The sequence below is a fragment of the Equus przewalskii genome, chromosome 9 (assembly GCF_037783145.1).
Source record: "Equus przewalskii isolate Varuska chromosome 9, EquPr2, whole genome shotgun sequence".
Taxonomy (NCBI): domain Eukaryota; kingdom Metazoa; phylum Chordata; class Mammalia; order Perissodactyla; family Equidae; genus Equus; species Equus przewalskii.
The window spans coordinates 57,987,523-59,140,955 of NC_091839.1; the positions used below are offsets into that span (position 1 = coordinate 57,987,523).

At 41.1% G+C, this 1,153,433-nt stretch overlaps 12 protein-coding genes, 7 long non-coding RNA genes and 1 pseudogene across 138 annotated transcripts; 13 read left to right on the top strand and 7 right to left on the bottom strand.

Annotated features, from left to right (window-relative positions):
- The first annotated feature begins 10,123 nt into the window (after positions 1-10,123).
- FOXO3 (forkhead box O3) lies at positions 10,124-131,023 on the top strand. 7 transcript variants are annotated; one of them, XR_011522584.1, is made up of 5 exons: positions 12,741-12,881; positions 13,010-13,750; positions 36,622-36,686; positions 110,409-111,841; positions 126,322-126,663. XR_011522584.1 is itself a non-coding variant. In XM_070559196.1 (4 exons), the coding sequence occupies exons 2-3, from the start codon at positions 13,133-13,135 to the stop codon at positions 111,804-111,806; spliced, it is 2,016 nt and encodes a 671-aa protein (XP_070415297.1). In that variant the 5' UTR covers positions 10,124-10,229; positions 13,010-13,132; the 3' UTR covers positions 111,807-111,841; positions 126,322-131,023. The 7 variants fall into 7 exon arrangements, 6 of the variants coding, with proteins under 6 accessions (XP_070415297.1, XP_070415296.1, XP_070415295.1 ...); XM_070559196.1 differs by lacking the exons at positions 12,741-12,881; positions 36,622-36,686 and adding an exon at positions 10,124-10,229 and having other exon boundaries at positions 126,322-131,023; XM_070559195.1 differs by lacking the exons at positions 12,741-12,881; positions 36,622-36,686 and adding an exon at positions 11,478-11,944 and having other exon boundaries at positions 126,322-131,023.
- LOC139073636 (uncharacterized) lies at positions 17,501-18,171 on the top strand. The gene is made up of 2 exons (XR_011522585.1): positions 17,501-17,628; positions 17,950-18,171. It is a non-coding gene; the product is annotated as an uncharacterized lncRNA (long non-coding RNA).
- Positions 131,024-163,444: 32,421 nt separating the features above from the next.
- LOC139073637 (uncharacterized) lies at positions 163,445-191,756 on the top strand. Its single transcript, XR_011522586.1, has 2 exons — positions 163,445-163,692; positions 185,400-191,756. It is a non-coding gene; the product is annotated as an uncharacterized lncRNA (long non-coding RNA).
- A 20,517-nt stretch (positions 191,757-212,273) lies between these two features.
- On the top strand, positions 212,274-218,682 carry LOC139073638 (uncharacterized). Its single transcript, XR_011522587.1, has 4 exons — positions 212,274-212,371; positions 212,457-212,683; positions 213,288-213,376; positions 216,350-218,682. It is a non-coding gene; the product is annotated as an uncharacterized lncRNA (long non-coding RNA).
- Positions 218,683-252,587: 33,905 nt separating this feature from the next.
- On the top strand, positions 252,588-253,131 carry LOC103551376 (large ribosomal subunit protein eL43-like; annotated as a pseudogene).
- Positions 253,132-277,175: 24,044 nt separating this feature from the next.
- On the top strand, positions 277,176-375,178 carry ARMC2 (armadillo repeat containing 2). 6 transcript variants are annotated; one of them, XM_008520591.2, is made up of 18 exons: positions 277,176-277,332; positions 283,263-283,523; positions 283,984-284,056; positions 293,286-293,457; positions 300,283-300,490; positions 313,619-313,695; positions 318,148-318,246; positions 322,164-322,339; positions 327,042-327,144; positions 328,679-328,902; positions 343,271-343,416; positions 347,165-347,264; positions 361,199-361,517; positions 365,130-365,252; positions 365,556-365,669; positions 367,613-367,745; positions 368,081-368,241; positions 373,965-374,376. In XM_008520591.2, the coding sequence occupies exons 2-18, from the start codon at positions 283,306-283,308 to the stop codon at positions 374,120-374,122; spliced, it is 2,604 nt and encodes an 867-aa protein (XP_008518813.2). In that variant the 5' UTR covers positions 277,176-277,332; positions 283,263-283,305; the 3' UTR covers positions 374,123-374,376. The 6 variants fall into 6 exon arrangements, with proteins under 6 accessions (XP_008518813.2, XP_008518832.2, XP_008518822.2 ...); XM_008520610.2 differs by having other exon boundaries at positions 277,178-277,332; positions 283,263-283,501; positions 373,965-375,178; XM_008520600.2 differs by having other exon boundaries at positions 277,214-277,450.
- Positions 375,179-383,720: 8,542 nt separating this feature from the next.
- On the bottom strand, positions 383,721-489,367 carry SESN1 (sestrin 1). 3 transcript variants are annotated; one of them, XR_011522607.1, is made up of 10 exons: positions 488,050-489,119; positions 398,221-398,286; positions 397,228-397,428; positions 396,377-396,559; positions 393,996-394,238; positions 390,684-390,831; positions 388,873-389,443; positions 387,014-387,204; positions 385,540-385,684; positions 383,721-384,910 (listed from the first exon to the last, which is right to left on the bottom strand). XR_011522607.1 is itself a non-coding variant. In XM_008520567.2 (10 exons), the coding sequence occupies exons 1-10, from the start codon at positions 488,326-488,328 to the stop codon at positions 384,824-384,826; spliced, it is 1,656 nt and encodes a 551-aa protein (XP_008518789.1). In that variant the 5' UTR covers positions 488,329-489,367; the 3' UTR covers positions 383,721-384,823. The 3 variants fall into 3 exon arrangements, 2 of the variants coding, with proteins under 2 accessions (XP_008518789.1, XP_070415339.1); XM_008520567.2 differs by having other exon boundaries at positions 389,331-389,443; positions 488,050-489,367; XM_070559238.1 differs by lacking the exon at positions 488,050-489,119 and adding an exon at positions 405,580-406,150 and having other exon boundaries at positions 389,331-389,443.
- LOC139073641 (uncharacterized) lies at positions 390,733-393,387 on the top strand. The gene is made up of 2 exons (XR_011522624.1): positions 390,733-390,858; positions 393,205-393,387. It is a non-coding gene; the product is annotated as an uncharacterized lncRNA (long non-coding RNA).
- LOC139073640 (uncharacterized) lies at positions 482,581-484,285 on the top strand. Its single transcript, XR_011522623.1, has 3 exons — positions 482,581-482,721; positions 483,464-483,582; positions 484,148-484,285. It is a non-coding gene; the product is annotated as an uncharacterized lncRNA (long non-coding RNA).
- On the top strand, positions 489,365-563,692 carry CEP57L1 (centrosomal protein 57 like 1). Of its 50 annotated transcripts, none has more exons than XM_070559253.1 (15): positions 489,744-489,824; positions 522,821-522,909; positions 526,430-526,513; positions 527,141-527,270; positions 531,115-531,351; positions 535,765-535,854; positions 537,031-537,196; positions 538,695-538,874; positions 540,040-540,161; positions 549,412-549,528; positions 550,589-550,666; positions 551,153-551,239; positions 557,115-557,359; positions 557,964-558,108; positions 560,033-563,692. In XM_070559253.1, the coding sequence occupies exons 6-15, from the start codon at positions 535,852-535,854 to the stop codon at positions 560,249-560,251; spliced, it is 1,362 nt and encodes a 453-aa protein (XP_070415354.1). In that variant the 5' UTR covers positions 489,744-489,824; positions 522,821-522,909; positions 526,430-526,513; positions 527,141-527,270; positions 531,115-531,351; positions 535,765-535,851; the 3' UTR covers positions 560,252-563,692. The 50 variants fall into 50 exon arrangements, 36 of the variants coding, with proteins under 36 accessions (XP_070415347.1, XP_070415370.1, XP_070415372.1 ...); XR_011522613.1 differs by lacking the exon at positions 522,821-522,909 and adding an exon at positions 558,901-559,016 and having other exon boundaries at positions 489,758-489,824; positions 560,033-561,183; XR_011522618.1 differs by lacking the exons at positions 522,821-522,909; positions 526,430-526,513 and adding an exon at positions 558,477-558,615 and having other exon boundaries at positions 489,713-489,824; positions 560,033-561,183.
- CCDC162 (uncharacterized) lies at positions 562,851-728,356 on the top strand. Of its 5 annotated transcripts, XM_070559199.1 has the most exons (47): positions 562,851-562,988; positions 584,955-585,118; positions 588,356-588,428; positions 588,815-588,925; positions 592,441-592,554; positions 593,646-593,840; positions 594,942-595,080; positions 596,092-596,249; positions 599,024-599,176; positions 600,944-601,045; positions 603,170-603,331; positions 611,866-611,978; positions 612,360-612,495; positions 612,768-612,971; positions 622,925-623,117; positions 624,929-625,056; positions 631,435-631,635; positions 632,369-632,490; positions 635,673-635,901; positions 643,223-643,425; positions 645,846-646,001; positions 648,557-648,650; positions 649,379-649,516; positions 656,510-656,667; positions 657,825-657,936; positions 659,351-659,400; positions 659,792-659,968; positions 667,932-668,049; positions 670,556-670,721; positions 675,551-675,689; positions 683,517-683,670; positions 685,437-685,532; positions 688,881-689,036; positions 693,245-693,474; positions 694,403-694,541; positions 695,731-695,851; positions 706,759-706,868; positions 713,538-713,687; positions 714,530-714,583; positions 715,233-715,400; positions 717,265-717,417; positions 717,660-717,791; positions 718,428-718,580; positions 720,023-720,232; positions 723,254-723,374; positions 726,258-726,385; positions 728,163-728,356. In XM_070559199.1, the coding sequence occupies exons 2-47, from the start codon at positions 584,982-584,984 to the stop codon at positions 728,286-728,288; spliced, it is 6,582 nt and encodes a 2,193-aa protein (XP_070415300.1). In that variant the 5' UTR covers positions 562,851-562,988; positions 584,955-584,981; the 3' UTR covers positions 728,289-728,356. The 5 variants fall into 5 exon arrangements, with proteins under 5 accessions (XP_070415300.1, XP_070415301.1, XP_008519048.2 ...); XM_070559200.1 differs by lacking the exon at positions 592,441-592,554; XM_070559201.1 differs by lacking the exon at positions 584,955-585,118 and having other exon boundaries at positions 562,857-562,988.
- On the bottom strand, positions 688,753-699,554 carry LOC103551144 (uncharacterized). Its single transcript, XR_544946.2, has 5 exons — positions 699,361-699,554; positions 696,303-696,375; positions 695,201-695,769; positions 693,092-694,277; positions 688,753-690,062 (listed from the first exon to the last, which is right to left on the bottom strand). It is a non-coding gene; the product is annotated as an uncharacterized lncRNA (long non-coding RNA).
- Positions 728,357-733,883: 5,527 nt separating the features above from the next.
- On the bottom strand, positions 733,884-749,553 carry CD164 (CD164 molecule). The gene is made up of 6 exons (XM_070559277.1): positions 748,371-749,553; positions 745,448-745,534; positions 743,964-744,035; positions 742,465-742,500; positions 738,239-738,295; positions 733,884-736,430 (listed from the first exon to the last, which is right to left on the bottom strand). The coding sequence occupies exons 1-6, from the start codon at positions 748,552-748,554 to the stop codon at positions 736,264-736,266; spliced, it is 603 nt and encodes a 200-aa protein (XP_070415378.1). The 5' UTR covers positions 748,555-749,553; the 3' UTR covers positions 733,884-736,263.
- LOC139073639 (uncharacterized) lies at positions 749,130-766,454 on the top strand. The gene is made up of 4 exons (XR_011522622.1): positions 749,130-749,258; positions 749,370-749,471; positions 763,918-764,033; positions 766,321-766,454. It is a non-coding gene; the product is annotated as an uncharacterized lncRNA (long non-coding RNA).
- On the bottom strand, positions 754,582-787,068 carry PPIL6 (peptidylprolyl isomerase like 6). 23 transcript variants are annotated; one of them, XR_011522598.1, is made up of 10 exons: positions 786,065-787,021; positions 782,547-782,642; positions 778,738-778,926; positions 774,885-774,947; positions 774,626-774,773; positions 771,893-771,933; positions 770,358-770,414; positions 760,751-760,886; positions 759,714-759,813; positions 754,582-756,833 (listed from the first exon to the last, which is right to left on the bottom strand). XR_011522598.1 is itself a non-coding variant. In XM_070559230.1 (8 exons), exons 1-8 carry the CDS (start codon positions 787,066-787,068, stop codon positions 756,722-756,724), a joined length of 1,563 nt encoding a protein of 520 aa, XP_070415331.1. In that variant the 3' UTR covers positions 754,582-756,721. The 23 variants fall into 23 exon arrangements, 8 of the variants coding, with proteins under 8 accessions (XP_070415331.1, XP_008519039.2, XP_070415333.1 ...); XR_011522594.1 differs by lacking the exon at positions 771,893-771,933 and adding an exon at positions 773,682-773,927 and having other exon boundaries at positions 756,634-756,833; XR_011522601.1 differs by lacking the exon at positions 771,893-771,933 and having other exon boundaries at positions 786,307-787,068.
- Positions 786,553-789,921, top strand: SMPD2 (sphingomyelin phosphodiesterase 2). Its single transcript, XM_070559276.1, has 10 exons — positions 786,553-787,116; positions 787,344-787,440; positions 787,533-787,609; positions 787,956-788,049; positions 788,185-788,274; positions 788,519-788,601; positions 788,730-788,862; positions 788,957-789,061; positions 789,250-789,403; positions 789,503-789,921. The coding sequence occupies exons 1-10, from the start codon at positions 787,067-787,069 to the stop codon at positions 789,889-789,891; spliced, it is 1,272 nt and encodes a 423-aa protein (XP_070415377.1). The 5' UTR covers positions 786,553-787,066; the 3' UTR covers positions 789,892-789,921.
- Positions 789,922-790,048: 127 nt separating this feature from the next.
- On the bottom strand, positions 790,049-801,755 carry MICAL1 (microtubule associated monooxygenase, calponin and LIM domain containing 1). 20 transcript variants are annotated; one of them, XM_070559204.1, is made up of 26 exons: positions 801,242-801,755; positions 800,707-800,889; positions 799,383-799,694; positions 799,087-799,294; positions 798,735-798,839; positions 798,296-798,400; positions 798,034-798,189; positions 797,326-797,426; positions 796,350-796,607; positions 795,939-796,054; positions 795,615-795,741; positions 795,346-795,427; positions 794,623-794,770; positions 794,003-794,190; positions 793,738-793,826; positions 793,555-793,596; positions 793,268-793,351; positions 792,984-793,140; positions 792,591-792,667; positions 792,026-792,299; positions 791,791-791,888; positions 791,388-791,501; positions 791,165-791,258; positions 790,882-790,981; positions 790,708-790,781; positions 790,049-790,326 (listed from the first exon to the last, which is right to left on the bottom strand). In XM_070559204.1, exons 3-26 carry the CDS (start codon positions 799,638-799,640, stop codon positions 790,178-790,180), a joined length of 3,204 nt encoding a protein of 1,067 aa, XP_070415305.1. In that variant the 5' UTR covers positions 799,641-799,694; positions 800,707-800,889; positions 801,242-801,755; the 3' UTR covers positions 790,049-790,177. The 20 variants fall into 20 exon arrangements, with proteins under 20 accessions (XP_070415305.1, XP_070415309.1, XP_070415306.1 ...); XM_070559208.1 differs by having other exon boundaries at positions 790,049-790,323; positions 801,242-801,410; XM_070559205.1 differs by having other exon boundaries at positions 801,062-801,265.
- Positions 801,756-807,803: 6,048 nt separating this feature from the next.
- Positions 807,804-825,066, bottom strand: ZBTB24 (zinc finger and BTB domain containing 24). 6 transcript variants are annotated; one of them, XR_011522590.1, is made up of 7 exons: positions 824,876-825,037; positions 823,284-824,266; positions 820,655-820,822; positions 820,019-820,097; positions 819,303-819,386; positions 811,249-811,330; positions 807,804-810,474 (listed from the first exon to the last, which is right to left on the bottom strand). XR_011522590.1 is itself a non-coding variant. In XM_070559228.1 (7 exons), the coding sequence occupies exons 2-7, from the start codon at positions 824,236-824,238 to the stop codon at positions 809,754-809,756; spliced, it is 2,094 nt and encodes a 697-aa protein (XP_070415329.1). In that variant the 5' UTR covers positions 824,239-824,266; positions 824,876-825,066; the 3' UTR covers positions 807,804-809,753. The 6 variants fall into 6 exon arrangements, 2 of the variants coding, with proteins under 2 accessions (XP_070415329.1, XP_070415328.1); XR_011522591.1 differs by having other exon boundaries at positions 819,303-819,466; XR_011522588.1 differs by having other exon boundaries at positions 819,303-819,466; positions 820,019-820,102.
- Positions 825,067-844,530: 19,464 nt separating this feature from the next.
- On the bottom strand, positions 844,531-970,418 carry AK9 (adenylate kinase 9). 7 transcript variants are annotated; one of them, XM_070559282.1, is made up of 41 exons: positions 969,755-970,418; positions 959,470-959,597; positions 958,899-958,962; positions 957,098-957,150; positions 956,901-956,997; positions 950,574-950,651; positions 947,233-947,421; positions 942,781-942,909; positions 939,072-939,146; positions 934,577-934,672; positions 932,661-932,800; positions 932,400-932,580; positions 928,337-928,481; positions 923,882-923,995; positions 923,686-923,793; positions 921,803-921,910; positions 920,182-920,330; positions 915,230-915,386; positions 914,380-914,494; positions 911,133-911,209; positions 907,928-908,062; positions 898,161-898,250; positions 897,483-897,683; positions 896,993-897,114; positions 888,533-888,745; positions 884,785-885,045; positions 883,725-883,849; positions 880,674-880,893; positions 874,321-874,386; positions 864,968-865,171; positions 864,389-864,607; positions 860,713-860,926; positions 857,879-858,080; positions 855,539-855,685; positions 855,214-855,434; positions 851,061-851,257; positions 849,788-849,957; positions 849,488-849,586; positions 847,340-847,442; positions 846,240-846,354; positions 844,531-845,654 (listed from the first exon to the last, which is right to left on the bottom strand). In XM_070559282.1, exons 5-41 carry the CDS (start codon positions 956,958-956,960, stop codon positions 845,452-845,454), a joined length of 5,448 nt encoding a protein of 1,815 aa, XP_070415383.1. In that variant the 5' UTR covers positions 956,961-956,997; positions 957,098-957,150; positions 958,899-958,962; positions 959,470-959,597; positions 969,755-970,418; the 3' UTR covers positions 844,531-845,451. The 7 variants fall into 7 exon arrangements, 6 of the variants coding, with proteins under 6 accessions (XP_070415383.1, XP_070415379.1, XP_008518607.2 ...); XM_070559278.1 differs by having other exon boundaries at positions 950,574-950,686; positions 969,755-969,895; XM_008520385.2 differs by lacking the exon at positions 969,755-970,418 and adding an exon at positions 969,024-969,569 and having other exon boundaries at positions 950,574-950,686.
- On the top strand, positions 969,706-1,086,034 carry FIG4 (FIG4 phosphoinositide 5-phosphatase). Of its 2 annotated transcripts, XM_070559285.1 has the most exons (24): positions 969,888-970,192; positions 984,981-985,079; positions 986,343-986,466; positions 993,522-993,678; positions 995,238-995,288; positions 999,751-999,899; positions 1,002,920-1,003,048; positions 1,005,638-1,005,738; positions 1,006,984-1,007,146; positions 1,007,563-1,007,660; positions 1,011,982-1,012,115; positions 1,013,366-1,013,482; positions 1,015,218-1,015,263; positions 1,015,950-1,016,098; positions 1,017,608-1,017,774; positions 1,028,819-1,028,957; positions 1,035,999-1,036,057; positions 1,037,315-1,037,462; positions 1,040,566-1,040,649; positions 1,042,424-1,042,619; positions 1,043,626-1,043,708; positions 1,047,227-1,047,313; positions 1,049,384-1,049,411; positions 1,085,675-1,086,034. In XM_070559285.1, the coding sequence occupies exons 1-24, from the start codon at positions 970,127-970,129 to the stop codon at positions 1,085,711-1,085,713; spliced, it is 2,613 nt and encodes an 870-aa protein (XP_070415386.1). In that variant the 5' UTR covers positions 969,888-970,126; the 3' UTR covers positions 1,085,714-1,086,034. The 2 variants fall into 2 exon arrangements, with proteins under 2 accessions (XP_008518599.2, XP_070415386.1); XM_008520377.2 differs by lacking the exon at positions 1,049,384-1,049,411 and having other exon boundaries at positions 969,706-970,192.
- The last annotated feature ends 67,399 nt before the right edge of the window (positions 1,086,035-1,153,433 follow it).

The window sequence follows — 1,153,433 nt, forward strand, 5'->3', positions numbered from 1 at the left end:
ACAGGTTGGAGGATATTGGCAGAGCTGTTGTAACAGCCCCTGCAAACCCAGGAGGGAAAATGGCTAAGATGTACCCCTTCTGTTTAGAAGCCTGTCATTTGGTTTTTAAAATGGGCCTACACAGGGTTTGACCTCAGAGCCTTGCCATTAGCCAGCACTGGGAGACTCATGGCTTTGGGACAAGGCAGGCAATACCTTGGACTTGACACAGGACACTCCACCCACAGGCCCTTCTGGAAGGTTACTGAATAACGGGAGATTCTGAGGGGAAGGGAAGAGAAGGGAAGGTGGTTGCCATGATCAGCTCTACAGCCTGACACGCAGCAGCTGCTGCGATGAGCCCCAGCGAACTGGAAGGGGGAAAAGTAAGAGGGTGGGTTTCTGTTTCTCACCATTCTTCTCCCTCAGGACCTTAACTCCTGTTCGCCATTGCCTGGTGCAGGGCTGCAGACCGTTCTCTCTGCCCTCCTCACTGAAACAGGGTAGAGGTTGGGAGCTGTCCTGGCACCCCAAGTCCACATGGGAAAGGAGCAGCTCAGTGCCTGGGGCCTTCCTTCAGAACCTCTCCAAGGCCTGCTGGCTTGAGAACGGGACTTTGTAGACAGGAACATGGCCTGAGGTCAGTCTGGCTCTCAGACAGACTCATTTCAGTCCTTTGACAACTAGATTCCCCCTTTCACTCAGAGATCATCCCTCTTGCCCTGGATGCCATAGAGGGAGGTGGTAAAGAAAAAATAAATCAGCAGCCTGATCCTCCAAGACCAGCCAGTGGTCAGACTTTGGTTAGTCTAGGGTGGGGGTGGGGGTTGGTAAGTTTGTTTTCCACCCCTGCCCCATGGGGAAAGGTCTGGAAATCCAAAGGCTTCTTTTACAGAGGGCAAGAAGCTGTCAGGTGAATGCACCCTGGTCAAGCACGGGAGAACACGGGTGAGCAAACTGAACTTTATATTTGACACCTGAGTGAGGAATATGTGGCAATGATGGGGAGGACATGTAATCGGGGCATATTCATAATAAGTCACAGGCATCAGGAAGTTCGGCAGAGCCCAGGGCTGGACCCAAGTAAAGACAATTAGACCTTCCTGAAGAGCATCTCTAAAACACACCAGCCAAAACTAACAGAAAGCAGGTTGCCCCAAGGAATGTCAGCTCAGCAGAAATAAGGACCTTCCAGAGGAGTAGATTTTCTATGGTTAGAAGTCAAATGAGTCTGGTAACTTTATTATAATATTTTTCTCTTCTCCTTTGCGTGCAGGGGCATCCTTTGGCCTGTTTTATAGACGAGGAAACTGAGACTTGGGAAGGTCAAAGGGCCTGGGTGAGCCAAGGATGGGGCAGAGAGCAGCAGCCATGTCTCCTGGTGCCCGTGCTTTTTCTCCCATATGGATCCCCGGTCTGGAAATTCAACATATGATTTATTTTCTTTTGCTTGTTTATTTTATTTTAACCACTTTATTGAGGTATGATTGATATACAAAAAGCTACACATATTTAATGTTGAGAGTGTGAACTGTACAACCACTTTGGAGAACAGTAGGGCATTCAGTGTAGTGGAAGATGCACATGCCTAGGACCCAGAAATTTCTCTAAGTACATACTAACTCATGCACGCATGCTTAGGAATGTTCAGAACAACCTGTTCACAGTTGCCCTAAACTGGATACAACCCAATCAGCCATCAACATTAGAACAGATAAATAAAGTAGCCATATATAGATTCTAGGTAGATGGATAACTCTTCACATAATGGATAACTTCATTCGTAAAATGAATAAAGCACAGCAGCACATAGCAAGCTGGGGGAATCAGGACACAGAGAACACATGGAAAAGGTCACACATGCAGAGTGATCCCACTCGTATGAAGATCAAAAACAGGCAAAACTACATGATAGTGTTTAGGGATGCAAACACAGGCAGGAAACCATATAGAAAAGTAAAGATTATCACTAAAGTTATGAGCGATGACTTTTAGGGAGAGAGAGGAGGGTGTTGATGGAGAAGGACCCCCCAGGGATGAGTAGGGTGCTAGTAATGGCCTATTTCTTGACCTGGGTGTTACTTATGTGGCTGTTCTCTTAACAACCATTCACTAAACTGTGTACTGTTACCTAAACTACAAACTATTCTGTGACTTTTTGTAAGCATGTTATTTCTTGATAAAAAGTGAAAAAAAAAAGAAAGAAAGTAGATGCTAAAGGAGATAGGAGTATCATCCTCATTGGTATAGGGCAAGTCAAAAATATAGGTGTCTTTTAAAATATTCTAAGTGCTTTTGTTTCGTATTGGATAAGCTGAAAGATTCGAGGTTTAAAAACTTTTTTTATATCTGAGAGAATGAAGTAGCATTAGGCAGGACCACGTCAAGGACTTCCAGAAGGACTGTTCCAAGCCATCTAACATTCTCCTCTTTGAGCATTTCTTGAATCCGGAAGTTAAGTAACAATAACATATGAATTTTGGCCTGGCCTAATTTCAATATTAATGTACTACAACTGTGAAAAAGTGGTGGGGGACTAATTTAAAACATATATGGACAAACTGGTTCTTATACTTTTGAGAAAGGAATGCAATTCTCATTGTTCACTTGGGGATCAATTAGTTTAAAAAGAACAATTTGTTGATAATATTGATTTATAGGGGGGAAAAAAATAGGTCAAAACGGCCTCTTTTTGACTGGGCCTCACGGAATTCTTTCGCCTGTGGTTTCTCCAGATCAGGTCTGATTCTCTATTCGGCAGGTAAAGAAACTTGATTTTGCCACTTAACCAAGAGAGTTGTGAGGTCTGGGGGACCCCTGGGAGTGGTTTCCGAGGCCACTGGCCCTCCCTTAGCTGTTGGGCCCGCCGCTCTGCTGTCTGTCCACTGGAGACAGGCCGGCCTGTGCAGGCCGCAGTCTCTCCCCTTTCCCGGCTCCATGTCAGTCACAACTCTTCCAGCTGGTTATCTTGACAACCCATTCACTCTTCAACAACACATTTTTATGGCACTGCCAGAGGAAAAAAAGGGCCCAGCTCAAACCTCATCTTTTTCTTCGTTGGCAAAATCCCCACAAACTCCAAAGGGAGTTTCATTCTCCACAGCAAAGAGGAAGGCCGACCAACGTGACTGGGTTTGGGCAGCTCCCCAAACAGGACAGGTGCCCCAAGGATTGTGTTCTTTTATGGAATTATTCACTTGGCTTCATTATTTGTTTCCAAAATACAGATTTTATAAAAGTCATTGTAAGTGCAGAAAAAAAAAAGCTTTCAAATTATACGTTTGAGAAGTGAAATGGCAAAAGGACTCTGAATGCTACACAAATGTGTGAGGTTCAGATGTTATGCTTCCAGAAAATAACCCATGTTTGGAGGCCTGGACACTTCCTCCTCACATATGTCTCATGTAGCAATTTTGTCACCCGTTTCGGTGGCATCAGATGTCTCTCCAGACATGAGCACAAGAAGGTCCTGAGAGGCCACAGAAATGTGCTATTAAAGGAATGTGAACTATCCAGAGAGTGGGGAAAGGGGTGAAGGAGAGCCCTCTGCAACACGTGGAGAAGGGTTACCTTCTGACAAGAGGGGAGTGAACCACCAACCAGAATTTCTTCTCTGGGGAGAACCCAGGTGCTCTCACACCATCTGCTGGAGTGGACAGAGTGGACTCACAAAGCAGGTCCCCCTAACACCACTAGGACCCCTCCTCTGATAGACCACCAAGAAGGGTTCCACCAGGACCTGAACAGAGAGAAAAGTTCCTCCAACAAAGGAAAAACTTTCTTCTAAGATGTTTGAACCATCGCTAATAAATGGCATTCAAACTCAAATATGCCATCCTCATAGCGACGGTGGTAGCTTTACTTGGTTCTTTTCTATGACAGGGTCTGTTGTAACATATGCACAGGGCTCATACCTTGCTAGCTCGTGAATTTTAAACTGTTTATATCAGACTTGCAAAATTTGCCAAACTTAAATTTTCCCTCCATTGTCTTCCTGTTTCACAGGTTTACTCCGTTTCCAGGTGTGGAGGTGGGAGAGGCAGGAATTAGATCTGATATCCTTCGAGCCTTAAATCACAAACTGTAGGTGCTTTAGTATTGGACTATTCCAGAAAACTTGACACATTAGTGGACATGTCAAATTGCACCAGGGAGATGCAATATATTCTGGAGAGTAATGAATGGTTCCATATGGCCTTGATTTCTTTTAGGTACCACATCAATGTTTTAAAGTAATTTACATTTAGGATTCCAATTACAGGCATTTAAAATAGATTTTCTAACAAGTGGACATGGACACATGCTCACTTCACAAGTTTTCCCAAGATGAGAAATGGAGTAGATGGACCACTTACAAAGTCCAATGTCATCTGCCACAGGCCAGTCAGCACTGCGTTAATTCCGCCTCCACGTCTTCCTTTCCCTTAGAAGTGATTTCGTGGATCTTACAATTGGATTTTCCAAACGTAGTCACAAACTCACCTTCTTACTGCTGGATTTCAAAAGAAGACTTGAGCACTTCCTTCCTTCAATTGGCAAACAATAACCAATAAGGTGTCGAGCCTGGCCCCTTGTCCTCAAGGACCTAAAATCTATTTGGGAAGAAAAAATTAAAAACAAGAAGCACTTGATTTCAAATCTGCACAGTTGTTTTTGATAGACTCTTGTTCCTGGCTTATATTTTCAAGCTTCTCTTTTATTTCTTGAAATATATTAAGCTAACACATTTTTTGTGTCTGCTTCTCCCAATATCCAAATCTTTATGTATCTGGCTTTTTACTTATGGAGCCTTGCTTCCTTGTTTGTTTTGTGTTTTCTGATTGTGACCTTCTGTTCCTGAAACTTTATCTGTGGGCATCCTTTGAGGCCTGGGTTCAAGATATTTCCCTGGAGAGAATTTGTGTTTGCGTCTGCGACTTGTTTGAAGCACCCCACACTTGGACTCATTACATTTTTTTAAATTCCATGGTGTCATGATTTTGGGTCACAACCTTACATGCAGACCACACCATACTTATGAACTTTCAATGAAGATTTATATATCTTTTTTGATTCCTCTGTCCAGCACCAGGATCAAGACAGGCAAATTTTTCAGGGTCCTCTTCTGCATAGCAGGTCAATTTCTGAGATATAATTGACATAAAACATTGTGTAAGTTTGAGGTACACAAGTGTTGATTGGATATTCATATATATTCTGAAGTGATTACCACAATAAGGTTAATTAACACACCCACCACCTCACAAAGTTACCTTTGGGTGTGTGTGGTAAGAACACTTAAGATTTATTCTCTTACCAACTTTTGAGTGTACAATACAGTATTGTTAACTATAGTCACCATGCTGAACATGAGATCCCCAGCACTTATGCATCTTCTAACTGGAAGTTTTTACCTTTTGACCAACATCTCCCCATTTCCCCCACTCCTTAGGCCCTGGCAACCACCAATCTGCTCCCTGTTTATATGAGTTTGGCTTTTTTAGATTCCACATATAAGAGATCATACAGTCTTTCTCTATCTGACTTATTTCACTTAGCATCATGCCCTCAAGTTTCACCCATGTTGTTGCAAATGTCAGGATTTACTTCTTCTTTATGGCTGAGCAATATTTCATTGTATATATACACCACATTTTCTTTATCCATTCATCTGTCAGTGAACACCTAGGTTGTTTCCATGTTTTGGCTATTGTGAATTATGCTGCAATTAACATGGGGCTGCAGATAGCACTTTGAGACAGTGATTTCGTTTCCTTTGGATAAATACCCAGAAGTTGGATTGCTGGATCATATGGTAGTTCTATTTTTAATGTTTTGAGGAACCTCCATACTCTTTTCCATAGCGGCTGCACCACTTTAGACTGCGAGTGGTTCTTATCCTGCTCACGATCTTGGACAGGCCTGAGGCTTTATCTTCCGTCTCTCAGCCCCTGCACATCTGTCAAAGTGGAAGCTCAAGGATACTGCTGTTTGACAGATTTTCTGGGAGCTTGCTCACTTCCCAGGGGTCCCACCTTAACTTTGTTTTTGATCTCTGTGGTTTTCTTGCTTTCCTGCCAGCTCAATGATTCATTTTAAAAATAGTAAAAAATCTTACCCAGCTTTAGTTTTCATCAAGAAGTTTGTTCTGGGTATCTACCCACCATATTAAATTGAAGTATTTTAAAAACAAGGTTAGATAATGTGTAATCAATTACTAAGCAGAGTTGAGGTAGTTTTCTCAAGTGTTTCTGTTCCCTTCACTTTCTATTCAGAACAAATCTCTGTCCTCAGAACACCAGACTGTGGCTGGGTGGAGTGAGGGCAACGGTGTGCTGGCAAACTGGCTCTCAGAAACAAACAAACAAAAAAAGACTTGATCGCTAGCATTTGCCAATTTCTCTGGGGTAAATACTCCCACAATGATCCATTTCAAGCTACCAATTTGATTCACCGAGCAAAGAGTCTGGAAGAGATGTGCACAGTTGTTTCTCATGAATTGGAATGAGCCAGCACCAGCATGCCGCTGTAGAGATAGGAGATACAAGTTAGGGTGGAACTCAAATGCCCAGAGACCAGGCAGGATACACAAATGAGGGAAGAGGGCCTGATGATGGAGTTGAACTGGAGAGCCCATACCAGCTAATTGCTGCCATGTGGGTACGGTGCCAGTGTTAGCACATCCTCTAATTTTTCAAGAACAGTTAGAAATCTGGCTTTTAGATGAAATCTTTCTAGATGTTGGCAATTGACTTAAGAATTTTAAGAATATTTGAGAGAGCCAAAGAACAACCTGATGGGGGCAGATTTAGCCAGACAACCACCAGCTTTGGACTGGTTGGGTTAGTGCTTGGGGAAATGTTTGCTTGTCTCGTTCCAGCCCCATTCCTCTAGGCCAAATGGCCCACCTGACAGAAATACTGTAGGAGAGGCAGTGCAGGCTTGGGGGAGGAGCACACGCTGTGGATTCAGACAGACCCCAGTTCAAATCCTGGGCCTGCCACTTGCTGTGTGCTCTAGGGCAAAACTCTGTGAAATCAGAGGGAGAGCCCCTGCTGGGTCAGGTTACTCTAGAGATAAAGTGAGACCTTACGTGCATAGGACCTGGTCCCTCCTGTGTAGTTAGTTTATGGCTCTGTTATCATTCTTAAGCAGAAGCCAATTAGTCATAGCTGAGGGCAAACACTGCCGTGTGCAGAGAGACCTCTAGCTCAGTGTTCTCAACCTTCACTGCCTTAGATTCATCTGGCAAACACTGAAAAAAATATCAGTGCCAGACCCTACTCCTAAAGATTCTAATTTCAGTTGGTCCAAGATGGAGCCAGGCCATCACTATTTTAAAAAGCTTCCCCTAGTATTCTAATCTTAAATGCTTTAGATTCATAGTTAACCCAATCCTTCCCACAATCCTAAAAGATATTATTCTTATGTTACAAATGAGGAACTGAGGCTCAATGGGTAAATAACAGCCCAAGGTCACATAGCTGGTAAGTGAGGGGGTCAGACTTAACCACAGAGCTTGAATTCTTAAACCCCATGCCATTTAGCACCACTGTATCCACCTCACGTGTTCTTTGTGAGGCTTAAATTAAACACTGCAAATACAGTGCCTAGTTCAGGGCTGGAACATATTAATGGACCGATAGAGGTTAGCTGTCATCATAACCTTATAACACCAAAACAGAGAATCCTTCCCACTTTCTTTTGTGTATGAAATTCCATCTCAGGTAAACTTCACCCTTTTTTGGATCTCCCACTTTTTGCCCCCCTGTAAATACACATACTTGCCCTCTAAATGAACTGCTAGAAGACAGTTACTGTAATGACCTGGGGGAGGCTCTGCTGGGGTATGTCACAATCAGAGGAGGCAAAGAGGAGGAGAGGGGACAGGAGCCCCAGAGACTCCAGGGGAGGTGGTGATGGAAGCTGTCCAGAATTATGCCCCAAAAGACAAGCCCAAGCTCAAGCTCTCTGGTACGCAGGGTTCAATAAATATGTTTTCCACATGTGCAGTTTGCTGAGAAGTGGGGAGGCAGAGGAAGGGGCTAATGAGGGTGTCAGACAAAAGACGGGAGCAGCTATAGACCTGAATATTGGGGTCCTTCTTTCCTTCCAGCTGGATCACACATTTGTTAGGAGGCTTATACTGTGTTTGTGCTTCCTGTCTTCATTGTTGAGATGGACAGAGAAGCCAATCCAAGAGGGAAATGAACACTTTGCTGCCAGGCAATTAGATGTTTGAAATGGTGAATTTACTCAGCTCATTCAGGTAAAAAAAAATTTTAACTTTTGCTCCTCCAGGGACTGAATTTCCAATACGGAGCGGACATCACTACCTTAAATCATTGGTAGAAATAATCAGGGTATAATAAGAAGTAGGGAGAATTGTAACCAAAAATTCTACCTCCAAGGTAATGCTGGCATTCCTTCTCAATCATCAGCCATAGCTTACTCAGCTTCCCTAAACTAAAAAGTTCAGGAAAAAAGAGGGGAGAAGAAATGAAGAAGGACCAAGGAGGCTAAAGGGGAAAGGAAAGGTCAAAGCAATTTCAGGCTAAAAGAGAACAATCACTGAGATTCAATCTCTGAGTTTTCAAAGGTTTGCCCACAGGGACAAATTGCAAGGGTAAATTCTTTGGGTAAGACGCACATTTACCAAGCTGAATGTTTATAGTCACTGCATGTGAAGTTCTGATCCTTAACTCATTTGAAACTTACCCAACACCACGTCTGACCTCTTGTATTTGTATTGTATGCTTTTAAAACTCTTGAACTACTGAACTTTTTAATATGTCTTATCCCCCCAACCAGGACAGCAAGTTCTTTGAGGAAATGTCTATATCATGTCCCTGCCCCCCATTCCTCACCAAGGTCTCAATGAGCTCAGTTAATCTACTGAATCTTTAACTCTTACATTTTTTTTGTATGCCCTTGGGATATGCATTCTGTAAATGGACACCCCACATGTTTATAGTGAAAATCTAATGGCCGACAGCCCAGCCAGTGTAAACACATTCTTTCTCCTTCTGCCAGTCTGCACTTTAATGACAAAAGATTGCCTAGATTTAGAGAAGAAAAAGGGTAGACTTATACAGTGTGTCGTAAGTGTTTTTAAAAAGCGACAGAAAGCTCTTTGGATTTTATGCTGTATCACGCACGGTGCAAAGCCCTGGGTGATCTGGCCTCCTGGTTCTTCGTGCAAAGCTGAACACCAGACTCCGGGTAATGTGCTCCAACGCCCCCGCCTCCCCTCCCCACGGACACTTGAAGCTGGAGAGTTTTGGTCGGAGAGCACCGTCCGCACCGTCAGGCTATAAAGCAAATGCAAACTCAGAGACTCTCAGTGGGGCAGACCCACAACGAGACGAGAGAAGTCGCACGCAGAGGAGCAAGCCCAGGAAACAGTCCGAGCCCCCTTCCCAGACTCCTCCTGCCAAAGACACCCGAAGTATCAGCAGCACATCTGTACGTGGGCAGAGCTGTATGCCCAGGAGACGGGCACGTACGGACTGAGGACATTCGGAGCAAGGGAGCGAGGGCACTAACCACGCAGGGTGAGGAGAGTCCACCTCGCGGCTAGCGTGTTGTGTGCCAGTGAGTACGTGAGCGTGTGAAAGTGCCCCGGACCCGGTGGCTGCGGAGCCGGGCCTGGCGCGGCCTCCAGGGCGAAGAGAAGCAGGTGGCTTTGTTCCCGGAATGTGAAGGAGGGAACCGAGCCTGGGGTTAAGAAAAAGGCAGCATTCCGAGGCGGGAACACGTCGTCTCGGTGGAGGCTTGGGCAGCGCGCGGAACTCGCCATCAGGCTCCCCGGCTTGCACCACCCGCTGCGCTGGAAGCCCGCAGTGGGGACAGCCTCGCAGGCCCGTGAGCAGCGCCCGGAGAGGCCGCGGAGCGGGCCCTGCCGCGTCCCCCAGCCGGCGCGGGCGGCCCCACGCGCCCGCCACTCGGCGCTGCTGCCAGCACTACATTCCATTTAAAAATAACACCCACGTGCGCTGGTAAACAAGCGCGCGCGCCTGCCGGGGCCGCGCGCCCGGGGCGAGCGTGTGCGGCGCGCGCCCGCCCTCCTCCCGCACGTGTCTGCCGGCTCCCCCGCGCCGCCCCCGCGCGGCTCAGTCTCCGCCCCCCGGCGGCCCGCGCTCCGCCCCCAGCCCCGAGCCAGGCCGCTCCCGGGCCCTAGCGCCCCCGGTCCCACCAGGCGCGCCCTGTAGAGTGCTCTCCAACTTTCCACCCCCGACGCCACCTCCTCGCGGCGGGACCCATCACCCCAGGTCTGCTCCCTCCTTCCTCTCCCCGGGTCCTCTCACGTCCCCCTCCTTTTAACTCTTCCTCCGTCCGCTCGCCAAGGATTGGCTTCTGGTTCGCCCTCTCTTTTTCTCCACTCCTCCCTCCCCTCCTTCTTTCCTTAGAATTTTACTCGATTGTTTATTATTTGCAGGGGGGGCGGGGGCGGGGGGCGGAGAGGGGCGTCTGCGGCCTGGAGACTGACGGCTGCGGCCAGTCAGCTCGCGGCGTGGCTTGACGAGTAAGCGGCGCAGCGAATGGCGACGCGGCGCAGCGCTCCCGGGTCACGCGCGTGTGGATACAATGACATCATCTGTTTGTACGCGTCGAACTAGCTTGGTGCAGGGGCGGGGCCTCGCGTCACTTGAGTGACGGGCCCTGCGGAAAGCCCGGAGCCTGGAATCGGCTGGGTGGGCGGACTCCTGCGTACATTGGGTTGGACCTTTCTGCGTATCGGGTTGTTGCGGAGAGCGCTCTAGACTGTAAGATTAATCTCCAATGACTTAGAAGGATTTAAGAGAAAAAAAGATAATTCGTGAACCAAAGTGGATAGACTTTTGGTGTGCATGTCGCATGTTGCGCATTCTTCGTGCACAAATGGACGATTTGGGCACTGGTCGTCGGATAAGGACTTGTGAAGAGGTTTTGCTAAACCTAAAGGAGTATCTCTTTTTTAAAAAGTCAAAAATGCATAATTAGCCGCTTTGCTGTCATTTACAAGTTAGAACCAAATTACTTCCCATACACAATTGTTCAAAATCTGTTCAGGCGTTTAGGAATGGGGAATAATTTGCTTTTCTCTCCTAAGTTGGTTACACTTCTCCCTTCGTTTGCATGAATTTCATGAAAATTGAACACGCTTGCGGTCGAGCGTCCTGGGTAAGAGACTCAGTGCAGACCTTCTGGTGCCTGATCAAATCTGAGGGCATCAGTTTATGCAAGTCCTGTAGGCACCAACATCTTCGCTTGTCGGTATTTCCACGCTGAGGTGACACCATCTGCGGTCAGCATCTTATCTCGGGTGTTACCTGGTATCGGGTTCTAATGGGGAACCGGACACCAGGGCAGGCCCAGAGCCTGGCGAGCGGACGCGCGTGCCGGGGACCCCCTGTGCCAGGCGCCCTGCCCGGAGTCAGCGAAGCCACGCGACTGCGCTCGTGGAGTGTTTGGGGCTCTGCGCTCCCCCTCCCTCTTCTGCTGGGCCAGCGCCGCGCTTTGTTGTCGTTGAGGCTCGCGGGAGGGAGGAGGAGCCCGGCGGGGACGGCCGCGGGAGCCCGCCGAGTCCCGGCCCGCGGCGCGCGCCCTGACACCCACGCCCGCAGCCCCGCGGAGCCGGGTCGCGCAGGCGCGCGCGCGATCGCACACACACATGCACTCACACACACACGCAGAGCACACCCGGGCTCGCCGCCCAGCCCTCCCCCTGGGCGGGGACCCGCCCGCCCGCCGTCAGCCTAGGTTGAGGCACCCTGCGTGTGTCTATAACTTTGTGCTGCTGCCGCGGCCGCCCTGCTCGTGGAAGGGAGGAGGAGGAATGTGGAAAGCGGCGGCGCGCAGGCTGGCAGGCGGTTCCTCCGGCGGGCTGCGGCGGCGGCCGGAGCACCTCTCCTTCGCCGAGGTTGCGCGCCCCCTCCTCGCCGTGCCCCGGGCCCGCGCGGGATTGTGCGTCCTCCCCCCTCGTCCCTGAAGGGAAGGAACCGAGGTAGGCGCCGGAGCTGTGCAGCGGGGCGGCCGCCTTCCCGGTGACTCCGGATCTGCTTTCGAGCTGGGCCAGGCGCTTCCCTTTTCCCTCCCCGTGACTCGGTGTGCGCGCCCCCCTTTCTCTCCCGCTAGTGTTTTTAAAGGACTTGAGTGAAGGGGGAAAAACTGTCAAGATGGCAGCAGCGGGAGCAAGGAGGTGATGAACGTGCTGGTCCGGGTTTTCTGGCGGCGCGGGAGACTTGGCGCTCCCCGACCTGTTGGAAGATTTATGTTTCGACTTGCCCCCCTCCCCCCGTTCTTTACAGGGAAGCGGGTGGAGGGCACAACGTCCGCGAGAAAATAAACCACACGGAACCCCAAAGTGGCCGTTACTGCTCGGCTCGACCCTTTGCAAACACCCGCCGAGCTGCCCGCCCGCCTTCTTCCCGTCTTTCTTTTTTCTGCAAGTGACAAGGGCCCATCTGCGCGCGGATCCACGTTCGCCCTCCCGGCCCGCGGGCCAAGAGGGGAGAAGGCAGCTGCCCGCGTCGTCCCCGGGCTGGGGGCCCTCCGCCGGGAGGGGAGGTGGCAGGGCTGGGGATGGGGAGAAGAGCCGAAGACGCCACAGACTTTGGCGGTGGCGCCGCGGGAAGCACTTGAGCGGGCCCGAGCGAAACATAAACAAACGCACGCCCGCCCGGGCTCGGGCTCCCACCGCAGCTCGGCTGCGCCAGCTCCGGCCGCTGCCCAATTTAAAGGCGCGGCCCGTGCCCCTCCCCCTCCCCGCCCCTCCCCCTGCCTCCCCGCCCAGCCACCTAGCCCTGGGGAGACCTGCAGCTCGGGCGGCGGCGGGGGAGGGGGCTGCCCCGTGCGAGCCCGTCGATTCGCTCGCGTCTCCCCCGCGGCCTGGCCAGGGGGCGGTGTCTGCGGCGCCAGGTTCGCGGGACGCACGTCTCCAGGTCCGCCTGCTCCTGGGAGGCGGGCGCGGTGCAGGCGGCAGCGGCGGCGGCGGGCGAGGACTCGCCGAGGACTGGGCTCCGGCCCGGGATAACCAACTCTCCTTCTCTCTTCTCTTGTGCTTCCCCAGGCGGCGGCGGCGGCGCCCAGGAGCCCGAGCCTTCGCGGCGCCCCCGTCCCTCCCCCGCCGCACCCCGCCCCGGCGCGAGAGGAGAGCGCGAGAGCCCGAGCCGCGGGCGGGCGGGCGGCGAAGATGGCAGAGGCGCCGGCCTCCCCGGCCCCGCTCTCTCCGCTCGAAGTGGAGCTGGACCCGGAGTTCGAGCCCCAGAGCCGGCCGCGCTCCTGTACGTGGCCCCTGCAGAGGCCAGAGCTCCAGGGGAGCCCGGCCAAGCCCTCGGGGGAGGCGGCCGCCGACTCCATGATCCCCGAGGAGGAGGACGATGAAGACGACGAGGACGGTGGTGGTAGGGCCGGCTCGGCCATGGCGATCAGCGGCGGCGGGAGCGGCACGCTGGGCTCCGGGCTGCTCCTTGAGGAGTCGGCTCGGCTGCTGGCTCCCGGAGGGCAGGACCTCGGGTCCGGGCCAGCCCCCGCGGCGGGCGCGCTGAGCGGGGGGACGCAGACGCCGTTGCAGCCTCAGCAGTCACTGCCACCGCCGCAGCCGGGGACGGCGGGGGGTTCCGGGCAGCCGAGGAAATGCTCGTCGCGGCGGAACGCCTGGGGGAACCTGTCCTACGCCGACCTGATCACTCGCGCCATCGAGAGCTCCCCGGACAAACGGCTCACTCTGTCCCAGATCTACGAGTGGATGGTGCGTTGCGTGCCCTACTTCAAGGATAAGGGCGACAGCAACAGCTCTGCCGGCTGGAAGGTGCGTACCCTCCTCGGGCGGGCGGCCGGACCCGCCGGGCCTCCTGCGCAGTGCGAGACGCGCCTTTGAGTCCTCGGAGCGCGCCTGCGGGCGCCGGGAGAGGGGTTGGCGCGGAGAGCTACGGCGGGGAGGCTTTGGGGGTTCTGTGTGACCCTCGGAGGAGGGCACCCTGGGGACGGCCGCGGAGGGGTGGGGCGGATAGGAAGCTCCCGGGGAAGCCTCGGGCATGGCCAGGTGAGGAGAGGGGGCATGGGACGCCGGCGAGGGAAGGACAGACGGTCAGGAGTGCATTTGCTGGATTCCCGGGACAGCGCGGAGAAGGTAGGTCCGCGGCCAACTTTGGAGTAGAATTCACCGTAGTGGGGGCGCTGCGGGTGGAGCGAGGGGACGTGGGGGAGTGTTTGGGACTCGGTGCCCGGGGGAGGGGTTGGGTTTGTGGTTTCCAGTCGGTCGCAGGAGCTTGGTGCGTTGTCAGTAGCTGGGTGAGAACCCTTGGGTCCAAGTTTCGGGCTTGTGGGTGTTAACTCCCACAGGCACATCGATCCCATTAGAGAAAGCAGTGGTTGCAAACCTTTCCCTGGCCGGCTATCTTTCCTTGCTTGTGTCTACACCTCTGTTCCTCAGAGATGTCTCTCCAGTAAATCTGCCCCCAGTAGCTTCTCTGCTGTCCTGGGGCCTGGAACGGGCCAGCCCTGTCACCTCAACGCGGACTGGCCGCACCTGCTGCTCCCGCTGAGGCCTGGACTCCGGAGTTGTTGGGGGGGGGGCGGGGGGAGGTCCAGGTGTGGAGGTTGGGCCTGGAGCTTCACCTTGGCTCGTGGGAGGGAGGTTTGGTGGCAGGGCTGGGCCGTAATGGCTTCTGCCTATTAGTGAACCTGAAGAGAGGCGCTCTCCTGCTCCTTTTCAGCCTCTTGGGGTCCTAGACACGTGGTAGGGAGAGAGGTGTGGAAAGGCTATGATGTAATGACTTTCTGCAGTTGGACAGCCAAAGAGATTAACTCCTGTGCCCCTGCTGGGCTGCTGATACCCGGTTGTTTCGCTCTTCCTGGCACCTCATCCTCCTGGCCCCTTCCCCCAAGATAGGGATGTGGCAGTACCAAGCGTCCTGCGTGTTGCGCGGGTGGAGATGCATATCGCTTGTCAGTTGCTTCTATTTGCAAGTTAGGGTTTTTTTTTTTGTTTGTTTGTTTGTTTTTTTAATTAAAGAGGTGGTTGCTTCTTACTTCTGTCCCTTGTCTTTGGAGAGCCCTGTATCTTCCTGGGTTCCAGTATGTGTATAAAATAAGAACCATTTAATCTTAGTGGAGAATTGAAGCACTGGAAAGGAGCCTGTATATAAAAAGGCTAAAGAATGTAGTGTATTGACTACTTTTTAAAAACCTTGCAAACACAGTGCCTGTTTTTTATTTTTATTTTTTATGGCTAGCATTGGAGAGGCCTTGTTTAGGTATTTTAAAAGCAAGATGTAGTTTGATACTATTCCACAAATCTGTCTTATTTCCTTTAACAAATGCTGACATGATAAATCTTATATTTGATTTAACTTTATTGCTCTGCAAAGGAATGCCAGTTGTGTGATCTGAGGGCTGTTTCCAGAAACGGGTGACAATTGGTTTCGTTTCAAAGCCGTGATACTGTGATGCCTTTTAAAACCGAGTTTGCAAATGGATAGCAAGGGTTAATTGCAGTGTGCTGTGTCAGGAAAGGGTGAGTTTACAGGATCTAAGAAGATGGACTTGGGGATTTGGAATATTTTTCAAATTTCTCACACTTGAAATTTTTGTACGTTTTGAATTTGGTGCAGAGAAACTGTTAAAAGTTAGCTAACTTTTAACTTAGTTAAAAAGTTAACATGGGAAGAGGAGTCACCTTTCCTGTGATTTTTGAGATAGCAAAAGTAACTTAATTCTAGAAATATTATTTCTCGCTATTGCGTTTATAGTTAAAGATAGTAACAGTTTAACAGCACTTGATTTTTTTGAAGATTTATGTGAGAAAGAGGTATTACCAAAAGTAGCCATGAACTGAGACTGGGGTCGTTATGTTTTCATATAGCTTGCAGAACTTGCAATAGAGATTTTGGGCCTAGGCATAGACTTTGTGGTTTTATGTCCTAACCAATTTTTGTCTCATGGTTTCTTTTTTCCTTCTCTGCTATCTCATCTCTCTCTAACTAAAATCTTATGAAATATTATAAATTGAAACTCTCCAATCTTAGTATGTTCAGTACAGGGCACACTTTTATGATTACTTTTACTTTAAAATTTTACACCAGTTCTATTGCTGAGTATCACATGGCAACTAATCCTTAAAGGCTATAAGGATGTAATTTAGTTATAAAGTTTTTGTAAGATGACCTTCATCAAAAGATGCAGCCATGCAGGAACTTCCAAATCTTTGATGATGGAGAAGGCCCTTTGAAACTGAGGCTGGTTTCATATTTCGATTATGACTAATAGCCAACCTTTTTTGTGCTTGTGGTTCAGTGGGGGTGGAAGAAGAGGAAAACGGGAGAGGTCAGGAGCTAATTGTGACCCATTTCCACGCGTCCGAGTTTCAGGAGTTGATTCCTATCATGATTAGTCATTCTGGAAGCCTGCATGTGCATTTAAACCACACTACTTTCATTCTGAGTTATGCATTAGGGTTGTTAATTTCTAAAAATGTCTAGAATTCAGGTTAACGTCTCGTAGTCATGTATGCACATAGACATAGTATGCAAGCTCTAGGCCTTCCTTTCCTTTTTAGCTTTTTGGGCCATTGCATTACGAGATCCTGTAACCAGAATTATCATGTTCAGATCATAGAATGAAAGAATTAGAAAAGAAACCCTTGAGGTCAGAATTGAGACCAGTGGTTCAAAGCCCTGGTTGCATATTGGAATCATCTGGGAGTTCTTAAAAAATACCAATATCCGGAAAGTCTGATTTAATTGGGCTGGTGTGTGGCTTAGCATTACTTGTTTTTTTTTTTTTAAGTTTCTCAGGTGATTCTAATGTACAGCTGGGGTGAGGTTTGCTGATCTCAGTCATGCTCGTTATTTTATAGGTAAGGACCTGATTCTTCAAGTTAATGACTTCTAAGATCACACAGCTAGTTAGCAGAGAGAGAATTAGTAGCCACGGTTCTAGAAATCTTTGGTCTTCATCACACTGTTTTCCTCTTGAAATTGATCTTTTTTAAAAGGTCATTTGGTAAGTAACAAGCAATCTTACATAAGTAGAAGTTGCTTTCCTGAAAAGCAGATTTCCCTCTCAATCTAAAAACATCTTGGTTATTATTTTAGCATCGGAAAGAGAGAGGAATATTGATGCGGACCCACTGAGTGTATGTTTGCGTCGCTGTCCGGTGCCTTTCAGTGTTGGTCCTTAGGAACCATGAAGTGATCAAGGTGGCAAAAAAGATAGCATTTTAACAGGAGAGGGAAGCTCTCGGTTAACGTAACGTTTGTCAGCGGCAGCCTGTGCCAGGAGAAAGGTGATGGCCATCTTACAGGTTCCTTTACCTCAGGCATTCAAGTAGAAATGAATAATCAGATGTGGTTAAGAGGGGAAAAGGTTATATTTCCTTTAGTTCACGTTAAGCTTACTTGCACTGCACCCATAACTGAACTGGTGGGTTCTCTCGGAGGACCTTTAGGACAACAGGGCTTACCTGGTCAGCCCTGTTTATCTCTGACTCTCCTACACACACCTGCCTTTCCCGGGGTCGGGGCCCGATCATGTTAGGCAGCCATGAGTTTCTGTGGTGGTTCCCACAATTTTGCAGATGTAGATGCCGTGTGACAGCTTCTGCTGCTGCTGCTGCAGAGGAGAGTTCTTCAAGAGCCTGAGTCTTCCTTCATGTGAGAAGGTGTCCTCTTATGGCTTCTTCCTGAGGTAAAAAGCTGAGGGCTGACCTGCCGCATAACGCTTGTTTGTGTCCTCACTGTTCTGCCTCTTTAGATGAATGTATCCAGTGCCTTTTCAACAGGCTGTATTAGGAAATGTTATTTTAACTGCCACTTTGATGTTTAAAAATATTTTTTAAAATTTCAAAATGGCCAAGTCATAATAATTCCACGTTGGCTTGTAATTTTGACCTCAGTCACCTTTTGGAGTAACTCAGCGAAGGGGCTGCTTTTGGTGCTGGGTGAGGAGGAATCTGTCTTCTGCCTGGCCCGTGTTGCCGAAATGCTGTTTTGTAATTTCCTTTGGCAGTACTGTCTTCGTCAGTGATTCTCAGCTAAGGAACTTCCTCTTCCTACAGCAGCGGTACACTAGGGGGACTGTTTTTCCTCTTTTTCAAAGCTGTGTCATCGACCTATGAAGTGAAGAAATTGGCCCTTTTAGACTTTGATCTCTGAGCCCCATGGAGCAAAGAGACTCTTTAAAAAAGAAGCTAAGTGTTTGTTTTGATATGTTTATCTCCTTCTTCGAAAATGAAATGAAACTATGCAGACTTATTTTTAGGAGGTTTTAGGAGGGTTCTATTTTAAGAGAATGACACCATGGAAGAACATCTTGTAGTTAAACTTTTTAATACTCTACTTGTGTGATTCTTCCTTAAAACCTGCAAGAAATTTTTATGTGGAAAATTATTGAAGAGGCCTTGTCCCACTAAGAAATCATTGACTTGGCCTGGAAAAAGTTTTGCAGACACCGTCCATCCAAAGATCTTGATAGAAATGCAAAGATAAGACTATTTAGGTCTGTGCATTCTGACGAGGTACCCCACTTCCCCATTTCTGATCAGATTCCAGATTCCCGGGGCTGGAGAGAATATGGAATTTATTTTGCTTTCGTACCTGCTCATTTTTCCTACAAGGAACAGACTTGATCCTATTCTTGACTCCTTGTTTTTCTCCTCACCTTTTCCTGTATCACAAATTGAGGAGTCCCCAAGAGCCGCTTTGGCTCTTTGCTGCTGTAGAAGGAGCTGGGGGTGATATATATATGGGTGGGTTAGTATCAGTGGATGTTACAGCTGGTGTACAGTAAGTAAAAGATTAGAAAGAGAAAACCCTTTTACCCATTTCCATCACATACTGTTTCATTCATTCAAGAAGTATTTGTCAAAGGCATACTGTGTGCAGGGTGTTCTGCCGGGCCCTGGGGATGTCTTCGCAGCACAAGGCAGATAAGGTTCCAGTTCACGGGAGTTCACGTTCTATTGGAGGAAGACGGAAAATAAACATGCAAATCTGTGTTCTGCGAACTTGTCCCTGGTGTCCATTTTCTTTGCCTTTTTTTCATGTTTGTACTTCTGCTTTCCTCAGGCCTTCAGCTCTCTGCAGAGAAGTTCCTGGCAAATCTCAAACTGCCAGTTTGAGCTCTGGCTTGAAGCTGGCCTTTAATTCCCTGCCCGTCATTTTCAGCTTGCTTTGGAGCTGCAAGGCCACTGTAACATGGCTCCTGTAGTTTGGGTCTGTTTGGGCGAAAGCTGAGGCTGTCCCAAGTCTGACTGGATTAGGGCCCACCTGTGGCCCTGGACTGGTCTGAAGTCCCTGCTTCTGTCTTGTGGGGCCTCCCTCCGGCGTCGATGAGCTTTGGGACAACTAACTCATCCGCGTTGCTTTTTGCCTCAAATTAGGAACTAAAAGAGATCTTAAAGATCATGCAACGACTTCCTTTTACAGGTGAGGGCACAGGCCAGGAGCATGAGTGACTAGCTCAGGGACACGCAGCCAGCAGAGATGGAGTTAAGAGTGTGTCCGCATGAGCCCAGGGCACCGCTGTTCTGTAGTCTGCTGCTAACCATTGTGGTTTCACAGCTGTTCCTGTCTGTGCCTCCATTTCTGCAAACTCTTTCTTCATTTGCTCTCCTCTGCTCCCTCCCCCTCCTCGAGGCTGGCTCACACTAGAGTAGCTGTGTTTCTCTTTGCATTCTCCGTCAGCGCTCAGCTCACTTCACCTTGCTGAAAAAGCCTTCTGTCTCAACCCCACCCTACCCTGCCCACCCTCTCGCTCCTGCCTGTTTCTTTTGTCATTTTTCTGTGACTCTGTATTTCCAAGTACAGCCTCAGAAGCACCGGGGAATGTGTCTACCGAACAAATAAAGAGTTTCTGATACTTGGAGCTGCTTTTTGGATCATTACGTCCTCAGCCCATGAAGATAGCTTTGTTCTGGGACTCTGATACTGAAAGATCATGATGTGACTCAGGAGCATGGTGACGTCATGCGTAGAGTCTTTTGGATACTTGTAGCAACAAAAGTGGCATACATCTATGACCTCCGAGGGTTGATTTTGATAGGATGTAGTGTAACGATGAAAGGATGCTCTCTATCGAAGGCATCTCTTGCAGTGTCTTGTTTCCCAGTGTAGAAGTTCTTGAAAACTTCATTAGTGCCAATCACCACCCATCACTGAAGTTGAAGGACACCTGATCTTGGAATGACCTTCCATTAAGAGAGAGTTGAAGTCAAGTCTGCCCTCTGTGTGTGTAGCCCACTTTATGCAGCATGAATATGCACTGTCAGGAAAGAGTCACTGTGGGGTTGTTCAGCCTAAAATTTATTTACCCACTTCTTATAGGAGCAAAGCTGTTGTGTACCACTAAGTTGTCCCTAATGTTCTGCATTTTGGGACAGAAGTCTCAGATATACTCGAAGTTTTATATCCGTGGATTGGAAAATAGAAATCACACGTGAAGGAAGAAGAGCTAGCAAGCAGTGTTTGAGATGGATCTTTCCAGGGCCCGTCTGCTGCTCTTCTGAGTTCGAGTTTTCTAAATAGGACCCCACTTCCAACTGCATCAGTACCCAGACAGACTCAGCATCTTTAACCATTTTATTCTTGACCAGACAACTTCCGTTTCTCAGTATTGCAGCTTCCCCACTCGGAAGAAGTGCAGTAGCAGGTATCTGCAGAATATTGTGATGGATCACTCCTTTCTGATAAAACACTAGTGTGTGATTGGAGTGTGTTTCAAGCCCAGCTTTTCTAGAACGTGCGTCTTCCGCTTTTCACTCGAGCTTTTTTTGGTGAGGTTTTAATCTTGAGACTTTTTCTCTGCAGTGCATCAGTTACTGTTATGAGATAACATGACAAAGTGAAATGGACTCACTTCTCTGATGGCCTGTGATCCTTCCAGTAATTTGCTGCTCCAGTAATTGCTTCTGGTGAAGAAGCCAGGGGGTCGTCTGGGGCTCACCATGCCTGGGTGTCCAAAGGCACCCGAGTCCTGCTGTGGAGAGGTGAGCGCAGAGCAAGTACAGCTTATGGCCCACTTGTGGGGGCAAGGCCGCCAATGCAGGAAGTGACCCCTGCCCCAGACAAATGGAATGCATTAGCTTTCCTTTGGGGTAAACCAATAATAAATCCAACAGAGATGCCTTTGGCAGTTTTCAGTATGTGTTTTGTAATTTCTTATCATCTTCTTTGAAGAAGTGTGTGTGTGAGTCCACATCATATTTTTCCTTGTGTTTTAGATGTCTAGTGAAATTAATAACTTGGCTCTTGAAACGATCGAGAAGTTATTTTAAAAACAGAGCCAGCAGAGGGAGTACACAAGTCTTTAAGCTGAACTCAAGTATTTTTTTCTCACATAGCTAAAATAATACCTTATTAAAAACAAAAAAGAGCTCTGATATTTAGTGCTTCCGTGTAGGCTGATGTCATCATTAGAAAAGGGTAATTTGGGGGAGGGGTGGTTAAAAACGTAAGGTAACTTTTTTAAAGGAAGCCTTGTTCTTCTAAGATCCATGGTCCACTTTCCATCCCTGAACAGTTAATGAAAGCACTTTAACCTGAAAGATGTCCTCCCCTGCCTTTCATCTTTTTGCTCCTCCACTCCTGATAATATATGTGAATGTTCGTCTGTACCTAATACCAAACTTGTCAGAATGTGTCAAGTGTCTGGATCAGTGGAATGTTCTGTGTTTCAGTGCTGTTTTGATTGGGACTTTTGATATTTTCCAAGACTTCACAGTTTCCCATGGATGAGAGAAAGACAAAAGCTACATTATTTGCAATTCAGATGTAGTAGTCATGGATCCACTGGAGATTATAACTTTGAAATTTTTCATAGTTCTGTGATGCTATAATTTGTCATCTCCCTCTGCTTTGCCCCCTGTTTTGGTGGTCATGGTTTATTTTAATTTGCGAGCTGTAGTGGGTCGAATGGTATCCCTCTGAAATTCATATCCACCTGGAACTAACCTCGGATGTAAGCTTATTTGAAAATAGTGCCTTTCTAGGTGTAACTACTTAAATTTAAAATTAGGTCATTAAAATTAGGATTAGGATGGCCCCTAAATCCAATGCCTGGTGTCTGTGTAAGGAAAGCAGAGGACGTACCAAAGGCAGAGACAGCTGCGTGAAGACCAGGCAAAGATTGGAACGAGGCAGTTACAAGCCAAGGAGCACCAGGGATTGCCGGGAGCCACCAGAAGCTAGGAAGTGACAAGGAAGAATCGTCCCCTAGAGCCTTCAGAGGGAGCATGGCCATGCTGACACCTTGATTTTGGACTTCTAGCCTCCAGAACTATGAGAGAATAAATTTTTGTTGTTGTGGTAATTTGTTATGGTGGCCCTAGGAAACAAACAGGTGCAAGGGGATGGAAGGGAAGGATAGGCAGGGTTACAGATAAAGGAGAAGAATCAAAAGGGTTAATTTTATGTATTATTGAGATACAGTTGACACATAACATTGTTCGTTTCAGGTGTACAACATAAAGATTCAGTTTCTGTATATGTTGCACAGTGATCACCACAATAAGTCTAGTTAACGTCCATCACCACACATAGTTACAATTTTTTTTCTTGTATCGAGAACTTTGAAGATCTCTCTTAGCAACTTTCAAACATGCAATACGGTATTATCAACTAAAGCCAGCATGCGGTACATTACATCTCCAGGACTGACTGACTTTATAATTGGCAGTTTGTACCTTTTGGCCCCCTTCACTCATTTTGCCCTCCCCCTCCCCCCCCCAAAAAAGGTTTTATTTAGTTAAAATTAAAATGTTGATCATTCATAGGCTACTTTCTGGTAATTTAAGTTTCTTCTTTCTGCATCCTGCTATAAGGGACAGAAAGAAGGCACAGATTCCCCTTGATTTCCCAGTTAGAATTACTGGAACTTATTCCTCCGTTGCGTTTCTATTAGTGTGTTTCCTGGGTTCCCTCTCCTTCCGCCCCCCCCCCCCCCCCACCCTCTCTGACTGAATTTCTACTACTTGGACTATTTCATGAAGCTGGTGGAAGGGCCGTGTTGTGGAGTGTGGGCTTGAGGTTTACACTGAGGCCATGAGGTCTGGCTGAGAGCTTTGCTCTAGAACAGTCAGTCTTTGGAGGGGAAAGAGGAGCCTAGGGTTCTCAGTGGAAGGATACTCTGGAAGAGGAATCCTCTCTTCTCTGTCCTTGTTAGGGCTTGAGAAGGTGGAGCCCCGTCAGGTTCGTCGTCATCCACAATGGTCGTAAGGCCAATTCAGAATCTCTTGTGGAGTCTCCTCAGCTCCTCCTGTGCTGGGTTCAAGGCCTTTCAAAGTCTCTCGCACCTGAGGCTTCAGGCTCACGTCTCCTCTCTATACATTTATGTCCAGAAACTCAGCCATCCTGATAAAGTGTACAACATAGAGTGGTTGTCCTCACAGACGTAGCGGCTGATATTTTCTAGGTACCTAGTAGGTGTTTGGGTTGTACTGTTCTGAAGTACTTAAGAATCAGAGTTGCATCTGTTTATTCTCATATTTCAAAATGATATTTTGGGGGAGGGGAGCCAGGGTTATATTGGAGACACAGTTTGGTTTTCACAATAAAAAGTGTCTACACAAGACTTTCTCAGGCCTAGTTATAATAATTATTATCATAATAGTAGCTCTGATTTAGTGAGCACCTACTCTGTGCCCAATGCCCAGCTACGTTTTTGACATCTGATATTGATCCTACAAGACAGGCATTTAAATGTAAATCCCAATTTAAAGACGAGGAAATGGTTCAAAGAAGTTTAAAGTAACTTGTTTGGGATCAAACCCAGGTTTCTTTGACTCTGGAGCTTTTTTCTTTTCCACTATGGTCTCCTGCCTTCTGGATTTCAGCGGGTACTTTGGGTGAGGGGGAGGGTTACAACAATAAATTAAATAGGTGCCAGTTTATTTATTTTTAAAATTTTTTTGGAGGAGGATTGAGTTTTTTTAATTAAGGTATAATTAACATGCAACGTTAGTTTCAGCTATACAACATATTGATTCGATATTTATATATATTGTGAATGATCACCACAGTAAGTCCAGTTAACATCTGTCACCACACGTAGTTACAGAATTTTTTTTCATATGTATGAGAACTTTTAAGATTTACTCTCTCGGTGACTTTCATGTATGCAATACAGTGTTATTAAGTATGTCACGATGCTGTGCATTACTCCCCCATGACTTATTTATTTTATTGCTGCAAGTCCGTACCTTTTAAAAATAGCTGCCTTTTAAAAAGTTGCTACTGTGTGCCGCATTTATATATGTTGCCACTAATCCTCGGGTTAATACTTCAGAATACTGTGTCCAACGTTTATCTTCCGAGTGGTGGCTGACTCAGGGTAGCTGACACCTCTCCGTGTGTTGATGGAGGAGTGGACTTGGACCCAGGGTGGAGGCTCCTTCCTTTGATTTTGCATAAGCTAATAACTTAAGAATCGAGTTCAGTGCCTGGGGCTTTTAGTGGGAGAGTAGTGGCTTGAGAATTCTGTCCGAACCTGTTGGTTTGGTGATTCTCATTTCTGTCTGGTCACTGCCTTGTGTGACCGTGGTTTACTATGGGTCAGATACTAGGTGTACCATTTAGAACTCACAGAGTGATGCATGTAGAAATCCTTTGGGTTGGGCTATTATCCCTGAGAAATGTCTGCCTTGAGAGAACAGAAGATCCGTGCTTCTATGGGCTTCAGGTAGTGAGATGAATGGAGACACCACCACCAAGAAAAATGGATTTCAGGAAAAAAAAAAAAAAAACATTTACAAGAAGTTCCTGGCAGAAGTTTGGCTGCCGAATCAGAGCTCATAATTAAAGGTATTAAAAATATTTTGTGAAGTGGTTGACTCTTTGCAATGCAGTTCCTAACGGGTTTGAAGGCAGACTGCCAAGACAGAAACAGAAAATGTTGCATAATGCAAGTTGCTGGCCAGGTTAAAGTGTTTATCTCTACTGAAGAGCTTAGTGCTTTTGTCTTCAAGGTAAAAATATGTATGAATAGAACCTAAAACGATCGTTTTAATTGGCCATAGGAATGCAGTATCCATTTGCCCTAAGATAAAATGTGGCTAGCAGAATGCTGATCCCATGTGTGTTGGGAAAAATGTCAGAACTCTCAGTTTCATAGTAAAGATCGGTGAGTAGTGTCTGGATGGTGTCCAGAAGATAGACTGAAACCCTGTGATAAAAGTGGAGCAGGCAGAAGGATTCTGCCTGATAAGTGAGTACAGCCAGAGTACATTTGGGGGTGGGGCTGGAGGCAGTTGAAATAGAAGGTGGCAGTGGCCACAGTGGACTTTTAAAGGTACAAGTCTGGGTATAAACCTGAAGTTTAAGGTGGGCATAAAATCATATCCAATAGAGCTTGTCATATATCTCCTTGAAAACTGATACTACATTAAAAAGATCAAGTGGGTACTTAAGTCGTTAATTCACGTAATTCAAATCTCAAAACTGCTTTTTTCCTGAAGTGTCCTAATAATTGATTTTAAAAATGATATTTCTTTCATCGTAAATTATCTAGGTAATTGCCTTGATTCCGCATTTCATGTTAAGCTCAGCTGGATGATCGTTCAAGCCTTCTGCTCACCTTCTTCTCCTTTCTCTCTTTTTTTTAAATTTTCATTTTATTTAATATTTTTTAAAAACTTTATATAACTTAATTTTCTTATAAAACTGTAGTGATTTTGTAAAGTAAAATACTTTCTCTAGATCTCTCCATTAGCAGTTTTCATGTTGGTAGATTCCTAAAAAAAATTCTACCTAATTAAAAAAAAATTGTACCTCATTTAAAACTCAGTGTTGCTGTGGATCTTGGTGAGTTTCTGCCTTCCCTGGTAGTTGTCCTGGGGCTTCCTGCCAGCATTCATTTCCAAATCAGGGACTTGTTAATTTCACTCTCATCCATTGGCATCTTGGTCTGTATTGGGTAACATTTTTTTCCCCCCAGTTGGTAGAATGAGAAGGAACTTACCTTTATTCACTAGTTATTTTTCAGTATAGTCTCATTAACAGCATTAATTTGCTATATATAAATATACCCATCATGCACATAAACAGTGGCCCACAGACTAAATTGTAAGCAAGATAATTTTTTTAAAGTAAACATTGAACTTTGAGCCCAAGTATTCTTCTGAATTTCTTTTTTGTTTCTTTAAAGATTTTATTTTTCCTTTTTCTCCCAAATCCCCCCAGTACGTTGTTGTGTATTTTTAGTTGTGGGTCCTTCTAGTTGTGGCATGTGGGATGTCACCTCAGCATGGCCTGATGAGCAGTGCCACATCCGTGCTCTGGATTTGAACCGGTGAAACCCTGGGCCGCCGAAGCATAGCACACAAACTTAACCACTCGGCCAAGGGGCCGGCCCCTCTTCTGAATTTCTTTAAAAGAATCATGACCAGATAGATCAGGTGTCTTATTTATGTAGTGCTGAGAACCCTCGAATGGGTATAAGAAAATATTGTGGGTCTGATTATTTTGAAGTTATCTTCAAGCTGATCCGGGTGTGAGTGTGGTTGCTTCGGCACGCTTGGGCTCTTCAGCTCCCGTTAGATAGCTTCCTGGGTGAGCTAGTATATGGAAATTCGTGGCCTAAATCAGGCCTTCTGTCTCCAACCCTGTCCAATAAAGGTAAGCTTACAGCCTTCTGTTTGAATAGATGCATGTCCTCCGCTGCGCTGAATTATCTAAATCAGTCCTGTTTAGTCTCCTCCCTTTGCAAGAAAGATCCTTATTTCAGGCGGAAAGTCTAGGTGATCTGCGGCATATTTTAGACTTTCCCGCATGCAACCTTCCTGTCAGTTGCTACGGTGAAATCTGGCAGTTGCCCGTTGGCATCATTTGGTAGATGCTCTTTGGGAGGAGGAGAAGGTTTGTTCTGATGGTTTCACAGTGAATGCTGTGACTTAGTTTGTGGGCAGTGAGTACTGAAGAAGTGCAGTACCATGCGTTAAATTAGGAAAGCTAACTTGTGGTGCTAGTGCAAACTACTATCTTCTAAGTTAATTTTGAAATAATTACTTAACAAATGAATTTTTTTTAATCAAAAATGACAATTCTCCTTTTTGGGATGCAGCCTTATCCACATCTGAGTTTTCTAATCAAATCAAGCACTGATGAATCGGTTTTAACTGTTAACACAGTGGAAATCCATCTGAATTTTTCTCTCTGGTTCCCGGTGTTGGCCCTGTCAATGTGAGCAGAGATAATTGTCACCTGACGTCTATTTGTGTTACCTGCCCTGAGATTTCCCTCCTTTGTCCGTCGACCACCAACATTGCGTTCTTCTTACTGGTCTGTTTTGTGTTCATCATTCTGCCTTAAAGAGGATCATAAAGCTTTCACACATTTTTTTCCAGCTTGTTACCTCATCCATCTGTGCTAGTCAAGAAGGAAGAGAAGAAAATAGCTCTATCTTGGTTTTATCATCTGCATCACATGATTTTTCGACTTTGAAAACTCATTTGTCAGTTTGGTTACTGGGAAGATAATTTCAGTTACTGGATACTCTGAGAGTTGCTTCTTCAATCTCCTCCCTCTTGCCTCATTAAAAAAAAAAATTAATGTTACTCAGCGATAAATTTTGTTTTTCTGGCACATGATTTCAAAGTTGAACTTTCAGATGATTTATTTGTGAGCAGTTAAAGCTCTTGCCTCAAGTGCCTAGTTATTAACTCTTCTGGAAAAAAAAAAAATAGCACACCTTGTTAGAAGAGTTTCCTGATACGACCTTCGGACTGTTACCGAGTCTTTGGCAAATGTGGGCACTTCCTTGATCAGGTAGCCATTTCTGACTTTTGAACCTGAGACAGCCAACGTTGGGTTGATCCTTTGCTCAGTCTCAGAGTCCAAGAGCCTCAGTTCTGCCTGTTGTTGAGGCTCCCAGCTGCTCTCCCATTCTTTTCTCTCTCTGTTTATGTCATTAGACATTATTTACAGGGGGCTTACTTCTCTCTTTCCCATCCACCTGTTAGTATCTCTCTGTGACCTTTTTCTTACATCAGTGCTTTTCAACCTTGGCTGCATTTGGGAATCAAACCCGGGAGCTTTGAAAAACACCCATGTTTAGGTCCCATCCTAAAACAATTAGGTTGGAATCTCTAGGTGTGGGCCTGGGCGTCTGTATTCTTTCAAGCTTCTGGGTAGTTACGATGTACAGTTAGGGCTGAGAGCCGTTGTCTTAAGAGAAATGAGAGAGATTTTGGCTGTGGAAGTTATCAACTATTTTAGTATTGACTTTTAGACCTATTTCCACCCTCTCCTCCGTAGGAAGATTACCAGTTGGAGTTTGCCCCCTGGAAGCTCCATATAAAAGGGAGTGTTGTCAAGTTGGCTTCTAAGACAAGGGCGTTATTGCTTAACGAACTCTGGGTAACTAGAATCTCCTCCTCTACTTTCTTTCGTATAAGTGAATGTGGTTTCTTTAAAGTTTCCAACTCTCAGTTGTTTTTCTAGTCTCCCCTGGACCCTAGTTAACTTATTTCTGAAGTTTTCAGGAATTCGTAAGAAAAGGTGGTGCTATTTCAAGTCATTGCATGAGACTTGAAAACTGAGACACATAGCTTACTCTCCCTCTTTTGTGCAGCCTATTCGGATACACTGCAGGGGGTTCTACTGTATTCTGATGCATCAAACTAGTGGTTCTCGAAGTGTGGTCTTCCGATCCGCAGCATCAGCATCACCTGAGTACCTGCTGGAAGTGCAGGTTCGTGGTCTCACCCCAGACTTACGAATCAGAAACTCTGGACCCAGTAATCTGCGTCGTAACAAGGCCTCCAGGTGATTCTGCTGCGAGCTGAAGTTTGCTACATTTCAACCGATACCACCACGAGATGGCTGTTCATCTTTTCCAATGCTTGTCAGGATTCTGAAACCAAGATGGTATGAGAATTTTGATTTCTGACTCCTCATCTGTCACCAGAGAAATTTCGGACTTAGCAATGACTCACTGCAGTGGTTCCCAGAGACCTAGCCCCTGGCGTATTGTAGGTTTCCCACAGATCCTTGTGCGGTGTAGCCTTCTGTACGGAGCAAGGGCACCCACCTCCCTCCTGGATAACAGTAAGGAAGGATGTGCTCAGGTGCAGAGTAAGCCGCGTGTTCATCCTAGTGCCTGTCTTGTGTTTAGGTTGGTTTCTTGTTGTTTTGTGAACTTTTCCCCTTACTTGTTTGTTTTGGACTTTTGGGAATGTTCCTAGCTTTAAGGCCAGCATCAGAGAGGGGAGTAGTCTCCCTGACTCACCCACAGACGGACATGGGACGTGTGGGAGAAAGATAAGATTAAAATGTGCTGGGTGTAATCAGGGTGCGATGGGGAGTGGAGTGAAGGGGACAGTGATGCAGCTTTCGTGGTGAGGTCAGAGCGGGGCGGTGGTGATGGCGTCCCTCTTGGCTCCGAGTCGTAAAAGGTGCACGGCCTCTCCCACCACACGGGGAAGCCAGGGAAAGATCAAAACAAGCTGTTGCTGCTGGTCAGTCTCTTTGGAGTCTGCCGTCCATTAAGCAGGGCCCCATGATCAGCCGTATCAAACATAGCTGATGGCTTTAGGAATATAAATAGTGCAGAGAACAGTGGGTTGGCCAGGACTTGGAAGTTCATTTCAGAACCTCTTAGCAGCTGCTTCAGAATGTTGCTTGAGATTCATAAATACTCTTCTATCTGCCACATAAAAAAGATAAAATGGGGCTAGCCTGGTGGCGGAGTGGTTAAGTTTGTGCACTCCGTTTCAGGGTCCCCAGATTCACGGGTTCATATCCTCGGCGTGGACCTACATACCACTCATTAAGCCATGCTGTGGTGGCATCCCATATACAAATAGAGGAAGGTTGGCAACAGATGTTAGCTCAGGGCCAATCTTCCTCACACACACACAAAAAAAACCCCCAAAAGACCAGGATTAGTTTGGATTACAAATTCTCCTGCTGTGTTAGTGGCATACCTTTTCTTACATGAAGCCCCCTCTGAGATGACACAGTGTGGGTGCCAGGCTTCAGAGAGGCAGTCATCTGGGGTTTCTTCTCAGGAATGGGGAGGGAAGTCACTTTCCTCAGAGGGTTTGTGCAGTGGTGGGGACAGCTGCACTGAGAGATTTCTGCCTGGGGCCGGGGTTTGGAGGAGAGTCCTAAATATTGTGCCATTAACGCTGTAAGCAGCATTCGCACCTGGCCTCCAGGAGACAGCACAGGGCTTTGAAGATCAGAAGTCAGTCAGGAGCAGCTTATGGGAACGTGGTGTGCTTGGGCCATTGAGATGCTTCCTGAAGCTGCCACCGCTCACAGATGAAATGTGTAAACACGTGTCAGTTCACTGTCATTTTGGTTTTCCAAAAGGATGGGCTGCTGCTGCTTGCGTATTTTGGGGACAGGGAGAGGGAGGTATCTTGGAAAAAAAATCTGGCATTAAGGATGCCTTTCCAGAGGAGTAAAAAGCCTTAAGGAACAATCAGGCTCTTATGAAGAAGCATGCCTGGCAGCAAGCAGTCTAGAAGACTTGGCTCCCAGTGCAAGGATCAGAGGGATCTGAGGCCTTGGCTCCTATGGCCTGGATCCGAAGATGGTAACAAGAGACACCTGTCTCTTGAAATCCCTCTTGATTTGATATCCTTGAAATCCCCTCTAGGAGGCTGGAGAGGAGGCCTTCGGTGTTGAAAAGAAGGTCCTGTCCCCAACTTCTACATAACACTGAATTGTAATTGAGGTTGGAAAGCTTTTATCCCCTCCCCCCAAAAAGGGCAAAAAACCCATTCTATCTTCAGTCTGCATTGGTGTGAATAGGTGTGATGTGTGCGGTCTGAGGTTTACTCATCGTTTTCACGTCTGTAACTAAAAGCTCCTGTTAATCGCGCATTTATTATGATCCAGACCCTGCTAAGAGCTTTGTGCATATTAGCTCTTCCTCTTTACAGATGAGGAAACTGAGGTACAGGATGGTTAAGTGACATGGCCAAGGCCACACAGGTGGTAAGTGACAGAGGGGGGATACCTGCATCAGTATGTCTCAGCTTTGACTAAATAAACTCCAATATCAATAATTTATCCAAGCTTTGGGGATCTTGATTTTATAATACTGTCTGAGACCTCACTGGGCTGTTCCTTCCTATCACATCTCTCATTTTGGTTTAAAAGAAGAGAAAGGAGGGGAGTTCGCATGATCTTCTGTTAAAATTAAGACATGTTCTACCTGGCTTGTCGCTCTTTCAGAACCCACGAAGAGCAGACTTGAGTGTTAGGCTGTAGAAAGCATTCGCATTGAGCAGAAAAGGCTTTTTAAGACTTGCCCTCCTGTGAAGTGTAATTATCCTCAGGGATGGGACTCTCCAAACTGCCTGTTTCCTCCAGGCTGCAAAGCAGATGTAAGTGATATTCCAAGAAGGGTGACCTGAGTCGTATTCTGCAGATTCGGAAATGAGACACAGAGGTGCTGTCACTCTGAACCGCGTCTAAACTTCCCTGTGGTCAGTGCTTTCCCTCTCGCCCTCTGCCCCTGGAGGTGGGAGTGGCCGCATCGTGCACCACCACTTGGTGAACAGCCACCTTGTGCTTGGCTTGGCTTCAGAAGCTAGTCGGACATTTGGTCTAGCTTTCATCCTTTCCTTTGAATCTGCTTCGCACTTTAAGGCCCAGAACATTGTGTGTGATGGTTTAGGATGGTGAACTGAAGTGAACCGATGTTGAATGATGGAAGCGTCAAGAGAAAGAGGCCATGTTGTGAAGGATGTGGGTGATTACTTGATTGGCATGCGTGACGGCCCAGTAAAAATACCTTGGCAGGAGCTGGAGGGTCATAGTTGTGTGATTTGTGATGAAATATTAGGGGCAACGATTGGGTTTAGGATGGTTAAGCCATTATGTAATTTCTTCAAAGAACGTTATCAAAGTACATACTCTCAGTTAAATGCCATCATTAGTGAGAATATTCTATAATTAAAATGCAAACAGTTTTCTTTCAGTCTTGGTCATGGAACCATCGGGACACTTTGGGGAGGAAAGTGAACCATAGCAGTTCTTATTCTGGAAGGAAAAAGAGGAAAGCACAGTTATTATGTGATTCTGGAATAGTAAAAAAGTAATAATGGTCTGTGTTTTGGTAGTGTCTTCCAAGGAGTTGAGAATTATGAATAAGTTTTGCTTTGTCAAAGTGGGAGAGGTATTCTGTCTGTAAACTAAATCTCCCGAAGTCCCCAGTGTTTGCGGGGCAAAGGAATGAGAGGAAAGAAATAGGACGCTGTAGGTGCCATCTTTCCCCCATTATCACGCTGTCATGAAAAATGATTTGCGACTTGCTGCCAAGGCTTTCTTAAAAGAACTTACTTGGTTGTCTGGTGTTTCTCATCTGCATGAAAAACAAAGTGTCTCCATTTTTTCTGAGATTAAAGCTTTCTCAATACTTTAAAATATAGGCTGCACACTCTCTAAGAGAAAGCCCTAAAAACAATGTAGGCTATTTTTGGAATATTATATGAATAGTTTTAACTATCATCTAGGGACTGAATATTTCCCTTGTACTCTTAACCCCTACAGAAAAAAGGGAGAAATCAACCTTCTTTCTTTGTTGGTTTGGCACAGGTCACTTATTCACTAGCCACTTCAGCAAGTGCCTACCAGCTGCTTTTAGATTAAGTATAGAGATCATCCAAAACGTCTTGCTTTCCAGATGTGGGCAGCAGGCCCAGCAGCCTTGTGACTTGTCCTAGAACTCGTGGTGAGTGGAAGTGAAGGTGAAGCCTGTGTTACAAAGTCTGAGATTCTGAGCCGGAGTTCTAGTTGTTAGAACTCAAAAACATCTCTTCTCAGTCATCGACTAATAATATTTTTAAAAGAGGTTGGGCTTTTTTAAATGAAAATTTTGCGTTCTGTGTGTAAACAGAGTGGTCCTAAAAGACCTAAAAGAAAATAAGCGAGCTGTTTGTAAGATCATGGGTTTATCTTGTTTAACTTAATAGCTTTTAGTTAGGTTTTCGTTATGTAGGTGGTGAGTGACTTTGCTAGAGGTGAGTGACTTTGCTAGAAGTGGTTAAGGAGTGGGGTTATTTCTTATTTGAGGAGACAGTTTTCAAGGCAGCCTTTTGTATTTTGTTTTCCCTTGCTTGCTGTAGATAAAGATGGGCAAGCCAAATCTGACCCAGAAGAAACAGTGCAGTCGGTCAGTCCACCCGCACTCCATGATTCACCACCTACGTTAGGTGTAACTGGCCCCACAGCTGCCAGCCCAGTACTCCTGACGCCTGGGAGCTGGACCACCTTCTCGGCAGCTCCACTTTATGTACCTGTAGTTCCCCTTCCATCTCATCTGGGCCCTGTTTCCTGAGGGATTTTCTAGGAGAAGGACTCATCTGAGAAACAAATTAATGCTAAATTGATGATGGAACCTCTGTGTTCTGGAACTGAATGCCCTGGATGTCATCTGATTTATCCCTCTATTTTCTGGATGAGGAAATGAAGGACGAGAGACATAAAGGGGCTTCCTGAAGGCACACAGCGAGGCCCCTCTTAGTCGTGAACTGGCTCCGTGGTCCCCACCACTCGTATGGTGGACACCCTGCCCGGCTGTCTCGTGAGAGTCTGAGAACATGCCGGTCCCTGCCTGGACACGCTCCTCACTTCAGACACCACTGCGTTATTCTCCAGGGAGGAACAAGGCTTTTTGTTTCCCTGTGGCCAGTGTGGAGGCATTCTGTGGAAATGTACCTGTGGGAGACTTCCTCAGGCGGCCGAGATGCTGCCTTATAAGCCTCCAGACCTTGAAGATTGCCTGGTGGCAGCCCATTAATCTGGAATGATGGGGCCTGAGCATTCTAAGTGGTTGTAACTTTGAGGGTTGTGACTGTGGGAAAGAGTTATACTCCATGTAATGTTTCCAAGAGTTAGTTACTCTGTGCCAGAGGAGTGGGCACAGTTAGCTGGATCAATGGCTTTAACTGGCAGCAGTTTGCTGCAAGAGAAATTCACAGTTCCACCAGTCTTAATGATGGGCAGCCCATATGTTAAACACTGTTTGGCAGACTTGATATATTTTATTGGGAATTAAGTCCCCAGAGCAGCTTTCTGTGACTATTAAAGTCTGATTGATAATGCTGGGCTCTTTTGTAGACATTGGAGAAGTTTGGTAGCGTTGGGAGTGAGCAATTTCTTTAGCTTTGGCACTGAGAGCAAAAGTGCCACTTCTGGTCACTTTTAACATTACCAGGAGATTTTGGTCTCGACACTGATTATTGAAAGGTTTGTGGTAAACGGGATTTCTAGTGCTCTGGTGAATTAATCTATATGTGTTTTCAAGGGGAACTGAGAATACAGCAAATTATCTGAATGAAACTCCTGAGAGTCAAGTTTTCTTGGTCACACAAATGGTTGGAAGTTCTGGTCCCTCAGCAGTGGGTTGGTGGCAGTGGTGCTAGATTCTGTAGCCTGGGCCATGGTCTAGGCCTAACCCCAGGGCTCACATGACACGGTCATTTGGGGACAGGGCATGAGAATGTGCTGGCTGGGCCGCAGCCATGATTATTCATTCATCTGCTTTCATTGAGCCCACGGGGTGATGGGTGGCGGACCGAGATGGATGCAGAAGAGGGCACTGCCTTTGATGAGCTTGCAGTGTAGTGGGTGACAGGGAGGTGTACACAGAAAGTTGCAGCATTTCTTGGGAGCCTACTGAGGAAGGCCCCTGTGGCCCAGAGTCTGTTTTGTCTGGAAAGAAGGGAAGGCTTGCTGAGCTGTGCATCCTGGTGTGCATTTCTGCCCATCTTTCATTATTTTCACGTCTGATAATGAAATTTCTGACAGTGCAATGTGTTGTTGCAGTTCATTTTCTTTTGATAAAAGTATTATAGTAATCAAAGAATTCCTTGCAGAACTTTTGCAACCCTCAAGGAAAAGTGATAAAACACAGACCCCGCTTGATAGATTGCAGGGTACGGGGAGGAGGGAGTCGTCCTTCCTTTGGCTTTGGCTTTGCGATTTGTTTGTGTAACGGTGCAAGAGTCCTGAGTCTGCTTTTTGTAAAGGAGATAACTTGGCTCATCCCTAACTCGCAGAGTGGTGGGTGAATTAATGAGTGGAAGGCACGTAATAATATGTGGCACTTATGTAGTCTTTTGATGATTTCACCTAGAATCGTGCCATCTGGAAACTTGCGTTTACTAGGACGCAGAGCCAATTTTGGATGATACTGGGTCCAATGTGTATTTAAAGCGGTTTAGATCTTCATTTGGCTAAAACCTAGGAGCTTGCAGACTAATAGAATAATAATAATGCTGGCTTTTCCTAAGGAGCCCTGAATCACCTCAGAAGCACTCTAATGGGAGCTAGGAGGCAGGGGTGGTGTTCTATTTCCTAGTGATTAAATTGAAATATGGTAGCCCGCACAGGGTCCCAGAGCAGTCCCTTTTGAAACGAGAAGTTGAATTCATGATCTGTGGCTTTGGCTCTTGCTTTGCTACCAAGCATTGCCGTCTGCAAAGTCCCCAAGCCGTGAAGAATCTCTGCCGTCTGTTTTCTCAGCTCCTGGGTGTCAGAGGTTTCCCACCTGGAGCTTAAGTTGCGCCGAAGGTGCCTAAATCTAAGCCCGACAGATCTCAAAGCGGGTCGGGGCTCACAGGCCCCTTGGCCTGGGGCCCAGCTGCTGACTGTGGAGTTTGGAGCCCATTTGTCTGTGGCTCCGTCCCCCTCCAGGAGGGCCCTGTGCGCTTCCTCAGCACCTCACAGAGTGAGGCTGGGCTCTTTTTCCCAGGTCAGCTGAGTGCCTCTGCAAGGTGTGCCCCTTGCTTTCCTCCAGTGTCGAGATGCCTTTTACCTCCCATTAGAGTGCTTGCGAGGCTCTTCAGGGAGCCTTAGAAGAAGCGGTCATTATTATTATTCTATTAGTCTACAGTCTCCTAGGTTTTAGCTAAATGAAAATCTAAACCACTTTTCAGTACACCTTGGACTCAGTATCATCCAAGATTGGCTTCCACCAAGCGAAGGGTGTGCTGTCCCAGGCTGCTGTGCCCTTCATCCTGGCTGCTGCCTTTATGCATCCTTCAAGGAAGACCGGTGAGGGGCACAGGCCGAAGTTCTGCTTCCACCTCATTCCCATCCCATGTGCTTGGCAGGTTCCTTGCTTTATGATAATAAAACCTCTAAAAACAACCCAGATCTGCCATTCCTGGATGGACTCAAGCCTACGGAAAAGCAAAGACCACTTTCCCCTAGAGATGTTAATTTCAGATTTGTGTTTGTTTGTGCTCCTCTTATACCACAGGGGCAACTTACAGAAATTTATGCCAGACGGAGGCTGAAACCTGAGAGTAAAGGACAGTATGGTGCTTGACAGGTGCTCGCGTTAGGCCACAGATTTGGCGCTTGAGTTTCATAGCAGCTGAAGCAAAAGGGGTACAGCTTCCTAGTTTGTAATTACCTTTAAATAAAAGCAGATCAGGGGCTGGCCCCGTGGCCGAGTGGTTAAGTTCGCGCACTCCACTGCAGGCGGCCCAGTGTTTCGTTGGTTCGAGTCCTGGGCGCGGACATGGCACTGCTCATCAAACCAAGCTGAAGCACCGTCCCACATGCCACAACTAGAAGGACCCACAACAAAGAATATACAGCTATGTACTGGGGGGCTTTGAGGAGAAAAAAGAAAAAAATATAATCTTTAAAAAAAAAAACAAAACAGATCAGTTTCACGGGAGAAGCATGGCTTTTCCTGTGACTGAGAAACTTTTTCTCCTAGGACATCATAAAGAGAACACTGATCTAAGAGGTGACGTTCTCATATTGGAAACGCGGTTCTCTAAGGTAATGAGCCAGTCCATTTGTTTGAGCGTTCTTTCCTCACTGGTGTGTTTCTGTCTGTCTATCCAGCCTTGTCAGTCCTTTTCTGACACACCAGGAGTTTGGTTGGGCGTGTATGGCTCCAGACTTAGGGAGTGACTAGGACTTACAGATGGAGTAGCATGGATCCGGTTCTTCGGGAAAGTTCTTAGAGCAGCCCATGGCCAGGAACGGGGACAGGTGGGAAACTGAGGCATCAGAAGAGTGGGACCGAAGACGAAAGTCTCGGTATAAGGAATTGCCTTTACGAAGAAGCACTAGCAGGGACTCAGCAGAAGGAGCGGGGGCCGAGGGGGATGCCAGGGAGCTGGTGTGTAGCTGCGGCTCGGCACAAGGGCTTTGGTGTCGTCCAGCCTCCAGCAGGACTCGGGATGTGAGACAAGACTGGTCCTCCTGATAGGCCTCAGGGAAGGGGCTGGGGCGTCCATAAGGAAGTTGTATCAACATTTATTGAGCACCTTCCTCACAGTAAACCTGAAGGTAAAGCTTATTCTTTTTTAATTGCTGAAGAAAATGGGGCTCAGAGCTGGGTCCAGCCTCTGATTGGTTCACGAGGAGTTCGGTGGACCCGGTGGACTGAGCTCACTCGGCTTCTGAGTGGCAGAGTGAATACAGACCCAGTCTGTCCACTCCGCCTCCTGGTTCCCCCTCCTGTGTCAGAGGTCTCTGTCGCTTAGAACAATTGCTCAAGGCTGGAATAGCCTCCAGGCGATAGAGGAAAGGATCCTAAGACTGCTTTTGTCTGGGTAGAACTCATCCCCAAACTGCTGGAGGGAGTGAGGTGGTTTCATTAAGGGGCATCAGAGGTGGGAATGGATGGGAGGGGGTGTGAGGCAGTGCTGGGAGCCTTGTGTGCCTGCCTCTGGGACGTATATTATGCCAGTTCATACAAAAATGTATATATGTGTACACACACACACACAGACCCCACAGTTTGCCTTTGAAGTGAAAGCTGTGGCCTCGTACTGTCCTTGTTTTTTCTCCCCTCCATTTTAGGCCGCTCCGTGTTCCTGCAAACAGACAAGGCATTGTTTAAAGTACAATGTACTCTCCTGCTTTTGCATTGTCATCAGAAACCCTTGACGAAATGTTTAATTTCTCTCTAAGGTTATCTGTACTTTAGGCAATTTGCCTGATGGTACATTTGGTTCTGGAACCTGGAACTTTGCTTTTGTCACCTGTGTCGTTGAATTAAGTCAGTCATAGGACACACAAGATATTTTTATAGAAAACTAAAGGATTTCAGCACTTTGAGATGACTCAGACCAGTGTTTCCAAACTAACATTAACTGGGACACATGCTAGAGAAGGGGGCCCCCTCTTCTCTTCTCCTCTGGCTTTTCCCTGGTCTGGCCTTCCTTCTTAATGCCCTCTGTTTGCAGTAAGGCAAAAGGGTCCTGCCTCCTAAGTGTAAGGTTCCACCTAAAAAGGAAGATAATTTTTAAGGCAACTTCAACAGAGTTAAAAGCTCTAAGTTCTTGTGACAATCTGCTAACCAGTTGCATTGCTTGTGACCTCATTAAGAATGTTTTATTTCATCATCTTTCAATTGATAAATTCAACAAAGATAAAAATGATAGGTGTGAGTTTCTTGGGTAAATTACTTTTGAACGATTCTTTAATATATTTAAAAATTCAATTTATGTTTTTCTCTGCACTTGGGCTTATTCTTTTTGCTAGTGAGCTGCTTCATTTGCATGGACCATTGACTGGATATAATATATACATATTTTTGGTCTAAACTATATAAAAAATTAAGATTTATGAAAAGATATGAACTGAGGTTGTACAATTACATTTCTTTAATTGATGAGCTGTTACATTTTAAAAAAATCAGATTTTAGCAATTGAGTTATAGTTAGCTTCTCAGGAATGTATTTGTTACACAAAATGGGATATGTGTGCATGGACACAGACCGAGCTTTCTCTGTTCCTGCCTCTGGTCAGGATTGCTTCTACTTTATATACCCAGTCTCTTCCTCTCTCCCCGCAAAGGCAGAGGCTGAGAAGAAAGTTAGAATATGAAGACATGAGTCAGGATGCAGTGTCCTGCTGACTGGGAAACAGTGGCCTGGGCCCCGCAGAGTATAGGAGGGTGGAGAGACAGAGGAAATCCAACTTGAGCAGGCCTTGCCCTCACAGGATGCTTTCTGCTCTGCTGGGATTATTTTCTGCAACTAGGCCAAAAAAACAGAAGAAAGCAAGAAAGAAAAGAGCACATAGTTGCTCCTGGTGTGACTGGAAAATGGAAAAGCTTCAAGGAATACTTAGAGTTTTTGGTAGAAAGTAATGACAGTATCTTAGTTCCTTAACGTTTATTAAGTAAACACAATATTGTAGGTTCTACAATAAGACATTTAAAAATGGACATTTCTGAGGATATTTCCTAAGACAAAATAGCCAAACCTGTGTCCTCTTCCTGTGGATCGTTCCACACGTAGCTGTTTTTGCCGTGTTCCAGCTTTACTTAACTTCTTCAGAAAATTATTGTTTTTGAAAATAAGAGAAAAAAATCTAAGTGGTAGAGAGAAATATAGGCTGTATTTAAACCGGCCCTTGTAATTTTTCCTGGTCACACGCAGCCCACATTTTGCAGCTCCGTGACGTAAGTGCCCCTTGACTGGGAGGCGGGAGTCCTGCCCGGGCCAGGCCTTGCCCACCCTGGGCCGCACGGCCGCATGCACGACCCGGATCCTTGTTTACTTCCTCTCCAAGTGTTGGGGACACTGAGTACTGAGAAGGACCGTTCGCCAGCCCTGTCATTCCTGACTGTCTTGGAAAGTGCTTCATCCGGGAGGCAGGCTTTTGTTCTTCGAGTGCAGGCATTGTTCCCCAGCCGGCGCCCTTTTCCAGACTCCAGTGCGGACTTGCAGGCCCACTCGCCTGCAGGCTAGCCCGGCGGTGGAACCTCAGCTGCAGCTGCTGTTAACTTGAAGAGCAGGAGGAGGAGTCAGGCAGGGGGTGGGTATTGCTGGAGCAGGGTGACTGGCTCTGCCATGACTAATATTTGGGAAAGCAGTGCTTTCTTTAGACGCTTATGGGAAATTTCAGGGACTTTTGGATTTTACAGTGTTGCCTAATGCGGATTCTGTTAAGACCCGCCTTCTGATTGCAAGGGTATGAAAAAACTGTTTCATACTGAATGTTACAGTCAAGCTGAAGTGATCCTTTGCACTTTCATGAATAATCAAAACAAAAGCACGTTGCCCAGCATGAAACTGTTGCAAAATCAAGTGGTATTTTTTTCTAAAGGGAACTTTCCACCCTCTAGGGATTTATTCTTCATCAAAGGATATCAGGTTCCATTCTTATCATAAAAACCTCTAAGCATTAGTATTCAGACAAAAACAGGCACATAGGTGTATAAGGTCAAATGTGAAGACTGCAACTCATTAACAGGATTTAATTTAAATCCCTTTTTTTTTGAGGGATAATACTCAGATTAGAGGAATGCAAAGAGGCAATAGAGACACAAAAGTACTTATTTAGAGACTGTAACAGCCAAGAATTGTGAATGGAGAATTGAGACCAATGCTTCTGTTCGAACTTTGGATGCCATGCTCACAAATTCTATTCTGGTTCAAAAAATATGCAAGTCTTCTCATTCTAGTCTTGGAATTATTGCTCTTTTATGAGACTCACATTACAGCTTTCGCACTGAAGGGAACATTAGAGCTCTTTCTAGGTCAGCTGCCTCATTCGGTGGAAGGAGCCGAGGCCCAGAACTTGGTGGTGGGCTCAGAGCACAAAGCCAGTTGGTTAGGCAGAGTGGTAGCAAATAGTCGTCTCCATCCAGGCCAATTCCTGTAGGAGGTGTGGCCGCCTGCGTTTGTGACTGTTATAAAGACTTGCCTGGGGCATGGATAGGGCACTGGGGGCTGAGAGTACAGAGATTTCCTTTTATTTCTGGGGCATTGTAGTTTCTCATTTCACAACTCAGGTGTAGCTGGGACTCACTGGGAGACCTTGGAGAACCTCTCTTTTCATGTTTATATGCAACAGTGGGATAAGCGTGGTCCATTTTCCTTCAGGATAAGCATGCCTGTTACAGACAGGCACCCGTCCTGAAGCTAAGTACCATGTGAGCATGTACTTTGTATCTGTTACAACAGTGTTTCCCAAATGGATACCCTGGAAACAGTAGTAGTCTTCGTGATTTGGGCAGTTAGGCTAAACAAAATTTGAATGGTATATTTATTTTCTTTTCTAAACAGGACTTCTGGGGCAATCCCACCTCAAAGGCAATCCCATCACATCCTTTTGGTGGTAGGGGAACTCAGGAGTCAGCATGAGATCCAAAATTCTGATTAATCAGGCAAAAGCAGAAGGAGCAGAATTAAATTAAACTGTAGCCCTGAAGTTCACTTTTCGGTCAGGCATTCAGGAAGCAGCACATGAAAATTTGCTTGGATACAGTTTCCTCATAGTTCTTCAGCAGCTTGAAATAACATTTTGAGCTGGCAGTAAACAGAAATCTCAGATTATCGTTTTCCTTTCATCCGATTGAGCAAGTTATTGTATGGGGAGGTGAAACAAGACAAAACTTTGTGTTCCTGAAGCAAAGATTTTGATATCTGCACTTGATAGGGTTACTGATAGGTTCCAGTTGCCTTGAAAGAAAGAAAGAATGGTATTCTTCAAAGGTTTTATGTGTGTGTTTTAAAGTTAACTATTGCCGCCTTTTTATTTTAAAGAAGTTTGGAAAATTGTGGTATCTTGATACAAGGGGAATACTAGTCAGCCATAAAGAGGAACAGACGCTGCTACAAAACAGGGCTGAATCACAAACATTCAGAAGAAGGGTCCGTACTGTTTGATTCCATTTATATGAAGTTCTAGAAATGGCAAAACTAACCCACAGCGACAGAAAGCAGATCAGCGATTGCCAGAGGCCATGGGGGTAGGAGGGGACAGACTGTAAAGAGCATAAGGGAACTTTCTGGGGAGATGAAAATGTTCTGTATCTTTATTGTGGTGGTGGTTACACTGATGTATACGTTTGCCAAAATTCATCTAACCATGTGCTTAAGTGGGTGCATCTTTTGGTATGTAAACTCTACCTTAATAAAGTTGATTTAAAAAGAAAAGAAAGTTTAGAAAAGGCTGTGATTGGTCTTCCTTTGTGTAACTTGAACAAATAGTACATTCTGGCCAGTTCTTAAGCTTTGTAAGCCAGGCCCTTTGCTTTCACCTTTCTTCACTGATTACTCAAGTCTTCTCATCTCTTTTACCTACCTCCTCCTGTTGGGATGTGAGCAACAGAAATTCTTTCCTTTCAGGAACTTACAGTCCTTGTTAGTAGGAAGCAAGAATGCATTTTAAATTCTCCTCAAATTATTGTTCAAGTAGGAGGTTCTGTAAGCACGGGTGGCTTTCTGGAATGGAAGTGTGGTGGAAGCACGAGTGTACGTGTGTGGGAAGAGGGTGTGCGTTCCTCAGATAATTGTGCCGTGGCTCCTCACACCTGTCTAAGCTTCTGTGTGACTACTGAAAGAAAGTGTCATGAATTTTGCTTCTGGCATTTGTCTGCCACAGCTGCAGCCTCGGGTTGCACATTTGTTGTGGTTTCGGAGTCTCTGAGAAGCCATTTGTTGAGAGGGCACTGAGAATGGTTCATGCGGGTAGTAATTCAGTGGGTAAACGGAGCAGGAGGGTTCTCAGTGCTTCCGTGGCTCTCCAGTCTTTGATCTCAATCCCAATCCCATCAGAAACCAGAGAGGGCATTTTTCTAGTGTGTCCGCCGAGAAATGGAAGCCTGCCTAGGAATGTATAATTTAGTGGGTAATTTGAACATCTCGGGATGGAGAATATTGTTGAGTGTTCCTTTTTAAAGTTCACGTCCTCCATGTATAGTCAGAGTTAGCTTCCAAGAGAGGACTAACTTGTTCTTAGTGGATCAAGTTAGCTGGATTTGCTACAAGCGTTTTTTCTTAGAAGGGAGGATTACGCGTTATAGTAACAAGATGTTCTTTTATTTCTTAGTTTATCAAAAGATGTTGATTGTGAAACAGGCTGTGCAGATATTTTAGATCTTACTGTTTTAAAATAGATGAGCTTGAAAGAGTGAGAAAAGGTTGTGTCAGAAGGTTAACTGTGTCTGAGGAAAGCTAAGTAATTCAGGCGGGGAGAAGGAAAAGTAAATATTTTTTCCTTTGCCGTGTATTTCTTTTGGACATCTTTTGATTTTGTGTTTGTGCTGTGTTTTTGTTAACTGCCTTTTTTTTAAAAAAAAAACAAAAACAAATGTGAACAGAGGAGAGATGGCACAAAGCATATGCTGGTATTCTTCCCTCTTTTTTGTTTCCCATCCCCAGGAAGTCGTTGGCAAGTTAATTTCAAGTGGAGGAAAAAGGGCAGCTTGAGATTTTTAGATTGATTTAAGCTGTATGTTTGTTTACAAAAAGATGAAAATAGGTGAAGTTTGTGAAACTTTGAAGAAGAAAGGCGAGTCCCTGTCTCCTGCTTCTCAGCAGAGTTGTGGGGTAGGAAAGGCTGGGTTTAGGCCCCTAAGGTTTAGCAGCCAAATAAAGAAAACAGGACTGTCAAGTTACTGGAGTTTTGGTTTCTTGTTAGTAGAATAAAGGAATGCAGAGGCCTCAGGAACCAGGGCCTCACCGTCCGAGTTCCCCAGGGCTTGCTGTAAGGCAGGAGGCCTTCAGCGCTCTGCCCTGCTTCCCATCTCAGCTGCATTTCCATCTTTGCTTTGGCCTCCCTCTCACCCGCCTTCTTCTTTGGCTTGGGCCATGTTGCTTTTGTGTTACTGCTTTCTAAACCCTAAGAATACATGTGGTGAATCTGAGCTCTGCCTCCCTGGTCGTGACCCCCGTCTTCCATGCCCCCCTCAGTCCCGTGGGCCTCTGGGTCTGATGTGTCACAGGGACGAATCTGTGTGGGTCAGGACAGTTGGGCCTCATCCCCAAATCTGGCTTTGTGGGATCTGGCAGGGCTCCAGCTCTTTCCGAACGGACTCCTGCTGCCCCTGTGCTGTGAGATGAGAAAGGGCTTCACCTGAGCAGAGTTGTGAGGGCAGCTCTCCCTTCCTTTATGTGCTTAGGGAAACCATTTCAGAACATGTGTCTTAGTGGTCTGTACGTGTCAGGGAAAATCCGTGGTTTTGGTGGAGATGTTCTTGATCCAAAGTATTTTTACGGTAGTTCCCCAAACACCACTAGCAAGAACTAAGAGTTCAGTTTATCCCCCTGGTATTTTAATGTTGTACTCAAAGAGAGTTTTTTTTTTTTTTTGGAGGCGTGACTTCCACCCTTCCCACTACCCCACAGCCGCCCCCAAGCAGCTGGGTTTTGCAAACCCTTGTCAAGCCACAAGTTGTTGAGGTCAGAAGCCTCCTGCCTGTTTTTGTTGAGTTTATGATAGACATGAGCCTATACTGTTTTTAGGTAATGAAGTGGAATGCAAATAGAGTTTTCAGGAATACTGGAATACTGGAAGTATTTCTGAAGAAGGAGGTAGAGTGAAAAATACTTTTCATTCTGTCCCCTCTCCAACTCTTCAGCTTAAGCTGAATTTAATGATATAGAAAAACTTTGGTGCTTATTGTATTGAATTCATTTCTCAAGCATAGCCATTGTTTTATATGAAAGACAATGTAAGTTTTTGTTATAAAAAAACTCAACAAAAGCTGTCGGGTACAGGAGACCCTTTTCCCCTTTGATTGAGATCATTTAAATAAGTGTTTATAGTTTCTGTGACTTTCATTATTGGGTGTTCTCTCTGTGTTAGAAATACGTGTTTCTGGAGGGGAGGCAAGTTTGTTAATACAGATCCTGAAGATTGGTTATTTACTCTAGAAGAGAAAGGAGTAATGAGTGCAGAAACTAAAGAATCTGCCTTCTCATGTGTCCCATTCATAAGACTTTAGGATAAAACTAGCTTTTCTGTTTACAGTAGTTGCTGTCTGAGGGAGCTTTCTGTGTACACATGGAGTCATAGTGCCTTCTCTAAGACAGACCACATGTTATGAAGGGCCTCTGGTGTTAACATGCCAAGCTGCCATTTTGTCTTGTTAGTGATGACCTTCCTGATTCTGCTGGAAATTGACTTTGCATTAATGGATCAAGTATAGGATATTTTGAGATTCCAGTAAAATAAATATTTTAATGGTGGCAGCCCTGTTTGCCATCATTCTGTCAGATTCTGCCTAGACCCTGCTTCTTTCCTCCTTTCTTTTTTCTTATACTTGCTATCCTTATTTTTTCTTCCTAGAATCTTCCCTTACTTTGAAAAATGCCCCCCAAACTATAATCTGTCAGGATGTATTATTTTACCCTAAAGGTCAAATGCTTTATTTTCTCTATTTCTCCTCCCCATTCCATTATCCCTTAGCATTAAAAACATTTTTATAGTATAATTTTTCCTATTATTTTTGATTCTGAGGAGTAATCGACCCCTTTGAGATCTTTGTTCTGCCTATCCCCAGAAAAATGTGGTTACATAAGACTTTTTGTATGTGATTTGCATATGATTTCAGGGGCTTAGGGATGCTCTGAATCCCATCCATGGACTCCTGGTTAATACCCTACATTTTTTTTTAAAAAATTGCCCAAAGTGGGAATATGGACTCAAATATAGGGGAAAAAAACCAGCCATGTCCAGAAAACTTGCAAAGTTACACGTTGATGAGGGATGAACATGTCAAGTATGTTTCGTCAGCAGGGAAGGAGAATGTGAAGGGGCGGGAAGGTGTAAGCAGGAGATGGAAATCAGAGAGAGGAGCACTGAGAAGGGGCCTCTAGGGGAAAGAGGGAGGTAAATGTGCACCTACCCACAGGCAAAATTATAGGGAGTTTGAGAGAATCTAGAACACTAGCCTAATCACACATTTTATTTCAAAAAAGGATCTTTGGTTTAATGTGTTGGGAAGAATACTTAATATACTAAATATCACCCTTTCGGGGCCTCAAGACGCATATCAGCAGATTGAAGTCCCTGAGAAGTCCTGCAGTAAAGCAACCCGTTTTGCATGGTTTAACCTGGCCTATCCCAAATGGTTTTAAGTCCAAGGGATGCTTTTTTTGCAGAAAACAGTTAGCAGCAGAACACATTTTGGGAAATGAAACGCTGGACTAGATAAATTAGTACTTTCTAACTCTTTGGAGTCTGAGGTGTTGATGATATCCTGAACCACAAGAAACAGAGAAAATCCCAAAGGATTAGAGAGAATTCTCCTCTGGAGTTGGCAGCAGCTAAGTGGGAACAGAGCTAGGTCTTGCATTTGTGTGTTCACTTATCCTAAAGGGAAAGTGCTGGAATGCGAGAGATGCCGTTGTTGAGAAAGAGACAGCTTACAGGTTGTGTCAGTTACAGACACAGGCTCAGAGTTGAGTCCAAGGCTAGATGAGAAAGAGAGAGCTAGACCTGAGAGTGTCCAGTTGGGCCATCAGAAACAGTGTTACCCTGGAGATTTACTCTTTCAACTTCTCTGTCCCCGTTAAATCCTAAGCCCACCAGGCTGAGAATAGGCAATAGGTTTAGGCACAAAATAATTGCTTGTGATTCTGAACGTAGAAGGCATTTTCTTTTCAGCTGTGAGGATGCTCATTTAAGAGAAGTTGCTTTCTTATTAAACAACATGATTGTGCTGTTTTTAATTGGATCAGGACATCTCCATTGCTGCCTTGTGGTATTCCTACCCCTTCTGGATAATGACTATATGAAATTATAGATCCCGCGGGCTAACTTTCAGCTACCGTACAGGGCAAAGAGGCACTTTGATTCCACTGTGCACGGTTATCAGTCCTCTGAGCCTAGCGTCCTCTTGGTTAGGGAGCCCATGTTTTAATATGTTCCAAGGATTTTTTTTTTTTTTTTAAACGCAGATATTCTGCGCTGTTAATAGGCTTTGGTGGCTCATACTCTAGACCTGAATGTGGCGGGGTCCAGCCACAGCGTGTGTGGTAGCCAGAGAGCTATTTCAGGAACAAACCTCATGTTTCCTCTAATTTTTAATAAGCACGTAGGGCTGCCTGACTCCTGAGCTGTGTCACAGAGTCCATCACAGGCCACCTGCTACAGGTCCAGAGAGGTGCTAACATTAGCGTTCATGCTTTGGTTTTTTTAAATTAGTGATGCTTCTTCCTGTGCTGAAATGACTTATCCTCGGCCATGTTTGTTAAATAACCTCCTCTAAACCCATCAGTTCGAAGCGAGGATTTGTGAACATTCAGACTAAAGCAAGCAAGAAAACACTTAGTAAAAAAAATAAAAGCATACTTCCTCTCATGGAGTTTTGAGGTTCCCAGTTATTTGGTGGGGTTTGTCTTCCTTTAAGGATCCGGTTCCCATGCAGTTTATAATATATGATGTTGTATATTAGGTTCTCTCTGCTTCACCCCTTGCTTCCTTCCTCAGGACCCTCCCCTCATCCGTCTCCCCCAGTTGAGGGAGGGGAAACCCCGCGTGCTTCGCTCAGTTTGAAGAGTCTTTCTGCCCTAGAATTGTGTTCTGCGGTAGTTTCTTCATCTTCCCTTGAGTCACCTCAGCGTGGAGGAGAAATGGATTGGCTCAATTCTGCTGACTTGTTGCTACCCAGCTCTGCTGATATGGATGTTTGTAGGGTGGGGATGACAGGGGATTACCAAGCAGTTGCTGGGTGATAAACTGAGCTGAGGCAACTACAAGCAGGATGCACAGAAAAGAGCCACTGGGACACACTGACCCATTGCTCTGAACCAGCCGCCTGTGCTGAGGCCTGCTGGGAACCAGGGGAAAAAATCTAGAGCTTTCTCTTGAGCACAGTTGTTAAGTACAACATGAGTCAGAAGAATAATTCCAGAAGGTTTGGGGCTGTCCAGATTTGGTGGGGGAGCGGGGGGAGGAGAGGAGGGAGGAGTGTAACACATTTTATGGTGATTGACTTACTGGAAATTCACCATTATGGAAACAGACATTTAGGGAAAGAACTGTGAATGTGTTCTGGGAAGGCTCCCATTCATGGAGTTGGTTTGGCAGGCAAATGGCTTCCAGGAATGCCAACCAGATTTATGTAGCAAGATGTGGACAGTTGAAAGTCTCTCTTCTTGTTACTGCAACCTGGTGGTGGTTGCAGACTTCTGACCTAGGGCAGGCCCTCTGTCTCCACACATGACCCTCCACCTCGTTCACTCTTGGCTTCTCATGATGGCCAGGAAGGAATTTCTCTAATTCTCATCTGTCTTTTTTCTTTCTCTCTCCCTTTTGTTTTTAGATGCAATTAATAAAAAGATTACTAAGAGTTGTTATATGAGAAACTTGTGATGTAAACCGAGTTCATTCGAAAATTGGATGAGAGCTGTTTGCTTCTTCCTAGATGAGAATAACCTTGTGAGAACTTTTGTTTGTTTGTTTTTATTTTTATTTTTTTATTTTTTTATTGAGTTAATGATAGGTTACAAACTTGTAAAATTTCAGTTGTACATTATTGATTGTCAGTCGTGTTGCAGGTGTACCACTCCACCCCCTGTGCCCACCCCCCACCCCACCTCTCCCCTGGTAGCCACCAATCTGGAGAACAACTTTTTTATTCCCTGTCCTGCATCTTCCTTTTGCCCTGTTATTATTCCACTTAATGAGTAAATGACTCTTCTGAATTGAAACAGGTTCGGGAATGTTCTTTAAAAACATACCTTTTTTAATGGGGATTTGCTTTTAGGACAGGGCATTTTTATACAAAAGAGAAAAATAGAATCCAGCTAGGTACTAACTAGGTTGCTTATTCTAGGACCAAAAAATATATTAATTTCTATACATCTGTATGCTCTCAGCCATGCCTGGAATAGTGTGTGTGTGTGTGTGTGTGTGTGTGTGTGTGTGTGTGTATCACAACTATAGTTTGTGGATTTATGTTTTGAATACAGTTATTTCTTCTTTGAATGGCATTCAATATTTGATTTAGGAAGCAACATGAATAGTTTAAGATTATAGGCTTTCCATAATGCTTCTTGTAATGACCTTCCACACAATATATGCCTTGCCCTGGAACTTTGATGGGAATATTGTGTTGCCCTGAAGATGCTTCTGGTCTTTTCCCTCGTAATCAGCCACAGATGGCTTTCCCAAGTTCCATGTGCCAGCTTTTGATTGCATTTCAGTGGATTTAGTTTTCTAAAACCCTTCTCCCATCCTCCTTTTAAAAAAACCCCAAAACTTAGTCCATTAAAATCTGACTCAAACTTAGAAATGCTTTAGAATAAGTCTCTGAGAAGCAGGCCCCTCCACATCCACCATATGCAGTTGTTTCTGTTAAGGGCTATCCCATTTCTTTAGACAGATTCCAGCCTCTTCTTTCCATCCCGTTTACTCTTCACTGTGGAATGGATTGTCCCATTTCAAGTTTGCCTCCAGAAGGTAGCCGCATTTCAGGAAGAAAACATTGGGTGGCTTGTTCTTTCCTTAAAGATCTATCTGAATGTGTACCCGTCCTCTCCTGGGACAAGATAGAGTTGCTGCCCAGCGCCACTTGCCACTCGATATTCCTGTCTTTCAAGACTTCTGAGGAATAAGTCGTTCACCTTACTTATTTAATTGCTTTATTTTTTATTGAGATATAATTGACATATAACATTGTATTAGTTTTATATATTGCAAAATGATTCCTATAAATTTAGTTAACATCCATCACCACACATAGTTACAATTTTTCTTTTTAATCCATTTCCTTTAAAAGGCTACTGACAAAACCTAGTTATGTTACCTAGGAGGCCTAGCTTAACACAAATTGGTGTTCCATAAATGTAAGCCTTTAAAAGTTTATTTCCTTTTATTATTAAAGTATAAATGTTCATTGAAGAACATTTGAAAGCTACAGATTGCAAAAATGAAGAAATAAAAACCACCTATAAGTCTGCAGTATATTGTTAACATCCCGTTGTGCTTATTTCCTGGTGGTTTGGTTCACTAGGATTATGTATTATGGGTTTAAAACCTGGTTTTTCCCTTAAGCCTCAGGAACTTTGTGGTTTGATGTCTTGGCTAATTTTTATAAAGGGGGAGGGATTATGGAGACTTTTCTGTGTCATTAAAGTCATTAATGACTTCATGTAAAAAACATTAAACGCCTTATGTTGCGATAATTGTAGATTCACATGCAGTTGTAAGAAATAATGCAGGGAGATCCCATGGACCATTACCTAGTTTCCGCAATGGTAATATCTTCCAAAACTATGGTATACACAACTGAGTTACTGACATTGGCACCATCAACAATCAGAGCATCCCCGTCACCACAAAGATCCTCCTATAGGCCTTTTATAGCCGTACCCACCTCCTTTCTCCCGTCTCCATCCTGAGCCCTGGCAACCACTGATCTGTTCTCCATTTTTATAATTTAGTTGTTTCAAGAATGTTATGTAAGTGGAATCATATAGTATGTAACCTTTTAGGATTGCCTTTTTCCATTCAGCCTAATTCCCTGGAGCTTCATCCCAGTTGTCACACATATGAATAGTTTGTTCCTATTTGCTGCTGATAATATTCCGTTGTAGGGATATATCACATTTTATTTATCCATTTATCAGTTGATTTGATGTTTGGTTTGTTTCCAGTTTTTGGCTCTTTTGAATAACGCTGCTGTGAACATTTGTGTACAGGTTTTTGTGTGAACATAAGCTTTCATTTCTCTGGGATAAATGCCCAATGACTTCATTTTAATGATGGCATAATATTTTATTATATGACATTGTTTTTCATTGTATGAAATAAATATGTCATTTATTTAGCTGGTTATTTCTAGATGGATTGTTAAGATTTTTCCTCTTCAGTTTTTCTGCTGTTATAAATATCGCTGATGAGAATCTTATGGTTCAATCTTAACGCACATCTGCTTTTATTTCTAGAAGTGGAATTGGTGCCTCCGAGTATGCAGAATTTTAAAGCTTTCCTTTTTTTTTCTAGTCTCTCTTTTTTTCTTTCATGAAAATCTGTTCAACTCCTACCAGCAATGTATGAAAGTGCTCGTTTCTCATACCCTTGCCAACACAGAGCATTGTTACTTTCAAAAGTCTTTGTAAATTTCTACCATACCCCTGTAGCAGCACGTACCTACAGCGTGACTGTTAGTTTTCCAGTCCCACTTTGCCTAAGAAAATCTCTCAGAATAACAGAGGTACCACCAAGATCTTGTTTTTGCCTGAAGTTTGGGCCTCTGCTGAAGTGGTTTCGTGGAGCCTCAGAGGAGTTGGTATCAGATGGGTCCAAGAATTGCAAGAAATTGCTCTGAGTCTGCCTGTTCTTGTGTGTTGTCTCCTATCGTGGCTCGTACTCATTCAGAGGAACCAGACAAAGCGTGTGCTGTCATAACTGATAGCCTTAAAAAAGGAAAAACAGACCTTGGAGATGAGAATCACTTTTTATAAAAGCTGCTTAATGTAAACAATACGGAGGTGTGTGTATGTCTTAGGCCCATTTGAAGCCCTTAGAGATGAGATATAAGTATAGTCCTTTAATGGGATGGTTAAGAAAAGGTAGAGTGGTGAGATGCTTTTCTTCCCTCTTCTTCCACTGAAGTGTTTTAGTGTTTCTGTGTGGCTAGGCAGTGATTTTGAAAGAAGAATAGAGGGTTAAGAATATACATCTACCAAAAACCGGAAAATGTGTTTGTGTTTTCTGAGATAAATGAAACCTTTGGTTTGAAAATTACTTTCTGGTGGAATATGGCAAACTGGCATTCCTTCCAGCGTAAGATGTCTTTTTTCTCTTTTTTGATTCGAGATCTGTAATTGTTTTCTTCTTTGCCTGGTACTGTATTTAAGAGAATCAGGCTGATTTCAGTAAAAATTATTTTGCTCTTAGAATGGCAAATCACTCTTACAGAAGGTTGAATCATTTCAGAAGACTGTGCTCACTAACTTTTTTGGTGCTAAATCAGTGTTCTGTGACAAAGGAAAGACTCCATTCTTACAAATAAATGAATAAAGGAGGCTGGCAGAATCTGGTGTTTCTCTTTTTAGTTATAAGAAATTCTTATTCATTCAGCCGTTTTTAAATACCTTCTACAAGTTCATGGCTGAAGACTAGTAATGAGTGTGTAATCAGATGAGCAGGTCAAGTAAAGCTTCATCCATGAAAATTATGCACCTTCTCAGGGATGATAAAGAACAGCTTCTCTTTTCTTTTCATTCTTTCCAATTTATCATAGTTCTTACAGCATCAGTGATCTTAAACGTTAAGTTTGTGAACTAGAACGTTCACAGGCATTTTGGCCCAGGGAAGAAGGTAGAATATTGAACATGAGGTTGGTCGTTCTTCTCTCCCGGTATAAGGAGCATGCAGGAAGGGACTTCTGCTTAAGGAGGGGGGAGGACTGACCCCTGGGGGACTTAGAGCGAGTGTTTTCTTTGAGCCCAGCCTGTCAGGCCTTTCCCAGGTTGAATGTGTATCATAACCTGCCTTCAGGGCAGTTAGCGTGGCCTGGGATCTGTCAACTTTATTGAAGCTCAGAGTTCAGTTCTATTTTTGAAATAAAAATTTCTCTACATGGTACATTATGACAATCTTTTTTTAATTTAAAAAGAAGTATTTTTGTAATGATCATGGAACTCTCTACAGGTCTGAGAGCTCCCAGAAGAATCTTTGACTATGAAATTGACGGGGAGGGTTGACTTAAGCTTCTCTGAAAGAGTGTGGTGTTGAGGACGATCGGATGCAAACAGCAGCGTGAAGCCCGCGGACTCCTTTGACTAAAATGGTGACATTCGATTCTGATCTGAGTGCTTGTTAGGAGACAGGTCAGCATCGTGCAAAAGTAGTCTGTTGAAGAAGTCAGAAGTTTCTGGAGGAGAGAAGAACTTATATTTTAAACAAACAGGATTTATTACATGGATATTTTAGGAAAGATTTGCTCATGAAAATGTAGAATTATGGTGGATGTAATAAGTAATAAAGAGAAACTGAAAGACAACAGTATGTTTCGTGGTGAATAAATGAGGTGAAAATCATTGGTTTCCTTTGCCGTCTTCAGTGGCAGGTTAAGTTTTTGTGGATTATTATACCTTTGGATGACTGTGTGGAAGAACTTCCTGGTATATTTTGTGTTCTTTTGGACTTGGGTAACATTTAACAGTGGCGTGCCTTTTCCTGAAGTGAGTGAATAGTCAGTTCTGTTCTAAAACTGTGTTGAAGTGTGGCGGCTTCATACGATTTATTGGTACATAATGTTGGGTTTGACGTTGACCTATTTGTGAACAAGGAATATTCAACGCACAGTCCTTGCTCATTATTGTGTTTGAGCAGCAAATAAATGTTACAGTTTTAGGATCTGTGCTAGAACTGACCTTGAACAACAGTCGGAATTTAGCCAAAGAAAACAGCCAGCCTGGATGTTTCAGGTCCCTTCAAGTTTTTGAGGGTCGTTTTTTTTATGGTTGTTACTTTTTTGCTTTTTGGTTTGCGCCCTATTTTTAGTAGGGAGAGAGCTGTCCGAGCTCTGGTCCATCCCTGTGGAGATGTGCTCACGTGCCACAACTGAATGTCATGAGTGGGTAACGATTTTGAGACTTCTCCCATTTTGTTGTGACACAGCTCACCTGTGGATTATAGTGGCCCAGTGAGAAGAGAGAAAAGCCAAATGCGTCTCTTCTGCAGGTTTTCTTCACATTGTTCCCCAGGGGCATGGCCTCTTGGCTTTACTGATTTTTATTTTTAAGCTTAAGAGGTTCCTTAGGCCAAAATGAGCTTTTTAATTGAAGTTCATAGTCACAGTCCTTATTATGGGGATCCTTCTATTAACTTCCAATTTTTTGAGCACATACTGTGTACTAGGTCCTTTACATACAATATTTCTAATCTAAACCTTAATAGTTACTCATTTCTCAGAAAAGGAGGCTTAGATCAATTAAAAGCCTGGCTAAGATGGCCCTTCTAGTAAATAGAAGGGTGGCGTTTCAGATTGAATTATCTTAATTTCACAGATGGCTCAGGGATGATTGGAATTACCCTAGAAAGAGAAGATTTGTTTGTTTTTGTTTTGTTTTAGCACAGGGAATGTCAGGATGTTTCCTGTTTCGGTTATCTATTTAGATAAAAGGAGGGACCAGGCCAGGATCGCTGAGAGGGGTGAGCATGACACAGTAGCATAAGGTTATGGTAGGACAGCAGATTAGAAGAAAATTGGTTTAAAGGGAGAAGTCACAAGATGCAATTATTTTGTAAAATGTGGTGCTTTCATATCGCTCAAAAGACCAGAAAACAAAAAAAATTTATCTTATATATGAGCATGTGGTACCTGACATTAATTGCTTTGCAAATTGTCATTGGTAAAATGTTTTGGATTTTTTTAAATGTAAGAATTATAAGTAAATTAAGACAGTTTGTGCCACAAAACAACTTTGATCTGAACAGAACAATTATAAATTTAAAAGAGGTGGGGCAGGATCAGAAAACAGCTGATTTGGTATTGAGGTTTGAAGATAGAGTTCTGTGTCGTTTGATAGGCTGATGGGAGCCTTGTCCTTGGTTGTCAGTAATGTTCTTCTCAGTCAAAGACTAATTGCTGCTCTTGCCTGGAAATCCAGAAACTCTGGAGATGAGGAATTCTTTTTGAAACTAATTCCACAGTACATCACCCCTTTTGTTCCCCACCACAGACTGTACCGTGGCTTCTCTTCCCGAGGGCGGTTCATTGGCACGTCTGTCTGGTAGGGCCGTGTTTTCTGCATAGCAATCAGGCCTCTGCAATTGTAACATTCCTCCCCTCTCCCTAGACTCTTTGGGTTCTTGACACACGGTGGCAATGCCACTGGTAGAACAAAAATTGAAAGGAGAAAAGAAAAGTCTTCTCGAATTTGATGTGTCTGTACGGTTCTGCCACATTGTGATTAGGAAATCCCATTAAAAACTTTCTTCTTCTTCCAGGAAGCAGACTTGGGAACGGGCAACTTCAAAAAGCCAAGGAGCCAACAAATGTTTTCTGGTGCTTTTACCAGCCTGTCCTACTTTACCAAGTGCTGAGTAATCAGTCTGCACGTGTTAAATGGTTAAAGTGTGTCTTTTGATTGCTGTTAGCGCATGCTAGTTTGCACAACTGTTTTTAAAGCTGGCTATTTGGCCGCTGTTGTGTGCAATTTTTTTCTTTTTTGTCTGCTGCGACACGAGGAGTTTGGGGTGTGGCGATCCCATAAAGACAGCTCAAGGAGGACGTTGACGAAGACAGTGCTAGTTCAACCAGCAAGTGTCCATGTTGGGCTTTTATTTTGTTTTGTTATGTTTAAAAAACAAATGAACCCTTGGGGTGTTAGAATATTTAGGAGCAAAGTGTTGTCATTGGTTCTCAGACTCAAGGAATTTAGAACTGGACTTTTAAGTTATTAACTTGTGTGTTTTGTCTTTTCTACCCAATAGGACATCCTTAGGACATGAAAGCATTTTTTTTTCATCACCGATTGAAATACTGTAGAAGAATAATATTTCCTACCCTCACTTCTTCAGAAACTGGCTTTGCCAATAGCCTGCTTTCTGATCTTGGTTACATGTCTTGAAAATGGGATTATAAGATGCATTTGTCTCTAACGTTGTCTGTCTTGCTCTCTTCAGATGCCCAGGTGATGGTGGATAGATTCTGCACAGTCTCCAAAGCCCAGGGGAGTCCCCGTAGTCTTTGTTTTTCTGCCATCCTGACACCTAGTAAGATATAAGCATCCTTCAGGTGCTCACAGATTAAACTCTTTGGATGCCTCCCTTCAAATGCTCAGAAAGAAGTTTATTCATTCGCTCCATAAATGTTTATTGAGGCCTACTCCGTGCCAGGCAGCGGAATGCGTATTCTTTAACAGTGGCTTATCCTGGAAGAGCTAATCTTCATAATTATCTGTTCCTCGTACAGCGGCATTTTGAGTTTTGCTGGCAGGTCTGACCTTCAGTCCTGTCCTATTTACTGCCATTTTCCAGGGGCTTTGGGATCATAGAAGTCCGAGTTGAAAGATGTGTAGAAATTCTCGTCCTGTTCTTGATTTTATTCATCAGGAAGAATGCAGAACTTCATCTGCATACCCCCAGTCAGCTTCAAGATCACCTCAAGTTTCTCTATTTTAAACCTAAGCGTTTTATATCCAGAATCATCTTTAGAATGCTTGAGTTGAGTGAAATCTCTGGTTCTGCCCGTTGGAACACAGATGCGTGGAGAGATTGACACTCCATCCTTACTTAAAGATGGTTGGGAATTGGCTATCTACAGACCTATTTTCTGGTATTACCGGTAGTTCTGCCAAAGAGGCTCATTCTAGCTGGAAATTATCTTTTTTCCCCCAGAGGGAAATGGAACATGGAATAGAGACACAATCCAAAGTAGAAGGATACTCAAAGAACTTTTCAGAAATTTTGGGTAAAAAAAATCCCAAAAAACCCAGCTCTTTGCCGATGCTCCTGCAGTTTTTCTATCAAACCCAACCAAAATCCAGAAACAAAAATACCCTGACAGAAATCAGGAAACCAAATATCCTACCTGCCAGCCAACTCCATGGGTTCTGAACAGAGTGTACCATTTAGAATCCCTTTTAGCTGTCTTCGGGTTTATTTGAAAACCACTCCAGTGTGTTTATAAGTGGAAAACAATTTAAAAGCTCTTCTTTTGGCCTTGGAACTTTTTTAGGACTTAACATTTCTAATAGTCAATCCTTCAAAAAGTTTGAAGAGAAATATGCTCTTCTCAGAGAGGAAAAAAAATGAAAAGCTTAACTTTTTCTTTACCCTTACCCTCCCAGGGTCAGAAACCCGGCCCTCAATTACCTGGGCAAATTTGTTCCCACCACAGGATAGCTGCTTAAGCGGTTAATGCCCAGCAATATAGAGCACATTTCTTTTTGTTAGCCAGAGCACTTCAGCCAGCTGCGAAGCTTTGTTAGCTAGACCTCAAGATTTTGCCTTAATCCAAATGGACAGTTACCAGAGGACGTGATGCAGAAGAGGTTACTGGAGGTTACTTCTTAAATGTCTTTAAGATCAGTCTACTGTAATTCACATTCAGTAGAGGCGATGGTTTATAACTGGTAAGCTGAGTAAATGGATTATGTCTAAGCCTTACTATTTTTAGCCTTCCCCCGAAAATGAATGGCGAATCGTCACGTCACTTCCAAAAGGTTTTGTTTCAGTGAGTGCTCAGAGATGAGACAGATCCCAGGAGTTGTTCCTGGGTGAAGGCAGTTGGGGGGAATGGTTGCGCTGATGGGGGTCATGTCCAACATTCATGGAGGGGCACCAGGGGAGGTCATACCCAGGTGCCCGCGGGCCTGGGTTCTAGTCCAGGTTTAGCTGCCTAGTAAACTGAGTGACCTTGGGCAACGTTGTAAAGCTCTGGGTCTTGATCTCTTTAGTTTTAAAATTAGCAGAAACTCTATCTGGCCTGTCTGCTTCTTTTGAGGTGATGGTGAAAATACGGTATTGAGACTGGAGGTGGTGTTGTTAAGAAGGGAGGCGGAGGGCTAAGTACCAGGTAGGCGAGTGAATTTCTTGCTCATGGTACCTCTTTATATGACGCCATGGATCACATTTAGGGCTAAGGTATTTGTATCTTGGGTCAGTCACATGGGCCAGCAAAGTGGCCTCTTAAATTGGAAGGCAGTGGTGTTCTCACCTGTCTTTCTTCACGTCACACCCCTTTAGTAGTGACTGTCATCACAAGCCCTTTGGTTGTAGCTTAGGGCCTGACAACGCACATATGTGCATGCTGGTGACATGCCTAGAGGACTTAGCTGTTGACCACACGGCTGTGTGTTGACCACAGGGCTGCGTGTTGCCTGGACTAGAATTCTTTCCTTAACTGAGGAGATGTGCCTGTTGGATTAAAAATTACAAACACATATGTACACTTCTGAAAAGAAGGAAGTTGGGGGAAACCTGTTGTAACCCCTCTTAATTTCTGAGTTCCTTGCAGATTTGGTCAGATGCGCATAAGCTGTTTACTTAGCTGCATTAAGAGATTTTCTACACTTTATGTGTTTTGTTTTTATCCTTACATAGGCTTTATAATGACCATTTCAAATTATTCAACAGGGCACAAGGACTGGATGGATTTATAATTTGTTTAACTATTTCCTTGTTGGACAGCCCTTGTTTTTTTCTTTAATATTCTTTAATATTATAGTTATTGTTTTTATAATTTAAAAATAAAAGGACTGAATCTGAGAGTCCCGTAAATTGCCTAGGTTCTCACTGTGGACTCCTGACCAGGAACTCACAGTAAATTAGCTACAGGGAAATTTGCCCCACAAGAAATACCGTAGAATTGAGAGGAGGATTCAGTGTTTTTAAGTCTGTGCAAATCAGAGTCGAGTCACGACACTGGGCGTCTCAGCCTAATGGGCTGAGCCTCTTCACTTTTGTGCTCTGAGTCGAAGAAGAAAAAAGAATAGGGAAAGGACTGGGGCGTGTGCGTGTGTTTGGCTTTTGAGAGCGAGCGAGAGAGGAGGCATTCCTGTTCTGTGGCCTTTACAAGTGGATCTAAGAGTTGAGAGTGGAGGCGGAATCTGAAGCACATGAGTGTCGTTTAAACAATTCAGAGAGCAGCCTCCACGTTTGTCCTGTGCTTATGCTTTTTACATTTTTCCTATACTTTTGATCCCTATCCCCTGTCCCGCCCCCACTCACCACTACCCCCCAATTTATGACCCAGAGATGATGAAGACTGTTTTCCTACACCCCTGCTGTTTGAAGCATTTGGATAATTTTACAGTGAAATCAAATCGTCTCTCTCTCGAAAAAAAAAAAAAACTATCATGATTTATTTTGAAATTCACCTGTGGAAAAATTTGATTAAATTTACTGAGTTGTATAATTTGAATATAATAACACTTAACAATTTAAGTAGAATATTTGAGTTTTGATCAATGTGTACAGTTATGTAACTAACACAATTACGATATAAAACATTTCCAACATTTTCATCACCGCAAAAAGTCCCTGTGTCCCCCTCTTCCGTCAGTCCCCTCCCCCTGGCCACGACTGAGCTGCTTTTTGACTTTTTTAGAATTTTATATAAACAGAGTCGTACTGTCTGTAACCTTTTGTGTTAGCTCCTTTCACTTGGCATAGTGCATTTTAAATTTGTCCATGTCTTACCTTGGTCATTGGTTTGGTCCTTTTAATTGTTAAGAAGTATTGTATTGTATGACTATTCCATTGTATAAATATAGCACCATATTTTATCCCTTCACCAGTAGATGGACATTTGGATTGTTTCCAGTTAATTACTATTATGAATAAAGCTGCTGTGAATATTCACATTCAAATCTTTTTGGGATATATTTTGTCATTTCTTAGGAGTAAATACCTAGGAATACGATTGCTGGGTCATATGTACACTGTATATTAACTTTATAAGAAATTACTAAATTGCCAAACCAGCATTGTGTGAAAGTTCCAGTTGTTCCACATCCACTCCAACATGTGTAATTGACCATCATTTTATTTTTATACGTTGCAGAATATACTGAGTGTGTAATGGTAGATATCTCATAGTTTTAATTTGAATTTGCTTAAGTAATAACGATAAACATCTTTTCGTGTGCTTATTTGTATTTCTTCTTTGGTCAAATGTCGAAATCTTTTGCCTTTTTTAAAAACAGGAATATTTGTAGTCATACTATTTAGTTATAAGAGTTCCTTATATATTTTGAATACCAATCTTTCTTCAGAAATTAATTTTGCAAATATTGTTTTCCTGTCTGTGGGTTGCTTATTCATTTTCTTAACAGTGCCTTTTGAAGAGCAAGTGTCTAATTTTGGTCAAGTCCAGTTTGTGCATTTTCTGTCTGAAGAAGTTTTTGTCTAATCCGAGGTCACAAAGACTTTTCCTCTGTTTTCTTAAGCTGCATAGTTTTAGTTCTTAATTTTAAATCTCTGATCCATTTTCAGTTAACTTAATATATTGTTCATTTACCCATTGAACTATCTTGACACCTTAGTATGTTTCTGGACTCTCTGTTCCCTTCTATTGATCTGCATATCTTTTCTTATGCCAATAGCACACTGTCTTTATTACTCTAGCTTTATAGTAAATCTTGAAATCAGATAGTAGAAGTCTTCCAACTTGGTTCTTTTTCAAAATTGTTTGGACTATTCTAGATTCAGTCGTCTTTAATTTCTCTCAGCAATGTTTTATACGTTTCAGAATACAGGCCTTGTACCTCTTTTGTAAAAGTTATTCCTAAGTATTTCATACTGTGATGCTATTGCAACTGATATTTTTAAAATTACATCTTCCAATTGTTCATTTCTAGTATATTTAAATACAGTTGGGTTTTGTTTATTGACTTACGTCTTGCAACTTTGCTAAACTCACGTATTAGTTCTAATGCCTTTTTTTGTAGATTTCTTAGAATTATATATATGTCTGTGTGTGTGTGTGTATATATATAGATAGATAGATAGATATAGATAGATCTATATGTATATGTATTTTTAAATTCTTTTTCTTGCTGTTTTACTGGCCAGGACCTCTAGTACATTGTTGAATAGTAGTAGTGAGAGCAGAGATCCTTGCTGTGTGCCGAATCTTGAGGGAAAACATTCCATTTTTCCCTATTAAGTATGATGTTAGATATAAATTTTTCATATGTGCACTTTATCAGGTTGAGGAAGTTCCTTTTATTCCCAGTTTATTGAGTATTTCTTTTTCTTTTTTTAATCATGAATGGGTATGGGATTTTATCAGATGTTTTGTCCAAATTTATTGAGATGATCGTATGGTTTTTCTGTTTTAGTCTTTCGATATGACGTTCATAGATTGATTTTTAATGTTAAACCAGCCTTGCATTCCTGGAGTAACTTCCACTTGGCCATGATGTGTTACCTTTTGTGTTGACAGACGGATTCAAGTTGCTAAAATTTTGTTAAGGATTTTTGTGTCTGTCTTCATGAGGGATATTGATCTGTAAGTGTCTTATAATATCTTTGTATGGTTTTGGTATCAGGGTAATGGTAGTCTCATAAAATGAGTTGGAGATGGTTCCCTCTTCTATTTTCTGGTAGAATTTGTATTATCTTTTCCTTAAATGTTTGGTAGAATTCAACAGTGAATCCTTCAGAACCTTGTTTTCTTTGTGAGGTTTTAACTACTAATTCAATTTATTTAATAGATAATGTGCTGTTATTGTCTTCTCTGTTTTTTTCTTGAGTGAGTTTTGATAGTTTATGTCTTTCCAGAAATTTGTCCGTTTCATGTAAGTTGTCAAATTTATGACCATAAAGTTCTTTATGATATTCTGTTATTATCCTTTTACTACATACGTGATCTGTAGTGATTTTGTTTTTATTTCTGATATTGATAATTTGTCTTCTCTCTTTTTTTTCTCTATTAATCTGACTGGAGCTATATATTATTGATCTTTTCAAAGAATCAACATCGAGTATCATTGATTTTTCTCTCGTTTATGTTTTTAGTTCCATTAATTTCTGCTCTTTATTATTTCTTTCCTTTTGTCTTACGGATTTAATTTACTCCTCTCTGGTAACTTAAAATGGAAGCTTAGATCATTTATTTGGGACTTTTCTTCTTTCCTAATATAAACATTAAAAGATACAAATTTCCTGCTAATACTTGCTTTAGCTATATCTGACAACATTTTTACATTCAGTTCAAAATACTTTTAATTTCCTTGTGATTTCTTCTTTGACCTATAGTTTATTTAGAAGTGAATTATTTAATTTTCAAGTATTTGGAAGATTTTCCAGATATCTTTTCATTATTGTTTTCTAACTTAATCCTTTTGTGGTTTAGAGAACCCACTTTGTATGATTTCAGTCCTTTTAAATTTATTGGGACTTGCTTTATGGCCTAGAATGTGGTCTATCTTGGTGAATGTTTTATGTCTACTTGAAAAGAATGCATATTCTGCTGTTTTGAGTGATGTCTGCTGTAAGTGCCAATTACATCAAGGTGGTGGTCATCTTCATTTTGTGACCACCTGTTCTATCAGTTACTGTGAAACGAATTTGAAATATCCAGATGTCATTGTGGATTTGTCTGCTTTTCTTTTCGGGTCTCTCTGTTTTTGCTTTGTGTGTTTTGAAATTCTATCACTGGCAGATAAGCATTTAAGGTTGTTATATCCTCTTGATACATCGACTCCTTTGTTATTATGGAAATGTCCCTCTTCATCCCTGGCAATGTTCTTTGTTAAAATCTATATTAATAAAAACTAATTAATCCAGCTTTCTTTTGATTGCTGTTTGTATGGTATATATTTTTCCTTCCTCATACTTTTAACCTATCTGTGTCTTTATATTTAACCTGTATGTTTATATGTCTGTATGTGTGTAGACAGGATATAGTTGGGTCTGGTTTTTGTTGTTGTTGCTGTTGTTTGATCCAATCTGACAATCTTTGCCTTTTATTTGGAGGTTTTTTTTAAAAAGGTCATTTCAGATAACGTAATTATGATTTGTTTAGGGTTAAGTCTACCACCTTGTTACAGGCATACCTTGCTTTATTGTGCTTCACAGATAGCGTGTTTTTCACAAGACCCTCCACCAGCATAAAGGTTACGACTTGCTAAAGGCTCAGATGATGGCTAGCATTTTTTCGCAATAAAGTATTTTTAAATTAAGGTATATACATTGTCTTTTTAGATGTAATGCTATTGTACACTTAATAGACAACAGTACAGTGGAAACATAACTTGTGCATGCACTGGGAAACCAAAGTATTCATGTGACTTACTTTATTGTGGTATTTGTTTTACTGCAGTGGTCTGGAACTGAACCCGCAATATCTCCGACATATGCCTGTGTTAGTTTTCTGTATGTATTCTGTGTTCTCTTGTGTCCTTTCCTCTCCTTTCCTGCCTTCTTTTAAGTTGTTATTGTTGTTTAAATGAATCCCTGTTATCACCCCTCTTGGCTTATTAGCTACACCCTTTTGTTATTTTATGATAGTTCCTCTAGGGTTTGCACATCTTTAATTGATTATAGTCAATCTTCGAATAATATACCACTTTCCATAGAGTGTAAGATCCTTGAAACAATATGCTGCCATTTCTCCGTTCCTATTTTGTTTTTTCCCTGAGGAAGATTAGCCCTGAACTAACATGGGCCACCAATCCTCCTCTTTTTGCTGAGGAAGATTGGCCCTGAGCTAACATCCGTGCCCATCTTCCTCTATTGTATATGTAGGAGGCCTGCCACAGCATGGCTTGATAAGCAGGGCATAGGTCCACACCTGGGATCCAAACCAGTGAACCCTGGGCCACTGAAGCGGAATGTCCAAAGTTAACTGCTGTGCCACTGGGCTGGCCCCTCTCCCTTCCTATTCTTAGTCCTATTTTACTTCTATATATGTTCTAAACCCACAATACCTTATTGTTATTTTACTTTAAATAGTCATTATCTTTAAAAAGATTAAAAATGAGAAAAAATATACTTATTTTACCCATATAGTGATCATTCCCAGTTCTTTATTCCTTTGTTTAAATTCAGATGTACATCTGGTATCATTTTCTTACTGCTTCATGAACTTTCTTTTAACATTTCTTTTTTTTTTAAAGATTGGCGCCTGAGCTAACAACTGTTGCCAGTCTTCCTTTTTTTTTTTTTTCCTGCTTTTTCCTCCCCAAATCCCCGAAGTACATAGTTGTATATTTTAGTTGTGGGTCCTTCTAGTTGTGGTATGTGGGACACCGCCTCTACGTGGCCTAATGAGCAGTGCCATGTCCACGCCCAGGATCCGAACCGGTGAAACCCTGGGCTGCTGCAGAGGAGCGCACGAACTTAACCACTCGGCCACGGGGCTGGCCCCTCTTTTAACATTTCTTATAGTGCAGTTCTGCTGACAGTGAATTCTTTCTGCTTTTGTTTGTCTGAAAAAGTCTTTATCTTAATTTTTGAAACATTTTTACTAGATATAGGATTCTAGGATGGCAGCTGTTCCCCTCCCTTATTAAGAATGTTCCTCCGTTGTCTTCTGTCTTACATAATTTCTGAAAAGCAGTTTGCTCTCATTCTCTTTGCCTCTTAACTAATGTCTTTTTTCTCTGCTTTTAATTTTTTTTCTTTATTACTAGTTTTGATATGATGTGCCTTTGTGTTTATTTCTTCTATTTAGGCTTTGTTAATCTTTTTTGGGTCTGTGGGATTATAGTTTTTATTGAAATTTTTAAAATTTTAGCTATTATTTTTCAATTATTTTTCCTGTCCCTGCCTGTCTAACATATTAGGCAACTTAATATTGTCCCCACAGGTCAGCGATAATGTGGTAATTTGTTTTTCAGTCTTTTTCTCTTTCTCTGCTTCATTTTGGATAGTTTCTGTTGTGTCTGAAAGTTTACTGATCTCCTGCAGTGTCTAATGTGCCATTAATCGCATCCAGTGTATTTTTTATTTCAGATACTGTATTTTTCTTCGTTGGAAGGGCCACTGGATTTGTTTATTTTGTGTCTGTCATTTCTCTGCTTTCTTTTCCTCTACCTTCTTACTGCATGAAGTTTATTTATAACTTTGTAACAGCTTTATTGAGGGATAATTCACATTGGTATATAATTTACCCATTTAGAGTATATAAATTAATGGTTTTTAGTATATTAATAGAATTATGCAACCATCATCACAATCTAATTTTAGAACTTTTTCATCACCCCACAAAGAACCCATTAGCAGTCACTCCCCATTCTGTCCCCCTCCACTCCAGCCCCAGCAATCACTAATCTACTTTCTGTCTCTATAGATTTGATTACTCATGTAAATGGAATCATAATATGTGGTCCTTTGTGACTGTTTTCTTTCACTTAACGTAGTGTTCCCAAGATGCATCCATGTTGTGGCATATATTAGTACTTCGTTCCTTTTTATTGCTGAATAATATTCCATTGTGTGGATATATACCACATTTTATTCATTCCCCACCATAGTTGTGGACATTAGCATTGTTTCTGCTCTTTACCTGTTATGGATAATGCTTCTATGACCATTTGTGTACAAGTTTTTGTGTGGACATATATTTTCATTTCTCTTGAGTGTATACCTAGGAGCGGAATTGCTGGGTCATATGGTAACTCTCTATTTAACCATTGGAGGAACTGCCAAACTGTGTTCCAAAGAAGCCGCACCAGTGTAATAGCTTGTTTAATGCCCTCGTCTCCCAGTTCCATCGTGTCATGTCATTTTGGGGTCTCTTTCTATTGATTGATTTTTCTCCTGGCTGTGGGTCATAATTTCTTCTTCCTCTGCGTGCCTGTTAATTTTTGCTTGGATATGAGACATACATTGTTGGGTGCTAGATTTTGCTGTATTCCTTTAAAAAGTGCTGGACTTAGTTCTGGCATGCAGTTGAGTTACTGGGAATTTGTTGTATCATTTGGAAGCTGGCTTTTAGGCCGTTGGCTTCAGAACAGCCATTACTTTAGAGATGATTGAGCCCCAATACCATGGTGATACTCTTCTGAGGATTTTATCTCATGTCATTTGTATTATGAATTATTTCTACTTTTGCTGGTGGAAACAAACTATTCCTAGCCCTGTGTGAGCTCTGGGACTTAGACCAACTGCTTTCTGGTGCTTCTCTCTCTGACTTTAGGGTGTCTCCTCTCACACAGAACAGAACTCAACCTAGGGCTCCAGGGGATCTCTGTGCTGCCCCCTCCCCCCAGGTATGCTGCCCCCTCCCCCCAGGTGTGCTGCCCCCTCCCCCCAGGTGTGCTGCCCCCTCCTCCCAGGTGTGCTGCCCTGCCAGTTCTAGCTGTCTTGGCCTCCCTGAGTACTGAGCTCTACCTTCTCAACTCTGTGTGACTGCCATGCTCTGAGTTCCCCCTTCTCTGTGCTATGGGTTGGAAACTGCCTCCTGGCACTAAGTTCAGACAGTCATAGGGCTTGCCCCATGTATTTCACTCTCTCGGGAATTAAGTCCTGTATGGCTTGTTGTCCAATATCTGAAAATAATTGTTCCATATATTGTCTGGCTTTCCAGCTGTTACTCTGTCATAGCTGGAATCCATGATAAATGTGATGTCAGTGCCAAAATCTTACTATATGAACTGTTTAAAGCAGAACCTGTTATAGGGAGAAAAGAGGAGTTAATGTAACTGTGGGGCCATGGCAGAAAGCATTCCACCTATATCCTACAGACACGATACCTTTACTTTCTAACTTAGGGCATTTTTGATTTGAAGAAGAGATACCTGAATTTTTCAATATGCTAGTCATTGTTTGAATAATTGCCCCTTTTAGTTATCCAAGTAATATTTATTAAATACCCACAGAGTATTTGGTGCTCTGCTGGGCGTTACTTATCCTTATTCTTACTTCTTAGCAGTTGGAGGATGGCAAACAAATGAAATAAAAGTAATTTTCTTATTCTGGTTACCAGTTGGATTCTTGGGTTTATCTCCTAAGCTTTGACGTTCAGAAACTGGAGTGGAATGTAGTATATTTTTGGCTTAAAGTTGATCTTATTTCCTCACTGGCCATCTGCTTATTTGTGTCCAAGAATAACAAAGATTTCATAGCCATATCTGTATTATTTAATTACTTAAGATAATGAATGGCCTGAACCATGCTTGCCCCTCTTTTGAAACAGTTCCTCCTATAGGCTGTTGCAGTGGGAAGCTAATACCTCTGATTAAGAATAAAGACCAGACCTACATAAGCATATGTTGTATTGCTGTATCTGAAGTCATCAGGGTGTGATTAATGGTCCTTAAGAGTTTTAATTTGGCGTATCTTACTCTTAAATCTCACTTAAGCTTAGTTGCAAAGCTTGGTTGGAAGACACATGAGTCTTCCAAGCTAAGACGTGTCACGGCCTTCTTGGGGCCTCATTTCCTAAACCTACCTGGATTCCTTACAGGTGAAATGATGAGACCAAGCTTGTGTGGAGTTACAGGGAATCTCCACAGATCTGTCTTCGAGCAGAATAGTTAAATAACATTTCTTGCCTGAGAGCATGGTTATTTCCCAAACAATTCTGACAATGTCCTCTGTTAGATCTTTAAGTTAATTAAATCTTTCATTATATTTTAGGGTCTGAAAAACAGACCATGCTTGCATTCAGGAGCATCACTGACTAATGCCTGTCTTAGAGGTCTTACATGGTTTCATGCAGCCTTTTGATTTTTTTTTTATGTGTGAAACCTTCTTCCTTAACACGTTTAACAGGATATAATTTTTCGTCTGTCCTTTACCTTAAATAGGAGGGAGGACAGTTTCTTTAGGAGGAAAATATATGATGGTAAGTGACCTCAGTTTATTCCATGTGGAATGTAGACATTTTCACTAAAAACTGAAGTTACCTACTTTTTGCAGATAGGGCTTCTGTATTTCTCCCTGGGACTTTACAGATGGGAGGGGCTGTGCACATATGAGGGCGTGAGGCTTTTCTGGTGGAGCTGGGATCATTTGTCTTATGAAGCCACGTTTCTGAGTCTGAGGATGAGAACACCAAGTTGTTATTTATCTTGGAAAGAACTAATAATTTGTTCGTAGTAAGAATTTTCTTTTATTTTTCAATAGCAGCTGCTGTTGGCAGCTTATTACTAAAGATTTCAAGTTGTGGTTTTTAATCTAGGGTGGGAGTAGGGGAGAACAAAATTAATGTTATTAATGTTTTTATTTGATAAAAGTTGTTTTATTTGATATAGGGCCCATCTAATGTCTTTATTGCATAGCATTTTATTACTGACACTCAGCAAATGCTTCTCTCTCTGTGCCTGTGGCCTCCCACAATATCCAGAATGTAGGCACTTCTTAGATGTTTGAATGAGTGACTCAACCAGAAACATTAAAATGCTTATTAAAATCGTGTCTTATTTCTCCCCCTACTTCCAAAGAGAATTTTGAGGATAACTAGTGTTTTAATCGTGCAAGTTGGATAATTCTGTTTGGATGGAGGATCTATGTTCTTGTGAAATTAGAGTTTATGAAATAAGATTGGAAAAAATAGAATGTATAATTGGGCACATCCTGTACTGCTTAGTGAATCACCAAACCAGTGCGATCGCCGTCAAGCACCCTGGAAACCAGGCTTGTCTGTCTTTGCTCTGCCTGAAAAGCTGGGACTTGCCCATGAGGAGCAGCATTTCATCCAGGCTGTAGTCATTGGCGTGACGCGTGGAGCACCTGCTCGCGCGAGTGAGTCGCCTGCCTTGCTGGCTGACGAGGCATCAGATGCGGTCAAGCCAAACCGGGGCCTGCCTTGGTCATTTTTAAGGCTATGGCAGGAGTCACGTTCAAAGTACAATTAACAAGGCAATGTCCAGAAGAAAAAATTAAGTATATGTGTGGTGCCTGATGCACCTCAGCTACTACAGTGAAAAATTATTACAGTGAGTCTCTCACCACGTTGGCCAGTTTCTCTTCAGTCCAGTACAAACCTGCTTTGGAAGGAATAGATGGATCCTTAGAGTGAGAATGCCTGGAAAAGTGACATTCAAACTAGGATCAAATTAGGTGTTCACATCCTCCTGACCTCGTAAAGTATAAAAGTTTTGTAAGTGTTATTCAAATGGCATGCAGGAGGATGTGCGTGTGGATGTTTTTCTGGGAAGCTGGTGCATAGCAGAGTCCGTAGCTCCACAAGATGAAGAGCCAGTGACCTAAGAGATGGGTATGGTTGAGAAAAGGAAGTTAAAGTCTTGAACCCGTTAGAAAGGATGGTACTTGTCCCTGGAAGAAAAAGGAGGCTTTATTGGTCTTTATCTGTGCCTATCTACGGCATCCACTCACTCCAACCCTGAATCCTTTTAAGGAAAGGCTTTATTTCCCTTGTGGGCAATAGAGTTTCCAATAGCTGGTTAGGCTGCTGTGAGACATGGAGCTGATTTTTAAAGAATTTTTTGCCATGGAAGCATTTTTTATTCTTCTTTGCCAATCCCAATCCTTGGCTTTCATTGAGAGTCCTAGTGGTCCAGCGGTCCATGAGCCCCAGCACTCGGGCCCTGTTGCACTTCTGCAGTGTTCTGGTATTTAGCACAGTGTTGCACAGTGGTTATCATGAGTGTGGAATTAAGGACTCTGTATTTGAATGCGAATTCCACTGCTTATCAGCTATATGACTTTGGGCAAGTTAACTTAGTCCTTTGAACCTCATTTTTTTTTTTTAGCTATGGAATGAGGATAGTCATACTCCCTATATTATAGGGTTGTTGTAAGGATTAAAAGAGATAATGGCTATAAAGTGCCTTGCATAGAGCTTGGCACAGTATAAGCTTTCAATAAACCTTTAGCTGCTGCTATTAGATGGTGAGGGTGTTGATGAATATGTAATTAATTTTTTCCCTACTTGATTGTCAGCAACTGGAGGGCAGGAACCATGTTTTATCCTTTTGTATAGCATCTAGAGCTCCTAGAATAATAATTGTTGGTGCTTTTTCATTGTGGTGCCACCTGTGAGGCCACCAACAAAATCACTACATATCGTAGGCCTGTGTCTCGCCTACTCCAATTTTCTATGTGGGGCACCAGGGTGCTTGTCATCTGCTCCTAGAGACATTTCTCAGGCAGAAGCGTAATTTTTGGCTTCATTTCATTGGCCAGGTCCAGTTTGATGATTTCAGTCTTTCTGAGGTTCTGTAGCTTCTTACAGTGTCAAATCTGTATTCCTTGGATAAGACAGAGACTTGAATTCGATTCTGTTCCTAGAGACCCTGTGCACAGCTGAGTGGAACCCTGCCCGGTCTTTTTGCACCATCCTCTCACCTTCCTGTGCTGTGTCAGACAGTGCTCTGCTATTATTCCTAAGATTTTCATGGTCAGTATTTCAGAAGTGGGTGGCCAGGTCCTTCCTCCTAGTCTGTCTTAGTCTGGAAGCTCCACTGAAACCTGTCCATTGTGGGTGACCCTGCTGGTATTGGAAATGAAACATCAGTGTCATAGCTTTCAGCATCACAGTGACACACAACCACCGCAGTATGACAACAGACAGACAGGTGCTGTGGTTCCCTGACCAGAAAAGGACCCTGGGCCACAGTGGTGAGAGTGCTCAATCTTAACCACTGGGCCACCAGAGCTGGCTTCTGTTTCCTCATAAATAGGGGGAAAAGCTGCTTCAAGTCCCGTGCTGCAAATGGTGGGTCAGCTGTTTCTTCTTGTACTGTATTTCCTGCTGGCAGCCTTCTCCATTCCCCTCCCCTCCCTCAGGCCTGCCACAAAGGCCGAGGCCTCTCAGTGGCATCACATCCTTGTCAGGCTGTATGCCTTTCAGAGCATGGATTAATTCACACCAAAGTCTTTGTAGTTTGTAGCACTTTATGCCTTCTCCCTCTGAGAAGATGGGGATTTACAAAGAGAATATGCAGAGGTGATATCTGAAGCCAGTGATTCTCAGCTGGGCAGGCGTGTGTGTGTGTGAGTGAGATTTTTACCCCCAGGAGACATTATTGGGGGCTGCTCCTGGAGTCCGGTGGGTGGAGGCCAGGGGTGCTGCTAAACATACTACAGTGCACTGGGAAACCCCTCCATGGCAGAGAGTTAGCCAGTTCAGATGTCATTAGTGCCAGGGCTGAGAAACCTTTCCTTAGGCCCAACAGGGGCACAGACCATGTCACAACTTGTCGGGGAAGAAACCTGGAGGTGAAAAGTCTCAGCTCCCCTGAGTCAGGCCACTTAAGACTTGCTGAGTGTGCTAGAGAGAATTCTCCTCAATTTGGCCTTAGGAGTCACGCAGTCGTGGTTCTGGGACATTAGGGCGTGGCCTTGTCCCACTGAGGAGTAAATGGCAAGTTTTGTCTGGAGAAGTGCGAAGAAAGAAGCAGAGGCATCTGAAACGTCGAGGAGTGGTTAGAGCAGCTCTCCTTAATTTCCTCTTGGAGAGCAAGAGAGCCAGCCTCTGAGCGTGGAAGCTTTCTATCTTGAGGTTTGCTCTGTACCCGGGAGTCCACTTGAACCAGCCAGGAGAAGGTAGGGGGGAAGGAGGGTGGGTCTTACGCGCAGTGATTTCCACTTGGGATCAAATCAGAGGAAAGAGTCCTTGCCCCTTGGAGAATTATTGAGGATATTTTCCCTACTTATATATTTTTGTTGTTGTTTTTCAGCATCCCATTCCTTCCCTTTCCCAGTGTTTCCCCTGTCACGCCCTTCTGCCCATAACCACAGAGACGTGAGGGGAACCCTTCTGCCCCTCTGGGGAAGGAACCGTCACGTGTGGAGGCGGCAGGTTCTTCCTGGACTCCTCCTTCCCTGTTGCTGTGATAATCTTACACACCCAGTTTCCACAGATCCCAGGTAGATCCGTTTGCCTAACTCGTTTGCTCTGAGCAAGGTGGCACCAGCACCAGCAGCAGACATAGATGAAGTGACTCATTTTGCATGATGTCTCAGAGAGGGCCGGGGCCTCTTTCTTTCAGAAATTTGCTTCTTTAGAGTTCTAGAATCATGCAGAAGAGGGCCTTAAAAAAAAAATTGGAAGCATTTCCCTTCCCAAGCCTCAGTGGCAGCAGTAGAAGGGTCGGCCCCTTTGGGACAGTGGGAGAGGCACTGCGGAGGGCACCACGGAGGCCTGAGCCTGGTGGGTGCTGAGTGTCCACCTCTCTTTTGTGGCGCACTTGCCTTTCTCATCTTGAACGTGTCATAGAACTGAAGCATGCCTCAGAAGCCCACCAGAATCTGCTGATGGTTTCCAGCATCTGGTTTGGGGAGGATTCTGTGGGGTTTCCCAGAGCTAGCCCTCAGGAAGGGTCAGGGCAGACATCCTGAGCCTAAAATGTCTCAGGAGGCTTCTGTGATGTGCTTATAAGCTGGCTTCCTCTCAGGATTTCTGGGTCTTTCATTGGTGAGTGTGGGTAGGAGTTGTAGGATATTTTATGGGCAAGGGGAGGAAACTTGTGGCAGGGAGGTTTTCCTGAACCCACCTGCACATGTAAATCTTCCCTTCTTAATGTCTCACCTCCTGGGTTGGCGTGGAGCAGCTTGCCACCTTCAGGTTCCTCCCCAAGACAATTAAGCATTGTCTGATTCAGGACTGACTGACAGGCTGTGGGGCCTGGCCTGCAGTTGCGGTCTAGCTTGTTTTTTTCCCTGGGCAGACCTTGTCAGAGCTTTTGCTCCTGGGTATTTGTATTTTTTGATGTCATTATTATGTGAAATCACACAGCCTCTTTCCAGGAAGGCAAAAGAATATGCTTGTCTCGAGCTTCTGACCTCCGTAGAAAACACAGTTTTAACAAATAAAGTATGTATCAGTTTGTGCTGTCTGTCTCATTAAGGAGTAAATAATCTCAGCTACTAAAAGGAGGTGGGAAGGAAGGAAATTCACGTTGTGAGCTGTGGGTTCATAAACTGAATTTAAGAAAAGTCTTCCTCCTTTTATGATGCTCACCGTTCTTGATGTTTCCTTCTTTGTGAACAGTTGATGTGAGAGTTTTCTCCTTTCAACTGAAAAATAGAGAACCACCTAGAAATTGTGTTGGTTCCTTTGTTAAACGGATTTAGAAGTAATGGAGAAATCTGTATTCCTCAGTGAAAATAGCTGTGAAGTTCATGGGCAGGTAGGAGTCATCGTGCCACCAAGATCTTGACATCTGGATTGTATACAAACTGTGACAAAAACATCGTAAGATAGTGTTGGGGCCACAGGGGCACGGGAATTTCATTCTTCCCATGAATCTGTGGGAGAAGATTGATTGACTTGCTTGGAGAGCAAGGAGCAGATCTGATTGTACCCTGGGTGTCCCAAGGACTTAGCTTGTGTTTGAGCCGAAAGCTTGGAAGCCCATGAATGATAGAATTTAGGGTGGATCTCCTTTCTTTGTTCTGATGAGACATTTCTTAGAAAAGACTAACGGTAAAAGACTCTCTTGATTTGCTCTAGAAAGATACAGCTCTTTTGGCACAAATCCAAAGAAGTGAGGATTAGGATTTATAATTACATTTCAAGATGCAAAGGGGGGGAAGTTATCAAGTTTATCAGGCCAGTAGGTTGCTTGCTTAATAAACAGTGGCGAGAATAAATCCGTGGGTCCGGGATGAGTGTACTTTTTGGAAAAGATTATTTGTACTCGTAGGGCACATCCTATATGTGGGCTTGGAAATAAGGATTTAAGATGCCCCTTCATTTTGAAGGAAATAATCAAAATGTAAAAATTGAAAGTTAGTACTGCATTTTGGTAAAGCTTTAGATGTATTCTATATTTCTTAAACTTTTTTTATGCATAGAAGTGGAGGTTAGGGAAATCGCAAGTACATCCTCAACTGAATGGAAACGGGTGCTGGTGTTTCTCATTCATGTAGGGGTTTTTTTTTTTTTTTTTTTGCAATTACTTGACATTTTTAAAGACTCAGACTAAAAAGTTGACTCATGAACACATGCCACGTGCACAGACTTGAACATTTTATCTGGTATTTGTTATAATTTAAGCAGGAGAGTTGATAAAACTATCTTTAATGAACTAGCATAATGAACAGTTACAGTTTTCTTAATAATTATTAGTTTCCTGTGAAAAGTTCAATTCCTTAACATTTCAGTGCTTCTTGGAAAGTTTGCTCAATTGTTTAATCTTAAAATAATGGTTGAAGTAATAGTTTTGTTAGTCCTTGGGTGGGTGGTCTTCCATTTTGTAGACTCCTAACAATTTCTTCCTTTAGTAAATTTTCTTGATGAAGCCTAGTGAAGACCCTAGGTTGCCCCCAGGACCACAGTTAAAAGTGCATTCGTGTGTCTGGTGTGAGCTACTTATCCTCACTATATTACTCATTTGCACTAACCAATAAATTTTAACTTCTAAAGATAATGATGGTTAAGAAAAAAAAAGATGTGATGGTGAAAGGAATCGTTTCTCTAACACTAAAGAAATCTTTACTCTGGGAAGCTGGGTGAGGAGAACTCGAAGCTCCACTGCATGTGTCAAGGGGCTTCTGGCAAGACCTTCACTCCCCTGTGAGTCAACCTTGGTGTAGCAGGAGGGTGATGCCGCCCGGAGTCAGAGGCTGGGATCCAGCCGCACCCTGCCACCTGCCAGCTCTGAGACCTTGGGTGAGCCAACAACCTTGCCACGACTCATTTACCTTATCTTTGAAACAGAAGTAGTATTACTCTGTGCTGGGTTGCTTAAGTGAGATTATGGGGTGCTGAGGGGGGTGCCTCCCCTGCCACGGGTGTGTAGTATGTTATGGTTTCTTTCCCTGCCTCTTACCTCCTTGAAGGGAGGCCAGAACGTGTTGGCTTAGAATTGTGTCTAAATTCAGCTGGTGTGTTGCATAAGCTTAGTTATCTGCTTTTTCTTTCAGTTCTTCCTAGGTAGACAGCTGGTTGGGAGGGGTGGGGGTGGGGAGGAAGCCGCTTTGAAGCAGGCTCTGAGGAGAGGAAGTCATCTGAGGCTGTTTAGTGTAGGAGCACACTGCAATGTGACCCTAGACATCCAGAACATGTTAATTTATGTCCAGTACGCCCTTTTAAAATGGCTAACATTTTAATATTTTGGCATCAAGAAGTAACCATTAGTAATTTGAAAATTTCACTCGTGTGTAATCCCCTTGTATTCCTGTGGTACAAGATAACTAAGGTGTGTCACTTGGCCTGGGTAGAATTGAAATCTCTGTTAACAGTGTGACCTTCAAGGGTGCTAGCGTTTTTACCTGAGGTGTCAGAACTCGTTGGTCGTGTTGCCAGCCCACTTACCTGTGGCACCCTGTCCTCCTAGCAATTGGTCGCTGTTTTCTGGAATATCTGTCACTACCTTAAGACAAGCCTCATTATTTTAATCTATGTTCCTAGGTTACTTAATGACTGAGCACATATGTCAGAGAGAAACAAACAGGCAGGCCATTGATTTTTGAGATGAAGAACAGCTATATAGCCAGGGAGGGAAAGATAAAATCAGTTTACAAGTTACAGTGGTTCAGGGTACTCTGCTTTCTCTGGTTTTTGGGGTTTTTTTTTTGTTCCCAGCAATCATTGATTTCATGGATTTTTTTTTTTTTAACCTTTACCATTCTGCGTATTTCAGATTGAAATGTCCTGTGAGGATAATCTTGTTAATCATTAATCTGGAATTTTATGTTCTCCAGCTGGCCATGCCAGTATTTTGATTAGGATTTTAGGTGATTTTTTAAAATCTACTACGCACGCTGACATAATCACTATCAACCAGGTACTCAAAACTAGGGATATCTCCAGAGATTTCACGTAGTGGGTGGCATGCGAGCTGAGCCTTGAATGATGACTAGAGTTTCTTAAGGTGAAGAAGGATGGATGAGCTCGGTGAGGGCAAAGCCTGTGTGTCTCTGGTTCAGCCTGTATTTCCAGCCCCTTCAGACAGCCTGGTGTATGGTGCGTACTCACTAAATGGTTGTGAAAGGAATAAATGACTGAGCAGTGGGAACCCCAGATAAGGGTAGAAGGTGGGAAGAGACGGGAACAGCTCTGCCAAAGAGTAAACTGGAGCCTGGGAGAGGCCTTGAGTGTCAGGCCTAAGGGCCTTTCTTTGTGCTGTTGGGAAGGGGTGGTTGGTGGATGTCCTCTTGCTTGTGGACATGCTGATTGATGGTGGTGTCTGATCTCACTCCTGGGTCTGGCAGGAGGGATGGCTCAAGCTCTGGTGGACATCGGGCAGAGGGACAGAGCAGGAGGTGGCAGTTCGCTTACTGTGAGTTTTCTCTCCAGTGCTTTGGATAAAGGAATCCAATCGTTATGTTAGACCATTTTTGGTCTGCACCTGTCTGCCTTCACATATCCCCAGAGTGGACACACACGGGCTAGTCAGGGGGCTTTGGGGGCTGCTGAGGTTGGAGGAGCTGGACCCAGGCAGTGGAGCTGAGAGTGAGATGCTCCGAGCAGTCAGATCCCTCCCTGTGTTGCACCAGACTAAGTTGTCACTGATGACTCTGTCTCAGCTGGTTCACAGTACTGATTGCTGAGTGGGTATGAAAAGGGGTCCCTGTCCTCCTAGAGCTTGCAGTCTCATTGGAGAAATTACCGCCCCCCCCCCACCAAAAAAAAAACCCCATAAGACAAAATAAACAGAAACCCAAGTAGTATGTTTGCGGTATAGCTTAGTGACTAAGAGCACAGGTGTTGGAGGCTGAGTGCCTGGGTTTAAATCCTTACTCTTTTGCTTATCAGCTGTGTGACCTTGGGCATGTGACTTCATGACTCCCTCTGTTTACTCATCTGTTAATAGTCTCACCTACCTCGTAGGGCTGTTGTGAGGGTCAAATGAGTCAACGTGTGCATATTTAAAGTACTTAGGACAGGGTTTGGCACACAGTAAGTGCTATATACTTACTTTGGAGGTAGAGTCCCTAAGCCTCAGTTTCCTCTTTATAGTAAGAGCTTCACAGGATTATAGAGGTTGAGTGAAATGTCTGTGAAGCATGCAGCGCAGAGCCTGGCCGAGACCAAGTGCTCAGTCAGTAGTAAGCATTGTCATTCTTATTATTTGGTACTTGCCCTTTGGTGTAAGTTTGTTTGGTTCTCCCTCCACGGAGATGTGGGAAGAGACAATATTTTAATCATCTATTTTTGCTTTCAGTTTCAATACAAAATTTGCATTTGTTATCAGGCTGCTCCATGCCAAGAAAAAGGACGAAATTGCCTCTGTGTGCTCTTCTGCCCTGCTCCAAAAGCCGTGAATGAGCTTGAAATCTCTGGCTTGCATATTTAAGTATTAACTGAGATAAAGCATGAGCTTAGCAGGGGCTTCTAATGGCTAATCCATGTAACCCATTTTCTCAATCTTTCTCTCCCACACAAGAAGAACTCTTGGGGACAAGACATGTTCATGGTTCTTCGAAAGGCGTGTCACCCAGAGGGTTTTGGGGAGGTGGGAAGACTGTTGTTGACTGTGGAGTTTTGTTGCATGGTGCATGGCTCATCTCCAGGTCCATTAGCTTCATCCAGGACATGAAGTGGAGACTGGTAGGAGGGAGGATACTCTGTCAAGATTCTGAGCAGGTTCTGTGGTGTTGAAAGAGCTTAAACCCACGCTATCAGCCAGTTATAATTAGGAAGAAGTGGAACAGTACTGTAGCCTGGGACAGGGTGGGGAGGGCACCTCCTTCCTCCCCCACGAGGCGCTGGCAGGCAAAGAGAGAAGGGGGGAGGAACCTTGGGTGGGTGAAAAGGTTTTTACACAGTGAGTGCTGGTGTTCTCATCTCTGGGGGCCTTTCAGCTTCTGGAATTGGGATGGAGGCATGAAGGTCCTTTTTGCCTAAGGTCTTGTGGTTGAGTTGGTCTTCAGAATCAGACCTGGATTCCAGTCTGAACTCCTTGTCTTACTAGCTAAGGACCTTGAGCAAGTTCTGTAACCTTTCGTGCCTCTGTTTCTCATAGGTGAAATCCCAATTGAAGATTGAATTGAGGTTATGCATATTAAGTGTTTAGCATAGTTTCTAGCAAAAAGCTATTATCCATTATTATTGGTGGTGGTAATTGCATTCACCAGCAACAATCGGGTGCCAAGGAGGGGAAATAGAAGAGGAAATGGGCAGCATTCTCAAGGGTGAGAGAGCAGAGTTGCCTTCTGGATTGAGGAGGACCTTTCTGAGACCTCCCAGTTCAGTTCAGTAGGAAAGCTAGTAAGGTTGGGAAGGAGGGTTGTGCAGTTTTCTGGCCCCTTCTTCCTGTGGGTCTCTCAAGACCCGAGACATGTTGGAATCAGGTGGAGCAGAGGGAGAACGCCATAGGGAGAGGTTTGGTGGTTTGGAGTCATTTTAGAGGGAGGTTTTTTGTTGGTTATTTCCCTCTTACTGTCTTATCTAGTGTGTTGCACTTTGATGGCATTGTGAAGTCAAAGGATGATAATAATATAAGCAAACGTTGTATCTTTCCAAAAGGAATTAAGACAGAGAAACTTTAGTCAGATAATATTTTTGCTTCACAGTAAAACCTTCCAGCAGTATTATTTTTCTTTAATCGTAAAAAAAAACTCACCTTTTTTTCCAACAGGAGACATTAAGTAAGTGTGGTATCTGCTCTTTATGTGCTTTTCTCAAGCTTTTTTGTGAATCAAGTAGCACTTGTCTTTAAGCACCTTTGATAGGAATTTAGATAATAACCCCATGAAAAGAGACCTTTTTCATCCATAAACCCTTGTGGCCTTGACAGTGAGCCTGTGATAAAAGGTTTAGAAATACAGACCAGGAGGTTGCTTGAGCTACATTTGTCTGGTTATATAAATTCTGTGCTTTCTGCCCTGAAATAGGAAAAGCCCACCTGAAGCTTTGGGGACTTCCTTACTACTTCCGGGTCAACCTTGAAGATCTTTCAAAAATCTTTAATGTGACCCATTTTTTTATACTATATTAGTTTAAAATCCATGTTGCCTCATTCTAAGAGAAGATTGTTTCCTTTGGTTTGATCATACACAGTGAGAGGCTTCAGGGAAGCTGGCTTCTGGAATGGAATGGGGAGGAAGGAGGAGGCACAGAAATTTGGGAGGGATACAAGTAAGAGTGGAAACCATTGTCATCCAAAGAGTGAGAAAGGTATGAAGAGGAAGAGACAAGAGGGAAAAGAGGGAAGAGCAGGTTGGGAGGGAGAGGAAGAAGGAGACAGGATGGTGAAGATCGGGAATGAGCACCCACCCGGAGAGGATGGAGAGCACACTAGGTAGAAATGGCCAGAGATGAGTGTGAGACAGAAGGATAGAGGTGGATACATGGGGAAAAGAAAATGCATTAGGTTTGAGGGAGACAGTGCCTGAGGGATGCTGTTGTGGCCATGAGACTTTTGAGGGGATTTGAACATTTGGGGTGTCCAGGGCAACATTTGGAACCTGGTTGAGCTAGGGAGCTCGTGAGCGTTTGTGTCTCTTGGGATCACTTGAACTTTGGTGCTTGGAGTTGGGAGGAAACAGTAGAAGGCAGCTTTGCCTGTCCTTTTGTGTTAATTTTCTGGCCATCTTGTGCCTCAGGCCTGTGTTTGTTCGGTTAGCTGGTTCTGCATTTCCACCTCCTTTCTCTAACTTAGATCAACTCATGCATGAGTCCTGCCACTTCTCTCTGTAACCTGTTTCACTCTCTCTTTGTGACCTGTTTCACTTAAAAAAAAGAAGAAAGAAGAAGAGGAAGAAAAAGCTCTAATTAAATATTCTCAAAATCTGCTATCCTTTCTTCCTATTTTCTCTCCCCTTGCCACCAAGGAGCATTGTATTCCTCTCAAGGAGCTGTGACAAAAAGGCCATTTGTTAATTAATTGATTAGAATACGTCAAATAATTATGAACTTTAGGATCTTTTATTGCTTTTGATCGCATAGAGATTTTTTTTAACGTATATATTTAAGTGCCCATGCCAATTTATTTTAGATATTTTCATAGTAGTCTTTCTAAAAATATATTAAATTGTACTGCTTTTTTAAACTAAATCTGTGGATCTTAGTGTATCATCATCGACATCAATATTTTCTAAATCTTCTGGTTTTGAGAAGACAGAGACAGAGGTGGTTGGATGGTGGATACATTTACTCATGTTGAGTGTGTATTTGTGCTGGGCACCTGGGGATCTGGTGGTGAGCAAGACAGACACCGTCGCTGCCCTGTTGGAGTTTAGTAAAATTCTGAGTGACGATGCAGACTGGTAAGTGTGGAATCTGCCAGTTTTACTTGTCAGGCTGCCTCCAGATAAATAAGGTATTAACTCTCTTTGGGACCTGACTTGCACATATGGTCGTTTCCACCTCTGATCTACAAACACCTAGCCCCTTAATCCATATGTGATTTGAGGTTTTCTTTTCTTGGGGGCAGGGGAAGAGAGAGCATAAGGAGAAGAGCACATGTTGATTTGCATGAAGACAGGATATTGTCGGTCTAGGATTTTTCTGCTCTCTAAATGATTATTCTGTACTCTTTAAAAAACATACTTCTTTCTTACAGAAGACATTAAATAAATGAGGGATCCACTTCTTTTTATGTGGTTTTCTCAGGCTTTTTTGTGAATAAAGTGGCACTTGTCTTCAAGCATCTCAGATAGGAATTTAGATCAGAAACCCGGGAAACGTAAGTGCCTACAGTAAAGTACCTTCTGTGACACCCTCGTGTCCTGCCTAAGTTTGGTCCACTTTGTTCTTAGCGTTTCTCTTTCAGAATTGCTTCCTGGGGCCTGGGTGTAGTTGCTGTCCTTCTTGGTAGAGGATGTGCCAGTGGTCTCTGAAGAGACCGTGTCTGAGGATGGACACTGCTTATAGCATTGCTTTTTATTACTCATCTGACAGTATGTAGAATGTTTTGTCTTTGTAAGAAATATTTAGAGAGGTAGTCAGAAAAGAAAGCTGATTTTCGTCTGTCCAACAAAGCAGCTCCGAAGCGTGTCGTTTCCAGGTGTTGTCAGGAGTGGACCCTCCCTCTGGTACTGACTGTTGGGGTCTCTCCTGCCAGTGGTATGAGAGCTGACTTTTACATGCCCGTGTACTCCCATTTTCTCTTTCCCCAAAATCTTGAGGTGTGAGGATCTGTGAACAGTTTGCCAAATTAAACTACTTCACTGCTAAGTATGAGAATGTGGTCAGAGAGGTTTGAAAATATTTGCTTCATTTATGCATAACATATTTTTAAACTGCTGTTTTGAGCCTCCTTAATGTAAAAATTGTTATGAAAAAATTGAAGCATAGTTAAAAGTATGGAGTATATGTTCAGTGATTATCAAGATTTTGCCTCATTTGCTTAATCTATCTTTTTTTTTTTCCTTTCTTGAGAATTTTAAAGCAACTCCTAGGCCTGTTTCACCTCCACACACTTCAGGGTGCATCTTGGAAAGACACAGGCATCTTCTTATGTAACCGCAGTGCCATTATCACAACTGTATTTACCATATTTTGTTGGTATCATCTAGTGTCCAGTTTATAATAAAACAGTGTTTTCAGTTGTGTAAAAAAAATGTGTGTGTGTGTAACAGTTTTGTTAGAATCCCAAGTCCACACATGGCATGTGGATGTTGTGTGGCTTTTAATCCGAAGGAGTGGGCCCCAGCTCCCTCCCCCTTCTTTCTTCATGCCATTGCCTTGTTGCGGAAACTGGGTCACTTGTCCTGCCGAATGTCCCACATTCTGGATATATCTGTTTTCTTGTGGTGTCATTATCTTGTGCTTCTATCGCCTGAATTTCCTGAAACTGGAAATTTGCTCTAGATGCTTGATTAGATTCAGGTTCAACGTTTTTAGTTGCACAGGGCAGTATCCTTCACGTTGCTTCACACCGGGGAAAGCCTCCTTAATTTAATTAAGAATTTTTATTAGTGAGCACTGAGTTTGGTTTGACTGGGTGCTAGGCGCTCTGGGGACTACAAACATGGACGAGGTGTAGTCCCAGCTGCCTTGAATTTCTTTTTTGGAAGCACACCCTGACCAGCAGCGTGCCAGAGGATAGGTAAAGTGTAGCCAGGGACCAGGAAGTTGAGAGTTAGCCAGTTAGTAAATATCTCGTATCAAGAGAGATTGCCTAAGAAGCCTTTGAAATTTTAGCACTCTGAAAATGTTAGTACGGAAATGGAATACTTTCTCCCATACAATAGCGTCTGTGCTCATTCTACAAACAGTTTTAGTCCGTATAATTCTTTCTCGAGTGACTTTTCTCTCTCCCCTAACCCACTGTGCGTTGTATTATTCAGGGTACTGTAACATTGCTGTAGATGCCTTCAGTGCACGTGGGTGAGGATGGGACCTGCAGACCTCCCTATAACTTCCTCTCTCTAGGCAGTGAGATACTCAAAAGGCAAGAAATTCACAGTACAAGAGAAAGCTGGTACCATGTTTGAACTGGTGATCCACCCGTGTCACCTGGCTGTTCCTCCATCTCCTCCTGCCTGGCCCATGTAAATTTAGAGCGTGGACACAGAGTACCATGTAAAAAGCCCTAGCTTTCTAGTGAGGACTGTAGTATTTTCCTTTTTTCCTTTCTTTTGGAGGGACATTGTGGGGAGGTTTACACTTTTTCAAGAATGGAGCTGGAACTTTAAAATTTTTTATGTGGCCTTTAGGAAACTTTTAAAAATCTATGAAATAGTATCTGTTACTGTATTACAGTCTTTTTACCTGTCTCTTCTCGACCCAGTCCCCACCTCTTGTAAATTTTCATTTCCCATAAGAGAGTAAAATTTCAACTAGAAGATGTCCTCTCGGTTGAGGCTTCATAATTCAGAAACTTTAGCAAAAGAGGAAATTCCTCTATATATTCAAAATAAAAAGCTCTCTGAGGAGTGTCTTGTTCACTGATGTATTTCAACATTTAACACAGTGCTGGGTACTCAGTGCTCAGTAAGTTCTGATTGAATAAATAAAATGAGATGTTGGGGCATCGTATTTACTCCTGTTTAGATATTGCAAGTAAACAATAGGATTGCAGGGAAAAATCTCGAGCCCACTTTGGATAGGGAACTTTGGCTCAGGTGCTCAGGGCAGATTGTGGAGAGAGAGAGAGAGAGAGAGAGAGAGATTGTGTGTGTGTGTGTCTGTGTGTGTCTGTGTGTCTGTGGTGCATTGGCAAATAGAAAAGAAGGATTTATTTTATCTGCTGATTTTTTTTTTGTAAGATTGTATGTCTACAAAGAATATAGCCTTTAAGATACACAGCCTAAAAAGCTGCTGAGTAAAATTCTTAATTTTGTTCTTGAAAGAAAAATGGCATTTCTTCCTTAAAAACCAATTTCTATTGTAAATGACCAAAAATTGTTAGGGACCAAGCTTTGATGCATTTAACTGCATGAAGGTCAAATACTTAGGTCATTATGATTCTGCCCCTTTTGTGCATGCAGTACAATGAGCTCTTTGATATGGCAACACCACATTCTCAAGATGAAGGAAGGTCACATGTTTTCAGGCATTAAGAGCATGATCTACTCTTTTTCGGTTCCCTGTTATAAGTGGCTCTTGAGATGGGAAGCTGGACTAATGAATGGCTTTTGTCTACCTTTGTTCTATTTTTCACTTTTGCTTCACAGAAGTCAATTTGATTGTGACCTCTTAAAAGGGAAAGTTGAATGTCATAGAGCCAAGAACCACTTGCCTAGAGCAGTCCGCAGACAGCCTTCAGTCTGGCTCAGTTATGCAGATTTTTATCACGTACTTGCTAGTAGAGTTTTGATTGCCTCCAAACGTTCGTCAAGTATGTGGCTTCTTTGCGTCCCACTGGGCACTGGTCATTTGGCTAAGGAGGTAGTGTGTGGCTTGTTATGTGGGCCCTGGAGCCGGTCCGTCTGGGTTCAGTATGTGGCTCCACTTATTAGCTATTTCGCCTTCATGGAATTATTTAACTCCTCTGTGCACAGTTTTCTCATCTGTGAAATGAGTTAGTAATGCAGCCTGAGCCATGAAAAAATGCCTGGCACAAAGAAAGCACATGATAAACATTAACAGCTACTGTCACATGTGTATATGTAAATTTATTTGGACATGTAGGTCAGTTATTGAGTATGGGAAGGAGGCGACGATGGAGTTTCTCTCTAGGTGACAAGAGGATATTATCTCAGACAGTTCAACTATTCAGAGAGGACAGAGCAGGGGTGGAAGGTAGCGCGCAGTGGAAAGATTCAGAGATGACTTCCTCCCTACCTCAGAGGCACTGGGAAGGGAGAAGCTCATGCTTGGACCACTGGGCCCTAACCGAAGCTGGCATTCCTTTTTGCCTTGGTGGATCCATTTGCCTAATGATTTGAGTTTTAAGTCCTAGGGTGGTTGAAACCAGATTGTGTATTTGCATTTGTTTCCCTCTTCTCTCTTGGCTTCTCTTTAGAAAGAAAGCCAGCTCCAATAGAAACGAGACCTTTAAAAGTTTACATGTATGGGATTTATTTCAGAGTGATTGGGAGGGCCAGGAAGGGGTGAGCAGGTACGGGATAGACATAATAATCTACATATAGATATAATAGGATTGTCATGATGCTGGATGATGAGTACATGGGGGTTTATTATAACGTCCTTTCTACTTTTGCATATGTTTGGAATTTTCTGTGAGAGAAAGTTTTTTTAAAAATGCAAGCTGCATAACGATATAGACAGTGTGATAACTCACTTTAGGATAGTGGTTACCTATGAGGAGGGTGGAAGAGAAGTGGAATGAGCGGGGCATTCACAGGGTATTTCACTTATATCTGTAATGTTGTATTTCTATTTAAAAAAGTTATTTGAAGCCAATGTGGCCAAATACTAAGATTTGTTCAAGTCAAGCAGTGGGTACATGGGTGTTATACTCTGGGTAATTTCTTTTGTCTGTTTAAAATATATCACAATGAAAAGAATAATAAAATGCTATAATTCTGTAGCAAGAAGTGTTTTTAGACATGTCAGGAGCCAAGCAACAGGAGACACAAGAGGTACCTTCCGTTTCTGTTAGAGACGCATCCTGTCATGGCATTGCACATTGCGACAGGGGTGATGCGATGGCCGGCCACTCGCACTGCTGCATGATGAGAGAGAAGCCCTCATGGGTGAGCAGTGATGGAGGTAAGGGAGTCAGAATTAAAGGCAGTCAGCGATGGCAGAGTTAGTTTTCTGGAAGATGCTGACTTACTGTCTTCATCAGAAGGTTTGGGCTAAGTCATGGGGCATGAGTTAGTTACAATGACTCGAGTGTTTCGAGACAACAAGAAAAGGGGAGATTTTAAAGAAGCATAGTTTTTGTGTATCAGTTAATAACTGGTTCCCTTGATAAGACCTCTCTGAAAAAAAGAAAGCTATTTCTACTGCCGATTGGCTGTCCTTGTGGTAATCTTGTCTGCCTTCCCATACAACGCGGGGTTAAGCTGTGTCACCCCTCAGCTGCGGAGGCCAGCCTCAGTGTCGGGAGTGAGAAGACCGATTGTGCTGAGGCCGGGCTTCATGGCCTGCTTCCAAAACGTGACGAGCACCTCCGGGCCTCCCTGCCTGCTTCTGGGGAGGAAGACATGAGACCGTGATCCTTGTTCCCAGGTCCCATTCTGTGTGTGACTTATTTATAGATGTTGGGGGGTGTTGAGCATGTGCAGTATGCACTCATGAAACATTAACCCGATCTCTCGGGGAATACAGACGTAAGATGTTCACTTGTTTGGTATATTTACTCACTAAACTTCTCAACAGGAGATCACTGTTTCCTACGCTCGAGAGAACTCATTTAACAGAGGGAAAGGATAAACCCAACGTGCCTTACAGGTTAAACATTCTGCTGATAGGGAAAATGCTGTGTCGAGCCCATGTGGAGCTGGGGGAAGAGGGTGCATGGGGCAGAAGACCAAGCATCTCAGAGACCTGGTTTTAGCCCTTGCGTGCTGGTATCCTAGATCTGGGGAAGTGGGTGACTGGGTCAGACCAGCCCTTTGCCACTCTGCGTCCCAGGAAATGACCTGCTCCTTTAAATAGGGATGGAGGTGTCTAGGGTGTGTTCTAGAAGTTTGTGAGGATGAGGGTTAGAGTGAACTCATCGTTTGACAAGGGACCTCTCTTTGGTGTATGTCAGGTCACAAAGCACAGGAGGCAAAGACCACCCAGACTGGCAGCCACTGCTCTCTGGGAGGACTTGCTTTGGATTCTCTACCTGTCAGGGCTTATTTGCATCCCCTGGAAGAATGTGAGAGGTTACAACACCCAGGCAACATGAGCAGCTCTGCAGCCTCCTCCCAAGCCGACCCACTGAACTGCCTCGATTTAGATCCCAGCTGTTCTGAAGGAGCAGCCCTGTAAGTGAAGCCCAAGACCATCTGACCCGCAGGCTGAGCTGGCGAGAGGTGCGGACGGCTGCAGGGTGAGGCGGCTTCTGGGTGCTGGCCAGGGTTCTATTCCACTGCCTTTGTCCTTTGTTTTAGTTTGCAACTTTGTGCCCTCCTTTAATAAAATTTTCCCCAAAGCTGGCAAAAAAAATAAAATGAGGTAATGAACACACGTATAACTGAGAGGTTATTTTTCTGTTACCTATTTTCGTCTTCCTTAATTGTTTGGCTGGTTTAGCACCACTTGAAAAAAAATTTATATTTAAGTTTGATGAGTTTCATGTGAGCATGTGAATCAGTAGCTTCTTGAGGAGCTGCTGGGTCCGGTCACACAATGTTGAACACAAAGTTTAGAAACTAGGCACAGGGGCGGTCCTAGAGTCCTGCTTCACTTGTCCCTTGTTACAGATTTTTTATTTGGAGGAAGATGAGCCCTGAGCTAACATCTGCCGCCAATCCTCCTCTTTTTTGCTGAGGAAGACTGGCCCTGAGCTAACATCCGTGCCCATCTTCTTCTACTTTATATGTGGGACACCTGCCACAGCATCGCTTGATAAGTGGTGTGTAGGTCCACACCCAGGATCCGAACTGGCCAACCCCAGGCCACCGCAGTGGAGTGTGCGAACTTAACCGCAGTGCCATCGGGCTGGCCCCTTGTTTCAGATTTAAAAATGTCAAAATGTCACTCTTGGTCCTTCTCCAGAAGAGTGAGGCAAAGTTGGTCAGTAACAGAATCGTGTCATTGGCTCCTAAGTGTTTTCCTACATGTATAAAAGTAATATTAGATGAATTAATTCTGTATGAGTTTCCTATCCATCTCAGACTCCTGATAAAGATAGAAAGACGTTTTTCTAGAGTTGTGGTTCCTTAACACTGTATTTCCACCAAGAATTTCCTTAGTATTCCTCTTTACCCCTGAATTTTTCTCCCCATGTGAATGTCAGCAGTGTGACCTTTCCTCTTGTCCTTGTCTCTTCTTTTTTTGTGTGTGTGAGGAAGATTCGCCCTGAGGTACCATCTGTGCCAGTGTTCCTCCACTTCGTATGTTGGGTGCCTCCACAGCACGGCTGATGAGCGCAGTAGTGCTACACCTGGGATCCAAACACATGAACGTGGGGCTTTAACCACTTTGCTATGAGGCCGGCCCCCGGTCCTTGTCTCTCCTGTCTCCTCTTCTGTAGCTTTTTGCTCCATCTTCTCCTATAGCTAATATTATCTCTATGAAAAAATTATCCCCTCCCATTGGTTGCGTGATCATAAGGTTCAACTTTTCTGACATATTTCCGAAGGTAGCCAGTTATCAAAAAGAACATCCTGAAATCCTCATGCATGTTAATAAAAATTTAATTTGTTGAGCAAATATATGTCCAGTGTCAAGTCAGTAAAACAGAACAGAAAATTATGTTTTTAAATTTGTAAAACAAATATGCTTGGAAGCAAAAAATGAAAACAATCTCTCCAACTGTCAACAGCAGTTGGGTTAGGGTAGTTGGAATATGAGTAACTTTTTACCCTGTTTTCCAAATTTTCACTAATGTCATTATATGCATGCTTATGTTTATTCCCCCCACCCCTCCATGTGGCGTTTTTAGATGTGTGGGACGGGGGTGTGAAGGAGGAGTGTGGTGGAGGACGGCAGTTTTCAAGGGCGGTCCTGGGAGACCCCAGAGATCCTCGGGGCTGCTGGGCCCTGAGGGAAGGTTGCGGGGGCACGGGCTCTGGGCCTTCTGCTCCCCACTTTAACCAGAGTGTTTCTACTTTGATTTGCTGTACGTATCAGGGTTTGACTAAGATTTCATTTAGGAAAAGGATTCTACTGCTGAATATAAGGTTTGAAAACCACCGATATGGAACAGAGGCTAAACCTTGGCGTCAGAGCCAGGAAACCTGGGCATGGGGCCCTGGCCTTGCCCTTAACTAGTGGGGTGTGACTTTGTGCAAGTCCCTTCAGTTGTCTGGACTCTGGGGTTCCCGTCTCTGAAGGGACAAGTTCTGGCGAGGTGATGGCTAAAGGGCCCTTATAGTTCTGACCTTTTGGGACATTGTAGGATTCTGTTCAGGTGATGTCAAAAAATATGTAGCTCCAGGCAAAGAGGGCTGTGATTGCCAGCCCTCCCCTGCTTCCCCCACCTGGAGGACAGCAGACTGCTGCAGCAAGCCTCGCGTTGTGGGAGTTTCGGTTTTTAACTTGTGGTTTGTTTTCTAATAGGAGTGTGTGGTGAAGACGGGGAGCAATAGGAGCCAGCACAGCAATGCACAGTGCTGTTTTTAAAGATGTCTTATTAGAGGTCCGGGCTCTTTAGAAAAAGTGGGTGGTAATTTCTTTCATCCTAAAGTTATTCCAAATCGACAGTAGGAAAACGGCCAGAGAAGTGGCGCTTTGTCCTGGCTAACAGGCCTGGGGTGTTCATTTCCAGAATCCTTGCCCACTGCTGTGTCAGCACTGTCTTGATGGCCTTAGATGGGTGTGAGGAGGCTGTGCTGACATCCCGGGCTATAACAGGAGACTTTTCATGTTAATGGACCAAGGGGAAGGGTAACCTCAGCATCTGTTCTTTCTCACTGGAGATGCCTGGCATCAGTTTGCTTCTCTAGGGCGTCCTCCTCCAGACCGTGCCTCTCACGGCCCCATCACTGAGGCCAGATCCTGCTTCCTTGCATAGGCAGAGCCTAATCTCTTCCCCAGAACCTCTCTGGGGAAGGAAACCAGAACTCCATTGGTTGCTACACTATTCGAGCGTTAGCTTTTTGACTTTTTGGTAAAGCTTTCATCTCCAGGTACATAAAGTATATGGTGGAAATAAAATTAAAAACTCGGTTGGTCACAAGTGCGTTGAACTGAAATGAGAGAAGGCCAGATGCGATGGTCTTATTTCTCATTGTACTCTACTCTCAGAAAGCATTCCTTGGGACAGAAAACCCTGCTTTAAGGGTGGGTACAGCAACCCCAGGTGACAGCAACCACAGGGGCCCTTCAGAAAGGAGCAAGTGGAGCTGGACCCTATTTCAGGCAGGTTTGGGTTTGCTCCTGGGTTGAACTTAACTCCCCTCCCTGACCCACCACCCCCAAAAAAATCCAGCTACTGCTACTACTTAGGCTCCTTCCTTTTATATTTAATTTGAATAAATTAAGTATAGACTAACTCGCCCTGAAAAGTACAATCAATTTTAAGAGGACAAAACTTGGATGATCAATGTATTGTGGTCTCGGTCCTATAGCTTGAAACTCTAGATTTTACTTTCTAAATGTTCATTGAACACCACACTACATGTGCCAAACTCAGTCCGTCACCCTGAGGGGCAGAAGGAGTAGAAAACTTACTCGGAGGTCTGAGTTTATAATCTACTTGGCAAGGCAGCGTCAAACAGAAAACCATACACCTGCGAAACAGAAATCGTTCAAAACTGCAGAGCCCCGAGTAAAACACAGCTTTTGAAAATGGGGTGCCTGCTTCCAGGTTCGAGGAGCATGGCAGTGATCTGGGTGGGGTGGAGCCAGGTGTGCTGCAGATAAGGAGCTTTACGCTGGACTTGGAAGGAAGTGATGGGTGTGAGGAGGAGGAGGAGGAGGAAGAGAGGCAGGGCTCCCTGAAGGACTCGTGGAAGGAGGCAAGCAGATTGTTTTCATTGGAGAAGAAAGGTAGAGATGATGTTGTGTGATCAGAAGAAGGGTTGAGGCTTTGAAAACACAAGCAGGACTGCTGCGCGGCAGGCATCAGGATGGTCTTAGGCAGGAGGATTTTTCAGGTGTCATAATTAGGGCAGCAATGCACACAGGCTGAATTGACACGGAGATAATGCCCTTCTCCCCCAAGTTGACCATGTGCTTCCCCACGTGGCCTCTAGGTTAGGTCACTGAGTGCTTGAAAGCAGCATACTATACTTTGATTAACATGAAGCACACGTTAAATAAATTCACAAAGATATGCTTCATCAGTAACAAAAATGTCAGCATTTCATGTGTATATGGTTCCATTTATCCTGATGTTTAAAAAAAAATTTATCCATCATTTTCAGTTGTGTGAATTTTTTAGCATCTATTATATAGCAAGTTTAGGACATTTAATCAATTTGGGTTTTTTGAACCTTTACAATTTCGTATGTCCGATTAGTAGACGAAATTTGGGTTATTAATCATGCGGCCCATTAATGCCTTCTGGACTTCCTTTCTGCTGCTTCTGGATGATTTTACTCTTTCGTGTTGGGTTTTTCTACAAAGTTGATGAATCCCATTCATTCGTAAGTTCTGATCAGCAGATATCTATTTGGCCCTACTACGGTGTTCCTGATTGCAAACAAAACTCAGTATCTGAGTGTGATGGGATTGTTTTAGTTAACTTCTGTTTCCTTATGATGCCTTTGAATTTGTTATTGATTTAATTTATTTTAAAATATTTCATCATCAATAGGAAAAACCAAACATTCTTACTAGTGCTATTAAGACATTTTTGTAAATACTTTTGAAAGCAATCGATTTTGGTAAATTTAGCACATTGAGTTTTGGTGAGTTGCTTGCTTCTCCCCACCGAGGCCCTAAAGAACCTTCACGGCTCCATGAAGCGGTTTGAACGCCGCTGGGTTACTTGGTCTCTGAAGGCTCTTCCCATTCTAAAATTCTGTCCCAACTTCTCAGTCCTATTTTTCTCCTGCATTAAATAGGATAATAACATTTAACTTACCAACTAGATAGAGTTGTGATGACTACTTGACACAGATTTAAGACGTAATTCCCCTTAATCCATTTTGGAGTCTCTTCTTCCCTTTAGTGGCCTCCTTGCCCCCATAGCAAGCAGGGTAGGATGCAAGAACTGGGGAGTGCGTAAGCAGCCGTTAGAATACAAATATGTGAGGGACAGCTGTCAACAAGTAAGCGGAACAGTTGACAGCCTACAATCAAAATCCATCTTGGGTTTTGCTTGTACAGGATAAACTTTTCAATGAAAAAAGAATTTATACCCTGAATGCAGATGCCGTTCATTGTGCTAAGACCTGTCTGTACAAGTGGGCTAACTGGAGGAGTGTTCTGCATGCTTACATTCTGCATTCTGCATGGGATTTAGGAAGAAGAATGCAAGAATACATGAAACCTTCGTAATTCAGACTTGGAGAGCAGTACTTGACTAAATAATGAACAATACCGGTCATTGATGTTTTAAGAAATGCACTTAACAGGGCTTATTGACACGAGAAACTGCTTATACTAAATGTAACGTTAATTTGGGATAAAAATCAGGATAGCATGCAGGATGTTCTTATATGAGCAAAAAACTAGAAAACAAGCAGCAAAATCTGCAAAGGTTGTGTGTAGAGGGTCGATGACATGTTTTTTTCTGCTTCACACTTTTCTGATTTTGCTAGATTTTTAAAACAAGCATGTGTTACTTTGGTAATCAAAGAAAAGTTAAAGACTGAAAACAAAAGCTTAGCAACTTCCCAATTGAAGGCTAACAAATAATAAAGATTTTGAAAAATTAGAATAATTTGTGTATGGCAGTAATTGTATTCTAAATTACTCTTCTCACTGAGACTAGAATTGTAGCTCTTAACGTGCATTGCTTTGGACAGTTGCTGAAAGAGTCACAGGTAGGATTGTCTGACCCCTGTCCAGCTGAGTAGCGCAAAGTCCAGTTAGTGGTCTCATGTAGCTAATTAGTTGCATCCCCAACTACTGCACTTCAGTTTTTGTTACTGTTGCAGCTTGTTTGTTTCTAGTCTCTTGCATACAGATTGAACTCATTTTTAAGAATCTAAAACATGATGTGTATTTCACATGATCCAATAAGTACATGTAAGCTTCCTAGCTTGTACTTAGCTTCCTCGATGTACCAAAGAATTTGTGTGCTCTCCGCCTCCTAATGGGAAGAGACTAACTCATAAAACATTAGATAGGTTCTCAAACTCTCGTTTCTCCACATTTCAGTTCCCCAACATACCAGTAGAGCCTCTGGAATCTTTTTGCCCCGTCTCATGTCCTCTACTGAGAAAGACTTGCATGTGACTTGAGGTCGAGGACAGTGCCAGTTCCTGCCCATGGGCTCTGGGTCCTGTTCCCTCTCACTGCCTGAGATCTTCACTGCGCAGGCTTTGGGCTCTGAAGCAGACCCTTGAGTTCTAATCCTGGATCCTCCATTCGTAGCACGTGGTCTTGAGCATATTTCCACAGCCTTCAGTTTTCTCATCTGTAAAACGGGATAATATCACCCCCATTGTTAGAACCGTGCTTAGTACATAATAAGCTCGCAATAAATGTTAGTTATTTTAAATTGTGATTAGTGATGCCTTGCTGGCATCGTCCCCGGCTTCTGTCCCTAGCACTCCTGATACTACTGTTACCAAGATCACCAATGATAACCTCTTTGTTGCGGAAGCTCATGGACACCCTTCGTCTCCTCCTCTTTCATCAGTGACTACTTCCTCCTTGAAGTACTATGTTCTTGCAGCCGTGATCACCCAACACTCCCCTCCTGCCTGGGGGCTCCTGTTCATCCTCTTTTGTTTGGTCCTCATCCTTTGCCTGACCTCATGTTGTACGATTTCAAGGGGGAACTTCTCAGATTTTCTCTTCTCCCTTTTTCTCTCTAGACAAACTCATCCGCTCTGATGATTTTCCTTACTTGGTTGCTCATCCGCCAGGTCTCAGGTCTTTCTTGACTTTCCCGTTTAAGTCTTTGGTCCATCTAACCCACCCTGTTATTTTCTCTTCTGGGATCCTGTTGTTTTCCTTCAGAGCACTTTTGACAATTTGCTATTACATATGTCTATGTTCATTTTAATTAATGTCTGTCCCTTCCCTCCCCCTCACTACACTAAATTATAGAATCCGTGAGTGGGACCAGGCCTGTTTGTTCACTCGTGTTTGTGCACCTGGTGCCTGAAGGGACCTCGGTAAATACCTGTTTGAATGACCGCGTGTATGTGAGGCCCCTCCACTTATTCCTCTGCTCCTCCAGCCCTGACAGTTGTGGTGAGGCTGGGGGAAGAGGCTGCACCTTTGTTGTTATTCCATCCACCCCCTGCTGCCAACCTAGATCTGCCCTCTGTGTCAGGGGAAGTCCTGGGGAATTGTGCCATTTTACTTTTACCTCCAGCCACGGTCACCTTCAAGTCATAGAATCCTCCAGGTTAACGATCAGAAGACTAAAGTAAGTGCCAGGTGCTCGTTCCCGGGAAGCAGTTGAGATGGAGCATCCTGGGTGGTTCGTTCAAATCTCTAAGCAAAAGGAAATTGGGACTTGAGGTAGGACATTTGAACTAATAGGAAGAAACCAAGATCACTTTCCAAAACAGCTAGTAGTTCATATAGCCTTTGTGATTTGGAGAATTTTTTCCTTTTTAAAGTTTCCTTTAGTGTGGTTATAGTTTAATGAAAAAGAGTGTCTGTGGAATGCCCTGCCCAGTACTAGGAGTTTCATGGGAGACACCAAAGAAGTTGGTGGTCCTGGCCCAGTGGCCTGACCCTCTGGCAGGTGGGTGATGCCACAGGGGTCATTTCAGATCCAACACCATACAAATTTATTTAATAAAGTACCAGGAATGGACTCAGAGCATATTAAGAAGAGGCTAAAAGATGTTGGAAAAGACAGTTTAAACTCTGAAATAAACCCTTTTCATCTCACACCGGGTTAGGGAAGTAACTATATAGTATTTATCAGTAAAATGTCCATAAGATATCAGTTACTAAGTAACCTCCTTTCCTCTGAATTGATCACCCATCTTTTCTTCTTCTCCTGGGGACTGCCCTCTTTTCACTAACAGTCAGGGACTGCCGCCCAGCAAGTACACACCTCACTGGGAGTATTCAGGGCTTTTTTTCCTAGCATGTTCTTCCTTACATATCGACGAAATTGGGCAGCGTAAACATTCATAGTACTGCCCTGGTCACTAGGCCTTCATAGACACAGTTTTCAGTATTCAGCCTTTCGACATGAAAAATTAAGACAGTAATATGGTATCGTAATGCAATAGTTTTTTATTCTCGTATAGCATATACAGAATATTGGGATAGCTTTATGACAGGTTTCTTCACTTACTCATTTCCTGATTTTTGAAAATTCGTTTTAGGGAAGAGTAACTGACCACAATTTAGCTCAGTGGGAATATAGAATTTTTTTAATACCCTTACTGGATGCTGTCCCACAACGTCCAGATACGACACTGTTGGTTTTCTTATTGGAGAGCATTTTTATTTTCTGGGTTTGATGATCTGGGCTTGAGTGGAGATTGTCTGTTACTATATCAGCCTTATTTTCCACTCATTTCATGTTGCTCCCAAGTCAAAGGAGCGTAAGCCTTCGTCCAAGTAATGACATTGTAGTATGTTCTAGATATCCTGTGCTATCTAGCTGTTGATGTTATTGCTGATAGTTTTGTGAAAATTGGTGCTAAGGCAGTGGCCCATGATTAATAGAAATAGCCTTGTGTATCTGTTACCATAAAATTAATTCCTGGAAGAGACCATATGTCTCTCTAAGCCATCTTTTCTGCAGTCATTTTTATGTCTTGAATCCCCAAAAGGGCTCTTTCTCTTGAAATCCAAGTTGACCCAGAACAGGAGGTGTTAAAAGCCTCCTTATCGTACAGCCTCTTCACAGATGTGCTTGCAAACGTGCTGAGTCCCTATTCTTAGGGGCCTTCATGTCAGAACTTCTAAAACTTTGGGGGCCAGGAGGATCACTGCTCACCCTGCCAGCCTTGTAACACTGGAGGATGACAGTGTCCAGCACACACACACTCATTCACTGAAAAGCACTTTCAAAGTGCCTGATGACACCGACATCGAGGTAGGTGGGACAGACACACGAAGGCCTTTCTTGTTTGGTGTGTTTCTGTTGCATTATTTACTTGAGGTGATTAGAAACCTTTACTTAACTTTATGAATACGTGGAACTTTGATAACAAAAAATAGGTGGTTACAATCTAATATATGCAAAAGTTGAGAGAGTGAGTGTGTGTGTGAAAGAGTATGTGTGTGTATGCGCGCACACATACACACAACACATGCACAAGGGTGTATCTAAGATTAATTCCTAAAAATAGAGTTGCTGGGTCTGTCACTTAGGATTAGGTTTGGCTGTGTAGAGCAGGAAACCCAAATTTAATAGTGGCTGATGTGCAGGCTGAGAAGTGACTGAGGCGCCATCTCCTCTTAGGTTCTGTCCCACCAGAGCAGGTGGTTTTCACCCTTGGATGAACCACCCATGGTGCCGTCATGGTCCATGCAGGTGGAGGCCAACAGGAGCAAGAGAAGCAGAACAAAAGGAATTCTCATCTGAGTCAGCTGCCTATAAACAGTCTTCCTGAAAGTTCCGTGGAACTCTTCCACTTACTTATTCTTGGCCAGAACTAAGTCACATGGCCACATTTAACTTCAAGGAAGGCTGGGGAATGTAGTCTCTTTTTTTCTGGGCAGCCACGTGGCCAGCTGAAAATCAATGTTCCGCCATTAAGGAAGAGGGGAGAATGGAGTGGTCTCTTCTACTAAGTGAAAGGTTATGTGTATTTTAAATAGCAATAGATATTGATATTATTTTTAAAAGTTTGCGCCCACTTAATACTTTTGCCAGTTAATTCAAATGTGTATCTTCCCACCGTTACCAAAAAAACCAAATCCTGCATCTTAATTAAAAATAAAATGTTCTCGTCTACTGTATTTGAGTTGTGTAGTTCACTTGAAGCATGAATATGATTTCTAATAAAATGAATAATATCTTCGTTGTGAACTTCTAAGTGCTTCTGAAGTTTAAGGCAGACACTTTATTTAGATGTGACATTTTATTTACTCTGTGTTTACTGTGACTTTCAGTGCTCAAGATAGATTTTTTTTGGGAGATGGAGAACCTGGGGCAAGAAAGCGTCTTCCTCTTTAATGCTAAACTTCCAGGATTGTATTACACGTGCTCACCTTATTCAGCATGGTTTGCTTCAGAAGAGAAAATAAAGGGAGAATTCATTTATCCTTTCAAAAAAATGTGTTGAGGGTCTTCCATGTGTCAGGCATCTTCACCATAGAAAAAGAGATATAATTGTGCTTTCTTTTGCTATTTGCCGCTTCCCAGTTGCCTTCTTGTGTGAATTTATATGACTTCTCCAGATTTGTGTGCACCTTTTCCCCCCAAGAAATATTGTAATAATCATCACTAAACATAGTACCACATAAAAGAGAGCTGTTGGGAAGGACAGAAAAGCCATAGGACTATTTTAATGTCTAAGTGGTATCTAAATTTTAAACCTTTATTTTTTCCTCTTTTTAGACCTCATATAGATTTAGATGGACAAAGTAAAGCCTATTTACTGTAGTAAGAATACCTCACTGTAGCTTAAATTGGTGTTTTTTAAATGTTTGCTTTTGCCAAGCTCTTTTGGCAGCTCCTCTAGACTGAAAGCACTAAAAATTGATTACTTGCAAGTTATTACTAATAGTTCCTTTTTTATGCAGCCTGTGCCAGCCAGCCCAGGCTGGGGTCCCTGTGTAATGTTAGTATCTGGAGGGGCTGTGCAGGGACCTGCTGCCCAAGTGGAATGAGTTGATTCTAATTTACTCCTGGATGTCTGCGTTCTTTTTTCCACGTATGGCCACAAATAGCGTCACAGCAAATCATCGTAATTTTCTGATTGATGTAAAGAGTAGCCAAAGAAAACTTGTTGTGTTTGGTGGCCAAAATACCACACAGTGCGAGCAGAGTAGAACTGCTGGCCCATTTTATAGCACTCTAATTGATAATTATTTCTCAAAGAGCACATTATTTGGTCATGTGGCAGCAATCCAGTATCATTCCGGAGGCACTGGACGTGTAGGTGCATGTGAACACTATGCTAACTATATGCCCCCTTTTGCCAAGAATGGAAGTAGTTATCCAAGAGGAAAGGGGAGGGAAAAGAAAATACCAATTTCCTATGTACTAGAACATGTCTGGCTTCCATCAGTTAGTTAGAAAACTGTAGAGCATGAAATCTTGCAAGGTTTTTGTATTTTATAGTGGAGTCTCCTGGTTCATATTTAGTAAGCTAGAAAATTAACCTCTTCTTTTGGAAACTTGGAGAGAGTATATAAAGGTGGATGTGCATGTGTTTCCTCTTGGTTCACAGGAGCTGCCTAGTCCATCTTCCTTTCTGCAGGTCTAAAGCTGCTAAAGACTGTCAGAGGAATGAAGAGAATGTATGTGGGAATCCTAAAATGGAAGGAGGGAATCCTGGGTTCTACATATGTGACATGTTACAAGAACCAAGTCACTGTGGCAGAGAGAAAGACCTAAAAGCATTTGCTACAGGGTTAAATTTGGGGCAGCCCATAGCCAAGTCAAGGGGACTGAGGAGGAAGGCTTCCCTCTGAGAATGGCCCAGGGCTCCGTAGTGCAGATCTGGACCCTGCGGAGACTCAACACATGTTACTGAGAAGACTGACGTGCACTGGGGCAGTTGGGTGTCAGGGAGATGAGGAGGATGGACATAATGTAGCCTGCTCTAGTGACTGGTGGAAGAGGAAGGCAAGAAGAGGCAGCCTAAACCTGCTGCTCACTCAGCTCAGCTCTTCACAGGCAAACCACAGGGTTGAGCAACAGCCGACAAAGATGGTGACTGAGGCAGATGAAACACTGCAAATTGACTGTGTTGGGGAGCTTCTCTTTTTTCCCCCCACCCCCTCTCCTTTTATTAATGGTTTGTTATCATAAAACCTTATGGGTCCTCAGCAGAGCCAGGTCAGAACATTCAAAATGCTGGAGCCATATGTGTCCACCTCTCTTACTTGTTATTCATTTTCCTCCTTCATGCCATTATCTTGTGTTCCTTTTCATTTATGTAGGAGTAGAGAAAAAAGTTAGTTAGAGATGAATTGCCCAATTTCATCTTTTGCAGTTAATGAAATGTCAGCACTTCATAAGCTAAAGCATTGGGCTGTCAAGAACTGCAAAGGTCTGAGATTTGACCCTATTAGCCACAAGACTCTTGGGTCAGAGGCAAAGGAATTTATTACTCATGCGTGGCACAGCAAAGCAGCATGAGCAGCAGCATATTTTGTGTCAGTTCCCTCCTTGCCCCCATGTCCCACGGGAGTGTCACAGATGGGCCCAGGTTGATGCCTGCACCTGCAATGGGTTGTGTAACCAGAGAGGAACCCTGAGTTTAGGGGTCCTCAGTCTTTTGTAATGGGCAGTAAGCATGTCTGCGCTTTGCTCTGCAGGGAGACACTATCTTTCAAGGCTGTTCACTGTGAAAATGCAGACATTCTTGAAAGATAGTTGCAAACAGAGGACCATTAGTGCTTTGCTTGCAAGACATGCAGAAATACCAGAGACCCATGGAGAAGTGTCTCCAAACTTGGATTTGTTAACCTTATACGAAGCTTGTGTGACTTCTGTTTCTATCTACAAATTAACCTCAAGACTCACCTTTCTTTCTTGGGAAGACTGCTGAGGTGATAGCTGTTTGAAAGAACCTCATGAACTTGTTTCTGGAGAAACAGCTAATGTAGGCTAATACTGTTCCACATACTGCCTTAGAGAATTGGAAGTGTGTGACTTGAAGCTACCTTTGAACTTGAAAATGGCTGAGCAACGTCTGTTCCTGTGTGTTTTTCCTCCCTTGTCTTGATGTGAAGGGATTAGTCTGAGTGGGCCCTGTATGTACAATGATTTGTTAAGCCTTAGGGAATGACCTAGTACCTAGCCGTGCTGCAAGGTTACACATATTTCCTATTAGCAAATGAACAAACTGTCTAAGGGGAAAGAGTTGGAAACCTTAGGAAACCCAGATGATGGGCTCCACGAAGTTAGAGGTGAGAATCTAAGGGCTAAGCCTGCTGAGTCAGGCTCCACCAAGGAGGCATTTATAAGGCCAGGGGTCCTGCATATTCAGGAATGGCCTTAGAATCACTGCCAGCTAGCTAGTGTGTGGGGACCAGTGAGCCCTAGAGCACTGTGCCCCCTTGTTGATTGAGGAGTGGGCTCACTCCCCAATCTCCACCATACCCTCTAGTCTCTTATGTCTTCTAGACTCTTAGAGTCTCTCATGAGACTCTCCTTGCCGGTTCCTATTATCCCTCCCGCTCTTTGCATGATAGATCTTACACTCCAGATGCTAGTGCTTCCAATCTCCTAAGTGCCTTCAAGCTCACCTAGCAGTGTGCATGAAGTAGATTAGAGCCTAGTAGGTATTAGGAGTAAAATATTGCATTCCTGTCATGGCCTTTATCCCATGCATGTCCAGCCTGCTTCATTCATCCAAGTTGGGGAGTAGTGCTAATATTAACTTGTACATTTGGGAACATCCTGGATTTCAAGTTAAAATGCACCCGTATCTGAATAGCTCAATGACTGTTTTTGTTTTTGGTTTTTTTGTTTTGTTTTTTTTCCCCAGAAAAATGGTATGAGTGCCTGGTTCTTTTGTCAGTGGCACTGTCCTCTCCTTTCCTTATTTGATCCTTTTATGTGGACGTTTGAGCTGGCTGGTGCTCATCGTGTGTGTAGTTGGTACCCAGGAGTGTCCTGGAATAACTGGTTGGTTCACTAGGCTTTTAGCAATGTCATTGTATTGGTCATCAGCCACTTTTGCATCCTGTGGTTTAAACCAGAAGAAATCTTGCAAAACCAGTACTGTGAAATGCTGCACATGCAGGTGAGGTGGTAGGGTAGAGAAAGCAATTTCTCAGGAAGCTCCTTATTAGCTGCATTCACTGGGGTGTGGAGGGAAAGAGGGTACTATAGGCCTGAGTCATTCTGCAGAATTGACTGTTGTACTTTGTATTCCCATAAAGAAGTCCATCGGTAGTTCTGTTTGGAGTAGCCAACATGAGATATTCTGTTGTGTGGCATTTACTTTCTTTCTCTGCTGCTTTCTCCCGCAACACCTTGATTTTTGATGACTATTAGAATAATTAACACTGACACTTGGAAGATAGCCTGCTTCCAAATGCATGCACACTTGTCTGTTTTGTAAATACCAGCCCAAACTTTTTCCTCCCCTGGCTGAAACATGTGCCTCCACCGCTCCCAGTCTTTCCAGGGTGTGGGTCCGTGTGTCGCTGTGTGACTGTGCCCACATGTTGGCATATATTTCAGAGCCACCAAGAAGAAATCGACTGCTCTTGAAATAACAAGGCAAAAAAGATCGGTTTTTCTGAGCCGTAGCATCTGAAGAGCTGGAAACAGTCAGTGTTTGTGTGTGTAATGCTAAAGCCAGTGAATATCATGTGAAGGAAGGGATTGTAAACTAAGAAGAGAAAAGCAGTTTTCCTGGATTTCAGATGTCAAACTCTCAAGCTGTTTAACTCACCCACTCAGCACCTCCCCATACATTCCTTTAATGTGCTCACATTGTCAATGATTTCTGTTTCTGCAGGTTTTGATGCCAGAAGACAAATAATAAAATAGCATGCGTATGCAACCGTAAAGCAGTTTTCTATCAGAGTTTTTGATTGAGGTTAAACAGAAGCATCCCGATCGTGCTGTCAGTTGGCAGGCAAAAGGCATCATATTTTAAAATTCACATAGTTTTAAAGCAAGCTAATCTTTTCTGGCTCAATAATAAACTAATTACACGTTTTAAATAGTATAGAGCGGAGTCCCTGTTTCAGATTAAGCTTCGTAATAGCAAGATCCAGGGCAAAGCAGACATTTGCCTGATGTATCTGGCTTAAGGACCCATACGTATTATGGTGCCAGCTGTTTGAAGGCCTGAAGAGGCCTGCCAGGGACAACCAGGTGATACTGGCTTGACTCAGTCGTGGGTTAATGCTCCCTGAGCACAGAAGCCACCAGATGGGCCACCGAGGAAGGCCTGGATACTTTACAGTTTATGGCAACAGTCATGTTTGGTCACTCCCTACAAGTGGTGACCCCAGGGCAAGTTAGGACATGCCAGTAGTGTCCCTTGTACGGTGTGGCTGAGAAAAAAGGTGTCATCTCTAAAAGCGATCTGGTTTCAACAAGGCTTGCTTCATGGCTGATCATTTTTCTTCCCTTCCCCTCCCTTTCGTAATCCCAGGGACCGTGTGCAGAAGCTTAGAGAGATGGGAACACTTCATTCAGTAACATAGATTTTTGTAGTCTTTAAAGCTGCGCGTTCCTTGGTCCTGTTCGTGGTCCCTCTCTCCTTAAGCAGTCGGGTGACTTCGGAGGGAAACGCAGTGCAGTGGTGAGAGCCTCCCTTTCAGAGGTCGCCTCGGGCTTGCTTGCCAGCACCACCGCCCACTAGACAAGTCACTTCACTTTTCTGCACCTCAGTTTCCTCTCGACAGGCTTGTCGTCAAAACAGAATGAGACTAGATTTGTCAAGCACAGAGCCTTGGCCCTGGTGGGCACCAAATACATCAAGTTCCTCCAGATGGCAGGTGAAGTGGACTCTATTTTGGATTTTTCTTGTTCCCTATGTGCTTCCCCGGAACCAGGGTGTGTTATCTGTGGTTTTGAGGATGCGTCTGTGGGCTCTGGACCAACTATAGCCCCAAGTAATGGGGGCCCGTGGCATCCCAACACAGGGATCCCAGCTCTTCACCCTCGATGGACCCTTGACCCCTCTGTCAACCTCTTGTTCCACCAGCTGGCCCACACATGGTCACTTTGCCCTTCTTCCCATCCCTTACCCTAGAGAACCTTAAGCCTACTTATTAGATTATGTTGTCTTGTTTTTGGAAATTGGGTTGTATAGTTTAATACCCAAAGGTGAGACTTGTCAACTTTAAAATGACCTAGATGCTGCCTCACATTTTACAGCGGAAGCTTCCTTCCATCTTCACTCATGTGAGGATTGTTCATTGAGCTCACGTTTTATAACATTTCATTTGAAAGTATAATTCAGATCTAGTTTGTGGCTGTTGCCCCCTTCCCACTAATTAGTTGATTAAACATGGTTTTTGAGCACCTACTATGTACCAAGCCCCATGCTAGGTGCTAAAGCTATAATAAGTCATGGTATCTGGTTTTAAAGAGTTGAATATATATTAGAGGAGAGAGACTTATATTCCTCAAATTATAAAACAAGGCAGACTGAAGTCGGATGGACCGCTGGATGGGTGGATGGATGGATGGATGGATGGTAGCTATCATCCGTCATTTGTGCTCCCTGCCCTTCAGCCCTTCAGTTGGTGTGGTAATCCAGACATTGGGACGAATGTTGTTTCTGGGTGGTATTACTGTTACACCTCAAGGCCAGGAGATCTGAGTTTGTCTCAGCTCAGCTGCCACTTACTAGCTGATTGAATTCAGGTTCATCACTGTGTCTCTGGTGCTTGGTTTCTTTCACCGTAAAGTGAAGGCTGCTTGTTACTAGATGGGTTTCACAGCCCTCTCCATTTTCCCAGTGTTATTTTTTTTTTTTACTGAATTTCCTGCCCTGATCACTTATATAATGCCATGAAAGTGATTAAATTCTCTGATGTATTGCTGAATTCTGGATGTGTATTTCCAGTGCCCTCTTATTCTCTCCATTTCCACCCACAGTAAGTTTTCAGACTAGAAAAACTTGCAGCTTTATTTTTTAAATCTAAGTCAAAATTATGTTAATAACAAAACTATTTCTGTTCTATTTTGTTCTCCTTTGCAGAGTCAGTTTCAAGAATGTTCTGTAGCTTTGTGCCTTTTAACCCTTTGAAGCAGCCATGTCTATGGCCAGTCGTGCGTGGTGTTAAAAGGGAATTTAAGTAGCATCTGCTTGCCGAAGGGGAAAGAGGTTCAAGAATATCAGGGGAGAAGCTTGGAGAAAGAGAGCAGGGGCTCGAATCCTGCAGCTTTAACCTGCTTTCTGGGGCCTAACGTTCTGTTGACTGCATGCCCTGAGCTGCTGCTCCCTCAGTCTGTGGGGAGAAGGATGGCCGTGGGGCTGGAAGTAGGAGGGTTTAGGGAGAGAGGCAGGGAGTGGGTGTGGGCAGAGGCTGCAAGGCTGCCAGGGTTCTCTGTGTGCCGGAAGTGCAGGTTTGGCTGTGAGGAATGGAATGTTCCCTCTTGCCCTCCAAGAGCAGAAACAGCTGTGGAAGAGCTTGAAAAGAAGATTGCTAAATGAAAAAAATATATATGAAAATAAAACCCACACTAGAAAACCCACCAAAACTGTCTGCTCTAGGGTGGCAGCCATCTTTTTCATGCTCTTTAAGAGAACTTTCTTCCTGTCTAGGATTTCTTTTTCGATTAGGGGCAAGACCAATTGTCTGCCCAGCCCTTGATCCCCTTAGAAAGCCTCATGTGTCTCATTTTGCTTGGATGGAAAATGGGTTCATAATGCTCATCACAAGATGGTGATGATGATGATTTTATTCCTCCTAATGAGGGACCAGAACCTGTCGCTTACTGCATGAAAACTTGAAACAAATGTTAGTTTTCAAAGGAGATCTCTGTGGGTAGAGGATTATCCTCAGCAGATTTCATGGAAGTCTTGTTTCTAGCTGGAAATTGAATCCTTCAGCCAAGTTCCCGACAATATTTATTTTAGAACATTATCTCTTTTAAATAAGTCCCTTAATGGTTTAAACTCTTAGTGTTTTAGACAAGAGGAAGAGTGGAGGTTGCCTGGAACTTGTCTTACACATCAGGGTTGCTTGTGCAATCCTTTACGTGAATGTTTATTTTAGGTTTCTTCTCAGTCTGAAAGGCTCATTTGGCTCTTATAGGTGGTATTCCATACAGTCAGAAATAACAACTGTTCCTGATTGCAAGTCTGTTTTATGCTGTCATACTTTCTGTACTTGCTTTTGAACAAGTTATGCCCAAAGTAGATAAAAATCTAGTGGAAGAGGGTAAGCCGGCTAAAACCTAGACTCTAGCGGTGTCTAATGGGCAGGACCAGCCCCCATACTTCTCCCTTGGATGGTGGTGCTACTTGGCCCTTTGCAGCGTCCCCCCCAAGGGTCTTTGCACTGAGTGAATGATGCAGTGTTTTGCACAGTCGACAAATGAGAAACAGAGTCTGTGATTGTTAGTAATGTTCTTGACGCTGTCTGAATGTGTACTTTGGTTCTCAGGAAAGTTCATTAAGTAATGCTTGACTGTATTCTTAACAATGGAAGCTAATAAGTACCTCAGGATTGGGTTATGGCTTTTTCAGTGGTTATTTTTACCCGCTCTCCTTGGTGTTATACTTGAAGGACAGTCTATAAAAGGGATTGTGTTAGATGGCATGCTAATTCGGGGAGGCTCCTGAAAATTACAGGGATCAGTTATTGTCCCAGCCCATCCATTCTTCAGCCTATAGCAATTCCTAGTTCTATGAAAGTCCGCATGCCCTCTTTTCTGTCCATGCTGGGTGGAAAAGTGGGGCAGGGCAGAATGAGATGCCTGTCCACACGGCAGTGCAAGGTCAAGGCACCTTCCCCCTTCTTCTGCTTTTTTTTTTTTTCCAAGAAAAAAGATATCTGGACCCCAATGATCTGAAAAATTGCTCTACTGCTCCATTTTACTCTGCACGTATAATCACAGCTTTGATCTGTGACCCCAGTTCTCATCCTTATCTTCTACATGGTAGAAACTTGGACTTAAAGAACATCAGCTGTGCTGTGTCACCAGACCTGGGAAGACTAGGAATCATTAGGTTGGACTCAGATTCTCAGACAGTGGGACTGTAAGGGGGAAATTCCAGTGGTTCTGAGCTCTCATTGCACTTTAGAATAATCTGGTGAGCTTTAAAAATGTCCCTCTCCCCAGGCCTTACCCACACCAGTGGAATCAGAACCTCTAGGAGTGGGGTGTGAGGATTGAAAGTCTCCGCCGGTGATTCTGATGGGCAGCCAAGGTGAAGAACTAATGCATGCTTAAGAGAAATCAGGCCCTCTTCCAGAGAACTGCCTTTGAAAGAGCCTGTCATTACACAGTCATGCGCCGCATAACGGTCAACGACGTCATGCGTCGTTTCAGTCAATGACGGACCACATCTGCGACGTTAGTACCGTAGAGCCTAGGTGTGGAGTAGGCTATACCATCTAGGTCTGTTTAAGTGCGCTCTATGATGTTCGCACAACAATGAAATCGCCTAATAACGCATTTCCCTGAACGTGTCCTCTTCTTTAAGTGACGCATGACTGTAAATCAAAGGCAGCTTCCCGGGCCTGCTCCTGGAGTATCTCTGCATTGATCTGCTGTGGCACACAGCTCCCCAGGTCTCCCACAGCTCAAGGTTTCCACTGCGCTGTCATGTGACCTTTATCATCTACCATTCAGCAGATGCACATCTTAGAATTCAGGCCCGTGGCAGCCTCGTTCTGAATTGTCAGTGCCCACATGTCAAAGCAGCGAAACATACTGGAGATGCAAGGTGGATGGGTACTGTATTGAAAGGCGGTCCTTTGCAGATTGTCCCCACTGAAATGCCCCCTAAGGACCAGGGAGACGCCTGCAATCTGCCTGGTGGGAAGCAGTGGATGGGACTTGACAATCATAACTCTCATTTTGCTGCTTTTGAGAAGGCAAGAAAAAAAAAAAAAAAGAAGAAGGGGCTATCTTTAAAAAAAAAGGAGGGCAAAAGCCTTTAAGAGTTAAATTACACAACTCCCTTTTTATTTTTAAAGTCAGTGGATTCCTTGTTGCTGTTGCTGAGAAAGATAAATTGATACCACATGTTGCTTCCAGACAAAACCCTCTCTGTGTTCCAGGGGAAGCACATGCAGCTGGTGTCTGGGTTAGTGGACAGTCTCCACAAGGTAAACACGGTTTGGAAGGGGCTGAAGCGGACGTAGGGTAGCAACAGTTAAGAAATGACTGGTTACTCCCGACTGGCACAGCACCTTTGAAATTCTTTTAAGAGTTTGAAATCTTTTCCTGGAAGGAGCCACCCTCTCACCTTTTGGCTTAAAGTATATGATGCTCGGAAAACAGTAAGTGAACATTTGTGATGTCACTGCTTCCGTATGTGGGATCTGACAGTTGAGAGCCTCTTTTGTGCTTGGCACGCCGATGAGCACTTTGCATGCGTAATTTCATTTACTCTTCCCAAAGAGTTAGACAGAGAGGGCGTTTCTATCCCCATTTTATGAAAGGGGCAACCCAGGTTAAGTGAATTGCCCAAGGTCACTGGACAAATGCCAGGGCCAGGAAACCAACTTGAACCTGGCTGACATCAAAGCCTATGGTGTTTCTTCAGCATCATGCTGCCTCCCTCCCTTGGTGTCTTTAAATTGCATGTGTGAATTATCCACTTTGTAAAGTGTTGATGGGATACTTTTTTCATTTCAGGCAGCTTCTCTCCAGCGCCTCATCTAATCTGTTTTGGGTCCATCTGTCTTCACAACCGATTGGCATATATGTAGTGACTGTGCACACTTTAGCGTTAGCAATAAGCATGTTTTGCAGTAGAAAACTGTCTGCAGTATTAGCAAGAAAAATAATTACCCGATTCTGACGAGGCCAGTCATCTTGCTGCTAATTTCTTCGAGGAGGGCCAAGCAAAGGGATTACTAGCCTGTGGCCCACACAGACTAGTCAGCATAGCGTGGCTGGAGAGGCGAGTTTCCTCGTGCTGCCTGGTTCACACTCCTTCTGCACGTACCTCCTTGAAGGATTAAGCCACTAATTGCAGCTGCAATCACACGGGACACAGGTTTGCCAGTTGTTACTAATTAACTACACCTAAAGTGTTTCTGTCCCAGTGCGGGGCTTGCACCAGTGTAAATGGTTTTGTAAAAGAGAAGATTGACATAAAAATGAGACAAAGAATATTCTTATCTCTATCTTTTCAGACACGTTGTGATAGAATTCCTGTAAGGGTTCCCTAAATCTTTGGCTCCATGTTGGAGAAAAGCTGGTATATTTATCCCTGAAGCTAAAGTTTCTTTCTAGAGATGGTGCTTTTTGTAATTCACCAGTATCTTGATTTCTTAGTAGTGGATTTAAGTAACCAGAACTATTCACGTGGTTTTGGTTTGAGGTTATAGTAGCTTCTTGGAGCTGTTAGTAAGTAAATGTGATGACAGAATGGCCTGAGCTCTTAGCAATACGACTGCTAGCTGGTGATATTTACCTTTCCACCTTAGCCTTAAGGAAAGCACATCCCTGCTTCAGCCGATTAACATTGGCCTGCCTCACAAGGTATTTCAAAATGTGTATTTAGATGTTATTAGAAAAATCTCTCAAGTCCTATCAAACCATTCCTGCTTTACCTTCAGCTCCTAATCCCCAAACTAATATAAAATCTTAGAGATTTAGACTGTTTGATGAGATGATATATGAATTAGTGGAAAACCATAGCATATTTTTAATGGTAGTTTTATAGTTTGAAATACACACAGTACATTGGAAACTAATTTACAGAGCCTAATGGAGAGGTCTTTAGAGAACTTAAACTATGAATCATTAAGAGGGTTTTACAGTGGCTTGCCTATTTTTATAAATCCCACTTCTTTATTCCTGGGGTTGAGGTGAGGCAGGTACAGTTTGAAATCTTACAGAAATCATATCATCATTAACTTTTGTTGTCAGGGAACATGTGGGGAAATATTGTAGTTCTGACTTTTTTCCTGGCATTTGTTTATTTACCTTTTCCTGCTTCACCAAAATTTAGCTAGAGAAGCTAGTGATTAGAATCATGACCTATGAGGAAAACCAGAATACATTTCTGGCATCTGACCTTGTCAGAGTGAGGGGCCGTATTTATATAAGCCTTTGTCAATGCCCCACTTTCAGATTATGGATTTTATGCATGGAAGGCCGGACAGCCTGTATGGATGGAAGGCTGCTGAGGTAGGGGACTGTGAGGATGGTGGTGGCACAGTTTCTGTTTGTGTGGTGTTCGTAATGTAACTGGAAAAACCTGTCTGAGTGTTGTGTAGGTAATACACCTGAGGCAACGTGTTCTGCCGTTAATAACCTCTAAAACGAAAATGGAGCAAATAATGGACACCAAAACTGATCACCCATGTAATCAGTTGGGTTTTGTTTTAGAAGCTAAGGGTAGTTAGCACTGGTTCGTGTGGTCACCACTGTCCTCTCCTGAGAATGCGTGCTGTGATGGCCACCTTGTAAGGGACACAGGCACACTCCAGGGAGCCTTTACTTCCAGCTGGTACTCTTCTGAAAGCCAGGCTTGCTTTTAATTTTTTTTTTTTTAATTTTAGGACAGACCCACCAAATTATTACCCCTAACTATTTCATGAACAAAAGTGCGGTAATAACACTGTGCTTTTGTATCCTTCTTTCTTAAATTTTTGTTTCTTTAAATGTTAGCACAGATAGGTTAAACGATGACTTCCAAATAATTTGGTGACAGACCTGTGAAAGGTTGTAGTAAAAGCATTGAATTGGAGTTGGGAAAACAAATTCCAGTTTGGGTTCTTATAGACACTAGCTGTGGGATCTTGTGTAAGTTATTTAATGTCATCTCTCAGCCTGAGTCTGATATATATGATGAGGGCACTGAGGATTAGAGACAGTGAATCTAAACCCTGCGGCCCGGTAATCAGGCAGCCTCTCAACTCTCACTCTGGCACTTGGGCCCGGGCCCTGAGCCCTGCAGGTCTGCTCCCAGGTGTGGGTATGCCAGCCCTCTGCCCCATCCCCTTACAGAAGCTTAATTTCTGTCTCCAAATCTTAACCAATTACAGCTTGTCATTTTATAAAATTACGCACACACACATTGTTGGGGTTTAGAGTTGTGGTAATAGGTGACCATTAGAAAATTCATATAGGGCATTTTGGAGGTCTGTAAAGAATTTCGTTTTTTTTTTTTTTCACAGTTGATTTGGAATTGGTGAAACTTAAAATGCATTTTTAAGAAATATTCTTCCCCAAATGCTTTTTAAAAGGGAGGTAACTGGATACTTATGATTGATCATTGTTAATTCTGAGTGTTGCTCTTAACTCTTTCCTAAATCTAGAGCAGAGAGGGCTGGCCAGTGTAGGGGTAGTTAGACGAGGGTCCACCCTGACCTGCGTAGCCTCAGCCTATTTTCCCACCAAGATGATGCAGTGCAAGTTTTTATCTAATATATCTAGTCATGTGATTGCTCAGTAGTTTGAATCCTGCCAAGTGAGTTTTAAGAGCATGCTCCATATCCATTTTATAAAGTGTCTCACTTTTTAAAGAAATGTAATTTCTGAACCATTAGTAGACATGCCATTATTCTTTTAAAAACCATAAGCGTGAAAGGGAAGCAGGATATGTAGTCTCCTGGGCAACATTTGTCTCATCAGATACAGGCATGTTGCGTGTTTGCTTCTCGCAAATGCGTCTTTATGGCCGTCGTAGAAACGCTGCCTGATGACCCATGGTCGCTAATGCTCACTGCGCAGCCGGCACTCTAGGCCCTCCTTGCGTGGGAACAAATACATGGGAAACACTGTGAATGTTTTGGGTTATTTACTTATGGTAAAATCCCGCTGACTTGCTGTGTTTTAAAAACATTCTGGGAGAACACATGTATTTGTATCTTCTCCATAAATACAGTTGGTGATTGCCAATTTTTTTAAAACTATGATAACTTTTAGGATTATTCGTATTTAATATACAGTATCAGGCAATATCGTGTGTGTCTAACTTGCAAATAAAAACTCATCTGGCCTGCAGGTGCTGTTCCAGATGTGGAGAATACCATTAACTCCTCTCTTTTACTGCACATGAGGCATTTTACGGATTCAAATGAGCTCACGCCAGGTGGTGGGCTCTTTCCACCAAGGACTCTGCTTTATAATGGCATACGAACACCCTGATTTCGTAGCATGGCTGGCTCCTGAAGTATATTATCATGTATCAGCCTTACGTCATTGCTGTCAGGGCGGGATGGTTTGGATGCTATTATGGCTGTAATGAAGATGGAGAGCTGCGGTTATTGCAGACGGGTTAAGTGATTTGCTCAAGGTCACGTGGTTGGTCAGTGACAGAGATAGGACTAAATCTGGGTCATCCCTGTCAACTGGGTTTATCTGCCAGGCCAGGAGGAGGATTCTTGCAAGATGGGTGTAGGCATTAGTGTTTTGAGGCTATTTTTCCCTCTTTCTCTTTTTTTTTTAAAAAAAAATAAACTTTTTAATTTAGAATAGATTCCAACTTACAGAAAAGTTGCAAAACTGGTACAGAGAGTTCTCATATTCCCAACATTGTTTTCCCACATTATTAACATCTTATATTAGTTTGGTACATTTGTCACAACTAATGAACCAATATTGATACATTATTATTAACTAAAATCCCTACTTTATTCAGATTTCCGTTTTTGCCTAATTCCCTTTTTTTGTTCCAGCTTCCCACCCAGGAGGCCACATTACATTTGGTCATCATGCTTCTTGAGGCTCCTCTTGGCTCTGATAGTTTTAAGGAGTACTGGACGGGCGTTTCATAAATGTCCCTTAATTGGGATTTGTCTGATTTTTCTCATGATTAGACTGGGGGTGATGGATTTTGGAAGGAAGACACCGAGGAAGGTACCATTTTCATCACATCATGTTGAGTACATGCCATAACCATGACTTATCCTGTTGATGTTGCCCCTGATCACCTGGCTGAGAGGGTGTTGGTCAGGTTTCTCCACTGTACAGTTACTCTTTTTCCCATTTTGCCTCCTGTACTCTTTGGAAGGAAGTTATTATGCTCAGACCACATTGCCTTGAGGGGAGAGTATCTGTATAAATTATTTGGAATTTTTCTGAATGGGAGGCTCACCTACTTCTTCTGTCATCTCTGCCATTTTTTTCCTTAAGCCTGCCAGACGGGTGTGACCTTGTGGCAGGAGGAGACGGAATCATAGAAGGGATGGGTGAAGATTCGCCCCAGTTCTGAGTTCATAGAAGTGGTTAAGAAAAGGTAGACGCTGCTCCTATGCTAGTGAGGGAGGGGACGATGACAGAATAAATAGCCCCCAGGTGACTGATTACCCTTAGAGCCAGGGAGGTATGTGGCAAAGTGCAGGCAGGGAGTGACATGGTAATAAGTTATAAGTGTGAACTTCAGTATAGGAAATACAATTACAGAAAGGACAAGAAAACTTAGGAATTTTGGAACAACAATGTCAGTGAACTTACACATTCCCGGCATCTCCTGGATATGAAACCATCTCCCATCTCCTACATAGAAAACTTGCCGTTTACAATGTCGTCGTTTAATTCTAAGCCAAGGAGGGTCCTGCAGGTGTTCGTCTGTTTAAATTTGTTTTTAAGCCTCTGCAATTGAGAAGTTTTTTTAAGAAAATAAGGAGTCTGATTATTTCTTCTGGGTGCTCAGTTTTGGAGCATTCTGGCTCATCTTCTGCGTTTTCCCTTCTCTCTGCAGAACTCTATCCGGCATAACCTGTCGCTGCACAGCCGGTTCATGCGGGTCCAGAACGAGGGGACGGGCAAGAGTTCTTGGTGGATCATCAACCCTGATGGGGGCAAGAGCGGGAAGGCACCACGGCGGCGGGCTGTCTCCATGGACAACAGCAACAAGTATACCAAGAGCCGTGGCCGCGCAGCCAAGAAGAAGGCAGCCCTGCAGACAGCCCCTGAGTCAGCAGATGACAGTCCCTCCCAGCTCTCCAAGTGGCCCGGCAGCCCCACGTCACGCAGCAGCGATGAGCTGGATGCATGGACGGACTTCCGCTCACGCACCAATTCCAATGCCAGCACTGTCAGCGGCCGCCTGTCACCCATCCTGGCAAGCACAGAGTTGGATGACGTCCAGGATGATGATGCACCGCTCTCCCCCATGCTCTATAGCAGCTCAGCCAGCCTGTCACCCTCTGTAAGCAAGCCATGCACCGTGGAGCTGCCACGGCTGACCGACATGGCGGGCACCATGAATCTGAATGATGGGCTGGCTGACAACCTCATGGAGGACCTGCTGGATAACATCACGCTCCCATCCTCCCAGCCATCGCCCCCTGGAGGGCTCATGCAGCGGAGCTCTAGCTTCCCATACACCACCAAGGGCTCCGGCCTGGGCTCTCCCACCAGCTCCTTTAACAGCACGGTGTTTGGACCCTCGTCTCTGAATTCTCTGCGTCAGTCGCCCATGCAGACCATCCAAGAGAACAAGCCAGCTACCTTCTCTTCCATGTCACACTATGGCAACCAGACACTCCAGGACCTGCTCACTTCGGACTCACTCAGCCACAGTGATGTCATGATGACCCAGTCGGACCCCTTGATGTCTCAGGCCAGCACCGCTGTGTCCGCCCAGAACTCCCGCCGGAACGTGATGCTTCGCAACGACCCAATGATGTCCTTTGCTGCCCAGCCTAACCAAGGGAGTTTGGTCAATCAGAACTTGCTCCACCACCAGCACCAAACCCAGGGCGCTCTCGGTGGCAGCCGTGCCTTGTCGAATTCCGTCAGCAACATGGGCTTGAGCGACTCCAGCAGCCTTGGGTCAGCCAAACACCAGCAGCAGTCTGTCAGCCAGTCTATGCAAACCCTCTCAGACTCTCTCTCAGGCTCCTCCTTGTACTCAACTAGTGCAAACCTTCCCGTCATGGGCCATGAGAAGTTCCCCAGTGACTTGGACCTGGACATGTTCAATGGGAGCTTGGAATGTGACATGGAGTCCATTATCCGTAGTGAACTCATGGATGCTGATGGGTTGGATTTTAACTTTGATTCCCTCATCTCCACACAGAACGTTGTTGGTTTGAACGTGGGGAACTTCACTGGTGCTAAGCAGGCCTCATCTCAGAGCTGGGTGCCAGGCTGAAGGATCACTGAGGAGAGGGGAAGTGGGCAAAGCAGGTCAGTGCCCAACGCTATGGCATAATAATAACCCAGTGGGATGGTTGGGGGAGGCTTTCTTATTTGCTTTGAACTTTACTCCACATTGAGAAATTGAGAACCGCAGAGCAGTTGGTGCACAGTAACATGGCTCCCAACCAGTTTATGTCTGAGTTTTATCTGATAAACAGAAAGGGCTATCAGGTGCCCCTCGTCATAATTTGCTGACAGCTCGGGAATTTTACTGCCGGTGAAAAGAACACACTACATACATTTCAGAGATTTCTTTCCTCTTTGTATCCAGTCGCCCTTGCTGAGCTGTGGCACAGGGCCCCCTGCCTGATGGATGGATGATGGTGGAAGGGCAAGGGAGGAAGGGGGGACCTTAGGTCACACAAACTTCAAGGTTAATGCCCGGCCAGAGGACTTCCTTAGACTCTCAGGTCCAACACAGCCATTGTTGATCTTCCATGTTATGGCTTCTTCATCCTTTTTTCCAGTAAAGTAACGATTTGTAGGTACTTCTAATTTAACTGCGCGATATATGTTCTTGAGTCTTACGTATATGAGTATTTTCCATCAGAAGCAAGATGTATTCGATTCTTCACCATAGTCTTAAGCATCTTTTTTAGTTAGCACCCCACGTCTTAGTATTTAAAAGAGGAAAAGAAATAAATTGAAAACAGAAGTTTTTCTGTGAGAGAGCACTTACTCATGTGCTTCCTGTTCCCCAGTGTATAAATGACGTCAGGTTCCCAGTAGAGTGACATGGGCTGGGAATGGTGACAGAGATTTTTTAAACTGCAGTGTTTGAAAACTCTTGGAACCAGAAGGATCAGGCAACAAGATGTGGTAAGAAAAGCATTTCACTGGAATCCCATGGTGAGGGCTCAGTCCCGCTTGTGCTGCTTTCTGGCTGCTATCGGGACTATGTCCCTTAGCCTCTGAGCATCAATTTCCAGTTTTAGAAAATGAGGATAGTAGCCCGTTACTTCACAGGGTTTTTGCAGGGATCAAATGCACTGAAGTATGTGAAAATGATTTTGTAAAACTGCAGTGGGCTGAAATATGTGTGGCGTCGTTAGTTAAACAAACTAACAGATGAGTAAGCAGGGAGTCCAGAGAGGTTAAATAGTTTGCCCAGGGTTGCACAGCTAGACCCAGAATCCATATTTCTTGAATAGTTTGTACTATATAGTCCTTCCTCATTTTCTCTTGATGGTGAAAAATAGGAAATGCTCTGAGCTGGAGCCAGAGTAACAGACAGTACAACAAGCTTGCCCTGGAACTTTCCTCCTCAAGAAGAAAGAGGAGCACTAGGGTCTTCTAGGAACAGGTTTGCACCCCCAGCCCCTCCCATGTCCAAGGGCACTGTTCGGTGCCCCAGCTCCCTTTTTCTTTTTTTTTTTTAATCTCAGCCAGCTGCTTAACACCCTTCGTTCAATGGTATAAAAGAGAAATGGGATTCAAAGCTGTAAACCTGGGCTCTGTGTAACCCTCTGCCCTGGAGAGGGAATTATAAGGGACTCCTGTGGTGACTCACTCCAGCTCATGGGTAGTTGTGGAAAGGGGAATGTCAAAAGTGTTGTGATGCTAAAGCGTTTCAGCTTTCCCAGGCGTAAGCAGGCCCCTGAGAGAACTCAGACATCTGTTTTCAGTCATTTAATTGCCCTTGAGATGGTAAAAAGACTGTCATGGAAGCTGAATAGGGGGACACAGTGTCATGCCCACGGTTCAGTACCATCCCAGAACTCAGACTGGTGACTTGCCTTGAGAAATTTAGATTATTTGGCTTTTAGAAGAATATGTAATGTGTCTTCCTTTAAGAGGAATGTGATCGTGGTTTCTAAAGACACAAGTTTCTAAAGACTGAAATTTTAGTTTCGGTGTGGTTGTAAGGAAGCTGCTTTCTAGTTCATTGAAAAGAATAAGTTCAGAAGAAAATGTACGATCAGTTTTTCTCTGATTTTTTCAAATGAAAGTTTTACTTTTAGTTGAATAGCAGGGTTTTCTTGTGTATGTGTAATTCTAAAAGATTGTATAAAAATATTTTAAGGGAGATTTAAATACTTAAGTTTTTAAAACATATTTAATGCATTATTATTTTGATAATAACCACCTTTGGGATAATGCATTTGATTATAATACCCTAATGAAACCTTAGGGTCATTTAATCACCTTTTTCTTAGAACATTTTGAGGAAAGTTGTTTTAAGAAGATATTTCTTCATTTAAAAATGAAAAATCACCAGATTTTCCTGAAAGTGGACTAGTTCAGTATGACCAGAGCAAGAGAGGAAACATCCTAAAGAGAGTGGAGGGGTCTGGTTTCTGGGTTCAGGATTTCCATTTCACTTGGAACAAATTGCTCCTCTGAACAGCCAGGAGCACGTGTGGCCTGAAGTGTATTCTTTACTTTTAAACTTACGGCTATCACTTTACTGAAAACTCCTTCCTAAATTCTCAAAACAGGCCTGAGGTCGCAATCTCAGACCTTACTTCTCCCAAATTAAGCATCCTAGCTTTCCAACGAGTTGTTCCATAAGGACTTGCTTGGTTTTGTTTTGTTTTTTTTAAACCACGAGTCACGGTGTTCTTCAGACTCACTTCCTGGCTTGCTAACTGAAGGTCATGTGACCCTGAATTGGAGCCGTCTTGTTGTGAAGTCCTGTCCAGTTGACAGACAGTCTTGCTGAAGAGCTGTGGTGAGATGCTTCTCTGGGGGTTGGGTGTTTCACACATGTCATTCATTTTAGACCGTGTGTAAAAGGCTTTGACCTCTGGCTCTGTCTGGAAAAGAAAAAAAATAACCATCCCTTTCTGTGAGTGCCAGCTACTGGGGTGTGAAGGGCACTTTCTTCTCTCAGGGACTCATAAAGCTTGGTGCATGTACTTGCTGCCCAAATTGGGAGCATCGATGTCAGAGAGCTGGAGTGGTGCTTGCAAGGCTGAGCTTCCAGGGAGCCTTCTGACGTGTGTCCTCTCGGGGGGAACGCAGCTTCAGTCTCACCATTATTTTCTTGGCAAAAGATGCCTGAATTCACAGGCTCTTTCATTCATCTTCATCCTTTGGCATTTGGAGACCCCAAGTAGGGAGCAGCCCAGTATTTAGTTCTGTTTCAACTACTTTATGATAAGGATTGGAAAACATCAACCAGGAAATGCCACATGGAGAGGAGAGGCATGGTTCTCTTCCTGTTTCTGTCACTGGCCGCATTACTGATGAGTCTCTTAGAAGAGTAGGTTTCTTGTCTGTCAAAAGAGGACAGAATCATAGAGTTTTAAAGGTGCATAGTCCATATCATTGTAAACCTGGAATCTAACATTCTGTCTGTGAGATGGAGCCATAAAGAGAGAGCGGTGCGCTCGTGTGGAAACGGCAGGCTGCAGTGTGGAGGCCAGGTAGAATGATATGCAGGCTACGTCCCCAAAGGAGGAAATCTTTGATACTTCTTGGACTGATGTTTGAATGTTGTGATTCTATTATGTCTTTAAAGATTCATGTTGGGGGATAAGACGAATTCTAACCAAATGCAGACAATCTAAGCTATCTATGTCGTGTTTTTCTTGATGTAGATATTTCTGTTTTAGGGGATGTAATGTATGGTAAATGTGAATTTGTACATATTGTATGGAGAATATACTGTGTTACTTGCCTTTGGGACTGTAGTCTAGTTCAGCCTCAAGAATTCTGCATCTGTAGGAATCTTTATCCTTACCTTTTTTAAAAGCCTGAAGTCTGAACTGTCATTCCTGGGGAGAATGGCTGTCTGGATCTTTTTAGTGTTGACAGCAGTAAAGGAAAATTGACACAGCTGTGAAAAGGGGTTTCTGTGCAGAGGCTGGTACGCTCTTTACATACATTCTTGTCCTGGGAAAGCGGTGACAACCACAGCTACCCTTCCTGGGCCTGTGGGGGTTTTTAATGCACCTGTGACCTCTGGCCAGCCTGCTAAGCATTGGGACAGAACCTGAGTGGCTCTCACTTCAAGTAGTTGCATTTATTAATGGCATTCTGGAAGGTCTCTTTTTGGCCACAGAGCATAGGTGGAATGTAAATAAATTGGGGTGAAATCACCAGAATTACTACTGGTAATTTCTGTGAACTTCAAGCTCTCATTAAATGCTTCTTTGTAGAGTGTTCATAATGCTCAATATTCAACATTGTATAAATAACATTTCTACAAGTAAAGCCTTCCCCAGGCACCACCTGTGCTTCTCACAGGTTACCTTTCGGTATAGAGGTGGAAAAAGGGGGCTGTCGGTTTCCACTTCTATGCCATTGCCAAAGAGATTGGCCTGCCAGACGTCCGCCTGGGCCCTGGGGCAAGTGGAAGGATATTTGCTCACTGCTTTCTCTTCCCTGCCTTGGAGATGCATGTTTCAGCACTAGATTTTCATTCCAAGATGGCGATCCCTCACCTTCTAAGAGACATCACCCACTTCACCCTGGTTTGTTGATATGTTCATTTAGTTTCAAAACATTGCTTTCCCCATCCTCCATATTGTTTTGAAGTTTAAATTTTCAAAAACTAAAACGAATTGAAATTTTGTGAATTAGAGACACTTCAGATATTTAGAGGTCCTGTAGGTTAGTGTTTCACAGAATGGTAGATCCTAAAGATATTCGTGGCTATTAAGTGGAAAATGGGTTCTGTGTTCATATCAGTTTGAAGAATGCCATGTTAAAGTGAAATAGGGTTATTTCCAGCAGGACTTCTCAGAGCCTTAAAAGTTAATACACATTATAAACCTTCTTGGGTAGGATTGCAATGCTTCCTGAATTTATTGGATGTCTTGAATCAAATCCTTTTTTTTCAAGAAGCCATAGAACCAGCGTTCTACGGAACCCCTAAAGAAATCCTGCCCTAGGGTGCTACTGAAAGACTTGAGTCCCCTTAAGAAGTGGATTCCTTGCCCTTTTCCTCTCGATTCGTGTTGAGTTTTTTGTACGCCCTTGTGATATATCAAACTTTTCTCCAGCCATGGAGTGGGTTCTACTCTTAGATGAGCTAGCTGCCTGGCAAAATGGTAGGCCCCATCTTGGCAGAAGTGCTCCAGAAAAGCCTGAATTCATTAAACAAAATTCATTTATTGAGTACCTGACTGCACTGGGCACAGAGGATAGATTTAAATAAAATAGGGTCTCCCCCTCAAGGAATGCATGGTTGGGAAGGTGATGGCAGTGGTGGTGGTGACCATTTGTCATAGAGGAAAACACTGCCTTACCTGCGGGATTGGAGCATAGGACCCATGGGTGTGTGGCAGGCTTATGTGCCTGGTTTTCTGCCACAACCCAGCTTTCAAATATCCTGTTCCATTATCACATGGTCCATCCCACCTGTCTGTCTGGAGGATGAAAACATAGGCCCTACAGTTCAGGAGCTCCGTGCTGATAGGGCAGAGTTCAGGCTATATCCAGATGCTGGTTTCTGTTAAAAGCCCTGCAGGATGCTCGCTGTAGTTTATGTTTGATTTCTAGAGCTGGTTCATCACAGATGGACGTGAGCCAGCCACCCACTTCCCCTCACTCTTCCTAGGGCTCTGCTCTGAGGGGAACTGTGGATTGAAAAAGCCTCCCCTGCAACCCGCTCCAGGTTAAATAACGTCTGTGTGATATGGCCAAGGGCCTGTGGGTTTGTAGCCGAAGGCTGCCATCTTCATGGATTTGTGTCAAGTCACTCATCTCTCGCAGTCTCAGTTTGCTTATCTGTAATATTGGGTTAAAATGAAAACATACCTTACACTAGCTCTGATAGGGGCTAATTTGCTTTGGCAACTTTTTCTTTTTGCTGAGGAAGATTTACCCTGAGCTAACATCTGTGCCAGTCTTCCTCTATTTTATATGTGGGTTGCCGCCACAGCATAGCTGATGAGTGATGTAGGTCTGTGCATGGGATCTGAACCCGCAAACCTGGGTGGCCAAAGTGGAGCATGCCGAACTTCACCATTAGGCCATGGGGCTGTCCCCTGCTCTGACAACTTTTGAAAGAGTTATTTATTGTTTACTGTTACTTAAAATGGCTTCAGAGGTTAATACAGAATAAAGGAAGCAGGCAAGGCAGTCCTACACTATTGGCAGAAAGAGTGACTGCTTTCCTCTTGGGGGGTACCCATGAGAGAGGCTGTTTTTTCACTAACAAAGGGAGCTTCTGCCACAGATGGGATGAGGAGGTTTATATGTGGTATCCAGAGTGTTCCATTAGCATCTTTAAAGGATTGCCTGAGAAGTCTGAGCTGTCTGGCCTCAGCTTTCCCTAGGGTGCCTGTGGGTCTCCATAGGGCCTGGTGGCCTGACTGCTAAGGGAGAAGCCTCACCCTGCCCCTTCTCCACTCCCTCAGAGTGTAGCCTCTTCCTGTTGGGAGGGGGCCTGGAATCTGATCTTGCTCCTCCCACTGCCAGGCCATCCCAAGCCACACAGAGAAATAAAGAGCTGTTCCAGTCCTCTTGGGGCTTTCTTGGGAGCAGAAAGATGACCACACAATAAATAGCATGATGCTGGCAGTGGTCTGGCCATGGACTCCCCCCGAGAAGAGCTGATGGTTTACCCTGTTACTGGTGAATGTGACACAGTTTGGGGTTCAGAAAATATGGTCACTGTATCCTTAAGATCTCTTCCAACTCTTAAGTTCAGTGAAAACCCAGAGAACATAGGCTGTCCTTCTCCAGGAGCTTTCCTCCCAAACAAGGGGGCCAAGCCTGGAGCTGAAATACGCACTCCGTCTGTGAAGAGCTGCTGTGCCCTTGGTTACCGAGGTTGTGCTTTCTTTTTTTCTCTCCCGGTAATAGATGGTCCTTACTCTGGAATCCTAGATTTTCTTTGTTTTTTTATAAACCTCTTTCTGGCTTAAATCTATGACATTCATTTATTAAGGGATGAGAATTACTTAGTCATGAAGGCCTCACAGGGTAATTCCAGTGTTTCTGAAGATGAAACTTTAATTGCCCCATTTTAGTTTGGTTGAAGGTTTGCCTATCAGTATGTCGTGTGCCCCGCCCGCGCTTCTCTCTCCTCCGGCTCTTTCTGATGAAAGTAGTCTGGACCATAAGATTCACGTCTGTGTGGAGTGCTTGATTTGACTCCTCAAGGGAAATTAATGGGCAAGGAGAGGCCAGAGGTAGGAGTCTAGGAGTTCTGAGGTCGAAATTTGTAATTAATTTCCACGGGCCGCCACGTGTATCCATGTTATTGGAACTTCCCTTGGTCGTTTGGATGTTCAGAAATGAGCAGGCAGCAGTACAGCCCAATATATCTGTAAGTCATCAGAAAGTAAGTGTTGACCGATAGGCCTGTTAGGGTTCCCCTTTGCTTAACTGAAAATGATGCTGGCCACCCAGTGCCTCAAGCCAGAGCGCTCCCTGCTCAGCCCGATCAGGTTCCCCTCAGGTCACCCTGCTGGCTGGGGTGGGGCCCCACGGTAGGGAGCCCCAGGTACCTATCACTGCAGTGCAGGTGCAGGCTGCACGCGGAGATAAGGGCCACCGTGCCCCATGAGATGCCAGTTTACCTCACCGCTGGAATCTGCTGGCCGGAGCACTGACCTCAGGACTGTCCTTTCTCTCTCCATCAGTCTCAGAGTCACCCTTGAGACCCTCCTTTCAGTTCCTTCTTGGTTTCCTTCCTCTGTTGCGCTGGTGTGGTGATTGCTTCTTGGCTGCGACCTGTGTCACCTGCATGTCCTGGACACACCATAGAGGTAGATGAGTGACTGGACTGTTTGTGGAACTAAAGGAGCTGACTTTGTGTTTTCAGTTTCAGAATCACTTTTGGGAAAATTAGATTGTCCTCAAACCCCTGTGTAGCTAAAGCAGGAAAAGAAGACTCTGGAGACCCCTCTCCCCTGCTTGGTGGCGGAACCCTTAGATGGGCTGGCACATGACACTGACACTTGCACCAGCCCCCAGGGAGCTGGGGCATCCCAGCCTGAAGGGATGGCTGGACGCTGGTGTCCTTGTCGTCCCTTCCCCCACCCCCGCTCTCCCCCCCACTCCCAGCCAGTAAATGCAATGAAGAGCCACACAGGATGGGCCACACCCAGCAAACGTAAACACTGTGATATTCAGGTCATGGTTTATGGCTCTGAGCATTTCCTCCTGGACTAGGGTTCCCTTCTCTTTGTAAACCGTGAATCACTGTAGCAATGACAGCGATTTGAGAGTTAGAGTAGCAAGACTTAACTTTCGGACTGATGATAAAAGGTTGTGTATGGTGGGATGTACAGGAAGGATGGGAGAAGGTAAATTCTTTATTGAATACTGTTTACAATTTTTTAATTATTACTTTTAAAAAATTAGTTGAATGTTAAAATTGTGCATTGTGTTGATCTTTAGGTGGTTTCATCCTGTATGAGTTTTAGAAACTTAATCAGAAGCCATCCTTCCCAAAAAGGATTAAAATTCTGGGTCTTGTCCCACATGCAGTAGGTTCTGCCTGAAATCAGATAAGATTGTCTCAGCAAATGCGAGTAGATTTATTCTTTTCTTTTTTTCTTTTTGAGGAAGATCAGCCCTGAACTAACATCCACTGCCAATCCTCCTCTTTTTGCTGAGGAAGACTGGCCCTGAGCTAACATCCATGCCCATCTTCCACTATTTTGTGTATGGGATGCCACCACAGCATGACATGATAAGTGGTACATAGGTCCACACCCAGGATCCATACTGGGGAAGCCCGGGCCACCAAAGCAGAGTGTGCAAACCTAACCGCTGCACCACCAGGCTGGCCCCATGAGTAGGTTTAAGATACTATGGAAGCTGTAGCACTCACAGAAGGGGTGTTAAGTGTTTGAGCTGGCAGAGGAGAAGAGAGGGCTGTTCCAGGAGGATGATTCATTCATTTCTTCAGCCAACATTTATTGTGCACTTATTCTCTAGGGTCACGTGCCACATAACAACGTCTCAGTCAAGGACGGACCACGTAAACAGTGGTAGTACCATACAGCCTAGGTGCATAGTAGGCTGTACCATCTAGGTTTATGTACGTGCGCTGTGTGATGTTCACACAACGACAGAATCACCTGACAATGCATTTCTCAGAAGGTGTCCATGTTATTAAGCGACACATGACTGTATTTCAACTTTCCAGGCTACTTGGGACATCAAGAAAATTGTGTGTCCCTGACTGGAATGTACACTTCTTGAGGGCAAATACCATGTCTAAGACAGTGCTCTTAAAATGCTTGGTGCTCCCCAAGTGCTGGATTTGATTTGAAGGCTTTACTCTGTTTTCAGGGAGTTCAACATATGGAGAGTTCAGTGTCTGGAAAAGTAACCATTCTGGGCACTATATGATTAGATGCCAGGTGAGTGGCTTAGGAGTTTGGGAGAGGACAGCCTGGGGAAGGTGGGGCTGGAGGAGCTGTCTGATGGCTGGAGGTGATTCACATGGGTGGGGAGAGCTAAGCAGGCAGCGTGTGACTGAGCTGACCCATTGGCCGCGCGGGCTTGTTCCCATCAGTAGTAGCAGGTAGTGGAGCCTGACCCCAGAGGTCTCTGCCAGCTAAGCTTTGGGGATATTATAATTAAGGTTAAAGAACCATGAGTCTAGAGAGGATCCAAACGCCCCTTAAAGGATTTTGCCTTAAACATAGTCTTTAAAAGAACATAATCCCAAACTTTACATGCTGTTCTATGTGGTTTTAAAAATCTAAGAATCTTAAGAAAATATGAAATCTCTGCAACTTTCCTCTGGACAGTAAATTAACAGGTATCATATTTCTGCCATGTCAGTCATCATATTTAACTCTGGATGCCCAAAGAATATTGGTTAACGTAATCCCAGCCCCAATATACAGACAGAGCTAGGACACTCTTAAGTTAAACTTACATTAACCATTGGTGATCCTGCAGTGTAAGCAACAGGGAAGTGGTGCCTCTCTGCGGGACACCCCGCTCTTTGTCCCTCAGCTGTGAAGTGCCAGGACAGCTGCTTCTCACCATCTCCTGTGTTTATCAGCACAGCACAAAGGCTGGCGTGAGGGCAGTCTGCGCTAGGTCCATGTCGTGAAGTGTCATGGGGGCAGCAGCTTTTCAGGGGCCTGTCCCCAGCCTTCACAGACAGACTTCACCTGCCACCTTGTTACTGGGAGGTAGAGAGGTGTACTTAGACATGTCAAGCTTTTACACAGACTAAGCTTAGTGTTTTAAATAATGTGTATAGCTTTGTGTCTTTCCAGTCTCTTCCTGAGTGTCGCCTTTGCCATGAAAAGCTTTTTATTTTGAGCTTCCCTGTAACATCCCCATTTTCTCCCTAAGTATGAGACTTGCCCATTAGAAGGCTCCAGAGCCTCTGGGCTGCATTTCCTGGAAGCTTGACTTTCTTTTAGGGAGCCTCCTCAACTCAGTATAAATTTGGCCCCCTGCCTGGCCAAAACTTCCATACCTGTTCTGTTTCCCTCATAAACTATTCCAGGTCTAAAATGGCAAATTGAGAGCGTTTGCCAAAGTGGATTTTCGTAGAGCTGCACCTCCTAACTCTCCTCCTCTGGCGGTCATGGAGGATGGCTCTGGCCAGTGTTGCGGGCAGAGGGCTGGGTTTTCATCGGCCAGGCCCCTGCTGACAGCGGCCACCAGGCTGGTTTGCATGTACTTCCCTAACTCCTCTTTATCCCCCATTCCGACCTAGAAGATACTGAAAAGTTACCAAATTAAGCCAGAGTTGCTGTCCCCATTGGATGTTTTCCTGAGCTCCTTCCAGTTTTGGCTGTGAAGATGAACTCCAAGGGAACTGTTGCCATTTTGGTGCTCCTAAATTAGACGTGGCTACCTATCCCAACACCTACAAGAATACTGTTTTCCCGGGGGTGACACCAGCTACAGAAGCCTTGGTGGATGCTGGCAGATGGTTGTGGCTCATGGTGGCTTTGTGTCCCTTAGATCCTTCCAGGGGTGGAGCAGAGATGGTGGCAGGCAGGCGTTTCTTGGCTCTCTGCTTAGGGATGGTACGGTGATACTCTGAAATCCACACCTGTTCTCTGGACTCCACATGAGCCTTCCCTGTCAGATTGGGTGAACTCCAGTTCATTTACTTTTCTATCCTACATGTTCCATATTTAGTCCCCAGTTTGCCCCAGGGGTTGCAAGTTTGGCTTAAATTACCTTTGTGTTTAAAGAGTGAGGAAAGTAGTGCTTCACTTTAATTTTTGTTTGGCAGACTTGCCCCCAGACATCTCAGTTTTAGCTAAGAAAGCAGTGGGTAACGTTGTGGATTTGTGGATGTGAGAGTTTCATCCTGCTGGCTCTTTTTCCTTCCACGTCCTATTTGGCATTGGGGTCCTCTTCCTTTCCTCTCTGCCAAGAAGATAAAAAAACACTACTGAGAAATATAAATGTATCACGGTGGAGTTAAGCTGTGAGAGGACAGCAATGGGAACATTTATGTTTTATTCCCAGATTAAAGTTGATTGGGGTGGTTGTGTTACGTGTGGAGTTTTTTGGAGGCGTTGCCCTTTCTTAGAACATCATGTGATTTAGCGGTGATAATGAGGCAGAAACTTGTCTTCCCCATAGATGCCAAGATTATAGAGGGACCTGCTTCTCCAGAGCCCAGATGACAGCATCCATAGATATTTTTAGAATGAGCCTCATCATTTGGTTTCCCCATTTCATTTTCCTTGCATCAACAGCCTGATTTCAAACTTACTTATTGAGTTTAGATGGGGAAGGAGGAGATCTCCTTCGTATTAGTAAAAGTCACCAATGGCACAGGACATTTTCACATTTATTATTAGTTATCTTGTTGCCTAGTGACTGCAAAGTGATAGCCGTAATTCCCTTTAGCCCTATGCTTCCTTTTCCTTCCAAACATTTTCTTAATCTGATGCGTTTTTAAATTTCTTCGGAAGGGCATCAACATATACACATAAACCTCGCAGTTAACTAAAACATCTTTAAACAATGTAAGAATCATGGGAGCTTCACCAAAAGCCATAAAATTTGTACCCAACCTAAGTATCATTAAATCCCCAGCTGAGTAGCTGGTCTCCTCACTTCACGTGCTCCCTGTGTTCTCCCAGCCTTTGATGGAGTCAGATAAACACGTGCGAACGTTGAGCAACCAAAGAGCAGTTAAAAATCGAAGGCAGACGTGGAGCTGCTTTCCTTAGGACTATTTTTAATCCTAAGGTCTTCCTAGTGAATGGTGATGCTGGCGTTCCTCTTGGAAGGATGATTGTTTTTCTGTTCAACATTTATCTGGCTCCTTTATGTTTTCATAATATTTTACAATCTGTTTTCCTTCTATCACAGAGAAAACAAGTCGCCTTTCTGTTCTGTGGAGTGGGAGTTTCTGTATGAAATTTGTCTCCTGTGAGAGCTGCCTCTGAACCTGAGGCTGGGTCTCTCTGCTTAACCGCTAGGTACAAAACCCAGATCCTGAGCAGCCTGGGAGCCCCTGGGGGAGCTCCAGGACATAGCGTTACAGGGACCCACGCCTATTCTGCAGAAGGGGAAGGAGTGGTGATCAGTGTATCTCCTTTTTAATGATGAAGTCCCGGAAGGTTCCGGTCCTTTGATGAGGGCATGGGTATTTGGCCTGGGGATTGTTGTTGCTAGTTGCTCCAGACTGCCCAAGGAGGGCCTCCTGCCCCTGGTTCCGGGGCTGATGCCCTGTTCTGCTTAGAGTGATGCCATACTGGGGTATGGGTGCCCTCTGCCTCCTTCCATCCTATGCTGACCCAGCCCCTGCATTAGAGCAGGCTGTGCACCTGGCCTCTGTATTTTGGGAATGAAGTGTGTCACCTTTCCAGTACGCAGTGGTTTCCGTGGCTGAATAATTAACACCAGAGGGAACCGGGGGATGGGGTCTGAATTAGGTAATACTTTTACAGCTTTTCCCGTGGCGCCTGCGGTAAGTCAGGATCGGGACTTGGGGACCAAAGTCCCCTGATGACTAATTGCATAGTGATGTTAGATTGTGATTTATTAAGTGTTACTATGAAGGAAAAAACTGAATCTCCTTCCAGGGCACCCTGTGTGCACCCCTGTCTGTCATGCTCAGGGCTGCCAGGTGGAGTACTTAGAACAGCATCCTAGGCAGGCTAAACTCACAGATTCTGAGAGCTGCATCTATGTTAGCTTTTTCTGCCTCTGAAATCAACAGGCCATTATTTTCTAATCCAGGATAATGTCACATACCCTTACAAAGCAAAATACCTCAAAAAAGCCATCAGCCAGGGAAGCTAAAGACTGGGGATGAGTAGGAGGAAGGGGCCACCTTGTCCTGCTTTATTGTCTCTGCTTCGGATCGAACAACCTGAGTTCTTCTATTTGGAGCCACAACAAGGGGAACTGTGGCCATGGGTATGGAATGTTACCTATACCAAGCCCTGCCATCTTTCTGACTATTGGTAGTGAGAGGTAAGATTGCCAGCCAGTCCAGCCACAGAAGAGAGTGAAGTCACAATACACTTGTAAAGATTCCCAGTGAATTTAGGATAATACCCCCTCTAAAGCGGGGAGAAGCAGACGTCGTAACGTGTGTGTAACCTTATGGATGCATTTTTCATTACTGTTCACCTTATCTGGTGAAAAGATCATGAGTTCTTGTTGCCTCACTACTACTTTTCTATCCACTTCTTGGCCTAGAGCCACTTTTTCCTACCATGCCAGCCGACACTGTCTCCATAAACAGAAGGCCTTATGACTTGAGGACTGCCAGGTCTCCTAACTCAGTGGTCCCACGAAGTCTGACTTGTGTAAATTCAGAAGCTCTGACAGCACCTCTTTTGTGCCTTACATTGAAGACTGTTGGAGGCAAAATAATAATAGTAAAGTTGTTCATTGTTAAAGGGATGTTTTGTAGGAGCTCTTTCTGGCCATATGTGTATGGTATATAATTTTTTTTTCCTCTGCAGATTTTTAATACAAAAGGCCAATTCCTAAAACAGCCCACTCAGAGATTGCTTACTCCTTTTATAGTGACACAAGTCAAGATTACTACCACCCAGCAGCACGGACTGCTTAAGCCTTTGTGGAAAGTGGCCATGTCATCTCCCCTGGTATTGGGATGTTAGTGGAAGAGTGGTTAACAAGGTCAGTCCACATAGCCAGTGAGGGAGAACCGGAAAAGCACAGCTGGTCTGCTTAGCGTGACCAACTTCCCTGGTTTTAGCATGAAAGTTGCGTGTCCCAGGAAACTCTCAATCCACAAGTCTGAGCAAAACCCCACCTGCACCCTGGACATCAGTAACTTGAAAGGACCCACTACAGCACCCCTCATTTGTCTTTGTTAACCTCCCGAAGGGCATGGGCCCATTTCCTCTAGGCTTTTCAACTTGAGAGCATTTTGTAATCGGGCACAGAAAGAAGGTAAGTCATCTCCATGCTTTGTCCTTAGGTTTGAAGGCTCTTTGGAGCTGGTGGAGCGACACAGCTTTGCTCTGAGTCCCCTTGGCTCGGAGGTGGGTGAGGAGATGGGAGGCTGATGAAGCGTGATGCTGAGTGCCCACTCTTGCTGCTTAAATGCCCGTAATCGTCTCTGGTTTTCTGCTTTCCTCCTGTAGACCCTCAAACTGACACAAGACCTACAGAGAAAACCCTTTGCCAAATCTGCTCTCAGCAAGTGGACAGTGATACCGTTTACAGCTTAACACCTTTGTGAATCCTGCACCATGTTCCTAACCCAGCAGAGACTGTTCACGGCCCCTTACCCTGGGTGAAGCACTTACCCCTGGAACCGAACTCTCTCTCTCAAGTATGCAAAATCTTCCTTGTATGGGGTGATGAGCCACCTGCCAGCGAAGGACAGCACCCACCGCCACCCACACTCATCCAGAGCACACCGTGAGCCCCCATGGGCAATGCTGTGGTGTTTTAATATCTCGATGGTTTATGGGATGTTCTAAGTGTTGTTTTTGTGTTTGTTTTCCTTTGACTTTCTGAGTTTTTCACATGCATTAACTGGCAGTATTTTTATGTTAAAATGTTAATCACTCTTCCCCTGGCAAATTGAAAAACAGGAGGAAAATGTTGTACCAGTTACCATTCTGGCTGTGGGCGTCACAAGCATTTGAGCCCGTGGAACTTCATAAACTAACAAATTACATAAACTAGAGGGGGATTTTCTTTTCTTCTTTTGTTTGGTAGAAAACTATCCTTTTCTTGAAACCGAACAATGGCACAACTGTTTGCCATGAGCACCAGTCCAGAACTGAACCCTGCATGGGCAGACCGAACGAAGCTCGGCATCCGACCCAGTGAGTTTCAGGAATGAGTCAGGGTGGTTGGGGGCCGAGCCCCCCACACCTGGTCTGCAGTTGCCAGATCAGTAGGGCCTGTGGTCTGCTGTCAGTATCCTCAGCTAATGCAGTGAACAGTGATGGTGTGTTGGTTAGAAATTAGGATCTTTTCAAAGAACAGATCAGCTCAGCTGTCTACTCATTGCCAAATGCCACTAAAGGATTTAGTTATAAGGAAAAAAGACAAGAAAAAAAAGTAGTCCTGTTTTGCTTTGCAGAAGAAATGAACTTAACAGGTGAGCATTAAGCCTGCAGTGAGAAATGTGTGAAAAGTACAAACCCGAGTCACTATTCTAAATACACACCCTTGATTATTTTCAGCTTTGCTGTGTATGATCTGATGTTCTAGATGTGTATGAGTGAGAGGCAATAGCATACAAACTGATTTTTTTTTATATATATAAGGTTAGATCGTAATTGTACAAGTGACACAATGGAAGTACAAGATAGGGAAGTTTTGACTTTTTCCCCCCACTTTCCTGCTTCCGTGGATTTCATTTTGTTCTGTTTTCAAGAAGTTATGGTGCTGTCTAGGTGCTTTCTGTTTAACCTGGGAAGTGTGATTATCTTAGTTACCCTCTTTGGTAGACAGACTAGTTGGGAACACCTTTGGTACATATGAAACTGGTGTAACGATGCTCTGATTAGCACAGCGTATACATACTTCTCCAAAGTGATATATGAAGACTTTTCTTTGCATAAAAAGCATTAGGCATATAAATGTATAAATATATTTTATCATGTACAGTACAAAAATGGAACATCCTGCATGGACGTTAGGAATACAGGCTAGTATCTCAGCACAGACCTCCCTGCATGAGTCCTCGCAGACACTTGCACTGTGCAGTGGGCACCGACTCCCTTCCACCAACACAGACGTGCCACCTGACCCCCTGCACCCACCACCGGCCACCAGGGGCCCCCTTGTGCACCTTTTCTTTATAATTCCTCTGGGGGTGATATTGGTGGTGATAACAGCTCCTAGCATCATGAAAGTTCCATTTGGTATTGTCACACGTCTCTCCCATCTCGCTTGGGTTGTCCTGTTTGGGCAATTGCCCTGTTGATTTCACCCTGCCTTTTCCGGAATCTGTAAATTGTCGTGCAGTTGTGCTTATGGTAGACCTGTAGCATATCACCTTTTCTAAACTGCTACAAGTTTATAATCTTCATTTTAAAAGTACGTATAATTTTTAAAAATATGTATTCTATTCATGTGGTCTGCTTGTCAGTGAGACAGACTTTTGCTTACTATGTTCCTTTATAACAATGCTAGCCACTTCCTCGATTCTTTGGGAGTCTGCTCTACGCAAGAACTGTCAGTGTCGGTGAAAGAGGGCTGCCTGTCTGGGTCCTAAATGCAGCTGCCCTGGGTGGGAGCAGTTCAGAGACAGCGACAGTAGTGGGGGGTAAGCGGGGCTAGCAGATACGAGGGAGAATCCGGAGTGCTTCCAACAGGAGTGCCTTGAGAATTTCTCTCCAGAGCTCGAAGAAACAAGCAAACTAAAAATGGCAATTTCCTTTGCAGTTTTATACACCCCGGGAGCTGCTTTGAGAGTAAGAAAGGCAACCCTCAAATGTGTTTCGACTTGAAAATGTTGAATTCCTTTCAGACATGTGGCATCTCATTTATTCTCTTTTTTCCCCCCAATGTTTGTTAGATTTCAGGCAGAATGTCTTACAAAATGTCCTAGAACCAGATTATGACTTAATCTAAAACAGCTGAGGGAGGACAGAGGCGGCATGAGAGCAGGGCAACCACAGAGCAGATCGGCAAAGTGGAGGGGGAGGGTGCTTTGAATTTTTTTTTTTTTTTAAACTCAAACAGCATCTACGTGTCGAGCATTGTGGAGAACTGAGATCAGAGCAAAGTCAAGCGCCAGCATCCGTCCCAGGAGGGGGTCAGGCAAGAATGGAATAGTTAGGCCTGTCCAGCATCATGGCAGCCCCAGTCACACCCTTGGTCACCTTCAGCTGGCCACCCACCCAGAGGCCAGGCTCCCTTAGACTAGCTGGGTTCCAAGGCGGTCAGACTGGGCAGAGGTGTGACCTCAGCCTTCTGTCTCTCATATTGAGACCCTGCTTTCAGAAAGGGCCAGCTGTTGGCGCCCATGTGGAGTTGAGTGTCATGGTCCCTCGCAGTAAGCTTCCTGATCTGGAGCATCCCAGTGGAATATTTAGGAGCCTCCGGGGGCTCGACAGCTGGAATTCTGCATCCTGAGAGCTATCTGAGGCTACCCTCAGCCTCTAAATAAGCTGCGCTAGGGAGCCTTCCACTTTTTCACGGGAAATTAGGAAAATAACCAATGTTGAAAACACGACATGCACTCTGGGGCCCTGTTGTTCTCTTCTGGGCTCCAGGACCGGATCCCTTTTACCGAAGTTAGAAAAGAGCTGTATCCCGAGCCTTCACTGTCCCTGTGTGAGGACTGACCTCCAGGTGCAGTGTGCCCCGTTAACTGGGCATGAATCTGAGGTCAGTTTCCTTTATCGTTTCTTCCACAATATGATGATTGCTAAAACACATGTTTTGAAAAATTTCAGAAGTCTGTCTTTCCTGTTAACGGGAGGATCATGCACACACGTAGTCCAAGGTTGACTGTGTGCGTGTGTTTGGTGTTGAGTTTTGGAATTACGTGTGTGTCACTCCCCCACCCTGAGGAGAGGACCTCATGGCCCACTGCTCAGGACAGGTATGCCCGATCTCAGGGTGACATTTCAGGTGGCTTCTGAACTTACGATAGGGACAGACTTCACCCCTCCCTGAAGAACCCCACTTAAAGAATAAGGAACACTTGAATCTCTTGGAAGGAGTAAAGCAGTCAGACAGCCAGTCCCATGTTTTTGCTGATGCCACGGGCTGGCGGGGGAAATAAAAATGTTACCCTTTCTCTCTAAAAGGAGAAACAAAACCCTGACAGCTCTGAACTCTGATTTCCCTTTTCCTGCTGTATTTGGGAACATTGTGTGATTAGGCATAATGTTTTTTTTAAAAAAATTAAGCAAATTTTTTTTTAGAAATACAGTCTCTGGCAAAGAGGTACAAGAAAGCCAGCCTCTCCTGGAGACTGGGGGAACAGGGCCTGAGGAGGGGAAAATGAAGTCCTTGTGAAATCATGTCTGTCAAGATCTGAAAGCAGATGCCCAAGGAACTGAAAAGAGTGGATTGTATCTGATCTAAATCTTTTGTGGGTAACATTTTATGCAGGTTGAATGAATGAACTATTTTCCTCTTGTTTAGTTTTATTTCTATGTATTTTTCTTTGGTGAATGATTGGTTCCGAGCCCTCTGCCACACTCCAGAAATACTTGTGCGGCTGCTTTAAAAAACTGTCTGTCTGGTCACTTACTTCTCTAAAATTACTTCATTGCCTGGCAATCAGTCTTCTCTCGTATACTTGTCCTAGCACATGATGTACACGGGAAATGTAAACAGATGTGAAAGAGGACCAGAAAAATTAGTTAATATTAAAAAGAAATGTATTGTGCATTTTGGCTTCACATGTTTAACTTTTTTTAAGAAAAAAAGTTGCATGAATGGAAAAAAAAAGTCTGTATACAGTATCTGTAATACAAACTGTCTTATCTGTTTCAGTTTCTTGCTCATGCCCCATACAAACTAGAATGAAATATGGTGCATGGCCATATTCAGACACCTAAAGTCAAGCAGCTGATACTTAGGTTTGAAGCACCTCATCCTTTCTTTCAAAGCGAACACTATCATATTGAGTTCTTACTGAGGATTTTGTCTAACCGTATGTTGCCATGGGTTAACTCTACCAGCTTTCTTCTCAAGAATCAAAACCAGTTTGATTTGGGACTCTTCCCCTTTCCAAATGAAATAGAGATACAGTACTTACTTCCCTTGATGTTTGTAGATAATTGCTTTGTGTATTCCATTTAAAACTGTAATCTAGTTTGTAAAAGAGATGGTGACGCATGTAAATAAAGCATCAATGACACTCTATCTTATTTCAAGAAGTCTTTTGTTCTCCCTTCCCCTTTCTTTAACCCCAGAAATGAAATAGCTGAGTTTATCTCCAGGTCTTCCCGTGGAATTGCTTCTCAGGCCAGGAGAGGCACAAAGCTGAGATACCCTATCGTGAGATTTCCAATCTAGATGAGGGAGCAAACTTTTTCTCTGGCCCACTTTTGACCTCCACAGACAACCAGACAGTTTAATAAAAGCAGATTTATGGTGGTGGTCATGGTGGCTGATAGCCACTTTTGGCGTGCGCTGAGTCATGTCGCCCTGGGGCAGCTTCTAAGTGGGGAGACGGGATGTGGACTCTCCGCCTTCACTGAGTGTCAGAGAATTTGTCTGGCAAAGTTTTGGCCCTAATGAGGTCCTCCTTCTCTGAGTCCAGCAGATGAACATTGGTCATCGACAGTGCCCTCCTGCGTATCGAAAGTCAAGCGCACTACTTCAGTCTTCTGGTGACATAAATATTCTGCATAGACATTTGACTCTCAGTCAAGTTAGGGGGGAATTCACCCTATTGTAAAACTATTGCGAGTAGCTTGGGTTGTGTTTTCCATTTTAATAGATGTGTTATAAAAATTATTCAACTTAGAGATTTCCCTAGGATTTGGTTCAGTGTCCCAAGCGACATGATGAACTCTTTCTTCAGATCAAGCAGGTGAAAAAAAGATCTTGAAGTTTGCCCTTTGGGATACATTCTACACACTGGTGGAGAGTCATACTTTTATAAGTTTGTCCTTACCATTGTTTTAATTACCTATAAAAATAAAACCTCAACATCTTCTAATACCAAAGGAAACTGGAGGAAGGTATTTCATTTGAGCTTGCTGCCCAATTTTGATTCTGTCTCCCAAAAGATTAAAGATGGAAGCCCAGTAGCAGCTATCACAAGATTCTCAGTGGAGTTCTCCCCAACCAGGTAAAAATTCAACCAAAAACTAGTTAAAGTAAGCTTAACGATCAATAGTTACTAAGTCAATCCCAACTGGCAGTGGGCCAGACCCTGTGACGGGCAGCAAGAGAACGAGGACTGTGTCCCGCCCTCCGTAAGTTCGTTCTCCACGTATAGTCTATCTGCTCCACCTTGGTGAATAAAGACCTAATTCTTGCTGACTTCCTGCTTCAGTTTCTTATTTAAAAGAGGAAGAATTTGGACTAGTTCATCTCTAAGACTCTTTAGAGATTTGATTTTGCAATTGTTCAAGTAATCAGGACAAGCCTTTAAGGAAGCAAATGTGACAGGTACCAACCAAGTCGTCCACACAACACTGGAATACAGGGGTCAAGGAGAGAGGAAGGTAGAGTTCATAGCCACTATCTGCCAGACCCTCCACCCACCTCAGCCACTCCCCTGGGACATGGAAAAGTCGAGAGACAGCAGTAGGGGAGGTCTGTGGTGCCGTGGGTGCTCTCAGCTCAGCCTGTGGTGCGAACTGGCAGGGTATTTGAAGTGTGGAGATCAAGAGAGGAGCATTCAGAAGGGGACCCCTACGCCCAGCTCTTGCTTCCATCTCCATCAAAGAGAAGAGACAGTGCTGAGTTCTGAAGACTAGACACATTTGGAGCTGGAGGAAGATGGATGCTTCCACCTGGATTTTCCTCATTGGAGCATTAGAAGACGACTATCAGCAATATTTAGACCTGAAGAAAATTAGATTGTGTGTGTGTGTAGTTCTGCCTAGTGGCTATCACATAGTGATGGTTCAAAACTGTTTGTTTCTGCCTGCCTTCTCTGAGAACTTGCTGGAAACACTACGGTCATCCCCACTTTTCTTCCCACTTGGGGAAGAAAAATCTCAACTCCCTTGTATTGGCGCAGGAACTCCTCTGGATCCATCCATCCCACCAGCACCTACTGCATTCCAGGCGCTGTGTTTGTCCTGCAGACATGGGCCTAAAGGGGCTGAACTGAAATATGTAGGCCTGCTGGTGTGAGTTCCTGAGGGGATGAATGCCACGAGTGCTACTAAGGGTTTGATGACGGGACAGAGAAGGTGAACGTTTGAGCAGAAAGGCAGAAATGAGTTGGGCTCTCCAGCTGAAGCGATGAGTCTCAGGGACAAAGGCAAGAGGTAGGAAAGACTGGATCGTACTCAGGAAACAATGAGTCGCGGGTCTGGGGCTTAAAGAGCTCAAAGAACACAGGTGAGAAGTCAGGCAAGAAAAGTAGGCTGCCAGAAAATTCTGGACCAAGTCACTTGGCTTCTGCTAGTGGAATGGGAAGCCAGCAGCAGGTCAGGGACCTGATCACCATGGGCCTTCAGGAAGGGCCCTCGGGCACACCGTGGAGGTAGGTCCTAGAAGGAGGATGTTGAGGAAATGAGAAATTACGGTTATTCTAGGACTATTTTCACAACATGCTACCCACAGAAAATGATGCTTACATGGTCCTCTGGGATGACAGAGAAGGCTGCTCCAGGTCTCAGGCTTCGCACAGCTACGGGCCCTACACGCTGCCCCCAAGGGCTGAGGGATCCATAGCTCGGCAGCTCTGTAACTTTCCAACCGAGCTGAGAAGCCCTGATCTAGAAGAAATCACTAGAAACTTGGTATAGGTTAAGTCTGGGGGATGGAGACAAGGGACTTAGACTTTCAACTCCTCACCTTGTGCACTATTTTAATTTGTGTGAGTGCATTACTTTTATAAAGATAAATGTCGTTTCTAAAGAGCCTAGGTGGAGAAGCTACCTTTGACGTCTCTTCTGAGACTGGAGAGAATAAGGAGAAGGGTACTGGAGAACAGCACCGGAGATAATGGCATAACTGGACTGTTTAAAAGGAATCTGATAAATGAATACAGTAGTATTGTTGCAAAGTTGTGTCTTCATAACTTCGGGTTTCCATAATTCCCTCCTATTAACATCTTGAGTATCATAGTATAGGAAATACCTAATCAGAACAAAGCAATATTATGCATCTATTAAAACAATACTTATGAAAACTATTTATATACATAGCAGATTCTCATAACAGATATCTTAGAAATGTAATTATCCATTGCTCTTATAACCTTCTATATTGATGTAAGAAAAATAAAAAGCAGAACAGAAATAGTACATGCCAGCGTAAGTTATGCCTGGGGAGAGGTACTAAAAGGTGAAATGCAAAAATTGAAATAATTCTTGTGTCCTGGACACATTTTTGGCCTCAACACTGGACCTCAACTGTTGTCACCATGAATAAGCTTTAAATGATCCTCAGTCACTCCCTCCAAATTCAAAATCAAGAGTACCTGAGCCACCTACTGCTCGAGCCCCTGCTGGCAGGGGGCACTGGGAACCCTGGCCCGCTCCAGTGGGGGAGGGGGCTCTCCTTCCCACCAAGATGCACCCATTAGGTAACTCCCCCAAGTAGAGAGAGGGTTCTCATGCTGGGACCTGTCCCCAGAAGACAAATGTCCATTGCATTCTGGCAGTTGAGTTATGGAATTTCTTTGTCAAAATGATCTTCATTTTGTTGCAATGTATTTTTAAATATTTTGAAAGGTAATGCATTCACATGATTCAAAAGCCAGAAAGCATATAGATATACACAGGGAATGTTTTCTTCCCATCCCTGTCTGGTTCCCTGTCAGTTCCTCCCACCCCAAAGTTTCTTGTGTATCCTTCCAGAATTTCTTATGCACCTATGAGCAATAAAAGCACAGATTCTTATTTTCCTCTTTTTATTACACAAAAAGTACATTATACACATTGTTTGGCATCTTGCTTTGTTAATGGTTTTCTCACACATGGAGGAAATGTCAGTATATAGAAAGCTGCCTCATATTTACAGCTGCATAGTATTCCATTGTATTCTCATATTCATTTAATCAGTAGTCCCTTATCCACAGACACTGGACATTGAATTGTTTCTTAACATTTGTTATTAGCAGCAAAACTGCAGTGAGTAACCTTATACATATATTACATACGTGTGCAAGAATCTTTGTAGGATTAATGCCCAAACGTGGCATCACTGAATCAAAGCGTTTATATACATTTGCAATTTTGATAGAGATTGCCCAAACTGCCCTCCCATGGACCAATTCACAACAGCAGCAATATATGAGAATCCCTGTTCTCCCATAGCCTCATATTTTTAATGTTGTAAGAATTAAAATTGCAAGTCTGGTTTTCCCTGTCCCCTTCTAAGCTCCTTTGTTTTAAGTCTGTATGTAAGTCAGTGAGGGGCTGGTGAGAGTGAGGGGTGGGGGATGGGAGAGAAGAATAGGAGGTAGACTCAGGGTGGCCTGGTGGCTGCTGGGGAGTGAGAAGGAGCTCTTGGCGCTCAAAGCTGAACACCCATCCTTGTGCTAGCACACTAAAGAGTCATGCTGCCAACCTGCCCATCCAGTCTGGCCACGGGCTCCTCCCCTCACGCCACCAGCTTGGACCGCCCAACCTAAGGGTCAGCAGCCTGACCACACAGCTGTGCTCCTTCACCTCCCAGAATTCCAGAGGGGAGCTGTCACCCAAAGGAAACAAGTCTGGTCTCTTTGGCACCAAACCACACACCTCGACCTATTCATAGCAAGATTGCACAACCAGCTGGCGAGCAGCCTAGCTGGGCATGGGGAGAGTGGAGCTGCTCCTGAGCCAGGCCCTGACCCACCAGTGCCCCTGGGCAAGCCTTCCAGCTTTCAGAGCAGGGCTGCCCTGTGGCTCCGCCTCGCAAGTGGGGGAACATGTTCCTCCAAAGGAGAAGCTCTAACACCTCCTGCAGGCTGATGCCCCATGAGCCCGCCTGCCCTACTCTGCAGGCTGGCATCTAGGGTAAGAGGGGGCCTTTCTTTAGTGAACGCAGAAACCAGGAGGCAAGCTTTTACAGAAGAGGAAACTGAGTCTCTTTACAAATAAGGCCTTTACGTCTCTGTGGGGAGCCAGAGTCCCGGAGCAGGGCAAGGAAACTCAACTTTGGGCTGACAGACCTTGATCTGAACCCAGCCCTGCCGTTCACCGGCTGAATGATGACAGGAGAGTCAGTTAACATCTCTGGGCTTCTGTTTTCCCATTTGTGAAATGGGAACAAGGCTGCCTGTGTTGCGAGTTGTGAGGATCACTGGGAAGAGGGCCCGTGAATTACAGCAGTGCGCCTCCAGCAAGTCGGCAGCATGCCCTTTGTCAAAAGTCCTCTCTCCTTATACACAGCCCAGTGGCCCACGCTCTGTGGGATGCTGGTTTTTTATCATATAAAAACATAAAGCAAAATTTGACATATTCATGAGCTCCATCAGTATAATTAGATTGCATGGTAATTAAGCATAAAAGGTAACCAACTCATAAGGCTTTTCTGCTCTCATTTTCTTTGATGTTCTTCAGGATCTGTTGGCAGCAGCCATGCTCGTGGTCCGTATCCTCCGTGCTGCGTACTATAGACTCATTATCACAAAGAACTCGAATATCGTGGCAAGCAAGGGTTGGAAGACTTGTTTCTGGTCCTGGCTCTTCCACTAAACCCTGTGCGGCCTTGAGTGAGTCATTTCCCTCTCTGTGGGCGTTAGTTGCCCCATCTGCAAAGTCCACTTCATGAACTCCATCCTTCACGAGGCTGTCATGATGAGCCCAGCAATGGAGCACACATTTTACAAACCACAAAGCACATATCAGAACCGCAGGTGCTGCTTTGAGTCAGGAAACTGGCAAATATTAATACTTTCATTTTCCGGAAGGGACACAGAGCCAGAGTCCAAAGTGGGCTGAAAGGTTCATGATTTCTTGCTGCAACCCACCCCTCTGCCCCACGCCTCTGAAATACACACCTAAGAAAGGGAAAAGGATGGAAAAAGGGAACGGGAGATGACACGGGTGGAGCAGGTAGGTGGGATGTGGCAGGGAGAGTGGGGAAAGGCTGGCTTGTTCTGTGGTGTCCATTTCAGAGGAGGTGGTGGGCCCTGCACAGATGTTAGCCCTGTGACCCATCTGGTGTTACAACGAGTCTCTCCAGCTTCTGTCCCAAAGAAGTGAAATGATACGTGGGCCTGTAGTGGCCCAGCTGGAAGGTCTCTCGGACACAGACAGGAGCACAAATCGCTGCTAGTTTGAAGGGTGCAGGGAATGGTAGCAGGCTGAGACCCTCCAAATAATGAAGGGAAACTGTCCCCTGGTTTGTGTTAGTGTGTGTGTGTGTGTGTGTGTGTGTGTGTGAAAGAGAGGGAGAGAGAGAGAGGTGCTCTGATGTTGCTGTCTCGAGGATGTGCCAGGATGATGTTTCTTCAATAGACCCCTTCCTACCGAGGGCACTCTTGTGGCCCTGCTGGGTGTTTGGAGCATTGGATTAAAGGGAATCTACCCAGGTGGTCTGAAGCTTTTAATTGCTGTGTTTGTACCTCCCTGAGTGTAAAGGCTCAGGCCACCTCCCCAGGCTTATCTGCCCAGGACTAGCCCAACCTTTGGGGGACTAAAAAAACTTCCCTAGGTGGTGTACCCACCGCTTGGGCCTGGTTTTGTATACAGTCATGCACCGCATAACAACATTTCAGTCAATGATGGACCGCATGTAAGACGGTGGTCCCATGAGATGAGTACCATAGAGCCTAGGTGCGCAGTAGGCTGTACCAGCTAGGTTTGTGTAAGTTCACTCTATGATGTTCACACAATGATGAAATCGCCTAATGATGCATTTCTCAGAAAGTATCCCTGTCATTAAGTGACACACGACTGTAATCAGGTTCTTGTTGGTAGAAGCCACTTGTTAACCACAGAACTCAAAGCAAATTTAACTTTTATAATGGTAAGATTTTTGTATAATAATAAATGCATGATGAAAAAACAATCCTTTGTAAGGACATGTGGACTGCCACTTGCAAGGCCCCCTTGTGTGGTGAGAAGCATGTGGACTTGAGGTTGACATAGTTATGGGGTCTTATCCTCTCCAAGCTTCGGGTTCTTGTCTGTTTCCCCAGGATAATAATAATACCCCCCTTTAGGATACTTATAAGGATTAGAGTGAATGCGTACGATACACCAACTTATTTATTCACTCAGCAACGCAACGTACGTTTATTGAGGGCCTACTACGTGCTGGCACTATGCTAGAGTTAGTGGTGAAGAACTCAGGCTTGAGAGGAAGAAAACGAGGGAGATGGATAGGCATGTGGCTCTGCCTGTGTAACCTTAGGTAAGTTAGCCCCCTGCACCTCAATTTTCTCATCTACAAAATAGAGATGATAATACTAACCCTACCTCATCATGTTTTTGTGAGGATGAAATGAGACGATGTGTAGACAGCACTTAGAACATTATCTGGCACACAGTAAGTGCTTGCTAAACTTAGCAATATTTATTAGTACATTGGAATTGCTCAATATCATAAGTTTGTAATTAGGTTTCTAAAATGAAGCTGCTATACATTATCCAAAGACAAAGGAAAGCAGATTTTTCAAAATGTGCTCCTTGGATCACGTGTATCAGGAAGCCATGAGGAAGCTTGATAAAAATTCAGATTCTTTGGGCTCATTCCAGAAGTGCTGAATCAGAATCTCATGGGGCCTAGAATTCTGCCTTTTCAAACTTTCTTTTCCGTGATTCTCAAGTACACTAAAGTTTGAAAATCCCTGGGGGTAAAAGGTGAAAATGCTCATTCACTTAGGGGCATCCTCTGTGGCAGACAGAATAATGGCCCCTCAGAGATGTCCGCATGCCAGTCCTGGAACCTGTGAATGTGTTAGGTTATACGGCAAGGTGGGGAGTCAGGTTATTAATTAATGAACTTCAAAATAAGGAGATTAGCTGCCCCCTGTGATCCCAAGGGTCCTTAAATGAGTAACAAGGAAACAGAAGAGTTGGAATCAGAGAGATGGCATTGTGAGGAAGACTCTACTGGCTTTGAAGATGGAGCAAAGGGCCACAAGCCAAGGAATGAGGGCAGCCTCTAGAAGCCAGAAGAGACAAGAAAAGGAATTTTTTTCTGTGCCTCCAGAAGGAAAATAGCCCTGCTTGATTTTAGCCCAGTGAGACCCATTCTGGACTTCTGACCTCTAGATTAGCAAAATAAAAAATCTGTGTTGTTTTAAGCCACTACGTTTGTAATGATTTGTTACGGCAGCAACAGGGAAAGAATATGTCCTCCTCGGCAGGGCTGGATTCATGCCACTGGATCTGGAAGCCGCGTGAGGTCCAGCCACGTCTAGGGTGGGAGCCCTTGGCGAAGGGGAGCTGCAAACAGAGAGGCCATCTGCCTGGCTCCGGGGCAATCCTCATGGCTTTGCTGACCCCCTCTGCCATTTGTTCCTTGTTCGTTCACACTCTGGTGCTCCGGACAGCTGCTGAGCAAGGCTCTTGTACGTCAAGGAGGCTCAGAGTGTCTATAAATTGCAAGGAATCCCGAGGCCCAAAGGATTTCTATCACGCTTCCCACCCCAACCAGGAGGGCCTGAAGCACCTGAGAACGGCATGATTGGTTCTTCTCAGAACCCTGAGCACAGGGAAAGGACCAGGCCAGGAGCCTCCCAGCCAGAGCAGGCCCCTCCTCACCCACACCTGGATTCTCCAGAAATGGGAACATGAAGGGCACTTCTCACACCCATACCCTCCCAAGGGGACGCCTTGCCGGCCCCGGGCCCCTGGCCTCCCTGCTGGCTCAGGGCTCCTCCAGCATGGGACCTCCCTGCACCCCTTTCTCCTTTTCCCCCCCTCCCACCCCCTGCCCGGCCACCCTCACCTCCTTTGCTCTCTGACCTACGGACACCAACTAAGTGACAGGCACTGTGCCCACGGTCTTACATCCATCATCTTTTTTCTGAATTCATTAAGAGAAATGTCAAACATACAGAAAAGTTGAAAGAATGATTACCCATATAAACGTCACCTAGAGTCAACAATTCTTAATGTTAGCCGTATTTGCTTTATACATTTATATATCATGTATATATATATGTAAATATGGTTTTGTTTTTGCCGAATTTTTCCAAAGTTCAGCCATAACACTTCACCTCTAAATACCTCAGAGTGTGTCTTTCTAACCCCGTACTAACCCCACAAAGTGAGTACAGTTATGAGGCCCATTTTACACCTGAAGAATTTGAGATTTTAAGAAATTTCTTGCATGGGCGGGCCCCGTGGCCGAGTGGTTAAGTTTGCGCTCTTGGCTTCAGCGGCCCAGGGTTTCACTGGTTCGGATCCTGGGCGCGGACATGGCACCACTTGTCAGGCCACGCTGAGGCGACATCCCACATGCCACAACTAAAAGGATCCACAACTAAAAATATACAACTATGTACTGGGGGGATTTGGGGAGAAGAAGAAGAAGAAAAAAAGCTGGGCCACAGATGTTAGCTCAGGTGCCAATCTAAAAGAAAAAAAGAAATTTCCTTCCCAGAATCACGCAAATGGTAAGTGATGGAACTGAGATTTGAATCCAGGTTTGCATCCTGGATCTTCTGTTTGAATGGTTCTGGAGCTCAGAATTATGGTCATCCCAGAAGGGCATGCCTCTGGCTGTGGATTTCTTTCTGTGAGAAAACTCAAAGCATTTCAGAGAGACAAAATTTCATCTTAACAATATCCCCTTAAGGTCAAAGCTACCACTTCACAAGAGGTTGGGTAAATTCTAAGATGCTGAGTTACAGGAAAAGACGTTCAGGGTGCAGCCCCCAGAGGAACAGATCGTTAAAGCCGCCAAGCCCACTGCCACAGAATGCAGGTGGCGCTTTGGAGTGCCCCTCAACATACACCTGAATGTCCTTCCATCTCAGATCGCTATGAAACAGGAGACTGGCGAATTGTCCCCGTTCCCCTGGTGGAAACACCAAGGTATAAAAGGGGCCTGCTCACAAAAGAACTTAATCCCAAAATAATGCAGAAAGGCCTAATAGTGGGCCTCAGAATATGGGCCATTAACCACCCAAACCAAAAGAACCTGGGAAGCTTGTGCGAACTCCAGGGTTTACCCCAGATCCAGGGAATCAGATCAACTGGGGGTGGGGGGGGGCGGGCCTGGACTCTTGACGCCTTCGCCAGGTGATGGTTGCCAACTCAAGTTAGAGAACCAGTGACCAAAGTCCTAGACAGCTACCCTATACACTATACTACTTTACACCACTACACTCCCCCTCACGCCACACCACACTACTTTACACTCCATACTGTACCCCGGGACTCCGTGCTAAATTGCTCCGCTTTCTCAATGATCCCTTCGTAAAAGTTCTCAGGGTAGTCTATTTTTTAATTTTCAAAAATTTGCTTTAATTTGCCTACACTAAAATTCACTCCTTTTGGTATCGGGCTCCACAAGTTTTAACAAATGCATAGAGTCGTGTAACCACCACAATCAAGATTGTAAGAGTTCTCTCTCTCCCCCAAAATTCCTTTGTGCTGCCCCCTTCTAGTCAGATCCTTCCTGAACACTTACCCTGGTAACCACTGAGCTGCTCCCATCCCTGGAGTTTTGCCTCTTCCAGGATGTCATATAAACGGAATCATACAATCCACAGCCTTTGAGTCTGGCTTCTTTCACTTAGCACAAAGCATCTGCGGCATGTTACAGTATTTCATTCCTTTTGTGGCTGAGTAATATTCCATTGTATGAATGTACCACAGCTGTTTACGCATTCCCCAGCAGAAGGACATTTGGGTTATTTCTGGGTTTTGGTGATAAACTCAATGATCCTAATTCAATCAACCGATTCTTTTCCATGGGAGAGTAAACATCTTCTACAGGGCCAGTGCGGTAAGAGTGGGTAGGTGGTGGGTTGAAGACAATGGCTCACGTATGCTTCCTGCCCATGGGTCTCCTTTTTAACAGGCCAGGTTCAGCCAGGGAGGACTTAAATTTGGCATTCTAATAAACCTCCTGGTCTTCCAAAATCATAAAAATAACAGGGTCTTTGAGGGCCTCAGAGCTAGTTCTCACGAATGGAATGACAGGCCCTTGGAACATGGACCTCAAATCTCACTCTGAAACCATCTGGGCTAGTCCCTCTTCTCTTCGAATGTGTTGTGTCCCATGGGGACGCCATTGAGAGTCTTCATGTTTCTTCTCTACAGTTTACGACACTTTTGCCCAACTGGGTCTATTTGATCTTCCAACAAGCCCAAGTGGGAAGAAAGGCAGATATTTTTACTTGCACTATTTTGAAGATAAGTTTGTGGGAGCTCAAAAGCTGACTTGTCCAAAGTCAACAAGCCCCCTCGGTTGGGGAGAAAACCCAGTTCTTCTGATTCTCAACCCAGTGTTTTCTGGTTTTAAAGTTTTAAAACCTCTAGAGATGGACAATGCAAGCATGGTGATTTTATCTCTTTAATCAGCACATTCAAGAATCAAATCTTGCTCAAAGTAAGAGATAGGGTGGGCAAAAAGAGAGTTTAAATCCTGTCTCCTTGTTGGCCTTGGTGTTCTCATCCATAAGATGGGTGAAACGATTGCCATCTCCTAGTGTTGTTGCGAAGATGAGAACTCTCAGAAGAGCTAATCATGCAAGTGGGGAAGACGTACAGGGCACTCCACAAATGGCAGCAATGATTATTAATTTGGTTTATTAGGAGAAACCATAGACTGTGCACACCATTAACTCCGTGTAGTGGGTGCCCTCTGTGTCTCAGCTTTACGCAGGATTTCTGAGGCCTGACTTTTTTCTGGCAGTGATAGAGGAAACCAAGGGGTTAAGGAGGAGGCCTGGAAGCTGGCACAGCTGGGGACCATTTGCTTCTAATGAGGGGCCAGCCCGGGAAGGAGGCCTAGGCAGCTGCGAAAGAGGGGTGTTGAGGGTGTCTCCATGGAGGAAACTTGGGCGGAAAACTTTGTTTTTCTTAATTCTGAACTCGGTTTAACCCTCCAAAGGGGAGTTCTTCATGTCTGAACTTGGTTTTTGAGCCCTGGCACTGGTGGTTCCCACAGTAAATGGCCTGCCACTCCTTGTGGAGCAATACTGCTATTGATGTTGGGCCAAGGTGGTTAGGAAACGGGATCTTCCAAATGGGGACTTTGTGGTTTGGCCACCCCGAGCTGCAGCCTCCACAAGTACATTTGGGGCTTGAGACAGTTACCCACAGGGCAGGGCTTGAGGGTAAAGTGGTGTTTCTCCTCTGCCACTCCACTCCCTCCCCCTTCTCAGCATTATTATTACTGTCCCAGTGTCGCCTGTATTCTGGCCTCAGACTCCACCAAGAGAAGGGGCTGTGTTAGGAACAACTGGGCCCTGAAGAGGCTCCTGAGAACAGAAAAGCAGGAGCCCAGGGTGCAGAGGTTCTCTGGAGAATGAAATGTGTCCTCTGCCTGCCTGCCTGTCCCCCACAGCACAGGAGCCCTTTACAAGATGGTTAGTGCTGCCAGGTTGGAGAAGGGGAGAGAGAGAAGCAGAGAGGCTGTGGGCCTGGACAAGGCCTGAGTACCGTCCACCTCCTCTAGGAAGCCTTCCATGACTGCCAGGAAGCTGTAGGTGCCCTCTGCCCTGTCCTCCATCAGCCCTCTGTCCCCTCCTCTTTGCAGCACAGTCAAACTGTATTGTACCCACCCCTGTGGCTGGCTGTGCCCCCACTGCACCTACTGCAGGCAGCTGTGGTAACTGCCTAATCCACGCTGATGTCGTGACTGAATGGCTCTGAAGAGAAGAAGGAAATCGGGAGACAGCTCCAAGAGTGAGCTGAAGGGGCCTTCCTACGGGGCACCACTGCTCTGCATTTCCCCCCGATGGAAAATTCTTGCACAGGAGTGGCAGGTAAAAGCCCTCACTCCTGCCCTCAGAGTTTCGTCTCCTTTGACTTTTCCTTCCTTTGTATTCCAACTATTCCCCAGAAACAGTGAGTACGGGCTGAGTTTTAGGCACACGTAACATTAATCTTCACAGCCACCATTGGTGCTAGAGGTCACACCCCAGTCCTGCCATCCCTCTGGGTCAGCCGGGGCATGCAGAAGCAGACACACAGGGTAAGCTTGTTACTGAACACATTTACCTGGTTCTTGACCATGGCTTCACTGCCTGCCCCTTTGATGCTGCGCTAAGAGTGCTCATGACAGGATGAAGGAAATTCAAAGGCTGACACGGAACCAAGCATTGAAGCCAGGCACCTACTATGCATTGGGTAATAGGGGAGAGGGGAGATAATAAGGAGCCCCCATCCCATGGTCTCATGGGAGATGGACAGATAATGACAACACAGTGTGAGAGTTAGGATGGGGTGAGTGACGGAGGAGTCACCCGGATGGCAAAGCTGATGCCCCTATGGACATTCCATAGTTCAGATGGACTGCCTCTCTTCTCCACCTTGATTTGTATGATTACTTGTTACTTGCCTCTCTCCCTCAGCAGGCAGAGAGCTGGATCAGAAGGTGTTCCAGAGTCAGTCCAACTGAGCCAGTCAGACCTTCGGTTGACTTGCAGAAGCTTTTATCTCCACGTATCCGTTTGTTGATGTTTTTCCTCATCCTCATTCCCCAAGAGGATTGATTATGCACCAAACTGTGATGTGGATTCTATGATCTGCCTAGAGAATTACCTCAATGTTGGCCAGAGCTTAGCATTCTTAGCCACATGGGGCTCCACAGAAACGCTCAGCGGGACCCAGAACGCCCGGGTGTCCTGCAGAGGGGGAGTCAGCACATTCTAGAGGAAGGGGCTGGGACCGGCAGTAAGGCACAGGGGTTACAGAATAGCTTATCCCCCTGGGCTCGAACCGCCCTCTCCCTGAAGGCTGCTTGTCCCACTGGTTTCTGCAACCTTTGAGCCTCCGTGGGCTCCCTCCACCCCTCGGACCCCTGGCCTCTCCTTCCCACCCAGTTTCCTTGCAAAGCCCAGGCCCAGGCGCCGGACGACACGGTGGCGGGACAAGCCTCACAGCTCAGGCCAGAGAGAGGAATCCTGGGCCCTGGCTATTTTCAGAGCTAAAATTGAATCCGGCGGTTTATTTCCTCGGCACTTAATTAGACTCCAGCACAGCCTGCTTCCCGCCCACGAGCAGAAAGCCTGACCAGTGGGTCTGGGAGCTGACGCCATGTCACAGGCGGAGGGCTGCGGCCTGGAGTATTTTTGCATATGGGAGGCTGCGGAGAACAAAATGGCTTGGCCCCCAGCCAGTGAGCCTAAGTCAGTTGGGAGAGGGAGGGAGCAGGAAGGCTGTTATATCATCCTTCCTTCTTTGAACTGCATCGTAAATATGCTAGACAGGAAATGGGGATTTGGAGGGGTGGGGGGGAGGGGACGGCATGGCCAGGCTGGAGTCGGGGCTGGGCTACCCCCACCCTCAGAGCCTAGCGCAGGTGAGGTCGTGGTCTGAACTGGGGGGGCAGGTGAGACAGCACATTGGGTGTGCTGAAAGCTTCCTGGGTCTGGTCTGGTCCTGGGATGCCCATATGTGCCTGTTGGTGATTTCTGGACCCACTTCAGGTCTTCCAACTAAAACCCCTCTCAAAGAGAGTGTTTAGGGCTGGAAGGGACTTTAGAGACCCTTTAATGAGGATGTTGCAGCCAACAGAGAAAAAATAAATTACCCAAAATCACACAATGAGAACCGGAAGTGGGGATGAGGGGGTCTTCCAACCCATGAAATGGCTGTCTACTAGATCTCCCGTTCTTATTGCTGTTTCTAGGCTTTCTTAGGGCACAAGCCTTTCAATCCAGAATAAAGGTAAGGCATAAAATGCAAATGTACTTAGGTAAAATGACATATTAATTCAATTCACATTAAGAGCTAAATAATTGATGTTTAATACTTTCCTGAGAAGAGATTTTGGTGAGCAGAGGCCCCTGAGCTCCTTGGAAGAGCACTTCTGACCACAAGGGTGGGGAAGCATCAGCTATTCATGATCAACCTAAGGCCATCTCAGGCCATCTTAGCCTTATCCTGGTGGGGGCAGCTGGAGTGAGTTGAGACCTGTGATGTCTTTGAAATAAAACCAGTTTCCTCCTTGGGAGGAGTGGAAATGGTAAGCCTGGCTAATGACCACCCATATTCATAAATTTTACAGCATTCCTCCAAAAAGGTCTACATATCAACCTTAGGAGCACCATTACTGCTGCATTAAACTTAATCTCATCCATGAAACCAAGGAAACTCCTATGTTTTTCACCTCTTCCTTCCCCTCCCACAACAGTCGTGAGGCTGCCTCTCAAATGAAGAATCCAAAGAGAATAGTGTAAGACCTTCCTACATGCTGCAGGATCCCAAATTAAGTTAAATAATAGCCATAGCCAAGATTTATTTTTTTGCCAAGCACTTAACTAGCATTATCCCATGTCATCTTGATAAGTATTATTATCATGATCTCTATTTCACAATGAGGATATTGAGGCTCAGAGAGGTTAAATAACTTGCCCAAGGTCACCCAGGTGGCAGCTATGGCCAAGACTTGAAGCAAGGCAGACTTATTCTACAGCCTATGCTTCAACCGCCCCAGACTGCTTCCACTGGTGGAAACAAAATTCTTTGCAGTCCGGAGGGAGCTAAACAGAATTGTATCCAATAGTGAGAATGAGGCCCCCACTGTTTATTACCTAGGCTCAAGGCTACAGAAGGGTGAGGAGTGTCAGGTCCTGGAAAGTGAGTGGCTGAGAGATGAAGTTAGACTGGGATTGCCATGTTTCATGCTCTATACACTTCTGCTTTTCTGGACAAATAGCCCAAATATTCCTTTCACTTCTCTTTGGCAGGGTCTTGGGCCACCATGCTGTATCATCCCATTCCATTCTTATATCTGTCACCCAACTCATTTCCATGGCCTAAACCTACAATTATTTGGTGTCTGCTTAGTGCAAATAAAGCTGATCCTTAATACTAGGGACAGTTGACATAAGCTCTTAATTGTTCCCTCTTGTCCTCCTCCTGTTACCTCTCCTCTGCTACTTACTTTAGACATTTCATCACCTCCACCAGGAAGCACACAAGTGGAAGGAAAGTATACTCATTGTTAGTCTTTTGCTGTCAACTAACTTTGTTAGTAGTTTTCACTGGAAAAAGACTAGTGAGGAAGTAGTTTGAGACTTATAGATTACCTTTGTGCTGGTGCATTCCCTGTAATCTGATGGCCTAGATGATGTCTAAACTTTTTTCTTAGTTGAGCTTTGGCTGTGTTGTTAAATTATATGTCATCTTTCACCTATGCCCCACCCTTCATCAAATTCTGTGATTGAGGAATATGGACAGCACTAGTCTCTCATTGTATCCCATTAAATGAATTAATGTATATTAGGTGCTAGAACATTGCCTGGCCTAAAGTAAACATTCAACAATTGTTAGTTATTATTATTGTTGATAATATGAAATGTTTCTTGAAAAATAATATTCAATATCCAAGGCATTGATTTTTTTTGTTATCCTGAGATTTTTCATTATAGCAGCGGGGACTGAGTTCTACAGCAAAGTTCCCCAAGGGGAGGAACCAAGGATGATAAAATAGAGGAGCACTAGTTATAAACACCTTAGGGGGACACTTCTGCTTCTAGTCATGCTGGACTAGCTTGTATCAGGCCATCCTCCATATGAGAACAATTAAAAAATCTAGATTTTTTAAAAAGTGAGAAACACCTATTTGACATCAGAGAGCTACTAAGACGGGGTCTAAGGTGCTAGATAAAAAAGAAACACAGAGGGGTGAGTGGCTTGACATATGCAACTACTTTTCCCATGAAGCATTTGCTGATTCTGAATAAGTACAGAGATGCTGAGCAGCTAAGAAGGACTGTTGGCAGTCTCACAGAGCTGAGGAGACAAACATTGAAATTCAAGGCTTTCCAAGGAAAGGGGTCCTACTAGACATCCCAGTATTTCAGCTAGGAACCTTGAAGGACTACACCTGGTAGTAAAGCAAGCCTGAAAATAGACTAGCACTCAAAGAGACTGAAACTCAGATCTGAGTCAGTTTAACCTCAAATTATATTAAGGAGATATTTTCCTGGCTAACTGCCTACCAGAAACAAAATAAATCATCTTTGGAAGAAGATATCATCCAGAGTCTCAAATTATCACTATAATTTTTCATGCACAATATACCAGGCATACTAGTAGATAGGACCAAATGACTGAAAACAAAGAGAAAAAAGTTTTAACTTAAACAAATACATTGAATCTATTTTAAAAAGAATCAAATGAAAATGCTAGGACTGAAATTTAGAACTCAATGGAAGGATTTAAAAGCAAATTATACACAACTGAAGAGAGGACTCATGAACTTGAATATAGGCCAGAAGAAAATATACAGACTCACTACAATTACAGCAAGATAAAAAGTTTAGGAAGTACAGAAAAGAGCCTAAGAAATATATGGAACCCAGTGGGAAAATTTATGTAATTAGAGTCCTAGTAGGAAAGGAGAGCAATAAGGTAGCATAAATGATATTTGAAGAGAAAATAATCTGAGGATTTAAAAACTGACAAAAAACATAAAGCCATGGATTCAAAAAGTGCTACAAACCCCAAGCAGATGAATACAAAGAAAGCCACAATTAGACACATTACAGTAAAACCACTGAAAAACAGCCAAAGAAAAAAACTGTAAAAGCAGCTAGTGTGAAAAAAAAAAAACGCCACCAAAACAATAAAACACATTTTGTTCAGGGACACAATAATGACAGCCGATTTTTCAACAAGAACAATGGAAGCCAAAAAATAATGAAATGACATCTTTAAAAGGCTAACAGAAAATAACTGCTAACCTAAATTCTATACCCAGAGAAAGTATCATTCAAAAGTGAAAGTGAAATAATGACATTTCAAGCCAAACAAAAACTGAAGTAGCTAGCTGACAGACACTAAAGGAAAAACTAAATAGTTTTTCAGGTACAAGGAAAAGAATCCCAGATGGAAGCAAGAAGATGCAGAAAGGAATGAAGAGCACTGTAAAGAGTAAACATATGGGAAAATCTAAGTTAATATTGACTGTGTAAAATAACAATAATTTCTTGAGAAAGTTAGAATATATGTAGAATTAAAATATGCAACAATACACAAAATATAACAAGTAGGAAAAGAAAGTATCCCAATGTCCTTAACATCATCCAGGAATTGAAAAAATTCCTAATTTATCTTGGACTTTGATAAGTGAAGGATGCATGTTGTGATCTTTAGGTCTAGGATAACCAATGAAAGAATCAATAACTAGTTAGTAGAAGAGGGAAATGGGATCATAAAAAAATACTTGATAAATCCAAAAGAAGGTAAGAAAGAGGGGAAAAAGAAAACAGAACAACTGTAACAACTAGAAAACAAAAAAGAAGATGGTAGATTAAGCCCACATATATCAGTTAAGTGTATTAAATGTAAAGAGATTAAGTACTCTAATTAAAAGACCAAAGACTGTCATACAGGATTAAAAATAAAAATACCACTACACCCCAATATAAGCATACAGAGAGAATGAAAGTAAAAGGAAGAAAAACTATATTTCTAACTAAGTAAAAGGAAACTGGTATGTCTACACTAATATCAGACAAAGTAATGTTTAAGGCAAGAAGCTTTATAAGTGATAAAGAAACACATTTCATAAAGATAAAAATGTCAATCCATCTGGAAGATATAACAATTCTAAAGTTGCACCTGATATCACAACCTCAAATTTTATAAAGCACAAATTTACAGTCCAGAACTAGAAGGATAAATAGACAAATCGACAATTATAAGGGGAGATTTTAACACATCTTTCACTTCTCTCACTAGCTTTTAGAACAAGCAGTAAAACAAACAAAAAACCCACAGAGATATAAAAGTTTTGAACAACACAATTAACAAATGCAAATGTGACCTAATTATCACATATAGAATACTGCACACAACTGGAGAATACATTTTTAAAATTTTGAGTACACTTGGTACATTTACCAAAATTGACGGTATGCTAGTCCATAAAACAAATCTCAACAAATTTCAGAGGATTTACATAATCTTTTCCCTTCCTTTTCTTCCCCCATATAATATTTCTGCCAGGTTTTGGTATTAAGTTTAAATTGTCCTCATAAATTGAGTGGTAAGTCTTCTTTCCTCTTCTATTCTCTGGGAGAATTTATGGTTCTATAACCACCATAAAATTCAGCTAGAAATCAATAACAAAAGATATTTAGAAAAATCCCCACATTGTTAGAAATTAAGTGATACACTTCTGAACAATCTGTGGATCAAAGGAAAAATGAGAAAATATTTGAACTAAATAGTAATAAAAATGTATCAAAACATGTGGGATTCAGTTAAAGCTGTGCTTGAGGAAGAGACGACAATTTATAGCTTCATAAGCATATGTTAAAAAAGAAGAAAGGCTGAAAATCAATTATGTAAAAATCTATCTCAAGAAATTTTCGGGGGAAAAGTCAGCAAATTCAGCCCAAGAAAGTAGAAGAACATAATAAAGATAAAAGCAGAAAATTAATGAATTAATAAACAAATATAGAGTGAGAGAACCAACAAAACCATAAGCCGGCTCTACAAAAAGATCAATAATATTGATAAACCTCTGGCGGAATAATCAAGAAAAAAGTGAGAAAACAAAGTATCAACATCAAAAATGAAAAAGAGCACCTCTCTACAGATGATACATATATTTAAAAAGAGAATATGAGGATATTATGAATGTTTCAGCCAATAAATTTGAAAATATGAAATGGATACATTCTTCAAAAAAGATGCTACTCTAAAGCTCAGACAAGGAAAATAGAAATCTAAATAGTCCTATATCTACCTAATCTATAATTTAAAACCTTCCTTCAAGGAAAACTGCAGACCCAGATGACTTCATCATTGAATTTAATGTATTTATGGAAGAAATAACAATAATTTTACATAAACCATAAACTTTCCCAGAGAATAAAGAGGGAAGAGTTACTACCTTGTTTTAGAAAGGCTGCTTAACCTTGACACCAAATCCTGACAAAGGTATTACAGAAAAGGAAAATTGTAGACCAAACTCTCTAAGAAACATAGATTCAAACACCCTACTTAAAATATTAGCCTAAAATATACAAAAAACACATCATACCCAATTTGAGTTTATTTGAAGAATGTAAGGAAAGTTTAACATTTAAAACTCAATTGATGCTGATACCACTTGGACCAAGCAATCAAGGTTACCGTCACCAGTAATAGACATATCATGTACCTCCTGATGTGATGCATTGGGAAGAGCACATCATCTCTGTAGTATATTTCTCAAAAATGAAAAACTTTAGTCATGAGGAGACACTACATAAACCCAAATTAAAAGATACTCTAAAAAATACCTGACCAATTCTCTTCAAAAGTGTCAAGGTCATGAAATACAAGGAAGGACAGAGGAATGGTCACAGATTAGAGCAGACTAAGGAGACGTGACAACTAAATGCAATATGGGATCCTGAAATAGAAAAATAACATCAGTGAAAAAACTAGTAAAATCTGAATAAAGGATGTAGTACGGTTCAAAGTATTGTACCAGTGTTAATTATAAGTTTTGATAATTGTCCTATGGTTATGTAAAATGGGCATTGGGGCAGCTGGGTGCACGGTCTATGGTACTATTTTTGCAACTCTTTTGTAAGTCTAAAATTATTTCAAAATAAAAAGCTAAGGTAATTCAATTAATGTAATTTACCCCTTGAACAGAATAAAGGGAGAAATCTTATGATCATCTCAATAGATACAGAAAAAAGATTTAATAAAAGTGAACACTCATTCATGATTTTAAAAAAATTCTTAGCAAACTAGAAATATAAGGAAGTTCCTTAACCCTATAAAGGGCATCCATAAATAACTCTATAGCAGACACTGTAATCCCCCTTATTTGGAAATGAAACAAGGATGTCTATTATCATGACATCTACAGTCATGTGCTGCCTAACGACGTTTCAGTCACTGACAGACTGCATATATGATGGTGGTCCCATGAGATTAATACCATGTAGCCTAGGTGTATGTAGTAGGCTATACAATCTAGGTTTGTGTAAACACTCTGTGATGTTCGCACGATGATGAAATTGCCTAACGAAGCATTTCTCAGAACACATCCCCATCGTTAAGCAACACATGACTGTATTCAACATTGGCCTGGATGTTCATAGGTAGTGTGATAAGGCAAGAAAAAGAAATAAGTATGAAGATGAAAAAGGAAGAAACAAAGCTGCCATATTTATCAGCATCATGGATAATATATATATGTGTGTATGTTATATAATGTACGTGTGTGTGTGTGTGTGTATACATATTATTTATATAGATACAGCTGTAGAGAGAATATCCAAAATAACCCACAAACTATATAAATTAGTAAATGAATTTAGCAAGGTAGCTGGATGTAAGATCAATATAAAATATCAATTGTATTTCTGTATACCAAAAATAAATAACCAGAAGATGAATATTTTAAATGATAATATTACAGCATTATAATAGCATAAAAAACATTAAATACAGTGGAAGTTGTGCAAAACCTTTGTGCAAAAATAATAACATGTCATTGAGCTAAATAAAAGAAAACCCAAATAAACGTTCAGGGATTAGGAGACTCAATATGGTAAAGATGCTCTCCCCAATAATCTACAGATCAGTGCAGTCCCAATCAAATTCCAAGAAATTGTTAAACTGATTCTAACATTTATATGACAATGCAAAAGGCCAGGATGACCAAGATAATCTTGAAAAAAGACAAAATCGAAACACTTGCCCCAGCAGTTATCTGGATTTATTTTAAAGCTACAGTAATTAAGACAGTGTGGTATGATGCTAAAAATGGATGTCTGATTAAGACAAAAGTGACAATGCAGACCAGTGAGGGAAAGACAGTCCTTTCAAAATCATAGTGGTCATTTGCGTATACATGTTAAGAAAAAATGAAACGTAATACTACCTCACACCATCCAAAAAAGCTAATTCTGGGTGGACTGTAGATTTAAATGTGATAGATAAAACAATATAACAAGTAAAAGAAAAATAGGATATTCTCATTATTTGGGGTAGGCAAATATTTCTTTAAAAAGACACAAAAGTACTAACCTTAAAGCAATGATCAAGTAGACTATTATAACATTTAAAACTGTTTAAAATCAAAAGACATCATTAAAGGAGTATATGATTCCATTTGTATAAAGTTCAAAAACAGGACAAATGCATCTATGGTGTTATGGTCTGCGGTAGACTGAAGAGTGGCCCCTCAAGGCTGTCCACACCCTAATCTGAACCTGCAAATATATTACTTGCACGGCAAAAGAGATTTTGCAGATGTGATTAAATTAAGGATTTGGGGATGGGGAAAGTATCCTGGATTAGCTAGGTGAGCCCAGTCTAATTATAAGGGACCTCATAAGAGGGAAGCAGAAGGACCAGAGTCAGAAAGAAGATGCTACGATGCTGGCTTTGAAGATATAGGAAGGAGGTTATCAAGAAATGCAAGTGGCCTCTAAAAGCTGGAGAAGGGAAGGAAACAGATTTCTCCTTTGGATCCTGTGGAAAGAACCAGCCACATCAACACCTTGATTTTAGCCCACGGAGACTGATTTTAGATTTCTGTTCTCCAGAAGTATAAGAGAAGGAATATGTGTTGTTTTAAGCCACTGCGTGTGAGGTAATTTGTTACAGTGGCAACAGGAGACTAATACATGGTCAGAGCACTGGTTGCCTCTAGGAGGGAGAGAAGGCATAGAGTTGGGAAGAGGGTATGGGGAGCTTATGGGGAGCTGATGAGGTTCCATCTCTTGATCTGGGTGGCAGTTACATGAACATAGTTATTTTGTGAAAATTTATCATTTGTGTACCTTCCTGAACATATAATTCAATAAAAATTTATATATTGACAAAAAGCAAAAATTCCTTATGGGGAGTGTGTTCCATGTTCTCCCGCTATAGCCAGTGCAGATCTTTGCCAAGAAGCAGCTGTCACTGTCTATCTGATGAGGGAATAGCTGAGCAGAAGAGTAATTCCCGGATATTGTTTAAGGCCATCACTAATAGAAGCATGTATTTGGTTCTATGGAAAGGGGAGTCCTGTGCTTATGTTAGAAAGCAGTCTTGGCTTGTCTCACCTCTAAGGATAATCTTCTCTTTTTGAGAGATTTATTTCTTCTAACAGCCTAATTTTCAATCAACACATAAAAGATTAATGAAAGATTTTACAGCAGGAAGTATTAACTTATAGACCTCATTATCCCTTGCGAGATTAAAATAATAAATAGGTTTTTTAAAGTTTTAGATGAGTTTGTGGGTGTTAGATCCATAATTGACTATTAAAGAGAATCCAGGATGCTTGGGGTATGGCTCCGGCCTTTAAAGTTGACCTCCGTGAGGACAAGCATGTGCTTCTGCTGTGGGTGGACCTTGGGTCTGACTCAATGTAGCCACTCTTAGGTTATTAAGAGGAAGCAGGCCGACAGCCTGGGTCAGAAGCCCAAGCTTTTCAGCTACCAGATGGAGGCTCTGAGGATCCAAGCATCAGCCTCACTACTATTAAATTAATAATACCGTTAAAGACCGTGTGTTTGCGTGTGGAAGCAGCCAAGGTCATAAACGTTGATGTGATTTTGGAGTTGGTGACCTGGTTGTCCCTGGCATTAGTTCCAGGTCTGCTATAAGACACTGGGCATGGAGTGTGCCCCTCAACGTATCTGAACCTCGTCCATCAGTGGGGATGCTAAGACCACCCCAACAGGATTGTTTTGGGAGTTGATTAAGAAGTGATATGAAGCACCCAGTCAAGTGTGATGCACTGTTCAAATATGAGGTATTATTATTGGTTTTATCCTCAAAGAAAAAAAAATAGTGCTCTGGATACCATATTTTACTGTCAGAAAGATTTGTCTAGTGCAGTAAGATGCCCTGCGATAGAAGAGTTCTGTGATCAAAAAGGTTTAGGAATCTCTGAATGAAGGTATTTGTGCCTTTGGAGATTCCCAGTGCTCACTAGCCACTTTTTTTTTCTTCCACAAATACAAATACTCATTAGCCTTTTAAAGGCCTTGAGAAGTCCTGCAGCAAAGTAACCAGTTTAAGTATGTTTAACCTAGTGTTTTCCAAACAAATTTAGTCCACGAAGCCACCTCTCTGTACACATTCATACTTCCATGCTCTCCCTGTATGGCCTCATCCATACCATGACCTCAATAGCCCTCATACACCAGTGACTGCCAAACTGATATTTCTGGTCCAGACCTCTCCCCTGAGGTCCAGGTCTATTCACCCAATTGCTTCCACTTGTGTGTCTCAAGGGCACCTCAACTCAATCAGTCCAAAATGTCTGAAATCAGAATCAGTTCTCTCCATCCCATCTCTGGATCTTTTCCAGGGTTTCCCAACTTGATGAATGGCCCCAGCATCCACCCAATCCCACGAGCCAGAAACCTTGACACCTCTCTCCCCATCATCCTTCACACCCGTCACTTTCAGTCTATCACAATTTCCTGCCAAATCTTGACATCCTAAATATATCTCAAACCTATCCCATCCTCTGCAGCCCCGTTGCCACCACCCTGGTCCAGGCTTCCGTGAGCTCTCATCTGTACCGTTCCAAGAGCTTCCTAACCAGTCTCCTTGCCCACTCGCTTGCCCCTCAGTCCATCTGCCATGAGGGAGGAGGAGAAGTTTTCAGAATCCAAGTCTAATTCCTGCCTTAAACCTCTTAGTGATTTCTCCCTGCTCTTATTTTCTCTGTGCCCCAATCTGCAGGTTTCTTCTCTTTCTTCAGATGTCCCCATCGCAGGCCTTTGCTTATGCCCTTCACGATGTCTAGAATGTTCTCACCCTTCCTCCATTCCACCCCCTTTGCCTAATTAACCTTAGCTCACCTTTTAGATCTCATCCTAAATACCACTTCCTCAGGGAAGCTGTCCTGACACACACCCCCAGACTAGTCAGGACCCTGGCACACACACCCAACCACGTCCACCACCTGGGTCTCTCCTGCATGCCGCTTCTCAATGTAGAATTATACATTTGGGATTTTTTGTTTGGTTTTTTTTTTTGCTGAGGAAGATTAACCCTGAGCTAACATTTGTTGCCAATCTTCCTCTTTTTGCTTGAGGAAGATTCACGCTGAGCTAACATCTGTGCCAATCTTCCTCTGTTTTGTAGGTGGGTCGCTGCCACAGCATGGCCACTGATGAGTGTTGTAGGTCTGCACCTGGGAACTGAACTCTGGCCGCCAAAGCAGAGTGTGGTGAACTTAACCACTAGGCTGCAAGGTTGGCCCCTACACATTTGTTTTTGTATTATTTAAATTAATGTCTTTTCTCCCCCACCAGACTGTAAGCTTTATGAGGATAGGACCTCACCTGCTTTACTCAATATTATCTATCTAGCAGAAAGTTCCACAAATATTTTTTGTTGTAGAAGGGATCCCCTCTTCTTCTCAACCCATCTCACACTTCCATTTCTTCTGTCTTGCCTCACTGGCCTCCAACTTATTCAGAAAATAAAAACTCAACTGTTAAGCTAGTTCCTCTTTTCTTCTTAATAATTAAACCATTTTACTGACTTCTCCAAGGAGCTTCTTTCCTGCTAGCTCTGTTTCCAAAGTCACATTACAGCCGCCATGCAGACTGCACACTGCCCACTCCCTCTTCAGAGAGATTGCAGTGTGTGTGGCGCCCCCTGGAGTTGTGCAGTGTTATGAGCTAAATCTACTCTGCCTTGTCTTTAATGAAAGGGTTCATTATTTTGGTGTGATTTAAGTATCTGACCCAGAGCAGGTGTGGGGGCTAACGTTTGTCACGACTCCAGGCCCCGTTCCCCTCCTGAAACCCACCACACTACACACCTACAGAAACGTGCTCAAGCTTTTGCTTGGATCCTTCGGGAGCCCTGAGGGGCTTCAATTTGCTTGCTTGCTCTGGTTTGTTTGATCCTTGGGTCAGCCCCTATCTTTCCCAACTCCTCATTTTACCACAGGCTGTTCTCTGCCTAGGAAGACCACCCACCCAATGTCCAACCTCCTTCCCACCCACAGTTTAACTCCTGCTCATCCTTCAGGCCTCCATTTACACGCCACTTCTTCAGAGGAGTCTTTTCTGACAACTCAAGTTAATTTAGTACACCCTGCTCTTCCCTCTCATGGCTTTCTACACTTTTCCTCCGAGATACCCATCATAATTTGTACTCCCATATCTTTGTGTATATTTATTTATTTAGTGATTGTCTCTCTACTCAACCGTAAACTCCATAAGGGCAGGGCCAGTGTCTATTCTTTCACCAACACTGTGCCCAGCCCAATGCCTGTAAACAGAACAGGTGTGCCATCAGTGTGCACCTAAAGAGGGACACAGCGAATGAGCCAATGACTGTGGTTGCTCTCAAAACAGCTTTTGACCCTTGTCAATTTACCTGGCTTGACAACAACTCCAAGCTCAAGTAGAACTTAAGGAAACGCAATTTGAAGAAACAAATTGCGTCTTGAACCTGTCTAGGCCGGTTGTCTGTCTATTTTGATTTAGTTTTTTACCTCTTGGGTTCAGAGTGACCTGGCCAGTCTCTAATCTCCTGGGGCACGTACTTCCCTTCTGCCCTGTAATAATAGGCTGCCTGAGGGCTTGCTGGGCTGTGGTTTAAAAAGTCCACAGGTGGGAGCCCACCCAGTGGCGTAATGGTTAGGTTCATGCTCTGCCTCAGTGGCCTGGGGTTCGCTGGTTCAGATCCTGGGCACGGACCTAAACACTACTTATCAAGACACATTGTGGCAGGCGTCCCACATGCAAAATGGAGGAAGATGGGCACAGATGTTAGCTCGGGGCTAATCTTCCTCAAAAACAAACAAACAAAAAAAACAGTCCCCAGGTGGCTTCTCCTCTCCACAGCAGAGGAGGACAGAACCTTCGGGAGGGCAGGACTGTGCATCCTTCTTCTCTGGCACCCCTACCCTCAGAGGCAGGGCTGGGCACGTGGGTCTTCCAGTCGTTCTGGAACAGACTTGCTATCCCTTCTTGGTTCTCATTTTTAACCTGAATTCATTCTTACTGGGAGCAAAGCTACTCCAACAGCATTTATGTAGTAAAGCTGGTAGCAGGAAATGCCAGTGCCCACCCACCCTCCCCTCGATCCTTTTTACCACTTCTGGTGCACCCCAGGCCTCGCTGTGCTTTCACTGCCAAAGGCAGCCTTGTGGTTCTTTTTGGAGGACGGCTCTTGGGGGCTCTGGAGCTGCTTTGGCTGCGTGGAGGCATGGCTTACAGCCTGTTGGGTCAGGCTGAGGCCACCCTCTGGGAAGCTTGGCCTGCATGCCTCCCCAGCCATGTCCTGCACCTGCCATTCTAACCAGTGTCCTTACGTCACGTACACACAAATCCTCATCGGAGGCCTGCCTTGGGGGACCCAACCTAAGACAGTTGGTATCAGGAGTGAACAAAACCCTGAAAAGGGATCTGAGAGGACCTGGGTGGAGCACAGACATTGTCTGCTCGCATCCACGGTCAAGTTCACTCCATCCTATCACGGAGTCTTCATGTTGAAGATCGGCCGCAATTTATGGGGAAAACTTGCAAGAGGAGAGTTAGTCTGACAATTTACAGCCCTCACCTGCTACAGCTAGTCTGGAGGTGACATTGTTGTTCACGTAACCTCCTCTACCCCTCACCTGGCTGGCACTTCTGCTGGTTGTTCCGTGTCAGAGTGACCCCAGCCCTGCATGCTTGAGGGGTCCGAGCCCCTGGTTACATGGCTTGCTTGCTGTAATTGGTGAGTGACAGTTAACGCTGGGCATGGGAGGAACCCAGGGCTGCCTGAGTTCCATAGATACTCCTACGTGGCCCAGGGCAGCAGAGACAGAGCCTCCTCCTAATGATCAGAGCGAATTATTCCTGCCAGGAAGGCCACTCCTTTCTTTGCCTGATGGCCCCCTAATGACCTAGTGGTTGCCAGAAATTTGGGTTTAGTGTTTGTTTTCTGTGTCCCCGGTGGAAGTGTCTCCCTTCTGGGAATTGGGACCTCCAGACGCACAGAACCTAAAGTTGTGGCAAAGGAAAGACAACTTCCCCCAAGTAGGTCACTGGGAATGAGGGCGAGCAGGGCCACTCCCACCTCCATTACCTGCCATTCCCTTGTCTGCACTGCAGGCTCCCTTCCCTCGGGCAGGGACACTCAGGTGCAGGGTCCTCTACAGCTGCCCTCTGTGAGACTTTGCTGAACCCTCACCCTTGTTTGAACTTCTCTCCTTTCCCCACTCCCCTATTGGTTACCTCTGGGAGCACTTCCTTGGTAAATTACTTGCAACCAAATTCTGCTTTCTGGAAAGCCAACCTCAGACAGAACTGGAAGTCATCAAGAGTGGAGTGGGCAAATTTTGAACATAGGAAATGGACTGAAGCTGGCGTTGAAGGAGGGAAGTTTGAATTACTGGATAGAGTGTTGAACTGGAAGTTGAGGGTCCTGCTACTATTTAGGTAACCTCACTGAAGACCAAGAACATGGGCCTCAGGCTTCCCATGCATCTGATAGGGATAAGGATTTACTTTGAGCAATCTAGGAAAAATACTCTCAGAAAGTGCTCATAGCACATTTATTTCAGTGTCATGAATTTTAAAACTGATGAACTTATTTGCAGATAATATACAATAAGATAATATAATAACAATAGCTAACACTTCCTGTGCATTTCTCTGGCCATGTGCTGTGCTAAGTACAAGATTCTCTCCTTTCATCCTTACATCTGCCCCATGCAGAAGGTCTGGTTATTAGATATTAGTCCTATTTTATAGATGTGGAGACTGAAGGATAGAAAGTGATTCGCCTATGTGAGCCCCGGGGCTGGGATTAAACCCCAGGCCTGTGCTCTGAACTGCCCCAGTGCAGCCTAAGCAGAGAGACACAGAAATGCTCCATCTTGCCCCAGGCTGTCTGTGGGTATGTGCCATTCTGGGTTTTAAGTGTGTACACATGGAACCCATGGTTTATTTGAGTGGATGAGAAAGTGCGAGTTAGCTAGGCTTCCCAGAGGGGCCAAGGGCAATCCCAGAAGCACCTTTGATTCTGTTCCAATGCAGGAATATCAGTTGATATTACTAATGCTTTCATCTGGCATTTTCATGAGGAAATCTTGGTTTTACTTGGCTCTTGGGCTGGCAGATGGGTCCTGCATGAAGGGCGCTGCAGCGGGGTCAACAGCTCCCCCTATCTGTTCGGATGTTCCAAGATCTCTTCCTGAGGCCAGACTCATCTTTAAAACACACCTACACTCAGAGCTGTTTTCTTCAAAGATTAAATTTGGCTCCTGAGAAATAGTTTGACAGGACTCTGTTGGTCACTAGGGGAACTGGAATTCAGTTGGGTGATTTGTGGGTCTGTATTCCCACTTACCGTGGTCTACTCTCACAGACAAGACACATGTTGAATGAACACCCTTGCTAGACTGAAAGCCTTGGAGAGTGAGGCCTGTGTTTTGTTTACTGCTGGGGTTGGTGCCTGCCACACAGTAGGCTCTCTGTAAATGGTTGTTGAATTAACAAATGAATTGATAGATGACTAAAGAGAGCCAGCACAGTTCTCTCACAGTTAAGAGCCCAGACTCTGGAACCACATGCCATGGGCAGGTGACTTAACCTCTCAGAAGCTTGGTTTTCCCAGCCGTACAATGGGTATGACATTAATATACATCCCTCGAGCTTGATGGGAGGATTAAACGAGTTAGTATGCATAAAGCACTCAGAACAGTGCCAGGCACACAGAAAATATTTTCTCACTGAATTTCTTACAGACTGTGACATCAGAGTGTGGCCCTGGGCCGGGCCCAAACTCCCCTCACATTGGTTGCCCTCTCCTTATACCATATTGCAGGAAGCAAATTTTGTTGTGTCATTATCAGCTTGAAACCCCCTCATTCTTCTTCCCCACTAAAGTGCCTTTGTGTCTAGAGGTGGGTTTGGTGGAGTGCTAGATCTTACTGTTGGCACAAAAAAATGCTGAGATCCTTAAAATCTCCCCTGTGGGCAGTGGGGAGAGATACACTTTTTTTCCTGAAGCAAAGCTGAGAGTTTATCACTGCCTGCCAAAACCTCCCTCTAAGGCATCGCTTCTCAAACTTTTTAAACTCTCTCCCTGTTAGCCCAGAACAACAAAGTCCAGAGTCATTCTCAGGAGAGAGGAGTGACAGGAATGGGCTGGTGGCTGGGATCCACGTGCATCATGCTTTAACAAGGAGGGAGGGTCAGCGGGGCTCTCATGGAAAAGAGTCTGCAAGCCAGCAGAAGTAGGAACCAGCAGTCGGCAAATGGCTACCGCTGTGGACCACGCTAGCTCGGAGGGACTGCTTTCCACCAGCTTAGAAAGCTCCCAATTCTTCATTTGTTCATTTAGCAAATATTTATTGAGCACTTACTATGCACCAAGTGCTGGGGATGCAGAGATGACCAAGGTCGATGTCTCTGCCTTCATGGAGCTTACATTCTATGATCATTAACATCTATTCAGCACCCACACGAAACACTGCTCACCCAGGACAGGTTCACTGAGCCATGGCAGTTCCTCAGGGATTCTCTGAGACTAAGCTGGAACGTGCCCAGGGGGTTTCAGCCTGTCAGCAAGAATCACTTGGCTTCTTTGGCCATGGGGAAAATGTAACTGGAACTCTTGTTGCCATGTACGCGTCTCAGTCCTGGCATTGGGAGGCCCAAGGCTCTGATCAGTCTGTGCAGGACTCCACACTCAAGAGTTAAGGCTCCACACCTCACACTCCTCAAGATGGCCACTATCAAAGAAAAAGAAAATAAGAAGTGTTGGCGTGGATGTGGAGAAATTGGAAAATTTGTGCACTGTTGGTGGGAATGTTAAATGGGGCAGTGGCAGTGGAAAACAGTATGGAGATTCCTCAAAAAATTAAAAATAGAATTACCATATGATCCAGCTCACTCCACTTCTGGGTAAGTATACAAAAGAATCGGAAGCAGGGTATTGACAAGATATTTGCACACCCATGTTCATAGCAGCATTATTCACAGTAGCCAAGAGGTAGAAGCCACTCAGTGTCCATCAATAGATGAAGGGATAAACAAAAGGTGGTATATACAGACAATAAAATACTATTCAGCCTTAAAAAGGAAGGAAATTCTGTCACATGCTACAACATGGATGAACCTTGAGGACATTATGCTAAGTGAGCTACCCAGTTACAAAAAGACAAATACTGTATGATTCCACTTATATGAAGTATCTAAAATAATTAAAGTCATACAGACAGAAACGGGAGTGGTAGTTTCTAGGGGCCAAGGGGAGGAGAAAAGGGGAATTGCTATCTAATGTGTGTAGTTTCACATCTGCAAGTTGAGTAAGTTCTGGAGATCTGTTTCACAACAATGTGAATATACTTACTACTGAACTGTACACTTAAAAATGGTTAAGATGATACATTTTATGTTATATATATTTTTTACCACAATTAAAAAACAAAAAATTAAGACATCAATGGCCAACAGCTATGGTTGATGCCTGGACACAACAGGAGGAGAAGGAGGAGGCTGTGTGTGTTTCTGTGTGTGTGTGTGTGTGTGTGTCACGCGCGCGTGTGTGTAGGGGGCAGTGGAAGCAGGGGAGGTCCTGGAAGTGGAAATTAACCTGGTCACTAGAGAGTCTGTGGTTATTTTCTCTTGAACAAGGCCCCCAGAGGAAATGAACTGGGACCCAGTGGCTGCCGGTTGTCCTTTCCAGGTCTCCGAATCCCCAACTTTCTATTGCAAGAGAGGAAACAGAATATAGGGCAGAGCAAGCTTTCAAGAGTTCAAATCCCATCTCTGCTACTTACTTAGCTATGCAGGCTTGGGAAAGATACCTGAACGCTCAAGTGCTTCAGTTTCCTCATCTGTAAAATGGGGGTATAATAGTACTCACAATGCAGGCATAGAGTGTGGACAAAACAAGTCATCCCATGGAAGCCCTTAGCGTTTTGCCCACTATGCTGCGTTAGTGTTTAGGAAGTTTGGGGATTCTTGATGAAGTTGAGGGGTATATGGGAGAATTCACATTGTAATTAAAGAGCTGGGCATCTGGGTGGAAATGTGTTCAGTGAAAAGAAAGTATGGCTACTTCTGGCCAGCATATGCTGATGGCCTGAACTGACCATTCCCAGGTCAGAAGGTAGAGTGGCATCGTGAATTATCCAAAGCTTTTTTGCTCAGCCTTGAAAGGCCAACCTAAGAGCAGGTTGGAATGACAGTAGGTTGGAGGGATGGCTGGTGACTCCCCAGCCATGCCTCGCCCGGGCATACTTCATTTTCCTTCTCTTCACACCCATGGCTGGGTGGGAGGAGGTGGCCCAGGTGTGTGGGAGGTGATAGGCCACACGTGCAGGAAGCTGCAGGTACCTCAGGCGGGGCCTTGGGACACACGCCATTTCTGGGGCCTGGCGCCTCCCATCCAGGCTCCAGTCTTCTCTGAAGAATCACCCAGACCAGCTCTGAGGGTGCTTTAAAACCGGTTCTTCCAGCTATTAACCCTGCAGCTCCTGACGAAACACACACCCAGGTGAAGATAATTAGGGTGGGAGGGAGATCAGGACTCTAGGAATTCAGTGCCAGCCTCCCCTGCAGGTCATTCAGAGGTTGGGGCCTTGGCAGGCCTTGGCAGGTGTCGGCTCAGAGCCATGCAGCCAGCAGGCCCCACCTCCGTGTCTGGGAGGCAGCTGCTTCCAGGGAGCCCACATCTGATGGTGGATCCCTCTCTCCTTAGGCTGCTCCAGGTGTGTGCCCCCTGGTCTTGGGGGGAACTTGGGAATCCTGCACCTGAAGATGAAGGATTCGGATGAAGGACCACTTACTGAACACGTCCTCTGTGGATCCAGGCACTTTAAATTCATCATCTCCATCCTCACAGGCACCCTGCAAGGTGGGTATAATTACTATTCCCATTTTACAGATGAGAAACCTCAGGCTCAGAGGCAGTGAGGTGCTTGTTTAAGGCCCCTCCCTGCCTTTAAATGATGGAGTTGCTATTTAAACCTAGGTTGGTCAGGCTCCAAATCCTACACACAGCCCCTTCCCCTCTCTGCCTCACACAGAAGATAAAGTGATCAAGAGCCAGCCCTGATGGCCTGGCCATTAAGGTTTGGCACACTCTGCTCCAGCAGCCCAGGTTCAGTTCCCAGTCGTGGAACCACAGCACTCATCTGTCAGCAGCCATGCTGTGGCAGCGGCTCACATAGAAGAACTAGAAGGACTTACAACCAGAATATAAAACTCTGTGCTGGAGCTTTGGAGAGAAAAAAAAATAATAATCTGCTCCCCTTGACTATCATTTTAAAAAAAAAAGTGATCTACTTTAGCTAGACTATTTTGCACTGCCTCTCATGCTTATAGGCAATTGCTAGTGTTAAATGTCAATGCTAAGAGGAATGGACTAATGATGTGAAACAGTCAAAAACTTTGACTCTTCCCCTAAAATAGGATCACGTCACTCCTCTTTTCAAAAATCTTCAGTGACTTCTCCACTTACCAGATCGAGTTCAAGCTCCTCAGCCTGTGATACAAAGCGCTGAAGAGAGTATGACAGAACGCCAAGCTCCTGTGGCCCTTTTCTCTATTCAGAATGATCTTCAGTCTGGAAAGGGAAAAATAACCCTACTGAGTTGGAACTGGTGCCCGAAGAGGAGCACGAAGGGTTGGAAGGGAGTCCAGATTCCATCCCAGACCAGTGGCCCCCAGCCCAAGCCCGGCAAGGAAGGGCACCCGGGCCCAGCTTGCTCTGTGGCTGGTGTTAATCTTTCACAGATCATAGCAAATGTGAGAAAGTCTCAAAGAATGGGGTGGGCAAAAGTCCTAGTTTTCAAAACGGAGAATACTTTGGATTCCTACATCCCTACAGGTCTGAGGGGGAGCCCCAATAACACTGTAGTCCATGCTACAGGACCCTGTAGTTCTTTGGTGACCTGCACTCCTATTTCTAAGGTCCACTCTAAACAAGTCATGCCAATCTCACCCCGTGTCCTCTGCTAATGGGTTTACTGGGCTGGTAGATCAGGGAGATGTTGATGATGTCGTATATCCGGATTTCAACAAGACCACTGATAGTGTCTCTCGTGACCTCCCTGTAGACAAAATTGGAAAATTGTGAGCTGGATGTGCTTTCATTTAGAAGAGCTCGTAACTGGCTGAATGCGTAACCTGAGGAATGCTGACTGATGGTAACTTAGAGGAAGTCTGTAGCGGTGGGCAACAAGTCTCCACCCCAAGCCTGTTGTTTTGGATATTTTTATCAATAACATAAAAGGCAGATGATGCAGCACTGGGAGAGATAATTAACAATTTGGATGCAGAAATACGATCCAGACAGACTGAAATAATGGGCATGATCTAATAGGATCAAACTTAATTGGAGCAGATGGAAAGTTCTGGACTTTGGTTTAATAAATCAATGCCACAGGGTGAAAAGGACTTAAAGATTTTAGTGGATTACAAGCTCCGCGAGTTAATAGGACTCAAGCTAGAAGAGGTTCAGGGGTCCCTTCTGCTTTCAGGGTGTCGGATCCCTGCATAGCATCAGACCCAGGTATGACCTGGCTACCAATCACTAGACAGGTTCTGGAATGTGCCATGTCCTTGCACACCTCCATACCTCTGCACACATTGTTCCCATTTCCTTCTCCTCTAGCTCATCTGGTGAATTCCTATTCACTCTTTTTCTCAATTTTATTTTATTATTTATTTATTTTTATTGAGGTCACTTTGGTTTATACATTATATAAATTGCAAGTGTACATCATTGTATGTTGACTTCTGTATAGACCGCATTGTGTTTGCCACCAAGTCTAGTTGCCCTCTGTCACTGTACAAATGTCTCCCATTACCCCTTCTGCCTTCTCCCTGCCCCTTTCCTCTCTGGTAACCACCAATCTGTTCTCTATCTCTATATGTGTGTTTGTTTATCATCCACATATGGGTGAAGTCATACAGTAATTGTCTTTCTCTGTCTGACTTATTTTGCTTAGCATGATACCCTCAAGGTCCATCCATGTTGTTGCCAATGGCAAGATTTTGTCTTTTTTATGGCTGAGTAGTATTTCATTGTGTGTGTGAAATATATATATATATATATATATATATAAATCACATTTTCTTTATCCATTTATTCGTTGATGGGCACTTGGGTTGCTTCCACATCTTGGCTGTTATGAATAATGCTGTAATGAACATAGGGGTGCATATATCTTTTTGAATGAGTGTTTTATGTTCTTTGGATAAAGACCCAGAAGTGGGATAGCTGGATCACATGGTATTTCTACTTTTAATTTTTTTAGAAATCTCCATACTGCTTTCCACAGTGGCTGCACCAATTTACATTCCCACCAGCAGTGTACAAGGGTTCCCTTTTCTCCACATCCCTTCAATACTTGTTATTTCTTGTCTTTTTAATTCAATCTTTAAGATCCAGCTCAGCAGCTCCAGCTGGGTGGAGGCCTTCAAGCTCCTGACTACCTGTGCCCCAGAACCCTGGCTCCTCTGTGCTCCCTCATAGCACTCGCCACATTGGGTTCAAATGATCAGTTCTCCTGCCTGTCTCCTCACAGGACTGGACTCTCCTCGAGGGCGGGGCTATCTCACTCTCAGAGTGGGTGTTCAGCGAATGTTTGTGGGAATGGTCTGGCTGCCCCAAAGGCTAATTCTGTCTTTTGCTGTGTTTGTGCAGGAATCATGTGCAGAAACGATTTCCTAATGCTGCTCACACAAGGCATATCAGACAACTTGAATAAAGGCCTCAGTTCTGGGCCCCACACTTGAAAAGAGACAATGAGACAGGATTGGGTGACCCCGCTAAAGAGCAAGCCGGGTGGTAAAGGGTCTGGACCCTCTGTCATGTGAGGAAAAGGAGAAAGATGGGAATGTTCAGCAGGAAAAGAGAAGGCTTAGATGAAGACCCAAGAGCTGTCTTTAAGCGTTTGGGAGAATGACAGCCAGTGGTCCCTCACTATCTGGGGGTGTGGGAGTGTCAGTACTTGATGAAGCCCTGGACACACACACACACCCCATTTTCACAGAGTGGGAGGCAGTACAGGGTGTGGTTAAGAGCCTGGCTTGAGGCTCAGACTCATGAATCTGAATCCGGCTAGGCCTTGGGCAAGTTGCTTAACCTGCTTGTCTGTTTCCTTATCTGTGGAATGGGGCTAACAACATTACCCACCCCACAGGGGAATTAAATGTGACAATATGTGAAACGGGTTTAGAACAAAGTCTGCCATATTCCATAAATGTTAGCTTAAAAATATCACGGGGGCCGGCTCAGTGGCGTAGTGTTTAAGTTTGCGTGCTCTGCTTCAGTGGCCTGGGGTTTGTGGGTTGGGATCCCAGGCGTGGACCTACACACCACTCATCAAGTCGTGCTGTGGCGGCATCCCACATACAAAACAGAAGAAGATCGACACAAGTTTTAGCTCAGTGACAATCTCCCTCAAGCAAAAAGAGGAAGATTGTCAACAGATGTTAGCTCAGGAACAATCTTCGTCACCAAAAAAAGAAAAAATATATATATATATCAGAGGGTGTGCTGTCACACAAAGCCTAAAGGAGTTGGCTCTGGAAGGCAGCAGACACTAGATTCTGAAGCCCTGGACCCACTTCCCTGTGTGGGTGGAGAACCTTCGTGCATCCCTGACCCAGAAGCATCTGCGGGTCTGGGCCCTCCTCTTCTTCCCTCTGTATCTGAGCCCCACACTCTCAGAGCAACCTCTGGGTAAAGAACCAGCCCACTCTGGTCCAGGCCTACCCTTAACATGTGTGGAGGCTGCAGCAAGAGTACACGTGTCTGCCAGCAATACGTGAAAGTTACAAACCAAGCTAAGAACTGCTAAACAAAACATGTTCTATCCTCATAAGTCAACAGTCACACCTTCACAACCCGCTAGAAGTGTAGGTTCGAATTTAGAACTCCTTGAACTTCCATGCTGGAACATCATGGCACATGGAGAGCTGGCCCTGACCCCCAGCACTTGGCATGCACACTGCCCCTTTCTCCTTACACCCCAAGATACATCTCTCACTACGAGGGGGTCTCAGGCAGGTGCGTGGACCCCCAGCCACGTGGTGTGTAAGCTGTATTTATAGCCACAGCCCTCCATTCCCTCCCCACTCCCCTGCAAATGGTCGCCCCTCAGGTCTAAGGATGCTCCCACTGCAGGCATGGTCCACCCTCGAGAGGACAGACCAGGGGAAAGGCCAGTCAGGCCCCATGAATGTGCTCCAGGCTCTTTAGGCAGGGAATTCAGGGGTCCTGGACACCCAGAGCAGGAAGGGGACAGAAGTTGCTAGTTCCCCTTGGCTCTTTGAATCCTGGCTTTTTGAAGGTGAGGCCCCTAGGCCTGAGAGCAGCACTGTGCCTATTAACCTGTGAAAGCCTGGATGCCTCCACTCTATCTGCTGCCCAGCCCACTCTGCCCAACAGGTTTAGAGTGGGAGCTGTGTTTGCCTCCAGGGAGCATCACCTAGAAAGAGGGAAGGAGATCTGTTTACCCCCAGGTCGGTTTAGAGAAAGACGGAAGGTGGTGACAGCTTTAAAGCGAGAAGGAGAGAAGGGCAATGTCTGAGGCCTGCAGCCAGGAGGACGGCAGCCTGCAGAGGCCTCAGTGTTGGGAGGCCAGGCGGCTCAGGACATCTGGTCTTCAGTGCTGGCCCTGGACCTGCTTGCCCTCAGCCCCGTTCCTCAGACTCCTTTCTGCTCTGTACGGCAGGGAGCAGGCTCTGCAGGCTGTACTCCCCAGGGTGCAGGGTCAGCAGGCTGCTGGCTGGGGGTAGCCTAGGAGGGACTTGGGTGAGAGATTGGAGGGTAGATGGGAGCAGAAGGAAGCACTGTATTTCTTCCCCTCCTTCTCTGCCTTTGGTGCCATCTCTGGCAGCTGCATTTCTTTCCTGACCTCAGCTTCTGCTGTGGCCCCAGTTTCCTTCCAGTGACTTTGGTGCCTGGCCTTGGAGAGCCCACCTCCTCCCCTCGTCCCTTGAGCCTCAGGCAGTGGTGACTTCCTGCTGTTACTGATCTCTGGGTTGCCTCACTGTCTACTGATTGACTTCCTAACCTTTTCCATCACCTGTGTAATCAAGTCCTTGCGTTAAATTCCTCCTGTTTTATACCCTCAGAAATCAGTTTTTGTTTTCTTAACACTGAAATCAATATGCATCGAGCACTGTTATGTATCAGTTGATTTCATGGACAGTCATGTGCTGCATAATGACATTTTGATGAATGATGGACCACATATGTGACGGTGGTCCATAAGATTAGTACCATATAGCCCAAGTGTAGCACGCTATACCATCTAGGTTTGTGTAAGTACACTCTATGATGTTTGCACAACGATGAAATTGCCTAATGATGCATTTCTCAGAGTATGTCCCCATCATTAAGCAACACATGAGTGTATCATCAATTTTAGTAGTCAGACCCAAACTAATAACAGTCATTTATATAGAGAGGAAACTAAGTTTTTAAGAGGCTACATAATTTTCTAAGTTTACCAGCTAATAATGGATAGAACAACTAGGATTTGAGTCTAAGTTTGCTTCACTCCCAGGTCCATTCTCTTTCCAGTATGCCTCACTGCTTACTGGAAACACTTCTTGGACAACTGTATTGGGAAACATTTGAGGCTGTGTTGGAAGCCACTGGAAGGAGAGTTCTGGGGTGAGGATGGCTTCTGGCCTCCTAAAATTACTCCAGCAGCTCCCTCCTCATTGCTAGGGAGCCATAAATAAACTCTCGTTTTAAGTATTTTCAGAAAATCTAAATAGAAAGAAATCTCACTGAGTCCACACGAGACTGCCATTCAGACTGCTGGAAATAGATTTAAATTGTTAGGCTTAATGGAAAGCTAGGTGAGACACCATGATTTTTTGAGAAACAAGAAGCCAGGCTGAAAGGAAATGCCTGCTATAATTAGACAATATTAAGACTTAATCCAGTTAATGCCAATGTAAATAATTCCTCCCTTCCCTCTCTCTCTCTCTCTCTCTCTCTTGTCCTTCACTTCTCTTTTAAAACCTTAAACCAATGGCTCACAGCTGATGCTCTCGCATCACAGGCTAGATTGGGGTGATTTGTTCCCAAGCAAGGAACTTGGGTCTTTTCCCAGTTCATGGGTGAGGGGCAAGAGGGGGAGGAGAGGGTGGGAAATTAGGTTCATGGTACGACATTTCTCAACTTTAAGAATTTTTGTGTTTAATTTTTCTTAAAAATCACCTGAAGCACCTAGGTGGACTAGAACCTAGACTCTAGTCTGAGGGGTGATCTGATTTACTATAAGTTTACTTATGAATGATTGAGGGTGTGCCACAGAGTAGAGGACTCCAGTCACTCTGCCCTAAAAACAAGCTCTGGAACCGCTGTCTTCAAAAGCATGCCAAGATGCCCACCTGTGCACACCATTCAGATTCTGTTCCAGCGGGGGATCCATTGTGAGGTACAGTTATGGTGACCCTCAGCCTCCCAAACAGCCTAGCCCCAACTCGTCTAACCCTCCATATATACTATTGTGCACCAGACCAGGAGTCCTCCCACCCCCTATCTTGGATTGGAAAACATTCTTGTCCCAGGTAAAGGAATTTGCTCCAGTTAGGATGACCCACATATATGTGGGAGGGCATTGCTCTGGAGTGACAGAGTGACCTAGCAGCATCAGAAGGATTTAGGAAGTGCCTTCGTTGCTTGGGTTTGAGGGGGAGACCCTGTCACTGGTCAATGTCTTCTTTCTCTCTGTAACTCCTTGAACTAATCCGAAAGGCAGCCAAGACTTATGAGCGGATTGTTAATGCTCATCAGTTTCACCTTCCAAGCCTGGCCTTGGGGAGAGTCTGTGTTAGGTCCACAGCCCAGGAGTCAGGGGGAATACCAGCTGCAGTTCAGGGTGGAGAATCCCTGAGCATTTCCCCTGGAGCCTGAGGTCCCCCCATCCCAACTGTTTGCTGATGACCTTCTGCATGGGGGAAGAAGACTCTTGTCAAATACGCACAATGAAGGCACAGCCTGTCTCACTGAGTACTTTCCCAAGGACAAAAACAGTTCCCCGGGAATCAATAGTTACTGGCGTTGGAAGATCCCATTCCAAACCCCATCTCATTAAACCAGGCCACCATGTTCAGTATTTGCTCCACAGCCAGGCAGGGGTTAATGGGATCCAAATCCATCCTGTAGGTGATGGTCTTTTATCAGTTGTAATAAGTCACCAGTATTGGCAGCTTGCAGACTAATTTTTCAAAACAGCCGATATTTAATAGACTACCTCAGATGATTAAGTGAAATGATTTCTTGGAGTGGTCCCAGAGATAGCTCTAAAAGTTGTCTCAGCTAATTATCTCAAAACTAAAGGGTAGGATCGTAATGCCACTTATTAGTTTAAAACTGGTTTCTGCCAAGATTCGGGCTTCTTAATTTAAGCTCTACACGCCCAGAAGGTCCATGGCGAGGCCACAGTGAGACAGTGAGTGCCTCAGATTTACACATAGTTGTGTGCATCTGATCAGTGTTCATCAGATGCCTAAGTGGATCCAGGGCCCCAGAGACGATAAAACTGCCTACCTGGATTTTTGGTACCATTTATTTTGCAGGTCATTTCTACAATCTCTGATTAATTTTTCATTTTGATCTCTGCTTTGATCCCCTTACTCTAGGTGGCCTTTGTATATGGACCAGGGACCCAAGTTGATTTATCAAACTATTTTTGAAGCTAAGAAAGAAATGGCATCATTTTTTGGGGAGCTAATACTTCACTGCCCGCTCCTCCCCTCCCCTGCCCAACATTAAAACAGTCAAATCTAAACCTGGAATATTTAACCTGGTCATGGTTTGCGTCTTCGAAATAGAGGCAAACCCGAGTGCTTCCCTCCACCCACAAATTCCATTTAAAGTCAGATTTCCAAACATCTGAGGACCGTGTCTGTTCCGTGTCTCTGCGGGATTACTAAATTACACTTAGCTTCCTCTGATGAGGTATTTCCCTCCCCACACCCTGGCAATTACTTGCCAATTAATACAATCGAGTAAACACCTTATGAACAAATATTAATTTTGAATGTCAGGTTAACATTTTCCTCACTCTCCTCCACCTACGATTTCCTGAATTTTCAAGGTTTGGCCGTTCCCTCTCCCCCTCCCATTCAGCTTAAAACTGGGCAGGGCCAGGGGTAGTGAAGATTATTCATGTGGACCTCTCGCTGAAGGACGTCTGCCTACTTCCTTCCTAAATGTAAGCAGTCAGGTCAACAAGGGCTGCATAAAAGGCCTTACAGATCTGAAAGCTATCATGTTTGTCAGCCCAGAATTGCAGATCTGAGTGATGATTAGCTCCTGGCACTATCTGGCGTCTGCAGAAAACAAAGGCCTGATGTTTAGGGAACTCAAAGTTCTTGAACACCTACATTCACTCCCTCTTGCCCCCAAAGCCTCACCTGGAAGGGAGGTTAGGTGGGGGTGAGTCAGCGGCACCTGCAGGGAGCCATCCTCCTGGAGGAACCTGCACCTGCGTCTCTGTCCTTTTTTGTCCCAATGACGGTCTCACCTCAGCTGGATGGAGACAACTATGATGACCTTCCAGCCTAGTGCTAGAGACTGGACTCCCTCTCATACTCTCCCACTAGCTGTGTGACCCTGGACAAGTCGCTTAATTTCCTTCCACTGCTGTCAAATGGATATAATGATGCCTACATTACAGGGATGCTGACATAGTTAACTTAGGTGAAATATACAAAGTGGTTAGCATCCTGTGTTAGGTTTCTTCTCATTTGTACAAGGGGGATAATAATACCTAACAACACTATAATCCTACTTACACATTGCCTACTAAGGCTTGGGCTCTGTGGAAGGTTCCAATGAGCAAATTTGCCTGAATTTTTCTCAAAATGTTTGATTTTGAGGTTACAACTTTTGGAATATGATGCCACTAAGACATGAGTCAAATCACATCCGTCTTTCCTAAAGTTTGGCCTTTTGGAACCAAAGAGACAGTGAGTTGTGAAAGAGCTCTGAAATCAAATATCTATGGGAAACTCTGCAGCCTATCGATTCCTCTTGGAGAGTCACGTTGCACATTAGTATCTTAAAGCCTGTGATTTAAAAATAGTGTTTAGCTATGATTAACTAAGTGCAGATTTATTCGATCATTTAATATACAAGACACTTTTATTCGTGTCATACTGTTGATATCCCTGATTCGATGCAGCACACTTTGAGATATGCTAAATTACCCTTCTCCCAATGTAGGCTATTCCAAGGATTGGATGACACCAATTGCTGTGATAGATTTTAAATTGAATTGGAGATCCAAAATGGGGGTGTTGTGTGACTGTACCTTTAACTATCAGGAATTTTTTAAACCTATGATTGAAAAAGATGACCTTCTTACAAAAGATGGGTTCTGGATCTTCTGGACTCAGTTACACCAGCATCTGAGCACGTCGTTTAACCAAAAAATAATGCCCTTTGGGGATGCACATGCTTTTTATCTAATATGTTTGCTACTCAGGATAGTCAAGGCACACAGGAAAGAAGTAGAGAGACCTTTATCCAGATATTCACATGAGTAATTTTCACCACCCTCGGCTAAAGCTGGATTGGGATTTTGTCTTTGTCATCACAGTTGTGCATATCTTTACCCTCCAGGACTAACGCCTCCAGAGTTTCACATCCAGCAGTATATGTAGGAGTGTCTATTGTTTATATTGTTTATATTCCCTACCCACTATGTGTATATTTTTTTCTTTAATCCTCATCACAGCCTTTCAAAGTAGGTATTATTGCCTTTATCTTACAGATGAGAAGAGGAGGCTCAAAGTGATTAAGTTAACTTCCTTGTAGTAAGATGTAGAACTGGGTCTCAAGGCCAGGTTGGCTGACTGAAAGGCTTGTGCTCTTTCTGATCCTTATATCACCTTCACTTCTCTTCCCCAAGACGTCTGGGGCTTCCCATGGTGGCAGAATCTCATACTCCACACCTTTTCTTACCTTCATAAAATTATACCCATCTTGATGCTATAGACTGAATGCTTGTGTCCTCCCAAAATTCACATGTGGAAACCTAATCCCAAGTGTGGTGGTATTAGGAGGCGGAGCCTCTGGGAGGTGATGAGGTCATGAGGGTGGAGCCTTCATGAATGGGATCAGTACTCTTGTCAAAGAGACCCCAGAGAGCTCCCTCATCCCTTCTGCCGTTTAAGGACACAGAGAAAAGATGGCCATCTATGAACCAGGAAGTGAGCCCTAACCAGACACTGAATCTGCTGGCACCTTGATCTTGGCCTCCATAACTGTGAGAAATAAATTTCTGTTGTTTATAAGCCACCCTAGCTCTTGCATTTTCTTATAGCAGCCTGAATGGACTAAGACACTTGGTAAAGGAGGAAAACCATCTGACCATTTCAATCAATGCGTAAAAAGCATTTGATAAAATTCAGCACCCATTCATGATAAAAACTCTCAGCAACTAGAAACTTCCTCAACTTGATAAAGGCCGTCTACAAAAAACCAAAAGCTCAAATGGTGAAAGATTAAATGCCTTCTCCCTAAGATCAGAAATGAGGCAAGGATGCCTGCTTTTACTTCTGTTCAACATTGTACTGGCAGTCCTAGCCATTGCAATCAGGCAAGAAAAAGAAACAGAAGGTATAAAGATCAAGAAGGAACAAATAAAACTGTCCTCATTTGCAGATGTTATGATTGTTTATATATAAAATCCCAAGGAGTCTACAAAATATTGAATAGAAATAAACAAATTTAGTAAGGTTGTAGGATACAAAGTTAAAAGAAAATCAATTGTATTCTTATATACTAGCAGCAAACAGTTGGAAAATGAAGTTTTTGAAAAGCAATTCTGTTTACAATAGCACCACACAACATCAAATAGTTAGAAATGAATCTAATAAAAGATATCTAAGTCTTCTATGCTGCAAACTACAAATCATTACTGAGAAAAATTAAAGCAGATATAATTAAATGGAAAGCTATACTGCGTTTATTGATTGGAAGACTCAATATTCTCCCGAAGGTGTTCCACAGATTCAACATATTCTCAATGAAAATCCCAGGAGGATTTTTTGTAAAGATTGACAAGCTTATTTTCAAATGTATATGGAAAGGTAAAGGACACAGGATAGCCAAAGCTAATTTTAAAAAGAACAAAGCTGGAAGACTCACTCTTCCTGAGTTCAAGACTTACTATAAAGCTACGGTAATGAAGACAGCTTAGCATGAGCAAAAAACTGGCATATAGATCAATGGAACAAAAGAGAGAGTCCAGAAATACACCCACACATATACTAATAGGAGGTTTTCAATAAAGGTGCCAAAGCAATTCAATGGGGAAAGGAAAGTTTTCAACAAACGGTATGAAACAACTGAATACTATGTAGAAAAAAATTAACATCAACTCTTACGTCACACCACATACAAAAATTAACTTGAAATGGACCACAGACCTAAATGTAAAGGCTAAAACTAGAAGAACACACAGGAGAAAAATCTTTGCAACTTTGGAGTAGGCAAAGATTTCTTAGATATGTCAGATAAATTACAAAATAAATTGACTTCATCAAAATTTAAGACTTTTGTCTTCAAAAGACACTGACAAGAAAATGAAATGGCAAGCCACAAACTAGAAAAAACTATTCACTACAAATATATCAGATAAAGGATTTGTTTCTAGACTGTATAAAGAACTTCTACAACTAAATTGAAAAAAGGACAACCCAATTAAAAATCGTCAAAATATTTGAACAGACACTTTAGGAAAGAAGTCAATACGCACATGAAAAGATGTTCAAAATCATTAGCTATCAGAGAAATGCAAATTAAAACCAGAATGAGATAACACTATATCTCTATTAAATGGCTAAAATTAAAAAGACTGACCATGCTAAGTATTGGTGAGGATATGGGGGCAAATGGAATTATACGTTGTGGTTGGAATGTCAAATGGTGCAACTACTTTGGAAAATAGTTTGACAGTCTCTTAAAAAGTTAAATTTCCATCTACCAAATGACCCAGCCATTCTGTTCCTAGGTATTTACCCAAGAGAAATGAAAACATGTGTCCACAGAAGGGCTTGTACACAAATGTTCATAGCAGCCTTATTTGAAATAATCCAAAATGGGAAACAACCCAAATGTCCATTAACAGGTGAATGCATAAAGAAATTGTAATATATTGATATAACAGAATGCTACTCAGCAAAAATGGAACAAAGCATTACTTCATGCCACAACATGGGTGAATCTTAAAGTCATTATGCTGTATATATACACCATGGAATACTACTCAGCCATAAAAAAGACAAAATCATGTAGACTATTGGTGGCAAACATGATGTAGTCCATACAGAAACTGATATATAATAATGTACACCTGAAATTTACACAATGTTATAAGCCAATATGACTTCAATAAAATAATTTTTTAAAAAATCATTATGCTGTGTGAAAGAAGCCAGATACCTCCCGCTGCAGATACATACAGCATGACTCCATTTGTTTAAAGTTTTTAAACATGCGTGCTAAGCTACAGTGATAGATAGCAGATCAGTGGCTGCCTCAGGATGCAGGGAGAGAAAGGGACAGGTTACACGGGGGCATAGAGGAACCTTTGGGGATTACGGATATGTGCATTATCTCGATTGGAGTGAGAGTTTCATGAGTGTAAACATTTGCTAAAACCATCGACTTGTGCAATTTTAATTTTTGTGGTTTACTGAAAGTCTGTTATACCTTAGCAGAGTTGAAAAAAAATTACACCTGTCCTAGGTCCACTTGTCCAGAGGGTGTTCCCAGTTCCCTAAGGGTCAGAACATCAATCAGTAAATGACCAAGAGACTTTGAGAACTTAAGGAAGAGAGACCACTAAAAGGCAGGATGGGGCTAGGCCTCAAGGTTAGGCTCATTTTCTGGTTATAAAGGATTCTTGGCTTGGGAGAGCAAAGGAGTGCGTAGGCATGGGCTGAAGGAACCTTAGCAGGCATTTGCTGTGCTCTCCTGGCGCCTGGTGAATAAGACTTGGAGGTGCAGAGATGCACGGGCTGCACGAAGACGCAGGTGAATGACATTGGGAGGTTGCATGACCCAGATGATGCGACTGAAGGGCCTGAAGTCACCCAGAGGGCACTGTCTGCTGGCAGCCACCTATCCCCACCTTGGCTGACTTCTGTTTGGCGGTTTCATCAGTGCCTTAGATGAGAACATAAATTATCTACTTGCTAAATAAACATTCAGCAAATATCGATTGAGTCCTACAATGTGACAGGCACTGTGCCAGCCCCACAAGGGTATAGATCATGGAGGAATAACTGGACTACCTGGAGCATAGACAATAAAGAAAGGCAGTAACTCTTACATACTCACAAATACCCTACTCAAACGCTTGATGTGACACCAAGAGCTTGGCATGAGGGAAAGAACATGAAATTCAAGGAAGAGAAAGGAGGAACGAGTGTGGGGGGTGGAGGACATGAGGTCAGGGAGCCGAGAGGGCTAGACGAGTCTGGCCTTGGATGATTCAGGCTTTGGCTCTGAGAGAAGAGCAGCAATGGAGGATTGAGAGCAGAGGAGTGACATTGTCAGACGGGTGGTTTTCATAGACTGCTCTGCACACTGGAGGGGAGATAACGAACCAGAGGAGGCTGGTGGTCCAGGAGAGCAAGGATGGGGCCTGCGCTGGACAAGGGTGGGGCACAGGTACACAGCTCCGAAATGTGCTCCTCAACCCCAGCCTCAGCCCCTGTCACAGGGGCTATAACACTAAGCTGTCTCCCAGGAGGGTGGAGGCAGGCGGTCCCCTACCCCTTGTCCCCAAATCCACTCCTCCAGCTCAGGTTATTCATGTCCTGGTGTGTCACTGTGAGTATCATGTGTCTGAGCTTATCTCTGAGTGCCCAAATCTGTGCCCCTTAAAAAAGTATATGGATCAGGGCTGGCTTAGTGGTGTAGTGATTGGGTTTGTGCTCCACTTCAGCAGCCTGGGGTTCATGGGTTTGGATCCCTAGTGTGGACCTACACACTACTCATCAAGCTATGCTGTGGTGGCATCCCACATACAAAAAAATAGAGGAAGATTGGCACAGATGTTAGCTCAGGGCCAATCTTCCTCACCAAAAAAAAAAAAAAAAGTGCATTTTGGTGTCAACAGATCTGGCTACAAATCTTGGCTCTGCTACTTATTAACTATGACCTTGGGCAGGTTTCTCAACTTTCCGAACCTCAGTTTTCTCATCTATACAATGGGGATAAAAGTATCTAACTCACTAGGATTATTGTGAGGATTAAATGGGATATATATATAAAGTGCTAGGTAAAATTAGGATTTGCCTCAATTTTTGCCCCAATTAGTCAGAATGCTTTCTGGCCTTCGACTTTTGGGACACAGAGGCAAATGACAATAAAACTAGGAAATATTGGAAATGTCAAAAATCAAACCACCTCTGTCTCTAGGCAATTGCAAGGCCCCGTGCAATCACGGTGTTCACTTAGGATGAGCATCATGAAACCTCGAGGTGGAGAGGTCCTCAGTGGCCCCCACAACTGAGTCGAAGAGGAGGGCAACAGTGGGGGTTCCCTCTCCTGCATGAAGCAGGATGTCCCATCCTGGAGGACTCCTACTGACGGCGATTTTGCCCTCCAAGAAACATTCGGCAATGTCTGGAGACATTTGATTGTCATGACTTGGGGGTGCTGCTGGCATCTGGTTGATAGCTGCCAGGAATGCCACTAAATATCCCACAACACACAGGACAGCTCCCCAGTTACCCAGTCCAAAATGTCAATATTACCAAGGTTGAGAAACCCGGAGTGAGTCAGAAAGCTGGGTTCACATTCCAGCTCTGTCATTTATAGCTGTGTGACTGTGGGCAAGTTACGACGAAACTTCTCTGTGCTTGTTTCCACACGTGTAAAATGAGAATGATAATAAGAGTTAATACTCCACGAGGATGTTGTGAGCATTAAATGAATTCATAGTATGTACAGTGTTCAGATCAGTGACTGGGGCACCGGGAAACCTTATCTAGGAGCTGGGTATCAAACCATCGCTCATTAGAACCATCACCCAGAGGTCATAGCTCTTCCCTCAGGGACAACCCCACTCCCAGATAAGTCTTCTCTTCTCTGGGCTACACATGCCCATCCTCTTCAACTGACACAGCTCCCAGACAGTTTACCATGCTGGTCTCTTTTCTGGAAGGATTCTAGTGTGTCAATATTAAAATAAGCCTCCCACGATTATACCCAACAAGCCTGGTGTCCTGGAAGCACAGAGGGACCACTATACCTTCCTTGACTAGAGGAACCTCTGATGAATGCTGTCTAGGGGGCTGGCTTTTAACGTAAGAGCTGCGTGCTGCCATTGGTGACTTACACTTTGACCAACCGGAACCTTATAGCCTTTGTTCCACAGACGAGGGGTCCTAAGGTAGAGAATGTCCTGGAATTGTAGAGAACATGGCTTTCTGATGACAAATGGTGTATCAGAAAAGAATTTTCCGCTTAGTCTGAAAATTCAGTAAAATAAAACTCTGCTTTTCTTGAGGTTAAGTGGAGTGTGATTGAACTGGAAAGAACGTCACAGGAAAGCCATGTCACCAAGTAGGAGACTCTGACACCTGCATGCCTTTTTCCTCCCCTCCCCTCCCATCCTCAGTTGGGTTAGTAGTCTGATTCACTGTTTTTATCATTTCCTGAACGCCTCAGGGAATAGCCCTCTTCTAGAAACAGGAGCCCATAAAAGATTCTTCCCTAACAGCTTCATCCCACAGCAGCCTGGCGTGTGGCTATTTGACACATAAAGCGGGGGACCCTGCTACTGCAAAGAGCAAGGGCAAGTTCACTTCCAAACTTCCCCAAGTCTTGGGGGAGCCTACTTAAGCTGTCCTCCCATAGATCTCTGAGAGGATCTGTTAAACAGTCATGGCTTCAATTTGGTCCAATTAACCTCACACTGGGCTAACTTCTGCCCTTAGCTGTGTGTTGGCAGCTACTGCTGATTCCAGGTACAGTGGCGGGCAGGTAACAGTGGAAACTAACTTGGTGTATTAAAGGAAAAAATGTTAACCACGTCTTCCAAGCATGAGGAGAAAAACAACCTGGCTGAGGCATGCTGATCAAAAGTGCATAATCCACTCAGAAATCTTCATAAAAGCCAAATCAAGTGGAAATAAAGCATGTAGCTGACGTAGAAGCGAGTGAGGCTTGCTTGTTTGTTTTATATCCTCAGTTGAATGGCCATTATTTCCAGCTCCCTGTGATTATAAGTCTGGACCAATTCCTTTCAGGTTATAAAGTGTTTTTGTTTTTGTTTTTTTACCCAGATTCCCTTGGGAATCCTCCCCTTAAGTTGATGCCTGCAGTGTAAGGCTGTCCTACCCAGCTGGGGACCACAGCCTTCCTGTGGGAGACCCAGAGGCTGCTGTTTCCTTTTCCACTCCGCACTCTCTAGCGGTGTCCTCCGTATCCAGGACCAAGCTCTTCTTCACACGCATTTGAATGGTGGTTTTTAACTGAGGGCTACAGTTTGTAACTAGATCATGGGAAATGGTTACCGATGATCCATGCAGGCCCTGCAGAACAAGGTCCTCACGGAGCTCACGTTGTAGTAGAAGGAATTGGGAGCCAGATTCCACACTGTGTTCCAAAGAACGCTGGGTTCCTCAGGGGGTTACGGGCAGGGAGGTGGTAGGAGGAGCTGAGCAAATCCCAACCCCTCTTCCTGTTCAACCAGAGCACCTCCACTTTGATGTATCTTTATCTTTTAAAGTTTAACACTTATTTAGAAAAATGCAGTTGATCATCAATGAGTTTTTACGAACTGCACACACCTGTGGAACCAACCCAGATCCCGAAACAGAACATCCCAGGCCCCCAGAAACCCCACGCTCCTTTCCAACGTTGCCGCTGAAAAGGGAGCCACTCGCCCGACTTCCAACAACATCTCGGGGATACAGTTTATACATTGGGGCCCCGTTTTTTTTTTTTAAACTTATTCTAAAGTAATTACAGATTCACGGAAAGTTGCAAAGATAGTACAGAGAGGCACATAGGATTTTATATTCTTTTTAAATGTTCAAATTTTGTTTAAAAAAAGTTTAAAAACTGAGAGTGTGGTAGATGGATTTTGGAGTCAGGCCTCATAGGATGAGTCCAAGTTCTTTCCCTTACCAGCGTGTGACCCAGACATGTCCCTTCACCGTCCTGAGCCGCAGGTAAGGGTCAGAGTACTTTCCTGTGGTGGGAAGGGTTCAAGTCAAAGTGAGACGGTGGCGTGTGTACACAAAGGCTGCTCCAGGGCTCCCAGGGGAGTGAGGGATGGAGCGGGAGCCTTCCAGCTACGTCTTGCCCATTGGCAGCTTCGTTTGGTTTCCAGTCAACTGTCACTGAGCACTCAGTACCCCAGCTTTTCCACCCTTCCTCTGCCCCCCACGCCTGCAGCAGCATCTCCCTCCAGCTGTTTGGGCAGGTGGGGTATGGAGGAGTTGTAGTCTGAGCGGAAGGGCTGGGAAGGGCTGACCAAGCGGGCCCAGGAGGCCATGTACCTCTCAGACTGCTCAGGCCAGGCCCGCCCTTGGTCCCTCACCTATGGACTGGCCATTATGAAATGAGCCCTGCTCATGTGCCACCTGGAAAGTCCACCCCACCCCCCATTCTGGGAGAAGGGTGTGGCTCTCTGCTCCTTAAAAGAGAATTCCCACTGTGGATGGGTGACAAAGGCAGCCTCAAGGAGTGTCCTTACTAAATCTGAAGTAATCTGACCTGCTCTCATTATTGGGAGGGGAGCTGAGGGCAACTCTTGGCCAGCAGACCCTGAGTCATCCAGGGAAGACAAGCCAAGCCCAGAGAGGCTGAACCTGGGCAGACAGGTGTCCAGGGCCACCCAAGAGATAAAATCTGGGCAGGCTGGATCCACCGGTGGTTAACAATGGACAACAGCTGTGGGTCGGCTCCTATCTACTCTGCCCACCTCGGGCTGTAGCTGCCACACCTCTGGGCCAGAGAAGGGGATGGACATAGAAGAAGGACTTGTTTCTCAGGTTGTCTGCCAAGTTTCAGGCTTCAAAATGTGGCATACACCACTGCCACCTCTGGGGACCAGAGCACGGCCCAGCCTGCCCTTTGAGGCAGCCATGAACCTGGGAAATGCCCCTTTTCCTTTCTTGGTGGTTAACCTTTCCAGGACATCTTAGGGTGGCCATCTCAAGCTAAGGTCAGGAAGCTCTGGGGCAGAAGGGGTGAAGATGTTGCTGGTGATGATGATAATAATAACAATAACAGAGATGATGTAGGGAGGAGAAGTGAGCAATGTGGAAAGAAGACCCGTCTTGCGTGGCAGCCTCAAGCAGCCTGGACACCCTGCTCCTAATGATGGATACCACTTATTGAATACCTGGATGAACCATGCATTGTGCTGAGTGCTTGGCATGTATCGCGTCATTTAACCCTCCCCAAAACCCTATGGAGGTCATTATTGTTGTCACAATGTCCTTTAAGCAGCTTGCCTAAGGTCACGTAGCTGGTAAGTGGTGGAGCTGGAATATGACCCAAGTCTGTGTGGCTCCAAGCCGCTTTTCTCTTTCTCCCTCCTGTCCCTTGTCTGCCACACAGAGGAGCAAGAGCATTCTCAACCTTCCTACCTTTCTATTCTGGAAAGGGTTTATTCCTAGCTAACCGGTTGCCTGTGATGCCTGTTGAGAACGACTGACACCTGTTAAAGCGAAAGGTGTCACTCACCTCAGGGGTATTTGTGTTTTAACAGGAGTCTGGGTGATAGAACAGTAACCAGGGTTTCCAGAGAGCTGAGCTTCTCTACATGAGGACGTCGGCATAGCAGTTGCAGACACTGTCGAGTTCCTTATCTCATTGCTTTATAGCAGGGCTTCTCAAATATCAGAGGGCATCAGAATCACTTGGTGGGCTTGTTCCAACCCAGATTCCTGGGCTGCAACCCAGCGTTTCTGATTCTGTAAATCTAGGGGATGGCCTGAGAATCTGCATTTTAAACAATTTCCCAGACGCTGCTGTTCTGGGGACCCTACTTTGAGAACCACTGCATTATAGCCATCCTGTAAGATTAGAAAAGCAGCCGTTATTAATGTCCCCATCTTTTCGATAAAGAAATCAATGTGCAGGGAGGTTAGGTGACTTGTGATTGGGTGGTAGAGTTATCGAAAAGGAGTAGGACTTCAACCCAAGATGTGACATCGTGTACCCCAGACCACTACTTCTCAACCAGGTCCCTGCAGTACTGAGATTTCTGCAATGATGATCCCCCCAAATTATATGAACCTCTACTGGGTCATCTGGGGGACCACCAAGACCTGAGTGCCACCTGGCTCTTCAGGGCCTGCGGCTGCCTTTGTGTCTGTGAAGGCATTCCCCCTGGTGGGGTGGAAGACCTGGGCCTGCCCAGAGCATGCGCAGGGGAAGCCAGCCACACTCAAAAGTCCACACTCACGTGCAGGCAGGCATATCGCACATCCGTGTCTTTACCTTGTTTTTGTCTAACAGCCTGCAGCAAGAATTAGCCAGCAAGCCATGAACCTTATCTTCAAGTGGAAAAGGCAGAGGTCTTAGGTGACTGCAGTTAGAGCTGGCTTCAAGGCTTCCACGGCTGTTCCCCGCAAAGCTTTGGTTAAGTAGGAGACTGAGGATCTTAAAGTGGCAAAAAAGCATTGCAGTTATCAATGCTGTTTCCCACAAGTTTCTGGTGCCTGGGCATCCTCTGCTAATAGTATTCCGAAGGCCAAATGCAGGACCAAATGCAGACCCATGCTACACCTGCCATTTAATCCAGCATGGCAGTTTAGTTTCAGCAAAACCAGACACTTACCTAAGCACCATAAAGTTTAAGGAATTTTTATTAAACTTCAAGTCTAGTTTATGTTTTGTTTGGACATAGTCAAGAAACATAGTAAAAACAATTTAAATCCATACTAAGAGGCTTGAGGGATTGTTGTTGTTTATTTAAACAGTGAGACATATTTCTTAGGTTTAAGAAAAGCTGCTCTATTTATGTTGCTCCCTTTAAGATCCTAATAAATATGTGCCTTACATGGGGATCCCTAGAGATGGAGAAAGCAAATCCTGCTGTGTGGATGTCTCCCCTGCTCCCAGGGCCATGACTTTTCTTATAGAGGTGAAATTGAATTATAAGAACATGATGAGGGCCGGCCAGATGCTATAGTGGTTAGATTCGGCTCACTCCACTTTGGCGGCCCAGGTTTGCAGGTTCGGATCCTGGGCACAGACCTACACCACTCACTGAGCCACGCTGTGGCGGTGACCCACATACAAAACAGAGGAAAGAGGGGCACAGATGTTAGCTCAGTGCCTGTCTTCCTCAAGCAAAGAGAGGAAGATTGGCAACAGATGTTAGCTCAGGGCCAATCTTCCTCACCAAAAAAAAAGAGATGATGATGAGATGCTTTGGTGAATGGAATTAAAGAACATAAATAATAGTAAATTGGAGTAAAAGGGTATCCAAAAAGAAAGAAATGTTCCCACAAAGCCCCCTGTGGCCTGGCAGGTGAAGGGCTCCTGGGCCCCAGCCTCCCAGTGGCCAGAGTCAGGGATTTCCAGCCGGATAGTCAAGGAGGAACTTAGAAAGTCATCCTGGCCCAGTGCAAAGGGCGTTAGATCTAAGGCCAGGCTTGCAGGCTCCGCTCTACCATTGCTAGTCATGTGACTTGAGACTCACTTAGCTTCTGAGCCTCAGTTTTATTATCTATAAAATGGGGACTGTACTCAAAGTACTCCTCCACTTTTAAATGAAATAATGTAAGTGAAAGCCTATCTAAACTGTGAAGTGCCGTACACATACTGGTCCTTATGGTTGTTTTCCCAGTTTTATTGAGATACAATTCACATAACAATGGGTAAGTTTAAGGTGTACAATGTAGTGATTTTCTATATGTATATATTGCAAAATGATAACCACAATAAGGTTAGTTAGCACATCCATCATCTCACATAGTTACAATTATTTTTTTATGGCAAGAACTTTAAAACTACTCTCTCATCAACTTTCAAATATACAACACAGTGTTGTTAACTAGAGTCACGGGCTGTACATTCCATCCCCAGGGCTTATTCATCTTATACCCAGAAGTTTGTACCATTTGACCCCTTCACCCATTTCCCTCAACCCCCACCCCCACCCTTGGCAACCACTGATCTGTCCTCTGATTCTGGGTTTGTTTTTTTTTAGATTCCACACGTTAGTGAGATCACACAGTGTTTGTTTTTCTCCCTCCTTGTTGTTTTATGTCATTTTTTCAAGTGCTAGTTGCCCCTCCCACGGCCTTCACAGAGCAGAAACAGCCCCTCTGTCCCCACAGCCACGAAGGGTCAGTTCCATGGAGGCCACTTTCTGGGGCTCCCTGAGGAAGGGCACATTCCATCTTGCTAGACCCAGGTGGGGCCTTGGAGGTCTTCTGGTCCCACCCCTCCCATGAGAGACGAGGAAGTGAAACCAGAGACGCTGCACATGACCTACTTAATGCCATAGAGGGAGTTGTGCCCCATCCAGGAATGTACTATCTTGGACTACTTTTAGTAAATTCTCTCTTTTTCTCATTCTTCCCCTTATACCCAAGGATGGAAAAAGTGCCAAATTTTCTGGAGGCTCACCATCCCTCTGGCAGAGAGTAAAACACACAGAAGAGCCAGAGAACCCCTCCTGGGAGGGTGGAAGATACCAGTCAGGACTCACATAGCGTCCAGGGATGGAGGGCAAGATGGCAGAGGGCAAAAGGAAGGAGCCACTGGAATGCTTCCAAGTCCTCTGAAGCTTCCCGATGAAAGCTGAGGTATTTCTGTGAAGGAAATGCTGACCAGAGTTTCCTCTTCTTAGAGAAGTTCATGTTTTTCTTCTTCTATATTTATCCATTAAAATGGTAATTTCAAAGGATCACTTGCAGCGAGGGGAGGGGGCCTGTGAGGAGAAGGGGAGCAAGAAAAAAACCTGGGGGGCAGAGGTGGGAGAGGGGCTAATATTCTGAAACAGGAAAGGCTGGGCCCTCCTTGGTCACAGGGTGTGTCAATCATTTCAGCTTGGCAAATGGCAGTGAGCCCTGAAGGACTTTTTCTTTCACGCTGGACTCAGGAACGTGAGCCTTAAGATGTGTTGAATTTAAATAAAAATTATTTGGCTGGAAATTGAAAGAAAAGTGAGTTCAAAGGATAAACGCTTTGCAATATGTAGAATAATCCAGAGAAGTTAAGCCCAGGCATGGCTTTAAGAGATGAGGGTGTTTAATTTTTTTTTTCATTTGTAAACCATTCCATCAGAAATACATATGCGGTGCGTGCTGCTGCATGACATTTTTTAATGGTAAATGCGTTAGCTATTCGAACGTGTAGATATTTACCAGAAACATAAAAACAGTCCAAAGCACTATTTTCAGATCATAATACACAGTTAGAGGCCTAAAATTAGTCTTTAATCAGATGTGGTCAAGTCAAGAGATTATTGGTATTTAGGAGTCTAAACCATCCTCAAGAACTGTGAAATGTATTAAATCAAAAACAATTCTCAATCCTGGATGTAGGTTTACATGACTTGTGGTGACTTTTAACTTCCAGCTGATTTATGTTGTGAGGCATAGAGTTCGCTCATAGACAATTCAAGTACTGTTCTGTGATGGATCCCCAAGTTTCTGGAAATATCGCGTCATCTAGGTGGTCAATCCAGTAAAACCGAGTCATCCTCATGGGGCAGATGCTTGAGAATTCGGCCATGCCCCCAGGCTTAGACTCCGGAGGCAGCTAGAGAAACTCATGCATGATTCACGTCATTTCATCTATGACTCCTCGTAGATAGTGACTTCCTTTCCACCAAATAGCTCTGCAGTGGTTCAAATCTGTGACTTTGTGGCTCCCAGGGCAGTTCAGGAATGGAAAAGAAAGGCTGTTTCTGATTCCTTTTCAAACCACATTCCTGCGTGAATCTGGACACGTATACTTTCATGTTCACATTAGAGAAGCTCTCCTTCTCTCAGCAGCCTCAACCCGATGCATTCAGATGATTGACATTGTCGTAAGAACGTACAACTGTGGGAGCCACATCAGAGCACATTAATGCTAACAAGACCCGGATCTGAGGAAGTCTCTTAGTAAATCTCTCCAAGTTTCTACAACCCAGCCGTTTGCCTGCATTAAAATAAACTGGAGGGACACGCTCTGCTTTAACTTCTTCCAAGTGCCCCATAAACGACCACAGTGGAGGGCAGGAGCGTGAAGGAAACTCACCACCTTAGCCGCTTCCTCCACCCCTTCATACCTGAGAGGAGCCTGACTCACCAGGTTCCCAAGTCTTCTGATGAGGACCCAGTAGGAAGTGGGCACACGTGCCATCCCCATTCACTGAATTAACTGTTCCATCTGCATCAGGTGAACTCCCTTTTCCGTGTTTAGACCAAATGTCTCAAATTTCTCATAGGCGAGTAGTTAGCCCCTGACTAATTCATATGAACTAACTAATTGAGTAAATGTTAAGATTTGCTAAAATCCTCAGGCCTGACACATCCTGGCAGGGGCATGGGGGCAGGAAGGCCAAATGCCATCTGTTGGATGACCCTTCCTTAAGACAGGCAAAGCAGCCAAGCTTTGCTGCAAGGTGGACACAGCCTTTGTAACTGGCTGATGAATGTGTCTCACTTAGAGCGCCCAGGATCTCTGATGGGATGGGACAGGAATGACAAATCCATCTCATATGACAAATCCAAAGAGCTGCTAGTGGCATCTTATAGCACTTTGTTGAGAAGGATTCTGGGGCACCGTCTAAGCTCACTAGGAAGCAGATCTGCGATTGATTAGCTGAGTCTGCTGTGGGCACAGGGTGGAGGAGCAGCAGTGTCTGGCATCCTGGGTAGGTGTACTTTAGACAATAGCCGAGAACTCTGCTGATCAATTTTTCCAGCAGGGAAGCCAGATCAAGTTTAACTTGGGCTCCAGTCTCTACGGGTTTGCCCAACATCCAACACCAACTGAAAGAAGCTCCTTGAGGACACATAAGAAGGAAAAAGTCAGGCCCATCAGGGACATGCCTTGGATTGCTGGGGAAATTCCTTAAGCTTTTATAGCTTCCTCATGCTTGTTACTTTCATGTCAATTCCCACAGAGGGATTAGCAGTCAATTCTTTAAATTATGGGAGAACTGATTGCTGACTTGCTTGTCTTGAGGAATGAGGTAGAAGGGAGGAGTTGGGGAGACTATGCCTTGGCCAGGAGCTGGTCTTGGGGGAAGAAAAGTGCTCTTTTTGGGAGTAGCAGCACTGGAATGGAAAGAAAAGCAGGTCAAACCCCTAGGGCCCGAGTGTCGGGAGTGTGCTGCCCACCTGGGAGAATAGGTGATGGAGGGGGTGGGTAGGTGAGAGCCAGGAGTCAGGCAGACCGAAGAGTAGGAGTCCTGTGTGATTTTTTAAAACTACATTGGGAATCTTTTCTGACTTTTCCTCTTAAAAGATGGTGACTAAAGGGAAATATTGATAATTTGATTCTATACCTGGCAATAAAAGGAACTGACCTCCAGTTTGGGCAAAGAGGACATCCATGTAGGTATGAAAATGTCAGCTTCAGAATTGACGACTTTGCTTTTCCTTCTGTGGAAATCACTCCTAAATCTGTAAAACTATGGAAATGGTTTGCTACAGTATGCTAAAGAGTTTTCTTCTAGTTTATTTTTTATTTAGGACTATCACAAGGGCTACACTGATGTCTAACTTCTAAATCACAAAAAAAGTTTATATTCCTGTTAAACTTGTTTTTTTTCACCATTCTATATTCCTTCACAAGGCACTGGGGGCATTGCCCAAATAAGTCTTTTAAGGAAATTCAGTATAAATTTTTTTTCACGGCCCAAATATTCTTTGAAGAATGAAGAAATACAAAATATGCTCATTTTTCCTTGGAAAATGAGCTGGGGCTATTTTATGAATTGAGACTCTTAAAATTAAATCATTTCATTTGAAAGAAGCCAGAGCACATATTCGTTCTCGATGCTTCCTGCCTCTTGCTGGGATGGTGGACATTTCCAGAGTATTGCCGTGCCAAAGTTCTTCAAGTCTTGGTCTTTAAACCTATTTTCCAAGCCTGCCCTCCAGTTGTTTGTGGAGAAACATGCCTTTCATGGTAAATGGAAACATGTCCAGTGTCAAGTTCCATGCTCTTAGCTCTAAAATTAGAAAGTATTGGGGGTGGGGGTGCAGTGATGAGTGTAGGCCTGGCGGTGGTTACTCAGAAACTCAAATTAGATGGGATGGTACAGATTTTGAAATATGTGTTTTGTTTGATTTTTCTCATGAAACCCAGGGACATTTGTGAGAAGACCAAAGGGGGATGTGCTCCCAGGGTGAGTGGAAGGAGAGAGAGCTGTGGTCCTTGGTTTACAGTTTGTATTAAAACAGGAAGCTCCCACCCCACCCTGCAATTCCTCCCAGCCCAAAAATCCTCTAGTCCTCTGTTTTCTTTATTTTTACTTCTAAAAGCAAAATGGAAAGGGCAATAGATGGATGGATGGATGGATGGATGGATGGACAGATGGATAGGTAGGGGTGTGTGTTTAACTTTGAGAAAGTCCTGAAAACTTGCAGTTCTACCTCTAAACTTTTCCTGCAAATCAACCTCCTCCTATCTTAATCTTCCCAGTGCACCTGTCCCTAGGACACTGAGGTGTCCTGACCTTTCTGTGTTTCTAAGCAAAACCATGGCAGTGAGTGTCCTGGCTCCCAGCGTCACAGAGATGGGATGGGAGAGAGGAAGGGGGAAGTGCCCAGGCACGTTTTCCTTCTGCTGGGGCTTGGATGTGGGTCTCTGTTCCCTTTGGCTCCAGCAGAAGGGGAGGAAGTAAGTCAAATAGGTCCTTGTCCTTGTCCCAGGTAATGTGAGCAGTTTTGAGCTGCCAATCAAAGCAAAGTTTTGCCAGACCCATTCTATGCCTGTTCATTTGTTTACTTCCACCTTTGTTTAGGTTTTAGCTCATTTTACCTAAGTGTTAACTCTTATTTTCACGTCTCCCATGATTGTATAACCCTCTAGAGTTCAGGGGCCAGACTTTATTTATCCAAGTCTGTCTTCAGGGCTTGATGCAGTCTAGTACAGAAGGAGCGTTCGACAAACATTTGAATGTGCATATTCTCTTTAGCACTCAGTTACTGACATCTACTATATGCAAGACGCAAACCCAGCGCTGTGAGTGGGTGTGTGTGCGTGCGTGTGCGTGTGTGTGAGAAGGAGAGTTCACAGGTAACTCGTGCACCTCCACCTTGCAAGGTCATGGTCAGGTGAGGGCGAGGAAAGGCATGTACTGTGGTACAAGGTGAAATGACGCCCAGTGCCCGCCGAGAGGCGCAGACGAAGGCGCACACACATAGACGTTGTTGAGTCTCAAAATCTGACCCAGCGCTGGGCACACAGTCAGAATGCCGGCTGGTTAAATTTGAATGTTTTAAATCCCAGAAAGACTCATTTCTGAATGATGTTTCGGGTTTCTAGCCTCCATGCTTCTAAAATTAGCCAAACCACTCTGGAAACCACTTCTCTCTGCAGTCTTCACGGAGGGGCTCAATAGGATCCAACAGATGCTCCCCCTGCCCTCCCCAGATGCTGGGGCAGCTCCTTCCCAGCTCCCGCAGCCCCTGGGTTGGTACCCAGCAGCCACAGCTCCAGAGGCAGAGGGCTTCTAGGGAGCAACCTGACGCTCTTTGCCACAGTGGTTACTGACTGTAGTAAAACAGCTAAAACTAATCTCAGGTGGGGCGTGATCTTTGCTCTGGAAAACTCCATCACTACTGTTGGTCTATAGAGCAAAGGGCTCCAAGGACAAGATTTCCAACCTGGCCTGCTAAGGAAAAGTGTGAGAGAAGTGGGGTGAAGGAAAAGAGGCCACATTGACTCTCACTAAATAAAAAAGTGAACAGGCTTGACACCCTTCTCCCCACTCCCCATCTTCAGTCCCTCCCCTGGACACCAACCAGCCATTAAAATAGAAGAGGACTGGGGAGAAGGCGGTAGTGAAAAGGCTGCCAGCCTGGCCCTGGAACTCGACCTCAGAACAGCGAGGCCTTTTGAGAACCTAGAGGAAGCTATGGACATATCTTCATGCTCACCACACATACTGTGCATGAGCCCAGGCGTGTACACAGTTTCAGAGGCTTCCTGGGGCCCCTGAGCCCACCCACAGGCCCCTGAGCACGTCATAATTCCTTTGCTCCCAATGGTTTGCCCCCACTTCACCTCCAGAATCAACTCTGAGTTCCCATCACAGCGCTCAAACCTCCCACGGCACGTCCCCACCTCCCCCCTCAGCCCCTTCTCCCGCTGAACCTCTGGTACAGGCACAAAGGATCTGGGGCTCCCTGAAGGTGCAGGGCACATCAGGCTCAGGCCTGTGTTCCTATTGTGCTTTGTCAATCCACGTTCATCCCTCAACGTTCCTTTGCAAGGCCCCTATTTCATGAGGTCTTCCCCAGCCGTTCCAGATAGAAGTAATTTGTCTCTTCTCGGCATTTTCAAAGCTCTTGGTTTTATTACATTCAGTGGATGACACTGGCTATTATTTCACCTCTGTGTGTGTCACATGACGTTTGTCCACACCAATGAAGGAGAAGTTACTTGAGAGCAGCCACATATCTCACTTTACCATGTAGCCCTCTTAGGGGAGAGTATGATGTCCGGTTTTGAGGTTTGAAGGGCGTAGGAAGTGTTGGAGAGAATACGTGATAATGGCAGAGAAGCTCTTCTGCCTCAAGACTGACAGGGATCTGGGCGGGGACGGGGCTGTAACTAGAGGCCTGGAGTCCTGCAAAGACTCGAGGAGAGACTGAGCTCTGTATGCCCAGCAGGCCCCACTCGGCAGAGCCCCTGACCCTGACACCTTGTGCGCGGCTGAAAAGCAAAGGGAACACTCATAGGATGCAAGATGGCATGAAATGGACTTTAAAAAAAATTAAAAAGATGATTGTAATATACATTCTTTGCATGTGGCATTGAGTAAGAAGTTTTCTGTCAAAAAGCTACCATTGCTCATATTTCATGTGAAACTCCAGCCCCTCACAGCATTTTGACTCTTACAGTCTCCGTCTCTCTTTCTCAAACCAAAGGGTTCTTTGCTCTTCACCAAACAATTTAGGCCTTGTTCTCATTTTTCACTTGGGATGGTTAAAATGCTCTCGGGAAACAGTCCTACCATTCAGAAATCCCAAATATATCCATGAGCCTTTATTATTCTTCAAGGTTACAGGAATTTTCCTTGGAAACTATTTGAACTTGAGTAGAATTTTTGCCTTTCATGTCTCCTCTTGCTTTTAAAATGAGTTTCCGTAAATCAAAGTCTCTGAACTTCTCCTTATTGTTTATTTTGCCTCATTTAGTCTGGCTAAATATTCTTTGTCATTAAGAAACAAAAAAAAAGCGATTTCAGGCCCTCCCCCTAAATTTCCTTTTAACAATTAACTGGGCAGGATATTACAGCGTGTCATTTTTTACCTTCAGCATTAAGCAAGTATTGACATTAAAAGATGAAGCCAACTGAACATAAAAAAGACATCTTTTGGCATCTCTTTTAACAATCTGAACAAAACCTCGAAAGCCGTTCCATTTTCTGGTCCCAACTTTGTAAATTAGACCCCTGAATATGCCAAATTTCACAAACTCTTTTCTCTTCATGCCGAGATGCTCCTCTGGAGAGAATAAATATATTGGATGTTGCCAATAGAGATAAAAGCACGCCCATTGGAGGCACTAAGGGAAGAGGCTGTTGGTCTCACTTCTCGCCTGACATTTTGGAGTGGAAAATGACAGTGTTGGCACCATAGCCTCTCCCATACGGCGAGTGTGTTGGCTCCAGAGCCACTTTCATATCCCAGCAATCTGTCCTGCTTGGGCACAGCACAAGCTGTGGAGGCCCAACTTGGAACAAGTTTCTGCAGACAGGCTCCCGGCTCCAACTGGGACCCAGGAGGAGGGACTGGTCATGGCTCTTCCTGAAAATAAGAGCACTACCTCCCCCGATGAGCCCTCGTGGGGCGGGTTGAAGGAACCTCTAAAGGATGCATAAAAATCGAGAGACTACTCTCGTAACACTGCCTGTAATGAAAAGGGGTGTCCAGTGGGTCCTAAAAAGCTCTGAGTGCTCTTGGTTGGTTGGGTTTGACCAGGTTTGCCGGGCAGCTCACAGATTTGGGATCACATGACCTGAGGTCCTCAAACTTCCTCCTTTAGTAACTGTGCATCCTCAGGAATGTCATTTAACCTCTCTGGACATGTAAAATGTGAATAATAACGTCTGCTCCACCTCCCACCAGGTCGCTGTGAAGAGTAAGAGAGTTGATGGCTAGAAAACCATTTGGTAATCTGTAAAATGCCACTGAGCAGAGCACTGTGTGGCACTATGACCATCGGGGGCTCTGTGCGAAGAGTCTGGGCTCTGAGAGGTACCTTGGCCTCCAGGCAACTAGCTTTTGGCCTGTGTTTACTGAGTTATTTGGCTCCATGTTATTTTTCGAGGCACATCACCTTGCCTGGTCTCACCTGTCCTCCTGCTTCACCTGGGACCTTGGCCGAACCACTCTACCCATCTGTACCTCAGCCATTCTCTCTGGAAAATGAGTCTGCTACCTGACTCCACCTGTCTTAGGGAGAACCATCAGAGCAAATCAAGTTCATTCACTGAGCCGGCCTTTATTGAGGGTCTACTCTCTGGTACTTGGGGTAGAATCATGAATAAAAGAAAACTCCTGCCCTAGAAGAAGGGACAGACAGTGATCGGTCAGTTCCAGGGCAATGCAATTAAGTTACAGAAGAAAAATGGGGAGCATGTCATGGAGGCCACCACGAACCCTGCGCTTCAATAGCAGGATTAGAAGGGATCTTCTCGCCAACTTAATTTCACTGCCACCTCTGCAAAAGAAGCTGTGTTGTGCTCGTCTTGGGAGAAATGGTAAAAGCAGGGGCCATTCGCCCTTCCTGCATCCTTCTAACACACAGAGCGTCAAGGGGCGAAGTTTCTACACTTCTTACCATGTTCTCAGGCTTATTGTCCAGGGAGTGTCCTGAGCAGCCCAAAGTGCACCAAACACAGATGATGTCACATCTGAGTGCTTTGCTAACTTGCCCACTGAAAGTTGTATCTCACTGGGGCCAAAGTGACACTCAGCAGTTACAGCATTTGATAAGGTGGTGGTGAATGATCAACCAGCAGCACACCTGGGAGACGTCAGGAGTGGCGGGAAGTCGGCCTTCCCTGACTCACCGGCGTGGTGCCTTTTCCCAGCCACACCTCAAAGCTGATGGTGAGCTTTCGTCTGCCTGCAGCTGAGGGAAGGATGTCATCAGAACTCTACACAGGGTGAGCAGGGGTCACTGCATAGGTAACCATAGTGACATCCAAATTATACGGAAATCCTTTCTTTCATTCATTCATTCATGCACACATTCATTCTTCCATTCACTTCTAATTAGTGTGTCAAATGGGCTGGACTTGGTGGGATGCAACCAAGAAATAGCGTCTATTTTTCTCCCTCTCTCATCACTGCCCTTCCCACCTGCTCCATCCGATCTCTTCACTGGTCAACATCTCAGGCAGATTCCATAACTACTCTGTCCCTTCCGGGTATCAATGACCTGTCCTCATGTTAGAATATTAAAGAGCCCATTCCAGAATACACTTAAAACTTTCTCATAAAATTCTCACCAGATTCAAAGCTCTTTCCTCTTCCCCCAGATCAGGCCTGAGTCAAGCTTGAAAAAGTTGCACAGTCTGTCTTTTATTATTGTGTTGTCTCTTGCCTTTCATTAGCCTCTTCTGACTCCCCAAGGTAGGGCAGAGAGTGGGGAGAAGAGGAAAGAAGCAAAAATGTCTGTTTACTTAGCTGGGCCTGCTGTAATCTAGCCATCAGTGTCCTCTGAATACAGATGCTCAGGAAGTGGTTCTTTCTCTTGGAAGGCACTTTAGCGAGTTCCCTGGATGTGCCCCACCCAACCCAGGCCCTGTGGCTTACAGTGCCTGCAGTTGGAACGATGCCCTCTCTGGCTGGTTTTTATGACTCCCCTGCAGTCCCAGTGTCAATGGGATACCCAACATGGCCGCCTAATGCCAGGTTCAGCTCTCCCTGGCAGTCAGGGACCTTGGCTGATCCTATCAAGAGGACTCAAGCCCAGCTTCCATCCTCAGAGTGCACGTGGCCCACAGAAGAACTTTTCACGTATTGTCCCAGCAAGCTCTGGAAGTGCTGGCCGCATCGAAGAGTTTTTGTTCCCACAAGATGGTGACAGCCAGGGCAGGCCTACAAGACCCTGCGGCTCAGCCAGCATCCACCAGGAAGAGAGATTTTAGTCTCTGCTCCTGGAAGAGTCCCCGACTCTCTGAGTGGTCCTCTTGGAGCCATCCCTACTTGGCTCAAGGATGGGGAAAGCCCTCCCTCCTCTCCTCCAATGAGAAGAAAAGGGAATTTGTGCACAATACTCTTACTAGAATTCCCTTACAATCAATCCAAAACCATATCTATATCCATATCAATATTTCTGTATCTCTAGATCATTTTGGCCAACTCTTAAGTTATGCATGGATAGAAGTTGCATCTCTCTTTAGAATGGGGCCACATGTTACCCATCTCAGCTTTGAGCATCAGCAGAAATTCTCAAACAACAGAAAAATTCCAATTTAACTTTCTGTTTACTATTTAATTCATTCATAAGATTTATTCAGCAAATACTTTTCCAGAGTGTACCATGTGCCCAGGACTGAGCCAAAGTATACCCAGTAAGGAGCAAAACCAGCCTGGACTTGGCCCTCTTCTGCGTGGATCCACCAATTGCTAGCTTCTTGAAACCTTTCCAGAACACCTAAATTTGATTAATTAACATCCTATTCACTCTGTTATCCTGCACTGGTGGATGGCTACAAAGACAGTTATAACTTGGAGTTTGTGATAATGGCCCCACGTGCTAAAGATCCTTTGAGTCATCAATGTTAACTGAATCATCAGGATTGTTTTAGTGTTGAGTATATTTTGCTGCTATTTGATTCTGTAGCAACACAAACTTAGTTATGCTTCTATTTTAATACTAAACAGACACATGCTCTAAGATAGACGTGGTTCCCTATAATCAGAATATTTGCTAAATCTATTATTTGACCAGGCTGGGTTCAGAACATTTTCCTGTTTGTTTACAGAGTAGTTCATAGTTCAATGAAGGGTATGTGTGTGTGTGTGTGTGTGTGTGTGTGTGTAAGATTTTTCTCCCATTTTTGGAGTATTTTCTTTTATTAGATTAAATTTTCCTGGTATTTTCCTTTTCATCCAGAAAATAAAAATGCCGACTTTTCCTGGCTTAAATGGATGACTCGTTTAAATATTTAATTTAACTTGATTTTTTAATGCAAAGTCACATTTTCCTGTTTGGTTAGAGAGTAGTTCATAATTTAATGAAGGGCATATATGTGTGTGTGTAAGTTTTTACCCCTTTTTGCGTATTTTCTTTTATTAGATTGACTTTTCCTGGTATTTTCCCTTTTATCCAAAAAACAAAAGTGCCAACTTTCCGGGCTTAAATGGATAACTCATTGAAATATTTAGCTTGATTTTTTTAAATGCAAAGTCATATGTTTTTGAAACACTGCTCCTGTTCTTGGCAGCACCAATCAAAAACATTCAACTTAGAATGTCTGCCTTGTTCCTGAAGTTGGATTCTATGTGTTTTGATTTTGGGGGAATTTTTTTCATTTCATTAAACCTCGGCGTAGATGAAAAGTTTTGATCTCATGCAGGAAAAACACGAGAGAATCTTCATTGTTGTCAACTATTTCATTTAAAAAGTCTTGCATTCTAACCCCGGTTCCCTGATGTAATATATAAATCTCGTTAACCTTATAAATATGATTTTCCAAGAGCAAAGAACTTCTCCCTTCTTCCTTTATTATGTCTAATTTGCATACCAGCACATAGTCCAAGTCTTGGCAGATAATAATATTTTAAAGGGCATTGAAGTATAAGAATAACTACCTACTTGCAGATGTGTTATGAAATATGCCCCATTAGTCACTTTGTATTTGAAAGGCAGAAAAATAGGCACCTAGCAACAGCATGCCATCACTCAGGCTTAGAGAAAAGCCATCTTACATCTAGGGGATGTTACCCCCTCTTTTGGGGGCTGTCAGGCTAGTATATTTAATCACACAAAGGATCCTTACAAGGAGCCTCGGGTGTTGATAGGCATGGGGAATGACAGTAATGACATCCCCCAAGGATGGCTTTTGGCGGTGGAGGAGATGGGCTTGTTGGGAGCCTTCCAGACAGGTTCCTAAGTCAGTCCTGCTCAGAGAGCCCCCGAGTCTCCACCTGGGAACTGTGCTTCCCCTTCTGGAAAGCCGTTTATCCTCCCTCCCTCTCTTCCCCTCTAAGTGGATTACTAGGAGGGGCTCCCCGGCCCCAGAACCCAGAAATAAGGATCCGGCACTTGACACCCATTCAGGACCAACCTTCTCCCACCTGCCATGGGGAAGCATCAAAATGCTGTGCCCACATTAGCATCCAATCAGGCTGAATTTCCAGAAGGTTCTTTCCTCACACCAGTTAGAACAAGAAAGAAGTGATAGGAGGCAAGCTAAGGTGATGAAGAGAAGAAGGAAGAAATTCAAAATCTAACATTCAGCTGGGGAGAAATTCCTCCAGCAACCCCTACAGGTGCTTGCATCTGGGCCAGTGTAGGAGAGAGCCTCAGGGTCCCCCAGGCCATTCCGCAGACATTCGCTGAGTCCCTGTGGTGAATTCAGGGGCTCACACTGAGGCTACACAGCCTCAAGTGGTTCCCCTTCGGCAGGAGAGCTGAGCACCCAGGACATGTCCCAGAAGCAGAATGTTCTCTCTGTGCCATGAGGACTTGGGAGCGGCCAGAAATTCACTTATGATCAAGCCAACCCCTTGCCTTCAAGTTTTGGGCTATGCTGGTTAAATAGAAGGATGTAAAGTGAGGCAGTGCAGCGGGGATGCTCATGGGGAAGCCCAGGGCTGGGGCGGAGATGGACTTCCCCGTCTCCTTACAAAATAAAAAGGAAAGAAGGAAGGGAGGGAGAGAAAGAGGACAAGGGAGACCAAAAAAGGATACCTGTGAGAAATAGATGGTGGTGATGATCATTCAACATGTGAATGTAATTAATACCACTGAACTGTACACTTAAAAATGGTTAGAATGGCGAATTTCATGTTATATATATTTTGCCACAGTTAAAAAAAATAGTGTAGGGCCAGTCCTGGTGGTCTAGTGGTTAAGATCAGTGCACTCTGCTTTGGCAGCCTGAGTTCAGTTCCTGGGCATGGACCTACCCCACTCATCTGTCAATGGCCATGCTGTGGCAGCGGCTCACAAACGAAAAGAGGAGGATTGGCAGTGGATGTTATCTCACGGAAAATCTTCCTCTGCAAAAAAAAAAAAAAAAAAAAGTGTGATATCTCCAAAACCATTGAACTGTACATTTTAAATGGTTGAATTGTATGGTACCTGAATTTATATCTCAATAAAGCTATTTTTAAAAAATGATATCCACAAGCAGTGTGTGTGTGTGTGTGTTTGCGTGTGCACGCATGTGCGCAAGCCAGAGAGAATGCCAATTTCTAAGTTAATCTACTTTGGGTGGAAAACTCGACAGAGTGAGGACTCAACAAAGGTGGGAGGAGAAATGTAAGCTGTCTGCCCATGGTTCGCAGGTGCCCTAGAGGAAGGGAGAAAGAAGTAAAGTGTGATAAATGCTAAAATAATATCATAAATAGTACAGGCTTCACGTATTTTTATAAGAGGGAGGATTCTCCAGCACAAAGTCCATACCTGGTTCCACTTTCTGTCTGTACCTTGTTACAAAGTCAGAGGGATGGCGGCTCTGCCTGCCGAGGCTCACGAAGGTGTGGCCGCTAATGGTCACACTGAAGCTACTATTTTCCCCTGGAAATATCTGGTGATGTTTAGGAACGCAGCACATGGCTTTTCATTACACCTTGGAGCCAGAGTCCTTCTTCCTGGAGGGTCAACTCCAGTGTCAAAAGGGTGTGGTGGAGGCAAAGCTGGGTCTGGGTCAAAGACCTGCCTCCCTGCCCGGAAGACCTTGAGCAGTCATTGGGTCATCAGTCATCATCTGGGCTTCTTTGGCCATAAAACACAGATGCCTACACCTCCCCTGCCTTCTCCCCAAAGTAGCGTGAGAAGCAGAATCCAAACAAGCTTACATGTGAAGGCGCTCCGTAAACTGTGAGTCATGGCCTTCGCGGACGTTCTTCTGGATGCATGTAATAGAAACCCAATAAATAAGCAAAAAGGAAGGCACTGAGTTGAAAGGATATGAGGAAACCTCTCAGAAACCACAGGCAGGAAGTGAGGTTGGATCCAGAAATGGCATCTGGAGAGCTGGGACCACAGGCAGCTCACCCCTTTGGCGCCTCTCTGCTTATCCACCTGGTTTCATTTCTCTCTCTCTGCAGACTGACTTCTGCTGTTCTGGCCTGCAGTGCCAAAGATGGTCACTCCATGGCACCTGTGAACACACACCCTCTGTTCAAGCCAGAAGTCTAGGCTTTTTCATCAGGTCTTACTTCAAATTAGTTCATCCCAGGCTGGGGGTCCACTCCTTGTCCTATGAGTCAGAAATGCGAGCAGGGGTCGCATGGGATAAACTTGGCCATCCTTCATCCACCCTGTGGCTATGAGCTGGGCAGGTACCAGGAGAGATGCCATTTATAAACATCACAGCAACATTAGTGGTGTGATTACAAGAATCAACAGAAAAGTAAGATTCGATTTTAGAATCTTTCTTTCACAATGTCCCCATCTCTGCTGTCTTCCATGACGTCTATTACGTGAGCTTTGTGGATGCTGGCCACGGCTAGGCATTGAGACTAAATAAAGTGAACAAAGGTAAGGCTGGAGGGCCCACCTGTGAGTAGGGCCAGGCCAGTGGGATGCCCTGTGGTCCCTGAAGCCACCTTGCAGCTCCTCTGAAATATGACCAGGCTATTCTGCTTGTGCCCAGGGGTTCATGTTGCATTTCTCACAAAATGTACTACAAAAGAGAGTGGGTACGAATCATAGAAACCCATTTCAAGCTAGCTTAAACAAAAAAGGAAATTATTCTGGGGCTGCTTTTCCAGATCCCTCTGTCCTTTCCAGCCTGCTGCCCTTTGAGCCATTCCACTGTCTTCCAGCCTTGACCCAGAGAACGGAGGAGATAAGTGCTGCGTTGATCTCGTCTGGAGCAAGGACAATGAGGAAGATGTTGGACTCTAGGCTGCTGATTTTCTTTCCTTCTTTTTCTTTCATTGTCTGAGGTCTGCAATTACCCATTCCCCTCCTGGCCTTCATGGCTGTGAGAGGGTGAGCAGGTGTCAAGAACTCTGTTCTTTTTGAGTCAATCTCATTACGTGGAAAAGTTCCAACTCTCGCCGAGTAGCTGGCAGCTCTTCCAAGGCCAGACCACTGGGCAGGGCTCCCGAGAGCAGTGCTAGCCTGTTTGGTGTCATGAGGAGCTGGGTCAGGCTGGCTTGCCTCTGCCCCCAAGAGCAGGCTGCCTTTCAAACAGATGTACCAATGATCGGATGCCTTGGCTAGACTGCAACGGGGTGAGGTAGCAACTCTACCAGGCTTGCAGAAAAGTGAAAAGAAAAACTCCAAGCTGAGAACGCTTCTTTGTCCCACTCCGTTCCATACCATCCTTAGTCTCTCATCCATCCTCCTCCGCTATGGAGCACAGATGAACCAGTGACTTGACTTTGGCCAGTAGACGCTGCAGAAGATGCTGGAGGTGGGAAGGCCAAGTGGAAGAGGGAAGGGAGGCGTCCAGAAGACCAGGCCTTCTCCTTGCCCGGAATCTAACCGGGCAAACACGTCGCAGCTCCCCACCAGGCTTAAGCCTTAAGGATTAACACATAAGGGGACACTAAGGTGACCAACTACATGATCTTGTTCACGGCTAGTTATTTAGTAATAACAGTTGGCACCTGTTCCTGGCACTAATCAGTTTATGTTTGTCAACTCATTTCATCCTCACAGTGCTGTGAGGTAGTACTTTTATTCACTCCATTTTACAAATGAGAAAATCGAGGCATAGATTGGTTAAATAACGAGCCCAATTTCACACAGAGGATAAGTGGCAGAGCCAGGATTAGAACGCAGATAGCCCGCCCCCAGAGACTCCCTTCCATGTTATCAGCCTCTCAGGATGCGAAGAAAACACCAAGGACAGGATGGAATCAGTCTTTGCTCCCACACGCCTGGGATAATTCAAAAGATACTACCCGGGAGAAGAAATGTTTTTCAAGTCTAACCATTGGAAAAGCAAGTTTTAGCGACTAAAAATTTCATGACCTATGCGAAGCTCAGCTGTCAGTTTGCAATTCTGTTATCTTCCCACAAAACCAAACTGGCTGTTCTCACTGACATTCACACGGAGGAGCTGTGACCTTGATGTGCAGGGGGCCGGGGGGGGGGGGGGGGGGGGAGGGAGTGGGGGGGGGTGCTGGTCATTACTGAAGCAACGTGACCTGATGGAGAGTGCTGGAAAATGAACAAAGGTGGGAATTATTCCACAGCAGCTCACCCCTACGTTTATTGTGATTTTAAAATCTGTGCACATATGGGAAGTGCTGGAAGCACAGAACGGCAGTCGGAAATGTGTACACTTCAGGACAAAACCAGCCACTCGTACTTCCCCACTTCGCTTCTCCTTCTCCCACAACCCACGGAATACGGTTGTCCTGCTAGCCGTTTGCACTCCCGAAGCTGAAGAAAGTTCAGGACAAAATAGCCCCTTTTTTTCAACCCATCCACCTGTACCTCGGTATAAGAGTTTCCCCCTCCTGTAACAGAGGTCTGTGTTTTGGTTTTTGGCTATGGTGTTTCAGTATGCTGTGCTCCCCCCTTGTTTATATCGCAGCTTGTTAATTCCCCTTCTTTGTTTTTCATGGCTGGACGGAGAGCTGGCAACATGGGGATGACATTTTGTTTGGGGTCCATGGTGGTCCGCAGGAATTCAGGCCAAAGCCTGCTTCTCTTGTAGGCACCAACCACCCCTCCCCTTTTCGTTGTCCAGCAAAGCCTGCATCTTCCCCTCCTCCCTGACACCTTGCGGGCATCCTGTGGTGATGACCGCTTCCTTCTCTGTGCCCATGCTGACTCCACTCAGCCTCTGTCTTACTCAGTTCAGACTGCTATAACAGAATACCACAGACCGGTGGCTTATCAACTCAGAAATTTATTTCTCACAGCTCCAGAGGCTGGGAAATCCAAGATCAAGCTGCTGGCAGACTCAGTGTCTTGTGAGGGCCTGCTCCCTGGTTCATAGACGGCTGTGTCTGCTCACTGTGTCCTCACGTGGTGAAGGGGCCAACGGGGCTCTCTGGGGTCCGTTTTATGAGGGCACCAATCCCATTCATGAGGGCTCTACCCTTGTGACCTAATCACCTCCCAGAAGCCCCACCTCCTAACACCATCACAAGGCGGGGAACAGGTTTCAATATATAAGTTTTGGGAGGACACAAGTATCCAGGCTACAGTGGCCTCTCCGACTTCCTAGTTTACATGTTTTGTCTCTTTATTCTAAATTGCAAGATTCTGGAGGTTCAGAACCATGTTTTCTTCATTTGCCACCTGCCTCACTCCATCAACAAGCAGTGGCTGATGCCTCCTGTGTCAGCGTACACAGTCAGCTGTGTCACCACCCCACCTTTGATGGAGGAATGAATCCACCGCTTTTCAGAGAGTTCCCTGTTTTCTGAATGCTCTTCTTTCCTAACCAAGTTACCTTGGGATCTAGGGACATTCCTAGAATGGAAGCCAGCTTCACGCCTCTCAGAGTGAGAAAGGCCTGGAAGTCATTTTCACAGGTAAACTGAGGCTCCCCCAGCTGCCTGCCCTTTCACATAAAAAGCTCTCCCAGAAGGACCAGTCCAGACAGCAACTTCTTGTCTAAACACATCTCTCTAGAAAGCCTCATGCAGCCAGTGTTAGTTTCCCATCCAATATCCACCTTCTCCTTCTTTCTTACTAGCAGAGCTCCATTGTTATTCTAGGTGGCATGTATTCAGTGAAAAGACCATGTTTCCCTGCTTTTCTTATAGAAGGTGAAAGCAGAAATTGTTGGACGGGACTTCTAGGAAAGCCTTTTTTGCCATTTCATCCTACCTGCCTCCTGTTGTTTGAGTTGTGGATATGATGGCTGGAGCTGCAACAGCCATATTGAGGCCATGAAGACTAAAAGAACTACAAGGCCTCAGTGTTGATTTTCTTGATTCTAATTGATTCTTGAGTCACTGTACCAATGCCAGTAATTACACACATCTGCATTTCTCATGACATAAAAATATAGACCTTTATTTGTTTAAGCCACTGTAGTCAATTCTCTGTTGCTAGCAACCAAGAGCAATTCCTGATACACCAAATTAGAGAGAAGAGAGTTCAGTGATTACTCAAAGGCCTTTCTTATAAGGAACTGAGCTCTTACGAAGCCACAGTTCTCAGAAATTCTTCCTTTGCTGACAAGCCCTGGAGCCAATCTTCTCTGAGTTAATAAGATCCTTTTTGGTGTTCCCAAATTTAACTTCTTCAGTGAAAGTGAAACACGAAAGCCACTGGGCTCCCACTCTAGAAGCAGTTTTAGGATAACAAGTCATCATCTCCCTTTGACGTGTGGTCACCTGCAAGGGCCTTGCTGAGACCATCCCCGTGAGCTACATGTTGAAGTTCTCCAACATCTGGCAGCTGAGCTGCTACTTGCTTTTTTAAGCACAAGTAAAACCAGGCATTCAAATGTTCCCAATTTAGCCTCTTAAGCATTACATTGGGCGCCTCTACCTTGGCCCACAGCTGCCAGCAATTCAAAGCTCCCTCATGCATTTTCAGTTTTTTTAGTCTGTGCATCTTCTTCATTCGCCACTATGGTGAAGTTACGTTGGAGGAATTTTTATAGAGGCAGTCTCTGTTGTGGCTTGCCAGGGCTGGGTGTCCAAAAGGTTTCTCTGGGGCTGGGGTAGTGGGGAGGGTCCTTAAAAGAGAGCAGAAAAAGCTGCCCATTGAAGCTGGAACAGGCCTTTTTAAATTTTTGCTGAGGAAGGTTTGCCCTGAGCTAACATCCGTTGCCAATCTTCCTCTGTTTTGTATGTGGGTCACTGCCACAGCATGGCCACCGATGAGTGGTTTAGGTCTGTGCCTGGGAACCAAACTGGGGCCCTGAAGCAGAGGGCACCAAACTTAACCACTAGGCCACAGGACCAGCCCCTGGAATGGGCCCTTATAAAGAGCCTGTTCTCTCTGTAGCCCAGCCCTCACCTCAACCAGTTTAAGTGGGGGTGGTGCCGTGGGGGCATGGTGGAAGGAATAGCAACCCCATCTTCTTTCTCCCTCACACCTGGGCAGGGTGGGAAGCTGGCTGGGTGGGAGGCAGAACTCTGGAGCAGATGAACTCTATCCTAAAGGCCAGCCCTTGCATTTTGTGAATCCGTGCATCCCCTATTGATGCTGCCCAGGACCTGAGGGCTCTTACACCACCCTCTACCTCCCTCTGTTCTTTCTCCTGTCACAGTCCAGGTTGGTGCCACCTCCCGCAGGGCTGTGTGGAATCTGAGACTATCAGCACTAAAGGGGCTTCAGAGATGGCCTTGTCTCACTTTCCAGTTTGAAACACGGGTAAAACTAAGTCCATAATAGGGAGGCAAGCTGTGTCAGGTCACAGCACTCGTTGGGGGCCTAGATTCAGGTCCTGACCATAGGCCACATGTTTGTCACGTCATAGGCGACAGTTCATTCTTATATAGTGTTTACTATGTGTGAGGCACTGTTGTAAAATATATATGTGTACATACACACACATCTGATTTTTCCCATTTTACGCATGATAAATATAAGGCACAGAGAAGTTAAGTAACTTGCCCAAAGTCACAACTAGTGAGTGGCAGAGTCAGGATTTGAACTCAGGCAGTCTGGCTCTGTTCTTGACCACTGTCCTATGCTGACAAACTAATGTCCAGTCTTTGACTGTTCACTTCAGGTCCAGATGAGGGATCTCTAATGAGTTCCTTGGCCAGAGCATTACTGGCTTAATATCTTGCCCCTGGAGGAGCATTTTCCAAAACATGATAGCAACAGGTGTTAAACAAATCAGCCAAAACCAAACCCAAACCAAAATAAATTCCACAGTCAAATAAATTTGCATTGTTGTATTAGACCAAGTTAAACAGGATTTTTTTTCTTTACTACAGAACTTCTCAGAGCATTTACTATACTAATAGACATTGTGAATTCTCTAGGAAAGTCTAAAAGCATTTCCTTTTTGGGCCATAGAAACTTTTTTAATATAATGATGTCATCACACATCATGTAGCCTCTGGAAAACTGAATTCAGTGAAAAAGGCAAATTGTGTCTTATTATTATCGTGAAAAGAGTTTTGACCTCAGGGATCCCCTAAAACGGGCTCAAAGACCCCCTGACCAGGGTTCCCTGGAACACACTTTGAGAATTGCTGTCCTGGAAACTAATATGTAAAAAAATAAGACTTGAAGCACATTATCATGGAGCTAAATATCATCTTGCCCCTTGCAAACAGCAAAGGAGAAAAGCAAATGAAAGAATATGGATCTGTGCTTTAAGAATCAGTCTCTCATTCCAGTAATTCCCTATTTTCCTTTGTCCTTATCTTTCTTCTCTTCCCTCCTTTCTTCTTTCCATTTAAAAATTCCTTGTTGCTCATATAGGACTGAAGGCAGCTTCCTTTTCCAGTAAGTTAACATTCTTATTGACAGAGACATATTTAAGTATAAGTAAAGTGTTATTGTTTTAGGGAAACTACTGACCCTTCACCCTATCCCCCAAATTCTCCTCTATTAGCACCCTATATGTCAACCTAAAATTTCTATTATTAGCATTTTGTTAACAAGGCCATGTTTTCCTAGACAGAGGCCTGAGTTCAGATACAATTTCGATATGGTGGAAATTGAATGTGGAGGTGTGAAGGTGTGGGCTGCGCCACCTCAGCATGGGCATGAGTCACTCAGATTAGGGAGCCTGTCCAGGAAGGGAATCCTGAGGGACGGGGACTCAGGAGGAGGAAGTCCTGCAGTAGGCACCTGCATGGGACCCTAGAAAGTGAAGGGCCCTGGTAAGAACGGCCAGTCTTTCCTTTTATGAGAGATGTCCAAAGATGCATTTTATTCATTTAACAATTGTACCTTGGGCTTGATCCAAGGTAATCGTGTGTTTATACTAGACCAGAGGTCTTTGAACCTGACCTCAAACTTCAGCTCAAAGCTAATGCAGCATTTGGGGTACTGCAGGTGGGAAAAATGCAATCTGCTCCAGTGTAGGTGTCCCAGGACCCTGCTTTGTTACACCGGCAACGTAACGTCGCCCCTTGCTCACAAGGCAGGTAAACCGTGCGAGGAAGGTCCAATCAACATAATCTGGGCCAGACAGAGACTCACAGACTGGCGGGGACGCTGAGCGTCCTCTCCCCGCTGAGAACACCACCACCTCTCATGTTCTTTGTCTTTTCCGTTCTCTCAGGTTTTAGGGCTCCGGATATCTGTGACTGGGCAAGTGAGAGGGCGTGCCTGTCAGGCACTGTCAACATTGACTCACCAAACTCTTCTCTTCTTGCCACTGTCATGTGCCGTATGCTGGACTTAAGCTCCTGTTGTGTGCAAGGCGAGTCATTAGCTGTTTGCCTGGAGTGGTCTTGTATGGTTGATGTGCACCTTGTCAAGGTGAACCCATCGAACTAAGTGTTTTATAAACAACAAACAAGTTTATTAAGAGTTTTTCCCATACATTAATAACACACTCTTTTTAGAAAATACAGCTGAGAAAATGGAAAAGTTGTTGATAACGCTATTACCCAGAGATAACCTCAGTCAGCTTTGGATGAGAATCCTCCTGCCCTTCCTTTCTCTCTCTGGCTCTTGCATCTGCCGCAGCTACATCCCTGCATGGGACTCACGTGTGGCCAGAGTGTTGGCCACTATCGCCACCAGCCCCACCTCTGTATTGATTTGCAGTAATGGTCTACACAAAACACAGGTTTTGTGTTTGGACTGTCGGATCTGGAGGGTAAATGGAGAGGATAGCAGGGGGTCTGGGCCCCTTCCTGCCTCAGGGATGGGTCTGACCATGGGGGAAAGAGGAACACGTCCACGGTCCTGGGTAGAATTCAGTGTGGTTCCCGTGGAGGAAAGACTCAGAACTGCAGCTCTGCTCAGGCAAATGAAGGAAGGAGGGTGTTCATTCTCAATAATGTATCGGAGCAGCTGTTTTCTCTCTTGGCACACCCCAGTCAGAGAGTGGGGTCCTCAGGCGGGGGTACCACCCTCGTAACCAAGTGTCTGCCACTCCAGTTCACGGCTCCTCCAACACTCACCATTGATGCTGCTTTGGTATTCCTTTTAGATTTTCTAATTGGAAGTATATATTTAGTCTTTTCTGCACTAGAACATGCACAGTAGTTAAATTTGAAATCTAAGACGTCATAAACCAGCAGCCTACTCTTCCATGTCAAATGTGTAGAGAGACACGAGCATCCACGGGCTGTGATGAATCACCTCAGGTTCTCAGCAGGTCTCCATCACTCTTAATTCTTCAAATGAAGCAGGGAAAGTGCTGGGGAAAGTTGGGCTCTTCTGAGTGATGCTACTTTGCTGGCTCAGCCTTTCCCCAGGCAGCCCCTGCTGGTTTATCTGTTTATTTTGCAATTAGCACTAGAAGGAGGCTCATGGGGAAACTTTTGCTTGGGGGTCCAGAGTTTGTATTTGAGAACTTCCTCCCCTCCTTAGAGCACCGGATTCTGTAAGGAGGGTTTGAAAGCAATAGCTCTCAGTAGTCTTTCCAACAACACTCTTGATAATAATCCCTGGTAATTTCAATATGCACGAACGTGATCCTTCCAATACTCAGCCTCCCCATTCCTCAACTTCCTCTCACCCTAGCAATCTTGTCCTTTATGGTATCTTGGCCACTGAGCCTATGGCCATGCCCTTGACCTTGCCATCACCAACAGTTTGCTCTCTCCACAATCTCAATTTCAAACGTCCTACTCTCTTATCACAATTCCTGTTTCCAGCTGAGTGTTCTGCTCTCTCGAGTGATTCTTCAACCTCACTGAGATCCACAATGGATTGACCTACCACCTTTTCATTGTTCCTCACTGCCCCACTGCCGCCCACAAGTCCCCACTGCCCTCCTTACCCACTTAGACTCTGTGGTCCCTCATTATCACCTCACCCATTAATACACAATCAAATCCCTTTGACCCCTCTCTCCTTTCATTGTACCTTCCTGGCAAAACCATGACCCTGGCTGAATCTACCTCTGCCCACTGTGTCTCCAACTGCACGGCCAGGTGCAGCTGCCTGGTCTTTAATTTCATTCTCACAGTTGCAGGGGGGTCCTCAGTGCTTGCCTGGCATTCTTAGTTCATTTTTTGACACCTCTTCTTCTCCCACTCTCCGAGACAATGATTTCAAATTTTCTCCTCCCTCCTCAAACCCTCAACCTTCCTCCCCATCCTCACTCTCAGCTGATGACCTTGTTTCCTAATTCACTGAGATAACAGAAAAATCAGCTGACAAATTCCACATTTCCACCACTACACCCACCCTCCCACCCTCACCTGTGCCTATCTGTTCTGCCTTCCATCCCAGAACAGGGATGAATTTCCCAAGCTTCTATCAGTGATGCTCAAAGTATGGTCCTCGATCCTGACTGGTAGCATCAGCAATGCCTTGGAGACTGTCAGAAATGCAAACACACCAGCCCCACGCCAGACCTACCGAATCAGAATCTCTGGGGTGGGGCCTGGGGATCTCTGTTTCAACTGGCTCTCGAAGTGATTCTTGCACAATGACATTTAAGAAACACTGAGCTAGATCTCTTTCTCTCTCACCTCCCCAAGGTATCCCTCCAGGGGTTGTCCCCTGTCTCTTTTGCATCATCACACGTTTTCCTCTCTTCTGGATCACTTTCCTTTATCATACAAACAAGCAAGAGACAAAACAAAAGACCTCTCTTGATCCCAAACCCCACTTTAGCTACCACCACATTTCTGTACTTCCCTTTCTCTCTTGAACTCCCGCCAATCAGTCTTTTGCTCCCACCATTCCCCAAAACTGACCTTGCCAAGACCATTATGGTAGACGTCAGCCAGATGGTCTCCAAACTGTTTCCTCTTCCTGGGCACACAACTCAATGACGCTTCCCAATTTCTTCACATCTAAACGAGGCCACGTGACTAATTCTTGTCATAGGAACATGAGTGGGGTTAACGTGCCACCCTCAGGCTAAAGCATTTGCGTGTGATGTACTTTGACATGGACAGTCCCATCCCTTTCCAAGGGGACCATGGAGGCCACACACTGAAGATGGAAAGAGGCCTGGTACCCAAATCACCCCATGGAAGGCCATCCACCAAGCACTTCATTGGACTGCGTCATGAGTGCGGGGTCACTGATTTGAGGATTGTTTATCACAGAAGTAAGCCTACCTTAATAAAATTACCACTGACCTCCAAATCTCTGAATCCAATTGTCACTTCTCAGTTATTATCACACGTGACCAAATAGCAGCATTTGGCGAAGTTGACCAGTGGTTCCTTCCTGAGCAATTTTCTTCACGTATTTGCTAGGTTTCTCTCTCTCTCTCTTTTAAAATTCTTAAGTCATTTTAACATCCTTTGCTAATTCTCCTTTGTTGCTCACCCCAGGGCTCAGCCCTTGCATCTCTTCTCTGTTAGCACTCACTCCTTTGTTAACATCATCTTGCTCTGGGCTTTAAATACCTTCTCTGCAATGATGATTCCCAAGTTCACATCTCTAGCCTGGACCCAAGACTTGCTATCCAATTGCCTACTAGACATCTCTGCTCAGGGTCTAATAGACACCTCAAACTTAACATATTCCAAACCACAGTCCTGATACCCCTAATCCTGCTTCACCCATAATCTTCCCCTTCTCAATGAAATGTTAACTCCATCCTTTCCATTGCTTAAGCCAAAAACCATGGACTAATCCTTGACTCAGTCTCTCATTTCCCACATCTCATTATTATCAATTCCTCTAGGTCACACCTTAAAAACATCCGGATCCTCATCTCACCCTTACACTGCTCCTGTCACAGTCCAAGCCACCACAATCATCTCCTGCTTCGGCTGTTGCTCTATCCTCCTAATATTCTCCCTGCTCACATCCTTTCCTGCTTACGTGCTGTTCTCAGTAGAACAACCAGGAAGATCTTTATACACATAAATCAGATTATCTCACTTTTCTGTTCCAACCTCCCCCTACCCCTGACACACAATATTTTCTCAGATCACTCAGAATTGAAACCAAAGTCCTTGAAGCGGCTCTCAGGCCCTACATGAGCTGGCTCCACATTACCTCTCTGACTTCATCTCTTCCGACTCGCTCCTTGGCTCTCTGCATTCCTGTAACACTATCTTCTTTGATGTTTCAGCCATGCTCTTGCCCAGAATATGCTTGTCCAGATAGGTGTAGCTCTCTCTCTCTCTCGCTTCTGACGGCTTGTCAAATTTACCTTAACAGTGCGGACTTCCCTGATAGAAATTCATGCCCACCCACACCTACACTCCTTGTGCCTCTTAGCACTAGCACTGCCTGGCATGCTATCTATTTACTTATTTATTGGTTTATTGTTTGCCTGCCCCCACCAGAATGTAAAGAGGGCAGGGACTTTGTCTTGTTTATTCTGTGTCCCCAGAACAAAGGCTGTTAGGCACATGTTAGGTAGGTGCTCAATAAACACATGCAGAATGAATGAGAAAATGAATAGCTAAATGGGCCAGCTGCAGTCTCACTGGCCCCGGTGAAGAAGCAAGTGTCACCAGTTAAGTTTTGCATGTGCGCTTCAGTTCTGGTGAGTGTGGAGTTCTTTCTTGCTCTCTCAGTGAATTTTATCTCAACGATCTTGTCTTCGAAGTCTCTTGTGTGCCCTACTTTGGACTGTCCTGGGAGATTCATCGACCTTCTCGTAGAGTTGGCCTCGCAGACACGTGATGTCGTACGTGAGTCTCCAGCACAGACTCTTGTTCATGAGGCTCCAGAGCTCTGTTTTACACTCTGGGGAGGGATAATTCCTTCACCTGCTCTCCTACCAGGAACAGCCTGATGTCTGACCAGGAGAGCAATGGGCAGCATTGGGTTCTACTTTTGAAAAAACGCAGTCAAGAAATCATGAAAGCTTTAGAAGAGAAGATGGAGCTCTGGAGGCCTATCCAGTCACAGGATTCTTAAGGAAGGATGAGCAGAACTGGGCAGGTTGCTAGGAGGTGCTGCTTCCTGGTATCCCCCTCTTCGACACCGTCTTTGGGAAAGGGTGTTGGAACCAGAAAACACACAGGCTTGGCTGATGGAAAGCCTGTTTATTCCTAGTACACTGGACACTTTGTTCAGGAATAGTTCATCCATTTGAAAATATTGCCCTTGTAATGGTGCCAAGGTCATTGCCTGCTGGGGTTATCAGCAGAGTACGTGCCAGTTCTGACTGGGATATTTTAATAGGTGTATCATTTCCCTGCCAAGGTAACTAAAGAACATTGCATAGTTAATTTTTATTCATGCTTTCCCTGCATGCATCCTTAATATTCAGTTTTTGTTGAGACTTTAAGAGAAAGAAATGAATAAATGGGTTAGGATACAATGAACTGCTTTAAAAACGAATTTTAAGTGGTACTGACTCACTTCGGAGTTCTCTGTACCCATTTGATAATAACAATATGCTTTGCAAAGCACTGGATAGTTTTCTAGAAATTTTTATATTCATTCTCTCCTTTGATGTCCAAATTAATCCTGTAAGGTAGGGTGGTGAGACCCTTATTTTAGATGAGAAAACTGTGGCTCAGGGAAATTAAATGGCTTGTGTTGAACAATGTTGAAGAATTAAACATGGTGGAATGAGCATGAGGGCCCAAGTCTCTTAATGCCTGGGTCAGACTGTGTCTATCACATCGTGGTGAGCAAGGCAGGAATAGAGAGGTGCATGGAGGGGAAGGGTCTGACTGGATTTGGTCAGAGACCCTTGAAGCCTAGAAGTGAATGTGAGTGGACAGCAACTTTGTTAGTAGCTAGAGCCCTCTGTGTCAGCCAACTCAAGGTAATAAACAGAGTTTCTTGCTCTGCAAACTGTGTGGAGACCTTACCTGATGAGTAGACAATGTGCATCCACTCAGGTATAGCAGGGCCTATGCGGGGAAAGCATCCCTGCTGGTAGCCCCATGGCACGGTGGGAAAATCTCCACCCTGGGCTTCCGGAGACCAGAGTTCCAGTGCTAGCTGCACAGTACATAGGTCTATTGTGTGACCTTGAACAAACCCTACATAAGACAGATTTGATCACATCTGCTGCCTCCCATCCCCGTATGTACAGCTAGCTTTTATTACAATGTATCAACGGCTGGAATAAAGAACTAAAAAGCAGGCCCATCAAGTTTGTGAATGCTACAAAGCTGGAGAGTGTAGCTAATAATGACAAAGGACAGATCAAGTTTCTAGGAGATCTTGAGACTGGTTGGAAAATGGGGATGAAACCTCTAAGGTAAATGGACAGAATTATAGTCAGGTTTAACAATAATTGCACCAGGGAAGCATTTGTTATTGATCCGCATCTTTCTTACTCTTAGGAAGGCTTTGGGAAAGCTAAAGGCACAAGTTTGGACTGGAGAAGATTCGGGAGTTTTTGTTGGCTGGAGACTCACTGCGACTGGGGTTGACAAAGAAGTTAGCGCAACCATGGGCTCTCCTGACAGAGGTGTAGAAGAAGTCGCCTTGGGCTTGCCTGCATGGCCACATGAACACTGGGCTCCATAAGAAGGTTATTTAAGAGGGTCACTGACAAACTGGAGGCAGGGTAAGTGGTTGAGAAATCATGGTCTACATCAGGGGTTATATGTCATCATGGTAACATGATGGCGCTCTTCACATAATTAAATGGTCAGAAGGATGAGGAGGTGCATCATCTATGTGGAGAGGGGCAGAGCCAGAGGTAGGCCAGTGAATGGAAACTAGAGGGATGCAGAGTTTAGCTGTAAAAATGGGGGCGGGAGGCCTTGTGAGGCAGTTTGCTTCTTCTCATCAGATCACAGTAGCCTGACCTCCTGGTGGGGCCTGCACAGGGGGTCCTGCACTGTGTGGGATTGGAGCTAAGGGAGGTCACTTGACTGACACCAGCAATCTAGGAAATGAGAGAATGTGTGTGATGCAAACTATAAATGTTCTGTAAACCTAAGGTCATACTGTTAGAGGGAGGAGACAGGGAAGATGCCTAAGCTTTCCTTCAGCAATCTGCACTTTCCACTGTTCCCATGTAAGGGGTAAAAGCATCTGTCTATATTCACTCTCCACTAGTCTTAGAGTCAGTCTATGCTCTGCCCATCCCTCTGAATATGACTGGAGATAATGATGTTGCTTTGTCAAGACTCCTAAGCGTGTTTTATTTCCATCTCACAACTGAGGTCGTTGACGTACCAAAGACTTCAAGGTGGGGAAGAAATTCAGAGGCAACTCCTGAAAAGGCTCACCCTTGAGTGTGAGTCTGTTCTAGGTAAGTCAAGTGAACTGAAGCTTTGTGAGCTTCGATTTATTGGGGTATCCTTTTTTTGAAGGGAGCTGTTGATTTAAGGGTTGAGGTTTTTCTCTTTCCTTTCTCTTTTTAGAAGTTCTTGGGTTACCTAATTCATCAGCTGAGCCAATCGGGAGGAAAGGAATTTATCTTACAAACAGAACTACTTAGATGCCTGAGTCATGAACTCTGCATCAGTAAAAACAATTGGCAAAATGAAGCTGGCTTCTTAGGCTGAGAACCTTGTGGAAATGAAGCCTGAAGCTTCAGAAATGAAACCAGAGAGGCCTCCAACTGAGGTACCTTCCTGAAGGGTGTATTTGCACTTCGGCAGGGAAATATCTGTGGCAGACACACCGGTGCTGGTTGTTCCCCGTAACCCACAGTTGGCTTTCATCTGCACTCCCCCCCCCAAGCCCCAGTCCATCCTCTCTTGCTTGAAGAATTGCTCCTGCCTCTGGCCAAACCACAGGGGTGTGCTCCTGAGACAGACTTCTTTCAAAAGGCCCTGCCCCACCCCTGCGCTGTCGGGTGGGCGGACACACGCCCATCTACAAACTGGGCTGGCCCAAGCAGAGACTGTCTCCTGGAGGATGGCGTTAGGCCTGGCCGCTCAGATGGTCAGTGGCTGACTAGAGGTGGGCATGAGGCAGAGCCAGGGTTGAAGAAGGCATTTTCTGAGATGCGCTTTCAATCAAATAAAAACCTCCCACTCAGTGATAAGAGCTAAGAGGGGCGGCTGATGTGGATGTGGGGGCCTGGTGACTCCCTCCTTCCCCTCAACAACTGTGATTTCCCTGGGATGGGATTGCTAAGAGTGAGTTTGTTTTCACAGAATTTGACCACAACAAGAACCTGGATGCTCTTGGAATTTATTAGACTCTTTGGCACTAAAAGAACATATAAGTGGTTTTAAGTTCAAAGTGATAGTCATGAGTAGGGCTTATAATCTTGAATTGTGTAGTATTTGAGACACACCGTTCTCTTACCCTTTTAGAAAAGAGATACAAGGGGTCCAGGGGCTGTGTTAGTGACTAATCTCACAGGCTTCCCAAAGGCTTCCTTTCAGATTTTTAAAGCCTAGACATGCTTATAGGGCTGATGCTTAGTATTTTGAATCAAGAACTAATGGCTTGTTCTTGTTATTACTTTTGCAAAACTCTAAAACTCATTCTGAAATTGAAGGTCTTTCACAATTTTTAAGACCACAGTGAGTCAATGAGGAATTGCCTTTGGCTGTGAGTGACAGAGATCTGAAAAGCAGAGACGTACATAAATGAGAGGCTTTATTTCTGATGTTGAATAAAAGTCTTGGGGCAGCATCTGGGACTTGGTGTGGTGGCTTCCCAACACCGTGAGAGGCCCAGGTTCCTTCCAGCTTTTCTTCCATCTGCCATCCTTAGCATGTGATTTCCACCCTCGTGGTCCTCAGATGGCTGCTAGAACTCCAGCCATCAGGTTCACATTGCAAGTGGAAAAAGGGGAAGAGCCAAGAGCAAAGTGTGCATGCCAGTTAGTGAGCCCCGCCCCTACCCCTTTAAGGAGCATTCTACTAAGTCCTACCCAATGGCTTCTATTTATGTCTCATTGGCTAGATTTGGTTCCGTGATCGTCTGGCAAAGGACGCTGGAGTATGGAAAGACTGAGCCAGGCTCATTGCTGCCTTGGACAAAATTAGGGTTCAATTAGTAAGGAAGAAGCGAAGGGGGTGTCAAGTGATCTGTGCTCTGTGTCTAAAGGAAATCTATAAGAAGCATTCTATTGCCTTACATTTTATAGTCAAAACCTATTAGAATTTCATATAAATTCTTCATTAAGAAATCACATTACCTTGTAAAATCTGACATGGTTTCCACAGCTGACCTACCATCACTTCAAACTGAAGACAGACATTGAACTCCTAATCACCCCACCCAAACCACCTCCTTCTAATCTGCCAACATCCTTGTCTCTACCAGTTGCCCAGACCCAAAGCCTTAATTTATTCTTTTTTAGCCTTCATCCTTCATGTTCAACCACTCAAAAGTTTTATCCGCCTGCTAACCAGAGCATCTCTTAAATCTATCTGTTCCTTTCCGCCCCCACTATCAGCCCCACTGAACATCCAGTGGGTCAGGCAATGTGCTAGGCTCTGCATATACAAAAGTCATTAAGGCACGTGGTCTTATGACTTCAGTCCTGGCTTGTGCACCTACACCAGTCTAAGAGCTGATCTTGCTGATTCCACTTCCAGACCTGCCACTCCTGGAACACAGAACCCTTGCTTCAGACACTATGCTCTTCTTCCTGCCGGGTACAGTCAAAATCTGTATTCTTCAGAGGCCTCTGCAGCCTGTATCCGTTGTGATTGTGCAGTCTTAGCTTCCCCTGGCCATGTGGAGTTAGGGTGAATTCTAGAAAGATCCCTGTCCAGCCACTTGCTGGCACTGTGACCTTGGGCAAAATCTTGGGCTCTGAGTGGTGTATTGGCAATGGTGATGGGTAGCCAAGAAGACTTGAGGGGTTTCTCAGAACTAGGAACAGTAAGAAAATTTGAAAGAGCCTCCTGTTTTAAGAAAGTACTTGACTACTTCTGGATCAATTCAGAGAGGCTTCAACAACTCTTGAGAAGATTAGGGCTAGAGGACTTCGGTGAAACTTTTGTGCTTTGTTCCCTAGAGTGCAAACCCTTGACAAGTGTCACACACAAACAACACTTGGGGTGGAACAAGAGATTTCCAATGATCTGTCTGGGGCCCATAATACAATTCAGCATCTCTCAAGTGCTTCAGAGTCTATAAACATTTTCAAAACATTTCATTTAACCTTCTGTAATTGAAATGCTTGAAAAAAAACTCCACATGTTAAGATTTCTCTAGCAGAAGCATCACCAGGAACCTCAACAGCTATTCAAAAGGATGAAATCGCTAGACCTGCCACCCTCTAACTCTCCCTCTTTTATGCAACTCTTTTTAGAGATATTGCCTGGAAAGAGGTAAAGGGGACAACATTGGGCCCATTTGCAGTTGCAGAAATTGAGACTCAGAGCGGTGAAGTGACATTTTCAGAATCCCAGCAGGAAATGGTAGAGTTAGGAAGCTAAGTCTGATCATCTGCTCTTGTCCTGTTGAGGAGATAGTGAGAGAAAAGGAAAATGGTGACAACGGGGGAATGAAATCCATCCCATCCTGCTGCTACTCCTTCCCCAACTCTTGCTAAGACTTCAGAGTAACGGGAAGAAGAGGACACATAAGTGGTGACATGCTAGGGTTGGAAGAGCTGCGTGCATGTCTTGGAGAGGAGGCGGGCAAAGCACGTGACAGCGTGAAGAGAGTGGGTCGCAGTCTCAGAAACAGGATCATGGAAATGGCCTTGGAGGACCAGAGCAGGAAGACTATGATCTTCCAAGTAACTCTAGGCAGCATGGGTGTAGAGACTGGATTTGGCCAGGGAAGTGGACATTTGTTTCAGTTTCCAGCATCCAGCATTCATTTGCTTTCAGTTGTCCAGCATTCATTTACTTTTCTTCTGATAACCACATCCTAACTTCCTGCTTGGGAACTACCACGGATCCTATTCTCAATCTATGGGTTTCTGGCGAGCTGAATCTACTTCTGGACCAGGAATCAAGAACCTGACCTGGGCTCAAGCTAATCACTCTGTCAAATTTCTCTAGGCAAAGTGATTGGTTTAGGAATAGGCAGCGACCCAATTAGAGCCAATGAGATTTTCCCAGGTGTTTTGGAACAAAGACATTCATTTTCTGCTGGATGCAGACCTGGAAGGGTATAGTTCTGGGAGTTGCTGACAGCCATTTTATGATCATGAGTCTATTTAAGAGTGGCTTGAACATTCAACATGAAGTGGAGCAGAGAGATGGAAATAAAGCTGGATCCTGATGAACTTCATTTGAAATCTTGTATACAATGATCTTCCTGCTGAAATTTTCAGTTAGGTGAGCCAATAAAATTTTTTTTGTTTAGCTCAATTTGGGTCACGTCTTCTCCCAGTGGCAGTCAAATGGATCCTGTTTCATAAAGTAAGATTTTAACTTTACATAAACTGTCTGCAGAGTAAATGTTTGTCAGATACTTTTCGTATAACGGCACTTCTTTTTTTGTAGAATTATGTTAGGAAACTTTGTAGAGGGCTTCTGCTTCTGGCTACAGACTACCCTCCTGTCAAGAACAACCATAAAAGCTGTCTTTAAAAATACAGCTGTTTGACAGTATGAAGAAATGTCAAGGCTGGCAGGACTGGAGGGAGTTGGGTCTCTGAGAGAATGAAATACAATTCCAATCGAAAGTCCAGATTTTTGTGGAAATTGACAAATTAATTTTAAAATTTGTATGGAAGCACAAAAGAACAAAAAGAGCAAAGACTATCTTGAAGAAGAAAAAAACATTATCTTAACACTACCAAATGTGAAGACTCGTTACAAAGCTACAGCAATTAAAACAGTATGGTACTGTCTCAAGTGTAGAAAACAGACAAATAGAACAAAGGAAGAGTCCAGGAGTAGAGAGTCATTTGATTTCCAACAAAGGTGCCTCTGCAGTGCAGTGGGGAAAAGATAGTCTTTTCAGTAACCCATGTCCTAGGTCAATTGAGGACATGTTTGAGAAGAAGTGAGCATTGCCCCCTGCCTCACACTATACACAAAAATCACTTTCAGATGAATTACAGACTTCAATGTGAAAGAGAAACAGTGAAGCTTCTAGAAGATAATCTAAATATCTTCATCACCTTGGAGTAGGCACTCATGTCTTAAGCAGGCCAGAAAACACACTATCTTCAAGAAAAATATTGAAGAATTCAATTCCTTATATTGAAAAATCAGCCACTTGACTGAATTGGACTTGATTAAAAATAAAAGCTTGTATTTGTTAAAAGAAACCATTAAATAAATGGAAATACAAGTAATGGTGTGGAACAAGACATTTGCTATGTATATACAAACATCCTACTATGGACTTGTATCCAGACTACATAAAGACTTTCTATATGTCCATAAGAAGATCACAGATAGCTCTTTCTTTTTCAAAGGAGGGTGCCAAAGACTTAAACTTCCTTTACAAAAGAAGTGATAGACGTCACAGTGGTAACCTTTGCAGATGGCGTTGACTGAGGCAGGGGCATGAGAAAGCTTGGTGTGCTGAAAATGTCCTACATCTTGTTCTAGGCGGTAGCTTGGGTACATACCTTATGTAAAAATTCACTGATCTGTACACTTAAGTTTTGTGCACTTTATTGTGTGTATATTATTATTCAATAACAAGATTTTCAAAAATAAAAAAGGCAAGTATCTATAGTGAAGAAGGCTTATAAATGGAGCAGTCAGAACTGTTCAGTGGGGTCTAATTTATCTACCTATGCAGGTGAGGAGCCAATGTTAAATGAAGCTGGCTAGCCTGTAATCTAACCTGGCCCTTCTGTTGGAAGAGCATGTTTCAGTTCAATTTGGGACAATAGTTTAGTGAGCATCTGCAATGTGCTCTGCTACTATGATGGGTGCTAGGGATACTAAAATGACTAAGTTGCAGTTTATGCCTTAAAGAACTTATCGTCTAGCAGGGAGACAAGCTACTAAATGGATAATTATGATTGGTATGAGGAGGGTGATGATAAGGGTCCCATAGGAGCACAGATTTGGGGTGTCTAACCCACTCTGGTATGTGATAGACTGTGATAGATCACACCAGTCATTGCTAAACTCCTTCTCATTTGCTCTCTTCTACTACAGAGGCTAAGAAATTCTCAATATTCACTTTTTCTATGTCCCTTGCAGTTGGGGTGGCCAACTGACATAGCTGTGCCCAGTGAGATATAAAAAGAAGTCCACTGTGGAGTTTTTGGTATAGTTTTTGCTTTCCCCTCTTTTATTCCTGCCTTGAACATAGATGTGATGTCAGAAGCCATCTTGACACTATGAGGCCACACAATTAAAGAAGAATACTAACCTTCAGGGACGACAGAATGAAAGATGGAAGGATTCTGGGTCTCTGATGTCATCACTGAGAGGCTAAACCAACACCAGCAACTGCCTACCTTCTCACCTCTTGGATAAGAAAAATAACCCCCAACTTGTTTAAATTGCAGTCAGCCAGGTTTCTGTTGCTTGCAGCTGATGAACACATTTATAACTGAGTATAAGGCAGATGAGCAGGTATTCAGGAAAGGCTTCCCCAAGAGTCCTGTCTAAGCTGAGCCGTGCAGGATGAATGGGTGTAACCCGGGGGAGTGGTAGTGCCAGAGGGAAGGTTCTCCAAGCAGGGGAGAGGCACAAAAAGAGATGAAAGAGGACAGGATACTAGCAGAGAATTACAAAAGTTTAGTTTGGCTAAAGCATTCGATGGGAATTGGGGAAAGCTGAAGCTGAAGCAATAGCCAAAGGTCAACTTATAAAGACTATCGTAAACCCCATAAAAGCAGCTGGACTTGAGCCGGCCCTGATGGCCTATCAGTTAAGGTTCGGTGCTCTCCCCACTTCAGTGTTCTGGGTTTGCTTCCCAGTCGTGGAGCCACACCACCTGTCTGTCAGTTGCCAGGCTGCAGCTGCAGCTCACATAGAAGAACTAGAAGGACTTATAACTGGGATATACACCCACACTGGAGCTTTGGGAAGAAAAAAAAAGGAAGTTGGACTCTATCTTAAACTTCAGTAGGGAACGACCAAAGGCTTATAATCAAAGAGGACGATATGATAAGATTTGTCTTTTAGAAAGATTATTCTGGAGCATGGAGAGTGGTTCAGAGAGAGCAAGCCCATAGGGACAGCAGTTAGAAACCTAGTTCAGTAATACAGTTGAGAGATGACAGTACTTACTAGGAGCCAGTTGTCATTTTAAATGCTATACCTGTATGATGGCAAAGGGGATGGGAACAATTGGATTACTTTGAGAGCTATTAAGGAGATAAAATACGGAATATCTGATGACTGGCTAGACAAAAGGAGCAAGGGAGAAGGAGAAGTCAGAATAACTTGGTGTTTGTGACGTGGTTATGAGTGAATGGTGACACCTTTCACTGAATTTAGGGACATGGTAGGTAGTGAAGCGTGTTTCGGTGGAGGAGGTAAAGTAATGGATTAGGTTTTGGACACATTGATTTTGAACTGTGACTGGGACCTCTAACTGGAGATGTCGGTCCAGGGATAAAGAAAGAAATCAAAGCAGAGTTATAGATTTGGGAGTTACCAGGTGCCTGGGACAGGCACCTCCTCAGATTCTCTTGGCACCACTGCCTGTTGGACCCTCAACCACTTGTTCTTCTCCAAATGGGGTCATTGCCAGTTGACTGAATCTGCTTGCACTTGTGCAATTGTGCCAGGCCCTCCTCCTCAGCTGCCACCATACAATCATGCCAAAAGGCAACATACTGTAGATTGTGGCTCCTCCAATCACTTCCAGACTTGGGAGAAATGGCTCACGAAAGCTCATGGGTCCTGGCATTCCAAATGGCCACCAAAGATGCCAAGTGATGCAATCTGAAAATGCAAGGGAGGTAACTCCCCAAGGAGTAAATGTTGACCAAGGGATGATAGGAGACCGGAGGAAATTCCTCTGTCTTATGAACTGATACAAGGCATAGTGTGTCCATATAACCTGTTTGGAAACATCCATGTGGTCAAGTAGACATACTCACTAATAACCTGTGTGTCTTGTCACAATTCATTGTGAAGCAGTTGACTAGTGTGGTAATGTATTTGTTTCACATTCTTCCCTCCCTCGATTCCCAAATAGAGTATTGGCACTTAATCCCTGCCTCAGGCTCTGTTTTTGAAGAAATCTGATCAAAGTTAGCAGTTGATTGGTAATAGTTGAAGCCACAGCCAACAATGAATGAGCAGAATATGAAGAGAGGTGAGCCTCACAAGAGCTATAACGAATACCAGCAGGTAAGGTATGAGGGAGAAAGAGAAACCAAAGAAGAAGACCAACATAGAGAAGTCAAAGACACAGGAGGAGCCCTTCTTCAGGGGGCAATAACTGAATCTCAGTGGATGTAATTAACAAAGTCTAAGGACATGGGTCACAGATCTTGTAAATGGCATGAGGGAAAGCAGAAACAAATTGCCCCATGCTTGTCTTGTGTATTTTTTTTCATTGTTATATATCTACTCTTTGATTATTTAACTTAATATACAAAAAACATAAATCTTTGTCTCAAATAGATATTACTGTAACACCCCACCAGCTTGAGGATCTTCATTAAAGTGGATCACATTAATAGTGTGTTTTGATGTCCCTAGAATCAATAGCCCCCATCAACCAAATGGCAAAGTCCCTCCTTCCCCTGTATGGCTCTAAGAGCCCTAAAGACAGGAGAGGAGTGGATCACATAAAATTTCTGCCACTGTCAGAATCACAACCAGCCCTCTGCACCAGCTGCAGCCTTCACTTTCCTTCATAGCCACTGTTTCCATCCTTTTTCTTGGCCTATTGATGCCACCTGCCCCATCTCCCCCCATGCCTCATTGATTCTTCCCTGTCTATCCTCTGGGGGTGTCTGCTGCCAGCACCTGGAACCCCGGCACTGGCTGCCTCCAGATCTCCAGTACTTTAGTCTACCTGTCATTTTGGTGTCTACTGCAGAAAATGACCCATGGTGAGTTCTTGATAAATGCCCATTAAATGAAGTATCGAGTGGAGGAAACAAAGTGATAATAATGGATGGGAGGTTGGTGTGGGTGCGGCATAGGCAGCACTCATGGGACCAGGGAGAGAGAAAAGACCGTTTTCTTCTATAGTAAATTTTAGCCAATGATACACAATCCTATGTCAAGGAAGAAAGAAGCCACGGCAGGTTTGAGGAAAAGGCTAATGTGAGTGAAGCCAGGGAGACTCTGAAAGTTGATGAGGAGGCAAGTTATACTCTTGTGATGACTTTGGCCTTTTATCTTGTATAACTTCATTCAAAATCTCTGTCCCTCTGTTTTGTAGATATTTTGAGAATTGGAACAATCTTATATTTGTTATTAGTCAACAACCAGTATATCTCACTTTTTCAATTTTGGAGTTCTGCCTTCCTCAGGGGATGAGAAAGCTGTAATAGTTAAAACAGTGTGATACTGGTGAATCAATAAATAATAGAGCAATAAAAAGTTCTGGGTTGAAAGTCCAGGAATAAACCCAAAAATCTATGGATATAGAACATGAGAAAGGCGATTTTCAAATTATTATGTATAAAAAATTATTGTATAAAAATCAATTATTCTGTAAGTGGTATTGGAACAAATTGGCAGCCATCTGGAAACAGTAGAGTAGCATCCTATATTAGCTATGTCAAGTCATGCTCACTGCTATAACAAATAAACCCAAAGTTCTCAGTGACCTAACACAATTAAGGTTTATTCTTGTGTACGTTAAGTACACTTGTCTGTTGCTGGTTGTACAATCTTCCATGTGGTCATTCAGGGACACAAGCTCTGTTCATCCGGATATTCCCTAGCATTGTGCTGTCCAATATGTTGGCCACTAGCTCCATATGGCTATTGAGCCCTTGGAATGTGGCCAGTGCAAAGTGAGATGTGCCATTAGTATAAAATATGCATCAGATTTCAAAGACATAGTATGAAGAAAAAAATGTAAAATATTTCATTAATACATTTCATGGTGATTACTTGTCGAAATGATAATATTTTAGATATATTGGGTTAAATAAAATATATTATTACAATTAATTTCACCTACTTTTTAATTTTTCTTAACATGACTACTAGGAAATGTAGAATGACACGTCTTGCTTTTATGGCTCACATTTATTTCTTTTGGACGGCATTGCTCTAGATCACCCGAATATTCTCCATGGTGAATAGACATGGCAGATAGGGAAAGAGAGAGGAAGGGAGGGTCACATTACTTTCCTTCACATTCCATTGGCCAGAACTCAGTTATATGTCCACACCTACCTGCAAGGGAAGAGGGAAAACGTAGTTTAGCTGTGTGCCCAAGACAAAGGGGAAATGGATTTTATTAACAGCTAGTTAGACTCTTCCACAAATTCCTAATTCATGCCTTACACCAACATTAATTATAGAGGAATGAAAGAGTAAGATGTTAAAAGGAAAGGAAAGAAGGAAGGAAGAAAGGAAGGAAGAAGAAAACCTGGGAGATTTTTTTTTAATTTTTAAAAATAGCTTTAAAATAATTTTCAGAAATATTTTTTAGAATTATTAAAAAATAACCTCAGAATAAAGACGGTCTTTCTAAGTATAACTCAAAATATAGAAGACATAGAAGAAAAAGAATGATACATTTAACTAATTTTAAAATTAAAAAAATTCTTCACAGCAAAACAAAACAACACACCATAAAAAAAGTAAAGACAAGTCAAATTCTAACTGGGAAAAATCTAGCACATTGGTATTTCAACCAAAGTGTAAATTTTCTAAAGTATAAAGAACTCTTACAAGTCAATTTTAAAAGAGCAAAAACACCCAATAGAATAACAAGCAAAGAAAGTGAACAGACAGCTCACAGAAAAGGGATAAAATGGTTCTTAAAAGTATGAAAAGATTCTTGCCTTCACTTAGAATAAGAGAAATGCAAAACTACGTTTTTAACTTGTCAGACTGGCAAAGACGAAAAGTCGATGGCACATTGTGCTGGAAGGGTGTGAGGTCACGCTGGTGGGAGTATACATTGGTCTAACCTCTATGAAGAGCAATGAGCAGTAAAAGTTAGCATATCCTTACCCTTTGAGCCAGTAAGCCCACTTCCAGAAATTGCCCTATAGGAATTTATGTACGGATATACTTGTACGTAAATGAAAAGACAATCTACAATTAGTCCACAAGTAGTCGTGGCAAAAGACTAGAAATACTTAACCGGTGTGGAAACAGGCAAATCCAATGGAATACTATGGAGCTATAAAAAGAATGAGGTCTAATGTATATAGCCATGGAATAGTAGTCAGGATACACTCTTAAATGACCCCAAAAGCAATGTAAGAACAGTATGTAGAGTATGGAGGAGTAGAACAGAGACTGACTTCCGGGAGAGGAATGGGGATAAATTCTAAAGAAGGTAATTAGGCGGCTGGAGGAAGGAGATGTGAAAGCATTTCCTTTTATAATACGCCCTCCTTTTAAATTTTGTGCTGTTTGAATTTTGTACAGTGTGTATATATTGCCCATTCAAAAAAGTCAATAATGTATATTTTTAACTTTTGGAAGCAAATGTGCTATTTGGGTCCTCTGAAAAGCAAACCCCGAGGAGACTAGAAATTCAAGTTATTTATTGGGGAAAATCAGGAGGGAGCCAGAAGGCAGCAGGGAGAGCCCTCAGATGAAGGTCTGACCCCCTCCTCGAAGAGGAGAGGCAAGTTCTGACAAGGTCAGTGCGAGTCCTTGAGCTAAAACCGCCAGTCAGAAGATCCCATCTCCCACAGGAATGGGCCTGCCTCAGCCTCCACGCCTCGCTTAGTCATTGGCTGGGAGCAGCGCCTGGAAACGCAGCCTCAGAACAGTCCATGGGTTCAGAGCACAGCAGCTGTGGCTCCTGACCAGTTGCGCTCCCTGCACCAGATCTCGCGGCCGCAGCAACTCCAAAATCTGTTCTATCCATCCCTTTACCGAAGTTTGCAAATACTTTTTTTTTTTAAGATTTTATTTTTCCTTTTTCTCCCTATAGCACCCCCCCCCCCCCCCGTACGCCGCTGTATATTATTAGTTGTGGGTCCTTCTAGTTGTGACATGTGGGATGCTGCCTCAGCATGACCTGATGAGTGGTGCCAAGTCTACGCCAAGGATCCGAACTGGCGATATCCGGACTGCCGAAGCAGAGCGCAGGAACCCAACCACACAGCCACCAGGCTGGCCCAATACTTCTCTTATATAATGACTTACTTTGGCTTTATAGTTGTAGTGACTTGGACTTTTGCATTTTTGAATGCTAACTTTTTAAATTTAATCATTCATTCATTTATCCAACAATTATTTATTAAATACTCGCTGCATACTATGCATTGAGTTAAGCACTGGAGTCCCAGACTCCAGGACCTTATGGTCTGCTGAGCAGGCTGACATAAATTAAATGATCAGACAGCATATAATTTCAAACTTTAATAAGTGTTATAAAGATAAAGTGCAGAAAGTCATGTACGCGTCTAAGACCAGCCTGGGGAGGTTGGAGAAGGCTCCCACAAAGAAGGGAAACACTAGAAATATATGCTCACTGAGAAAACAGAAAGAGTACGGAAGAGCTTAAAGAACAAAGCTAAAATCACTGGAATTCTAAAACCCAGGGATAACGTCATCTAGCAATTCTCTTCATCTTTTTTTTAAGGCAATTGTCGAACACAGTCCTGTCCAGTAGAAACAAAACGTGAGCTACACATGTAATTTAAACTTTTCTAGTGGCCACACTAAAAAATGTAAAAAGAAACAGGTGAGATTAATAATATAGTTTATTTAACTCAATGTGTCTAAAATATTATCATTCAATATGTAATCAATATAAAAATTGTTAATGAGGTAGTTTACATTATTTTTTCATACTAAGTCTTTAAAATCCAATATGTATTTTACACTTACAGCATATCTCACTTTGGACTAGCCACGTTTCAAGTGCTCATTAGCCACATGTGGCTAGTGGCTATCATATTAGATAGTACAGGTATGTATATGTGTACATACATATATATGTAACATCTCAATTGAAATCTAAATGTATACTCAGTTTTGTCTGATTTTTCCAGTTAACATTATATTATATGCCTTTTCCCATGATGATAAATATTTTTAAGGATCATCTTAATACACAGCATACTGTTATACAAATCCACTATTATTTATTGAGCCATTTCCATGCTGTTGGATATTTAGGTTATTATCAACTTTTCCACGTTATCAATCATGCTGGCTGCAATGAACATCATTGTAAACATAACTTATTTGCATCATGGCTTGTTTCCTTGTAATACATTCTTGTTGGAGTTACTGGATCAAAGTGAAAGAAAATTTTTGAGGCTCTTGAGACATTTTATAGCATTACTTTGAAAAAGGTTGTACTTGTTGCTTTGCCAGCAGCCCTGAGAGTATATATCTTGCTGTCACTCTGGCAACAACGACCATTGTAATTTTTTCTAAATTTGTTATTTGATTTGCGAAATTTGGCATTTCCTTATTTTCACAAACAAGTCTTTGAATTCCAGAAAGGCTGAATATTTTTTGTCTTTCTCTTCATTAACTCTTTTTTTTTCTAGTTTTAGATGACTAATTTTCTTCTGTTAAAAGTGAATCAGGGGTGTCTCTTACATTGAATGGGGTAGGATTAGGCCTGACATTTGTGTTTGTTTTTATAAGCTCACATGGTTTGACCACAAATTCCACCGACAATTGTTGAGCTTTACTAATTGGGTGATGTTGGGCTGGGTATTAGAGGAGAGACACTGAGACACATGGATGACACTCACAGGAAGTTTAAGATGGTGAAGGAGAAAAGCAGGCACATGCAGAGCCTGCTGACCCACCAGACTGTGTGCACAAAAGATGCCATGGTGATTCAAAGGGACCACAAGCGCACAGAGTGGGACTGGTTAACTTACTCCAGAAGGATCAGGCCTCCTGAGGGAAGTGAGATTTGAGACAGGCCCTGAGGAATAAGCAGGATCTCCACAAGCGGAGTAGGATGAGAGGTGCCCCAGGCGAAGGGAAGGGCAGAGACAATGGAGGTCTGGAAATGCTCTGATAGTTCAAGGAGAACTGGGAGTCTGATAAAATGTCAGTGGTGGGAGATGAAGTGGGCAGGGCTCTTAGACTCATGTTCCAGCACAATTTAAATACCCTACTAAGGCTTGATTTTATAGATTTGGAGGATTGGTGGTGATTTTTAAGCTGTTCTTTTTTCATATGAGAAAAGAAAATCTGAATTCACAAGCTTTTCAAGGGAAAGGGTCTAAAGAGAGAAAAGACTCTATGTTCTCAGATCTTCTGCATTCATTTCCCATGTTGGCATGCACCCCCAAGGTCAATAGAAGATACAGAATGGCAAAGCATCATGGAATTATAATCAACTAAGATCTGATTCAGATAGAAGACATGCTCATCCACAGCTTTTGCATCTTTGCAAATGTAGGGGAGGAAGACATTTCCTCTACCCACAGTGGGCTCTTCTAGCTGGAGAATGAATTAAATTCACATGAGACAGAATAACAGGAGAAAATTAAACAAAGCTTTATAACATGTATAAATGGGAGAGGCTCAGGCAAGCTGAGCAACTCGCCAAAATGGCTGAAGCCACCACCTTAAATATCCTCCTCAGCTAAAGACAAAGGAGGATGTTGGCGGTGGGGGGAGTCAGTTACAGGAGGTTACCAGACAAGCACAGTAAACAGGAATAAGATTATTATGCAGATTTAAGTTCTTGCCTTCTGCTGTGCTAAGAGTTTCTAGAGATAACGTCATCCCCCCTTCTTTCTGGTAGAGAGAAGGAGACACCTTTACAGACAGAGATTTCCTTTACAATGTAAATGTCTTTTAACAAAGGGTAAGTAAATTCTGCTTTTCAGTTGCTTTCCTGTCTGCAGTTTATTAAAAGTAACCAGCCCCAAATAATCCTCATGCCAAAGAGACATATCTTGGGGTGGCCAATTCCTGTCCCCCACACAAAATTGGTTTCAACAAATGACTTCCTGTGTCATAAATGAATGTGGGCACTGACAATGGACCTTACTGATAAAGTCTATCTCATAAATAACAGGTCTTCTCACCTCAAAAATAACTAGTGTTGGAGCCAGCCCTGATGGCTTAGTGGTTAAAGTTCGAGGTGCTCCATTTCGGTGGCCAGGGTTTGGTTCCCTGGCGCAGAATCACACCAGTTGTCTGTCAGTAGCCATGCTGTGGTGGCGGCTCACGTGGAAGAACTAGAAGGACTTATAACTAGAATATACAACTATGTACTGGGGCTTTGGGGAGGAAAAATAAAAAGGAGGAAGATTCGTAACAGATGTTAGCTCAGGGTGAATCTTTAAAAAAATAAAAATAACTAGGGTTAAAAGTGAGGTGACCTCAGCTCCCTTGTGGGTATGTGCGCAGAAGGTAGTCCTCCTGACTGGCTGGCCCACCTCACAGGCTTCCAGCCACAAGGTGCATCCGAACACCACCAGCTAGACTGGAGGGACCGAATTCCCTGGAGTCAGCCTAGTAAGAAGAGATCAGCTTTGTTTTCTCAGAAATAAACCCAGTGAGTCCGGGTGCATGCCATAGAGTGGCCAAACGCCCAAGAGAATATCACAATAGAAGACTCCTTGTGGTGGCAGAGGCTCGCCTGTCATGCCCACTGCTCTATCAAGTCCCAACTTGAGCCAGGTTTCTGCCAGGTCTCTTCTACCCCTGTTTTCACCCCCTCCACAAGCCCTACTTCCACCAGCTCCTCCACCATCCTCTCCACCTCCACCACTCCTAACTCCACCATCCCCTCCACCTCTACCTCTACCCCATCCACTTCTACCGCCTCCATCTCCACCCCTTCCATCTCTACCCCTTCATCTCCCCCCACCACCACCCACGACACCCCACCTACTCCAGGCTCTAGTCCTTTGGAGGAACATGAATTTGGCCCTCTTTAGAACAGGCAGACCACTGGCTACCTCTGATTCATGAATGTGTGCTGTAACACTCAGGACTTCCGGTATATTCATTATCCCAAAGCCTAAGCAACAATCTCCGAGCCCTACCCACCTCTGAGGAAGGAAGAAGGGACAAGGATCTAATTAGGTCTCTGCTCTGGGGAGGAGAAGCATCTAGAAGCAGAGAAAACCTCCTTACAGCACAGACAAGGAAGCCCTTTCCTCAGAGGGTGTCAACTCCAGGTGTTGATAAGATTAAAAAGATGTCCTACTTGCTAATGCAAGTGGAATACACAAAACCCAACCCACCACTGGGTTCTATGATTTTTGTTGAGGCAGTTTTTACAAATGCTAATGAACCACTCCATTTGGCATCTTAGATGAGCACAATCCTCAGGCAAATTGACTGACGCTTGCTCATGTTGAAACTCCCTTTGGCTCCATAAATGTGGGGGCCAGACGTGCAGTGCTGGCTGATTAGAAGCCCATTGGGCAGGCTTTCCCCAGAGGGCCTGGGGCTGGGTTAGTGCTCCTCCTGCCTGCTGTTCTTGGGTGCAGGGTGAGTGGGGTAAAAGGAAAGGGAGAAGGAGGTGCCATTTTGTTGATCTTTTGGTTTCCTTCTGACTCGCCATCTAGAATTCTCTGCACAGGAAGGGCAGGAGGGTTGTCACACACAGGCTCCTCATCTCTGCCTGTGACTATTCTCTATCTTGTCAAATAGGCTTTGTGAGGGGCTCGTTGAGGGCTGGGGCATATTTGGGGGAGACTGTCTGATCACAGTCTACTCCCAAAGATTAATCTCGAGGCTGTGGGTGTGTGTTGGCAGAGAAGTGGGGGCAAGAAAAAACAGGGAGGATAAAGACTCGCATCAGCATGATGCTTTTTTAAATATAACAATTTTTGAAGGCTTTATTTTCTGTTTAGAGTAAAAGGCACTCCTTCGTGCCATTTACAGAGCAATTCTGTGAGAGGGCTTCACTTCAATTCCAAAACAATCACAAAGGAGGGGCAAGCCGGATCTTCTGACCTCGGCTGGTTCCAGATGAAGTTGCTTCTTGTCATTTGCTCCACTCCCATAATCTAGTCTCTACTCTCTCTGTGGGGAGGGGGGAAGTTGAGTGGAGGGAACATTAAAGGTTAGGAAACCCAAAGAAAAGAGCAAAAGAGACAGATATCCGCAGTCTGCCCTCCTGAGATTTGCAGTCCAGGAAGGATGAAGGGAGACTGCCACCTACGGGCCAGGTTCCAGGGGAGCCCGCACATGGGGTTCGGGCTGGCAGATGCAATGTCCCACAGAAAGGAGTCTTCTTGGAACAGTTAGTCACCGCACCCTCTGCTTGCAGACAAAAACCCTCTCAACTCCTTCATGACAAATGAGCATCTTCCCCATTTAAAGAACAATTTTTTTCCCCACAGGAGTGTGATCTTGTGAGCTGATTTCTGTATTTAAAGAAAATAATGTTTCAGACACCTCTGGACCCACCATCAAATTAAACAGATGTTCACATCATTTGGTTGCTAGGGGCCACAGGAGATGCCATGTCTGCACCGCACCTAAAATGTTATGGTTGTTTAATAAAAATGAATCAGCGCCAGGAATCAGATGCAGACATCATCTTGCTGTGCCATCCTGGTAGAAAAGCAGTAGGATAAATAACAATTGGGCAAATCTCAAACACATTACAGAGGACGCTTATGAGGGGTGGGAGGGATGGGAAATGAGAGTGTAATCAGGCATAAAGGGAAAAATAAAATAAAGTAAAATAAAACTAGAGAGGGGCCTCGCATATGGTAACGGTATAGAATGAGAACCGAAGAGTATAATTGAATCAACTCTGCTCCCAAAGTGAAAAAGAAAAGAAAATCCACAGGATTTGAGCTTGGTTGGGAGCGGTCTATTGTGTTACAATGCTTCCAGTGGTATCATCCAGTTGTCCTTTGATATTTGAGATCTATTTATCCGCGAATAGCAAATTCTATTATTCCCTTTGTCTTCCATTATAAAATCAGATCTGCCACACAATATCTACACAATATTGGATTTTGCATGATTAAGCAATGCCGAGTCCTGTTGCAGGGAAGGGAGTGGTGTGGGTCTGTGTGTTTCTTTGTGTATCTGGGTTTGTGCACATGTGTGCATGTGTATATAAATGTGTTTGTGTATGCATATGTATGTGTTTGTGTGTACATGAAAGAGTGTGTGTTTAATGGAGGAACTCAGGAAAGATTTTGGTTCTATAACTCCCAGCCAGGGGGGTCCTCTGCCCAGCATTGCAGCACGTAGAGGAAAGCCCAGCCCACCCAGGCAAGCAGGACGCCCTGATTAGCACAAGTTCAGGCCCTGGGCATGGATCAGAGAGGCAGAGCCAGGCTAGAGAACCGTCTACAGAAAGCAGCAGGCAGACTTGGAATGTCAGGCCTGTACTTCCTGTGAGCGCCTATAGAATCACAAGAACACGTCCATCCAAAGCAGGAAAGGGATTTCTCAGCACAAACCAGGCTGAGTGAGGAAGAATAACCTGGGACCTGCTGAAGAAGATAGAAACAGGGCCAGAATCACTCTCTTAGCCCCACTGGTTGAGGGTTATTATCATCGGTTTCCTAGTGAAGAGGAACTAGCCATTGATACCAGAAGCCACCGAATGTCCTTTGGAGTGCTTTGTGCATAAGCATATAAATAGTGCTGAATTCTCATTAGTGACTCAGTCGTTCTCAAAAACTCCTCCTCTTATCTTTTATAATGTGTAAATTCAAGGACCTCTCTAGATGCTGTTGTATAGGACACCTAGGTTGGGAGTCTCCTCTCTCTCCATCTCCGAGGTGTGAATCATAACCAGGAAGATTTTGGTATCTTTAATGTATTGGTAAATAATATGTACTATTGTTTCATTTATTTTAAATTTTATATAAATGATATATAAATATTTACTTTGCATCTTTTTAGCTTATCATTATGTATTTTAGATCTATCCATGTGGATAATGTAGATCTAATTCATTCATGTTAACTGCTGTGCAGTGTGGCATTGTATAAAAAAACCCACATTTTATCTGCTCGTTTTAATCCTCAAGGTCAGGCAACTTGTTTCCATTTTTTAGCGATTCCACAGAGTGCGGAAAAGAACATTCTTTTATTTGTATCTCCTTGAGCCCGTGTATCTCTCGGGAACTGCTAGACACACAAAGGTGGAACTGTTGGTCATAGGTCATAGGTTAACTTTACCAGGTATGACCAGATGACTTTCTATAGTGGTTGTCTCATTTTACACTCCCACTAGCTATGGTTGAAAGTTTTCATTTCTCCATTCTCACCAACTGGTACTGTTTGTATTGTCAGAGTTAAAAAAATTTTCTTCCACTCTAATAGGTGAGAAATATCTATTTTTTTAAATTTGTGTCTCCTTGACTACCAGAGAATTCAAGCACGTTTTCGTATGTCTATTGACCATTAAACGTCCTCTTGAGCTAACAGCTTCTTCATATCCTTTGGCTTTTTGGTGTTTGGTTATTTCTCTTTTCCTTGCTTCTTTTTAGGAACTTGTTATATATTTGGATTGTTATCTTTGGTTGGAAATGCATGTTGCAGATGTTTTCTCCAGGTCTATGCTCGTCTTTTTACTTTGTTACTGATGTCATTCGTCATTGAGACGTTCTTGAAAATTATGCAGTTCAATTTATCACTTTTCCGTAATGGTTTTTGCTTTGCGCCCTTCTAGGATGCCATATACATTTTCCTATAGTCTCTCTCAATGTTTACAGCTTTCCCTAAACATATCTGGAATTTATTTTTGTGCATTCTATGAGGTATGAATGTAATTTTTCCCTTTGACAATATTATTAGCAAATAGTCCCAGTGCCATTTATTAAATAGCCATTTTTTTCACACTGATTTGCAATGTCATCTCTGTCATATTCCAAGTTCCTATTTATATGTTAGTGTTCCTAGGTTTTTCAGCTAATCCGTCCCATTGAGCTATTTATCCAAATGCTGACACTGGAATATTTTACTTACTATAACTTTGTGATAAGTCTTGATATCTATTAGGGTGAATCCTTTCTCTGTTTCAAAATTGTTTTGGCTATTCTTGGCTTTTTACTCTTCTGAATGGGTTTATGATCTGCTTATCCAGGTCAGTGAAAAAAATTCCCCAGGGATTTTTAATAGAATTTATTAAATTTGTAGTGGAAATTTAGGAAAACTACCACTGTTAAGCTATTGACTTCTCATATATGAACATGTTATATCTCTCCATTTATTCAGGTTATCTTTTACGTCTTTCAATAAACTTTTAGTTTTCTCCACAAAAGTTTTTCACATCTTTTGTTAGATTTATTTCTAAGTACCATATAGTTTTTTATAGTGTTGTAAATGGTGTATCTTTTTATTTCATCCTCATTCTTGAATGATAGTTTAACATCCCATTAGTCATTAGGGAAATGCAAACCAGAACCACAATGAGATACCACTCTACACACACTAGGTAGGCTAAAATCAAAAAGCCAGAAAATAACAAGTGTTGACAAGGATATAGAGATATTAGAACTCTACAGGTATAGAATTCTAAGACGACAGTTATTTTCTGTCAATATTCTGAATGTGATTTCTCTTAGTGAACTGGGAATAGAACGAAAATTCCTTAACCTGAAAAAAGACTTTCTACCAAAACCCTAAACAAATATTATTCTTAATGGCAAAATGTTAAGAGCATCCCACTTAAAGTCAGGAATGAGACAAGGAGAAATATTCCAACGTAATTTCATCCTAATTACCAGGAACAAACAGTAGAAAACGCAATTAAAAAAAAAAAAACACTACATACAGTTGCATTTATTTAAATTAAATCTGAGTCTCAGCCTTTTAACTAATGAATTTAGTCCACTTACATTATTGTGATTACATATCATGATGGATTTATTCTTTGATCTTATTTTGTGCTTTCTGTGCACCATGTTGTTCTTTTTCTCCTTTTCTGACTTCTGTAGAACTGATCAATATTTTTCCTTCAAGTGATTGTATTTCTACTTACTTTTAAATTTAGCAAGCATACTGCTCAACAGTCTTGTAGGTTGATCAATATTCCTTGCTTTCCTTTCAAACAAAAGAAGGATCTTAGGATGCTTTATCACTAATCATTCTTCTTCTCTTCTCATATATTGTTGTTTCCAGTTCCATCTTTTTTTAAATAACTTCTGTTAGTGCTGTTAACATTTTTGCTACTATTATTTCATACATTCAATGCTTGTTTAGATTTGACTATATATTTATCAATTCTTTATTCTCCATTACTTCTTTTCAAAACATCTTTATTGAGATATAATTCACATACTATACAATTCCCCTATTTAAAATTTGCAACTCAATGGTTTTTAGTGTATTCACAGAGCTGTGCAAACAGCAGAATCAACTTTAGAATGTTTTCATGACCCCAAAAAGAAACCTCATACCCATTAGCGGTCACTCCCCATTATCCTCCAATCCTCCCAGTGCTAGACAACCACTAATCTGCTTTCTGGAGCTATAGATTTGCTTATTCTGGACATTTTAGAAATGGAATTATACAATACATGGTCTTTTGTGACTAACTTCCTTCACTTAACATAATGTGTTCAAGGGGTTCATCCATGTTGTATTATGTATCAGTACTTCATTCCTTTTTATGGTAGAATAATATTTCATTGTATGGATATACCACCTTTTATTTATCCATTCATCAGTTGATGGACATTCGGGTGGTTTCCACTTTTTGGCTACTATGAATAGTGCTGCTATGAACATTCACGTGCAAGCTTTTTGTGAACATTTATTTTCATTTCTCTTGGGTTTATACCTAGGAGTAGAATTACTGGGTCAATTGGTAACTCAATTTAGCCTTTTGATGAACTGCCAGAATGTTTCCCAAAAAGGCTGTATCAGTGTAAGTTCCTGCTAGCAATGTAGGAGAGTTCTAATTTCTCTATACCCTTGCCAACACTTGTTATTATCTGTCTTTTTGATTGTAGCCTTCCCAGTGTGTGTAAAGTGGTATCTCATTGTGGTTCTGGTTTGCATTTCCCTAATGACTAATGATGTTAAGCATCTTATCAGGTTTTTCTTGGGCATTTGTATATTTTCATTGGAAATTTAGATTCTTTGCCCATTTTTAAATTGGGTTATTTGTCTTTTTATTATTGAGCTGTGAGAGTTCTTTATATATTATAGATACAAATCACTTATCTGATACATGATTTACAAATATTTTTTTCCCATTCTGTGGGTTGTCTTTTCAATTTCTTTTTCTTTTTCAAGATTGGCACCTGAGCTAACAACTGTTGCGAATCTTCTTTTTTTCTTCTTCTCCCAAAAGCCCCCCAGTATATGGTTGTATATTCTAGTTGTGAGTGCCTCTGGTTGTGCTATGTTGGATGCTGCCCCAGCATGGCCTGATGAGCCATGCCATGTCCATGCCCAGGATCCGAACCAGCAAAACCCTGGGCTGCTAAAGTGGAGTGCGCCAAGTTAACCACTTGGCCACGGGGCTGTCCCTGTTTTCACTTTCTTGATGGTATTCTTTAAAGCACAAAAGTTTTTAATTTTGATGAAACCCAATTTATATATTTTTTTCTTTTGTTGTTTGTGCTTTTGGTACCATATCTAAGAAGGTTTTGCCTAACCCAGGGTCATGAAGATTTATCCTATTTTTATTCTAAGGATTTTATAGTTTTAGCTCTTGCATTCAGGTCAATGACTAACTTTGAGCTAATTTTTTTGTATAGAGTGAGGAAGAGGTTCAACTTCATTCTTTTACATGTGGTTATCCAATTATCCCAGTACTATTTGTTGAAAAATATTATTCATTCCCCATTGAATATTTTGCACTCTTGTGGAAAATCAATTGACCATAAATGTAGGGTTTATTTTTGGACTTTATTCCATTGATCTATACGTCTATTTTCAATCCAGTATCACACTATCTTCATTACTATAACTTTATAATAAGTTTTGACATCTGGACCTGTGAGTCTTCCAACATTGTTCTTGTTCAAGAGTGCTATCGTGGATCCCTTATATTTACATACGAATTTCAGTATCATCTTCTTGATTATTGCACAAAAACCCAACTTGGATTTTGATAGGCATTGCATTGAATCTGTAGATGAATATGGGAGTATTGCCATCTTAACAATGTTAAGTCTTTTGATCCATGAACATGGGATGTCTTTCCATTTATTTGGGAATCATTTAATTTCCTTTAAAAATGTCTTGTAGTTTTCAGAGTACAAGTTTCACACTTTTGTTAAATTTATTCCTAGGTAGTTTTATTCTTTTTGATGCTCATATAAATGGAATTTTCTTAATTTTATTTGCAGATTGTTCATTGATAGTTTATTGCTTCTTGAATCCTTTCTTAAGGGTCCATTTTTCCTGTTCCCTGAAGTACATGCTCATGTAGTTCTTTCATAAAGAATCTGTGAATGGAAAATTCTCTTCGCCCTTGTCTGAAAATATATTTATTTTGCCCTCATTCTTAAATAATAATTTAACTGCATATAGAATTGTAGGTCAGCAGTTCTTAAGATATTTTCCCATTTTATTTTGGCCTCAATTTTTGCTGCTGAGATGTCAACTCTCAGTCTAATTCTTGTTCTGTTGCCAACAATGTGCTTTTTTTACTGGTTGTTTTTAAGTTTTCTAAGGTTTATTTTTGGGGTTCCACAGTTTCACCATATATATCTAAGTGAGGTATATTTTATTTATTCTATTCAATGTTTGTTGTGCTTCTTCAATCTGAGGATTTGTATTTTTTAAATTAGTTCTAGAATATTCTCAGCTATTACCTATTTGAATATTCGTTCTCTCTAGTCTTTTTCCAGAACTCCCGTAAATATTACACTTTCTCATTTTATTCTCCCATTGTCTTTATTTTTGTCATTAAAAAAACTCATTCTGAATTGTATTTTGAATACTTTCACATCTACATTCCAGTTCTTTGTTGTGATTTTTTATTTAATACAAAGTAAGAGAGTTAACTCTCCTCAAAAGAAGTATTAAATCTTAAAAGGAGGACTGGAGTTTCATTCAGGGTAAAAAAAAAAAATTTCCATAAAGAGGACACTATACCTTCTGCAATCATACCCTCTAAAAATAGAGAATGGTCTTAAGGTGGCTACAATGTTTTTTTAACATAAATATTTGTTAAATGACTGGATTTATGCTAAAGAAATATCTCTGACAATGGTGGGAAGGAAAGACCACGTATTTCATGCTTTTACCTGTTGAAACTGACAGATCGTTGGATGCAAAAGAACATAGACTTTGGGGTTAACTAGACATGGGTTCAAATGCCAGCTTTGCCATTAACCAATTATGGGACTTGGGCAACTTCTTTTAACCTCACTGAGTCTATCTGAATCTGAATTTCATCGTTTATAGTATAAATCCATCAGTGTTGACATGAGGAACCAATGATAAGGTGTATACAAAGTACCTTGTGCAGAGTCTGGCCAATGGCAGGTGTTTCATAAAGAATTATTAACAAGAATCTTAATCAGAACTGGGGCCATCATGTGGGTTATCCCTATTTAGTATCTGAGACCTTCTCATTAGTCATGTCCCATCCTAACCCCTCTGCTATAACTCTGATCTCCCTAAAATACACAGATTAATAATTAACCCAGGTAAGGGATGGAATAATTGCTTGTGAAAATCTCTGTGGTAAGTGATATTTCATGAACGTTTCTCCTGCAGCATGTTCCCCTTGGACAGCTCTTGAAGGGCCCCAAGTAAAACATTCTGGGGTCCTTTGTCTCAGCAGACGTTGAAATGCAAAGTCTATCTGGGAGGCACACCCTATAAGCAAGACCTCTCGGACTCTTAAAAGATAAACGCTTAGAAAATTCATTCAATCAAAATGGAACTGTTAGAAACACACTTTCCCTGTAATTTTTCAAACTAATATATTTAATTCTGTCTGGCAGCATCCTCTAAATTGAATTTGCATTAGATAGATGAGTCCATTGGAAGAATGTAATATATCGATGCAGGAATTACTCTGCCTTTGGTGGGGGCACTCAGTGTCTCCAAAAAGTGAGGCTGTCTCGTGCTCGGAGTGTGATAGCAAATATTGCCTTCACTTGGCTGTTCTCCTGAATTCTTTCTTTCATGATAATTATGACGGGAAATGGGATTTTTCCTGCAAGCACATTTTAATGACAAACATCCCTATATATGTGGTGTATTCAGGTTTTTCATGGAGGATCTTCGGTTGTACAGCCACCAGAGTGTAGAATAAATCCCCTCTTTATTAAACACCATCCATTAGCCTACTGTCTGCAACCCGCTATTGTACATCATCACTACCCAGAGCCCAGAGAATGCTTGAGCCATTGGCAAAGGGTGACCCCATTGCTAATATTGCTAAACTATCGAAGGTGGGGAAACCTTAAATAATTTGGTGATATTAATAATCATAATAGTTAATATTTATCATATGGTCTCAGTGTGCCTGATGTTATGCTAAGCACACACATATATTAATATATACTTATATGCATATAATATATATTAAATTTAGTTCTCACAGTAACTCTGTGAGGGAGGTATTACTATTAGCCCCATTTTATAGACGAGGAAAATGAAGCACAAGAAGTTAAATGCTCAAGGTTGCACAGCTGGGCACCAGTGGAGCTGGACCCACCAAGAATGTCATCTTACCTTCTCCCTGTGAATGTGATGAGACTCAAAGCTGCCCAGGGCTGCCCTCTCTATGCTCAGTGATTTTTGGAGTCAGCCATGAACAGAAGCCATGCTTCTACCTATGGGGTCTAGTATGTAACACCTCTAGACATACTGTCAAAAAGGCTGAAATTCACAAATTCTAGCTCTGCTTAATTTAAATTGTATATTTACCTTATAGTTACCTTAACAACCCCACTGGCACTTAGGTAACAGTTCTGCTCACTCTGCCCTTCCTTCCTTCCATCCTTCTAGCATCCCTCCCTCCTTCCTTCCCTCTCTCCCTTCCTTCCTTCCTTTTTCTTCCTTCATGTTTGCTGAGTGGTTGGGGATGAAAAGAGAAAGAAGAGGAGAAGGAGGAGGAGTAAAGATTCTCTTCCCTGGGGAAGCTTGCATTCTAGGAAACAGGCTGTGTAAATGCGAAACAGCTAGAGAATGACGGGACAGTGTTTGGTCACACGGTGATCACACTTTCTGTAGCTGAGGCAGGTAGCTTTGCATTTCAAAGTCTGCAGCTTCTTTCTCACACGTGTTTGCCCTCTAGTTCACCTCTCTTGTGGAGTGAATGCACCATGCTCCTGCTCTGTGGCCTTTCCGGCCCATTGCCTTGACTCTGCCAAATTCTCCCTACTTTGCTGCTCGTACCTCATAGGGCCTTCTTGACAGAGCAGACGCCAAGGTATCCTGACCAAGTGGACATCGTAAATTTCAAACCACCTGAGGCGAAATGCAATTCTACCTCCTAAGCTGACAGAAGGTACAATCAGAACATTAGATTTGCTTTAGCACACAGACTAATTCTTATATATCTTTAGAGGGGTCTGGAAACATTGGGCCATACGCAAGCATTCCAGAAAGACCTCCTTAAATTTTGATATGGTGATTATAAAATAAAGAGATTTCTAGTCTCGTCCTCTATACTAGATTGTATTAGTCAGTTCCAGTTGCCATAACGAAATACCATAGACGGTGTCTTAAACAACCAAAATGTATTTCTCACAGCTCCAGAGGCTGGGAAGTCTAGATCAGGGTACCAGCATGGTCAGGTTCTGATGAGCCCTCTTCTAGTTACATCTCAACAGGGAAAATCACATTTCATTCAGGGAAGTGTAAATTCACTCACTTATGGGCTATGCATTAATGATGTGGAAAAGGGAGGTTATCTGATTTTGCTTTGAGATCTGGAAGCCTGCATCCAAATGTTGCTAGGATTGTAAATGTGTTCCATCTAGTGGCCTCAGGAATATCCAAAGTGGGCTTTTTTTCTAACCCACCACTTGTATGTTTCTGAATATAATTCTTTGACCCCAATCAATGAGAGTATGCAGGCCTGGCCTGACAAGGTATGGGAGCTGGCAAGAGTCTTGAATTAGCTAAAAGGTGATTGCATGGACCATGTGGAGTCCACCCCAAGTATCCAGCCATATAAGTAAGTGACTTCATAGGGATTCATTTTATTCCTTACAAAATGGAATGAGCTTTCAATTTTGTTCTTATATTTTAAATTGTTTGTGGCTTAATCTCTTTCTAAAGGCATATGTGTGTGTATATGTGTATGTATAATTTCCATTATACTTTTTACAGACCTTAGACCTTGCAAAGATTTTAACAATGCTTTTCAGAATAGGGTTATCTCTGTGCCCCATCCTCCATTCCCATTGTGTTCACTTTCTTTGCAGGTTGCACATATAGGGTTAAGGTTTTCCAGTTTTCCTTCGAACAATTACCACAGTATTAAACGCAGCTTACTAATTTTCAGCATACTATTTGTGTAGATGGCTCTCCAGTGCTTTTAAATTTACTTAATTAAAATTCTAGAATGATGTGATTCCAGGGAGTACATTAGTCTCACTCCTACCTTCTCCAATCAGGTTTCTCTTACAGCCTTTTTCTTTGCAAGAATTCTTATTGAAGTGACTAAAGCCTAGAAGACTGCTTCACTCATAATTTACTACTTAAAAAACACTAAAATAAGTAAAAGCGCTCTTTGCTGAGCACCATGGAGTTCAACCTAGCTTGATATTTACGCAATGTCTCACTGCCTCAAGGATGTAGCTAACTTATACCTAAAATGAAAAGGGAAAGGCTATAGTTTCCAGAGATTTCCTATCCATCTTTTATTTCTTTTTCTCTTTGAGCTGAAATTATTCCGTCAGTTAACTACCAAGTTTGACTTTATAATCCGCCTGCAGTTCAACAGGAGGGAACAAAGGATGTGCACGATCTTTTGTCTTCATGCCCAGGACAAAGTAAGATTAGACAACACAATTCATTGCCCAGGCATGCGAGTATTGCAATGCACAGGACAGAGCTCTGTGTCTCTACGTGTTTCCCTCCCTTAGTGACAGAAAACTCATTGGACTCCAGCAGCAGCTGAGCTCTGGCAGCCATTGGCCCCAAAGCTCTACCTCCTGCCTTTCAGTAGGTAGAGGCCAGCTGGAGATGTGGCCAATCGGGTGGTCTGTATCCAGGAGAACATGGCACAGTTAGCTATTTAAATCCAACTAGGATGATGTAAGCAACCGGGGCTGAAAGGGTTAGGAGAAAGGCTAAAGGAAGAAGAAATCTTGTCAAGCTGCATTATTTACAGAAAGCTGGGCTGAGGTATGCAGAGACTCACACACTCACCACCTGTGCACTGAGCCAACCTCCCAGCGCCTCCCTGCTCCCTCCTCCTGAACTGGAGAAAGGAGGAATGGCTGCTCAAAAGAATCGGATACTAAATTGTGTGGGGAGAGTTTAATTCTTAAAGGATTTTTTCGTTTTTTTTTTTTTTTAACGAGAAGAGCAAGTCTCTACTTAGATAAAAACACACAAACCTGCTCTGGTTTGCAAACTGCTGGGGTTTCACAGGAAAGCTGGGCTCGCTCTCCCCGGCTGATAAGAGAAAAGCGTTTGCTCTCGCCTGTGGAAGTCTGTGGTCCCAATAAGCCCGCGTGAAACTTGCAAAAGGAGTTCTCCGCTTGGAGGCCGTTTTGCAGCGCGAGCAAATGTTCAGGCTCAGGAAATGATGCTAAAGACATTGTGAAAAATATAAGATGGGCTTGACACAGCGTTGGCACAGGATACGTGACGGGAAGCGCCGTGGTGAGTGGCGATAACGGCTCCCGGGGAGGCGGTTTCACACCGCAGCCTGAGCCCCCGGCAGGAGCGCCTCGGTGCGCTGAGCCCGGGGAGCCTCCTGGCCTGCAGAATGATGCGGAAATCTGGCCGTGCCCCTTGGGGGCGTGGGAGAGGACAGGTCCTGAGGAAGGAGGATGAGGCCCCTGACAGCAACTTCTTACCAGCCAGGACTTGACAGTCCACCTGTGCACACACCACACTTTGAAAAATTGTAAAGGGTTTGGTTGTTTGGGGCTTTCCTCACACCAACTTTTCCAAAGCACCTCCATAAACAAAGCCGGCTTTGGGACAAGAAGGGAGGCAGCAGTTGTCCTTAGGGTCTCTCCATGCAACGCCACTTACACAGGTGCCCAATAAGAATTAGAGGGAGAGGACACGCTGATTACTGCTAATGATGGGGTAAGTTAATAATGGCAAGATGCCTGTTTCCGGGCAAGTCCGCCCCAGTGCGATGGAACCTGCGCTGATCTGCTTGTGAGGATGGTTTTCTCCCAGATGGCCATGGCCTTTGTGTCAGGGAAGGGCTTGCCTTCAAAATCTGGTGCTCCCCAGTTGCGATGCAGACGAGGAATCCGTTTTTCCTTGCCACTCTTAAAAAAAATAAACATTCCGAGCACAAGAAAGGGACTTTTCAATCCTGAGAGTGTTCAGCATGTTCGAGTACATATGGCAAGAACCTCTCGTAGATAATTAGCAAGCGCTCCTGGCGCCGCAGCTTTATTCCCTGCTTCCGCCCCCAGCATTGTTCTGACAGCTCTGTTCTTAAAGATTAACTACCGTTCAGTTAGTAACTTTTGCTGTAGAGAGCGGAGGGGAAATCTTGATGATGATGTGAATTTAGAGCGATAATTTTTTTGGTTTGTGTTTCTCCTGCAGTATTCTTCTTTTAAGAAGTAAGAAGGGAGGTATTAATATCTATTTGCCATTTTGTGTTCCCTGATGTTATTGCTGCTGTAATTTTAACCAGTGTAAGAGGGCAGAACTATTCAAGGACCCCTTTAACCAACAAATTCTACATGAATTCTGAACGAGTCACTAAATTTAAATGATAAGGAAGAACTAGTATAGGTGGCAAAGTGACAGAGATAGCAAAGAGTATAATTCCACAATACTGCAACAATATTGCAAAATCAACAGCATCTCATCTGGGTCAAGCACACCCCGCAGAAAGATAAAAATCTTTATTGCTAGATAGACAGATGCCTGTTTCTATGTACTCAAAATCTAGTCAAGGAAACAGACGGGTATACAAATAACCGTAAGACAAGGCATGTGCGTGACGAAAGTGAAGTGTAAACCAAATGGGATAACAGTGCTGAAGAGGCAAAGATTCATTCCAGGAGTGGGGTCTCTGAGTTGGACCTTAGGGATGAGCAGGATTTCAACAAGCAGGATGGAGAGATCTCATATGAAATTCTGCAGCCTTAAAAAAAGAATACTCTCAGTCTATGTCAACACACAGAGCAAGCTGTCCAATGTAGGCTATAGTGAAAGGAGGTTACTCAGCAATGTGTATAGAATTCCTACTTTTAGAGGTAAAATATGTATACGCATAGTAGTTGAGCTTTTAAGCTCTAAAGGGAGACTGGATTAAAATCTAAGCTCAGTACTTTCGGTGGATTGTGTTATTGCTGAAAGTATTACTGTCCCTCCCTGGGGAAGGTTATTCTTTCTTATTCGTTGATACCAGGCTGGTTGGGTGAGCTGCTTTGGCTAATGAAATGGGAGCAGAAGTGAGGCATGTTCTTTCTGAGTAGACACTTTAAGAACCACCGTTTGCCTGTGCCAGGTTCTCGTTTCTCTGTATTCTGATGATCAGCTAAGTCTCAGAGAGGAGGGGCTTCTTGGGCTTCAGCCTGGATCCTGGAAGGAAGATAACATGGAGCAGAGCCACCTATGGTTGACACAGGTCATTAGCATAAGCAGGAAACAAACCTTTGTTACTGTCAGCCACTGAGAGGTTGAAGATGCTGTTACCACAGCATAACTCAACCTATATTGTCTGACAGACACTTTACAACCTATGGGATCCATTTGACCTCTTTAAACCTCAGTTTCCTTGCCTATAGAATGGGGATAATAATACTACGTACCTCAGAAGAACATTGTGAGGTTAAAATGAGTTCATTTTAAAGTACATTGCATGGTGCCTAGTCCATAAGAAGAAGTCAGTAAGTGTTAGTCATCTTTAAAAATGCATAGAGAAATATCTGGAAGAATATTTTTATTTTTGAACCTGTTAACATCTGTATCTGGAAGAATATTTTTATTATTCAGCCTGTTAATATTGTTATTCAACCTGTTAACAACAGTTCTCTCTTGAATGTGAGATTACAAGTGACTTTCACTTTCTATCTCACTTCTTTAATAAAATTGCTTATAATGAGCATATACTATTTTAATAATCATAAAAAATAGATATTTTCACTGTGGAGAAATAAACCATAGCACCTTGTACATATTTCTATCACAGTGGTTATTGCACCAAACTCGGCTCCTTGAACGAAGGGTCTACATGCATTGCCCTGTGCTAGTAATGTCTGTCCACTGGGTGACACAGGATTGGTGCTCAACACGTGTTACACCAGGGTAATTGATCACTGTTTCTCATCTGATAAATGGGCGAGTGGAAGGTAATGACCTACTATTTCTGAGATGAGAAATACAACAAAGAATAAGGGCATAAATCAGAATATGGGCATTCTAAGTTTCTCATAGATACATTAATGAGCACTGGAAATGTGAAATTGGAGATCAGAGTCATAGACATAGGGCTCATCTGATGGAGGTGATAAGTCAAACATGTGGATGTAGAATAGGAGCATGGACTTTTGGGTTCACTCTGGTCCCCAAGACCCCCAATTGTCCATGCAAGGCCAAGTCCAAGTATTTTTCAACATTCATTCCATAATTATTTATTGAGCACTTACCATGTGCCAAGTACAGGAGTGAACAAGAAAATAAAATGTCTGTGCCCTCAAGCAGTTTATATTTTACGGTGGGAGGAAGACCAACAATGACAAAATAAACAAATAAAATATAGCGTGCATCCTACAGTGACAAAGAGAAAAATAAAACATTGAAAGCAGGAAGGAAACGCTGGGTGGAGGTGTTTTCAAAAGGGTAAGTCAAGGCAGGCCTTGCTGAGGACATGACATTTGAGCACAAGAAATTAAGGAGGTGCAAGATTTCTGTGACGCCTGGAGGGGAACAGTCCAGAAAGAGGAACAGAAAGAGCAGAGGGCTTGAGGTAAGAACATGCTTGTGTTTAGAGGAATAGCAAGGAGGTCAGCGTGGCTGGAGCAGAATGAGTGAGGCAGTCAGTCAGTGGTAGAACTGTTCAGAGAGATAATGAGAGATAGAAGGCGGGCAGTGAACAGATCACGTAAGGCCTCATCAGCAGACTATTGAAGGAACTTTGACTTTTGTTCTAAGTGATATGGAAGCTCCTGAAGTTTGATTAGAGGAGTTGCTTAATCTGACTTGTGCTTTAAACTGACCAGTCTGCTGACTGTATTGAGAATAGATGGACACAGGGCAAGAGTGGGAGCTGGGAGAACATTCCAAAAGTTATTGCAGTAATAGGTGATGGGTGGCTTGGGCTGGAGTGGCGGCAGTGGAGGAGATGAGAAGAGGTTGCAACTTGGATCTATTTTGCAAGAGCAGCCAACATTATATACTCACGGATTTGGTGTGGGTTATGGAGGAAATAGAAGAATCAAGGATAATTCCATGGTTTGGGGCATTAGCAACAGGAAGGATGGAGCTGCTGAGAGGGGAAGACTTCCAGAGGAGCACTTTTGGGTAGGAAATTAGAAGTTCAGCTTTAGACATGACAACTCTGAGATGCCCTTAGATACCCAAGTGGAAATGTAGAGAAGGTGGTTTGATATATGAGCCTAGAGCTCAGGGGAGTGATCTAGTCTGAATTCTATACATTTGAGAGTTCTCAGCAGACCAGTAGTATTTAAGTGGTGAGAATGGATGAGATCACCAAGGGAGAAAGTGCAGAGAGAAAAGGAATCTGGGGACTGAACTCTGGAGCCCCTCAACCTTTAGAGCAGGGGAGATAAAGAGCAAGCAGGGAAGGAAAGTGAATGAATAGTCAGCAAAAGAGGAGAAGCAAAAGTGAGCAATGTCCCACAGATAAATGAAGAAAGTGCTTCAAGGACGATGTGCTACTGCAGGACCAAGTGAGATAACAACCCAGAATCATCCACTGGATTTAGCCAGGCAGAAGTCATTGGTGACCGGACAAGAACAATGTAGTAGAGTGGTGGGGAGTGGGTGGAGAAGCTATGGTCCTAGTCCATAGTTCAGAGAAACAGAAGGGGGAGCCAAGTGTAGGGACACAAGTGCAGGTAAGTTTTGCAGATGCAGTGTGGGAGTGTTAGATGTTAAGTGTGTATGTTTTCTACTGATTTGCTTCTTTTTTTCTGGGAAATAGGAAGCAAGGTCATCAGCTGAAAGACAGAATAGGGGAAGGAGTGTTGGAGGTTTGGGAAGGGAGGAAAACATGTGAACTAGCGACCCAGGAGAGTGAGGGGACTAGAGAAGCATAGTGGGAGTGTCAGGCCAGCCCGTAAGGATCCCAAGTTCAGTGGCCACGAATTCAACTGGAATGGTCAGCAAGGCTGCACATTAATCTCCACTGTGGGTGTGTAGGTACAGCATGGTGGAGAGGTGGATTTAAATAACTCAGAAGCTGGAGAAATGACCTGAAAGAGAGAGAAAGGAGTAGGATCAAGAGAAGATGTGGATGGATTAGGGAGTTGGAAAGGAATTGGGGAAGTGTTTATGATTTTGAGAAAGGCGGGAATGAGGAGTGTATTAGTTATCTTCTGCTGTATATCAAATTACCACAAACTTGGCAACTTGAAACAGCACACATTTATTATCTCCCCATTTCATGGGTCAGGAGTCTGGGCATGGCTTAGTGAGTCCTCTTTATCAGGAGCTCTCACAAGACTGCAGTCAAGATGTTGACCAGGGCTGGGGTCTCATCTGAGGCTCGAATGGGGAAGGATCCACTTCCAAGTTCATATGGTTGTTGGCAGGATTCGGTTCATTGTGGGTTATCTGACTAAGGACCTTTCTTCCTTGCTGCTGTCAGCTGGAGGCCTGCTTCAGTTCCTTGCCACGTGGGCCTCTCCGTATGGTGGGTTATTTCATCAAAGCCAGCAAAGGGAGAGAATCATCAGAGAGTCTGCTAGCAAGACGGAAGTTACAATCTATGTAACATGATCACAGAAGTGACATCACCTTTGCCATATTCTCTTGTTTAGAAGCAAGTCACAGGTCTCTCCCACACTCAGAGAAGAGGAGATTCCATACGGGAATGAATACGAGGAAACAGAGATAATTGGGACCCATCTTAAGAGTCTGTCTGTAACAAGGAGAAAGGGATGAAATAGATTTTGAATCAAAGAAGGGAAACTGAGGGAGCTAAAACACAGCAGACAGCCCCTTTCCTAGTGAAAAAGGAGATGAGGTACCCTTGAGAGAGAAAGAGCCAGAATGGAGGATATGGGGGCTAAATGTTTGTAATGAGGAGAGGCAGTAGGTGGCTCCTGAACAGCACGGAGGGCCCAGCCAGATTAGAAAGTGTGCATTTGCTGTGGAGCCAATTGGCGGTTAAGTGATTTGCTCCAGCATCAGATAGTGCCCTGTTTTCAGCCTGAAAACTAATGGATGGAGTGATTGACCCAGGGTTGAGTGTGTTAAAAGGTGGGTCAAGAGTGCATTAAAAGGGTATGTTAAAAGGTCAGGGCCAAAAGTCTCTACGGTGCTGGTAAAAAAAAAAAAAAACCCAAGTGACTCAGAATCATTTTTCTATTTCCTACTTCCACATTCCTACTTCACCAACTCTCCCAGAATAGGTCTGGGTGTTCCGGGGTTGGCCTGACCCTGTGAAGGCCAGCCATCCACCAGGATGCAGGGCCAGGTGCTGGCAAGTCTTCCAGACAGCCTCACCGGGGACACTGCAAAACAGAAGCTCTTTCTGTGGAGCCAGGATCCCCCTTGGAGGCCTCCCCTCATTACCCCCAGGCCCTTTCCTGCTTTCAAAGGCTCTCATGAACCTTCCTCAGTTACCGAGACCTCTCTCACCTGTGCCCACCTCTGCCTCATCCTCTACCTCAGCCAGTGTTTGTTGGGTTCTTTTTGTGGATAACCCCACTCCAGATATAGTTTAGAGTGAGCTATGACAGTCAGTACACTGACCTTGAATTCACAACTGGTCAAGGAAGTAAGAATGCTGAAGTAGGTAGAGGATACTGTGATTAGTTTGTTCAGAAATTTGATTCTCAGTTTCCTAGATTAACTGTTGTCTTTTTCTTTACCATGCCATCACTCAGTCTTGTTATTGTGCTCTTGAATGGGGCTGAGTAGGCCACCACCAAAAGAGAAAAATCCAGGGGCTGGCCCGGTGGCATAGTGGTTACGTTCATGCTCTCTGTTTTGGTGGCCTGGGGTTCACAGGTTCAGATCCCTGGCGTGGACCTAGCACTGCTCGTCAAGCCACACTGTGGCAGCATCTCACATAAAATAGAGGAAGATTGGCACAGGTGTTACCACCGTGACAATATTCCTCACAAGAAAAAAAAAAAAAGAAGGGGCTGGCCCCGTGGCTGAGTGGTTAAGTTCGCGTGCTCCGCTGCAGGCGGCCCAGTGTTTTGTTGGTTCGAATCCTGGGCGCGGACATGGCACTGCTCATCAAACCACGCTGAGGCAGCGTCCCACATGCCACAACTAGAAGGGCCCACAACGAAGAATATACAACTATGTACCAGGGGGCTTTGGGGAGAAAAAGGAAAAAAATTAAAAAATAATCTAGAATTTTAAAAAAAAAAGAGAGAGAGAAAAATCCAATGACCTTCAAATGCCATCCGGTCCAGCCTCCTTCCTTTGAGCAAGGATGGTACCAGGAACAATAATCTTGTGTGGGAAGACTTCAGGAGGAGGACAAAAGCCCTTGACTGCATGTAACTCTGCTGATTGAGCAGTATTTTATTTAAAGCTTATAGTCAATGTAAAAGTTTTCTTGCTTCAGAAAATTCTTAGAGAAAGGATAATTATTTCCCACACGAATAGAGCTGTGTCAGGTCTCATTCATCTTGGTACCCCTAGCACCCAGCCCATTGCAAGCCCATAATACTTCTTCAATAAGTCTTTGTTGAGCTGAAATGAGCTGATCTAAGGGCGAGACGCAAGCAAATATGAGTCACCCCTGAGTGACGTCAAATAAGTGAAAATGAGAAGAAATCTCAGTGTTTCTTATCAGAGACTGAATATTAACATTTGAAGACTTGCTGCTATGTGGATTCCTTTACCATCTTCCTGTATAAAACACTGCTTTTTAAAAACACAGGATCAGGATCTATTTTTAAGAGAAAACTTTGGGATGAAACTTTTTAAATGCACACAAATATAGAGAAGAAAACAGCAATAACCCATATTCGCACAATGCAGAATTAAGTACTATTCACATTCGGGCATATCTGCTTTCAGCCTTTTTATTTAATACTCTGTTTTTAAAACCTACACTAGTGCAATTATGTGCTGAAAAATATATGTCTCAGTGTGTGTGTGCACGTATGCATACTGTGAACTCAGATGTATGTGCTCACACATTTGTGGCTTTTTGCTTGCTTTTCTCTGGAGTTGCTGAGTTGGAAGGTGCTGTGTTACACACTGCTGTGGCAATAATGGAATAATGGAGCCATGATTATACCTGTCAGCGTACAGAATGAACTATCCAAATAACACGGTTTTTTTTTCTTTTGGTGAGGAAGATTGGCCCTGAGCTAACATCTGTTGCCAGTCTTCCTCTATTTTTTGTATGTGGGATGCCATCACAGCATGGCTTGACGAGCGGTGTGTAGGTCCACACCCGGGATCCAAACCCATGAAATCCGGGCCACCGAAGCAGAGCACACAAACCTAACAACCATGCCACCAGGCCGGCCCCTAGATAATACATTTTTAAAGCATAAAAATTGTAAGTAATCCATGCACATTGGAAAAAATTCTAACATGACCCTCTGGCCTTTGGTCCTTCAGTTTTTCTCTTCAGAGGCAACCAGCTTTGCCAGTTCCTCGTGAATGTTTCCAGAAATACTATTTGCATACACAAACATATATTTTCTATTTTTCTACACAGATGGTAGCATGCTGTGAATACTGTTTTGTACTTAAGCATGGAGTTTTGAAAATTTTGGAAGTACTTCTTAACAGTAAGCACTTTTTTCTTTAAATTTCAGTTTTATTGTTATATTGTTCATATATTATATATTATATATAATATATACTCATGTAATATATATATTATTTAGTTATATTGACATATAAAAACAGCAAGCTTTCTAAATGCACAAATTAGGAGTCATGGTCTTCCTTATTCCTCGGTCTCAGACAAGTAACTTGGGTGGTCAAAGCATGTCCTCCACTAGCTGGACGGGTCCCTTCACATCACAAAGTCCCGTGTCAGCAGTAGACAGTTTGTTCTTACTCTCTCCGGTTGAAGTTACTTAAAAGCCCACGAGAAAACCCTTTATATTTTTGGTAGCTAAACCAAAATTCTGCAGAACACGACAAAACCAAACAGAGGGAAATTTGGGGCTCAGCTTAAAATACAGCTGGGCAAGCCCACACTTAGTTGCTGGAATAACAACCAGCTGGGAGGTTGCAGCTAAATTTAGCCTGGAACCTTCAACACAGTCCGCTCTGATGTCCACAACCCCCACACGGAGACCGCTCCCCCATCTCTGAAGCCGGTAGACGAGTGGGGACAGCAGCGTTCGTCCAAAATGCTGACTTTGCGAAAACGACCTTGTCGATCTGGTGTGATTTAATAGGCTGTAAAAGGTTTGATTTACAGCCGATCAATAGGCAAACAGTATGATTTGTTGGTGGGGGAATATGAAGCACAGGGACTAGGATGATGCCAAACAGTGGAAAAGGTTAATTAACATGGTAAAGTTCATTTTAAATTTTGATTAATAAAAAAAGAAGAACAAACTGGAACTGTAAGTGGGTCTTGCTGTCAGGGCTGGCCTGATGGAAAACGAAAGGTGAACAGAATTGGTCTCCTCCACGTGGGCCTCCCAGGAGGGCTCCACTCATGCTTTGTCCCATGCCCCAAGGTGGGGGTGGGGGACTGCAAAGGACAGGGAGCCCCCAAACATGGGCTCAAGTCTTGATTTTATGATTTGGCTAGCCTCGGTGTCCTGGTTTGTTCAAGTGAGAGGGTTGGACTAGATGAGATCTGAGCCCCCAGACTCCTAGGTCTGAAATTCTTGGTGCTTTGGGCCTCCTGCAACTAAGTGCCTTGCACCCTGGCATTGCTCTACACCCGTCACCCTAGCCCTCTTGAAACCCAAGTGGTGGGTGAACACAGGGGCCTTAATGCCTCAAGATGAGACCACGTGTTGAAAATACAACTTGGTAAGGGAGGAACATAAGGACCCTGAGAGAGCTTGGCATCCACCTCCATCCTGAAGATGGCACCGAGGAAGGCCTGACACCCCACACAGCATCCCAGATGTCAGCTGGACCTCCTCTAGGAGAGGCATGTGACGTAGTTTATGGAAAATAAACAAGATGAGGTTGCCAAGTGTAGCCACCTGGTGCCCAGGCAGCAACTGCCATGAGTAGCAGGACTGCTGATTTACTCACCGCACTCAGATGTGCAAAGAAAACGTCTATCATCGTCCTCATGAGGCCCTTACCCAATGGATGGTGATAAAGAGAAGCCAGGTTGAGTCTAACCAGTTTAAGACCTAGATGCAATATTTAAATACTGTCTTGAGGATTACTTCAGTCTCCATGGTTCAGTTGCTCAGTTTTCCAGCCTCTTCCCCTGCTCCTCTACTCCTCTCTTAGGTTTCTAGTGGATGGGGCAACAGGAGAAGCTTTACAGGACATCACGGCAGTTGGGGACTGAGAAGGGGCCCCTGGCCTCATGCTGGTCTGTGTATGTGAACACTCTACACGATCCCCAAGCTGTGGTTGGGTTGGTTTGATGTTCTACTGGTCTCAGCAGCCTATGAACTCCTCATGTGTTCTTTCTCAGCCTATTTCTCAGCCTGCTGCCCCTCCCTGTGGATCTGGGCTCCCCTTGCCTCTCTGCATCATCACAGACACCTCTGAGTCCCTGCCACCCTCTCCCTCTGGGCTCTGGCCAGGCCGCCCCCCATAGCCTTGGTTGCAGCATCACTGGACCCCTAGCCACATTAGGGCCCTTGCAAATCTCCTGGCTCATGGGAACCAAAGGATACTCAAGATGCAAGCTAGACCCTCTTTCTGCCTGTGCCCTAAACATATTGGGGATGGAGTGTGAGGGATAGACTACCCCTGGAGACGGCCGTGCTGCCTCCTCAGGCTCTCGGGGGACAGGGGAGGTCCTGGGGGTATGCACTGTGGTCAAGAGTGTGGATTCAATAGTCTCACAGGCCTGGCTTCATCCTCAGCTTTGTACTTAGCAGTGGTGTGGCTTCAGGCCAGGGCCTCGACCACTGCCTAACCGGGAGAACAACACACATCTCACAGGGATGTGGCGATAGTCCGTGAGATTTTCTGTAAAGCAAGCAGCTCCTTTTCGAGGCAGGGAAGCCAGTTGGAGAGGAAAGAAGTATCCTTTGCTAGAGAAGCAGGGCGTGGTAGGATTGCTCCCTAAGAATTCTCCTCTTGACCCTACACACCCCCATGCAGCACCCCGAACTGAGCATGTGCCCCATATCTGCTTTTTCTGAGTCTGTTAACATTTCAATGACTAAAATACCACTCTCTGATTTGGCCAATAAGTCATTTTTTAAAATAGCAAATTTTACGTTACCTCAATTGCCAAATCTCCTGGGATGCAGTCACTTTGTACGATGATTGGTTGACTTTAGAATAAAGGGAGTGGCTTCCTCTCTGGGCTGAGAGGCAGCTTGCAGAGATATGGCTGAACGGATCGAGAAGATCCGAATCGTTGACAAATACAGGACTGGTTACAGTGCCTCTCTCAGGAAAATGGTGAAGAAAATTGAGCTTGGCCTGCACACCAAGTACACTTGCTCCTTCTGTGGCAAAACCAAAACGGAGAGATGAGCTGTGGGGCTCTGGCACTGCAATTCTGCGTGAAACAGCAGCTGGAGGGGCCTGGACCTACCACGCCACTTCTGCCGTCTCAGCAAAGTCAGCCATCAGAGGACCAAAGGAACCGAAAGAGAAGTTCCACCATTTGAAACATCGCTATAGATAACAAATGGGTGAATTTATGTAACAAAAAAGGGGGTCATGTGACCCAGCCCTGCTCTCCTTGGGCCAACCACATGGCACAGCTTGTTCTGTCTCCGATCCACTGAAGGTAACAGGGTGACTCCCCAAAACCATGACGCCTTCCAGGTCCTTCTTCTCTCGCATACTCTCCACATTCCAAGCACTCCGCCCTCTCTCCCCATAGCCCAGCCCTAGTGAGGCTCTGGTCCCTTGCCTTTGGCTGGCAGGAAGGATAAGGCAACCAGCTTATTCAAAAAGAATGTTCCCCTGCCAGGCTTTTGTGTCTTAAGCCTTCTATCATTAACTGGAATGAAAGGCTTTTTCTCTCCTTAAAGGGGTTTTGGGTCTCAGTAGGTGGGAGAGGAGATGTTGCATCTTCAGGGTGATGGCCCTGGGTCAGTAGCTGCTCCTGGAGTTGTCTCAGACCTCTGTGGTGATTGGTTGGCCCTTAGGGAACCAGGGGGTGGGGAGCCAGAACCCAGCAGTCCTCTGCTTCATCCAGCCAGGATGGCCCAGCAGGAAGGAGCCTGACCCCAAGAGAGCCAACGAGAGGAGGAACTCGTGCTTCTCTTTGCCCGCCTCTCATGTTCACTCCCTACTGAAAGACAGACCCACCTGCTTCCCGTCTCCTCATGTCAGTCCTGCTGTGCCCATGTTTGATCCCAAGACTTCTATCATACAAGTGACAGCATTTTAGATCATAATTGATGATGTCTCTGTGCCAGACTTCCTGGCCTTATTCCCTATACCCACCTCCCTTCTACCCCAATGTTACTTTTCCCTCTCTGAATAAAATACCTGCCAAGGAAATGTCATTGAAATTACCCTTTTTTAAATAGAGGTGTTATTTTATAGGAAAGCCACGCAGGCATTTTGGGGCCATAAAATGCCACCTCAATAATATAACTAGAGCAGAAGATTTGACTCAAGAATAAGAAGCCCAAAGAGAAATTAGAAACATATTGTTTCCTTAACTTTAGGGGCTGGGGAAGAGAGGGAGCGATTTAATCTGAGGTCCATTCCTGACAGAGAATTCAGTCATGTCAAGAGAGCTGCTAGTCAGGGGGAAAATTCGGTAAAATCAAAGGAAGCTTGTTGTGTAACAAGACTGTTAAAATGTCAGCCCTCTTCCTGGATGTGGACCCACACAACCCAAATGAAAGCAGGCAGGTTAAAATGTCATGTTGCTTGGCTAAGAGGAACTGCCCTCCGGAACATGCTGTTTGACTTCTGGTTACTTCTCTCCATGATTCAAGTTATTTATGTACCTTTTAGACTCCAAACAAGGCCGTGATAGCTCAGGAGTAGACTGGTTCATTATCAGTTTGCAGGAGTGTAAGTTGGGACCTATACTTTTCATTCCACTTCTTTTTGAAGAAATAGTTTTATGGTTTTGCCATAAGCCACCACAAAACCTAATCTGGAAGTAGGTGGTGTCTAAATAAAGTTAAATAAAAATTTCTTTGCTGTCAGATTAAACACACGATTCTCCAGTGGCAAATTCTTCAGTGCTCCCTGCCTTACTGCAAAATTGAGATTAAACCCTTCTACCCAGAATTCAAGGGTCACTATGGAGGGCTTCCATGGGACTCATTGGTTCTTTTTCACTGTTCTGCATATGGAAACAATAACCTTCTTCTTCCATGAAGCCAGCACCAATCTCAGCCCCCAAACCAGACTCTCCTCTTCTGCATTTGCAAATGTTTGGCCCTATTCATGTCATCTCTCTCTTTTTGTCTTGCAATATATGTATAGTCATGCATTACTTAATGGTTGGACATTTCATCATTAGGCGATTCCGTCGTTGTGCAAACATCATAGAGTGTACTTATACAAACCTAGATAGTATCGCCTACTACACACCTACAGTATATGGTACTAATCTTATGGGACCACCATCAAATGTGTGGTCCATCGTTGACTGAAACATTGTTATGCAGTGCATGACTGTATTTACTTATCTTTCTGTCTACCTCCCACACTTACCACCTCACAACCCCCACATTGTAGGCTCTTGGAGGGGCAGAACTGGAGTTATTTATCTTTGCAATCCCTTGGGTGCTGAGAATAGTATCTTGAACATAGTTAACACTTGATAAATATATGTTGATTGATGGTGGGGTCAGAAATATTTTCAGGGGCCAGCCCCATGGCTGAGTGGTTAAGTTTGCACACTCCACTTTGGCAGCCCCGGGTTTCACCGGTTTGGATCCTGGGCGCAGACATGGCACCACTCATCAGGCCATGCTGAGGCGGCGTCCCACATGCCACAACTAGAAGGACCCACAACTAGAATATACAACTATGTACTGGGGGAATTGGGGGAGAAAAAGCAGGAGAGGAAAAAAAAAAGATTGGCAACAGTCATTAGCTCAGGTGCCAATCTAAAAAACAAAAAGAAATATTTTCAAGGACATTATCAAGAGAGTTGCACCTTAACCATTCATAGAAGTCATCTGTGCTAATCGTGTAAGCCATGGCGATAGGAATTCCACAACTTACCAGGTAAGCCCACTTTTTAATTTAACCACTTTTCAGAACAAAGCTTTCATTATTTTGGCAAGCTGGAGTACAATGTTTCTACAATTTTTCTTATTTTCTCTAATTTTAACTTTCATAAAGTTAGAGAGAAACTAGCTGATCTTTTATAACTTGGAGAGAGAGATTCAATCCAAATAATAATAATAGTACAAGGTTAGTAGAGCAGTTTAGTCTGAACAGGAAGGAGTCAAAAGAGCCAAAGGAGACTCGATTTCAAGATGGGGAGACCAATGGGCATATTTAAAAATTGTTTTCCTACTTAAAAGCAAGGCTCATGTCTTACTCCATAACTCATTTGACAAAGGATACCAAATGGCTCTAGTCCTTCTTGCCAACTAATGATGCTTTCTCAAGCTATTAAAAGACAATCTAAAGAGGCTTTACTTATTTATTTCCCCCACCTTACTCCCAAAAGGATTTGAGTTGGCTTCATACAAATACACACAATATATCAAACTGAAAACAAACAAACAGAGATAGGGCAAAAGGAAAATAAAGGCGGAATAGTCGATAAAGACAAGGATAAAGTTAGTTATGCAGAAATGTCTGTCAGAAATTCTTGAATTTCTGAGTTTGGATCTGAGTTTCCTGGGGATCAAAGAAGATGGGAACAAAACTGACTACAAATTTCAGTGTGTTTAAAATCAAAATCTGGTTCTTTAGGGTCTGTGTGCCAGATCCTGCACCTCACCTCTCAGCAGTTTTCTTCATTTAGGGTTAGCTCATCTGGTGCCTGCCGTGGTGGGCCACATGTGTTTGAAACCAGAGGATGGAGGGGAGCCCTCAGCTTAGTATGTGCTGCTGTGTCTGTATTCTTTTCACAAGCAGACTCAATGAGGTTAGCTTCGTGAGAAAGATCAGAAGGAGAAGAACTCATTCTTCGTGGCAGCATCATACGCAGGATTTTCAGCAGTGAGAGTTGGCCCCAAAAAGACCCTAGAAAAATTCAAAGAGGCAAAACAGATTTAACATATTCTTGACAATTGACATCTTTTGTATTTCCGCTCTCCAGAAACCATGATATTCTCCGAGGCCTAAAGCCCCAGTCCGCTCCCCTCAGAGTCCTCTGCCAAGTGCCCTGGTTCCACAATTCCCTCTCTTCCTTTCCCAAAGTGGGGGAAGGAAAGATGACACATTTCTCTCTCAGATAGCCATTAGGAGGAAAGCCATATAAGCAAAATAATTAATGCAATGATGTGCATGACTGATATATAAGCCTCCCAGGAATAGATTTTATTTTTTCAGAGTGGCTTTTTGACCCACTTAAAACTCTAATTAACTGACTAGAGGATTGATTGATGAATAGATTGTGAGTGTGTGCAGAGCAGAGTTAAGAGATTTAAAAACAATGACCCCTTCCTTCTTTTGTATGCCTTTAGCGACCACTTTGTCATCCATCAAAGGAAAAGAATTTAGCAACTTGACCCCTAACTTCTAAAAATTTACAACTGTTGCCCTAGTGGTATGTGAAACATGCTGGAGTCACTTAAGCCAGTTACCTCACTAAGTCTCAAACTTAATTTATAGGAGAATAATGACGGAAGTTACTTTAGGAAGTTTGGACATGAAAGTAATAGGAATACTTTCTCTTCATCCTTTCCTGTCGCTCAACCTCCCCCCTTCATTCTTTTGTCAAGTGTAAACCTGGTTAACAACTGGTTTCGTGCTTGAAATTCTATGTCCTTAATAGCACTTTTCTTCCTACTCTGCCTGAAGTTGCTCTGTTCCTGGACAGTATATAGTGTCTGCTCATGTATCGTTCCACGGTCCAACTTCCACATAAATCTTTCCTCTTGGTGCTGTCTCATAATTAAGGCTACAAGCCTGATGGTAGGCAAGTTGTGCCAAGGGGTACTCTCTGCTCACTGCTCAAGGGTTCTATGGCCCGTACTACTTGCCGCAGATTGCTTTCACCTGTATCACTTGCCAATGGGAGCAGAATTGTCAGCAGCAATTGTCAAGGGACATCACCTTGTAGAGATATATATATTCTGTGCACTTTTTGTATTAAGGCCCAAATTACACTTTACTTTGTCCTATGTACAGCTAGCTTCCAGATATGAGCATCTGGGTAATTTTGAGCTTCTCAATAAACAATTTCCAATATTTTGAACATATTTTAAAATAATAGCCATTAGTGACAAGGTACTTTGGCTAGACAAGCCTTCCCAAATAATAATTATGATATCCAGAAAGACTTTTTTTAAATAAAAATGACCATTAGGAAGCACTGAAGAATAAGCAAAAGCTGAGAGAAACTAGATGAGAATCTACGCTGGTGAGATTCACATTTTGCAGCAGCTTTTTGCTTTAGGTAACTTCCCAATCTGTGCGCAGCTTAGAAGCAGCAGAAATCCACAGTCTCACTGGGTTGAGGAGTCAGAGGGCAGAGTTTGTAGGGAGGGAAGACTTAGGAAGGGAAGGAGACCAAGAAGCAGTGAATACCAAATCTGTAAAAAAACACAGAGAAAATTTTAGGCTGACCATTAGATGATGCACTTGTGAAGAAATTCCAGGGCCCTGATGAAAACACAGCAGCTGGAAGCAAATCTAACAGCCTAAATTTCAGCCACTGCCCACCACAGGGGAGATGGAGCTTGAAGTTTGAGTCCAAGCCTGTTAACTATCTGCTAAAACTAAAATCATTCTTTAGAGTAACATCATAGAATCCAGTGTCCCTACCCTGAATCATTTACAATGTCCAGTATGAAATTTTTAAAAACCACTAGATGTGAAAGAAGAGGAAAATGTGACCTCTACTCAAGGAAAAAAAAAAAATGTTAATAAATTCCCATGCTGAGCAGGTGCAACAGTAGATGAGAACTTTAAAGCTGCTATTATAAATATGTTCAAGAACTGAAAGAAACATATACACACAATAAATGAACAGATGGGGAAACTCAGCAGAAAATAAACTGTACAAATAGAACACATGGAAATTCTAAAGCAGAAAAGTATAATAATTGAAATAATAAATTCAATCGATAGACTTAGTAGATTAGAGTTGGCAGAAAAATGGGTCAGTAACTTGAAGCTAATTCAGTAGCAGTCCAATCTGAAGAACAGAGAGAAAAAAATTGAAGAAAAATAAAGAGTCCCAGAGACTTATGGGATAACCTCAATTGGTCTAATATACATATACTTGGAATCCCAGAAAGAAAGAGAGAAAATGGAGCAGAAAAAAATGTCTGAAGAAGTAAAGGTCAAAAACTTCCCAGTCTAATTAAAAATATAAATCTACAGATGCAGGAAGTTGAGCAAACTCTGACTGGGATAAATAGACACCTAGTGATATACGAAAACTCCTGCAACCCAAAGATTAAAAGGAAGTTTTGAAAACTTCCAGAGTAAAACAGAATATTTCATACAGGAAAGCAATAATGCAGATTACATCTTACTTCTATTAAAAAACAGTAGAGGCTAGAAGACAAATGAATGAAATCTTTAAAGAAATGAAAGAATAAAAAATAACCCATTCATTGGTGAATTCCATCAAACATTTAGCAAAGTCATAATACCAACTTTATACATACTCTTTTAGAAAATAGAGGAAAAAGAAATACTTCACATATTTTTTTATGAGGCCAGCATAATCCTAATACCAAAATCCAACAAAGGCTTTAGCAGAAAAGAAAATTAAAGATCAATATATCTGATGAAAATAGCACAAAAATTCTAGACAAAATAATACATCATAACAACGGAAGTTTTATCCCAAGAATGCAAGTTTGGTTTAACATTTAAAATTTCAATAAACATATTCCATTATAGTAACAGAATAACAAATAGATTATCACAATAGATGCAGAAAAAGGATTTGAGAGAACTTGACACTCATTTATGGCTTAAAAAAAAACTCTGAAAACTTGGAATAGTAGTTCCTCAATCTGATAAAGGGTACCTATGAAAAATCTACGTACCGTATCCATTAATACCATATCTATTGTTGTGAAGATAAATACTTTCCTAAGAAGTTTTGGGAATATCTGCTCTCAACATTTCTATTCAACATTATACTGGAAGTGTCAGTCCTTGTTATAAGGATTAGAAAAGAAGACGTAAAACTTCTCGCAGATGTCATGATTGTTTATATAGAAAATTCCAAGGAATCAGCAATAATAACAACAAAAATCTAAAACTAATAGGTGAATTTAGTAATCTAATAAATGAAGGTCTCAAGATACAAAATCTATAAACAAAGACAATCTGTATTTCTATACACTAGCAGAAAATAATTGTAAGATAAAATAAAAACCCAAAATGATTTCATTTATAATAGCAATGAATTATAAAATGTTTTAGGAATAAATTTAACAAAAGACCTCGTGAATGCAAAACCTCTGCACTGAAAACTATGAAACAGTGCTGAGGAAATTAAGGCACACTAAATAAATGGAAAGTTACACTATGTTCATATATTGGGTGATTTAATATTTTTAAGGTGTCAGTTCCCCCCAAACTAATGTAGAGACCCAATGAATCTCAATCATAATCCCAGCAGCATTATGGTTTTGTTATAGATCTTGACAAATGATTCTGAAATGTATATGAAAATTCAAAAGACTTAAAATAGCCAAAACATTCTTGAATACTAACAAAGAATTTACCTACTATGGTAGGTTGAATAAAATGGGCCCCTGAGGATCTCCAGAAGCTGTGAATATGCTACCTTATCTGGCCAAAGAGATTTTGCAGATGAATTAAGGATGTTGAGATGGGAGAATATCCTGGATCACTCTGGCAGGGTGAAGTCAAGGGTCTTCATAAAAGGGACACTCGGATTAGAGTTAGAGAAGGTGATATGGTAACAGAAGCAGAGACTGGAATGACATAGCCATGAGCCAAAGAATGCTGGCAGCCTTTAGAAGCTGAAAGAGGCAAGAAATGGATCCTTCTTTGAAGCCTCTAGAAGGAACCAGCCCTGACAATGCTTTGATTTAGCCCCTTGACACTCACCTCAGACTTCTGACCTCCATAACTTTAAGAGAATAAATTAGTGGCTTAAGCCATGAAGTTTGTGGTTATTTGTTATAGCAGCAATAGGAAACTAATACAGCTACTATAAAAGACATACATGATAAAGCTACAGTGATAAAGACAATGTGGTGTTGGCAGAAAGATAGTCATAACAATCAATGAAACAAAATAGAATCCAGAAGTAGAGACCCACAATTACAGTCTATTGGTTTTTCACAAAGAGGCCAAAGTAACTTAATGGGGAAAGGAAAGTATTTTCAAAATGGTGCTGGAACAACTGGACACACATTTTAAAAATGAACCTTGACCTCACATAATACACAAAAGTTATTTTGGATGGACTATAGAGATAAACATAAAAGCTAAAACCACAAAGTATGTTCAAGAAAACACAGGATAATATCTTTACATCCTTGGATTTGGTAAAAATTGATCACACAGGACACAAAAAGTAATAATCATAAACGAAATGGACAAATCAGTCTTCATCGAAATTAAAATATTCTGCTCATCAAAAGACATCATTAATAAAATGAATAACAAAGTACAGACTAGAAGATATTCATTAAACATGTATCTGATAAAGGTCTTATATCAGAAGATATAAAAGAACTCCTAAAACTCCGTAATAAAAAAATGAACAACCCAATTTATTTAAAAAGGCAAAATACTTGAGCAGACATTTCACAATGAAGTTGCTGGAAGCAACTCAGTGTCCATCAATGAGATAGTAAGACCCATCTTACAATACTTCTTCCACTGTGAGAACCAGTATTCTCACAATGGAATACTACTCACCAATAATAAAGAAGGACTTACTCAACGACATGGATGGACCTCACAATCATTATGTTGAGTGAAAGAAGGGAGATTCAAGACTATGGTTCCATTTATGTGAAGTTCTAGAATGGGCCAAAATAATCAAAAGTGAAAAAATCAAAACAATGGGTATTTCAGAATGGGGTATAACTAGGAGAAGACATGAGGGAACTTTCTAGAGCGACAGAAATGTTCTATATTGGGATGGAGTGTAGGTTACATGAGAGTATCCATTTGTCAAAATTGTACAGGTAAGATTTTTGTATTTTAATGTGTAGAAATTCCTAAAAGAACTAAAGATACAGATGAAACAAGAATGGCAGAATATTAATAATTGTTGAAGCTGGGGGTTGGGTACATGGGGGTTTATTATACTGTTCTTTTCACTTGTATGCATTGGAGATTTTCCATAATAAAAGTTTTAAAAATATAATGGTTGGTGTGTAATTCCTTTTGACTATAGCAAGACCCACTAAACATTATGTAATATGTTTAATTAGGTAGAAGTCAAAAAAGGAGAAATTAAGTAGCTTGCATCACGAATGTGTTTCTCTTTATTTCTTGGATCATTTTCATTTGTTTCAATGTTCAAAAATAGAAGAGAAGTCATCACTGTAATGTGGCCTTTGGGTTGAGATTTATAACTAACATTTCCTCAAAAAAAGACTAAAGAATTCTGATTTTATTAAAAAATTCATGTCTTCATGTTAGCAAATTGTATGAGAATATTTTTGATAAACCTAAAACATTAAATTGTCTAATGTTTTAAAAGATTCCACAGAACTATAAACTTAAAAATGCTTAGGGTGGGGCCAGCCTGGTGGCCCAGCAGTTAAGTGCGCACATTCCGCTTCCACAGCCCGGGGCTCACTGGTTCAGATCCCGGGTACGGACATGGCACCGCTTGGCAAGCCATGATGTGGTAGGCATCCCACATCTAAAGTAGAGGAAGATGGGCATGGATGTTAGCTCAGGGCCAGTCTTCCTCAGCAAAAAGAGGAGGATTTGTGGCAGATGTTAGCTCAGGGCTAATCTTCCTCAAAAAAAAAAAAAAAAAAAGGTTAGGATGTTAAATTTTATGTTATGTGTATTTTACCACAATTTAAAAAAATTTGTGTAAGTAAAAAGGTTCCAAATGAAGAGGTGAATTTTCTCCATATACTCAATATTTATTTCTCTTGTCCCTGGAAGTCACACGGTACTCATTATTACAGTTCCTGGAAATAAAGTACTTTTAAAAATATTTCAAACAATTGTCCTCAAGTTACCAGTAAGCAAAGATCTGGGACACCAATATTCCCTGAAATTTATAAACATAAATGTTTCATAAACAGTTGGTTCATCTGTAAACTTCTTAGTGAGTTTGTTTAATTTTAACCCCTTGTTTTATATCATCCTTTTTATTTCATAATTTAAAAACTCTAATTTTGGGGTGAGCGGCCAGAAGAAAAAGAAACAGGATGGATTTCATGTATAAAGAACATTTTAGTCTAAATTCACTGAAACGATCCTTGGAGAAAGAGGCGGAGTTGTAGAACTGACTTTTCCTAAGGTTCTAATTTGGATTTTCTTCAAGTGTGTAAGCTTTCACACTGGAATGTCTCTGGCTGGGCTACTGGGGAGGTTTTGAAATCTCTGTTTCCTGGGAACTTGGTGGTTTTACAAACAAAACAGATATTCCTCTAGGGCAGCTTTAGGCAACCAGGCAGCAGGAGCGACTCAGCAGTCCCTGCCAGGTAGTAGGGCTGGAGTGAGAGATTTCTGGAATGAATGAACACCCACTGCTATTTTCCGTCCTTGAGTCACTTGGTTGGAGACGTAAAGTCTTGAAAGAAAGAGTCTGATTGACTCAGCTTAGGTCTTGAGCCCGACCCTGGCTGTTCCGAAGGGTGAGAGGAAGTTTCTGCCAGAAGGAACCTCCAGGAACTCCTTCAGCCTTCTCAGTGATAGGTCAGAGTGTCTCCAATTACTGAACACAATGGAGGAAATGAAGTTCCACAACAGGAGATAGGGTGCTGTTGTGGAGGGGGAATGGGTGCTGGGTCTACTTCTGAGAGGGAAAGCTCTCCAGAAGGGACTTTCCTAACGTGGCCTCATGTTACCCAGCCACTTCATTTTCGCTGATGCATCCTCAGGCTCCTCCAGCCCAAGAAGATGACCGTGCCTTGTGTTCCTGTTTATCTCGATCATCCTTGCAACACTAGATGCAGAGTGGGTAGATCGGGATGCTTTGCACTGCAAGAAAAACCTCAACTCGACTGGCTCAAACAATATAGAAAAGTATTATTTCACATAACAAGTAATCCTGAGATGGGACGGGTTGGTTGAATCAGTGGCTAAGTAATGTTGTGTAGGATCCAGATTAATTTCGTCTTTCTGCTCTGCCATTTTAAGTGTGTCAGTCACTGCGTGGCTGCAGTGGCTCCAGGCTTCAAGTCTCCACAGACCACTATCCGAAAGGATTACTGTGTCCTTGTGTCTCTTTTTAAGAGCTAAGAAACCTTTCTCAGAAGTCCCTCCGCAGATGTTTCTTCATGCCTCGTCGGTCAGAATTGGGTCACATGCTTTTTTTGCCAGTTACCATCAAGGAAAATGGGATTTCCACAACTGGCTTAATCAAGATAGCGAGGGATGGGGCCAGCCTTCCCAAAAGCTCACAGCGACAAAGAGTAAAATGGACAACTGGACAAAGCTGGGTGAAGTTTTGTGGATATTTGTTATATTTGTGGCTCTCCATATTTGAGAAAGTTCTCATATTATGAGTCCTGCCTTTCCAAGATGGCAGCAGAACTCACCTTCCCACTTGGCCGGTATGTTTGGGTGCAGGGATGCTACCTGGACTCCAGCAATCAGACACATCTGGATGAGACTTGAATTCAGAACCAAGTGAAGCAAGGAACTAGGAATTTCCTTTTTCCAGTGAAAGTGGAGGAGGGTTGCAGAAAGACAGTGCAGTTTTCAGAGACAGCTGAGTGGTAACATCCTGTGTGTAGCATCCATATTAGAGGCGGCAATGGCCGAGGGTCTCCACTGGAGCAATTTAGTGGTATAATTAGAGTATTGTTCCAGGTTACGTAGCCTTCAAGCCTAATTTTCCAGCCCTTCTGGGGATTCTGTGAGCTCCCTATGTCCCTAAATAAATTTCTTGCTGGCTTAAACTAGCTTGAGTGGGTTCTGTTGTTCATTACCAGGAACTCTGCAAGGAGGAAGTGAAGAGTGGCTGTTGGGTAAGGCAAAACCATGTCTACGACAGTAGGGGATCAGTAGGGACTTGATATTGCAAAACACCAGGGGGCTATATTCTGTGGGGTACACCGCACCTACGGAGAATAAACTGCGAACGATGCCCCAGAAGTTGTGCTCCACGGCTGAACCCGGCATCCTTTCTCTTCCTTGGGATGGCTCAAGGACTGTTACCTCTCTCTGGAAATCTGCTCTTACTCTCTCTCTCCTGAAGCATTTCCACCGACTGGCTTCATACCCTGAGAATTATCCCCCCTGGCCTAACGAGTAGGTCTAACTTAATACTGTATGGAAGAAAGCACAGACCAGTCTAGCCAAGTCAAGCCAAGCATACATAAAAAGGTTAAAAACATGGGATGCTGTATATGCTTGATTTTGTATCCTCTCACAAATAATTTAAAAGCCAATGAACCTTCCTGCAATTTATTTAACATTTTTATTAAACAAAATACCATTATGGCAACATTAATGAAACTCTTAATAAGGAACAATTACACTTTCAATTCTGCCCCTCCCCCGCCTTGACACAACTGTTTGTGTTTCTTAACATTGTATTATTTGCAAATCTCAGTGTGTCAACTGTGCCTTTATATTTATTAAGTGGGTTCAACCCATTTTACCTAGCCACCAACCACTCCCACTAGTTATTTAGGAGGCTTCCAGCTTACGAATTTCTTATTTTAATTTTGTATTTCAACAGGCATAAAACATTGTCCTTCTTTTGGATAATGCAAATCACAGAATCCTAAATATTTTGAATGGCTTTGCCTGGCATTGCTGTTTTGCATTGCCATTAGCAATGTATGTGTGGACCAGTTTCACTATACTATTGCCAGCAATAAGTATGTTTTAGATATTTTATTAATTTAATAGGAGCAAAATAGAACTTTATTGCTCTTTTATTTTGTATATTTTAGTTATTATTAAGGTTTTCCTGTGATTCTGATTGTGAAGACTCCCTCATTTGGCATTGTCACAGAATGTTCCAAGACAGAGTCAGCACCAGGCTCATAGACTCTAAATGTAATAAAGACGTGCACATTATCAAGAATGTTTCAGAAAGTGCCATGTGGTTTTTTTCAGGAGCTGGTTTTAGGCAGAATTAATCCTTTTAGAGGGTTATTATAGTGGATTGTCCTAGTTATGTCAAAGGATGGCCCGGGGAAGGGGATTTCTTCATTTGTTTGAACATTGCTGAACATTTAATTTCAAATTTTCTGCTTAGTGCATAATGAAAAACGTTCACCGAATTTGCGGCCATAAATGTAAACTGTATTTTTGACACTTGAGAAATTTGAAATAGATTAACATTATAGAGCTACATCAGTTCTCTGTGACATCACTTCTCAAAAATAAAACTGCTATTTTTTCAGATAAATTACTTCTCCTTTTTTCCGCTTATTTTCTCTGCTACAAACATAAGCTGTTACTTTTTAAAAATTAGCCGTGGAACGAAATTTACATTTTGGCAAACGTGGCTTAATTTTGAATGCTAGTATAGAATTTCTCACAGAAAGCTGGGGTCCTGGAAAACACAATGTTCTTTTTTGAACTGCATTTTGAAAAGGGAAATTAATCGTAACTCTTGGTTTTCCAGGCTATGCCATCTTGGGGAAGGACAAGAAAAAAGTAATATAAATAGTTTTCGACTCCAAGTTCCCACCGATGGCAATGTGGAAACCCATGTCCCCTGAGTATTTTACCTCCTCTGGCAGAGGCCCCTCTGGATAAAACCTGCATCCTGGTGACCAACGTGCTCCCACTTGGTACCCTTCTCTTTCCCGCCCCCTGGTGGCCTCAGGTTACCATTGCTGCTGCCTCCACGTGTAGTTTTATCTTGCTGCTGCCCAAAAGCCAGCTGTCCTCTGTCACTGCCCCCACCCTCATGCCAACCTCAGGTGTCTGCTGAAGCTGTTCTGGCTGAGGAGGAGCTGGAGTTTTTATTTCCTCAGTGCATTACCGTAACCACTGTGCAGTCGCTCTCTGATCAGCTCACACCCCAAGATCTTACTGCCCCTTTTCCTGAAAAACTCTACTCAGGTTCCCTTGGCCCTGGATCAAAGGACATTTCAGTGACACATGCATTATTGCCTCAAAAAAGTCTCTCCCCCCTACCCCCCACTTCAACAGCTGGGACAACTGGATAGCCACATGCCAAAGAATGAAGTTTGACCATTACCTACACCATATATAAGAATTAACTCAAAATGGAGCAAAGGTTTCTAAACGTAAGAGCCAAAGCTATAACTCTTAGAAGAAACCAAGAGAAAATCTTGCTGACCTTGGATTTGGCAATGGATTCTTCGATATGACACCAAAAACACATGCAACAAAAGAAAAAAACAATCTGCACTAAGAGTGTGGTCAGCTATCCTGTACGGCTGCACAGAAAAGCCACATCTGCTCTTCAACCCACAGAAGCTCCTGGAACTGAAGAGTTGGCCCTCACCTAAGAGGCATCTTTCGCTGCTGAACTTGTTGCACAAGCTGCCTCCTTAGCTGCTGAAGTGGGCTGTTTCCCCTCACTGCCCAGAGGGATGCTCCTTTCCTGGCTGACCACTGACTTCCCCACCCCTCCGTCTCCTTCCTGTGCCTTTTGTCTTCAATTTCTCCTCTCTCAGTACCTCATGGTCCCATAGACTGCTACACTCGCTTTATTTCCCAGACACAGAAACTGAGGCAACCCAAGGAACGCCCAGGATTTCTCCCACATTACAAAGTGGTTGAGGGAAAGATGTGAGGCTTGACCTCAGGCTCCAAGCCGGGGGCCCAGGGCTGCTTCCTGGGTGGTTCATACCGGGACTCTGCCGACTCTAGATCTGGGAGGCTGGTGACCCCTGCAGGTACCTGTTTGCAGGAGCTGATTTGCAGGAGAGCTTTTGGCTCCGGGTGACAGAAAAGGAAGGGGTGTGTTGGTACCGAGAGGAAGGAATGGAGAGACAAGAAAATGAGATGGATAGAGGCAGATCTGACCCTTAGCCAGGCCTGTGGACTGGCTTTGAGCTGCCTTGAGGGAGGAGCAGGTGAGAAGCTCCGTTTGTGAATGGCTGTGTGAGACTCTGGGTGGAAGCAGTGCTGTCTCAGGGCCCGGAGACAAGGTGCGCAGAGAATCAGCAGAGTCCACCCCACGGCTCCCGCTCCAGGCTGGCACCAGTGGGGAGGATGGCAGACCCACATTTTCTGGAAGGAAGGGCTCCTGCAGCTGGGGCAGCAGGGTGCCCTTGAGATGGTGAGAGTAGAGGAGCATGAGCGGACTTGCTCCTGAGCACAAGTGAGATGGCACAGCCATAGGAACTCCCAGAAACAACACACAGGAAACTGGGGGTGGGGCAGATTAGGGTGGCTGGGGTGTCTGTCAATGGAAAGACATCCTGGCTTGTAAGGGTTACACATTATGATACTCTGACCCTGAATGTCATGTTCTCAAGCCCACATTCATTTACTCATTTATTCAACACATATTTATTGAACACCGGTATGTTCCAGCTACCATTCTCTTACTGAGGATACCCAAAGGGAGGGTAAGGTTTTCTTTCTTCTGGGTAAGGTTCTTGAGAGCAAGGACTGTATCTCGGCATAGGACTGCTGTCCTGAGTGCTTGGGGAATATGAAATGCTGCTGTTCCATTCAGGATGAGCCTTCCTCACAGCCCTTCATGACCTCAGGATGGGTCCTGGCTGATGAACTACAGTGGCTCTGTCTGGGGCTCTTCTAGGACCAGCTGGTACAAGATGCAATCACATGGCTTCTTAAGAACTTAAGCCACTTAGTGCAAAGCCTGGCAGAGCTTTAATGTGGGTGCTAGGCTGAAATAGGAGGTGGCACGTGGCATGGTAAGCGACGGTTGGCTGGGGCTTGGCTCCTGCAGCTTAATTAGAGGCCAGAGGAGGTAGGACCGGTGGGGGGCCTTGAGCATCTGCAGCCAATGGGCAGAGAGCAGCAGGGGCCTGGGGGAGCCAGGGGGTTTCCACTCCTGATAGACAACGAGCTGCTTTGAACACTGCTGTCTATGCCAAGAATTCCTTCTCTTAATTTGAGTTTGAGCTCTCAAAATCAAATGGTTTAAAAGTTGCAAAGTTGCTGTTTCTTTTCATACCCTAATAAGAACTGTGACACCAAGATTAAAAAATACGTATATATGTCAATTATACCTCAATAAAGCTGAAATTTTAAAAAATAAAATAAAATTTCATAAAAAGAGCCGTGATTGACACACTGTTCATTTTGACAATCTCTGGGTGTGACCTTAGAAAAAGCCAAGAAAGAATAATTTCACTGAGACCTTTCAGTGCTGAAATTCACTTTTGTCGGTCAGTTAAGGCCAGTCCACTATTTTTCAAGTTTCAGACAGAAGTTGTTTTATCCAGACTGTGTCGTGAGATAATCATCCTGTTTATTCCCCAATTTATATTTCCTCTGTGTTTGCATCACAACCTTTCCTCTATGAGCCTCGCAGAGATGAAACAGGAAGTGAGAGAGTGAAGGGGTTTATTTTAAACTTTTTATTTTGAGATCGTTGTAGATTCACGTGTAGTTGTAAGAAATAGCATAGAGAGGTCCTGAGAGGTCCCATGTACCCTTCGTCCAGTTTCCGCAAAGATGACATCTTGCAGAACCACAGTAGAACATCACAGCCAGGATATGGACATTGATACAGCCCAAAACCATATGCAGACTTCCTTGTTTCACACGTATGTGTGTGCATGTGTGTGTATTTAGTTCTCTGAAATGTGAAATGTTTTGAGCTCTAATGAAGAAAAGTGCTTTATAAGTACACAAGTGATTATCATGAGGTTTTAAATTTTTTGTGGCTATTACTTTTGCATTCTTGGTAGATAATATAGTATGCCCTGTTTATGTAATACCTTTTATCTGAATAATAAAGAATTGTATAACTAGTGTTATCCCAATGAACATGTACGCTTAACATCTTTAGCTCTTAAAGACATTGCAATTAGAAGGCCAGGCACTTTCAGCTAGATCTGGGACCTGCTCAGATTCCTTCTGTCTGACTATAGAAGCCTGAAGCTGCCCTCTCCATTTCCTTGATCATCTGAATTCCCGCAGTTAAATTAAACTTGTCTTTTCTCTGTTTAAATTTTCCTTTTTGTCATACTGCTGAGATAATATATTCTTGGGCTGGTAACTCAAACAGTATGTAAGTTTATTGTTTTTAAAAAAACAAACAATTTGAGAGCCCCAAGAAGTGGCAAAGTAAGTGACCTGGGTGACCCCCTCTAATCCCACAGGTCTCCAGGCTCGTTAGGGGGCTCCTTCTCAGGGCAATTCATGGCTAACATCACCCAAGAGAACCTGGGACCTATCTCTCCTGGAGCCTGAAGCCCTGGTGGGGGAGGGCACAGCCTTCTCTGGGGCTGCCAGGTTCTGTGGGGGGCACCTGTACACAGGTGTTATTAGCACAGAAAAGGGATCTTGAGGAACAAACTACTGAAAAGTCAGGTTCTTCTCTGCCTCTGTCCCCTCTCTGCCAGTGCCTCCTCTGGCCTCCTTGGGCCTCCAACCATCCCGACTTCCCCCAGGGCAGTGGCCAGTCAGGCCAGTCCTTGGACCTCATTATCTGGCTCTCACGACTGAGCCACCTCCCAAATCTCTAATCCTCAGCCACCTCTCCGGCAGCAACCTCCTCCCACAGAATTCTAGAGCTTGGCTGTATCTTGAGGGTCATTTAGTTCAACCTCCACATCTCACAGATGAGAAAACAAAGCTATTAAGTGAAGAGCCCACAGGCACACAGCTAAAGAGTGGCAGAAGCAGCGTTTGAAATGAGGCCTTCCAGTCCAGGACTCTTTCTACCATAGCATACTTCTCACTTCCCTCCCTCAAACCATCTTATCTGCTTTCGGCCCTTCTGTGACGTCTGTCCTCCAGCCTCTCCCAAACCTCACAGACCAGCAATCTCTCCTCTCCCTTTACTTCCCCTTGGAGGCTCAGTCTACTGCCCCTTCAGACTTTATCCTGTGGGCCATCCCCAGTCCTACATCCCCATTCACACTATTTCTGCTCTTCTTCCTGGGCCAGGGCCCATAGTACAGAAAGCCACAAAAGTGTCCCGACGAGCTCCACCATGAACTTGACCAAGGGGAAGCAGGAGGCAGAAGAGAATGGGCAGATACATTTCATGTTCTTTCTCTCTCCTGTGGACTGCTTCAAGGTAAGTTCCTCCTTGCAATCCTTCCAGACAAGTGCCCGGTGTTGAGTAAATGCCCTCGCTCAGAGCCCTGGCTTTGTAAGGGGGGGACCCTCCCAAGCCCAGGCCTGTAGGTGGGGGTGAACTGCACTGCAGGGAATGGCAGCTGTCCGGTCTGGCTGAGCACATGGTGTGTGCAGGAGTTTGGCCTCCAGGGACACACTGTGGGCTTGAATCCTGGATGCACCACTTTTACCACCTGTGTGACCTGGGCAAGTGAAGAAACTAAACCTCAGTTTCCTTGCGTGTAAAACGAGGACAATAGTAATACTTCAGGGTTGGAAGATCAACTGACTTACGATCAGCAAGGCACTTAGCACAGGGCCTATTACACCCCCCAAATAAATCCTAGAAACTATAATAAGGCAGAAGTACTGACTGTGGTACAGATGGCGAAGGATCTGGGATGTAACTCGGTGGTCGGTGGGCAGACATTAAGAGCTTGTGACATCCAGGCACATCCAGCTCTGCTGTCGACAGTCACTTTGGTTCTTGAGCATGGGGTGGACTTGGAATAAGAGGAGAATGGAGTGGGATCAGAGGGGCCAGGTGGAGAGTAGACAGAAAAAGTGCCCAAGAAATTGCGTGGTGACAGGAGGGAAGGACATCGAGGATAGTACTGACAAATAAAAATGGCAAGCAATAGGATATATTGGAGTATATGAGGAAGCCATTTGGTATAAACCTAATTCGGCCTGACTTTGTTTTTTCAAAAGGGCCTGACATAGCCATTGAGCATGCATTGTATATCTGCTTAGACATTTTGAGATAAAGGTGCAACCTCCCTCCCCCTCCCAACACTGGCATCTCCTTAAAGATTAAGCATCTTTCTTTAGGCTGGGAACTGATTGCAGTGCTCATCTGTGATCACCCAGCTCGAGGCAACAGACCTGCCACCCCGCGGCGTTCACTGAGACAGCAGACCTATCTGCTGTTTCCATCAATCGCTGTGCTGACAGAGCAGCCTCGTGACTATTGTAAAAGGGACATTTCAATCATATGTGAAACATACTCTTTGAGGGTATATAACCACCCTGTATACCCCCACTTCTTTGGAGTGCTCTGTTCCTTTGTGGAAAGACTCTCCCGGGTTATAATCCTCAGATTTAAGCTCAGAATAAACACCCAAATTTTCATTTATAGATTGGTTATGGATTATTTTCGTCGACAGGACCATGAGTCGGTGAGATGGGTATTTTCATCTCTGGGTCATGCAGAATTAGGCTCCCCTCTATTCCTTCTGCTCTGAAGCCAAGGATTTTTGTTATATCTCCGCTTCCTGCTGGGTCTTGGCCGAGGCCCTCAGACAGGGGGGCTCTGGCCTTCACCAGGGCTGGGATTCTGCATGCTGGCTGCTGCCCATACAACTTCCTCGGTAGCTCCTAAAACACTGAACCCGTCCCCTACGCTGCCTCCCCAGCATTGGAATCGAGGTCTGGGTGGGTGCTGGGCAGAGGTGGTTTTTGAAGCTCTCCAGGTGATTCTAATGGCAGGCAGGATTGAGCTGCAGTGAGATTAGGGACCATGGCCTCACCTCAGGAGGTAGCACCAAACCAGAGCACCCTGCCTTGGCATGACTCTTTCAGTTCTCTTACTCCAGCCAGAACAAGCAACCTTCCAAATCTCTTGATCATCCCGAGACACTCTTCATTAGTTCACCCAGACCACTGTGGCAGATGTGGTCAGCATCTGCCCAACAGCCATTGCTCCTTCTTCCTGCTGAACAGAACTCCAGTTTGGTTCAGGTTGTGGTGGCAAGATGCTCAGAGAAGATGGGCTCCTCCCCCATACCTCAGGGGATGAAGCTTAATTGATCTAAATCAATCATAGTAATAGTAATCCCATTCATCTCTGCCTGGGACTGGTGTGCAGGCATGTGACATAGTTCTGGCCAATGAGATGTAAGGAGAACACGGCTGCGGGCTTCTGGGAAATCTTTTCCTTCCCCATGTAAAGAGATATATAGAGAGAGGGCCCTGCCCCTTCTCTCTCTTCCCTGCTTTGACACTATCGTGTGAGAAAGCACAGCTAAGAGCGGCCACAGCCATCTTGTGACCCTGTGGGAGGCATGACTGACACTCCTTAAGGCCATCCCTGCACTGCAGGACCAACCCTGAAACAGCGGCTTTGAGATGTATTGTTAAACGAAATAACAAATGTCTTTTGTATTTCAGCTTCTTTTGATGGGGTATTCTGTTGTTTGCAGTCAGAAACTCCCAAAAGATACAGACTTAGTCACTTAGTAACATCTCACAAGTGAGTCTGACAAAGAACAGCTGGTTTCTGATTGTCTTAGCAGGTCTCTTCCAACATCCAGGAGGTACTTTGGCAGTTAAGATGAAGCAATTCATAGTTAAGACTCCTACTGACTCAATCCCTGAAAACTAGAACCTTCTCCCCCACAATGAAATCCTAGGTAGTTAAGAGACTGTTTGTAATCAACTGGTAATTAAATGGACACTCATTCATTAGCATCCCTAAGAACAACTTGGCTGCTGGACAGCTTTTGGAGAACATGGCCTGGGGTGGTAGAGGCGCTGTGGAAGGGATAATGTGCTTAAAGGCAAAGAAATACCTAAGGTGCATAGGTTAAGAGCTGAACCCCATTAAGTAGAGAATTTTCATGTAATTTTTTCAGCTGATGAGTTTTAGGACCACTCCATAGTCTTATGTCTATTCAGTTCGATGAAGTTAGTTAATTTTCCTTTGCTTTGTAAATTTCCACCAACTTGCATTTTAATATATTTGTGTCTTTAAATTTGTATGCAAAGATTGCATAGGCCATCAATTTGATGAACTCCTCACAGGGATTATGCGGTAAATATAATTAAAGCATCGAGATTCCACACTGACAAAGCAGAAAGTGTCTTGAAGTGAATATTAGAATTCTAAATTAGTAATTTTTATTCCACAAGAGAAGCAATTTTTTTCTCTCTGAGTCACATCTCTGTTATGGTCATAAAAATCAAAGAAGAGAATTGCAAGCATTAAAGAAGTATTTATTTAATCTGTTATCTTTTCAAGAATATACTAATACAGAAATAAAGATAAGCTATAGATATTAAATATGAAGTGTGTGTGATGTAAGCTGTCATATAAACTGTAAAATCCAGGGGTAGAGTCTGCAGATAAAAGTATCTATGAGTCTATCATTTTGTTGTATTTCTGCATCTTTGAGTGTGTAAGATTATATTATTACCCTATCGAACACCTATATAATTCTCACCTTAACTCAAGATCCAGAAATTCAGCAGGCATTTTCAAGTGAATGTAAAGATTCTTAAGTTCTTCTTGATCCCTGTAGCCCCACACGGGCTATACTCTGAGCTAAGTGAGAGGAGAAAATAAAGAGCATATCTTAACAGTCTCAGCAGTCTACGAAGCACCGCTCAATGCTGTGAATGACAGTCCTCAGTCTGAAAAATTGTATTTACACGCGGACAATGTCAGATGGCACACGGGACTTGGACATCAAGAACATCAGCTTTTGGGTCACTCTATTAGCTGTGTGATGTGAGCAGATCATTTACCCTCTCTGAACCTCAGCTATCTCCATTTTCAAATTGGGATAATAATCCCTGAACTAACCACCTCTCCAGCTTCTTGTAAACTCCAAACCAATAAAAATGAAATGCTCCAAATGAAAGCAATTTCAAAACTATAAAGTGCTTATAAACGTCAGATACTTACAATTAATACTTTGCTTTTCTCTGTAATCTCATTAAGGTATAAGAAATGTCAACAATTTTGTTTCTAAAATAATTCCACTTACAAAGCTTAACTATGTCAAATTCTGTTAAATAGCCATTAGGCAACATGGGGAACAGCCAGGTCAGTGTATTAGGCCATTACTGTGTTAGTCTCTGTATTTTCCCACAGAGCATCCTTCAGTGAGGTAAGCTGGGCAGCTTTATTGCCTTAAATAATAGCTTCCTATAATTCTGCCCTTGTCATTCTTTTCAATTGTTCTAACTTGCCTGGCAGACGTTTCCTGGCCAACTGAGCTGACTAGCTTCAGGTTCCAGTCGTGTCCTTATGAGGTCTATTTTAGACCAAGATCCTAGGGTGTAAGACCATAGTAATCAGCTATACAAGAGGTTTTTAAACTGAAGTTTCAACTGAGATGGCAACTGTATAATCATCCATTTCAAAGTGAAGTTGAGGCAGTCTCCATAGGGAAAGTTACAAAGAAACATACAGACTCCCTGGACCTAGGGGTCAGGCTTAGGCTAAAAACAAGGAGTGAGAGAGCAGAGGGGGAGGATGCGTGAGGAAATTTCTTTGGAGAGGAGTGTGATGGTGCCACCTCCTTGGTCTCAAAGCCAGTGAGAGAGAGGGGCTTCGCAGGGGGGCCAGCCAGACACTGCAGGTAGGGGGTCCAGTGGGCTTGACCCAGGAAAGCTAAAGCTGCATCTGTGACAGCATGGAGGGGGCTGCACCGGGATGGGCCTGCACTCTCAGAGTCACTGGAGCAAGAGATGTGTGGGGTTTCCCTTGGACTAGAGGTGGGGTCATCTTGGGACCCATCTAAAGGGGCTGGAGTGAATGCTGGATTTCTAGGGGCAGGGAAGAAATTGCAAGCTCTCAGTGGAACAGTGCTGCATGCCCCCAAAGAGTCCCTGGGAGACAGGGCTCCATTTCCAGAATCTCTGAAGGACCCAGGAACAACCCCCATGAACTGCTTTAAGCCTAGGCCAGGCCCAGCACGCTCAAAGCCAATCAACTCCAAGAAGAAGCGCTCCGACTCCTGGTGTCTCCTCTCCCCACTCCTGCCCACCTCCACCAGGTAGGGTCTTAAATAGCCTCTAGCGAGTGGGGGAGCGGTGAGCCTAGGCCACACGCATCCCTGCTGGGAAAGTCAACTACAGACCTTAAGTCTGACACGGGAGAGGGGGACAGACCCTTACTTTCAGGTGAAGTTTGATGCATTTGTTTATATCTTGTGCCCAATGTTATAATTTTGGAATGAAGCTGTGGTTGAGACTTAGTTACTATAGGAGTATCAGTTATCTAAAAATAAGCAGAAAATATAAGGACCCTACCCAACCATCCAGGGGTTGGGGAAGAGAACCAACACTGACTATATTTTAAAATGGCAGTGAGAGACAAAAATAAAGTTGCATTTTGATCACATCTCACAAGTTGTGAATTCAAAATACTAGTCTTGGTTTTATATTAAATGGGCAAAGATCCCTTTGCACAATGGAGTCCAGTGGCCATAAAAGAGACTTGATGATATGACAATTCATATTGTCACTGGAAAAGATTTCAACCCTGAAGAACACAAATACTTTTGTTTCAGACCCTAACATTATCCCATCAGCTAATAAGTATTCATTGTCTGTTATGTGCGAAATCCTGTTGGGTACTTGAAGAATACTTACATTCCTTTAGTTCAGGTTAGTACTCTTTCCCACCTAGCATGATGCCTTACACATAGTATGTGCTCAAAAATATTTTCAATTTAATTATTCTTTACAAGATACTTAGCACCAAGGGCTGTGGCATTTTTCAATGTTGGCAACAACACTTCAGCTGAAAAATCTCCATATTTATAAAACGTGGTGGAAACCTGAATGAAGAGTGATTATGGTCTCACTTGTGTTTAACACTGTAAAGTGTTGCTGAACGGCCTAATAGGAGAGAACAGAATTTAAAGCAGAAACATATAAACGGGGTCCTTTTTGCCAATCAACCGTGATGACGCAGTAAGAACAAAAAATGGTGGCTCATAGGAGGCCTCACTTGAATCAACCGCGGTCACTCACTAGACGTGGGGCTCCTATTTTGTCTCCTGTCGATGGGGACGCCAGGCCGCTACCTCAAAGTGGCAGGGACACTCAAAAAGATAATATACAGTGAAATACCCTTTGGAAACTCTAAAGTGCCGCACAAATGCACGGGCTTCATAATAGCAACAGTTTAACATTTGTTGATTGTCACGTCCATCGCATTTTAAATCTACTTTCTCATTCAATCTTCACAAGACCTCGCTAGGTACTATTTCCGACCAATTTACAGCTGAGGAAACTGACAGGTTAAGCAATTAGCTCCAGATGATACAGAGCCGCAACTTGAACCAGCAAATCCTGACTCTTACCTCTAAGCACTAAACTGCTGTCCAGCTTATTATTCAATAGAGTCGCTGAGGTCTCACAGAGGCTCAACAGATGTGGTTCGCTAAATTGTTAATATAAAAGTAGATGTCTTCCCACCCCGGCTCTTCCATGTTGACACCTCGCCCTGCCTCTCGCATCACCGGTTCGCACTCGGGTCCTCCAGCCCTCGCCCAGGCTCCTCCCACTGCCCCGCCTGCCGGCGCCCAGGTCCCAGCATTTCTACGCATGCGTGGGAGATCCGCGCAGGCCCAGTGGCCGAGCGGCGCCGGGAGACTTCCTTGCCCGCCCCGCCCCGCCCCGCCTGCTCCATCGCTCCTGCGGCTGCCTCGGGAAGGCTGGAGGATGAGCTGAGGCTCCGCGCTCCCTGTCTCCAGCGCTAATCACAGGTGCTTTGGGTCTGGCCGGAAGCCCCCTTCCCTGCGCCCACTCCCAACCCATTCCCTGTCCTGCTCCGCCCACCTAGCTGCGACCTGGCTCTGCAGGCTGGCGTCCCGGGCTGCCCGGGTAGGTAGTTTGTGTACGGTTACCATGGAGACGCTGGCCTGCCGGGCGGAGCGGGCGGGCAGGCGGGCGGTCAGGGTGATGATGCTGCTGCGCTCTGCCCAGGCCTGGACCTTGGAGGAGGGGGCGTTGTCGGGAGTGGGGGAGCCGCTCTCCGCGCGAGAGGTGAGGCGTCCCTCCGGTTCACCAGGGACCCCTCCTGCTGTCGTCCGCCTCTCTGTCTACGGATGGGGGAGAGAGGCGATGAGAGTGCCCTGTGCATGCTCTCGGGGTGGGGCCATGGCTGTCCTTATTTCTATACACTGAGCATTTAGACAATTGCGTGGTGCTTAATAGAAGCCCAGTAATATTTGTTGAATGAAGAGTGGTAAACTAAGGGGATTTCTAGGCAAACAGTGACCTGGCCAAGGTCACACATGGTACCTGGGCTCTTCTAGGCAACAGATAGAACCTCAATAGATGAATAAGTGTATGTGTAACAATATGCATTAAAATATATTGTATGTACCTATAATGCCTTCTATCATTCGTTCCCACGAGTATTACAGCAGGTCTTCCATTTCACCCTGATTTAGAATTACTTTAATTTGGTAGGAAAGCAAGTAGCACTGTCTATTTGTATCCTATTATGTGAATCTATAAAACTCTAATTAGTTGTTGATTTGGCATAGCTGATATTCAATAAAATACAATAAAATTAAATTTTAAAGCTTATAAAATGTCTGAAAACACTGAGCAAATGTCATTCCCTTTCTTTTGCAGTTTGCTAATGCAGTTTTTATTCATGGGAGAAAGTTTTGTTGTATCTTTTTATCAAATGGCGCTTGAACAGCGCTTAACCTTTTTTTAAGGGCCAGGCACCATGCTAAAGCCATTACATGAATTATGTCATTTAATTCTCAAAGCAATTCTATGAGGCAATTACTTTTACTACACACATTTTACAGATGAGGAAACTGAGGCGTAGAGATGTTAGAAAACTTTCCCAAGGTTACATGGCTGCGAATTGTCAAAGGATTTGAACCCTTACTCCAGCATCTAAGCACTTAACCACTGCCTCTTTGGATGTTCATATTGACACAAAAGTAATTCAAAATCGTAGTAAGGGTCTTGAGTATTTGATTTGCAGGGAAAAGAGTATGACGATGGCCAGTCTTTCCCCTCTTGCAAACATCCTGATAGTGCAGGGTTGCATTGATCAGGAAGGCTCTGCTGCAGCAAAGATAAAGACAGGTCTTTAAGTAAAACCTAAATGATGACTTGAAACTTTCTCCTAACCAATAAGAAATATTTTGTTTAAGAAGGTCTCCAGTTTCAAATTTCCTACTGCCAGTAGTGTTCATCTTCTAAGAGTCCTGTGGACGTCATAAACTCAGGACAATGATGCAAGACAGAACTCAGCGCTTTCTCCTTTCCCTTTGAAGGCCACTTCTCTTCCTGTTTTCTTTTAAAAGATCCCCTTGCCCTCTTGTCGTCCCCCCCCCCCCAAGTTTGCATACCCCTTGTCACCTCTGGCCCCTTCCTGTCCTCTCAGATGCCAAATCTTGTTGGTTCTTGCGTTCTTGGTGCGTGATGCTCATTCTCATTTCTCTTCTTACCTCTATTTCACCTTCACTCCTATATCTCAGACTTTCAGTACTTCATCCGCTGATCAACACCACTTTTATCAAGTCTTACTCCATGCCAGGCAACGTGAAGCAAAGGCAAGAAGGGCAACGGGGCTAAATTTGATCTCATACTACCACATGGCATCAAGAGTCAAATGCCATTTGAATAAAGTCCAATATGCTTTCCTATTCCTCTGTAACAAATGTCTCCAATTTGAGAAGCCATGCAGCCTTGGTCTGGATATTTCCTAGGTCAGGTCTGTATTAGAAAATGGAGTCCGGTTATGGAAGTGTTGACCTTTGGCCGTGCCTCACTTCAAGCACTGGGGCTCAGAGTCCGATGGGGCAACAGTAGGTACACAGGCAATTCTAACACGCTGGGAGGGTGTAGTGACAGAGAACTGGGGGCCTTGTGCAGTACCAGGAAGGGACACCTAACTGAGGCTGGGAGGGTGGACAAAGCATGCCCAACAAAATGGTTAGCTGGGCGATTTTATAAGAACTGCCTGATTTCGTGGCTTCTGACCTTTCCCTCCTTTCCATCCTGCCCATCCCTGCCAGATCACGTCATGCCTCAAAATCTCTTTATTTGCTCATTAGCTTTTATTTAATTTCTTGACCTACCATTCAGTGCTCTCTCTGGTCCAGCTCTAGTCTTCATTTCCAGATCTTCATGTCCAGCCATACCCTCTATGTTCTTGACGCTCTGCCTTGGCTCTCTCTTTGACCTTGCTGGAAGTTCCTTCTCCACGCCAGCCCCAATGTCAGCCATTGCCACTTGCTCAAATTGAGCACATTTTCCAGAACCCAGCTGAAGCATCACCTCCTCCAGGAAGTCTACCTGACACCTTCTCCCAATCAGAAATCTCTTCCTCTTTTGTAATCACATGATAGTTTGCTGTATTTATTGCCCCCATCAGTTTCTGCCTTGTATTAAAATCATTTGGGTGCAAGCAGGGCTGATACTCAGCTGGGACACACCAAGAAGGCTGTTCTGGTTGTGAAAATACTGGCAGGTCTCTGTATTGGTGTGTAAGTAGCTGCAGCCCCCAGTCCTCTGAGTGCCTTCCTCCCACCACCCCATCTGGTGGGTAATAGTTTGAATATGATCTCTTGGCGTATGTCATAGTTTTTTGTTTTGTTTTTTGCTATTCCTTAAGACTCTATCTACCTCACAAAAGTGTTGTGGGGATTAACTGAGATGATGTACTTGAGAGTACTCACTTAGCACAGCGCTTGGTACTAAAGTAAGTGTTTAACCAGTATTAGTGGTCCTTCTGGGTCTTGAGTGAAGACAGGGTTTATTCCTGTCTGTGTTCCCAGAGATCCAAGCAGAGGGCTGTGCACGGAGAAGACAGTCAGTCACTGCTGGCTGAAGAGATTCATTCCAGTTGTCAGGAGAATTTTTGTAAAGTTAAAATTTCTGTGAAACTATCATATTATAGTTCAGGTATAGTTTACCATACATAGGCAAACTTTCAAATTCTGAGTGTTTTTTTTTTTTCTGCTTTATCTCCCCAAATCCCCCCTGGTACATAGTTGTATATCTTAGTTGCAGGTCCTTCTAGTTGTGGGAGTGAGTGTGTTTTAAGTTGGCAAAAACCATCTGTATTAAGAATTTGTAATTTAACAAATACAAAGCAAAAAAATCCTTCCACCCCCCACCAAAAACCCACTTCAAACTCAGTTCACTTGTATTATTGAACATTTCCATGTTTGATTTAGTTAATAATGTATTAATATTAATAATAATAGATTGTGCAGATCTTACATCATTGAAATAATTTCTCTCAGTATAACTGTTAAAGTGAGATTCGAGGGGAAGAGAGAGCAAAACGGAGAGAGAAAATCATGTTAGAATTTGTGGTATGAATTTACAGACATACAGATCTTAGCTCAGCAACAATCTTCCTCAAGCAAAAAGAGGAAGATTGGCAACAGATGTTAGCTCAGGGCCAATCCTCCTCACCAAAAAAATAAATAAATAATTTACAAATGAAAATATTTTTAAGCCCAGTATGAACATTGTTTCCACCAGTATCTGATCAATCTAAATTCCTGTCTACTCAAATAATTTACAGAATTCTTAGAATTTGATCTAAAGAAATGTTTCTGCTTTGTTACTCTATGAAAGAGTATAGTTTTCAATGCAAACTAAAATACAGCCAGGGAGAGCCTTAGTCAGGAATGATGATCCATTCTTACTCATCCAAAGCACTTTCTCTAGTCCTTATTAGGTTTGCCAGATCACGTTTGGACATTGCTAGACTCATTAGTGCCATGTGGAGCTGAAGGAGTCGCACACCTGATTTGGGCTCTGGAGGAAATTTTTGTTCATTGTACTGAAAATTCTCACTAAGTGACATAATTTCTTACTGCAATGGGCCTTTTAAAAACAAGCAAACCGACCAACCTGTCATGAACACTTAAGTTAGATGTTGTGGGACTGGATTTATATTATTATGCATCCAGAAATAATGTATATGTATAAAATACTTTATCCATATTTGTAATAATTAGCACTGAATATTTTTAATAAAGAGCCAATCATCTCATATCCTATATTAGAAGTTAAATGTACTAGCCCTGGCCAGTTTTTGTTGGTTGTTTTAATGTACATGATTCTGGAGACCTTGCTTAAATTCAAACTCCTATATCAAAAATTCCCAGAATAGGATTGCTTATCTAGTAATTTTTTACTGTTTTACCTAAACACATGGCCTCTCCCTGTGAGAGGAATGGCATATTCTTTGTAGTTTTCATCATACCCTTTTCCTTTTCCTCAAAAACTCTTAGGTGGGCCCTGGATGGAACTAAAGACATGTCCTGTTATCTGATGTTATGTAACAACTTGATGTCTAGACTCACAGTATAGCGAATCCTCTTTATTTGTCTAAGGAATCACCTGTTGATTCTGCTTATGGAAATACAGTCTGTTAGTTTCCTTGGGCATATGTCACAAAAATTTTTTTCTTTTTCTCCGAAGTTATTCTAAAATCGAGCAGCTGAAATATATGAATAATTTCCGTATCTCTCTCCCTAGAGATACAACATTTTCAGGGATGAGAGGGTTTCTATTATGAACACCTAATATCATATACTAATTAGAATTAAGTTTTTAAAATCTCAACTATTGTAAAGTTTAGAGCCGTCAGAGGTGTCTTGCCAAGTTAACTAGGCCCCCATGGAACACGCCAGTGTTTAAGAAGGATCTGCAGGGGCTAGCCCGGTGGCGTAGTGGTTAAGTTTGCACACTCTGCTTAGGTGGTGGCCCGGAGGTCGCCAGTTCGGATCCTGGGTGTGGACCTACACACCACTCGTCAAGCCATGCTGTGACACCATCCCACATAGAAGAACTGGAAGGATTTACAACTGGCATATACAGCTATGTACTGGGGCTATGGGGAGGGAAGAAGAAAGAGGGGAAGATTGGCAACAGATGTAAACTCAGGGCCAAGCTTCCTCACCACCCCCCGCCCCCAAAAAAGCATACTTAAAAAAAAAAGTTTAAGAAGGATCGGCATTCTCTTGGCCCTTGTGCATGACTTCAACTCTTTAACTGAGGGAGGCAGCCTGGGAAAGGATAATTTGATACTAATATTTGGTATCTATTCATCTAGGATACTATCTCAAATTGAAGGTGATTTAAATTAATTCATTCAAATATTATCGTGGGTAAATGTGAGGCTGAACCTTTCTCTGAGTTTACAAACTACGTTTGTAAAAGAAAATATAGTTTGGAAATAGGCCCCATCTGTCTAAATTTAACCTTATACTAGCATTTTGTGTGGGGGGCAGTGGAAACGAAAAGGAAACATTAGTGAACATCTGAACAGAACCACTTCAGTGTTTTTTTAATAGATTGGTGAATATGAGATGATTTTCTCTTTCTAGTCTGTGCTCTTTTGTCATTTATCCTCTTTCCCTCCAGGTTTCGCTTTCATTCTGGATCTCTTTCCTGCACATTTTCCTCAATCGCATGGATTCCCGTAGGCATAACTGTGCACATCAACCTATATTTTTGAAAGCTCTTCTCCCATTCTGATCTTCCAACTGTAACTGCCTGGTAGATTTTTAATTAAAAATTGTTTGTGACTTTTTTCAGGTTGAGAGTAGAGGAAGAGTTTAAGCACATATGGATGGGTTTAAGCATTCCTTTCTAAACTACTGGATGAAAACAGTTGATATTTTGTACTGTATGTTTGTAGGGTGTGGTGTCTACCTGAAGAACATTTTACTTTAAAAGGGAAGATGCTGTCTCCAAATGATAAAAAGTTAGAAAAGCTGGAGCCGTTCTATCGACCTTCAGTGTCCAAGCAGAAGACCAGTGCAGAAATCATAAGTGAAGCTCGAAATGCCTTGAGAACAGTTAGGGCCCAAAGGCCATTCACACCACGGGAAGACCAAAGAAAACTATTTGGACCTGCGTCTTCGAGGACACCAGAAGGTAGGCCTCCTTCCTGCTTCAGGTAGGTGACATTTCTCTTCCAGATGACATTTTCCCTTAATTCTAGGTACGGATAGTGGCTTTTTTTAAGTTTGACTTCTGCGATTAAGTTTGACCTCTTGTATCTGTTCAAGATTGCTAAAGATAATTCCAACTTCTTGGGCCCAAGAAGTTGCTTTGGTTCGAAATGGTTAATGGTGGTTGTCATATCAACTTTATAAAGCAATATGAGCAAAGCTTTAAAGAGATCACTGTGTACATTTCTTCTTTTCATTATTCAATATTTTTTAATCCTACTAAAAGCAATGAAAAGATATTAATAAAATGTTTTAAGTACTATGATTTTTTAAAATTGCTTCTTTCTCAAGACGTTTGCATTGAATGCTTTTCCTTGTTTTGGGGCTAGAGTAAACTAACATATACTAGAAATAAAAGAAATGATTCTTCACAAACTAATGTTTCTGTCCCATCTCCTGTGCTAGCCTCCACGCGGCCAGTTTTGAGTCATCTGATTCCAGACCCTTCTCTGGCGCACGTCTCAGTCCACTAGAGCTTGTGAGTACTTTACGTTTCCACGAGTGCTGTGACATGGAACTGGCCAAAAATGCTTGGAATCAGCATGTATATGTGCTGAAAATGATCGCATGGACCTAATGTACTAATAATTTAATACAAAAGCAAATTCTTTTATACTTTTTCAAATATAATGGTTGGTATCAAATGAAACACATTATTATTTACCTGTAGTTTGATAATAAAGAAGAATTTTAGAAATAGTTAGTGAATTGGCAAACAGAATGTTTCACAATAATTTTTTTTGTTCTTTTAAAAAGAGTTATGCACATATATTTTTTTAAATTTTATTTTTTTGAGGAAGATTAGCCCTGAGCTAACATCTGCTGCCAATCCTCCTCTTTTTGCTGAGGAAGACTGGCCCTGAGCCAACATCTGTGATCATTTTCCTCTACTTTATATGTGGGACGCCTGACACACCATGGCGTGCCAAGCAGTGCCATGTCCGCACCTGGGATCCGAACGGACAAACCCTGGGCCACCGAAGCGGAACGTGCGAACTTAGCTGCTGCGCCACCGGGCCGGCCCTGCACATATTACTTTTAGTAGTTATATATACAAATAAATTTATATACCTGTACATAAAGAGTCAAAGATTTGTTACAAAAAAACCGCCAGCAGTCTCCTGTCACCTTATTTTTCATTCTCCCCTCCCTAGGGGCTCTCATTTTAAACTCTCTTGGCACATCCTTTTGGCATTTACATTCAAATTTCTAAAAACACAGCGTTTCGCTACTCTCTGACTTATGAGTTTGAGGAATTGTCTAATGACTTCCCACTAAGAAAGATGAGGATTTAACTCTTATCTCTACGCTTCCTCACAAGGCATTCACCCTTTCTGTCCCCACTGCTGCTCCTAATATAGATACATTACGATTTTGGTCAGATCCTTTTTCTCCGTCTATGATCATATAAACCCTATTTCCAGCTGAGCCTTGAACTAGTGATGACTAATGCTGATTACTTCTCCTTCCCTGTACAACTTTTTGTTTTCCCTGGTGTTAATAATTGTCTTGCTTTTTTAGTTTTGTATTATTACTATTTAAATCCCAAACTCTTCCCCAGTGGTCTAAATCGCCTTCATATATTCAGGCACATGAGGTATTCTATTGATTCATCTCTTTGGAGAACTTTCCACACTCTCTCTTGGATCACTCGTCCTAGGCATCTGGCCTATAGCTCACTTCTTCCTCTTGTGCCAGCTTTCCTGTTTCCTGTATTCTAAGCCCTTCTCTCTTTTTTTTTTGGCTGGGAAAGATTTACCCTGAGCTAACACCTGTTGTGAATCTTCCTTTTTTTTTCCTCCCCAAAGCCCCAGTACATAGTTGTATATTCTGATTGTAAGTCCTTCTCATTCTTCTATGTGAGCCACCACAGCATGGCTACTGACAGACGAGAAGTGTGGTTCCGCATCTGGGAACTGAACCCGGGCTGCCAAAGTGGTAAGAGCACCAAACTTTAACCACTAGGCCATCAGGGCTGGCTAAGTCCTTCAATTTCTTTTTTTTTTTTTTTTTGCTTGAGGAAGATTATCCCTGAGCTAACATCTGTGCTAGTCGTCCTCTATTTTGTATGTGGGTCGCTGCCACAGCATGGCTTGATGAGTAGTGTAAGTTCATGCCCAGGATCTGAACCTGTGAACCGGGGCTGCTGAAGCAGAGCACACCAGACCCAATCACTACGCCGTGGGGCTGGCCCCAGTCCTTCTATTTCTTGATTTACTCTTGTTTTTGTGGAGTATTCCCTCCAACAGCTTCTTGAGAAGGGGTATATGGGAAATAAATTATTTGAGACCTTGAGTGCTGTTTTTCTCTCTGGAAGTTTGTAGGATTTTTCTCTTTGTTCCCAGTGTTCTGAAATTTCATGATAATGTGCCTTTGTCTTAGTCCACTTTCATCCATCACCTGGGCATTTTCAATGTGGAATCTCATGCCCTTTGGCTCTGGGAAATGTCCTTGAATTATTTTGATGTGTCTCACCCTCTTTTTTGTTCTGTTTGCTCCTTCTGGAATTTACTATTCAGGTGTAGGATCCCCTGGATTGGCACTTCTATTTTCTTATTTTCTCTTTTTCTATTTCCCATCTTTTTTTTGGAAGAGACTTTCTAATCCTTCATTGAGTTCTTTTTATTTCCGCTATCATATTTTTAGTTTTCAAAAGCTTTCCCCCCTCTAAATTATCTTTTTTTAGATGTAGTATTCTGTTCTTGTTTCACGGTTGTAGCATCTTATCTGCGTATATGAATGATAGTTTTGCTTTTTAATTGTTTTCTCCTCCCTTTAAAATCTCTGTTGCTTGTGTATGTGTGTGTGTAGCTTAAACAACAGAAATTTATTTTCTCACAGTTCTGAAGATACATCCAAGATCAAGGTGTCAGCAAGGTTGGTTTCTTCTGAGGCCTTTCTCCTTGGCTTGTAGATGACCATCTTCTCCCTGTGTCTTTACATGGTCTTCCCTCTGTGTCTCTGTCACATTTTTATGTTTGTTTTGGACTCTGCTTTTCATATCAGAGGCTCTCCTCTGATAGCTCATGCTGCTTGTTTGGCTGTTCCTATTTGAGAGTGGAAGCATGTGGAATGGGTTGGTCAACCCATAGGTGATACCTACCCACATCTACATTTAGCAGGTCTGGCTGAGCTGTTCTGTTTGTGAAAGCCCCAATGGCACTATCTTTGGGGCTTTCCTTGTAAGGTAGTCAATTCTCTATGGGAGTATATTCCAAGCTCTTGCCTGGAGCATAAAGGCTGGTTGCTAACTACCAGAAGCCAGGTACAGGAAGGAGGTAGGAAAGCCTAGCATTCAATATGTAAATATTCAGTTAATATCTATGTCTACAATACATGCCCTCACCCTCCACTGTGCCTGGTTAGCCTGATTCAGAGACCCTCTGTTTTACCCCCTGTAGAGAACAACTTCCCATCTGTTCCTGGGTTCAGCAGTCTGACCTCGTGGAGCTGGAAGGGAAGGAGTTACACAGACTTTCAGCCAATCCTCATTTTAGGCACCTCTTCCCTTATTTCCCTGCTACCACAAGTACCTAGTGATGCCAGTTCCTTAGACTTTCAGGGAATTGGGCTTGCAGTCAAGCTACTTCTCAGTTTTTATTACTGTATATGTGTGTGCATGTTTGTGTGTGTGTGTATGTTTTTGATGAGCTATTTGAAAGTAAGTCACAGACCTTATAAGACTTCATCCATAAAAGTTTAAGTGTGCATCTCAAATGAAAAAGACAGTCTCCTATATAACAATACTCTCATTATAGCTCAGAAAATTAGCATTACTCGGTGGTATCATTTCATGTGTAGTCCATGTCCAAATGACCCCAATCGTCTCAAAATGTAACTTATATTCTTAAAGTACTCAACAAAATGCCTCTCCAAGGAAAATTATACTTGTTCTTATGTTACAGATGACAAAAATAAGATTCCAAAATAGTATGCAAAAACCAATAAGCAGTGACTACTTTGTCAGCTGTGGTTGACACATGGCTTCTTGCACCTACAACCTTGGAAACCACTTGGGTTTTGAGCCAGCTACAGCAAGAGAGCCCCTTGTTTGGCAGCCCAATGGGTCTACCTTGTTGTAGAATGGCTCTCTATTCTATGATTCTGTCATTTGACTCCTATGAATCATTTTTAATACTGCTGTAGTCTTTTGAGACTCACTCAATTTGGGCCTACTCTTTTCTAAAAACTCTATTTCTAAAATATCCCTGGTCCTTATCAAACTGGTGGAATTCTTGGACTACAGGATTAGGTGTTAGGCAAAGATAATGTTGGCAGTTGCCTCTGTTTAGGGTCATTGCAATTAAATGTCTTTAGTGTAGATGGTTGGGTGCTATGTGCAAAGTAAAAGTAGGCTAAGATATCCACATGTTAAATAAAATAACTCCTTTAGTTTGAAATTTTTTTGTTAGTGGATTATGTAAGGATCTTAAGTATATTCCATTTTAAACAGTAATTAAAATTTGGAGCTCCCAGTCAAAAAATTCTGAAAGTGGCCTCACACTGCCTGCCCTTCCACCTTCCTTCCTCCTTTCCACTTCACAAAGAGCCCTTTGACTCTGGTAACCACTAAACTGACAAAGGGAAGAGATAAGGGGAAATAAGAGTGAAGGGAGACGGAGTGGACAGAGGAGATGGCTGAGGGTGGGGCTGGGGTATCTGATAGTTACGGGACACCCTTGTTGAAAGGATTTGTGAAGACCTAACCAATTGAATTTTAGCACTTTTTGGATCTTGCACACTTTCTCCAGCTAGTTTGCCTTTTAATAATTCCTTTTCCAACAATTCCACTTCTGGGTATTTATCCAAAGGAAATGAAAACACTAACTGGAAGAGATATATGCTCCCCCATGTTCACTGCAGCATTATTCACAATAGCCAAGACATAGAAACAATGTATGTGTCCATCAACAGAGGAATGGATAAAGAAAATATGGTGTTTCTATAGGCAATGGAATATTATTCAGCCGTTAAAAAGAAGGAAATCCTGCCATTTGTGACAACATGCATGAACCTCGAGGGCATTATGCTTGTGAAATGTCAGGTACATACAAATGCTGTATGATCTCACTTACGTGTGAAATCTGAAGAAATAAAACTGAACTCATAGATACAGAGAACAGGTTGGTGGTTGTCAGGGGTGAGGAGTCAAAAAAACCCAAAAAATTTCTCAACCAGCACTCAGTTAGGGAAGAAGGCCCCAGAGAGCAGCCCGTTCCAACTCCCACATTGAACCAATCTGCTTTACTCTTTCACTTGTCGTTTACCCTTCTCTCTATTTCTCCCCCCACGTCTGGCCTCTGCTCCCCTACACTCTCCAGCAGGCAGTGGGCTGCCTACACTCGAGAGAGCCCTGGGTCTCAGAGCAAGATAGAAAACTGATGCTCCTGGTCTTTACCACTCAGGCCTTGGCTGGCTGGCCTGACTGGCTCACCACGGTTCTTGTTAGCACCTGGAATCTTGTAAAACCGGGGGGAAAGCACTGTGGTTTGCGGTCTTCCGTTAACATTCATATCTACCTGCTATATCGATATGCCCAGGAACATCTCTCTTCTTTCTTAGTGGCTTCTCACCTTCCCGTGAGAGCTCTGACTCGTGCGGCTGTTGGGCGGTGGTGATTTCTATTTTCACTCCATCCTCTGGCTCGCTGATGTTCAGATTTATACACGCAGGAACAGCTGCTCTCATACTTCAGATTGTATAAAGTAGGAAAAGAGATGTGGCCATGTGAATAAATAGGAAGTTTTGTCTTTCATCACTATCATTGTCAAAACAGAATTCTCCCTGTGTTTCCTAACCTTACAAAGCCTGGTTGTTTAAGCTCCAAGTATTTTAATTAAATTTTTTGTTGACATACAGAAAAGACACAGATCATAAGAGTGCAGCTTAATAAATTTACACTCAACACGCTCATAACCAGTGTTCAAAAGAGAAAAACTAGGTTGTTCCCGGCACCCCAGACACCACCTCCCCAGGACATTAGGACCACCTCCCAGCATAGATTAGTTTGAGCTGTTTTTTATATTTTGTAGGAACAAAGCTCTAAATATTGACAAGTAATAGAAAACTTAATATATTTTAAAAAGAAAGGGACTTAGAAGCCCATATATACCTTGGGGGTGGGGGAGATCCAGGGTAAGAAAAAGAAGAGTGAGAATGTCAAAGCACTGTTTCCTCTTGCACTATTTCTGAAGCGAATGGTAACATTACAGCAGCGAGTCCTACGCTGAGAGTGACCGAGGAGCCAGAGAGCCTGTGGAGAAAATCACAGTAATAGAAATGCACTTACAGTTGCCACATCCAAAGGTTATGTGTTTGGGGGAATTTTTAATATTTGCTTTCTGACTTCCAAGAGGTCTTTTAGTGTGTGGTGTATGGTGTGTGTGTGTGTGTTCTGTTGTTTTACAAATTAAATCATAGCAACTTTCTGAGGTGGGATGTCACGTACTCCCTTGTCCAGTCGTCATGTAGAAGGAGGGAGACCCCGCCTTCCCATCTGGTGACCCAGAGGCGCCATGTCAGAAATTGGTCAAAGCCCCTGGTGCTGGGATGAGAGTCGAGGCCGGCCAGATCCCGGAAATGTTCTGGGCAGTTTGTCTTTAATTGGGTTGTTCTATGAAAAATAGTCTTTCCCTCTTCAATGGACTCTCGTAGTTTTATCAACCAGAACAAATCTTAAAATCTGACTTTCCCAGGGTCCTTGATTAGGCTCATGTCACTGGTCAGTGTCGTGACACAAACTGTGAGGGAGGTAAGGTTCTCGAGTCAAGATGGAAACTTGCCACATTCCCTGAATGCTAAAATGAAGCGAATTTTATGAGAAAAAAATTTTACTAGTTTGCTTCGTAAAAGCCATTTTGCTCCACAAAGTTGAGGAACGTTTCGTAGCACCTGGCATGGTAAAAGTTGATGGCCTTAGTAGTTTTCCCTTGACGTAATAAAGATGCTTTACACGTATCACTTTATATTTTATGTAATGAAGTATGTATTTAAGTGGGATAAATAATTTAGTAAAGGTCAGTAGTAAAATGGAACTAATTTTTCATTACACAAACAATTACTAATTTTGCACTAGGAAAATAGTGCCTTTTATCAAGGGCTTTATCTTGCCATTCAGAGATAATTCAGTTTCTCTCTTTGGGGTAAAAATTAGCTTTGCAATACCGTATTTTCCCTTTTTGTCGGATGTTTTATTTAGTACCAGAAACATTTATAGCAGTTAAGGCCTCTGCAAAAGAAACCATTTATCTCATCAGCATTGTTATTATTTGGCAGACTTTTCGATCTTTGTTTCAGATTCAAGGTACCTGCAGAGTACAGATATTTTGAGATAAGAAAACCTCCTATCTATTCAATACTCATTATCTTTATGTATTTCATTTTTCATAATTATATCTAAAACACTTATTTTCCTGTATTATATGTGCTCTTAGCTTTTCTTTTAACTCTCTGCTTTATGGCCTAAGTCACATTCTGATGACCAGTTTGCAACAAATTGAGGAGACTAAAAGGTAAAGTGACTATTTATTAAACAAATAGAGCATAATTTATACAGAGAAATGAATGCTGTCTCCTTCAGAACAGACCCGTCCGAATTCAGCATCTTGGTTCCAGCAAGGTTGTGTCAGAGGCTAGGGCCTTGGCTTTTGAGAAGACCTAATAATAACTTAGAATCAAATCTGGTAAATAAAGAGTGAGCAGGGAAGGGAGCTAGCATTTCTTGAGTCCCCATGACAGGACTTGTATGGGCATCAGTGTCCCTGCATGAGGGGGCCTACCGTCTCCATCTGCTAGCTGGGCCAGTTCGGAGACGTAAATGGCTTGTCCAAGTTCACAGAACTGGTAAGCGGATTCCACTCCAGATCGGTTTGATCCCGAAGTCATTTATTTCTCCTCTATATTGTGCTGAGTCTTTGATTTACCCATTTTTCTAACTGTGTTTAGAAAAATGTGTTTCTAAAGTCATAAAACAAATTTTTTGGTCCGGTTTATGCACCAATTCCAGATGCAAATGAACAAGAGGACATAGAAAATATTTTGAAGAATGTCATCATTACTGAGATAAGCAGCTTCTTGGGAGGAGAACTCTGATATAGATGTCTATGTTCTGTTAGTATATATGAGAAAATGAGTGTTTGAAATTGTGTGTCATATATGATGGATGACCTCCTCTATTCTTCCAAATTATCTGACTTGAATTAAGCACTAGACTTCTAAGATTTCTGTTAATTAACTTATTGGATTGAGAGTCATTCATTTCACATATTACAGAAGTGACTTTAGGAGCTTTAACTCAATTATTTTTGGTTAGAGAGCTAAAAGCACTTGCTGCCGTAAGATTGCTCTTTCACAGACAAAAAATTGTGCTCAAGTTGTAGAGAGGAAGGATGGCACCATGAGGCAACACTAAAAGTGGGAGCTGAGGGGCCGGCCCCATGGCCGAGTGGTTAAGTTCACGGGCTCCGCGTCGGCGGCCCAGGGTTTCGCCAGTTCGGATCGTGGGCATCGACATGGCACTGCTTGTCAAGCGATGCTGAGGTGGCGTCCCACATGCCACAACTAGAGGCACTCACAACTAGAATATACAACTATGTACTGGGGGGATTTGGGGAGAAGAAGAAGAAAAAGGAAAAAAAAGGAATGGCAACAGATGTTAGCTCAGGTGCCAATCTTTAAAAAAAAATAAATAAAGTGAGAGCTGAGGCCCCTGGGACGTTCTGGCCCGAGTGGGAGGCCACTGCCATCTGGAGGTTAGACCAAAGGGAGCTCTGGGTAGCACAGTGCTTGGTGCAGGTGTTTTTAAAAGTCTTTAAGGGATTGGAATTTTGTCAGCAATGTTCCTTTTCTAACGGGTAGCAGCGTAAACTTCATGAGATGTAAAAAATAAAATGTTTTATATCATAAGTCCAAGACAACTTCTTGCACTTATATTTTGTGACTTTTTAATCTGAATTATTAGAAGAAAAATTATATTATTAAAAACATACTTTTGTGGAGTCCAAAATATGTAAAGGTAATATTTCTATTCCACATAGTTCTTGGCATATAGGTGCTCAGTAAATGTTTTCTGAGCAGAATTGAACATAAAAATTCCCAGAGTATGTTGAATACACCCAACCTAATTTTACTCTGATACAGATAATATCTGTTTGCCAGCATGGTTAAACTATTTCTTTCAAAAGCACTAAGCAAGGGGCTGGCTGATGGTGTAGTTGTTAAGTTCACACGCTCCACTTGGGTGGCCCAGGGCTCGCAGGTGCAGATCCCAGGTGTGGATCCCAGGTGCAGACCTACGTACTGCTCATCAAGCCATGCTGTAGTGGTGTCCCACATACAAAATAGAGGAACATTGGCACAGATGTTAGCTCAGTGACAATCTTCCTCAAGCAAAAAGAGGAAGATTGGCAACAGATGTTAGCTCAGGGCCAGTTTTCGTCACCAAAAATAAAAAACAAAAAAAAACACTAAGCAAGACAGCAGAGTGTTTAATACAGTAGAACCGACAAAAACAATTTAAAAGTGTTATATATAACACATTAGATGGGCCAATGAGACATATGGCCCAATCAAGGCCTCAATCAAGGAGCCAAGATGCAGCCTGCGTGAAGCCCTATTCTCTCCCAGAAGTGTCAGGGCCAGCTCCAGAGTGGTGGGTCTTATTTGAGACACGGAAACTCACGCTAATCAGTTAAAAAATCTCTTTCCAGAAACCAAAAGCTCCGACATCTCCTGCCACAGAGGAGGATCCCTGCCCTTCCTTTCCTACACCTCCGGTGGACCCTGCGAAGATTCGCAGAATAAGCCGAGCCCGGGCGCGTTTGTTCAGGGCCGCCTCCCAGGGGACTCTCCTGCCAGACAGAGCCCATCCTCCCGCTGAGCGTAAGGCCGTGTAACATCCTTTCAAACCTGGGGCAGGCATGTTTCTTGAGTTTGCACACAAAAGCTATGTGTGGTTTTCTATGATTTTTTCTCGCCCTATATGATTTTACATTAAGACTTAGTATTGTGCAAAAGCTGGTTAAGAACCCTTGTTTATATATATATTTTTTTCTGGGTGTTTATAAAGCATACCTAAATATCACAGTTTTTAAAAAAACGTTATCACAACTAGAAGGACCCAGAACTAAGAATATGCAACTATGAACTGGGGGGCTTTGGGGAGAAAAAAGGAAAAAAAATAAAATCTTTAAAAAACGTTAACTGTTAGGAAAGAAATATTGAAATACGTGTTTCCTAATGAATGGGTTCGCGTGTATTGGAGATCCATGAGTTTTTCATTAGAGTTCAAAGAGTTGTTCATTTCATTAGGCATATTTAAGGTTCCTTTAATGTCCACTGAGCTTAGGTCTTTGAAAATACCTTTCTGACCCCATGTGAAAATGTAAGCAAAAGTGGAACGTGGCTTTTCCTGCTGCCACGGAATTGCTGGCGGGTATCTACACCTGGGAATAGAGAGGCTAAAAACCTTGAATTCTAAGGAATGCCCCCAACAATTGGAATCCCTCCCCATCCAGGGCATGCTAAGAGTTTTTCAAGCTGCAGGAAATGTCCCGTGAGTGGGATGACGGTCGACTCAGTGGGGCTCACTAGCGTTTGAGAAAAATGAAAGAGAAGAGAAGAGAATGGAAAATATCAGGGTACAGTGCAGACAATACGGGGAAGTATTGCTTCCAGAGGCTTTACTTTGCTCACGTACTTGTGTGTTCAGGGTCATATTATAAATTTATTATATATTATATTTATATTATATCATGTTATAAATTTATTATTATTATGTGTAGTCAAAAAAGTTGGAAAACCACTTTACCAGGGGCTGACAGAATGGGCCCTCCTTCAGGCAATGAGGATTGAGGAAGACGGATGGGTTTACAGTCACAGAGAGGAGATAACCTGAAGATGGATCCCAGAGGTCGCAAGCTGCCTCCTGAGGATCCTACTTGTTTGACATATAAGCGTTTTCTTTTAATTAGTCGCCAACATTTAATGTAGAAGATCTCATGGAAAAATCCAGATTGGTGACGTCTTGTGAAAAATTAGAAGATGTGACAACACTTGGTCACCATCCCGTGTAGCCCAAGTGAGGAATGACTAGGGCTGAGTAGTACCCACCTGGTTAGCCCGGGGTGTGATCTCAGTTCCCCAGGTCTCCCAGCCTGCTTCACTCATTTTCCTGTCTGGTCCTTATGGTCCCAGTGATCCCTGACATAGCTGAAGAGGTCGAATCAAGGAGAAAGGAAAAGACAGGGAGGCAGTACAGGGCGTGCATGTCACACTGCGATGTCTCATATCATTAGGCACCCTGCTTTGCCTCCATGTCCCAATCTGTTTCTTTTCTAACAACCAGTCAATCAGATATTTATTGAACCCCTCCCAAGTGCCAGGCACTGTTCTAGGCCAACTGAGTCCTGTCCTCAAGCAGTTTGTGAAGGGAGATAGACAATAAACAGGAAAACCAAGAAATAAGAGAATTTAAGTTGTGACAAGTGCCATGAAGAAGGTAAGCAAGACAGTGGGATAGAGAGTCACCATGGCAGGAGGAATTTGTGTCCACTCAGGTGGCTCTGGAGGTGTCCTGGAGGAGGTGGCATCTGAGTTGACATGTGAACAATGAGAAGAAGGCAGCCATGTAGAAATCTATGGACAAAGCAGCCACACTGAAGGGACACCCAGGCCACAGATGGGAGCAAGCTCGGGTGGTGGAGGACCCACAGGCCAGAATGGCTGGAAGGTGGTTAACCCTGGGGACCGTGGAGGGAGCTGAGGCCACAGGGCCATTTAGGGCCAGGCCCGGGCAGATGCCCAGGACTTGATTCTGCTTGCAGTGAAAAGCCAGGACAGGGTTTAAGCAGGGGAGAGACGTCATCCGACTTAGGTTTTCTTTCAAACAGCGGTGCTCAACTGAGCTGTGCATTAGAATCACCTGGGGAACTTTTGACACGCTCCAGCATGGGCTGACGGTCAGACCAGTAACATCAGAGAGGACTGGTAACTGCAGAAGCAAAGTCCTTGCCAGGATGAGAGGGGCTGGGGTCCAGCCCAAGGTCGGGGATGAGGTCAGACAGGAACAGCGTCGCTTCCTATCAGCAGGGATGTCAGAGCTGGTGTGAGGGTCACCACACTGTTGTTTAGTAGATGTTTTTCCGTCTGAGCCCGAATGCTGTATCTGTGTTTAATGCTTTTGCCTCTTGGTGCCTCACGTTTGAAACCCCTGCTGCTTGCTGAGCTGTTCCCATGTATGTGAGAGTGACCGAAGAGACAGGTGTTTCGCCTGCCGTGCTCCCCTCATGGCTTAGCTCCTTCCCTCCTGAGCCACCTGGCCCTGGTCTGAGCAGCCACGCACACCTCAGCTGTGCTCTGGGAGGTGCCATCTGTGGCTGTCATTTCCCAGCACTCAGGCCGTCTTCACGCCTCCAGGTGGCTAGGCAGCATGTCTTTGTCACAGTTCTTTAATCCTCCCTGTTTGCAGTTGCCCCATGTCACCATCCTCATCCTCCCTGAGGTCTGTGTCCGCACTCAGGAAATAATGGCCGTGAAAAGCCATTGTCATTTTAAAAGCTCACATCGCCCGATTAAAAAATATATACTTTAGCACTCCGGCCTCGGAATGCTTGTCTTTGTCCAGGAGCTCCCTGGGCTTCGTTTCAGAGTCTCTATTGTTTGGAAAAGGTGTCCTTTGTTGGGAACCAAGGCTGTCAAGGCAGCTGTGCATGGAGACAGAGGGTGCGTCCCCGCCTCTGGTGTGAAGTCATTTGTAGCTGACACCGCCACAGGCAGGGCTGGCGTGTGGCGGCAGGTTTGGAATTACTGATTTAAGAAAATGAAAGGGGCAGAGATGTGTGTAGCCATCTCTTAAGGCCAGCAGTTTAATTGCTGTGTGTTCAAATAGGGTTTTTGGCTGGAGGTGACGTGTTGCAAACACCTCCCCTGTTGTTCCAGCTGGACAGACGCAGTCTCCACCTTCTCGCCCATCCCTGTTATCCTCGCTGTCACAGAGCCCTCCACGGGCTTCCTTCATATCTCCTGGGTCTGCATTGTCTGTTCCCACCACTGCCACATACCCTTTCTCACCTGTTGTCCCTGATCTTCCAGCTGTCCTGTCTTGCTCTGCCCTCAGCTCACTAGGGGGCTGCAGGTGGGTCAACCCAGGGGTGAGTCCAATCCTCAGCCCTTGGATCAGCCGGCAGAGCCTGGGGAAGCCAAGCTCCCAACCAGACCTGCATGTGAGCAGCAGCCTTATCCTGTCACCCCAGTGAACCATGAAAAATGTTCACTTTCTGTGTGTGCCATAAGGTACAAAAGGTCAGGAAGCAAATAAAAATCAGATTGCATCATCTTCTTGCTGAAAACCCATCAGAGGGGCCCCTGGGCCTGAGGGAGTGTTGCCAAATTGGGTTCCAGGGAACACTTTTGGCAAACATTAATAGCCTTTCCTTGGAAAAAGGGTTCAGTGCTCAGAAAAGTCTGCCTACCTCCTCTCCCTCTTGGAGAGTCACAGCACACACGAGCGTATTAAAGGGTTGGTAAAGCCATCTGGTGAAGGCACCTGTTTAGTTTTGATTCACCTCAGTATTTCACTCATCTACTTGACTGCAGAGTCTGTCTTTTGGGGAACACAGTTTGGGAAACACTGACCTAGCACGGAAGTTGGCAGACTTTTTCTCTAGGGCCAGATAGTAAATATTTTACAACTTGTGGGCCATGCAGTCTCCATTCAACCTACTCAACTCTGCCGCTCAACTCCACTGTGGTCTCAGAAAAGCAACCATAGACCGATTCATGGCCACTGAAATTCAACGTTCATATAATTTTCGCGTTACAAAGTGTTGTTCTTCTTTTGATTATTTTCCAACCATTTGAAAATATGAAAACCATTCTCAGCTTGCAGGCTGTACAAAAACAGGAGGCAGGCCAGGTTTGGTGGGGCTGTAGTTTGCTGACCCCTGGTCTAGGGGATGAAGTCCCTACTCCTCAGAATGCTCAACTCTGTTGTGATCTGGCCCCAGCCTGACATTCCAGGCCCTTCTCTCGAGTCTCCTTTGCCTACCCCGTCTTCCCCCCACAACAAGTCTGTGCACCAGCAACATGGAACTCCTTGCAGTTACTCACACCCATCCTACTCTTTCAAGCCTCATACAAGACCCACTATATAATTTGCTGGGCCCAATGCAAAATGAAAATGTGGGGCTCTTCGTTAAAAAAAAATTCAGAATTTCAAGATGGCAACAGCAGCCTGTTAAACCAAGTGCAGAGCCCTTCTAAGCTTGGGGCCCTGCCTAACTGTGCAGCTCATACACCCATGAAGCTGGCTCTGACTGCAGACTTCTGTTCCTTTTTCTCAGAACTCCATTAAGCCTTCAGAATTCTTCTCAGTCTCCACCTCCTCGGTGAATCTTTCCCTAACTCCCAACCCCTCGGGACTCCCCCGCCATCTCTACTCCTGCCTACATGGCTCGGACCATGCTATACTGCGTTTGTCTCTGCCCGTCTACCTCTCTGTCTCCCTTCTAGACTGAGCCATGTCAGTAGGAAAAGAGGTTTCCCTACTGAACCTAAAACAGGTGCTAGTATATAGTAGGTGCCAAAGAAATTTCTGTGAAATGGAGCTGCTCCTGCAGGGTAATGCTGCTGGTTGCAGGATCCTTTTGAAGTTTACCCATGATCCATTACAAAATTAGTACAGTGTGCTGCAGATACTTGCCAGGGAGACACAGAGCATCATTACACACGCTCAGTTTAGTGGTGGGCCTCCATCAGGAGTTGGCGTGAGCCCCAGAGCAGCTCTTCGCTCTAGTGATAATCGACGAGCTTGCTCTGGTGGATTGTGAAGATGGCGGGATGCAGCTCCTCCCCCCACGAGTCTGAGCGTGTTTCCCTCTAGAACAGAAGCTCCGTGATGGCTGGGACTTGTTCACCTCTCGATCGCCAGCACCTTGCACAGCCCCTGGCACATAGCAGTGGGTGCTTCATAAACATTTATGGATGAATGAATGAAAGAAATGAATGCTGGAATATAGAGATAGGCTAAAAATGCTTTGAAATCTAAAACAAAGTATGTGCTTTGTAATTCAGTAGGAAAGTTATTTAAGGTAGCTTGGTGCTGTGGAGAGAGCCCTGGACCAGAAGTCAGGATTCTTGGGTCACGTTAATAATAATGACAATAACTTCTAGGTTTTGAGTGTGCTAGCACCAAATAATTCACTTCACTAGGCCATATCATTTAATTCTCACCACAGGCTAAAGAGGTGGGGACCACTGAGGAAGGTGAGAGAAAAGTTGAATGACCTGCCCACATCGTGCAGCTGGTGCATTGGGAGCCTGTGCTTGACCCCAAGTCTGATGGAATGCAAGGCCTGTGCTCTTCCCACCCATATAGTCCTGCCTCTCCCCAAACTTGCTCTGTGACTTTAGACCTTTTGGCTTCTCAGTGTTGTCATCTGAAAACTGAAGGTTAGACTAGCCAATCTCTAAGGCTTCTTTCAGCTTTAAAATTCAGCGTTTTGCAAGTAGGGAGCTTGGTCAGAGGGATAGACGAGGTGGTTTTGTTATTGTTGGTTTTTATTGGTTTTTTGGTTGAAGTGAAGAAAAGCTTGAGTCATTTTGGAAAAGTCTTCAAAACAGTATTTTTCTATGTGAAGCTCATCTACCCTTCCTCTTTGACAAAATATTTTATTACAGACTAGAGTATAGCAGTAGCATTGTGGATAAGCTATTCCTAATGTCAATTTGCTGATAAAGAAACAGTGTTGTATTAGAAGTCTAAGAATCGTCAGTCATAAACACAGTAGATGCTTCAGACTGGGCATCTTTTTGCAACTCTCTCTTATTCCTCTTTAGAAAGCCTTGTAGCTGTTGCAGTGCCCTCCTCTTTCCAGCTCTAGTAGTGGTCTGTAGGCCTCCACTATCCCACCTCTGTCCCCCTGATCATCTCTCGTACTCCTCTCCCCCTCACACACTGCACTCCTGCTGTTCCTGGAACACACCAGGCACACTCCAGCCTTAGGCCTCCACACCTGCTGTTCCCTCTGCTGGGAGTATGTTCCCTCGTCATCCAACGGCCACATACTTCACCTCCATTAAGGGTCTGCCTACTATGCCCGCCGTGTTCAAAATTGCTGCCTACAGCCATTCCCAATCCCCTTTTCTACTTTGCTTTTTTCCATAACACGTATTATCTTACATCATATACCTTATTTGTTATGGTGTATTGCTCACTGTCTGTTTACACCTCTTAGGATGTCACCCCTGCGAGGTCAGGGATCTTTGCTTTGTCACTGATGCATCCCAAGAGCCTGAGACAGTGCCTGACATTAAGGAAGCAGTCGAGAGATATTTTTTGAATGAAAAATTACTAACAGGATCAAATTTAGGTAGAGGAGTTATCGTTAGAGGACACAGAACTATTTGTGTGGACTTAGGCAGTTCATAAACCTCAGTCCAAGTGTTGGCTTTCTGGTGGACTCTAAGCTCCTGGAGATAAGATCCTGTTCGTTTTTACCTGCTGAATTGATGATGCTGATCCTAAAATAATGGTGAGGTCTCGTATATGTTTAGGGAGGTTTTGGCCATACAATTCCAGGCTTGGTTGTAAGTAATATATAATTTTCAAATTGTATAAATTCTTAGATTAAAAAAATATTGAAAGAGAGTGATTCCTAAAAAGAAATGCTTTGACAAAACTTTTTTTTTTTTTTTTGGTTATTACAGCAAAGAAGACAGTGGAATCCAAAGAAACAGTTCTAATGGGGAATTCTGTGGTGAAAAGAAATGGGATTTATTTAACAGAATCAAATGCCACTGGCCACTTGAAGAGCCACCCACTTCAGCTAACTTATGATGGAGGCTTTGGTGAAATCAAGGAGCAAGAAATGTTCATAGGGGTAACACCCTTGCCATCTCCTCTCAGAAGTGGAGGGTCAGTATTCTTTATATTTGATTTTCTGTCCAGGATAACTGTGTCGTTTAGCAGTTTGTTCTCTATCTTATGCAGATGATTGGTTTGCATTTTCCCTTTTCTGTAAATACATTTTGAGTTAGTGGTACATGGGTAGGAAGGATTTCTTCTCATGGCTCAACGGAGTTGGTTTCCCCTTTTCCTATTTAATCCTCAGGAAACATTTATTCATATCTGCCAAAATGCTGCTTTGACAGGACTGCCAGAATAAAGTCTTTGCTTTAGTCGGACTGTTCCAGGCAGCCCTTGAGTGAGGACTGATCATTCTGTTTGTGTGTTACTTGGGATTCTTGCCTGGGCCAGAATCCCTCGTCACCTCCGCTTGGATTAGTTCACTGTTAACTCCTCAAAAGAGAGGACACACTCATTTTATTCTCCAGTAGAAATTTGGATTAAAATATTTATTTTGCAAACTAATAGTTAAAACAGGACAGCCCTGCGGATTCCTGCTGTGATCTCCCCCTACCGGTCCCTCATGAAATGGGTGATTGGGAATTACTTTATTTCACACCATCTTCCTAGACAGGGCTTTCTAGGGCTTCCCCTAGAAAACTGAGAAGCAATTTTTCTACCATATTAAAGATTGGTGGAGAAATGTTCACTGTATGAACCACGTGAATTCTTACCCTGGAGTTTTCCTAAAGAAGCCTTGATAATTGAGGGCCCAAGTGGGGGTTAGCGTGGGGAGAGCAGACTCCATTTTCCAGTCCCAGCCAGTACTGATGCTAAGATAGGCAGAAGGTCTTGGACTGGACAGGGTCACTCAGTTAAAGATATTTTTCTACGACTTTCCGTTGAGTCATTATGGACAACTGCCCAGTTCGAATTTGCTTAACAAGATTAAATTCCATGGACCATTTTAAGACCAAGTGCTTCTTGCCCTCACTTTAGATTTCGGGTCTGACTTTGGTTTGTATGCGTGTAACGTGCCTAAAACTTTTCCCTGAACTGGCTGCTTGGCAGCTGGTTAGTTTAGCTGAACTGACCCCGTCTGCTGACACAGCCTGAAGAGTTCCGCACACGCGGGATTTACATTAGGCAACCTAGTGGTCCTTGTAATGTTGCTTTGCGTTCTGAACATTTTTTAAATTAAAGGAAAAATGAAATGTCTCCTTAAGTGGAAGAAAAGGACTTCAAATTGGGACTTTGGGTATTGAGCAGAAAATATCAAACTGGCCACTGCGACAAATCTTTTCCAGTTGGTGAATAAGAATAGGCTGCGACCTCAGAGTTTACACACGAAAGACAGCAGGGGAACTTGTGTTTTCTTTCAGCACTGAAGTGAAAAGGAAACATTTATCTTGCTGCACCCATCCTTACAGTAATTAAAGTTGACTAGGAAAAACCAGACAAGAGCTGTTTTATTTTATCTTATTTATTTTTTATTTTTTTTGCAAGTCTTCAGATGTTGCAGAATAATCTGGCAAGCCAGAGTTCATTATGTCTTCCTCAGTCTGGGACAGCAAAGGCATCTTCAGTTACATGTTTTATCCCACAAACAGCAACGGAGAAATCAATTAGGGACTGGAAGCGCTTCTTCCTGACCGTCCAAAATTATGAGGCGTTGGCGGCAGCGCTAATTGTTTTTTTGTGCTTTGTTAGGATGGCTCTTACCTCATATAATGATTGTGTCTGACTTGGGTTAGCAATACACGCTGGAAAGTTTAACTTCCAATAACATTTTTGCTTTATGAATCTTTACCTCCTTTAATCATTGGATAGGATTTTGTTGAAGTGGTGCCAAAAAAAACATTTATTCAGTAGGATTAAAACAAGCCAGAAAATGGAAACTATTAGTAATTCTTTCATTAATTACACTTGTGAATCAATCTGGGACACTTGGTAATTGTTTCTTGTAAACATTTAAGTGAGTAATTCCAAGAAATGATCTTCGCTATGCCGTGGAGTATTCCCAGTTTTGATGCTAAAGCCCTACCCTCAATTAACATGTTTTCATCTTTAGACCATAAAGTGGAAAACGGAGACTCTTGTCAGTGAGCGGGGCTGGCAGAAGGGAGGGAAGAGAATGCAAAATTGGAAAAGGAGGAGGCCTGAGATGACAGTGGGTTGAAAAGGAGCATGAGCAGATGGTGTAAAGGGGACAGAAGTGAGGCCGTGCTCTCCATGCAGGGTCCTTGCCTGCTTGTCTAGTGTGGGAGCAGCCGCCTTCATGCTGAGTGCTTCTCAGGCTGGGAGAGAAAGGAGCAGTGTATTTCAGTGGAACAGCATTGACTGGTACACCCTTAATTTAGAATATGGATGACTCAGACATGGGATGGACTGCAGTTTAACTTTAGGTTGGTTGTGATGGAAAAAGGATTTGCTAAGCAAGGTATCATCACAAACAAGATCTTGGGGACTGTTTAACTTTCCAAAAGAGGACACGCTCTCAAGCACTTATTGAACTATCATCTTCAAGCAGTGCCAATTACCACTGTCTCTGTCTGTCCATTTAGGGATTCATTTAAGTTTTGGCAGACCTGCCCCTTAACAACATTCCATGTTCTCTGTATGGATTGAAAATAATAAAGCTTCCATAAAAATATGTACACGTATGTATCTCCAGCCAGCCAGCCAGCCAGCCAGCCAGCCAGCCAGCGGTTCAATCTGATGAACCCCTGTATATATCTGCCTAAAAACCTTTTCAGGCATTCTATGTGAATATTGGTCAAACTGTCGTGGTTTGGAAATGTGACCTTTAGGAGGAAAGCCCAAGAGCAGCCAGCTGTGGAGTCAAGAACGCTTTGCTGGGAGCCAGAATCCCTGGATTTAGGTTGGGTTCCCTCTCGGCCTCTTGATTTAGCTGTATGTTCTTTGACAAGTCTCTTAACACTTTCAGGGGCTCAGTCTTCTAATCTGAAAAATGGAAATAACTGCACTCCTTCACTGCCAACTCCTCCCAGCCCTCGTTGTAGGTTGTGGAATGATTCATAAGGCTTGAAAGCCTTGTTTGTAAACTATCAAGCACCGTTAGCATTGTTGGAATCAAAAATAAGAGAAGGCTTCCTTAAATAAAGATGGCAAAACAAAGGCATTCTGCAGAAACCCAATGAAACCAAAAAAGAGTGAAAAACAGAGAAATAAATGGCATCAATGAAATAGACAAATGGTTCCAACCCAAAACTACAAAACATGAAGCAGACTTTACACTGCAGTAGGGGCTTGATATTTTTGTCTGCATAACATTCTTGCCTTTGGAGAGCGAGCCGTCTTGCGTTGTATAATAAATCCTGCTCGATGCGTGTTTGGAGGAGGGCTGACCCTGTCTTACCCACCCCCTTTTCCAGGGGTGGTTGTGTGACCCAGGGCTGGCTAATCAGAATTCTCCAATCTACCAGCCATAGCAGTTGGTTCAGAGGTGGGCACATGATCTAAGCCAGGCCAATTGAATTTCTCCCTGGGACTTTTGCGAAAATCTTTGGGAAAAATGCCCTTTCTCCAAGTTCACAAGCTGTAAAGATGATGAGGTCTTGGAGATGACAGTGGCCATATCATTGCCTTTTGGAGGGTGACTCTGAGAGGGAAGTGATGCATAAACAAACAGAGCCAAGGAATGGAGATAGTGACCAAATTCAAGGGTGGTGTGTAAACCCCTAGATCCAGCTATGCCTGAGGCTACCACATCTGCATTGTAGACTGCTCTGTTTTGTGAGCCAATATTTTCCTTTTTCTTTCTCTCTCTCTTCTTCCTTCCTTTCTTCCTCCTACCTTCCTACCTTCCTTCTTTTCTTTCTACCTTCTTTCTTCCCTCCCTTCCTTCCTTTCTTCTTTTCTCTTTCTCCCTTTCTTCTTTTCTCTTTCTCCCTTTCTTCTTTCCTTTATTTATTTCTATTTTTTGACAGGGACAGCATGTGGTCCTTTAGGTTTTTGTCACTTGGAATATTGCAACCAAAGGAGTCTAGGTAACCTTCCAGACTCTATGAAATATGGATGAAACCAAAGGGTAATTTGAGAGCAGACACCTCCTCAGACCTTGAGCAAGAAACAGATTTCACCAAAAGTGAGTGTTTTCGTTCAGAAAGGTGTTTCCAATAGTCTTTAATTAAAGAAATGAGATCTAAGGATGTGGGCAGGCCACGAGAGAAGTGGAGGTGCCCCTGTAAAGATCCCATTCAAGATCCAGATATTGAAGTGACTGAGGGGAATGGAGCTGAGGGCGACATGCTCTCCTCATTTCCTGTGAGCCAGCTAGTCTGTGTGTGGGGGGCAGGGCAAGGGGGTGTGCTAGATTAGAACTCAAGGAGCCTATCGTGTAACAAGCCTTCTCTGTGAGTCACAGCAACCTGCTACACACAAACCAAGGGAATGCACACTTCAGGTCAAGAAAAACAACAGACGTGGTAAATGGATGTTCAAGAAAACAAAAGTTGAAGCTATGGAGTAACCCAGCTCTCTCCCTCTGTGGATCCTATTCATTCTTCAACAAATAAATGACTCTGTTTAAAGATAAATAACATTAGGACAAGAGTTAACATGGGACTCAAGCATCAATACATAAAGAACATAACAAAAGACAAATGAAGAAAATGTATCGCGAAAGGAATTACCCTCCAAAACCAAGGAGAGTTAAAACAATTTTCCATAGTGTCAAAGAAATTATAATGTAATTGCTTTCTTAAAGAAAAAAGAGCTCTTCTTTGGGTTATAAGAATTCAAATTAGAGATTATAAGCCCGCCTAAAGAGATGAAAAATATGCTTGCCATTCTCAAAAAAGAAATGAAAGAAAATTGTAAAAACAGGGAAAGGAAAGTCACATTAGAGATAAAAATGAGAATAAAACCTAAAGCTAAAAATGCAATGAGACATGGTGGACAGGCTAGAGGAAACCACAGAAAAAGAAGTGGGTAAGAAGACAGAAAAATGGTTAGACAGATTGAGATAGATATGGGAGGCATGACTCTTGTCTTCCTGCAGGAGCGAATCTTCCTTCTCCTCTCCCCTCCTGGTGCTGTCTTACTTTGAACTAAGTGCCAGGCGCTCTTCCAAATGGTTTACGTCTATTAACTCATTTGATATTCACGACAACCCACTGAGAATGGAAGAGATCAGAGCAAAAAGAACAAGAAAGATATTAAAACCTAATAAAAGACAATGTTCTGAGATAAAGATTTGAATCTGAAGCTCAAATGGACACATTGTGGCCCAACCAAATTTGATATGGAGTAATCCACACTAAGACATTTCGAGCATTGCTCAGCACTAGAACGCTACCCAGTAATTGTTGATTGGGTGGATAAATGGAAGAAGCTATCGTGCGGCCATTCAGGCTGGACAAGCAAATTACATAAAAGGAGAAAAAGGCAGGCTGCCTCTGGCTTTATTAGAGCATCTTGAGTGCCAGAAGACAGTGGAGTAACATCTATGAAGTCTTAAGTATAAGAAGGATAATCCAAGAATTGTATTGCCAGCCGAGTTGTCCTTCAGTAAAAAAGCAACAGTTAGACATTTTCAAATGTGTATGAATTGGGGACTGTACTTTCTAGAAAACTTTCTAGAAAACTCTTTGACGACAAAATGATGAGTCAAAATTCAAAACTCAGGAATGAAGAAGCTAGGTAAAAGCATTTATGGTGAGTATTTACTTGGTTTTCATACTGAATTAAAACTACACAACACTGAAAATGATGGTTATGGAACAGAAGTCTTAACAATGTAATAGTAATACAAATAACCAAAACTGGTGCTTGGGAGGAAGTGTAAGTAGTAATTACTTCATTTCATAATAGGGAATAGATTTGTCACTAGCTGCAGTCTGAAACTTAAATAGAAAGTCAAAATAGAATGATTTCAGCCTCCTAATCTTTTTCATTATTTTTTTTCTTAACTTTAGAGAGATCTTTTAGAAACTAATATCTCTTGGGAAGACCCATTCATCTGAAGTTCTACAATTTCTTCAGTTTCACCTCAATTTCTGTTTCTCTGTTAAATTCAAGTAAAGTTTATACTTAGTACTTTTAAATTACAATGACATGTATGATATGATCCCATTTGTATGTATCCTTTCTCTCTCCTCCCTCCAAGTCACCCTTCTGTTCTTTCGTTCTTTGATCTTTTCATCTGAATATATACAAAATATGTCTGGAATGATGTTTACCACATATCAACAATATTTATTTCTGGGTGGTGGGATCCTGGGTGATTTTTTTGAAATCTTTGTACTTTCTTTTATTGCCTGGCCTTAAAAAATATTAATAAATATGTCGATTTTTTCAAAAATAATGAAGTCGTTATTCTTTTAAGAAATTAGGAATAATATGGCTGAGAAAGTGTTTCCATCTGGAAAGGATAGGCATTGGCCAGAATGATTTTGTTGAGTCCCACCTCATTTGACAGTTTCCGTTTGATAAGCGTTTCTTGGTAAGCAAATCCCTGTGCGGGGGAGGTTGGGAGATGGAGAAGTGGAGCCTGTCCGGGAGGAGCTTACAAGTGCCACAGCACCATCATCACCGGGGAGCTTGTTAGAATTGCAGGATCTTAGGCTCCAGACCTGCTGGATTAGAATCTGCACTTCTATAAGCTATCCAGGTGATCTGAGTGCATACAGACATTTTAGAAGCAACGTTCAGTGACTAACTCTAATGCTGGAGGACTAAAAGGAGAACTGGAGGAAAGCGTCCTGGGGGTTTAGAGGTGAGACCACTCCATTCCGACTTGAAGATGAGGGGAGCTTTCCTGGGGTACGTGGGCTTTGGGCTGCCTTCTGAAGGCTGATTTTCAGTAGGGGCAGAACGTTGTGTGGGTTGCTAAAGGAGCAGCAAAGGCAGAGGGACGATTTGACTTGGTGGTGGCAGGTTCAAAGAGAGGCAGATGGCCCAGTGAAGCAGGAGCACAGGTCCTGAGGCCACAGACTGCGGGGAGCCAAGGAGAGGTTTTCAGCAGAAGAGTGACTCTCAGGCAGCAGTGTGAAGAACTGCCGGGGAAGGGGAGCAGTCGGAGCAGCTCTGGAGGGAGATGGTGGCGCGCGAGCCGGAGCACCCCACTGGCGCGTCAGGGGTGGAAAGCAGAGGAAGGACCCCTGCACAGAGTCAGTTTGCACAGTAACTCGCTGCGGAAGACGACAGGCACGGCAACTGTCCCCTATGCTCACACACTCATAGCTGCTGCCGTCAGCGGTGACCAGGCTTTTCACATGAGGCGCCTTGAAACTGTGGAGTTGCAAAGGTTCGGGGAGGCATGAAACTGGGGGCTTTTGCTCCAAGCTGAGGGAATTTAAGCCTAATAAAGTCAAGCTAACGTGGTTAGCTAAAAGCAATGTCTAATCAAGTTTATACATATGATAACCAATTAGTGATTATTGGAAAAGGTACTAAGATTATATGTATAATCTTTAAATATATGTATGTGTATATATACTTTTTTTGCTGAGGAAGATTTGCCCTGAGCTAACATCTGCGCCAGTTTTCTTCTATTTTATATGTAGGTCACTGCCATAGCATGGCCACCAATAAGTGGTATAGGGCCATTCCCAGAAACTGAACCTGGGCCGCTGAAGTGGAGCATGCCGAACTTAACCACTAGGCCACGGGGCCGGCCCCTAAATATATATTTCTAAAATCTTGGATCACAGCCCAATGCTAAAGATACCTTGGAGGACTTTCTTAAAATTTTGATCCTATGAACATTCCTTTAAAATCATGTTCTTTAATTTCATTATGTTTGTATGTAACTGTTTGAGTGGAATTCTATTTTTAACGTTAGTTATTAAGACGTAGTGCTAGTATGTCTGGTATGTATTTGGTGTTTCAGGCTATGAAGACGTGATGAAGGGACCACCACTTCTTGGTGGTGGCATTCTCAGGTTGCAATCAAAGAATCTAAGAGACTATAGAGAAGGGGTCAGCAAACTAAGCCCCATGGACAGAATCCAGCCTATTACCTGTTTTTGTAAATAAAGTTTTATTGGGACACAGACACAATCACTCATTTATCTCGTGTCTGTGGTTGCTTTCCTACTGCAGCAGCAGAGCTGGGTAGTTATGGCAGAGATTGTGTCCGCAAAGTTTAAAATATTTACTACCTGACTTGATTCTATACAACATGAGTCTACTTCTAAAAAGAAAATGTCTTTTTCTTAGGGCAAGGGAAAGTTTAGCTCAAAATTTGCTAAATTTTCCTTTTATCATATGCTTATGATATTAGCATATTTAAAATTTAAATGTTCTTTAAAATTTAAGATATACCTTTAAAATTTCTTTTCCCATTTTCTTACATCTAGTTTTTTCACAAATGGAAATAAATATATTGTTTTTTTTTTCCCTTAATTTCAAGTCCTTCCATGTAGTCTACTTCATAATATCTTTATAGTTATCGCTTTAAAGCAGAAGTCAACAAACTGTATCCCAGGAACCAAATCCGGCCAGCCGCCTGTTTTTTTTTTTAAAAGCCTTTGAGCTAAGAATGGTTTATACATTTTTAAATCATTACATTTTAAATGCTTGCAAAAGTACCTACATAATAGCTTCTATTTTGCCACTTGGCCCACAAAGTGTAAAATATGGACTGTCTGGCTCTTTAAGAAAAAGTTTGCTGATCCCTAACTGGAGAATCTTAATCATAATAACTGGAAGAACTGTCTAAATTATACCAAAATCCAATTTTTAGAATATTTTTAAAGAAATATACTTTATTTCTTTGGCGTATATATGGTCCAGAAGGAGATGTTGCCAGCACTACTGATTTGTGGTTGGGCAGTAGTAACTCAGTTAGTCTGTGTATGGCATTGCCTTGGCTACAGAGCTTGGTTCTGGTTGTTCAGAGTGAAATGTAGGATTCTTGTCAATGATTGGGAAGAGAAGACTTTGCATTTGTTGTGAAACGTGTGGGCTGCAGATGAGAGGCCTGGGAATGCCATACCCATTTTGCTTTCTTCCATCCTCCAACCTGATTACAGATGAAACCAAAGGAAGGGCAGAGCTGAGAGAATTGCAGTAAGACGAAGCCAAAGCCCTGATCACACCACACCTAAAACCCACCCTGGTGCTTGACTTTTGGGTTATATGAGCCAATAAATTCCATTTATTGTTTAAGTCGGTTAGAATTAGGTTTTTTTTAATTTGTAAATGAAGCTATCCTAACTAATAAAATGGTATTATTCTGCCTCTAAGAAGAATTTCACAGAAGAGCTTTGGGGAATAATTTCTGGAATTGTTTTATTCTCGATACATCAAAAATCATTGTAAAAAATTTTAATTTTAGTCTTTAACAACATGGAACAGGAAGCTAGGAAGAAGAACAATTATACGGGATGACTGACTCAAGACTTGAAAACATCTGGTAGCCAAAAACACTTTGGCAAATATAACACCGTGAGATTTAATAAGGATGAGCCCGACGTGGTTGGGGGAGATCTGCCTTAGCTGCACATGTAAAAACAGACAAGAATTGACCAAGGCTGTGATGTGGCCACCAAACCTGCTAATGTAGTTTAGGCTGCATTATCTCTTCTTTGCTCCTCAGGCCACATCTTTACTCAGTGCTGGGTTCCAGACTTTAAAAGAGATCCAGACAAACTGACGCTCACTCAGAGTAACTGAACAGGCTGGCAAAGAAATTTGAAACTATCTCATGAGGAACAGTCTCGAAGGGACTGGAGAAGTTTGCTAATGACATCTGTGATGACAGTCACGATAATAGTAAACACTTATTGAGTACTTACTATGCCTGGGGCTGTGCTAAGCAATTCCAGGTTATATCACTTAATCCCCACAATAACCTCACGTCGGGGGGTACTATTATTTACTGCACCCTTATGTATAGAAAAGGAAACCAAAGCTTAGGTCAAAAACTTACCTGAGGTCGCACAGCTAATAAGTGGTAGAACCGTGGGATTTAAACCAGAGGAGATGACTTTAAGCGGTGAACTCAACATCCTTAAGTATTTGAAGGATTGTCAAGAGGAAGAAGGATAAAGATCTGTTTCATGTGGCTCCGATTAGTAAAACCAAGACCAGTGGGGAGAAGTTACAAGGAGACAGATTTCCACTGAGCATAAGGCCATCTAAGCTTCTCTTCTTTAGCAAGGAGGGGATTTTCTTTTCTTGATGCCTCTCCCCACCTCACTTTTAGGGTTAGGCTGGGATTTCAGCTGTCCCGCTCCATGGAAACCTTGTTAGGTGTACCCTGGCCAGACTGGACAGGTCTTCCTCAGCCCTCATCTTCTTTGACCTGTTAGTAATGCTCTCTTTCTCCACATGCTTGGACTGCACAAGAGCATATTTTATTTCTCTTCTTCTTTTGGACTCCTTTTCCCCTTTCTCTCCTTTACCCATGATTATCTGACAAGGCTTTGCCCTGAGATTCCAGTCTTTGAGCCACTCTTCTGATGACTCTGGTCTCTGTGTACCTCTTTGATCTTTAACGGAGCTCTTTTCCTGATTTCTACATCTATTTAGCCCATGCTGTATTTTTCATCAGAAACTCAACATGGCAAAACTCAGACTTGCTTTACTGCTCAAACTGTTCTACTCCCTAACTTCCCATCTCTGTTGGTGGCAACCCTGCTGTCCTGTTCCTCCAGGTCTACCTTCTGCTCTGTCTTCTGCCTGAAGTCAACCACCAAATCCTATCAACTTTTCATTTATAGGATCTCTTGACTTTGTTCCTTCTTCTCCATCCCACTGTCACCCTCAAAGGATTAGTCCTGGTTGCCTCTCTCCAAGTCTCCTAAATACTCTTGTCACTGCGTAACTACATCCCCCCACTTCCTTGCGTAAGAACCTATGACGGCTCCTCATTGCCCATCAAATTGGGTCCATAGACTCAACCCAAAGTTTCAGGCAGCTGTTCCCAATACCTCCCAGAGGAAATCTATTTCTGTCTTGCTGGCCCTGTGCAATTGTCCCCTGCCCTGAGTCCCAGGCTCCGCACGCCCCTGTTTACCTTCACTCATGTTGCTCCCCTCCTGAGAGGAGTCTTGTCATTTGCAGATTCAACTTTTGTTCTTGTAATACTACTTTGTGGTCCACTTCTCCCTCTCAGTAATCACCGCCTTTTCAGCGTCCCTCTAGTTCTTGTCACCTGCTGAATTTCTTTATTCTGGTACTTGATTAGAGACTCCGTTGGAACTTTCCAATTAAAAAAAAAAACTTCCTTAGTTCCTCAAAGTAGATTTTAAACTTTTTCAGGGCAACACCTTATATCTCACAATTAATATGCAGCACTGGACTCAGCTCAGACAGGTGCTGGTTGACCCAGAACTAAAGAGAAAAATAATATTGATCCTTTATAATTTCTTCAAATGTACCAATCCCTGTACTAAGTAGAAGCATTGGCCTCATTTTAGGATAAGGAAACCAAGGCCAGGAGTTGAAGTAACTTGCCCAAGGTCACATGGCTGGTAAGTGTTGGACTCAGAGTTGGAACCCAGGTAGTTTGGGTCCAGAGCCTGTGCGCTTAGCCACTTCACCATGATGGTCATGTAGAGCCTTAGTCAGTCCCAGTCCTGTGCTCTTCTTGAGAGCCAGTACCACCAGCACTGTCGAGCTTTTGTATATGATAAGAAGGGCACCCCTTTTTTTTTTTCCCCCTCAGAAATGGACATACACAAATGTGGTATTTAGGGAGGCAACCTCATCACTGGCCCTGTCCTCAGGGAGGGTGGACCAGTGACTTTGGAAGGCCGTTAGTTGAAAACTATCCTGCTTGATTTCAATGGCTGTTTAGGGCAATAATGAAAAGAAGGCCTTGCCTCTATTGTCCTCAAGCTTTCTTGTTATTTCCAGGAGTGATAAATATGGGAACTTCCTTGGCCTCACACTCTGCTGAATTTTTGTTATTTTACCTTTTGATGGGGTTGAGTTCCTTTATTTCTGTCTTCTTTGGGGTCTGCTTCGTTGGCGTCTCAACTCTGAGACTGCTGATAAAGAGGATCCCATCCTCATCTCTTTGTTTGATTGACTCGGAACATCCTGCCAACAGATCCGTGTTTTTACCATGTATAAAAATGAAGCAGTTGTTTCAGAGTGTTAAATAATTAGACCTTTTGGGGGAAGATTAGCTTATCTTTCTCTATTGTACGAAAAAAGGGAGTGTCAAATCAAGTGTTTAAAAAAAAGCGGACATCTTTATGGAAAAAACAATATTTGGAGAAGCTAATCCTTGGGGCAGTAGTAAAGGCCAAGAGCCAAGACGCAGCACTGAACATTCCATGGGGCTCTCATTACAGAGGAAGCAGGCGCAATGGGGACACATACGGATGTTCATGGGTGACCCTGGCCACATGAATATGCATCCTTTATGATTTTTATAGCAAATATATTTGATAGCAAAAATGAAATTTTATTGTAAAATGTGCAGTGTTATTCTCTCGGTGTTTTTTTACCTTGGAGTTTTGTACAGATATTTAAAAATATGTAATTATTAGTATCAGCTCTAGCTAAAGAGAAGTTATAGCCTTCATAGACCATCTCTACGTTAAATATAACCTAAAAAAAAAAAACACAGGCACATAATCCTGCTATTGGCCAGCCAACACACAAAATTTTTGTCATCTGGGCACTGTCTGTATTTATCTTCAATTTACCCTTTTAACATTTAAAATATTTCTAAAAATAAGAAATATTCAGAGAATCTTTAATTAATTTAAAAATGGAAACAGGACACACTGTGATGTAGTGGAAAGAGCTGTGAATAGGAAATTATAAGACCTGGGTTCCAGATCTGCCCCTGCTGTGTGGATAGGAACAGTTCTCTCCTTGGGGGGGGAGGGGGGGAGGCTCGCTCCCAGCTCCTAAACTCTAGCCTTTTGTGACTTACTCTACCAGAATCCTTTCTTATTGTAACAGTGACCTCTTGTGGTACATATCCTTAATCAGTTTTTTGATTTGCAAAGTAGACTTTGGATTTTGTTGTTGTTGTTGTTGTTTCTCTTAACTATGTTTCATATTGTTAAGTAAATCTGACTTGTTTTTAAAAGATAAATCTTAATTGGAAGTCAGAGGTTGATTAAAGTGGGTTGTAGAGCACCAAATCCCTTTTCATAAACGATTCTCTGTGGTCTCTTCAGAAACAGTATATGGACGACTCTTACCAGAGAAAAGAGAAACGCTTTGGTGTTTGTGCTCAGTGTTGTGTTTTCGTCTTCTTCCTAGGGACCAGGGGAAGAGGCGTGGGAGGGCCTCCTCGTGCCCCGACAGCTCAGACCTGAGCGGGCTGGAAACCAAAGCAGGTGAGGAGCTTATGTTCTTAGAGGTCCAACTTGGTCACACATCAACATTTATTTTTATTATTTTCACAACAGTTTTACCATTATTACCATTACTCAGCTCCAACATCTATAGATTACAGTCTTAGTGATTGGACAGAAATTATTTTTTAAAAGCATTTGGAAAGTTGCAAAATTTGACATAACGTAGTTCTTGAGTTCGAAACTTGAGTTCAAAATTATTTCTCACTTAAGTGAAAGTATATTAACTATATGAAAACAGCCCTTTGAGTCTTTAAATTCTGTTTAATTGAGAAAAATATGGAACAATATAAATGGCAGGCTAGAAATGATACAAAATGTGTTCATGAGATGGAATATAGCAATTAGAAAAATGAACTAGAGTACATTTATAATATTTAATAAAATGAGTACAAACAGTATAAAAAATGAAGTTGCAAAAACAGTGACATGTTGTTTATAGATACAGATCTATATGGTAAAATTATAAAGCCAGGCAAGATAAAAATAACCACCTGATTTAGAATGGTGGTAACTCTTAGAGGGAGAACAAGGAGGGAATGGTTGCGGGGAGGCATACAGAGAGCATTAACTATATCCGTATTGTTTTATTTCTTTAAAATAAGAAGGAGGATGAAAGTATGGTTAATATTTGACCAAACTATTTCTGGGTACACAGGTGTTTGTTATATTCTTTGTGCTTTTTTTGGTACACACGAAATTTTATGAAACCAAACTAATAATAGTTTCAAAAAATATTTTATTATCTTTAAAACGAATTTCTTGTCAATAAAGGGACTTTGTGGCCAATGGGAATTTCTGTAGTACTCAGGAAAACCTTAGAGGGACTGATTTCCTTGTCGGCATTGTTGCTAAGGATTTGACATTTACGTGCTAAAAACATCAGCCAATAGACACTGTGTCGAGTTTTTGTGTCCACAATTCAAAGCTGTGGTTAAGAACGATAACCACTGAGACAGCAAAATCTTCAAAAAACATGCTGAAATTTCTGCTTGACTTACCCAATTTCCTGTTGAATCATAATTTTTATTTTTAGCAAGCTGTAAACCTAGATGAAAGTGCTTTCTAAAATATCAGGTTGTTGCCCAAGAATGAGACAAACTTTATTTATTTTTTTTTGTGGATCTTAAAAGGTAATCACATGGTTCAGTTTCTAGGGTAGAAAATGGGTTGGTGTATAAAATGGGATTTTTGTGGAGAGCGGAGGTGGAGGAGGTGTGCGAGGTGGTAGCGATGTGGAGGGCCATAGTGGACACAGCCGCTCATTGCTAAGAGAGAGTTAAAAGCAAACTCTTACACCACGGTGTCTGGCTAACTTCTGAGAAGAAACAAATCATAGGAACATTCAGAAGTGGCGGCGAGGGCCTTTCCTTTCCAAAGGTTAAATCAGCTGTTGGTGGTTTCTGGCTCACCCCTGTAATTCAGCTCTGCGTGCGGTGACCATGCTATCAATTGGTTTGTCCTGAGAAAGGAGTCCATGATCATGGTTTCTCATAGAGCTATTCTATTAAAGAGCATATCGCACAGAAGGTAAAAATGCTGATTTGAGCTTAGTAGATTTGAAGTCTGTATTTCTAATGAAGTTAAATGTGTCATCAATATTTGTTGATTAAATTGTTTGTCTGACTTAACTATCCTCTGGCTTTTCACTTAATTTGATATATGTTGATTTTTATTCACATACTTTGGACTTTGAATATGTCAGATACCTTGGAAATTGAACAACTGTGTTTTTTATACTGCTTGCATGTATTCATGTTTACGTTTAGAATCCATATGTGTAATTTATCAAAGTTAGGGCAGACTCTTGAAAGTGAAGATCCAAGAGATTGAGATGGTGGTCTGCAAACCTTTATCTGTGGTTCTTGAAATCTCAAAAGCTCTGAAAGCTACAGTATTTTTCAAACTCGTTTAGCGGCAATGCCTGACCTGAACTGTTGGGCAATTGTAGTCTCTTGTTTTGTTGGTGTAAATATTCACTTATTTTGCTGCAGGATTCTGCCCGGGAGGACCCTACTGGGGTGGTATGGAATATGCCATGTATGCACCATATGGCCTTAGTAAAATGCAGAATTTTCTGAATTTGAAACCGCATCTAATCCCAAAGGCTTTGGATAAGGGATTGTGAACCTGTACAGATATGGTCTGATTTTGTCCTAAAGACAATTCAACTATGTGTTTTATGGTGAATTCTTCTTTGGGTTAGACAGGTTATGTGAAAACTCGCCTTTAAAAATATTGACCACACCTAAACTGTTTAGTTACAGCTTTGCTGACAACCCCATTTTATTTACTTTTTCATGTCCAGTGCACATGGCCCCTCTTGGTATCAGGAAGGTTTGGTGGAAGACAAGCCTAGACTTGCTGCACCTGGGAGCGGCCGTGTGCAGCCTGGCGTGCGATAGGGGAGGCCTGTGTATGGGGTGGGGTGGGTAAATCATAGAGCTTGCCTGCTTCTCCTGGGTGACATCATCACTACATGCTTGGGAAATTTAATGTGTGTTAGATGGTTTTTTTCCCCTTCAAGAATAATGCAAGTATATTAGAGGTTTTGGGAAATACAGAAGAGCACATGAAAGAAATTAATAAGCCATAATCCCAATACTTAGAGATGACCCTTGTTACCCATTTTATAGAGGAAAGTGAAGCACTTTGCCAAAGTCAACCAGCTAGTAGGTGACAGAGCCAGGATTCAAACCTAGACAGTGACTCTAGTTCTGTGCTCCTCACAGGCCTCCCTGGTCAGCTTGTCCTTTTTTTCGTTACAACAACCTAAAAATATACAGGCCACACACCCTCCCACTGTGCTCTCTCTCTCTCTCTTTCTCTGTGGAATCCTCTGATTGCCCCTATGATTTCTAACTCTTCATGTGACATTTTTAGGGTTCAGGCACCCACCATGTGGACACTTAATTGGCACCAGGTCCACTCGGAGAGGGCACGGGCTCCTTGAACCAATACAGAGTGGGTGCCAGGTGAGGGTCTTAAGGGGGGATTTCAGGGAAGGGAGGCAGAGGCTTAGGTCTCTAGGAGTGCTCTAGCTTTGCTCCTGAGAGGCTCCACCCAGTGGGGTCCCCTCCAGCTATGCAGTCAGTGCTTTAGATCCTGCGATAGTGCCTTTGTGATAAACAGTTTCTAATATGATTTGTATTCCCTCAATGTTACCCTCTAGTCTGCTGGTTTGCTGCAGAGCAAATAGCACAGAGGTCAAGTGCAAGGGCTATAGAGCTATATGACCTTGGGCAGGTATTTAATACCCCTGAGCCCCACATTCTTCATCTGGAAAATGGGCATAATTTGGACACCTCCTCATAGGATCTAACGGACCGCCTCCTTTAGACTGTGCACCTCAAGCATGCAGTCGGTGGAAGCTGTTCCACCTCTCCAGCCCACGGTGTTCATGCACAGCAGCTACTCTTGATGACTCAGTAGTTAGCGTATGGCCTGATACACTTCAGACAGTGAGGACCTGTTTGTTTTTTAACCAGGGAAATGAAATTCATATTTATTGAGCATTACAAGATGCAAGGCTCTGGCCTCAGGGCTTTGCCAGTAACGTGTCTTTGAATTCTCATAACCCTAAAGGCAAATATTCTAATCTCTGTTTTGCTGATGAGGCTCAAAGAGGATCAGAAACCAGACCCCAGTCACCCAGGGCATCAAAAATAAAGTTGCGATTTGAATTGAGATCTGTCAGTGCCCAGCGCCCAGGCTTTTCCCACTGCCCCACCCAAAATCACTTGGCACCAGCCCCGCAACGATGTGGAGGTTTCATTTTCTATAGGAAAGAGAGTCCCTGCAGACCTCCATGTTAGAAAATTTTCATTAAACAGTTTCAAAATCCTTATTCTTTCCATAGCTACAGTTTTCTATTTATTCCATATTACAGAGGGTTAAGTCTAAGTAAAAAAAAACCTCAAAACTTTGCTTTACTGACAATTTCAACATTTACAGAGCTTAAGACTTCATGCAGTGTCCCACTCAAAGTTTAAAGTTCTGATGTTCTGATTTCTTTTTCTTTTTTTTTTTTTGAGGAAGACTGGCCCTGAGCTAACATCTGTGCCCATCTTCCTCTACTTTCTATGTGGGACGCCTACCACAGCATGGCTTGCCAAGCGGTGCCATGTCCACACCCAAGATCTGAACCTTCAAACCTCAGGCTGCTGAAGTGGAATGTGCACACTTAACCACTGTGCCACCAGGCTGGCCCCCTAAAGTTCTGATTTCTTTCCACTGTCTTGTCTGAGTTTAGTTCTGGGTGACCTGATTAGAAGACATGTAGTTCTAATTAGAATTAGTTGGGCTTGAGGGGCAAAGTGTAATTCCATTCGAGGGTTTGTTAATTTCAGTGATGACTAGCAAAGACGCATGTTGGCGCTCCAGTTACAGCTCCTTTCTCATGGCTCTTTCTCCCACTCTGGGTCTCTTTTGCAGTCTCAAAAGCCGACTTGCAAGAAAAAGATACAGAAATAGAAAGGGACGAAGTCTTTTGGAATACGAGGATCGTACCAATTTTGCATGAATTAGAAAACGGTAAAAAAACAATTTTTATTTTAAATCAGCAATATCTGTAGTTATTTATATGTTCCCCATTGCCCTGATATTTTTAGTGCACTTTGACTATCATTTCTGTGAACATGTTCAAAACCAAGTGAATTCATCTATTTATTTACCCAGTAATGTATGTATTAATCTTACATGGGGACCTAATTTTTAGTGAGCAAAATTATACTTTCAGTGCAACACGAGAGCCTACTTCTAAAACTCCCCTTGGAGTATAAATTAATTATCACCTCCTCTGCCCAAGGAAATGCTGATTTGAACTCTCTAGGATGACAGTTCATGCAAGAAAGTGAAAGATTAAAACAGATTTCGGGCCTCTAAACTTTAACTAAGTCTCATAGACTGGCATCCTTGGCAGGTGTGCCCGTGGTTTTCTAGATCCAAATGTATATGTCCTATCTCCCTAAGGTTGAGTGCATGAGTCAAGGATGCCTCTCAGAGCGGGAAGTGGCCTAGGATGTGCCCAGCCCTTGCACCATGGAGGCCCCCAGTCAATGGGTCTCTGCAAAGGTGACCTATGGAAAGCTTGTCAGAGGGATGAACCCCACCTTCTCCCCTTTGCCACTCCTCGGGCATTCCATCTCTGAAGTTGAAATGAGCTGCTCTGGAGCTGCCCTCATGGCGCCAGGGCTGATCCCAGCACCTGGCACACAGCACACAGTAGGCCCTCACTAGGAATTGTGGAATGAGTGCTCTTGGGATGAACAAACCAGCATCATAGCCACAGGAAGAAGCCCTAGGAGAAGCAGGGTAAGTGAGTCCTTCCCACCCACTAAGCAGGGAAGTCATGCAAAAGACCTGCTTCCGAAAAGATTCAAGTGACCTCACCCTTCTTCGGCTCCCTGTTGGTGCTTGGCGGTGTTCATTGTTAATGTGGGATCAGTAAGCAGGGTTTCCGGTCCCGCTGTTGCCACTAACTAAGCATATGGGCATGGAGAATCCCTAATCTCTGCCCCGTAGTGATCTCACCTGCCAGCTGAGGGAGTGGGCAAGACTGGATCATCACCAAAGTCCACTGCTGCTCAAAGCCACTCTGAATATGAACGGAATGACTGTTGCCTGTAGAGTCACTAATTTTCACCTACATGTTAGTGAGCTGGGTTAACTTTGGGCTCTTTATTTTGAGAGATGTGTGCAAAAACTAGTGAGAGGAGCCATCTCTCCTCTCACCAAGAGTTAAAGAAAAGATAAAGTAAAAGTTAAAGAAAATACACCAGGAAGGACACAGTGGGGAGAATGGCCAGCAGCCCAAAGGCCCAGCTTGGAGGGAGTCTTCTGCATTAAGGATTTTTAAGAAGGTTCTGAGGGCTCTGCCACCACTGGCACCACCAGAGAAAAGTTACCAGGAGTTTGGGATTTGAAATGTGGGTGACTCTCCCTTCTCAGAGGATTATTAAGCACTGAGGTCCGGCATGTCTTCCATAGCCAGCTCTAGCAGCAAATGGTGGCGGGACTGTGTAATGACCCTTTGAGATTTTCTTTTTTTCTCTTTCCACTTTTTATTTTGACGTAATTTCAGACTTATAGAAAAGTAACAAGAATAGTACAAAAAAACCCTTTATGCTCTTCCCTCAAATTCCCAAAATGTTAACATTTAATGCACTTGCTTTGTCACTCTCTCTCCCTTCCTCCCTCTCTCCTCTTGCTCTCTTTTTCTCTACCCTTCCTCCCCCTTACGCACACATGCACATTGTTTTTTCCTTTTTTGAACCATTTGAGAACAAGCTGCAGACATGAAGTCCTGTATCCCTAAGTTCTCTGGCGCATATTTTTAGAAACAAGGCATTCTGTTACGTATCTGGAAATCACCGTACAATACGAGACAAACCTTATTCAGATTTTACCAGTTATCCTAATAATTTCCTTAAGAAAATCCTGCATCACAAGTTCCAACCAGTTGTCATGTCTCTTTTGTGATCTTGATATATTTGAGGAGTACAGGCCAATTATTTTATATACTGCCCCACAAATGAGGTTTGTCTGGTATTTTCTCACGATTAGATCCAAGTTAGGCATTTGGGGCAGGTACATGGTGTGAGTGGTGCTGTCTCCTTCTCAGTGCATCATATCAGGGCCACGAGATGCAGATTTGGTCCGTTAACTGGGGATGTGAACTTTGATCACTTAATGAAGGTGATGTCCACCAAGTTTTTCCACTGTAAAGTTACTATTTTTCTCTTTGTAATTAGTAAGTATCTTATGGGGAGAAATTACCTTGAGACGATGTTGCTTTCTATTACTCGCCAAAATTCCACCCACTAGCTTTAGGCCCTGGGAATCTTGGTAGCTCTTAGATTCAAGTTGCCTTTTGAGGCTATATGGCATTTATAACAAACCAACTGGTATAAAGAGTTAATTTGATCAATAGTTTAAAATTTGACCCTTGAGGCTTCATTTTAAATTTCTTTTAAGCTAAAACAGCTGCTCTTGAGTAGAACCCGCCAGGCTGAACAGCTTGTGGAGGGAAGTATTAGAAAAATATCTTACAGACCACCCGGTACCCGAGTGTGGCCCACAGCCTGGACTTGGGGTTTGGGAAGAAACTGCCAGTCACAGAAGAATAAAACAACAACAAAAAGTGTTTCTCACAATAGAGCTCAAATTTTTCCTTTTATTTAAAGTTAGTCTCAGTCATTTCCCATCAATTCATTTATTTAAGTGCATAACTGAAAGCCATTGAAGGTTACTTAGCTATTGAGGTTTAACATTTTTTCTTAGATGTTATTGTTGAAAAGAGCTAAAAATGGCCTGAGTCATTTCCTTCTGCAGGCGCACACTTCCTCTATGTGGGCTTTTAAGAGCAGATTATGGTATTTATTTAAGATTGGTTTCCTACTTTTAAATTTTGTGATGGAATCTATCAGAGATAGTATTTTTCAACTGAATACCTTATACCTTGGATTCTTATATTTTCCCTTCATTTTGTGTACTACTTGTCTTCCTTGTCTGCTAAGGAAAGTATGGCTACTACTTTCAAAAATTACTTTCTTCAGCATTCTAATTATAAAATAAAATGTTCTTGGTCTCCCTTGTCTGCTAACTAAAGTCGTCTTCTTCTCTTCTGATAGCCATCTCCAAATAATGGTGAATGTGGTGACATTTTGAGATTTTGTTCCATTTGAGCCCTCTTTTCTCAGATAATGAGCATTATTCTCATAGAAAAATGTTGATCATTGTTTTCATCAATAGATATATTAGAAAATGAATATGTATTAAACTGTGTTACAGGTGCTCAGTACCATCTTCTCACTGTGCCATGCACTGTTGCTACAAAGACATGTAAGACATGGTTCCCACTCACTTGGCAAGACATCTATTTGAGGGCCCTGGCCATATAACTTAGGATACATATATATGTGAAAAATAACAGTGCAAGGTCACATTTGTTGAATGTGGAGTAGTTCCTCCTTTCTGGAGGGGCTAGAACATAAACGTAGCCTTGAAGGACCAAAATCAGTAGGAATGAGGGTAAGAACATTCTAGGCCAGTGGAACTATGCTGCAAAGGGTTAAAGGTGGAGACGTGAGTGATATGCATCCGTGAGACTGAACAGAGCACTGGTGAAGGCGGAGGGCATTTGGAATAAAGGAGACCAACTGAAATAGGTGCAATTCTATTCTTTCATACAATCTTTGAAAGACTCTGTATTCTAGATAAGCTAACGGACTGATTAGTAAATAAGTCAACCTGGTAGGAGACGGATCAACAAAATGAAAAAAAAAATCAAGTAGGTGGAAACAATAAGAGAAGGGAAAAAAACCCAGCTCAGGAATTTGAAGATGTCTGGGGAAATAATTGTGGGGTTTTACTTACGCTGTCTGTGTTTGACACACTTGGAAACTTGACCTTAATTAGTAAGTGCTGCTTTACTCTCTTTGCTCTGACAGAAGAAAACATTGAAACGGTTTGTGCTGCTTGCACAGAACTCCATCACGCTTTAGAGGAAGGAAACATGCTGGGAAATAAATTTAAAAGAAGAAGTATTCTCCTGAAGACCCTATATAAACTAGTTGATGTTGGTTCAGACTTGCTCAGCCTTAAACTTGCAAAAATTATTCTAGCAGTAAGTTTTTCTTTCCTCTGGTCTAGTAGACTCTAGCACATGGAAGTTTTGTTTAATGCTTTATTTGTAAATGTTCCCCAGAAGATTAGAAATGCAGTGTGTTCATTTAGAATCTTGAAAAAAAATTAAGGTAATAAACTGACATTCCAGAATTTGACTAAAAGTGCTGTCTAAGGAACTGAGGCTGAGTACATAAAAAATGTTCAAATAAACTCTGAAATATGAACTGTGGCTAGGTTAAAGAAAAATATGACAGTAAGCAAATACATTCAAAGCAGTTGCTCAAGTAACTTGACTGGAGATCGGTATCAGACAGCACAGGCTGTGGTTTCTGCCTATGGTTTCTGCTGGGTGCTTGATTCTGTCACATGATTTAATAAATAACAAGATAACTTGGACCGTGGACACAATGTCCAGGTGCTTTACGAACCAGCATGAAACAGAGAAACAGCTGTATGTGGTCATGGGAAGGTTGTCATAGAAGGTTCCCGTGAGGTGTTAGAAGAAAAGCCCAGACACCAAATAAAAGTCTGTAGACGCTCTTTCTCAAACATAAGGATATCATTGTTTGAGGGGAGCACTGTGTTGTCACAGCCATAAACAGTTGGAACTAAAAGATAAGACACAATTATTATATAGCGTTCTAAGAGAGCCGCTAAAACAAATGAATGAAGCTTTGTTTACCGATTTCATGAAAGTAAAAGCTATTATGTTAACACCCATAGTTCATATAATTTAAAATCTTAAAGTACACAGTGAAGGTAGGTGTTGGCATACTTACTAATAGCCTAGTAAGAATGCTCACCGTTTCTTATTTTGATGTCTTTCCTAAAGGAGAATAGTCTGACTACGTTTCCTATGTGAATTTTTGGAGAGGCTACCTTATTTACCTGTCATCCCAAAGTATTCACCCTCTCTTTAAAAACTGTGATATGTGACTCAGAAAGTAACGTTTTTTGAAGTAGTAATTTCAGTAGTATTTTAATCCCCTCTCGCTGATCATAATTGATCAATCAGGTTTAATGAAACAGAAAGAGCACAAACCACAGGGAGGGTTTAAGTCCAAAGTTGTAAGTAGAGAGATCTGTGTGCTTGCTCTGTTCCCCCTCCAGGCCTGGATTTGGGGTGCCCCCTGGGCCCAGGAGAGCCCCGGTGTGAGGCTGGGGGGCTCTAACGGTGTACCTGCCCCGGGCAGGACCCACGCTGCCAGCTGCCCAGGAATTGATTACCTTTGGTTTTTTTCATCTGGATCCTAGACATTTTGCTCCATACCAAACCAAAAAAATAAATAAATAGAGAAAGAGAAAGAAAGAAGGAAAATGCCATGAATTGGATAATGCTCTGCAGTGAAAATATTATCCTGGTTGTTAAAGGTGCCATTCAAATTAATTATATACATGGCATAATTTAGCTATTTTAGGGCAAAGGCTAAGTAATCTGCCAGGCAGTGAACACGCTGTGAGCTAAACGTGTGATTAGATAAGCCCTCTCTGTGACATTGCCTGCCGTGGTGAATGAGTAGGCTCCACTCCGGCGCGCAGGGATGGGTGGGCTGTCCCTTCCCATTAACTACAGAAGCACAAGGTCAGAAGGACCTTCAAGGCCGTCAAGTTCAACTTCCTGTCTGCCACCCGAATCTCCTATAATGTTCCAGGCTAGACATTGTTTCCCTTAGGCCTTGGTGATGGGGTTCTATGTAAATTTTAAAAAGACCACATCATAAAAAGCTGTTGAAGAAAAAAAAATGAGCAAAAACTAAAGATATATAGGACTAAGAAGTTTTTAGTACCTTCTTCTGATATTTATTTTATCTACCAGTCTAATATTATAATTCAGACATTTCAAATTATTTATAGTTCAAAAAAGTTCAGTGAGCATAATGTTAGTTGTTGTGACTTCTTGCATTCTTGGGTTAAGTGGGGGTTTATCAGACGGCCATTTTAATTTTAACCTTCATATCAAAAACTCTTACAAAAATATATGTCTCTATTAAGAGTATTTAGAGTGTAAACATATATAATCAGTATGAATGCAACTATGTTCAGGAGGGGAAAAGAGTGTAGCACCCTATACAGGTGAAAAAAACAGAAAGAAAGAACCAAGAGGGGGCCAGCCCTGTGACCTAGTGGTTAAGTTTGGCACACTCCGCTCCAGTGGCCTGGGTTCGGTTTCTGGGCACAGACCTGCACCACTCTGTGGCCATGCTGTGGTGGCGACCCACATACAAAATGGAGGGAGATTGGCACAGATGTTAACGCAGGGCAAATCTTCCTCAGCAAAAAGAAAAAAAAAGAAATAACCAAGATGTCAACAGTGATTATATATAGTGGTAGTATTACGAGTGCTTTTAAACTTCCCTTTAATTTTTCAAATTTGCTTTAAATAGAAAAGACTACTATTTTTAACCTAAGGAGTAAACTACCCCACTACGCGAACCTACTTTGTGCCAGGGACTCTTGACCCTGGGAATACAAGTAACTAAAACAGCCCTGCCTTCCAGGCTGGCACTGTGGCAAGGGAGGCAGATGGTAAAGACATGAGGTGCCGAAGGGGCCGATGAGTACCCTGGGAAGAAAAGAAAGCAGAGCGAGGGGAACAGCCAGTGTGGGGAAAAGTGCTGTTTCCTATAAGATAGTCTACATTTCTTGCATATGATCTAATATTATGTTTTCATGTCTCAAAGTCATAATTTTACAGCTATCAAAAGAGAAAGTATAGGAATTTGCTTTGAATTAAACTGACCTTATAGCAGACCTAGAAATGGTGGGGTTTTTTGTTTTTGTTTTTTAAATGAAAACTCTGGCACCAGTTGTTTTTTTCTCCTTTACCACTTTTCACTAAAATGAGACTTGGGTCAGGAGTGAGGTTAGTTGTCTTGATTCATTTATTCAACAAGTTCTATTAAGTCTGTAACACACACTATGTGCCACACATAGAAAGAGTAATAAATCATGGCTTTAGCTTTAAAGGCTCACAATGTAGTGGAAGATTATCAACTGATTAAAATATATTCCCAAATATTAAGGACAATGCATATTTCCATTGATAGGGAATTTTAAAAAATTTTCTTTAGTCAGCTTATTTTCTGGGTTTTTAAACAATATTTTTTAAAATACCTAATCATTAAAAATTGTTTTGTGTCCTTTTCCTTTTTTCCTCCTGAGAACAGAAAGAATCTCCAGTGTGCCGTGTGTGACAGTTTCTGAGGCTCCCACAACAGAGATTCACAGACCTGAACGTGCACACAGATCCCCTGGGGGGCTTGTTAAAATGCAGATTCTGATTCACTCGAGCTGGGTGGGGCCCAAGATTCTGCATTTTTAATACACGCCCTGGTGACACCAAGACTGACCTGTCTGAGGAGCAGACTCCTTAGTTGCAAAATGGGGATGACAACACCTAATTTGCAGGGTTGCTCTGAAATAACATGCGAAGGGCCCAGAGCAGGGGGGCAGGCAGAAGCTGCTCCACGGGTAATGCTCCCGTCCCCTGCCCCTCCAGCGTGGGGTCACCTTGTTCTTCTGGGTATGTCCTACAGGGGACAGCATAGTGCCTGCCACACCATGGGAGCACAGGCAGATTTGCAGCTCCAACACAGAAGGAAGCCTTAAAAAATATGTCTGGCACATTCCATTATCTTATTTTTAAAACTAAATGAAAACTCCTTAATAAACAATATTGGAGATAATTTTAAAGATACTTTTTAATGATAAAATAGTGACCCATATGCCATCCTTTTCACACAGGTATACTTATTTGTTCAGATGACCTCATTCCTACAAAGACATTCTACACTCTTGCAATGAGTGCATGTAATATTTCCATCTTACAGTGGATTATAAATGTCTTTCTTTTTAAATATAGTGTTCACAGTTGTGGTTTTTGTGACTGCTTAAAATGAATAGTATTGATGTTCCACAATTTATTAAACTCTTCCCTAATATTGGACATTTAGGATTTTTTTTTATTTTTAATTTTACTACTTTAGATAAACGTGCAGCTGATTTAGACCATTTGATTCAGTTAGTCCTCCTATACTATGGCTTTTAAAAAAGTATACTTTCTTATTACCCCTATGTTTAATCTACTTGAATATTTTTGTATGATTTAGAAAGTAATTTTAAACTTTGAACATTATCTCAAAGCATTCCAGAAATAGCCTTAAAAATAAATATATATGTATTATCTAATCAAAGAATATTACTTTTTAATTTTCTTTTATGCAGATAATAAAGAGAATCATTCTGTCCCCCTTTCTTTTTTTCCCTTCACCTCCCCTGTGAATTCCTAAGTTAGTTTTATCTGAAATTTTGGTATCCATCTTCTTTCACTTTTCTCTTGTAAAAGTTACTCTATTGATTAAATTTATCAACATCATTCACCCTTTTTGTCTCATATACTCTTTGAAAAGTAACTAGTAATCTTACATATGGGACTTTATGCAGCAAGAAATAATTGCTTACATTAAAATGTGCTCGCTGTAAAGATCCTTTGTGTTGTATTTACTGTAAATGAGTTAACTAGATACCATAGTGGGCAAATATGTGACCTACACCTTTCAGAGTTGATTTCTTTAGAACTTTCCTTTATGTTTTAAAAGGCTCTTGCTGCCCTTTTAAAATTAAATGTTTATGTTAAAAAAATTATGCCATGTCTTTGTTTCCCTCTACAATAGAAATGTAAGTGTTTTCTTTCTCTGCAGCTTAAAGTGAGTAGAAAGAATCTTCTTAATGTCTGCAAACTTATATTTAAAATTAGCAGGAGTGAGAAGAATGATTCTCTGATTCAAAATGACAACATTCTGGGTGAGTACAATTCAGTGCAAACGCACTTAAGTATGAAAGAAAAGCCTGGAAAACAAAGTTATAGTTAAAGCTAGCTGGAATATGCAGGAGTTATGTGATGCCTGTCTTTGCTCTGTCCTTCTCTGTGTTCCCTTTAATGGATCCTATGGGGACTGAAGGATAGTCTGCCTTTTTTTTTTTTTAATGCCTGTAGTAACATTATGTGACTTTACAAAGTGTTCCCTATTTTAAAACACATTTAATAGTACTTGACATAAGTGAAATTTTTGGTCTTTTGATGTAGGAGGAATAGCTAAAGCTGGAAAGCCATATGTAACTGTTGTTGAAATGTGACATCAAAGTGTCTCAAACATGTAGGTAGAGAAATTTTATTACATTCTAAATATCTAGCTAATAATGACTAATTCTTGATATTCCCTTGAACAATTAAGACGCTTAAATCATTACCTAAATAGGAATCTTTTATGAACTAGTATGGCTGATCTAAGGGAGGTCAAGGAAAATACTTTGAGTCTTCTTCTTGCAAATAGGATAAATGATCTCTTATATATATATATATTTTTTACCACAGCAGACAGGGACAAAGCCAGTACTGAAAGAAATATCTAGCACTGAATCAGCTGATTGAGAATTATAGACTAAAAACAAAGGAAGATTCTGACAAATGGTCATATTGACATTCATGAAGTTAAATGTGAGATAGGCATGGTTAACCTTATCAGAGTTGCCTGGATTACTCCTAAAATCTAGCAATTGTATGTTACTTTGATGGATGTTTTTAAGTTGCCTAGGGAAAGGGTCAATGTTATATTCCAAGTATTCCTTTCTCTGGCAATTGAGATTTTTTAGAAAACCCTATCTAGGGCCGGCCCAGTGGCACAGTGGTTAAGTTTTCACGTTCTGCTTCTCGGTAGCCCTGGGTTCACCGGTTCGGATCCCAGGTGCAGACATGGCACCGCTTGTCAAGCCATGCTGTGGCAGGCGTCCCATGTATAAAGTAGAGGAAGATGGGCATGGATGTTAGCTCAGGGCCAGTCTTCCTCAGCAAAAGGAGGAGGATTGGTGGCAGATGTTAGTTTAGGGCTAATCTTCCTCAAAAAAATAAAAAGAAAAGCCTATCTTGATTAATTTCCCATTCATACAGCAACGAGTATATTCTTAATGGTTTTTTTGAAGTTTAACTCTTAAATTGCTTTAATTATTAGTTATTCTATAATAGCTCAAAATATTTGTAACCAAAAATAAAGGTTGGTAAATATTAGTAAGAGGTAAGGAATGGCATTTAATTAAAAGAACACTTTCTTATTTATATATTAAATTTCCCATCCTTTTGCTGTCATTATCATCATAGACACTTGTCTTAGCTAAAAGGAAGCTTTCCTCTTGTACCATATGAGAATCCCTAACAAGCATTTGAATGTAGGTTATGACTAACATTTTACAAATTGTATTTGCTGTTCACATGCAAGTGCTTTAATATCTCTCTCTCCAGCTCTTATACTCATACATTTGTAATAATTCATCTTTCTGACAGAATCATTACTGGAGGTGCTGGGAAAGGAAGACCTACAAACTAACACCGAAGCTTTTTTATACTGTATGGGGACTCTCAAATTCATTTCTGGAAATCCAGGATTTCTTAATGAAATGATCAGCAAAGGCACTGTGGAAATATTGATAAATTTGATAAAGCAAATAAATGAGAACACCAAGAAATGTGGTACATGCTTGCCTAATTCAGGCCACTTGTTAGTCCAAGTAAGTACTTTACTTGAAAAGGTTAGATATGTAAGATTAGCTTTCATGTTACCTAATACCAGTTACCTGCCAGGTGGATGTAACAGGGAACAGGTGGTCTGTTACCTACGGCCAAGAAGGGGTGCCCTGCCTCAGGGATCACAGGCAGCAGCCACTGCCCCACCTCCACCCCGTGTGTGCCCATTTCCCGTGGAAAGGCTATTCCATGGCTTTTCACAGAGCAGCTCTCCACATGCTTGTGGACATTCATTTCCACTCCCCTGCAGAGAAAGCCTGGAAGAATGAAAAAGTAGCACGTCTCTGCAGAACAATTGCATGTTATAATCAGAATTTTAACAGGCAGAGCTTTAGCCTTTAGAGCATTGAAGACGGCCCTAGCCTAGAGATGGTTCACGATAATGGGGAGCTAATGTCACGAATCTTGTATCTACAATAAAAAACAGCAGTTAATGATACTGAGCGGACAGTCATGGAGTGGGTGTGTAGAGGACACGTGAGCCTGTGACTATAGGAACAGAGGTCACAGCACTGGCTACATTTACTATGACCAGGGCAGGAAGAAAAAATGAGTCACGTGTTAGAGTTTTATTACTTCTTCTCTGGCAGATTGAATTTCATAGTTAAATTATTTTCATTGGAGCTGCCTCAGCTCTCATATTCTTTTTTTAGATGAGATTTTACTCTTTAATAGCGTTTGTATGTCAGATAATAGCATCTTTCGTGTAATAATTCATGAGATTTGAAATGTGCTTGTCAGTTAATGAGGATTGATTGAGCACTCGGAGTGCTTGAAACCTTTGGGAAAGTGTGTGAAAAATTAGATTTGGGTCCCACCTTAAAGATGCTTAAAGTGTTTGTGATGATTATGAATTTTGGGCTTTGTGGTCTGTCTCCATTTTGAAAAAAGATTATGGAAACCTCTTTTAGTCGTGACTGATTAAAAATTCTACTGGATGTGCCATCCTCTGGCTAGGAAGTCTTAGAAACATTATTTTCACGCTGCCCGTGTTATTGAGTTATTCAGATTTTTCCCTCAATGAAATAGTTATTTGGGTTACATATTGGGTTACATATTCTATTTCCTTATTAAAATGCAGAAAAGTATAAGGAAGAGTGTAAAAATCACCTGAAATATTTCACCCTGAGATAACACACCTCCAACATTTTAGTAACCATTCCTCCATGTATTTTTTATGCATACATATATTTACATGTGCATAATTTTATATGATTCTTGCTTTTGATCATGGAGCCTCTTATTTTTAATCGTTGTTTTAGCTTGTTTTCCATCACCTGCTTTCCTTGTTTCTCCTTCTGGTCCACCCCGTTAGCCAGCGTTGTTCTCACTGGTGCCCTCAGCACCTCTGTGCACTCGTAGGTATTCAAAATGGGATATTCTATGCAATTCTCTTTTCTCGTTTAACAGTACATAGTAAAAACCTCTTGAGTCAACTCTGTAGTTTTATTTTGTTCCTTTTAATGGCAGCATAATATTCTGTGACAAGGATATACCTCCAATTCTCAATCATTCTCCTATTGAGATATCCACTCTGTTTTTAATTTTATGCAACAGCTTCTAGAATTCTTGTCTGACTTAAAAAGCTCTTTCCAACCCATTTTATATTGTATATTTATATATATATATGATTTATAAATTTAAATCTGACTTTTAAATACATAAATTTATTTATATTTATTATTCATTTATATGTAATATATAAATATATATAATGTATACATAAAGTATAAATAAAATCAGTTGGTATAAAGGAGCAATGAGTACTATTGTGACCAAAAATATATCAAATCAAGAACTAGGACCTCTGATATGCCAGTGAGTACAGCGCGCTGCCTGCTATGTTCCTCTTTTCTTTCCCCTTTGCTTGAGCATCCTCAGGTGCAAACTGACTCACTAGGTCAGATGCCCTTCCTTTCCTGACATCCGTGCCTCCTTCTGGAGTGCTGTGGTGCGGGGCACTGTGTAGCTTCCTCCTCGCTGCCCACCGCTGCTCACCAGGCTCTGTCATCATCTGCAAAGCCTTCTCTCACTCTGCCTAGGCTCTGGTGTGGGTGGGGCTTACACGGCCTGAGGCTGCTCCCTGGAGCACAGGCAGCATCCCACATCCAGGGAGCCCATTATTGGCACCACCTGAGAACGTGCTCCCGCTGTGGTCCTCAAGCGCCATTGGCATCAACTATAGAATGTCACTATGTGTGTGTGTTTACAGATTTGGGGAGGAAGGAGATATTGTTTTAGGCTATTTCATTTGCAGAATTCCCTGAACTAGACATTCCCTCATATTTGATTAAAACAAAGAAAAGCTGTTTTGTATCATATGAATGATGAAATGTAAGCAACACGACTTCACTACAAGAGCTGATGAAAATCTCTACTCTTGTGAGTGTGTAGTGCTGGCTGGTTTACACTAGCCGGCTTGTGTGTAAATTCAGCCAAACAGATCTGGCCATGTGCAGAACAGTTTGTTTACACCAGCTTTCAGAACCTGGTAACTCTGGCTCATGAGGCATTTTTTCTTTTTCTTTTTTTTTTTTGTTGAGGAAGATTAGCCCTGAGCTAACATCTGCTATCACGCCTCCTCTTTTTTTTTTTTTTTTTGCTGAGGAAGACTGGCCTTTTGCTAACATCCAGGCCCACCTTCCTCTACTTTATATGTGGTGTGCCTACCACCACATGGCTTGACAAGCAGTGTGTAGATCTGCACCCGGGATCTAAACTGGTGAACCCCAGGCTGCCGAAGCGGAATGTGCAAACTTAACTGCTGTGCCACCGGCCTGGTCCCCAAGGCATTTTTTTTTTTAAATATATTTTATTTATTTAATTTAATTTTTTTTTTTCCCTTTTTCTCCCCAAAGCCCCCCGGTACATAGTTGTGTATTCTTCGTTGTGGGTCCTTCTAGTTGTGGCATGTGGGATGCCGCCTCAGCGTGGTTTGATGAGCAGTGCCGTGTCCGCGCCCAGGATTCGAACCAACGAAACACTGGGCCGCCTGCAGCGGAGCGCGTGAACTTAACCACTCGGCCACGGGGCCAGCCCCCCCCCCGCAAGGCATTTTTTTAAAGCAACTTTGTTCAATTGAAAAAAGATTACTTATGGCTGTACTAATAAAGTAATGTCTGTAAACCAGAGAGAACACGGCAAAGCAAAAAAGATAAAGGCAGGCAACATCGGACAGCTGTGACTTCCTCTCACTTCTGCCTGTGAGATACCTAATAGCATCTTGAGACAGTTGAGGGGATGATGGTTGATGCTCAGAGGAACTGAGGGGCCACCACCTGTGTGCCAAGTGGAAGTATTAACACTCCCAGTCAGGCAAAACCTGGAGAACCTCAGTAGCTTTCGCTCACTTCGTAGGGACCTCCTATTATAAAGCTTGGTATGTTCTAGCATCGGGCACAGTGCTCGAGTCATCCTATTTCCCTAAAGCCGCCTGTTGGAGGCCATCGAATGAGTGGAAAACAGCTGCGGCTGGACCCTGACGGTTGTGTAGGATTGAGGAAACTGGCAGAAAGGGAGAAGGTGTGTTTTGGGATGCTGAAGAGGTGGGTCTGTCCAGAGTAGAGAGCTTCTCTGGGGGAGGCCTGGGAGGTGAGATCAGAGGCTACGGTCACGGGGCTCGACCTCCAGGCTGTGAGTGCGGACTTGGAGCAACAGGGAGCAGATGGAGGTCAGAGTGTGGAGAAGAGGAGATGAGCTCAGAGTGGCAGAAAGATGAATGTGTGCAAGATATTAAACTGATAAAGACCAAAAAGATGAAAAGTGATGAGAGGAGAACGTGTCAGTGGTATGGACAGATTGGAGGGTAAGATTTCACTTGCAGTAGCCCCAACTCAGAGGCGTTGCTGCAGCTCCTAGATTTTAGACTGATTATAATGGAGCCAAAGGAATGAGATCAAGGAATGGGTGTGAGAGAAAAGCTCCTCCACAGTCCGTGCGCTGAGGTTGCTTACTGGGAAAAATACTGAAGCGTAGAGATTTTGAAGGTTTTCTTTGTGTTCTTTCTTACGTATACGTACCTGCATACATATATATTTATCACTACGTGGCTGAAATCAAGAGACACTGATTTCACAAGTGTTTGTGGAGTGGCTACTCTGTGCTAGGCATGTTCTGGGTGGTGAGTAAGACAGTGGAGGACAAGATGGCTGCCAGGAGGGGCCTACGTGTTGGTGATCCCTGTGCCCAGATAAGACTATTCTGCCTTATTCTTCTACAAAAGCATGGTGCTTCCACATGTTCGATGCTGCATTCACTTCTGCCTGTGAGATACCTAATAGCATCTTGAGACTGTTGAGGGGATGATGGTTGATGCTCAGAGGAACTGAGGGGCCACCACCTGTGTGCCAAGTGGAAGTATTAACACTCCCAGTCTGGCAAAACTGGAGACGTGAGTTTGTCTGTAAAATTGGAAGAGTAAAGAAGGTTAATTGTGCATTCACTAAATTCCAGAATACTAGAATTTGGGGAAATCTCCCTAAAACTTGGAAAAAGAGAAATATAGGCCGGCTCACAGGCAAGGCCTTCTAAATACCAGAAGCAAATTGCATCGCCCAAGGGGGTGACACAGACAGAAATAGGGATTTGTCAGTGTTGATCTAGAATAGATTATCAGGAGATGTTAGGGTTCATCTCTGACTTTTAAAGGCCGACAGTCAGGAAGCCATAACAGGAGTGAGAAAAATTGCTGGAGACACCTCCATCAGAAAGTCTGTGTGGTCTCCATGATGCCCCCTTTCTGAGGAATGGAGAAGAGACTTCTGTATACATCATTATCACAAATAAGCCCAAATTTCCCTGGTGTCTCATTTGTCCTCTTGTGTCTTGAGAATATCGTGTACAAAGCTGCTTTACTGTAATTGAAGAAAAGTTCAAGGTACTCACATTTACAGTTAGATAATTTATAGGTATATAATACAACTACTAGAACCCAGATTGACTTGAGCTAACGTTCCTATGTTTTTGATTCCTTTGTATGTCCAACCGTTTTTCTTTACAGCCTAACCCATTTGATTCTGAGTTCAATCCTTAGAGAAATATATTCTTTCCCTGCTTCAGATATAACATTTTTGAAGTTGAAACTGTTGTGCAGCGCCCCAGAAAACGTGGTTTCCTTTCCCTCCCCTCCTCCTGCACCTCTTTCATTTCTCCGGCTTCTAAGCCTGCAAGCATCTCCCCAGTGGGTCCTTCAAATCCTAATCTTCCCCACTCCTTGCTCAGTGCACGTCCAGTGTCATGTTCTTTCTTTTTCTAAATGGAAGTTTCTCAGTAAGATTGGTCCCCCACCCCTTGTCAACCTCTGCTCTGTTCCTTTGCTTTGGCTCTAAGGTTGGGGAGAAGGAAGCTGAACTAAACAAAGAGAGATGACTCAGACATTTTGAGCCTGCATGCTTCAGAAAATTATAATATTAGTTTTAGAAAGTAGAGAGGTACAGGAACTGATTTGGTGAGAGGAGGGAGGGAAATGATGTAATTGGCCTTAATGTAAAACTTTAAGGTGCCAGCAGAATGGCCTAGTGGGACTGTCCAGTAGGCAATTGGAAATATGAACTCATGCTCAGCAGAGAAAGTAAAGCCCAAAAGGGAGATCTGGGGTCATCTACACGGAGGGGTGGTCGTTGAAGTCAAGAAAGACAGCGAACTTCCTCAAGGGGAGAGTGTAGAAAGAGAAGGGAGGAGGGCTGAGGACAGATTCTGCAAAATGGTCAAATTTGTGGCGTGGAAGAGAAAAAGAAGTGACCAGAAAGTGAAGGAAGGACAATCGACAGAGAATAGAGATTTTGAAGGCAAAGATTGATCAGCTTTGGCAAATGCTGCGGAGAGAGCACCAGCGAGAGACGACTTCTGCTACTTTGTATGGAGCAGTTGGATTGGCAGGAGGGGTGGGGTCATGCAACGAGCCGTTCATGCTCCCGCTACATCTTACATGGTTTCTTTATCTCTGTATTTTTAAACTAAACATGTTTTGATGTAGTTGATTTTTTTTTTTTTTTTTACAATTCTAAGCCCTAAACTCCCCACTTTGGCTGATCTAAGTTCATTCCTATGAATACAGAAGTATTCCGCTCCTCCCCTGCCACGTGATACCAGTGTCTTCAAGAGCCCTGATGGTCCATTTGGCTTTGTACCCCATTGTCGGGACAGGGCTCAGTGTTCTGACAAAAGCATACAGCCATGTAACCCACGCCCCCATCAAGATGCAGAAGATTTCTGTCACTTCCCACCTCTTCCCAGTTAATTCCTACTCTCCTACCCGCAAAGGGAACCATTTTTCGGATCCCTTTCACCATAGATAAGCTCTGCCTGTTCTAGAATTTAATATAAACGGTTTATACAGTGTGTACTTTCTGGTGTCTGGCTTTTTTTTAATATAAATTTTTATTCTGAACTAAGAACGGATTCACAAGATGTTGCAAAAATAGTATACAGAGGTCCTGTGTACCCACCACCCAGCTTCTCCCAAAGGCCACATGTACATAACCATAGTACGTTATTAAAACTGGGAAATCGATACGGGCACAATACAGTTGGCTAGAGTACTATACCTGGCTTATTTTGCTTATTAGCCTATCATTTTCAAGATTAGATGAAGTTTTTTGTCGCAAGCTTTGGTATTGGTCATTAGGCTTGCTAGTTTTTTAATGATTTGTTAGTGGGACAGGGACAGCAATTTTCTACTTATGAGGCTTCCTTCCTGAAAGGAATACCCAGCAGTATAACTAACCACTCACTCACCCAACTGGCCTGAGAGAACAGGCAGCGCCCACTCTTCCCTTTCTTGGAAAGGGGCTGCATTTAGGCAACTCACGTTCACCTTGGATCCTCCAGGGACAGCCCATCCGAAGATTTAGGGAGACTCAGAGAACTCACACATGGAATGCCTTGGGTTTTGAACTTGGAAACAAGAGAGACTGAGGCGGATGGACCGGGGAGAAGGTTATCACCATGGTTGGAGGATGTAGTTTATAGCTGAGGCAGGCATCTTTTTAATCCCAACCCCCCAAATTCGATTTGCCCACCCAGTCACAGGCCACGCCTGGTCCTCGAGGAACAGAGAACACCTTGTGCTCACCGATCAGGAAGTGAGGGGTGGAGCGTGGCCGGGAGTATTATGCAAAAGGATACCTCCTCACAAGGAAGGAACATCAAGAATGGGAAATGAGTATCCCTTTGCCTCCTGTTTCTGGGGAGAACCATTTGCTTTGCAATTGCTGTCCTATCTCCTTAGCCTCATCTCTTCATTGTAGATGCATTAGTTGTGGCAATGAAGAAATGTCACTAACTTTAACATGTAATTGTGAAAAATTAGAGTTATTACTTAGCAGTTCTTAAGACAGTATCTTTTTCAGACTCATTTTCCTTCTTTTACCACAATGGCATTCTATTTAGCTCATCTGATGTTCAAAATTTCAACTATACTGATACATGTAATAGCCACAACTAGAAGAATGGGCTACCTACTCATTTTACCAAGGTAACTGACATAGAGGCAGTCAGTGGAAAATCAATAATAAACATAGGCAAAGGTTAAATACCATCTCAAGGTAGGGTGTTGGGGGTTCGAGGAGGAGAGAACCATTTCCTGCTGCTATGTGACACCCATGATGTAGGAATGTGCCAAATAGGCGCCATAGCCAGCCACCAGCACTATCAAAGATTGCGAATTAATATTACTTTCATATGCATATATCTTAACTCCAGTGAAATGCTTAGGAATTTTTGGTACTAATGGTTTCATGTGTATAGTGGCATCTTGCTGTTGGTCTCTTTTGTTTCAGCCAGAACTGTATTAATCACATATGAGACAATATGAAACTTCTTGGGTTACCACATAGGCTCTGGTTTTGGCATATACGTGGTCACCCTTGGGCACAAATCCAAAAAATGAATGTGCTTTTATTAATAGAGGGAGATGGTTTTGCTGAGGTTGGAAAATGGTGTGGCTTTGGTCTTAAATCATTTGACACTGTTTGCGGTCTCTGGCGGCTGTGTTTATTCTTTCACATCATCAGCGGGAAGTGAACCATTTTTGCAGTTGGCAGTTGAGTTGAGATAAAGCTCAAGGGATTTTGGTTATGGATATTCCAGATGATTGAGAAATAAAATGACTGCTTTTAGAGACAGCCAAATGGAGTGGGGGAGACAGCAGACAAGGAGAAAGAGCCCAGGACGCCCACCTACTTGGGAGCTGGTGAGCTTCAGTTTCCTCATCTGAAAGGTGGGGCTCGTGGTACCTTTCCTGTCTGCCTCAAGGCCTTGGTTTGGGGAGCAAATGAGATCAAACTCATGAGACAGCTTTATAAACCATAAAGTAGCTGCTCAAATCCTTTTCATAATAGCATCCAGTGTATAAAAATAAATAAAACCGAATCTTGATGCTAATTTTGGTAGAGGGAGCATAATAACTTTCAAACTATTAATGGTACAGCTTTCAATTGCATTATGTTTCAAAGGTTTCTCTGAAAGCTGATTTTTCGAAATTGGGAAAATATTTCTCCCAGGAGAAGTGTCGTGATTGATGGGGAAGGTCCTGGGCTAGCCAAAGAGCCTGTTTAGCTTATGATGCTGGAGTTCTGTGCTGGGCTGTGAGCTACAAGCCCTTCTGATCTGGGCCTGCTCTGATGGCTGGATGCGTTTTAGGGCAGAATCTGGTGAGTTCCCTGGGGAGTGAGGACTCCGATGGAGGAAGAGTGCAAAGGGAAAAGAGAGGCTCATCCACTCAGGAAATGAGCAGTATGTGGAGGCTCAGGTGTCCCACTCAGCCCACCCACCTCAGTGCAGTAGAGAATGCGGGAAAAGTGGCCACGGCTGCCAGGCCTGTGTCATCATTCTGAAGTCCAGTGATCTAAATCACGAGGGCCTCAATACTTTGAGACAAAGATTTCTTGTGTTTGCTAAGGCTTTTCCACTAATTAATAGTTGAAACCATAATTTGAAATTGATCATTAAGTACCTATAACCGATTTGAAAAAATAGCTGTGAAATCTTTTGAATTCTAGTTTTGTTGTGCTAAAATGCTGTTTGAGCCTTTATAAATTATCTAATCACTTCTTAATATAATTTTTCCCTTTAAAATGGATCTCCCAGTATTGAATGCACAGTGAAAATTTTGAGTCCGAACCCATTCAATGTGAGATAAGACAGCTTTGCCAGACTAACCAGGCGTTTCACCTGGAGATTCTGATCGAGGGTGGGGCCCAGCACCTCAAGGAAATTAGGGAAACAGAGAAAAGAAGCTGGCTCAGAAAAAGTGAGCACCATACAGCTGTAGAGTGTAGTTCAGTCATTTTTCGGCAGTAAATTAGTAATCATAATCACTCCAGAATGTTTCTTCCTTGATATATACCAAAAATGTAGGTCCCCCCTTTTGTCCCAGACATCAACTAACAACTGCTAATAAGCAAGGACACTTAAATTTTATTAATTCTCTTTGAGGATTATCAATTCCATAGTCTCCTCCTTTTTCTGCTTCCCACTGGTTGCCTTCTGACTCAGTGTGTCTGTCCCAAGGGGCTGCACATGCGGAGATGGGGGAAAATAAGAATTGAAACTCATGTTTTTCAGTTTGCTATTTCTTAGTGAGATGACAGTTAAGAGTTTGGGAATTGTTCCAGTAAGTCCTTTAGAAGCTAAACAAGCATCTATGTATGCATCTAGCTTTTACTTCTTTTTTGGTCATAAAATATTTGAGATGGCTTAAGAGATTACATATGTTAAAATAGAAAAGTACGTATCTAACTAGAGTAGGGAATAACATAAATTAGAAAGTTAAGAAAGAGCCGGATGCATTTCTGCGGGCATAAATCTTGGACTTTGGTGAACCCTTGCTTTGGGGGCAGGCCCAGTGGGTGGGCTTTCCTGGGGGGGTGGAAAACAAAGGCTCTGTTGCAGAGTCCACAGCTCATTAATGATTTCCGCAAATATATCTCTGTTAAAAGTTGGAGCAAGGTTGCGAGTTAAGTGGGTTGACTTGGAATTTGCCTTGACTGTTACCACAGCATTTAGCTAGACTCTCCTCCCACTGATCTTTTTACATTTTTCCCAGAAAAAGCCACTTGTCTGTGCTCAGCAGTCAGCCCCACGCCCACCCTGCAGTGGGATCGGTGGCTCACTGCCAGTGTCTCAGAATGGGGGGCCTTCATTATTGCGTCTGCCTGGTGACCTCCTCCAGATCCTCCTCCCTCCCTCGGGTTAAGGTTTAAGCTCCAGTTTACCACCAGGCCTCTGCTAATCCTTGGCACTTTCTTGCCAAAAGCTTCTTAAAGGGATAGAGCCTTTTCTGGCTCCCTTGTCCCTTCATCTCCTGCTTCCCTTCTTTCTCCTCCTCATGTCCTCTCTCTCCCCTTCTCCTTCTGTTTCGTCCAGTCAGCTTTTTATCGGCATATTTATTGTCCTCCAAATATAACGAGGATTAAAGACAAATTATACACTAGAGAAGCTCACAGTGAGAGAGAAGGTACACAAAACAAGCGGTTATGATTATGCGATGGGTGTGATACAGACGTGAACAGGATGATTTGTTAACTTGGAAGAGGAAGTGATCAACCACTGAAAAGTCTTTGAAGAGAAGTGAGCCTGAGCTGGGTCCAGAAAAACAGGCAGATGACTGAGTTGGAGAAGGGGTGGAGGAGCTTGATGGATGAGGGCATTCTGGGCAGAGGAAATGGTTTCAAAGGCTTGGAATTGTGAAAGGACCAGGACATTGTGTGTGGTACAGAGTCTGAAAGATGGCCAGTGTGGTGGGGAGAGGGAAGGGAGCAAGGGAGGTGAAGGAGATGAGCCTAGTGGGGTAAACTATATTTTAGAGAGTAAAGAGCCTTTAGGATGTGGATTTTGTCCGATAGGCCACCGGAAGTCAGAGGAAGTCTTTTATCAGGGGAGTTGGGCTTTGAGATGCTGCCTTGGGTAGCAGCGAGCTGCTGTGGGGAGATGAATGGGACAGGAGAGAGACTGTGGAAGGAGTCCGTGCAGGGGGCTGTAGAGTTTGGGAAAGAGACGAAGCAGGCTTAAGCTGAACCAGCAACCCTAGTGATGGAAAGAAGTAGGAAGGATGACTAGTCAGATGTGAGAAGAGAAAGAGGAGAGGAGCTAGGGGCCTAAGAAGGAGCTGCTGTTATGAATGAAATAGAGCAGGGAGTACACAGGGCACCAGTCTCCCTCCAGAAAACACGTTTTTCTTTCATCCATTATTTTTTATTCCTCTATTCTTTTAAAATCATCTTAAAATACTACCTCAGAAGTATTGCCTGATTAATGCATGGTTTTCTGGTATCCTAACCTTTCTATTTACACCGTGTCTTTGTAGGTATTCATCCATCCATGCATTCCATCCACAAATGGTTATTGAAGACCCATTGTGTACCAGGCACTGGATTTGGGCCTGGGGGCACTGTGGTGAAAAGACAAAATATATGCTGTCAGTGAAGCTTCTAGTATAGAGGAGTAGACAGACAACAAAACATAACATTAAATAACCCAGCATTAAGTAGTGGGTAGGGCGTATGTGCTATGCAATGAAGTTTGAGGCGTTGGCAAGAATCAGATCATACAGGGCCTCGGAGACCATGCTCAGGAAACAGAGTCTCATCCTAGGAGCAAAGGACAAAAAGCCAATAGGGTTTAGGGTGACAGAAAGCAGAAATGCAGGGTTCCGGGATGTCTCTGAAGTTTGGGGCTTGAGCACCTGGGTTGATGGTGGCATCATATGTTGAGTGTTGCTGTGTATTTTTCAAGTGCGCGGTATGTGTTTCACATGTTATTCTACCAGTATCACAACTGACAAATTTGCAAATATTTGAGGTATCCTATCTCACTCAACTATGTGCACTCCACACACGATATATGCACTAAATGGATGGGGATTTAAAAACCACAGGACGTGTGACATGTAAATGTGTGCTTCCACTCTTAATTTGGGCCATTGATAAAAGTTGCATTTTTGGGGCAAAAGAGTCTTAAACTATCTTAAGTTTTTCTATGAGGTGAGCAAAAGGGTTGAGAGGGAGAAAAAACTGAAGTTGAAACAAGAAAATAAAAGCTCTTAAGAGGGGGCTAGCCCTGTGGCCTAGTGGTTAAGTTCAGCGTGCTCTGCTTCAGCAGCCTGGGTTTGCAGATTTGGATCCTGGGCGTGGACCTACACCACTTATCAGACATGCTGTGGCAGCAACCCACATATAAAATAGAGGGAGGTTGGCATAGATGTTAGCTCAGGGCAAATCTTCCTCAGCAAAAAAAAAAAAAAAAAAGGCAGCTCCTAAGAAAACTCCTGTCCCTTCTTACTGACAACGTGCCCTGCTAGAGGTTAGATGTGGGCAACCAGAAGATGACTGTATATGGAGATGCCCAATCTGTGAAGCTTTGGGGACCAGAGAAAAGGAACTGTTCGTGTGCACAATGGGTGAATGGGTGTTCCACAGTCTCCCACGGTCCCTGTCTGCCTGGGATCAGATGAAGACTCACATGGGCATCTGTGCTCTTTGGTGTCCGAGTCGGAAAGCTGGTGAGTCATCCTTGGATTGATGTGAACCAGAAGCCCTCGAGTGCCTGGGCTGTCTCTGAAGAGGCAGAACAGGTAGAACCAGGGTCAGATGATGAGAATTTTCCATTTTATGGTGGTGATGGCCTGGAATGCCTAGCATGTTTTATTAGCCTTCACAGAGGACCCATTGCTTCGCCTAGGAGACTACGTTGCAGATCCGCGGTTAAGTGGAATGCTCATGCAGCTGGTTTCCCTCCAGTGTTTCAGACACTCAAGCTTTCAGGGAAAAGTGTACTGAATTGTTGTATAACTGATTTGACTGCAAAAGACTTGTACACATTTATTTGAAACATTATTTCTACTTTCTCTGCTTTCAAGGTGGTCAGCTTTATTTTAAAATCTTTTTTTTTTTTTTTTCCGAGGAAGATTAGCCCTGAGCTAACATCTGCCAATGCTCCTCTTTTTTTCTGAAGAAGACTGGCCCTGAGTATTGCTGTTGTTACAAAGGAAAACTAGTCAAAGACACATGCAAATTTGCTTTATATTTACATATTGGCTGCACAGTGTACAAAAACATTGTTCCATATTTTCCATTTGATACACACAGCCACCCTGCCAGGCGAGCAGAGATTGTAACTCCCTTTTCACAGATGAGGAAATGGGAAAGTTGAGCAATGGGTGAATGCCTCAGTCACATAAGGAGGAAGGGGTTAGCGACTTGAATCTCCATCATTTGACTCCAAGGCCAGTGATCTCTCTTCTTTTGCAGTTTGGGTGTGAGGTCCCACAACCAATGTGGAGATGGGACGCTCGATTTTTGAGCTCCTCTTAGGTAATTGGCTCTGCTGCTGCCATGCACACATCTCATCTCATTGAATCCTCACAACTTGGAGGCAATTATCACCATCCCCACTTTATGATGAGAAAAATGCGCTCTGGGAGGTGAACTAACTAACCCAAGCTAGCGAGTGGTGGAGCTGAGATTTGACGAGGCCGTCCAACTCCAGAGTGACTCTCTTAACCAGGAGCCTGCCTGTACTATCCCACCAGGAAAGATCACACTGCATGTTAACATTCTTAGATAACGGCAACATTAGTTTTATGGATTTACCAAATTGTTCTCTTCTACACTTTTAGACAAAGACTAAAGTGGATAGCTTTCCTGAACATTTCTCACAAAATAAGATAAATTTGCAAGAAACCAATCCTTGCCTTGTGGAAAAGAATGAGACTAACAATCTTAAATATTCTTCGGCCACAGCGTTATTTAATGCTACCAATAAGAATGAAGAATGAAGGGCCAGCCTGGTTGTGTAGTAGTTGGGTTCATGCACTCTGCTTTGGCAGCCCAGGGTTTGTGGGTCCGGATCCTGGGCACAGACCTACACATCACTCATCAAGCCATGCTGTGGCAGCATCCCACGTACAAAATAGAGGAAGATTGGCACAGATGTTATCCCAAGGACAGTCTTCCTCACCAAAACAAAGAAAAAGAAAAAATGTGGAATGAGAAGTTTCTAATCTGTGGAACAGATGTGGCATGTCGCAGGGTCAATTGAAGATCTTATGACTGCTAACAAACGCAGATGATGATTTGTTTCACCCTGGGGTTTGGGTGTGCTAATTGCTTATTAACATGAATATTCCATTCTCTACCTTTGAACCAAGGTAGGCTTTCTTTATATTCATTTCTTGGTTTTCATTTCATGCTACATGTGCCTATGCCCATGTTCTCGGGTAGGAAATGCAAGGCAGGAGCTTGGTTTAGCTACTGACGTAATGAAACCTGTGGGATGAATTGAATTGTGCTGGTCTGATTACTGTTGCTGTATTTTCCAGCTTTAAAAAATGGTGTGAACATGCTTTTATCCTAGATGACTGCTACATTGAGAAACTTGATTGATTCGCCACTAGCAAGAAGTAAGTTACTGAGCATCAGTGCCCTTCCCCAGCTCTGCACGGCGATGGCACAGCACACGGGTGACAAGGATGTCTGCACCAATATTGCCAGAATATTCAGGTCCGTAGACTAGGAAAACCAAGTAGCCTTACCAAAATGCTAATGCTCAGATTTGTGGTTATCTTTCATATTTGTGGGTGTGACTGGCGAGGAATCCTGTTTTTGCTTTTTACTTCACCAAGAAGAAAAGGTAAGTCCAGTGGCCCAAGTTTAAAATAAATGAGTTAAACCAAGACTCCACTTCCTATGTATTTCTAATGTGATTCTAAACTCACTGATTGTAAGTTACTTTAACAAAGCTTGTGAGTTGTGAGTTATCCTAGTGTTTTTACAAAACAAACGAACCAATCTTCCTCTCAGCTTATTGGAGATAAAGAACTATGTCACAAACTATGGCAGACTTTCTGGTCCACTTGGAAGCAATACTGCAGGGTTTTAACTCAAAGAGGGGAGCATTGCTTAGAAAATCTGATCTGACTTAATTTGTAATCAGTTATTGTATTTCAGTTGTTTGACTGAACTTTAGCACACATATTGACTAGTCAAGTTGACGCTTACTGTACTCTGGAAATGATGACCATCTGAAGCCAGGTTGTCTCAAAGCAAGGTCTTGTTAAATTTCAGAACTGTCTTTAAATTATGCATTGATGTTCCTCCCTCACTGCTCTTTGCTGGTATTTTTTACATAATTATCCTTCTCAAAAGACCTGGGTGTTTCTTGAACTATAATATTGTAGTTGTTAAAAGAAATACGAACTTTCCTGAAGACTGATTGGTGATTGACCGCGGTATGAGGATGTGAGCCCAGATTTGACCTTTTAGCACCACGCTTTCCTGAGCTGTGTTCTGGGTACTTAATTGCTCCCATTGTGAAGCATCATAAAATCATAAAGAATTTATTTTTGTTTATGGTGGCATGTAGGGATCCAATTTAATTTTTTTTCCACGTGGATAGTCAATTGTCCCAGCACCTTTTATTGGATACACCCTCCTTTTTCATGCATTTTAAATGCCTGCTCAGTCATGCACAAGGCTCCATATACTTGTAGGTCTGTTTCTGGGCATTCTGTTCCGTCCATCCTTAGACCAGTACCACACTGATTTTAGTATTACAGATTTAATTTAAGTCTTGCTATAAGGTAAGATGAATCCCACAGAAGATCCAAATTCTTCTTTTCTTCTCCTTAAAAATTGGAGAATCAGCTAAGGTCCATGAGTTGGACTTTGGGGTTTTTCATGGAACTACGCTGAGAATGCAGAGTAATTGGGGTGGGCGTGGGGAGAATTGACATCTTTATGATATTGAGTGTTCTATCCATAAACATTTATAATATCTTCTTTTATGTCTTTCGATAAAATTTTGTAATTTTCTCCAAAAATATTTTGCACATCTTTTACTGGGTTTATTTCTTCATGGCTTTTGCTGCAATTATGAATATAATCTTTAAATAGTTATATTCTAAGAGGTTGTTGCTGGTGTATATGAATAATATTCATGTTTGCTTATTAGTCTTGTATTCAGGGATCTGGATGATCATTAGACAATGAACATTGTCCGTAGATTTTCTTGGATTTTCTATGCAAATTGTCTGCAAATAAGAATAACTTTTGGGTTTTTTTCAGTTCTTACAACTCTCCCTATTGTCCCCACCCCTTTCTTATTGCATTGCTTAGGATGTCCCATTCAAAGTTGTGTAAGTGTTGGGCTTGCTGCCTTTCTCTTGACTTTAAAGGAAATATTTTTGTAGTTTTACCAGTTAGAAATAATATTTGTTGTAGGTTTTTGTAGATACCCTTAAGAAGGTTAAGGAAGAATTTTGTCTCATTCATGGGATACTAAATTTTCTCAAATGCTAACCCTTAATCTATTTTGATTATGTGGATTTTCTTTTTTAATTCATTAATGTAGTAAATTGCATTAATAGATTTTCTGATGTTAAACCATAGTATATTGCTAGGTTTGGTTAACTAATATTTTGTTTAGGATTTTTCATCTGTGGTCATGTGTTAGATTGACTTGTACTTTTCCTTTCTCCTATTGTCCTTGCCTGGTTTTAGTGTCAAATTTATACCAGCCTCTTAAAATGATTTAGGAAGTATTCCCACTTTTTCTCTTTTCTAGAAGAATTTGTGAAAATTAAACTTATCTGTTTCTTGAAAAGTTTGTAGAACTTGCTTGAAAAGCTATTTTATCCTGGTGTGTGTGTGAATATTGTTGACTATTGATTTACTTTCTTTGACGGTTATATATCCAGTCATATTTCCAATTTCTACTTGGGCCAGTTTGCAAAAGTTATATTTTTTAGAAATTTGTCCATTTTATCTAAGTTTTCAAACAATATAAGGTTGTTCCAAATATTCTCTTATTCCTTTAATCTCTGTTTCATCTCTAATTATGTCCCCTTTTATTTCTTTTATTTATTTCACAAACACTTACATAGTGCCTACTACATACCAGGCAATATTCTGAGCACTTTCCAAATACTACTTCATTTACTCATTATAACAACTTTAAAAGGTAAGTACTATTACTGTTATCTTCATTTCACATATGAATAAATTGAGGCACAGAGAGGTTCAGCAGTTTTCCAACGGTCACATAGCTAGTAAATCATAGAGCTGCAATTCAAATCAGCTAGTCTGGCTCTAGCATCCATACATTTAACCACTGTGTTCCACTGCTTCTTTGTTGTTGATGTTGATGTTGATCCCTAATTTTGATTATTTATGATGTTTCTCTTTTTCTCTTGATCAGTCTTGCCAAAGGTTTGCCAATCTTGCCAGTTTTTGAAAGGAACCAACAGAGTTATTGGTCCTCTCTATTGTGTGTTTGTTTTCTATTTTATTCCTTCTGTTCTCATCCTCATTAATCCCTTTCTTTACTCCTCTGAATATATTATATTTTTCCTCTGTTTTAGTTAGAAACTCAATTCCTGTCTTTTCAGCCTCCTCAAGGCTATAAATTTTCCTCTAAATACTGCTTTAGCTGCATCTCCAAATTTGTTTTGTAGTATTTTTTTGTTATTATTCAAATCTAAGTGTCTTTTTATTTTCTTGGTTTTTTGACTCATAAGTTATGTGTTTTTCAATTCCCGAAAGTATGGTTTTTTTCTTATTGATTTCTAGTTTAATTGTACTAGACCAGAGATTGTGATCTGTGAGACACCAGTTCTCTGAAAATTTAGTAAGACTTGTTAAGGGCTGGAACATGGTTAAGTTTTAAAAATGTTGATGATGTTTTACCTATTAATCTATCAATTAATGAGCGATTTATGAACATCTCCCAATTTGATATATGGTCATGAGTATTGCCTTGTGGGTTTTGTTTGTTTGCTTGCTTTAGAAAATTTAAAGCTCTTTTCAAGGCTTTTTGCTTTACGGTCTATTTTGCCTGATATCAGTATATCACTACCAGCCTAGTCTATTCAAGTAGTTTAACATTTACTTCTGATAAGTTTCCAGGGGATTTACTGGCTGGTGTCCAACCAGATTTTGTGTAAATTTCTTAGCTTGTGTTTTATGAACCATATGCGTGGTGTAAATTCACATCATATACACATGTGCCAGTCTTCAGGTTTCTATTTTTCAAAGGACTTCATTTTATTTCCCCTCTCCATGTCCCCAGAATCTAGAGCAGACAGCAAACCTCCTTGAGACTTCTCTGCACTGGTGTGTGGAGTATTTCTAGACTCCTTTTTATGAACTGGGAAATGCTTTGAAGGTCTGCATTTAAAAGTAACACTGTGTGTACTGGAATTTTATAGAAAAACAAAGTTTATTTTTATTTTCCCGTTTGGCATTTCTGCAGCAAACTTACTTCTTACCATGACTGCTGTGTAGCCTTGGCCAACTATTCCAGATGTTATGCCTTGTTTTTGACTCTGATAAACAAATACCAGAAGAAGCAGGTCAGTTCTTCATGCATTTAATCTTTCAACGTGTCTTTGCATTAGTGTATTTGTATAAGCCCATGTTGAATGACTTTATGTTCTGAATGTACAGATTTCTCTTAGAAGCTTCCGTTAGGTGTGTAGTGGGCTGCCCCACGAGGCAGAGAGTTACCTTCAGGAGTTGGGGAGGGAGTAGTGTGAGGCAGAAAAGGCCTCAATAGAATGTCGATCTCGTAGGGGAGGATTCCTGATTTAGGGAGGTGGGCGGGTGGATTTCCACAGCATTGTTCCTCTCAGCGACCTATAGACCCCTACATGAAAGTCATGTTTGGGGTGGGGTGGGGTGCACTTGTCATTGCCAGGCTCCACCCCAGACCTATTAAGTCAGAGGGGTGGGGAGCAGCCTGGCCATCTGCACTTTAACAAGAACCACGGGGACTTCTGATGCAAAATAAAGTCTGGGATCCCATTACACTCGATATATGCTAAGATTCTTCTTGCTCTGAAATTCTTTGACCTTGTTGTATGTAAAAGGTCAAATTTCTAGGTAAGCAGTTAAAGGAAATAATTCTGTTTTAATGGATTGGGCAAAAATGTATATAGTTTTAAAAAAGGATGAACTCACAAATGACTTCCCTTAATAAAACTATAATACTTAATACAAATATTAATTTTTATTATAAAGTTTTGAATATTCATTAAATGCAGTCTACTTTTATTCACCTTTATAAATAATTAAAGTGACACCGACTCTTTAGTGAGACATTTTATACATAAATACAGTATGTATTCATTTCAAATATAGTAAATTTTCAAAATCACATTTTACAAGTTTACAAACTAAATAATTTAGTGTATACTAAGAATATTTGTTTATATTAGCCCTATCAAAACCATCTCAAAACATAATCCCTATTTTCCACAAATAACATTGAATTTATTTTTATCCAGTAAAGTACTTTTGCTGAGGATCACTAAATTTGTCAGATTTTATGCTATTATTAGCTACTTATTAAAAGGTTACTAGCCTCTTTTTGGTTATATGGATGATAGAGAAAACTCTATGCTCTTATTATATACCATTACTACATTTTAAAGATGATAAAAACTTACATAAAGGGTTAAGTTTTTATTCAGATTTTTAAAATTGATTTACAAAAGGCGCTTAAGTTTCTGATTCTGAGTATTTGGATTACAAATGTTTTCCTTACGTATTTTGTATTTTCTCTAAGTTACATACCTTGAAAGATTTTAAGGTACAAGAATTTGCCGTGTCAGATGGAGAATTAAGGTGATGAATTTACCTTGAAGTATTCACAATCTGCTGTTATTTTGTGTCCATTAAGCATTTATTTATTTAATTTTTTTGAGAAACATCAGCCCTGAGCTAACATCTGTTGCCAATCTTCCTCTTTTTTTTTTCTTTCTTCTCCCCAAAGCCCCCGTAGATAGTTGTAGATCATATTGCAGGTCATTCTAGTTCTTCTGTGTGGGACACTGTCTCAGCATGGCTTGATGAGTGGTGCGTAGGTCCGCAACCAGGATCCGAACCAGCGAACCCCAAGCTGCCAAAGTGGAGCGCGTGAACTTAACCACTCAGCCATGGTCCGGCCCCTAAGCATTTATTAATTTAGATATTGGTACAATATATTATCAGAACTATGATCTTTGGACAAATGAATTAACTCAATGAAAAGCTTAGGCATTCCTATTCCTGATTTTCTTTTTTAAGGAAAAAATTAAAATGGTAGAAAAGATTGTTTGCTATAGCATTAAAAGAATTCTTTAAGATGTTATACTTAAAAAGAGATTTAGTTATGACTTTTATTTTGTAACTTTATTTTATGGATTTACTTTATGGATTTTCACTGTAATTTTATCTTACCATCATTATGCTTTTTGGTTTTGGTGTTTTGATCATGGATGGCTGACCTAAGACTGTAACTGGAGAAGACCTCTTTGCCTGGCACTAGAATTTTCAAATGTGGTTTAAAGAAGTACTTCTTCCTAAAAGTTTGATTTCAAGCTGTTGTAACCTGTAATTTTTGAAAAAGAAAACCCATCAGTTGAATACTGACAGATAGCCTTATTATTTCATGGCGTTACTAGCAGATGCTGTTTTGTTTCTCTGACTGCAGCTGAGATGATGTCCGTGTTGGATAAACACAAAAATCCTGGCATCTTGCCAATGTGAGACACTTCAGATGTCAGTACGGTTAAGGGTGTGCTTTTTCTAGTTCAAGGGACTAAATGTCTTAAAGTTTAATTGGCATAAAATTTTACCACTCTTCTCACTGAACTGCTTTTCACTTTAGACCAATAATTATCTACAAAGCAAAATTAGTGTTTTAAAGCCATATTTTTCTCTATTGATTTATATTTTAATTTTGTGTTCCTATTAAAATTATTCTGGTCCAGAGAAGAGTAAAGAGCACTTTGCACACTATGTACGGTAACATGTTGTTTACTCAGAACCATCAAGGAAATGTATAATTTATCTCCTTAGTCACCAAACTTATTTTTAATCATTGCAGTGAAAATCATATTCAAACATATTGCATATTTCCTTGCCTCCTTAGGCAGATATTAAAAATAATTTAACCTCTGATGCCAAAGGTCAATACTGCAAGCACTAGCTATTGCTCTAGAGGCCATTTGTCCTCACTGGGAGCATGAGTCTATTGTTGAGTTCTTTAAATGTCTGTGTCTGCTTTTTGTAGGTGTTTCTCTCTTCCCTTTCTATTGGTAGTTACCTCTGCCTGTGGTATTTGTTACCTGCTTTTTGCAATTATTTTCCCATAATTAGCAGGGGAACCTCATAATCAAACTTGTTAAAAGTAACAGCTAAAAAGTCTAAACTAAACTGAGTATGAATTGGCTCTTAGTGAGAAGGGCCAAAGGGACTCTGATGAAATTTCTCTTGTCAGTTCTCATTATCAAAAGCCAATTCATACTTCACGATGTAGCTCTCGTGTCTCCTTCCTTCTGAAGCCTTCCAAGGCCAGCCAGTTCCTCCCTCCTCAGTGCGTCATTTTAATGACTAACGGAGTTGTATACCCAGCTAGTACCCCCATAGCTAGGGACCCAAGCAGTATGTCTGTGATCTTAACCTCTTCACTATTATTAAGAAAAATCTTCCCAAACTTAGAAATAGGGTGTGGAGTGGGAGACTGCATGTCCTGAGGAAGCCGTGCTGGGGCATTGTTTACCGGTTGGGCTTAATTCTCAAGAGGATGTATAAGAGTTTAAACTTGCTATTTACTGTTAGATTAGAACCCGGACACTATAAAGTTACACATTAATTTGTAGATTTCTCTCTGGTAGGCAAGATTACTTCAAAAGTTATGGTTTTATTGCCGTGTAGGCTGTTAGCCAGGTGTGTATCTAACCTAGACATCTTATTCTAACATTCTTTTTAAAGCTGGTAAACACTCAGTTCTTTGATTGTTCTTGGAAACAACTTTACCATTGTATTCGCTCCCTCATTAATGAGATAAATAATTTTTTAAATGTGTTAATTTTATATTTGTATGAGAGTCATGTTATTAACCCTTTAGAAATTATACTTTGTCTCTATACCACCTTTTGCTTATACTAAAGAATGAAATGGTACAGTTTTGAACCATCTTTGATTTTTTTCTAGTAAGAAAAATAAATACATTATTTATACGTTCCCCAAAACAAAAAATTTTAGAAAAGCAAAGAAACAGTTCAGGCTACAAGAAAGTAGTTATGTGTCCCAACTACTTCCTAAACTCATTAACCAAAAGCTCCCATAGGTCATTGTCAATATGTTTTCTTTGTGCTTCTCCAAATGGTTATCATCTGTGTAGCTGCCTCACCCACTAATGGAAGTTTCTAAAGGACACAGGCCTTGTCTTGATAAACCTGAGATGATGCTTGGCATACTAGGCTCATGATAAGTGCTAAAAGAATGACTCTTGAGTATGTGAAATGCTTTGGAATCTGTAGAGTATTATAAAATATTTTTTCTAGTAATCTAGTACTTCTTCCTTAAATATTTACTTTCTTCTTCATTTGGTGGAGGAAATAATAAGAATTTTTCCCACACTTTTCACCTTCGTGAGCTGACATACACAACAGCAAAACAGAAATGATGGATCTTAAATCACTTCAGACCAGACAGTGTCTTAGGTTCCTGTTCCCCTTGGCCCAGGTAGCCAGTGGAACACGATTTGTTTCTCTTCTTTTCCTAGAAATAAAAACAATTTTCAGAAATCCCACACCATGTTCTGATGTGAGTGGATTAATCTGCGGTGGTTAAAAATCACTACACCTGAGACTTACTTGCACCTTGAGGCTTTGAACTGATCTCTGAAATGTACATCAGCCCTCCAGCAACTTTTTCAATAGAATTCTTACTTGCTATAACTACTTTTGTTTCAGCTCTAGGAGATGTTTCTGCAAGACTAACTTGGGTTGTGGACGTATGCTTTGGGAGCTTTGTTGTCTCTTAACATACACAGCTGTCATCAAGTGATGAAACCATCAGAAAGAGTCTTATAGGCTGTCTTTCTTCTGAGAAGTTAGTGCTGCCTTCGTCTTAAAAGCCTGAGGATTGCGTTTGGGATCAGCAGAGATTTCATTTTTCTGAGACTCATTTTTAAATGAAATCATGTTTATGGCTAAGTGTATTCTCAAAGAACATAGAAACAACAATCTCAAAGAAAAGAAAAGAAAAAGAGAAACCCTGTCTGGTAATAAATGAAATATCATCTACACACTCCTCTTTAAGTGATCTTATCAGCCAGGTGAGGAGCTTGGCAGGAAACCGTGGCCAACTGCTTCCACGGTCCACCGAGGGGGACATCCTGCCTTGAACCAGGGAGCACCAGGGCTGCTGGCTGCTGGGAGAAGGGGAATATTTCCTCCCCCATCTGCTGTTGTTTGCCATTAAAGGGAAAAAAAAAGAAAAGAAAATACATGAGAAAAATACCAAAAGTAAAAATGTTTCCCCATTATTTTTACCTTATTCATATTCATCTCTTGTCAAGGTGAAGTCTGACGTCAGCATATAAGAGCAGATCTTTTTTTAATGTACTTAATCTGTCTCTGTCAAGTCAATTGATAATGAGGGGTGAGTAGGGGGAGTCTTCACTTTTATTTTCTACACTCTGTGTTCTCAGAATAATTTATAAGGAACATGAATTGATATAATTGTTAAAAAGCGACATTATAAAAACAGATAGTAGGTATTAAGGTAGTGAGATCTCTACTTCTTTCTTGATTTAAATCAGTGACTTCTAAACTGGGCTTATCATCAGATAAGCTTGGAGCTTTAAAAATGCAGGTTCTCAGGCCCCACCCTGGGAGATTCTGATTGCGGCGGGCTGGCATGGGGCCCCAGAACCTATTTTTAAGAGGCTCCTCAAGTGATTCAAATGAACAGCAGTCTTGGGAACTGAGGCTATAAATTATTAAGGTGGTTCCTTAAAACAGTTTTTCTCCAATACTGACAGCAGAGGGTTTTCTACAAAACCTCAAGAGATTTTAACGTGATTAATCACACCAGCCACACAGGGTCAGTCTTTCTCTTCAGGCATGTGGCTGAAAGTGAATCTCTCTTACAAAGGAGGAACCACATTAGGAAGCTGGGCCAGGTGTTGGTGTAAGTTTCCCAAGCAAGTGGTGGTACCCACACGCCTTCGGCCTTTTGCGCTGGCAGCTGAGGAGTGCTTTCCTAGCGAGAGAAAATAGGGTGGTGCCTTAGACTCTTCCATGAATTCTCTCTGCCAGACTTGTGTCAAAACAAGTTGTCGTGGGAACCAAACCCAGTTTGATGGCGTGGCCATCACATTGATGAGGCTTCAGGTACTGGTCAGAGTGGGCTGTCCTAGAGGGGAGAGCACAGGGCCTTCTCCTGTGGGACCCTGGGGACCCTGCGAGCCGCCTGCCAAAGGAAGGGCTCGTTAACCACAGTTTGCAAGACAAGCCAGGAGTTGTTGATTCCTCTGTTAGTGAAACAACCACCACATTTTATTGTTAAAATAATCACCAAATATTCCCGCAGATGTCTTGCTTTGAGAAAGTTCAGAATATACGCATATCTAAACTTCATAAGTTTGCAACAGACAAATTTGAGGGAGATTAATTCATATAACACAAGATGACGTGGTCCAGTTGGCACCACCCCTGTTTGCACACAGCCCTTCAGTGATGTGGGCCTGTCTGTATATGATGGTTGTGGTCTAAGCCAGGGATTTCTGGTTCATCAACAGTCTCAGAGAAAAGGAATCTGCTCCTCTCGGCTCTTACCAAGACTTCCTCAGGGAGAATGAGGGAAGCTTCTTTGGCTCATGTCTATGAGGTTGATTTGTCCAAGCTCCACGGTACAACTAATAACTCCAGTTCCCATCCACACAAAAACTGAGACCGAAACACTATGTTTCAGTCAGCTTGATGCAGTTTGAAAGCTAAACTTTAGCATTAAAGGGTCTATTAAAAACACTGACCAAAATTCGATTAAATGACAAACCTCATTTATGAAACATGCACAGATTGTATGCTTTGTGGTGTAAACTGCATTTGGTACAAACCAAATGTGCAGACAGATGGGCCTCGTAACGGAGGGATGAGCAGAGTAGATACCCGGCTTGCGACGCCGAGCCTGACTCGGAGGGGCCTCCGACAGCAGTAAGGCTGCAGTTGGCATCTCAGCAAAATACGTTTGGGTTTGTTTTTTGGAAGAAAAGCAAGGGATTTTCCCCATTTCTTCTGTAAATATCTACTGGGCAGGAGATGTGGTAAAACGCCTCATATAAGACTTAGAAGACTGGCAATATTTTGCAAACGTCATAGTCCAGAAAGAATACCTGTACCTACATTTCCATCACTTGTGTCCATTAACCAACTGGCTGTCTAACCCTCTCCCCTTTATAAACGGTCAGTTTTTTTATTTTTTTAAAACAGAACTTCCCGAGGCAGGGCAGCCATCTGAGCCTCCACAAACACTGTCTGGGAACGCCGTGCCGTGCCCTTGCTTGGGCTGCCCTCAAAGTCACGTGTCTCTTATTCCATTTAGGCTTCTTCTAGGGGAAGCAGTTGTGCTTAGCCCTGTGCGCACGGTGCACACTGTCTGATTCGGAATGCTCAGGCGTCGTGGTGTTGAAAATGAGCCCTGGGATGTCTGGAGAGTGAGAGCAAAAACATCTGCCATTTTTCTAGCTGCTCATCGCTAATGCAACCGCAGCCGAGCAGCAGTCCAGAGATAATGTGACCTCTCTCTCCCCTCTGTCCTCTTCGGGACCGCTGGGGATTGGTTAAGGAGGCACCTCCACCCCTTCCCCTGGTGGCTTTATATGGCAACTTGGCTCCCGGCTCACCCTCTGCCTCCTGCCTGGCAGGAGCGTGCCCTGTGGCTCTCTTCCCAGCCCCTCTGCAGGCACATTCCCAGTGGGAGCGTTTGGCTGAGCTCGCTCCTTTTTTCAGCCTTGGCCTTGGTCTGCACCCCTGACTGGGCGGGCAGTGCAATAAGCCCTTAGCTTGTTCATTCTTTCCAGCTCCTGCTGCTTTGCCCTTGTGGAACTGACTCTTCCCCTACTCAGCACGGAACCCAAACACCTGATTTATGTCTGCTGACTTAAAAAAGAACAGAGCACAGTGAAATTCTAGCATCGCTCTGGTGCCTTTGAGTGATAGCCACATTCAGCTGAGTGTAGAGTGGGTGCTCAGTAAGTGATTGCTGATGGAGTGGAGACATGTGAAGGCATCAAGTAGAATCTCTTCTGGTTTTTAAGTGGTTTTCTACTTAGAGTCTGGCTTTTGAGTCTCCAACATCTCAGATCCTTCCATTCTGTTTGGTTCAGCACTTATGCAAACTGTTGACTCTCTCTCAGTACCTGGGGGTTAATTAGCAATTTTGCAGTAGTGCCTGGGTCTGTCTTGGTAAAATGTATCTGTTCTGCAAGCCACCTGTAGGCTCAATTAATGTTGGGGTTTTGTTTGAAGGTGGAAAGTTGGGTAAATGTTGCAAATTGCAAATCCTGATTCATCTCTCAGATCCAGATTGCACGAGAAGTTTCTAACCAAGTTTTAAACATGGCATCTTGATTAATTTCTACTTAAGACAAGGTTCTGATTTTAAACACATTTACAGCCCCTTCCATTTCAACCCATTCTTGAAAATCTTTCTAAAATGTTTTCCTTGATTAGTCGAAGTAGTCCTGTCCTGAGTAAGCGGAGTCTGCTGAACATAGTTTATTCTGTCTCTGACAGCTTGATATGTTTCCTTCCCCGCGGTCAACATTGTGCACATCAGTTATTTTAAGGTACGGTAGGAAGGGTGTGGGAGTTGGGGAGGAATGTGTTCACTTTGGCTGGCTGTGGGCGGGGAGTAATGTGAAGTAATGCAGAAGTGGTCGCACGGGGCCAGATGGTGCATTAGATGCTGACTTTGTCATTTAATAGGCGGTGGATGTTTTTGAGCAAGGGGATGATGTAAGAGCTGTGCTTTGAGAAGTGGTGTTAATGTTGAGGGCCAAAGGAGGAGCCCATCAAGGGTCTCTGACTAGAGTCTACAGACGGGTTAACCAGAGTGGGCATGGGAAGGGGGGCGTTGGGGAGATTTTGAGATGACGGAGTGGAGGGAACTTGGTGAGTGGTTGGTGAGGGCAGTGAGATAGGGAGAAATCAAAGATGCCTCTAGGGCTGTCAGGGGGATTGGGAAGATGAGGGTCATTGGGAATGAGGAGACAGGCTGAAGGTGGTTCTGGAAGCCATTTGTATGTTGAGAGGTGATTGTCCACATCCTGCCTCTTCTCTTCACCAGTGTTGGACTTTGGGGTCAGTGAGCCTCTTGAAGCCTCTGTCTCCACGTCTCTGCGTGGGGGGAAATTTTCCTTCGTGGACGTTAGGCCAGTCTCTCACAACTGCTGCTGCAACTTGATACAGACCATTCTGTTCAGAGAGTCCTTGTTTTGTTCCAGTTAAAGTAATTTTATTTCCAGGCATGTGGAGCCCGTTCAGATTGAGTAACGTGCTTGCTCATTAGGGCACAATATATGAGAAACTGAAGAGAATATCCCACAGGCTGTACCTGGAATGCACAGTGGAGGTCCGGCTTCTGACCGTAGGTGTACCTGTTTGTCTGAGCCCCGGTTGGCCGTGGCTGTTGCTAGGCTGACTCCATTTTAAGCAAAAATAGACGGTCGATATGAACTGGTTATACTAGACTGACTTCTTTTAAAAAAAAAAACAAAAAAGATCATCTCTCCTGATTCATCTTCGTGTTTCCAAACTCCATAGTTGTGGTATGAATAGCCAACTTTGTGTTAAATTTAATAAAAATGCCATAAAAGTGCAGTGTTGATTTGTAGGTCGTTCTCAGATACTGTGTAAGAATCAGAGAAGAACTGCGTATTGATGAAGTAGTTTTCTGTTGTGGAATTGGTGGTCTCTACAAATCGATGATTTTGGCCTTTGTCTAATTTTCCACATCTTTGTAGGATTTTAATTCAGTGATACTTTGTAGACTTGAGGTGGATTGGGCTGTGGAGCAATGAAGAACCTGTCCACAATACCGTCCAGTGCACTCGTGTGCGTGGTGCAGAGGCCACCCTCGGTGAGCTAAGGGGCCTTGCAAAGCCCTCTTGCTCAGTTCCTCTTTAGGATTTCCGATGAGTCGAGACAAGCACCAGCATGGGAATAAGGGAACACCACCTCTGCCAACCTCCTGTGAGACAGCTCCTGTTTTGGCCTATTCTATGCTCCCACGATTCGGGGAGAATACATTTGAGAAAGTTGGGGGGAAGAAAGAAAAAAAAAAGATGGCTTAGCCAACCCTGAGAAAGAGGACAGGGCATAGCAGTTGCTGGAAGTTTGGTGCTACACACAGCGCAATCTGTCATCCCCATTTGTTGATCTCGCATGCCATCCTTCAGTTGGCACCACTGCTGCCAGGAACCACCCCCTCCTTTTTCCATCTGAAGGCAGGGAAAGAGGTATTGTGACAGTGTTAACTCTTCCTGCCCTAAAGCCTAGAGTTTCTTCTCCCCCTGTCAGGAGTAATCATCTCTGCCACATTAGGACCCACAGAGATACTAAAATCAAAGAATTTTAGAAGTGGAAGGGGCCTGAGGGAATTTCTCAAAGAAGAAAAGTGGCAGGGAATCTTCCCAGATTAGAACACAGGAGACAGTGGGTAGAGGTCATCTGAATTTTGAAGAACGATGCTCTCTAAGGAAAGCTGCTTCCGCCCACAGCCAGGGATCTGGTCTGAACACTCCTGGCAAATCAACAGTGACAGGTGGGGGTGGTACAGGGCCAGGGAACCCCACTGAGTTAGACTAATGAGAAAACAGACGTAGCGAGGTAGCGGGGAAGGAGCAAGGCCAAGGATGAGGGAGAAGGGAGAAAAGATGGTCTAGCATCCTTCAGAAGATGGCAGTGACATCTTAGGAGGTAAATTGGTTAATTCCGGTAATGCTTTAGCTGACAGAATACAACTACTTATAAATTCTTTAAGAAGTCATTTAAAAGCACTGATCTTTCCCGTCTTGCTTAATGTACTTTTGTGGAAATGGGAGAAAAGCACAATCCAGGGAACATGCAGAAGTCCAAAAATGTTTACCATGACTGCTGTCAAGTGCATGGGGAGATTGCTACCTGGATTGTAAGAGATTGGGAACAGCTTTGTTCAGGATAAAGAACTGGACGTTCTCACTTTTAGTGAGTTAGTTCTTCTGTACATCTAATGCTTGGAACAGCGCCTGGCACATTGTAAGCCCCTTGTGTTCGTTGCTGCTACTACTAGTAGTAATTATTACAATTTCCCGAGGTAGAACTCGTGTCGAGTGTCTTTGATCAGAAATCATATATCCAAGTTTATTCGAAAAGCTCATATTCCTCAACTTAGAAAAGATAAAATGGAACTTTCCTTGGAGGAGCCCAGTTCTCACAAGTGCCCTCCGTCCTGGTTGGAAAACGTTCTGCTTTTCCTCTGGGTGAGGCCAGGCCAGGGTGGAGGAGCGCTTCCTTCCAGAGCCCAGGGAGGAGCCTTTGCCTTCAGGAATTACATGACGTAACCACTGGTTTTACGTGAAGTGAGAGTCAAGTATTATAATGAAATTCTGTGTGCTTGTTTTAGATTTAAGACCCACAGGCTTCCGCTTCCCTATCAAAGACAGACCAGGTGACCCCAGGCCCCAGGAAGGGGATTGTCTCAGATACTCTTTCTCAAGACCCCATCTTTTCCCCCCACCAACCCACCCCATCCTCCCCTCCACATATCCGCGTGTCATGCATTTTTCAAGGTCGCACTCAAATTCATTCATGTAACTTTGCTGACTCCCGACTGTCCATGGAGCATCCTCTTATCTAAACTCTTCTAAGACTGTTAGCAAACCAAAATGGGTTCGCTTCCTGGCGAGTTAAAGTCAGAGCCTCCACCAGAAGTAGTTGTCACACAGTGTAGAGTTTCTTTGCGTCAAATAGGAGACCAAGCGGAATCATTTCCAAAGTCGTGGCTCCCCAGACAAAGGGAAGCAGGGGTCTTTTATTCCCAGTGGGGAATGAATATTTAAAAGGGAAGTTTTGGCGTCACATGTCCAGGTAGGTCTTAGTTTGCGCAGGCGCAGTCTGACAACATGCTCTCTCATACATCGCATGTTATGCTAATAAGCCCTAGGCTCCTCCCAGGGCAGAGACTTTAGTATTGAGATGAAATAAAGAGCATCTTTTGGTCCTCTCTGGGCCATCTGCACAAGCGCTGCCCTTGCAGTGGGGCTCCATCTGGTTCAGGCTGGTTGACACTGGTATCCAGCATAGCTCTGAAAAACAACCTTGAGGAAGGGTTAAGCAAGCTGCTTAGGGCAGACATCAGGTGACAAGATCACTTGATCTGTCCTACATAGTTTAATGCTACTAACATTTTATTGATAGTCCATGAAAAGGGCTTGTAACAATGCCTGAATCGTTACGCACTACCATTTGTGGTTTATCTGTTATCTCGTTTAATCACAATACAATATTTTCCCCTTTTTACAAAAGAGTTAATGGAGACAGAGAGAGGCTCAGTAAAGCGCCCTGTCTGAATCAGACTGTCTGGTTCTCGAGCAAGAATCATATAGCCCCTTCAGTGTCTGGCTTCTTGCTGGGTCTTTGCTATCACCCCACATGTGAGCCTTGTCTTCTTAAACAGATCAGAAGCTCTGAGCACCTCGTCTCCTACTTGTTTGTGTGTGTGTGTGTTCCCCCAGACCCCCAGCATTCAAAAGTTCCCTGAGGACTAGCATGCCCATTTCCGGGGTGGCCCCAGGAGTGGGCTCTCCTGACCGCCGGCTGCCGCAATTGGCTACACACTGGGCTGAGGTTTTTCCAGTGTCAACTCCCTCCTGGACCAGCTCCAGTTCTTGCCATGTGTTAGACTCCGCCCTTTCTTAATGTTGGCAAATGGTTCCCAGCTGCACAAGCAACAGCCTGGCTTCTTCCAGGCCAGGGCCAGGGAAAACTTTTTTTTCCCCCAAGAACAAGCAGGAACAAATTGGTGTTGGCAGAGTGGCCCTGGGCAAATCCAAAAGTCTTGTCCTTGTCCTTGATCTTCCGCTGTCTCTTTGCCACACACAGTACTCTGTGCTGCCCACCCCTCCCCTCAGGTCCCACCTGGACCTGGCTCCCTGATATAACCAAGCCCAGCCCTCTGCCCTTTGTCCCTGTTCCTTAAGGCTGCGGATAACTACACATCTGATAAAGTTAAGGTTTATCTGAATCCCTCCTGGTGACATATTTGCATTTTAAAAGGAGATAATTCCTTAACTGTTCTGAAAGAAGGCCAGGCAAAGGAGGAGATGATTAAACTACACGCCAGGTGGGAGGCAGGGCACGATATGGAAAGGACTTCAGGTCTGGATGATCCTGGGTTCGAGTCCTGACTGCTCCCCCTCACTGGCTGTGTGACCTGCAGCTTCTCCTTGCCTATTCCTTGTCTGTTAAATAGCTCAGCACCTGACACTCCAGGTATGAGATCCCAGGCCAGGGGCGGACCCTCGGCAAGTGTTCCTTTGAAGTCTCCCCTCTCCAGGGACCTCCTTCAACCCGTGCGTGTAAGGCCTACCGTAATCGGATGTCTGTTGGTGTCACATTAAGAACATAATTGTTTATGTATCTTGTTGTAAAATGTTCTCAGCTTGGGGTTTTCCAAAACATGTATTTATTGTGAAATATAGCCTATATACAGAAAAATGCATAAAACACGTATTTACTGCTTAGCAAATAGTTATAAAGGTGTCACCCAGGTCACCACTACCCTGGTGGAGAAAGACAAGTACTGCTTTCAAGTTGGTTTGTGTATATAACACAGTGGTTCTCAGCCAGGGGTGATTTTGCCCCCAGGGGACATTGAAACATTTTTGGTTGTGGCGTCTGGGGAGGGGCTATTAGCATCTAGCAGTTGAGGCCAGGGATGCTGCTAAACACCGGTCGGTCCCCCACAGCCAAGAATCATCCAGCCCCAGTGTCAGTAGTGCCCAGGTTGAGAAACCCTGCTGTAACAGAACCCAATCAGCCACGAATGTCTGAGTTTGGGAAACACGGTCCTTCAGCAGGAGGTGAACTTTCAGGAAAAAATTCAGACGCCCAAGAAACCGTTAGTAGCAAAACTTAGATTTATGTAATACATTATTATTAGTAATGCTATCCCACCGCACTAATTGTTCTCTGGGAAAAAAAAAAGGCCAGCCAGAATTTCTGATGAAGGATCTGAATAGACCTTGCTAACAGCATCAATCAGTTGATATTCTTTCATTGCTGCCAAATGCTTTTAATCTCCTCTGCAATTTGCACCAATCTTGGGAATCAAATACGGCACAAGTTAGTAGAAGCCAGACGTGTTCCATTTTACTATTAATTGAATCGTGAATTAATTAAAGACTGTTCTGTCTCCAACAGCTTGTCCCAGCCCCTTTGCACTTGTAACTCTTGTCTTTAATTTATTGCAGGATTTAGTCGTTCGTATTGTTTTTATTCTTGGCAACCTGACAGCGAAAAATAACCAGGCTCGTGAACAGTTTTCCAAAGAGAAAGGGGGCATCCCCACCCTGTTGTCATTGTTCCATACGTTCTACCAACTGGACCTGCAGTCCAAGAAGTGGGTGGGTGACGGAGAGGAGCAGCTCAAGGTGCAGAGGCCACCGACCCAGGCGGAGGACGTGCTCATCAAGCTGACTCGTGTACTCGCCAATTTAGCCATCCACCCCGGCATCGGCCCGGCCATGGCCGCCAACCCACACGTAGTGGGCCTGCTCCTCGCCATGCTGGGTAAGACCAGCGGCCTGGCTGCAGCACACACGTGGGGCGGGAGCTGCTCCCTCCAGCCTGGAGATGGTTCTGTGGCTTGGATGTGGTGAGGGTTTTATTAGCACAATTGGCCCACGTTGACAAGCCTCCTCAGCTGTTCTGTGCAGACAACTACCTCAAAAATAATCCTCAAAAGTAATCCAGATTAAAAAATAAAATAAAATATAATAATACAGGTCATTACTAAAACCCACTGAATTGTACACTTTGAAAGGAGAATTTTATGGTATGTGATTTATATTGCAATAAAAAAAGTATGCCAATCGAGTTATCAAAAATTGGCCAAACTAACCACAAAGAGTTTAAAATCCCGAACTTTTCGTGGGTTAGTCCATGTGATTAAAGTTTATCTTTTTATTTGTTACGTTTTTACATTAGCTGTAATTATGGCCCCCAGTCATTCGGTCCCCTCTTTCCCCCTGTATCAGCTCAGGCTGCCGTAACCAAATACCACAGACCGGGGGGCTCAAACAATAGAAATTTATTTCTCATGGTTCTGGAGCCTGGAAGTCCAATGTCAAGGTGCTGGCTGATTCGGGCTCCTTGAGAGCTCTCTTGCTGACTTGCAGATGGCTGCATTCTCACTAAGTGTTCCCACTGCCTTTCTTCCATGTTGCAGGTGGGGAGAGAGAGAACAAATGACCTCTCTCTTCCTCTTCTTTAAGGCCACCAATCTTATCGGATAAGGACTCCACCCTTATGACCTCATTTAACTTTAATTACCTCCTAAAACCCCTATGTCCAAATACACTCACATTGGGGGTTAGGGCTCCGACATATGAATTTGGGAGAGAGGACACAATCCAGTCAATAGTATTCTGCCCCTCGCCCCCCCAAATTCATGTCCTTCTCACATGCAAATACATTCACTCCATCTCAACAGCTCCAAACTCTGAACTCATTCCAGCATCAACTCTAAAGTCTAAGGTCCAAAGTCTCATTTAAATATCATCTAAATCAGATATTGTGAGATTTGAGATAAGATATATCAGGAAGAGAAATTCCTCTCCTGCCATGAACCTATGAAACCAGACGAGTTATGTGCTTCCAAAATACAACGATGGGACAGGCCGAGGGTGGACATTCTCCTTGTGTAACCCAAACGGAAGTGGGTTCCCTCCTGGCGAGTTAAATCAGACTCTCCACCAGGTAGTTGTCTCCCAAAGTAAAGTATATCTGCAGCAAATAGGAGACCAGGAGGAATCATTTCCAAAAGTCATGGCGTCCCCAAACAAAGGGAAGCAGGGATATTGATTTGGGGTGGGGAATGAATATTCAAAAGGGAGAGGTGGGTATTCGCTTGCGCAGGTTCAGTTGGAAAACATGCTTCCACACACACTGCAGGTTAGGGTAATAAGGCCTAAGCTCCTCCTGGAGAGATCTTAGCATTAAAAGAAGGCAAAGGCCATAGGCATAGCTCTTGTGGTGAGGCTCGGTCTGGTTCAGGGAGGTTGGTGATTGCATCTCCTTAACATAACAAAAGGATAAAGAACAATTTGGAAAAACAGTTAAAATATCCAAACCCACCCTTGAGTTCCTTGGGATGACTAGTTGGTGACAGTTCCAAAAGGGAGAAATGGGAAAAAGGGAAAGTGTGAGAGGTCCCAAGCAAGTTCCAAACCCAGCAAGGCAAATTCCGTGAGATCTTAAGCTTGAGAGTAATCTGCTTTGGTTCAATGCTTTGCCTTCTGGAGCCGCTGTGGCAGTGGTCCTGCCTCCACAGCTCTGTCAGTCAGGTTGCTGTAGCTAGTTCAGTGTAACCAGACTTGTGCCTTTTCCTCTGATTGCCAGACCCTATATCCAAGTGCCTTAGCCCTCATGGACTGCATGCTTCAGAAGCACCTCAAGACCTCTAAAGCCGAACTCATGACCTTTCCGCCAACTGAACCCTCTTCCCACGCCCTTAATTCAGAGAATGTGATCGCTGTCCATCCAGTTAAGTAATCCAGAAACCCAGGGATCATCCTGAGAGATTCCTGTCCCTTATCCCCCAATCCAGTCTTCACCACATAGTGTCCATTTTCCTCCCCAAACAGTTTTCCAGTCCGGCCACTCTGCTCCATCACTCTGCTGTCGCCCAAGCCTAGGCTATGTTGTCATTCAGAATGTCACAGGAAGCTCCTAACCAGCATCCCTGACTCTACGCTTCTCTGCACTGTAGCTGGAGTAATCAGGAGATGAGGCTGAGGCTGAGGGGAAGGCAGGGGCAGAATTACTCAGGGTCTTGTGTGCTGGGCTAAAGGGGTCATTCATTTGTCCACTCATTCTTCATCCAGCAACTATCTACTGAGCACCTGCTGCATGCCACACACCTTTCTAGGGGCTGGGGATGCAGCAGTCAGTAAGAGGTAAATCCCGAATCCTCGTGGAGCCTGCATCTTAGAGCTGGACAAGAAACATCAACCATGTGACGTCAGGCAGTCATGTGTGCTATGGGGAAAATGACAGTGGGGAAAGGGGAAAAGCCAATAATGGCACCATTTTCTGTGGGTGGTTAAGGAAAGTATGTCCGATAAGGTGACATCTCAGCCACAACCTGAAGGACGTGAGGAGTGAGCCAAGTGGACAGCTGGAAGAAGAGGACATTCCAGACAGAGGAAGAGCAGGACAGGGGTTCTCAGGCAGGATCATGCTGACAGGTTCAAAAACAGCACAAACACCAGTGTGGTTGACTGTGGGGCCTGGGGGCTAGAGCAGCAGATGAGGCAAGACAGGGAAGGATGGAGGCGGCTCAGGTAGGGCCTGAGGGCCATGTGAGAGGAGCAGCATTGTCGACTTACTTTTTTTTTTGAGTTAATGATAGGTTACAATCTTGTGAAATTTCAGTTGTACATTGCTGTTTGTCAGTCGTGTTGTAGGTGCATCCCTTCACCCTTTGTGGCCACCCCCATCCCCCTTTCCCCGGGTAGCCACTAATCTCTTCTCTTTGTCCACATGTTTAAGTTCCTCATATGAGTGGAGTCATACGGAGATTGTCCTTCTCTATCGACTTACTTTTAAAGGATCACAGTGTTGAGGATAGACTCAGGGAGGTGAAGGTGGAAGAGGGGAAGCCAGTTAGGAGGGGAGAGATGGGCTAGGTGGGCATAGAGGAGGTGAGAGGGATCCCATTCTGCGTGTTTGGAAGTCATGGGTGGATTATGACCTAAGGGTCATTCTGTTGGGCGGTGGGGGTGTGGGGGACACACCCCAGGGTGGAGCCCCTGGGAGAGCTCAGGGTCAGGGCAAACCAGAAGGGATTAGAGATGGCTCGGCTTCCCGGTGTGTTGGCACCTTTGCTTTACTACAGACACAGGGCCCAGATGAGCCCGACTTTTCCAGACCCCTTGGCAGGAGGGATTGAGCTTAGTGTGTTCTAAACCCCGGCCAGGAGTGGTCCCTGCATTTGGTGCATTTCCCTGCAGGAAATGTCATCAGTAATAAAGAAGCAAGCAGCAAGAGCAGGCAGTGCCCTTGCACAGACCTTGCCCCGGACAATGGCTTGTCCCTGCCACAGCTGTTGCTGCAGTTAGGATGGCATTGTTTCTGCCCCTGCAATGAGTCGTTGCCAGCCTTATCCTCACTTTGTTTCAGAATACAAGTCAGTTGATGATTGTGAAGAGCTGGTGATCAATACTACAGCAACAATCAACAACTTGTCTTACTACCGAGTGAAGAACTCCGTAATCCAAGACAAAAAGCTGTATATTGCTGAATGTAAGGTTCTGAGTTGGGTTTGTGTAGATGCATGTTCGTTTAAGCTTTTGACTTTATTAAGTAAACAGAACTGGAGGCATTCATGTTTTCTGATTTCTGATACAAATATCTAAGAGCCTGATTTGATTCTAATTAGAATTGGGAAAAAGTTAGTTTCTTAATTCTTGCTCAAGTCCCCTTATATTTTGTATTTTATCACTGTTAACTTGTAAGTTATCAGTATTTAATATGATATTGGTTTCTAGTAGCCTTTAAATTAAAACTTAAATTCACCGATTTCATTTCTCTGGCCACCAAACCCAGTGCTTGTCAAGCTTCTGGTGAGTAAAAACATGGATGGAATCCTGGAGGCTGTGCGCGTTTTTGGAAATCTCTCCCAGGATCACGACATCTGCGATTTCATTGTGCAGAAAAATGGTGAGTTAATGACTCGTACATTCGTAAACATGTGCTTCTTGCCAATAAACAGCTGAGCGGTTTCGCAGCTTGGGTCATGACAACATGACACTTGTTTCTGCTTTGGGACGAGTAGTGCTTTACATTCTGTTCTGTCCGTAAGTAATGCTCTCGGCTCAGATGCCAAGATGGATCTAGGAAGTGCTCTCCGTGTTCCCTTCTCCCTTGGGAGTGGCCTTCTGAGTCCGAGAGGGCGTGCGTGTGTGTGTGTGTGTGTGTGTGTGTTTCTTTAAGGGACACAAGTGATCTATACTCATCATCTCCATCCATGTGACTGGGCTCAAGAGACAGTCTCCTTCGTGTGCTAGAATGTCAATTACAGTACTGCTTGTAACTGCAAAACTTGGAAACAACCTAAATGTCCACCGACAGGCAAGAGGAAAAATGCATCACGGAACAAAATATTCTACAGCAATTAAAATTAATGAGCTAGAGGTTCATGTATCCATACGGATCAACCTCAAACACGGAATGTAGGAGCAAAAAAGCTAGTGATGGGAGATATATACAGAATAATGCCATAAATATGTTTTAAAACACGCAAAACAATATTGGGTATTGTTCATGTCATGTACTCATGTAGTAATGGTATAAGGTATAAAAAGTATTTGGAAATGATAAACTCCATGTTTAAGACAGAAGTTACCTTTGGAAGGGAAAGGATGCCCAAAGATATAAAATTGGCTCTGTAATATTCTATTTCTTAAACTGGGTGGCAGGTACACAAACGTTTATACTAACTGTACTGTTTTTTTTTTTTTTAGATTTTGTTTTTCCTTTTTCTCCCCAAAGCCCCCTGGTACATAGTTGTATATTTTTAGTTGTGAGTCCTTCTAGTTGTGGCATGTGGGACGCTGCCTCAGTGTGGCCTGATGAGCAGTGCCATATCCACGCCCAGGATTCGAACCAGTGAAACCCTGGGCCGCTGAAGCCGGAGTGCACGAACTTAACCACTTGGCCACGGGGCTGGCCCCTAACTGTACTTTTTGTATATCTCAAATATTTCATGTAAGAATAACAAAAAATACCTAGTTATCCATGTTTGTGATAGAAATTTAGATAAGACAGATATTAAAAAAAAAGCAGCAGCAGCAAACACTCACCCGTCCTCTCACTACCCCGGAGACAACTGTTCACGTTTTGGTGGACATTCTTTGGACTCTTAAAAACACACATATATGCGAGGCTGCCTTTGCCAGGCTCACTGTCTGACCCACCAGTGGAGCCAAAGTCAGAATGGGTGGCCACCTCTCAGGTATGCAGGAGAAAGGAGCACACATCTTATCCATGCTTTCTCCCAGCCCCCACTGGGGGATGAGGAAACAGGACCAACAGTTCCTTTTCCTAGGACTAAGGGAAAACGGTTCCCAGAGGCAGGGAGCCTGCCCTGATCTGAGACGCCCCTTACCCTGGAATTCCTGCCTTGCCGCAGGCTGGTTCCCAGGGGTCTGAGCAAGTCTTCTCTTACAAGCTGTGGACCTGGAAAACTTCAGGAAGGATCTCAACGGGCGCCTACTCCCCTCCCCAGGAGCTGTGTAATTTAAAGAAAATTGCTCCTAAGCAATTCAAAAGGGCCCTTGAGAACAACCAGAAGTTGGAGGTGAATGTCACCTGTGTGGTTGGAAGTCTGCGGTTCCCTCCTTTGCCCAGGCAGGGACTCTATGCCCGCCTTGGAGAGGGAGCTGATGCCTGAGTCAAATGTAGCAATATCTGGGGACAGAGGACCTGGGGGGTGGGGCAGGTTCTGGAAGTGGTGGATGTTGGTGAACCCACTGCTGGACAATGGGTAAGTCCCCTTGCAGGGTTTCCATTTTGCAAGCCACTCCCCATTTCCCCTTTGTAAAATAAGACCTAGCTGGGCCCCCTGAGCTTTACTGGTCTGTGTCTGTTCTCGCCCTTCCCAGTCCACAAGTTCCTGATTGCCCTGCTGGGTGCTAAGCATCAGGAGATCTGCTTTTCTGCTTGTGGCGTCCTCCTAAATCTCACCGTGGATCAAGACAAGTGCATCATCCTAAAAGAGGGAGGTGGCATTAAAAAGTAAGTTTCCAGGCCTGGAGCCCTCACTCACTCAGGATCCCGGGGACGGAGTTTTCCAGGGAGCTTGGGCCCCTCTCGTCATTCCTCGGGGGGGAGGTATTTCAACATTTGGAAGAGCCAAGTCTGGGCTAAAGAGAGGATTTAGGTTCCCCTGGACACTTACTTCAGAGGTGGTTATCGCTACTTTGTAGCTACTTAAAATTGTCGATGAAATTATATTAAATAGTCACAGAATTATAGAAATACTAAGCATTACAGAAGGATAATCATAATGCTAAAAATAGAAAAAGAGATTCGGACCTAATAACTTCTCAGTTTGACTTTCCTTAACTCAGGTTGGTGGAGTGTTTAAGAGATGTGGGGCCTACCGATTGGCAGCTGGCCTGCTTGGTTTGCAAAACTTTATGGAACTTCAGTGAAAATATCACTAACGCTTCGTCATGTTTTGGAGATGAAGAGACCAACACCCTCTTAGTCCTGCTGCCATCATTTTTAGGTAGGACTCCTGAGTGTGAGTCTGTGAGTTTTATCAGAGCGAGATAAAAATTGTGTTCTGTGACCTGGATGGATAAAGATTAGTATGTGTTTGGGTGGCTATGTTTCTGTAAGTAACAAGAGCATGTTAAAGATTATTATAATTTGGAAATATCTGGGAAACGACTGAAAGTTACTTACAAAAGGCACACAAGGACTTTTAACTCATTGGGTACTGTCATGATTTCTCTGTGGCTTTTTTTTTTCTTTTTTGGCATTTTCTATACACTGCAGAAGTACAAGATCTCAGCATAAATGTATTTCTGTTGTTTAAAAGTATATAGGCATTGTTGCAACTGAGGAAATATGGCTAAAAGCTACTCTGAATTAAGTTGTGCTTTTAATGAATCTATACATTTTAATTAGCAGCTATGTTAATTATCATGTGGGGGTCCGTCTGCGAGACTATTACGGGGGGCGGGGGTCTGTATCCTTGAAAGATAGGAGATCGTGGGTACAAACCAAAGAAGAGAGGATAGTGTCTTACATTTTGAAAGTTTTTATTTTTAGGGTCATTTTTTTCATCCTGGTTTAGGTCTAACAACGATTTGGGTCAGTAAATGGGTGTTTTCAATAATCCTTTTCCCAAAATGGAGGAGATGTCCCCCCTCCATTGCTCAGCCACTGTGTTGGATCCGCAAGGCCGTGTGGAAAGGTTCAGTGTGACACAGAAGCCATGGGTTCAGATCCTTCTCTCTGATGGTGGCATTTGACAAGAGAATCTCTCAGAACCGGTCTTTTTCGTCTCTAAAATGGGGACATGATAATCCCTGCCCTGCCACATGGAGTCATGCAGATTAAACAAGCATCCTGGAAAGACCAGGAGGCTGGATTCAGACAGCTCTGAGTTTAAGACCTCACTCTATCATTTACAGGGTTTTAACCCTGGGCTCAACCTCCCTGAATTTCTATTCTCTCATCTCTAAGATGGGGAGGACGGATGTCTACTTTGTGGGGTTGTCAGGATGATAATGAGCAGATGCGTCCAAAGAGCTTGAGACAGTGCCTGACACACGGCAAGTCCTCAAAACGCACTTGTGAAAGTGCTCTGTCAATTCCAAGTGTTGTAACAATATGTTATTAAACAGGAACTCAGAACCAGAAGTTATTTGAAAGAATCAGGTTTGCTAGGTTGATGTGAAATTTCTTTTTTCAGGTATATAATTTTGTGTGTGTAAGAGTAAGAAAAAATGGGCGTGATTTTAAACCATTGAGGTTCACAGTCTCCTCGGTGAACGTTCAGCTTTCTCGGGTTGCCAGGAGCAGAAGTGCATGCTCAACTTGCCTTGATTCAACTCTCAACTGTGGCAGAACATTGGAGTCAACTGTGGAATTAAACACGCTTATCCTGGCCCCATCCCCAGGAATTCTGATTCAGGAGCTCTGGGGCGAGGCCAATTATCTGCGTTTTTAGAAAGTTCCACGGATGAGTCTGCTCTTCAGCGAGGACTGAGAACCACTGCCCTGGGTGATGGAGGAGTTGGAGGGAAGGAAGCCCAGGGAAGAAGGAAGCCAGGAAATAAGCCTGCTGCCCAATGCCTGCTGGAGAGGCACTCAGGACCTGGAAGGTCATTCCAGAAGGAAGCAGAGTCCTCCAGTGAGCCCCTCAGTGGTGGGCATCCTCTGCTCCACGCTGCTGGAGACCCAGCCCTGCTGTTACGGGAAAAGTCCTTCCTCCCCCTCGTTCCCTCTACGCTCCTGCTGGGCTGCAGCTTCAACTACCTCGAGGCTGCTTCTTGCTGCACTCAGTGTGTGTGACTCTGCGCCTCCTCTGTTGTGCGCACCCTTCTATCTGTCTCCCATTTGGGGAGAAGATGTGATTGGTTCCGTGAGTCACTCTACTGGGGTGTAGGGCTTTTGTGCCTTAGGCAGCAGCTGCTTCCACCAAGGCTATCTGTGACTTCCTTTGGCTCCTAAGTCTAGGGCAATTAGCCATAAATAACAAAATGGTGCGGCCTTGTGGCACAAGGACCTCTTAGAAGCGGATGTGGGCCTGCCTGGCTTCTCAGAAGCAGGCAGCACACCTGGCAGGCACTTCACTGTAGCAGGGCTATTCCCTGCTTCTCCCCTCCCTCACCTTCCCCGAGAGCCAGGCTGGTCTTCCCCTGTGCTTCCCCAACCTCTGTACCTCTGCAGGGCCATATCCCTTAGCTATGCAGCCAGATGCTGCCTGTCCTTCCAGGACAGGCCCTCTTCAAGCGCAGTCTAGTCACAGGAAATCTACACTTCTTATACAGCAATTACTCCTGAACTGTGTAACTTCTCCTGTATGATTGTTTTGTAACTTTTATTTCCCCACTCCAGCCAAGCCACTTTAAGGAAAGGATATTGCCTTGTGCAAACTAGGTTCTTGATAGATGCTTGTGGATTGACTGACAGTAGTGGTACCTTTGTTTTAATAGGGCTATATACTTTTAAAGCATGTTCATTCTATCCTTGTAAGATCTCTCTGAGGCCATCATCTAGGTGACAGATGAGGAAAGTAGATCTAGGACAGCTAAGTGACTTGGCTAAGGTCATACTATAGAAAAGCCAGGACTTTTCATCAGAAAATGAACCTCTGTGCCTGTGTTTTTCTGCTGTTCCGTTACATAGCACCCTTAGCCCACCCCATGGAAGAGATTGGAGCATGGATAACAAACACAGTCCATCAGGGAGCCAAGTCACCAGCAGAGCTTGGCCCGATTTCTTACGTGATCACAAGGCCCTCCTTACGAACTGTGAGGACCAGGCTGCTTCCTGGCTTTGCTCTCAGCTGTGTGGGCCTCAGACCCTTGCTTCTGGCAGGGTTGTAGCTGTGTCTGGCCAGTTGGGTGGCAGCAAGTGAAATGGATATGTGGGTGAGAGTGTACTTAAATTTCCATTGTTTTACAAAGATAGCTAAAAAAAGGCCATTTTGAAAACAAGATGAGCTGTTAAATCCCAAAGCCCTCTGTTGAAGTGTGAGCACTGTTTTTAGAAAACATGGCAAGGCTATTGATACAGCAACATGTTACCCAACTCTTCTTGATGGGCAACTGGAAAAAAAAAAGAAAGTAATGGTCCTCAACAGAATTGGGATGTTGGGATGTTGACAGTCTTTTTGGAAAGTGTTTTTAAAAGGATGTTGTCTAAAACGTCCTGATATACTACAATTACTTCTTAGGAACTCATTAGCTGGGTGTTTATCTTGAAGTTCTTAAGTGCTGTGCCCATAGGCTTCTCTCTGGGGAGCTGGCAGCTGGTGAGCAGTGTGCGCAGTTTATTATTGTGAACGTAAAACATACTCACTAGGTTATTTTATGCTCATCATAAGGTACATGGAACTTAGCCCCTAGGTGATGTGACAAAAGGGTAGAGTGGGGCCCAAGGTTCAAGTCAGATTCCATCATCAAGCCTATGCCAAAGAGCCATCAGCTGCTTCTGGAAAATTTGAGGACCACACCTTAAATAGGCAGGACAACAATCCAACCCTCAACAGCTACCTGGTGCTGGACAGCAAGCTGAGAAATAGTGCAGTGAGTAGGGGATGCTTCTATGGATGCTGCAGGATACTTAAACTGTAATAGAGTCTGTGTTATAATGATCCCTGACAAATTTATTGTTTTGAGTCCTTTAATCCTTTCTAATACCCTACAATTCTAGTATCTGGAAGTGTGTTGTGCACAAAGAAAACTTAAGAATGACTGGTTGTCTAAATCAGTGCTTTTCACACTCTGACCAGCATCTTTAAAAAATGAAGTAGCAGAGAAAGAAAATGTCAGAAAATATTACATGTCATAAAGATAAGTATTCCATTGTGAAATGTTTGGTTTTGTATATAAATATGTTGTAAGTATATGTGTACAGTCATAATGTAATATGTATTTATAAGTTACAGTCAAAAAAGTTTGAAAATCATAGATCTAAATTTTTCTTGAATTATCCTCTGCCACTCTTTATACACTTTTAATATCTAGGCAATACGGCACTTTTTATGTATTTGCTGTATTTACTTTGAAACTTTAGACTACTTTTCTCTTACCTGTAGCTGTTTGGCCACTTTTGTTATCTTGTCTAACCCAATTTATAATTAATAGGGTCTGAGTGTAGATTAACTAATTATAGGCCAAGCCTCAAGAAGAGTTACATAGTCTTGACATTGGATTGAAAAAACCCCAAAACACCAAAATAGATTTGCTAAAATCACCAAATCCCACCAAAGCCCTGGGAGAGGAGGGGACGGCGAAGTGCCTGGGCAGCCCTTAGTCCTAAGCTGCTTGGAAAAGAAGGGCATAAACAAGAGAATTAATTTTTTAATGGAAGTTTAGTGCTCAGAATATCTGGAGGAGTGAGCAGGAAGGAGATCCGGAAATGGGAAAGCACTCAGAGTCTCGCAGACTCCTCTGGTCCAGAAGTAGCCCACTGGGAAGGGCTTTGAAGGCATCAGATGCCATCTGCATTCTCCTCCTCTCAAGGTCCTGGTTATCTTGTGGGTGGGGAGATCCAGGTTTGCTTACAGGGGTCTCCATGGAGCTCCTTGCTGAAGTGTTTGTGTCTGCCCGGAACTTATCTCAGAGCTGCATAGCTGTCCACTTGGTTGGAGGAGAGGAAGGGAAGGTAAAAACTGGGATTCCAGACTCCCTTATCTTATTCTTATTCTGGGTGGCGACACTAACACCAAGAGAGCCAAAGCACACAGAGTCTGTGAAAATACTCAGTGTAGAAAATTTGATGTAAACAGTAAGGAAGCATTTATAATAGGATTTTAATTGGCCCTATGAAAAGAGTTTGCAGATTATGTAAGTAGCAATATTTGTGGTCATTTTAGGATTTAGCGGTTACCACTTAAGAAGTCTGCCTTAGCCACAGACCTAGGAAGTGGCAGAGCCAATCTTCTGACTGGCAGGCCACTGCATTTTCCTGAAGTCCTTCACAACTCCTACATAAACAAGGAAAAATGCGGTGGCGGGTCGGCGCAGAAACATTAGCGGCCATTTATCTCCCTACTTGGGCGGAATATACTTACGGTGTTCACAGAATGCAGAGTGCCCTGGGATTAAGAAGCAAACCAAGGCTGCAGTTGTGCATTTTTTTCACAAGTGCTTTTCTGCATTATCCATGAACTCACTTGGGATTCTAGTACTTCTTGGGGTTCTCAAAGTGCCCCACTTTTCACTGTTACTGAAGAGAGCATAGGGGTGTCGTTTCAAGGGAGTATGTCTAGGTTGCTCTGAAGCCAGCAAGTTGGTTTTCAGTCAAGTTTACAGTGTCAAACTCAACCACGCTGCTTTCCCAAAAGATTTCCTGACTCCTTGTTTCATCTGTCACCACTGAAGTAATTAACTTTTCTAATGTGCAGAGAAGGAAGTAACCCGTTAATACTTTATTCTGAGAAATTGCCATCTGATTTTTGGATGTGGGCTTTACATATAAGCACTACGGATTAGTTGAAATAAGAGCTCAATTCAATCTAGGATTTTTTTTTGAGAAGATTATTTTCCTTTTTTATTAAGAGACTAAAATATACTTATTTGAAAATAGTTGATAAAAAAGAATAAAGAATGACTCCCATTAAAAAAGTCTTTTAACCCCAAATCCTACCTATGTCATGTTGGAATTAGAGATGATCCCGGATGGGTTTAACTCATGCCATTGAAAATTAAACTTTATTCAATAAGATTGCATTTCCAAATAATTGCTGTAATTTTCATTTTTCTGATACAGATGAAGAGCTAGCACTGGGTGGCAGTTTTGACCAAGACCTAAAGAATTATCACAGACTCCACTGGGAAACAGAATTCCAACCTGTGGCGCAGCAGCTTCTAAACCGAATTCAGAGTCATCACAGCTTCCTGGAAGCCCTGCCTATTCCTTCTTCCTAACATGGTGAAATTAACAACAAACAGGAAGTCAGGTCTCCTTCATTCTTAAGAAGTGGTAACAAACGTGAACATTTTTTTTCAGTATTAAGCAATATTGAAAGTTTTCAGGTACTGATTTTAGTGAGTAGTCTAAGTATTTTAAAAGAAATAAGCATTTCTTCTTGTTAGGTATTATGGAAAAATGAATATACATGTTGTACTTTCTGCTCGGAGCAATGTAAGATGAAAATATATGCATGGTTTTTCTAAGTAAATGACTTTTTCTTCTATTCTTTATTAAATAACTTAGTTCTAGTCTTAAAATCCTGATTTGACAATTCTGGACTTGAAGCGCTTGTCAGTTCAGTAGTTAAATGAACTGTGCACCGAAGACTATTAGGCTTTGTGTATAGAAAGAATGGTGGTCAACACTATTAGGAATATATTTCCACATAAGTATCTGTGCTAATTCTTATGTCATCTAGTAATTTTCTGGGTTAGGTACCAGTATTTTTCTGGTTCTCATATTAAGAGGAGTAAGCAGAAAAACTTAAAGAAGACTGCTTTGAGCCATCTACTCTATTAAATAAGCAAAATAGATGAAAAAGGGAGTATTTTACCTCCTTCTTTTCATTTGAAATAAAATGACTAGACTATCCTTATAATTGTAACTCTCCGTGACTAGGGAGGTGAGATCCTAGAAAGAGTGTAGGCTTAGGTGTATGGCAGATCTCAGTTGAATGCTAGCTCTCCGCTGCTTGGGCCTTGGGCAAGTAACTTAATTTCTTTAGCTTCAACTCTAAAATGGGGATAATTCCTATTTTATTATGGTGTAGTTTAGAAAAAAACCATTAAATGGGCAAACTGTCCAGTACAGTGTCTGATGTGTAGTAGGTGTTCAATAAATTATAACATTATGATGGTAATTAGTTTATTAGTTTGCCATTCTTTGTAGGATAAGTTTGGCCTTTGAATAAATGATAAGAACCAAAGAAATTGAAATTACTGTTGTTATCCTATACTAGCCAAATGAAGATTTGGAAATAAAAGTAGATTTACTACTCTGCTTGGAGAAAAGCTGTTATTAATGGCTCATCTCTCATGCTGCAAAATACCAAGATTAATGGGATAAAGGCAGGCAGCCCAGACTGGCTGGGCTCTAAAGCCTATTAGAAAAAAACCTAAATTTCCAGGAACAAATACTTTCCAAGGGCTCTTTTAGTCTGGGGCTCATCCCTGGTTAGGGCTCAGCAAAATCCTCTAGGGACACTTACCTTGTTAGAGTCATCCGTAAGTATACGCTAGCAGACTCACTCCAGTAGAAGACATCATTTTAAGTCTGGAAGCTGATCTCTCAAAAACATCTAAGTCTGTTTGTTTTGTTTTCTTTTGTGAAGAAGACTGTCGCTGAGCTAACGTCTGTGCCAATCTTCCTCTACCTTATGTGGGATGCCACCACAGTGTGGCTTGACAAGCGGTGCTAGGTCTATGCCCAGAATCTGAACTGGCAGACCCCAGGCCACCAAAGTGGAGTGGATGAACTTAACCACTGTGCCCCAGGCTGGCCCCTCTAAGCCTTTGTTTTATCCATAGCAGGCTATATATTCTACTTTCAGTGAAAAAGATCAAACTTTTTTTCCCTCTAAAACAGCTCCTTCGGTATTCATAACTGATGTAACTACTCATGGTGGAATACCATTATACTCGTTCTCCTCCATACTAAACGCCTCCCCGTCAGACTTATGTGCAAGCTGGACCATTTGGAACCATATACCCACCTTTAAAAAAAAATTGTGGTAAAAAAGACATAACCTAAAATTTACCGTCTTAACTATTTTTAAACGTACAGTTCAGGAGTGTTAAGTATATTCACATTGTTCTGCAACAGATCTCCGGAACTTTTTCATCTTGCAAAACTGAAACTCTATAGCCATTAAACCACCTCCCATTTCCTCCTCCCCTACAGCATCTAGCAACCACCATTCTACTGTCTCTTTCTATGAATTTGACCAGCTTAGATACGTCATATAAGTGGAATCATATAGTATGTATCTTTTTGTGACTGGCTTATTGCACTTAGTATAATGTCCTCAAAGTTCATCTATGTTGAGCATGAGACAGGATTTCCTTCCTTTTTAGGGCTGAATAATATTCCCTTGTATGTACATACCACACTTTGTTCATTCATCCACCAATGGACATTTGGGTTGCTTCTACCTCATGGCTGTTGTGAATAAAGCTGCTATGAACATGGGTGTGTAAATATCTCTTCAAGATCCTGCTTTCAATTCTTTTGGATATATACTCAGAAGTGGAGTTACTGGATCATATACTAGTTCTATTTTTATTTATTTATTTATTTATTTGCTGGGGAAGATTCACCCTGAGCTAACGTCTGTTGCCCATCTTCCTCTTTTTTTTTTACTTCCCCAAAGCTCCAGTACGTAGTTGTGTATTCTAGCTGTAAGTCCTTCTAGTTCTTCTATGTGAGCTGCTGCCACAGCATGGCTATTGACAGATGATTGGTGTGGTTCCATGACTGGGAACTGAACCTGGGCTGTTGAAGCAGAATGCACCAAACTTTAAGCACTAGACCATCAGGGCTGGCTCTAGTAGTTCTATTTTTAATTCTTTGAGGAAGCTCTATACTGTTTTCCATAGAGGCTGCACCATATCACATTACCACCAACAGTGCACAAGGGTTTCAGTTTCTTCACATCTTCACCAACTTATTGTTTCGTTTTTGTTTTGTTCAATAGCCATCCTCATGGGTGTGAAGTGATATCGCATTGTGGTTTTGGTTTTCATTTCTCTAATAATTAGTGATGTTGAGTATCTTTGCATATGTTTGTTGGTTATTTGTATAACATCTTTGGAGAAATGCCTATTCAAGTCCTTTGCCCATGTTTTAATTGGACTATTTGTTTTTTGTCATTGAGTTGAAGGAGAGCTTTATATATTCTGGATATTAACACCTCATCAGATATATGATTTGAAAATATTTTCTCCCATTCTGTAGGTTGCCTTTTCACACTGTTGATTGTGCCCTTTGCAGAGAAGTTTTTAAGTTTGATGAAGTTCCATTTGTCTATTTTTTTCTTTTGTCTCTGCTTTTGGTGTTACATCCAAGCAAGCATTGCCAAATCCACTGTTCTGAAGCTTTTCCCCTGTTTTCTTCTAGGAGTTTTAGTTCTTACATTTAGTCTTTAATCAATTTTAGTTAATTTTTGTCTATGGTGTATGGAAAGGGTCTAACTTCATTCTTTTGCATGTGGATATCCAGTTTTTCCAGCACTGTTTGTTGAACAGACTGTCCTTTCCTCATTGAATGGCCCTGGCACCCTTGTCAAAGTTTATTTGACTATATACATGAAGGTTTATTGGGATCTGGGCTCTGTTCTATTCCCTTGGTCTATATGTCTGTCTTTATGCCAGTACCACACTGTTTTGATTATGTAGCCTTGTGATATGTTTTGAAATCAGGGTGTGTGAGACCTCCAACTTTGTTCTTTTTCAAGATTGGCTATTTAGGGTCCTTTGAGACTTCATATGAATTTTAGCATGGATTTCTCTATTTCTGCAAAAAATGGCATTTTTAAAGACATTGCATTGAATCTGTAGATTGCTTTCAGATGGTATTGACATCTTAACAATATGAAGTCTTCTGACCCATGAACGTGGGAGGTATTTCCATTTGTCGTCTTTAATTTCTTACAGTAACATTTTGGACTCTTAAGGGTACAAGTCTTTCAACTTCTTGGTTAAGTTTATCCCTAAGTATTTACTCTTTCTGATGCTATTGTAAATGGAATTGTTTTCTTTATTTCCTTTTCAGATTGTTCCTTTTTAGTTGTATAGAAATGCAACTGATTTTTGTGTGTTGATCTTGTATCTTGCAACTTTGCTGAATTTACTAGTTCTAACAGGTTTTTTTTGTGTAATCTTCAGGATTTTCTACATATAAGATAATGTCATCTGCAAATAGAGATAATTTTACTTTTCCTTTCTAATTTGGATGCCTTTTCTTATCTTGCCTAATTGCTCTGGCTAGGACTTCCAGTACTATGTTGAATGGGAGTGGTGAGAGTAGGCATCCTTGTCTTGTTCCTGATCTTAGAGAAAAAGCTTCCAGTCTTTCATTAAGTATATTAACTATGGGCTTTTCATAAATGGCCTTTATTACATTTAGGTAGTTTCCTTCTACTCCTAGATTGTTGAGTGTGTTTCGTTTTTAGTTTTTTTTTTTTTTTTATCATGAAAGGGTGCTGAATTTTGTCAAATGCTTTTTCTGCATCAATTGAGATGATCATGATTCCTTCCTTCATTCTGTTAACACAGTGTATACATTGACCAATTTTTGTATGTTGAACCATCCTTGCATTCTAGGAATTAATCCTACTTAATCCTTTTAATGTGCTGCTGAATTCTCTTTGCTATTTTGTTAAGGATTTTTGCATCAATATTCATCAGGAATATTGGTCTGTAGCTTTCTTGTGTCTTTATCTGGCTTTGGTATCAGGGTACAACTGGTCTCACAGAATGAGTTTGGAAGTGTTCCCTTCTCTTCAATTTTTTGGAAGAGTTTGAGGAAGACTGGTGTTAATTCTTTAAATGTTTGGTCGTATTCTCCAGTGAAATTGTCTGGTCCTGGGCTTTGTTGAGAGGTTTTCAATTACTGATTTAATCTCCTTACTATAGATCTGTTCAGATTTTCTATTTCTTCATGATTCAGTCTTGGTAGGTTGTGTGTTTCTGAGTTATCCAATTTGTTGATGTACAATTGTCCATAGTATTTTCTTATAATCCTTTTTTATTTGTTACATTAGTTGTAATGCTCCGTTTTTCATTTCTGATTTTACTTATTTCAGTCTTCTTTCTTTTTTCTCTTAATCTAGGTAAGGGTTTGTCAGTTTTGATCTTTTCAAACAACTCTTAGTTTTGTTGATTTTTTTCCTATTGTTTTTCTATTGTCTATTTCATTTATCTCTCCTCGAATCTTTATTATTTCCTTCCTTCTGCTAGCTTTGGGTTTAGATTGTTCTCTACTTTCTTGAGACATGAAATTAGGTTGTTGATTTGAGATCTTCCTTTTTTATTAATGTAAGGATGTATAGCTATAAACTTCTATCTTAGCACTGCTTTCACTGTATCCCATAAGTTTTGGTATGTTGTGTTTTCATTTTAATTTGTCGTGAGTTACTTTCTAATTCCTTTTGTGATTTCTTCTTTGATGCATTGGTTGTGTAAGAATGTGTTGTTTAATTTCCATATATTTGTGGATTTCCCAGTTTTTCTTTCTGCTATTGATTTCTAGTTTCATTGCATTGTGATCAGACGAGAGACTGTGTATGATTTCAATCTTTTAAAATTTGTTAAAACTTGTTTTGGGCCTAACATAGACAATCCTGTAGAATGTTCCATGTGCCCTTGAAAAGAAGGTGTAATTCTGCTGTTGTTGGATGGAGTGTTCTGTATATGTCTCATAGGTCCAAGTGGTCTATAGTGTTGCTCAAGTCTTCTGTTCCTTACTCATTTTCTTCTGGTTGTTCCATCCATTATTGAAAATAGGGTATTGAATCTCCTACTATTATTGTGGTGGTATGTATTTCTCTCTTCAATTCTGTTAATGTTTGCTTCATATATTTAGGAGCTTTGGTATTTGGTGCATATATATTTATAATTGTTATACCTTCCTGGTGAATTGACCCTTTTGTCTGCTATTAGTATAGCTGCCTCTACTCTTTTGGTTACCATTTTGATGGGATATCTTTTTCCATCCTTTCACTTCCAGCCTATATGTGTCCTTAGACGTAAGTTAGTCTCTTGTCGATAGTATATAGTTGGATCCTCTTTTTAACTTTATCCCTTCAGCCAATCTATGTCTTTTGATTGGGGATTCAATCCATTTACATTTAATGTAATTACTGATAAGGAAGAACTTACTATTACCACTGTTTTTTGTATGTTTTGTAGCTTTTTTGTCCCTTGTTTCCTCTCTTGCTCCTTTGTGTTTCATTGATTTTTTTTTTTTTTAGTGACATGCTTTGATTTGCTTCTCATTTATTTTTGTGTAAGTTCTTGAGATATTTTTTTTTGTGGCTACCATGGGGCTTATATAAAAAAAAAATCAAAGTTATAACAATCTATTTTAAACTGATAACAACTTGAATTGCATACAAAAATTCCACTCCTTTACAGCTCTGCCCAACCCCACTTTATGTTATTGATGTCACAAATTATATCTTTATGTATTTTGTACCCATTAACATAGATTTGTAGTTATTTTTTATGCTTTTGTCTTTCAAATCCTATACAAGAACTAAAAGTAGACATACATGCCAAAATTACAGGAATACAGGTTTCTATATTTGCCCATGTACTTACCTTTACTGGAGAACTTTAATTTTCATATGGCCTTGCATTGCTCTGTAGCATCTTTTTGTTTCAACTTAAAGAAAGTCTTTTAACATTTCTTGTAGGGCAGGTCTAGTGGTAATAAACTTCCTCAGATAAACTCGGGGAAAGTCCTAATTTCTCTATTTTTAAAGAACAGTTTTTCTGGATATTTTATTCTTGGTTGATAGTTTTTCCTTTCAACACTTGGAATTATCATTCTACTGCACTCTGGCCTGCAAAGTTTGTGTTGAGAAACCTGCTGATAATATTGTAGAAGCTCCCTTGTACATGACAAGTTGCCTTCAGGATTCTTTTTCTTTGACTTTCATCAGTTTGATTATAATGCGTCTCAGTGTGGGTCTCTGGGTTTATCCTGCTTGGAGTTTGTTGAGCTTCTTGAAATAGTATGCCCATTTCTTTCCTCAAATTTGGTTAAGTTTTTGTCCATTCTTTTAAATAAGTTCTCTGCCCTTTTTTCTCTCTCTCTTCTCCCATGACGTGTATATTGGCCTCCTTGATGGTGTTCCATACATCCCTTGAACCCTTTTCACCTTTCTTCAATTTTTCTTTTTGTCCCTTTGACTTGATAATATCAAGTAACCTGTCTTTAAGTTTGCTGGTCCTTCCTTCAGTCTGATCAGTTTCCTGCTGCACTCCTCTAGTGAATTTTTCAGTTCGATTATTTTATTCTTTAGCTCCATAATTTGTTTGGTTCTTTTTTATAGTTTCTATCTCTTTATTGACATACTCATTTTTTTCATGTATTGTTTTCCTGACTTCTTTACCAATCTTGTCCTTTTTTAGTTCACTGAGCTCTTTAAGACAATTGTTTTAAATTCTTTGTCAGGTAATTCAAAGATCTGCATTTCTTTAGTGTCAGTTTCTGGAGAATTATTTTGTTTCTTAGACTGGGCCATGTTCCCCTGTTTCTTTATATGCCTTGAACTTTGTTGAGGTTTGGGCATTTGAAAAATAGCCACCTCTTCCAGCCTTTACAGACTGGCTTTGCCAGTCAGCCTGGCTACAGGTTCTGGGATCTCTCAAACCTTTTCTGGGGATCTATCTTCTCTGGGCTTGTGTATTCCAGGATATACGCTTTTTAACAGTTTTAGTTTCCCTGAGAGGCTTGCCCTTGTTTCTTCTCAGGAGCTTTTTGTCTCAGTTGCTATTATATTCCTGTCTGTAATCTCTTGCACCCCCTGTGCCTACCTGCAGAACCGTAGGCTCCCTGCTGCTGTAATGCACTTCTGTGCTACCTTCTGTTTTCACTGGCCTCCAACCAGCATCCAAACCATGCCACCACTCCCACTAGTGCTCCTAGTCAGGTCAGACAGAGTCTAGTCCCTCAAGCAGGCCCCAGAGAAGCCAGAATAGTGGACATATTTTCTACTGTTTTCTTTCTGTCCTGAGGGAGGAGATGGGAATTTCCCCTCAGTTGTGCCTTGCTGTGCTAGGTAGCGGGAGGGGCTAGGACCAGCAAAATGCTACAGTTTTTCCTACACTTTTTGGTGCAGCCTCCAGCTGGTTTTGTGTTTGCCTGGGTGCTGTAGCTTCCCAACTAGTTTCTAGAGTTCTCACAAAGGTATTTGGTCCTTATACTGTTGTTAACTCAGTGTCTCTAAAGGGAATGAGGACCTGGAGCGTCATTGGTGATGTCACTCCCCATCCGCCTGCCTTCTGCTATCCCTTGACATTCACTAGTCACAAATACGCCAATAAACTTCCACAATATTTTAATGATGGAAAACATGCTTATCCAACAAGTTTTATTTACCTACTTATCTACCAATGGTCTGTTATCAAAACTAATTTGAAATAGCTAAACCATTAGAATAAAAATCCCTTTGCTTTCAAATGAATTTTAAGTTAAAAATATCACCACCATTTATAGGAAGTTAAACTTAAATAACTGTAGTAAATACAGAAGTGTTTGGAATTTAAGCTTATTCTTATAGCAAGAGATACTGAATTAAGTTTGGCCCTAGTAAAGAAGTTCCTCACATTTTACAAAAAACTCATATTTTAAAAACTGAGTCCTGGAAACCTCAGCAAGAAACCTATTCATGATTATTTAGGAAAAAATTTTCCTCTTGTTGGGGAGGGTTTTGATATTCCATAGAGTATTCTATTTTACCTTCCCCAATTATTTTGGAAACTATTAGTTTCAAAGATTATAGTAACATTAGAAATCCTGTGTTTAGTTTTGAGAAAACATTCTGAGTAACAGGAAGCACCTGTTAAATGCGAGGCATTGAAACATCAACTTTGTATCACATGCACGCTTTTATTACTTTAGGTATAAGCACACTTTTTTACTCATTAAAATTTTCATTTTGACTTGTGATTTCTAAGTGATTATAAGCTTCAATGGACTAAGATAATGCATTCAGTTGACCTTGTTTTGTGATCATCCTACTACTAATTAGAACCTCTAGTAGAAATTTTGTAGTTTCAAGGGAAGTGCAAAGAACAAAGAAAGAGCAGAAGCAGAAAGAGTAAAAATTTAACTATATTCAGTGCAACTTTACCAGCTAGGTTCACCTGTATCGCTATGGTGTGATAGCAGCAGACAGAAGCGGGCAAAGACATGATGCAAAGTCAATGGGTAGTACCATGTATAAGCTATTGTAAGCCCACTAGAAATGGACTTATCCATTTCTTTATAATTATCTTCAATATATTTTGTATTTAATCAATTTCTATCTATAGTGATAGTCTTTCTCACTAGGGTATATATCCTTAAAGGCAGGTACCCCCTCTCTTCAAAATTGTGCCTCCCCATCCATACATTATAAATCTATAGGCACTAGATTGAGCTCAATAAATGTTTTGATGAGTAACAGAGTTATTACAACAGCTCTGATTAAATTTAGAGCTTTTTCTTGTTATTTGACAGTGTCATTTTTGTTCTATACTTGCTCCCTAGTAAGTCCTTATTCCTCATAATTCTTAATTCTATTTGAACTCTAAAACATCTCAGTTCAAAAGGGACAAGGCATGGGACCATATCAGTCATTTCCAAGATAAAAATAGTCCTAGATAAAATCAAGGTCCACTCTTCTTTGTATCCCTCAAAATGACTTTAAGAGTCTGCCATTTAATAGCAGTCTCTCATCTGATTGCAGCATTAAGTGTCAATCTACTTACATAATGAAAGTAAATAGAGGCTCAGAATTGTTACTTATTGTGAAGTCTTTTTATGAGATTGAGACAGCAAATAAAATTGGAGAAAAATTATTCTTTATTGAAAAATACCAGTAATACTGACAGACTTCAAAAGCAATTCACGCTTCCAGAATACAAAGTACTTAATACATTGTTTCAAACCTGTTTGCGTTTCAAAGTTAGCATTTTTGTAAATCAAATTTGATAACCTGACTAAGAATATTTTCCAGCTTTATTATTTAAGGAGCTGCACAACCTTTAAAGTGGGGACCATGAGGCGGGCAGGAGCAGAGGGGCAGAATGCACCTGGGACTGCGCAGCAGTCTACAGCAACATTTCCCACAACTTCACTGCTGGAAGCAAAAGTACTGCACAAGACAGCTGCCCTCCAGTGTCAGAGAATCTTGGGAGAAACAGCATATCCAAAGATGCCAGCTTTTCTTATAATTTACACACTTTCATTTAAGATTGCTTTTTGAAGAAAATCTTTAAGAATCCCAGTATAATTTAATGTCATCCAATAACTCTGAATTTACAAAAACTATAATGAAAGAAATGAATTGTTACCATCAAAATGGCCTTTGCCGAGCTGTGAGTAATAATTCTATGCTTTTTTAGATGCAAAAAATTTAACACATATGCAAGTTTAATTTGAAACCACACAAATTATGTATGTAGGCTCAGATAGTAGCAGTGTTCACTTTTATTACTAATAGCTTAACTGGAACAGCCACTCTATTCATTCCACCAGCAGGAATAGCAGCACCAAGATCTAAAATTCTTTATGTATAAAAGCTTACATCATTATCCAAGTCCCATTCTTTGCATGCTCCAATTCTTGTTATCTTATTTAACATAAAAGCAACAGGATTTGGAGAGTTACTATTTGCTGTATTAAAACAGTTATACAGCATCTTGTACTGTCAAAAAGCAAAATACTGTGAATGGCAGCCTTTCTTCACAGCTCTAAACTTGAAGCTGCCAAGCATTCACTGCTTGTGCCAGCAGTGGTATTTCCACAGTAAAATAGCAGAAACTAAAGGAATCATGGCACAATGGATTTCTGAATTCTTTTATCTACCATTGGTCCTGGGGCTTAGTACCTTCCCCTTGTAGACTATATCTGCTGATCATTCCATCATCTTTCGCGGAGGAAAGGCATCAGGTCATATAGCGGGTAATGGCTCTCAGAGCGTAAAGGAGTTCTGCTTGCATCCTAGCTTCTATAAGAAGCAGATTAACATGAACCTGAATATAAAACACAACATCATTTAAGGTAGGGTTATAAGCATTCACAATCAGTTTTTCAGTGCATCAACAAGTACATTTTCTTTGTGCCAATGAATAAATTAGAAGTCTTGGGTTTTCTGATCAGAATATTAATTTCTCAAAACAAAAGCAATATGATGTTCTTTTTTGATAGATGTTTTGAGCTTATAGTTAATTATATCTCTTATTGGAGGTTTGTTATATTTCAGAAAATCTAGACATTGCTTTATTAGAATTCCAACTTCCTCTGCCAAATCATCATTCCATAACTTCTGTAAAGATGCAGCAAAGACCAGATCAGACATCTCTATTTATAAACAATAAAAGAGCTCTTGCAAAAGTCTTCTTTTTCCTAAGGGATGACAGCCATGTCAGCGCTTCTGAAGATGGGCCAGCCCACCTGTCCCCCATACCTGTCCCCTGTCTTTATTCTTTCACCCTAGGACCATAATGAAGTTCCCTTCCAAGGGGCACCTGAGACAGCTGTGCTGAAATAGTCTCTGGGTTGGTAGAAGTGATAGAAAGGGTTTGAGAGTCATTAGATTAGGCGAAGGAGAATAAGAATCATTGCTAAGTTAGAGCATAAACAAGCCACAATTGGTACATACCTTCTCAGAGTGCTTGAACTGCCTCCAGAAGCTATCATACATTCTTTTGGTAACCTTTTCAGGAGTGCAAACAACAGTTTTGATATAAACTTTAAAGCTACGATCCAATAGCTGGTTAATTTCACCATAGTCATAGTCATCATATCTGTTAAAAGACAGTGAGAATTATTATATTTTCAATGTATTGTCTGTTTTCATCTTATGAAAGTACAGACATCAATAGTAAATGCTGTATTCTTGTAGGCAGCTGTCCCCCCAAATAAGAGCTTTACAATGTTTACCTTGGGGATAGATGGGTGAGTATAAAGGGACAAGAAACAGAGAAGTTAGGGTGATGAACAGAAAATCTGCCAGTGCCCAAGCAACAGCATATATTTACACAATCATGAACAAGCAATCACACTGAGGAACAAATTCTGGAAACAGAGTTTACTAATATTGCTGGATTAATCAGACAATATTTATTATTGGTACTATATGATATATAAATTGTAATCTACTTGTGTAAATAAAAATAATTAGAATTATTTTTCTCATGTTTTCAGGAGTTTCTAGGGTCAGATGAGAAAAAAATGGGGGGCAAGAGAGCCCGTACCAGAGGAAAAGATGGTCTATAGATGGCCTCACAGTGTCTACACTTAGGAGAGGCTGTTCTTCTTTAAGCCAAGATGGTCAAAGGCACCAGAGTCTGCTCTGCCCCACTGGGTGACGGTTTCTAGAACACACAGGGACTAAAGTCTCCTATTCAGTTTTCAGTGGAAAAGGGAAAAAACTCTTGCAAAGCTTTTCCTAACCATTCAGGAGCTAACGTCACTGTTCTGGCCAGTGATAAAATGAATAGCAAGAGAAAGCCTGTCTTCACAGCTAAAATACTCAGAAAGCACTGTAGCGTGGAGTTTGTGTGCATATATTAGAATGTAGTATATAATGGCCACATTTCCTATATAACATAATAATGTGGCTGAATACTTAACAGTCAGGACATCAAAGTTTTGTATTAGGATGCGTATCATGGGAGTAGTGAATAGTTTCAGAAGGAGCTTGAGAACAGCCAGAGGGGCACTGTAAGATTACTAAGTTCCAAGAAGGTAGAAATATGAGTGTCAGGAGATAGAAGATGATACAAAGAGAATAAATATCAAAGATGTTCGGTGAAAAAATTTGCCTCTCTTCCTCTATGCTCCAGGACCAGCCTCCTTGACCTGCCTTTCCCTAGAGGCACGTGTCAGTTAACTCCTGTCAATGTCCCTAACTCTCCCTCCTGCCTAGCTAGGACAGAGGAAACAAACCAAGCTGCGATTAATCAGTTCTTTGAAGCACAAAAATAAGCTACTGGGGTGTGGATGGTTTTGAGTGTGAGAGTGTGTGTGTGTGTGTGTGTGTGTGTGTGTGTCTGTGTGCACGTGTTCCAAGTACCTGAACAGTTTAGCCCAAAGGAGAGCATCTCTTTATAAGCATAAGAAAACAGACTAACCTTATTCCAAACATGCAGTGAATATAGTTCCAAATGGCTCTTCGGAGCATTGAGGTATCAACATCTTTGTGCATTGCCATTGTATTATAAGTAAGATTGTAAGCAATGTGAAATTTTTCATCAATCAACTGTCCCACATCTGGATAAAGGCGATTTACCAAAGAATAACCATGGTCTTCCCAGCAATAGTCCTAAATCAGAGAATAGAACAAATGTGAATAATTAAAATGTGGCCAAGTACAGTTCTCTGTCTACTGCTCTGCAGTGTGGTGATATTACAGGCAGTTGGAATCCACTGCCTTTCTAGTACATCCATAGCTCCCAGCTTCACCTGCACTCCAGTCTGATGTTTCCAGTTTCTACACTGCAACATGCAAAAGGTTGTTTTCTAACTCAGTGAATTTAAAAACCAACTGAATCTCTTCCAATTTTCAGCTTTCTCTCTCTGTCTCCTCACTCAGCCTCAAGAGGCAACCCATCTCCAGAGTCCTCTCTCCTTTTCCATCACTGCAGCCATTCAAATGGTCCTAAAATATCACTCATTCCTTTTCCTTTACCCCTCTTCTGACTCTCAGTCTCGAGACTCAGACTCTGAGTCTCCTAGTTAGTTTTCCTACATTAAATCTCCCTGCTTCTTTTCTTTCCACCTCAAACAAAACTTAATAAGCCCCACCTTCTATGTTGCTCCCATATTTATTTTCCTAAAATACCTCTTTGATATTATACCATCACTCTGGTCAAAACCTATAAACCTGACCAATCTTAAATTAATTTTCCACTAATCAGAAGTAGGAATCCTTTGCTTGAAGCTCTCAGCAGTTCTGCTGGGGTTTTTTATGATCTCTTCGCTCACTTAGATTGAGGGACAAAGCTCAGTTATTGCCTTCAGTCTCCTTTGTTTAGAATGCCTATATTTTTGGACCATTCAAATCTCTCAAATCCTAATCTCTTTCCATAAAATTTCTAGCCCACATGATCTCTTCAATTCTACTCTATTTTTCATGACACAATTTCACCATCAAGTAGAAATATTCTATAACTCTTCCTTGTGCCTAATTTTTGTCTCTTTAAACACTGTACTTCCTTGAGCAAAGAAACAAAATCTTACTGTTCTCAAATATTTTCATAATTCTGGTAAAATAGTTATTACTTAACACTGGCCCTTCACAATAACAGGGAAAGTTGGGAATATCAACTCATCTGAATTAAATATTTACCTATCTAAATTAAGTATTTATATAATAGATTAAGAAATACATTGAAACTATGGTATGTTTCTACTGATGGACTGGAAGCAGCTTTATGAAACTAGAGCACAGAATAGATAAATATTTGATGATTCTCAAGTTTTATTCTCGAACTAGAGGATGTAGCTACTGTTGCTGCTGAGACATGCGTGCAAAGCACTTAGCACAGTGCCTCCTGACAAGCAGAAACAGAAAAGGAGCCTGGTATCCCAGAGGATCACCAGGTCCCTAAGTTTCCATGGACTCAGTATATGCAGAATTGTACTGGGGAAGTTTTACTGTGTATTTTAAAGTTAATGATTTGGAAGCTAAAGAAACAGAGTTTACCAAGAATAATTCTACTCCTTACATCACTAACTTTATTCACTCTAAGAGATAGGTGTTAAGTAATTTTGGAATAACATTTATTTAAGTGAATCCTCCCAAGGTTTAAATTTGAAACCCTCAAAAAGTCTCATAGCTTCAAATGACATTCAGTTCATATTTTAAAGGAAATTAAGGTTACTGTAATTGTCATGATTTATTTTCTATGGTATCTGTAAGAACTCACCCAAATTAAAAAGAAAAAAAATTTACTGTCCCTAAAAGTCCTAACTTAAGCACATCTTTCACCTCTGATTTTTCTCATCTTCTTTCCCTCCACCTCCAGACACACAATGCTTGAGATGCTGAGAACATTTCTCTTGTCACTCAGGCCTGGTGCATGGCAGGGCAGAAATCACCTCACTGTAACATTGGGGCTCAGGAGGAAAGGGGAAGAAAAGCCAATGCTATAAATGTTAGCTAGGTTCAAATACAACTATTATTTATTGTTTAGTTATATTATGAACTCTAAGTGAGTTTTTACGTATCATCTGGGAATCTAACCACTACTGTAATTTTGTTTTATGGATAAATGTGTTCTGAATTCTGAACTGATTTATGAACTTTAACAATACAATAAATACACCTAAGGGAATTGCCTGTATATAGGAAAGTTACTTCCTTTTGCAACATTTTATAGTTCTCAAATCCAAGTTATTTTAAGTATTTCTAACCAATTATGTGCATACAACAGGTTGTGATTTTACCTGGACTCGAAATGTTGGAACGTGCATCCCATGTCTAGAGAAATCCTTATAACCATAACTGGTATCCTCAAAGTGACGAGATACGTCTCTTGCTGGTGTAACTTCTTCATCATCTGAAACAATTAAGGAAAAAAAAAAGCCACTGTAAGCTTTGCAAAAACAGGATGCTAGTTAAAATTCATTTTACCTCTAACAAGTAAAAATAGGATAACCCTTTCCCTGACAGTGAGTGACCAATATCAACTGAAGTCTTAAATCTATAAAGAGAAATAGCTTACCTTTCAGTAAATGGACTGTAGTAAAAGTAGATTCACTGTTCTACAAAAATACTTATGATTGAATTTTCTACGCTTTTCATTCCTTTCTTTCATAGACTTTCTCTCCCTGTGTCCCTACTCAAATTTAGAGATATTAGATTTTACTTAAAAGTATGTACTCAAAGAATGAACACCTTTTTGGATAATCTTTATGGTGATAACAAATCAGCTATGCTCTCAACTTTAGCACCTGTACTATTTTTTGGTTGAATATTAATATTATACAATCTATAATATCTCTCCAACAGCTCAAAGGTCCTAGAAACAGTTCAAGAATGGTGAATGAAGGAAAGAGGTTGTGTACATCATAATTTTTACAATGTCTTCTGCATACTCTAAGCCTTTTTGGATTATCTTCATGTTTAGGAGTTGATGAGATTATAGTTTCAAGTAAACAGAAACAAAAACTTTTCCTCAAGGAAAAACAAAGCTAACATCTAACCTCCTTTTAAACAAATTGGGATTTTTCTTTGCTATTAAGAAATTTGGTGCTTTTTCTTTTCTCCCACTCTTATTGTCAGAATACATTTTGAGACACTTTTTTAACTTTTTTCCTTTAAATTACCTGGTTTATATATTAAATCCTGTAGCCTTATGTAGATAAAGGCCAAATATAAAGGATTTAGGTTGTTGACAGTAGTCTAACAAATAGCTCCTTTTCACAAATCAGAATTTTAAAGCTGGAGGCAATCTCAGGGCTTTATGAATTCATTTTCCTCATTTTAAAGAAGAGAAAAAAAGGAGCACTCACATATTAAGTGGCTTATGTTCACAAAGCTTAACAGCAGTGATTTTAGTCCTAGAACACAAATCAAATGTCCTCCTTCTTAGTCTAGTACTATATTCACCATAACTTCCTTTTCTAGGTTGCCTGCTTTATTTATAAGTAGGAATAACTGTGCAATAGCCTGTCTAAAAGGAAAGAAATATTTGGATTAATGTAATAAAACTTTTATTTAAATTCTCTAAACAAAAAAGTTGGGCTTTTTTTTGTAAGCAATAGAAATTTTATCAACTATGTAATGGTTGCTTTTACCTGAAGAGAAGACAAACATGCTCTCTCTTTTTTCTATTTCAAATCGTGAAGCCATCTCTTCCTGACTTGCCTCTTCTTCATCTCGACATTCCTGTAACTGCCTCATCTTTTCCATAAGGGCTTCCACCTCAAAGAAGGAATCACTTACCTGAAGAAAAGATACAATTAATGTTACGTATGTCAGACATTGGATGAAATTTTTGAATTTTCTTTTATTAAGTCTGTCTTATAAGAATTTGGATGTTAACAGAATATAAGAAAAATAGATCTTATAATTTTAAAGTACATGAATGAATCAAAAACAAGTATTTTGGCCTATTACATATATAGATATGCAGGATTTTAAAACATAAGAAAAATTATTTTAATAACACATTCTAATGTTATATCCTTAGAAAAGTAGTAATATCACTACTGTTAATGCTAAGTTTTAAAAATTTAACACTTATCAATTTAAAACAGAACTGAATAATTTAAAAGTAAACTTCTACTTGGCTCAATCAGTTAAACATATAAGATACAAAAAGTATAAGTGGTTTTGAATCAGCTGTGTACATTGGGCATATTATCAGCACGTCTGTACTCTTTTAAATTATGGTAATCAGCTCTATTTATCCAATTTACCAATTAAGAATGAAACATGTCCTTATAGGGCTGGAGTTGTCCACCTGACCTCTGCAAATGGGGCTAGCAGCTGTCACTTGCTGGGATGACTACAGCAGTGACACATCTATAGTGACTGGTCTGAGACATGAGGGACAGCCAAGTGGTCCTAAACTAGCCAAACAATTTATACTTCTATACACTGCTGCATTCTTACTATGGAAAATGGATCAAATCCATGGAAATTATATCTTATAAAAGAGATACAGTAAGCAATCTTAAAATTTCAAATCTCAGTGTTTAAATACCAAACTAATGTTTCCCCCTTTATAATGTTCTTCCCCCTACTCTTCCACTCTTTTCCTGGCTTACACCTATTGGTTCTTCAGGTGTCAGATTACATGCTTCTCCTAACACCCACCCCCAACCTAGCCACCCTAATTATTCTTACACAGCACTCTGCTCTTTCCTTCAGAGCACCAGTCAGAGTCTATAATATTGTTATTGCATGATACTGGCTTAATGCCTGCCTCCTTAGACCAAACCGTCACAAGGGCATGGGACCTGTCTGTTTAATTTGCTAGTACATATTCAGAGCCTAGCATAGTGCCTTGTACACAGTAGATATTCAGGAAATATTTGTTGTGGAATGATTGTCAGGATAATTCTATATTAAGAGACAAACGGTCTACACTACTTGTATTTTATATTTTCATATGATCCTAACAGTTATGCCAAAATACCCAATACTAAGGAGTTTCTCTCATAATTTTGTGACGCAAAGTGTTTCTGTGAGGTATTGAAGATTCTTGTGATGCAAGATCTCCATAATTATTCCTGAGACAGGATCAGTAGCCAAACAAATAAACAAAAAGGGCCGAAAAGGATTATGTTGCTTAAGAGAATGACCCAAGGTTTAAAAACTAAAGAAATAAATAAATATCTGTCAACTCACATTATCCCTCATTATATTAATTTATCTATTTTGCTTACCCTTTTTCCTCTAAAATAAACAGCCCCAATTTTAAGTATTCTTAGGAAAGACAATTCTTGATAGATCACACTGAAATAAGAGGGAAAGGAAACAAACTGTATTTCTTTTGCCTCTTGAATAATCTGTTATAAAGTTGTTAGTAGTGTAAAAAAAAAAAAAGAAGTGAAGGCATTTGATTTTACTATTAAAATGTTAATATTGTATGAGGAAATTCTTTTTGGTTTGTTTTTTGCCATTTGTATCTGAAGAACTGAGTCAGATATCTGCTATGTATCCAAAGAATAAACTATATCAGCTCACTGTCAAGTGCCATGAGTGTGGGCTGTAAACCTAAAAGAGGCCAACTCAACACCTGGGAATAGGAAGCGTATCTACTAGAGAAACAAAAAATCTCTATTATTTCACTATTATCTCATTTAATAGAGGGATAACTAAAGACAATCAAGTACTTCTTCTTCAGCCTTATACTAAAACAAAGGTAGGGAAGGACAACAATCCAACTCCAAGCATCCTAGCAACTCATATACTCTCCCTTGGACCATCTCAGAACCCCTAAGCTTTGATAAATAATCAGTGGCCATATGCAGGCCTATAGCATGAATCCAGGTAGCTCAACAGAGGGTGAAAATGATGGTCTTGGGCCTTGTCAGCACAGCTTGGTGGTCAACCTTGGGAAAATGATTTCCATTCATGTGCTGATCTCACCATATGTAAATGCTACCTCTTATTTAGCACTTGATAAATGCCAAGCCCTGTACAGGGCCTTTCACATCTTTAGAGGCATTTCATTTACACCTCACAATAACCTTGCATTTGACCTTTATTTAGGCATGAAAGAATGGAGGCTCAGAGAGGTTAGATAACTTGCCCACAGTCAAATACATAAGTTAAAGGCAATTTAACCTGTCGAACTCTGTTTCAAAGGTATACAACTGACAAAATCTGTGCGAAGTAGAAGTTCTGTGCAAAGTTCAGAAGACTGTGATGTTGTTTCTGTGATTTCTCTTTGGAAACATAAAATAAACCCTTGTTCTTTAACTACAGCAAAAGAATGCGGAGGGAATTTTGATTCACTGCATACAGGAATTAAAATTTGCTCATAATAAATTCAACTCGTTCTGATGTGTTTCAAAGTAATAGCAAAACTGAGAAAATATAAAAGCCAGAGAAGAGAAGGAATAGAGGTGAAAGCATTTCAATAAATTTACATTCACTTTTATATATATTTGTGCAAAGTTATACATAAAAAAAAACTGGAGAAATTTCCAGATCAAGGCTGATTAAATCTTCTAAAAGATAAACAATTAAGAAGTCACCTTGTTTCTTTTGTGCAAAAGGGAAGAAAAGGATGTGGTCAGCATCACAAAGTCTCTACCACCAAGTTGCACTGTTCTCAGTGCCATTTAGTAGCCACTCAATATTAGGTGGCTCTTATGAAGCTACATGCTGGTGGCTCTTGATGCTAAAATTACTCAACTGCAACCTTCTAGAGGGTCGCATAATTTCTTATAATTTTGTATATCCCTTAGGACTAGATTAGTCCTAGGCATTTGGAGGCAGTCAATAAATACTTGCTGAATGAACAGGTATAGGGACCTAATAGCACTACGGATTTAATAAGGTGGATTTTCTAAGAAGCCAAATGAAAAAATAATATAACAGCAATTACTGCCATTAGTTTTACGACAATCCTGTAACAAATAACAGATACTTACTGAAACATTTCCTGCCGAGTTGACCTGCATCTCATCCACACTGTGATTGCCATTTGTAATGTCACAGATGCAGTAGTTACTAACAGAAGGAGGCCTGAACGTGTGGCCACCATCACAATGAATTTCTGGACTGATTCCACAGCCAAATGTGAATGAGGCAAGAGAATGATAGTGCGTGAGAAGAACCACTGCATGTACCAGTTCTGCAAGGGACCAGCTGTGCTCTTCAGCTTTTAAAAGTCCCTTAGGAAAAAAAAAAAAAAACATTTTTATACTGGAGTATGGTGTTGGTGAAAGTATGTAATTCATCTTGGTACTTAATTTATTGGAAACAACATTAGTCACTACATAAAAACTAGTGTAGAGCCAGCCCTGATGGTCCAGTGGTTAAGATACAGCACTCCCACTGTTGTGGGCCGGGTTTGTTTCCCACTCGTGGAACCACATCACCTGTCTGTCAGTTGTCATACTGTGGCAGTGGTTCACACAGAGAAGTAAACTAAAAGGATACACAACCATGCATTGAAGCTTAAAAAAAAAAAAGAAAACTTAGTGTAAAATTACAATTTGAGACCTGTAGAAACCCGGAATTTGCTATTGTTTTTTTTAAAGATTTTATTTTTTTTCCTTTTTCTCCCAAAGCCCCCTGGTACATAGTTGTGTATCTTTTTTTAGTTGTGGATCCTTTCAGTTGCGGCACGTGGGACGCTGCCTCAGTGTCGCCTGATGAGCGGTGCCATGTCCATGCCCAGGATTCAAACTGGTGAAACGCTGGGCCACCGAAGTGGAGTGTGCAAATTTAACCACTTGGCCATGGGGCAGCCCCTAATTTAATTTTTATGAATATCTATTCACAAGCAGACCTTAACATAATCTGATAATGACATATTCTTATTTTGATTTTCTGAAATTCCGATTTAAAAATGTAATAGAAAGCATTTTGCTTAAAAGCAGTTACCAATATTTTAGATGCTGGTTTATGAATGCATTAACTATGTTGTTAGTTCAAAGTCTCAAACCAAAGGCAATAAATATATTTAAAGTGGAAGCTACTGTATAAAATATGCCTGTGCTTTTCTTTATTATCAGGCCTCCTCAAAGAATTTTTAAGATAGTGGTTTGAACAACTTGACTCTGAAACTAAATCATGAAATTACATTTATTTTAAATTCTTCAAATCTTACAAATCTATGTTCCTTCTGCTTCACTATTTTATAATCTTGTGTAAATTTTCATTACTAGACAATACAGACATTGCATTAATCATATTCAAATCTTATATCTCCTTGATGATAAGATGGGTCAATTATGTAACAATAGCTAAAATGTTCTACAAAATAGAAAGAGACCAAAAATATGTATTTTCAAGAATTTCTACTGCATGGTAGATACTTTTAGAGAATGTCAATCTACTTTTATTATATTATCTTTACTAATAAATAGAACCAGAAGGAACTACTTTAAGATAGTATTTTGAAAAGATATACAACAAGATGCCACTTTGCACCTATCAGAATGGCTAAAATCCAAAATACTGATAACACCAAATGCTGGCAAGGATGTGGAGCAACAGGAATGCTCATCAATAGCTGGTGGGAATACAAACTTGCACAGCCACTTTGGAAGACAGTTTCACAATTTTTTATAAAGTAAACATAGGCTTACCCTACAATCCAGCAGTCACACTCCTAGTTTTTTACCCAACTGAGTTGAAAACATGTTCACCAAAAACCCTTCATATGAATGTTTATAGCAGCTCTATTCATAATTGCCCTAAACTGGAAGTAACCAAGATGTACTTCAATAGGTGAATGGATAAACAAACTGTGGTACATCCATACATTGGAGTATTATTCAGCAATAAAAAGAAAAGCTATCAAGTCATGACGAGGCATGGAGGAACCTTAAACGCATACTGATATGTAAAAGAAGCTAGTCTGAAAAGGCCATATTCTGGAAAAGGCAAAACTAGAGAGAGAGTAAAAATGATCAGTAGTTGTAGGGATTCAGGGGGAATGGGAGAGAGATGAAATAGGTGGAGCACAGGGGATTTTCAGAGCAGTGAAACTATTCTGTATGATACTGTAATGGTGGATACATGACATTATGCATTTGTCAAAAACCATAGAACTGTACAAAGAGTGAGCCCTATAGACTTTAGTTAATAGTAATATATCAATATTAATTCATCAATTACAGCAAATGCATCATACTAAATCTAGATGTTAATAAGATAAACTGTGTGTGGGGGGATGGGTTAAATATGGGAACTCTGTACTTGCTGTGCCATTTTTCTGCTGAACATAAAACTGCTCTAAAAAAATAACGTCTATTAATTTTTTTTTTAAACGACGCCCTAGATATATTACTTCACTACTTACCTCAATGTGTTCTTTGGTAATAAGCCAAGGTCTATGGGCTAACACTTTATTAAGTTCTCCTAAATTCTGTAGTTTTTGAGGAGCATTCTCTAAACCATTAAGCCACTTGGGGTCCCCACCAACATGAAGGAAATCATTTACATGGAGGTTCACTAAGTAGGAGCACTGATGTCTTGCTGCAGCCTTAGGAGAGAACAAAAAGATTATTCTAACTATACATATTAAAATCTTGAACAACTACAAATTCTTTTTCTTTACAATTTGTAAAACAACTAAGTTTTCAATTAGTATGTTTTCAAATTTTCCATAAACTACAGAAATGAAGTTTTCATAAACATTTAAAAAATCCACATACACCATAGAAAGCACTCAGAAATAGTCCAGGAACAAACAAAATATCTGGTAAAAATATTTGGGCTTTAGAAATTTACAAATTTTATTTATATACCAACTTTCAGAACCTTAGATTAAGAACAAACTCAAAGTGCCAACAATAAAATAATGGAATATTATTTACAAACTCAACAGCAGTAGCACCACTTATGTCAATATAAACTATTTGTAATAGTGAAATAGATCTTGTGTTCTACTTTATTCTCTTATTTAATGGAAAATGGTTCTCAACAGTGGATAAATACATGTTTCTTTTTCTGTTATACTTGAGCACATACTTTAGAAAGGAAAAACGGATACTACCTAATAGGAATCCAGCTAGAAGTCAGAATATAAGTATTTATCCCTGTGTTTAAAGCATTAACCATCTCTTAAAAAGATCAATAAAGAATTTTTCACTGACTGTTTACAAACCATTATTCACTGAATAAAGAGTTTTCCACTGAATGTTTACAAACCATTATTCCGATGTAGTGCCGAAAATGTAGGGGTAAAGGACCATCCATCTGCAGTAGATAGTGTTGAGTTTTTAAGAAACTTTCTAAATATTGTGGGTGAAAAACCATCACTAATGTAATGTTATCCAGACGACCCAAAGCAGCAAAAGAATCTGCAAATAAAGCATGCATCTGTGTGTCTTCACTCCCTACTTGGAGAATCTGTGAAAAGAGAGGAAAACCATGGTTACATAAATTGTAAATCAGTGTTAAAGAAAGAAAATCTGCATATACTGCCTTCTAAGTGTCATCTAGAAGCAAATTAAATTTGGCTTAAGAGAGAGAGGTTATAATTCTACAAATTTAACTCAACTGGGAGCAAGATAGAATAAACAGTCACATATTATGTAGAAGGGGATAAACAACAAAGGCCGATCATTAAAGGCTATCTAGATAGGCTGCTTGCAGAACTTGGCCAAAATCCAGATAAAGAACCAGATTTAGATTATCAAACTTGCAGAGCTTGCAAACAGACACTAAAGGTTTTCCTTATAATAACGCCTACTCTCACTCAATTTAAGGAGAACCAAAATTAACTAAGAACAAACAATCCCTGTGAAAACAAAGCATAGGAGCTTTTACATATTGAGAATTAAAGATCCTATCTAGGATTCATACCAGCCTGTGGAGATGGTCAAGGCCAAGTAACTCAGCTTATGGGCCCACCTAAACAACATCTAAATATAAGCAGAGGCAGTATCATTGGTCAAAAAGGTCTTGCCTTTCCTTGATTAAATATGGGTGTTAGAAAAACATCATGAAATACTAGAAATCAACATGACTACAACAGCTTTCTAATCCCACAGATTCACTGCCAAAGCACGATGATTAACTCTGATCAACTCTTTGTAAAACGTGTTGTTGACCAACAGTTGTTCAGATGCTAAAATGTGGGTCATGAAAGCTTTTCCTTAAAAGCAGACAGTTCACTGTGTACTTTCACAAACAACATACCTCCTTTTCTGGGATGAATCTACTTGGTCCATGTCCTAGTGTTCGAGGAATTCTAATTCCAAGTTCCTAGAAAAGAAAATTATACCATCTCAGGCCTCCAGCAGTAAACAACATGAGCTGAGGCTACAGGAATAAAAGGAAAAAACAACCAGTTGAACAGAGACAGGCTTGTTTTGGGATTTGTTTTCATGGCCATATATATACATACCAGTCCCTCTGTTTGCATGGCTTAGCTGACAACAGCTTATAATACAACTCTGGCTAAAAACACTAAAACCTGCTTCACTAAAACCAGAGTTTTGCATAAAGTACTTGGCAGAAAGTCAAGAACAGAAAGTTCAGCACATAGCAGCCAATCCTGTGGACTGATAGTGATACAAAATAAGGCCAATGTGTTTGTATATCCAAAACCCAACCAACCAAAATATCATCCCTGTATCTTGTCAGGAAAGGAAAAAGCAGTAACCTCTACCTAGACGTCTTAAACTGAAAGAAGTGTAACTATTATTACATTGATAATAACACTTTACAATAAGAATAGAAATATGAAAAATAAAAAGTAGTTATTTAAATCCACAAAAGACAAAGTACTGCAGGGCATGTTTTCTCTTTGGTTGAGTAAAATAGTTTTAGAGAAATTAATTTTGTTTGTGAGTTTGCCTTAAATTTTTTATTTATAGAATGTCATCACCCTTGCTTATACTATATTTAAGAGAAGCTCAAGTAATTGAGAAATAAATGGTTTTTTTGTCTTTTGACATAGTGAATCTAGAATCCTGTACCTGAAATCTAGACTCCTATACCTTATTGTGACAGTGTAGTATGGTTAACAAAAACTGACAATCTACTGTTAAGACTTCCATTTTTTCCCCAATACAGTGTACTTATAGAAACAAAACCAAGTAATATAGTTCAATCTTATTTTGTTTTTTTGTGAGGAAGACTGGCCCTAAGTTAACATCTGTTGCTGATCTTCCTTTTTTTTTTGGCTTGAGGAAGATTGTCACTGAGCTAACATCTGTGCCAATCTTCCTCTACTTTAAGGGGGATGCTGCCCCAGCATGGCCTGATGAGTGGTGCTAGGTCTGTGCCTGGGATCTGAACCTGCGAACCCTGGGCCACCAAAGCAGAATATGCAAAACTCAACCACTACGCCACTGGGCTGGCCCCTCAATCTTATTTTATTTTTTGAGGCTCATGTCCTATCAATCTAGTCTCTAAAATAACAACAACAAAAACTTCTTAGAGTTTACACAACTAAAGATTAACCCTTACTCACATAATTACATATGAATATTATTTCCACCCTCTCCCTTCTGCTTCCAAAACTCCTTCATGATATAAACAATATGCTTTTCTTTTAAAGAAAAAAAAGGCAGGGGACAGACAGAGACGGACATGTGGCAACAATTCAAGAAATCTGATCCAAGCAAATGAAAACCTTTTGAGCAGAATGGATTTTTAAAAATTAAGCAGGCAGGACAAAATTGAAGAGAAGCTTTATTAGGAGAATTCAAGATTTAGATTCAACGTAGACTTTATCTGCCAACTGAATCTATAAAATAATATACACAGCCATGTGTTGCTTAACGATGGGGATACATTCTGAGAAATGTGTAGTTAGGCGATTTTGTTGTGCGAACATCACTGAGTGTGCTTAGACAAACCTAGATGGTGTAGCCTACTACACACCTCAGCTATATAGTACTAATCTTATGGGACCACCATCATATATGCAGTCTGTCATCAACTGAAACACTGTTATGGAGCACATGACTGTATATTATATAATTCAAACAATCTCATACTGGAGGTCAGTGATTTCTTACTCTGGTTATCCCATATTTATACTGAAGATAGTAATGTTCTAACAACTATACCCTTCATTAGAGGAGGCACTCAATTCACTGGTCTGGCCATGTACAGTGTCTCAATTTTAATATCCTATAATAAATCCAAGGGAAAAACCACATTCTTGCTACTTGATACATTATCTTGGCACAAAAAGTAGCCATTTATAAAAATGATTATTCTATTAACCTTTCTAACTCCTGAATTTCTGATCCAATTAGATACAGTTCAAACAAAATATACTAGGCAAAACTTTAAGGCTAAAAATCAATATTTACCCTTTTTCATTTCTTTATTATCTTATTTAAACAAAATGCATTTTAGGAAAATACCCATTTCAAGGGTGTGTTATTCATTTTATAACTAAGAGACACTACCCTTGGGACTTCAGTATATAAAAAGGTGGCATTTCAAATGGGGGAGAAATGGATTATTCAACAAATGATCTTGGGACACATGGATAACCACTCAGAAAAAAGTGAAGTTGGAGCTCTAAATCATACTTTATTCCACAATAAATCAGAGTTAAGTGTAAAAAAACAAAAACAAAAAAAATTACAGTACTAGAAGAAAACACTCATGGAATGGAGTAGGCCTAAGAATGCTACAAAACCCAGAAGTCATAAAATGTAAGATTGACAAATTTGATGACATAAAAAGAAAGACTTTCACATGGGAAAAATAAAAAGTCAAAAGCAAACAAAACTGGGGAATATATTTGCAATTCATATAACAAAAGGGCTAAATTTCTTTAATACATAAAGACTCCTACAAATCAATAAGAAAATCCCAATGACCAGATAGAAAAATAAACCAAAGACAAGAACAGTTCAAAGAAAAGGAATTACAAATGGTTGAAAAAATGATCAACCCTCACCAATAAAACAACTGCAAGTTAATTACACTGAGACGCCATTTTTCACCTAAAAGATTGCTTAAGATAACAGGCTATGTTAGAGACGGGGTGGAGAAACAGTCATTCATTGTTTATACATTTCTGAAGGAGTGTTTTGAAGTGTGAGGAAAAAAGATCAAGAAATATGTAAGGAGTATACATTACTACAACCTCTAAGGAGGGCAATTTGCAATACTGATCAAAATTAAAAAGTCACATACCCTTTGAATCAACAATTCCATCCTAAATGTTAACCTGTAGTCACATTTGTGAAATGTCATATGTAAACCATTGTTTCTAGTAGTACAAAATATAAAACAACCTAAGTGCTCATCAACAGAGGACTGTTTCAATAAAGTTTAGTACATCATAGACTAGAATAGCACGCAGTCTTTACAAAGAATGAAGCAATTCCATATGCGTTGGCTTTAAAAGATCTCTAAGATATATTATGGGGGGAAAACAAAAGTGCATAATATGTATAATTATGTTACTATTTGTAAGGAAAGCGGGGAAAAAACTTAGCAATTCCACTTCTAGGACTGTATCCTACAAATACATTAGCAGTATGTGGGTGTTAAACACACACACAGATACACATATAAATGAGACCAGACTGATAGCACATGGGCCTCAAAACAAAAAGGCTGAATTATATTTTTTTGGTTTTGTTTCTATACCAAATATACGGTTTATATACCAAACGATTATAAAACAATATTTTTATAATTCCAAGAAAGTGGCTAGCAATATTTCAGAAATGGAGTATTTTCCTATAGGTATGGCAAGGGTCTTTCCCAATGGTCCTATGTAATTCTCAAGTCTTTATAAGTCCATCCTTACAGCCAAATTTAGTGGCCATATTGATATCACTGTCTCCCCTCTTCCTTGCCTTCAATGGACAAATCCTTCCTTCCCAGTTCCATTAGAAATAGATTCTTTTAGAGTGAAAAACTATGCCTTTTAAAACAGGATGTTAAGAAAAACCAAACATTCTTGGAACTAGATTATAGACCCATTATGCTAATAACCCTTTAGTGTTAAGATCACATTCATTCCTTGATGAGGTACCAGTCTTGCAAGAAAGCTAGAGACAGAATAGAAAAACTGAAGAAAGGAAAGGAGTCTCTGACAGTCAAGACTCCAATTTCATTATTTTACATAAGGTTAGTTCTAAGTAAAATAGAGTTTTGCCAAGCTCATGCTTGGACTACCAGGGTCAATTTCCTACTAAGTTGAAGAGGTTGTGAGATGTTTGTGCCATTCCATAAAAGCAGAAAGGGAAATGGTAGGAGGGGAAAGAGAGGAAGTGAAAGAAAAGATGTGGGGAGGGGTGGAAGAGTGATAGATTTTTAAAAATCAAGTCTTTCCCAAACAGAAAGGGTTGATCAAGACTGACAGAATGGGAAATATAGTTACGGCTGTTCTAGACTCACACCAACTAATTCTCCTTTATTTGGAGGCTAGACTCAAAAGATGTCCTTGGTTCTCTTTCTTAGTTAATAGACTAGGTACATGAGAAAGATACAAGAACATGACATGATCTTTTCTACTTAATCTTATGCCCAAGAGAAGACAAAGGGTTGATCTAGGGTGCTCTTGATGAGCTCTGAGATTGCATCCCAACTGATCCTAGTCCTGATACTGGCAGGACGCAGATCACTGATTCCACCTAGCCTCTCACTGCAAATTGAGCTCTAACTTCTGGGAAAAGTAAACAGGTGACAATTACCTTGAAAAGAGCAGGAAGTCTGGTTCTGGAGCTGGTGTCTTTAATTATTACTCTTTTGAGCCTCTTTGAGAGTTTCTGTAACTTAAATGTCCTTTTAGATACTACTGTCATTATACAATAGTATTCTTGGTTTCTAAAAAGTTTAAAGTTTGAGTTTTTTGGAAAAAACTCACTTCTGAAACACTTCTTTTCCTAGGCACAGGATAAATTAGCTCTACCCTATTTCCTAGCAGATGTTGATTAAAAAAAAAAGGCACCCCAGGTCTTCAGTGGGGTGATCATAAGCCAAACTATGTGCATTTCATAACTTCCTAAAGGTTACTTCAACTATGCCTTCGTCTGTAAGAAACTGAATTACAGACTTTAAACAAATTTGGCCAATGCAGATTCTAGAACTGCCAACAGCAAATGGCCTTGTTGAAAAGCAGATGTAGATGCTAATCACAGAACAAACCTCACAGGCTCTTGGCGAAAGTGTGGCTGGAAAAACTAACATAGAATCTAACATCCCTCTCAACAATCCTCCTAATCAGCATCTTCCAAAGAGATAGCAACAGCCTCTGCCATCACAACACTGATGCAAATCTCTGACATAATATCTATTTCTTCATTAGTATATACTACTAATTGTCACAGTATGAAAATTCTCAGCGAATGTTAGCAATACCACAGAAAGACTATATATGTATTGTATCACAGTGCTTGTGTACTGAAAGTACTGGTCTAATCAGATTTTTCAAATTTGTTAAAGATACATTTATGAATCTATGTAAGCAGAAAGAATGAACAATTTGCCACAAATGCAAGATGAAAGCATTTGTTGGCTTATGGTGTCTACTTACCTGCAAAACTATTTGAAAAGTAAGTATCAGATCATTTGAATCATTTTATTTTTCTCATTGCACTTGGTGCATTTTTAAACTGTGTAGATGTTTTAAAACCAATAACATAACACTAATATTAATTTTTATTAAAAAATTACAAAGGCAGTATGTGCTTTTGGAAACACATTTCAACAAGGCAAAGATATACTGTGTAAAAAGTGGAAGTTCCCATCCCACTCTCTCTTTAGAATTATTGCCTACAGCCGAGTGCTAGCCTTTTGACGTTCAAAAATTTTAAATATAAATGAAGAAATCTAGAAGTGTTATAAAGAAATATTCCAATTCTAACAAAATGTACCAGTTTCTTTTAAAATTATCATTAACTATACTACGGAATTTAGAAATATTGAAAGTTCAGGTACCTCTTTTTCCACTATCTATGAATACTTCTATGTTCTTCTATGAACTATATTCTAAAAAAATAAAAACTGACTTCAAAGTACTGGATTTGTAAGGCTGACTTAGGCCATATGTGTGCCCTATACTGTAGTCAAGAGTTCCATTCCTGGAAAGTGTTTAGTTTAAAAGCATTGTGGAAGTTTGTTATTTGAAAGAGTTGTGTTATTAATACTTTTCTATGGTGAATAGTTTCCCTAAGAAGCACTACTTTCTAAATTATCCTCCCACATGTTGGGAGTGTTAAAAATGAAATACAACTATACAAAGCATCCTGAACACAATCACATAGGCACTGTAATCAATGTGCAAGCTAAAATGTATCTCCTTACCTTCCAGTTTACATGGTTATATTTAGAGATTCTAGATCTGGGCAAGAACCAGGATTCTGCACAAGAATACCACCAGAAATAACAGATCTATTCAAGCACAATGATTGAGGCTCACTTCTACTCAAAATGAGAAAAGATCTGTTATGGCCTGCAAGCACAAACTATAAATGCTATTGCAACACTTTTACACCGTTTTCTTTCTTTGGCAAAGATTCCGAAGCAACAGTTATAAGAATTTTTTTTAAGGTGGTTTATTATCTGTAAACAAGAAGCATATTATGTATCCATGAATGCTAAAATCTAGAAAAAGTATTTAGTGTTCCACACCCTTCATGAGAAACTGTCTTAAGTTTATGTGAATATCTGTAGTTTACTCATAATGTAGACTCCATTTACAAAAAATATAAATACTAAAACTGAGTCATTTTAGTGGGCAATACCGCAGAGAAATTACTTCGTATTTAGACTTCTTGAACTAAGGCAATACTTACAGCATTCTGATTTCTATTCAAATTTTAATTACTATTTCTCTTTCTCCCTTGTCACCTTTTGAAAGAAAGCCTTTCAAAGTTTCACATTTTAGTCAAAATTATATTAGTAACTTTCAAATGGTGCCCTATTTGCAACCACTTAGGAAAAATACAAAATGTTACAATTAAATAGGTCTTTCTGAAAGCTAATTCAGACACAAAAGGGATGGTTTAATAAACAAGAGTAAACGCTGTGCATAACGTCATGCAGCTGGCAGAATAGACTTATTTTAGGCAGCAACATTTTTTAACTGCCTCGAATGTACTTTTTCCTTTTTCTTTCTTTTTTCTAAGTAGGCGGCAAAGGCGGTGAGGGTCACTGAGTCCTGGAGTCTGTTCTGACGAGGCGCTGCGGGGACAACCCACAGGCTGCGCTCCCGCGGGGCCGCAGCTTTGTTCGGGTCGGGCTTGCGGAGGCTTGCACAGACTCCGGCTTTCCGTCTGCAGACTCCCATTTAAAGGACCGAGACGGCCGTGTCTGCCAGCCTCAGCCTCGCTTGCCCGGGGCCGACTCCCGCTGGAAAACGTGCCCCCACCCCCACCGGCCACCCCCTCAGCTCGAGGCGAGCGCGGGCCGGCCCCCGCGCCCCTGCCGGCCGGCTGCTCCGGGGGCGCCCTCCAGGGAGCGTCCTCCGAGGCTGTGAGGGTGCGAAGGCGGGGAAGCGACCCAACCTCCGTGCAGCCCCGGCAGCTCAGCTGGGTACGCGCCCGCCCGCCCGCCCGCCCCTCGCCCAGGTACCTCGTTCGGGCCGCCGCCCCCGCCACACTGCTTGCAGCCCAGCAGCTCCGAGACGGCCAGCGAGGCCGTGTACGCCTCGTTCGCGGCGGTGGCCAGGCGCATGTCGGCGCGGGGACGTCTGCGGTCGCGGACACCAGCGCTGGCCGGCCGGCCGGGCTCTGGGCTGCAGCGCCTCAGTCACCAAGGACCGCGGGGGCGGTGCGGCGGGGCGCGGGGTTGGGCGGGGCGGCGCCAACAAACAAGCCGCGCGGCCCCGCCCCCGCCGTCACTCCGCCGGCTCAGCGGCCGCGCGCACCAATGCGGATTCGCGGATTCGCGGAGCCCCGCCTCCTGGTGCGGAGGGGCGGGCGTTGGTGGGCGGTCTGACCGGCCCGGCGAAAAACAACCTCGAGGGGCCGAGTTCCCCCTAGGGACTAATTTTCGGGTCCGGACAGAGTTGGGTCGGCCGAGTTCGGTCGTCCGGGAGGCGAGGCGCGAGCCCTCGGGCTTCAGTGAAAGGCCAATGTGCCCTGCCCCCAGCACCAGCAGCTGAGAGCCTGCCCTCCCCGCGTCCGCTGGGGTCCACTTACCTAGAGCCAAACAGCAACCAACCTCTAGGCTGACCCTGCCACCACCAGGAGGAATCAAGTTCGCTTTACATTTTATAAACCACTGAAACTTCCCTTCTTTCTTTCCAATAATGCCCAAACAATGATGAGCTGCGGAATGCAAGAACAAGTACGGGACCATGGGCTATATTCAATGTGAAATTATTTTTGGTAAGCTATGTAGACACTGTACATACCACTCTTCTACCCAGACAATCAGCCTTGGTGGCAGATCTCTGAATTGTCTTTTTTCTTCCCAAGTATACTTGAAGGCTTTAAAATTTCTAATGTTCCCTCCTAAGCGCCCTGGGTTTGAAAGAAAGAATTTCTCTTTCTGAAATCTGATGAGGAACTTGAGAAAATATGGGTTATAAAGGAGCACAAATTACTGACATTGTTGGATCCGGAAAGCAAATCTCTTAAGTTCTGTGTCAACACTGTGTGCTTACATGGCTCCATTAACTTCTTTTAAAAATCAACTCCTAAATTAGATCTTTTTTAGCATGTTTGCCCTTGTGTTTCAAAAGCTTACATGCTCAGGTTAAAAAAAAAAGTTGGAACATTCTGACAGAAGGAAACTGGAGTTAAGTCAATAAATACTGACAGACACAGAACCAGGACTCATACACGAAAATAAGTTTCAGTCTTAGGAGTGAGATTACAATGTTTCAGAGAAAACTAAGTTACTCTTTTAGCTCTTCAACTGTCAGATTTTAAAAGTAGCAGGTTAAAAATGGTTACTTTTTGTCTTCTCCCGAAAAGATAAATGTTGTATGTTCTCATATACTGCTTTTATAAATTGCTACAGTACCAAAAATATTTTTTACTGGTCAAGAAAAGCGATTTTGGGTTAATGTTAACATAGCAGGAAAGGCTACAGAGGCTTCCATGCTCTCTTTGTAACTGCAGGCCCTCCAGGACCAGTTCAACTGACCCCATCTTATCAACAGAGTGATTAAGAGTTGTCTTTCAGGAACTGGGACTCCTTGTCCAGTTCAGGCCGGTTGAGACCACCAACCCATCAACTGAGCCTGTGCAAAAGCTCAATAATTAACCCTTTGGACATCAAAGAGCTAAAAACTCCACCCTTAGATTATGGTAACACCACCACTTTGTGAACATGCATCCTACTGAAGAGGCATGAAGCTTGACTATGCTTGCACAGACAATTACCTCACTTATCTGTACACGTCAGACTGCCCTGCCCCTCATCCCATAAAATTGTGCCCCAAGCCCTGGATCCAGGAGACAGATCTGAGGGCACATGCCTCTGTCTCCTTGCAGATCAATCTTGCAAAATAAAGCTACATTTCTTTTTCCAAAAGCTAATGCCATAATAATTGGCTTTTTAAAATGTGCATCAGACAAGAGAACTCCAATTTTGTGCAGTAACATCTTTCTTTTGAGCACAGCCAAAAAAACAAAACAGTATAATCAAATGCCCACCCAGTCACAAACAAACAAGAAAAATAAACCAGTAAGTGATCCAAGTTGGAGCAATGTGATATACCCTCCAAGATAAGTTGCAGATGAATAACTTGGAAACATAAATGGACTTGATATATGGGGTTGTGAACTATAAAGCTAGTTAGATAATGAAGGAAGTATGTGAAAAATGATGACTCTGGTTCTAGAACAGTTGAGCTGTGAGAAAGGAATAAAATAGTGGGGTTAGTTGTCTAGTAGGGCGTAACCTTGTTTGTGACATTAAAATTATGTCACTTGCAAAATGGAGAATGCTTACCTTTCTATCTTTTAATGAGAGGTGAAGGAAAACCATGCATTTAATTAACCCAAAAATGGTTTAAAATAATTACATGTAAATTAAAACTGCAAACTGTATACATATGGCAGTGTTTGATACTTAGTGCTTGATAAATATTAAAGAAGCATATACTGATATTGTATAGGAAGCTCCAAATAGGATTTTTTTTGAAAACAAAATGTTTCAGTTTGATTATTTATTTTGATGCTGCTTTACATAAAAAGAAAGATAATTTTAACTTATATTCTAATTCAGTGGTGGACTGAGGACCTTCAAGCCATATAAATATCACCATTCCTGTATGGTCTCTATAAACACTGACAAGTTCTTCAGAGAGTACTAATTTCTGCTCTTTCAATACAGGAGTAATACTAATTAGTGACTCTATTCTCCAACATAAAAAGGTTGTCTCCAAATAAATCTACAGTAACCAAGAATTCCAACAAATGTATTAACCTGCAAATATCATTGTGTAGATTTCACTTCTGGAAATGTTTTGTTCCAAATCATTCCATAAAAAATTTGTATTTTCCAAAGATTTCACTTCATGAGTAGGCCAGATGTGCTTAAGGTGCTTCTCTTAATGAACCCCCAGTGCTAGGCATATGATAGGAACACAATAAACATCAGCTAAAAACACGAACATCCTGAGCACAGAACAGTAATTGGAAAGGACTATGCTTTTCATATTTATCACAGGTTATCACTATAGGACAGCAGCTATTTTACAAAGTCTGCTATTTAAACACTTCAACATTTTATTTCTTCTAGGAAGAATCCTGACTTCTAATCCAAGAAGTAAGAGTAATTCTGAAATATTTCCTTTCACCTGAAAATGTTTTGGTAAACTTACTCAGCTGTATCAAAGTGAGGTTTCTGCATCTGTCATTAGCAGTAATGGTCTCAACTTTAATTTGCTCAAGAACAAGCTGATACACATATGTAAAGGCAGAATATGTCAAATGACTTGGTCTGAGTGGAGAATTATGAAGCATTAGAGAGTCCAGACTTGGAGTGGTGGTTCAAGACAGGCTTCCTGAAAGAAGAGACATCTGAGCTCAGGCTTAGAGGATTAGTAGAGAGGCCTTAGCAAGAAAATTGGGGGGAGAGTTTGGAAGAGTAGAGACAGAATTCTAAGCAAAGAAACCAGCATGTGCAAAGGCCAAGAGGCAGGGGAGAGAGTGAGAATGGTCCATTAGGGAAGCTGAATAAAGGAAGTTCATTGAGTCTGGAGCAGAGGTCATGGAAAGTAACAGATGGAGTTTAGGTAAAAGATAAACAGTAAGGAGGGACCTTGTTCAAGCTTCATTAAGGAATATAAATTTCATTCTTAAGAGTACTGTGGAGTTATTCAAAGTTTGAAACAGTAGAATGACATCAGATTTGCATTTCAGCTAAGGTTTAGAAAAATATATTGAAAGGGGCGGAACTAGAGGCAGGGAGATGAGTTAAGAAGGCTGTTGAGGCAATCCTGGCAAGGCAAGAGGGCAGTCTGAAGATTAATGGGAATGAAGCCAAGTGTAGGAATAAAGGTGGATTTTGTCTCTCCAACATAAGTTTCTTGAGAAAGGAAATCATGCCTCATACTCTTGTTTTTGAAATTTAAGAGGTAAATTTCAAATTATCAGCTCTCCTGACCAAGCAGCTTCCCTGAGCCCATTAGACTTTAAAAAATATAATCAATTCATGAAAAAGAATGGATGTATTTTAGTAGAAAGAACATTAATCAGGCTAAAAGGCAAAATCACATTTTGACAGACCACATATTAAACACTGAATTTTATTAACAAAGGAATTATAGTAAAGTACTATAGGTTTGTAGATCTATTCATTAAAATTAGAATTATATTTGGTTAGAAAACACACATAGCAATGGTGTCAGCCATTAAACCAAAGAACTCTTTTAAGAGTGGGAGTGGGATTTGTTAGATTTATGTGGTTTAAGCATTCTTGAAAAATGCTCTATTGTCATTTAAAACATTTTATTTAGAACGAAGGCTGGTTTATAAGATTACTTCTGCTTACTAATTTTGTCAAGATTTTTCTCCTCTAGCTAATACCTTCCTGTTTTTATATATATAGCCTGTCTGCTAAGCACTTTTTTCCTTTCAACATCATGTTTTGGGTACACTGAGATCCTTTTAGCACTAGACTTTAATTTTATATTGTTCTCTTATTTGTCTTCTACTTTTTTCACTTCTTCAATTTAATTTTTAGAATTATAGTACTTATAAGGGAAAAAGAATGTTGACAAATCTTTGCTCTCTTTCTCTCCTTTAGGGCTTCTTCTTTTGGAAATGTAGTTTTAAATCTCTACATAGGGTTTTAGAAACATAGGCCATCCCCATATTTGTAAATAAGCAGTATTCGAAACAGTGTCAGTGGTTTTAAATTAGAAAATCACTTTCTCTCAAATAATAAATGTGTTAAATTGTGGTCAGGTTTTCCAGGTTAACGAACAGCAACTTATCAACTCCTCCGTATCAGACACTAAGCACTTTACACGTATAAGGTAGATATAATTATTTCTATTTTACAAATTTATAAAACAGATACTCATAAAGTACAGGTAACTTGTCCAACGTTATAAAAGTAGTAAGATGCAGCTGGGATTAGAACCCAGGTCTGAATTCAAAACAGCAGAAGCTGGGCTGCTTCTTTTAATGAATATTTTTAAAAATTTGATAACTGTATTAGCCTAAGTTCTTGATTCAGAGGGCAAGAAAAGAAGGCAGTAAGAAAGAAAAATTTGTCTCCTTTGCATACACTCATGGTGAGACCTGGTTAAAAAAAAAAAAAGGAAATCATGGAATGAGTGATCCAGGTCTTTGAGAGCTTCTCTCCTGTATTTCCCTATCTCAGTGTCTCTTCCTAGGCCTTTGGTGACCTCATGCTACCCCAAACTCCTTCACTACGTAACTCACCTGAGTCCACCCAACCCCCTAAATGCTCCCTACACTACCCCTGTTCCTCTTAGAATAACTGGTAGGTGTAAGGAAGAAAGCATGCTTCTTAAACTAACTCACACTATTTATTATATGAGGGACTGACATTTCATACTAATTTATTTGTTTAGTCTGACTCAATAGAATGTAAGCTCCACAAAATCAGAATGTCTTTTTTGTTCACTGCTGTATTCCCAATGTTTCAGTGTCCAGCACACAGTAGATCCTCAATAAGTATGTAATGAATGAATGAACTTTGCAGAGATGTTTCCATTTTAATAGAAGCTTAACTCAACTGAAAGCTTAATAATGAATTTAAAGTTCAGTATCCAGTTCATAAAAGATTTGGGCCATCTAGACAACACTTTTGGAGGGTTTGGGGTCACTATTTAGACAGGTAGGTTCTGCTTGTGAATCAGCTTGTCCCTGGGTTCAGCTCTGTTAAGCAACTTCTATTTTTCATAGTCTCTCCCCACCTTCTCCTTGAGAACCCACAGATACTCCCAAGCTTCTTTGATTTTTCTGTGCCTGCTTTCCTGCACTACACCAAGATAGCAGCTGTATAGGTTCAGGCATATATGTATACATATGGCTCACTTGTTAAGTCAGGCAGGAAGGCAGACACTACCTGTATACATACCATTGTTTGACAGGATTCATGGAACGTTTTATAACCAAGTTTGTCTTTAAACATCCTCAGACCTATCTAAGCTGAAATGACAGGAAAGAAAGTATCTGTTGAGATATCATAACTAAATGGGAGAATTCATTCAGAAACATTAAAACTTTTAGAGGCTAATTATTCAGCATCATTGTTGAGTTGACTATAAGAAATGGGTTTAATGTGGAGTAGGATGAGCTTCAGGAAAAAGGTGAGTGTAGTGGGAAACTGAATGAGGACTTTATCCCATATGTTCTTAGGAGCTAATGAAGGTTCTGAAGAAGGAGAAAAATGAAGCGATACAAACTCAAAAAATGGTAACCAAAGATATTAAATATATGACATATTCAAGTAGAAAATATTTCTCAGATTATGCATATATAGGGTATTATATAATTTTTACAATAGTTTTTTGAGGGGCTGGATTTCATCTGTTCCTAAAAATAAATATGAAAATATTTTTAAAATTCTCAAACTGCTTCTGGTTGTGGGCACAAGAACTGGTTTTAATATGTAACTTATAATTTTAAATCCAAGGATATATTAATCTGGAATAATATAAAAAAGTAATCTTTTCAAAATAGAGTAAAATCAAACCTAATGTCTTCAACTTATCCAAAGACTTGATGGAACTGAACTCTCAAGTATCTATTTCCTTTATAAAATTGAATCTACACATGGTTAAAATGTTTAGGCTAAATGCATAAATGAGTCATTTAGCTTAATAATGCCAGAATTTTGAATGTTTTATTCATACTAAAGATAATTTTGACTCAAAGAAACAAAATCCTAATGACAGAATTCTAAAATCCTTCAATCAAGTTATTTTTTGTTTATAAGAGCTCTCCTGCCCTCACTATCCATGCCTCCCCATAATTATTACTACCAAGTAGTAAAGGGAGCTCTACCATATGTGCTGTTCTTACACAGCTCAAAGAACCCCGCTCAGTTCCTTTGTGATGAGCTTTAGTTGTAGGTCCTCTAAGCCTTTAAATCACCTTCTTTCTTTGCCTCCCTACATCTAGAGACTACTTGCATGTTATTATCTATCTTAGAAACAAAGTGCATTTAACTGAACTTTCCTATCTATTCTTCTGCCCTCCAGAATCCTCAGTGCACCTCTACTGGCCACTTTCCCCTTTGCCCAAAGGGTGTGGGTACGTTGAGGGCACTGTAGTTCAACAAATAAAGATGTTTGCTTTTGCTTATCACTACTATCTTTCTGTGTAGCTAAAAATACTAAAAAAAAAAAAAAGATAATGCCACTTTAAAAATTATGTTTTTTACATGAGCTTAAGTTTAAACAGAATTCTAGATCATTTTATTTGTATTAATAGAAAATCTGATTTTCCTAATTTTTGGCAAATAATTGAGAAATACTAAAATAAGATTTTATTCAGATGTTACAAATTGGAGAAGGTAGTATTCTTTCTTAATTTGTTATAACTCTAATTTAAAAAATATATTTTAGTATAGGTTTATGTATGAATGCCAATGCTATTATTTTACCAATTAACAGAAATCTTAATATTATGTAACCACTTAGTATTCAATCATTCATTATTTATAAATACTTATTGCATGCCTTTTCATTTAATTTCTCAAATTCTATGAACAAGGGGAATGCCTTAGTTTGAGATTGGATGTCTATTTTTTAGACTTAACCTCTCACCTAAGTCATACAGATAAGTTGGCAGATAGCCTGGGACTCTGTTAGGGAGCATTAAATAGGTTATTGCTCAATTTTGCAAAAAGTCTAACCAAAACAAAACAAAAACCCAGTCTGGAAATCTTTTAACAACCCGTCTAGTTTTAGCCCCCACAATTTAAAATGAAGGGCAATTGAACTTTATGATCTCTCAAACTTTATTTCAGCTCAAAAGTTCTACTCTGTTAATACAATTTCTGATTTTATCAAGTTATATGCTTTAAGCTAACTAGAACCTGGCCTCCTCCTACACCAGGATTCTTTGTATATTATCAATGGTTTTCAAGTTTTATTTCTCAGCATCTGTTCCTTACAAGTACTTTAGAGATATTGTGAAATATTAAATTTGGTCTTTCTTTTTCAACGTAACCTACAAAGCTATAAATGCATTGGAAACCACCAAAATAACAATTTGTTGCCACTAATAATTCAGTTACTGGACTAAATAAAGCCTCTTCCACCATCTCTGTGAGCACGTTTGAACATTCTTGTGACTGTGTCAGTGATTAGGAAGGGTAGAGTTGGTATGCTCCAGCCTTTTAAAACATTCATGCCTGTCTGCATCCATAGTAGTGAGGGGACTGCTACAACACATGGGCACTTTGCTGTGTGAATCCAGAATTCCTTGATACTACGCATACAAGAAAATACAGAATTAATACTGCAAATATCATCCATAACCCCTTAATTTCAAATTTGTTTAAAACATAAAATAACCTCATTGTTCTCACTAATTGACTTGATAATTTAACTTCATATACTTGAACTTAAAGAAAGCATTTATCAATAAAATGCCAGTTTTAGATATTGTATATATCAGAATCATGATAATATTGTTTGATTAAAGACTATGCTGCCAAAAAAATTAGTAACACACTTGAATATCACTGTTTTTTATATATGCCACATCTCTTGATCTGCCCACTAGAATTCATGGTAGGTTTGGAGGATCCATGCTAATCTATAGCTCCCTACATTATTCACCCAGGGCTTGGGTCAGGCTTTAAGGTTCAGAGAATGCGCCAAGGATTTCTCCTGGTTCCGGCAGAGTTCTAGGGGAATCTAGTTCAGTTTCATTCCCATCAATGCCAGCTTGAGTCTTAAAGAAAAAGGCTCGTAAAATCACAACAGTTCATGAAGGTCTATTGTACTACAAACCCAACTCGCCTTCTGGTAGAATTTTCATTTAGCCTGTCTTACATCTGGTCTATAACTGAAAGGATTATCAATCCTTCCAGCCCTTCTCCAGAAAACATGAATAAAGTCAATCTTATCCTTCAGTGACACATGCCAGTATGATCAATAATAGCTTTTACCCTAACTCACAAAAAGTTGACCCAATACATTTTTCAGTGAAGTACTTTAGAATTGTTTTTATTAACAATAAGCAATTATTGATATCCAAATAATCTTTTGTGTTTGTAACTGGCAAGTTTTAAAATCACGTATTTGCCCTCTATAATTAGAACTTTCTTTATATCAGAAAATTCAACTTTCAACTATTCAACCAGATTTTTAAAGTTAAACTAAAGTACTTTAATTTGTGCTTAGAAATATACAATTAAAACATTAAAATATTGCATATTAGATTTACAAAATGGTAAATTTAAAAAATACCTAAACTTCAAAAGATATCTGAAAAACATATGTGGATCAGAAGAAAGAGCAGAGCAGAGTCAAAAGCAGCAGGATGCAGTTCAAATAGGTCACATTCAACTTTTAACTTTCCCTAAGCACAAAAAAACAAGCCTAGCAACAGCTTCCAGCCAATCACAAAGCAGACAAACAGGTAAGGACTCAACTGCTCCAGATACCAATGAGGTCCAACCTTCAGGGTGGTTTTTTTTTTTGTTTTGTTTTTTTTGTAATTATATAGTGTCAGAGCAGAGCACAAGTTATAAAACAGGATATACTGTCCTGGGTTAAAAGTAACATAAAGATAAAATCTCTTCACCAACCCTCAACAAAATACATCAGATTTTAATAACAGAGTGATAAATTTGTTTTCATCCTTATGATACCAGATACTGTAGACATTAAAGTTACCTTTAAAATATCAGTGCATTTGTAATAAAATACAGAATTTTGTGGGAAATTTTCTTTCTTGTTTGTGGATAGAGGATAAGGGTGGAAATGTCTATAAGAAAAAATTCTTCTCTTTAAATTCCCTAATGCTCAAATTTCCAAAATTCATGGTAGGGGGCGGGAGGAGGGAATGGGACTCAACAATAAAATGCTACAGTCCAAATCCAAAAATAGAAAATATGAGTAAAAACAACCACATACAAATACAGTCTTAAAAAAAAAAAAGCAAAGTGAAGAAATTGCACAGTGTCATTCTATTCAATTTTTCTTCTTTATTTCTATCACTCAATACACATCCATCAAGAGAAGAAAGTTTTCTGAGGTTTTAGAAGGGATTTTCAAAGAGTTACAGATTTCATCACTATCATGTTTAGTGCAAACCTCAGTAGTATTTGCTTAAACTGACAGAGTGTTACTTGCAATAGAGATGCAAAAACATTGTGAAACAATAGTTGATAGTTTTCCTAATTTTGCTTTTGTCTTGCCAAATTTATAAAGTATTCTAAAGCAGTTTCCAATATCTTCTGTGAAAATCTTTAAGAACCACCTTTTGTTTTTTCTTCAAATAAATACTGCTTAAATCATTTGCTGGTTTTAGTTCCCTAAAAAATAATTATTTTAAGTAGATCAGCTTGACTTGTCATACCATCAATTATCTCCTGAACTCACCAAGAGGTTTGCTACTAACACTGCAGGATGCTGTCGAACATGTATATATGTATACTTCCCCTAAATATTTTATTTTATTCTACACACCCCAAGGAAGATGGGGGGAAATCAAATAATGTTTAGAGATTAGCTCCAGGTTTTATTTATCAGTGATATCCTTACTTGATCCTTTTCTTCTGTCCTCAATTGTCACAGATAACTAAGCTATGTTGAATCAAGAAAAAAGGTAGTTTCAATACATCATTTGGGAAAGAGACACTCTACATCAAGCTCATGTTTTCCTGGGGCTCTTAAACCTTAGTAATTTAAATCAGTATCCATCCAAATCTTACTGTAAGTTTCAGCAATTACTTAACACATACATTTATACACCATCGATTGGCTGTGTATGTTTCTGTTAAATTCATGAACCTCTATATGTATGGACATATTGGTCCTATTGAGTCAACGTTCGTTCGACCAATATTAATTAAGCATCTGCTTTGAGCCACGTATTTTTTTCTTCCCAGTCTGTCTTCTTTGAGAACAATATCCATATCTTCTTCCTTCCTCCTCCCTGGCTATTTGTATCAGAAAATAACAACCCAAAATAGGTTCCAAAATATCTCCAGCTGAAGAAATGAAAAAATGGTAATGGAACTGCACAATGGTGCATACTGGTGACATGAGAGAAGGCATCTTTGAACTGGGTTTGAAGATTACCCTGAAAAGTGTACATTAACTGTTCATTATCAAGTGAACAGTTTCTAAAATTCTTAAGAGTTTCCTGCCTACCCTGACATAGAGATTTAGCGTATGAAGATGATTATTTCAGGATACTTTTCTACCCTCTCTGCTTAAGAAAATTATTTGCTATAGAACATTCACAATAATGCAACAGTAAATGGGGAACTAAAGTAGCAAAAATGGTCCTGATTTCTACAAGGAATTTCTAAGAGCTACTATTTCTAAGGATTATTGAGCTCCATGTCCTAGAAAGACTTTTTCCCTAGCTGCTGATGACTGAGATGCTATTAGGAACAATGGAAACCATGTTTTAAAACACAGTGATTGTACCAAAAAGGTGATCTCCAGACTAAATGCACTTGATTCATGGCAATTTTACTATTCAGAACAATTCTTATGAGTAGCAAGGATGATTTTGCTTTATTAAATCTTTTTCTTGAGTGTGATTTATTGCCTAAGATGCTGTGAATACTGAATTTAAAAGGTTGCCACCTTTTTACCACCTCCCCACCATCCACTCCTTTCCCCCAATAACAAGCAGATTTGTCTACTCTCTCTGTTTTTCTTAGTGAGGAAGGCAATGTTTATTATTTTCCCATATAAATTTTTATTCAATTAAAGTCTATTTTGCTGAGCTTCTTCAACCTCTCAGTAAAGTTTTTAGAGATAGTCAAAGACTGACAGATAACACGCAAACTGTTAGATATTAAGGTAACCAACCCTTAGAATGTTGGATCCCTCTCCCTGCTAGTACCTGTGGCAGGTAAACATTTATAAAATAGTCTTTGAACTTGGTCACAGCTTTTCCTGATACTTGGGACTTAGAATGCATCTGCTTCCTCTGACTTTCCATTCTTTGGTCTTGTATTAGCATGAGCAAGAGCCTTAGCTCTGGAACCCTCAGAATCTGAGCTTTAGTACCTGACAAGAAGTCATTGCTAGGACCCCCTGATCCAAGAGTCTGGTCTAAGGGGAGGTATGAAAATCAAGAACAAGAAGAACAGGTTCTGGAGAAGCAAGGATATAAGAGAATCTACTTAGGACTCTGAATGCCCACAAAGGCACGAACAATGCTCTAGTCTAGAGCATTTATGTAAAGATTTGGACTGTTCTAGTGGCACATTCTTAGGCACGCAGAGTACACTGGGGGAAAAAGACAGTGGGAGATTTCTTCAATGTGTCAACAGATTCAGCACCTGAACTTCTTCATGTCTCAAATATTCCTTTCTCAGCTGCCTAAAATTATTTCACCCCTAAATTTGAAGATAGGGTAGGAATAGGTGAAACAGAGGAAGAATAAAAATAACCAGGACCTGGATTAGAGAGAAATATTTCACAAAGGAAAAATATGTCTGAAATTCTCAAGAGCCTAAGGTCTTAGAAGGAATCATAAAATCTTACATTATACAATGAATATGACTACATGGGAACTTTGAAACACAATGTGAAATGTGCATAGAAATTTACAGTCTACAAATTCCACATAGATTAAGGACTTGTACAATTTCTCACAACAACCTTGTGAGCTGGATCTCATTATTCCTGTATTACCCAGGAAGACACTTGTCATACAATTGATAGGTGGCAGAGCTATGAGTCAAATGCAGGTCTATCTGACTTCAGGTCCAGTGCTCTTTCTTTTCCACTACTCAACAGTTTAAAATGCAGCTTTGGAGCCAGCCCTCAGGAATCTTACAATCCTGTTGGTCATAAAAGACTCAGAAACAGCACTAGGCAAAGTGTAATTCTGTCTTAAATTACACGTTGCAAACTGTAAATATCCAGGAGTAGAGAGTCAGTAAAGATTTGAAGGAAGGGATGGCAGAGAAGAGAATAAGCTGGATGAACTCAAGAGAATCTAAGGAGGTTGTCTGGGCTCTGGCAGGGGATGTGAGGTAGTAAGCAGTGGGAAATAGGTTAGAATCAGTTTTAGGGAGCCTATAAAGTCAGTGAAAGAGGAGACTGGACAAAGCAGGAGGCAATAATGGAGCCCTCAGGATTTCTGAGCAGTGGCATAAAGTGGTGAAAACAGTGACTTTCGCCAGTGTGTAAGATGAGTGCAGGCAAAGGAAATCTGAGCACATCTAAGGAAGAGGTAGTGAGACTTAGCACTCCCCTTCCTCTTCAGCCTCACGACTTTACTGGACTTCATAGTCCACCCAGAGGGATCATTCCTCGACTTGTGCATATGCTCTTCCCTCTGACTACAATTCTGTTGCCTCTAATCTTGGCCCACTTCTTACCTTCAGTCTGAGGTTAGAAGTCATTGCCTTGGAGAAGCCTTCCCTGATGCCTCCCTGCCTGGGGTAGATATCTCCCATGTATACGGCCCCTGTTACAGCCCTGACCCCTCTGCACTGTAATTCCTTGTGTCTTAGCCAGTCTCTCTCATTAAACAAAAAGCTCCAAGGGTAAGAAATGGCCCATATTTCCAGCATTAAATCCCTTGGCACATAACAGGTGGATCAGAGGAAGATTCAGAGATTTAGGAGTTACTTTACTAAGATCATATGAACAGGCAGGAAGACAGATACATATACAGGCACACTAAAATAAGGAAGAATGTAATTTGGAAGATGGCCTCAATCTCACTGAAAGAGATATTTCGACCCTTCTTTTCTTCTGTCTACCCAAGCCCCTTAATGAAGGGGAAGGTTGGATCAGGGTCACAGCAAAGGTAGGAAGAAAATACACTTTTATAACCACTGCTTGAAGATAATAGGCTGTAATTTTTTTAAAACCACATTTTGGCCTTAAACCAAGCAAAGAATTTAATAACTTTCACTTAACAACTATCTGCAGAGAGCACAGTGCTTTGCAAGAACCCACACAAAGTATTTCAGAGTACACAAAGATGAAAGAAACACACTTCCAGTTCTAAGGAGCCTTATGATCCAATAAGGAACCACATACGGTGGAATTATGTCAAAGGTACAAGCAGTACTATGGATTCAGAGGAGGGGAAAAAGTCAAGGAATCATAAATAATGTTTCAAGCAGGGAAATGAGGTGATTGAGCTTTGAGTTTAGAGTAGTAGGAGACAGCACCAGGATGGTCTGAGTTGTGGGGAGAAGCTAAAGGCAGGCAGACTTTAAGACAGCATGATGGTCTAGTTAAGAGGTAACAGGTATATACCAGAGTGATGATGGTAGAAATGGAATGCAGGGGACATACTCAGTAAATTTAAGAAGGTAGACTCTTAAAAATTGGTTATGAATTAGAAGGAATTTTATTTCCCAAGAAGCCTTTTGCTTCTTTCCTTTTTATACCTAAACAAGGCAAAGGCAAAGGTGGTGTAAAAGATGGTTTTGATGGAGATGCTTATGGATAGGATGCTGAGGTTACTTTTATTTGTAACTGTTCACTTGTGGACAGATGCCTTCAGCTGTTTTTATTCCATAATGTCCCTCTGTAATTATCTTTAGAGCTTAGAGCAGCACGATTAAGTGAAAAGAATTTGAACTTAAAATAAGAAGATCTAGATTCCAACCCCAGCACATGATTTTATCTCCTTATGCCTTATATTTTTCATTTGTAAAATCAGAGTTACTTACTTCATGGGGTTGCTGTGAAAACATAATGAGGTCATATGAAAACCATTAACAACAAGTAAGTTACAGTCATGCGTTGCTTAACGACTGGGATACGTTTTGAGAAATGCATTGTTAGGCGATTTTGTCATTGTGTGAACATCATAGAGTGTACTTACTCAAACCTAGAATGGCATAGCCTACTACACATCTAGGCTATATGGTATTATTTTTATGGGACCACTGTTGTATATGTGGTCTGTCATTGACTGAAACGTTGTTATGCAGCGCATGAGTGTACTATATTAACAGGGCTGATATTTTGGCACCTTCATGTTATCAGGTTACCATTTGGACAGGAGAAATATTCATAATAAATAAGAACAAGCATTCAGTTAGCACTGTTTCTCATAACTGATTCCAGCTGTGTTTCTATGTATTTACAAGATGATAATCAGATAGACTATATTATTAAACATTTATAAAGAAGCAGCAGTAAAGTATAGTGGCTAAAAGTATTGGCATTAGAGTCCAACAACCCTGGGTTTTAAGAATAAATTAAATCTCTCTTAGCCTTGGTGTCCTTACTTGTACAATGGGAATAACACAGTGACCTTAGAGGACCACACACTGAGTGGCCAGTAAATTGTAAGCAGTCAGTAAATATTAGTTGAGGGAGCTATATAGTAAGAGCCACAATACATTGAAATAGCAGCCCTGTCTTACTTGGAATATAAGTTACACAAGTCTTTAGCACAGCATTTGTCAAATACTGCAATTTTACTCCTCTGTTTGGTGTTTTGGGCTTGACCACTGTGCATTTAAGATAAAAATTGTTAGACATTGATGTACTTTTAAAAATTTAGTATTTGCAATGCTGTAATTCTTCTAAGTACAATATTTACTAAGTATCTGCAAACAATTTAATGTTAAGCACGACCTAGCCTCGATGATTTTACATATTATAATAGATTCTATATTTTTAAAACAATACAATACTGAATATTCTCTCTAATTTAACAATTCTTTGCCTTTTATTATTGATATTTTTCCAAGAAAAATCCATTGGTTAATCTGGTAGAGATGGCTATTTGTTCCTAGCATCTGTTTTCTGTTTCTTCCATGGTTAATAAAACCCCAAATCTTTAGCTAGGCACATTGCTACTGATAATAAAGATATATTATCCAGCTTTCTTTGCAGCTGGGTGTGACCATGTTAGTAAGCTTTGGCCAGTGAGATTATAAAAGGAAATGAAGTGTGTATAGTAAATGTCACTAATAAGAGGAAGTATATGCTCATTCTCTCAGTAAATTCTTCTTCTGTCTGGAATGTGGATGTGATTCTAGAGCTGGAGCAGCCATCTTGGACATCAGTCCTAGAAATGGAAGTGACATCTTGAAGCTACTGGAAAAACATTGAAGGGATTTGGGTACCTATTGATTATATGGAGCTTCTAAATCAGTCCTGGACTGTGTTCATTTATATGAGAGAGAAACAAACTTTTCCAGTACAGTATAAGAACTCTAATATTGAGTTTTCTGTCACTGGCAGACTACCCTAATCCAATTCTAAAAAACATAGACAAAACGAAAGACAAATTTTAAGTTGACTTCTTTTCTTAATAAGTTTGTTCTCAACTTACACATGCCTAGTCTTCTTATGTCCCCTTTCTTCTTATTCCCACCATAGACCCCTGGACTCCTGTAGCTATTACCTTTGATTCATTTCCATGGTGTTAAGGGAGGGAGACAGAAGAGGTGGGTTCATTCAGCTGCTCCACCACTGCCACAGTTCATAGCATATTCCTAAACTATCCTTTAGTCTATCCCTCTAGGGTCCGTTTTGCTCTTCATCCTAGAAGTTCAACTCCATAAAAAAACTGTCTTCAAAAACAGCATTCATTTGTTCATTACTCACGCAACACATTCTTACTGAGTGCCTACTGTGTGCTAGGCATTCCATTAGATGATGAATTAAACAGACCCTGACTTCAGAGGACTAAGTTAGGCAATATTTAAAAATGTAGATTGAATTATGTTTTATTACTTGTACACTATACCTCTGTGGTCCCAAATTTTCCTATAGGATCAAAGTGAAAGATAAGTGAATATAAAATGTAAAGACCTGGGGTTTTACTTCTCCAATCAATACTGGGAGAAAGCAGATATATGAAGAAGGAACAGGAAATAGGGAGGTGTGGAGAAGGACTCTCAGAGACAAAGGAAAAGATAAAACTGTATGGCAAAGGAAGAAGAAGGGAGAAGGGAAAGGAACAGATATTCATTGAATTTCACTGGGCTGCCTATGTCCTCATAAACGCTTTCATGTATTAATGATTTGGACAACCTTATTGTTAAACTTGTGGAACTTCTAGAGCATAGTAAGAGCCCTCTTTATTATTATATCTGCCTTTTGCATTGCTAAACGCAAAGACCTTCAGAAACACTCAAAAGGCTCCCCACTATTCTTTCCCAATTTTAGCCCCCATTCAGGACCTCTTCTCCTTCCCACATCTCATTGCAACCTTCCCCTACCAGTGTCTCCTGAGGGAGCACGTGACTCAGCAGAATGGGGAGGAAGTGTTGTTGAAATTCCCAGCTAAAATTTAGGTTTACTTTTCTTACAGAAACACTGTTAGAATAGAATGTAAACATAATTTATGCTGCTAATTCTATATATAGTTCAGCAACCTCAGGCAGTTAAAATTGGCTTTTATGGGTTGTCTTTAGGATTTGCCAGAGTGAGAAAATAATTCAGAGTTTCAAATAATTAATAAGAATTTTAACTTTGGATTGTAGTTCCTTTGTGAGATGTAGAAAACCTGAAGATCACTGTTTGCCTAAATTGTAAAGATGGTACTACTATTGTTGGACACATGGCTCCAGAAGAATGAAAAGAACGAAAACAAAAAAAACCCAAACAACTCAGCTACTGATGTTGAGATTTGGTGCTTTTCGTTATTGTTTTTATCTTAGGTGAGGGAAAGTGTACTTATTAAATACTAAAACCAGTTTGACTGTGACATTTAGTTCTTAATACTCTATGACATTATGAAATTTTTTTTTCTTAGATTGTGGTTTTAACACTTCACAAGTAGTTTCTTTTCCTGTTAACTTTCAGACAAGTCTGCTGAAGCTTGAGCTAAATACCTGGAGGAAGTGCTACCACAGTTTTAGCTTTCTTGTTTCCAGTTGAGCAATATTATTCTCAGCTTTTCTCCATTAGGAAAGTATCATATGTTCACCTACATTTCTCTTTGTAAACTAAATAGAATGCTCTTAAAATAATTATAGTAAAATAAGAAAACAATTATAAATCTGAGACTGAGCAAAAGAGGAACCCTGCCCCATCAGTCCTAGCAAAAAGGCTTATAGGATGCCTAAAACTCTCTTTGGCTTTTGTTCAGCACCTGAGTCAGGAAACTTTTACTGATCAAAGTCCCTTGTCTTTTTCTATAGGGTCCTTGCCTAAAACATGCAGCCAAAATGTAACTCTTGCTATATTCCTGATACAGCATAAAAAAGCACGAAAACATTCTAAGTAGTAAAGACAATTTTGTCTCCCCAAAGGGCCATAAGTCCAGAAAAACAAGTTACCTCATTTATGAACCATGCTATTTAAGACTCTGTGATGCAACAATATTGCACTACTACTATAAAAATGTACTCTTTCAATCAAAATCTTAGCTCAAATGTTGTCCAGCAAGGTCCTAAAAATCTTGGTATTTTTCCCTTCTTATTCTTTCAAATTGGATTTAGGGCACAGAAAAAAGTATGTTTTTATTTCACGTAGTAAACATCATCAGGCTCAAGAAACTATAAATCTCTAGTAATTGAGGGTATCTTTGCACAGTGATAGTTATGGCAACCTTAATTCATGGGGATGACTTTGAAGTACTGCAAGTTGTTAAAATCCCCTTGGATTAAACAATGCAATTATATTCAGCATCTAGTCCATACCTAGGGTATGAGTCATAGAATTTCAGAGCTAAAATATTATAAAATAAACTGAGTGAAGCTAGAATAGGAATTTGGAGAGTGTCTAAGTACCAAAACTCTCAATCTATAGATGAAGAAATTGAGAACCAGAGATAAAACACACAGTTTTAATGTTGATGCATTTATCATATTATAGTTTTAAGAAACTTGGACATCTGTGTGTAAAATCAGGGCTGGTCTTAGGATTTGACAGAATAAATGGCTGCTTATTTGGTGTAATTTTAGAAGTGCTATTACAAAAGACACATAAAAACTGATCACCCAAATTCTTCCTCTGAGAGGAAAATGGTAAAATAGTACCCAGTTATCTTTCTTTTATACATTAAGTTGAGGTTCAATAATGCCAATAATTCTATAAGCAGATTAATTCCACTATTTTCTGTTAAAATGCAAATACCCTATAAAAGAGAAAACTCAAAAACTATATAATGGATCTAAACCTTACATAGGCATGTAACGTGAAAATCACATAGATAAAATTATCCTTGAAAATCTTGTTGGAAGGTATCAGACTAGAGACTGATAAGCCACTTCTTATCAAATCCAAAGCAGACATTTCATCTTCCAGCAGTAAAGCAGATGACTATTTATTTGACTCAGCACTAGTTGAAGTCATTGGCTTATGTTTAGGAGCCTTGTATAAAAAAGCACCTGTCTTTAATACCTGAAATACCCTCAGAACAGTGAGATGCCCACTCTGTGAGAAGTGAGTAGGAACTCAGACCAGGGAGAATACAGCAGATTTCTGTTTCTTATTTCACACTCACTGAGGGGCATATGTTCATTGAGTGGGTTGTTGGGCAGAATTGCCTATAATAGTTACATCAAGAATATTTTATGCCTCACATTTTAAAATTTTTGATGAGCAAGAAGTTACATTTGCATAAGTTAAAGTATGAATGATGTAACTCCATTGCAGGGGTCAGTTCCCTCCTTAAGAGCAGGTTTTGATGGCATACTAGAACAGAAGAATAAAGAATAGGCTCTGTGCTGAGAGCAAGGAAGGATTCCACGGTGGGGGGGAGAGGGAGGAAGATCATGGCCAAAGATAAATTCTGCCTACTTCACAAATTTGTTTAGTGTATAATGTGCATATGCTGCATAAAACCTATAAGTCATAATAACTTATTAACCATAACACTCTACGTTCTCAACATGACAGATAACTGAGAATTTATTGTAATTTCCCTTCACTTTTGGAAATAGCAACTATTAGTGTCAAAGTGTCGTCTGTATATTTTACTATTTTCAGTTCAAGATGAGGTCCAATTTAAAGTAAGGTGGAGGCAAGAACATCAAATTTGCAAATCACAGAGCTGTCTCATGACTTTTCTTATTGAGTACTGCCAGCAAACACTGGCTATCTTTATCTTGATAAGCACTGCTAAAGCATCTCAAGTGGAGGGGTCATAGTCCTATCACTAGTACTGGAAATCCTAAGTGACTAAATTATATAAAGACAGATTCTAAACTGGCTGAGCCAAATAGCAAAATGAAGTGGCTAGAAATAGGAACAACTATTTCCATGAATTTACAAACTAAGTTTCTATCAAGAGTTCCTTTGGCTACAAATTCAGTTTTTCAAGAACCTGATTGATATTTCTTTTTTCCTAAGTAGATTCTTATTCATGCAGAAAATAAGTTTGTCAAGTGAATTACTGTGGCTTCAAATCTGAAAAGGAAGCAGGCATGAGAGAGGAGAAAGCACAGTCGAAGGGGGTTATTTCACGGCCACACACTGAACCACACCTGCATCCAGGATTTCACAAATGTATATATACCATCAGTCTAATGGAGGACTGTGAGAGAGTGTGGATAGCTGAGCTCACTTAGGAAGCATGATTGGGAAAACAACTAACTGGAAACAGATGGCCTATTGATACCAAGTATTCTCTTTAGCATGAAAACCCCAGTCAGGGGATTAGAGATTATTATTTGAATTGCTCGTCTTCAGCTGTAATAAAAATTATTTAAACAACAAAAAACAATGAAACAACTCTCCCTTCTTTCACATAAGAAATAATTTAGGGGCCAGCCTCATGGTATAATAGTTAAGTTCACGTGCTCTCCTTCGGCAGCCTGGGATTCATGGGTTCTAATCCCAGGTGCAGACCTACACACCACTCATCAAGCCATTCTGTGGTGGTGTCCCACATACAAAATAGAGGAAGACTGGCACAGATGTTCACTCAAGGCCAATCTTCCTCAACAACAACAACAAAAAAAGTAAAACAAAAAAGAATGAATGAAATAATTTAGTTTGGCAGGGATCCTCTCATTTATATGATATCCTGTTTTATTACATTTAAATGCACTTCTTTAATTAATCAGTCACAAAAGTATCATACAAGGTTTTTGGAGGCAATGATGGGGGTTGAGAAAGGCTGAAAGAGTTGTATTTAATGTTTATTAGGCTTGTGATTTTTCTGTCAACTAATTTTTTAAATGTGGGAAATTATTATGAATTTATCATTTTAGTTGTGCTGCTCTATTCTTTGTGTAAACATCTGTCCAAGGACTCTCAGGACAATGCTAGCAAACTATATCAGGTGTTTGGCTACAATAATCAAATTAAAACAGGAGACCTTCGTGTTACTTCCTTGATTTTAACTTCTTAAAAACAAGTGAAATGTTAACCATCTATATGAAAACTAGTATACATTTTTAAATAACATATCTTCGGTTTGCAGAGGGTGTATCATTTTAAATTGGAACATAAAAGTAGCAGACAACATTTTACTATTTCTTCTCTCCAGGAACAACTCAGCATTGACCTGGACAAATACTTGTGCCAGTAACAAGTAACCATTGAGCCAAAGGAGGGATTTGAGGGCAATGAAGAAGTGGTGTAGTTTCCAGAACATAAGGAATCAAAGTTCAATCACAAAAATTCCTCATGTGATGGGAAAACAATAGAGCCCATAATCAATATGTGAATAATATAAAATAGTTTAATAATGCAGCAATAATCAGTTCAGAATTGCTTGTTTAACTAAGAATCCTGGGATCTTGCCTCTCAAACTATATCATAATTTCTGAAATATTTAAAAATTTCATAACATAATATTCCAACATAGCATTGAGAAATGATCTTTTTATTTTTATTTCTTCTTTTTCTTCTTCTGTTTTGTTTTGTGAGGAAGATTGGCCCTGACCTAACATCTGTTGCCAATCTTCCTCTTTTTGCTTGAGGAAGATTGTTGCTGAGCTAGCATCTGTGCCAATCTTTCTCTGTTTTATGTGGGATGCTGCCACAGTGTTGCTTGACGAGTCGTGCTAGGTCCACGCCCAGGATCTGAACCTGCAAATCCCAGGCAGCCAAAGTGGAGCGAGCAAACTTGACTGCTATGCCACTGGGCTGGCCCCGAGAAATGATGTTTTAAATAATAGCAGTAAGAAAAAGGTAATAGATCTGCGGTATAAATTAACCAAATTAAAACAATCTAGCAGATAATTTTCCAAGCATCTAATGTCCTTATGCCCAAGAGCTTATGCAAACCATTTAGAATACTGATAATGAATATATGAATGCTTAGATAGGTAAATACACAAATATTTCTAGTTTTGGATTAAGTATCACCCAAAAATGGGAAGATTTCTGGTGCATAAGATATACTTCATTAAACATACAGATGTAGTAGATAGGAAATCTAACACAGATTATACAATTGCAAGTATTTGAACTCAAGATGCCTATGTCTTCCTACCACAGAGAGTTGGAATAATATAGACACGATAAATCAAGACCCATTTGGAAAGGATTTTTTTCTAACAATGTTTTAGATCAATTATTATAGATGAGAAATATAAGAGCCTACTCTCTTTAGCCAAAGGATCAGGAAAGGAACAGCCTAACAAGACAGAACATTTTTAAACAATAGCCACTGTACTGCAGTAAAACACCACCTACACTACGACCACCACTACCACCACCAAACTATGACCCTACTCCCACTCACACCAGCAAAGGCTAAGTGAGGAGACTAGACTTCCACCCTTGCCAAGCTGTAACAAGGTACCCTAAACTCTCTGACAGTGTATTGTCAGAGAAGGACAAGTAGGGAGCTGGGACTTTCATCCCCATCAGGCAGTAATGTTCCTCATCCCCCACCACTGGCAATGTCAGTGAAGGAGACCATATGGGGAGCCTGGACATCTACTCACATCAGAACTAATGAATATCCATCCTTCCCTGCTGGGGTGGTGTCAGAGGAGGCCTACAGGAGAGTCAGGAGTTTCAACATAGCCCCAGTGGTAATGAGGCCATCTCTACCTTGTGGTGTCATGGGAGCAGTAACAATGCACTCCTACTCCTTCCAGCCAGGAAGGTATCAATGGAGGCCTAGTGGAGAGCTGGAACTTGCACCCCTTCCCAGAAGTAACAAAGAGTTCTCCTCACCCCCTGCTTGGGTGTTAATGAAGGCCAACTGAGGAACCTAGATTTCTACCTCCACGTTACAGGGAAGGCAGTGCCTGCTCCTTCTCTTACTGGAGGTGTTAGATTAAACAGAACCAACTGAAATGGGACATTTAAATAAGATCCAGAGTTTCATAACACAATATCCAAAATGTAGAGGTTTCAATGGAAAATTATTCATCATACCAAGAACCACGAAGATCTTAAACGGAATGAAAAAAGACAATCAATAGATGCAACACTTAATGATAGAGATGTTAGAATTGTTTTAAAGCAGCCATCATAAAAATTCTTCAATAAGCAATTACAAACACCTGAAACAAATGAAAAAACATAAAGTCTCAGTAAGAAACAGAAGTTATAAAGAACCAAATGGAAATTTAGGACAGAAAAATATAATAACTGAAATATAAAACTCAACAGATGGACTCAAGAGCAAAATGGAGTGAACATAGGAAAGAATCAGTGAACCAGAAGATAAAACAATAGAAATTACCCAATCTGAACAACAGAGAGAAAACAGACTCATACACACACATAAAGTACCCTCAGAGACCTGTGGGCCTTCAAAAAAAATATAACATTTGTGCCATTGGAATCTCAGAAAGAAAGAGCAAAGATGGCAGGACTGAAAAAGTACTTTAAGAAGTAATGGCTGAAAACTTCCCAAATTTGGCAAAAGACATAAACCTGCAAATATCAAAAGCTGAGTGAACCCCAAAATGGATAAACTCAACACTAAGACACATCATAGTCACTTCTGAAAAATAAAGACAAAAAATAATCATGAAAGCAGCAAGAGAGAAAAGACAATTTACCTATAGGGAAAAACATTTTGAATGACAGCAGATTTCTCATCAGAAACCACAGAGGCCAGAAAGAAGTTGCAAAACATTTTTTTAGTGCTGAAATAAAACAAGTGTCAACCCAGAATTCTATATCCATTGAAAGTACCTATCAAGAATGAAGGGAGAAACCAAGACATTCTCAGATAAAGGGAAACAGAGAGTTTGTCAACAGCAGACTAACCCTAGAAGAATGGCTAAAACAGAAAGAAAACAATGAAAAAAAAAAAGAACCTGGAACATCAGGAAGGAAGAAAGAACACAGTAAGCAAAAATATGGGTAAATCAATAAGCTTTCTTTCTCCTCTTGAGTTTTCCAAATTATGTCTGATGTTTGAAGTAAAAATTATAACACTGTCTGATGTGGCACTAAATGGATATAGAGGGAATATTTAAGAGAATTATATTATAAATGGGGCAGAGCAAAAGGATATAAAGGGAGGTAAAGTTTTTACACTTCATTCAAACTAGTAAAATAGCACCAGGAGACAGTGATAAGTTATGGATATATATATATATATATATAATACCTAGAACAAACACTAAAAGATACATAGAAAGAGATACTCTCAAAAAGAAGGAAAAAACATAGATAAATCAAAGTAGAATTCCAAAAAAGTTCGAGTAACCCAGAGAAAAGCAATAAAAAGGAAATAAAAATAAACGGAACAAACAGAAAACACAAAATAAAATGGTAGATGTAAGCCCTAACATATAGTAATTATATTAAATGTAAATGGTCTAATATACAAATTAAAAGACAGAGATCAGCAGAGTGGATTTAAAAACACAATCCAACGATTTGGTGTCTACAAGACACTCAACACTTCAAATACAACAATATAGGCAGGTTGAAAATAGAAGAAAAAGATATATCGTGCAAACATTTATGAAAATAAAGCAAGAAGTTCTGTGGATGGATGGTGATGATGGTAGCACAACAATGTAAATGTACTTTACACTACTGAACTGTACACTTAAAAAGCGTTGATGGTAAATTTGATGTGTATTTCACCATATTTTTTTAAAGCAGTAAAGGCTGTATTAATATCAAATAGAGTAAATTTTATTTTTATTTTATTTTATTTTACTTTATTTTGTGAAGAAGATTTTGCCCTGAGCTGACATCCACTGCCAATCCTCTTCTTTTTTTTCTTCTGCTTGAGGAAGATTAGCCCTGAGCTAACATCTGTGCCAATCTTCCTCTACTTTGTATGTGGGATGCCTCCACAGCATGGCTGATGAGTGGAGTAGATCTACACCTGGGATCTGAACCCATGAACCCTGGGCCACTGAAGCAGAGTGTGTGGAACTTTAACCACTAGGCCACAGGGCCAGCACCCTAGAGTAGACTTTAGAGCAGAGAAAATTACCAGAGATAGAGGGGAACATCATATCACAATAAAAGGATCAATCCACCAAGAAGATACAGTAATCCAAAATATGCATGTACCAAAGAGAGATGCAAAATACATGAAACAAAATATGACAGAACTGAAAAGAAAAATAGACAAATTCAATATTATGGTTGGAGACCAACATCCCTCTCTCAACAACTGATAGAACTAGACAGAAAATTAGCAAAGATGTAGAAGAAACTCAGCAATGCCATCAACCAAGAGAATTTAATCAATATTTATAAACTGCTCCACCCAAAAGTAAAATACACATTCTTTTCATGTGCCCAGGAATATAAATCAAAATTGATCCTATCATGGCTATAAAACAAATCTCAACAAATTTACAGGAATTTAGAAACTAAACAACAAACTTATAGATAATTTATGGGTAAAAGAGAAAGTATCAAGAGAAAGTTTGAAAACATATTGAACTGAAAGAAAATGAAAACACAACATATCAAAATTTGTGGGACACAGTTAAAGCAGTGGTGAGAGGGATATTTGTAACACTGTATGCAAACATTAGGAAAGAGGGAATTTTCAAATAAACAATTTAGAACCTAGAGAAGTAAGAGCAATATAAACTGAGAAGCAAGCAGAAGGAAGGGAATAAAGATAAAAGCAAAGTTCAATGAAATTGAAAACAGAAAAACAATAGAGAAAAATCAATGAAACAAAGTTCTGGTCCTTTGAAAAGAAAAAGAAAAAAAAAAAAAACGAAAATCCTAGGGCCTGGTCCTGTGGCCAAGTGGTTAACTTTGCATGCTCCACTTCAGCAGCCCAGGGTTTCGCTGGTTTGGATCCTGGGTGTAGACCTAGCATTGTTCATCAAGCCATGCTGAGGTGGCGTCCCACATAGCAGAACTAGAAAGACCTACAACTAGAATATCCAACTACATACTGGGGGGCTTTGGGAAGAAGAAGAAAAAAAAATTGAAAACCCTCTAGCAAGAGTGACAAACTAAAAACAAGAGTGAAGACACAAATTATCAATATCATGAATGAAATAGAGGATTATCATTAAAGAACCTGTGGAGACCAAAAGATAATAAGGGAGTACTATGACCACTCTACACCCACAAATTTGGCAATTTAGATGAAATGGATCAATCCTCACCACAACTCATCTATTATGAAATAGATCACTGGAATAGTCCTATAACTGTTGTAGAAATTGAATTTGTGGGTTTTTTTTTTTAACTCCCAAAAAAGAAATTTCCAAGTCAGATACTTCCACTGGTTAACTCCACTAAACATTTAAAGAATAATTAACATCAATTTTACATAATCTCTTGCAGAAAATAAAACAGGAGGAAACACTTCCAAATTCATTTTATAAAGATAGTATTAAATACCCAAACCAAACAAAGACAGACCAAAAATAAAAAAAGAAGGAAAAGTACAACCTTAATGAATATGGATGCAAAAATCCTTAATAAAATATAAGCAAATAGAATTCAGCAATATTTTAAAAGCATTATACACCATGACTTAGTGGGATTGGTTCCAGGAATGTAAGCCTGGTTCACTATCTAAAAATTAGTCAATGTGTCCATCATATTAACAGGCTAAAGAAGAAAAATCACATGGTCATATCAATTGATGTGGAAAAAAGCATTGAGTAAATTCAATCCTGATTCATGATTAGAAAAAAAAAACTTTCAGAAAAGCAGGAACAGAGGAGAATTTCCTCAGCTTAATAAAGAGCATCTATTAAAAAAACGTACAGCTGGTTTTATACTTAGTGGCAAAAGATTGCATGCTTTCCCCCTACGATTGGGAAGAAGGCAAGGATGTCTACTCTTAACACTCTTACTCAGCATAGTACTGCAAGTTCTAGTCAGTGTAATAACATAAGAAAAGGAAATAAAAGTTATACAGATCAAAATGGAAAAAAGTAAAACTGTCCCTATTTGCAGATGACATGATTGTCTACATAGAAAATCCCAAGGAAACTACAAATTAAAAAAAGAAAATTCTTTTAGAGCTAACAAGGGAGTTCAGCAAAGTTGCAGACTACAAAGTTAATATACAAAAGTCAAATGTTTTCCTATATACCAGCAATGAACTATTTAAATTTGAAATTTAAAAAAAAATTATGATAGCACAGAAAAAAATACAATACTTAGGTATGAATCATAAAAATATGTACAAGATCTATATGCCTAAAACTATAAAATTCTGATGAAAGAAATCAAAGATCTAAATAAATGGAGAAATACTTTGTCTTCATGGATTAGAAGATTCAATACTGTTAACATGTCAGTTCTTCCCATCTCGATCTATAGGTTCAATGCAATTTCAATAAAAATCTTGGCAAGCTATTTTTTAGATATCAACAAACTAATTCTAAAGTTTATATGAAAAGGTAAAAGACTTAGAAGAGCCAAAACAATACTGAAGATCAGCCATATTACCTGATTTCAAGACTTACTATTAAGCTACAGTAATCAAGACAGCACGGTATTAGTGAAAGAATAGACACATAGTCAACAGAACATAGTAGAGAGCCCAGAAATAGACCCATACAAACATAGGCAACTAACCATTGACAAAGAAGCAAAGGTAATTCAATGAAGAATGGATAGCCTTTTAAACAAAAGATGCTGGAACAATTGGACATCCATATGCCAAAAAAAGAAAAAGAAAATAAAGAATTTAAGACACGTATTTTACCCTTTTCACAGAAATTAACTCAAAATGGATCAAGACTTAAATGTCACACAGAAAACTATACAAAATTCTCTAAGAAAACATAGAAGAAGACACAGATGACTTTGGATTTGGTGATGCCTTTTTAGATACAATCCCAAAAGCACAATCCATTAAAAAAATTGGTAAGTTAGACTTTATTAGAAATAAAATCTGTTTTGCGCAAGACATTCTTAAGAAAATGAAAAGATAAATCACAGAATGGTAGAAAATATTTGCAAAACACATATTTGATAAATGACTTCTATCTGAAATATCAAAAAAATCCTCTTAAAACTCAACAATAAGAAAACAAACAACCCAATTAAAAAGTGGACAAGGAGTGATGTCAGCATCATGGTGGAGTGAGCTTCTCCAGTAATCTCTCCTCTCCAACAAACAGCGAAAGGACATTCATATTCCAACAGAGGACATCCAAATACAACACAAAAAACATCAGAGAGACCAATGCAGCCATACGACGGAGGGTGGAGAGGCTGGAGCCCCTCCTTGGAGGAGGTGCAATGGGGTAAGAGAAAACGTCACTCCCTCCCCTAAAGACTGTGACTCAGGACCACGGGAGGCCTCCAAGAGGGAAGGAATGGGGGAGGGGATGTTCATTCACAGGAGCATAAAGGATCCCCGGTAGGCCGCTGCAGCCTAGAGGGAAGCACTGTAGTGGGGGGAAAGCTTTTGGTGGGGGGTGACCTTATCAAGCCAACACCCCAGGAGAGCAGTTGGCAAGAGCAGAGCAAGAAAACCCCAAGAGCACACAGGAGAAAGTGCCCCTCCTCCCACCTCCAGCCTGGCTCCACTGCCTGGGATCTCAAGGAAGGCAGAGGGCTCAGAATATGCAGCCCTCGACCCCAACCTAGTGGGGATAGGTGGTAACTGTGACCAAATAACACCAGGATGTGAAAAAACAGAGCCACTCCCTACAGCAATATCAAACATTGTATTAGATCTCCATACCACAGAGAAACTGACAAGTACCCAGAAATCAGTCCTGAGGATACAGAAATATGTAACCTAAATGACAAAGAATTCAAAATAGCTGTAATTAAAAAACTGAACAAGTTAAAAGAGAATATACAAAAACAATTCAATGAGTTCAGGAGCTACTTCACAAAAGAGATTGAAACTATAAAGAAGAATCAATCAGAAATATTAGAGATAAAAGACACAATGGAACAAAATATGGATTCCCTGAAGGCTCAAGTAGACATCATAGAGGGATGTATCAGCATAATTTAAGATAGACATGTTGAAATGCTCCAGATAGAGGAGGAGAGAGAACTAAAACTAAAAAGAAAAGAAGAAAGTCTCTGAGAAATATCTGACTCAATTAGGAAATGCAATATAAGAATTATAGGTATTCCAGATGGAGAAGAGAAGGAGAATGGAGCAGAAAGCTTGTTCCAAGAAATAATAGCAGAGAACTTCCCAAACCTAGGGAAGGAGATGGAAATCCATGTGGAATAGGCTACCAGATCTCCTAAATATGTCAATGTAAAAAGACCTACTGCAAGGCATATAGGAGTGAAATTGGCAAAAGTGAATGACAAAGAAAGAATACTAAAGGCAGCAAGCAAGGCTGAAGAAAATAACCTACAAAGGAACCTTATCAGGCTTTCAGCGGATTTCTCTGCAGAAACCTTACAGGCTAGGAGAGACTAGAACGACATATTCAAATCTTTGAACGACAAAAATTTTCAGCCAAGAATACTCTATCCAGTGAAAATATCCTTCAGATACGATAGAGAAATAAAAACTTTTCCAGACAAACATAAGCTAAGGGAGTTCATAGCCACAAGACCCCCCTGCAAGAAATCCCTCATACATGAAAAAAAAAAGGGAGAAAGAGGTTACAAAGCATGGAGTAAGGAAATAAATAGGTAGATAGAATCAGAGCAGGATAGCAAATACTCAAGCATAGCATTAAAGACAAAGGGAAGGAAAACACCAAAAACAAAGATAATCTTGTCATTTTAACCAAAATCTTATAACACAAGATGGAATAAGATGTGAGAAAAAACAACTTATGAGGGAAAAAGGAAAGGGACTGAATCGGTTTAGTCTAAGGAAATAAGACACCATCAGAAAAGGTACTATCTTATCCATGAGATTTTGAATACAAACCTCATGGTAACCACTAAACAAAAAAGCAGAACAGAGACACAAATAATAATAAGGAGAAAACAAAGAAGCACAACATAAAAAACTACATAACTTGATTGGTAGACCAAAATACACGGGACGAGAAATAAGGAAATGCAGGAGAACTGGAAAATGAGTGACAAAATGGCAGCATTAAGCCCTCATATATTGATAATCACCCTAAGTATAAATGGATTGAATTCTCCAATAAAAAGACACAGAGTGGCCAGATGGAGTAAAGAATAAAACCCAACTATATGCTGTCTCCAGGAAACACATCTCAGCTCCAATGACAAACACAGGTTCAGAGTGAAGGGATGGAAGATGATACTCCAAACTAATGACAAACAAAAGAAAACAGGTATTGCAATACTTGTATCAGATAAAGTAGACATCAAGATAGACAGGTAAAGAGAGACAAAGAGGGGCAGTATATAATGATCAAAGTGACATTCCATTAAGAAGAAATAACACATAAATATCTATGCACACAACATAGGAGCACCAAAGTACATAAAACAACTATTAACAAACCTAAAAGAAGACATTAACAAAACACAATAATAGTAGGGGACCTCAACACTCCACTCACATCAGTGGATAGATCATCCAGACAGAAAATCAACAAGGAAATAGTGGAATTAAATGAAAAGCAAGACCAGTTGGAGTTAATAGACATATATAGACATTCTGTCCAAAACCAGCAGAATACATATTCTTCTCAAGTGCGCATGGAACATTCTCAAGGATAGACCATATGCTGGGAAACAAGGCAAGCCTCAATAAATTTAAGAAGATTGAAATAATAACAAGCATCTTTTCTGATCACAATACTATAAAGCTAGAAATTAATTACAATAAAAAAGCTGAGAAAGGGACAAAGATATGGAGACTAAACAACATGCTATCGAACAAGCAATGGATCACTGAAGAAATTAAAGGAGAAATCAAAAAATATCTGGAGATAAATGAAAATGAAAACATACCATACCAACTCATATGGGATGCAGCAAAAGGTGTATTAAGAGCCAAATTCATCGCAATACAGGCTCACCTTAACAAACAAGAAAAATCCCAACAAAGCAATCTCAAACTCGACCTAACTGAATCATAAAAAGAAGAACAAACAAACCCCAAAGTCAGCAGAAGGGGAGAAATAATAAAAATACGAGCAGAAATAAATGCTATTGAAACAAATAAGGCAGTAGAAAGGATCAATGAAACAAAGAGCTGGTTCTTTGAGAAGATAACACCTAGCCAGACTTACAAAGAAAAAAAGAGAGAAAGCTCAGATAAATAAAATTAGAAATGAAAGAAGAGAAATAACAACAGATACAGAAATACAACGGACTATAAGAGAATACTATGAAAAACTATATGCCAACAAAATGGACTATCTAGAGGAAATGGATAAATTCTTAGACTCTTACATGCTCCCAAAGCTGAATCAAGAAGAAATAGATAATCTGAATAGACCAATCACAAGTAAAGAGATTGAAACAGTAATCAAAAGCAACCCAAAAAATAAAAGCCCAAGAGCAGACAGCTTCTGTGGGGAGTTCTACCAAACTTTCAGAGAGGATTTAATACCTATCCTTCTCAACTATTCCAAAAAATTAGGGAAGATGGAATGCTTCCTAATATATTCTATGAGGCCAACATCACTCTGATACCAAAGCTTGACAAGGACAACACAAAAAAGGAAAACTACAGGCCAATATTGCTGATGAACACAGATGCAAAAATCCTCAAAAAAATATTGGCAACCTGAATACAGCAATACATCAAAGAGATCATATAACACAGTCAAGCGGGATTTATACCAGGGACACAGGGATGGTTCAACATCCACAAAGCAATCAATGTGATACACCACATTAACAAAATGAGGAGTAAAAACCACATGATCATCTCAATAGATGCAGGGAAAGCATTTGACAAGATGCAACAGCCATTTATGATAAAAACTCTGAACAAAATGGGAATAGAAGGAAATTACCTCAAAAAATAAAGGCCATATATGACAAACCCACAGTCAACGTCATACTCAATGGGAAAAACCTGAATGCCATCCCTCTGAGAACAGGAACAAGACAAGGATGCCCACTATCACCACTCTTATTCAACATAGTACTGGAGGTTTTGGCCAGAGCAATTAGACAAGAGAAAGGAATAAAAGGAATCCAAGGAGGGAGTGAAGAAGTGAAACTCTCACTGCAGACAACACGATCTTATATATAGAAAACCCTAAAGAATCCATCAGAAAACAATTAGAAATAACAACTACAGTAAAGTGGCGGGGTACAAAATCAACTTACAAAAATCAGATGCGTTTCTGTACTCTAAGAATGAACTTACAGAAAGAGAACTCAAGAATACAATTCCAATTACAATCGCAACAAAAAGAATAAAGTACCTAGGAATAAATTTAACTAAGGAGGTGAAGGACTTACACAATGAAAACTATAAGACATCATTGAAAGAAATAGATAATGACATAAAGAGATGGAAAGAGAGTCCATGCACATGCATTGGAAGAATAAACTAAAAGAATTGTTATTTATTCTTTTTATTTAATTTAATATTTATATAAATCTAACTTTAATTTATTCTTTTATTCTTTTAATGCACGTCTACAGACAGCTAATCTTCGACAAAGGTGCCAAGAACACACAATGGAGAAAAGACAGTCTCTTCAATAAATGATGTTAGGAAAACTGGACAGCCACATGCAAAAGAATGAAAGTAGACCACTATCTCATGCCATGCACAAAAATAAACTCAAAATGGATCAAAGACTTGAAGACAAGTCCTGAAACTATAAAATTCATGAAAGATAATATAGGTAGTATACTCTTTGACCTTGAACTTAAAAGGATCTTTTTGAATACTATGTCTCCTCAGACGAGGGAAACAAAAGAAAAAATAAAGAAGTGGACTTCATCAGACTAAAGAGTTTCTGCAAGGAAAAGAAAGTAGGATCAAAACAAAAAGACAACCCACCAAGTGGGAGAAAATATTTGCAAATCATATGTTTGGTATGGTGTTAATCTCCGTAATATATAAGGAATTCACACAACTGAACAACAAAAAAACAAACGAGACTGATCAAAAAATGGGCAGAGGATATGAACATCTTTCCAAAGAAGATATACAGATGGCCAATAAACACATGAAAAGATGTTCAACATCACTAACCAGCAGGGAAATGCAAATCAAAACTACACTAAGATATCACCTTACACCTGTGAAAATGGCTGTAATCACTAAGACTAAAAATAAGAAATATTTGAGAGGGTGTAGAGAGAAGGGAACCCTCAGACACTGCTGGTGGGAATGCAAACTGGTGCAGCCACCATGGAAAATAGTATGGAGATTCCTCAAAAAACTAAAAATAGAACTGCCATATGACCCAGCTATCCCACTACTGGGTACCTAGCCAAACAACTTGAAATCAACAATCCAAAGTAACATATGTCCCCCTGTGTTCATTGCAGCACTATTCACAAAAGTCAAGACATGGAAACAATCCAAGTGCCCATCAACTGATGATTGGATAAAGAAGATGTGGTGTATATATACAATGGAATACTACTCAGCCAGAAAAAAGACAAAGTGATCCCATTTGCAAGAACATGGATGGACCTAGATGGAATTATGCTAAGTGAAATAAGCCAGACTGAGAAAGACAAACACCACATGATTTCACTCATTTGTGGAATATAAACAAACACACAGACAAAGAAAACAGTTCAGTGGTTATCAGGGGAAGGGGGTGGGGAGAGGGCACTGGGTGTGAAGGGGAGCACTTATATGGTGACAGACAAGAAATAATGTACAAGCAAAATTTCACAATGTTGTCAATTATTATGAACTCAAATTAAAAAAAAAAAGTGGACAAAAGGCCTAAACATATATCTTATCAAGGAATATAAAGAGATGGCAAAAATCATGTGAAAAAATGCTCAACATCAATTTGCCATTAGGGAATTGCAAATTAAAATAAACAATGAGATATTATTATATACCTATTAGAATGACTAAAATTTTAAAAAATTGACAATACCAAATTATGGTGAGGATGTCCAGCAATAGAAACTCTCATTCATTGCTGGTGGGAATACAAAATGGTACAGCTGCTTTGGAAGACAGTTTCCTAGTTTCTTAAAAAGGTAAAAATAATCTTACCATAGAATCCAGTAGTCATGTTCCCAGGCTTTTATGCAACTTATTTGAAAACTTGCACATGAATGTTTATAGAAGGTTTATCCTTAATTGTCAAACACGGGAAGCAACAAACATGTCCTTGAATGGGTGAATGGATAAACAAACTGTGGTACAAGTATCAATGGAATACCAAGTGATAAAAAGAAATAAGCTATCAAACTACAAAAGGGCTTGACTGAAACTAAAACAAAACAAACTTAAACGAAAATGGCCAAGTGAAAAGAGCCAGCCCAAAATGGCTACATACTGTACGATCCCAATTATGTGACATTCTGGAAAAGGGAAATTGGAAGAGGGAGAGGGGACGGTTGAATGGGTGAAGCACAGGTGATGTTTAGGTGGTGAAATTATTCTGTATGGCACTGCAGTGGCAGGTACATGACATTACGCATTTCTGAAAACCTGAAGACCTTTACAGCACAGAAAGAAAAATTTAACGAATACAAAGTTTTAAAAATTATTTAGAATCCCAGGAAGGAATGCAGAATCTAACAAGAGAATCTAACTGAATTACCAATGTATGAAACAACCTCACTGAAGGGAGTAGAGGAAAATATGATGACCTAAGTAATGAAAATGAGTCTATAAAAGTAAAGCAAAAGGAACAGCATGTAAGCACCGTACTCTCATTGATAAAGCAGTTTCCCACAGGGGTCCAGGTTAACAATTCTGACACTACTAGACATATATACTGAAGTTGAATAATTAAGTAAATGCATGGCAGATGGTGTGAGCCAGATTTCTCGCTGTTGGAGTGAGAATTTACAGATAAATATGGAAAGGAATCTAGAATGATCCACGGGGTAATGGAGTAGAGTTAGAGATGTCACTACAAACTCATGTTTAGCTTAACATAGATAGAGATGGTTACCTCCAGAAATATGTATAGATATATGCATATAGACAGGTTAGTCTACACATACATATTTCCTTGCTCTGTCTGCGAAGAGGGCCTAAAAGCAATGAATGACATGATAGTAGTAATAAGCACACCTAGCTGATGCCTCTCTAGTCATTTTGGTAGTCTGAAGCTCATTTTCAAGTAGATTCTACAGGAAGTAGAATCACAGGAAATAGATTCTCTGAGCCCTTACATATTGATAACAGTTTGTTGTTCATAACAAAGTTAGAAAATCCTTGGCTCACACTTTCTTTCTTGGGGTGTCTTAAATACGTTGCTTTATTTTCTTCTGGTATTGCTGTTGAGAAGTCTAATGATAATCTAATTTTTGCCCTAATAAATTAATCTGACCATGTCTTGGTAATGGTCACTTGGGGTTAATATTCTTTGGCACACATTATGTTCTTTCAATATGTAGTTTCTTTTCTTTTTTAATTACAGGAAAGTTTGTTTGAATTGTAGTTTTTAGTATTCATTCTGTTTCCCTGCTCTGATTTCTTCTTCAGTGGCTTTTATTATCTGTATGTTGGATGTTCTCTGCCTATCCTTAATATCTGTCACTTCTCACAAATCCTTTTAAAGTTTTTCTTCATTTCTTTTCTGGTGATGAACATGGGCCCTGAGCTAGTATCTGCTGCCAATCCTCCTCTTTTTATTTTCCCTCCCCAAAGTCCCAGTACATAGTTGTATATCCTAGCTGTAGGTCATTCTAGTTCTTCTATGTGGGATGCCAACCACAGCATGGCTTGGTGAGCAGTGTGTAGGTCTGTGCCCAGGATTCGAACCAGCGAACCCTGGGCCGCTGAAGCAGAGCACTTGAACTTAACCACTCAGCCACAGGGCCAGCCCCTTCATTTCTTTTTTGTGCTTAAAGTTTTCTTCTTTTTCACCTTCTATTTCTCCTATGGCATTATTTATTTGGACTTGTGTTCCTTCTAGTTTAAAATTTCTTGAAATGATTTTTTCTTTTACTTCTAATTCTTAGCAGAGTTATGTTACCTCACTTCTTAGTTTTTCTAATTCTGATTTTTGTGTTCTTTCAGTTTTTAAATCATTTTTTTAATGTCTTTTAACTTATCTTGAAATAGTAGGTTATAGTATTTTGCTAATCTTTCAAGCATGCTTTCATTATCTATAGAGATATTCAACTCCTTATTCTCTTTTTTCTTATTATAAACTTTGCATATTGCTCATTTTTATGTGAAATTAGCTTTCCTGAACTTTTTGAATGAGATAGGGTCAGGACAGATTTTCTAACTTCATGGAATTCATTTTTCTGTTGCTTTTGTGTAGTTTTCAAACTACAGCAGCTTGCTTTCTGCAAGATTTTGGTCTCCATTCTCTTCTCCCATAGACTTTCTTTTCTTTTCATCTCTGTTGCCCTATTCTGCTCAATTTTTATTCCACTCCCAGCAAATGCTCCTCGATATGGGATTCTATCCTAGAAAGAAGCCACCACAGAAAGGTGGGTTTTGAGAGTTCATAAAAGCTATACTGCCCCAGCCTCTTCAGTTCCCTCTACTTACAGTGGACCTCTTGTACTCACCTAATTTGGAATGAGCAAAATTCCTCCCAATTTCAGCTACTGTTTGCAAGTTTGCCCGCCATATTTTTCAATGAATATCTGTTGGCTATTTCAGAGTCTTCCTCTTCTCAGGTCTTTCAGGCACTGCCCCACTGCTTCTTTCTTTTACCTCCAGCCCAGGCATTAATAACATACAGGTCTTATCTTACTTCACTTCTTCCACAATTGACATCGTTGACCAATTCTTTCCTGAAATCTCTCCTCCCTTAGTATCTGGGATAATATCCTCAGGTTTCTTCCTCTATTTCTGGCCACTCAATATCAATCTCCTTTATGGATTCTTCTTCCTCTGTTGTTTTCTTCTAAATAGACACTCTCCAATGTTCCATCCATCCTCAACCTTCTTCTGACTGCCTATCTTTTCACTGGGTGATCTCACTCTTGCATAACTTCAACAATGAACATTGATCAAGGCTGTAATTACACCTCAGTCCTTTCTTCTGAATTTGAGACCCGTTTACTCAGCCACCTAAGATATTTCACCTTGATATCCTATAGCTTTCTCAAATCCAACACATAAAAAGCCAAACTCATCACCTTCCCCTGATCCATTCCACTATACTACTACCTCTTATATTCTCTACCTCCATGAAGGCCTCACTATACATCTAATTGCTCAATGCAGAAACCTACAAGTCCTTGCCTTGGCTTCTCTGACTCTTTTACTAACCTCTTGCCAATTTCTGAATATTCCACATCCTAAAAACTGTCAAATCTATCCCATTACCCTCAACCCCAACCCCATAAATTTAGTCTCTGTCCATGTCTCTCCTGTATTACAGCAACAGCCTCCTTTCTGTCTCATTGTCTGTGCTACATTCCAGCCTATTCTCCATGCTGGAGTAATCTTTCTAAATTGTAGATCTGATGATGTTACAATCCTTCATACGTTCCCCTTAACTTTCAAAATAAAATCCAGATTCTTCATATGGCATACAATTCCCTTCTGGATCTTATCTCTTCCTATCTCTCCAATCTTACTGAGTTCAACTTATAGTTTCTCAGACATGGTAATCTCATGATTCTGTGCTTTTGTACAAACTAATCTCTCTGAGTAAAGCACCTTACCTCCCACCTCAACCGGCTACTTCTCACTCAGGCTTCAGGAGCCACTGAAAGCTTTACTGTTTTACAGAGCCTTTGCTGACCATTCCCTTTCTGTCCCCTCATTTCCACCCATCCACAGCCCTCTGTAGAACCTCCCTTCAGCGCACTTATCACGATGCTATACAACTGCCTGTTTACCTATCTCATCCCCCTGTCTGTGACCTCCTTGAGAGTGAGGACTTCGCCTTATCTGTTTCCCCAGTGCACAGAGTAGATACTCAATAACTGTTTCTGAAATAAACAAATTAATGTAAGGCATGATGTAAAAGAACTCTGAATGAAAATAAGAATTTGATTTTGAAACTGTATGGATTGAAAAAAGTGTATCCCATCCTTTGCTCTAAAAGGAAAACCAATGCCTCAACATTCAATAATTCACACACTATGGAACATAAGAAGTAAAAAATGTTAGCTTTACAAGGTCTAAAAACTCGGATGCAATATTTTTGCTCTCAGCTTTCACTGAAACAGTGACAAGAAGAATGTCCTTCATAAATGGGCCCCCCTTAATCTTATGTCTTTCAAGGCCACAAAGGCCTAAATAAACACTCAGTTGCCCCCAAATGGCCCTGCTTATAGGTGGTGCAGGCAGTTTACCACAGGTGAATGATTTGAGGATCCACCAACCTGAAACATTGGTCCACTTACCTTGCCTATTTGACTTGAGATTTGTAGCATTAGTACTGCTCCACTGGGTTTAGTCAACAAAAGCATTGGGACTACTTCTAAAGGACTGCTGTTAAGATATAAGGACTATCTAGGAAATAAGGGTATGCTCTGCAAAGGCATCCACCTTCTTTAGCCTCTCCCTTTAACATAAACACATTGATAAGATTAAATATGAAGGGCCTCTCAAAATGTTCCAGAGGCATCTCTAACATCTGAGGGGAGAGAACACCTTCCATATGGGATAAAGTGGTAACCAACCCAAGAGTAACCGGCCACAAGTAGGACAATTCTTTATGTGAAATTTTATACCTTAGTCCTTAATATAGGTAAGCTTTATTTTTAACCTAAAATAATGTTTTAAATTAGTTACCAGTTAAATTACCTATCTCTTTCTCAGGCCTGCCCTTCCCTTCTTCCCCCCACCCCATTTTAAATTCCAGGAAGATATGCTGCATTTATTCTAGGTGGGAAAGACGATATGCAGACTTCACTACAGAAATCATACTGGAAAGGACAATACAGTTGGCATAGAATTGGCAGTGGCATGATTCCAAACAAATGTTAGATGAGAGCACTTAATCTGGGAGAAACTTAAAATAATAATTTAAAGCTTCACTAGGCAAGATATATTCCAATTTAAAACACCGAGAAATGGTACTATCAATGAAAAAGAAATCAACTTCTAAGTGTACCAAAAGGGTTGTAGGGCAAACAAGAGGAAAATGTGCATTTGCTGAGGTACAAATAGAAGTATTCCATAAGAGAGGCATTAATTATTAATGGCAAACTCTATAAATAGAAAACAAAACCCAAATCACTGGTCACATGATTCAAAATTTACATGTAATAAAGGCAATAGACTCAAGTTATGGCCTGCCAAACATATACTCCCCTGACATATAGTCACAGATCCCAGGCTGTAATCATACTCTAATTTGTGAAGCTGAGAGCTATACAAAGTGAGGGAATGAGTATTTAAAACATTTCGACTGTTTACTTCTCCATTCTCCACTAAACAGTAAGTCTCTTAAGGACAGGGACTGGAACATAGTATTTGTATCCCTTTTGCTTAGCACACTTCTTTGCACAGAGCTGGCCTTCCACAAACATCTGCAGAATGTGTGAATGTATGAATAAATGAATAGATAGCCATAATCTCTGCAAGACTTTGAAAACATCTTGGCACATCAGGGCGGGAAAAGTTGGTATCAAAAAAGGAAAGTGGATATATTATTATTTACGTTAATATATTACATATTAACATATCATATTGAAGTCAATTATATATTATATTAATATACATTTTAATAAAATAGAACTGAAAGAAAGTTAATTTACATAAAACTTTTAAAAAATTTTTCAACAAGTAAATTGCATCATAGGAATTAAATGTCAAAACAAATATAAATACCCGGAGAAGAAGACATAGATAAAACTACATGTCTGACTTTGGTTTGAAATCTGGGTAAAACCTTTAAAAGAAATTCTAAAGTGAAGAGTCATAAATAAAACAATGTTATAAAATACAATAAACAAAAACAAGAATAACGAAAAGGTGATAAGTATAGGAACAATTGATTTTTAAAACTCTGTGTATATGAAGTAAAAATATTGGCCAATTCAGTGAAAAAGCCAAACTGGTTATCAGGCATCTGACTTAACTACTTTTTCAATTTTCAGCAGGTTTTGTGGCATGTCACAACCTTGCTCTAGTCAAATGACAGAGACAGCCAGTGGAAGGGAGAAACTTCAAGTCTAAACTTATCCGAATAGAGCAGTAAGTGGCCCAACTGGTTGCTGCTCAAGAACTGACCAACTGCATTATCAGCTGAGGTGTCGTCTGTCTGCAACAGCATCTATCAGGGAGCAGTGACCACATCCCCAGCCTAGAAAACTCACACGGAGGTTTTTTTTTAATCATTAAAAAAAGTCATTTCAATTTATAGTGACTCACAGATTTACCATCTTGTCAAGGATAGACAGTATGGCAAGTCTCTAAATCTTAAAAATAGACTTTAAATATATAAAAATCCTTGCAAGAGGAAAGTTAGTTGGAATGGTCTAAAAGATTGATGAAATTAGCTTCCTAAGAGAGACAGACAAATACCAAAGCAGTCTCCAACTTTCAAATAATCCGTCTATACAAATGAGCAAGCAGCAGAAGGTTCCCCCCTTCTCCTAAATCACAACACCACACTTACACAGTCCTTAACCAAAGTTTCTAAGCCTAAGGGCAAATGCGCTGTTTTCAGGTTTGATCATAGGAAGAGCAAGAGCAAGCACGTTTTCAAGAGAGTTGTCTTCTTTTAGTAATCATATGGAATTAATAAAATAATGCTGCCAACAAATAATCACTCATCACTAGCCTCCCTGCCTTTCCATCTCCTCTTCCCAGTCTCTACATCCCAGTCTAGAACAGGGAGGCTTAAGAAGGAGAAGACGTAGCTTCTACTGCTTAGGTAGGGGAGATGTGGTCCTCAAAATATACATTTCCATGGGAATAATATTATAAGTGGTAGTTTGTTAAGGTAAAAATTGTTCAATTAGCATAACTTTTCAAGTAAGAATGGGCTGAATACCTTTTTGTGAGCTGATCCTTGAAGCTAATCACCAAATATTAATACTGCCTATATACAGAAATACAGGCTGAGTCCTAAACAACTGGTTTACAAACTAACTTCTGTTTAGAAACAAAGGAACTCATTTCAGAGATCAGTTTTACAATGGTTTAAAAATTCTTTTGGATCAGTAGCTTTGAAGTTGGTTTTATGAAATAGGAGGGTACCATGAGATTTCAAAGAGAATCAGAACCTTTTATTAGAAAGATTTAAAAGTTTTTGCTTATTTACTGAACATCTGAACTGAGACTGACTATAATGGTGCTACTTTAGTGATAATATAACAAATCATCTGATTATTTTTGTTTGTTTGTTTGTTTGTTTTGTTTTTTTGAGGAAGATTGGCCCTGAGCTAACATCCATGCCCACTATTTTACATGGGATGCCTGCCACAGCACGGCTTGAAAAGCGGTGCTAGGTCCGCATCTGGGATCTGAGCCGGAGAACCCCAGGCCATTGAACCAGAACATGCGATCCTAACCGCTGTGCCACCAGGCTGGCCCCTGATTATTTTTAACATTAAGGGAGTTGGACAAACTTCAGCATTGTATAGTAATAAGTAACACTATGTGAATTGACTCTTTGAAAGAGAAAACGTAACCCTTCAAGGAATGATTAAACTGGGTCCCTCTTATCACCTTTACACTGCACTGTTATGTCAAAGATAAGATTCTAGGGTATGAAAAACATTAGAAGGGTTGAAGAATTGCAAAGAATTTAGATATTGCAGTTAAGGGTTTTTTTTATTTCTGTAACTGAATACAAGATGAAAATAAAACACTAATGTAACATCAATGGCTTTTAGGAAAGATGTGGAAGAGTTTCAAACAAAGTCACACAGGTAGCTGCAACATAGCAGAATGGAAATCCACAGAAGACAAGAGATTTTGCCTATCTTATTATAGCCTCATCCCCTCGGCCTAGAATAGTGCTTGGCACTTAGCAGCTGCTCAATAAACTCTTGTTGAATAAATGAATGAATGAAAAGTATCCCCCTATACATTTCAGAAATATTTAAGAAAGTTTTAAAGATATTTTTTGTTAACATAAAACTAACAGTTTTGCTCTAAGAAAGTAGAAAATTTATCTATAAATATAAAATGATTAAAGTTGATCACAATTCTACGACTCAGAGGAAAGCCCCTACTAACATACTGATATACTTACTTTAAATTCTCTCTCACGCATATTCTTACACAGTTGAGATTAAACCTTACTTAAAACGGTCTATCTAGCCTTCAGTGTACACTTGTATTTTTAGTGTAAACCTTTTCCAATGTTATTGAAAACAAAGGTCTTCTTTAATACTTTTTAACTGTTACAGTCAAACATTCAAAAAGACTTGAAAACAATTTTTACTGACAAACAAGTTTTATGTAAGGTACTGGTACTAGATTATTCTCTAGTCATTGGTATTGAAGTTATGATTTAAAGGCTTAAAGGCAAGACTATCCTACAGGAAATATTATTACCATCAAGTATGTTGTTTTGGGAGGAGATAGTATATACCTCTAGTTCACTCATTGTTCATCCACTTAACAAATATTTATTATTGGCTTAGTGTGGGCTAAGTACTGAGGACATGGTGAGCAAAACTATAGAGCTTCTACCCTCATAGAACTTATAATCTAGTCAAGGGAGGTAGACATTAATTGACTAATCAACAAATTAATTTAAAATCACAAGTTTACTTAAGTTGTAAATGTTAGGAATAAGAAGTATGTGGTCATATGTTTCTATACAATAAAAGGAGTTGACTTAGGCTGTTTGGTAGTAGTTTGTGTGTGTGTGTGTGTTTAATAGGGAACTGAAGGTAGGAGGTGGGTTGGGAATAACTTTATATAACATTTATTAAGTATTTTATGCAATTCTAGTCAGGCCTTGTGTTGGGTATTTTACAGCTTATCTCATTTTCTCACTTAATAATCACAGTATCTTATAGGTCAGAATTATTTTCTCCATTTTACAGATAAAGAAATTGAGGCTCAGAGAGAAGTCAAATAATTTACTTAAAATTATACAGCCAGTAAATAACAAGCTGCGAGGGGAATCAAGACTATAAGGCTGCAGAGTCTGAAGTCATATGTGACATATCCCATTTCCCAGCCTAATTAACATTTATACCGACATATAAAGGGTCAGTAGGTGTTAATAAAACATGTGGAGTGGGAAGATGGGGAGAGGATATTCCACACAGACTGAGAAGCATGAGAAAGGCTCTGAGATAGGAAGGACTTTGATGAATCAAAGAGGGAACAACAATAACAAAGCCAGTGAACTAAGCAGGAACACAGAGAACAGGGGGAAACACAACGATGAGACTGGAAGCATAGGCAGGACCCAGCAACGAAAGCCCTCCTAGGCCACATTAAGGATTTTGGCTTCAATCCTAAATGAAATGAAAAGGCACAAGACATTTATACTGCTTTTATTTGAAATTCAAAAACTTGAGGGAAAGAAAATTCACAAAGATTGGATTTAATGGAGCAAGGAATAGAAGGATGAATATTTTCTCAGTTTTAAAAATATTTTCTTGGACGTATCATAACTGTATCAATAAGTCTTAATATAAAAGTGGTGGCTTTTTACATACCTTTTAAAACAAACTCAAATGTGGATAAATTCAAAAGAGGTTTGGTTTTTTTACTTCTGGGTCTGATGTACAACTACAGAAGAGGATTCTACAAAGAGAGAGTACTAGAAAATGGCTTTGGGCTAGGTTGTAACAGGTGTGGGTCAATCAGCTGATATTTAATACAGAGGCATGTGGAGGCCCCACGGCTGAGCTAGAAGCAGGGAAAGTTGACACAGATTTCAGACATAGTAGAGTCAAGGAATGATGGTATCACAGAGTTATGGAAAGAGAAATAGTAAACATACCATTGAGAATAAGTTGGAAAAACCTGGGCTGTTCATCAGGCTGTGGGAGGTGAGGGCAGAAGGAAAGTTTATAGTAGAAGGCATTTCCAAGATACAGTCTTAGAATAACCTCCCTATGTGCCAACAATCTTAACATAACAAGATTGTATAGGGAGTGGCATGATATATTCAAAGTGCTGAAAGGGAAACACCTACAGCCAAGCATACTCTACCCAGCAAGGGTATCATTCAGAATGGAAGGAGAGAGAAAGAGTTTTCCAGACAAGCAAAAACTACAGGAGTTTATTACCACTAAACCAGCCTTACGAGAAATGTGAAAGGGACTTATTTAAGTAGAAAAGACAAGACCACAAATAGGAATAAGAAAATTATCAAAGAAAAAATATCACTGGTAAAGGTAAATATACAGTAAAGGTAGAGGATCAACCACCTATAAAGCTAGTATGAAGGTCGAAAGACAAAGTACTAAAAATATCCATTTCCATGATAAGAAGTTACGGGATACACACACACACACACACACACACAAAATGGGTAAAATATGATATCAAAAACATAAAATGTGCGTGTGTATGGGGGGAGTAAAAGTGTAGGGCTTTTAGTAAGAAGTCAAATTTAAGCAACCATCAACTTAATATTGATTGCTATTTCTGTAGGTTATTATGTATGAATTTCATGGTAATCACAAACCAGAAACCTATAACTAATAAACAAAAAATAAAGAGAAAGGAACCCAAACATAATACTAAAGAAAGCCATCAAATCACAACGGAAGAGAGCAAGAGAAGAAGAAAAGAACAGAGAACTACAAAAACTCCCAGAAAAAAAGTTTAGTGGTTACTAGGGGGACAGGGGTCGGGAGGGGAGGGCACAAAGGGTGAAGGGACACACTTATATGGTGAAGGACAAATAATAATGTACAAATGAAATTTCACAATTTTGTAAACTACTATGATCTCAATAAAAAAAATTCACAGGGCTGGCCCTGTGGCCAAGTGGTTAAGTTCACGTGCTCCGCTTTGGTGGCCCAGGGTTTCGCTGGTTCAGATCCTGGGTGTGGACATGGCACCACTCATCAGGCCATGTTGAGGTGGCATCCCACATGCCTCAACTAGAAGGACCCACAACTAAAATATATAACTATGTATTGGCGGGATTTGGGGAGAAAAAGCAATTAAAAAAAAAAAGAAGATTGGCAACAGTTGTTAGCTCAGGTGCCAATCTTTAAAAGAAAAAAAATGAAGAGGGAGAGAGATTATGGCTCTCTCTCTAAAAAAAAAATTCATGGGGCCGAGCCGGTGGCACAGTGGTTAAGTTTGCACATTCTACTTCGGCAGCCCGGGGTTTGCCAGTTTGGATCCCGAGTGTGGACCTATGCACTATTTATCAGGCCATGTTGTGGCAGGCAGCCCACATACAAAGCAGAGGCAGATGGGCACAGATGTTAGCTCAGGGCCGGTCTTCTTCAGCAAAAAGAGGAGGATTGGCAGCAGATGTTAGCTCAGGGCTAATCTTCCTCAAAAAAAAAAAAAAAATCACATGATAATCTCAACAGATGCAGAGAAAGCATTTGACAAGATACAGCATCCATTTACAATTTTTTTAAAAAAACTGAATAAAATGAGTATAGAAGGAAAGCTCCTCAACACAATAAAGGCCATATGTGACAAACCCACAGCTAACATCATACTCAATGGTGAAACACTGAAAATTATCCCTCTAAGAACAGGAACAAGACAAGGATACCCACTTTCACTACTCTTATTTAACACAGTATTGGAAGTGCTAGCCAGAGCAATCAGGTAAGAAAAAGAAATTAAAAGGATCCAAATTGGAAAGGAAGAAATAAAACTGTCACTATTTACAGATGACATGATTTTATATGTAGAAAACCCTAAAGAATCCACCAAAAAACTATTAGAAATGATAAACAAATACAGTAATGTTGCAAGGTAAAAAATCAACATACGAAAATCAGTTGTGTTTCTATACACTAACAATGAAATAGCAGAAAGAGAAATTAAGGATACAATCCCATTTACAATCGCAACAAAAAGAATAAAATACCTAGGAATAAACTTAACCAAAGAGGAGAGAGACTTATACACTGAAAACTACAAAACATTGTTGAAAGAAATTGAAGAAGACACAAAGAAATGGAAAGATATTACAGGTTCACAGATTGGAAGAATTAACATAGTTAAAATGTCCATACTTCCTAAAGCAATTTACAGATTCAATGCAATCCCTATCAAAGTCCAAGCAACATTTTTCACAGAAATAGAACAAGGAATCCTAAAATTTATATGGAACAACAAAAGACCCTGAATAGCCAAAGAACTCCTGAGAAAAAAGAACAAAGTGAAATTATCACACCCTCTGATTTTAAAATAGACTACAAAGCTATAGTAATCAAAACAGCACAGTCCTGGCACAAAAACAGACATACAGATCAACAGAACAGAACTGAAAGCCTAGAAATAAACCCACACATCTATGGACAGCTAATTTTCTACAAGAGAGTCAAGAACATACAATGGAGAAAGGAGAGTCTCTTCAATAAACGGTATTGGGAAAGCTGAACACCCACATGCAAAAGAATGAAAGTAGACCATTATCTTACACCATACAGAAAAATTAACTCAAAATGGATTAAAGACTTGAATGTAAGATCTGAAACCATAAAACTTCTAGAAGAAAACATAGGCAGTATGCTCTTTGACATCAGTCTTAGCAGTATCTTTTTGAATACCATGTCTCATTAGGCAAGGGAAACAAAAGAAAAAATAAATATATGGGACTACATCAAACTAAAAGCTTCTGCACAGCATAGGAAATCATCAACAAAATGAAAAGACAACCTAATAACTGGAAGAAGATATTTGCAAATCATATATCTGATAAAGGGTTAATATCCAAAATATATAAAGAACTCATACAACTCAATAATAAAAAAACAAACAGCCCGATCAAAAAATGGGCAGAGGATATGAACAGACATTTTTCCAAAGAAGATATACAGAGGGCCACATGAAAAGATGTTCAGCATCACTAATTAGGGAAATGCGAATCAAAACTACAATGAGATATCACCACAAACCAGTCAGAATGGCTGTAATTAACAAGACAAGAAATAACAACTGTTGGAGAGGACGTGGAGAAAAGGGAACACTCATACATTACTAGTGGGAATGTAAACTGGTGCAGCCACTATAAAAGACAGTATGGAAATTCCTCAAAAAATTAGGAATAGAACTACTATATGATCCAGCTATTCCACTTCTGGGTATTTATCCAAAGAACATGAAAACACTAATTTGAAAAGATATTTACACCCCTACGTTTATTGCAGCATTATTCACAATGGCCAAGACTTGGAAACAACCTAAGGGCCCATCTATGGATGAATGGATAAAGAAGATGTGGTATATACACATGGAATACTACTCCGCCACAAAAAGGTGAAATTTTGCGATTTGCAACAACATGGATGGACCTTGAGGATATTATTCGAAATGAAATATGTCTGATGGAGAAAGTCAAATACTGTATGACATCAATCATAAGTGGAAGATAAAAACAACAACAATACTAACAAACAAACACATAGATACAGAGATTACACTGATGGTTATCAGAGGGAAAGAGGGGACGGGGGAGGGCCAAAGGGGTGATAGGGCACACGTGTATGGTGACAGATGGTAATTAGTCTTTGGGTGGTGAACATGCTATAGTCTACACAGAAATCAAAATAAATGATGTACATCTGAAATTTATAATAATGTTACAAACTGTTACCCCAATTAAAAAACAAAAGATTATATGTTGTGCAGAAACTGTGTTATTTTCAATGGATTTGACCCTTGGATAATAAATCTTTTGTAATCTCTGTTAACATGCAGATCAGTTACTACAGTTATTTATGCAATCCTTTGAATCCCATAAGTTCAGAATCTTTTGACTCTGTATTTCTGAATTTTTATTAATTATGCCAATAATAATGAATTTCATCTATAATGTGGTTTTTTAAGCAACTGAATTCTATGATCAATTTATCTATATAACAGTTACGTTATATCCAATTTTTTTCAATTTTTTCTTGAAATTATTTTCATTGAAATAAATTCTTTTCCCATAAATTTTACAATGAAGATTTGATTCATCCATATCAAATTTTATCATCCATATTAAATTTGATCAATTATAGGTTCTGCCAATGTGAGTTGTCTTCTATGGCCATTATTTTTAGCAAGTCTAACTTTCTCAAATGTGATGAAAAAAATTTGCTTTTCTTTTATTGGTAAACTTACTTTGTACAGTTTTAGTAGTTTTCATCTTTATTTTGGGATCATTTCTTGTCCCAATTTTTCCCTTGCTAATTTTTCCATTTTTAATATTACCAGAAAGATGTTTTCTTTTCTTTCCTTTTTTCTTAGTTTGTTTTCTTTTGGGAAGGGGGATGGGTCTGGCTAAAATTCCCTGAACATAGTTCTAAATTATTGTCAATTTAATTTTCCGTTGATTATTCATATCAATGATGAACCAAAAATTCACCTAAATATAGAACTAACACTAACTCTGGGAGTTATGCTTATGGAATAGAATCTAAATGTCATAAAATCTTAAGAATATAAAATAATAATTTGACTAACAAAAACGGGAGGTGAGAGGAAGGAACAATAAGTTCACTAATTTTCTGAGTTCAATAGAAGGAAGTACAGTCTAAAGTTTAAACATATAGCTTTCAAGTATTTTTATATCTGATTTTTATAATCCTTTTAAAATATAGTTGAAGCATTCCATTAGAGATCTATTGTAAAGAAATATTATTTTTGTTTTAAGTGGAATTCTGAATAAAAAGATAGGAAAAATTATAAGTTACATCAATTTATATGCAGTGTATCCTAACCTACATGAGGATTATCACTTTTAAAAAACTGACAATACAGCAGGCAAAAAAAAAATCACCTAAAAAATTTCTTCTATTATTGTGAAGATGAACCTTTTTGCACATTTGTTGGCAATTTTGTTTATTTATAACATCTATTTTTGTCTTTTGCTTTTTCTTATTGATTTTTAAGGGCTTTTAATACATTAGGAATATTAATTTTTGTCATACGTGGTGTAACTTTGTTTCCAATTTGTGGTTTATATTGTAATTTTATGGTATTTTTTGATGTACTTAATTTTTATGCAATCAAAACTATCTTTTCTGTTAAAGGTTTCTTCCCATGTATTTATGCTTTAAAAGATCTTCCCTAACTCGAGGTCAAATTAAAGATCAGTTATATTTCTGAGTGTGAGGTAGGTTCAAAGTCCATTCTTTAACCCAAGTAATTGAACAGTTGTTCCAGCACACTTACGGAACAAGCCCTCTCTCCCAATGGGATAAGTTTTTGATGCTTTAGGTACCAATCCTCATCTTACCTGCCAGTGGCTATGTGGTGCCCCTTCCTCTTCAGTCTTATTTTCTGCAGAGAGAACCTTCTTCCTACCCAGTCTCTGGGTGGAGAGAAGAGAGCGAGGGCAGGATAATTCTGGTCCTAACGTCCCTTTAATTTATTTTTTGCATTCAACTCCCTCCACCCTCCACTCCAATCCCTCTTGGGTCCCCATTTTTTTTTTTCCTGAGGAAGATTAGCCCTGAGCTAACTGCTGCCAATCCTCCTTTTTTCGCTGAGGAAAACTGGCCCTGAGCTAACATCCGTGTCCATCTTCCTCTACTTTATATGTGGGGTGCCTGCCACAGCATGGCTTGTCAAGCAGTGCCATGTCTGCACCGAGGATCCAAACCAGCAAACCCTGGGCCCGCCGAAGCGGAATGTGTGCACTTAGCTGCTGAGCCACCAGGCCAGGCCTTGGGTCCCCAATTTAAGTTCCAATTCTACTCTCATGTTTTCAAGCTGTATGGTATTTTTCAGAAACGTAATTTGGTATTAACTACTGAAAGAATATATGGGAAACAAATATAGTTATTCCAATCAACAATATGGTTCTCAAAAATTTTGTAATCATTAGAAAAGAAAAGATCACTAAGTGAAACAGTGCCTAGCAGAGATTATTTCAAATTTCCCCCAAATTTTCTAAGTAACTAATCTAATTGCTTATGATACATGGTAGGTCCTCAATAAATGTTTGTTGTAGAGAAAAATTTATCTTTTTAGGTCCGAAAATATAGACATTGGTCTTAGTTTCAAATTTCAGAATTTTTACTGTCAGAATGTTTTGTGCAAACAAATATTAAAGAATAAAGAGGGGGAAATAATCTAAAATTTCCTCAGAATAAACTATATTATGATTCACAATTAAGTAAACTTCAGATATCTTCTGGTAGCTAGCCACCAGTAAGAGCTTTATTTCTGTAACAACTAGAGGAATCACTACATTAAAAAAAATTCTTTTTATTCTGTAACTATGTATGGTGACAGATAGTAAGTAGACTTATTGTGGTAATCAGTTTGCAATATACATAAATTTCAAACCACTGTTTTATATCTGAAACCAATATAAGGTCATATGTCAATTATATCTCAATAAAATTTTTAAAAAAATTTTTAGGGCTCTTCTTATTCACACTTTTAGTGATTAAATCTCCTAGAGAGCTAATTAACTCTAAGAATAGGCAAAACAGGCAAATTAAAAGTAGCTATAGTCATCAAATACCCTGGTAGTGGCAGACAGTGGACAATAGGCCAGCTCAAACTCTATTTCCCACCCCTTTCTTCCCTGCCTGTCTCTATGACAGAGGTTGTAAAAGCTACAGATTTGACTTTTCAGCCTCCCTCGAGAAGCCATGTTACACAGTTCTGGCCAATGAGACAGAAACAGAAGTCTGTCAGCACTGCCTCTTTCCTTTCCTTCTTACTGACAGAAATATATTTGTGATATGTAGTAAGCAGCCTCCAAGATGCCCCCGGTGATTCCTGTCTCCCACTATTTATACCTTTGTGTAGTCCCCTCCCATATTGTATCACGGTGTGTGACCAATAGAACAGGGGCGGAAGTGATGATATCTCACTTCCAAGATTAGGTTATAAAAGACTGCTCCCCCGCCTCTTTGGACCATTTGCCCTGGGGGAAGCCCACTGCCATGTCACGAGCAGCCCTATAGAACGGTTCATGTGGTGAGGAATTAAAACCTCCTGCCAACAGTCATGTGAGATGGAAGCAGATCTCCAGCTCAACCAAGCCTTTATTGGACTAGAGGCCCAGCTCTTATCCTGACTTCAATCTCACGAAAGACCCTGAGCCAGTTCCTCCTACCTAAACCACTCTCCATTCTCAATCCTAAGAAACTGTGTAAGATAATAAATGTTTGTTGTTCTAAGCTGCTAGGTTTTGGGGTAATTTATGCAGCAATAGATAACAAATACAGTGATGCCTTCAGGTATAATAGCCATTTGGTGACCTTGAAGAGGAGAGCCACATTCTAAGGAAGGTAGGGGGTCATTATTAATATAGTTGAGCATCAGCATCCGCTCTGGACTACGTAAATTAAGATTTCTTATAGAAGGAGACCTCTATCTGTTTAAGCCACATAGTAAAGTTTTCTGTTATTTGCAGCCAAATACATTCCTAACTGACACACTTAATAATTCCCAAAACCCAATTACAGTTTCCAAAGAGAGGTTCCTCTTATTCAAAGATCTGCCTCGACTCAGTTCATACTTCTTTTATCTTCTGGAACCCAGCTGTTCATTTCTTGATCCAGAAAAAATACCCAGGCTGTCCTGCAGGCACTCCTGGTATTTAAAGGCAATGGCTAGGATTATCCCCTTCATTCAGTAAGCAATTACAATTCTTTAGTAGAATGTCTCCTTCTTAAAAATAAATCTTCCTTTGATGTATCCTTTTAAAAAATCCATTCAAAACACAGAGAATTCAGGAACGAATTCTAAACTGCTGGATTATATAATCCATAGGAAAAAGGGTTTCTCTTACAATACTCTGCGTTATATGGATTCTTAGGAACATGTTTCAGCCAAAGAGCAGGCATTGGCTGTCTCTACCTTGAATGAAGCACAGAAAAAGTCAGGCTTCGGCTCAAAAAAATCTCCTCTCCTAAAAATTCCACATTCCCTCTCCTAACTGCAAATCTCTCTAGATGCCAAAAGATGCCGAAACTGTAACACGTAACAGAAGGAAAGTTTCATTTGGCACAGAGGTAAAAGTAATTTAGACCCAGTGACCTTGCTTTGTTTTTTCATTCCAAGTGTACAATTGCTCAGAGATAGAGGCAACACAGCCCCAGAAGGGAAAGAAAAATTACAGGAAATCCTGATCCACACTTACCCAAAATCATCAAACAATCGAGGCAACTGGTATTCACTCATATGACGGCTTTTAAGTTGTCAGCAATTCTTGGCAAATATAAGAATAGAAAATAACCTCAGCAACTCTGAGCTCTAAAAGGCTTAGTGTTCTCATGGGTCTCTTGCCCTTAAAAAAGGTGATGGGGGAAGACCTAAGAAAGGAAATTTAGCCAGAAAATAAACCTTCTGCTCTAAGAGATAACATGATCCAAGATACTAGGTATACTGTATTTGAGGAAATACCAAATTTAATATAGAGTTTTATAAAATTTATATAACTTCATATATATAAATTTGTACCTAATATCTTCTTAACATTTAACGAACCCAAGGAGGCCATTTCTTAAAATTTAATTTTAAGAAACTTTCATTTTAACTCTGAGATGTAAAAACCATTCTACGATCTTTGAAGCCAGCTGAAGTATACTCCTAGATTCTAATAGTAGCTTAGTCATAGTCAAGCAGGCACAAAATAGTGTTTCACGGAAACCGGACAGTTGCTATTCCAATGATTAGTAGATTTGCTTATAATGTTTATTCAATTGCATATGTTCAGAACAAATATGACATGAACTGAAAACCCAGAATAGCTCCTTGATTCTAAAACATGGTCACTTCAACAACAGCTACATATAAAAAAGCAGAATAGGCAGGCAAAATTTGAAATACCAGTTCCCATCCCACAGAGACCCACACAGCACTCCTTACATTATATGTAGAGAAGTTATCATATTTATGCATATTTTTGCTTTTGGTCTGTGGAATTTAGGATTAAATTCAGTTCTAATTTTTATTCTCTCCTTTGCCGCCCCACAGACCCTCCCAATAATTGACAATAATATATTGTTCTAACAAATAGCTTATGAATATTCCTGAGACTTTTCTGCAATTTGAGTACTTCTTCCATTCACAGGAAGACAGGCCTAGACCACAACAATGAAAGTGAACTCCACCAGAGGCAGGACAATGTGAGCAAGCTCAGGGACTTCCCCTTTGCTACACCATGGTACTCTTTGACCTAGTTTGGTTTTCTACAAATCACCACTTTAGTTCTCAGCCTGAAAACACCAAAGCTAGGCCTCTGTTAAACAATGCACATTAATATACAATAATAACAACACCACACATATACATTTATATTAAGGAGTAAACATCACCTAATCTGTGGGGAAAGCCCCGCCACTAAATAAAACATTAACAAAGGATAATTTGTTGAGGTTTTTTCCCTCTGGAATAGATTTAAAACACTTAAAGGAGACTCTTAAGAGAAGTATTATAAGAAATGTTATAATAGCAATTTTAAACTAATGTTTCATGTGTGCATTCCTGATACACAGATCCCATCTATATCTAGGCTCTTTTATTGAAAGAGCATGGTTATAAAACTTTATAATTTCTAATCAGAATGGGAGAGATCTAAGCAGCCTGATTTGATCTGCCAAGGCTTCTTTCCTATGGGAAAAGAAGCATTCTGCCTTTTCTATGGATTAGTTCAGAACTAGGGAATTTTATAAAGATTCTAGAAAAGTGTTACGTGAAAATAAATAGCAATGACAGTGAATTAATCTCTTTTAGAGGGAAAATCCCGCGAAGGCAAAGACAATTCCCTCCTTCATTTACCTTTTTAGGTCAGAAAAAGTAGGCCATTAAGGACTATAATTAGTCCAGTAACTGCAGGATGCTCCACTCTACTTTAACTACACAGAATAATTTAATCTCATTTAAATTATGATTAAATGAGATCAGTACTGATTGTGTCATGGAGCCACTAATAAGCCTCAGAAAATTTGCTACTGGAAGGTAGCAATTTTTCCCCCAAGACAAGTGACCAAGAGAATCAGGAATAATCACATTTTTCCTTCCCTCTGTGTTAAATTTATGCCAGGCACCTTTCAATGTCTCAAGAGGGAAAGTATACACTGCTCTTTCTAACTTACCCTCCCAGTCTTTCCATCAGGATAGGCTGTCTTCAAATCAAACAAATTTAAATCGTTAATTCAATAAATGTGTATGAGCCTTGATTTAATTTGTGATTAAATGTGACATTAATAACAGAAAGTTAACATTTTCTTTAAAAATGCATTCAACTCTTGGAAATATACATATTATTCACAATTCAGATGTATATCTGATTTAAAAATGTGCATAATCTAAAATTAAAGCAACAGCAAGTTTTTTCTAATTTAAAGTTCCCTTAGGAAAAAAGAACAATGAGCTAACTAATATAGAGACTTCTGTCAACCACATCTGATTCCACACTGTGGAATCTGTCCTAAATAACTGAAAGGCATGTTAAAGGAAAAAACAGCCTTGACCCACCCTCCCAAATTTTTTTTCAATAAATTTAAAGTGTTAGAACTTTTTATTTATACAAAATATAAAAATGAGAAATTCTAAACCTTTGAACACTTTCAATTATAAATGTATTATTTATTTTAAACAAAAATTAAATGGGACATATCAGAATTGATTTCGCCTAATATTTTGTGTTATGCAGTAAACTTGATCTTCACCATCCTCTTTTAAATTAATTAATCTAACAAATATTTATTTAGCTCTTACTATGTGCCTACTGATGGACAAATAAATGATGAGAAAACCTGGCATGGCCTCTCCCTACATGAAGCCTCACTCTAGTGGAGGACAGAGATTAAGACAAGAATGATCTAAATGTGATAAAGTATGGTGCTCCGAAGAATAAGAGAGAACGGATCCAGTTAGGAAAGTCTGAGAAGGCTTACCTGAGGAAGGGACAACTGAGTGAGGTCTGAGAGGAGTAGGAGAAGTTTATTGGGTGAAAAGTTATTAGATGAAAAAGAGAGAACTCTTTGCCCTGGGAGAGGGAAAAGGATATATGAAGCCTTTCTAGTAAGAGTAAGCATTTGGAAGCATAGCACATTTGAAAAAGGAACTGGAGACGGCTGTGAGCCTGGGCCATACAGAGCAAGGAAGAGTACACTGCAAGACGAGGCTGCAGAGGTCAGCAGCAGCCACACCATGTGGGCCCTTATAGGGAGGGTGGTGGCTATTCACCCTGGTTTACTCCTGTCCACCTGGCATAATCCAGCCTCTCATAATGTCCCAATTTGAATGATACATTATGTCAGGCCATGTATAGAATTTTGCCCTTGACCAAAACACACTGGAAATCACATATAAGAATTTTAAAGTTGTGTATGTTTGTGTGTGAAAGAAAGATAGAAAAATAGCAGTATTATAACATGAATTTAAACATGAAGCTAAATATAAAATTACTAAAGATCCTTTCACCTCCAAAGTCTGAAATGCACTTCATAGCTCGTCTTAGGGAGAACAAGATGCCTGAAATTGTACCACATGAATGAGCAATAAAACCTTTCTGCAGGGAGAAGCAGCCCTTGGGTGCCTGGTCACTGCCCTGAATCCCAGTTCCTCGCTGCCCTATAGAGGGTGGGAGGGCTTCTAGCCTGAATCGGGGCAGGAATATGTCCATCAGCCAGGGTGGGGGTGCTATATATACACGTGATAGAGGAGGAGGAAGCTGCCAGGATAGGCCCAGTTCACCCAATAAACTCCACCTACTCCTTTCAGATCTCATTCAGTTGTACCTTCCTTGTTTAAAGAGAAACAAGTGGTGGGGAAAAGGCAGCTCTGTGGCCCAGTGGTCAAAGTTCCCCATGCTCTGTTTTAGCAGCCTGGGTTCAGACCTGGCGCTGACCTGCTCCACTCTTCAGCCATGCTGTGGAGGCATCCCACATACAAAATAGCACAGATGTTAGCTCAGGGCTAATCTTCCTCAAGCAAAGGAAAAAAGAGGAAGACTGGCAATGGAAGTTAGCTCAGGGTGAATCTTCCTCACCAAAACAAACAAAAACAAGTTGGGGTTGGGGGAAGAGCCAGTAGGGAGAGGAAAGAATGTAGAAAAGAGAGAAAGCCTGGGGTGGGGGAAGGCCAGCAGGCTGCAGCAAGTAATAGACCAATGATTTGCCCCAAATGCCCATGGGCCTTACCCAGTGGGCAGTTCAATGACAATGATGGACAGGAGGGGATGAGGATGAGCGGAAATGTTCATGAAGGAGATGAGAGCAATCATGAGAAAGTTTAGAGAACCACTGCTGAGGAATTGTCTGTGCATCCTTACTGGGAACTCATTGTCATGACATTTGTCTAATCCTGGAATCCTGAGGTATTCTCTGAGATTACTACTGTGACCATGGCTGTTTTCCCTTTGAATATTCCTGGTGTACCTTTGCTGATTTAACCTTTTGATAGTACTTAGTATCAGACGAGTCTTGTGTTACATCTTCTAATCTGATCATCTTTCCACCTGGGCTATAAATTCCTCAGGAAGGGAGCTTTACCATTTGCATACAGAGATGTTCATTGTATATTGTGAAGTTAATAAAGCATTTTAAGGAGGGGGGGAAAACTCTCATAAGTCATACTTTTAAAGAGAAAAAACCCTTGAAAACCAAAGAAATTTAGGTTTTCTTCTAATTCACCCCAACTTTCAGCCTTCTACTTTACTCATGTCAATGCTAAATTAAATAGAAGAAATAAAATTCAGCCATGTGTATAATTTTGAATCCAAAGAATTGAAATTCATGACGTGGAAATTAACAATGAATGATAAAATCATCAAGAAATAGTCTTAGAATCTTAGTGAACTAATATTTAGCCTTGTCACTAAAGTGGCTTGATATCTACGAACCTTTAGGGTTCCTCCTTATCCACCTTTTTTTTTTAACCTATAGGCTATGATCATTCCAAATCTTCAAACAGCTATACCCTTATGTTCTTGAATTGTATGCCAAGATGATATATAAAGGCTTATGGATGACTACAGAGTTAGCTCAGAGTGAATAAACCTACAGGTGACTGAGGCCACATATCAGGCTATAATGGGAGGAAGTTTACTTGACCCCAAAGCATCATGGATTCAGCAACATAGACAATACTCTGCCCCAAGATGGACTAATTGCCACCAAAATAAAAAAATGACGTAGGGACAATATATACTTAAGAACAAAAGGCAAGATCTGAAAGCCACAAGGCATCATCAATAGTTAAACCAAACATGGGTCATAATCAGTAGTGTTTTTTTTTAACCAGCTTAGAGAATATCAAATATTAGAAAGAAAACCACAGAGCCTATCAAGTGTAAACAAGTCTACACCACTGATAATATACTTTAAGGTTGGCAAAATCTGTGTGGTGATAAACTAATAACACTCAGTGATCTCCACCTATGTAACAGAGGCAAAACAACAACAAACAGCCCTCTCTTCTACACTTTCGACATCCATCTATCAGCCTGCAAGCCTTCAGACAACCTAATATACTGTGACAATTTAAAAATAAAGAAATAGTTACCAATAATCGTACTGTGTGCTCTTAGTTTTCATCAAGTGTGACATATAGGTTACCTTTCACATGAGAAATTGCATTATTTGAATAAGATACATGAAATAACTGGGGTAGTTATTTTTCCTAATATTTACCCCAACCACTTCTGCTATTGGACCAACTTCCTGATCTGCTAAACTTAAAATTTACACTTATCTTCGATATCTCTCCCTCAGTCTCCAAATTTAATAGCTCATTAACGCTTTTTTAATTCTCTTATTACCACATCTATTAACTTTCATAAGCTTATATTTTCCTTACCTATAGGCATATTTGAGAATCATTATCATTATCAGCGTTCTTACAGGTTTATAAAAAATATTATTTTCCCTTAACAATGTTGTTATTTATTATGATGCTTCTCAGCTTTATAAGAATGTTATTTAGTTTCTCCTTTTCCTATTTCCATTTACTCATTCAATTTTCAGAGATGTTTCTTTTTATTATTCAATTTTAAAAGAAATAAGAATTCACAGTTCTTTAAATAATTAAAATATAAAGCCATTTAGTTTTAAGAATCAGTTAACTGTCCTCTCACACATTCCCTTCTATTTGATCATGGAGACATGGGGAGGAAACTCTGAAGAAGAATCGTTCTTCTTTCTGAAGTAACTTCAAAGGTAGAATGAAATGACTAGAGGATTAAAAAACTAAAAAGAAAAAAGAAGATTATTGGGCCTTATAGGAACAAGGCTGCAAGCCACAAAATAAAATACATATGTACTCAGGTGTAAAAAAGGCTCCGGATCACACATTTGCCTTCCAGATACTTGTGGACAGAGTGATAGTAATATTCTTGATGTCACAAAATACTGCCCATTTATTAAACACGGAAAAAAACCTTAAAATATAATTAATTTTCTTTAAAATATAGTAATATATTTTACTACAGTAAAATGTAGTACACCTTTTTTCTATTGTAATATATTGACAAGTAATCCTTTGTTAGATCACTGATTGGGGATTAGTGATATATCTTGATTTTGGGCTTAATAACATATCTGTAAACTGATGATAAAAAGATACAAACCTACAATTTCTATCAATATCTCTTTCTCCCTTGCCTTTGCTGTGGCTTCCTAATGGAGGGAGAAGCAAGCACAAGCCTGTTTAGGAAGCACAGATTTAAGTCTCTAAGGTATTTTTGTTTTTGTTTTTGTTTTTTGAGTGGAGGGGTTACTATTTCTCTTTTGCCCTGTAGTGGGGGCAAGAGAGGCATGTGAATCCTTCTGGGACAGGATGAAAAAGAAAATAGGTAGGACTCATATGTGGGTCTATTCTATTTCCCTTAGGAAAATTTGACCAATTTGAGTAACTAAGATCTGAACATGTATCACAGCATTGAGATTATGTAATGGCATTTAAATTTAATAAAAGATGAAGCAAAAGAAGTCAACGAGATAGCCTTCTATTTTCAAGAAGGTGTGATATGAAGAAAAGAAACTCGTCCTGGAGGAGACTCAAGGAGCCACTAATGAAAAATGATGGCAAAATGCTTAAACAACCTAGGGGCAGAGTGGAAACCCAAGAAATTTACCAACTGTTATTTAATTTTAGAAAATAAAGCTAAGGAAATTTCTAGGAAGATGATGGAATAAGCTAAATGCTTATTCTTAGGAAATCTATTACAGAACCACCAAAATATCAGAATCAATGAAAAGCAGACCAAAAACCTAATAAGATAAAATTAAGAACGTCATACAACTCTAAATCAGTTAACTTAAGTCTAAGGAACAAGAATTAAAGCCACAAAGCGGAAGAGAGGCTGCAAGGGTCCATGAAGACACCTAAAATAGTGGAAACCCCTAAATCACTTGAATAACTAACAGATATAAACAAACACTATTTTAAAAGATAAAAGAAGAAATAATGATTGCTCCAAAAGGGAACACACTGCCATAGTGAAAGACAGCATTAAACTTAAATGGTTTAGAGAGTCTATTCGGAGAAAAATGGATTTGCCTGGGTCAAGTGTCAATGAAGACTTGAGTACAGCAAACATAATCACATTTGAAGTAGTGAAGAGATGCCAGAACACAAAAGAAACATTCAGATCTGGGGGAAAAAACACAAAAAGCTATCATCATCTCATTACCTCCTTGGACATGGCTATTCTGGTGCAATATTAACAAAATCAATTATGTTTCCTTAGACAGATTTACTTAAAATATATTCTTTTAAACCTTCCATTCTAAGATCATTTAATTTAGTTGCATTTCTGATGAATAAAATATCATATAACCCCAAGAGCCTGCAGTCTGGATGCCCCACTACCCTGCAGCCCTTATTATTCAATAAAATAACTTGAACCTCAATGTCTCCCCACTCATCACAACCTCCCCTCCCCGTTCACAAAGATCCAATCTATCTGGGCATAAGGGGATTGTGTCACTGTCCCTGGGGGGTCCTCTACACTGTACCACATTTCTCTCAGTGCGCTCCCCCTGCACAGTGCCCGCTCTACCATTAATCCCCCAAACATCACTAACACGTGGCCACGGAGTATAGAAGTTTTTTATGAACATTTTGGAGGTAAAAGAGTTACAATTATGGAGAGAGAAAATTCCCTTAAACTGGATCCTAAATACGACTGTCTTCCAAATTCAAAGAAAATATGAATATTGGCAGACCCTCATTCCAATGACTATATCCCTATCTTATTATCCTCTCTCCAGACTTTTCTCTTCCATTTCTCTTCTCTTGTTTGAGTCTTCAAATCTTGAGAAATTTTTCCCCCTCAACTGCTCTCATCTTGACTATTCACCAAAGCAATTTATTTTTGCTGCTGCCTTCTACCAGATCAGCCCAAAGGGCTACTCTTTTCACAGCCTCAATCCACTCAAGATGTCTTTCTAAATAGCATGAAATAGACACAATATAGGTATGCCAGATGTTCTCTATTTGCCTCTCCAAATCATCTCTCTGACCTCCTCTACCTTGTTTTGTGCTTCAAAATGCTCACCTCTGTGGACTGTATCATGGGGTTCCCTTGCCATCTGACATATAATTAATTAGGTTCTTCCAATGCAAGGCACTAACAGGTTGAAGGGCAAGAGGAAGGAGGACAGGGTGTTCATTCCCCCACTTCCCCTGCTGCCAGGCTGAGGGCTAACAGTGAGTACATTCCTCTCCTGAAGGCCACAGTTCCTGTTAGGCAGGCAGCCTTCTAGCTCTAAATCTCATCAGGTTCTAGTAACATGCCTCTTGAGATTAACAGCTGTTAAAAAAGCTACTCCAAACGCTTATCCAAAATGCTTATCATCCCTTGTTGGTTTCCTTTAACTCTGCCTACACTTTCATTAAACTGTCTTCAGGCACCCTACGTGAGTGTGCCGTCCATTTCCTTCCAGGATCCTGGCTGACACAGCAGGGAGGAAAAGAAACTAATTAAAAATCATATTGACATCCTCAGAGAGATTACAAAGAATACTCATAATACAAGAATTGGTTGTTATGAGAAAGGAACAAAAAAGAGTTCTTGAAAATTAAAAACATGACAGCTGAATAAACATGTCAATAGAAGCACTGAATAACAACCAGGCTGAAGAGCAAATCTGTAATTTGACAGATGACTTCAGGGAACTCTCTAAGGTGTAAAGTAAAAAGACGAAAAAAGAAAGCACATACTGGAAAAGGTCAAGATGAAGGTTTAAGGCTTATTTAACATTTGGTCAAAAAGGACAGATATAACAGAGATAAGTAATGGAAGAAAAGAAAGAACAAAAGAATAATTTGAGCTTCAGATCGAAAGGGCCCAAGTGCAAAGGATCAATAATTAAAGGCGGGTCGGGAGAGACACGTTCTGACACATACTAATGAAATTTCAAAAATATAAGGATAAATAAAAACATCTTAAGCTCCCAGAATATCCTTGATCTTAGGAGACACATGATAAAGTATTTTGGGGTGAGGTGTTTGTAACTTTCAAGAGGTTCAGCAAAAGGAGAGAAAAAAATAGAGAAAGCCATTGTGGCAAAATGTTAATATGTGAATCTAAGTGAAGGGTATGTGGTATTTACTGCATTATTCTTTAAATTGTTCAACAGGTTTAAAAAAAAAAGTTGGACAAAAAAGAAAAACAAGGCTCCTAGAGAAAGGTAAAATAAAACAAACAAAAACAGGTTTGATAAAGAAGAACGAGACTGAGATGGCATAACACTTCTGATTATAAACACTAGATGCTAGAAAACAATGGAACAATGTCTTCACAGTTCTGAGAGAAAATGATTTTAACCTAGAATTCTAGTGAACTATAATGAAACCTGAGGGTAAAAACACTTTCAAATATTCAAGAGCCAGAAGGCTTAATTCCCATACACTCTTTAAGAAAGAAAAAAATTAGTAATACTGAGTTTATGCAATCTAAACAACATAGCAGTGAAATATTTAAATGAAAAACTAGTTGAAACTGCATCTTCATTACTATCATGCTGGTCCAAGCATTATAGCAACTACTGCTGAAACACTGCAATGGCCTTTTAACTGGTCTTCATGCTTCCACTGTTTTGCCCCTCCTATCCATTCCCACACAGGAGCCAATGTGATTTTATTTTATTATAATTTAATGTTCCATTTTATTTATTTTTTTATACAGGTAACATATTCACATTGAACAAAATACATTCATATCATTTGAAAATAGAAAGTAGAAAAAGGCATTACACCCTTGAGACCCAGACAGTGGGGTCTCTGCACTTTAGAGAACATGCTGTAGGCCTCTTCCAGCTGCATCCCTCCAACAGGTGAAGAGTCCAGAGAGCCTAGAGCCTAGGGCATTTACCCATCCAGACCATGTTCCAAGTACTTGAATCCCAGGGGTGTCTGCCCAAATGGGCTAAGACCACCCACAGGGCCTGCACATGGGTTGTCCTCCCTATGGCTGAACACAGTGCCCATCGGCACACCCCTGGGCTCAGGGAGTGGGTAAGGGGTAGCTGTATGTGGGGTGTGCACAGAGTCCTTATATGAGAGCAGGGTGTCCATCCTTCACGGTATAGGTCTGAGAGTGGGGTTAGGGTAAGAGGACAGAGTGGACAGGTTACATGCTGGCCAGGGCCCACAATATCAGAGTGGGCCTGAGAAAGCGCATATAGCGAAAAGCCTAGGTCCCAGCTCTGTCCCCAGCCAAAAGTCTTCCCTTGCCAGAGACAACCACTGTTTCTGACACAAGAGTGATCATTTTAAATCACAAATCTGATAACATAATCTCCAACTTAAGATATTTTAGTGGTTCTCCATTACTGTTAAGATAAAATCCAAAATCCTTAAAATGGTCAATACGGTGCTTCTCAAACTATAATGTGCATTAGAGTCACTTGGGGATTCAAGTCTGATTCAGTAGGACTAGGATGAGGCCTAAGATTGTGCATTTCTAACAACCTCCTAGGTGATACAGATGCCACTGGTCAGTAGGTGACAGCTTGAATAGAGAGCCTATAAGAGATTAATATTCCTTTTGAAGCTATGATTTCAGCTACCCTAGTTAGGGAAAGAGACTTTCCTCCTGGCCTACCCACCTCATTTAAAAAGAAGCTGCAGCTGGTCCAGGCAGATTGGAGAGAGGGTGGATAGAAATTGCCAAGTAATAATAATAGCTAACATTTATTCATTCATTCAACAAATATTTATTGGACATCTGTTTGTATGTGCTAGCACTGCCTAGAAAGCACAGCAGTGAACAAAAAAAGTCTCCATCTTCATGGAGCTTACAACCTAACAGGGCAGACAGAATCAACAAGTAAATAAATAAAAGTGTTTGGGCTAAGAAGAAAAGTAAGTCACGATGAGGAGCTAGGCGGTAAGAAGAGGTGCTATTTTGGGCAACTGAGGCATATACAAGGATAGATTTAAGGTTTTTTGCTGTACTAAGCACTAAGGCAGCCACTGTGCTGAGTACCTTAAAGAGCAAGGTGGCATTATCTCATTGATATGAGGTGCTGTTGTCTTATTTTGTAGATGATAAAACTGAAGCTTAGAGATGTTAAGTAATTTGCTCAAGGTTAGACAGCTGGCAGAACAAGGATATGGACCCTGGCAGTCTGGCTATTACCAATTTCTGTATTAATTAGCTTTTGCCGAGGCAAAACACAACCAGAAAATCTCAGTGGCTTGCAAGTAGGTATTTCTTGCTCATGTTACCTGAGGGCGGAGCTCTGCTGTGCTCAGCTCGGCTCCCTGTATCTTAACACTCTTCAAGTAAGACTTGAACTGTTAACCTCTGAACTGCCAGGTTGGGCCTGCCAGTTTATGACAAATATAAGTAATTCAAGTATCAATATCACCAGACACACAAGAAGAGGATCAGCAGACCAAGAGGGATAAACTAACATTGAATCAACAAAATTTTCCCTTTGTTGGTTTAAAACTTCCAAATTTCAATCACTTAAGCTTTTCTTTAAAGTTAAGGGAAAAAAGTTTAATATGCAGTAGATCACTCTACTTTTAGCAGCAGTTCTTAATCTTTGGGGTTACAATCTCTTTGAAAATCTGATAAAATTTGGGCTCTCTCCCAAGAGAAATGCTTGTTAAGTCTACACAAGTTTGCACCCAGTTTAAGGGACACACAGGCTCCTGGAAACACCACAATCCTCAATTTGAGAACCCTTAAATTGTAACCTGCCAAAAGAAACCTCTGCTCTGAAAACTGCCTTCTACTCCCTGGTGAACAAGAGGGATTCTCTTTGACTAATTATTTCATTTAATTAAAAGACAGTTAACTCTAATTATTAGCATATCAAAAACATAGTTATACCATCTTAAAACAGTTCTGCAGCAAAAAAGAATAAGGGCCTAGCTAGCTGTTAAGAACTACTTATTTCAGCTTCCTTGAAGGCAAGTTTTATTTATTGATTACCTGTAAGTGAATTAGTCATCAATATTTTTGTTCTATGGTGGCTGATTTTCCCTCTGTACTCAGTGGCTTACAAGTATGTTGTTGAATACAATTCTAGGCCTTGGGAAATACAAATATAATTGTAACTTATCCTAAGTCACATACAACTTTTTTTTAAAGGAAGGTTAATTTGCCTCTCCTTCTCCCCCAAATCATGAAATGCATCCCCAGACTACTAAGAAATTATTTAAGGTTCTGTATCATTCTTCAGTTTCATAGTGTATTGTTGACTATTTTTTTATAAACAGAGTACTACTAAAATTAAAATGCCATAGTGGAGCAATGAGGCAAACAAAACAGAAACTTTTGATACTTGATGTCCCATGTTTCATTATACAATAACTGAATCACAATCTGGTAGAGCTCTCATTAACACAACATATCCAAATTATTACATGGCTAATACAAGAAGCTTAAAGTAAATAGGGATATAAGGATGCTTAAACACATACTTAAACAAGGCCAGCTGTGTTAGTGACTTGATCTACGTTATCCTAAAAGAGAGCTAAGACAATACAGTAGTTGACTATAGAATCATAAAAAATAGGCATTTTATTTAGTCATCATTTTTTCAATAAAAAAATGGCAATAACATTTGAATCGAATAGATCTAGGAACAATTATAAATACATATGTAAATTTATATTGTTTGCATTCAACAGAATCAACAGTAAAATATTCTTTAGTTTTGAGATGCATTATAGTGTTGAGATTAATAGACCAAACTCTGGAGACCCAAATGCCTGAGTTTAAATCCCAGCTCTGCCCCATACACTAGCTAGGTGAACAGGGGCAAGTTAGATAACCTCTCTGTGCCTCAGCTTTCTCTTACCAAATGGGTAAGTTAATGGGTGACTGCAAGTACAAGGCTTAGAATGGCAACTGGAAAAAAAAAAATTCAAGCACTAGAATGTAAGCTCTATAAAGGTAGCAATTTTTAACTCATTTGCCTAAAGGTAGCAATTTTTAACTCATTTGCCCACTGATGCATGTAGTGCCTAGAACAGTGCCTAAAGATAGTAGGTGCTCAATAAATACTGTGGAATGAATGACTGACATCGTTGTTATAAAAATGGTTATTTCTGGATAGATAGAAAAACTGAACCAGTTAAGCTCAGCTATTTAAACTTGGAAATTTTCCGTTTCCCCTCAAACTCTCTCCCTCTAAAACAAAATGGAAACATAAGCATCCTTACGTTGCACACCCAAATCTTCCCCTCAGGCCCATAGCAACAAAACATGACAGATGAACTAGATTTTGGTTGAGCTAGAGTGCCATCTAGTGCTCACAAAGCTACAAGCTGAGAATTTGGAGTAAATTTTCATCCAGTGTGATGAACAAAGGAAAAAAAAGATACAAATGCCAAATCCATTAGGAAAAAATCTGTTCTATCAGCAGCCAAAGTCTCTGAAAGAAAGGTATTTCTAAAGAAAATTAAAGAATTGCAGCTTTTAAAATTAGTATATTATATTAGAAGAAATTTATTTCAGAGTATATATTGAAGTTCTACTTATCATAAAGGTCATTCCGTTAGGAATAGAGAGCAGTGTATTTGAGCTTATTTTCTTTTTAATGACGTCTTTTTTTGGTCCTATTAGAAGAAACAAAAGTACTCATTATAAAGATTTTGGAAAAATGCAGAAAAGCATAAATGTGGCCCAAAGATAACGACTGTTAGCAGTGGAGATTATATGTATATTTCCTAGATTTAAAATATACATGGGAAAAATATTCCAATTTTAATCAAATATTTGGCCAAGATATTAAAAACAAAATATGAGAAAATGATAAATAATGATGTTTTCTAAACTAAAATTAAGAGCTTCCCTGCATTTGAAAAGCCCTAGCCTCAACGTAACATTGTATTCACAGGGTAACATTTTAAAAAAATTGCTGTCAGTTATGTAATCATTTTGGTCTGGTTCTGCAATAGCCAAAATCTATAAAGACTGGGGCTTATAAAATATAAAAAGATAAATTATTCCATCTGTTCCCTTTCAGATTCCACTAAATTGATAGTAAAGTATACCAACTTGAGTTTGGGAGATTTGGATAGAAATGTGGGTTTGCAACGATGTTTAATCTCATTCATTATTCATTTGAGAATGCACATAAAAGTTGTGGGCTTTATTTTTAACTCTCTTTTCCCCTCAAATCATAGACACAGCTGAGATTTGAGTCACAGCTCATTAGATAATCATTAAGTGATGAAAAAAGAAAGCTGTCTGCCACTTCCCACCTTTTGGACAAATGCTGTTTTACTTTTAGTACAAATAATGGGAAGCAGGGAATTTCCTAGGATTGCACAAGAATAATGGGGGACAGAAGAATCATGGGAAGAAGAGAAGGAAGAGGAAGATCGGGAAGCTGCTAGATGCAGGTGGGCTGGCCTCTCCAACTGAGCCTTGGTGGGCCTCAGCTTGTGAGGGAGCAGGGCCTGAGGAGGAGCATCCATTGGCCAGGCTGGTGTGAGGCTCCTTTACCCAGAGACTGGTTGAAAGAGTGGGGAGGGGGCAGAGCCTGGGCTCATACAATTACTTGCTGAACTATACTCTTTTCTAGACATTAATTAGGTTCCTGGGCATATAACCTAGATCACAACTGTCTTCACAACATGTAGGGAGGCTCACTCTGCCCAGCCCCTAGCTTCAGGAGATATGCTGTTGCAGTAGGCTGCTTTTAAAATGGCTCCCAATGATCTCTGCCTCCTAGTATTCACTCTCTTGTATAAACTGCTCCCCTTGAGTATGGGCTGGATCTAGTGACTTGCTTCTGATGAACAAATGAAGGCAAAAGTGATGGCTTGTGGCAGCCTCCCCAGTCACTACCTAAGCCTGGACTCTGCTTCTCCCCTTGGCACAACTGGGCACTTTTTTTGAGGGCAGTTGACCTGCCTGGTCTCTCTCTCCCACCCAAGGGCTTGTGTACCATCAACATCTGAAATAAATAATAGGATATCTGAGCAAACTTCCTAACTCCGTGCTTCAGTGACCGCAACAGCTTAGAATCTAAGTGCATGTATAGTTTCTAAGATAAACCACCCATCCTGACTATGTATTATTAATTTTACTGCTTTTTGCAGTTTCTATTTACTATTTACCACTTGGTATGAAAATACGTCAGTATTTTAACAAGTATTGCTATACTGGTTGAACATCAGCCCCTAGTTTATGCTGTAAGGTTAATCCATTTCATGAGACTCAACATTCTAGTTCCACTTCCTTTCAATGATTTTTTAAATATAATTAACAGAATTTGTACAGCTTTCTTTTAGCCATCTCAATCTTTAAATTATGATGCTACTACCACATGTAAACTGCCAAGCTGTTTTATTTATAAAGCCCGACACTGCAGTGAGAAGGAGCTTTGACAAAAGTCATAGCTGCATGTTCATACATGCACTGACAGATGGCGAAAGGAAAATAAAAGGGGGCCACAAAAAGGAAACAAAAATGAGGCCAAAACTTAGTCTGCAGGAAAGTACAACAGTGCATTAATTACTTCCAGCCAGTCAGCAGAGGTCTGGTTTGGGCATGTCGGGGGTAGAAGCAGTGTACACTTGTGTAAACAAACAGATGAGCTGAGAAGAAAAGTTAATTATTACATTAAAGTTTATTTGCTCCATTAAGCTGTCTCTATTATCCCAACCCATCCTGATCTTTCCTTGTTCTGAATTACTATAACACTCTATATAGCATATAATTTTTCCACATTAAGTGTTTTCCAATATAAAAGTAATACATGCTCATCGCAAAAAAAAAGGAGACTATAGGAAAACAGATTAGTGGTTAAGAACATAGACTAAAGAGTCAGACATGTGTCCTCACTCTCAATATTCACCACTTGAGTTAAGTTACTTAATTTATCTGTTTCCTCATCTATAAAATGCAAAACTCAACTCACAGAATTGTTGTAGATATAAAATTAGATATTGCAGGTAACTAGACCTTCAAAGAAAGTGCATAGATAGTTTGTACAAATTCTTCCAGAATGTGGTTGTAAACCCCAAATATAAAAAGGCAACAGTATAGCAAGAATTGAGTTTTGTAGATCTGGTGGGATCCAGTGTCACCAGCAGGTGCACCCCCTTAGGAGCCCTGGGGGCCAAGGAAAGCAGCACGCAGGCAGGCTGTAAGTGCTTCTTCTCAATGAGAAAGTCTAGCTTTTGAGAATTTCCTGTACCCTTGGCTAAATAAATCAGAAACTTAATCTAATTTTACAGTGAGTAGATGCATTCATATTTGTACATTTGTTTCGTTTTGGGAAGATATCTTCCTCAAAACCTGTAACTCACCTGAAATTTTGCAAATTTTATATGTAAAATGCTTATTACAATGCATGGCATATAGTAAGCACTCAATAAAATTATTGATTAATAATTATTATTATAAAAAGAAAAATTTAAATCTCCAATAATCTCACCTCTAAAAGAGAACTATGATTAATATTTTGGTATATGCAGGTTTCCTGACTTTTTTCCCTCTCTATAAGAATATATATATTTGGCATACTACTTTAAAAGTTGCTTTTCTACTTAAATATATAATTTTTTTCTTACAAATATATTTTAAAACAATTTTAATAACTGTACAATAGTACTTTATACAGATCTATTATAATTTAAATAATCCATAATTTATTTGATATTTAGATTATTACACACTTACATATGAAAATACATATTGATAATACATCTATATCATAAATAGCTCTATAGTGATTATCATCATACAAAAATCTTTTTGAGATGATTTCCTGGTTGTGGAATTACGATGTACACACTCTCCCACCAACAGCTGCACTGTTGTCAACATATTGCCATAAAATTTAACATTTTTAGTCACAATCTTGATTTGTTCTTAAACTTTCTTCCCTAAATCACTGCAAAATTCTTAAGGGGAGTGGCTGTCTTCTACTTCTTTTTATATCCCCCCTTTGTGTCAGAAAAGTGTCAGGCACAAAGAAAGATTTAAAATGAATTCTTACTTTAAAAAAGTATACTCATTTCGGCCTTCGATGGAGAGGGAAGTCAGCTAGAGGTGCTGTTGTATTCAGGAAAAAAACAATAACCTTGTTATTAAGTATTTTAACACAGGAAAAAGAGATAACTGTAATTTAGATTCATTCCAACCATAAAAAGCATTTAACATAAATATGTAGTGCTAAAATGACAGAATATTTATCTTAAGGTTTGACTCTTCACATTTTACTACACACCTACTCCCGAATTCAAAGGAGCCATCAAAGACGAGTGTAGAGTGGAATTAGATACCTCCTTATCGGAATAATTACCACTAAGGAAACTATAATAAAATGCACGAAAGGCAATAATAAAATAAAATCAAGATTAAAACACTTATGGTTTGGTGGAAAAGCCAAATACAACTCTAGCTTGGGGTCAAATTTTTGTTTAGAAAATTATTATTATTTTTTAATTTATTTTTTTTTTTGAGGAAGATTAGCTCTGAGCTAACTACTGTCAGTCCTCCTCTTTTTTGCTGAGGAAGCCTGTCCCTGAGCTAACATCCGTGCCCATCTTCCTCTACTTTATATGCGGGATGCCTACCACAGCATGGCGTGCCAAGTGGTGCCATGTCTGCAGCTGGGATCTGAACCAGCGAACCCCAGGCCGCTGAGAATAGGAACGTGCGAACTGAACTGCTGCGCCACCGGGCCAGCCCCTAAAAAATTATTTTTATACGTTAAACTGAAAAAAGAAAGAAAAGAGCTTGCCTGACATCCATATTCCAATACTCAGTACAGGCCCAATCATGCAAGATTTGATTAAATCTTCAGCATCTAAGGAAGATGAATGAAGGTTTTAATGGAGCCTTTAGGAAAAAAGCAAATGTAATCATTTGTTAGTAGTTGTCACTAATGAAGGAAGTATAGTACTTAGATTTTCCTTCTTCTTTGACAATGTTTGTTGCCAAAATCATTTTGTTTCATCATTCCATACCAGATTTTTAGTGCACATGCCATAGATACCAAAACTCTGACCTAACAAATAGTATGCAAAAGTATACAGATTGGCACTATTATGGGTTTAAAAATATTTTGTGCTTAACAATATAGTTATAAGGGGCTTTACAATTAGAAAATATCAATGAAGTATTTTAAAATCTAATTTATAACATTTAGGCAACAAAGTTAAAAATGCCTCAACAATTATGTTAGTTTAAGTACACAGTTCAAATTGGGTAATTTCTTAAAATCATTATATAACAGGTTAGTTCACAATTTAATAAATCAAGATTAAAATGTTCCAATTTGATTAGATAAATGTTGAATTATGGAAAGGACAAGAAGTTACTTTTTTATACTATTTAAACACAATTCTTTATGGTTCTAATGATAATTTTCCATAATGACTGAATAAAAGAATCCAAAGACTTTCAAGTATTCATGGGAGACATACAAATGGAAAAATGATTTCTATACGAGCTCAATGTAATGATACAATCTGGGCTTGATTTCTAAAACGACAATTGAGGCCCCTTTTCTTTTTAGCTGTAAACAACTTGCTGTATGACATGTAACGCAACACCATATTTTGGGAAATTTCAAACATTCATAATCCACAGGAAAAATACTCAACACTCCTACACTATTTTTTTTAAGCCTACAATAGTGCAGTCTTTCAGCTACAAAGCCAGAAGCATTATAAAACCAGTACTTTTCCACTAGAGTTGCTTGTGGGGCGGGGAAGGGGATGTTCAGCCCTGCAAACGTTAGGGTCTAAAATAAGATCATTGCAAGGAGTTACTACAACACTCGCACTGCCAGCACTGTCATGGCAACAATGAACTAGCTAGGCAAATGCTCTTTTAACATTCAAAGCTAATCTTGAGTCTATTAGTCATGGAAATATACCAAATTTTCTTTTAAGCAGTTCACTAAAGAAATCATCTTACTTGGTAATCTCTTAGTGTAAAGATAAGCCTTTTAGACATCATATTTCCAAGATCACAATCCAGAGCCTCCTTGCTGAAATTTATAATGACAACATAATGAAAATTACATGCCACAGTGAAACATGAAGATTCAGCAGGGTTCAAATGCAATCTCAAGATGGGTCAGGGTTTAAAAAAGAATTTCATATGCAATTTAATAACATCTGAGAATGTGGTTTCCCCTAGAAACACCAAAGTTTTACATTTCATCCTAAAGGAAAAATAATTTGGAAAAGAAAGTAATATATATTTTCACCGTTATGAACCTTACATTAAATTTTTATTCAGATAATATAGTATAATGGTGAAAAGCATGGACTCTGGAGTCCCATGGCCGGGGTGTGAAACCTGGCTCCTCCTCCTACCAGCTGTGATACCTTGGGCAAGTTATTTAACCTATCTGGGCTTTGACATTTCCTGATGCATAAAACGGGGATAATAATTACTCTCACAGGTTTATGTGAAGATTGAATGAATTAATATATGAAAAGACTTAAGAACCAGGCTTTGCATACAGAATGCCTATTCTTACTACATTCAAAAGTAGAAGTGTACAAAACTAGAACGATTAAGAGACTGCTGAAGATGACTTAAGATAACTTGGTCCCAATGCCACAACAGATTATAAGGAGGACAGGCACGGGAGCTCAGGAGGAATGCAAAGACTCCTGCCACATGCAAATAAGCAAATTCAAGAAATCAAACATGGTACAAAATCTCTCCAAGCCCTGTTACCTCTTCTGTAGTATCTTTTTGGTAATGTAATCTTTGCTTAGTTATTTTGTTCTTAATCATATCAAGCAGTCTAGGCTGGGCCAGTTACCTGGCAGGAGTGAAAGGACTGATTTGGGGTCTTTCTGCTTAAGATGTCAGGCTCCCGCTGAAGGAAGCAGAGTAGGAACATTGATAGCGCAGCTCTAATCTCCTCAGTAGACCTTCAAGGCAAGTGGTCTCTGCAGTAGATAATTCGCCTAAAGTATCACACGTGAACCAACCAGGCACAGAAAATTCAGTTGCTTACTGACAACACTGGCAAACAAGCCATCACTTGTTTTCCTATATTATGTGTCCTTGAAGATGTATTTGAAAGTCAAATGTTCATAGGTAGAATAATAGACTAACATGTTGTCAAGGGAGGAATCCAGTTCCTGGAGAGCTAAAACAATATTTATAAAGTCCTTAATTTGGTTCCCAGAGGTGCTATTTCCTCTAGGGTGCTATTCCCTAGGGTCAGGGAACCTGGAAAGTAGGTGAAACTTTCCCAGTTGCCCAAAGAATTGGGGGAGTGTAAAGGGCATATTGTGCCAGAGGGCTCAACTTCCATCTCCTCTCCCCCATCGCACTGTGGGGGCCAAATAGAATACTAATAGTTAACATTCAATGAGTGCTTACTGCGTTCCAGTAAGCACTACACGTTAGCTCATTTAATCCTCACAACTCTGCGAAGGAAGTGAGGAGGTTATGTAACTGGCCCACAGTCATAGAGTTTGTTATGTAACTTGCCCAAGGTCATAGAGTTTGGCAGAACGGCACTGAAAGCCAGGTCTGACTAACTCCAAAGCCCATGATGTTGACCATTATCCTCTAGTGCTGTCCAGGTACTGAAGCACAGGCCTCTCCATGGGCACCTGACCACCTGGATGACACATGCTGCTGCCTGCCTGCGACCCTTCCCTGCTGGTAGCACACTGACATATCAGAATGGTGTTGGACTCCAAGGAGGAGATGGATGCTGCAGATCTGCCATCAACCCTGGGGCAAACCTCTGGGCAAGTCCAATACTTGTCCTGGGGCAGTGGGTGGTTGGAAGCATCCAATGATAAAGTTGGACATCAGCATTAATCAGCTAATTTATTAAAATTTAGTGTACAAAAGGCATTTAGGGGTGTTAATATATGTAGAGACAAAGTGTGGGCTGTATGAAAGTAACATAAAAATTCTAAACTCTAGGGGGTTGGCCCTGTGGCAGAGTGGTTAAGTTTGCACGTTCCGCTTCAGTGGTCCAGGGTTTCACCGGTTTGGCTCCTGGGTGCGGACATGGCACCACTCATCAGGCCATGCTGAGGTGGCATCCCACAACCCACAACTAGAAAAAAATATGCAACTATGTACTGGAGGGATTTGGGGAGAAAAAGCAGGAAAAAAAAGGTCGGCAACAGTTGTTTGGTCAGGTGCCAATCTTTAAAAAAAAAATGCTAAAAGACCTAGATCAAGTTCTTCTTCATCATCATCATCGTCAACGTTTATTGAGCACTGACTATGTACCAGGCCCTCTTCTACATGGTTTACGTGTTCATTTAATTCTCAAAACTACCCTGTGAGATTGGTATTATTATTATCCTCATTTTACAGATAAGTAAACAGCTTCAAAGAGTTTATTCATAGTGAAATCTGTGCAGTACATTGACATTTACAAAATGCTTTACCAATATGATCTCCTTTAATTTTTATGATCACATCACAAGGTAGATAGTAAAATTATGTCAATTCACAGATGAGGAAACTGAGACTACAGAGGTTAATTTATTCATGAGCATATGGCTGGTAAAGAAAATACAAGATCTTTAAGCCATTTTGAGGTAATATTTCTGTCAATGTGAGACTGTATATTTAAAATAGATGGTTAGAAAATAAAATAAATCAAGAAAAAGAAAATACAAGCTTCTTCTTTTGTTTTTTAAGTAGAATCATTATTAAAGTTAAGTGAAACAGCCTTTTCTTTGACATGTCAGAAGATAGATAAGCAGAATGTTTCACATATACTAGGTACACAACAAGTATCTAATGAATGAAATGAGAAGAAATAATTCACTAGGTTCAATGGTAAATCTATCTTGTCTCAATAAAATTTCAATTCTTATACTCAGAACCTGTCATCAACAAAACTGAATAAACATCATATTTTATAATTTAAGTCTGCCAATGTTTACACTACCTGTTAGATGAAAAAGTAGACACACCTTAATCTGGTGAGGTGTAATCACTATCAACGACTTTAAGAGATCTTATTTTGTGAGAAAACCTGTCTCGCCATCATTTAAATCACTTTTCACTTTTGAAAGCCTTCTCTAAATATGTCCTTCAGTACCACTGAACATATCACTCTACTACTATTTTGCAAGGCTTGGTCTTTATCACATGATCGGAAGAATTTCTTGCTGTGTTTAGGCTATGAATAGCATTTGAAAAATTACTCAGTTATAATTATAGACAGCTAACACCTGCCAACTTGCTAGAAAATGAAATCATGTAAAATTTAAAGACGAGAGTGCAATGCTTGTCAAACACTGAAGTATCAAAACAGTAAACGTTCAATTTTAATAGGGAAAACTAAGATTCTAGTTAGATTTTACTGAAGATTACACATAGAATTGACAAATTATCCTAGCTAACTTTTAAGAGGCATATATATTTATTAGCTTGTCAATTTAAACAAGTTAAAACACTAAATGAATACTATTTATTTAATGAATATGTATATATGAAAGCTGATTTGGGTAAAATAACTCACAAAACTCACATCATAATTTTATTTCCCTTTAGTATGGTTTAAAAACTTAGGAAGTTGTTTTAAGGCAATTTTATAATATAAGCAATAATTTATAAATCTATGAAGACCTTTCCCTTTTTCAATTAAAAATAGGGTAAGATTAAAATAAAATATAAAACTACAACTATCTCATTTTTCTATGGTAATTCCATATTTCATTGCAATCTAATCAGATTTTTCTATAAATAATTATATGAAAGAGATTAGAACATGAGACGACAGATAATTCTTGTGTTGCAAAATTCCACAAGTTTTTCTTATAAATTGAAACATGTCACAAACTGTGACAGTCTACTAGTAACACACAGACTTTTAACAATAAAAATGCCAACTGGGAAAATCCAATAAATGGTGCTAATTGTTATCCCACAAAAACTCCCTAAGCATTTCCAGTGAGAAACCATTTTTTTAAAACAAGTATGCTTTCAAAGACATTTTTCTACACACAAACATTACAGTAAATGTATCTTTTCGACACTAGTTTAACTTGGTGCAGTAACCAAAAGGAAAAACAGCAAAGATGAAATAACGTTCCCATAGTGTGACTATCTAGCTGAGGTTTTCACACTTAAATTTCCAGTCTGCCCTATGCCCCTAGCAATAGCATCATCAAAGAGTCTGAAGAACCTTCAGATGTCCCTGAGTATACTGTGCCAGCATAATTAAAATACTAGGTAACTTCATCAAGGTCAATTAAGGTCTTTCTCACTTAATGTAACAAATGTGATCTAGAAAAGCTGAGTCAAAATAAATCCTATTTTCCATTGACTTCCAGTGAAAAAGTAGATATTTTACCATGGTGTGAAAAAAATGACTGATTTGAGGAATTGTGACAAAGAAGAGATTAAAACTGGTGGCAAAGCTTGCTTGGTACTGATGTACTCCTCGCAGTACTTTCTTCCTTCTATGCATTTTAAGCACTGCCTCCCCCTCCCCCAGCATCTCCCCTGTCCTTCCTACAAATTCTAAAAATTTTCCCATGTCTATGGTTCCTCCAGTCCATGTTAATTTGCTTCCACATAAACATTGCCTGTTTTTAAATATGAAAATTCTTTATGATTAAGACATAACACCAAACAAGGAATTATTGTATCAAAATCTTAAGTAACTAATAATCCCTCATTATACCCAAGATTCCATGGCTACTTTCTGTAAGGTGAAAGTTTCAACAAATCTTTAAGTGGGCTGTTTGAGTTATTAATTTATTATCTATTCAAATGGTTAAAAGATATCCTGCAAATGTCTAATGGCTTACCAAAAAGAAAATAAATATAACTCTAAAACAAAGAGACAGCATATCTACTTTCTAATTCTTTTACTCATGAATGAACTGTATAGCACTTTAAGGGTTCAAAATACTAAAGATGAGAAAATAATTCTAATTAAGCTAAACTATTGTTTCAGAGAGTTCTCCGTGATATCATGAATAATCCATGACCTTAAACCAAAATCTAATAAGCAAGTGTTTAACATCCCATTTTCCTACAAAACATTACATCCCATTTATAAACAAAACAATAACTACATTAGAGAAATATTTTAAACATTCATCATCCTGGGTTTTTTTCATGCTAGAGACCATTTAGGGGCACTGAAACAGTAATAAAATATCCAAAATTTGAAAACTTAAAAGAGTATCCTTGTTAGCTTTAATCTTTCAGAAAAGTCAGAACAAAGGAATAGGCCAGGATGTACCTGTATATTATAAAGAGGACACTGAGGGTAGATAGTGCAGATATGACTCATCCTGTTGGCCAGTGGGTAAAAAAAAGACAGGTTCTTTATTTTGTCTTCAAACCACTTAGGAAAAAAAATGTTAAAGATTTGCCTTCAGTTTCTTCATATTCTCCATCCAAAGAAGTGCAGACAACCTGAAGGTAAACAGTATTCTCCTCTGAGCTCGAAAGCAAGGAAAGAAAGTGGTCAAAGATAGGAATGAGGAAGCACTGAGTAGAGAAGTAAGCCAGGAGGTTTTCTGAGGGAAAGGGACCGAGTTCTCAGTGCACTGATAAAATAAGAAAGGCCAGAAAATAGTGGCTGTGGAGAGAGAAGTCTAGTGTAAGTCCTGAAAGAGGACTGTCATAGTTGCTGTGATACCCAAGAGTCAGCAGTGAATGTTTGAGACGCCTTATCTTAATCTTTTGGCTTGGACTAGACACGGCAGTAAAAAAGAAATCAAAACAAAACAATTATTTAAAAAGGCCATATCTGTTTCTAGACTGTCCGCAATCTGTTATATTTTACAGCATCATTATAAATTAATTATCTTTCTAATCTAATAGAATCTAAATTATAACTAGACCAAAGCAATATATTATTTTGGCTGTAACAGCAGTTTTAAAGGCAGCCTCTAATTAAACCTGCCTTTTGTCCCTCTTCTTCCTCACCAAGAGAAATTCTTTGTTCAAATGATGGGGCTCTCCTGGCTCCTAGGGGGTGAATATGGATTAGTCCAAATCAAAAACAGAAACGCCCAATTTCCTTGCCAATGACTGGCTTAGAAAAGGGTATGTGACCCAACCCTAGCCAATGGAAACTGAGAGGAAGTCTGTTGGAGGGTCTCTGGGTAAAGCTTTTCTTCCTTGATAGACACATGGGAAGAAACTCTTTTCTTCTTAGCTGCAGATGGCCATGACTGCACATGGTGCCTGGAATGCTGTAGCAACCTTGCAACCGTGAGTGAAGACAGCACTTGCTATGCTGAGGAAAGGAGAAAAAGAAAGATGGAAGGCAAAAAGGTAATGTAGTTTGGCTAACGAATCAATCAATCAAGCTTGAAACAGCCCAACTTCCAGACTTATTATGCGAAATAATAAACCTCTTATTGTTAAACCTACAAACCTATATATTACTCAATTGGATACCAACTGGATACTCCAACTGCAACTGTAACAACCGTAACTGTGCACCATACCCAACAGCTAAAGTTTCATTTCTCCCTGGGGGTAACAATCACTTCACTAAATGAAAGCCTTGTCCACTCCACTAAACAAAGATAAACAGTACTTTGTAACTTGGTCTAAATTTTCTATCTTAAGCCAAATTACTTTCAGACAGTGTTAATTGCTGGCAAGCTTATAAGAAAATTTAACAGTTTTCCTTTTTCACATTTGAAATGAAAATGACGAAATGACCATTCTTGGAAAAGTACTTGGCTATTTTGGATACTCCTTATAATCTTTCAATGTATATACACACACTCAGATTTTTCCCCTTATCTACATGCATTGTAAATACTATAGTTCACTAGTGGACTATATTAGTATATTGAGCCAGTGTTAATACTTCTGTTCCTTTGTTTAGGGAATCAAGCACATCAAAAAGGTATTATGGGGTTGAAAAAACCCAGCATAAATAAAGCCTCCTATGAGAATAGAAGATCTTCCTCAAAAGCAAGGAACAAATCTTATGGATGTTCCAGTTGAAAGTACAGTGCCTGGCACAGAATAGTTCTCAAAAATGTGTTGAACAGATTTAAGTATGTTGACGTGAAATCAATAAATGAGAACAGGAATACAAACAGAGAATGCTATCTTTCAATGTGCCAACTTTTACAGGTTTAGCCGTTTTGAGTTGAGTCCATTCTACCACTGCCCCAACATCTCTCCCTTTATGACTACAGTCCCCTGAACTGACTTACAGGAACTAGGGGCCTCCAGGAACAGGTGCAGAAATTACAAACACAGTTCAGCTTTTGCCGCTTTACTAATGAATAAGAGAAAGCATTACGGAGTGCTACCTTTGAATTAGTTGGTTTCCCATGTGAGGCTGATGCTTCAGTGTGAGCAGTGAGGCTGGAGTGGTAAGTGGAAGCCAGATGATGCTGGACAATACGTAACATTCTTAAGAAGTTTAAATTCTATCCGATTCTAAAGGATTTTAGGCAGAGGAGTAATATGGTCAGATTTTCACTTTAGATAAATGGCTCTGCAGTTACGTGGAGGATGGATATAAAGGTGGAGGATGGGTTAAGTCTGGAGACCTAAGAGATAACAACAGCAGAAGTAAAACTGTGGTAGCAGGGGCAGCTATTCCTTTAGGAGCTATTTCTAATCGTATGTGTCATGGGTAACTTAATCTCAACATGTCTAAAACAGAACTCATCATTCTCCCTAAACTGACCCTCTGCCACTCTTCTATCTCAGGAAATGACTGAACTATTCACCAAGCAGTTCAAGCCATAAACTTCAGAGCCATCCTTCATTTTACTTCCCTCATCTCTTACTTCCAATTAAATATTATATCCTCTTGTTTTTACCTCCTAGCTATCTCCCAAACCCATTCACTTTTTTCCACTATTCTACTCCACCACCATTTTTGCTTTGGACTAGTGGAACAACCTCCTAACTGATATGGCACATCCACTCTTAACCCCTGAAATCCATTCTCCACATTGCTTCCAAAGTGATCCTTCTAACACACCATCAACCATGTCACTATCTTGCTCAAAACCCCTTAGTGGCTTCCCATTGCTCCTAGGATAAAGTCCACAACTCTTAACATGACCTACAAGATCCTCTATTATCTTGCTCCTGCCCAAAAACAGTGAGAATCCCTAACATTACTGAGTGTTTCTTATGTGCTGGGCACTATGCTATGCTTTGCAAGCATTGTTTCATTTTATTCTCATTGGGAGGCAGGAACCATTAGCAACTTCCTCATTTTGCAGATGAAGAACTAAGTTAAGGAGAGATTATGTAATTTATCTAAGGTTGTAGAGCTAAGAAAGTATTGAGCCAGGTCTGATTCCAGAGCACGTGCTTAAGCTTTCACACTCCCCTCAAACTGCATGCTCCAACCACACTGCATTACTGTCTGTTCTAGGAATATGTGAAGACCTCGCTGTGAGGTCTTCACATATTCTGTTCCCGATGTCCCCCTCACAAATCTCATTTTTCCCTAGATAATATTCATTCATTTATCAAGTCTCTGCTAAAATGCCATCTCTTCAGGGAAGTCTTCCCTTACTATCTAAAATGACATTGTTTGTTTACTTCTTTATGGGTTTTTCTCCCTTCAGCAGAATGTCAGAATTGTTCACCACTAGCTCTCAGTTCTTAGAATGGCATTCACTAGGGGTTCAACAAACATTTGTTGAATGAAGACATGAATGAATGAAGTGGGAGTGGAAGCTCCCCAATCTAGTAACTTCATCTATTCAAACTGATAAGAAACAAAAAGAAGTCAAATATAAATTTATTCATCCACTGGATATTTTGCAGCTTCCAACTCCCAGCCAATACCCTTGAGAACTTACAGCCCTCCTGTGGGAGACAGACACATAAACATACGATTATAGCACAATATAAGAAAAGTGCCTGTTGAAATTGTGGCAGGAATAAAGTGCAAAAGATGCAGAGGTGAAAAAAAGAGTAGAAACCTACAGGAAACCCTTATGGTAGAGGAGATTCTTCAATCCTTTTGTAGGATGAATGAGTCTTGAAATATGTATCACGTAGTCCATGTATTTCACTTATGAAAGGTGAGAGGAACATCCACTACATACTGGGGCACTTTAAATCTCATTTAATTCTCATAACAGCTCTAAGTTATTCTTCCCATTTTATAGATGTGGAAATCCAAGCTAAGACAGGTCAAGTAACTTGTTTGTCCAGGGTTATGCAGTACATTAATGAAGGGGTAGAATTTGATCCCAGGTCTGTCTGACCCCAGTACTCATTTACTTACCATTATATTACAGTCCTTTGACCCTGTACTCCCCAGAGCTTAATTACTTCTTTTTCCAATATAACTTTTAACAGAATTGGTTATCTGGTTTCCCATTCCAGCACAAAGCAGCAGCAAAATGAAAGCTTCAGAAAAAGACCAAAGCAAAGTATACTGACAGCAAGGGAGGGAACAGAAAAACTATAAAAATTGAACACAAAAATTTAAAAAACATGGATCATATAGTCCTATATACTCCACCCTTAGCTATAAAACAGTACTTAATGTGCATAATGATGACCCATTGCGGAAAAAACGTAGTAGTCACTACAGTCTAAGGGAGAGGGAACCTTTGATGCTTAAAAGGGTAAACTTCAGGTATCTAGGAAATATATTCCTCTCTGGTAACTTTGGATAAATGAATTGTAACGACTGTTCCCAAAGTGTTTGTGAGAAGAAATATCCCAAGATCATAAACAGAATCTTCATACACGATTATTTTTCCACTGCTTTAAACTAAATTCAAGCCAGCATAGAAAAACTGTCAATCTTAACTTTCATAGATACCCAAGGAAATTACAAATTTTAAAAACTTCTCATACTATGACTTTGAACAACACATGTGGATTGAATAATTTAGAGTGACAGGTAATAAAGAATGTTACTGAGCATTCTTAAGATGTAAAAACCACCTTTCCCTAAAAAAAAAAACCAACCAATAAGTCTTCTAATAAAACAGGATAAACTGATTATGTACAAAACAGGAGGAAAACTAGAATATTTTTAATCTGTTGCACTTAACAATTTCAATAGGTATATATGTGAAAAAGAAAAGCAGCACACAACTTAGGCAAACACAGAGCAAGCTGGTTGAGTAATTTACCATAAAAGTTTTTCTACCATACACTCTACCTAGGTTCAACTTTTAAATCTGAAGATGTCAGCTCTTTTATAACACGGGCTTTTATTATGGAAGTCTTTTGTTGAAAAAAGAAAGGTTGCACTTAGAGAACAGACCCTGGTGTTTTGTTGTGTTTTGTTTTGTTTTGAAGAACAAGAGAAAATTGTTTCACCAATTATCTTGAAAAAGCTGACTAGGAAACATATAATATCCTTTATCATTTTAGAGGCTTTAAAATGTGAAACTTTTCACACAGAACACTGTTTGTAACAATGTGAAAAGTATACTGGCTACACTTTCCAACAACATGTAAAAATGAATATAAGAAAAGCAAGTCTTTATTTGCAATTAACTGTAACTTTCACATGTCTTTCCAGGAGGGATGCAGTCTCTGCTAAAACTCTAAAAAGACAATACTTACTTACTTATATTTGAAAATTGCTGTTACCTTAGTTCATCTTGTACAATTTTGACCCCAAACTTGATGTTTTACAGAACACGCTAAATTTAAGATGTAGAGTGAATTCATAATAACAGTTCATATAATAACCGATTAGAAGTAAATACAAAGTGAATAACCGCAAGTGAAATTTCACTATACTAGACATATAGTTGTGATTATAAAGCTCTTCCTTACCTGGACGCTCTTCAAAATAAACTCACTTTTCTCTCTCACATCTTTAAAGGGACACCTCTTAGAAAGCATAAGCAAGTGAGCAAGAAGCTTATTCAACCCATCCAAAGAAACAGCATTTGAAAGCCCGTCTGATGGACGACAAGGTGTCTCTTTCATCGAACGAAGATACTCGGTTTTTCTCAAAATGATTTGCCTAATGTTTTCCAGGGCTGTCTCTCTAATTGTTGAATCTCTACTGCACAGTCCATCCCATCTCACTTCATTCTCTCCTTCAGCCATGACAATTGGAGATTTTTCTTTGCAGCCTTCAGTTACCTATCAGCATGTCCCCAAAAGCACTTTGTTTTTTTAAAATGAGAAATGTAAGAATAAAATCAGAGAAATCGAATCGTCATGAAAACACACGTCTGGGTGACATTTGGAACCATAAATGTCTTTTATATTGATGGCTTTCAACTGGTCTACAAGGGGCAGTCTTCTGGTTGGAGACCGGAAAAAAAAAAAAGTTGGAAAGTTGAAACCTTACAGCGCTGGCTTTGCTGGACAGGCAGTCCTCGGGGAAGTGCTCTCCTCCGTCTCGCGGGGTCAGCGGATATCCTCACGTTGTGGAGCTGTCAAATCCGTGCTCTGCCCAAAAAGGCTGGTAACAGTTGAACGTCCTCCAGCCATTCGGGTTTTTTTGTCTGTGCAGCCACCGTGCTCGGGGGAGCGTTCCCACCCCGCCCCTCCTCCGGCACCAGTCCCCGCCCTCCGCCGCTCCTCCCTGCGCCTCGGCGGCCGGCCGGGCGCTGGCTGTGGAGGCTCGCCGAGCCCGGGCTCCCTGGCCGCCGCGGCCGGAGACCAGGCGCTCCTGGTGCGTGGCAGCCTCTGGCAGCCGCTGTCTCGGCGGCGGGGTTGGAGGAAAGCGTCTCTGGTCCCGCCGATTCCGGAGCCCCGGGCAGACGCTGCTTCTTTTCCAGTCCCTGCGTCCTCGCCCACCGCCCGCTAAACCAGACGGGCACAGGGCAGCCTCGCAATCCCTGAGCGCGGGGCTGGGCCGCGGAGCTGGCGGAGCCGCAGGGCCCAGGCGCAGAGCCCGCCCCTTCGCCCGGCCCCATCGGTGGGGCTTGGCCCAGAGGGCGGGAGCAGGGAGGGGAGATGGGGTCCTTACCCCCCCCCAGTCCCTCCCCTTTCTCCGCCCGGCACAAACCAGGAGCCGCCCCTGCCCCTGCGCCCTCTTCCCCGCCCAGGCAGACGCAACCCGCAAAGGCAAAGCCATTGGAAAAGGCCCCGCCCTCCGGCGGGCTACCTCCAGACCCCAAGTCCGCGCGCGGCCGCTAACCGAAGCCGGCTGCCACGCATGCGTGACGGCGGGCAGGGCGCATGCGTCTTCAGAGGCAGTTTGCGCCTGGGGGCGTTTTCCGTACCTTGATGTTTGGGTTGTCCAGAGTGGAGAAGGGGGAAGAAAAGTAAGGAGGAGTTGAGGTACGGTCTACTGAAACTGTCACAAACAAGAGAAGCACAGCAAGGGAAGAGGACACAGATGCACTCCTGGGAGAAACTAAATCTCAATTTAAGATTAGCCTAAAAATAGCGTCTCTTTACTATGCCAAACTCCAGATTTAAGAAGGCAGGGCGTCCTCGCATTGACTTCTGGGAAATGTAGTTTTGATGCTGCCGGCGCGTTCTGTTTGCGACAGAAACTATAGCCCCCAGGAGCCACTGCGACGGTGCCTGTGGCGGCCTGCCGAGCCAACGGTTAGCTCGGACGGAGATTGACTGAGAGCGTCGGCTTGGTGAGCACTGTAGGCTTGGCTGCCGCTTTTCCTTTGACAGGATTTTTCCTTCCAACATTTCCTCTGAGATTTTGGAGACGAAGTCATCTAGGGCTGCCCTCCTTAGTCTAGGGACTTTTTCCAGTAATCTGCGTGGGAAGGACTAGTGCGGGTGCCCAAGCCCGAGGGCGCTTTGAGGCGAGGAGTTGGGAATGGTCGGGATGGTGCGGGTCGGAGGGAGCGGCGGAAGGCCAGGCAAGAGGGATGCTGTGGCCCGTTGTCCACGCTGCTGCGTTTGCTTCCGCCCTTTGAAGTGAGCTGGTGCGGCCTGGGTTAGGAATTCCTGTGCAACTGCACCTTCGTTTGCCATTGCATGGAGCTGTTCTGTGCTTTATTTGTTCAGTCAAATGAAATCCCAAGCGGGGCTTTGAAAGCGAGTTGTCAGATCCATTTGTATGAGACTAAAGGGAAAAGAGTCCTCAGTATTCCTAAATAGGAATTTTTGCAGGCTTTAAGGCTAACTATTGAAAAAAGACCTATAAAAATCTCCGAAACTTAGTATATTTAAAAGATTCAACCATTTGTTTACGAATTACTGTTTGTTTTTAACAAGTCATTCCTCTTGAGAAAAGTTGAGGTGGGAAAGGCCGTCGGTGGACTGATTTTAATTTTTCACATTGCAGAATAGATGTGTTTCTGAAAATTTAGCCTCTTTAGGTACTGAGAATACAACAGTGAAAAAGACAGCTCCTATCTAGAGAAACGAATGGTTAAACATACAGTTACAGTATTGTGATATAACTGGGGTGGCTGGAAAGAAGATCACTTAGCCCAGTCTTGGAAAGTCAGGGAAATCTTCAAACCAGAGAAAGAGAGGGCCGGAAGAACAGCATATAGTGAGGCCCAGAAGTGAGAGAAAGAGAGTACTTTCAAGACACTGTGATAAGCCGAATCATCTATATTTTGGGAGCGGTATCTTTTTGTGTACTGATGTACTTTGAAGGCGCACAGAGACAGGTACTGTGAATTTTCCAGATAGTTCCTGAAAGTGGCCTTTCCTTTAATAGATGTATAGTTTCAATGAATTGGTCTAATTTGGAAAGCCTCGCTACATTCTAATGCTACTGGTTTAAATCAGAATTTAAGAAATGAGAACTTCTTATGATGTGACTTCAAAAAACAAACAAAAAAGCCATTCCTTTTTTTTTTTTTCTCATTTTTGGGCTCATCTTCCTTTGTCCAACCCACAAAGTCCAGGTTCCCTTTTTACTGCGTAGCTGAATATGATCTCATCCATACTCATGGTTTCACCACCACATATGACTCTTAAATGTATGGCTCCATCCTGCTTTATTTACCTTTCAGTGTTCATATATCCATCTCCTTGATGTTTCTTCTTGGATATCTCAAAAGCACCTCAAACTCCACATGCCTAAAACCAAATGCCCGATTATCTCCTGTGAATCTGATTCTTTTCCACTGTTCCCTATTTCAGTTAAGGACATACCACCTACTTGTGAAATTTGAGATCTGAACATTATTCTTTATTTCCTCCTGTCCTTCATACCTATATAGTCAAGTTATTACCAAGTCCTGTCAATCTTATCTCTCAAATATCCCTCAAATCCATCCTTTTCCCTCGTCTATGTAGGTGCAATCTTTTCCAAACTGCAGTAGTCTCTTGCCAAGACCATTGCAATAGTGATTTTTCATTCTGGCCTTTCTCCAGTAGTTCTCCACACAGCAGTTAGAATCATCTTTTCAAAATGCAAGTCTGATCAGATTTTGTCTTAAAACCATTCAGTGGCATTCTGCTGCTTTTAAAGGCAAAACTTCATGAAGCCTAATGTTATTTGGTCCCTTTCCACTTATCCAGCCTCACTTAATCTACCACTCTCCACCTGTCTCTGCTTCAGCCATACAGATCTTTCTTGTCACTGGTTCTCATATTGCCTTTCATCCATCATTCACTCAACAGATATCTGTTGATTACCTACTGTATAACAGGACATTGAGGGTATACCACCGAGCACAATATACGAAAGTCCCTACTCTCATAGAGCTTGCATTTTACTAAGGAGAGGTAGACAACACATATGTAACATATACAGAAAATGAAGGCAAATGCAGTGGATAAAAATAAGAACCCACTGGGAAGGGGAATGGGAAGTGCCAGGTTGTGGGGGGCAAGGTTCACTTTTAAATAAGGTGGTCAAAGAAGATCTAATCAAGAAGGGAACATTTGAGGGATCTGTATTGGAGGAGAAGTAAGCCATGTAGATGCCTGGAGGAAGAACGTTCACATGAAGGAAACAGCCACTGCAAAGGCCTGTGGGCAGGAGCAGAAGGCTCCGGGCCTTCATGTTTGAGAAATAGCAGTGTGGCTGAGGCACAATGATCTTGTGCAGGATGGGAGAATAACATGAGGTCACAAAGGAAGGAAGTCATGTAGATGATTGAAAGGACTTTGACTGTTTTTTTTGTGAGGAAGATTGGCCCTGAGTTAACATCTGTTGCCAATCTCCCTCTTTTTCCTTGAGGAAGATTGCTGCTGAGCTAACATCTGTGCCAATCTTCTTCTAGTTTATGTGGGAAGCTGCCAGAGTGTGGCTTGAGCGGTGCTAGGTCCGCGCCCAGGATCCGAACCTGTGAACCCTTGGCTGCCTAAGTGGAGCGTGTGAACTCAACCACTATGTCACTGGGCCAGCCCCAGGACTTTGACTTTTTTGATTGAGATAAGAAGCCATTGGAGGTTTTTGAGCAGATGAGTTGCATGATCTGACTTTTTTAAATGATTACTTCTTTTCAGTTGTGTTGAGCATAGACCAAGGGGAAGCAAGGGTAGAAGCAGAGATACTAGTTAGGAAGCTAATGTAACAATCCAGGTGAGAGATGATAGTGGTAACTTGGACCAGGGTGATAACAATGGGGGCAGTGGGAAGAGGCCAGAGTCTGGATATATTATGATAGTAGAGCCAACAGGTTTTGCTGACAGATTGGATATGAGGTATGAGAGTATAAGAGTCAAGAATGACTCCAAAGTTGTTAGTCTGAGCAACTAGAAGGAAGGAATTGCCATTTAATACCATGGGAAAGTCTCCAGATTTGTATATGGGGGTTAGATGAGAAAGCAGGTTTAGTTTGGCCATGTTAAGTTTAAGATGCCTCTAAGACATTTGAGTAGAGGTATGGTGTAGGCAGTTGGTTAAATGAGTCTGGAGATGAGGGGAAAGATCTGGCTGTAGATATAACTTTGGATTTCATGGTAGTGTTTTGGTAACAGTTAAAGCCTGAGAATAGTTGGTGTCACATAAAGAGGCACTCTGTGGAGTTTGGATCAATTTGGAGCTATCTGCAAAGGTGACTGTGCTGGTGCGGCCAGTAAACAGAGAGGAAAACCCACAGATTGTGGCGTCCTAGAAGCCAAGTGAAAGTGGTTAAGGAGGAAGGAGTGCTAAGTTATGTCAAATGCTGCTCTGGGTCAAGTGAGATGAGGGTTGCTGATTGACTAACACATTTAGCAATGTGGAGGTCATTGAGGATTTTGAGAGCAGTTTTGGTGGAGTAAAGGATGTAAAAGCCAGATAGATGTTTTATTTAAGAGAGAATGGGAGAAGTGGAGACAGTGAGTATGTATGCAGCACCTCTGGTACTGTTTTCTTTGTCCAGACTGTTCTAGCCTGTCTTTGACTCTACCTGTAGAATTTAGCTTAAATATCACTTTCTCAGAGAAATTTCTCTCTGATTAAATGCCCCTATTATAAGTAGACGTTTATCATACCATATGCCTTTACTTGCGAATAGTTACCAATGTAGTTTTACAGTTGTCTGTGTAATAATTTTGTTAAAGTGTGTCTGCTTCTAAAGCTTAAGCTCACAAGAGCAGTGACTGTGCCGAGTTTTGCTCATCATTCCCAGCTCTGAGCAGAGTGCCTGGCATCTAGTATGAACTTAATAAATGTTTGATGAGTGAATGAGTAAATGGAAGAAAAATGTAGGGTCACCGAATTTTCAAAGGTATTGCATATTTACCTATTATTTGCAAAAACACAAGATAATGGATGAAAGAAGGTACTTTATAATGAAAACATTTTAGAAAATTAGTCTTAAAAGAGAGCAAAACTTTCATTGTTGGTGAATTGTGGTGTTCACCCACATGAAATAGGAGTTGCTAATATTTTTACTATGTTTCTGCATACCTCATCCTGCTACAGGATAGTAGGGTATATATATGTAGAGTATATAGAGAGGAGTTGCTGCTTATGAATAGTGCTCTGGTCAAGGAAAAAGCTAACTGGCTTGTCTCCAAGAGACCTTCATTATGAAATTCATTGATGAATTTACTGTGAAAAACCAGAGCTCGTAAGTCGTGTGGGCTTAGAAACACAATCTTGCTAAGTGCACCGGAGTTTGTGAGATTTGGAGATTTGTATATGTCCGTATGAGTGATACTCACAGGTGACTAATAAATTTATCAGGATGCCAATTTGTTAATGTTCTTTGAGATATTTGCCAAGTAGATAGCATACATACTGATTCTCTGACCAAGGGGTTTTCTCTGTAGGAAAATTACATGAGAAATCAGCAGGTTGGTTAGGAGCTTGAAATCAGAACAAAGGAAATTACATGTATGTTGTGGTCACTTAATAGCATTAAGCTATGAGAACTTCTGGATTAATTGCCTCCAATTTTTGCCTCTGTTAGTTGCTTTTTCTCTTTTTCCATTCCTGACCAACTCTTCTTTTAGATGAAAACGTTCTTTCTTTAAATATGTAAGAACATTTATATTGCAGCCTGGTCTCTTGTCTTAGAGCCATTCTGTCTCTATAAGCTAACTTGCATATATCTACTCTGGTCCATTGTATACTGATTTATAGTTTAGTCCTCAGAGAGTAATCTTATTTGCAAGTTTTCCTAGGCCCTACATATCATATGGGAGTACATTGATCTTGAGCTCAGCAATGAGGTCTGAGCTAGAGATATATATTTGGAAACTATCACCCTATCAGAATATTTTGTTTTATTTTGCTTTTCAGCTACCAAATCTTAAGTGCTTACTATGATTCAGGCAATCTGTTAAATGCTTTGCATGTGTATTATTTTATCCTTACATAGCTAAAAAAAAAAAAAAAAGGAAGAATTCCTCCAAAGCTTACTCTTAACCACTATGTTAGCATTATATTATAACCATGGGAGCAAATACGATTGGTTATGGAGAGGATGCAGGATAAGAAAAGAGCCTGGGTAGTCTGAAACTAACCAGAGAAGGAAGAGAATAACCAGGAGGTGGGAAACCAAGGGATTTGAAAATTTCAAGGAATGACTAGTCAATATGCAGAATGCTACCAACATGTCTAGAAGACTAACGTTTCTAGATGGATGGGCAATTAGTAGTCCCTGTTACACTACAATGTATGCTTCTGTCATATATTCCCATAGTAATATTGAATTACTGTGCTGTATTGAGATAAAGATTGATGGACTTGACATGGCCTGTAGGGTAAACCATGCTGCTCTCTGAGGTTAGGAGAGTTTCTCTTAAAGGGCTGGCATTTCTCTTATTTAACTTCTACCAAAAAGGTAGGTTCCAGATCAGGAAACTACAACTTGGATAAAAGGATTTAAGTAAGTGGGGATGGGTAACTCTGAATCTCTCTGGGCTTCTCTTTCTTAGGTTTAGTCTTTAAGGAGGGGATTTGGTACGCATGGATTCTTGCGTGGTAGGTGCTAAAGTAGAACTCACCAGTTGAAGGTAGATTAGGAACTGGGATAGAATGGGGCCTAAAAGCCACAGGGAGAAAATCCTAACTTTTAAGATTCACTACCTGCTTTCCTTTTGGTGTCTGTGCTTTCTTCCCCTTTATTTTTCTCTAGCCTTGGTAAAGTCTTATTTAAATATTATAACTTTATCTTTGCTGTGTCAAGACACATAAGGGAAAGAGTCATATAATCATAGATCTAACTAGGCAAGAGCATTAGAAGGAGAGCGGCATCCTTCTCCCAGTGAGGCTGGTGAAAAGGGGCAGTGATAATGAGATCTCCAAAGGGAAAATGAATATTGAGGACAAGAATTGGAACTCATGGATTTAACTCATAAGTTGTCTTTCTGCGTGTGGTGTTTCTTTCTCCACTGTCAACCTCAGAGGATCTGGGTTTTATTTATTAAAGAAAGCAATGCAGTTTTCCTATCGAAAGTTCGTCAGTAACATTGTTCATTGCGCTTGCAGGGAATGGAGGGATGGAAGCCAGACATTTGTATTCATTTGTTCAGTATTTATTAAAAACCTACTATAGACATGCTCTGTGATTGGCACTAAGTTTACAGCAGCATACTTAAGAAGCTGCCCTTAAGAACTCCCCTTAAGAAGCATACAGTCTCCATGGAATGTAGACCATTCTTTGAAGAAGCTTGGCTGAACAATGAGGGATGGAGATAGGGTAGTAGCTCAAGGTCTCTGTGAGAGAGAATGAGGGAAGGGTGACGTTTTAGGAGGTAGAATCAACAGGATTTAGTGACTGTTTGGATAAGGGAGCTAAAGAAAATGCCTGGGGTGACTACTATCCAGGTGGTGAAGAGTAACTCCTTCCGTTAATCAGATTAGGGAATATTCTAGGAAACCAGTCTTGGGGTGGAAAGATACTGAGTCCAGGTTTGGACTTGTTAATCATCTTGTTTGAGGGACTTATGAGTCATTCAGGTGAACAATACCCAGTACTGCTTCTGAACAGCTTCTGTACATCAAACCCTAACTGTTGTTGTAAGATGTAGCTATAGATTCAAATAGAAGAGCATGGACCTTGGAGTCACAGAATCTTGGGTTTGAATCCCACTCTACTTCTTACCTAGCAGTGTGAATTTGGCCAATTGTTTAGTCCCACTAACTTTGGATGTGAACGTGAGATAGCCTTATCTTCTTACCTGTAAAAGGAGGATAATACCTACCTTCCCAGGACTGCTGTGAAGATTTAATGAGTTATAGTTTTTAGATTAGCATCTGGCATGTGTTGGCACTCAAGAAACAGTGCTTTTTTAAATGAGCATCTTTATGTAAAATATTTGTCCTTCAATTTAAGGTTAATGAAATATTTATAAAGTTCTCTATAGTTGAACTGAAGTGCTATTTTGTGTAATCCCATTATTGTTGGCATTCTCTAAGACTTTATAATGAGATACTTGAATTATATTTCATTTTTTCATTTTTACCTAATTTACAAATTAGTTTTAATAATATTTTGCATTTTAAGCTTCTTAATTGAAGAAAGTTACCATAAGTAGAAATATGGCAATTATGATTTTTCTCGTGAAACAGCCGCATAAGAGATTATATTTCTGAGCAAGGACTCTGTGTGCAGCTTTGTTGCAGAAATTATTGAAAACACCATATTTCATTGGTAACATATCTATATTATATAAAAAGTTTAAAGAATGTCTAGTTTAGGAAAATATAATTGCCGATCACATGAAATTTTATTTAATGTGATAGAGTTTTACACTGTTTAATTCAGAGTTCTTATTTTCATAATGTCTGCCTTATTTTTGTTGCAACAAATAAAGTAAATAGATGTTATAGAATTTAGAACAACTTCTTTAGGTCAGTAAATTTTCACAAGTACATTTTAGAAGACTGTTTGGGAAACAGGATTGCTCATGGCTGAAAACAGATAGAGATGTTTTGCTAACTTTGGAGAGGAGCCTTCAGCATAGCATTTCCTGAGACCATTGACTTTGGAGTTAAACCTTCAAATCTGTGCCTCTGCTGTTTACCTTAAACAGATTGCTAACCTTTCTAAAACCCCATTTTCTTCATCTAGAAAATACAGTACATCTTTTTTTGTTATATTTCTGATCTTTGCATATACCAAATTTAGGATCCTTGGGTATGCGGTTTTCTCTATTTCACAATGCTTATACCTGAGATTTTCACATGGCTGCCTTTCTCACTGTGTTGGACTCATCTCAAAATCCGTATCCTCAAAGAGGTCTTACCTGACCATTCTAGCTAAAGCAGACCACCTTTTATCCTTTCTAATCTTCTTCACAGCAGTTCAGTCATCCACTCAAACATACTTGTTTGTTTGTTTCATGCTTATCGTGTGTTCTTCCACATGAGAATATGAGCTCCTTGAGAGCAAGGACTCTGTCTTGTTTACCACCGTACTCCCAGTGCCTCAAACAGTGATTCACATGTTGTAGATGCTCCCCAAATACTGGACCCACTGGCTGACCACCTACCTCATAGTCTTCTTAAAACAAGACCATAAAATAATGTATGTAAAGCACTTAAGTGCTTGGCACCGTTTCTTCTGTGTGTTTGTTTTCCTATGCCCCATCTAATTGTAAAAAGTTTTGAGACATCTCATATAGTTTAAATCACTTGCCCCAAAACACATAGTTAGCATATGGCGGAGCCAGAACTGGAAACCATGCCTATCTGCCTCCTGACAGAGCTCGGTGTTCTTAACTTCTTTACAGTGCTCTGTCGCATCCCTCAGAAAGAGGGGCTATGCGGAAAATGGGAGCTGGGAGCTGTTAGTGCAGTAGCTTTTTTTCTCATTACAGATTTTTTTGGGGAGGGATTACCAAGTATAGAGCTCAAATCCCAAGTTAGAGCTCAAATGTTCATTCTTTTGCCTTCCCTGAAGAAAGGCTTTCTGCTTTCTTGAGGTGCCACCTCATCAGATCCAGTTGCTTAGCCTCTTCTTTTCACTTGTGTTTAAAATGGAAGAATCAAAACGTAAGCTGAATTCTTTATTCTTTATACCCTTGCTGTGTTTAATAATAAGACCTCAAAGGTCTGACTTTTAATGGTAGCCCAACTCAAGCATTAACAGGACTGAACTGAGTTGACAACTCCCAAAATCCGTCACAGCCCTGCTTTTGAGCTTTATCCATAATAACAGATTGCAGCTGTGGCCCGAGCTCTTCTTTTTCTGTGTGACTTTTGGCAAGTCTCTTTATCTTTCTGGCCTCAGAGTCTTCATCTGTAAAATGAGGGGAGTTGAACTAGATTTTTTTTTCTTTTTTTCTTAACTAAAGTCTATAATTTGCATTAGGGCTCACTCTCCTGTTGTACATTGTATAGGCTTTGACAAATGCGTAATGTCACATATCCATCATTGCAGTATCATACAGAATAGTTTCACTGGTCTAAAAATCCCCTGTGCTCCACTTATTCATGCCTCCCTCCGTCTCCTTGAACTCCTGGCCACCACTGATCTTTTTTCTGTCTCTATGGTTTTGCCTTTTCCAGAATGTCATATGATTGGAATCACACAATACGTAACCTTTTCAGACTGGCTTCTTTCACTGTGTAATATGCCTTTAAGTTTCCTCCTTCTTTTTTCATGGCTTGATAGCTCATTTCTTTTTATCACTGACTAATATTCCATTGTGTGAATGTACCACAATTTGTTTATCTGTTTGCCTTTTGAAGGACATCTTGATTGCTTCCAATTTTTGGCAATTATGAATAAAGCTGTAAACATTTGTGTGCAGGTTTTTGTGGACATAAGTTTTCAATTAATTTGATAAACAACTAGAACCATGATTGCTAGATTGTCTGGTAATCTCATGTTTAGCTTTGTAATGAATTCTCAACTGTTTTCCAAAGTGGCTGTACCATTTCGCATTCCCACCAGCAATGAATGAGAGTTCCTATTGCTCCACATCCTCATCAGCACTTGGTGGTGTCATTTTGGATTTTAGCCATTTTAGTAGGTAAATAATGGTATCTCATTTTAATTTGCAATTCCCTAATGTCATATAATGTTGAGCATTTTTTCTTATGCCTGTTTGCCACCTGTATATCTTCTTTGGTGAGGTATCTATTCAGATATTTTGTCCATTTTAAAGTTGGGTGGTTCATTTTCTTATTGTTGGGTTTTAAGAGTTCTTTGTATATTTTGGACAAAAGTTCCTTATCAGTTATGTATTTTGCAGATATTTTCTCCCAGTCTATGGCTTGTCTTTTCCTTCTTTTCACAGTGTCTTTTGCAAAGCAGAAGTTTTTAATTTTAATGAAGGCAAACTTGTCAGTTTTTCTTTCATGGATTATTCTCTTGGTGCTGTATCTAAAAAGTCATTGCCAAACCCAGGGTCATGTAGGTTTTCTTCTATGTTCTCTTCTAGAAGTTTTATAATTTTATGTTTTAAAATATAGATTTATAATCCACTTTGAGTTAGTTTCTTGTGAAAGGTATAAGGTCTGTGCCTAGATTCAATTTACATTTTTATTAAAGTTTCTGCTGGGTCTGAAACTATTAATTATTGTGATCAATATTATTAAAAGGTGAGAAACTTAAAAACAAACAAAAAAACACAGTATACTGACTCTTTACAGCTATGTAAGTTTTGTTCTTCAAAGCTTCCTTGGGAGAGAGGCTTGAAGTCAGCCCAAAGATGGGGCCAAGGAAAACTTTATCTGGAACACATCACAAGAGCAGACTCACAGTTCCCTGTCAGTGCTGCTCTCTGGTTATCTATTGTTAACATGTGCAGTTGGCTGAGTGCTATACATGCAAATGGTTACTCATGGAGACTTCCTACAATTAGGAATATTTTTCTTCAATTGAAACACGCTGTTATTTATCCACATTGATGTTTCTTTGTTACTCTTCTGCTTAGCTGTACAGGTTTGTAAAAATCTACCTGTGATTTCTCCCCAATAATTTCACCATTTTATACTGTGAAATACTGAAGCCATCTGAACCTTAAATATCTCCTTAGATGATGACTGACTTCAATTTAAGTTTTTAAAGGAAGGTTTCCGAATTATCTTCCATTTAGTAACATAAGCAATTTTGTATCCAAATGCTTACTTGGTTTTTCTTATTTTGGTTTGTTGGAAAATAGCTTGTCAACCAAGTATTATGACTGTACCCTGGTGTATATGTGTATGTGTGTGTTGCCCAGATGAATCATAAAGGCTTTTAAATTGTGAATCTTTAGATTTTAGTTTTAAGGTATCCTTTACAAAATTGATTTGAATTCTTTCCTTCAGATTGATCGGAACTATGTTCTTTTCAGCCTTTGAATGCCTACTTTCTGAAACATTGTCATACTTACTATTCTCAGAATACAGTCTTTCTCTTTTTTTCTTGTTATTTTGCTTCTATCTTTCAGGAATAAATGAATAAACCACTTAAATCAGGTTTACTCTTTAATAGTTTCTCTAGTTCTTCTGTCTTTTGATGTCTCCATATTTACGTTAATGTGCTTTGAATGTCTAAATCGCCAATATTTCTGGCATATTGACTTTTTAGGAAAAACAATAGAATTATTTAATCTATATTCATTTTGCCCTTACTGAAAGATTTGTGAGCCAACTCTCGCATATACACACTTAGGATATAAATTTTATAAACCAGTCTTATTGCTGGCTTCATTCTAACTTCTCTACCCTTGTTTTTCTTATCCACATATTTTATGTGCATATATACAGAGAGGTAAGATATTAAAATTTTGTATCATTTAAAAAATGTTAAATATTTCAAACAAACAAAAAATAATATAACAAACACCCTTTTACCTATCCCCTGAACAAATGTTGTTTTGCCTTATTTGCTTTATTTGTTTATTTTATTTAATTAATTAATTTTTTTTGAGGAAGATTAGCCCTGAGCTAACATCTGCCGCCAATCCTTCTCTTTTTGCTGAGGAAGATTGGCCCTGAGCTAACATCTGCCGCCAATCCTTCTCGTTTTGCTGAGGAAGATTGGCCCTGAGCTAACATCTGTGCCGATCTTCTTCTACTTTATATGTGGGATGCCTGCGACTGCATGGCTTGAGAAGCAGTGGGTAGATCCATGCCTGGGATCTCAACTGGCAAACCCTGGGCCACTGAAGCGAAGCACAGGAACTTAACTGCTGCACCACTGGGCTGGCCCCATTTTATTTTTTTTAATAGAATAAATAACTACATATGTATGAACGTGCCCTTGGCACCATAATATATTGTCTTTGTGGTTTTAAAAAGTTTTATATAAAACACATCTTATGATATCTGTCATTCTATAACTTCCTTTTTTCACTCAACAGTATATTTTCAAAGCTCATCTGTGTTGCTAAATGCAGATCTAGTTTTCTAATTTCAGCTGCTGTATGGTGTTTCATTGTGTGAATATGACACAATTTATCCGTTCCCCTGTTAATGTATATTTAGGTTATTTTTTCATTTTTTTCTACGCAAGCAAGGCTACAGTGAACATCACTATACATATGTCCAAATTATCATGTGCCATTTTCTGTAGGGTTCATTCATAAATACTGAGAAGTGGAATTGCTGAGTTATAAAGTATATATACAGCATCACAGTTTTCAAATTGTCTTCCAAAATTTTATACCAGTTTATACTCCCAGCAGCAGTTCATGAAAATTTCCATCTCCCCACATCCTTGCCAAATATTGACTGGTTTTTTAAGTTCTTGTCAATCTAATGGGTGTGAAATAATATTTAATTGTTGTTTTAACTTGTATTTTCCTGATAACATTACATTTGCTAAAGTTGAGTATCTTATTGGTTTTTAGCTACTCGTATTTTCTTATCTGTTAACCACTGTTCATATCTGTTATTCCTGTATTAATTGAGCTGTCTTTTTCTTAATTATTTATAGGAGTTGTTTCTGTAACTTGAATACTAATCTTCTATCTGTTCTATATGTTGCTTTCTTTTTAAACTTTGTCAATAGTGTCTTTTGTTGTATAGCAAGTTTTAATTTTAATATAGTTTTTATCACTTTTCCTTTTCCTGTTTGTAAGTTGTCTTGTGTATTATGAAATCTTTCTTACTCAAAGTCTGAAACATATTCTATATTTTCTTCTAAAACAGTTAAAGATTTGTTGTTTACATGTAGGTGTTCAGTCCAGCTGGAGTTTATTTTTGTGTTTGGCATGGAGTAGAGTTATATGTTTAGTTTTTACAATATGGGTATCATGTTATCCTGGCACAAATTGTGAGTAGTTAATCCTTTCCCCATGAAAATGCCGTCTTTTTCATATACCAAATGGCCATGTATATCAGGGTCAATTTCTCAACTCTTTTCTGTTCCATCAATCTTTTTGTCTCACCTTGTGCCAGTACCACTATTTTAATTACTAAAGCTCGATAATAAAATTTTTTTCTATAATAAATTTTAATAACTAGAAGAGCAGTCCGTTCTCCTTGTTCTTTATCACAAAAATTTTGCAAATTTGTATTTGGCATTATCCCTACGGTTTTTATGGTTTCTGACTATTGTGTGAGTATGTTTTAAAATTACATTTTCTAGATAGATTATCCAGATTGTCTAGGCTTTTCTATGTAGATAATCATATTGCCTACAAGTAACAATTTTGTTTCTTCGTTTTAAATTCTTATCCATCTTATTTTCTTTTTCTGTTTTATTGCTATGGCAGGATTTCCAGTTTAGTGTTGAATGTTACCACTGATGGTGGGCATCCTTGTTTTCAAATGGTGCTTTTAGTCTCTGAGGTGGACTTTTGTTCTTGAAAAGAAGTGCTTTTAGTTTGTGTTAATTAATATTCAATTTATTAAAGTTGTAATTTTTAAAATATAATTATTCCTAAGCCTTTGAGTTTAACTTAAAATTTTTACTGGATCAGTTTTTAGATCTAGTAGTTTTTGCATGAAAATAAGGATTTTGACTTTTTCTTTGATTAATGTTCAGTTAACTAGTATGTCTAGGAGATTAAATCTTCCTTAAACATGTAATAGCACATTTAAATTCCTTATGCATTTCAAACTATGTTTTTTTATTTAGTCTATCATATTTTCTCATATACTTTAAACAGCTATCAAGGCAGACTTCAGTTCTAATAAGCAACATCTTCCTAAGTAATTAGGCAACTTTTGTAAATCTAATACATTAGACATATATTTAATAAATCTGATTTTTAAAATCATTTAAAACATTTTTAAAAACCCAGCTGCCATTCACCACTATGGCCTGAGTGTTCTCTTTGTTTCTGGCACCTGGACATCTCCCTTTCTTGCATTTGATCTTGGTTCTCTCTCTCTCTCTCTCTCTATATATATATATATTTTTTTTTTTAAAGATTGGCACCTGAGCTAACAATTGTTGCCAATCTTTTTTTTTTCCTCCCCAAATCCCCCCAGTACATAGTTGTATATTTTTAGTTGTGGGTCTTTCTATTTGTAGCGTGTGGGATGGCACCTCAGCGTGGCCTGATGAGCAGTGCCATGTCCGCACCCAGGATCTGAACCAGTAAAACCCTGGGCCACCAAAGCGGAGCGTGCAAACTTAACCACTTCGCCACGGGGCCAGCCCTGGCTATATATTTTTAAATGTTATATATTGTCCAATATTTCTGTATTTAGGTTGGAGGGGAACTTGGATATTTTTATATTAATTCAACATTTTGATCAGAACTTTTCACATTTTGTTTTACCTTCTTTTATTATATGTAATTTTATGTCACTTAAAAACCTTTCTAGAACAAGAGTGTTGTAAATAAATACCTGTTGAAATAATTTAAAATATATATTCTTTAAATTTTTGAAATCTTCACTTAATGGTTGTCTAGGTAAGATCATCAAGGTATTCACAAAGATATTCACTGTAATGACAAATGTTCAATTGTGAGCCAGGGTTTAGAACTCAAGAATTATGGTAAAAGCTTCAGTGAAAATTCAACATGTTTGTAAGTTTGCCTCTCTTTTAGTAAATTTTAGAAATGGACGAAAACTTCAAGATTACTTCAGTCAACCGTTTTATTTTATATAGAGAGAGAGTTATGGAGAGGTTAAGCTACTAATTAGGGTAAGGTCACAGAACTAGTTAGAACCTAATATTATCACCACCGCAGTGAGTCTAAATGTAATGCTTCACCAGTCAGTAGTAGTGCTTGGGAGGAGTCTCTGACACCAAGTCTTATAAAGACTACGGTATTTGATGTTCTTCACTTTTCTCCTTTTGTTTGAACCTAATTGCATTTTCTCATATTCCTCTGTTCGAAAAGGGACAGATGATGGTTGTGAGACCCTCTGTTGTGATATGTTCTTTTTTTAGACTTTATTCATTTAGAACACATAAGAGACAAATTCTATTTCTTGTTCCAAAATAATTTTATGCCAATTATTTGAATTTTGTTGGTCAATTTTACTGTCTCTTCTATGAACTCTTCTTATCTTGTGAGTTATTTTAATGAAAAAATGTTATAGTATCTATTGAATAAGTTCTCTATATCATAATTCTGTCAGGTACTTTTTCCTCTTTTTTTTCTTTTTGTTGAGGAAGATTGGCCCTGAGCTAACATCTGTGCCCGTCTTCCTCTACTTTATATGTGGGACGCCTACCACAGCATGGCTTGCCAAGTAGTGCCATGTCCGAACCCACAAACCCTGGGCCACCGAAGCAGAATGTGCAAACTTAACTGCTGTGCCACCGGGCCGGCCCAGCTGTCAGGTACTTTTGAAGGTGTGCTACTAATTTTTTGGGGCCATTTAGTCAGATGTACCAGAGAGGTTATTTACTAAATCAAGTGAGTTTAAATACTTGAACATTACAGTCTTTAACCCTTTTTTATAGGACAATCTCTTTTCTTCCTTTACTCGCCTACACTGGGAATATGAATTTCTGTATGTGCAACAAGGCTGCTTTAGACAGTTTGCTCTTTGTTATTTCTGTTATCAGTTGTTATTTCATGTTATCAATTACATACCTCATAACATTTTGATAGCTATCTCTTGTGTAGAGCTGCTTTGCAAATTCTGTTCTGTGGAATACTAATCTCAAGAGGATCCTCAGAAAAGGTGTCTGTTGCAAATAAGTTTGGGAAATGCATTCTCTATCCCTGTTTCGGAAATTCACAATGATAGTAGAATATTAAATATATTGACAAAACTTGCAGGTGAAGAAGTTGGTTAATTTTGTTTTACTCATTTCCCCAAATTTATTTGCCTGGAAATCTATTTAATTTAGGGAGTAACTCCACTTACTATTCTATGAGTCTAGTATTCCATTTACCACATTTGGTGAATGCTTTAGTGAGGTGTAGACCTATAATCCTTAAATATTAGAATGGTAAGTATATTTCTTTCTTTTTATTTCTTTAAGTCAAGTTATCTTTATAATTTGTTTTCTTCCTTTATAGCATGGATCATCCCCTCTCTCCAAACCATTCCCTTTCCCAGACCAAATGTTTTTATTTATTTAGCTCATCTGTAATGAGCCCCTAGGGAGCACATACTAGAAAATAGGAAGACGAATAAAATACAGTTCTGTCTCTTGAAGACCTAACACGCTGATTTGAGAGAGCAGCAGAGCCATCTCTAACAGATACCCTCTCACATCTGTACGTAGTTGTAGAGATCCACGATCAGCACTCTGCATTTACTCATTTAATAGCATGAGAAAAATGTTCTCAGTGTATACTTTTATAAAGACTTTATTCATTAAATCTAAGATGCCAAAGATTATAAGGTACAGCGTTACTTTATGCACCACAGTAAAAGAAAAAAATGTCGCCAAATATAATTTAAAGATGAATCCTTTTTACAGAGAAGTAAAATGTATGCATTACGTACACTAATAATTGTTTGTTAACTATTAGATGTATTTTGTTTTATGTGTTTCTACTGCATTAGTTGAATTAAGTGCAGCAAATACTTACTGAATGACTATCATATAATAAGTCCAGCGGATAATAGAATAATGAATAAGATGTCCCTGCTCTTAAGGAACTATAGAGGAAAGTAGATGTGTGCAGACGTTGCTAAAATGAAACTATGTTTGTTAAAGCAACTAAATTACATCAAACAAACTATTATTAATATGTTAAAGATAATGCTAAATTAATGACAGTTGATGGCATTGTAAAAGTTATAAATTACCAACTTCAAAAGCCATCTATTGTTAATTTTTTATTCTTTCATTGTTAGAGGCAGTTGGGGAGTTAGTAGGGAGGAGGGAGAAATGGAAGGAAATATTTATTTGGGGGTATATATGTATATGTTTATTTATTTATTTTGTGCGTGTGAGGAAGTTTCACCCTGTGCCAGTCTTCCTCTACTTTGTATGTGGGATGCCTCCACAGCATGGCTAATGAGTGGAGTACATCCCCACTCGGGATCTGAACCTGTGAACCCGGGCTGCTGAAGCAGAGCACGTGAAACTTTAAGCATTCTGCTGTGGGGCTGGCCCCTGTATGTTTTTTTAAAGGAGAGAATAGAGTTTATTTTAAAGATATTTGATGTTTTTCTCAGTTGTTATCTCCACAGTAGGTATATTTGGAGGAAAAACAATTCTGGTAGTTTAATGTTTGTTTTCTTTGGAAATTTTACAAATTGAATTGTACTCAGCCAAACATGTTTCTCTGTGTGTGGATTTATGCAAGAGAAAAGTGTTAACTTTAGGCTGGCATGTGTCTGCTATCAGCAGTTATGTTAGGCCACTCACTGTGAGTGTGTGCACTCAGGGAATGCAAACTTATTTTAATTTTGGCTTAGATAAATAGCATTAAGAAAATAAATCTGTTAATTTTTTTTTGATCTGAGGCAAAATATAGGGAAAAATTGGATTATCTATGATTTATGGAAGGCAGTACAGAAATAGAAATGGCACCACATTTAGAGTCTGGAGACCTGATTTGAATTCTGTGTTTTTACCATTTATTAGACTTGTAACCTTAGGCAAGTCAGTTAATCTTTTTGCCTCAGTTTCCTCATGTGTTCAAAAATGACTTTAGTAATAGTAATGCCACTTTTTAAGGTTGTTAAGACAAAATTTGATGTGTAAAGCCTTTGTAAATTATAATACTTTTCAAGTACTAGTTGATAATTTTTACATTTTGCCTGTTAGTACAGATACAAAGAATATACTGTGTAAGACTGCATATATTTTGCAGAATTGAGTCTTACAGTTTTGATTTATCTGTATTTATAAGGGTTTTCGTTAAAAAAATAGAAGGTAAATTTGTTTTAGGTATTTCCTAGAATCTCACTTTCTCCCTAAGTATTTTAGAGATACTATTATTAACAATGTGGTAAGCAAATTGATATCTATGTTATTCTATTAATCTATATATGCAGAGTTTCTATTTTTTCTAGGTCTAATTGTCATAAAGTTTTAATAGGAAGATAACCAAGAGAAACTTTGTCTAAAATAGAGTATCATAGATTGGAGACATTCTCAAGACATGGTGGGAATTGTGACTTTAAGACTTTTGCCTAAGTGTAAGCAAAGCTCCAATAATTTCTTAATTTAAAACAGCTCCAGGCAATTTGACAGTGTGTATCAGAAGCATTAAAACTGTCTTTAACCTAATGATACCATTTCTAGACTATATTCTAATGAAAAAATTGGTAACTTACATAAATATTTATCTCCTGCCATTGAAAAAACTGTACTTTAGGGGCCAGCCCGGTGGCGCAGTGGTTAAGTGTGCACATTCTGCTTCGGCGGCCCGGGGTTCACCAGTTCGGATCCCGGGTGCGGATGTGGCACCGCTTGGCAAGCCATGCTGTGGTAGGCGTCCCACGTATAAAGTAGAAGAAGATGGGCACGGATGTTGGCTCAGGGCCAATCTTCCTCAGCAAAAAGCGGAGGATTGGCAACAGATGTTAGCTCAGAGCTAATCTTCCTCAAAAAACTCCCCAAAAAACAAAAAAACACTGTACTTTAAAAGAATATTTAATGATACAAGAAAATGTTTATCATGTACTATTAAGTAGAAAGGCAATTTACACAATAGATACCAAAATATTAATAATATTTTAACAATCTCAAACTAGTAGAATTTACAGTGATTTTTATTTTCTTCTTCAATTTCCAAATTTTGTAGAATGAGCATGTATTTCTCTTGTAATCAGAGAAAAAAAACTATATATATTGTTTTTGCTTTTGTTTTTTGTCTGACCTCTTTCCAAATACTCTCAGTCTAGTCTCTTAGCTAGCACAGTAAAATATTATGGATTTATATATAATGTAAGTATAAGAAGTTGTAGGCAGTATTCATGTACATAAGAATAATATTATTAATGATGGAACTTATTGTAAATGCCTTTGGCTGTACTTTGCTTTTTCCTTGCTACAACCCCTCTTTGTCTTTTCATAAACTGTAATTTGCAGCTGACAGGCAATTTTTAAGTGAAGGATGAAAGTTGGTCATATTAAAGGACGCTGGCGCTGTCTTAACTGGGGCTCATCTGGGCTGGACTAGCAAACTTAGTCAACCACCATGATGAAAGCAGCATTGGAGGGTCAACCTCACTTTTTGTAGGACACCAAATCTGTACTAGTTTAGTGCAAGATCAAAGCCCCAAATTGGTTAGGCATTGCGTTTATTTCCCCCAAGACTGTGACTTCTTCCTCTTTCCTCCTCCATCTCTTAGCAAAAAGTCTGGCACATGTTAGGCACTAAGCAAATATTACTGAAATTTAAATGGAATGAAAACTGAAAATTATGCAGGTTCCTAACATTAGCTTTATTGAAAAGACAGCTCAATATTAAATAAAGCAAATTATGCAGACACACTCACAGGTATCCTCTATTTGGATGCAAGAGAAGTTCTCAGGAGAAATAAAGATCTCTTATGTTTAGCCATCATAGAGTCTCCTCTATGCCTCTTGTATTTTGGCTGCTAGGGGTACATTGGAAGGCCCTCAGCACTTTCAGCATTTGGCACAGTCAGCTAGAAGTAAAGGATGCACATTGAAACTAATGAGGAACTGGAACATTTAAAGAGGAGGGTGATATAAATTTTCATTGGTGCATTTTAAGCAAAATGTATTTTGATCGTCTTAATTAAGCTTCCACCTCAGCTAGGCAGGAAAATCAGGTTTTGTCCTTTTGCCCTCTGTGCTATTCAACAACATAAGCTATTTCTCATGTTAAGACCTTAACAGCTGTGCCAACAAGTCTAGTTTGAAAAAAAAATAAGGGCTTAATGGTATCTCTTTACAGATCAGCCTGTCAACAACTTTGTCCATCAATAGATTACTTCAGCCTTTTAGAACAGTTGTTCACTTTAGACATATGGGTCAAAGTCAGCGTGGTTAAGATACTGCAGCTTGCTGATAAGAATAAGAATTGGAATTATGAATATGGAGCTCAGGATGCAAAGAAGAGCAATGTTATGACAAACCTAGGTGTTTGTGTTGCTTTTTGACAGAATAACTCAGACACTACTGTTAGTGACTAGAGCGCTCTTTTGTCTGACTTGCATAGACATCTTCCTTTTACCTTTTTTTTTTTTTGAGGAAGATTAGCCCTGAGCTAACTGCTGCCAATCCTCCTAATTTTTGCTGAGGAAGATTGGCCCTAAGCTAACATCCGTGCCCATCTTCTTCTACTTTATATGTGGGACACCTACCACAGCATGGCTTGCCAAGTGGTGCCATGTCCACACCCGGGATCTGAACAGGTGGACCCTGGGCTGCCGAAGCAGAATGTGCACACTTAACCGCTGCGCCACCGGGCCGGCCCCCATCCTTTTACCTTTTATTGGGATAACTTGTCAGCAGGACTTAGAGTTCTGCATGGCTTTTAATTTGTTTCAGTTTAGCAAGCATTTTTAAAGTATTGAATTAGGTGCTAAGATTACAAAGATGAATGAGACTTGATCCCTGTCCTCAAGGCTTTCAGTTTAGTGTGGAAGACATGAAAGGATTATTTCACTGTAATATATTAAACATATAGGTATGCACAAAAGATAGTTAGCCCAGCCTCAGGGAACCAGGAAAGGAAAAGCTTAATGGAAAGATTAACTGATAAACTGTCTTGCATAAAGGGTAAGAATATTCTAGGAAGAGAGAACAATAGGAACACTAGTAATGTGTGTCCACTCAGTAGAGGCAGGAGAAAAGAACTAGGCAGATAGAGAACAGGTCATGGAGGGCCCTATATGCCCTGCTTGATCTTTATTCTGAAGACAGTAAGGAGTCACTGAAGAGTTTTAAGCATTGAAATGACATGGCTGGATTGTAATTTTAGGTAGATCACTCTAGAGGCAGAGTAGAGGACAGTTTTAATGGGACAAGATTAGTATCAGGGAAGTCACTTTAGAAGACCATTGTAATAGTCCAGGCAAAAACTGATGAGGGCGTAGGCTGGGGCACCTAGTCAGTGGTGGTAAGGATGGGACAGTATAGGTGATTCAAGAAGTGTTTTAGGTCTTGAAATCCTCAGGACTTGAGAGTTGGGGAGTAGGGAGATGATAGTATTAAGTGAGATTAAAAATGCAGGAAGAAAAGTAGCTTTTAGAGGGAAGATGACATTAAGTTTTGGATATAAATTTGACTGCCTTTAGAACATTTAAGTGGATATGAACTCTCAAATTCAGAGATGGTAGTCAGTACTTGATAAAAAAAAGTTACCATCTTGAGCGGAAATAAATGAATAAATAAGTCAGGGCAACACCCAAAGTAATATTGTCGCTTGAGAAGGGCTGGGCGTAGAGAAGATATCAGGTATAAAAATTGGGTTTGTATAGCAGCAGTGTAAAGTTACTATAAGTAGGTTAAATGTTGTGGGGAATGGAGTGTTCCACTTTGTGAAAAGTCGTCTCAGATACCGTTTATGGATTACCTATTTGGAGACTTTAGGATATAGTATGACATCTTAAAACAATACTGGATGTAAATCAGGTTTCAATAGTTTAAGAGAGATTTTTGGATTTTGTGGTTTTTCAGTACCATTATGGACATCAGTGATTATCCTGACAAAATTTTGGATGTGATATCCAAAATATAGAGATTTTTGGATAGCAATAATAACCTTTACTTAGTGCTTACTGTGAGCCAAGCTCTCTTCTAAGAAGTTTATGTTGATTCGTTACATATAATCTCTGAAATAGGTAGACAATCTTATTATTCCCATTTCATAGATGGGGGGAAAAAAACCAAGGAAAGTTTAAGAAATTTGCCTCAGATCACACATGATTCATCCTCAAGGAATCTTGCTGCAGAACCCGCCCCTTAACCACTATGCTCTTCTGCCTTATCAAATAATATAGGTTGCAGGTACATTTGCTCATTAGGGAGAATGGAAACATGAAAATGCATTATATGAATAAAAGTCTCAGGGTAACATTAATAGAAATGTAAGGGTGTAAGAACTTCAAGAATAGTTTAGTGTCAAGAATATATATTTTTTAATATGAAGAGGAATTCCATTGCTTATTAGGGAGAATGGAAACCTGACAAGTCAGAAGAATTAGGAAAATAGAAATACAGGAAGTTGAGTTATTAGAGAGAGGAAAGGGAAGAATTTATGTCAGAGATTAATATTTGTAAAGGGTAAGTTTTAAGGAAGCTGAAACTCCCAGAAAAGAATGATAAAAAGTTTATTATCACTGCTACTTCTACTACTGTGTATTTACATAATGCTTTATATTTTTCAAAGCTAAGAGAAAGGAAGTGACTTAACTAAGATTACACGTTATATAAGTGTCAGAAACAGGAAAGAACCCAGGTCTTCTGACTCAGTCAGGAGCCCTTTCCATTAGGTCATATTCCTTAGTGGAACCACACAGATTCAGTCCTGCCCTCAAGTTCATAGAAATGGAGGGGGAAATGCCTGAGAAAAGAATTAGTCCGTCATTACTAAATCCGGGAGGGATGTAATGGGATGTAAATCAAAGGGATGTAATGGTAAGGAGATTGTCATGCTTCTAGAAGCTGATGGATCCTTCCTGCTGATTGATGTGTATGACAGGAAAGTTGCCAAAAGAAAAGTGCTTAGGTATATGAATAATTGTTTTTCTTTCTGTTCTCAAGAAACTGTTGGTGGTTATCCTCAGAGAGGGGAAAGCAATAGATGTGGTTAAGAATCATCAGTCTAGGAGCAGAAAAATTTTTACTTTGTATTTTGTGCTTTTCTAAGCTGTTTAAGTTTTGTACCTGTGGATATATTACTTTTTTAAAAAACCTGTTAATAGTGGTTTCTGTATAATGGGATTATGAATCACTTTAAAAATGTTTTAAGTTAAATATTATATAGTATACAAACTGTACTAACAAATTCCATCTCAAAGGTTACTGAGTAGGTTGACATTGACATTCAGAGTGGATTTTCTACAGATCCACACAGACACAAAATTTTTATAACATCGAACAGTAGTGGCACTCTAAAACCATTAATCTCTTGTTTCTATGGGAAAGTGGATGTTAAATTATAGATAGGGATCTAGGAAACTTCACTTTCTGCAGTCTTAGAAAATCCCTATACTCACACATGTATATCCTTGTATACGTTTGCTCCTGGGATAGGAAACAGTCTTCCTGAGTGAACGAGGTGGGGGCAGGGAGTGGCAAGAATGAGAATCAGATCAGAATTCTCACATCGATTGCTCTAGACAGACTGTGCCGTGAAAGGGACCTTGAGGACTTTCACCCACTAAAGCAGGGAGAAGCTAGCAGTGTGCTTGTGTACCTAGTTTATTTGTAACTCACATGTTTGAATTAGGGAACTCCTCGCAGTGACCAATTGGTGCTTATTTTCACTCTAAATCCGTTTTAGTCCTCTAACGATCTGTTTGAATGATGTGCTTGCTATACAATGAAGTTGTGGTTTTATAAGATCCTAGAGCAACTATGGTGCGTAATTTGTACAGTTTATATTACCTTTGGAAAGATTGAAAATGCATGTCTGAACTAGAAATACACTGCTTTGCTGAAGATTATAAAAGTGCTAAAGGAATTTTTTCAAAATGGTATTGTTGAGAAGGGGTTAATTTTTCTTAAAAAGGGCCAGGGTAATCTGGATATAATGAAAATACTAAATTAGTGTGTCTGTGGTCTGTGAGTGAACGGAGGAATACTGAGTATTGGACTGGGACTGTAAATCATCATTCTTGGCAGGAGCAGAGTTTGCTCTTCCTCCTGTTGTGTCTGGAGTGTTACCAGGGCCTGTGGTGAACTTTGCAATCTACGTCTCAAAGAATCTTGAAGCGTTTACGTGGACTCTGGGGTACGAGTTCTCTGTTCTCACTGGTTCGTTGTTTCCTTTGTTTTGTGCTTTTTTATGCATGAGACGTTTTATATTTAGAGGAATTATAAAAAATGGTTAAATGTGAAGGGAAGAAAAGAATTTTTATGATTTTTAGTTACCTGTTTTTGTAGTTCTTACTTTTAAAAACAAATGAACACCTATTTAACATTATGTATGGAGTACGTTTGAGAACCAAAAATAACCCTTCCACTCCGAAGTTTCTAAGCATTCAGGATAGCTTCGTACACATTCCATTTAGTGTATTTCAATGATTTGAAGACATATTTTTTCACATTTAAAACATTTCTACAATAGGGATTTGTCTTGTTATCGTTAGTGACCTGGATTGAAGTCAGATTATTTTAGAGAGGATTTACATTTGCCTCTACCAGTCATTTGCTCTAAACCTGAGGCAATTTTAAGTTAAATTCTCTGTTTGAGGGTTGATCCCCCGTACACACACACACTGGTAGGTTAGTATGAATTCAGACTACAAAGCTGTGTAAGAACTGTCTCTTGGATAAAATTCCCTCTACCCGGTGCCCAGTGCTTAAAAGGTAGAGACTTTCAGGTTTCCTTGCTGTCTCTCTGTGTAGTGGGTTTATTTTCTATTTATGCTGCACTGCTTTTGCAGGCCTTCTGTTGTTCCAGCTTTGCATGAGAGGTCTCCTATTTTTTTTTTCTCTTGTGGTATATAAAAGAATAATGCACTTTATAATAGATGGTACCTTAGATTTGATAAAAGACCCATCAGACACTTGCTTAGACCCTTGCCATCTTTCTTCAGAACGTGTTTATTCCCATTTTAGACACACTTCTAATAAACTCAATATCATTGTTACACATTTCTTTGTTTGTTCCTCATCAGTGATCTTCAAACTTCAATTTGCATAAGAATAAATTGGGGAGTGAAAACTATATATTTCTGGGCCTTATCCCCAGAGATTCTGTTTCCGTGGACCTGAGTGATGCCTAGGAATCTATATATACTGATGACTTCCAAATCCTTATCTTTAGTCTAAACCATTCTTCGATGCCAAACTCATCTATATAACTGCCATGTCTCTGTTAAAGGCGGAATACCCTCTGATCCAAGCTACCTGGGCTCAAGCCCCAGCTCAGCCACTTAATAGCTGTGTGACCTTGGGCAAAGTTCCTTGACTTCTCAGTTGCCTCATGTAAAATGAAATTAATATAAATACTTCATAGGGTTACCTTGACGATTTGCTGGATCAATACACGTAGAGTTCTTTGACCAGTGCCTGGCACATAATAAGCTCATTGTAAGTGTTAGCTGTTTTTATGTTGTTACTGTCCCACAAGCACCTCAAACACGTGTAAAATGAACCTTTTATACTACCTCCACACCCCTCAAAATCTGTTTTCTGCCTTGACTACAGCTTTATTTCCTTTCTTCCTATCATTAATGTTCCTCATCAAGGTCATAAGTTTTATGAATTCGACATCCTAATTATCTCTAATTTTTCCTCTCCTTTCTATTCCCGCTTCTGTTGCTTTGGTTCAGGTCTTTCTCACCTCTCACAGAGAGTTCTGGAATAGCCTCCTATCTGGACTTCTAGCCTCTGGTTGTTTTTCTCCATTCTAATCTCACTGAGTCTTTATCAAAGGCGATGTGATCCTGCGACTCCTCTGCTGGATGGCGCTTAGTGCCTACGGGAAAAAATCCAAACACCTGTGCCTGGCGTACGCGGCTCCTCAGATCTGGTTTCTGCCTTCTCTTCTATGACACTAAGGCACATTTGCAGTCTTCCAGCTTTAAACATTACTTGTAGTAGCTCGCCCAAAACACTGGATCCTCTCTTGCTTTCATAACTTTGCGTAAGTCAACAATATAGCATGGTGGTTAAAGTGTGAGGTTTAGAGCCAGACTGCCTGAGTCCAAATCCTGACTTTGCCATTTAACTAGTTGTGTGACTGTGGGCAAACCAGGTTGTTTTTGTGCCACAGTTTCCTCATCTTTAAAGTAGGAATAATGTACCTCATAGAATTGTTATGTGGATTTTAGTAAATTAATTCGCATAATTTGTTCAATAAATTTGAGGTATTTTTATTATTTCCATGCTATTTCTTTTGCCTGTACACTTGATCTTCTCCTCCACCCATGCTCTACATTCTTTTGCCTATCAAATCATACTCATTTGTACTTTATACCCCAGTTTCAGAACTAGCTCCTCCAGGAAGCCATCTCTGAAATCCCTAGACTCAGTTAGATATTCCTCCTCTGGGTTCCCATAGCACCCTTTGTCATATAATTAAGCTATGAGTGCTTTAAGGACTGCCAGGGACTGTATTTTTAATCTCTGAATGGCTTATGAATGCAACTTGATTGTTTTGTTTCTTATTTCTATAGATTGGGAAACCAGTTAGAAAGGGGAAGGATGTTCTGCTAGAGACATGTAAACCGACAGCTCATAAGCAGACTGGAAGGAAAGAGATAGCAAGAGATGAAAAGACAGAGAACAAAATCTGTAACAGTCTAGAACTTTCCAGTGAAGGGACAAACAATCCAACAGTCATCACTGTGGTTCTCTAAGTATCGTTGTACATAATTAAAATACTATGATGATATCCTTAAGTCATACCAAAAGTGAAATTGTGTTGAGAATACTCTGACTAAAAGGAAGGAAAGTAGATTAAACATTTTAGAAATATTTCTTTTAAGATTAGTTGAAATAAATCCTGGCAATTAAATAGGTAAGCTTTAGTTATTTATCATCTAACAGCTCATTCTCCCTTGGGCTGCCTGACTAATCAGTATATCCCGTAATTAATTCTGAGTATTGACTGTGCCCAACCTGTTGGGGGAAAAAAATGTGAAGGCCAAGGATGTGGATTTGTAACAACTAATCCGAGTACTGATAACTTTAATGTTTATTATTTGTTGACTCAATTTCTAAATTCTTTCTACATTTAATAACTTTGCCATCAACCATTCTTAAGAGAAATGGTTAGAACCAGAGTTAAGTTCAACAGATAAATTTAATAAATGTTATAAGAATGTTGAAACCCTTTCAAAATCACTTATTTAAAAGAAAGTTAGAGGGGCTGGCCCCGTGGCCGAGTGGTTAAGTTCACATGCTCCGCTGCAGATGGCCCAGTGTTTCGTTGGTTCGAATCCTGGGTGTGGACATGGCACTGCTCATCAAACCACGCTGACGCAGCATCCCACATGCCACAACTAGAAGGACCCACAACAAAAAATATACAACTATGTACTGGGGGGGCTTTGGGGAGAAAAAGGAAAAAAATAAAATCTTTAAAAAGAAAAAAAAATAAAGTTAGAACTTTCCGAAGATATGGTACAAGTCATATTTTAAAATCCTAAGAATTATGATTTACTTACTGAAATAAAATGATATTAAATTAAAACACTGTATGCAAAAGTACATACCAACGTACAATATGTGATATTTTTAAAACTTAGGACAGTATTTATAGAACTGTTGGGTTTAACCATGACAAACATTAGCATAAAGAGGGAGGGAAAAGTTGTTGACCTAACAAACTGGTTTCAGGGGATTCATTTTACAAATATTTTTGGGGGTTAGGCGCTGAGGATACAGTGCCCCTTTGCAGAGCATAGCAGTTTGGACTCTAGGAACTTAGAGAAGAAATAGACATAATTGCCCTCTCTGAGTTTATATTGATAGAGGAAGCATAAGACCCTTAAAAAATGAAAAGATGTAAGTGCCCCAACAGATATCTATAAAAATAACTGATACTCTGTGTCTTCAGCTGTTTTGTACCTCTGCAGAAATCTAATTAAGAGAAAACTATTTTAGTAAATTTTTGTCTGTTGTTATAAAACTAATTTGTTTATTGTAGAGGATGTAAAAGAAGGTAGAAGAAAATGAAAATCTCCTGTTGTCCATCTATTAGCATTTTAATACATTTACTTCATCTTTTATCTATGTTTATCTTTGTCCTTTTTTTAAAAAAATTTTTGGTGAGGAAGATTGGCCCTGAGCTAACATCAGTTGCCAATCTTCCTTTTTTTGCTTGAGGAGGATTGTCGCTGAGCTAACGTCTGTGCCAATCTTCCTCTATTTTGTGTGGGATGCCACCACAGCATGGTGTGATGAATGGTGCATAGGTCTGCACCTGGGATCCAAACCTGTGAACCCTGGGCCGCCGAAATGGAGCATGCAAACTTAACCACTTCGCCACTGGGCCAGCCCCTATCTTTGTCCTTTTTAAAAATTGGGCTGTAATTATGTACTTTAATGTCTGTCTTTATTCACTTTGTATTAAATCAGGAGTATTTTCTCATGAACTGAATGTTCAAGATAAATTACAGGTAAAGATGATAGGAAGTCTAATCATTTAAGTAATCTCAGACATTGTTAAGTTCTAAACTTACTGGATTCAAGTTCAGTAAGGAAAAATCTAATGTTTATCTGTTTTTTATTTTCAGTGAAGTAACGGTGGTTTATAAAATATAAATTTCAGGTGTACCTCATTATATTTCAACTTCTATATAGACCACATTGTGCTCACCCTAAAAACTAATTTTCTAATTATTAGATAAAGTGTTCGTAAGTCTAGTTATTTTAAATTCAGCAACTGATAAATTTGCTTAGAAATTAGGTAGCTCTTTTAGCATGGAATTGAGTTGACTTAACTGTGCATGTAATGATTAGACGCTATATTATAATTTATAAAATATTTGTAGAAGATTGGCATTAATAGGTACTCTTTAAAAAACTAGATTGTACTCATGTAATCATATTGCTTCTATTCAAACTCATTTAAGATAATGAGTTTGAAGAATGCAATAAAAATTTAATAATTATGAAATAAGCAAACCAATTTTACTGCATATGCTGCTGATTCACCCTGTGTTCTTTTTTTCCCCTCTCATTGTCTTGTGTTTGTCTTTTTTTCAAGGGTGAGATTGCAAACTACTTGACAGCAGAAGCTACACCCTGTTTCTTATTTCTACAGAGCATAGCATATTAGACATAGATACTAAATAATTACTTCTTGTTCTCACTTTGACTCATTTGTTACTACCTTCTCTTGCTTTTTCCCCCTGCTTCTCCAATCGCTCGTCTCTGATCTCCTTTTGAGGGTTTGTGTGTGTGTGTGTGATGAAGATTGGCCCTGTCAGTTGCCAATCTTCCTTTTTTTGCTTGAGGAGGATTGTCGCTGAGCTAACACCAGTGCCAGTCTTCCTCTATTTTATGTGGGATGCTGCCACAGTGTGGCTTGACCAGCGATACTAGTCTGCACCCAGGATCCAAACCTGCAAACCCTGGGCCACCAAAGCAGAGCACATGAACTTAACCACTACACCACCAAGCTGGCCCCTCCTTTCGAGGATTTTTATTTCTTCATTTGCCTCCTCAATGCTAGCAGTCTTTAGCATTCTGAGCCCAACCCTTTTCTCTACTGAATCTGTAACTCTTAACCTTTTAAAATTTTCCTCAGCATGTCTGAGGGGCACCACGATGGACAGATAACAGTAGTTCTCTAATGGACAAAGGCATTGAATCTCAGCCCCGCCTTTCCATGCACCCACACCCTGAAAATTGCTAATCTTTACACTCTCCTTGGGTGATCTGATTGATAACCAAATCTATATCTCTAGATCCAGCCTGGACTGCTCACCTAAGTGCCAGACCTGTATTTCAGTCCATTTGCTGGATAGCTCTGTGCCTGTAAGCACCTTGAATTTGACATATCTAAAACAATTTGCTGTTTTCCATTAGACTTGTATCTACTTTTATGTTATTCCTTATTTCCATTAATGCCATCACCATCTCTCTAGTTGCCCAAGTGAAAGTTTGGGGAAGATTTTCGATTCTTTCCTCTCCCCCATTTCACATATCAAGTTGGTTCCTAAGTCCTTTTGATGTATCTTCTAAGTATCTTTCATGTTCATCTCGTCTACTCCGGTCTTAATTCAGGCCTATATTTGTCATTGCCGTAATTACTTCAGTAACCTCTTAATTTGTCCCCCACCTGTAATTTCTTCCCCCTCCAGTCTATCTACCTTAGAGCCATCTGAATAAACTTGTCAGAATGCAAACCTGATCATGTTACTCCCCTTTATATTCTTCATTAACTCCCCATTGCCTAATCCTATAAAATACAAACTCCTTAGTGTGATATACAAAGTCCTTTGTAGTTTGGACCTCACATGCCTTTTTAGCCATCTCTTACTGCCAACATTTATTCATCGTGCTGCAGCCAAATTCACTAGTGTCTATCACGTCTGTCAATGATTATACATTCTATCTTCACTAATTATGTATTTCCAAATTTTGTGTTCCTGTGAAGCCTCTTATTGTTTGCTTGTTTGGGTTTCTGTCTTTCATATCTTTCTTCAATGTCTGGTAAGCTTTGGTTAAGCAACTTACATTTAAGAGTAGGGCACTAAAAAACTGATTGGAAACTCTGAATCCATCCAGTCTATTTATTTTATCGTCTTGTGTATCTTTGTTAACTTGGGCTAGTCATGTTACCTTGATAAGGATCTTCCCATCTCCAGTTGGATATACAAACCACCAATATTCTGGGAACTGAATCTTCCTGCTTTCAGTTTGTTGTCCCACCCTCACCTGTGCTGAGTGTCCCCCAATGCAGAGATACTCTAGAATTCCCTCTTGATAGAAAAAAACAAAATAAACTTCTAGTCCTCTTCCCAGAAAGGGGGTAGAGCAGTCTTCTGGCTGTGTGGAGAGGCAAAGGGGATTTGGACGTGTAATTTACTTCTAAATTAAACTGTCATCCTCTTCTCTAGTTTTTGGCCATATCTTAACTACTACTTACAGAGGTGCCGCTAATTCCTCAGCCATTTGGAGGTTTTACAGGGTTTACTTAAAAGTCACTTTTCTTACTTGGGTTAGGAGCCTGCCTTTTTGCATTAGCTAAGTCTGTTACTACTTGTACGTCTGCTTTCCATTTTCCAAAGTTTTATTGTTGTCACCTCTTCTGATCTCTTCATCATTGAAAGTTTATAGTTTAAAAAGTGTTTTATATGATTTTAGTGGGTTTCTAAGAGGGAGCAAAAGTCAGTGTGTATGTTCAGTCTGCCGTATTTACCTAAACTCCTCTTTCAAAACTATTTGTAATTCCAAATTATTTCTGGCTTTACTTATCTCTCCATCAATCTGAGAGAGTTAGATAATCTCTCTTTCGTGCTCCCATGATACTCTGTGTATGCTTTTGTTATGGAACTGATCCCATTGAATCATATCTTATTTTTAACTTGTCTTCCCTACCATACATTGTTGTGCAATGAATCTCTAGAACTTTTTCGTCTGGCAGGAGAAACTTTATAACTCCCTATTTATCCCTCCCATCAACCACCATTCTACTTTCTGTTTGTATGAGTTTGACTACTCTAGATACCTCATATAAGTAGATCCCAGTATTTGTCTTTTTGTGACTGGCTTATTTCACTTAGCATTATGTCCTTAACGTTCATCCATCTTGTAGCGTGTGTCAGAATTTCCTTCCTTTTTTTAAGACCAAATAATATTCCATTGTATGCGTATATGTTGTGTTTATCTTTTCATCCATTGATGGACATTTGGTTTGCTTCTGCCTTTTGGCTATTGTGAATAATGCCATTTTGAACATGAGTGTACAAATATCTTTTCATGACCCTTCTTGCAATTCTTTTGGATATGTATACCCAGAAGTATCATCGTCTTTTATGACACTGACATTTTTTAAGAAAATGTTACCCCCCTCTATAAAAAATAGAATGTTTTTCATTTGGGGCTTTTGTGATGTTTCCTCATGTTGAGATTCAGGTTATGCATTCCTGGCCAGAATACTGCATAAGTGACGTGTCTTTCTCAGGGTCTCACATCTAGAACTACATGATGTCCACCTTACCTCTCATGGGAGGTGTTAGTTTTAACCATCCTATCAAAGTGTTATTCTGTTTCTCTACTATATAGTTACTTTTTTCCTTGCATTTTAAAAGCAATCTGTGACACTTTAAGACCATGTAAATATCCCACTCCTTATCAAAGTTTCTACCCCTGAATTTAGTGTTGATGCTTCTTACCTAAATCAGTCTACTATGATACGGCTGAAAAATGATGATTTTTCAAATCCAGCAAGGGCTCTTTTTAAAGTTGATTGCAAATTGTGTTAAAATAGATCAATTTGAATGTCAAATGATCAGTATATTAAATATAAGATTTGCTGCTACTTTTAATACATTATACTTGATAGTCACTGAAGCATAATGATTAAACTGCTTCTGAATTTCTGGAATTTAATAGTTATGGTATTCCTATACAGTCATTGCTTATTTTAAAAGTCAAATAGAGAGTGTGTTTTAGGATGTGAATTAGGTTCTGATACTTTTTCTCACCCTCAGTCTGCAGATTGTTTATCAGGTACTCTATTATCTTAATCCTGCTAGTGAACTTTGTATTTAGTTAATGACTAACCAGATAATGTTCACTTTCAGCTATTGAAAAAGAACAAACTTTACAGTATGGAGTAGCTTTGAGAACTTTAGCTGAATGGAAAGATATAAATGCTTTTTTCCTTTTTGAAGCATAATCTCATTCTGTGTATAACTAAAACTAGTTTGTCTAGAGCAGTTACCATCTCCAAAGTATGTCCAAAACTATTGCAGTTTGAAGCAATATGGCAGATTACTTAGATGTTCAGAGAAACCTCTTCTGGTAAGGAATACAAAAATGCTGTGTAAAAAAAAAAAAAAATTAAAAAAAAAATGCTGTGTAAAATGCCTAAAACATCTTTTTTAAAGCATGGCAGAGTTGGCAGGAAAGTAAGGAGGAAATATGAGGCTGTACATACTGCGAAAGCTCAGTTACACAGGGATAGATAAGCCCTAGAACCCCTTTTATCCCTGAGGGCACCTTTTAATCCTTTGTACCATCTAATCCCTCATGACCCAGAGCCTGGGCTTTAAGGGGGCATTCTTGCTTGCATGGGGCAGGAGACAAAGTCTGAGCCTGGGCATGGTGAGTGATAAGTTTGGACACTGCAACATAAAGCAGGGATCCTTAAAGGATGAAACCTTCAGTGAATGACCAGAAAATAACTTGCTTTTCAGAATGACATTGCCTTTTTCATCCTTGGCTTTGAATGGAGTGGACAAAAAGAATCTCTCCTGAGAAATCCTTATCACAATCCTATACTCATGTGAGTTTGGAGTTGGGCAATTCATGCTACCAAAAAAAATCTAAATATAAAAGTTTAGTTTAATGATGGCTTGGGTTTTGGGTTCCCTAAGGACCTAGCAGAAACAAATAGAAATCCTCTCTGAAGAAAAGTGCTTTAAATACTGGCTTTGAAGAATTCCCACAGTTAAACTTCTAAGGAATGTAAGCTTAAAATCAGAACTCACTAAACATGTGAATAAATCAGCCATTATTATTATTATTTTGCCTGAGGAAGATTGACCCTGAGCTAACATCTGTGCCAGTCTTCGTCTATTTTTTGTATGTGAGATGCTGCCACAGTATGGCTTGACTAGTGGTGTGTAGGTCTGTGCCCAGGATCCAAACCCACAAATCTAGACTGCTGAAGCAGGCCACGCAAACTTAACCACCACACCACAGGGACAGCCCCAAATCAGCCGTTATTAGTAAGAGTCAGCAGAAGCCACAAAGACTATGATTTCTAAAATTATCATGTAGAGTTTTTAAATGTGTGTTTAAAATGTTCAAATAAATAAAAAAAGGAGTACAAGGAAAAAGAGACTATTAAAATTGATCAGGGAGGGGCTGGCCTGGTGGTGCAGTGGTTAAGTTCGCATGTTCCACTTCAGCATCCCGGGGTTCACCAGTTCGGATCCTGGGTGCGGACATGACAGTGCTTGGCAAGCCATGCTGTGGCAGATGTCCCACATATAAAGTAGAGGAAGATGGGCACGGATGTTAGCTCAGGGCCAGTCTTCCTCAGCAAAAAGAGGAGGATTGGCAGCAGATGTTAGCTCAGGGCTAATCTTCCTCCAAAAAAATAATATATTGATCAGGGAGGTTTGAAAAAAGAAATTACAAAACTGAAAAATGTAAAGTTAAAATTAGTGGATGGGTCAAAAAGCTGTTTAGACACAACTGAAAAAAGAGTTAGTGAACTGAAAGATAAAGCTTAAGAAATTACCCATAGTGTAGCACAGCACATAAAATAAAGAGATAAAGAATATGACAGGCAGATTAAGAGATATGGAGCTTAGATATCCAACATATGTCCAGCTGAATTTCCATAAGAAGAGAATAGATAAGTAGAGAAACGATATTCATAAAGAAAATTGCTAGAATTTTATAGCATTGATGGGTCTCTAGATTTAGGAAGCATGACAAATCCCAAGTAGGGTTAATAAAAAAGAGACCCATATCTAACCATGGTGTAGTGAAACTACAACAGTACAAAGACAGATGATTTTGCATCAGAGAGTAAACGGCAGATGGCCTATAAAGAATGACAGACTGAAAGCTAACTTCTGGACAGCAACGTTGGAAGATAGAAGACAAATACTTTCACAGTGCTAAGAGAAAATAATTGTCAACACAGAACTATATATCCAGCAAAATTATCTTTCAAGAAAAAGAGTGAAAGAGAAACATCGTAAGGCAAACATAAACTAAGAAAATTCACTCCTAACAGACACTTACCCAAAGAGCCTCTAAAATACAGTGTACATATTTTAGGAAGAAGGAAAATAATCTCAGAAGGAAGGAATGGTAATTAGTGCAGGTTGAGTTTCCCAGGAAGCAGACTCTGAGACAAGAGATTAGTATACATGTTTATTAGAGAGTATTCTTGGGATCAATACCTAATGGAAAGGAGAGAAAGGAAGGCCTCAGTATTAGGCTGAGAGAGAAGTTAAGCTGCAGTGAAGACCCAACAAAAGTTTCATTGATCCCACGGGGAGTTCTGGAGATGGGGTGATCCTTTAGAGTTGTCTTGAATTGGGGCAAGAGGGGCAGGCCTTTTTTCCTCATTGTATGTGGGCTGCCCCTGGAGGAAGCCTTGACCTTGGATGAAGCAATGTTCTTTAGGCAAAGCAATCCCCAAAGAGGACTGACAGCCAAGGGCTGCTTTCTGGCAGCACTTCCAGAACTTATGGGAAAAGTCCACATTCCTGAAAGGGAATCTGGGCAGTGCACCATAATGTCTACTACACTGAGCAAAGAAAACTTGTAGGTGAACATAAACAAACATTGACTTTATAAATCAAAACAATATTGTGTGATTGGTGTGGTTTAAAATCAAAATAGAACTAGAAATCCCAGACAATCATAGCATTATGAGTCTGGAGGGGAGTGATTGGAATTAATGCATTCTAGAATCTGTGTTATATGATAGAATACTACACAGCAGTGAAAATGAATACCATACAGCTTCATGCACCAGCATAAAAACTAAGATACTTGGAATTAAAGAAGTACAATTCTATTTATATAAAGTTTAAAAATCATCAACACCAAATGATATGTTGTTAAGGACACATACAAATATAATAAAATTTAATAGACATTAGAGTGAGTAACACAAAATTCAAAGCAGGAATGGAGAAAGGGACACAGAGGACTTCCATAGTACATGGCAGCACTCTGTTTCTGAAGCTAGGTTTGGATCGACAGATATTTGTTTTATTATAATTCCTTAAACTATCTGTATATGTATTGTATTATATATATGGTAAGTGATTTTTTTAAAAAGAACAAACTCTGTTAAGGTATCAAGAAGGAAGAAATTGGCTGGTCTTGGTGACTAGATGCATACTAAATTTATCTTCTAAATTAGTATTTAGCTGTGCCGATCTGGATCCAGTCGAGTCCACTGAGACTTAATCAGAAATGAACTATCATTGATTACATGATCGAGTCATTTCTATTTGACTTATCCATTTTACCCTCAATCGGGATGGGATGAATTTCATCACTTTTTTACAGGCATTTCAGATGCAGTGAATGATGAAATTTGAAGTTTGAAAATGATCCTAAATTCTACAGCAAGGTTTTACTCGATAAATTCAATATGTAATATCAGTTATCATGGTATATATTCAATACATCATCTACATCAGTCAGTGTAGAGACTGTACTTATTTCCTCCAAAATCTGATTAATCCATAAAAACCAGAGAAGGCAGCTTTGAATTCACCATGAAGGTAGTGAGCTCTGTCTCTCTGGAAATATTAAGCAGAGCTTAAACGACTTGTTAAAGACAGTGTGAGAATAAGTTTATATTGAAAAGAAGAATAGATGAATAGATGGCCTCTAAGACCCTCTCAGACTTTAATAAGATACACGATTCTGTTTGGTTCAGTGTTTCTTACCTTCCATTCTCTCCAGGAGGCATTTTCGTGATGACTCTCTGTTTAGATAAATTTAAGTCAGAGTCCTTAAGAGAGAGTATTTTTCTCTGGCTGCATCACTTTTGGAGTGTAGGAAACTTGAGCTGTGTGACCTTAAGCAAATTACTTAGCATCTCTAGACTTTGGTTTCTACATCTACAAAATGAGAAGACTGGAGTTGATATAAATTTTAACTGGATATATGAAATTTCCCTATCAATTCTAGAACTCCCAGGTATTTTTATGACTTCTACAAACTTATACCATGTACTTCCCAAGTATTTTGAATACAGTCACCACTGCTTGAAACTAAATAACTTGAAATATAGCCTTTGTCTCCTCTAATACTTTTTGCAGGTAAATACAAGATAATGTTTTTTAAAAACCAGACTCTAGCTGTCTTCTAAAGTTACCTGAATTTGATTGTACCTTAACCTTCAGGTTAGTTATTTTGAATGTCTCTGTAATTCAAAATGTCTCATAATTCTATAATTTTATAATTCTATAATTTTTTGAATGTCACTTTATTAACTCTATAACAGTAGTCTTGTGTTTTTAATATAAACTGTTAAAGGAATATTTCACAATAGTTTAGATAAAAATGGTAATATTGGGGTTAAAAACTAATACAATTGCATATAAATTAAATATGGGTCAAAAAGCATAATTTTAGTTTTATTCTCCCATTTGATTATGCTGGGAAATTTTTAATTTTTTTACATTATTGCATATAGGATAGCACGTTAGTCATTTCACTATCAATTTAGTAAGCTTAAGATGTTACTAAAGGTCAGTTATAAGAGGAAAATAAATCAAGGCAGAGTTACATATCTGTTTCACATCTTATCAAGTAGGAAACTCTAAATTGCAAATAGCTTTTATTTGCTCTAAACTTATTATGCACTCTAAATAGCATAAACCTTAAGCTTCCATTGTTACATCCTTGCCACTATTCCTGTTTCATTTAGTGTGAAACAGGGGTAACTTGCAGTCAGTGTATTAGTTTGCTAGGGCTACCAAAACAAATAGCACTGGGTGGCTTAAACAACAGAAATTTATTTCTTGCAGTTCTGGACACTAGAAGTCCAAGATCAAGGTGTCGGCCAGTTTGGTTTCTTCTGAGGCCTCTCTGGGTTGCCTTCTGACTGTCCGCACATGGTCTTTCTCCGGTGCACACACGTTCCTGGTGTATCTCTTTGTGAGTAAAAATTTCCTCTTCTTATAAGGACAGCGGTCAGATTGAATTAGGGCCCATCCTAAGGATCTCATTGTAACTAATCATCTCTTTAAAGGCCCTATCTCCAAATACAGACACATTCTGAAGTACTGGAGGTTAGGGATTCAACATACAAATTTTGGGGGAACACAATTCAGTCCATAACAACTGAAATTATGTATAGTTTACTTTCCTACCACAGAAATTTTCAAGAATGAAAGTTAGTGATTCTGTGTGAGCCACTTCCATGTTGGGTACAATTGTTGCACTGTGCTATGTGGCAGGTTAGCTCACAGGATGACATGACACAATCCGTGAGTGCTGTATGATTTTAAACCAGGGGAATTGAAGTTCTCTGCAAAATGACATCCTGATTTGTATAAAGCTTCTATGTCTTGTGCTAGTTTCTCTTCCTCTACTTGCCGATTTAGTATGGTTCCCTTGGAACTGTCTTCTCGTCTTACATTGTATCATCAGTGGTCTCCTTATCTTCAAAATCAATTGATCCTTTTTTCACCTAAACTGCTCTCTCATTGAACAATCTCTTTTCATTTCTGACACCATAATTTTCTGACTTTCTTCTACCTCACAGGCTTCTCTTTCTCTTGTTCTCCTTTCTTATCTGTTCTGTTTATATTCTTCCTTTACGTGACTACTTCTATTCTTATAACTTTGTATACCATCAATATGCTAACAATGTCACCACTTATGTTTTCTAGACTAGACCTCTCCTCCAAGCTTCAGACTCTTATATCAAATAACCTGTTTTACCTCGTAACTTGGATGTCTCACACTTCGAATAGTGTTTGATTGATATATATCGGTACTATATGAGTATTAGCCATTATCTTTGTGGTTTTAATAAATTGCGTGATAATCTACCCGGTTATTTAAGCTAAGAGTCATTCTTGGTTTCTCCCTTTTCTCCTCCTGGTGCAGTTCGTCACTGGCGTCTTCAGAATACGTCTTCTATACGCTTTCGTCATCTCCGTTGTCACCACCCTAATTTGCAGCATCGTCTCACATCTGGCTAACTGCAAATGTCCCCACACTGTAGGCTGTTTAACACAGTGGTTAAGAACCCAGGTTTTGGAATCAAACTGCCTAGGTTTAAATCCTGGCTCCACCGCTTACAAGCTATATGAGCGTGGGAGGTCTCTCTGCCTCTGTTTCTTTATTTACAAAATGGGAGCGGTTAATAATAATACCTACCTCATAGGATTGTTATGAAGATTAGATAAGATAATGCACATCCAGGGCTTATAATCACAGCTAAAACTTCAGTAAAAGTTGGTCATTCTTAGATTTGCATAGTAGCAAGAGAGATCTGTGTTTAAATTGTTAATGTCTAATTTTTTTTTTAAAGTCTTTCAGTCATACAAAAAGATTTAGTAAATTATATAACGAACACCTGTATGCCCCTCCTTAATCGCCTGTCTCTTTGCACCCTCACTCTCTTAACCACCATCCTGAATTTGGTATTTATCTTATGCTTGTCTTTATATTTTTGATACATATGAATATATCTCTAAACAATATATAATATTGTTTTTACATGCATAATATCATATTGAAAATATTCTTCCACATCTCCTTTTTTTCCTCTCAACATGTTTTTAAGATTTGTCCATAAGGGTACATGTTGCCATCTAGTTCATTCTTTTTCACTGATGCATAGTCGTCCAATGGATATCTTTTGTCTATTTTTTATTGGGTATATTATCTTTTAAAAATTAATTTATAGGACTTCACATCATTTTTATTAATCATTTATTAGTTATATGAATGTAAATAGCCTCTCTCAGGCTGTGGCATTTCTTTTCACCTTTTTAATTGTATCTTGTGATGTACATTTTTTTATGTTAAATTAATCAGTCTTCTAATTTATAGTTAGGGCTTTTTCTGTCTTGTTTCTAAAAGCCTTCTTAGAGGCGGGCCTGGTGGCGCAGCAGTTAAGTACCCATGTTCCGCTTCGGCAGCCTGGGGTTCACCGGTTCGGATCCGGGGTGTGGACATGGCACCACTTGGCAAAAGCTATGCTGTGGTAGGCATCCCACATATAAAGTAGAGGAAGATGGGCACAAATGTTCGCTCAGGGCCAGTCCTCCTCAGTAGAAAAAGAGGGGGATTGGCAGCAGTTAACTCAGGTCTAATCTTCCTCAAAAAAAATAATAAATAAAATAAAAAAATAAAAGCCTTCTTAATCCCAATCTGCTAAAGATATTCTGTATTTTTTCCCAGACATATTTTGCTTTTAACATTTTGGTTTTTAATGCACATGGATTTAATTTTTGGTATGGTATGAAATAGGGTTCCAGTTGTTTTTAAATTTTGAGAATTAGTTGTTCTTTCACCAATTATTGAAGAGACCATGCATTCTCCACTGATCTGAAGTGCCATTTTTGTCATATAGCAAGTTATTATACAGGGTTTGCTCTGTTTCTGAGCTGTTGTGTTCTTTTAGTCTATTTGTCCCTCTTGACTGTATTACTGCCTTCATTATTTTTGTTTCATGATATGTCTTGATAACTGATAGGACAAGTGTCTTTATCTTATTGTTCTTCAAAATTGTTTCGACTATTCTAGGCCTTTGTGAATTTTGGCTTAATCATTCTCTTGCTTTTGTTATGGTTTTACTATATATATATATATATATGTATTCTTAAACAGCATAAATATAAAATGTTTATAAAATATAAAGCATAAAAATTTATGATACTGTATGTATGCTTCAGCAACTTGCTTTTTTTACTCAACAGTTTTCTAAGATTAATCCTTATTGAAATCTATAGCCATAGATTGTTAATTTTCTTGTTATATAGTAGATCATTCTGTGAATGTACCAGTTTGTTTATCTGTTTATCCATTTGAGTTATTTCTAGTTTTTTGGTATTACAAACAGTGCTGCTACAAATATTCTTAATAATGTGTTTCCTGTGACCATGTGTAAAGTTTCTTAAAGATACATTCACTAAATTGTAGTCTCTATCTGTGTGTGTGTGTGTGTGTGTGTATATATGTATATAAATATGCATACATTCAATTTTATTACATAATACTAAATTGTTTTGAAATTAGATTGTACTATTTTCTATGCCAACTAACATTTATTAGAGTTCCCATAGTTCTACAAGGTCTCCAAAATTTGGCATTGTCAGACTTTTAAATTTTTGCCTAACTTTTGGGTATAAAATGCTAATTTATGATTTTAATTTGCATTTCCCTGATTGCTACTGAGGTTGCATCTTTGCATATATTTATGAGCCATTCATATTTTCTTTTTTGGAAGTGCCTCTTACATTTATTTTTTCTATTTAGTTTTATATTTTCTTTTTGATTTGTAGGAGTTCTTCAGATGTTTGGGGTACTAATCCTTTGTAAATTAGGTAAACTAACATTTACCCAGTAGCCAAATTAGATAACCTAAGAATTATCTTTGAATCCTTCTTCTCTCTCAACCTTTAAATATAATAATTGCTAACACTTCTTAAACATTTACTATGTATCAGGCATCTTTCTGAGTACTTTATATGTATGTTTGATCTCATTTAAAAGAGCAGCCTTCTATGTTAAGGTACCATTTTAATCTCCCTGTACAGATTAGGAAATTGAGACATAGGTTAAATATTTGGTGGCCCAAGGTCACACAGCAGAGTTTCAGTTTGAATCAAAGAAGTCTGCTCTAAAGCCTGTTTTGTTTTGAACACTGTAATATCTTTGATTATTTTCTTAGGTTGAGTTCTAGAAGTATAGTAAAAACTCTTTGTTTTTAATAAAGTTAATTTTTTTTTAAAGATTTTATTTTTTTTTGTTTTTCTCCCCAAAGCCCCCCGGTACATAGTTGTATATTCTTCGTCGTGGGTCCTCCTAGTTGTGGCATGTGGGACGCTGCCTCAGCGTGGTTTGATGAGCAGTGCCATGTCCGCGTCCAGGATTCGAACCAACGAAACACTGGGCTGCCTGCAGCGGAGCACGTGAACTTAACCACTCAGCCACGGGGCCAGCCCCTAATAGAGTTAATTTTTTAAAACTGCTTTTTTGTTTGTAAAAATAATATATTTAAGTATGTGTATTTCTGGTTTTCCCTATATTTATTTTATTGATAAAATTATCGTAATTTTATATAGCTTTATATTGTACTTTTTCTCACTTAGTCATATCATGATTTTGAAAATATAAGTTTTAGTGACTGTGTAATATTACAATATATGATTCTCATTTGGCAAGTAGTTAATTAGTTTTGGATATTTATTACAAGTAATTTTTTGAATGCCTTCTCTGTGCCAGGCATGATTCTGGGCGTTATGTATAGAGTGGGAAACAGATCAGTCAAAGCCTCTGTCCTCGTGGAGCTTACATTCCAGTTGGCAGTGGGGAGACAAACAATTTTATATGCAGGGGAGAAAAAGCAGAGGAACGCAGATAGAAAGTGCTGGGGAGGGAAAATAGGATTGGTATTTTATAAAGAATGTCAGCAGAAGCCTCTTTGAGCAAGTGACAGTTGAGCACAAACACGATGTGAGGAATAAGCCATTCAGATAGCTGAAGGAAAAGTATTCCAGGCAGTGGAAACCAGAAGTGAAAAGTCCTGAGGCAGGAGCATGTTTGAGGTCTTACAGGAACAGGAGAGAGGACAGTGTGGAGCTAGAGAGGGCTGAGTGAGAGCGAGACTGAAGGAGTCGGAGAGGTAGCAAGTGGGGCACCCAGTTCACTTATGGCTTTGTAAACCACTTAGGAACTTTGGAGTTTTCTCTGAGTGCAGTAGGGAGCCACGGGGAGGGTTTTGAGCAGATGAATGACATGATGTGACGTTATGTTGAAATTAGGCTCATTCTGGTTGCTATGTGAAGAATATGTTACAGGAGAACTAGGGGGAAGCTTTTATAATAATCCAGGATAGAAATGGTGACATATAGGCCAATGGTCAGATAGTGGATATGTTTTGAAATGGAAGTACCATATATCCTGATGGATTCCTGATGTGAGATGTGGATGTGAGAGAAAGAGAGGTAACAAATGCAAAATTTTTGATATTATAAGTAATGCTGAAGTGATGATCTTTCTAATAATCTTTGTGTGCATCTTTGATTCTGTTTTTAGTATAGATTCCTGTAATAATTACTGACCCAACAATATGTTCAATTGCTTTCCAAAAAAGTGATATCAATTTATATTCCTACCAGCAGTATATGCATAACTTTGTTGCCCTTAAAAGAACTTTGCATGTTTGAAATGTAAAAAATGGCATTCCTTTGTTTTCTTTTAAAGTAAGTATCACAGCCATTTATCAAGTACGTACTTTGCTTACAGAAAGTGCATACTTTGCAGACATAAATTGTCTAATTATAGCACCCCTTTAAGATATTACTATCCTAATTATGTAAAGAAGGACATTGAGACCCAGAAAAGTAAAACTTTCTGAAAGTCAGAAAGGTAGGAAGTGGCAGATCCAGTATTTGAACTGAGATCAAACTTCAAAGGTTATCTTTATATCTAGATATAACTACTTTTCTTTGAATATTGCTAAGATTTATTCTTTATTGGCCACATTCTTTTGTGAATTGATGATTTGTAATCATTTGCCATTTTTTTATTATGGTGTTAGTATTTTTCTTCTGATTTATAAAAGCTCTTTCTATATTAACGATATTAACCCTTTTTCCTTCTTTGCAAATATTTTCTTCTGCCTTTCAATTTTGTTCATAATTTTTATATATTGTAGTATAAATTTTAATGTAGCCTTTGTATCTTTTCCTTTATTTATATTATTTCCTATATTTTCCTTTATTATTTTTCTCCTGCTTTTAAATGTAAAGCATCTTACCCCTTCTAAGATTATTTTAAAGATTGGCACCTGACCTAACATCTGTTGCCAGTCTTCTTTTTTTCTTCTTCTTCTTCTTCTCTCCAAAGGCTTCCAGTACATAGTTGTATGTTCTAGTTGCAGGTCCTTCTGTTTGTGCTATATGGGTTGCCACCTTAGCTTGGCTTGATGAATAGTGCCATGTCCACACCCAGGATGGGAACCGATGAAACCCCAGGCCGCTGAAGCGGAGCGCACAAACTTAACCACTCAGACACGGGGCCGGCCCCTATTCACTGATTTTTTAAAATAATTTTTAAAGTTTTTAATTTGACTCTGTAATGTATCTGAAATTTGTATTGATGTAGGAGTGAGATAAAGGTTTAACTGAATTTTTTCCCCTAATTTTCTACCATTTATTGAATGAACAGCAAACGAATCATTTGTTGAATCCCATGGAAGTATTTGTTTTTATATTTACTAGTTTCTATTGACTCATTGGTGTTTATATCACGATCTTAGCATTTTAGTTATTACATATTATAAACAATAGATTGTAATATCTATTAGGGTATCTGTAAGGCAAGTTCCTTAACCAAAAATTGTCCTACTCAGTTGTAATAGTACTTTTTAAAGTACTATGCATTAAAAATAAAATAGGGGGGCTGGCCCGGTGGCTCAGCGGTTAAGTTCGCACATTCTGCTTCTTGGTGGCCTGAGGTTCGCCAGTTCGGATCCTGGGTGCAGACATGGCACCACATGGCACACCATGCTGTTATGGTAGGCATCCCACATATAAAGTAGAGGAAACTGGGCACGGATGTTAGCTCAGGGCCAGGCTTCCTCAGCAAAAAGAGGAGGATGGGCAGTAGTTAGCTCAGGGCTAATCTTCCTCAGGAAAAGAAAAAAAATAGGGTTAGTCCACCCTTTACTGTGTTTACTCTTAAGGTAAGTTAACCTAGATGCATACACAGAGAAAACCAGAAAAACAGAGCCATTGATCTTTCTCCAGTTTCTCTAAGGAGAAATCCAAACTTGAAAGAATTAGCAATATAGGAAACAGAAAGTTCCCCATTCCAAGAACCCATTGTAGTATCTCTGACTGCCTCCTATCGCTGTCTCCCTGTAGTCCTGTAGGATTATGCAGAGATAAGGGCACAGTCAGCCACTAGCAGGAATAGACATTGCTTATTAAAAAGGACCATTTTGAAACAATTGCTTTCTTCAAGAACAAGTGAAAATGCTTTGCAGTAAAGTATTTGTGTCTAGCACATTCTTTTCAGGGGATAGTTTTTTTATGCAGTGGTTCCTTAAGACAATTAAGGTGTCTTAATTTTATACACCATAGAGACAATAGGTAATTTTCCTGGTTGTTTACCAGTTGTCAGAAATGGTTCCAGGAATAACTTGAGATTCCCTAAGCTTTACCAGGCTGTTGATACATACGAGGCCAATGTTTTACAGCCTTTTGGCCCCACTTGCAGATACCTCTAAAATGGCTCACAAGAATTTCTGAGGTCTTTTCAGTTACTACAGGTAAGCCTTCTACCAGATATGCCAGAATCCTTGAAGGTTGAATCTTAGTACCTCTCTATATTTTCAGAAATTTTTCTCCAGAAATTTCTCTCATACATTCCCATGAATATATCCCTTCCAGCTGTTCTCTCTCTTGCTGAACAATATTATCAATGCACCAGAACCCTCAAAGTGCCAAAACTGTGTTAGTGATCTCCTGAGCCTACCCCCCTCATTGGAATATAACATCTTATACAAAGTAGGGCAGCTAATGCCTCAATCTGTTATAGGGTATTGGTGAAATACTTCTGTTCTTACTTAATAGCCCTCTCTCTTCCCAACACCATGTATGAATCCATGGGACTGGGTCAGAGATGAATTAGAATGACCACCACCATACTCTACTCAGAATCACTCCTCCCATCCTCCACCAAGTAAAGCTTTGATTTTGGATCAAGTTTTTTGTACTTCTTTCATCTTCCTTCAGAGTGAGTTTGTCTCCTAGGATGCCTCAGTTTTTTATGTAAATAAGCCTCTAGTGTGCTTATGTGCTTGTTTATAACACAGGACTAGATTGTAAAGGTTAAGCTGGGACCCCTGTTACAATGAGAACTCCTGAGCTCCATGTCACAGCATAGCTTGTCTTCTCTCATTTCTTTACCATTTCCTTTCTTTTTCTTCACCTTATTTTCATCCCCACAATGGGCTGTTACTCTGCTTATGCCCACTTTAAGATGTATTTACACATTTAATTTAAATAAACTTTAGTCTAATTTTTAACTTATTGGAATTTTTAACTTATTGGAATCTTCTTAGTCATCTCATATACATCAAAAACCCCAAATTTGAACTTGTTTTTTAATTGGTGCAAAATTCAATTTGTAAAATATTGTATTTGGGACAGAGAAAGCAGTCTTCCCAAGAACTTCAATTCATAGTAACTAATGGCAAAATTTCATTCTTTTCATTATTGGAGAAACTCTCTAGGAGCTGAAAACTGAGTCAGGTATCTTGAGTAACTCCAGTGTTCTTGGGATAGCTTCAACCATATACCTGCCTCTAAAGATGTACAACCATGTTCAGAACTTCTGTACTTTGGGCCCCTGCCTCTGCTTCATTGTGAGCCAGCTGACTAACTTTGCTCTCTTGTGTTTTGAGGGAACGGCAAGTTAGATATAGTCTCCCATGGTGGGCAGCCAGTGTCTGAACAGCAACAACTCGGGGGGATGGAGACATGGTTAGTAAATGGTAGGTGGTGCTAATAACAATAACAAAACATGATTGCCTCTTAAGAGCAAAGAGCATCAGATATTCTAGCAAAGCTTCCTAGGCTATATAACCTCTAATTTAGACCAATTAGAATGTCCTGGAAGACAGCCAGTCATGACAATGGCTAAAGCAGAAAATCCTATTGAGTGAAGTGTGTTCTCTGCCCTCCCAGGAAATACAGTCATGGAAATGTCTTCATTTGCCTTGTGAATTGGGAAGGTAGTGAAATCAGTGAAAATTTGAAATTTTCAGTAATTAAAATAGGCTAATTATATAATGGGATTCTAAATTTAAACTTTAAAACAAGATTTTTTTCTTAAAATTGTTCTGGTGAATTGTTTTTGTGTGAACAATTATTACCCTCTTTCTTCCAATGTGGCTATGAATTAATTTAATTAATTAACTAGAATCTATTAAGTGGAATACTAGATTTCTCAAATATTTAAATTACAGAAAGGAGAGTAAAATGATTTGGGAAAGCTAGACAAAAAATTACCTGCTAAAATGGTTAAAAAAGCTCTCTTACAAACAAACTAAAAAAAAGCCCAGAATGACAAAATAAAGCTATTTTAGATTCTTCAGGTTTGGTATCCTTCTAAACTAGATGATTAGAATGCTAATGCATTAAGTGGAGTTGTGTCTTACTTGAGGGTTAGGTTCAGAAATTGATATATCCAAAATTACCCTTGAAAATCCAGTACATTGGAGTTCAACAGTCAATCTTAGAGAATCAGATTTTGTGGGTGGCTTGTCTTTCAAAACTATCTTGTCTTTTAGAATATGTACTTTCTCTTTGACCCTTAGAGTCACTCTGTTAGTAGATAGTGCTCAGACCTTGAAAGGTACATGAACTTGTGATCAACTAAGAAACCAGCACATTTATGCCACTCATGTAATGGTCATTCCAGGGCATATGCTTGTTGTAAATCAGGCAGAATTATCCATACTATTTATACAGTAAATAGTCATTTTTCTTTCTTTTATTGCTGAGCCTATGATGGTTGAATTTTTGGTAGTAAACTTCATAAAGATACAAATCCACAGTGTATGATTATGTGTTTATCTTAAGGTTCCACCTGAATTTTTGTCTAATGTTTTTGTCATTCAAATAGCAAAGAATGATGCTATGCTATATCATTCCTTTATTCTCTACAGATAATGGATCCTGAATTAATGCACAGTATAGTAGGAAGCTATCTTAAACCTCCAGAAAGAGTACTTGTTCCATCATTTACTCAGAATGATCAATCAGCTCCGACTCACCACTCTGTGAGCTTAGAAGTTAACCTTCCCAAAATGCTTCATAGTCCGAATAGCCAAGGTAATGCTAATATAAATTCTTATTTAAAATTAGGGGAATGGTACGAAGTATGTTATATAAAACTTCATTTGAATATAGAAAATAATGCGATTGTGTATTTAACTAATCTTAATAAAACTACTCATTTTGACTCTTGCTTTAAGTTTCTATAAAGTAAGTTATTTAACGTTTTTTATTTTGGCTTCCTCAGCTATAAGATGAAGATTAATGTAGCCAGCTAGACACATATTACAGGTTTATCATAAAAGCATCATTAGAAAATAGGAGAATACTCTTTGAAGAATAAAAGGTCAGATTTGGAATCCTAAACTGGATGATTAGAATACTGGTAAATTAAGTAGGGTTGTATCTTATTCAAGGATTAAATTCAGAAATTGCATATATCTAAAATTACCCTTGAAAATTCTTTAGGAAGCAGGTACATTGGAGTAACTACAAAATACAAGTATTGAAACTTTTAAAATATAAATTTAGAAGGATATTAAAATTGAATTAGGAAAACATTTATGACTCCAGGCATACCTATGCCATACAAATTACTTTCTAAGATGCTGATTATCACCTTATTTTTTAACATTCTATAATAATGATTGCCATTAGTAAGTAAACCAGCTTTGTGGAGTAAAACAGCCACAAGAAATGATAATTCAAATAGATGAGCCAGCTATAGGTACCATATAGCGAGCAATAAATATAATTCGTTTATCTCATTTGTAAAAAAATGACAATCTCTCGTGAACATCTTTCTAATTGGATATAAACTATATGAAAATTAATCTAGAACATTTATTTATATTCCATTTTTCTCTAGTTTTATAGTTTGAAGATATAACTGAATAGAAAGTATAATATTTGAAAATTTTATAGCTGAATTTATCTGAATCATGAAGATATTGATATAGCTGAATAAAAATCATGGTAGTACGTATGTACTACTTATAATCTTTCAAGCCTCATGTCAGGTAAAACTTGGATTATAATTTTTTTCCAGTGGATAAAACTGTGTTCTACCTCATATATCCTGATTATTAACCCTGTATCTTGGACAAAAAAGACAATAAATGTTTGTGGTTTGACTAAAACTGAACACATCAGTTCAGGAATACCTTTAACTTTAAACCAAATTTTCATGTTAATTAGTGGACTCTATATTTTTAATTTTCTTTATATATACTCAGACTCTTATGCCTCCCAGACCGTATGTTATCCTTTTTATGTCTTTTAGTTTGAAAATATTTATTTTATTAAATTATTAGCTTTCTCAAATCTAGAAAATCAATATGATCATAAATATATTGTTTTTACAAGATATGTTAGAGAAAATTTGTCCCTTTTTAGAATTTTAGTCATTATTTTTCATTTTTATGAGGAATATATGTTGCTTGTACATTTGTCTGGTTCACTAACAAAAATAAACTACTCACTTTTATATGCTACTATGATTGTAGGTGTTCAAAAATTCTCACTTAAAATATTAAGCAAATTTTTTTTTCAACAGCTCTTATTTTAGCCTTAAAAACTCTTCAGGAAAAGATTCATCGTTTAGACTTAGAAAGAACACAAGCTGAAGATAACCTGAACGTTCTTTCCAGAGAAGCGGCACAGTATAAAAAGGCCTTGGAGAATGAAACAAATGAGAGAAATCTGGCACACCAGGAACTGATAAAGCAGAAAAAAGGTAAGAAAAGTCAATAGTTCTCAGAAATAAGAGGTTACCAAAGTTTACAACTTGAAAATAATAAGCCCAGTCTAAGCAGATTCACTCAAATATCTTTGTTCTTATAATGCATTCAAACCTTGAGGCCTTGTTCTCAGACATTTTGATATTTGCAGGAAATGGATATAACTTTGAACTTACCTCTTATATCTAACTGTTATCCCAGTTCATAAATTCTTGAGATTAAAAGAAAAGTTAAGTTTTTAGACAAGTTGTGTTTAGAAATTAGAATATTTTCAGAATACCAGCAAAATCCAGTTCAACCCATGATATAATTGAAATAGTTTATATTTCAGTTAACACTAGTTTTTAAAATTTGAAAATAGATGGCAACACTAGTAAACAATATAAAAACAGTAAAAGTGAATTAAAAAATTGTATTTAACGTGAGAGGTTAACTAGAAGAAATGGAGAGGTAGGTGGAGGTTTCTGTGGAAATTATGAAAAGGACGTCTGGACACAAGTTTTGGAGATTTAGAACATAAGTTTTTTATATAATTTCACTTCAAAACATATGGCTTTCTTTTTCCTTGTAACACTACACTCGCTCTCATAAACAAGGTTCAAGTTTGTGTTTCAACTTAGAATGAAGAAACGATGAGAAAAATCTTTCCAAGGTAATTGGACAAAAGTGGAAGAAAGAGCTGAGGAAGGTGAAAACTTAAAGGATTAGAAAGAGGTTGCTTACACCTTATAGAATTAACTTTACTGTCTAGTCAAGAGCAGAGGAAAATGGGAGTGGTAGAATGCATATGCCTGAGTTTCTTGAAAGAGAGGAAATGTATTGATAAGGAAGAGATTTTAGGTTCTCTATTTTTCCAGATAGTGTCATTTCCTAGGAACAGCCAGGATTATTATCATCCCACAAATCACTGACATCCTCCCCTTTCAGATGTGTGCCCTCTGGGTCTTTAGGGGAGACAGTGTTAAACCAGTTATGTACAATTAATGAGATAGTCACAAAATGTATGTTCATAACTGTGGGAGAGTCAATACTTAGAGCTAAAGAAGCCTTGGACTTTTAGCTCTTGACTGAATTCATATAATGCATTTCTTGTGATAACCAAATCTCTGATCTGTGTGATAATCAACTAATTAACTCATTGTTACATTTTCTTTTTTATAGACATAACTATACAATTAAGCTCAGCCCAGTCTCGTTGTACTCTTCTAGAGAAGCAACTAGAATATACAAAGAGAATGGTTCTCAATGTAGAGCGAGAGAAGAATATGATCCTAGAACAACAGGTGAACATATTTTCTATAAGGAATATAATATAATTTAATGTGTTTTTGAAGAATATTTAATGTCATGGGAAAATTGTCATATTATAATCTTAAGTAAAGTAGGATATAAAGCTGTAATATAGAAGATTTCCGCTTACAATGATGCAGACTAGGTCATTTGGACCAACTTTTCTTTAGAGGAAAACAAGAAAAACTAGACAGAATATTAAAAGGAAGGGAAGGGAAGGAGGGAGGGAGGGAGGAAAAAGAGAGAAAGAGAGAGAAAGAGAAAAAAAGGAAAGAAAAAATATGCAAAGGCATTTGAGAATTAGCAAGGTGATGAAGCATCACCAATTCCAAATCTGTGTGCAGACTTGGCCTGACATTTCATACCCCTTTCTTCTGAGGACGTGTCTGATTCCAGAAAAGTCAGTTTGGAGACTGAGTAATACTTTTGACAGCCATCCTCATAGGTCTAAGGAAATTAAAGTTAGAGTCCAGGGCCTACCAAGAGTAGGAACCCTAGTAAATCTCCTGTGCTCTGAATGCTTTGTAGGTGAACAAGAAGGAAATCAACCCAGATTACAACTCTATTCTAGGTTATTTGAGTAACTCAGAAAATCTTGGTCCCTGAAATTGGATTGAAGTGATCCTGGGTTGCCAACATTCCCAGGTATCTCAGGGTACCTCAGATTATTTCTACAAACATTTCTTTGACACTGTGAGAAACTTTTCAATTAAAGATGACCAGGCAGAAGGAGATAAGACTAGGAACAAGAAATAGTATACATAACAGACTATAAACACTCTCACAAGTTAGCTCCAGCCAGGTACCAGCTGTAACAGACACAGACTTTAAAATAATTATGCTTGCTATAATCAAGGATATAAAAGACAGGATTGAAATTTTTAACAGGGCATTGGAAACCATAAAGTGGCAGAGCAGATCTGAGGAAGAACCAAAGGAAAATGATAGAACTGAAAAATATAGTAACTGAAATTTATAAATCAATGAATAGATCTAACAGCAGATTAGAATAGATAATTAGTGAACTGGAGAGTGAAACCATCCAGATCAATGAAGAGACAAAATGATATTAAATTCAGAAAAGAGAATAGGGGGCATAAGTTAGAGTGAGAAGGTCAAACTTATGTGTAATTGGAGTTCCAAAAGGAAAGGAGAAAGAGAATGAGACACAGGCAGTATCTGGAGAGTTAATGGCTGAGAATTTTCCAAAAGTGATTTAAAAAAATCTCACCGCAGATTCAAGAAACCCTGTGAAATCAAAGCAGGATAAATAAAAAATCTATACCTAGACACCTCATAATAAAATAAATAATAAGACAAGAATAAAAGCTACCGAAAAAAAAAAAAGACTACATTCAAAGGGACAACTAAGGTGACAACTGACTTGTCAATTGAAAGTTCTGAATCCAGAAGACAGTAGACTGATATTGTTACGATGTTAAAAAAAAAAAAAAACTGCCAATCTAGAATCTTATTCCCGGGGAGATATCCTTCAGAAATAAAGACATTTTAAGACTAACAAAAACTCAGGTAATTTGTTACTGGGAAATCCATTCTAAAGGAAACACTAAAAGACATTATTCAGACAGAAGGAAAATTATGTTAGATGGAAAGGACAGAGATGCAGGAAGGAATGAAGAGCAGCAAAGATGGTAAATAAATGGGTAAATCTACATAGATATTGTATAAAACAAGAATAATAATGCTTTATGTGGTTTAAATGTATATAAAAGATTAAAATTAGTGAGAACAAGCTTATAAGTTAGAAAGCGGTAATTGTAATGAAAAGTCTTGTAAGGTCTTGGCATTGTCTTGGAAATTAGTAAAAGTACCCGTCAATACTGGATTTTAATGGGTCAAGTATTTAATAGATTTTTTTCAAGGAATTAGAAGGTCGATTCTAAAATTTATGTGGAAAAGCAAAGGTCTAAGAAAAGCTAAACTATTCGGAAGAAAAATAAGATGAAGCCTTACTCTACTACATATCGAAACAAATTATAATGCTATCAAAATTAACATGATATTTGTATAGGTAAACAACCAGAATAAAGGAGTAGAATATAGTCAGAAATAGACCCACTTGAATGGAAACTCAATATGACACAGGTGCCATTGCAGATCATTGGGGAAAAGATAGACTTCAATAAATGGTTCTGGGAAAATTGGTTATCAGTGTGAGAAAAAAATGAAATTGGATCCCTACCTCATACCATACACAAAAATCAATTCCAGATGGATTAAAGACTTAAATGTAAAAGGCAAAACCTTGAAATTTTTAGAAGCAAATGCAGAACAATGTCTTTGTGACCTTGGGATGGAGAGGGATTTCTTAAGACACAAAAAGTAGCAAAGCAGTAGAACAATGGTCAAAGTGACAAAGAGGCATTTTGCAAGAAAAAAGAAATCGCAAATGATCATATGTTTATAGAAAAGATGATTAATCTCATTAGTAACCAGGGAAATACAAATTAAAAGCACAAGCTACTACTTCACATCTACCAGATTGGAAAAAATTTAAAATTCTGACTGTAAATGAGGATACAACAACCAGAAGTGGAACAATTTTGTATTACAAAGTTCAGCTTGCACATTCCCAATAACCTAGAAATTCATATCCTAGCTAAATATTATAGATCAGTGGCTTTTAACAGTTTTTTAAATGTTTTTATTGAAGTATAATTTACATACAGTGAAATGCACAGATCTTTAGTATGTAGTTCAGTGATTATTGATAAATGCATATACTTGTGTAATCCACAGCCCTATCAAATAATAGAACGTTTTTTATTGAGTTCATAATAGTTTACATCATTGTGAAATTTCAATTGTACATTATTTCTTGTCTGTCACCACATAAGTGCTCCCCTTCACCCCCTGTGCCCACCCTCCAGCTCTCTTCCCCTGGTAACCACTGAACTGTTTTCTTTGTTCACGTGTTTGTTTATATTCCACATATGTATGAAATCGTATGGTGTTTGTCTTTCTCAATCTGGCTTATTTCGCTTAGCATAATACCCTCTAGGTCCATCCATGTTGTTGCAAATGAGATGATTTTGTATTTTTTATGGCTGAGTAGTATTCCATTGTACATATATATCACATCTTCTTTATCCAATTATTGGTTAATAGTCACTTGGGTTGTTTCCATGTCTCGGCTATTGTGAATACTGCTGCAGTGAACATAGGGGTATATGTGTTACTTTGGATTGTTGATTTCAAGTTGTTCAGGTAGGTACCCAGTAGTGGGATAGCTGGGTCATATGGTAGTTCTATTTTTAGTTTTTTGAGGAATCTCCATACTGTTTGCCGTAGTGACTATACCAGTTTGCATTCCCACCAGCAGTGTCTGAGGGTTCCCTTTTCTCCACGCTCTCTCCAACATTTGTTATTTTTAGTCTTAGTGATTATAGCCATTTTAACAGTTGTAAGGTGATATCTTAGTGTAGTTTTGATTTGCATTTCCCTGATGATTAGTGATGTTGAACATCTTTTCATGTGTTTATTGGCCATCTGTATATCTTCTTTGGAAAAATGTCTGTTCATATCCTCTGCCCATTTTTTGATCGGGTTGTTTGTTTTTTTATCATTCAGTTGTGTGAGTTCCTTATATATTATGGAGATTAACCCCTTGTCAGATATATGATTTGCAAATATTTTCTGCCAGTTGGTGAGTTGTCTTTTTGTTTTGATCCTAGTTTCTTTTGCCTTGCAGAAGCTCTTTAGTCTGATGAAATCCCACTTGTTTATTTTTTCTTTTGTTTTCCTTATCTGAGAAGACATGATATTCGAGAAGATCCTTTTAAGTTTGATGTCAAAGAGTGTACTACCTATGTTATCTTTCAGGAATTTTATGGTTTCAGGACTTATCTTCAAGTCTTTGATCCATTTTGAGTTTATTTTTGTGTATGGTGTGAGATAATTGTCTGCTTTCATTCTTTTGCACGTGGCTGTCCAGTTTTCCCAACACAATTTATTGAAGAGACTGTCTTTTTTCCATGGTATGTTCTTGGCACCTTTGTGGAAGATGAGCTGTCCATAGATGTGTGGTTTTATTTCTGAGCTTGCAGGTCTGTTCCATTGATCTGTGTGCCTGTTTTTGTACCAGTACCATGCTGTTTTGATTACTATGGCTGTGTAGTACATTTTGAATTCAGGGATTGTGATGCCTCCAGCTTTGTTCCTTTTTCTCGTATTGCTTTAGCAATTCGGGGTCTTTGGTTGCTCCATATGAATTCTAGGATTCTTTGTTCTATTTCTGTGAAGAATGTCATTGGGATTCTGATTGGGATTGCGTTGAATCTGTAGATTGCTTTGGGCAGTATGGACATTTTAACTATGTTTATTCTTCCAATCCATGTGCATGGAATCTCTTTCCATCTCTTTATGTCATCATCTATTTCTTTCAATAATGTGTTAACAGTTTTTGTTGTATAAGTCCTTCACCTCCATGGTTAAATTTATTCCTAGACAAACAATAGAACATTTTTATCACCCCAGAAATTGTCTCATATCTCTTCCAAATTATTCCCTGTTTTCACCTCACCTCCCAACAAGGCAGCTACTATTCTGATTTATTTTACCTTAGATTAATTTTACCTGTGCTAAAACTTCATATAAATTGGAGCATAGAAAACATACTCTTTTGTATCTGGGTTCTTTTGTTTAGCATAAATTTTTTGAGATTCGTGTATGTTGTTGTCTGTATCAGCAGTTTATCCCTTTTCATTGCTGTATAGAATTCCATTATATAGACATGCTGTGGTTTGGTTATCTGTTTTCCTGTTGATGGACATTTGGCTTGTTTCCAGTTTGGGAGGTATTATGAATAGAACTGCTATGAACATTTTTGTACAAATATTTTTTGTGGACATATATTTTAATTTCTTTTGGGTAAATATCTAGTAGTAGAATTGCTGAGCCACACGGTATGTGTATGTTTAACTTCATAAGAAACTACCAAATGAGGGGACCGGCCCAGTGGCACAGCGGTTAAGTTCACACGTTCCGCTTTGGCGGCCTGGGGTTTGCCAGTTCAGATCCTGGGTGCAGACATGGCACCACTTCGCAAGCCGTGCTGTGGTAGGCATCCCACATATAAAGTAGAGGAAGATGGGCGTGGACGTTAGCTCAGGGCCAGTCTTCCTCAGCAAAGAAAGGAGGATTGGCACCAGTTAGCTCAAGGCTAATCTCCCTCAAAAATGAAGGAAGGGAGGAAGGAAGGAACTACCAAACTGTTTTCCAAAATATTTTCTTCTAGATGCTTTAAGTTTTCATTTTTCTATTTAGGTCTGTGGTCCAATTAATTTCTATATGGTGAGAGAAAATGTTCCAGGTTAAATTTTTTTCCATGTGGATATCCAGTTGTTTCAGCACCATTTGTTAAAAGATTTTCCTTTTTCCCATTGAATTGTTTTGGTACCTTTGCCAACAGTCAACTGACTATGTAGGCAAAGTCTGTTCCTGGGACTCTGTATTATCTATTGGTCTATCCTTATACCAATACCATGTAGCTATGTAATAAGTCTTGAAATCTAGTAATGTGAATCTTCTAACTTTGTTCTTTTTAAAGACTATTGTGGTTATTATTGTACATATGGACTTTGCACTTCCATATGAGTTTTATAACCAATGTGATGTTTTATACAAATAAGTCAGCTGGGATTTTAATTGGGATCTTGTTAAATCTAGAGATCATTTGGAGGAAAATTGACGCCTCAAAAATATCAAGTTTTCCAATCCATGAACATGGTATATTTCTCCATTTATTTCAATCTTCTTTTCTTTCTCTCCACAGTAGTTTTTAGTCTTTAATAAGAAGTCTTGCACATCTTTTGTTAAGTTTATCTCTAAGAATTTTGTGTTTTTAAAAAGTCTTTCACATCTTTTGTTAAGTTTATCTCTAACAATTTTATGTTTTCTTAATGCTATTATGAACAGTATTTGGGGTTTTTTTCATTTTTCTATTACTAGTATGTAAAAATATAATTGATTTTTGTGTGACCTTGTATCCTGTGGCCTTGCTAAATTATTTATTACTTCTAGTAGTAGTCATTTTTCCTAAGGATTTTCTATATACACAATGATATCATCTGTGAATAAAGACAGTTTTATTTCATTTTTTCCAATCTTTGTGGTTTTTATTTCTTTTTCTCACTTTATGCACTGACTATTACAACTAATATAATGTTAACTGGAAGTGGTAAGGACTGACATCTTTGCTTTGTATCTGATCTTTGGGATAAAGCTGCCAGTCTTTCACTATTAAGTATGATGTTAGCTATAGGTTTTTCAGAGCTGCCCTTTATAACTTGTGGAAATTATCTTTTATTCTTAGTTTGCTGAAAGTTTTTATCGTGAATTAATACCGAATTTATGAATTGCTTTTTCTGCAGCCAGTGAGAGGGTCATAAGATTTTTCTCCTTTATTCTGTTAACATGGTAAGTTACATTGATTGATTTTCAATTGTTAACCAACCTCAAATTCCTGGTATGGACCCAAAATGGATCATGATATCTTATTCTTTTTCTACATTGCTTGATTAACTTTGCTAATATTTTGCTTAAGTATTTTTGTGACTATTTCCATGAGGGATCTTGGTTTGTAATCTTCTTATAATGTCTAGTTTTGTGTCATGGCTTTGCTGGCTTCATAAAGTTAGCTGGAAAGATTCTTCTTTCTTCTTTTTTCTGAAAGTCCTTTTATAGGATTAGTATTAATTCTTACTTAAATGTTTGATAGAATTCAAATTTGATAGAAGCTATCTGAGACTGGAGTTTTCTTTGGGGAATGTTTTTAAATTATGGATTCAATTTATTTAACAGATATAGAGCTACTTGGATTTTCTGTTTCTTCTTGTGTCTTTAGTGGTGTCTCCTCTTTTATTCCTGGTATTGTTAATTTGTATTTTCACTCTTAAAAATTATCAGTCTACCTATCACTTTATTAATTTTATTGATTTTTCAAAGAATTAACTTCATTTTTTAACTTTTAAAAATTTTGTATTTATTTTCTATTTCACTGATTTTCACTTTGTCTTTATTATTTCCTTTCTTCTACTTATCTAGGGTTCAATTTGCTCCTTGTTTCCCTAGCTTTGTATGTTGGAGGCTTAGATTATTAACTTTAAAACTTTTATTCTTTCTTTTTAAATGTTAGATTTTGTGATTAAAGCTATCACTTCCCCTCTAAACACTGCTTTACCCACATCCCAGAAATTCTGATATTTTGTCTTTTTATTATCATTCAGCTAAAAGTATTTTTTAACTTCTCTAGTGATTTCTTTTTAAATTCTATTAACTTCTCTTCCTCTTGGTCTCCCTTCTCTTCCTCCTCCTTTATTGTAGCTGCTCTACAGGTTAAAGTATGTACTCTTAACCTACTGGAGTCTGCCATGAATGAGTATTAAAACACTTCATATATAGTGTATAGTGTATACAGCGTACGTGTAGTGCACACTGTGCTTCCACTTATCCCCCATTATGCTACAATTTTCATACATTTTATTTGTACATGTTATAAAAACCACAATACATTGTTATTATTTCTGCTTTAAATGTCAATTATCCTTTAAAGAAAATTAAGAAACAAGAAAAAATATGTATTTATCTACATTTTTACCATTTCTAAGTGCTTTTTATTTCTTTGCGTAGATTCAGTTTTCCATCTGGTATCATTTCCTTTAGTCTGAAGTACTTCCTTTACAAGTCTGCTAGGAATTCTCTTAGCATATATTTGTCTGGACAGATCTTTATTTCACCCTCATTGGTGAAGGATATTTTTACTGGATTTAGAATTCTAGTTGACAGCTTTTTTCTTTCAGCACGTTAAATGTGTCTTCTCAGTTGTCTTCTGGCTTTAATAGTTTATAATGAAAATTGTTATCTTTATTCTTCTGTGCATAATATGTCATCATTTCTCAGGCTGCTTTTAAGATTTTCCCTTTATCATGGTTTTCAGTGATTTGATAATGAATCGCCAAATGTGGTTTTCTTTGTATTTATTCTGCTTGGGTTTTTTGTTGCTTTGTTTTGTTTTTTGAGATTTTTGAGTCCATCAGTTAATATTTTTCAGCAAAATTTTGGAACATTTTTAACCATTATCCTTCAAATAATTATACTTGTCCCAACTCTCCTTCTGTGACTCCAGTTGAACTTCAATTAAATGTTAGATCACAGGTCACCAAGACTCTGTTGATTGATTGTTTCTGTTGTTTCTGTGTTACTTTTTGTTGTTGTTGAGGTAACAGTGGTTTATAACATTATATAAATTTCAGGTGTATATTGTATTTTGATTTCCGTGTCGACTACATCATACACACCCCTCAAAGTGTAATGGTATCCATCACTGTACACTTGTGCCCTTTTACCCCTTTCACCCTTTCTCTTCCCCCTTCCCCTCTGGTAACCACCGGTCTATTCTCTGTTTTTTGTTTTTTAATAGACTTTATTTTTTAGAGCAGTTTTAAGTTTGTAGAAAATTGAGCAGAGACTTCTCTTATACCTCTTGCCCCCTCACAGTTGCCCCTATTATTAACATCTGTCATTAATGTGGTAATAAATATCATTATAAATATATGCATATACATACATGTATATATGTATAACTTTCCTTTTCTTCATGTTCTCTGTACTCTTTATTCCTCTGATAGCTGCTTTTCTATGTTATAGTTAGAGGGAGGGTAAGTCAATGAGTGGGTTTGGTCACCCTGTGAATAACACTTTATTTTTTTTGCTGAGGAAGATTTGCTCTGATCTAACATCTGTTGCTAATCTTCCTCTTTTTGCTTGAGGAAGATTCACCCTGAACTAACATTTGGGCCACCCTTCCTCTATGTGGTATGTGGGTTGCTGCCACAGCATGGCTGCCAACGAGTGGTATAGGTCCACGCCTGGGAACCGAACCCAGGCCACTAAAGTGAAGCATGCCAAACTTAACCACTAGGCCATGGGGCCGGCCTCTGAATAACCCTTTATTTAATACAGGTTTCATTGATGATGTTTTCCTTAGTAAAAATGTTATGTAAAAATACATAGAAGAGTTTGTTCCATTGGTGCTAATATAGCACGTCTTTTTTTGCTCATTATATTTGTTCTTTAAAAATATTTGATTTTCTTGTTTTTTGCTTGTAAGTACGTGTTTCTTATAATAGGTTTATATTGTGCTTTGAATTCTCAGAAATTGTATTATTCTTGGGCCATTTGGCATCACTTGACAAATTCTAGTTTTGTTTTTATCTGTTCCAGGCCCAGCTTCAAAGGGAAAAAGAACAAGATCATTTGAAGCTGCAAGCAAAACTTGAAAAGCTGGATGTCTTAGAAAAAGAATGTTTTAAACTTACAACAACTCAGAAAACTGCCGAGGTAAGCTTCCCCTTGTTTCTTTGAAGTGGTGTTGCCAGGAATAAATCTTAAGCATTAAGCATAATTGGCACTGTGTGTGAATGTACAGTAAATCTTAGATTTATAAAACTTCATTTACAACTTTTAGTAATCCAGATATGAATTCCTGCTATAGAGGTGAAAAGTTAATGTACTCTGTCACAGCACAAATGAACCTGCCTTTTGCTGTGAAATTGTAATTTTGGCTTCTGAGATGGCAGAACATTTTCACTTGTTAGATAATTTACCTAAAGGACATTGAAGAGATGTCTTTCACCACTTGCAGTTAAGCATGTCCTAGATCTTGTCCTGAAATGCCTTCTCCTTTTCCACCCAAATCCTATCCATTTAATAGGACTTGCTCCAAGTCTTACATCCTCTGTGAAGCCTTCCTTGAGTTCTCCAACACTTTGAAATAGTACTATCCTCTTATTATGAACTACACCATGGATATAATATGAAATACGTCCATAAGGTTATATATATGGTCTGGGTCAAATCATATTCATTGCTTTGTTGCTTTACTGTTTCATGCATGTTACTCTTGTTTCCCTGAGTACAATGTAAGCTCTTAAGTAACAAGGACCATAACTTATATTTCTAATATATCTTTCTATTCCCTTCCTCTCCAACAACTGCACCCTTATCATATGCATATGATAGACATTTATTGTGATTTGTCTCTGTTTTAAAAGGAACATTGAGACCCAAGACTATAATTGATTGACCTTCTAGACCTTTAATACTCCCCAAAGTTTCATCATTATGGTTTTGTTGCTGGAAGTTAATAAAGCCTATATACATGTACATTCTTTGCTTTCCCTTTGTTCTTCTTATATATAATAGCAGGTAAATGAGCATAAGAAGAAAGCTCAGAAAAATCACAGCATCTTCTGCCATTCCTTTTTCTTACTCTCTGCCTTCATTTGCCAAACTATTAAGAATCAAGACTCCAACAACTCTTTTTAGAAAAGGAAGAAAGGATATTTGGCTCGGCTCTAGTTTTCGTATAATGATCCCATTTTTTAACCTTTTTTTGCAGGACAAGATTAAACATTTAGAGGAAAAACTTAAGGAAGAAGAACATCACCGTAAGCTATTTCAAGACAAAGCTTCTGAGGTAAATAGAGCATTATATCATCCACCACAATAAACCACATATGTTTTATTATAGTTTATTTTCATTAATAAGGCCTATATTGTCTAATTTCTGCTTCCTAAATTATTTTTGTCTCTTTTTGCTATAATAATGGAATTTTCAGTAAGTCAGCCAGTATATTTGTGTACTTGGATGTATTACCAAGAAGTCTTTTGAAATGCTGACAAATACATACGTATATTCTGGGTTGATAGAACTCCTAATATAGATAGTTTTCAATTTGATTGATATATATGTTAAATAATTCATTCTCTTATAAACAGAAAATGATTGTAATTATCAATAGACTTAGTGACTTCATGCACAAAAACATAGTGTTTTGGGTTTTTTTTTCTTCCTCAAAAAGCATTTTTATCTTTGTAAGCTGAAACCTGATTTCTCATTATATTGTTTTTGAAGAAGCTTGTTAAAAAGCAATTTTATAAAGTTTTTTCTTTACTATTATAGCTTCAAACTGGACTTGAAATCAATAGAATTTTAATGTCTTCAGTATCAAATCCAAAACGCTCCAAGGAAAAGAAGAAATCTTCAAAGGTATGCAAACACTTTATTCTTATTCTTAATACTTAATCATTCACCCTTTTAATACTTACACCTATCTATTTACAAAAAGAATTTGAAGAGATTTGTAATAAAAGACATACAATAATGCTACAAAATGGGGATTAAAAACATGAATCAAGTGATGAGGGTTTTGGGCTTGAGGACAGAAAATCCCCTAAAATCTCAACAGCAGTTGAGTGCAAAACCAAGCTCCGAGTTTGCTTGACAACCAAAGCAAAAGGGAGCATGTAATGGGCAGCAGATCTGTCTTTATGAAATAACAATAAGCATTCCAGTTTTTCTAGAAAGACAAACATTTTCCTAGTACTAAAGTCTTAGAGAAATGTATTTTGTGATACTTTATAAAAGAGGCACTAAACAACACAGTAGACAATGACAATACAATAGATCCTGGAAGCAGTTTTATATGCACAATAAACAAACAAGGATATAGTATTAAATTATAGATCTGTGAAGTTATTTCTCTAGAGAATTTTTATAATTTGTTCTTTCTACCCTCATACCCTTTGAATTTGCCTAAAAATAAGGATTGAGGAGTTAGTACTTTATACGTTGTCCAGTAATATTTTGTTAAGATGGGTTGTTGTTTTGGATATATTGTATTAAACCTTCTTAATTATCTATAATAATAGTAAGAAAGAAAATTTTAGTCTCTTTTAATCTTATGACTTTGAAATTATAGTTTCGATGACTATGATTACTATTTATTCAATATGCATGTAGTGAGTGTTTCTGTGTGCCATTTGCTGTGGGAGCAAGAGGTGCTATTGAGAATTCTGGCCTCTGCCATTGGCTCACCCTGTGGATACAATAATGGAAAGAACATCATACTTAACTTTCACTACTCTTTTATTGCATAAATAAGAGTTACTGTTCAATAGTCTGGCTGCATTTTTTTATAATTTTTTTCTTTCAAAGAATTTGCAAACTACAATAATGAAAAACATTTTCCCAATGCAACTTTATGTTGATTTTTTTGCTGCTTTCCTTCCTTAAATATGTTTTGTGTGTGTCTTGTTTGTACAACGGGATTAGAAGCTGCAAGGCCAAATAGAAAATCACTATAAGTAATTTGCAAGTGGAAAAAATATTGACTTATTTTTATATTTATGTTTTATGGCATCCTTTGATGACTTAGGGGAAATTTTTTTTTTTAACTTACCTATTCATTGTTAAAATAGTGAAGGTACAGGAAGAAGTAAGGTAAAAGGAATGAAGAAAAGAAAAAGCTCCTGGAAGAGAGGAAAAACAATAATTAACAGCAAAATCACTTTATAAAAGTAGTTCGTGTGAATCCCAAGTTCATAGGGTCTGCAAGTAATAATGCCTCCTTTAAAGCTGGCAGGAGCACTGATGTTGCTGAAGGGAGGATCAGATTTTAAGAGACCTCCATGAGAGTCCTGCTTGTCTCTCTGCCGCTTTCTCCATATCCTAGACATAGTTATTCAACTCATACATCTTGATTTACACAGACTGCTACCTGTAGCTAGTAAAGACTTTCATTAGGCAGGAATTTATAGAGAAGCAGCGAAATATACAAATATTAGACAGAGTGTAATCAAAACTTAAGCGAGGTATATAAAGATATAAACAAAGTGCTGTGGTGCTGTACAAAGAATATGTGAAGGCATCATGTAAGAAGCAGCATTCAAGGAAGAATTAATGTTTTAATAGATAGAGATGAGGAGAAGTATGTTACAGTCTGAGGGTATAATTGGTTTTTCCACAAATCATAGATAATTGTCTAGTACTTGGGATAGGGGAGATGGTGTCATAGTAAGAGTCAAAATTGGAAATATAGCTTGAGGTGAGATTATGGCTGACCTTCAGTGCCGTGTTAAGAATTTGAACTTTTACTTTGTGGATAATTTGGAGACATTGAAGGCTTTTGAGAAGGGTAGGGACATGATTAGAGCTGTATTTCTAGATGGTAACTGACAGCAATATGAGAAGGTCAGCTTGAAAGTAAAGAAGCAGAGTTTGAATATTCTAAGTGAGATGATGGAAGCCTTTCCTATGAGGTTTTCGGTATTTTCTTAAAAGCTTAGATTGTAATCAGAGATCTCAGTCAGTATAGTAACTAGAAGAATTAACTTAAATTTCTTTTACTCTTAATATAACTGCTTGAATTAGCCTTAGAGCAGACCATTGTTTTCCGTTACTTGAACTTTCTGTCACTAAGGCACAGAGCTTGAATGATTATGCAAGGTCACCAAGCAACTCTGAGTGTAATTAAGAACTGACTCAAACTTCTGTGATTTAACTACTTCTAAGTCATTTTATTTCTTTAATTCTCTAAAAAAAAATATTGAATATATATAAGATATCTAAATTTCTACATAGAATTGGGAGTATTTTCTTTTCTTTTCACTATGGAATATGGTCATTTTGTTGATTATTCTCTTGCTGAAGTGTTAACTAGAGTGACCAAATCAAGCTGGTTTGCCTGAGGCTTTCCTGGTTTTAGCACTGAAAATCCTGTGTCCTGGGAACTCCCTCAGTTGTGGGCCAATTAAGACAATTTGCCACACTAGTTTAATCCCTCCAACAAAAATAGTGAAGTAATTTAAATTGTTCTTGAGAATTTAAGACTGTAGTTTAGCAATATCTTTTTTAAAATGTTGCATGAAAGAGTATATATAACAGAAAGTGTCTGCTCAAAGGATAGTTTACACTGGAGCACTCACCAACCAGCCTAAGAAATAGAACATTACCAGCACTGTTGAAGCCCAGCATATCTTCCTCTTAAATTGTATCCCTCCCCCCACACAGGGGCAACCACAGTTCTGATTTTGTGTTTATCATTCTCTAGCTTTTTAAAAAAAAATCACTTTGCCAAATAGGTATTCTGAAAAAAATATATTGTTTAGGTTTACACAACTTTGAACTTTATATAAATATACTTATTCTGTTTGTGTTCTTCAGCAACTTGCTTTTACCATTCAACATTGAATTTATGAGATTCATCCAATTGATGCATATCACTGCTTTTTATTGCTGTTAATACTTTTTTGTATGGAAATGCCACAGTTTGTTTAGCCTTTCTCCTGTCGATGAAGACTTGGGTTGTTTCTTTTTGTTATTATAAACAACACTGTTGTGAGCATTCTTGTACATGCCTCCTGGTATACATGTACAGAAATTTCTCTGAGATTCTGGGCCATAAAAGTCATTCATCCTTAACTTTACAAGATAATGTCCAAAATGTTTGGACCAGTTTATGTTCCAACTAGCATACCATTGTTCCATATCCTTATTGATGAGGATTTTTAGGCTGCTTAATTTTAAAATGGTTTATGATGAGGATTTTTAGGCTGCTTAATTTTAAAATGGCTTATGATGAGGATTTTTAGGCTGGTTAGTTTTAAAACTACAGATGAGATTCAGGCTCCAAGGAGTGGAATTTGTTTGCCCCTTTGTTGGGAAACATTTACATTTCTAAGGGAAACCTCTATCTGTGAAGATGCCTCCCTCTCTGTGCCAGGAAGAGGGGGGATGGTCTTATCTCTAGAGGCTCTTGGTCAATGCCAGAGGCAAGAACTTAAGTTGGTTGCTGTCTGGCAACCTCATGTAACTGACCCTCCCCCCCACAGATCCTCCTTTGTCTTTAGCCAAGGATAAAATTCAAGCGGTGACTTCTGCCATTTACTCAATCCGGTTTGATTCTTATCTACCATTTTAACTTTTTTACATATTCTTTGTCTTGTAAAGAGATAACTCACATACCTATGCCTTAAATTTAGCTCTAACCCTCAACTGGCAGCAGCAGGAGCTCTGACTGCCCGTGGGTCCTGTCCCCACGCACCAGCTCTGCCTGCCCATGGGTCCTGTCCCCATGCCAGCGGGGGCAGCAGCAGCGGCTCTGCCTGCCCATGGGCTCTGTCCCCATGCCAGTGGGGGCAGCAGAAGCGGCGGCAGCAGAAGCTCTGACTGCCCATGGGTCCTGTCCCCACGCTATTCCACACTATTTTCTAAATAAAAGAGCACTACTGCCAGATCTTGAGAGTCTAAGAAATCTTTCTTTCGACTCCTCGGCTCACGATCCCGCATCACTTATCATAAGTGTCTTTTTTTGTTTGTTTTTGTTTTTTACTTTTTATTTTAAAAGATAGATTCACAAGAGATTACAAAAAAATATACAAGGGGGTCCCATGTATCCTCAACCACTTTCCCCCAGTGGTAACATCTTGTATACATATAATATAGTCTAAAACCCAGGAAATTGACATTGGCACAACCACAGAACTTATTCAAGTTTCGCCAGCTTTGTGTTTACATATATGTGTATGTATAGTTCTATACAGTAGTTTTATCGCATTCATAGATTCATGTCACCATCACCACAATCAAGATACAGAGCTATCCCACCACTATAAGACTCCTTCATGTCTTCCCTCTATAGCTACACATCCCCCTTCCTAACCATTGGCAATTTATAATCTGTCACTATAGTTTATTTAAAAAATATTATATAAAATGGAATCACATAGTATGTAACCTTTTGAGATTTTTTTTTTTCACTCAGCCAGTTCCCTTGAGATCCATCCTAGTATCAACACATGCTTTTCCTTTCTGTGTAGTATTCCATGTTGTAAATGTACCACAGTTTAACTATTCACCTATTGAAGGAGATCTGTGTTGTTTTCAGTTTTGGGCTATCACAAACAAAGCTGTGTATAGGTTTTAGAACATAAGTTTTCATTTTGGGGGGATAAATGTCCAAGAATACAGTTGCTGGGTCATATTGTAAGTACATGTTTAGTTTATAGGAAACTTGCAAACTGCCTTCCAAAGTAGCTGTATTATTGTATTACCACCAACAATGTATGAGCTATCTGATTTTTCCACATCCTTGTCAGCATTTGGTGTTGTCATTTTTTTTTTATTTTAGCCATTCTGATAGGTGTGTAGTGATATTTCACTGTAACTTGCATTTTCTTAATGGCTAATGATATTACATATCTTTGTGTTTATTTGCCATCTGTATATCCTCTTCAGTGAAATCTCTGTCCATGCTTCTTCCCTATTTTCTAGTCGGATTGTTTGTTTACTTTTGAGTTTTGAGACTTCTTCATGTCATAAATGTCTTTTAAAATAATTTTTTAGTTTACTCTTTCCCTTGTCAATATTTAGAAAACTAAATGATTAAAGAGAGGACCACCTCAGCAAATTTATTCAATGTTTGGATCACTGCCTATTGTGGTTGAAAAGGTGAGAGGGACAGAAATGAAGATACTTGTTCAAAAAAACTTCTGCTCTGGGGCTGGCCTGGTAGCACAACAGTTAAGTTCACGTGCTCCGCTTCTATGGCCCAGGGTTCTCTGGTTCTGATCCCGGGCACAGACCTAGCACCGCTTACCATGCCATGCCATGGCAGACATCCCATAAAGTGGAGGAAGATGGGCATGGATGTTAGCTCAGGGCCAATCTGCCTAAGCAGAAAAGAGAAGAATTGGTGGCAGATGTTAGCCCAGGGCTAATCTTCCTCAAAAAAACAAAACTCAACTCAACTCCTGCTTTGTTCTAAGTGCTATTTAAATGCCATCAGTTGGGGCGGCCGGTGGCTCAGCGGTTAAGTTTGCACGTTCCACTTCTGTGGCCCAGGGTTCGCCCGTTCGGATCCTGGGTGCAAACATGGCATTGCTTGTCAAGCCATGCTGTGGTAGGCATCCCACATATAAAGCAGAGGACGATGGGCACAGATGTTAGCTCAGGGCCAGGCTTCCTCAGCAAAAAGAGGAGGATTGGCAGCAGATGTTAGCTCAGGGCTAATCTTCCTCAAAATAAAATAAAATAAACGCCATCAGTCATTTGAAATTGTTCTCAGCTATTTCTTTTCCCCTAGTCTGCCAGTGCAAGCCATTCCGTGAAGGCAAGTAGGCAAAACCTTCTGCAGACAATGCAACATTATGGGCCACATATCCTTCCAAAACGTGCAGAAGTTACTGAGCCTAGACGTCTCTACAAGCCTACTAGATCAACTTCCCAGCGTAAAGCTGTACCTCCTGACTCAGGAAAGTCCATCTGCATTTGTAACAATGTGTCTGAACTTTTGATGGCAATGCAAGATGAGCTGGACCAAATGAGTATGTAAGTATTTTTATTCTTTATCAGAAGAAGTAGGAAGATATTTACATATCTTTTTTTTCGTCTCAATCTTAAGAACAATGCAACTTATAAATTTTTAAAGGCCTTGCTTAGCCATTTGGGCTTATTTTGATCTGCAGATTTGTTGTCACTGATTTTTCATTGTGTTTATTGATACTATTTAAATTTTCAACTGTATGTAATTACTGCTTTTCCAATCTCAGGAGTTTCTGTATTCCCAAGATCTAAACTGTTAGACAAATATTACTGTCATTCTAACAAACCAGGTCTAGTGACCTTAAATTCTCACAAAAGCTTTTTATGAGAAAGAGTCTCCTTTTGTTTTTTATACTCTTTTTAGTTAAATGAATGAATATTTCTAAATGTATCTAATCTCAAATCACAAGAGCCTGTTTATATTTACCATAGATTTAATTAGATAACCCTACAGAAAGAGATTGTCTTTGAAGATTAATATTTAACTCTGACTAAAATTTATGATTGGACAGAATATTGTCTAATTATGGCAAAGACATATACCATAAACTATAATAGTGCTTGATATTTGCTTTTCTTTTATAGGAAGATATTTGCTTTTCTTTTATAGGAAGCACCAAGAACTACTGAATCAAATAAAGGAAACTGAAAGCCATTCAGTCTTTGAAAATGCAGAATGTGAACTAGAGCATTTAGTCAAGAAAATGGAAATTAAAGTAGAACAAATTTCCAAACTGAAGAAGCATCAAGACAATGTAAGAAGGCTTTAGTAAAAGATTTTAATAAAAATATAATATATCTGGATTCAGAGTCATATGTCTATATGACCTTCCAAATTTGACGTCTGTGTGTGTGGCTTGGTGGAAAGGTGATAGTAGTCACTTAGGCCTATTTCAGAATAGAGCCGTCTGTCTCACTGGCATAAATGGGCTTCTACATAACTCTCCAAGATAGTATTAAGAAAAGGGAGCAAGAAAGTTTAGTTATGTGTTCAGAAATGGCTTTGGGAAAATTGTGAGGGGGGCTAAATTTGGCTTTGCAGTCCTCCCAGTTACCCTTTTAGCATTCTTTCCTCTTATTCCTTCCTCCTCTAATATCATAATGATGTCCCTTATGTTGACAGGTCTCTAATTAAGTACCATACAAAAGCCTGGCTCCTCAAGCAGTACCCCAGTTGTAAAACCACTATCTCCACTTTACAGAACAAGCTGTGCCGTGTTCCATTCCCTGGGGACCTGCACTCAGCTAGCTGAAGTGTGCTGGTGAGGGGGACTCTGTCCTTGCATGTGAATTCTAAATAACTAAGAATGGCATAGCAGTTTTAATATTTTAACAGGAGAATCATGGAATATTATAATATTTTACATTAAGGCAATGACTCCATAGGTTGGATTATTAGCACTATATCGCTGCCAGAACAGAAGGCAGAGGGAGTCTTGCCAGGAACCCACAGGTCACATCATATAGCCATTTGCCTATGGAATAATCAGCATTCTTATAAGTTGGTGATATATAACCTCACAATTAAGCCTCCCCTGCTTTTATAGGAAAGTAATAAAGGATGCAGAGTTTTATTGCCTTTATTCTTCTATGGTCAATAAAGAAAGAAGGAAATGAAACTTTTGAAGCAAATATTTTCACTTTACTGGCTTTTAAGGCTATAGTAAGTACATTTTTTTTGTATGATTGTGTTAGGGCAAAGATTATATAACTTGTATGCTTTCTTAGACTCACATAGGAGAAACTTGAAGGGAATAGAAGAATAGTCATTTTTTTAAAATTTAGGCAGTTTGCAGGTAAATTATATTTTGAAAAATAATATTTATATTCCATAACAGCTGTAACAGTATAAATTTGCAAGCGTTTTATGATGATAAATTTAATATCTGCAATTAAAATGGCCTTAGACAAATAGAATACCAGGTACTTAGCCAATGTCTGGATCACCTCTACAAATTAGGTCTATGCATAAGTAAAACAGACTAAGTAATGGACGGGGCTTGGAAAAAATGGGTTTTGGCTAGTCGATAGGTTTTGTTTTGTTTAATTCTGTTTACTGAACCATTACCAGATATTCCTAAGTGAGATAAGGTTATTCCCTAGACTTTTTTTTTTTTACTGGTATTCAGTAGTACTTTAAATTCAGGAATACTTTTAAGTAACATATCCTATATATATATGTATATGTATGTATGTATTTTTTTTTCCCAACTCTGTAAACTCTTTGCTCATTCCTAGCACCAAATCTTTGCTTGCTGGTAATATCACCTGAAAGATCCTCCTCTCTCCTCTGTTCTCCAGTTTTTCCCGTTTCATATCCTCCATAAACCTTTCTCTCAGCTTCTCCAGCCCACATTGATGTTGTCCTGCTTTGGCCTTCTCAAATATACACTTTTTGTCGTCCTCAGACTTATCCTAGCTTGAGTTATTCTCTAGTTTCACATATATGCTTTTCTTTTACTAATAAGAGCAATAAGTTCCTTGAGAGCAAGGATTGTTTTATTCGTTATATTTCTACCTGACTAGCACAGTGTTAGGCATATAATAGGTATTCAATAAATAAAACCTTAACAAACTTTTTAATTTCATGTAATCTTTAAACCATCAATCTAATCCATCTATTATAGAGTATATTTTAAATATACTTTTGACTAAAATATTAGATTTTTTTCTCTCCAGGTCCGTAAACTACAGCAAAAAGTTCAAAACTCAAAGATGAGTGAAGCTTCAGGTATTCAGCAAGAAGATAACTATCCTAACGGATCAAACAACTTAAAAAATAGCCCCAGAAAATGTTTGCTAAACAACCCTCTTCAGAAGAGCAGCAACTTTCATCCAGTACGAGTCCGTAATCTTCAAATGAAATTGAGAAGAGATGATATCATGTGGGAACAGTAACACAATAACAAAGCTGTCACTTGAAATGAACTCTGTCAATGAAATCCTGAATTGTCTAAAGTGGTTTTAATTTAATACACCTTTATGAAATTTTGAATTATGTTTCTAGCCTCTATAAAGTGTTAAGTTGTGGTATCTTTAAATTAATGCCTAATGATCTCCTAAGAGTCCCAAATAATAAATGATTGCTTTTTTGTTTTTTTATTGACTGAAATACCTAATCTCACCATGTTTTAGAAACTTTGTTCACTTTGCAGATAGCTTAAGTTAAATCTACAAAATTATACAAGATTGATGGTATTTAAAATTGAACTAAATTTGAGATACAAGTAGCATTCCACTTTTTCATTTAGTAGGCTTGTACCCTTAAGAACCAATGTAAAATGAGCAGCACGTATGGAAAGGTTTCCCACTTTCCTGGTGCTTCCTCCCTGCCTTGTTTTAGAGCTGTGAAATGTTTTTCTTTGTTGGAAAGGAAAAAAGCTTGGCAAAGAGGCCTTTAGCCCAAGTTTCTATGTGACACTTACAAATGGGAACACACAGTTAACTTAATTTTTAGATGGCAATAACTCAACTGCAGAAGTCTTCCTATGCTGTGCCCATTCTTTTACAAATCTAGTGTTGTTTTCCTTTAACGCCAGTGATCTATCTTATCTTACTCCTTTATAACACTAACTTTTTATGACTTTCAGTCTTTGCATTAGATATAATATTTATCAGTATAAATTGAGAATGTAACTTTCCAGAACCCACAAAACTGGCGTTTTTTTCTAGGAAAGTATAGGAAGAAGTTGGAGATTTCATAGCCTCATCGAGCAAAAGTTCAGGGAAATATGATGCATTATTTTTTATATTTTTAAATCAGTGATGTCATAAGAGGTTTCTTTGTGTATATATGCTTTATAATAAATGTTTGACCCATCTTCCCAGAAGCCTATGGAAACTAGTACAACTCTTCTGAACTTTTTTGGTTTCTGACTGAAATCCTTTGGGGTAACTAGAGAATTGGACTCATCAACTAAAGTAGAAATAGAAGACTGACAGAAAAGGTGTAATAGAAGGGAGGAGCTCAGAAGATAGGGTAGTAGTTTGAGAGGCGGTGATTCCAAAGGATGGAGTTGGAGGTACGTCGGTCTATAGCTGGGGGAGTGTTCAGGCTATAAGTGTGAAAGAATTTTTAGGTCAGGATCTTAGAGAACTAGAAAAAGCAGTTTTTTAAAAGATAGTCTTTATGTCCGCCAAGGAAATTCCTGAAAAGTATGTGTAGGCGAAAGCGGGTAGTTGTGGACCTTCTGGGATAGAGGAGGAAAACTGTGGTTCATTCTCATTGAGAGAAGAGTGCCATGTTAGAAACCTGTTCGTACCTGAAGTGGGGAGATGACTGAAAGTGGGCAGATTCATACCTGGAATTGTCCTTGAAAGTAACTAATGGCAGAGATAAAATTTCTCTCCCTCCGGTTTAAATACTACATATGTCCTTCACTTGCTTTCACTCCCTCTCCCTCTGTCAGCTCCTTCAACCCCAGAGGTGTTCCACAAAGTGCTTCATATAAACTCAGTTTCGTCACCTAACCTAGTCTTCTGCTTTGCTTTTCCTCCTCAAGAACGTGAGTGCTGTTGTTTATACTTAGCAAAAAACTCACCAGGACCGTAATGCAGCCCTATCTTCCGGTGCCTTTGTGTTCTGTGCACTTAAGAAGGTGGCTGTATATATGTAGCTTATCAGTAATGAAGTCATTACTTGTGAAAATGTATTGCTAAAACAAATTACCATAAAAAATTTTAAAGTCATTTTAGGAATACTTGAATATTTCACTTAAGAATTGAGAATTTTCTTGCAAAATTAGTGTAATGTTGTAGTTTTCAGAATTAGGAGATTTGGGTTCAAATTGTGACTCTGCCATTTAGTAGCTTGGACAATCAAATAACGTTTTGGAGCCTCTATTTCTCAATTGTCAAGTGGAGATTATATTACTACCTACATCACAGGGTTGTTGTGAGGAGTAAATGAAATAATATGTCAAAGCACCCAGCAGAAGGGTTGATACTGAGTAAAAATTTCAATAAATTTTAAATGTGAGTGGCCAAAGAAAGATAATGTCATAGAACCTAAGTTTATATAAGTTAAAGCCTGAAAGCAAGAGCCAAAATGTATTTTTCATAACAGTGAGAATATTCTAATTTACTTGGTTTTTTTGTTCTTTTTTTCTTTTTCTATGTGCCTGGGAGGAAATTGGTTTGGCTTGTTCCCAAATTTAGGTTTCTAGTGGGAGGAGGTGAAAAATACAGTCCCACCATGCTGCAGAAACACATAATGACACGCAGCACCTTGGTGTGGAGTCTGTGTTGGTTGTTGGGGTGCCATTTCTTAATGAAAGAAAATAAAGATTGGTCTCTTGTTGCTCCATGTCAGCTACTGAACTAAAAATGTGTCTCTGCTCACAGACTGCTGCTTGCCAGAGCCCTTGACTCCCCAGGGGTGGAGCAAACGGTTTCCTTCCTGGACAGGGGCGATTTATGGTCAGTGTACAAGAGTTGCTGTAGCAACCCCACAGCTGTGCTCTGCCTAGCAGAAACTCGGTACAATATCATTGATTTTGTTCACTTAAGTGAAAAACTGATTGGTTTGTTTTTTATTTAATCAGAAATTGATAAAGTGAAATTGGAACTTTCTAGCCAAAACAAGTCTCAACTTTGAAGCTGTGAAACTAGACAGTTCGAGTGTTTGAAGCAGCAGGTATTGTAAATATTCTAATCCTGGAAATAGAAGTTGGAAGCTTGAATTAACTGTACTTGTGTGGGTCCTTGGCAACCCATTTTTATTAGGTTGTAGCTGAAGGTAGAAGGGTCTGAGGGAAATGCCGAGTTTTCAGTAGTGTAAGATTAAAAAAGGCGATACTTAATATAATGAGCTAGATGGCTAGGATGGTATACTTGAAAATTATTTTTGACATTTTTGTATAGTCTTCTTACTTTAAAAATACAAGTTTAACTATAGTGTTCTTAAATCCATGAGAAGGTGTCAAAAAATTCAATTAAAATTTGACTTGTAATGTTGTGAGAAATCAAACTAAGGAGAAAAGGCCAGTTGGTCATGTGCCGTGGAAGGAGTGCTCACTGTGACCAAAAATGTACCAGCTGCCGTTGTTGGTGTAGAGTAAATAGTGAAACTCCTAATGGGGTTTCCTGGAACTCTATTCAGCTGTAACTAAAGCTGTACCTACTGAGAACATTTAATTGTATGTGAAGTTTAGATAAGTACAAGCTGACTCCCAGATGTAGAACAAGACAAATCTGTCTAAGGCATAATAGCATCTGTAGGATGAAAAACCTCTTTATGGGTGCCATGACACCTTTTAATTAAAGTGAAATGAGGATAAATAAAAATAATATTGACGATCACTGACCTGAAATAAATTTACTTCTTGGTAATTAAATAGACCTTGCCAATGCCTCAGCCTTTTTCTTCGTAAACTATATACTTACTTTCATGTGACTTTTCACCTTTAATTCCTTTTTTTGTATTTTGTTATGTAAGGAGAATTAGACATAACAAAATTGTAAAGTTAAAGTTTTCAAATATTCTCTAGGCTAGAGTTTGTTATTATTATAGCTATGAATTAATGGTTTACTTAAAGAATCAGGTGGATTTTTTTTTTTCCTGGTGGATTTTTGAGAGTGTTCTACTTATTGGCATAGAGTCATTGAATTCTTATTTGGTGCAAAATCCTACTAGATGCTGTAGGCAATCATTAGAATTATAAATTAGCTCCCCCCCCCTACACTGGAAAAATTTATTTTTTATTATGTGAGCATGGTCTGTTGTATTCCTATATGTTTAATAATTCTATCAGAAAATAGTAGAGAAGCAAGTTGATCTCTTGTTACTTTATTCTCTGAGGCAGTTTTGTGACCATATAAGACTTATTAATGACCAGTCTGTAATGTTGGGAGACTGGATCCAGAGGTTGGCAATTGGAGGAAGAATCTTAGGCATTATGAATTATCTGTCAAAGAAAGATAAAGATTTCTATAAATGATATAATCAGCTTTCTAGAATAATCTTTTAAAATAAGGGTGAAGTTATCCACCATACTTTCTGCCTAGATTTGCTTGCCTAGATTTTGCTTGTCCAGCGTTTCCTCTTGCTTCAGACTCAATTTACTGCTTCCTCTAAGAAAGCCCTCTTTAAGCCTCCCCTTCACACCCTTGCCTTCAGCCAAATCTGGCTTAGCTGCCTCTTCTAGGTATTTCTCCCATCTTTGCACTTGGCACACTTTCTTGTTATCATTTGTCTTCCCCATAGACTGAAAGCTCCCTGAGGGCAAGATCCTTGCTTGCTCACTACTGTAGCCCAGCACCTAGCACAATACCTGGCCTGGAAGTAGCCTCTCAATAAATATTTCCGTGAAATTATGTTTCATGAAAATATATTAACATTATTTGGTGGTCTCATCTGAGTGAGCATATTGGGTCAGGTACTGCTGTTTCAGGCACTGGTTCAGCTGTTCTGCTGTTTCATCTTTCAAAGATAGGTGACCATATTTTACGTAACCACTGGTTAAGAATATTCTAGTATTGTTTGTTTGGGGGCACAGACAACAGGCACTCAGAATGATGCTTTCTTTTGTATTATGTTGCTAAGAGGAAGAGTTTTGAGAGTCAAGGTAGTTCCTTATTTGTATATTGGTGTATTTGACTTGTTTATTCAGCAAGTATTTATTGATCTCTAATAATCAAGTATTTGTTGATCTCAAGATACTATGCTAGATGCTACAGGAGATTCAAAGACAAATTATGCATAAATTCTGTCTTCAAATTGCTTATAGTCTGCTGGGGCGATAAGACATATACATAAACATAATACAAGGAAGAAAACAATAGGTGACATAGAGGTATAATGACCACCACAGAGTAAATGCTCAACAAATATTTGTCTACTGAATCTTTGTTCTCATCTACTGACAGATAAAGTTGGCCTGTTTGTATTTCTTCATTCTCTACCTTTATATATATGTAGGTTTCACCTGCTTTTTTACCTGGTGGCAGTATTGGTCTGGGATTCTTAATCTTCTATAGGCTTGTTATTTGAAGATAACAGTTCACCTAGTAATTTCAAACAAATACTGTCCATATAACCAGTATCAAATTCAAAGGCATGAGTAAAAATGAACATGAAACACTGAAGTAAATGTGAAGAGAGTGAAGAATCAGGGGCAAAAATAAAGCAATAATATCTTGGTCTAAAACAGAAAAATAGTATACAGAAAATTTATATTCTAGAGGTCAATTATTGACGCACAGAATTATGCAGATGATTGCCACTCACTTTCCTTATGAATTTAAGCCGCTCAATTTCCTCATACTTCATCTTCCTCATTGGTTGGACCAAGTCAGTGTTTTTCAAACTGCAGGTCATATCATATTAATGGATTGTGAAATCAATTTAGTGGGTAACTACCAACATTTTTTAAATGATATAGGATAGCACTGAAAATATCAGAGTGCATCACATAGAGAAGGTAGCCAGTGTTTTGTGAAACCTTGTGAGTACTGGATTATAGTTTAAAATGCAGTCCTAGTTTATTTGGAGAAGAAAAAGTCAGCTTTTAATAAATGTTCAAAGGTGAACGAGTTTGAAAGATGTGGAGGAAAGTGAGATAGTCAGTTTAAAATAGAAATACTCCCAAATCCCCTATGATGGCTTGTAGCATGCTACTGTTTACCTCAGAAATGCATTACAAATCTGTTTTATATGTTTTACAGATAGAAGTCCCATTTTAATCAGTACCATTACATTTCCTGGTCTATAGAATACTCTTTCTAAACACCAGTCAACTATGTTAGAGAAATGTGTGGACACAAATAAATGTACTGAACATGAATCCCTTACCATAACCTCATTATTCCTCAGCCATTGTTGCTTTCTTGTCTCTACCTCTGTATAGAATCTAACCAAGTATAGGTCTTATGGTTAGAAAAGAAATTTGTTCTGCAGGTGCTCGAGACAGTTTTAAAATTCATGAAGATGTGAGATTTGTGGGGGGAAAACTATGTGCATGTCTTGAATCTGAAATGAGCAAAGATTTATCCATTGACCTACTCTGAGCAGCAACAGTCAACAGCACTAAAAAAATTAAAAACCTGATATACCACCAGTGCGGCACTCTTCAAAAACATGTCATTTTACTGAGCAATAGACCTGATTGAATACTTTTAAATGAGCGAGTAGGGTATGTAAGTATCTTACTTGAAAAATGGCTTCCTTAAATAAAGTAACTACTCTCTGAGAGGCTGTATTTCTTTGACTTTTGATGTCCTGTTCAGTGTATTTTATCATGGCCGTATCAGCTCTGGCTGTGGTCAGAACATAGGAAGAAGTGCCATGGGGAAATGAACATTGGAATGATGTTCATTATAATGGGATACTACCCACTTGTACAAGGTTATTCACCACTACGAATTATTAAATTTGCTTCCACTATAAATTATTCAATTTGCTTAAATAAAGATTTTAATCTTTATGAAAAGAGGATTGTAAAGTGAGCCAGACCTTCTAGTCAAAGCTAAAATAATATATTTTTGACCTAATTTTGCTTAATCTGATTAAGTAAATTTTAGGGTAAATTCTGAAAAACCTTGGAAAGTGTTTAGTTTTCCTTGAAGTTAAATGTACCTTGACTTGTAGGGTATTTCTCAGAAAAATCTATTACTGAGCTAGTACAGAATGTGAATCATTTCTTGACTGAAATATAAGATCGATGTTTACAGGGCAGTTGTCCAGAATCTTCTTGCTGAATTGGAAAGTATTTCACTTTTCATCACTGTAGGTCCTTTTAACTTTACAAGTGTGTTATTTAAAACATAAATCATATTGGTACACAGGAAACCCATTTAAAATTAAATTTAAAAACACTCCTGAGAATTCCATGGAACATTTATGGTTTTGTAGTTTATGATTTCTAGCAAAAGAAAAAGTGTCTTTAATACTTTAAAAATTATTTTTCAGAGATAGCTAAATCCAAAATATGTAATACATGTGAGAGAATAGCACTATTAATATATTAAATAGTGAATGCTTGAACACAATATAAAAAGCATTATTACCTTCATTTTTCCAAGAATAAGCTAAGCTACAAATTTAAAGCTGGGAAATTCAGTACCAGAGTTAAAGGAAGTCATTTTTAGGTTAAGAATTTTTGCTTTTGCTTTAATCTCGAAAGAAACTGGTCTTTTAAAACCTTATTCTATGATTTCATGTATATAGCTCCTCTGTTGGGTAAACGTGGGAGAATTTCTATCAGTGTTACACACTTTGATTCACTCTGGTGATATGATTTAAATACTGGACACCTAAGCTAAATTTTCAGAGAGGGTCCTTTTCTCTTTGTTCTTGTACAGTATAGCTCGCAAGTAAAGGGAGAGCTGTGCCTTTGTTATTTGAGTAAAATATTTGCCTGTGATTTCTAATTCTCAGAGCATCCTATATGGATATGCTACAAGAAAAGTAGAGTTTGATTCTCTTAACTAGTCTACTAAAGTACTATTGGTTCAAACTACTGCCTGCTAAAATAAAACATAAACCACTCAGAGACTAAAGCATTTAGAAAAGAAAAGTTTATATGCAAAGAAGATTTGCCAGGGAGTCCAAGCTTTAGAAGGCCAACCTCATCAAATTAAAAATCTGGCAAATATGTAAAGGAAAAAAACAACCTACAAAATTACCCACATCACCAAGTTTACAGTTACTTTATTCAAGGTAGAAAACAGTTTTCTCACATAATTGTCATATCCAAAAAAGTCATCACATATCTTCAGACATCAGCATTGCCAAAATCAGGGATATAGTTGTTTTTGTTAGAGAGTAACTTACAGGAAAGACTCAAGGTTTCATTTACTTGGGAAACAAGAACCAAGCAGGGCAACTTTTGTGCCTGATGTTACTTTATTTAAAGGGGTCCCCAAGACCACCTTTGGGTTCAATGATTCACTAAAAGGATACGTAGAATTCAGAAAAGCTGTTATACTCACGGTTATAGTTTATTACAGTGAAAAGATACAGATTTAAATAAGCAACTGAAAGAGGAACATAGGGTCAAGTCCAGGAAGCAGCAGGCGTGAGCTCCCAGTTGTCCTCTTCCGTAAAGTCATGCAGGCAGCACTTAATTCTCCTAGCAACAATGTGTGATGATATACTTGGAGTATTGCCAACCAGGGAAGCTCCTCCAAGCCTTGGCATCCAGGTTCTTTACTGTGGGCTGGTCACATAACTGACTGCCTATGTGGCTGAGCTTCAGTCTCCAGCCCCTCTAAAGGTCAAGCTGATAGCAAATGGCCCAAGGCCCCCATCATAAATCACATTGTTAGCATAGACTATCTGGCAGGGCCTAAGGCCCCCAGGTAAATAAAAATATTCTTATCGGGCAGGATATTCCAAGGGCTTAAAGGTCCTTATCTCCTAGGAGCTGAGCAAGAGCCAAACCTTTCTTTGGAATGTGAAAGGTTTGCACAACCTAGGCATGCTGTGTTAATCCTTTACTGCACAGTGTTTTTTATTTTGTTTTCTGACTCTGGAGAGTGAAGTGCATTGCTTACCCATCTGGATAAGGTGTCAATTTTGCTTCCAAATTTCCTCCTAAGGCATGGCTTTGACCACATAAATTTGCTTAGTGATTTTCTGACGCGGTGTCATTACTTTAATGTTTTGTTTTATTTGGTCAGTTTTATTGTATAAGCATGATAAAGGTTATGCTTAGTGCACAAAAACCTTCCTGTAATCGGGTTAATAAAACTAGCCATGTGACACTACTTCTATATTGTAGACACAAAATAGCCAGTAACCATTCTACAGATAAGAGAGAGGTGAGTTTAACTTGAACCAAACTGAGGAATATAACGCTGGAAAGCCTTTTCTAGAAAGGAAGAAATAGTTCTGGAGAAACATGGTTTTCCTTACAGTCTTCTATCTTTTTAGAACAAAGAACGTACATTAAACACATGCGGGATACATTTTCATCAATTGCAAAAAGGTATTTAGTTGCAATATAGCAGGTCAACATGACCCTGATGTTGGGAAAGGCAACTTATTTTAGGAGTACTAATACAGGCGTTACCAATATGATGTTGCCAATAGGGCGTAGGAGGGGGAGTATGCGTTCTTAAGATAGCGCATTCTTTAATGGTTAAAGCAGATGTACGCTGTATCTTTGACAGGCCAAAGTCAGGCTTTTTTTTTAGTTTGAGCCCAATCAGTTTTGAATCAGAGTAGTTACCCCATGTACCCCACTCTGTGAAAATCTCTTGTCAATATGTAAGATATTTCTCCTGTCAGCTCATATACTGAGATTAGAGACCAAGAATCAGCCAATTCACCTTGACCAAGACGCTTGGACCTTTGTTGTAATAATGGGCATGCCATATCTAGTTTAATGAGATTTAGGGCATCACCGTGGTTACAAAAGCGATTTTTTAATTACTGCCTGATACAAAGGAGAACAAATTTTTATTGAACGTATGCAAAAATAGCTACACAGCTATGAAAAGTAGAGGCATTTTGTGTAATACTTAACCATTTTTACCATTTTGGGGGATACTTTTGTGTTTTTTGTCATTTTATCCAGAATCATTATTTTTTTGTTGTCTTGATATGTATTACTTAAAAGCTGTATTAAGAATTTTCATAGAATTTTTTTCTGAATTCTAAAGGGTCAGCTGGAACATGATACCATTTAAAAAATGTTTCATTGCAGTTCATGCAAGTATAGCCAATAGAGAGTTCTAAATAAAGAAGGAAGGAATTTTTCTTATATATCCATTAGAAATAGGACACTTGGCCGGGCCACCCGGTGGCGCAGCGGTTAAGTGTGCATGTTCAGCTTCAGCGGCCTGGGGTTCGCTGATTCCCATCCGGATGCGGACATGGCACTGCTTGGCACACCATGCTGTGGTGGGCGTCCCACGTATAAAGTAGAGGAAGATGGGCATGAATGTTAGCTCAGGGCCAGTCTTCCTCAGCAAAAAGAGTAGCATTGGCAGCACTTAGCTCAGGGCTAATCTTCCTCAAAAAATAAAAAACAGGAATAGGACACTTGCCATAATTAACTCATTTAGTCCCTGGTAAGTAATTCTTGTTTTTCTGATTTGAAGTGAAACAAACAATTTCAGGGAGTCATCTACTTCTAGATTTAAAGAATCCTAGAAATCCTGACTCTATCTTTTGGGAATCTGACAGGTATCTGTTTATCATGCTGATATCAGCTTATGCTGAAAAGTTTGTTTCCATGAGGCTACTTCCTGTAGAGCCAACAGTTCTGAGTACAGTAAAAGTCTTTACTGAGGCTTTGACTCTTCATGTTTCTCCCAGAAGACTTTCTCGTCTGTAGCTTATACTAGGGACTTTAGGCAAACATAATTATGGAAAAAGCAGAAACTGTGGATGACAAGTCTCAGTGGTTCAGATTAATTGTAATAGCCAAGAACACTAGAATAGTGGAGAGTGGAATCCTTTTTTTTCTAAAATAACATATAATCATTTTATAAGGATTTAGTCAGTAATTACCCTGAGAGGAAAAATTAAAATCTCCAGGTTCTTTTAATGTATCCCATAAAATATTTTGGGATTATCACCTAGGAACGAAATATTCCTTTAAAAAATCAATTTTTTAAAATAGTTATTGTGCCAATCTTTGTATATAAACATGAGTATACTTCTCTCCAACCTGCAAGTCACACAATTGCTAAAAAAATCTTTATTTTATATTGTATTAATACATTTTACTTAAATGTAATTAACTTAGATTAAACTCCTCTTACTGATTTGCAAGTTCTTTTCATATTGAGGACATGGTAAGCAAGATGACTTTTACAGTAGTTTTGAGCTAATAAAAAGTCTAGAGTATACCAAACATATCTAATTATTTTTAGCATCTCTCCTTTTATGGGATAAATGAACAAACCTTTGTAGCTGCCTAGCAGCTGTTTGGGAGACCCCAAAAACAATTTTGATGTAGAAGACCATAGTAACATTTCATTATTCTGAATTTGGGGGCTGAATTTGGGAAATGCAATATCAAAAATGTTATCAGAGGAGAAAAGATATGAGTAAGTGATTAAAGAAAAAAGGTTACAGGGAATATTTAAAATAAACTAGGCATCAAGCAATGATATTAATTAGGAACTTTTTCAAAGATGAGGAACTTTTGTTAAAAAAAAAATAGTTCAAAGTAGAGGAAGATGGGCACAGATGTTAGTTCAGGGCCAGTCTTCCTCAGCAAAAAGAGGAGGATTGGCAGCAGATGTTAGCTGAGGGCTAATCTTCCTAAAAAAATAAATAAATAAAAATTTTTTAAAAATAGTTCAAGGCTATCAGGGCTGGCCCCGTGGCCCAGTGGTTAAGTTCGCGCACTCCACTGCAGGCAGCCCAGTGTTTCGTTGGTTTGAACCCTGGGCGCGGACATGGCACTGCTCATCAAACCACGCTGAGGCAGCATCTCACATGCCACAACTAGAAGGACCCGCAACGAAGAATATACAACTATGTACTGGGGGGCTTTGGGGAGAAAAAGGAAAAAATATAATCTTTAAAAAAAAAAAATAGTTCAAGGCTATGACAAAAGCACAAAATGCTAGACTTCCAAGAGTATTTTGGCCATATAAGAAGTCTCTGCTATTTGGGCACTAAATACCTTTTAAATGCTTTTTGTTCAGAGTCAATTCAACAGAAAGGAAATCCAAATTCTACTTTTATTCTTTTTGGATGCCATCCATATTTTATAGATTAGAATTCACAAGTCTTTTTCCATCTTATGAATAAATTCATCTAGAACTTTATAAAATGAGTTAATACATTTTTATGCTTCTTTCAAATTTATTATTTGCAGATTTTATAAACCAAGATGAAGTCCATTTCCCCTCATATCTTCTAGAACCTGTTGTACACCCTGAAATTTGTCTTTTAATATTTTCTTTCACATTCTGGCACATCCAGACAATTTTACTTTAAGACATCTTTTCCCATGATAGAAAAAAAAATTCATTATTTTGCATAAATACCTCTTGACAGACACACAAATATTCTTTTACATTTCTTTAAAAAAAACATATATACCAACATATCTCCGTTTTTCATATAAATCCTTTCAACCTATTAATTGATGGTCACTTACAACGCATAAAAATAAAAGCCAAGGGTATGTCAAATTATGTTTGTTGACCTAGTATTTATTTCATTCTCTGTAAATGACTTGCTTAGATATTATAATTTATATTCAAAGATTATTAATTAAATGGCTAACTCAATTTAATATTAGTTTAGGAATTAGAAACATTTCTATAAAGTTTTAACTAGTTAAGCTTCCCATGAAAAAACAAACTCAAGTCTTGCATAGGTTAGAATGGTATGCTACATTTAAATTCACATTGTAACAAAATCAGGAAGGAGACACTTAGCTATTTGAAAGCAGCATTATTAAACTAGTCTAATTTGTCCAAAGATTCACCTTGATTAGGAATATAATTACTTGAACGTTTTTATTTTTCATACTAAGTATTCAAGAGCTCTTCAAATTTTGTTTAAAAGTACTAAAGCTTTCTTTATATTTTTCTCTTGGCTATCAGTTTGCATTTTGTTACCTGTCAACTTGTAAACAAGGCTATTAACTTAAAAACTCATAGCTAAAAGTTGTTTTTCTTCTGCATATAGGCTTCATTAAGAGAAATTTTTCTTTAAGAACCAGCAGACTTAAAGCAATGAAAGTTCAATATTTTCTTCTTTTTCTAAAAATTCTTGAGTTCTCTTATTTTAAATTTATAAAAGTGTTTAACAGTTTCTATAAGCCAATCAAAAAAGGAGTTCAATTAAGTTTAAGAGACTTTATAATCTAGTTAAGTTTTCATCAGAGCAGGGTTTCTCAACCTCGGCACTATTGACATTTTGAGCAGATTTTTTTTTTTTTTTTTTTTAAAGATTGGCACCTGAACTAACAACTGCTGCCAATCTTCTTTTTTTTTTTTCTGCTTTATCTCCCCAAATCCCCCTCGTACATAGTTGTATATCTTAGTTGCAGGTCCTTCTAGTTGTGGCATGTGGGACGCCGCCTCAACATGGCCTGAGAGCGGTGCCATGTCCGTGCCCAGGATCCAAACCGGCGAAACCCTGGGCCGGCACAGCAGAGTAAACAAACTTAAGCACTCGGCCACTGGCCGGCCCCTTGAGCAGAGAATTTTTGTCTGGGAAGGCTATCCTGTGCATTGTAGGATGGTTAGGATCCCTGGCCTCTACTCACTAGATGCCAACAGCATCCCCCACACACACAACTGTGACAAGCAATAATGTCTCTAGATATTACCAAGTGTCCCCAGGGCAGAAAAGGATCACGATTACCCCCGGCTGATGACCACTGCTTCAGAAATAGGCAAAGGTGCTCAGAAAATATATACCTCACTTACCAGATGAATCATATTAGTCTTCTGGGAAAGCTGTGACAGGAACTCTGGAGAGTTTATAGCTGGAATTCTCCCACTTTGTGTATATGCTGTTTTTGTAGTACTTGTCCAGTCAGATTGTGGGTTGAGCTGGCGACACAACTTTAGGTTTATTAAACCTTATTTTTGGACACTGAGCTCTTTCTCACATCTTTACCTGGCTCATTTGTGTATTTATGCTTTCCTATTTTCTTTTGAAAGGAGAGAGAGTAAAAGTTATGCACCTAGACCTTTTTGGATTTCTTGCAGGCATCATGAAGTTCCAGGCAAGCCAAAAGTAATTGTTCTCATTCCATCACAAATTCGGGCTCATTTGTAGAATGGTTATAAAAACCAAGCAAAACCTTCTTTAAAGTCTCTACCCTTTTCTCTAAAACCATGTAAAAACAATTTAAAATTTTATTCATGGTGTATATTTTGTTTTCTTGGATGGCAAATCTGTTGGAATTAGAGATCCCTATATGGTGTGTTCAAATGACAACTTTTCTGACTCATTAATCTCCCATAATGTCCTGAGGGAGGGTGAAAGTTGGCTTCAGAGAAAGTTTATAATTGTAAACAGACTGTGGTAAAAAGCTATGCCTTCTTTTTTGAAGAGGAAAAAAGGCTTTTTAAAAATACACAAAAGGAGCCAACAACCTTAGTTTTATATCATTAGCCACAAATGGATCAAATGTAATCAAAGTATGAAAAATTCATCGGCTAATGGTAGCATCTCCAGATCTCCAGTGTCTGCTCTCCATTCCAGTGGGCACAGGAATATTTCTTTTTTAATTGATTTGAACTCAGAATGGCACGCAACGTAAAAAACAACTTAGAGTTTTTGTCAAAGGTCAGACAACAATAAAATAAATCAGTACTATGGGGAGTGATATGAGCAACTTCCCAACCTAGGAGAGAAGCCAGTTGTCAGTTTGACTAAACCACTGTCTCAAGACCCAGAGGCAAAGGAAAGATGTATCTCCGATGAAAAGAGATAACAGAATCCTCAAGACAAACATAAAATACAATCAGATAACTTTTTGTTACCGCACAAAAACCAACAGACCATTAAAAACTATATTTTCAATGTTGCTGCTACCAAAGGAGAAATAAGTGTGTACAAATCAGAACCAGCATGAAAACCAGACTTAATCAGAAAACGAAAACCTAGAAACACAAACCTAAAGAGTAAGAAAAGAAATAGAATCAACTAGATTAGAACCTTATTGCCATAGGAGATTCACCCTGGGACTGGAAAAAGATACACCTCAAAGGGCCGTTGAGTTTCTCTTAATGGACAATGCAGTTTACTTGGCTCTGGCAGGTGAGAAACACACCTCTGGGAAATAAATACGTAAAATCTTGATAGGATCGATAGAATGCTCAAAGGAATAATGAGACAAAGCATTTAGAAAAGAAAGGTTTAGTTCCAAGAAAAGTTCGCAAGAAACTCCAAGTTTTAGAAGAACTGGTTCATCAAGTGAAAAATGCAAAAGAGGAGGGAAAAAATTACCAACATTACCAAGTAATCTGTTCATGGTAGAAAAGATAGTAATTTTCTCACATGCTTCTCAGACACAAAGTTTATCATAAATCTTCAGCTATTGACATTGCAAAAGTTGGTGATAAAGTAGCTTTTATCAGAGTCAGTGACATAAATAAAACTTAAGGATTCTTTTGGGACAGTGAACTAGGCGCAGTGACTCTGGTTTTGTTTGCTTGTTTTACTTCTCTCACGGTGCAAGTTGTTTCATTTTCCGATTATGATGTACACACTTACTGATAACGGCAGCAAAGCAATATGTCAGTTTTGCTTCCACACATGCTGCTTTTGGTCCTTGCTAGTTAAAAATCCTTCCATGAACAAATACTGAGGTAGTTTATTATTACTTATGGTGAAAGACATACCAATCCAGGAGGAAAAACCAAAGTTTGAGGGAGGTAATTTGGAGAACAGGGATATTTTTTATTTTTTCTTGAAAGAAATTGTCATATCTTTGTGGACAAAATAATAGAAACTTAGAATTTATGGGGTTATAATACTACTGACTAAGACAAATCATGAAAATTTCATTTTGTGTGACAAAGAAGACTGGAGAGAAGGGGTAGAATAAAATTAAATTTGCCAAGTCATCTCAGTGAGAAGTTAAATTGGATGCAAAAGCTGACTTTGTCAGACCTCAAGGAAGAATAGAGGCAGAATTCCACACTTCAAGAATTTGTATAATACTTTGGGGCCGGCCCGGTGATGCAGCGGTTGAGTGAGCACGTTCCGCTTCAGTGGCTGGGGTTTGCTGGTTTGGATCCCGTGTGCGGACATGGAACGGCTTGGCACACCATGCTGTGGTAGGCGTCCCACATATAAAGTAGAGGAGGATAGGCATGGATGTTAGCTCAGGGCTAATCTTCTTCTTCAATAAAAACAAACAAAAAAGAATTTGTATGATACTAAAAGGATTGAGTTTCATATAATCCATATCCCTTAGATAAGCCTTTTCCAAACAGCCAAACACCTTGGTTTTCCCCAAAGATCTATGAGACCAGTTTTTCTCAAAATGTGGGTTGTGATTCATAGTGGATCCTGACATTGATTAAGAGTGGGTTGTGACCAGGAATTTGTTTTTAATGAAACAGAGTGGAAAATATCAGAGTACATTGTATGTAGTACTTCTCAAGTAAGTATCAAGACTTTTACTTCAGGCAAGATTTAATAGAAAGGTGATGCTCCCACTAAAACAGATAAATTACAAAGTCATATGTTTAAAGTCACTGAAAAGTTATAAACACAACAAAGACTAGAAGAACAAAAATTCCAGAAAGGGAAGAGCCCTGCTGGGTGAGTTGACAATCCTGGCTGTTTTATTCCTTAGAGCATTTGCCAATTCTGGTCACAGTGACTCTGTTTTTGGCATAGGGACTCTACAGGGACAAAGAGAAGCAGGTGAGTTTTTGAAGGCTGTGGATGCAGGCATGACAGATTTGAAGTCTGGAATATACCACTGGATATTTGCTGAATGCTGGAGTATAAGAGAGACTAGAGAACTGGTCCAGAAAGGCACAATAAAACCAGCAGTCTTGTGGTGCTTAGGAGATGAATTACTGCTCGAGAGAGGGACTGCATCAAACAGATGACAGATCTTTCTCTCAAGTTTTTGCCAGATATTGAACTTGGTGATGGGAGATTAAGCTCAAAACCTTCGAAGGACAGAATTTCAGGGATGAGAAGAAAGAGAAAAGCTCAGCTGTCAATCAAAAGCCTCAGAAGGCCATACCCAAGAAAGAAGCTGGATTGCAAAGGCAGAGTAAAGTCTGTGCACAGTGCTCAGCATACAAAATCCCACCAGAGACAGGGAACCAGCATGAAACACCTGGCCAATTTCCTTCTCAAGACGTTTTTCCAGATTTTGGAGCTGCATGAGTCAGGAGGCTAATGAGCTAAATTAAAACCTCTACAGGGCAGAACTGAATCTCATATAGTGTTTAAGGGCTGAAAGCTATCAATCAAAAGTCCAAGTGGGCCACACCTGAGGAAAAAGGACAAAGAAGAGGTAGAGAGTCTAGCTAAAACCAGAGTTCAGCCCTAATTGAGTCAATTCCTGATGGGATTGAGGTGATCAGTCCTTCAAATTATGTATCCCACAGAAGAAAGGGAGAAAATTTAAGAAGGAAAATAACATCATTATCAGTACCGTTGGTTCTTTTTTATATCAAATATAGCATATGATAAATTATAAGACTCGAGAATGGGCAGGGAAATGTGAGGGATAAGACAAAACACACATAGTGAAAACAGACCCATAGATGGTCCAGATGTTGAAATTAGCAGACAAGGACTTTAAAATAATTATCATATGTATGTGCAAGGAAGCAGAGGAAAAGATGGACAAAATGGTGAATAATTTTGCCAGAAATGGAATCTATAAAAATAATAAAATATGCATTATAGAGTTTAAAAATACAATAGCTAAAATTGAGAATTCGTTGGATAGTTTTAACGGTATCTTAGACTGAGCAAAAAGTAGAGTTAGTGGACTTGGGGACAGATAAATAGAAAAATATCCAAAGAAGCACAGAAACTAAAAGAATGGAAAGAATAAAACCAAGTATGAGACACATGTGGAATACAGTCAAGCAATCAAACATATGTTTAATTAGAGTCACAGAACGATAAAAATGAAAGAGTATGGGTCAGATGCCATATTTGAAATGATATAAAGTCAAGATATTCCCAAAATTGATGACAGACATCAGCCCAAACATTGAGGAAGCTCAGTGAACCCCAATACACAGCAAGGATATATACAAAGGAAACCAAAAGTATATCATAGCTGAACTGCTGAAAGACAGAGATAAAATCTTAAAAGCAGCAAGAGAAAACAAGACATCACTTTCTAAAAAAGCAACAGGAAGACAGATGACTGATTTTCTGACTGAAATTGTGGAAGCCAAAAGACAATTAAAAGACATTTAAAGTGCTGAAAGAAAAAAAACTGTCAATTTTATACCTGATTAAAATATCCTTTAGAAATCCTAGTAAACTAAAGACTTATTCAGACAAATAAAAGCTGAGAGAATTCAGCAGCAGCAGACCATCACTATAAAAAATACTAAAGGAAGTTTTTCAGGCTAAACGAAAATGAACCCAACTGGAAGCATGGCTCTTCAGGAAAGAAGAGCAGCAGAAAAGATAAATATGTGGGTAAAAACCTTCAGTTGACTTTCAAAGCAGAAAAAATAAAATGTATTGTGGAGTTTATATGAAGAAGTACAGTAAAAATCAGTTGCATGAGTTGTAGGAAGGAGGGAAGTGGACTTTAATCATTGTAAGGTTTTTATTCTTTGGACAGTCGTTAAAAAAATGCTAGTTTAAGGTAGGCTGTAATAAGTCAAAGACGCTTATTGTAATCTAGAGGAGTGCTTATCAAAGTGTGGTCCTTTGACTAGCAGCATAAGCATCATCTGGGAATTTGTTAGAAGCAAAAATTCTCCAGCCTCCTCCAGACCTACTAAGTCAGCACCTTTGGAGGTTGGGCCAAGAAACCTATGTTTGAGCAAGTCCTCTATGTGATTCTGATGCACACTAAAGTTGAGAACCACTACTCTAGAGAACTACCAAAAGAAAACAAACAGGTATAATTAAATACCTAATAGAAGAGGTAAAACAGAATAATAAAAATACTTGATTAATCCAAAGTAATGAAGGAGAGGAGGAATAAAGAAACAAAGAATAGATGGCACAAATAGGAAAATAAATAAAATGAATAAAATACGTAGTAAGATTGTGCATTTAAACCCAACTATAACAGTAATCACCTTAAATGTAAATGAACTGAATGCCCCAATTAAAAGACAAAGATTCTCAGACTGGACTTAAGAGACAAAAAAGACACAGATAATTTAAAAGGATTAAAAAGATATACCATATAAACTCTAATCCTCAAAATAAAAAAGCTTGGGGCCAGCCCCATGGCCTGGTGGTTAAGTTCAGCATGCTCCACTTTGGCAGCCTGGGGTCAGTTCCCCAGTGTGGACCTACACCACTTGTCGGCAGCCAGGTTGTGGCAGTGACCCACATACAAAATAGAGGAAGATTAGCATGGATGTTAGCTCAGGGAAAATCTTCCTCAGCAAAAAAAAAAAAAAAAAAGCTTGCATGACTGTATTACTAATACAAAAATTTGACTTTAAGAAGTATTACTAGAGATGAAGAGGGACACGTCATAATGATGAAAGGTTCAATTCAATGAAAAAACTTACAATCCTGTTTGTATGCAGCCAATAATACAGCTTCAAATATATAAAACTAAAATGTCAGAATTAAGAGGAGAAATAGACAAATCCATAATCATTGTCAAAGATTTTAATACACCTATCTCAATATCTCATAAAAATCAGACAAAAGAATCAGTAAAGATATAATAGCTTTGAACAACGTTATGAACCAACTTGATCTAATCGACCCATATAGAACAGTATTCCCAACAACAGAATATGTATTCTTTTCAAGTGTTTATGGAACATTTACCAAAATAGGCCATGTTGGACCATAAAGCAAGCTTAAAATATTTTCAAAAGGGGCTGGCCCCGTGGCCAAGTGGTTGAGTTTCCACTCTCCGCTTTGGCAGCCCTGTGTTTCGCTGGTTCGGATCCTGGGCGCAGATCTAGCACCACTCATCAGGCCATGCTGAGGCGGCGTCCCACACAGCACAACCAGAAGGACCTGCAACTAGGATATACAACCATGTACTGGTGAGGTGGGGGCTTTGGGGAGAAGAAGAAGAAAAAAGAAGAAGATTGGCAACAGATGTTAGTTCAGGTGCCAATCTTTAAAAAAAAACAAAAAACATTAAAACAAATTGAAATCATGCAGAGTACATTCTCAGGCCACAGTGGAATCACACTAGAAATTAATAACAGAAAAACAGAACCATTTCTAAATAACTTACAGGTCAAAGAAGAAATCACAATGCAAATTAGAAAATATTTAAGTGAGAAATAAAACATAATATCCAAAATGGTAATGCAGCTAAAACAATGCTTAGAAAGAAATTTATAGCTTTAAATGCAAACATTAGAAGAGAGGTTAAAAATTATTGATGTAAACATCCATCTCAAGATCTGGAAGGAGAAGAGCAAATTATCAATATCAGGAATGTAATAGGAGACAGCACTACACATCCTATAGACATCAAAAAGATAAAAGGCTTCAAATAACAACTTCAACAAAGTGAAAAGGTGACACAGAGAATTAGAGAAAATATTTGCAAATCATGTATCTGATAAGGGACATATATCTAGAATATATAAAGAACTCACATCTCATCAATAAAAAAATTAAAAACTCAATTAGAAAATGGGCAAACAATGGAGAACAGACATTTCTACAAGGAAGATACACAAATTACCAGTAAGCATATGAGAAGATACTCAACATCATTAACCATTAGGGAAATGCAAATCAAAACCAGAATGAGATACCACTTCACATCCATAAGGATGGCTAAACTGAAAAAAAAAGAAGACCAGATAACAAAGGTTGACAAGGATGTGGGGAAATTGGAACTCTCCTACATTGAAGGTGGGAATATAAAATGGTACAGCTGCTTTGGAAAACAGACTAGCAAAAACTTTTACATGAATGTTCATAGCAGCATTATTCATGATAGCCAAAAAGTGGAAAAAAGCCAAATTTCCATCAACTGATGAACCACTAAACAAAATGTGGTATAACCACACAATGAAATATCATTCAGCCATAGAAAGGAATGATATAATGATACTTACCAAAACATGGATGAACCTTGAAAACATCATGGGAAGTAAAAGAAGCCAGTCACAGAAGACCACATATTGCATGATTCCATTTATATGAAATTTCCAAAATGGGCAAATCTATAGAGATAGAAAGTAGATTAGTGGTTACCAATTACTAGGGGTGGGATGGCTTAGAGAAAACTGGGGAGTGACTGCTAATGGATATGGGCTTTCTTTTTCTTTTTCTTTTTTCAGGTGATGAAAATGTTCTAAAATGGATTGTGGTGATTCTTGCACAACTGTGAATATTAAAAATCGTTGAATTGTATACTTTCAGTGGGTTAATTGTATGGTGTGTTAATTACATCTCAACAAAGCTGTTAAAAATGTAAAAGGATGTTATGAATTACCTTATGCCAAAAAAATTGTCTACTTAGATGAAATGTCCTTTTAAAAAAATTTATTAAGGGCCAGCCCTGGTGGCCCAGTGGTTAAGTTCAGTGTGCTCCACTTTGGCAGCCTGGGTTCGGTTCCTTGGCATGGACCTACACCACTCATCAATGGCCATGCTCTGGTGGTGGCTCACATACAAAAAGAGGAAGATTCACAACAGATATTAGCTCAGGACAAATCTTCCTTAGCAAAAAGAAGAAAATTGGCAACAGATGTTAGTTCAATGCAAATCTTCCTCAGGAAAAAAAATTATTAAAATGAACACAAGAATAAATAGAAAATATGAATTATTTTCTATTTATAGAAATATAAATATAAATTTATAAATATTTATAAATATATAAAAATACATATAAATTACAGATTCAATATAATTGAATGTAATTTTAAAACTCTCCCATAAAGAAAAATTCAGGCTGAGACATTTCTTAAGTGAATTATTCCAAACATTTAAGGGAGAAACAATACCAATCCTAAACTTTTTCAGAAAATAGAGGAGAAAGGAACACTTAACAACTGTTTTTCAGGGGGCATTATAATCTTGATACCAAAACTTGACAGGAGCACTATAAGAAAATGACAGGCCATTTTCTCTTATGAACATAAATGCAAATCGAGCCCACTTTTCTTTAAAAAAAGATAAAAAATCATACCTAAGTGGGGTTTATTCCAAGAAAGCAGTTTTGGATTAACAATCAAAAATCTGTGAAATTCACCACATTAACAAACAAATGAGGTAAATTACATGATTATCTCAATAGATGTAGAAAAAGCATTTGACACAGTTCAATATCCATTCAAGAAAAAAACCGAACTCTCAGTAAACAAGAAGTAGAAGCAGGTTATTCAATTCAGGCCATCAAATGTGTCTATCTTCTGTATCTCCTCACCCAACCAAAAGTCACGATCTATGGCCACACTGAAGAGAAAACCCTAATGCGTCTGTCTGAACAATGCCTAGGGTATGGTGAAGCTCACTTGGAAGGAACCTGGGTCCTTGAATGACTACGAGGAACAGAGCTGCTTCACTCCCCTGGAACATCCACATCAGCACTGTTACATTAAACACACTTAAACAATTTTGTTCTTTAAGCCATTGATGACTGTCTTCTTGTTAAAACAGCTTAACCTTACCCTACTAATCCAGAAGATGGCGTGTAATGTAAAATAGGAGAAATCTCATTTGCAAACAGAAAGAACATTTTGATGATCAAAGATGACGAAGCATCAAAATGTTTACCCAGGGAAGTTACAGAGTATCTATCTGTGCAACTCTTCATGAAGAAGATCGAATTGCCCCACGGTGATGTGGGGCCAGCTTGCTTATCTGTTTAAATTCTGGTATTTGCTAGAATAAAAATCATTGTTTTATTTTGGTACACATCACATTACCAAATTTAAGGGGCTTTTAAAATGCTCAAAGCTGTGCTGATTCATTTGTTTTGCTGTATGGGCTCAGTCCATTTACATTTATTATAATTCCTGACATATTTGACCTTACTTCTTTTTGTTCTCCTTGTTTTTTCTCTTTTCCTGCCTTCTTTTGGATTTAAAAGACCTAGTCCTACCTCCCACCCAACTTGTTTGGGAAGCTCTAGGTTGCATTTCTATTCTTTTAGTAATAACTTTGAAGTTTTTGACATGCATTATACATTTTTCTAGCACAGTCTAAAGTTACACAATGTTTCTTTTCTAAACATGCCTGCTTTAACCCCACTGAAGCCTGCTTTAACCACCCACTGAACACCCTCAAACTCTGTTCAAACTAATCTTAATCTTTCTCATAGAGCTTAGATTTTACCACTTTTTAAACACATAATAAAAGATGTTTGCCATCAATAGTTAATTAAATGTACTTTTTTTAAAAAAAAAAAAACACTATTGAAGCAATTCTCGAGAATCTCTTTTCTGGGACTTTAAATGAGGACCCGATGCCTGCCTGTCACAGAGTAGATGCTCAATGAATGGAGCCCACCCTATCCTCTCTCCCAAAATAAATAGCCGTTTGTCTCTTTAACGCTAGACATGAGTGCTCCGCAGGCATGGATTCCTCTGGGTTGGATCCATTTCATGGACAGTTGTCAAAAACTGACCCCTCCTTATGCTAATTTTGTGAATACTGTACTTGACTGTGGCAAGCTAAATGGTGCAGGATTAAATGTTCTCATTTCTGAACTGTGAAGTGTTGAAACTAACCAGGAAATGAAGGCAGAACGTCCATCCCTTCGGAAAAGAATCAGCCAATTTATGTTGCTGCTGCTCTTGGCTGCCAGTTGGAAAGCAGCTGTTAAGGCAGCTGTTTAACTGTTTGCCTAAGTTGAAAGGACACTGCCAAGTGGCAAATACTTTTCATAACAACATTTTACTTTTGCTAAGAACAACAACAGTGCGTGTTATTGAGCTCCAGCAGTGTGCCAAACGTGACAGATTTATTACTCCGCACGTTTGCAACCTAGACCGAACGTGGGTGCTCATTTCCATTTTTAATATTTATAAAAAGAATAAATAGTCTCCCAGAGGAAGCCTCCACACAAAGCATCTCTGCAGCTTAATTATTTGTTGAGATGGCAGCGGATTAACTTGAGAAAATGAAAGGAAAATATGAAAATCTTAGAAATATCAAAGGAAAAAAAAGGAAGGTTTAAATATTTTAAACCTCTTTAATGCGGCCTAAGAGTGACTGTACCCCTACTTGTCCAGGACGGGTAAGGGCAGCAGTAGCATCGTCAGGACACACATCATCTACTGAATCTCCTGAAATTCATGGGTTCCATTCTGGGTCATGCAGTTAATCTGTGTCGTTAATTAGAATATTGACAGTAAGTACTTAGGAAACAATTGTGTTGAATTTTTTGACAGGCTGTGAACTGGGTGGGATGGGGGAGGGTTATCAACTATTTTATTTAATGGTAAAAGCAGTACGGTAAATATATGTTCAAAATTAAGAAAACACGTTCAAGTGCATAAGTATTATTTTCTTCCAAAGCCAAAAGTGCATGGATAGGATCAGGTTAGATGGCTCTCCACCCTCAGCATCTCCAGCCTGGTCAGAAGCTCATGCCTTCAGAAAGGTTTCTGGAGAAATCCTTAGTCACGTAGAGGGATCCTGTACACACCTATTGTTTGTTCCTGTTGAAGCAATACTAGATGTCAACAATAGCTGCCATTCATAACATTTGGTGTGTAATCCCCGGTAGCCTTTAGGAAAACTATAGGTGTTGAGCGAGGGGGATGCATTCCCATTTAATAAACCCCCACAGTCAAAGCTGGAGCAGAGACATTGCTGAAGGTGAACTGGGCTGAATAAAAATATGGTCAGTGGAGATTCTAAGCTTTGTTTTCTCTACTGTTTACTAAATGGTAATTAAATCATTAAGCAACAACAGTCTAGTCTGGCTATTTCTTCACATTGCAAAAGCATGCATTTCCACAAAGTTGACATGATTTCTTGGACAAAGATAGACAAAGTTTCATACACTGGGTAATAGTCACCAAGGGATCAGCCACAAGCTTTGTGCTCTTCTTTTTCAAGGATACAGAGAAACAGTAAACACAAACCATGGATGAAATTTATAAGATCACTTCCACGGAAAGGGTCCAGCTGTTGGAGAAAGAACTGGCTGTGCGATTGACTGAACTGAAGTCTGAGATAGAAGAAAAGGAGGTTCTTCAGGGAACAGCTCATCGAGCTTATAGGTAAATGGTGGCTGTGAGAAGGCAGAGTCTTCAGGGCTTTTAACCCTCACTCTCACCCCATAATCTCCATCAATCCACCCTCTTTCTTTTTATTAGGACGATTGGCATTATCTCAAGCTCAGACTTGACTGCTGTCCCTAGGTTTTCCTGTATTCTAGAATTGTCAAGGCATTTAGGGGCAATGTCCTGCCAAAGAAAATGGAAAAGTGCTCTTGCATTTCACAAATACCATTGTCTTAAAGTTTCAGAAGCTATTATGTATACAAATCATACTCAGTGAAAAGAGTTCTCATTGCCTCCAATAGTATTTTAATTGAATTTGACCTTGATTTTTAAAAATTTTATTTATTTATTTGTTTATTTATTTATTTATTGAGGAAGATTAGCCCTGCGCTAACATCTGCTGCCAATCCTCCTCTTTTTGCTGAGGAAGACTGGCCCTGAGCTAAGATCCGTGCCCATCTTTCTCTACTTTATATGTGGGACGCCTACCACAGCATGGCTTGCCAAGTGGTGCCGTGTCTGCACCCGGGATCCAAACTGGCAAACCCCGGGCCGGCTGCCAGAAGCGGAACGTGCGAACTTAACTGCTGCGCCACCAGGCCGCCCTGAATTTGACGTTGATTTTGATGAGAAATTTCAAAAGTGAAATAATATTAGATACCTGCTGATGAATTCTGCAAGATGATGTTCTGCTAGGAGCTATTCTGTAGGTAAATGCTGCCAACGATAGCAATCAAATTCCTTTAGAGAAACGGGGTAGCCAGATCAGCCCTTAACTGTCAAGTCTATGGACCCAGGACCTTCATATCCCTCTGTTTCTGTTACTGCCACAATTGATCAAGAGGAACAGTTTTAAGAACCCTGTTAGGTTGCGTAGCTGAGTAAACACAGTGTGCACGGTGGGGGCTGGGGATGGAAGATCAGGAGAAGCAGCAGGAAATATGTGCGTTAGTACCTTGCGCCAAAGACAATTTTGTAGAACCAGTGGTCACTGTGTTTTATAATTTGGTGTTTAAAGCCCTTGACTGTATGAAGCAAATCAAAGATTGTGTGATGAAGCGAGGATTGTGTGATAAAGTGAAAGGATAATGGAATCTTGCAAGTCATAATTTCTCTCAACTTTCGTTTCTTTATTTGAAAAAAGAGATTAAAAATATGTATCTTGACTACCTTATAAAGATTAATTGAGATAATGCATGTTAAAGCACTTTGAAAATTAGGAAATACCATGCAAAGATCAAGAGTTGATACTGTTACAACTTAAACATCAGCGCATCAGGCAAGTGGCATCATACATTGCGATAAGAAAGGCTTTCTGAAGTCCCTTTTAGGACAGAGTGATGGGAAATCTCTGGATACCTATATTTTTCTACTCCCCCAAACCACTAAACACTGCACCTAGAAGAATCTATTACTCCAACAAATACTTATTGAGCGCCTTCTGCTTGCCAGGTTCTGGAGTCCAAGGAAAATGGAAAATGTCCTCTCCTGGTAATCACCTTGGCATTCTCATTCCCCGCTAGACTGAAGAATCTATTGAGATCTGGAGGATGACTGGGTCTTAGTCATTTGACCCCCATAAGCCCAGGTCTTTGTAGTTGTTAAGCGTTTCATAGACACTTGCTGAATGAATAAATGAATGAATGTATGCTGTATGAATAATGTTGACAAACAAATGAGTGAATCTCCTTTTTTGTGGCTTGATGTACACACCACTTATGTTCACCAATCTCTTTTAGGTCATTCACAGACACTTTGAGGTTAACTGACAGGAAAGACATGATCTGAGTAAGAGAGGGGTGGGGCTCTAAGGCCAGGACCCTCCCAGTTTCCCAGCATGCCAAAGAATTAGAAGACAAGAGGGCAGGCAAGGGATGCGTTTCTTCTGTTTCCCTAATTGCCTGGTTAGTAGCTTGTCCCCTTTCTAGTTGGTTACTGGTTCTCTACCTCCATGAGGCTGCAGCCAGGATTCGGGTACCTAGTCATCACAGAAAGTATACTTTTGATTTATTAATGCTTTTGCTCTCAAGGCCCTTTCAGAGATTGCCTCATTTTTTCCACCAAAGCCAAGATGTGAGGAGATAAGCGAGGCATTTTCTCCAACTTCAATTGGGAATTCAACATAAATGGCTCAATGGATTGCTTATGTTCACGTGGCTGAGGGACCTCCTGACTGTCAGCCTGGTGTTTTTTCACAGGACCATTGCCTCCACTGGGGGAAACTGCTGGCAAGCATACAAACTAATGGTCTGCTTTCACCTTCCCTTAAAACTTATCCATGGAGACTGATAGGGTCATATGAACAACATTAACCTAAAGTTTGCTGCCTCCAATCCCCCTCAAACCTCGAGGTAGTTTCTCACATGTGTTCCAGAATTACCTGCTGTGCCTACCTTGCCAACGTTTGCAAAGTCCCTTCTTAAGAAAGTGACGTCTGCACCAGGGTTGCTGTGCCCTGATGTTCCCAAAGCTGCCAAGACTTGGGGTGTATCTTACACCACGTGGGGAGAGCTCCCCTCTTCCTGACCCAGGGTCCCACCCTCTCACTGGGCCCCACAGCAGGGCCGCTTGTGCCTCCTGGTGTCAGAGCCCATGATGCAAACAGCTTCCTCTTGACTGAGCTTGGACAGCTGTCCACGAGGCTGCTGAAGCAGGCACTTCTGCTGTTTTTCCTAGAGATAAATAATTATTCTGACGCAGAAATAGTGGTTAAAATAATTTCCAAAGTATTTCATGTTTGATATTTAAGGGTCATTTTCACCCCCATATAATTGAGCAAGAACCAAAAAATCAAAATATTTTGTTTAAATTAAAAGATACTGGTTGCATGGTCAACTAGGGTAAGATAGAGATCTGATGAGCACAGTAGTTGTTAAAGATGAGGTTCCTGGAGGGAACACAGGTAGGGGAAAGAAAAATCCTCACCATTGTGTCTCTCCCTGTACTCTGGAGTCAGAAACAGAGAGGCATAGACAGAAAGACTATGACTGTGTGGGGAGGAGGAAAGGAAAATTGGCCCAGGGAAAGGTTTAGCAAACATGAGGTGTACACAAGAGAGAGTCCAACTAAGACGAAAGCATGTGGCCTTTACTAGCCCCCAGCAATCCAGTATAGTATGGTATACTTATTTAGAAATGAGCAGTTGCAGAGATATGGAGGACTCGGAGCCTATCTATAATCTGATGTATTTCAGCTTCTATAATTACAGCTTCTATTGCATATACCTTTCTGCAGCTCTGTTCAAATACCAAAGGACGTCTCTTACTTTAGAAGAGAGAGGGAACTGGCTCTAAAGAGAACTCTCCAGGTGAGCAAGAGAGTGGGCAATTCCAATACAACAATAAATTAGATTTTGCTGACTTGTTGGAAACTCTTAGCAGGAAAGTTTATTCTTGCAAACAAACAGTTGATGTATTGACAATAGTTATGAAAACAAACTAACCCAGTACTCAGCTGACTGCTGGAGCAGAGCAGGTCACTACTTCCTCAGAGAGATCTGATTTTTATGATGTTTTAAACTTTACAGATCCTTGATTTGTGACTTTAAAAATCGTTATTTGGAAACCTAGGTATAACAGCATAATGTATTGTGTAAAAACTGTCAGAAATTGTATGTCGGTTTTTGTCATAAACACTGGTAATTTTATTCTCTTATTTCCCCTTTGCTTGCCTGCTCTGTTGCCTGGGGTTCAGGTGGCCGAGTCAAAGCCCCTTGTTGTTCAAGCAGATGTCCTGCAGAGGGAGCTAGAGAGCTGCCTGAGAAGAGAGTACACTGCTGAAAATTTACCTTTGCTTCTGTTGCAGGTAAGAGTCAAAAATTGCAAAAGCAATTTGAAAGACAGATCTGGAATTTAGTAGAAATGTATGAACAAAGCTGGCTTTGTGGTATATCCTCTGGTAGGATTTTCTCTACATGTGTGGTTTGCAGAACTTGTTTAGTGTAAACACTCTTCTTTGTTAGAGACCCATGCCCTACTTAAGTTCAGCTTGGTTACAGTTGCTAAACGATTGACTAAGTTTCTACTAATTAGTCCTTATGCTGGTATTATGAGGCAATACAACATTGACTAAGATTGTCTCAGTCCTTAAAAAGCTGTTGGCTGACCTTGGGGAGATATTTCTGGAAATTTCAAGAAAATAACTCACGACACGAAGAAAAAGATTTTCCATAAAGATTATTATTGTGCATTATAATAAAAGTGAAAAAAATGAAATTGCCTTAATGTCTAACAATAGGAGAAAGAGTTAAGAAAAATGCTGTAATACTTGATAGAATCTTCTTCTGCCATTAAACACTTTTTAGAATAAGGAATTATTATGTTCTTGTGTAACATCAGTTAACAAAAACCAGTGTGTATATGTGTGTGTGTATGTATCATAATAATGGCCATGTAATGCATAGAAGAGTCACATAGACCAAAATGTTAGCAATCAGTCTTTGGATAGCAGGATAATGAATTTCCTCTTTTAACTTTTATAGATTTTCTAAAGTTTTTATAATAAGCATATATTGTTTTGGTTTTTAAAATTCTTTGTTCTTTGCTCTGGTGTTATAAGTTATATCCTCGCTATGCACACAAATTAGTTCATTAGCAACTAGTCGGTAATTACTAATAAATGAATCACAAAGAAACAAAAGATATTGAGATTCTATTTGCAAGTCAAACTTTTGTCATTACCTTCACCCAGGATTCTCTTTCACTATCATTTCCGGCACTCTTCATTCTTTTATATATTATCAGTGGTTCTCATGGCAGAGAAGGGGAGGGTGGAGATGGGGGACATTTGGCAATGTCTGGAGACATGTTTGGTTGTCACAATTTGGGGATGGGAGTAGGTTGCCACTGTAATATAGCAAGTAGAGGCCAGGAATGCTGCTAAGCATCCTCCAACGTACAGGACAGCCCCCACCACCAATGTCAGTGCTGGGGTTGAGAAACCTTGGCAGAGTTGATGTCCATATGATATCATTTATCTTCTGCCTAAAGAACTTTAACATTTCTTGTGGTGCAGATCTGCCAGGGACAAATTCTCTCAGTCTTTGTTTTTATGAAAAAAGTCTTTATTTGCCTTCATTTTAGAAAGGTATTTTTGTTCAATATAGAATTCTAGGTTGATAGTTTTTCTCATTTATCACTTTAAAAATGTTGCTCCATTGTCTTCTGGCTTCCATTTCCCAACACAATGTGTCCTTTTGTTCTTTGGTTGCTTTTAAGATTGTCTCTCAAAGGTTTGAAGCAATTTGATTGTGACTTTCCATGATGAGGTTTTCTTTGTGTTTTTCTTGCTTGGAGTTGATGGAACTTCTTGGATTGTGATTTTATTATTTTCATCAATTTTTTACAAAATTTCAACCATTCTTTCTTTCTTTCTTTTTTTTTGAGAAAGATTAGCCCTGAGCTAACATCTGCCGTCAATCCTCTTCTTTTTGCTGAGGAAGTCTGGCCCTCAGCTAACATCTGTGCCCATCTTCCTCTGCTTTATACATGGGATGCCTACCACAGCATAGCTTGCCAAGCAGTGCCGTGTCCACACCCGGGATCTGAACCGGCGAACCCCAGGCCACCGAAGCGGAACATGTGAACTTAACTGCTGCGCCACCAGGCTGGCCCCACCATTATTTCTTCAAATATGTTTTCTATGTCCATCGCTCCTTCTGAGACTCCAATTACACATGTGTTAAATCACTTCATAGTGTTCCATAAGTCACTGAGGCTGTATTAATTTTTTTCAGTCTTTTTCTTCTCAGTACTTCATTTTATATAGTTTCTATTACAATATCTTCAAGTTCACTACTGTTTTCTTCTGCACTATCTAATCTGCTGTTCATCCCATCCAATGAAATTTTTATTTCATATATTGTAGTTTTCATTTCTACAAGTTCTATTTGAGTATTTTGATGTTTTTCATTTCTCTCCTTATGATGTTCACATTTTTTCTTTCAATCCTTGAACATGCTGAGCATATTAATAATGCTTTTTTAAAGTCTTTGATTGCTATTTTCATCACTGATGCCATTTCTGGGTCTGTTTCTCTTCATCAATTTTCTCCTGTTTATGGGTCATATTTTCCTGCTTCTTTGCCTGTCTAGCAATTTTTTTTGACACTGGGCATTGCAATTTTACATTATTGAATGATGATTTTGTTTGTACTCCCTTAAAGCGTGTTGGACTTTATTCTGGCAGGCAAATAAGTTGTAGATCAGCTTCATACGTTCAAGGCTTGGTTTTAAGCTTTGTTAGAGCAGGTTTTGAGTAACCTTTGCTCTAGAGATAGTTTATCCTTATTACTAAATTGTGACCCCTCTGACATCTCCAATGAATGCCCCATGTGTTCACTGAGGACTCTTCATTCTGTCTGACTGGAAATTGAACATCTCCTAGCCCCGTATGAACTCTGAGAACTGTTCAGTTTACAATTCCTAGTCAGTGTTCTTTGCACAGCCTCATGGAGTTTCACCCTCTGTATGTATGGGGTAATAATCAGCAATGAACTCAAAGGCGTCTCTCTGCAGGTTTCTGGAGCCCCTTGTCTATATAACTTCCTCCTCTCCAATACTGTGCCCTGCAAACTTCAGTTTATTCGACTTCTCAAACTTTAATTTCTCTCTCCTTAATTCAGAGAGACCATTGGGCTCTGCTTAGGATTCCCTTTCCTACTCCATGGTTCAGAAACCGCCTTCTTTAGGCAGAAAACCAAAGAGATTGTTGGGCTCATTTCATTTGTTTCCTTTTTCTCAAGGACCACAGTCCTGCGTTGTCTGTTGTCCCATGTCAGGAAACAGTTGTCTCCTGTATTTTGTCCTATTTTCTAGTTGTTTATGATGGAAGGGTAAGTCTGGTCCTACTTATTCCATCATAGCCAGTATTATTTTTATTATCAGAAATAAAATATTTTAAAAGAGTTGGCTTATTTAACTACTCTGAAGTATAAATAAAATTTAAAGTTAAAAGCTATAATTTACCTGTAAAGTGTTTTGTATTTTAGACTCATAACTTCAGTTTTTAAGAAATTTTAAGCTCAACTTTAGACAATTTTACAGGGTTTTTTGTCACTGCGAAAATTGTTCACTAACTGATAAATGAAACTACAATCTGTTGGATTGGCAATGGATCATATAGACTTAGAAATGCCTACTTGCTTTATTTAAATTCAAATGGAATCATGAGCCAGATTTCCTAATTTTATGATCTTCATATAGAAAAAATCATTCTTTCCAAAACAACCAGAGGTTCCTATTGTTAGTATTCTTGAGACTTAATTCAGTCTTCCTGTTATAATTGCATACTAAGTGTTCATTTTTATTCTCATTGTTAAAGTATTATACAGAGAGAATTACTCAGCTGGCCCAGAGTAAATATTTACACATGCTTAGGTGGAAGAGGTTTTGCCAGCACAGTAAGATCATGGAGCAACTTTATCCTCTTTACAAGGTAGGAAGCCTATGAGTAGAACCTGTACTATTTGTCATAATGAAAGCAAATGGTCCATAAGCTTGTCAATACTCTATTATTAAGTATAGTCATCATGCCTGTACATTATAACTCTAGACTTCTTCATCCTATATAACTGCAAATTCGTGCCCTTTGGCCAACATCTCCACATTTCTCCCACCCCACCACGCAACTCCTGGTAACCACTGTTCTACTCTCTGCTTCTATGAGTTCGACTTTTCTTTTTCTTTGGATTTCACATAGAAGTGAAACCATACAATATTTGTCTTCCTCTGTCTAGCTTATTTCACTTAGCATAGTCTTCTAGCTTCATACATGTTGTTGCAAATATTAGAATTTCCTTCTTTCTCACGGCTGAATAATATCCCATGATAATGTGGTAATATATATGTACCACATATTCTTTATCCATTCATCAATCAACAGACTCTTAGGTTGTTTTCATATCTTGGCTTTTGTGAATAATGCTGCAGTAAAGACAGAATACAGATATCTCTTCAAGATACTGATTTTGTTTCCTTCAGATATGTACCCAGAAGTGGGATTGCTGGATCATATGGCAGTTCTATTTTAAATTTTTTAGAGGAATCTCTATACTGTTTTCCATACCAATTTATATTCTCATCAACAGTGTAACTTGTCAATTTTTTTTAAGTCACAGCTGAAGATGGGAAAGGAACTAATGCATGTACCTACTTGCCTATTCTGACTGTGGCAGAAGATAATGATACCTATTTTTAAGAATAAGATTTGAAGGAAGATTTATATGACAGAAAATGCACTTTCCTTCATAGACTTGGTCTCCTCTGCTGTAGGTAAAAAGCTGAGAAGCCAACTGCAGTTAGCAAACATCCTCATGCACTGACCTTTGCTGGAGTCTCTTTCCTTCAAAGTCCTAAGAATGTGACTACTGCCCTTGTCAGTCAAATTCAGAATGTGGAAGAATTTTGATATTCCAAGAGCCCCTTATTTGGCCCCCAAATAGCATTACCCTTTGCTTGGAGGCAAATGACCTCAGAGAATAAGGCTTGCAAATAACCACGTTCTGTCTTTGCCTCTCTCTTAAATAGAAACAAGTTGCCTACATTATGCAGGAGTACAACGATGCCCTTCAGAGAGCTGAAAGATTGTCTGTTGCACGAGAAAACTTCCTTATGGGAAAAAACAATCCACCTAACTTAGTGACACAGGAAGACCTGACTATCTACACAAAGTGGTTAGTGTGTCACCTACACTCACTCGAGGCTGTTCACCACTACCTGCAGGTACGTGAAACAGTAATGTGACGATGCAGTGCCCTCCCAGGATGGTCAGCACATTGTTTTCTCACATCTGTCACCTCGTTTTGAACTGTCAGTTTCTATATTCCACCCGCCCCACAAATGACAGGAAAATAATGGGTCACTAGCTTTTTTCCTTGAAATCTTATTTTTTGGAACTTTGTTCTAATGAAATCACTCCATTAATTTAGCTTTCTCAGAGATGTCTCTGCTGTGCTATTTCCTATTCTCTCTGTAAGTTCTTGTGTCATCATCTTGTTCAGGATTTAGCTCACCAATGTAGATCCACTTTTTTGTTCAGCAATACCTAATGAAATTCTAATGTATGCCAGGTACATATCCTGGTCCATGTTGGGAAGGTATAGTCTTTACTGGAAAGTAACTGGGTCCCAGGATGGTAGGGAAATGGGCAAACAAATTGTCAACTGAAATACAATGTGATAAGAAAGAATAGAATAATTATAAGCACAGGGTAAAGAGTGTCACAGGGGAGAACCCCTAACCCAGGCTAGAGGTATCAGAAGGGGTGAAGTGGTCACATTTTCACTTTAGAAAGATTATTGTTTTGCCACCTAAATCTTTCCCGACTTCTCCATGCCTTACCTCAGTGATACCACCAACCACAGAGTTACCCAAACCAGAAACCTGCCACATCCTCACATCATCCCTTCATCAGTCAGTCACGATGGGGTCTACTTCTGATTCCATAGGATATGGGATCTCTTCCCACTCATGTGTTGTAGTAACAATCTGCTCATAAGTCTGGGTCCCCCACTGAACTGTGAACTCTTTGAGGTTGGTTCATGTCTTGTTCATCTTTGTGTCCCTAGCACCCCATGCAGTGCCTTGTCCACTAGGGGTGCTTGATCAATGCAGACCTGCCCAGAGGTTAAGGTAGCTCAGAGCTGGTGACAGCGCCAGGTCTCCCAGTTCCAGATTTAGCCTCTCATGATTAGCCAGTTTGCTGAGGCCCACCTCTACCTCCCTCCTTCTCTATCAAAGCAAAGGGCTGCTCCTGAACCAAAGTCTGGAAGCTTCTGTGAGAATCAAGTTGACATGCGGCCTCTTGGTCGTGCCCTTCTGCAGGCCCTCCAGTATCTGCCCATCTCCAAAGTCCTGAGTGTAGTCAATGAACTCCCTGAAGTTGGTCAGGAGGATGAAAAGGTCCGTGTTGACGACATCCAGGGTTCTGCATCTCCAGGCTGTATGGATACCAGCATTTCAGGTAAGAAATTAGTCTCCTTTCCCCTAGGGTTATGTGGAGAAAAGAAGATTGTGATTTTGCACATGTGCTGTTTTGTCACATAATCTTGCTTGAAATTTTTCTGCATACCAGAAAGCTATATCTCCTTAATAAACAACTGTTAATTTAATGTTTTCTGGTGGAAAAAAATAGCAAACACTTTTCTTAGGTGTTATTATTGCTGTAGTTATAAATAGGAAATTAAGAGAGAGGTGAAAAGCAATGCATTCGATGTCGAGAACGCTGAGTGCTAGACCTGTCTGTTATGGCCTTAAGTGTGGGTCTGCATGTTAGGTCATTTCATCTCCTTAGACCTCAATTTACTCATCTCCAAAATAAGCCTTTCAGATTAAGTGAGTTCTAAGATTTCTTTCATTTTTAATATTGCATGATTTAAAAGACTTTCCTTATCTGAATCAATTTAATAGACTTAGTGCCCTTACCTTGTGTTACAGATGACTGGAAACCTGATCAGGTTTCTACTCTGAGTGACATATTTGCTTGGGGTATGTACCGGATGTACCTGGAGAGGCAGCCAACCCATTTGTGGGGAATCAGAGAAGGTGTCTCAAAGGAGCGGAGTCTAAACTGGGTGTTTAGAGAAGAGTAGAAGTGAGCCAGGCAAAAGGAGGTGAAGACTCTCACCTTCTAATTTGTCGTTTAATGTATAAATCATACTCTTTGTTTACCCTGAAGGCCTATAGGTAGTTCAGCTCCCACTAAGTCATTCCTCAAAGGGTCTGTTTCTCCTGCAGACTGTGAGAAAAGGGAGTCCAGCCTATGTCCCCCAGAAAGCCAGCACCAGATGTTTGTCAGATAGGCCTGGCCGAGCACAGTGCAGCCTGTGGATTGTGAGGGAGAAGGTTGGGCAAGAAGCAGAATGGCCTTCCCCATCAGCAGAGGAGGCCCTGCCTCCAGTTGTCTCAAAGGACTCTCCCTTTTCTCTTCTGGTGTTTACTGATCTTAATGCTGTTGATTTTGGACTTTTCCCAGAGCCGACGAGAACAGAAGCTGCTTTCATCTTGTCCCGACACGCAACAGAAACAGAAGAACTGAAACCTCAGCTGAAGCTCCTGCTCTCCCATTTCGGTATCCCCTATGACGTAGAGGGGCTAAGGGACGCTGCTAAGGACACAGAACTTTTATTCCTGGTACTTGATGGACTCTTTCTTAATACAAATATGTGTGTTCATGAAAGAAAACACTAGTATTTGCCACAGAGTTTGATTATGTATACTGCCACAATGGTTTCTAGAGTGATAAAATATAATAGTAATAGGTGAGATTCAGAATAACTTCTCTCTGTAAGAGTAATGGGACACTTGAATATCCAACCCAGAGGGGCTGTAAGATTTATTTTTCTGCAGAATTTAAAGAAAAATGTAGGTTGTAGCTCATAGTAGATGATGTAAACATAGCCAAGATTTAGCAAATTTTCATGGTGGAGTTGTCTAGTGTCTAAAGCCCTTCACTTCTCAGAATGTGTTGCAATAGCTCTACTGTTAGCAAATGCTTTATATTCAATAGAGTGTATATTGTGTAGCAATTTCTAGAGTCATGTGGTCTGCCCTCTTATAACATAGCGTTGCACTTCCTTAAAAAAAAAAACTCGGGGCTGGCCCCGTGGCCGAGTGGTTAAGTTCGCGCACTCCGCTGCAGGTGGCCCAGTGATTCGTTGGTTCGAATCCTGGGTGCGGACATGGCACTGCTCATCAAACCACGCTGAGGCAGCGTCCCACATGCCACAACTAGAAGGATCCACAACGAAGAATATACAACTATGTACCTGGGGGCTTTGGGGAGAAAAAGGAAAAAGTAAAATCTTAAAAAAAAAAAAACAAACTCACTCATATTATCAGAAGCCATGTTAAAACTTGTTTCCCAGGGAAAAATAGGATTATTTTTTAGTTTCTACAATAAAGATTTTTTTCTAGCTCTGGGTGTATAATATTTGCAAATTTATATATTTGATAGGTAAAAGTAATAAATTGATCCAAATTGGCCAAAATCAAGTCTGAATGTCTTTGAACGCTCCTCACTGTCTCCTCTATCACTATTTGCCTTGACCTTGAAGTTTCACTTCCACGTGTGTTGTTCCAGTGTGATTTTCCTAGGATTATTTCCAGTAGTGTGTAACAGACTCTTTAAGCTCATAGAACCCGTGGAATCATACGTCCTCTGGTTTCTTTGAAGGTGAAGGTGTTTAGATTTTGCCTTTCCTTTTGTATCACCAGAGGCACTATCTTCAGCAGAGTACTTCTATGGGAATATCTTTACCCTCATTGTCTCCATGTATTATGATAGACAAAATCCAGAAACAGAATAAGATGGTGTTTAAAAAGAGTAAATAAATAAAATAAATTTTAGCACAGCAGACTATCATCAATGATAACAAAAGAACATGAGGCTGCTGAGCACTCTCACAGGGTAGCCTTGTTCCCCAAGAATCGCTTGTCTCCTTTATATAGTGATGGTTTCTACTTTCGATTTTCTTATCACCGTATTACATGCAATACCAGTTGTGCTCCCAAGATAATCAATCACATTACAACAGTTTTTTGTAGAGAAAGAGTTCCATATTTGGCTACTGTTTATTCTGATTCTCTAATGCCCTAGAGCAGGGTCAGCAAACTACAGCCTGCAGCCCATCACCTGTTTTTTTAAAATACAGTGTTACTGGACTACAGCTATGCCCATTCATTAATGCATTATTTATGGCTGCTTTCACACTACAACCACAGAGTTGAGTAGTTGCAACAGAGACTGTATGGTCTGCAAAGGTTAAAATATTTGAAAAAGTTTGCCGCCCTAGCCCTAGTCTAGCACTGTCTCATTGAACTTCCTGCATGGATGGGTCTGGTCTGTATCTGTGCTGTCCAATATGTTAACCACTAGTCACGTGCGGCTACGGAGCACTTGAAATGTGGGTAAGTGCAACTGAGGAACTAAATTTTATTTAATTTTAAATGAATTGACATTTAAATGTTAAACAGCCACATGTGGCTAGAGGCAACAATATTGGATAGCAAGCCTGGGAAGGACCAGCATTAACTGGAGGAATCTTTAGCTCTATGACTCATTGAACTCACTCACTCATCCTAGAAACCTTTGTTGAGGCCCTTGTATGTGCCAGCACTGTGATAGGTTCTGTGTGTATAATAAAATATAGATAATACAAGAGTGACTATTTTAACCATTTTCAAGTGTACAGTTCAGTGACATTAAGTACATTCACATTGTTGTGTAACCATCACCACATGGTAGGTTCTTGAGATTCGTAGGCTGTGGAAGCTCACCACGTAGTGAGGAAATCATGACGCAGTGTCACCAGTGCAATGACGTAGGCACGGCACAGGCTCAGCCAGCCTGGAGAAGGGAGGAAGAAGTGTTCTGCAGCTGGAAGTTATGGCACAGAAAGCACAGGAAGCACTCAGTCTGAAAGTGAGATGTGAAGGGATTGGCTGAGGTACCTTAAAGAGTTTTCACAGGTCTTAGGCTCTGGACCCTTCTCTCTGCAACATCCTGGTCAGGCTTCTGGCAGCCGGATTTATCTAACCCCTAGATTTTCTAGTTTACCAGGAGGCCAGAAAAAGTGAATGTATTTCCTTTTTGGACAATTTACTTCCCATTTACAGTCCGTCTCAAAATATGTATAAATAAGTATATCATATAATTTCCAACATTTGGAAAAGATATTCAGAACAAGTAACACACATACACACACACAATTATGATAATGAGCTGGCTGAATACATGTGCCTCTCAGCTATATACCTTTAAGGTCCTGTGATTGTCACAGAGTTGTGTTTTGTGAATTAGTTTGACTCCAAGACTGTTTCAGAGGCGATCGGTAGCTGTTTTTGAAACTGCCTGCAAGCTGAGGCTTTTTTCTGACCTCCACCTCTCTTTTCTTAATCCTGTTTAGGTTTCCCAAAAATTTCAAAGCATCTTCATGGAGCAACAGAGAATGCAAACATTTCCAGATTATGATGTTGGGAGAACTAAAGCAGAGAATTTGGGTTTGGCAGGACCTAGTATGGCCTTGAAAAAGAGAGCCAACTGGACTTCCTTTATAAAGGTAAGGAGACCTGTGGTGACAGTCACCTCTCACTGATGTCAGCAATGTCATGAAGTATCCTCCAAGTGGGCAACCTGGCAGCACCAAGTCTGTCAGGTCCCTGTTGTCCCCTCTACTCAATGCCCTCAACAAACTGTCCCCTGTGACCAAGGATAGGTGCCTGTCAGAGGCAGAGAGAGAACCTGGCTCAGTGCACCAGGATCTCCAGCTCCTTCCTGCCTTGGGTCTCTGTTGAAGTTAGCCATGGTGATCTACCTTCTCTAGAAGTTCCCCATACTCCCGTACCCCTCTCTATTGGGTCACAACTCCCTTCTTGTTGTTAGTGGTCTCGACTATTTAGCAAGAACAAAGAATAGCAAATTTTGTGTAAATCCAGCCTTTCAGTCAAAAATTGTTTATTGAGTACACCCTGTGTGTCAGGCATGGCCCTTGGTGCTGGAGACGTACAATTCACAAACAATACACAAGTCTGCAGATTAAATGAGATGATTTTAGGGGGTGGTAAGTACAGTCGATTCTCATTATTTGAGGTAGTTATGTTCTATAAAGTTGCACAAACACTGAATTAACAAAAACCAAACTGTTGCTCATAGGGGAAATGCGGGGTTAGGTTCATCAACTGATCAATACATTACCTTGTTTTACGAGTGTTTCTGTTTAAAGAATATGTTGTTGATTCATTAACCTCAAACTTGTGGCCAACAGTACTATAACTCATACCTAAAAGAAGTTCATTGATCACATGTATTTCTTCTACCAGACACTGCACAGCCTTCCTGCACCTAGGAACTGTAGGCAGCACTTCAGCACGATGCATGGGGGCCATTTTACACAGCGAAATCACTAACAGAAACCACAAAAGCACAAAAATGTGGCACTAAATCGACCATAAAAAGACACTTGTTTACAGTATGAGAGCTGAAACAAGAAGGCAGTATGTCACCTTGTTTGATCTCAGCTGGAAGTGTGGAGTTGGGCGACTGAAATTTTTCACCATTCTGTGTATGTTTATGAATGACCAGGAAAGCTCTGTCAGAATTGATTTTGGGGTTAAAAATAAATTTTAGTGACTGGCAAATTTGCAAATACAAAATCCATGAATAATATGGATCAATTGTATTATGAAGAAAACAAAAGTCTTACGAAATAAAGATGGACGGAAGGAAAGGAGAGAAATCAAAGATTGCTCCTAAGTCTGGGGCTCAAGCAAGTAGGTGGTTGGTGTAGGGGAAGCCAGACTTCCATTTTAGATTGTTACACTTGCCATCCAAGCATAGACATCAAGGAGACAGTTAGATATAATAGGCTGGAGCTTAGCGCTAGATATAAATTTGAGAGTTATCAGTGTATTGATGTATTTACAGCCATAGAACTAATTTTGAAATAGAGCTTGTCAGTGTGAAAGGTGAAGCTTCACATGTGGAGTCAAAAGGAGTCTTTGTAGGCAAACTTCTCTTGCCCCATAAATCAAGTGTGATGCCCAACACTGATGGATTAGGGTCCCTCTTGCTCATGGATGGTGTTGTGTTATCCCAGATGGAGCCCCTGCGTCTCATAGGCCAGGCACCAATAGTGACTGCTGCTGCCATCTTCATCCACAAATCCGTGAACCCACGCGGACCCTTTCCAACACTTCACATGCTCCAGCAAAGTTTCCAGCTCTGAGGCCAGATCCCATTTCAGAAGCTCCTTGAATCTCTTTGCTTGCAACTCTTGTTTAGAACCGTTGTTACGTTGTAACTTTGTGTGAACACGTTTACCCACTAGATTAAGCCAAAATGTGATCCTTGGCAAAAGAAGCTTTTGACCAGACTAAAAGAACGGAGAAGAATAGATGTATTAATGCAACTCCAAGCGAAGTTTTTGAAGGTAAGAAAGTAACCATGTTCCCAAGTAGATAAAATTCTTGCTAAAATTGTTCTCAGAAAGCCGAATTTTCTTTCCCTTTTAAAAAAATGTTAGCCATGGATTCACTATGAAGGCTTTATTTGGAACTTTCTAATCTAATTGCCAAACTTTTATAATCCTGTTAGCTTTCAGTAGAGAGTAACAATTGTCAGAAGAGCCAGATTTTAGACCAGCACTAAGTCTTTGTGTGATATTGGTCTAGTCACATAACCTCCTTGAGTTTTAGTTTCCTCATCTGTGAAACAAAAATATGGGACTAAATTATCATATTTTTATTGTGTTAAAAAACACATAGCATAAAATTTATCATCTTAACCATTGTTAAGTGTATGGTTTAGTAGTGTTCAGTATATTCACATTATTTTGAAACAGATCTCCAGAACTTTTCATCTTGCAAAACTGAAACTCTATGCCTTTTAAACAGCAGTTCCCTATTTCCTCCTCCGTCCAGTCCCTCAACCCCCATTCCTCATTCTGTTTCTGAATTTGACTACTCTTAGATACCTAACATAAGTGGAATCATACAGTTTTTGTCTTTTTGTGAATGGCTTGTTTCGCTTAGCATAATGTCCTCAGGGTTCATCCATGTTGTAGCACGTGACAGAATTTCCCTCCCCTTTTTTCCCTCCATGAACATTTATATCAGCTTTATTCGCAATAGCCGAAAATGAAACAACCAGATGTCCTTTAGTGGGTGAATAGTTAAACTAACTGTGGTATATCTATACCATGGAATAGCAGTCAGCGATAAAAAGCAACAAACGAGTGAAATATCCAAGAACCCAGATGAATCTCCAGAGAACTATGTGAGTAACAAAAGTCAATCTCATAAAGACTGTTTGAGTCCATTTATACCACACTCTCGAAAAGACAAACTATAGAAATGGAGAACAGATTTGTGGGTTCCAGGGGTTAAGGAGAAACTGGTGAGGAAGGAAAGGGAGTCCTGCTGTAAATGGGCAATATGAGAGATCCTGCGGTGAAGGATCTGTTCTACATCTTGAGTGTATCAATATTAGCATCCAGGTTGCAACACTGTACTACAGTTTTCAAGATGTTAACATTGGGGGAGGTAGAATGAATGGTACATGGGATCTCTTTATGTTTTTTCCTGATTTCTTTAATTGTGGTAAAATACATAACATGAAATTGACCATTTTAACCATTTTTAAGTGTGCAGTTTGGTGGTGTTAAGTACATCTATATTGTTGTGCAACCATCGCAGCCATCCATCTCCAGAACTCTTTTCATCTGGAAAACTGAAACTCTCTACCCATTAAACAATAATTCCTCATTCCTCCATCTGTTCCCTTGGCCTCCGGCAACCATCATTCCACTGTCTGTCTCTGTGAGTTTGACTGCTCTAGGTATCACATATCAGTGGAATTATACAGTATTTGTCTTTTTGTGACTGGCTTATTTTACCCACCATAATGTCCTCAATGTTCATCCATGTTGTAGGATATGTAAGAATTTATTTCCTTTAAGGCTGAATAATATTTCCTTGTATGGATCATCCACATTTTGTTTATTCATTTGTTGATGGACATTTGGGTTGCTTTCACCTCATGGCTATTATGAATAATGCTGCTATGAACATGGGTTTGTAAATATCTCTTTGAGATCCTGCTTTCAGTTCTTTTGGATATATACCCAGAAGTGGAATTGCTGGATCATAGGGTAATTCTGTTATTAACTTTTTGAGAATGCTCCATGCTATTTTCCATAGTAGTTGCAGCATTTTACAATCCCACCAACAGTGCACAAGGGTTCCAATTTCTCTGCATTCTCACAAACACGTTCTTTTCTTTTTTTTATATTAGCTATCCTAATGGATATGAGATGATGTCTCATTGTGGTTTTGCTTTGCATTTCTGTAATAATTAGTGATGTTGAGCATCCTTTCGCATGCTTGTTGGCCATTTGTATATCATATTTAGAGAAATGTCTATTAAAGTCTTTTGCCCACTTTTAAATTGGCTTATTTAATTTTTTGTTGTTGAGTTGTAGGAATTCTTTATATATGCTGGATATTAACTCCTTATCACATATATAATTTGCAAATGTATCTCTGATCTACTCAAGATTTCCAACCCTGAGCGAGTAATGCAAGTGCTCCAAGATCATGCTGCAAAGACAGTCCGTCTGGTTCCATCTCATCCAACTTTCATGGCTTCCCAGGATTTGCATCAGTGCAAATATGACCAAATCTGGGAGAACATTTATAGCAACATCAACCTCTACCAGGTACAGTGGAAAGAAATAACCCATATGCCTTTCTGTTCAACTCACGACCTGTGTGTTGATCTAAGAAAAATACTTTGGTAGTTTTTCAGAGACCCTCCCTGCAAAAGCTCTATTTCCTAGCCAAGTTTGTTTTCTTTATAAAAAGATTAAATGCTAATTAAAAAGAGAGATATAAAGAGGTGTAATATAAGATGTTGCTGTCAGGACAGACTCAACAGGTAAATCCCAATGCAAAGCTGCACACTCCAGTGCCAAACACCAAATGAGTTGGACAGTTGTTAAGTATTGTGAGCGTTTAGAGGGAAAGTGGTCCCCACAGAGTTGGCTCTACTGGGGAAAGCCTCTTGAAGGAGGAGGAAGCTGAGCTGGGCTTGAAGGAAGCACGGGGCTTAGGGAAGTGGCGGTGGAGAAGGAAGTAGGGAGCACATTCTAGGAGAGAAGCATGAACAACAATGCAGAGCGATACTGTACGTGGAGTGTTCAAGTCCAGCTTGGTTGAGTGGAAGATTCATGTGGAAATATAGTGAAGAGAAGTTTTTTTCAGTGGGGAGGAGGGGGCAGCTTGTGAATGACCATAAATTCCAACCTAAGGAATTTGTGCTTTATCCTGTAAGGGAAGTGATATATACAAGGCTGTATTTTTCAGGAAGATCAACATGGCAGCAAGGTGTTTCTTGGATTGAAAGAGGGAGAGATTGGAGGCAGGGAAGCCAGTATCTACTACATAGGATAGACATGAAGTTTGGCAATGAAAGGAAGTTTCTACACAAAGCTAGTGGATATTTGTCTTTACAATGGTGCTGTAACATTTTTGAAGCTCTAATCTGCTATTATTTGCTGCTATAAGAGAAGAGTTTTATTTCATTTGCTTATTTAAGATGGGAAGACTCAATGTATTTCTGGAAGTCTGAGAGGGAGGAGTAGCGTAGAAGAGGAGATGGAAGATAGGAAAGGGTAAATGTGAGAAGCAGATGACTCTAGGGAAATAGGAGGGGATGGGATGAAGAAACCAGGTGGGGGAGTAATTTTGAGAAAGGGAGAATGACATCACCTCCCCTGAGGTGAATGAGATAAATAGAATTTTCAGGTGCAAAAAGATAAGATGTGGGAGCTTGTGAATGGCCCTGGCTGTCTCAGGAGAGGAGGAGGAGGCAGGGGGAGGATGTCAGCATTAGTAAGTAGAAGGTGAGAGTGGCTTGTGGGGAGGTGTATCACTGTGGGGAAGGCTACAGGATCGCCAATGAGAAAAGAATATAAGGATGACCATGTAGCTAAGAGGGCTCAGATGAGATAAGAGGGCATGAATTTATAGCGAGGCCATTTGGCATAATAATTCTATTACATTCACCCCTAAAGATAATTGTACAGTGACTAAAAATTATACACAAAGTTGAAGGTATGGAGAAGTTTATTAGAATGCTACAGAGAGAAGCACTGTCATGATCCACCATCCCGGGCTGGGTATGGGAGGAAGTGAAAACCTGAAATGGTTACACTAATGACTTATAGATTGGCTGGAAGCAAACACACATGTGCACGCAGGTGTATACACACACACACACACATGCACACACAACTTCTATACCTTTTCAATTCGTTTAAACAAGGATCTAGAGAATTTATGAAAAATGAATTGGCCACACAGATCAGGAGCAGATGCAGCATATCATGGCATGGATCTCCCTGCCCCTGAACTCTCTGATGGGACATGCAACCACCAGGGAGATTCTCTTCTCAGCTAGCATCCTGCCAGAGTTGAGAAAATAGCCACATTTTCCCTATCTCATTGCCATTTCACACTGAGGTATATGTCACCATTCAGGAGGACATTATACTAGCAAGGGGACATTTAAAACATCTGGGTCTTCTGCTTCTTGAACCGAACGTAGGGGGAAGGGCATAGGAAGCAGGCAAGAAGGGGGGCGCGAGGGCAGAGTCAGCCTAGTTACCCCCAAACAAGACCTCTGCTCCTAGGATCTGGATACTCTACGTCTTGATGCTGATGTAACCTTTACCGGGGGAGTTCTGCTATTAACATCTGAGAGCCATTGCCACAAATCTGTTTCCCTCCTTGGCTGAGAGAATAGGAAGAATTGAACTCCTGGGGGCCAGAGGAGAGTGAAAGGAGGTAAATATGAGTGAGGGAGAGGTGGGAGGCAAAGGAAGATGGAGTCAGAGATGAAGAGCTTCATGTTTGAAATCACGGAGAAGTGAGGAGGTCCAGGGTGTGCCCGGGCCAGCAGGTGACAGAGTCGTGGCAGTGTCCATGGGTACTTAGGGGACAAAGGAGGACAAATTACCTCTGTGGGACCACTATGTCAGTGGAAAGCAGAAGGTGCACGGCGAGAGCAGATGATGGCTCAGGTAAGTGTTGAGAGGCAGAAAACACCAAGTTAGAGCCACGGAGGGGAGGAACCCAGTGCACAGTGGAGAGAACGGACACTTGCTGTTCTGTTGCTGCTTCCCTCCGTCTGTAGAGGAGATGGGAAGTCGGGGTGCTGATACGAGGCAGTCTGTGCTTTCACAAAAGTCTGTTTGGAATGCAGTTGCCCAAATGTTAAAAAGAAAAAAGAAAGAAAAAAAGAAAACCACTTTCTCTGGCTATTTCCTGACTTGTGAATGTTGTTCTTGGAATTGACCAAAGGGAGAAAAATGTGAGCACTGTATTTTTCAAGTTGATTTATGAAAATAGACCCTAAAGAGACCTGTGGATTCTAGAGGTAGAGCAGGAGGGGAGATATACAACACAAATTACGCTACATGTTAGCGTCATGCAAGTTTTCCAGCGTCCCATCCATTCAATGATTGTTACATGGATGCTGCCTTCGTGCCAGGAATCGTGCTGGGCTCAGGGAATGAGACATGCAATAGGTAACTGGACAAGGAAACAAATCTCCATGTCTAACTTGTGGGTGCCAGGAAGAAACCACAGGAGTAGAAGGCAATGAGGTAGAAAGGAGCACCCTCGGAGAGATCAGCCAAGATCTTTCAGAGTAGGAGACATTTGAACTGAAATCTGATGAATGAAAAGGAGTCAGCCACGCAAACGGTCTGGAGAAGAGCTTTCCAAATAGGGAATAAAATAGCACAGCATTTAAGAAAGGAAATTCTGACTCAACAGCCAATAGTTTTCCCCATTCCTTCACATTTTCCTGTGGGTATTAATTTGTCCTCTAGCATTTCTGCTTTGGTCAAGAGTCACTTTATCCAGTAATATGGCACCAAGGGTAGTGTGTTGCCGCTCTGAATGTTGAATACCAGTCAAATGAGATTGGGATCAAGTAAAAGGCGGCAGCTGGGAGGAGTCACAGGAACGCAAGTATGAATTTTAAAGCCCTGTTACTATTTTGCAAGCATGTAGCAGTGAGATATGAATTTTAGCATCTTTATGCTGGTCAGCATCCTGATTCTGAAATTGGCAAGTGACAACCAAAACTTCATGGAAAATAACTTTCTTAAGGGCCTTCTTCATGAAGGAAGCAAACCTCATAGGTCTGTCTGCTTTGATAGCTCTGAGAGAAAATAAGCACTAATTGTAGTACAACTTCAGAACGGTTTCTTTTTCTTTGTTTTTTTTTCATCTGTTGCCAATCTTTTTTTTCCTCTTCTTCTTCTCCCCAAAGCCCCCCAGTACATAGTTGTGTATTCTAGTTGTGAGTGCCTCTGGTTGTGCCATGTGGGATGCCGCCCCAGCATGGCTTGATGAGCGGTCCCACGTCCGTGCCCAGGATAGGAACCGGCGAAACCCTGGGCCACCGAAGTGGAGCGTGCGAACTTAACCATTCAGCCACAAGGCCGGCCCCTAGAATGGTTTCTGATCAGTTCTTGGTGAATACTCCACACCAGTAACCTTTCTGTAGGGAGTTTTTTTTTTTTTTAACTAAATGTTTTGTTTTAGAATAGTTTTAGATTTACAGAAAAGTTGCAAAGATAGTAGAAAGAGTTCCCAGGTATCCCCTACCCAGTTTCTCCTGTTATTAACGTTTTATATTACTATGGTACATTTCTCATGCCTAATGTATCAGTGGTAACATTGATACATTACTGTTAATTATATTGCACTCTATTTGGAATTCACTGGTTTTTCCATGAGTGTCCTCTTTGTGCTCCAGGATCCTACCCAGGGTACCACATTTCATTTAATCCTCGTATCTTCCCAGTCTACTCAGGTCTGTGTCAGTTTCTCAGTCTTTCCTTGTTTATAGTGACTTTGTCTTTAGGAGTACTGGCCTGGCGACCTGTAGAATATTCCCTAATTGGAATTTGATGTTTTCTCATGGTTACACTGGGGTTATCGGTTTGGGGGAAGAACACCTCAGAAGTGAAGTACCCTTCTCATCACATCATGTCAGGGGCAGATGCTGTCAATGTGATTTATCACTTGGGCATGTTAATCTTGATCACATGCTTAAGTTAGTGGTGTTTGACAGATTTTCCCACAGTAAAGTTACCATTTTTCTCTTTAAGGAGTTTTTAAAAAGATAATTTTAAACTACAGAAGTAATTTAAAAGTCTCTTGGTAAAAAACTGAAACACTACTGAATAGTTAATGCTTTAACTTGAACTCATGGGGACTCTAATACTGGCATCCCATTCCACTTCCTCAGAGGTGAACTCTGTGATTGCTTCAAGCCTTTTTGAATTTACATCGATACATATGTCCCCATACAAAAATATATATAATATAATTTTGTGTTTTAGTTTTCTGTATAAACGATCTGTCATACCCTATGGTTATCTTTCTGCAACTTGCTTTTTTCACCCAACAGTAGGTTGTAGAGATATGGCTCTGCTGTTATTTTAATGGCTGCATTATATTTTATTACATACTACATATCACACAGCCACCTCCCCCGGACACTTGACACCATTTTCCCCCCTATGAGAAACCATATTGAACTTTTTTGTACATGCCTCCTTGTGCACATGTGTGTTTCTTTAGCGTAGATTTTTAGAAATGGATTTTCTGGGTCACAGAATGTACACAATCAAAAATTTTTCATAGATCCTGCCAAAGTCCTATACTATTTTCCTCCAACCAGCATCTTATGAGAGAATCTATTTTCCCACTTCCATTTTGTCATTGAATATGTTTGTCTAAGCATTGATAATGTTTGTAATGATTCTATCACAGTTTAAGTTGGCCATTTACCTACAATTATTAGCATTGAAAGCTGACCACTCTTTTCTTTAAACACAATTCTAATTCCAGAATTCACTTACAGATCTGGGGTTGAGGGATAGAGGAAAAAATACCAAATTTTCCTATAATTGTCAACTGATGATAATGTATAACTAGAAAGAGATGATTCTTGTCCAAATGGACTGCACTTTTTGTATATTCATTTGAAAAAACTTAAAAATAATTTAACTGTAGTCCTGATCAGAAGAAAGAATGGACCAGCTAGCCCTGCGTGCATCCTCTGAAACCTGTAATTCTGTTATATAAATTTACTTGTGTCCAAAACCATTCTTTACCTGTTTATTAAAATGGCTATGTACAGACATCAAATACTACTATTGATCATCATATTTCTAAAGACCTGGTTTAAACTGGTCACTGTTCTGTAACTTCATGGAGTGCTGAAGTGGCAGGAAACACTGTATTCTTTCCTCTTCTTTTGCTTCTTCTCATTGGTCACACCAGGGAGGAAATGAAGGGAGAGCCATTTCCCCCATCTATGTTACCGCTCCCCTCCATTTCCAGAGATGATACGATACAATGAGTACATGGTGTCCTCTCACAAAACTGGTGTTGTATACAGTAGCTCCAGAGTGCAGGAAGTTCAGGCAAACACAAAACACCTTTTTTTCCTGGTTTCCTTCATCAAATTCGATAGAACATTTAAAAAACAAACATTTTCTGATGATGACAATAGTGACGTGTATTTATCATAGAATATTTGGAAAATATAGAAAAGTTCAAGGAAGAAATAAAAATCCTCATTATTTTACCACTCAAATATAATCAGAGTATTGTTAACTTTCGGGGTATATATTCTGTGGATATATACAGGTAAGCTGTAGAGATATTTGGGGGGAGGGGAATACATAACAGATTTACTTTTCCTTTAATTATCCCCTCCTCCCTTCCTCCCACTCCTCTGCTCCTGCCAATTTCCCAGAAGAAAATGAGATTTGTAATCACTGTAAATCTCAGAACTGTCAAAATACATGAACTCAGCCATACTGGCAAAGACCCAGCCACAAGGTAGAGTAAATGTCAGAGGATTTACTACCCAGGAAGAAGGACTGAACACAGATGGTGTTGACATTCTGGTTTCTGGGCAGCCCTGCTGCTTACCTGCACTGCGTCCAGTTCTCTTAGGGGAATACACTCACAGACTGTTGGTGTTTCCTAAACAGTTTCCTTCTGTGGGCTGTGGTTGGGTCTCTCTTTCCGGAGGATACTAATCCTCTCCCTTTACTCATTCGAGCCCATTGTGCCCCTTCCTTTCTTCCTGACCATCTGCCTGTCCAGCTGTACTTTTGTGGTTTGTTCAGTCATGCCTTCAGAGTGTTTTTTCACTGTCACTTGACGTCACTTTCAGTGCCTTCCTACGTAATTCTGGGTAGTTCTGGAAGCAGCTGGAAACGTCACCATCCCATCAGAGAAAGGTTGTGGCTCTGGACCTGCCCTCTGGAGCCACATTGCTCAATGCTGAACCGTGACACAAGAGCACCATAGGCCTGGGAGGCAAAGGCTTCTGTAGAGCCCCTCTCGCCCAAAATTCTGGGTCAAATAGAAACTGTCAAAATTCTATTCCCCTCATGGAGTATATGCTTCCCTAGATTTTTTAAAAATAACAGAGATTCTCTTTACTTTGGGATGATGATCTTATTTTTCTGCATTAAGGAACAGGAGTGTACCATGTCACCTCCTAGATTCTTTTCCAGTCCTAGAGTTGTGGGATGTTTACACAGAAATACACTGATGTGCACACTTACCTGGAACAGACAGGAGCTAACTCTACCCGTAGGCAGAATAGGAAGCTACTTAATGATGCACAGTTACACAACGTTCTCTCTTACCTATTCTTCTTAATACCCCTATCCAAAATTTTCTTCCCCACTGCCTGTCATAAAGACTGGTAGTCTATCTTTAGAGTCTTGGGGACTGTATTAGTTAAGATTAGGTTTGGCTATTGGTCATAGTTAAGCACAAAATAACAGAGGATTAAAGAAGGTGGAGCTTTCTCTCTCTCTCCTTCATGTTAACATCCAGGGGTAGGAAATACAGAGCTGGTGTGACAACTCTGCTACATGGAGTCCTCAGGGACCCGGCTCCTTCTATCCTGGAGTTCCAACAAATGTGGGCTCCATACCCAAGATCAACATCTGGTCTGAGCTGGAGCTCCAGCTGTCACATTCACGTTCTAAGCAGCTGGATGGAAAATGGGGGTGAGAAAGCTGCCACTTTAGGAAAATTCCTAGAAGCTGGCACATGGCATTTTCACTTTCATTCCATTGGCCAAAACTTAGTCACTCAGCTACACCTACCTACAAGAGAGGCTTGGAAATGTCTTCTTTATCTGGGTGGCCATGTGTCAAGATAAATATTCAATTGCCGTAGGAAAAGAGGAAAATAGATATCGGAGAACAACCAGTAGTTTCTGCCATGAGGACTTGTTGGAATTCTAAGAACCGACTATTAGAACATAAGTAACCCAAAGAGGAGGGTTTCAACCTAAGCTATTGCCGTTCAGTGTTTTCATGGCGATTGGTGCCACTATGAAAAAGCACAGATTACGAGAATGGGGTATATCCCCAGGGACAAGCAGAGAAACCAAGAAAGGGGCTGCCCAGAGGGCGAGGGGCAGGACCATATATCAATGTCACCTTCTTCACAGTTTTCCCTAGAACCCTGGATGCATAACCTCATCCTTCCCAACATCAGGAAAAATGACCATGGAAATAAGTGTAAACCACAAATTCTGTGATTGATCCTACAGGGCTGAGTGACTACTGCAGTCCACGGCCAGGAGAGAACTGACATGTACTGAGCACCTGTGAGGTGCCAGGCATTACACTTTACATATGTCTTATCATTTAATTCTCACAGCAACTTATTTTCCATTATCATGCCATTTTACAAATGTGAAAACAGGATCAAGACTTTAAATGATTAAATCACAGAGCTAAAAAGTAGAAAGAGGTGTTTAATCCGCTGATCTCTCTCAGCCTGAAACAAGACTAGATTAGAGAAGTTCAAGGTTCCAAATGTCTGCAAATATGTGTATCAGCTTTTCATGAAGTGAATCATGTAAAAGGTGGTGGCAGGGGTGGTGGTCGCTGTTATTTAAATACTTTGAGTAGTTTTGTAAAATAAAGACTAAATAATAGTAAAAACAGTGACTTCTGATTTATTTTAGAAATCTAGATTTTCCAAATAGAAATGGATCAAGATGTCCTTCTACTTGTTCATCTAAATACGCCTTAGATCATAAGATTTAATTTTGTAATGACCCAAGCGTGATTTTCCTGATAATATTGCAAACGTTTATGTAATTCAACTAATGCTACTTTTTTGTTAGGATGAAAATATGAAGGAAGATGACCTTTCAATGGAACGAAATGAAAATGGCCTAGCACAAATAAGTCTCAGCCAACATGCTGACGAGGCTGTCAAGCAGGAAAAAGAGACAGGGTAAAATTAAATCATTTTATTGGTGACTCAAGGAAATGGATTAAACACTATGGGGAAAATTGAATGACTGATTTATGTGTAGGTTACATGTTAATTCAAAAATACTTGAAGCTGAAATAAAAGCAAGACTGTTAAAGCAGGTCAGACAACTAAATTAATGTTTCACCCTAGGACTAGGTTTTAACAAGAGTTACTGCTAAGAGAAATTACTTTTTATATTTATACCTATGGAGTCATTATTTTCCCACCAGTGCATTTTTAAAGAGTTGCTATTGTGAAACTCTTTTAAGTTAAAGAAAATAACTTCAATTTGGTGTATGTGAATTTTCCGAACCACTTTGAGGGGAAAGGCATTTATTCTATTTTTCCTACCTGCTGAAGGTACAGCTTTGCAAGGGCCCTACAATTGCTGGGCTTGGATGACAGAACTTGGCCCAGTGATAGGCAACCTGTCCTGATGAGAGGGACCTACTTGTCCTTTCTGTATCTGCGTCACCTGCGAATCAGGGAGCTGCAGGTATGTGGATGGCCCTACACAGTGGATTCAGGCCTCTGAAATGTTTGGTTGTCTAGAACGGGAGCTTTTCTGCTATTTCAGTAGCAATGCATCTTTACACTTTGTTCTTTGTTGTGATTCGTCCATGAAATCAGGCCTTTCTGGGGGTGGTGTGTTCCTTTCTCAGCAGTAGAGCTGACCTGCCAACCTCCAGGACCACATTAAGTTTTGCTCTTTAGAGTGGGGCTATCAAAGGGCAGGATCCTGACCCTATGCTTTTGTTGTCGTTTCAGCGCATCTGCTTAGGAATTCTGAACTATTTCAGATCTGTTGAGCGAACGCTGACCATCAACACTGCAGGCCTTACCTTGGTTGCAGGGAGCCTGGTCCCCACCAAAGAAGATAGTTCCTGGGTAACGATGGCCAAAGGAGGCTTGGGCACCTTGCAAGGCCTAGGAGCTCACCGCTATGTCCATGGGACATGTGCTGAGCACAAGGTGAGGGATCCTGCTGTGACTGCCTCTTCCTCTCTTATCCTGTCTCCTAAGCCACCTTCTTCTTAGCATCTGGAATCAGTTAACATGATGGAACAACAGGTGGGGGTTTCTTAGGGAAACGGTTTTTGAAAAACATTGTGGTGAAAAGGCAAATGGCTTTTTAACCACAATAAAATGCAGTGTCCACTTGAAAACAGGACAGAGTCAGAGAGCACTCTAAAAGCAGCCACAGAGGCCACACTAGGAAGGAAAGCATTTCAGCTGCTGGTTTGTTGATTTTGTAGTCAACAGAGCCATGAGGGCCCTTTCTGTTATTCTAGCCTGAGAACCCCATGTCCTTACAAAGCTCTTGTAAGTCCTCCTTGACGTTGCTGGAGGTACATTTTGCCTCTTTCCTGTTTTCCAAGCCCCAAATGAAAAACCAGATTAAAAAACAAAGAAAAAAATTTCAAAGAGCTGAACAATAAAAAAAATCTTTCATGCCTACAAAAATCTGTTTGCCCTTTGGTGCTTTTAATATCTCTTAAATATATTTATTCTATAGTCTACAAAATTCATATTAAACTCTTTTCTTTGGGAGCCAAGTGGAAAATGCCTAAATTTTCTTGGAATGTTGTAGACTCTCTTGCAATATTTTCGTCTCAATCTGTAGAAAGTTTATTCCTGAAGGTAGCGTTTAATATGAATTTTATCTTCTTAGAAGATACTAGGTTGATAAACGTGAAAAATAAAATCTATTTAGCTATCAAACAAGTCATATTCTAAGTTGTATGACCCCTGATTTATGCTTGTCATGTCTGTAAAGGTGTGAAATCTTATTGTCAACTATAGCGAATATGCAGTATCCGGAGTAGCAATGTCCAAGGAAATATAATGAAGCCACATATATAATCTAAAATTTTCTAGTAGCCACATTTTAAAAAGTATAAATAAATGTGAAATTAATTTTAATAATATAATCTATTTAACCCAATGTATCCAAAATATTACCACTTTAAAATGTAATCAATATAAAGAGATCCTTGAGGAGACATTATACATTTTTTTGTACTAAGTCTTAAAAATCTGGTATGCAGCTTATATGTACAGCACATATCAACTCAGACAAACCACACTGCAAGTGCTCAATAGCCACATGTGGTTAGAGGCTCCTGTATTGAGCAGTTCAGCTCTAGATATTGAAAAGCATTTTCTTATTTTTCCCATCCAGTCACCTAGAGTCCAACCTTCATTCAGTATCAGGGAGATTTTTTGATCTCTTTCCCTAATAAATACTCCCTTCCCCCATTCGCTCACCATACACAGACTTCTTCTTTTACCCCTCTGTCCCCCTCCTTTGCTCCTAGCTGTTAGTTAGTCAAGTCTGGTTAGTACACCTCTCAGTGGTGCTAGAGAGGAAGGTTAAGACACTTTTGAAAGAAACACGTCTTTCTCTTGCTAATATTGAGCCTGCTCATACCATAGCTGTGGTGTGTTATTTGCCAATAGATTAAAAAAAGATCTTTTTTTTACCACTGAGCCCTCTCCCAGTTTGTTTGTTCTGGTATGGGTGTAAGGGGTAGAAATGAAGGAGGAGAGGGGAGACAAATCCTATCCTGCCCCCTTGATTGTAGGAGGAGCTGCTCAAGGGTAAGGCCATATTTCTTTCCCATGTTCTCATAAACAGTAGGAATAACAGCACCCTCAGAAGCTGCCAGCAGCTACAGCTACTACTTTAGTGTGAGAAACTCAAGGAAGTGGCCTTCTTTCAGTCTTTAATAGAACCATGTGGTTTAGCAGCACTCCATGTGTGTGGCCTTGTCAGCATTTAAAATAGAATGTCCAGACCTGGCTATGTGATTCTCTCCCATGTAGGAGATGGGAAGCACAGATGCTAATTTGTTGAGTTGATCTCATCAGGCCTAGGGCTGAGGCTACTGAGCGGGCAAGGAGCCCCAGGAGCTGACACTGGAGAAGATCTAAGATAGAGACCCCTTCCCTGGGCCCAGTGTGTTTGATGAGTGAAGTCTTGGGCTAGTATTAACAAATATTCACTCAATGACAGTCCCAGAGAAGGAAAGCACCTGCAACCCATCACGGACGCTTGGCTACTTCAGGAGCTTACTTTAGGCGTGCGGCAGAGTAGAAAGAGACCCAGAATGAAAGGCAGCAGGCTTTTCCTGGCTGTTTGACCTTGAGTATGTCTCTTCAGGCACAGAGGCCTGACACCCCTTGGTGTGTTCAGGATCTGCCTGGACATGACATGCTAGTAGCAGAGGCTATCATGAGCAAGTGGTGGGAGATGAGGCCTCAGAAGAAAGCAGGCCAAACCATGAGGGACTAGGCTTTCCTTAGGATATAGACTAATTCCAATGTTGGTGTGGAACAGAGAATTTTAAATAAGAGAATTGTTCTCCTCATTGCTTTGTAAATTTCTCAAGATCTTTGCTGAAATGTAATCATGTTTATTCCCTTGCTTGAAGTCCTTCATGAGTTTCCTCTTTCTCACAAGATAAAATCCAGGCTCCTTGATGACATTTACAAGGCTGGGAACAGTCTGGCCCCTGCCAACCTCTTGTACCTCATTTCCCTCCACTGTCCCTTTACCTCCATCCATAAGGAGCTGGATCTGGCCCTTCTCTGAATGGACAGAGCTGTTTCATGCCTCTGGGCCTTGTAAATACTGGCCCTTCCGTCCCTCACCTCCTCATTCCTTGGTAAATGCCTACTCTATTCAAGAGTCCATTCAAATATCACCTCTCTGGAAGCCTTCCTACTTCTCTATGCAGAGATGACTGCATCTCCCCATGGCTTGTCTACCTCCATTACAGCACTCAGCTCAGTGCCATGCCAGACTGTTGGCTTATCTACTCCCACAGGCTGTCATTCATTCATTCACTCATTCATTCCACAAACGTTCTGACCAATAAATATACTAGGCACTGTTCTAGGCACTGGGGATAAAGCAGTAAATAAAACTGGCACAAACCCCTGCCATCTTGGGACTATTTAGTGGAAAGAGACAGACATCAAATAAATAACAAAGTAACATTCTCTATATAACAGATGGTTTGGCAGCAAAGCTTCCTCAGACTTCCTAGCCCCTTACAGTTGGGTGGGGCCATCTGATAAGCTTTGGGCAGTGGGCTGTGAGCAGAAATGACATGTGTCACTTCCAGGCCAAAGATGTAAGAGCTGGTCGATGACCCTCCAGCTCTCTTCCCCTACTGCAGCCAATAGAGGGCACATGTCGAGCCACAAAACGGAAACATCTTGGATCTCTGGGTCGCTGCTGCAAGATAGCTGCCTAGAAAGTAACTAGTCCTGCAGCGGGCTCTGCATGAGTGAGAAATTGATTTTAACTGAAGACCACTGGGTTTTGGGGTTGTTTGTCACAGAATAACCTAGCCTTTGTGGACTAGCAAAGATGGTGATAGGTGCCATGGAGAAAAATTAAGAAGGAAAGGAAGATAGAGAGTGGGGAAAGCTGGTGATGGATGTTGCAGATGTAAGTAGGCTGATCAGGGACAGCCTTACTGAGAAGGTACTATCTGAGTAAACACCTGAAGGAAATCAGGAAGCAAATCATGTGACTGACTGGGAGAAGAGTGCCAGGCAGAGGGGAGAGCCAATGCAAAGGCCCTGAGGCAGAATCATGCCCAGTAGAAATGCAGGAATAGCACGGAGTACAGTGTAGCTAGAGTGAATGAGAGGGAAATCAGCAGGAAATGAGGGTAGAGAGATTGGAGGATGGGGAACAGGTTATGTAGGACCTTGTGGACCATTGTGAGGACTGATTTGACGTTGAGTGAGAAGGGGAGCTCTTGGAGAGTTTTGAGCAGAAGAGTGTTGTGATTTGACTTACATTTTAACACTCATGCTGCTGTATTGGGAATAGACTGAAGGTACTCTAGGGCCAAAGCAGAGACCAGTTAGGAGGTTATTAGATTGATCAAACTAGAGATGATGTGTCTAAGAAGACAGCATGGTAAGAAATGGTCAGATTATGGACATATTTTGAAGGTACAGCCAGTCTGATTTTCAGGCAGGTGGGATGTGGAAGGTGAGAGAAAGAGAGAAGTCAAGATCGATGCCAAGGTTTTGGCCTGAGCATCTGGAAGTTTGGAGTTGCCATCATCTGAGATGTGGTTGGAGCATGTTTGTTGGGAAGATCAGGATCTCAGTTTAGGACATGAAAATTTTGAGATACTTACTAGATGTTCAGGTGGCAAAAGGAAGTAGAGAGTTGGATATGTATCTTTCACATAGTAGGGATTAAGTAAATGTTTGTTGGACAAAAGAAAACCTCCTTATTAACAGAATGGTTGTGAGATCACAAAAAGACAATGTGCTTTGCGAAGTATGTCATGCTGTTCAAATGAAGAACAATTAGCTACAATAATAATGTTATACTCTGCAGGTGAGGCAGAGAGTAGGAGATATTTTTAATTTTCTTTTAAAAATATTTGAAAGATTGTAGCCAATGGATTGAGTCATTCACTTAACAAATTTTGATGAAATTCTTAAACTGGGCTATTATTATCTGAAATTAATGCAAAGATGATTTACAAAAAAGGTAAGCTTGTCAGAAAAATACTGTCTACATTGCCAAAAGACCTAAAACTCATCTTAATAAGGGATGGCAGAAACCAATAGATCGAAAAGAATGAATGATGGGCCACCAATTTTTCTATAGTTACTCTACTCAAATAGTTATCTTGGCATCGGTTAATCTGCAGACTTAAAAACATATGAATCATTCCAAAGATCAGGTTATTTCTTACCCAAACAGGTAATTATTGGCTTTCCCTTTCTGCCACTTCTCTAAGCATAATATTGAAGGATCAACTCTGTAGACCACAAAACCTTTAGAAGGAGACTCTTCCACCTGGCCATGGAAGAAATTAAAATAAAAAGGAAATATTATAAAGACTGCACCATAATCCTGCATGAAGTAATTTGATCACCTGGTCTTCAAAGTTCATCTCCTATGGGCATGAGCACACGTTTCAGAGACAGGAACCAAAGGAAGGAGAAAGAGGGAATATGTATGTCTATATAAAGGGCTTGAACAATGAGGTGGGAGTGGGGAGAGTGGGAAAAAAGACCATTTAAATAGATCATGGCATTACAGACTGCCATCACTTTCCATCAGCTTCAGAACTCAAGCCAGGTAGTCATTTGTTTAAAGTCTTATAAAATTCCCCTGTACAAGAACATCGAGAAAGGTCTTTTCGGGTAAAGTGGATAAATCACACCTCATTAAGTTGTCTCTTTTTTCCTCAATGGAGAGCTCATTTTGCATAACAGGCAATAGGAGCTAAATGCCAACATAAGCCAACATGCTGGTTTATAAACCTAAGCAAGCTGTTTAATTTTTGTACGTGACATGTCATCTTCTCAGCATCTTTTCTGTTCTCCACTGGTGCCTATCATTTGATAAGAAACAATACTTTCACTTTTGGAACTCCTAGTCAAAGGAAGCTCCTAATTATTAAAAAGTTTTATGCCTAAAGAATAGCAAAAAGCAAAGTAAACCAAAAACAGTGACCTGCTAGAGGAGTGCTTAAGTATCAAATGCCCTTTTAATGGAATATTATAAACCACAGCTAATATTTAGAAATGCTCATACTTTTACTTATTGGAAGATTTCTAAGTTTCTGACTGAATAATTAAGAACTATAATTAAATGGGAAATTCATTAAAGAGGAGTCTCTTTAGAGAAAGTAAGTATTTCATCATCTGGTGTACTTATAACAGCACATGAAAACTAATTATAGAACCATGGAACTGAAGGACTCATAGAGTACCCCTCGTCCACCTTTCTGATATTGACAATTAACCACGCAAGCCCATGGTAATCTGCCCTGTTTGTGAAGCTTCCAGAGGGATTCCTGTAGGTATACAATAGGCAATGCAACATACACAAATCAATTGACGGGTCTACCGAGAGCCAGAATATCATGCCTGCTTGAAATATATAGATAAATGGATTCTATCCAACAACCGATTACTTAACTTAGCAAAATTTTGATGTTATAAGAATGAACAGATGGGAGATAAAAGATTGGGAGCCATTGGTTCCATAGTTTAAATGACTCCTGAATAACAGCTAAGAAAATCAGATTCTTTATATGTATATATAATAATTAGTGTTGGTGAGAATGTGGAGGAATTGGAACCCTTGTATACTGTTGATGGGAATGTAAAATGGTGCAGCCACTTATGTAAAACAGTATGATAGTTCCTCAAAGAATTACAAATAGAATTATCATATGATCCAGCAGCTTCACTCCTGGGTATATACCCCAAAGAATTGAAAGCATGGATTCAAAGAGATATTTGTACACCTATGTCCATAACAGTGTTACTCACAAGAGCCAAAAGGGAGAGGCAGCCGCCCAACTGTCCGTTGACAGATGGACAAATACGGTATATACATACAATGGAGTAATATTCAACCCTAAAAAGGAAGGAAAATCTGACACATGCTACCACATGGATGAACCTTGAAGATATTATGCTAAGCGAAGTAAGCCAGATGCAAAAGGACAAACACTGTATGATTCCACTCATATGAGATATCTAGAGTAGCCAAATCCACTGAGATGGTAAGTAGAATGGTGGTTGTCAGGGGCTGGGAGAGGAGGAATGACGAGTTATTGTTGAATGGGTACAGAGTTTCAGTTCTGCAAAATGAAAAGAGTTCTGGAGATGGATGGTGGCAATGGTTGCACAACAACAATGTGAGTGTACTTAATGCCACTGATCTATACCTGAAAATGGCTGAGATGGTAAATATTATATGTATTTTACATTAAAAAATATATAGAGCCTGGCCCAGTGGCACAGTGGTTAAGTGCACACATTCTGCTTTGGTGGCCTGGGGTTTGCTGGTTTGGATCCCAGGTGCGGACATGGCACCACTTGGCAAGCCATGCTGTGGTAGGTGTCCCACATATAAAGTAGAGGAAGATGTTAGCTCAGGGCGAGTCTTCCTCAGCAAAAAGAGGAGGATTGGCGGCAGATGTTAGCTCAGGGATAATCTTCCTCAACAAACAAACAAACAAAATATATATATATATATATAATGTAAACAACTAGGCCAATGTTTCTTAATCTTTTTTTATTATTGTTCCTCCCAAAAGGACTACTTTTAGACATTTTTTTCTCTAAGGGTTCCCCTCCGAAGAAATGTTAATACAAGAGATATGCCATATATCTGTACAGTATGTATACTGTACTGTATATATTAAAAGAGTAAGATTTTTTTTGCCCTCCGAGAACTACTTTTTACCCTGAATGTTATCACTCCCATTGAGCATGCGTGTATTGGCTATAACAACACTAGATGAGAATCTATGAGGGCAAAACACAGGATTTCTGACTGACATATGTTAAAAATACAGGATCATAAAATCACAGACTAAAAGAAATCTATGCAAAAATATTAAAAGCCATCCATCCACCTGTTCTTTTACCTAGATATTTTCTAAGTACCTGTTGTGTTAGACCTTGTGCTATGCAATGAGGATACAATAATGAACAAAAATAGACATGTTCCTCACCCTCATAGTACTTATAATCCAATGGGTGAGACAAAGGTTGGGCAATAATCACACAAATAAATGTAAAACAGCAACCTTAGTAAGTACCTCAAAAGAGAGATAGTTGATGCTATAGGGAGCCCAGGGGGAGCTCCCTGTGAAAGTGATGATAGTGCTGAGGTTGGAAGATGAAGGAGCTTTAGCAAAGCAAAGGGGAAAGGAGACCTTTCCATGGAGAAGGGATAGCCTGTGCAAAGGACCTGTGGCCAGAGGGAGCATGGCACCCACAAGAAACCAAAAGGAGACATGAGTGACTGGGACATAGTGGTCTGGGTGGAAAGTGATGCAAAATGAAACTAGCCCAAGGTTTCTCAACCTTGGCACTATTGACATTTTGGGCTTGATAATTCTTTGTTGTGGGATGCTGTCCTGTATGTTACAGGATATTTAGCAGCATTCCTGGTCTCTACCCTCTAAACGCCAGTAGCACTTCTCGCCAGGTTGTGACAACAAAAAATGTCTCCAGACATGGCCAAATGTCCTCTAGGGAGCAAAAGCACATTTGGCTGAGAAGCACTGGAGAGACATGGGAAGGGGCCAGACTGTGTAGGCCCTGTTAAGGAGCTCTGCTTTATTCTGTGAGCAATAGGATGCCTTTCAGGGAAATTAAAGAGGAGGAGGGAAGACAATCAAAACTGCATTTCTGAAAGATCTTCTGCCAGCTGGGAGTGACATGGAGGGGAGGGAAAGCCCAGGCCAGAGGAAATGTGGATAGACCAATTAAGAGTCTAAACCAGTTTAGAAGCTCCTAGATTATCCTAGTGAATGATAATAACAGCTTGGACTAGGATGGTGGGCGGTGGAGATGCAGAGAAGTGGATGGATCTGAGAGATAGGCAGTAAAATCAACAGGACTTGGTGAGAGATTGGACAGACAGGGTGAGGCAGAAAGAGACATCAGGAATGATTCATGCTAGAGGAAGTAGATGGGTGGTGGTGCTATTTACTAAAATGGGGAAGCTGGAGATGGCCTAGGTTCGTGGGGGAGGATCACACGATTTTATTATGTAAAATTTGAGGGGCCTTTGAGATGCCCAAGAGCAGATGACAAAGAGATAATTGGATATGTGGGTCTGGAGGTCTAGGAAGTCTGGATTGGAGATACCAATTGGAGAGCATATGGTCTAAAGAAGGTAATCTCAGCTTTGAAAGTGTACTATCTCCCAAGGAAGGAGTATAGGAGGAAAAGATGAGGTCCTAGGACTGGGGCTTGAGTGTGGCCACTCAATGACCAGATAAAGAAAAATACAACTCAAGCATCAAAGAAGGGATGGCTGGAAAGTTGGCAACAGCAATGAGAATGTACAGTTGCAGAAGGCCAGGGAAGAGAGTGAATCAAGAAGCAGGGAATGCTAAACTGTATCAGATGCTCCTGAGAGATTACCTAAGAGGACAAGAGAAAGTCTGTTGGATGTGGAGAAAAGATCATTGTTCGTCTTAGCGAAAGTAGTTTGGGTGGCTTGATGGAGAGAGGAGCCAGGTGGGAACAGGTGAGGAGTAGGAGGTAAGGAAGTGGAGACAGTGAGTAGAGATCACATCTTCAGAGGTTGGACCATGAGGAGGAGAGATATAAGGTGGAACCTGGGGAGGGACATGATGATATTTTCAAAACATGAGCATGTTTCAGTGTCGATTGGGAAATATATAGTTGAAAGGAGCTGGGTATCTAAAAAGGAGAAGGGATGCTTCAGAGGTGGGAGAGAACAGCCTTAGAGAAGGGGAGCAGAATCGTCCCCTACAGTGCAGGAGGAAGCAGTAGAGCGCCATTTAGGTGGACATGAATCTTAGGGGAACACTGTTCAACCCAGTATATTACTAAGACACGAGATTGTGTTAACCTGATTAGTTTATACTTGTTAGAAGTATTGTAAGATTAAAACAAAAATATCTTTAACAACTAATGTTTATAGATCTCAAGTGCCTCGTATGCATGGTGTCACCTACTGCCTACACTGTTTTGCTGTCTCCACTGTCCCCATGTTACAGATGAGGAAACAGAGGCTAAGAATAGCTGAGTAACTAGCCCAGGGTGAGACCCTGGCAGAGTCAGGACCTGAACACAGGCATTCCAACTTCAGAGACCACCTTTAAAATTCAGTTCTGCTGCCTGCCTTGTTCCAGGTAATCCTGAGTTCATCAGGAAAAAACTTAGCTACTTGTCTACCTCAGGAAGTATCCCTCCCTGCCAACATTCTTTGCTGATATCTTTTTCTTTACATACAGCTTTTTATACATTCTGCACATCTACAGCTCCACGCTGACAGCCCACTGCGTGGGAGCAGAAGCCTGCTGCTTGGTCCCATTTGGGCTGGCAAAATATAGTTCTCTCTTTTCCGGTAACTTTTGGGCTTGGCTTTCTTTCCCCAGGTCCACAGCATCCAATTCATGGAGTTCTCAGAAGTGGAGAACCAGGATGACTACTACAGCACAGGAGCTGGCTACATCCACACCCAGGACCCGCAAGGAGTGCATGTCATGTATGACGAAGCCTTGAGTGATCTGAAGGAACTAGAGATGGACCTGCTGCTCGTGGCCAGCCATTACATTGAGAAAGAAAAAGGTCAGAGGTCAGATTTAAAAAAATCAACCAGCCAAACAAACAAATGAAAACCCCACTAAGGGCTCTCTTTAATACCTCCCTCCTCAAAATATAAATACATATCCAATAGCATCTGAAAATTCAATGAGCACACACACCTCCCCAACACACACCCGCTTTAAAAAGATATGGGTCTGTTTCCAGCTCAAGTCCCCCTTCTGCTCGAGACTGTGACTCCTCTTTCAGGAATCGATTATAGTTCTTCCTATAGTTTCGACTCTACTTCTTGCTGAGTGGCCTTTCTGCATCACTCACTGGGCCCAGGCAGTGTTGTGTGGAGCCCTGAGGGAAGCATTGTAAGCAAGCGAAATTAATGATTTTTTTACCCTAAGCAACAAAAAAAGTGATTGACCTTGGGGAAACTGCAGTTGGAAGCAGAGACATCCGGGTCCTAACAGAAAACCCGAGGATGCCAGAAGATCTGGCTAGGAAAATGCGAGCTAAGCCCTAGAGAGAGAAGTCATTCCTCAGGGTAATCAAATAATCCATAGTACGTATTCTCTCTTCCTTTGGGCATCACTCGAGTGTATCCAATTTTAGCAAAAGGTAAGGAAACAATATTCCTTTTGGAATAATATGGCAGCATTAGTATTACCTTTGGCAAGAGCTTAGTTTCTAGACACATTGCAACACCTAAAGGGAAATTTAGCAAGCATCTGTGCTCTTTTGTAATATATGTAGACTGCAATTAAGAATAATTCATGTTCATATTGTTATAAAATGCTGCTCCAAGAATATTTGACAATTAACCCTTCAGATCCCAGACAGAATTACCCTAATATCAGATTGAACTCTTGTCCTATCTTTGCCGTGGACAACTGGGATCTGAATCATGGGATGCAGTGACGGCATCCGACATTCCAGGGCATTAAATTTCAGCTTTTTGCTGTTAGCTTTACTGGTTCTCCCATATACTGACGCATCATTTTTGTCGATATTAATCTATAATACCATGCAACTATTTCCAGCTGCTGAGGATTTAATTTGATCGAAACATTTAGGCAGTAGTCATTTAGCCACGTGAGCGTGTTCCGACTGAGCCAGTAAGGGTACAGTCATTCCCTGTGAAACGATTTCCCAAGTGCTGCTGGAGAAATTCCTCATCACAGTCTTTCTCTCGTTCAGTTCCCATCATATACTTGATAATTATTGAACTCAAACTCCAGCACCTGAAAATCTCTTACTTTTTGATATTCCATTCTGCAGTAGACCACTCAAAACTTTCAAGCAATAATAATGCTGACAGTGAAAACTAACATTCATATAGTGGGAAAATATTTTAGCTGAATAATGACAATGATTATCTTCATTGATTTAAATTAGTAATTAACATAGTTAAAGAATATCTTAGAAACATCTCTGAAAAGTTTTGACTTGGCTGGCATCAATTGAAATAGTAGATTATGTGGAGTATGTTATTAAGCCACCAGGGACCTGTTTTTAGAGAAGGAGAAATGTACATTTTGCCTTTAAATTATAGGTTTGAGGACATTTCAGTAAAATTTCGTGTTAACTGAATTTTAGTTATATTTCTAAAATTAGTCTTCAAAACTAAAATTAAAAAGTAGAAGTCAACAAGCATGAACTTAGGGCCTAGTGTCTGCTCATGGCTCTTGAGTTGATTCTTAGGAATCCCAGGACTGAGTTTTAATTCTTAGGACTGAGTGTTTTCATCCATGAGGTGGAGCTGACAATCCGAGGGGCACATTTCTAATAGGAGTAGCTTCACGGAGAGGCCTGTCTCTGGTCATTCTCATCCCCTTCTCTCCCAGGTCACAAAGAGGGCAGTGAGTCAAGTACTGGCCAGGACTGGGGATGGGCCCACGCAGGTGTGGACAGATTTGCTGTGCTGTATGACATGTGGACTTGGGAAGCAGCTCTTCTAGAAAACAAGCGCCAGGTATTTTTGCCTAGAATACAAAACATCTGTTAAGCATTCTTATAAAACCCAGTATTTTTCTTTTAACCCAGTGTGTCTTTGGGGGCAGCTCCCAATAAAGTGAATAATTATTTTTATTTAAATACTCTCAGCTACTTGTAAGGATGTGAGTAATAAATTTTCTTTTCTTTACTGTGGTTCATCGTTACAAAAAATAAAGTGTGAAGGATACTGCTTTATCTTACAGCATCCTTTGTTTAGGCCCTTCTTATAATATGTATGCTTTTAGTGAGAATGAATGATGCTTCTGTTCATGTTCATCATCCTGTGAGGGACAAGCCTCATGTTGCTAAACACAGACAAACTGACCTTGCTGTGGCCTTTAGAAGTGTATGCCATGTGTGGGTGGGTGAAAGCCGTTGGGCAAGGACTGATTAATACAACAAGTTGCCAGGGTAAGTTTAAAGCAGCAAAACAGCGAGTTACTAAACCATCATTCTGTCATTAGCGGTTCATATCCCAGTAATAAATGAGACACTGCTCTCTTCTGTGTCCTTAGCGTGGATTATTAGCTCTTCTGATAATCACCAACCATTGGGGGACTCATCAAACATTAGGTATCTACTACGTACCAGGTAATCTTCCAGACATTCGGAGCATATAGATAAATAAGTGAAGATGATCTCTATCTTTAAGGAATTTCTGGTCTATAAAAATTGATCCAATCTTGAGCCCAAAATTACAACCCAGAGGCTAACAGCTTGTAATGGAGGCACGTGCAAGAGCCACGGGACCTCAGTGAGGGGAGGGATTTGCCCTGGTGGGGGCTATCAGAGTAAAGGACATTTTGGCAAGTCTTCTCAGAGGAATAAATATTTATTCTTGTTATTAAAAGATGAGTAAGATGTTGTCTGTCAGAGCAGGAAAGATTCTTATCCAGAGGAGATAGCATTAGCAACGTCAGGTGGGTATGAAGTGGAGATGGCAAGTTTGGAGAATGGCAGGAAGACTGCTATGGCTAGGATGTAAAGGCAGGATGAGAAACAAGCTAAACATATGTTTTGGGTGCAGGCTGTGAAGGGCCTGCTAATCCAGGCTTCATTTAGAGTTTTTCTTATAAACAAAGAAAAGTCGTTGGTGAGTTTCAGTAGGGGAAAAACACAATTGTAGCTTTGTTTTCAACAGCTGTTTGGGTGCCCGTGTGAATAGATGGAATAGAGAGCTCCTGGAGAAAAGAAGTGCAGTGATGGCAACAGTGACCTGAAGAGTTAGGAGGGGACCTACACTCAGGATGTAATTGTGAAAATAGGAGGGAGGGGCAGACTTGAGAGCACTTTGCAAAAGTGGAAAAGGCAGGATTTGAAGACTGGATGTTGGCGTGAGAGAATAAGAGTGGAATTGAAATGACTTCTTCTGGGTCAAGGAGGAGGCTCTTAACTGAAATAGAATTCAGGAGGAGGGGCTTCTTTTGAGGGGAAGATGATATTGAGTCTAGGACACAAGGCCTGTGAGGAGAGTTGGCTAAAACCCAGGTGTACATGTTCTGTGGGAGCCATAGGTTTGAAGTTCCGGAGCAGGTGTGAGCTGAGGTGTGAAGGTGGAAGCTGAAGCACAGTCATTAGTTCAAATGCCTAGCAAAAGCCAGAGGCATCTGAAATGGGTCCCTGGGTAACACTTCCATTTAGGGGGAAGGCCGTGGAACAAGAATCCGTGAGAGGAACAAGAAGGAGTAACCAAAGAGACTGGAGAAAAAAGGCAGGAACAGCGTTATGAAAGCCAACTGAAAAAAAAGTGTTTTCATTAGGAGAAGATGGTTGCTAGTGTGGAGTGCAGTGAAACATCAAGAAAGATGACTCCTAAAGTCATCAGGTGGTTACCAGCTGCACAGGACTCTCTCAGGAGAATGTGGGGGTGGAAGCCAGGTTACAGCATGCTAAGATGTGGTCAGAAGATGAGGAAGTGGAAATGTTTTCCTTGAATTGTTTTTCTAGTAGAATAGATGGTTTACTGTTTCCTCTACTCCCTGGTCTGTTACTCATGGGGATGTAGGTCACCCAATCTTTGAAGACAACTGACTGGGCTGAGAGGGTGCACGGCTTGGGCTTTGAAAACTTTTCCCCCTTTTAAAGATAAGTGGCCTCTCCAGTTGCAATTTGCATCTGCAACCTTGATCTGCCAATGAGAACCTTACTCATATCAACTGAGTAAATGAGAGATTTAGACTCAGTGTAGTAACTGGAAAGGCTGCATTACGTACGGTAAATAAGACAGAATCCTCAAACTCGACAAGTTTATTGGTCCAGACATGAGTTTTAAACGTCCCCCCATTTCTGTGCTCCCTCTGCCCACCTTCCTTTTCAATGCTTCTAGACCTCCTATGGAGGCCCCAGGCAGGACTCAACGGCAGAGAAGGATAGAAGGGCAGAGAGGACTGAAAACAAACCAGTTTCTCTACGCTTTAGCCTAGGGTTCATTCTGCGCTAAGCAACCAAGGTTGTCCACTATGGTTCCTTCTATGGAACATGAAATTACTTTAACTGAAAGCAATTGTTGGAAATATCTTCCTCTTTTCCAACCCTGAGAATAAGTTCCCTCTAGAAACTGAGCTAGCTGTGCCAAAACTGTAAAATGTGGCCTTCTAAATCAGGAATTCTGTCAAAAGAACCAATTTTAATGGATAAACCAGATTTTTATCTAGTGTACAACTGATTTCCTCCAGGACTGATTCTACTGCCAAGTTTCCTCAGCTGCTTTTGATTGTTAAATATATTGGAATCACTAGAGTTAAGAATTGCTCAAACACATTGGGTTGTCTTAAATCCTTAAAGTAACCGTATTATGTGGAAACAATCATAAAATTAGAGCTGTGTGAATTTAGGTGGATTAAGGGACGCTGAGAAGCCAGACATCCAATGTACCAGCTCCTACGGGGTACTCGTACCAACTTCTACTTCTCTCCATGGCCACCAGAGGACACACTTTCAGGGTAGTAATTTGAATTACTGTTTGGAGCACTAAAAAGATTTTTGTTATTCTTTCGAAAAGAAAAAAAAAAAACCCCAATTCTGTGACAAGTTCTACCTAGCATTGATTTTCTGTTTTGTACTTCGATTGGACCTAAAATACTATTCTTAAAAGTTTTTTAAATCTCAGAAATAAAAAAAAAAATTTGAGGTAAAGATAATATAAACAAAGTAAGGTTTGAGATTATTCATTTTGGCGATTTTTCTATTTTCTCCAGTATTTGATGCCCACCATCAGTAGGTACCATGTATTGTTTTGTCTGAGAGTTGGCCCTTGACACACACAGATGACATTTGACAGGCTGGGAAGACTTCTTAGACAAATACCAGCCCAGAGTTTAAATGGAAATGAGCTGGTTAGCAAACAGAAAAGAAATAGAACCCGTGAGGCGGAAAGATCAAGGTCCTATGCCTGTTGGGAAAAAATTCGTAATAAAATTATGCAAGGGTCCTTCTGAGAGCTTCACGAGTTTGTGACCAAAGCTTAAAAAGCCTTATCAGATTAAAAACAGAGCCACATCTTCCTTCTCAATGCCTAGGGTTGCCAGGTAAACTATGACAATATTTGGAATGTATTTGTACTAAGAAAGTATTCACTGTTTGTCAGAAATTCAAATTTAACTAGATGACCTGTATTTTTATTTGCCAAATCTGGCAACCCTGTAAACAACAAAAGTGAGCGCGGCAATTTAGCGCCGGCCTCTGCAACCTGGTATCACCAGATTGAAATCACCAGCAAGAACCCTCTCCACGAACTTCCCCTGCCAAATAACCAAACAATAGGATTCTTTGTACAAAAACAGGTCAAAGCAATGCAAATACTATAAACCAGCTCCTGGGATTGCCCTGGTCCAGTTGAAAAGGTTCAAGTTAGTCCAGCATGATTTAGGGAGGTAATTGTTTCTTTGCTAATCTCCTCCCAGGCTACTGAGTGATACCCTTCTTGCCCCATCTAGTCACTCCTTCATTTCTGCTTTGTCTTCCGCTATTTAACATCGAATGCCATTCTAGAGCAGAGCTCTGTGGACAAAACGAGGTAATTTAGACCACCCTGCTTGCTTCCCTTTCTCCCGGGCTCCCTTACCAGCAGGGGGAGCTGCACCATCCTTCATTTCACACTCTCTGAGATGTGAGTTTCTAACCTGTGGAGCACGTTCTGCGTCCTCAGCTTTTAGCCGCCTTTGGTGTTTTCCTTCACATACTAAGCTTGACACGAGGTGCCTTAGACCAATGCTTCCCAAAGGGTATCCTGCAAAACTGGATGCTAAATAAAGTACCCCCCAGCTTTCCCTCCCTGAGCCTTAGCATGGAAGCCCTCAGATCCTGGACATCTATTAATAAGGCAGTATTTGATTCCTAGTCTGCTGTTGATTCTCGTCTGCTTCGCTTCCTGGGAGCCGCAGATGCCATGAGTGGCAAGATGGACACACTCCTGGTTTTTCCTGCTGTGGGGTTCCTTTATTCCCCTTTGCCTCCTGTGCCCTAAGTAGTGCTTACACCTTCTCAGTTCTTCCTGATTTTGCATTCTTAGCCATGGACCTCCAGACAGTGAGAGGGGCTCTTTACCTCCTTTTAGGATGTTCTTTACTTTGTTAAGAAGAGGTCTGACTTCCTGGCCTCCAGCCACCAGGAAGACCAGCACCCCAGGAAACAAAACACACTCTTTCTCTAATGCATCCCAAAGCATGCAAGGCTGTCCGGTGGGTGGAAATTGCAACCTCAACAATTCACTCCTTGCTGACAATTAAATGCGGTCACACACTAGGCAAGGCCATGTGTCTTTGGTGACATGGCCACAGTAGGAGCTGAGGCCCTTCAGAATGAGAGTGAAACCTCCATGAGAGGAGCTAGTCACAGAGGAGTGTATGGGGAGGGGCACCTTGAGCTAAAACGCTGAGAAAGGATGTCTTGGATTTGATGGCAGAGGAGAGTGAGGAATTCATTCACTTGTGAGACCAATGGGAGTAAAAGTTCAGAAGCTTCCAGTCAGAGCCAATTTACCTATCAGGCGATACAGACTCGCTGTTCAAGATCTAAGAGCTTTTCAGGGACCACTGAAAATGTTTGAGATCTGAAAAAAACCCATACATTACTCCAAAATATGAAAAAAATAAAATAGATATCAATAAATGCTCAATTGCATGTCTGTAAAATGTAAAAACTTTGTCAACTGAGCGCTTAGAAACATCTCATGACATTTGAAAACTATAGATGAGATTTCCTCTGTTCATAAGAATCCTCAGGTATCTACTGCCCAGAAATTATAGCCAATCATTAATTAAATGTATTGCTCATTGCTAAATAATTCGAAAAGCAAAATTATAAGTATCATTTAACATTTTTAAAGAAAAAAATTTGATTGAGACAGTATGTTTTAATATAGTTGATATAATATTGGACAGGGTTTCCAAAAGTAAGAGTGTCTCAGGCCTGTGAAGGTTTTGAAGGAGCCCTAAAACAGTAATTACGTTGTTCAAAACTACTTACTTACCTTGGCCTTAGGTCCCTGTTTGGCATTCCAACCCCGTGATCTCTGAAGAGCTTTTCTGATTAACACCATGACTAATTACACACAAATAGAATTTACACACAGAACAGAAATTCCTTAAGCTCACAGACAAAGGTAAAAGCAAAATAAAGAGCATGTCTTTCTAAATTCCCACGCTAAGAACCCCTCCGACCGTTAGTGTCTGGAAGCTTTCTTTGGTTTTTAGAAAAGACTTGTGAACTCCACTAGAAAAGCTTCCTCAAGGCCTTTGAGAGTTCTGGACACCAGGCCCTTCTGAATGGAGTCTGGTCTGGTATAAATGGCTTTGTATTTAGTGGGCTATCATCCTTGGCCTTCCATTCTACTGCCCCCTATCTTTCTACATAGGTGAAATTTGGGCCAACTATTAGAGAAGGGGTCAGAAATGGGGCTGAGGCTATAGAAGAGGGGAGGAGGCTGCATGCCCACCTTTGGTGATGGAGTAAAATGGGGGAAGGAGAATGGGTCTGTGGAGAAAGGTGTTGGAAACAAATATATTTGATTTGACATTGTGGCATTGAATGCATTGTCTCTTTGGAGATTATAACTGTTAGATATATGTTAATAATTATATAACCTCCCTTTTAATTTGTGGAGAGCAGGGGAAGAGACAGAGGGAAAACCAGTGTTCTTTCCTTGCCCTCCCTAACTCTGTGGGTTTACTAATTGCTCCGAGCTGCATTGGAGCTGCAACTGCCCACACCAGGCTGGTACCCAGAGGTGCAGAGCTGTCTCTCTCCTGCTGGTGCCTAGGGGCTTTCCAAAGCAGGGGGTAGCTGGGGCCTCACCTCTCTTTGCTTGGCCCTAGGGCTGCCTCTGCTGTTCCCTGACTATCAACCTTATTTGCAGCTTCTTGACAGTTACTTTGAAGCCTACCAGCACGTGCTGGACCCCGAGGAGAGGTGTGCCTTAGCACAAGTGATCACTGACATCATGCACAGGTGCCCAAGGTTTGATCTCAGCCACCCTTATTTCATTAAGGCCTACCAAGATGAATGCACCTGCCTGAGGCTTCACCTGCAGCTGGTCAGGGGCATCCTCAACCAGCACGTGAGTACAATTGGATTTAAAAATACTACATGTGAGAAGAGGATGGAAAACACCCGCCAGAACTGAAAACTGCAGAACCTTCCATTGTGGGTCTAGAATCTAGGTTTTCAAGGGCAGTGTGTACAGCATGTTTTTTGTAAGGTCATTTGCAGTGTTGAATTCCAAGCATAACCACAGTCTTAAAGGGAGTTTTCCAACCCTAATTACATTTAATGGTGCATATAGAATGGAAAACCTACTTTCATTAGATCATAGGGTTTTTCGGTAGTGAAAGGATTAAACATACCCTCTTCAAGACATTAGTGTATAAAATTATGTTTATTATTTTTTTAATATTGTCACTATTTTTAGGACACTAACGGAAACAATCACAGGGTATGTCCTCTAGGGAAAAGCTAGTGGCAGGAAGTAAGCAGGAGACAAAGACCGTTGCAGTATGCTTACCTTACGCCTGCTTAGAATTTTTCCTTGTAGTCAATTATTTGACAGAAGTTTTCTTGTGCCTCTTCAGATTGTCGGAAGTGGGTTGCCTTTGCTGTTCTTGGCTGACCCTTGGCTCAGACTGAGAGACCAGCATGTCTCTGTGTGAGCAGATCCTCAAAACGAAGTCTGGGTGAAAATTAGTGGAATAATGGAGACACGCAAAGGCTGATGTTCTCATGCCGTGGCTCATAAGCGACGTCCATGGAAAAGTTTAACTTTTCTAATTTTAACTTTTATGTTACATTTCTAGATAGAGCGTCAGCGGGAGTATGTCCAGAGGCTCTGGCAACAAGGCCCTCCAGATGATAGCAATAAATTTGGACTTCCCCTTAACGTAATTTGCAAACAACTTATTTCCATCAACAATAGCTGGTAAGTTGGTGTTGTCTTTAGACATGTTACATTTAATCTTCTAGGTAAGTTAAGGTATGATGTTAAGTCGAAATACTATTCTGCAAAGCACCTCTCAAGTATTTGGGGAGATGAGAGAAGTAGATATAAAAGCCACAGAAGAGGAATTCCTTGCATACCCAATATCTGTTTGCTTTGTAAGTAATAAAGAATTGGAGGCTGGCGCTGGCCCTGTGGTGCAGCTGTTAAGTTCGTGTGCTCCAATTAGGTGTCCCAGGGTTTGCTAGTTTGGATCCTGGGTGTGGACCTACGCACCGCTTATCAAGCCATGCTGTGGCAGGCATCCCACATATAAAGTAGAGGAAGATGGGCATGGATGTTAGCTCAGGGCCAGTCTTCCTCAGCAAAAGGAGGAGGATTGTGGGTGGATGTTAGCTCAGGGCTAATCTTCCTCAAAAAAAAAAAAAAAAGAATAGGAGGCTATAGAAGAAAATATAGGCAGTACACTCTTTGACATTGATCTTAGCAATATCTTTTCAAATACCACATCTACTCAGGCAAGGGAAACAAAAGAAAAAATAAACAAATGGGACTACATCAGATTAAAAATCTTCTACAAGGCACAGGAAACCATGAACAAAATGAAAAGACAGCCCACCAACTAGGAGAAAATATTTGCAAATCATATATCTGACAAGAGGTTAATTTCCAAAATATATAAAGAACTCATACAACTCAACAACAAAAAAACCAAACAACCCAATCAAAAAATGAGCAGAGGATATGAACAGACATTTTTCCAAAGAAGATATACAGATAGCCAACAGGCACATGAAAAGATGTTCAATATCAGTAATTATTAGGGAGTGAAAATCAAAACTACAATGAAATATCACCTTACATCCATCAGAACGGCTGTAATCAACAAGAAAAAAATAATGAATGTTGGAGAGGATTTGGAGAAAAGGGAACCCTCATACCCTGCTGGTGGGAATGCAAACTGGTGCAGCCATTATAGAAAACAGTATGGAGATTTCTCAAAAAATTAAAAATAGAAATACCATATGATCCAGCTATCCCACTACTGGGTATTTATCCAAAGAACAGCAAATCAGCAATACAAAGAAATTTATGCACCCCTATATGCATTGCAGCACTGTTCACAATAGCCAAGATGTAGAAACAACCCAAGTGCCCATCAACTGATGAATGGATAAAAAAGATGTGGTATATATGTATACAATGGAATACTACTCAGCCATAAAAAAAGCAAAACCATCCCATCTGCAACAACATGAATGGACCTTGAGGGCATAATGTTAAGCAAAATAAGCCATACAGAGAAAGCAAACACCACATGATTTCACTTATATTTGGGAGATAAACAAACACATGGACAAAGAGAACAGACTAGTAGTTACCAGAGGGGAAGGGGGTGGAGGGAAGAGTGAAAGAGGTAAAGGGGCACATATGTATGGTGATGGGTAAAAACTAGATTATTGGGGGTAAGAGGCAGTCTCTACAGAAACTGATGTATAGTAATAAGCACCTGAAATACACAATGTTATAAACCAATATGACCTCAGTAAAGTAATTTTTTAAAAAAAGAATAGGAGGCTAGAATTTAATCTTATGTCACTGGATACGGAATCTTCATTCCCTTGTGAAATCCTTTAAAAAAGCAGTTGCTCTTGAAATGCTGTCAGAAAATTTAATCGGAGGTGCCACACAAGCTAACATATATGAAACTGAGATGTGCTTAAAAGTTTTTCAAAAAAGAATTTCTTTATTGTAGCAAGTGTCACCAAAAAAGTTTCTGCAGACTCATCTTGTGACCCCCACCCCTTTAAGGAGTAGATTAAATTTCCTGAGATCACTCAGAGAGAGTACATACTTTAGGTCATGCCCTTGACATATGGTCTGATTCCTCCATTCCCTTCCATCCTTAGAGGGTAGAGAGGGAACCAGGAAGTGGACGACAAGTCCTAGGTTGGTCCATGTGGCCCAAGATCACAATCGCTCTATCACCTCCAAATTGATGGAGAAATTGTCCAGCTCCTTTCAACGTCCAACAAATATTTTTTAGCACCTGCATGTACCAGGCAGTGTACTAGGAGCTGGGGACACAGATGTGACCAACAGAGGCATGGCCCTATGCTCCTCTGAAGGGTACAGTCCAGGAGTGCCGGCAGACTTTCAGTAGGAAGTTGCTCCAATGGGCTATGCTCTCATCCTGGGGACCAGCAAAGTGCCATGGCTTTCACAGCTGAGATTCGAACTTCGTCTCTTGAGGAAGACCCCTGGGAGTTCCAGGCACGAGACTGCCTTTTCTCTACAGACCTTTCTCAGGACTGACTTCACTGTAATAAGCTTGACACCAGCTGTGTGTGTGCAGCTTGCTACGGCAAGAATCTACTGTTCAGGAAATGGTTCTTGGCAGAACATTCTAGGGCCATTTGGATACTAAGACTGTCAGAATAGTCTCAAAAGCAAATGTTATTCGCTCGATGAAATCCCTTTCCAGACTTAGGGTTGTACTTTTTAAGATCCAGGACTAAGAAAAGCTCCATTTGTGTAGATTTAAGAAGTATTTATGTTCTTTAGCTCTATGTAAGTATAAAAAGGCCCTTGGCTTGTGCTGGGTCTGTTACTTCCAAAGGAACAACCTACAGACAAGCGTTTTATCATTTCTGGCCTCATCCACTTATAAAATATAACATAAATGATTCCAGAAGTTGTGTACAGAATTTAAAAATTGTCTTTGTCCATTAACATTTTGGAAAAATAAAAGGGATAAAGACAGGTGAAAAGCAGAGACCAACCATGGAAATTATTTCTTTAATATTTAGTCACTTTTATTTTAAGTTATTTTGTTTTCAAATATTTGACTATATATTGCTTATTGCAACATCAATAGGTTTGCCATATACAATTTAAGAATTCTATTCTTATCGGGCTTTTAGAATATCTTCCTATGTCCTCCAGTTTTAAAAGGGTTCACATTAAAGCAGAGAACGTGTTGTATAATCCAGTGGGTTCCCCGAATGGCCTCTGAGGTCCCTTCAAGCTCCCAGTTTTTTATAATGTCCTGGATTAGAAGACTCATTTTATTGGTCTTTAAAAATATAAAATTCAAATATCTTTGGATACAGACTAAGTTCTTCATTGTGTAAAATCGTCATTAATTGTTCCTCTTTTTTAAGCCCAGCTTTGAAAAACATTTATCTGCTGGAGTTCCACCCTTCCCTGGGCCTGGCATCGCTCATCCCCAGAGCCCTCGAACACCTCCTCCAGGAGGCCCGCCGCACTTACAGACCCACCACAGCCAGCCGCCTCGCCTTGCTGGAGAGACATGTGCTGCGGCTGGCTCTGGACGTCTGGCTCTCCCCGGCCAAGCCTGAGTCCTGGTACAGCACACAGCTCCAGAAGGATGTAGGTTCTCTGAAGGGGGTAGGGGGGTTCTTGGCAAAGAGACTATTTCCTCCCAGATGTTACTACTTAGCTTTGCTTTTCTGTTTGGCTCTATTCCCCCCTATTTGGCCAGAGACAGATCATAGTCACAGGACTTACATTTTTATGTGATTTTTTTTCATTTTTGGTCAAAGTTTGTATTTTATTAGGATGCTGCTTCAATTAAAACTAGAAGGGAGTTGTACCTAGGTATGCGGAAAATGTTTTCTGGTTTATTTATATGTTAACAACATACATTTTTAATTAAAAATTATTTATTTTTTCCTGCCAAGACTCTTCCTAAAATTTACTCTTTTTGTCCTGAGCTGAGATCTAGTAGAGGAGAGAGAGAACTGAGTGAGGAGTCAGGGACCTGGACTCAAGTTCAGCTTTGTCATTAACTCGCTGTGTGACTCTGAGCAAGTCTGTTAGCCTCTCTGAGCCTCACTTTCCTATGTTGTCACGTTATGTTCATGTGTTTGGGGGAAGGTGGGTGGATGTGAGCTCAGTGATCTCTGAAGCCCCTTCTAGCTTTAATGCTCTATTATTCAAACTGTGGTGTGGTGATGTCTGTGGTGTTGGTAGCTGGATTTAAATCTTTTGCTTTTTCTGTTGAGGCTGTCACAGGTGAGCCTGGGGTTCCAATTTGACCTTACTCTGTGTGGGTACTTGCTGTACGATGAAGAAACTTTCAAGGGCCCCAGCTGCCAAAAATATCTATTCCATGGGCCTGCCTAGGCCTCCTGTACCCTCCTACCCAAACTAAAATTTTAAATTGATCAAAATAATATAAAATTACACATAATTTTAGCAAAAGAGGAAAGAAAAAAAATTACCCTCAATATAACCACTCAAATGGCATTTGTAATCATTATTTTTCTGAATTCAAGTATTCTATATATGCATGTTTTACAGTTATAATCATATCCTTTGTACACTATCTCTTGTTTTTCTCAGTTAACATTATATAATATATTTTTCCATATTGCTAGCTAGTCCTTATACTCACCTTTATGACTGCATAATTCCCTTAAGTGATGAATCTTGGGATTCATTTTATCTAACCATTTCCCTATTGATAGGAATTAAAGTAGTTTCCAATTTTTCATCATTATTAAAAATGCTATAATGTACATTTCCAAAGCTTGCAGATTTTTCCATATTTTGGATCAATTCCCTTTGATAGATTCTTGGAAGTGGAATTGCTGAAACAAAATTTAAGTCTTTGGATACATGTTAGTAGATTGCTTTCCAAAAGGGTTGTGCCAAATTATAATTCCACCAAGAATGTATGAGTGCCATTTCTGCTACAAGTACAGTATTAGGCGTAAGTGTGTAGTGTCTGTGCTAATACATACATATATATAAAAGGTGGCATTACACTATTAACTTTCATTTCTTTGCCATTTATTGACATTAAATATTCTTGCAAATATTTTGTTGCTAGCTGTATTTTTGGTGAATTTATTGTTGTTTCCCTTTGTTTATCTCTTGGAATCCTAATGTCATTCCTATCCACTTAAATGTCATTCCTATCCACTTCTTAAATAAAACTTTAACCCTTTTGTCCATCATATTTTATGCAAATATTTCCCCCTATTTGTCTTTTTATTTTTTTAATAGAAACTTCTTATTTCATATATTAAAATCTATTGACCTTTTCTTTTGTGATTTCTTCTATCCTCCTAAATCCAGAAAGCAAAGCTTCCTCTAGATGTTTCATATTTGTCTTATTTGATTCTAATTTTTTAGGGTTTTGATTTTAAGAAATATGTAACTCCTTTAGAAGCCAGACATATTACTTAAAAAAGCCATCAAACCACAAGGGAAGAGAGCATGAGAAGAATAAAGGAACAGAGAAGAACTACTAAAACATCTAGAAAAAAGTAACAAAATGACAATAAATACATATTTATCAATAGCTACTTTAAATGTCAATGGATTAAATCCTCCAATCAAAAGGCACAGGGTGGCTGATTGGATAAAAAAAAAAAAGACCCATATATATGCTGCATACAAGAGACACACTTCAGACCTAAGATACTCACAAACCGAAAGTGAAAGAATGGAAAAAGATACTCCATGCAAACAGCAAAGAAAAGAAAGCTGGGGTAATAATACTTATATCAGACAAAATAGACTTTAAAACAAAAACTGTAACAAGAGACAAAGAAGGGCACTACATAATGATAAAGGGAACAGTCCAACAAGAGGATATAAAACTTGTAAATATCTATGCACCCAACATAGGGGCACCTAATGTATAAAGCAATTATTAACAGACATAAAAGGAGAAATAGACAGCAACACGATACTAGTAGGAGAATTTAACACTCCACTTACACCAATGGATAGATTATCTAAGCAGAAGATCAATAAGGAAACATTGGCCGTAAGTGACACATTAGACTAGAGGGACCTAGAAGATGCATGTAGAACATTCCACCCCAAAACCACAGAATACACATTCTTTGCAAATGCTCATGGAACATTCTCCAGGACTGATCTCATATTAGGCCACAAAACAAGTCTCAATAAATTTAAGAAGATTGAAATAATACCAAGCATCTTTTCTGATGGTATGAAAGGTATGAAACTAGAAATCAATTACAGGAAGAAAATCAGAAAAGCCACAAAATGCTATTGAACAACGATTGGATCAATGAAGAAATCAAAGGAGAAATCAAAGTTACCTAGAGACAGAGGAAAATGAAAATATGACATGTCAAAATCTATGGGATACAATAAAAGCAGTTCTAAGAGGGGAGTTTAATAGCAGTTCAGGCCTACCTCAACAAACAAGAAATATCCCAAATAAACAATCTAACAGTGTACCTAAAGGAACTGGAAATAGAAGAACAAACAAAGCCCCAAATCAGCAGAAGGAAGGAAATAATAAAAATCAGAGCAGAAATAAATGAAATAGAGACTAGGAAAAAAAAAAAAAGAAAAAAATCAATGAAACCAAAAGCTGCGTCTTTGAAAAGATAAACAAAATTGACAAACCTTTAGCTAGACTCACCAAGAAAAAAAGAGAGAAGGCTCAAATAAAATCAGAAATGAAAGAGGAGAAATTACAATGGACACCTCAGAAATATATAAGATTAGAAGAGAATACTATGAAAAGCTATATGCCCACAAAGTGAATAATCTGGAAGAAATGGATAAATTCTTAGAATCATACAACCTTCCAAAACTGGATCAAAAGGAAGTAGAGAATTTGAATAGACCATGCATGACCAGTAAGGAGATTGAAACAGTAACCAAAAACCTCCCAAAAAATAAAAGTCCAGGACTCAGATGACTTCCCTGGTGAATTCTACCAAACATTCAAAGAAGGCTTAGTACCCATCCTTCTCAAGCTCTTCCAAAAAATTGAAGAGGAGGGGAGGCTTCCTAACTCATTCTGTGCAGCCAAAATTACCCTGATACAAAAAGCAGACAAGGACAACACAAAAGAAGAAAATTACAGGCCAATATCACTGATGAACATTGATGCAAAACTTCTTAGCAAAATACTAGCAAATTGAATACAATACATTAGAAAGATCATACACCATGATCAAGTGGGATTTATTCCAGGGATGCAGGGATGGTTCAACATGCACAAATCAATCAACGGGATACACCACATTAACAAAATGAAGACTAAAAATCACACAGTTATCTCAATAAATGCAGAGAAAGCATTTGATGAGATACAGCATCCATTTATGATAAAAACTCTGAATAAAATGGGTATGGAAGGAAAATACCTCAACATAATAAAGGCCATATATGACAAACTCACAGCAAATAGCATTCTAATGGAGAAAAAGTAAAAGCTATTCCTCTAAGAACAGGAACCAGACAACGATGCCCACTGTCACCACTCTTATTTAACATAGTATTGGAAGTCTTAGCCAGAGCAATCAGGCAAGAAAAAGAAATAAAAGCAATCCAAATTGGAAAGGAAGAAGTAAAACTGTCACTATTTGCAGATGACATGATTTTATATATAGAAAACCCTAGAGAATCCCCTAATAAACTTTTAGAAATGATAAATGAATACAGTCAAGTTGCAGGATACAGAAGAAACATACAAAAATTAGTTCCATGTCTATACACTAACAATGAAGTAGCAGAAAGAGAAATTAAGAATACAATCCCATTTACAAGTGCAAGGAAAAGCATAAAATACCTAGGAATAAACTTAACCTAAGAGGTGAAAGATCTGTACACTGAAAACTATAAAACATTGTTGAAAGAAATTGAAGAAGACACAAAGAAATAGAAAGATATTCCATGCTCTTGGATTGGAAGAATTAATATAGTTAAAATGTCCATACTTCCTAAAGCAATCTATAGGTTCAACGCAATCCCTATCAAAGTTCCAACAACATTTTACACCAAAATAGAAGAAAGAATCCTAAAATTTATATGGAACAACAAAAGACCCCAAATAGCCAAAGGAATCCCGAGAAAAAAGAACAAAGCTGGAGGTATCACACTCCCTGATTTCAAAATATACTACAAAGTCTACAGTAACCAAAACAGCACGGTACTGGCACAAAAACAGACACACAGATCAACAGAACAGAACCGAGAGCCCAGAAATAAACCCACACGTACATGAACAGCTAATATTCAACAAGGGAGCCAAGAACATACAATGGAGAAAGCAAAGTCTCTTTAATAAATGGTGTTGGGAAAACTGGACAGCCACATGCAAAAGAATGAAAGTAGACCATTATCTTATACCATACACAAAAATCAACTTAAAATGGATTAAAGACTTGAATTCAAGATCTGAAACCATTAAACTTCTAGAAGAAAACAGAGGCGGTATGCTTGACATTGGTCTTAACACTATTTTTTCAAGTACCATGTCTGACTGGGCAAGAGAAACAATAGAAAAAATAAAAAAATGGGACTACATCAAACTAAAAATCTTCTGCACAGCAAAGGAACCCATCAACAAAACAAAAAGACAACCTAACAATTGGGAAAAGATATTTGCAAACTATATATCAGATAAGGGGTTAATATCCAAAATATACTAAGAACTCATATATCTCAACAACAAAAAAACTAGCAACCCAACTAAAAAATAGCAAAAGATCTGAACAGAGATTTCTCCAAAGAAGATATACAGATGGCCAACTTGCACATGAAAAGATGGTCAACATCATTAACTATCAGAGAAATGCAAATCAAAACTACAATGAGATATCACCTCACTCCGGTCAGAATGGCTATAATTAACAAGACAGGAAACAATAAGTGTGGGAGAGGATGTGGAGAGAAGGGAACCCTTGTTCACTGCTGGTGGGAGTGCAAACTGGTGCAGCCACTATGGAAAGCAGTGTGGAGTTTCCTCAGAAAATTAAGAATAGATCTACCATATGATCCAGCTATTCCACTGCTGGGTATTTATCCAAAGAACATGAAAACACAAATTCATAAAGATACACACACCCCTATGTTCGTTGCAGCATTATTCACAATAGCCAAAACTTGGAAGCCACCTAGGTGTCCATCAAGGGACGAATGATAAAGAAGATGTGGTGTATATATACACAATGGAATACTACTCAGCCGTAAGAAATGATGAAATCTGGCCATTTGTGACAACACGGATGGACCTTGAGGATATTATGCTAAGTGAAATAAGTCAGAAGGAGAAAGTCAAATACCGCATGATCTCACTCACAAGTAGAAGATAACAACAACCACAAACAAACACATAGTGACAGAGATTGGATTGCTAGTTATCAGAGGGCAAGGGGGGAGGGAGGCGGGAAAGGGGTGATTAGGCACATGTGTGTGGTGATGGATTGTAATTAGTCTTTGGGTGGTGAACATGATGTAATCTACACAGAATTTGAAATATATTACACTGTACACCTGATATTTATATAATACTATAAACCAATTTTACCGCAATAAATATATATATATACATATTTAGATATATATATTTATAAATATTTAACTCTTTTAGTATTCTACCTGGAGTGTGTGTGTGTGTGTGTGTATGGGGGGGGGCGTGTAGTGTGAGGTATGACTCAAAATAGAATTTATGTCCAAATTACCAGCCATGTATCCTACTACCATTTATTGAGGATTCTTTTCACCCTGTATTATGGTACTAGATTTTTTTTATTGTATTTTAAATTCTCTTATAAATCATAGTGAATATATGAGAGATACCTGTCTAGTCTCCCACTGATGCCATATAGTTTTAATTATCATTATTTTTGAAATGTGTTCAAATTTGGACCTAAAAACAATAAATGTTCGGATTAATCTTTTGTATTAGGCCAGAAAATGGGGCAGGTATTGCCCTCAGAAGACACGCAAGAATTAGTTTCATAAATTTCTTTATCATTTAGGAAGACTTTAAGAGTCTAGAAATTGTGTCTGTGAGTAGACAAGGTCTTCGGTGGATAAGTGGATAGATATGGGAGCCTGTGCACCCTTGGGGAGCCAAACCAGGAAAGGCAGGTTATGGGGTCCCCAAACTGGGTCCTTGCTGGGGGTAGTATTTTGGAAGGTGGCAAAGATGTCAGAGGCAGGAGGGCATTAAAGAACAATGCGGTTACTTCACAAATTACCCAGGGCTGGCTGAGTGGAGGGCCACTGTAAAGGTGGTTTGGTATATACTGTAAAGCTGCTGGATGCAGAATTAGAAAGCCTACGTTTACTCTCGGCACTGCTGTGTGCCCTCAGAAGGCTCCAGTGTTGCTTCAGATCCCTCACTGTAAAACGAAAATAATGACATCTGTGATGCCTACTGCACGGGGATCTTGTGAAAATAAAAGTTAATATATGTGAAAATACTTTGAAAATTTGAAACTGCAATTAGAGGGGTTTATAAAAAATTATTGTTATTGGCCACTAAAATGAAAAACAGCAGGGACTTGAAAAATAGCAGGGACTTCCATTCCTAGTTAGGTCATCTTTGTCATTTCTCTTCTTTATTTTGGTTCAAAACATTTATAATAATGATAACAGCAAATATTGTGCACCAGGCACTTTTGCACGTATTAACTCATTTAACCCTCTCAACAACCCTATCAGCAAGTTATCATCTATTAGTTTCTATTAGGTACTGTTATCATCCTTATCCCCACTTTGCAGATGAGGAAACTGAGAGACAGCGAAACTGAGTAAATTGCCCCAAATCTCACAGTTTCTAAGTGGCAGAGCTAGGACTTGAGCCCAGGAAATCTGCATCCAGAGTCTGTGCTGATGATAGTATTTTTCTTAATATGTGGAATTTCTCTTTTTATACTTTAAAAAGTGCTTTGTTTCCTTTCAGCTGTTTTCAACTAAAGTGATGGGAGATCCCTTTCTTGTGGGGGAGATAAGCCAGCTTGCACTCAAGTCTGCAGCCGACGAAGGACATAACCGAGGCCAAGACTCTCAGGTGCTGCTTCTGGAGACGTTTTCCAAACTTCTGGAACTCTTGACCCTCCGCCACCGGCTGATAGAAATGAGTCTGGAGAGTGTACACTTAGCTCGGTCAGTAGGGGGACTGAGGACCCAGATGGGGGATAACAGACCACGGGCCTCCCTACCTCCAAGCTTTGGCCACTCTGTGCCTCCAGAGTAGCCAGCAGTAGAGGACCTAGAGAAAGGAGAGGGGTGAGTCAGTGGCAACATCCAGGTCTGACAGAGGTATGGAAGGTTTATCAGGTAGGGGAAGAGAGAGATTAATGAGTTAAGTTTTGGGCATGAGTGTGAGATGATGGTAAGACACCTAAGTCGACATGTTCCATAAGCAGGAAAAATATGAAACTAGAGAGTTTGTTGCAAACATTTTGAGTGCTGTTGGTGTTCTCGTCCCCATGAGGGGCCCTATAGTCACACAGAATCCAGTCATCTACCATCAATCATTATTGAGGGCCTGCTGTGGCCTGGGGTCGTACTGGGGACTTTATGTGTATTAGCTCATTTAATTCTCAGAATATCCTTGTGAGGTAGCTTACAAATGTCTTACCTGTGAGGAAGTAGTGTCTTGGAAAAGTTAAGTAATTTGCCTAAAATCACATAACTAGAAAGTAGCAGAAATAGAATTCATACTCTGAGCCAAAATGTTATTAAACTCTCTGATACTACTTCCCCATAATTTCTGATCCTTTCTCTCAGGGAGCTCACAATGTAAAAGTTACCCCTAACATAGTTTAACATGCTATTTTAGTTGTAGGAACAAAATACTATGGGAGCACAGAAAATGGAATATTTTGCTCTTTCTAAGTGAATTAGGAAAAGCTTCATAGAAGAGGCGCTGTTATGAGATAAGTTGTGTCCCCCTAAATTCATATGTTCAAGTTCTAACCCCCAGGATCTCATATTGTGACCTTATTTGGAGATAGGGTCTTTATAGAGGTAATCAAGTTAACATGAAGTTATTAGGGTGGGCCCTAATCCAGTGTGACTGGTGTCCTTATAAGAGGAAATTTGGACACAGACACACACCTCTGTGTGATATGATGTGAAGACAGAAGAGAAGATGGCCATCTAAGCCAAGGAGATGGGTCTGAAACAGGTCCTTCCCTCAGAGCCCTCAGAAGGAACCAACTCTGCCACACTTGGATCTCAGACTTCTATCCTCCAGAACTCTGAGACAAATTTCTTTGTTCAAGCCACCTAGTTATGGTACTTTGTTACAGCAGCCTAGAAAACGAATAGGGGTGCCATTTGAACTCAGCCTTAACCAATTTTCAAGATGGAGAAATGTGTGAGAACGGGAGTAAGAGAGGAGGGGAAGGCATTCTAGACACATAAGGCTGAAATGCTAGAGCAACATCTGAACAGAGCCTTGCAGCAAGTCATGGAAACATGAGAGCAGAGCTCAGAATTGAAGGAGGACAGAGATGGGTTCATAGGTCCTTACACAAGGGGGTGATGGTTAGGGCTGCACGGTGGACTTCCTAAGGAGGGGATGGAGAAGATGAGAGGAGGCCCCGGTTTGGGACCCCAGGTAACACGAGGGTTTGAAAATAAAGAAGAGAGGAAGCCAATGAGGACAGAGAGAGTGGTTATGAGACAGAAGCATGGAGATTCTGTATCCAGGAAAACAAAGATGCTCCTCAAAGAGAGGACAGAGGCCAGCCATGAAGAGCTCTGAGAGAAGATGGTGCACCTTGTATTGAGGGCAATATTGGTGACCTCACATGGACTCTGAGGGCAGAAGCCAGCTTGCAGGAAATGAGAGTTGAGGAAGTGCCCAAGCACATCTCCTCCTATTTTCACTACTGTTGTAACTGTCACAGCGTAGGGCAAACATAAGACCTTTGTGATTCATTCACTTCATACTATGGGGGATCGGAATTGGCTGCCCCAAATATGTCTTTTTGGTTTGATCATTTCTGAGAACAGAAGACTGAAAGGAACTTTGACTTTCCCCCTAACTCCCTGAAAGAATTTAAGATAGAAGACCTGTTCCAGGAAGGAGCTACTAACATAAGATAACTGTAGTGTAATGTAAAATAGGTCCCATTGTCTATAGAGCACCCAGAAAACACTTGTTTAACAAAGATTTCTAGTCCCATCTCCATGTAAGTTGCCTTCCTCCTCTTGAAGCCCCAAACCACTACCCCCAACATCCTCCTGTGTCTTTAGCTGAAGATGGTATTTAAGGTGGCATCTTCTGCCATTCTGGCTGAGTTAGTTTTTCTGGGTTTCTCCCATGTATATGTGTTATTAAACTTTGATTTTTCTCCTGTTATTCTGTCTCATATCAATTTAATTCTTAGACCAGCCAGAAGGACCTAGAGGGTAGAGGAATTGTCTTCCTCCCCTACAATACGGAGTTGGCTTACTTTTGTGTTGACTTTTGCTTTTGTGCTTATTCAGTTGTTTTAGTTTTCTTACCACTTACTTTCCTTTTAAGAAAAAATAATGGCAAGTGTTCTTGGCTCTTTTTTACTCTCTTTTAGACTCTATAAGGAATTGGCATGTGAGATGGGTTTTGAAGAGTTCCATTTGTATCTGAGGCCTGTTCACTTTGAATTTGCATCACACAAGGACAAAGCAGACCACCCACCCCCTGTTTTTATAACCTCTCTGCTGGAGGACAGTGATCGTGTAGACAGGTGAGCCTTGAGAAGGTCAAAGTAAAAATAATGTAACTGTAGAATGAACGACCAGTGAAAACTAATTTCTGTCACCACTGGACATGGAAATGCAATTTGATTTCTAAATTCTCTCCCTTACATTTTATCTGCCATGATGCCAATTTGTTTTCTTTTTCTTCCTTTCTTTTTTAATAAGAGGAGAAAAATGAGATCTCAATAAAAGGGGCTAATTGGGTTCAAAGACACCAAGTAACCGAGAAGTGGAAGAATCAGATCAGATTGCTCAAAGGAGATGAAACCACAGGCTCGGCAGCTGCTGGCTTGACCATATTGCTTCGGGATAGGAAGGGATGTGAGCATTGGTTTAATGAGGCAAGAACCATGGATCAGAAGTCCAGGTCCCTTCTCTCACTTTCCCTGGGACCAGGAAAAAGTCAGTCAAGTTTTTTGAGCAGTGGTCTCCTGGAAACTCTAACACAATGTACAAATCTATCATGTATGGCAAGATCTCAGCCAGGCTCTTTTGTTGGTCAGTCACAGAAGTTACATCAAACCAGTGAGACTTCTTTTTCATGCCCCATATGTTTAGCCCATTGCCTGAAAGAAAACACTCTTTTTTAAAATAATGACTTTTTTTCCTTCTCTCCAAAGTCTGCCAGTACATAGTTGTGCATTCTAGTTGTGGGTCCTTCTAGTTGTGGCACGTGGGATGCTGCCTCAGCATGGCCTGACGAGTGGCGCCATATCCGCACCCATGATCCAAACCGGGGAAACCCTGGGCTGCCGAAGAGGAGCATGCAAACTTTTAACCACTCAGGCAAGGGGCCAGCCCCAAAAACAGTCTTACTAGTAACAGATCATGAATCTACTCAGTTAGGGCAAGGAATGTTTTCCCCCTGCACAGAGTCAGCCTTTGACATGTGCTGAGGAGAAATGTCTGTTTCCTTCCTCTTTCCTTCTGTGCTAGTCTGCCCTTCGCCTACAGGTCCTAGCTCTGTCCCTGGAGATTCCTGATAGCAGCCCCACCCCAAGGAAGGCCAAGATGACCCCAAGGAGGGAAAGTCACCTTTGTTTTGCTAATGTGGATCTCTGCTCAGAATATAACTTTGCTGTGTTGGTATGCTAAAGGAGAGAGCATGGGCTAGAAGGAAGGGGGTTTGGATGGTAGAAAACAGTATCCTAGAATTTCCCAACCTTGGCACTATTGAATTTTGGGACTGGATAACTCTTTCTCGGAGGGGGCCGGCCTATGCTTCAGAGGTTGTTTAGCAGTATCCCTGACCTCTACCTACCAGATGCCAGTAGTATCCTTTCCCCCATTTTTGACAATCAAAAATGTCTCCTGTCATTGCCAAATGTCCCCTGGAGGCAAAATCTCCCCCACTCTATCCTGTCACACTACCTAAACCAAAAGGAGAATTTATTGTAAGGATACACGTAGCTGAAGGCAGGAAGTGCAATTGGGTCTCAGGTAGGGCTAGGTCTCCAACGTGGAGCTAAGCTATTCTCTGGCTCTTCAAGGACGCCCTGCCATAGCTGGTATTTTATGCTTCTGTGAAAATAGGGCATGTTTTTGTTCAGCAGGAATCAACCAATGAGCATAAACTGCCTGAATGCCCTGTGATCTGGTCAAGTGGTTATTGGTCCTCCCAGTAATGACCCAGGAATCCTGTAAGATCTTGGGGAGCCTCGTGAATTACTAGGGAAAGATTTATGCATCCAGGGAAATTGTGTCTTGAGTTTGAATTTATATTATGTATGTAACTCTTTAAAGTTGCCACTTTAGAGTGCCATTATAACAACAACATACACTAAATGTGAGCACAGTGACTTACATTTTTAACAGCACATTCAGGGGCCAGCTTGGTGACGCAGTGGTTAAGTTCACACATTCTGCTTTGGTGGTCCGGGGTTCGCCAGTTCAGATCCTGGGTGCAGACCTACACACTGATTGTTAAGCCATACTGTGGCAGGTGTCCCACATATAAAGTGGAAGAAGATGGGCACCGATGTTATCTCAGGGCCAGTCTTCCTCAAAAAAAAAAAAAAAAGGATGCTCATGCATATTATCCCACTTAATATTTGCTGTAACCCTGCAAGACAGGTGGTATCTCCATTTACAGATGAAGAAACCAAGAGTCAGAGATATTAATTACTTGACAAAGTCTCAGAGCTATGGACAAAGCACCATGTCCCAAGGCAGAAAGGTGCCTGCAAAGATCATTTAGATGATTGTTGGGGCCATGGGAGAAAGTGAGAACTGGGCAACCTTTAGGGAGTAGACAAAGGGGTCCCAGTGAGGGAGGGGCCTGAGCAGGTGAGGTCAAGAAGTTAAGAGGAAAAACAGGAAAAGCAGTGGAATGGTGAGCAAGAGAAAAGAATTGCCAACACTCTGGGGTGGATGATCACCACAACCAAACTGCAAGGAGATCGAGTCCAATAAGGACTGAAAAGACCCCGGAGCCCTTCTAGTCTTTGGGTGGAAACAGCAAGTCTTGTATAAAATCTGTTCTTGCTATTCCCACAGCTGATCACATGGGCAGGTCAAAACAACTTCTTGTTTCTTCTTCCAGATATTCTCCTACTGCTCTGGTCTTAGCCATCTCTGAGGTGGATGATAACCAAGTTGGCAAATTTAGTTTTCATACAAAGGAAGCCATCCTTAAGGTAAATTACTTTATTTCAAAAAAAAAAAACTAAGGTAAAATTAAGCAGTTTGCTCATGCAACCCTTTAAAAATCCAAATATTTAATTCATATAAGTTTGGCTCCCATATATAAGAAAAGCTTCCAACTTCATGAATAATGACCATAGCCTGGCCTTATTGGGTGTGTGCGTTGGCCTGGTTTGAACCAGACTGCAACATCCCTCACAATAACCTCTGTTACTGTTAACAAGAAGCACATGTGGTGAACCATCTTTGCATCAAGCTTTTAAAATACACACTTGTCATTGGAGCTTTTATATGATCTTTTTAAACCTGGTGCTATTTTTTCCTGCCACTCGGATGGATTTTCTTTGCTCTTATGTGTATACATGCGGGTTTCTATTTGTGTATTTTTAAACATTAATCTAATCTTGACAGTTTTACAAGAGCCTGCTCCTGAGCACACGTTTGCTAGTTCGTCACAGCCTTCTCATCCTTTTCTGACCACTGGGGAAAGCTTACGGTGTCCAACTGCAAAGCAAATCCGGCCTGGAGGCTGCCTTCCTGGGATGAAATGCTGTTTAGGGAGAGACCAGATGCAGGCTGTGGCTGAGGAGCAAGGATCTCAGCACGTCCTGCAGTTTGATCCGTATATTTACATGTTGAACAAGTGATAATCTCAACTCTCAACTTCACCTCTTTCTTTGTGGGGGAAATTGCTAATACCTTTCACATTTTCTTCCCTTAGCTCTTGTTCCATTCAGGAGTGGAGAATATGCAAGTGACCCTTGCATGCCAAGCTGTTCAGAAAAACGCTTTGATGGTGGCTGTCCAGCAGGCGTCCTTCTATCACGCTTCCCGAGGGGACTGTCTTGCTGATGTCAAGGTCAGCCTGTAAGACAGAGAAGCCTGAGGCACCACCACCAGCAGCAGCTAATGTCAGGCTGCCTCTTCCCTCCCTCCCTCCCTCCCTCCCCCAGGCACCCTCCCCACTCCTCCCTCCTTTCCTTCCTCCCCATCTCTCCATTTCCTTCCTTTACTTTCTCCCTTTTCTTCCTTCTTTTCTATCTTATCTTTTTCCTTTCCTCTTTCCCTCCCTCCTTCTTTCCTAATGTGGATCAACACATGACCAAATCATTAATTTTCAGTGATTTGCCGATAATTTTTCCTTTGTAGTAACGCTATAATATTGACTAGCTAGACTCATCCAGCAGAAAATATCCTGTCCCTCTGCCCTTACCTTTTGTAGATAATTCCGTTGTTTTCCATTTTATCCTTCCTGTATTTCTTTTTGCAAAAGTAAGCAGATATATTTGTCCCTTTTTTCCCCCACAAAAGTAACATACAATATGTACTCTTTTTCCCTGGATTTTTCTGGTTGTTATTGAGATATAATTCACATAACATAAAATTCACCCCTTTAAAGGTATAATTTACAAGATCATGCAACCATAACCACTATCTAATTCCAGAATATTTTCATAATTCTCCAAGGAAATCCTGTGCCCATTAGCAGTCACTCCCCATCCCACTTCCCCTCAGCCCCTAGCAACCAGTAATCTACCTTCTGTCACTGTGGATTTGCTTATTCTGGACATTTCAAGGAAAGGGAATTATACAACATATGGCCTTTTATGTCTGGATTTTTTCATTTAACATGTTTTCAAGTTTCATGCATGTCGTAGCATGTATGGGTACTTCATTTCTTTTTTACTGATGAATAATATTCCATGATATGGATATACAACATTTTGTTTATTCATTCATCTGTTGACAGACATTGGGTTGTTTTTATTTTTTGGCTGTTATGAATAATGCTGTTATGAACATTCATGTACAGGTTTTTGTAAGGCCATGTGTTTTGAGTTTTCTTAGGTATGTACCTAGGAATGGAATTGCTGGGTTATACAGTGACTACAATTTGAGGAATCGCCAAACAGTTTTCCAAAGTGTCTGCACTGTTTTACAGTCTCACTAGTAATGTAGGAGGGTTCCAATTTCTCTACATTTTTGCCAACAGTTGTTACTGTCTCTCCTTTTTATTTTAGCCATCCTAGCGAGGGGGAAATGGTATCTCATTGTGGTTTTCATTTGCATTTCTCTAATTACTGATGATGTTAAGCATCTTTTCCTGTGTTTATTGGCCATTCATATGTCTTCGTTAGAAAAATATCTATTCAAATCCTTTGCCCTTGGATTTTTTTTGCCTTTTTATTATTGAGTTGTAAGAGTTCTTTATATATTGCGAATACATATCCTTTATCAAGTATATAATGTGCAAATATTTCCTCCCATTCTGAGAAACTTTCTTGATGGTGTCCTTTGAAACAGAAGTTTTTCAATTTGTTGAGTCCAATTTACCTATTCTTTCTTTTGTCACTTGTTCTTTTGGCATAATGTTTAAGAAACCGTTGCCTAATCCAAAGTCATGAAGATTTACTCCTATGTTTTCTCCTAAGAATTTTGTAGTTTTAGCTCTTATATTTACATCTGTGGTCCATTCGTGGTTAATTGTTGCATGTAGTGTGAGGTAGGGGTCCCACTGCATTCTTTTGTGTGCGGTTATCCTGTTGTTCCAGGATCATTTGTTGAAAAGACTCATGTTTTCCCATTGAATTGTCCTGATTTGGCATCCATGTCAAAAATCAATTGACCATAAATGTAAGAGTATTTCTGAACTCTCAATTCTATTCCATTGATCTATATGCCTATTTTTATGCCAGTATTGATGTGTTTTGATTACTGCAGAGTTGTAGTAAGTCTTGAAATTAATAAGTATGAGTCCTCCAACTTTGTTCTTTTTCAAGATTGCTTTTGCTCTTTTGGGTCCCTTGCATTTTCATACGAATTTTAGGATCAGCTTCTCAATTTCTGAGGAAAAAAAAAGCCAGTTGGGATTTTGATAGGGATTGCATTGAATCTGTAGATCAGCTTGGGTACTATTGCCACCTTAACCATATTAAGTACTCTGATCCATGAACAGGGGATGTCTTTCCATTTATTTAGGTCATTTTTAATTTCTTTCATCAGTATTTTATAGTTTTCAGTATGTAAGTACTATACTTGTTAATTAATTCCAAGGTATTTTATTATTTTTGATATTATTGTAAATAGAATTGCTTTCTTTTTTTTATTTTTATTTATTTTTATTTTTTTAAAGATTGGCACCTGGGCTAACAACTGTTGCCAATCTTTTTTTTTCTTTCTGCTTTTATCTCCCCAAACCACCCCTGTACACAGTTGTATATCTTAGTTGCACGTCCTTCTAGTTGTGGGATGTGGGACCCCGCCTCAACGTGGCCTGACGAGCAGTGCCATGTCCACACCCAGGATCCGAACCCTGGGCCGCCGCAGCAGAGCACACAAACTTAACCACTCGGCCACAGAGCCGGCCCCAGAATTGCTTTCTTAATTTCATTTTCAGAGTGTTTATTACTAATGTGTAGAAATACAATTGTCTTTTGTATATTGGTCTTGTATCCTGCAACTTTACTAAATTTGTTTATTAGTTCTAATAGTTATTTATGTGTATGTGTATGTATTCTTTAGGATTTTTGTATGTACACAAAAAATCATACAAAAATTTTATATGACTTCACCTGTAAATAGAGATAATTTTACTTCTTTTCAAATATGGATGCCTTTTATTTCTTTTTCTTGCCTAATTACCCTAACTAGACCCTCCAGTACAAGGTCAGAAATGGTGGGAGTAGATGTTATTGTCTTATTCCTGATCTTAGGAGTAAAGCTTTCAATCTTTCACCATTAAGTATGATGTTAACTATGGGTTTTCCTTAGATGCCTTTTACCAGGTTGAGGACTTTCCCTTCTATTCCTAGTTTGTTGAATTATTTTATCATGAAGGCATTTTGGATTTTATCTATATACTCTTTAGAGCTTTGTTTTTTCACTTAACAGTATATCCTGGAAATCACTGCAAATCAGTTTATAGAGATCTTCCTTCATTTTTTTTTTCCTTAAAACTATATAGTTCTCTCTTGTGTGTATGTACTGGTGAATATAACTTAAGTGTAAAATTAAATACGGTTTTAGGAAATCAACGTTCCAACTTAAACATTCTTTAAGCCTTAAGGATTCTATACAGCTCAGCACATTTATCCTTAACACATTTAAACTTACCACATTTATCTACCTCTATTTATCATTTCTACTCTTCACATTAATAGGAGAGTACAAATTTATGAGTATGGCAAGAATACTCAATCCTCACTTTTACTGTCAAATACTAATTCTCATAGAAATCAAATACTGAAGTAGAAAGTAGGGATAGAGTGAATTATATCGATTTTTAAAAATTCAACCTCAAAAATCTGAATTCAGTACCTACTGTTAATGCAGTATCTAACTATGAAGTTAAGCTCACTAGATAATACTAAGATACAATTCATGCTCCTGAGGAACTTATAGGCCAGTGTGTGTAAGGGGGACAGGCCCACAGGTGGTTCAATTACAAGGCATAAAAGAAGTTCAACAAGCTAAAGAAGGAATTCATTGAAAAGAGAGGTCACAAAAGAGAGGGAACTAGGAAGGGCAGCACAGAGAGGTAGCATTTGGGAAAACCTGAAGGATGAGCTTTTTGACAAGCAGAGATGACCATGTGATCATTCTGAGTAGAGGGAAGACCCTTCAGATACACAAGCATAGGAGCGAGAAAGGGCAGATGGGGACTAGAAAAGAATGAGGAGCCCAACTTGACTACCAACTTTTCGTACATAGTTGACATATACAACCCTTTATACAATTAATTTAATCTTATGAAGAATACAAATATATAAAACACGTATAAGTGGAGTCGTTCTGGTTGAAATGGAGGTTGAGAAGCTTATGAGTTAACTCCTGAGATCCATCCAGGAAGCAAACATTGAAATTCACTAGATAGGAGGCCAGGGTGGGGGTGGGGGGTGGTGGAAGGCATTGGAGTAACAGCTTAGAAAGACCTGCAGCACAGGGAGGAGTAGGGAGGCATTAGGGTAATATATATATATATTTATTATTATTATATATATATATATACACACACACACACACACAGATATACATGAATAAGTGAATATACGTGCATGCATCTACTCTGCTACAAGTGTAGGACAGGAAGAAAGCTGATGACATAATAAGGAGGAATAAATGATGGAGAAGGTAAAAGGGAGCAAGAGGAAAGGAGGGGTAGAAGGGAGGAATGAAAGAGACAGACAGAAAAAAATTGTGCACTGCTACCAAAGCCAACAAAGGGAAGTGTTTCAGGAAGAAATGACTCACCAAAGAAAATGTACAGATGGCAGATAAGCACATAAAAAGGTGTTCAACAACATTAGTCATTAGGGAAATGCAAATTAAAACTCCAGTGAGAAACTACTACACACCTAGTAGAATGGCTAAAATTTAAAAGACTGGCCATTCTGAGTGTTAGCAAGGAGGTGGAAGATCTGGAACTCTCATACACTGTCAATGGAAATGCAAAATGGTGAATCACCTTGGAAAACAGCTGTGGCAGTTTCTTAAAAAGTTAAACATCCACTTACCACACGATCTAACCATTCTGCACTTATTTATTTACCCAAGAGAAAAGAAAGCACGTGTCCATACAAAGACTTGTACACAAATGTCTATAGCAGCTTTATTTAAAATAGCCAAGAACTGCAAAGAACCCAGATGTCCATCTCCAGGTGAATGGATAAACAAATTGTGGTATATCTGTATGACGGAATACTACTCAGCAATACAAAGAAATGACATATTGACACATACAACAATATGGATGAAGCTAGACAAAAAACAATAAATAATACATGACTCCATTTATATTAAATTCTAGGAAATGCATTATAATCTATAGTTACAGAAAGCAGAGCAGTGGTTGCTTGAGGAAGGGGGCAGAGTTGGGGGGATGGCTATGGTCTTTATTTTGATTGTGGTGATGGTTTCACAGTTGTATACATATGCCAAAACTTACCTAGTTGTACACTTTAAATATGTGCTGTTTATTGACTATCAATTAAACTGCAATAAAGCAATTCTTTTTAAAAGAAGAAAAGAGAATAAGATGTTGAAAGTTGACAGAGTTAAATGTAGAAGGAAGAACCAGAAGAGTAGGAATTAAAATGAGGCCATTTGACAAAAGTTCATTGCTGACTCTGAGAGAGCAGTTCTAATGGAGTTGGGTGAAAGCCAGACTGCCAGAGTTAAGGAATGAGAAGGTGGTAGAAGAATTGAAGCAGTGCATATTTACTGCTCAAACTGCCATGATAAAATACCAGAGACTGGGTGGCTTAAACAACATAAATTTATTTTCTCATAGTTCTGGAAGCTAGAAGTCCAAGATCAAGTGCCAGCATGGTCAGTTTCTGGTGAGAGCTCTCTTCCTTGCTTGCAGATGGCCACATTCTTACTGTGTCCTCACATGGCAGACAGAGAGAGAGAAAGCTCTGGTGTCTCTTCCTCTTCTTATAAGGGCAATAGCCCTATCAGATTAGGGCTCCACCCTCACGACCTCATCTGACCCTAATTACCTCCCAAAGGCCCCATCTCCAGACACCATCACAGTGGGGTTTAGAGCTTCAGTGTAAGAATTTAGGAGGAGACAAAAACATTTAGTCCATAATAGCTCTTTAGCAAGTTTGGTCAGAATTGAGGAGGAAGCTTGAGAGGGTAGAAGAATTAAGAATAAAATAGATGTGAATATATTTGTAGGAAGGGGGTGGAAAAGAAGCAACTGAGGATAGAAACGAAAGATGGGCATGGCTGGGATCTCGAGCGCAGGTAAGGGAGTCAGGGAGTTAATGGTTCAATTCAGCAGCTTCTCTGATCCAGGCAAGGCAGTGAGCTACTGCTGGAGATACACGGGCTCATGGAATGCTCTCAACAGCCCCATTAGATGGGGACATCATCCGTTTTTCTAGGTGAGGAAACAGGTTCTCAAAGGTTGAGAAACAGAGCCAGGATCACCAGCTGAGTGTCAGCCCCAGGGTCTGATTGCAGAGCTTGTGTTTTCCTCCCTCTCAGCTCACTCACATCCTTTCTAAGACCTCTTGAGTCTTCTGAACTGATATAATCTATGATTTCCAGGAGACTGGGATAGCCCAAGGGTGTCAGAAACAACCAAGATGGAAACTTTAAACTTTTTACCTACGATTTTTTCTTTTGCCTCATTCTTCTTCAGTAATTCGAATATGGATAACTCCTTATTTCTTTCTTTGAAGAAGAATGGTATTTCCTTTGAAGCCTAATATTTTTCTTTTAGTTAGCATTTTAGGAAAATGTAAAAGAATTCTATGCGTCATGCCTATCACTCCATAACCAACAGGAATACTGGAAGATATGGATTTCCCTTTTTTTCCTCCCCATCTCTCTTTCTCCTCTCTCCTACCTTCCCTCTTCCTGTCCCTCCTTCATCATTACATTGTGTATGACAGCACATATAGCTCATCTCCATCTGCTTAGGCTCTACCAGAATGGGCATCCTGAGACAATTTTTCAGATCTTGCAGCCAAGAAGTCCATCAGCAGTATTTCTTGAGAGGCCACTCTATACACAGCCCTCCAACTAGCCACACTGTATAATATAGAATTTGTTTCAGAGCACTTTAGACAACTGCACTCTACTCTGGAAATAGTTATACTTAGCGCTTGACCCCTTCCTTGTACAAAATATCTCTCTTTCCTTCTCTCCTTTGGTCTTTCCTCTCGTCCCCTTTCCTCCTCTTCTCTTCTCTACCTCCCCCACCCCCAACCCCAGCCCATGTACCTAGTCATTTACATGTGTTTGGGGTAGGTTCTGGCTGTGAGATAATTTCATAGGCTGTAAAAACCATGGGACTTACAAATCCAACACATTGAATTCACTTTGGTTTGAAATATTTTAGGAAATAAGTTCAGATCTGAGAAATCATGGTGGAATGGGTCCAACCAGAAGAAGAAATTCTAGAATTGTGAATGGCATAGAGAGCTTCCTGGGAGCCCCAACTCCAAAAGTTCCAGATACCCTTACTCATCCTTCAGAAAGATTCCAGGCTATCAAAAGGTATGGCACCTGGGGGTTATCTAAAATAACAAAAGTGTCTTCTTTTAAGTCAGTGAATAACATTGTTTTATGGGACTGAAGGATACTAAACTCCCAGAGTGACCAGCATGTGTTTAAATTTGAAGACCTTGTATGAAGACATTGTATGAACACTGAGAAGACTCAGCTGCTTCCAGTGCACTCCAGTGTATGGTAGAGAGTCAACAGTTCCTAATTTCAACCTCTTTTCTCTTCTCACCTCTCTTCCTTTCTCTTTCTTTTCCCTTCCTTCCTTTCTCCTTCCCTCTCTCTATATTTTTCAAATTCCAAAGAGGGTAGAACACAAGGAAGAAGAATATGGGCCTCTCCAAATTTTCCATGTTTATCCTAAACAGAAAAGCACAGAACTACCCTCACTATTCTAATAAGGATTCTACCATTGCTTAGAATAATAGGATGGTGCTTTGTCAGAGAGGCACGGCCTCAACAGAGACATGTCCCACATCATGCCCTGTATCAGGGTTGCCCTATAATGTCTTGATTTCTTCTCACCATGACAAAGAAAGAGAGATGTTTGTATTCTGTAATAATTGTAAATACTCTGAGTATTTTATTGGGGCATACCAATGACCCTCTACTTTAATTCTGGCAAATTTAAAATAAAAAAAATAATAGGTAAAGCTACTCTGCTATTCAAGATGCCATTAGTCTGACACAGGGTCAGAGTTCAAGTGCCCTAAATACACATTCCCAACGTGTGGATGGAAGATTTAAGACCCATGTGTCCAGTCAAGAGGACCCTTGGGAGGCCACTTCACTCCAGGTACCCCTACAGTTCAGGCCAGGAGGGCACAAAGGAACCTGGGTAGTACAAACACTGGGCCAGGCTATGAAGTTTGGGACTCAGGAGGCACTGCTGATGCAAGCTTCAGGCATGTGGGGATCCCCAAGGAGGATGGTGACACATCAGCATCCCCAGTGAATATAAGTAGAAAACACTTGTGAAAAACACTTGAAGTAGGTACGAATCACAGAGACAGGGCCACCTGCTCTCCTGCTGCAACGCCCAGTACACGGCCCCAGGTGTTCCTGTCCTCCAGAGGGCTCTCTAGTTGTCTTTTTGTTATATGTCCACTTACCTCCCATGTTGGGCTCAGATGTCTCTATTCACTTGTCAGGGCTCCAGAGGCTTTCGTGTCTATTCAATTAGAAAAGGTGGGGCTGCGGGACATGATGCTGAACGCCTTCCTCCTCAGGAAGCAAACCATGGCTGACAGAATGAAGAGCCTGGTGAGTGTAGTGAGAAGGTCTCCCTAAAGCTCTCCTCGTCTCTCACATTTGAGCAAATAAAAATTCTTAACTTGGAATCTGTTGCTTTCGGCCTATTTGGGTAGGACCACTGGAAATGTAAAGAACTGAGAAAGAGTGTTCAATAAGAAATAGAAAGGAAGCAATTCAAGCTGATTGCAGTCTAGTTTTTAAGACTTGCATTTTTTTCAAGGCCACATTTTGTTTTGTCACTTTCTAAATGGAACTATTTTTAGCACCTGCTCTAGAACATTTGGCCACTCCCGAGTGACCCACAGGTCCTTAAGGGGTTTAGACAAGGTATGTAAAGTCTCTTGCCATCTAATTCACCTCTTATCTTGGTTTTTCAGATGCTACTGCCATGTTTCTATTTAAGGGTTTTATATTAGCCTAATCTGTTAAAAAATATTATAAAAGTCAAACCTTTAATCCATTGTGCATATCATTTCGTTATTCAACGATTCTTTGATACGGAACTCATTAGGCTAATATATGGTAATTTGGGAGAGAAATTACAAGGTTTGCAATCTCTAGGCTTTGTCCCTACCTGTGCCTGTAAAGGAAAGAGGTCAATTTACCTAATCCAGTCTTACAAGTGGGATATGATGGAGGCTAGAACTTCTAGATTACTACTGAGCAACGACGGAGGCAAAGGACCCCTTTTAATAAGTAATTGAGATAGTAAATTACTTCTTTTTACTAGAATATTCAAAAAATATTGACCAAATGAAAACTGTAGTAGCTCATTAACTGCGCTTCAGGATTGTACAATGCCTGTCAGATTAGAAAGGGCTCAGGGAATATAATTGTCAATTTTGTCAAGGTCTGGGATTTTAGCCTACCTACCAGCTAGTAAGTTAGCCTGTTACTGTTCTGAGGATGCTGGCAGAAGTCACAAGATTCCTAGGTCAGAGACAAAGAACTTCATTGCTCACAGCAGAGCAGGCAACATGAGCTTCCTGTCTGTGTCAGCTTCCTTTGCCTTCCAAATCCCAAGCGGGCAACATGGAAGAGCCTAAATGCATGCAAGTTTGTGTCACAGTTGAGTAACATTGAGTTTGGGGAATCCACCTCTTTTATAGCAATCTTGCTCTTTTTCCTGGAGGGAGACATTACCTCATCCCTCAAAATTGCTCTCTGCAAACATAATCCCAAGAAATGGCCCAGGTAAAGAGTGGTCAGGGCCTTGCATTCTTGGTTAACTCAGAAAGACGTGCAGGAGCAGGAGAGGCCCATAGAGGAGTGAGGATCGGCAAGTTGACCTTCAGAAAGAATATCTCAATTGTGTGGCCTTTTCTTGCTCTAAGTTTGCTATAAGCTTGTACACCCATATTAGCATGGGGAGTTCCTGGAGCCAACTGTCTAATAGAAAAACTGTCATTCTCTTTTATCACAGGATGAAATTGCGAAAGTCAAGAGAGACGTTATAGTTGAATTTTGTCAGAAGTAAGTATAGTATATGTGAACTACACATGATGATTTCTCTGACTCTGAATTCAATAAATAGCAGTATTATGTAGAAAGCCAGACAATGAATAGGTGCTTTGTGTTTAAATAAGCCAGAGTCCTATTGAATAAAACCAAGTTAAACTGTCCTCTGACACACAGAGGAAGGAGCATCAGAAGTGAAGGACAGGAGGTGTTTTGAAGAGGTCCACACCTCTGCCTTCAGGTCATAGTAACCTGACTAAGATGGAAATTTCTTCTGGGCAGAAGAAATTTCTCTTCGAAAATTTTCTCTGCGAAAAGTCTCCAGGGGAGTAGATCCTGGAACTTGCGTGAGAGAGGGAACAACTTGGATTCACCTTCCAGACACTGTCTTCTTCTGACTTTGCAGATTCAACCGCCACATGTCTCACTACGCCCTTCGGGGTCAGATCATGGCATATTGCAATAGCCTGAGAGCCCTGCTGGAAGACTTCCCTACTGTCAGGGATACCTTCTTCATGGTGGGAAAACCACAAGAAAAGAAGGGACTGAGGGACTCCAAGGAAGGCCTCAAGGCTGACCCCAGGTGCGTGATTTCCTTTAGAGCTGGTCACTGCTCCTCCTCATCCTCCCCTCCTACTGGAGGGCAGGTTAAATTTTGTGTAGAAATCTTGCTCCCTTTACTGCATTTGACCTTGATCTTCTGGTCCAGAAGGGCAAAAGAAAGTTAATACTCCAAGAATAAGCATATCTTTGTTTTTGAACCCAGAAGGAATTCTTTGTTTAGGGGCTCTTTGACTGCTTTTTCAATCCATGCCGTTTTGTTTTCCCCTGGAAAGCCCAGAGATTTTCGTCAGTCACACCTTTTTACATAAGCCGGCATCTAAAATCAGGAGACAAATAAGTAAACTTGATCTTGAGCTGTTCTGGCTTCAAATATTTTACTCAATGGAATAGAAGAAATATTTAGAAAAAATAATGCACCAATGCATTGGATAAATTAGAGTCCTTCTGCATTTCTCTGATAGAGAAAAAATATCTATGTAGAGAGATATTAAGTGAAAAGAGTAGAGCTGCTTCCAGACTTCCTTATCATGCTTTATCCAGTTTTCCAAATGTTCTTAAGTCAGCCTACCTAGAGTTCACTCACCTGGATAGAGGAGTTAGTGCACCTGTGTGGTCAGTGACCATGTTTCCTTTAAAATAGAAAGGGGTGTTAGTTATACAGTTATGCAGTCTCCAGGGGGGAGCAAAAACATCCTGTAGGGTGAGTTACCCCCCTCCTTAACCTTTCCCTTACAGCACGGAGCTTAGTGCAAAGTAACAGTAATACTTAATAAATATGATCATGGATGGATAAAAGGGAATTGAGGACCATTTGTATCAGACTACTCTTTCACCCATTCATTCACTCATTCATTATTCAACCATTATTTATTCAGGGCTTACTTAGTACCAGGCACCTTGCTAGGTGCTGGAGTTATAAAGGCGCATAAGTCGTTGACTCTGGCAATATATTCAGTCTAGTTGGGGAAAGCACTGTAAGCAAACAAGCAACTTCAAAGATCTCAAAAATAACATGTTCGAGTTATATGAAAAGTCCTGTGAGGACACAAAAGAGGAAGTGTTTAACTCTAGCTCAGGGCATCAGTGAGAAATTCAAAGGGCTAATTGCCCTTTGTTAATTACAGGTAAATTGGAGTTCACCAAGAAAATGGGGATGATAGAACGGGCTAGAGAATGAAAGAAGTTGGATCCTTAAGCCCTTGACTGACTGATAGCTGGCTATCAAAATAGTGGCCAGTCCTACCTTGATAGTGATAAGGTGCCCAGTTTGTGGGTACCATTGTTTTGTCTCTTGAGCTCAGCCAGTGCATTCACTTGGGTAGACTTCAGGATTTACCTAGTGGGAGATTGCGTTAGAGAGAATAGGCAAGGATGCCTCAGGAGGCTGACAGTTTGCTAAAGGGTTTTACTGGGCATCTGTTGCCCAGTGAGGCTGAAATGCATCTTTCCCCTGTATGAAACATCACAGGATAGTCCTCTAAGACTTCTTAGTTCCATTTTCTCATCCACCTACTAGCCAAGTCAACCATTTATAAGCCCAAACTATATTTGGGATCAAATTTTAAAAATATTTTCCAGAAGTCTGACCACACATTCACTACATTTGTGTTTAGGATAAAATGTATTCAGGAAGTCTATTTTTGGTTCTGATCTGTTTTATTTGCAGCAACCAAATATGGAGGTCAGGAAGGATAGTGGAAAAAAAAATCTCTCTAACTTGTAGGTCTTGCTCTATTCCTTTATTGTTTCTTGTGGATGACTGTGTGTTTCCTAAAAATTAAGGAAAGAGTCATTTAAGCGGGGAGAGCCTAGAGACCTAACTCATCTGGTCAGTTAATGTGTGATAATTTCAAGGTAGGACTTTGGGCCAGGGAAGTATGAGCAAAGTGAATGCCCACCCAGAGCCCAAGTCATATAGTCCGGCAGTGTGTGAGCAGGTCCTGATACAGACACAGTGGTTCCCCACTATACCTGTCTCCTACTTCCTAAACTCTCTGGATTTTAACATGTCCCTTTTAATACACACACAAAATGCAACATAGGGAAAGCAACTTCTCTCTTCCGTGGAAGTTTGGAAAAGGTACTGTGTAATATTCTTCCTAACTCCAAAGTCTATGATTCCATATACTAAGTTTTAGAAAAACTTGAACCTCAGCCACAAGAAGGTGTAGTGAAGAGAACCACGGCCTGGGAGCTAGAATATTTGGACTTTACCCAGCTCAATCATAAGTTGTTTTGAGGTCTCTGGCAAATCACTTTTCTTCAATCTCTGGACTTCAACTCTGCATCTGATGAGTGAGGAAACTGAAGCAGCTCTCTGAAGTTAAACACGCAAAGATTCTTAGTGCTAAGGTGTCTAGAGCTTGATTCCAAGGAATGGGACTGCTGAGGAAAGACTTCCTGCAAAGGAGCCATTTAAGAGTGTTCGTGATAAATGAAATCATCCCAGACCGAGGTCAGCTAGAGCTGAAGGGACAGAGTTGAGGAATGAGGATCATGGAGGACAGAGGTGCTCACCTTATTTATAAAATAAGGAGTTGGGTTAGATCGAGGATAAGAAATAAGTTTTATTTTAAATGTCAGTTCAACAGTGTGTTAGCACCTGCTGAGGATTCTGAGAAATCCCAAGCTTATGAGACTGTTGTCATTGATTGGCAATGTCTGCCAAGGTTTAGGAAAGGGACTCCTTACTTGTGTTTTCCTTCCCTTGACTAGAAGAGCCCCATAAATTCTGTAGGTCTAAAACTCTAAGATGTAGCTTAGTCCTTAAAAGACTGTAATGTGGGGCTGGCCCTGTGGCCGAGTGGTTAAGTTCACGTGCTCCGCTGCAGGCAGCCCAGTGTTTCGTTGGTTCGAATCCTGGGCACGGACATGGAACTGCTCTTCAAACCACACTGAGGCAGTGTCCCACATACCACAACTAGAAGGACCCACAACGAAGAATATACAACTATGTACTGGGGGACATTGGGGAGAAAAAGGAAAAAAATAAAATCTAAAAAACAAAAAAAAGACTGTAATGTACTGTTTCGTTTTAGCAGAGACCCTTGCCCCTCACCCAGAGTCTCTATAGAAGAGGAGCCAAGGGGAGCTCTCCTCTCAAGGACACCCCTTGAGTCCTCAGGCCCTTCATGGCTCCAGAGGAGACTGGAGTCTGGAAACTAGCATGACACTGGCCGTACTCCCAAGAACAAGAACAAGGCTGATGGAGGAGCAAAGAAGGGACAGAGAAAGAGGACACTAACATTAATTGAACCCTTCCTTTGTGACAGGCAGAGCCACGGCTATCCCATACTGCTGCTTTATGCGGATTAGAAAAAGGTACCCCTTCCTCTGGGCAAGTGTAGCTCCATGCCAGGATGCAGAGCTTGGCAAGTAAAGTATAGGCTGGATCTCGGCCACTGCTGGTTGCCTCAGGGTACAACCTGAACAAGAGCACGTGAAAGCCTTGATGCCAAGTTCTGTACAGCAATGGATTAGACATGGCCCTTGCCCTTCAGGCAAAGGGAAATAGGTAACTACAGTACATTGTCATAAAGGATAAAATAAAAATATAGTGAAAGCACCCACCAGGAAATGTTCAGTATTGTCTGAAGAATTGGGGAGGTGGGGATAGGGAGCAAGGCAGGCTTCAGGGAAGAGGGGACACTTAGCCTGGGTCTTGAAGGATGACTAGTGTTTCAGCGGACAAGGAAAAGAAATTTAGTTCAAGCTGGGAGACATGCATGTTCAAAGGCACAGAGATGTGAGACAGCAGGTGGACTTCTGAGTGACTCCTATCCAGAGTATGTGAGGGTGAGCTGCAAGAAGCAGGATGCATAGAGCGATGGGTAAGGTCCGGAAGTCTGGTGTTTGTCCTTCAACAAACAGGGAGAAGGGAAACAAGATGATTGTCAGGGACATCATGTAGGAAGCTACTGAAACTGTACAGACAAGAGATAGTCAGGAGGTGAAATCAACAAGGCCAGATGCTGGATTTAATGTGGGACTGAGGGAGAAAGAGAAATCTAGGAAGTCACCCAGAGTCTCTGGCAGGGCCATTATTGGGTGATGGGTACAGAGTTTCAATTTTGGAGGATGGAAAAAAAAGTTCAGGAGATAGATGGTGGTGATGGTTGCACAACAATGTGAATGTACTTAATGCCATTGGACTATACACTTAAAAATGGTTAAAATGGTAAGTTTTATGTTACATTTATCTTTACACAATTTTTTTAAATGGGGGAAAAAAGGATAACAATGACATTAAGAGGAAGAGATGTGGAGAAGGAGATAATGAATCATGACTCAGAAGCCTAAGCTGTGAATTTCTTCCATTGAGCTCCCGACAAGTCTCAGGAGCTTCTTATTCTGGATATTCTCTGCACCTTCATATTATTCCATTCTGTCATGCTTCTATCATAGAGTTATGTTTGCACATCTAGCTGCCTCTGGAGTCTAAGATCCTTGAGGGCAGAGGCTGTCTTCATTTCATATCCTGGGTGTGTACCTCTGCCTTTGACCTTGGTTGAAAGGATGTGTAGATGGAGTGGGGGAGGGAAGGGAGATGGTGCAGGAAGTGGAGAGAGTTCCAGCCAGCGGCCTTTAATTCAATTACGAAATAATAGACCATGTCATCAAGTGCTGACAAGAATTTGGTATGAGGCTTAAAGAAGACTTGGAATTACTGAAAAGGAAATGGACATAAAAGCTGATCAAAGGAAAGAAAAAGGATTGTCCCGGAGTGACACAGCTCAGGCTGGAAACCATTTACTTGTTGTTACATCAATATAATTAACCGTATGATTTCCTCCAGCTGTGCTCAGCAGCACACAACTAGAAGCAGAATCAGAATAGCTGGAGGGATCCAGAGGTGGGGTTTTGCTAGGTAGATGAGTTGAGAGTACAAAGAGTTGAAGGTGAGAGAGTAGTTCATGTGCTTGACTGTGAGACCCAGTCTGGGTAGGGAAGTGAGATCAGAATGGGACTGACAGATGGAAGGGGAGACTGGAAGCCTGGATGACATCAAAGAGCATATTTTATGGGGATGAAGGAGGTTTAGTGGGAGTGAATGAGAAAACTGGAGGAATAAAAGATCGAGCTGGGAAAGTGGGATGTTTAAGTCTTGGGAGGTGACATGGTCTCAGGTGATGATAAGGTCTGGAGCGTGGCTCCGGAGTGAGCATCTGAAGGGGAGTGAAGGTGAAGAGGGGCCATATTGAGCAGGTCAAGGAACTGTCAGGCCAAGGAGGTGTGCGCCATCTACAAGGTAGGGAGGAATCCTCCTTGTAGGGCTGAGAACTGGGCTATGCTCCTGTACTGGGCACCCAAAGCTTTCTGCAGCCCTCTCTTCCCCTCAGCAGATGGCTGCTCGTTGCAGGCAGAGGTGGAAGTGGCAGGAAATAACGAGATGGGAAGTAAAGGATAATACTTAGGAGAGGGCCCTATGGCTCCAGGGTCGTATGTGCTTCCCAGAGGCCAAGGACAGGTTCACCCATGCTGCTGCCAGCCCCATGGCCCACAGGCCCGTGTGCTCAGACACAGGCCTCGTGACTTTTTATTATTGATATTCAACATTCCTTGGGGGACCTTCAAACACTGTGAACTGAATAATAGAGATAAGACCGGATTAGGCTGGCTTTGATCTGCTCCAGGACAGGCTAGTCTGACTTTGCGGTTGCTGAAATAAAGGAAATTCTCCGAACTAACACCGTACTTTGTTCCTGAGCTTTGAATTACCTGATTAAAACGCTGAGACTTGAAAGGTGGTTTTAAAGCCAATGATTCACTCCAAGTAGAGTTTTAATGATTTCAAAAGTCTCCCATTCAGAATGTTTGAGATTGAAAACCTTCAGTTCTCAGTTAAAATGAATTACATTTTACTTTAAGTGGAAAGGGTCATCTGAATTTCTCATAGAGACCCAGAAATAATAACAACAGTCAAAAAATGCCACCTATGATTTCCAAAATGCCCCTTAGAAGGCAAGACCCTCCCGTGGAGAGTCCTTGCTAGAGACAATGGAAATAGGAATGACAACTGGGTGCGAGTGTGAGAGAGCGATGGGGTCAGTAGGACCTGAGGAGTAAAGGAGAAAAGTCTGAAAATGACTCTCTGGTCTCTGGTTTGGGGGGTGGGGGATGTGGTTCTTTTTACACAGGATGGGGCACAGGATTGGGGAGGAAGGGGGTAAGGAGCTCAATTCTTTCCTCTTTTGACTGAGGCGGTCTGAGGCACTGCCATCCGGGATGAAGCAAGTTGGAACTCTGGAGCTGTGGAGGGAGGGCCTGCAAATGTGGATTCAGGAGTCCCTGGTGAATGGATGGTAGTTGCAGCCGGAGGAGTGAACACAATTGCCCAGGACAGGAGAGAGAGCGAGAAGAGCAGGGAAGAGAGCTGAGGTGGACCCGAGGCGCCCTGGGCAGGGGACGGTGTGGAAGGAGGGGCTCCATATCCGCTGTACACTTCCTTCTGCTGTTTGTCTGTCAGGCCTGCCTGGTCTAGCACAACCAAGACAGGCCTGAGGTGTCACTAGTCTCTGGCCTTCCCCCATAACCCTCAATTCTAGGACATCCCCTCATTAGCGTGTTCAAGTCCCCCCTTCTTAACAGATTACTACTGCTGGGCCACATGCATCCCTTGGCCCCCACCCACCCCTGGCCACTTTGCCAGACACCCACACCTTAGCATCATAATGACAAACTTTATATAGCACCTCACAATTTATAAAATACCTTTCACGTGCTTGATACTCTTTTTAAAAATTATTTCTTTCACCAATCCTATGAGTTAGAAATTATTATTCACTTTTTATGGATGAAAAGACTCACAGAGGACAGTTTGTGTAAGGCCACACAGCTCTGAGTGATGGGAGCTGGTCTCAAAATTGGGTCCTCTGATGCCAGATTCCACATCTGTTAACTGCACATATCACCATCTTCCACACCAGATGAACACAATTAATTAGACTTGAAGGCGCCGAATCCATCCAAGCAGGAAACAGCTCCCCGACACCCCCTCGCCACCCTGTTACAGTGGGCTGCCTCAGTCCTGAGATGATTATAGTCACCTCCCCCCAGCAAGTGTAGAATAAAGATCACGAGCTTCCACTTGTGTGAAGGTCAAAAATAGGCAAAACCCAACAAAATAATCTTTTAATGGTGCATCCATTTGTGGTAAAACTACGAAGAAGAGCTAGCATTGATTAATGTAAAATTCAGGAGGGTGGTCACCCGGGAGGTAGATGTTGGGCTTCAAAGGAACTGGTGACATTCTATTTCGCAGGCCAGGTAGTGGGTACCTGGGCTTGTGTGAATCCTTAAACTAGACATATATGGATTATGTGTCTGTATATAAACCTACAACAGAGACAGCTATATGGCTGCATAAGAAACGATAAGGTATGTGGAGGAGGAAGAAAGCAGAGGGGAGAGAGAAGGAAAAGAGGGCGGGAGTCTAGAGAACCTGGCAAGAAATGTGGTGGGGAGGGGAGGAAAATAGAGGTTGGTCTTTAGAGCCTGGATTCTGGGACTGGACAGATCTGCATTTAAATCTTAATTTCATCTCTTAGGAGCTGGGTAGGCAAGATCTATGTAACCTCGTAGGGCCTCAGTCTCCTCATCTGTGAAACAGGAACAAAATACGTACATCCTTAGGCTGTCATAAGAATTAAGTGAGAAAATATGGAACACCCAGGATGGCACGAGCCATCTAATTCGTGCTCTTTCTTTCCTTTCTGACCACAGCTTCCCTCCCTCCATGCCCACTCCTTCCTCCAACACAGCTGAGGCTAAAACCAGTCCAACTGCTCTTCTCCTGTTGAGATATTTATAACTGTGGCCCCCTGTGAGCAGTCTGCAGCCGTAGGCCTGGTGCCCTTGGGCCTGGAGGCTTGGCTCGTGTGTCGCCACAGCCTAGGCTGGAGGGAAGCCATATAAATAGCTCATACTGAGGATGCCTCATTTTTAGAGAGAAATGCTACTCGTGTTTTCTTCTAATGCTGCAGGACCTTTCAGCCGCGGCCACGACGTTTGCTGTCTGATGACGGGGAAGTCTTCCTCAATTTATGGTTCATACCCCATCCTGCTGAAGTGCTGGTTATGTTTAAAACTCTGCCAGAAGAGGTTTGTGTTTTTTTTCTGTGTGCCAGAATGGAAACTGGCTGTTTTTTTTTGTCTCACGCTTAAACGTATCAATTTCAGAGAACGTTTCTTATTTCTTCCTGGGACGAATAACTGACATCTTCTCACAGCTCCTAATATTTCTGCCTGCTTTATTATCATTTCTCTTGGGCCTCATTATTTCATGAGTTCTGTTTCTCCCTGGTCATTGATGAACACTAATTGGAGCTTCCAACATTCCTTATTAATCCTCAATTTCCTCCCCAACCCTTCGAGAAAACCCTGCCCTGATGCTCTGAAGCTAATGAGAGGCTATCACCCTTAATCACAGTCATTAGCAGGCTACTGCTTTTGAGGGGTTGCTCTTAGTACCTAACTTACTGATAGAGGGTAACCATAAAAAAAAAACAGTGGATATAGAAATACATAAAGCACTCAAATAAATATTTGCTAAATTCCGTGCAATTTTGAAAATGGCAATTTGGGAACATCCTGACTTTTCTTTGTAAGTGAAAAGCTGTTTAGCAACCTAAATTTCTCACCCTTTTTTCCTTCCACCTCCTCCCCTCCAGCTCTGAGGTGCAATTAACAAGTAAAATTGTATATATTTAAAGTGTACAACATGATGATTTGCTATACCTATACATTGTGAAATGACCACCACAATTAAGTTAATTAACATATCCATCACCTCTCAAAGTTATCTTTTTTGGTGGTGAGAACAACTATCTACTCTCTCAGCAAATTTCAAGTATACAATACAGTATTATTAAGTATAGGCACCATGTTGTACATTACATCGTCAGAACTTATTTGTCGTATAACTGAAAGTTTGTACCCTTTGACCAGCATCTTCTCATTTCCCCCACCCACTGGCAACAACTTTTCTATGAGTTTGACTTTGTTTTAGATTCCACACATGAGTGAGATCATATAGTATGTATCTTCTGTCTGGTTTATTTCACTTAGCGTAATATCCTCCAGGTTCATTCACATTGTTGTGAATGGCAGGGTTTCCTTCATTTTTATGTCTGAATAATACTCCTGTGCATATGTGTGTGTGTGTGTATCACATTTTCTATATCCATTTATCCATCCACTGGACACTTAGGTTGTTACCATGTCTTGGCTAATGTGAGTGATGCTGCAATGCACATGAGAGTACAGATAATCTCTTTGAGATACTGATTTTCTTTCTTTTGGCTATATACCCAGAAGTGGGATTGCTGGATCATATGGTAGTTCTACATGCAAAAACTGGACCCCTATCTAATACCACTCACACAAATTAACTTGAAATGGATTAAAGACTTAAATATAAGACTGGAAACTGCAAAACTCTTAGAGGAAAACAGAGGAAAAGCTTCTTCACATCCATCTTGGTGATTTTTTTGGATATGACCCCAAAAGCACAGGCAACAAAAGCAAAAATAAATGAGTAGGACAACATCAAACTAAAAAACTTCTGCACAGCTAAGGAAACAATCAACAAAATGAAAAGGCAACCTACGCAATGGAAGAAAATATTTGCAAACCACATATCTGATAAGGGAGTAATACTTCAAATAATACCTAAAATAAGGAACTCATATAACTCAATGGCAAAGAAAACAAAAAAACCCAATAATCTGATTAAAAATGGGCAAAGGACCTGAATAGACATTTTTCCAAAGGAGACATACAAATGACCAACAGGTACATGGAAAATGTGCTCGTCATCACTAATCATCAGAGAAATGCAAATCGAAGCCACAATGAGATAGTGCCTCATACTTGTTAGAATGGCTATTATCAAAAAGACAAGAGACCATATGTATTGACAAGGATGGGGAGAAAAGAGAAGCCTTGAGCACTATTGGTGGGAATGTAAATTGGTGCGGCCATTATGGAAAACAGTATAGAGTTTCCTCAAAAAATTAAAAATAGACCTACACTTTCTTTCATTGAAAAATTTTTAGATGTTTTTTAAAATATATAAAAATACTACCTTCTGCACTTAAATCGTAATTTTTCACTCTTTCTTCACTTGAATGTTGCTGATATTTATGATCCAGTGTTTGGTTTTCAGTCATGTGCTTAAACCGTGTTAGTAGATATCTTGCTTTGCTTACAGGTATTCCCTCAGGGCAATGTTGTCTGAATATGGGGTCCCTTCTAGAAATTTACGTATGACCCTTGTATGACTTCATTGATAGTCATACAAACACATTTTGATGGTGTTTATGACCACCAATGGCTTTCAACAAAGAGAAACAAATTGTTTAACCACCACCTCCCCCCGCCCCCACAGGAGTTACCTTGTCCAAAGGCATATAACCCACTTCATGAATAGGTTTGTTGGTCTTTTTTTCAGATATTATCCTGTAATTATTATCCTGTATTATGCTCTGAAAATGTTTATCTAAATATTCTTGTTTAAAGATATTGTCCCTAATCAATGCTCATATGTTTTTATATACCTCTTAGAAACTTCTTAAAACTCATTTCCTTGTATTGATTTTACCCACAGGCAGCTTTCAGAGCCTTGAAGCTAACTCTGCAGCTGATAGCCCCTCTCCACGACATTGTGGCCTACCTTTTCAGTTTTGCTAAACTTGGAAATTGTCCAGCATGTTTTGAATTTCCTCTAAGTCCTAACCCTTCGAGAGGTGACTGGGGAGGAACTGAGAGCATCGGTAAGTGATTAAAGGTGGTTAAAAGCACCTTCACTATTCAGTTGAAATTCTGTGACACTTCTTACCCCCAGCTTTATTGAGGTATAATTGACAAATAAAATTACAAGATATTTAAAGTGTATGATGTGATGATTTGATATGTGTATACATTGTGAATGGATTTTCCCCATCTAGTTAATTACTGTGAAGCTCTTTTGTTTTTAAAGATTTTATTTTTTCCTTTTTCTCCCCAAAGCCCCCTGGTACATAGTTGTATATTCTTTGTTGTGGGTCCTTCTAGTTGTGGCATGTGGGACGCTGCCTCAGCGTGGTTTGATAAGCAGTGCCATGTCCGCGCCCAGGATTCGAACGAATGAAACACTGGGCCGCCTACAGCGGAGCATGTGAACTTAACCACTCGGCCACGGGGCCAGCCCCAACTGTGAAGCTCTTAATACTTGGAAAGATAGAACTAAAATATTTTCTCAAAAATGACAGTGGTAAGAAGGGGAAAGGGAAAGTCCCATTATGTACTGTCTCCAAACTGATTAATTCCACATTTACAGGTTAAACCACGAAGAACACCAAGTTAGAAGTTGGGGGCCTGGGATTTACCCTGCCTCTGCCACTTGGTTCCTAGAAGCTGAGTACTTTACTCTCTGGGTCCCTGTCCATCGATGAAATGGGAATGATGACACTTGTCTCATAAAGATATTCTATGGGTTAAAATCTGTAAAATTTCTGGAAGGATGTACAAGCCCCCATTAAATATTAGTTTTCTTTCATTCCGTTTTCCCTACTGTCCTTTGTAAACTAGCAGGGCAAGCTCAGAGCCAGGCATTCACAGTCAAGAAGGTTGCAGACAGCCCTGGGTGGGCTAACAATAACCCAATATCCTTGTAGCAAGAACAATTGAGGCTTGCGTATCATCTGCCCAGCACCAATCCATGAACTCCACCTCAGAACCAGGTTCTAAGAAAAACGCACGAGGCAAAGTAAAGGCACCGAAATGCTTAGTAAATTGGGTTTATCAGAAGCAGAGAAACTGATTTTGTTATTTTAATGATTTGACTCCCATCCAAATTATGTCATTAGTCATGTAAATATTAATCAATTAATAACAATATATTATAACATAGTAGCCAAAGATCTTAAAGGATGAGAAGAGCCAAAGAAATGAGGTAATATGCTTATTTAAACCTAGTGGACTTAAAACAAATGTGATCTCACCCGAATCTATCCTTCTCTAGCCGATACATAAAGGAAATAGGTTTGTGGGAGAGTCTGACTTGTCTGCTGGTAGATTTGCACTGTGCTAATGAACACTGAAGGAATCTGTAAACATTCAGACGGGAGACTCAGGGAAGGGTACAAGTGGTGATCGGAGAGGAAGATCGATGCCTACGTCTGAGGAGAGGCAGCGTGAAGAAGGGGCGGGTTGGTGCCGCCTCAACAGAAATCCCAGAATTGTTGCAGACTAATGAGCTTCAAAACTACTAGCCGATCTTCAATGTAAGCATCAGAGACTAGAGAAGTTCCAAAGCATTCTTAGGTCTTTTCCTTTTAGTAATCGGGGACTATTGTAAAAGGGGTTTACTCAGAAGATAAGCTGAGACACTATTAGGGGGCTTCCTGGATGTTGGGAGGTGATGGGGACTGGGTTTCAGATGAGGGACAGGAGAAAGGAGGATGGGCAGGGAAAGATGCCATCCCACCCTTGAGATGGGGAGACAGGTTTCTATGAGGATGAATTAGAAGTGGAGATAGAGCCAAAGCCATGTTTCCATAGGAATTCACTGCATAGGAAGCCCTACAGCGGCTGGGAGGGCAGAGCCTGCAGGGCAGGTGAGCTGGGGGTCTTGCCTTCACTTGAATCAGTGGAGGAAAACAGGAGGGATGGTCCTGGCGAGAGAAGAAAAGGACACTTGCAAGGGCAACAGGCCAGCCCAGAGAAATGGTGAACTCACCAGTGTGGCACTGAGGAACAGTGGGAAATGAGGCCAAATTGAGGACCTAGAATTCAGGATGAAGGAAATTGGTTTCTTACTATTTATATACTTCTGAACCGGAAAGCATTGGAATATGTGGGGCTAGGCTTTCTGAGGTGTGCAATTAGAGACACGTACTTTGTCATGTTGCCAGTAAAAACATTTGTGCTCCAGGGAGAATGTGCAAAGTTTTGCATACTCTGCTTTGCTGAAAATAGATAAAGAGCAAACTGAACTAAAAAAATCCCACTCTCAGATAATCATCTTTTTTAAATGGGTAGGCTGCTCAGTTGTTGGCCTGCTTCCCAGAGGAGGCAAGGAGAGTTAAGGTGAAAGGATGAGATGGGGCTGTTCATATACCCACCCAACTCCTTTTAACCATCTCAGAGCTATTTGGAGTTAGATAAAATGACTTTCGAGGACTTACATGCTTTAAAATAGTTTTTAAAGGGACACTCCAGATTTCAGCTTTGGTCCTCCCGCTGACTGAGGAAGCAGCTCTTAGACTCTGTGGACTAGCTCTGTAGACGCTGCCAGACTCTCTCCTTCCTTGAAAGCCAGCAACTCCCTCTGGAGTCAGCGTGAAGCAGAGGATGTAATCAGAATGTGGGAGTTTACATTGTGATTTCCTTGTAAAGGATTAGGAGGCCAATTAAAGCCCAGATACTACACACTCAACTCAGGGTTTCAGGAACTCCCAAGGCAGACTAGGAACAAAGTGTCCCAGCTTTCAGTATTCACGTGGGGACAGAGCCACTGTGGTTCTTCTCTCTCTCTGATCTGGGAAAAGGCACGAGCACAAGCTCATCTTCTTCCTGATGTTTCCCGGTACAGGGTCCTACTCCCAACCCCAGCACCACCACCACATGGCAACCACCTACTCCGTCCTCATAGACAGGCTGCCTTTCCCACCCGTGCCTGCCACCTCCCTTCCCACCAAGCAGCATGACCCCACAGAGAAAGGGAAGCCAGAAGTCACAATCAGTAAACAATGAAAAAAGAGTAGTCCCCGCACCCACATCTGTGTTTTAGTGATAATGCCACCTATCAACACAGAACGGTTTTGCTGGGAGGTGGTCCTGCAGAGGTGCCCACATAGCAATATATAAACGATAATGGAAACAGTGAAAAGAGAAATATCACCTGTAATCCAATCACGCTAACGAGTGAAATACTTTTATCTGTACTCCCTTGTAGCCCTTGCCCAATGCACTTCCCATTTACATTTTTCAGAGCTTTAATCACAGGGTGTGTGCAACTTTACAGTCTATTTTCATCATCATTGCAGAGGATTATAAACACTTTCCACTGGTTGTTGCTTAACCTGACTGTGTATCGCATGTAGATCAAACACACTAGGCCTTGAACCAATGAGGCTCACTGACCACCCTCCACCCATCTACCACTAAAGTTCTTGGGCAATGTGCTCTAACGTGACTCTTCTCCTGGTGGCAGTTTCTTTTCAGCCTGATATGACCATCAGATTTATAGAGGAGTCATGAAAAGTGTGATGATTGGACCTACTTCTTCGAGGGCTGGAAAAATATCCAAAAAACATTTTTTTGTTGTGTATAAAACATCAAATGGATATGCCATCTGGGCTCTTCATTTTTTCCTAAGATGAGCATATATTCCAAGAGCATATATTGCAAGTATGTTAGCCACCATTCTCAGTCCTGGTTCTGCCCCGATCAGTCTCTCATGGATGGCTTCCTCACTCCCTCAATTCCTCTGCCTTCCATGTGGATATGTGGAAAGAGATCCAGTACTGGGCCAGGTAGAGTAGAAGGCTCCTCAAGTCTGGACGAGCTGTTGAGATAGAGTAACTCAGGAAATGCCTCGTGAGTCTCCCATCTCACTTCTGCCTAGGGCGTATCTGGCACAGCGATCAGTTTCCACAATCCTCTTCTCATAGCAGGATGTACTCTTGAGTAGAAAACTATCACTGTCCTCACAAGGAGTTGACAAGCATTTCAGATCAGCTGACATTCTGGTAGCACTGGAAGTCTGGGCCCAACCACCAGCCCCACCAATGTTCCCTAAGGGTTCATCATTCTCTTACTGTGCTCTCCCAATCTGACCAGTTCCTTCCCTGGGCCAATAATACAGACGCTAGTACAGCCATCTAGACCCAGGCCAGGTTCCTCTACCCAGCATTGAGTGCCCATAGGCCCCTAACTTAAATTTTCATCGGAAACACGTATAATTCTATTTATACTCAGCCTACTTTTGCTGTAAGGGTCCAAGAAATAAGCCAGTTTAGGATCTCCCACACCTACTTCTAAAATGATGAGACTCTCCTAGAAGGATATGTGTATGTGTGTATACACATATACATATAGGCGTATATATTTTTTGCTTGCCTCTGATGGTCTTGAGTCTTCTTTAATCCATGAGCCAGTGACAGGATGAGCCAGTGACAGAGAGGGCTGATTTGGATGGCGTGGCTATGAGAAACGAGTACTGGTTTACAATCTATAATAATTTCAAGCCCATAATAGATCTGCTGAGGCCTATACTTTCCCATTCCTTGTAATTTCTTTTTTTCAATCTATTTAGAGACTATAGCCTTGTAAACTTTAAAACTTTCTTCCAACAGCATGTTTTTATTCTGCTGAAAAGCAAAGCAAGTTTTTGTCTTCCTGGAGGAGGAAGGAAGGAAGGAAAGATAAATCAGACCTTGGGTTCTAGAACATAAGGCTTTGCTAGTCTTGCAAACGATATAATTAGTATACCCACAAACAAAGAGCGAGCAGTCCATTTAGGTAAAATGTTAGCTTTGGAGGTGAAATGATGGCTCCCTGGGTTAGCTACAGTAGCCTGTAGTTCAGACTGTCTAACTCAATGCTGTTCATCTTCTAGGGTCTGAGCTTCAAGAGCTGCAGAAAATGATTGACAGTCTCCAGAGTCCCCAAGATCCTACCCAGGTGTCCCAGGCCCTGCTCCTCCGAAGGGAGGTCATGCTTCTGCAGTTCGACGCTGCAGTGAGGCACCTCATCCGGTAAGGGCTGGGGCATTAATCCTGTCTAGCAAATTCTCCAGGGCAGGTGTTTCTGAGTGACCATGGTGGGAGGCCGCTCTTGGCAAGATTAGCTAATGAGCTTAAAATGGTCAGAGGCACAGGCTGCTCCAGGGCACTGTGGCTGCCAAACATGTTCTGCTGCAAAGGCCGTCTGTGCAGAATGTGTTCCTGTCAGATAATGATATCCTTGATTTTATTAAATGTGATTTCGATACTGTTAGTTTATATAACAATTGCTGCTTTCAACGTTCAGGTTGTTTTATGGGAATAATATTTTTTCTACCTCTGAAGATGATTCTTTCTAAGAGTTTTGTCGATTTTTTCCAGCCGTTATTGACCTTTTGAAAAAAACAGAATTTTCACTGCTCTTCTGGAGCCAATGGAATGGGCTGCCTGAGTTAAATTTATAAATAAATAAATTTCCCTCTGGCCTTGTAAGTGTTAAGTACTCTGCAAAGAAAAAAAAATGTTTATTTGGTTAATTAATCATGACTGATGAGAAAATTAGTTTGGATTAAGAGTACAGCATTTCCAGTAAAAATAATAAGTTTTGTATGGGAAAGAAAGAGGTCGGGCCTGAGGGTCTCCGCTTATTCTTAAATTGTCAAAATTAATTAACTTCCTTTGATTAATTCCCAGTGTGAGTATTCAGCCAATGAGGGGACCTCAGAGGGCAATGCTCTTTCCTGTGGATTATAATCACTTTCCACCATTAGCATGGGTGTCTGCAGAGAATGGAAATGTGAGAATTGTATTGAACTGTATTTTCTCTTTCTATTCTGCATTTTCTTTACTCTGAGCATCAAGGAACTTTGGATTTAGAATGTAAATTCAACAGGACAAAAAATCAGGGTAGGGGACAGCCCGGTGGCACAGTAGTTAAGTTCTCACACTCCACTCTGGTGGCCCGGGGTTCACGGGTTCAGATCCTGGGCGAGGACCTATACACCGCTCATCAAGCCATGCTGAGGCAGGTGTCCCACATAGAACAGAGGAAGACTGGGAACAGATGTTAGCTTAGGGCCAATCTTCCTCACAATAAAACCCCCAAAAAACAAAAATCAGGCTAATGCGTTTTCTTTTTATTGACAAACAGCTTTCTGAGGTATAGCTTAGTCAGGCAGGTAGGAGATAAAGGCTCTGACTGTCAGAATGGCGTTCATTAGCCCTCCAGGCTCTGAAACCCAAGTCAGCTTTGCAAGGAATTTACACAGGGTGAAGAAATAGGACTATGCTCCAGAAATCCTTCTTGGGATTCCAGCTACACAGGGTTCAGCTTGCTACTATTCTCCCAGGGAAGCCCTCTGCCTCCTCCAGGAATTGCTTTGTGGGCTCTCTTTGTCCCGGCACAGTCAGTCTGCAGGAATGGAGGGAACTGTGTCCTATGTGTGGTTTTGGTGTACTTTTCAGAGGACCTCAGAGGGAACCACCCGGGATGGTACACCCTCATTCATCGCATTTCCTCCGGCCTTTTTCCTTCAGACCTCTTCAGGATGTGTGTGTTTGGAATCACACAGCTAGTAAGTGGGAGGCCACAATTGGAACCTAGGTGCCTTTGACTCCAAAGCCTGAGAACCAGGATGGACGCCAGGCAGCAGTGTGGATAGAAAAGGAGACCGAGGAGAAGGCAGGAGGCGGGAGGAAGAGAGAAGCTGAAAGATAAATGTCATCCTTCTTGATCGCTTTGCTGCATGCTGAACCTGCAAACAAGAAGTCCTTAGATAATCAAAAGAGACAGGAAGCTTGAGGAAGTGTCCCTGCTCTTCGCAGAGCTCACCAAGTCTGAGCAAATATGACTGTTTACCCAGGGAACTTTTTACTTATGTAAACTGAAAGTTTCTCCAGAGTTTGAAAAGAAAGAACTGTACTCTTACGTGAAATCAGAGCAGCATGCTTCCGTAGACTGGGGGATGGGGAAGCATGTGGCTCAAGGCCAACAGGGCAATGCCCCACAAGGTCACCTAATGTCTGGCTCCTGCTTCTCTGTGGCACAGATCAGCTCAGGTTGCAGGACAGGTGCGTGTTTCCAGGGACAGAAGTTTCACTTTGCCCCTATTGACCTGCCCTCCACCAAGCTTGGGCAAGGGCCTGATGGAAGTTGGTGCTGTCCTCCTTTGGTGTTGGAATCACATTGCCCAGGGCCTGTCATTCACCTCTGGATATGTCCCCCAACCTGTAGGAGTTATTTATTAGCCAATTCAAGAAACGCCTGAGGATTGAGCTTATCTTTAATTTCAGGTGGATTAATCATTTGGGTTGAACGTAAATGCTTGGATGGTACAGTGGTTCTAATTAATCTCATCTATTTAAGTCAGAAGTCGACCAGCTACTGTCATAGTTCCCTGCCCCATTTTGTATGGCCTGTGGACTAAGGATGGCTTTTACATGTTTAAGTGCTTAGGGGAAAAAAATCAAGAAAAGAGCAGTATTTTGTGACACGTGAAAAATATATGGAATTCAAATTTCAGTGTCCATAAATATGAAGTTTTTTGGAACACAGCCCTGTCCATTCATTTATGGATTATCTCTGACTGCTTTCACACGACAGCTGCAAGTTGAGTATGTGTAACAGTGATAGTATGGTCCACAAAGCTGAAAATATTTGCTATCTGACCCTTTAAGAAAAAGTTTGCCACTCCGTGACTTAAAGAATTGAACTCCTTTGCACTTCAGTGATGGAGGGAAGCAAAAAATAAATAAACAAAGTCCTCAAAGGGACTCTATATAACAGAGCAAAACATATGGCATAAAAAATGCTTCTAGGGGCTGGCCCTGTGGTGTAGTGGTTAAGTTTGTTGCATTCCACTTTGGCAGCCTGGGTTCATGGGTTCAGATCCCAGGTGCAGACCTACACCACTTGTCAGCCATGCTGTGGTGGTGAGCCACATATAAAACAGAGGAAGACTAGCACAGATATTACCTCAGGGCTAATCTTCCTCAAGCAAAAAAAGAGGAAGATTGGCAACGGATGTTAGCTCAGGGTGAATCCTCCTCAGCAAAAAAAAAAAAAAAAAAAAAAAATTTACAAAAACCTCTAATCTGAGCATATTGTTGATTTCAGGCAGATTAGGGTAAAAAGGAGACACCTGAGGAAACAGCTTGACAGTCCAATCACTTCTTCAGTATACCTGGTTCAGGAAGACATCAAGCCGTCTCTAAAAAAGGCAACACCAGCTTCTTCATCCTTGAACCTTTGTTGATTCCCTCTTCATTTTTTGACTTTTAATTTTCATACTAATCTAGTTTAAGTATCTCTAAACGTGCAGATATTAAAGTGTGCTTCAGAGTTATCTGGGGATTTCTGGTAGATACAGAGAAGGCCCTGTGGGCTGGACCTCGCTCATGACCACGGTGCTGGTCCCCAGAGTCTGAGAAGTGAAGAGCCATAGTTTTTGCCTGGCCCCCTCAGGACCACTTTGCAGATGTTTTTTGTTAATTTTTTCTTCTTTATATCCTTGCCTCCAGGAAAAACTCTAACATGTGCCCTGTGAATTCTCTACTCCCTGTGGTTTGAACCAGCCTGCCTGGGATCCTGCTGTGGGTGGCTCTCTCACACACAAGATAACTGGTGTTCTAGGAAACCCTGCACTCCTTACTGACAGTAAGGCAGCTGGAGGGTGACAGAGCCGTTTGGGGAATTTGGCGCATCTATTCTGGTATTTTAGTGGACTCCTGGAGAGACCTGACTTTATTAGGGGCTGTGGTTGGCAGCTGCGCCACTGGCACAAGCAACAAGCCAGCTTTTTGTGCCTGTGGGTCTCCCTGCATTTTGAGTGCTGCCGACAAGCTGCGCTGGTTAGACGCACCCCAGCAGAAAGCACAGGCCAGGGTTTAATGACTGAGGATCCAAGCAGATGGTCCCAGGGGCTCGAGAGCCATTTTCAGTTTTTCGAAGGGCATGATGAAAAACGCATTTGCCAAAAACTTTGCAGGTGCAGAAAATGTCAAATTTCTTTCTTTCTTCTTTTAACTGGAATCATAAGAACTAAGTGAGATAAGAAGGAGAGGCAACTTGCTTTGGTCAAGTCCTCACCACGTACCAACTCTATGAGACAGAAATGATTTTCACCATTTTTACAGACGAGAAAATAGAGATTCAGAGATGTTGTTATAACTTGTTCCAGGTCACACAGCTTGTTGTATCAGAACTTACATTCATGCAGCTTGTCTGACTCCAGAGTCCTGTTCCTTCCTTTCTGTCACGTTTCTTCATCTCTTCCTGCAGTTCAGAGCTGGGGCTGGAGGCTGATGTGGCTTTGCGTTAAAAACAGGAAAACACTTAATGGATATTTGGTAGAAAAATCCTTCAAAATATGGGGTCCATGGAGAGGGAGGAAATAAAAGAGGATCTAGTGTTAAAAATGTTGGCTATCCTCTTGAGACCCCTTTCTTTCCACAGCATTACATTGTCCGGCTCCCTAATAAACAATACTATTGATAGAGGGAGATGGCTCCCGTGAAGGACAGTTATGTAGACTGAGGAATTAGGAAAGCAAGGAAAGGATAACCAATGATTTCATCATTGGGGTGCCTGTGATCTGAATTTGGTCTTTCTAGAGAGCATATCATATTCTATGATTCTGTGGCTTAGAGTAGCAGCCATATACACATCTGAACTATATTGCTATTATTTAATAGGCTGCAAGCAATAGACCTAGTATGTACACAAAGCTGTGTTTGGGCTCTAAAACTCTGTCAAGAATTGTGGTCATTTGTGGCACTTGGTAGTTACAAAGTTCCGCACAAGCTTGCCAGGATAAGAGAGCCTGTCGGAGTCCTGTGTTCTTTTAGGTGATGGTCAGCCAGGTGCAGCCACTAAAGGAGACACAGGAGAGACTCAGGAAAACAAAGTCTATTATACTCACAAGTCCTAGAACCAGGAGGCATGCCACGCCACACAGGGCCACATTGGAAAGCATCCGTGTCTGTGTCGGTTAGGAACAAAGAGAGTGCTTCGGCCATGGCCTGGAAAGGTGAGGCGGGGCAGGCTGAACAGTTTAAGATGGGCTGGTTTGAATAACTCCAGTGGGTTTGGAGCTGTAGGGATGGCGTTTAGTTACCCCTTAACTAGCCCTGGGATGACTGTAGCAGAGGAATATTGCTTCCTGGGGAGCAAGAGTCCGAGACAGGAAGTAGGGGTCTGGATTGGTTAGTTTGCATGTGAAAGGCACACTCCCTGCCCAGTCCTTTGAGGTCTCTAAGAATTGGCTAGCCCAGGGAGGGGCAGTCTCTCCCCAGCCAGGAAGCTTTTCTGCGATGTCAAAACCTAATAATAAATATAAAATAAATTTTAAAATATAAACAATGTAGTCAGGGATTGAACAAGTAAAATGTGAACAAAGCTGGCCCCAGAGGTTGAGAGAGAAATAATTCCGTGGAGTGTTGGGAGAGAAGAGCAGGAATGACGTGAAAGGAGCCAACCAGGGAGAGAGTGTGCGCAATACTGGGCTTCTGTGCTCTTGATTTGGGCTGAAAAGAAATCTTTCCATTAGAAGACTCTGCTTTTTGGTACCATTGTTTTAAGTGGATGCGTACAACCGATAAGAGCCATAAGAGAGGCGTGTATGGAGAAAGGACCTTGGGAGTTTAGAGGAAGGTCAGAAGCAGCCAGAGAATGAGCTCCGCCTTACCAGGCCCTCCTGGGCTGGAAGATCAGAGCCACATGGGACCCATCTTTGTGTCTTGGACGGTTCCTGGCACAGAGCCTTGTACATACTAGGTGGTTGATATATCACTGTCACATGGGTGTTGAGTGAATCATGAGTCCCTTGGCAGGGCTCATTGAGAATCATGAGAAAACATATGAAAGATATGAGAAACGGGAGAAGATGTTTATATATTCCTTGAGCAACTCCAAGCTCCATCCTTGAGCTATTAGGATAAATCAACTATTTTATCCAGGATCTCAGTGTATAACAGTACTCAATATCTTTTGTTAATTCTCATTAAAATGTGAAAAGACTGAAATGAATTTTGCCCCAGTACAATGGTTTGATGTGCAAATAGAGAGCTCCTTTCATCTGTTTTTGAACTTAAATTCATAAGCCCCTGCTTCTGCTGATGGCAAAAAGGTTAAACTTTCCAATTCCATGTCGTTCAGCCACATTTAGAGTTTAAAAGAGGTCAGTTTGACATTTAAAATCAGTTAATTCAAGAGTATCCCCTTTTCACTTTGTCTTAATTGCCTCCTATTCACCCTGTTGGTGAGGGTGGGATTCTGCTGTAAGGTTATGGGATGGCCGAACATGTGACACTGAACACTGGACACACGAGATCCACAGCAGTTTATTAGTAACATATGATCACAGCTCAGCAGAGGACGACACTACACGCCATGCAGGGCACAGAGTAAGTGTACTTGGGAACAGAGTGAAAAATCAGGGGCTGTGGGAGGCAGGCTTTGTAGTATCAAGAGGGTGTGGTACCTTCTGGATAACAGGAGGATGTGATTGGTTCGTTAGAATAATTTTGCAATCTGGCAGGGAACCGAAACTGCTGCTCAGGGATAAGCAGGGACTGCCCTTGTCCCTTTTATAAGGAAGATTGTTTGACTAGAGGACCTTACCTGTGGGAGCAGAGTGCGGAGGAGAACTTGTGGTTAGGCCTTTAGAGGCCCTCTCAATTTTACCGGATGTCAAAGAAGCACATAGTATTGGACCTTAATTTTAGGCCTTAGACCACACCCTTCCCCTCCTTCGTAAGTCCCTAGGGGTGCTTATAAATCATCCCGGCAGTTGAGGGGGAGCAGCCATCTCCCGCATCTCTTGTTGTGAATTAGCTGGTTGAACCCCAGATCTCTTCTGATTGGCGTGCTGCTCAGCACCCCACCTGGACACCCTCTTATGGGAGCTCAGGCACTCCCCAGGCCTTTCCCCAACACTTTGATTGTCTGCTAGTCTCTGGGAGTCTGCTTCATTTCCATCAGTGCTAAAATCTCCCTCAGCCATTGCTGATCTCCTTTTTGATGACTTGGGTGAAGCCCATGGAGGATCCAGGCAAAAGGTCCCTTCTGTTCTGGGATACCCTCCCCCAGCTTATCCTGTGTCAGCATCTTTTCTTAGGCATCCACTAGATCTAAGCTCTAGAAACAGTCTTTCCTTGTTGGCAAAACTCTTATTTCCTTCAGGGCAAGAAAATCATTGTAATTTATCATGCATACTTCCTTCTCTACAACTTATGGTATAAATTTCATGCTCTAGTCTTCAGGATTTTTGGTTCTTGATATGCAAAGCCAAGTTTTGTTCAAAACAAAACAAAAAGCTTTCTTTCCCAGGCTCTTATTACTTAATTTAAAATTTGGTTATACATATCAAGAGTTGCTGTCTCAGCTATTGGTCTTAAAAAAATCAGTTCAACAAACAATCAATACCTTTGTTCTAGGGCTACAGCTGAACTGCCCATTACAGTAGCCACATGTGGCTATTTAATTTAAAAGTTTAAATTAATATTGATTTGAATGAAATACAATTTAAAATTCAATTCCTCAGTCACAGTAGCCACATTTCAAGTGCTCAACAGCCACATGTGGTTAGTGGCTACCATATTGGACAAATATAGAACACTTCAACACTGCAGAAAGTTCTACTGGACAGTGCTAGTCTAGGGGTATCTCTACCCTTTCCTGGAGGGCTGTGAATTGTGAGAGTGAAGGGCAAGGTGTAAAGAAATGGGAGTGAGGGATGATCTCACTGAGGAAGAAACCTAATATCTCAAAACATTATCTTGTTACAGTCACTTTAAAGAAAGTTTTGAGCTTTAGAAGCTTAAGTAGCTACTTTAATTGAGATTCCCTCCATGTTTCGGTAGAAGAACATTTCTGGCAACTGGAAATGCTCCTGCTTACCAGTCTGTCTCAGATGGCATGTACCACGGATTGCCACCGCTGAGCAACTCTCTCGTGAAGAGCATTTTTGCTTCGCAGCTCAGCCTGCCCCAGCCACTGGATCCACGGAGCCCCCAGGTGCGTTGAGAGGTATTTTTATACCTATAAAATGTGTGAGGTGCGTAGGGGATTATGTCACTTTGTTTCCATTTGGTTGAAATTTTGTGGGGGCTCTCTGTGCTCTGATGCCCTTCAGTCTTGGTTGGCTCCCCTTCACTCACACGGTAGAGCAGTCTGGGCCCCCACGGCTGGCGGTTATTCCCAGTCAGGGTCTTTGCCTCCAAACTGCTCAGCAGTCTAATTGGAGCAACAGCTTATCTATTCACAGCTGGTAGCAAATCCCACACTTGCTCTTTTCCATTTAACAAATAATTATGACAGCAATTACAATATATAAATTATGGCAGCAGCTGAGTTTTGAACAGCCTTGGTTACAACATGTGTTATCAAACGTAATCCTGGCAGATATTATTGCTCCCAGGCACCAACAAAATTACTCATCTTCTACAACTAAAGAGTTTAAGATTCAGGAAGCTGGAGATCAGACTGCTGGGCCATCATGGCAGCACTAGGTCACAAACTGTATTAGTTATCCATGACTGCATAACAAATTACCCCAAGATTTAGCAGATTAGAACAATAAACATTCATTATCTCATATAGCTTCTAAGGTTCAGGAATCTCGGGGCAGCTTAGCTGCGTGGTTCTGGTTCAGGATCTCTCACAAGGCTGCGATCAAGGTGTTGGCTGTAGTCATCCCAAGGCTCTACTGGAGGAGGATCTGCTCCCAAGCCCACTCTCAAGGCTGTTGGTAGGCAGCGGAAGATCCACTTTCAAGCCTATTCAGGTGGGCTTCTCCACAGGGCTTCCTCACAACATGGCAGATGGCTTCCCCAAAGCAAGTAATTCAAGAGAGAGCAAGAAAGTGTACTCAAGATGGAAGTCATAGTCTTTTTACTACCTAATTTCAGAAGTGACATCCCATCACATTTGCCATTTTCTCTTTATTAGAAGAGAATCACTAAGTTCAGCCCACACTCAAGAGGAGAGGGAGTAAGCTCTACTTCTTAACAGGAAGAGTATCAAAGAATTTGTGGACATATCTTTAAAATCACCTCATAAGCCCTGGTTTTTTATTCCAAAACCTCCAACTTAATGTTTTTATGTTACAAAGCTAAGCCAAGTAATGCCAACTTCAACCCCATGTAAGTCCCACACTTCTACCTTCTCTAACTACAAGACAATGACTCCTCACCCTCATTTAGACCCAGAAGACAGGGTTGGACCATGACCATTGGGCCCATTCCTGCTGCCTTTGGGTATTGCCTGGAATTAAGCAGATGCAGGTGTCCTGGCTCCCTGCTACCTGATTCAGCTCCAACTCTAGGAGTTGTCTGAAGCCAGTACCATGTCTGGAAGTATAGAATGGGGTCAGGTAGACAGGCCCACTATATCTAGGACTGCATGTGGTACCACAAGGAGTAGGGGATGCCTTGGCTGTTGGATAGTGATGTGGAGAAGATAGAGGCCCATGTGTAACATTGTGACATTGGTTTTGAGTTGTTACCTAAATTTAGAGCACTATGGTGATGAAGGACAAATTTTTAAGATTCCTAATATTAAGAACATTTGAGTTTTGTGTTTAGCTACTTTCTGAAAAATCAGCTTAAAAAAATAAGATTATTACTCTCTCCTCTTGATGGATAGTCCCTGATAATGTAGAACTATTTCTATATACTAAATGAATCATTCTACCGTGTTTGGGGTACATCTGTATGTATACAGATGTCTATTACTTAAGGATATGCTACAACATTATCATGTTTATTATTTTGTTCTTTTAGGCATTTATGCTCTTCCCTTGGAGAGCATTTCTGGAAGATGGAGGAGTGTTTCCAGTTATGAGTTGCAGCCCAGATACCCTAGAATACAGTATGCAGGTAGGATAAGTCTTTCTTACTTGGTCATGGAGAGAACTGAATGAAGGCTGCAAAGCAGGTGTCACTGGGTCCATAGGTCAGATCCTCCATACTCTAGCCAGTGGTGAATAATTTATGAGATAAGCAGGGTGTTTGGTAATGAAGCTGTAAACCCAATGCCTCAAGATGAGTCATGTTTTCGTATGACAGAAGAGAATCACGGTCTCAACCGGTATTGGCCTTGGTTGTAGACTCAGCTGAACTTCCCATGGCCAGTAATAATCTGGGAAAGCGGCCATCCATCTAGCCACTCTCAGAGAAACTCCCAGGCTGGCAGCTCAGAGGCATGTGACTCTTGACCCATCTACAAAGCAGTGGTAGGAACAGAACTCTTTTTTTTTTTTAATTGAGTTAATGATAGGTTACAATCTTGTGAAATTTCAGTTGTACATTAATGTTTGTCATTCATGTTGTAGGTGCACCTCTTCACCCTTTGTGCCCACCCCCTACCCCACCTTTCCCCTGGTATCCACTAAACTGTTCTTAGTCCATAATTTTAAATTCCTCATATGAGTGGAGTCATACACAGATTATCCTTCTCTAGCTGGCTTATTTCACTTAGCATAATTCCCTCAAGGTCCATCCATGTTATTGCAAATGGAATGATTTTGTTCTGTTTTGCAGCTGAGTAGTATTCCATTGTGTATATGTACCACATCTTCTTTATCCATTCGTCTGTTGATGGGCACTTAGGTTGCTTCCACGTCTTGGCTATTGTAAATAATGCTGCAATGAACATTGGGGTGCACAGGACTTTTGGGATTGCTGACTTCAAGCTCTTTGGATAAATACCCAGTAGTGGGATGGCTGGATTGTATGGTAGTTCTATTTTTAATTTTTTGAGCAATCTCCATACTGTTTTCCATAGTGGCTGCACCAGTTTGCGTTCCCACCAGCAGTGTATGAGGGTTCCTTTTTCTCCACAACCTCTCCAACATTTGTTACTATTAGTTTTAGATATTTTTGTCATTCTAATGGGTGTAAGGTGATATCTTAGTGTAGTTTTGATTTGCATTTCCCTGATGATCAGCGATGATGAGCATCTTTTCATGTGCCTATTGGCCATCCGTATATCTTCTTTGGAGAAATGTCTGTTCATGTCTCCAGCCCATTTTTTGATTGGGTTGTTTGATTTTTTGTTGTTGAGTTGTGAGAGTTCTTTATATATTATGGATATTAAGCCTTTATCAGATATATTACTTGCAAATATTTTTTCCCAGTTAGTGGGTTGTGTTTTTGTTTCAATCCTGTTTTCATTTGCCTTGAAGAAGCTCTTTAGTCTGATGAAGTCCCATTTATTTATTCTTTCTATTGTTTCCCTTCTCTGAGAAGGCATGGTGTCCGAAAAGATCCTTTTAATACTGATATCAAAGAGTGTACTGCCTACGTTTTCTTCCAGAAGCCTTATGGTTTCAGGTCTCACCTTTAGGTCTGTGATCCATTTTGAGTTTATTTTGGTGAATGGTGAAAAAGAATGGTCAATTTTCATTCTTTTACATGTGGCTTTCCAGTTTTCCCAGCACCATTTGTTGAAAAGACTTTCTTTTCTCCATTGTATGCCCTCAGCTCCTTTGTCAAAGATAAGCTGTCCATAGATGTGTGGTTTTATTTCTGGGCTTTCAATTCTGTTCCATTGATCTGTGCACCTGTTTTTGTGCCAGTACCATGCTGTTTTGATTACTGTAGCTTTGTAGCATGTTTTGAAGTCAGGGATTGTGATGCCTCCCGTCTTGTTCTTTTTTCTCAGGATTGCTTTAGCAATTCGGGGTCTTTTGTTGCCCCATATGAATTTTAGGATTCTTTGTTCTAATTCTGTAAAGAATGTCATTGGGATTCTGATTGGGATGGCGTTGAATCTGTAGATTGCTTTAGATAGAATGGACATTTTAACTATGTTTATTCTTCCAATCCATGTACATGGAATGTCTTTCCTTCTCCTTATGTTGTCATCCAATTCTCTCAGAAAGGTCTTATAATTTTCATTATATAGGTCCTTCACTTCCTTAGTTAAATTTACCCCAAGGTATTTTATTCTTTTTGTTGCGATTGTGAATGGTATTGTTTTCTTGAGTTGTTTTTCTGTTAGTTCATTATTGGAGTATAGAAATGCTACTGATTTATGCAAATTGATTTTGTACTCTGCAACTTTGCTATAGTTGTTGATTGCTTCTAAGAGTTTTCCAATGGATTCTTTGGGGTTTTCTATATATAAGATCATGTTGTCTGCAAACAGCGAGAGTTTCACTCTTCCCTCCCTATTTGGATTCCTTTTATTCCTTTTTCTTGCCTGATTGCTCTGGCCAGGACCTCCAGTACTATGTTAAATAAGAGTGGTGATAGAGGGCATCCTTGTCTCATTCCTGTTTTCAGGGGGATGGCAGAACAGAACTCTTTAAGGAGGATTCATAAGGAGAATTTCTTTCAATTACGTGTTTTCTCCCTGATTATTAATCAAATATTGTGTTTTCATTTTAAAAGACAGAAAATATAGAAAAGTATTAAGAACAACATAAAAGTCAATCATAAATTTGCTTCAAAATAATATGGACGTGGGGAGTGACAGGGATGGGGCAGGACTGGCCATGGGTCGATGGTTCTTGGGATTGGGTGATGGGAATGATTCTGTTTGCTTTTGTATAAGCTCAAAATTCTCCACAAGCAAAAAGATTTTTTTTTAAGTAAAATAGTAAGAATAGTTTCTTAAAAACCAATTGTAGGGGCTGGCCCCGTGGCCGAGTGGTTAAGTTCGCATGCTCTGCTGCAGGCAGCCCAGTGTTTCGTTGGTTCGAATCCTGGGCGCGGACATGGCACTGCTCGTCAGACCATGCTGAGGCAGCGTCCCACGTGCCACAACTAGAAGAACCCACAACGAAGAATATACAGCTATGTACCGGGGGGCTTTGGGGAGAAAAAGGAAATAATAAAATCTTTTAAAAAAAAAAAAACCAATTGTAGTCTCCCACTAGGAGCCAATCACAGTTCATATTTTGGTTTATTTTTTTCCAGTATTTTCTCTATGCATAGATATATTTATATCTGTACTTTTAAAGGAAAGTTGATCACACACTATATATGCACCACATCCAGAAGCTGCTGTAAGGGCTGGGAAACTTGGACTTCCACACAGACTCAAAGTTCAAGGAGGACTTTGAGCTAGAAATGTTACTTTGATTTTTATGAATTTTTTAATAGTTGAGAGGGTGGGCTTGTAAACACAATTGCTCCTGGTTTTCTCCCCCAAAACCATGTGTAAAGGATACATAGAAGTCTTCAAATGGATGCTTTTATTTTGTTCTTTTTTGTGTTTAGCTGTGCCTGTGTAGGCTGAGTGACCGTGACCTCAAGGTGGCTCATGGGGAGCTGGTGGGCATGCAGCTGCTAATGGAAGATGTACTTCTGAGCAACTATCATAGGATCATGGAGCGCCCCCCAGGACAGCAAGCCTCACTGGACAGAAGTACACAGGTATTCTTGGTGAACAGTCTACATAATCAGCCAGTGCTGTAATTGTCCTGAAGGACGTTCCTATTTGGGAGATGGACTAGAGTGCCACATCTGCCCCACAGCCTCTCCCGGTGGGTCTCAGGACTGTGCTAATGCTGCTCAGGAGCAGCGATGAAGCAGGAGTAGCCTGTGAAAGCCACTCCAAAGTATCTTCTTTCACAGTAAATCTCATGATCAGCGTTATATCCATTTCTTTTCATTTTAAATATAGAACAAAGGTTGTGGGGGGTCCATTGAAACCAAATGGAATAAATACTCCAACTGGCTGCTTTTCCTTGTGAGTCATACATTTAGGACTGGAGTTGGAAGGACCAGAGGGGTATGATAGCTGCCTCAGGTGGACATCTCCAGCTTGGGCTCCTGTCTTCATCACTCAACTGGCCTGTGCACTCCTAGGCAAGCACCCTCCTGTGGACTTGTCCCTCTGAAGCTCTAAGATGCCAAGAGCCACTAGCACACCTAGTATCATAACTTGAAGCAATTCTGCACGTATCTGGGAACCACACAGAGACTTTGGACGCAGAGTAAGCTGGCTGGTGCTTCTATTTAAAGAGCCTCCTTTCCAGAGCCAAAATTTCTGAGAGATGCCTGCACCAGCCATCTCTATTTCCTTACCTTCCATCCACTCCCCAGAAACTGCCATCTGTCTTCTTCTCCATCTCACCACCGAGACCACTCTCCTCAAGAGCTCCATGGTCCTTGTCACTAAATCCCCTGGATACTTTTCAGTCCCCTTCGAACCTGATCCCTTGGTAGCATTTGACACAGTGTGTCCTTGAAGCCTCTCTGTCCTTGGCTTCCAAAGCGCAACTCTCTCCGAGTTCTCCTGGCACGTCGCTGGCCGCCCCTTCCTAGACTTCTCTGTAGACCCCCCTACCTCTGCCAATCCTGAAAATATTTGTTTTGGTTCTGTCCCCCTGCTACTATTACCTGGGCTGCATTTTGACTTCCACGGCTCTAGTCACTTTTACCTTTGCGGGCTCCTTCCTGCGTAAAAAAACATTAAAAGTTATAGTTTACAACTGCGTTAATACAAAGAAAAATATATTAATATCATATATTCAAGCACTTTCTTCAACCTAAATGTCCTTTTTTTCCGATTTTAAAAGAAATTAAAACATTTTGTGGGCCCTAGGTACTGTGCCTTCTGTGTCTAATCAATAAGTCGGCCCTGAATACTGTTAATCCTACTATTGGCGACATTTGAGATCTGTTCAGAGTACTTTATTAATTTCTTTAATCCCCACAATAATTCCATGAGGAAGGTGCTTTCATTATTTTCATTTTACAGGTAAGAGTACTGAGGCTCAGAAAGGTTAAGTGATGTGCTCACAATCACACACCTAGTGAAGAGACAAACCCAGATTCCAACCTAACCCTCTGGCCCTGGAGCTCCCTCATACACTTCTCCACTATGTTGCTGTACTCCTCACCCTCTCCCTGGGCAAATCCACCTACTTTTATAACTTTGATGACTTTACATGCAACAACTCCAAAATCTACACGTCCAGTCCAAATCTCAGTCCCATCAGATTCATACATTCAGTGGCCTTGTTCCATCTCAGAGACATCTCTGCTTGTTCCATCTCAGAGACAGTGTGTGCCAAACTGAGCTCATTTTACTGCCCTCAAATTGTTCCTACTTCCATTTTCCCTGTCAGTTAACCACCATCTGCCCAGTTGCCCCAGCCAAAAAATCTGGACACCCATTTTTGACTTCTCTCTATCATACCCCACAATCAGACACCAAGTTTTACTATTCTATTATTTTAATATTTCTCGAGTTTGTCTCTTTTTCTCCATCCTCCCTCACCAGCCCCTCCGCCAGTCCAAATCATCATCATCTCCTAATGCTGGGCCATGATCATAACCTCCAATTGGACTCCCTGTGTTCACTCTTGCTTCCTTCCAGTCCATTCACTGGGTTAATATTTAAAAATATTTAAAAACACAAACCTGATTATGTCACTTCCCTCCTATAACCCGTCAATGACTCCCAAATGCCCTGAGAATAGAGTCCAAATGCCTTAACTAGACCTTCATGACTTGACTCCTGCCCATATTTCTACCCTCGACTTCTTTGATTTTGTCAAATGCACTGTGCTCTCTCCTCAGTACCTTTGTGCAAGCTGGTCCCTCTGGTGGAAAACTTCCTTCTCCTCCCACTCTGCTTCATCATCTGATTAACTCCTACTTCTTCAGGTTTCAACTTCCAAACCACTCTTTCAGAAGCTTTTTATGATCTTCCACCTTTGAGTTGATGCCCCTCTGTGCCAATTAGGGAACACTTGCTATAAGTAAGAGGTTGTCCCAGTAGCCATGACTTAAATTAGAAAGTATATTAATCCAGAAACCTTCCATTAGATTTTCCTTGTGTCTTACTGGCTAAAGCTGAGTCACAAGTCCACTCCAGGTCAATTAGTGGAAAAGAAAGAGTGTTTAGGTGTGCCATCTAAATTCCACAACAGAATTAGATGCTTCACTCAGAGGGAGTATTTACAAAGCTGAGTATAGACCAAGTAGTGCCAAGATCAAGAAGCATGCTGGGCCCTTTGGTCCCTCTGTTGACCATTTTTTGGCCCTGTTTTTGATGGATTGCCATCTTTCCCTGACACTTCCACCCTCTCCTCTCTCCTGTTCCTTCTCCCATCCTTTAAAACACTTAGGAAGAGAAGACTTTGCTTAATATGTCTATATTAACAAGGTATTTGCTTTAAAATTATTTATTTTAATTAGTTTTATTTTATGATTTGTTTCATTTAAGAGTATTTAAATAGTCATAGACAATAGGAAGCACTGGAATTTATACTGCCTGTGAGTTAGGACTCGGGGTTTCCTGTCGCAGCTGTGCCATGAGTTCTGTGATCTCTTAGACTTCAGTCTCTAAAATTCCAAAGTAGAGGTGATGGATTAGTTCAGGACCTTTAAAACTGTGGTCTCAGAAGCCCTGGGTTCCTCAGAGGCACCATGGGGCTTTTTGAGCAGAGGGGGCCAACTGCCTGGCCTGTAGGCTGTCCCCTCCCCGTCCCTGTGCTTGGCCTTGGTCTGTTGGACACTTTGGGCCACCGTGTGAGATTTCATGTGCTGAAAGGTTTCTGAGGATAAAATAAATCTGGAAATGCATGGATTAGCTGATTGTTGAAGGGCAGGCTACAAGGTTGAGGGGTTGCCAGCTGTCTGCGGGAGCTTGCTCCCTCCTGGGTCTTGCTTGCCAACTCTTCCTCTGACCAACCCTCTTTCTGGCTGCCACACGTTTCTTTAGATATGTTAATTGCACTGATTTTGGATCCGGTTACACAAGGTGGTTGTTCTTCCTGTTCCTAGCCAGGGAAACTTGAGTGTCTAAGGTGCTGTTACCTGAGGCCCGTCTTGTCATAACATCATGATCCAGATTTGTCATCTTTGTCTGCAAAGGCAAACTCCTTTTCCTATGACAGAGGTGCTGTCGCCAGGCTGAGGGCCTGGACCCAGGTCCCTGTTCTGTCACTCTCTGGGTGGCCCCAGCACTCACAACACTGGCTGGGGGAGAGCAGGGACCTGAAAACCTTGCTCCCTCCACATCCTCCAGGGCTCACAGAAGCTCCTCAGCAAATACCTGTTTAAGGAAAGCACCACTGAATGAGTGAACAAATCTGAATGTTAAAGTAAAATTGACTATTGAATAATAAATTCAAAGTCAGAGACATGTTCTCTGCCTAACTTTTAAAGGATGAGGGGAGGAACAAGAGATAAGACAAACTTAAGTTTCCATTTCCTTGCCTATAAAATGGGTAAAATCCCCAATTTAAGGTTATATTATAGCTCTACCATGATGGGGGGTTAAATCTCGAGTGTGTTGAAGAGCACTTTCCAGAACTCAGAGGCTAAACCTGAAAGGCTCAATTTTTCAAAGGCAGATAAAATGTTAGTACCCAACTCAAGAGATTTAAAAACAAGTGGTGCATGATTTGATCAGAGAGCTGAGCTGCAGACATTTTCCTCCTTCCGTGTCCCGTCTGTTCAGGAAGAATGCTTACCCCTTCTAAGGTCTCCATGTGCCACGAGCCTGTAAGCCCTTCCTCCTGGGGAGAAGAGTCACTCCCCAAAGACTTCATTCTGTGGGGGCTGCATGTAAAAAGTTATCCTGTTGGTCCATGATCAATAAACAAGAATTTCTGTAATGCTTTCAGCCAGATTCACCCAGAGTGCCAGGATTCAGAAGTCAGTTCCACAGCAGTCCAAAGGCCTCCGAGCTGCAGGAGGGCCCGTGCAGTTCAGTGAAGTCTCTTGCTTTGCTGAGATCGTTTTTGGTCCTGTGGAAGCAGTTGGAAGTGCTAAAGGAGTACTGGGGCCGACTCAAGCTGCAAGGCCAGGACATCAATTCTGTCTCTCTCCACAAACAGTTCTCAGAGCTCTATGGGTGAGTGGTGCTGAAGGGGAAATTCACGTAAACCAGCGGAAACTGGGGTTTGGCAAACTCCTGCCCCTTGTTCTGAGGGTAAGATTTGGTCCATGAATCCTGGTACGCGCAGCCCCACTGAGCCCAGAGAAAGCTGGGCAATGTGTCTCTCTGACCAATGCTTTAAGGGAAAGCTGGGTTCTATTGATGGCGGGGACAGCACTGATTCCACTACGAAACACTGTATATCATCTACCCGGAGTCCTGTCCCTGGGAACTTGTGCTTTGGGAGTGTCTCCAAGGTGCTGACTCTGAGCTTTTTAGCTCCTAGGATTCCAGTGAGCACTGGGTGGGGAGATGCTGCTGCTGCGAACTCCTTGCCATTCTCTGCCTCATTAGACTCAAGTGCTGAGTCTCTGAGAGCTTGCTGCATTGCCGCCAGAGGAGTAATAGGGTGCAGCACAGGGTTTCAGGTGTGTGGAATGGTGGGGTAGTTTTGCAGCTGCAAGCCCCGTCTGGGATGACTTAGCCGGCAGGAAGGACACGTTGTCTCTGCCGTGTGTCTGTTACTAAACAAGCATTCACTAAGCAGCCACCCCCCATCCTGAACCTTACTGATCACAAGAAGGTTCACTTTGGTGGCGGAGTCTGAATTGTCTATCTTATCAATTATTATGGTCAGCTTTCCTGGTAACCACAGAAGGAGAAGACTTGTCAATATTTTGAAGAAGGAAGATTGAAATTAAATGTACCCAATGGGTAAAGGCCTCCAGATTGAATATTGACCAAAGGAGTGGCAACTGTGCTGGATTGAGATGTCACATCTGTGATGGGTTGGGAGGTTTGCACATGATGACAGGAAACACAACAGGAATGAAAATAATTGTCAGAGAATCTGGATGAGAAAAAATATGTTTGTTTGCTAATTTCTGTCTCTCTTCCTTACTAGAACTGACATTCTCTACCCCAGCATGAAAGCTATAGCTAGGCGGATGGGGAGAGAAGATGAATTTGAAGGACTGATAATAAGTAGTCAGACTATTCTTCCCCCTAAAGGAGCTTCAGAAATTGAAATAAAAACTCAGCAGGTATGCAGGAGTGGTTTTGAATTTGGCTCTGAAAATTTGCTTTATGGTATTAGCATATAAAACTACAGATATACCCAAGTGGTGTTTTTTTCTAAGAAGTTAAGTAGAAATCAAAGGTTTCTCAATCATTGAATAGGCTTGGAGAGAACTAAATATTTAAAGGCAAGTGGCGCTTTGATTAAGCAAATAACTACCCTTCATCTCAGTACTATAAATCTAGACTTTCATGTTTTGATTTTCCTCAAATTAAGATGCAGCACCACAAAAAAGACTATGCTACAAAACATAACCACTAGCATCTTAAACATAAAATCCAGCACACAAGCATCCCCCTGCAACACACACACCCATGGAAATGGAGTATTTAAAATGCCTCCTGCAATTGTTTTTCTGAGAATAAGACAACACCATTTATGCACCAGCCCATCTGGTGTGTGTTAGATGATCCAAGTGGAGAAGCTGTTTCCCCAAGTGTCTGTTCACCTTTGTCCTGGGATACCAGCTCCGCGGCTGTGCTGATTGTAACAGGCGACAAAGCTTCAAGCTGTCTGAGTGTCAGTGTAGAGATGCGCGTGCACTGAGCTTCAAGGAGAACTCAACCCCCCTCACTACACACACACACACACACACACACACCCAGTCCCAAGCCCATTGCTTACCCTCTGAACCCTGGTTCCTCTCTAACAGCTGGGGTTCTCCGACAGGGAGAAATGTGGGCTCCTCAAGCATCATGGATAGAGTAAGGGTTCACAGTTCCTGGAACAGTTTTCTCTAGGTCATGTATGGAATTTTAAATCTTCTCGTGAAATCCTCTTTGGTATCTAAATCAAGTTTCACACCTGAGGACTTTCTTATACTCACAGCTCGTGAAATTCCTGGCCACGTTTAGAGACTCCAAAACACACGAGGTCACCTCAGACATGGAGCACTTTGCAATTTAACGGAACTTAGTAAAAAGAGTTGTATTTTATCAATCAGGATGTGGGCCAGGAAGAAAAGATATCGGTCTCCAAAGAGCGGTAGCTACCCTCGCAGAAGCACTTGGGGGCCCAGAAAGGAACCCTGTCTGCTCCCCGCAGGGAGAGTAGCTGAAGGACAGGACGTAGCCCAAGGCCTTCTGCAGGAATTTGACTTAGGATCCAGGGTCTACGCTGCATGTGGAGAGTGACTTTCAAACTGCTTGCTCTAGCTTCAGAAACTTCTGGAAAATCTTGAAATTCATATGATCCTGGAGGTATTAAGAAAAGTTAACAGAGAGATATCACTGGTTGTATCAGAAAAGTCCAAGGAGCAGAGTACTCTCCCTACAGGTAAAGTACATTTATTTTATTATTTCACAAGATAATATTTATTGTTTTTTCCTAATTACAGAAGCAATCCAGGTATCCATATTCATGGTAAAAAACACTACAATGCCCAGAAAATGATATAAAAATCACTTTTTTAACACTTTGGCCCAGAGAGAAGTACTGTTAACACTTTGATATATTTCCTTCTACATAGAGGGCTTTTACATAGAAAATATTTGTTAACTTCAGCTCAGCTCTGCTGATTAACTCATAACTGAAATAAAGGTGAAATGGGGGGGGAAGCTTTCCTTATTTGTAATATATATGTGTGTGTATATATATATATGTTACATATATACGTCAAAATCTTACAAATAGATATATTTGGGGTGGAAGGGCAATCAAAATTGTTTCCTTTCATCTGAGGTCTAAAGCCAGGGTCATTTCATGGGCATGTGACCAGTGTACTCACGTAGGACTCAGGGGCACGTGGGGTTGAATGCTGTGCAGATGTTGTCTTGGAACTTTTAATGTGAACGTAGAATCTGTTTTGTAAGTGGAATCCGGTGAGTCCATGAGCACGCACCAAGGGCTTGGAGCCTCGGCTCACACACGTTCCCAACTCCCGCTGCCTCCCCACCTTGCCAGAAGGGGTTCTCAGCTGCCTGCACCTCTGCTCTCTGGCACCCTGGGCACCCCGGGCACCCCCAACCGCCCCCTCACCATCCCCACCCAGCAATCACTGCCACCCTCCACCCTCCACCCCAGTGGGGGCCTGAGCACAGCGAGGGTCAGGGTGAGGCGTGTGTACTTGACAGCGTCTCAGGGACCCCAGGCTGGCAGCACTATGGTGTGTTGGAGGGGTGACTCAGTGGGAGCGAGCCTGTTGCTCATCCCTGGGTACCCAGAATATCCCAGAAGAGAGGTTGCAATGCCCCTGGGGGTTGCCTGTCCACAGTGGGTTAGGGCAGTGGGCCCATGGGAAGGGGAGACATGGGGCTCGACTTTGCCCCTGGCAGGGCACGGGGCCTCAGTCCGGTACCTGGTGGGCCACATGCGCTCATGCACCTGGTCACAGAGAGGTGTCCCTGGGTGCCTATGAGGGCTGTACTTGCCCTGTGAGCATTCCCATGCCCAGGGAGTGCAACATTAAAAACAAATAAGAGCAGGGGCTGGCCCAATGGCACAGTGGTTAAGTTCACACATTCTGCTTCGGCGGCCCCTGTTCCCCAGTTCGGATCCCAGATGTGGACCTACATGCTGCTTGCCAAGCCATGCTGTGGTGGGCGTCCCACATATAAAGTAGAGGAAGATGGGCACGGATGTTAGCTCAGGGCCAGTCTTCCTCAACAAAAAGAGGAGGATTTGTGGCAGATGTTAGCTCAGAGCTAATCTTCCTCAAAAAAAAAATAAAAATAAAAATGAAAAAACAACAAACAATGAAAACACTATGACAGGTGAAGAGAGAGATTGCAGAAGAAAGGAGAACACTTTAAATTTTAGCACCTGTAATGGCACTTTTTCCTGCTTTTTGAACAGAGGCCCTGCATATTTATTTTGCACGGGGCGCCATAGATTATGTAGCTGGTCCTGTCTGAAATACAATGTCTACTCCTAACTCCTACTAAATCCACACCTTTGAGCTACAGAGGAGTTGTCTGACTAGCAAAATAAATTAGGATTTCCTTTTGAGACAAAGTCCACAGGCATCGTAGTGTTAATTTATAACCTCTGTCCTCGCCTAGGACATTGTCATTTTATCAGGGCTTCGAGTAACTGAATTCTGTAAACAGGGCTTTGGGAAAAGGCTGTGCAGTGAGAGGGCCAGCCAGTCCCCAGCTGGGCACCTCTGAATGTCACCAGAGAGCCGAGTGTGGTTGAGCTCCAGTTACAGCACATTTAACAAGACACAAAGCGCCTGTTGTTTGTGCTGTGTTTGCTGCATTGAGGCAGCTCCCTTCCGAGTCCTTGGAGTAAATCCACAAGCAGGCAGCAGGTGCAACCATCTGCACGTTGTTTTGGGGCTGTGGTTCTTATGAGACACCCGGGTTGGGGCCGGGGGAGGAAGCATCTTTGCTTCGCAGTTGTGCTGTGTGCTGTCTTGCGCAGGGTGACTGTCAGCTGTGCTTGGAAAGGGCCTTCAGTAAGGGGCCGGTGGGAGTCAGGCAGAGGGGAGGGGTAGAGTTATTTTTAATGGTGGTAAGGCTGATATTACCAAACCTTACTTTGGCTGGAGTATACTGGCCAATTCTAAACTCTTGTTCAGATTCTGTACTCATAAGACTTTTAAAATAAATACCAATAGGGAGGATGTTTTGTTGTTGTTGGGTTTTGGCTCGAGTCTGTTCCACATGACTCAGTGTGGAGGCCGGGTCTCCTCCTGTACTGAGTTCCCCCATGGCACATGATGGAGTCCCCACTGTGTGCAGGAGTGCTTTTACGTACGATTCTTCAATTTAGTCTTCCTGAGACCTCTGTGGGCTGGGTACCGTTGAAGAAGGCAATCAAACCTTGAAATCCTCGCCCACCTACCACTCATCTCAGCAGCAAGAAGCAGCCATAGCGGATGGGGCTTCCAACAGGGGCTGCTTCTTCATGCAGAGACCACCCTTGGTGGCCAAGGTTAACTTGGGGCTGGGGGGTCTTTCCAGAGGGAGTTGGGAATAGAGAGTACTGAGAACCAGGGGACACCATAGGCTCTTGTCCTTCCCTCGGGATCTCCTCTCTCCCTTTTGGCTGACTCTGGTTTCTGCATTTATACCTGCCAGAGGGGAACCCTCAGTCCTTCTCCCCTCTATCTCCTTCCCTCCTCTCCACCTCCTCTTGGGGCTTAATCTTATTATACAGCTTCGGAATGAGTCTGCACTTTGTCAGTGAGCATCCGAAAACGTGGCAGCCACAGCTGGTCCAGTGCTGCTTCTTGGAAGCTGAACTAGTGCAGCCCTGAGAACTTTCAAAAGCGGCTCCAGACATCGTTGTTCAGCCTCGGCACCTGCCTGAGCAAACAGACGGGCTCCACTGACTCAGAAAGGCTCTGTCATTCCCCATCTTTGACATTTTGACATTGAAGCAATTTTTAATTGATTTTCTAAATTTTTCTGAGCAGTTATAAGGTCAGCAGTCTCTAAAGTGGAGTGCATGCATTCCAGGGGTGTGGAAAGAACCTATTCGAACTTCTAAATAGATTAAGTCCATTTTTAAGAAGTCACATGTCACTCTCCACACTGAGGTGCCCTGAAGTGACCATGGGAAGAGAATCCACAAGCGAACAATAGGAAATGGTAGAGGTGACACTTCTAATGTGTGACGATAAACATATGCTTATCTTCAGCCGCATTACGAGGTTAAAAAAGATAACCAAATCACATCTGATGAGAAGTCAGACAAAAAATTTGAAGAGGTCGAGGAGACTATTGGAAATGTGGATTAAGATCCATTCTTACCGCTGATTAGCCTCACCCTAAGTACATCATGCTTTTCGACATTAGCCGGTGGTAGTATTGTAGGTAGTTACAAATACATAGACATACCTGCCTTAAAGGTGAGTGAACCAAAATGTTTCGCTTGAGGGAAGCACAGTCAAAACATTGACGAGAGCCCGGTGTAGGCCAGCATCTCCCCAGCAGGGTGCCTGGAACACGAGTTCCTCAACGTGTTAATGCAGTAGGTCTCCCAACCACCCTTCACTACCAGACTCACAGATTACCTGAAGCTTTCCATTCTCTTGGTAACACAGGCCGGCACAATACTCACTAATCACAGTCTTTGGGTTGTGTATGTTTACCTAGTATCGTTGATCATTGTTTTCTCCAAACCTGTTTATCCCGGTTTTACTTGTCATTGTGTTTGAGTAACTTAATTAAGTGTTATGTAAACCAATGAAATAGGAGTACAAAAAGAAAGAGATCTGTTCTATAAAAACTAAGTTGAGGGGCTGGCCTGGTGGCACAGCGGTTAAGTTCACATGTTCCACTTTGGCGGTCCAGGGTTCACCGGTTCAGATCCCGGGTGCGGACATGGGACTGCTTGGCACGCCATGCTGTGGTAGGTGTCCCACGTATAAAGTAGAGGAAGATGGGCATGGATGTTAGCTCAGGGCCACTCTTTCCCAGCAAAAAGAGGAGGATTGGCAGCAGATGTTGGCTCAGGGCTAATCTTCCTCAAAAACAAACAAACAAACAAACAAAAACCCACTAAGTTGAAATAGATAAACTGTGGGACATCCAGACAATGGAATGTTATTCAGTGCTACGTATTGTATGATTTCAACTATATGATATTTGAGAAAAGTCAAAACTATGGAGATAGTAAAAAGGTCAATATGGACAACTAATTTTTGATAAGGGAGCCAAGAACATACAATGGAGAAAGGAAAGTCTCTTCAATAAATGGTGCTGGGAAAACTGGACAGCTACATGCAAAAGAATAAAAGTAGACCATTATCTTACACCATACACAAAAATCAACTCAAAATAGATTAAAGACTTGAATGTAAGATCTGAAACCATTAAACTTCTAGAAGAAAACATAGTCAATATGCTCTTCAACATCAGTCTTAGCAGCATTTTTTCAAATACCATGTCTGACGGGGCAAGGGAAACAATAGAAAAAATAAACAAATGGGACTACATCAAACTAAAAAGTTTCTGCACAGCAAAGGAAACCATAAACAAAATGAGAAGACAACCCAATAATTGGGAGAAGATATTTGCAAACCATATAACAGATAAGGGGTTAATATCCAAAATATACAGAGAACTCATACAGCTCAAGAACAAAAAACTAACAACCCAATTAAAAAAATGGGCAAAAGATCTGAACAGAGATTTCTCCAAAGATATACAGATGGTCAACAGGCATATGAAAAGATGTTCAACATCATTAACTATCAGGGAAATGCAAATCAAAACTACAATGAGATATCACCTCACTCCCATCAGAATGGCTATAATTAACAAGACAGGAAACAATAAGTGTTGGAGAAGATGTGGAGAGAAGGGTACCCTCGTACACTGCTGGTGGGAGTGCAAACTGATGCAGCCACTATGGAAAACAGTATGGAGATTCCTCAGAAAATTAACAATAGATCTACCATATGATACAGCTATTCCACTGCTGGGTACTTATCCAAAGAACATGAAAACACAAATGCATAAAGGCACACGCACCCCTATGTTCATCGTAGCACTATTCACAATAACCAAGATTTGGAAGCAACCTAGGTGCCAATCAAGGGACAAATGGATAAAGAAGATGTGGTATATATACACAATGGAATACTACTCAGCCATAAGAGATGATGAAATCTGGCCATTTGCGACAACATGAATGCACCTTGAGGGAGTTATGCTAAGTGAATTAAGTCAGAGGGCAAAAGTCAAATACCGTATGATCTCATTCATAAGTAGAAGATAACAACGACAAACAAACTTACAGCAACAGAGTTTGGATGGGTGGTTACCAGCGGGGAAGGGGGGAGGGAGGAGGGGGAAAGGGGTGATTAGGCACACGTGTGTGGTGATGGATTGTAATTAGACTTTGGGTGGTGAACATGATGTAATCTGCACAGAATTCAAAATATATTACACTGTACACCTGAAAGTTATATAATGTTATAAACCAATGTTACTGCAATAAAAAAAAATAAAATAAAATGATTTAAAAAAATTTCCCCCATTTTCCAAACAAAAAAAGAAACCTCAGTGGTTGCCAGGGGTTTAGAGAGGAAAGAAGGATGAATAGGCAGAGCACAGAGGACATTTGGGGCAGTGAAGCTAGTCTCTATGAGATGCTGTGTGACACATGACATTATATATTTGTCAAACCTGTAGTTTCAGCAAGAGTGAACTATAATGTAAACTACGGACTTCGGATTATATGACGTGTCAGCGTAGGTTCGTCAGTTGTAACAGATGCTCTACACTGGGGTGGGATGTTGATAGTGGGGGAGGCTGTGTGTTGGGGGTGGGGAGGCAGAGGATATATAGGAACTCTCTGTACCGTCTGCTCAATTTTTCTGTGAACCTAAAACTGCTCTAAAAAAGAGAACAAAAAATGCTGCATTTGGATTGTTTCATGTCTTTTAAGTGTTCTCTCTATGAAAAAAAACCCAATGAAACCAAAAGCACACACATACTAGAAATTGTAGACCATGCTCTAGGTATTATGGTTTGTAGAAGAAAAAGGTACGGAACTCCATTAAGTGGGTACATACAAAGAAAAGGCCCAGGGTCTATGTCAGAAGATTGGCAAATGTTTCTATACTTGCGCATTTTTTAGGTTAAATAAAATGTTTAAGATAGTGCATATCCTTTTTTAAGCATTCTCTGGTTTAACAGACTTTTGATTAACCAAACAACTGTTAGTCTTGACTGCATTGGGTAGGAGGATTGCTACTGTGTTTTGTAAGGGTTGGACGAGAAGGGTTTTGTTTGTCTGTTTATTGAAATAAGTTTGGGAAACTTGGGGTGAATAATGTTAAAAAGGTTCCTTTACTCCAGACCTTCTCAGAGCCTTTACTATCCTACTGTATTGGAAATCTCCAGGAGAGAGACAGAATATGAAATATTCTTTAAATTTATTTGACCACAGAACCCTTTTCTCCCCTGGGAACATCTATCATCAATTCAAGAAACTAGTGTTCTGGGGAGCAGTTTAAGAAACACAGGAGTACAAAATATGTACATATGCTTGAAGAAGTAAGGTATTCAACCTACTCACCTTTTGGGGGCCCCCTGGCTGGTTGGGAGAACAACCTTGATTGGCAGGTGTGTTCCTTCAAGTTTCAGTTCTTCCTTGGCTTAGGACCCAGGGGCCACTCAGGCACAGAGGGCTAATTGTTGTGTCAGAGAAATAAAATGGTACCGAACCAAGATACCCATCCTAGAGGGAGGGGACTGCATGGGATGGGGTGGGGGGCCAGTTTCAGAGAGGGAGAGAGAAGTGCTTTGGCCACCAGGAAGTCAAAGTTTTTTCCAGTCACAGGACTTGGGAACAGAGTGAGAGGGAAGAACAAAATCCTAATTTAACCCCCAGTGTGCTGTCTCCCTCCCACCTCCATGCTGCTGTCAAAAATGGCTTCATCTTATAGAAACAATGACCACACACACCCCGGAAATGAGACGCGTTTGGAGACTGCCAACTCCACTTGGCCAGGAATTTCTTCCCTTGGATGAATTCTACTCTCCCTGGCTTCCCCTGACTCCTGCCTGCAGGTGCAGATGCATGTCTGAACTTGAACTCATGAAGAAGAAGTGTGCTGGGAAATGTTCCCAGCACGCTGGTAAAAGAATCCCCCTTCAGCTGAGCCCAGAGCTAAACCCCAAACCAGATCTGTGGGCATTTGCCAGGTGATGGTCCCCAAACCAGAAGCGTGTGACAGATGTGGCTCCTTGCAAGGTTTATATGTGAGCCTGCTACAAAATTACGTGGAAAAAGTATCTAATTTCTGATCCAAAAATTTTGGAAATATATATCAGCTCTGTCTTGTCAAAGCTTAGATTTATAAAAGTCTTAAATTTCTTAAGAAGTGTGAACTTCTAGGCACATTAACTCTTTTGAATTTCCCACTTCAACTGAGCTAGGACAGCAGTGATGAGTCTACTTGCCTTTATTTCCCTAAAGGAGAAGCAGGATTAGATTGACACGTTTATGATGGAGGGTAGCCAATTGTAGAAGAAATGTAGAATCCCATTGTCAAAAACAGGACCCCCCTCAATAAATAACGTAACAAGTGCAAATACCAGTGGCTCCTGCTCTGTCATATCCGCATCCCTGGGAGGGAGGATTGGGCTGGTGCTTTCTCTGTGTGCACTGAGTCTCCTGTCAGAAGCATAAAAGTATGAGTAGGAAAGCTCATCTGAAATTAGAAACAGCTGGGGGCAGGGAGTGGCCCTGTGGCTGCTTGCTGATGGCCAGCCCTCCCACAACAGAGACAGGAGTGGGCGGGGCTTGGCTCCCACCTCTGACTCTGCAGGTCTCTGTGTCAGGTCCCCCCTGGGGCCACGCACAAGGAAGTAGGTCCTACCCAACATAATTAACTAACGTACACGTGTGCTTTCATCCTTCCACGTGGAAGTTGAGGAGTGTTGACGTACTTCCATTGTTACAGCACTGTGATATTATTTAAAATTTGATTTTATTTTTCAACAGATAATACATCCACCTGGTTCAAAACTCAAAATGATATAAAAATGTAAAAAAATATGTTTAGAAGTCTTTTTTTTCCTAAGATTGGCCCTGAGCTAACATCTGTTGCCAATCTTTTCTTTTTTCTTCTTCTTCTTCTCCCCCAAGCCCTCCAGTACATAGTTGTATATTCTAGTTGTGAGTCCTGCTAGTTCTGCTATGTGGGATGCTGCCTCAGCATGGCATGATGAGCGGTGCTGGGTCCTCGCCTAGGATCCAAACCGGTGAAACCTGGGGCACCGAAGGGGAGCACATGAACTTAACCACTCGGCCATGGGGCCAGCCCTGTTTAGAAGTCTTGCTGCCACCATTGACCCCCTTCTGACACACCCATGTAGCTGCTTTCATTAGTTTTTTTATATACCCCTTTAGTACTTCTTTATGCAAATACTAATTCATTCTTTCAGTTGGTACCTACTCTCTGAGCACCTAGTGTGTTCTGAGCAACTGTATTATAGGCACTGGGGATACAGTCTTACTGTCAAGGAGCAAAAATCCTTACTCTCATGGAATTTATCATCTACAAGAGGGTAGGCAGACAATAATCAATAAACATAAAAAATAAGAAAGTAATGGAGTAAGGAGGACGGTGGTGTGGAGGTGTGAAGGGGGCACATTGCAGTTTCAACTGGGTGGTCAGGATGGACTTCACTGGGAAAGCGACGTTTTGGGCAAAGTTTGAAGATGGGGGAAGAGCATTTCAGACAGGAGAATAGCCCGCACAAAGGCCCTAAGCAGAGCAGGCCTATCGTGTTTACGGAACAGCAAAGACCCAAGTGTGGCCGGAGTGGAGAGGGTGAGGGAAGTCAGAGAGGAAGAGGGAGGGGAGGCCAGACGGTGCAGGACCTTGTGAGGACTGCAGTGTTTGCCCTGGATGCAATGGGGAGCGTGTCCCAGACTGTGAGTGACATGAGCTGACCTACATTTTAGTGGAATCTCCCTGGCTGCTGTGTTTAGAATGGACTGTGAAGGGAGAAACGGGGGAAGGAGGGGAAGGCTGGTTTGGAGGCGATTGCAGTAATCCAAGCAAGAGGAGACGGTGGGTCAAACAAGGTTGGGGGCAGTGCAAATAAGTGGTCAGATTCTGGGCATATTTTTGAAATAGTTATTAGTGGATTGGGGATTGGGTGTGGGGGAAAAGAGGAGAGTCCATGATAACTCCAAGATTTTTGATCGGAACAATTGGGAAAATATAGAATTGCCATCAGCTGAGATGGCAAGTTAGGGGGGGAAGATCAGGAATTTAATTATGTGCAAGTGTAGTTTGAAATGCCTTTTAGACATCCAAGAAGAGATGCCAAGTGGGAATAAGATCTAAATTTGAGGGTTGTCAGTGTACGGATGGTACTTAGCCATGAGACTAGATGAAATAGCCAAGGGAGTGTGTAGATAGAAAAAGGGAGGTGGACCAAGGGCTGAGTCCCAAGACACCCTCATTTTAAGAGCTAGGGCTGGGGAGGGGAAAAGGAGAACCAACAAAACCGTCCTAGAAGGAACAGTGAGGGGAAACTAGGACAGAGTGGCGTCCCAATGTCTAGTGACGGAAGTTTCTCAAACAGGAGGAAGTGAGAAATTGTGTGAAATGTGGTGATAGTCAAGTAAAACCACTGGCTTTGGCAGTGTTGAGGTCACTGGTGTTAATGACAAAATTGGTTTAACTGGAATGGTGGAGGTGACAGCTGGGTGAATGGGTTCAAGAAGGATTTTGAGGGAAGTGGCAGACAGTAAGTGTAGGCATCTCTTTCTGAGAGTTTTGCTAAAAAGGGAGCAAAGAAATGAGGTGATTGCTGACAGGGGAAGTGGGGTCAAGAGAAAGATTTTTACGAGATGGGAAAAATAATGTGTGCTATTGTGAATGATCCAGGAGAGGGGAGAAGGGATGATACTGGAGAATCCCAAACTTTTGGAGAAATGACCTTGAATAGGCTTAAAGGGATATCCTCCCCCTTTATTATATTTATCATATCTTTCTTATAAAAGATAGCATTTTACATCCACTGTTCTGCACTGTGCATTTTTCACTTAACAATCTATGGTTCTTTTCGTATCAGTACATGGAGAAGTTCCTCTCTTTTTTCACAGCTACGTAATATTCCACTAGAATACCAGTTGATGTGTTATTACCAAGCTTTTGCTGTCCTAAGCAATACTATTCTGAATAACTATATATGCCTCGTCTCATATGTGTCAGTCCTACTGCTGCTTTCATCCAGAAGCTCAAGTTTGTAGGCCAGCAGTTCTCAACATTTCTCATCTGTGACTCTTTCTTCTCTCTTTTGGATTTCCTCCTCTTTTTTTTATTAACTCTATATTCAAAGTAATTTTGCCTTGTAACAATAGGATGTACTCAAACAGATAAATATAACAGTTCTTCATTTATTTCTGATAGTTGTGTTAGGCCAAAATAATTGTTCAGATACCTATAGGGACTTGATGAAAATAGATGCCACGTAGGGTCAATAATAAGATTTGACTCGGGATTTTAGTTATGGTGACAGAATATTGTTCACAGGACTTCAGAGGCGCTTTTCCAAATCTTTTCATTAGGAATATTGTTAGAGACCTTCTCGTTTCCATGTTCTGGAGGGTCCTGTGTCCTCCCCCTCCTCCTCCACTCCCCTGCCTCACCCATTAGTTTTTGTGTGTTTGGAAATGACGCTTGCTGTGTCCAGCACTATGTCTCAGAGAGTAGCCATTTCTAATGTTTCATGATACTAGTGTTGGTATGTTTCTCCCCCTAGACCTTTGGAAACACCAAGTCATGAAAGAAAACTTTTCAGTTATCAGACCACAAATAGTTGAAAAATTTATACAGAGACTAATGGAGAATCACCAGGATGGTGGACTAGAGGTACGTATTTAAAATTAGTCATTCTGGAGCGTGGTTATTTTTTTTTAACATAAACCCAAACAAGGAAGACTCTCCCCTTAACACATCTAACACTTCCCTGACTGCTTTAGAATGAAGATATGAATACTGAGGCTGACTCAAAGTGTATTCATTTGTTACCATTGTAATTCTGGAAAAACACTGATTTCTAACAAAGATGGGAGAGTAATTAGAATACGCATTTTCTAATTTCGGATCTGGCCAATTTTTTAAAGTAACCTTGGAGTTTGTTTATGAATGAGTTATTTTTAGCAACATTTCCTGTTGTTGATTTTTTTAGTATAGAAAATTTAAAACAGAGAAACCGAAATAGCCTATAATACCAATATTTAGAAAACATTTTTAAAATGTACAATATGAAAAAAACCCTAACAGCTCAGAAAAGCAACATTTTCACCCCTCCTCCACTTCACCATCCCCTTTCTTCTCCACAAAGGAAAGCAGTACCAACAATTGTTTAGTGTGTATACATATTTGAATCCATAATAACTCTATATACTATATGTGACAATAATATATATTTGATACATACAGCACAAATACACACAGTCCTTGGAGTTTTGAACTGTTTACTCTTGACCAGAAGTGGGTTTCTAAATCAAAGGAATCCACTGAAAAGGCAGGGTAAGAGAGTGTATTGGACATTTGGCCATAACAGAGGTTTTAGGATCATTGACAAATTAAGCATAAGTGCATTAGGTAGATATGAATCCAGCTTCCTTTGAAATTCAACCATTTTTTAAAAACCTGACTTAGCAAAATGTGCTCAATTTTTTAAAACAATGTTTTCTCCACATTTACATTTTTCTCAGCTCTTCTGATATTTCTCATAAACACTTCAGTTCTTGATTATGAGGTAGAGAATTCACAAGCTTGGCTGGGGGTAAATTTTTCCTCGGGACTTGATGATTGACACGTATTTGCTTAAGCTTTTAATTATACCCAAATGTGGTACTCTGCGTTCTGATGGGGGGTGGGGAGTGGTTCCTTTTGGGTCCCTGCAGTTCAGAGGTTCTCAATCAGAGGTACAGAGGGAATTAGGGTGGGGCATGCTCCAAAAAATGTTTGAATCAAAAAATTTTGTGGCTTGCCTTAAAAAAGAAGCAATGTGCTTTGTGCTTCTTGACATGTGCTTCCTCATGGGTGAACCTCAAAGACATTATGCTAAGCAAAATAAGCCAGTCACAAAAGGACAAGTGCTGCATGGTTCTACTCAGATGAGGTCCCTAGAGTAGTCACATTCATGGGGACGGGAAGTAGAATGCTGGTTGTTAGGGGCTAAGGAGAGCGAGAATGGGGAGTTAGTTTTTAATGGATAGAGTTTCAGTTGTGCAAGATGGAAAGAGTTCTAGACATGCATCGCACGACAGTGTGAATGTACTTAAGGCCACTGAGCTATACACTTAAAAAATGGCCAAAATGGCAAATTTTAGGTTATGTATGTTTTACCACAATAAAAACAAAAAGTTTGTGGCTCAAGATCTGCTCATCCCCTGTCTATATACTTCACCCCAACAGTGAAGGCAGGAACTTCTAGGAAAGAAATGTGAGCATTAGTCGACAGGGCAAATCCATATCCGGTACAACTGGCACTCGGGGCACACTGCAGAGATTGACATCAGCCAGCCGGCGTCTTGGAATAAGAAGACCATGGCATGTTAGGTCCCTCCAAAGTCTGTGCCTGGTGGCTTCTAGCCTCTTCTTGATCATCCGCAGTGATAGGGAACTCACTCTCTTCCACCCCACACCCCCTTCCTGGCAGCTCTTGTTTCAGGCAGCTCTTACTGAGCTGGATTTGGCCTCCCCACCATCTCCACCACAGATCCTAGTTCTGCCCTTGGGATGCCACAGATCGCGGTTCTGACCCCTCACAACAGGCCTTTCGAAGCTGAGGGCAGGTCAGTCAGAGAAGCTCAAGGAACGCCCTTGAGCATGTGTGAAGCCTCCATAAAATCTCAATGAACAAACCCAAACAGGTGCCCCTCCAGGTGGTGGATTACAAATCGTTACCCTTCCTGCAGACGGGCGCAGGACAGGCCCCAAGCCCTGTGCCACCCACGCTGGGTCCCCTCCAGGCTGACCAGGTTTTTTGGGCACAGTCTTTCAGTGGCCAGATGCCCATCTACTTGTACTGTCATCCAGCCTGTGTTCTCCATTTGCCCACAAGAACCTCATGAGAAACCTTCTCAGATGTCCTGCTGAAATCCAGACACGCTAGCTCTGCTGTATTTCCTGAGGAAGACAGGTAACCTGACCTGACTTTTCTTGAACCCATGTTGGCTTCTAGTGACCTTTGTTTCCTGCGCCAAATTCTAGAAAACCAGATTTTCACAATCGGTTCTAACATCTTGCCCAGATTTTATACCAAACACAATGGCCTGAAGTTAGAGGCTGAGATTTCTGGCAAATTGGAACAATAATAGTCTATTTTGTGGATTCTAGAACTATTTCCATTCATATACCAAGAATCGTTCACTCATTTGGGAAACATTTGTAGATCTCCTATTGCCTATTATTAGAGAAATAAAGGCAAAAGGTACAGTCCTTGCCATCAGAGAGCTTATAGAAATAGGTGAGCCAGCAATGTCAGGAAAAGGCACTTCATATTAAGTACTTTGATAGAAACACACACAGGGTGCTATGTGAGATCAGAGAAGGGGGACACAACCCAGCTAGGGGGTGAGAGAAGAAGTAGTCAAGGAGGACTTCCTAGAGGAGATGGTGTTTGGGCCAGATCTTGAAGCACAAGTAGGAGTTGTCCAGATGCAGAGGGGCCAGGGAGGGAAGGCAGAGCAATCTAGGAAGGAAGTATAGCAGAGTTCAGAGGAGGACACTAGAAAGGTGGGCAGGGCCAGATGCTGAGTAGCCTCGTGTGATCCTGAGGAGCTTGGATTTCATCCCAGAGTCAGTGGGAAGTCACTGAAGCATTTTATCAGCAGAGGTGGGCTTTAGAAACATCATCAAAACATTTGGTGTGTGCCTGATGGTGAACGAATCGTTATGAGGGACTCGGAGACGAAGCAAACCATAGAAGCACAATTTGCTCCCAGCAGAGTTAGACTTTTGCCATAATAAGGCCTGGCACCTGCCGTGCTTGCGCCCGCTCTCTCCAGAAGAATCCATGGGGCAATCTGGTGCTCTTTCAGCCAGCGCCATCCATCATGGTTCAGGTTTAAGTGTTGGTGAGGGAATCAGCCCACTGCGGGGCACTGGGCCAGCGGTCTTCGCTCTGTGGTTCTCATGGAACCCAGGGGCCTACCTGGGAAGAAGATGAAGCTCCTTCATGCTGCATTTTGACGCAGAGCTGACATTTAGTGACCTAGAAAGGCAGCATGGGTTGCAGAACATCTTTTAAGAAACAAATTGCTCTGAGAGCTTAGAGAAGGATTTGCCAGCGGAAGCCACATAGGCTGTAGTCCCACAACAGGTGCTGCTCAGGTGGCTCCAGATGCTGCTACTGGAAGGCCGAGTACACAGTCCGCAGGAACAAAGTTCACCAGAGAGACTGCTGGGAGCACGGGAGTCTCCCTGCACCTCTCCGTCACCTGGCAGTCACAGCTATTGTGCCCCACCTCAGATGTGCTCCCCATTCCATGTGCCCACTGCAGGTGCCCTGGCTGGACCCTTACCCCTCTCCCTGCCGTCACACTCACCTGCTATGTGCCATCCTCCTCAGCTCATCTTTCAGCCCATCTTCCTGAGGCCTTAGCAGAGCCGCTGAGGGAAAGCAGTAACACAACTTCTCTGGCCTCTGGAGACGGTCACGGGGAGTCCTGGCCATTCCCGCCTCTTTGGTGTAACACAGACTCACCCAAGAGTCCCTCATCCTTGCTGGGGAAAATATCAGGCTGGCTAAGAGCGGATGGCAGAGGGCCGCTGGGGTTCAAGTCTGCATTTCTGTTTGTTTGGGACCCTGTATGTGTAGTGGCCATGGTGGCATTAATCTGGGAAGTGTCGGCCCTGCTGAAGAGCTGTTGGAGGCTCTGTTAGCACACTCAGGGCTGGGCACTGCTGTCTAGGACAGTGAGGGGTGAGTCACTGTGGCTGATTCCAAGCACTGGGCCCAGCACCCCCGGGTGAGGTCACCGGCCACATCTTGCTGGCCTCGAATGTGGTCTCATGACTTCTCACGACTTCAGGCTTTCATCATATTCAGTCTGGGAATGTTTCCTTTGTCATTACTAAATTCACTAGCCTTGGCCTTTTCACTGTAAAGAAGTCAAGGTGCAGGGGATGAATCTTGGTTCCCTTTGCCTAGGTGTCAGCAGCTAATTCTGGCTGTGCTGCTCACTCCCCAGGAGCAGGATGGATTGCCCTCAGGGCCAGAGGGTGAGTGCAGGAGCGGGAGCGCCTTCCTCTGCCTTCCCTGCTCCTGCTCATGACATCCCCCTGAGCAGAGGTTTTCACCTACTGTTTCCATTCTGCATATCTTGAATGCCTCCTGCCAAGCGCTGTGGTTGATGACCTTTACAAAAGATTTACTATCTTTTAATTAGTATATACATTTTATTTATATGTACATTTGTATATATATTTATTTTAATTATGGGTACATTTTATAATTATATTAGAAAATAGAAATCTGATGTGTTAGAAAATAAACTCACAATCTTACCCTCATCGATAACCACTATTGTTATTTTGGCATATTTCCTTCCAAACATTATGACTTTCTTTTATTCATGAACTTTTTTAAACAAAATAAGGTTATTCTATGTGCCCTTTTGTTATAGTGTACTTTTTTCACTTGACTATATATTATAAACTTGTTTCCTTGTCAATCAACATATGTCCACAACATAATTTTTGATGGCTGCTTAGTATTTCATAGTCTAGATGCATGAGATGGATTCAACCTGCTTTCCATTATTAGACACTCTAGATTGTTTCCAAATTTATTTTCTGTTGGAAACACTGCTATAAAGACCATCTGTTGACATATAGTTTCGTGTATAACTTTTATTATTTCCTAAAGATAAATTCCTAGAAGAGGAGTCACTGTGTCAAAGGGCGTGAATATTTTTAAATCTTTTCACAGATACTGCTAGTCTGCCCTCCGAAATTCTGCACTGATTTCCACTCCCGTCAGCAGTGGTGACTGGCCACTCTCCTCATTCCGTCAGTACTGGGTTTTATCACTGTGTGCCGTCTCTGCTAGTTTGCCTCAATAACTTGCCTTGGCAAAGCCTCTCTGGGCTTTCACTGGAGGTCAGTGGGGGCACCGAGGTTGCAGTGAAAGGACCAGTCTCCTGAGCCCTGACAATGGAATCAGAGCCAGGGGAACCACCCCATGATGGGAAGACAGCCTAGCTTCTGCAGCAGACTGCTGGTGAGCCTGGAGCCCGCCTGACCCTCGAAGTGTCACTGATAAAGCTTATGGAAGCATACAGGCTGAATCTTGGAGTGGGTCCCCTAAGACTCCCAGATACACACACAGACACACTCACTGATACACGTAGAGGACACACACAGACAGATAGAGACATATACAGATGCTCACAGATAGACAGGTACACAGAGAGATACAGACACACAGACATATATACACTAATGGGTGCAGACACCAAACACACAGATATATCCACAAGTGTACACAGACACACTCACTGATACAGACACACAGAGACTCACACGAGCACTCCCATGAACCTGCAGGTCCTAGTCAGGTAGATCTGTTCTACCTTCCACATACTGGCTCCCATTTCTCTCCAGAGCCTAAATCTGAGCCTACCTTGGAGGGGTGGACTTTTCCTCTGTTCCCTAATGGCCATCTCTTCAAAAAGGGTACCCAGTCTCCTGGAGAAATGGAGGGAATGGTACTGCCCAGAGAATGAGCACTATGGCCCTTTGACCAGAGCAAGAGGGGCCCCTGCCCAATGCCCCATACTTTGGAGGGCCCCTCTGGCTCTCTTCCCACCTGACCCTTCCCCACTGGGTGAGAAATCCCCATGACCAAGGGAACATACCCACTCAGATGCCTGGGCTTCCTTCTAGACCATGCTCCAGGTACCTGGGACCCTAGAATTCCCTAAGTCCAGGGCTTCTTCCCCAGATCACCCTCCCCAGAGGGAGAGTGGACCTCACCGCCAGTGTGCGCACCCTGGCCTGAGGTGTGGGCAAGGGCAGCTATGTAGGGGTGTGAACGGTTGGGGTATCGGCTCACATGCATGTGAGGGCCCTCCCCAATAGGATGTGAGGCCAGAAGTGGGAAGAGATAGGAGTCATGTTGTAAATGTGGGTTGGAGACCAGCTCTCCCCAAGTCACCACACCTCACGGCAGAACTCAGAGTGGTCCAAGAATGATCAATTTAAACCTGGCCTTCCAAGTCATTTTGAAAGTCTATTTTTCAAAGTAAGAGAATTAAATATTTTCATTTTAATGGTTTGTTAGTTTGATTTATAACCTTTAAATATTTAGGATACTTAGATATGTGGTATGTGGGCCTCCATTTGTACTCTTGTTCCTGGCCCTGCAGATGTTAACAGCAGACCTGAAAGAGAAAAGCTTGCAAGGCTAGAGCCAATGTTTTTCTACGGAGGAGAAATGGAAGTGGGTGTGTGAGCTGTGAGCCCTGGTATGGTGAGCCTGCCCTGCTGGAGCTGCTGTGAATGATGCCCCTTCCTTTTCAGATCACTTTCAGGAAAGAACACCTTGAGGCCTGCCTCCTTTCCCTGGGTTGTGATGTGATGGCAAGAGAACGCAGCAACTTTGAGAGCTATTCCATGTGTTACGAACATGTGTTGGAGCATGCTAGGCAGAAGCTCTGCCGGAAGGAGCAAGTATGTTCCTGGAGAGACAAGAGCTGTGATGGGGAAGGTGTGGGCAGGGACCCTCAGGAGTCACTTTAAAGAGGAAAGTAAAACAGAGGGTGGGGGCAGGTGTTCTTATGCAAGAATTGAGAGTGAATGGTACTCCCCCAATTTTTCTTCTCTTTGGCTCATTTTCTTGGGTTCTGGTATTCTCAGCTGCAAACGTGATGGCCTCAGCAACACTGGGTTGTGCGCTTTGGAGACGTCTAGTAGGGAATATAAGAGGTGAGCAACAAAGGAGCTGGCCCCCTGGGGAAGATGCACAGCTGACCTTCCCACCCTCAGCAAACACAAGGCAGCTGGTCTAGCAAAGAAGCCAGGATCCTTGAGTAAACTCTGTTGTCAGGATGCACATCATGGGTCTCCCTGATGAGACTTCCATAAAATGAGGTCCCACCGGTGGGCTCCAAGAGTCACTTCTCCTGTCCTCGATTGCACACTGTTTTGAAACGGATTGAATCAGAGGTTCAGTGTAATTTTAGTTTGTACCTAAGAAAAGTGTAAAAGTCTGAAAAAAATCAAATGAAGCATTAAAATATCAAATAGTGAGTTTTGACTTCACCCTCAATTTGGCTTAAACCCATAGCCGAGTACTCTGCATCCGTGTGAGTGCCCGGAAGTTGGTGCTGTCTTTTGATGCTGTGTCGGGCAGCCAATGGGGCAACAAGCACAGTCCTGGCTCCAGGTGGAGCCCGAGGATCTCAAAATGAAGCTCCACAAATAGGAGGTGTCTGGAGCATGTTGTACTGAATTGAGGCATGGTTGGAAGAATGAATGTTTGAGTTTGCTTTGCACTGCTTTCTCCTCTCCAGGAATTAGATGTTTTACGAGAAGGTCAGAGTCCACGTGAAGACAATGCTGGTCAGGTAGGTCAGCTGTTACTAAAAAGGTTCTCTTCTCCATTTCTCAAGTTCACGCTCTCAGCGGGAGCCAGACACGGGACTCCTAGTGTCATTTTCTTGTTCACCATCAGGAGTGGCCTGTAGAAGTCCTGCCAGTGAAGGCCCACTGAAGAAACACCCAAGGAGTGTGCTTTCATTTTTTAAGCAATGAGGGCATTTTTTTTTTTAGTTTTTTGGTGGTTTTTGTTATTTTTTATTGCTTTGTTTTTTCTTTTTGTTGTTATTTTTGTGGTTTATTTTCCTTTGAGGCCAGTTAAAGTGCATTCCAAAGATATTTAGGCTGAGGTATCAAGAGAAGGCCAGTTTGGAAATGGAGGCCAAGACAGTTGAAGTATTTTCTCTAAATGAATTGTGCTCACATAGTGTCTCTTCCGGGGTCATTCATTCAGCCACCATTTATTGAGCACCTACTATGTGTCTGGAACTGTTCTGGGACGCTTAAGCTGACCTTAGATCCTTCCACCTGCATTTGCACAACGGGATATTCACCTCCTTCATTAGATTCAAAGGATGAGTGCAAATTCAACACTGACACACAAAGAACTGTTCTGTAGTGGCAGTTTGAAATTGCTGAATTATTTTCCATTAAAAAAAAAAATGTTTCTGCTGCTAGGTTGCCGAGCTCAGTCATGATATGATCATGGAAATCACTGCTCTGAGAGCCCGACTCACGGATTTGGAAGAAGAGAATCTGAATCTCAAAAAGCAGATTAGAAAAGAGGTCCAAGAAGAGTACGAAGCCTTAGTCCAAGCTTTGTTTGTGACGTGTTTACATATCAAAGTAAGTGACCCGTGTCGGACATCTGGGCAGTCCTGTGGGGAGCTGGCTGTGACTGACCCCGCAGCACTGCACACAGAGGGACTGATGACAGAATGGGCTTTGTGGCAATGAGATTGCTGGGCCCAGGGATTCTCCAGCTCTAAGCTTCTGCTGCAGAGAATGAGTCAGCAATGGGTGGTCATTATTTTACCATGATTGACACTGAATTTAAGACAATTTAAGTATTGCTATTTTCCTCACTCTACCGCTGGTTGCCATTGTTGCCATCTGATTGCTGTTGAGGGAAGGGGGCTTCTTCTTCTCAAGACCCCAATAGTTTATGGCACTGTTTTGTCTCCTGAGTGTGACCATCCAAACAGGAGAACACAGCACCCTGGGCCAGGCCAGACCCATCAACAGGCACCTCCTGAAACTTCACTGGGCAGATTTAGGATTCGAATCAGCTTTCAGAGATTCCTCCAACCCTCAAAATGCACAATGCCAGCCTTCCTCTCACAATTGGTGTCAGGGAGCTGCTGACCTGTCAGGAAGGCCAATCCAGAAGGGGAGTGATGGGGTGGCCACGTGCCCACAGTACTGGGGAAGCCTGTCACTTTCTTATGATGGCTGTAAGATGGAGGTCCCGTGCCTAAAATGGGCCATCACGGAGCCTGGTCCAGCTGCCACAGGACTGTGAATTTCAGTACAAACCTACCACCTCCCAAGTCCACAGCTTCCCCCAAACCCGCCCCCTTCCCTGCTATTGGGTGTTCCCCAGAGCCAGCCCTATTTGGGTCCCTACCTCACTCTCTCTCCTGGGGGGATTCCAAGGTGGTCCCTGAAGTTGTGACGGTGAAAGGAACTTCCACCACTGCTCTGCCTTGGCCTGGTCATTCCAGAGAGGATGGGAGATTCCTTCTTATTTGTGAAGGATCCACAAAATACAAGTGTACACAAGTGTTAAAGGATCAGAACCAAAATGCACTGGGCCTGGTGCTGCGGGGGAGGGGCGAGCAGACAGTGAAGTCTGGAATTTGCTAAGCCATCTTTGGGGTATAAAATTGTTGAAAAATTTCTTAAAGTTCTTTTTAGCTTCTGTCAGATTCCTAAACAAAACGGAGATTCTCTCAGGCTAACCTACGTCCACAAGCCCCGACAGTAGGGAATCCCTGTTCCACCCCAGGGTCCCCAGAAGGTGGTGAAGCTTTTGCTGGGTGGCCAGGAGCCAAACTTCCTGCCATGGCTCCCCAGCCGGGCACTGTCCTCCTGCCTTCCTCTCCAGGGAAGTGGTTCAGAGGTGAGAGGATGCCCCACTCTCACCCCTCACCCGAGGATGCTGGGTCTCCAGTTGTACTTACCAACCATCAAGCCATTTCACCATAAACCATTAGAACAGGCTGTTTCATACTGAGATTTCTGCTGGAGCCCAAATAGGAACCAGCCAGCCTGATTCCTTCCTCTGCTTCATGTATTTTTAATGGAGTTCCTCCTTAGTGGCTTATCTACAGTGTTTTAGCTGATCAGATTCTGTTGAGTCAACCTGATGGCAAAAATCTCTAGGTTCAAATTCCCAACAACCCTTTGGTGGAGGGGGAGGGATTCAGTTTTCCACCTGTGACCTCACACTCTACCCGTTCAACTCGCTTTGGTGCCTGACACCGTAGGCGGGCTCTAAGATGTGCAGGCGTCCGCAGGACGAAGCCCTGTGGATTGGTGACAACGCTGAAGGGACTGCCAGTGAGAGTACCAGTTATTACCTGATGGAACCAGTAAGCATCCGGGTGGATGACTTTTTAAGGTGAAACCATTTCCGAAAGTGAGGCTGTAGAAGGTGAAAAGACTCTTCCTCAGCTACCCTTCCTGAACTTGAGTCTGCAATTTGCAGGAGAAGCTGGATGAGAATCAGCTTAATTTGATCCAAAAAGTGTGTGAGCTCATTGATGAAGTCAGAACAGAAGGGATCAACAATCTGAAAAGCCTAAAGAAAAAATGGGGTTCCGCCAGGCCTGACAAAGAAATGAAAGAACACCCAGCCAAAGTAAGTCATTTCCTTTAGCAAGGGGATATCAGCATAATATCTTAGCATCTGAGCCCACCGCTCACTCTTTGCATTCCAGTCTGCTTTCCCTGAGAAAGCACTGCATCAGGCATCTAAAAAGGGCACGGGGGCTGACTGCCCAGTGTGGTCTCCTGGAAGGCATGTCTCTGATGTTGGGATTCGTACCCTTCCTGAGGAAAGTGTTGGGGACGGCCTTTTCTGAAAATGAGCCTTCTTGGCAGGAGCAGCTGTGGGCCTTGGAGCGGGATAACTGCAGCCTGGCGGCCCTGGTGTGCAAAGCAAGGAGCCTGGGCCGGTGGAGGCTGGCTGTGCAGCAGGCTCGCTTCCAGGGCCAGCTGAGCAGGGCCGAGAAGGTGAGCGCTGGGGGAGGGAGGCCCCGCCCAGCAGGACGGGGTGGGGGGAGGTGGGGGTGCAGACTGGCCTCCTTGGCTGCAGCTGCTGTGCTGGTGTAGGGTGGCAAGACCCACCATCTTAAAGGATCTGACAATAGGGGAGTTTTCCTGAAACTGGTAATGTCAGAGCCTCGGGAGAAACAGGAAAGAGCCAGAAGCGAATGGCAAAGAAGCAAGGGAGAGAACAGGTCAGAGAGTTTAGCAGAGGGAAAGAAAAGATGGAGAGACTTTACCAAGGGCTTGAGGCAGCTGAGTCAAAATACTGTAGATCTTCGAGTTGCAGACATGATTATTTGAGGAAAATGAAGTACTAACAAAATAAGAAGTGGAAAATCAGCTTTAAGGCAAATTGGAACCAAAGTGCATATTAATAGTGGTTTGGAAACTTTCTCTACTGTTTCTGAGAGTCTTTGTCTACTCCCATCTGTCACTCTGTTCTTAACTGAAATCACGGAGGCAGTGACCAGCAGGAGCTCTCCGTTCTACCAGAGGTGCTACAGGATGACGGATGATGAGATGGTTTAGAGACTGCTTATGAAACCAAAACCATGAAAAGGAAACTTACTTCCCATCTTACTGTGTTTGGAATGTTCGCAGGAAGCTATGCAGAGTAAAACAGAGTGCTTGAGCATCAAGCTAATGGCAGAACAAGAAGCGGTTTTATTTCGTCAAGAGTTACTGGCTCTAAGACAGGCCCTGGCCAGGGCTCAGGCTGACAACGTGAGGATGTGCAGGCAGCAGGATAACCAGGTATCTGAGCCCCACCACCTCTCTTCCGCTCTCTCTGTGAACACGCTCTGCAAAGCTGGATGTGGCAACCAGAAGCGGCACCGTGCTGGCTGTCGCAGCTCTGCAGTGTGAAGCTGAGCAGCCGGCACTGCCAGAGAGAGATGGCCTGGACCCCAGCTTCCTTTCTTCTCCCTCCTTTCCAGCCCAGACACCAAGGGCAGTGGCCAAAAGTCTTCTGTTATTATTCATATTTGGCTAAGATGGTGAAATATTACTCATACATGAGACTCTTCTTCTGTGTGTGTGTGTGTGTGTGTGTGTGTGTGTGTGTGTGTGCGTGTTTCTCTGAGGCTCTTTTTACCCAGGCGGCATCCTGGGGTCTGGGTCTCTGCTTTTAACACAATGCCCTTTCAGGCCCCAAGCACCCTTTCCATCCACAGCAACCCTCTACCTGTGGAGTGTGGCCCAGCCATCAGCATTATTCCCCAAGCAGAGTCTTGCGTCCTTTCCCGATGGTCCATACTAAGTCTTACTTTCAGAAGTTGCTGCTGCTTAACAGGGGCTGGCACCAAAATAAAGGTGTTTCAAGTCTAAGCTCTTAATAACTGTGCCACCCTCTGAGTATGAATGAAGCAGAGGGACCCTAGGTTTAGAGAGAGAACAGCTGAGTTTAAATAGCAGCCTGGGAAAGCTGGGTATATTTCAAACATGAAATAGAATTTATTTATTTGGCCCTAATTCCTCCATTAAGGTGTACCAGGTGAATTATGATGTATAATTCTGTAAACTGTAAAGTCACCATACAATTATGAATCATTATTATTAATATTATAACTAAGGATTGACCATCTAGTACTTATGGGGCTACCGACGAGAAAAGTTTCAGAACAGAAACACATTATTACTACTCTTTTCCTTCTCTAGCCATCTATCTGGAATCTGGCTTCCCCAAACCTATTTTGGAAGTCAAAACGGAGGCAGGATTGGACCGTGTCTTCCACACTCATCCCCACTCATCCCACTGCTGTCTCACCGCGGCTCCCCCTAGGTGACCCTTCTGCTGCCATCTCATGATAAAGGCTCGATGATCATGCAAATATAGATTGTGATGGATATGATTATTTGGTTAATAAGCTAATTAACATACACATTATCGTCAAGTTTTCTATTAAAAGACCAAATCATTTGACCTGATATCATTCCCCTGGCTTTTCTCGGTGTGTGTCTGTTGGGTTTTCCTTGGAGCCGTAAATGCCAGGCTGAGCTAGATCCTGGTGGTCTTACTGCTGGCTAGCACAGGACAGGACAGCTGGGCTGTATTACCCTGAGCCCAGGAATACCACACAGGTCTGCACCTGGGCCCCCAAGGAGGGGACGGTTGTGTGGGCCAAACCCTCATTCCCTGCCTTGTGCTGAGAAGACTCCTCGTTTTTCTCCTTTCCTTTGGCCTTTTCCTGCCACAGGCTCAATTACTGAAAGAGCTAGAACATAGAGTGACCCAGGAAGCTCGCCACCGGCAGCAGCTGGATTTAATAAAAACCTCCAGCATGGAGAAGCTCCTGGAAGATGTGGAGCAACAAGAACAGCACCTGCAGCTCCTTACTGAAGAAGTCAAGAGGGCTTCTAAACTGGGCCAGCTCCAGCAGAGGAAAAGTCAGAGAGAACTCCACCAGGTAACTCCGGGGAGAGGTGGCTGCTGCTGGAAAGCGAATCAGAGTGCACCAGACAGAGCCGGTTCATTCTTCCCATCTTTTCCACGCCTCTCGTGTACCCCCACAGGAGTGTTTCTCCCCATTTGTCACTTCTGGGCACATGAGGAAAATGGAAATACTTATCCCGATGCTGGGTAATTGCTCGGGCTGCTTCTGGTGAGAGATGATGGCTTGACTGCCTCAAGGGCCAGAATCTTGGCACCCTTGTAACCCACTTGAAAAATGTATTTCCACCCGCCTCTAATCTTGGAACTAGGGATCCTTTAGAAAATTCCAATAAGTAATGTGGAAAAGCAGCAAGCATCATGGAAGCTGTGATAAGAGGATTTTATTCACGGTGTTTCTGGAAGTGCAGAGACAAAAATGAAAGGCAAGAGTGATTTCCAGACAAAATATATTCTCGTTAAATATACCCCACAGAAAAAAATACAGAAGGGAATAATACAAGATAGATGTGGATTAATGCAAGTTCTGACAACAGAGACCACAGAATGTAAGTGAATACAAAGGGAAAACAGCGCCTTCCAGAGCAGGCTTTTCACACATATTCATTGAATGAATAAATCACTTAATTAATTCGCCAGAGATATTACGAAACAGAAGCTGGAAAGTTAAATTATTGGCCAAGTGTTTCAAGGGCTCAAGGAGGAGATCAACAAGGAGAATTCTACAAAAATAAGAGACAAAAAAAAAGGATAAAAATCTAATTGAGGCAGTGCTAGAGAAAATATTTTTGTAGAAATGAGGAGAAAATGAGTAGCTTCAGAATAAAAGAAAATTTACACTTCACATTTATTTTATGAAAAGTAATCTAAACTATGACTGAACTCATAAGAAAAATTTGGTGTCACCTATTTGTCCTTCAAATTATGCTTTTCTAAAAGCCACCACAAAAATAGGGAGGTTCATAGAGTAGTTTCTCAAAGTCCTCTCTAAGTAATAGCTAATTTTTGTTAAATGGCAGAGATTCTAAAAGGAGTCAAAACATTTTGAGGTTTCTCTCAACAAATACACATTTTTAGTATTTGTATGTAAAAACCATCACTGGCTCTTTCTAAAGGACCCCTTCAGCTCGCTGACAGCTCTTGTGATCCCGGGCTTACCCACCCCAAATAGCAACCCACCCTCAGCCTCCAGAGCCCCGCAGCCAGCAGTGGCTCCTTTAATCCATCTCCGATGAATGTCCTTGCCTACCTCCTGCCCCTGGGACCATCATTTAGAGCACAGGCCCAAGACTCGGACTGCCTGATTCACAGCCCCAGGCCCTCCAGCTGTGTGACTTTGGGCGAGATGTGTGGCCTCTCTGTGCTTTACTCTCCTCATCAGTACATGGAGAACAATGTACTGGCTTCATGGGATTTTGGAGAGGCATTAAATTAGGTAATTCAAATGAAGCGCTTAGAACAGGGTCTGATACATAGCGCTCGATCAATATTGGCTGTTTGTCTTTTGTTGGGGTTATGAAGGTAGACAACTCTGGAAACAGGTAGATAGGCCTCTGTGAAGTGGGGGTAGGATGTGCTAACACCAGGTCCTTAGTAAGCATGTTTCTTTCCTTTGCTAATATTTCTCCACTTGGTTTAGCCCTGGCCTTGCTCAGGGAGTCTTGATATGTTTTCCCCTGGCTCTCGCCCATGAGGAATGAGGATCCTACACAAATCCTTGAAGTACAGAGAGGGACCTTGGGCCTAGCTTATATTAGGAAGTTTTCTAACTCTGGGGATCTGATCATCTACTGAAAGTTAAACTACTCTTGAGAGCATCTGCACACACAAGTAACCGCCCACCCCATAAGGTTCCTAAGACAAGCCTGTGCTTGGGTCTCTACAGACACTGGTAGGATTTAAAATACCTGTGGCTGCATCTTTGCGATCAGCGTGTGAGATGACACTAATTTTTGTGTGTCAGTTTCCTAGGCTGCTGTAACAAATTACCAGAAACTGGGTGGCTGAAAACGACAGAACCTGAGTCTCCCACAGTCCAGGAGGCCAGTGTGTGAAATCAAGGTGTGGGTTCCTTCAGGAGGCTCTGAGGAAGCATGGCTCCTGGCCTCTCCCCTAGTTCCCTTGGCTGCCTGCAATCCTTGGCATTCCTTGGCCTGTGGCTGCATCACTCCAGTCACCACCTCCCTCGTCACATGGCCTCCCTGTGTCCCTCTGTGTGCCTGTCCCCTCTCCTCTTCTAAGAAGGACATCAGTCATTGGATTTAGGGCCCACCCTTCATCCAGGATGACTTCATCTTAATTACATCTGCAAGGACTCTATTTCCAAATATGGTCACATTCTGAGGTTCCTGGTGGACATGAATTTTGGGGAGAAACTATTCAACCCACGACACTATTATTACTTTTTATAATTAAAAACAATTAGGAGATGATAAAAATAAATTTAAAAAGAAAAAATATCTGTGGCCTACGCAGATGAGGTGCACTTTGGACCCAGCAACTGTCTGGCCGGCCTCTGGGCCAGGTGTGCCAGGGGAGAGCTACAGGAATGAACACAAAGGTTGCCTCCAGGTGGGGGCCTAGGGCAGACCCGGGACGGTGCTCAGGGCACTCCCTACCGATGGTGAGCTGAGCTGAGTGTAGAGATCCGGGAAAGAGTTCAGGTCTTTCTTCTACTTGGAACCGTCCAGCGGCTCCCATGGGTCCTTGGGGCAGATGTGTGGCTTGGTCTAAAAGGTCCTCTGTGAACTGGGCCCTCCCCACTCCAGTGAAATAAACAAAAGATAAAACTTTTGCAAATAAACTTCTGGCTATTATAAGATAATACGGGGTTCCAAGAGCTGCTTCTGTTCTCTTTAGTTAAGTTCTTGGCCTTTCTGGAGCTCTTGATTCTCAGAAGGCTGAGTTCAGCCTGAGCAGGACTTGGTGAAAACTTGTGTTCCTGGGGTAGCCTGGGACCTACACTCTCCCCAGGAAGCTTGGGAACTAGTGCGTGTGCCAAAAAGCATCTCTGCTTCCCAAGCACTTTTTCCCTCAGATGAGAAGCCGGCTTGCCCAGGAGCGCAGCGTGAAGATGGACGCTTTCCAGCGTGTAGAAGAGCTGCAAAGTCAGCTCAACAACGCTGAGCAATCATCTGTCCAGAGGAGCTCCCCACGCGGTAAGGATAGGCCCTGCTCTGGCTAGAGCAGGCTCCCAGGGCCTGGGGCCTGAACTGAAGGAGAATCTCGGGGACTAGTGAAAACAACCCAGGGATTATTGAGTGGGTGCTTCGATGATGTTTGTTTAATGAAGGAATGATACCTGAGTGAATAACTTTAATTCTGATTTGCAGTCAGGACTTGCTACTTTCATTCACTTTGGAGTACTGACATCCTATACCATAAAGTTTCAATAATAACGCCAGTCCCGGGAGTGTGTAATATATCACTTTAAGAACATTGGGTACTTCACAGGATTTTGAAGCATCTTAACGCCTTGGGACATTAATGACCACATTTCTCAGATGTTATTCATAAAGTACATTATGATGCTTGGTCCTAGGGGCTTGAAGGGTCCTATGGAAACAGCAATCAAAATGGCTCTCCAGGCAGTGTAGCCAGCAAGCAGCAGGGAGCAGAGGCCAGACCCAGGATGTCTCTAAACTAGCTTCCTCCCCTATAAGCTGAGGACTAAATAAATTCCAAGTTCTCTTCTAGATTTGACTATTGAAATATCACCAAGTATCAGTAACCATGCCTGGCCTGTTAAGATCAGCCAAGCCTCTTCTTTCCAGTTCTGCTGCGTAGCCTGGTGGTTGAGAGAGTGAGCATTAGAATAAGGCAGCCCAGAGTCCAATCCTGGCTGTCGCTGGTAGCTCTGTGACCTTAGGCAGGTTAATGAGCCTCTCCGTGAAATGGGAATCCCCACCTCAAAGGCATATTCTGAGGATCAAATGAGGTAACGCACGTCTGGCACACAGTACAGAAGCATTGAGTAACTGGGCGGATGTGGGCTACCACACTTCCATACGTGTGCGTTGTACTTTGCGTTTCCTTTTGGCTACTTACCAATGTGAATGAGGGGAGAAAACACAGCCTTTGAGTAGCGGAAAGATCAATTTCAAAGATCAAGGAGACAAAACTCGAGATACTTTGGGTTTACTAAGAGCAGGGCCGGGCTTGCCCTCCTCTGTGCCCCCGCCTGGGCCCCGACAGCAGGGCTGGTATCCCCCGCCTCAGCCGCCCTGTCCAAAGCAGAAGGCCCCCAAGAGCACCTCAGGGCCCTGTTTTGGCCGCTGGCCCTGAGCCGTTCTGTACCTTGCACGGTCCTTCCCACACTCCCTGGGGTTTCTCTGTCTCTCCGTTTCCCCTCTGCCTCCAGCCCCAGCAAGCATCTTTTAGTCCATTTCTGGGTTAATGTGCGCAGTGGAGCTGCCATCCATGTCCTCCAGCACTGTCCATCTACGGAGGCGAACCAGAGTGGCGCATGAGGCAGGGGGAGGAACCCTAACGCCCAGGATTGGGGAGGTGGCAGGAGTGCAAGAGAAGCTGGGAAGCAGAGGCAGAAGTCACTCCTCGGCCTCAGCCCCCATCCGTCCCCCCGCCGCCCCATCTCCCGCAATGCCAGGGGGAGGGTTGCTGAGGACCTCTGCATGTAGACTCAATAGACAGGCGGGACGGGGTCATACCTGTCCATGTGGTGCCGAGCACACCAAGGGGACAGCCAGATGTCACCCATACGATTGGCGTTAGAAGGTAAAAGTCCACTGTTCCCACTCTTTTTGCAGCTGCTGTCCAGCTGAAAGCATGAGGTGACCCAGGTCTCCCCTTTCTGTGGCAGTGGTGGCTGCAGCCTCCCCACATCAGAGGCATCAAAAGCAGAGGCATTAACATGGATTCCCCTAGGATCTTGCAACCCCTGAGAAACTATCATTTGTTCAAGGGCAGTTATTCTCAAAGTGCTTAAGGGAAAAATGAAATTAATTGGCTCACAGACCTGTGAAATGTGCAGAGCTGAACTGGCCTCAGTTAGCTTGATCCTGGTTTGGCATATTTCTCTCTCTGCATCTCTGGGCTCTGAGAATGCTGGGAGCAGAAGGAAGTGGAGCCCCCTGGGAGGCCAGATGGCTGCCACCTCTGGAGCTTCCATCCCCGAACGGCAGGAGTGGGGTGTGGACATGGGACAGTGAAAAAGAATCTCGCTCTACCTGGGCTGGCTCAGGACAAGTGCCTGATTTTGAACAAATCGCTGAAGTCAGAGACTAAGATGCCTGATGGGCGTAGGTCCGGCTCACGCTTCCTCTCCCGGCGCTGAGGATGGGCTCCACTCAATCCCCTCCTCTCTGTGGCAACTGTTTTACATCTTCCTACCCTCTTCGGACCTTCAGACCCTGCCCTTCTCCCCCAACACTTCACCTCCCATTTCCCAGAGCAGTTAAAAGCCCCCAGATGGAAACTCCCTCTATTTCTTGTCCCCAGCCTTCCTACATCTATGCTCAGCTGCTTCTCCTCCCTTCCTGTTAAAATGGAAAAGGTGCCCCTTTTCCCCCCTGCGACAATCCTGAGCACAGGATCCCATGTGCTCCTACCTTCTCAGGGGCCTTCAACTAAGCTTTATCTGCTTCGTCTCCACCCACTCGTATTTCCCACCCATCTATCCTTCTAATGTGTTAACTAAGTGACTTATTGAGCATATAGGTGCCATGATCATAAAGTTCACCATAAAATAAGATTAAAATTAAAATCTATCCAGTTGCTTGAGCCAGAAATCTGGGAGCTGCTCCTTCTCACCCTGCAAATCCAGTTAATTACAGTCCTATTAGTCTGAGTCTCTCTCAGCCTGTCCACTTCTACCCATAATAGTCCAAGTCGCTCATCAGCTCTTTCTCTTTCACTCGGTCATGTGACTCTCAGGTGAAAGACTCCATCCAGGTCTTGACGGCTTCATTCAAAAACTGATGAAGCTGGATTAGATGCCCATTTTAAGCTGCAAAATTTTATGAATTAAATCTAGGCCTGCACATTGCAACCAGAGATATAATTTAACATTTTTAACATCATAGGCCTTACCTCCTGGGCTCGCTGCTCCCTAAATTCTGCTTCCACATCAACCAGATACTTCCAGCAACACCTTTTAAAGACTAACCTTATGGGCAGTAAAATAACAAGAAGGATTCAAAGGCCAAAGACTGTAAGTAATGATAAATTTGATTATATATAAGAAACAATGAAAAACATGAAATCATGGTTTCAGGGTCACTTCAAACTTACATTAAAAAATTATAATAATCAGGGTCTTACGTAGGTGCTTGGGTCTGGTCTGGGTAATAAAAGTCTGGATTTCTCACAAAGGGAATTTGTCCATGAATTGTTGCTGAATCAGTGTGTTTATGGGGACAAGGAGGGTCCAGGTTCTACTACTCTGTCATCTTGCTGACGTCACTCCTCAATAGTAAAATTCTGATGTAGAAACAATTAAGCCCAAAAGCACTTACTCAATTACAATTCAATAAATGTGTGTGGAAGTCAGTAGCAACATCTTGTTGTGTTCTGTCTGAATTTCCTCTTCTTTTCCAATTATTTACAATAATTAACTAACAGCATCAGTTGTTTATCTAAATTCCCAGGCAGAACGGAAATAAGGAGTTGCAGAAGTCATTTAAAAATATATGAGAAATCTACCCTCCAAAGTTGTTCTTGGAATGCAGATTCAGTTGAAGCATAATACATATTTAAAGAATTTTTTAAAAATATTTCAGCTTTTAGTTTATGTAAAACAACATTTACATCCTCCTCCCTTGCCTTCTCTGTATTTGATAAGTGTTGCACTCTCTGCTCCACTGGCTTCCAGAATCCTCTAGAGATTTACATAGCTAATCCTCCCCTCAAGAATGATTGAGGAAAGGATTTAAGCAATCTGTCAGAGAATATGCCATTCTAAGGCTTCTTTCCAAGGTATAATTCTGCAGCTGATGGTCTACTTACTGGACCAAAAGTTTGCTGAAGTATTTCCAAACACGAAGCTAAGGGGCGATACAGAGAGAGGAAACAATCAGGAACCCACCCAACTGAGATCCCTGACCAAATAGGGCCATGTTATTAATGCCCACCATTTGCTTGACCCACCAGCTTCTGTGCAGTCATCATTCACCAAAAGGTGAAATTCTAGCACACGTCTATTTGTTTCTGCAAAAGCCTTTTCCGAAAAGAAGCAAGGTTCAGTTTGTGTGTATGGAATCACAAGGGCTTTTAAGATTCACTCCCTCCCCATTTCACTCCCCCACGTTAATATTCCTACTGTGGGGGAGGTTGGTGATCGCACCTCTTATGGTTGAGAAGGCTTCCTAGTAGCTAAATGCATTAGTAGAGAGACATTATATTTGAGAGACTTAGAAGGGTGAGAGTTAAAGGTTAATTGTTGACCCTACTAATAAATAAGTCCTAATAAATAAAGAAGTGTATTGTGGGCCCATTGGCTTCTTTCCAATATAGAGACCCCAAGCAGAAAGCTGAGGTCCAGGAAAGGCACAAAATTAGTTGGAGCCTCTTCAAATCTATCTAAGGTCTGCCTTCTTAAGCATGGCCTGTGAGACAAGGCAGACAAATACAGGTTGAAGAGGAATTTATACATGGCAGGAATGTAAGAACACCACTGATTTTCTTTAAAAAGTAGCACTGCACTAACACAAATGATAAAATATTAAGGAATTTTTTTTAGATTACTCCAAATGTGGGCTATCTTTTCTTCCTTAGCTTGAAATGGCTTTCTATTGATGGATTCATTCTTGACCCAGTTCCCTTTATGACAAGTGGCAAAATATGTAGAACGCGGCACACTACATGGCCTAACCCAGACTCAACCAATGATCTTGGTCTCATTAGTAACACCGACTTTTAATGATGTCATAACAAGAATTATTCACCGTCTTCTTGAAAAGCTCCAATACCTACTTAATATTATATTGCAGGTACCTATTAAACACACAACAAGGACTGACCATGCCTTCCTACCTAATGTGGCAGAAACTGTTCAACTGTCAGCTTTTCAAGTTCAAACGGCTCCATCCAGGATCCCATTCCGAACTGATTGGTAATCATATTTCCTTTTTCCCAGTGTTACTTCTACGAGCATTTGAATGAATAAAAATGATTCTAAACTCCATTGAACCTTTTATCTGATTTTTATCATCAGTACTATGAAGACAGTGTGGAAAGACTGAGATGATTACATCTGGAATGTCCCAGATGAAGTAGGGGTTGGACCTAGATTTTAACACATAAGAGTTGACATGCATTTCTACAACCAAGGCCTGGCTCTGGTCAACCAGGGGCCTCTCCGTAGGGACTCTAGAGTTACTGATTAGGTGGAACAGCCAGGAGAGAGGGTAGTGCTGCTAAGCAGTATTTACCAACAAGTGAAAAACCGGAGCAGAGATTAATTCACATACACTTCAAAGCACTTATTCCTATTTGTTTCACGTAAGAACATCACCCTCTCTTAACAGTCTTTTTATTCTTCCTACAAATGCCAAAACCCTCTTCAGCCTTTTTTTTTTTAAAGATTTTATTTTTTCCTTTTTCTCCCCAAACCCCCCAGTACATAGTTGTATATTCTTCGTTGTGGGTCCTTCTAGTTGTAGCATGTGGGATGCTGCCTCAGCGTGGTTTGATGAGCAGTGCCATGTCCGTGCCCAGGATTCGAACCAACGAAACACTGGGCCGCCTGCAGCGGAGCGCACAGACTTAACCACTCGGCCACGGGGCCAGCCCCCCTCTTCAGCCTTTTGTAAAGTCCTAATCCAAGTCTTTCTGTTCAGACAAGAAAATCTGTCTTGGGTAAATGAATAAATAAATAAATGAATGGAACAGAACAGACCAGAGAAACATATTTACATACATAAATTTATACATGATATGTGTAGCTTTTCAAATTAAGGAGGTTGAATCAATTTGAAGTAGATTAAATCATCACCTTAGACTATACACAATGAATTCCAAATAGATTAAATATCCGAATGCAGACACACACACATGCACACAGACATACACACAAACTTATTTCTGAAATAGGGCATAAAAAACAAAAGCCAATAGGAAGATTCATGACTTTGATATCAAAACTAAAAATTCAACATGACAAGGTATGGTTACCAGTTATCAATTTATGACCTCTCAGCTCCCAAATTCATCCTTAATTGTCGGCTGTGAAATAATGAATCTAGACCCTGTAAATATTTCTTCTTTGCCAACTGGCAAGATGTTACGCTTTGTCAGTAGAGAGGGCTGGAGGGACCCTGGAGGAGGAGGGTTTCGCTTCCAGGTTCAGGGTGCTCCTCGAGGCAGGCTCCTGCCATGTGCATGGCTTCTGCAGTCCCAGATTCCTGTGAGGCACGCAGCTCCTGCAATGCCTGCTCCAGTGGTGCACACAGCTTCATAGTGGAGTGTCACTGGCATGGTACCTCCTGTGAAGGGCTTCTCTCCCAGCACCTCTTTGAGTGCTTCACAGCCTCAGTGAACTTCCTCTGCTGTCAGTGAGCCTTGCTCACACCATCTCCAATGAGGTCTGGATGTCAGCCCTGGCGGGTTGAGGCTACTCCCTATATCTGCCATCCTGTATTCTTGAGAGCCCACTATTGCTCACCAGCCAATCCTCCCATACTTCAATCTCTTATTATAGTTAATAGTTCTTTGTATTAAGCTTTCCCTGTTTCATTACCATGTGGTTTCTCTCTCTTAATTGGCCCATTACCAATATAGAACTGACACCGGTAGTGGAGTGGTTCTGGGGACAGACCCACAAAGATGGGATTTGGGGGTTTGTTTGGTTGTACCCCAGGCTGGAACACAGTGCTGAGCTCCTTGCCAGTAGGAAATGGAATGCTAGTAATTCTCTGCATGTAGCAGCATGACAATTAACCAAGCTATCACCTGTGGTAGACGGATGAAGTACCTGCTGAAGCATGTGCCTTGGGAGCCTAAATGCTATGACAATGACGTGGCAGTAGTGATGACCATAAAGACTGTGGTGCGGGAGGGAGTTTTCTGAATGCACTTCCGTACTTACGGAGAAAATGAGAAGCTCAGGTCCTTTAATTCTCAGCTCAAATCATGGTCTGAGAACCGGAGAACTTTCACAGAGCCTTTAAAAAATCTGTTTCTTGTAGTCAGAAGGATAATACTGCTAAAAATCAAGCAAAAATCTTAATTATGCAGAATGCTAAATTACAGTAACAATTGAATTCACAATCTCATCATTTCTCACTGCTGTTGAGATGGGCTCTCTCATTTCAGTGGTGATGATACAATCCCAGAGTAGCAGAAGCCAACTTCCAAAGACAACGTGGGTACATCTATTATGAAGGGCAGCAGGGATGTATCAGGAGTCAGAATGCCCTGACACACACATCATTGGTGGTCGATATATCCTCATGAATGAAATCATATGGGCAGCCAAATGGAATACTGCTTGATTCATATAACAGGAAAAACTCTGGTAACCAAAACCTGACTTGAGTCAGCACAGTGGAGAGTCACTGCCTCTCACCCAGATTCCAGACCGAAGTCAATTCACAGACCAGGGCCCCTTAACCACAGGGAAGGCTAGAACCACTGGAGGAAGGCCCCTACACCACTGCTGCAGGTACATACCACAAATCTTCCTTCATTTTCCTAAGGGATCTGTAATCATTTGCTAGAGTGACTGTTCACGAGGACCCACCTAGACATAAACTTGGGCATACACAGCAGCATCCATGGAAATGGTATACAATAGACTTAGCTTGCTTGGGCACGCCTGAAAGGCACAAGTGGCTTCCTTGAACCTGTGGCTCAGATGCTTTCAACACCAACAGTTGCCTCCACTTCCTCAATCCATACTACGAGCCTGGGGTGTTTCTAACAACTAGCTGGCTAAGAAACAAAAAAATCAAGCCTGGTTTATAGATAGGTTTGCATGATATGTTGATTCCACTCAAAAGTGGACAGCTGCAGCATGATGTCCCACTCAGGGGTGACCCTGAAGGGTAGTGGTGAAAGAAAACCCTCCCTGTGAGCAGAATTTCAAGTAATACATTTGGTTGTCTGCTGTGTCTGAACTGAGAGATGGCCAGCGGTACAGACCCACACTAGTTTATGAGCTGTGGCTAATGGTTTGGCTGGATAGTCGGGAAGTTGGAAGAAACAGGATTGAAAGGTTGGTCTCAGACTGGCACACACTGTGAAGATATTTGTGTCCCATGTCAACGCCCACCGAAGGGCATCCACAGCAGAGGAGGCTCTTATCAGTCCAGTGGACAAAATAATGCACAGTTGATGTCTGTCAGCCTCATTTCCCAGCTACCCCAGTGCTTGCTCAAGGGGCCCATGAACAATGTGGCCGTGGTGGCAGAGCTAGAGGATATGCACAGGCTCAACAATGTGGACTTCCGCTTACCAAGGCTGACATACACTACTAAGTGTCTAATCTGTCAAGAACTGAGACCAATACTGAGGGCTGCAATACAGCATCAATCCCACGGGTAAAAGCCATCCGCCTGGTGGCAGTTTGCTTACATTGGACCTCTTCCATCATAGAGGAGAGATTTGACTTTCACTAGAATAGACACACATTCTGGATAGGGATTGCCTTCCTGTCCATAAAGCCTCTGCCAGCATTACCACCTGATCCATGTACTCACAAAATGCCTTATCCACCATCATGGCATTTCCTATAGCATTTCTTCTAATCAAGGAATCAAATTTACAATAAAGGAAATCCTGCAGTGAGCTCATGCCCCTGAAATTAACGTACCACAACACACAGAAGTGGCTGGTCTAATTGAAAGGTGGAATAGTTCACCTAATACTCAGTTACAAGTCGGGAGACACCACCCTGAAGGGATGGAGTTATCTTAGTGGACGTGGCACACGCTTTGAGCCAGAGCATATGAGTCCAGGAATCATGAGATGATAGTGGGAGTGGCTCTGCTCATCATACTTCTCATCACTGAAACCTCGAGCTGTGCTGCTTTGGAGGTCTTGGTTCTCAAGGGGTACTTCAAGCAGGGACACAACAATGGGTCTACTGATAGAAGATCTGAGATGAGACTGCCACTGGGCCATCTTGGGATTCTTATGCCACTACACCCATAGACTGCAAAAGGTATTAGTCTACTGGCTGGAATGATCAATCCTGATTACAAAGGGGAGATTGTATTGCTGGTACACAGAGGCGGCAAGAACTCTGTCTGGAACACAGGATTCTCTGGGGGCCTGAGTACTTCCAAACCTAATAGCAAAGGTCGAAGAAAAACTACAGCAACCAAAACAGGTAGGACAATTGGACTCAGACCCTTCAGTAATGATTATTTGGGTCATCCCACCAGGTAAAGAACCCTGACGAGTTGAGATTCTGACTGAAGGCAAAAAAATATTGAATAAGTAGTGGAAAGTCATAAATTTACAGAATCTAGGGCTTTAAGCTTCAGATCTACCCATTGTTGCCTGCTCTGTCCATTATTATAGTTAAAATGGCGCTGGACTGTATGAAGGGTCACTGCTAGGGGGTATGACGTTTTGTCAGAAGATACTAAAGGCATTTCTTTTCCTGGTTCTGGACAAACCTCCACAGGGCCCAGCTCTAGCAGTACACACAGCCTAGCAGTGGAGTGTCACTGGTGTGGCACCTCCTTGGATGACTTCAGATTGCCATTGGTGTCACATCTCCCCATGGATAGCTCCCCTGGCACCATCCTAGATAGATTTACATCTACCACAAACTTTATCCCAAGAGCCTGGTTGTAACCTAATGATTTGTGGAATTCAGGTTGAGGAAGAGCAGATGGCGGCCACTTCCTATACAGTTATCTGCTGCTTAACATTTAACATTTAATAAAGGACATCTTTTAGGCAGAAGGTAAATACCAGTAGCGACAGATACCTACACAAAGTGATGGAGAACAGAGGAAATGATAACATGGGTGAATACATGACTTTTTATCTAAAAAAACTATCTTCAACCCCATTCTTATCAAAATAACAATTTGTCTCTAGCAACGTTTTAGGGAGTCTTGAAGCTTGGCAGTTTAATAATTTATGAAACCTGACCGTGTGTAAGGCTAATATGAAAACAAAAGTTCACGATTCCTAAGGTAAAATCATTAAGTCCACTCTTCTGGGTTTTAAGGCTTATAGGGGAGTATTTATTCTCTCTTCTTAGTCCAAGTTTTGAGATTTAATATAATTTTTCCCCAAACGTGGACTAACAAGCAGATTTCACATACCAGCATGTGGCTTGGTACTAGATATTTATCCCAAGTACTCTAAACAGAAGCCCAATTTTACTTTACATGCAATCTGAACTAAAAAGGCAGAAAGTCACAAATAAGCTTTCCGATATATAACAGATGGTATTCTCATAAATTCTTTACTTGGTAAACTAGAGCATAAGTGGATGATTTCTATTGATTTGTGGAAGATCAACTTGCATGTCACTCCCACAGGCACAGGAAGTCCTCCCTCCAAGGCTCATTTCTAACACTCTCTTCTGCACTGATGACTACGTCCCTTAGTTACTATCTGCCGGTCTTGGGTAGCAATAAAAATTGAGTAACAACTCACCCCCAAACAGACTGATAAGGTAAATCCACCTTATTAAATTTTATAATCAAAATATTAAAACAAACTTCAGTTAATAAAAAAGAGCAGATTAATTCAATAAACATGTAGATTTATTTTAAATCAGTTTGGTACATAATACAGATTGGTTTTGCAGTTTTTAACGAACTGAAATAGAACTTTCTAAATACAGCAGTGTCTGCCTGTGCAACAAATATCTGTAAGGTAAAATAAGGTATTTTGATAAGAACTACATTTGCGTGAACAAATCAGATGAAAAATCTGAAAAGGTTTCTATATACCTTCTGGATTAAAAAACCCAAAAATTATCAATGGCTCAAGATACTACATTGCCAAAGACACAGGGAGAAAGGCTGTGAGTTCTGTTTTAAGAGCTCTTCTTGCAAAATCTAATTCCGTATTATGATTTTGTTAGAGTAGTATTCAAAATTATAGAAGATGAGAAGCTTCATTAGCTACATTTTCAAAAAAAACTGTTCCATGTGTTGACATTAAAGTGTGCCAAGATATTCATATCTAGGTAAAGACAATTATAGCTAATTTTTGTAGCTAATTTTTGCCACTTTGGGAGGAATGGAAATTTTGTATATTTTCAAATGAATCTTGTATCTTGCAGCACTCACTAAAAGCTACCAGCCATGGCACCATAATAAATTTTTTGTGAGGTACCTAGAATATTACTACTAATGAAAACACAAAAACGTGAGGTAAACCTACCTTTTCCCAAAAACCTTTGAAGCCAGAGACTTTAAACAATTAAGGCACTTGAAAACATTAGGTGTATATACAAATGTGCAAGTAAAACAAAGTTTAGCTGTACCAGCAAGTAACAAAGAAACAGTAAATCTTCACTTTAAGAACCTTTAATATAATTATCTAAATGCAAGGAATTTTGGCTCATGAAATGGACCAAAGCAACATGTCATTTCCTACTATAAAATATTGAAAAACCAAGTGCTAAACTCAGCCACTATAGGCTAAAGAAACTAAAACAAAAAAAAACTTTAATGACTTAGAAAAGCAAAAGCTCATTTTAAACTAATTTAAACCTTTGAACTAATCCAATGTGTTACAGGCAGGGGAGAAGTATCCTCTAAACCCCAAAACTAGTGCTTCATAAGAAAGCTAAAGACATAAAAACACGCACGCTTATTACATTATGGGAACTGAAATCGAGAAACAGAGAGGACGGGAGAGAGGAGGAGGAAGAGAAAGCACAGTCTGTTTGTCCAGGGCGATCGTCATTAAAACTCTACAGTAATCCGATCAACCAAAATCCTTGGACTTTCTGAAATTACAGTGCTCACATTTGCTGTCTCAAAACTTAAAATGATTGTCTCATTTAAACAGTAAATGATTCTCAAACAACTTATTTGCTTCTTGCTTCATGAAAGCAGTTACTTTTCAAGAAAGCTTGGTGGAAATCCTTTCAAGCTACGACAGTGTTAGAATACTTTCTTGAAGTACAAAGGAAAACAGAATTGAATCAATTTTATCTCTACACTTTTCAACAGCCCTAAGAAAAATACTGGGAGGTTCAATATATGAAGGCTTTCATCTTCGTAACATCCTCTAGCTTAAGTTACTCAGGTCTGAAGTAAAGTAGGTAAGTTTTTAATGAAATACTAACAGAGTGGCATCTAAAAGCAGGCTCACTTCTGCTCACACCAAGCTGCATCCTCAGACCAACCTACACCTTAGCGGGCAGGAACAGACCGCAGGCATTTAAGTTACAGCCTACCTTCCCGTCGGTCTTTTAAGGCACTGTTCTTTATTTTGTCAATGACATAAGGTGCTTCACAAGTATGAACAATAAGCCGCTACACTTTCATGGTTTGTATCCTTTCTATTCATTTCTCTTCAATCGGGAATGTCATTCCTTGTGTGGCATCTTATTTCTAATGTAGAAAAAATAACTGCTTTCAAGCACAAAATTTTACTCTAAGGATACAGTGTACTCTAAAGATACTAAATTTATAAATTTATTCCATTTTGAAATGACAGCCAAAAATCTGCCTGATTCTCCTTTGGCACATTCTATTCAATTCTGGGGACTAAACTACATCCTGAGTTAGGATGAAAATAATGCAACTTTCAGGCTTTAAAACGACTAAATTTAAACTGCCAAAGAGTCATGAGGTTGTCTGCGCAGGACAATGTTTCCCATCCCTTACAGAGTTACATTTGGCATGTCAAGAACAGAGAACACAATCCCACAGCAGCAGCCATTTAAAGGAAAAGACAGCCACAAGGATTCATGCAGAATATTTTAAATATTCCTGTTGAGCAAAATGATTTAGCTAATTTTCTTCAAGGACGATGCTCCAAAATATCCTATATGCATCCTTTGCAAATTTAAAGCTCTTGGAATAGTGTCTTCCATGTGGGACATCTTGAAAGATAGCATTTTGGTTTCAGTGAGTTATATGCCAGTCGTTAATTTAATGGGTCTGTTTACAGAGTGTGGTAGTTTCGTTCTTTAGATTTGCAGAATTTATAGAGAAAGAAAATAACAGCCTGCACACCCAAGACAAGGACGATTCCTCCAATGAAACTGGCTGCATCAAAGGTGGATTTCCGCGCAGGCTGCGGAGTTGGAGTTAAAGTGGTATTAGTTGTACCTGTTCAGTGAGATAGAAAAAATAACAATACTTATTAAGTCTCATGATTCTCTATCATAATTTCAAGACCCACCTGAGATTCTATTTTTGCCATGTGCTAAATTCTATCAAGTATTTCCTCAAGTTTTTACAGCTAGAATTTATCCTTAATTGAGGAAGACAAGCATTTAGCAACCCCATTCTTCATTCCAGCCAATGATTATCAAGTGGTCAATGCTGCTATCTAACTTCAAATAGGAAAATGACAGAATGATCCTCTTGGTATATAAAGTACGTCCCAGGAACATGTCAAGCTCTTTTAAAATCTGCAATTTCTTCAGACTACAGTCAAGGATTGCTTAACGATGGGGATATATTCTCAGAAATGCATCGTTAGGCAATTTGTCATTGTGCAAATATCACAGAGTGCACTTACAGCAACCTAGATGGTACAGCCTGCTACACATCTAGGCTGAACAGTACTAATCTTAAGGCACCAGTGTCAGACATGCAGTCTGTCGTTGACCAAAATGTCGCTGTGCAGCACATGACTATATATTTTTAGTTAACTGCTACAGTAAATATTAATATTTATGTTGAAACTTCATACTTTTGAATTTTAGTAAATATTTAAGGTAAATAAAAATTCAGTTGCAATTTTTCAAATTACAAAAACAATGTTAAGTATCTGCAATTTATAATTCCAACAAGCAAAAGAACTTGTTATTAAAGGTATCTTAAATCTTACTCTGCAAATTTTATATTATGAGAAAGTACTAGCTAGTGATAAGAAAAAAAGCACAAAAATTTGAATTCCTTTCAGGAGTAAAACATGGCTATATATTAAGTGGCCCAGCTTCAAAATTAATTACAACTGTTGTATATTTCTTTTTGTGAAGAAAGAATGGCTTCACTGAAACTGAGACAAAGGGAGCACAAGAATAAAACCAGAAGAATCTACAAAACACAAAAGATTCATCAGAATCAAAACAACAGGGGCCAGCCCTGTAGTCGAGTGGTTATGTTCGCATGCTCCGCTTCGGCGGCCCAGGGTTTCGCCAGCTCGGATCCTGGGCGAGGACATGGCACCGCTCATCAGGCCACGGTGAGGTGGTGTCCCACACACCACAACTAAAAATATGCAACTATGTACAGGGGGGATTTGGGGAGATAAAGCAGAAAAAAAAAGATTGGCAACAGTTGTTAGCTCAGGTGACAATCTTTAAAAAAAAAAAACGAATCCAAATAGCAGCATGTTAAATATGATGGACAGAGGGAGGGGTTCCTAACCTGTGTGCCTTCAGTCTCCTGTGGCACAGCCTAACTACGACTGAGGTTATAACATCAAATCATTAATCAGTAAAAAATTAATTTTCACGTGCACTTTCAAGAGTTATAAAGGAATATAAGAAATGGGTAAGAAATACGGGCAAGGGGCACTTTGGTAGTGATTATGGCTTTTTAGACCTTTCTCAGTAAAGGATGGCTATATTGTCTTTACTCAAATCACCAACCAATCAGTAATCAGTATTTAATTTTTAAGTTGTAAGAAATTAGATTTCACCTACAAGTTATACTGAAAAAGTTTTGGAAAACATCACTTAATTCTAATGTGTCATGCCAAATGTGATCACACATTAAAAAACTAGAAGAGGACTCTCAGTAAACCTATACTTATTTCTTTAACAGCCTACTATCTCAGCCCTTCAAATATAAGAGACGAGTTTCAGTTCGTAACTATGCGTGAACAAAACCAGAGAACGGTAGAAAGAGTAAAAGGCAACGCCGCACACACATCCTCCCTCCCTGTGAGTTAAAAGCTCAATTACCTGATGTAGTAGCTGTGGTGGAAGCTGTAGAAGAGGAAGGCGGGGTTGTGGTTTTAGCTGGAATGTAAACAAAATGTATTAAAACTTAAATTTCTAAACTTTGCAGTTATCTAGCAACTGTCTTTTTAAAATAATGCTACCAACTTCAACACACTTTCAATTTTTTTAGAGAATAAAAGCTAAATTTCAGTTAATGGTTAACTAACATATCTACATATCCAGAAAAACACTAAGCAATCATAAGATTTTATCTATGTTAACTCTATGTATATATCTAACTATAAAATCTATGTATACATCTGGATAAAGTTTACAAAAAGACACAGAAGGGCAAGAATTAGTGTGTAGGTGAGGGAACTATAGGCTTCTTTATAAATAATCTTGCTTCTAAGACCAAAACTGTTAAAGTCATGGTGCAAAACAAGTACAACTCAGTATTTCTTACGTAGGTATCCAGATTCACTTATCTTCTTCATTTCAGGGGGCTGGCAAACTTTTCTTAAAGGGGAACACAGTACATATTTTCGCTTTGTGCACTGTGTAATGAAAAAGTAGCCAAGGACGACATGCAAATGAATGGGCCAGGTTGTCTTCCAACCAAACTCTATTTATAAGAACAGATGTCCTGGGGCCATAGTTCCTCCAACACAGATTACAAGAGCCCAAGTGTAAGCTCTCGTCTCCCATACTATGTGACTTCAAATAACGATCTGATGATGCCTCAAAAGAAACGCACTCATGGGAAGAATTAGTTTGAATGCGACAACACTTTAGGAAGTAAAGCATTATATTGAGACTTCTGTTAATATTGATACTACTAACAGATACTAAGAAATAACACATGACTAATACTGATAGGTACATCCACACAGATTTGTATCCTTTTCTCTCTCACTGTGAGCGCTGCTACACACACTTTACCCATCCTGCTCTTCGATGCAGAGTGAGGTCATCTCCCATTTCTCCATGCTATGAACACCTTACAGAGAAATATCTGATCTCATCTCTGATAGGACTGATTCTAATACAGAATTCCTAGTATAGAGGATACGATTATTTTAAGACTCATAATCCCTTCAAAGTTTTGGTTGCTTATACATTCTGTGTAACTGCAAAAAATACACTTTACAAATTAAACATACAGCAAATTCTTTTCAATCTCAAAACACTACTATTAATTTTGTCTGATGACGTTATGGAAAAAAATTCACAAACTTGCTATCTGGTGCTCACTTTCTACCCTCTGAACATGGTAAAAACCAATTCTTTTTTTGTGAACAGGCAGAATATTTACACTTTTTTTTTTTTTAAAGATTGACACCTGAGCTAACATCTGTTGCCAATCTTTTTTTCCTTCTTCTTCTCCCAAAGCCCCCCAGTACACAGCTGTGTATTCTAGTTGTAGGTCCTTCTGGCTGTGCTATCTATGTGGGACGCCGCCTCAGCATGACCTGATGAGCAGTGCCACATCTGCGCCCAGGATCCAAACCAGCGAAACCCTGGGCCATGGAAGCGGAGCCCACAGACTTAACCATTCGGCCATGGGGCCGGCCCCTACACACTTTTAGTTTTGACCAAAGTATTACATTGACAAAACTTTCAAAATTAGGCATTACTTAGGGAATATACCTCCACTGACCTACTGTATGTTCCTTTCATTTAAAAAGATAATTCTTAGGTTATAAACATGGTTATTGGTGATAAATTTAGAAAATACAGTAAAGACATTTAAGTAATCCCATCACTCAGAGTACCACGTTACTCTTGCTGGCCATTTTTCTAGGCATGGATCTATCAAAAAAAGGAAACCGTACTAGAACTACGTGTACAGTTTGTCTTCCACTTACTATATTACAAACATTTCCCACGATATTTCTGACATAATTTAGTCATTCTATTTTAAGATATATTTATAAATATTTGTATTTATGTTTATATGTGTACTATTCTTACTGGTGGAAGAATATTATAATTAACGTCACTGAACACCTTTCTACCTAAGTCAGACTCTCGTTGTTTCTTTAACAGTCCCTTCTTTTTTCACTTGCTCTCTTCAGCAGAGCCAGGGAAAGAGACCATATAAAGCTTTGTTCTTCAACCACTAATTGCCACTCATTGATGGGGAGCAAGCCCTGGCTTCCTTCTACTTTACAGACCCAGAGAGAGAGAAAACTAAAAGAGAAACTCATGGTAGTTCACAGGAGAACCCAGCATGGAGCAAGCAGAACTACATCAAGACTCACAGGGAACAAATTAAAAGCGGACCCACAAGAATTGTGGGGAACCTGTTTCTCCCTCTCTCCCCTTATGTTCACATTCCACCTTCTGTAAATTAGTTTTCTCTGAACATCTCGGCTTTCACCAATCTTTAACAATCTCCTAGCCAATGACTTCTAATGAGCGCTAAAGGTTCAGGACTTTACCACTCAGACCACGGTGTGCTCTGCAGAATCCACTCTGCAGCACCCGCAGATCTCTACAGACTACTTCCACTGCAGCCGTAATTCAACCTACGCCATGGCATCACTGAAGGTGCAGTTGGGAAGAGCTGTGCACACTGGCTACAAAAGTGGTACAAGCTAGCTCATAATGCCCAAGTCTTTCAAAATGAGTTCTTGTCCTTGTTATAGCACTTGACCACTTTTTCCTCTGAAAAACTACACCTAAAACACACACACACACACACACACGGTTCTTGGACACACTTCTCTGCCCATCCCTACTCAGTTTCGTCTCCAGTCCTGTACCCATCCCTCAGACTTATTGTTCCCAAGAGTTTGGTCCTCAAGCCCTATTCTCCTCTCTAAAAGCTGCGCCAGTGGACTCTACTACTGCATATGCTGATTAACTTATCTGTATTTCTAGCCAAGAGCTCTCCTGTCACCTCAATCATCAAGTCCTATCCTTCTACTTCCTAAGCCTATGTGCATATATCTGCGACTCTTCCCCTATTAATTCTCTAGAGTTACTGCAACAGGATATCTAACCTCCCGGTGTTCACTCGTGTCCTTCCAATCTCCTCTCCACACTGTCAGAGTAAGTCATTTTACTAAAATGCAAGTCTCATCATGACCTACAACACACTTCAAATCCATCAGCAGCAAGACATACAAAGGCACTTTCCAATATGGCTCTTGACCTGCTGACTGTCCAGCTTCACTCTTTCTCACCTTGTAGTGGACACTCCAAATGCAACTCTCTAACTTCATTGTACACACACATCTCCTTCAGGGGACCGCCCTGCTGCACCCAGGAGGCTCTCCTCATATTTTACCACAGTAATTTCAAGATTCAGTCAACATCTCCAGGAAGCTGCCACCACGTATGCCATGCTACTCAACACCCACACCTTCCTACAAATCCCCCAACACACTGTGCCTACTTACCTCTTTCATAGTTTCTACAACAGACAAAATGCTGTCTCACTTCTGTCACCATATCCCTATCATCTAGCCTTGTACTTGTCTTGAAGTAGATGTTTTTTAATTATTTACTATTCCTATCAAATTGGTAAAGATTTTAAAAAGGAAATATTATCTAGCGCTGTTTAAAGTATGGTGAAAAACTTTCTAGTTGTGGTTGGGAATGAAAAGCATATCTTTCTGGAAAGCAATCACTATTGAAAGTCTTAAAATACTCATATCCTCTGACCTAGGAGTGGTGTTTGAATCAATCCTATCAAGAGATGACAGCAAATATTTTCCTATAAGATGTTCATTGCATGGAGAATGAAAGATGACCCAACCATCCAATCAAGAGCAGGACGGGTCAAGTTGTGCACAACAATGCTTACAGTAGAGGAAAATGATTCAAAAATGTACAGACATTATTATCCAACTTCATAAATACATTTGGATATACAAACAGAAAAGACGAGAACTTCATCACTGAAAACATCTTGGTGTACCCTCCGGATGATGGGAATTACAGGGAATTTTAATGTCCTTTTGGCTTCCATATTGCCCAAGATTCCCACAAAATCCCCAGAAAGCAGTTTGCGGACTCTGTGCAAAGCTATGGGAAATTTGCTCAGAGTCAATGAATGTGAAACACTGGAGTTATGTGTCAATGTCACACAGTACATATTAACATAATTATTGTGGTCCAAGACTAAATATGTCTGTAATTTTTAAATTATGCCAACAACTTCTAAGTATTTAACTCCTAAAAAGTTATTCATCAAAAGAGCTTAAAGGAGAAGAAAGGAGTCAATTATCTTGTATTACCTGTAGAATTGGTTGGCAATGGAGTAGGAGTGGGAGCTGTTTTAAAAAAAACAAAACATTTAAGTCAAGCTAAAATGTCACAGTCTACAATACTGTTTCCCAACCTGCAGTCATTAGAGTACCACTTTTACAATTTTTACAGTTAAGTACCACCTGTGGAAGAGACTGACAGCTACTCTCAACCCAGTATCATTCTCCCCTTGTTTAGAAATAGAAGCACCAATTTTTAGTGACACTTCCCCCCCCCCCGGAGGAAAAACATGTGGGGGCCTCCCTTGCAGCTAGGTGGCCATGTGTAACTTCTAGGAAGCATCTGTAAGATAGAGATTAGATTGGGCCTTTCTCTTTCCCTTCCTCTTCCTGCTGGCAGGGAACCAAAGTGATGGCTGGAACATGAGCACTCACCTTGGAGAGGAAAATCACAGCCATTTTTGAGGAATGACAGTGTGGACACCTAGAAGGAGCCTGGTCCCTGACGGGTGCATAGCTGCTCCTCTAGCCCAGGCTTCCTTTCCACGAGAGCAAGGTAAATCTACTCCTTAAACCATTGTAATTTAGGATTTTATGTCCTTCATAGTTGAAATGAATTCTAAGTCATACATCATGAAGTAAGTAAAATTACTCAATTTTTCTTTTATGTCTTTAAAAATGTTTTACATAATCTTATTTCTAAGCAATAATATCACAAAATCACAAGTCTGTTATAGTTATTAGTGTTTTCTAACACATTAAAATAAATATTAAAAATGTTCATTTACTGCCTAAATCATATTATGCAGTCTACACAGGGCGTAGCTGATCTCAGACTAATAAAATTCTCAGTTACAAAATTCATGTCAGGATGGGGAGACGGGGAAACCCCTGCCAAAATTAAATAATTACAGGCAGTCTTTCCAGGTTAGTGACACACTCCAGAAAAATCTTTTGCTCTATTTAATTATTATCTATGTGACAAATTAGGAGTTTGACTTTCCCATTAATTTATAATCTTGTTAGAAAAATTAGCTGTTTAATCTAGGAATTTTAACTACTTCCTGGGCAAAGAGTAAAGGTTAAAGAGTAGTTAAGTTCCTCAAATTAAAGTACAGAAAATGGATAAATACAGAGAACATTCATTTGACCATAGTGCAAACTATGCTGGAGACTCTGAAAATAACCAGTACCATAACCAAGAAAGTGCCAGGACAAGGTTGTCCAGGTCTGTAAAATGCAAATAAACAAAGGGTCTAAAGTGCAGTGAATTTCTGGAAAAGTCAAAAAAAAAAAAAAAAAAAAGTAGAGCAGGTGTCTGCACTTACAGAATTCCACAATATAGCCAATTCTTTAAACCAAGATTCAAAACACTATCCTTTTAGCAATCAATATGAATATGCTATTCATATCCAAATTTCTAACAAGATTAGAATTATGAAAGTGCCTCAAACCAAATGCTTCCTCAGGCAATGACTGTCCTCACCTCTCTGTGGCCACTTGTGCCAGCAGCCCATGTGAATACTCACCGGAACAGAATTCTGTGCGGTTCACCACCTCGCATTCACTAACTGTCAAATTTGAACAGTAGCTTTTGTTTGCTATGGGGGGGTGAGAAAAGGACAACACCAATCACTCTCTCGTATTATCTTCAACTTTGTTACTAAGCTCCACATTGCTTCCAAAAATCAAACTCAGGCACAAACACTTTAGAAGTCCACAGACCAACAAAACACTGTTATTCTCTTTACCCCATTGTTTTAGAAATATTACACAGGATCGCTCCAAACGTTTTCCTTTTAAAATCCACGTGACTATATCAAACAGATAAATCTGAAACGCCTAGATCTCAGAATTGTGGTATGGCTACTGTACAAGGAAGGCTGCTAGAATACACAAAAGAGGGCTGAGTCAGGAGGGAGTAGTAGTCAGGATGCAATAAAAGCTTAGTAAACAGGGGAGGTGCCCTGTCAGCAGCAGCAGGACCTCTGTTCCAGATCTCTGCTGGAGTCTTCTACCCTTTCTAAAACAGCTTCCTGGATGGGCAGACTGGTAGGATGAGTAAGGGAGAGCCTTACCCAACACATCCCACAGTCCAGCATTCAATCTCCCAAACCTGCCCAACTCCCATATACTGCCAGACGTGGGGAGAGGGGTGCACTCAAGTTCCATTTAATGACCTAAAAAATGTGACTTACACAACGGAAAAGTTAACCCCAAATTAAGCTAATGTCTTAACTTTAAAAGAGGTTTTTAAATTTTATTATGTAGTGATAAAATTTTCAGAACTCTTAAATTTTTCAATTAAGAATAAAGAAATTAACACGTAGCTTTGGCTTCTTCTTCATACATATTAAAAAAACCTGACAGACTGTTTTTACTGCTAAGAAAAAAATGCAACTATCTTACATGAAGAAAATGGACTAATTTATGTGGCAATCCCATGGTTCTACCAAGAACCTGATGGCATTTCAAAGCATCTCCATCTAGCTCTTTATCCCTCAATCAAATTAAACGTAACTTTAGAATTTAACAAAAGCACAGGAAAATGCTCTTCCCACCTTATTCTTCCCCCATATCTAAGCATCCAACAAAGTGTCAGAAGGTCTCCTTGTAGCTCACCTAGCAGGATATCTACAGATGATAAATGCCTCAAACATTTTTCCGCGAAGAGTTTTCAGGGGAAAATTGCACAACTTTCTTTCACAGCTAATTTCAGTGTAGTAGTGCTCTCTTATTCCTACAAAGGTCTAAAATCTCTCTTCCTTTAAAAGCTATTGAGCCTTAATTATCAAGTCTAAGGAATTAATTAAAGGGGAGAACGGGAGACAAGGGATTTTAGGAGGAGTGTTAAGGAACTGGCACTTGAAAGAAAAAGTATTTGATCTGCAAAATAGTGCACAATATCCTGTTTCACATAATTTTCAAATGTTCAAGAATATTCTGTAGTATATTTTAAAATGTTAGAACAGTTCTGCATTCTCAAAATTAAAGCAATTCCAAAGTTTCTTACCTTCTTTACATTCTATCCAAAAGCAGGTCGCATTACTAATGCTAGTATCAAAACAGGAAACACAGCTGTTTCGGTTTTCACAGGTTTCTGTGGGGAGGGTGTATGAAATCAATTAATTAATTGGTATTTCATTTTGAGTTCACACTACATATCTTTTTTAAACAATAGTAAGCACTACATACAGCACCAGAATTAATAATTCAGAGAAATGCTAAAACTTTATAGCCCATCGACAGATGAATGGGTAAAGAAAATGTGTTATACACATATAATGGAATATCGTTCAGACATGAAAAAAGGAAATCTTGCCATATGCTACAATATGGATGAACCTTTAGGACACTATGCTACGTGAAATTAGCAAGTCGCAGAACCACAAATACTGCATGATTCTCCCATACAAAGTATCTAAAATAGTCAAACTCCGCAGCAGAAAATAGAACCGGTTGCCAGGGGATGGGGGGAGGGAAAATGGAGATTTCCTGTTCAATGGGTATGAAGTTTAACATAAGAGGAACAGTTCTAGAGATCTTCTATACAACATTGTGCTTATAGTTAATACTGTACCATACACTTGAAAAGTTGTCAAGAGGGTAGATCTCATGTTATGTGGGGTTTCTTTTTAACCACACACACAAAAATACTTTATAAACTGGCTTACTAAGAAATCTCCATTATTATAAATGAGTTATGAAGCCAGAAGTCAACTCAAGAGAAGGGGGGGAGACGACAAGCTCGTGGGAACATTCAGTACTTCATGGTACCTAAACAATTCTTTTTCTTACAGCAACTATTTCACGGACACTCAGGGTTTCTTGAGGCATTTTAAAGCATCCTTAAAAAAATAAAAATAGTGGAAACAACACTGTAAGGCCAACAGGACATATTGGGAAATAGCTGCCCCAAAATGTCAGATGAGACACTGGAATTTTTAATAGTAATAAAGATTTATTACAGGTTGAACTCAAGCTCCGATGATGCCCATTCTGAAATACCAGAGATTCGTAATTCATAAATCACCCACTTTTTCCAGGGTCCTCCACGACTGGAAGGTAAGAGACAACTCATCTGGAGGGGGCTGCATTCATGTATATATAATTTAACAAGTTAGGAAGGTCTTTGTCAATAATTCTAAGGCAAATGGCCCAGAAACACGACCTCAAGGAAAGCTAATTACAATTCAATGCCTAGAAAAACAAATAGACTATAAAATTGCGCTGTTTTCTCAGAAGCTGGATGCCTCCAAAAAACATTCTCATTTACTTCCTCTGTGCCTAAAAAATGGTTCTGCATAGAGGCACTGTATTTCAATACTTTAGTATTTATCAGAGACAGGGACATATGTGAGGGAGGGGATCACAAAGTAGAAGTTCTTCAGAGGTTCGTATACACATGGAAAATACTAGTTTACAATCTTTTGTGCTTGAAGATGAATGGGTAGCCTGGTGAATGTTATTTACCATGAACCAAAGTTGCTATCTTTCAGACTGCAGCGGATCCAACTACTAATCACAGAAAACACAAATCATCACCTTTGCATTCATTTCAATTACACAAAGGCAATTAACGTGGTATTTCCAAGCTTCTCTTTAAAGAAAAAATCCACAACTACAATTCTGGGAGGAAACTGCCAAACAAGCAGGAGATAAAACATATTCTGCTCTATCATCTTAAAAATAGTGTGGTTAGAATTTCCTATTGTACTACAATTTATTTTCCCGATTTAAAAATTTTTGAATTTTACCATTACATCTTTCTGAATCTAACAAATAACATTACACCTATTATATATTTTATTAAACTCTTATAAAACACAAAAACCAGGGAAGACACTGTAAAACAATATGACCAGCCCGAAAAAGATGCCAAGGTAAAAACACTTAGATTTGGGCAATTCCTCGGTCAGGATGCCAGATATCCCTTACCCAACATTAACTAGAAAAATCAATCACACTGGACTGCAGATTTTAACCATGCAGGATTTCTGCATCTTCCAACCTCAAATTTATCTCCCCCTCTTTTGCATTGTCATGGCATTGCCAATTTCTGCTCTAAGATTCCGTGTATGGCTCAACCAGTTTCCAAATCGTGTGCACAGCTTAACAAAAGGTGTGTTTCTGACCGGATTTTGGAAAATCGACAGACCGAGGTTCCAATCCCAGCTTCCCAGTCTATGAAACATATGGTCCAGCACAGTTACTTTATCTCCGTCTACCTCCTAGGTTCCAGCACCTTTCTTCCAGTTTAGCCTAAAATCCTAAAAGAGGTATATGCGAAGCACCGCGTAAACAAATGGGTACTTTTCTTTGCACACAGCACAGAGTGCAAACTTTTCATTAATTAAATGCTCAAGCCTCAGGTATATCCCATACCCATGCGCAAAATCTTTGTAATTAACTATCAGGCGACTTATTTTCTCAGACTCAAGTCTGAGCATTAACGTCTTTAAGTTTCTCTTTCCCCCAACTTCTGAAGAAGCCTCCCTGGGGAGGGGCCCCAGGTGGACCAACGACGGAGCCCAGGGATCCGGAGGGAGTTCGGTCCATCGCCAACTTCGGCGGCGCGTCGCCTCGCCCCATCATCAACCCCCCCAAGCGCCACCGCGGGAGGAAGCCACGTCCCCTCCGCCGAGCCCACGGCCACGCCGGGGATTACGAGGCACTTTGAAAAAGCACCTCGGCGGGAGACACTGTGGGACCGGGAACAGCCCAGGGGCCACCAGGGCTCGGCCGCCCCTTCCCACCAGGGCGTTCCCAGACCGGCCACCCCGCGCCCGGCCCCGGCGGGACTCGGACGGGCCGCCATGTTGCCCGAGCGCGGCCCACCCCGGCCCCGGCCCCGGCCCCGGCGGCGCGCCCCGCGGGCAAGGGGGACGGCTCGGCGGGGCGGGCGGGCGCAGGAAGCCTGCTGGGCCGGCGCCCACCTGGTACTGGAGCGGTGGTCGGCGGGTGGGTCGTGGCTGGCGTCGGGCTTGTCGGGACGGTGGGCAATAAAGTCGAGGGCCCAGTCACGTTCGGGGTCGTGGTGGGGTTCTGAGCGGCGGTCAGCACACACAGCGCGGCCAGGCAGGCGGCGGCCCGGAGAAGCGGGCAGGGGTACCTCGACATCGCGTCCTCGGCGCGGAGATTCGAGTGAAGCTGCGGCTCACGACGCTTCGGCCGTCTCTCTGGCCGCCGCGGCGCGGCTTCCGAGACTCCGCTCCTCCTGCGGGGGCGCGCTGGGTCACGTGAGGGACCGGCCGCTGCGTGCTGGGTCGCGGCGGGGCGGGGGCGGGGCTCGGGCGATACCAACTGGAATCCCGCGGTGGGGTGAGCAGGGGTATCGAGAGGGAACCTAGGGAGGCTGTCCCTCAAAGCGACTGTACCACAGCGAAGAAAGGACAAAACTCAGGAAACGATATTCATTTCCCTCAGATTACCACACAGGATGCAGTTTGGCTTTTCTCGTTCTTGCGATAGTGAAGGCTCCCACCCTGGCTTGGATGGAACAACCTACATGACGTGGCGCTTGGCGTCCCCAGGGGAGACCAGCGAGGCTGAAATTCCGCGGCCCCACGTGACCTCCGGGGACGCGCTTCAGGGACCTGAGTCCAGCTGGGCGGAAGTTGTTCCCGTGCGTGCGCTTGGAACCTGGGCGAGAATTAAGTTTGTGCTGTGGTCCTGCGTTTCCAAGGTGTTTGCATCCATGTTTAGTAGGACCAGGGCTTTTTTTGTGGAAATCGATTTTGCTGGACGTAACCCCGTGTTGGGACTCCCTAGGGAAATGGAGACGCCACGTGGTTAAGGACTTTGGGCTCCGCCGCCCACGTAGTGTGAGTGGCTGAAACGCCGAAAGCGGTCTCCTGCCTTCCAGCCAGAGCCGCACGCTTTCCTATGTCTGCCGCACTTTCCCAACCTGACTTCCGAATTTCTTGCCATTTCAGCCGTCGGTAGCAGCAGCCAGTCAACGCCACCACTCTAGTCAGAGAATCTAAGGCGAATTGAGTTGGAAATCCATCTGGTCCATTCCCACTCCCACTTTACAGGTGAGGAAACCGACACTCAGTAAAGTGATTTGACCGAAACGTCCGATTGCTTGGCATCAGGGCTGGATTTCGAAATGCCTGTAAATGCTCTGTCACTGCTCAGGGTTTTGTTAAGGGTGAGCGCCATCTGATGCCCAGTCTCACAAAAATATTCACAAGTGCGCCTGTGCTTATATCAAATGGTAAAAATTAGGTTATGAAAGCTGTACTTAATGCCGTCTGTCTTCAGCTATTTGTATTCATCGTGTAATTTTAATTAGGCGAATTTATCCTAATAAAGTAACACAAACGTTAATTACTTTTTGCGAGATTTGCTTTGCTCTGAAAAACCAGAAAAGATGACTGCATAAGCGCTTTACCTTTCTTCGCCTAAACTTGAAAGCTTTTATAACGCTCTAGAATCTAATCAGTGGGGTCCTTCTGTACCCTCATGACTATGGACATTTGTTCTATTGACTACACTAGTTGGAGATTTGTTCGGATGTGAACAAGAAACTGACGATTTTTGAATGATCCAATCTATGGCCAGCAGCAGGCGACTGCAGCCAAGTAAGTGAGGTCTCGTCATCAGCCTTCCAACAGTGAAACGTCTGCTCCTCTCTCAGGAAACCTCACACGCGGTATTTATTTAGCACATGACCATCTGACACCCAGACCAAATGAAGACGCTAGGCAACTTTTGTTTTTTTAAGGTTGAAAATATAATAGAAGTTCTGTTTCTTCCCATACCCCAATTGGTTATCTTGTTTACACCATAGGATGAACGCACCTCATTGTGGAGGCCATTGTTTTACAATTTGTCATCTGGGTGTTCAACTCTAATCCTCAGATTTTTGTTAGTCCTTCTAAGGGGGCATGTCACTCTCTTGTTTTAGGACTAGCAAAACACCAGCTTATTTTGCATTATTTTATGTGGCTCTGTTGAGCTAGATCAAGGAAGATTTCCAAAGTCATTTTCACCATTCCAGAGCAAGGACAGGCATCTATAATACAATTTTAACATGTATTAAACATCGTGTCATATTTAAATGAATTTCAGCAAAGTTAGAGAAGGATTGTAATACATAAAGCTTAATAGCTAAAACTGTATATTCAGATTCTTAGTATTAACACATGATGAGGATTGATGGTAAAGTACTAGAGATCCTCGCATTAGGAGGCTCTCCACATTGTGGATATTTCTTTGATAACTGTTCCAGGGTTTCAAAGGAGAGCAGTACACTTTAGAGCAGTTGTTCTCAACCTTGGCTGAACATGGGAACCACTGGGAAGTTTTGAAATATACTGATGCCTGGGTCCTGATTTAATTAGTCTGGAATAATGCCTGGGCATCAGGATTTTTAAAAGCTTCCCAGTTGTTTCTAATCTGCACCTTAGGTTGAAAACCACTGCTTTACTCTAGCTTCTCAAAGTGTGGTTCCGAACCAATATCATCCATACCATCTGAAAATGTGTTAGAAATGCAAAATCTTAGACGTCCTGAGTCAAAAATGTGCATTTTAAGGAGATCCATACGTACACGTGTACACCTGTTGAAGTTTGGGAAGACTGCTTTACACCGTACCCTGTGGAGAACTATCCCACCCTCCTAAATGGCTGCTCTTCTTTATAGTGAACCATCTACGAAATTGCATCGAGCAAGACATGTTGTAAAGCTTTTGTTTGTTTGGTTTCTTTGTTTGTTTTACAAATATATGTAAGATCAGGGTAGAAACACCACCAAACTCCGGGATGTGCGGGAGTCGTGGAGCCCAGTCTAGGTTCTCTTTAGGCTACCACCTGACACACATTTATTTTTATTTCTCTTCTCCTTCAAACCCTGGGTCAGCTAGAGCTTTTTCCGTTCTCTCTCAGACCTTCAGGAAACAGAAGTAAGCCTTTTTCTAACTTATTCCTTAGGAACAACTCCCAAGTTCAAGCTAAACTCCCCCCTAGGCAGCTTCTGGATATCCCACATTCGCTGTTACTTTCCCCTGTGCCCAGGCACCTGTTGGGCTCCTCCCAATCCTGTCTTGGAGAGCTGATTTTCCACCGGTACGCCCCCAGATGGACATTCTGGTTATTAAAGTATTCAGGTGATTCTCTACTGACTGGTAAAGGGCGCTGCTCTGAGCAGCCCAAGTGTCCCAGTCCCTCCCCCCAGACCTCGGACTGCCATGCTGCCTCTCCAGCAGCTGGAGGGCTCACCTGCAGCCCAGCCAGGAGCTCCAGGACCTGCACCAGGTCTCCAGTGGCTGTCCCTTCTGATTGGCCAATGTTTGCATACTTCCTGCTGCCTTGATGAAATCAAAGTTTCTGGTCGTATCATTTTTCCTTGTTCTTTCTTTTCTGTTGTCACATTTTAGTGTTTTTTTTTTTTAGGCTTTTTATTTTATTTTATTTTTGGTGAGGAAGATTGGCCCTGAGCTAACCTCTGTGCCAGTCTTCTTCTATTTTTTTTTATGTGGGATACCACCACAGCATGGCTTGATGAGCAGTGTGTAGCTCCACACCCAGGATCGGAACCCACGAACCCCAGGCCACCAAAGTAGAGCAATGAGCTTAACCACTATGCCACCAGGCTGGCCCCACACTTGTGTTTTATAACTTTTCTCTTTCACCTACCTGCATGCCACAAGTCTCTCAGATGTCTGTGTTTTTAATACATCCCTGTGGCTATTATCATGTGGTCTCCAGACCAGCAACATCAGCATCACCCGGAACGTGTTAAAAATGCAAATTCTCCAGCCCACTGGAGACCTACTGAATCAGAAACTGGGGTGAGGCCTAGGAATCTGTGTTTTGATAGGCTCGAGCTGAAGTAAAAGAACCTATGAGGTCTCACATTTTTACAGTCCCTATCAAATATCAAATTTTGTAATTTATGTCATATATGTTACTATTGAGTTTGTTAGAAATATTTTTTATGATTTATAAGATTTATAAAATTTGAGATCTAGACTGACTAGAGTTGCCAGTTTAAGCTGTGGTTCCATTTTGGGAAGAGCAGTGAATAGTATAATCAATATAGTAGTTAAAAAAATGAGTTTCTATAAGGGAGAGAGTATCACTAGGTGTGACAGAGATCAATTGTAATTTTGAGGATATACCTTTGAATTAACTCAGTGGATTGCAAATTAATATGATGTTAGTGAGAATAGCTAATACTGAGCATAACAGGGACTTGATGTTTCTTGAAATGATGATGATGATATTCTGTCCGTGGCAGCTTGACTGGTTTTGGTGGGTTGACATTCCAGAAGGGAAACTAATTTTTATTGACTATCTGCTATGCGTCAAGCATCATTAGAAGTGTCTTCACCTATTATCTCAATTAATTCTCAGATCACTATGAGATAGGTTTACCTCAGTTTACCAATGAAATTAAAGTCCAAAAGTAAATAATAGTATTGTTACTGATTTTACAAATTTACTCAGAGAATCACCCAAGTTTTCGAGCCAGAAGGGATCTAAATACTTTACTTCTATCTGTTCTGTTACAAATGAGGAAAGTGAGGGGTTAAGTGATTCAAGTACCACTTTGCTGAGAGCTGGGACCAAAACAATCACGCGAGTTTAAAATATGTATAGAGTGTAAAAACTCAGAGAATAAGAAAAAGGAAAAAAAAAAAAGGGGGCTGGCCCCGTGGCCAACTGGTTAAGTTCTCATGCTCCACTGCAGGCGGCCCAGTGTTTCGTTGGTTCGAATCCTGGGCGCGGACATGGCACTGCTCATCAAACCACGCTGAGGCAGCGTCTCACATGCCACAACTAGAAGGACCCACAACGAAGAATATACAACTATGTACCAGGGGGCTTTGGGGAGAAAAAGGAAAAAAAAGAAACTCAGAGAATGGAATCCTGAGGTTGCTGGACTACTCATTCATTAACAAATGACCAGCACTGTTTGCATTTGGGGCAAATTCTTTAGATAATTTGAAATGTTTATCTCAATTTGCCCAAAATAAGAAAAATGTCCAGATACCACACTCCCCTTATTAACACGGCTTAGTGTAAGATAAGGCATATGTACCTGACTTTGCCACAGCAATTAGGGCAAGGTCACATAACATTTTGTAGAAATCATCAGAATCCTTTACTCATATCTGTGGACTTGGAAAAATCTAGAATTCCTTCTGTTTAATCAAGTCAAAGTCTTTCAATTTGGTTAAATGGAAGTCTTATATTTGGAGTTAATTGGGATAAGCTTTTAGGTCCTTTGTAACAATCAGTTTCTCCAAGCGACATAGTTAAATACACAAATGATTCTAATACAGAGGACATTCTCATACAGAAGTATCACTGTGTCCCTGTAAATGGTGATAGGAACCAGCGCATATACAGATCTGGGGTTAAAGTTTCTACACAGCCTGAAAGTGGAAAGAGAGCAAACAAAAGGACCGTGACCTTGCCATCCTTTAGAAGGTTGGCAGAGTTCAATCTTTACGTTGCAGGTAAAGTGAAAAACAAAGGGAGCTGGAATCAGTTTCTTACACTCATTAAAATATCCCAGTTCTTTCCCAATATCAGATAAAATGCTTAATGCCTTAACGCACAGGTTCATTGGCAGTAAGAATCGCTGTGGTTATTACATGACTCATGCTTGTAATTAGTTTTAACTGGGATCTCTGCAAAGTATGTTTCATTCATCGCATGCTTCACTGGTTGGTGAGAGTCCCCGTGGCAAGCCCAGCTCCCGTTTGCTGATGTCACCACTGTGACCAGAGGAACCCATCCAAAGGCCCACATGGAGGATCTGGAGGTGTCATGCAAACAGCTGAGTTCTCAGCTTGGCTGAAACTCTTTAGAGGAAGGAGAGAGACTGCTTCCAGTGTTTCCCAGATCTGCCTGTTAATCAGTCATTGAGGAGCTTTTAAAAAATACAAGTTCCAAGGGGGCCGGCCCCATGGCCGAGTGGTTAAGCTCATGTGCTCTGCTTCGGCAGCCCAGGGTTTCAGCGGTTCAAAGCAGACCTAGCACCGCTCATCAGGCCATGCTGAGGCAGCGTCCCATGTACCACAACTAGAAGGACTCACAACTAGAATATATACAGCTATGTACTGGGGAGCTTTGGAGAGAAGAAGGAAAAATAAAATCTTTAAAAAAAAATACAAGTTCCTAGGCAACACTCTGAAGGTTATACACTAGTAGTTTATTGAGCACACATTTACGAGCACTTAGAGCACAACAGGTCCTATTCTACGTCCTGTATACAAATTCTTGAGTCCTTGAACCCTCATAACAGCTCCGTGTGGCAGGTACTGCTGTTTTGAGTTGACTGAAGTTCTTGCGTGAGTCTGGCAGCTAGGGAATGGCAGAGCCAGGATTCAAAGCCAGGCTGTCTGGCTCAAGAATGCAGGTTCTTAACCCTCTGCTGCCTCTGGGTCAGTTGAGAATGTGACACAGGAAGTATGCTTTCTCCCCAGCCACCTCAGATCTGAGGATAAAACCATATGCCATATAGCAATGAAGCTGTTATTCAAAAAAAACAAAAACACAAAACACTATATCCTGGTTTTCAGGAGTTAGGGATGGTGGGGAGCAGAGGAGTAGGTGTGACTATAAACGATAGCGTGCGGGAGGTCTCTGTGGCCCTGAAAATGTTCTGTGTTGATTGCGGTGTCAGTCGCGTGAATCTACATATAAAAGGGCAACACACACATTGTACTGATGTCAACTGCCTGGTTTTGATAATGTACTGTAGTTGTGTAAGTTGTGCCCTTTGGGCAATCTGGGTGATTGGTATACAGAATCACGCTACTGTTTTTACAACTTCCTGTGAATCTATAATCATTTCAAAATAAAAAGTGAAATAAGCATATGCCTACCTTTGGCAAGCCCCAAGTCAACTAGAGGCCTGTCTCTTTGAGACTGGCTCAAGGAGAGATCCTTCTTGGAAGACAAATCTTCCACTGAGGGCAAGAAAACTGTAGTGGCTCAGTGGCTCTGGGCAGAGCAGGAGCTGCGCCGTGGCTGTGGTGGCAGCAGCAGCTGAGCAAGGTCACCACTAACAGAGTCAAGCACTTCACTGACTACACAAAGGGGGCTGAAACCACTCACTTATGTCTCGCATGATTCCCAAGTGACTAGTGCCCAGCTGGCTAATTACAAGCTAGAAGAACCTCTGGGTAGAGAGCTAAAGGGATGCACAGAATCCCTGTCCAGAGACTCTGAGTGGGTCAAAGACGGGATCCAGCAGTCTGTTTTAAAAGTTCCCCAGGTGACATGGGTTTGAGAAGCTCAGATTAAGGAGCAGCTGATAAAGCTGGATCCCAATAACCTCTCAGGAGTCAGCCACCATGGGGACTGAAACCCAAGCCATTGGTTTTCATATGGTTGGTATGAATCAGAGACAAGCATTCTATTCCTGTCACAGAAAAACATCCAAAGTGTACAGTCATGCACCCATAACGATGTTTCAGTCAACGACAGACCCCATATGCGATGGTGGTCCCGTAAGATCAGTACCACAGCCTAGGTCTGTAGCAGACTATACCATCTAGGTTTGTGTAAGTGCACGCTATGGTGTTCACACAGTGACAAAATCACCTAATCATGCATTTCTCAGAACATAGCCCCATCCTTAAGCACTTGACTATATACCCTTTTTTGAATGCTACATATAAACAATGAAATCTTACAATGAATTTTCTTCTGTTGCTTCTCTCCTATTTGGTTATTTACCACGTTTCTCATGGCAGAAATGTAATTACAAACAACAACATAAATTCTATTACAAACGTTTTAAGATTCAAAGGCCATTAGGTACTGCAGCTAAATTAAGAATGGTTTTGGCTACAGGTAACAAAATACTCAACCAACAGTAACATAAACAGGGGTCTGTTTGTCTCATACAGTAAGAAGGCCGGAGACAGACGGTGGGTGCTGGTATTGGTTCTGCAGCTCAGGTTGGTGCTGACATGCCTGCAGTTATCTTGGCCTTTCCTTCATGGCTGTAGCCTCTGCATTCAAGATTGCACGAAGGGGAAGGGACAGGACCACTGGCATTCTTCTCCTGTCTCACTGGCCAGAGGGGTATCCTCTGGTCATTCCTGGCTGCAAAAGAGGCTGGGAAATTGAGTATTTTGCTTTTATAGTCTCTATAGCAGAGGCAAGAAAGGAAAACGGGGAGGGATTGGGTGTTGCGTGAGCCAACCTACAGCATCTGCCACAGTTTTCAAACTAATTTTTATCAAGCGTTGTTTAATTAAATCTAGAAACAGCTGATCAGACACGTAATAATAAATTGTCAGAAAATATTCATGTGAAAATCAGGTATACAGATCTCCACTGTCAATAATTATACATTGTTGTGTTGGTCTTTCATTCTCTGTTGGAACCAATTCCAGTTGTTGAAGAACTTCTGTTCCTTCAATCAATTGCCTATATAGGAGAAAAAATGGAAAATTTAGAGAGTCATAAATGTTCACATCTAGCTTACATTTCTAAATTGATTCCTACCTAGCTTAGCTGAGGCTATTTCCTACAAATTAAATTAACATCAGTCATAAATATCTTAAATATCTAGCGGTGTCCTTTGTCATGCTTCCCCCACGTCTGCCCTGGGACCCTTCCAATCTGTTATCCTGATAGCAGAGAGATCTTTTAAAAATGCAAATCTGATGTCACTTCCCTGCTTAAACACTTCAATAATTTCCCTATTATCCTTATGATAAAGACCAAAAATCTCTAATGACCTATCACGGCGGGCTTCCCCACTCCCCTCCAGGGCTGTCCTGCAGCATGCTCCCCTTGCTTGCTCTGCTCCAGCCAGCCTGGCTTTCAGTACCTCAGAGGCCCCATATGCCCTGCCTGCCACAGCTGTCTCTGTCTCCTTTGCTCTTGCCGGCCACTACCCCTTGGCCTGGGAGCCTCCTGGACTTCCTTCAGATCTTAGCTCAGTCATCACTTCCTCAGGGAAGTTTCACAGACCCCACTGCTTATGTCAGGTTCCCCCTCTCCTTTATTGGAGTTAGGGTTAAATTTGACTTTTATTTGTATGCTGCTTTGATTGATTTTGGATTCTCCCATGAGGGCAGGGGTCATGCTTGTGCTCAGTGCTCAGTGCCTAGCACGATGCCTGGGACATACCCACTGAACACATTAATCTTAATATGAAATATAACTTGCCCATCATGAACTCATAAGGTCTCCTATATCCTCCTTTTTGTATTCTCTGTCTTGGTGAATAGCATCAACCATCCAACCAGTTGCAAAATCTAGGAGCTTCTTTAGACTTTCACTGCCCAAGGTAGTAGTCACTAGTCACATATGGCTATTTAAATTTAATTAAAATTAAATAAAATTCAGTTCCTCAGTTGCACTAGCCACATTTCAAGTGCTCAATGGCCACATGTGGCTAGTGGCTATCACCGTGGGTAGCACAGATTATATTTCCATAACTGTGGAAAGTTCTATTAGATGCCACTGCTCTCGACTCTTCCCATGACCTCACCACCAGCATCTAAATAGTTATAAAATCCTGTTGAATCTAACTTCCAAATATCTCTTGAATTTGTCCCTTTAGCCCCTGCTCATCTGTACTGCTAGTGCCTTAGACCAGGACTTCATTTATAGCCTACTATTACCATCACTTGTTAACTGGCCTTTCCACCTTCATTTTCATCCTTTGTCAATTCAGTCCTAGCTTCTGCTAAAAAGAGATTTTTTCAGAGTGAGAACCTAGTCATGTTGCTCCCAATTTAAAGTTCTTCCATGGCTTCCCATTCCCTTTGGGTTGGGGGTCCACGCTCAGCAGCATGGCACCCACAGCCCTTTGGGCCCTGAGCCCTGGCCAGCTCTTCTTCTCCAGCCTCATTCTCTCCATTCTTCCCTGGGCACTAAGCTCTAGCCAGACCAAATGACTTACAGATAAGATGCTCTTCTTAGTCTTTTTTTCTCCTTCTTCTCCCCAAAGCCCCCGGGGTACATAGCTGTATATTCTAGCTGTAGGTCCTTTTAGTTCTGCTATGTGGGATGCCAGCTCAGCATGGCTTGATGAGTGGTGCTAGGTCTGCACCCAGGATCCGAACTGGCGAATCCCTGGACCGCCAAAGCAGAGCCTGCGAACTTACCGACTCGGCCACGGGGCCCGCCCCACTCTTCTTACTCTTTAGGGCCTCTCTGCAAAGGCTCTTCACTCTTCCTAAAATTTACTTTACTCATTTTCATTTCCAGCCTTCTCTAGCCTGCTAACTTCTACTTGACTTTCATCTCACCTTTTCATGAAGTTTTCCAAGACCCCTCACCTCTTTAGGGGTCCCTTATAATGAAATTAATTTCCTCCACCACTATCCCCAACATATACCCCTTGTGCCTATGTATATATGAATGGAGATTGTATGGCTTATATTTTGATGTTCTTTCCCTATGAAACCACTGAGCAAGGCCATCAACAAGACTGTGGGTCGATGCAGTCTCCCCTGAAGGGCATTCCCATGTCATCCATCTGAAAAAGGGGCAAGTTCATAGATCGGAAACTAGAGCTGGGAAGGAGGGTCTGTCTCAGATGAGAGGAAATTTTTGTATCTCTCTAGACCCTGCTAACCATGTTTGGGCTTTCAGAAGCTCAGATAAACCTGGAGATGCTCTGAGATGAGAGGGAAGAGAAAGCATCTTCCACTAGAGGCAGCCCTACAGCCGGGAAGGAAGGCGTCCCTGGAGGAGTTAGTTTACATTTGGTCAGATGATCTAGTTACCTATTATGGTATTACCTTTCTGCCTCTCCCCTAGTGTTCTGTAAGGTCTTGTTTCAATATTTCAGCCCAGACTCAGCTGTGATTTGGAGATTTAAGAGAGAAATTGAGATCATACTTGGGCTGGAACAGTAAGAGGTGCAGCGCCTCCCTAAGGCCAGTGTGGTGGTGACAACAAAATGGTGAGAGAGTCCCCTGGAGGAAGGTGAATCACATGGAAAATAGCAGTCCTCAAAAGGGGACCAAGTGCTCCTCCCTCCACCACCGCAGTGTAAGGATCTGCGTTCACTGTTACTGAAGGAGGTGGAGGGTGTTGTCCTCCCCTCTCTCTATTCCCAACACACTCTTCACAGAACTTGCATAGCCCACGTCTCACTGTCTTACAGTTGTTGGTTTTCTAATCACTATATGCTCCCTAAAGGGCAGGAATTGTGCCTCATCACTCTTCCCAGGACTGAGCACCATGACTGGCATATAGTAGGTGCCTAATAAAATGCAGGTTGAATGAATGAGTTAAGAGGCTAGCAGAAGTGAAGGCTGAAAAAAGATGGGCCAGACAGTGAAGGACCTGGAATGCCATTCTGACTTCAGGCTCTGCATCTGGGTGGAGGTGGTGAAGGAGGCATTAAATGTGTTAAAGTCGTCATGTCTGTGTTTGCAAAAGGGACCTTTTGGAAAGATAGAAAGGAAACTGTGAGGGTTATTTGGATTTAAAAATAATTGAAGAAGGCATTTTCAAAATCAGAATACAGCTTATTAGGACCAGGGAAAATGGGAGATAACACATTATTTTAGATTATGCATCTATTAACACAAAATCATCTCTTTAAAGAAATATCCTTCGGATGAACATATAATTTCTGTTTTTTCAACCTGGAAATATCACCTGCATTACACTGAAGGAATAATTATGGTTAAAATTAACACTGGCATGAAATTTCTTCATGGGATGAAGAGTCAATAATTATCCCTATGGAGTAGCTGGAATATTCTAATACTTATGCAGAGAAGTTCTAACACTTTACATCATTTCAGAGGAGACAAAGTAAGCTTCAACTTATATTCACTTCAGTAATTAAGTAGAGATATGAAACACTGGAGTGGTGAAAAGTATATTCATCATCCATTTTAGGCCCACATGCTAATAATAATTACCTGAGATATTTCCATATTTTAAATTGTTCAGTAAAAAAAAAAAATTACTTGTAACTTGCATAGTTTTTATCTGTCTCTTCACAATGTTCATGGACAATTACTTAAATAACTTTGCCTCACTTCTGCGTCTAAAGATATATACATTATTAAGCTATAGTATTATTCATAGTAATTAAGAATTGATAATATCCCTGAGGCTGAAGATAGAAGGATGGATGGATGGAAAGACAAAACATTATAATGGCCTAGATGGTTTCTGTGTTTTTTTATAGATGGCAAGCTTCTTAAAAAATACTTATTTCTAAAAATGTTTGTCTTTGTTTGAATTACTTTTGCTTTTGAATTCTATCTTGAGTTACCCATAAACTATGTACAATACTTATCCAAATCTTTTTGAACCACATTTTTACATATATGAATATTATATAGACAAACTTAAAGTGCACATACCCAAAAGCCACATATTTTCTATCTAGATAGGGAGTTGGTTGTAGTGTGATGTAGAATTGTGACCCATTGCTGTGACGGCCTTTGTTGACCATTCCAAGAACTCCCCTTTTATTATGAGGAATTGTAAAGTTTTCATCTAGAAAAGACAATAAACAGTAGGTCATTAAAATATTTCTATTATGTCCATTTATTGTAACACATAAAGCACAAGCAGAACCCTTGACAACAAGGGTTCTCAATTATATTTATCAATACATTCCAAATTGTAAATATTCTATTTGTTTCATATTGCTTTCACTCAAGTGGGCTGTTAAAAAAGATAATCAGTAAAGTCTTAGAACTATTTGAGCATTTACCTTTAGTTTATTATTACCATAGCTAAAACCAAGTGTGCTAAGAAAATTAATGATGTACAAGGAAGTACTTCAATAATGTAAAAGGAAGCACATACTTTGCTTAGGACTAAAGGTCAGCAAACTTTCTCGTGCTGTTTTGGAGTAGGATTTCATTCAAACTACCAATGTGATCGTTAGAAATGCCTTCTTTGAGAAGGCTCTCATGGACATGACCCTTCCCCTCACAGCATCTTGTATAGACCTCTACTGGAGTCTTCATAAGGCTCTGTGTAATTCTTTCCTCTCTAGCAGGTGAAGGCAGGGACCCTGTCTCATTCTAGCTTTACCCCAGGGCCTTTGAGCACATGACCTGGCATATGTGTGGCCTTAAATGTTAATGGTAAAAGGAAATTAATTTATGCTTGTTTTTTAGTAGTCTTTACATAAATTTTAATCTCAAACTTTATATGGATTGACCAAGATTTTATGGAAAGTGGGTTTTTTTAGTGTAAGGTTAACAAGTGCAAAGAATTGTATGGTGCTTATCAGGCTCCCATTTTCAGGAAGTATTCTTTCCAGCATGGAATCAGATCTGCCTCCAAATTCAAAAGCACAGAGGGAAGAGAAATTCAGTAAAAGTTTTCATTCAATAACTTTCTAAAATTCTGGGAGTAACTGAGATATGAATATTAACTGTCAATAAGATTTTCTTAAACTGCAGTTGCTGAGTATTCTTATTTTAAGTTTCAAAGCTAAGCCAATTAAACAATTAAGCCATATCTGTGGTGGTTACTTTTAGCTTGTTAAACTGCAAACTGAATAAAGACCTCTGAAATCTTATGAAATGCAAATAAAGCATTTTTGTGCAAATAAGTCTCTATAATTACATTGCTGCTCCATATTCATTTCAGTAGAATAGAGAAATAACCCATTAATTTCACTGAAAATCGCATGGAATAGAAATCTGCCCAAAGCAAAGATTCAGAGTTTTAACAAAATGGTATTTGTCTTTGCTCTTAGATATTATGATTAATTTTTCTTAAATTCTCTAAGTAATAGGAAAGAAAATTCATAGAGTTGTAACATTTTTACTAAAAATTCTCTGATTATGGGAGAACTTTTAAAGCAGTTAATCATAATAGCTATTTTAAAGATGCTACCTTTGGGAAAGCCCATGTATAAAACAGATACAATGGCCTAGAGTCCTCATCTCCTGCGGATGCCTCTTTGGCACCCCGTGGACCTCCTTAGAGGCCAGTCTGAAAACTGCTGCTTTTATAAAGGGACAGACATAAAGAATGTTTTTAAAAGGTATAGGTAGTCCCTGACAAATTTAAAATTCGTTGACCTAAAAGAAATGTGTGAAAAATAAATGCCTACGTTGTCGATTCTTTAAGTACAGAATGTTGACGTGGCACTTAAGGACCTGAGGCTGCGCTGCTCCAGGGCAGTGCTGGCAGAATACAGGGAAACCACTGGGTGACTGTGCCACAACCAGGTAAAGCCCTTGGGTGGAATTCAACCTGCCCGCGCCCCTGGCGGCATCCCATTGGGCGGAGGGGTGGGGCTCAGCCATCCCTCCCCTTCCAGTTCTCTCCAGAGTTACTGGTGGGGCCTTTGCCCGGAATACCAAGCTATGGTGGTGACCCTTCCCATGTAAACTTGACATGAGCTGCAGCTAGGACTTCACCAGCTCACTTAGAGAATGAAGTGGACCCCTAGTCATGCCAAGCATATTACCCACTTAAAGATGGGAGCCAGTGGCACAAGAGAGTTCAAAATAAATTTTTTTCTTTAGAGCAGTTTTACTGAAAAATGGCTATCCTAAGAGTATATTTACACTAATAGAGAAGTATTTTTCTGCAAGTAACCATATTAAAATGGAGAATGATGGGGCCAGCCCGGTGGCCAAATGGTTAAGTTCGAGTGCTCTGCTTTGGCGGCCCAGGGTTTCACCAGTTCATATCCTGGGTGCAGACATGGCACCACTCGTCAGGCCACGCTGAGGCGGCGTCCCACATACCACAACTAGAAGGACCCACAACTAAAATATATAACTATGTACTGGGGGGATTTGGGGAGAAAAAAAGAAAAGAAGATTGGTAAGTTGTTAGCTCAGGTGCCAATATTTAAAAAGAAAAAAAAAAAAAGGAGAGTGAAAATCCCAGATTTAATTCAACATTTGTTCATTCAACAAATATTTATTGAATGCCGACTGTGTTCCAAGTGGTGGTCTAAGGACTGAACCTTAACACTTTTGAGTTATATAAAAATTTAAATTTAGTCTCACATAGTCTCTTGTCTTCTTTTTTGAAGACAAGAAAAAAAACAGACCCTTAAATCAATAACCGTTTTTCCTTTTTCCCCCATAGTATTTGAATGGGATGATTAACTATGATAGATTATTTTCATTTTATCAGGAGCCCTGATAAAACTTTAAACAATCTACAAAAAAAATGTTTTGAAGGAGGAGGAATGGAAAAAATTTTATTGCTGGACAAAATTAGAAAAATTAAAAAAAAAATTTGTGGGCTGGCCCCGTGGCCGAGTGGTTAAGTCCACGGGTTAAGCTTCGGGGCCCAGGATTCAGATCCTGGGCGCACACATGACACCATTTGTTAGGCCATGTTGAGGTGGTGTCCCACATGTCACAACTAGAAGGACCCACAGCTAAAATATACAACTGTGTACTGGGGGGATTTGGGGAGAAAAAAGTGAAGAAAAAAAAAGAAGAAGATTGGCAACAGTTGTTAGCTCGGGTGCCAATCCCCCCCCCCGAAAAAAATGTGAGTGGTGACTAAATCAGCATAATTAGTAAAAATTTTATTGTAGGTCATGGGAACGGAGACGTGGACTCTCAATAAAGGGTAAAGGGAAGCGAAGGAAGTCTAAAGGCTACCTCTCATGACACTGTGACTCAGGAGATCTGCCTGCGTCTGCCACTTACAGTAAGATATTTCCTGCTCCGTGGTTAAAACTGCCCCATTTGTAACATACAACATTAAGGGGGAAATGTAACTGTTTGAAATAGAAATCAGAATTTATGTGCTGAAGAAAATCAGTTTCTGAATTTATTCAAAATAAAGCTCATTCTGATGGTTATAATGGAAGCAACTATTACAAGTCTAGGCACACTTGCATTCTTTCTGGTAAAAGTAGAATCAGACAGTTTGGGGTATTTCCATATAATTTTCTAAGGACAGTTAAATCAAGCGGACATATGACCTGAATCCTGCAATACCAATTTTTTAAACCTACTGCTCTAATTTTGTCATCATATTTAAATAATATTCAGCTTTTAACATTCAAATTAGGACTTGGGAAGAAAATTTTTTAAAAGTTGTGATTCAAAACAAAGCAAAACAGACGCCTCAAGTTAAAAAAAAATGATTAACCATCTTACAAAACAATCAACTAATTAAAATATATATAATTTATTTCATTCTTTTTAATTCACTGTGTTAAGCTTAATAAAAGTGAGTTTGGTGGTGGTGGTGGTTTGTAACGAGCCCTGGGTTTTCATTCTGCATCTCATGGAAAGAGAATTCAAGGAGAGAAATGCGGAGGAAGGACTGGCTGGCTGACGTATTAACATTCCACAGAGCGGGGGACAGGAGGGTGGACACCGTGCCGGAGCTGTTTTGAGTATTAGCCATGCTCTCTCTCTTTCAGTTACTCATCTTTCCTTCTAGAGCATCTCTGCTTGTCACTTGATTGATTACTGAATTTCTAATTCTGCACTGGCAGAGAAAGTGAGTAATAGTCTTCCCTGAACACACTGGGCCTGCCTAGGCACCAGAGGCCAGCCAGACCTCCATGTGGAGACTAAAGCCCCACAACAGTCTAAGGATGGGAGCAAAGGATACTCAACAGAGGCACCGGGATGTCCAGAGGGGCCGGCGAGAGAGGAGATGGGAGATCAGTCCTGTCTGAGAGGGCGCCTCCAAGCACAGAGAGTGTGGGTGATCTGATAATCGCCGTGGGGTGGAGAGGCACAGTGGATTCTCATTAGGGATTCAGGATGCCAGGAAAGCTCCCAAGAACGTCCTTTCCTCGTCTGCAGTGTCTTACTTTAAGACTCAACTCAGGGGCCGGCCCCGTGGCCAAGTGGTTAAGTTCACGTGCTCCCCTTCGGCAGCCCAGGGTTTCGCTGGTTTGGATCCTGAGTGCAGACATGGCACTGCTCATCAGGCCATGTTGGGGCAGCGTCCCACATGCCACAACTAGAAGGACCCACAACTAAAACTGACAACTATGTACTGGGAGGATTTGGGGAGAAAAAGCAAAAAAAGCAAAAAACAAAAAACAAAAAACAAAAAAGACAACTCAAAAGTTGCTCTGGGTCCCTGCCCCCAGCTCTCCCAGGCAGTGGTTCTTTCTTCGCCCACAGCACTCAGTTCTTCCTCTGTGGCAGCAATGGGTGCAGTGCCCGTAGCTTATCTGTTTAAACACTTGTCTGCATCCTTGAGGGTAGAAACTTTGTCACATCATATTTCTTTCCTAAGGTCCTGGCACCACGTAGGAGTTTAACGTGTTATGAATAAATAAATGAATGGTGCCACTTGCATGATTTCATTTGATAAAGCTATCTCCACATGAATTTAGAAGGAAACCACCTTTTACTTTTTTCCCCTTGACTCTGACCATTGGTTCAATATGATGGGTTTTTTTTTTGTAACCTTTTCATTGTATTAAAGACACCAAAAGCCACAGAAAACTAATGTATAGTTAAAGAGTTATTATAAGGCAAACATCCTTTTAACCACCACTCAGGCCAAGAAAAAGAACTTGGTCAGCCTCCCCTGAAGTCCCTTGTCCAGTCCCCCCCCCCCCCCCGCCCCAAAAGTAGCCATTCCCCTGACTTTTGCAAAGTCCCGGACCTAATGTTTCCTGACAGCTTTCCCATCCGAGTGTGCAGCCCCAGGCACTGGAGCTTAGTCTTCCCATTTTAAGACTTGTTAGGCCTTTTAAATCTCTTTTAATCTACAGTTCTACCTCTGTCCCTTTCTTTTCTCTACACTTTATCTGTTAATGAACCTGAGCTATTTAACCTCTAGAATTTCTCCTAGCCTGGATTTGGGGATTGCACACACATGGTGCAGTTCAATGTTTCTCTGTTCTCTTTCCTGTCAGTTCTGCTCCAATACTCCCGTGAAAATGCAAATTTGTTTCACCTTGATTGATATGTTTGGGAACGACTTGAACATAATGAATTTCATCCCTGCTTATGTGCAGTTTCCTCCAGGAGAAACACCAGGTGATGTAGAAAGCTGCACCCAGCTGAGCTGAGCTGACCTCAGGCATCTACCAGCTACCTCAGGTCTCCGCTTATGGACCACATTCACCCACATCTGCTGTTACAACTTGCCTCCAATTTAAGAGAAGCCTCCTTCTGTGACCTTCAAATCACTCACCAGCTGCAACTCTTCCCACGCCACCTCCACAAACGTCTGGGAGTTTTCAAGGTCAAGTGCCTTATTTATTATAGTATTTATATGCTTCTTGACCATATATGTAATATATATAAAACTGCATTACTGTTTTTATTAGGTTACTATCTTAATCAATGAGGAAGTTTTTTCATCTCATTTTTGCCATAAGTCCTGTGGTTTTTATTGCATGACTTCATATAGTGCAGAGGTCTTTAAGACCACATTATAGCAGAACTGGTTGTATTTCTTGCAAATTGGCAGCTGGGTCCAGAGGCGTAATCAGACTCGTTTCTCTCCCTTTGGTAACGTGTTCTTTCAACAGAAGGCTCTTAATGTCTGGTTGTCTCTGTTTTGAGCAGTTAGCAGATACCGATGCAGCAAATGTCTGGATCCATTATTTCACTGGGGGCAGCATAATGGTGATATTCTAATTCTGTTTTTTCCTTTTCATTATTAATTGGAATACTTTTATAATGAGATGTTTCCCCTTATCTACAAGTTGGTACAGTCGATATAGGAAAGGCAAGATAAATGCTTGATTCTTTCCCTATATTTATCAGTTTTCAAGATGATTAATTTGTTTCCTCTCATTTCCCCAAACATAAGCAATTAGGCTTTATTTTATAATGTAATATCATAAACTCATGGATTTAAAATATTTGTTGGGTTTCAGTCAACTGCAATTACTACTCAAATTACTCTATCTTTGGCTGGTGAGAGCCTCTTAAAATTGGCTCCTGAGGCCTTTGACATGACCCTAGTATATCTTTTATAGGGCTCTTGGCTGGCTGATGATAGCATGACTACATATGGGGTTCCAGGCTCATTTTGTAATTTCCTGTCCCAGAACTGGAATCTGCCGTTTTTCGCAGAAGCCTTGTTTCTTTAAGTGAGAAACGACATTTCAAAACAACAATCTAAAGCTAGGGATGTATATCACTACTGGGTTGGTTGTTGTTTGTAGAGCAATTCAGTGGATGAAGCTATATATATATATAGATATGATATTTCTTGAGTTTAAAGTATTTTGAATTCAGGGCTATGGGATATTGTACTTATTAGCCTCTATCATATTTCATGTGTATCTCCTTTATTCCACATTAAAAATCATGATTCTCGGGGGCCGGCCTGGTGGCACAGCGGTCAAGTGCGCACGTTCCACTTCGGCAGCCCAGGGACTGCTTGTTTGGATCCCAGGTGCGGACATGGTACCGCTTGGCAAGCCATGCTGTGGTAGGCATCCCATGTATAAAGTGGAGGAAGATGGGCATGAATGTTAGCTCAGGGCCAGTGTTCCTAAGCAAAAAGAGGAGCATTGGCAGTAGTTAGCTCAGGGCTAATCTTCCTCAAAAAAAAAAAATCCTGATTCTCAAGGACACAGGAAATGATGAAATGAGAATATTCCACACTTACTTACTTTTTCCAATATTACATATACAAATCTCAGAATAACAATATTAATAATGCCATCACCAGTATAATTATTGGAAATAGTTTAAAAATTTTTTGTACATATTCTCCCCATTTAAAAAAATTTTTTAAATAGTTTTTAAAAGTTTTTTAAACTCACTTTTAAAATAGTTAGACTAAGCTTATATATAATCATTATATATCATACTTTCATCTTTTTAATCCTCATTAAATTTTAGTTTGACAAGTCACTATATGATTAACACCCCCAGCCCTTACGTCAAGGTCTCTTTTGTAATGTGTTTGTGTGAAGCTCATTCTACAGCTGATTGCTCAGGAAGGGCTTGTGGCAACGCTATTCCGTGAAGCTTCACATGTTGATAACTCTGTGTGCCCTTTATAATTCAGATTCGGTTTGGCTGGATACAAAATCTCACATTTCCTTTCCTTGAGCATCATAAATATATTACTCCTTTTTTTCCTGGCACAAGAATATGATGATAATCTACTTTTCTTTCCTTTATAAATCACTTGCTCTTTTTGCCTAGCTACCCAAAGAATTTTTTCTTTTTCTTTAATGTCCAGTAATGTTACTAAAATACGTCTTGGTGTTAGTTGTTCTGGTTCAGTATTGTCAGCAGTGTGGTCTCTCAACAAGCAGTTTCAAGTTTTTATACATACATTGTTACTTGAAGTATAAACATACAATTAAAATGCATATATCCTAGAGATTCAGTTCGATACATTCTGACAACTGTGTACAGTTATGTTAACTGAAAATAAAATATAGAATATCAAATCCTTTTTTATTTTAGGAAAGTTTTTCTCAATTATAGTTCTTAGTATTTGTTCCATTCCTTTGCATTCATTTGATTCCTTAGGAACACTTATCATCCATATGTTGGATCTTGTCTTTATATCTTTAAAATTTGCCACTTTCTTGTAAATCTTTTTTATCTTTTTTTATCTTTTTTATCTTATTTTTGGTTTTTAAAAATTTCCTCTCTCTACCCTCTACTTTTTTAAAGACATATATCTATTGTATTTATTTGGTCTTGTGTTCTTTCTAGTTGTTCATTTCTGAAATTTTCTTTTATTGTTAATTTTTTCCTTAGTTCTGTAACCTCATGTCTAAGTTTTTCTAATTCTGATTTAGGAATTCTCTATCTTGTATCAAAATGTCTTATCATTTTCTTACCGTCTTTAAGCCCGTTGTGAAATCCTCAGTTTCCGTCTGTTCTGTGAGCCTGTCTTTCTAGTGTGCTTTCACTGTCTGGAGTGATGTTATTCTGCTCCATATTCTATTTCTTCTTCTAACGACCACGAAACATTTTGCTGCTTATTTTTATGTAAAAATTAGTTTTCCTGAATGTTTAGGAGGAAGTGTGGCTTTAGAAGGAAGGCAGCTTTTCTAAGGTCACACAGCCCCCTCTTGTGCCGTTTTCATGTAGTGTTCACCAGTATGGCAGCTTGCTTTCTGAGATTTCCTGGCTCTGTTCCCATTCCTTCTTTATCACTGTCATCCCTATATCCTGCCTAATTTTGATTCCATTGCCAGCAATTCCTTCTCAGCGGGCCTGTCCTGGAAGAGAGCGCTTTCAGATCAGTTTTGAGTTCACAGAGGTCAGACTGCTCCAGCCTCTACAAACCTCACTTGGGCCCCTGCACTCACCCAGTATTGGCTATTCTGGGGTTCTACTATTCTCAGGTCCCCCAGAGGCCCTGCTTTCTCCGGCTCAGACGCTGACGCCATGCAGATCTCCTGGATGTTGGTAGTTTGTCCTCATCTGTTTATACCTTGGAATTCATGTAGATACCTTGTCACCTAGTTTTATTGTAAATGTTATCCATGGGTTTTTAGTTTTTCTATCTAATTCTTTTGTCTGTTTTTATGTTGGGATTTTAAAAAGTTAAAAAACTACGTCACCGCCACTACCATCTTCCCAGCATCCTGATAGCAGTCTTAATAAGATGATTATCAAGATACCAATTCTAAGTATGAGAATGGCAAATGACAAGCCTTAAAAATATCAATTCCCTTTGACCCTACAATCCTTATTCTAGGAATTTATCCTACAGAAATAAAATAATTAGGCAAGTAAAAAATGTGTGTACAAAGCTGTTCTGTACTGGACTGGGGTGCCTCCCCCTGTTCCCCATTTTTTTTCGTCTTCTCCCCAAAGCCCCCCAGTACATAGTTGTATATTCTAGTTGTAGGTCCTTCTGGTTGTGCTATGTGGAACGCTGCCTCAGCATGGCCTGATGAGCGGGGCTAGGTCTGTGCCCAGGATCCAAACTGGCAAAACTGGGCTGCTGAAGTGGAGCATGTGAACTTAACCACTCGGCCACGGGGCCCCCCCAGCCCCACACCTCATTTTTGACTCCCACTTTTAGTATGTGTACTTGTAGGGTGTTACCTAAGATACATACCTTCAAATGTTGGTCCATAAATGGACTCTCCACCATCTCCTTTTCCAGCTACTATATCTGAGAAATAACAGTAAATAAACATTAGAATTCTGAGACCAAAAAGGAGAGTATAATAACGGCAGGGGAAGAAATGTTATAAATTATGATTCCCCTTATACCAATGACTAGAGTAAATCACCTAACTGTTCAATATCTATACCATGAAAATATTACTATAATGTTTTCACTTGTATTTTGTAAACATTTTTACATTCATGATCCTATTTTTTTCCCTAATAACTCTTGGAGGTAGATTAAAATTATAATGCAAAACTTTGAAATGATGAAGTATTAAAGTATAATGGTGGTCACAATTTTTAAAAATGTGTTCATATGAATTCTGCTTACTTCACAAGTTATTCCATAGTCCATCTTGCTTTTAGAAAAATGGAAAGATTAAGCAGAGAGGATGAAATAGGAACAGTAAGATCTTTTTAGAACGAGAATAAAAATAAATGCTCTAAAAAGACTTAATGTTCAAATTTTCGTTCCTTGGAACCCTATAGTGATAACTCTTTATTTATCCAGTATTTTGGAAATGAAGTTCCTTTGTAATGTAATGAAGGTTTTTTAAAAGGTATTTATATGACCTATTTTGTTATTGCATTATATGCATATTTTTGACTTAGGCAATGCTCCCTCTATAAAAATTCTCCACGTGCGTTATTTTTTTTTAATCTATCCACAGCTAAAAGGGAAGCAAAACTAACTCTAGTGAAAATAGAGGCGTCTGAGGTCCACTGTCCCCCCAGCGTCCCCATCAGTACTACTTTACTTCTTCAGCCATCTAGTCCACCCTCCTGGAACAGTGTGCAATAAATATCTGTTAAAGGACTGTGCCTTTTTAACTCAGTATGAGCGATTTATCTATAGGAAAGGTGTGCTATTTTAAAGAAATCTGATGCAACCACAAGCATGTGGAGAGAGTTTATACAGGACAGGGCGTGTGGCACTTACATTATACTACTCACAAAGCTGGTTCAAAAGCTAATTGATAAACCTCAAGTCACCAACCCTCCTCCCTGGTCCTCCTCCATGATTCACCCAGAGCCCTCGGCAGCTCTCAGGAGCATGCTGCAATGGCTGAAGCTGAAATCTGGGCTTGGGGAAGTTGAGGGTCCCCCAGCACCAATTCCTTCAGATCTTAACGTCTGCTTTGCTCAGGCAAATCTGCCCAGGTGGTCCCCTCCCCTACTAACACTTAACCACCCGTGGCTCTCCTTTGCCCTGTCTCTCCAACGCCATCATTACTCTTGCCCTTTGCTTCACATCGCTTAGCTGAATATCATACATCCATACCATTTCAATCAGTATTTAATACTTTTTTGGGGCCATAACCTACACCCTTGAATTCAGCCTTGTATATCTGATATTATTTCTATACTTCTGACAACAGATTCAGCAATGCAGACTAGTGATTTAAAGGAAACTTTCAAGTCAGATGATTTTGATTTAAATCTCCATGTCAGTTACCTTTTCCAAGCCTGTTTCCTCACCTGTATAGACAAGGATGATGGTGAGGGCCTCCCAGGTAGTTCTGAGGATTAAATGAAATCAGGTAGGTAGAGCTTACTGTGGTGCCTGGCAGTGTCATTGCTCATTCATTAGTGCCTGTGATTACTGTGCAGCATCACGGGCTTATAGAGTGCATCCTCTCGTTGCCATCATCATGCTCAATATGATTTTGATGATGATGATAAAATGTATGCAACTATATCTCAAGAGATTGTTCTGAAGGCAGTAGGCCCTGCGGGCACCACAGAGAGAGAATCCTGCCAAAGTGGCTTAATGACTTACTATCTTCTTTAATTTTGTAATTTAGAAGTGAATAGAATGTATGTTTCCTGTTGAGCTATCTGTTCATTTATTCACTGATTCATTCGTTTAACAAATACTTTTTAAGCATCTACTATGTGCCAGGCACTGTTCTCGATCCTGGGGATGCAACAGTGAACAAAATAGATAAAACCCTCTGCCCTCATGGAACTTATATTCTAGTGAAGAGAGACAGACAGTAAGCAAATTAACAAAGAATATACTATTAGTATTAACTAATTAATATTAAATATTAATAGTGTGTCCAGTGGTGACAAGTGCTAGGAAGAAAAATAAAGCAGGTGAAGGGATAGGAGAGCTCAGGGAGGGGGGTGAGGAGAGGTGTGTGGAGAGGAAGGTGGCAGTTTTCAGTGGGGTGGTCAGGTAAGTCCTTGCTGAGATGAACTCTGGGTAAAAACTAGAAACAGATCAGGGGGTGAAGCAAGGGGATGTCTGGAGGAATAGCTGGGTGGAGTGTGTCCCAGGCAAAAGAAACAACAAAAGACCTCAAGGCACACATATGCTTGCTGTGCTTAAGGAACAGCGGGAGGCCAGTGTGTGGAGCACAGTGAGTGAGAGGGAGATGTCAGAAGCTGGGATGCGCCTGGGGAAGAGTTAAGACTGTGTAGGGCCTGTTGATCCCAAAGGGCAAGCAATAGTGCCTGGAAGCATCCTAAGGCAGAGCACAAAACCACGTTTAGCTCCTGCACTCCAAAATTCTCCATGCAGCCCTGTGGGCATCTGATATCTGAAGGGAGAAGAACATTTACAGAGCTTGGTACTTTCAATAAATATACCATGTCATTGAATCGTCGCCACATCCTGTGATATTATAATTATCCCCATTTTATGATTAAGAAGCTGATTCAGAGATGCTAAGTGCCTTATCCAACATGGTATGACTTGCACATATCAGTTTGGATTTGAATGTGATCATCAGAATTTTCTTCCAAATTTTCCTTAACATTGCTGCCTCACTATTTGAAAACATGACCCAAGATCTGTGCACTTTGCCCTTTGGAAATTTCACTTCAAATAAACAAACAAATAACATGACCTACTTTCCCAAATTTTGCTCTGGGTCTCAGGGCAGGGATGGGGGGATGGGAGGAGGTCTAACCCAAAACCAAGAACAAAACAAAAAAAAAAACATAGTGTCTGGGAGCCCAGCATATAAGAGTCAACACTGAACTAAGTATCAGGAGACCCTGATACTGGCCCCCTTGAGGATTGTTTTACACTAACAAAAAATTGGGACCAATCTAAATGTTCACCTAATGGGAAATAAATTAAATCAATATAGCAACAGGATGAGAAATTAGGTAGAACCTAAAAACTTTATATGTTTATATACATTGACATAGGAAGATAAATACCATATATATTAAGTGGAAAAATAATGAGGTTAGATAGCAGTATTGCTGATATGATCTCATTTTGGAGAAACTGAGAGAAAAAATGCTGACTTACATACAAAATGCTTGGCTTAAATCTATATTTTTCTCCTCATCAGCCTCAGAATGTTCCAGATGGTAGAGAAATAATAAAAATTATTGCTTATTTCATCAAGTTCAAGCAAATCTCCTTCCACACTAAGCCAATTATTTTTAAACTGCTGCCTGATTGCTCTCTATGGGATGTCTCCCAAGAGGCCTCCAAAATTTAACTTTGTGCTGTTGGTCAGGCAACTAGTCTGTGTAAAGCCAAAGGACTGACCTGAAAAGAAAGCAAAAATGGAGACCAGGATGCTTTAGATCTTATTTTCAGTGCTACCAATGTAACATCTTTGGTGAGAAATAAGTTGTTTTCCATTTATTCTATTTTCAAATTCCCACCTTCAGTATGTTTCTTAAAAGCACTGTATTTTCTGGGCACTCTTATTCATTTAGGGGAGTATTTAAAACTACATTTTGATTAAAAAAATGTTATCCTACTTTTATATCACATTTTAATTTGGAATATTCCTGGTAACATACTTTAGATTTGTTTATTTTAATAATTAGAGAATATTTAAAAAGAGTATGAATATCTTAATTCATCATTTGGCCATATAAAATATCCTTTAAATATATATATATAACATCTAATATTAAATATATCTAATTCTATATGCATTTCATAAAGGCAGATAAACAAAACTTCGGACGTTCTGATTTGATGTTGCAATTAGGGTTGTATTTAAGATTTTATTATTATTATTTATTATTTTTTTTGCGAGGAAGATTGTCACTGAGCTAACATCTGTGCCAATCTTCCTCTGTTTTATGTGGGATGCTACCACAGCGTGGCTTGACAAGCAGTGCTAGGTCTGCAGCCAGGATTCAGGCCTGCGAATCCCAAGCCACCAAAGCAGAGTGCATGAACTTAACCACTACGCCACGGGGTGGCCCCTTGTATTTAAGATTTAAACTCACCTCCTCCTTGTATCCAGCCATTTCGTACTATTCGATGAAAGATTGAACCTGCATAATGTAGCCTGAAGCCACTTTGAGAAAATCCTGCTATTCCAGTACATAAGACCTGAAAATTTTTACATGTTTTGGGACATACGTCACAGTACAGCTAGAAAATAAAGATTAAAGATTTCAGAGATTAAATATTTAACATTCTGACAGTTACAGATTCCCACTCCTCCCAAATTATTAAAAAACAACCACCAAAAACCCCTCTTACCTCAAAAATTAGTCTTCCAATTGGATAAAAATCAATGGCAATGTCCAGGAAGACAAAATCATGCTATTAAAATTCAGGAGAAAAAAATAATGCAGGTCAATCTCTTGGAAGAAAGTTTTCAAAATGACCACAAATATAACAGAATCATGCTTTCAGGATAAGATGTCAACAGCATAAACAGTAGATAATGTAACAGCAAAATTAAAAGAATGACTTAGGGGCCGGCCCGGTGGTGCAGCGGTTAAGTGCACACATTCTGCTTCGGTGGCCCGGGGTTCGCCAGTTCAGATCCTGGGTGCGGACATGGCACTGCTTGGCAAGCCATGCTGTGGTAGGCGTCCCACACATAAAGTAGAGAAGATGGGCATGGATGTTAGCTCAGGGCCAGTCTTCCTCAGCACGAAGAGGAGGATTGGCAGTAGTTAGCTCAGGGCTAATCTTCCTCAAAAAAAAGAAAAGAATGACTTAAAGAAGTTTGTTTCATTTTAGTATAGCAAGTCTTTACAACCTAAATAACACACTTTTTCGACTCCTTCAGTAGTGAAGATTTGAGTAACATTAACCTATCATGCAAGACTGAGAACACATGGCCTAGATATCACTACATCGCAAACTATGTGTGGAAAGGAACACTAGTCCCTCTAGGAAAAGAAACAGACTGGGAATTCTTTTCTTTCCTGAGTAATTTTGGGAAAAGATCTAATGTGAGCACCAAGGGTTTGGTTACTATATGTTCTGAATTTTCAGAGACAGCACAGATCAGCTAACCAGAGCCACACCACAGCCTTTCTGAGTGGGAAAATAAGGCCACTATATCCGTAGGAGGCGCAGTACTGGCGGAGGGAAGAGAGGATGCTGTGTTTCTGAATTATTTCAGTCATGTCTTCATGTTCCCAGAGGCCCCCAGATCTTGTTTTCAATTGACATCCTTTCTGGTAGGGACAACTAACATTTGTGAGACTTTGTCTAGCCCTGCAAAGAGGCATCCAGAATGAAAACCCTAGTTTCCATCACAGTAGCATTCACTCAGGGAGTGGAGCACATCTAATGGAATACATTTCAACACGTAAAAATGCTGCCTGATATATATAACAAGGTACATAATTTGCCCTGCCCTATTTCTTAAGAATCCAGGAAACATAAATGAAATCATTTTAAAATGGATCACTATCATTATTTTATGTCACTCTAACTTTCTTTTTCAATTAAAAGACTGAAATAATATTGTGCCATCTAGCATCCAGGAATGAAGTATTACATCCATACTAATTATAATTAATTTATTTGTGCCTCTCAGCTTCTGGACTACAAGTTCTTAATTATAAAACAATATTAAAACTTCAGAATAAGAGGCATAATATAGTAAACTTCACAGGCTTATGAGGAAAAAGAGGATATATTGGAAATCATGATTGACTTCTAAAATGACTAAGTCCATTTAGGCACCATTAAACTTCCCTGCGCATCAATATTTTATCTTTAGGTGGTTGTCAAGAATAGATAATTCTAAAAATTCTAACGAGAAGGGAGCAAATGAATGCAACACAAGGTAATGTCACCTCACAGCCAAACTTGCAAATGTAATCGTCTCGTATATCCTTCCAACCCAGAAGTAACACATCCCTGGGTTTTACTCAGCAAGAAAAATCTAGCCTCTGTGCAAAAAATCCAAGGATTTTCTCTGGAATCTAGGTCCTCTCTCCTCACTGCCACTAATTAATTCAGGCTGTCATTATCTCTAGGCCAGATGACGATAGCAGCTTTCCAAATGGCCTCCCTGCCACCAAGCTTTCCCCACTCCACCCTGTTTCTTCACAGCCCTAAAAGTTTGTCCAAAAAAGCAAAGAGGATTATGTCATACTCTTCATGAGAAGTTCTGTTGGCTCAGCTTCCTTCTGGATAAAATCTAACATTAGTTAGAACAGACAGTAAGTTCAACCTTTCTTTAGTGGATCTGTTTGGGTTTTTTTCCTCCTTAACATCTGACCACTTTTCCTATTTGGGGTACTCCCCACAGGGCCCTACCACCCTCTAAAGTGGCTCAGGGACCAGAGTCTCCCTCTCCCCACCCTGTGAGAGCCAGGGTGTGGGGATATGAACTGGGCTCGACTAGTCGTGTGCTCCTGCCTGGGGCCTTGGATCTCCAGGGACACAAGGATACAGGAGTTGAGAAGTTATTCTCCGTGAAGGCGGCAGTGCCAACCTAGGGCCAGCAGGCACCTGTGGCAGCATCCTGGCTGCACATCCCTGGGGCATGAGTCTGGCCATGTTTTCCTGCTGCCAGGCCTCCCTTGGTTCCAGCCTGCTTTCCAAAGCTGGTTCTTCAGCTTTCCTGCCGATTGGGAGGTCACCAGTATCCCTTCAATACAGACCATTCCTCCCTAAGTTAATCAGAGGAGCTTGGTATTGTTGGCACTGAGAATCTTGACATCCTCTCATTTTCCCAGCCTCATTTCTCACTAATTCTGCCTGCCTTGCTGTCCCCTGCCATTCGCAGCTTGCTCCACGTACTTCTAGACTCCTGTCCATTGGGAATTAACTGGTATAAACATTAAATTCTTCCACGCACCCCAGAGTTTCTAGCATTTTCCAAGTACATTGTTTACTCAACCAAACATTCACTGAGCACCTAGTATGTTTCAGATTCTATTTGAGGCAGTGGTTAAATGAGGATGAACGAGGCAAGATCTCTGCCTCTGCACGGCTCAGATCCTAGCCCTGGGTCTTTCCGTGGGCACAGGCCACCATGGGCATGAAACAATTTTCAGCATGTGGTACTTGTTGCTACAAGGTTTCTGAGCAAAATTACAGATTACCTTTACCTCTATTGCCATTCCACCCTGACATCTTTCTCTCGCTCTCTGGACCTCAAGTTTCATGACTGTCCTCTGCCATTGGAAACCTCCCCAATGCCACAGCTTGTCTAGTCCTGCTTTTGCCAACTGTGTCATGCTTTAAAAAGTCATCTTTCTTCTCAATTCGACTTTCCATTCTTTTTGTGCAGCAGCTCTCAGGTGTTAGAAAGTATTAATTAAAATATTTCATACTAAAGGTATGAATGACAGACTCGACCTTTTCTGGGAAGGCTTGTCTTTACAGTCGTGTGTCACTTAACGATGGGGATATTTTCTGACAAACGTGTTGTTAGGTGATTTCGTTGCTGTGTGATCATAGAGTGTACTGACACAAACCTAGATAGTGTAGCCTACTACACACCTAGGCTACATGGTGCTAATCTTACGGAACCACTGGCATATGTGTGGTCCGTCATTGACTGAACCATCGATACACAGCACATAGATGTCTATTTTTAAATGGGTGATAATTAATGCACATAAATCTCTAACAAGGAGCAGGAATGTTGGACAGCAATGCTTTTCTCCCTGTGCAGTGTGCCTGCTGTGAGATATGCATGCGTAACATACCACCAAGCAGAACCTGCCAGATTATATCCTTTGCAACTGGATCATAAGGTCATTGGAAACTTAAAACCTGGTCTCCTGCTCTTTTATATTCCCTTTTGCCAAAATATCAGTAATCAGCACTGAATTAATATAAATGATCAAAGATTCCACCATTTTTCTTTAAAAATTAGTGTAACTTGGGGCTGGCCCTGTGGCCGAGTGGTTAAGTTCACGCGCTCCGCTGCGGGCGGCCCAGTGTTTCGTTGGTTCGAATCCTGGGCGCGGACATGGCACTGCTCATCAAGCCACGCTGGGGCAGCGTCCCACATGCCACAACTAGGTGGACCCACAACAAGGAATGTACAACTATGTAACGGGGGGCTTTGGGGAGAAAAAGGAAAAAAATAAAATCTTCAATAAAAAAAAAAAAAAAAATTAGTGTAACTTGCCTTGGTGTCTCTTAAGAAGTTAGTAGAAAAATCCACAGTAAGTGCCTCGTAAAGTGCAGGCGGCCTGAAATCAATTATATCCCAGATCTTGTGGGCCCATTTCTGAAGGTCAAGGGCATCACCCAGGAGCTGATCATTAACAAAACACATCACATAGGAAGAATATTCCCAGACTTCATTCTTGAGTTCCTATAAAGGAAAAGGACCAAGAAAATGTAATGAGGAAAAAGCAACACAAAAAAACCCCCATAAGCCAGAGCTTGGGATCAACTCTAGGACTGAATCTTTAAAAAATATATTTTTTGCTATCTTTGAGAATTTTGCTCTCAAAAAAGAATTTAAGAGCATTTTTAAGAATCTGACATCACTCAAAGCAAAGAATGACTTAAGAGTCATCTTAACAATGGTACAATCATAGAAAACAGATGGTAATCTGGTAATAAGAACCTGTGTGTGTAGCATACTTGTTATATTAACTTGAAGACAAAATGCAGCCTCTGACCTCATTTCTGAAGCACATTTTACCTTGTGCATACATGGAAAGGTTAGCGGTTCTGAGTCATACGTGGTTTTCAAGGCAAAGGAGCAAAAGAATTTTTTTTTTTCCTTTTTTTTTGGCTGAGGAAGATTAGCCCTGAGCTAACATCTGTGCCAGTCTTCCTCCACTTTATATGTGGGTCACCACCACAGCATCGCTGACAAGTGGTGTAGGTCTGCACCCAGGATCTGAACCTGTGAACCTGGGCTGCTGAAGGGGAGTGCACTGAACTTAACCACTACGCCATGGGGCCAGCCCCAAAAGAATTCTTTTTTGATGGAGGTGTGTCAGGGTGAGGAAATGCTTCCTGAGGGCCAGTCAGGAGCAGTGAAGAAAAGAACTCACCTTTGTCAACACTTTTAAGTCCTAAGCCCCTCAAAATAAAGTGTGTTAGTGTTTTCAGCAACACAACACTGAGAGCCAACCTAAATCCCAGTGTGTGGCCATTGAGTAATGTCCCCTCCGAGGAGATCTGGCTTATTATTACCCAGTGCCAGTCCTGGCAGAAATAGGAATAATTTGGAAAGCTGTTCTTCAATTTTAGCAGACAATCAGAATGACAGATTCCTGAGCCCCATCTGAGCTTCTGATTCTGGGATGGGGTCTGAGAATTTGCATTTCTAACAAAATCCCCGGAGATGCTGATGCTGATGCTGCTGGTCTGGAGACTGCACGTGGAGAGATGCTGGTTTGGGGAAGAGTTTGCCTTCAGCTTGCCAGCTTGCTCCATTCCCAGCTCCTCTCAGGAGAGTTCATGTGCTATTGCTCACTTCCCATGCCCTCATCAAAACCTGCTTCAGAGAAGAGAATAAACTTTTTGTTCATGCTGGGCTGCAAAACACTGATAGAGCCTATGGGTCAATACTCCCCAGAATGCTGAATTTACTAGTATGATCATATTTTATAGGACACAAAACATTAAAAACTGGGGGGCTGGCCTGGTGGTATAGTGGTTGAGTTTGCATACTCTGCTTTGGCAGTCCAGGGTTTGCGGGTTTGGATCCTGGGTGTGGACCTACACACTGCTCATCAAGCCATGCTGTGGCGGCATCCCACATAACAAAATGGAGGAAGACTGGCACAGATGTTAGCTCAGGGATGGTCTTCCTCAAGCAAAAAGGAGGAGAACTGGCAATGGAGCTTAGCTCAGGGCCAGTCTTCCTCACCAAAAAAAAAAAAAAAAAAACATTAAAAAGAGGATAAAAAGTTTGTCCACTTTCTTTGGAGGCTGAAGATGTAAATGCCTTGTCTCATGACAGCAGGCTGGGTCCAGTGGTTTCCAGGGCTGTCCAGCACTAAGATCTATGATGCTGCCTTTTTGGGAAGGGAGAGAAAGGCCTTTCCAAAAGGCCTGAAGCCGTCCGTCTGGACATTACATTCTGCTGAAGCCTAACGCCCCCTGGACCTAACCTCAAGTATGCTGAGAAGCACTACATATAACACAGGATACAATGCTTAACACTGAAGAAGGACAAAAAGCTGGCCTGAAAGGGAAGAAAAGGTTAAGGGGACAAGTGTCCAGGAGATGAGGGTGGGAGAAGGGAGAAAGGAAGGAAAAGGAACAAAGAATAAAAGGTGGAAAGCAGCAGCAGGGATTACCTAGAAAGCCTCATGCAGGCCCCATGAGAAAAGCAGGAGGAAAAGAACACAAAATGGTCAGTCACCCAGGCCGCAAAGGGCACAACACCGCAGAATGGAGTACACTCCCATCTTTTAAGAGGATGGTGGGAGAAGACAAGAGGAGTGAGTACCAACCGCAGAGCAGATCATGGCCTTCCTGTGGGTGGAGAGCACGATGCTGGTAGGCAGTATCATACGTTTAGTGATAAAAATTAAGAAAAACATTGTTTTATGTCAGGGTGACCAACTGTTGCGGTTTGCCTTAGACTGTCCCAGCTTTAGCACTGAAATTCCTGCATCCCAGCAAACCACTCAGTCCCAGGCAAACCACTGGTCACCCTAGTTGTTATAAGTATTAGAGTTAGTATATACAAGTCGTTAGAATAGTGTCTGGCATATAATAAGCACCATATATAAGTGTTTATTCTGGTTCTATTTGAATTCCAATGAAACTGTATTATGGCTCTGAAAATGTATGAGACTCATCAACCGTCTTCTTGATTTGGTCTCCTACCGTTCACCTGACTGAGCAGGAGTTTCAGTGCTAAAGCTGGGACAGTCTAAGGCAAACCGCGATAGTTGGTCACCCTGACATAAAACAATGTTTTTCTTAATTTTTATCACTAAACGTATGATACTGCCTACCAGCATCGTGCTCTCCAGCCACAGGAGGGCCATGATCTGCTCTGCGGTTGGTACTCACTCCTCTTGTCTTCTCCCACCATCCTCTTAAAAGATGGGAGTGTACTCCATTCTGCGGTGTTGTGCCCTTTGCGGCCTGGGTGACTGACCACAGGATCACAGGACATCCTTGTGCAACCAATTACACAGCAATCGAAACTGCTCTGGTCAGGGGAAATGGGATTTCATCAGCCACTGGGGAGATGGGGTGAGGAAGGGAAACCAGAACTGGGATCCTCTATAGGACTGGGCCAGGGGTGACAAGCAGGAGGCATAGCCCATTCCAGCCTCCCACCCCAACACGAGAGATTGCTGAGCCAGGATGCCACCCTTCATATCCTTCGTATCACATGCTCCAGGCAGCACTACTAATTGATCAGGGTTGATACCCAAGAGGAAACCTATCTGCTCTGCCACCCGTAGATAAGCTCTGTTGGCCCCAAGGTCTGGGGTTCTCCAAGGGTACTGCTGGGGGGAAGAATGCAGAGAAGGAAGCTTTCATGAGGACAAGGCTACCCTCTGGGAATCTCATGCCTGTCATCATCAGAACTCCCCTCGGCAACAGCCCCACACCAGCCCCCCACTATACCTGTGCCGCACACCACCAAACCCTCTTAGAGTTAGGGCCAAGAGAGTGCCAGGCCACTGTAACCCAAGCGCCATGGTGTCCCAGGGAGTATAAATGATGGGCGGGAAAGGAGGGGTAGCCATCAGCAGGGGTCAACAGCAGCACTGAGAGCTTAAAACTTACCTTCATCACAGGCCTTCCAAAAGAAAACCCTGTACATGTTTTACTTCTTCTTAAAATCAGCCTGGTAAAACGACTGACATAATTTAGGAAAAGTGCATAAGTTAGAGAAATTAAAATCTAGCTGCACTGAAATTACTGCTTCAGTTTTTTCAAAACAATGCATAGATCAGTAATTCAGGCAAAACTGTGCTCATCTCCCACACCCCGAATATCCTTTACCCTTTTTTTCTCCAGTAGATATTGATCCCATGCAAATTCTTGAAGAGGCACTATTACAGGATCTTCGAATTTGGATGGATAAGTATTCTTAAGACTCTGGGTTTCAAAACAGAATAATCATTTTAGAGTAAGTTCTCTTTTAAAGTAGAAAATCATTTCTCTAAATTTTTATGGGGTCTCCAGGAAGTTTTATTCAATACACACCCAGGCCACACAGTCTGGCATAGATACCCTTAGATACAGTCTGTGCTTACTTCCGTTAAGTTGCTCCCCAGTCTACACTGGGGCTCTGGCTTATTTGTCTCTCACCTGTAGAGACTCAGCTCCTCGAGGGCAAAGACAATGTCTTAGTTTTCCTGGATTCCCACTGGCCTTAACATCTGGCATATAACGGACCGTCCACACACAGCAACTCAATGAACAAATCAATAAATGAGTTTATGCCAATAGTTCTGTGATCTGTCATGTTCTTTTTGGACCAGTTTTTCATAAATTTAACTCTTACTAAACCTTAATGGATCTACAAATACTTTTAACTAAAATAAATAAATGTTATTGCTTTAATTCACTGATATATGGAGAATAGCCAAAAGGATATTGTTGTGGTTATACCCCTTGGGAAAAAGAGAAATAAATAGTAAATTTTTTTGGTTTAGATATCGAGCATGTATTGATTTGACATACCTTGTTTTGTCTATATGAATCAGAGAAAATTCTGACTGGTTAATCATCTCTGTCAAAAAAAAAAGTTTGGGTTCCTGATATGTTACACTGCTTCCTCCTAAAGCAAGAGAAGGCAGCTGAGGCAGTAACAATCAGACCTTTCGGAGTGGGTCTGAGGAGTAGACGGGCCAACAGGGAAAAGTGACAGCTGGCCACTCCAGCTGTGATCTAAGAGGACCCTGGCCTGGCATGCTCATCAGGGCTGGATATTCGAAGGGGAGAAAGCTAGGATGCAAGTGTATCCTGCCTTGGGACCAGGGGTAGCAGAAGAGGGCAACAGCAGTGTGGCCATTTCCTTCTTGGACTTCTGTACCCAAGCAACAGATGGGGTGTCCTTTCTCTCATTTCCAGTGTCTGGGCTCCGTCTGAGGCAATCACGCAGGATGACTGCTGTTTCTAACTGAGGGACCACCCAGAACAACTAATGAGCCCGACAGTTTTCGGATTAAGCATCTGTAATCATACTTCCTTCATAATTCAGTGTTTATTCTAGAATGGACTATATCCAAATTAGAATATATGTAATACTCATTCTTACATTTTACAAATCTAAATCTTTGTTAGTTAATTAGGCATCTGGGATTGCTCACAAATGATCATGTTGGGAATATATTCACGGATCCTTTATGAAGATAGAACTAACTGAATTTACATTGATAAATTTTCATATTCAAATAGAGCTACAGTAGACAAAAGCTTACAAAAGGGAAAATGTAACATTATTAATATAATAAAGACCTTGTTTTCTTGATTTAGTGTCCTCTGCATCAAGGGTCAGTAACCTGTGGCCAGCAGGCCAAATTTGGCTCACTGCCTGTTTTGCAAGTCGTGAGGGCTAAGAAAAATTTTTAGATTTTTAAACAGTTGAAAAAAGTCAAAAGAATCATATTTCATGACATGTGAAATTATATGCAAATCAAATTTCAGTGCCCATAATAAAGTTTTATTGGAAAGCACCATTCATTTACATACTGTCTGTGGCTGCTTTTGCACAAGGACAAAGTTGAATAGTTGTGAATGGGAGCCTATGGCCCCAAAGCCCTAATAATTTAATATTTGGACTTTACAGAAAAAAAGTGCCAACACCTTCTCTACAGTGTGGAGCAGGCACAAACAACATGTGCCTTCAGAAAAGGAGCTAAAAAACACAAAGGAAGGGGGCCGGCCCCATGGCCTATGGTTAAGTTCAGTGCACTCCACTTTGGCAGCCTTGGATTCGCAGGTTTGGATTCCAGGCATGGACCTACACCACTCATCAGCCATGCTGCAGTAGCAACCCACATATAAAATAGAGGAAGACTGGCACAGATGTTGGCTCAGGGCTAATCTTCCTCAAGCAAAAAGAAGAGGATTGGCAATAGATGTTAGCTCAGAGCTAATCTTCCTCAGCAAAAAAAAAAAGAAAAAGAAAAACAAGGGAAAAAAATCCCTCAAACTCATTAAATACAACTTGGACCATAAAACTTTGCTGATCCCATCAGCCCAGATAACAGTCCATAATTTCTACTTCTTTTGATGATCCATGTAGCATTTTCAGACTTATCACTTGTTCTCTTCATATTACTATAAACTTTACCTGTTTTACAAATTAGTTACTATTTCCTGATTTGATATAGTTACAAACTTTTATTTAACTCTGTGGACTTGGAGCAGGCAAGAAGGTAGGAATTTCTTAAGATTTCTTCTGTTTGGGGACATTTTGTGTCAAGTATCCAGCTGGGTACTTTGGGAGATCCAAACATGAATAAAGCATTGTCCTGGAGTCTAGTGGGATTTTGGAGGAGAGAAGCTTGGCATAATCTTACAGCAGCATTTCTGGCACAAACTCCTGATGAATAAATAAAAGCAATAAGAGATACTGAAGTATGAGGAAGCCATTTGGTTTAAAACTAATTCGGCCTGAACTTGTTTTTCCAGAAAGGCCTGATGTGGCCTGTCAAGCATACACTGTACATCTGATTTAAACATTCGCAGTGTCTCAAAGACGAGAGCGATGCCCTTAAAGATAGGGATGCACGACCCCCCGCCTCATATCGGCATTTCTTTAAAGAAAAGCATTTCTTCCCCGAAACTAAGAATTACTGACCTACTGTGCTTAGCCCATGACCATGACCTGCTGACCACTGACCTGCTGTGCTAGCAAAGCATCTCGTGACTGTAATAAAAGGAGTGGATATTCCTGTCATATGTGATTTATGTTCCTTGTTCCAAGATGGTATATAACCACACTGTACACCCCACTTCGGAGTGCTTCCTTCCTTGGTGAAGGTGTTTCTACCGGGCTATAGTCCTCAAAGCTGGTTCATATAGTAAACTTATCCCAATTTTGATTTATAGATTGATTACAGATTATTTGCATTGACATCCCAAAGACGTGCTGAATTCTACATTTCACACATTTCTACATTTCTCCTGCATTCAGGTTATTGGTATGCTGCAGCCTGAACTGATCGGGCCAAATTCTTCCAGTTCCTTCAAGTGTTTTTCCTTTTATATCTTTCCACATGGTTACAAAGAAATGTCTGGATGTTCCAAAGCACTTGTGGGTCATTTGTTAAGAAATCCCTTAAGCAACTAATTTGATTGGAACGCAGTGACTGCTGTAGTAATTCTTTTTTTAAAAAAAACCTTCACGAATGAATCGTTTTCAAAAAACACTTAAGTTTGTAAAAAATCAGCTAGTTTACGTGGTAACACTTTTTCCTAAACATTTTTATATGAATTTTACAAATCTATAATTCAATTAAAAATTAATATGGAATAAAACATGCAGACATGTACGTGGAGGAAATTACCTTTTTTTCCCAGCCAGTTTCTGAAGGCTTCTTTCGCTCGGATCCCCCATTAAAGGTCGCCCTTCTCGAAGTGGAACGCCCGCCCGGACCCGCCCTTTGTCCCCGGTATGCTCGGGTCCGTCCAGACTGAGCCCGCCCACCCGGAACACCCCGTCTCCGAACATCGACCCCGGCCACCAGGAGGCGCGAGACGGGGAAGCGGGAAGGGCCGGCCGGCGGCGCTGCGGTTTCTTCGCGGTTACCTCGGCTGCGCTCTTCGCGATCTGAAAGCTGGCGCTTTTGAAGAGCCCCACCACCTTCACCCGCAGCGGCGGCTCGGGCGGCGACGGCGAGCGGCACCGGACCGACCTCGGCTGGCACGGCTGTGGGCCAGCCATGGCGGCGCTCCGGCACTTCTCCGAGCACAAACGCTGCGCGTCGCCAGGGCAACCGCGCGGCCCCGCCCCCGCTGTTCGCGGGACTCCGGAGCCGCGGGGAGGGATGGGGGCGGGCCCAGGGGGTGGGATGGGGCGGGGCCAGGGGGCGGGGCCGACGGCAGCGACCCGGCCTTTCCTTTCCTTTGCGCCTGTTGCTGGCGAGCCTGGCCACAGGCGGGAGAGGGTGTGCGCTCGGCCGCCGCCTGGGACGGGCTTCGGGGAGAAGGAGCCGGGAGCCCCGCTCCCCGCGTGCCTCAGCCCTGCTCGCCGCCCGCCCGTGCCCCCTCGGAGACCACCCCCCGGCGCCGAGCCCTCGCGAGCGGCCCTCGCCTCCCGTCGGCGCGCGACTTCGCGGCAGATCGCCTTTCCGGGTTGGCAGGCCGGTTGCCTGGGTGACGCGGGAGCCGGTCGCGCGCCGAGCGCCCGGCCCTGGGCCTGAGCTGGGCGGGCTTGGAGGCCCCGGCCGTCGGCGGAGCGCGACAGTGGGACCGACCACCTGTGCGCGCCGCCCCCGGCCTGCACCTGTCCCCGCCGCGGCCATCGCTGGGGAGACCGGGCCGTCTCGCGCCCCCGGAGCGTCCCCGCCATGAAGCCCAACTTCTCCCTGCGACTGAGGGTCTTCAGCCTCAACTGCTGGTGAGTGCGCCCGCCGCGCGGGCTCTGGGGCCACGGTCACGTTCGCGCCCACACGGCCAGAGGAGGGTGGCCTCCCCTACATCCGGGGCACGGCGCTACCCTGTCCTGCAATCTCGGGGTGCGGGGGAGCCCGCACCACTCAAGGCCCACTCCTGGCCCCAGCCCTGGGGTTGCCCCGCGGGCTGAGCGCCCCAGGCAGCACCCGCCCCGGCCCTTCTCATCCTCAGGGGCATTCCCTACTTGAGCAAGCACCGCGCCGACCGCGTGAAGCGCCTGGGAGACTTTCTGAACATGGAGAGCTTCGACCTAGCTCTGCTGCAGGAGGTGGGGCTGGGGGGCACCCGGGGCGGCCGGGGGCGCTGGGGGGCACTTTCCCCGGGCAAGGGCCAGGCAGGCATCCTCACCCCTTCCCTCAGGTGTGGAGTGAGCAAGACTTCCAGTACCTGAGACAGAAGCTGTCACCCACCTACCCAGCTGCCCACTACTTCAGGAGGTGAGAAGTAGCTGGAGGCCTGTTCTCAGACCTGGAGGCTCTTGGCTCTGCCAGCCCTTCCCTATCCTGCCTGCACCCTCCTCCCTTTCCCCCAAGATCCTCTCCTCTGGGTGTGGGAGCAAGAAATGGTGGAACCTGGAAGATCTAGTTCTTCAGCCCATCTCAGCCTTATCATCAGGCCACCCTATCACCCCACAAAGGTTGTTGCTTTAAGCTTAGTGTTATGGCTACTCCCAGCAGCATAGAGGAAAAAGTTGCTAATAAGAGCCGGGAGGCAAGGGAGGGGAAGAGGGCTGAGTATGTCTCTCCTTACTTTTCTGGCTATTAATCTGGACTTGGCTTTCAGTGGCATCATTGGCAGTGGCCTCTGTGTCTTCTCCAAACATTCAATCCAGGAAATCACCCAGCACATCTACACCCTCAATGGCTACCCCTACATGGTAAGCCTGACCTCTTCCACATACCCTCTCCACCCTCCACTAACACGTGGAAAGGAGGCAGCCTTCCTGGGATTGCAGGGGAAGGGCAGAAAGAGGGGAGCAGTGCTCTGAGTTCCTGTCCCCTCCCACCTACAGATCTATCATGGTGACTGGTTCTGTGGGAAGGCTGTGGGGTTGCTGGTGCTCCATCTAAGTGGACTGGTCCTCAATGCCTACGTGACCCATGTGAGTGAAGCCAGCAGTGCTTAGGGCTGGGACAGGCAGCCTGGTCCTGGGAGGAAGAGATGGGACTCTTCTAGCTGGGCTGCCTGGGGGTGAGGGGTGGGAGCAGGATCTCCTAAGGTCAGTAGGCAAGGTTCACCCGTTTTTTTACCAAGCACACCACGCCAAGTGACAGACACAAGCTTAATTTAGACCTGCCCTTGAGACCCTCAGTTTCATCTGCTACAATCTCATCTATCTTGCTCAGCTCCATGCCGAGTACAATCGACAGAAGGACATCTACCTAGCACATCGTGTGGCCCAAGCTTGGGAACTGGCCCAGTTCATCCAGTGTGTGAGCCTGGGCTTGACAGGGGAAGTGGGATGGGGGTCCAAGGACTGAGGGGTGGCCAAGGCCCCACTTAGAGGGCAGTGCTGGTGAGGGAAGAATTCCTGCCTCACCAACCTGGTTCCTCCAGCCATACCTCCAAGAAGGCTGACGTGGTTCTGTTGTGTGGGGACCTCAACTTGCACCCGAAGGACCTGGGCTGCCGCCTGCTGAAGGAGTGGACAGGACTGCATGATGCCTATCTTGAGACCCGAGACTTCAAGGTGAGGGCCTGCCCGATTATCTCCCCACCTACACCCCCAGCTTCTCTCCCTCCTCCTCCCCCCATATCCTAGCATGAGCCGACTCTCCACCTAGGGCTCTGAGGAAGGCTGTACAATGGTACCCGAGAACTGCTACGTCAGTCGGCAGGAGCTGGAGCCATTTCCCTTGGGCATCCGCATCGACTACGTGCTGTATAAGGTCAGGGCTCTCCCCTCAAGGTGCCTTCACCTGCTGTGTCTCTTCATCTCTTACCAGCCTGTGCTGATCCCTTGCTCAGCTAGTTTAGTCTTAGGTCACTGATGGCTGGAGAATGGGGTAGCCAGGAGCTGGTTCTCTAGGAAGAGGCCCTCAAATGTGAGTTTGTCTCTGGCCCTTACTTTCTCTAGGCGGTTTCTAGGTTTTACATCTCCTGTAAGACTCTGAAAACAACTATAGGCCGTGACCCTCACAGTGGCACCCCCCTCTCTGATCATGAGGCCCTGATGGCTACTCTGTGTGTGAGACACAGCCCCCCGCAGCAGGACGCCAGCCCTACTCATGGTGAGTCACCCCCCGTCCTTTCCCTTAGTCCTTCCCACCACAAAGCAGCCCCTCCAGTCTGACCCTCTCTCTCCTGCCCCACTGCCTGCCTTGTTCTAGGAGCAGCAGAGAGGTCACTGTTGATCAGCGTGCTAAGGGAGGCCTGGACAGAACTGGACCTGGGCATGTCTCAGGCTCACTGGTGGGCCACCTTTGCTGGTTATGTGACTGGCGTAGGGCTGCTTCTCCTGGTGTTGGTGTGCGCCCTGGTGGCTGGAGGAGGGGTCAGGGAAATTGCCATAATGCTCTGGGCCCCCACTGTAGGACTGGTGCTAGGGGCAGGTGCAGTCTACCTCTTCCACATGCAGGAGGCCAAGGGCTTATGTCGGGCCCGGGCTGAGCTCCACCATGTGCTGGGAAGAGCAAGGGATGCCCAGGACCTGGGCCCAGAGTCTCAGCCAGTCCCACTCTTGGGGCAGCAGGAGGGGGACAGAGCTGAGGAACAATAAAGCTTGACACTTTTGTGGCTCTGCCTTTTACCTTGTAGAGGCAGTGATTGGGGCCAGGGTTGGTGTGATTGTCACAACATAGACTGTCAGGCTCCTACACATCTCCTGACCTCCCTGCACACCCCCCACCTCCCACCCACAAGCAGCCTGAACCCTGTTTGTGGCAGAATCATTTTTATTATAAGCAGTGAGGCCCTCTCCCAGGCAGTCCAGACGAGCAGGGCGGCACTGCCCTGGCGTGAGGTGATCTCCCTTGTATGGAAGAAGGCAGGCAGCCCACCCTCTTCTAGCCCTGGGCCCCAAGCCCCGAGGCCAGCTCGCAGAGCCTGCGCTCCTCCTGGAAGCGGATGAGGGCATCCCGCTGGTTCACCACGTCCACCAGCTTCTTCAGGACCTGGTCTTCAGCCTGCCGATCGGCAGCTGTCTTTAGGTCTTCTGAAGGGAGGACACGAAGCTTAGAGAACAGGGAAACGGAGCAGGGACACAGGAGAGGGACACCCTAATCCTGGCCTGTGTGACTTCTACAACCCGGGCTTTGTTTCCTAGTATGTAAAATTAGGTTTGTCAACACCAGTGGTCTTCTAGCATTTTTTAGCAGCAGCACCATTTTAAAAGGAAATCTTGCATAAAAGCCCAGTTGTGCAGCTCCGATTGAAGTGAAGGCAGAGTAGGGGCTTGGAGCCCCATCCTCTGGCTTCCTCCTGAATTGCCTCAGAGGTACTCATGCCAGAGGACCATGTTGCTTGGTCCGTATCTGAGATCACAAAACTTGTGCACACCAGCGCCGTGACGTCCACCTCCTGACATCCCACCTACCTTCCCTGTTCATGTAGCCTCGTAGCTCCTGGTCCAGCTGCCACTGTTTCTCCTCCAGGTGCAGCTCTTGCACCCTGTGAAGGGCAGGGATAAAAAAGGGACAGCTTTCCAGGGTGCCCAAAGACCTGGCTGGGGCCTGGATCACGTGCCACTGTCACCACCCCTGCCCCTTACGTGATCATGAGCTCGGCCTCTTCAGCCACGAGGCTGTTTTTCTTCTGAACGAGCTGTAGCAGCTGATCTAGCCATAGTGCCTTTTCCTGTTCTGGGGAACCTGACAGGAAGGAAGAAGTGGGGGCAGAGTGGTCAGGAGGCCTCCAGCCCGGGTCACGGGAGTCAGGGCATGAGGAGCCTGCTGTCAGCCAGAGCCTGGTGGTTTGAGGGACTGCTGGGGGCTGAACACAGGGCTAGGAGGCAGAGGGGTGTCCTAGATTGTCCCTCCCCTGTCTTCACTCACTGCTCTGGCTCCTCAAGGCCAGCTCCAGCTTCATGCCCAGGGCCTCTAGCTCCCTCAGATCAACCTCGATCTCATTTAGTCGCAGCTGGATGGCCTGAGGGGTACAAGACAGAAGGCCCAGGAGTCCTCAGATTGCTCAAGAACAGAGCACTGGAGGAGCTCTGACCTGCGGTCTCAGAACTCTGACCCCATCAGAGTCAGTCCAGGAGCCCCTAGGCCTCACCTGGGCCTTGCAGAACCTCTTCATCTCCTCCTCCTTAGCACGGCGCAGCAGAGTCCGGCGCCATGTTGGGTACTTGTCCATGGTGCCTGATTTCTCGGCAAGGGTCCGCAGAGTCTATGGCAGGGTCAGGCCAGTCAGGGGTAGGGCCTAGCCCCCCCCTGGTGGATAGGGGTTGGGGAAGCTCTGTTTGCAAGGGACCAGAAAGAACGTGGGCTGGAAGTGGGGTAAGTTCTGGTAGAAAAAATGGAGGCTTAGAAACAGTAAAGAGTCAGACTGGGTGAGAAGACATTCGGAGAGAAGGGCTCAGTGGAGGGAGTGTGGTAAGGCTTCTGCTGTGGCCGGGGAGCCTTAGTGGATGTGTGCTGGCTTGGGCAGAATGGGTGGCCAGGTTCCTCCCACTCACCTTTTCCACGCCTGACTCCAAGGCCACAGCTTCCTCTTCCTCCTCTTCCGCTTCACTGGAGGAGGAACTCTCTTCCTCCTTCTCCATGGCCACAAGAACTGAGCAGAGGAGCAGCAGACATGGCCTGGGATCCCCAGGACCTCGCTTTCCATTCCCTAGCATTCCCCTTCCAGGAATCCCAGGACTACCTGCCCCATCCCCACCCTGCATCAGCATGTCTGGGCAGAGCACTTACCTTGAGGGCTCTCGACTGGCACTCCCCAGCCCCTAAAGCTGCCCTCCAGGGCCTGGTGGGCCAAGGCAGAGCAGCTGCGGGGGGGCTTGGGTGGAGGCTCCATGTCTGGGTCAGGGGTCAGGTTGAGGGAGGATAGCCGCTGGCGTTCTGGGCTGGAGAGGCGGAGCCGCCGACGGGTGGGCTGGCTGGGGCTTGGGACAGGACTGGCCTCCTCCTGGGTGGCCATGGGAGCCGGGCTTGATGGCATGCTATTCTCATCCGGTGTAGGGAGCTCCTGGAAAAGCCATGGTGTGGTCTGGTCAGTGACCTGCCCTGTGCGGGGTTGAGGCTGCCCCTTAAGACAAACTGGGCCCTGGCATTCATTCACTTAGACCGTTTATTGAAGTGTCAGGCAGTGTCTTGGATACTTGGGATACAACAATAAGTAAAACAAGACAAACCCCTTGCCCTCATGGAGCTTACATTCCAGTGGAGGAGAACATTCAGTTACCCCAGCAAAGCCAGCTGGGCTTGGAGAGACCCCTTTCCTCTTTCCCACCCCCCAACACACTTGCACAGCTTTTACCTGATTCTCAGGGCCTCTGTCACTGCTATCCTCTTTGTGGCCTGGCTGGGGCAGGTGCTGGAGGCAGTAGAAATGTCCTGGGAAGGGTGGAGAGGGGGAGGAGGCATCAGATGGAGGCAGCCCAATGCCCAGATACCCAGTTTATCAGGGAAGGTGGGGGCGACAGGACTCTGGATTTGCAGTTGAATTTCTACGAGCTTCCTGGTTCCTTAGAGCCCCACATTTGGGGCCTTGGAGAGGGACAGAGAAGACCCAGAGCTCAGGGGAAGAAGGTGCCATCTTGAGCCTGTTTCCACCCTGTGCTCAGCACCCCAGCTCCCCTTCACCTTCAAGCTCTTTGTCCCCGGGCAGGGCCATGCCCAAAGCCCTCCAGAGGCCTCCCAGGCCACTCACCATCCCCTGGGTGCTGCCCATAGTCACCCAGCCTCAATGTGGCCTCACACCTATGGCAGTGGAAGCAGCTCCGGTGGAAGAAACGGCCATCGACGCAGAGGCGTTCCAGGATATAGAGGTGTTCCCCACAAAGTGCACACACGTCCCCAGCACCGGCCTGCACCAACCCCAGGCCACAGGGTCAGCTGGAGTCAAGGCCAGCTGCAAAGTTCTTCCCTTGCCCTAAAAAAACCCCTCCCTGCCCTCCCCACACCTCTGCCTGCAGACAGGGCCCCCATTCTCACCTCCTGGTGTTGCGATGGGGGTGTCAGGGGTACACCAGGCTCTGGGACAGGTGGCTCCTCCGTACTTGGGGTCGCAGCCTCTACCTAAGGAGGAAAGGTGGGGAGGTGGAGGGGCAGGACCAGCTGGGGAGTGGATGTGTGCAGATGAATAGAAAGGGTTGGAAGGGAAGGGGAGTGAGGCTAGGAACAGAGACTGGATGGGGGAGTCACAGGACCTGGGGTGGGGAGCAAGACATGTGGGGACAGGACATGGGGCAGGGGACCGTCCAGCCCCTGTGTGCATTTACCTCCAGGCGACGCTTCTTGCCACCAACATCCTTCTCATTTTCCTGCAACAAGTCCTATCCTCAGCATGGGGCTCTGAGCCCCCAGTCTTCCTCTTCCCCATTCTGAAAGTCCTCCTCCCCATCATCCCAGGGACCCCTATTAGGAACCCACTGCCCAGCACCAACCCTGCCCAGACTTTCCACCTGGGCCCGTGTCCGTTGCAGGGTCCTTTGCAGTTTGCCAAGGAATAGTATAGCACTGGAGGTCCCTGGAGAGCCTTGGCTGACAGGGCCTGCAGGGAGAGTCAGGGTAGATGGGGGACCAATACTGTACCCCCAGAACAGACAGCTGTGCTCCAGCCCAGAAGGACACCTCTCTGAGGCTGTCTCTTAGAGGGCACCCTCTCCCCTGTCTCTCTCACACACCTCCTCACCCCACCCCTGCCCACCCATCTACCCTCCAGGTCACCTGGGTTGTGGGTGCTCTTAAAGGCACTGTGGAAGTGGCTGAGGTAGGCAATGAGGCCCAGTGGGTCACTTCCTGCCACGACTGCCTGTGCGGACAACACTGGCGTGATGCCCAGCTCATGCTCTGCCATCTTCAGTGCCCAAGCAGTTGCTTCCAGAGCCCCCATCCCCTGCAGCTCTGAGGGTTCCCTGTGGGGTGTTGGGGAGAAAAGTCAGTGGGAGATCAGCACCTGATTCCTCTGAGGAGACAGCAGCAGAGGTGGGACAGTGGGTAGGGGCGGGGGGGAGCACAAAGGGAGGATAGGACACGAAGGGTTTTTATTTTCTCTGCTACACACCCCCCACCATCACCCAATGACAACTGCTTCTGGCCTTGGGGGGCCCCTACCACTCACAAAGCTCTCGTCTAGTGAATGCATTCGATTCTGGTGGGAAGGCAGAGTCAGGCAGGACTACTATCTCTAAGGAGGTCAGTGACTTGGGGAGAAGGATTACTAGCAAGTGGTGGCTCTGCGACTGGTGCTCCCCACCATTCCACACCACCTGAAGTAGAGGGAGGGGCAGAGGCACGAAAGAGGGCTATGCTCTGCCAGGGACCCCTGAGCCCAATTTGCAACTCACAGTAGGCCAGGCCGCAGCCGGTGCACCAGAGCACACAGAGCTAACCCATCAGCCCAGGAGGAAGACAGGTCAGTGACATGGACACCAGGGTACCCAGCTGTCTGCTCCTGGCACCAGCGTAGCAGCTCCTCCTGGGTGCCTGCCGACCCTGGGAGAGGAGGCTGTGCTGTGCCCAGACCCTCTGGCTCACAGAGCCCAGACGCTGGGTCGGGGGGAGGTGATCAGGGACCCACCCCTACTGGGGCACTAGCATAATGCTCACTGTCAGCAGTACCTCCTTCATCCCAATTTTCTCATTTAAAAAAAAATCCCCCCTTTGGAATAAAGTAGGGGAATGAATCAAGTGAAATCACTGCCAGCCAAACAGCGGGCAGCAGCCTATGAACTGAGGGGCAAGGAGGGCCCAGAGGCTCAAAGGAAAGGCGGGTTTGGGGTCTGCAAGGCTGGAAGGGGTAAGGCAGAACAGCTGGGAACAGCGCAGCAGAGCTGCCGTTCAGCTGCTATACTTGTAGTGGTTGTTAAAATACTGAAATACTTCCACATAGATTGGCAATGCTGCTGCTGAGTGCTCCATAGCCCCTCCACTCTCCAACTTCCCCACCATCCAATAGTGCTCCAGTACCCTGCCGCTGGCCTGCAGCTGCAGCTGTTCTGATGGCTGGTGCTGGGGTCTCACTGGTTAGGAGATATTTTGGACATGGCCCTGGAGGAAGGCCTGCTCACCAGTCACCGGCTTTCCTGCATCTGTCTTGTCACTCTTCCTCTGCACAGGCTCCTTGGCCACCACGTCATACAGGTCTTGTACCTAAGGCAGCCCCTTTCAGGTGTCAAGGCAGGCTGACCACACACACCCCTCCGCCCATGGCGGAGGGGGGCTGCCTGGGGTAGGGCTCACCCAGAGGGGCAGTAACTGGGCAGGCCTGGAGGGAAGGCCTGACCTGGAGGAGGGGGGCTGACCTAGGAAGTCTGGTGGGGGTGCCAGGGGGTCTCACCTGATTGGGGGTCACAGCCTGGAGGTTCAGGTTGGGGTAGCGGGTGGCTGGGTCCAGCCCATACTGGGCCACGTTCCGGTGCATGTTTTCTGGGGATGTCTGTGACAGGAGCTGGTACAGGCTCTCACTGAGGGGGTAAGGGTGGGGGCAAGGGCATGAGTTGGGGGACACCATCAGCACCCACCCCTCAAGAACTGCCAGGCCCTTCTTTGATTCTCTTTTGCCCATGCCACTGTCTATTCACCCAGCACCCCCACCCCCTTCCTGACCCTTGTCCTATATCTAGCCCTGCCTTCCCCCACCCCCCCCCAACTCAGGCCTCACCGCTCTGCCAACACCTGTAGGGGCCCGGCGCCCTCTGCCCACCGCTTCACCATCCAGGCTGCATCAAAGGCTGCCAAGAAGCCCCGAGCCACTCCTGTGCCCAGGGGCCAGAAGGGCTGCAGGGTCAGAAGGATAGGAAACAGCTCAGTGAGAGTCCAAGCAGAGTGCCTAAGGCCAGATGCCCCCAAGGTCACAGCAGAGGGAGCCCACACCAAGCAGCCTCTCACCCCCGCCAGGCCATCCTCAGCTCCTCCTTACAACAAGCAAACTGTTTTTTACCCTCTTCTTCCCATGAGGCATCTTCCTGCCCCAACCATAGAATCCCTGTGCCTCCTTACAAGGAGTCCCTGTCTCTGGAGGCACCAGAAGGCCCCTCCCCCTGCCCCAGTCAGGGAATGCTGAGCCCCTTACCTCCACCAGGCAGTCCCCCACCAGCCCCAGCAGCAGGCGGGCGCCATGCTTCTCCTGCACTCGAGCAGAGCTCTCTGCCCGCATCATGCTCGTGAAGTCAAAGGCAGCAACATCAGGCCGCCCGTGGGCGTCCAAGGCAAACTCCAGCTTCCCGAGCTTGCCATGGGTGGCGAAGTCAGCAGCTGCCCGAGCAAAGCGCTGCAGAGCCTCAGGCACCACGTTGGCACGGCCCAGCAGCCGGTCGGTCTCCGGCCAGTCCTACGTGGCCAACAGATCAGAACGAGCAGTGTCAGTTGGGCAATCCTGTCCCCCTGGATGTAGAAAGGGCACATACTGAGGCCCCGAGAAGCAGCTTCCCCAGACTCCACAGCAGTTGGAGGCTGAGCTGGGACTAGAATCTGGATGTCCTGCCTCCCATGCTCAAGCCCCTTCCCCAGCACTCACCTGCCCCCAAGGCCCAGGACCGCTGCTGTTACCATACACTTGCTTTGGACAAGTCACTGAGCAGAGCCTCAGTTTCCCCCTCATTTAGAGATGACATACCCAACTTCTCAAGGTACTCATGAGAATCAGGTGAGAAAATGCAGAGAGTGCTCTCACCACAGTCCCTCGCACATAGAACAGAAGGTCTTCCACTGGTTCACTCAGCAAATACTTACTTGGTGCTTACTACACACCGGGCACCATTCTAGGCCCTGGGAATAATCAGCAAGAAAACAGACACAGAGAGAAAGCCCCTGCCTTCATGGAGCTCCTGTTTGTAGTCCTGGGGCCAGGACAATGTGTCTAGCCCAGAATATGACTCAGCCTGCCATGGAATCCCAGGGGAGAAGAGCTTGTTGAGGCGAAGGAAATGTCAGGGCAGAGGCAGGAGAGGACGGGCTCCCTCCACACCCGGGCGGAGACAGTGTCCATGCCTGGCCTCTACCTCCCAGGGCCTACTGCCCAGCCCTGCCTGCCTGGGCCCGGGCCCCACCTGACGCAGCACCCCCAGCCGCAGCAGGCACTGCTTCTTGGCTGTCATCACGAAGTAGTGAGTGTCATCCTTGTAGTAGACAATGTTCTCCAGATCAATGCCTGGGGGGACAGGGCAGGGGGCAGGTGTGTTTCCTCCTTATGTGTCACTGCTCTAAACACCTTGCCTGACCTCTGAGAGCTGGGATTACAGCTTAGACTGCAGTGGGTGCCCCTGACACAGGGGCCCATGAGTCCGGCTGGCACAGTGGGCCATCTGTTCCAGCCCAGGAGGCCTGAGGACTTGGAGCAGAGAGAAATTCTCTCTGGATGGGGTGGCAGCTGGGAGACCTGCACCATATGGTCACATGCTTGTGGACAACAGCCTGGCTTCTCACACTGAGGTGTGCACACCTCGGCGGGGTGTGACCGTGCAAAGTCAAAGTAAACATAGGGCATCTTCTTGAAGTACCGCTTTCATTTTGTATTTATATCATTTTTATAATAAAGCATATATAAAAAAACAAAATCCCACACATTTTGTGACCGATTTCCATGACTTGTCACGCTGGGTGGCCAAGTGGGGCTGTGTCTGCTGAGTCCCTGGGGCATAAGACCCCACAAAGATGGAAAAGTGGGGGATCCTTTGGACTGAGCACCTGGGAGGGAGAGGCGGGAGCGAGCCCACAGTCAGGCGGCTGGGGGGGTTTCCTGTGAGTGGTGCCCTCACCTGTGGCTTTGAGCAGGCTCTGGAAGAAGCTCTGGTTATAGATCCTGGCCACACCGCTGATCTCAGGCACCTGTGTCTCCTCCACGGTGCGCCTGTTCACAAAGTTGGCTGTGATGCCTATGGCCAGTTTGCCGCGCATTTCTCGCACTGTGAAGCCTAGAGGTGGGGGCAAGTGGGTAATGGCAGGAAGACGAGGGGTGTAACAGCCTAGCAAGCCCAGGAGGAGCCCATGCTGGTTTCCTCAAGGGAAAGGAGCACTCACCTTCAGGGACAAATTTACCTCCAGCAGCAGAGATGAGGACATCAAATTCATAGTTGGCCAGCTGGGCTGAGGGGTTGGGCTGGAGCTGGGCACGCCAGCCACTCCCTGGGGTAGAGGGTGTGAAAGGCACAAAGGTGCAGAATTCCGAAGGGGCCCCACACAACCCAGTGAAATAAATAAATGTGTAAAGGGTTTTATGGTTTAGAAAGCAATGACACATTGTCTATGAAATTACACCTTCGCAACAGCTGTGGAAAGCAGGTAAAGAGGGAAATATTACTCCCATTTTACAGCTGCTCAAATTGAGGCTCAGAGTAGTTTGCACAAGGCCACGCTATTAGAAACAGAGACTCAGCTGACTCCCAGCCCGACTCTTTTTCTTTGACGGGCCAAAATGTCCTTGACAGATGGGAGTTCTCGGGAGCAGAGAAGTACTTACCCTTTTTGGGAGGGGGCTGGAGGCCAGTGAAAGTGACACCCCAGTGAATTTCCACCCCCAGCAGTAATGCCACTTTCAACAAAAGCAGCTGAAGCTGCCGGATGCCTGGAAGGGAGAGGATGTTAGGAACACGGACCCCAGGACCGCACAGCCCCCCTGAGCACCGGTCAGAGCTGGAGAAGGTCTTAAAGATCACTCAGCTCATTTTACAGAGGAGGGACCTGAGTCCTGATGGTCACCTGTCTGAAATGAATCTTGTCCACTCTGCCTCTTGGCTGGCCCAGCAGCCCCCCGTAGGCCTATCTCTAGACCCAGGCTCACCCGCCCCTCCAGGCCACCACATGGTGCTCACTGATGTGATCCAGGGTGCCTGTGCAGAAGCGCCCATAGAACTTCTTGGCGCCGAGTGCCCGAAGGTCATGGATGGTGAAGGGCCAGAGGTGGAGCACGTTGTGGCGAGAGAACTTGGTGCGCTTTTCCACCAGCACCACACGTGCCCCCAGCAGTGCCAGTTCCACAGCAGCCCGCAGCCCACAAGGGCCAGCACCCACCACCAGGCACTGTGAACACACAAGGCAGTGTGGGCATGGCATGCTGGCTCCCTCCACCAACGCCCCCAGTCTCCAAGCCCACGTACCATGTATCTACCTTGGTGCTGGCGCAGGCCCGGCCCTGCTGGTAGACAGGCTGCCCTGCTCTCTTGTCCAGCTTGGCCCACAGCGTCTTGGCACTCCAGTAGTTGAGCTGGGCCTTGATCTTGTGGTATTGGGACAGACCCCCACCGGGCTCCAGCTCCAGGGCCCTGCATAGCCCCTGGAAGCTGCTCAGCACATCCTGGCACAGCTGGGCCTGCAGGAAGCTCTCAAAATGGGCATGTGCTGGGTTGGTGGAGGTGGGTGAGGCCATGCAGGCTCTTGGGGCTCCCAGGGAGGGGAGCAGCTAGGCAGCGGCACGTGGCAGCTGGAGAGAAGGAGGGAAGAGAAGGGGAGGAGGCTGAAAAAAGGAGGAAGGGAAAGGAAAGGGAGGAGAAGAAAGTAGGCTGGAGCTTTGGGTCCATCCCTGTCTGGCTCTACTCCTCTCTCCAGCCCGCTCCCGATCTGTTCCAGAGACAGCCACTAGCCCTTCCACTCCAAGTGAAATCTGCCAAATTTGGAAATGAAACATCAGCAATCCTGGACACAGAGGGCACACAGGAAGCCAGAGAGTCCCCAGCTCAGCCTTCCTGTCCAGGGACCTCCAAGCCTTGCTCCATCTCTGAGGCCCAGGGGACAGAAGCGGCAGGAATTCTTACCTGCCTTCTGGAGGCCCTGGAAGCAGGGCTTGTGGGAATTTCTCAGACGTGGAGCGGGCAGGCTGCCCAGGAGGAGAGCTTTCCTTGCTGTGCAGACAGGGACAGACCCTAATACTTGCAACTCCTGCTGCTGGGCACACCTACTGCCCCATCTCACCCCACAGCCTCCCTGTGCTGGGTGCCCCTGGATGGCCTCAGTGCCATGCTGGGTGTAGGGTGTGTCTTATGACAGGGCCAAAGTTTTCCTTATCACTCGTGATTGCCTCCTGAGGTGGGGGGGGGGGGGGACGACGACAGTCTTTAACATAGGTTCCACTTCCCAGCACCCAAACAGGGGAGGATGTTGCGACTGACTGGGTGATGGCGGACTGGATCTATTTCTGACTCACTGTGGTCAAAATACTTCCTCTGCGACTCGCCTCTGCTCCAGTGGGCCTCAGGGTGGTTTGGGGGGCGACAACAGCTGGGTTTGCCCCTCCCAGCTTCCTCCCACCCCCATCGATGCACCGCCTCATCCACTGCGAGCTCAGGCGTCCTCTCCCAGGAATCTCCCGAGACAAGGTCTCCCTTTGTCCCCCTCTCCCTCGCTCGGGCACCCACGCAACTTGAGGGCTGTCGAAGGGGACTTTCTCATGCTGGAACCAGGAGGAATCAGAGGGTAGGGAGAATGGGGTTGCCTACCGGTGAGTTAGGGAAGGTGGGTGGCATCGATGGGGGCAGGTCCTCGGGGCTGATCCCCCCGTCGTCGGCCGCCCCACCAGTCCTAGTCGGACGGAGCCCAGCGGGCCAGGCCGAGGCGGGAGAAGACTACAGTCGTCCGCCGCATTCGGACTAGAGCAGACCAAATGTCAGAAGGGCAAAGGTCTGTCTTCGGAGAAGGGGAAGTGGAAAGAGGAAGACGTCAGCGAAGGAGGAGAGAGGGGCGACCCAAACTGGAAACGCCAGGACAAAGGGTGTGCGAGGGGTGGAGCGGTCTGGAAGGATGCAGAGGGAGCTGGATCACTGGCGGCGGGGGTGGGGTGGGGTGGCTACTCACATTCTGGACCGTAAAGTCTGGAGAGGGGCTGTGCAAGGCAGGGGCCAGGAAAGACTTGCCAGAGCAGCCAGGCGGGGTTCCAGAGCGCCCGGGGCCTCCTGTCCCCGGAAGCGCGCCCCCACCCCCACCCCCGATCCCAGCGGGCAGGGGGCGCACAGCTGGCGCAGCCGGACAACTTACCCGGCGGGCGGCTCCGGAGCCGGGAGGGGCCGCTTCCTGCCCGGCGGGAGTCCCAGTCAGGGCGGGAGGGCGGGGTCGGAGCAAGCGGAGGTGGAGAAGGCGCAGAGGGAAAGCCGCGGATGCGGGGCGGCGCGGCGCGGCGCGGCGAGTGCGCCCGGCCCGAGAGTCCGGCGGGGAGTGGGCTGCAGCGCGGGGAACCCAGCCCGAAGACGCTTTATTCGAGCCTCATTAGCATCTCATTACCCCGCGATCCCCGCCACCAGCGGCAGCCGGGGGCCCGCCCACGCCTGCAGGGTGGCGGCCGAGGGCGTGGCGCTGCAGATGCCCGCTTGGGGGCTGGAGACGCCGGCCTGGGGGCGCCCGGTGCCCGACAGCGCAGCAGCGGCCTCGAACTCCTTTTCGGTGCCTGCGCCTGCGAAGCTAGCCGTTGCCGGGCGGACGAGGACACGCACCCTTGCGCAGTACCGACACCAAGGGCCGTCTTCGAGCGCTGGGCACAGAAGGCGCTCGGACTGGGCAAGAAGTTTGCAGAAACTCGTGGGTCCGTGGGGTGGCGCCGGAACGTCTGCACTCTCTTCACTTCTTCTACCAGGAGATCCACGGCCCGGGCGCCCCACGATAGACCCAAGCTCGGGGTCCACCTCCCCTGCGGCAAAGTGGTGGGGCCGGGGGTGCTAGACCCCTAGTAAGGGGGAAATGGGAGGGGTGTGTGGGAGAGAGGCTAGGCTGTCAGTATTCAAGAATGCCTTGGAGTGAGGACCCACAGAACTGTAGGTGTTGAAATGGGCTTGAGAGACCTTTGGGATCAACTGCCTCGTATTCTGGATAAGGGAACAGCGCTGAATGTGAAGGCACTCCTCCAGGGTCATTCAGCTAGTTACTATTAATAAAACATCAATTCTCATTTATTGAGCGTCTACTGTGAGTATTCCCCTAATCTCAATGATCACAACAGTCCCGTTTTACTGAAAAGGAAACTGAGGGTCTCAGAGGTTCTGTGACCTGCAACAAGTTTACACTGCAAGTGGCAGAGCTGGTATGGGCCCAGGTCTGTCTGGACTCCACCACAACAGTGTTGGTCCAATGTGACAAATGAAAGGCTGGCATTTTAAGAAGCTGTTTCTTGTTTGGAGGAGGCGACACTGTTACACTAGAAACACTAACAAAACAGAGGAGAAAATGGGAGGGTGGCTCTCCTTGAGATCCAGGGATCAGAAGGAGCTGGGTGCCCTATGGCTCCTCCCTTCTTCTTCTCACTTTGCATTTCGCCTGGAAATCCTCTGAGACCCAGTAAGACCTGAATACTCACTGTTCCCAGCTTGAGCTGAGCAGCAGGCAGGGGAAGAGGCAAGGGTAAATGCCTGCTCTCTGCCAGGAGAGGCAGGGAATGCAGCCAGGTCACACTTAGGGAACTAGGGCAGCCTCCCAGTTGGGCCCATCCTAGCTCTTGAGTGTGCCTCGTCATTTGGCTTGAAGTGAATTTGCCAAATATCAGACACACCCATGTTTAACTCCATCGTGTAACTCCTAGCGCTCTCAAATCCACTGTAAATGGCTTACCACACTTTCAGAATTACCCTAGTCCCCTTTCATTCAACCAGCTGCTCCGAGTTAGTGTGTTTGCAAAGGCCCAACAGGGTCTGGCCCTGGACTCACTGACTTGGTTGCAGTGAAACAGGGTTATCTGGCTCTCTGAATGACAAGTGGTAAAATTTGTCTTTAAAAAAGATCACAGAACAATGACTTCATCAATGCTAAAAACTGCTGACTTGAGTTTCAATTAATGCTAATTAAAGATAAACACTGGTGCATAAAGCAATGGGGAATATATTGGTCTATAATCCAGAAGGCCTGGGCGAATTCCAGCTTTGCTTCACACCAGCCTAGTGTGACCTTGAAAAAGTCACCAACCACCATGCTTCAGCCTTATCATCTCTAAGTGTAGGCAGTTTAATTACTCAACCTCCTTAAGGACGGGGATATGTTCTGAGAAATGCGTCATTAGGTGATTTCTTCATTGTATGAACATTGTGGAGTGCACTTACACAAACCCAGATGGTACAGCCTACTCCACACCTAGGCTGTGGTACTGATCTTATAGGACCACTGTTGTATATGCGGTCTGTCATTGACCGAAATGTTGTTATGTAGTGTATGACAGTGTTCAAGGTTGGTGACTCTAAGAAATGTACAGACTAGAAGATCCAAAAGAAGATCTATTTATAGTTTCTTCAAAGAAAAAAAAAGACCTCTACTAAAGCTAAAAGAATACATTATTTATCTACGAGCATTTTACTTCTTAATTACAATTTTACTTGTGTCACAATCCACATTATATTTGTATATAGAACTAAAAATACTGGCACTCTGCCCATTGGCCAATTCATATTGGATCAAATGAACGGCCAATATGTGAAAAGTCAGTTTTAAAAGAATCCTATTCTAATGTTTTTGCAAATAATCATGCCAGCCGTGCTTAGGTTAAAAGCCCGAGCCATTAAGACAGGATTACTTTCCTTAAACCCATACCCTGTTCTGTGTTCTTGCAATGCCATCCTCACCTCACCTCCCAACCTCAGTGCAGGTGACGGCTAAGCCACCCTGCACCTGTAGGTTAGTGCCTTCAAACAACACACCCACAGTCCTGGGCTGGAAGCTGTGGCTGCAGTGTGAGCGGAGAGAGGCAGCCGCTGAAGTAAAAATAATGACAAACTGAGCCAAAGGGGTAGAGTGCTATGAACAGATATGATGGGGTTGGCTTGATTGAGATTAGAGGGCCCGGGAGAGCCTCCCAAAGGAAGTGACAGTTGCACTGAAGTCTGACAGATGAGCAGACGTTAGTCAAACAGAGAGTGTGGGCAGAAACCTTTCAAAGCTGAGAAGCCGCCTACCTCAGAGCCCTGCAGCAGGAAGCTGCGGGGTGTGTGCTGGGAAGAGCAAGGAGGCCAGTGTGGCTGGAAGTCAGAATGGGGAAGGGGCCCAAGAGGAAGCTGCAGTGGGGACTTTACTGAGTGCTCTGGGAAGCTGCAGAAGAATTTTAAACACAGCAGAGACATGATCATGCTTGCCATAATAACACAATATCCAATCATTAGCTTGAGGCTAAGGGCACAATGGTGAACTCAAGTCACTCCTGCAGTGGAGAAAGAGCTTGGCAGGGGGGTAGAAAGGAGCAGTCAGGCCTCGGCAGGAGTCCAGGCAAGGACATGGTGTGAGAGCCACGATAGGAGAAGTGGACGGGTTCAAAATCTAGTTTGAGATGACACTGACGTAACTTGGTGATGGACTGGGTGGGGATGAGGCGAGTCCTATCAAGAATGAAACCTAGCTTTCTGTCCTGGCTGGAAAGATGAGCGAGCCACAAACAAATGTGGGTCTCCGGTTCTTTCCTACTCTTCCCTGCAACTTCATCCCTCTGTAAGCTGCCTTCAGTCAGGTGCCTTTCCCAGAAGTGAGGGCAGGGTGATTTCCTAGATGTCAGGGTAACACAAGGGACTCCACCCCGAGGGGCTGCAAAGGTTACTAATACAAATAGGTTCAGGATCATTTTTAAAATACTTTCCTGTATTTTTGTTATAAGAGCGCTTTCGTTCTTCAAACACTAAGATTATAGGAAAAATTTGTCCAGGAGCCCCTTAATCACACTAGAGTCATCTGAGAGGCGGATTTTAAAATGTAAAGAATTTTGTTTTTAACTCTAATTTAGCCTGAGGAAGCTTCAGTTTAACTTTTCATCTAACAAGGATAAAAGTAATAGGAATGAACCAAAACCAAGAGCCAAAGTGTTCTTTTGGAAAATCTTGATATCCATACTTAAAATGATCTAATATTATGGATATTAAGAATTCACAATAAATAATAAATTCGTGCTCTAAGACTAAGGAAGTTCCCTGACCTGACTCGTGCTCAAATTTTTCCCTTTCTACATGTCACACTGGACATAGTATTACTTTTCAGACTCATGTTAAAAAAAAAAAAAGCTGAGATGTCTTGCTAATATTTCCTATTTGTTCAAGTTCCTACATCATGTGTTGCAAATATGACTGAATGAGTGATTTAGTATAAAAGCTCTCCTAATGTGGTATGTTTCAAGTGAGAATGAGTCTATATATTTTTATATATATATATATATGTATATTCCAGTCAACAAAAGTATTTGTTGCTTAATTACGTGTAAAGAATTTGAAAGCAAGATAAACTATCACGGTAACATTCCACCTTCTTTTAGAGATCATTCCTTGATAACTGCTGTTTACAAAAGAAAGGCAAAAGGCATTTTTTTAGGGGTCGTTCCTCCAAGCCTGCTGTTTACAAAAGCAAGACAGAGTTTTTTATTAAATTAAATTAAAGAATTAAATCTTAAGAATTTAGGCTTATTTTAGTTTGGAAACTCAAGATGGAAATTTACTTCAATACTTACAAATAAGAGCAGCAAAAATAATACAAATCCGCCCTAAATGTAAAGGATCCTCAGTCAGAAGTTCGAAAAAATGGCTCACTTACGGAGGTTCATTTAGTTAAGACATTTTCACTTTAGTGGTAACTTTCATCCAACCGGTAAATTTCAAGTAAGCTTTAAATCAATAGTAAAATAGTAATATGACTATTGTTAATGTGGTAGTTATTACATTTCTGCAGGAGAAAGACAACTTTTACTATTATTGTTTTATGTAAAAAGTTTGATTATATGCTGAAAGTTCAGACACAGATCCTCAATTTTAGTCAAAAAAGTTCTATTACATTAAGCAGATCATATGTAAAGAGAAATCCAGCTTAAAGTTTCAACAGACTAGTGACAGTACACCCATCGGGTGGAAGCAGTGTAGTGAGATCAGCCAGCCCTGTGTCCGAGTGCTGGCTCTACATACTGTAGGACCTTGGGCAATGGACTTCATCTGTTTGGCCTTCGATGTTCTCATCTGTAAAATAGGCATAATTTTACTTACCTCATAGGAACGTCACGAAGATTAAGTAAAATGAGATTGTGCTTCAAATGGATTACAGGTGTGTCCCAGACACTGCTGCCCTCCTCGTTCCAGATGCCAGTTGTTATAGGCTGAATTGTGTCCTCTCCCCCAAATTCATGTTGATGTCCCGATCCCCAGTACCTCAGGATGTGACTGTATTTGGAGATGGGGCCTTTGAAGAGGTCACTAAGTTAAAATGGGGTCCTTAGAGTGGGCCCTGATCCAGTGTGACTGGTGTCCTTATAAGGAGATTGGGACACACAGCCACAGGAGGACCATGTGACGACCCGGGGAGAAAAAGACGGCCAGGAGGCCTCAGAAGAAACCAATCCTGCGAACACCTTGATCTCAGACTCGGCCTCCAGAACAGTGACAAAATAACTTTCTGTTTTTTAAGCCACCCAGTCTGTAGTACTTGTTATGGCCACCCTGGCAAGCTAATAGGCCAGTCGCAGGGTGCTGTATAAATCCTACTTTTTGTGCACCATGACACGGAAGAAATTTGAGAAGCACTAGAGTAAGAGAGAGGTCTAACGCACCTGGCTTCACTCCAGGCCTCTTGCAAAGACTCAAAATGTGGCAGATATTATTATCCCAACTTAGGAAAACCTAGATGAAAGCATCTACAAGGAGACTCTCGTCGTATTCCTCAGCATCATTTAACTGGTTTCTCACAACACTTACAACACTAGAACCAAGTGCAGAAAATACACAAGAGTAGAGGTAGAAAGATGAGTTTCAAGAAACGCAGGGGCAAGCCCGAGAGTAACTTACTCAATAGCAAGAGCTGGTGCCTTCCCAAGGCTAGCCCTCTGCAGAGAGAAAACCAGAGCTTCACCTTCAAAAGTGACAAGGTCATTTCAGTAGCCCGAAAGCATAATATTCTACTATTTCCTAAGAGGTACAATTTGCATTTCTGCACTTGTTAAAACAATTTTAAAAACTGTACTAGAACAACATGAGTTGTGGAACCGAGCCAGCAAATTCTCAGAGACACAATAGAAACATTTTTAGGTACATGACATTTCCTTTGGGTACAGTCACTGAATTTGAAAATTCAGGATTTCATTTAAAGGGGCAGAGCGTGTATTTGGGACACAGAGGAAAGGCTAGATATATAAAGCCATCATTTTCTTCTTTCCCTTTGACAGCTGGTCAAATAACCCAGAACTCTTCCAGAAGATATTTTTATGACCGACACTGGCTCTCAAACGAGAAACAGGCAGGCCTGTGCTGGACAATACAGGAGCCACTAGCCACATGTGGCTATCAAACGTGGCTAGTGTGACTGAGGAACTGGGTGTAAATCAATTTTAATATAAATTTAAAAACTGATACTTGTTTCAGTTACTAAAAAAAAATTAAGTATGTCTGCAACTACTTGAATATGTGGATCTAGGTTTTCAAGTATAAACTGTATGAACTCTAAATATAGATCAAGTATGTCCAATGAACATTAGCATCGAAATTGAGTGTGAAGTGTAAAACACACACCAGATTCTGAAGACTTACTGTGACAAAAAAGCATGTAAAATATCTTATTAGTACATTTTTATATTGACTATATGTTGAAATGATACTATTTGGCAAACGGATTAAATAAACTATTTTATTAAAATTAATTTCATCCTTTTTATGTTTTTAATGTGGCTACTAGAAAATTTAAAATCACATTATGTGGCTCACATTATATTTCTCTTAGCGCAGAGGTAGCCTGTCATAAAGCTAGTTAAAACTTGACTTTACAGTCACGCGACCATATATCCTCAATAATTCTATCCAGAGTGAGTAGTTAAAAATTCATCTACTTTAATACTATGTATCTCCTGGAGAAAATGTGGGCCAGGAGACTTTGAAAAGCTAGTCAAATCTTTGCATTTTAAGAATACAGTTAAAATAAATAGTTTAAATGACTAAGTCAAGAAGCTGAAATAATTATTTAGGGCATAACTGTATTTGTAAAAATGATACCTTTGCTCTAGGCAGGCCAGATTTAACATTACTTTGGTTGATGCATATAAGATAAACCTTGGAAATTCTGTGAATTATACACAAGAAAATATGGTTTGGCAAATATGTTGAAAACTGCTTTCATCTTCTCTCAAACCCTAAAGAATTTTCTATTACTTTAACCTCCAAAAAACTTACTTGATTCGGGTGGACATCAAAGATGTCTAAAACAAGAAAACTAGTAACTGATGTGAAGACTGTTAATTTTAGGGTAGATTACCCCTATTCTCCACTAGCATCATGTAAATTTACATAGACCGGTGCTCCCCTTCTTATCTCAAAAATCCTCAACCAGTTGACGTGAGAGAAAGCGGTCAAACTTTACAGTAAAATATGCTGAGCTGGAAAACCTAACCCAAACATAATTTAATCTTTTGATGATTATTCAAAATCATACAATGATTACAGACAGATGCTGGCTACTAAGTCTGTGAGGCTCAAAATTATTTTTAAGATTAGGAGAAGATATTTACTTTTAAAAATGATGTGTCCACTTTGTGGGATTTAACCTACTTTGCAATAAAAATAGATTATAAGTGCCCATCTCCAGAAAGTTATCAGACACAATACTCAGATCAACTTTTTCAGAAATCAATCAATTTCCAGAATTCAGCAGAATATATTTAACAAAAATTACACTGAATAAAATTTTATATTCCAGAATATTCGAGAAAGCTTTAATTTCATCATGAAGATCAAATATTGCTGACAAAATTCAGAATTTATTTGGGGTGAATACCTTGATCCAATTTCATACTTTAATTAAACTTTTTAATTAAATTTTCAATAACCTGCTTTTAAAAAATATGTACATCCATGTTTCTCGGAAAAATTGAGTTCAGAATTTTAAAAATAATCCTATACTTTTGGCTTTCTTGTTATATGAATTTTGAGTTAAAATAGACATTTAGTTTCTATGTTTTTGAATCTCCCTTAAACAGGACACGATGAGCCCATCATACTGCACAAATATTAACTGTTGAGAGACAGTCACTCTGTCTTAGGGGAATGGAAGTTATTAAAAGGACAGATTCCCTAAAGTTGTGATTTGTCACATTCAGCCCTGACTTGTCTTGTAATGGCAACTGTGTTGCCTTCGAGAGAGATAAGGAAGCAAAACCAACCATTCTACGCAATTCAATGTATGACTTCCTTTGTTCTAAAACATAAAAAATATAACTGGAAAGGTCAGCAAGACCATAACCTATGGCTGTGAACATTTAATACTTACAGAAAAGTCTAAACCAATGTCCCCAAAGAAAAATTACACAAGTCTTTAAGAGCTGTAGTAGGTGAAAACGAAAGCCGTTCATCAATATTGAAATGCTAAATCCAAATCAGTAAGATACAGAAGACATGATGCACAGTCTCGCTGCCTGGATGCAAAGCACAACTGTCAGCTGGCTATCAAAGCTCTGTAAGGATCTGTAAGAGAGCGTCTCAGACAGCCCGACTTCAAGCACACAATCCACATATGGCTGTTATGGCTGGCTTACGGAGAAGAGACCGACAGAGCAGTCAAACACCTTTTCAGGTCAGCTCTGCTCCTGGCTGAGCGGGGCGGGCTGGGCCACGTGGTGGGTGGGTGGGGGCGGAGCCGGCTCCTGTGTCAGCTGCAAGTGCTGAGCAGGATCTGAAGCGCTTGTTAAATGGAGCTCTCCTGTTTGTTCTGGATGGGCGTGAAGATGTTCCAAGGTTTCCTTGGAGAGTGTGATCACGTGCACTGGCTCGTTCTGTGAGGGTTCCATCTGGCTTTCAATCATATCGAGGCTCTGAATGTGTTCTGTTTGCTCCTGCTGAGCTGAAAGAATTAAATTCTGCAGCTGTTCTGGCTGTTGCGTGAGCAGGGTGAGATTAGCAGCCTGGTCTGCAGTCATGTTCTGGGAACTCTCTGTGGCCACGATGCTGATTCCTTGGCTAGGACCAGGCATGAAATTGATGTTATGTACAGAATCGGTTACAAGCAGCTGAATTTCCTGCTCTCCGGAGGTAGAGAGTTGATATGGCTGCAGCTGAAGAATATTCCTGACCTCTTCAGTGTTGTTATTGCCGGACACACTGCTGGCATCTGACACCTGTTTCTCTTTGCTATGGATTTTCAAGTGAGCCTTCAAGTTGTCTAAGCGAGCAAACTGTAAGTTACACTCAGGGCAGGAGAAAGGTTTTTTGCCCGTGTGTAGAATGCAGTGTCTCCTCTTGGCACTGGAGTCAGAGAAGGATTTGCCACAAATGCCACAGGAGTATGGCTTTTCTCCTCTATAAAGAAATACACATTTTATATGAAAACCAGAAAGGTCCATTACTTCCTGCTTCCTTAGGGAGAAGCGGGCAACAATAGAGGAAAATTAACTAGACAGGGAGTCGTAAGTCTCGGGTTCTCTGAGTAACTTAAGGAACTGGAGCAAGTCACAACTTCCATGGGCTTCAGTTTCTAATTTTAAAAAACAAAAGGTGGGGGTGGTGTTTCAGGAAGGGTGGCAGATGGAGTTGGGCTGGATGTGATAAATTTTTATGATTCCATATTTCAGATAAGAAAGTAAATACTTATATATTACACATAGAGTTCTTTTTGGTTTTATTTCTCACAGCTAATTTTTATACTCTAATGGCCAAATAAGTATATATGATTCATTTCAATGTTAAAAATTGAGTAGCCTCTAATTATCTGTGATGCTGTTAGAAGAACTACTAAATCTAATCTGGAAGTGAGTTGTATGAATAAAAACATTTATTCAGAAACATTAAACTTAATATTTATTTTTGAAGATTTAAACTTTGGACAAGCCCTCAGCCCAAAATCAAAATTCAAGAAATGGAGTCAATAATGCAAACTTTTGCTGGCCAGAATCAGTTTTCTTGATTTTGCCTAAGTGAGGAATTTCTTTACTGAAAAGATAAAATAATAAAATACACAGAAAATTCTACCAGAGTAATAACTTGGGGAAAAGAGCTAGACAGGCACATGTCACCCCACTGAGCGCCAGGGTCGAGTGAGGACTCCACATGACAGAAATATCTGCAAAACTTTACCGATGGATCCTGATGTGCGTCTGCAGAGAACTCTTTGCTGTGAAAGATTTGCCACAGATTTCACAAGTAAATGGCTTCTCACCTGAAAAAAGGAAAGCGTTTAGAAACATACCTTCAACATAAAACAAAGAGCAAAACTCAGCCCACAGTTTCACAATATAAAAAAGAAGAAAGGCAACGTCACTTGAATCCTCAGGAAGCATGAATGAAGGAAGCACTCACCAAGCCCTACTATGCACCTGAGCACCGTGTAGATACAGAGAAAGACTAAGGGATGGTTCTTTCCCTTAAAAACTTCAAAACTGAAACAAGGAGGTAAGCGATTATCCGGAGGACAAAGGAACCCCACATTTACTGCTGGACCGTCCACCCTGAGGTAACTTACAAGCTCGTTCCTTACCGCTTGGTTAGGCGCCCTCTTGACTTTCATAAGGAGCCCTGTGCACCAAGTGACTTACGTATTATCCATGTTTATATCTACCTTCCAAAAGTAGCCTGAGTCCGACCACCTCTCACCACCTCCCCTGATACCGCTGGTCCAGGCCACGGCCGTCTCTGCGGCAGCCTCCCAACGGGTCTCCCTACTTCCGCTCCTGCTTCCCTGCCATCCACAGTCAATGCGGCAACCACAGCGATCCTTTGGGCAATCAGACCATTTCATGCTTCCGCTGCAAACACTCTTACTGGCTCCCCATCCCCACCCCGCAATAAAAACCAAAGCCCTGGGCCTACAAGGAATCCCAGATCTGTCCACCCAGCCCCATCCCTCACCCTAAACCTCACTAACCTCATCAGGCACTCTCCCCTTGCTCACGAGCACTCAGACTCCCGGGCACCCTGGAGAGGCAGTGACCACACCCCAGACAAGCCCTGCTCAGGGCCCTCATGCTCACCACCCCCGTCCCTGGCATGTCTCCCCCAGGGGTCTCTCTCCACACTGCCTCCAAGTCTCTGCTCAAATGTCACTTTACCACTGAGGCTTCATCAACATTGTCCCACCCCTAACACTTCTTAGTCTAGTTCCCCAACTTAGTTTTCCCACAATGCTATCACCACCTCATATACTATATACATTATTTACTATCCCCCCCTTCTTATATAGGATAATTTGTGGACTTGTCCACTCCTAGCACGCCAGTGCCTAGATTCAGGCCTGGCACACTTCCAAAAATCCCTGTTGAATGAATGAATTTCACAGAGTGGAAACTAAGGCCCACCCAAGACGTCGTGACTGCCCCAGATACCACTATGAATTAATAAAGCTTCGACAAGCATTTATTCAGCATTAGTTTGTACACTGCACATGCCATGACAGACTGTCATGCCTTCCAGAAACAAAATTAAGTGATCCTACTGCAGGCAAGGGAACTATGAATTGAAAAAAGAGAAAGAAGCAAAATCCAGCTTAACCAGCTAACAGCAAGGGATAAGGGCAATTTGAAGGGGAGGATGGTGAGGCAGCTTCCCCTTCAGAGCATCTACTGGAGAATTCAGTCTAGACACTTCTCCAAGCTCCATCTAGGCAGAAGACACTTGTGACAACCCAGAGTCTGCATCTTTGCATCAATAACTCTTACCAGTCCAAAGGTTAAAACCAGGCCACTGCCATTATCTGTCCAAATCGGAGCTGGGGCCTACTCTGATCTCAGTCATTCTTCTTTCTCTCCAGATCCAGAGACTGAGGACCTGCTCTGTTTGCTCATCACTGTAAAGTTCTCTGTGGGAAACATATATAACAATGCTAACTTCATCATTCAATTCCATCTGGGTTTACGACATCTCAGAAAGTCTTTCTGTTGGCAGATGTTTTAAATAATGGGAATTCTTTCCTGGAACATCCTCCAGGACAGTAAGAAAAATTTTCCTAGCCAAGGTGAATCTGGGGAAAGTCTTCCTACTCCTCTGGATTCTGATCTGTTCTGGTAAGAGTTACACAGCTCGACTGCCTTCAGCTGAGTGACCCATTCCTTCTTCAGTTTATTCAGTTCTAAAACGCTGCTGGACGGTCAACAACGTACAGAGCTAAGAAACAGAAAAGAAACAAAAAATATGCTCACTGCCTCAAAAAGAACGTAGGTCTATCAGAGAAGATAAGATACATGTGGTCATCAAGTAATGTGGGGCTGTATTGGACTAAACATTAAAATGAGAAGGATCAACAATATTGAGCGTGACAAGATGATGGATGTGGAGGAGGCAGGCTGTGGCTGGACTGGAGGGAGGCCTGGTTCAGGTACTAAGATAAATATGACTGCCAAAAAGCAGCTGTTGGAAATGAGCACACAGTGTGGACAAAGAGGGGCGAGGATTTACTCTGAGGAGTGGTGGAGCTCAAAGGTGAAGCCAGGCCACAAAGAGCCGTAAATTCCAGGCAGAGGACCTGTGGAACTTCTGGAGGTTTTTAGTAGAAGAACGTGATACAAGTACTAGGAAAAAACATGGGAATGATTGGTAGGGTGGGCTGTAGGCAGCAGGACCAAGCAGGAACTCCTTAAGAGTCTACACACGAAGGGCTGAAGTCAATACCTGGGAGGTACAGGAGGCAGATGGAGAGGCAGAAAAAAACGCGAGGTGACAGAGCCTGGGTGGCAGCGGGGCCAGAAGTCTAATACAAGGATTACACAATGGCAGTTAAAGGAAAGGCAGAGACCTGAGTTTGACCCTATAGGTTCCACCCAGGGGGTAAAGATAGAAATATTTAAGTAACTCAAGGGTTTCCTTCCAGACCCCCTTCTCAGCAGCACACGCCACCAAGCCCGCCCTCGCCCTGATGCCTTGTAAATCCCCCTCCCAGCTCCAGAGAGTACTGACTACTCCGCGCTTGTTGGCTATCACAGCTCATTTCCCACTGCCATCAGCTCAAACCCGGAATAACCTTCCTGGTTCATGGCGGCACCATCCAGCCCCTGCCCCAGCCAGGCCCAACGGTCACCTGACATCCTCTGTTCACTCTGCGTTCACATTCAATTGGCAATGCAGGTCTATACATTTTAATTCCTAAAACAACTGCTTTGTTTTTCTTTAAACATCACCCATGCTCATTGTAAAAGACTCAAATGATACTGAAAAGTACAAAATATTTAAAAACCACTCTGAATCCCCCACTTGAGGTAGCTAGTTAACACTATGAGGAACATCCTTAGAGACACCTCTCTGTGCATATACGCACGTGAGGATACAATTTTACACCATGAGATCGTCCAGTGCATGCTGGTCTGTAATGTCAAATACAGCCATACCACCATTTTAAAAGGGTGTGTTGTGTTCCACTGTGTATCTTGTCCAAAATATACATAACTCAACCCTGACTAACAGACACTTCAGTAATTTTTTAAGCCTGTGACATTAAAACAATCCTGCTTACAATGAAAATCCTTATGCAAATATCTTTTCACAAGTGGGCAATTTACATTTTGATGCATATTGCACTTCTTTCCAGAAAGTTCCCAAATTATATTCCCACCAACAGAACATAAAGATGCCCATTTCCTCACATATTTGCCAATCTAACGGGCAAAATAGCAACACACATTTCTTTTTCTGTGATGATCAATGCAGTTAACATTGTTTTAAACATCTACTGGCCATTCCCACGTCTCCTGCTCAGTTTTCTACTGGGGTCCTCACCCTTTAATTTTGGGGATGTTAATACTTTGTCATGTCTGCAGCAGCTGTTTTTTCCTGGACTAAAAATCTCTTAAATACATCTCTTTCTTCCACTCTCTTGATCTGAAGGTCTTCATCTTTCTTCCCCAAAGAGCCTGCTAACCGGCTTATCCCCAGGACCCTCCGTCTCTGACCATCCTCCTGGGGCTGCCTGAGTCCTTTTCAATACACAAATCAAAACATGCCTCCTCTCTGCCCAGAGATCTCCCCCGCACCTGCCTTCACCATGGTCTGTCCCGTGTTGGCAACCTCACCCCAGCTGCTCACCCTGGAATGCCTCACTCGGCCGTCGGATGCTGGCCTCTTACATCCTCAAGGCCCACACACCCTGTTCCAATCTGGGAATGCCTCTTCCCACTTCCTTTGTCCATCCAGCACTTACTGTGGCTTCAAGATCCGGGTCTTTCCTCTGGGATGCTCTCCCAGATCTTCCCAGGGAAAGCCAATCATTTCCACCACTGTGTTCACACCTCTCCTGGGGCTTGTAGTGCACTGTCCTGAAATTCTCACTAGATTGCACACGGACTCTGTAAGGGTATGTTATGGTGAGGGGCCCCCAGATCGCACAAAGATGGGGATGAGCAACGTTACGGGATGGTCTGGAAACATACGCCTGAGGAGATTTAGGAAGCTTCAAATCCAGTCCAACAAAACGAGGCTGTGAGTGAAAGCTGTGACTTCATTAACTCTACTATGTGTTACTAGGCAGGGCATCTGCACGTGAGTGGGAGCCCATGGGGTAGAACCAGTGTTTATCTAACACCACGCAAGGGTCAGGCACACTGAGCGCTGGGTCTGTATTGTGGGGTCAGAGGTCACTCACCAGGCTTCTCCACAGCCTGGGCTAATTCCCTGAACTTGCCCCAGCTCAGCAAGCAACCTCTGATCATTAACTTGGTTTTCAGGCACAGTGATGTAAGGAAGGCGGTGCTACAGGCATAAGAAAGGTAAGGTCCCTTTGTTAAGTTAACGCATTCGCTGGCTTATCAGTCCTGTGATTGGCTGGCTTGGCTCAGTCCCTGCCAGCCTGCCAGCACCAGGTACAGGAACGAGATCTGAGCACCACAGCCTGCGCTGCAGCAACGTCACTGGCACTGCCTGTCTGCCTGCCTCCATTTCAAACTGCATCCATCTCCCCCACTGAAGACGCCCTCTTAGGGAAGAGGACATCTCTGAGGCATCTTTGATTTCCTGTGCTTGGCACAGGACACCTAACCTGGAGAGAGTCTACATTAAAGAGCTGAGAGGTGACAGCCTCGGTTTTCCAGCTGAGTGTGGCCCCCTGCTCTTGCAACCGGTGCTTCCTGCCCTGGCCCTCTCGGCACGACCTGTGCTAAGTTCTGTTGACACCACTGTTCGCGGAGGTGAGTGCCAACTGCCAGGCAGCCTCTTCCCAAACCTTCCACTCTGCCCACGGAGCAGGGAGGTGGCACACCAACTCTTTTCAGCACCAACATGGTGCATACTCTCTGTGCTAGGGACAGGTGGGTCATAGTCCCTGCCCTCAAAGAGCCCAATTTTGATGGTTTTGATTTTTCTTATTTCTAAGTCACACAAACCACCTGACAAGAGCCCTTCTTGTCTTCTTTTTTACCATCGCATATCTTCCACTTCCCTCTTCTGCTTCTCCTCAAAGTAGACAGGGTGGAGAAGTTTGCTGGGGTTTTGGAGAGAGGACTTCTGTTCCTTTTCACCCCCACTTCAAGGCCTGCTCCTCCTCATAAAGACCAGAAGCCTCATGTACATCTTATATACTCAGAAGACAAAACCAAGATGAAATGTGTCCTTTCTGGCTATTCAACATAACCAAGTCGGGGCCGGCCCAGTGGCGCAGCAGTTAAGTTGGCACATTCCGCTTCTCGGCAGCCTGGGGTTTGCCGGTTCAGATCCTGGGTGCGGACATGGCACCACTTGGCACACCATGCTGTGGCAGGCATCCCACATATAAAGTAGAGGAGGTTGGGCATGCATGTTAGCTCAGGGCCAGTATTCCTCAGTGAAAAGAGGAGGATTGGCAGCAGTTAGCTCAGGGCTAATCTTCCTCAGAAAAAAAAAAAGCAACAAAACCCCATAACCAAGGCACCTCAGCTCTCCTCCACCCCTCTGCTCTCCCCTGGTATTCTCAGCACAGCTTCACATGCTACTTACGAGCCCATGTGTAAGCATGTAAACTTATACCTCTGCTTGCATGTTGCCTCTGAACTCCAGACTCACACATCCAGCTGCCTCCTCCACATCTGCCCTTGGATGTCAAATAGACATCTCAGACTGCCATGTCCAAAATCTAACTCTTGATTGGCTCCTCCCATCGCCTTTCCCAGTTTTCCATCCTTACAGCTGCATTTGCCCCCCCTTTCTCTCAGCCCCGACATCCACTCATGAGCAAATCACACTGACCATTCCTTCAGAACACATCCAGAAGTGGCCCACTCGTTACCACTTCCACTGCCACCACACTGTGCCAAGCCCCTGATTATGGCCACAGCCTCCTAATGGGTCTCTTCACCCTCCTAATGGGTGCCTCCAGCCCACCCCTCCCCACCCCACATGGTAGCTGGGGTGATCCTGTTAAATTCTAAGTCACATCGCGTCACTCCTCTCATTAAAGTCATCTCTCTCAGAATAAAATCCAGTCTTTACTGTGGACTCCAAAGTTCTTAAGCCTCAGTGAACACTAGCACTCCCTGGGGAACTGTCAGAGATGTCAATTCTGAGCCCCTAACCCAGGTCAGTTCAATCAGAATCTCTGGGCCTGGGACCAGGCCTTTTCTTTTCTAAAGCTGCTCAGGTGACAGAAGCATGCAGCTAGGCTGAGAGCCCCTGCAGTGCATGGACTCCAGCTGCCTCTGGTGTCCACCTACCCAGCTGCTTCCTAGTCCCACCGCCCTGGCTCTGCCAGGGCCACTCCTGCCTCCTGGCATTTCTCCACCATCTCAGAAACTCGCCTGCCCCAGGGCTCTGCACCTGCTGTGCCCTCTGCCTAGGAAGGTCTTCGCCTGGATAACCACAATGGCTTGCTCACTCCCCACAGCATTCTGATCTGCACCTAAGATGTCACCTCATCAGTGAGGCCTTTCCAGACAAGTCCCCACGGAAAAGGGCAGCTCCCCTCCTGCACCCTGTCCCCTTACCCTGCATTTAGTTCTTCATAACACCGACCTCCACCTAACATGTCACACAGTCATTTGTTCTTCGCCTCCCCTGTTCAAATGTCAGCCCCTCAAGAGCAGGGGCTCTGTCCATCTCATGCCCCGCTGTATCCCCAGGACCGAGAAGAGTGCCCGGTACCCAGTCACTGTTCCATAAATATGTGTTAAATGGATGATTTAAATTTCACAGAACCTATAATGATAATGTCTGTAGAAAGACTATATCGAGATCCATTTTCATAAAACTCATCCCCTACGAGACATCTACTTTATAAAAGTAAATGAGTTTAAGAAGAAAAACTTGTTTTTAAAAAAATGCCCAAAGCAACATGAACGAATCTGATATATAACTTGAATAGACAATTTAACAGGATCGTTAAATAACCAAGCTACAAAAGAAAGTTTTTCTTAGAAAATATAACAGGCTTATTTTTAAGAAATATTCTTTACCAACAGGTCTAAAAGGCTCATAGTTTCACTCTTCTGATCTTAAATGAAAGAACTTGACCTTTCTTAACTGATCTTGCCTCCTCTTCATCCCTGAGGCTGATTTTTTCTGGAGGTGGCCATGCTTAAGCTTTAAGTACTAGTTTTAGGGGAGAAAGTGGAAAAACCCTCAGTGCCTATGCTACCTTTGTGTCTGCTTCATTTCTGTGTCTGTTTCAAAGCTTGCTAGAAAAGTTTCCTGATAATCTTCAATGTTGAAGTAAATTAAGAGTGAAACACAGAACCAGACTCAGACTGCACCCTTTTGTGGTTTTAAATCAATTTCACACATGAATAGTGCTCAGTAAGTGATCTCTGTTTTACTAACCTACAGAGATGTGATTTCCCCACAGAATGCTGTGGACCGCATTTTGCCTTGGGCCTTTAAATGATCTACTTATAAAATTTCCACTCGCCAGACAGAGAAAGACAAACTCTGTATGACTCCACTCATAGGTGGAAGTTAAACATATAGACAAAGAGAACTGATTGGTGGTTACCAGGGGAAAGGGAGGTTGGGGGGAGGGCACAAAGGGTGAAGTGGTGTACCCACAACACGACTAACAATAATGTACAACTGAAATTTCCCACGGTTGTAAACTATCATAATCTTAAGGAAAAAAAAAGTAATAACGTGAAAAAAAAAAATTTCCACTCGCTTTACAGAACCACAGTGGACCTGGAGTACTTCCTTCCTCACTCTCCTGAAAACATAAGAGTGTACTGGAAAGAAAGGGCGAGATGGAGTTTTACCTGTGTGTGTTCGTAGATGTTTCTTTAGCTGCGACACATCCATGAATTTGCGATGGCAGTGGTTGCATTCCGGTAATGAGTGGCCTTGTCGCAACAATAAAAAAAGTGTCAGTGCATATATGCTGTCCCTGCATTTCTTCAGTGATCTGTGTTAAAGCACTTCCCTGAAAAATAATCACTTTAAATATGGTACTTTAATAAAACAACAATTTTTTTTATTAATCTGGCAAGTTAGTATTTTCCTACGCATCTCAAGTCACTGCTTCCCCAAGAGAGCTGGGACCCTTCCAATCTCCCTAAATATAATGTCCCTACCCCCAATTCATCTCTTATCAGTTGGCAGGAAAGAACAAAGGATAATGGGTAGAGCCAAGTGGGAGAAAGCCTGCACTGACAGCTATGGGGTGGTGACATCTCTGTCCAGGCAGCACGAACAACCAACCAATCGAGTGGGGCCCTTTCAGTCAAGCAGCACTTCTGAAAGATACCAACTCTGCAGGGTTTCTGGGTGTGGCACCAAAACTGTAGTATAAAAATTAAATATAAACCACATGGTAGTAGAGGCTCACACAAGGACATCTAATTTAGATTGCTTTTTAAGACTCTTTTGCCTAAATACTCATTTATCTTCTACAATATGGAACTAATATTGCAGAAATAATTTGCATTTTGTTTCTGCCCCACACACCAATCCAAATTTTCTCACTTTATTATACCTGTATGAACTCGGTAATGGCTCTTTAGTTGTCTTTTCTGGCTGAAATATTTTCCACACTGATCACAGGTAAAAGACTTCTGTCCTGCCAAATAAAAAACAAAACACTAGAACGTGCAAAAAACTATAAAGAACTAGAATGCTCACCAATAAGGTAAATACCACAGTGGGCCCAGGTCTCTATTTTTCTACAAATGAAACCAATGAATTGTCTACAAACTCAAATGCCTTCAGAGTCTACTACAGTAACATAAATGTGCAAAAGTACATAAGGCAATAGGGAGTGGTGGGGTCTGGGGTAAAACTGGAGAATTCAGGTTTTCCACAAAGGCAATAATCCAAATAAAATAATTCTAAAATAATCAAAAAAACTAATCCAAAGTAAAATAATTCTAAACTTTGGTGGTTAAACCATGTCTGCACACTGAACTTCCAGCAGCCAGTTGATAAGCCCTAGTTTAAGGCTCAAGCTATGCAGAACTCTAAGCTCTACTCCAACAGATGCATAATTCTGTCTTTCACTGACATCATGTGGGAAATGATACCAGGCTGGGAAAATACCATTTAGATCATGGGAATGCCCACCCTGGGAATGGAAGCCTGGCAGCAGATGGCCCTCTGGTACAAGCCCGGCTACCTGAGTGCAGGCTCATGTGCTCCAGCAGCGAGTGCTTGGTGGTGAGGGCCTTGCCGCACACGGTGCAGGTGTACGGCCTCTCGCCTGTGTGCATCCGGCTGTGGACCTGCAGGGAGTGCTTCTGCGCAAAGCCTTTTCCACATTCGTTACACTTGAAAGGTCGCTCCCCTGGAAGAAAAGCCCCAGAAGCATGGTGTAAGCAAGAATCTCCACATCTTTCTGTTCCCTCCCAAATTAAAATGACAAGAAAGGGATTTCTCTTAAAAGGCACATGTCCAAGAGGCCAAGGAACAGGAGCGACAAGAGCAGCTATACAATTGTGGAAGCTGGAATAGACGAATCTGATGCCAGCAGAGCAGAGCGCTGAGACGCAACCTAATTTTTAAGACAGAACTTCCATAAGGCTCAGGAATTGGGGGCAACTGTTTTCTCTGAAAATGGAAGTAAGGAGCATAAATGACAGTCTGTTCCAAAGGAAGGGAGACCACCCCCACCAGATCCAGTCTCCTACTCCACGCCACCAGGACACTGACCCTCTCCCAACGGAGGATGGAGACCGTTCTCTGTAGAGCGTAAAATCAAGGGTCTCTGGCCTAGGGGTCTCCAATGAGAGGGCTCCAGGCACAGTGGAGTGGGACTACTATGGGTCAAGGTTTATGTCTGGGATGATGAGACCCTTCCCCTCCTGCCCACCCGCCCTTGCCTTCTTCCATCTCCTGCTCTAGACACTGGCAGCCAGGCCTGTGGCCTCCTGGCGGGAGAGCGGAGTGTCTTCACCTGGGATGTGAAGGGCCGAGACAAGAGAGCTGAAGTTAGATGCCAGGCATCAGCAAAGAAGTGGGGGCCAGCCACACCAGCCCCAGTGAGGGTGCTGTCTACAGGCCCTCTCCACGCCTGCAGAGTTGCCAGTAGTTTTTAGTAAACCATTCTTACATATGACTATGACTTTTTTAAAAAATCACCATTCAAGGAAGGCCTTTAGTAGCTGAAACAGATACCAAAGCAAACAAGAAAAAAAGCAACCTGCAGATAACAGAAACTGCCCCAGGTGAAGAAAATATTAAAACCTAACAAATAAGCAAATATTATCATGAACATGCTCACGGAGGTGAGCTATGACATTGCGATTCTAATAAAATAAGGATTCTAACAAAATAAAATAAATTTAGAGAAAAAAGATCTCCTAGAAGTAAAAAAAATAAGAGTAGAAATAGAAAAACTATAAGGGCTGAAATAAAAAGCGGAAATCTCCCAGAAAGTAGAGTAACAAGTGATGGAAAACAAGAGAGAAAAGCTAAGGAAGTTAAGGGATGGATCCAGGAGGCTCTTGGACAAACAGCAGGAGTTCCAGAAAGAGAGCACAGAGGAAACAGAGGGGAGAAATCATCTATGAAAAAATCTGAGAAAACCTTCTGGAACTGAAAGATATGGCTTTCAAACCATATGGCTCTACTGGTATCCACCCAAATGGAAGAGAACAGACGCACACTAAAGTGACGCATTGCCAAATTTCAGAATCCTGGGGGCAAAAGGGAAGATCCTACATGCTGCTTTCCTTAACTAGTCTCACACAACTATTTAACTCTAAACCATGCTTTATTACAATTCAACAAATATTCCTTAACTGTCCACTTTGTTCCAAGGACCAGAATCCAGGGCTTTCAATATAGCTGTTAAAAACCATAAGGCTCCAGACAATGAAATCAGAAGCTCTGGGCTTCAGGCCCAGGCATGGGCCATTTCAGAAGTTCCTTACGCGGTTCTAATGTGCAGTCAGGTTGAGAACCACAGTGCTAGATGCTGCTGAGTCAGATGACAGCAAGCTGCTAGATGACAGAAGCCTTAAGCAGCAGTCCCTATACTTAAGCTTACCATTAAGTAGAGGGGTATTTACATGGTAACTACCATGTAACCCAAAGCAAAGTGAGTTAAGTGCGTAAGAAAGGGCTCAAAGGAGGAAGGGATTTCTGGCAAGGGCTGCAGTGTCCAATAAGGTGGCCATTTAAGTTAACTACAATAAAATTAAAAATCCACTTCCCCAGTCACACTCATCACACGTCAGGTGTTCAAAATCCACATGTGGCTACTGGCCACCATATTGGACAGTGCAGATAAAGAATATTTCCATCATTACAGAAGGGTCTCCTGGCCAGCGCTGGGTTAGGGGGACCAAAAGGAGAAGACATTTACAGGTAGATGGCTGAGTGAGAAAGCCGTCCACACAGACCTGGGCAAAAGCAAAGCTATGGTCAACATGAGGAATGTTCAGAAGTCTGAAAGCAGAATAAATTTGGCTAGACCTGGATACCTGGGCATTAAAGCCTTGAACCAACAACTCCAAATAAAAAGACATGTTCTGCAATCAGGCTACCTGGGTTCAAATCCCAGCTCTGTCACTAAATGGATGATGACAGGGGTAAGTCACTTAAGCTTTCTAGGACATGGTCTCTTTATCTATACAACGGGAAAAATATTACCTATCTTGCAGGATTGTTGTGAGAATTAAATGCAATAGCATGTATAAAGGCTTTATTACAATGCCCATCACACAGAAGTCGCACAATAAATAAAAGCTATTATCATTCCTATTCCAAATATATTCCAATAAACTACGAAAGTGTAAAATTACCCGTGTGGCTCCTCTGGTGGATTGCTAAAAAGTGATTGTACTTAAAGACTTTGCCACAGTCTTTACAACGGGCCTCAGGGCCACCAGGGCGCCTTCTCCTTCCACAGACCCTCTTGGCAGATGCCTGGTCATCTTCATCCCCAACAAGCTTGTAATCTTTAAGTTTGACAGACTTCCGAATCCTTCGCTTGCTGTACCGACTCTGGCCGTCCTGCCCATCCTGGGTCTTGGGATCACAGTTCTCATCTTTTTCAGCGGGCATTTCCTCTCCTCTACCTGGTGCACAAGCAGGCTCAGATTCTTCCATTTCTTTTGGGGGAATCTGTTCATTCAGTACGCCATTGTCTCCCTCTTTAACCACAAAGTTTTGTCTATTCTGAACCGAATTGTTCACTCTCAGCTGTATTTCTTCCTCTGCAGCCACTTCTGATTTTCCCTCCTGCAAACTGTTGACTTTTCTTGGTCTTCCCCGTTTCCGCTTCGGGGGGTCATTTTTCTTATTAGAAATAACAACTACTGGAGCACTAGCCGTGTTCAAAGTCGGTGGCTTTGGGGAGCTGTGATTATTTTGAAAGTCTGCGTATGCTTTTACCAGGTCATAGACTTTCAAGAACTGAGCAGTAGCCAGGATTTGTTCTGTACTTTTCTCACTGGCCTGGAGGCAACCCGTGTAGATAAATTCCAGCAGGATGCCAAACGTGTCGGCAACCATGCCTTCCAGCATGTAAATGGACTGGCCGATCTCCCCCTCTTCGGCAAACATCATTGAGAAGTATTCACTACTGGCAGCGAGTAAGGCCTTGTGGGCCCGGAAATGCACATTCTCCACGATTAAAGTAATGTCACAGAGAAAGCCTTTCTTCCTCTGATCCTCGAAACTGGCCAGGACCGTGTCACTGTGTGTGTCCGAGTGTACAACGAGCTGCGCAGAAGGCTCTGATGATGTTTCTGCCATTTTCTTTAGAAGCCAAGAAGGATTAAGCCTGAAATAGAAAACAAGGTCTAAAAAGGTGGAAGCATCGTCTAACAATGTTAATCCCAGCCTGAAGGAAGCTGCTATTCACTTAACATTGTCAAGTGAATTTTACCATGTACCTCTTTTAAAAATCTCTTTAAAAATTTAGCTTTGGGTTCTCAGTTCTGTTGTACCATTACCTAACTGGGTGAATTTCCAACATCCACATTACCTCTCCGGGTCTGTTTTACTCTTCTGTAAAAAGAAGGAATTGGGATCAACTATTTCTAAAGTCCTTCCCAGCACTAACTTTCCATAATTGCATAAGTATCAGAATGAGAACTACCGCGTCTCGCATTCACACATTATTACCCATTCTGTCTGTGAAAACAAATATGAAAAGGGCGAAGAAAACGTCCATGTGCGAAGTGAATTTGGGGGCAACTGCGATTCAACAACGTCAGGCGCAGAGGGCCTCGCTCTGGAAGGGCGGCGCGGACGGCCCGGGCTGGCGGCGGGCGCGCGGGCGGGGCCCCCACCTCCAGGCCCGGGCCGCACCGGGGAGCGGACGGCTGGAGAGGGGTCGACACGGCCGCGGATCCCGCCCCCACGGACGGTAGGCCCGGGGCGGACCTACCTCTCGGGGCTGCCGGCTGGGTCCGGATCGCGGCCGGCCCACGCGACGGCCTGGCGGGCGCACCCGCGCCGGGCACCCTCCCCGGGCCCCCGCTCCGCCAGGTCCGCCGCTGGCGCTCCCGCGCCGCCCCAGCTTCTGGCCCTGCGCCGCCACCGCCGCCGCCGTCGCAGCCAACCCGGAAGCGCCGGCGCCGGGAGCCGCCTGCGCGCGGACGCCGGACCACGTGGCCCGCGGAGGCGCCCCCGGCGGGGCGGGGCGGGGCGGGGCCTGAGGTCCCAGGCGGTGCCGCCCCGAGAGCCCAAGCGAGTCTAGTGTTTGCAGTGAACTGGGGACGATGGGTTGGAACAGCGTCTTCACTTGCAAGTGCGGAAGTTTTATATCTTGTTAGACCATTAACTTCTCACCGACACCTTAATCGGTTTTGTCTTTTCCCGGTCGCCGAAGCTGGGATTAAGGTCTCAAATATGTGACGGATGAATGAAATCAACTTTACGTCCATCATCATCATCATCATCATCATCTAATGATAATATAATATTAATTATAATTATTATTTGCCTCCTAAATATTTTTCACACCTGCTTTCCCCTTTTCCTCGCCACTTCCAATGGCTTAGTCCAAGGCAGTGAAGAGAGTGACAGATCTGGGTACTGAGTGATCTTGGGCAAGTTATTTATCCTCTCAACGTTGCTTACCTTACCTGTAAAATGGAGATACTAACACTAGTGCCCACTAGGTTGGGTTGCTGGGGGGTAAACAAGATTAAGTATGCAATGGGCTTAGTAAGTGCCTGGTTTAATTTATGTCTACTACCATTAAATTTTAATCATTCTTTTTAGTATCATTGTTATCATTATTATTATTCAGACTTTAGTCATCTTTCTTCTAGAGACCATTAAGGGTTCCTCACTAGTCGTAGTTGCAGTGTTGTTCCCTCCCACACACAGGAGCAGGACAGATCTCTCCAAGTACAAATACATCCACAGACTGGCATCACTCCCTTGCTGAGAATCTTTTGTGGCTCCCATGTTCTTTCCTGATAAAGCCCAAGGTTCTTGATAGGTCTACAAACCCCACCCAAATCTAGTCTGCTCCTCCTTCTCTCTCCGACTATTTCAGCATCTTCTCTCCATTTATGCCTCACCAATACCTAATCGCTTATAATTTATCCCCCTCATCACAAACTTCCAGATCCCCAGCATGCCGTCAATAGCCATCAAGATTGTGAAACTGGAGGTGGAAATACCTGTCTGGCTTTTTAAAAATGTTACTAGTTTTTATTAAAATTAGCTCCTTCTCTGAGGTTTCCCCTTTGTCCTGAATTGCCTCTAAACCCCAGGATTTGTGGGGATCCAAGTGGGATGTGGGGCTCTGCCTGATTTTTACACACCAGCAGGAAGAGAAGTCAGTCCAAGGAGTTAACAGCCCCATTGTTTCTCACTGCCACAAGAATTTCAGTAAAAACACTGGTTCTCCAGAGATCCTCAGTCAACAGCTGAAAATGACTCAGTGCCAAGCTAAGCCAGGTACTCCTGCTCCCTCACCTCGCACATGCTCTGTGAGGGAGGCTGGGTCTGGAGCAGCTTCCAGCGTCAGCCACTCTTAGCAGAGACTAGCCCTTTATTCAAGGTAATTTTTTAAGGATATATGTTGACTTTTCTTGAAATTATGGTGTGGTTGTTTTTGGTTAAGGCCAGCTGGTCTACCCTCAACAGGTCTTCATAACTTTAAATCTTGCAGAGTTGGGTTCAGGGTGCCAATCATTCACTCAACAAATGTTTATTCAGTGCCTACTAAATGCCAGGCACTGTGTCAGGTGCTAGGGATACAGCAACTAACAAGGCCCTTGCCCTTAAGAAGCTTTTATTCTACTAAGATGAGAAAGGACAAAAATAGAAGTGACAATATAATTTCAGAAAGTGTGAGTTTCATAAGGAGTGATGATGGAGACTGACAGAGGAAGTGAAGTCATGATAGGGTGGCATCTGAGCTGAGATCTAAATGATATGGAACCAGCTGTGTGAAGACCTGGAATAAGAATGTTCCAGCTAAGGGAAAAGCCAGCATAAAGGCTCTGAGACTGGGAATGAGCTTGGTGCTCTTGAGAGACAGAAAGGCCTGTGTGGCTGGAGCACAGTGAATGAGGGGGACAATGTCAGGAGATGGGTTGGAGGTAAGGTTACCAGATTTTGCAGACAGAAACAAAGGATATCCAATAAAATCTGAATTTCATATAAGCAATGAATAATATATCCTAGGACATCCTTAGACTAAAAAAAAAAAATCAATATGCTTATCTGAAATCCAAATTTAACTGAGCAGCCTGTGTTTTGTCTGACAATCCTCATTGGAAAGGACACCTAATTCTGACAATACAGGCAAGTTAAGATTATGAAAAACACCTCCACTACAAGATGGTAAGAATGAAAACAGAAAATGCATAACTGAGCTTAAAGGAAAGTAAAGGAAATCCCAGGAGCCAAAAAATAGAGGGAATTGAAATCAGACTAGTAAGCTAGCCTTGGAGTCCTGGAAATCCTGGGGGTGTTTAATGAAACCAGGACCTAGAGGCTGAGGTTTTAATGGGCAAACTGGGACTAGCAGATAAAGTCTTCGGTGTATGTGAAGTAGGGAGTTTGGACAGAGACCCCCTGACAGAAGTCAGGCCCCTCAAAAGGCCTACAACTCCATGAAAGAGTGGGCTAGAAAAAAATACGCCTGCTGGCAAAGGGAGATAGCAAGAAAATACATCTTCCTTGGCCTTGTCTCCAGGTGAGGGGAAAAAGCCTCCTCTGAAAATTTGTGACCTGTCAGAATTTTAAAAAGAACTCCCCCAAAAATTCTCCTAAAAATTAATAATGTAATCAATGAAATTTAAGAACCAATGGATAACATTTCAATAAAATTTATACATAACCACACACAAAGCTCTCTGAAAATTAGTAAACAGAAACCTCACTTAAAATAGAGTTGAGAGGCCAGAGGGAGAGCTCTGCAGACCTAGACCATTGCAGAGCCCAACAGGAAAAAGAAAAGGCTTCCTCTTCTTGCCCGGAACAGCTCAGCCAATGAGAGACTGTCACAATTCAGCCAATGAAAAACCACTACTCTTCAAACCCCAGGTCTCCTCCAATGGACTCTTTGCTTATGCTGGCCCTCGCAACTTCCTCTTCCCCTCTATAAAAGAGTTTCTTCTTCCCTTGCTGCAGAGTCCTTGTATATGGCTTGCCGTGGTTGCAGACCCCAAACTGCAATTCTTTGCTGATCTTGAATAAACCTATTTTTACTGGAGAAATAACTGTCTGCCTTTTTGTTTAGGGTCAACAACTTCATGGACATGTTAAACAGTTGAACAGAGAATTTGAAGAGAGAATTAGAAGATAGATCTGAAAAAACGATCTAGAAAGCTAGTCTCAAATAAAGAGATGGAAAGTATAGAAGAGATGTCAAGAGACTTGAAGAAACAGAATGAGAATGATTTATCATATAGTCTAATTGGAATTCCAGATGGAATGATTAGTGAGAATGAGAAAGAAACAATATTTAAAGATAATGATGAGCATTTTCCAGAATTGATGTAAAACAGAGATCTACAGATTTGGGAAGCATAACAAATTCCAAGAAGGCTAAACAAAAAATAAATTCATAGCTAGATATATCGTAGTCAAACTGCAGAACATCAAAGTTAGAGATCTTAAAAGAATGTAGAAAGAAAGTACTAATTATCTGTATAGGAAACCCAGTTATACTGACAGCTAACTTCTCAACAGCAACAGTGGAATCCAGAGTCTTCAGTGGAATGATATTTTCAAAATTCACACCTTTTTTTTCCCCTTTTAAATAGATTTTATTTTTTGGAGCAATATTAAGTTCACAGCAAAATTAAGCAGAAAGTGCAGGGAGCTCCCATTTACCTCCTACCCCCACACATGTGCAGCCTCCCCCACTGTCACCCTCCAGCATCAGAGTGGTACATTTATTACAATCAATGAGCCTACACTGACACATCATTATCATCCCAAGTCCATGGTTTACCTTGGGGTTCACTCTTGGTGGTGTACATTTTATGAATTTGGACAAATGTATAATGACATGTATACACCATTATAGTATCATACAGAATAGTTCCACTGCCCTAAAACCCTTCATGCTCTGTCTATTCATCCCTCTTTCTGTGTTAACCCCTGGCAACCACGGATCTTTTAGCTGTCTCCATAATTTTGCCTTTTCCAGGATGTGAAATAGTTGGAATCACACAGGATGTAGACTTTTCAGATTGGCTTCTTTCTCTTGGTCATCTACATTTAGGTTTCCTGCATGTCTTCTCATGGCTTGATAGTTCATTTCTTTGTAGCGATGAATAATATTCCATTATCTAGATGTACCACAGTTTATTTATCTATTTACCAAATGAAAGACATCTTGGTTGCTTCCAAGTTTTAGCAATTATGAATAGAGCTGCTATAAGCATCTTTGTTTGGATTTTTGGGTGGAGACAAGTTTTAAACTCATTTGGGTAAATACCAAGGAGCGCTGTTGATGGATCATATGGTAAAAGTATGTTTCGTAAGAAACTGCCAAGTGTCTTTCAAAGTGACTGTACCATTTTGCGTTCTCACCAGCAATGAATCAGAGTTCCTGTTGCTCTACATCCTTACCAGCATTTGGTGTTGTTCTGGATTGTGGTCTTTCTAATAGATGTGTTGTGGTATCTCATTGTTTGAATTTGCATTTCCCTAATGACGTGTTGTGTGGAACATCTTTTCATATGCTTATTTTTCAATTGCATATCTTCTTTAGTAAACTGTCTATTCAGGTCTTTTGCTCATTTTTTGACTGGGTTATTCATTTTCTTATTATTGAGTTTCAAGAGTTCTTTGTATATTTTAAATAACAGTCCTTTATTTTGTCCCAGTCTGTGGTTAGTCTTCTCATTATCTTGACGGTGTCTTTTGCAGAGCAGAAGTTTTTCATTTTAATGAAGTCCAGCTTATCAATCACTTCTTTCACGGATCATGCCTTTGGTGTTGTATCAAAAAAATCATTGCCATTCTCAAAGTCATCTAGGTTTTTTCTTATGTTATCTCCCAGGAATTTTATAGTTTTGCATTTTACATTTTTATCTGTGATCCATTTGAGTTAATGTTTGTGAGGGGTGTAAGGGCTGTGTCTAGATTCATTGTTTTGCATGTGGATGTCCAGTTGTTCCACCAGAATTTGTTGAAAAGACTATCTTTGCTCCATTGCATTGCCTTTGCACCTCTATCAAAGATTAATTGGTTATATTTATCTGGATCTATTTCTGGGCTCTCTATTTTTTTGTTTCTCTTTATTTTTAAAATTTTTTAAATTGAGTTCATAATAGTTTACATCAATGTGAGATTTCAGTTGTACATTATTTCTTGTCTGTCACCGCATAAGTGCTCCCCTTCACCCCCTGTGCCCCCACCAACCCCCTTCCCCTGGTAACCACTGAACTGTTTTCTTTGTCCATGTGTTTGTTTGTATTCCACATATGAGTGAAATCATCTTGCATTTGTCTTTCTCAGTCTGGCTTATTTTGCTTAGCATAATTCCCTCCAGGTCCAACCATGTTGTTGCAAATGGGATGATTTTGTCTTTTTTATGGCTGAGTAGTATTCCATTGTATATATATACCACATCTTCTTTATCCAATCATCTGTTGATGGGCATTTGGATTGTTTCCATGTCTTGGCTATTGTGAATAGTGCTGCAATGAACATAGAGGTGCATATGTTACCTTGGATTGTTGATTTCAAGTTGTTTGCATAGGTACCCAGTAGGGGGATAGCTGGGTCATATGGTCGTTCTATTTTTAGTTTTTTGAAGAATCCCCATACTGTTTTTCATAGTGTCTATACCAGTGTGCATTGCCACCAGCAATGTATGAGGGTTCCCTTTTCTCCACACCCTCTCCAACATTTGTTATTTTTAGTCTTAGTGATTATAGCCATTTTAACAGTTGTAAGGTGATATCTTTGTGTAGTTTTGGTTTGCATTTCCCTGATGATTAGTGATGTTGAACATCTTTTCATGTGTTTATTGGCCATCTGTATATCTTCTTTGGAAAAATGTCTGTTCATATCCTCTGCCTATTTTTTGATCGGGCTGTTTGTTTTTTTATTGTTCAGTTGTGTGAGTTCCTTTTATATTATGGAGATTAACCCCTTGTCAGACATATGATTTGCAAATATTTCTGCCAGTTGGTGGGTTGTCTTTTTGTTTTGATCCTAGTTTCTTTTGCCTTGCAGAAGCTCTTTAGTCTGATGAAGTCCCACTTGTTTATTTTTTCTTTTGTTTCCTTTGTCTGAAAAGACATGGTATTCGAAAAGATCCTTTTAAATTTGATGTCAAAGAGTGTACTACCGATATTATCTTCCAGGAGTTTTATGGTTTCAGGACTTATCTTCAGGTCTTTGATCCATTTTGAGGTTATTTTAGTGTATGGCATGAGATGATGATCTACTCTTATTCTTTTGCATGTGGCAGTCCAGTTTTCCCCACAGCATTTATTGAAGAGACTGTCTTTTCTCCATTGTGTGTTCTTGGCACCTTTGTGGGAGATTAGCTGTCCGTAGATGTGCAGTTTTACTTCTGGGCTTTCAGTTCTGTTCCATTGGTCTGTGTGCCTGTTTTTGTACCAGTACCATGCTGTTTTGATTACTATGGTTTTGTAGTACATTTTGAATTCGGGGATTATGATGACTCCAGCTTTGTTCTTTTTTCTCAGTATTGCTTTAGCAATTTAGGGTCTTTGGTTACTCCATATGAATTCTAGGATTCTTTGTTCTATTTCTGTGAAGAATGTCATTGGGATTCTGATTGGGATTGCATTGAATCTTTAGATTGCTTTGGGTAGTATGGACATTTTAACTATGTTTATTCTTCCAATCCATGTGTATGGAATCTCTTTCCATCTCTTTATGTCATCATCTATTTCTTTCAATAATGTCTTAAAGTTTTCATTGTATAAGTCCTTCACCTCCTGGGTTAAATTTATTCCTAGATACTTTATTCTTTTTGTTGCAATTGTAAATGGAGTTGTATTCTTGAGTTCTCTTTCTGTAAGTTCGTTATTAGAGTATAGAAACCCAACTGATTTTTGTAAGTTGATTTTGTACCCTGCAACTTTACTGTAGTTAATTATTTCTAATAGTTTTCTGATAGATTCTTTAGGGTTTTCTATATATAAGATCATGTCATCTGCAAACAGTGAGAGTTTCATTTCTTCACTCCCTTTTTGGATTCCTTTTATTCCTTTCTCTTGCCTAATTGCTCTGGCCAAAACCTCCAGTACTATGTTGAATAAGAGTGGTGATAGTGGGCATCCTTGTCTTGTTCCTGTTCTCAGCGATATGGCATTCAGTTTTTCCCCATTGAATATGATCTTGGCTGTGGGTTTGTCATATATGGCCTTTATCATGTTGTGGTACTTTCCTTCTATCCCAATTTTGTTAAGAGTTTTAATCATAATTGGCTATTGGATCTTGTCAAATGCTTTCTCTGCATCTATTGAGATGATCATGTGGTTTTTACTCCTCATTTTGTTAATGTGGTGTATCACATTGATTGATTTGTGGATGTTGAACCATCCCTGTATCCCTGGTATAAATCCCACTTGATCACGGTATATGATCTTTTTGATGTATTGCTGTATTCAGGTTGCCAATATTTTGTTGAGTATTTTTGCATCTATGTTCATCAGCAATATTGGCCTGTAGGTTTCCTTTTTTGTGTTATCCTTGTCAGTCTTTGGTACCAGAGTGATGTTGGCCTCATAGAATGTGTTAGGAAGCATTCCATCTTCCCTAATTTTTTGGAATAGCTTGAGAAGAATAGGTATTAAATCCTTTCTGGAAGTTTGATAGCATTCTCCAGGGAAGGTGTCTGGTCCTGGGCTTTTGGGATGCTATTGATTACTGTTTCAAACTCTTTACTTGTGATTGGTCTATTCAGATTATCTATTTCTTCTTGATTCAGCTTTGAGAGGTTGTAAGAGTCTAAGAATTTATCCATTTCCTCTAGATTTTCCATTTTGTTGGCATACAGCTTTTTGTAGTATTCTCTTATAATCCATTGTATTTCTATGGTATCCATTGTTATTTCTCCTCTTTCACTTCTAATTTTATTTATCTAAGCTTTCTCTCTTTTTTTCTCTGTAAGTCTGAGTAGGGGCTTGTCAATTTTGTTTATCTTCTCAAAGAACCAGCTCTTTGTTTCATTGATCCTTTCTACTGCCTTTTTTGTTTAAATACCATTTATTTCTGCTCTGATTTTTATTATTTCTCTCCTTATGCTGACTTTGGGCTTTTTTCATTCTTCTTTTTCTAATTCAGTTAGGTATAGTTTGAGATTGCTTTGTTTGGATTTTTCTTTTTGTTAAGGTGAGCCTGTATTGCAATGAATTTCCCTCTTAATACAGCTTTTGCTGCATCCCATATGAGTGGTATGGTATGTTTTCATTTTCATTTATCTCCAGATATTTTTTTATTTCTCCTTTAATTTCTTCAATGATCCATTGGTTGTTCAATAGCATGCTGTTTAGTCTCCACATCTTTGTCCCTTTCTCAGCTTTTGTCTTGTAATTAATTTCTAGCTTCATGACATTTTGATCAGAAAAGATGCTTGTTATTATTTCAATCTTCTTAAATTTATTGAGGCGGGGCTGGCCTTGTGGCCAAGTGGTTAAGTTGGTGGGCTCTGCTTGGTGGCCCAGGGTTTTGCCGGTTTGGATCCTGGGTGAGGACATGGCACCACTCATTAGGCCATGTTGAGGTGGCATCCCACATGCCACAACTAGAAGGACCCTCAGCTAAAATATACAACTATATACTGGGGGGGATTTCGGGAGAAAAATCATGAAAAGAAAAAAGATTGGCAACAGTTGTTAGCTCAGGCACCAATCTTTAAATAAAAAAAAATTTATTGAGGCTTGCCTTGTTTCCCAGCATATGGTCTATCCTTGAGAATGTTCCGTGTGCACTTGAGAAGAATGTGTATTCTGCTGTTTTTGGATGGAGTGTTCTATATATGTCTATTAAGTCCAACTGGTCTAGCTTTTCATTTAATTCCACTGTTTCCTTGTTGATTTTCTGTCTGGATAATCCATCCATTGATGTGAGTGGGGTGTTGAGGTACCCTACTATTACTGTGTTATTATTAATATCTTCTTTTAGGTTTGTTAATAGTTGCTTTATGTACTTTGGTGCTCCTGTGTTGGGTGCATAGATATTTATAAGTGTTATGTCTTCTTGGTGGAGTGTCCCTTTAATCATTATATACTGCCTCTCTTTGTCTCTCTTTACCTGTCTTATCTTGAAGTCTGCTTTGTCTGATATAATATTGTGACACCTGCTTTCTTTTGTTTGCCATTATCTTGGAGTATTGTCTTTCATCCCTTCACTCAGCCTGTGTTTGTCGTTGGACCTAAGATGTGTTTCCTGGAGGCAGCATATTGTTGGGTCTTGTTCTTTAATCCATCTTGCTACTCTGTGTCTTTATTGGAGAATTCAAACCATCTACATTTAGGAGGATTATTGATATATGAGGGCTTAATGCTGACATTTTGTCACTCATTTTCTAGTTCTGCTGCATTTCCTTTGTTTCTCCTTCTGTGTATTTTGGTCTAACAATTGAGTTATGTAGTTTTTTGTGTTGTGTTTCTTTGTTTTCTCCTTATTTATTATTTGTGTCTCTGTTCTGCTTTTTTGTTTGGTGGTTACCATGAGGTTTGTATTCAAAATCTCATAGATCAGATAGTACATATTCTGATGGCCTCTTATTTCCTTAGACTAAACTGATTCAGTCCCTTTCCTCTTCCCCTCCTAAGTTGTTTTTCTCACATCTTATTCCATCTTGTGTTGTGAGTTTGTGATTAAAATGTCAAGATTATCTTGTTTTTGGTGTTTTCCTTCCCTTTATCTTTAATGCTATTCTTGAGTATTTGCTAACCTGTTCTGATATACTGCTACAATTTTCTGATTTTGTCTATCTATTTATCACCTTACTCCATGCTTTGTAACTCCTTTCTCCTCTTTTTTTTTTCAGGTATGAGGGCCTTCTTGAGGATTTCTTGTAGAGGTTGTCTCATGGCTATGAACTCCATTAGCTTTTGTTTATCTGGGAAAGTTTTTATTTCTCCATCATATTTGAAGGATATTTTCACTGGATAGTGTATTCTTGGCTGAAAGTTTTTGTCCTTCAAAGATTTGAACATGTCATTCCAGTCTCTCCTAACCTGTAATGTTTCTGCAGAGAAATCTGCTGAAAGCCTGATAGGGGTTCCTTAGTTATTTTCTTCTGCCTTGCTTCCCTTGGTATTCTTTCTTTGTCACTCACTTTTGCCAGTTTCACTACTATATGCCTTGCAGTAAGTCTTTTTGCATTGACATATTTAGGAGATCTGATAGCCTCTTCCACATGGATTTCCATCTCCTTCCCTTGGTTTGGGAAGTTCTCCACTATTATTACTTTGAACAAGCTCCCTTCTTCCTCCTGAATACCTATAATTCTTATGTTGCATGTCCTAATAGAGTCAGATATTTCTTGGAGACTTTCTTCATTTATTTTTTAGTCTTAGTTCTCTTTCCTCCTCTATCTGGAGCATTTCAATATGTCTGTCCTCAATTATGCTGATTCACTCCTCTATGATGTCCACTTGAGGCTTCAGGGAATCCATATTTTGTTTTATCTCTTCCATTGTGTCTTTAATCTCCAATATTTCTGATTGATTCTTCTTTATAGTTTCAATCTCTCTTGTGAAGTAGCTCCTGAATGCATTCCTTGTTGTTTCTCTACATTCTCTTTTAACTTGTTGAGTTTTTTGATGATAGCTATTTTGAATTCTCTGTCATTTAGATTACATACTTCTGTGTCCTCAGGACTGATTTCTGGGTACTTGTTATTTTTCTCTCTTGTCTGGAGATTTAATCTAATTTTTGTTACTGCTAGAGGGCGTGGCTCTGTTTTTGAGCATCATGGTATTATTTGGTCGCAGTTACTGCCTATCACCAGTGGTTGGGTTTAAGAGCCGTATATTCTGAGCCCTCTGCATTCTGTTGAGATCCTAAGCACTGGAGCTGGTGCTGGATGGGGGTGGGGCTGGGGGTGGTGGGGAGGAGCACTTTCTCTGCGTGCTCTTGAAGTTTTTTTGCTCTGCCCTTGCTATCTGCTCTCCTGGGTTGTTGGCTTGATGAGGTCACCCTTGAATTAGCTTTCACCTCGGTAGAGGCTTTCCTCTAGGCTGGGAGGGCCCTGTGGATCTTTGATATTCCTGTGAATGAACATCCCCACCCTGGTTCCTTCCCTCTCAGAGGCTGCCCCTGGTCCCAGATCCAAATCTTTTGGGGAGGGAATGAAGTTTTTTCTTACCCTGTTCCACCTCCTCCAAGGCGGGCTTAAGCCGTCTGCCATATGGCTGCATGGGTCCCTCAGGCATCTTTTATGTTGTGTTTGGATGCCCTCTGTTGGAGTATGAGTTTTTTTTCATTGTTGGAGGGGAGAGATTACCAGGAAAGCTCACTCTGCCATGATGCTTACGTCACTCTTATTTCTCTTTATTTTTTTAATGTGGATGTCAAGTTGTCCCAGCACCATTTTTTGCAAAGACTATCTTTGCTCCATTGTATTGCCTTTGCTCTTTTGTCAAAAAATCAATTGACTGTGTTTATGTGGGTATATTTCTGGTCTCTCCTTTCTGTTTCATTGATCTATTTGTTTATTCTTTCACCAATACCACACTGTCTTGATTACAGTAGCTTTCCTGATAAGTCTTGAAGTCACATAGTGTCAGTCCTCTGACTTTGTTCTTTTACTTCAATATTGTGTTGGCTATTCTGGTCTTTTGCATTTTCAAATAAACTTTAGAGTCAGTTTGTCTATATCCACAAAAGAACTTACTTGGCTTTTGATTGGGATTGCATTGAATATATAAATCAAGTTGGAAGTAACCAACATCTTAACAGTATTGAGTTTTTCTATCCATAAACATGGAATATCTATCCATTTATTTAGTTCTTTGTTTTCATTTATCAGAGTTTTGTAGTTTTTCTCATACAGATATTGTACATATTTTGTTCGATTTATACCTAAATATTTATTTTATTTGGGTGCTAATATAAATAGTATTTTGTTTTTAATTTCAAATTCCACTTGTTCTTGCTGGCATATATCAAAGCAATTGACTTTTGTTTATTAACCTTGTATCCTGCAACCATGCTGTAATCACTTATTAATTCCAGGTGTTTTTTGCTTGATTCTTGGGGGTTTTCTACATAGACAATCATGTCATCTGCAAACAAAGACAGTTTTACTTCATCCTTCCTTCTTGTCTTATTGCATTAGCTAGCACTTCCAGTATGATGTTGAAAAACAGTAGTGAGAGGGGACATCCTTGCCTTATTCCTGGTCTTAGTGGGAAATCTAGTTTCTCACCATTAGGTATGATGTGAGCTGTAGGTTTTTGTAAATGTTCTTTATCAAGTTGAAAAGTTCTCCTCTATTCCTGGTTCACTGAGGGTTTTTATCATGAAAGGGTGTTGGATTTTGTCAAATGCTTTTTTTATATCTATTGATATGACCCTGTGATTTTTCTTCTTTAACTTGTTAATGTGATGGATGGCCTTGATTGATTTTTGAATGTTGAACCAGCCTTATGTACCTGGGATAAATCCCACTTGGTTGTGGCATATAATTATTTTTATACATGTTGGATTCAATTTGTTGATATTTTTGTTGAAGAATTTTGCATCTATGTTCATGAGAGACATTGCACTGTAGTTTTCTTTTCTTGTAATGTCTTTGTTTAGTTTTGGTATTAGGGTAATGGTGGCCTCATAGAATGAGTTAGGAAATACTGCCTCTACTTCCATCTTCTGAAAGCTTGTAGAGAACTAGTATAATTTCTTCCTTAAATGTTTGGCAGAATTCACCAGTGAATCCATCTGGGCCTGGTGCTGTCTATCTTGGAAGGTTATTATTTATTGATTCAATTTCTTTATGGATATAGTCCTATTCAGATCATCTACTTCTATTTTTTACACATAAAATTATCCTAAGGAAGAAGGGGAAAAATCAAAACAATTTTATGCAAACAAAAACTGAAAGCATTAACCACCAACAAATGCCTGCTATAGGAAGGAGAACAATCCTAGGAGGAAAGTCTGAGAGGTAAGAAGGGGTGGTGAGAGGAAAAAACAAATGAGGAAAATCTAAACAAACACTATTATGAAAAGAAAATGTCTAATTTGGATAGTAAACAAATAGAGTAGATCTAAAATATTGAATAAAAATAGCATTTAAGATGGGAAGCTGGCGATTGTTATTAAGTGTTTTAAGGATAGAAATATTGATTACCTTCAGACAGAGCATGCATGTTAAGAGTGGTGATAGCCACTCAATGGATATAAATAGAATGCATAACTTTAAAAACTTTAGAGGAGAAAATGGAATTAAAAAGTCCTAGTCAATATAAAAGAAGGAACAGATAAAAAAGAGTTGGAAAAAATGTTGAAAAGTAGGCAGGGCTAGATCATGTAAGGTCTTTTATGCTATATTAGTCAGAATTCTCTAGAGAACAAATAAGATATATAGAAAGATTTAGATATAAGAAATTGGCTCATGTAGGCTAGGAGGCTCAAGACCCAGGAGAACTGATGGTACAGATGAAGTCTAAAGGCATTCTGCGGGAAAATTCCCTCTTGCTCAGGAAGGCTGGACTTTTTGTTCTATTCACATCTTCAACCGAGTGGATAAGGCCCACTCACATTATGGAGTGCCACCTGCTTACTCAGAGTTCACTGATTCACATTTTAATGTCATCCAAAAACACCCTCCAAGTTGACACATGAAATCAACCACACATATGCCAAGAGAAAAGAATTTGGATTTTATTTTAACTGAAATAGAAGGCCACTGGAAGATTTAAAAATGGGACTGATGAAATTTGATTAATGTATTTAAAGACTATTCCAGGTGCTAGATGAAAAGTAGATCCTAGAGGGACACGAGTAGATGCATAGAGACTAGGTGAGAACAGTACAAGACACGAAAGCCCAGACTCCCGGTATACTTTAGAGGTAATTCTCTTTGACAGGACTTGGTGAGAGAGTGGATGTGGGGAGTGAGGAAATGAATGCAGTCAAGGTCGATCACCAGGTTTGGGTCCAAATCAAGTGAGTGTGTGGTATTACCATTAACTGATCTGGCGGAAAACTGGAGGAAGAGAAGTCGGGTTGATAAGTGTTGGATGGACACATTAAATCTGAGATGTCAACTACATAACCAAGTAAAGATATACAGTAGGCAGTTGTGGATAAGAGTCAGAAGTGAGAACAGAATTGGAGATATTAATATTGGAGTTAGGGTATACATTATGGATTATTGTAAATAAGATCACTTACAGAGTGAATATTGATAGATAAGAGGGCTATCCAGATTTTTTTCTCTTTTCACCCAAATCTAATCTCCACCCTTCTCTCCGTCTTTGGCCCTGGGAGACTGCAAGGACTTCATCAACAAAGTGCAGTACCTACTGGCTTCTGGGTGGATCAATGGAGAACCTGGCAGGAGTTTGAAGGAAGGAGAATGTCATGATCAGCTGGCAATTAGAGGCTGGTGGAAGTCCTTTGTCATTATGAAGGGCATCAAAAACACCCTTGCAGGCTATGATGATTGGCGAATAATGGTAGCTGGAAGAAACTATCGTCCAAGGCTGATTATGACTTAAAGTGATTTGAGGGGAACAGAAGGGTAATTGACAAAGTTCAATGCCAATAAGGTATCTTTACAGGGGCTATAAAGCACTTTATTGGGATTTTATAGCACTAATTCAGTAGCGCCCCAGTTTCTAGGCCCCATATCTCCTGCATTACCCAGGGTTGGTGTGTATCTATTTATATTTTTACCTACTACGCTAGACTGGGAGAGTTCCTTGTAAATACACCCATGCTTGTGTAGACTACACAGTCCTCAACATGCCTGGCTCACAGGTTTGGTAAATACATGTGTGCATTAATTCCTGGAATGCCTTTAACCCCCGGGTGAGAATCTCAATTTTTATTTATTTCTCTAATTTTACCTGCCTTGATTCTAAAAGTTCCATTTAATTCAGATGTTACCCTTCTAAGAATTCTTCCCAGAACCACCCATAATTCAGGGTTCTCAGGCTTTGAGATATCCCTCTACTCAGGCCTTCATTTGTAAAAGCAAAAACAAACCAAAAATAGATAAAACAAAAAATCACCCACAACTAGACAGAGGCATGCGTATGTAACATCTCTTTCTCATTCTTTCCCTGTCCCTGAACTCCTTCCTCTTCATCACTGAAGTTATGAAAGCTTTTAATAAATGCATTAAGAATAAAATGAAATATACATAATAAAACTGAAAATGTTAAAAAAAATAGTATTTATTACTTTGAGTTTTGAAGAATTTAAAACCACAGGTCACATTATATTCTGAAATGAATTCTAGCAGGCTTAAAGAATTAAATATAAACAGACACACACACACACACACACACACACACACCCCCAAAGTAGGAAAGAACAGAATAGAATACATAGTAAATCTCTGAAGATGGAAGAAATTTCAGAGCCTTAGAAAAGTATTCAATATCCTAAAAGAAAGATGAACAGGTCTTACTTTGGTGCCTAAAAAATAGGATTTATTTACTGAAAATACAAAGGGTTGATGTCTATATTGGTAAAGAACCCATACAAAACAATTTAAGAATACTCAATGAGTAGAAGGGCAAAGGACATGAAGAAACAATTCACAAGAGAAGAAATGCAAGTGGTGGCCACCATATGCAATAATGTTCAATATTGCTCTTAATTCAAATTAAAGCAACAAGGTTCTGCTTTCCCCCCATTTATTCTTATGGGTCACAATTCCTATTACTAAACTTCCTTCCGAAATGGTTACAGCAATTCATACTGCTTCCAGGAGTGCCCAAGAGCACCAATTTTATTACTTCTTTCCTACCATTTGGCATTATCTTCTTAGATTTTTTAATTCATGCCCTTTCACCCAGTACTTTTATTTCCCAGAACTTGTATCAGGCTAATAATCCCAAATATGATGAAAAAAGGTTCATCACAGTATTTTAAAATATAGGACAATGGTACACAATCCAGCAATAGGAACGGTCAAATATAGTCTATCCACTTGATGGATCTGAGTGTAACCATTAAAAAAAAATGAAAGGAAGTACAAAATCCTTTCCTACTTTTCCACATTTCATTTACTGTAGTTATATCACTTTTTGTTTAGAAATTATGCTTGCACAGTATTGTAAACAATCCACCAACTAGTATCCTGAATATGATGAAAGAATATTGTAACTGGTGTCCAGGGACCTTGAATTTCTTTCGGTCTGTCAAATGGGCACCATCTCTCCTCCCTGGGTGAAAGGATGCATTCCTTTAGTTGTAGTGAAAATGACGACTAGACAAGCCATGCAGAGGCACAGGCTGGTTGAAGCGTCTCGCTGGCGCTTGGATGGGCGCTGCCTCAGCCTCGTCCTGAAGCAGTCAGTCTGGGGCAGCCGCCTTGAGCATGAGGGCTGTGAGCCCCAGTGAGCACCATGGGCTGCTCTCTCACTGCTGCACTCAGGGAAGAAATTCAGGGTCCCTGGACACCCAGTCAGAATATTCTTTCATCATATTTGGGACACTAGTTGATGGATTATTTACAATAATAGGCAAGCATAATTTCTAAACAAAAAAGAGATTTCAATAAGAGGTTTTAAAAGGATGCATGTTCTACTTTTTCATTGCAGAAATGCCATTCTCCTTTCTTAGGGACACAGACCCCTTTGCTTAACTTGCTAAAGAAAACATAACTTGCAAACATTACAGGTGGGGTCTAAGCTCATGTAGGGGGTGTGGCTGGGGGGGGGGTCTCAGGTTCCAAGGGGAAGATTTTCCTAAGAGTCTTCTATAATATTTTTATACTCTAAAGTACACACGCACATGTACACACAAGCTCGAGTACCAAAAGGACTCTGACCAATGAAATGCCCTAGGAACACTGACACCACTATGGTGGTTCCAAGATGGGCTCACAGTATGGGAGGTGGTAGGGAAGAGCAAGGCTCTGGAGTTGGGCTGATCAGGGTCTGAATCTGGATTCTGCTACTTATGTGATCTTGGTAAGAGACTCTTCTCAGGTGTATAAATACAATGTGTAAGAATTAAATGAGATAATGTACGCAAAGCCGGTAGTACACTAGCTGGCATATTGTGAACAGCCTGGAAATGGTAGCCTTGTCTGTAGCTATTCTAAACAGGGTACCAGGTGTAACTGTGTTTACATTAGGGACCTGGCATTCCAGAGCTTTAAGCTACTCTGAGAAATTTGATTTCCCTCTCCCCAGCCAGTGCTCTCCCATCTGCTACACTCTGGTACACAGATTTACTTGGGAGAAGAGACTGTGGAGAGAGGGGTGCAAAGGGAGAACCACATGGCATTTGGTCCCTTGCTCAGCTCAGGGACTAAATTTCTTCCTCTTCAGGAGAGAGGGGGCATTCACCTCACTTCTGTGCAGAACTCAGGGGCTTCAGAGCAACGATGGATGAGATGTTAGAGCTCAGAAGACTGCATTCTTGGGTTCGTAGAGTTCTCAGAGTGAAGCCATATTAGGGAACAAGATCCCCAGAAGATGGCAGATGTCCAGTGCGTGTGGACTTGCTCTGGAGCCTGTGAGGTACTCTCTGGAGACCCCCAGAAATACTTGGGGGTACTCTGCAGGGGCTACTGCCCTTCATAAAGGTGAGGGCACTCAAGCAATGAAGTTTGGGTTTAACTGCTAAGGGAAACTCCTCACACCCATCGACTGAGGCCTGCAGACATGTTAAGAACACAAGATTTCCATTTACCATAGGAAGACGGTATATTGAGTTATTAAGAACTGGGAATGGAAGAAGAGTGGGTGAGGCCTTACATTGCTGGCGAAGCTTGGCAGCTACTGACAATTCTCAGTCTCCTGCAAAAGTACAGACTCAGCCGAGTGGTTAAGTTCACACGCTCCGCTTTGGCAGCCCAGGGTTTCACTGATTCGGATTCTGGGTGCGGACAAGGTACCACTCATCAGGCCACGCTGAGGCGGCATCCCACATGCCACAACTAGAAGGACCCACAGCTAGAATATACAACTATGTACTGGGGGGCTTTGGGGACAAGAAGAAGAAGAAGAAGAAGAAAAAAAAGACTGATAAAGGACCTTAGCTCAGGTGCCAGTTTTCTTTTTTAGAGATTGGCATGGAGCTAACAACTGTTGCCAATCTTTTTTTTTTTTTTGAGGAAGATTAGCCCTGAGCTAACTGCTCCAATCCTCCTCTTTTTGCTGAGGAAGACTGGCCCTGAGCTAACATCTGTGCCCATCTTCCTCTACTTTATATGTGGGACGCCTATCACAGCATGGCGTGCCAAGTGGTGCCATGTCCGTACCCAGAATCCGAACCGGTGAACCTCGGGTAGCCAAAGCAGAACGTGTGAACTTAACCACTGGGCCACCAGGCCGGCCCCTGCCAATCTTTTTTTTTTCCTACCTTTTCTCCCCAAATCCCCCCAGTACACAGTTGTATATTTTTTTAGTTGTAGGTCCTTCTAGTTGTGGCATGTGGGATACCGCCTCAACATGGCTTGAAGAGCAGTGCCACGTCCTTGCCCAGGAGCCGAACCGGTGAAACCCTGGGCCACTGAAGCGGAGCATGTGAACTTAACCACTCGGCCATGGGGCCGGTCCCAAGTGCCAATCTTTAAAAAAAAAAAAGCACAGCTTCATCTATGGGTTTATCAGCAACTGTTCAAAGGCTTTGGGGTTTATCCTAACTTTGACAATGGGCTTCTAGCTTTTGTTTAAAAATTATTTTATTGTGAAATATATCATACAAAATATATATAAAACAGGCTTCTAGTTTATGTAATTAACATTGTTGAAATTATAGGGATCAAAGACATGAATGAACCTGGAGGGCATGATGCTGAGTGAAATAAGCCAGATAGAGAAAGACAAGTACTATACAGTGTCACTTATATGTGGAATCTAAAAAAAACATTGAAGGGCTGGCCCGGTGACCCAGCGGTTAAGTTTGCATCTTCTGCTTTGGTGGCCTAGGGTTCCCTGGTTGGGATCCTAGATGCGGACATGGCACTGCTTGTCAAGCCAAGCTGTGGCAGGCGTCCCACATATAAAGTAGAGGAAGATGGGCACAGATGTTAGCTCAGGGCCAGTCTTCCTCAGCAAAAAGAGGAGGATTGGTGGCAGATGTTGGCTCAGGGCTAATGTTCCCCCCGCCCCCCAAAAAAAGTTGAACTCACAGAAGCAGAGAGTAGGATGGTGGTTGCCAGGGGCTTGGGGAGTGGGAGAAATGGGGAAAGGTTGGGCAAAGCGTACAAACTTTCAGTTATCTGATGAATAAATTATGAGGATCTAACATAGAGCATGGTGACCATAGTTAATAATTCTGTATCGTATACTTCAAATCTGCTAACAGAGTGTGGTTCTTAAGCCTTCTCACTATGTACACAGACATGGGCACACAAAAAATAACTATGTGGGGTGATGGATGTGTCAATTAACTTAACTGTGATAAACATTTCATGATGTGTACTTATATCAAAACCATCACTTTGTACACTTTAAACATATATAATTTTATTGGTCAATTATACCTTAATACAGCTGGGGGAAAAGGGCTAAATCACTCATTTTAGAGATTAAGAAACAAAAGCTCAGAGATTTACCCAAGATTATACAATTAATGGTAGTATTTTTTATTTTTTAAAGAGCTAATCTTGTTATTTCACTTTTTAGACTTCTTAATACTACTGAAAAGTTGATAATCTTATTTTTTAAATTTCATTCAAATTTGATTTAGTAAGTTTTCCTCTAGCTTATACTCTTGATAACGTCATATGATAAGACTCTAGATTTTGTCCTTCTCAAAACTCCAGGTGATTTCTAATTATAAAATAATGTGTAAAGCATGCTTCTTTAAATACTTAAGAAAAAGAAAAGAGACAGCTGTTTAGTTATCTTGAAATCCATTTATTCTGCTGGGAAACAAAGTGTCTTATGTTCATGAAGTTTACAAACATCTCCTTATGTTCAAAATGTAACCAATATTTCCCTTTTATTTATACCAATGTGAATTTTGTTTCTTGAAGCTTTCTAACATTTCCTGAGCAATTTTCCGTAAGAGAGACTGACTTTTCTACTGAAAATATCAGAAAGGAAAATGAATAACAGATTTATTAAGTAAAATAAGTTACCTAAATATTCTAAAGGGAATTCTAAATAGAATAGCTATTTTGTGAAAGCCTCAAAGTTGAGGCAAAGAGCGATAAACTTTAAAATCTTATTAAAACTTATGCTTACAGATGAGCACTCCTTCCTGGCTGGCAGAGCTTTGAGTCCATTTGAGGTCTGGCAGCCGTGGTAACATCACTCAGGAGGGAAAAGTACATCAGGGAGGGCCAGATTTTCAGTCTGTTGCCTTCTGTCCCTTTCAGATAACTCTTGAGATCCTGGTTGCGGTTACCCGAGCAAATTACCCATTCACTGGGTCTGTATTTCTCAGAGAGAGAAAAGTCTGTAATTTATGATCAAAGTCAATGGCTCTGAATTGAGGTTCCTTGTATTTTCTGGTCATCTTGGCACCCAGATATGTGATGAGCTCACATCTCTCCAAAAACTGTTCCATCTTCCTCTTATACTTTTTTCTTGTATATTCAGAACCTTTGGGATTAAAAGCTGTAGAAAATGTCACAGAACTGTGAATGTTTTCTGTGAGGTTAGTGAATCATTAAATTACAGAGAAAGAGAACTGTGTGTGTGATTGTGCTGAGAAGATAGCCAAATCCCAAATAAGATTTGGGGATTATTCTATTTTAGATCATAATTGCCTCTATTCACCCTCCTGTATGGCATGGATTATTGAGAGCTGACTGTATTACTCATAGTCCCAGCTTTAAAAACTAGAAATTCAGTTTTATTATTATTATTTTGCTGAGGAAGATTCTCCCTGAGCTAACATCTGTGTCAATCTTCCTCTATTTTGTATGTGGGTCGCTGCCACAGCATGGCTGCTGATGAGTGCTGTAGGTCCGTGCCTGGGAACTGAACCTGGGCCGCCAAAGTAGAGCATGCTAACCACTAGGCAACAGGGCCAGCCTCTCAGTTTTATTATTTTTGTTAAAATATTTGCTACCAACATACACACACACACACACACAATGCAAGGAATCAACCCAGATCAACAAGCTCATCCTATTTATCACATATATTATAATTAATGTTAAACTAGTTCTGAGTAGCATATCACTAAAAAAGACATACCTTTTAGGTGAAATGCTATATAGAGCAGCGCAGATCTCTTTATACTCAAGAAGGGGAATTTGGGCTTTAAGCATCCTGCTGAATTCATTGCCTTGATTAGAGATGTTGCGATACCCTACAGGCGGGGAACAATTTAAGTCAGGCATATATTTGAACTTCATTTCTTTTCCTAGTGGCAAATAGATAAAGAGACAATTCTTTGCCTCAAATAGCCTCTTGGGGTTGGGGATGGGGTTTATAAAGATGGTTAGATGACCACTTAGCTAACAGGAAATGCAAAATACCTTTGATTAGGAAAAAAATGAAAATTACAAACTGGCTTAGTGCCAACTAGGTGATGGCTACATGGGCCTCATTACACAATTCTCTCTATTTTTGTACGTTTGACATTTTCCCTAATAAAAAGGTAAAAAAGAAAGAAGGGGCCACTGGGCTTTGAGTTGTCTTGGCCCATCTCCGCTTCCATTGCTAGGGACCGGGCAGACTGCTTCCCACCATCAGGACCCTTGGCCACCTGACAAGCAATTCTAGAGAGCACAGTTACCAGTGCAGCTGTGAAAGAAGGTGGGAGGCCTGCCTGATGCAACTCGGCCGTTAGGAGAATACTGCTTGCTGGGTGAGCCTCATTGTGCCTTTTGATAGTAAACCACACTGAAGGGCTAACCATCTAGGTGAGTTGAAAAAAACGAAGCGGTTAAGAAACGTATAAAATTGTGCCCTGAGCATTTATTTTATAGGATTTTTTAAAAAAGGTTTTTTAAAATAGTAGTTGGCTACTGGTAAGTTTTAGAAATAAAATGTGACTTGAGCAGAAAGTTTCATCTGGATTTGGGGCAAAATACGGGTTTGGTGGTTCAGCTGTAGTGACACTGCGACTCGATTCCAGTGCGGGTATTTGGGACTTCGCTATGGAAGCAGGGGCTTTTCCCGTATTTTATTTTCACAACCGCCCGTAAACGAAAAAGCTTAAGAGTGGATTTGCAGCTTAAAATCAGAAAACTCTGCCTTGAGTTACATTGTTACCAAGATAAAAACTATTGTTAAAGAAGAGATCGTTGTACTCTTGTGCTATATAATCATAGAAAATCATGTCACGGAACCTGTTCCAGATATCCTGGCAAAGGAAGGCTAGTAAGATGTATCGGTTCCTTTAACGGCGGAAGTTTGTTTGGAAGCTTCTGATTCCAGTACTTCAGTGGCGACCTGAGAACGCAAAGTTCATTAGATGGATGCTCACAAATGTACTCACGTGTGTCCATAGGAATGTATGTATACAAGAGACAACTAAAAGGTAAAGTTCACTACCTGCTTTTTATCCCCTGGAGAAAATGATACAAGTGGGAAGACCCGGCTCCTAGGAATTCATGACCACCATCTTCGCTTGGGTCCCCAGCCCTGGTCACTTATTCTGTTTTCTTATTTTTCACAGCAACTATGTAAAACTTTATTCTCTTCAAACTTCTAACTCTCCCACCACCCCCTACACAGGTGCATGCTATATAAAGAGAAACCATCAGAGCGGAACTTCCTCAACTGCTCATCACAAGTAAAGCCGCACACAGGTTCCTCTTTCCATGGCAGAGCTTACTTCCCATCCAAGATCAGTTTCCTCTGTACTCTGGATCCCCACTCCACCCTCTCTCCAGGCATCTTACTATAGCACTTTCTCTCTCCCCCTCACCTTTGGCATTTCCCTCTTTACTGCATCCTTCCCACGCATCTGCGTTTAAACAAGCTCATACCTCCCTCATGTAAAAACAAAAAAAAAAAAAAGAAAAAGGAAAAACCACCTGCACTCCTTCCTCTATCCCTTCCAGCCACTAATGTCTCTTCTTTTTTTACAGTTAAATTTCTTCAAACAGTGAGCGTCACAGGAGACCACAACTACTGCACAAATTCCATCTACAGATGCGATTCGATCCACATAAGATTTTTAAAAAAATTTGAATCGGTCACGAATGTTTAAAAATTAGGAAAATTTAAAAAGAAATTTGGTTTTCAATTTCTTGTGAAAACGGAAATGTCCGGTAGCAGATGAGCGGCTGCTGCCCCCTTTAGTTGGGGCATGCGCAGTCCAGTTTGCCACAGTCCCCACCACTTCCTCCGTTTCACACCCAACCTGCTTCCCTCCCATCCTTTACCTTCTTGGATGCTGTAGGCGTCTGTGTTTGTAACCTCTGGACTACAGGCAAGGTCTTAATTTCCTCGTCTCTCATCCACTCCTTGGCATTCTGAAATTGGCTTCCACTCACCTCACTCTAATGAAACCATTCTTGCCAAAATCACTAATGACCTGTTATAACCTAAATCCGACACGCTTTTCAGCTCTTGTCTCGTTTCACCTCTAAGCAGCATTTAAACCTTTGGCCAAGCCATCCCAGACACTTTCTCTCCCCTTCTCCTCCCCAGAGCCTCTCCCTCCTGGCTCCCCTTTCACCTCTTTGTGGGTTCTTCTTTTTCATCCTCCCTTGCAAGGTCTTCTTCTGACATTCATGTATTGGTGTTTCTCAGGACTTGGTCCTAAGCCCGCTCCTTTCCCCACACCACTCTTCATGGGGGAACCCCATCATGCTGTATTATTTGGGACAGGGTCACTCCAACAGCCTCATAACTGGTATTCCTGCTCCAATCCACTATCAACACTCCGATGATAGTCTCTCTCCAAAGTAAATTTGATTATAACATTGGAAACCAATCAATGTATTCATACTGCCCTTCAGATCAAGTCCAAATGATTGATGGTGATTTTACTTGGCCTTCTGCATTCTGGCCCTGCTCACCATCTCCAGCCTCACCTCTTGCTCCTTTCCCTCTCCACATCACACCTAGCCATGCTGAATTTCGTGCAGTTGTGTGATTCCCTGGGCCAGGTTTGTTTGTGGGTTCCTCTGCTTGGAACCTGCTCCTCTTTCCCTTCGTCTAGGCAATTCCCACTCCCCCTTCAGGCTGTCCCCCAACAGATAATTCACTCAGACTTTTGGGTTAGACTTCCCCAGAACTCCTGGCATTTTCCCATCCTAAACCCCATCACATTCTGTTGTTATCAGGTCCTTAAAGTCTCTCTTACCCAGGAGCCTCAGGCTTTGGGACAGAAGGGACCAGGCTTTGTTCACCATCATATATGTATGTATACATATGTGGATATGGGTATGCATGTATGTGTATGTGTGTGTGTATACACACACATATATATCCCAGCATGGTGCATTGAACATAGAAGATATTCAATAAATAATGAATGGTCTTACCGCAAAAATTTCTGGAGTTTTTCTCTGCTCTCACAAATATATATACGATCACGATATTCTAAAGCATAGTTAATGTCACCAGGTACTAGGGCTTCATATCTGAAAGAAAAATATATACTGTATAATTAATATGCAGTACTGTGTAAATAAAATGTCAAAAAAATTTCATTTTTCTATCTATGCACCTCAAATAGAACATTTTCAGTTAAACAATAGCGACCTTTTGAGCAGATGTTATCATATGAAGGCTTATTCTGGGTGGAGATGTCCTCCTGTGCTTGCACGAGGACTAGGACTTGCCTTTGTTTCCCATCTTCATAGGTTACTGGACAGTAGCCCTGGAGCTCAGCGCACTTGGGAAATCGGCTCTTCAGCTCTGACAGCGTCAGCCTCTTGGGGATCATGTCGGCCGATGGGAGCGCGTGAGGTGCTAATGGAGGCACATACAATTCTGGGTTCTCCAAAAATTTCTATTAAAAAAGGGTTACAGCAACAAGACTGTTTACAACAGGAATACTAGGCCAATCAAACATCCATTGAGGCTGTCCTGCCACTCTCCCCATTTCCAGTAGCAATGTTCTGTCCTTCACGCCATCTGAGAGCTGCTTTCTGCACTCCAATAACTCCTTCCCTGTCTGGAAGTTCCCTTATAGTAATACTTGCAAGTAACTGCATCTAAGGAAGGTCTCTCCTAATCTCATTTGCTCACTCACTCACTCACCCATTCATACAAAAACTATTTGTTGAGCTCCCACTATGTGCCAGGCACTGGAGGGTACATGGTCACCTGCCCACCTGTCATTAACTAGTTGGCAGCTCTTTGGCAGGTGTGTTAATTCTCCAGCTCCAGTGATCCCTCTGTAAAGTGGAGGGGGCAGCCCAGATACACGATCTCTAATGCCACTTCCAGTTTTAAAATTCTGTGATCATCACTTCAATAAGCAGGAAGAAATAAATGCCTTTTTAATAAAAGTGATCAAACATTTTAATTCTTCAGAGGAAAAGAAATGTTCAGAGGAATCTGATTAGTTTTCAGAACTACCAACCTTTTCATATCATCAAATTGTGACATCGTAATATCAGAACAAAGCTACATCCTGTTCCACTGGACAGAAGTATAAGGTTTACGGGGAGTTCTAGTGATAGAAAAAATCTTAAAGCACAAGAGACATAAGTCAGCTCTTGCTTCATTTCCACTGACTTTGACTTCCCTTCTGCACCCTTGGAGCTGAATCGCCTGGATGCCCACCTGTGGGCTGAGCATCTCATCTCATCAATACATCTCATCCGTTAGTGGGGCTCACAGCTGGGTCGCCCTACCTGTGAAACTGGCCCAGGCCGAAGGCCCATCACTGACCCTGGACTTCTGCTCTGTGCCAAAATACATCTTGGGATGCAGTCCCAGGACTGGCCACTGAGTGGCCTCATTGGTCCCAGTGTCACAGGTTCCAATAACGGGCCACCTGGTCCTAGTCCCAGGTGTTCCCAGCGTGCCCACCCCTTCCTGTTTGATGAATTCGGAGACAGGCATTTTCTTTCCCTAGCAAATGTTTGGCGTTAGGAACAAACTTACGTTTAGTTTTTCCCGAGAACTCATTTTATAATAGTGCCCTCTGAACTCTGCTGCAAATTCCAAGGACTCAGTTACAGAGCAATCAACTAATTCATGTGATTCTGCCAGGCTGACAGGGCAGAACTGTTCAAATTCACCCAGGCGAGAAATCAGTTCTTGAGGCGTGATGCATAACCTGTCAATGCAGGCGGCTTTTCCTAGGATTAACAAAGGAACTATTATTATATGTATTTTTTCATAGGAAACACAATAATTTTTAAAATTAAAATAATTTCAATCACACAAGCACTATACAAATGCATACACCCTGTAAAATTCCCAACAATAGAGTAAAAAGTAAAAATTTCTCTTCACACCTCTGTCTTCTCAATCCAACATCCCTCCTGAGAGGTAATCACTATTGCGTTTGTCTCCTTTTCAGACATTTTCTATACATTTGCATATACACAGGTATGTTCTTTTGCATATAGGATGCTTATGCCACTATACTGTAAACATTAGTCTGCAACTTGCTTTTATCCGTTAGTTATGGTCTTTGACATCTTTCTGTATCAGTTTATACATTTATCTAATCCTTTTTAATTGATGCATAGTATTCCACTGCACAAATATACACATAGTTTATGTATGTTCTGTTACATGTTATGTTAAATGTTTAACCATTTATCTGTTGATAAATGTTTTAATAGTTTTTAATTCTTAGTTATTATAAGCTATATATATGTATATACACATAGCCACTCATACACACACACGTAAATTTGCTATATATTTTTAAATTTCCTATGGAATAGATTTCAGGAAGTACAAATAGTTTGCTGACATGATGTTACTGACACAAATCTCTCCCTGTGCCCAACGACCCCCAAGAGAAGGGAAGCACATTTATCCAAGAGTGACTAGGTTTACCCCAAAGAGTCTATTTTACAAAGAAAAAGCCCAAGTTCCCTCAACGGGAAAGTCTAAGAGCGTTCTCCCCAATACTCCACTGGAGTGGGGACTCCAAAGCAGTACGAGATGTTATAGAAAATAAAATGACTTTCTTAATACATCTTAGTTATAATGAGTAAATTTTGATCCCAGTATACTTTGTTAATGGTCCCTTTCACCAGTGAAAAGTTTTACCTTTTTAAAAAATTATTATTATGCCTAGGAAGGTCTTAAATTGATTATAAAATTGTGAAGTATAAATCATACTTTGGTTTGTTATGTGACAGCATAAACAGAACATTTATCCTTAGGAATTAAAGTGATGTGTCTATAAGCCAAGGAATGCAGAGAATTGCCGGCAAGACTGGAGGCTAAGAGAAAGGCATGGGACAGATTCTTCCCTGGAGCCTTCAGAGAGAGGATGGCCCCGCCAACACCGTGATTTTGAGCTTCTAGCCTCCAGAACTTTGAGAGAATACGTTTCTGTTGTTTAAACCATCCAGTTCGTGGTACTTTGTTACAGCAGCCTTGGGAAACTAAAACAGTTACCAAAAAACCCCTGTGACTTCTGTCTTTTGGCATTCTTTCTTTCTTGCCTTGTCAGCTTGTTCACTTGATAAAGCAAGCCGCCATGTTGGAAAGGTCCATATGGCAAGGAACTAAAGGTGGCCTCTGTCCACCAGCCAGGAAGGAACTGATGGTCTCAGTCTAACAACCCTTAAGGAATGAAATTTTGTCAACACACTTGAGTGAGGACGATAGTGGATTCTTCACACTGCCTTCAGATGAGACCATAGTCGTGTCCAACACCTTGATTGTAACCTTGTGAGAGACCCTGAAGCAGAGCACCCAGTTAAACCGTGCCTGGATTCCTGACCCATAGAAACTGGGAGTGTGTGTGTGTGTTGTTTTAAGCTGCTAAGTTGTGGAATAATTTGTTATGCAGCAATACATAAATTAATACACTATTCTATCTGTTGTTTATGACAGAGATAAAAAGGCTGAGAAGCCCCAATATTCCTTTCCTACAAAGAATATTATACTACTATAATACTACAGTGGTAAAATATTATTATTCTAAACTATTACAACGTACATTACTATGGTATAATAATATATAGCATTATTAAAGTATCCAGCATTATGTAGTGCTATAATATTATACTACGTGGTACTATATTATTATAGTCCCAGATTGCTCTTTAGCTCAGATGTGCTGAGCCTCACTAATCCTGACATGTTTAGTGACAGGGTAATTTAGAATCACATGGCTTCAAGTCCTAAAATATACTCATATATCTCTTTTTCCGATTCTTGGGATATTCTTGATGACATCTGGCAACGTCTATATGTCCCTTTCTGCAATGGGCAGAACAGGAATCGCTTAATCTTCTAGCCCTGACCTTGCCCCATCTCATTAGTAGGAGTAAACTGTGGCCCTCTGATAGGGGAGGATCATTTGAACAGCATACAAAGGAAATGTAGAATGAAAAAAATCAAAACTAAATTCAAACAATCAGGTCCAGGCTAGATTATCAGGTGGAAAGGGAAGCAGAAGAGCAACAGGGCAGACTTCAGTTAGATTCAATTATTCAAGACAGGGGCAAGTATATATGGCATAATGTCCCGGCTGCACTGGGGCCTCATCCAGACTCCTCTTCAGGGCTTCTGCACCTGTCTCCCAGTTGTTGGGAACATTGGTGCTGATGGCTCACAGCTGCATGAGAATTATCCCTCTATCACTGGTTATACCTCCTCCCAGAGTGACCTGTGGTCAATGATAGGTCAATAGAGGGATAGAGAGCCTGGCCCCCTCTCCTCAATCAGGGAAATTTTGAAGGTCCATCCCAGCTCCAGAGCTTCCCTCTAGGATCTGATGAGACTTCTGTTTCCACCACGCTGCAGGTTCGTTACTCCCTCTGCCCAATTCTACATCCTCACACCCTCACTGCTGTATCTCCTGATTAGGGTTGCCAGATAAAATAGAGGACGCCCAGTTAAGTTTGAATTTCAGATAAATAATGAATAGTTTTTGGTGTATGTCCCATGCAATATTTGAGATACACTTATATTAAAAAGTTATTCATTGTTTATCTGAAATTCAAATTTAACTGGGCATCCTGTAATTTTATTTGCTAAATCTGGCAACACTACTCTGGAGAGTACTTCCTGATAAAGCTTCTGCACACAACCTTTCATCATAAGTCTGTTTCCAGGGAACTCAGTCTAAGACAGGGAGGGCGAAATAGGGTAACAGGAAGACGAATGAGACACAAGTTTGGCTTTCAAAGTCTGCTGTGGAATGTTTTACTAGAGTGATGCTATCCAAAACTTATTGGGAGTATGTTCCCAAAAACTTAATTCTCTCTTTCCTCTCACTCTTATCTTCCTGACTTGTAATCCTCAGGTGCAAACAAATTCCCAATTTGCACACAAACAGGAACCAGAGATACTGGTAAGGCCCAAATAATGAAGCAAACCAAGATTCAATGTTGCAATTATTATCAGAATCCTCATTGCATTTTTCCTTGTACAAGATTCTTAGTCATGTTGCTCCCTCATACCTCATTATATCTTCTCTGTAGTTTCCAAAGTTAAACAAAGTCATTAAACAGATGTCTGTGAGAACCCTACAGATAAATTTTGGAGTTATCACTGTTTTCAGAGATATAAGTTGTAGACAAGTTTGTGTATTTTTGGAAGAAAATCAAGAAACTTATAGGAATGTGTAATCAAACCTTTTCTTTCATAGATTCCAAATATAGATTAAAAGACATTTTACATTCAAGTTTAATTTTTTTATTTCTGTAATACCATAATGAATGTAAATAGTAAAAGTAACTTTAATTCTAGATTCCTAAACAAAATTTTGCCAAGTGTCACTCCACAGACCATTGCCCTTGTATTACTACCATTCTTGAAACTAGCATTCTTGAAACTAGTTGGACCAAACACTGTAAACTCTTATAGTGAGAGACCATGTACCATTTTTATGTGCTAGGTTCACTCAGGCATTCAATAAGTGATAGCTTGAGCAGAAGCAGTCATTTATTAGAACCAATACACATGCCCGTGATAATTGGACAGTACCATATATTTAAAATATTGATTAAGACCGTGGGACCAAATGCTGAAATTGAATGAATTATGGTACCATGAGTTAGGCATGTATAGACTTCAAATTCATATTTCATTATATTTTAACAGTTAAATGTTTTCTTACCTGCTTTTATTCTTTCCAGGTATATCTGCAAATATTTATTCACCATTTGAATTTTCTTAATGACTTCATTCCAGACCCACCATTTGCTGTGAAACCCATCAATCACATACCAGTTCTGATGTTGTTCTTGATAATATTTCCTAATCTCAACAATATTTTTGTGATGCTTTGCATTTTTGATGGCTATAATCTGTGTGCTGTTGTGCAATGGATAAGGCAAACTAAGAGAGGAACAGAGAAGGAATGGAAAAAGCTGTTAAAAACATACTTTTTTTCTGGATGATTAAAGTTCATTCCTTTATCATTGTTTCCTCACATACATTACCTTTGTTCCTTTTTTTTTTCGAGGAGCAATCTTTTGAAAATCTCCTTAGAAGGCACATCCAACTCAAAGATGATCATGGGAATGATTGCCCTAGCTTCCAACAGACTCATTTGATATTTAGTTACAGGGTATCCATCAATGACAACACTAACAAGGAGAAACATAAAAATAAAAATTCCATATTTCTTTTCTCTCATACCTTTCTCTCTGTCTTCTAGAACCAGTTCATCTCTATAGGAGTAGCCCCATGCTCTGCCTTATGTAACTTGATGTATCTTCTTTTGGTTTGTCATCTTTCTTGCTATATATTTTTTATTATTTTATTATTATTTTTAATTTTTTGGTGAGGAAGATGGGGCCTGAGCTAACATCTATTGCCAATCTTCCTCTTTTTGCTTTTGGAAGATTGGTGATGAGCTGACATCTCTGCTAATCTTCTTCTATTTTGTATGTGGGACGCCACCACAGCATGGCTTGATGAGCAGTGTGTAGGTCCACACCCAGGATGCAAACTCATGAACCCTGAGCCACTGAAGCAGAGTGCATGAACTTAACCACTATGCCACTGGGCTGGCCCCCATTTCTACATTTTTAACCTCAGTCAGCCCAAAAGCCAGGAGGAGGGCAGCATACATATGTGTACAGTCCTGAATTCATACTCTTAGCATCATAGAACTAGGTTTTGGCAGAATCTGAGAGATAACACATGTAATAACTTGAACATTGTGTTATCCAATTGGTGCTATTATTCTAAGCATGAAAACAGAGGAAAGAACATAAGTTTCATAGGCAAACAGACTTAGATTTGAAACCTGGTTTGAGAGCCTCAGTTTTCAGTAAAATAGGGGAAATGATATTTAACCCTTAGAGTTGTCTTAAGTATTGTAGACCAGGTATGTAAAGCAACTGGAACAGGGCCTGGCACAATGCAGTATCTTAGCAAGAGATTAAGAAAATAAGGGAGAAATTGTGTTCTAGAGTGCTTTTGCAGTAAAGCTCTGTGAGGAGGCTGGGGTGCGGGAAGGGGGCATGCGGAGTTGGTGAGGGGAGCCCTGTGATGTCTGGGAAAGAATCATTTCCTCAAGCTCCGTCAAGCCCCTCAGCAGAAATGATGGAGAATTTAAGTTAGTCCAACAGGCTGAGATAATGAGAGTGTTACTACCAAATTGAGAGGAGGAATAAAGGCTGTCAGCAAATTCTGGGCGGAAAGTCAAGAAACTCACTCTGAGTGACCGCGCATGCTGGCTGACGGTCACCAGGAAGGGCTGGTTTGGACTAAGTCACAGGATGCCTTCTCTCAATGCTATCCAGCCACGTCTCTAGGCACTAACTAGTTCTAAGTTCTATGGCAGAGACGATTGTAAGTTAACGGAGCCAGACAAGCCTAATAGAGAATGTATGGGGGTGCCATTGTTGTTGTTTTTTTTAATGGAGAGTAGCTCAATTTCTTTATCCTGTGAAGGGTCACTTGAGCGGCCCTCAGGATTAGGGAAATTCAGGGTGAATCGGCAATTACTGGCCTGGTATTAAAGTGAAATAAAACCTTTGCAACTCAACCAAGGTTGCCTTCAATGAGGTCCCTCGTATGCAAAGCTGAATGCCAGGGATGAGGGAACTCAATTTGCATACGTTCCAGGGCGGTCTCTGGGTAAAAAAATCTGACACCCCAGAATCTGCTCCCCCATAACTGAATTGTCCAAGGACTTGATTAAGGACCAGTGGCAGGGGAGAACAAGGAGGCTCCTGATATAAAACAACCTTGAGAAAATCAGGGGGATTCTAGGTTGGTGACTGGGGCTTAAGAGCAGGGTCTTAGGTTTCACCGGCTTTTACTACTGGGTGTCACCAGTGGCTCTGCTGGGGAGTAATGGTTGAGCAGAGGAGTGTAAACTGAAGAGACAGCTCAGACATGGGGCTCTCCAGTCCGAATGTGGCACCAGGAAAGGACTGCTACCTGTGCAGAGAGCTGGGCCAGTGAGACACCATCTCCACTGCACTGGTGTCATCTGGGGACAGGGGAGAGCCACGCCTTCAGCACTCCACGGGCAGTGAGAAGCTCCACTGGGTTCTGGAAGTCACATTGGCCTCCTCTGAGGACTGTGTAAACCTGGTGACTTCTGGATAATTCAGGGGTTGTGGCACGGAGTGAAGTGGCCTGCTGGCTATTTTTGGCATGTCAGTGTTCAAGCCAAGTTTTAGGTTGACAGAAAATTAAAAATTAAAATATGTCACCCTATAGGTGCCCTTTGCAAGAGCTTTAAATCCTGTTTGAGGTAAGTGTTTTAAATTCCAGTGAGGAATTTCTTGAAAGACTTCACTCCCCGCCCCGCCCTCACTTACCCTACTGTATTACATACACTTCCCATCAGAGCTATTTCCAAGGCTTGAACAGCCAGTTCATCCGGTGCTGTCATTCCTTTATGAAGATGCCAATTTAACATAAGTGCCAGCTCTGTATTTGGTTGATCATTTAATATATAACGCAAAGCTTCTCCCATTGACAAATGCTTTAAACCATATTCACTTGAAATTTTTTGGGCAACTGAAAAACATTAAAACGTTAAACTTAACCCATTTTGCAAATTCATCAGTCAACCTTAGTTTCAGATTCTGGTTAACTGACATGAACAGCAACCTAATCTTCACATTCCTCAAAGAAATTTTGAAAGTTAAAATTGTTACATCTTCTGGAATTAGGACTGTCAAAGGTCAATCATCGTTAGTACTTCAGGTTATGTGGCTGATGCATCCGTTAATAAGCCAACTCTTTGGGGCTTTTTTAAAATAACCAAACCAACATTTCAGTGTTTTCTTCCTTCTACACAAGGCAGCAAAATTTTTGGGAGTTTTACAAGGCATCCTTTGTATACTATTAATATTTAATATTATGTCCAAAATAACAATCTAACACTCCTGTGTCGCTGGGTTGTATCTTTTCCCTGTCTATCCATTTATGGACTCCACGCTACAATTAGGACCCCATACCCTCCACAGTTTGGTCTCAGTTAATCTTCTAGGAAATAATTTTTAAAATTTATAATGGCATACCTGACATTTTAATAGTAATTTGCAGCTTACGAGGTACTTTTTCTTTTGTGATCTTGTTTGGTATTTTCAACCATTCTGTCAGTTGGGTAGAATGGATATTGAAATCCCAATTTTACTGATGAGAGAACTGAAGCCCACTTTGAAATGGAATGATTGGTCCAAGGTCACACAGATGTTGCCATTGGTTGAAAGAGGACTCACCTTGGCCTCTGCTTCTCCCAAATGAGACCATAGACAATGACTTCCAGTAACGATTAGATGTGGGAGTGCTCCGTCGTGGTCTATATACCCTGCCCCATCACTGTCTGGAGGCAGCAGTGTGTAGAGGACACTGAGAGAGCTCATCCCATCTCATGGAGAATGCAGACTAACTGACTACAGTTACGGCCACCCTAAAGGGATACCCTTGTGAGAGCCACACGGCCCTTAATCTCAGCTTTGCCACAAATGCTGGAATCAGATCTAATTTTTTAAAGCTGTAAAAATAATAAAGCTTTCACAATTTGACAGCTTGTTAAAATTCAACTCTATTTCAACAAAGAAATGAGAAATCAGGTTGTCTTGTCTACACTTTCACCTTTTGCTCTGGTTGTTGGATCTTATTTCGAATGTTAATATTCTGCTATCTTTGGGAAATATTATCTTTGTGAACATTTAAAATATGACTGTTAAAGACTCTTTTATCATGTTAAGAAGTTTAAATGGGTAAAGCAAGCTTTTCATCTGAAGAGCTGGAATACAAAACTTCCCTTTATTATTCCTCGTGAGAAATTAATCTTTGACCTCATCTCTCCCCTTCTTTCTCTATTCCGTCAGTCATTAAGTCCTATTGTTTTCCTTTTAAATATCTCCTGTATCTGTCCTTTTCATTCCATTCTCACTGTGACCAACCACTGTTCACATTATGAAATACTACACCAACCTATGGTTGGACTATTTGCTTTTAAAAACAAAAACCTAAACCAGAATCTAAAGTTACACAAAATTCAAACACTATAGGAATACAGTTTACCAAATGCCTTTTTCAGCAATGATTTAAGACAATGGATTTTCACTCTTTAAACCATTAATACAGTAGATTATATTTTAAAAATCTTTTAATATAATTTTTATGCTAATATAATCTTATACTGTTATTTGACTATACTTACAAGTAATACTAGTTCATAATTGCGTTATATTAGTTTGTGTTATCTTTGTTAGGTCTTGATGTCAGGATTAAGCTAATTTAAAAATGAATTTATATTCTTTATAGCTTTTTGATTGTATGGACTATATTTCTTAATAAAAAATAAACTGAAAATAAATTGGGAAGCTTACTGTCTTTTCCGTTACTCTGAAAAAGCTTATAAACTGATGGAATAAATGAAAAGCAGTAAGTTAAGTTAAGTTAATATATTGAGGTATATGAGGAAGCCATTTTGATTTGGCCTGACCTTGTTTTTTCCAGAATGGCCTCATGTGGCCTGTCAAGCATGCACTGTACACCTGCTTTAAACATTTACAGTATCCCAAAGCAAAGAATGTTGCCTTAAAGATAGGGATGTTGCCTCCCCTCATATCAGTATTTCTTTGAAGATAAGCATTCCTTCCCAGAAACCAGGGTCAGACTGACCTGCTGTATGTAGCAAAACATCTTGTGATTGCAGTAGAAGAAAAAGAAGTATTCCTGTCATATTTGTTCCTTGTTCCAAAATGGTTCCTTGTTCCAAAATGGTATATAGCTGTCTAATGCTCTACATTTTGCATCTCTGGAGCGCTTCCCTCCCTGGTGGAGTTGGTCTCCCAGGCTATAGTCCTCAGAATTGGCTCATATGTTAAACGCACCTTGATTTTGATCTATAGATTGATTATTAGTTCTTTGCATCAACAAAGCACAGGAAGTATCTCTTGAGTTTTTAATTCTTTGAAAGTTTGATATAATTTTCCTCCAAAACCATCTGAACCTGGGCTTTTTTTGGAGTGGGAGTATATTTTTGAATGCCTTCTCTTCAATGGTTATTGGCCACTTTAGGTTTTCTGTCTCTTTTTGAGTCAATTTTGATGGTTGGTTTCCTGGAGAAGCGACACTAGTTTTCAGGGGATTCTTTTACGCTTAAGGATAACAAAAGCCAACACACCCTTACCTGTAGTTTTCCCAGATTTTGGTGGCCCCACAATGGCAATCCTAATGGGCACGGTAGGCTTAGGTTTGGGTTGGCGGATATATTTTATAGGGTTCTTCATAAATTTTTCTTTAGTTTCCTTACTAGATAAAAAATAAATATACTGACGATGGATTACAGGATAAACTGGAGTCTCAGAATTTTCAAGTGGCTTGAATGTCTCTCCTTCACTTAGCTGCAATATACACACAATTGAATTCCTAAGTTAGCTTTAATTTATGCAGCATTTCCCCCAAATACGTTTGTAAAAAACAATTTGTAAAATAAGAAATCTTTCTCACAGAATAAGAAAACTAATTATAATCAAATATTAATATTAAAAAACCATGGAAAAAGAGCAAATTATTTTACATCCACATGCCATTAATGTAATCTTTCTTAAATGGTGTCAGTTTATGACAATTACAGTAGTGCCCCCTTATCCACGATTGCACTTTCTGTGGTTTCAGTTATCTGTGATCAATAGCAGTCTGAAAATATTAAATGGAAGATTCCAGAGATAAACAATTCATAGGTTTAAATTGCGCACCACTCTGAGTAATGTGATCAAATATTTTGCCATCCTGCTCTGCCCCACTGGGGACATGAATCATCCCTTTGTCCACCTTTTCCATGCTCTATATGCTACCTGCCCGCTAACCACTTAGTGGTCTTCTCAGTTGTTAGATGGTCTGTCTTGGCATTGCAGTGCTTGTGCTCAAATAACCCTTATTTTACTTAATAATGGCCCTAACGTGTAAGAGTAGTGATGCTGGCAATTCAGATATGCCAAAGAAAAGTTATTGTTGTTCACTTCTTACTGTGCCTAATTTATAAATTAAACTTTATCTTAGGTATGTATGTATAGGAAAAACATGGTATCTATAGGGTTTAGTACTATCTGTGGTTTCAGTCATCCACTGGGGGTCTTGGAACATAACCATGGGTGGGGGGACTACTGTATAGTTCTACTTTCTTTATAACATCTTTGGTGGATATCGAATGTTTCTGCCAAGGAGTGTAGAGCTGTTTGGATATACTCACAGGCCAATTTAACCTTACAGACAGGGCCATGCCTAAGGTGGTGTTATGGATGGAAATGTGTCTCCCCAAATTCAGAAGTTGAAGCCCCAACCCCCAAAGTGGCGATAGGGCCTTTAAGGAGGGAATTAAGGTCAAATGAAGTCATGGGAGTAGGGCCTAATGCAATAGGACTGCTGTCCTTCTGAGAAGAGGAAGAGACACCAGGAGGGCATGAGCACAGGAAAGGCCAGGTGAGGACATAGTGAAAAGTTGTCGTCTGCAAGCCAAGAAGAGAGGTCTCACCAGAAAACCGTCCCTGCTGACACCTTGATCTTGGACTTCCAGCACCTAGAACTGTGAGAAAATATATTTCTCTTGTTTACGCCACCCAGTCTGTGGTATTCTGTTATGGCAGCCTGAGTAGAAAATACACGTGGGGTCTTGGATTATCTTTTGGAGTATATGGGTAGGACAAATCCCACTGGCTTATCTTCCATATTTTTATACCAGTGAAGTTCCACTCACATAAGCATCAAGAGCAGCTGCAAAAGGGAAAACTACACTTAACAGGTAGCCTAACATGTAGGTATGGGATGGAGTGGGAGGCGTGGTCCCACATCTTGGCATTGGTGATGATGAGAACTGGATAATTAATTGATGCTGGGTTTGAACATCTTTTTTTACAGCATCAGCTGGCCAAGTATCAGTCATCCCGGACTTGACAGAGTAAGTGTGAAACAGTGTGGTCATATCACTTCTCCCCAGAGTTACATCAGGACAGTTGTCACAGATCAATGGTATTGTCAACATCATCATTACTGGGCTGGAGTAACACTCATGGTTGGGAGTAAATGCTAGGGATAAGGAGAAACTCAGGGATGGGGTGGGAATGTTTGCTCTAGGTCTTATTAACAAAAGAAAAGCTGAAAGTTTAATGATTCCATTTCAAATTCCCAAATTAAGCATGAATCCTTACAGTAGTTTCTTCTGTTGCCCAAAATATCTAGCATGTATCCCTTCTCCTCTGAGGGTTGGAATACCCACGGTGCCATCAAATAGAAATATCAAATTGTCAGGCACCCAGAAAGATTCCCAACAGCCTTGAAAAATGATTATATGCTTTAACCTTCCAATGACCACGTACTCATTTCTCCACAAGGCATTTTTGTACAATCCTAAATATTTAGACATGGGCCCTTTTTCTTTTTCTCCCTAAATTGGGTTCTGACATTGCCTGCTTCTTCCCCTCTCTTGCCCATCTCAGAGAGAAGGTTAGGGTGTGACTATATTTCAAAAGCTTTCCAGCTGATTCTAACACATGCTTAACTTTCTCCAATTCTCTATGGAGGGAACTGTCATAGTGTTTCTATATTTCAGTACGATATTTGAAAAGGTTTCTCTTGACATCCTTATGATTAAGATAAAGAAGAGAGCACAATTAAGTAGAATTGAAACTGACTGTGTCAATATCAATCAAGAAGGAGGTTGCAAGTAACATGCACAGGGCTCCACTTTGGATGCTGTCCTCCAAAATAGTTTTTATCAGTGACCAAAAATAGTAACACATATTAAGAACAACAATAACTTATATTAATTGAGCACTTACAAAAACCAAGCACTGTTGCAAGACTTTACAGGAATTAACTTGTTTAATCTTGTAACAATATTGTAAGGTAGGAACTATTCTTATTCCCATTGTGCAAATGGGAATGGCTCAGAGAGGTTAAGTAATTTGTCCAAGGTCACTCAGCCAGTAAGTGGTGATTTTGAACTCAGGCAGTCTGGTTCCAGAGGCCATGGTCCTCTCCACTGTGCTGTTATTGATGGAAATGAGAAGGAACACTGGTCGAGTGAGCAGGTCACTATTACGGCAAATTCTTTTATTGTCTTTATAGCACTTAAGACTATGTGACAAGAACCTATTTGTTTGTTTACTTATTTATTGCCTATCCCTTCTCCCTAACCCAACTAGAATATAAAGTCTAGACAAAAGGAACTTTGTTTTGCTCACTCTTCTGTCCCCAGAGACTAGAACAGTGGCTGCTATGCTGTTGGTTAAGACTTGCTGTAAACCATCCCACATTTGAAGTTATTGAATTCCAATTGGATTAAATCTGTCTATCCACACTGCATAAAAACAGTACTTGGAAATAAGTGTGTTATGAACATTAATGACACATTTTATATGGTGTCTCACACTTTCCAGGGGACTTTATACTCTTGCATTGGATCACAGCGGCCTAGTGGCTTTATTCTTCCATCTAAAACGTAAGGAAATGGAATTAAAGAGTTTAAATGACTTGCCTAAAATTAGATAGCAAGTAAGCCCCAGAGCTCAGTTTTCTAGATGTCTAGTTTCAAAATATTTCCACTACCATCTTCTTCTGCCACAAAGTTAAAACCAAGTTGGAATTGGGTTATTGCTACAGAAATGGATGAAAGAAATTACACCTTCCATCTACTTTTCCCACTTCAGAAAGGCAAAACAACCACATATATTTATAGCTGGTTAAGAATACTGTACAATGCTTACAATTTTTGAAATTATACACTCTCTTCTTCTTAGACATACTTTATAAAAAAAGAAAGAAATAGAAGAGAGAACATGGCTTTCAAATGCATTTGCTGCCATTACCTTTACGGGGTCCCAGTAGCCGAAAGAGCTTATGTGCTTGTAGGTAAGGCCCAGCATTTTCTGGGCAAGGCGTGGTGCAATTGGATAACATTTCTCAAAGATGCTCGCACGATTCTCCACCAGTGGTTTCAGTTTCATATTCAGCATATATTGTACAATGTGAATTTTCCGGGCTCCATTAATGAGAATTACCGGTATCAGAAACTTCTCAAGTTCTTCCTGATGAGAAAAATCATAAAACCGAACATTTTTAGTGGGAAGAAGCCTTGTAGACTTCAGTCGCAGCACACAGACACCGCTGGAGACTGACTGCTTCAGTCTAGAGAACGAATATTTTTCGGCTTCCGAGCAGCTGTGTGTTGGTAGCTAAAACCTTTGATCCCATGTGGCTTCCACGTTGCCCTTAATTTATTAACTTGTTTTCACAATTGTAAGTGGTGCTGACGAGAGAGAATACAGCCCTAAAATGTAGACTTCTTTTGAAATCTTAGAAAGAGACCAAAGCATAAACCAAACTGCTTTTGTTTTATTCTCAAATGTTATTTTTTGAATTATGAAAAATGAAGGAAAAGTAATAACCTGTATGCTTTGTAAATTACTCAAATCTGTTTCAAATTTTTCTCCCAGTTCGCCTTTCAGGCGTTCGAGTGCATCGATTTCCTGTTCTTCATCTTCCTCACTCATCGCTTCATCTTTCGGAAACTCCTCTTCGAGGATGTTGTCAATATCATCATCCTCTTCTTCAGGCTCTTCCTCGCTAAATTCATCGTCTTCTCTACCAATCTAAGGAAGAAAATACTCCCTTTTACTATGCATATAAAATATGTAAAATATATACACATAGAAATACGTAACACTGCTAACTAATCATCGGAATAATTCATATTCACTGGCTATTGGTTGGTATGGTGTGGCAACGTTCATCTAGTAACACACTAAAATTTTAACTATTTGGCATCCAGAAATTTAATACTGTCAAGACTCTGACACCACAGTGATCCCATAAATAAATACATAGACAAGATATTAAATGCCATTTATGTTTATGGTGTCAGAATGTCACATGTTTTTGATAGCCTTCAGTAACAATATTTAATGTAACCTAGCTGTGTTACTAGCTGTGTTAGTCACTAGCTGTGTTAGTTTGGACAAGATCAGTTTCTTCATCTGGAATGCTATAGAAATAATAAAAGTACCTACCTTACAAGACTGTTAGGAGTATTAAATAAGTTAATTTACATGCAAAGCTCTTAGAAAGGTGTCTGGCACATGGTAAGCATGCAAATGATAGCTATTATAGCTATTGTAGTCACTTTGTATAAAGCACTGTGCTAATAGAACAGCATATGCCCTTAAGGAGGTTACAGCCTATCTGAGTAAACAAGGATAATACATAAATGATTATTGAAGACCATGACAGGATACCGATACTAAGCGGTGTTAGATAAGCTTTAATATTTGTCCTCCTGCACTGCCGCCACGCTCCTCTCCCTGACGTATTCCCTGTCTCACTTGGAGCACTGCCTTCCAGTTGGAAATCTGAGCGTTATCTTGACTCCTCGCTCTCTATTGTTGCACATCCAGTTTCCAAGGACCGTAATCATAGATGATGCTTCAAACTCCCTCCTTTCCAATCCACTGCACTGTTCCCCTCTCACTCTCTCTCTTACCTGCGATCGTCTGAGCAGCTTGCTAGTTCCTAATCTTCCTAACAGATTAGACCCTGGTTCCTTTCAAAGGCCCCCAGAGCTGGGATTTGGCCTTGCAAGTGCAGAGAGAAAGATGGGAGGATAGGGGTCCATTCCTGCTCTGTGCCCAGGTTCTTCTCTCTCCAAACGGAGCTTGGCTACGGGACAAGTGTTTCTCAGTTTTGGTTCTTTTTTATTTGAGTTTTGAAACCATTTGGTCCTCTTAACTACTTTCTCCTTTTCCTTATGTTTTGACATTTTCTCATCCTGAGATTTGATTTTCTATGGCTCCTCGGCAATATGGTGGGACGAGTCCATATGACAAGCCGGGGACATCCGAGTTCCAGACGACGTGTGCTCACCTCTCTGTCTCTGCTTAATAGCTCTTCCAAGTGGTTTGTTAATTTTAAAAATTAAACTATATAAGTTTAAAAAGAAATTCATTTTTGCTATAAAGATCAAATTATATAGCATTATATAGGACAAAAAAAGTCTCCCTTCACACTGCCATCTCTATTTCTACTCTCCTACTTGGAAATAATTTTGGTTAACAATTTGGTTAGGATGCTTTTGGATGTTCAAACACACACACACACAATTATATTTTATTTTAAACGTCAATGAGATTGCTTTATTTTCTACAATTTTCTTTTTAAAAAAAGCAATTTAGCAATATATTTAAATTTTTTTCATATGAGGACATACATCTCATTATTTTTTTAGCTATTCTTGCATTTTAAAAATATGTGTTTTTTGTTGTTCTTGTCCTATAGAAACCATTTTAGGAACAGTAAAATAAACAGTAAAAAGTAGCCACTGTTAAAATAAAAAACAAATGGAGACCAGCCTTGAAAGTTCCCTGAGTGGACAAAACCATTTTGGCCAGATAAACAAAGCTTAATTTAGCTTATTTTGCAAAACTAAGTTGACCTGGGTCATTTCTTGCTTATGCCTTTGGAAATCATGAGCAAAACTTAAACTGTTTCCCAAGATCGATATGAGGTAACCACTGACCAACTCCCTATCATTTCAGGAAATACTACTGTTACAGCCAATCTCTGTGAAGAATAAGCAGTCGCTACTCTCTCACTATACAAGCTACTTTATAACAATGTACCCCTGAGCCTCCTCCCGTGTTTTAGTTTGAGCGCTCCTGGTTTGCAAACTGTCTTTTTGGTGTGTATACAACAAACTTTTATTAATTACTACTTTGGTGATTCGTTGGTTGTACTTATGTTATTTCTCAATTTTGGACACCACTTCTGACCCTTATGATATTGGTTTCTCTTTCCCACAAGTGGTAATGAGAAATTTAGCTCACTTATGTTACTTCTCTTTTGTTCTCTTCTGCCTAATCCTGGGTTTTAGTCATATTTTTAATTCTTAATTCTGCATTGAGTGCCTTTAACTTTAAATACTCTCCCCAAATCTCTATTTATTGAGTTACCATTTTTAGATGTATGTTTTGATTTCCCACAATTCAAGAGGATGGCTTACTCTTCCTTCCACTTTTCCCTCTCTTCAGTTTCTAAATTTTTGTCGCCAATATTATTACACTTACATTTCTGTCTTGTAACTGCAGTTAAGTATTTAGTGCTTTACACAGAAATTGATTCTAAAAGTTGAAGGCAAACAAACAGCATTTGATTCATTCTGAAAGTGGAAATCCAATAAACAGCATCTGCTATATTTAATTACATAACCCTTGTTCACCTCAGCCACAGATAGTAACAGAGGAGATGCAACTCTTTATCAAGAAACATGTACTATTCTAAGGAGAATGTTTCAAGTATCAAGGTCAAACAGTGTTTTTTCTGATTATTCAAAATCATGCCACATTTTAATTTGTCCCACATTTGGATAATGCTTTTCTTGCCCCTCCCCTCTCCACATATATCTGGGTTTTTCTGTTTTTGTCTTGTTTTGTAGACAGAAGAAGGTTATTTATCATATCAATTGGCTACTTTTTTCAGGAAGAATGTATGAAAGGCTAATTTTCTTTGTTTTTTTTTTTTGAGGAAGGTTAGCCCTGAGCTAACTACTGTCAATCCTCCTCTTTTTGCTGAGGAAGACTGGCCCTGAGCTAACATCCATGCCCATCTTCCTCTACTTTATACGTGGGACTCCTACCGCAGAATGGCTTTTGCCAAGTGGTGTCATGTACGCACCCAGGATCTGAAGTGGCAAACCCCAGGCCACCGAGAAGTGGAATGTGCAAACTTAAGTGCTGTGCCACTGGGCCGGCCCCCTGAAAGGCTAATTTTCAAAGACCTTAAATACCTGAAAATGTTTCCACTGCATTCTCACTCATTATAAATAGTTTGGCTAGGTATAAAATTCTGGGTGGAACATCATTTCACTCAGAATTTTGAAGACATTGTCTTTGTCTTCTGTCATCTAGCACTGTTGGTGAGAAGTCTGCAAATCTTATCCACAGTCCTTTGTAGATATCTTTTTTTCACTTTGGAAATGGTTAAGATCTTCTCTTTATACTTAACAATCTCAGACTTCATGAGCATATGTCTAATGTACATATCTTTTAATTTGTTCTGCTTGGCCTTCATCGAACCCTTGCAATTTGAAGACTCCCTGCTCTCTTCAATATGGGGAACTTTTTTTTTGATATTTCTTAGATTATTTCCTCCTTTATTTCATCTCTTTTCACTTTTTTGGAATGCATATTAGATGTTCACCCTTCTGGATTGACCCCATATATCTCCAGTCTTTTCTTCTGTATTTTCTATCTCTTGCATTTTTGTTCTATATTTGAAAAACTTCTTTGACTTTTCCTTCAAATCTTTCTATTCAACTTCTAGTTAGTTTAAATTATATATTTTAGTTTCCATGGACTCTTTTTCGCTCTCTGGTTTTTCATAGCATCCTGTTTTTGTTTTATGGGTACCAGTTCCTGAATTTTCTGAAGGAAATTGGAAATTCTTAAATATTTAATAATGTTTCCCATATTGTCTATTTGTTTTAGAGTTGACTGTTCTGTTTCTTCATCTTGGGTTCTTCTTTGCGGTGATAATTTACCTCAAGTACATGGTGATCTTTGGTTGTCCATTCATTTTTATGAATGAAGGACTAAGTTGATTAATTCAGAGCAACTGCAAGCTCTGGGTGTGTGAGCAGGGCAGGTTGTACCATGCTTCCACTTAAGATGTGAGGATGTGAAGAGGCAGGCAGGCTGGATTTTGCTGCAAATGATGAAGGGCATCAACTAACATTCTGTGGCAGCCAGCATCTTCTAGACAGATTATTTAACTACTTTAGAAATTATTTACCTTTGTTCTTCATGGAGGCAAATGTCACTGTTACATGAGGAGCTGGTGGGGGAAATCTTAAATAACTTTTCTGCAATTAACCATCTTAGACTTTCTAGATAATCAAATTATATGCAAATAATGAGTTTTGTTCTTACTCTTCAACCTGTATGCTATTTCTTTTTCTTATCATCTTGCTTTGGCTAGTGCCTTCAGTACAATGTTGAATTTTCTAAAGGTTAATATCCCAAAAATCTTCACAGAAGACCATCTGAGAGACCCACAGGTTAATTCTTCCTAGGGAAAAAAGGTTTTATTTTTCTGTAAATGGCAATTTGATCTTCTGGAAAAGTGCTTTTTTTTCCCTGACATCTTGCATCTTTTAGTCCTTATATTAGAAGAAGTATATTCTAAAATTAATGGTCTCAGAGATCTTCCTCCAGTATGAAGAAATAAGTTCATTTAGCCTCTAGTGGATAATGACCATAAACCATGGACAAAACACACATGAACACACATTTTCTCTCTCTTGCTTGCTCATTTGATGGCCTCTGGAGAGGGAACAATGGCAGATTTTGGAGAGTAGTCAAAATTTGGAGGAAACAATTGGCTTAGTGTGAGTTTTCTGATTTTGTGCATTTACTGAGAGGGCAGCCTCCATTAGAGTGGTGGTGGCACAGGATGACCAAAACTCTGATAGAAAGCTTGCCATCTTTCCAGCTGGAGCAATGAGGCAAAGGAACCACAAACAGGGCACTAGAGAGTGAGGGTAAACTCCGGAGTTGAGAGAGCCAGAGAAGAGAACAGGAAATTCAGTTTGCAAAGATTGTGCAAGTCTCTGGCTAATCTCTGAACCATACGCACATGGGCTGTTTGAGAACAGTATAAACTGAATTGCCACCCATTCCAGGCATGACAAAGTTTGCAGGTTTAGTCTTACCAACTTAATTGCCTACTACAGCAAAAACATCAGCCCTCTTTGGAGGTATATAGCAGAATCTAGAATGCTCACAGCATAACATTCACAATTCTAGGATATAATCCAAAATTACTCAATATATGAAGGATCATGAGATAAGACCCATTCTCATAAGGAAAGAAAATCATCAAATATCCAGTCCAGGTGTTAGAGTTACCAAACAAAAACTCGAAAGCAGTCATTATCACTAGGATTAATGAGGAAAAGGAAAATACGCTTATAATAAATGGGAAGATAGGAAATCTCAGGAGGGAACTAAAAAACATAAAAACAAACCAGATGGAAATTTTAGAACTAAAAAATACAATATTTGAAATTTTAAAAAATGTAGAGTGGGCTCAATAGTAGAATAGAAATGACAGGGAAGAATCAGTGAATTTGAAGATAGACCAATAGAAATTATCCAACTTGAAGAAGATGGAGAAAAAAGACTGAATAAATTAACAGCTCCGGGGACATGTGGAACAACCATGAAAGATCTAACCTACATGTAACTGATTTTCAGAAGAAGACAGACAGCAAATGGGTCAGAAAAATATTTGAAGAAACAATGTGCAAAGTTTCCCCAAATTTAGTGAAAGACATAAATTTACAGATTAAAGAAGCTTAGTGAACCCCAAACTATATAAATATGAAGAAAATGACATGCAAGCATATTATAATCAAACGAGTGAAAAGCAAAGATACAGAGAAAATCTTGAAAGCAGCCAGAGAAAAACAGTACAGGAAAACAATTCAGCTGACATCCTTTTCCCATCCATCTGGTTTCCACCATGCCAGCGGAATGAATGGAGAACATCAGAAATGGTCAATATCTGGACACACGCAAAAGAGGATTTATTTAAAATACATATGACTGTTTAAAACAAAAACTGTAAATTTTTCTTGTGGAGAAATGTAATATTTATAATGTATTTCATTGTAAAACCCAACAACTAGAGCATAAATAATGTAGGGGGAGTGGGGGTGGGAGTAAATGGACTTATGCAGTCACAAGGTTTCTAAAATATCACGTGGGATAATATTGACTCTAAGTAGAATGTGAAAAGCTAAGGATGTATATGTAATTTGAGAGCAACCACTAAAAAATACATAGAGGTATAACTAAAAAGCCAATGGAGAATTAAAATGGATTTCTAAAATAATCCAAATAATAAATAATAATTGTTCAAATAATCCCAGAGGAGCTGGAAAGGGGAAACAGAAAACAGAGGGGACAAACAGAAAACAAATAGAAGTCATAGTTTCAGAGAAATAGGGCTAGATTTGGGGTAAGCTGTCTCATAACTTTCTATTGGTAGGGGAAGGTAGGAAGTAGGCTACATCTGGAGATGTAGGCTACGTCAGGAGAGCGATGGAGAGCATCGTCAGAATGCTTACAGTTGGGGAGGAAATGAGAGAAGAAAGGAAGACACGGAAGAAGGAGAAGCAAGGGAGCTGTCAGAGTTCCAAGGCCCTTCCCAGTACAGACGCATGTCACTCAGACACTAGATACTCTTCTTACACTGGGAAGTGAGGTTGCTTCTCATTCTGGATTTGAGACCCTATTCTAAACTGTATGGTTCAGTGCCTTGAAACTTAATCCCCAGCCTGCATGCCCCACGCACACTTTTGCTTGCTGTTCCATCTCCAAAAGCCCTCTGCACATAGACCTTTGGGCCTATACACTCTGCCTTCTCCCTAGAATGTGTTGGGGATGGTCTTGGCCTGGTACTTGGTCTTGAACCTTGTTTCAACCTCATTTGGACCCTGACTTTGGCTTCCTCTCAGTACTTAGGGTATGCATGTGTGTCAACCATTCACTCGGGCAGTGTCTCTTAACAGTTCTGCTTACTTGCTGTCCTGGCTCCCCGTCCTGGCTTGTCCTGGCTTTCTCCTGCCTGTGGCTACCCAACACTTGATAGAAGAGACCCGGGCACCAGAGAAGGAGCCAGTGGACAGGAAGAGAGCCAGGAGTCTGAAGCGAGCAGTAGGAGGAGAAGCAAGGTCTCTGAGGAGTTGGAGGTATACCAGGAAAATCTCGACATGAAGGGGTTGGAGTGTAGAATATTCTTTCGTCACACCTGGAGACTAAAATTCCACCAGATGGCGACATTTTCCTATGAAATTCATGCAAGTGGTCCCCTTGAGACTTGGAAGTGATTTCTCATGTTATAAGTGTTTTATCTGCTGCTAAAAATTCAGACAGTAATGGCAATGATTTTTGTTAAGGGTGAGAAGACAAACCAGGGAAGGGCTTTATCCGCATATGGTTGCCCAATTAGTTGTAAAAAGGTGAGTCATGGAGCTGCATATTCTGCTCAAAGAGGCAAATAATAAGGTGGCTGGTTCTGTTCATGAAAGCAAGCTCCAGGGTCTATGTGGAGTCAGGATGGACTGGACCAGGATGTCACATTAACCGATTATAACAATCACATTAAGTGATCCTTGAGATGTTACACTTTGTTTATTCTTTCTTTGTCTGAGGCAACAGCAGACATAGCCTATAAAATTCCCAAGAAAGGAGTTGAAAAAAATCACTACACACTTTTAACCTTTAATTCATGAAAAATCTCAGAAATTGTCTTCCAAAAGTCAGTTTTTATATACTAATTGTGTGCGATGTATAGCCAATTTTATAAAAGATGAAGCCTCAGGAGGGCTAACTTACAAAACCCTATTTAATTTATAAGATAGAATATTGAATCTTTGAATGAAAATAAGAAATCCCACCATTCTAATATTAACAAATGGAAAAATTATAAACTAACTTATGCGTAACTATTAATTTATATATAATTGCATTCATGGCTGATCCTCCAGTAACGGAAATGGTGTCAGGCGCGCTGTGAGTGCTGACGGACCGTCTGAATGAATGGATGTAGACCAAGTTAAATAGTGAAGAAGAGGCTTCTTGTTCCTCAGATGGTGCCCAAACTTTCTCAGTTAAAGGTCTTAGGTCTACTTCTGGTTGTAAATACTTTGGACAAAGAAACATTGTTGTGGTCCCTCTTCTGCAACGTTTTGACCCACAGTTATAGTCGCATTGTATCACTAGTCCTCTGTACATACACATCCACACCAGGGGATACATGCTTGCATGTGTAGCAAGCTGTATTTTCTGTTATTTTTCTTTTCTCCTTTCCCTTGTTGGGTTGAACATTTTTATACAGATGGAATTCTGATTATGGGGGGATCAGCCCTGAAAAGATGTTACGAGGATGCCTTAAACCAGAGGAAATGGAAGAGGGCAGGGGCGATCCTATCGTTTGCCTTGGTTACAAGGGTTACTTTAAGCTGATGTATAAATATGAGCCTCAGGGCCTTTATAGAACTAGCTTGTCTCGTCACACCGGCTCTTCAATTTCTGCACCCTTGCTTGCTTGGCTGTAGCATTTGGGTGACGTAGGTCAACTGGGAATAGCTTCTCTGTAAACAAAACAAAATCCATGATCTTCAAGGTTCATCTTTTTAAAAAGATCAACAAATGAAGAGGAGCTGCACTGAGCATCTGGCACAGTATACGACTCTCAGAGTTCACAGGCTCTGCCCCGTTCCGTGCTTTATCTCCACATCATCTCTATTTTAATGCTAGCACAACTTCACAGGCTGTCTGTCTAGACCGCATTCCCAAGCTCCCAGCCTGTCTTCCTGTGGCATGGACTGAAGTGTGAAAACCAAAAATGAAAATCCAACTGAAGCAGAGTTTAATGTAGTATTATATTTTGTATTAGATTATTTGAGCATCTTGAGTGGTTTTCTTTCCTTTGAAAAAGTTCACTTTTCTGATTGTAAAAATAATGAAAGGTCGTTGTAAACAGCTATGGAATACCAAAAAGTATAAAGAAAATGAAAATGATATATAATCTCACTACTTGTACATAAACTCTGTGTATTTCCTTTAAGACTTTTCTCTATGCATCTTTTTATTTTATATTATTGAGATTTAAAGTATATATATATATATATATATATATATATATATATAGGTGTACTGCTTTAAAAAATTTTTTATTTACTTACCTCCCCTTTCTTGTTTTTCTCTCTCTCTGCTATAAGTTCAGCCCTTCTTTTAGAAATCATATCATCCTGTTAAGGAAAAAGACATTTAAAACCTTTAACGAATAATGATAAAATTACTTTCTATGTATTAATATTTTTTCCCAAAGTGGGAATACCATTTGGATGGAATGATGGTGAGCTTTCCAGAAAAGTATGTGATGGTGGTAATCATGTTACTTACATCTTTGTACCTCTGGATCTCTCGGTCGGCTATTTCCCTCCTGAGGGATAAAGAGCACTTGGGGTCAGTCGCTCTTTCAACAAATTTTAGAACTCCTTTTCAAAATTTATTACTTATTTGTTTGCTTTAGGTGGAGAGGTGGATTTTATATGTGGAGAAATAGGAAAATACTTGGAGACAATTTGTTGAAAATGAGAATTTTTTATCATACTATTAAAATGGAATAGGCTAAAAAATCTAAAAATACATAAACATATAAGGAAAGTGCAGGTACTTTGGATATGTTCACAGACATGGTGGATGGGTGGTCCTCCAGGCTTTCTAGAGGCCTCCAAATCTACTGCAATGGATCCATTGATACGGCCCCCAAGTTTACATGAAAATTAATCAGCACCCTTTGGGTTTCGAAGCTTATTAGCTCGGGACTCTCGAACTGGTGTCCCTTTAAATCCTGGGAGATCAGAGTAGTGGCTACAGACATACCCCCGGGGCTCTGGTCTTGGCCAACAGGAGCCTGTTGCTTTTATCTGGCAATTACTGAGTATATATTCCAGAGAATTTATGTTTTTCTGACATTCAAGAAATATTGGTAGATAGAATTATAAAACTGAATGGAATCAAATTCATTTAGTTTTTGAGCCCCCAGAGAGATTCTGTAGCTCTTTAGAGGGTAAGAGTTTACAAAAGCTCTTATTATTTCCTTTTTTGTTTTTTTTAAGATTGGCACCTGAGCTAACAACTGTTGCCAATCTTTTTTTTGTTTTACTGCTTTATCTCCCCAAATCCACCCTGGTGCATAGTTGTATATCTTAGCTGCAGGTCCTTCTAGTTGTGGCATGTGGGACGCCGCCTCAGCATGGCCTGATGAGCGGTACCATGTCCGTGCCCAGGATCCGAACGGGTGAAACCCTGGGCCACCACAGTCGAGCGTGAGAACTTAACCACTTGGCCATGGGGCCGGCCCCATATTTCGTTTTTTTAAACCAGAGTTTACCATAAGTGCTTTAACTGTAGAGTTGTGAAAACAGTCTCCTTTGTGTTTTCATAACATACACAGAAACCACTGTATACACCTCAAAGAAATGCAAAGCATACACAGTAACACACATACATACTCTGAGTCTATTTTTCCTCTGATCCTTTCACTCAAATAAGTAGTGGTCAGGGAATTTTAACTAATTATTCTATGTCTGCCAGGTGCCATCACTGTTCTGAGCATTGCAATATATAGTCTTTCATTTTCTGCTCAAAACACACTGCAAGGCAGACAGTATTATCCCCCTGTAAAGGGGAGATAACAAAATCGGAGGGTTTAACTCATGTAATGCCACACGGCTAGTGTGAGGATGGAGTCAGAAGCTCCCAGATAAGGGAATAGAAAAGCATATGGTATGTTGGGTGTTGAGGAGGAGGGTTTGTATTTGTTCCAACTGAGAAAGTTAGAAAGAGGGTTTGGAACAAGATTGGGAGAGCTTTAAATGTCAGACTAAGGAGTTCAGACCTTAATGGGTGGCTTGATCAAAATAGACTTTTAGGAAGATCAGTCTGGAGGTAGCCAGAAGGATGGCCTGGAGGGCCCAGGGATGAAGCCAGGAAGGATGATTAGGAGGTCACTGTAGGAGCGCTGGGTGTGAGCTGAGAGGGATCTGAACCAGGGCAGCATGGTGTGTGTGAAAAGAAGGAGCAAATGCATGAGGTTATAAACTAGCTCCTGAAACCTGCTCTGTCCTGTTCCCTATCCCGAAAATTCTAAGGGTATGGAATGTCTAGGTTGGAGCTTCATTGCCCCAGAGATGCTCTGTCCAATATGGTAGCTACCAGCCACTTGTGGCTATTTATATCAAAATTAAATAAAATTGAACATTTGCTTTCTCAGCCTGACTAAGCCCATTTCAAGTGCTCAATAGCTACATGTGTGGCTAATGGCTGCTGTATTGGACAGTGAAGATACAGACCATTTCCACCATCACAGAGAGCTCTGTGTCAGCGCCCGTCCAGAGGTGCCAAGTCCCACAGTGAGGTAACACGCAATGGGCTCTGGCGTGCCTTCTTCTCTTTTCCATTCTTAAGCTTACAAAGCCTCTTGCTGGCAGACACTTTGGTCCATTTTCTTCGGAGAGGTCAGGCAGCAGAAAAGGGAAGACTGTCATCAAGAACAATGTGAAGAAGGGTATCTGTCCACATCTCTCCTTACTTCCATGGTTCTTGGACAGCTGACAGCTTGGCTTGCCTGATTTTGCATGGCACAGTGATGGCCTGGGACACGCAACCTCAGTGTGGTGGAGCAGAGGGAGGGATGGCAGCGCCCTTGAAGGGATTTCCTCCAGTTAACCCCAAGATGAGAAGAACTTGACAACTGTGTCTCAGCAGTGAAAGAGGAACTTCACGGTTTTTAACACTTTGGCTGTCTATAATTTCATGAATATCAAGTTGTGAGAATGTTTTAAATAATTTAAGTCACAGTATCTCAGAATTGGAATTAACTGCTTAACTCTCTGACACTACAGAGAGCTTTCTTCCATACTATCCTTGCCAAATGTCCATTCAGTGTATGCTTACCTATTGACAAGTAGCTCACCGCCTTCAGCCTTGGTTCTTTAGGAAAGTCTTACCAATAATGAAATACGTCTCCCTTTACCTTCCTCCGATCAACGGTAGTTCCTACCCTTGTGGCCACATGGAACAATCACGAGCTCTCTTCAGCATGGAAGCCCTTCAGATAATTTAACACTGCTCTATGTTGCATCTTGGTCTTCCTAGTTCCAGATTTGAAAGCCCCATTCTTTCTACCCGAGGCCAGATCTATGGATTTTCCCTTTCAAGACATGTCATATAAATGGAATGAATCATATAGTATGTACTTTTCTGCCTGTCTTCTTTCACTCAGGACAATGATTTTGATATTCACCCATGTAGTAGGTTGGATGAATGTATCAATAGTTCATTCTTTTTAAATATTGAGTACTATTCCATTATATTTATATATTTATATTTAAATATTGAGTACTATTCCACTTATTTAGCTTTATAAAATTGTAAGATATTTAAAGTATACTCCATGATGATTTGATATACATATACATTGTGAAGAGATTCCTCCCATTTAGTTATTAACATATCCCTCATTTTACATATTTATCTTTTTTTTTTTTGGTGACAACACATAAGTTCTACTCTCTCCGCAAATTTCAATTATTCAGTAGAGTGTTATCAACTATAGTCCCCACATTGTACATTAGACCCTCAGATCTTGCTCACCTTATAGCTGAAAGTTTGTATCCTTTTGCCAACCTCTCCCTATTTATCCCACCTTCTGGCCCCTGGCAACTACTCTTCTACCCTCTGTTTCTATGAGTTTGATTTTTTTTTTTTAAGATTCTACATTTAAGTGATACTGTGTAGTATTTGTCTTTCTGTATCGGCTTATTTGACTTAGCATAATGCTCTCAAGGTTCACCCATGCTCTTGTAAACACCAGGCTTTTCTTCTTTCTCATGCCTGAGTAATATTTAATTGCATATATATACACCACATCTTCTTTATCCAATCATTTGTTGACAGACATTTAGGTTGTTTCCAGATTTTGGCTACTGTGAATGATGTTGCAGTGAACATGGGAGCGCAGGTCTCTCTTCAATGTGCTGTTTTCATTTCCTTTGGATGTGTACCCTGAAGTGGAATTGCTGGATCATGTGGTTGTTCTATTTGTAATGTTTTGAGGAACCTCCATACTGTTTTCCATAGTGGCTGCACCAATTTACATTCCCACCAGCAGTGCATCAGGGTTCCCTTTCTCCACATCCTCGCCAACATTTGGTATTTCTTGTCTGTTTGATGATAGCCATTCTAACAAGTGTAAGGTGATATCTCATTGTGGTTTTGATTTGTATTTCCCTGATGATTAGTGAAACTATTGGTTTTTCTCATGTACCCTATTGGCCATTTGTATGTCTTCTTCGGAAAAATGTCTATTCAGTTCTTCTGTACATTACTTAACTGAATTGCTTGGGTTTTTTTGTTTGTTTGTTTTGAGGAAGATTAGCCCTGAGCTAACATCTGCCTACCGATCCTCTTTTTTTTTTGCTGAGGAAGACTGGCCCTGAGCTAACATCCATGCGCATCTTCCTCTACTGTATATGTGGGACGCCTGCCTCATCATGGCTTGCCAAACAGTGCGCAGGTCTGCACCTGAGATCCGAACCGGTGAACCCTGGGCTGCTGAAGCAGAATGTGTGAACTTAACTGCTGTGCCACCGGGCTGGCCCCAAATTGTTTGTTTTTTGATATTGAGTTGTGTGAGTTCTTTATATATTTTGGATTTTAACTCCTAATCAGATACATTATTTCCAAACGTCTTCTCCCGTTCTGTAGGTTACCTTTTCATTTTGTTAATGGTTTCCCTTGCTGTGCAGAAGCTTTTTAATTTGACATAGTCCCACTGGTTTGTTTTTGCTTTAGGTGTCAAATCCAAAAAAAATCATCATCAAGACTGATGTCAAGGAGCTTACCCCTTATGTTTTCTTGTAGGAGTTTTATGGTTTCAGGTCTTACATTCAAGTCTTTAATCCATTTTGAGTTGATTTTTTGTATAGTGTAAGATGGTGGTCCAGTTTCATTCTTTTGCATATGGCCGCCAGGTTTTCCCACCACCATTTACTGAAGAGACTATTATTTCCCCATTGTATAGTCTTGGCTCCTTTGTTGTAAATTAATTGATGCTTATGTGTGGAATTATTTCTGGGCTCTCTATTCTGTTCCATTAATCTCTGTGTCTAGTCTGCTATTGAACCCATCTGTTAAGTTTTCCAGTTCAGTTGTTCCTTAGCTCAGTTATTTCTGTTTGATACTTTCTTGTATTTGCTATCTCTGTTGAAATTCTCACTTTGCTCGTGCACTGTTCACCTGACACTGGTGAGCATGTTTATGACCATTATTTTGAACTCTTTATTAGGTAAATGACTTATCTCCATTTCAATAAGGTCTGTTTCTGGAGTGTTACCTTGTTCTTTTGTTTGAAACACATTCCTTTGTTTCTTCATTTTCTTTCACTCTGTGTTGGTGCCTGCACATTAGATAAAACAGCCACCTCTCCCAGCCTTGAGGGAGTAGTCTGTGTAGGAGGTGAACCTTATCCATCAGCCTGGTCCGAGCTCTTGGCTGTCTCTCAAATCTTTGTGATTGTCCAAGACGTCTTCTTTGTTCTTAATGACTCCCCGTGGGTGAGGGAGTGCCACGCTCTGTCAGTGACCTAGTGGAGAGGATCCAGTCAGCACACACTGATTGGGAGCCGGACCCTCAGGCAGCAGCTGTTTTGATGTGGGTGCTGTGGGTATTTTCTCATTTACTCAATGTGTGGAGTCACTCAGCTAGTCTCTAGATTTCTTTTAGAGCAAATTACTTCGCGTGTAGCTGTAGATTCAGGATGTCCGTGGGAGAAGGTGAGTTCAGGAGGTTCCTATGTCACCATCTTGGACTGGAACCCAGGGCACCCTCTCTGAATGTCTACCATGTTTTGCTTATCCATTCATCAGTTGATGGACATTAGGTTGTTTCCACTCTTTAGCTATTATGACTAATGCTGTTATGAACATTCATATACAAATTTTTATATGGACATGTTTTCATTTCTGTTAGATTCTTAGGAGTGGAATTTCTGGGTTCCCTGTGAAACTTTTGAACACTTTATGAATTCTCCTCAGACTGCAGTTTTAGAAAAGACGCTCTAAGCTAATATCGGGATTTATTTCACTATAGGCTAACATGGCCTTGATGGATGGTGGCATCATTCCAGGAGCTGGTGAAAAAGCCACTGAAAATTTTAATTCTTTGTGTTTCCAGATCTGCTCCACTGGTTGCCTCTTGCACTTTGCTCCTGGATCTGTTATAAGGATCCTCTGGTGCTACCACTAACTTTAATTCTATTTGGAGAGAGAAACATTAACACATTGATAATCACATAGGCCTCAAATAATTCTTAACTTTTTAATTATAAATAGTCTTAATAATTGATGAAAAGTATTTTCATATTGATTGTGATATTAAAATCAGGAAACAATATTTTTGTAAAGACCATTTTATAAATTGAATAGATGCTGAACAAATTTACTCCCATGCTTTTGTACTGGATACATACCTTGATTTTTGCCTTTATTTCTTTGATGAGTTTTTTCCTGTCTAATTTCTTCTTTTGTTTCTGTTTCCACTTTTCCATTTGGGAAGGAAGGAGGCGTTCAGAAATATCTTGATCATCAACTTGTATAATAACAGCAGCATCCGGGAAAAATCCATGTTCCCCCAGAAACTGGGCCTCATCAGGATACCGAGGGAAACCATCTAATATAAAACCTGTGGAACTAGGTGGAAATTTCATTATTTACTTTATTTGCTTCAAATATTATATTATAAATATTAACTTAAAAATGAAAAAAGCATTGATAAATCAACTTTATATAAGATGTGTGATGAATAGTTTAAAAAGTTTACTGTGGTATCTTTTTTTTAATATTTCTACTTGTGTAAACATGGTGTTTCTTCTCCCAAATATATTGAATTAGATTAAAATTATAATGTTTTATACTTATATTTATAGCACAGACAAGTTCTCTTTAATTGTAAATAATCTTAATATTTGATGAAAAATTAAGAGAAAATAAATTCTCTGCTTGGGAGGAATGCCCAGCCTAACGAGTGAATCACTTTTTATGTAAAGAGTATGCTTGGCCAGCTCACCTTTAGAGGGAATCTTCGTCATTTAGTAGTTTTTCTTCTAATAATGCTTTCTTTCCTGAGACAATTCATACCCTCTTCCCCGGGTCCCCCTATAACCAATGACAATTTTTTTTTGAAGAAGATTAGCCCTGAGCTAACTGCCGCCAATCCTCCTCTTTTTGCTGAGGAAGACTGGCCCTGAGCTAACATCCGTGCCCATCTTCCTCTACTTTATATGTGGGGCGCCCACCACAGCATGGCTTGCCAAGCAGTGCCATGTCCACACCCGGGATCTGAACCGGTGAACCCTGGGCCGCTGAAGCGGAATGTGTGCACTTAACTGCCGCGCCACTGGGCTGGCCCCGGCAATTATTAATATATGTATCCTGGCTCATATGTGTAAGATGATTATATTCAAATAGGATTTTCAGACTTGCCCAAGTATGACGAAACTTTAAGGATCAGGAAAATAATTGGAATGTTAACACGTTTTCATTGTGGAGTACTTATAAAACAATCAGGCTTTGAGATCTTGGCTCTGTTTAGTTGAGAGAGTCAATATTGGTCCCCTTTTGAATAAGAGTTTATCTTGTTTACCTAAAATTTGGTTTGTTTTAAATGTTTACATTTAAACATGTTTTCTTCTTAATTTGAACAAGGCTTTCATGAGCATTTGAGAGTTTCAGCCCTTAACTGACATTTAAAGATGTTTCCCATCTTATTAAACGGGCAACTTTCCATAGATTGGCTGTAAGATATGTGTCCTTTTCTTTAGAGATGCCTTCAGCACAATCTCTTCTGGGAGGAACTGTTTCATTCCTATGGTTCCAGCTGTCATTTCTTTGTCAATGACTTAAAAACCTTTATCTCTACACCCAACCTCTCTTCTCAGTTTTGATTCAGAATTTTCAAAAAGCTGCTTAGTTTCTCCATCTGAGTGTCCTTCAGGAATTACATATGCATCATACTGTCAAAAATCAGACCACTGTTACACCTTCACTCTGCTCTTCCTTCTGACTCACTAGTACTCAGGTGCCAAACTTCACAGGCATTTGCACCCCTCCCTCAATTCTCTTACTTCTTACGCATAATAGCTAAGTCCTGGCATGCCATCTTCTGTACCCACATTTCTATTTCTACCATTACACCTTAGTTCAGGCTCTCATTATGTTTCTCCAGGACTAATGCAATAGCCTTTTTAAAATGTGTTCAATCTTTTCCTGATTATAAAAGCAACAAATCCCACCATAGAAAAATTGGAAAATAAGAGAAAAGAATAAAAAAGACAAAGTTATCCATAATCTTATATCCCAGAGGTTATTGACATGTTGTTTTGTTTCTTTACAGTTTGTTCTTCATATGTACATCTATCATTCTATAAATGATTTTGCATTTACTTTTTCAAACTTAACATTATATAATAACATTTCTCATGGTATTACAAATTCTTTATTATAATAAATTTTAATGGTTGCCATAATATTCAGCTATTTTATTTAGGCTTTTACCATTTCACTTTTTACTTTCAATTCTTCAATCGATATGCTTTTTTTTTTTTTTAATGTATAGTGTGAGGTCCGGAGCTAAATTAATGAAGAACAACCCATGTGTTGCAGGCAACCTGCGTATGTGTACTATAACTATTGATCTAATTGAAGGAAGAGAAAATTAAAATCAAAGCTGACGAGTAACAATCCCCCTCACTCATTTAGGCCAGGGACTAAGCAAACGAGAGTGCCCAGGGAAGCACGGGGAATGGCCAGTTATTTGAATTCTCTATGATATAGTTTCCTTATCTCCAAAACGAGATAATAAAGGTTTCTATCCCATAGGGTAGTTGTAAGGATTAAGTAAATGGATATGAATGAGATAGAGTAGAATAGTACCTGGCACATAGTAAGTTCCATATAAGTGTTTGCTGTTATCAGTACTATAAATACCATTTCACTTTCTTCTGGTGGATTCCAGGGCAAGAGATTCTGGTTAGGAAATCGAGGGGAAGTTTTAAACTCTGGTGACCTGACCTGGAGAGTCTTAAGCTTGTCCTGTCTGGGGTCAGGCTCGTTCATGGCTTTTGGCAAAGGGATAACACTATGGACAGCTATTAAGTGGTCTTAATTGTAATTGTTAAAAGGCTACAAGGAAGACTCCAGTCCATCACTAGCACACATGGGTTTAGAACATGAGTTCTCCACCTCGACTACACATTAGAATCACCTGGGGAGCTCCCCAAAAATACCGATGGCTGGGTCCCAATCTCACACTCCTAGAGATATTGATTCAATTGTTCTGGGGTGGGGACTCCGGTATCAGTATTTTTAAAACAATTCTCTAGATGTTTTTAATGTGTAGAATCACCAATTTACACCAGTATAAAGGAGAAAATTCTTAAATTTGTGTTGGATTGCATTTTTAACATTTAATAATAATGCAAATAAAAGTCAGTAAATGTATAATCTAATATCAATTAAGATACCGTATTGGTTCTTGAAGCCACCACTCAGAAAGAATTACTTCAAGAATTTCGGGAGGCAATGGCTCATTTTCCATTAGACTTGCTCGGATTGTTTCTTCTTCATCTGTAAGTTGTACTTCTGGAGGCTAAAAACAAGAATCAGAAAAGAAACCCCCCAAATTTAAAATTCCATATTAATAAATAATACTATCTTTACATAGTTGATTAGGATAAGACCTCTTTTTCTCAGGTCATTTTTTTATACCATTGCTTGTGAACATTTAAAAATTTTCTTTAAACTAATATTTAATACGGTTTTAAGTATTAAATTATATCTACTGTAGCTAAGGGGAGTTACCAGTGATGAGCATGATTGATTTTCATACATGGTTTCAGGATATCTGTCTCATCACTTTTTGCTAAAACCTTGTTCAATCTATACCACACACCTATAAGGCTTAACTGACTTTTGTCATCTCTCTTAAAATTATTCAACCTAGATCTTGATTAAAGGATGGGCCAGCCAGGTAGTCATCTGGAATACAATCTGTACCTGCGTCCATTTACTGGGGAGCATTTGAGAAGAAAAGGGTCTTGCTATACGAGAATTGGTTAAAAAGTGAGTTAGAATTAAGAACTTTCTCTTTACAACCCCAGATAGAAACCACCTAAGAAACACATACAAACTTTCTTCTGAGGCATCATTGGAATTTAAAATTTTGAGATCTCTACTGGCGTTGGGGCAGACTTTTATGATATTTGATAGAAAACCAAGAACATAATAATGGAAAATCTTATATTCTAGGTCAGACATATCAAATCAAATAACATAGTCCCAAATAAATGCTGTACAACGGTCTTGTCAGGGAAAGCTTTTCCAATTTTTCTTGCAGTCATGTAAAACTCAGTATTTTATGTTCTAGATGAGCAATAAAATCTTTATTTAACACATGGGGAGGATGATTCTTAAATGACTTTCACGGGTTATTTCTTCTTCTTCTTAGAAACCGCTTATATTTTACTTCCCAAAAGTAATGCCTGTAAGCACAAATATCTGCCAAGAGAGTATTAATATTACTACCGGCTTCTTGGTGTTTTCTTCCTCAATCGTAATGTTGGCCTGACTTGCCAGCTCTTCAAGTTCTTGTCTTGCAAGTTGTTCTTCCTCAGAATCTTCCTCAAATCCAGGTCCAATTTTCTTCTCAGTTTTGAGCATTAGTTTTTCTTGAAGAAACTCTTCAAACTGAATGTGGAAAATGCCCAGTTTTTCTGCCAGCTGTCGTCCACAGACAGTTTTGCCAGAGCCGTGCGGACCCAAAAGGCATATTCTTAATGGAGGAGCCTGCCATGGAGGGGTGGGTCAGGGAGAGGTAGGGCAGAAGAAGAGTGAAAAAAAGGAAGTTTTGAGTAATTTAGAAAACATAAGACTTCTTAACTGCCCTCCCTAAGACTGAATTATCACTTCGCAAACTCAAGGATATTTCCACATTAGGATATCAACTAAAATGATACATTGCATCAACAATGGCCCTCAGGGAGCATCAACAACCATAAGATCACCTAGATATCATGTGCCAGAAGGAATTTAATAAAATAATATTAGTTTTGTTTATTTAGAGAAGTTTTAATTTAAAAAAAATGGAAAGATACTTTCTTAGCATGATAAAAAAAAATCTCTCTACCAAACAAATAGCCCATTAATAATGAAACACTAGAGACCCCTTCACTAATTTCTACAATCTTCGTATAGGAGATGAGGGCGCCAGAAGCCAGAGAACCCACTGAGATGCAGTTGTACGGATTGTCCATCGGATGATGAAATTGTCATGAACAGTGGTGAGAGTTGGGATGAATCAGCAGCTAAATCTTTTGTGCACGTGGGGAAATGACTATGAAATTGGTAGGTGACACTAAGGGGAACAGGGAGAATGTGATGTATGTGGAGAGAATGAGCCCCAAAGGGGCTGGAAGTAATGGATTGAGAACAGCAGAGAGAAGCAAGGAGCACAGCCTCATCACCGTCTGTCCTTGGGAAGGAAACATTCAGAGAAGAGTGTAAAGATGCAAGGAAAAAATACACCAGAGAAATACAGAAGAAAGAGCAGTTACGTAACTCAGAGACTAGGGAAAAAAAAAATTTTTTTAAAGAAATTTAAGAGGTTTAAGAAGATAGCAAGTCCACAAGAGAGGAAGAGAATATTTGAAACAAGAACTATCAGAGAAATGAAAGAGTTTTAAGATTAAAAATATGATTGCTAAAGTAAAAAGTTCAACAGTACTGTGAAATTCTAGGATTCCCTAGCACGAAAAACATGTGATTTCAGCTTAAACATGCACTGTGTGTTCAGTGCAATGAATAAAAAAGATCCTGAACAGTTTTAAGAACACAAAGAATGAAAAGAAGCTCTTAAGAGCTTTCAGATACTGAAAAAATAAAGCTTACCTACAAAGGGATTAAAATAGCCTAGAGACACTGGATGCTAGCACACAGTAAAGCAATATCTTTAATATTCTGAAAGGGAGTGATTTGCAACCTGGAATTCTATGCTCATACAAATTGTCAAATATATATAGGAGCCAAAGGATGACATTTTCAGATATGAAGAGAGTTAGCTGAAAATGTGTTTCAACAAAACAAGAGTTTGAAAATCCCACAGAAGCAAGAGGAAGACACGATATAAATATCTGCTGATTTTGCCACCCGGCATTTATTCATTCTTCTGTTAACCATATCTGGATTCCCCTCTGGGAGACCACCCTTCATCACTCTCAGTTTACGTGCTGCTGGTGGAATTGATTCCATCATTAGTTCAAGAATTGGGCATGTGACAAGACTCAAGTCAACTGAGGCCTCACAAAACAAGTAACGCAAAATAGAGAGACTTGAGAACGGTATGAAATTATGTAGCTGCAGTCTCACACCATACTTTTAGATCACACTTTAAATCCCTCAGCGATAAAATTGCTGGAGTAACATCTCCCTCACTGACAGGTTAAACTTTGGGCAATTAGAGCCGTCTGGAATTCAGAGCATATTAAAGAAGCTGGTTAGTGAAGAAAAACGTTGCTGGCAAACCCAGCATACTTGATGCTCTGCAGAAAACCTGTAAAATCACTATCAAGATTTCAGGCTCTTATCCACATGGATTTGTATAAAACAAAGCAACAGATCACAAGCAGCAAAACAGACTGAGAGGAAATAAAGCAAGACCAACAAAAAGAAAAGGCCACAGTCCTTAAATGACTCCTAACACCAGCAGTGCGGGAAGGTACAACCACCCATATATGCCAATAGTCCCCATGGGCACCATATAAAAATGGAGGTTCATGAAAATGCCCAAATGATCCAGAAGAGTTTAAATCATGTTCTATATGTTCTGTTTAAGAAGGCATTGCTGCTATTGAAAGTAGTGACAATTTATTGTGTTCTATATATTTTGATTTTGCAATCTAGGGAATTATACTAACAATATAATTCAAGAGAAACAAAGGACAATATGCCCAAAGATTTCCTCGACGCTATTTCAAATTCATGATGGCAAAATCACGCTATGAAAAATACTGTGAAAAAATGTCTAACAATAAATTGGATGTTTAAATGGTATATCAAAAGGATTAAGCATTATGAGATCTATGTAAAAATATGTAAACTTTTATTGATATAATGTTAAGTGAGAAAACAGATTGTAAAATAGAATATGCATTGGGAAGAATATATATTGATGTGGAAGAGGATGAGAAAATAAAACATAAAAATGAAGGCTCTTGTCTAAAGCTGGTACAGTTATGTGTGCACTTTATTTTAGAAAATGAATAAAATATTGCCATAATGTATTCTTTTATTATTGCGGTAAAATAAACATAACATAAAATTTACCATTTTAACCATTTTCAAGAGTGTATTCAGTGGCATTAAGGACACTCACAATGTTGCACAACTATCGCCACTCTCTCTCTCCAGCACTTTTTCATCGTCCCAAAGTGGAACTCTGTACCCATGAAACAAGAACTCCCATCCCCCCCTCCTCCTAGGCCCTGGCAACCACTATTCTATTCTCTGTCCCTGTGAAATTGCCTATTCTAGGTGCCTTGTATAAGTGGAATCATACAGTATTTGTTCTTTTGTGTCTGGCTTTAACAAATATTTTTTAAAGAATATAGAAAACTGTTCCAATGGTGATAAACAAGTAAGAAAAAAAACGTTCCCACAAACTTAGGAAAACACTGATTGTTCTAAAGCCATGGCAACAGTAGCCACTTGATCCAGTTTTAAAATGGTTTAATTATCAAGGACAACTCACCTCAGAGAACATTGTTTTGTAACCCAACAAATCAGAGTCAGCCCTCACTCCTGAGAGTCAACCAGTTGGGCGTGGACTTGCCCCTAAAATCATGTCTCTGGGTGTGAACCAGGTCAACAACGGTAATCCCACATCTACAGACGTCAATCCACTGAAAGTCCACTGACCCCTGAATCGCACCCTTCCCCAGAATCCTTGTAATCTTATAACTGACAGACTGCTCTCCTGCAGAGACTAACCAGCATAGCTAGCCTTTAATACAGTAAGCAGCAGATTCAGCTGTCTTTTCACTTCAGCTAAAAAGACAGTAAGTGTTGGTTTGAAACAAGACATTACTGTAGAAATCAAAATAGATAATTATTTTATGTTATATTCCAAAAAGTTGTTCTTGGAACTGAGATATTTTCCCTATATTGTCATATCAGATAACAACGGGGACTTCACTATTAAGTAAAATGGCGGAGGTAATTAATTAGTCCCTAAAAAAGGACTCAGGGGCGATCATTAGGACAGGAATATTGTTTTCACCTTTAATGGTTCTTTACCAGCCACGTACTCCTCAGGATGCTCCAAAAACTTTTCTTTAGCTTCAGGACTTGAAAAGTAGTAGATCTTTTCTCGATATTTAGCTGATTCTTCTGTGTTGCATGGCCGTAGGATGAAGTTTTCTTTGAGAACCACTGGGCAAAAGTGTTTTGTGTCTCCCAAATGCCTCCTCTTCTCTTTAATTCTGTCTTCGTTCTAGAAATATTATTCAGAGTTTGGAGAACATTATTAAAAAGTATACTGAAGCAATACTAAACAGAATTTTAAAAAATAATGCATCTGGAATAATATTTAATCCATAACAATACACCTTTAAAACAATCCACAGAAGGCCAGTCTGTACACCATTTTATTTCATTTTAAAAATCAGTTTCTCATATCCTTCTAAGTTCACATCTGAAGCTTCTTTATTTTCAGAAAGATTTTTCATAAAGAAAGCAAAGTAGAACTGAGAGTGAGGAGTCCCCAGACCTCTGCAGACAAAGGTGTGATGAAAAGCCCCAGGATACGCTGGTCTAGGGTCACTACGAGGTCAGCGTCTAAAATAAAATTATTCCCAGGAAGTAAAAGCTGAGTCAGGGCCACAACTTCTCCCCCACTGACAATCAAATGGGAGATGCCTCAGGATCTGCTTTGTTTCCTACTAAGTGGGTATGTAATCAAATAAGAATTTGGAAATGCTTTACTTAGTTCAGTTGGAAATGTGTCATCTATTTTCATTTGTGTTAAAAAAAAATGTGTAAAGTCCTTTAAGGATTCTTGCAATTTACTTAAAGCAGTGGAAGTGCATTTAAAAATAATTTTCTGTTTTGTAAAATACATGCTTATTGTAAAAATATTCAAAACACATCACAATGCATAAAAAGTGAAAATCTCCTCTCACCTTTTCCCTTATAATACTATATCAATATGCTTAACAGTTTTATGTGTCCTTCCAGACCCTTTTTTCTAAGCATATCCTACCAATATACATACAAAAATAGACATATATTTAGGCAAAAATACAGTACTTTAAAAAATACCAACGGAATAAAACTTTACATGATTACTCTACAACACGTCCCTTTTTTTCCCCAAAACAAGATATAACGAACAACTTCCTGAAAAGGTGCAAAGATGAGACTAATCTATACTTTTCTTGCACCATTCTTGTTCAGTTTTTGTATCGGGTTATGCAGGCTTCCAAATGAGCTGCGGAGCATTGATCTTTTCCCGTGATGTGGAAGAGTTTAAACAATATCGGAATTATCTCATCAATAAAGGTACATTAGAAATGACCTTTAACTCCCCTCTATTATGTTCATTTGCTCAACTTTTGTCTTTCTTCCTAAGCAAATTTGAGTAATTGATATTTTGAAAATCTTTCTCATCTTGACTTTAAAATGTTATTAGTATAAATCTCCTGTAATTTTAAAAAGACTTTCTTTTTTATCTGATTATATACCCATTTCTGTTTCAAATGTTATTTATTGTTGCTTCTTTTTACCTTATTCAACTTGCCAGAAGTTTGTCTATTTTATTGCTCATCAGAAAATCAGCTTTTCAGTTTTTGAAATTAGGTCTACTGTTTTTATTTTGTCTTGTTTTCCTGTTTGGTTAATTTTTGCCTTTAATCGTCTTTCTACTTTCTTTTGGTTTATTTTGTTGGTTTTTTCCCAGGTTCTTGATTTGAATGCTTACTTAACTTTTCCACTCTTCTTGTTTTTCAATAAATGCACTTTAAAGAAGGGTTGCCAAACTTAGCAAATAAAAATGCAGGCTCCCCAGTTATGTTTGAATTTCAGTTAAAAAATAATTTTTAGTATGTACCAGACATAAGCATGTACCTTATATAAAAAAATATTTATTTGTCTTAAATTCAAATTTTATTGGGTATCATGGTTTTTTTTAAAATCTGGCAATTCTAATTTCTATTTCTGCCATACAACAAAGCTTTTATATATGATCTTTTAATCAATTTTTTTAATTTTTAATTTTTATTAAATATTTTAATTTAAAAAATAATTAAAAAATTGTAATTAGTTTTAAATAGACTGTAGTTTCATTTTTGATTTCTTATTTAACTCATTAGCATTTAGAAAGAAAATATGTATATATATATTTTAATTTCAAATGTTTATATTGGGGGATAAGGAACTGTCCTTCTGGGGTTAATTTTTTGTTTTATTGCATTGTGATCAGAGAATCTGGTCTGGAAGATTTCTACTCTTTATAATTTGCTGTGATTTTCTTTGTGAACTCTTACATGAGCATTAAAGAGAATGTTTGCTTTTTATGGGTACAGAGTTCTCTACTGATTAGAATAAGCTTATTTAGGGTGTTTATCAAATCTTCATTATCTTATTTATTATTTGTCTGTGTAAGCTGTCAATTTCTGAGACACGTTAAAGGACTGTACTAAGACTGTACTGCAGTAGCATCATATCCTTGTATCTCTAAGATTTTGTCTCATAAGATTTGTAATTGTTATACTGTCTACATTCCTTATTCCTCCTATTAGCATTGACGAAGATTCTTTGCTTAACCAAACTCTAGTCCTGCTTCTCTGAGCCCTCTTCTCAACCAGGCTTTAACCTTGTTCTATAAAGACTTGCATATTGACAGATGAATGGATAAAGAAATTGTGGTCTATGTATATACAACTGAATATTATTCAGCCATAGAAAAAGAAGGAAATCCTGCCATTTGTGGCAACTTGGATGGTCCTTGAGGATATTATGCTAAGTGAAATAAGCGAGACAGAGAAAGACAAATGTTGTATGATTTCACTTATATGTGGAATCTAGGGGGAAAAAAAGCCAAACTCATAGAAACAGAGAACAGAATGGTAGTTGCCAGGGGTCGAGGGGTACAAACTCCCAGTTATAAGATGAATAAGTTTTGGGAATCTTAATGTACAGCATGGTGACTATAGTTAACAGTAATGTATTATCTACTTGAAAGTTGCTAAAAGAATAGATCTTAAATGTTCTCATCACCAAAAAAAATTGTAATTATGTGAAGTGGTGGACATGTTAACTAACCTTATGTTCGTAATCATTTCATAATATATACATAAATCATCATGTCATACACCTTAAACTTACAAAACGTTATATGTCAATTATATCTTAATTAGGCTGGAAAAAAAAAGACTTAAACACTAACATAGTTTCTAACAGCTCAAGGCCACCTCCCTGAGATGACCCTACCCCCACCTTAAAGTGTCTGCCTGAGAAAACTCAGGGCTGCCCCCAAAATCTACTGTTTGTTCCAGCCAACACCTGAGGACAGGGCCCCTGTCTCCCAGTCTCTGTGGGAGCACAGAATCCTAACTTCCACAATTGCCAGCTAGCAGACATGGCTGGTCTAATCGAGTTTCCACTGACTAACCCCTCATGAATTTTCACTTTCCCGACTCTACGGAGCTCCTGCTTGTCCCCCTCCTTACTCCCTAATTCTCCCTGTAAAACGTCCAGTCACCTCTGTACAAAGTGGAGTTCAGTTCACAATTGCAATAGTTATTTCTGATTAAAATCAGTCCTAATCTCTTTAACTAGTACCTGGCTTTGTTTATCGTTGACAATATAAAATATCTTTTTTGTTGTTTTAATGCATTTCTCCTTGAATTCGAGTTTTACTGATATTCAGAATGTCATTTCTTCTTTTTTTTTGCTAGCATTTGCTTTTCATATCTTGATCCCATTTGAGTCATTTTGTTTTTACAATTAATTGTTATAAATGGCATACATTTTTTGACTTCAGTTTTTCCTTATAATGAGTTGGCCTAGAATTATCTTTAAATAAATTTTAGAAATAGAATGTGAGGTATGTGTGTGTGGTGGTGTTGGTGGTAGTGGGATCTTGGAGCAAGAGATTCTGGAAAGATGGTGATCTGAAGACCCTCCCGTCCTTTCTCCCCCACCTCCTCAGTGTTAAATAGCTACTGGTGGCTGGTATCCAAGGACATCTGAGGGGAGGAGACTGTGCAGCACTCTTTGCTGCTATGGGCTGGATGAATGCCTGGAGACAAACATCAGAGGGACCAGAGTATCAGGATGATAAGTCCTAGGAGGTATTTTGTTTGCAGAGATCTGTGGATTTCCTGGGGGAATGTTAGCACCAGCAACTACCACCCAGGAGTGTTTGTGGTCTCTCTGGTCTGCAAAAGACCAAGAAAAAGCTGTATGGATGGGAGGAGTCCTTCCTGACCCAGCATCTGGGCAAGTATGAGGAATCCAGGTAACTGGGCTTGTCCCAGGCCTCAGCAACCAACAGGTGGCCTTTCTGCTCTACACTCCTGACCAAAATGGAGAGAAGTCACTTTGCCTTTCACAACTTTTGGGAACGTGTCACCTAAAGCACTCCAGCAATAGACCTGAACCCCACTGAGCCAAAAGAAAAAGAGAAAACGACCACCCATCTAGAAGAGCCTGAAAGATGAGTCAGATCAAACAGACCACAAAACTCTGCAACACAAAGATGGAAGAAACTCTATCTCTGAGTAGAAAAATAATGAAGGCATTTATAGAGATTCGAGTGAACACTAGAAAGTGCATGAGTGCCAACAAAAATATGCAAATGAGCTGAGGAAGAGAGTGACCAATTGTGGTAATGGACCCCCAAAGAGTCTCAGAACCTGCGAACACGTTACCTTCTGTGTGGGATTAAGTTAAGGCTCTTGAGATGGGAAGGTCACCCAGGTGGGCCCAATGTAATATGATTAGGACAAGGGTCCTTATAAGACGGAAAGACCGTCAAAGGCAGAAGGAGATGCGATGACTGACAGCAGAGGTTGAAGTGATGTGCTTTAAAGATGGAGGAAGAGGCCACAAGCCAAAGAGTGCAGGTGACCTTCTGAGGCTAGGAAGGACAGGAAAAGGAGTCTCCTCTAGAGGAAGGACCAGCACTGCCAACACTGGTTTTAGCCCTGAAAGATTCATTTCAGACGAGTGACCTGGAAAGCTGTACAATAATTTGATTGTTTTAAGCCACCAACTTTGTAGTAATTTGTTACAGCCTCAATAGAAAACCAGAGACCCCAATGAATGTCGTAAGTTAGAAGATTGAATGGAAGACTTATCTACATGTATAGGAACAAAGTGAAAAGAGATGTAAAGTTTGAGGGAAAAGGTAAGATATTTGGAGGATAGATCCAGGAGACCTAATCAGTAACAGATTTTATGAAAGGAGAAAAAGAGATGGAGGGGAGGCAAGAATGAATTTCCCACACACACAGAAATATATAACCTACAGAGTTAAAGGCGCACCAAGGACAGGCAGGATTGATGAGAACAGACAAACACCTGGGCACATCCTGGCAGGATTCCTGACTGCAGTGGCATTAGAACTGTTGTTTCTCTTTGTACTTTTTCTTTGGCAAAAGGGAAATATCTTTGTTGTTGATTTTTTCCAGTTATAAAATGATATATTTCTAATGTTAGAAAATCAGATAATATAGACAAATATTTAAAAAATAAAAATTACTTGTATGTCTATCACTCAGAGATAACCACTATTAACATTTTTAACAGCTTGATTGAGGCATAACTGACATTAAAACATTGTACATATTTAAAGTATATAATTTGATAAGTTTAGACATATTTACTCTTCCGTGAAACCATCACCACAAGCAAGATAGTGAATATATTTATCAATACCATAGTTTGCTCACGCCTCTTTGTAATCCTTCCTCCTGCCCCTTTCTGCCTCCTACCTGGCCCATCCCCAGGCAACCACTGCTCTGTCTTTTGTCACTATAATTAGTTTGCGTTTTCTAGAATTTTATATAAATGGAATCATACAGTGTGCATTCTTTTTTGTCTGGCTTCTTTCTCTTAGCACAATTATTTTGAGATTCATCCAGGTTTTGCATGTATCAGCAGTTCTTTTATTTAATTTTTTTTTGCTGTGTACTCTTCCAGGTCTAATTATCCCCCATTCCTGAGGCTCGACTGTTTTTAGCACCCTACCCAATGCCCCATGAATTGGGAGGTTATTCCACTCTGGTTGGGAACAGGCATGATTTCTGGCCCGGTGTGAGATCTGAGTACCAGTCCCTCTTTCTTTTCAGGTGGTCCTTCCCCTGGCCTCGAGTAGTTTCCTCACGTGCAAAGCTGATCAGCGCTCGGCTGAGCGCCTGAAGGGGATGCTCTGCAGGTCTCCAGAGTTCCCTCTCTGTGCAGTCCTCCCCTCTCTGGTCCCTTCTCTGTAAGCTGTAGCTGCTCTGGTGCCTCGGGATTCTGTGCTCCATCTCCTCCAATCCAGGACTCTTCCAGGCTCTGCCTGGGTCCCTCCTCCTGGTACCATGGCCTGGACAAGGCACAGGACCTTACAGACAGCAAACTGGGGATATCACAGGGTGCACCTCATTTGTTTGCTGTTTCTCTGGAACCATGGTGCTTCACTAGTCATGTCAATGTCTTCAAAATGGTTTCATATATTGTATGCTGTTTTTAGTTGTTTCAGGCAGAAGGGTAAATCCATTCCCTCTTACTCCAACTTGCCCAGAATGACTGTGAACATTTTAGTATATATATTCCCGGAATTTTTCTTATGATGTACTTATATGTTTTACTTTTGGCTGCATATCACCTTTCTTCCCTTTTCTAGTAACATGACCCTTTCCCTTCTTCTCATGGAGAACTGCTCCTTCCACATTCGGTGTCAAGTGGACCAGACAATCATAGTAACTTCCCACCGCGTAGTCACTGGGTGGGCACGTGACCGAGGTTGGTTCAGTCACATAGGAACTCCTCTGGTTACTACGAATAGTCAGGGCAATTGACTGAGCTGGGAGAAGCCAACTTCTTTCTTGCTCTTTTTCCATTTGGATATAAAGATAGAGGGCTCTCTTTCCTTAGATCAAATTTTCTAAGGATCTGCTCCCAGAACTCCTGGCAGCCAAAGTCTATCTTATTTGGAAAAAACATCTTTGCAGACGTAATTAAGGATCTCAAGATGATATATCATTGTTCATTCTCCAAGTGGTCCCTAAATCCAATGACAAGTGTCTTTGTAAGAGAAGTAGAAGACACAGAAGAGGAGAAGGCCATGTGCAGACAGAGGCAGAGGCTGGAGTTAAGCAGCCACAAGCCAAGGATTACCTGGAGCCACCAGAAGTGGAACAGGCAAGGAAGGATTCTCCTAGAGCCTTGGGAGGGAGTGTGGCCCTATGACACCTTGACTTCAGAATCCTGGCCTTGAGAACCACGAGAGAATAAATGTCTGTAGTTTAAGCCTTCCAGTTGGCAGTACTTTGTTATGGCAGACTTAGGAAACTTATACAGCAGGGAAAACGGATCTGTGTCGTGGTAAATTAGGCAGAATGGAAGTGAGGAAAAAACACTGTATTATCAATAAAGACCATACTTAAAAATAAAATTGTAAGTATTACAGACAGCCTGAGAATTGCCTGCAGATACAAGAAAGAGAACGTTCTCTTGCAGAGCAGAGCGGACACAGAAGAAGAAGGCAGAAGGATGATTGAAGAAGAGAATCTGAATATAAGCAGGACAAAACCCACATCCTTTAGCCATCCTGACTGAAGGGCTTAGCAGTCTTCGTGATAAGGTACTGAGGGTTGTTATCAGAATCACACTACATAACTTGTTGTTTGACACACAGATATTTGGGGTTCAATTAATTACAACTGTATGTTTATCTAACTTAATACATTATTTTCTTTTATTGACAAAACCCAAAATTAAAAGGATCACTTCCTATTTTATTATTGATAGATGCCTGAATTGAGTGGCTATCAAATGAGCCTGGTTATGATGTTGGTGCCAAGGGAGTAGACTGGTGCCTGAAAACGGGTTGTTCCTGTCTGAGAATACCACTTGTTACTATCGTGTAAGCAGCCTCTCAAAGATACCACTGCTGTAGTCTACATAAGACACCTACTTCTGTTAAATTTACAAAATATTTGTTTCGAATACCTGTACATTTTTCCATGGAAAATTTCTTTTAAAGATTTCCCCCTTTTCTTTTTCATGTGTGTAATATACTATCTAAGTAGCCCTGGCATTTCAGGGGTCAAGTGAGGCTGGAGTGGAGGCAAAGTGTGTTGAAAATGTTTTCGTTTTTTAAAAGATTTTATTTATTTTAAATTTATTTTTATCTTTTATTTTTCCTTCTTCTCCCCAATGCCCCCTAGTACATAGTTGTATACTCTAGTTGTGGGTCCTTCTCGTTGTGGCATGTAGTATGCCACCTCAGCGTGGCTTGATGAGCTGTGCAAGGTCCGCGCCCAGGATCTGAACTGACGAAACCCTGGGCCTCCAAAGTGGAGAGCGCGAAGTTAACCACTTGCCCGGGGGCCAGGCCCTGAAAATCCTTACTTACAAAATTGAGGATGCCTGCTTGTTTTCTTGGTGTCCCAAAGTGCTAGTTACCACTCTAGACAGTGCACTTTCAATGACGTGACCAATGTGAATGACGGTAATAAAAGACTCAGACCTCTTCCTCTTCCTCGTCTTCCTCCTCTAGCTCCTCATCAGCCTCGGCTTCCGCCTGGTAGTCTTCTGTTTCTTCATCATAATCTTCCAAAGTTAACTCCCATGCAGGGTACTGAAAAGGTTCTATAAAAGAAAGAAGAAACATCTGGGAAGATATTTTTAGGATAAAAGGATATTAGCATATCATAGTAGTCAAAGATTTGGAAAATTAATTACAATGACTGATTCTCTTAGTTTAAATGTGTATGCAAATAGGCCTTTACAAATTCGTCGAGTGACCACTGGCCAGTTTGACCAGTGCTGTCTGTGTCCCAGGGCTGTTCTGATTGGTGGGAGCCTGCGCTGTGAGAGTTGTTAAATATTTCAGATATCATCTCTGGATATATTGAACGTTTTACTTCATAAACCATCAAGAAAGGCTTTAAACGTTCACAGTGCTTTTAATAATATTACCTGCTCTTGACAATAAATGTTATGATTACAGCCCTTACTTTCCATAGTCTCCATCACTTTTTGAAGTAGTTCCTCTGGAGTTTTGTCAGCAATCTCCAATTTTAAAATCTGAATGAAAGAGTCATTGATTGTTGCTTCCAGCAGTTGCCAGGCAGAGCGGAAAGATTTAACCTGCTCTTTAAGTGGCTCCATTTCAGGGACATCAGGATAAGCATCTTCTGGAAACTCAGGTAGTACAACTTTTGAGTAAAGGCAAAAGGAAAAAAAAGAGGCTTCAAATATTATATCTTTAGTCATATTGCCAAAATACTTTATACTTTATAATATTTTAAAAACATTTGAAAGAAATAGCGTTCTAAGCAATACTGTACATTTATAAGTTCATATTTTAATTATGCTCTGTTCCTTGTATTGGCTGTAGATGAATTATTAACCATTAATAAAATCCAAATTATTTGGATAATTAATATGAATTTAATATGGACTTCAACTGTTAATAAAATGTATAAAATAAAATTTGATGAAAAACAATGTTATAAGCTGTCAAGATACACTTTTAATGTAATAAGCTAAATAAATATATCACACATCAACTGGCATACAAGATAGAAATAAGTAGGAAGTTGATACTACGCCTAAAATAGGGGACTAGGCCCTTCGTAAGACAATCTGAAGAGCATGTTTACACACTAACTGCTTTTATTTTATAATCTAACCTGTTTCAGGTAATTCTTTAGTTTCCATGTCCTCTTTGGATCCTTTTGGAATTTCTCTTTCAACTGTAGTATCCTCAGTAATCTCAGATACTTAAAAAAGAAATCTAATAGTTAGTGTTTGAATTTTAAAACATTATTTCTTTATGAAAGTTTTGGCACAAAGAAAATTTCAAAATGCAGTTTAAATTGTATATACTATGTCTAATTGAAAATACAATTCCTGTTAGGTAAAGTATAGCCTAAAAATACCTAATAGAATAAGGCAGAGAATGAAGAATATTCTTAAATATACAAAAGGACAGGGGCTGGCCCCATGGCCAAGTGGTTGGGTTCATGCACTCTGCTTTGGCAGCCCAGGGTTTCGCAGGTTCTGATCCTGGGTGTCGATATGGCACTGCTCATCAAACCATCCTGAGGTGGTTTCCCATATAGCAGAGCCAGAAGGACCTACAACTAGAATATACAACTATGTACTGGGGGGCTTTGGGGAGAAGAAGAAGAAAAAAAAGATTGGCAACAGATGTTAGCTCAAGTGCCAATCTTTAAAAAATGAATAAATAAATATAGTGGCTACAAAAAACAACCCAAAAAGGATATTGACCAGAATAATAACTGACACATGGTACATACAATTCTGACTGATAACTATTGTTAAATATTATTCAAACTTCTGTTTACATAGCATCAGACCAGCAGTACCTGATATTTCTTTTAGTTTCTTATTAAGATACCCATGAAGATACACCAAAAGACCATAAAGTGACAATAGGATGATGATATGCCAAAGTCTCAGTTTTGGGTGTAGGTTTGGTGAAATTGAGAATAATATTAATTAATATCACTGTTGAAGGTATAGATCGAAAGCTATTTTTCTGGATGATACAAGACGTGCTTCATGTACAGATCTAGCACATATGGTTTCAGGGAAGGAAGTACTAATCATCTGTCTTCTCACCCCACAGTCTCTCCTGGTTCTGAGACACAAGTTTTGTGTGGACTAAATACATATATAGATAAATAATCTCTATTCATCTATCTGTCTATCTATCTATCTATCTATCTATCTATCTATCTATCTATCTATCTTTGTTCTGTGACACTGTGGAAACTGTCTTCTAAGTTAGCTAAAGTAATGGTTGAGTCCTCTTTCTACAGAATCTATAATGTTTGATACTCAAGAGAGCAGATATTAAAAGGGGACAAGCCTTGGGCTTGCCTGCTGGCAGCATGTTTAATTATAAGGTACTCAGTTGCCTAAGAAAAGAATGACAAAGACAAGAAGACCACCAAGAATATACAGAGAATTCTAAACTTGTCTTAGCTTCTGTGGCTTAATCCGAGACTGCAATAGTTAGGGATGAAGATTCAGCCTCAGTCTAGAAAAGTCACACAAGATCAACACTTACTAAATATCACAACTTGAACTAGGTTGATGCACAATAACTTGACCTTCAGGAATATCTGAGAGTATCAGGCAAGAAGTTTAAGTGAAATGTGTGTGTGTGTGTGTGTGTGTGTGTGTGTGTGTCTGGTGGTTCTTAGAAATACTCGACCTACCCTTTGTGTTGCTTACCCTACTCTACCTGCCAAAGTTGGATATATAGTCTGCTCCACTCAAGGAGAAGTCAACAGCAACAAAACAACAACAGCGACAACAACAACAAGGCCTATGAAAAGATCTTATAATGAAGGAAAAGAGAGTATGATCCTAAGATGCAGATAAAGAGCTTGCTTCTGAAAAAGATTTCTTATAGAAAGCAAAGTAAAGTAAAGTAAATTTTAGAAGATAAATGCTTGGTGTACTCAAAAAGCACAGGAGGACAACAGAATCTATGAAATAGGAACCATGAGGCAAAAAGAGAGATCAACCTAGGATAAAGGCAGAAATACAAGAAAGCTAGTTGAAATAAAAAAACAATGCAAGGAAAGAAAAAGTGCAGTAGCAGAATTAACATATGCATCAGGGGAGAGGCAGTAAGGAGCATAAAATAAATCAGAGACGAGGAGGATAACAACTCTCCAAAGAATGCAGGGAGAAAGAACAAAGAGATGAAAACTATCAGGAAGAAGAAGATGAATATGGTTGAGAAACAATAACTATGTAACCAAAAAATAATAAGTGATCCTGAAAAAGGAATCTGAAGCAATAAATGAAGATATAATTGAAGAAAACCATTTTGAGCTAGACGAAGACTGTGGTATGAAGAGAAAAAGAGCTCAGCAAATTCTAGGAAAAATTGCTCATATCCAGCAAAGTTTTAAAAAATAATGGTATTGAAAAATATCCTTTGAGGGGCTGGCCCCGTGCCAAGTGGTTAGGTTTGTGCGCTCCGCTTCGGTGGCCCAGGGTTTTGCTGGTTTGGATCCTGGGCATGGACATGGCACCACTCATCAGGCCATGCTGAGGCAGCATCCCACATGCCACAACTAGAAGGACCCACAACCAAAAATATGCAACTATGTACTGGGGGGCTTTGGGGAGAAAAAGGAAAAACAAAATCTTTAAAAAAATATCCTTTGAACATCCCTGCAGGAGAAAGAAAAGAACATAAATTAAGTGATATCAGATGTTTCCTTGTGTTGAGGACAATGGAACAATGTCAACATGCAGGATCTTGAGAAGAGGTTATGATAATAATTTAATAGCTTCTAAGTTGTTTTTCATGTGTGAAAGCAATAGAGTTGCAAGAACTCACACAATATACCACCTTGGATATTTAAAAAATTAATCAGAGATATAGGCCAGATGACTAAGAGAAGAATCAAAATGAAAATCTCACAAATGGAGAAACTGTGGGATTTGGGAGACATCCCAAGGGTATTATCAACAATCCCAACACTACATAGCTGCATAAATCTACGGCCAGTTCTAACAGACTGGAAAGGACTGGCCACACCAGTGGGCATTCAACAATGTGGAAGAGTTGTGCCCTCTTTTTCAGAATAATACCTGGAGGAAGTTTATAAATAATTTCAGTATGAATAGTTATAGTTTGTGAGAATAACTCTGTGGTAGGACTTAAGAAATGTCCCAGAGAAAACTTTTCTCTTAAGTCCAAACAGGTCACAGGTCACAACGAAATCCCATGATAGAAAAACTGAAAGGAAATACATCAGAATGTTAAATATTTATTGCCTTTTGCTGGAAGAACTCTGGTCATTTTCTCTCATCTTTCTATTTGTATGCATTCTACATTTTTTATAATTAGCACACATTATATCAAACTTGACTGGATATCCGAATGATTTTTAAACACACAATTCAACATTGATTATACCAGAAGTATGATCACTGTCTTTGAGAGACTTTCCCCAAATTTTAAGTGGTCTATATTCTACTCAACACGTCAATTCATTGTGACCTGTGGACACACTGTGCAGCTAAGTCATCCTAGAGTTTATGTTTTCAGGATCAGATTTTTCATACTGAGCCTTTTCTATGATTTAAGGCAATAATTTATAAAACTTTTCACAGGCTAAATTTTTTCTCCTATGGCAGTAGTTCTCAACTGTTAGCAAGTATAAGAATTATCTGAGGTGTTCATTAAAATGTAGATTCCTAAACTCCATCCTTACTGAACTTACTGAACCAGAATGTGGGTTAAAATAAAGAACCTTAGGTGATGCTGACGCAGGTGATCTACCCCACAAGAAAACATTTCTTGGGGATGTGGAACTCTAAAGTTTCAGTTGAGCATTTGTTTAAGAATTTGAGCAGATTAAAACCTGCTTCTTGAGTAAAATCTTGAACTCTGGCCCTAGGCAATCCCGCCCCTAGGCATTCCTGCAACCTGCAATCTGGCAAGGAGAGTAGGGTGCATACTGTCGGGCTCCTTCACATCCTCTCTAACTCCTCTTTTCCCTGGCCTTCGGCCATACAGGCAGCAAAGCCAAATCAAATCCCCAGATTCCCTGCAGCTAAGAGTGGCCAGTGACACAATTCTGCTTGATGAAGTGTAGGTGGGAGTCCCTCGAGTTTATCTATTTCCTGAATTAAAAATAAAAAGTTAAAGCTTGCAAGGGGAAAGCTTGTCCTTAGCCCTTTGCTGCTTCCTGCTTCTCCAAGCCTGTAATGCAGACATGTTTTGATGCAGCAGCCACCGTTTGATTGTGAGGATGGAAGAACAGGAGGACAGAAGATGCTTGGATCTTGGATGACATCTCTGTGCTCTCAAACCAGCCCTGAACTCACCAATGAGACACATCTCTTATTTAAGACAGTGTTTTTGGCATTTCTGTTATTTGGAGACAAATGCAATCACAATATATACAGATAGAATGGCCTTCCACTTAAGCAAGGTCGGCAGTATGCTTCTTAATTTAGAAAGTCAATCCTGTCAGTTGCTTGATAGTTGAAGTCCGTGATCAACCCTTAATCAACAACGTTGATCATCAGTACTCCAGAATTTATCAGAGGTAAACCTTGAATTGTTTGCTGCTTAAATCTGGTCAGGTGTCTGGCTAATAGGGTGGCAAGAAGGGACTTGCAGAATGTGCAGTAATTGCTCACTCCAGGCTGCCCAGTCTGGTCCTAATAACATGCTGAAGTCAGGCTTTACCTGGCAGAGATTCAGTAGACTGGGTCTTGATCAGACCATGGCATTGGTTTTTACACAGCCTTGAAGGAATCACTGGTTTTTGGGACACGCTATCTGTGCAGTAGCTACTATGAGGGCTGTCCTTAAATATCCCAGATGTCTGCTGTCCTCTGTTCCTTTTCTTTGAGTTGCACTTCCTGTAATGGGCTGAACTGTGTCCCTACGAAAGATATGTTCACATTCTGACCCCAGGTTCCTGTGAATGTGATCTTATGTAGAAATAGAGTCTTTGCAGAAGTAATTAGTTAAGGACCTCCAATGAAAGGTGTCCTTATAAAAGGAGAGGCACACACACTCACACAGACACACACTCACACAGACACACACACACACAGACACACAGAAGAAGGCCATGTGAAGATAAAGGCAGAGATTGGAGTGATACAGCTACAAACCAAGGAACATCGAGGATTGCCAGGAGCCCCCAGAAGGTAGGAAGAGGAAAGAAAGAATTCTTCCTTGGAGCCTTCAGAGGGAGCATGGCCCTGGTAACACTTTGATTTTAGACTTCTAGCCTCCAGATCTGTGAGAGAAGAAATTTCTGTTGTTTTAAACCACCAAATTTATGGGAATTTGTTACAGCAGCTCTAGGAAACGAATACATTTCCCAATACTTACTTGAAAACAAGCATTGGAGAGCAATGTGGAATTTATGAAGATTTGGCAAGGGAGAGATGAAAGAGACTTTATATCACACAGTCTGCAGCAGACCCTGTTGCTAACTCACCCAGCGGCCATTTTCCTCTTCTTCCTTCCTGTCAGAGCTGTGCTTTTGTTCCGGTGTTTATCCCCTCCTCACATGGCTGAGGGAGGGTGACCCCATCTCCAGCTCCAGGAATTTATCCTGATTCATCTAAGCCCAAAATGTTGATTCCTTTCCTTCTGCTATTTGGGGAGGGAAGTGATTTTGAGAGCTCTAAGTTTTAGTTTAGCTTAATTTAGGATAGGAATCCTGAGCTCTGACCTTCTCAGAATTTACATCAGGCAGATGAGGAGCAAAGCCCTAAGTGCCAGGCTGGTAATGATGATGCTAAAGCATCAACTATTTGCCAGACACTATGCTAGGTGCTTTAAATGTTTCTGTCCCTACAAAAACTCTGCTGGGTAAATATTCCTAACGCTGTTTTACAAATGAAGAACTTGAGGTGCAGAACAATGATATAAACTTGTCATATAGCAGCCAGAGTGAAATTTAAAAAATGTTAATGAGATCATATGACTACTTGCACTTAGAGAAAACGCCATACTCTCTAAGCCTCTGGCCTCTGCCTTGCTCTCCAACCTCATCTCTCACTTCCCTCTTGCTCACTGTGCTCCAGCCACACTCAGTTTCTTCCTTGACCATGGGAGCTGTGCTCACCTCTGAGCCTTTGCAGTGGCGAGATGTTTGTCCAGATCCTTTTCAGCCTTTCTGTCTTGCCTCAAGTGTTATCTTCTCAGATGACACTCTTCCATGACTATAATGTTTAGTGTTGCCTCTTCCAAACCATACCCATAGTCTCCGCCTGCTCATTCATTCAACAAGCATTTATTGGGCACCTACTATATCCCAGCTACTGCTTTAATACTTTCATATATTTTCTTCATGGCACTTAACACTATTGTAAATTACCTTAGTTATTTACTTGTTTGTTTTTGTTCTTCATCCCACAGAATGAGTGTTCCTTGAGGGTAGGGACCTTGACTATCTTGATCATGCAGAGTCCCTATTACCTAGGGCAGTCCTGTTGCTTTGCCTGGCACTTGGAAGGAATTCAATAAATATTTGTTAAGGGAATGGATAAATTTCCCAATGTTCATTAATAGCTGACTCTATTATATCTCCATGAAGCTCTTGGAATGAAGCACTGTGATGCAAGCCAATGGTTCCTCTAAGCTCATGTTCTTGCAAGTTCCATGCACAATTTGCCTATACCTAACCAGTACATAAAGAGAGCAAATTAGGAATGATCAAAGTGATTAACTAGCCTCTGAATGCATCAGAATGTTATTGACCTTCAAGCAATACATGTGTCATTCCATTTTAAGAAGGCTAGAGTGACAACAGGATTGAAATGAGACTTCAGTCACCCTATCTGAGCATTGACAGAGGTAATGATTATCTTGTGGCCCCAGACAGAAGTCAAACTCCAAAGGAAAAGATGTATTCCCTAGCAAGAGGCATAAAAAACCTGTTTTGGGTATGTATTAATCTCATGTAGCTGCCGTAACAAATTTGGTGGCTTAAAACAACAGAAATGGATTCTCTCACAGTTCTGAAGCCCGGAAGTCACAAGTCAAGGTGTTGGCAGGGCTGTGCTACCTCCGGAGGTTCTGGAGAGAATCCTTTCCTGCCTCTTCAAGCTTCTCTTGGCTGCTGCCATTCTTTGGCTTGAGGCTGAACCACTCCAGTGTCTGCCTCCATCTTCACATCACCTTCTCTGTGTGGGGGTCTAACCTCCCTCTGCCTCTCTCTTATAAGGACACTCGTGATGGTATTTAGGGCCCATATGCATAATCCAGGATAATCTCCCCATCTGAAAATATTTAGTCACATCTGCAAAGACCTTTCTTCCATATAAGATAACATCTGCAGGTTCTGGGAATTTGGATGTGGATATATGGCGGCCAACATCAGCCCACCATAGGGTACTCTGGGTAATGTAAAAAAAATCCCAAAGTAATGGATTTATGTTAGGGCAGTTTTTTCTTTCTTTTTTTTATTGCGGCAAAATACACATATAAAATTTACTGTCTTAATCATTTTTAAGTGTACGGTTCAGTAGGATTAAATGCATTTACGTTGTTGTGCAACCATCCCCACCATCCATCCTCATAACTCTTTTCATCTTGTAAAACTGAAACTCTATACTCACGAAACAGTAACTGCTCATTCTCCCCTCCCCCTAGCTCCTGGCTGCCACCATTATACTTTGTCTTTATGATTTTGACCATTCTGAGTACCTCACATAAGTGGAATCATACAGTATTTGTCTTTTTAGGACTAGACAGGGCAGTTTTAAGTGAAAAAAAATTGATTACTTAAGCTATTTAGAGGAGGAGACTTTGTGGGAAGGGACCCTTGGATGGAAGAAGTAAACACTAGCTAAACCAGAGCAGACCCTCTGTGAACGAGAATATGGTTTAATATGGCAAAACAGAGCCATGATTTCACAGAGGTGAACCAGCCCTGGAGAAGCCCAGTGATGTCTACAGCATTGGGCTAGACCTGACCCTAAATGGAGTAGGATACTGGCTTTAGAACACCAAAGTAGGCTCCCTGGGGGAAAGAATGAGATAAAAGGCAACAAAAACAAATTGTCCGCTAGACCTGTTCCATTAGTGAATCCTAATTGTGAGACATTGTGGGTACTGGAACTCTGGGGATGTGTTTGATGGGTCATATTTAATGGATGGCAGTTTCTTTTATTTCTCTGGGTACTTTGTGGTCTGTTCTGTAAAAGGCAGGTGGGTGAGAGAACTGTTGTCAGCCTCATTGGTTAGGTACTGAAGAAAATAATGAAGTTTCGGGGTGGGAACTCCAGTCAATAGAGGCGTGGGACTCTTAAAGGGAAATTGGGTATTTCATCCTGCTGGCATCTCTGTCTGGCACAAGGAATCTGATTTTATATTCTTTGTCCCATAAAGGTAATGCCAATCCATGTAGTAAAAATGACCTATGTTGAACTTGAGATTTCTTATTGTAAAAATTCCACTTAGTCCTGGTTCTTTTACTAGCTAACAGCAGGTTCCCAGCCCTTAATTGCTCCAGGTTGGTCTCTAGCTGCTGGTATCTGAAGACCTTTAGTTGGTAGGATTAGTTTCTAATCCAGTACTAACTGTGCTTGGAAGCTCTTAGGAGCCTCACTCCCGCCATGGTGGGCACCTACCTTGCTATGTTAAGCCGACCCTCCAGTCCTGAGAGTGACTTTTATTGCCCATAGATTCCTTCTTGCCCTGTCCCAACCCACCAAACGGAGGCAGCACTGGCTTCATGAGTGTGCGACCTGTGTGCCTGCACAGGATTTCTTGCTCAGAAAGGCCTCACACTTAGTTTAAAGCTCTTTGGTTGTCATTTTGAAATTTTTAAGAATTTTATCATTGCACTGTGTTTTGTACGTGAAATCCAAAAGGACTCCAACGGGATAATAGAGCATGCATGTGGGCAGAGAGATACACTATATATGTTTGTAATTTCTTGCCATCTCATTCTCATGAGCGTTTCTGATGCCTCCTCATGAGCGGAGAACTCCAGGGGACTCACGATGTGTGAGAGTAAGTGTGACTAAGTGGTTTGGGGAGGGGAGGATGCTGACAGCCCTGAAAGATCATGCTTTCCCTTTGAACTAGAACTTGCTTCAGATGCAGAAAGAAGGTGATACTATTTAAAGAGACATGAGTGACCAAGGAACCCCATCATAACCTTTCTTACTCATGTTACTTTCTTGTATGAGCTAAACACTCACGCTGAAGATGATGACATAGAAGGAAAGGAAAAGATAGGGCAGCCCCGACTTCCCTTTCCTTTCAGTCTTTTCCTAATGATTAGGAAGCTAAAGGTAGAGAGTGCTGTAGAATATGTGCATACTAAGAAGTGAAATAAAAAGTTGGAGTTAATTTTGTGCATGAAACTTAGTGTTCTGGTAAGAATGAAACACATATGCATGTACGAGCTGCAAAATATGAATTGTGTAATTTTGGTGATTTTGCATAGGAGCGAAACGCTCTCATATTTGCATTTAAAAATTGCATTGCACAACATAGAGATGAACAATAGAATTCATCTTAATAATTTAAATTTTTAATTTTTCTTTACTTAGAATGACATTAAATAGCAAATAAAAAGCATCATGACAAGTTGAGAGAGAGACCGTAGAAGAAGAAAAGAAAAGCTTTATATTTTAGAACCTTTAATGGACTTGTTTTTTGCTTTTCGAACAACGTGCCCCACAAATGAGGCAGCTGGCCCTCCTCCTGAGTGCCAGCACTGGGGCAGAGTAGACCCGGCTTTCCCACCACACTTCAAGTTCTGAGATTTGGACTGAATGACTATTCTCTGGGCGCTCATCTCTCCATTCTTGGCCTGCTTCCATTTTATTAACATGGAAACACATATACCCATGCCTGTACACACCAACGCATGAATGGATATGAGTAGAAGGAAGGACGCGGCCCCCTATAAAGTCTCACCTGATTCAGGTTCTATTTCAGGGACCTCAGATGCTTCCGGCTCTTCAGGTAACAACCCTCTGGTCTCGCTTTCCTGGGCTTCAAACTCGTCACCTTCAAGCTCCTCTTCAGCCTCAGTTTCAGGCTCTTCCACTTCTAGAAAAAAAATGAGAATAAATAATCATTTAGTTTAGGTCGACAAAAATTCAGTTGGGTGCCAGGCATGCTGATAAGTGCTGAGCCCAAAACAAGGAATGGCCCCGACCCTCCTGGAGCATGTGGCTTTAGGAGAGAGAGAGAGATATACTAGCTACATATTTTATTTATTAAAATGTAGTGGTAAAGGGTGATGGTCATGTATTCAGAATGCTATGGGAGCACCAGCCTAAGGGTTCACTCAAAAGAAGAAATGTTTATAGCAGTGCCAGATGTTATAACAGTACAAGACTGGAAAAAGCCCAAATGTCCATTCAAAAAGGGAATGGCTAGAACTGCACTGTCTGATACGTAGCCACTAACCACAGGAGGCTATCAAGCACGTGTAATGTAGCTAGTCTATTAAATGGAGATGTGCTGTAATTATAAAATATACAATGGATTTCAAAGACTTAGTCTGAACAATTGAATGTAAAATATATCAATAAATTTGGCATTAAATACATGTTAAGATAATATTTTGGCTATAGCACATTAGATAAAATATAATTAATTTCCTCCATTTCTTTTCACTTTTTATGTGATTACTAGAAAATTTAAAGTTACATATGTGGCTTACATTATACTTCTGTTGTGCAGAACTAGGCTAGACTTTATTTTTTTCTTATAGCTAATTACAAATAATAGGGTATATTGATCAATATGTTAAGTGTAAATTTAAAAAGCATAATTCCAAGTTTTATGTCGCTGTTGCTGATGATAAGAAATATATGCGTGGAAGTCTTTCAGGGAGACGATGGGGTGAATGGTGGTGTCAGAAAATCCGTCTCCCCAATTCCCTTTAAGATATTTATGAAAGTGACTGAAAAACAAGCTACTTCCTATGCAGAGATGATATGAAAAAATAAATGAGCTTGTGTTTTGGACTCTTGTGGGAATTCCTTCCCTCAACGGGTACCTTCCAAGAATCACAGTGTAGTGGTATGAGATACCTCTGGTACCTGGATTTTAATCTAAATCTGGGTGATTAAGAACCCAGAGAAAAGCATCTTGAAGGGTCCTTGTATTTCAAAGTCTGAGCGGGACTGTAGAGCATGTGGCTTCCAAATATGTGACTTGGAATGTGGTGAATCTTTTGTGTTATATGGAGGATTTATGGTGATACATACAAGGAAGAAGGGACATTTGCTGAACCCTACTAGGGTTGGGATGAAGTTATGTGCTCTATACCAGAAACTCAAAATGTCTTTTAACTGAGTATCTCTTATAGCAAAAAACATTTATCATATACCTCCAATATGCGTATATTTAGTTTATAAGTTGTGTTCTTGTCCATATTAGGTACTTTATAAAACATACATATAAAAAGAATTTATATAATGATGCAGAAAAATGTAAAAAGTTCTGGGGCTGGCCTGGTGATTAAGTTTGCACACTCTGCTTCAGTGGCCTGGGGTTCACTGGTTTGGATCCTGGGCGCAGACCTACACACTGCTTACCAAGCCATGCTGTGGCAGGTGTCCCACATATAAAATAGAGGAAGATGGGCACAGATGTTAGCTCAGGGTCAATCTTCCTCAGCAAAAAAGAGGAGGATTGGTGGCAGAGGTTAACTCAGGGCTGATCTTCCTCAAAAAAAAAAAGTAAAAAATTCTAATACTTTTTCTAGAACCCTAATGGATAACCCGTGTAACATGTAAATCAGGAATGGATTGAAAAGTATTCTAAGATCCTTGTACTATCTGTGATTTTGTCTGAGGGATGTGTTGTATTAGTTATCTATTGCTTCCTAATAAATTACCCAAAACCTAATAAATTAACCTGTTGGTTAAAACAACAATAATTGACATATTATCCTTGCAGTTTCTGGGGTCATGAATTTGGGAGTAGGTTAATTGGTGGTTCTGGCTCTGAGCCTCTCATGAAGTCAAGTGAACATGTCAATCAGGGCTGCAGTCATCTGAGGCTTGACTGGGGCTGGAGGATTTACTTCCAACGTGGCATTCAAAGCCAGAACTGAGGTCCTCAGGGAGCAGAGAGAGCCCTACCCAAAGTCCTGACCCACAGAATTGTGTGCAGGATAAAATGGTGGCTGTCTTACAGTTGGGGGTTGCTTATTGCACAGCAATGGAAAACTGAAACAGATACTCCTCACTCTTTTGAGTCATGGACCCCTTTGGCAGTCTGATGAAACTTATGGATCCTTCTTAGAATAATGCTTTCAAACTCATAAACTAAAATACATAAGAAACCAATTATATCCAAGTATATTTTGCACTATAGGACATTTGTGCATCTTTACTAATGCATTAAATAATAAGAACTAATAGCTGGTTAATAACTACCATAATTTTGCAATATTGATAAGCATAAACAAGATATACAACTGTAATGTGATATGAAAATATCTCCATTTCTATTGGTGACAAAGTCAAGGTACTGCTGATACTATTGTGTTTTGTTGCCTATATTAATTACTAGTTTAGGGAAATACTAAATTCCAGTTAAAGGTTAGTGAAAATAAAGTTGTAATTATTTTCCCATTCAAGTTCACAGACCTCTGAATTTTATCCATGGACCCCAGGTTAAGAATCCTAAAAGGAACTATTAGAGTAAGTTCTTCTATAATGGAGAAGGAAGCTTAAGTGCAAAGACAAGGGGTAGAGAAAGAGTTGGCTTGTTTTCTCAACTCCCGCAGGATCCATCTAATAGATGTAATTCCAATAGCCATGTGTCATCCATGGCAAGGGTAACCATTTTTAGACAGGTGACACATGGTGTCGTACTGTGTACTCCTCTTAGAAGGTACACGAGTAGCTATGTGTGTCAGGAGTCTTTGCCTATGAATCCATTCTTCCAGTGACCACATAATTTATTATCCAAATTGGAACACCTTGAGAATGAATAGGAGTCAAAAAAATACTTCAGGACAATAGGCGTAAATCTGAACTCTCATGGGCAAACTGGGAAATATGGCCACCCTGTCTATAATTCACTGGAAATACTGCACTTGCTTGCAGTAATAATACAAAATTAAATGACACATTATTAATGATATTAATCTGTTTGCCTTTTGCCTTGTCTTTCATAACTTCTATTAGCCTCTGATTTTCTTCTTCTATTCTCAGTGCCTCTTCTGTGGCTTTTCTGAAATGAAAAGGTTCAAAATTTAATCATCTTTGGAAATTCACACATTGCACAATATTACAGGATTTGAGGCTTATAGTGGTAAAAATAAAGAGTAAGTTGTTCATAACATTCATTATACTTTTTATATTACAATGTAAATGTCTAATTTAGCCATATTGAGGCCAGTTAATTTTTAGGGGTTTTTTTGGGTAAGAAAAGTTGAAATGTTATACTTGGAAAAACTTTGGCTATTAATTAGGAAAACTGTCAAAATTAGTGAAGGATTGTTTAACCCCAAGTTGAAAAGGCAAATAGGAGAAGTTATACCACTTTCCCTTCTGATTAAATGAGAAATGTTGACAATATAATGCTAAGTGAAAAAAAAGTATAGTATAAAACGATGTAAAATACAACTGTAATTTTGCTTTAAAGTGTATATAAATGATGACTAAAGACTAAAGAAAACTAACCAAACAGTTAATAGTAATTATCTCTGGATGGTGGCATTATTAAAATTTTTAATTTTATTTAACATTTTTTGCATTTAAAAATCTTTCTATATTGAGTAAACAGAAAATTCATCAATTCATCTTTGTAATCATAAAAATTATTTTCTGATGAAATTTAAATAGACTTGGAATATGGCAACTTTAAACTGGAGGGAATCCATTTTTCATCAGGGTTGGAGCGCTATACCTGCCTTAATGGTGAAGACAGGTATAAGGAAAGTTAGTAAAATGATGGAGAAAGGCAACATTTATTAAAAATTAAAATGTATATACCTTTGACCTAGAAATTCTGTATCTAGGAATTTAGCTCTCAGGAATGGGCATACTACTGCACAAAGAAACATATGTAAGAAAGCGGATTGCAGCTTTTAAAAATAATATCAAAAAACTGTATCAAGTATTCACCAGCAGAGGACTAGTTAAGTAAGGTAGGGCCCATTCACATCAGAGCACCCTTGGCAGTCTTCCTAAGACTGTTGTGTTCTACAGGCCTGTCATTCTCTCATATCCAGCGCTCTTTGTGCCCTTTTCCCCTTCCTCTGAAAATCTAGTTATATTCTCTTCAAAAGTCACTATGACACCTCTTCTCCCAACAGATGTGTTTCTTGTTAATAGGGGGTGTTCTCTCACTGTATTCCAAATCCTGCATTCAAGCCTGGAGTCTTGGGGTTATTGGAGTTCTCTTCGTTCAAGACCCAAACCTGTGAGATGACTGGCTATTGTTTCTGCCCTCCTTCCCCATTCTGATTGTGTGCCACTCCACAGTCATTCTACTTAGTCCGGGCAGGGCTCTTTTGTGAAACTTTCCTTATCCAAAACCTGGATACAGCATGCTGCCGCTAAGAATCTAAGACCCGGCAAGAATGAGGAAGAACTTGCCTGCCAGTTATCACTACTTCCATAAATCACCTGCAGAGATGAGTCAAAGACAAATGGAGATGACAGAAATTAGCCTGCATTTGACTGGCACATTTGGAAACTGATGCTAGAAAAGCTGTAGAATTCAGTGTGTCTGTAGATATGTCGCCCAAGATGTAATTCTTAATCCCATTAATTTTATCTCTTTTCCAATCAAGTTTTAAGCCTTAAAATGTGTCTCTGATCATTTCTTTAAACTGTTTTACATTTTATTTGCTGCAGTATATGAAAAAAGAGTTTATGTTTTGAAATACTCATGTTGAATTTTTAAAAGCAACACATAGAAATGTAGAAAAGCCTGCTTCAATCTGGAGAAGTCTTTGCCATTAAGTAGTTTATAGAGATGTGCAAATTCAAAATCAAAAGAAGTAAAAATGGATTATAGAGATAGCTCAGAAAATTCCATATGGTAAAAGGGATGTGAAGGTAGAGAGACAGGAGGAAACGGAGATCTCTTTTTCAGTTTTCAAAAAAAAAATATAGATGTATATGCATTTTAAATTATCTGCTTAAATGTAGCCGACTTTCAGTCTAGAAATCACACGAATTTGTTTTACTCTTATCTCGATATCTTCTGTTCTCAAATATTTGACTATTTCTCATATACTGGAAAAAAATTAGGTAAGCCCTTAAATCCTAGCAGATTGTTGCTCCATTTGTAACAAAACTTTTAAAAACTAAAAGCAAAGGCCATTAGTTTGCAATTATCATCTGAATTAATACTTTTTAGTCAAATATATCAATCAATAATTTTATTAACTAATCTAACTAAATTATACTTCATATATTTTTATATTAAATTCCTAAAGGAAGGGCCAACTTAGGTGAATAATGAGTGCTGGAAAAAAATCCTCTGATGCACACTTCTCAGCTACCTGCCCTCCTCACCAATCACCCACCTCTCAGCTTCATAATTTCTAGAGTTTAAAGAACTCTCCTAAATCCTAGCTCAAATTGCTAATATCTGAAGCGGAAAGGAAATAGGATTTGAGAACGCTCCTATAGGTGTCATCATTATTAGCAGGAGATTTACTGGACTAACATAAATAAATTTAGTTCTGAAATGTCTCAGTTTTATCACTGAGAAGTAGGAATTCCCGTGGACAAATGAAAATTTTTAGTACCTAAAGAGCATGTCTCAGCAAGGAAGAACAATCAACAAATTAAGCAACTGTTTCTTTTTACACTTTCTTCTCCAATCTGAAGAACTTGATGGTTTATTAAAGCTTGATAGATATGTGTTCACATCTGTGAAAGTTCTTCATTGGCCCTGGATCAGAGGATAAGTTCTCGACGTTGAACCTGTCAACTATAAATAACTAGTCTTGTTCTCCCCTATGTAGAAAGTAGTCAGCCTTCCGATTTTAGTCACATCACACAGGTGTATTTTCATTTACTTTTTATCCTATTATTTCTTCAATTTGTGGATACTAGTGAGCAAAATTGTTGAAGTCATAGATAAATATGGTAAAAATGAAAATCTTACTCGTATTCATTTTTTTTTTTTTACAGTCTTTTGAGAAGAGATGTTTGATTTAGAATAAATTTGATTTGGGGCTGTGAAAATATCCACAACTCTGTACTTTAGAGATGCTACAAGTATTTGTGAAATTACTGATTTTCTTAGAATTAATTAGAATTGGATCTAGATAGTAGACTGTCATTTTGATTTAAAGGCATTTCATAAATATACATTGTACATAGATATTTAACAGTTATAAAAGACCCATTAGCCTGTTTTATTATGCCAGGCAGGTTTACCTTGCTGCCTCTTCCTCTGTTTTTTTCTTTTGTAGTTCGTCTAATAATCTTTCTAAAATCTTAGAGTCAATTTCAGATTTATTCTCCAAATACAGTTTGTGAAATAAATATTTTCCTGAAATACAGATGAAGAGAATAATATTAATTTTGAAGTTCAATAAAATATAGTGAGATATATTTTGGAAATTAACAATGACAAATCATTTCTACCTGTATCCAAATATATTTTCCTTTAAGCATTTACCTAAATAGAGCCCAGATTCTTTAAAATATTGAGACCATCTTAAATCCTTTTATAACAATATATATTACCATGGTATAAATAACTAAGACATGAAAAGATGACCGTATATGTGTGGGTTTATTTCTGGGCTCTCTATTCTGTTCCATTAGTCTATGTGTCTGTTTTTACGCCAGTACCATACTGTTTTGATTACTATAGCTTTGTACCAAGTGACAGAATAATTAAAATTTAGTTCTGCTATCTTTATGTACTTAATATTTCCCATTTGAGGTGAAGAAGGACTAATGTATAGTCTTTGCCCTCAACCTTATATATTTTTCATTTAAAAGTTATATAAAGTGCTGACTGGGAAGAGGAAGTTAAATCCTCAGCCCCAGAGAATAATGATAAGGTACTGACAGAACATCTAGTGATCCAGTACATTCTCTCTGGCCACCTACTCCGTGCAGTGGATGCCTCATTTGTGTACCTCTAGGTCATGCAGGGATTACTGGGGTGGTATTTGTACCTAGAGAGGGTGGGGAGTTTTCCATTTTATATTTTAACTAAAAATAGTATCAGCAATAAAACTCCACTTTCAAATTTACATAATAAATATTTACCAACCATTGTTTTCTGTATCCAATAAACAGATTATTAAATCAGGTATAATTCCCTTCTCCATTAAGATTAGCCATAGTTCTTTTACAATAGGGCAGTTGTCCAATATCCATCCTCCATATTTTGGGGCACCAGCAAATCTATCCTTGTTTTCTTGAACTACCTGTGAAAAATGACACACTGATATTACCATGATAGCTAGACAAGTCAAGGATGCTATCTTGATAAATAATTTTTGTGAACCTTAACCAAGCATCTTCTTATTTTTATTTTTATTATTTAAAAAAATTTAAATCCAACTATTTAATTTGAAATTTTTACTTCACTAATTTACGTATGGATGGCATAACAGAAAATATCATGTGGGGGCTGGCCCGGTGGCACAGAGTTAAGTGCCGACTTTTCTGCTTCTTGGCAGCCTGGGGTTTGCCAGTTTGGATCCCGGGTGTGGACATGGCACCACTTGGCAAGCCATGCTGTGGTAGGCATCCCACGTATAAAGTAGAGGAAGATGGGCACGGATGTTAGCTCAGGGCCAGGCTTCCTCAGCAAAAAGAGGAGGACTGGCAGTAGTTAGCTCAGGGCTAATCTTCCTCAAAAAAGAAAAGAAAAGAAAAGAAAAGATCATATGATAAGAAGAAAAAAGAAGAATTAATGCAACAATATCTTAAAGAACAAGAGTCATATGATAATTGGCAAGAAATTCCACTCTAACCAAGTATCTTTCAAGTTCTTCTGACTCAGAGGGAGAAAAAAAAGAGCCACTTAATTTTAAAAGAGAAACGATTTTAAAGCAATAAAGTTGTAAGTTTTAAAAATAAAGAATGGAAAGCAAAAGCCTTTATTAAATAAATGTAACAATCCTCTTTGCTATACGTTATTCAGTATTACAGAATTCAGATCCTCATTCAGAAGGCCTAGGGTAGGGCCAAAAGTCTGCATTTCTAACATGCTCCCAGATGACAATGGTCCACGGACCATACTGTGAGTAGCAAGGTCCTAGTCCAACTTCCCTTTTTTAGAGACAATACTCTTCACTCTCCTTTGATTTTCATCAGTGTGAGAGCTGAGAGGTACTGAGATGTCTACTAATAGCCAGAGGAAGGAACTGGGTCAAAACAAATCTTGCAGGTGATTAGAGAGTTCCGCTAAACTCTCCCTTACCTGCCGCCCAATCACAATAGCTTCAACACAAGTATGGCAATTAGTAATGTGGACCTGTGAATACACCAAGTCTGAGGGTTTTAAACAAGTTTGTATGCCATCAGGTCATCACAGAATATTAGAAGTCAAAGGGGAAAAGATGTCAAGAGGACCACTATAACCCTCCGACCTATGCAGAATTTAAGGTAATCTGCTTTTTGAATTTCCAGCTAAATGAAGAGCCCTTTGGAAAAAAAAGAATCTTAAACACTTTGAAAGTTTAACATAAGATCATTGGGGGTAAGAGGGAGAGAAAAAAAGCTATAAAGAAGAAATATAAGTGAAATAACTCAGACAGAGAAAGACAAATACTGTATGATGTTACTTATAGGTGGAATCTAAAAAAACAAACTCATAGAAACAGAGAACAGATTGGTGATTGCCAGAGGTGGGGGTGGAGGTGGGGGGAAATGAGTGAAGGTGGTCAAACTTCCAGTATAAGATAAGTCAGTCCCAGAGGCCTAATGTACAGCATGGTGACTATACTTAACAATACTCTATTGTATATTTGAAAGTTGCCAAGAGAGTAGATCCTAAAAGTTCTCACCACACAAAAAAAGTAACTATGTGAGGTGATGGATGTTAACTAAACTTATTTTGGTAATCATTTTGCAATATATACATATATCAAATCATTATGTTGTACACTCTAAACTCATACAACGTAATATGTCAATTATATCTCAATAAAACTGGAAAAAATATAAATAGTTAATAAAAAATTTTACTGTCCAAGTTTCAGTAGAAGATATGAAAATTAAAACAACATCAATATATAATTTATAGTTTCCCCAGCTCAGTCAATTTTTTGGAAAAAAAATTTAATGGCTTCATAGTATTTTATCAAATGAATAAATCTTAATTTGTTTAATCATCCTCTGACTGTTAAACATCTAAATAATTTATAATTTTATTATAACATAGTGATGATGTGATGAACATCTATATATAAATCTTTGTCCAAATATATATTTCTTTAGGTTAGATTCTAGAAGAAGTGTTTTTGGGTCAAAGACAATAAAGAAATGAATATTTTAATGGCTTTTCATACACATTGACACATTACTTTCAAAACATCTACATCAATTTTTCACTCCTCCTATGTGACTACATCATTACAGCCTCACTAGTATGGGTTGCTATAAGTTTTAAAAAGTCTTTGCCAAGCCAGCCCTGATGGTCTAGTGGTTAAAGTTTGGGACTTTCAGCACTTGGGTGGCCCAGGTTTGTTTCCCGGTCATGGAACCACACCACTTGTCTGTCAGTAGCCATGTTGTGGCAGTGGCTCACATAGAAGAACTAGAATGACTTACAACTAGAGTATACAACCATGCACTGGGGCTTTGGAAAGGGGGAAAAAAAAAGGAAGATTCCCAACAGATAGTAGCTCACAGCGAACCTTTCCCAGCAAATCAAAAAACAAAAAATCTTTGCCAAGTTGACGAGTGAGAAATTGTACCTCACTGTTTTAATTTTCATATTTTTATTGAAACTTGAAGATTAAAACTTTGCAATTAACCATTTGTATTTCTTCTTTGATAAAATAATCTGTTTACATCTTTTGCCTGCTTTTATATTTGGGTATTAGATTTTCCTTGATTTGTAAGAAATCGTTATATTAAGGAATTAACATGTCATTTATTATAAATACTTTCCTCAGTTTGACTTTTGCTTTGAATTTTGATTTTCATGAGTTTTTTAGTAGAGAGGGAATCATTATTAAGTAGGCTCTCTATTGAGACGTTGTTTTGAGTTCCTCCACTGCTTTTGTGCTTAGAATACTCAATCATTCCAAGATCATTTCAACCTCGCTGCACTTTCTTCTAGTTAAAAAAAATGCTGTTTTTACACTTAACTACTTAATTTATATAGAATTTTTAAAATTTGGATATAAGTTGATAATCTAAATTTTTTTCTCCCCAATAGTTCATTTTATCAACACTACTAAGTAATCCTTCCTTTCCTTTTGGATTGTCATGTAAACTTTAGCATGCACGAAATTTTTGTCCGTACTGAGGTCTGTTTCTGCGCCTTCTCTGTGGTTCTGTTGATTGTTGTTTGACTGTTAGGCTTAAGTACACTGCAGCATTACAACACATTTTACTAGCTGGTAGAGCAAGGCTCTCTCTATTATACTCTGCCAAACTCTTCCTACCTAGTCTCAACTTTTGGTTCTTCCAAATAAACTTCAGAGTTATTTTGTCAGTTTCTAAAATATATTGAGATTTTTATTAGAATTACATCAAATTTATACATTAATTTGAGAAAACCACCTTAATAAGATTTTTGTCTTTACACATAAGAAATTTAGTTACTGACCTGCTACTTTTCAAAAATAGGTTTCCTACTCATAGAGATCATAACAACTGATGGGAGGTAAACAGCCGTCTGCACAGGTCTCTGCTGTCTTGAGAAAGACAATCTGATAGGAGCTTTGATGTTAAAATCTCCTTACAATCCCAGATTTAAATTCCCCTACAATTCCAGAGTCACAGTTTACCATCTAGTGACACTACGTATATTCTTATATCAGAAGTGTTTTAGTAGCACTTCTTGTAGATTTGTACCCTCCAGAATAAACTCGGAAGAGAATGGAGAACATTTTCAGTGAAGGGCAAGGATGGGACTTCCACGGTGCTAAAGACGTCCCTCACCTGCCTGTCTCCTCTGGGATGCTCTATCTCACCTCCCAGGGAGAAATGCTAGCCCGACCTTCATGGAATTTCTACCTCTGGTGAGTTATCTGTTCACTACTTAGCACATAAGTTAACTACTGGATTGTACCTCAGCCTTCCCACCTGACCCATAGCTCTTTAAACAAAAGAACTGCGTTTAATTCACCTTCATATCCCTAGGACCTAGCACAGTTCAGGGCAAAGAGTAGGTGCTCAGAGTGTTTCTGAAGGAATACATTGAGGACAGAACAACATGAAGAGAAGCAGAAGTTGAAAAGTCTGTGTGGGAAGCTCAGAGGGCGACAGCAACTCACCAGGGGTACAGCCAGCGGTTGGAGGGGCCCACCCAATGTGTTATAGAGTGGTCCTAGACTCTCACAGAATAATTTTTTTCGTCTCACTTAATTTTAAATTACATAATTTTCAAGTTACAGAGAAATATAGAAGTTCATTGAGAGTCCAAAACTGATTGGTTCTCTTTGACTTTTCTCTGAATGCTTACTCAAGGTTTCTGTAAAAACAGAGCCATATGGACATCTTGTTCTTTAGAAACGAAAGATACGCCTTCTGATTTGCTATAGGTAGGGCATAGTATCTGAGGATTTATTTTCCTCCTAAATTAGAAAATCACTTGTGTGTCCACTCATCTTCTCTACGAACATACGTTCAAGGTGGTTGGATGAAATTAATTAGCTATGGAGCAAAATTTATCTTCGTTTACAAGTAATTAGATTGTAGATAAAATGTCTAACTTTGGTATTGGCTTCATATACACCACCTTTTAACCAAGTGAACTGATTTAAAGACAATAAAAGTTGATGAAGAATCAACTTCAAGGCTATGAAACTATATTGCATAACTGTTGACAAGTGAACAGCTCTTTGAAGATTTACAAACAGCATAAGCAATTGTTCATTTCGGGTACGCTACACATAATGTTGACTATAAAATGTACATGAATTTGAAGGCTACAGATTACAGCACTTTCAAATGAGATTCTAAAATAATTATACATATACTAGAACATTTTCTCAGTTACTGTTAAATCAATGATAGAAACAGACAGCCTGGATCTCTTACTTCTTTGAGGACCTCCTCTAAGATTTCAGCATGTTTTTCATACGGCTGCTGGAAGTTCATATCCTTTGCCGTTTTCACAGTCTCCTCTATCACGGCGAGAACTTCTGGATGCTCTGCAGTCACCTCTTCCTGTAAGTCTTCTACTGAGTCTAACGGAAAAGAAGGTAATAAACCAATGCCATGAATAATTTCAGTGAGCAATTCTATTTGCAATAGAACATAATTGTTAATACCTGAGCCAAGAAAGTACTATCTTTGTGTTACTGCAGCACATGCTAGAGGAAGGGGGAAATAGACTGGGGAGGAGATGTTAAGTCAGGAATCACAAAATACCAGAGCATTGGCTTAAAGCCAGTGCATCAGAATGAAAGTGAACAAAGCAAGAAGAAAGTTATGTAGAGCAGGAGTCAAAACCCAGCCGGCCAAGGAGAAGAGGTAGGGACCCGAGGATTCCAGGGGTCAAGCTAAAACACGAGCATCTAGGGAATGAGCCAGAAAACACGATGAACACTTCCAGTTACAAGCGTGAGACTACATGGGACAGTAAGAGGACAGGAGGTAGGCAAGTTGGAGGGGATGGAAGAAAGGGTGGCATAGGCTGGTTTTTCAAGTGTTAAACTTGATTCTTGACCTCACTGTGTGCTGAAGGTCTCCTTGCATGGCTGAGTTGGCTCACAGGGTGCATCATGATGTAAATGTTCATCCACTCTAATGAGGCAGGAGATTGGCAGCACCACCTGACTTCTTTGCCTCTGCCTTTCCAGTTGTGCTTCTTGAGCTGCAGCCCCAAGGCTCCATCCATCAGGGTCTCCTGCCACAGCCCAACTGATCCCAGCCCAGAAAAACCCGAAAGGGCTTTCCAAGAGCTGCTGCCTGTTGCTCTCCATACCGTGAAGTGAGAAGTCTGTTCTCAGGGATGGAGAGAGCCAGCAGTTCCTGGAGAGCCAGAGTGGAAGAGGCAAGAACCCACCATATTCCTGCAGTCTTGGGAAGGGTGCATGGTGAGGCAGAAATAGCCAGGCAAGGCCACTAAATGTGCTAGAAGCTGCTAGTTGTCCACCCAGTATCCATTCTCCTCTTCCTTAGTAACTGAACCCTGATTTTCTTGGGGTCAGAAATGTGCCCAGCTAGAAACACTGCATCTCCCAACTTCCCGTATAGCTTGGATGGCCAATAGATAAGATGCAGGCAGAACTGTTTTGGTGAGTCTTCTTGTCATTTCTTTAAAGACGGATAACTCAGCTAGATGGGGTGGCAGTTTTTGTCCTTTGCCTTTTCTTTCTTCCTGCTAGGCACACTGATATAATGGCTGGAGCACCAGCAGCTATCTTGTGAATTGCTATGGTAGCCACCTGCCAGGGATGGCAGAACAGAAAGACAGACCTCCTGTCTTCCCAATGTTCTTTTTCACCAAAATAATATATCACATGTTATTTTTTCTGTGTTCCTGCATGTCCAACTGTTCACAATAGAGTAGCCTTTAAGATACAGTAAGTTGGGTATTAATAATGTTTTTTTTAAAAAAAAAATCACATGTTTCTCCTTCAAAATTCTAAAGGGATTATTTGTTATTTTTAGATCCACCATCCAAGAAAACCAAATAACCCAAACATTAATTCACCTGGTTTTGGATCCAACTTTAGATCTTGACTAGAGTCTTGAGGACTTCTTTTAAATATAGACACTTCACGGACTTCTTTTTCATCAGTAAATAAAACGTCGTTATCATCTAAAGAACAGTAATAGATTGTAGATGATTCCCAAAAAAGATTGTGCTATGGGTCCCAGGGAGCCAGGACTCATGTTCCCAATTTTTTAAAAATTAAAATAACAACCATAATAATCAAACAGGTAAACATATCTATCAGCAGTAGAAAAAAGATCATGACTTAATCTGTAACAAAACCAAGATCAATTCTTTTATACAATGCCAGTAAATGTAAATTGAAAAAACAGATCAAATTTTCCCTTCCTGACTTAACTGACAGCCTCCTGGCTCCAAGAGATAGAGGCTGTGCTTATCTGAGACACGGGGGGCAAGGAGGGTGCTTTCCCCAGGGCAGGCTGGCGGTGTTGGCATCCTCCAGCAGTGCGTAGAGCACTGATGCCTTCTTTACCTCAGACTGCCTCCCCCAAAGAGGAGAGAGGAGGAAGACCATAGGTAAGTTTCTGACAGTGCCCAGTTCAATTCCTACTAGGCTTGAAATAAACACTAGGCCAGCACATCTGTCTGGATCAGGAGGAGGAACCGACCAAAAAAAAATCAGCTCTACATTATACAACACAGTAAAGTATAGATGATTTTAAAAACTAAATACAAAAAAGTCAGACCAATAAAAGAAAAAGAATATAAGTATATATTAAATCTCTGGCTGAGAGGAAGACTTTTTAAGCCTGAAAGTAAATGGAGGAAATCAACAAAGGGAAAATAATGATTTGACTATGAAAATATTAAAAATCCCTCTGCTTCAAAAACAGCAAGGTGTTTTAAAAGGCAAACCACCCAATTTGGAAAAAAATGTGGAAAACAAGTGACTAACATAGAAAGTTTATATAGAAACCATACAACTGATACAATGATTTAGAAAAATGGGCAACAGACAAAAACGGTCACCTCAGAAAAGAAGAAATATGAGTGACTAACTAATATGAAAATATGAAACTTCAGAAATAGTCAAATTAAAATTAAAATAATATTTCAAAAGAGAAAACACCGAGGAAATGATGACATATATTTTGTATATTACTGAGCAGAATATACTTTGGAACAACTATTATGCAAAGTCATTTGATTCTGTCTATAGCTTCCTACTCATTAAACTGTTGACACCACTGATGTCAACATGTGGACAAAACTTCATGTAAAAAGTCCATTATTTGTAGTATAAAAACAGTAGCAAAAAAATAAAGTCTGAAAAATAACAAGTTTCCAACAGAAAGAACGAGTTAAAACTATTATCTAAAAATAGGGAAATTGTACAGTAATTTAAAATGAGTGTTAGAATATTTCCTAATGAAACAATATAATCAAGTGGTACATTATAAATCAAAAAAGGTAAAAATAATTTACCTTGGAAGCTCTCAATTATGTTAAAATATGAATGGAAATTTTTATAAGGGTAAATAACAATAAATGATAACATTTCATAGCTAAAACTCTAGGTTTATCATGCTCTGATTCCAACACATTAAAGGAAATAGAGAGCTTTTAAGAAAGAATTTATTATTGTATGATAATGATTGTATCATGTTTGGAAACATTCAAAAAATTGGGGGGTTTTCTAACCATATTAGGCTCCTGGTTTCTACATTTTCTTCTTCATTCTAGTAAACCTATCTCTGTTCTACAGCTGTTCAGTTTAAATCTGTAAGAGAAAAGCTAACTTTTTTCTCCTGAAGTTTCTAATTTTTGGAGTAATTTTAAGCTTCAATACAAACATGATAAAATATCAAATAAATGGAAATAAGATTCATAAGCATGGCATTAGCAGTTCATTTTGTTACCATCTTTATCAATTCTGGCAGCTTGATCATCAAGGACATTTTCTGATGTCGTTTTGGTTTCTTCATTGTCCTCTGAAAAGCCTTCTACTTGGGATTCATGAGCGAACGCTGCGGCAAAGAAATAATTTGCGTTATCAGCTAATCTGTTGATGTTAGGAAAGACTTGGCTAATAACATCAGCAATATATTTCTTTACCATCTTCACCAAGTGAAGAGCGGAAGTCTTCTAAGCTTTTATACTCATCAGTTGGGAACTTGTCATATTCCCGTCTTTCAAATTCTTTTTCAATTTCTCTCAAAGCTGACTGGGCTGAAAGACAGTAATTGGCTGTTAGCAAAAGGTAGTTGTGGATAGCGAGACAGGTCTAGTGATTAAATCCTCTGCTTTAAAGTCAGAGAGACTTGGGTGTGAGTTCTGACTCAGCGTGGCTGTGGAAAACACTAATCACCCTGTCTGGATTTCTACTGGGCGTAATGGGGATCATCAAACCAAGAGCACTGTCACAAGGATTAAATGCGACAATGTATGGAAACACTTCACTTAGAAAATGCTCGGCTCACAGGAAGCCTATTTCACGTTAGCTGCCATCTTCCGTATTATTATATATTTTTCTATATTAAAAACCTCCATACTCTTGGGCCATCCTGGTGGCGCAGCGGTTAAGTTCGCTCGTTCCGCTTCGGTGGCCCAGGGTTCGCCGGTTCCGATCCCAGAGGTGGACGTGGCACCGCTTGGTAAGCCATGCTGTGGCAGGCGTCCACATATAAAGTAGAGGGAGATGGGCACGGATGTTAGCTCAGGATCAGTCTTCCTCAGCAAAAAGAGGAGGATGGGCAGCGGATGTTAGCTCAGGGCTAATCTTCCTCAAAAAAAAAAAAAAAAAAGAAAAGAAAAGAAAAGAAAAAACCTCCATGTTCTCTACCAACAAATTTACCTTGAAAAAATATTGGAATAAAATTCACTACCCAAAGAATTTCAATGTTTTAAATTTTGAGAAGGGTTAGCTGCATTAGTGAATTTGATAAAGAAAAGAAAAAGCTTTTAAGTTTGCAGCGTATGAGGGAGAGCATCTATTTCTATATTCTGGTGGGAGAAGGCGATTTGTGGACAGTTTTAAAATCTATGATTTCATGCCATAATTTGGTATGAAAGGCATCACTCTAGACTCCAGGAAACATTACAGATCATTGTTCTTCTTCCAGAAGCCCGGCTAGCTCCCTTTCTTGATCCAGGTTTCAGCTAAATATCCCCTCTTCAGAGAGGTCACCCTCACACTCCAGCACCCCGACCCCCATCACTGACAGCCCCATTACTGGGTTATATTTCTGTCTGCTCACTTGCTTTTTTTGCCTATCTCCCATCTGTTAAAATGTAACTACCACAAGGGCAGGAGCTTCATGCATCTTGTTTTCCTCTGGAGCCCAGGGCCTAGAATCATGTCTAATGCAAAGTAGATGCTCAAGGTTTTGCTGAATGAATTAATGAATTCATTTTGTTCAGCCTTAAATAGGTTGAGTAACAAGCCATCTTAGTAGTCTGGGTCAATATTTCTCAAACTTTAGTTTGTGAGTTGTTTATGAGTTTTTTTTTAATTTGGGATTTTTTTAAAGGCAATATACTAAAAATATAAATTCAATCTGGATCATCGTTGGATGGCATACAATTTCAATGCTGGTCTTTTTTTGGTTGTTTCTATAATCCGTTGGGCCCCACGTTGGACTCTGTTACGTGTTTATATGCTAATAAGAAAGAAGGGAGGCAGATTTATTAGGCAAATAATGTGTGCTTGCCTAGCAAAAGCTCAACATTGCCGTGTAGGAAGAGATAATTTCCTTGTTATTTAAATAGTTTCAAGCATAGAAAATGATGGGAAGCTTCCTAATTTACATAAAAACTTACATTATAGCAAAATCTGACAAATAGAGCACAAAAAAGAAAACTATAAACCACTTACACTTAAAAGTGTAGAAAAAATTCTAGATAACCACAAGAAAAAATATGTTATAAGAATAATACATCACGACCAAGTAAGGTTTATTTCACAACTACAAGAATGGTTTAAAGTTGGAAGTTATACCTTAGTATAATTGATCAAAGCAGTAGGTCAAAGGATTAAAAACTTTATAATCATCTTGATAGATGCTGAGAAGGCATTTAATGGTGTTCAACATATATTCCAGATAAAAATACTGAGTAACCTTATGGAGAAACATTGGCAAGAATCCATTTAAAAAGGCCCACTACCATTGCCACTATTTAACATCATCCTAGAACTGCTACCCACATAATTAGTCAAGAAAGGAGATAAGCATATATAATGGGAAAAGAAGAATCGAAACTATACTTCTTTTCAAATGATATGATTGGCTATCTGCAAAACTTAAGGGATTCAACTAAAAATCTATCAGAACTGGAAAGCAAGTTTAATAAGGTGGACAGTTACAAACAAAAACATAAAAATCACACACCTTTCCAATATACTGGTAATAACTACCTGGAAAATATAATAGAAAAATGATCCCAATCAATAGTAACAAAATGACAAAGTATCTACGAATAAAAGTACAGACAATGCATGAGGATAGTTATAAAATGTTAGGAAGGGTACAAATATTATACCAAAAGGTGGAGATTTTATCTGTCTGCATGAGAAAATTTAATAAAGTAAAGATGTGAATTCTCCTCAAGTTATTATATATATTTTTTATTGGCACCTGAGCTAATAACTGTTGCCAATATTTTTTTTTCTTCTTCTTCTCCCCAAAGCTCCCCAGTACATCATTGTATATTCTAGTTACATGTCCTTCTAGTTGTGGCATGTGGGACGCCGCCTCAGCATGGCCTGATGAGCGGTGCCATGTCTGTGCCTGGGGTCTGAACCAGCGAAACCCTGGGCCAGGGAGGCAGAGTGCGCACACTTAACCACTCGGCCATGGGACCGGCCCTGCATCATGAAGCTTTAATAATCACTGTTTGTATTAAAGGCTATAAGAGAAAGATCAATAGAACAGAAAGTGCAGAAGTTTCCACACACACACATGCAAACTTAATATGAAGATAAAGAAGGCATTCCAAATCTCCAGTAAAGTTACAGAAAATTTAGTAAATGTTATTTGTAAAATTGGCTCACCATTTGCGAAAAATAAATTTAGATCCCCGTCTAACACACAATTTATTACAAAAATAACATATTAATTAGAAAGAAGCATTATTTTAAGATGAGAGAATGCAATTTTGCATGTACCGTAGGATCACAAGCATTACAAATATGAATAGGAAAAAGAGAGGGGTGGAGAATGCATCAAGTTCTTAACAGGGGACATCTCTGGGGACTAAGTATGAAGGCATTTTTTTCCATCTGCTTTTTCCAGTTTTCCGTGATCACTTGCGAGACAGATGATAACAGTACACACATTGATTTGAATCCCAATCACTTGCTGGCTGTCAACTATGGGCGAGTTTCATAACCCCTCTGAGCCTTAGTTTCGTCATCTACTAAAAGTGGAGATAAAAATACCTACTTCATAGGACTGTTATGAGGATTTAGCATAGCCTCAATATATAGTAAATGCCCAATGAATATTAATCTACTATTACTTTTGTAATGAGAAAACTTTATTAGGAAAAGACTATTTGGAATTGAGGCAGTGATGTCTATATTAGGGGACAGCATCACTGTGGCTTCTGAGAAATCCAAACCGCGGTGGCTGAATCTAGTCTAAAATAGTTGGAGCTAATCTCAAATTTTGGGTCTAGATCTTTAATGCAAGAAAGATCGCATGTAGTGTATGGGAAATGCTGCATTGAGGGCATTCCCGAAAGAGGAGATGTTTAGATTAAGCTGCTTTTACATGTTCTAATGTGACTGGTTACAAAAGTGCCAGCTATAGATATAAATTCTACCAAAACCAATCAATACATTTCAAAAGTAGTCATGAACTGAGAACTCTCATTTTTCCTGGAGAAACAGAGAAAACAACCCCAAAACCCTTGTGCTTATTCTAAAATAATGTGATAAGGAAGAGGCAGAATGGCCAGGGGAAAGAACACCAGGACTTTGGAAAGGAGGGTTCAAGCCTCAGCTACTAGCTGGGTGAGTTTCAGGAAATCATTTGACCCCCGTGTGCCTCAGTTTCCTCATTTGTAAAGTTAGAGAATTGTGTGAACTGATCACTAAAGCTTCTTCCAGTTCCACTGTTTTGTGACTTTTTGAGTTCACAATTAATATTTTCCCAATAGAAAAATTTAATTTACAGTTGGGGCTGACATCCAAGCCTAAAACAACAACAGGAACGATGGCAGCAACAGCCAATTGCACGAGAGTTAGGCAGAGTGGTGTTGTCGTAATTGGCGTAGATAAAGATATAATTCAGCTCAGTCTCCAGCCCGGAAGCAGACCTCTGAAAGTTAAGAAATCCAAATTTGGAAGTTCTTTCTGATGCCTTTCCTTAGAAGTCTAGAATTGAAATCTTTTTCTCTGTTTATGAATCAGGTTCACGTATATTCATTCCTTCAACCATTTATTAAGAGGCTACAATGTGTAAAGATGCCAGGGAAATCAAGACAAGCAAACTGAGTCCTTGCCCTCGGGGAGCGAGGCCTAAGTGTTGATTTAACCTTAAAACAGACATTAAAAAAAAGGTGGTTCACCTTGTCTTTTAGCTTGTAGTTCTGTGAGAAGCCGTTCTTTCACAGTTTTGATAGCTGCTTCAGTGATCTCAGCTATAGTATTTCTCACTAACGTTTCAAGGGCTTTATCAAAACGTGGTTGAACAATCTTGGCGTAGTCAACTACCTGCAAAGAATATTTGAGAAAAACCAACATAACTACAAGTTACTGCAAATATGAAACACATTGTTCATCTCTCTCTATTTATATCAATTTCTATACTTATCTATCTCAAAAACATTAATGCTGTTTGACGTATGTTATGTTCAGAATTCATTGATTTTTGAGTACTTGCTTTCATAGAAACTCAGTCATATTTTTCATGTACGATTATTTATATATGTATCTATCCTGTAATATATAGATTCAAGTTGCACATATATATATTTTTTAAAGATTTTATTTTTTTCCTTTTTCTCCACAAAGCCCCCCAATACATAGTTGTATGTTCTTCGTTGTGGGTCCTTCTAGTTGTGGCATGTGGGATGCTGCCTCAGCGTGGTTTGATGAGCAGTGCCATGTCCGCGCCCAGGATTCGAACCAATGAAACACTGGGCCGCCTGCAGCGGAGCGTGCGAACTTAACCACTTGGCCATGGGGCCAGCCCTGCACATATATTTTAAAAATCAACTTTGTATGTATAATTTACATACAATAAAGGCATCCATTTTAAGTACACAGTGTGAAGATTTTTTGCAAATACATACATATGACAACAACCACAATCAAGATGTAGAACATTTATGTCACCCCAAAAGTTCCCTCATACTCCTTTATAATCAATTCCTGCCCTTGGCAATCACTTTCTGGCACTATAGCTCAGTTTTGCCTTTCTTAGAATTTCATATAAATGGAACCATACAGTATGTAACCTTTTCCAAACTTTTTCCCCTTAGCATGTTTTGAGATTCATCAGTGTAATTATATATATCAGTAATTTGTTCATTTTTATTGTTGAGTAGTATTCCATTGTAGAAATATACCACAGTTTTTTACTCATTCATCTATTGATAAACATTGAGCTGTTTCCAGTTTTCGTCTATTATACATAAAGCAGCAGTGGACATTTGTAAGGAATTCTTTTCATGGACATATGTCTTCATTTCTCTTGGATAAATACTTAGGAAGGGAATTACTGGTTCATATGGTAAGTGTATATTTGACTTTATAATAAATCATCAAACTGTTTCCAAAGTGGTTGAACTATTTTACATTCCTACCAGCAATCTATGAAAATTGCAGTTACTCCACATCCTCACCAACAATCGGTTTTGTGAATCTTCTAAATTTTAGCCATTCTAGTGGACATGCAAAATTATCTAATTGTAGCTGAGATTTACATTTCCCTAATCACTAATAATTTTGAGCTTCTTTTTATGTGCTTATTGGTCATTCACTTACCTCCTGTTTTTAAGCGTATGTTCAACTTTTGCCTATTTAAAAAATTGGATTAAAATTCTATATACATTCTGAATATAAGGTCTTTGTCAGGTAGATAATATACTGCATACTGAATTCTTGGATGTTAGAAATAGATTTCTATTTGCCTTTTAAGTTTAAATAATATTTCCATATCTCCAGACTCATTTTGATTTTCCTTCAGTATGCTTATATTACTTTATTCCATGCCAATAAATATATATCTACACCATCATTTTTTAGTGGATGCACAGAATTGTAGTTGAATGTATTATAACGTATTTAACGAAAATACCAATAATATATATTTAGGTATACATGTTTTTGTATTACAAATAGGCTATAATGAATACATATGATGAATACAGTTATGTATACATCTTTGATAGTTTCTTTAGGAAAAAAATCCATAAAATAGAATTGACACTTCAAATGATACGCATGGATTTTATACATATTTCCAATTGCCATCCCTAATGGCTATATTCTTACAAGTAGTGTATGAGAATGCACTTTTCTCTATCCTAGCCACACATCAATATTGTGTGTTAATAGTGATCTTTAACTCTGACAGTGAGATTGGCATGACATATCTCGGTTTTTTGGGCATATTCCTTTTCTCATGTTTAATGGCTATTTGTATCTATTATTTTGTGAAGTGCCTGTTTGCTATTTTTTTCCATTGGGGCTTCATCTACATATCGATCTGTAAGAACTCTTTATATGTTTAAAATTAGAATTTCTCTGTCTGACAAATACTGTGATGGTTTTAAAACATGTCCCCAAATCCTTTAATACTCCTTCTTTCAGAAGGTGGCGCCTAAATCCCCTTCTATTTAGTGTAGGCAGGACTTAGTGATTTGTTTTAAATGAACAATATGGTGAATTTTTCATTAAAAAAATGAAATGACAAATCATAGAGTGGTAGAAAAATATTCATAATGCTTATAATAAAAAATTGTATATGGATAATATAAGGAACTTGTACCAATAATATGCAAAGAAATTAAAAAATGGACAAGAGACTTGAACAAACACTTCAAAAACAGACTATCTGAATGGCCAGGAAGCATATGAAAAAATGTAACCTCATCAGCCATTGGGGAAAAGCAAATTAAAAAAACAGTGAGATACACCCAACAGGACAGCTAAAATTGGAAAGACTGACCATAATAAAAGTTGGCAGGAATATGGAAAAACAGAACTCTCACAAACTGCTGATAGGATTGTAAATTGGTAGAATTAGTTTGGAAAACAGTTTGGCATTATTTACGTAAGTTGAATGTATGCATACCCTATGTCCCAGAAATTTTACTCCTAAAGGTACCTCCAAGATATATAAAGATATGCATGTGTGCACCAGGAGACATGCACAAGAATATTTACAGCAATATTATTCATAATTACCCCAAACCAGAACAACCCAAGGTTTATTAACCCTCAAATGGATAAATAAATTATAATATAATTCAATCACTAGAATATAATAAAACAATAAAAATGAATAAACTATAGCTATAGGCAATAGCATGGATAAATATCACAATCATAATGTTAAGTTGAAAGAAGCAAGGCACAAAGGACATAAATTGTTTAAGTCCATAAAAAAAAACCATGCAAAACTAACCTATAGTACTTGGATGTACACTTACATGGTAAAACCATAAAAGAAAAGTACAGAAGTGAAGACCACAAAGTCCAGGGCAGTGGTTCCTTCGTGGAAGGAGTAAGAAGACTGGTATTGGGAAGAGGCATGAGGGGGCTTCTGGGGTGCTGGCAACATTCCATATTTGACCTGGGTCGTGGTTATATGGGGGTTTGTTTTCTCCTGATTCAGCGAGTTTCAGTTTTCTATATGTTAGTCATATTTTTCAAGAAAAAGTTAAAAGCAAAGAGAAAATGTGACCCCTGTGATTAAAAGAATTCAACAGCACTTGGAATAAATTCACACTCCTCCCCAGGACCTGCATTGCTCTGACTACATCCTCAACCATCTTCATCTTGAGCCATTTCTCCTTTCACACCATATGCTCCAGCCACGCTGGCCTTCATGCAATTCCTCTACATTCCAATCCCTCATCCCATCCTTTGGCTCTGTCTTCAAACTATATCCCAAATCTGTCTGCTTCTTACCACCTCTACTGCTATCACTCTGCTCCAAGGTAAAAATAATTTCTCTTCACTTACTGAGGGTGGGGAACAGGCTCACTGTGGGGAGAGGGCAAGGAATTGACAGGCTAGGGTGTTGGGACGGTCATCTTTGCAGATACCGAAATCACCAAGAATTATGATGGGAGTGAGTATGTGGAGAGAAGGACAGTGGGCCAGGAGGGATGCAGCCCAGGGAACAGGAGATGAGTGGAAGCAAGAAAGGCAGTAGGTGGCATGGTCTGCATGAAAGGGTCTGCCGTCAAATCTGGAGGCTTTGGGGAAGCAGGGAGAGGCTATGGTGTGGAAGCTGCAGTAAACAGCAAGGAGGATGCCTTCTCCCACTGGACCAATTACCCAATGGACAGTGTGAAATTAAGAAAACCGAGTACAAATCCTGCAAATCCTAAAATCCTACAAATTATAATCAAGTATAGATAGGTAGAAAGATAGCTAGCTAGCTAGATAAATAATTACCTTTCCTTTGTAACTTTCTGCCAGCAAATTGCTAAGTGTTGTTTTCCCTGAAGATGGCGGACCAAAGATGGAGACTTTAAATGGTGGTGCTGGCATAGGTGGAAGGAGATAGGGACGCGGGTTCAACAAAAATGTTTTTAATGCTTCTTCTGATGAAAGACAATATATTTTACCTAGAAAACTTAAAATACGCCATAATCATAAACAACTGAAAAGAGGCATGGGCAGGTTTGAAAGCTAAGTTCTGAAAATCTTACCTACCTCACAGAACAATCTGCCAATCCTAGAGCAATGTTACCTTCTTTTAACATCACGGGACATGTCTGTCCCCACCTGCTCCTCTGCCATCTATATCTTGGTGCAACAAGTTTATAAGATGCAAGAGTACGGAGCAATTCATCCTGTAAATAATAAAGGCTACATTAAAAATGTGGGCATAAATTTTGCTGAAATTAACAGTATCAAGTATTTCATATCTTATTTAGTAGTGCTTTACCATTTAAGAAATTATTTAGAAAGTAAATTTTGGCTTTTTCTTAATTGCAACCATTCTGCACTTGTCCAAAACTTAATAAGGCAAATAAATTTCATTTCTGTTATAAGACTATATTTATATTGTACTGGGCATTTTCTATTAGAAGGTAGAATGAGCATAAGGTAAATAGAGTGTTTTTTCTTTTTAAAGGATTGGACAAGATGCTCTCTTTTCTTTCTTTCCTTTTTTTTTTTTTAAGGGATTGGACAAGATACTTTCTTTTTATTTTTCTTCCTTTTTTTTTGGTGAGGGAGATTGGCCCTGAGAAACATCTGTTGTCAATCTTCCTCTTTTTTTTCCCTCCCCAAAGCCCCAGTACATAGTTGTATATCCTAGTTGTAAGTCTTTCTAGTTCTTCTGTGTGGGATGCCTCCACAGCATGGTTTAATGAGCGATGTATAGGTCTGTGCCCAGGATCCAAACCGGTGAACTCTGGGCTGCTGAAGCAGAGTGCAGGAACTTAACTACTCAGCCATGGGCTGAGCCCCAAGTGTCTTCTATTACCTGTTTCAGAAAACAATGTCATTTTTAAGACATTGGTCTTAAAAGGATCTTTTCGAATGTCACGTCTGCTCAGACAAGGGAAACAAAAGAAAAAATAAACAAGTGGGACTTCATCAGACTAAAGAGCTTCTGCAAGGCAAAGGAAACCAGGGTCAAAACAAAAAGACAACCCACCAATTGGGAGAAAATATTTGCAAATCATATAGCTGACAAGCGGTTAATCTCCATAATATATAAGGAAATCACACAACTGAACAACAAAAAACAAACAACTCGATGAAAAAATGGGCAGAGAACATGAACAGACATTTCTCCAAAGAAGAGATACAGATGGCCAATAGGCACATGAAAAGATCTTCAACATCACTAATTATCAGGGAAATGCAAGTCAAAACTACAGTGGGATATCACCTTATACCTGTCAGAATGGCTATAATCACCAAGACAAAAAATAACAAATGTTGGAGAGGTTGTAGAGAAAAGAGAGCCTCCATACACTGCTGGTGGGAATGCAAACTGGTGCAGCCACTATGGAAAACGGTATGGAGATTTCTCAAAAAATAGAAATACCATATGATCTAGCTATCCCACTACTGGATATTTATCCAAAGAACTCAAAATCAACAATACAAAGAGACTTATGTACCCCTATGTTCACCACAGCACTATTCACAATAGCCAAGAGGTGGAAGCAACCCAAGTGCCCATCGACTGATGATTGGATAAAGAAGATATGGTATATATACACAATGGAATACTACTCAGCCAAAAAAAATGACAAAATCGTCCCATTCACAACAACATGAATGGACCTTGAGGGTACTATGTTAAGTGAAATAAGCCAGACAGAGAAAGACAAACACCGTATGATTTCACTTATATATGGAAGATAAACACACAGACAAAGAAAACAGCTGAGTGGTTACCAGGGAGGTGAGCACAAAGGGTGAAGGGGTGCACTTATATGGTGACTGACAAATAATAACGTACAACTGAAATTTAACAATGTTGTAAATTATTATGATCTCAATTAAAAAAAAAAGGTATCCTGCAACTTGTTTTAAACCTTGAAAGGATATAGATTAAGGTTACAACATAAAGCGAAAGGTAGACTTTCAAACGGTTAAAAATAACTTACATTTTCCATTACATCATTTTCTTCCTCTGAACTCTGAAGTTTAGTTAAAACAGCTGCTCTTCTTAGGTTCAGATATTTAAGTCGATCCATAACTGCCTAAATTTAAAGAACAAGTCTTTAAATACATTGGCATTTAAATACCTCAAATATTCTGAAAGTGATGAGTTCATGAGTAGAATACTTCCTTGCCTCTTCCTAGCTTCTGGTGGTTTGCTGGCAAACTGTGCCGTTCCTTGGCTTGTAGATGCTTCACTCCAATCTCTGCCTTTGTTGTCACATGGCCATCTTCTCCCTGTATGTCTAAGTCTCTTCTCTCATAAGGATACCAGCCATATTGGATAGGACCCACCCTAATTCAGTACGACTTCATCTTAACTTGAATATATTTGAAAAGATCCTATGTCCCACTAAGGTCACATTGATAGGTATTGGAGGTTAGGACCTCAACATATTTTTGGGGGGGACACAATTCAACCCATAATACTCTGCCCTCTGGTCCCCAAATATTCATGTCCTTAGAGGTCTAGCTCTATGGGACCTCCTCAGGCAGAGGGAAGACAGCCATGTGAAGATGAAGGCAGATATTGGAATTTTGCTGCTACAAGCTGAGGGACGCCTGGGGCTACCAGAAGTTGGAAAAGACAAGAATGGATCCTCCCCTGGAGGCTTTGGAGAGAGCATGTCCCTGTCAACACCTTGATTTTGGACTTCTAGCCTCTAGAACTATAAAAGAACAAATTTCTATCATTTTGAACCACCTAATTTGTGGTAATTTGTTATGGCAGCACTAAGAACCTAATACAGAGTCTATACAGAAGAACATGAAACATAGAATCCGAGATGAAAGATGATGAGCTAGACAAGGTTCTGGTGGTATATGATAGTCCATGGTAAATTACATTATATGTTCACAATTCATCCTTCCCTCTCTTCCCTCGTTAATTCCCTAGTTCATGTTGGGTGGAGTACACTTCCCTGTCCTATTGATACTGAGCTTCTTCATATAACCTGTTTTGGCCAGTGGAATACGGGCAGAAGTGCGAGGGTGTCAATGGCAACTGAGGCCTTAACAGGCTTGGCAAGTTTCAGCCAGGCCTATTGGAGCTTCTGCCCTGTATCTTGAGGAAAGTGTGCCCTATGTCATAAAAACTGGTCAAATTCTGGATATATTTTGAAGGAGAAGCCTGCTGCGCATGCTGAAGGATTGGATGTGGGAGGTAAGAAAAAGAAAAGAGCAGCTTGAAGCTTGGATCTGACACGTACTGAGAGGAGAAAACTGTGGGAGGAGTGGATTTGGGGTGGGGGAATGGTGATGGTGGATCAGGAGTCTTATCTTGCACACACAGTTGAAATGATTATCAGACATCCAATTGGATATATTGAGTAGCAGTTGATTATACAAGTGTGGAATTCAGGGGAAAGGTCTAGGATAGTAATAGGAATTTAAGAGTTGCCAATGTTTTGAAGGTATTTTAAGCCATTGGACTAGATGAAGTCTTTCAAGCAGTGAGGGTAGACAGAGAAGAGAGCACAAGGAGTGAGCGTGAGGGTCCTCCGACTCTAGAGGTTAGAGACGTAGAGTGTCCGGTGAGGTAGAATGGACTCTACTGGTGTGGGGTCCCAGAAGCCAAAGGAAGAAAGGAACAGGAAGGAAGAAGTGATGAGCTGCGTCAAATGTTGCTTCTGGGTGAATTAGACGGAAACTGAAAAATGACCACTGGTTTTGGTCTGGAGGAGATCACCGAAGATCTTGGCAAGACCATATTCCAAGTGAGAAGCTTCTCCCTAATTTGGCTTTACCACCAGCATTATTATTACGTTGCTACCAAATATACCGAACCAGAAATCTGGGTATTGTCTCTCTCCCTTAGCTGCTACATTAAGTCACTCGCCAAGCTCTGTCATGCAGACTTCTTAAATAACTTCAGGTCTGTCTTCTTCAGTCCATTCCCACAATCACTACCCTACCCTACGTCAGGCCATCATTTCTGATCTGATCTATTGCAAAAGTCAGAACTAGTCTTCCTGCCACTAATTTGATTCTTCTCCAGTTTTTTCCTTGCCCTGCGGTCTGAACGATCTTAAATAGAAACAGCACCATTTTCATTCTCTAGCTTAAAACCTTTCACTGTCTGCCCACTCCCTCATGATGAGATCTAAACTCTTTAACATCTTTCTTGAAAAATCTCTGCTTATTCCTAAAGTCTTGGCACTATTCCACAACCCGCCACCCCTGCAACCATCCCCCTAAAAAAACCCTCTATGTTTCAATCCTACGTTCAGTTCCTAGAACTCACTATGCCCTTCTTGCCTCTGGGGCTTCACACAGACTCTTCCCTGTGCATGGAACACTGTTCCACCTCCCCCCCGCTCCTAGCCTTTGAGGTCTAATTCTTACTAATCCTTAGGGTTTCAGTTTAAAAATAATTTCAAACAGATAGCTTTCCTCACCAGACTAGGTTCTGCTTCTGCCGTGAGCTCCTATAGTAACTTGTACTTCCCTGACTCTAATACTAACTGCCCTTTAAACATTTACTTTCCCCAATATATTGGGTACGACATGAGGAGAGGAACTCATGGACTCATCTGCCTCCTCTCCATCTGTATGCCCTAGAGCTTATCATAATGCTGGACATCTATCAGGTGTCTAAGAAAAAGGTAATGTATTTTCGTATTGTACTGTATATTTTTATATTTTATAAATTGAGTACTACAAATCACTTTGTATCATTTTTGTAATTTGTATTTTCTGATTATTTTAAAACAATGAGTGTGTATAACTTTTAAAATCAGAATGAAGACATTTTCAAAATGAAAACACAACCGAGCTCTTAGATACAGAGAACAAATTGGTAGGTGCCAGAGGCAGGGGGTGGGGGCTGGGTGAAATGGGTGAAGTGGGTCAAAAGGTATAAACTTTCAGCTATAAAATAAATAAGTCGTGGGGATGCAACATACAGCATGGCGACCATAGTTAATAATAGTGTATTGCATATTTCAAAGGTGCTAAGAGAGTAAATCTTAAAAGTTCTCATCACAAGAAAAAACATTCTGTAACTATGTATGGTGACAGATATTAACTAGACTTATTGTGGTGATAATTTTGCAATATATACAAATACCAAATCATTATGTTGTATATATGAAACTAATATAATGTTGTATGTCAATTATACTTCAATAATAATTTGATTATAGATATTTAAAAAAATATTTATTGGACATCTTTTTCTAAATTACCTGCTCATGCTCTTTGCCTTTTTTTTTTCTATTGAGGCATTTGCCTTTTTTCTATTGAAATATCAGAAGTTTTTTCCTAATTAAATAATAAAAGATATTCAACAGTTGTTTATCACAAGTATGGAAAATATTTCCCCTCATTGTCTTTGTTTTTTTAATAGTGAAAATAATACTGTATTTTCAAACATGCATATATTCTTTTTTAAGGATACAGCTTTATTGAGATATAGTTCACCCACTTAGAGTGTACAATTCAATGGCTTTTAGTATGTTCAGAGTTGTGCAACCATCACCACAATTCATTTTAGAACATTTCCATCATCCCCAAAAGAAACCCTGGACCCATTAGCAGTCACCCCACGTTTATCCCAAGATCTCCCATAGTGGTACCCCCATTTCAACCCAGGCAACAACTAAGCAAACTCGCTGTCTTTATAGATTTGCCTATTTTGGACATTTCACATGAATGGAATCATTTGATATGTGATCTTTTGTAACTTTTCTTTCACTTAGTATGTGTTCAAGATGCAGCCATACTGTGACATGTATCAATACTTCATTCCATTTTATGGCTGAATAATATTCCGTTGTATGGATACGTCACATTTTATTTATCCATTCATCAGTATATGGACATTTGCCTTGTTTCCACCTTTTGGCTATTGTGAAAGGTGCTCCTATGAACATTTTCATTTGAACACCTGTTTTCAATTCTTTTGGGTGTATACCTAGGAGTTGAATCGCTGAGTACTTGTGAACTCCATGTTTAACCTATTGAGGAAATACCAAACTGTTTTCCGAAGAGGCCACACCATTCTACATTCCCACCAGCAACGTATGAGGGTTCCAATTCTTCCACATCCTCAACACTTGTTATTGTCTGTATCTTTTTTTAATTTTAGCCATCTTAACGGGTGTGAAGTGGTATCTCATTACAGTTTTAGTTTGCATTTCCCTAATGGCTCATGTTAAACATCTTATGTGCTTATGGACTGTTATTTGCTTTTGCTTTTCTTTGAGGCATTTTTTTGTCATAGAGAGATTTTTAAATTCAAATGTAGTTTTGATTTAACTATGGACTGATGAATAAACACAACATCAAATTTTTAAGTGTTAAAATGAAGTTTTCAAAAATAAATGGTGTGAAAAATGTAAAATATATTTCTGGTGTTTACTAAAATAAGTACAATCTAGTCAATAATTTTTTGATTTTCCAAATTGTGGAATATTCTTAGTGAACACTGGTTGCACTTACCATGAAGAGCTCCTCTGGGGGCTTATTTCCATCCAGCTCAATGAGATACTGGGAATCGTGTTCAGCCATTACTTCCTGTAGATAACAGAAAAAACCCTTATAATCTGGGATCATTGGCAAAACTGAATACAAGGTCAGAATCTTAATACACTATGAAGAAATCTTTAAAGGTAAATTGTTTGCTTTATACATGATGTAATGTATGTTATTTTCAGTGCTCAAGATCTTTTGCAAAAGCCTACACTAATCTTCTTACAACGAATTTTATTCTCTTTCTCTTTTTTTCAGTTTTTCTCCACACTGAAGTCTTAGAATCCTTCCCAGCAGAAAATGTTCTGGGGCATCTGTCTCTCTGCGTAGATTCATAAAATAATTTCTGCCAAACTGATAGTTGAAAGACGAGATGGGTCTGTTTTACTTTTTGCTCCTCTGGCTATGGGTGATCTTCAGCATTCAGATATCCATAACCTCCGTGCATTTTTCTGTTAGATTGCTTCTTTTCCCTAACATTCATGGAAAGTCTTGAATTCTTATCTGTCACACGGATTGCAAATATTTTACCTTGCTATGATTTATCTTTTGACTTTGTTTATGGTATCTTCTGAAATATAAAATATTTTCATAGTGAAATATAACTGTTTTCATTGTTTCTAAATTTTCTTTTTTGCTTAAATTAGGTTTTCTCTGTCTCAAGATCATGTTAACATTCTTCTAAATTTTCTTCTATGATCTTTTTTGGTTTTTACTACTAAAATCTAAGATCCACCAGATTTTATTTTTGTACATTGGCATTGTTGAACTCTATCTGAGCCCTGTGTTTCCAGAAAGTAGGGATTGTCAAGAGATAAGACCCACCTCAATCCTTCTTCAAGGACTCAGACAAGATCCGTCTCCATCCTTCTTCACGATTCCCTTAAGACTTGGGATGGCTCCTTTGTTTACCTGCCTCCATATCACCCCAGGCTCCTTTCCTTTTCATTGAGAAGGTCTCATTAATGAATGTTCTCCCTATTGCAATAGTCTGAACAAAATCATCTCCTTAATGTTCGGTGCATTTACCTTTCACAATATTGTGTGAGGTTGGATCCTAAGTGCTTCTTGTCTTCTAGATGGATAGCACATTATGACAGCATTATTTATTGAACCATAAATTACCATGTTCTGAACAAGGAAGTACAGAATGCTTTCCTTAAGCTAGATTCTTAAGTGTGGCCTTACTAAGTCAAAGGGTATGAACACTCCTAAAGCTAAAGATACATGCAACAAGTCAGACCAGAAGACGTGGGAGACGAAGACAGGTGAGAATGAAGACTCAGCCTTGGACTACCCCTGAGGCAGGATGTAAACCACAAACTGAGGCAGGTTAGTTTGCTCCCACTTGCTCTCATGTCTTTCGGAGGCATACTGAATTTTGGTGGTCTTGGCCTCCCAAGTGAATTGACATCAGAGCCAGATCAGAGCACACTAGAACTGCAGGCTCCTCCCTTTTATGGCTCTCCCCTGCCTCCCTCTACACACACCAGTACCCCGGAATTACCATATAAGGCAATTGTTTTGCTGTTCAGCAAGTGTCACGTAGGCTTAACGTCTAGGTTCTTGGCTTTGAAACTCTTGCTTTGTTGGCACTGGGGCAATCCATTCTTATCTGTGCTCTGCTACAAGGCGTGGAAGTTTTCCACTTCGGGACTTTTTGTGGACAAGCTATTCAAAAACGACCACCCTAATTTATGTTCCTTTCAGCAGGGCGTGAGAGTGTTTGCTTTACTGTATACTAGCTGGCATTAGGAATTCTTGTTCCTTGTTCAATTTTAAAATTTGATCATGGAAATATTTCATTATTTAGATTAGCATTTCTTTATCATCAGTGAAGCTGAATATTTTTTCTACAGGCTTGTTACTCTTTTGTCTTTCATTTTTATGAATTGCCTGCTCATATTTGTTGCCCATTTGTCTTAGGAGGGTGAAAACTTACAGGTTTTAAAAAATCATTTCTATGACCTTTTAATATACTAAAGCTTTCAATCTTTTTTTTTTAACCACTAGGCCACTGAGGCTGGCTCTAAAAGTATCTTTATTCAAAGCTTTAAATGTTTTATCATATTTGATGTGGATATTTTTCCACTTTGTTGTCTTTTGATTTGAGTGAGGTGTGGTTTTCAAAAAATTTTGTTTCCCGAAGTTTTACATGTAATGAAATTGAAGCTATCATTCTTTTTCCTTTGTGATCTCATCAGTTGCTCAGCACTGTTAAGCTGCTGTTAACACTGTTAAGCACTGAACACCTGTTAACCATTTGCCACTTGCCAGACCATTGAAGCTAGGATGTAAGACCTGGTCTGTATCCTTGAAGAGACTATCTCTGCTCTCCCCACCATGAATATAATTTTCTAATTTTCTGAATATGATTTTAATTACGCTTTGTTTCATATCTAGTGCCAGCCACTTAAGGAGTATGCAGAATATTTTCATTGAAGGAAGAAAGAAAGTTATAGAAAGACATGTAAATCATTCTTAAGAAGTTATGTTTAAAGGAGAGAGATACAAGAAGAGGGAGGAATAAAAGTTATACCTAAGAAAACAATGAAATTTGGTTCTCATTTTGGGGGGTGAACAATGAGAATGAAAATTATCTGCTCATTTGTCTTTAAAAATATATAAACATTAAGGGCTAGCCTGGTGGCATAGTGGTTAAGTTTGCCTGCTCTGCTTCAGCAGCCTGGGGTTCACAGGTTTGGATCCCAGGCATGGATCTGGCACTGCTCATCAAACCATGCTGTGGCAGTGTCCCACATATAAAATAGAGGAAGACTGCCAGATGTTAGCTCAGGGACAATCTTCCTCAAGCAAAAAAAGAGGAAGATTGGCAACAGATATTAACTCAGGGCCAGTCTTCCTCGCATACACACGCACACACTATATATATATATATATATATATAAACAATATAAGACAGCATGAAACAAATTCTCTAGTTTCTCTATCAGATGGGAAGAGGCACTTGAGGACTGTTTTTCATTTGTCTTTGTAGTTCTATTGCTTAGCATCATGTCTGGCCAAATGCCCAAGTTTAATAAATGTTTGTTAAATAAATCTCCAATGCAAATTTGGCAGCCTGCCCAGGCTTTTGACCATATAAAATATGTTTTTCATATAATTATAATTTTAGTAATCATACTTTCAAACGCTATTATTTTAATTAAAACTTTTCTGTTATAATATATAATGGCCGTATCATGTTTACATATAATCAACTTTGAATGGGATACCCATGGAAACCAACCTGGGGATAACTCTTCTTTAGATAGCAATTTAACTAGATTAACAATGATTCCTTCTAGAATAAAAGATGCACCTTAAGTGTACATTTGTTTTGATAAACCCACAAATTACAAATCAAAAACGCTTTTACAAAATAGTCTCTTAACATGAGTTTTCCAACCTCCTACCATAAATAAATTCCCCTAGTGAGTTTTGGGAAATGCAGTTCATTTATCACTTTTCCGTAACATTGCTGCTTCGCACGAGTAAAATAATGGTCTGTGAAACAGCCTTTGGGATGCAAGTTTTATTCTAGCATCCTTCTACTGAGCTCAAGAGGAGGAGAATCAGGCAGATAATATATAGGGATGAAGAAAGGGGAAAGCTATTTAACCAGTGATAAAACACAAACATCAATATTCCCATTTTCAGCAATAGATCTTGCTCTTACTTCCAAAGAATGAAGAATTATTTCCCTATAAAGTTTAACTGTGTGCCCAATATTTTCCAAATAATCCTCAGGCCTCTGAACTAGATGTTGAAGAATTTCAGCCACCACCTGCATTTCGGCAATAAATGCCTAAATGGAAAAGAAGAGATTTTAAATATATTGATGTTAATGAGTACTAATTTATAAGCCACATCCCTCCCTCCTCATACCTAGATGCCACTTTGGGGTGAGAAGCAGAAGGGAACATTAGAGACTGAGGATTTTTATTTAAGAGAGATTGAATCCCCTAAGGGGCCTTTATCAGATGGAATAAAGCTTTAAATTGATGTGGACGTTTAATTTCTTCTTGCCCCTCAATAAGTACGGAAGAGCAGGAGAAGAACGTCAGATTTTTAGAGACAAAACAAAGAAATTCGATTTTCTCTGAATACCTGAGCTTGTAGTTCATCCATTCCTCCCCTCAGTAAAGACTGATGAAGTGCCTACTATGTGCCAGGCACTGTTCCAGGAGCTTGAGATATGACAATGAATAAACCCAACTAAGACCTTGGGGCTCATGGAGCACACATCCAGTTGGGGAAGACAGAGCATAAGCGGGTAGATAAATAAATATATAACATGTTGGGTGGTGGTAAGTACTAGGGGAAAAAGATAATTCAGGGTAGAGGGGATGGAGAGTGATGGGAGAAGGTGCTATTTTACATCAAGTTGTCATAAAAGGGCTCTCTGAAGAAGTGACATTTGAGTTGGACCCAGAGGAAATGAGGGAGAGAGCCACACAGACTCATGGAGAAAGGACATTTCAAGGCACAGGGAACAATATATGGAAAAGTTCTCAGCCCAAGTCCTGGTAAGTGCTCAATACCATATTTATTATTCTATTACTATCATCATATTTATTATCTAATTATTAATTCTAGTTTTTATCAATACATACACATCCATATTTTATACCATTCAAATCATATCTATTATATAAGCCATTTTATAACCTATTTGAAATGTTTTAAATATGATTTTAATGGTCAAGTAATATATTAATATCCTTAAACATGATTATTTAATCATTATTCTATAGTTGGACAGAAATGTTTCAAATTGTTCACAATTGTAAATAACGTTTCACCGAATAGCTTTGTAGATAAATCTTTATATTGCAATATTTTCCCTTAGAATAGTTCTTAAAAGTAAAATGACTGGACCAAAGATTATACATTTCACGGTGGCTTAATACACATCATCTTTTCCAAAAGACGCTGTCATTCTCTCTCTAGCGGAGGGCTTTGTTAGCATCCTTGTGTGTTCAGTCAGTACACAACTTCTTATTAAGCACCTACTGTAAGCTGAGCACTGTTACAGGCTCAGGAGATATAGTCCCTGCTGCACAGAGCTTACATTCAGTGGGTAGACAGATTATAAACAAGTCAGCAAATAACATAATTTCAGAAAGTGATAAGAGCTGTGAGGAAAATGAAGCAGGGTATAGCATTAGATCCGTGCTGTCCAGCATGCTAGCTACCAGCCACACGTAACTATTGAGCACTTGAAATGTGACAAGTGGGGATTGGAAGGTGCTGTAAGTGTGAAATACCCACCAGATTTCCAAAACTTAGCACGAAAAAGGAATGCATCCTTCTTAGAATTTTTATGTTGATTACATGTTGAAACAATATTTTAGATCTATTGGCTTCAATAAAATATATTATTAAAATTACTTTTGCCGGTTTCTTTTTACTTTTTAAAAAAGTGGCTACTAGCACATTTAAAATCACCTATTGGGAGTATATTTCTGGGCTAGGGAGTTGCTTGCTGGTCTCTAGCGATGCAATCCCTGGGGTGAGACCTGGGTGGCGACAAGGAGCAGGCTTGTGAAGAAGATAGAAAAGAATGTGGTGGGCAGGGGGCAGAGGAAACAGTACGTGCAAAGGTTAGAGGTGAGGCTGAGTTCAGCCCAGCTGAAGACTACTTGGCAGGCCACGGTGGCTGGGACTCAGTGAGCAGGCAGGGAGAGAGGGCTGGGGATGATTTCAGAGTGGCTGGGCCCACGGCTTTGTAAACCATGTGAGGGGGTTTGGGTTTTCATCTACAGTTAATAAAAAGTCACTGGGGTCATATTTTTTTAAAAAATGGCTCTTCTGTGAAAAATGGAGTGGGATGGAGTGGGAGTCAAGGAAAGTGGAAGCCAAGAGAACGTTAACAAAGTTAGGACAGCAGTTCAGGAAGATTGTTTACACTTGTGTGTATATAAGGATGAACAATTTCACATGGTTATTGGCCATCAACCCAAGTAGGTGGCAGGCTTGCTTGTCTGACTTCTGAACATGGCTGTGCCACTAGGTAGAGATCATAGCAAATCGGGTCCCTGGGGCTGAATCTAGTCTGAAGATATAATGTGATTATTTCCCACAGCACTTGCCTACACTGTGTTTTAAAAATTTTGGATTGGTGGGCCGGCCCCGTGGCCGAGTGGTTAAGTTCGCGTGCTCCGCTGTAGGCGGCCCAGTGTTTCCTGAGTTCGAATCCTGGGCGTGGACATGGCACCGCTCATCGAGCCGCGCTGAGGCAGCATCCCATACGCCACAACTAGAAGGACCCACAACTAAGAATATACAACTAGCTACTGGGGGGCTTTGGGGAGAAAAAGGAAAAAAATAAATAAATAAGTAAATAAATTTGGATTAGTTACCAACTACTCTCATTTTAAAATGCTGATTTTGGCTTCTCTGGAGAAACCAGACTACTTGGTAAAAATAGGTTAACATTCCCACATGGCAATAGTCATCTGGGCTGGAGCCAAGAGGCAGCCATCCTCTGAAGAAGGGTATGCACACGCACTCTAGCTGTCCAGTGGAACCTTCTGGGGAAATGTTCTGTACCTGTGCTGTTCAGCTTGGAAGACACAGCCATATTTGGTCACTGAGCACTTGAAATGTGGCTAGTGCTATGAGGAACTGAATTTTAAATTTTATATCATTTTAATAAATTTAAATTTAAATAGCCACATGGGGCTAGCAGCTACCATATTGGACAGTCTAGTCCTGGCCTACTCTCTAGGCCTCACTCTTTCCAAGTATACCTGGCCGACATCACTGATTGTCCTGTAACTGAGTGAGTTGTGACTATCTCACCATCTTTGATTAAGATGGTGTGCTTTATTCATGCTAACAGGACACACTTTTATTCCTATTTGCTATGAGGTTTTCCTTTGTTTAACAAAAATCTGGAATAGATGCTGGCTATTATCTAACAGGTATTTGCACATTATTTTATGTCTTTAAAAGGGTTTTTAAAGACAAGTTTTTTAATTGAAATATAATTGACACATAACATTATACTAGTTTCAGGTGTACAACACAATGATTCAATATTCGTAAATATGCACAATAATCACAATGTCTAGTTAACATCCATCATCAAACATAGTTACAAAATTTTTTTTCTTGTGCTGAGAACTTTTAAGATCTGCTCTTAAATGAAAGAAGAAATGTGAAAGATTCATTTAACCCATTTAACTAGCAGATGACAAAGCTGAAGTACACACAACCACTGAAATAAGATTGCAAAGTTAGATGCAAGGCTGCTCAATATCCTACAGGGCAATAAAACTGTAATCTTTGGGGCTTGTCTTTTCTCCTGTACAAATCATTTGCAACGTATCCATCTATAAATTAACATCTAACTTCACAGAATCTAGGCCATAACAGAAATAGTATTTATTTATGATAAATTTATAATGAATTATAAATTGTAGAAATTATTAAAAATTATATAAAGTTATATATAAATTCATTTCTAACAGAAATCACAGGTCTATTTCAGTAGAGCAGGGATTGGCAAACTATGGCGCGCCCTGTTCCAGTGGGCCAAATTCAGGCCATCACCTGTTAATGGATTTGTTAATATCAAATTTTCTTCATTAAGTCATGGTAGAAGACTTCTTCCAATGCCCTATGGCATTGTGCTTACTTTGCATTGACTTTGGGATGGTTCTAACAACGTGTGTATATGAGATTGGGCTATAGATTTCTTTTCATATGCTCTCTTTGTCAGAGTTTGGAATCGGGGTTAACTTTGCAAATTTGATTATGCCTGGGATACCTGGTATCCAATATTACACTGTCTTTTATTGCTCTAACTCCTCATTCTAGTTTGCATAGTGCTTGGCACGTAGTAGGTGACCAATAACTCTCTGTTGCTATGAAATGAAGCAGATTAGACGTCAGGATGTGGAGGGACTTCCATACTGACGAGAAGGATAAACTAGATGACCTCTAGATTATGACCTAACAGTTCTCAAAAACATTAAATATTTTTGCTGTTTCCTCCAGACTAAATAAAAATTTAAAGAAAATGTAATTTTCCCTAGTATCTGCTATTTTCTATTTTCCATGCTATCATTTAATTTAACCACAGCAAATTCAAGAGGTGTCATAGATGGTATCGGGATCTTACCTCTTCTTCTTCTTGCTCTTCTTCCTCTTCCCCCTCCTCTTCTCCTTTTCCTTCTTTCTGGGCTTCTTTTCTCTTTTTCCTACGACTCTCAATGACTTCAGGATCCCACTGTTCTCTTGAGTATAGGTACCCTGTACTACTGTGTTGCCTTTGCCCAGAAACTCTTTGGCATAAATCATAGTCGGGGCACTAAGAAACAACAACCGTAATCACTTAAAACATTTCGGATATGCTTTTACTTCTCAGTCATATATGAGGTATTACATAAACCAAAAACGTCCCTACATCCCAGAGAGAATTCAATATTGTAAGTGGCATTTTGTATCAGGTTTCACCACATGCCAACAGAGGTATAAGACACATCTTTTATGCTATGCTTTTCTTTATGTGAAATTAGTATGTGTGAGAACGTATCAGAAGTTTTAAGACACAAAAGAGGGCTCAAAGAATGTAGAAAGAGTTAGAGAAATTGAATAAAAAATCAGTTTAGTCTGCAGAGGTACACAGGAAGATTCTGGCAGATTAGTCTGAGAAGGCTGAGAATGGAGGAATAGTAACATATTTCCGACAAAAAAATACACCGCATATTTATAATATTCACTATCATTACAACTTTATGGGTGAAATAGTTCATAAAATGGCAGTCATGAGTGGGACATGAGTGGGATCATCTCTTCTAGTCTAAACTTTTCATTTTGTAAATCAGAAAACTGAGTCTGGATAGTAAAAAAAGCCAAAAGCAAGTCAACGAGTGATTTTCTTGTTTCAAAGTACTTTTACATGTATATTATTTCACTCAATTCTTAAACTAACCCTGTAAGAGAAGCAGTCCAATATTATGATTAAAGCCATTTTGCAGATCAGAGAAGGTTAAGAATCTTGTCTCAGATCACAACATCATGAGGGAGAACTCCGACTTGGAACCAGACCTTCTGATCCAGAGCCCACGCTCTGTGGCACTTTATTGATGATAACTAGGGTTTGGGGCTGTAAATCCTGTTCTGAATATTTTTCAGGATCAAAAACTCTGGATGCTATTCTATGGTAGTGGTTCTCAAACATTAGTGTGTCACTGCATGCAGAGAACTGTAAATAGAGATTTCTGCTCCCCCGTGTGATTTATTAAGTCTAGAGTGAGGCTTAGACATTTCAACAAGCAATTCAGTGATTCTGATGCTGACGGTTCATGTGCCACACTTTGAGAAAGTAAGGGAGCAAGAAACTTTAGAACCTTTCTTGCTCATTTTCTGATTTCTTCAAGCCACCTCTATGTGGAGATGGGATGGGTATTTACTGAGGCAAGATTTTCATTTAGGTTTCCTAACTTTTTGCAAGAAAGATTTCAGGTAATTTTAAAAACATGTGTATTTGACCTTATTCAACAACCCAGAATACCCACATTGTGAGTCCTTGACAAAGACTATCCCCTCCAGCTGTCTCCTGTTTTTACTTGTAGGAAGTGATTAATAAGAGGGTGACATGAAGGACATGCCTCAGAGCAGTGGTCCTCAAACTTCACTGGGCATGAGTCACCTGGACGGCTTTTCAACACAGGGAGCTGGATACCACCCCCAGTTTCTGACTCTTAGTTCTGGGATGGGGCCTGAGAATTTGCATTTCTAACAAGCTCTGAGCCCTGCTGAGGCAGTTTGGATTGTACTGTGAGAACCACTGTTGTCGTAGGTCACTGGCCCTTGACCATTTTTAAATTTTTCTTAGTACAGACCCCTTTAAAACATGATGAAAGGCATACACTTTTGCTTCAGAAAATGCACATACACATAACATTTTGCATACAATTTCAGGAGGATCATCGATGCTTAAGGATTCATGGATCCCATGCTAAGAACTTCTGCTCTAGAAATTTCAGCCTCTATCCCCAAATAAGGCCAAACCATCAGAGGAGTGTGTGTTGCACTGAGTTCTGTCTTACGTTAGACCCTTTGATTACACACTGGCTACCCTGTAGAAACTGCTGTGAACACGGACCATCACACTCGTAATATAAATGAGGTTAAGGACTTCATTCTCTACAGTAACAATCTCTTATATTAAGACCCACGTAAGACATTTCTCTCATTTTTAGTGGGAGTTATTTTTGTTTTTTTTCTGAGGAATGGCTTGTCTTTTCTTGGACAATGTGAGTTTTATGTAACTGGTCACATGTCCCCTTCTACTTCGGCTCATCAAACTTAGATCCAAATTTTTGACCCCAATTTTCTAAGCATTTGGGACCTTATGACCTATAGATTTGTGTGCTCTAGGTCTACCAGGGCTTAATTTCCCATCTAAGTTTTCCACGGTTTAGACCTTATATTTGGTTTCAGTTAATTGTTTGAGATCTTTTCTTGTCTCTCTTATACACACGTTCACGTGTGTGACATTTTCAAGTTCGTGCAGGGAGTTTGGCCTCTGACTATGACCATGCTCAGCTCTGTGATGCCATCTGTCCCTCACGGCTGACCCTAACACACCACTGGGCCCCAACACCTGAGCGGAGAACCATCTAATTTATTTTGAGCCATCAAACCCTTTGCGGAATCAGTCAGGGTATGAATATAAAAGCTTATCATTCTTTTTCATATAAACAAATAGTTCTCTGAATTCTTACCACAATCCCACAAGGCAGCTATTGTCATCTTTGTAAAAGGTAAATTGAGGCTCCTAAATGTGATTTTACCAAACTGTAACAGTTGATAAAGGAGAGAATTGGGAATAGGACCCAACCTTGATTCTTAATCATCTAGTGGTGTTCTTTAACATTCATACGTCCAAATCATTTGTTTGTTCTTTCATTTTATTTAACTGGAAAAATTATTAGGTGTCTCTAGGTACCATATATTATGCTAGTTGATGCTTATATGAGTAAGACATGGTTCCTGCCTTCAAGTAAGGCAGAGTCTAGAAGGAAAATGGACCATGACAAGATACTGAGGTAATATGATAGAGAGAAGAGAGAAATGTGATGAATGGTCATGAGAGAAGTATTTAATGTTCCTGTGGTAAATAAGGTGTGGGGGAGAAGGGGAGAGAGAGAAAGAGAGTTAATGTATGTTGGTGTGGACGGGGTGGTCATCAGGGGAAGTTTTGAAGAGATGATGCCTGAACTGACTGTCAAAGGATGACTATGATTAAGCCTGGTGATGAGGCAAGGAGATGTTTCCCGCGGATGGAGCTGCGGGTGCAAAAGCACAGAGGTATGAGAAGGTACAACTCCGTCCCTTATGATTGATGCAAGAATCATCTCCCTAACTACTTAAAATTTTTTAAAACATTCCTTGAATTTAACTACTACCAAAAAGAACAGTTAACTATACCAGAAAAACAAAGAATATTCTTACCTTAATATTGATTATAACATCAGGTTTCAATTTTAAATTTTTAAGTAATTCTATTTGCTCCAAAGTAGTCATGGCACCCTGTGAAAGTGAGGGTATTTCTGTGATAATATAACCTGTCAAGTAAAATATTCTTTTTAAGTTTTATAGTATTATCAATATATGAGAGCATGGATTTATTATTATTACTTTATAAAATATTATCTACTTATTGATGAATACTGATGCAGGTCTTAAAATCATCTGTCAAAAATTTTAATTAATAGTTAAGGTTATTGCCACATGAAGCATAACTATGAATAACGTTTTTCTGATAATAAATAAAATCATTGGGCTAGGAAGAGATATCTTTAAAAATGCCAAATCAATTTACTTTAGGCACATGAGGTGCCTAGGAAAGGAAATTCTATGCTAATAATTCTTTTAACTCATTTTAGGAAAGCTCGTATGATGAATGGTAAAGGTACACTACAGGGGTTGCATGGCATATATTTTTTTCTTAAATTAACATTTTATAATACAACAGAATATATATGTATATAATGTTTATGTAAGTTATAGCGAGTAATAAAACACCCATGTACTCCCCATGTAGTTTAAGAAACAGAACATTATCAATACAATTTTGGCTGAGCGAATTTATTGACTTGCGTCTCTACCCAGAAACCTAAATCTTCTCTTTGAAATTCACCCTGTCTACCAACATCACATTAATTTCCTTAATATATTTCTCTAATTATGTCACTCTCTTGCTTGAGAAATTTTTCTCTTATTAATAGACAAAAGTCTCAACTCCTTCAGTGGGAATTAAAGGCCTTCAACCAATTTTTCTACTATTTTAATAGAACTTTTCTTCTTGGAAGGACAACTGATAGGCAAATTATTATTATTATTATAAACTATTATTCAGCTTTGAATATTTGGCAGACGTTTTACAAAAAGTGAATAGAGTGACCCTGTCATTTCAAAGTAAACGACTGACAGCATACATTGCCAATTATGAAATCTAAGCGAAAATTCCAATTTTGGAAAACTTGTATCTACTGCCATAAGCTTAACAGCCTCCCAGTTCTTAAAACTCTTCCTGATGAGATTGACTGTGATATTAACAAATGTGATTTTTTTGGTATTGTATACGAACTGTGTCAAAATTTGGAAGATCTGCATATCTCAGTGCACCAATATGTTTCAAATGACCAATGCGTGGTGCCACAAAATCATGAATGGGTCATGACCCATTCCAAGTGCAAAATAGACCGATAAATTTTAACATAACAGAGTTTGTAAAGTTCACTGATATGGTTTACAGATTCCACAACACAACTAACCTTTAAGAAACTTCGCCATGTCAAGTTTTGGTGTAGGATCGAGAATATCCACAATTATTCTAAAGGATATCAAAATACTCCTTTCTCCAGCTACATATCTGTGTGAAGCTGGATTGTCTTCCTGTACTTCAACAAAAACAATATATTGTAATAGACTGAGCAGAAGCCTATGTGAGAATCCAGCTAGGTCCTTCTCTTAAGCCAGAGATTAAAGAGATTTGCAAAAATATAATCCAATACCACTCTTCTCACTAAATTTTTTGTTTTGAAGAATGCATTTATTTTTCATAAAATATGCTACTTATGTTAGCATGTAACAGTTTTATTATTTTTAAACAAATATTTTAAACATTTCTCAGTTTTAATTTCCAATATGATAAGTACTGATAGATATAACTCATCTAAGCAAAAGCTCTTTTGGGGGCCTCAAAAATTCTTATAAATGTAAAGGAATCTTGAGACCAAAAAGTTTGAGAACTGCTATCCTCTACAATGCCTAGAAGAGTACAATAAAAAAAGGTACTGAGCATCTGCTGATAGATGAATGAATGAATGAATGTATCAAATAAGCCAACCTCAAAATCCTCACTTATGAACACGCTGATCACAATCTTTTATTTTAAAAAAGCAGACCAACAACTGTCACGGTAATCCAAAAATCTCACTAAGTGCTTAGTTCTTTGCCAACTTCCCCTAAGCTTGTTCAAACATTTCACTTTCGCTAACTATGTGTTGGACACCATCCAGAGAAGCAATCCTAAGTAGTTTAACTTCAAAAGGCATAAACGGAGACCTGTTATCTTGGGTTTGGATATATGAGCTATATAATCATGATTCTCTCCTGTCTTGCTATAATCCTGAGTTTCCAACTTGGCTTACTTCTTTCCTCTTGCTGTTGTCTTTGAAACCCTTTGAAATAGTGGTGGTATCCTAAGGCATGCATCCTATTTGAGGCCTTTAAATGAGCCCAACATACCCTACAAAAATATAGCCAATGCATGCACTGGCACTGTCTAAGGGACTGGGCCAGATGTTTCTCTGCTTGCCTCCTCCTGCTGCTCTCGCTTTTTGCTTTTCTGGCTCTGCACTTCCTTGGTTTGGCTTGGCTCCTATTGTTAATCTAGCCTCCATTTGTTAACAACCTTATCTGAATTTGTCAAGACTTTGATAGTGCCTCCTCTGGGATGTGACGGCTGGCATTAACCCCCTGGTCTGACGCATTGCCAGGGTGAGTACTGTGGTGAAAGGGACTGCAAGGTCTAGCTTCAGACTGAATTCAACCCTGGACCAGCTCATCCCTCCTGATGGGACATTTCCAGAGACCGGTCAGTCTCCAGAGCTCATGCCCTCTCCTAAGCAACAAGGGAGTATGCAATACGTCTCTCCCCTTCCCTCCGCTGGCAACGCTGCCCAACATCTGTGAATCACAAGTGGATGACAGAAAGATGCTTGGCACTGTTTGCTGTGCTCTCTAGCACCCTGTGCATCTCTACAACCACTGACCCACTGCCTGGAGAGCTTATTAGGCATTCCAAGTATGACTGTTTACAGGCATGCGAAACCTCAAGGACACATGTATATCTTAATGAGGTTCATACTCAGTCTCTTTCCTGGTAGAGGCAGCAGAAGAGTGGGTTTCTATGGGGTCTGGCTCTGTCCTGATAGGCCATTATTTGGGCCTGAATGTTCTGAGCAATGGATTTTGGAGCTCTACCCATGGCAAGGTGGCCAGTATCATCATATCCAGACCCTAGGAATGTATGTATGGAAGAGATGTGAGAGAGACAGTTATGTCACTTAAGTGTGTCTCACTAGTGGAGATTTAGAGTGGAATAACTTAGTTTTCTAGACCCAATTCTGGTAAAATCTCAGGGGGATACTTCTTTATAGACAGAACAGAGCCCCTGAGCCCACCGTCAACCTCTCTAATCCTAGCGACATGTGTGAGGATGGAAGCATGGATGAGGACTCCCCCTCACGTCCCACATCGCCTTGACACTGTTACCAAGTCCTCGCCCTCCATGCTGAAGATGCAGGAATGGCAGATCCCACACCACTCCTTGCTGCGAGGCCCTGCATGTACTATCACAGGCAGGGTAGGCACTCTGCAGGCTAGTGCCCAGCCTGCATCATCCCCACCAAGGGAAAACTGAAAGACTGTCCACACGACTGCCCAGGGGAAACCAACTGGCCCATACCATCACTTTGCCTCCACTTCCTGGCACAATGAGAAGAAGAAGGTATTCTCTATTTCCACAAAAGTGAAGATGACATGCTACTGCTTTCTGAGAGATTCAGAGACATTGAGCAGCTTAGCGCCCATCCAGCCCTGACATCCATCTGACCTCAGGCCAGCCTAACATGGGTGGACACAGCGGTGACCAACGACTTGCAAGATCATCCACTACTTACTGGGGAAAATGAGTTTTTCTGGAATCTAGAAGCGAGAAGCAGAGAGGGGCTTCTCAGGATGCAAGGCATTGACTCTACCTTTCTCTCTTGGGTGAGGATATCGTCCATGGAAACTGATTTTGGCTCAAGGCCAACACAGCATGACAGGTTGTAAATGAAAGGATTATAATTATAGATTGTGTAAGTTTCCCTTCTAAATAGCACTAGAAGCGTAGTATAAAAGGGCTCTGGTACAGAAAAAAATGATGATTGAATTTAGCAATACTCTACTGTGCAGTGTCCCCGGCAGCACACATTTGTCTTTAGGGATTTTGGAGTCATCAATTACCCAGCCTCACCTAGCTCCTGACCCAAGTTAATATCTCTGTTTTGAAAGCCCTTCAGTTCCAATTTTGCTTCTACCATCTCCTAGGCTTCTGGGTAAGATCAAACATCAGAAAGAATCCTTGCTGAGCAGAGACTTTCAAACTGTATTTAGCAGAGTGCTAGGGTCCAAACAAATTCCTTTGGGGATGCTATTAGACAGGTGAGGAGAGTCTGGGCAGAAGGGGCTCTAGGTCCTGCCTCCACTGGAGCCTTGAAATGAGCCCAGTTGTGCATGCCTACAATGTGGCCACGCAATTGCATGCTGATTGTGTGGCCCTCAGACTCAAGAAATCATTTATGCCACTTTTCCTCTGCCAGCTCCCAGGACAAGTACCAGTGTGCAGAAAGTCTAGGGGACAGAGGAATACATTAAATGACACTAGGGGGTGCAACCAGCAAAATCCAGAATGTAGGAAACTCTAAAAGACAAATAACCAGTTTCTTCAACAAAGAAAACACAGGATGAGAGAGAGACGTAGGGGAACTTATAGATTAAAAGGGACTTGAGACATACCAATCGACTGCAATATGGATCCTACTTCCAACAACAACAACAAAAAACTAGAAAAAATATATGAGGCAAATAGTGAAATCTAACCACAGACTGGTTAGTAGTTGATTTATTATTAATTTTTTAGGTATGATAACGGTAATGTGATAGATTTTTAGAGTCCTTATCTTTTTGAGATACGTACTAAAACATTTACAGATGAATTGATATGATATGGATTAGCTTCAAAGTACAGTAGATTGGAGGAGGCGTGTAGCTAGAGGTACATATGAAGCCAGATTAGACAAGAGCTGTCATTGTTGAAGCTGGGTGATGGACACATGGGGGAATTTTATCTCACTCTCTTTACTTTTGTTTGAAATTTTCCATAATAAGTTAGAAAGGTCATGATCACTGAGAATGGCGTAGCTCAGTAGGTTTATTTTGTTCATTTTCTCCTTTCTCTTTTTGCCAATATTTAACATTTACCCCATCTTATTGTAGCCATGTCAATCACTCTAAAATTTTCAAGAGGTAAGGTAGGGTAAAGTATAAACAAAAACATATTTGCCTGCCTACCTGTATACATGCTTCAGTTTCAATCACTATGCTTTTTGGGGTCATTTTTTGACCGAAATTGTAATTCTGTGATTGCCCTTTTTCCTTCTTCACTCATTTAACCTCTCACATTCTGAGTGTTTTTCCTAAGTTCATCCTCTTTATCACGGATCGATAGATAGATAGGTAGACAGACAGTGTGTGTGCCCAAGTGTGTTACATAATATACAGAGATGATATACAGATATACATCTATATATAGATGAATAGATATACTTCATTCTTATAGCATCTATATAGAGAGAGATCTTTCTACCTATAGATGTAGACGTTATAGATATAGTTTGCAGTGACAAGTCTGCTTTGGCTTCTTCCATTAGTGATTTGCTTTGGCAATCATGGTTTTTACTTTACTGCATTCTATTTTTATCCCTGTATTCTTGATAATCACAATGTCCTCTCAACTTACTGAGAATATAAAGAAGCTTTCTAAATTTTTCTTTTCGTTCAATAAAGCTATTTGAGGTGGATGATTTTCTCCCAAGCGCATCTTTATTCTTCTTCCCTTCATTTGCCAATGTCAGAGTTTGCTCTTTTCTTTTTAGTTATCTTGAGCTTAAGGAGTCTTTGTTTTGAGAAATTAGGTCCAAAGCTCCTGCTCAGCGTCTGTTTGAGGGCAGGGAGACATCTTGGGTCCAGAGTCAGAGGGTAGACTGGATGAACAGACTGAAGCCTGCCAATATCTGGAGCCAGAGGGGAGGCTGGTGTCATTCTAGTTCCCATTCCTGCCTTTTAAGCATGAATTAAGGCAGAGAAACCCAACCCTTGACAGGACTTAGTAATAAAACTCAGGGTGAATGGGAAAGCAGTCAGAAGAGGCTGTCAGCACCGTGAGAAGGACCACAGCAGACTGTTGATGCTGTAGCTGGACAACATGATGCTAAAAGAAGATCGGACCATAAAAACTTTAAAAAAAAGTTTTTTAAAAGTAGAATCTGAAGAATAAAACAAGCAAACAAGAAAATGAAACTATCTGGGCTGCTCAACTGAACTGAAACTCTGAGATTCCTGTGCCAGGGCAAAAGAAAGAGCAAGTGCAGAAATTATTTGTGCCTCAGATAAAGCATGAATTTTAAGGCTGCTTTGATAACCACCGATGTGTAAAAACAGGCATACCAAAGTGATCGACTTCTGGGGAGTTGAGCCTCTCCAACATAAGCTTTGTGACAAGTTCATCTGGAATGCTCTGCCCGCTGACCAGCATGGACTGCAGCTAAGAACAAGCACAGAGAGTGTACATTACCGTATAATGTATCTGTGACACAGAGCCTTCTAAAAAAATCAGAATAACTTTGAAACTTAGATTGGTTTACCATAACTCCTGATTGGGTTTCACTGGCAATCTGTTCTTCTAAAACTGGTAAGGCTAAAAGATGAATTCGCAATATTAGCACAAACTGGTATTGGAATTGTCACACTACGAAACACATTCATGTGTTTTGTAACTGGTAACAAAGATTAACATTTGTATATCACTTTAGAGTTTACAAAACCCATTTATACACCTTATGTCATTTAAGCTTAACCAGGTTATGAGGCAGCAGAATTCTTGTATTCCACAGAGAATTTGTCTCTGTCACTCGCTATCTAAAAGATCTTGAGGAAGCTAACTTCCTAAACACCTCTGCCTTGCATGCTTATGCCCTGTGTAGGATGCAAGAGAACGTGAGGACGACATGAATTTGTGCATAAAATAGTGATTTGGAAATTGCAGTATTGCACAAAAGTATACACTAGTATTACAATCATGCGCTGGATAAAGACGTCTCGGTCAGTGACACACAGCATATACCATGGTGGTCCCATAAGATTAGCACCATATAGCCTAGGTGTGTAGTAGGCTGTACCATCTAGGATTGTGTAAGTACATGCTATGATGTTTGCACAATGACAAAATTGCCTAATGACACATTTCTCAGAATGTATCCCTGTCGTTAAGCGACACATGACTGTATTAGTCCAGATACTTTTACAATCATACAGTTATATCCAGAGCCCACTAATTTTGCAAACTGACTCTATAAAACAAAAGCATGCATCAAGAAATGTTAAAACAGGTAAACACTGATTAGAAAAAGGGATCCTGAGGATGAAATTCCAACAATGTGTGTCTTTTTTAGAAGGAAATATCCTATCCCTTGATGGGAGACATCCTGGGGTAGAAATGGCAGGCGCATGACCTAGGGGAGGATGCAGCAGCTGAATTACGTCCCCAAGTGCTAACAATCTATGAAAGGTTTGGTATTCTTTAAGATCTCCTACAAGTGAATTTTTTTAATCAAAGAAAGAGGAAAATTTTAAAGTTTCTTTTATGTGTGTATATTACATGTTACTGAATTGTTCTCTCCCCAAATTGTACCAGATCACAACTTCACTAACAGCATGTGGAATGCTCATTTCATAACATCCTTGCCAACAGTAATTGTAGAAACTTTACATATTCATTACCAAATTGATAGGATCAATGTTATTTTAGCTAACATTTCTTTGACTAACAATTAGGTTAAGCTCTTTTTCTTATGTTTGTCTATTTTTATTTCTACTTTTATGAATTGCTGATGGATTCTTTTGCTTATTTTTCTAGTAGGGAATAAATAATTTTATTGATTAAAATAATATTTACATATAAAGACATCAATCCTTCTTTCACATATTGCAAATAATGCAAAGCAATTTACAAATAATAAAAAATAAAATTTATCATTCAAGATAATTAAGTCCTGGAAAATGGTCCTAAGAGCAGCTGTGAGAGTTCCTTTTCTTCTCATCTTTCATAGGGAGACACCTAAAACACACATATCCTCAATAGTTCAAAATTATGGAATTAGAGAATTGGAGCAGAAGAGTGGAGTCAAAGGCATTTCATAAACCCTCCTAAATTCTGTGAAAAAAACTAGGACGAATAGAAGGGCAAAACATGTTTGCTGCTATTATGAAGACAATATTCATGGGTTGATAGTGATGTGTGATGAAGCAAACACAAGCAAATGTTAACCCTAGAATCTGGGTGGTGAGTAGACGGGTATACAGGTGTTCATTGTACAATTCTTTACATTGTTATGCATATTTGAAAGTTTTTATAACAAAATATTAGGGAAAAAAGATAAAATTTACCTTCCACGCGAACACATTTCCATGCCTGTGCTATCTGATGGGCTAATGTTGTCTTCCCAACCCCCTTAAAAAAGAAAGATGTTGTTTAAAACCCAATAGAACAGCTATTTTGCCAGTGAAACAGATATTCTCATTTTTAAAGATTCTATTGAGGTTACTATTACATAAACGTTATCAAGCAAATTTTTTTTTTTTTGAGGAAGATTAGCCCTGAGCTAACTGCTGCAAATCTTCCTCTTTTTGCTGAGGAAGACTGGCCCTGAGCTAACATACATGCCCATCTTCCTCTACTTTATATGTGGGACACCTGTCACAGCATGGCTTGACAAGCGGTGGGTAGATCTACACCCGGGATCTGAATCAGGGAACCCCAGGCCGCCAAAGCAGAATGTGCAAACTTAACTGCTGTGGCGCCAGGCTAGCCCCTAGATTTTAAGTCATACAATGAAAGTCTAACAAACACACAAAAAAATAGCATACTATGTGGTTTTCATTCTTGTACGGTAACACAATTATGATTTTAAAAAATTTAAAAATGACATTAAATAATAATTTAGAAGAGATAACTTACTGGTTTCCCAAATACAACAAAGCAAACAGGTTTAGACAACAGAAAGTTTTTTTCAGCTTCATCTTCATTAAATATATCCACAAAAGGATGCTCTTCTGTCTTCTCTTGAAAAGTCATAATACAAAATACTACAATAAGAAAGAGAAAGATTGTTAAAGCACCCAATTTAGTTGGAAAAGGCAGGCAGGTTAGGGAGAAATAGAATATTCTGTGAATTTACTTATCTCAGAAGCCTTTCCACATTACTAAGCATATGGATTTTGCCACTGATCACAAATAAGTTAACCTTATTTATTAAAATAATAATAGGTTCTTAGTTGCAGACCAAAAGCAAAATCTAGCTATATGCCATAAAAAAGACAGTTAAAACAAAGTGTTCCCGAAAAACTAAATTAAGGAAAAAACACAAATATGTATACATACACATATATGTTATGATACATGTATTCTACTAAAGATCAAATTTAATGTTATACATACACACACACATATATGTGTATATGTGTGTAGGGGCTACTAATGTCTCTACAAGAAATCCTAATGGAAATTAGAAAATATGTAGAACTGAAAAATAATAAACATAATCTAGAACAAAACTTACAAGATATAGCTAATGTACTATTTAGAAGACTTAAATACTTACATTAGAACCAAAGAAAGTCTGCAAAGTAATGAGCTAAGCTCACAACTTAAGATATTAGAAAAAGAAGAACAGGAAAAATAGATATATTTAAAAAATTAACAAAATAGAAAACAAACATTATATAAAGGGGATCAAAAAAGCTAAATAGCGGTATTTGGAAAAGACTTATACATAGAAAACTTAGGCAAGATGGATCAAGAAAAGAAGACAGAAGGTATAATTCATCAATATTAGACAGTTTTTGAGAAGTGTGGTTTCTTACATATAAAAACTAAAATTTTTCTATGTTTTTCTTCTTCGTTTATTTCTAATTTTCACTATAATCAGAGAATGTTCTCCATATTATATTAATGTTTTGAAATTTGTTGAGGATTGCTTTATGGCCTAGTACATGGTAATTATCAAAGAAATTCCCTGTATCCTTGAAAAGGATATGAAATTTACATTCGTTTGATGTAATGTTCTTTAAACACTGTTTACATCAAGTTTGTGAATTGTATTGGTTAAGTGTTTCATAATGTTTACTGATTTATTGTCTACTTGATTAAAAAATATTAGACATAGGCGAAAGGACTACAGAGATAATGCTGCAGATACAATATAGATAATAAAAGGATATCATAAACAGAGTTATCCCAAATAAATTTGAAAACTTAAGCAAAATTGATAAATTCCTAGAAAAATCAGCTTAGTAAGAAAAAAAAGCAAACCTGAGTTGTTCTATTGCCATTAAGGAAACTGAGTGAGTAACTCAAAAGCTTCCCACAAAGAAACCAGATGGTTTTACTGAAGAGCTCCCAGTCTTACAATCTTCACTCTTTCAGAGAAAAGATAAAGTGGAGCCTTCTTCCATCAGTTTATGGGTCTCACATAACCTCCATAGCTAAGTCAGAGAGTGGTGCAAAAAAGCAAAATTATGTGCCAATTTCATTCATGAACAAGATTTTAAAAATCTTAATCAAAATATTAGCAAATTGAATCCAGCAATATATAAAAAAGATCATAACATCATAACCAAGTTGGGTTTCCCCAGGAATTCAAGGCTGGTTTAATATGAGGAAATTAATTTATCATATTAAAATAAATTTAAGGGGAAAAACTATATGATCATCTTAACAGATGTAGTAAAAGTATGAGATAATTCAATATCCTTTAATGATTAATAAAAGATAAACCTCTTCACAACTAGGAATAGAAGGGAACATCTTTAACCTGATAAAGGGTATGAACAAAACACAAACATTATATTTAACAATTAAATATTAAAAATTTTTTTAAGACAAAAGAAGGAAAACTAATTATTTCCAGTTGATATGAAAACCCAAATTTATCACAGATAAACTTTAAGAATTAATGAGATAATCCAATTTATTGAATTCAAAATCATTACACAAAATTCAGTTGCATTTCTATACACCAAAAATAGCTAGAAAACGTAACCAAAGATAAATATTGCTTATCTTAGCAGCAAAAATATAAAGTAACCAGGATTAAATATAACAGAACATATACAAGCCATTTATGGAAAAATTACAAAACCTTATGAAAAGACTTTAATGAGTAGACTTCCAAAATGGAACAAAACTATGTCCCAGGGGTCTGGAACACTGTTCACGGAACAATGAAAAATGGATTGAGGGGGCTATATGTTTCTAGGTAAATGGGCTATGATCATAGTTCTCTGTGGAAGTTAGGAAAATTCAAATAGGCTTAATACACCAATACTATTTTAAGACGTCATTATGAAACAAGACATATAATAAGAAATAATACTAGTATATTAAAAAGCACTTGAGATGAAAACTTCATGAACCAAAGGGCTAAAATTCAAGTTTCGTCTTTAATACCAAAAAAAATAAGTAATGCTGCTATAAAATGTAGTGCTAAAGAGGCAAATGCATCTAAACCTTTTAGAGAGCTAGTGCATTTATTAAAGAGTCTCTAACAAGTACACTAAAACCAGGGCCCTACGGCCTAGAATAGGAATATCTCAGTAGATGTCTAAGTATCTCGAACCCCAAGATTTCCCTGAATGCTCTGCATTAACAGAAGTAGCCCTCTCCTCACTTCTGGAAGATAGTAGCCTCTTCTTGCCTCATCTCAGGCAGATGCCTCAGAAGACAATGCTTGCCCTCCACAAGATCTGTCTTTGCCTTCCTTCATAGCTTCTAGAGCAATAACTGGGGTCAAGTGTGAGCCCAACTCAACTGGGGAGGTGCTGGTACAGGAAGAAAGCTAAGAGAAAGCGCTACAGGGCCTAGCTATGATGTACCAGGGCCTAGCTATGATGTACCAAAAGGAACTAGGAGAACATGCCTGGGAAAAGATCTTGAGGATGCTGGGTGGGGGAATGTAGACTGGGAAGAGTTGTGGGCTCTTTCCCATGACTCATGGTTTAACATGACATCTGGAGTGGGTCCTATTTCACTGCTGGTAAGGTTCCTTAAGCTTGGAAAAACACAACAGGGGCGGTCCTGTGGCCGAGTGGTTAAGTACCCACGCTCCACTTTGGCAGCCTGGGGTTTCACTGGTTCGGATCCTGGGCACAGACTTTGCACCACTCATCAAGCCATGCTGAGGCGGCATCCCATATAGCACAACCACGGGCACTCACAACTAGAATATACAACTAAGTACTGGGGGGCTTTGGGGAGAAGAAGAAGGAAAAAAGGAAAAGAAAAATGGCAACAGATGTTAGCTCAGGTGCCAGCTCTTAACAAAGGACAAAAACACAACAGACTGTGTAGTAAACAAGGCGGAATGCTGGAACTACCTTGGCAGAGCACAGAGGAAGATGTCAAAGGCTCACAGAGGTGACATGTTAAATGGATTTATTATATGAGGCCAGAGAACTCCTCAGCCAGCTCTGCTTTGCGGGATGGCCAGAGGACACTCCTTTCATTAAGGCATTACAGAATGAACTAGTAAGGGGGCACTGGCATCATTAAGAAGCTCAGGGGTGGCTGTCCCTTTTAGGCCAGCCCTGAAAGTCGGGGAGAGGCTGATATGATACTGGGTTCCCAGGTGTCTGTGGGGGTGACAGGGTCTGGAAGACAGAGGCCAGGTGGCAGCACTTAACCATCAGAATCAAGTAGGTATAATTACCATAATGGGCAGCAAGCCCAGAATGGCAACAGGCAAGACCGAGAGAGATCTGTGGCGATGGCTAATAAACCATGGGATTCCTAGGGGTGAGACAGACGAGCAGTCCATGAAAATGTTGATTAACTTACATTTCTAAAAAACGAGAAAGGGCCAGTTAGAGAAGGATAATCTCTGGATGACTCCACTCATATGAGGAATTTACAAATGTGGAAAAAGAGAAGAGATTAGTGGCTACCAGGGGAAAGGTGGGGTTGGGGGTGGGCACAAAGGGTGAAGTGGTGCACCTAGAACACGAATGACAAACATTAATGTACAACTGAAATTTCACAAGATTGTAACCTATCATTAACTCAATAAAAAACAAACAAACAAACAAACAAAAAAACAAGAAAGGGCAAGTGAACCAAAGGCTGATGTCAGCAGCCACAGTGGAAAATCAGGATTCCTTGCCCAGTTCTTAGCTCCAGAGCCTACTTATTGAAGGGGAAGCAAAGAGCCCTTGAGGATGGACCCGATAACACCATAACAAGTTTTTATGATAGGGATTCCCCAGTCCTTCTCCAAGAGAACCTACAACCATTAACTGGAGAAATATACACTGTGGAAATGGGAATATCTTCTTCTTTCAAGGGTTATGGGATACGGGGTCTGAGCTGCCTGTGACACCAACAGATCCAGAACGCCCTCATGGCCTCCTGTTAGAGCGAGGGTAAGTGGAGAACCAATAATAAAAGGAGTCTTGGCTCAAGTCTGTCTTACAGTGCATCCAAAGAGCCTGTGGGATCACCTCGTGGTTATTTCCCTGGTCCCTGAGAGCATAACGGGGGTTGAAGCTGGGAAAACCTTCACAGCAGCTCCCTTCCTGTGGAGTGAGAGCCATTGTGGTAGAAAAGGCCAAATAGGAGCTCATAAAACTACAGACCTGCTCCTCGGCCCCTGGTGAAGATAAATAATAGTAAATCATTCTGAATGAAATGGAAGAGTGCTACCCAAAACTACCTAAAAGATGCAGAGTCCTGGTTAATTCTCCAGTCTGGGTGTTTGCAAAAACCAGATAGATCATGACAGGTGATAGTGCACAACTGTAAACTTAACCAAGTGTAGCCCCAAGTGCAACTGCTGTGCAGAGGACATCTTTACTGCATCGATACAGCTTCGTGCACTTGGTGTGTAGCTACTCATCTGGCAAATGCGTTTTTTTCAATCCCCACCAGGAAAGAGGCTCAGAAGCAGTTTGTATTTTCTTAGCAAAGTCAGCAATGGACATTCAGTCTCACCCCAGGACTCTCCCGCTCTTTGTAACGAATGTGGTACTACAAAGAGGTCTTGTTGTTCCATGATACTGACAATATTGGACCTGGTGAACAGGAAGTGGAAACTGTTCTAGATGCCCTCATACGACACATGAACATAGTAAGTGAGAGATAAACCTATAAAGATTCAAGGGCCTGTCACTTTGGGGAAGTTTTAAAGGGTCGGTGCTCTGGGACATTCTGAGACTTTCTCTCCAAGGTAAAGGACAAGTTATTGTGCCTCATATCTTCCACCTCTAAAAAAGAGGTGCAGTATTCTGTAACTCTCTTTGGTTTTTGGAGACAGCACGTAGCACACTTGGGAATACTGTTCTAATCCATTTAATGGTGACTTGAAAAGCTCTCACTTTTGAATGAGGCCCACAGCAAAATAGAGCTCTGAAGCAGTTTCGGGCTATGGTACCAGAGGCCTTGCTTCTTGGGCCACATGCCTGGCCAGATCCCATAACGCTAGAGGCAGCTGTGGTAAGTAAGGACATTGTTTTGAGTCTTAGGAAAGCCACAAGAGGAACCTCTCAGTGTAGATCATTGCTACCTGCAGCTGAGAACAATTCGCCATTCAAAAAGCAGCTCCTGGCATGTTCCTGGGCTCTGGGAGAGAATGAATGCCTGGCCAGAGGACATCAGGAGACTATGCAACTGCAAATGCCCATCATGAGCTGAGTATGTCAGACAGATCAGGTCGTAAACTTGGGCAGACACAGCGATAATCCACTGAATGAGAAAAATGGAACACTGGGATCAGGCCCAGGCAGGTCTGGAGGGTACAAATAAGTTTTACAAACAAGCAGTCCAGGCCCCCGTGTCACCTGTCTCTTGCTCACCAATGTCTCTCCTTCAGCTCACACTTCATACAGCATTCCCTAGACACAGGTGATAGAAAATGAAAAAAAAATCATGAATGAATCATGATATATTGGTACAAATCATAAGTGGAATAATTCCAAACTTTAGTTCCACTCAGGAGTAGCCCCAAAAGTGGGAACTAGGGGTAACCCTCCTGATGAGTGGAGCTTTAAGCAGTATTTCTAGGTCCTCAATTTGGAAGACAATGCTGAATGGCTTGGTCAAGGACCTGGAAGGAGAAAGACTGGAAGATAAGAGAAAAAGAGTTCTGGGGAAGAAGCATGTGAACGGACCTAAGAGAGTGGTGTAGCGAACACACTCTATGGTGACCCCTAATGAGTCACGCCCTTCTGTGATTCCCCTCCTTTGAGTGCAGGTGGAATCTGTGACTTGCTTCTAAATATAGCAAAGGTAATAGAAATGTCACTCCCATGATAACGTTATGTTATATAAGACTCCATCTTAGCAGACTGGAGAGACGTCCTCGTTGGCTTTGAAGAAGTAAGTTGCCATGTTGTAAAAGGACCACTCGGCAAAGAACAGTGGGTGGCCTCCAGGAACTGAGAGCAGCCCCTGACCAACAGCCAGTAAGAAAACTGGGACCCCAGTCCTACAACCACAAAGAGATGACATTTGCCAATGATCTGAATGAGCTTGGAAGTGGATTCTGCCCCAGTTGAGCCTCCAGATGAAAATGCAGCCCAGCCAACACTGTGATTGCAGTCTTGTGAGACCCTGAGCAGAGGACCCAGTTCAGCTATGCCAGGACTCCTGGACATGGAGACTGTGAGATAATAAGTGTGTGTTGTTTTAAGTTGCTAAATTTGTGGTAATTTGTTATGCAGCATAGAAAAGTAATACAAGTAGACACAAAATACGCGGATCTTTGTCTCACAAAGCACCCATTTCAGAAGAGGTCTGATCAGCCAGGTGGACAGGATGATTACGCAGTAGATGCCAGGCAGTCTTTGTCCTCAATCACCTCAGTGCCTGCATAATGGGCTCATAAATGGAGTAGGCATGGCGGCAGGGATGGAGTGATGGAGGTTACGGATGGACTCAACAACAAGGGTCTCTCTCATCAGGCTGATCTGGCTACTACTACTCCTGAATGTCCTACCCGTCTGCAGCAGAGACTGAGGCTGAGTCCTCAATGTGGTACATCCACTCGGTGACAAATTGATTACACAGGACCCCTTCACCTTGGAGAGGACAGCAGGTGACATGTGTTCCTAGCATGGGTTTGCCTTCCCTACTCACAGTGCCTTGGCCAGCACTACTATCTGAGGGTTTGGAGCGTGTCTCCTTGATCATCATGGGATCCCATAAAATATTGCCTTGGATCAAAGGAACTTCTTTCTTTTATGTTCTTTTATTTTATTTTTAAAGTAATTTTATTGGGATTATAATGGTTGTGTAATTTCAGGTGTACATTATTGTTTATCAATTCCTGAATATACTTCATCGTGCTCACCCCAGTAGTCTAATTTTTATCCATCACCAGACATATGTACCCCTTTGTCCCTTCGCCCACTCCCCAACCCCCTTACCCTCTGGAAACCACTAATCTGTTCTCTTTATTCAAAGGACCTTGTTTACAGCAAAGGAGATACGATAAGAGGGATCCACTGATCCTACCACACACCACTTCCTCTAGAAGCTGTTGGTCTGAGAGAATGTTGGAATGGCCTCTTAAAAGTAAAGCTAAAGCACTAGTTTGGGATTGTGTGGGACTGAGACACAGTACTTCAAAATGAGAACTGTGCTTTGAACCAAGGGTTGGAAGTAGGAGCGGCCCCTCCCTCCATTACTCTCAGTGATTGACATGAGGAATTTGCACTGCCTCTCCTCACAACTTTAGACTATGCTGGACTGGAGGTCTTAGTTTTGACTGAGGGGAGAGATGCTTCTATCAGGGGACCCACTTAGTTAGGTTTCACCAAATCTAAAACTGCTGCTGCCACCTGATCATGCTTGGCTCCACATGCCCGAAAAGAGTCACTGCACTGACAGGTTGCTGCTACATAACTGGGGCAGGGAGATGTATGTCTTGAACTCAGGGATTCTCTGAGACTCCTCTTGATGATTTCATGCCCAGTGAATGGATAATTGTAGCGAGCACAACCTGATAAGGACACGGTAACCAGAGGCTTACACTCCTCAGGGATGAAGGCTCGTTACCCTAATGGGAAAACAACTTAGACCAGCAGAAGCGCTGGCCAAGGGTAAGGGAAATCTATAAGGTTGGTAGAGGAGGGAAGTGATGAATTATCAATTATAGACTAGAATTAGTTGTAGTAGCGGATTCTGTAGCTTTTTCCACTAGTCATCTTTTGGCGAGTCCTTTTCTTTTAGAAATTGGGACCAGCCGCTACCTTGAAGACACAGAGACAGGATGGAGTGAACTTAATGTGGGGGAAGAGTGGATATCAGTGGTGCAAAGGTTGAAATGTAGCAGTTGCTATTAGTGCCCATATCCACTTGACACGTACCTTTTCTATGCATGGCCAGCCAGACTTCCAACTGCCAGCACGTGTCACTCTTTGCCTAAGGGCTCTTTCTGAGTGCCATAACCTAGTCTGCCTGAGCACAGGGCAGCCTGGAAGTTCCAGAGAATTAATGTTCTGCGCTACATAGCAGGCCTCAGCCAATAACCAACAGGAGTTGGTGAATAATACCCCAGCTCCCTTGCCCCTTAAGAGGGAATAACTCTGAGACATTATTCCAGTATTATACCCAGGATTCCCCAGTGAATTCAGCGCACAGAGAAATCTGCTTGATAATCTCCCCTTTATTAGCTTACTTCCCTTTTCTGCTCTTGTTTCCTGGGATTAATTCCTATATAAACTACTTGCCCTCAAACTTTTGTTTCAGTATCTGCTTCTGGGTGAACCAAACTAAGACAAAGTTCAAATGGAAGTGCTGAATTATAGTATAATAATTGAAAACAAAATATTGGAAATCAGAATTCTACAGATATTTGAGTTGTTATCCTAAATAAAAACGTTGTGCAAATCTTTAACTCATATTCAGAGGAGTTGGTTTTCATTATGAAACACGACAGAACTAGATATTTTTCCCACTTGAAAGATCCAATTCGATGTGAAATGCCAGAACTGCATCTTTCTAGTTCTTACTAAAAGTGGTACCAAACTCTAAAAAAAAACCTAAAATAATAAATATTTATTTTTAAAAATTTGTAATTCCTCTATTTTGAATTTACAATATAATCTCTAATATCACATGTTATGTAACATAATCTCTTAATATTATATTATGTATTTATACTATAATTTAATAAAAATGTTTAATTTCCTTACATTTTTAGCAGTTGAGAAACTCTCCAACAGTGGGTTCTGCGGTTTGCAGGGGGCTCACTTCCTGGGAAACCTAGCACTTCTGCCTAGGCTAGATTAGCTGTCACTCCAGTACATTTTATACTCTCATAGTAGGTGCTCAATAAATATTTGTGGAATGAAGACATTAGTCGTTGAAAGGGGAAGTGCTTTCAAAAAGTGAGATTTACGAGATATCCCGAAGTTTAGTTTTGCAAGAAGAGGATCTGGTCTGGGGTCCCCGCAGGAGGTGGGGTTCCATCCAATTGATACCAAAACGCACGGGGGCGGTGGACTACGACCCCTACTTACCTGGCAGCAGCGGACCCCAGCGGACTCCACCACCACGGCCGCAGCCTCCTCCCGGGACTCTCGGATCTGTTGAGCGGTTGCCTAGGGAACCCCTGCCAGTGCAGCGCGCGGGGCTTCTGGGGGGCGGGGCCTCGGGAGGTGGGGCTGTAATCGACTGATTTCTTATTTTAAATATTCACTTTTGCACCTAATTTTGTATTTATAATTATAATACATTCCTTTTGACAAATATGAAAGTTGATGATCACAGAGGGTACATACGTTGCCCATTTATGTTCACGCACATCAAATGGAAGAAACCCTATTGGTTACCGCCTGACTCCAAAGCCAGTGCTACGCTACGTTGCACTCCACTCCACTCCACAGTCCATTTGTAGAATTTACAAATGGTTAGTCTTAGGCACAGATATGTGGCAAAGTCCAAAGCTTCCGACTTTAGGTGATTTCTTACAAATTCCTTGAAACACAGCCTCTAGACAATACTATATATTTTGTTGACCCTCACAAGGGTAAAATAGACAACAAACAGACGTGAGGGGGAAAACGCCGACACAGTGAAGGACCATAGAACAGGTTTTCAGGAAAATAAGGCCAGAAGAAGTCAGGGGGAAAAAAGACCAACTTGGGAATGGATCTATCTGCAACTCGGAGAACCTCCTTAAAAGAAGTAATCCCGTCCTAAATCGTCCCCCTTTTCCAAAGAGAGAGACCAGATAAAACGACAGACTAACCTAACCAGGAAACTTTTCCTCCGCCCACTTTTTCTGCTGCCCGCACCAAAGATGGCATCATCCGCTTCCTCCCTTAGCAGCAAGCAGGTTCCGGGAGCCTCTACACGACCTCTCTATGGTACATCCTCCAGCTCCGCCCCCGACGTCCTTGGGGCGGGGCTTGCTTTGGAGGTGGGGTTCAGGGATCCGGAAACACCTGAGCTGTACCCGGTTATCTATATTTTTAGTGCCCGGGCAGTGTGTTTCGCAGCTGGACGTGGTGTCCAGGGCCTGAGGTGTCCTCTCTCCGGGTCTCTTGGGGCAATCTGGAGGTTGCTGGAACCTGGGCCGCGGCCTGGTGCCCTGTCGTGGGGTCCCTCATTTCCTCCGGCCATGCCCACGGCCGCTGCCCCCATCATCAGCTCGGTCCAGAAGCTGGTTCTGTACGAGACCAGAGCTGTGAGTACCCGGCGCGGCGGGGTGCGGGCGGGAGGATGGCGGCCGAGTGGATGTGGGGCCGTAGGGCAGAGGCAGCATCCCCTGTTCCGAGTCCCCTAATCCCAGCCTTGGGGCACGTCCCTGAGGGGGCTTCGCCCTGTTGTCGCATCCAGGGCACTGCTGCTTTTGCATGTGCGTCTTTCCACTTAAAAGCCACTGTTGGAACCCACTGGAAACAGGTGCTTGTGGTATCTCAGAAACTGCTCATGAGGTTCTGTACAAGTTCCTGGATTCTTTTCAACTTTCAGAAAGTCTGTTAGAGTTCTCCAGTTCACTAGTTACAGTACAGGCAGGAGTATGAAAAAATGTTTTTGACTTGTGAATCGGTAACTTGTCTGTTTTCCTGTTCCATAGCATACCTCACCGTGATTGATACTAATTATGTGCACTTTTGTTGCTGAAATTTTTGGTTCTCTTTATTTTCAAATAAGCTTACACTTCAAGATAACAAGATTGCATATGCTGGAAACCTGCGTAATACTCCTCCTTATGCAAGAGTGGCTTATAAGGCACATTCAGTGGAACTTGGGTAGTCTCCTTTAGATAGAGTACAAGAAGGTACTTATCTTGACGGTTTCTCATGGGCCTAATGGAATGTCTGCCTCAGGTCATCATTAGTGTAGAAACGTTGTTGACCCTAAATTAATTTTGCTGACAACTTCATTTGATTAGCTCCAGACTAGAGGATGAAATTATCTAATACAGTATACTGTATTTGCAAATATCTTCAGTTATTCTCTGAGGAGAGTCATACAGAAGTATCATTTGATTTGAAACAAAACCTTCTGCTCTCTGTACAATGTGCTGGTAAATGTCCCTAGTTAGAAACATAGATATTATACTTAAAATACAGAAATTTCAGCCTGTTAATAAGCTGAGCATTTGTGAAGACTGGCTAAGATGTTAGTGTTCTTTCTTTTGGTATAATTGTTTTATTTTTGTTTTTTGGTGAGGAAGTTTGGCCCTGAGCTAACATCTGTTGCCAATCTTCCACTTTTTGCTTGAGGAAGATTGTCCCTGAGCTAACATCTGTGGCAGTCTTCCTCTATTTTGTACGTAGGACACCTCCACAGCACAGCTTGATGAGTAGTGTGTAGGTCCACATCAGGGATCTGAACCTGTGAACCCTGGGCCACCAAAGCAGAGCGATCGAATTTAACTACTATGCCACTGGGCTGGCCCCAATGTTAGTGTTCTTTCTAAAATACAATTCATATTATAGGGCTCTTCTGCTTGGAAACTTTCAGTGGCCCTGTTCTGAGGAGAGGACACTCTGAATCCCTTAGTTTGGTATTCAAAGCCATATATGATTTGTCCTCAACTTGTCTGTCTGGTCTTATATGTAATTTAATATCAATTTAGCAAGCATTTATTAAGATTAACTGTGTGCCTTTATGTGCCTTATATACAGTAAAATCGTACTGCTTTCAATTCTATATATCTATCCTGTGTTTTTCTGTTGTTCTGTCCGTGTAATGTCCCACCCCTTTCTCTTGTCAAAATCTTGGTGGTCCTCACAGCACAGATCTGGTACAGTGCCTTGCAAACAGATGCAAGATGCAAAACAGATAGTGGTTGAGAGAGTGTAACACGAAGTGATGTGTGTTTTAGAACTTGGTTGCAACCCCTCTCAATCATCTAAGTAATGGAAACCTACTCTGGCCAGCTTAGAGATCCAAGGTGAGTCCTTCAGAAGGATGCTGGGGAGCTGTTGCATAGGATCATTGGAGGAGTCTCACTCCCCAGCCTCTGGAAAGGCAGGGACGAGACAGCAGGATTTTGAGAACCCTCTCGGAGTGCTGCCAAGGACATAGCACAGGTGCTGGGAGAAGGAATCTGATGGACTCAGCTGTGATTGGGAATCTGCCCCTGAGTGGACAAATCTTTGTGGCCAGGAAGGGGTCCGGCAGTAATGACTTGTTTATGGTACCACCCCTTTGTTTCAAGGACTGGTTGGGCCAGGGCAACCACCCTGAGAAATGTCTGCTGCCTTTAATCTTTGAACCTCAGTGTTCTCATCAGTAAAGTACATGATTCTTCTTTTTTATGTTTTCGACTTAAACAAAGACAGAAGCAGAAAGATTTGTTTGAGTAATAAGCTCAAAGCTTAAGGGATATCAATAATTTAGAAAAAGGCATAAAATTACTGGCAACTAAATAGATGCTAGGAATTAAAAAAGAAAACAACTATAGCCGGTTGTATTAATGACAAGAATAGCGAATGCTTATGGAAACTTCTAAGCCAGGTGCTGGTCAAAGCACTCTACATGTATATTATTATTTAATCCTCGTAAACCCTGTAAGAGGTAAATGGTGTTACTACTACTGTTATTATTCAGTGAAGAAAAAATTGAGGCAAAGAGAGGTTCGGACAGTGCTACTGGAAGTGTGGTCCAGTAACTGGACTGCGACAAATTGCATACAGAAGTCAGGAGTAAATGATTAGAAACTTTTTAGCAGTTTGACGGAGTAATTGTATTTCTGATGAATGGGATAATTTAGAACATTGGGTTTGTGTTTGTATGTCTTTGGTTTTTTGTTTTTAGCTTTTTTATTATGGAAATTTCAAGCAATTACAAAGTAAACAGAATAGTATAATAAATCATATATCCATCACCAGGTCCAAATTACCAACATTCTGTCATCCTTTATTATCTATAACTTGTTCCACTCCCTACCCACCACTTATTATCTTATAAGGTTCTTTTTAATAATTTACGTAAATTGAAATGCACAAATCTAAGCTGTAGAATTTAGACGGATGCACGTGTCTTAACCATACCCCTGTCTTGCCCCAGAAAGTTCCCTTGTGTCTCTGTCCAGTCAACTGCCCCATGTCCGTTCCTGGCAACTAGTGTTCTTTTTTTTTTTTACCTTTGATTAGATACTCCCGTTCAGGAATTTCATACGAATGGAATTGGACAGTACGTACTCTCTTGAGTCCAGCTTCTTTTGCTCAGCCTAATGTTTTTGAGGTTCGTCCGTATTGTCGTGTGTTTCAGTAGTTTGTTTCTCTTTATTACTGAGTGCTAGTCCATTGTATACATATTCCAGTTTGTTTACTCATTTTTTCCCCTTTGATTTAGACTGTCTCCGCATTTAGTCTGGTGTCAGTAAGCCAGCTGTGAACATTCTTGAACAAGTACATTTGTGGGCGTGTGTTTTCATTTCTCTTGAGTAAATACCTATGAATGAAATAGGCTAGTCCTAGGGTTGATGTTAGGTGGTTGTACCATTTTACACTCCCTTCAGCAAGGTAGGAAGATCTCCATTGGTCCACATCCTTGCTAGCATTTGATGTGGTCAGTCTTCTTAGTTTTAGTTATTCTGGTGGGTGTATAGTGGTATCTCGTGGTTTTAATTTGCATTCCCCGATGACTAATGATGTTGAGCATCTTTTCATGTGCTTATTGGCCATTTTTATATCTTCCTTTGTGAAGTATCTATTTAAGTCTTTTGCCCACTTTAAAAAGTTGGGCTGTTTCTCTTTTTATTATTGATTTGTAGGAGTTCTTTATATATTCTGGAATCAAATCTTTTGTGATATATGTTTTGTGAATATTTTCTTTCAGTCAGTGGCTTGCCTATTCATTTTCTTAATCATCTTTTTTCAGCTTTATTGAGATATAATTGGCAAAACTGTAAGATATTTAAATTTTACATGTGTTGATTTGATATATGTATACTTTGTGTTAATGATCTTTTGATGAGAAGTTTTTAGTTTCAATAAAGTCTAATTTATTAGGTTTTTTTTGTGGTTATTGATTTCTATGTCCTATCTTAGAAATCTTTGCCTACTCCCAGAGCACAAAAATATTTTCCAATGTTTCCTCCAAAAGATTTACACTTTTAGTTTTTACATTTAGGGGTGTGTTTCATATTAAATTAATTTTGTGTATGGTGTGCTGTAAGGATTGTATTACTTATCTATTGTGGTGTAACCAATTACTCCAAAATTCAGTGGCTTTAAACAATAGACATTTAATATTCACACAGTTTCAGTAGCTCAGGAATCTGGGAGTGACTTAGCTAAATGCTTCTGGCTCAGGGTCTCATGAAGTTGCAGTCAAGAGATCAACTGGGCTATAGTCATCTGAAGGCTTGACTGGGCTGGAGGATTTACTTCCAAGATGGCTCACTCACACGATTGGTAAGTTGAGCTGGTTGTTGACAAGAGGCTTCACTTCCTCGCTTCATGGATGTTTTCATGAGTGTTCTTACACGGGAGCTGCATTTGTCCAGAGGGAGTGATCCAAGAGAAATAAGGACGAAGCTGTAATGTCTGTCGTGATCTAGCCTCAGAAGTCACACTCCATCATTTCTGTAATATCTTATTGGTTATGCAGGTCAGCCCTGTTCAGTGGGAGAGCACTGTACAGGAGTATGAATACTAAGAGGCAAGAATTGGTAAGAGTTCTTGGAGGCTGGCAACCACAGGGATTGAGGTTTACTTTTTTCCATACATCAATTGTCCAGCCTCATTTGTTGAAAAGATTATTCTTTCTTTATTGAATTTTTTTAGCACTCTTGTGAAAGATTAGTTGAATAATTGTGAGTATTTTGTTCCATTGATCAATTTATGGCATTACCACCTTGTCTTGATTATTATAGTTTTATAATATGTCTTGCAATCAGAAAATGTAAGTTTTCCAATTTTATTCTTTTCCAAAGTTGTTTTGGATATTCTGAATTCCGTGCATTTCCATATGAATGTTACAATCATCTTGTCGATTTCTTATAAAAATCCTGTTGGGATTGTGATTTGGATTTCATTGAATCTCTAGATGAATTTGGGGAGAACTGAATCATAATAATACAGAGTCTTTCAATCCATCTCTCCATTTATTAGGTCTTTGCTTTCTCTCAGCAATATGTTGTAGTTTTCAGTGTATAAATTTTATGTCTTTTAAAAAATCTATTCCTAAGTATTTTACAAGTTTTGATACTATTGTCAATAGAATTTTAAATTTGGTTTAACAATTTCTTGTTCTAGTGTATAGAAATTGAGTTGATTTTTATATATTAACCTTTTATCCTGAAACTTTGCTAAACTCACTGTGTTGAGAAGCCAAAGTTGATGTACTGAAGTGAGAATATGCGGGTTATGACCTACTGGATGCAGGGGCACAAGCCATCCACATGGGGTCAGCAGGTAGCTCCATCAGCATCTGAGCTCCCACTTTGGGGGAGTGAAATCCATGGGGTTGTTTTCACTGAAGGTGCAGTTTCAGTACACCCACACAAAGGAAGTAGAATCACAAGATTTGTTACAGACCCCAGGAGTGGGGTGAGGGAGTTGGGAGGGTAGTTTGGGGTCCGCAATGAGCTGGAGGAAGGGCATTCCTCTGTCCCGGGTCACAAGCGAACAGGAGACAGAGAGCAGGGTAGCAAGCGCCTATTACTTATAAGGTGGTTGGGGTGGAGGTCACTAACTTCTCAAGGGCTTAACTCTAAGCAGTTATTTTAAAAGGTGCCCTAGGAAAAGCAAAGTGGGAACTTATTCTAGGAATCCTAAGCTCAGGTACTTACGTAAATGACCAGATTCTGGGTTTGAGCAGGGTTATCATACTGTAAAATGTCTAGGCAGCAACTCAATATACTTGTTTTTCTCATTACATTTACTTATTAGTTCTAGTAGCTTTATTGTCATTTCCTTAGCATTTTCTATGTGAATAATCATATCGTTTAGAAAGAGGAATGCTTCTTCCTTCCTAATCTGAATGCTTTTTTTTTCCTTGCCTTATGGCACTGGCTAGGACCTCTAGTACAAAGTTGAGTAGAGGTGGTAAGAGCAGACATTTTCTTGGTTTGTTCCTGATCTTAGGGGGAAAGCATTCAGTCTTTCACCGTTAAGTGTAATGTGAGCTGCAGGTTTTCACAGATGCCCTTTATCAGGTTGAGGAAAATTTCTTTCTATTCCTAGTTTGGTGAGAGGTTTTCTGTTTTTTTTAAATTATGAATAGATGTCAGATTTTGTCAAATATTTTTTCTGCATCTGCATATGGCATTTCTTTTATTTGCTTAGTATAGTGGATTACATTAATTCATTTTCCAATGTTAAAAAAAACTTGAATTTTTGGGGTATGCTGTACTTGGTCATGCCATATTATTTTTCTATATGGCTAGATTCCATTTGCTAATATTTTGTTAAGGATTTTTACCTATGTTCGGGATATTGGTCTATCTTTTCTTGAACATCTTTGTCTGATTTTTATATCAGGGTAGCTCTGGCCTCATAATATGAGTTGAGAACTATTCCTTCTATTCTCTGGAAGTGGTTATATAAGATTGGTATTGTTTCTTTTTTTTAAATGTTTGCTAGTATTTACTACTGAAAGCATTTGGTCTTAGAGTTGCTCTGTGGGGCAAATTTTGATAATGAATCAGTTTCTGTAGCAGATATAGGGCTATGCAGATTTTCAGTGGGTCTTGAATCAATTTTGATAAATTGTGTTTTTCAAGACATTTGTCCATTTCATCGTAGTTGTTGAATTTCTTGGCATCAAGTTGTTCATAATATTCCCTTATTAACTTTTTGATGTCTGTCGAATTTGTCGTTAAACTCCCTCCTTCATTCCTGACATTGGTGTTTGTGTTCTCTCTCATTTTTTCTTGATCCATCTTGCTAGACATTTATCAATTTTATTACTTTTTTGAAAGAACCAACTTTTGACTGTTAATTTTCTCTCTTGTTTTCTATCTAATCAGTTTCTGCTCTCAGGTTTTTAATTTTCTTTCTCTTAGGGGTTTTGGATTAATCAGTTCATCTTCTTCCAACTTCATAAGGTAGTAATTTAGATCATTGACTTAATTTTTTTCTTTTATAATACAAAGCATTTATTTTTATTTATTTATTTTTGGTGAGGAAGATTGTCCCTGAGCTAACATCTGTGCCAGTCTTCCTCTATTTTGTACGTGGGACACCTCCACAGCCTGGCTTGATGAGTGGTGTATGTGTAGGTCTGCACCCGGGATCCGAACCCACAAACCCCAAGCCTGCTGAAGCGGAGTGCAGGAACTTAACCATTATGCCTCCAGGCCGGCCCCTATAATATAAAGCATTTAAAACTATAAATATAAATGAAAAATAGTCAAAAGACTGTGCAAAAAGTATTAGAAGCCTGAACTACAGATAAAACAGTACATTTTTATATGCAAAAAGATTTTATAAATCAGTCTGAAAAATAAAACATCTGGCAAAAAAGGATAAGGACATGAATAGGTAATTTGCCAAAAAAGAAGTATGAATATTGAAAGATATTCAACTTGTGAATAATTAAAGCAATAAAATGAAAATAGAATCCCATTTGTCACCTGTCAGAATGGCAAAGATTGGAAAGATTGACCGAAGTCATTGTTGGTGGGAGTGTATTAATTGGTTATCAAGGAGTTAGGGGACACGTTAAGGAACAAAAGAGACAGTGGGCAAGATGGGCTGTCTCTTTTCCTGAGCCTTCATTTGGAAGGATAATTGGGTAGAATTGTCCAGGTTGTCATGATTACCTGTGTTTAGAGGTGGATTTTGAGGGCTATTTGAGAGGAGAGGGAGGTAGGTTGGTAGATAGCATGCACGAGAGGTAGTTCTGGCCTTTTAGAGGGTCTGCTCCTTGCCACGCTTACCTATTCTCTCTGGTGCCCAGCACCTTCATGCTGCCCTTTGGCTCCTGTGATGATGCCCTGGCCCTTACCTGTCCTGAGACCCGGGCCTGCAGATTAACAGAGCCCAGGTGTACCCCTAATGCTCATAGAGTCCAGTGCAACTAGCAGTTGCCCACAGGAGGTTTAGCAACCTGAAGTTATCCCGGAAGAAACTGCAGCTTACCTTAGACGACTTCCAATGTATAGCCCTTGCTTAATATATGATGCCCCAGGCATCTTGCCATTGCAATAAGTGACCGTTTCATAACAAAGAAATGGATGCGTAGCGGTTGACTTTAAAATTGGTAGCTGCACAGAACTGTGGCAGAGTTTTGTGTTTGCGTGTGTGTTTCATGGGGGCGAAGTTGTTACTCTTCCTAGCTCAAAATTGTCAGTATGTATGTATGTGTGTGTTTGTTTATTAAATTCCTGCCTCATTCCAAAAGGATTCAGGGAAGCTTCTCCCTCCTCCCCACACTGTCACACAGTAGAATAAGTAAGAACCACTCATGAGGATGCAGCTGACTTAATTGGCCTTGATATTAGCCTTGATTTGTGAAATTAGGGGATGGGAGAGAACAATATAGGATGTGGTTGGCTAAGGGATTGGAGCAGGAAACCAAAGGATATAAAGTGAGAGAGAGAAGCATAGTGGGTATAGCCGGTTGGAGGTGACGAAGTTTCCACTTGTTTTAGAGGGGATTTGAAGCTTCCACATCCGTAAGTCCCTGCAGCTGTAAAGTGTGAACTTGGAGACATCTTTTGACTTTCAGAGGCTCCTTCCCCTTTCTGGACTGCGTCCCTGACTGTGGGATTGCTGGAATAAGGGCGGTGGCAGGCCTGCAATACTGTTAGATTGTGAGCAGTGACTTCCTGGTGATCTTTAAAAAGAATACCTTTATTCTGAAAGTTCAAGTGAAGTTTACTGTTAATTGAAGCTGTCAGACAACCTAAAATTTCTCTTTCAAGAAAGCTGATTTTCTTCCCTCAGATGAAAAGCGAGTGATTAATTAGCCTGCCGTTATAAAAGGAGATGATAATGTTAGTAGATACTGAATTTCCTGCTAAATGGATTAACTATTGTATTCCATTTGGAGTTCATGTATATATTTTAGAAACACATTCATCTTTATACTAAGTCACCGCTGTAAAAGCTACATATTGAAATTTTAAGCTTTGTCTTAACAGTAATAAGTATCACTTTTAGAAGAGACACAGCTCAGATCATCTGCTATCTTAATGGGCATTTTAATGTAGCTTTTTTTTGGTATCCCAATTCTCCACTCCAATTCCTACCAAACCCCCACCCCTAGCTTGTCTACAAACACACAAAGAGACGTTTTCCCCAGCAGTGTTGATTCGTACGCACCTGCACGTACATATGTATTCAGACGGTCCAGCTGATGTGTGTCAGATTCATGGAAGTCCTATACACTCCAGTTACTGCTCCCTTTCCTTCTCTGTTGCTTTTGGGCATTTTATTTGCCTCCTTGTTCGCCTTCACCATTTGAACTTCAGACTGCCAGTACTGGAGATGAGCTTTCCTTCTTCCTCCAATCTGTAGTTCTTACTAAGAGCTTACAATGAGTTTAATCCCAGTTTTCCCAGATATGTAAATCTCCTCTCGGCACATTCATACATGTTAGGTATTCTTATTGGTTTCATCTTCTTGAAGCAATGGCCCAAATCTGTACTGGTTGTCCCCAAGGCCTGCAGCACAGCTGCCATCCTGGAATCTCCCTTCACCGTCATCCTCGAGCCTCTCTCGTGATGATTTTCTTATTTTCTCAGTTCCTGTATCTTCCTCTTTCTTGATTTATGTCCTCATTTTGGTGAGAGTACCTCCTCCAATTGCTTCATGAGGAACGGTTCATGGGCAGTAATTGTTTTGGGCCCATGCATGTCTGAAAATGTCCTTATCCCACCTTCACGTTTGATTGACAGATTTGATACTGAGTTAAAGCTTGAAATGAATTTTCCCTTAGACTTTTGAAGGCATCCTGTCCCTGTCTTCCAGGGTTGCTGTTGAGAACTTCTAATGTTACTCTGTTTTTGATCTTTACTTTGTAGCCTGTTTTTAAAGTTTTATTCTCTTTAGAAGCTTGTGCTATCTTCTTTTTATCTTCAATTTTCTGAAATTTTGTACTCCTGCCTCCAGAGATAAGCAATACCACAAATTTACACGCCTTTTGGAGGTTCTTTGGTGTAAACTGAATTGCTTCTTGACTTCCCCACTGCCAGCTTAGGATTCAGCTTTCTTGGGCATGCTTTTCAGTCTCAGGTGATTTTTTTGCTGCTCTCTCCTTTGCTGTTCCTTTTACCCTTAGGACTTATGTCTAAAAAAATGAACATGAAAACTTTACCATAGTTTTAGGAAGGTGTTTGGGAGGAACAGAGGTGTTCATTCGGCTCTCTTCACTCTTCAGACAGCACTGCTGTGGATTTCACCTCCGCCCCATCCCTGAGACTGCCCACGGAAAGGCCACTCAAGCTCCTCTTGTCACATCCCCTGGGCTTTCTCTGTCCTCGTCTTACTTGACCTCCCAGCAGCATTTGCTGTGGATGTGACTGCTCCCTCCTTTTCCAAGTCATCTCCTCTCTTTGCTTTGATGGCTCCGTGCTGTTCTGGAGCTGGCCATTCCTCAGTCTTCTCAGCTGGTTCCTTCTCTATACCCAGTCTCTAAGTAACTTCATTTAGAGTACCTCAGGCCAGTTTTTTTCTGGCTCTGTCTCTATCTTCAGTCTCCCTCATAGTTTTAATCCAGCTCCACGACTTTAAATGCCATTTATGTGCTGCTGATGCCCTCTGAGATCTCTCCTCTCAGGTCCAGACTCCAAAGTCCCCACTTAATCTCTTTGGGCGTGTTGTAAACAGAACTCTTGGTTTCTCTCAAACTTGCTGTTGCTCCAATTGTCCCTACATCAGTGACTGGCACCACCACCTCGCTAGTTGCTCAAACAAAAGTAGTTGGATTGATTACTCCCTTTTCCAGTCCAATCCATCAGCAAGTTCTAGCTCCAAAATATATCTGCAATTTATCTCTGACCTCAGATGTCTAGCCCTGTGCCTGGCACATATCAGACATTCACTAGTAAATGATCAAATGAATGATGTCAATAGAAAACCAGGAAAATTGGTGTAAAAAGATGTGGCTGCCTCAAAAATGTTGAAGTCGTGAAAGACAAAGGCAGGGGACTTTTCTGGATCAAAGATATTAAAAAAAAAAAAGAAGAAGAAGAAGACATGGTAACTAAATGCAATACATGATCCTTGATTGGATTCCAGTTTTTAAAAAGCCAGTCATACGGGATGTTATAGGGACACAGGGAAATTTGCATATGGATTGTATATAGATAATATTGTATCAATGGTCTTATGATTATGTGGGACAATGTCCTTTTTATTAGGAAAATATAAGTTGAGATTTCTAGGGATGATGTGTTATGTATGATACCTGCAACTTGTTTTCAAATGGGTCAGGAAAGAGAAAGCTTATATCAAAAGGGATGGAGAAAACAAGTGTAGCAAAATGTTAACGGTGAATCTAGGTAAAGGACACGTGGGTTTTCATTATACTATTCTGTTAATCTTACTGTCGGTTTGAAAATTTTTCAAAATAAAAAATTAGAAAAAAACCAGCAGGGGAGAAGAATTTAAAGAAAAGATATTTCAGGGCAAATGTTGAGGTCCATTTTGAAGCATAATAGTAAATGTAACAAAGTCCAAGGATGTGCATAGTTATAGAGTTAATTTATTTATAGGAAGGAAATGAAACAAAGTAGAAACAAGGTCTTTGTGGAAAAGTTACCTTTTAAAAAACCTGGCGTGAAAGTCGGTGGTCAGCTGCCCACCAGAGGGCAGTGCTGGGGAGTGATTTTGTCGTTTGGTTTTCTTTCCCACCTAACTGGCTCCACATGAGGTCGCTCTTCTCTGCGCAAAACATTTTTAGGATCCTAGACCACTTGAGAAGAGAGAGCATGTGGATAGTTGTACTGCTTCCCGTTTCTCCCCGGCTCAGATCTGCTTCTAAGCTCTGTGGCTTTTCGCTTTTGGCTCCTCTACTTCATGGGGTTTTTGGAAGCGTCTGGATAAGGGAGCTGTCGATCCGCCCTCCTATGTGTGTGCTCCAAAGGCCAATCATGCATTTGCCCACTGGCCTCTCTGGAACTCTGTCTTTTTATTACAAACTGCCAAATCATAGTCCTATTGCAATTAATCTTTAGCTTTCTTAGGATCTATTAAAATTCCAGGAATTTCATTCTGGGATTTTGCCTCCCTTAAAGTTGTAATGTACTTCCTTACTGAGTCATTGACTTAAAGGGGCTGACTTCACCTTCTGTGTGCTTACCCAAAAAAGAGGGGTTAGCATAAACGTTGCAGAAAGTTAACCCCGCAATTTAAATGATTCGTCTGCGATAGGTGGCGGTTCTTTCTCCTAACATTTACCCAATGCCTGTGGAACCAGCTTGTGCTACAAGACTAGAATTAACAACCACAGAGGTTAGGAAGTTAGCCCCCAGCATCCTGAGGTGCTTATAATTAGGTAAAGGGGGCAGACATGCCCCAAACAAATTTAGACAAGGTCCTCAGAAGTAAGTGCTAAATTTAGAAATAAACAAAAGTGGTTGCAGGGAGGGGCAGGTGATGAGAGAGGATTGTTGCAGGTGGAGACGGTGAGTATTACTTGTTCTATCTTGGCTCAGTACATGGAGTCCTGTTCAGAGGTCCTTCAAGGGCAGACTCAGCATCAAGACCACACGAGCCTCTCTGGATAGCTTGCTCTGACCCTCCCCAAATGAGTTAAAGGCCCTTCCTGTGTTAACTTCCTGTGTTAACTGCCCTTTGCATCCAGTTCCTACCTCTATTACAGCGTGCTATTCATGGTTGTTAATTCGCATGCTTTTCTCTCCTGGGGACAAAGACTGAGACTGATTACTAATAGATTTGTGCATTCTCCCATTCTGGTTCCATTCTGGACCTGCACATGTTTTTCTTCCTCTGGGGTACTCTTTTTTTCCTCCATTTTTCTGTCTTTTTCTTAAATACAATGGCATAGACTCACTGACATCTTAAAAAGTAAAGGAGAAAAAAGGAGCTAACACTCACTGAGTGCCTTCTTTGTGTTGAGCAGCATTCACTGCATTAGGTGTTTGTGAGCATAGGTGTTTTTCTCGCATAATCTTGTTCCTCTGACAAACACATCAAGCCTCTTCCCACTTCAGGCCCCTGCACTTGCTGTTTCCTCTCCTGGGAACTGTTTTTCCTCCAGACCTCGAGAAGGTGGCTCCCTGTTCTGCTGACAAGCACGTACAGTTTAGAAACCATTCTTCTGAAGTTAACTTTATTAGGTTGGTTCCCCTCTCCTCTCAGTGTGGGTAGGGTCTCAGAGACAGGATCCTTAGCTGAAGCCAAGGAGAGAATCTTTTGACTCCCTCCCTCTCAATCCACCTCCCCTTCCAGCTGCTCCTCCAGTGCCTCAAGACAATGGATGTCTCAAGTTAGTTTACTAATTTTTATTAAAATTGCTTTATTTCCACTTCATTATAATTGGTAGTGTCCTCCAGACTTGATCCGTCTTAGGCGATGAGGGATTCAGTTTTTTGATTAGCGTTCCTCTGACGACTGGTCTAACGCATCATCTTTTAACATGTAGTTATATTCTTTGTAGCCTGGAAGTCTAGATCAGACCTTTATAACCAGATATATACTCAATAATAAAAAACCTCATCTATTTCTACAGATTTAGCATTAAAACAAATAACCAAGTGCTCATTTTCTGATATCCAGTAAAATCTTACTTTTAACAATCTTACCCATCCTTTAAGGCTCAGTTCAAATCCTGAGTGCTCTGACATTCTCTGCTTCTATAGTACCCATGTTAATCTTGCCTGCTCTGAATTCCTGTGGTCTACATACTTCAGTCTGGCCATTAATCTAGAGAATCTTATTTGTTATTTAATTGCTTTATATAGCTATGTCTTATCTGACTGATGAGATAAGTTGCCAATCGATTGTGGCAATGTCTTCTTAATTTCTGGAATGTTGAAAAAGTGCTACTTTAAAGGATATTTTTGAAGCAAAATATCCTTAAATAATTTATTTTTCCTAATGGAGTTTTACTTATGTTCTTAAATGCAATTTAAAAATCACTTATCTTGAGGCCAACCCTGTGGCATAGTGGTTAAATTCGGCATGCTCCACTTTGGCAGCCTGGCTTTGGGGGTTCGGATCCTGGGTGTGGACCTACCCACTTGTCAGCCATGCTGTAGCAGTGACCCACATATAAAGTGGAGGAAGATTGGCACAGATGTTAGCTCAGGCCTAATCTTCCTCAGCAAAAAACAAAAACAAAAACAAAAACAAAAACAAGAACAACAAAAATCATTTATCCTATTTAGGTTTTCTTAAAAGCATTTTCTTTAAATATTACTTTTCTTTAAATATTATTATTTTTCTACATTTTTATTATTTACTTTATTCTCAGTATTCATTTAAGAAGACTAACACTTTCAGGTATAATGCTGCAAGGAAGTGTTTCAGAAAAGAAAGAATATTAATTATTTCCTGTGGCTTATCTGTAAAAAGCCATTTGGGAAAGTATACTCATTTTAATCTTTTATAGGACTTTGAGGTGGATTTTTATAGTTGCTATATTAAAGACATTTTCAGTCTTCTGTAAAGAATTTGTAAAGATATCTTTGATAAAATATCAATATTTTAATAGCTGTAATTGTCTGAGCATTCCTAATTGTGTCTTGAGCTGTCTAATTCTACCAGAGCTGCTGTATCCTGCCTGAGTTCAAACATCAGTCTCCAATCAGTTAGGTTAATCTCTATATAATATAATTAAATTCATCTGACCTGGTTACTGGGTATGTTCAGATACCAGACTGATGTTTATCATGACACCACTAAGAATATTTCAATTTTAAAATTGACCTTTTGGAATCAGCCTTTCTTTAATCAGCCAGTTATATTTAACAGAAATATTTCTTTTAAAAAAGTAACCTGACTTTATGAATGTATTTAATTTCAAAAACTGAAGTGGTTATGAAATGTGTATAAGGCAAAATGCCTTAAAGAACTAGTGACATTTCTTTTTATTTATAGAGATACTTTCTGGTTGGGAGCAATCATGCAGAAACGAAATATCGTGTTTTGAAAATTGATAGAACAGAGCCCAAGGATTTGGTCATCATTGATGATAGGGTAAGTATTTCGCAAGCCTGAATATATACAGAAACTTTTGTACTTGTTTAAAAAATATGAAATACCCTTATAGCTTCTAGTAATATATAATTTTTTTATCATTTATCTAAAAATTACAATTATTTTTGTTGGTTGGCCAGACTTTGAATCTCTAATCTGGTTTCTACAAGCTACTGATGTTGAAGAGTATGCCAGAATTACACTTGGTCCTTCATTTTGATTCGTTTGACAAAACAAACTCTTTCGATAAAGTAACAAATATATTTTCTTAAAGAGGTGACATTTTAAGGATTCAATATAACTCTCGCTGTTGCATCTACTGAAGACGTTATTTCTTACTATGCTTTAATATGAAGCTTCTTGAAGTCAGGGAGGACCTCTGTATTCCAGACTTTTAATTACGCTGCTAAAACTCAGTTCTGGGTGATCTTCTGATGACTTGCTGTGCACTAGAGAAATGCTGAGCTCTTCTTATCCAGAAGTTACATTATCCAAAGTCAGGAATACAGAGACTTCGTTCAGATGGCACAGAAACATGAGGCTGTTAGTCAAAAATGAAATTGAACAGTTAATTTTAACTTTTTCAAACAAGACAACCTAACTTACCGTTTGTATTGAAGTTCCTGTCTGTGAATATTTTTGAATCCATGTAGATTCCTGGGTTCTCAAATGTGTTAGTAGCTACAGTCTGGAACCCATTTTCACTAACTTCTTTGGAAAACTATTTTCTATGTTATAATAATTTTAGATAAATTGTATATTGTGGTTTCCTGTACTCCTGATGCCATCCCACACTCCCCTCCCCCATCCCACACCCTGTCACTATCTGGGAGTTTTTATTAATAAAATGTAACTATTCTTGGCTTTATTTGGGAGTATGAGTGGTTAATCAGAGATTCCTTTGAGAAACTAAGAAAAGCTATGGGCCGCATAAAAATATGCATATGTATATACAATCAAAACTGCATGTAGTTTTAAGAAGTCACATATTTCTTGAAATTTGTTTGTAGATCCTTTAAATCGATGGTTCAGAAGATAAAGTTTTGACACAACTTTTTAGTATGGCAACATGTGATCTAATAATCACCCTTCATTGCTAATAATAAAGAATTTGTTGGCTTTTTAAAATTGTAGCTTATTATATACTTCTTTATGAAATAGCTAGTGATTTTCGTAGGCAACTTTTAATTTCCGGGGATAAATGATAAATAATCAATCTCCAGAGTAAGCACAACCTTACAGATTAAATTTGCTTATTTCCAGCATGTGTATACTCAACAAGAAGTGAGAGAGCTCCTTGGCCGCCTGGATCTAGGAAATAGAACCAAGATGGGACAGAAAGGATCCTCCGGGTTATTTCGAGCTGTTTCAGCTTTTGGTGTTGTAGGTAAGAAATGTACCTCTCTCTTACTACCTCTTTTTTTCCTACATAGAACACACAAAGATAGTGTGCAGGGCTATATAGCTTTATAATTATGACCTGTCATCTGTGGCTTTGGTTGTTTAAAGCTTCATTATCCATCAGTCAGGTATCAGCCTTTCTATTATCGCACTTGCTGTGTCCTCAGCACTGTGCTCAGTTTTATATAGGATGCGAACAAACATGGAAATGGTTTTGACCTTTAAGGAGTCTGCTGTCTGGCTTGTTGAGGAATGAAAAAGTAAAAATTTGATTGGGCTGTAAACATCTGGGATTTATCAGCTGGAAAAACAGATACAGGTAAAACCAGGTTTAAAATTAACTGCAATTTCTCCCAAGGACATGTGCAGCTGCAAAGTGTCATAACCCCCTTCTTTGAATGACTACTGCTTGCTTAGTCACCCAGAAACTTTCTTCTCTAAAATGACAATCAGAAACTTTGCTGTTTGAAATTATGTCAGTAAGAGAAAACATCCCTCTCTTGCCTGAACAACCTAAGTTGCTTTGACACAGAGAAGCAGCCTCGGTTTACAACTCAGATGCAGAGCTTCAGATGCGGGGTTTCTGGACACAGCAGTCCACAGCTGTGCTACCTCTGTTGTTTTCAAGGAAACGGAACCCTGAGTTGACCTCACAGTCCAGACTTGATGTTGATCGCTTTACATAGAGTCCTGCTTTGGTTTGAGCCTCTTCATTTAAATTTTACCTGAACTCCACCCTTCTCCCAAATCCTGTAATAACTCCTTTGCTTTATTTATTCACAAACAAATATAGAAATGGTTCTGGCCTTTAAGGAGTCAGCTGTCTGGCCTGTGGGGCATTTGTGAGATGCCCACAGTTCCTCTGGTGTGCGTTGTCCCTCACTGCAGTGGGTCAATAAACCTGCTTTGCCGTACCATGGATTTGTCCCTGAGAGTCTTAGGATGATTGGCCTAGGATGGGGGACAAAAACCAACACACGTGAAACAGCTCCAAGATTGTAATTAAGAGCCAAGCTGTGTAGTAAAAGGCACCTGGTATTGGAGATTCCTTAAGAGGTAGATTACTTGGACCTGGAGTGGCCAGGTTTCTCCAGATTTCCTGGAGAAGCCGAGACCCTGGCTGGACCCTGAAGGAGGTACACGATTGGCTGGATGTGAGGAGAGAACTCCAGTGCAGATGACAGCAGAGGCAGAAGCATGAAGAAGCTCATGGGTCTTGGAATGTTAGCAGGTAGCTGGGTGAGGCCAGATTGCTTGGGGCCTTGGACGCCAAGCAGAGGGCAATTTTATCTCAGCTTCTCTTTTGGCAGAGCCTTTCTTCGAGTCTTTTTTTTTTTAACACTTACAAAATTATCTCTGAGCTTCTTAAACCTGCTGGACTGTATGCACTATTGGATGAGTGATTGCTATCTATAGATCTTAACAAAATTAATATAGACTTGACTATACTGTATAGTTTTAAATTCTTATGTCAGGTTTTCTGAGTAGCACTTTCTATTTTGTGACTCTATATTTATTGAAATTTATAGTGTTCTGCCATATTTGAAGTTCGTTTTTTTCACTGTGCTCTTGTAGCTCTTCATATGTGACCCCATTAGGTCCATTTTGTGTCTTAGGGGGCTGCAAGGAAGGCTAAGAGTGGAGGGTATTGTTAGTTTCTTCTCCTTAGGACTGGCCCCTTTTCTCTACCTTCTGCTCAGTCTTGACAAGCCCCTTGAGGTTACATGTTTAATGGATAAATTTTTGTGGCTGTGTGCATGTCTGTGTATGTCATATGAGTTCATATGTTTAAATTCCATGAATTCTATGTATGTTAAATTCCACTTTAGGTGTTGCTTATATTTTAAATAAAAGGAAAAAAAACCCTGGAACTGAGATGTGTCTTAAATGTAATAGGCTTAATTTAAATATTAGTTACTTAATTGGTTAAACTTCTTCCTTTAAATGTTGATACTTTATTAAGCTTTTTTAGTGGAAATTTCCCAAGGTGCACATAATTGTGAATGCCTCATTAGCCAGGGTTTATTATCCAAAACTGAACCGTCCTTGATGATTAAGTATAACAAAGTGAAGATCAGTTATTGAACTGTGTTTAAGATTAGCTGCCTGCGGGTGTTCTGGAGTTATATTGGGGAGTTCTCCTTTCCATTAAATGGCCCCTAGACTGCTGTACTGCTTTGTTTTTATGGTACTTTCATCATTCGTCATTGTTCTTGGCATTTTTGCTTTTAGCAACATTCCTTGCCATGTTTTAAATCTATTGATAACTAAGCTTATAAAACCAGTTTTATTTTAATCAATTGATACCCAAGTTTGCAACCAGACATTTATTTTATACACAAGTATTAGCTAATAAACTTTGCATGAGAGCTGAAGGTGTCTCCGTGTTACTCTTAGAGGTACCCTTCTTAGCTTTGTGGTAGCTATTTCTCTTGCAATTAAAGCCCTCTTGGGTTTGAGACTGTCCTTGGATGGTGAAGTCACTGAAAGACTGACCTACTAGCAAAGTGACACAATAATGTACTAAGTGAGCATTTATTATTTTTGCAGAAATGCATTTTATGTATTCTGATTCAACCATGTAAATAAAGCTTAGAATCAGTGAAGAGTAAAAGGGAGTTAGTGAAAGTCTACGATTTGTCTAGTACTGTCTTAGAAATAATGAGGGATACTGAAATAGCAGAACACAAAATACTTATCTTTGAAAAAGATATAATCTGGTTGTCAAAATAATATGTATGTGAAATGTCTAAAATGTCTTCTGTGACTACAATATTTTCTCTTATTAACTTTTTCAGCGTGTTTAATTTGTATTTTTGCTGGAATATTTTGAACTGTTATCATGGTTAATTTAGTTCACAATCCAAAGAATCTCAAGTAGTGCTTTTCAACTATCTGTAGTAAAGGACCAGATTTTTTCCACCAATATGTCACAGACCAACACGACCTTACTGTGCATAACTTGTCTTCAGGTTGGACCGCATGTGTCTCATCACACAAATTCAGTAATATCTAAACTAGTCTATGCCTGTTCAAGGCAAGTTCATTGATCATGCACTCAGATATTAGGGCAATCTCAAATTGGTCTAAAGTTTCTAAATCCTTACTTTCAATTTGTTTACTTGTCTTTTCATGGGCTGGTACTGAAACCTCATGGACCATCGCTGGTCCCTAGACATTGATGGATCCAGTCTTATAGCTGCCTTGCCCGTCTCTGACCTGCTCCATTGTTATATGACGGCCAGCAGTGGTTTGAGAAACCACTGGATGGGATCTTGAGCATCCCTCACAAAGCTGTGTTATCTGGTCCTGGGGTACATGAATGGAATCGGTGGGTGGTGGCATGTGCTCCTTACTACTGTCAGCTCTGTGACCATCGCAGCCCCTTGGGATACATAGCCTCAGGTCTGTGTCCTTTTTCTGCCTGTGTCATCTTCAGAGGATACTCTTAAGCTGCTAGTGCGTTGAAGGGGAGTGGGAGAATGAGTGTCATCGCAGCAGACTAAGTGGTGGACTTGGTTGGTATTTAAAGCAACACCCTTAGAAACAAATTGCAGATCCAAGATAATAATGAAAACAACAGCGACGTGTGAGCCTCAGACTAGTAGGGGAGCAGTAGATTTGGTGTTAGAGAGTCACTTTGGTTCCAGAGAGCTCTATTGTGCAGAGGCCCCGGGTACCGTGTGGAGGTTTTTCATACTTCTCTGCCAGAGCGCTGTTCTCCCTGAAGGCTTTCAACATAGTGACCAGCTGACATGCTGACCACCCAAACAGGATGTTGTATTCTTCCCTGTTGGTGGGCTGGTGGGCTCTCCTCCAGCCACCAGAACTCCACACCATTCCATTCTCTCCTACTGTCCTTCTTTATGTGGTTTGCTTGGTGTCTGTCTCAAATGACATAGCCTTCTCTCCTTGGAGAGAGAGAAATCACTTTTGCATGACGACTGTCATCTAAGCTTCTGGGAAGTACTCAGTGAGATTGGTCTGGGATCAGAAGTGCATCGAATGAAGATGAAAAAGCTTGTTCTGGTTTTCAGTGTGTTAAAGTGATGAGTTGGCTGCCTCTTGGCAGAGGTCTGTGCCAGACTGAAGCCTTTTGGCTGTATTTGACAGGAAGTTTTTAAAAAGAGAGTGACATATCCAACTGGGTAGTAAGAAGGAAGAAGAAAATCTACTGTATACTATGCTGAAGGCCTTTGTGCTAGTGGAAAAGAGTATCTTTTGTGCAGCATATTTATTTTCCTTTATTAAAATTATGAAAGGAAATGTAGAATGATATAAATAATCTAGAGCTAAAAGCATAAAATTAAAATTCAATTGGAATGTAGGCTGAGAGAAATTACAGAGAAACTTTTTTGTATAAAAAATAAATGTGTAGCAAGAGTAAAAGGGAAACATTCATCTTGGAAATATTTATTACTTAAACCCAATTAGATTCTCTTTTTGAGTGTTTTTAGGCTGCTTCCAAGAGCCTTTCTTTTGTAAATTTTGTCCTTCTAAAAGGATAACTACTTCCTAACTTGCTTTTAATGAGATTGTCATCAGCTTTTTTTTCCCTACCCATTCCTATATCCTTAAGCTTTAATCAGAGAATTTTTGGCTAGTCTTTAAGGGTGGGAAAGGAATGTAAATGAACATTCTTCAAAAGCACTTTGTGCTTTGTAGATCTCAAAAATATAAGTATTTTTCATTGTTTTAATAGCATTTTTTCTCAGTAGCAGAGCTCATAAAATCCTTGAGGCTTTTTTCTCTTATATATTTTGGCTCATTTATGTTAATGTATTCAATTACTAATTTCCTTTCTTGTCAGCTGAGAACAACAACACAGACAATAGATATTTGTCAATTCTAGAGGTAAAATTCCTAGCACCAAGATCCTAGCTCAGACTTTATAGAATATAGCACTCTGAGAGAGAAAGAGGGGAGAGTGAGCCAGCACACTCACACGTGTGTACAAGAAAGTTAGCTTTAAAAGGTAGTTATGCTAGATATAAGATTCTTGGTTGACAGGTTTTTTTCTTCAGTGCTTTGAATATGTGATCCCACAGCCTTCTGGCCTCCATTGTTTTTGATAGGAAGTCAGCTGTGTATGGCTGTATCTGACTCATCCTGTGAGTGAGCTGGGGTGAGGGGGTTTGGGACCCAGTATTCTTGACAGTCATGCTGGGGTGAGCCTCCACTCTATGAGTGGAAGCTGGGTAGAAGAAAGGAGCCCCAGATTTCAGATGTGCTCACCTGGAATAGAGCTGCTGCAACAGAGCTGGAGGGGATGATAACCTCCTGTGCAGAAGCCGTGGCCCTGGACTGAGAGCTGGGGAAAGAGGGTAGTACTGTCTTTTTGTCTACACCTGCCCAGGATAGATCTACTGTCATGCTGACCTGAGAAGGGGTGTGGAAGGGAGGCAAGTTCTGATTCAAATGCTACAGACTTGCTGTTCTCACCAAGATTTAGTAGATTTTCCTGAATAAATGTTTTTCTGTTTGCTATGTGCCATTAGGAGAATTTCCAGAAACTTTCCATGTTTTGTTTTGTTTTTATAATTTTCACCATTTATGGTTGTTTCCCTGGGGAAAGAGTCTACCAAGTTCCTCATGTTGCCATTTCAAAATTATCTTCCTCCCCACTAACCACCAAGTGAGTTAGTTTTAACTCCCAAAGCAAAAGTCCTGGGAGCTAGAAAATTTTCAACCAAGACTGTATGGTAACTAGTGTGTTGCTGAGAACTTAGTGCTACTGAAAATTAACACATACAGTCTTTCTTTAATCACCAATATAGAACATGTGCATTCCAATGATTACCATAAAATATGACTTTATAATGTTCTAATACTTGTAAAAGCTTTGTGGAATATTGCAGGAAGGATATGCATTTCACTGGATATATTGTTTTGTTTGCTCAACCCCTCTACTTTTCTGGAAACTGGCACCACCTCTCCCTTCCCCCATCTAAGTCACCTAGTTATTGTATAAGTGGCTTCCAGTGCCATGTGGCTCTATTCCTTGGCCACGGTTGATTGGTCCAGGGCTGGGCACCAAACCCAGGATGGGCCAATTCAAGTCCTTCTCTAGGAATTCTGGAATTGAACTTGAGAAATTTGTTTCTTCCCACTGAAGCTTTCGGATGAAAAGCCTAGGGCTGTCAGCAGCTGTGTTTCCTACCACATGATCCAGAGAAGTGGAGGAGCCTGGTCTGTGGAGAGGCAGAATGGAGCACATGTTCAGAGATGCATCTTGACTAGGTTTTTTCCTGAGGCCTAATTGTATTGTTGCCCATTGGTATCATGGATCACCTCAGTATCCTCAGTACAAATTTCTTTTTTTAAAGCTGGCTTAAGTTGTATTTTGCCTCTAGTAATCAAGAGTCCATGAAGTTTGTTCTTCCTTTTGAGCAACGTTTCCCAAAGTATGTTCCACAGAACATTTATCCATTGGTTAATTTCTTTTTAAAGAAGGGGAGGACATTCCATGATCCAATGAATCTAGGGAGGTGCTTACTCTTTATCCCGCCTCAAGATTGACAGCTCCTGTTAGCACAAGACTGTAAGTTTCTGAGAATTTGTGTTTTGTTTATTTTTACATACTTTTTACCACTATGTGTGTGTGTATGTAAAAAATACAAAAGTTACAGTCTTAGCCATTTCTAAGTGTACAATACAGTAGTGTTAACTTCTACCTTGCTGTGCAACAGATCTCTAGAACTTTTTCATTTTGCAAAACTGAAACTCTATACCCATTGAACAACAACTCCCCTCAATCTTGTATATTTTTTGCTTAAAACATCTCAATCCTATTTGGAATGAGACTAAATATAGAGGAATGAATGAAAAAGATTGGTTTTAAGTAGTATTTTTAAGTGAAGTAAATGTCAGTATAGATATTTCTAGAGAATAATTCTAGACAACTGAAAATTTATGTGGCTATAAATCATAGCAGTAATAATGTAGGAAATGTGTCAAAAGCCTTTTGTCTTCTACCATGTATCTAAAAGCATTACTAAATTTAGGAAATATCATATTTATTTTTCTTTTTTTGTTGTGTAGGTTTTGTCAGGTTTCTAGAAGGTTATTATATTGTGTTAATAACTAAAAGGAGGAAGATGGCAGATATTGGGGGTCATGCAATATATAAGATTGAAGATACAAATATGATCTATATACCAAATGATTCTGTACGGATTACTCATCCTGATGAAGCTAGGTATGTACTGGTGGTAACTACTATTTTTTTTTTAATGTGGTAGACCAATTAGAAAACAAAACTATTGTCAAAAGATTATAAATGTTATATTAAAAATATAAAATACTGGCTCAGAATTCTACAACTTTTGCTCAAGGGCTATTAAAAACCTCTGTTTAAATAATGGATTCAGGCGAGGATCAACAATGGCTGCTAAAACCATTAGATGAGAGATTGTTACTGAGGAATAGAATATTCACTCAGTCTCAACATATCATACTCAATGAATCTCTTTATTTACAAAGAGGAAACAAATGGCAAACATACTTAACCAAATGATCAAACTTAGCATCACCAATAATGAGACAAAACTGATATTATTTGCCTATTAATGTGAAGCAATGAGGACACAGATTACCTGTATAGTTTTCTTGCTAAAAATATTTAACTTGAATCTAAGCATGAGGAAGTAATCAGACAAATCCTTATTGTGGGACATTCTGTAAGACAACTGGCCTGACTCTTCAAAAATGTCAATGTCATCAAAGATAGATACCCAGAGGATTGTTCTGGATTTTAGAACAAACACAACAACAGACATGACAACAAGTGAATTGTTCATTTAGAACAATTCATGGCAACATGTGAATTTCTGTTGGACCCTGGATTGTACACATGTACACATACATCCACATAGAACTATAAAGGACTTTGTTGGGATAGTTTATATATGGGCTATATAGTAGGTGATATTGGGTCAATATTAAATTTGGGGTTGTAATAATGATATTGTGGTTATTTCAGAGATTGTTCTTGTTCATAATAGATATATACTAAAATCTTTAGGAGTGAGGTGTCATCATGTCTGCTACTTACTGTAAATGATTTAGAAAAGGAAAATATGTGTGTGAGTGTGTTCAAGGAGAGAGATTTAACAGTGAATTCAGATGAAGGACATACTGTTGTTTGTTGTACTGTTTTTTTACCCCCAGTTTTTCTATAGATTTGAAATCTTTTTTCTGGGGGAAATTATTGGAGCCTTGGGAATGTGGGGAAGGGCTGGTAACACATTAATAAATTGATAGAGAAAAGAATAGAATTGGTGATTTTAATATTACAAAGGTTAAAACGGAACAAAGTTAGGCATGTTTATAAGTTATTAGGGAAGATAACAGTTTTAGATTTTAATTACACTCTGTACTTTTATGGTGTTGTTTTAGATACACAAACCAAAATGGAAAGGTGGTGTAGCCCTCTTGCTTAAGACTCTCTTAGATAATGGTTTTCTGGAGACTTGTGACGTTGTCTTTGATGATATTTGGAAGTGGGATTGTTAAATAATTTGTTTCAGATGAATATAAATAGAGTTTACTGGATAAAGTGGACTTTTGTCTTACATTCACTGAAAAAAATTCTCTCCCGTATAGCTTACAGGCAGGCATCGTATATTGATTAAAAGTGAATCAGGTAGACCAGCGCATGTGAATCTAAGGGATGGGAAGAAGTTGAAGAGGTTTATATTATTTATAAACCCCATCTTTATGCTTTGGGGTTTTTTGTTTGTTTGTTTTGTTTTTTAGGTATCTACGAATATTTCAAAATGTGGACCTATCTAGCAATTTTTACTTTAGGTAAGTTTGAACTTAGTTTTTCTCCTGTCAGTCACTTAAATGTTTATATTATTTTCCAGAGGGTAAAAACAGAATCAGAGGACACGGTAGGACTTGTGTTCTTTTTTCAAATGACCAAATTATTTCATCTAAAAACATAAAAGTACAAGTATTTCCTTCTTTTAAATATCTATTTGAAAATTTCAAGGGGTAAGTTAAAGGGTAATTATTCTCACTATAAAAATCACCTTTGTTTTAGATGGGATTTTAATGAAATATTCTAATTTTGTAATTTTGAATTACAAAAATGAAATCTGCATTCAGTCTCTAATACAGAGTTGTAACAGCTTCACAGCTCAATTTTCAGTTGACAAGCTGGGCAAAGTAGGAAAAAATAAATTCAAAATAGGAAGAACTGTTGCAAAGCAGTGTACCACTAATGGCATTGTGAATTAATAGTTTTCCTGGAGAGGAATATAGCATTAAGTATGTATGAAAGTATATCCTAAGACAATAAATCGGGAGAGAAAAAATAATCCTACTTGAAAAGAGACATTTCCAGCTTCTCCATTTATGATGGAGACAAGCAAACCAGCCAACCAAGGGACAGCCCAAATATTGAAAATTGAACAAGCGGCAAGTAAATTATAGTAGAGTATCAGGATTATACCACCACTGATGTGACCAATATGTGGGCCTAGTAGACACAGCGTTATTGTACTAACTGGGAAATTCTATCAGCTATAACGTCCAAATTAAAAAGTAGAACCTAAAATAGCATGCACCGTAAGGACTTGAGTCATAGGACTGACTGTAAGAGGATCTAGGGTGTTGGAGCGATTGATGTTGTATACTGATGGGGTACTTTGCATTTTTTAAAATTTATTTTTAAATTGTTAACATAGTTAACCATTTATTTATCTATGAAGTAGAGAAAAACCTGTCTACTATGTAGAGTAGATTATGTCTTCGTTGATGTAAAACTGAAGGAGGTAATTATTTTAACAATAGTATAGTGAAGGGGTCCTAAAGAAATAATTTTCACTTCCAAAAATGTTTACTTAATGTATATATTTCCATAGTATTTGTCTCTATCATCTGCTTTTGGTCTTTATTGCTTAATTTTATGTTTATCGCCTCTGTGACTTATTCCTGAAGCTCAGTGGTACTGTTAGAAATGGTCTTCTCTTGCTTCATGTTTTTCAACTTTGTCAACAATACCTCTTCTGAGTTCTGGTGAAGCCATTCCATAAGTAAAAATAGGTAGGTTAAAGTTTTTGTGTCTCATAAGTAAGCTTTTAAAAAAGCTTATACTACATTCTTCAGACTCAGGTAGAATAAAGCAATTGTTTTAAATAAGAGGAATTGATTGTTAAAAGTAAAAAACCAGCTTCTCTCCCTCACAGCTTTATTGAGAGATTATTGACATAATATATGTAAGTTTAAGGTGTACATTGTGATGGTAAGATACTCATGTATATTGCAAAGTGGTTACCATAATAACGTTAGTTAACACCTCCATCCTCTCACATAATTATGATTTTGTGTGTGTGTGTGGTGATAACATTTAAGATCTACTCTCTTAACAAATTTCAAGTGTATAACATTGTTAATTATGGTCACCATGCTGTGCATTAGATCCCCAGATCTTATTCCTCTTACAGCTGGAAGTTTGTACCCTTTGACCAACATCTCCTAATTTCCCCCAGCCCTTGGCCCCTGCAACCGCCATTCTACTCTCTATTTCTATGAGTTTGGTTTTTGTATATTCTGCATATAAGTGAGAACATACAGGATTTGTCTTTTTCTGACTTATTTCACTTAGCAGTGCCCTCAAGTTTCATCCATATTGTTGCAAAGGGCAAGATTTCCTCCTTTGTTATGGCTATGTAATATTCCATTGTGTGTGTGTCTGTGTCTGTGTGTATATATACACACACCATATCTTCTTTATCCATTCATCCATTGATGAACTCTTAGGTTGTTTCCATTTCTTGGCTATTGTGAATAATGCTGCAGTGAACACAGGGGTGCAGATATCTCTTCAAGACAATGTTTTATTTCCTTGGCATACATACCCAGAATAGGGACTGCTGGATCATATGGCAGTTCTATTTTTAATTTTTTGAGGAACCTCCATACTGTTTTCTGTAGTGACTGTACCAACTTACATTCCCACCAGCAGTGCATCAGGGTTCCCTTTTCTCCACATCCTCGCCAACACTTGTTACTTCTTATCTTTATGGTAATAGCCATTCTAACAGGTGTGAGGTGATATCTCATTGTGGTTTTGATTTGCATTTCCTGATGATTGGTGATGTCGAGCATCTTTTTGTGTACCTGTTGGCCATTCGTATGTCGTCTTTGGAAAAATATCTGTTCAAGTCCTCTGCCAATTATTTAGTTGGATTTTTTTTCTCTTGAGTTGTATGAGTTCCTTATATGTTTTGGACCTTTGCCCCTTATCAGATATGTGGTTTACAAATATTTTCTCCCATTTCATAAGTTGTGTTTTATTCTGCTGATTTGTTTCTTTTGCTGTATAGAAGCTTTTTAGTTTGATGTTGTCTCATATGTTTATTTTTGCTTTTGTTTCCTGCACTTTTGGTGTCATATCCAAAAGATCTTTGCCAAAATCAATGTTAAGGAGCTTTTTTCGTATGTTTTCTTCTAATAGTTTTAGAGTTTATGATCTTACATTTAAGTCTTTAATCCATTTCAGACTTTGTGTGTGGTGTAAGATAGGGGTCCAGTTTCATTGTTCTGCATGTGGTTATCCAGTTTCCCCAGCACTGTCTATTGAAGAGACTGTCCTTTGCCTATTGTGTGTTTTGGCTCCCATGTCAAGTATTAGTTGACTGTATATGCATGGGTTTATATCTGGGATCTCAATTCTGTTCCATTGGTCTATGTGTCTATTTTTATGCCAGGACCATACTGTTTTGATTACTGTAGCTTTGCGGTAAAATTTGAAATCAGGAAGTGTGATACTTCCAGGTTTGTTGTTCTTTCTTCAGATTGCTTTGGCTATCCAGGGTCTTTTGTGGTTTCATATGGATTTTAGGATTGGTTTTTCTATTTGAAAAATGCCATTGGAATCTTGACAGGAATTTCATTGAATCTATAGATGGCTTTGGATAGTGTGGACCTTTTAACAATGTTAATTCTTCTGATCCATGAACACAGAATTGTTTCCATTTATTTGTGTCTTCTTCTTTTTCTTTCATCAGTGTCTTATCATTTTCAGTGTAGAGATCTTTCACCAGCTTGGTTAAATTTATTCCTATTTTATTTTTTTTGATGCTATTTTAAATGGGGTTGAAAACCAATTTTTTAATACAGCTTTTTAACCCTGTGAGATTAGATGTTAGTAAAATGAATGAATTCAGCAAGCAAATGTGGTAAAATTGAATTTCACAGATGAAACAAATCAATTTCAATCAAATTATATAAGTAAGTTAAAGAAGAAATAATAATTAAAATACTGTGTGACTCTCCAGACCATCTTAAAATATGACTAAAATACATACAAATTTATATAAACCTGAAGAATTCTAGATACCTTCTGAAATTCTGTGCTAAAAATATATAGCCAGAGACATTTATAAAAAATTATTAATATGTGAAATCAGAATTTTCTCACGTGTTTCTTTTGGCCTATAGGCCAAATTTTATTTGCACAGACTGTTAGAGTTTTTTAGGTGGCTGTTGCTTTCCTAAAACATGTTTCACTGTAATGGCTTATGTTATTTGCTTATTCTTGTTTTATTACAAAGTCAGTTATGGTACCACCATTAAGAATTAATAGAATTATTTTTGTTCAAACTGGAGTACAGACCTTGCACTATTGCAGTGGATATTATAACATGTATAGAACTCCATTCAGATACATCTGAGTGTGACGCCTTTGCACAAGGCTGTGAAGATTGATTTCAGTGTGCAGCAAAAAATGCATGGGGGGCCGGCCCCATAGCCAAGTGGTTAAGTTCTCATGCTCCAGTTCGGCGGCCCAGGGTTTCGCTGGTTTGGATCCTGGCGCGGACCTAGCACCACTCATCAGGCAATGCTGAGGTGTCGTCCCACATGTGACAACTAGAAAGACTTACAACTAGAATATACAGCTATATACTGGGGGGCTTTGGAGTGAAGAAGAAGAAAATAAAAAGATGGGCAAAAGATGTTAGCTCAGGGGCAGTCTTTAGAAAAAATAAAAATGCACCTTGCAAATCAATGAATGTAGGTCACTCACCTTATATTGTATATTTCTAGTCATGCAAATACCTAGGTCATGCAATGATCTTTTAATTTCCAATTATATTCATGGTTTACTGTGTTTTACAGGCTTATTTGAACAGCATTGCGTCCAAGTAAAGTAACAGGTGCTAAGTAATTTAGTTAACAGGTTTTAATTCCGTATGGGAGTCAAGACCGTGAAATATGTTTTACTTTTGTAATTCTTATTAAGTTTCAGTTATGTTCTCAGTTACAGCTATGATTTGTCCCACTCACTTCAATATAATCTCACTGTCTTGCGAATGCCCCTGGAGATGTTAAAGTCAGAAACAACCCAGACTCGCCAGGAGAGTTTCGACATCTTTGAAGACGAAGGATTAATTACACAGGGTGGAAGCGGTAGGTGGTTTTCACACATCAATTGTATGTTAATGGGGCAGCTATGAAATGCATCTCATTAAATTCACTCACATTTCCCTCATATTTCTCCACCCCTCATTGCTCTTTGTCCTTACATGAGATTGTTTCAGATATATGCTCTTGACTGATTCATTTTTATAGAGATCATTAATGACCTTGTGGTTTCATTTGTGGGCCAGCCAGAAAATTGTGTGCTGACATTTTCTAACAAATTTTCGTGCCCTTTTTTATGTAATACGTTTAGGTCTAGACTTTTGGTGAAGTTTAAATGGAGAATTGTTTTTCTGAATATTGGAGAATACACACCACCACCTTATTTTCCTTCACAGAGACCAGTTCAGTATGGGCTGAGTTTTGGAAAAAAGTTACCATGGGTTGCCTATTGTGTCCTAGACATTTACTTACACTATCACTAATTCTCATAAAAACTCTGCTCAGCAGGTATAATGCCACTTTTAAAGAAATAAAGACTAAGTAGGAAACTGAGGCCTGGAGGTTAGGAACACATGGCCAATGTCCAGAGGAACCAGTACAGCAGGTCAGAGGCTGTTCTTACTTTGGTTGGTCCCAGCTTGACCTACTGGCTCCTCATGGCCCTGCTTCTGTCAGGATCACTGCAGGACTCCTGTGTGACTAGTTTAGGGTGACCCTGGAGAGCTCAGACTAGCCAGTCACACAATAGAATTGGTACCTTTATCCCTAGATTTTTGGGTTGGTCTAGAACTCTAAAGCCAGAGGCATTGCTAAAGTGAATGTTGTGAAAGAATCGTTTCAAACTTAGCTGAATTGGACTTACTATGGAAACGTAATAAGTCGATCGTGTTTTTGGGTGCCTTGCTCTTTGCAACTTAAATGATAGTGATGAAGATGCGGGTTCTGAGGTAGAATGTAATATAAAGTTCCGGAAGGTTTGTCCTTGAAGGACACCCAAGAAGAGGCTGTGCTCTCTTAGCATTTTGCCAAAGGTTCTGGTTCACTCTAAGAAGACTTAGGCTGTTACTTAAATTGATGCCATCCCTGGCATTGCCCTTAACTCTGTTAGTTTATTAGATTGACTATCACTTGAGCTAAGGCCTAGTGCACCCTCTCTACCCCAGATTGTCTAGGTCGTGTAAATTCGTCCAGGTTCAGGCACCCAGATTGTAACCTATCCTACTAGATATAGGTGGAGGGTAAGATAACGTGTGCCTGAATATTTGCTTGCTTCATTTCTTCCAAATATCACTCTTAGTAATAGAAAAGCTAAAAGTATTACTAATTTGTACTATGTCATCCAAAATCTGAATTCGAATATCCATTCTGGGATCTGAATTAAGCCTCTGAAACCGCTTACGTTTTTACTATCTCTAGAACAGTTCTACTTGATAGGTGTGAATAACAGTGTATATTAGTTTTTATAACTGCTATAACAAATTGCCACAAACTTAGTGGCTTAAAACAATACAAATTCATCACGTTAGATAAGTCGGAAGTCCAAAATAGGTCTCAGTGGACTAAAATTAGGGTGTCAGCAGTGCTGTGTTGCTTTCTTGAGAATTTAGGGGAAAATCTATTTTCTCGCCCTTTCCATCTTCGAGAGGTTGCCCACATTCCCTGGCTTGTGGCACTCTTCCGTCTTCAAAGCCAGCAATGGCCAACTGAGTTTTTTTTCCCCACATTACATCACTATGACACTCTACTCTGTTTTCCTCTTTCATTTATTAGGACCCTGTAATTACATTGGGCCTACCTGGATAATCCAGAATAATCTTCCCATCTGAAGGTCATCTGATTAGTAACCTTAATTCCAGCTGCAACTTCAATTCCTCCTTGCCGTGTAACATAACATATTCACAGGCTCTGGTGATTAAGACATAGACATCTTTTGGTGGGAAGCATTATTCTCTTACCACCCAGGAAACTGATAGGAAGCAGAGTGAGCATAGATGATGTGGGGGTAGGGAGAAAAGGAAAAGAATGCATTTTTAAAAAGGTCTCTTCTGTGTCAGTGTATTAGTCACTTTGCATATATTATTTTATTTAATCTCAATAATATTTCTGAGATGAGTACTAATATCATCATTTTACAGTTTAGAAAATTGAGGTTAAGAGATGTTATGTAATTTGCCAGAGGTCACAGAGCCACTAATTGGCAAAGACAGGACTCCAATCTATGTCTGTATCATTCATGCTCTGTATAATGCATTGAAAGGTCAGAGAAGGTTTAGTTTTTATGAATCAAACCAAAGTGTATTTGTCATAGTATATAAACACTCTTAAGATATCATGTTTTGAGAGGAAAAATAGTATTGATTACCTGCTATCTGGAACTGTTAAGATCTTTGAAGCCATTATCTTATAAATATACCTGTTTCTTATTTTGCACTTCATATAAGTTTTGTAAAACTCATGGACATTTAATAAATTATCTAGATCTGCTGAAATCATGTTTCATGAAGTTAATTTCTTCGTGAGGAAAAGCCTGATGTAATAACTACCACTTATAGAAGCATCAGTAAGGCACCAGGCTTGTTCTGAGCACTTTATGTATGTTATTAATTTATTTCATCTTGACAACACCCATGTGATACTGGTACAGATAAGGAAACGGAGGCGCTGAGATAGAGAGTGGCGCTCCTGATCACGCCTGTCCCCCTGCCGATGAGAGGCAGAGCCAGGATTTGGGTCCCGGCACTCAGACCCCAGATCGGTGCTCCCAGCCGCTGCTCTGTGCTGTCTCTCAGCCTTATTCTTGTATTTGTACACGTGTCCTTTATTTCCCTGTCATTTTCCTTTCTCTTAGGTTAAAAACTTTCACACATAAGAAAATGTGTTCATTCTTTGACTTTGTACAGAATCAGCAAAGTGTTCTGGGTGATGACGAATTATATCCACTGAAAATGGCTAGGCTGTTCATCAGGCATCTTATTTTGAAGTTAAAAACAGAATTTAAAGACTTAAAAATCAGTTGAATGTCAACAAATTTCCTTACCTTTCTGACACCACCTTTTATCTTTCAGGTGTGTTTGGGATCTGCAGTGAGCCTTATATGAAGTATGTGTGGAATGGTGAACTTCTGGATATAATTAAAAATGCTGTGCATCGTGACTGGCTGTTGTATATTATTCATGGGTTCTGTGGGCAGTCAAGTATCCTTTTTTAAAAAAAACTAAGATGCATATTGTTTACCTTATGCTGTACCAATTTGTAGAAAGCTATATATGAGTTATAAGATTATAATGATCACTCTGTGCTCCCAACAGGAAGACTTACCCAAGATGTCATGTAGTGGAAAGAGAAAGAGGAATGCAGGCCACTTGAACAGTTCTGTTATGTACACAGAAAGATAAATAACAGGGAAGAAAATGCCATGTGCATAGTTAGAGATACAGATACTAAGTGTCATGCTCACCTGAGAGAAGGAGCAGAATCAGTGGCAGGTGGGGGGGATGCAGCAGGCTCATAGGAAAAGTCAAACTTGGCCTGGGCCTTAAACCAGAGTCAGGCCTTAGCAGTGAGCAGGGAGTGAGGTTGTGGGTTGGGGCAGCATCGTGAGTGTAGAGGTGGACAAGTTCGTGGGAGTATTCTTCTGGTTTGTGTATAATCCCCTGGGAGGTACAACGCAGTGGGAAGGACGTTGGTAGTGGGGAGTCAGATTGCCAGTCGCTGGATTGCTTTGGCGGTCAAATTAAGGACCTCGAGTTTGGTGCTAGAACTTTAGAAATTTTTTTTTCAAGAGGGTGACATGCAAAGTAGGACATAGGAAGCTTGAGTTGACAGCCACCTTCAAGCTGGATTAAGTAAAATGAGACTAGAACAGGGGACCTGAGTGAGGAAAAGACTGCAGGGGGTCAGACATAATGTGGTGAAGGCCTGGATTGGAAAGGGGCATGATAGATTAAACAGAAGTAGCTTGAGCCTTGGGTTAAGATGGTGAGTTCAATTTTTAAATACTTTTTTTCCCTTTCATTTAATTTCTAGCTATATTGAAAATTTTCAAGAAAGCGCTGTTGTGCTATGAGGTTTAGGAAGACAGTGTATACTTTCTAGAAGTGATGTTTAGGTTTTTCCTATCCCTTTTTGAGTCATGTAGAGCATTTTTGTGCGCCCAGCATGTTTTCAAGTTGACATTCTTCCTGTTTTTTAGGTTTTTTAAGACCTATAGTGAAAACTTTAAAGGAGTGGTTGTTTGAGGCCGGCCTAGTGGTGCAGCGGTTAAGTTCACAGATTCCGCTTCTCAGCGGCCCGGGGTTTGCCGGTTCGGATCCCGGGTGTGGACATGGCACCGCTTGGTATGCCATGTTGTGGTAGGTGTCCCACATATAAAGTGGAGGAAGATGGGCACGTTGTTAGCTCAGGGCCAGGCTTCCTCAGCAAAAAAGAGGAGGACTGGCAGTAGTTAGCTCAGGGCTAATCTTCCTCAAAAAAAAATAAAAAATAAAAAAAAATAAAGGAGTGGTTGTTTTGAGACCATTAAGTGGGCGAATGTGATTAACCAATATTATGCTCTCTGGTACCAGAGCATTTGGGAGGAACCGTATCAAGGGGTACATCTAGAGAGGTTAGCCTTGAAGAGGGCCAGTGCTGCCTGCCTTGTGGCAAGTGAGGGAGCAGAGAGGCTGGATGAAGACACAGGAATTTTGAAATGAAGATGAGTGACATTGGTGTGCTACAGTTGAATATCAGCCTTATGACTTTATAATCATTTTCAGCCAGTGAGTGGTATTATCTGCTTGATCATTCACTGGATAATGAGATTTGGCCTTGAATTACTTTTTCTGTTTCTAAAAGTAAAATCTGCCTGGAAAGAACACAAAGTTTTCACCAACCAAGGACACCAGAAAGAATGCCACGGTTTCTACAGGCAGTTTCTAAAATGTAGTTCCTAAACTGTTTTGTACTGCCAAGAGCCAACGCAGGGCCTGGCATATATTAAGCACATTAAATGTTTGGTTTTTTAAATAACAAACATCACCATAGATTATAATTTTAAAGCTTATTAGTTTAAATAATGAATCTAGTCTCCTAGTTATCAAGCGTTTAATGAATTCTGGGAGTCTATGTGATGATAAAAGTAATTGCTATTTATCGAACATTTCTGTAGGCCAGGCACTAGTTTTGCACACATTACCTGATCTAGTCCTCCCAACCACCTAATAAAATTAGTTACTTTATTAGTACTTACACCATTTTACAGAAGATGAAACCAAGGCTCAGAAAGTTAAGTAAGGTGACATAAATAATAAGCTCCATGTTGTTTAAGCAGTTTACAGTGTTCAGTTCTTACAGTTAGGGGGCGAATTTGGATTGCTTTTACAGTACAGTCACTCCATTCCCTTGTATATTACTTCATAATTTAAACACCTTATTAAGTGACATGCTCTATTTGAGAGTTGTGTGATCTCTGAAGACTAAGGAAGGATTGGTTGTACCTGTTAACATCCTTAGTTGGCTACAGGGAGCCACCAGGTCTTCTCTTGGCCAATAACCCTCCACCTGGTTACTGTGTCCTCTGAAATTCATGGAAACTGCTCCTTAGGGAAGTCCATTTTTGCCTTAATACCTGCACAATTCAGAAGAACAGTTAGACCCAATGCTGTTCCATTCTTGGGTGGAGCTTTTGGGTGTCGTTTAACCCAATGGACAAGATCTATTTAAATGTGTATTTAAGGTATAATGATTCTCGTGGTTTAGTGTGACAGTCGTGAATGCTAAACAGCTTTAACTTGATTTCTAAGAGCTGTTGATCTATGGACGACCAGTGTATGTCACTCTAATAGCTAGAAGATCCAGTAAGTTTGCTGGGACTCGTTTTCTCAAGAGAGGTGCAAACTGTGAGGTAAGATGGGAAAACAACAGTGCTGCTGGCATTTTAACCTTTTACAACAGCTTTGCTGACAGATGAAGCAAAGTGGAATTTTAGAAAGTGGAATTTCTTAGTTTCGGGCATTATCAAGAGTATAATTAATTCTCCAGAGTATCTGAAACTTGTGAGGAATATGACTAATATACAGAGGTTCTGAAAAATCAGCTTTCAGAGATAGTTATGCAGTGCCTTAGGGAGTTATGAAATGTTTAATGTTTTGGAGGATGAGCCATTTCTGGACTATATGAGAAAATGTACATATTTAGTGTGGGGACTAAAATAGCAAAGCACCTCACTCAAGGAATAAGTGGAGGGGAGCACTCGTTGTTGGAAATGCATCCTTGATAGGAAGACTCAGTAGAACAAGGGTGGAAAACCCTTCACTCTCTTCCCTTTGCTTCAGTTTGGGTCAAGGCAGACGCCTTATTTTGCTCACCCTAGAAAATAACAGCAGCAATCCGTCTCTTCTGCCATCAGTCATGTCATCTCCTCTGAGTGTTCCATCACCATTTGCAACAGACAACTTGAGTCTTAAGGAGATATGTGATTGAATAGACAGATTGAGGGAAACATTGGGTTTTGATCCTGCCTTAAAATAACAACATTGTTCTTAAAATTATGTCAGCAATGAAAATAATTATAATGGGTCTTTAAGAAAAATCAGAATTTTGCATCTACATTACTTACTTATGAATTTTCAAAGGATAATCAAATAGACATGTTATTAATGCCTCAAATTATTCTTTGTCATATCCTTGTACACTTTTATAAGTACAGCTACCTCATGACCCTTTTTCCCGCCTTTGTCCATCAGGCGTTATTTGACTCTTACTCTTGTCTTTTTATTCCTTCTTGGTCTTCCGAATTGAATTTTTATATTCCACTGGTCTTCCAAACCCCCTCTATAACTTCATGTAATTGTTTTTCTTTTCTCTCCCTCTCTGCCATTTGTATCACTCAAGCTGTTCTCTACTACCTGTATTATTAGCTATTTAATTAGATTTTTTTCCTACTCTGGTCTCTGCTGTTTTTACTTGCCTTCCTTTATTGCATTTTAATGGTTTTCCTTTTCTCATGTGCACATCGAATATTGGTCAACATTTACCTCTTTTAAGACATCCTAAGAATAGGAATTATAGTTTCATTGTACACTTGAAATTTTTTCCATTAAAAAATTTTAAGAACATAACATATCTTTAAGTGTACCTTTCTTTCTAGGGTGACGTTGCAAATGAAGTGGAGACTGAACAAATACTCTGCGATGCTTCTGTGATGTCTTTTACTGCAGGAAGTTACTCTTCTTATGTGCAAGTCAGAGGATCAGTTCCTTTATATTGGTCTCAGGACATTTCGACTATGATGCCTAAACCACCCATTACATGTGCGTGGAACTATCTTTTTAATAGTAACTCTTCTTTACCCACATTTAGAGATAACAACTATTATCAAAGAAATCTTGTAAATGCTTAGGTTTTAACGAAGTTTTAGCACTGAAAAGTAGACAATTTAGAAGGGAGACTTCTATTATTTTTATACAATAACTTTATTTTTTTCTTTAATTTTGGCCACTAGTAAATTATATTTCACTTCAGAAATGTAAGAATTATTCAAATCCAATAAATACATGAAGAATGAATGTCTAATAAGCTTGAGAAGAATTTGGGAAGTAAAACTATGAGAAGATTAGTTGAACTGCGTTTCTTTAAACATTTAAAAACAAAACCAAATGCTACACCTCTTTTATTCTTGCTTGGTAATTCTCATTCTGGGATTTGTTCATCTTTCCTTCTTCCTCAGTGGATCAGGCAGATCCGTTTGCACATGTGGCTGCCCTTCACTTTGACCAGATGCTTCAGAGGTTTGGCTCCCCCATCATCATCTTGAATTTAGTGAAGGTAGGATGTGCTCATCTGTTTGGTTATGAATTTCAGTCACACTGGACAACCTTTTCCTCAGCACAAAGGGGTTTAACGAGCTTGCTTCACCTCTTCCCAGAGGAGAGACTTGTAGACCTATCACGCTGTGACGGCTCACTGTGTCTGAACTGTCTGAGCCTTTGTCCTTTGGCCTCAGATTCCATGTGGCCTCTTCCCTGGGAGAATCAGTGCTATCTTTCTAAGGGAAGAGAGGGATGCAGTGTGTCAGTCTCCTGATTTCCTTGAGTGAACTAGGTATGAGTGAAATTCAGCCTTAGTTTCCAGGACAGCTGGGAGAAGGAAGCGTGGAGATCCAACAGCCACAGTGTAGCCTTGATACAGCCAGTTCCCTTGACAATCCAGAAGATCTCCTGGGCAACTTCATAGGTAATGATGGGATCTACAGGCTAGACTCAGAAATTAGGGTGCTGTTGCGGCTCAAGAATCAGGTGGACACAGTTGAGGAATTATTTTAATGGGAGAACAGAGAGCAGTAGGCTGCAGGTGTGTGTGTGTGTGTGTGTGTGTGTGTGTGTGTGCGTGCACGTGCACACTTCCATCTGACAGCTTTGACTTCTCTATGAGGGAGAAGGAAGTGTCATGTGCTCAGAGTGGAGGTTTGAAGGTAGTGGAGAAGGTTGACAGTTTTCATGCATGTGGGAGGGTAGGTTGACTAGAGATATCCAAGCAATGCTAAGGGCTAGTTTCAGTTTGGTGATCATGATTTCTTAAAAGGAACTGTTCTGCTATTGCCTGACTTTTTCTGGCAGGGCTTGTGTATGGTATAAGCACAGAGAAAATAGATAATTGGGTTCATTTAGTTTTGCCATACAGGTGTGACATAAAAAGACAGGATCAAAGGAGTTTTGGGTATTGGCAATAAGATAATTGAAGTAGACCATGAAATCTGAGCTGGAGAACGTGGGGGAGTCACAGAGGGGGCTGATGGAGAAAGTAGAGCTGTCAGTGGATTGAGGTCCTCGGGAGGTGGGGCATTTAAAACACACAATCCAAAAACAAAAGAGATTCTGGATAAGAAATCTTGAAAGCAGAGGAGTTACCTGGGATGGTGATTTGATCTAAGATGTGAAGGTGGGAATGATGACTAGAGTGGAAGAGGAGGTGGAGGCACAGCTTGGGGTGGGGAGGAAGACTGTGAGCCCGTTGCTGGGAGAGGACTGTGCAACTGATGCTTGGGTTCAGAGGAGCAGGGTGCTTTTGTGTGTGTGTGTGTGTGTGTGTTTTAAATCAAGACTTTGGAGGAATATGGCCTGAAAGTGGCCAGGTAGGGGGAGGAGGGTGTGAGGAGGGGAGCTGTGGACAATGAGGCAGTCAGCTTCATTTCTTCCTTTGTTGCTCTTTGGTTTATGTAATCATTGCATCCAACTAGGGATAGACTTTGTAAAATAAATTATCCAGATGTTAAATACATCATTTTTTAGACTTTTGTTCACACGAATTCAGGAGTTTCATTTTCATGTCTCTCTCCCCGTCAACTCAGAATATAAGGCAATAGCTGGATAGTCTGTAACCTCAGCCTAGTATTGAACAGTAGCTACATTATACAAGTGTAATTGAAAAATTAAAGCAGGAAAACTCTAATAACAAAAACCCTCATGAACACTTTTCTAGTAAATGTATTGAAAATAAGATATTGTTAGTGTAGAAATAAATTATTGCTAAAGCATTCAATTACAAGACATCACTAGAATATAAGCATCAACCTAAATTAGTGAATCTTCTTCGTGTATTACAGAGTTCTTATGGTCTGGTTAAAAGCTATGGTTAAATGGAGATTCAGTCTACGATGTTTGAAATAATTCTCTATTGAATATGCAGATTCAAAAAGTAATCTCTGATACGTGTGCCTGTAAGGTGTTCTTGCCCAGATTTCTCAAATGTACATTTATTTTTGAATATTTAAAGGCCAGTCAGTGCATTTTAAAATTGTACTTGTCGGGGCTGGCCCTGTGGCTGAGTGGTTAAGTTTGCACAATCTGCCTCAGGGGGCCTAGGGTTCCACCAGTTGAGATCCTGGGCGTGGACATGGCACCGCTCATCAGGCCATGCTGAGGTGGCGTCCCACATAGCAGAGCCAGAAGGACCTACAACTAGAATATACAACCATGTACTGGGGGGCTTTGGGGAGAAGAAGGGAAAATAAAAAGAAGATTGGCAACAGATGTTAGCTCAGGTGCCAATCTTAAAAAAAAATTATACTTGTTTACTGTTCCGTTGTCATAAAAATCTTGGCAATAACTAGAGATTAAGTAGAAAATAGTTTAGAGATTAAGTTGATGTTTTGTGGAAAACAAAAAAAAATCTGTTGTAGTTTTTGTCATTAGTTATTTTGTTCATAGAATAAAAAATGTTTACTCAGTTCGCTTGGAAGAAGTCCTTATTAACTTGTGATTAAAGAGTCAAAGAATGTGCATGTGTGTAGAATGATATCAAGGGATATTTGCTCTTTATTCTGCATCCATATGAAGTTACTCAAATGAAATACTTTTTTGATTTCTTTTCTCTTTTACTCTGTATTGTGAATTCCTTCCCATCCCCTCAAATTGTGGAGGTTTGAGATACTGATTGACAGACATTTTGCAGCAATCCATACACCTTCCATGCTGCCCCTGGGGATTGATAGAAAGTCAATCTGGGATCAAGCATAACTGTGCATCAGAGATTTAAATCTAGGGGCCATGGATGGCCATTAGGAGGGCCTGCACATACTTTGAAACAATGTGCAAAATCACTTGTGTATGTGAAGTTTTCATTTGGTTGTTAAAGGGGTCTTTGACCCTAAGGAAGTTGACTAAACAATCCACTAGCACTAATGCACTGTGGACAGACAATGCATGAAGAAAGTCTTTACACAAAGATGATCGAAGGTTGATTAAAGAACCTTTTCTCTCTGTCTCATAAAATGTCAGATTTGATAGAAGAATTTCAAAAAGTTTTTGTTTCCCTAGTTGATTTAGAGTGCTTTTGAGGGGCCAGCCCCATGGCGTAGTGGTTAGGTTTGGCATGTTCCACTTTCGCAGCCTGGCTTTGCAAGTTTGGATCCCAGATGTGGACCTACACCACTCATCAGCTATGCTGTGGCAGCATCCCACATGCAAAATAGAGGAAGATTGGCCCAGGTGTTAGCTCAGGGCTAATTTTCTTCAAGCAAAAAAAGAGGAGGATTGGCAACAGATGTTAGCTCACAGATAATCTTCCTCAACAACAAGAAAAAAAAGCACTTTTGAGAAAAATTCCAGATATATAATTTAATTTCTCAAATGGAAAATAAGCTAAATATGTATTTATCCTAAAGTAACTTAACACTGTTCTTCATCAACTCTTAATGTCTCTATTTGATTTATTCAGCTGTGCAAAATAGATAGCCTTTTTTGTTTCCACAGTGGTTATCTGATTAAATTCATGACAGTTGAGAAGTAAGCAGGATTGAAAACAGCATAGACCTATTTTGATGCCAGCAATAGGGCCTCCACACCATATCAGCATCACTATTGCGGAATTGTTCTTCTTTGTTTTTAAGTGAAGTAATTGTTTTCTTTGTTTTTAACTGTTACCCCATTTTGTGGATGAAGAAACGGAGGCCTAGGAAAGTTGAGAACCTTGCACAGGGCCACTTGGCTAGTGAGTGGCGGAGCCAGCGTTCCAACCACAGAGTTGTGCCGTAACGCATGAGCCCCTCTTGAATGAGAGGCAGTGTGATAGCTAAGGAGGTCTAGCAGGCAGGAGGCAGAAGGTGAGGTTTAGCCCCATGAATGCCTCTCAGCTGCACTTCCTTCAACCACCATGTGAAAGGGGAAAAAGTGCCTGCCTTGGCTTCCCTATAGGGTATTTTACAAGAGTCAAATTTAAAAACCTCCTAAGGCTGTGAAAGTGCTCTTTGCTATGCCAGTTGGGGATTATCCATCTAGACCGAGTTGATTTCTGTCTGATCCTTAGTTGGCTAGAGTTGAGGGTTCCCTTCTTCTGGTCCTTGGGGAGTTCTCTTCTGCCAGAGTTGGGTGTGTAGGCCAGACCCGTGTAGGGTGGGTGGACTTCTTGGGGCTACAGGAGGTCACACTGTAGGAATCTGGTCTCCTTGAGTCTTTAAAGCTCCTTATCTGTTGACTTTAATTCAAGGAATTATTTACTTCTTTGCATTTATATTAATTTTAGTAGGTAGGTTTCATTTCAGTATATTTAAGAACAGGCTTTTTGTCTTAGCTGAAAAGTAAAGTGTTAAAAGTCTGTTCCTCTGATTTAAGGTAATTAGAACACTGAAAATATTTACTTTTTGATAAAGGAACGAGAGAAAAGAAAGCATGAGAGAATTCTGAGTGAAGAGCTTGTGGCTGCTGTGATGTACCTCAACCAGTTTTTGCCTCCTGAGCACACTATTATTTATATTCCTTGGGATATGGCCAAGTACACCAAAAGGTCAGTAGATACTCATATGTCTGGTTATGATGTTTTCCTTTTCTTGCGATGTAAAATAGCAGGAAGCTGAACTCCATGGTAAAGGAAATGCTACTCTTTTAATTTTCTTTATGAGCCTGCCTAGGAGCTGTTTTGTTGCTGGTGTATAATTTGAGTGCTTAAATTAATTGACCAGAGTCTCTTTGCCCACCAGTTATACCATGTGCGAGTTCCCTTGGAAATGTCTTGTCGTTTCAGAGCATCTCTACTCCAGTACTTTTCCTTCAAGGCGTTAGTTTCCCTTTTTTCTATTTCATTCTCTCTCCCTGTTTAATCGCTTTCCCAGACACCACTTCCAGTTTCTCTCCCTGGTGGATGAGCTTCTGGCTGTTTATGGTAAATCCAAACTCCTTGGTGTAGTGTTAAAGCCCCATCACCTGGTTGGTTCCAGAATGGAATAACTTTCTTTATTCACAGGGCTGTTCTGTTCCTGGAAAACTAAACTTCATGCTCTTTCCCTAACGTAGCAGCCACGTTCCCATGCCTGAGTCTTTGTTCCTGTTGTTCATCTCTGGCCTCCCTGGCTTCCTTTCCCACCTCTCTTTTACCTGTAAAGTCTGAGTCGAAATTCATGTCCTCCAAGGAACTTTCTTTCAGTAACCTCTCATTGTCTTTTTACTCACTTACTAGGCATCATACAAATGCTAGGTTTATTTTGAGGTCTTATTTTTTTTTTTTAATGTTACTGTATTGTTTTGCACTTAACTCAGACTTTTTTTCTAAATCATTTTATGTAGTTAGACATACACACATGCACGCACTTTCCCAGAGTATAAGCCTGATTCCAGGTTCTTCATATTAATGTATTTCCCTGTGTCTCCTTCCCCTGCTTCCTGCGCTGTGCATTGTGCTCTCTTCACAGTCGTTTTATGAATGCGTGTTGACTTGACTGACTGAACTCTTGAGGAGTCAAAGGCTTTAGGAAAAACTCTTGTATGGATGTAATGTGCCAAGGTTAGCACTTGCCAATAGTTCGTATTAAGTTCCAGGCCCTTCATGTCTCTTTGCACCAAATCTTGCTAGTTATTGAGGGCACATGTTCTAGAAATTAATTATTACAATGTTCCTATTGAGTACAAACTAGAAATTTTTAAGACTAAGTCCCTGAATATTATTACTATAGACTTTGTTTGCTTTATATATAAGGATAAATATGTGTTAAAATTAACTTGGGTTCTTCTCTCTTTTCTCATTCTTCCTCCTTTCCTCAGCAAACTGTGTAATGTTCTTGATCGACTGAATGTGATTGCGGAAAGTGTGGTGAAGAAAACAGGTTTCTTTGTAAACCGCCCCGATTCTTACTGTAGCATTTTGCGGCCAGATGAAAAGTATGTATGGGGTTTAAAAATTTAAGTCAAGAATTTTGCTCTTGGGGATAAAAATATTCTAAATATAAAGCAGTTTGTTTTACTTGGACGATGGATGAATTTATTCCCTGGGGGACACAAGACAAGCTGCTCATGTGACTGTGTAATGAACATTCACCATGGGCGTGGGATTTCCTCCAGTGGTTATATTCCTTGTGATGGAAACCACAGAATCTTTATCTCTTGCTTCATGGAATAAACATTACAGAAAATATTTCTTTAAAGTAAAATTTTCTGCAATGAATTCTATTTTTTCAGTATTAAATAGGAGCAGGAAAATTTTTTCTTATTGACTAAATACTAACATTTTTATGAAAATAACATTTATCATTCTATTATAGTTATTTGCTCACAAATCTTTCTTCATTACTATTTTGTGAGCTTCTTCAGATCAAGGATCTGTGTTTTATTTATCTTTTAAGGAACCAATATAATATTTTTCCAGCATTTTATTTGCAGTTAATAAGTTAACCGTAATCATAAAAAAAAACCCAAAAACCAAAAATAGCCAACTACTAGCATGTACGTCTTTGGAAAAAATCCTTTTGTTATAGTTTGGATTTTAAGGCCCCTGTGTTGGGGGTCCCCAAGACCACTCGCAGGCTCAGTGACTGGCTAGGAGAACTGACAGGACTCAGCATATTGTCATACTCACGGCCATGATTTGTTGCGTCAAAGGATACAAAGCAGAATCAGCAAAGGGAAAAGGCACACGGGGCAAAGTCCAGAGGGAATCAGGTGGAAGCTTCCAGAGTTCCCTCCTGGTGAAGACACATAGGACACCCTTAATTCCCCCAGCAACTTGTTGTGACAGCAGGACTGAGATGTTGCCAACCAGAGAGGTTATCAGAGACTGGGTGCCAGGGTCTTTACTCGAGGCTGGTCTCGTAGACAGCTTCTGTCTGGTGTGTACCAAAATTCCAGACTCCCACAAGGAAACAGGATGTGGGCAAAACCATATTGTTTCTACAGTTTAGGCACGGTGAGCCTCCTGTCTGTTCTGGAAAGGGTGGGAACCCAAGTTCCCAGACGCCAGCCAAGGGCCTGCCTTATAAGCAGACTTTTCTGAAGAGAGCAGTCAGGCCTGCTGTGTTAACTCTGTTCTGCACTGCACATTCTTTTAAATAATTAAAGTATTTAAAATAATTAAAATATTAATATCATTCTATAGTACTTAAAACATATCCCCATTCATTCATTAGCACATGAGTAAAATAAGTAGGAAGGAAAATAATGAGGAAGTCTGCCAGAGCAACCAAAGGAATGTCACAAAGCCCCATGAAGAAAAGCTGGAGATGGAGATTCCTATTGTTGAGGGGAGAAGAATGAGGCTTGGAAGATTTTATTAGAAGATGCCCTGCAATTATTATTCATGTCTGTTGAGACCAAGTGGGCTTCAATTAAAGCAAGAGGGATTTTGGTAGAACATGGGTGACAAAATGCCAGAGTGCAGGGCCCTAGGGCAAGTTAAGATGCTCCTTTTCCGGGCTGTCTTTGAGGAGCCCGTGGATAGCATACATCCCAGATATTTGCATATTCACTTACCTGAAAGAATGAAAGTAAGCAGAATCAGCTGATTCTTCAGGCACCTCAGCTCTGTTACTTCAATTCTTTGGTTCTTAATAAAGAGCTAGAACCAAAAATGAATATAGATTATGCTATTAAAATTTTTTTTAAAGCATGTATTTTTAAACAGGTGGAATGAACTAGGAGGATGCGTGATTCCCACTGGTCGCCTGCAGGTATAGACGACATTATATTAATAATGTATAGAGTCTGTATCCACAGTGTCTGATGTTTTCTGAAAGCAACCATGGAGAGAGATGCTTCTTAATTAATGCAAAATTATTAATCATTTGAGAATGATTTTTAGAAGCCTTACTGCTAGTGTTTAACTCTTACAAAGGATGTGCAACTAAAATAATAATGGCCCATGGATTTTTTTCTATATGTTATAAATTTTGTTGTTGGAAATAGAAACATAAACAGAAATGTGAAAAGACTAAAATTAGAATGACTTTGGAAAATAAGCCAGATACAATCACTATATATTAACTATGCTTTAAAAATGATATGACCTCGACCATCGAATATTTGATTTGTACAGTAAAGGAGACGTATCAGAAAAAAAGCACGTATTTTATTATTTGGTAGATGTGGAAAATGTTAGCTATTTGTTTTATCTTGTTAAACTAAACAAGAAAATTCAAATATGGACGAGAAGGTGTAACGATGCTGTTGCATCAATGTTAAGTGAGCAGCAAATATAACCTTTTATAATTTAAGAAATAGTCTTCATTATCTGTTCAGGAATAATACCCTGGCTGTAGCTTTTCTTGTATTTCTTAAAGCAAAGAAGTCTAAAGTTGGATGGAGGTAGTTTTGGTGACCGAATGATGGTTGAGAGTCTTAAGGTGTTTCTCTTTAGACTGGTGTTCTTCGAACCAACTGTGTGGACTGTTTGGACCGCACCAACACGGCCCAGTTCATGGTGGGGAAGTGTGCTCTGGCCTATCAGCTGTATTCCTTGGGGCTGATTGACAAACCTAATCTTCAGTTTGATACGGACGCAGTTAGGTAAGCCTTGTTTTCTGCCTTTTGAATGCTGGGAAGGATGGAAAGCAAGTTTGCTTAATAATAAGGACTTTTATGAACTCATTTCTACTTTTAGCTTCTCAAAAATTATGTTGCTAAAAGACATTATTCAAATTAATTCTGTAATAAATATTTCTATTAAAAGCTTGTGTGTTGCTGCCGTGATTTGGAGGTTTTTTTGTTTCTGTTAATTATCAACAAACATTGTGTTCTTTAGATAAATCCTAAGTGCTTTAGATAGATCCAAACTAGTAGATTTTTCTAAAACACAATTCCAGATTGCATTAGAAAAAAAAAAGTAATGTGCCTTCATACATTTTGAATTAAAAATATAAGACATAGGAAAGATCGATTCTTCATTAAAAATTGCTGGTTTTTTGCCGTTTTTGGGATCCATGGTACTGCATGAAGTAGTGTTTCTTGAAAATGCAGTGATAGCCGTTACTGCACATCTCAGAGGGTCATACAGGCTCTGTCGAGGAAAGTGATCAGCTTGCAAATGGCCGGATCCACAGATATGAATCTGAACAGGCACTTGAAGAAGCAGAGGTTTCAGATATGTATTTCTAGGATAAGAAAGAATACTGTTTATCCATCTGTGACAAGAGCATGTCCTTTTTTTTCTTTTTTTTTTTGAGGAAGATTAGCCCTGAGCTATCATCCACTGCCAATCCTCCTCTTTTTGCTGAGGAAGATTGCCCCTCAGCTAAAATCTGTGCCCATCTTCCTCTATTTTGTATATGGGATGCCTCTGCCACAGCGTGGCTTGACAAGTGGTGCAATGTCCATGCCCAGGATCCAAACCAGTGAACCCCAGGCCGCCAAAGCAGAGCACACAAACTTAAGCTATGCCATCCCCCCCTTTTTTTTAGATGAGGAAGATTGATCCTGAGCTAACATCCATTGCCAATCTCCCTCTTTTTGCTTGAGGAAGATTTGCCCTGAGCTAACATCTGTGCCAGTCTTCCTCTATTTTTTGTATGTGGGATGCCACCACAGCATGGCTTGATGAACCTTGTGTAGGTCCTCGCCCAGGATCCAATCCTGCAAACCCTGGGCTGCTAAAGTGGAGCACGCAAACTTAACTACTACGCCACCAGGCAGACCCCGAGCATGTCTTTTTTTCAAAAGCAATTCAGAGAGAACAGAAAATTCTGTCATCCAAGGTAAATTGATGTGGCAAGCTGCAGAAAGTTAGGAATCTTTTAATAAGGTTAAAACCAGTTTGGTCAGGCTTTGGTAGGTTATGTTTTTGGTACCCCTGCTTCCTTTTTCCTGTTTTCTGTGACTTTGTTGCTTGTTAGACTATTACTATGAAATATAATATATTTTGTATTTGCATTTATCTTCAAGAGGTCGAAGAGTCTACTTGAAAGGAAAGGCTCAGAGGAATTCATAAAGTGAAAGAGTTGTTTTGAGTCTGTGGCTAAGTGAATAACACGTGTAACACTTTTGGTAAAATTCTTTAGTGTTTGTTTTTCTTTGGCTTAGGTTATTTGAGGAACTCTATGAAGACCACGGGGATACGCTGTCCCTTCAGTATGGTGGCTCTCAACTTGTTCATCGTGTTAAAACCTACAGAAAGATAGCGCCGTGGACCCAGCACTCCAAAGACATCATGCAGACCCTGTCTAGATATTACAGCAACGCTTTTTCAGGTAATCTGGAGTAATTGGCATTTCTAAGACTTATTCTGAAGTACATTTTTCCTCTTCTTTTTTTTTTAGTTATTTGGCTAAGCAAAATCAAAATTAAATATTTAAAAAGTTTAAAGCAGAGTCTGTCACTTAGAAGGTGCTCAATAAATATTTGTTTAATAAATGAATGAATAAACTTTGTGTTTTAAATAGGGCACTTTTGCATTTTGCCACCCATAATTGGAGCTTTTACACAATTCAAACTACTCTGATTCCTTGGCTTCTGTCTCCTGTAATTCTGCTTACAATGCCTAGATAACTTTGTCTGAGAATATTAAGTTGTTATTTTTAAATAGGGTTTATAGTCTTGACAATTGTCTAAGAAGGTAAACATCACTGATTTTTTTAAAGTGTTAATTAGAAATGAATAGTAACTTTAACACTAAATTATACTCCTCTTATTTTATGACTTGTGATAACTAAAATTAGTAACAGGGATTAAAATGGCACTTTCCCTCCCTCCCTTCTGATGGAATTTCCAACACAATACATATCAGAGACCAAAGTGATTGTGAGACGAATCTCCGTGCACAGAATTTACGAAGGAAGTCTTAGGTTCTGATTCTGTGAGTCTTGGGCCCTTGAACCAGTTCAAGGATAAAAAAGTTTACAAAATGTAGAGGAGAGAGATTGGTAAAAGAGGTTCTTTGGAGTGAACTGTAGCCATGCAGTAACTGTCACCCACCCCCACTCCTTCACCTCAAGCCAAGAATGGGCTTCAACAGGACTCTGGGCAAGCTTGATGTAGTGTCCTGCTGTTGGAGGACCCCATGGAGCTGTTGGCTTTGGACTGCTGTGCAGTAAAGCTGAAGCAGAGGGATGGGCTGAGGAGAGGGCTGCCATGTTGAGAATGGCCTGCACCCACAGAGTTGGTTGGGCAGAAGATCCTGATTGTTTACTGGTGACCAGATGTAGGCTTCACAGAAGAGGGTACCAGCATAGGGTGGGGCTAGGCCCTGGCCAGAGGGACCCTAGCAACAGGAAACAAGAGGTGATCACTGGATTCTTAAGGAAGGAGTTGCAAGAAACTGCCTGATATGAAAAAGTGTATGTATCCATCAAAGAAACTGCCAGAGAGTCCTCAGTGATGGGATCTGAAGCATTCATGAAAACATCCATGAGTCAGCTTTCAATATTTTCAATGCGCAGAAAGAATGCAAAGCCACATTGCCATGCTGCTGTTCAAATGTGTTAGTTTTCTATGCTGTGTAACAAATTACTAAAAACTTAGCATCTTGAAACAACACATATTCATTATCTCTTGATTTCTGTGGGTCAGAATTCCAGGCACAACTTAGCTGAGTTCTCTACATAGGATCTCACAAAGCTGCCATCAAGATGTCAGCAGGCTGTGGTCTCATCTGGAGGCCTGACTAAGGAAGGATCCACCTCCCCGCTCATGTGTCTGTTGGTGGAATTCAATTCCTTGCAGTTCCTTCTGGACCTGTTCCTTGTAGGACTCGTGGCAGCTCTCTTCTTCCTAGCCATGAAGGGAAAGAGAGTCTCTAGAATGAGTCTGCTAACAAGACAGAATCTTATATAGCACAATGTAATCATGGGAGTGACATCACATCACTTGGCCGTGTCCCATTGCTCAGAAGCAAACCGTTGGTCCCATCCACATATTAGGGAAATCTCTATTAGTTTCCTAGGGCTGCTGTAACAAAATAGCATGAACTAGGTCACGTAAAACAATAGAGACTTACTATTTCACAGTTCTGGAGGCTGGAAGTTCAAAATCAAGTTGTCAGCAGGGCCAGGCTCCCTCTGAAACCCATAGGGGAGAATCCTTGCATGCTTCTTCCTAGCTTCTGGTCGTTTGCCAGCAATCCTTGGCTGCAACTGCAGCACTTCAGTCTCTGCTTCCATTGTCACATGGCCTTTTTCCGTCATGTGTCTAGGTCTGTTACGGCAAATTTCCCTCTTCCTATAAGGACACCAGCCATATTGGATTAGGGTCTACCCTAATTCAATATGACATCTTCCTAACTTGATTATATCTGCAAAAGACCCTATTTCCAAATAAGATTACATTAATGGGTATTGGGGATATGTCTTTTTAGGGAGACACAGTTCACTCCGTAGTAGAGGATATTACACTAAGGTGTGGACACCAGGAGGTGGGGAGCATGGGGGCCCCTTTGGAGTCCACCACATCAAGTAAGACCTTCCCTATTCATGCATTATGGAGGAGTCAGAAACTGGCTGGCAGCCTGGTGGGTGCGGGAGGGAAGTGCACGACAGACCTAGAGGTCCTGCATGTTCTGGCCCGACCTACCTTGCCATCCTGCCATTCACACCATTCCCATCCTCCATCACTACTCTCCAGACATACTGACCTTCTCAGAGTTTCCAGAATAAGTTAGGCTGCTTCTGCCACAGGCTGTCGTTCCACCCACTGGAACACATGACTGCACTCTTCTGCTAGGTAATTCCTCGCCAGCCTTTAAGGCTCACTCTACTTTCACTTCCTCAAGGAATGTCCTCCAATTTTTGTTCTTGTAGTGTTCTGTACCTTTGTAGCACTTGGCACAGTTGCACTTAAATCATTAACTAACCACCCCCGACCATAAGACTCAAGAGCTTCCTGAGAAGCTTGTTCACTATGATGTCCCTTATGCCTTGTTTATGGCACACTAAATATTTGTGGAATGAATTAATAAATGCATGATTTAATTTATTACCTATGCTCCCTTAACTCCCCCATTTCCCTGAATTAAAAAATTGGTAAATCTGAGTATGTCAGCCTAATAACATGCAGCCTGTCAGAAATGCTCTTGGGCTGCTCAGATCATTTCTTTTGGATTCACTGAGAATTATGCCCATTGTACCACTTTGAGTAAGGTCAGTGTATAACGTGAACCAGAGCCCCCTGTAGACCCTCAGAGTGTTTAGACTCTGTGTGACTCCTTGAACTGGATTTAGGAACTTAAAATCAACATATATTAATCTGAACAAAGTTAAGAGGTAAGAAAATAGAATTTAGAAATTCAGGCCAGTGGCATAAGTTTAAATTCTAGATTTCTAAAGCAAAAATATTAATATTCCCATCATCCTTTGTTATCCCTACTGCTGTGCTTCCCAGTGAAGGTATTAATATGTACTGATGTCTTCCAGTTGACTATAGCACACATTGCAAGTAATTAATTATTACCAAAAGCTGAAAACACTAAAGATAACAAATAGTTTCAGTTGTTTTTATGAATTGGACCGGTTTTAAGTTTCTCTCTCTAAAGGCATTCTCACTGGTGAGCCTCATCGTTGTACTAGTTCCTGTGGCTTCTGTAACAAAGTGCCACAAGCTGCATGGCTTAAAACCACAGAAACTGATTGTTTCACCGTTCTGGAAGCCAGAAGTCAGAAATCAAGGTGTCAGCAGGGCGCTGCTGCCTCTGAAGGCTCCAGGGAAAGATCATCACTTGCCTCTTAGCTTCTCCTGGTTTGCTGGCGATTCTTGGCCTGCAACCGCAGTACTTTAATTTCTACCTCTGCTGTCACATGACATTCTCCCCTCGTGTTGTGTCTTCATGGCATTCTCCTCCCTGTGGGTCTCTCTCTTCTTGTAAAGACTGCAGTCATATTGTATTAAGGGCCCACCCTACTCCACTGTGACTGCATCTTAACTGGATTATCTCTACAAAGACTTGACTTCCAAATAACGTCATAATCGCAGGTATTGGGGCTTAAGACTTCAACATCTGTTTTTGGGGGACACGATTCAACCTATAACAGTTGTGTAAGTTGGTGTGCCAACAAATACGTATCCCTCTGGGTGTGTGTTGCTGTGAAAAAGGTTTAAAACTGCCCTGATAGAGTCATCCACTCTTTTGCCATTCTCTTGTCATCCCTGGCCCTGTAATGGGGGTCATTATTGACACTTAAGGACCAAGTAATGTGTTTTTCAGTAAGACTAGAGGAGAGAATAAATGTGTAGCTGTACATGATTAAAAGAGAAAGGTGAACTATTAAAAGATAGAAGATGGTCATGAATAAGTAACGTGCCCATAATGGAAAGCTAAGCAAAATTATGCACAACTGAAAGAGGAACTACTATGAAAGGAATTATTTTATGAATAATGTGGCTAAAACAGACTTCTTTATTTTGAGAACCATGGTGTCATTGGGGTGTACAACTTATTTTTAAATTACAATGGTTGTTATATAATGATAATATATTTATAGAACTATTTTCTTTAAAGCATTCATGATAACTTTGTAAAACTTAATTAATCTTCTCATATTATGCCTCTGGGGTGGGCAGGAAGATTTTTGAGATTAAGTTGTTAGGAATTTTATCCTTAGTTCGTATAGACAGATTGATGCTATGTGGGCAACCCACCTGACCCCCTTTCAGGCTTATTTTAAAAACTGTTCTTGAGGCTTCACATATGAGCACGCTCTGGGGTTTGTCTCTAAGCAGCATCTTTTGGTTTCTAACATTATATAACATTCTAACATTATATAGGCAGTTGGAGGATGCCAACAAGGAAAGAGTAGGTCCTTACATACTCCCTTTGGATGTTAGAAAGAACTTTATAATTATACTTCCCTTAAGGACTTTGTTAAGCTCTAATTTTTTTTCTTACATTTACATTTTGGTAAGCTTGAGTTTCTTTCTGAAGCTTGTTGAATTTAAATCCTATAATAGGAAAAAAGATAGAATACCTACAGCTGTTAATAATAGATCTGCTGTATATATACATACACACACGTGTATGTGTTTATTTTATATGTGTATGTATAAATTACACACGTGTAATTTAAATGTAGTGAGCATGTGTGTATGCATGCATGGAGGGGAACCATATTCTCCTCAAACAAAAATTTAAAAAAAAGGTCACAGGGTAAAGACTTCAAAGCTCACTGTGCACAAAAAGCAGTGATTACAGAAAATAGTGTTGAGATGGTATCACCCAGCTTGTAATAATGCTCTGAGGTAGCGGAACCCTTACTTTTCCCTTCTGCTCGCCACTGAAAAAGGCACATGCAAGGGAGCCTGCTGAGCACTTTTAGTTTATCAGGCCTTCTGAGGTCATCCTGCTAACATCCAACATCTAAAGTCTAACATCCTTCAGGTTTAGAGTGAATAAGCTGTATTTGTCTATAGCAGAAAGAAAGCAATTGGAAAAATGTTTTGTTTTAATACCATTTTAAATCGCATTAATAACTCTGGTTAAAATCTAACTCTCCATCTCTCCTACACCCAAAGCAGTTAAACGTGACAAGAGAAATAGTTCCAATTTAGCGCTCTCAGTTTAAACTGACTGCAGTTCTCCAGGGGACACTCCACACAGCCTGAAGATCCTGCTGCGTTGCCCTAGGATGTTCATCCTCCCACTCTCCAAAATGACCTTGTCTTCTCGCCTTGAACCCACAACAGTCCAGTCTCAGCTGATGCCCTTGCTTCATACTTCATTGAGAAAATAAGTCATTGGGAGTGAACTCCTTCTTCTTACCCCCAAATGCAGAGCTTGCCCTTATCTGCACCTGTAGTTTCTTCCTTGTATCATATTACAGGGGTTGAAGTGGCCCTGCCCATCTTAGGCTGACCCCCACTGTGCTCTGAATCCCACCCCTTCCTGCTTTCCTTTGTAATTACGTGCTCATTGCTGTACATCATCTTCTCTCTCTTCTGCCTCATTTCTGTTAGCATAAAAGCACCCCTTGATGTTTTCCATCTGACTTTTCTTTCTATACTTAATCCCATACCCTCTTCCAACTACAGTCCTGTTTCTCTGTTCTCCTAAGCAAAACTTCTTGAAAGAGTTACTGAAAGAGTTACCTGCAGGCCTGTTTCCGCTCTCATACTCTGTTCTGTCTACCTGCTTCACTGGGTATTTGCCCTATCATGCCACTGAAACTGTGCTTGTCAAAATCACCAACTATCTCCACATTGCCAAATCCAGTGGTCTCTTTTCTGTCTTCATCTTACTCAGCCTCCCAACAGCTTTTATCACAGTTGACCACTCCCTCTTTCTTGAAACCCACCTCTGTGATATCTTACTCAGTCTCTCTATTGACTTCTCTTGCCCTATTTCTAAAGCCTCTTCTTCTCTTCTCTTTCTGCACTTTCACCTTAGGGGCATCTCATCCAGCTCTTAAATATCATGCATTTGACACTCAAATTTATATCTCTAACCTTGACTTCTCCACTGAGCTCCAGGCTCATTTATCCAAATGCCTACTTAGCATCTCCTCTTGAATATTGTATTAGTTTTCTATAGGTGCTGTAACAAAGTATTGCAAATTTAGTGGCTTAAAACAACACCCATTTGTTATCTCACAATTTCTGTGGGTCAGAAATCTGGGCACGACGTTACTCAGCTATGTTCTCTGCTGAGGGTCTCACAAGGCTGAAGTTAAAATGAAGGCAATGAAATCAAAATGAAGTTAGAATGTTGGCTGACTTGGGCGCTTATCTGGAGGCTCCCAGGATCATTCAGGCTCTTGGCAGAATCCCATGCAGTTACGGGACTGATGCCCCTGTGTCCTTGCTGGCTGTTGGCTGAGGGTTGTTCTTGGTTCCTAGAGGCTGCTTGCATTCCTTGACTTGTGGCCCACTCCATCTCAAAACCAGCAATGGTGCATTGAATTCTTGTGCTTCGAATCTCTCTGCCTTCCCCTTCTGCGTTCTCTTCTACTTTCCTCTTCTGCCTTTAAAGGATTCATGTGCTTACAGCAGGCCCACCTAGGTAATGGACGATAATTTCCCTATCTTGAAATCAATGATTAGCAACCAGAATTACATCTACAAAGTCCCTTTTGCCATGTAATATAAAATATTCATGGATACGACACTGGGGAGGAAAGGTTACGGGGGCCAAATTTCTTCCTACCGCAGATGTCAGAGATGGTAAGAATCTCAAACTGATCATTTCTGAGACAGAAACTCTTGACTCCGTCTCAATCCTGTTTCTCCACCTCAGCACTCATTGCTCAGTTCAGAAACCTAGGACTCACCCTTGATTCCTTTATTTTCCTTATCCCTCCCAATCCCATCTGTCAGCAGATCTTGTTGGCTCTAGCTCCAGAATACATCCCCAGTCCTCCTGCTCTTTTCATCCTTAGTGCTGCCACGATAGTGCAAACAGCTGTCACCTCTTATCTGAACGTCGCAGTGGCTCCTGATTCATCTCTCTTTCTCCCCTCTTCTGCTCTTGCTCAAGCAGCCAGAGTGATCTCTTCAAAACTTAAATGAGATCACATCACTCCCCTCTTTAAAAACCCTTCCAGGGCTTCCTCTTGCACTTAAAATCGGTCTCTTACCGTGACCCGCAGGCTTTGTATGGTCTGGCCCAGTCCAACCGGCCCTGACCTGCTCTCTTCCTCACCCACTGCCTTCCAGCTCCTGGCCTTCTTTCTGTTCCCGGAGCTGCCCAGCTTTCCCCCGCTTCAGGCCTTTGTGTTTGTTTGTCCTTCTGCTTGGGCACAGCCCTCAGAGCTCTGTATGACCACCTGCTTCTCCTCCTCACAGTTCACATGTTACTTCCTCAGACGCTTCAGCCTCTGTCCCCTCCCCTGACTGCCCAATCTCAGTGTCCCTCTCCTCTCCTCATTCTCATGTCGCTCTTTTATTTTCTCCATAGAACTTACATCCTCTGGAAGTACCTTGTCTATTACTTACTTGTATATTGTTTTTGTTTCCCACCCTGGAATGTAAGCCCCACAAGAACCTGTCAGTCTTGCATATTACAGGTTTCCCCCGCCATCTGAAAGTTCCCTTTATACCACTTTGCCTTTACGAAGGACCTACATTAGTACCTGCTTTCACTAACCAAAAGAAATCCAAAGAGGATTTGCACTTTTATGAAAAGAGAAGAAAAGCGAAAATAGCGTTCACCATTTGTTTTGCAGCGAGCCCTTCTCGAGGAGGTGCACACACCCCAAGCAGGATGGTGGTGCCACCAAGCTTCTCAACCGGAACTATACTTAGCATCTCAGCCTCAAGCTTCCAGAGCTTTGAACTGTCTCTGAGCATCTGTGCTTTATCTCAGTTTATTTTGGTGGGTTATTTTTTGGGGTCTGGGAAAACTCAAAAATTTTTCCCATATAAATTAATGGTAATGGCTTCTTTGCTTTACGCCATTTCGGCTTATGAAAGGTTTCACAGGAACGCTATACTTTCAAATAGCAAGGGAAACCTGTCCTGTATCCATAGCGTGGGATGTAACAGGTTCTTGGGTGAATGAATGAATGGTGTTTTTTTAAATTATGAAAGTAACATATGTTAATTATTGAAAGTACAGAATAACTCACAAATAAATCATATAATCCTCACCTTCCAGAAGTAGCTACTTGTTCATATTTAGGAGAACATGAGCCTTCTAGTTTTACTATACACGTAATTTATATTCTGCTTTTGCCCTTTTAGATAATGTGAGTAATCTTTATGACCTTAAATATTCTTCTACAACATGATTTTTGGTAGCCTTATGGCAGTCTATCCTTTAGAAGCACCGTAATTGTTATTTGTTATTATTGTGCATTTAGGTTTCTTTTAAACAAATATCTTTGAACATACACCATTTGTGCACATTTTTTATCTTTTCTTGTGAAAATTGCAGGAGCATATTTATTAGACCAGAGAGTATAGATATTTTCAGGGCCTTTTAAAATATGTATATATATATATATATATATATATATATATATATATGCCAAATTACCTTAAAGAAAGGATATAGCAGTGAATGCTCCCTCAGCAGAATATAGGAGTGCCCATTTTGAAAAGTACTTCCAGCTTAATAGGTAGAAATAATATATTGCTTCAGTTTGCATTTGTCTGATAACTAGTAAAGTTGGATTTTGTGTGTTCATTGTCTATTTCTGTTTCTTTTGAAAATTGCGTGTTTCTTTTTTTCTATCAGGGTGTTGATCTTTGTCTTTCTTACATTTAGTTGGTATTCGTTTCACTGTATAGTGTGAGGTAGAGATCTGACTTCACTGTCCCCTCCCCCCCCAATAGTTAAACAGTACTATTTATTGAATAATGTTCCTTTCCATTAATGATTTTAGAGGCCACTTTTTCACAAACTTAATTTAATATTAGAATAACAAATATTCTAGTTTCAAAAGAAATTTGTTGGGCTAATTAAGGAGAATCATTATATTCAAGCCTGATCTATTTAAATACAGTGCATAATAAAACTGGTTAGTGTTTTAACTGTTTGGATGGAGTCTGAATAGTGAGTATTCTTTTTTCCTTTAAGCCTAGTTGAGGACAAAAGTAAGAAATCCTTTTGCCCTCCTATTAGCCACAGCTACAGAGAACCTGTCTGTTTTAAGCTCTTTTCCGTATCTAAAGTACTACTGTCTTCCTGAGGGTGATTGCCTTATTTGCAGTCAGAAGCAGCCAGGAAAAGATCCTCAGGTCCAAGCTTGGTAGGCAACTATATAAACACCATGGATATATTTTAAGTTATAATAATAACAGTATCTTCAAGAAGTCTTCATTATGATCCTTTGAAGGAATATCCTTTATCTGGTTATGTTTCTCACATCTTACATTTTATCATACTTGCTAAAAATTAAAGGAAACTACTCTTAGATTTAAAGGATGAAAGAAACTCCTTGAACACATGGCTGGAAAATGGAAAGCTTCTCTGAATAGTATTAAGGTATTTTGAGATACTGCATAGTATGAATTATTAAGTGCTATTAAGGCTATTCAAGAAGCATAAAGAATATAATTACTATAAAAGCAGTATGTTTACTTTTGTATTGTGTAAAGAAGGTGCAAATTGGGGCGGTAATGTCTGCATCATTTAATACTTGATGTTTTCTCTCAACAAATGGCAAAAAAGGCGTATAAACACAGCCTCACCATGTAAACACATCCCTTTTCTGTATTACTTTTAGCCTGAAAGGTAAGTGCTGTTTTAATGGAATGCTTCCTGTCAAAACACTAATAACTGGAACATGTCTGATGTACCATATTTCATTTATTCCTTTTGCTGAAATGACCAAATAGCCCAATGAGAACAGTGTTGCTAATTTCAGATATATCTGTGTTCACTATAGCTGTTGGAAGAAAATTGATTTTATGATAACGTTATCTTGTTTCAAAAGCAGTCATTTCTACTGTGCTGTCTTCTTAGTTCCATCCTCATTTTCAGAAAAAGGTTATTATTTATATTGTGGATGTCTGCCCCAAACTTGAATCTACAGGGCTCTGAGACAAGAATGGAAAGAAGGAAATGAGGGAAAGAATGAAGGATGCTAGAGAGGACACAGTGCAGAATGGGAAGGGTGGTTCTGAGACCACTTCAGTGCTTATCATCATTCTTACCAAAATATAATTAGAAAAGGAAGAGGAAATACAATATAGAGATAGTCAGTAATTTTGGAGTGGCTGAATGGCCAGAACGAGGCTGTTATCCATGGGCCTGCTCTGCCTTCATTTTCAAACTCAAAGGGAGTGGGCCAGGCCGACTGCTGAGGAGGACGGAAAATGCTGTAAACATTGTCTCTGCGAAAGAAATGGAGAATATCTTTTCAAGGATTAAAAGTGGAAACTATGCAAACCAGCTTGTTCAAGGTTGTGCAACAGAATATGAGTAGGAATTGGGGCATTTTATTTGTCTCTGACGTCTCTGCTTGTCTTTGCAATAAAGTGAAGACGTATTTGTTTCAGGTAAACTAATAAATGGTGAGAATGTGTTTTTATTCTAAGAATAAAATCGCTGCGGTATTATGGCAGTTCTTAAAGATTTTTAAGAGTCTCTCAAAATTCAGGATACGGTTTATGTTCACTATCCTCTGTATTGTGAGAGGTATGGAGCAAAAAGGAAACATTTTGAAGGAAGATTTTAATTCTGCCCAAAATCTTGGTGACTGTTTTAGATTTTGTGTCTGTGTGTGACTTTTCTTGAAGTATAAATATTATTATTTGCAGAGGTATGTTCTATGAAATCACGGTTGTACCCTTATCCTCCTGAGTAGACATTCTCCTGAGTTATATATGTCGGTAATAGATTTCCTGAAAGACGTATTTTTGCTTTTTTAGATGCTGATAGACAAGATTCCATTAACCTCTTCCTGGGAGTTTTCCACCCCACTGAAGGGAAACCTCATCTCTGGGAACTCCCAACAGATTTTTATTTGCACCATAAAAATACCATGAGACTTTTACCAACGAGAAGAAGGTATTTTTCTTCCTAGTCTACTATGTAAACTCAGATTTGATGTTACTTTGAATATGAGATACTTTTCTTTTTGAGAAATAATCCCATAGGCTAAAGTTGTCCATCTTACTGCTTGTTTGTCATGAGGAATTTATGATTGTTGATGTCCTGAGGGTGGGTTTGGAAAATTGTCGTTAACAATTGATGTTTTGCATTTTCCGTAAGATATAAAGTTTCAGAACTTCATTATTGAATATAAATTGTAACTCCACTAAAGCAAGCCATCAACATCATTTCTGAGTGCTTCCTCAAATGTGGAACTCAAAAAAACTCTAATCTTTAAGGGGTCAATCTGATTTTTCAAGTGTGGCGCCTAAGCAGCATCACTTTGGAATCCCAAAGTTCTTTCTTCCAGGAAGCACAACTGACTCTTGTTGACTCTAATGTCAGATACCGCTCCTGTCACCCCTTCCACTCGATTTGGACTTTCTAGAGTCATTCGCCAGTACAGGTTATCTTGATGACGGTTCATTGGTCTTAATATTTCCAAAAGTAATGAACTGTTGACCTGAGGCATTTTAACAGGATGCCCTGTAGGGTGGGCCTCAGGGTCAGGTAGACTTGAAGTGAAATCTCTGGAGTTGTGTGACCTTGGACTAGTTATTTAACTTCTCTAAGCCTCGTTTTCCTCATTTGCAAAATGTAAACGATGGGACACACCTTACAGTCATAGTGAGGATTTCGTGAGAAGACTCTTCTGTGTTTTTAATTGAGGAGTCATATACTAATCTAATCAATTTTCCACCTGAGCAAACGTTTTCACATATATGAGGTTGGATCCTGGTCCATCCTGTTCTAGCGCCCATAAGGTCAAGGTCTTTCCTAATGCTCTTGTCTCGCAGCATCAGTTTGACAGAGCCCTTATTTTATGTAACATTGCCTCCCAAACACTACAGGGGTCATTGTCAGTCTGTGCTGATTGTGTAGACAGAGCACAAACAACTGGTGAATTGGCAAGTGCTGATGTTACGGCTGTTACCAAGTTCTGTGTCACTTCAGCAGTATTTAAAATATTAGGGAAGTGTCAGAGTTTACATGTTTCTCAAATTTGTTCTTAAAAGTGATTATTATTGGAATAACTAATTTAATACTTAGCTTACTTTCCCTATAAATGAAGCACTGCTTGTTTTTATGTTAAATTTAATATTAATAAATGATCACTAGGGGCTGGCCCCACACCGAGTGGTTAAGTTCGTGTGCTCTGCTTCCACGGCCCAGGGTTTCATGGTTTGGATCCTGGGCTCGGACCTAGCACTGCTCATCAAGCCATGCTGAGGTGGCGTCCCACAGAGCAGAGCCAGAAGACCTACACCTAGAATATACAACTATGTGCTGGGGGGCTTTGGGGAGAAGAGGAAGAACAAAAAAAGATTGGCAAGAGATGTTAGCTCAGGGCCAATCTTAAAAATAAAAAATAATAATAATAATAAAATGATTGCCTATGTGAATATTTGCTGACAAAATATTTGGAATTAATTATGTTTATTTGGTGGGAGATGAATGTAAACACCTATATTTAGCTTTGGCAATGCAACTGACTACGGGTAAATGTGGTTGATTTTTCTTAAATTTTATATTACCTTAAGGGATTGAAACTATTGAAACATAGCTTGGGAACAACCAAAACTTGATTTTGTACTGCAGAAATTAGCTAGAATATTACAGGCATAAATTAGACCACTTGCTCACCCTGAGTTACATAACTGAGGCAGGCTGTGTTGGAGCTTATTTATGGGAATAAAAGAAGATGGTGTTACATGCCCATTTTCTGTAAAAAAAAAAAAAAAAAAATGGAAACTGAGATACAGAGAGAATGTGTCTTGACTGAGATTATTCAGCTAGTTAGATGATTCAACAAAAATCAGCTACAAGCCTGCCACTGAAAATAAAGTTTTATCAAAGTAGGTAATATGGTTCTCTCAGTTGATTTGGTCTCCTGTTTTTGTTTTTTTCTCCAGAATGTCAGAATTCCAAAAATTGGTTTATGGTATCAACAATTGATACTGCTCATAAACAGTACTCATAAATACTGTAAGAAAAATTTCAGCATTTTATTTAAGGCTTTCTACTGTCACCCACCTATGCAGGTTATTTTGATGACTGTTAAATCAGTATTATAATTCTCAGAAGAAATGAGCAATTTAGCCAGAGACAGTAGTAGGACGAGAGCCTGGACTTCAGGGTCGAGTAGAGCTGAGTTAGAATTTCTGCAAGTGTATATATAACCTTAGATTTCTTACTTGACCTCTGGAAATCTCATTTTCTCGTCTGTAAAATGGAGATGACTATGCATGCCTCACAGGGTCATTTTGGGGATTAAATGGGAAAATGTGTGGAAAGTACTTAGTACTGGGTATGACACAGAATGAACACAGTCCTGAAGCAGCCAGGCTCTGGAGAGACTGCCTCCGGTTAACACCTGTGTGATCGTGGGCAAGTCACGTAACTGGTCTCACCCTCGGTTCCCACATGAGTCAAAGAGAGATAAGAAGAGTATCTAACCTGTAGGTTTTTCTGAGAATCAGGTGAGATAATATAAAGGCTTAGCACATAGTAAGTCCAATAGATGTTAGTATTGTTATTATTCTTGAAGGAGATAATCTTCTCTAGTTGTAACAGTTATTAAAAATCATACAGGATGGCCATAAAATCTGGAAACTTAGGTAATATTATTTTATCACTTATTGTAATGTAATATCAATAAACTCTTTATTATGTATTTGCTTGTGTTTCCAGACTTGGTGACCATCCTGTATTTTATACTGTGTTTACCAATGATTTATTATGAAATAATATTTTTATTGAATGTTAAGGGAAGGGGGGAATAAGCCTAGCTCTGCCTAGAATTCATCCAAACCAGGTCCTCTTGAGGTAACTGCTTCCGTTCCTCAAAATCCCACAATTATTGATCTGCTCAGAACCACTAATTGAAGCTTTGTTCTGAATTAGGTTAATATGTCGTACATCATCTAAGATACCATTTATTGAATCAGTGTTTATAATGTTACCAGGTGTTTTTAGATGTTAAGGATTAATTATTTCATTGACTCAGAGTTGGGAGGTTTCCTGGCTCCACTCACCGTCTGATACGTGAGTTTCCTCGGTATCTCCCCAGGGAGAGGTCATCTGGCCTGTGCTCAACGTGTCTGGTTGAGAAGGCATTTATTTTCAGACAGTTCACTCACACACTTCGTCCTCGTATCGTGCTGAGATCTACTTCTCTTTCCCGACTTCTTAGTTCAACCCAGTGAGACCTTGAGAACACAATTTTCTCTTCCACTTGATAGTCTTTTAAATATTTGAAGACAAGTTCACACATTCTCAAAATCTTTTCTCAAGGTTAAATAGTCACACATTTTTTTTTCTTTAAGATTGGCACCTGAGCTAACATCTGTTGCCAATCTTCTTTTTTGTTTTTTCTTCTTCTCCCCAAAGCCCCCCAGTACATAGTTGTATATTCTAGTTGTAGGTCCTTCTGGTTGTGCTGTGTGGGACGCTTCCTCAGCATGGCCTGATGAGCAGTGCCATGTCCTCACGCAGGATCCGAACCGGTGAAACCCTGGGCCATTGAAGCGGAGTGCGTGGACTTTGCTCGGCCACGGGGCCAGCCCCTAGTCGCACATTCTTTAGCTGTTCCTCATATACTGTGGTTTCAGGTCTCTTTAGCATTCAGAATGCTCTCCTTTGAATGTATTCCAGTCGATGTCAATCTTCTTTCTAAACTGTGGTGCCCAGACCTGAGTGCAGTACCAGTCAGAGTTTTGTCTAATTTGTGCCAACTATTGCAGGACCGTTGAGACCATTACTCTCCTTGTCCTGGATACTCTGTTTTAGTCGTTAAATAGTATAAGATTGCTTAGCTGTTTCAGCAATGCCATCATAGTGTTAACTCTCTGAGCTTTCTGTCCATCAGAATTTCCAAGTCTTTTCAACATGTCCTGCTGCCCTGCCTTAGCTATACCATTCTTGTCATGCTCATTTAAGCATTCTTGTCATGCTCATATGTGTTTTGCCTGCTTCTATAAAAAGCATTTAAATGCGTATCTTTTTTATTAACTGTTACCTTAGCTTTGTAGCTTCTTCAGATTTAATCAGCCGGCCATCTTGATCCTGATGCAAGTCCTTGATGAAAAATGCGTAGATGGCAGAGCCCTGTGGGATACCACCAGACAACTCCTTCCACCTGACGTTGTCTCGTGGTTTTGGTTGGAATCATTTAAACAGCTGTAACTTGCTATACTGTCATCCCTTGACTATACTGTCATTCTGCCCACATTTTCTATCTTGTTCACAAATATCGATTGCTTTGCTAAAGTGCATCTATGTTATTTCAGAGGGCGCCCACATTAGCTAGGGGAATTAAAGAGTCTTTAAATTTCCCTAACCTTCGTATGTGAGCCAGTGGAATTGAGCACTCTTAGTACTAGGGACTGAAAAAGAGAAAAGAAGCTGATTTATTAGGTATTGTGTACAAAGGAAGAACTGGCACCAATTTACAATCTCCTGTCCTCTGATTCCTGGTCCCAAAGCAGGTTTCTGTCCTGGTGCAGATGCTCTTCCTCTAAATAAATGTACCTAGTGGTAGAGGTGATGAAGATGCCCCCTGTCCTGGGCTTAGTCCTCTCAGATGCTCTTATCTTCCGTCTCAGCTCATCTTCCCCAAGGCAGGTATTTCTTATGGGTTTCTTTGCTTTTGAGACCCACTCAGAGGAGTTAGACTTTTAAAAAAGTATTGTTATATTGCTTTATCTTGCTTATGGAAATATAGTTTAGTAGTATTCAAAAAAATTTGTGACCTGGTCCCAAATCACTAATATAAGTTTATCTCTTAAATCTTTTTCTCCACATGGTACATTCTGAGTTAAAACATTCTTTACAATGTTTACTTCTTTTTCCTAAGAAAGCTAATTGTGAGCAACATTCTTTAGGAAATTCCTCATATAATAGCTGATTCTTTCTCTACTTTCCTCCTCTGCCAAGGTTAGGTCATCACAAAATAGAACTCACACCCATTGTTGTGCACACGCACACAAACACACATACAGACACACCCCTACCCCTCTTAAACAATTAGCCCATGTTTTTGTCATTCCCCCGATCTGACAGTCTGATTCTCCTATCAGAAAAGAAAATGAGATCAGCCTGGCATGGCTTGTTTTTGTGAATATCTGTGGATTCGTAGAAGTCACCAATCATCTTTTCAGGTTACTCACAACACATCTCTAGCTAATACTTGATTCTGTTATCTTGCTGAGATTGACATTACACTCATCGATTTGTAGGTTTCGGAATCTGTCACTTTCTCACTTTTGAGCATCAAGACTGTATTTGCCTGTTTCCAGTGTAAGTTCCATTCTTCACATTCCTTAAGATTATTAATCTCAACTATCCCAGGACCCTTGAGTGCTTTCCTGGATGCTCTGCTGCTTGCTTGCATCTCTTGGGCTGTGTACAGTTCCCTCTTATCTTGTGTTTTTCTCCTTCCAGCATGAAGCTTGTCATGGCTAGTGAAGATAGAAGCGATACTGGAATTAAGTAGCTCTACTTTCGGTGTCATTATTTTTGACATGGCATTTCCAACACATAGAGCAGTGTCTGGTACACAGTAGGTGCTTAATACATGTTGAAAGACCAAATGAATTCTCCACAAGCAGCAGACTTCTTCCATCTCTGTTTTTTTCATGCCTTAAAGCCTTGCTATTCAATAAGCTGTCTGAGGACCAGCCCCTTTGGCATCACCAGGGAACTAGTCATAAACGCAGAGTCTCAGACCCCACCTATTGAATCAGAATCTGCCTTTTAACAAGATCCCCAAGTGATTCATGTGTGTGTATTGAATTTTGAGAAGCACTGATCTAAAGCCTAACTTTAGTCTCAAGCAGAACTTTAGAACCCCTTCTGTTATCATAGCACCCCCCCCCCAATTCATTAGGCTTCATCTTCCTTTTTTTCATAATCCTTGGTTATGTATTCTGCTTGCTATCTCTAGGAGAGTTCTCTTTGTTGCCAATTTCATTTAGATACTATCCCATTCTTCATAATTGGGATTATTCAAGACTGTAATGTCAGCATTTTATTTTTAGAAAGTCTCTCATTTATTTAAAATTCTGTTTTTAGCATTTTTGGCCATAGGCTCTTTTTGAACTTTTTGAAAATCCGCGTTTTTAAAAAAAATTTGGTATCCCCTTTCTCATCATTCCCCTTCCTAGCCCACATGAACTTTGATATAGCATTTTCCCCTATATATCTATTTCATCAGAGTTTGCTTTAAAATTAAATTCACTGTTCAAAGAGAAGGCAGTTTAGGATTCTTTGAGATTCTCTGCTCATAGTAGATGAGTTTTCTAGTAAGAATCCAGATGATTGAAATTCCTTACTGTACTCTGACTGGCCTCTATAATCATGCAGTGAATATTTAAAGATTAATAGAGCCTATACTGTTTTCTAAGGGAACTTGTTCTTTAGGACTATCCATTCACGTAATGATTTTTCTTAACTGTTTTAATTAACTATACACACAGACCCATACACATAGAGCAGAGAAGAAAAAATAACATAACTTTCAGATAACTGTGTGCAAGAGAATCCTGGTTGATAGGACTTGGGTCAAGGTCCCACTGCTCACTGGGTGGCAGAGTAATGCAGGCAGGGTTTCTAGGGAGAAGTAAACAGCAGCTCATAGAGTCTGGCTTAGCATACCCAAATCTTTTTTAGCTGAAAGGAAGTAACGTTAGAGCATCTTGACTCTCAGATGTGTTCAAGGCTCTTTTGTAGATCTGTGACATAGTCGAAACAAGAAAGGGTTTGGGGAAGAAATTAACATGTTGAAGACCTGCTATGCCAAAAGCCTCCCAAACATGTTTTCAAAAGAAAGAAAAATTAACTTCGAAATACAAGGCAGCATCTTTATATAGACCATACAACCCTTTTTATCCAATGAATTGTAGGAAACCAATGTTTACATTTGGTCCATCTTACCCTTTTTTTTTTTTAACTTTATAGTTACACTTACTGGTGGACACCAGAGGTAATAAAACATTTGCCACTGCCTTATGATGAAGGTAGGTACACCATTTCTCTTTTAGTTTTTATACTAACATATTTTGGAGTTATTCCTAAATGAGCTTGAAGCGTTCGATTCTTTGCATATAATATTTTATTAGGAAGAAATGAATGGCTACTCAGTGTTATATTGCTGTTATAATAGCTGGGGGATTGTAACAACTCAGACAGCTTTTCAAAGGGCAGGGATTATGTTATACTTCTCTCATTGAAGTTGATTATTAGGTTATTAGGTATGTCCGTTATTAGGTATGTCCCTCAAGTGTTTAGTGGATATAATATATTAGTTCATCATTTTAAATTAGTACTGATTGTGTTTCTAGATATTTGGGGGGAATGAGGAGGAAGAGAAGACCCATTCACAAGGAGAAATAAAAACTTTTCCTATATCTAAGCAGTGAAAAAAGGTACAGATGTCTATGTAAAAGTACATTTTAGTCACTAAATTGTAAATGAAATTTTATTAATTTGTCAGAAAGGCAGGAAAATTTTTGTATTAAAAGAATACCCTCAAATGTGTAATGCATTACAATGGTGTTTCCAAATTTGAATAATTGCCCAGTTATAAATAGAGTTTAGTCCTGGTTCTGTCACTGATTCCCCTGACCTTGAACAAGCCAATTTTCCCATTTGTGAGAGGGTACTAAGTTAGATCTCCTGCCAATCTGGAACACTCCAGTTGGGGACTCCGTCCAGTCATGGTTAACCATCCCCGCTTTGGGGGTTGAAGACCATGAAGTAAGAAGGTTGCGCGTGACTTTTAGTTCCTAATAAATTATTAATTAGTTTTAAAGAAGTGTTTGTGAGCTTAAAATTCTGAGCAAAATCATAATTTATAGTGTTAAGAAAGTTTGGTTGTTCTGGGAGAAAGGAAAGGACTTTAACAGTCTAACATTGGCTGTCAACAGGATTTGAAGTATAAAGCAAAATTTAGTGAAATAGCTGCACAGTTTTTATCTAGAAGACAAAAGATATTTAAGAGTAAAAAGGAATTTAAAGAGCTGAGTAATTTGATTTATAGATAACTCCCTGACCCTCTCCTCTCCCCGCCCCCGACTTCCAGAGGCCCTCGTGCCTCCTTACAGATTGTCACACTCAGCTTTGCATTGTATATTCTGTGCAAGTATCCGGCTCTTTTTCAAGTGTGTCAGTGGAACCTTGTTCAGTGCGTTCTCTGGGAACGCAGTTGCTCGTACAGAAGTGTTTGCTGGATGTAATCTAAAGACTTTAAGAGTAACAGGCAGTCTCTCTCTTAGTTATCTGTGCTGCGAACTTAAAGAAGTTGATAGTGAAGAAGTTTCACAAATATGAAGAAGAGATTGACATCCACAATGAGTTCTTTCGACCATACGAACTGAGTAGTTTTGATGACACCTTTTGCTTGGCCATGACAAGTTCAGCACGGTACGTTGTGAGTGCTCTGATGCTGTAAGGATTTGGGAACTGTGGTCTCCCTGGTTTATGTGGATAGCTCTTCCTTTACTAGGAGTCTGGTCTGCAAGCCTGCAGGCAGGTGGTTGCTCAGCCTCTGAACACCTCCTGTGCGTGAGGCCTGCTGCCTCAGGAGGCAGTCCCTTCTGCTGTCAGACAACTGGAGGTAATTTCCTCCCCTTGGTAACTTGAAATCTGCCTCCCACTGGTCCTAGTTTGTCCTGTGGAATAAACTCAATTTTTTAAGTTGAACATAGAAATTGAGAGCTAATATAAAGTAGTGGAAAAATGCGTAGTCTTTGGTTCTAGAAAGGCTGGGATGTGAATCTTAGACGAGCCACTGCCTACCTGTGTGACCTTGAGAAAATTACCCAACTTATCTAAGTCACAGTGTCTTCATTTCATATAGATAGAGATGTGTGTGACACACACATGCACACACACACACACACACACACACACACACACACATATATATATACACACATGTCGGGTGCCTAATGTAGTGCCTGGCCCAGGTAGGTGACTAATAAATGGTGGCTTCATTATGCTACTATTTTTATTAGGCACAGGACAAGCTACTTCCTCTTCTATATGACAGCACTCCAGATATTTGAGGAAGCAATATTAATTTTTTTCAGAGTAAATATTCTTCATTCTTTCTTTCATAACTCAAGTGATGTTGTTTCCAGAGTCTTTCCATCCTGGTCTGTCACCTTTGAACATACAGTCATGCATTGCTTAATGATGAGGACACATTCTGAGAAATGCATCGTTAGGTGATTTTGCTATTGTGCAACGTGGTAAAGTGCACTTACACAAACCTAGATGGTGTAGCCTACTACACACGTAGGCTGTATGGTACTAATCTTATGGGACCACTGTTGTATATGAGGTCTGTCGTTGACCAAAAAATCGTTATGTGGTACATGACTGTACTTAATTTTTCTGTGTCTCTTTTAGAGTTTGGTGGGGCCTTTTAGAGAAATTATAGGAAAAGAATAAGAAAATTAGGCAAAGCAAATCACTTCTTGATTATTATGTTTTATACTAAAGTTTACATTTTTGTCTTTTACATTTCCTTCAAATGTGATAAATGTATGCCTAAGCTCAACGTGGTACGTGTGGAAACATATTCTGTGGTTTTGTTTCCTAAAAATCACTCTACATTTTACTTCAGTTTCAGATATAAAGTTTGGAATATTTACTTGTCTGATGTCCAATTGAACTTGTTAAAGTTTAGCAGTTTTAACTGTAAGGTCATTGTCATTTCCAGAATTTTTCAATTCAGTGAAGAATGAATGATGTTACGTATATGTGTATGTACGATAAACAGTTGATTTTCTTTATTTGCGGAGTTTTGTTCTATAAAGTTCGTGCAAACACTGAATTGGAGAACTCTGAACCGTTGCTCTAGGGGAAATACAGGGTGAGGTTCCTGTGAGCCTCTGGTCGCAACATTTTTGTCAGCCAGTCAATACGTAATCTTGTTTTGTGCATTTGTGTTAAGATACCTTATTTAATATATATTGTGAATTCATTAACATTGAACTCACAGCCAGAGGCGCTGTAACTCATGCCTGAGTGAAGCTTCTCTGGCACACGTATTTTCTCTATAATATAGAACTTTCTTGTGCTTAGAAACACTAGACAGCCTCAGCGCTATGCTTGGGGGCCATTTTAGACAGTGAGATCACCAACAAAAAGCACCAAAATGTGAAAAATGTGGCACTAAATAGACTGTGAAAAGGACAGTTGTTTACAGTATGGGAGTTAAAACAAGAATGCAGAGTGTCACCTTGTTCTGCTTCCGCTGGGAACACGGAACATTGGGTTGCTCTAATTTTTCACTGTTTTGCACATGGTTGTGTCTGCAAGTCTTCTTGAAACCTCTGAGTGTTGGTTTTGGGCTTACAAATAAATTTTAGTGAGTAAGCAAATTCTCAAATATGGAGTCTACAAACAATGAGGATTGACTGTGAATGTTCAAAAAGAAAGAAAGAAAAATTAAACTACTTACATTTTTTTTTTTTTTGAGGAAGATTAGCCCTGAGCTAAAATCTGCCACCAATCCTCCTCTTTTTGCTAAGGAAGACTGGCCCTGAGCTAACATCCGTGCCCATCTTCCTCTACTTTATATGTGGGATGCCTACCACACCATGGCTTGCCAAGCCGTGCCATGTCCACACCCGGGATCCGAACTGGCGAACCCCAGGCCATCAAAGGAGAACCTGCACAGTTAACTGCTGCGCCACTGGGCTGGCCCCTACTTACATTTTAAAAACAACATTTTCCAACTGTTAAATAGGCATTTTGAGTCAGATTCAATGTTACTTTCTTTTCCTTCAAAAAATGTAATATTGAATCATGCTTGGAACAGTATCCTTGCCAGAGCCATAAGTCTGATCGGCATAAATCATGCAACTGTGACACTTTGGGCATCTATTAAGGAGTTTGGTCTGGCTTCAGCAGCAGTAGTAAGGGAGGCCTTGCATAGTGGGGAAGCAGCTTCACTTACCTTAGGAAGTGGGAAATTAAAAGTTTCTATTTCAGGTGTTCCAACAGTGCTTTAATGAATTAACCCCAGCCTAATGAAGTAGACATTGATATTTCAGTTCGTACTGCTGTGTTTTTGATCATTATGTCAGCCTCCTTAGGTGGTATATTGTAATAAAAACATTGTCCGTAAAACTGAATGGCTTAGTGTTTTACCATTGGTTTTTATGAGTTTAATTTTACCTGAAAACTAATTGTGATATATAACCAGGGGGTATACATCCTAGCGGGAATTCAAATATCAGCTCTGTTCCAGTAAACAAAATCTTGAGTTCAAAACTGTTGGGCCTCATAACCAAAAAGAAAACTCACAGTGAAGACTGATAACATTGAAGTTACCTAGTGCCATTGGTTCATGGAGTTTTATGGCCCAGATCACCTAAGGTCCCCTGAACATTTGGCTTATTTTGTGTAGCTCTGAGGGCTGAGAAGAAATAGTGTGAGAATGTGACTTGAGTGGAAGCCAGTATCATCTTGATGGACAGTGATTCATAGAGAATTCTTTTTCCCCTTTCTTCAGCGACTTTATGCCTAAGACCGTTGGCATTGATCCAAGTCCATTTACTGTGCGTAAACCAGATGAAACCGGAAAATCAGTATTGGGGTAAGGATTTGCATATAGAATGAAATTTTAAAGATTCATGTAAAATAATATAGCACATGCAATATAATTTCTCCCCCAAAACTAATAGCTTCAAGTCACATAGTTTGGAGCACAGTCCATTTGTTGCATATACAGGTAATTTGTTTATAGCACTGGGGTCACTAAAGTGTTCAACACTGAAGGCAGAATTTATGGGAATTTCAGCAGCACAGTGCATTTTATTATTTTAAATTAGGACTATCACAGCTGGCATAAAGACAGGTAGCAGATATTACGTGTTATGTCCGAGAAATAGCTCAGCATCCTCTGTCTCCCGCAATATAAAATACTTAGGTAAGAATTTATATTCATTATATTTATTTTATATCAGCATCCTGAGAAAACATTAAAGCAAATATGTTCAGATAGAGAAATTAATGTATTTTCTGTGTATTACTGTAACATTGCTTTGGGGAAGACAATTTTGTTATATCCAATGATATGAAGAAGAAGATAAACCATGTTCATGTCTTCATGCTTAGAGACTGTAGTGAAATGTGTTGTGTTCCAGCATAACCATCTCTGATACTGCCACTGGCCTGAATAGTCCTGGTGATGGTTTCTTCTAGACCTTGGCCAGACTGTAGATACTAAGTCCTAATTGTATTTGGGAGTGTGTATGGGGTCCTAATTAGATTCCAGCTACATGTGGTTTATAGAGTGGGATATATATTACTATTTTCCAGATACACCATTTCTGTGGCTTAAATATGTGGCCTTAAATAGCTGCATGTTAAGCCCTGGACCAGATACAAGGAATTTAAAAGAAAGGATGTCCTCAGGAGTTTAGAACTCAAGGCGTTCTTGGGACGAATATGAAAATGACCAGCTACACTATTGTACAGCACAGAAATGCTATTGACTGTAATTTTTAGTTGCAGAAAGCCAGAAACTAATTTATTTTCTATAATATCTAGCCCATGGCCAGATAGTGTATTGCATTTTCCTTTCCTAGAACATTTCAGAATATTTCGGTATTTTAAGTCCCATGTACAGAATTTTTTTTAAAGAGTGAAATATTAAATATTTTTCCTAGAAGCCAAAAGTGTTACCATAAAATATTTTCTAAATTAAAAATAGCATTTATACTACTCTCAAATTTGGAACTAAAAGTAAATGCTTTTATAAGTGTGAGTTTTTTCCTGGGTTTTTTCCCATCTAGTCCCTACTATTAGAAGGAATGTCCAGCACATATAATTACTTACTAATAACACAATAAATTTTAAAATTTAGTTTGTGTTCATCAGTTGCTCATAACTTTGGTACAAATAATCAGCTGATACTGTGATTGATAAAAATCACATGAGGGAAGGAAATATATGTGGATTTGGCTATTGACCTTTTCTTGAAGCTTTTACAAGTTATAGGTAATTTTATTAATATCTCAAACATACCGTCTTCCATTATTGTGCCACAAATTTCAAAAATATTGATTTCAGTTACCAAAGGAAGGCACAGGAACCAAATGGTGAGAACACATTTCTGCACTGGTTTACACGCACATACTGGTTTATTTTCTGAATTTATAGCAGGGCTTAAATTCACATAAAGTCAGTACATGTACATGGTAAAATATTAAGGTTTTCCCTTTCGCACGACTTGAGCCCAGAAACTAGTTTCTCACAATCATTTTCTTACGCTTCACTAGGACTAAGGCTTTAGGACCGAGTGGTGCACGGTGAGTGTTCAGAGTTCAGTTTAAAGATGCTTCGCATCCCTATTCATCTTTTTAAAGAAACAAAAGCAATAGAGACGAAGCTGTGCTGCAGCGGAAAACGGCCGCCAGCGCCCCGCCGCCCCCCAGCGAGGAGGCTGCGTCCAGCAGCTCTGAGGATGACTCCGGGACCGACCGGGAGGAGGAGGGCTCCGTGTCCCAGCGCTCCACTCCAGTGAAGATGGCCGACTCGGGCGACAGCGCCAAAGTGACCGAGGTGTGGAGGCGGGGAGCGCGTGTGGTCCAGCATGAGGCTCTGGAGAAGGCTCTCTAAAATTCTACTTTCAGTTAAAAGGCTGAAAGCCAGAAAAGGTCACGTCGTCGCCCTCACATCATTCTCATGCCTGGTGTTTGAGGCATTGCAGAGGTGTATATTAAAATTTAGTGTAGGTGTTATTGAAATGATTTCATTTTGAAATGAAGTTGATATTTTTGCTCCCATATATAATAGTGAATTTCTTACCACTTCAGAATTTTTAGGAGAATTCTGTCCCTCTTCACAGCCCATCCACTTGAGGTCCGTTTATTGCCTTGCTCAGCCCATTGTTGGAAGGCAGAGTTTGACCTGGGCTGCACGATCTTTGCATGGCCCCAGTGAGAAATTTGTCTGTTCAATTTGACATTACCAATATATTGGGAAAATAAGAGGGAAAAGAACCAAATCTAGCTTTGGGGAAATTTTATTTTTGGAAATAGCCAAGAATTGTTAGAGGTAGATATGGCAGATAAAATGTGAAAATATAAGAACTGAATCCATTATTCCAGGAGTTGGCAAACTACAACCGATTGGCCAAATTCAGCTCACAGCCTGTGTCTGTAGATAAAGTGTTATTGGAACCCAGCCGTGCCTGTTCGTTTACATAGTGTCTGTGGCTGCTTTTGCACTGTGACAGCAGAGTTGAGGAGTTGCAACAAAGACAGTGTGACCCAAAGAACCTAAAATATTGGCTGTGTGGCCCTTTGCAGAAAAAGTTTGCCTAGTCGAGCATTATACAAAAGTGACTAGTAATTATTTATTTTTTTATCCTAAAACAAATAATTTTTAGTGGAAATGAAATCAGATTTATAAAAAACCACTAACTGGGAAGTTTGAGGAATAGATTGAAGAAATATTGTAATTGCTTTTGTGGAAAAATTCACAGGTTCATTTTCTTCATCTTTGAAAATAATTAATATGCTAGACGTCTAAAAGTTCTTCCTGATTCCTTCTCTTTTAACCCCAGAATGTGGTCCAGCCCATGAAAGAGGTATATGGAATTAACCTCTCGGATGGCCTCTTGGAAGAAGATCTCTCCATTTATACAAGGTAAACTACTTCCATAGAGACTAAGAAAAAAATGCAAATGTATTATTACAATAACTCAGATCCAGTATAACTTTTAAAAAATGAGAATAGTCGACAATACAGAAAGAAATAGATTCCACTTTGAACACAGTAGTTGCATTGAGGAGGTCAGATTTGAAACATTGATTTATATTTGGAGTTAAAGGGCTTCCCGCGTGAGACTCTCAGTGCCCCTCGAAGATAAAAATTTATGATGCTCACATGTGTTTTCACTGCCCATATATAAGCTACACCCTAAAGGACAAATACATTCCTGCATTAACAAATCCTCAAGATCAGGTACTTTTTTGCAAAATAAACCTGGGCTGTTGATGATTGAGGACGTTGCATTCGCTTTGGCTCGGGGGTGCTGGTGGGAGTGGTGGCTGAGGAGGAAAAAGGAAGCAGTGATGGAAGGGTGCCAATGCAGGATGTTACAGACCTTCCTTAGGCAGATCCAGCTGAAAGGAGAGGGTCCACCACAAGGCATTCCCTGAATTTATACATATAATTTTGTTTGTGTGTGTGTTTTTCTCAGAAGTTATCCGATTCTCAAAAGAATCCTTCATCTAGAAATGCTTAAGAAGCTGATGAGACCGCTATAAACACCCCCTCAGCCTAATACATGCATTGAGAAGGCTTAGTTATTGCATGTGAACACTGTCCCACTTCATTCATGTAACTTTGGCTCATGTAAACTATAATATAAATAAGCGATGATCTTCTGTTATTTCTTTAAGGAGGGTATTTCATTTGCAGAATCCATCGAACTGGATATTGTCAGCTTTTTGCTTCAAACTAGTGAGATCTGCTGTAAAATACATAAAATATAAAAATGCACAGCCTTTCTTGACTGCAGAAGCACTCGTGTTAGTGCTGAATAACATGACTTTGTTGCAGAGAGTTTGAGTGTACACGTCAAGGACTGAAATTTTGGTTCACATTAATTAAGCAAAAGGAAAGCGTCTCTTGCTTCGGACATGACTTTCACCTGGAGCCTTTCAGCTCAGACTGCCTCTGAGGCCCCTTCCAGGTCTCCCTTCTTGGGGAGTGAGACTCAGCTTTGTTCAGCCCCAACACCCCCGGAAACAGTCTAAGAAGGGTGCAAGGGCCTGTAGGGAGGGGATTACTGCAGGTGCTGAAGGAACCTGTGTCCCGGAATAAGATTCCGTGTTTGATATGCTGAGAACAATAGCTCCTCCTTTGATTTGTGTGACACTTTACAGTGTTTTATTTGTTCTTTAGACAATTCTGTAGTAGATTGAAAAGATATTTTTAGCCCTCTTTATAGGCTAAGAACAGAAAGAGCCATTCAGTGACTTCTCCAGGAGACCTGTCCTGTGTTTCTTGGTATCTTGAGATTTTAGACCGTAAAGTCCTCTTTATTCTTCTGAAAGGATCAGCTGCCCCTGCTTATGATGCAGACGTTGGGGGATGAGGAGAAACAGGGGGCCTGGCCGTCTCTTCCCCTCTCTGTGAAGAGCCCCATCCTGTGAGCAGACTGCCCCTAATGGCAGTAGGGGCATCGCCCCTTTCCATCTGGCGCAGGCATTATTGTAGGCAGAGGAAGCCTCCCTCCATCAGTGTTGGGGGTTAGCTGTGCCCGGGGGCGGCTGAGAATGTTCAGGGACTGACTGCACCCTGTCTTGTCCCAGCCAGGCCCTGGGGCTCTTAGTGCCTCCTCTGATCCAGAGGGCAGAGCTTCAAGGGCAGGGCAAGAGCTCATATAGTTCTGCCCTAAATCGGCAGGTACCCTGTCCCACTGCAGTTCTGCACCCAGGCGGCTGGAACCCACCAAAGTTTGTGCATGTAAACACAGAAGCCAGCCTGCCTTGCCTGTCACCACTCCCACATGGGCTACCACACCATAGTGTGGGGAGAGAAGAAATGCAGCCAGAACTGGCTTCTGCAGCCTGTCTTCCAGCTTCCTGTTCTCTGCCTGTTTTTCCTACGTTGGTCCTCAACCACCTTCAAACTCCTGAGGATTTCTTGGTTTTGTAGCTTTTTTTTTTTTTTTTTTTGGTGAGGAAGATCAATCTTGAGCTAACATCTGTCGTCAGTATCCCTCTATTTTGTATGTGGGACGCCATCACAGCATGGCTTTATGAGCAGTGTGTAGGTCCATGCCCAGGATCCAAACCCATGAACCCCAGGCCGCTGAAGCAGAGCACGAACTTAACCACTATGTCACCAGGCTGGCCCCAGTTTTGTAGTTTTGTTCTCATTTCTGAGCCCTATTCCCTGTACCTTCCTTTGCCTTATCTTTTCTGATCTCTTTGATTTGCTATCATGACCAGACCCAGAAGTTTTCTACTTCTTCAAAACCTCAGACCCCTGCCAAATCTTTTGTTGTTGTTGTTGTTAATTCTGACAGTGATTGTGCACATGATTTGGGAAGTTTAAAGTTCTGTACACATGTTAGATATTATATGACATTCTTCCCAGAAAAATACTCACTTGCTGAAAATAAAACTTGGAGAAAAGTAGGCTATTTAAAAGTTTTTCAGTAGCACTGTAATGATTTAATAATTGGTGGTTTCTGCAGCACTTTTCTTGACCTTTAAAAAAGCTAATAAAAATAAATTATGAAAGTATCCATAATCATTAAAAGAAAATAAATAGGAGAAAAGTGGAAAGGGAATTAGCCTTTTAATCCTGCCCTGTCACCTCCCAGGGGCATTAGGACAAAACTACAGGCTGTGTCTCTAAGGGGAAAATGGATGATATAGCCCAGGCCACACTTCAGACAGGTGTGCGCTTGAGAAATAGCTGGTGGCCCTCGGCCCATCGCTGGGTCTCATCTTCTGCTGCAGAGCTGGCCTGGGGCGATTCCCTTTGGCTCTTAGCTTCAAACCTGGATTAGTGTTGTTGCAGTCTTCTCTAAGGAGGGGTGGGGTGGCAGTGGCGCTCAGCAGGTGGTCTCCTCAGTCCCCTCCATCTCAGTTGGAGGAACTCTTAGGAGTGACTGGAGTAGACTTGGGAATTCTGTGGTCCTAAGGAAGCTGAACCCTTGTCCTGGGTTCTCAGCAGCATCCCTGTTTCAGGAGATGGATCCCCAGCCTGATGCTGCCCTTTCCTTGTCATTTATCTCACTGCAAACACCTCCCCTCATGTCCCCCCGTGCTTCCTGCTGCAGTCACCGTCAGATGTGTGAGGCCCTGAAAGAGCATCCTCCTGGCTTCAGGAACGTTTTGGTTCAAGTTCTGTATCATGTTTAAGTAAAAAGAAATACAATGAAGTGCACATTTCGTTTCATTCTTATATCTATGGTTATGGCTTACATTTTAAGCAGAATCCCTCCTCCTTTAGTTCTAACAAACCCACTCTAAAATCAGGCAGCCATTTGTAAGTAGTCTTGTGTTATGTAGGGTACTCTTGTGTGCCTTTATGAAATAAACATACCACTGTCGTTGGAAAGCTCATAACATTTCACGCAATCTACTGAATTTATTGCAAGTAGTTTCTTCTTTAGCTTACGTTTTATCCATTGTAATTTGTAGATTTGTTCAGCTGGGTCAGAGTCAACATAGACAAGACAAGAGCAGCCAGCAGCTCTATTCCAGGTGCCCAGATGGAGTTATAAAATTGTAAGTACTGGATTCTAAGTACTATATTAGACTATAGGTTATGCTATTCATGGTGCTGTTTTTGGAAGACTTTGTAATAAAAATATTCAGTCTTGTCACCATATTAGTATAAGCACTAAAACATCTCATCCTGGTACCTTATCCAGGAAAACTGGGTAGCTGTGGGATGGAGAAGAGATTGGTAGCCTTGACTATACTGGAAATGCACCCTTTGGAGGTGAGATTGGAGCTGGTGGAGGTGACACTCCATAGAATCTGCTCTCCACTGGGTAGAGTAGGGATGAGAAAACAGCTCTGACCCTGGAGACAGGCTCCTCATGTTCAGTACTTGAGAGCAGGGATGGGTTTGTCTCTTCTACTATAGATCCCCACCAGTTCTAAAACTTGCTCTAAGTTAAACAGGGGTTTGGGAAATTCTTAAACAGAACTAGGTTCATATCCTGAACCACAGCTCCACCACTTCTTTGTTTTTTTTACCTTGAGCAAGTAACTTAAGTCTTGCGTGGCTCAGTTTTCTCATCTGCAAAATGGGATAATAGCACCCACTTCGTAGGAGAGTGGTAGGCTGAAATGAAATAATGCGTACAAAGTGCTTAGATCAGTGTCTGGAAAAAGTTCTCAATAAGTTGTGATCATCTCCATCATCATCATCTTCATATTCATCATTATTTTCTGCTTGTTAGGACCAAATAAAGCAAAGGCTGTGACCGGAAGAGGCTCCCTGATGTCATATGCTCAGTTGAGTTTCTTCTAGAAAATGGGTCACTTTGGAGATTAAATCAGGCAGTATATGCAAGGCATCTAGATCAGTGCCTGTCATACAGCTGACATTTAGTAAATGTCCTCTTCCCTTTTCTTAGAACAACTTTATCAGCTTGTCCAATAGATTATCTGAAAGGTATTGATTGCCTAACTTCTGTGTATACTGCATCTGCATGTTCTTGATTGATAGCTAAGAGGCCGTTATCGTAATCCAGGCAAAGACTGGTGCTTTAGAGAGTAGTGGCTGGGAAGAGTTTAGAAGTGGGATGGATTTGGGGAATATTTAGGAGGTGAAATGGACAGGACTTGGTGACTGGAGGGAGAGGAAGAGGGCCTTATCAAGGATGAACCTTAGGGTTTTTGGTTTGTGTAACAGATTTGATTAATTCATTCATTTATACATTTAGCAGATAGGTATTGAGTACGCTTGTGCTAGGACCATTCAAAGCTGCCATTTACTGAGGCAAAGAGCGCTACAGGAGGATCCAGGGTGCCTCTAAAGTAGCATCAAGTGGCCATGTTTATGAGGCAGTTGTGTCAACTGATCTGAAACTCAGAAGAGAGCCTGCTGGGGATGTCAATGCAAATGGTGATAATTAATGCCACAGGCTGAGGATGAGACCACCTAGGAAAAGAGACTAGAGTGAGAAAAGGTTCACAGCTGAGTCTTAAGGGGATCCAGGTCTAACGGCTGAGACAGAGAGAGAGAAACCTGCCGGGGAGGCAGAGATGGCTGATCAGAGAAGGGGAAGGAAAAACGAGACAGTGTTTTATCATAGCCTCCAAAAGGGCCATTCATCCCTTCTTTCTCTCCTCTGCCACTATTTTTTTCTTTTTTTCCTCTTTTTTTTTAAACATATGAACTCCTATTAATTTCAAGACAGTTTTTATTTCTTATGTCTAATTAGCGTATGGAAGTATAGGCTCCCAAATGAAGTGAAATAGATGTGGCCAAAGAAGGAAAGTATTTAAATGTGTTAGCAAAAAAAAGAGACTCTCTTAACCAAGCTGTCTTATACAAATTGATTATTCCATTAAAATAGTATGGCACAACTTAGGAGGAGAAGATGATGAAAGGAAGGTAGCATACAAAATGAAAGAAAAACATTTTCCTCTGTTTTGTTCAGTAGTGTTTCTACTTTAATCCATAATTGGTCTTGCAATTAGTGCTTTTGAATTCTTTTCTTAAAATATTTAGTATTTGCTTTTCTGAGTCCTTGCACATATGAAAACCATGTGAATCTAGAATTTTTTTAACCTTTTTCACTTAATTAGTAAAGAATCTAACATGAGTGTGTTTTTGCACAGCATCTTCAGCAGGATAACAAAGAGCCTGGTAAGCTCTGCATTATGTTGTCATGGCAACTGCCCGAGAGTAGTGTTGATGTTTGTGTGTGTGTGTATGTGTGTGCGTGCACATGGGTGCACACTTGAAATTGAAACTCTGTAACTAGGTTCTTAAAATGTCAACTATTCATTTTTAGATTTCTAAAGCTATGCCAAAACCAAGGGAAATTAGGTTTATATGAGATTATTGAAATTCTCATTTTGTTATGTTTTAGGTTCTTGTATATTTTAAAATGGTAATAAGTTTATTTTAAGTTTACATACATATGTACCTACTCATCTCTGGATTATTCATAATCTTCGCAATTTTTCACGGAATCATGCGGCATACCAATATTCCTCTTCTAAATATGAAGTAAATACAACACCAAATGTAAACAATATTGACAAGAAGTACCTGGCAAGGAGCCAGTGGAGCGGGGACTCCTGAAGCAGAAGTTCAGAAGCCTGCATGGGGGAGCTGGACACTGTCCACACTGCAGGGTCTTGCAGAACATTTCTTAGAAGTGGATGTTAAACTCAAACTGGTCAGTGTCTACACTGCCAGCCCAAACACTCAAAGCTATATCTCACTTGAATGTGACCCCCTCCCTTTGACCAGGCCTGCTCCCTGAGTGTCTGGGGGTGATTAGGGAGAAATGACATGAGCCAACATTACTGATCACTTGGTGTGTGGTGGGCACTGTTCTACATCCCATAACCTGTATTAACTCAATTCTCACCATAACCTATGAAGTAGATCTCACTATCATCTTCATTTTACAGATATGAAACACAAACTTATACAGTTTGTCCAAGGTCAAACAGCTAGCGAGTAGAGGGACCAGGATTCAAATCCAGACAGGCTGGCTCTCTATCACTGAGCTATGAATGCCTAGTGTCGCCAGCTGCTTTTATGACCACAGGGGTAGCAATACTGGGTTAATAGGGCAGACAGCCTCACTTTGGTGCTCTGACATGATGTGGATTGGTAGGCACCTCTATCTACAGACGTAATGTTTCTGCTCTGTTGATCTTGAATTTTTTTTAATATTTAAGTAGAATACACCTTTATTCTTTTCCCAGTACGCAGCATATTTTCCCTGGTGTAGACCTGCATCCTCGGCAAGCACGCTTTGCTTGGTTCATCTGATGGTGGAGAGCTTGTTTGGCCATCATCGGGACAGTGCTGCTGCTAGTCAGGGTGATTGCTGTCCTACAAGATTGTGAGTTCCTAGAGGACAGCTCATCTTTGTGTCCTCAGTAAGAATAGCACCTTGACTTGAGTGCTCAGGAAGTATTTGTTAAAATGTACTGGATCTCAACCTCCTATCCCTCCCATTGCCACCAGAGTCTGTCTGAGGCCCCCTGATACCCTGGAAGCCCGCCTCACCCAGAATCTCCCTGGTTCTCAGATACCTTCCCAGGGGCTGCCTTCTCCCCATCCTTGAACACTTTTTAGTTCTTGCCCTGTTCTGCTTCCTGCTCATAAGCCCTCCGCCCTCTCCTGTTTCTTTCTTCCCCTACTGCATTCTGAAAGAAGGAAAGAGTAAGCACACCAGGTTTTTAGCTTCTTTTTTCTTTATCCTGCTTCCACCTGCACCTGGGACCCGATGCAGAGTGAGAAGGACCCCAGTGAAAGGAGTTGCTGTGCCCGGGGCAGGCGGGGTGTTGTGTGGCCCGGCGGTGACTCACTGTGCTCAGGCAAGACCAACCTGTTCTCATTTTACACTCCTACCAGTTCTCTGGGAGTTTTTAACTAAGCAACAAATGCCAATCAGTGTAGGTTAAAAAGAACATGAACACATATATTATTAATGCCTGCTATTCCATGGCTCACCTATTCCAGGAATATATTTCACTCGTTTAAAAACTGCCTCTAAGAAATGGTTCAAAATATAATATATAGAGTTTGGATAAATACAGTCTAATTTAGGATGCCTCCACCACAGGAAAAGCTGAAATGTAATATAAGGTAAATAGGTGTGTTTACTGTTTTAAGACCATAAGGTTGAATTTATTCCCTAAGTATATCTCATCATAAGAAGCATTTACTTCCTTGGAGTGAAGGCCTCTGGGTGTGGGCTTCTGCTAGGGAAAGCGTTTCACAAATCAGAGAGTGCTCTTACACAATCAGAATTAGTACACCTTTCACACTGATGGGATGAGCATGACACAATGGCTGTGATTAACTCAACTTTGTTTACTTTTCATGGTATCATTTTCAATCCTGTATTCCCTATGTACAACTCCCTCTCTGGGGATCTCCCCATTGATTTCATCCAGTCCTCTGTGATCCTGCTCTGGTCTCTGTGCTGCAGGCTAAATCAGTATTTCTACCGTAATGGGTAACTCTTGTTATCTTTTCCAAACACCTGGGAGTATGGTCTTTAAAAGCTTAAGGTTAGAGCAGCAGTTAAGAGGCAGTGATCAATGATGCATTAGCCAATTCCCTCCACAGGTGGCGGTGGGAGACGATAGGTGACAACTCCTCAGCCCACCAGCCAGACTGTGACCCCTTCCCTCACCCCCGAAATCACCACGACAGTCTTCCTTGCTCTGTCATTCTGGCCTTCCCTTTTCTCTTTGACCCTGTCTGGCCATTCCTGTGTATCTTTTCCATTTTTAATGATCTCTTTCTGCCCCCTCACCCCACCTTCTATTTCTTCTACTTCTGTTTTCCTCTCTTTCCCTTTTTCCCCCTCACCATCCTCTCTCCATCCCCTCCAGGGTATTTTTAGCTTTTTTTTTCTTTTTCTTTTTTTTAAATAAAGCAATCTCTCTAAACATAAGTTTTCTTCATGTATTCTGGAACAGTGCTTTTCAGACTGTAATTCTGGACTCATTAGTTGGCCATGAAATTAATTTAGGAGGCCTCTACCCAATGAAATGAAATAAAACTGAACTGAATCCAGTAGAAATTTCCATGCATGGCACATAGTATGGTTAAGTTTTGTTTCATGGAATTTTGTTTCTGTGCATAAATATAGCATGTGTGTACCAGATTGGCATGCAGTGTGCTTTCTTACCATGGGTAACAGCTATGGATTGGATTTATATTAATGTACCTTTTCTGGAACCGCATGGATTAAAAAACTTAGCTCTGTCCCTGGCATCTAGGCACTTAGTAAATGTTTGTTGATTGAATGAAAGTGTGTGTGAGTGACTCCACTGGCAATAATTAGAAAAACAGAAGAGAGATCTGTGAGGAAAGGGGTCAGGAGGAGATGAGAGAGGTTTCTGTGGTATGTTCATAGTGGGTAAAATAAATGCAGGCCTTGGAAAATACTGTCTCCTTACTTACAGTGAATTGAGAGCCGGAATGAGCATGCAAGGGAAGGAAGTAGCAGAAGCTACAGCTGGAGGTCAAAATGAAAAATCCGTTAGCTGTATAGATATAAAGTGAATACCTCTTTGTTTGAATATTATCTGCAGTAATATCTGCATGCTGTGTTAAGTGAGATAAATTTAATGAAAAGGTAAATCTGTTGAAACTTTCAGGGAGGGCCATCCTGAAAGGTTTCTAACATATAAGGAATAATAAATTTAAATATACTTGTAGGTACTTGTGTTATTTTTATTTTTGTTTATTTTAAGGAAGATTAGCCCTGAGCTAACATCTGCCAATCCTCCTCTTTTTGCTGAGGAAGACTGGCTCTGAGCTAACATCCATGCCCATCTTCCTCTACTTTATATGTGGGACGCCTGCCACAGCATGGCTTGATAAGCAGTGCCATGTCCGCACCTGGGATCCGAGCCGGCAAACCCCAGGCTGCCAAAGCGGAATGTGCGCGCTTAACCGCTGTGCCACCGGGCCAGCCCCGGTACTTGTGTTATTAATTTAAGATATCTAAAATGACTTTGACACTTTAATTTAGCGTATTGCCTGTTTTCTTTTGGTGACTACAAAGGATACCATTTTGGGGAGCTTTCGCCATTCACATGAGGTCTTAAGTACCCCCGTAACGTAGGTTTTCTGGGTGTTGGGTTTTTTTCAGGAACATAGCTATTCTGTAAGGTAAGGTATCAAATGCCTTACTGGTAGGGCATTAAAGGCATTCAATGACAGATATTTACTAAATGCTCACTATGTGCAGGTTAGGTACTCGCAATACATAGTGGAATGAGATACAGTCCTGCCTCTGAGGGTTTACACTGCCTAGTGGGTCAGTGACTCCAGGCAGTAGGAGGGTGCTGTGAGGGTGTTAGCACGGGAGGCTGTGGGAGTACAGAGAAGAATCCAAATCAGACAGAGATTCGTGGGCAGGCTTAACCCTTGGGCTAAATTCTAAGGGAAAGGTGGGGCTTCCTGGTTGAAGAAGGCAAAGAGGGCATAGGGCAGGGGCTCAAAATCACTTACCACTTTGGAGATCCATACATAATTCTGTGTGTCCAATGCAAGGGAATAGTCCACGAGAGACACAGACAGATAGGAACAAGATCAGGAGAAGATGCTAAGGGAGAGAGAGTGACCCTTATCCTAAAAGCCTATTTTAATCAGAAGAATGATAGGCTTATATTTGCATTTTAGAAAGGTCACTCTGGAAATAGCATGGCGAATGGATTGGAGGCAGGGAGATAAACAACATATCTGTTGGAAACATCAGGACAAAAGAGTCACTGGAGTCTGCTATTGGAAGTTAAAGTAAAGAAGGGGGATTATTTTGCAAAAGTAGAATCTGTAGGGCTTGGTGAAACTTGGCAGTGAGTCGGGTGTGAGGAACACGTGAGAGGCTAGGCGTTGTCCAGCTTGGTTGACTAAATCTGGTGGTGGGTCACCAGGATTGGAAACACACAACGAACGCAAGTGTGGGGGCTAAAGTGGTTCATTTGTGACAATAATAGGACATCCAAGATGATTTGTCCAGGGCTCAAGAGGTTTTAGATGAGAGAGATGCAATAATTTTAGCTTTTCTGCTCTTGATTTAAAAAGCAAGTAAGTTAAATTTCTTTCTCTAAAGGAGTTGATGTTAAATAGTTTATTATATATATTTTTAAAATTTTCTGGAAATCCATAGTCAGATTATAGGGGGAAAAATCCTTCAATTGCTGATAGAGATGAAGAATTTATTATGGATTTACATGTATTTTTAGCCCAAAAAACACTGTCTTATTTTTTATATGAGCAATCAGGTTAGTCCTGGGGGAACAGACTTGGATATCTGATATGGCCATGTGACGGGTATTACTCATTGGTTTGCTTAGCACTGTATACAAAAATCACATTTTGTAAGTGTTTAACCTTTTGTTATTTTGTTGGTTTACCAAATTATCATCAACCTTGTGTAAGGAGGTGAGTGGGATGGTTTTGGGCAGCTGGAGCAATTACTGAGCCCGTGCTATGTCACCGTGGCTTCCTGACAACCATTCCCTTTTGCACAGTGAAGATGGGTGCCCAGGTATCATGTATTCATTGCCCTTGTCTTCTCTGACTATATATGAGAAATTTTTTCAGTTCAGATAAGTTTTTGGCTGAAATACAAGAAAAAAACCATTTCAATTTTATATTTAAATATAGCTATACCATCCTATGTGTGACTCAGAACCCCTCGAGGCTTTTGCACATAATTTAAAAAATCAAGTACAAATCTCATTAAGTTCTAATTGTGTTTAGAATTCACCAACAGGCATCAGTAGTCTTTTAATGTTATATAATTAATTTTCCATATTTAACATTTTATTTCATTACTCATTTTCCTTATGGTCTTATGAAGAAATTTGAAGACCACTACTTTGGAAATCAGTTGCATTATGTTTTTATAATTAAAGGTCTGCTCATATTTTATAAGCATCCTTCTGCCATCCCTCCCAATTTTATGGGAACAGAAAGTCCTTGGTAAATAGAACCCAGTATGTGGCATTTTTAATCTAGAACGAATCTAAAGACTATGAATTATCTCTACAGGGTACTTGGTGCACAGTAAGCATTAAATACATTATGAATGAATAATGTTTGATGTTCAGTAGTTTTATCTCTTTTGAAAATATCATGCAATAATTAAGTGTGAGAAAGAAATGGCAGGGTTAGCAAATTGAAGCAAATGGCAAGACAAATGTTAATATTTGTAAGTTTTTATTTCACTATAGTTGATTTTCAGTCTTAGGTGTAGCACCTCAGAGTTCTTGGCAGGTGTCTCATGATTTTCTCAATTGACAAACTATTGCTGTCCTTATTAGTTAGCATATGCATTACGTTAGTAGGACAGGCTAAAATAGGACCATGATTGCCTTATTTTATTTTACTTTTGTTCAGCTGTATTGAGATATAATTGACATATAACATCGTGTAAGTTTAAGGTGTATGAGACAATGATTTGGTATATGTATCCATTACAAAATGATTACCACAATAAGGTTAGTTAATGCAACCGTCACCTTACATAGTTACAATTTGGTGTGTGTGTGGTAAGAACTTTAAAAATCTACTCTCTTAGTAACTTTCAAATATACAGTACAGTGTGGTTAAGTATAGTCACCAAGCTTTACTTAAATCCCCCAAATTTATTTGTCTTGTAACTGGAAGTTTGTACCTTTTGACTACTTTCACTCATTTCCCCTACGCCCCCCACCCCCGCCTCCTCTGGCAGCTGCCAGTCTGTTCTCTGTTTCTATGCATTTGGGGTTTTTTTAGATTCCTCATATAATTGAGATCATATAGTATTTGTCTTTCTCTGTCTGACTTATGTCACTTAGCATAATGCCCTCAGGGTTCATCCATGTTGTCACAAATGGCAGAATTTCCTTCTTTTTTCTGGGCAAATAATATTCCATTACATACACACACACACACACACACACACCCCTCACATTTTCTTTATCCATTTATCCATCGACAGACACTTAAATTGTTTCCATGTTGAGTATCGTAAATAATGCTGCAGTGAACATTGGAGTGCATATATCTCTTCAAGATAGTGATTTCCTTTCCTTCAATCTCCCGAGGAGAAATTACGGGGTCATATGGTAGGGCTATTTTTAGTTTTTTGAGGAGCCTCCATACTGTTTTCCATAGTGGCTGTGCCAATTTACATTCCCACCAGCAGTGCACAGGGTTCCCGTCTCTCCACATCCTCACCAGCACTTGTCTCTTGTCCTTTTGATAATAGCCATCCTAACAGGTGTGAGGTGCTGTCTCATTGTGGTTTTGATTTGCATTCCCCTGATGATTAGTGATGTTGAGCACCTTTTCATGTTCCTGTTGGCCATTTGTTTGTCCTCTTTGGAAAAATGTCTATTTAGGTCCTTTGCCCTTTTTTTAATTGTATTTGTTTTTTTGCTATTGAATTGTGTGAGTTCTTTATATATTTTGGATGTTAACCCCTTACCAGATGTGTGGTTTGCAAATATTTTCTCCTGTTGCATAGGTTGCCTTTCACTTTGTTGACCACTTCTTTTTGTTGTATATAAGTTTTTTAATTTGATATAATGTCACTTGTTTATTTTTGCTTTTGTTGCTTGTGCTTGTGGTGTCATATCCATAAATTCATTGCCAAGACCAATGTCAAGGAGCTTTTTTCCTATGTTTTCTTCTAGGGGTTTTATGGTTTCAGGTCTTACAGTTAAGTCTTTAATCCATTTCTAGTTAATTTTTGGGTATAGTGTAAGATAGGGGTCCAGTTTCATTCTTTCACATGTGAATATCCAGCTTTCCCGGCACCATTTATTGAAGAGACTGTCTTTTCTCCTTTGGGTATTCTTGGCTCCCTTGTCAAATATTAATTGACCGTATATGTGTGAGTTTGTTTCTTGGTTCTCAATTCTGTTCCATTTGTCTATGTGTCTTTTTTTATGCCAGTACCATACTTTTTTGATTACTATAGCTTTGTAATATAGTTTGAAATCAGGAATGGAATGCCTCCAGCTTTGTTCTTCTTTCTCGGGATTGCTTTGGCTATTTGGAATCTTTTGCGGTTCCATATAAATTTTAGGATTATTTGTTCTATTTTTGTAAAAAATGCCATTGGAATCTTGATAGGAATTGTATTGAATCTATAGATTACTTTGGGTAATATGGACTTTTTAACAGTATTAATTCTTCCTGTCCATGAACCTGGGATATTTTTCCATTTATTTGTGTCTTTAATTTCTTTCATCAAGGTCTTATAGTTTTTGTTATACAGATCTTTCACCTCCTTAGTTAAGTTTATTCCTGTGTATTTTATTGTTTTTGATGCTATTGTAAATGGGATTGTTTTCTTCGTTTCTTTTTCAGATAATTTCAGATAATTTGTTGTTAGTGTATAGAGATGTAATTGATTTTCTGTATGTTGACTTTATATCCTGCAAATTTACTGTTAATTTATTAGTTCTAACAGTTTTTTGGTGGAGTCTTTAGGATTTTCTCCATGTAAGATCATATCATCTGCAAATAGATAATTTTACTTCTTCCTTTCCTATTTGAATGCCTTTTATTTCTTTTTCTTGCCTGATTGCTCTGGCTAGAACTTCCAGTACTATACTGAGTAGAAGTGGTGAGGGTGGGCACCCTTGTCTTGTGCCTGATCTTAGAGGAGAAGCTTTTACCTTTTCACCATTGAGTATGATGTTAGCTGTGGGCTTGTCATAAATGGTCTTTATTATGTTGAGGTACATTCCTTCTATACACAATTTATTGAGAGTTTTTATCATGAATGGATGTTGAATTTTGTCAAATGCTCTTTTGCATCTGTTGAGATGATCGTGTGATTTTTATCTTTCTTTCTATTAACATGATGTATCACATTTATTGATTTGCATATGTTGAACCATCTATACATCCCAGGGATGAATCCCATTGATCATGGTGTATGATCGTTTTAATGTGTTGTTGAATTGGTTTGTTAGTATTTTGTTGAGAACTTTTACATCTATATTCATTGGGGATATTGGCCTGTAGTTTTCTTTTCCTGTAGCGTCCTTATCTGGCAAGGCATCAGGGTAATGCTGGCCTCATAAAGTGAGTTTGAGATTATTCCCTGCTCTTCAGTTTTTTGGAAGAGTTTGAGAAGTATTGGCATTAATTGTTTAAATATTTGGTAGCATTCACCAGTGAAAACATCTGGTCCCACGCTTTTGTTTGTTGGGAGGTTTCTTTGTTACTGATTCAATCTCCTTACTCATTATTAATCTGTTCAGATTTTCTCTTTCTTCATGATTCAGTCTTAGTAGGTTGTATGTTTCTGGGAATTTATCCGGTTCTTATAAGTTGTCCGTTTTTTTGGTGTGTAGTTGCTCACAGTAGTCTCTTAAGATCCTTTATATTTCTGTGATATTAGTTGTAACATTTCCTCTTTCACTTATAATTTTATTGATTTGGGTCCTTTCTCTTTTTTTCTTGGTGAGTCTAGCTAAAGGTTTATCTATTTTGTTTATTTTTTTAAAGAACCAACCCTTGGTTTTGTCAGTCTTTTCTAATATTTTTCTATTCTCTATTTTATTATTTCTGCTTTAATCATCATTATTTCCTTTCTTCTGCCAACTGTGGGCTTAGTTTGTTCTTTTTCTAGTTCCTTGAGGTGTAACGTTAGATTGTTTATTTGAGATCTGTCATTTTTCTTGATGAATGTGTTTATCTCTATAAATTTCCATCTTAAAACTGCTTTTGCTGCATCCCATAAGTTTTGGTATGTTTGGTATTCTTGTTTATCTCAAGATATTTTTTAATTTCCCTTTTGTTTGTTTGTTTGTTTATTTTCTGAGGAAGATTTGCCCTGAGCTAACACCTGTTGCCAATCTTCCTCTTTTTTCCTTTTTATGTGAGCTGCTGCCACAGACAAGTGGTGTAGGTCCACGCCCAGGAACCAAACTTGGGCTGCCAAAGCAGAGCGCACTGAACCTAACCACTAGGCAACCTGGGTTGGCCCTCCCTTTTGATTTCTTCTTTGATCCATTGGTTGTTCAGGAGTGTATTGTTTAATTTAATTGTATTCATGAATTTTCCAGCTTTCCTCCAGTTATTGATTTCTAGTTTTAGTTTATTGTAGTGAGAAAAGATACTTGATATCATTTCTGTCTTCTTGAATTTGTTTGTTTTATGGTCTTGAATTTAAGATTTGTTTTATGGTCTAACATATGGTCTATGCTAGAAAATGTTCCATGTGCACTTGAGAATGTGTATTCTGCTACTATTGGATGGAATGTTCTGTATATGTCTGTTAGATCCATTTGATCTATAGTGTTGTTCACATCTGCTGTTTCCTTATTGGTGGTCTGTCTGGATGATTTATCCATTGTTAAGAGTGGGGTATTAAAATCCCCAACTATTATTGTATTACTGTGTATTTCTCCCTTTATTTCTGTTAGTATTTGCTTTATATATTTAACAGGTCCAATGTTGAGCACATAAATATTTACAATTGTTATATCTTCTTGATGGATTGACTTTTGTCATTATATAATGACTTTCTTGGTACGTTTTGAGAATTTTTAACTTAAAGTTTATTTTGTCTGATATAATTATAGCTTACCCCTGCTTTCTTTTGGTTACCAATTGCTTGAAATACCTTTTTCGTCCCTTCACTCTCTGTTTATGTGTGTCCTTAAAACTAAAGTGAGTTTCTTGTAGGCGGCATATTGTTGGATCTTGATTTTTTTATCCATTCAGCCACTTTATGTCTTTTGATTGGAGAATTTAATCTGTTTATGTTTAAAGTAATTATTGATAGGTAATGACTTAATGTTGGCATTTTGTTCATTGTATTCTGTTTTGTAGATCCTTTGTTCCTTGCTTCCTCTCTTGCTGTTTTCCTTTGTGATTTGATGACTTTTTATAGTACTATGCTTTGATTTATTTATTATAATATTTTTATCTACTATAGGGTTTTCTTTTGTAGTTACCATGAGGCTTACGTAAAATATCTTATATTTATAACATCCTGTTTTAAGCTGATAATAACTTCAATAGCACAAGGAAACTTTATGCTTTTGCATTGCTCCCTCTTACATTTTAGGTTACTGATGTACAGTTTACATCTTTTTTATATTATGTATCCAGTAACAAATTATTGTAGTTATGGTTGTTCTTATTATTTTTTTAAGTTTTCAACTAGAGTTGCAAGTGAATTATGCACCACCATTACAGTATTAGAGATTCTGACTTTGATTATATATTTACCATTACCAGTGAGTTTTACACATTCATATGTTTTTGTGATGTTAATTAGCATCCTTTTCTTTCCATTGCCCACTGACTCCCCTGGCCAGGCAGGGCCGCCAGCTTGGCTCTGCAGATGGGCAGAGCTGCTGGCTAGGATCTCTGCTGGGGCACAGCCGCGAGAAGGAGTATGATCTGACAAGATCTGTGTGCTTGTGACCGTAAGCCCTGCCCCCCTTCTCTGTTTCTATCTTATTCTCAGTGGCCAAGCCCCACAAATTTCCTCGATGATCCCTATGGGAAGACGTAAGTAGACCTCCTTGGAAATGCCCCGCAACACTAGGGGAGCTGGAATTCCATCCTGGATTCTTTTTCCCCACTGTAGAAACCATAGCCCCAGGGAGTCAGAGTGTAGCCACTCCTTTCACCCTTCTATTGACATCCTTCTCAGTCTCTGTGTTCCAGGGGGTTGCTTCATCCTCACCACTGGGTTCTGGGATTTTTACAATGGTTTCTTGGCTATGGATATTTGCTAGTTGGTCTTCTTGTGAGGGGGACTGAAGTTGGGAACAACCTGTGTCGCCATCTTGATCCATGGTTTTCTGATTTTCAGTTCCCTGCTGCTATGAAATTTCTGAAGCTCTTTAAAAGAATTCTTCAAAAGAATTTTCCCCCATATGTAACTAGCTCTTGGAATCGCCTGATCAACATTCCTAGAATAGAATCATGATTTCCTTATATCCATTTGCCTGTTGTTTCCAAATGCACGAGGCTCCAAACATTTCTCTTGGTTTTTATATTTAACTTATTCTTAGAATATTATAATTTAAAAAAATTATGGCAGTTTGAGCTCAGTTGTGAAGAATGAAAATTTTTATGTTTTTCAAAGTCTCCCCTCTCAAACACTTTCCATTAGCTTGCAAAAACACTCTTTGTAAGATGGTTTACATCCATTAGTAAAAGGTCATAGTTTCTATTCTGTATGTATGATGTCACAAAACACTAATTAAGCCCCAAAATATCTGAATAAAATATATCCTGTCCTTATCCAGAAGTGAAAAAGGATTGAGACTATCTTGACTTTCTTAACCATTTTGTTTTACTATTTATATTGTGTTAGAAGTCCATTACTCAATGTCAAAATAAAGTCAATTAGTGCTTTTTAAGCATTGGACATCAAAGTAATACTTCTTTGAAAATAAAACTCTTTTAGGCTTATTTTATAAGATGAATAGCTAAATTGGTAGTTCCTTTATCATGTGGTTAGAAAACAGGAAAGTAAACTGACTAGAGTTAGTGTGTTCAGGTACATTTATTTTTAATAATAGAATAGAGCCAGGAAAAACATTCTGATAATCTCAAAAGCATCAATAAATGTTTAGCAGATAGAAAAAGAGCAAAATGTAATTTTAGGTATCTTTTTAAGAACTCTAAATAAAATTATATTTAAGCTTCTCAGACAAATAACTTCATCCTACATACTCTTCTACTCATTATTATTCTATTAGTCCAAAGATTTTGTTTTTACATGTTCTGAACAGTTTTAGCACAGTAGATATTAATTTTCTCATGCTGAAACAGAGTCAGTGATTGGCTTATTTATAGATCATGTAGATGATATAATTCAACTTAATTTGTTTACTAGTTTAAGTTTATTATTTCATTTTAGTCTTTAATTTTTGTTTCTACATCTGGAATCTTGGATGTTTCCCAACAGTCTCGTAATGAGAAAACCAGTTGGTGTTATCGGAATTCCTCATATACTTCTTTCTTCCCAAAGCCTGTCTATAATGGCTTCTAGAGATAACAAAGATACGATCAGATTTGTGTGAAGAGGTACAAGATGCCATTCTCAGAATGTCCCATTAGCGTGTGTACATGTGTGTGTGTATTTAACACATTAGGACCCTGAAATGTGAGAACTGGAAGGTGTTTAGAGATCAGTGGATTCAGTCCTCTGATTTTCTAAGAAAACAAGACCCGGAGAGGGTCAGCAGCTTATTGAGACTTACAGAACTTTTAAGTGGTAAAACTGGGACTCAAGTTCATTTCTTTGGGACTCAGACCCTAAAGTCTGATAACAGGATGTCCTGAGCCAGGCAGCTGGAGCTTCCCCAAACCATACTCCTGTTTGGCGCAGCTAAATGTAGAGGAGCTCCCACAGAAGGCGTGGATAGTAACAGAGTGGCAGCCAGCAGCTTGTCACCAAAGGAAGAAAAGGAAAAGATAAAAAGCATAAAGCAGCAATTCTCAAAATGTGGTCTGCAAACCCCGGGGGCTTCCAGGAGCCTTTCAGTGGGTCCGTGGGATCAAGGTGGTGGCACCAAACTGTACCAGTGATCATTTTCTTCAGTGCTACGCACTCACAGCAAAAAAAGAGACAGAGAGAGTGAGAAGAAAGAAAAAAAATGCCAGTATGCTTGTCAGCCCTTGATGAGGCAGGAAAAATTATTAAGTATCAACCCTTGAATGTCGTATCAACTCTTTTTAGTATTCTTTGTGAGAAAATGGGAAATACACATAAAAACACATAAAACACTTCTGTTGCATATCAGAATACAGTGGCTGTCTCCAGGAAGAGCACTTTGTGAGAGTGTCTTAAGTTGTGAGCTGAGCTTGCCACTTCTTTCTCAGAACACCAATTGAAATAATGACTTTCAGATGAACTACGGTTCTTCAGACTTGGGTATTTGGCAGACAGTTTCTCAGAAATGGACAAAGTGGCGCCAGCCCCGTGGCCCGATGGTTAAGTTCACGCGCTTCACTTCGGCGGCCCGGGGTTTCGCTGGTTTGGATCCCGGGCACGGACATGGCACCACTCATCAGGCCACACTGAGGTGGCGTCCCACATGCCACAACTGGAAGGACCCACAACTAGAATATACAACTATGTACTGGAGGGCTTTGCGGAGAAAAAGAAGGAAAAAAAAAAGAAGATTGGCAACAGATGTTAGCTCAGGTGCCAATCTTTAAAAAAAAAAAAATGAACAAAGTAAGCCTGTCACTTCAAGGAACCAGTTGAGAGTATTTGTTGCCAATGATAAAGTTAGATCAAGCCAAAGTCAAAATTTTAGCAAACTTGTATCCACCATCATATAAACAATACTTAAGATTTTTCTGATGTGATGGGTAGCGATATTAACAAATGTGGTTTTTCTGATATTGTATAACGAAATGTGTGATCACGTGGAACATCTTCATAACTCAGATGCTCCCTCATCTGTAAAATGAGGGCTTGGAACAGAGCCCTGGTTCCGAGATCCTCTGGTTCACTGGTTCCTTCACTCATTCGCTCGCTCCTTCATTCAATAGTATTTATAGAGTGCTTCTCTGCTATGGAAGTCAGAGGGAAGGATCCAGATATGCACTAGGATGTGGCCTGTTGAACCACAACAGATGTTTTTCCTCCTGCACTACACGCACACTGAAAGCCCAAAGGCAAGTAAGATCAAACTCCTTTTTCACTCATAGAGTACATTGTTTAATGCCATCAGCAAAGAGCCCTTGCCACAAAGCTCATTGGCCAAGAGTTACATCACAAGAGTCCTCTCTCATCTTACTAAAATGTAAAATTTATTCAGAAATGAGAACATAGAGCCACAAATATGTTTCGGTAAAGATAAATCTTTGTTTCAGGAAAGAGGCTCTTGGGCCTGGCTGTCTATGATTGTTGCTGGTTCCTCAGTATCGGAAAGACTGTGAGGTTAGGGAGCGGCTGTTGAGGGAACAGAAAGATAGTCCTGAGAAATGAGACCATGTGCTCTGAATGCCCCAGAGCACTCTTACATTTTATTTTTCAGATAAGGTGCTTAGAAAGGTTTTATTTTTTAAAACCGAGTTGCTGAAGTTTTGTGGGCCTTTCTTACGTTCAGTGTTGGTTAATTTTTCATGTCACATGAAGTGTTGAGATAGCCGGGAGCATTTATCTCAGAGAAGAGAATTAGAAGTCACATGATCATTCCCCCAAGTATTATTTGAATCATTGTCAGGGCTTCAAAAAAGCAGGGCTTTTTAAAGTTGCTTTGGGGACTAATAAGTGGAATATATAGGGAGGAAAATTTAGGATCACTGAAGAGAAAATCTTTCCAACACATATAGCTATCAACAAATACCGTGTAAGCATTCCATTATGAAAAGTCGTGAGTTCTCTCATTACTGAGCGTGCTTGAGCAGAGGTGATAACCTTCATCAGCAGTGTGGTGGAGAGTTTCTTCGTTTGGTCTGAGGTTGGACAAGGCGATTTGGAAGGAAGGTCTTCTCTTAGATTCTGTAATTATTATCACAGCCGTGAGACATCGGATGGCTTGAGATCATGAGCAGTTTGAAACGGAAACTTGTTGTTAGCGCCATCAAGTCAATTCTGACTCCTAGTGACCCTGTGCATAGCAGAGCAGAACCCTGCCCGGTCTTTTGCACCATCCTCTCACCTTCCAGCGCTCTATCAGACAGTGCTCCACTACTCCTCATAGGTTTTCCTGGCTAAGTTTTCCAGAAGTGCGTGGCCAAGTCTTTCTTCCTAGTCTGTCTTAGTCTAGAAGCTCCCCTGAAACCTGTCCACCATGGATGACCCTGCCAGTATACATAGCTTTCACATCACAGCAACACACAGCCACCACATTATGACAACTGACAGATGGGCGGTGTGGTTCCCTGAATGGGAGATGAACCCCGGGCTGCAGTGGTGAGAGCACCAAATCTTAACCACTAGGCCACCAGGGCTGGCTAAACCAAAAGTAGGTGATTCATTTATCCGCCAAATATTTGTCAAGCACCTGCTGTGTGTCAGGCACTGTCCTAGACACTGAGGATGCAGTAAAGAACAAGACTGACAAGGTGTTCTAGGGTTGGCAGACAAGCATTGAGCTAATTAACAAATAGGTAAGACAATTTCATATCAGGGGTACGCCCTGAAAAACACGAACCAGGGTGATGGCAGGGGGTGATTGGGGCAGGCAAGGGTTGAAGATCTGTTTTAGATTTTGAGGGAAAGTCTCTTCCAGGAGTTAACGTTTGAGCTGAGTCCTGAATGCAGGGGTGGCATCTGCCCAGAGATGACTGGGGAAGACTGTTTGCAGTAGAGGGCATGCACAAGGGACCAGGGCAGGAACAAGCTTGGCATGTGTGAGAGGCAAACAGAAGGCTGAGTGAGAGGCCCAGGGGAATGTGCTATGGATGGAGTAAGGCACAGGGAGGGCCATATCTCAGAGGACCTCTCACAGGAGCTTAGCCGTTACTCTGTCCAGTGGGAAGCTGCTGGAGTGTTTTCAGTAAAGAGTGGCATGCCCTGATTCACATCTCTAAAAGATGACTCTGGGTGCTTTCTGAAGGATGAATTATAGGGGGGCAAGGACGGAAACAAAGAGGGAAATAGGAGGAAATTCGAGAAGTGTGGTTTCACAGAAGCCAAAGAAGAAAATGTTTCAAGAAGGAAGGAGTGGGCAGCAGTGTTGAATACACAAAAATGAACAGGAACGTCGTTGGTGGCCTCGATGAGCAAATGTTTATGAGTGATAGCTTTGCAAGCCCATTTAGAGTGAGCTTAGGAAAAAAATGGGAAGTGAGTAAGAGAACATGGGGAGTAGAAACCATTCTTTCAAAAAAGGCTTGTAAAGGAATACAAGGACCTAGGAATGCATCTGGAGGGGAGTATGAAATCAAGGGGTCATTTCTAAGGTAGGAGTTACTACGACAGCTTCTCTGTGTGCTGGTGGAAGGGGGTCTCCAGAGAGGCAGATGCTCGGGATGTTGGACAAAGAGTGGGTAACTGCAGGAGACAGATCCTCAAATCAGCACTGTGAATTGTTTTGCCTTTTTGCTGAAGTCCATAATTTCGTTATCCTTGATGTTGATTAGTTTGTTGGGATGTTCTTGTGTTAAGTTGAACCATATGAAATCACCACTATTCACACATTTTTGACCTACAGAAACAAACAGCATCATATAATTCTACCTAATAGAATTAAAATTTTCTGTTCTTATCTTAGACAATTTTAAGTTTCTTTCATAAGTCTTTATAATTTATATATATTTTTAATTTGGAAACAATCTCGAACATGTCTAAAAGTTGCAGTTACAGAGCAAAGAACCTTTTTCCTCCAAAAACATTTGAGAGTAAGTTGTAGACCTGATGTCCTGTCTCTCTCTAACATTTGAGTGGGTATTTCCTGTAAATAAAAACATTCTCCTGGGGCTGGTCCCATGGCCTAGTGGTCAAGTTTGGTGTGCTCCACTTCAGCAGCCTGGGTTCAGTTCCTGGGCACAGACCTACACCACTCATTGGTGGCCATGTTGTGGTGGCGACCCACATACAAAACAGAGGAAGATCGGCACAAATGTTAGCTCAGGGCAAATCTTCCTCAGCAAAAAAAAAAAAAAAAAAAAAAATTCTCCTGCAGAATCACTATACAGGCTAGTAAAATCAGGAAATTCACATAAGTACATTGCTACCAGCTAATCTTCCCACCCCACTCAAGTTTTTTTTTAAATTATTTTATTGAGGACATATTGGCTTATAACATAGTGTGAATTTCAGGTGTATATTATTATATATCAGTTTCTGTGTAGACTGCATCATGTTCACCACTAATAGTCTAGTTTTTATCCATCACCCTACATATGTGCCCCTTTTCCCCTTTCACCCTTCTCCCACCTCCTTCCCTTCCAGTAATCACTAATCTGTTCTCCTTACCTATGTGTTTGTTTCTGTTCCACATAGGAGTGAAATCATACAGTATTTGTCTTTCTCTGTCTGGCTTGCTTTGCTTAACATAATACCCTTACGGTCCATCCATGTTGTCACAAATGGCACAATTTTGTCTTTTTTATGGCTGAGTAATATTTTATTGTTTATATATACCACATCTTCTTTATCCATTCATCCATTGGTGTGCACTTTGGTTGCTTCCACATCTTGGCTATTGTGAATAATGCTGCAATGAACGTAAGGGTGCATAAATCTTTTTGAATTATTGAATTCATGTTCTTTGGATAAATACTCAGCAGTGGAATAGCTGGATCATATGGTAGTTCTATTTTTTAATTTTTTGAGGAATCTCCGTGCTGTTTTCCGTAGTGCCTGCACCAATTTGCATTCCTGCCAGCAGTGTATGAGGGTTCCCTTGTCTCCACATCCTCTCCAACACTTGTTGTTTCTTGTCTTGTTAATTATAGCCATTCTGATGGGTGTGAGGTTATCTCATTTTAGTTTTGATTTGCATTTTCCTAACAATTAATGATGTTGAACATCTTTTCATGTGCCTGTTGGCCATCTGTATATCTTCTTTGGAAAATGTCTGGTCATATCCTCTGCCCATATTTTGATGAAGTTGTTCCTTGTTTTCATATTTGCAAATCATGTATCCGACAACCCACTAACTGGGAGAAAATATTTGCAAGTCATATATCTGACAAGGGGTTAATTTCCAAAATATATTAGAACTCATACAACTCAACAACAAAAAAATGAACCACCCTGTTCTAGTTTTTGCCGGTTGTCCCAGTAATGTCCTTAATCATGAACGGATCTAGTCAGCATCACGTTACATTTAGTTGTCATGTCTCTTTAGTCTCCTTCATTCTGGAACAGTTCCGCATTCTTCCCTGATTTTCATGACCTTGACACTTTGAAGAGTACAGGTCAGTTATGTTGTAGAATGGCCCTCGATTTGGATTTGTCGTAATTATTTTCAGGTTATGAATCTTTGGCAGTGTGGTAACCAGCCTTCACATTGGTCCCACCTCCTGTTATTCACGTCCTTGTGCAGTCTCCTCCCACTTTGTACGAGAGCTGATCTTTGTGACCCAGAGCCCTTAGCAGAAGTGATTGGGTTATAAAAGTGATCTCTGGGATCACTTGCTTTCGTGTTGTGAGCAGCCCTGTGGATAGAACTGCATGGCAAGGAACTGAAGCCTCCAGCCAACAGCCAGTGAGAAACTGAGGCCTGCCAATTATGTTGCGTGAGCTTGGCAGTGGATTTCCAGCCCCACTTAAACCTTGAGTTGACTGTCACCCTGGCCAACAGCTTGACTTTGACTTTATGAGAATAAACAAGAATCACGCAATTAAGCCACTCCCAGATTCCTGACCCCCAGAAACTGTGACATCATAAGTGTTTGTTGGCTTAAGTTACATGATGAATGCAGGCAGGAATGTCACAGAAGTGACAGTGGGTTCTTGTCATCGCATTCTGTCAGGTGCACGCAAGTTCAATTCGTCCCATTACTAATGATCTTTATTTCAATCCCTTGATTAAAGTGATATCTTCTGGACTTTTCCACTGTGAAGTTGCTCTTTTTTTTTTCTTTTAATTAATGAATATTTTGCTGGGAGATACTTTGAAACTATGTAAATATTCCTTTGTTCATCAAACTCTCAATTTTTTAGTTTATTTTTCTCAGTAGGAGATCTTGGTTTCCAATTTTATTCAATGGGATATAATCTGTTACTATCATTATTTATTTTGATGCTCAGCTTGTCCCAAATTTCATCTCAGGTCCCTTTAACCTGGCTCCCGTGTTCTTTGGACATGTTCTCATCATTCTTTAAGCACTTCCTTGATTTCTGGCACAAGATGTTCTAAGCTCATCATGTTCTTTGCGTGCCGCAGCCCTGAAATCAGTCATTTATCCAAGAATCCTTGATTCTTTTTAGTGGAAAGTGACATTGAAGCCAAAGGTCTGGGCACTAGGTGTGCCATCAGGGTGTCACTGCTCCCAGGCCCATTCAAAAGACACGCACATATTTACGTATATATATGTATATATATATATAAGCATATACAGACATGTATATGTAAATATACACATACATGTATGTATGTACAAGTATATACTACATATATATTTTATATATACTGTATAATATAAATGTATATGTTTTTAAATATAAAATAAATAAAATATGGAGATATATATATATTTAAATCCATAAGTTCATACTGATACCTCCAGTTGTAGGGTACTCAGGGTTTATTCTATCCTTCTACCTTTCCATATTAGTGACTTCCTTCTCCAGCAGTGAGACACTTGGGTCCCATTACCCTTATTATATTTATTTGTTTATTAATCCCCCATACATAACCAGTCTCCCATCCCCACTGCACCCACGGCTTCCCCCACATGGATGCCCTCTATTCAGGCTCTGACTCCCACTGCAGAGATACCTACCCTCATGAATGCCCTCCTCATCCCCTTGGGCCCCAGGCCAACTCTCCATGTGAGTACCCCACCCACCTCGCCCTGCTTAGGCTCCGACATACCACCTCAGGCTGCCCCTACATGTGGACGCCCTCCTCACCCAGTCAGGCCTTAACTCCCCGCGCTGGATCTGTCCTCTGGAGGGACACTTTCCTCATCCTGCTTGGACTCTGATCCCCACTCCAAGCTGTCCACTCCCAGTATGGATGCCCCCTTCACCCGACTGGGGCTCAGACACCCGACAGGCTGTCAAAGGCTGCCTCTCCTTGCTCTGCCCCATCTAATGGCTTTAGGGCTGACTTGTTCAGGGGGGAAAGAGGAAGAATGGGGCTTTATGATTTTGTAAAGGATGCCAACACTGAAAGGGGCACTCTGCTCCCCCACAGCTGAATCGTGAATTTCTTCTGTAGCAGTGGGTTCTAAATTTCCGGTTACATCAGAACATCTTGGGAAGCTTGTTGAAATACAAATCCCAAAGCAAACAAAAGACAACAATAAAAACAGGGAGCCACCAAAGTGTCCCTGGAAAATAGTTAAATAGATTATAGGGAGATAGCCTCAGTTTTCATTTTGGACTTTTGGTTATTCTTTAAATTTTCTTCATGTATCCTTTTAATTATAGTAGTAATACTAACAGATTGTGGGCCATGTTTTATAATTTTCTATATTAAAAACATAATTAGCATTATTAGTATTTTTTTAAACGGATACAAAATACAGAATTCAAGACCCTAGTGCTAGAAACTCTGATTCAGTACACCTGAGCTAAGGCCTGGGAATGTGTGCTTTATAAAATTCTCCATTTGAACATAATGATGAGCCAGGTTGGGGAGCCCCTGCTCCCCTGAACCCTCCACAGGAGTTCCCTCAGCAGCTGTCCGCGTGTCCATTGGACATCACACCAACACTCCATCACAGACAAACATTGACAGACACGAAGTCACGTGAGTCTCTGAAAATTCAGGATCTTTAGGTTTTGTTTTGAAGGCTCATGATCCTACTGATACTGCCTTCCGAAAAACAGTTTTCTCTGATTCTTGTTGTTAGTGAAGTGAAGGACAACTCTGAAAAGATGCAGGCTAAGTACTCTTCAGAACTATCAAGGTCAGCAAAGATGAGGAAAGTCAACTGTCACCGCCAAGAGGAACCGAAGGGATGTGACCACTAAATGTAATATATCCTGGATGGGATTCTGGAACAGAAAAAGGACATTAGGTCAAAAATAAGCATGAACTTTAGTTAATAATAACATGTGAATATCAGTTGATTAATGCAACAAATATACCCTAAAGGAGGATGTTAATAATAGAGGAAACAGGGTGTGGGGTATGTGGGAACTCTCTGTCCTCTGCACAATAATTCTGTAAATCTGAAGAGATTATAATTAAAAAGTTTATTAGAAAAAGGATGGAGGGTGTGACAGATGTAACGATGTGATATGGAAAACTCAATGGTAGCATTTTGTCAATCATCAGAAAAAGGTGAAAATATTTGAATGGGCATGAAGAATAAAAGTAGGATGTCATCACCTCCATGTGGGAGATAAGACACATGGCCATTATTGCAACCCATTGGTCTGAGTTCCCAAGAGTGACAGGACACTGCTGCTGCTGTTTCAGTAAATTTGAGGACAGAAAAGACAGATTGCTCCCAAAGGTCACTATATAAATGTCTTATGACCAGATGCCCTGAGGGAGGTTCTGGGCCTGCACGTAGACAGGGAGAAAGGATGACTCTGGCGGGTGAAGTCACATTCTTTGCCCTATGAGAACAGCTGTTATGTGCTAGCTGTGCAGCCTGTCCTTTGTTGGCAGCACCGACCCAGTGTTGTGCAGGGTAACCAGTCCCTGTTGCCTATGGCTCAGAGCCAAGTGTTCTCATTAAACAACAGCTGAAATGTTCAAGTTATAGCCTGTAAAACAAGGCAGCCAGATATTGTAGGCTGTTCCCCTGATGTCGGTGATAATAAACACAGCTGAAACAGAGAAAAACTGCATTTCTTTTTATACTGAGAGAGATAATATGTCCTACAAATGGGAGGGAAACCATACATTTTCTAAATTGCATCCTAAATTGGAAGCATTTTACCTGTTTCGGGTCTGAAAATCATCCTGCTTCATTTCTCTAAAACCAAAAAAGTTCTTTTAAAAACACAAATGACATTTTTATTTTACAGTTCTCAGAGAGAATGTAAAAAGAGTTTCATTCTGCCATACTTGGACCAATAAAACTATAATGGCAATGGCGAAAACATCAAAAGGACCACCATTGCCCACTCAAATCTGTGCTTGTGGTAGCCTGTCCTTTCTGTCTCTTTGGGCAGCAAGCATACTTATGTCAACTGCTGGAAGTGTCCCCTTCCTGCTAGACCCGTGTAGGATCAGGGGTCACCTGGGAGCCTGCCTGCCTGCTCCTGGAGGAAGCAAGCGGGAGCTGGAGCTGCACGTGCTTTGCTTATCGGCTGGCTATGTTGGTCAGAGTTCAGATGCAGAAAACATAATCCACTCTAGGTAAATTCAATAGAAAGTGATTTATTATAGGATTTTAAGTGGCTTTCAGAATCGCTGGAGGATTGGAGAAGCAAACTCTAGACTAAGCTTCCAGGAAGAACTCCCAAAACCATATGGCAGACCCTCCGAGTGGCTGCGGCATCTGCCTTGATCAGGAAGCTATCACAGCAGCTGCTGGCTGCAGAACCAGCCACCTCAGCTGTAATCAGGAAGCTGCCACTGCAGTGGCAACTCAAGAACATGTCACCTTTGCCACGGCCTGCAAAACGATACCCTACATCTTGCTTCTTTCCACATGACTCAGTTCCAAATCAAAGCCTCCTGTGCATACAAGCGGTGGGTAGAACGTAAATCACACTTTGAACCCGAAATGCAAGGATGTTTAGGATATTATTTTTTGCTTTTCAACCTCTGCACACTAGAAAGGGAGTTCTAGTGGATAATGAGTAATCTAATTTATGTTATCTGTCACAGTCGGCCCCTCTAAGCTGCCCAATTATGCATACATACTCCTCTTGTTATGTAGAACTCACTCCTTCCCCTCTAAGTTATTGCATCCCATTCGAAGTCCAGGATCTCTGAGTTTTGTGCAGCTCTCTTTATCAGGTCCAGATGAGGCTTCTTGTAATCCAGTGACCTGTGCACAAAAAGACTGCCTGTCTGCTCCCAATTTACAGTGGTGGCAAAGGAAAATTAAAACTCTCATTAGAAAGGGAGAGAATGGGGCTGACCCAGTGGCATAGTGGTTAAGTTCGCACACTCCCTTCAGCGGCCTGGGGTTCGTGGGTTCGGATCCAGGGTGTGGACTTACACACAGCTCAATAAGCCATGCTGTGGTGACATCCCACATACAAAATAAAGGAAGATTGTCACAGATGTTAGTTCAGGAACAATCTTCCTCACCAAAAAAACAAAACGTAAAAACAGAAAGGGAAAGAATGGGAAACATGCGATTGCTATTTGTATTAGCAGTGATCAAATTCCGTTATGCAAGAATGGTGAAAGCGCCCTGCACCCTGCTCGGTTAGTGGAGTAAGGCCCTTGGGTGGCCATCTGGAAGGACTCCCTTGTCCATGAAGCCTGGTCGGTTCTGGGAAGAAGACAGCAGCAACAAAGTTTTAAAATCTCTAACTCATCACATAAAACAGAACAACTGGTAGCAAAACCAAATACTCATAGACCACATTTACCTCAAAACTGCATGATAAAGTACCCACACAAATCCCCAGATATAAGCAGTGATGGAGGTCAACCACCAACAGCCACAAGACCTGCATGGTGTCAGTGTTTGTACAGAGGAAGAAGTGGGGAGGAAACAGCAGGGTGTCTGATGGACCCAGGGACAGGAGAACTCCAGAAGAGCTAACAGGAATACGCTAGAAAGCACTGTGGGCCAATTCGAGCACAGCCGCTGCACCTGGGTGGGGTTTTACCTAGTTTAGGACCAGGTGAGTGCGGGGGGTTCTGGGTGAGGTCTGGAAGGAGCTGAGGCAGTCTGGGCTGCACAAGCTCTTGAAACCGAACAGCCAAAGCTCCTTTCCAGAACAGGGGACCCATCTGAGGGGAAATTGCTGACTGTGGAGCAGGATAGTTGAGCAGGACAATGGCAATTGACATGGAGAGAGAAAGTCCAGATAAAAGCGAGGAAAAGGAAGAGGTAGGGGCTAGCCCAATGGTGCAGCGGTTAAGTGCACACTTTCCGCCTCTCAGCAGCCCCAGGTTCTCCAGTTCAGATCCTGGGTGCAGACATGGCACCACTTGGCAAGCCATGCTGTGGTAGGCGTCCCATGTATAAAGTAGAGGAAGATGGGCACGGATATTAGCTCAGGGCCAGTCTTCCTCAGCAAAAAGAGGAGAACTGGCAACAGTTAGCTCAGGGCTAATCTTCCTCAAAAAAAAAAAAAGGAAGAGGTACGGGAAATCTCAGAAAGCAAGCCACCATGGCTTTGAACGCTTCATGAAATCAACAGAAGAGGGAGTTCTGGCAAGTTAGTCACCTCCTTCTGAAGGTTCAGGAAAAGTAATTTTACATAATGAGCAACAGAAATGTATCAAGGTCCAATCTCATATAAAGTTATTAGAATAACAAAAAAGGACGGAGCAGAATAACGTCCCTACAGATGATGAAATCGTGCCAGAAAGACAAGTCAATACAAGGGGTCAAAACTGAAGCATCCTATTTTGAAATGAACTTAAAATACAAAACTTTAAAATTTGAAAAGAAATGAAGAAAAATATAAGATTTGAGACAAAGTGTCAAATATTGGCAATAGGCAAAGAGGACTTAACATCGATAACAGAAATCTTGAAGAAGAAAAATAAATCAAGATAACATAAAAAAATACTAAAAACTGTGATGCCAAAAAAAAATTTCTGAAATAAAAAACTTCATATTGAAAGAGCACACTGCATACCTGAAACAGTGCCCCAGAATGATGCAGTATAGTAATTTAACTGGGCTTTAAAGAAAAAAAAATCCTAAACAAAAAAGACGAAAGTGACTTTTAAGGGAAAATCATTAGATTATCATCAGACTTTTTGGATGAGACACTTTATGTCAGAAAAAAAAATGAAGTAATATACTTAGGACTCTCAAGGAAAGAAAATGTGAGCCAAGGATATCATTTTCAAATGCTTTAAGTATAAAAGCAGAGACAAACTGTTAACAGATAAGAACTCAAGGAGTATTGTCCCCATGAGCCCTTCTTGTGGAATGTGGCAGAGAATGAGCTTCAGACAATCAAAATGACTAGAGAGACATTGACATAAAGACCTGTGTGAATTGTAAATGTCTTGTTACTTACGGAGCTAAGATGAAGGTTGAAAGGGAGACAGCATAGTATGTTATGGCCATGTGCTCAAACAATGTGAATATAGTACAACTCTGAAAAAATTGGGAAGATAATGGTGCAAAATAAAAAAAAGTGCAAAAATAAAGTGCTTTCAGTAATCATATTGATGGTGGCAGTATTAGCATCGTTACTCTGACTCTGATGTGTGTTCATTATGGGATAAACCAAGTGAATAATCAGGGGCTATTCTAATTCTGTCATCCTCTTTGTCCTTGAGAAGCAGGTTTCTCCTCAGCATGGAATACACGTGCACACATAAACATGTATGCACATTCATGCACACATACAGTGGCCCAATAACCATGAGAATCCTCGGTGCCCATGTTGTGGTCTTGGAATACAAGTTCCCCATTAACAGGAAGCAGAGCTTCTGGGAGAAGTAGCTGACCCCAGGTCTGTGTCAGAAATGCACAAAATGAACCTGGAACATCTTGTCAATCCAGTTAGCAGGAAAGCTATCAAAGATTAACTAGGGTCATATCAAGAGGACTCAAGAGTGAACTTGAGGAGGTTCACACTGGAACAAAGGTAGGACAATCTGAACTTCAGTCAGAATAATAATTGCAGTGGAATGAAGCTCATCAAATACGTTTAAATCCATGAGTTTGTGATGATTGTCTTTAAAAAATCTGGTCACTTTAAAAGGATAATATAAAATCATTTCTTTACCTGGAAAACTGGTAAATAAAGGGAAGGAATCAAGCTTATGACACTTTGAATCATAAGTATTGTACCACTGAGTAACCAAATAAGAGATGAGGGAAAGCATCTTTTTAAAAAAGTGTTACAACTAATAAATGAAGAAGAAATAAGGTAATTAGTATTTGGCAATCCCCAGTGAATTAATGGATCTAGGCATTGAGCATCAGTGGCTGTTAATATCAAAAAAGATAAACAATGGACTCTGTGGCCCTCCTATGAAACAGCACACCACCACATACAGTCTTGCCAAAGCGACTGCAACAAATTCTCACCAGCCTCTGGATGCAATTGCTGACTTGCAGGAAACATAAAGGACAGAGGAACATTTTGAACTACATTTTGAATGTGCAATCAGCAAAATCCAGGCTGAGAGAAACTCTACAGCGTGAATTCTTCAGCGGTTAAATTGTAAGGAGAAGAAAGGAGAGAGAATCTGTATATTAAGAGGCATATCACGCTTTTGAAAACAGGCAAGATTAAACTATAATCCAGGGATGCACATTTGAATGAAAAAGTCTTTTTTGAAAAGTGCAAGAGATTACTATAGAAATCAGAATAATGGCTACTTATGAGGGGCAAGGGGTTGTGATCGGGGTGAGGTGCATGGAAGGGGCTTCTGGGCTGGCTGCCAAACTTTCTGCTCCTTGAGCTGGGTGCTGTTCACCTTGTAATAATTCTACGTGTTTGTTTTGTGTGGTTTTCTGCATCTGAGTTTTATTTTACAATAAGAAGGTGAAAAGCATCAATAGATCTTTAGATCAGTAGTTTTTCCATGATAACTATTGGGTGAGCATTGATGGTTTTTATATTTAATTGACATACATGTATGGTGGTGATGTAATGGCATTTTAACCAGAAACTTTACTCTGACAAGCTTGTAGCAGCCTCTAAAGGCGTTAATAAAAAGTCACATTATAGGAGCAAGGTGTTCCAACTCTATCTAACAAATAGTAAATGTTACAATATGTTACCTCAATTTATTGGCCCCATTTCCCCAAATGCTCATCAACTATACTTTTGTTCCAGTATCTGCACAATAGAAGGGACATTGTAAAAGTGAGTTCACATGGACTCGTTTGAAGTACATCACTTTGTAGGGAGGGTTGAAATAGATATAGATGGCCCTTTCCTCAGCCTTGTGTTTAAAGAATACATATATAATATATTAGTGTACATAAGCCTAAATGTATGTTATATGTAAATATTGTATCTGTATACATAACATATGTGCGTGTGTGCACACATGCCTCTGCTGTTTTTTCATCTGCTCAATCTGATGAAAAATGACAAATGAGTCTTCAAAAGACAGAGTTTAGCAGCCGTAGGCATTACAAACGCATAAATTTTTTGAGACATATGAAGGTCATTGTGTTCTATAAATAATTGTGCTGTGTTGTTGACGTTGCTTAGGCTTAGGCATAAAATCCTCAACTTTTGCCAGACCGCCGTGCCCTTCTGGTCGGCCCGTCATTGACATGGCTTCCTAACTGGTTGAAGGCAGGTTGAAGTTGAGGGCTTTGCAGTCCTCCTTCTCTCTCCATAACCAAAATGCCACCTACTGCTCTCCTATCAAAATCTTTAAAGACCTGGTCTACTCTAAGGAGTTGAGATTCCCTGTTGCTCTGCCTTTCAAGGGCTCTGTATACAGACAGAGCAGCCCACATCCCTGGTCTGCAAGGTTAGACATTTTGTGTTCCATCATCACAGATTGTACTCTTCGCTTCCTTCTCATCACCCCTTTTGCTCCTTCTAATGGTGGGTTGTTTAGAGACTGGCATTATTATCATCTTCTCTTTAATGAATTTTAACCTGCCTGTGAAATTTCCAACCTCCCTTTCAGCGTCTCTGCTGGAGGACAGTCCAATCGTCCCATTATAACAGCAGCTATTAAAAGGATTTGGAAATGTTTGGGGGGCGGCCCCATGGCATAGTGGTTAAGTTGGCGCACTCTGCTTTGGCAGTGCAGGGTTCATGGGTCCAGATCCTGGGTACGACCTACACACCACTCATCAAGCCATGCTGAGGCAGCATCCTACTTACAAAAAAACAAAATAGAGAAAGTTTGGCACATTTGTTAGCTCAGCGACAATCTTCCTCAAGCAAAAAGAGGAAGATTGGCAACAGATGTTAGCTCAGGGCCAATCTTTGTCATAAAAGAAAAAGAAGGGTGGGGGTTTGGAAATGTTTGGATTTGAAGGAATCAGATTTGTTCACTACTCTGTGTTGTGTTCATTAGCTCTCAATGGATCATGTATTAGATTCACAGTATTTTATGTGTATAATATAGACTTGCTGCCTTTTAGCAAGAATAAAAAGGAAATTAATTTATTCTTTACCTTGCTGACGTTTAGAATGTCATCAGCAGTGAATAACATGGTTTAATTTCCCAATACGTAGATAAGTGCTTGCTCCTCAAGCCTGCACCTTTGCTCTGTGATATTGTATTTATCTACCACTGACACGTGAAAGTACCCTAGGGGGCGAGGCAGCGAATATTACCGGGTGCTCGCCCGCATTTCCAACACTGAAACTGGCTGACAGGGTAGCCTGCTTTCTAAGATCCCAGAATGTAGGGGTGTATTCTGCCTTTTGTTTTGTTTTGTTAGAGGTGATTTGAAGATTGACACATTCCTCTTGATTTCGCCCATTTGATAAATTTGTTCATCTCTGTGGGTCACTGTTTTCTCACCTCTAGAGGGGGATAAGAACTCCCCCGACCAGCTCCCCCTTGTTTTCTGAGCCGCTTTGATAGCTCTACCCCCTGGAAAGCGCTCCAGCTTCCTCTCAGTTTCCTTGTCTATCCTCCGGTTATCTCAGGAAAGGAACTTAAGAGTGGTCTTCTGATGGGAACGCCTAGCTTCCCTATCGTCTGCAGTAATCCAGATCACACTGAATTCGGGTTCTGACTTTAAAAACCCAAGGTAAAACCTTATTCCTTAACCAGATGTCATTCATTCATTCGGTGAATAATTATTGAGCACTTAGTCTATGCTAGGCACTCTTCTGGGCATTGGAGATAAAGAGGTGATCAAAATGGAGTTCACATCCTTGTAAGTATATAAACATGTAAGTGAAAGATCAGATAGTGATAAATGCTATGCAGAGACGTATTATATTAGGATAATGGGCTTAGAAAGACATAAAATTACCCAGAATTTCTGATGAATAAAATAGCAGGAAAGAGATTCTAAAACAGTCTGTCCGATAGAACTTCCATGATGATGGAAATGTTCTGTATCTACACTATCTAATCCAGTGGCCATTTGCTGCATGTGGCTATCAAGCACTTGAAATGTGGCCAGTGCTACTGAGGAATGAATTTTTAAATTTTAATTAATTTAAATGGCCACTGTGACTAATGGCTACCATATTGGACAAGCGCAGTTTGAGAGCTACATTTTGGACTCAGGTGTCTATATTTATGCACAGAGTGTGAGTGATATGCAGCATTATCTTGATTTTTTAACATGAAGAGGCAAACGCATTCTCACCGTATCATCTATTCTTAGATTCATGACTAGGCTTCAGTGTCTGAGTACCTCGTTGGAAAGATACAAGCAACCTCATAAGGGGGCTAAGGAGAAGAATGGACGGTCACAAACAATGTTAGGGTGGCATCCGCAAGCTGAGGGCCAGAGGTCTGAGCAACATTAAAGGCCAGAAAGAGAGGGAATCATCATGGCGCCGTGTACCACAGGCCCCTCTGCCAGTTAGGTGATGAGGGCTATTATTTCCTAATAGAAATTACAAAACCAGCAGAAAGGCACATAGAATAATAATCAAGGGCTAGTGCTATTAAACCCTTAATAGCACTACTTAGCAAAACTAGCTAAGGTTTTGCTGCACTGAGACCAGAGCATCTGATCAATTTTGGACCTGCGCTAATTATAGTTTTCTCCCAGGAAATAGAGGAAGTAATGAGAGAAAAGACCTAATGATGACCGTCATCTTCAAATAAGGGGGTTGGTCAAGGTCTTCTGTAAAGCCCTTTTTAGCTATAATGTTCTTTTGATTCTGTGACTCAGTCATGACCAACCGTCATTTGGTGACATTAAAACAGACACCTTGGGAAAAATCTTCGAGTTTGTGATAGCTGCAGAAGGGACCACCTGGATGGGAAATATATTCTGTGACTAGACCCATTACCAAATTTTCTGCAAATGCCAAATGGGGTTTGATGTGTGTCAAAATGCTAATCGTGGACAAAGCATGGGATTTTAACATGTAGAAAAGTATCACATATATAAAATTATTGAAGATATACACATATCATCTAGTTTTGCTATCACCAAGCATAAATCATCATGACTTTACTAAATTCAGAAGACATTCCAATGTGACCAATTTAATATTTTCTTAAACCAACATATGTTTACTGGGGACTCAATAACTGTTAGTCAAAAAAAAAGCCTCAACAGGAATTAAACTTTATAAAAGGGACTCAAACAGGGGCTGGCCTGCTGGCATAGCAGTTAAGTTCACACACTCCGCTTCAGCAGCCTGGGGTTCGCCAGTTCAGATCCCAGGTGCAGACCTGCACATTGCTTATCAAGCCATGCTGTGGTAGGTGTCCCACATATAGAGTAGAGGAAGATGGGCATGGATGTTAGCTCAGGGCCAGTCTTCCTCAGCAGAAAAGAGAAGGGTTGGTGGCAGGCATTAGCTCAGGGTTAATCTTCCTAAAAAAAAAAGAGGGGAGACTCAAACATTAGTTCTGCATCCAAGTGTAAGATATAGTTATTGTCAGATATGGTCATGTAGTAACCAAGCAAGTAATACTACATTTAAAAAAAGAGCATAAAAAGGGGCCGGCCTGGTGGCATAGGGGTAAAGTTCACGTGCTTCACTTTGCAGGCTCAGGGTTCTCAGGATTGGATCCCAGGTGTAGACCTACACACCGCTCATCATACTATGCTGTGGCAGCATCCCAATGTCAAAGCAAATAATGCATAAACAATCCATAAATCAACATCGGGGTGAGTTTATTATGGGCCAGATCTGAGGACTAACCCAGGGCCTTCCTTCCCTGAGGAAGGAGGGGCACCAAAGAAGTGGGGTGTACAGAGTGGTTATATACCCTCAAAGAGCATGTATCACATAGGATTGGAATATCCCTTTTACAGCAGTCACGAGATTGCCTAGCCGGCACAGCATAGCTATTCACACAGCAGGTAGCAGATCTGTTGTCTCGAGCTGGGTGGTCACAGGGTGGGCTCAGCAATCAATTCCTAGCCTAAGGAGAGATGCTTATCCTTAAGGAAATGCCACTGTGGGAGAAGTTGTGTCCTTGTTTTAATGGCATTTGTTCTTGTCTTTGGGACATAGTAAATGCTTTTAAGCTTTTTAATGCTTTAGCAGATATACAATGCATGCTCAGTGGCCACATCAGGCCCTTTTGGAAAAAGAAAGTCAGGCCGAATTAGTTTTACACCAAATGTCTTCCTCATATACTCCAATAGATCCTATTGCTTGCCATTTATTTATCACCACATACAAAAAATGAAGATCAGCACAGATGTTAGCTCAGGGCCAGTCTTCCTCACCAAAAAAAGAAAACCCCCAAAACAAAAAGATGCATAAAAGGTCACCAATAAGCATTTTCTTTAAAAACATGCAATATGTCAAATGAATTTCTGCCTGAAGTGTTTCTCTTCTGTGAATGGGAGCTGCAATTAAGGCTAAGTGTTGTCAACCCTCGGTGTTTGAGTGCACTGAGCAATAGAGGTTAAGCAGTCCATAAATGAACTGGCAAATAAATTATTCTAAATAAGACCGTAACATTCCTTGAGGGGAAATACCGAGGCCTCCTTGAAGATGGAACTAGGTTGTGTAGATAAAAAGAAATGAACCTGAAAATTTGTAATTATAATATTTTATCTCCAGAAAGACTCCTAGCATTTGAATTTGGGGCAAGAGGTCTTATGCCTTTGCAGGATGTGAGGAGAAGCTGGAAGAAAAAAACACTCGCTCTGTTTATGGCCAGGAGAGAAATGTGGAACTGTTCTTTCCAGCATGAAAGCGCAATAATAAGCCAGCTCTCTCTCATGGAATGAGTAAAAGACAGTAGTCTCACAATTTCCACATCATTTAGTATTTAAATACTGGTCTTTTCATCCCAAAACAGATGCCATCTAAGCTAATAAAAAGACTATTCCATGGAAGTGTTACTGGGTTTCCCTCCGTCTCCTTTCAGTGCCGTCGGCCGGGATGCTAACCAGCAGCCCCTGGTGAGGGTCCTGGAAGCTTTTGTATTTCCTTCCCACTTTGGAAATGTGTCAGCTGACGGGGAAATCAAAAGTATCTCCTCATTAGGAGATGTGTGCTGAATCTGATATTGCTGCTCATGTCTTTACAATTGGATGTTGAGTTAGGCTTTCTCCATGTGGGGTTAGTGGTAGTATATCATTTAAAAAGAAAGTTCATGTTTATAAATGTGCAGTGCTGCTGATTGACCATAAATAAGATCTTACTTAGACCAAACGTTCTCAAACTTTAGTGCGTATCCAGTCACCTGGGGGACTTGTTAAACATCTTTGCTGGGCACCCCCCGCAGTCCCTATTCAGCAGGTCTAGAGTGGGGCCTGAGAATGTATAGTTCTAACCAGTGCCCAGGTGATGCTGATGCTGCTGGTCTGGGGACCACACTTGGAGAACCGCTGCCTTGGGACTATGATGTGTTCACTGTGACTGGTGTCTTGATGTCTGAGAAGAATGAGGAAACAAAGGTTTCTTTGTGAATCCGTTTCTTCCTTCTCCTTTTTCTGATCATGCCAACAATGTTGGGTATGTCTTAAGTTTCTTTCTGGCCCAACTCTGGTAATAATCATTTTAACAGTACAGTTTTGTTATTTAGAATAGACTTTGATCTAGAAGAATAGAAAGAACAAAGCGGATAGTTGGTGCGTTTCTGACTGCCTGCTTTGTTTTGACACCATAGTGAGGTGGTGGTGGTGAAGCCCTAAACCCACCTGCTACTCCATCTGATGCCGTTTGAGGCTGACGTTTGGCATTTCACGTTTAGAGTGTTTGTAATCGTTTCCCATTACTCCATGTGGCGGTGAAGCAGTTTACCAAGAACTAGGGTGAGGACTCCTGAATGATTTACTGATGAGAAACCTGAGACACTGGGTGGAAGTGGCTGGTCTATGGCCCCATTCATGGCTGTCCCGGTCCTACATCATTGGGCAGTTGCTGGGCCCTTGTCCTGTTACCTCCCACAGCCTGCCCACCTGTGTATTCAGCTGAGGCCTCTGAAGGATAAAACAGTGACTTGGTGATGTGGCCTCTCTTTCTTAGTCACATTGAGGTTTAGTTCCCAGATGGTATCTTCCTACATCCGTTGGATGTCTGGTGTGTTTCCTGTCAGAGAGTTGTTCATTAATGCACCCAGGGTTCTGGGCAAAGGACTGGCTTCAAAGGCAGGACAGAAACCATTAGTTCCATTTTAAAATTGACTTTAAATGTCTCATCTGTAAAATGGAGGCTATAATCTCTTGTGCTTTCTGCCTCCATGATGGGCGTGAAAATTAAGTAAGATAACATACGTAAAAGGGATTTGAGACGGGAAGAGAGGAGACAGGTGTAGGTGGTGTGGTTCAGCAGGAGCTGCTGTGGCTCTTTGATGACAATCTCTCAAAACACTAACGGAGACGCCCTCGTAAAGGGTCAGGTTAAAGTCACTGACCCTGAATGTTATCAGCCATCAAAGAATTCAAGCATCTCACTGTGAATTATGTAAATGACTATAGAGTTGCTATATCTTTGTAAGGAAAATCGAGAAGAAAAGTTCCTATTTTAGTCATCCTAACCATTCACTATTATGATGCGTTAGCCACAGACGTCGGACTAACTGTAACTTTTATATTTTGAAAAAAAGCTCTGCTGTCAGGCTGGCCTACAAATTGAGATTCAGACATCTCAGGATTCTTTCACCTTGTCTTTAATTTTTTTAACTTTGAGTAAATTGTTTTGTGCTTTTTTGTCTGTTTACTTAAATAAGGATATATTCTAAGATTATGTGAAATTATTAGAGTGCTTTGAAAAAAATGGGAGTATTTCGTAAACCTTACACTAAATTTGAGTTGAAATATGTTACCCTGAGGTGAAAACAGTTGAGGTTGGCTTCCAGAAAGAATGTTCCACCTCCAGCTATATTTTATTTTAATCGATTTAATGCAGAGTCTCCAGCTATGGCAGGATGTGTTAGCATTCTAGATAAAGGAAAGTACAGTGAGCTGCCTTGGACTGTTTTCAGGGAGAGTAAGAAAGACCCACATTTAACAGTAACACATCCCATGAGGATGGAGGGTGTTACTGGACAACACCTGTCTTCCCTTGTGTGTCTCCATTTCCTGATGTCCCTCAAAATATTGACATTCCGAGTTCAGACCTAGCTGGGTCTGAGGTCCGATTCTGCTTCTGACTGCAGGGAGTCTGCTCCAGCTCCCGGGTCCGAGGTGACCAAACAGCCAGGCATCCAGGATGCCTTCCTGACTCCTGGGATAATGCGCAGGAGCAAGGCTAGGTTCCAGCCCAGCAGAATAGATTCTCCAGGTCTTCTCTCTCTGTGTTCTGTTGGTGCCCTGGTGTGGAGAACTACCCTCCACCTCGCAGGGCCAGCCCTGGGCCATGTGGTAGAGTGTGTGGTTGTCGTACCCATAGTCCCTCACAACGCCTTTTCAGTTTACCACACCCCCCCCCCCCATCAGTGGCCTCTTCTTGACCTTCCATGCACACTCCACACACTTACTCACTCTGCATCACACCTGACTTGGTTGACTCATCCTTTTGAGGGCCTGCCTCCAGCTAAGGATGTAATAACTAATAGGTACTCAATCTTCGATGAATAGAGGGTGTGTCAGACACCGAGCTGCATTTTGACAAGGCCTTTCTGGAGACACCCCCTTTCCCAAGGAGTGGATGAGGAATTTCCAGCACCGTGGCAGGCTGAGTAGGGTGGGAATGGAGAGATATTTTTGAATAGAGAGATTCTTGGGTACTTTTCAAATCAACCCACAAAGGAAGGAAGGTGCCTATTGCAGAGCCACGATCCCTCATCCAAAGCCTGAGGCCAGATGTGTTTCTGAATTCAGAATTTGGGGATGTTAGCATAACAAGATGGTACATACACCTTATAATAACATCCCGAGCATGATCTGAGGCCTTGTCTGATAATTAAACACATTAATATTCACATGAAGTGGGATCATTATTGTCAGTTCAGTTTAGGATGTGCCACCAAATGAGTTTCAATTGGGTCAGGTTTTACTGGCAAAGCAACGTTTGGTTGTTACAGCTTTTAGGATTTCAGAATTACAGATAAGGAATTCCGCACCTGTAATTGTTGACAACGATTCACATTTTGGGGACACGTATAGTGTGCCAGGCACTTTGCTAAGTGGACACTTTACACATATAAACTCGTTTACTCTTCAGCATGTGAGGTAGGAATTGTTAGGCTCCCCCACTTCACTGATTCCTGCTAAATCTTCCTTTAAAAAAACAATTGATAACTGTTAGAACTAGTAAGCAAATTCAGTAAAGTTGCAGGATACAAAATCAAGATACAAAAAAATGATTGAGCACCTGCCATGTGCCAAGGAGCAAAAAGTCTGTAGAGGCCACACCTAAAGTTACTCCAGTCGTGTGAAGGAGGCAGGCGGGTGCACAGACGTGAGTGTGCCCCGGGCTGCAGGAACAGAGGAAGGGTGCCCACCCGGGCTGCAGTTCAGGGAAGGCTCCCTGAGCAGGGGCTGCTCCAGCTCTGTCCTCCAGGCAGAGGAGGAAACCAGCGAGAGGGGCAAGGACAGGTCACTGCAGCCACTTGTTACTCCTAAGCCCTGGCGTTCAAGGTCGGCAGTGCTCGAACACTTTGAGACCACAGCTGCCTGTGGTCCTTCCTTATTTTCTTTCAAGTAGCCCTCTCTTCTCTTCTCTTTCATAGAACACCCATCTCAGCTTTCTCACAAGACAACATCTATGAAGTTCAGCCTCCAAGAGTGGACAGAAAATCTACAGAGATCTTCCAAGCCCATATCCAGGCCGGTCAAGGTATCACGCAGCCCCTCGGGAAAGAAGACACCTCCATGTACCGCGAATACATCAGAAACCGCTACCTGTGAAGGAAGAGCAGGTCCCCGTGGTGGCCCTGAGGGGGACCAACAAAGTCAGTTTGCTTGCGCTGTAATCTGTTTTGTCTCATTTTAAAAAGATAATTTCCTGTCAGTCCTTTACATCTGAAGGTTTTCCCTCTTTTTGTAACTGGCAAATTACAAATTATAAGTAATAAAGAAATGACTGACTATTTTCCTGTCATTGCCTTTGTTTTATTTTAGAAATACTTTCTTTAGGAATGTGGTCAATATAGTATCAAAACATCACATTAAGAAAATAACTTAACAGGTATTTATTGAGCACCTCCTGTGTGCCCAGCACTGTGTGGGGTCTGGGAGCATCTCAGTAAGCAAAACAGGCCAAAAAATTCCTCTCTTATGTAGAATGAAGTCAGAGTATTTTTCTTCATAGTTAACATAATTTTTTTAAATTTATTCTGATTTTTTTGTTAACTTTGTGTTTTGATCAAAAATTTATTACTTTGAAAGCCTGTGCTCCTAGGAAGTAAACACTGAAATATTTATGGATAAAAGAACAAGATGTCAACAAAGTGCTTTCCAAGGTTTAGGGGAAAAGAACAAACGGAGCAAAGTATTAGTAATTGGTAAATCTGGGAAAAAATAAACAGGAGTTCTTTGAGCTATTCTTATAATTTTTCTATAAATATGAAATTATATCAAAATAAAACAAAAACTTGTTAGTCTGCGTAACTTTAGTGGTGTGCAATCGTGTTACATGATTTGACATGTCTGGTTAGGGTTGACTCATCATGTGCACATATGGTTGGTTCTCCATATAGTCAAACATAACATGGACAACTTTCTGCATTTCCTGACAGTTTAACACAAATGATTTGATCTCATTATGTCTCTGCTTTTTTTTTTTTACAAATTGTCTCAGTTCTCCCTCCTCATAAATAAAATAGAGAAGAAAACCAAGCCATCCAATGAGAGAAGGAAAAATGATCAGCCCAAATGACCTTTAAGATATCTCCAACCCCGAGATTCTGGGATTCTATGGAAGGTTCTAGATGACAGATAAAAATTAAACCCCTAATTAACAGACATTTTTGATTGATGCCATCATAAAACCAGGATTAGAGAATGACAACATAACAGGCAAGAGGAAATTTGTGTTGGCCCAGTTTAGATATCTACCACAATCAATAGCTTGCTGCTGGGTGCGGGATCTCACCTGAGACTTCCCAAGTCACAGAAGAATCCCGAGTCGCTGGGGAGGGGTCGGGTTACAGATCAAACACTGATCTTCATTTTTTTAAATGTATTTTTAAGATGGCTTCTTAGAGGTCCATCTCCTTATGATAGGAATGACGTCTTTGTCAAGACCTGGAATCTAGGTCTTCTTTCACAATCTTCTTTCACTGTTAAGTAAGAAGAATAATGCCTTCTTTGTTGGCATACTGTGAAGTTTAGAGGTAATGTATGTGAAACGTGTGGCCATGGTTCCTGACACATAAAGTGGCTCAGTAAATAGATAGTTGCCGTTGATGCCGTGGTGGTGGTTGGTGGTGTGACCATGGTGTCTTTACTACGAATACCCTGGTGTCCTCAATTTAAGGCAGCTGCTTAAACATGATTAATGTGATTTTGACATAACCAGATGGTGTCTGAACTATTCGTTTTGCCATTAATTCAGGTTACTTGAATTTTAGCTGTGCAAGAAGGCCTTACAAACTGATAGCAAAGTAGATATAATATTTAGCCTCTAGAAAGAGGTTAATGACCCCGAGGAGCATGTAAACGAAGTGGATATATATATATGAAAACACTAAAAAGCAAATATGTGATAGAAAGTATAGAGCCTGCTCTAATTTTCAGACCCAAAGGGAAGAAACATGTAATGATAGAGAACATGAGCTATGCCCCATCCCATCAAGTGGCTGTGGAACTCTGAGCAATCACTCAGTGTCTCTAAGCCTCTATTTTCTCATCTAGTATAAAGGGTTGTTGAGAGAAATAAGATAATACCTGTAAAGCATTTGGCATGGTGTCTATCACATTGTAAATACTCTGTTAGCTTAATAAGATCACTGATAATGTGTAATGACCACCCCTTGCTAACTAGGCACCTGAGCATCATCTCAGAACAAGACCACGTGCCCACCCTCTCCATGCCCTAGTCACTGAAAAAGGAGACTTCCGACTGCAGTTTGGCATTGTAGGTTCTAATTCTTTAAATCAAACAATCTGAATGAACCTTGAAATACAGATCATAAGTTGAAATATCAGCAAATAATGACATCCTACAAAATAAAATTTTGTTGACCGTGTTATCATTCTAAAAGCAAAGTGAAAACGTTCACATTAAAATACAGTGGGAACCTCCTAGGAGTGTATGTGTGATGATGGGGGGGGGACATGCTTTCTTAAAGCCACTTTGTATAGTTGTAGACACCACAACAGAGGAAGCCGTGTCTTGTTTTGTCAAACCTAGAAGTGCTTTGGTGTTGGTTGGACTTTTCCAGCTTACACGCTTCTGCCATGCTGTTGCAAAGGCTGGAAGCATCTAGTATACAAATGGTCTGGCATGAAAAATCATTCTTTTTTCATGAGGCAAAATCCACATGACTGTGATCTGGTCCTCAGAAAAGTTTAACTTTAGTTTTAGATTTTGTGGATCCAAATGGAGATACTTTGTGTGAATCCATTTCTCCAGAGAAAAACGACTCCTCTCAGAATTCAGATAGCCTCTGTTCTTCACTGACATGAAAGTAAATTAGTTGCCCCCTGAACATGAGATTCCAACTTTGGTTGGATTTCTGTAGACGGAGAATTCAAAAAACATTCTATATCTTATGATGTTTCACAGTAAAGCTTTTTTTCCCAACTCGGTGAGTGTTCTCCTTCTTAGAATTTACCAGATGCTGAGTCAGAAGTGTTTTCTCCTTTTGGAAAACACTGTGCCTGGCACATGTCCTCACACGTGCCCTTGGGGTGGGCTGGTCAGAATGAAACCGCTGAGCGTGGCTGGAGAAGGCGAAGCTGTCCTCATGTCCCCAACATGCTTTTCTTGAAATCACGTTTTGCTCTTTTAAAATCAGTTTAAAGATACATTTCCTTTTGCTGATTTGCCCCCCTGGCATTTTTTTTATTTGTTCTGTTGATATAAATACCGCTTTTCAGAATCTCTCCTGCCTGGCAAACAATAGAGCTAACTGATGATTGTTCTGGTTAAATGAATCCTTTATTGAAGGAAGAATGATCTATTTTACTTCCTTATTAAGACTTAATTTGCTGCCTCTGGAACAGGTGATGGGTTATTTTGGAAATTGCACGTGTGCTGATGGGTTCCTAGCATCCGTTGGTTTCTCTACCCGCACACGAGCAGCTTTCCTCAACAGACTCTCTAGTCCCCCCTTCATTTTCAGAAGCTGGAGGGCCCTTTACTCATAAAGAACAGTGAGCTGTCATTCAGCTCCTGCTCCCCATACACTAAATATTTTTATGGGTTCATTTCTTTGGTACATTCATCTGAGTGGACTCTGATGTAATTGGCATCCAATTGGTAAATAAAAATCATAGTCTGAATTGATCCTCGATAGTTGGAGAAGACTTTTTACACAAAGAAAATTACAAAACTAGGCCATTTGCAATCGTGTATAGAGAAAGACTGGGAAATAGGATTTGCTAAACTAGGCAGCAGCCAAGATGCCGGTCACAAGAAAGAGGAACGTGGCCTGGGTAGTGGGGAGAGAAGCACAAAGTCTGTTGCCTCACCTTAGTTGCAGAAATCAGGAAAGTGCCTCCATCTGCATTTTCTTTGCTGCTAAATAAAAAGTAAATCATTCCAGCTCTCTCCCTAAAGCCATCATTTTTCCTTTTAAAATGGGAATTATTGCTTAAAATCAAAGTTTCTTCCTCTTTCCTTGTCTTTCTCCCCACTTCCCAATCATTGTACTTTGGAGGTGGTTGGGCTGGTGATTAAGTTAACATCTGGCCCCAGGATAGCATAATATCTAAGACAGGTGCAGCCAAAGATCCTGCACGCAGGGAACAGTGGCATCGTGACATCCCTCTGGCTACAGTAGCTCTGTGGGCCTCTGGTGATTTCCTGTGGGGAGGGAGTGCCTGCTTAAATTTGTGTGTAGGGATCTCTGGCTTATGTTAGAAGACATTCTGGAAGTGTATGGGGGAGGGAAGAAGGTTTGCGCGTGTGCTGGGCAGCTAGGGTTCAAGTCTGCACCTGCTGTTTTGTCCAGCACTTCCCTCGTCTAAGGAGTGCCCCACCTCCACACCACCCACCAGGACGCCTCCCTCTGCCCCCGAGCCATGAGGTCAGGGCAGGAGAGTGAGATGAAATTCCTCTTCTCTGCTCCTCCTTTCCTTGAATTTGTTGAGCATCAGCAGTGTGCTTGGAGCCATGCTAGCTGCCGGAGTTTCACAAGTGAAGGGTGAGGAAGGCTGGTCCTCGCCCCGAGGAGCCTGCAGTAGAGAAGGAAAGACAGATGTGTAAAGCATCTCATACAAAATAATTTCTCAAGATTCCAGCTCTGCATAAAGCCCCTGGGGCCCCCAGGAGGGTATAACTAACTTTCTAGGGTAATGAGGGAAATTTTGACTGAACTTGGTTTTGAGAGAATGAGTAGAAACTTGACACGTAGGGTAGCAGAGAGGGCATTCAAAAGAATGATGAAAGAGGGGCTGGCCCCGTGGCCGAGTAGGTTAAGCTCGCGCGCTCCGCTGCAGGCGGCCCAGTGTTTCGTTGGTTCGAATCCTGGGCGCGGACATGGCACTGCTCATCAGACCACACTGAGGCGGCGTCCCACATGCCACAACTAGAAGGACCCACAACGAAGAAGATACAACTATGTACCGGGGGGCTTTGGGGAGAAAAAGGAAAAAATTTAAAAAATCTTAAAAAAAAAAAAAAGAATGATGAAAGAAAGGAAAACAGCCTGTTTGCGGGGCCCAGAAAGTCATTAGGCGTAGCTGCACATGGGATGGCGGTGGGAGGAGGGGGAGATGATGAGAAAGGACAGGTCAGGAAATAAAGTTGGAAGGTAGGTCAGGTGAGATTGTGAAGAGCCTGGGGCTAGCACAGTGGTTCTCAAACTTGTTGCTCTCAGCACCCCATTACAATGTAAAAATTATTGAAGATCCCATTAGCTTTTGTTTATATGGGTCCTATCTATCAATATTTACCACAGTTAGAAACTGAAACTGATAACTTTTAAATATTTATTAATACTCTAAAAAAGAACGATAATAAACTCATCCCATGTTAACATAAACAGTATATTTTTTATGTAAAAGTGACTTTTCCAAACAAAAAAAATAACAGTAATAAACCCCATCATGTTATCAAAAATAGTATTGTTTATGAAAAGTAACTTTTTCAAGACAAAAAACTGTAATGAAGATTGGCATTATTTTACATTTTCATATCTTTTTTGTATCTGGCTTAATGGAAGACAGCTGGATTCTGTGGTTTTTTTTTTGTTTGTTTTGAGGAAGATTAGCCCTGAGCTAACTACTGCCAATCCTCCTCTTTTTGCTGAGGAAGACTGGCCCTGAGCTAACATCCATGCCCATCTTCCTCTACTTTATATGTGGGACACCTACCACAGCATGGCTTGCCAAGCGGCACCATGTCCACACCAGGGATCCGAACCGGCGAAACCCAGGCAGCTGAGAAGCAGAACGTATGAACTTAACCACTGCACCACTGGGCCGGCCGGACAGCTGGATTCTTGAATCTTCTGCATTCAATTTGTTTTGATACATTGTTTTGGTTAAAGCATATGAAGAAAATCCATCTTCACACAGATATCAAGCTGGAAGAAGGAGGAATATTTTAATAGTCTTTTTAGGTGTATTCTTTCTTACAACACAAAAAATCAGCAAGTGAGAGTTTCTGAATGGTTAGTTGCACTGTGGAATTTAAAACTATATCAATGAAATTTTCAGTCTGTGACATGAAAATCCATTAGTCTGTCTTGCAGTTAGGATGGATCTTTTGCCCAAGCTGGATTTTGTAACATCACATGTTGGTCATTTGGAAAATACTGGTTCACTGAGTTTCACAGATCTTCCAAATGTTGACACATTTCGTTTATAGCCAACTCATCCTCTAGAAAAGCTTTTAAGTATTGGGAAACTGCCAAGCTCATAGTAGTGGATACAAGTCCTCCAAAACTCTGTTTGCTTGAAAGCTTAAATTTTATCCTTGGCAGCAAATACTGCCAGTTTTCCATGCAATGACAGGCAGGCTTCCTTTGTTCATTTTCAAGAAAAAGGCTGCCAAATACCCAAGTCTGATAATTATAGTTCGTCTGACTGTCCTTCTTTCAAGTAAAAATGGTCTTCCATGAAAAGAGTGGCTGGTTCGGCTCGCAACTCAAACAACTACAACGCTCCTCAAGGTCACCGTTGTTCGTGGGTCCGCCGCTGAAGTGCTTTAGGGGCACTTCCCATACCATTGCGTGGAAAATTTCAAAAGACACTACCCAAGGGGAGATTTGTTAAAATGAATCCCTTTTACTGCTTTATCAGGGGCATTCCTAAGTGAAACAGCTTGTGTACTGAATGTGCGGCGGTGAAGCACACTCCACGACAGATACAGACGGTGTTCCTGCCTTGGTTCGTGCTAAGGCTCCAGCAGTTTTACCTCTGTTGCTTTTGCACCATTAGTGCCAACATCAACACAGTGAAAAAGGCAAATAATATCTTAGTATCATCATGAAAATAGACTGACCTGGCCAGTTCCCTGAACGGGTCTCAGGAACTCCCATGGGTCTACAAGTTGCATTTTGAGAACTCCTATGCTAGGGGATTACAGGCTTCAGGTGTTAACGTGTGTATAGTTGGGACCCACTGAGAGTCTTGAAGAGAATATTTTGGTTGGACATTCTCCTCTGGGCATTCACAGCATCCTGACTTCTTAAAGCACTTATCATACTGTTCTGTAGACCGTGTTACATGTCTGTCTCCCCCGGAAGTCTGAGCACTGTGAGAGCAGAGCCACATCCACTCATCTGCAACTCCCAAGCCCAAAGCCCCCGTAGCTGGCACTCAGTAAATGCGATCAAGTGAAGGCTCTGAGGGCGACTCTGGCAGCATTGTGACACTGTGGAGGCACAGGATCAGTAGGAAACTTGAATCATCCTCTTGCCATTGAGTGTCTAACCCATTTAGAAAAATGTTACCTCATTCCTGTTTTGAGAGATGTCCAAGGAAGTGTTGACCGCACCTTCCTTTAACCTCCCACTTCCCAAGCTGTTCTGTGACTCGGCCACCACCTGGGGTGTTCTGCGTACAGTTGATATGGCTTGTCTCCCTGGAGGAAAGAGATAGAATTTGCTTTTACCTATCACATCCGAAAGAATCAGCAAGTGCAGAACCTTAATTTTGTTGGATTTGCTCATTGTAACATACTAAAAATTGTATTAAGAATGTTGAAAAATTTTAACTATGTACCTTCTCATCCCTATTTATTTACTTTTGATGGCTTTTTAGCAGGGCAAGGTAGACTAGAGATGATATTAATATGCTTTCTTTTTTACTACTCACTTAACTGTGGAGGGTTATAGTGTAACTTTCCACTTCCAGATGAACTAGCTACAAAGGTCTGGCTTTTTCCAAGAGATGTTACTGGGTAACAATTTTGTTAAATTTGTCTTTGCCTTAATAAAATCTAATACCTCTGAAAAATCAATCTCAGAAAAGTTACGTGTTGGCAAATCACGTGCAATAAAAGCCTTTATGAATCTCTCTTCCCTGATTATGAAGTCATCTTTAATCCAGTTCAATAAAACATTTAATTTGTCTGTATCTTCAGAGAGAGAAATTCACAGGTCGGCTTATTCACAGAGAACATTTAGTAAACGGAAGTATGTGACCTTTCTAATCATCATTTCAGGTCAATTAAGCTCGTGTAAAAGGTATATTTTATCTTCTCCTCATGAGATCTTTGGAACAAAGATTGAAATCTTTGGGATAATAGAATTAAATGTCTCTATAAACCTTCTGAGAGTATTCTGCACTAAAAAAAAATTGTCTATTCAACAAACTCAAACTACTACCTGCATTAAGGAATTGTATTTTATATACTTACAAGGGTGAGTTTATTATTATTTTTTTTAACAAAATCAGCTTGCAGGGTGTTGGCAGCCACAGTGAAGGGCGTCCTCTGGATCCGGGTCACAACTGGCTACAAGTGGAAATATCCCATACCTGCACTTACCCAGAGAACTTAATGTACTCCAGGGGGTTGGGACCAATCCAGGGTAATGTGAAGCTATTGTTTTCTTTAGTAGTGGTACTAATCTCCACCTTATGCCCTGGGGTGTGATATATTTTGATTCATGATCTTGCTCCATGGGGAGGGGTTTCCACTTGGCCATCCCTACTCTGAGAATTCTTAATCCACAGTCCAAGGCTACAATGTGGAGATTACTCCAACTGCCAAGTATATCCATTCCAATTACACATTCAAGATCTGCGGAAATGACCACCATAGACCTGTGGGTCCACGGTGAGCTGGACATAGACTCATCTTCATTTATTACGTGGGCTCTGGGAGCCCTTATTCTAACAAGGGACCGTGATGACACTGCATTTCCAGGTATTAGTGTCAACTCAGGTCTGTGGCTAAGAGTCGTTAAAATGTCTGGGTAGTTTCCTTTCCCCAGAGTCCAGTTACTCAAGTAAATGGCCATAGGTCACTTTGGGGGAAAGACAGGAGGACCTGCCATGGGATATCCTAGCCATGTGTTGCAACGTCCTTCCTTTCTAAGGATGTAGCCACTTCAGTCAGTGCGCACTAGGTCTGAAAATTGCTCAGGTCTTGGAATTGAGCAAGGGATTGTGACTGTTTATTGGGGTGTCCTCAGCCTCCTGCTCATTCATTCTTTCTCTGGTTGTTAGGCTGCACTCTTGTTGATTACCTAAATCTATTTTCCCCCCAGGGACATCGTGCTCTATAAGGCATCTTCACCTTGTGGGTCAAGCCCCTTGGCTGCTTGTCCCACTTTACTGGTACATACAGTAATTGAGGCCTCCTGGCTTTGGCAAGCAAGTGCTGCCACCAGACCTCTATGGTTTGAGGATCCCACAATCCCCATGATTATCAATAAGCTCAGCTCTGCCACCACCTTTCCTGTCTACGTTAAGTCCTGGCCTGCAGAGGCCACCACAGAATTCCTGATGATGCTGGTGCCCCTCTTGCCAGCGCATTCCTGGTGGCCTTGGTGAAGGGTATGTCTTCTGGTGGGTCTTCTGGCCTCACGTGATGAACACTTGCATTCCAGCATTCCCACTTCCTCAGGCTCTTTATTCCTTCTTCTAACAACTGCCAGGGAAATTCAAGCATTTCCAATTTGCTCAGCATGGACCATCACTTTCCCTGGGCTTCTAAGAGCCACCCTAGCAGCAACTTTGTTCCATCCTACAGTGTCCTTGCCAGGGCATTAAATCCTATATTCCGAGAAGGTGTCTCCAAGTCAATGTATTCTTGCTTACCTAGTCTTACATTCCGGCCTCTTGATCAGGCCCCTCAATAGAGGTGAATGCCCTTGTAGATGGGATGATTTAGGTATCGAAATCCAATGGTAGGGCACTCTCCTGGCTTCTGCTACACATGTTAACTAACCGTCATAGCTCCTTTGGTGTGCAGTCTCTTTCCTCCCTTACCTGCCTAGCATATCCCCAGCCTAGTTATGCTGGGATTTAACCCTAGTTATAGGCCTGATGACGAGGCCAGAAGATGTCACAGCCTCTCATGAGGGGTCACCTGTTGCTTTGTTGGGGAAAGGCCTCTGCAACATCTTCTAGCATGGGGGGAGTGCTAGCTCTTACCAAAGAGAGTTCTGCAAGCCCTGAGAGTTCAGGGGTCTGCAGAGCCAATATCCTCAGGGGCATCCATCCAGATGTCCCTATCCTACATGTCAGTGTCCCAGATTTTCTCCACCAGCGTCCTGACCTTAGCATAACAAAGCTGCCTTGACTGAGCATTGAAGCATTTCTGGAGCTCTGTGACTCAACTCTCCAGTCCTCAACTGTGTCTGCTTTTCCACTGTAGGAGAGAATGACCTCTTTTTAGCTACCCAAGAGGCCCTCTGGCTCTCACCTTTAGCCTTTGACTGGGCTGTTAATGGCCCTCAGTTCCTCTTATCCCTCTGCAGAGGGTCAATACTACTAGCAGTAACCAGCCAACCCCACTGTCCTTGTAGGCACTGTTCCATCCATGTCTTTTAAATACCTACATCATCTCATCTGCAAGGGCATTCGCCTCTACCAGGACATTTCCCCAGGTCCCCACCAATGAAATCTTTAGCAGTTGTGCACTGCTCAGGTATGTGGGACACCGTGTCCTCTTTGACCATTGGGATGTGTGTGAATTCATTTCAATGCCTGTTTTCTTGGGTTGCTCCTGGCTAGGATTGCTGGATAAAATACAGAACACCCAATTAAATTTGAATTTCAAATTAACAATAAGTTGTTTTCTTTTTAAGTATGTTTCATGCAATATTTGGACATACTTATGTTTTTAAAAAATTCGTTGTTTATCTAAAATTCAAATATAACTGGGTATCCTGTATTTTTATTTGCTAGATCTGGCAACCCTGCTCCTGATACCACTTGTATTAGTTCAGGTTCTCCAAGAAGCAGAAGAGAATTATTGGGGACATGTCTGTGGAGGATAAAGGACAGGGACCCAGAGAAGTTTCTGATACCTTTGAAGAAGCAGGGGGATGGAAGAAGGACTAGGATTCTCAGACTCGTGCACAGTTTAAGGAAGGTTTGGCCGGGCTTCTGAAGAGTCCTCAAGCCAAAGTCACCCCTCAGACGGGTCCTGCCTGACTCCCCGGCCTTGCTCAGTATTGTCTGGGAGCAGCCTGTAGGAATGTGGTCTCCGCACAAATGCAGTGGTGGACCCAGAGGCACAGCGGCTGAGGCTGTCAATCAATCATGCTCCCTATAGCAGGAGATCTGAAAGATGCATTTTCTTGGTGGTCACGGCATCAGTTTGGTCACTTTGTCAATTCAGGTCCTTCAGGCAGCAGATGCCAAGTTAGGGATGTAAGAGGTTTATTGGGGGACAGTTCTCTGAAAGATCAAAGGAGACAAAGTAAGATTGGGCAGTGAGAGTCTTCAGATTGTAATGCTGATCTGACCCCCACAAAAGGAAAGGGGGAAGAAAGCCAAAGTTGGCACAGAAAGCCTCAGATTGTGATGCAGGTATGACAAAGTTCCATCCAACCTATGGGGAGCTCCAGAGAAAGACTGCCCACTAAAGGAGCTCCACTTGAACAGAAATGACTAGTCCTTGATACCTTCGCCATGCCCAGTCATGGGCTTGGGGCTGTCCAACACTACGCACCAGCAGCTAGGGCCTGTCAGCCTATCAGCCAACTATACTCCTCACAAGTGAATGGCAAGTTCTCTCTTGAAGGTGGATCTGAATGGTGTACCTCCACGGCTACCACAGTCTCCACTAGACAGAGTTCTGCACCGTTTATTCAGTACCCATGACTGTGCTGCTGGAGGGGCTACAACAATGAATAACACAGTAATGTTATGAAGCAAAAGGGGGTCCGCTGACCAATGCACATAAAAAGCGAATACTTATGGCACCCACTTTTTAGAAAAGAAAAGGCTTTACTGCAGAGTTGACCAGCAAGGAAACAGGAGGCAAGTCTCTCAAATCTGTTTCTCTGATCCATGGTTTAGGGCAAAATGTAAGAGTTTAGGGAGAACAGCCTCGTACACAGAAGCGCTGGTGGGGCGGGCTTTGATTGAAGGGCTTTGCACGTTTACGGTAAGGTGTGGAAAGGGTCTTTAACACCAGAGCTTCCTAGACAATGGACCCCTCCCTTCTGATGAAAGTCTGGCTTTGGAGTTCTGGTTGCGTCCCACTCCTTTGGTTCCATGGGGGAGAATCTTTAGTTCTAGGTGTTATTTCAGGTTAAAATTTTCTCCTCTGTCCATGCTCCAGCTACATAACTTGCGGTTTGAGCTTGCTGCTCCCGTAAGGCATTCTGGTAATAAGATGTGGTCCGTTTAAATTGGTCCCGTAGTTTCAGCAACATCCTTGCCCTCAGGACCTTATGGTTTAGTTGAGCAGGAGAAGAAAACCACGAGGAAATAAGTCTAACACAACATGGAAAGGGAGCAGCGCTGGTATACTATGGTTTCAGGGTATATTATTGGTCCAGCCTCAGCTGTTAGGTTGCTGATGACTTTCAAAAGATATGGTCACTGTTTGCCTGAGACAGTGTAGCATATTGGTTAAGGTGCAGGATTTAGAGTCGGAGAACCTGGTTTCAAGTCGCTGGTCCAGCCCTTAGTGAACCTGGACTTTGAGCAACGTTCAACCTCTGTGAGCCTCATTTTCTGTTTCTATTAAATGGCGTAGGATATGACTTTTAGAATAGAATGAAACTCATTTGGATTACCTTAAGGATTACATGAGACATTTCATGTAGAGTTTAGAAGAATTCTTGGCCCATAGCAAGCACTTTTTTCTGCTGGTATTATTACTAAGAAACTCAAGGCCACTTGAGATTCCCCAGGTAGGGAATACTTTGCTGGAAGTTTGACAAGTCCGCAAAGATGAGGCAATTCTTTACAGCTCAGCACACAGTTCCGCTCTGGTTTGGAGCCAAAGGCTAGAAGAAGCACAGCGGGGAGGTGTCAAGAAGCCTAGGAGAGCTACTCATCTCAAGAAAGCTTCTGACCACAGTATTCAGGAGCAAGGTGGGGGCCGGCCCAGTGGCACAGCGGTTAAGTGCGCACGTTCCGCTTCAGCAGCCCGGGGTTTGCCGGTTCCAATCCCAGGTGCAGATGTGGCAGCACTTGACAAGCCGTGCTGTGGCAGGCATCCCACATATAAAGTAGAGGAAGATGGTCACATATGTTAGCTCAGGACCAGTCCTCCTCAGCAAAAAGAGGAGGATTGGCAGCAGATGTTAGCTCAGGACTAATCTTCCTAAAAAAAAAAAAAAAGAAGAAGAAAAAGCAAGGTGGTTGAGAGGCAGTTTTCAGAGAAGAGGAGTCCTGACTCAGACACATTACCCTGGGATGTCACTAAATTTCTGCCGATTGACAGTGCCCTTATGCAGCAATGCACCCCACTCCTGGGACATATATCCAAGAAAAGCAGGGGCTAGAATGGTCCTTTCAACCATGCAAGGAGGCCTAAACTCCTTTCCGGACTGTAAAATATTTGCTAAAAGAAGGATACAGAGGTGCTAAGACTAGGATTTTGGAAAAATATTATGGGCTCAGAAGGGCAGCCTGAACTGGCTGGGAGGGCAACCTGCCTTCGTGGAGAGGGTATGATTGGGTGGCTTTATCCATCTGCATGTAGCAAAGTGGAACATTTTTGTTCACTAAAATTCCAGAGTGGCAAATTCTCACTAGGAAAATCATTAGAGAAAGACTTCAAGTGGTGGGGAAGAGCATATGTCGGGGGCATGGGATACATGAGCAATGAGACCTGGTGGCAAAGTAAACAGGGAGAGCACAGTGGCAAGAGAAGTCTACACTGAGAGACGTAATAGAGAGAGAGGGAAGACTGAGACTGAGAGTGAGAGAAATGTCTTAAAAGGATTGTCAAGAATTGAGTTTGAGAAGAGATTTAACTATGTTTTAAGTGTGTGTGTGTGTAATTTTTTTCATAAATATGTCTGGACTACTGGGTTTTTTAATGTGACACCACATTGAGACTGGTCCTAGACATGGCTGAGTTTTATTTGGGTTACACACATATGCCCGCAAAGGTTGGCCCAGTGACAGGGGCTGATTGTGTTAGTGGCGTCAAGGAGTAGGAAGTTCATGCTGGCAGTCTGATAACGTAGAACGATGGGCGAATGCCTAAGATTAGAAGCCTGACGACTGTCGCTGTTCTCATAGTGCCAGTGGGGAGCAGATTCCTGCGTCTCCACAGCCAGGCTGCACAGTTGGTGCCACCCTCCTTACTCACAGCGCTGTGAAGCACAGCTAAGACTGCTTCTCTGGCCAGACATGCAACACCTTCCAGAACCACAGGAGAATCGCTCTAGCGGCTGGACTGGGCAGTCCAGAGAAAAGTGATCCTGAGACTTTCCCTCAGCTGAAAGCATGTAGAAAGGATGGGGCAGGATGTTTTCTAGGCTTTAGCATACAGTCCACCCCTTGGGCCCTCTCCACCAGCAGCTACTCTGCTGACAAGTTAGGAAAAGGTGAATGGGAAGGATGAGCCCCTAACCTCAGCTCAGCAAAAGGCAGGATTCCAACTCCTGGGATGGCATGTGCATACAAAAAGAAAGGGCTTCTCTTTATTGGAGTAGGGACAAGGCAACCCAGTCCTGAGTAAGTAGAGGAGGCCAGTAGGACCAAGTTGCTTACAATGGCAAGCTGAGCCTAGTGTCACACATCCCAGTGAAGGGAGCAGGGATGCCCCACCGAGGTATGCTTCGATTAACACTTCAAAGAGATCATTTCATTTTCATTTTAAAAAGGCATTCTGTTAAGGTTGCAAATAAGCTCATCTGGTGCCCAGAAACACCCTATATATGAAAATCCTCAAGTTATTTTAAAATTGTATATTTTAGACTCTCTTTTTAGTAATTGGAATCTGATAGAATGGAGACATTTGTTGAGTACTTACCGGGTGCCAGGTGTGCAGAGCTGCAGACCTCAAAGCACACTCTGAGGCTCGGCTCTGCACTAGAAGGGTCCGGGAAACGGCTGGCTCTGTCCAATAGCTGCTCATGGTTAGAGGGGGCCGGAGCTGCCCCATCTGACCATATATTCCTCAGGGCCTCGAACCAGAGTGGAATTGGGGGTCTTGATTTTTTTTTGTTTTGTTTTGTGATGATTCCGTTTAATAGATGTCAACTCTGTGTGTTTTTAATGAAACCTGGTTATGAGGTGGTTACTTTGCATATAATAATGCACAGACGTCAGTTTCAAGTTAAAAAATGCTTACATATTTGAAAAAATAGGTGTGCATTCCTCAACATGAGAACGGATTGGGACTCCTGGGGCCAACCATGTTAGCTGTTTCTTTTTTTGGCAAATACATTCATGAAATAGCATGTTGGAACCTGTGATAGGGCAAACGTTTCCTGTGGAGGAATATACAGTAGGGCTTCCTTCCTCCGTTAGAAAACAGCATTCTCTGGAGCCCACGTGGAATGGGGAGTTCGGCCCAGCCTTGCGGGGTGGGGACTGTGGAACAAAGAGCACAAAGGAAGGAAAACTGCAGGAAGTTGGAGCCCTGGTGCCCGCATCTGGCTGATGGCAGCCCCAGTGGGAGATGGTGCAGTTAGACAAACCCGGAGCCCTCAGCCTTCAGAGTGAGCCACAAATCTTGACACTTCCAGAGATGAGCACTCTCAGAGGCTTTCTGAGCCAAACGCTCTGGGCGTTGACCCTTCCCATCCCCCACCACACAGCCACTAGCCTTCTATGGCACTCTTCCTGTCTTAAAGGTCCCTACCTTCCTCCATCTGAGGGCCCCAAAGACTAGGAGAAGATGGCTGCCTAACTAATACAAATGTATCCGTTTACTCCTTGGCTTAACCATACCTCCAGCTAATTCATTCAACAAACATTTTTTTGATTTGTGTGTGTGTGTGTGCATCTGCTATGTGCTAGACTGGGTGGAAGCACAAAGAGACTGTACAATTAGGGACCAGGTCTCCCCAGGTGTGTCTGCCAGTTACCAAAAGGAAAAGGCAGCTCTTGCCACGTGGCAAAGTAGGACCACTATAGGATTAGACCTGAACCCCTACTGTGTGCTAATCTCTTTGCTAGAGATTGAGAACACACTGGCAAGCAAAACATAGTTCCTTTCCTCAAAGAGCTGATGATTTGGTAGGGAAGACAGGTGAGAAAAGGGCAGTTTGGATCTCGAATGGTAAGTGTCCTGATATGTGGAGAGTCGGTGGAGGGCACCCAGGCCAGCAGGACGTAGCTGGTTAGGTAGAGATAACACTTCAAACAGGGCTTTGTGAGGACACATTATCCAGAGGTTCTCCACTGGTGTGCAGAAATCCCTTCACAAATGTGCTATTGATTTTTAATCAGTGTGGATAACTCATTTAACAACCACTGAGTGTTCCTACAGCAGGGCTGTGTTGTCGGAAGGGGAGCTGGGCTCGTGGGCAGCGTGATGTGGAGCAGGTACCATCACTGAGGTAAAAGGTGAGAAGTGGAGCATAGTCGAGTCCCCTCCAAAGAGAGAGCTCCTGTGTACTGGACCGTAGGAGAACTTGGCCCCAAAGTAATCCAGGGGTAGCCCACGCAGCAACCATTCTGTTTAAACAGCCAATCACACTGCGAGTGATGACGGGAATTGGACAATCACTGTGCCATATTGCGGTAATGTGTGTGTTGCAAAGACTGTTGACTGATTTTGCATTGTTTTCATCTTTCAGCACCTTCACATGTATCACCACACATTTTGGTATTAGAAAGAATGCTGTGATCACAAAAAAAAAGTGGAGAATTGCTGCATTATAGTCCAATCCACAGAGAAGCAAAGGTAGCACATTTTCTGCTTCCAACATTGGTAATCAGCAGCAATCCCGTCTGAGCCCATTACATGCCTCTTCCTTGTTCTAAGAGGGTGAAACCTCCCCCAGAGAAAGGATTGGGGCAGACTTTCCCTTTTGCTGAAAATGACAAAGCGATTTCTCTCTCTACTTTTTGAAAAATTGTTTTCATTATGAGAGTTTGACTTGCCTCCTACTTTCCGAAGAAAGGGCAGAGGAGATCTGAACACATGCTTTGGCATGGTAGGCAGCAAATTAGCCGCAAAAACTTTCAGGGCAGGAGCTGTGTGCAAACATAACCAGTGGCCACAGCCTTCTTGCAGGTTGGCTCACCTAGGGGAAGGAAGGTGACGCCTTGCCAGCAGGAGTTGCTTATATTCCTACACTTGTTGTCCTCTGGGGTGATATTTAGCAGTAACCTCATAGGCTGGAGTGCTTTTAAGACTCCACTCTTTGGGGACTGAGACACTGAATTTGAAAAAGCACCACTCACTCCGCACTAACCCTGGCCAAATGCCCCCACACAGCCGGCTTCTCCATCAGCTCACACAGACAGTCTAGTCGGACACGAGGAGCTACACGAGCGACTCTCGGGGCACCAGGAAGCCGGTGAGTGGAATGGACTCTCTGAGAGCCAGAGAGGCAGTTTAGAGCCATAAAGGGCCTTAGGAAATAGCATCTCCTTCTCCAGACGCTCTTAAAGCAGCCAGTTATGTCATCTCCACCATCAAGTCCGAGTTTGTATTAATTCACTCTCCTCAAGTCAACCCAGCTCAGCAACAGCAACTTCACTGCCAGGCTCTGCCCCGCACAGGGTTGTCCCGGCTGAGAAAGGGCAGACAAGTTCAAGGGCAAGTTGATCGCCAGGGCTTTGCGTATGTTCTCACTTTAATTCTCACGATGAGTCTATGAGATACTGATTATTCTCCTCGTGGTGGAAGAGTATTCGGGGAGAGTAACGTTTTCTCCCTGATAGTTGACAATTTCACTCCCTCTCTCCTCTCACAGCCAGGCTGGTTAGGGACCACAGCCGTCGCAAAGGGCACAGGGGAGCATTTCTATAGTGGTTTCCATGAGCTAGTGACATGGAAGAAAGGAGAGGACTCTTGGCATTGCCAAAAGGTTTGAGGATTTTTTTTTAAAAGAAGAATTCTCTTTTGCATGTCCCCCCACTCCCCACATGCACATACTAGAAAAGATGATGGGGAAACAAGAATAGACTTTGGAGGGTCCTGGAGGGAGAGGTTGTGACAGGTTATAGTTTCCAAAAACGGTCACAACAGTGTCCCCAATCGCATGTGCTCTCCTTACAATGTAAATGTGACAGTCTTCTCAAAGAGAGGTGGGGTCTGTGTCCCCATCCCTTGCGTCTAGGCAGGCTGCAGGCTCTGGTGGCAGTAGCATTATGTGGGTTCTGAGAGTAGTTCTTGAAAGGCCATGGAGCTCTACTTGGGAGCTGAGACCTGCCTATGGAGCTCTGAGTGGCCATGCTGTGAGGAAGCCCAGGTCACACAGAGGGGCCTCGTGGAGGTGTTCTGGTAAACAGCCCCAGCTGAGGTCCTGCTGACAGCTGCCATCCATAACCACATATGTGAGTGATGATTCCAGCTCCCAGCTGTCAAGTTGAGCCCCTCTGAGGCCTCGGACATCAGAGCAGGGAGAGAGAAGGTATCCCCATGTGCTCTTGGAGAATTCCTCACCCAAGATTCCATGAGCATAAAAAAATTTTAAGGCACTAAGTTTTAGGATAATTTGTTATGTAGAAATAACCAGAACAGGTCCCAGAATTCTTTTTCCAGGGTTAAGGAAAGTGGTAAATCCTATTAATAGATTTGAAGATCCCAGTTCTAGAGGACCTGTGCTTCCTGAGGGCCTTGGGATAGGATCACAGAGATAGAAGGGCTGCATGTTGGTAGACAGGGCCTAGGGCAGCCTATCAGATTCTACAAACCTAGCACGCTCTGGAATTAGCAGGACAATTCCTCTACCCTCAAGCATGGCATAGATGAGAAGAGATGGGGAAGAAGTGGTCACCTCTGAGGGCAGATGATCAAGGTCAGATGGGGTGGTTCAGGACATGTGGGCAGACACAACTAAGTATCCTTGAACTATCCTGCTAACACACCACAGGATCCTCCTGGACTCCCAGGATTAGAGACTAGAGACAAAAGCTTGGTCCCAGGGGAGTCCAGTGCAAAGGAGCGGTAGGAGTGCTTTCTATTTCAATGTCTAGCCGGCGCATCTCCCACATGGTAGCCCCTAGCAGAGGGCAATGCAAGTGTGCTTCCTTGGCTTTGCTTGTCAGAAAATCAAGACTCTCATGGTGGACCACGCCCATCAAGAGCCCACAGTCAGTACTGAAGAGGCCAAGGTGGGCTTGGGGTGGAGTTGTCTTGGACACCAGAAGGATCAGAGGTGGGAATGCTGAGTCCTACAGGAGTTTGGGCTCAGCCAGCACTCACTTCCTTTCCTGCATTAGACTGAAAAGACCTGGGAAGAAAGGGCTAATAGGACCCACACACAGTTTGCTTGATAGAGGCCCCAAGAGGCCCCACCCAGAGGGGGAATGGCCATGTGATCTTCTCAGGCAAATTGGCCCTTGAACTTCCCCAGTGAGATCTCTGAACTCTATTCCAGTGAGTCCCAGGTCAAGGAAGGCTTAGAAGTCACAAGCTGCCAGTGGATGTGGACAGCCTGCAGAAGGGAACAGGAGAGGTTTTTAGTGGTGACCTGTGCCAACCAATGGCTCATCACAGAGGGAGTGATGGATATTGTAGAATATTCTAGATGGATACTTGAAAACCACATAGGACATTCCCTAGCACTGGGTAACATGAGGGGCAAGGACATAATCCTGTAAAATAACAAGGGGCAAGGACACAGAAGGAGATCAGAACACGCCACCCCAAAATAATGTCACTTTGGCATATTGATTATTTTGAGCTGAAGGCAATTGAGAAACAGCAGGAAGGGCTCTCTGCCCTCCCCCATCCTACCTAAAGCAGGGCATCGATTGCCTAGGAGAAAGGTACCCTCCATGTTCTAGGAAGAGGAGAACACTCTTAGCCCTGGAAATGGGGAGCTGATGCAGAGATGAATCTGTACAAACAAACCTGTTACAATAACCTTCATCTTCCATTAATTTCCCCTACATACTTCCTAGTCACTTTCCCACAATTTACTACTCCTAGCCCAAACCCCTTTTTCCTTTGTCTTGTTGTTCCCACACTTTATCATTCTTTGTTAAAAGGGTATAGAAGCTCTCAGGTCTACCTGCTTCTTTAGTCTTCATTTCTCACTTATAAAGGCCTCCATTTGCACATAAAAATATTAAAATCAAATAAAACTTGCATGCTTTTCTCCTGTAATCTTTGTTTTATCAGTTTAATTCTCAGGTCCACCCACAGAACCTAAGAGGGTAGAGGAACAGTCTTTCCTCCCCTACAATACGAAAGTGGTGGAAAGTAAGTCCATCACCTTCAGGGCATCTAGGGACCAAGTATACAAATGGAATTACAGAGAAGCAAAGAGATCTACTTCATTCACACCTGAATCTGTGGTTTGAGATTTGTACTAACTGTCACAAGCAGGCTCCTCAAATACCACCAACAGAATCTGCTGACAAAACAAAGCTGTGTCTGTCCCCCATAACTCAGTGAGAGAGGACACCAACTCTGTCTCCACAGCGTCTCAGAGCAGGGATGGTAAGGTGAGAATTGACTGAGAATTAAAGGTTTGCTTTTAGGCAGGTCTGACAACACAGGACCTGATTAGGATTGGGTAAGTGCCATGATGCGACAGTCTGGGATTGCTGGAACCAATAGGATGAGGATCTGGAGAGGAGGGAGTCAAAGAATCTGTCTGTGGGTGCTTTCCACTGAAGAGCTGGTGAGTCTCACAGGAAGTTCCTGTAATGAGCAATCAAACTTTTTGTCTGGGCAGGAGGGTCCTAGAAAAGTAAAGTCATGCTACAGATTTGCTAATGAAGAGAGCAGTCTTGTTACCTAGATAGTAAGGGTGGTTTCAGTCCTGTGTCCAGGCTGATTGTGGGAGTGGACTGGTTCTGTTCTCACCACTCTGTCCCCATTTTCCAATTAGGAAACTTAAGGTTTAGAGGGGCTAAGTAACTTACCCAAAGTCACAAGCCTAGTAGAACTGAACAGTACTGTGCTTAAGACCATAGGCTCTGAAATTAAACTGCTTGAGATCTATGCAGGTTTTGAAAGTTACTTAGTTTCTCTCTTCCTCAGTTTTATCATCTGTAAAATGAAAGTAGTGCTGGTAACGAGCATATAGAGTTGTGGTGAGGATTAAATGTGTGAATGCCTGGAAAGCAGTCAGCACAGGGCCCGGCATGTGTTCACTAAGTGATAGCTAGTAGTAGTAATAAGTTGCACAATAGTAAAATTGGCAGTAGTCATAATAATAAGGGAAGATTTGGGTTCAAACTAGTTCTGTTGGACTCCAGAGCAGGATCGGCTATGTAATTTGCCCAGTGCAAAATGAAAATGCAGGGCCCTTGTCCGAAAATTACTAGGAATTTACAGCCAGCCACAGTAGTACGTTAAACCAAGCATGGGGTCATTCTAAGCACCGGCCTTGAGTGCCTGCACAGGTTGCACACCCGTGAGGCTGGCTCTGCTCCAGAGCTCCTCTGAGGAAAATCTATTATGCTCTTAACTAGCACTGCATTATACCAGCTTGTTTCTCTCACATCACAGCTACCATCTGAGAACTTGAGAACCCCTGTGCAAGGCTGCCTTCCTCCAAAATATATAGCTGTTTTATCATCACCGATGGTGCAAGACCTGACATTCCTGTAACAGCTTAAGTTGCACCAAGCAACAAGTATCCATGGCCTTTTACACAGCCTCGTCTACGGAAAGGAAGGTAAAAGAGAGACCGGGAAGGCGCCAGCACCCACAGCATGCCCCCACGGAACACCAAGCTTAGACTTCAAGTCTGATTCTCTAGATCTTTCATTTGAAAATCATATTGTGTCTCTCTCCGGTCAGAGGCATTGTGGGTGAATCCATTTTGAGATGAACTTGGTGAGATTTTCTAGTTCTGTTTCAGAAAAAGCTGAGGAGAATGTTTCATTTGGTCCAAGCCATTAACAAACGAAAACAAAGCAAAACAATCAGAGTAGAAGATAACACAAAAAGGTGGTGTTTGATTTTGACCTCAAACTGCTCCCTGGGCATTGACTCTTTATGCAAGAACTTTCCAACTCTGACTTCAGTGGGAAAGAAAATTTCCAATGTTCTTTTGCAGCACTGGACCAGATGAGGTAAGACTCCGTTAGGAAAAACTATTATAGTTAAAGTGTAATTGCTTTTCCTGATTCTTGTAATTAAAGTCTGTCGTCTCATTCTGGGGAAGATGATGTGTTTTAATGTTTTTCAATGAATGATGCAGGGTATGAACCAATGAATATGGAGGATGACGACGTTAACACGTGATTACTACTACCCTCTTTGCCTGACGGCTCAAGCCACCAGTCACTTCTCCCCATGGAGCACACCTTTATCTTCTAGATCCAGGGCAGTATTTCCAGGATGAGTGTCTAGCCACTGACCTCCCAGTGGGGAGACAGGGAAATAAAATGTATAAAGTTACAGCTGGTAGGTGTGGTGGAAGCCAGTGCTGGTGGTCTAGTAAAGATTCAGCCCTCTCACCACCATGGCCCAGGTTCCTTTCCCAGTCAGGGAACCATACCACCCATCTGTCCTTTTCATACTGTGGTGGCTACATGTTGCTGTGATGCTGAAAGCTATATCACTGGGATTTCAAATACCAGCAGGGTCACCCATGGTGGACAGGTTTCAGCAGCTCTTCCAGACTAAGACAGACGAGGAAGAAGGACCTGGCCACACACTTCTGAAAAAATTGGCCATGAAAACTCTCAAGTGGTCAAGCGTTGTCTGAGAGGATGACGCAAAAAGACCCCCTGTGCTGTACACAGAGTCACTATCAACTTGACAGCACTAACAAAAAAAAAAAAGATGTGGTGGGAGAGAAAGGCAAGAGGGGACAGAAAAGGGGAGAGTGGCCTAATGCTGATATTCTCAGGAGCCACAGTTGTCACCCAGGTCACTTAGCTCTGGCCATGACAGTGGACCCGTTCCTGGGAGGGAGCAGGAAATATGTGCAGTGAATTTCTGCAGTGGGGTCTGAAAACTTCAGTTGTCCAAACGCTGGGCCAATAGAAACATTTTTCCAGCTGTATTGTCTCATAAAGACAGAAATAAAGAGTGAAACTTACAGCTGACTATATAAGGAACTCCAAGTCCCAAATGATTGAGAGTATTTCTTTCCAAGGCTCCCAGGCTCAACCCAGGCCCTCCCTAACTGTCCCCCTCCCCCAAGAAAACAGCTTCATTCTGCCCTTTGAGAAGAGGGCTGCAGGGAGAATGTGAGCCGATAACTGTGGAGCCAACTCCGTGTCTTATGCTCGTTGGCATTACCGTTGGATATGTTACTGGGGGTGTGTACTGTGGTGGGGGGTGAACCGAGCAGAGTTCTGCTATTCCTGTCATCCCCTCCTCTCCTTTGGCAGGACCCACACAATGCCTCCAAGCCTTCCTCGTGGTGGCACTTGGTTGTTTTCCTGTTTGGCAGCCTTTCTCCATCCAACGTCTGGGCTCAGGTTTGCTTTACTCATTTATTCATTAATTCATTCATTCACCAAACGAATGCCTATCCTGTGCCAGGTGGGTTCCAGGTGGTACTGGGAGCCAGAGATACAAACAGAAATAAACACTCTCTGCCTCTTTTACAAGAGCCCTGCTTAGCTCTTTGAGAATCAGCCATCTTTAAATGTGCAAACACTAGTATGTATTGAACATTTACTGTGTGCCAAATGATGTCCTGAACATTTGCTAAGTGATAACAATTAATTGTCACAACAACTCTTTGAAATAAATAATATTATCCTCCCCATTTGATGCAAGAGAAACTGAAGCCCAGAGAGAAGTCATTTGCTTCTAAGTAGAGGAACCAGGATTCAAACCAGATATTTTGGCCCTGGATCGTGAGCTCTTAACCATCATATCAAAACTATAGTGTCTCTTGACAAACCCTAGGGCAAGGCAGGACTGCTTTGGGACAAGTTTAACAGAATGTGGCAAAAAGCAGGGTCTGAGTTCATGAGCACGGGAGAGACCCACCTGGGGACCCCAGATATGTGAGGGACTCCTCTGAAGGGAGCGAGGGGTGCCCAAGTGGGAGGTGGAGAAGAGCAAGAGCTTTGCTGTTTGTGATCGCTCATTTTGCCCCCAAGCCTAGTGAGACCTACGGAAATAGAGTTTGCGTCCAGAATTTCAGGCTCCACCTGATGGGGTTGTTCTGCTTACTGCAGACACCTGGGCACAGGTGCTTATATGAAACTGAGGTTCACTGACAGTGACGGGAAAAAGAGCTTGACAGGAATGTAAAAAGTGGAGTTGAAGCAACGTTGCTTACTCCTCCATCCTCAGCCCTCAATGTATAAGTGAGGAAACAGATCTAGAGACGCCGGGTGACTTTCAGACCACGTGGGTAGGGTGTGTGAGAGCCAAGTCAGGACCCCTCATGTATTGCCGTGTGTTCTTTTGTCTGCTGTTGTGTATCATCAGACTGTAAACATGAGGGTGGGATCATTCCTTATCTTTCTTTGTGTCTACCTCAGCACCTGACACACGACTGGTATATAATAGGCCTTCAAGGAACATATGCTGAATAAATGCATAACCGGTGATTGTTCTAGAAATGCAGCTGGAGGAACAGATGCCTGTGGCTTCCCGTCGCCTAGGGCCTGCTGTTCCCAGCATGTGTGTGGCAGGTGGGCACGGAGCAGTGGCTGATCCACGCACTTTCTCTGACTGCTCCTCTAGCCGATGAAAAGATCTTACCTCCTAGAAAGTTCTGGTCTAGCAATTCACCCTTTACTGCCAGGAATTTTTTTTTTTTTTTTAAAAAGATGGCTTTAGTCTCTGAGATCGGCTGGATTCGCTCTTCATTTATGGCTTAGAATTTATTCTTTAATTTCAGTGTTCCCTTCAAGTCCTTCTTTTCCAAAAATGGCCTGTCAGTTAAGCAGCTCAATTTCCCTCTCTGTCCCGTTGCTAGAATGCTTGTCACTGTAACCTCAAAAAAACTCTCCTTCTCAACTACTGATCTTGGCTGTGCTCCCTCTGTGAAAGCCAGAGTTATTTATGTCACAAAGGTGTTTTTCCTTCCCTCCCTGGTTAGTGGTTTGTTTGCTGCAGCTAGGTACAGTTTTGTGATTTTGGGGTTTTTAAAATTTTTAATTTATTCAGTAGCTGGGAGGAAGAGGAGCTCATGAAGCCTCCCTGGGCACCAGCCTGATTGCACAGTCCCCTCGCTGAGAGCAGAGAGGGCAACACTCCTGACTGAGACTGACGGCAGATAGCATGCTTATGGGCGCTTTCATACCTGACCTGGGCCTTGTGGGACAGTCACCTGGCCAGGCCACTGTCCTCCGTGGCACAAAGAGAGAGTACCTGCTCTCCTGACCCTGGTAGCTGGGTGGGCACGTGAGAGCCACCTGGGGAGGTCCGATAAGATGCCGAGTAGGACAGAAGATTGGATAAGGTGACTTCTAACCTGGGGAGTCTCTGACTAAGGGAAGGATGCTGGTTTGAGCCCAGGAAACTCAGTGGGAAAAAAAAAAAGGCTTAATCTATACAACTACTAACAGGCTTTCAGCCAATTGCTTTAAAACAAAAAAAAAAGTTAGAATCCAGTAGTTTTAAACCATCGCTTTGAAATAAATGGCTTTGTCTCTGGAAGGCGGGGAGAGGCGGTTAAAAAAACAAAGCAAATGCCAGTTATGTTTTAAGACATTAGCAGTAATAACTGATGCTTAAGTATAAAAAGCACAATAGAAATGAGCATCCCTGACCTCAGTCTTTCTTTTTTTACGTGCAGTGTGACTTTCCAAGAAATTGCTCCATATCCTTCAGACAGCCTCACATTTGGCCTCTAGGTTTGCTCTAAAGAACAGCCAATGAGAGCCTGGAGACTTGGTGGGCTAGGATGTACCCCCTTAGACCAGGAAAAGGGCCCACCCTGGGCTCTGAGCCTTAGAAGGCCCAGCTCTGGCCTGAGCCCCTCCATTCTTCTCCACGTGGGTCAGGAATCCACTGGGTCAAAGGGATGTGCCACTCAGAGCCTGCAGCCCCTCCCCTTCTGGGCCAGGCATCGGGTGTCCAAGGCTCAGTATTCCCTATCTGCTATGGGCTGGATGTTTGTGCCCCCTAAATTCATATGTCAAAACCCTAATCCCAAATGTGATGGCATTAGGAGGTGGGGTCTTTGGGAGGTAATTGATTGGTCAAAAGAGGAAGCCTTCGTGATGGGATTAGTGCTCTTATAAGAGATATGAGGGACATCATCTCTGTCTCCACCATGAGAAGACGCAACAAGAAGGTGGCCATCTGTAAACCAGGAAGAGAGCCCTCACAGCATTGAATCTGCTGGTACTTTGATCTTGGACTTCCTAGTCTCCAGAATTGTGAGAAATAAACGTCTGCTGTTTAATCAATCCAGTCTGTGGTATTCTGTTACAGCAGCCCCAGCAGACTAAGACACTACCCCAGTGTCCCTGAGCCCACTGCTGGGCCCTGAGTGGGCCTCTTCCCCAGGCCATCATCCCGCTGCTGACCACTATACACTGGCACTTGTGTCCCTGGGCCAAAGGGTAGCCAAGAGTGGCTGTTTTCAGAAGTGTGGACATGTAGGCTGGGGTGTCCTCTTGTGTGGGAGATAGAGCCGAGGGTGGGATGATAAAGATGAAGGTTGCTACAGGCTGGCCCTCACCAGCCTCCCACATTCAGGCACAGCACTGATACCCTAAGTTTGAATCTGGTCCTTCCAAGTCGTAATGAAGATGTATTTGTCAAAATAAGAGGACAGAATATACTTTACTGGGCAGTTTATTAGCTCCATTTATAACTTCTAGAGAGACCTACTGGGTACGGGCCTTCCTTTGTGCTCTTGTGTGAAGGCTCAGAGTGCAATGCTTAGGTGTACACAGTACGACATGTAAAAACACACAGCCCAACCATCTTCACATGTCAAGAGCCTTCCTGTATTTTTATTCTATATTATTAAAAATACATATATAGAGACCATTTCTAGTTGTCGAGTCTAAAGCATCCCTCTCAGATTTTCCCTGCTTGACTTGGAAATGCATGGGACTCTTACATTCATATGAAAAACAGTCACTTTATGAGCCGTGTGTCGATGATAAAATCCCTATGACAGTCTTCTGAGCAGTCAGGGGAATATTCACAAGTAAATAATTTCTTCTTTGGTGGAAAAACAGTTCCAAAAGCACCTGTTCCTAGCACACGGTTAGTCACTCTTCCTTTGAGTCCTGGTAGGTGTGTATTTCACAGCATTTGCAGAAATTTGTTCCTGTCTTCTCTGCTAGATTCAGAGCTCCTCAAAAGCAACTACTGTACCTTCTTCCTCTGAAGATTTTCAGCATTCAGCCCCATGCTAGGCATATAGATAATGAGTATTATGTTGTTGTGTAATAAAAAGTATAGATTTGATCTTTGTTCCAGTTCCTGGCACAGAGGTCCTAAAACCCTTGGAATTTCCTGAGTGATAGGAGTCTTTTTTTTTTGTCTGTTAATGAGCATCTAAAAGGGAATGGGGTCTATATAGACTCAGGATGGGACTTGTGGCCAGAAAAACCTACCATGGTGATTAGAGGGTTGGAACTTCCAGCCCCATCCCCCAATACCTGTGGAAGGAAAAGGGGCTGGAGATTGAGTTCAATCACCAATGGCCAAGGATTTAATCAATCAAGCCTAGGTAACGAAGTCTTGATTAAAACTCTGAAACAACGAGGCTAGGGTGGCTTCTGCGTTGGTGAACACATCAACATGCTGGGAGGGTGGCGCACCCAGAGAGGGCATGGAAGCCCTGTGCCTCCCCCACCACTGATACCTTGCCCTATGCGCCTCTTCCATTGGCTGTTCCTGAATTGTATCTTTTATAGTAAACCAAAAATTGTAAGTAAAGTGCTTTCCTGGGTTCTCTGAGTCATTCTGGCTAACTATCAGATCTGAAGAGGGTAATGGGGTCCCCTAAATTCATAGCCAAGCTGGACAGAAATGTGGGTAGGCCAGGGCCCTGATATTGCAGCTGATTTCTGAAGTGACAGACAGTCTTGTGGGACTGAGCCCTTAACTTCTGTCTGTGTTAACTCTGAGTACTCAGTGTCAGAACTGAAGTGAACTGTTGGACAGCCAGTTGTTGTCAGAGGATTGGACAATCTGTTGGTGTTGGAATACCATACTTGTTCTTGGAGAAAGGACACCACACATGTATACTAATAACTAAGAAAAAACGTAAAGTATGAATTTACTTTAACTGCAGACCTTACTCTAATTTTGTTAGTTATTAAGAATTCTGTCTCTGGCAATTTAATATTCCTTCTGTTGAGAGATAGGGTCCATGTCCCCTCCTTTGAAGCAGGTTTGTAATTGCTTCAACCAATAGAGTATGGTGAAAGTGACACCATTTACTTCCAAGGCTAGGTCATAAAAGGTCATATAGTTTCAGCTTCCATCTTGTTCTCTCTTGGAATTCTTGCTCTGGAGATGCTCCCTTTGAAATCCAGCTGCCATACTGTGAGAAGCCCCAGCTGCCAGGTAGGGCCACTTGTAGGTGCTCTGGTTGACTGTCCCAGCTGAACCCAGCTGTCAAGTTATCCCCACCAGGTGCCAGCCACGTGAGTGAACAAGCTTCCAGATGTTTCCAGCCCCAGACATTTGAGACAACCCAGGCATTCGACTTCCCAGCTGAAGCCCCAGAATCCTGGAGCAGAGACATGCTGTGTGTTATCCAGATTCCTGACCCACAAAATTCATTAGCATAATAAATGCTATTGCTCTATGCTACTGTATTTGGGGTAGTTTTTCACAGTAGTAGTAACTGGAACATGGTGTCCTTGACACTGTGTAATGGCCAGCTTTCTAAAACTCTTTTTCTTCATTCTGGGTGCTTCTATTTATTGTAAGGGCAGTGGTATTACAACTGTACATAAAAATTAAACCATAAGAATTCTGTTAGTTATTGAAAGAACAGGTGATTTTTTTAACATTAAAAATTATGGCTTTTCAGGATGTAGGGAAATACTTTTCACATACGGCAATTCTCTTACTATATAAATCTTTCTGCACATCCCTGATTATTCCCTTAGGTAAGTCCTAGAGATGAATCTGTGGGTCAAGTGACATGCATGTTTTAAGGCTATTATTGATTCACATGACTACGTTGTTGTACAGTGCCTCTAACTCAACGCCTTCCCTTCCCCCAGGACTGGGGACCTGCTTGGGGAGACAGCTTGGGCTGCTCTCTCATGCTTTCTCCTCCCCCTCCCTCTGCTGCTTCCTGGTCCCCCAGAGCAGAGGGTAGGGAGGGATGGATGAGATAGAAAAGGGGAAAAATTCTTTGTACCTGATGTGGTCCTGACAGGTTGCATGTCCCCCAAGCATTGGGCATCCAGATGCTCACTGTCTTGTGGAGCACGTGCTAAGTTCTTTGGAGGTCTGTAGGACGCCTCCCCTCAACATAGTTCCCTCACACGGGAGATGTGCCTCTATCGGATCTTGTCCTCCCCCATCAATTCCAGCCCACACTGGAAAACCCCACAGACACTCACTGCTGGTCTGTCTTCCTGCAGGCAGTCGTCCTCCAGGCAGGGTGCCAGCAAGGCAGCACAAGCCTGGCTTCCTTCCATGGCACGCACTTGGCCACAGGCAGTTCGTGCCTTCTTACCACACCAGATGACAGGGGAGGGGCAAGAGCGGGCTGCTCCCTCTCTTTGCAGTGCCATCTCTAAACAGTGCCTTTTCTCCTGCTCAGTCAATACAGAATGCAGATCAGCAATTGCACTCTAAGCAAATGTTCAGGGGGTGAGATGCCTGTCCGTCTTTGCAGACCTCCCAAACCGTGCGATCCATCTGGATGTGGGGCCAGCGGAGCACTCTCCCCTAGGCCAGGAACTTCCCATCCAACGCCTCTTCCAATTTCCACATCTTGGGCTTACAGAGACTGGGAGGGGAGGCATGGGAGTTCGTAGAATGCTGTGGGGATGGGTCCAGGGGCCCTCCTTAGGATGGAGACATAGGCAGAGCCTCTGCTCCTCAGCTCTGGCTTTCACCCCAATAATCAAACAATAGGAAAACTTCCACTGAAATTCTCTTTTAGTGATTGGTTAAATAATTACGGTGTATTCTCTACAAAGGAATAAAATGTAGCTATTGATAGTCCTAAGACTACTTCATAGGAAATATTTATCAATATGCATTTATTGATATATATTTAATGATATATTGCTAAATGAAGAACTCAAGCTCCAGAACCACATAATCCCATATTTGTAAAATACATATTGTATATTTATAGATGCATAGAAAAAAATCATTGGAACACTTGCTACACCATTGTTTTCCCAGAGGGATAAAATTATAGGTGATTTTCTTTTCTTCTCTGTGCTTTTTTTGAGTTTTCACATTTCTTTGAGCACATGCTACTTTGATAAGTACAAAAATTATTTTTGAAAAATAAAATTAAATGTTAGCCTCCCTCTTACCCACATCCCCCTACAAATGTTCTTTCTCCTTATTAACTTCTGAATTTTCAGTACCGATGAAGCTGTTCTCCTTCAAAACAAATGAAGGAGCAGAAACAAATCCACACTTGCCGGTGCTAAATTCTCAGCAGTCAGCAAGAGCACACACGTGCAGGACCTGCTTCAACAGAGGCCAGCGGAACTCGGACAAGGCAGCCTCATCTGCAAGTGTTTCAGGAAGAGTGCCTGGAGCAGAGGTCTGCATCTGCGTTGCACATTGGAACCGCCCAGGATGCTTTAAAAACAACTGATGCTGGGGCAGCGGGAGTAAAAAGTCAGATGATTCCAATGTGCAGCCAAGGTTAAGCACCCTGCCCCAGGGTGGAAACCTCACCTACGAGCCTGTCTTCCTCATCTTCCAGGCACCTTCTCTGGGAGTTTCCTGTGTTTTCTCCTACATCAATTGTCTGAAAGTATTTGATCACAAATGTAGTCTCCAAAATTGCAACTAGAAGTAGGCGGCAAGAAGATAAGGGTTTTAAGCCATGTACTGGATTGAATAGTGCCCCCAAAAGATTCATGTTAGCCCGGAACCTTAGTATGTGACCCTCTTTGGAAATAGGGTCTTTGTAGATGTCATCAAGTTAAGATGAGGTCATACTGGATTAGGATGGGCCTCAAAGCCAATGAGTCGAGTCTTAGAAGAGGGAGAGTTAGACACACAGTGGTAAGAAGGCTGTGTGAGGACGGAGGCAGAAATGAGAGGGATGCACCTACTAGGCAAGGAATGCCAAGGATTGCCAGCCACTTCCCATACGTAGGAAAGAGGCATGGAATACATTTTCCCTCAAAGCCTCCAGAAGGAGCCGACCCTGCTGACACCTTGATTTTGGACTTCTGGCCTCCTGAACCGGGAGAGAATAAGCCGGTTGTTTTAAGTCACCCAGTTTGTGGTAATTTGTTACAGCAGTCTAGGAAACTAATGCACGCTGTTTCAGAAGTCTTCCCCCAGAAGCAGAGAAACGATGCCCCGTTACACCTCTGTAAGAGGTAAATACTTTCCTCTGCACAGATCTTTTCTGGACCTCAGAGGTCTCTCCCTTGCGTGCCCAGTTCTCTTTGCGCACATGGAAAAATGCATCTTAGATAATACATGTCAATTTTCTTTCAATTATTTGTAGCACAAGAGCTATTTAGTTTTGCAAGGTGGGAAAAATCCCCAATATACATTTTGTTCCATTGCTTTTCCCAGCTCAGTCAGGAGACTTTTCTTATTAAATTCACTCACCTGGTAACTAATGAGACTTGCCAGCCTTTGAAAAGCAATTACTTCTAAGTAAAATAAGCACTTCTCTGAAAGAGTCAGAAAAAAGCTGACATAAACAAGCCACTATATAAGTAGAATTTTGCTATTTCTGCTTTAATCTTGAAAAACTTCTTTCATCAGGACTATCTGTCATAGATAATGGGCTAATGGTGAGGCCTTAGTTGGGCATTTACTTTATTCTCCAGCTTTCCTATAGGTAGCACCAACTATGTAAGTTAAATTCCATTCAATTGAATAAATAATTATTGCATGCCTTCTATGCTAGGGGCTGGGGATGCAAAGAGGCCACTGCCCTCGGGAAAACCACAGTCCACAGAGAAGGTAGATAAGTAACAATGGATTAGAGCATAGAGCCCAAGCGTAATGCAGAAGCATCTATGAGCTAAAGAGGTGGCATAGGATGATCTTCTAATTCAGTTAAACACAGTGAATTGAACATGAATATGTATCTCCACTCCCTCCTGAAAATGCACTAAAATGAGAGTAAAGGGGAAAAAAGTAAGTATGGATAAATTAAAAGAGCAAAGAGAATTGGGAAGAGACCACAACAAACGAGAAATGTCGTTGGATTTAGTGGAATGGAAAATCAAAGAAGTAGAGGAACAGAGAAATCTGACTTACTAAGTGCCTACAGAGGGCGAAAAACTGGAGATACCTCAACTATGGGAGGTGGTGGTGGCCATGAGGTGAAAATGAGAGGTTTGGTTGAAATTCTGTTTGAGGAGAAATTAGATGCCAAGTTGCTGGCTCATCCAGAGCAGCTAAGGGTCCACCACTCCCCCACCCAAGTAGGAGATTTATTATTAGAGAGCAGGACCACAAGAGAGGCTGCAGTCACAGCAGAGAGTGGGGCAAAGGGCTGCTCTGAGCGTGAACACTGACATCTGAACCATGAGACTCTCAGCCATCTTCCTCCATCCTCCACCTCTAGGATGTTGACACCAGGTGTATAACCCTCAGGCAGGAGACCGGTAGATTCTCTCCGGAGAAAATGAATGGCACCAAAAATAGGACATACTGAAAATGATAGTTGAGGTTTCTGGGAAAGAAACGAAAAAGGAAAAAGAAATTCAAGTCCTGCCTGAATCATCCTACAGGGTCCCACCCTAAACCCTACACATACATGGACAAGCTCTTCCCTCCCACATACACAGAGCTTCAATCAATCTTTTAGTGTTTAATGAACACCCAAGCATCCTCAGACACTTGAGGAAAGATTTTAACACGAAAAATAGAAATAAAAAATAGTGAACAGCAAAAAGCAAACTCAGCAGGAAGAGAAAACAAGAAAACTAAATACAAAACAAATGTCCTGTAGTTAACAACCTGGGAGAGAGAATGCATCTCCAAACCAGGATGAGCCTGCTATTAAAAAGGAACGTTCTTCGCAACAGTCAAGAAGTGGAAACAACCTAAATGTCCATAGACAGATGAATGGATAAAGAAAATGTGGTACATACTACATATAGTGGGATATTAGCCTTAAAAAAGAAAGAAATCCTGTTATACGTGCAACATAAATGAACTTTGAGGATTTTATGCTGAGTGAAATAAGCTAGTCACAGAAGGACAAGCACTGGGTGATTCTACTTTTATGAGATATCTAAAGTAGTCAAACTCATAGAAGCAGAAGGTAAAATGGTGGTTGCCATGGCCTGGAGGGATGGGAAAATGAGAGGAGTTGCTATTCAATGGGTATAGAGTTTCAGTTCTGCAAGATGAAAAAGCTGTAGAGATTTGCTGCACAGTGTGCATATAGTTAATAATCCTGTACCGAATACTAAAAATGTGTTAAGAGGGTAGATTTCATGTTGTGTTTCCTTTACCACAATTTTAAAAAACAAAATAAAACTTAGTTCTGTCCATACCAGCTGTGTAAACTTAAATTAGTTAGTCTACTTCTCTGAACCACTGTTTCCTCATCATTATAAAGTGGAGGGGTGACTACCTTGCAGAGATACTGAGAGGATTCAATGACGTGATGTATATGAAGCACTAAATCCAGCAGAGAACCAAAAAAAAAAAAAAAAAAAACTCAGAATGTTAGGAGAATGATATAAAACTCATAGGCATTAAAAATATGATAGCAGAAACAAATATTGAACTAAGTGATGATTTCATTGTATGGAAATTCAGAGGAGTTTCACAATTCTTTTGGAGAATTTGTGAAGAATTTGTGAGAGTGATATAAAAAACTAACCTGAAAAAAGAAAAACTCAATTAATGTCTATGGGAAAACAAGAAAGTTGTACAAGAGAGGAGATGGAATTGTGTTATACTATGTGGCTTGGCGGAGAATGGTCATTATGTGATCAAAATAACGTAAAGATCAAACGTTTCCTAAAAATGTAATATCACCGAACTACGAGGTTGGAAGGACGGAAAATGGTGGTGGAGTTAAGAGCACTCAATCCTCATAATGGGAACTCAGTAATTAACGTATAAAATTGATAAATCAGGGACTAGTGGTATAAATACTACTTAGAATCACTGAGTGGGCCCCCAATTCATAAACAATCGAAAAAGTCGAGAATGCTCTTTTCCCAGGGGAGCCGGGCTCAAGCCAGGGATCCGGGCAGAGCCATAGGCTACTGTTTTTATTATAACCTTTGTAGTACCTTTTGACTTTTAAAATTATGTAAATATCTGATTTTGGTAAAGGAAAAAAAGGAAGTTTAATAAAAGGACATAGTACTGAGGAGGACGTGATTAACTTTATTTGGAATGTGCTCAGTGTTATAGTCAGTTTAGGCTGCATAACAAAACACCATAGACTGAGTGGCTTGAACAACAGAAACTTCTTTTCTCACAGTTCTGGAGGCTGGAAGTCAGAGACCAGGGTGCCAACGTGGCTGGGTTCTGGTGAGGACTCTTCCTGGCTGGTAGACTGCCACCTTCTTGCAGCATCCTCGCATGACCTCTTCTTTGTGCCCACTCAGAGAAAGAGAGAGCAAGAGAACAAGACTTGTAGTGTGTCTTCTTAAAAGGGCACTAATCACGTCATTAGGGGCCCATTCTCATGACCTCATTTAATCCTAATTACCTCCCCAAACCCCATCTCCAAATGTCATCATATTCAGTGTTATGGCTTCAGCACAAAAATTGTAGGGGAACACAATTAGTCCATAGCACTCAATAAAGATTCCTTAAAGGAGGTGACGCTTGGACTGGTACAGAGAGTGGGCAAACAGAAAAGGAGGGCTTTTCAGGGAGGAAGGGATGAGAAAACGTACACGAGCATGTGATAGCCTGGGGTATGTTAGAGGGGGTGCCTCTTTCCACTCATGGCATCCCGAAGGAGGGATTTTTTCTTAAGCATAAACCTAGGTGTTCTCTGTCCATTTTCTTCCCAGCAGTGAAGTCTTACCTCCCCATCTTACCTCTGATGGAAAGCTGTGGCTTCCTGCAAGGTGAGTTGTGCAGGTGGAGAAAGCTTGCCCCCATACAGACCTGTCCCCAACCTGCTGGCTGGACCACATCCTCCAGCTTTGCCTCACTCAGCAATAGCTATTTGTACCTTTATCTGCCACTTCCTTTATTTCTTAATTCTTTCCTTTTCCAACTTTTTCCCAGCATGAGTAAGAAAGAGGGATGGCATTTTTTGTGGGGGCCTGCCTGAAACTAAAAATGGTTCAGAACTGTTGGCACAAAGACTGTGTGGGGAGAGGAGTGGAAAGGGCGGGGCAGTAGGAGATAATAGGAGGTGGTAGGAGATGTCGTTGTCCTGAGGGAGCAGCATAAATGGCAGTGGTCCTTGTAGCCCTACCAGCAGCCAGTCTTCATTCACTCTGCACCCAGCTAAAGCGGAAAGGACGGATTGGAGGGGAGCTGCTGAAGGCCAGGAGACTGGTTAGGAAGTGATGCAGAAATGCAGGCGGGGAAGTCAGGACGTTGGCAGAGGACATTGAGCGCAAGGGATGAATTTGATTTATGGATAAAAAGAGAACCAATAGGATTTGGCGATTAGTTGAGTGGATGAGAGATTGGAGTTGAGAGTGACTCCCAGATTTCTGGCCAGCGACTTCCTGGAAAACACCTTTCTCCTGTCAGAGATCTCGATCCTCACCTGGATGACTCAACCCAACACAGCTGGGAGACCAGGCCCCAGAACACTGACCTGGGAAAAGCGTTTCGGGTCCTGAAAACCCTCCCTCTCAGCCTAGGTCCTTTGACAATTCCACATCTTCAATTCTAGTGTCTAATCCTCATTTCTCCAGTGAAGAGGTTAGAGAATCAGAAAACTGGCCAAAAAACACCAAAAACTTAATTTTGAAAAATATTTCAAAATAAAATTTGCAAAAATTGTGCAGCGTCTTCCCATAGACACTTCACTTAGATTCACCAACTATCATTTTGGCACGTTTCTCTCTCTCTCTCTCTATGTAATTACTGTAATTATTACTGCTAAACTACATAAAAGAAAATTGCACACATTATACTGTTATCTCTAAATATTTCAGCATATATCTCCTAAAAACAAGGATATTCTAATCATAGTCACAGTACAAATACCAATTTTAGGAACTTTAACATTAATATGATATTATATAGCCCATATTCAAATTATGCTAATTGCCCCAATAATGTCTTTTATGGCAACTTTTCCCCAATCCAAGATCTAGTTCAGAATTATGCATTACATTTAGTTATCATGTCTTTTATTTCATTTAATCTGGAAAATTTTTAGAATTATTTTGTCTTTGCCTTATATGACATTGACAATTTTGATAAACATAGGCCAATTGTTTTGTAGAATGTCCCCAATTTGGATTTGCCTGATGTTTCTAAATGATTATACTCAGGTTATGCATTTTTGGCAGGATTACAACATGAGCAATGTCAGTCCTTCTCAGAGCATCACACCAGAAGACTCACCGATGTAGGTGTGTTCCATTCTTTGTGCTGTTAACTTTGATCACTTGGTTAAGATGGTGTCAGCCAAGTGTTTCCACTATAAAATTACTATTTTTCCCTTTGCAATTAATAAGTCATCTGTGTGAGAGACTTTGAGACTTTCACCCAATAGTTTTAGCATCCATTGATGATGCTTGCCTGAATCAATTAGTACTACGATGTCGCAAAATACTGATTTTTGAACTCCATCATCCATTCTACATTTATTAGATGGCTTTCTGTCCCAAAGATGAGCCCTCCCACCTTTCTCATTTATTTATCTGGTAGAAATATGAATTAATGAAATTTTATTTTTTTTCATAGTTTATAATCCATCACTATCCTTAATCATTTTGATGCTCAAATTGTCACAGATTTGGACAATAGGAATCCTTTCAAAATGTTTCCTATGTTCTTGCAACATGCTCTGTAAATTTCTGAGCATTTCTTACTTTCAAGAACAAGATGCCCAGCCCTTGAATTAACAATTTCTCCAAGAAGTCCTGGCTCCTTTTGGTGGGCAGCGTTATTTAGGAATCAAGGTCTGTGCTCATTGTTACTGGGTTGTCATTGTCCTCTCAGTGGACAGAGCCAGCAGTAACCACTAACCCCAATCCAACACCAACTGTTAATACTAGTCGGACAAATTGTCTTTTCTTTTCCATGATTTGTGTTTGTGTCTTCCTTCTCTCATAGTGAGAATCCGAATCCTCCCTTCAAATCAAAACACTGATGGTTTTGCTCAGTTCTACAATACGCACAAAATAATTTCAGAATTGCTACATCCATACCTCTACCAACAACAAATGTACTAAATGAGAGTTTAATATTTGTTTCTAGACCTTTTTGTCTTTAGACCAAGGACATATAGTTAAAATACTATATTCAAAAATCAATTGAATTAGTTCTTTATTTTCTCTTCTGTTTGATTATATTATTCATTCGAAACCCAGCCATTTGTTTCTGTTTGAATTTAGTTTTCCTTAACTCCCATCCTTTTTAGTTTAGTTAACATTTATTAATAAAACATTAACACATTTCCACAATCAAAACTAGATAAAACATTATACTCAGAGAAGTGTCACTCTCTTCCATACCTCTTCTCCTCCTTCTCACCATCCCTCGAAGGTAACTGATTTCACTAGTTTCTAATTACCCTCCCTATGTTTCTTTTTGCAAAATACACACACATGTACACATTCTTATTTCCCCTTAGCAGTCAGAGTGTTTGGGGTTTTTTTTGAGGGAGATTGGCCCTCAGGCAACATCTGCCACCAATCCTCCTCTTTTTGCTGAGGAAGACTGGCCCTGAGCTAATATTCATGCCCATCTTCCTCTACTTTATATGTGGGACACCAGCCACAGGATGGCTTGCCAAGCAGTGCTTAGGTTCACACCCAGGATCCAAACTGGCCAACCCCAGGCCTCCCAAGTGAAACGTGTGAACTTAACCACTGCACCACTGGGCTGGCCCTAGCACTCAGAGTATTTTTATTCAGCAAATATATTGAACAATATCTGAGAGATACTCTATGGACAAAATGGGTCAAAGACACAGATGTGAGCCTCAAAGACAAGGAAAAAAGAAGAGAAGATAGAATGCAAGCCTGCACATGAAAGAGTAGTCAAATTGAACGAGAATTTAGGCATCTCTTCTGTCCATCCCTGGTCACCACCTGATGGATAGTCATCCTTCTACTGCTAAAGTACCTCCAGAGAGGGTTAGCAAGGCGAAGCAGCATGGTGGTAAAGAGCACAGACTCTTGAACCAGAGACCTACCATTAATAACCATGAGATACTGTGCATATCGCTTCACTTCTATAAACCTTCCTTACCTTACTGTAAAATGCATATAGAGTTACCTACCTGAACTGTTACCTGCAGAACTGGTTAATTTCTTATAAGGCAATAAAACGTTATGTTTATTGGTATCTTTCTACCAGGCAGAAAACAATTATAGCTCAACTGGACAATATTCACTTGCATGGCTATGGATAAGAATCATTTCCATTACTCCTATTGGGTTGTAAAATTGCCTGGTTATTAGAAAGACAATGGGTCCACTAGACAGTGCCCGGCACACCACCAGAAGGGTATCCAGTGATCTTTTTTGCCCATCTCAAAATCTTTGACAATTTTTCTTGACAATCTTTACTAATACCTTGCTCCCAGAATTCTGCACAGGAAAATAAATTGTACATTCTGGTTTAAAATATTGGTTTGGTAGATTAGCAATAATGGGACTTGAATAATGCAAGAATCAGACAATTTTCACAAACAAAAGTTATGATGCCTCCAGTTTCTCCTCAGGTATTTATTAAAGTGTCTCTGAACTTGGTAAATTTCTGATGAGACTGTTGCTTTTAACTGTGTGGAAATTTCTATTCATTTTCTAACAGCAACCTTTTTTTTTTAATATCAAAAATGATCACTTAACAAAGAAGAAATGATTACCTTGAGAGGAACTGCTTGTAATTTATGAACTCAAAAGAGCTTTTTTTAAAGAAAGAAACAAAAGAAAACAAAAAACAACTAATGGACAATAACCTTAAGGAAAGTATTTTATTTAAAATCAAAATGTTTACTCAACCAGAAAAAGAAGTAGTTCAACTGATTTACGTGGCAGATTGCCATAGATATGTTTTGTGAAGAATACCCAAATTAAAGTTTTTGCACTAGGGGAAACACATTTTTAGAAAATTGTTTTGTAAAAAATTATGGTAAAATATACAAACATAAAACTTAGTATTTTAACATTTTTGAGTGTACAATTCAATGGCATTAAGTACATTCACAATGTTGTGCAATCATCACGGCTACCCATTTCCAGAAATTTGTCATCATCTCAAGCTGACACTCAGCACCCATTAAATAATGACTCCTCATCCACCCGCCCCCGCCCGTCAGCATCTCTGCTCTGCTTTCTGTCTCTGTGGATTTGTCTATTCTTGCTCTCTCATATAAGTGGAATCACACAGTACTTGTCTTTTTGTGTCTGGCTTGTTTCACTTAGCATAATGCTTTCAAAACTTGACCATGTTGTAGCATGAGGAACCACATTCTATAAAAACAAACCAATGTCCCAAAGGTGTCTAGGTAAGAAAAACAAATCCTTGCCACCTAATTTAGCCAGTTCAACCCTCCACCTGCAACCTTGGGGACCAATCCTACGGAGGTTTAATATTCACCTTTAGAGGGTAGCGCGGGCTTAGGTTTCCTTTGTGTCACTTTCATTCCCACTTCATTAAACGATGTTAAGAGAGGTCCCTCCTTTCAACATTTATTAAGCTCCTGGATATTCCTGTGTACTCCGGGATCAGGGAAAGAGCCCTAGACTTTATGTGACCTTGGGCAACTCAGTTAACTTCTATGACCTCCAGTTATCTGCGGGATGGAGATAAGAAAAGTCACGACCTGACAGAGTTGCGAGAATTGAAGGATACGTCAAAGTTCTTGGTAAACTGTAAAATATCATACAAATATCAAGTCAGACTGATCAGGGTAGGCCCTTGTGGGGCATGTGAATAAACTGTCCTTCCACACAAAGTGGCCCAAAGTGTGTTCAAACACAATCCTTACCCTTTGGGCCAGAACAATGAGACCACAACTAGGATGGTTGTGTGTCTGTTTTACGTGAGATAGTGTTCCTCCTGCAGACTCACCATTACACTGAGGATCACAATACTGGCAACTCACTGAGTTATTAAAGTATTGTTTTGCTCAATGCTCTGTGAGACCAGCAGAGAGTCAACTCTGGGTGACCTGCAGATGGAGAAAGGACTAGAATGGCTAACTGTGCCCCCAGAGAAGCAGACTCTCATTTTGCCAATAGGTTCAATCTTCCCATGTCTTTCTGCCCAGAGTCGCTAATGAGTGGCAAAATTGACTGCTCTCACCTCTTCTCACAGCAAGGGCTCGCCTCTGGTGGAAGTGCTAATGAGCCCTGACACTGTCCTCAGCAGGAGGCTGAGGAGGAGAAATAAGAGTCCTGAATAATCCACTCACTGTGGCAGAATATTCTAGAATCAGCTATCAAACAGGAACAACCATCCTCTCCCCAGCTTCTCCTCTTGGTCAGAAGTTTCCAGATAATGCTTTCTGCATCAGGGTCAACACAGGTATCTCACTGTGTCAACCCTTACATCTTCAACAAGCTCAGACCTGAGAGGGACTCAATGACTCAATTTATTTCACCACAGGCCCCTCAGGAAGCAGAGAGCACTGAGCTCAGGATCGCATCCTCTGGACTGTATCTTTTCCACCATTCTTGATCCTGTTTCCCCAGCAGGTTTGGTAATGGCTACTCCAGAAACGCTGAGCACGGTGGAAATGCATAGGATGAAGGAAGTGTTAAAAACCTGATTTCAAACTGGGAAAGTTGGAGAGGCCCACCGAAGAGGTCAGAACTCAAGCTGTACTTTGCCAGTGTGTGTATGCTGGAATGTGTGTGGACACACTTTGAGAAAGATATGAAAGGATGCACGCCAGGCTGGGACAGACTTTACTGCAGGGCAATGGGTGGTGGATGGAAGTATGGACGTGACTGTCAAAGGGCAGCTTCCTCCCTGTCTGATTTGTAATAACAAGCATAAATAACTTTTGTATTAAAGAAATTCAATAAAGTGAAAGAGAATAAACAATCTAGGGGTTTTTTTTTTGACCAACAGTATTTTATATCCTATAAAAGACTTCATTTTACAGTGGAGATGAATCACTCCCAGTCTCCTCAGAGCCCAAATCACCAGCATAGATGAGTTTGCCCCTTTCTAGGTAAAAAGAAAGAACGAATTTCAAGAGAAATTGGTTATTTCATGACACCCCGAGGCCCCAGTTATCTAAGAAGAGGGTGTTGGAGACAGGAAGCCTGAATGGCTTAGAAAGTAAAGAGTTGCATGGCCCATGGTTATAGTTCCCAGTTGTCCTGGCTTGTCAGCCCAAAGGCATTGCAAGGACCCTAAGGTCATGGGTGCAATAACCCAGGCAGTCATTGGTGCAGTTAAGTTGCTGTAGCCTTTTGCAGCTAGAAAACACACTGGGAGCCAGCAATGACGCAAGCTCGGTTCACTCAGAGGGAGGAAAGCACCCGTTCTACAGTTCCTCCTGCCCAGGGCTCCCGGTCCCCGGAACACACAGTAATATGCACATATCCTTTGCCTGGAGCTCATCTTCTCTGCCCTGCTTGAATCTCATAGCCCATCTTACAATCTCTTCTGTTATATGAACTTCATGCAATTCTGCAAGGAGAAATAGTAGAAAAGTAATATTCATAAAAGAAATTTTTATAATTTAGGAAAGAAACTCATGAATATTGTTGGATGAAACATCTTTTCCACCAAAGATGACAACAAAGGTAAACAGAATAAAACCTACACTGATGTTTTGTTGCGTGGCTCTAGACAGTCCTGGATCAAGTTACGCCTCCCAGAGTAGAATGGCAACGTCAGCTTTGTGTGGTAATAGTCAGTCCTGGCTCCCAGTAGCAACACACAAATGAATCCCGCCATAGATGTTAGATCAAGACGATAAAGGATGAGAAAAGAAAATGCAGGGACTCCAAGCACAGGGCAGGTGCTTAAATTCCATGTAATAAGGGACTAGGTTGATATAACAGAAGACCTTTCCTGAGGGTGAATATTATTAAACTGTGTACTGGACTACCAAGAACCATTAGAGATCCTCCTTTTTTTCAACAGGTAGATGCTTCCTTCTTTCTCTCTGTTGCCCTAGGTCACTCCTTGCCTGCTGAGATTGAAGGCACCAGGACTTTAAAGACTCTTCTTGTTTTGGTCCCTAAGACTTTCTCCCCTTCTGACTTCCCAGCGTTCATCTTGCACTTGTTGTCAGTGATTCGCATATGGCCATGGCTTCCTACACAGCGCAATGCATGCTCTGTCCTGCTCTGAAAACATAAGAAAGGATACAGGTTCTTCAGGGTTCCAAGAAGGTCCCTTGTGATTTCTTTTATCTCCATCCAGAGGGATGAGTTGCCAAGATGTGCTATATTCAAATTTATCATTCCTTTTCCAACTTTTCCCCAAAATACATTTTTGCCCCTTGTAACCTGCTTGGCCTGACATCACATGTTGAATGAGTCAGAGCTGTCTCGCTTAAATGCAGCCAACACTAAAATTGTGTTATCGATTTCTGATGCTCTCTTTACTTTTCCTTGTTCTTGGTTTGTAAAAGTTAGTTCAACTAATTTGACTCTAAAAATGTAATGCTGGCATTGGCCCTTTCTCTTGCCCCCCTTGCCTTGCTTGCCGTCAGTTATTGGAGTCATTTGCGTCAAAATATTTTTTTTTAAGATTTCAAATAATGGATTTTTCCATTTTAAAATAGTTCCAAATCTTGTCTAGTCTCCTTTTGGTCATAATAGAACACATCCGTGCTGATATGGTATATTCCTTCTGACACGCTTGGGGTAACAGAAAACCAGTATTGACAGCTACAGGTTTGAGCATCAGAAGACCTGGGAGAAATCCCGGCTCCATTACTTACTTCCTGCGGGATTTTAGGCAAGTTGTTCGACTTCTTTGAGACTCAGTTTCCTTGTTTATAAATTGGGCTGCTTGCATGTATCTCACAGGTTTTTGTGAAACTCAAATGAGATGATATAGGTATACGTCCTTTATTAATATTATCATTCTCTGACACCCCTCCTTGACTCTTTTAAATTGGAAACACAATGAGATAAGGGCAGAATTGTCTTATGGAGACCATGAGAAGGACGCAGGCATGCAAAGGGCTGTGATGTGTCCTTCTTAGTCTCCTGGCTAATGTCATCTCATCTTTCAAGACCAAGTCTTAAATTCACCTCCTGAGAAGACACCCATGAATTCTCCAGGTCAACATGGGCTTGCTTTTCTTTCTTTTGCAATGGCATCCACACAAAATTTTCTCCAACTATGTAACATAGGCACCAGAAAACTGAATTTAATAGGTAGGAGTTTAATACCTTATATGAAAATGTAGATTGGGGAGTGGAGGTTATAAATGACTCTGTTACACTACTTACTACATTCACTAAAATATAACAATAAAGATAGCTTCTTAGATAAAAGAAAATATTAATAACAGTTACACATTCTGCATGAGTAGTAATGTACGTCTTGTGATTAACATCCATTTTCTAAGAGAAAAATCTTTAGGTTCTCCCTTCCTCGCTCTTTCAGTTCAGCACTTAAAAGTGAAAATTTGACTTTCTTGTACATAGCATGCCCAATAAAAGGGATTCACTTTTCTGTCTACGTCACCACCCAAAAGTTCAAAGCTTTCCTGATTCTATATCTTGGAGCTGTCGGCTCCTGACTTCCACTTTCACTAATTCAGAATAACTGGGAGAACTGAGAAACTTAGCTACATAGGCATATCTAACTTCCCACCCTCTTACACAAGGTCATTTAGCCTTTATTCTTTCTATGATAACTTCACACACATCCCTTCTGTTAGCCTCTCTGATAAACATCTCCACTTCTCTCCCTCCTCAGGAAAGCTCCCAGATTCCTTCTCTTTCTCCCAACATTGCAATGAAAATGTCTCAGTTTCAACTCTCCCATTCACAATATCTCCTTTCTCCATTCTCAGCTCCGACCGCTAGCCTCTCCCACTCCCCACATTACTACCTCAAATGGGACTGATTCAATGCATGGATAGTAGAACTGGAATTCGTAAGACATGCTAGAACGTCATGTAAGGGGAACTCAAGTTCTGGAGAATTACCATTTTAATCATCTCTTTAGTGTCTGTCTCTCCCAGGGACTGTGAGATTCTTGAGGCCAGGGGGCATTTTCCTGTCTACCAGTTGTCTTTAGCACCAAGGGAGGCCCTTGAGCCATACTGGTCGAGGGGAAGCACACTTGCCAAGAGACCACTTTAGTGCCCTGATCTACTTGTCAATTTCAGTCAATATGAACTGAATTTCAGTCAATATGAACAAAATGAATTTTCTTGGATGTTTTCTTCCCAATTACAATTTTAGCTACTAAATTAGAAAGCCATAAAAGAGAGTTACAGAAGGCCAGAGGAAAAGAAGGCAAAGGAGCTAATAAACAGTTCTCCTTAGTGCTACCTACTTCTACTTAGGTAACAGTGGTTGGGGTAGGAGAACCAGCGGCCCAGGAGGTTGGGAAGGGCTTGGTGGCCTTCAGGGGAAACTTTCAGAAATGAATCACACATCTCCTGCTGTCTACTCTCCCAGTGAGGACTGTCTAGGATTTTGACCCTCCTGCAGGCTGACCTGGCCATATTAGATGCTTGGGGTGTGGCCTGTATCCGGGGTTGGAAGCTCAAGACCAGTGGTCTGCACAGATCGTACTGCCACATCCCTCTCCAATCCTTCACCAAGGTCCAGTCTGACAGCTTCTTGAGAAGCCAGTAATACAAATGTTCCCTCTATGTTCTGATTTACCCTCAGCTTGGGAACTCTCCCAGGCTGCCCAGTGCCAAGACACGCACAATTACAGCCTCTCTGCCCAGCATGAATGCACTCTGGGGGCGGGAGCAGACTGTTTTTATGAGAACTAAGCAATACTGTACTACGTTTTCTCTTGTACGTGAAAAAGACAGAAAAGCTCAAAGAAGACAAGTTTTCAGGGCACCCAGAGAAGCCAATGCCTTTCTGTCAGGAGGAGCTGGCTGCGCTAGAGTCGGGGTGCTGTGCAGGGAGAGAGACTGAGGTGGTGAGACTCTTGGCACTGGGGACAACGGGGACCAAACATTCATAGAGAAACCATTCATCTTCACTATTGCAGGTCCTGAAAATTTCCCAGTAACCATAGCAAAACTGTGGATATTTTCACAACAGAATTAATACATGGAGTTGTGTTAGTCAAAGGTCCTAGAGAAGAAATAATGTCCCGCAGAGAACTATACTCCAAGACCATGTCAAAATACTGGATCTACTTTTCTGAGATGTCAACTCAGTAAAACAATTGGTTTGATTCTTTTCTTTTTAATTAGTAGATTTTATTTTTTATAGCAGTTTTAGGTTTACAGAAAAATTGAGCAGAAAGCAGAGTTCTGATGTATCCCCTTCCCCACTTCCCCACACATATTTTCTCCTTTTATTAACATCTTGCATTAGTATGGTATGTTTATTACAGTTAATGAGCCAATATTGCTATATTATTTATTATTATATATTTATATGTTTATTATATATTTTATAAATATTTTGTTTATTATATATTATATATTTTTATTTTTTATTATTACATTAATTAAAGTCCACAGTTTACATTAAGATTCACTCTTTGTGTTGTACACTCTATGGTTTTGACAAATGTATAACGTCATGTGTCCACCATTTACAGTATCATACAGAACAGTTTCACTACGGCAAACATCCCCTGTGCTCCACGTGTCCCTCCCGCCCTCCCTCCTTCCTTCCTCTCAACCTCGGGCAACTACTGATTTTTTACTGTATCTATAGATTTACTTTTTCCAGAATGTCATATCATTGAAATTATATGGTATGTAGCCTTTCAGATTATCTGTTTTCACTTAGCCATATGCCTTTAAGCTTTCTTCATGTCTTTTCATGGCTTGATAACTCATTCCTTTTTATTGTTGAATAATATTCCATTGTCTGGATGTACCACAGTTTATTTATCCATTCACCTACTGAAGGACATTTTGGTTGCTTCCAAGTTTTGGCAATTATGAATAAAGCCACTATGTCTGTGCAGGTTTTTGTATGGATATAAATTTTTAACAACTTTGGATAAATCGAAGGAGTGCTATTGCAAGATTGTACAATAAGAGTATGTTTAGTTTTGTAAGAAACTGACAAACTCTCCTCCAAAGTGGCTGTACCATTTTGCATTCCCACCAGCAACGAATGAGAGTTCCTGTTGCTCCACACCTTTGTCAGCATTTGGTGTTGTCCGTGTTTTGGATTTTAGGCTTTCTGATAGATGTATAATGGTGCCTCATGATTGTTTTAATTTGCAGTTCCCTGATGACATATGATGGTGAGCATCTTTTCATATGCTTGTTTTCCACCCGTATATTTTCTTTGGTGAGACATTTGTTCAGATCTTTTGTCCATTTACTCTTTAAAAAAAAAAATAATTGACTGACATTTTAACTGAATGAGCTAACTGGCAGAAATGATTTGGCGTTGTCTCTTCTATAGACAGGGATTTTAAGCAACTGCAACAAATAATTGCTTTAGAAAAGGGCACTAAGAGCAGACCTGATCTACAGGGATGCGTGGTTTTGCTTCATGTTGGGTAACTGTAGAACACTGAAAACTAGCTTTTCTAGAGATAATCAAGAAACATTTCCTTTTTTTCTTTCGTCATTTTGAAAATGCCTTTTATTTTTTTCGTCATTAATACACTAATGCATTTTATGAAAGAAAGGGAAAACTCAAACCATTTTTGACCACTGAGGGGGATTTTTCCTTGCAATAGCAAAGCATATGCCAGGGAGGGCAGCTTTCAGAACAACTGGCTCCTAGGACAAAGACAGAAACCTTTATAGTTCAAATCATGTGACATCAGCAACTCATGGGATACAGCTGGGCCATTTTGATAAATGCTAGATGTTCCTGACTTCGAGACTAACTCAGGCTGCAGAGAATTGTCCACTTTTCAGCCTTCAGGAAAACTGTTATTTGTGGCTTGTGCCCGAATGCAAGGCTTTCTGCAATGTAAGCTTTCCCCAGCCACTTGGTGTGTATATGCTTACGCTCTGATGAGTATTTCCAATTATCTTCCAGAAATATTGTTTTAATTCATATGCCTACCAGAAAGATAAATGATACCTGAATCCTTACCAACCCTGAGTAGTTGAATGGTTTAAAATCTTTGCCATTTTGACGTATTTAAAAATGGCATCTTGTTTTAATTTTCATATTTAATGACTATGTCGAACATTTTTTCTTTCTTTCTTTCTTTTCTTCTTCTGGACAGTGGTATATTTGTTTATAGAACTGCCCATATAAAACCTATGAGAAGTGACTAGGACTGTGTCTTTTGTGATTTCCTACAAGGGGAGAGGTGACTATGGCAGATAGGGGCTGGTGGTGCATCACTGGGGTGGGTTAAAATGATCTGCCAGAGAGAGCATCTTCCATACTGGGGTACCCAGGAGCAGGAAGGCCCCAGCTAACAAGGGCCTGCTGGGTGGATCCATTATTTGGAGTGACTATAATCTGTGGCCCGTGAAAGAGCCAGACTTTGGACACCTGTCTTATCCAGAGATCCACCATCAGATACACACATCAAATAAGGTCTCTTTTGTTCCCCATTTCTCCTCTGCCTCCTTGCTCCAACCCTGGAGACAATATGGTCAGTGGAGGGCCGTAGTGGGTGGGAAGGGGTGGCCAGTCAGGTGGGGAAATAGGGAAGAAGCCAACTATGCTGCCATTCGCCACTGCAAGTTTCTGAGCTTGAGTTAAGCCTACAATTGGAAAGGAAATAAGCTTTAAATGGGATGAAGACTGAAGTTTTGATTATACACAGAATTGGACTTTTCATGTCTCAAAATGACAAGGAAAACCTGTGGGATCTATCTGAGATTTTGTCCAGGGGTGGGCACGAATTGTCTAACAGTGTGGGTTAGAAAGGCAGTAAAAGAAAAAAAATAAAGTTGGTTTTTGCTTTATTCTACAGAATCCATGTATTAGTTTCTTTAGGCTGCCGTAACATAGACATCCAAAATCAAGGTGTTGGTGGGGCCTCGCTCCCTCTGAAGCCTCTAGGTGAGGATCCTTCCTTGCCTCTTCTGGCTTCTGGTAGTCCCAGGGGTTCCTTGGCCCGTGGCTGCATAACTCCATTCTCTGTCTCCATCTTCACATGGAGTCTTTCGTCTGTGTCTCTTGTCTCTGTCTTCACACGGCATTCTCCCTGCGTGTCTGTGTCCAATTTCTCTCTTCCTATAAGGACACAGTCACATTGGATTTAAGACCACACTAATGACCTCACCTTAATTATATCTGCAAAGACTCTATTTCCAAATAAGATCACATTCACAGGTACTGGGGGATTAGGATTTCAGCATATCTTTTTGGGCGGGATACAATTTAACCCACAGCAGTCCACCTTGTCAATAAACTCGTCCTAATGTGCTGACTTCTGAGCCAATCTCCAGGCAACGGCGCTTTATGGTCTGCTTATGGATGGGCTCAATGCTTCATTCTCCTCTCCTCTTGTCCTTCCTCTTGTCCCCTCAGGCTGTCCTCTGCTTCACTGTTCTCTAGAGAGCAGACGGGGCAGAGACCATTCTGCGTGACTTTCAGTATCAAGTCAATTGCAGTATTTCCTGTACACGGGGCCCTACTAAATGCATTTTGGTTGTGAGACTGTGTATTTCATACATATCTCCCTAAAACACCTGTAGTTAATCACGTAAGTGAGAATGGAAATGTCAGCCCAGAGGCAGGATCAGACGTAATTTTTAAATTTCATTATCTATACTGCACAGTATCAGAATGCCATTCAGCAAATCTTATGTCCTTTGGAAAAAATATTTTTTAAAAACATTTTAAAGTAACATTCCAAAAATGCAGAACCATGTTTCTGAGAAGAAAAAGGAAAGGGTTTTCTCCCCCGAGTGAATCCTCTGACATGGTTCTGTATGACGGGGAAGGGAAATGAAAGGTAAAGGGATGTTAAAAGTGAAGCCTCAGCACCTCTCCTGCAAACGGATTCTAGATAGAGAACAGAGACCTCACAATGTGCGTGCTGGCAGCTGGGGAGCCAAACCGAACTTCTTGCTCCCAAATGGCAAAGGTTGGGGAAGACACAAAAAATAAATGGTTAAGAGTGTGATGTGTGTGCAAAGATTAAAATCAGCAACCATCTGATTTTGTAATTTTATCATTAAAACACATCAAAAACTGTTATTGATGAGGGAATTTTGGAGATGATGAGTACTGAACCAGACACTGGAGTGAAAGGGTGTGGAGAAGGAACTGCCTTGCTGAACTTAGAGAAAATATCTTCAGACAAGCTCCACATCTTGCAGACTTCCCACAGCCTTGTGCATCAATTTCCAAATTCCACTGATGTTTGGAACACCCTTCATGTCTCCCCAAGTCCCACCCATCCATCTGTCCCTCTGTTCATCAATCCGCTTATCAAGAGTGCTTAGGTTTAAACCCTGGCTCTACCTCTGTGTGACCCTAGACAAGTCAAATAATCTCCTGTACGTCAGTTTCCCCATCTGTAACATAGATTCATCATTATATGGATCTCATAGGAGTTTATGAGTATTAAATGAGTTAACATCTATTTGTGCTTTCATAAGCTCTCAATAATTTTTCACTGTATTGTTGTAGTTTTTATCATAGATTTTAAGAGCAGATACAAATTAAAATAATCTTCCCTGTTGAAAATAAGGGGAGAGACTTCTCTTCTCCTCACCTTTTTGTTTCAGAATTTGTTTCTCTGTCCTTTTCAAATGTATGTAAATCTTTACAATGACTAAATCAGTTATTTAGTAAGGTTTGTTTTATGGATCCCCTGGTGCCATGTGCACTGATAAGAGTCAAAAGTGGTCTCTGGTGATTGAGAATTGTCCTGCCCTTCCTGGTAGAAATGGGGGGGGCAGAAGAGTTTTTCCTGTGTCTGCTTTTTCTCAATTGCCTCCAGCTCAAAATGTTTTGGCATATTTTAGGGTAGCATGCTCTGAACCTTGTTAATAGTCATCACATTCTGATTGAATGCTGACTCAACTAGCTTTGTGGCAGAGGTCTCTACTACCTTTGCGGAGAGGTTTTCTGGGTTGTTTCCTTTATATTTCCCCAACACCGTCCATTAAGTACCAGCTCTGTGCCAGGCACAGTCTCCCTCTTCATCGTGGCAGAGAGCTGGGAGGCACCTGGGGTCCCTCAGCCCTTCCCAGCCAATCTCCGACAGGATAACACTCTCTTCCAGAAACCAACCCTGTGTCTGGAGGGGCTTTCCTCTCCTCTCTATCCACCATTTCTTAGTATCCTCATAATTAAATTATTCCACTGGCCTGGTTTAAGGATTTCTGCTCAGTAATTCTAGTTAATATTTACTAAGTTCTTGCTATGTACCTGCCACTGTGCTATGCGTTTACCTACATATATAGATAGGACCCTATAAAGTAGACACTAGAATTCTCACCGTTTTATGGATATGAAAGCTAATGAAAACAGATTAAATAATTTGCTCATAGTCCCAACGTGATGAAGCTGAAATTTGAACCCAGGACCCTCAGGCCCTCAAGTTCTGCCAGGTTGGAGCAGATGAGTCATGAAGAAGGAGTGGAAGCCAGGGGAGGCTCCCAGCAGAGAGTGATGCCCAGGAGGTGGGCCGAAAGGAGAGGGGAGGGAAGTGGGGGTTTCAGCAGTCAGTCTTCCTCCCACTCCAGCCGCCCAGTGCTCTTCTCCAGAGAACAACAGGTAAGAGGTCCTCATGTCTTTCCACAGCTCGGGGAGGAGGTGTCCAGGTGTCCCTCCTAGGGAATCCAGGTCCCACCTACTACTATTCTTAGTTGCACTGGGACACTGCAGGGGTCCAAGTCCACCCTCTTTGTCAAGTCCACCCTCTTGGCTCTTCCCGCCTGGCAGTCCCAAGGCAAAGGAGGAAAACACAGGGGTACAAAAGACAGTTAAAATCTCAAATTATTGTTCTAGAAATACAGCATGTACATACACCTACACATCCTTCTATTTTACACAAATGGAAACATACTACATTAGTCCTCTGGGGCCATTCCCATCTCTCTTTTTTTAACAAGATAACTTAGAGCTATTTCTATATCGGTACATAGAGCTCTGCCTCATTCTTTTTAATCATGGCTAGTTTATTGAACGCCCATCCTCCTGATGAACTCGTGAGGTATAAACATTCTTATCTGTCTTTTATAGATGAGGAGACCAAAGCTGCAAGAGCTTGGGTGATAAGTCTAAGTCATAAGGCCTGTGAGTTCAGGAGAGTGACACTAGCACAGGAGTTACAGGAGACGATGTGCGGGACACTCTGAGCTCCATATTGGATACAAAGCAATGCTCAGTAGCTGCTACTTGGCACTCTCCCTGAGAATGTTCACCGTCGGCTCCAAACGGGAACTGAACGGAAAGCTGGAGACCATTCCTCAAACTTCTGCCATGATTACTTTGGACATGGTTGGCCCTGCTGGCTCAGGCGGCAGTAGTCAGGACAGAGGGGCCTCGAGGCAGCCTTTCTAACCACCTCTCAGACCCTCATCGTGGCCGATTCTTGTCAGGACAGCAGAACGGATCAGGCCCTCCCAGCGCCCCCTACCAGCTAGAAACGAAGTGCCCCTCCTCATGAAGGGCTCCCGGGAACTGACAGTTTCCGGAAGCTCCACAAATCTGCCTGGTGGAAAGATTCTTCTCCTGCATCTCCTACCGCTGACAAGCTGGGGAAGCTGTCAACTGGAACAGGGGGCAAATGAGGATGCGGGGGGTGGAGGGTTGGGGGGTATCAGCAGTCTGCCCACTCCTCCTCCATGCTACCCCATGGAGGGCTAATGCAAGAAACTGAGGCCAGGCCTTTGAGGGCAACTGCACTCTGGTGTTCTTCCTTCCACACAGATTTGCTTTCATCTCTCTGGTTTTACTCTTGGGATCCAATAAACCATGGGGGAGGGAGGCTGCTGTAGCCCTCTGTTGTCTGGCTGCCCGCTCCTCCCATTATCCTTGGTCTGAAGTCCAGCTGCCTTGGGTAAGGGTCAAAGCTGTTTCGTGCAAGAAAAAGGAAAAAGCAGTGGGAGCTTCGTGAGCAGAGTATATTCAGAGTCTGCCACCCTTTCATTCCAAGTGACGGGACAGGTTAGGAATTGGGAACCCCAGCGTCAGTGTGGACCCAGGTGCTTAATCAACCCCAGGATTCGTGCCAGGGTGTGTGGGGCCCTGGAGGATTTCCAGTAGAGCCTTGAAGAATCCCCACAGGAAAAGTGAACAGTCTACATGTGATCAAGACTCAAATAGTCATTAGGTAAAAATAGACTGTCTTTCTTTTGAATGGAATCATTTTCTTTTGAATGGAGTCATTTTCAGAAGCCCTGCTCAATTTCCAGTAAAACCCTATGGATTTGGATGCTCGTCATTCCCATGATGGTGTTTGATCAAGGACCACAGCAGGCCAATCACTCTCGTGACCTGTCCTCCGTGCACAGGCAGCAAAGAGCCGGGGAAATGATGGCAGCAAACAGGGATTTGAAATCCAACCACGTGGGGGAACTCAGTCTGAGCGTATTGCTTTGTCTTGTAATTCTTTGTGAAACTTGTTGTATAAGAAATATTGGGTTGCTTTCAAATCAGAAAATAAATTAAATTGAAATTTGCTGAAATTCTTCCACTCTAAGAATAACCACTGGAAGTATATCCTTCCAAACTTTTTTTAAGTGTATTAATTTGCTAGGGCTGCCATAACAAAGTACCACCGACCGGGGGCTTAAATAACAGAAATTCATTTCCTCACAGTCCTGGAGGCTAGAAGTCCAAGATCAAGGTTTTGGCAGGTTGGGTTTCTTCTGAGGCCTCTCCCTATCCTGCAGATGCCTGTCTTCCCCCTGTGTCCTTATATGGTCTTTCCTCTGTGTGGGTCCACGTCTGTGTGTGAATTTCCTCTTCTTAAAAGGACATCAGACATAATGGACTAGGACCCACCCTAAAGACCTCCTGTTAACTTAATTACCTCTCTAAAGACCTTATCTCCAATACGGTTACATTCTGAGGTACTTGGGGTTAAGACTTCAACATATGAACTTGGGGAGTACACAGTCCTGCTCATAACATCTACTAATCTTTATGTAAAAATATACATTTTCCCCCAAATGGGGATCATAATGTAATTACTATTTTGTAACCTGCTTTACAATTTTTTAATATGTGCTATTTCTATGCTAATAGACACAGAATAGGTTCTAGTTCAAGCTTGATGGACTGAATAGATGCATTTGCTTCCCACTCGCTCCTCAGACTGAATTAATAACAACAGCTCACATTCACTGGGTGCTTATTGTGTGCGCCAGGCGCTGTTCTGACTACTCCACGTGTATTCAATTATTTAATTCTGACAGCTCTGTGAGATGAGCATTATTATCTCCATTTTTCAGATGCTGAGGGGCGAAGAAAGAGTCACTGCTGTCTTGAGTGAGGGACGAGGAGGAATTTTCTTTCCCACGGGAGAGCCTGGAGAGTGTTTATGGAGGAGGGGCAGGACTGGAGGAGGGGAAGCTCAGAAGCAGCTCCCCCTCGTCAGGGCCACCTGCATCTCTGGCATCCATACCGATAGCATGGTCCTGTCCCACTGCTGTAGCTGTGTGTCTTGACTCCCACTCTAATCCATGGGTGCACCGTATTCTCAGCACCCAGCAGCGCACCCTATGCATAACAAGCTTGTATAGATATTTGTTGAAATAAATATACACCAATATGAGTATCCTGAAAGGCTCTTTTATAGAATTATTCTTATATTTTTAAAGGTTTTAAAAACTTCTCAGGAATTAGGGGGCAACTGTTCTCAGTTCAGTGAGTTCTGTTTCCAGCCATAGTCAAATGTAACACATTTTTCTTATTAAATGGGAGAAAGGAACTAAAGAAGGGCAGAAAATTCCCACATGCTTCTACTGCAAAAAAAAAAAAAAAAAAACCCACAAAAATCCCTTGGCTAATGGTAACAGTATTAGTACAATTTCATTTCACCATTTGCAAAGACTTTTCAAGTGCTAGAATGGAAGTAATTGCTCACCGGGTATGAATGACAGCACTCTCACTGTCCCCCATCACTATCCAACTCTACTTAAGATACCTAGTTTCCCGAAGATCATCATCAGCCTGGACCACGCTCCAGCCCAGCCAGCTTCTCATGCTCATCCCGTCACTGTAGATCCTGTGGTGCACACCCAGCCTAAGCAAAAGCCAAGAAGCCCTCTCCTCTTCTCTATACCACCTCTCTCCACTAAAACCCTAGAGGAAAGTCACTTCCACCATGAACCCCGCCTAGACCCACTCTCCCAGCTCCTCCCACTTGGCCCTTTCTTGCCTCCCAAGTCCACAGGTGCCTGGAACCCTTGAGGAAGGAGTCAACCATTAATGCTTCTACTCCCCTTGGCACACAGAAGTCCCACGCCTCTATCACTGGCCCTCATGAAACCATCTCACCAGAAACACAATGCTCCTGCTCAGAGGTGCAGGCCCAGTGGCATGTTTACATGCTGAAAGGATGCTTTGTCAATGATGAGCATTTTGTCATGGTTGGCTAGTCATTGTCCCTGTCTTTGCCTTCTGTTTTACCCATCAATTTTCTAAGAGTTCTGAATCACTGGACTGGCTTCTCAAAGGGAACATGACAAACCTTCAGCCCCTCGTCTTAGTGATCAACACATCCTGATGCTTGGTTAGTGTTTTCTCTGTATACGCATATATACACAACATTCCAGTTTTATTATAAAAGATGCAACTCAACAGTGCAACAGAAGAGACAACAGCCAGATGGAATAGGGCAAGGTCTTGGGAATGAGATGGTCCTGAGCAGGAGCATCTGTCCCCTGTGGAGTCGGGTGCACCTGATGCTGAGTTAATGTTTAAAAGCCATTATGCTGCCTTCTTTTGTATCTGTCTCCTTGTTGCATGGAATGAGAAGAAATCAAGATGTGGAGGAGGAATGAATGAGTGTGTCCTCCTGCAGCTCCTTCATCTTATTTTCCTACAGCTTCTCAGGCTGGATAAATTGATCTCAGTCATAATCGAGAAAAGACAATCCTGATCACACCATTAGCAATTTCCCATCTATCTTAACAAAAGAAAAATTCCCAGATTCTGAGTGACTGGTCCTCTCACACACACACATAAAAATTTGGTAAGAGAACAAAATGAGCAGAATCCTTATTAGCATGGTTTCTCTGTGTCCCCTGAAGAGGACACACTGTACAGTAACACAAAGTAGGACATTTAGGGAAGCAGAAACAAGACAATTCTGAAGAAATGATTTTAAACAAATAATCACTGAAAGAACAGAGCTTGAAAGAAAGTTTAGGAGAAAAAGGAAGAAATCCACAAGACAACTGATTGCCTATTGTTGTAGGTTGATTGTCCTTCAAGGAGGAAACAAGGCTCAAACTTCCCTCTGTGCCATCCGGTGTGTGCAAAATGGCCATAAACCACTATGCTCCCCCTACTACTTCCTGGCACCGCACAGGTTCTCACAGGGTGAGGACACCAGGGGCATCCACACAATGACACAGCATATTGGACGCTGTGATGCTGGACAAGGGTTTTTCTATCTGTGTGGTAACTGGGCTCTGAAGCAATTATGGTCCATGCGTTCAGACCCAGGCATCTCTCCAAGCCTTGGAGGAAGAAGATGGTCTCTTATTCCTCCAAATTTTGGGGCCGAGAGGTGTGGGTGTGAGGTGTGTGGTGTGGAGTGGGGAGGGAGCAGGGAGCAATGGGCAAGAGGAGCTACAAGCAAGCCCTGAGCCATAGCGGGGCAGTGTATTTCACTGAACCCCCGCTTCTCGGCATCCTGGTCAGCCACAGCCTGAGAAAAGCATGTGGGAGAGGGAGCCAGCTTAGAGGACACCTGCCAGGGGCCAAGACCCGCCAGGGGCTGAGATTCAACAGTGGCGAAGTTCTCTTCCAAGTCAAGAGTGTTACGACTGAGTCTGGTGACCTTGGGGAAGTCACGTCACCTCTTGGAGTCTTGGTTTGCTCAACTTTAAAACGCGAGATTCACCCAAGTAACACTAGAGCTTTACTCTAAAGATAAAACCAGATAATGTGTATTAAAAACACTTATTAAACTAAACATACTCTTACCATACGACCCAGCAATCGCACTCCTTGGTATTTACCCAAAGGAGTTAAAAACTTAGTCCCCACAGAAACCTGCATACGAATGTTTAGAGCAGCTTTATTCATAATTGCTAAAACTTGGAAGCAATCAAGGTGTCCTTCAGTAGGTGAGTGGATAACTAAACTGTGGGACATCCAGACAATGGAATATTGTGAATATAAACAAAATGAGCTATCAAGCCATGAAAAGAATCAAGTAATGCCTATTAGTAAGTGAAAGAAGCCAATCTGAAAAAGCTACCTACTGTGTGATTCCAACTATATGACATTCTGGAAAAGGCAGAACTCTGGAGACAGTAAAGAGATCAGTGGTTGCGAGGGGTTTGGAAAGATGGAGAGGTGAACAGATGGAGTACAGGGGATTTTTAGGGCAGCAAGACTATTCCATGTGATACTATAAGGGCGGGTATACGTCATCACACATTTGTCCAAACCCATAGAATGTGCAACATCGGAGTGAACCCTAGTGTAGACTATGGCTTTGCGTGATTATGATGTGTCCACATAGGTTCATCAATTGTAACAAATGTACCACCCTGGTGGGGATGTTGACAGTGGGGGGAGGCTGTGTGTTCAATTTTGCCATGAACCTAAAACTGCTCTAAAAAAATAAAATCTGGGCAGGCCCACTTGTGTAGTGGTTAAGTTCACTTGCTCTGGTTCGGTAGCCTGGGGTTTGCAGGTTGAGATCCCAGGCGCAGATATATACACTGCTCATCAAGCCATGCTGTGGTGGTGTCCCACATAGAAGAACTAGAAGCACTTACAACTAGGATATACAACTATGTACTGGGGCTTTGGGAAGGAAAAAAAAAAAGAGGAAGATTGACAACAGATCAACAGGTGTTAGCTCACTGCCAATCTTCCTCACCAAGAAAAGCAAAAATAAAATAAAATAAAATCTAAACTATAAAGTCTAAACAAAATGCCTGGTACTGTTATATTTATTTTTATTACTCCCAACTGGTGACCTCAGTTGTAGAGTTGAGCTGGTATTGCTTGACTGAATCTTTAAACACAATTATATTGTCAAACTAATTTTCCATGTACTGGAAACTTTATAATTAATAGTAATACCTACAGGAATAAACGGTTATACTCACAACATGCCCCAGATTGAACTGAAGACAGCAACCTGTAGAAGCTCCTTTAAATGTGAGCACCCCATCACAGCTCTGGAATCCTACATTCCAATAGGAGAGTCATGACTGAAAGAGGGGTAAGTAGGTCCCCTAGGAGACCCCAGGGTTTGAGGGAGGACCTAGGCCAGCATAGGACACCACATCTGCAATGACTCTGCTTATTCTCAAATAAGGCGCTCTTCCTGACACTCTAGTGAAAATGCCAAGGGACCACCCAATGGGTAGGAAAGGCAAGGCGGAAAGCTTGGAGTCAGGTTTGTGTCTAAGGGGACGTGGGGGCAAAGGGCTTTGGCACTGGCCTGAGGTGGGGAAGAAACCCCTGGCTAGGGGAAACGCTTGCTGGAGCCAATGGCTGTGGCAGAGGCAGGCAGGTGAGAACGGGGAGGATTCTGGGAAGACTGGAGCAGGGCCTGGGGCGGGCAGTGAAGGGGAGCCAGCCTGAACCCACTCTAACTGTCCCCTGTGGTTCTCACTGACCTCTCAGGCCTGCCCTCTCCCCTGTGCACATCTCACTATTCGCTTCTGCTGAGCCTGCAGGGGAACTTGGGCTTCTTCCAGCACCACAGATAAAGGCTCTGGGCACCACTTCTCAGTTGAAGAGAGCTGGAGGTCTTTTCTTGCCTCATTGCTGCCTCCTGCCACGCTCTTACCCCTCACTTTGGCCCCGTGATCCATTGCCTACAACGGAGGCCTGTCTGCTGCAGCCCCTGTCTGTTTGAGGCCATGTCTCAATCTGAGAGTGTGGGTTAGACTTTTCCGTTATAAGGCACAGAAGTGCAGCTCAAACCACATACTCCTTGAGGAAATTATGGAAAGAAGGGCCAGGAATATCACTGAGGGCCTCAGGAACCCCTGGATGGAGGGACCCGGAAGATGGGGAGACACTTTCTACCTCTTGTCTGTATTTCTCTTGCTTCATGCTTATGTCTAGCTACAGACTGGCTTGTGGTCGCGACAAACAACCAACGAACAAATATGATTTCAATAAAATTGATGAAAAAGCCTAATTTCAATTAAAAAATTCCAAGTTTTACACTCTACAGCTTTGGCTTCCAAAGGTTCTCTTGGTCCTAAGACCAGGTGTCTCATGAAAGCACCTGTGGACAGCTGGGGTCAAATACACACCCTAGACCAATTGATGAAGACCCCAGGGCACAGTCAAGTTATGCATTTCCTGTTGGTATATCTGTTGGTATTTCTGAGTTTTCCTGTCTTCTCCACCTGCCCACTAAAGAGAATGTTGCCTTCATCCACTCAGAATTAAATTAGAAGGCGAAATGAGATAATATATGTTAAGGTACTGCATACATGTCCAGTGACATTATTTTTATTCATTGGGGAACCCCCAAGGCTGCTGCCTGAGCAGAGCTCCCTCTTTCCCAGCTGGCTCTTTTACCAGCCTCTGGTCTACATCTTTTATGAGGAAGAATAGGGTTCAAACAGAATGCACAGGAAAGGCTGCAGAGGTTGAAAGAGGCAGGGGGGAGGGAAGGAGAGGAGGACTGACAGGCCAGCTCTGGGAGAGTCGGGGTCATGGGTCCCTCGGAAGAGGTTCAGGAGACGCCCGGGGCAGTGAGGGATCTGGGGAGGAAGGCAGTGGGGTTTGTGAAGGACTGGGGTGGGGTATGGACTCTGCTCTAATGTTTCTCAGGAAGTGTGACTAAGTATTGGAATACCTTTATGCTTAGTCTTGGCTCCTGGACAACATGTAACTCCATGCAGAGAATAGACCATGTGGGGCTTTACTAATGTCAGACAGAAAATGTGCAGAATTCTGGGGGTCATAAGAATGCTGATGGTTTTGATGATGATGATGATGATGATGATGATGATGATGATACAAAGCATTTATTGAATATCATGTGCTGGGCTCTGTGCCGAGTGTGCTACATGCATCTGATGTCCCAAACAACACTACAGGGCAGGTATACTTATTATCCTTACAAAAAAAGATAAGGAAATTGATTCTTAGAGAGGTTAAGTGATGAGTCCAAAGAGATACCTCTTAAGTGGTAGAGCTGGGATTGAATTTGGGTAGTCTGATTTCGGCTGTGAAATGATGGATGCGTGAGGTGCTGCATGGTAAGAGATTAGACCCTTCCAGAAAATGAGCGCTGGGCAGACAGCCCCACTAAGCCAGGGAACCTTAACCCAGCAGCGTTATAGCTTGTGCTGAGCTTCTCTCAGAAGAGAGTTCCTCTTTGCCCTTTGGGTCAGATTCAGATGTCCTCACGCTGTTTCAAAGTCCTTCATCAGGCCCCATTGACCTCTCTCCCTGAAAACTAAGCCCTGATCTGGCCTTACCAGACAACACTGACAAATGTGGCCCAGTGGCTCCTTGATCCAGCTGTCTGTGCAACCATCTTAGCTGCATGCCTTTCTCTAAGCAATAACCAGCTGGCAACACTACCCCTCACCCAACCTGTAGCTTTGTTAATTTAAAGCAATGTGACAGCAGAGCATCAGGCAGCATCAGAGTTAGGCCTCAGGGAAAGTAGGAGAGTGACCTTCGGGGGGGCTTTGCAGTGACCACCTCCTCTGGGTGAGCATCAGAGGCCTCATGGCATACGCTGTGAGAACCCGGAGAGGGAAGAGGCTAATGATGGCCACTACTCTGCCAAGAGGGCTGGGATTATGCCAATGTGAGTCACACCCTGGGAAACCCAGGAATAACTGAGATGGTGGTGGTTTCTAGGGAGCTGAAGTTCCTGCAATTTCAGGTTGAGGTAAGGACAACAAAATGTTTTACTCCAGGCCTGATGTAGTCCCAGAATCCTAGGTCTTATTGCTGACTTGTGTTTTAGGATGCTGCATTTTACCAATGTCACAAAGTCCTCACGCAAGTCACGTTTCTGAGTCCACATTCATTATCTGGATCCTCTTAAAGCCCAAAGTTACCATTCATAGGTCAACTCACTGAGGACATGCAACAGAGAGACTTATAATGCACAGTCCATGGTAGAGGGAAGAATTTGAAACACATAGAAATCTCCTCTCTGGCACAAAAAGGCTACAAACTGGCAGACTTCCTACGGTGCTAGTTAGCCCAAGCTCTTCTCTGAGACCTTCTCGGTGTATTAGCAAAGGACTCATGTCTCTATCTCTGATTACCTCTGGCTGCAACGAGGACCAGACTTCCCCTGGAGCATCAGGATGAGGCTAGAGAGAGGACCCCATGGGGCTCATCGATTTCCTCACCACTATGGGTCAAAGCAGTTGTTAACTATGACAGCCAAAGACCCATTAGCGATAATGCAGTCAAAATGGAAACTCAAAATGGCTCAAGACCAAGACAAGGGCAGAATCTGTGAATTAGGAGATTGAGTCATCCTTTCTAAGCCTAGGAAAAATATATCAATTTATAGATTGTCACCTCAGTACCCGAGAGGGAGTTCAGAGAAACAGAAAAAGGAGGAATTTGCAGAAGTTGAAGCTGGCTTGTATTCTGCTAGGTCATTTATAACAACAACAACAACAACATCAATAATAATAATAAAATTACCATGAGCCAGACACTCTTCCAAGCCTTTTACATACATTAACTCATTTTATCTGACCACTATGTTCCCAACATGACCAATGTAGGGCTGCCCATTTCTTAAAGTCTTTCCTTCATTTCTGCCCCGTATAGTATAGTATAGTGATAACTACAGGTGACCTGGCTTCATGTGATGTAGGGAATAACTTAGTCTTTAGCCTGTAGTGAATGTTTGAAAATCTATTATAAGCCACCGTATGTAGTGACATTGGTTAAAAGCAAATCCATCTGTAAAGGATAACCTTTTATGTTAAAGAAAGTCTTAATTATCATCTGTGTGTTAAACACTATCATAAACGTTATCTCATTTAATTCTCACAGTCCTATAAGGCAGGTGATATTTGGTGGAAATCGAAGTTGAGAACCCAAGAAACTCACTCAAGTTCTCCCAGTTAAAAAGTGGAGAGACCAGGATTCGAACTCAAACTTTAGCTATAACAACAATTAACATGTTCTTGCTCTTGTTACTTACTGCCTTAGCTCTATGTTAATATGTTTTCCTTCATTACTACTTCATTTTATATTTTTAACAAATAATGACATTTTATTGAGGTAACATTTGTTTATAACATATAAATTTCAGGTGTACATCATTATATTTCTGTATAGACTACATCATGTCCACCACCCAAAGATTAATTACCATCTATCCCCGTACACATGTGCCCTGTCACCCTTTTCGCCCTTCTCCATCTCTGCTTCCCCTCTGGTACCACCAATCTAGTCTCTGTCTCTATGTGTTTGTTTGTTGTTGTTGTTTTTATCTTCTACTTATGAGTGAGATCATACAGTATTTGACTTTCTCCACCTGACTTATTTCACTTAGTATGATACTCTCAAGGTCCATCTATGTTGTCGCAAATAGCAAGACTTCATCTTTTTTTATGGCTGACTAGTATTCCATTGTGTAGTTATACCACATCTTCTTTATCCATTCATCCACTGATGGGCACTTAGGTTGTTTCCAAGTCTTGGCTATTGTGAATAATGCCTCAATGAACATAGGGGTATATATATATTTACACATTTGTGTTTTGCATTCTTTGGGTAAATACCCAGAAGTGGAATAGTTGGGTCAAATGGAAGTTCTATTCTTAATTTTTTGAGGAATCTCCATTTCCATAGTGGCTGCACCAGTTTGCATTCCCACCAGCAGTGTATGAGAGTTCCCTTTTCTCCACAACCTCTCCAACATTTGTTATTTCTTGTTTTGTTAATTATAGCTATTCTCATGGGCATGAGGTGATATCTCATTGTGGTTTTGATTTGAAATTCCCTAATAATTAGTGATGTTGAACATCTTTTCGTGTGCCTGTTGGCCATTTGTATATCTTCTTTGTAAAAACATCTGTTCAGATCTTTTGCCCATTTTTAATTGGTTTTTTTGTTTCTTTGCTGTTAAGATGTATGAATTCATTATATATTTTGAGTATTAACCCCTTATCAGATATATGGTTTGCAAATATCTTCTCCCAATTGTTAGGCTGTCTTTTCATTTTATTGATAGTTCCCTTTCTGTGCAAAAGCTTTTTAGTTTGATGTAGTCCAGCTTGTTTACTTTTTCTTTTGTTTCCCTTGCCTGGTGAGACATAGTATTTGAAAAGATGCTGCTAAGATTGTCATCAAAGAGTGTACTGCCTGTGTTTTCTTCTAGAAGTTTTATGGTTTCAGGTCTTACATTCAAGTCTTTAATCTATTTTGAGTTGATTTTTGTGTATGGTGTAAGATAGTGGTCTACTTTCATTCTTTTGCATGTAGCTGTCCAGTTTCCCCAACACTGTTTATTGAAGAGCTTTTCCTTTCTCCACTGTATATTCTTGGCTCCCTTGTCAAAAATTAGCTGTCCATAGATGTGTGGGTTTATTTCTAGGCTCTTGATTCTGTTTCATTGATCTGTGTGTCTCTTTTTGTGCCAGTACCATGCTGTTTTGTTTACTATAGCTTTGTAGTATATTTTGAAAACAAGGAGTATGATACCTCCAGCTTTGGGTTTTTTCTCAGATTCCTCTGGCTATTTGGAGTCTTTTGTTGTTCCATATAAATTTTATGATTCTTTGTTCTATTTCTGTGAAAATTGTCATTGGGACTTTGATAGGGATTGCATTGAATCTATAGATTACTTTAGGAAATATGGACATTTTAACTATGTTAATTCTTCCAATCCATGCGCATGGAATATCTTTCCATTTCTTTGCGTCTTTTTAAATTTCTTTCAACAATGTTTCATAAGTTTTCAGTGTACAAGTCTTTCACCTCTTTGGTTAAATATACTCCCAGGTATTTTATTCTTTTTGATGTGATTGTAAATGGGATTGTATTCTTAATTTCTCTTTCTGCTATTTCATTGTTAGTGTATAGAAATGAAACTGATTTTTGTATGTTGATTTTGTATCCTGCAACTTTACTGTATTTATTATTTCTAAAATTAATTTGGTGGATTCTATAGGGTTTTCTATATATAAAATCATGTCATCTGCAAAGAGTCATAGTTTTACTCTTTCCTTTCCAGTTTGGATCCCTTTTATTTATTTATTTATTTTTGCCTGATAGCTCTGCCTAGGACTTCCAATACTATGTTAAATAAGAATGGTGAAAGTGGGCATCCTTGTCTGGTTCCTGTTCCTAAAGGGGTAGCTTTCGGTTTTTCTCTGTTGAGTATGACATTAGCTGTGGGTTTGTCAATATATAGCCCATATCATGTTGAGGTACTTTTCTTCTATACCCATTTTATTCAGAGTCTTTATCATAAACGGATGTTTTATCTCATCAAATGCTTTCTCCGCATCTATTGAGATGATAATGTGATTTTTATTCTTCATCGTGTTAATGTGGTGTATCACGTTGATTGATTTGTGAATGTTGAACCATCCCTACATCCCTAGAATAAATCACACTTGATCATGGTGTATGATCTTTTGAAAGTATTGTTGTATTCAACTTGCTAGTATTTTGTTGAGGATCTTTGCATCTATGTTCATCAGTGATATTGGCCTTTAATTTTCTTTTTTTCTGTTGTCCTTGTCTCGTTTTGGTATCAGGGTAATGTTGGCCTTGCAGAATGAGTTGGGAATCTTCGTGTCTACTGCAATTTTCTGGCAGAGTTGAGAAACATAGGTATAAGGTCTCCTTTGAATGTTTGGTAGAATTCACCACGGAAGCCATCTGGTCCTGGACTTTTGTTGTTTGGAAGGTTTTCGATTGCTGTTTCAATCTCCTTACTGGTGATTGGTCTATTCAAATTCTCTATTTCTTTTTGATTCATCTTTGGAAGGTTGTATAATTCTAAGAATTTATCCATTTCTTCTAGATTATCAAGTTTGTTGGTGTATAGCTTTTTGTGGTATTCTCTTATAACACATTACATTTCTGAGGTGTCTGTTGTAATTTCTCCTCTTTTGCTTCTGATTTTATTTATTCGAGGCTTCTTTTTTTCCTACTGAGTCTAGCTAAAAGTTTGTCAGTTTTGTGTATTTTCCAAAGAACCAGCTCTTAGTTTCATTGGTTTTTTTCTAAGGCTCTATTTCATTTATTTCCACCCTGATTTTTATTATTTCCTTCCTTCTACTGATTTCGGGCTTTGTTTTTTCTTTTTCCAGTTCCTTTAGGTGCACTGTTAGATTGTTTATTTGAGATTTTTCTTGTTTGATGAGCTAGGCCTATATTGCTATAAACTTCCTTCTAAGTACTGCTTTCACTGTATCACATAAATTTTGGCATGTCATATTTTCATTTTCATTTGTCTCCAGGTATTTTTTGATATCTCCTTTGATTTTTTCATTGACCCAATAGTTATTCAGTAGCATTTTGTTTAATTTCTGCGTATTTGTGGCTTTTCGAGCTTTCTTCTTGTAGCCAATTTCTAGTTTCACATTGTTGTGGTCAGAAAAGATGCTTGGTATTATTTCAATCTTCTTAAATTTATTGAGGCTTGTTTTGTGCCCTAATATGTGATCTATCCTGGAGGATGTTCCCTGGACATTAGAAAAGAATGTGTATTCTGTGATGTTTGGATAGAATGTTCTATATATGTCTACTAAGTCCATCTGGTCTAATGTGTCATTTAAGGCCAATATTTCCTAATTGATCATCCATTTGGATGATCTATCCATTGATGTAAGTGGACTATTAAAGTCCCCTACTGTTATTGTGTTACTCTCTATTTCTCCTTTTATGTCTGTTAATAATTGCTTTATATATTTAGGTGCTCTTATGTTGGCTGTATAGATATTTACAAGTGTTATGTCCTCTTGTTGGATTATTCTCTTTATCATTATCTAGCGACCTTCTTTGTCTCTTGGTACAGTTTTTGTTTTAAAGTCTATTTTCTCTGATATAAGTGTTGCTACTCCAGCTTTCCTTTCATTGCCATTTGCATGGAGTATCTTTTTCCATCCCTTCACTTTCAGTTTGTGAGTGTCTTTAGGTCTGAAGTGTGTCTCTTATACACAGCATATATATGCATCTTGTTTTTTTTATCCATTCGGCCACTCCATTGTCTTTGATTGGAACATTTAGTCCATTGACATTTAAAGTAGCTATTGATAAGTGTGTACTAATTGCTATTTTGTTACTTTTTTCTGGGTGTTTTAGTAGTTCCTCTCTGTTCTTTTCTTCTTTTCTTGCTCTCATGCCTTGTGATTTGATGGTTATCTTTAGTATTATGTTTGAGTTCCTTTCTCTTAATTTTTTCTGCATTTATTATAGGTTTCTGTTTTGTGATTACCATGAGGTTCGTATAGAATAACCTATGTAACCTACGTAACCTATATGAAGTTGATGGTCTCTTAAGTTTGACCTCTTACTAAAAGCCCTACACTTTTACTCCCCTCCCCCCACATTTTATATTTCTGACATTATGTAGAACCTCTTTTGTGTGTGTATCCTTTAACCTCTTATCATGGAAATAGATAATTTTAGTACTTTTGCCTTTTGACCTTCATGTTAGCTTTATAGGTGGTTGATCTGCTACCTTTATTGTATATTTGCCTTCCTCAGTGATTTTTTCTTTGACAATATTCTTATCCCTATTTGTGCTCTTTTCTTTTCCACTTAAATAAGTCCCTTTAACATTTCTTGTAAAGCTGATTTAGTGGTGATAAATTCTTGTAGTTCTTGCTTGTCTGGAAAACTCTTTATCTCTCCTTCTATTCTGAATGATAACTTGCTGGGTAGAGTATTCTTGGCTGTAGTTTTTTCTTTTCAGGACTTTGAACATATCATGCCACTCTCTTCTAGCCTCTAAGTTTTCTGCTGAGAATTCACCTGATAGTCTTATGGGGTTTCCTTTGTATGTAACTTGTTACCTTCTTCTTGCAGCTTTTAGGAATCTCTCTTTATCTTTAATAAATAATGACTTTGTGTGTGTGTGTGTGTGTGTGTGTGTGTGAGGAAGATTGGCCCTGAGTTAACATCTGTTGCTAGTCTTCCTCTTTTTGCTGGAGGAAGATTGTTGCTGAGCTAACATCTGTGCCAATCTTCCTCTATTTTATGTGGGATGCTGCACAGCATGGCCTGACAAGTGGTGCTATGTCCACACCTGGGGTCTGAACCTACGAACTCTGGGCTGCCAAAACGGAGCACACGAACTTAACCACTACACCACCAGGCCAGCCTCAATAATGGCTTTTTTAAACAAGACCACAGGATAATTATCACACAAGAAAATTAACAATAATTCACAAGAAAGCCCATGGTCCATTTTCCTTGGTAGTCTCAAATATGTCTTTTTAAATTGGCTTACCAAATCAGCACCCAAACAAAAGCCACACACTACATTTAGCCAATATGTCTTTTTCTCTCTTTGATATTTTTAAAAAATTGTTAGAATTTCAAACCTACAGAAAAGTTGAAAGAATAGCATAATAAAACACCTGTACCTTTGAAAGAGTCACCAAAGATCATATGTGTCTTAAATCTCTTTTCATTTATATTGTTCCATTTCTCTTTTAAAATGAGTCATTTATTTCTGTATTAAACAAGGTCATTTGACCTGTAAAATTTCCCACATACTTTATTTCTGATTAATTACTCATGGTGTCATTTAACGTGTTCTTCTATGTCCCATATTTCCTCAGAATTGCAAGTTAGACCTAGAGCCTGATTACATTCAGGTCCTTTGGTTTGATGGGGAGGGGAGAAACAATACTTCATATATGATATTGTCTACTTCCTGTTGTATCACATAGTGCAATATCTGTTTCTCTTAACCTTCAGATGATATCAACCTGATCCATACATTATAGAACTTCCCCTCAACCTTTAACCTAATGGCTTTAGCAGCCATTGGTGACTATTGCCTTGAGCCATTATATCATTAGGGTTTGCAAATGGGTGAGTTCCCAATTTTATCATTCCTACAGCACTTCCCAGTTGTGTTTCTTCCATAAAGAACTTCCCCATAGCAACTACTTGGTTTCTGTGAGGTATGGTTTGTTTAGGAAAAGCAGGATAACTACTTGATTCTTTATCTTTATTTGTCAATCTTCAGAATAATGAGTTGGTGATCTGGCAACTACCAAAGGTAACTAATGAGGTTTTACCTATTGTGGAAGTGAGGGGGGGCGGGGGCGGGGGATGTGGAGTATCATTATGAACCCAGGGACTTTTATATATTGAAGCATTTCAATCAACTGTAGTAAATTTTTTTTTGATATTCAAACTGTCTCATCTTTGGAATGTGGGGGCCCCTTCAAGTTGGCTACCATGTCATTTTGATGTGATCACAGTAATCTTTGATAACTTTCTTGTTTTCAGGCATGACAAGATGTTCCAGTCCAAGTAGCCCTTGTTCCT

Excerpts from the sequence above, each read along its gene's own strand:
- PPIL6 (XM_008520817.2), bottom strand. The coding sequence starts at position 787,021 with ATGGCCGCGGCGGGGACAGGTGCAGGCCGGGGGCGGCGCGCACAGGTG. Across the intron at positions 774,774-774,884 it reads TTGGAAGACTAATTTTTGAG|CTGTACTGTGACGTATGTCC; the intron begins GTAAGAGGGGTT and ends TTTATTTTCTAG. Across the intron at positions 770,415-774,625 it reads TGGCTGGATACAAGGAGGAG|ATATAGTAGCTGGAAAAGGA; the intron begins GTGAGTTTAAAT and ends GTTATTTCTCAG.
- FIG4 (XM_008520377.2), top strand. The coding sequence starts at position 969,806 with ATGGCATCATCCGCTTCCTCCCTTAGCAGCAAGCAGGTTCCGGGAGCC. Across the intron at positions 1,012,116-1,013,365 it reads ATGGCCAAGTACACCAAAAG|CAAACTGTGTAATGTTCTTG; the intron begins GTCAGTAGATAC and ends TCCTTTCCTCAG. Across the intron at positions 1,015,264-1,015,949 it reads TTCCCACTGGTCGCCTGCAG|ACTGGTGTTCTTCGAACCAA; the intron begins GTATAGACGACA and ends GTTTCTCTTTAG.
- FOXO3 (XM_070559196.1), top strand. The coding sequence starts at position 13,133 with ATGGCAGAGGCGCCGGCCTCCCCGGCCCCGCTCTCTCCGCTCGAAGTG. Across the intron at positions 13,751-110,408 it reads ACAGCTCTGCCGGCTGGAAG|AACTCTATCCGGCATAACCT; the intron begins GTGCGTACCCTC and ends TTCTCTCTGCAG.
- CD164 (XM_070559277.1), bottom strand. The coding sequence starts at position 748,554 with ATGTCGAGGTACCCCTGCCCGCTTCTCCGGGCCGCCGCCTGCCTGGCC. Across the intron at positions 742,501-743,963 it reads CCGCACAGAATTCTGTTCCG|CTCCCACTCCTACTCCATTG; the intron begins GTGAGTATTCAC and ends TTTTTAAAACAG. Across the intron at positions 736,431-738,238 it reads CACCACAGCTACTACATCAG|GTACAACTAATACCACTTTA; the intron begins GTAATTGAGCTT and ends CTCACTGAACAG.
- CEP57L1 (XM_008520509.2), top strand. The coding sequence starts at position 490,794 with ATGTACTTTGAAGGCGCACAGAGACAG. Across the intron at positions 538,875-540,039 it reads ACTGATAAAGCAGAAAAAAG|ACATAACTATACAATTAAGC; the intron begins GTAAGAAAAGTC and ends TCTTTTTTATAG. Across the intron at positions 549,529-550,588 it reads CAACTCAGAAAACTGCCGAG|GACAAGATTAAACATTTAGA; the intron begins GTAAGCTTCCCC and ends CTTTTTTTGCAG.
- MICAL1 (XM_070559204.1), bottom strand. The coding sequence starts at position 799,640 with ATGGCCTCACCCACCTCCACCAACCCAGCACATGCCCATTTTGAGAGC. Across the intron at positions 797,427-798,033 it reads GAGCCTGCTCAAAGCCACAG|GCATTGATCTGGAGAACATT; the intron begins GTGAGGGCACCA and ends CTGTCCCCCCAG. Across the intron at positions 790,782-790,881 it reads GAGGCCGAGCTCATGATCAC|GGTGCAAGAGCTGCACCTGG; the intron begins GTAAGGGGCAGG and ends TGCCCTTCACAG.
- ARMC2 (XM_008520591.2), top strand. The coding sequence starts at position 283,306 with ATGCTGTCTCCAAATGATAAAAAGTTAGAAAAGCTGGAGCCGTTCTAT. Across the intron at positions 322,340-327,041 it reads TTGCAAAAATTATTCTAGCA|CTTAAAGTGAGTAGAAAGAA; the intron begins GTAAGTTTTTCT and ends CTTTCTCTGCAG. Across the intron at positions 343,417-347,164 it reads AATATTGCCAGAATATTCAG|CAAACTTACTTCTTACCATG; the intron begins GTCCGTAGACTA and ends GCATTTCTGCAG.
- CCDC162 (XM_070559199.1), top strand. The coding sequence starts at position 584,982 with ATGGATGAAATTTATAAGATCACTTCCACGGAAAGGGTCCAGCTGTTG. Across the intron at positions 683,671-685,436 it reads TGGATCCACGGAGCCCCCAG|GCATTTATGCTCTTCCCTTG; the intron begins GTGCGTTGAGAG and ends TTGTTCTTTTAG. Across the intron at positions 720,233-723,253 it reads GTCAGAGAGAACTCCACCAG|ATGAGAAGCCGGCTTGCCCA; the intron begins GTAACTCCGGGG and ends TTTTTCCCTCAG.
- SESN1 (XM_008520567.2), bottom strand. The coding sequence starts at position 488,328 with ATGGCTGAAGGAGAGAATGAAGTGAGATGGGATGGACTGTGCAGTAGA. Across the intron at positions 387,205-389,330 it reads TTCCAACATTTCGAGTCCAG|GACTATTGCTGGGAAGACCA; the intron begins GTAAAATCACAA and ends TCTCTGATTTAG. Across the intron at positions 384,911-385,539 it reads AGTTCAAGCACTCTGAGAAG|GTTCATGTTAATCTGCTTCT; the intron begins GTATGTACCAAT and ends TTTTATATTCAG.
- SMPD2 (XM_070559276.1), top strand. The coding sequence starts at position 787,067 with ATGAAGCCCAACTTCTCCCTGCGACTGAGGGTCTTCAGCCTCAACTGC. Across the intron at positions 788,602-788,729 it reads GAACTGGCCCAGTTCATCCA|CCATACCTCCAAGAAGGCTG; the intron begins GTGTGTGAGCCT and ends TGGTTCCTCCAG. Across the intron at positions 788,863-788,956 it reads TTGAGACCCGAGACTTCAAG|GGCTCTGAGGAAGGCTGTAC; the intron begins GTGAGGGCCTGC and ends CTCTCCACCTAG.
- AK9 (XM_070559278.1), bottom strand. The coding sequence starts at position 969,815 with ATGATGCCATCTTTGGTGCGGGCAGCAGAAAAAGTGGGCGGAGGAAAA. Across the intron at positions 888,746-896,992 it reads AAGACGAGGAAGAGGAAGAG|AACGAAGACAGAATTAAAGA; the intron begins GTCTGAGTCTTT and ends TAATATTTCTAG. Across the intron at positions 846,355-847,339 it reads TGCCAGGATATCTGGAACAG|GGTATCGCAACATCTCTAAT; the intron begins GTTCCGTGACAT and ends CCCCGCCTGTAG.
- ZBTB24 (XM_070559228.1), bottom strand. The coding sequence starts at position 824,238 with ATGGCAGAAACATCATCAGAGCCTTCTGCGCAGCTCGTTGTACACTCG. Across the intron at positions 811,331-819,302 it reads ACATCTACGAACACACACAG|GTGAGAAGCCATTTACTTGT; the intron begins GTAAAACTCCAT and ends TCCTTTTTTCAG. Across the intron at positions 810,475-811,248 it reads ACGCACATCAGGATCCATCG|AGGAGAAAAGCCATACTCCT; the intron begins GTAAAGTTTTGC and ends ATTTCTTTATAG.